We start from the raw sequence: 1,153,433 nt of genomic DNA, 5'->3' as shown, positions 1-1,153,433 counted from the left end.
ATGTTTATGTGCGTTGCATTATATATCACAATGATGCATGTCTTGTGTTTTCCACAGTCTTTAATTTCAAATCTTAAACCTTCTTCGACAACACGTGTTTCGTCGCTGTTACAAGGGATTACCCCAAGACTTCTTCAGGGCTAAGGGAATATATCAAGAAGTACTTGTACATTCGTATAGCAGTAATTTTTACAATTTCTTACAAGATATTGCCAAAATGACTTTGGTGACGTGTGGGTTCAACTTAATGAGTTGAGCTATGTGAAAATCCATGCTACACAAATATTAAACATGCACTTTGTACATTAATGTTAATGCCAACACATAGAGAACTTCTATACTAACATATGCAGACCCTTGCCTGGATAACACCAATGGTGTAGCATATGATTTCTTATGGCTGACCAATTGGATGTACCCGGGGGAGTTCCTGATTTATGATACATTGGGGGCCATCTAATGTAACACCAATCAATCAATCAATCATATAATTTGTAAAGCGCACTACTCACCCGTGAGGGTCTCAAGGCTCTGGGGTGGGGAATGTCCAGGCCTGCTCCACGGAATCCGTTTGATGCTTATAAGGGTCCACCTCCAAACATCACAACTCCTCTTGTATAAACACACAGAGGACTTGAGCCATTAGGTGAGGGAAAAAAGAACAGGGAAGGGAAAGGGAAGGGCCAGCAGGGAAGGGAATACCTGTAACGACATAAACATAACTATGTAAATACAGTTGTGTCAACAAGCTACTCTCATATGATCTCGCTAAAGAACAGTCATATACCTTGTGATATGAACGAAATACGATATTGGCAATACGTCTCTTCTATCGCCTCCTGCCACCTCATGCAGCCTATTTAAGACATAAATACAGGTCAGCACAAAAACACACTCTCCAGAACACATATATCACCATTGGCTAACACCTATGCTTGGCGTACCATGACACCAGGCTAGAGACGCTGTAATTGGATTCTGATATGTGGCACAATACCCTGCTAAGTTAGCAAATGAACCAATATCCACAAGGATGGTAGGAACTCAAGGCTTCCTTATTATCAGACACGGTAGTGCATGGGAAGCAAGAACCACTACACTCTGCTCTGTGAGGCATAAGGAAAAGATGAAGTAAGTAACTATTCCAATCAAGGCAAAAGTACGCAGTCTCTGCTCATAGATTCAAAAAGCGTAAGCCTTCAATCCGAAATGCTGCCAGAAAGAATATAGCAGTACACGGTAGCGTGTAGTTAGCCCACCACCACGCCCTGCGAACTGTGTCACAACGGAAGTCTTTTACCAAATGAAAACAAAAGCAATGTTCCCTAAGGTCCTCTTGGAACTTAACGTCACTCCCAAAAAGGAGAGAACGGGAACGCATTGCCGAATACCACCGCGCTCCGCTCTTCCAAAACTTGAAACACTGAGTGGGGCGGTTACAGGCAAACCGCCCGCTGAGACATCAAGCCTGACGATACAGATCCTACCTGGATCCTCGAATGCCGGAAACTCCGGCTGCGCCCTGCTCCAACTCGCCGAGAAGCCGCGGTGTGCATCGTCTCCCAACCTCCACCAGGGCGAATCCAAAAGACCAATGAATTACACGCAACCGGATGCGTGTCGACGGTGTTCAAATACATCCCCTCACCGAGGAGTCTGGGAGTTGTAGTCTTACTCCCTACCACCTGAAATGTACTTCTTCCTCACATAAGCCCCACAGTTTGATAGTGCAGGCGCAACCTGAGGAATCCTGTCAGGGAATGCTGCTACTGCTCGAAAAGCCAGGTCTTGAGGAGTTTTCTGAAGGTCAGTCGGTCTTGGGTCTACCGTAGGTGGATGGGGAGGGTGTTCCAGGTCTTGGCGGCGAGGTGGGAGAACGATCTGCCGCCGGAGGTCGCTCTTCAGAAGCTGGGGACTCTGGCGAGGTCGGCGGAGCTGGCGGGTGAGAGTGTAGAAGCTGAGTCATCTGTTGAGGTACCTTGGTCCAGTGTTGTGGAGTGCCTTTTGTGCGTGGGTGAGGAGCTTGAAGGTTATCCTCTTGTTGACCGGGAGCCAGTGCAGGTCTCTCAGGTGGGGTGTAATGTGGCTGCGGTAAGGGATGTGGAGGATCAGGCGTGCAGAGGTGTTCTGGATGCGTTGGAGCGGCCTCAGGAGTTTGGCCGAGGCTCCTGCGTAAAGGGCGTTTCCGTAGTCCAACCTGCTGCTGATGAGGGCCTGCGTGACCGTTCTGCTCATTTCAGTGGGGATCCACTTGTAGATCCTGCGGAGCATGCAGAGGGTGTTGAAGCAGGAGGAGAAGACTGGCGTTCACCTGTTTAGTCATGGAGAGGGTGGAGTCGAGGATGACCCCTAGGTTGCGTGCGTCGTCGGTGGGTGTTGGAGCAGTTCCCAGTGCGGTCGACCACCAGGAGTCGTCCCAGGCCGAAGGGGTGGATCCGAGGATGAGGACCTCCGTCTTGTCCAAGTTCAGCTTCAGTCAGCTGTTCCTCATCCATTCAGCGACGGCCTTGATTCCTTCATGAAGATTGTTTTTTTCGGTGTGTGGGGCTCCTGGGTGAGGGAGAAGATCAGCTGGGTGTCATCGGCGTAGGAGATGATGTTGAGGTCATGCCGACGGGTGACGTTGTCGAGCGGTGCCATGTAGATGCTAAACAGCGTTGGGCTGAGGGATGAGCCCTGGGGTATGCCGCAGATCTCGGTGGCTTCGGAGCGGAAGGGGGGAAGGCGGACACTCTGTGTTCTGCTGGAGAGGAAGGAGGTGGTCCAGTCCAGGACCTTCTCTTGGATCCCGGCGTTGTGGAGGCGTGTTCGTAGTGTGTGGTGGGAGACCGTGTCAAAGGCGGCTGACCGGTCCAGGAGGATGAGGGCCGCTGTTTCTCCGTTGTCTAGCAGGGACTTGATATCATTGGTGGCGGCGATGAGGGCAGTCTCGGTTCTGTGGTTGCTGTGGAACTCATACTGGGAAGGGTCCAGGATGTTGTTCTCCTCGAGGTAGCAGGTCTGTTGTTCGTTGACGGTCTTCTCGATGACCTTTTCCGGGAACGGGAGCAGGGAGATGGGTCGGAAGTTCTTAAGGTCCTTGGGGTTCACCTTGGGTTTCTTGAGTAAGGCGATGATCTCGGCGTGCTTCCAGCTCTCCGGGAAGGTTGGTGTCTCGAAGGAGGTGTTGATGACTTTCCGGAGATGGGGTGCAATGAATGTGCTGGCTTTGTTGAAGATGTGGTGTGGGCATGGGTCTGATGGAGATCCGGAGTGGATGGTGTTCATGATCTTGATGGTGTCGTCGTCGTTGATGTTGGTCCAAGAGAGCAGGCGGGTGGTGCGGATGGTGGTCGTGGGGGTGGAGGTCTCGGTGGTTGTCGGGGCAGTTGTGGTATTGAAGCTGTCATGTATGTCTGCGATCTTGCAGTGGAAGAAGGTGGCCAGCGAGTCGCACAGGTCTTGCGAGGGTGGGACGTTGTTGGTGTTGGAGCTGGTGTTGGAGAGTTCCTTCACTATGTTGAAGAGCTCTTTGCTGTTGTGCGCATTTTTGTCTAGGAGGTTTTTGAAGGAGGCCCTTTTGGTGGATCTGATGAGGCGATTGTGTCTGCGGGTGGCGTTCTTGTGGGCTGCGTGGCTGTCTAGTGTTCATTCACAGAGCCAGAACTTCTCCAGCTTTCGGCAGGTTTGCTTGGATGCCCGGAGGTCTTCAGTGAACCAGCTGGCTTTCTTGTTGGTGTGACTGTTGGAGGGTTTCTTGATCAGGCGAGGGTGTTGGCGCAGACATTGATCCACTGTCTGAGGTTGCGGGCGGCGGTGTTGGTGTTGGTGGGGTCGGCGGGTGGGCTCTGGGCGATGGTGGTGGTTAGCTGGTCTTCGGTGACTTTGCTTCAGCAGCGGCAAAGCATCTGTTGGGTCCAGTGGTGGGTTTCTTGAAGGTGAAGCGGATGCAGCGATGGTCAGTCCAGTGGAGTTCGGTGGTGTGGTTGAAGGAGACTTGGGGGCTTGCGGAGAAGATGGGTCAAGCGTGTGACCGGCAGAGTGGGTGGGTGTTGTGACGAGTTGTCTGAGTCCGAGGTTGGCTACGTTGTCGATCAGGGTGGTGTTGTTGGTGTCATTGTTGTTCTCGAGGTGGAAGATCAGGTCCCCGATGAGGTGTAATCCGTGGATGTGAGGGCGTGTGTGCTGATGAAGTCGGTGATGGAGTTGCTGAACTGTGGTCGGGGTCCGGGGGTCTGTAGATGAGGGTTCCTCTGAGGGTGGCGTTGGGGTCGGTGTGGATCTGGAAGTGCAGGTGTTCGGCGGTGCTGAGGGTGTCGTTAGTGTTGGTCGAGACTCTGAGAGTGTTCCTTTGGACGATGGCGATTCCTCCTGCTCAGTTGGTGCAGTCCCTATGGGTGATCTTGTAGCCTTCCGGGACGGCTATGGCCATGTCGGGTGCCGAGGCGGGGTTCAACCCGGTCTCCGTCAGGAAGGCGACGTCTGAGGAGGTTGAGTTGAATAGGTCCCAGAGTTCAATGCCGTGTTTGCTGGCGGAACGGGTGTTGAGAAGGGTGCATCTGAGGTGGTTGGGTTCATTCCTGGTCGGCAGCATGGTGGGGCAGATGCTTGTGAAGTTGCAGTTCCGGCAGGTGAAAGCTCCGTGGGTGTGCTTCGGGGCGGCCAGGGAGCAGGTGTGTGATCGTCCGTGTTGAGTGCATGGAGGGTTCTGGCATCGTAGTGGTGTCCGGTGTCGTGGTGTTCGCAGGGTCCAGGGGCCCTGGTGCTGGGCGCGGTCCAGGCGCGGACAGGAGCAGATGGACTTCCCTTAGGCACGCCTTCGGCGCTCACGCTGCGTGTGTCCGCTGCGTGGCCTTCATATGAGGGGATGTGGGAGGGAGGAGCAGCTGGGAGGCTGGAGCGGGGCGGCGAATGTAATTGCAGGGGAGTAGGGTCGCAGGGACGCAGTGGCGGGAAAACGGGCGGGTGCCGTGGGAGAACTGGGCACAGGAAGGAAAAACAAGTTTAGGCAAGAAAACAGGTATAGGCACAGAGGAATAAAAACAAGTCTGGGCAAGAAAGCAAGTACAGGCACAGGAATAAAGACAAGTCTGGGCAAGAACAAGTACAGGCACAGGGGAATAAAAACAAGTCTGGGCAAGAAAGCAAGTACAGGCAGAGGGAAATGAAAACAAGTCTGGGCAAGAAAGCAAGTACAGGACCAGGGGAATAAAAACAAGTCTGGGCAAGAAAGCAAGTACAGGCACGGGAATAAAAACAAGTCTGGGCAAGAAAGCAAGTTAGGCACAGGGGAAAAAAACAAGTCTGGGCAAGGAAGCAAGTACAAGCACAGGGTAAAAATCAAGTCTGGGCAAGAAAGCAAGTTAGGCACAGGGGAAAAAAATCAAGTCTGGGCAAGAAAGCAAGTACAAGCACAGGGGAAAAAAACAAGTCTGGGCAACAAAGCAAGTTAGGCACAGGGCAAAATACAAGATTAGGCAAAAACAATGCAGGCAGAGCCGTGCAGCAGCGTGGGGAGCAACCTGCCTGCCAACGACTGATCAAGTTCTAATACAGTTACAAAATAAGATATAACGATTAGGAATACGGAGGAAGTATGAGAATACAAGACTGGAATTTAGAAGAGAAAGAAGAACTCGTGCTTACTACCTAATATGCCTTAGACCATATACAAGTTTGAATGTAGACCAATTGTTATCGCTCTTATCTGTTTTATAATAATGTAGAGAAATGTGATGATTACTCCGTTATGGTATAAACATTATAATCACATTGTCACATGCCACAAGTCACAAAATATATTGCCATGTTGACAGAATTCAAGTATTGAACATTAAGAGACGTGACAGCAAGAGGAATGTATCATATAATATAGCAATAACATCATATGTACACTTCCACGAATGTCACTTTTTACACTGTAGTGCACCACCATGCTGATTGTTGCCCCTAAACGTATACTCCCTCACCATAGGGAATTTGAAATGATATGGGTACTTTCCCAGCTCCATTCCGTGAATACAAACACTAAGATGGCAGCCTTATGGGATCAGAAACCGGCTTAGTCCGCTTTCGGTCTTTATTACTTAATCAACGCCGGAGAAGGCTGGCTGCAGAGCACAGCGGACTCGCACAGCAAACATGCTGTCTCTGGAGATCGTATTGAATTTACACAACTGCCCCTAAGGACCTATCTGAATGGAGACTACAGCCATAGCATAGGATGGACGGAACAATACTAATTGTAATAGTAACTTTACCGTCTACTTCCAATTTAGGATGGGGCAGTGATCTTAAATTTTACTACTATTTGGCTACACTCAGAAGCGTTTCAACGTCCATACTAAATAAAGAGGTTTCCTCCACAATCAGAGCCTAAATCAGACAGAACCCTATTCTGGGTTGGAATTATCACTGGCTATAAGATATGGGAGTACCACATTGGGTAGATCAGTTTCACCAAATAACCTTGCATTTACTGTCATGCTTCAGCTAATTCGCTCTTCATTCTCTGACACTTAGAGACTGCTAGTAATTGACTACAGGTATTGTATTCTACCCAATTAATTGTATCTACTTCAGTGTGAACATATTATATAGGCTGCATGTGCATACCCAACCTTGACCACATAAGGGTTCACTGCCTCAGTAAATAAATGTATATACAAATATACAAGCACAACTCAATCCAATATGATGAATGCATGCCCGAACCGCACCTTGCCCACCAATGATGATTACTTTAGAAAGAGTCAGTAACATCTTTTATGCATATGAACATATTAATGAAAAGTATAAGCAACTGGGAATTTTTTCTGTTCTTTCTTCCCCCACTGCTATACGGGTGCATTAACATTAATGTAAACAGTGCATGTATAATATTTGTATCACATGGATTTCCACAGAGCTCAACTCAATACATTGAAACCTACACGTCACCAAAGTCACTTTGGCAATATCTTGTAAGTGAAATTGTACAAATTACTGCTATGCGCATGTTCAAGTACTTGTTTATATATTCCCTTAGCCCTGAAGAAGTCACGGGTTAATCCCATGTAACAGGGACGAAACACGTGTTGGCTAAGAAGGCTTAGGAGTGGAAATTAAAGACTGCGGAAAACACAAGACAAGCATCATTGTGATATATAATGCAACTTGTGTTTTAATTTTAAACGTGTGCAGAAGATTTGTATGTACAGTAAAGTGGTCTGCTGACAACGCGTTTGGGGATTTGGTGGTTTTCTCTACCTTATGCACCATGACAAATTTCTTGCAACAACTGATATAAATTTGTGATAGACCTGAGAGCGTCATTTGCCTATTGCTTACTACCATTACTGTATACAAAATGTTTATGTGCACCCTGTAAAAGTTAATTTAGGCTATTGGTGACAAGTTTTAAATCTCACATATATGTTTCTTCTGAAAAAAGAAAAGCCTATTTAAATGGTTTTCGTGGGGTTCAATTTCCAGAAGATTTATTTGACTTTTAGTCAACATGGAATTTAATGATGGTAGGGACTGTGCGGAAAGCATAACAGAGACTGATGAGGAAGTGTTTTGAAAGAACCTGAGTTAGTTCCCAGATAATTCAATCTCAAGCCCATCATTAAGATTATTTCCTCCACATTTAAAAACGTTGTCTCTGATGTTAGTAATTAAGTGGCCACTGCCATTAATGACTCACTGAATGATCGCACTTGGGGCAGAATCTCTTCAAAAACTAGGCTACTGGTGGTGCTGGATGATGATATTGGTGGCGGTTCAACTCTGCATGGAATGTCTGACTAAGTGTCTAACTGGTTTAACCCATACCTGGGTAATGATGGTGGCCATTTCAAGAGGGCTTATGATGTCATTGATGACCTGTGTCTAGATGATCTTTATAAAGATGATGTGGGGTATAATTAATATGATGGATGTGATGCACCTAAGAAAGCTAAATTGGATAAGTCCCACAATGTCATTTTAGATTCCGAAGGGAAGCCTCACTTTACTAGCATCCCTATTTGGTGGAATGGTTTTCTCCTTCGTTCATTGAGGTGTATATTCAATGGAACTGTGCCTATGGATGCAGGTGCCGGCGCCGCCGAGCGAATTACGACCTGCCTTTCCACCAAGCATTTCATGGCGGCGAGCCTACCATGAAAGACTTGGTGTAAAGGTAGGTAAATGGGCCCCCAACAAGGCCTCCAAGCAAATCTGCCCATGGTGGTGGAAGCAGAGGGCACAAGATGTGCCCCTGACAGGTCCATGCTCTTGGGTGCACTGTGTGACATGCATGACATGGTGCATGCCATACAGTGCACATGATGTGGCAGCGGTCCCAGAGTGGCGGCATGACTGCTGGCTGTAATCCTCAGCCAAAGCATGCTGCAGTTGTGGGACTGCCCCTACACCGCCCACCCTGGATTCTACTCAAAATCCAGCAGGCAGGTGCACCACAGCCTTGACGGTCCTCCTGGCCGTGCTGAGGTAGCTGTGCTACAGGAGAACTACCAAACTGATAATAAGGCACTTAGGGCCAGATGTACAACGCTTTTTAGCGTGCGCAAACAGGTCTTAGACCCCATTGTGCATGCTAAAAGGCATGGGCCCATGTGCAAACAGGATTTTGCGTCTCGCAAATAAATTGCAACTCGCAAAATACTGTTTTGCTACTCGCTATTAGCAAGGGGCGTTCCCTTTCTAACAGCGACCGTAAAGCTATGTACCAATGTTTTGCAACCACAACTGCGGTCGCAAAACACTTGCAATTTACCACCTACTTCAAGAAGGTGGTAATACATCCACAAATGGGAAGGGGTCCCCAGGGGACCCCGTCCCCTTTGCAAATGCATGCAATATATTTTTTTAAGGGCAGTGGTCCCAGGGACCGCTGCCTGCCCTTAAAAAACTGAAACAAAAACGTTTATTTTTTTTAAAAATGCATCCCGTTTTCCTTTAAGGAAAACAGGCTGAATTTAAAAAAAAAAGAAAGCTGCTTTATTTAAAAGTAGTACTAGACATTGAGGTCTGCTGAGCCCTGCAGGTCACCATCCCTGGGAGAGCCTGTCATTCCCAATGGGCTCGCAAATTGCGAGCAGCTCATTAATACTCATGAGCCTTGCAATTTGGACCCCCATTGGGAATCGCAAACAGTGTTACATGCCAAACAGCGCCTCGCAAATTGAGAGTCGCATATGAGACGCAATTTGATAGGCGCTATTTGGCAGGTTGTACATCTGGCCCTAAGTTTTTCAGTATGTGCAGGCTGAGCCTGCTGCTGCCGGCAAAGTGGTGCCTGCTGGAGATGGTGTGCTCTCTGCAAAGCCCACCAAGCAGTATCGTGCTGACTCTGCCCTTGCTATGCCACCCTCATGTTGCCTCCAACACACAAGTCTCTTAATTATAGGGGGAGGCAGTCTATTCTGGATATGACATCAGTCGGATAAACCCCACTGTGGGAATCTTCCTCAGGTCCAGACAAAAGCCCACCACCCAAATAATGACAAACCCTGGTTCCAGATTAACATAAGGGATTCAATGCAGATGGTGACTGATATTGTAAGAGAGAAGTCTCTCAAAGTGCTTTACTTCCAAGCAATCACAGAGAGGTGCCTAGCACCAAGCTGTCACAGGCACTAGTAGCTTAAGCATTAACTGGGGCCACACTGTTGTCTCAAGACCTCCCTGCACATCTTTGTCACACAAATCCTTCCTTGGACTGCAGTGAGAAGCTATCAGTTCTTTGTACCTCAGTTCTTTTCAGCCTTGTTCTTTTCTAGGCAGTGTCTTCCTCATGCAAGAGCATCTCAAGAACGTTTCCTGAGCAGTCGGTCACTTCTTTCTCTCGAACGAGGCACTAGGCAACTCTTCGAATGGCAGGTTGGAGAACTTCCATCGTCCTGCAATCAAACCACCTAAGGGGAGTTGGCAGTCAGCATCCCTAGCCCTAAAGTAAGGGTGGGCGTAGTTCGCGAAGTAGCGCTACGCGAAGCTACGCGAACTTCACTTCGCACTACGCGAGCTGTGTAGTAGCATGTTCGCACTGTGCAAGATGCATTTTCAATGATTGCACAGTGCGAACAAGCATCCGGCACTGTGCAATCATTGAAAACGGCATCTTGCACAGTATGAGCTGTAGTTTTCTTCCGCTCGAGTAGATTTTTACTCGAGCGGCAGCTTTCTCAACACGAACTGGTAGTTTCTCATCGCGAGCGGTCGCAAGCATGCACGACCACTCGCAATGAGAAACCTGATCTCCCCGCATTCAGAGTCTCGCCAGGATGCAATTTTGCTTGCTCGCGGTCGCGAACATGACGTTAAGGACCGCGAACAAGCAAAAAATGACCGCTACACAACGCTACGCTGCACTACGCGTGTTCGCACTGTGCTACGTGCAGCTCGCGTAGTTTGCAAAATTTGCGCAACTTTGCACTACGCGAGCGTACCGTAGTGCTTCGCCCAGGGTTACCCTAAAGCACAGAAAAACTGCCCAGATGCCATAGGTGTGGTACTCTGGATCCTGGTGTAGATGTATCTTGGCACACATGCTGGTGGTTTCTGCCGTATCTTTATACTAATGTGGAAGTCTAAGTTTGTGTATTAAAGAGCTCCAGCTCAGGGACTGGTTTTGGGCAGTTCTTGCTTTTTGCTTATTCTTCTCAGAATGGTCCAGTCATAGTCTTTGTATTCAGGTATCAGCAGGAAGGGAAACGAGGGCATAAAGAAGGGAGGAACTGTCCCACCTAAATACTTGTTAATTTGTTGTAGGGTTAACTCTTCAGGAAGCAAAGAGCATATACGTCAAGGCTTTCCTGACATTTCAGAAAGGACACACAGCCTTAGGAATGTTCTGGAAAACCCTGCAATCTGCATTTGCACTCTTGCAGGCTCCCTTGTTCACTCCTATCTTTTTACGTCAAAACTGTTTTTATTAGTTTCCAGATAGGCATTCAATACAGTTATATCAATGGAACAGTTTCCCATAAAAGTACACAGCTAGTTGGAAGTACAGTTTTATATTGTAAGAGCTGTCACATTACATCGTCACCTTTGAGTCCCACTGTATAAACAACTCAAAATACCCCTGTATCCTCCCCTTACCTCCCTTAAAATCCCCAAAACGTAACCTTTGGTACATGGGTGCTTCGAATTCTGGGTATTGGATTATCAGCTGCACACTTCCCTTTGGGAGGACAAGGAGGGGCAGAAAAAGAGAGAGGATCAGGGTACTCACCCCAGTCTCCATCAAAAGAATAAACTCAGTTCAAAATTGGAGGAGGTGTTGAACCCTCGTAAGGGTGTGGCATGCACACAGAGGCAGGCTTATGGAAAGATAGCTCACGAATGGGACCCAGATATGTTCAAAGCTTTTGTAGGAGTCTGCCCCAATCTCAGCCACTTGTTCCATCGTTCCTGCACGCCACAATCTACTGTGCCACGGCGTCAAGGAGGATGCTGTTTTTCATTTCCATGCTGCCGCCACTGCCATTTTCGAGGCCCCCAGGAGCAACCACATCACTGATCTGTCCCCACTCATCTGATACCTAAGAGTTTCTCTTTGTAACCCCAACAGCACAGACCCAATATGACAATGATTTGGTCAAGGATTTCAGCACAGAAAGGGCGGATATGGTCAGTCAATCCCACCAGATGTGCTTAAAGTTGCCCAACAATCCGCAGCCCCTCCGGCATAACTCTGACGTCCAGGGAAAGATTCTTTTTAATTTGGTGGGGCATGGATACCAATTGTACAAGAGTTTATAGTGCACTTCTATCAGACTCATGGAGTGGTTGAACCGTAGGATATCTCGCCACAGTCTAGACCAGGTGGACTCCAAGATAGGTTCACCCAGGAGTTGTTCCCAGCGCGTCATGTGCTGTGGCCTAGGTGTAATTAGCAACTCTAATAAGAGTGCCTACAAAAAGGAGATACAGCCTTTCATCCCACAGCCTCTCTTTGCAAATAGTTAGAATAGGGAAAGGTGGCTACCTCCCTAATGAGCGACTGGAGGACCCAGTGTTTGAGTTGAGTATAGCGGAAGAGCTCTGTGTCAGGGAGGTTGAAGTCTTGTTTACACCGTTCAAATGTTTTAATGACCCAATTGTGAAAGAGATCAGATACCGTCAAAAAGCCTTATAGTCACCACGCCTTGAAGGGTCCCAGTTGGAGCATGGGGGGAATGCAGGATTAAAGTGTATGGGAATGAAGGGGGAGGGAAAAGTAGTCCATCCTATCTGCCTACTCACGTCATCCCATACCCTCAGTGTGGTCCCTGTGTGGGGGCTGAAATAAACATTCACCGGGCGGTCACTCTTTGGCTTCCAAATCAGATACCAGATATATTTCCCCACCACCTCTCTATATGCAATCAATGTTTGTCTGATTCCCTTGCAGACCATTCAGGGATCACCCAAAGTTGAGCTGCTTATAGTATAGGTTACAGTCTGGCAGTGCTAGACCGGCATCTTATTTAGGCACTCTTAGCACTTTAAACGATAGGCGGGCTCTATGGCTTTGCCATATAAAGCAGATCACCAAAGACCACAAAGCTGAAAAGAACTCTCTATCCAACTCAATCGGAAGACCTTGAAATAGATATAGGAGCTTGGGTAATACAATCATCTTAATGACCTGAATGCGACCGACCCAAGACAAGAACAGCGGGGCACACCTTTTAAAGTCCAATCTCAATTGGTGTAATAGCAGGGAATAGTTGACCTTGTATAACCCGCCAAGGCATGGGGTAATCTTGATTCCCAGGAATGTAATGTCTTTTTTGTCCCATTTGAAGGGAATAGTCTTCTCCAAGGATTCACTCCTCACTGCTGAGTCAAATTGAGCAAGAAGTATTTTGTCAAGATGATTCGAAACCCTGCCACCCGCTTAAATTGGCTTAATTCCCCCACGAGGTCTATCAACCATGTCCGAGGAGAGGCCAAAGATAGCAGGGTGTTGTCCACAAATAGAGACATCTTATACTCCTTGGAGCCAAAATAGACACCTTGGACTGCGCTGTGGAGCGTATTTTGGCCATCATTGGTTCAATGCTCTAGTCCCACAGCCCAGTTGAAAGACATTTGAACTCACCCCATTACCTAGTACCATGACTCTGGGTGCCGCATAGTTAGCCTGAACTATAAGAATAAATTGGCCCCCCCAAAAATAATTCTGCAGAGTGTGAAACAGAAAAGCCAAGTCATCAAGGTCAAAAGTTTTCTCAGCGTCTTGGGCTACCAAGACTGCTGGTACAGGTTTCTTAGTTGTTTTCTCTACCAGTTGTATGACTCTCCGAATATTATCATGCATTTGGCAGCCTTTAATAAACCCCAATTGGTCTGAGTGGGTCAATTCTGGAAGCAGGGCATCTAGCCTAGTGGCTACGATTTTCAAGTATAATTTTACGTCAGGGTTTAAAAGACCCACGTGTTGATATGAGCCACAGGCTCTTGGGTCTTTGCCCTGTTTTGGTATCACCGAGATAAGTGATTCACTCATGGATGTCGTGACCCCCCAGAAATAGCCAGATGATTAAAAAGATACACTAAATGTAGAGTGACTTCAGAGCTAAACATTTTATAAAACTGGGCAGTCAGCCCATTTGGTCTGGGGGCTTTATGAAGTTTAAGAGTCCCTATTGCTGCTCATACCTCTTCCTCTGTAGTCAGGCTCCCCAGCAATTCATTCTGTGCCTCTGTTACTTGGGGAAGAGAGACCCCATCCAGGTAGTCAAGCTGGGCTTATTACGCTGTCCCCTCTGCCGTGTATAAGGTCTCATAAAAGTAACCAAATATGTGCACCTTTTTGGTATCTGCCACCGTAAGGTCTCCCGTATCACTCCTAGTGGGCAATAAACCCCCCGTCCCCCAAACTCTCCCTGGCCTCCAACTCAAAATAGAAATGTATCCCCTCCCTCTCACGTTTCCCCCAACCTCGAATTGAGGTGGTAAAATCCCATGTACAAGTGCTAAAAACGAATCAAAATCCAAAAAAATAATATGTAGAATGAAATTCGAATACAAACGTAACATTTCCATAGGAGTATATCTCAACTCGGATGCTGTGGTCAGAACCTGCTTAGTCAAATCAATAGTAGCTTATGTACAATGGGAAAGAGAACTTTTTCATAGGTATGTTGGAAGTAATATCTAGGCCCTGGTTATTTATCCCAGTGCATATTTCCATGGTCGCTTAGTTCTAGTCCGCCATATGACAGCCCTCTCATTGTGTTGCAGGCAGAGAGTACCGTAACACTCGTTCGTCTGGTGTGTCTGTGACCATCCTAATGAACCTAAAAGGTCTGTTGCTCTATAACTCTCAGTGTTTCTGCTGTGATTTTGTGCACAGTGGAGTTTGCCGTTGATGTTAGTGGTTTGTTGGCTTTGAGGAGTTGGAAGATTCCCCAGTTTCACCCCCAGCATCTCGCTCCGGAGATAACCCCAGCAGCTTTGTGACCTCTGGGATGTCTGTGACATGATGTGGCTTGTTATGGAGCTCGATGCCAGACCAAATGGGTCGGTACAGTGGTATTTAATAGGTTCTTGTTGCAACTTATCCATGATAGGTCTAAATTGTAGGCGGCGGGTCAGTGTAGTGTAAGCAATGTCATGGAAGAGCGTGCAGGATGCCCCCAAAGAAGATCTCCTCTCCCTTCTGTGAGGCTTGAAGAATAGTATCTTCCACCCCGAAAGAATGATGCTGGGACCACACATCTATGGGGGGTTTCTGTGTTCCCTCCTACAGCGGGTTCACTCGCTCTCAATTGTCACCTTATGATTAATTTTGCTTAGCAGCTCAGAAAATAGGCCCTCCACGAATGCCTCCAGGTCTGGACCTTCCACTCCCTCTGCCAGATTTCGAATTCGAATATTCTCCCTACGAAACCTATTTTCTAAGTCTTTGTACTTCAAAACAGTGGTTTGGAGTTGCCCCTCAAGGAGGTTTGTGTCTGAGCTGGAGTGTAGAGCGCATTTGTAATAAAGTCCAGCACTACACGAAGACATACAACATCGAGGAGAGATGGCTTTGAGAAGAGGCTGAGGCACAGAGAACAAGGCGTACAACAATAATCCTCATATGTAAATAGGCACAGAGATTAATATTGTACATCATGGCCAGTAAGACAGTAAAATCCACCAATGCAAAGTTAGATAAGGTGTACGGTACACGGCATCTCACTAAGTATGTTTTCTATTAATTTGAAGCTCAAAGCAGAAAAACTCACTGACAATAATCTATTGTGGGTCCTAACTGAGCAGTGATTTGTCCGGGTGTAGTAGATGTGTTGACAAGTAAGGTTACACACCAGACAAGGAACAACGTCTGTGGTTGTATGAGCCATTCATGGTTTGCTGTAGGCTGCCAAAACTCTAAAGTAGAAAGGTAAACTTCTGTCTCCATGTTTCTTGATCAGTAAGCAGTAAAGTTGCACATACACTAATTTACATGCCCTTCTGCTGGTATCTCGACAGTACACTAGTATAAAGTTCATATCAAAAACAATGAAACTTCCAAAAGTTTCATATGCTTATTTAACCACAAGAAGCCCCGCACCATGCTGCAGTCTCCACTCAGTCTGCCTAACAACTATCACTCCTAGAATATTATGACATTTCAATCACATGCAAAGACACAGATGCAGACTGTAGCGACAATGCATTGAAGTAAAGGCCAAACACATAATAATAATAATATCATCAAATTATAAGTACTATAACTTGACCTACAACAACCAGGCACGGTTCCCCCTGTGCTTTAACAACTGCTGGTTCCTAATGTCAGGCACATGGCACACAGATCTCTGCGTGGGCTGACAGTTGAGACCTGCCACTTACAAAGTTCAGCTTCCTGGAAGAGGAAGCAGGGAAAGCCTGGCTGCGCACACCCTGGGCCAGCAGAATTACGAGGTATCGGTCAGATCTAGAAACATGGAGAGCACTGCCAAAGTCCACAAACAGGAAGCAGAACACCAACTCTGCCAGGGGGTATCAGAGGGGAGGCAAAGGATTATAAAACACTGACAAGAGGCTGTGTGTGGTATCTGATGCAAAAAAAAAAACAGACTATAGAGGGGCTCTTGTGCTGAGACGAGAGGCCGGGACAGCACAAACTGATACTCTGAATAAAGTGGACAGGGCAGGAGGGAGGTGGGTGGGGGACAGGGCAAGCAGCAATGAATGCAAATGGTTTGGGAGGGACAGCCTGCAAAACAATGCATTCTGATGGAGTGCTGCACAACAAATTTAAAAAAAAGAACCTCAACCGGTGTGCAAGCACAGACAGGAAGCAGTACTTGGTCCAGGCTCCATGGCAGGGAAACACTTGTAGCCCTAGCAGGAAGCCATAGGCGAGGAGGTGCTGTCCAATAAGAAGCAGCAAACAAGAGTGATATGGGAGCTAACCAATGGTAAGTAAATGTAACTAATGGGTGGCCTCTAAGCCATATTTCAGTTTAAAAAGCTTTATTTGAAACCAAAAAACAATTGCAGAAAAAAAATAAGCCATAAACCTATTATCTTAAATCTAAAATAGCAAAAGGGAGGAGGGAAAATATTAAACAGAGTAGAAAGCTATTTACATTTTGACATTATAATGGGGAGGGGGAAGGAAAGGGGACAGAATATAATTCTAAAACTGAAGATCGAGTATCATTACACAGTAGTAGTGAATAGTAGTGAATAAAGAAATAATTAAAATACCTAAAAACAATGAAATACTGTAAAATATTGAAGAGAAAAAAGTAGAGAAAAATAACAATTTACAGAGGTTTAAAATTTTCAGAACGTTTGCAAGATACATGCATACTTGCAGTTTTGTTTAAAAAGTTAATGGTAGCCAGTATACATCTCTATTAACAAGTGGATTGTAGTAGGAAGCAAGCACAATATCTAATCTGTTATAATGACAAACATTATTCCACCACGAATTACCTGATAGTTTAGCTGAACATTTCCAATTTAGTGTAATTTTCTGAAAAGCTAAAGCCAACATAAGATCGAATAACCCCTTTTCATGTGAAGATAACCCCAAAGACTCGCATAAACTACCTTCAAAAAGAATAACATTAGATAAAGAAATATGTAAATTAAAAAATTGGATATAAGAGACCATATATTCACCCAAAAGGAGGTTACATTGAGGCAAGAAAACAAGTGATGCATCAAATCAGCTAAAGAAGAATTACACAACCAGCAGGACTTATTACTAGAGTTCGAAACTGTAGCTATTGATAAAGGAGTAAAATACAACCTATGATAGAAAAAAACATAGATTGAGTGGTCGATGCAGATCTAGACATTTTTAGTGATCTAGTCCAGATCTTGTTCCAGAAGTCGCACTCCAGACACAACCCAAGTCCGCTTCCCAGGCCAATTCCAAATTAGTTTTAGAACGGGCAGAATCTGGGAGGAAAAGATGTTTATAAATCAGGGAAGCTTTTGGAAGCAGTGATAACATTTTTAAAATGCAAATCTTCTGAGGGTGTAGAGGCAGCTGAGGGGAAGGAGTAAAAGACTTCTAAAAATATTTCCCTAAGGGTTGAGAATTTATGCCAAAAGAGCGCGGTAACTTGAAGGCAGCCTGAAAATGGGGAAATGAACAAGGGGTTATACCGTCAAACATATCTTGGACCCAAATTATTCCCCAGAATCTCCAGGACTTCCAATATAGAGGTCTATTATTAAAAGTAATAAGACGGTTGTACCAAAGAGGAGGTTGTAGGAAAGAATCTCTAGCAGTAATCTGTGGCTGACAATGAGGTCTTAATAAGGAACACGTGTGACTGAATAATGGAAGAGGCGTGATATTTGCCTTCCCAGTAAAGGGACGAATTTATTTTACAGAAAGAGGTGCAAGTAAAGATCGTTCAACCTGATCCCATAGAAGTGTGAAAGGGGAGATGTCTGTAAGAAGCTATTTAGATGCCTGTTTAAGACAAAAGGCTTTATGATAATGTTGCAAATCAGGAAATATTACTCCTCCATTAGATTTTGGTTTCCTTAGACGTGACAGGGAAATTCTAGCTTTCTTATCATGCCATAAAAATTTAGATAGAAGGGAGTCAATCTGTTTAAAATACATGGAAAGAATATGAATGGGTATCATTGAAAGAATGTACAACAACATAGGAGTAATCATAATCTTAATAGAGTCAAGGCGACCCCCCATGAAAGAAAAAGAGGGTTCAGGAGGAGAGGAGTTTAGAGATACGATCTAGCCCATCCTTCATATTAATTTTAACTGAGTCTAATATGGAATTATGAAACCAAATTCCTAAGTATTTAATTTTGGAACTATTCCATCAGAATCCAGTCAAATCAAAATGTTGCTTAAGTCAGAATTTGGTAATGGAAAGGATTTCTGAATTATCAGGATTGATTTTATAACCAGAGACCAAGTAAAAATCAGAGAACTCTTGCAATAAAGAGGATATAGAAGTTTCAGGATTAGAAATGAAAAGTAAAATTTCATCTCCATATGCGGACAACTTCAAATAACGATCACCATAGAGAAATCCAGAGATAGAGGTATTCTGGCGAATATAGGACAAAAAGGGTTCAACAGATGAAATAAATAAAAAAGAGGATAGGGAACATCCTTGACGCACACCTCGCTGCAATCAGAAGGATTGAAAAATAAGACCATTAATTAAGAAAGAAGCTCTAGGGGATGTATAGAGTAAAGAAATAGGAGAGATAAACTTGGGACCAAACCATGCCAATGAAGGGCTTTAAATAAAAAAGACCTGTCAACTCTATCAAATGCCTTTTCTGCATCAATAGAAACTGCAGCTAAAGAATAAGAAAGAGTGGGAGCCTTATTCAGGACGTTGAATTACAGCCAAGGATTATCAGAGGTTAATCTACCTTTAACAAAGCCACATTGCTCTGAGCAGACTAGAGCAGGTAAGAGAGGTTCGAGACGTAGAGCAAGTAATTTTGCAAATACTTTCTAATTAACATTTACAAGGGAGATAGGGTAATAATTCTTATATAGCTTAGGATCATGACCATCCTTATGGATTAAGCATATTGTGGCTTCTAAAAAAGTCCAATCCGCCCTCCCGGTTATACAGAAATGTTGGAAAAGATGCAAGTGTTTTGGGAGTAATAAGTTTGAAAAATGTATATAAAATTCTACCTTAAACCCATCTAGACTCAGGGTTTTATCTTTTTTAGGAAGACTCAAGGATTTAGATAATTTTGTAATTGATAGATCAGAATCTAGAGATGCAAAATCAAAATATCCATGCAAAGGGGGAGGGGGACAGATTGACAGATTGAAGGAAGAGCACTTTGAGCTGGCTTTTGAATTCTTTGAAGTAAGGGTTCGTCCTGGCATGTATAGAGATGGCATTCCAAATTGTTGGCGCATTTTTAGAGAAAGACCGAGAAAAGGTCTTTTGTTTACGGGTTTTCGGGAGGGGTAAGTAGCATAGTCTTGGTGCTCCTGAGATTTCTTGTCTGTCCCGCTTTGTTGATTTTGTCGGCTAGATAGGTGGGTTTGCCATTGTGCAGAGCTTTGTGGGTGAGACAGGCAGTTCTGAAGTTAGCACGCAATTCTATTGGGAGCCAGTTGAGCTCTTTGAGAGTGGGGGATATATGTCCACATTTCTTCACTCCCGTCACCATTATGGCTGCTGCATTTAGGGTAGATCTAAGAGGAGCCAGGTGTAGCTTAGCCGTGTGGCGTTCCCGTAGTCTAATCTGGATAGCACGAGGGATTGCGTGACTTGCTAAAGGCCTTTTGGAGGATGAAGGGTTTGATTTTGTTTAGTAGTTTTAAGTTGAAGAAGGCGCATCTTGCGGTGTTCTTGATATGTTTGACCATGTCAAGGTTGGGGTCTAAAGTTATTCCCAGTGGCTTCACGGAGTCTGCCAGGATGAGAGTGCAGTTGAGAGCATCAATAGACTTTAACCATGTTGTGATTTGGGGGGTCTGCTCTTTGCTGGCTATGAGCAGGATGTCCGTTTTATCTTGGTTGAGTTTCAGATGCTTTTGGGACAGCAATTTTTGGACTTCTATTAGCGTATCATTGAGTCTTTGCATGTCCGCTATGGTGGAGGTTTCAAAGTAGATCTGGGTGTCGTCAGCGTAGAGGTGGAAGGGTATGTTGGCTTTTTTGAGGATGATGGTGAGTGGCTCCATGTAAATGTTGGACAGTGCGGGTGAGAGAACTGAACCTTGGGGAATGCCTCTGGGTATAGGTCGTAGGTCGGACGTGAAGTTTCTGATTTTTATTCTTTGAGAGCTGTTTTGCAGGAAGGAGCTTAACCATTGTAAGACCACTCCTTCCGCTCCTATCCTTTCTCGGAGTACGTTGATGAGTATTTTGTGGTCAACCGTGTCAAAAGCAGCCGAAAGGTCCAGGAGTATGAGTAGACAACAGCGATCCATGTCCAGTAATTTGTGGATGTCATCAATAACATTCAATATGGCAGTCTCTGTGTTGCATCCTTTTCTAAAGCCTGATTGGTGAGGGTCAAGGAGATCGTTGTTATCCATGTGATGGGTGAGTTGACGGAGAACACATTTTCCTAGTAGTATTGCTAGGAATAGGAGATTGGAGACAGGCCTGAAGTTGTCACGGTCGTTAGGGTCAGCACCTGCTTTTTTCAGTAATGTGTTACCTGACCGATTTTGAGGCAGTCAGGCATGATTCCTGTTTTCAGAGAGCTATTTATAATCTCGGACCAGCGTGGGGCTAGAGAGAGTTTGAGATTTTTAGCAAGTTAAGCGGGGAGAGGGTCCTCAATGTGTGATGAAGGCTTGGATCCGGTAGTCAGTACAATAATTTCAGTTTTAGTAATGGGTTCTAATGTTATCCAGTCGTTTGTGGAATGCCTGAGTGGGTTCATTTCTTCTTTATAGAGTAGCGGGCCTTCACTGGGAGGACGGAGGTGATCCTTAAGTGAGAGCTCAATCTTTGATATTTTTTAATTGAAAAAATTGGCAAATTTGTTTTTGGGGGCCGAAATTGCAGAAGGTGATGGTTTGGATGTTTGTTGTTGGATTATATTGAAGAGTTCTTTGGGGCGATTTTTAGCATTATTGAGTACACCGCAGAAGAAGGTGGATTTTTCATTTATGATGTGCTTTTTATAGTTTCTACTTTCCTTTTTGAGTTGCTCATGGTGGGTTGTCGAAGGGTTATTGCACCAAAGTCTTTCTGCAGCTCTTAGTTGTCTTCTTTCCAGGTTTAGGTCAGTGTTGAACCACAATCTCGATGGAAGGGTCTTGTTTTTTCCCATTTCAGGGGTGCTATTTGGTCCACCATGGCGGTCAGAGGCGCATTGTACTGTGAGGTGAATTCAGTTGTGGACCTGTCGTCTGCGGTGGAGGGGGGGAGTGTACTTAGCCTTTCTTCAATTTCTTCGAGGGTGATCTGTCTTAAATTTCTCGTTCTGTGAAAGTGATCATTTGTGCTAGGCGGTTGATGTGTCTTATGATTGATATGAAAGAGAATGAGATGGTGATCTGACCAGTCATCAGGGAGGGTACAGTCTATGGTGATTGCATCTTTGTGAGCTATGATGGCATCCAGGATTGAGCCTTTGTTGTGTGTTTGTTCGGTGCACGGGTTGGGTGAAATTGTTACTATGGAGGAGCTCATTCAAAGTTTGTATCAGAGGGTTGTTTACCTCTTTCCAGTGAAGGTTTAGGTCTCCTAGAATGATGTAGTTTGTGTCTGATAGTGAGCAGTGTGTGATCAGGTCTGCAGATGTTCTCAAAAAGCGGGAGTGTTGCCTTGTGGTTTGTAGAGGAGGTGACAGTGAAGCATTTTGTTGTCTAAAGTCTTTATGGTGGCGGTTAGGTATTCCAATGTATTGTATTTGAAGGAGTCTGTTTCTGTTATAGAGATGTCCCTTTTAATTGCGGTCCCCCTACCTCGCTTGTTTTTACTGTCCTTGTTGATGATTGAGAACCCCGGCGGTACTAGCATATTGAAGATGGGGGGTGAGGATTAGTTCAACCAAGTTTCTGTGATGAACGTGATGTCTATGTCGTGTGTTAGGATGGTTTCTGCCAGTTCGGTTGCGTGTTTGTTCGCAGATCAGCAGCTTATGAGCATGCAGTTAGTCGCCCTCTTGTTGTTTGAGCTCCTCATTTGGGGGAACCATAGGAATATTGGCGAGGTGAGCTGGAAGTCTCACTGTTCTCAGTGCGGTATGTTCTCTACCAAATCTGAGTCGTTGTACCTTGTGGTGGTATGTATGTTTGTTGGGAGTGTCCGTGTGTGTGGGGGTTGGGCTTTGAGATGGTGGAAGTGAAACGGGTAGATAAGATTTTATTAATGCCCTGTATAACTATTTCTGGCTGGTATTCCAGTTGAGCCAATCTTTGGGCTGTACTCATTGAGGAAGGAGTGGGGGGATTTGGTGTCGGTGTGTCCAGAGTCTGGTCTTCTATGGATGGGAGGTGCTTGGTTGTGTTTGGGGATGGGGGGGTTTATCTGTGTGGGTGAGGCTCCAGAGCTTCTAGCAACTGTGTGATTTTTGGGGAAAATCGTGGGGTGGGTTGTGAAAGGTTGTTGCGGGAATTGTGTGTGTGATTTCATTGGTTTTAGTGCAGGAAAGGAGTTTAGGGCTGTTGTCTGCGGGGCGGTTTCGTTGGTTGCTGATTGGGGGTATAGGGAGAGGGGGAGACTGGAGAAGGGCTGTAATGTATCATCTTGAATGAGCCTTGTGTTTGGCGTGTCTAATAGGGATGAGTTGTGTTAATTGGGGGGAGTTGGAGGGGATGGTGAGGCTGGAGGGAGATAGGTTGGAGTGTTTGGTTTGAATTGAGGGATTGTTTTGAAAGTTTTCCAGGGACGGTTAGCTTGAGGATAGGGTTACTTTTGAGTGAGATTGGGATAGGTGAGTGAAGGCGATGCGTAGCGTGGGGAAGAGTGAGTCGAGTGCATCCAGGTTGTCGTCGTTGGCTTGGATCAGGACTGTTCCAATGCGGTAAATGGTCGCAAAGGTGTTGCCATTGCGTGTGTGGAGGTTAGGAATTAGGAATGTTAGTTTGCAGCTGCTAACAAGTAACTTAACTAATAACCATCTACCTTCTGAATCTATGTCTTGAAATACAACAGAGCAATTTAACTTTTTGTTACATAGGATAATTACACAATATTTCTTAGTGGAGGTAGGAGAAACGAAGACTAAACCAACCCAATTCCGTTTGAGCTTTAAAGCCTCTGTCTCATGAGTTTCTTCTCGGAGAACTAAGTATGGGTTATACAACGCTATATGAAATAGTATTCCCTGACTTTTTATAGGATTAATAAAACCTTTGACATTCCATGATATGACTCTGACTGTAGAAAAATCGTTCCAGATATGAACTAACACGATCAACAGTAATAAACAAAGGGAAATGCAGCAGACAAAGAAGGAAAGAGAAATGTGAGAAAAAAGGAGATATAGAAGAAAAATAGGAAAATGGGAAAGGGAATAGGAGGACAGTATATGCCAACAGCAGACAGAAAATATGACTGCAAATAAGAATAAAAGGACGACTGACAACTGTAATATGTACCTTCAGGGGAGAACAAGAAGAGAAAATACAAGGAGTGGCGACACACAAATGGAAACGACACAGCCAACAGGGGAGAACGCACCACAGCAGGAACCATATAGAACAAACAGGAAATGGATAAATAAGGGAACCCAAAAATCTATAAGAATATGAAGGGAAATAAGTAAGGTTAACATGTTAGGGTCCGATTCACAGAACTAATCTGAGACAAAATCCTAAACTTACTACTTTTCGTATTCACAGAAGACACTTACGATTTATGGTATTCACAGAAATCACTTATGACTCCTAACTTTACGTCCACACTAGGGACGGAATTTCTACACTCTGGCCAGAATTTCCACACCTCAAGCAGAAATACTGCACTTGTGCCGGAATTTCCACTCCCCAGCTGACATTTCTGTAATTGGGGCAAAATCTCTGTATCTGGGCTGGAATACTCTGGCCATTGATCATTTTCCTCAATGCTAAACACCTGTCCAAGTGCCTACATCCCCCACCATGCATCAGCTGACACACTGCAGCCCAACAGCCAATCCCAGCCCGGCATCATGTATGAAGGCAGAGCAGACACACACAAACTCTTTCAACATGTCGCTGAATGTGTTTGTTGCTCTGTCCCTTGCCATGCCGCAAGAAGACATGAGGAGGAGGAGAGTAGAGATGTTCTTCAGACAACAGATCAACCTATTTGGGATGTCCAGCCAAGATGTCATGGCCAGATACTAATTCCCTCAAGAAGTCATCTTGGAGATGGTATGTGAGTGGGAGCAGGAACTTGGCTCTGTGGCCTGCAGCTCCCATGCCATTCCAGCATATCTCAAGATCCTTTCTTCTCTCCATTTCTTTGTGACTGGGTCGCTCCAAAGGGTCTTCAGTGACCTTGTGGGCATCTCTCAGGCAAGCCAGTCGAGGTGCTTGCATCAGGTACTGAGCTGCATCACTGCAAGAGCCCACCACCACACACGAATGCCCCTTACACTGAACATGAGACAAAGGGCAGCTAGAGATTTCTATCTCACTGCTAGCTTCCCACGTGTGCTGGGTGCAATTGATTTTAACCATGTGGCCCTTCAGCTACCACGCCACATTACACATATCTTCTGCAACAGACACCGATGGCATTCCATCAATGTGCATGCTGTCTGTGATGGCAGTGGAAGATTCATTGATGTGTATGCAGTGTTTCCAGGCAGTACCCATGACAGCTTTGTATTCCGCATGTCACTTCTGGCCCGGCAGATGGCTGCAGGAGAATTTGTCAACATGTGGCTACTGGGTGAGTACCAAGCACTAAAAAAATTAGGTATGTGTGTAATTGAAATACATGAATGCCACCTTACATTAACAACCATTGTACAATAACAATCATCAAGCAACATACACTGTCTCAACAGACACTGAATGTACCAAAGTATAGATCATGTTCTGTGTAAATTAAAGGGGTAAATGTAACCAATTGCCCTTTCTTCCCTCCTCAGGAGATGCTGGGTATGCACTCTCCCCACAACTCCTCAACCCTTATAGACATTCAACCACTGTACCGCAGCGTAGGTACAATAGGGCACACATACAAAATCGAGCCATCATAGAGCACACTTTTGGTCTGTTGAAGTCGCGATTCAGGTGTCTTGACCGTACAGGGGGTGTGCTGATATACTCCCCTGAAGTTGTTTGAAGATCATATTAGCCTGTTGTGTTTTGCACAATATAGCTTTAACGCATGGTTTACACATACCTCTTGTTCCTCGGATAGCTCTGTATTTGAGAAACCGGACCATTGATAACAGAGGTCAGGGTATGCAAGTACGTGATCAGCTGGTTGCCACATTTTTCACATGAGAAACCTATTGTGCCATGGACAAAATGTGGTTTGCAGTCTGTTGTCAATGATGAAAGCTGGATAATTACAACTCTGTCCAAAAATTCCATCCTGAGACTACTTTCCACGCCACACTAACTGCATGTAAACCACAGCTGTTGACAGTAGTCAAAAGAGTGACTGTGCATCAGGTTTTGTGCCCATGTCAGCAATCAGTGCAGTGGATGTCCCTAAGGAATCTATTGACTCAGAGGAAAAGATGTACATGCTCTGAGAGACATTCCCAGACCTTATGAGGATGGGTTTCTGAATCACAAAAGGGCCTAACTATTGCATTGACAGAGTTTTTGCCCCCAACAGATTTGACTCCCCCACAAATGATGGGCCCACAATGTGACTGATGATGAATCTGGCACTATGTGTCTAGGATACTCAGTAATGCTTTGCCCCAGTTTTCTGGAACTCAACAGTAAACTCTTGTGTTGAGCACTAAATATGGACTACATGTACCATAATGCAAAGGAGGAGAAAACTAAACTGGGGCTCGATGTTGTGTCAGCCGCCCCCTCTTGTCCTAGCCCAAATGTAATTAAATGGCCGGTTCCCCCTTTTGTTTCATGTCTATGATTTTCTCTTGCACTGTCATTTCAGGTTTCTCCGCTAGAGGACAACAGGATAGCAGTAGATTTGCTCTGTGATTGTGGATAAATCAGAATGAATACAAAATGGCTAGCAACTACTTCCTATGATGTATTTCCTGTCTCCAACTTCCTGTATATCATTTCCTGTATGAAATAATGGGTTCTGGTTCAGTTTTGGAGATTGTGGCCCGGAAACGTACTTTCCGGTTGTGGAGCGTGCGCCTCAGATGCAGACCCGATGCTCCGGAACCGGAAATTAAGTTTTCTCAGCTATATGGTGGTCCAGTGGACCAGCTGAGTAGTGCAGCGTGGACCACACTAGGGGCCAACATTGCTGATCGCTGCAGTGCAGTGGGTGTTTACACCAGGAAGTCGAGAGCATGCCACAAGCGCTGGGGGGACCTAAAACTCTGGGAGGACTTAAAACGCTGGGTCCGGCACAAGACCCAGGAGCTACTGGGCCAGTCTTCCCAGTACCATGTGCATTATCCCCGCCTCTCGCCACTGTACAGGAGGGTCCTGTGTGCAGCTTGGCCGACCTCCATGCTCAGCTGGAGGATCATGAGCAGCATAGACCTGGTAAGTGCATTATATGCAATATGTGTTTGGAAGTATGATGTGAGTGAAGATAGAGCTGTACCATAGTGTGTCCCATGCCTCCATCCACCTACTCTGAGTTTTTGCAGCAGTCATCATGAAGCAAAATTGACTGTACAGGGCAGATTGCATTCTGGAAGTAGTAGTTTCTTCATGACAACTGCGGAATTGAGACACATACGTGCATTTGTACAGAAATGTGCACTGCCAGCACCACTAACAGTGAACAAAGGAAATCATAACTGATGTGTACATTGGATGAGGAATGGTACAGACACTGTCCAGTATGAGTATGAGAGGACAAGGCCTATTGTATGCTGTGACTAGCATTACATTTGGTGATTTTGGGTTCTGATTGAGACAGATCATCATGTGCCATGGAATCAAGACACTAGTTTAGGTGAGAAGGACTCTCAGCTAGTTGCGCACTGTTCACTATGTGTTATCCAACACACATCAATGTAAACACAAAACCAAACAAAAACTTCAGTTATTTTAATTCATAACCTAATGCTTATATGATCATCTGAACGTTTTTACAAAATGCAATGATAAAACAACTGAACATATGATTTTGTGATTCTCATTTCAATACATGAAACATTTTTGTTTTCAAATTATCACAACGCAAAACATGTGGTACTTGATTTTCACATTTTCATATCATGCCCAATGCATTTCGGCACAAAGGGTGTGCCTTCATCAGGGGCTGATCTGTAATAAAGGTAGAAACAATGAAACCGGTAAGTGTATTATGTGTGATGTATTACATGGGGGTGTACATATACAAATGAAATGTCATCATACCTCTGGTAGACGTTAATTCCTCAAGTAAAACTGTAGGAATAAGGCGACAAAACCAAAGAAGCAGCCAGTATTAAAGTTGCCTAAACCAGATAAAAACCAATAACACCAATAGTGCAAAAAATAGTAATGCTGGTCCAACAAACAAAAGATCCGCTTACCTAGATAGAACTGAAATGTATTGCCCTGTAAGTACAAGTAACAGCCAAAACATTTATGCCTGTTTATTCACATGATGTTCACAACATAAAGACTTAATAATAAAAAAACATGAGGTCCTACCTGATCTGCGTTGACTATTCCAATCTAGAAAATATATATAGTGTGATATGATTGAAAAGTATCCAAAACGGACTCCAAATGTCCATGAACAATCCGCTAAATATCAAATCACCCACCTCATACGCGCTAAATTCTGACCTAAAACACAAAAACGAGTGATTTTTAGCTCCAAGGAGTTTCACTATGACTGTCCTACAACAGTAAGGCTAGAGTATCAATCATTCCCACATACAACCGAAATGCCCATTTACCTTCCAATTGTGTCGCCAGTACTTTAAACAGTAGATCTCAGCCTCGCGTCCCGGTATAATCCAAATAGCCTTGAAACAAGACGTCTCGCGCCATTGCTTGAATCAACCTCGTTTGTAGTATGTGAAGGTCATCAACACTGAAGACGGACTATAACAACCAATGTACCGATAACCAGAGTAACCACTGTCGCCATTTTGAAAAGGAATTTAAACATTATGGTCTAAACGCTAACTACCAATGAAAGAAGCGCCATGCAATGTGGACTGTAGTCAGACACTGTCAAAGATATCACGTGAATAGCGCTATGCATACTGTAGTCCCGCTACGTTCCCGGACTCTGCCCTGGCAATTCCATTAACGACATTAAAAACAGACTGGCAACTCCGTGATCAACCGTTTCTAAGCTATTACCATCCTAAGCAATACTGTGGATCAACTGCCAACTAATCATCTAACTCGTGTAAAAATCTAAACTGCTTTTTTACACACATTCAATCCCAAATAAAAACGGTTAGGTATGAAAAACTATCAAGTATTACCAGACTCGAGACGGCAGTAAGCGTTATGAAGCGCAGCTCCAAAGTGTAAACACACAGGATGAGTGGTAAATGAAAAAGTGTTGCTAGTTCAATACATAATGTGACATCTTGGTAATGATTCTAAAGTGGGGGATAGATAGTAATACAGTTCAATGGAGATGTCTTTTCATGTTCACTGTTGTTGTGATGAATGGACATACATGCTTACTTTACCCACTTTGTTGATGCTCAGCTTAAGGACTATTTTATAAAGGCTAAGCCATATTTACTCGTTTTCAAAGTTATACATACAATAGAGCTTTAATGATTCACTAATCAATTTTGTTTCTCAGTGCATAGAAATTCATCCAAATATACAATTATCATCCTTACTATACAATTATAAACCTGTGGTCAAATCGCTAATCATAGATGATTGTTTTGGGAATGTACATACGAGTGCAAGTAATACATTAGATAAGCAAGATTTACATCATAATATAATTGGAACTTATGCAAATATCACTATTGTTGCTATGTATTTCAGGGGTAAGCCATTTAACATTTTGCAAGAGTGACCTTAACATAACTCAAAACAACATGTGATGTGATGAAATATAATAAACTTAAATAAACCTGATGTATATAAATGTCCAGTATGTAGAACCCTATAGATAACATGAAAGGTCATATCTGTCATTTAATCCCTTGGGCTGCATTGTCTGTAGAAATTTAATCCAGTACAACTCACGTTGCAAAAGACGGAGTCTGTTGTCAGTGCCTGATTTAATCTCTACCTTCTCAATGATAAAGCATCGTAGTTGAGAGATTGTATGACTGGACTCTTTCCAGTGGGTGGCTAATGGAGATGATAAATTCTGATTCCGTATCCGACTCTTGTGCTCATTTAATCGTGTTTTGAGCTTGCGCTCTGTCTTCCCTATATATAACTTGCCACATGGGCACTTAATGCCATAGACTACATTAAGGGTATTACAATCACTACTGTGTCTGAGTTTGATTGTCTGGCCAGTTGTCGGGTGCGAAAAAGTATTGCCAATGATTATATTATTGCAGTTCACACAGTTCAGACAACGAGTTGTTCCTTTGTGGTCTCCATGTTGGTCATCTTCTCTCCCTTTCAGGATTTGTCGTATGTTAGGTCCTCTTTTATATGCATGCATTGGTGGTTGGGCAAATATCCCGTTGAACTCTGTCTCTGTGGAAAGTAATTCCCAACGTTGGTTTACAATCCGTTTAATCTTTGATGAAACTGTGGTGAACTTGGTCACAAATACCATTCTGTCCTGGTTTGTTTTAGGTTTTGGTTGTAACAATGTATCTCTATTCATTTCTGCCACTCGCTCTCTGCTCTGTTGTATGATGGTATCAGGATATCCACGACTTTGGTATCTTTGTGCAAACTTCTCAATATTAGTTTCACTTGTAGTAGTCAGTGAACAGATCCTTTTAATTCGAATGAATTGAGATAAAGGTAAATTCTCAATCAATCTTCGTGGATGAAAGCTAGCGTAATGTAATGCGCTATTTCGGTCAGTGTCCTTAGTGAACAATTCTGTCTCAAATCCTGTAGGTTTTTTTTGGATCCTCACATCAAGGAAATCCATTGTGTTAGAATCAATTTTATAAGTAAATTGAATCCTGGGGTTTACGGAATTCAAATACTGTATTGTATCAAGTAATGCTTTCTCAGAGCCTCGCCAAATTAAAAAGATGTCGTCTATGAAACGACAGTACATCTTAATTTGTGTCCAAGCTGCTGTATCGAACACATGTTCAGCCTCAAATTGCGCCATAAAAATATTCGCATACGCAGGAGCCCCTGCAAAGCCCATGGATGTACCAGTCATTTGAGCATAAAACCTTTTATCCCATTCAAAGTAGCTGTTGTGCAAACAGAATTTCAGTAGCTGCAAAAGGAACACTTTTTCCGTGGGTAAGTCCTCCATTTGTAGAAGAGCCCATTCTACCGAATCTAATCCATCTGAGTGTGGAATCGAAGTATAGAGAGAGACTACATCTATTGTACATAGAATCCAGTTCTCATCAGTTTCACCTCCAATTTCTGAAATCTTTGATAGAAAATCACTCGTATCCCGAATGTACGATCTCCAGTTTTGAACGAATTGCTGCAAAAAGAAATCCAAAAATTTCCCGAGGGGGTCAAAAATCGACCCACATCCCGAGACGATGGGTCTGCAGGGTGGGTTCGTCAGGTGTTTATGCACCTTAGGGAGCATGTAAAGCTTTGGACAGCGTGGATTGGTCGTCGTCAAGAAACTTTGGATCTTCTCATCTATCCATTCTTGTTCTCGTGCTTCTGATAAAAGATTTTTAAGCATTGATTGCAGTGTTATCGTAGGATCTCTGTCCAGAATATGATAGGTGCCAGTGTCTGAAACATGCTCCTCAACTTTAGCCGTGTAAAAATGCTTATCCATCACCACCATTGCTCCTCCTTTATCTGCTGGTTGTATTTGGATGTTGCTATTCTTTGCCAAGTTATGCAAAGTCCGTTCTTCTGATCTTGTAAGGTTGCCACGTGTTCGTGACTTGTAATCCAGACCTTGTATATCTTTTTTCACCATTGTCTCGAAGGTGTCAAGCATTTTATGAGAAGTAGGTGGTTGGAAAGTACTTTTTGGTTTGAACCGTGAGCTATATTCAGACTGCATTGTATCTGTTGCTGGTACAATATTGTGAAAAAAGTGTTTCAGTCTCAATGTTCTCATGAAGCGATAAAACGCTGCTTCCAACTCAATTTCATTTGCTCTAGCCGTCGGAACAAAAGATAAACCCTTGTTCAGGACCCTTATTTGTTGTTGATTAAGAATAGTTGAGGATATATTAATTATCAGACTACTGTCCTCCCGCTCCTTAACGATTTTCCTGTTGCTTCCTCGTCTGGTTTTCCGCTTGATGTTAATACTTCGCGGCGGTCCGTCGGTTGTAACCCTTGATTCTGGGTTTGTGACAAAAAAGCCACATTGCCACTGGTAGTTGGTTGTTGTGTGCCTTCGGTCACAGTTGATGCCGTTTGATCCGTCAGTTGAACTGGTCCGCGAGTGATTGATGTCTCTTTATCTGTGACTAAACTCTCTTCTGAAGAATGTGCCGGTGTGTGTTGTTTCTTTGGATGGTATTGTCGTCTGGCATAGATTTCTGCCCAGGTATACACCTCATTCAATTTGTAATCAATGGTGTCCCGTTTGTACTTTCTCAATTTACCCTCCTGTAGTTCTCTGCTGTATTTCTCTAATTTCTGTTTCAGCCCATCAATACTTATCTGCCATGAGTCATTTTCCATCCTGGACTCAAGTTCAGTTTTCAAAATTGAAATTTCCTCTTCAAGATCTCGTATAGTCTTAGCAAGTTCCTCAACTATTAGCAGAATTAAATCAAGGGAGCATTTGTTAAGGATATTGTACCACTTCTCCATAAATTTCGCGTTCAGGTTAAACCTGAACAACATCGGCTTGATTGATAATCGCAATCCGCGGGGAATTCGTTGAGCCTTGTGATATTGCACTAGTGTAGATGCGTGCATTTTCTGGTTTAGTTGTCGTCTTGTGAGGTATTCTAATTGCCTTAATTGTTGACTGATGGAACCCCCATGTGCATCCATTGTCCTGACTTCCTGTATCATGGCATAGATTTTATCAGCCTGTTCAAGACAGACTTTGAGATCCTTGCCTCACTCTTAAGTGTTTCCAATTTTGCCAAGTGTGTCCACAGACACACGTCTCACCCTGAGTGGCTTGTATGCCAATTTTTCATGTACAGGTAGCTGTAACAATGAGCCACTACTGTTCACCAGTGCACAGCACTACCTGATCATTCTCCGAAGCCAATATGTGGCACTGGATTGTCAGCTTTTGTGAGGAATATCAAAAGGTTAGACTCACAACTTAGCAAACCTATTAGCCTAGACCTTATATAGATGTGTGACCCCCAATTGGCATTTGTGTTGTCTCATTCAATGCTGTACAGCAGATAACATTGGTCCAGATGTAAAAGTGTAGAGACTCCATATCACAGGCTCATTTCAATACCATCGGGACTCTCTCTGATCTCCTTTTGTAGATTGGGTTTGGAACCTGCCCATGTAGCAGTCACAGGACACACAGATCACAAGACTGCAAAAGTTGAGGGTTGGCCAGTACAGATGTGTAAGCCACCAAAAATCTCGTGAGATGTCCATGTAAGACTCAATCTGGAGAAGACAGTGAACATACACGTAATTTAAGCTCACAAACACTGACAACTGTATAGTGTGATCAGAGGAGAACAAAGTCTGACCTTGGCTCATCTAGGTATGTGTCTTGTCCTGACGTGTACAACCACTACATCATGATTTGTCTTACATTTCATTGGGCTCAGCTGGCCATAAGGACCAACAGCCGGACAGGGTTCGGAGCAGGACATCTGTGGTGTGCCGGTGGCTATGACCTCTTTCATCTAGTGAGAAAGAAGAGGCTGAAGCGGGACCTTCAACATCAGGAGGCAGGGGTATTGCCCCCACCCGGACTGAGCAGGAAGGCACCTCTGGTGCTAAGGACCGAAGGAGGCTGAGAACATTGAAGGGGGAGGGAGAACTGAACACCTCTGGTCAGGGGGGGAAATCTACTCTCCCCAGGACCATTCACCAGTTACTTTCGGCGAGGTCTCTCCGGGGCAGGCCACTACACAACATGAGCCTGCCATCAGCCCCTCCCTAACTCTAGAGGCTCAATTCCATCGGAGCTTCCAGCTGTATCCCCTGCAATCAGTCCCCGTCATTGTAGCTGCCATGTCGACACCAACATTGGCACCGAACCTAAGGTACCACACCTCTCATGTTCAACCCAAACCCCCTCCCTGTGTTTTTCCTCCTGTGGCTGTACAAGAGGGCTTGATGTGGGCATGTGAGGGTCAGCTAGACATGTCCTCTTGCATCATGCTGCAGATGTGTCTAGAGAGGCGCATGATGCAAGAGGAACCTGCCCGAGCTCTGGTCACCCTCACTGCCAGTGTCAATTCCCTGTCTACAGCCATGTTGTCTGTCGTATCCCAACATCCCTCCCACACCACCGTCAATGTCTCCCCCTGTCTGTTGTGCCACACTGTTCCCCCCGACACCTCGTGTGTCCCAACCCCGTGTAGTGCCTGGTCCTGTACCAGCCACCCAGAGCCCACATCGGACTCAGAGGAGCTGGACATTGTGGTACTAGAGGATGACCAGCAGGACACTTGACCTGTTGGACAGAATTTTCTTTGTGGACAATTATTTACTTTTCCCCTTGTAAATAGACTGGTTCCCCTGAAGCTCCCTGATGTTTTATATTTATGTTGTCCCACCCCAATCCAAGTTCCTTTCTCCTTCTATAGTAAGAACATCATTTGTTTTCCTTTCTCCCTTCCAAATGGACTGTTATTGTTTTTCAAATCCCACACTTTTTTTTTTACATCAAATCTTATTTCAAATCAAATTTCTCTATCTTGTTAAACTTCATTGTCAATATCATGTAGAAAATATGGACATATATTTTGGAAGTCATCTGCTCTGCACATTATGGCTTGTTGCAATGATGGGGTTGCACTAGTACATGTGTCACACACACACATACATCCTCACATCTCTAGGCCACCAAAATTGGTATACATTTAGCTATATGGACAATACGCAATAGAGTCTTGACTTGTGAAGATAATTACTTTTTATTTACATATATTCGCACTGGTCAAAAAGTTTTTGGAATGTGATCAATGGGGATCGTGCTTGCAACTTTGCAATTTCAGAGGTGAGGATCGCTATGAGGGATCATGTCTGGGTAGTCGCCGAGGTGCAGGTGGGTGTTGTGCATGTGCCTGTACAAGGTGAAGTTCATGTGCAGGAGCCGATGGTGTATGTACAGTTGGTGTTTGTGCGTGGACAGGGGCTGTTTGTGCAGGCGTTGGTAGTGCCTGTTCAGGGGGTGGTGGTGTGAGTGCCTGTTCAGGATGCGGTGGTGGGTGTGTACACTTGCTGTGGTCCTGTCCAGTTTGTGGTACAGGTGTGTGGGTATGATGTGCTGCAGATGTGATGGCTCCCCTCCCTGCGTTGACTGTGAAGGGAGACTTTGGATCACTTTCATCATGCCCTTCATCATCTTCATGGCCAAGGCATCTTAAACTCTCTTCACTTTAGATGGATATCATGTGTCTGATATTCTTGGACATGTCTTGCCAAGATCTATCCATTCTATCCAAAACATGGGTCCGTCTGTTCACTACCTGAGGGATTTGGTGTATGTCCTGCAGGGTCTCAGACATGTCTGACAGGGGAGCCCCTATGGCACAAATGTCCTGCCTCACATACGCCTGTTGTTTAAAGAAGTCCTGCTCCCACTGGCTACCTTGGCCAGGTGCAGGTCTTCTCTGCAGGGGTTGGCCATTGATGAGACCGCCAGGTCCAACAACAGGGGGAGGGTGGCAGGTGGAAGCCTGTGGACAGAAGAATGGTGCCCAAGGGATACCTGCACCACAACAGGGTTGGTACTTCCCTCAGATGGTGGAGAGAATGCCTGGGATACACTGTATAGGGAGGAATGTCTACGTATGTCCCGGATATGAAGGCTGTGAGGGAGTGAGGACTGTGTTGGGATGTTTGTGAGCGGTGGCTGATTAGCTCTATCCTGGGAACAGGCAATTCTTTCATTTTGGAGGAGGCTGAGGCACTTTGCTGGGCGAAGGGTGTGAGGCCTTGCAAAATGTGGGCTATGTGGGAACATGTCTGTCCATGGCATCAGAGTCTTCTTCTCTGAGAGGATGAACAGATAGTCACCATCATCGCCCAATCCTTCATCCTCCTCAAGTACTTCCTCCTCCTCTTGCACAATACCTGCAGTCGACATTACTGCCTTGAGGAGCAGTAGATTTTTCCCTTTGATTGCCCGTTGCCTAACGCTGGTGGAAGGTCCATCCTTCTCATCGTCATCATTACCTGGAACGCAGAGGTTGCAATAGGATAAATAATTGACCTAGTATAAGATGTGGTGCAACACAAGGGTTGGTTCTACTGTACTTTGCATCAACAGATGAAGCACATGTGACCTGTTTTGGGTACCCCTACAAGTGACAGCTCACACCATAGCACTGAGGTGTTAAATGGAGATGTACATTGCACAAGCAAACTCACCACAGCTTTGTGTCCCTTTAAGATCCCCCCTGATGTCAACTGCTGAACCATGCTCCTCATAGGTTTTGTTGACGAAGTGGTCCCCGATCCAGCAGCTGTAGAGGGAAGTGACACCATTCTCAATCATCTGCATTACTGATTTACAATCAGGCACATGTGACACCTATGATATGTATCTCGCTTTGTAAACACCGACTGCAGGTTCTATGCAGAAGGGGATTTTGATCTTTGTCATGGTTTTGATAGGGAAACACTTCACGCCACAATTACCTGATGGACAGGTGCGAGAGGATTTCACTGTGGCAGCCAGGATGTCTTGCATTCCCCAGAATTGTGTTGTACGCTGCACTGGTGTCATCCTGTCAGCAGCTGTGATGGGACATATGATTGAGTGGCGTACCAACAACAACAGATACTCCACTGCCATTTAGTCACCTTGGCCCATAAACACAAACATCAGTTGAGTAAACCGTTGGAGTCAACATTTATAATTTTTCCACAGTTTTCAAGATTAGTTATTTAATACTCCTAACTAACCTTTCACTGATCAGATCAAAAAGTTCTTTCCTCTGGTCAATGGAACATTAGTTGAACTAGTTAATAGTGAAAAATAACATACACTAACTTGTTCTTTTATTTAGTGTAAATACCCACAGACTCTGGAAAGTTTTTAGGGTCCCCCAGGATAAATCAGGCAACAAAGACTTCAGGACAGGAGTCAGGAGAGGATGGATGATCTCTCTAGTATACCGACGATTGCGTCGCACCCCTCTTTGACACTCTCATCCTCCTCGAGATTCTTCCACAAATCTTCTGATCTAGCCCAATTAAATTAGGATAGAATGTTCTGCTTTGGGATCTTCATTCGATTCTTCATCAGCATATCACAGCATCTCTCCCAGCAGCATCTCCCCCTCACATCTGGACCCTGCCTTCAGCAATTTGTCATCTCCCGAACGAACTAACTAACTAAACAAAGCTATCTAAATTATACCTTTCGTTCTTCATCTGGTACCCACTACATTTTCAATATTGTAAACATACCAGATCTAATTGGTTAGGCAAGGAGGGAAAATCATCACACCATGCTTACATGTCATCTAAATCAGTTTGACCATTGTTCTCAAACCCATCCCCTTAATTTTTATTCATCATTTTTTTCACACACGCATTCACATTTTATTTGCAACATTATTTTAACAGTCTGAATACAAGTCCACATCGTTGAACTTTTCACCATCTGTTCCCAGGGTATTACACTTTGCGACCTTGGCTCCCGTTCAACATCTATGTCATCATTCTGGGTTAACTTTCAGTGGACATGCAAAGTTTTCCTTTGTTCAGCTTACTTCAGTTATACATGAGAGGCCCAAATACGCACTAGTGATAAAGTCAAAAGACGGATGTTACTTTCACAGATAAAATGGTCGCACTGTATACCACCCACCTCTACTCTATCCCAGTTTATTTATCAGATTTATCCTCGCGTTAGCTTCAGTAAAAAACACTCGATTTAGTTCAAACAAGCAGATGCCATGCACACGAGTCTTCAATACTCCATTTTAGTGTCTTCTGTTCATGTGCAAGAATTTCCCTCTAAGCAATAGTTCATCCTACTGGGTAGAAGCAGTTGACGCATGCACAGTAAAGATTTCCTGTTAAAAGCGGTTTCAGTCCTTCGTTCATGGTGTTCTCGTTAGTAAACACATAAGTAAGCTTCACTAACCCGTGTAGTCATGTGGTGCCAATTTGTATTAGACAAAACAATTTTAATAACTTGTTAGTTAGTTAAAGGAGCGGATTGCTTCAGAGCAAGACTGTTTTCAATGAGTCCTTGCTTCATCACATACATGTTCATATTTCAGTACACAAGATGGTAGCTATTGGCTAACATGTATATATCATTCTTGTTAGACCTGGCACCTTGGCGTGAGTCTCCCTTCCACTTTTTGCTGTTGTGCCTCAGATGTTTTTGCTGGTGTCCGCTGCTCAGGGCACTGCGCCACGGCCAACCCGTGCCGCAGTGCAAGTGCTCCCTACTGTAAAGTATATGTGATTGATGTCCATGATTGGTTCATTGGGTTTACTGTCAGTCCCCAGTAAAGTGCACCAGGAGTGCCAGGGCTTGTAAATACCAATACTGCTAGTGGGCCTGCAGCGCTGGTTGCGCCACCCACAGAAGCAGCCTTTTAAAATGTGTCTAGGGTCTGCCATTGCAGAACCTGCGTGCAGTCTGGTACTGTCATGCTGGCTGGGCAAGTGCACACACTTGCCAGCCTCTAAACCTTCCCTTAACTTCATATTAGTCACCCCTATGGTAGGCCTGAGGGCAGGGTGCATTGTAAGTGTAAGGTAGGACATGCTCTGATGTGTGTGGCATGTCCTAATAGTGAATTACTGCCAAATTCGTTTTTCACTATTGTAAGGCTACCTGTTTCCTTTAGGCCAGATGGGCTGCTGGAATTATTACACACTATAATCCCAGCAGGCTCAGGGAACATGGTAGAAATTAATGTTTAGTATGCCTGAACTCAGAATAATAAAATACTTCTTTTAGTAAAGTTTATTTTAATATCCTGTGTTTGCAAATGCTACTTTTAGAAAGCTAGCATTTGCTTGCCTAACCATTTCAGCCCGCCTCTGCTTTTGTGTGTATCTGACTGTCTGAGTTGTGTGAGTGACAGGGCTGGGGGAATGACAGGTGGTGAATGGGAAGATTACACCTTAGTGGGAGGTGGGAGTTTCCCTGGGCTCTGCATCAGCCTGTGCTCTGCCACCACAATGCTGGCTCCGCCCCCCTGGGGAGCGACTGATGACTCAGCCTGCACCTGGCCCAGGAAGGACCGAAGCTTGTCAACAAAGTGCAGTGACCCGCCCCGCACCAGAGGGCATCCCCGAGGCTGTGCCACAGTGAGAGGAGCTGCCCGGTACAAAGGAGTACGGGCCCCTCTGAAGTGCACTTCCCCACGAAGGATTTCCCTGCCAGGACACAGACAGCGCCCCTGACAGCTTCCAGAGCCCCTCGGAGGCCCCGCTCCAGCACCGCACCTCCTAACGCCGTCACGAGCCGAGCCCCCCTCAAGGTGCCCTGCTGAGCCTGTCCCGGTCCACAGCTGTTCCCCGCATTTGTCCGTGGCAGACCCCCCCCCCCCTTCTGCAAGGTACTGTAAAGTGTGTGCTCGAGGGCGCAGCTGAGGACTTGAAGGTCTGCCCCTCGTGGCATCTGTTTCTGGATGTTAACCCCTTGCAGGGCCTGATAAGCTGCTGGTGCCCCAGTAACACAAAGCGCACAGAGCAGCGCCTTGAAGCCAAAGATCTTGAGTGAAAGAATCTGACCCACAGCAGCTTTTAATCCAGAATTCTGTTGCAATCGCTTTTGAGGGCATTTAAACCTGTCTTCCCCTTCTTTTTATCAAAGACGCTTTGCTGACAAGAGCCTGGTTTGAAGGAGATCTGAAACCCCTTTTCCTTTACTGATTTCAAGACGCTTTGCTGAGGGAACTGTATTTATTTATTTATTTATTTATATTTTTTTTTTTTTTTTTTTTTTTTTTTTTTGTTCCAAAACCTTTATTGCACATTTGCATAATACACAGCGGAATGCCTACAACCCTGCGGGCCGGCCGCCATCATATAATCGTCACTCACAGCAAAGAGAAGCAGAAGGAGCATGTAAACAAAAATCAGAATAGTGTTCCCCGAAATCTGCTGTGCAAAGAAAACAAAATGTGCAGTATTAGCAAATAAAACATTCGGAAGATGCGGTTTTGACAACCATTTTCACGTTTTCTTCTGTTAAACAACAAACTAGAAACATTAACCCGTTAGGAACGACAGTACGGTCTGCTATAACACAGTACAGATCAAGCTCCAAGTGTCGTAATGGAGGACCAGAAGTCGAACCACAATTCTTAGTGTCCAAAGTTGTTCATCATTCAATACATTCTCCCTCAATGCCAGCCCCTCAGGTCACCCCCCACCCGAAACCCTCACCTGCCCCAAGCCCACCACCCCTCCCATGTTCAACCCCCTTCACTTTCGTCACCGGAATCTATCTGTTCGTCCTCGAGCAAGGGCTCACAAATATCCCCCCTGAATACATTCCATTTCAACCAGATCTTGTTCCATTTCCCCGGGCAGGCACGGCTGGAATATATTGCCCTCTCGGTCAGCATTACTCTGTCCATGGTCTGGCACCTAGTCGGCAGGTCTGCCGCCCCCCATCGTTGTGCTATGTCGCGTTTCGCCACCATGACCCCTGCTGTGACCCAGAGTTGTTCATACCTGGACAGGTCAGTAGGTTCCCATATATTCAGTAAACACCTCTTCGGGTCAGGCAGTAGGGAGTGTTCTAGTGTTTGTGAGAGAGTGCGGTGTATTTGTTTCCAGTACTCCTGGATCTTGGGACAGTCCCATATGGTGTGAAAGAAAGTGCCTTCCTCTCCGCAGCCGCGCAAACAATAAGGATGGGGCGCGCGCTGTATGCGGTGCAATACTGTCCTCGTGTAATAAACCCTGTGGAGGATCTTAAATTGAACTAGTCTCATGCGTGCCGAGATGCCCACCTCCCTAGGTGAACCCAGCGCCGCATTCCACTCATGTTCGTCCATATCCTGAACGTCCCCCTCCCATTTCTCCTTCAGGAGGAGCGTCGGATCAGGGGAATTATTAAGCAGTTTACGATAGGTGAGGGACGTCGCTTTCTCCAACATGTAATCTGTGAGGAGGCGGTCTTCCAGGGGAGAAGACTCCGGCAGTGGTGAGCCGGGTGGTAGGACTGCGAGCAGTGCATGGCGAATTTGAACGTACCTGTAAAGTTCCCTGTCACCAAAATCGTACAGCTCTTTCAGCCGGGTAAAGGGAATTACTTCCTCCCTCTCCCACAAGTCCCCTACTGTGGAGATGCCAATCGTGTCCCATTGAGCGAACCCCTTGGTGTTTCTGAGATTGCCCAACGCTCGGGAGTCCCACAGTGGAGTCATTTCGGTTATCCTCCCCTTCCAACCCAGGGCCTCCGTCGCTGCGTGCCATATTTGAACTGTAAGTTTCGTGGGGCCCAGTAGTGCCCGCATCTTGCGGCGATCGTACAACGGCCCTAACAAGCTATTGACACCCAGTTGAGTCCTGTCTGAATGAAATGCCGGGTCAGTATGTGGTGCGTGGATCCACTGATTAATCGGCTTGAGGTGTGCAGCCCAGTAATACAATTTTAGATTCGGCAACGCGATACCTCCGCTGTACCAGTCTCTGTGCAGCTTGGACTGCGCCACTCGTGCTGGGAGGTTACCCCACAGAAGGTTGGAGACCAGAGCCGCCGCTTTCTGGAAGAACTTAGGTGGCACAGGATATGGTGAGTTTTCAAGGACATACAAAAACCGCGGTAATGCCATCATCTTGTAAAGTGCCGCCCTGCCCAAGAGTGTTAACGGCAGGCTCGACCAGAATTCTACATCCCGTTTAAGCCGGACCAGGTGCGGAGTCAGATTCTTATCCATGAATTCTGTTGGTTCCCTAGTGACATGTATTCCCAGGTATTTAAAGGACGTCCCCGCCAGCTTCAGCGGGCACGCACTGTCGAGAGTCAGGGCTGGACCCTGCAGAATGTAAACTTCAGACTTGGCCCAGTTTAGCGTATAGCCTGAGACACTGCCGTGGGTGTCGCAGATGCGCAGTAACGCTGGTATGCCCTCATCGGGGTCGGTTAGATATACTAACATATCATCGGCGTACAAGGAAAGCCGGTCTTCCCAACCCCCAGGCCACGTTATGCCTTTAATGAGGGGTGAAGCTCGTATGAGGGTTGCGAGGGGTTCAAGCGAGATAGCAAACAGCAAGGGCGACAGAGGGCACCCCTGCCGCGTGCCTCTTCCCAAGGGGAATGCATGCGAAATATGCCCATTAGCTACCACGTGCGCCAGTGGGTCCGTGTAGAGCAGCTTGACCCATGCCAGAAAGCGAGGGCCAAAGCCCATACGCGTCAGTGTCTCGAACAAGTATTCCCACTCCACCAGATCAAATGCCATCTTGGCGTCAAGCGCAAGAATCACTGCTGGTGATTTAATGGCGTCAGTTCTAGCCAGCACCCCGTGCAGTCGCCGCAGGTTCAACGCCGTGTTCCTGTGTGGCATAAATCCGGACTGATCCGGATGTATGATCGAAGGCAAATGTGGCAGAATCCTTAGTGCCAGGAGTTTAGCCAGGATTTTCACTTCCGCGTTTAATAGGGAAATGGGCCGATAGGAGGAACAATCCTCCGGCGGTTTCCCCGGCTTGGGGATTGTTACGATGGTCGCCACTCGTTGGTCAAGCGGAAGTGAGCCCTTCTCGAGACTATCCCTGAACATCCCCAACAGATGTATACTGAGGGTCTCCGGCATCGCCTGGTACCATTCTATGGGTATACCATTCGGTCCCATCGCCTTACCTGGGTTAAGTGCATGAATGGCCAGTTGGATTTCCTCCACAGTAATATCTGCCTCTAATTCGTTTGACGCCTCTGGTGACAGTGATTGTACCTCAATCGGAGCCAGGAGAGCTCTCGCGGTTTCGGATGTGACTATCCGTTCCGGGGTGTATACTTGTTGGAAATAGGCCGCCAGTATCTCTGTGATGCGCCTAGGGTCTGAATGTGGCACTCCATGCATGTCCTTGAGCCGCTGTATCCCCCTGGAATTGGTCTCACGTTTATCCAGCCACGCCAGCATTTTCCCTGCTTTGTCCCCCACCTCATAAATTCTATTCTGAGTATCTGTTATGTAGCCTTTAACAACCACGCGGAGGTGATCGTTGTACAACTGCTGTTGGAGAGTGAGTGCGTGTAGGGTGGAGGGAGAGGGGTGTAGCTCATGGGCCGTGGTCCGATCCTTCAGTGCCACCTCTAAAGCGGCCAGTGCCTGGGATTGCTGCCTCCTATACCCAGTTATAGTGTTAATTGCTTGCCCTCTCAGGACCGCCTTATAGGCTTCCCAGAGTGTCGCTGAGGAGCGTACTGAGTGTACATTTTCCAGAAAGTATTGTTCCGTGGCACGTGTAAGGGCCTTACGGACCTGTGGAATTTTAAAGTAGGATGCATGGATGGGGTAGATGCGCTTACGTGTCCTCGCTCGCATGGTGAGAGTCAGTGTGAGGGGTGAATGGTCTGAAACCCCCCGAGGGTGTATCACTAGGTTGTCAACGTGACGAAGGCCATCGCCCATTGACAAAAAGTAGTCGATACGGGATAGGCTACCATGTACTGCAGAGAGAAAGGTGTATTGTTGTGCGCCCGGGTGTAAGTGTCTCCAGATGTCAGTCATTCCCATGGCCATCGCAAACCGCCGCAGGTACGTATCCCCCCCCGCCAGGGCCGGTGTGGGACGTCTATCTAGCCGTGTGTCCATGACCGCGTTGAAGTCTCCCCCTAAGATATTCTCCCCCTCCGGTAGAGTCAGCAGGAAGTCTCCTAATCTAGGGAGGTGTACTGAATGCAGTGCCGGCGGAATGTATACTGATATAAGGTTGAAAAGTGACCCCTCCCATTGCCCATGCACAGCCGCGAAGCAGCCTTGATCATCCGTGTGAGACGACAGAGGCAGGAATCGTGAATTCTTTTTTATTAAAACACCGGACCCTCTAGAACCAGATGTGAAGTCTGAATGAGCCCACATTTTGTAACCCCGTCTATGGGAACTGTATTTTTAAGTAATGCTTCAATTGAAATATTGAACAGCCAAGAAAGTATCCATTCCAACACTAAGAAAAGTATTGTGTGCATCCTAATTTAATGTTATTTAAGGTCTTGTGATAAATCTGCTATCTTTTACATAAAGTCTACGTATTTTTATATAAATACAGCCTGGTGTCCATTTGTGGGGGGATCAGTGTTATTTACTGTGTGTGATTATGAATGCTTAACTAAATGCGCCCTAGAGATTAGCCTTGACTGCTCGCGCCACGCAACCTAGAGGGTGAGCAGGGGTTATTCTTAAAGGGTAGTTCCCTTGCCCTGACTAGAGGGGAGGGTCCCTGTTTGTCACAAGTGCATACTTGCGCCAACCAGAGACCCCCAATTCTAACATTGGACGCAGCGGTGAGGATTTCGAATTTGCATTCATAATTTATATACAGTAAATTATTGATCACCACATAGTGAGAGCAGACCTATAACATAGCCACATACTGTGAGTTCGTTTTTCAAATTTTTTTAATTGCTAAGGAATCTCCATTTTTGTGAATCATGCCTGGCTCAAAGTCTGGAGGAAAGGCAGTATCCATAGCCTCTGGTGGAAGTGGAATAGAGGAGGTAGATTGGGAAGAAGAGAGGCTAGAAAGCTACACAGTACAACAACTGAAGGGCTTCTGTGAAAAATTTGGAGTCTCCAGAACTGGATTTAGAAACAAACCTCAATACCTAACGGCGCTGAGGGCCTGGATTGAGTCAAGGGCACCTGGGAATGGGAGGGAAATGGTACCCCCAGAAAACAGCCATGGAGTTGGCGCAGTCCTGTCGCCAGAGGAGCTGGCAGACAGGGCAGCAACCAGGGCACATGAAGTGGAGATGGCAAAACTTAATGGACAGATGGAGCAACAAAGATTGGCAATAGAGGAGAAAAAAATCCTATTGGAACATGAAGTGAAATTGAGGGAGTTGGAGCTGAAAGCGAAAAGTTTGGATCATCCTCCCTCTGGTGGCAGCACAACGCCGGTGCAGGTAGAGTCCAGGGTGTACATCCCCAAAGATGTGGTTAAGGAGTTCTTTAGGGGGGATGACATAGGACAGTGGTTTAGGGCTTATGAGGTAGCCATGTCCTCCCACCGGGTCCCTGACAAGGATTGGGGAGCGGGGTTGTGGGGAAGGTTCCTTAGCGAAGGGCGGGATACCCTGCTAGATTTGCCTACTGAAGAACAGAGTTCCTACCCCCGCATGAAAGAGGCCTTAATGACCAGGTATGGGCTTACCCCTGAAATGTATAGACAGAGGTTCAGGGGGTGTGCAAAGCGTCCTGGGACTACATATGTGGAGTATGTGACTTTTTTTTGCAGAGCACTGGATGGTTGGGTGAAGGGTAACAAGGTGAATGATTTTCAAAGTCTCTTTGATTTAATTGCATGGGAGCACTTGTCTGATAACTGTTTTCCTGAGTTACGCCAGCACCTGATTGATAGCAAGCTGTCCAACCCGAGGAAGCTTGCTGAGGAGGCGGACCGCTGGCTCAGCACCAGGGTCCACAAGGGTTCAGTGGGAGACTCCGCCAAGGGTGGGCAGGGTCCCCAGCAGAAGAGTGGGGGGGACAGGGGTAAACAGAAAGGGTTCCCTAAAGGCCCCCAAAGTAATCCCCAAGGGAACCAGCAGCGAGGTTCTCAGCTACCCCCACCCCCAAAGCAGAATGGGGCCCCGACAGGTAGGCCTGTTCCAAAGGGGCCCTTCAATTGTTTCAGATGTGGTGACCCGGGGCACATTGCCAGTGACCCCAAGTGTCGCCTGTTTGGTAAACCAGCACCCACTGGTGCCCCCCCCGGCAAGTGACTAGTGTTCACTTAGGAGAAGAAGTAATGTTCCCAGGGGGTGGAGATCCTGTTCAGATGACCCTAGTCTCATTAGGAGACAGTGAGATGGTCCCTACAAACTACCTGCCCTCTAACACTAAGAAATATGGGCAGGTGGTGACCATCAATGGTAGGAAAGCTGAGGCTCTTAGAGACACAGGAGCCAGTGTGACTGCAGTCCGGCAGCACCTGGTGTCCCAAGAGCAGGTTGTACCCCATGCCTACTGTAGGGTTATCAATGCTGATAATTCAGAGAGTCAGTGTCCAATGGCTCAAGTTCCCTTCGAGTGGGGGGGGGGGGTCTCTGGTACTCTGCAGGTCTGTGTGAGGAAAACCATGCCTGTGGACTGTTTGCTAGGGAATGACTTGGAGGAATCCCCTTGGGAAAAGGTGGAGAAGACGACTCACCTGAGGATGGTGGGTCTACCTGACTGGGCGTGCGTGACCACCCGGTCAATGGCAGCCAGTAGGGGTGATCAAGAGGTCCTGGGGCCTGAAGGAGAGGCCCAGGAACCGGCCTTAGGGAGAAGGCGCAGGGGGCGCGGGAAACCGGCCCCTGAAGTTCCCACGGTCCAGGAGGAAGCAGACCTTGAGGGGGATGCCCTGGAGCCTACAGGGGAACAGATTGCTGAACTGGGGGACCTGCCTGAGCTGACCCATTGGCAGCAAGAAGGAGGCCCCTCCAGGGAGGAATTCTGCGGGGAGCAGAAAGAATGCCCTTCTCTCGTGGGTATGCGGCAGCAGGCTGCAGACCAGGCCAATGGTGTTCAGGCCAAAACACATTATGTGTACTGGGAGAATGACCTCCTGTATTCAGAGCCTAAGGCTGCTGAACCTGGGTCAGCCCGTGTGCTGGTGGTACTCCAGAAGTTCAGAGCCTTCCTACTGGGACTGGCTCATGATGTGCCGTTAGCAGGACATTTGGGGATGGACAAGACCTATGACAGGCTTGTCACCCACTTTTACTGGCCCCAAATGCACAAGAGCTCAGATGCTCATTGTAGGACCTGTCCAACTTGCCAGGCAAGTGGGAAGTGCGGAGGGAAGAACAAGGCTCCCCTCCAACCATTCCCTGTGGTCAGTACTCCATTCCAACGAGTGGGTATTGACATTGTTGGGCCTCTGGACCCCAAGACAGCCATGGGCAACAGGTTCATCCTGGTCTTGGTGGACCATGCCACCCGGTACCCTGAAGCCATCCCTCTGAGGACAGTGACGGCCCCCGTGGTGGGACGTGCACTGATGGGAATTTTCTCACGAGTGGGATTCCCTCTAGAGGTGGTGAGCGACAGGGGGACCAACTTCATATCCAAGTATATGAAGTCCCTTTGGCAAGAGTGTGGTGTAACCTACAAGTTCACCACCCCTTACCATCCCCAAGGAAATGGGTTGGTTGAGAGGTTCAACCGAACCCTGAAGGGCATGATCATGGGCCTGGAAGGTCCAATGAGGCGTAAGTGGGACGTCCTCTTACCATGCCTACTCTTTGCATACCGTGAGGTGCCACAGAAGTCCCTAGGGTTCAGCCCCTTTGAACTACTGTATGGTCACCCCGTGAGAGGACCACTGAGTTTGGTAAAGGAAGGCTGGGAGCAATCTCCCAGGAAACCGCCCCAGAATGTATACAGTTACATGCTGGCCTTCAGAAACCAGACCAGGCGCTTCAGAAAACTTGCTGAGGCAAATCTAGAAGCCAGCCAGGAAGAGATGAAGCGGTGGTACGACCAGAATGCCACTCTGGTAGAGCTTCAGCCTGGACAAGAGGTGTGGGTCTTGGCCCCAGTGGAGCCCTGTGCACTTCAGGATAAGTGGACAGGTCCATTTGAGGTTGTGGAGCGCAAGAGTCCAGTAACCTACTTGGTGGACATGCAGACTCCCAGGAACCCTTTAAGGGTCCTACATGTTAACCGCCTCAAGCCCCACTTGAAAAGGTCCGAAGTGGGCATGTTGTTGGCAACTGATGATGGAATGGAGGAGGAGTCTGAGCCTCTTCCTGACCTCTTAGTGGCCTCTGAGAAAGATGGGTCAGTGGATGGAGTTAACCTCTCACCCACCCTGACCCCTGAGCAACAGGAAGACTGCCGCCAATTGCTGGGGCAGTTTCCAGATCTGTTCTCCCTGGTTCCTGGTGTCACAGATTGGTGCGTCCATGATGTGGACACAGGAGACAGCTTACCTGTGAAGCATAAGGCTTACAGAGTGACTGACAGGGTCAGGGCCTGCATCAAGGAGGAGGTCTCCAAGATGCTTGCTCTTAGGGTGGTTGAGTCCTCCAGCAGTCCTTGGTCCAGCCCCGTGGTCTTGGTCCCAAAGGCTGCTGCGCCGGGAGCCACACCTGAACTCCGGTTCTGTGTGGACTACAGAGGGCTCAATTCAGTCACCAAGACTGACGCGCACCCTATCCCCAGAGCTGATGAGCTCATTGATCGGCTAGGGGCTGCCCGGTTCCTCAGCACGTTTGATTTAACGTCTGGGTACTGGCAGATCGCCTTGACCGATGGGGCAAAAGAGAGGTCAGCATTCTCTACACCAGATGGGCATTTCCAGTTCCGGGTTATGCCATTTGGAATGAAGAATGCCCCTGCCACCTTTCAGAGGTTGGTCAACCAGGTGTTGGTTGGGCTGGATGAGTTCAGTGCCGCCTACCTGGATGACATCGCAGTGTTCAGTGGTACCTGGCCAAAACACCTGCGACACCTCTGGGAAGTGTTGATGGCCCTGCGCAAGGCAGGCCTCACAATCAAGGCGAGCAAATGCCAGATTGGGCAGGGTTCAGTGGTGTACTTGGGACACCAAGTGGGGAGTGGCAAGGTGGCACCCCTGCAACCCAAAATTGAGACCATCCTGGCTTGGGAACCCCCCAAGACCCAGACTGCAGTGAGAGCCTTCCTGGGGCTCACTGGGTATTACAGGAGGTTTGTCAAGGGCTATGGCACTATTGTGACCCCCTTGACAGAGCTGACTTCTAAGAAGCAGCCCAGGAATGTGATTTGGACTGACACCTGTCAGAAGGCTTTTGACACCCTGAAGACTGCCATGTGCACGGCGCCCGTGCTCCTGGCTCCTGATTTCTCCAAGGAATTCATAGTGCAAACAGACGCTTCAGAGCATGCTGTAGGGGCTGTTCTCTCACAGATGACTGAGGAGGGCTGGGACCAACCTGTAGCCTTCATCAGTAGGAGGTTACTTCTCCGGGAAAGTAGGTGGAGTGCAATAGAGCGAGAAGCTTTTGCTGTGGTCTGGGCGCTGAAGAAGCTAAGACCCTACTTGTTTGGGTCTCACTTCCGGGTTCAGACAGACCACAGGCCCCTCAGATGGTTGATGCAAATGAGGGGTGAGAACCCAAAACTGTTGAGGTGGTCCATCTCCCTACAGGGTATGGACTTCACGGTGGAACACCGCCCTGGCACAGATCACGCCAACGCTGACGGTCTGTCCAGGTTTTTCCGCCTTAGTGATGTGGAACTCCCTGGGGAAGGATAGTTCCCCCCACATTTCAGCTGGAGGGGACACGTGTTAGACCTGGCACCTTGGCGTGAGTCTCCCTTCCACTTTTTGCTGTTGTGCCTCAGATGTTTTTGCTGGTGTCCGCTGCTCAGGGCACTGCGCCACGGCCAACCCGTGCCGCAGTGCAAGTGCTCCCTACTGTAAAGTATATGTGATTGATGTCCATGATTGGTTCATTGGGTTTACTGTCAGTCCCCAGTAAAGTGCACCAGGAGTGCCAGGGCTTGTAAATACCAATACTGCTAGTGGGCCTGCAGCGCTGGTTGCGCCACCCACAGAAGCAGCCTTTTATAATGTGTCTAGGGTCTGCCATTGCAGAACCTGCGTGCAGTCTGGTACTGTCATGCTGGCTGGGCAAGTGCACACACTTGCCAGCCTCTAAACCTGTCTTAACTTCATATTAGTCACCCCTATGGTAGGCCTGAGGGCAGGGTGCATTGTAAGTGTAAGGTAGGAGATGCTCTGATGTGTGTGGCATGTCCTAATAGTGAATTACTGCCAAATTCGTTTTTCACTATTGTAAGGCTACCTGTTTCCTTTAGGCCAGATGGGCTGCTGGAATTATTACACACTATAATCCCAGCAGGCTCAGGGAACATGGTAGAAATTAATGTTTAGTATGCCTGAACTCAGAATAATAAAATACTTCTTTTAGTAAAGTTTATTTTAATATCCTGTGTTTGCAAATGCTACTTTTAGAAAGCTAGCATTTGCTTGCCTAACCATTTCAGCCCGCCTCTGCTTTTGTGTGGATCTGACTGTCTGAGTTGTGTGAGTGACAGGGCTGGGGGAATGACAGGTGGTGAATGGGAAGATTACACCTTAGTGGGAGGTGGGAGTTTCCCTGGGCTCTGCATCAGCCTGTGCTCTGCCACCACAATGCTGGCTCCGCCCCCCTGGGGAGCGACTGATGACTCAGCCTGCACCTGGCCCAGGAAGGACCGAAGCTTGTCAACAAAGTGCAGTGACCCGCCCCGCACCAGAGGGCATCCCCGAGGCTGTGCCACAGTGAGAGGAGCTGCCCGGTACAAAGGAGTACGGGCCCCTCTGAAGTGCACTTCCCCACGAAGGATTTCCCTGCCAGGACACAGACAGCGCCCCTGACAGCTTCCAGAGCCCCTCGGAGGCCCCGCTCCAGCACCGCACCTCCTAACGCCGTCACGAGCCGAGCCCCCCTCAAGGTGCCCTGCTGAGCCTGTCCCGGTCCACAGCTGTTCCCCGCATTTGTCCGTGGCAGACCCCCCCCCCCCTTCTGCAAGGTACTGTAAAGTGTGTGCTCGAGGGCGCAGCTGAGGACTTGAAGGTCTGCCCCTCGTGGCATCTGTTTCTGGATGTTAACCCCTTGCAGGGCCTGATAAGCTGCTGGTGCCCCAGTAACACAAAGCGCACAGAGCAGCGCCTTGAAGCCAAAGATCTTGAGTGAAAGAATCTGACCCACAGCAGCTTTTAATCCAGAATTCTGTTGCAATCGCTTTTGAGGGCATTTAAACCTGTCTTCCCCTTCTTTTTATCAAAGACGCTTTGCTGACAAGAGCCTGGTTTGAAGGAGATCTGAAACCCCTTTTCCTTCACTGATTTCAAGACGCTTTGCTGAGGGAACTGTATTTTTAAGTAATGCTTCAATTGAAATATTGAACAGCCAAGAAAGTATCCATTCCAACACTAAGAAAAGTATTGTGTGCATCCTAATTTAATGTTATTTAAGGTCTTGTGATAAATCTGCTATCTTTTACATAAAGTCTACGTATTTTTATATAAATACAGCCTGGTGTCCATTTGTGGGGGGATCAGTGTTATTTACTGTGTGTGATTATGAATGCTTAACTAAATGCGCCCTAGAGATTAGCCTTGACTGCTCGCGCCACGCAACCTAGAGGGTGAGCAGGGGTTATTCTTAAAGGGTAGTTCCCTTGCCCTGACTAGAGGAGAGGGTCCCTGTTTGTCACAAGTGCATACTTGCGCCAACCAGAGACCCCCAATTCTAACAATTCTCAATGACCATTGCTAGGATATTCCTGGACAATGTGCAGTATGTTTACCTCGTGGACTTTACAAGTGGGCCCCTGCTCACATTCAGCAATTGCCAGCTGTTACCTCCACACAACACTGACATCAGTAAGATGACACATCAAGAGATAAACGTGTATGTGAAGGTTACTGATATTTGAAGGAAGGGGAGAAATAATTAGGACGTCACCGCATTACATTGATTATACCTTCACTGTTAAGACTAACATGTCTCATGAGTATAATGTTGTCTGTTGACAAGTCAAAAGGAGTGTACATCCACAGGCTGATCAGTTTCACATTTGCACATCAGTTCAAACATTGCATTGCAGAGTTCATATGAGAGATGTGCAATAGTTGTGCTTCTCTACCCATGAAGTTACACAAAACTCATTTTGGAATGAGAGACCACATATTTGTTATGTACATCCTTTGAGTGTCCTCTGTTCCCATAATCCATTTCCTACATCATGGTAGAACTAACTAAGCTGACAACGGATGATGTCTTGTACAGCAGACATCCTAACCTCATATATTATACACTCACTTACATAGGTGAACACAGTAGAAGAGGAGGCAAGCAGAATGCAACATTTGACTCAGATCCCACATTGTGGGTAAGTTGAGAAGCTTTGATGGTTGCCGCCTACTCTAGATTTGCATTGTGTCTTTCAGCCAAGAGATTTTAAAACTTCACTTCCTGAAGATTCACCTTAGCAGCCCATACATCCATCACAAATGTACACAACTGGCATCAGTGCGAGCCTCATCCACACCAATTTCAATAGGATTTGTCCATTGGAATTTTGCTCGGGAGTTTTCATATCATTGAATTTCAATCCAGTTGTGTCCAGTACACTTCATATGACATTATATACTATTTTACGTCCATTCTGCACTCACTAGTCATACATTTTGTGTCATCATTTCAATAGCCTTCATGGTGTCATCTGGTATGTGGTTTAATGCCATATGTAGGCATATTGTGATGCAGGATAACAGTGATGTTATGTTACGTTATGTTATGTTATAAATTCTTATATAGCACACGGCTGACCCAGCGAAGGGGCGTCCCGGCGCTAATCAAGAAGAAGGAAGAAGACAGACGCAGTAATTGAACAAGAAGGAACAACATAGCACCGCAATCAACAGAAGAAATGTGTTTTAATTGCTTTTCTGAAGGCCAGGAGATCATTCAGTCCATGTATCTGGGGTGGTAAGGCGTTCTAGAGTTTAGCGGCCATATTTCAGAAAGAAACTTCCTTCCATCCGGGCACGCTTAATTCGGGGAACCGTTGCCAGGTTCTGACCTTCCCATCGGAGGGTTGGCAGAGGAGTATACTTGGTCAGACGGGGGCAAAGCATAGGACCGGAACGCAGTTCTCAGGATTTTAAAAGCAAGGCATAGGGTCTTGAATTGAATCCTCCTCTCCACCGGGAGCCAGTGGAGTTTGGAGAGGGTGCTGGCCACTGACTGGGAGCGAGGAAGCCCAGTCAGGGCTCGAGCTGCAGCATTCTGCACACGTTGCAGTCGTCTCGTCTCCGCCTGGTTGGCCCCTAAAAGCAGGGAGCTCGCATAGTCCAGCCGCGAGAGGATGGCGGACTGAACCACAAGCTGACGCGTGGGGGGGTCAAAGAATTTCAATACTGGCTTAAGATTTCGGAGAATTCCAAAGCATGTGGCGGCAACTTTTTTAGTGTGGTAGATAAAGTTCAGTGAAGAGTCAATCCAGACTCAAAGATTCTTCACTTCACTTTTAGGCTCAGGGGCGTTGCCAAGAATATCCGGCCACCATTTATCACCCCAGGCTGAGGCCTCGTTCCCAACTAACAGCACTTCCGTTTTGTCAGCATTAAGCTGAAGGTAGTTAGCTGTCATCCAGGTAGTTACTGCAGTGAGACCCTGCCTAAAGTTATGCGCGTTCACCCCGGACTCATCACTCAGCATCACCACTAGCTGAGTGTCGTCAGCGTATGAGACTATAGACAGTTCCCATAGTGTAGCGACCTCAGCCAGTGGTTGAATGTAGAGATTAAAAAGCGTCGGGCTGAGTGCAGACCCCTGGGGCACACCCTGCTCAATTATTTGTTCTTTAGACAGAAAAGGAGGGGTGGAGACCCGAAAGGATCTGTCCGTCAGGAAAGCTTTAAACCAAGCCAGAGCCAGTCCTGAAATTCCTGCCTCCTCCAGTCGGTACAGCAGGACCTCATGCGAGACCGTATCGAAGGCAGCACTGAGATCTAATAAGATCAGTGCTGCCGTCTGCCCGGAATCTAAAATGGCCCGAAGATGTTCCGTTACACTAAGAAGTGCGGTTTCTGTACTGTGGCCCGCACGGAAACCGTGAAACTTAGTCAGGGTGGTGTTAACATGGGACTCTGCCACCTTTGCTGTCCAGGGTAGAAGCGAGATAGGCCTGAAGCTCTCTGGCCTGGTGGGATCCATGGTAGGTTTTTTGATAATGGGGGACACCCATGCCTGCTTCCATCTGGTGGGTATTGTAGCAGTTGCGAATGAGGAGTTAATAATATTTCATAGGGAGTTGAGCACCAAAGTATCTGCTTCTCTGAATTGTGCAGGTTTCAGCGGGTCTGCCGGGGATCCTGATTTAATTTTACTGCAGAGTTTAAGAAATTCCGCAAACCCCAGCTCAGGTATGATCATAAGTTTGTGGGTAGGCACATTATTGGAAGGGATAAGGGTAGGTGTGGCTGAGAATGAGTTGTAGATTTTACGGACTTTATCAATGAAAAAGGAATCCAAATTCTCGCATAGTGCCTGGGAGGCGGTTGTCTCCTCCACCGCTTTCTTGGCACTCAGCTCTTTAAGAATTTTGAAGATGACCTTAGAGGGATTCTGACTGTTGTTAATCTCATTGGCAAAGTATGCCGCACGGGACCTGCAGATATGTCTATGGTAGTGTTTTTGTGCACGGACATATAGGATTTTTAACTCCGGGGCGTAGGCCTTTCTCCATTTACGCTCAGCAACTTTACATTATTTTTTAAGAGCAGCGATCTCCTTACTAAACCACGGGCTGGACTCCTGAGAGCGCGCTCTAATCCAGTTCGCAGGGATCAGTATGTCCAAAGCCTAGTTTAGCCAGCTACAAATATTTTCATACCCCTGTTTGACGTTTCCACTATCCGTAGGGGGATTGGTTTTGAGTAGAGTATGGAAGTCCTCGAGTCGTAGCTTCTTCCAGGGGTGCTTACGCACCCTCTGGGCCATGCCTGCTTTAGCTGTATCGTGAATAGGTAGGAACATACAGCCTGATTCATGAAGCGAAATTGCGCTCGCAATAGCTGCGAAAAAGCTATTGCGAGCGCAATTCACAAAATCGGCATTCACCACAGAATAGCGAATTCGCTAAAAGATTCGCAGAATCCCGGCAGGAGAGCATTAGCGAATCAGAATAAAAGAGCGAATTCGCAATACATTCGCAATCGGTAATCATGAAAAATCGCAAATAGCGAAAAACCCAAAAATCGCTGTTTGCGAGGCGCAAATTAAGGACAACCCAAAGCAGGTGGTAACCATCAAAGCCATGGAGTTTTTTTCCGAAAAACCGTTGCCCAATCAGTAACAGGTGCAGGCCTGACCAAACACACATAAGGAGATGCAGCAGCAGCATTAGGAGTCTCACAATGCCAGGACTGTACATGGTGGTCAGGCGGAGAAGGCTACAGCGAGCAGCACGGAGGAGACGCAGAATCCAGGAGAGGATATTCCGCCAGCGAGTCACCCTGCTGGGCCAAACCAGAGAGCAAATATATGCAAAGTACCGCCTGAATGGGGCAATGATTATCAAGCTAATACAGGACCTTGACCCCCTGATGCAGCACCCAACAAGGCGGACCAATGCCGTGCCTACACATGTCCAGGTATTGTGTAGCCTGCACCTCCTGGCCTCCGGGAGCTTCCAGGGGATAGTTGCGGCTGCTGGGGGGATATCCCAGCCCACCATGTCCCGCTGCCTACGGAGTTTCCTTGACGCAATGCTGACCCAGCTACACCAGCACATCAAATTTCCCACCAGCCAACAGGATTTGGATGTGACCAAGCAGCAATTCTACAATGTTGCGCAGTTCCCACATGTGATAGGATACATTGACTGTACTCACATCCACATCTGCCCACCAGCTGCAACGGAGTACATGTACCGCAATCGCAAGTCCTACTACTCCCTCAACATCCAGATGGTCTGCAATGCTAAGACATACATCACGGACATTGTGGCACAGTACCCGGGGAGTACACATGACTCCTTCATATTCCGGCACAGCGGCCTCCACACACGACTGGCCAGGGGAGACTTTGGTGAAGGACACCTACTTGGTAAGTACACTTGCCCCACAATGTCACACTGTGATGTAGTATCTGCGCTGCACAGGCACTCACCCTCTGCTCCTCTCATGCAGGTGACAGTGGCTATGCCCTCCGTGAATACCTCCTCACCCCATACCTCAACCCTGCGACACCACAGCAACGGCGTTACAATGTAGCACACATACGCACAAGGAATTGCATTGAGCGGACATTTGTGCTACTGAAAAGCAGATTCCGCATACTGCACGAGACTGGTGGGGCCATGTACTACAGTCCTGATGTGTGCTGCCGCATTGTGACTGTGTGTGCAATACTACACAACATTGCTACCAAGCGCCGGATACCTGTAGAGATCTCTGGCAGTGAGTCGGAAGGGAACGACCGGCCACCTGCACATGTGCGTCATGCACGCGGGGAGAACCCAGCTGAAGGACACAGACGCCGCAACCACATCACAATGAACAGTTTCTAGTGCACCCACTCCCCTCACCCAACAAATCACAATTGCATGCCAATGGAAATAATGACAGGAGGCTGATGTATGATGCAGGAATAAATATTATTGTTAAATGCACAATAATAATGTTATGTCTCCATTCATCAAATGCTAGCAGTATTGCGCCATACTGCTCCTAACAAAACACTGGACATGCTTGTATCAGCAGCATGTCCCAGCCAATGTACATGAAACTCAATTGCGCCTCCGGCGCGCAGCACCCAAACGCCTCTCTGGCTCTTCCTCTGGGACGGCACGTGTCCCTGCAGTGGGCCTGGTGCTGCGGCGTAACACGCCAACCAGCGAGGCAGACAGGCTGCTGACACTGGAGGTGCCCTCACTGGTGTCGTCCCCCCCACATTGCCTAGCCCAGTAGGATGGAGTGCCAGCACGGCAGTGGTGACCTGCTCCAACACTCGTCCAACATCCTCAACGCATTGGATCAACTGCTGCTGCTGCGCCAGGGACCGTCGTGAGAGCTGGGAGGTGGCATTCCCGATTACATAGTTAGAGCGGGTGTAGGCTGACAGCCGCGTAAGAAGCTGCCGGTGGCGGCGGCGGGCGGAGTTGCGCTGCGATATGAGCGCAGCAGTGTTGGCCTCCATGGCTGTCGTCATGCGCTCAATCCTCTCGCCCACATTGGCCACATTGCGGCCAATGTTGTTTAGCTGCAGTTGAATAGCCCCTTGCCGTCGTGCCTGCAGTTGGTGTATGCGTAGCATCCGGCGCTCAATGCTCAGGCCTGGCACGCGCACAGCCATCCCCCTCCTGCTACTGCGTGCTGTGTTCTGCTGGCGAGCCCTGCCATGCCTGCTCTGCTGGCTGCCCACAGTGGGTGTGCGCACTGTCACCACAGTAGCTGCACCAGATCTAGATGGTCCAGCTGGTGGTGGAGTTGTGGTTGTCAAAGGTGCAGCGCCGGATGGTGCTGGCGCAGTTGGTCTTGCCCTGGCTGCGGGGATAGGGGCTGCGCCTGATGGTGCTGGCGCAGTTGGTCTTGCCCTGGCTGCGGGGATAGGTGCTGCACCTGATGGTGCTGGCGCAGTTGGTGTTGCCCTGGCTGCGGGGAGTGGTGCTGCGCCTGATGGTGCAGGAAGTGTCGGTGTTGGCACCTCCTCGGCATCCTCTCGTGCCTCGTCCATAAGCAGCCTGTCGCTGTCGCTGCTGTTGTCAGCGCCACCTGTGAGGGCAATTGGACGTACATTAATTGCATGTATCTGTCACACGTGCAGTTGCTACATGCATGCTGGATGACATTCCCTGCCTGGCTTTGGCATTGCGTACTTTGGGACATGTGAGGCTGCATTGGGGTTCTTGTACATTGTGGGCAGACTACATGTCCCACAATGCTTTTGGGCATGACCTAATGTGCCTGGTTTGCATGACTTGGGATGAATATGGGAGGCTATAGGGCCATGGCCATTGTTAGGGGACAGGGTCGCAGTCGCATGCCACTTACCTTGGCTGTCTTGGCTGGGTCGGGATGAGTCCAGATTGACGACCCCTATGCACGCCTCTGGCTCCAGAGTGTCCTCCACGCGGGTGTTGGGAGGGACTGTAGGATCTCCGCCCCCAGTAGCCTGGATCTCGCCCAGCCTCTCTGCCACCCTCTCCTTGGCACGACCTCGGAGGTCGTACCACCTCTTTTCAGCTCATCCAGTGACCTGTGTGTCACGCCCACAGCGTTCACTTTAGCAGCTATCCCAAGCCAGATTCGACGTCTCTCCACCTCCGGCACCCTCCTGGAGTCCTTCCCAAATAGTTTGGAGTGGTTATCGACCACTCCCTCAATCAGGTGCTCCACCTCCTGCTCAGAGAACTTGAGCTTCCTCTTGTGCTCGGTGTCACTGGGCCCTGGTGCTGGCTCCTCTGGCATTGCTGCAGTCACAAATGGGTTGGATTTGCAAGTTTGGAGGTGTCCTGGAAGGAGCTCTGTTCAGCTGCAGCCTCGAGATCAGCCTCACAGTTCTGAATGGGGGTGGGAACTGCCTGCTTCCTGGTTGTGATGTCATCACTGTGCTCGAAAAGTGACTTCCTGTTTTTGCGATCTCGCTACTTGCGACACGGATTTTGAGGGTAATTGCGAATTTCCTGCGATTTTAGTAAATCGCTAACGCTTTTTGCGGCCGTGTGCGAATCGCTTTATTTTCTCGCTAACTATGATGAATGCCGATCTGCGATTTTCAAATTGCGATTCGCTGTAAATCGCAATTTGAGAATCGCAGAATTCCTTTTTCATGAATCAGGCTGATAGTCACCAGCATATGGTCAGTCCAGGTCATAGGAATTGGCCGTTTTGCAGTAGCTTCCTCTAAGTTGGTAAAGATAGGGTCTAAGAGATGACCTCCTTGATGGGTTGGGCCCTGTACTAGCTGACAAAGTTGGAAGGCGGCTAGATCGGCAAGCAGGCCGCCCACCTTGTTATCAGTGCTGTGATCGAAATGAATGTTAAGGTCTCCAAATATGTTAAAATTGGAGGTCCCTATTACCAGGGAGCAAACTGTCTCCAAGAGGGCTTTAATGAATCTACTATCCTGCCCTGGGGGTCTATAAATCAGGATTCCAGATAAGGTGAAGTGGGGGTTTATTTTAATACTATAACGGGCGCATTCGCTACCCTCCATCTCCAGTTTAGTAAATAGGCAAGCATAATGGGATTTAGTCATCACCACAATGCCTCCCCCCCTTAGTTTGTCTATTTATTAGGTGGATAGAATATCCTATGGGGGTAGCAAGGTTGGCTATTGAGTTCATGTCCTCTAGCATCCACGTCTCTGTGAGGAACAAGATGTCAAGGGAATATTCTTTGACCAGGTCGTGTACTTCCAAGTAGTGTTTTGCTAAAGATCTTATGTTCATCTCTGCTACCAAGATGTGTTGTTGGGGTGCGGGGATGAGAGATGGAAGCCTGGTAGGTTTCGGAAGAGTGAACCCACAAGTACATTTAGAGCTACCCCGCAAATGTTGGGGTACCGCCCTGATGCATGAGGCTGTTGTGCTATTTAGATCCATTAAGAATTCCCTAGAGTAGGTACGATCACTCCCCTCCTCTCTGCCAGGGTCCCTGGCGAGAGGCGACATACTGGTGCGGACGGGCACAGACGGGCTTGTCTTGGGCGCGTCTTCGGCGTGCCATTGGTGCGCCCGCTGCACGCGTCCGCTGCGCGCGTCCGCTGCGCGCCAGGGTGGACCTCCTACTTAAGTAAAAACAGGGCCCGTCTAACTGGTGCAGGATGCACAGAGGAAGTCTAATCACTTCCGGTGTGCTCCTGTGTACAACTTCCCTCCACAACAAACTGACCGAGTCAGCGGTGGAACGGGGAAGCGACGGTGAGTGAGTGAGATTGTCTTTTTAAAAACCGACAAGTGCAACATAAGTTTTAAAATCACAAATGCGACACAACAAATTTACAGCAATATCATTAGCAATGCACAGGTATTCAATCAGGCCCTGCGCGTGCGTCTCCTTGCTCTCGATGTCAGCTAGGAGAGCGGGCTACTGCTGCTTAAACAGATTCTGGCCCCTAACTGGTGCAGGATGCACAGAGGAAGTCTAATCACTTTCGGTGTGCTCCTGTGTACAACTTCCCTCCACAACAAACTGACCGAGTCAGCGGTGGAACGGGGAAGCGACGGTGAGTGAGTGAGATTGTCTTTTTAAAAAACGACGAGTGCAACATAAGTTTTAAAATCACAAATGCGACACAACAAATTCACAGCAATATCATTAGCAATGCACAGGTATTCAATCAGGCGCTGCGCGTGCGTCTCCTTACTCTCGATGTCAGCTAGGAGAGCGGGCTACTGCTGCTTAAATAGATTCTGGCCCCTAACTGGTGCAGGATGCACAGAGGAAGTCTAATCACTTCCTGTGTGCTCCTGTGTACAACTTCCCTCCACAACAAACTGACCGAGTCAGCGGTGGAACGAGGAAGCGACGGTGAGTGAGTGAGATTGTCTTTTTTTTAAAACGACGAGTGCATCATAAGTTTTAAAATCACAAATGCGACACAACAAATTCACAGCAATATCATTAGCAATGCACAGGTATTCAATCAGGCGCTGAGCGTGCGTCTCCTTACTCTCGATGTAAAACACATACAACATACAGCAGAGATTAAAGGCACATTTCATGAGCATTCAGGTACAATATTCTTGGGTTTACTTACCACAGCTCCACACCTGCCCAGTGTGTGGTCCCTGACCAGATGTTACAGCAAACCTTGTAGCAGAAGTCATTGGGGGTACTGGAATCTGGGACGACAACATTGAACCTACAATGATAAGTGTGTTTGCAACTTTACATTTCTGCTGCCACGTGTGATGCACTTATTTCAGGCACAAATAATGAGTACAAGCAGTGTGGGGCCTACCGTTGCAGAAGTGTGTAGCACTTATTATCATGAGTGATCACACATTTAACATATTACGGCCCCACTGCCTAGAAGCAACGTCTATCAAATTGACACAACAACAGTTGCTGAAGTAAGGGCCACTATCGTGTTTTGTTAATGGCCAGAAAACATGCCGTCCGTTGATTAGATATATAACCAGCTGGGTGGAATGGATAATTTCATGTATGGAAAAAACATTCTAAGTTGGACAATAGACGCACTCCCAATCCTCCATACAATTGTATCTCACTTCTGGTTCATCATTGTTATATTTGTTAACATTGGATTTCTTGATTTAGTCTACAAAAACAATTACAATCTAGTGGAGGATCCTTTTTGGCTTATTGAGGCACTCAATTTCAGGATTGAGTTCACAGTTCTGGAACTGCTGATGGAATACAGGTAATGTTCAGAAATCACAAAGGTATGATGAGCGATATGTTATATTTTGTCTTTTGCTATTCACAAATGTCACTTGCTAAAGGTTGATGTCCTTTAAGAATTTTAAAAGTTGTAAAGCTAGTTTTTCCTCTCCAGTTACCTTTGAGATTCGGACACTATAAGTCCCTCTGTTGCCTGCTCACAATGTATACATTTTGACCATCTCCTGACCAGTTTGACTTACCAGTTAATGAGGGTGGTATGCGTTGCTCTGGATGACGTTGTTTCCTCACAGAAGATGCAGGGACCACTGCTACTATGTTTGTGTGTCAATAGGTAAGAAGAAAGAAATGTCACCAAATGGAAAATGTACATATGGAATTTGTCAGACATTTACTCATACCTTCTGCATGCTAACAGTATTGTGAACTACTGCCACGGCCGGTGCAGGTAGGAGCAGAGGGGCTTTGGAATGTAATGACATGGCAGGGTGGGAAATAGATAACGGAATATGGGAATTAAATGTTTTAAAATAAGGAATCTTTCTCCTTCTGCTTTGTGATTCTGGCAAGCACAAGGTGAGTTACTTTTAGAATAATTTGTATTTATTTTCTCTATTCTGTTGTCTGTTGATTTTCCACTGCACCGCACCCATCACCCCCTTGCATGTTTGACTGACCCAGTTGCATCTGGCTAAGGGGAAGGGGCACTTTGACAATTGCTACTTAAAAGTGTTAGGTATATACGGCAGAGGTACTGGGCCCATGTTTAAATATTGGCAAAGGGATTTGCCATTTCTAATGCAAGGATTCCGGGACTTGTGGTGCAACATACAGAGGGAAACACATGTACCTCTGAATGACTATATTTTTACATAAACTTTGGACAACTTCCTTACTCACAATGGCAGTGCAACACAGTCATGTTGTATACTTGTTCTTGTCATCCCATTTACCTGGTACCACGTTACTGACATTGTAGTAAAGGAAGATGCACAGTCCACTGTGTAAGTTAAGATCCTTTATTGTAAATTCCTTCCAAGCTAATAAGTACAGAAGTAACACCCCACCAGGAGCCAGCTGTTAGCAGCTCAGCCTGAGTTAACCAACTGCCACAGTCAGGTAGAGAGAAACACTGTGAGCCAGAGAGTCACCCAGGCATTCTATGATGTCACAGATGACATAGTACAGTCTATCTAGTGAAGAACATTAGAGAGGACATTTACTACAGACATCATTCACAGGCAGCCCATTGAGCATGTGGAGGTGGATTGTAGTGAAGAAATCCTCCTCAAGTGGAATGAGACGTATGTGGATTTCAGATTGTGAGGCAGGGAGAATCCTGTTCAACTCAATCCTGGAGTACTTCTCCTTCTCCCTCCTCTTTTTGTCATGCTACTTCTTATTGATATCCTGGACTGTGCACACATCCGCCCCCAATGCTGTGAGAGCAGTGGCTAAATGCTGCCCTAGAGCTGCCTTCTGTGTGCCTCTGGTACAGTAAGGTGGGAGACCATATAGGCGTTTGTGGGGTCCCATAATGAACTCCACTGTCATGGTGGTCTCCTCAGTTGTGAAGTTCTTCTTCCTCCTCATTTTGTAAATTTTCCAGTAGCGATGAACAGAAAATGAAAACAGGAACTCTCTGTGGCCCAGTGGCGGCTTCCCCATTGGGGCGTGGGTGCAGTGCGAGAAGGCAGAAACATAAACGGTAAAAACTACCATGTATGTTTCTGCCTTCTCGCATTGCGAGAAAGCAGAAGTGCCTCTGTGCGTGCCTGATGGGACCTTCTGCTTCTGGCGGCTGTCCATCCGCACTGGTCCATTTAGAGAGGCACTCTCCCCTCCTATCTTCACTTTTGCCGAGTATCCAAGCATTGGAAGTACTTTCTGGCGTTCTTCCAACATCATATTTCTTCTGCTGTTTTCTTCTCACTTCCAGGAAACTTTCCCTACTCACGGGTCTACATCACTTTCCCTGAGCATTAGGAAACCTTTCCCTAGTAGCATGTATGCTGAATGAAGCATTTATCACAGGTACACTTCACAGAGCCTTTCCCTGGCCGTTTACAAGTCTCCGTTCTGGCCCCTTTCCCCGCACCCACGACAGCGTTAGGCAGGCTTTTTCCCGGGCATTTATCCACTTTAAAGCGCCTTTCTCTGTACCAAGTGCGCTTTAGGAGACATTGCTGAGAGGTCTGCTTTAAGAAGCACTACTACTAGCCGGATCACAGTTAGCTAATCCTCATTGGATGAGACTGCATCATTGTTTCCTAAGGAAGAAGACCGTGAGTGCTCTTTACATTTTGTGAATATATTTTGTGTTAGCTGAACATTTTGGGATTATCAATTAAGGCTTCATTTCGACAGCTGCAATTACTTTAAAATCAGCATCTTAATAGTGTTTGTACTTGATTGTAAATCACGGATTTGGGCAAATTTTGGGCAATCCAGGTTTTTCCGCACATGCGTTTTCTTTCAGGTACCACCAAGAGGTAACTGTTTGACCAAAGCTGTGCGCTAGGAGGTATACTGTGCAATAAGATCGATTGCACTCACAGTCAGCCACTGCTCCATTCCCCATTACCTCATAATTCGGTGTCAAATGCAAACCAAGGCGTGCGCTAACAATATTGTCCGTGCTTTTCTTTTAAACAATATTTATTGATTTTCAAGCATGTTTTTAGTTTCAAAATAGGTTTACATGGTTTGATAAATACTGTAGCATATAGCACCTATTGTAATCTTTCTTGCGGATGTATTATTGAAAGATGAATAGAAAAAGGAAACAAAATATAAAACCCTACCCACCCCTTACACCCTGTTTGCTACAGCTTTGTGATTTCTTTTACCTTAGAACATGTAGCAAGGTCTTAGGGTTTGTTTGCTGCCCTAGTTGCGTCCATTCTCTTGATTGGGATGTCAGTCCCTGTTGCCGGGAGCCTAGGAATGTGATTTTCAATGTTTTCATCAGTCATATAGCTCAAGTTGGGCAACCAGGTTCTCAGGAAATCGTTCCTATTTTTAGTTAGGTAGTTTGTGTGGAATTCCTTCGCCATGGGTTGTCATATCTTTCCACTTTGCATACTCAATGTGTGTGTGGGGGAAGGGGGTGGTTTCTGTATCAACATTCTCACTATTACTAATTTCACCCACACCAACAGTTGGCAGAGCGGAGTCTATGCATTACATGGCATTTTGGAGGCGTCTCGCGCTCTTTCTCATAGTGCACTTCAGGGCCTTGCAGAGAAATGCATCCAATTCCGTTTGTAGTGGCCTCTGTCTGCAAGGAACATCCCAGGAATATCAAATCTGCGTCAAGACACAGAGAGCTCACTTTAAACTCGGCGTGAAGTCGGAGACCTTGTTCAGAGTCACAAAGCACGAGTGAGTTCAAGAGATGATAAACTCGTCATCAGGACTCGTGAGACATTTATCTCAACTGATGAATGAGCTCCAGAGACATTACCTTCTCGTCCTGTCTTCCTCGCCACAGTAATTACCCATGAAACTATACTGTGGCGAGGATGACATGGACTCGGAGCAATGAAGATTACCGGTAAGTAACCAGGGCATTACCTCCTCGTCCTGTCTTCCTCGCCACAGTATAGTTTCATGGGTAATTACTGTGGCGAGGAAGACATGGACTCGGAGTAATGAAGATTACCGGTAAGTAACCGGGGCAATACCTAGAAATAGCATGAAAGAGTGAGTGAACTCAAGAGATGGTGCACAGAGTGCAGTGTAGGCTGTCGCACGAGGTGCACCAGAGTGAGTTGTACTTGTGTGTGTCTCCGTCCTGGTGTTGTGCTGCGGTTGTTGCCGGCCTCACTTATACTGCATCAAAATAGCCTTGTGTCCAGTGAAAGATGAGCCGAGCGAGACCTCGCCTGTTACCCTTTGATGTTCTGCGATGATCAAAGCCATCCCCTAATAGTAGTTATGTAGGGGTCATCCGCAGTGGCTTAACCAGAACACAATGCAAATCATGACAGTGCTGCTTGTAGAAGGTCTGTAGACTCTTCAGTACTAGTACAGAAACAGGACAGGAGGACGAGAGTCCTATGGGGGTTCCTCTGTGGATTGTACAGAACAAACAAGGGTACTTTCACAATTGCTTTATTAACCTTATGCTTCTCTAATTTGCTTGAAAATGAACTATTTACCCACTTTTTTAAAATAAATTCTCTGGGAAAACCTCCATTAAGATATTCGGGCTCGCTCGCCGCGGTGTACTACGACAGAAAGTGTACGCCTCACCACTTTCGAATGTCACCAGCCACCACTGCTGTGGCCAAACCTGTTCCTTGAATGTGTGTTGCTTTCATGTGGTGGGTGGTGCTGGTCTTGCAGTTATTGTTAATTGACTTCATCTGGAACATGGTAGGGGGTGGTAGGCACTTGAAATGTTCATCAGAACCAAATGTGGGCATTCCGGCCAGATACAGAGATACAAGTGTGGGATTTCCACTCCGGGTGGGGAAATGCCGGCCCGAGTGTGGAAATTCCGGCCCGAGTGCAGACATAAAGTTAGGAGTCGTAAGTGATTTCTGTGAATTCCATAAATCGTAAGTGCCTTTTGTAAATACCAAAAGTAGTAAGTTTAGGATTTTGTCTCAGTTCTGTGAATCGTCCCTTAGAAGGTAATTATTAAAAACAACCTGCAAAAGCAAACAGTAGTTCAATCCAAGTGTTACATGAAAAAGAAGAAAAATCAAGTTATAGGAGTCACAGAAGAAGGACCAGCAATGTCCGTAGACGATGCAGAGTGTGAATGAATCCATTTCCTAAGATCTACCGGATGCTCAATGGTAGAGGTGCTGTTTTGAAAAGCAACCTTAAACAGGCATGGATGAAATAACTCATAATGCATACCCAATGTGCGTAAAGCAGTACAAAGTTCAAGGAATTCCTTCCATAGTTTGACTGTTGCTATAGACATCCGGGGAGATAAACAATTTAGAACTAGACCAAACTAGCTGCTTTTTAAGTTTAGCTGCAGAAGGCCAGTAAATTAAAAAAATAGAAGCATCACACCTCATCGCTTCGAAGGAGCAGACGAAGAAGACAAGCAGGGACGATGAATATTCAGACAGGAAGGTCGAGAAGCTTTGGAAGAAAAGCAGTGAAAAAATGGACAGGGTCATCGCCTTCCAAACCCTCCGGACTACCTTATAAGCGAAGATGTTTGCGTCTGTTTCTATTATCAAGGTCTTCAGCAGATATCTTTAACAGGAGGTCCTCCATCTAAGGTAACAATTTTGATGGATACATCCTGCAATTCACCAACGTGCTGTTCCACCAGGGATAAACAGGTTTTCATAGACAACCACTTAGTGTCCAAAACTTGCATGCAAGAATTGGTTTCCTCAATGAATGGACGTAAAGAGCGGATTTCCTCTAAAACAGTGTCCAAGGACACAGGGAAACAGTCTTCAGTGGAGAAGGAGGGTCCTGTTTAAGAAGTTTATGAGCTGACCGGGAAAGAAGAAGGGGGAAGACTGGGCAAAGGCTCCTTCCAAGAACTGACAGGTAAACCCCCCCCCCCCCCTTGCAAGGTGTTCCACTGACGGTGCTGGGGCAGACTCTCAGAGACAACATTGCCACCAGAAATGGGGGACTGAAGAGCCAACAGGTCGGGTGCTGGTGGTAGAGGAAAAATAGTGAGGGAGACGGATTGGATCAGCTGCATGCTATGTCATCAAAAGAGAGGTACTTAGCCAAGGCTGCTGCAACAGAGAGGAAAGCCAGGGGCAGTTCAACGCCGCCTTAACACCTGAAAAGAAAGTACCACAACTCATAGAGACCAACGTCTGAAAAGAGACAGAAGAGACCATAGCTGAAGTTGAGACTGACCTGCTGGGAACGGGCTCCCCAGCACCCACGTGGGTGAGCATGGTCAAACCCAAGACCCAGATAGTGGCCCAATCCACTAAAATAGAAAAATATGCAGAAACTAGACCATTGGTGGAGGCAGCGGGGAGCCAATCAGTCCAAGTGGGGGCTATAGAACGCACCCGTGGGGAAATAATGGTGGCCATAGCAGACCTAAAGAGCACCCTAGAAACAAAACTGGAAGCAGAAAAAACAAATGTGAATCTGCTGAGGGTCGACTTCCATAAAATTTCAGATAACGTCACCATAGCTGTAACTATCATAACACAACCATAGCATGCCTCCAAGAGTCTAGAGGAGCGAGTTGACCAATTAACCAAAGCACAATCAATAATAGCTGCCAAGCTAGAAGACGAGGAAGGCATAGCCTGGGTCCCTGAGGGGCCTATACTGGGTCCCTGAGGGGCAAAGGGACCCAGTATAGACCACTTCCTTGAAGATCTAATCCTGAACCATCTACACCCTAAGCGACTGTCCAGCTTCTTCACCATGGAGCGAGCACATTGAGTGGCAATACCGCAACTGAAGCCCAGTGAGACAAGAGGGCGAGGACCAATGGCTGGCAGTAGAGTTCAGGGACGAGAGATGAAGACTGTGCATGCAGGGCGCAGGACTGAGAAACCACCCACATGGAGTTGGAACTGAACTCTAAACATATCCTTGTATACACTTGAAAGTATGCAAGCGGAGGGGGGGAGGAAGGGGAGTGTTATGAACTGCTGCCCAGGCAGGGGCGCACAGACACTGATGCATAGTGGTATGATATCAAACAATATTGTGGGCCAAGAAGGTAACCTTGGCCCGAACTTTATAGGTTTATGTCACTTCTTGGGCGACAGGCACTCTGTGAGTTGGGGTGGTGGATGGTTCTGAACCCACAATGCAGGGTAGCAGGGTGCGGGGATGTTAGAATTGGGAACGGTTCACAAGTAGAATTTCCATGTTACAATGAGAGACTGCGAGAGACTGCGAGTGCTCAGAAACAATTGAAACACAGGGTTAGTTAGACACATGAAAGTAGTGGGGGGAGACCTCCTCTTTTAAAGGCTAACTTGTCCTGGAGATGCAGGGGACCCCATGGGGGCTTGACTGGGAATAGCATAAATCGGTGAAGACTCAAAGGAAATTCCCCATCGGAATCTAAGGGGGAGAGTGGGACTGCACTGGAATGTAAATGGACTGGGGAGCAAAACTAAGTGCACAAATACACTTCAATACATTAAAAGACATACCCCAGTATTGTCCTCCGACAGAAACCCCACCTGAAGGGGAATTTTTACAGAGCGTTAGACCATTGCACACGCCGGCTACACAAGCTGCTCCAGAGGAGTGGGAACAGTGCATAAATTCTCTAACCCATTATTTATAGGACAGAAATAGGAAGATTCGTCATAGTGACCGGCACGTGGGAGGGAATGACAGTGAATCTCTGCTCAACATACATTCCACCCAGGTTACACAGGGATGCAACTACCGGCACTGGCGGGAGACTTGCAGTCAAGGACCCAAAGAGTGACAGAGCAAGGAGTCTCAGGTGGAGTAACAGCAGATGAACCCTAAAGGGATTTGCAGATGCACTGGGCTTGATTCATCTTTTGCGAGAACATAACCCTTCACAGCAACAGTATACTTTTTATTCTGATCCGCACAGCAGTTATTCCAGGTTAGATTATATCCTTACACACCGTAAACATGTGAAATCTTTCCACTCAACGACTCACACAGCGAGGGGAATCGCCATCAGAGGTACTTATGCGGGGTCCTATGAGAGATAACACTGCTCCCCGAGACTAGACTCCTGGCTGCTTAGAGATGGTACCTTTAGGCAGAACATAAGGGAACTTACAGAACTATAAAGAAAACAAAGGGGCTGGTCCCTCCGCTACCACACTGTGAGAAGCATACAAGACGGGATTAGAGGTCAGGTACAGGGAATGATAGTGGGAGGCAAAAGGAACAATGGAAGAAGTATGAGGAGTTAGAAAGTGAAATCCAGAAAATGGAGGCTGCAGTGTTGACAGAAGCACGCCCACAATCGAGCATCACACATCAACTCTGATTAAAGCAAAGTGAATTGCGAGAACTGGCAGAAGATGGGGCTAGGGCGCAGGCACTGACAACATAGTGGAGGCTCTATGATGTAGGGAATAAAGTAAGCAAAATAATATCTTGGTTAGAAGGCAGGAATTAGGGTCGAACTTAGGTCCTGGAGATCCAAGGACATGACGGTACCATACATAAGAACGGGGAGGAATTAGGGGGAATTTTCGCTGACTACTACGAATAATTATATACACCAAGATCTAAGCGTACGACAGAGGAGAGCGTGGATCTCCTATGAGATATATCCCTCCCCAGACTGTTAAGTGAGGACCAAACTATGTTAGACCGAGAAATAGTGGTGGCTATCCAAGATCAACAATCAGGTAAAGCGGCGGGTCCTAATGGTATCCCAAATGAACTCCACAAAGGAGTTCCAAGTGTGGTGGCGCTGCATATGTTAACGGCCAGGGACAAGGGATGCCTTCCGGAGGATCAATCTATGGTTACCATAGTGGCCATGTAATAACACACTAGGGCCCAGATGTAGGTAAAAAATATTTACCGATTCTTAATTACCGAATTTTACCGAATCGGTAATTATGAATCGGTAAATATGAAGGGTGGACATGTAGGTCCATCCAGATGTGTATTTTACCGAATCGGTAAAAATCGGTATTTACCGAATCGGTAAATACCGACCGGTAATGCTCCATTCATTCCTATGGGCTTTGAAGCCCATAGAAATGAATGGGGCATTACCGGTCGGTATTTACCGAATCGGTAAATACCGATTTTGACAAGGGTGCAGGGGGTGTCACTTTGACACCCTCTAGCACCCCCAAAAAAGGGTCGGGGGCCATATGGCAGGCAGACCTGCCCTAAGGGCAGGTCTGCCTGTCATATGGCACAGGTGTGCATGCACACATGTGCATGCACACCTGAATCGGTATTTCACCATCAAATTGAATTTGATGGTAAAATACCGATTTCTTAGGCCTTGTGGGACTCATAAGAGTCCCACCTACATATCAATTTTACCGAATCTGTTAAAATACCGGTCGGTAAATTTACCGACCGGTATATTTACAGATTCGGTAAAATTACCGATCGGTAAATTTACCGAACGGTAAATTTACCGATTCTGCCCCCTACATCTCAAAATCCTTTTACCGGTCGGTAACGGCCGAATTCGTCCGTTACCGACCGGTAAAACCCTACCTACATCTGGCCCTAGATGTCTATGGGTCTGTGGGAGCATCTCTTAAAGACCTGATAAAAGTGTGACCAACTTGTAAAGAAGGAAGGAAAGGTCATACCTGTGTATACTGTAAGCACAACATGGTATCACCAGGGTGTAAAAAGTACCCATCAGTACCCGTCGTGTACCGCCCTTTTCATCATTTGGGTTCTCCCAACACCAGGGAGAGGATGTTGGCAACCACTAGGAGTTATAAGTGATCAAATGCAAATTGTGAAAAAATAATAAAGAAAAACTAATATCCGGCAATGAAAAATGAGAAAGCTCGAGATATCACCTAGCTACTGTTAGATGTACTTAATATTGTCAAAAAAATTGTTTTGCTCTTTTCTATGTCCTGTTCGGGTGTGACCCCTCTTCTGGCCTGTTTTATGCAGTTTCCAAGAGGAGGATTTTCCATGACCTAAATCAGGTGATATGGTTATTAGTTTTTCTTTATTATTTTTTCACAATTTGCAGTAGCGAACGGTCCTGACGAAAGCAATGGAAAATTCCGCACAAGCTGAAACATGTCGACCAACATTTAAAATAAGCAGCTATTTGGTAAACCTGCTTTAATCTTTTTTCACTGTTTTTAACTTTGGAAGTCTGGGAGACACTTAATAAAATATTTTCTCTCCACTCTCCAATTTTATACATGCACTCCACTTCACGTTCTCACAAATTCACGCACTGCATACCAGTTACCCTGCTACAACTTGGTTTCTTGTACCTCCCATACCATACCTACCATTTTCAAAAGATTGGCATTGATCACTTATAACTCGTAGTGGTTGCCAACATGCTCTCCCTGGTGTTGGGAGAACTCAAATGATGAAAAGGGCGGTACAGGACGGGTACTGATGGGTACTTTTTACACCCTGGTGATACCATGTTGTGCTTACAGTATACACAGGTATGACCTTTCCTTCCTTCTTTACAAGTTGGTCACATTTTATCAGGTCTTTAAAAGATGTTCCCACAGACCCATAGACATCTAGTGTGTTGTTACATGTTTGATTAATCGGGGGTTATGTCTATGCTGTGGTCTCTAAATATGCCCTGAGACCCTCTTCTTTAAACTGTTGGTTCAAATACCATAGTGGCCAACCTAAAAAGGGGAAGCTCGCAAAGAAATGTGTGTTCATACCAGCCAATATCCTTGTTCAATGCGTAAATAAAAGTCCTTGCCAAAGGTGCTTGCGTCCCGGCTAGCTACAATAATATTATCAATGATACACCTTGACCAGTCTGGCTTTATGCCTCACAGAAGCACAAGACTAAACCTTAAGCAACTCTAAGGGGCACTACACACAGTCTCACTCAACGGCCGATTGGCATTTGACTGCGTAGAGTGGCCATATATGTTTGCGGTCCTTGCCAGGATGGGCATTGGCCTGGAATTTACCAAATAGGTTAGGCTATTATACACGGACCCAAGGGCGCGGGTTCAGGTCAGTGGAGTAGTGTCCAGAGGTATTTGCATTGTGATGGGGATCGAGGCAGGGATGCCCACTCCCCTATGATCTTCACACTATCACTTGATCTACTAGTGGCATGGGTCCGAAGAGATCCCTTAGTATGGGGCATTCAGGAAACCGGGAACTGGGAGGAGCACATATCGCGTTATGCTGATGACATACTCCTATTTGTCACCCGAGCCTACAGCAGCTAGATTGCTACACATATTCTGGATCCTCGGTAGCTACTCTGGGATCCAGATAAACTTAGATAAATCCTTCCTTTATCAAGAGATACCCCACCAAGGCTGGCGAGGGATACACCCTTGCTAGTGCAAACCTGGTTTAAATATTTTGGCATACAGACCTCCAGGGATCCCAAGAAGTTCCTGATAGACAACCTCCTCCCACTGACAGAGCTCTTCAAGGGGGATCTGAAACACTAGAGAAGCCTTCCCATGTCCCTGATGGGTAGTGCAGTCTTGTTTAAAATGATGGCCCTGCCTCGGTTTCTATATATTCTTCAAAACACACCATGTAAGGTCCCACCCAAACTCTTCCAGAGATCTTCATGGGCTACTCTAGAAGGGAGGAAGCTCCAGAATATCACTACAGAAGTTACAAAGGGGAGTATATGAGGGTGGACTGGTGATCCCAGACATCAAAAGATACTACTGGGCAGCCCAGCTGGCCACGATTAACGCGTGGGTCTACGCAGACAGAGAAGAACCTGCCTACCGAGTCAACAGGTAAGCGATAGGAGAGAGGGGTTACCTGGCAGCGCTCTTTCGTAAGAAAGGAACATGCCAGATGCCATTACACACAGAGACAGTGAACCACATATGACACGAGGCACACAGATATCTTCAATGTACGAACAAGCTGATAGAAAATTGTTCCCTCTGGGATAGCGATTTATTAAAAGAGGTGGGAAACCTGAAAGGATTTAAAAAATGGGGGCTACTAGGAATAGACACTTTGGGTGATATCTGGTGAAACGGGCACTGATTTTGTTTGAGGACCTCCAGGCAGAGTATAGCATCGCACAAGCAGAAAGGTTTATGTACATACAGTTGAAACACTCCCTTAGAACTCACATCACAAAAGGAGAACAGTTAATAGAGTACACACCACTAGAGGAAACGGTCCTTCTTGACCAAATGATGACCAAGGCCATTTCCCTGACATATAAGAAGATAATAACTAATTCCCCAGAGCCCCTGGAGCCACTGATGGAGGCCTGGGAGTCAAATCTGGGTCTGTTAAAGGGAGACGACTGGATCGAAGCAATCCAGAGCTCGAGGGAAGTGGCCATTAGGTCCCATTTCAGACTGATGCAACTAAGAATCCCACATAGGTCCTATATGTCTAGATCGTCTTTGCACAAACTGGGACTTAGCGAATGAGACAAACGTGCGAGGGGCTGTGGAAGTGAGTGGGCATCCTTTCATATAGTGTGGAAATGCCTAAGCATTCGGGCCTACTGGGAAGAGATTGCGAGGGTCATGACTGAGGTCACGGGGAAAGAGATAACGCTAGAAGCAAGATGGTTACTTCTGGGCATAACGGGCGAAGAGGCCTGGCCTAAATACCGGAAAGAGTGGCTTAGGTTGTCAGCAATAGTGACAAAAAGGAACATAACCAGAGGCAGGGGTACAATGACAGCCTGGTAAAAAGACTTAGACTGATGCAGCCAAGTCTGAAAAAGTCTTATGCCACAGCTGGGGCAGCCCCAGGAAATGGGAGATGATATGGGGACCGTGGGAGGAATACAGACACAATTAGTGTGGCTCCACAGGAGAGGGTTGGGCCCCGGTGTACCTTGGTGCACTGGTATGTGTTGACCGGAATGGGAAATACCCTTGCTGAACCAAACCTGGGGATATTACGATACCTGTGATACAGCACTTGTTGATGTGAACGATCCAGCGAAATTTTAAATAAATAAACAGAACGTTTAAAAAAAAAGAAGTTACGTTTTCCTTAAAGTTGCCTTGGTCTGTCTAATGAAGTGGTCAAATTGTGCAGTGACTTGGTTGTCGATTTCCTAAATTTGCTTATTTGGTGGAACACGTAGCGCTAGATTATTTATTGAAAAAATGGTAGCACAAGTTTCTTTTTTGAAAGAGGGGGGATTAAATGTTACCCCTCTATGAAGACGGGCGGCATAGAATGTATGTTAATAGTACTGGTTATGACAATGAACAGCGAGGATTAACTATTCTCAGTTCCCTTATTTTGTATGTACATCTAGCCATCTACTGGGAGTTTTTTAAGGTGGAAAAAATAAAGTAAATTAAAAAAAGAAATATTGCGGTAGGTTATACTATGTGCTGGTCGCTAGAATACATTTCCCATGGAACCTATATTGTTAGAAGCTCTAAAAAAGCGAGTATGAATGATCGCTACTACTGTCTGAAAGTTGAACTGTAGTCGCTATCTGTGGGTACATTCAATGAGACCTCTCAAAGTTACGTATGAGCCTAAGCTCCCAGATGCTGTAGGCTATAGTGACAGTACCAGGAGAGATCTCTTTTATATGGAGTATTAGGTTAGAGCGTTGGTGGTTAGACCTCCCTGTGAGAGGCGAAAACAGCAGAATATGTCCTGGTTGCTCATCTGCCTCTTATTCGCAGATGCTATAGCTATCAGTAAGATCATGGGAAGCCATACATTCATTTGTTGCGTTATGATGCTGGTGAATGTTCTCGGTGGATATGGCTTCTTTGTTGGTATTGAAAATTCATATTGTTTTCTCAGTCTCTGGTGTTCATTATGCAAGACTACCGTGAATTTTCAGCTCATTATTTTGATATGATGCTCTTTAATAGTTGAGTGCCAACCAGGGGATATTGTCATTCAGGCCTTTGTTAAAAGGTTTGAGCCTATGCATTCATTGTTGGTCATTTTAGAAAAGGATTATCAGCGTTTGCATCAATGTGGTCTAGTATCTCCAATATTATCCATTCTAATTTGTTCTCTGTATGGTTCTCTGTAAGAAAACGGTTGCTAATCCATGTGGTTATTTTGCTGCGACTTAGACTGATGCAGTGTTCCCTATTTGGATATTTGTCTTCCTGCAAGTTATGCCTATGTTTCTCAGCTGCATGGGCAGGTAATCATATAGATTGCATGGGTAGTGTTGCAGTTGGGACACTTTCTCATGGTCCATTTCAAGTTGGTGTCTAGATTGATGGTTTTAGTTATTCTCTTCAAGTGGCATACTGAACATGTTCCACATGGGTATCACCCTACGATGGATTGTTGGCCCCAAGCCAAGGGCACTGTTCTTTTCGTCTGTAGAGTTGTGTTGGTCTGGTAGGGACCAGGGTGTCTCATATGCTCTATCCACGTTTATGGGCAAACCTTGGTTTGGCCAATCCCGAGTTCCAGAAGTAACTATAGTCCAATGTTTATTAATGGCCTTCACATGATTGGATCCTGCACAGTAAGTGAGTAAGTTGTATTGGGAGTTCTGTTAGTTTGTTTCAAAAGGTTTCCCCTGTTTTGATATCGCACCCATTTGTTGCACTTTTGTATAATCTGTCTCAGATACTGTGATCGGTCTGAGGGGGGACGGTGCTTAGCTGGTTTAGATCGTTTCTAGTGGGCCGTCGACAAACGGTCTGGGCCTCATCCTGCTCGGCTGAGATGCCGCCTTTGGGAGTCGGAGTCCCGCAGGGCTCGGTGCTGAGCCCGACTCTATTTAACATCTTTATGACCCCTTTGGCGGCATTGGCTGAATCTCTTGGGGCCCAGATCGTATCCTATGCCGACGATACCCAGCTCCTCTTCACCTGCGGGAAAGGAGAGGATTTTGATGGAGAGAGTATCCGTGAGTGCCTTGGGGCTGTTTTTAAATGGTTCCAGCTGAACAGCCTCATGTGCAACTCAGATAAATCGGAGGTACTCTTCTTCGGCTGTCAATCTGATCCAGACTGGCAGGAATGGTGGCCCGCCGATATGTCTCCTCCAGATCGCTCGTCTCAGTCGGCTAAGAATCTAGGGATCAAGATAGACAATGGTCTAACGTTAAGATCTCAGATCCTTGCCCTTACTGGCACCTGCTTTGCCCTCCTCAGGATGCTTCGGAAGTTTCTTCCTTTGCTTTCTGAGGATCACAGGAGAACGACGGTACAGGCCTTGATTGGTTCTAGATTGGACTATGCTAACGCCCTCTACCTTGGCCTGCCGGAGTACCTCTTGCAACGGCTGCAGGTGGTCCAGAATGCGGCTGCGCGAGCCATATTCGGCCTTCACAGGCGAGCCAGAGCCTCTGGCCTGTTGCAGTCTCTCCATTGGCTGCCTATCCGGAAGCGGATAGTTTTTAAGACCCTTACCCTGGCCTATAAGGCTCTTCACGCATCTGGGGCTAAGTATTTGCAAAAGAGGCTCGCCTTTTACCATCCGGCACGATCTCTGAGATCAGAATCGTTGTTTCTTGCCTTGGTCCCTCGTGTGAAGAAGGCCCGTACTGGAGGACGTTCCTTTAGGCTGCGGGCCCCACAGCTTTGGAACACTATGCCTCTGGCCCTACGTAGCACCTCGAACTTGCTGGCCTTCCGGAAGGGCCTGAAAACCTGGCTCTTTGCCCTTTAGACTCCCTTTTTATAACAGTTCCCGTCTGTGTCTCTGTGTTGTGTTTGTTCTTCTCAGGTTGTCAATAAAGCGCCGGGACACTCTTGCTGAGTAGCCGTGTGCTATAGAAGACAAAAATAACATAACATAACATACTTTATAGCTTCAAGTTTCTCAGTTAGGTCATGTGCCTGTTTTTGTAATCCTTGAGGTTGTTGCAATTACGGTGAATTCTTAAAAATTGATGGTTCTCTCTTAGTGGACCTGGGTGGAAACTTTCAAAGGAGAACAGACTGTCCCTATCAGTGGGTTTTTAATAGTTTTCAGTCTGCTTTAAAAGCCACAATCCATCGCAGTACGTCCTCTATTCAGGACGGGTGAGGACAGTTTAGGCAAAGATGCTGAGGGCTCGCAGTTGACCAGGTGAGTCTCACAGCAGTTTTTTCCTTGTCATTTCCGATTTCTTATGCAGCATTGGCACCCCTTCTGTCTCTGATGGTGTCACTTGAAGAACAGTGTCCAACTTGAATGTCCCTCTACTATTTTCTACAGAATAATCTGTTTAAGAAATATTTTAAAAGTTCTCTTTGAAGTAGAAAAAACAACCAGTCCTCAAACACGATGACAGGGAGTATCTTTACTGTCTTTCCCATCTTCCTCCTAATTTAAAAAAAGCAAAAGACTATGGGGTTCCTTAGATTATGGTACATCTCAGCCATCCACATGTTGTACATAACACCAGACTACCTTAGCACACCAAAAACCAAGGAATGGTCAACCAAGTATTACCATGGTACCGCCATTTTGCCCAGTTATTAGTGCTCATAAGACAGAGCAGAGCGGGATATCTATTTCCATTAATTCTATTTTTAGCTTGGCACAAATACCAAAAGGTATTTATTGTACAAAATATTTTGAAAAAGCATGTACTGTTTCCAGTACTTTACATAAATCAACCCCTACGATGTAGCTTGGGCACGCACCCTGCGTAGCTTCCAACCCCTTTTCCTCTCACACTCAATGCAGCTGTACCAATGGAAGACGTCCAATAGGTTTTACGAACAGTAGCAAATCTAAAACCTTACCCAACACATTCAAGTGACTGCGCTGTTCCTTTCCCCACCAGTCCTTGTTTTTTAGGTACACTGAAAAGTTATGTATGGCTAATACAGGGCACATTTCCAAAATGTGGATATCCTGCGTGCATTTATAAAAACCCAAACATTATGATGCAGTTTCATTATACTCTGCATGAATCAGATAGAGTACAGCTCTATCTAGAGCACAGAAATGACACAATTTGTACATAGTAAACCTTGACCTTTAATTGTTTATTTTTCATTTTCCCTGAATCTTTTCTCCCCAAAGTTACAGGTTCAACACGCATGTATGACATCTCATTATACAACCATAACAAAGACGCATGAGTAAATTAGACTTACCAGACATATAATGACGATTGCAGAAGGGATCTGACTACTACTACAAAGGTACGTATGAAGGCCTAGGACCCCTTAGGTCAATGAAGTCTGAAACCTGTTGCACACTCATGTGTGATGCTAGGGACAGTTAGCACATCCGAAGACCATCATCACTTCACCTTTTAACCTTACCCCTATACCCTTCATCCACATTACACTTCACATTTAAGGTATAGGAGGTAATTTTATATTTCACTGCACAGATCCCACCAGTACACTCCCTCTGATAGAGGCGGTACTCCTCTGGGAAAGCGAGTACCCAGGTCTGAAACCCTATGATGACGCCACCCAATAAGACACCCTATTGGTGATTACTTACACCACCAGCGGCAATTATTGGTTGAGGGTTTTGGGTCAATACACAAGGGACCCAGGTCTCTTGTACCAGTGCAGTTCACTCTCCCTTTGATTGATAATAATACACTTATCGAAGCTGAGTGAACTTCCCCCATGCCTCCATTTCCCCCCATTTGGTTTTTGTGATTAAAGAAATAGCCAGACACCCTTTTCAAAAAGGGTATTATTGGGGACATAGCGATCCTGACGAACCCCACTGGATTGGGGTACATGACAGAAACTACTTGCTCGCACTTAAGGGCAAAGGAATTATAGCAACTCCAGCTGGCTCGTATTCTCCAGTTTTTAACCTTGCCAGGCAGACCCGTGTATAATACTGATTTGGGCACCGTCTATGCAATTTTACAATGACCTCATATGTATTGCGACTTATATAGCCTTATTTGCGATTCGCAAATTTTGAAGCGATTTCAAGGGTGCCAGGGGTCCAAAGGACACCCTGTAGCACCCCTGAAATGGTAATTTACACTGGTGTTGCGCACACACATGTCCAAAGGACATGTGTGTGTGTAACATACAACTTTAGTGCATTTTTCTAAGTTTTCGCTATTTACCACGTAGTTAGACTTCGTGGTAAATAGCGGCCCCAGATTGCGAATTCGCAATTGTAAAATGGTTCATGAATTGCATTTAAGGAATCTCAAATTGAGATTCCTTAAATGCAATTATTCGCAATTTAGCGATTTCTAAAATTGCGATTTTTGCATTTGGGATGATGAAACCCGAATACAAAAATAGTGCTCGCAAAGGGCCAGATTCTCAGAATCTGGCCCTTTGTGAGCCGATTGTGGCTTGATGAATCTGGCTGATAGATCCCACACTCTTTTTCCTTGAAAAATGCTCTCTTATAATAAAAAGGGATTGCAACATGCCTCAATCCTCAGACGGTCGGGAAGAACATGATGATGAAGCATGGCACTAGATAACATTCAGTGAGTGAGAGTTCCTTTAAGAAAGAGGTCTTTCCCCTATTTCCAGTGGGCCCACCCTAGATGATCTAAGGTTGACTCTATTTATTTTGACAAAATCTAGATAAATTACCATCTCTTATTTGCCTAAGCCCAGCAATCTGCAAATGAATGGCAACAGTCAACTTTGTCAAAGTGTTCAGAGCTGTGTTGCACTCCAGTTGCAACATATTTTAGTAATTGAAACTGCATATTTTGTGGAAGATGGAAAATAAACTGGTAAGTGCAAAAAAAACATTTATGGTGAAAATGCTGCACCACAGGTAAGTCCACGGCCACGAACACAATGCCTTATCTGCCAAGTTAAATGCATTTTTATTGAAATGGTAAACTACAAGGACATATTAAATTCAGCATATATTGTCTTTTTGTTGTATGATATTTTTAATACGTTGTTTTAATATTTACTCTTCATTATATTAAAATGGTTTGTGCTCATCATGATGCTCTCACTGTGAAGATGGCTTTGGACTGCAATCAACAATGTAAGCAACATATCTAAACTATGTAGTCCATCTTTGTAAACTTCCTGGATGGAGAAGAAAAACAGATGTGTTAAATGCAAGTGTTTGTGACGTGTGAGCTAACATAAATCTACATTTCCCAAAATCATTAGGCGAGTCATGGTAATTTGTGAGTCTTGCCCTAATACTTTGAGTCACGCGATGACACATAATGTAGGTGTCTAAATACCGGTCGGAAACGGCCGAAAATACCGATTTTCGGCCGTTTCCGACCGGTATTTGGACATTGGTATGTAGGGCTGTGAAAAACATACAGATTCGGTAATTTTACCGAATCGGTAATTTTACAGATTCGGTAAAATTACCGATCGGTAAAATTACAGAATCTGTATTTTCTTATGTAGGTAGCACTTTAAACAGTGCTACAGGGCCTTTAGAATTCGTTATTTACCATGGAATACTATTCCATGGTAAATAACGAATTCCAGTGTACATGCACATCTGTGCATGTACACCTGTGCCATGTGGCACACAGACATGCCCTAAGGGCATGTCTGTGTGTCACATGGCACACAAGCCAGGAACAGGGGTGCAACAGGGTGTCAAAGTGACACCCTGTCCCCCTTGCAAATTCGGTAATTTTACCGATTCTGTAATTACAGAATCGGTATTTCCCATTGATTCCTATGGGCTTCAAAGCCCATAGGAATCAATGGGCAATACCGATTCGGTATTTACAGAATCGGTAAATACCGAATCTTAACGATTCGGTATTTACAGATTCTGAAATACCTACATCTCCCCCCTTCATATTTACCACTTCTTAAATACCGAATCGGTAAAATTCGGTATTTAAGAAGTGGTAAATAAGAATTACCTACATCGGGCCCTATAGTCCTTATTCCTCACATCTGTATCCAAAATAGGATAAGGAAGTCTTAAAATGATGATGGGGAAAATACCGTCTATTGCATTGCTATTGCCTGCAGGAGGAATACAGTGCCAAAGGGGAAAAGAAAGTTACAAAAAGTTTAGACAAGATACTGCTCCAATTCACACTCCCAAATATTACATGAAGAAAAAAATGCAACGTTCCTTAGTCATTTTGAGCTGGGAGTGTTTCATCGGGTATTGCATAACCAACTTGCTTCCCATGGTCGTCTCTTATTCTTGGGCCTTGTGCCTGTTCAGTATTTGCATACGGTGTACACTTATAAAGGGCAAGTTTTTTAATTAATTGCTAGAAGTGCGGAGTCATGACAGGCCTGCTTATGAATGGGTGTTTTGTGACTGATTAGTGGTTATGATGCAGCTAGCTGTAGTTTTACTGGCCACAAGATTTATGGGCATATTTACTAACATTTTAAGCACTGCAGCACAGCAAGTGAAGTTGCTTTGCTGTGTTGCATGAAAGGAAGAGCATTGAGATGGGCCACATTTTCAAACACATGGCACAGTTCTGCTCTCTCCTAGCACTGACACACTTGTAACTGTTTAGGGCCAATCCAGTCACCCCTGCGTCATATGTGCCTGCATTGTGGTCAAGATAATTTTATGAACAGTAAGGAATGCCTTCTTGCACAAAAACTATCTTTAGGGCTATTTAATTTTTGTGTGTGTGCTGTAGAGATGCACATATGAAGAATTGGCAGTAGTGTCACATGCAAAGAGGAAAAAACTAGGAAACAATAAGAATATTTCTGCTCCTTACCCCACCATTTTAGCACAAACCTATGGTTAGAAGTCTATGTAAATATGTGTTTGCATCAAAACATATGGATAGATGTACAGTAACACCTATGCACCACCTATGTAATGTTTACCTGACACAAGGTATATGGCCTGGTACTGCCTAAGTCCCCTTTTACCGTAGACCTCTGGTATGCCGGTATGCCCTTGGTTGGATGGGTGCTCCCTCCCTCCCTCCCCCATGGCAAGCATTTCAAACCACACTTTTGTATTAAGGGGAGTGACCGCCTGGCTGTATTTATTACATATAAAAACATTAAATATTATTTCACATTTTGTACACTTTACGCAGAAAGTCCAGATACATTGATAGATACATGATGTCACTTGTCTAACCTTAACATGCTCTAATACAAATCTGTTCCTAACAAAATCTAACAATGTATATACTTTACTTTCTGGGGGTCCCTTCTTAGAGCCTACAGCAAGGTCAATGACGGGCAGCTACAGATCTTGGTAAACAGTACTACTCCACCGGAGCAAGCTTTTGCAGGGGGAACAGCTTATCAGATGGATCCTTTTCCACAGGCCACCCCTACGCCCTGAGCCTTAAACTCCATACGGGGGCGGCAGTTCTACATACTTGCGCCCTGATGCGCATGCGTGTGCGAGGGTGGCCACAGGCCTACTGGAAAGAGTGACTCCCCTGGCCCCCGCACCACGACAGCTTACTGACCGGCTGTCACTGCCCCTGGAGTTACTTGGTGCTGGCTGCTAAGGGCCGAAGACTAGGCTTACCAATCATGACCTTACAGCTGACCAAGGACACACTACTAAAATACGACAAATTCTTGCAATGTAGACCTAATAGTCTGCTATGCCATGCTAACTTACCACAACCTTTTCCAGACACGTTTCTTACATATTACCACGTTATTTTACTGAATCTTTATTAAATTACACAACACATTTCCATAAAATCACCTGTAACTGAAAAGCATCATATAATTAAACTTTGATATCACTTTTTACACAACACATCACATTTTACTTTCTTTCAAAAACCATTAACACTGTAATACACATTCTAAACTGCCTGCCCTAGGGAATGGTGGCTGGGGAAACAAATTAAGGGGCCGCTGGTCGCCAAGGTGCCGTTCTCGGTGCAGTGGGAGGAACAAGAGAGTGTTCCTACTCCCACTACCCCCTTTTAAAGGGGGGCATGGGGCAAGCCGGTCTAAACCTGCCTACCCCAACGTTAGTTGATCGTGTGAACTGGAAGCACTAAAAGTGCTTCCGGTTCACGGCTCTGGCGATGCCCTATTGGATGTTTGTTGGGGGTGGGGAGTGCCGCATCAGGTGGCGCACAAACCCCCCCCGCCCCCTCCCCAAACCCTCACCCACGGGGACCGGCTCGACCGCCATAGCTGTGGCCCGCGCTAGGTAGCGCTCTGCCTTGCCCAAACACTGCTTTACGTTACTTTTGTTTTTACATAGCCACGCAAATCGGGATTGTAAATCTCCAAATGGATTTTGCATCACGGTTGTACCAAAAAAGTGACACAACCCAGACAAAAACCCTTAGTAAATCTGGGCCTTCATGAATAGCAAGGCTTTTTTTCTTTCAGAAAATGTATTGGCCACCATAGATCGAGGAGTGTACATACTCAATCCAGCCTCTGACAACACATTATAAGGGTTACAAATTAGCTTTTTAGTCTTCACATTAGTTGGGTGAATGTTGATTTGATGTCATAAACGCCAGATCTGGGATAAGAAATGATAAAGTGCATCACATATTTTATAAGCAGAAAGTGCTTGCAGTACATTGATGATGGTGAAGAAGTGTTTTTATCAGTCTGCGCATTCACTAACAGGACACATACGGCTCACCAGCAGAAGGATCTAATCACGACTTTGTAAATAGGCAAGTCTTGAGCAGTTTCACCAACATTAACAGACTGAGGCCCAGAATTATTATGTTTTGGCACAATTAAGCACAGCAACCGAAGCTGTGTTGCGTGGGGGGGCGGGGGTGTGGGGATGGAGGGGGGCTGCAAAGAGCCATATTTGAAAACAAGCATTGGCATAGCCAATCGGTCTTGTCCTTGGAATCTATTGGTTTTTGACAATGCCTTTTGGAGATGCTGTGCATCATAGCCAATATGAAAAACAAAAGATGTGGTGTTGAAGCCGCCAGTGGCCCCAACATTCAGTAGGTGCACGCATGTGTGATGACGCATGTGCCCACATGCATTACCACACAATTCATCCATTCTCTTTGAAGGATTGGTAAATAAAAAAAACTGAAAATGATGCAGCACAAAATTTTTTTTGTTTAAAGAAGAAGGTTTGCAGCATCAATTTGCTGCCTGGCCCTCCGAAAACAAAAATATGAAAAATATAAAACTAGACCTACATAAGTTGGGGGGGGTGACAGAAGAGTGGGTCAGGGGAGAGAGTGGAAGACTTAAGATAACAAGCATTTGCAAGCAATAGGTCTCGCATCTGTGAGAGTTTGAGCTATTGGCAATGCAATAGCATAAACTCTCGGACATGCGATACCTATTGCATTTAAAATAGCTCCCTTGTGGCGCTTTCACATTTTTGCACAGACGAACGGGACCTTCTTAATAAAGGAGACCCGCGGTCACATAGTCCCTGCACCCTTCCAGGGAGAAGCCCTGTTTGGAAAGATGACTTCACTGTGCAGCCCTAGGGGAGATTGCTGTGGAAACCTGTCCAGTCGAGGGAAAGAGCAAACGCTGCTGCTTCATTTCTCTTTAAATTCGATAACACATGGAGCTGAGGAGTGCAGACCATGGAGGTGGTGAGTGGTGATGACAGACAGTTTCCCAGCACCCTAGAAAAGTGCGGAATGGGGGTGAGAGTTGTGAAGTCTGTCTGGAACACAGAGCACCCCAAAGTACAGACAAAAGGAGAGACTAGACGTGTCTGCTGTCAAAACATCACAATTAATTGAAGGCACCCAAGCACTTCTGGCTCCCAACCTTCTCACCGACCCTTTTAAGTGTCAAGGCCTTTGGGAAACAGCACTCACGTAAAATTAGCCGGCAGAAGCACCCAGTCCAAACACAGTGGAAATACACATTTTGTAAACTATTCTTGTTTCCTGAACAAGAGAGGTTTGTTTGTTTCTAAAGAGGGAGGGGCATTCAAACTCATCAAGAGTAAATACCAAATATAACCATGTGCACACGAATCACAAACTTCTACAGGCACAGCAGCCATCAGATTATACAGGCACATCAGCCATCACATTTATCCAATAAGGCACACAGGGAAATCTTTAATTAGCAACACTGTACAGCATGATTTCAGGCAATACTGGACGTGAGAAAAATACTCTGGGATCACACAAACTGGGAGCAGAAGACGGGGGAGTCACAACGTGCAAAGCACAAAGAGGGGAGTCTGACACTCATTCGGTGATCGAAGTGCACTTAAAAATAAAGAATTTAATGAAAAGCAGTGGGCAGGACGGGTAAATTAACAAAAACTGCACCCGGCCAAATGATAACAAACTGAGGGGCGGAAGGTGAAAGCAACATGCACATTATTAAATGCACTCACCCAATGTGGAGAAACAGGGAACACATCAGCGCCAGGGCCAGGCTGTTTTTGCCTCCTGTAGGGTGCTGCCGCTTAATGAAAGTAGGAGGAAGCCCGTGATTAAAGCAGCTGGATTCTGCTATGAAGAGCAAGTGGTGATGTTTTAAATTAACAGAAGCTGGACGGCCAAATTAAATCAAACTGATGTCCAACAGCGTCGGGTACATTAAAAAAAAAGTACTGTAAACCATAAGATGAAGAAAGTGGAAGGCTGAGGAAGGCTGGGTGAATGTCCAGCTTTGTAAGGTTTACCAGACTGTGGGTGGGGACACACTAAAACACTCCTAGTTCCTATCTGACCAATGAAGTAAAGGTTGCCAGGCCCTGAACTATCTCCCTTTGCAGGAGTTCCTGTTTGCTATACAGCAAACAGGCTTAAAACACCATGTCTCGCGTCATTTTCAAGATGGTGAAACTCTTTGGCCCAACTAAACTTTGGCTCTGGATGCTGAGGGTATGTGTGGGGAGCTCACTCTAGCAATTCTAGTGTTCTCCTACATCTAATACTAAATTACAGTTTGAGGCAGCCATTGTACCCATAACAACCCCAGAAAAGAAGTCTGATATGACAGGAGAAGGGTGCTACAGCAATCTGACACCCAATACACAATAATTGTCCTAGCATCCTGTTTGTTCTCTTTGAAGGGCGTTAACATTTTACAAGTGCTTCAGACAGACCTTTCGGCAGAAAGCTGATTAGACACCAGGGAATCTTGTATTTAATTATTTTTTTAAATATAAGGGTGGCGGCTGCCGACCATGGGCATAGCCATGCCCCCAACCCCAACAAAATAGGTAGTCTTTCTGCCCCCCTTGGGGGTGATTAGGGGCAATTACCCTATATCTGCCCACGGGGGCAGAGAACCCACTAGACACCAGGACTATTTTTATAAGTAATTATAGAGGTTGGGTGCTGCCCAATATGGCCATGCCTCCACCCCCAAAAACAATAGTGACTGTGGGGGAGGCAGAAATCCCACTAGACACCAGGAAACATTTTTCTTTTTTTAATATAGGGATTGGGGCTGCTCCCAATCCCTATGCCCCAACCCCAACAAGAGAGATAGTCTCTCTTCCTACCTGGGGGCAGATGGGGGTAATTACCCTCGATATGCCCTCAGGGGGTAGAAAGCCCACTAGAAGCCAGGATTTTTTTTATAGGCGCTGTGGGTTCCCCCGCAATGGCAATGCCCCACCCAACATAAGTGCGCCAACAGTATTTCTGCCTCCCGAGGGGCAATGGGGTAATTACCCCATCTCTGACCCTGGGGCACGAGATTCCAGGGAAAGTTTTTCTTTTTTTTTTAAATATAGGGTGCAGGTAGACCACCATGGGCATACATACTTATGATATGACCCCAACTAAAGGGGGCAACAATCTTTCCGTCCCCCGGCAGGCAGATTGGGATAATAACCCCCAACCTTCCCCTCTGGACAGAAAGCCCACTAGATGTTGTGGGATTTTTTTTAAATATAGGGGTGGGGGCTGCTCAGCATGGGCATGGCCATGCCCCCACCTAAAGTAAATGGAAACAGTCTTTCTGCTCTCTGGGGGAGGCAAATGGGGGTATTTACCCCTGATCTGTGTGGGAAACTTCTGAAAACACAGAGAGCCACAACTTTCCTATTACACGTCCAAGTCTCCTGATAGAAATGGTACCTCACTTATGTGGGTGGGCCAAGAGACCTTGACACAAAAGACTATAAAGTGCTACATAAAGAGATCAGCAGTAGGGATAGCTGAGAGATTTGGGGCCGTGCTCAGCAGCCACCTATAGTTCCTACCAGCCACAGACATTTTTGAAAAGTAGACAAAAAGGGGATTCCAGAGTGGTGTGCCTTGTGTAAATCTCACAATGTTTTCTTATCCACAATGCCTTGCAAATCTAAACTGTGCCGGAAATCATCCATTTTCCTTACATTTTTGTATTGAAAACTTCTGACATCGGCAGGAATCCACAAAATTCCTAACACCCAGCATTGCCCCACTTGTGCTGATAAAACCGCTGCACCACTTGTGTGGTTTGGCATAGTGCCTGTTACAGGAACTGATCAAACTGAGGTCAATAGGAGTCCCCATGCTAGTGCTCCATCTGACCTTGGTTTTATCTGATCCTGTCGTGGGCACTAGGTCCAGCCACACAAGTGGGGCAGTGTTTTCACCGGCTTAAGTGGGATAATGTTGCTTGGTAGGAATATTCACAGAAACGTAGGGAGAATGTGCGATTTCAGGCACATTTTGAGGTTTGCATGGCATTCTGGGTAAAAAAGCCTCATGGCATCAGCACAAAGCACATCACCATGGACTCCCCCAGTTGTCTCGTTTTAAAAAATTTGCAGGTTTGCTAGGTTTCCCTATGTGCCCTCTTAGTTAGGGCCCAAATTCAACTTTGTACAAAATTGGTCAATTTTAAGTGAAAAAATGTTATGTATCCATGTTGCGTTTTAGGCCGTTTTCTGTTGCAGGCACAAGCAATACCCACACAAGTGAGGTACTATTTTTTAGAAAGTCTTAGGGGAATGCTGGGTGGAAGGAAGTTTGTAGCTCTACGCAGATTCAAGAACTTTCCATCTCAATAATGTCAGGAAAATGTGTTTTTTGGCTTAACGTTTGAGGTTTGCAAGGGATTCTATGTAAGACAACCTGCTGGTAGCCACGCAAGTCACCCCATCCTGGATTCCCCTATGTGTTTAGTTTTCAAAAATGTACAGGTTTGCTAGGTTTCCCTAGGTTCGAGCTGAGTAAGGGCCCAAAATCCACAGCTACCTGCTTTGCAAAAAACAGACCAGTTTTCAGTGGAAAAATGTGATGGATCCATGTTGCGTTTTGGTAAATTTCCTGTCTCTGGCACTAGGCCTACCCACTCAAGTGAGGTACCATTTTTATCAGAAGACTTAGGGAAATGCTGGGTGGAAGGAGGTTTGTGGTTCCCTGCAGACTACACAAATTTCCATCACAGAAATGTGAGGAAAATGTTATTTTTAGTCAAAGTTTGTGGTTTGCAAAGGATTCTGGGTAAAACAACCAGTTGAGAGCTACGTAAGTCCCCCCATCAAGGATTTTCCAAGGTGTCTGTTGTAAAAAATGTACAGGTTTACTAGGTTTCCCTAGGTTTGAGCTAGCGCACAAAACACACAGCTACCCACTTTACAAAAAACTGGTCCGTTTTGAGTGGAAAAATGTCATGTATTCAAGTCGCTCTTTGGGATGTTTTGTGTCACTGGCACTAAGCCTGCCCACACAAGTGAGGTGAAATTTATATCAGAAGACATGGGAGCATAGAATAGTAGGACATTTGTCATTATCAATTATGCTGCAGAAGTTCGTTCCAAATGTAAGCCAGTGTGTAAAAAGAAGAAATTTTAAAAAGTACTCTTTAAATCATATGCCAGTACGGGTACTCACAAATTCAGAGATGTACAAATAACTACTGTTTCTAAACTTCATATTTCAGAAATATATAGGTTTCCTTGGTACCCATTTTTCACTCTACATGTTTCACCATATGAATTGGTCAATACTCGGTACACAATGAAAACCCATTGTACTGTGCAGGTCAGTTGTTGGCTCTGGGTACCTTGGGTTCAAAGAGAACATATAAACCCTCTACATCCCGGAACCAGAATGGCCAAGCAAATGTAATGGCATAATGATTTTGTATATCAGCAATTGTGACGAAAAGGTACAGATTACATGTTGTCACAAATGGTCATTTTTTCCTACTGATTTTCAGTATTTCTTTGTTCCAACTGTTTGTTTGTTTTTGGGAAAACCTTGCGAGATCTACATATATGACCCCTTGCTGAATTCAAAAGAGTTCTAACGCTTTTCTGGATCAATCATGGGAAGTAGGTTGAAAGCGCAACAAAATAGGAAAAATGGGCTACTTCTTTGAAAAATGTAGACAAAAACGTTTTTATATTCAGCTCTCCATGTTTCTGAAAACTGAGAAGAGGGTGACTTTAGCACAGCAAACTGTTTATTGATGTCATTTTTGGAAAACAAAAAGTCACTTTTATTTAGAGCACTTTCTTCCTGTTTTTCCCCAAAGCTCAATTTTGCCTATTTTCTTCATCCCCTCCAAGGGAATCCACAAACCATGACTACTTTCAGTATTCCCAGGATGTTAGAAAAATAGAACACAAATTTGACATGGATACCTTATGTGGAAAAAAAGTTATGAGGCCCTAAGCACGAACTACCCCGAAAAGCCAAAAAGGGCTCACCACTGGGGATACACCTAGCAGCTAAGGGGTTAAGGAAAATGATAAGGTATTTTATTATGTATAGTCCACCAACTCCTGGAATGGGACCACGGTTGATCTACTGGAATCGCTGCATTGCCTCAATGTGGATGAATACGTTGTCTGTGCATAGTTTATATTGCAACCTACACTGATTCTATAAAATGTTTGTTAGGTAAATGATGTCAGGCAAAAGACCGATCATTTGCCAAAATTACAACATATGGCCATATGTAAAAGCTAGGATTTCAAACTTTGCCTACTGATTATGAGGAATTTAATGGTACAATTAGACGCTATGTCCTCCACTCCACCCTCTCAAGAAATAATTAATGGAATCTCACAGCCATCCAATCCCATTGCACAACTCGTGAACATTTTGAAAATTGACTGACAGAAAACTACAGGGATTTAAAAAATATATTTTTATATTTTCCTCTTCACGATAAAGTTCTAAAAAATACAGCAAGTAAAAAACAGCGACGGTTCAAAATGTCTCCAACATATTTTAGGGGCAGTATGAGACTTAGTATATTTTGGGAAACACGGAAACGGGCCCGTTCACTAGAGATACTTTATTTGGTGGACATACTCTCCAATCTTAAAATTGTTTTCCAGGTCTGTTCTGCTGCTGTTTGAAAGGAAACGCAAGTTAGTCTATTTACACTAGAGGAAATGTGGAAAGAAACGCAGAAAAATAACTCCTTTAAATAGTTTTTTATTCACCAAATGAATATTGGGTGTTTTGTTGTTTCTCGCATAGTGAAAAAACTAAATAATAGTGTTATCGTGAACTAACCACTGGATTTTCTCTCTGACAATGGTTGTACTGGTGCATACATTGACTCCAGAGCTCTGTTCGCACTGCCCTCCCCTGCGCAGTACGGGGCCCTGCAGTCACATCACAACGCCCTATCTGACTTTCAACTTCCCGCTAAAACATCTGTGGGAAGGCCTCTTTCTTCCTGTCCACCCCTACGGACCTACATCATTTGCTTCCCTCGTCCAACATCTGTCCCCGTCACAGTGTTTATCTTCCAGAGCACCCTGATGCTTGTCACTGTTCTCTCTTCACTCTAACCAAATTCTATTACTCAGGACACTTAGCAGGATTGCAATCTGGGGAGGGTGTAGATGCGAATGGAAAATTAAGTGAAGACTCATCCAGGTAAACCAGCCTTTCATAACATACAATCAATCCCAGTCACACCATATTTCCTGCCAACTGTTCTGGTGGCAGTAATGCAAATGATTACCTCGCTTTACCTGTTCGGTGAGTGAGAGAAGGTCTCATACAAGCTTGAAGCCTGTTCATAGGATTATTATACTGTTAACGAGGCTAAACACCACTTTCAAGAGCAGGGGTACTGCACTTCTGATTGAATAGTCCTGCATTCCCGAAGATGGCTACCCTCAAACTAAAGCACCAGCACTTCTAAAGTGCTCTGTTGTAAGGCTACTGTACATGAAATTTCCAACTGGATTCCTAACCATGGGAGTAGGAGTAGTGTGCTTCATGGCCACCATACTGTTTAGATAACTTCCGTCCATTGTACACCTCACCAGCAGAGTGTTGGCCTGGGGCTGGCCCAATATTCCTTGCCTGCCTGTGATGCTGCTGTCCTGTTTATTAGATAACTTGCATTGCTGCTGCCTGTGCTCTATCCATTCTGCGTGTGAATGATGCTCACACTCCTTCCAATGCTGTACATTTTTGGCAGGCGTGTGATGCTTGTTCTTCTCTGCGCTGTACGTGTTCTGTGTGTGAGGTGAGGTCAGGGTGCTTCATCCTTATGCGTGTGGTGATGAAACACCACCAACATTCTTAACATATCTAAATCGAGCATTGCAATAAGAAGAGCCTGTGATCTGTACAGCTGTAGGAGAAACAAAGGACAACAAGAGGCCTATTCACAAATTGCTTTTGTATTACATTTTTTGGTACTATAACATTGTTGTAGCATGAGTTATTGGCAGGGATAACTATGCACCTACCACTAACAATAAGGCCACTTATGCAATAGAAGGTCCAGACAAGGTTTCGATGCATTAGCCCCTGGATTAACCCTGGTAGATGGCTGCAAGCCGGCATGCTTTATTCAGGTATGTAAAGCATTTCAAAAAACACAAATACATTACATCAGTAAACACCATGAACAAAACAAATCTCACACCAATGTATATACATAGGAAATGTGTTTATCTTTACAATGACACCAAACAACCAAAATCCAATATAGTGAAGTGGAAATATGAATTTTTAAAGATTAACCACTTTATAGTGGGACATCTTGGGACATCTGATTGCGCTTGACTGGGACAAAGTCAAAGTGTGAGGCTGACCACAATTGAGCCCTGGGGCTGTATTACTAAAGTGCCTGGGGGCACAGCAGGTGTTTGCCCCGCTTTGTGTGCACCCTCGGGGCACTTTGGTATAACAGAAGGGGACACACAAGGGTCTGTGGCCCCTTCTGTAATATCTATAGTGCTGGCACACAAAGCACCAGCACTATCATCAGAGGGTGTTCCCTCATTTGTATGGGCATGGCCCCATGCAAATGAGGGAATCCCTTTGCCTCTGTACCTGTGCCATGTTACAGACGCTGGTGCAGAGGCAAAGAAGCTGTCAGAAGACCCCCCAGACATCCCCTTGCAGATGGGTGCAGTCACTCACTGCACCCGTCTGCAAATTGATCTCTAATCTCCCTTTTAAAGTGCCTGCACAGTGAAACACGGAATTGCTTCAAACCAGCAGCTCCGTTTTTCACTTGAATGCATTCGCAGCTGCGCTGGAGACAGCGCATTCACTATATTGCAGCACATTTTCCTGGTTAGCGCTGGGCACACCTTTTGAAAGGTCAGCCCAGCACTAACCAGGAAAACGCACCGCATACGTAACACAGCCCTCTGGTTGAATACACAAAGCGATAGGCACCGTCAAAATGTTACCTTCGGACTCAACGTCCTACCTTCCAGCTGGTCGATTTTGATGCAACATTGTCGGATGGCTTTTCCACAAGGAAGATGTCAAATCCGGGAAGTCTAGACCTACAGAGCTTCCAGCGGGATGAACCTAAAATCCAGGCCAGGTCGCGGTTGAAGGTAGGCAGCTTGACTCTCGACATCTATCTTTTGGAGTAAAAGCTGGCTAAACCAACCTACTAGTGTGGCTTATTTCCATTAACACTCCCCCGGGCCCCTCCTGCAAATTCCATTCCCGGGGCCTGCCATCTGGCTTGGGTTACAGGAAGAGGGGGTCGGCCTGACTGCAATTCCTTACTGCCCTGCACTCTTTGAAGCCCAGTTTAATTTACCAAGCCCCCGACCTGGCCTGTTTTCTGAAGCTGCTGAGCTCTCCCATTTGATAGCCTCTGCTCTATGGAGGCCACTTATCACTTCATCAAAGCAGCCTGGCGTAGACTGTTAAGGCTGACAAATCATGAAAGGATACTTAAGGACTGGATTTTGGCTCACAGAAATTAGATTTTATGCTCCTTCCTAGCAATAGGTACACTTAAACAACATATTCCATGTTAGCCTATGGATCTAATAATCTAACACCAGGGAAAACTAAATTGGCAGTCTTTCCCTCGACAGGGCATATAAAATAGCTTTTATAATGTTCCTGCTTATATTTGCATGGTACCCCATCCCTGGGGAAACAAGGTGGTGATTTATATGTAAAAATAAGGTAGATTACCACTTTGGAATTACCTTTAATTCCAAAGTCAAAGTTGCATATAATTTACTTTTAAACACAGTCTGCAAAGCAAGGCTGCCTTTAAAAGTGAAAGCAGGCAACACCATAGTGCACACTTCAGAGCAGGAATTCTACTGGGCCTCTAAATCTCCCTGCCCTCCCATTATATACTAGGGACTTATAGGTAGTTTGAATCCCCATTGCCTCATTATATGCTAGGGACTTACAAGGTCTGTCATTCCCAATTTTAATTATACCTAATTACCATATGCCTTTTGTACCAGAGTACTGGTCCTGAGCCTGGTTGGAAGAACCCGTGGCACAGTCAGTAAGTTATCACCAGTATCAGTAAATACATGGCAATGAACATTGCCAAAAAGGACGACTTTCTCATAAACATGTACTACAAAATGCTGTTCACAAGCCTACAAGCAGAGTTTATGCTTCCGCCTCTCCTATCTTTCTCTATGTGGAGACCTCTGCCTGAGTGCAGTGTTTCCTCAGATATAGGTATGGTTTAGTAGTAAATAAGGGAGGGACACAGGGAAGTGGCTGTAAAATGGGGAATACTTAATACTAAAGGAGAGGGTCGCAGGAAGAAGTAAAGAGAGGTTAAAGGATGGTCAGGTAGGGATTTACAGAGGGATGAGTCCCAACTCACAAAAGAGTAAGACCTTTGCTATTCACGTACTGAGCTTCAAAGATACTACAGCCAAGAAAGGACCCAAAACAGTAGTTCATTTCTCTACCTCTGAACCAAAGTAGGAATAGCACCACACATGGCCAACCACTGGTACTGCAACACTATCCAGTAGAATTCAATGGACTTATGGATGTAAAATAAAACCCCATAGGAAATTATGCTAAATTAATTTAAATAGTTAAAAATATAAATAGTATTGATTTAATGTTGCAAACAATAGTTTACATTTTCTTTTATTATTACATATTTATGCAATTTTAAAATGTATGTAACAATTTGCAGTTTACATATAAGTCCCATTTTCAAATATTTTCAATGGGAGGGTGTTGCAGTACCAGGAGTTGACCATGTGGAGCACTAGACTACTCTTTTTATTTATTTTTTAATGTTACAAACAATAGTTCATATTTTTTTTACTATAAAATATTTACAAAATTATAACATTTATGTAACAATTTACAGTTTACATTTTAGCCCCTCTTTTAATTATGTTCTATAAGAGGGTGTTGCAGTACCAGGAGTTGGCCATGTGGAATGTTAGACTTACTTCTGTTTTAGTTTTTTTTAGTAATAGTTAACACTCATGGTAGGGCTCCTTCCCATCTTTTAAGGGGTGGAGAATTGTGAGTGAACACTTTGGAGTAACTTTACACTCAGATTTTATGAATAGCCAAAAGTAGTAAAGTTAATCAAAAGTGTAAGAGTAAAGGTAGACATGTAAACTACTCACAACTGTGACCTACCTTTGTGAAAGCACCACATATATCTACCTGTCTTTCTCCATGTGAAGGGCCAGCCAGTCCATTCAGGTTAGAAAGCAGGGCTTGGCTGCCTTGTCAAACCCTACTCTGACACACATTGCGACTGGTAATGTGGACCATTCAACACATGGCCATTTACTATGTGGCCAATTGTAAGCTGCTGTCTGGTTGGCCATGTGTTGAAGGCTCTCTGGGATTAAACATAGGGCATCTATATGAAATTTAAAGTTAGCAGCTGCCACAGTGAGTATTTGGTAATTTTTTGTTACTCTCCTTTTTTATTCGTTCAGATATGTTCTGAATCTAGAAATCTCTATATGTGAAGATTTTAAACTTCAAAGACCTGTTAGTCTGTCTTTAGAGAAAAGGAGTTTGGTTAAGTAAATGTTGTTATTTGCTGTATTGCCTTGTACACAAAGAAACAGAAGTTAAGAATAATTATTTATTTTATAGGAAACTAATGGAGCTCTAATTAGATGGTGGAGATGGTTTTAAAATGTGTTGAGTAGGTTAATAATCAGGCTGCTGAGTGGAGCGTATTTTGAGCAGAGGCAATACTGATTGCGGCGGCACTTGACTGCATTTCCAAAGTAAAGTTTTGTGATAACAAGCTCACACACTGCTAGTTTCAGGTGATACATGGAAATTAGGGGCTTCACTTTCATGACAGAGTGAAGGAACTGGATCTGGAAATGTTATTGATACCTTGCAAAGAGTGTGGGCTAGAGTACATCCAAGAACGTTTAGTGTGGACAAGATTGAGGGAGACGAATTGTCAAATTTAAGGGGGTCCGATCATGTTGGGTCAGGACCTAGAGCATAACACAGGCCTGTGCAGCACCTGTGGCACAAGGTGGATGGCAAACATCCAAACATTCAAGGGGGATCCATTTAGCCCAAGGCCAATGAATACATGTGGGATTTGGAAGACTGGGGTCTCCTTGTCACATTCTGCAGGAAGTCTCATCATTTTGCGTTAAGCTACTGGTCAGGACAGCACTTGTTAGAGAGAGAGATTTATTTAAGGTATGAATTTCAGTATATTGTCAAGAATCTAGTTTTGTAGGGTGTTTAGGCAGGTGCATAGCACTGTCATGTCCTTAGGAGATATTGTTCTAAAGTACATCCAACAGTGTGACATCAGCATATCAGTGGAAGAGCATGAATGCATTTTTAATAATAAGACTCAGGGGCTCTAAATTTAAATTGAATAAAGCAGGAACAAGGATTGCGTCCACAGTACTCTATGTGGCATCTCTGCCTCCTGTTTGTGAGGACAAATAAGAATCACCCAAGAACACGGCCTTTGAACTCCATGTACGGCCTGTAGGTTTGAATCAATCAGCAGTGGTCAAATGTATGGAAAGCCGCAAGTAGGTCCAGAAGGCTGAGAAGGCAGGAGTCTCCTTTATCCAAGCTATGGTGCACATTGACCAAAATCTTCAGGGTAGCTGTTTTATTACTCAAATCTGGGTGGAAGGCTGACTGATCGTTTGGCAGTATTACTAGGCAATAAATTCAATTAGTTGATTAGCAATACCTTTCATGGCTTTCCATTGCCAAGGTTGACTGGAAACCGGGTTGAAATTAGAGAGAAGCTCTGGCTCGAGGCAGAGGTTTTTTAAAAATGGGTGAAATGTATCCAGTCTTTAGGAAATAAGGTAAGATGCCTTTGGAGTCAGAAACATTGATCAATCCTTGTCATATGTTCATTGATGTGCAAATTGCTTTAACAATTTTGGCTGTAGTAGTTTGTCAGTTGGACTTTCCTCAGGATCCAGGAATGTTCTTCTGAATGCATAGGAAGGAAGACATCCCATGTATTGATTGATATTTGTGAAAGAGCATGGTCTGTAGAGCGACAGATTAAAACATTTTCTAATAGAAGATATTTTGTCCATAACAAAGTGGAAAAACTCATTACATTTGTGATGAGACAAGGCATAAAGAATTAGCACAGCAGAGATGCTTGGTGTAATAAGACAGAAAAGAAAGTGTGTGCTATTGAGTTGTTTATTTGTTCCTGAATGTAGTTGGAGGACTGGTATAGCTAATTTGAGCACTCCCTGTGCTTCATGTGCAGGACACACACTGTTAAACAGGCCAGATACCTTATCCTAAACCTTGTGGAAGATGATGTCGACCTACTAGTAACATTTGTTCCCTGAATCAACAGCAGCAAGGTCTAGTAAAATGCCCAAGTGAGAAATGAATGGCAAACAATACAAAAGCAACCCTTCGGGATCAAGGGGACATGGTCTTAATAAACACAAATTAAAAGAGCTTCCCTTTGTTTGCAAGGAGATGAGATATAAGCAGTGTCCACACAGAGCGAAATACTATCACAAAAATGTTAACATGATATTGGACTCATTTAATTAAAAAAAATGGTAGTATATGAAATATATATTTATAATGATGTTAATAATGGTCAATACGACGTTGATGTACACCATGTTATATGTACATAGAAAAACAAACTAGCATCTCTGTTGTTGAATTTACCTGGTGTGACCACCCCATCAACCAAGTCAGAAATACATGGCTAGGCAGGCCCTGCAACCTAGGCCTAGCAACTGATTGACAGATCATAGCTGTGGGGGCACGTAACCTTTAGACAGAATGCATGAACAGGAAATCCCAGATCGATCCCACAGATAGGCAGCAACACCACCGTGGACTCAGGAGATTAGCCCCAATAAAACACTTTTGGCTGTAGGGGCACACATTCTCAAAAACACCATAAAGTCTGATGCCACATTAAGATAGGAACACACAACGAATCAGAACACAACATGCAAATTACATGCAGTGATCACGCACTCTTCATGCCAGACATATGGACACATACCCACTGACCCTGCAGTATGTTCACACAAGAACAAAGCCTACCTGCCCTTCTTATCAAACTTCCAATTTATGGCCTCATGACTGGGACCAAATGTTTGTCAACAAAGGAATGCAAAAAACGGTTTTCGATGCTTCGTATATAGTATAAAATGACAACCAAATCCAATGTGCTTTGAAACGGTCTTCAGACCCCAACTCTGTTGCCTGATCTCCCGACCACTGCGTTTAACTAAACAACTGTTCCTAATTTGCCAAACACCTCTTCTTTCATTTTTCCAAAGGTAAAGTCATATTCAAGCAATAATACACCACAATAAATACATTTAAGAACACAATCCAGAGAAGATATCACACTTATTGAAATCAGTCTCATCGCAGAGAAGAGATTGAAGAGCCACATGAATTACTAACTTTAAAGAACGAACAAGGAGAGCTGTCAGAAAAAGAACAAAGAATCTTTCCATCCAGAACCAAAATAATTATCTCTAAGTCACTAGATCGAAGAGTGGTGGCCCAAGCTCACAAGAGTCACAGAGTCACAGTAGCCAGCAAGAAGCTAGTTTGATAGAAAGACTGGTTCTTGGAATTAGATGCCCTGGAGGATGAGACTATATAGACATGCCACATTAGTCAGCGCATAGGGAAAACTGCACAGCCATAACAAAAGGAAACAGTGTGGTCAAATCTGACAGCGGACTAATATTGGCCCCTGGACTCTAGTTAGTAACTCTTAGTGGTCATTGATTGTGCAAAGTCTTACTAACATCTGCATCAGCCACACAACCCTTAATAAATGACATAGTCAGGAAAAAGGGGGAAATTAATAGGTCTTAGGAAATTGAAGTTTCTCTGGCCCCAAGCAAATGTCATGATTAATTTGTCTAGAAAGCAAAGCTGTGACCCAAGCTAAACCAAGCCAGCCCTCAGAGACTACCACTAAGTATCCTGCTGAGTTAGTATTTGAAAGGAAGAATACAGTGATGTTAATGTGTGTGCTTATTTTTGTATCATTCAAAATTAGGGAAAAGGGGTAAAGCTTTCTCAGGCTGCCCAGGGATTTGTGCTTCCTTGAAATTCCCACTCAGTCAGCAGGTAAATTGGAAGTTGGAAGGAGAGGAATATGTCAACAGAAACCCAGACGTGGGGTTGGGGGTGGCCACACCGTCGACCATAATGGCCGCTTGGCTGTGAAGCTCTGAAGTCTTCTTCCCTTATCCTCTGGGTTACTATGCCCAATCTTTATTGCTGCCGATTACAGGGAATGCTGATTCCCCCCTGACTCCTGGGAGGCACAGGATCCACTGAGTACCTACCCGCTGAAGTGTCCTGTTACTCTGTTGCTGGATGGGGTGAGTGTCACCTAGCCCTCCTTGGAGGCCCTGTGGTAACAGGGGTCATGGTTGAGCCTGAGGCCGGTTTTGCGGATCTTCGCTGGGCCCCCTCCTTATATTTCCCTCTGTCTCCTCTCCATGGCTCCCATCTCCACAAACTGCTGCCTACATCTCTGCATGGTGCAGTGTCCGGGGAGCCAGGCTCCCCTCTGCCGAAGCCTAATGGGAGGCTTGTCACTACTCTGATGGCAGTTAACGGGGGAGATCCGGACTGCAATTTTGCTGGTAGCATCGCCGCCGGCATTTTGTTGCCCACTGCATGCCCGACATCCGCCCTCCAGCAGGGGTGACGCCGCATCAGTGAAGACCTGGCAGCCGCCTACTATGGAGGCCCAATGATGAATCTGTGGCACCTCCTGCTACTTTCCCTTGGTGAAGCGGCCAGTCGCAATTGATGTGCTTCGTGATCTGGCTTGCTTCTCATTTCGCATAGAGAGGAATCCACACCATGGGCTCTGCTGCTTGAATTCCAGTGGGTGAGTGAATTTTCTCCCTCCCACTGCTTATTTGGAAGACACCACATTAGGAACTGCACCCCCCTGTTGATCTCTGTGTTTTGAGGTACCCCCCCCCCAAATTACTCCTTCTTGGTGGGGGGCACTTGTCTGTTTCCATAATCTCACCATAGTGGAAAGCAGACATAGTACTTCATTGCCTACGGTACCTTTTCTGGTCATTCCCTGTGTCACTCTTATACCACCTCAACTGCTCAACAGCTATTGGGCCCTTTGTCTTCTCTCGCTGCATACCCAGTGGTATATTGATTGGACTCACACACTGGCTGCCACCCTTGTTGCTACTACTGTAAACTCCAAGTCAAACTTATGCCTCCAAATGCCCACTCACCCTGGGTCGGGAGACAAAAAACACAACAAAGATTTACCTTTGAAAGCACCAAGGCTTCTGGGAGACCCGAATCTTATTTGGATTCCCCTCGGGGCACTGTGGCGATAGTGGTGGAACTCTGGCTGGCTTCAGTATCATTGATGCCCGCATCGACACCCTTGTCTCTCATCTGGACCACGGGTAGAACCTGGAAGGTCATGGTCACCGACGTGACGCGGGGAGGAGCCCGTCTCTGAACTGGAAGACAACGTGACTGCTGTGGCTTTTCGTTTGGAGAAGACGGAGAGCCTCCTAAAAGCATTAGCAATTAAAAATGAAGAGTTAGAGGCGCAGAAACAACATTCACATAGTGGACATTGCAGAATCCGCAAATGTAGGATGCCTCGAGCACTTTGTAGAAGCTCTACTTACAGAGATTTTTGACTCAGAACATTTTACTTCAACATTGATTGTTGAAAGAGCACACAGATCCCCAGGCCCCCGTCCACCACCAAGTGTCTCTCCTTGCCCCATTGTTGCACGGCTCTAGAATTACAGAGACCGGGACACTATACTTTGTCTGGCTTTGGAGCAAGCCCCACCACAGGATCAGACTACCACAATCTCCATTTATCCCAATATTACACTTGAGGTCTAGAGTTCCAGACGGAATTTCTGTGATGCTAAAGCATTGCTCTGTAAACATGGAGTCAACCATGGCATGTTATATCCTGTCAGGCTCTGGGTGGTAGACAGTAAGACCTGCTTCTTTGATTACACAGCCGAAGTTCTCACCTTTTGTAAACAACTGGGCCCCGGTACACCTCCAATTCCCATGCCACTCTGGAACGCTCCTCACCAGTCCCCACTATATCGCTCAGTGCTGACCTGTTCAATCCTGGCTGACTTAATTAAGGCCACCTTTGTACTCTATGCTGTTCTTCTATGGCTCCTGTGCCGACAAACTCTCACATTTTATTAACTTTGATTTCCTCTTGCAAATGTTTCCCATGCAACCCTACTGTCTTTTAGACTCAACATCAAGATTTATGCTTGAGCATGGGAGTTGACTGCAGTTAGGTTGCTCATTCCCCAATGAATATTCCACATTTTAGTTGGGATTTTTGCTTGTAGTTTGGGGTTTGTTGGGTTTCACTGGTTTCTTTGCATCCAGCGTAGGTGGAGGGAGGGCATCATTGGTTTATAAAGGTTTTGGTTTCTTTTTTTTCTATTAGGCTGTACTCACAACTTGAAATGCATATTGATGACTTTTACCATGGCTTTAGGGGGTAACAAACAACATATGGACCTCACACTCCTCACTTGGAATATTAGAGGCCTTAACAACCCCCATAAGATTAAATCAGTATTATCATATCTCAATCAGCATGGCATAACAGTAGCTTTCCTATAAGAAACACATATTCATCCTTAATCCTCCCCTACAATTGCGGCTTTTTGGGGACCCCATAGATACTTTGCCAACTACATCTCCTATTCCAGTGGAGTTTGTATACTAGTGCATAGGTGCCTTCCTTCCAGCACCATACTACCATTTCTGATAATCAAGCCTGCTACATTCTTATTAAAGGCACACTTTTAGGGAGAAAGTTCCTTCTACTAAATGTCTGCGCCCCTAACATGGATGATCCCTCTTTTTTTCAAGCACTATTGGCCCTTCTAGGCCGTTTCAACACTGATATTGTACTACTAGACGGTGATGTGATTTAAATCTAATAGTCAACCCCTTGTGGGATTCTACAAGCCTCTGTCTCGATGGCAAACCTTGATCATTACGCACTCTCCTCGACATTATCAACACCAATGGCACAAAAGACGTTTGCTGCCTTCGTCAACCTGATATGTCTGGATGCACTATTTATTCCAGCCCACACGCGTTATGGAGCCGGTTGGACTACTGGTATAAACACGAAAATAATAGTCCATGAATTTGGGATATACAGGTACTACCTTGTTGGATCATGCCCTGGTCTGACTGGCCCTTGTGTTACTGTATGGTCGAGGCTGGGAGTTTCATTTGTCCTTCCTCTGCACTGGCCTACTGGACACACTGTTTCACTCGGAGCTCTGAGACGCGATCATTGAATATTTTAAGTCCAATACTGACTCTGCTAACACTCATGCTATTTTGTGGGATGTCTTCAAACATACATCTGCAGAGTCTGCATCTCGAAGCACACCGGCGTGCTCTGTGATCTGCGTTACAGTTTGGCACGAATAGAGGCAGAACTCTTTGAATATCGATAAGGCAATTTTCTCTACTTCTAGCCTTACCTTCCTCCATAGATGAGCACTGCTGCTGACAGAATTGCAGGACCTAGCAGAAAGGGAAACTGCATATCCAGATAAGTACACAGCTGCTCGCCGTTACGGCGAGGATGAGCGCCCTGGTTGGACCCTGACCAGTCTCCTATGCCCCTCTCATGGTCATGGATGTATCACTGAACTTTGCCTTGACAATAGCACTCGAGTCATGGCTAAGGATGACATTGTTCGAGAATTAGTCACATATTATATGTCATGATTCTGCCATGTCAGTTTCCTGGTGCACCTTGTCTGGCACCTGTTTTCTGTTTTCTATTGTTTTTACTAATGCTTGTTGTGACTTTGCCATTTGTCTGTGCCAATGCTTGTTGCAGACTATGATGTTATCAAGGCCTACTATCCCTTCTCAGCCCCATTGGTTTACCAGTGAGCTGGAATCTGGAAGCTTCTTCCTGAGCCCTTTGAATAGGGGCCACACCCTGTTCTGGAAACTTCTTCCTGAGCCCTTTAAATAGGGACCACACCCTGTTCTCATTGCTGGTTATTGAGAACCCTGAGCTTGAGCAGAAGCTGTTCCTGTTCTCCGGTTGCTGAAAAAAGATTCTGGTTGCAGCATGGAGACTTCTGTTTTCTTTTCCCAGGTTGTAGATCCTCTTTCAGCTACTATCAGGTAGGATCATTCTTTTCTTAACCAACAGCATTGTGAAAGGAACTACGTGCTTTTTGTTATTTGCTGTTTTTGTTATTTTGCATTTTGAAAGAAAGTTGCATATTGAGCTGAATCGCTCTTTGGTCATTTACATGTTTGGTCATTTTGGCCCTTTGTATATCGTGCTGAAGCGCTCTTTGGTCATTTACATGTTTGGTGATTTTGGCACTTTGTACATCGCGCTGAAGCGCTCTTTGGTCATTTACATGTTGGTGATTTTGGAACTGTTGTACATCGCGCTGAAGCGCTCTTTGGTCATTTTCATGTTTAGTGATTTTGGCAATTTGGCACATCGCGCTGAAGCGCTCTTTGGGCATTTACATATTGATGACTGTCATTTTGGGCAGATCTTGGGGGGATTTGCATACCTGATGACTTTGGCATTGTGTCACATCGTGCTGAAGCGCTCTTTGAACATTTGCGCATTTGGACTCAGTGCATCGCGCTGAAGCGCTTTCTTGACATTTGCATATTTGAACTCTGATACATAGTGCTGAAGCGCTCCCTTGGGCATTTGAATATTAATCTGCCCCATTAGCATATGTAATGTGTTGTGTATTGCAAAAAGGTTGTTGGAAGTACCACTGTGACATTTAACAGTAGTTAAAGTACATCATTACGGAAACATGGTGTCTATAGCCAAATGGGTATTTATATGAATGTGTGCTTCGTTTTGAAACATGGTTGTTTAGCCATAACATTGTATCCTTGAGAATTATAGGAACAGAAATTGCCAGTGAAGCCTGAGAAGACATACACGACTGTTCTATGCATAACCTGCTTTTCTGTTACTGGTATGTTGTCATTGTTTAACCCATATTAAATATAGTCAAAGAGTTAACTAAGCACGAAAGAAAAGCTAATCAAGGACAATGTCTCGTTCCAGGTCTCCCTCCCCTCAGTACCCTCCCTCATTTTCTTCCCCCCCCATCTAGCCACTTTGATACTCAATGCAGTTCAGCTTGAGTCCAGGCTGCTGGAAGGTGGGCTTCTTGAGGGTACTGCTCCTGAGGAACCCAACGGAACTTTACCAGTTCTGACATTATACGTCTTTATAGATGGCTTTAAGGCTCCAGACCTTGACGACATTACTGGTGCCTTCTTTAAAATGTTTAAAGGTATACTCATACCCCGACCTAGTGATTGGTTATGCCAAAGCTCTATACAAAGGAGTCCTCCCTCCCACTATGAGAGAAGCAGCGATCTCTCATAGTGGGAGGGAGGGATACTGCTTAAACTCAACAAGGATCCTACCCTTTGGGCCATCTATAGGCCTTTATCCAGGCTTAATTTTGACAATAACATTCTGGCCAAAGCGATGGCTAATAGTTTATCGCTGCTTCTTTAACAGATCATCTCCCCCATTCAAACCGGATTCGTCCCCCACAGATCTACTACTTCATTGAATTTAATTACTGTAGTCCCCATTTTAAGACATACCCGCTGTGGTTGCTCTTCTCAATGCAGAGAAAGCTTTTGATTCTCTAGAGTGGCCCTTCCTTCATACAAGGGTACAGAGGCTAGGCATTCCCGCAGAGTTCATTGCCTTCATATCCCTGTTGTATTCAGAACCCACTGCCCCCATACATGTCAGTGGCTCCCGATCCGACCCCTTTGTAATAACTAGAGGCACCAAGCAGGGATGTACTCTTTCACCCTTGTTGTTCATCGTATCTGTGAACCCTTTGGTCTGCCATCCCCAAGAAAATCATACGCACAGAGGGCTCCATTTCAAGCCTGGTCACTTCTCAATCTATGTATGCCAATGACATTGTATTATTCATCAGAGACCCCTCCATAAATTTGGCCCCTTTTGTGGGGGAGATTATTCGATTTGGAACCCTTTCCGGACTATACATTAATTGGACAAAGTCTTACCTTTTCCCCCTTACCAATATTACGAACCCCACTTCCTCTGACTACCCCGGTAAATGGTGTGAGGACTTGACTAAATATTTGGGAGTGGTTATGCATAGAGACAAAGAACAAGTTTCCGCCTTAATTATGGTCCTGCCATTGACAAATTAACTGCTCAGATTGAGCGTTGGATATGGCTTCCTCTTTCCATGGCAGGCCGGATTGCTATAATAAAAATGATTGTTATCCCCTGTTTGCTGTATCTCTATTTAAGTATACCCATCCCTCTGACAACCTCCTTTTTTACCTTCCTTCACAGTGTTTAGATACACCTGATTTGGGCCAGCAGTAGACCTTGAGTCGCCTGGGACAACCTTGTCCTCCCATATGAACGTGGAGGCTTTGCCGTCCCTGAATATCCGCAAGGCATATAACTTGATTCATCGGATATACAGACCTTATCAACATGTTGATCCCCCGGAAACTCAGTTGGGAAGAGGCGCCTGGCGCAGGTAAGAGGGGGCGGAGTTGACAGACAACAGAATAGGTAAAATTAAGTAAATAAATAAAACCTATTTCATCGTCTGTCGGCTCTTCCCCCCTTACCTGCACCAGCTGGCTGTGACTGCAGTAGGGTCTTGAGTTATGACTCCTTATACTCCACGGCCCTCCTCCTTTCCCAGAATCCCTGGTTGCCGCTTAGACTTGAAAAAGTAGTACAGCGTACACTGATCAGACATGAGCTCCACACGTTTTGTGACTTATTCCCAGTCAGTCATGTGATATCCCTCGCCACTAACACCACCTCTACAGATGTCACATACATGGACCAATTTATTTTTCGCAGAATGCATGTGATGTAACGCTCCCGCCTCCCCTCTTGTCCTTAGTGACTAAGGACTTCACACCTCTTACACTCCTAATTAAGGACCCAGATGGTACTCACTAAGGGTGAGATGTACTACGATTTTACGTTGTCTTGCGTCACAAAAGTGACGCAAATCAGCATATAATTTATTTTGCACAATATACTTTCCAGCACTAAACATGAAAGTAATAAAAAGCAGTGCTTTGTGCTGCTTTGCATTACTTAGCGCCTACAGGGAGAACTATGGGTGCAGCATGGCGTTCCAATGCAACCACCCAAGGTTTCTGATGCTAAACCAAATTTATTAAGCAAAGTAGACTGGGTTCCGGAACAGGAAACAGAGACCTTTTGAAATAGGCGCAAAGAATGAGAAATTATTTCATTTCTCCTTACTTTTCCAACTTTGCATGTGTGCTGCACTGTACAAGATGCATGCAAAGAGGGAAAAGGTCTGAAGTGAATCTCAGCATAGCATTTTGTACTGGAAGGGTACCCATTCAGTACAAAACCTATGCTAGACTCACAAAGACAGCCTTGCGCCCCGCCGCAAAGGTGTCCCCGTGGCTCACGGCAGCTGATTTCAGCACCAGTGCTAGGGAGAGGGGGGGAGAGTGTATTATTTTAGTAAATGTTGCGCTCTCCTCCTCTCTCCTTTTCACACAGCGCAGCATTTATGGCTGCCGCACTGCGCTGTGTGAAAAAGTAGTAAATCTCCCCCTTTGTCTCTCGGCTTTACCATACAAATATGGCTCTTAAACACACTCACAACAGCAAGGTTTGGCAGCAATGAGAACAGGAACGTGGCCATCCCCTTTCTGATAGAGATTGATCCTAATGCTGTGCATAAACTAAACTGATATCCCCCAACCACCTTCATAAATTACTACATTTTCGATTTCTACATAATAGTTATGCAACGCCTGCTGACCTTGTCAAAATTGACAAGTCTAGATCTCCCCTCTGCCCTAAATGTAAATTCCCAGCGGCAGATTTTTCACATAGAACCTGGACCTGCCCCTTCATCGCCGCATGCTGGTCGGAGGCATTTGATATCCTCGCCATATTACTGGCACTTCTGGGTGAAGTATCATCCCTCACTAAGAACCTCAGTTGGTTCTCAGCCATTGCTATACTACTAGCCAAAAGGGGATTGCACTTCGATGTGGCAGTAAGTTACGCCCCACTACTAAGGTCTGGCTCAGGAGTAAAACCTATTGCGACTTAACAAGGGAAGTCTACGCCACAATACAACCCCCTTCTCTAGACCTAAAGATATCTGGCAACCACTTCAAACGTATTTATTAAATCTGTAGTCGGACCTTTAAAACCCTACTCCCCAATGACCCCCCTTCCTCCATGCCCTTTCATTGTCTCACCAGACAAGACTGTGTTGCTTAATGTCCACCCCTCCCCCGTTAGCCCCCTTTCAGCCCTGCTTTCTCATTGATGGTTGTTAATTTTTATAATCAATGTAAAGTAAAGTCTTATTTTCTTCATCTCACAATACAACTATCGGTATGTATTCATTCCACACTGGGACCTCATGTATTGGCAAAATGTTACATATATTATCCTGCCTATTTTTTTGCTCGTTGAAAAATGGTAATTGAAGTTTAAAAAAAAACAGAAACCCAGACGTGAAAAGAAAAATTACTATTAATGCCTGCTATCCACACAGACACAAAAGCAATATCTTGCTTTGCATAGTACTCTATGTCAGACTTCTGAGATTTCTAGGCATTGTTATGTTATTATTTATAGATCACAGGTACACTGAGCTTTCTTGGTGTGGAGGCACTGTAAACAATCAGTTCAGTCTTACCCAATGTAATGTTACTCAGTGGAATGGAAGGTTGAGTTGGGCTTGTTGAGATAGAGCTCGAAACTTGCAGTTTATAGAAGATGCGAGCAGCAAGAATGGGGATTTGGGGGGGCAGCCGACCAGCGGGAGGCTTGATCCCACGGGGTTTTGGGGCCAGTAGGAGGGGAGGGGGACCCAGGACCAGGACGGACAGGAAGGAGTTTTGGGCTGTTTTTGGGCTGAGGGAGGGTTGTTGGGCTAGGTTTGGGCTGTTTTTGGGCTGGGGGTGTTTATAGTAGGGTTGCGCGTGTCACTGTCCACCATTTTGTGGATTGTGACACAGCAACCGGGGGGGAATACGTTGGGTGCCTTGTTTTGCTGGTTTTTGACTGGTACCTGGTTCGGTTGTTGCGGTTGTCTGGGGTCGTGGTGTGGCGTTGCGGCAGGCAGGAGCGGTAGTGTTGGGTCTGAGCTTTTTGCGGTGACGAAATGGCGGCGCTAGGTGACCCCCGGGTCCAGGAGGCACTGAGGCTGCTTGGGGAGGCGGGCCGCATGGATCTGGTGCGGCCCAACCTTCAGGTAAGGCTGCCGCGGCGGGCTGCCAACGGCGCCGCGGCAACGGTGATTGCCTGTGGGCCCCGGGTGGTGGGAGCGGCAGGAGGGAGGCGGGAGGGGGAGGCAGCCGGGGAAAGGCCGCAAAGCGCGGTAAAGCGCTGAGGAGTGTGAGGGGGCGGGAGGCTCCAAAGGACGATCTACGCTGCAGTTTGTAGGCGGGGCAGGGGGGTGGGAGGTTGCGGGAGGCGACGGCGATGCGGCCTCTGTGGAGGGGGCGGGGGCCCCGGTGGTGGGCGGGGGGGGGGTGCGCCAGGGGGGTGGATGGGGCCCAGGCTGCAGGAGTCGGGGGGCCAAGGGAGGGGTGCTGGGGTGCCGATGGGGCAGGAGGGTGGAGGGGAGGGTAGGGGGGGGTGTGCCTGGAGGCAGAAGGAGCTAGGTCACCCCTATTGATTGAAGAATCGGATATGGAGGAGGTGGGGGGCGAGGAGGGGAGGGGGGGCGCGGAGGCACGGAGAGTGAGCTGGACTGGGGGTCATCGTCTGGGGAGGGGGCTGACGTGGTAGGCCCGAGCAGGTCACCGTCACCGGGGAAGGGGAGGGGGGAGGGGGGCGGTGGTGCAGAACTGGGTGGGGGGACTTGGCTGGTGGGTGGGGCAGGGGGGGAGGCGTGGGGGAGCAGGGGGGAATGGCTTGGGGGGGGTGGGACCGAGATGGGGGGACATTCAGCGCGGTGGGGCCGAGGGACTCAGCGGGGTTGGGACGGGAGTGGCGCATGGGGGGGGGGTAGGAAGGGCCTTTTTTTCCCCGGTATGCTAGACTCCACCTTTTTTCCTTGGCAGGACATGTTGGCGAGGAGCTCGGGTGAGCAGCATGCAGCTCCGTTCCACCGAGAGGATGGGCCGGCTCTGCCTCGTACGGGCGGTCGCGCTCCTACGTGGGACATGGCATGGGACGGGTTTGGGGGGCGACAGGAGGAGTCACCGCTAGCCCCCCCGAAGGGTCACATCGGCCGCCGGGGGTAGGGGGATACATGCAGCTCCTTTTACTTTGACTGTTGGTACGAGTGCAGTGGAGGGAGGGGGTGAGTGCGTGGATCTGGGGGATCTGATGCGGGCATGTAGAGAGAAGGCGGGGTTGAGCGGCTGGAGTCCAGTGGGGATGGCCAGAGGCTACTAGAGGCTGGGGATGGGGAGTCTGAAGAGGAGGGGGAGATACGGGAGGGGGGATCTAGTAATGTTGTTGGCAGTGTGTTACAGGTACGGCCACAGCGGGACGGGCCCAGGGTGACGGCCCCCTCAGCTCCACTGGTTAGGCGGTGGGATCCAGCTCGGACGCCGACCTTGACGCCAGGTAAGGTTGAAGACAGAGTGGGGAGTGGTGCGGGCAAGAGGCGCTGTGTGCAGGTGTCGGTGGGGACGGATACATGGGGGGTGGATGAGGGACGGCTGGTGAAAGGTCGGTATGTCAAGGACACGGGGTGGGTACGGATGGCATTGCACCGGCGGAAGCGGTCGGGTTATGCGCTGGCGTGGCGTCGGCAGGCACGGTGGCGGGGGCGGCCGTGGCAGGGAGCAAAGAGAGTTGCGTGGTGCCGGTGAGGAAGCTTCCCTACATGGGGGTGACCAAGCCGCTGGGGGCACACTTGTCGCTGGCGACAAAGGAGAAGATCAGGAAGGGGCAGTACATTGATATTCTGAAGCTGTTGCATAGGGAACTGACTTCAAAGGAGGGGTCCAAGGAGGAAGAGCAGGAGTTGGCACGGCGCCCCAAGGTCCCGTTGACATTAGACAACTGGTTAGCGGCTTTTCTAATATACGCCAGCGTGTATTGTGAAAAATTCCCGGATCAGTCCATCGCACTGTTCAAGTACATGGACGTAGTGCGGAGGGCGGAGGTGACGTACGGGGGTACGCCTGGTCTCATTATGACGAGAAGTTCTGGGCACGGATGGCGGTGGACCCGGAGGCGAAGTGGGGTGAGCTGGACTCTGATCTTTACCAGCAGACAATGGGGGGGCCAAGTTCGGCCGCACCGTCTATACGGCCAGCTGTTTGCCGCTCGCGCCGGCCCCTTTTTTGGCCCGCCCCACCTGAGAGGGGGTGGGTCAGGGTGAGCCCAAGGGTCAGAGCACAACCGGGGCCTGCTGGGACTTCAATAAGGGGGCGTGTGTCCGGCAGGCGTGCGGTTTCCGGCACGAGTGCTCAAAATGCAGGCGGAGACACCGAGTGGTGTAGTGTAAAATCTTTATTTGGATAAAAGAAAAATATCCTTAAAAGCATTACAAATTGAATCCACAAATCGATACATTGTAATTAAAAAACTTCAAAACATATTTTTTTCACAGTTGAACAGTAAAAATCTATCGACACCTGTTACTCGAGTTATATTACACCTTACAAATTAAAACAATTGAGTGTTAGACAGCGATAACGCTTAGCAAAGAGCAGGGGGAATTTATGTGCAGGCGTTTAACAACTAAGACTCATATTTTTATACTTAAAACTGAAGGCTAAAATGCAGCTTGGGTTGGGTCGCTGGGCGGAACAGCGCGTGGGATTGCTGCTCCTTACGCCTTTGCTGTAAAGATGCGGTAAGCATCCCGAATATATGTTGTAATGGCGATATTCAGGGCTATGTTTTCTGGGCACAGAGAGGTGATAATTGCCTGTCTACAGGTCCGAACACCCAACCTGTTCCACTCTACTCTGAGTTTACGTCTACGTTGGGACGTAAGTGCGGGGCATAAGCAAACCACGTGCTCCAGCGTTTCAGTTGTCATGCCGCACCCTCTGCAAGTTAAATCTTCCGTGGTCCGCTGCCATGTAGGCAGATCTTTTAAAAAACGCCAAACCCCCAATCTAATGGCCAGAAAACTCCGCTTTAAATGCAATGAATAAGTACAGGAGAGGTAAGTAGCCGGAGATATGCGCCCATAAGAGTTCATAACTGACCATGCATGACTGCGTCTGCGGAGTAGCTCTTTGTCCATAATAAGAGAGCACATTCTGACGCTCTTTTTGATACATATTTTAAATGCTGTCATGCTGGGGTTGAGAGCCCATAGATCACCCGCCGCCAATTCGCGAATAGAGTCTGTAAAAAGGCGGCCATACGAGCCCCCGGGGTTCTTCTGACTGATCTCCAACCAAACTAGAGATTCTAAAGTACCTATTGCTGCTTTTCTAAGTTTGTGGCAAAAGTTTAGATATGTGCCGGTGTTGAAAGCCTCATGATTTAATAAGCCCAGTTCTAGCCTGATCTGGGCAGCAGAGGCAGATTTGGGAAAATGTAGCACTTTTTTGTAAATCTTGGTCACAAGTAGGTTCAGAGTTGTGTTTAGCTTACCCCTAAATATTTCATTACCATACGTAAGGGTGGGTCCGATTTTTGCTCTCAAAGTGGTACGCTGCTGGGGTGTTACGGGGCCGCCAGGTCAGCAGCCTGCGCAAGGCGGAGTGCAGGGCGGGGGGTCACAGAGTGGGGGGAGGGGAGGTGGTCGGGGGGGTCCGGGGCTTTGGGAAAAGGCTCATACACTGGTTAGAGTGGCGCGGATGGAGCCATGGCTGGCGGCGTACCCGCGGGCGGAGGACGCGGCCGTGTTGCGGAGCGGTTTTCGGGGCGGTTTTCGGTTGGGCTATGAGGGCCCGCGGATTGCGTGCTGGGCGGACAATTTGAAATCGGTACGGGCTCACAGAGGTATTGTGAGGGAGAAGCTGTTCAAGAAGGTCAGGGAGGGCCGCATGGCGGGCCCATTTGCGGGGCCGCCGCTGCCGGGGTTGATCATATCCCCGATAGGGGTGGTGCCCAAGAAGGAGCCGGGGCAATTCCGGCTGATTCAACATTTGTCATGGCCAGTGGGGGGGTCAGTCAACGATTTCATCGCGTCGGACTTGGCGTCGGTGTCCTACTCCTCAGTGGATGTGGGGCGGCGGCTGGTGTCGGGGGCGGGACGGGAGGCTATGATGGCGAAGTGTGACATTAAGTCGGCGTTCCGCTTGCTCCCGGTACACCCGGAGGACCACCAGTTACTGGGGATCCAGTTTGACGGTGGCTTTTTTGTGGACAAAGCACTGCCGATGGGGTGTTCCATCTCCTGCGTGCTCTTTGAGCATTTCAGTTCCTTTTTGCAGTGGGCTTTTTCCAGGCGCACAGGCTCTGAGATGGTGACACACTACCTGGATGACTTCTTCCTGGTGGGGCGACCCGGTGCGACGGACTGCCAGCGGTTGCTGGACAGTTTGGCGGAGATGATGGAGGAGTTTGGGGTTCCCCTGGCGCCGGAGAAGATGCACGGTCCCAGTACGGTGTTGTCCTTTCCCGGTATAGAGCTCGACTCAGCGGCCATGGAAGCACGCCTGCCGGAGGACAAGAGGTCGGCGATGTTGGCGATGGTGGGCGACATGCTAGGAAAACGGAAAGTGTTTGTTCGGGAGGTGCAGGTTCTCCTGGGGCACCTTAACTTTGCATGTCGCGTGGTGCGAGCGGGTCGTACTTTCTGTCGGCGGCTGGGTCTGGCTCTGTCGGGCTTGACGCTGCCCCACCACCACGTGCGTCTCTCGGCGGGATTGAAGGAAGATTTGCGGATGTGGCGGGTTTTCATGGAACGGTTCAATGGTGTGCCGATGGCGCCGTCGGAGGATTGGGAGTGAGACGTGACGCTGTACTCCGACGCGGCAGGTGTCGGCGAGTTCGGCCTGTATTGGGACGGGAGATGGTGCGTGGAGCAATGGCTGACACCGTGGCAGGCGGGGGGCGGAGCATTGCCTTCCTGGAGTTTTTTCCGTTGTTGGTGGCAGTCACGGTGTGGGCGGCTGAGCTGGCGCACAAGCGGGTGTTGTTCCGGGTGGATAACATGTCGGTGGTACATGTGGTGAACAGGCAGTCGGAGCGGGACCCCCAGGTGTTGAAGCTTATGAGAGTTTTTGTGCTGGGCTGTCTGGAGAATGACATTATGTTTCATGCGCGCCACGTCCCTGGAGTGGACAATGACATTGCGAATGCCTCGTCTTGTTCACAGTGGCAGACGTTCCATGGGCTAGCCACGGCGGCGGAGACAGTCAAGACATCGATCCCGGGGGATCTCTGGTCGGTGGGAGACACCGGGTCGTTCAGCTGGTGAGGGCATCGGTGGCTGCGTCCACGTGGAAGGCGTATGCACTGGCGTGGAATGAGTTTCGACTCTCTGGTGCGGTAAGGAGGGGAGATCCCTGAAAGCGTGAGGAACAGGTGGTGCGATTCATGTTGGGCTTGATGGACCGAGGCTTGTCACTGGTCACGATTGCGGGCAAGTTGGCGGCGGTAGCGTTCATGGGGAAGTTGTGGTGGGGGTACCCTCCATCGACGGGTGAGTTGGGGACTCGTTTGATGGAAGGATGGGCGAGGGAGCGGGGAGCGGGTGCGCATCTGCGGCGGCCGATCACGGGGGATTTACTGGTGGATTTGATTGCTGCGCTGCCGTCAGTGTGTCGCAACGGGGAGGAGACGGTGTTGTTTTCCGCACTCATGTCCTGGCTGTTTTTTGGTGCTTTTCGGGTGTCAGAGCTGGTAGGTGTGAAAGAGGGGCGGGGTATCCAGTGGGAGGACGTGGAGATCTGAGCCCGGGAAGTGGCGGTGCACTTGCAACGCTCAAAGACGGATCAAAGGGGTGTGGGGACGTGGGTGGTTTTGGGACCGAGTGGTCGGGATGGGGCGTGTCCAGCGATGTGGGGTCGCCGGCTGGCGGCGGGGCGACGGGTGTCGGCTGATGAGGTCTTTGGTCGGAAAGGATGCGACAGGGTGACAGCGGCTCAGGCTTTGTGGGTTATGCGGCATGCCCTACGGAATATGTGTGAGGACCCGAAGGCATTTGGGACGCATTCTTTCAGAATCGGAGCGGCGACGGAGGCAGCGTGGTGTGGGTGGGGGACGGAGGAGATCAAGCGGCTGGGGCGATGGAAATCAGACTGTTACAGGCGATATGTCAGAATGAGGGGGTAGAGGGGACGGTTTGAACTTTGTGTTCCATCCTCTTACATGTGTGTCTTTTCAGGTGCTGTGGCGGGGCCGGAGGTGGCGATTCTGAACATTTACTTGGTGGGACACTCATTTGTCAAGCGGGCTGAGAGGGCTGAATGGGACAAGCACCGGAAGCTGAACTTGGAGTTGGATGACAGATTGTTTAAGTGTCATTGGAGGGGAAAGGGGGGAATGCGTTGGCATGAGTTGATGCCCTTGCTGAATACTGTGGTCGGGGCGGGGGGGGGGTGCCCAGATGTGGTAGTGTTACATCTGGGTGAAAACAACCTAGTGCAATGTAAAGGTTTAGCACTGGTCAAACAGATGAAACGAGATTTGTTGGAGATTAAGAGACAGTGGTCAGGTTGCCATGTGATTTGGTCGGATTTTATTCCTAGGAGGTGTTGGAGGGGAGCTGAGCGCCCGGGGGCTATTGACAGGACAAGGAGAAAGATCAACCGGGAGATGAAGGATTTCTGTGCTAGGGAGGGGATAGGCAGGATGGAGCATCCCGAACTTAGATACGGGGCAGGGTTCTTTCTGGAGGACGGGGTTCATCTCTCGAGGTATGGGATGGAGCTATACATAGTCCAGTTGAAGGAGGCACTGGATGCGGCGTTGGGAGTAGTTAGGTACCCAAGGAGGCTGGAGTCATAGTTAAAAAGGGGGTAGTGGGGGTATTGAAAGGGGCCTGAGTTGGCTTTTTGTAGGTGGTGGGGGACTTGAGGTATTTTGCAGTTGCAGGCAGGGGGGTAGGTTGCAGATGGGATGTTATATGATGTTATGAGTTGCAATGTGGGGATCCATTTAGGGGTGGTGGGGGGTTGTTAGGCATTCACTATTTAGCAAGACATAGTTTTGTGCGGCACAGGCCAAGGTGGGGAGTAGGCAGGGTGCACCTGATTCCAATAAAGCTGCCTTTATCACACCATTCCTGTCTGTGGTCAGTGCCCCCCCCCCTCCTACTGGTGGGCCCCAATGGGGATTTGGGGGGCAGCCGACCAGCGGGAGGCTTGCCCCCACGGGGTTTTTGGGGCCAGTAGGAGGGGAGGGGGACCCAGGACCAGGACGGACAGGAAGGAGGTTTAGCCTGTTTTTGGGCTGGGGGAGGGCTGTTGGGCTAGGTTTGGGCTGTTTTTGGGCTGGGGGGTGTTTATAGTAGGGATGCGCGTGTCACTGTCCACCATTTTGTGGATTGTGACCCAGCAGCCGGGGGGAATAAGTTGGGTGCCTTGTTTTGCCCGCCCGCCCGCCCTTTGTAAGGAGGGATCCAAGGGGGGGGAGGAGGTTTCCACCGGGGGTTTTGGTAGGGGTTTTGGAGGAAGTTTTCTTGGATGAGGGTGCACAAGTGTGGAGGTAATAGGGTCAGCTGTGTTGTCGCTGGATCAGGTGCTGGTGTTCTGCCTTTGTCGTTGGCGCTTCTCCTAGTTAAAAAGGGGGTAGTGGGGGTATTGGAAGGGGCCTGAGTTGGCTTGTTGTGGGCGGTGGGGGACTTGAGGTCTTTTGCAGTTGCAGGCAGGGGGGTAGGTTGCAGATGGAATGTTATATGATGTTATGAGTTGCAATGTGGGGATCCATTTAAGGGTGGTGGGGGGGTTGTTAGGCATTCACTATTTAGTGAGACATAGTTTTGTGCGGCGCAGGCCAAGGTGGGGAGTAGGCAGTGTGCACCTGATTCCAATAAAGCGGCCTTTATCACACCATTCCTGTCTGTGGTCAGTGCCCCCCCCCCTCCTACTGGTGGGCCCCAATGGGGATTTGGGGGGGCAGCCGACCAGCGGGAGGCTTGCCCCCATAGGGTTTTTGGGGCCAGTAGGAGGGGAGGGGGACCCAGGACCAGGACGGACAGGAAGGAGGTTTAGCCTGTTTTTGGGCTGGGGGAAGGCTGTTGGGCTAGGTTTGGGCTGTTTTTGGGCTGGGGGGTGTTTATAGTAGGAATGCGCGTGTCACTGTCCACCATTTTGTGGATTGTGACACAGCAGCCGGGGGAATAAGTTGGGTGCCTTGTTTTGCCCGCCCGCCCGCCCTTTGTAAGGAGGGATCCAAGGGGGGGGAGGAGGTTTCCACCGGGGGTTTTGGTAGGGGTTTTGAAGGAGGTTTTCTTGGATGAGGGTGCACAAGTGTGGAGGTAATAGGGTCAGCTGTGTTGTCACTGGATCAGGTGCTGGTGTTCTGCCTATGTCGTTGGCGCTTCTCCTAGTTAAAAAGGGGATAGTGGGGGTATTGAAAGGGGCCTGAGTTGGCTTGTTGTAGGCGGTGGGGGACTTGAGGTCTTTTGCAGTTGCAGGCAGGGGGGTAGGTTGCAGATGGGATGTTATATGATGTTATGAGTTGCAATGTGGGGATCCATTTAGGGGTGGTGGGGGGGGTTGTTAGGCATTCACTATTTTGTGAGACATAGTTTTGTGCGGCGCAGGCCAAGGTGGGGAGTAGGCAGGGTGCACCTGATTCCAATAAAGCGCCCTTTATCACACCATTCCTGTGTCTGTGGTCAGTGCCCCCCCCTCCTACTGGTGGGCCCCAATTTCACACACAACTATCCCCAAGGTAAATTATCGAGTCACTTCAGCCTGCTCTGGGAAATAGGCAAGCTGAATGGCCCTACTAATTGATGAAATCTATACTGCAGAATAAAGAACGGTAGAGTCCCCAACAACGAAATCGTCCAAGATTAATTGACTGACGAGAACCTAATAATCCATGGCGACAGCACAGCAAGAGCACATATGTACATCGAGAGAATAAACATATCAAACAATCTTAAAACCCGATCTCAAGAACCAAGCCCTAGAAGATAGTTTCCAACAGAAGAAGAACCATATTTTACAGTGGAATCTGGCTAGCAACCAAAGGCGTTTAGGGCCAACAACCTGCCTTCAAGCCATTTGGAAAATCTCTAATGCACACAGAGAAAGGAAAGTAAGAATGGACAAGCAAACTTAAACTGGGGGCAAACTAACACACCCCAGAAGCCTAGTGGGCTATTCAATCAAAAACCTGAGGGACCTTAGGTGTTCTTTGATACAGGAACTTACGATGTGTTTAATTTTGTTTTAGCTATAAGGAAACTTTCCAGTGCAAACAAGTTTTGCTCTGGACAGTAAATAAAAAAAATATTTGTGCCAATTTGCATCATTTCTGGTGGCGCAAACCCAGCTCAAAACGTTTGTTAATCTAATCTGGGACTCACTAACTTTGGGAAGCTTTTGTCAGCAATTCTCCAAAATAATTCAAAAGAACATATAGAAACTGGCGGGGGACTTTGGGTCCACCCCTTCAGTATGTGGCTTTCTTGCCTTTTTCTTCATTAAACGTCTCTGGATGGGCTGTCAGTGAAGCCCACACCAACTCGCAGATGTTTCCCTTTTGCCACTCTCTTTACATTAAGTAATAGATGATGAGGTTCTGTAGTTTCTCATCATGGTGCTACCCCACTCTTTCTTGATGCTGGGCTGCTGATTACATTTTCAGGGCACTCAGACGCCCCAGCAATGCTACAGCCCTCAACTTCCACCATGAACTTGTATACAAGGTGATCTTTCTTTCCAGATGATGTTTTAGCTGTTTGATGGCCAGACCTTTTGTTTACAATATTCATATGACGGGATTTGAGCTAGCCCCTTGTTCATTATTCAATGTATCTGTTGTCTATCTCAGTTGTCTCCTCCTGATTCAATGTCTCTTTTGCATATTCGTTTGGTTATATCGCCCTCGGCTACTCACACTGATGGCATGCAGAGAGCTTTTTATTTCCTTTTTACCTATTGTAGCAAAGTGCCTTTTTGACATAGTCAACTCCACTTTTTTGCACTAGTACAGATGCTTTTTGACAGAAAGTGCAGTGGATCCCTGCTAACCAGGTCCCCAGTGCCAGTGTTCTTTCTCTTTAAACAAGGTAAATGTCTAATTTTAACCCAATTGGCAAAGACTTTAGCACCCCTTTAAGTCTGTAGTAAATGGTACCCTGGTGCCTAGCACATGGGTATTAAAGAGGTCCCTGAGGGCTACAGCCTGTATAATTCCACCCTAAGGTTCACACCCACAAACTGCATGCAGACTGTCATTGAAGGGTGCATGAAATGGTGTAAAGCATTTTGAAAACACGACATGGCATACTTACGGTGTGCCATACCAATGTACACTACTATATGTAAGTCACCCCTAAGGCAGGGTGCATTATATTATATGTGAGGAAACGTCTGCATGAGCAGATATTCCCCTGTGTTGTCTTGATCTATTATTAGACTTTGTAAGTGATCAGAAAGTCATCCTAAGGACATGTAATGGGCACTGGCTACCCAGCTACATGATGGCTTCACTGAAATTAATGGTGTTTGGTATCAAACACCCTGTCTTAATAAATCCGTACCAATGGCAGTACTATATTTATTATGACATGCATCCAGAGGGCACCTTAGAGGTGCCCCCTGAAACCTACTAGTCACATAGTGTGCTGGATGACTGGTATCTTCCAGCCTGCTACCACAGAGGTGTTTCTGGCCTCCAACAGGTGAGAGTTTACACTTTCAGTGGTCATAAACAATGCATGCTCCAGCGGAAAGTAATCACAGCTCACCTAGCAGGATGGCTAGCATACTAGCAAGTCAAGTCCAGAGGCTTCAAAGCCTCTGAGGCCTTTGATATATGACAACACCCCCCACCCCTCAGATCTGGGGCCCATTTGGAACCACAATAGACTGGAAATTAGATAGTCAGTAGGCGTGTTGCACTTTCAACTAGGCACACACCTAAGGTGGGCCACCTGAAGTAGACAGCCAGCAAAGGATTTCACCATTTTGGATTTTGTGAAACTAGGAATTCAGGATCAGGATTATTATGCCCACTCTCCACAAAAAGTGGTCATACAGAGTGTAGCCACCCCAGGGGTAAGTAGCTTATTGGCTACTAACCTACACTCCTCTTAATGCCCTTATATTCAGTATTTAGGGGTCCCTTAAACACCAGAGGTCAGATTCATCTACTAGGGAACAGCAAAAGGAAAAAGAAGAACCAACACTTCAAGAACAGAGGACTTACTCTGAAATTCGCACTAAACCCTGCCTGGCTGCTGGTACCTCGAAAATTGCAAAGTCCCAACTCATCCAAAAGCTGTGTATCCACCTAAAGTCTTGTAGGATTGTTCAGTGCTTAAACAACCACTTAGCTTCTCTCTTTAGATGGAGGAGCCACTTCCTTAAAGCTGCAGCCACCTACCAAACTTGTCTGGTACTTTGTTTTGCTGGCCATCATGCCCACCAAGGGAGCATCTTGCCAAGAAGAGGTTAACATGGTTCCAAGAGGTGAGTCAATCTCTCCAGCAAGTAGACCCTCCATGAGCCTCACAGCATCAATACTCTGGTTACTGAAGCATTTGCTGCAGCCAAGGCTTGTTGAGAGTCCAGTGCGGACCTCACCACTGCTAAAGACAACCTACCAATGAGGGACTTCAGTACCTCTGCACCTGTGTCCCCCAGACTGGGTTCACGAAAACCAACTTTGAACCCTTGCTCCAGACAGCCTCACAAGCCAAGCCCCCCTTTGGGTTCTGCCGGACTTGTACTCAATTCCCCACTTGCAGCCTTTCTTTTTACAGGTACCATTCCGTTGGCTTAATGTGGAGCGCTCAAGGCTACCAATGCGATCAGCACCTCTGCACCCGGACACATCATGGCAGGTAAAATCAAACTGCTGGTGGTTTCTTGGAACTTGGCCCTAAGCAATTTAAGTCCAAAAAGGTATCCTCCAGAAATGTTCACCAGTATATGTATGCATTGTATGTTTCTTCAGTAGGATAACATCACCACATTCAAGGCTTATACCTCAAAACTGTTATTTGACGTTTTTACTGTTTTACTGTAAAATCTTTATCTCCAAAAGTACTTACCTGATTTTGATGATCTTGGTTCCCAAAATTATTTACAAATTTGTGTTATTTTTCTAAATTGGTCTCGGATTTCTTTTTGAGTGTGTGTCTCGTTTATTGACAATGTGTACAGAAAATGCTTAACATTCAACTCTTAGCCTAAGTTGCTCAACCACACTACCACAAATACAGCACTGGGGATTATTTAAGTAAACCCTGTAAACCAATAAAGGTGTCGACTTTTTGCATGGTGTGCCCTTACATTGGCCCACAAAGCAACTTTTCTACACCTATGCACTTATTTATTGCTGTCTGCCCCTCCCCATGTAAATACATCACTACTATTACCATTATTATCACTTCCAGCACCACTACCACCAACACACCCCATAGCTACCACAATATCAGTGCCATTACAACTATTACCATTACCACCACCATCACCATTACCCAATCACCACCCCATTATCACATAACTACCACCACTAACATTATCATAACAACTATTTCCACAGCCATTACCACTTCTACCACCACATTGCCATTAACACCACCACTACCACATCCACCACATCCACCACTACCATTACAATTACCACCATTAAAATGACTGCTATCACTTTTATCGCTAGCATCACGACCAATAACACGAACATTACGGCCACTATGTTCACTAATGCAACCATTACACCGCCACCATTATTGCCACTTCAAACATTATCAACATTACCACCACCACTACCACAACCACCATTACCACCACTATTACATTCACCACCCTTACAATCACCATGATATTTAGTACCATCACCTCTAGTGTCACCATTCCCACCACCTTCATATCCACCGTTACTTAAGCATCACTACCATTAATCTGACCATATCATCCACACTAGCACTGTTATCACCACAACCACTATCACCAATATCACTGCCACCACTATTATCACCAGCATCACCTCTAATACCATTATCACTGGAATCATTATTACCACTACCCCTACCACTGTCACACCATCACTACCAACATTTACACCACCCTCACTCTAATTGAAACCCCTATCACTTCCACCATCACCACTATCATCATGAGTATCACCACCTCTATTGCCACTATTGTCAATGATACCAGTCAATGCTACCACACCACCACCATCACAACCGTAACCATTACTACCATCATCACAAGTACACGCCCCTATCATCACACTATCACCTCCACAACCAATCTCACCATTGCTGCCCCTGCCACCACCACTGTATTCTTGAGTATTTAAGCGTGTAAGAGCATTGCATATTTTACATTGTTGCATGTGTATAAATGTAATAATGATGTGGTTGTGTTTCTGAGAAACACTATGTGAATGCTGTCAGTGAAAGGCCACAACGATTCCCTTTGGCATTGCTTGGTTATTTTATATGTTGTGGTTTTTCATCCCATCCTATTTAAAGTTATAATTTGACTAGATCTTTGCCTGCAATGCAGAGCTCAAAAAATCTATAAAACTGAACAGTAAATCTTAACTACATATTCGTTTTCACAAATGTCACAGGTGGGGTCAAAAGAAAGTCTTGTTAAATGCATTACGCATTTACGTCAGACTTGTGCTAGTAAAAGATTCCCCTTCCCAAAATTCTTATCTCAGTCATGGTAATTTGCTGTGTGTCTTGCCCAAGGCCCTTGAGTCACTTGCTGACACATCCTCCTGTTTACAGACACCTGCATGCAAAACACGAAAAGGAGGAAACCTTAAATAACGCTGGGAAAATACCCAGCTTTGCATCCCTGCTGCTCGCAAGTGGAACATATTGCCAAACGGGAGGAAGGGAGTCAGAGAAGGAAACACCTATTCTGGTAAAGCCCCACTGTTGACAGGTGTGATAAAGACACCTTTAGAGACATTAATTAACCTGTACTTTTGCTCGTGAGAGCATGCCATTTCATGCCACACCTAACGAATATGTTGCTACACTGCGTCGCTTATTCTTCGCCCGTGTCCTTGTTTGATATTCATTTACATTTCAAGCTACAATTGTGTATAGTGAGTAATGGGAAGGAAAAGTTTGTTCGCTCTATGTGACGCTCATAATTGAGAATATCGTTAGGCATTGGTGATTTGTAGTGTGACAGGCACGTTGATGCATTAGGAGTATCTCTTGCCACTCGTGCTTGCTGTAGTTTATATAGAATAGTCAGGAAACAGGAAACAGGCAACCGTGCTAAACCTTAACTTTTTTTAAACATATTTTAATAGCGTTTTACATAAACACAGATGAGCCGATACAGTCATTACTTTTTTTAATTCTTCAGTTTTTTCTACAATATATCACACCAGCAATGGACCGGGTTCCACTGCATTGCATTCGGTCTCATCATCTACCGTTCTCGGTTAGGGTTCACAACACACACATCATAACAGTCCTGGTTACTGCTGTGCTAATACAATTCTACCGGCTGCATTGTATTATCTAAACTTCGTCTATCTAGAAGTATCAGATGGTCCTACCCATCTCGAGTCGGAACTCCAAGGTGTGTAATGTCTATTAAAGTTGACTAGCAACGAACAAATGCATGGTGGCATACGATCTTCCAAGATCTGAGGAAAAACATTTGGGGTGAGCATAAGGCTTGTTGGACGGGGATCGGGGAGCAGTCCAGTCATCAGACAACAATCCCACTCATCCCGAGCACAGCAGAATGTGGAGAGGCCTCAAAGAGGTCCACCGTCTCTACCCCACACATCTGCACTAACTCGCCAGGTCCGCCCCCAATCTCCAACACTCTTGCTGCCTGTTATTGTCCCTTTTAAGGGCCGTTTCTCTGATCAGACTCCCCGACTACAGGCACGCATCCTTCACCTGTCTTGGCAAAGGACAAGAACAAAATCAATATCTGTTTCCGACCTTCCGTTTAGGTGGGTGAGGGAAGAGCCCCAACAGGCAGACTCCAACAGTAGGGTGAAACGTTCACCCCAGCGTTGTGCCCACCATTGCCGCCACCTCATCCCAATAGGGCCGCAGACCAGGGCACGCCCATGTTATGAATCCACAATCTGCATCTTCACAATTACAGCTCAGGCAACCACGGGCCTCGACACCATAAGCGAATAGGAGCCTATGGGGTGTCATGTAGGTCACATGTAAGTAATTAAACTGCATGTAACACAAGATTGTTATGACAGACCGTTCTGGGGTGTGCTAGTATCCTGTTCCATTCCGAGTCCGTTTTCCAGTATCGTCTCACGCTCCCGCAATCTTGACAGTATTCAAAGTATTGGCTGGGCAGGAGTCCAGCATCCTCCACCAACTCCTCGACTGGAGTATGAGTACTCTGTTGGTATATGTCTCCCACTGTGTCCAGTCGTACCCAGTCCAAGCTGTCAGCTGCATATATAGTAAGTAGGTCACCATGAGACAATCCAATCAAGCGCAGAATCGGAGAATACAGGGGGATGTCCACAGTCTTAGCCACCCCTCGTTTTCCGCACTGCAGAGCTGTGACCAGCAGCTTCGAGTGACGCACACATTTAGAGAGCATGTGGTATGAAACAGCGGTAGTCTAGTACCTATCCAATTCTTTACATGTGTCATTGTTTCCCTAAGAAGGCACTGTCACACTCATTGAGGCCTCTACAAATATGCTAACACTCAGAAGAGTGGCTTGACAGGAGTTGGCCGTTCATTTTGGGTTAGGCCTGATATTGCAAGCTCTGCCTCTCTAATGAAACAGGTAGAGAAATGTGAGCTCTAAAACATGTTGCTAGGTATCTTAACCTTTATCCTATTCCATATATGTCTCTACAATGGTATACTGCAAGTAGATCGTATATAGTGAGATGTGTGCTTTAAACTGAAAGTGTACTGTGTCAGATTTGAATGTCTGACTACCATGTGTTAGTTATGTCTGCACTTCAACGTTTAGTCTGACACATGTGGTGCATCTGATGACCCTATCTTAAATACTATACAGACAATCATACCTGTGTACAAAGTTTGTCACAGCTAGGTGAGAATTCAGTTCCAAAAGCACTGATCTGTTACTTAGAAAGGCGTCACTGAAGCACTTGAACACACAGCTTCATACTTGGCTGCCCTGTACAATGAGGAGAAAGTGATCCATGCAGCTTCTACTTAGCACATTTAGTGAGCATGCTGTGTGAAACAGAGGTAATCCAGTACTTGAAGGATATTTTATATTTGTCATGTCACCCCTAAAAGGCACAGACATACTAATTGAGGTCTATAGAAACATTCTGAGACTCACAAGAGAGGCATGACAGGAGTCTGCCTTTCCTTTTTCCGTTAGGCCTGACATTGCGAGCTCTGCCGCTCTAATGAAACTAGTAAAGAAAAGTGAGCTTTAAAATCTATTGTATCATGTATTAACCTGTATCCTAGTCCATATAGGTTTCTGCAAAGATACAAAGCAAATAGGTCATACATAGTGAGGTGTGTGCTTTGAAATGAAAGTGTACTGTATCAAGTTTGAATGTCTGATTCCGATCATTTCTTAGGTATGTTTCCACTTCTATGTGTAATCAGACACGTGTGGTGTAGCTGATCCCCCTAACTTAAAACCCATTCAGTCTATCATACCCTTGCACAAATCTTATTAGAACTACTGCAGCATTCGGTTCCAGAAGAAAAGGACTCTTTGCTAAGCAGGAGTCACAAAAGCACTTGAACACACAGGTGAAAATGTGCTGACCTGTATAATGAACAGCAATTGATACATGCAGCTTCTACTACACATATTTAGAGAGCAAGCGGTGTGAAACAGAGGTAATCTAGTATCTATAGGCTTCTTTAAATTGGTCATCTTGCCCCTAAAAAGGCATTCGTCAGCATTCGATTCAAAAGCACTTATCTGTTACTTAGACAAGCATCATGGAAGCACTTCAACAGATAGCTTCATACCTGGCTGCCATATATAATGAGGAGAAAGTGATCCTTGCAATTTCTACTACACGCATGGAGAGCATGCAGTGTGAAATAGATGTAGTTTACTACTTATAGGCTTCTTTACTTATATCATCCTATCCCCTAAAAGGCACTCACACACTCATTCAGGTCTCTAGAAGTATGCTGGCACTCACAAAAGTGGCATGACAGGAGTTAGTCTTTGATTTTTGGTTAGGCCTTGCATTTCGAGGTTTGCCTCTCTAATGAAACTGGTAGAGAAAAGCACGCTTTAAAAAATGTTCAAGATGTATTAACCTTTATTCTAATCCATATAACTCTCTGCAAATGTACACTGCAAGTAGTCCGTAAATAGTGATGTGTGTGGTTTAAACTGAAAGCATACTTTGAAGTTTAAAAGTCTGATTGCAAGCATGCCTCAGATATGCCTACACTTCAACGTGCAGTCTGACGTGTGGTGCAGCTGATGACCCTGACTTAAAAACTATTATACTCCTGCACAAATCTTGTCAGAGTTACTTCAGCATTCAGTCCCGGAAGCACACATGACTTAGCTAGGCAGGCATCATGGAAACACTTGAACACACAGCATGATACCCGGCTGCACTGTATAATGAGCAGAAAGTGATCCATGCAGCTTGTACTACACACATTTAAAGAGAATGTGGTGTGAAACTGAGGTAATCTAGTACCTATAGACTTCTTTATATGTGTCATCTTGCCCCTAAAAAGGCACTGACACACTCATTGAGGTCCCTAGAAAGATTCTGACACTCAGAAGAGTGGCATGACAGGAGCCAGCCTTTCATTTTGGCTTAGGACTGACATTGAGAGCTCTGCCTCTCTAGTAATGGTAGAGAAAAGTGAGGTTTAAAACATGTTGCCAGATGTATTAACCTCTTTCTGAATCCATATAAGTCTCTGCAAAGGTACGCTGCAAGAAGGCCGTAGAAACTGAAGTGTGTGATCTTTAAACTAAAAGCTTACTCTGTCAACTTTGAATGTCTGACTGCTACCATGTCTCGGGTATATCTCTACATGTACATGTAGTCTGAAGCGTGGGGCAGCTGACGAGCTTAACCTAAAAACTATACAATCTATCTTCCCCTACACAAACTTTGTCAGAACTACATCAGTATTCAGTCCCAAAAGCACTGATCTGTTAGTTAGACAGGTGTCACCGAAGCACTTGAACACACAGATTCATACCTGGCTGCCATGTATAATGAGGAGAACGTGATCCATGCAGCTTCTACTGCATACATTTGGAGAGCATTCGGTGTGACACAAAAGTGGTCTAGTATCTGTAGCCTTTTTACATGTTTCATCTTGTCCCTAAAAAGGCACTGACACCCTCATTAAGGTCTCTAGAAATGCACTTACACTCACAATAGTTGCATGACAGGAGTCAATCTTACATTTTGGGTTAGGCCAGGCATTGCAAGCTTTACCTCTCTAATGAAACTCGTAGAGAAAAGCGAGCTTTAAAACATGTTCAAGATGCATTAACCTTTTTCCTAGTACATATAAGTCTCTTCAAAGGTACACTGTAAGTAGGTTGTAGATAGTGAGGTGTGTGTTTTAAACTTAAAACATACTCTGTCAAATTTGAATATCTGACTGCTACCATGCCTCAGATATGTCTATACTTCTATGTGCGGTCTGAAATGTGTGCTGCAGCTGATGACCCTAATTTAAAAACTGTACAGTCTATATACTCCCTGTTCACATTTGTCACAGCTAGATCAATATTCAGTTCCAAAAGCACTGATCTGTTACGTAGACAAGTGTCACAGAAGCACTTGAACACACAGCTTCATACCTGGCTGTCCTATATAATGAGGAGAAAGTGATCCATGCAGCTTCTACTACACACATTTGGAGAGTATGGAGCATGAAACAAACGTCATGTAGTTACTGCCTATCGATATATTGTGTTAAGTTAGCATGAGCTTATTAAATGTTTAAACGCCATTTTTCCTTTTGCTGCTTCTGCACACGACACTTAATTGTTGATTTAGCTTTCAACCTACAAGAGCGTTGTGATTTACATGAGAATAATATGTTATTGCTCTGATATCAGCTTTGCTTAGTAAACTATGTCTGTACAGAGAGTGCTGAAGCTTCAAGGATAACTCGACACAGAATTGTTATGAAGTCTGATCTACGCACCTTCATAGACATAACATAAGTGCAGCTCCAGCCAAATTCTGGCTTTAGGCGCGTTTTATATTGCTTTGCTTAGAGCACAGATACACACTTGATGCGGTTCGCATGCAGAGAGAGCTAATGGAAGCTGATGTGATCTCTTCATACTAGGATCTTGAGGTATGGGCCCGCCCTGCTAAAACCCAAAGAGACATTCTTAGATATTAATATAATATGCTAGTTAGGGAGGGTGAGAAATAGGTGGTGTTAACCCTTACTCATTACAGCATCTTAGTATGCTGTCACCATTTGCTTTTTATGGACTAGTAACTATGGTAATAACTTTGCTTCTGATAATATGTTTCCTTGTATTATCTAAGATACTGCGTTTGAGAAAACGGCATTAGTAAATAAATATTTCAAATGTGCACGTGTCCTCATTTACTCCACGTTCTGGTCTGAAATAATTATATAACGAAAGAGTGTTCATGTGTTCCACGTAACCTGAGGTATCGTAAGTTCATGTTCTGGTTTGTCTAAACATTGGGAGTTTGTTATGACCAATGAGACACTGTAGCTAGCCTGGTAAGGGGATTTTGGGTACTGAGGTGAGTTTTGGGCCACCCTAATTCACTGAGGTTCCAAATCTCTATGCACAGTTCTGTAGGAGAACGGAATCCCTGCGACAACCTGGCTGTCCTATATAATGAGGAGAAAGTGATCCATGCAGCTTCTACTACACACATTTGGAGAGTATGGAGCATGAAACAAAAGTAATCTGTTACTTAAAGGCTATTTTATATGTCATGGCACCCCTAAAAGGCTCTGACATACTCATTGAGGTCTCTAGAAACATGCTGAGATTTACAAGAGTGGGATGACAGGGGTCTGCCTTCCATTTTACACAAGCTACACACGAAAAAGGCCAGCTTCTGGATCCGATCTTCACGAATCTCAATAACTTTAAAACTGAGACACCCATTTCTTACCCATGGACTGATCACTTTTTGATCCCCATGCACTGGCGTCTCAAATCCACTCCGACGCAAACACCTAAAGCCAGGACACTTGCGCGCCGCTGGCACAAGCTGGTACCCGAGATATGGGAAGCTAAGCTGAGAGAATCCACCCCCCTCCCCTCTCTGGACCCCAAAACGGCGGATAGAGAATTTAACGACTGGCTCACCCATTCCTTAGAAGATCTCATCCCCCAAACGAGCACGCTCAAACATGCCAAGAGGATCAACCCCGCCCCTTGGTATACCCCTGCACTAAATGCCCTACGAAAGGAATGCAAAAAGTCAGAACGGTTATGGAGGAAGGACAAGTCCGCAAATAAAAAAAGAATTATTCCAGACAGCCATGAGAACATACAAAATGGCACTCCGCAGAGCCAAAAGCGTTTTCTATGATGAAAAAATAAAAAATTCTTGCTGCTCCGCCAGGGAGACTTTCCTTATTCTTAAAGAGCTCCTTCAAGTCCCTGACCCCCCTGAGAAACATCTGAGCCCCAAAGAAGCTGAGGACAAATGCATCAACTTAGCCTCATTCTTTGATGAGAAAATCAAAAAGATTCTCGCCTCCCTCCCTGCTACCGCTGCCGTTTTTAATGAAGGGGAAAACGGCTTCTTCCCCCCGAACCCCCGGAAACCATCCCCCCCTCACCTGCCTTCATTCGGACCGGTTACCAGGGAGGAAGTAGCCACCACTCTTGCTTCCATCAAAAGTGGCGCCCCTAGCGACCCGGTGCCTATACGGTTCCTAAAAAAAATCATCCAGACCATAGTGCCCCCGCTGACCGCATTGATAAATACCTCCTTACTTCAAGGAGAAGTACCGCCGAGCTGGAAAGCGGCGGTAGTCAAGGGTCTCCTCAAGAAACCTTCCCTAGATCCAGCAGATCTATCTAATTATAGGCCCATCTCCCTCCTCCCATGGGCGGGCAAGGTCGCGGAGAAACTGGTCAACAAAAAACTGTCTGAGTTCTTGGAAACCAACCATCTGCTCAAGAGCTCTCAAACCGGTTTCAGACCAGGCCAAGGCACTGACACCGCACTCCTGGCAGCAGTGGAGAAGGCCAGAGACATTCTGGACACGGGAGGATCAGTGGCAGTGATCCTCCTAGACCTCAGTGCGGCTTTCGACACTGTCAGCCACCAGGTCCTTATCCAACGCCTGGGGAATGTTGGAGTGAAGGACAAAGCCCTGGAGTGGCTGGCGTCATTTCTCGACCAACGTTCCTTCCAAGTCTGGGAAAGTGACAGCCGCTCTCCTACCATCCCTCTCCGGTGTGGCGTGCCCCAGGGCTCGTCACTCAGCCCCACGTTATTTAACGTGTACATGGCCACACTGGAGGAAGTGGTTACTCCATTTGGAGTAACCATCATCAGTTATGCTGATGACACACAGCTGGTGGTAACGCTCTCCCACCCCAAGCAAGACCCCTCGGACCTCCATGGCTGCCTCTCCAAAATTCATCAGTGGATGAATGACTCTGCCCTGAAGCTCAATGGGTCAAAAACGGAGATCCTACTCTTGGGGCACAGAGAGATCTCCCTTCCCCCAAACACCTGGCCTGCCTGCCTTGGTGAACCACCTTCCCCCAAAACTGAGGTGAAGAGCCTAGGGGTATGGCTGGAGAAAGATCTCACCTTTAGGACACAGGCAAAGAAGACGGCCGGCGTCTGCTTTGGCCTTCTCAGGTCATGCAGGAAAGTCCTCCCCCTGCTACCTTTTAACTCCCGGAAACTGTTGATCCAGGGCCTGATTGTGGCCAGGCTGGACTACTGTAATGCCATTTACTTGGGAGCCCCGGAAGCAACCTTTTACACTCTGCAGAAAATTCAGAACGCTGCTGCCCGGATGCTCACGGGCACTCCAGCCAGAACATCCGCGAAACCCGCCTTGATGAAGCTGCACTGGCTGCCGGTCAGGGAGAGGGTGGTGTTCAAGGCTCTCTGCCTGGCCCACAAAACGCTCCACGAAGAAGGTCCTCCAATCCTCAAAAACTGCATCACCCCCTATAGACCGGCCAGAGCGCTCAGATCGGAACACGGAAACCTCTTAGTGGTACCGAGAGTGAAGAAAGCCCGGGCTGGAGGACGCCGATTCTCGGTGCACACAGCCAAGCAGTGGAATGTGCTGCCTCTGAAACTTAGAACGGAACCTAACCATCTTCGGTTCAGAAAGTCACTTAAAACCCTTCTCTTTCCCAAATCCTCCTAATCTCTTGCTCTGTGCCCCCGTCTGACTACTAGGTATAGCGCTGAGATACTCCCGGGTGATTACGCGCACTATAAAAACCTTAAATAAAATAAAATAAATAAATATATAAATTTTGGGTTAAGCCTGGCATTGAGAGATCTGCATCTCTAATGAAACTAGTAAAGAAAATTGAGCTTTAAAATATGTTGCCACGACTATTAATCTATATGCTAGTCTATACAAGTTTCTGGAAAAGTACACTGCAAGTAGGTTGTACATAGCTAGGAGTGTGCTTTAAACTGAAAGTGTACTGTATCAAGTTTGAATGTCTGACTCCTATCATGTCTTAGGTATGTCTGGACTTTTATGTGTAATCTGACACGTGTGGTGTAGCTGACCACCTTAACTTAAAAACTCTACAATCTATCTTTGCGTGAAAGCTTCCCCAAGAGACATTGAAGGACCATTCTCATGCCTCAATTGGCAATGGGGCAGCCAGGTGCGACTGGAGCAGCACTCCAAGACAGCGGTCAGCCAGACCGGACCTCAGATGAAAGTGTATCTACTTTAATTCTAGATCACTACCCAAACACTGTTTGGAGATCTGGGATATCCTAGCCGAGTCAAAACCCGATCAAGCATTTATTACAGAAACCTTGCTGGATGGCAATAACTCCCCTGACATTGTTGCAGCCCTACCAGCTGGTTATACATTATTAAAATGTGACAGAAAAAAAATGGAATTGAGGTGGAGTAGCCATCCTTTTTAAAGACTGCTTCACCTATCTCCCTGAATCAATAGCTTCACTAGGTGAGTATGAGATCCTAGCATTTTCAGTATCTAGTGACAACCATAATGTTCTTGGGGGTGTAGTAGTGTATGTTATGTTATATTGGCTCTTCTATAGCGCGCGGCTACTCCAAGGAGTGTCCCGGCGCTTTGGCGAAGAGAGAAACAAGGAAAAGTGTACAACATGGCAGTGCTCAAAAAGAGGGCAAAGATTTATAGGGAGAAGAGCCAGGTCTTTAGCTCCTTTCTGAAGGCTAGCAAATTAGTAGCCATTCTTAAAGACCGGGGAAGACCATTCCAGCAACGTGGTGCAAGGTACCGAAAGGAACGACCACCAATGCGAGTACGCTTGATAGAGGGAACCACAGCCTTGGCCTCGTAAGCAGACCTGAGAGTTCTTCTGGGGACATAGAAGGCAATCCGCTTTCCTAGGTAGCTTGGGCCAATCCGATGAAGCGCCTTGAAAGCCAGAGTCAGGATCTTAAAGGTGACTCTCTTGGCGATCGGAAGCCAGTGAAGTTGCTCTAGAAGCTCCGAAGCTCGCGCCCTTCGAGGGAGTCCAAAAATGGCTCTGGCCGCCGAATTCTGCACAACCTGCAGACGGGCCATCAGATATTTAGGAAGGCCCACATAGAGAGCGTTCACGTAGTCAAGACGTGACCCTATCAGGGCCTGCACAGTGATTTTTTTGTGCTGAAGGGACAGTAAAGGGAGGAACTTCCGTAACATTTTTAGGATGCCGAAACACTTCCCCGTAAGCCCGATGATCTGGGGTTTAAAGGAGAGGTCGACATCACACAGGAAGCCCAGATATTTCGCCTTTACTGATGCAGTGTCAGGTGGAGACATATCACAAGGCCACCATAACTTCCAGCCCGGCTCTGGTGGGCAGCCAAAGAAGAGCAACTCAGACTTGTCTGAGTTGCACTTCAGACTGTGTTCCTGAAACCACTTGAAAACGGCTTCTAGGCATTCCCGAATCCGACCGCTGTCGAAATTTTCACCCTTGCCACACGAAAAAAGAAGCTGGGTGTCATCCGCGTAGGATATGATCTGGGCACCAAAAGACTCCGCCACCGCCGCAAGAGGGGCCATATAGATGTTAAAAAGGGTGGGGCTCAGGATAGACCCCTGAGGAACCCCCACCTCTAGCGGCGGCATTTCGGCAGAAAACGGAGGTGCCCAGACCACTTGCCGGCGGTTGGTCAGAAAGGACTTAAACCAATTCCACACCGTCCCACGAAAACCTATCTCCCAGAGTCTTAAAAGGAGACCGGCATGGGGCACGGTGTCGAACGCCGCCGACAAGTCCAGCATGACCAAGATGGCTTTCCCCCCCCCCATCCAATATCTCTCGAATGGCATCAGTGATTTCGAGAAGGGCCATCTCCGTGCTAAAATTAGCACGGAAACCAGACTGAGAATCGTGCAGAATATTGTTGCTCTCTATGAAGGTGGAAATCGAGAGGTGCACGTGCTTCTCAATCACCTTAGCCAGTGCGGGGAGGAGTGAGATTGGTCTATAATTCGCGTGTACAAGGGGATCTAAAGATGGTTTCTTCAACAGCGGGAGGATAAGGGCGTGCTTCCAGGCGTTGGGCACCTCTCCTGAGATCAGGGAGGCGTTGAGCAAGGGATTGAGCAGAGTATTAACTGCCGGTGCAAGTCTCCCCAGACACTTAGCAGGGCAGGGATCAAGCGGCGAGCCCGATTTAAGCCGAGCCAGCAGATTAGAAGAGGAAGCAAGAGAAATAGAAGGAAAAGCCAAAAGCAGAGGGCCTTTGTCCCTGCCAGATGGAAACATAGATGCCGGAAGGTCAGCGGCAGGGCAAAGCCCCGAGCCCGGAAAAGAACCTTGAATAAGTTTAATTTTATTAGTGAAAAATTCACCAAGTTGCCTGATCCAGGCTTCGGAATGAGCATGAGTGGGTGTGCTGGATACAGGTGAAACAAATTCCCGTACAACTTTAAAAATCTCTTTGCTCACACATTTAGCAGCATCAATTCTGCGCTCTAAGTACACCTTTTTTGCCTCAAAAATGTGCTTATGATAGAGACAGATAAGCTCCTTATATTTGTTCTTGTCTTCCAAGTCATATCTACGTCTCCAGGCCCTTTCTGCTCTCTTGCAGTCTTGGCGCATCCTGCCCAGGAGTGGCGTAAACCAGGGGGCCGATACATGTCTACTCACATCGTTGTTGGGTTTACCAGGAGCTAACTCCTCAAGTCTAGTGGAAAGCCATTTCTGAAGCAGTTCAAGATCCTGTTCCAGATGACCTGTTAGCTGACAAGGATACCGACCAAGAGCATCCGCTAACATGTCCGCCGTAACTCGATGAAAAGGTCGAGACACTCTTCTCGCGTCTCTCAGCCCTCTTGGGCCAGACGTGACAATCCAATGTATAATCCAACAGGATACAAACCGTTTATTAGCTCTGAGCTGCTGACCCAACTATTACCCTCCTGTTTAAAACACAAGCACTTCTTAACCATAGGTGATTTTAACATTCATTTTGAAAACTACCACGAAACCACAGTTAAACACTTGGAGAGTAACATGCAGATACTGCAGCTAAAACAATGGATCAAAGGGCCAACACAAATTACCGGTCACACACTTGATTTGCTGTTCTGCAATATTGACCCCATCAACACCCCAGAGGTTGCACCACTGACTTGGACAGATCACTCCCTAATTTCCTTTTCCTTTAGGTTGCCCACCAATCCTACTTGCCTAGCCATACCTTCCTCAACAGTAAAAAGGGCGTGGAAGCTTATCAAACCTGACTTGTTCATCTCCCATTTTCCTTTAAATGGTCAAAAAACCCTAAGGACGCCGTCCATTCAGGCGGAGGCCCCCAGGCTATTAAACAAACCTAACAGGAAACCACCTTCACTAAAATGGGATTCACCAGAACATAATCTAACAAAAAGGAAATGTAAAGCACTAGAACACAAGTGGAGACTGTCCAAAAACGGTATTGATGAGCAGCTCTGCAAAAAAGAACTAAGGACCTACCACTATGCCCTCAAATGTGCTAAGAGAAACTATGATGCAAAACGCATAGAGTACAATAGCAACTCACCAAAGGAGCTTTATAAAATAGTGAAAGAACTTTGTAAATCAACCAGTATGTCCCAAACAATGATTCCCTCAATAGACAACTGTGAGATGATCAGCAATTTCTTCATCAACAGCATTTCCAAAAGGTGCTCCTCTTTTAAAAACCAACCATTCACCAACAAGCCAGATCGGGACACCATGGGCCCTCACCCTAAAGCACAGGCTCACTTAAGCAACCTGACCCCCTTCTCAGAGGAACAGGTAGCAAAAGCCATGATTGAGGTCAAGTTGGAATCCCCACTTGACCCTTGCCCTCACTTCATCTTTTCTCGCTTTCAATTGTCTTGTATGCTACCCACATTTTTAACAAATCCCTGGATTCAGCAGTCTTCTTGTACATCTGGAAAGAAGCCATCGTATTTCCATTGCTAAAACAAGCCGACATGGAGATCCACAACCCCGCAAACAACCGACCAATCTCCCAACTCTCTTACCGGTCCAAAGTCTAAAAGAGATTGGTCAACAAACAACTGGTTACTTTCTTGGAAACTAATGAGCTCCTGGACCCATCTCAAACTGGCTTCAGAGCTTCAAATAGCACAGAAGCCACACTTCTCGCAGTATTGGACAATATTAGAGCCTTGGTGGACCAAGGCAAGGGAGCAGCCTTGATCCTTTTGGACTTGTCGTCAGCATTCGATACTGTATCACATGACCTTCTATTAAATATTCCACATGAAAAGGGGCTTCATTCGAAAGCCCTCCAATTGTTCAGCTCCTTTTTATGTAATAGAACACAGAGTTTCCACATAGGCCCATTTTCTTCTAGCTCAAAAAACATTAACTATGGTGTCCCGCAGAGAGCTTCTCTGTGCCCCACTCTTTTTAATGCCTATGTCTCCTCTCTGGCCAAGATAGGCAGGAAATGGGGCTTTAGCATCTTCTCCTATGTTGATGATCCTCAGCGTTTAATCACTTACAAAGAAAGGCACAAGGGCACTAGGAACAATCTAATTAATTGTCTATCAGAAGCAGCAGCTTGGATGACAGAACACCGCCTTGAATGAATGCTGAGAAATCTGAGATCCTGCTTTTTGGGTGCACTCACCTAATCTGGGACGATATCTGGTGTCCTCAGACACTTGGAGATGCACTAGGACGGAAATGGGTCGCTATAAACCTGGGAATCCTCATAGACAATGGACTCACTAGGCGGGACCAAATCAAAACACTGTGCGGTAAAAGGTTTGCCATGTTAAAGCTTTTATGAAGACTTTTTCCATGGATCCCTTTGAACTGTCATATGACCATCATTTAGGCACTAGTCTCCAGTAGGCTAGATTATGGGACTACACTCTATGTGGGCATGTCAGACTACCGGTTCTCCCTACTACAGGTGATTCAGAATGGCGCCGCCAAACTTGTCTGTAATAAAAGCAAGTATAGTTCGACATCAGAATGCCTGAAGGAGCTTTATTGGTTGCCTGTGCACCAGAGAGCCAAATTTAAATTCATGTGCTATACACATAGACCATTAAACAAACTTGGCCCTTGAATTTTGCATGACAAAACTGAATTTTACACTCCCACACAACAACTGAGGTCTTGCACTTTCGCTCTGGCCAAAATTAAACATATTAAGAAAACCAGAGTAGGAGGTCGATTCTTCTCCAATTTGGCAGGAACGAACTACCCCTAGACCTTCGCAGCACTGACGATTATATGTCATTCAGAAAGAAGCTGAAAACAATACTGTTCCTTAGGTTGTAAATGATACCTGCAGCTTGCACATTGGGTCCCCATTCTAGTCTGCCAGACCATTTGTTCACTATTATATCAGGACAATGCTTTCCACGCTGGGATATCCCTCGGGATGATTGATGCTCTTAATAAATACAAATATAAATAGCCTTGCACAAATCTTATTAGAGCAACTTCTGTAGTCAGTTCCAGAATCACAGATCTCTTAGAAGGCAGGAGTCACGGGAGCACTTGAGCACATAGCTTTATATGTGGCTGCCCTGTATAAAGAACAGCTAAGGATGCATGCAGCTTATACTGCACACATTTAGAGAGCATGCAGTGTGAAACAGAGGCCATCTAATATCTATGGGTTTCTTTACTTGTTTCATCTTACCCATAAAAAGGCACTGACACACTCATTGATGTCTCTAGAAAGATTCTCACACTCACAAGAGTTCCATGACAGAAGTCGGCCTTTCATTTTTGGTTAGGTCTGGCATTATGAGGTCTGCCTGTCTAATGAAACTAGTAGAGAAAGGTGAGCTTTACAACATGTTGCTAGATGTATTAACCTCTACCTTTAGTCCATATAAGTCTCTGCAATGGTATACTGCAAGTAGCTCTAATACAGTGAAGTGTGTGCTTTAAACTGAAAGTGTATTGTGTCAAATCTGACTGCAACCATGTGTTGGGTATGTCTGCACTTCTACATTTAGTCTGACACATGTGGTGCAGCTGATGACCCTAACAGAAAAACTATGCAGTCTATCATATCCCTGTACACATTTTGTTACAGGTAAGTCAGGATTCAGTTCCAAAAGCACTGATCTGTTACCTAGATAGGCATCACAGAAGCACTTGAACACACAGCCTCATACCTTACCTTGCTGCCCTGTATAATGAGGAAAAAGTGATCCATATAGCTTCAACTACACACATGTGGAGAGCATGTGGTGTGAAACTGAGCCAAACTAGTACTTAAAGGCTATTTTCTATTTATCTTGTCACCCCTAAAAAACACTGACATGCTCATTGAGGTCTATAGAAACATGCTGAGACTCACAAGAGTGTTATAACAGGAGTTTGTCTTTAATTTTGGGTTAGGCCTGGCATTGTGAGCGCTGCCTCTCTGAAGAAACTTGTAAAGAAAAGTGTGCTTAAAAAGATATTGCCACATATATTAACCTGTATCATAGTCCATATACGTTTCTGCAAAGGTACACTGCAAGTAGGTCATACATAGTCATACATAGTGAGGTGTGTGCCTGTACTGTATCAAGTTTGAATGTCTAACTCCTATCATGTCTTTAGTATGTCTGCACATCTATGTGTAATCTGACACGTTTGGTGTAGCTGATCACCCTAACTTAAAAACTATAGTCTATTATACCCTTGCACAAATGTTGTGAGAGCTATTACAGCATTCAGTTCCAGAATCACAGATCTCTTAACTAGGCAAGACTCATGGAAGCACCTGAACACACAGCTTTATACATGGCTGCCCTGTATAATGAACAGCAAGTAATGCACGCAGCTTCTACTGCACACATTAAGGGAGCATATAGCGTGACACAGAGGTAATCTAGTATCTATAGGCTTCTGTAGATGGGTCATCTTGTCCCTTAAAAGGCAATGACACACTCATTGAGGTCTCTAGAAAGATGCTTACACTCACAATAGTGGCATGACCGGAGTAGGTCTTAGATTTTGGGTTAGGCCAGGCTTGCGAGCTCTGCCTCTCTAATGAAACTTGTAGAGAAAAGTGAGCTTTAGAACATGTTCAATCAAGATGCATTAACCTTTATCCTAGTCTATCTAAGTCTCTGCAAAGGTACACTGCAAGTAGGTTGTACATAGTGAGGTGTGTACTTTAAAATGAAAACTTACTCTGTCAAGTTTGAATATCTGACTGCTACCATGCCTCAGATATGTTGATACTTTGATGTGTAGTCTGGCACATGTGGTGCAGCTGATGACCCTAATCAAAAAACTTACGGTTTATTATCCCCCTTCAAAAATGTTGTCAGAGTTACTTTACTTAGCCTTCAGTCCCACAACCACAGCGCTCTCAGCTAGGAAGGAGTTACAGAGGAACTTGAAGACACAGCTTAATCGGTGGCTGCCTTGTATAATGAACAGTAAGGGATGCATTCTACTACGCACACTTGCACTGTGCGTAGTAAAAGCTGCACTGTGAAACCGATGTAGTCTACTACCTATAGTTTTTTTCACAGGTGTCATCTTTTCACCTAAAAGGCACTGAAACCCTCATTGCGGCATTGCAAGCTCTACCTCTGTAAGGAAACGGTAGAGAAAAGTGAGGTTTAAAACAAACATGATGTATTAACCTTAATCCTAGTCCACAAAAGTCTCTATAGCTGTGTGGGTCTTACTGGAGGTAACAGGTCAATCAATCAATCAATCAAGGCATTTATATAGCGCACTACTCACCCAGAGGGTCTCAAGGCGCTGGGGGAGGGGGGTCCGCTACTGCTCGAACAGCCAGGTCTTGAGTTGCTTCCTGAAGGCGAGGTGGTCCTGGGTCAGGCGGAGGTGGGTCGGGAGGGAGTTCCATTTCTTGGCGGCGAGGTAGGAGAAGGACCGTCCCCCTGTGGTGGCTCTTCGGATACGGGGGACGGTGGCGAGGGCGTGGCCGGTCGATCGAAGCTGGCGTTTGTGAGCGTAGAAGTTGAGGCGGCTGTTGAGGTATCCTGGGCCTTGGTTGTGTAGGGCTTTGTGTGCGTGGGTGAGGAGTCGGAAGGTGATTCTCTTGTTGACCGGGAGCCAGTGCAGGTCTCTCAGGTGTCCGGAGATGTGGCTGCGGCGGGGGATGTCCAGGATGAGACGTGCTGAGGCGTTCTGGATACGCTGGAGTTTCTTCTGGAGCTTGGCAGTGGTTCCGGCGTAGAGGGAGTTGCCGTAGTCCAGGCGGCTGGTGACGAGGGCCTGGGTGACCGTCTTCCTGGTCTCGGTGGGGATCCACCGGAAGATCTTACGTAGCATGCGCAGGATGTTAAAGCACGACGAGGAGACGGCGTTGACTTGTCTGGTCATGGAGAGGGAGGAGTCCAGGATGAAGCCTAGGTTGCGTGCGTGGTCTGTTGGTTTGGGTGCGCTGCCTAGGGCGGGGGGCCACCAGGAGTTGTCCCGGGCAGAGGGTAAGGATCCCAGGATAAGGACTTCTGTCTTGTCTGAGTTCAGTTTCATGCGGCTGTTCTTCATCCATTCGGATACCTCTTTCATCCCTTCGTTATGGTTGGCTCTGGCGGTGGCGGGGTCGTTGGTGAGGGAGAGAATCAGCTGGGTGTCGTCGGCGTAGGAGATGATGTTGAGGTTGTGCTGGCGTGCGATGTCTGCGAGGGGGCTCATGTAGACGTTGAAGAGGGTTGAACTGAGCGAGGAGCCTTGAGGAACTCCGCAGATGACTTCGGTGGCTTCAGATCTGAACGGGGGGAGGCGGACTCTCTGTGTCCTTCCGGCGAGGAAGGAGATGATCCACTCCAGTGCCTTCTCCTGGATTCCGACGTTGCCGAGTCGCTGCACTAGTGTACGGTGGCAGACCGTGTCGAAGGCCGCGGAGAGGTCTAGGAGGATGAGGGCTGCTGTTTCTCCGTTGTCAAGCAGTGCTCGGATGTCATCGGTGGCTGCGATCAGGGCGGTCTCGGTGCTGTGCGGTGAGATGGTTGGCCATCAATGGCCCTCAATAGTCATGGGAACTTCATCCCCCTACTAGTAGTGTGCCAGTAAGCCCCCTTACAGAGTGGTGGAGAAAAGAGCTTCGCCTCCTACCATGTCTGAGCTATCCTGCTGAGTGAGATTTACTGGAGGTAACAGGAGGGGTGGTTGGCCCCCAACTACTCCCCTTGTTATCTCCAGTAAGTCCCACACAGTAGGATGCAAAGAGATCTTTGGAGGCCACGTTCCCTTTCTCCACCACTCTGCAATCATAGCTCATGGTATACTACTAGTTCAAGCATGAATTCCATTTTACTCCTGAGGAACCTTGGGGGCCAGGAAGCCCTCCTGGTACCTCCTGTGTGTCCTACAATGTGGGATTCCTGTGAACTGCTCAGAGGCTTAACCCCTTTCTCCACCACAGTGCAAACGCAGCTGCTAGTTAAAAAAACCTTAGAATTTCACTGAAAATTATATATGACATTATATGACATTATAGTTAGGCTGACAATTCACTCATACAACACCAGAAAAATTCAGCAGTTATAGTTAGTTGAGCTAACTATAACTCCCGCACCCGCAATGCACTGCTTATGACCTCAAAATCACATTACTCATAACATGGTCAGTGACATCACCAGTAGGTAGTTATAGTTAGGACCTGGTTTCCATTGGAAAAGCGTTTTGTGTTTTGCCAATACCTTTGGCGCAGCTTGATGAATCTTCATGAAATTTCAAAAACTAAAAAGATGCTCACGTCAGCTTCTATCTTGAAAATTTCGGGGTGATCGTTAAGCGGAAGGTGAGAATCAGGGGGTGCTTAAACACGTGTTTTCCCATGTTAATTACCATAGGACCTTTAGACACGGCTACAGCCCAAACTGGTGAACAGAATTACACCAAGACTGGAAGGAAGGTACATGTTGGTTGAAGGAAGTGCCTTTTTGTGATTTGGTTTGAATCCATTCAGTAGTTTCTGAGAAATTTAAAGGAATTTCCAGTTGTATCTATAGGGATGTGGTGGATCCACGGCTCCTCCCGATCTCATGGTGATATCTGATTGGCTGCCAACACTTCAAACCAGTGTTGGCCGCCTTCTTTTGACTCGTTAGAACTGAGTCTCGAGAAAAAACATTTAAAAAAAGAAACGGGGCAGGGTAGAAACAATCTGACCCCCTGGGCCTTTTTTGTGGTCCCACAAGGACCCCCAGGGTCAAAAAAGCATTTTGAAAAAAAAAAACATTCAGTAGGATTCACGACTCCCGCTGAAATAAAAAATTTAAGAAATCCAAAGCGTGGGCTGCCATGCTTTGTTTAATATAGGCCCCTGTGTGAGCCAGATCCTGGAGAGATGTGAAAACAATGATGCAGGGGGGCCCGCACAGGCCCCCTTCATTCCTGGGACCCGCCACCTCCCTGGGACTATAGACAAGGGAAATGCAGGGGAGCATGCAGCCTCCCCGCAGATCTGGGACGTCAACTCCCCAAGTATAAGTTACATAATAATGCTTGGGGGGATTCAGCGGCCCCACACTGCCCCGGGGACCGCCACCTTCCCCATACACATAGATTATTAAAAAAAGGGGAGGGGTCCTATGGCCTCCCCCCGTAGCCCCAGAGACTGCCACCTATCGAGGCACAAATACAAATACAATAATTAAGGAGGTCCGTTGTGGACCCACTGGGACCACTACCTCCTTCGCTTTGATTCACAAAGGAGCCCTACATGCGCCAAGCCATAGAAAACAGGTGCTTTGCTTTTATTAAATGAGAGCACAAACTGCTCTTGCTTTCTGAAAGCAGAGTAAGTGTTTGTTCCCAGCCCGCTGTGAAGCAAATATAGCGGATGTGTGAGGAGCTGGATGGATGAGTATGTGGTGCGAACTTGAGGTATAGGTGAGTAACTGGTTGTATGAGTGGCTATATGGGTGAGTGAATGGTTGTGTGAGAGGCTGAACAAGTGAGTGAATGGGTGGCTCTATGGAGGAGTAAGTGGGTGTGTGAATACTGGTATAGGTCTGTGAATGGGTACATCAGTGGTTGTACAGTTGTCTCAGTGGGCGTACAAGAGGTTGTATGGGATGCCTCACTATTCACAACTTCACCTACGGGCTTCCCTACCCCCATCTCTAGATATCCTCCCAACCACATAACCTAACCCAGTAACTATCCTCAGTCCTACCATAACCAAAACTCTGTAATTGTGACCTTTAACCTCTACTAATTATAACTGCATCCATTAATCTATAACTAAACGTATTTCTTATATTGTAATCTTCCACTTCCTGCCCCGTCCCGATGTGAGTTTGTTCACAGCCTCACTTCAAGCTTGGTTCATCGATAGCAACAACAATAAACTTATCTAAACCCTGCAAACTTCTCAGCCAACTGTCAACTGCACCTGTCTGAAAGCGACAACCATTCATCATGTTAAAACTAATCGTGCGCGGAGAACTCCGCTCCGCCTGTAGAGTGTGCGGAGTTTTGCCTACTCCACGTTCTGGTGAGAACGCGGTGTAGGAAAAACTCTGCACACTCCACGGCGGAGCGGAGTTGGCATGCCGCCCACCTCCACTCTCCATATTAAAAATGTATTAAAGTACAATGAAGAGTAAAGTCAAAAGACGTACCTTCAGTGCGGTGTCCCCGGGCTGCCGTCCTCCTCTTCCTTGCGTCTCGGGTGATCTGCGCATGTGCACGCGCCTGCCTGTGCTTGCGCATTTCTTTCGAGAAATGCGCGGGAGCGCACGCATGCGTAGATCATCCTGAGTTATGTGAGGAAGAGGAGGACAGCAGCCCGGGAACGCCGCAGTGAAGGTAAGTCTGTTTTTACTTTACTCCTATTTGTATTTAATTTTTAATAGGGGGCATGGAGGCGGGTGGCGGATCGGAGTGCCACGGAGTTTGTTCCCAACTCCGTGAACCTCCGCGTAGTGCCGCTCTGCCAGCTCCACCCAACCTTAGTTAAAACCCTGCACACCTGTTCCAACGAAAAGCACCCATTCTGGACCAACATGATGTACATAAATCACCTCCTAGGCCCCTGAGATGGGGTGTGGGAGGGCAGAAATCTCCCCCACACCCCTTTTTCAAACTCTACCAGCCACCTTTTTATCTTGGAGAATTTAAAGATCTATAGTCCAAATAGGCTGAAGTTATAAACAAAGGGTGCTACCTAAGGAGCCCAACAAAAAAACCAAACCCGACAGTTTGGGGGGCACACCTTCCCCAGGTTGACTTCCCCCAAAACCCTATGGGATGAAAGAGGCACAGCACAGGCCGCTGACCAAGATTTGAGTGGAAAAGGCTGCTTTAATTGAAACAGGTACACATTACACATTATACTAGGCCTTCTGCCTTAGCAAAATGATAGCCTCCCTATACAAAACTTTACCTACAAAACCTAACCCAGTAACTATTCACATTCCTATTGTCAGGTTTCTAAGCAATCTTACCTGTTTGTTGCTTGAAAGAGGATTTCGCAGAGACGTTATAGACCAACTTCCCAATACCCCTACCAATAACCTAGTAGATTAGAAACACCAAGGCTATGCAGTTAGAATTCTGGGAGGAGGGCCGGATCTTGGACGCTATATGTTCCTAGTTGTCGACCTGCGAGGCAACAAGGAGAATTATAACTACTTAGACTAAACTAATCTACACATACTTTATTATAGTACTCTACTCTAACTAGTAACACAGGCTAAACTCTGTATTTCCTACCTGCGATCTAGATGATTTGAACGTCGCGTCCTTGAAGTTGTCGTGAAGAGTAGATTGGAAGGTCACTGTAGTGATGTGTTGAGAGAACTGAAGCTTTAACTCCTTGTCAGTTGGTACCTGAGTTTTTAAAGATAATAAAAGAATAAGTTAATGATCTTCTTATGCCCCTTCTTAAATTCCAAGTGTTATATTCTCCACGAGCTGTATAAAAACAAAAGGAATAACAAAGCCTAACAAATGATGGTTCTAATATTAAATGAGCACACTATTTGTAATACAATGTTCATCTTTTCTTCAAGCTAATGTCTGTTCTTTATCCTTGCAGACTAAAGAGTTTCCAAAAATTGTTCCAGGAAAATATCAATGTAAGTTCAAATTCTTTGCTTCCTGCTTTCTTGCGTTGGCGCCTTAATAAAGAAAACTTTCACTTAGCTCATATTTCTTTCTCTTGTAGCTCCAGGAATGCTGCAGCTTCAATCCGACTGGCAGTGAAGAAACGAGGCTTTTCAAAGAACTGAAGTCATCTTTAGAAGGAGCAGGTAAGCGGGACGTCTGCGCAGTTCAGGAAGCATAAGGCAAAGCGCTTCCTGGAAGATGGGTGTGGCAATAAATAGTCTTGCCACACGCAAGAAGTTTACCGACGTTGTGCACGTTTCTACAGAACGTGCGCATTAATGAGGGTCTTTTTGCTGAAAGCACGAAGCTTTTTTGTGCTTGTTATTTCACATGCTTTTCTTTCTGCATTTTGAAAAGCACGACGCTTTTTGGTGCGCAACAATGATTTATACAAAGTATTCTTAATACATCAAACATTTTAAAGCAACACAAGGTTTCTGCACAACCATAGTATTTGTACATGTCATGTCACAAAACGGTTTACATAAACAAACTATGGCGTGCTGGGAGCATGGGACAGGGGTGCGTTTCATGAGGGAATATAACGCTTCTTAGAAAGCTTCATAGACTACGTTTGTGGACTTTATTTAAACTGAGATAGGATTTATGGAGATTTGCACAGCCAATCTTGACAGTACCCCCCCCCCTGCAAAATCCCCCCTAAAACTTGAGGCACAGGTTTTGGTTTGTCAGGATAGCGAGAATGAAATGCTTTAACAAGTCGAGGGGCATTTCGAACATTAGCAAGGGGCTCCCAAGAGCGTTCCTCGGGTCCATAACCTTTCCATTGAATTAAATAGAATAATTTCCCTCGTATTCTTTTAGAATCTATTATGGATTGTACTTCGAATTCAGGGACACCATCAATGATTACTGCTGAAGGTTTTGTGATAGCACGAGTCATAGGATTAAACGGTTTCAGCAAGGAGACATGAAATACTGGATGGAATCGGTATTTAGATGGAAGTGTTAACTTAATACTAACTGGATTTATAATCTTTTCCACAACAAAAGGCCCTTTAAATCGAGGACTGAATTTTTTATTCATCTTGATTCTTAAATGCTTGGAGGATAACCAAACTTTATCTCCAATGACATAATTAGGTTGTACAGATCGATGAGCATCTGAGATACCTTTTTGACTTTCCTTAACTTGTGCTAAATGGTATTGAGCTAGTGATTGAATAGTAACTAGTTTTTCAACATGGTTCTTTATAGATGGTACATTAGAGGATGAAGTTATGAACCAGACATACTCTTTGGATGAAAGCCATAAGAACAAAAGAATGGAGACATATCAATAGAAGAGTGATGCATATTATTATAAGCAAACTCTAGAATTCATAATATATCTGACCATTCGGCCTCAAAATCAGTTAACATACAGTGTAATAGTTGTTCAATAGTCTGATTCGTACGTTCTGTAAGACCATCTGTTTGAGGGTGATAACTAGAAGATGTACGAATATCCATGTTTAAAGATTTGCCCAAATGTTGCCAAAAATTAGAGATAAATTGAGGGCCTCTATCAGAAATGACCACTGATGGGATTCCATGTAATCTGATTACTTCTTTCAAAAATATGGAAGTTAGTTCTTGTGCAGAAGGTAATTTTTTGAGAGGAATAAAATTAGCCATTCTAGAGAAATGGTCAACTATAGTTAAAATGGTTATGAAACCATTACGTGTACGAGGAAGTTCCACTATAAAATCTAGGGACACTGTGTGCCAGGGTTGTAGTAGTATTGGTAAAGGCTGTAAAAGACCACTCGGAGCTTGGTGCTGTGATTTATTCCGAGTACAAATGATACAAGTTTCAACATACTTGCGCACATCTTTAAACATGGTGGGCCACCAAAAACTTCGTTTGATTGATTGATACGTTTTTGTTATTCCAGAATGAGCTGACATAAGAGTATCATAATGTAATCGTACGAATTGTGTTTGTAAGTCTTTAGTTGTTACAAATACCTGATCATTCATGAATAGGAGACCTTCTCTTAACGGGTAACAAAGGATATGTTTTCTGCCAGAAGGACACCTTTTGAGTTGTTAATTCTCTCTTAATATCTTGAGTTACGTCTGTATATATTGCTCCTACCTGAAAACATTATGCAGGCAACATAGATTGTGTTAAGTCAGACGCTGGGTACATGTCATCAGAAATCCCAATACGAGATAAAGCATCAGCTTTTTGGTTTTCTTTTCTTGGACGATATGTGATGATAAAATTATAACCATTAAAAAAGAGATTCCAGCGGAGTTGTCGGGGTGGTAGAGCTTTGATAGAACGCAAATTTTGTAAATTTCTGTGGTCTGTGTAGATTGTCACAGGATGTCGAGCTCCCAACAAGTAATGGCGCCATTCTTCGAACACAGCCTTTATTGCTAACAATTCTCTATCTGCAATAGCATAATTTTGTTCTTTTGGTGTGAGTTTTCGTGAATAGTAAGCTATTGGATGCATCTGGCCTGTATCTTTACGTCTCTGGGATAATATCCCTCCAATAGCGAATTGAGAAGCATTTGCCTCTACAATGAAAGGATATGAAGGATCAGGATGCATTAAAATGGGAGCTGAAGTGAATTGAACTTTTAAATTCTGAAAAGCATCTTCAGCTTCTTGTCTCCAGTCAAATTCCTCATTTTTTCGTAAAAGTCGAGTAATTGGGTTTATAATGTGAGAGAAATTACAAATGAAGCGCCTGTAAAAATTGGCGAATCCTAAAAAACTCTGCACTTGTTTTACTGAAGAAGGACTCGGCCAATTAAGAACTGCCTGTATCTTGTTAGGATCCATCTCAATTCCCTTAGGACTGAGTACATACCCTAAAAACTCTACTTTGGTGGTGTGGAATATACTTTTTCCAATTTGACAAATAAAGAGTTCTGCAATAGCTGTTGAAGAATTGCCCTTACTTGTTTTACATGTTCTGTCGAGTCTTTAGAGTAGATCAAGATATCATCAATGTATACGACACAACAAACATCTAAAAAGTCTCTTAAAACTTAATTTATGAAGAATTGAAATGCTGCTGGAGCATTGCAGAGTCCGAAAGGCATGACTTGATATTAATACAAGCCAAATTTAGTGCGGAATGCTGTCTTCCACTCGTCTCCTTCACGAACTCTCACAAGATGATATGCTCCACGTAAGTCTAATTTGGTATATTGGGTAGCATCTTTTATTTGATCCAATAATGTTGGGATTAATGGAAGCGGCTATCTAATCTTGATGGTAACATTATTCAATGCGCGATAGTCTATTCACGTGCGCAAATCCCCCCCCTTCTTCGGAATAAAAAAAGAGAAGATGACATGGGGGATTTAGAATGTCGAATAAATCCATTTGCAAGATATTCATCAAGATATTCTCGTAGATGTTCATTTTCTTTTTCTGATGTGTGTGGCATGTCCTAATAGTGAATTACAGCCATTTTCGTTTTTCACTATTGTAAGGCTACCTGCTCTCCTTAGGCCAGACTGGGCTGCTGGGATTATTACACTATATAATCCTAAACAGACTCAGAGAGCATGGTGGAAAATCGAGTTTAGTATCCCTGAACTCAGAATTTGATAACACATCCTTTAGGATGGATGGTTTTTAGATTCTGAGTTTGAAACTAGCACTTTTAGAAAGTGACTAGTTTTTTGCCTAACTGTCTACCGGTCTCTGCTGGTTTTTGTGTGTGTGACAGGAGCTGGGAGGCTCCAGAGGTCTGAATGAGTCAGTGTGGGGTGAATGAGGCATTTGCGTTTAGAGTGGGGGAAGAGTAGTTCCTGATAGCCTGCCCTGCCTGACACAATACTGGCTCCACCCCCTTCCGGGTGACTGATGGCCCTGCCCCTGCCAGTGACAATACTGGCTCCACCTCCTGCTGGGCGGCTGAAGACCCTGCCCTGCACAGTGAATAGGCCAGGTGCCTCGGCCTGGCAACACCCACAACAAACCCAGGATGGGGGAAATCCCCCAGCATGGACAAAGGGATCAAAGCAGAAAAGGGGTAGAAGAGAAGGACCCCTGAACCAAAGAATTTAGATCACTTCTGACAAGGAAACCTATACCAAGGACAAGAAGCCTGCTGATCCAAGGACTTGCCTACCCCTTCTGCCAGAGTGCTGTTTGCTGGGGGGAATCCTGCAGTTGCTTCTTTATTTTTGCCAAGGAACAAGGAGAGAGGAACTGAGTGTGTACTCTCAAGCTTTGCCAAGAAAATCTCCAAGGGCTGGAAGAGTGCCAGTCCCCTGTTGAAGTCACAGGGCTAAAGGACTTCATCATCTGCTAAAAGTTGCCTGCTGCTGGAACGTGGGAGTCCAGCGCATCTGAAAGAAACCAGCAATCTCGACGTCGTCGGACGCCGCCGAATCCAGCTCGACATCGTGAGTAACGGTTCCAGTGTCCCGCACCTTCGACGCCGGCCGCCGGGCCCGATCGACGCCAGTAGCGACGCCGCTGCTGATCGCCTCGACGCCGCAGCCCCTCTCGACGCCGTGAGCGCTGCTCACTCTTGCAACAATGGCATCGACGACGACGCCGTATCCTGCTTCGCCACCATGAGCGCTGCTCCAGCTTGACACCTGTCGACGCCGCTGCAGATCGCCCCCACTCCGAGGCCCGATCGACGCAGACAACTCTACGCCGGTACATCACGACGCCGTGGATCATCGTTTGCTTCATTCTAAAAGGTACTGTGTTTGTGGGGTCTGTTTCGAATCCGGGCTCGATGCGGCGCTCCTCGCGGTCGACGCCGAACCTTTGGAATAGCTTTACCTCGACGTCGTGTGACTCCTGTGGGGGTTACATTGTTGCCAAGAACTGTGTTTAAAGAAGAAGATTGCTTTTGTTGCTAAAGGACACTTGCTAAGAAGAAACTTGACCAGAACTATTATTTTTCCTTCCAAAGAGTATTTATTAAGATTGTGGTATATTTTTGTCGTTATTTGGTCTTGTGCTAAGCCTTATATAAACATCCTTATTTTTATAATACCTTCTGTGTTGTGTCCATTTGTGGTGTATTCACTTTATTACTATATGTGGTCATAAATGCTTAACACACTGCCTCTGAGATAAGCCTGTCTGCTCTGCCAAGCTACCAAGTGGGTTAGCGGGGGTTATCTGAGTGTGTGAGCCCCTTGCCCTGACTAGAGGAGGTTGGTCCCTATTTGTCAGAAGTGTATACCTCTGCCAACTAGAGACCAGCCGATTCTAACATATTGGTAACCATTCTAGTACTAAAACACTTTTAGATTCTTTTGGGAAGTCATAACCTTGTACCAGATGTTCAAATACTGGATGTGCTAAACAGTTGGAGTGACAAAGTTCAGAATTAAATAAAACTGTCTTTTTCAGCCAATCAATTTGTGGATTATGTACTACTAGCCTCGAATGCCTAAAATGAGTCTGAATTGAGGAGCGTCTATGATATCAAAAGTGATGCATTCCCTATGTTTAGTAGAACATGTCATGATAAGGTTTTCAGTGTGCTTTTGTATCAGTCCTGATGTCAGTTATTTTCCGTCCACTGCTCTGACTATTTCTGGATGAATTTTAGGTACAGATTTGAGTCCTAACTCTAGGAGGAAATTAGTATCGATAAAATTGCTGGTTTCTCCTGAATCAATTAAAGCATCTACTGACCAAGTATTGTTTTTGTTAGATTGAGACTGTAAAGTTACGTTAATACTGAGATGTTGGTATGAGACTCCTGAAGCCATGGAGGCCAAATTAGTTACCTCACTCGACAAACCGACCTCTTGTTTAGTCGAGCCCTTTAGTTTTCCGGCAGTTGTGTGACTCCTGGATCACTAATCTTATTTTTTGGTTTATTTGGGCGGGTAGGACACTCTTTTACGAAATGTCCCGCCTTGCCACAGTAAAGACATTGGTTTAATTTTCTCCTTTTCTCTTTTTCTTCCCTAGAGAGAGGTCCTTTTATAGTTCCTATTTGCATAGGCTCTCCTAAATCTAACTTTGGAGCTGCATCGGGGGGGCGTGGTCGGACGAGCAGCTAGATGGCCGCCTAACCAGCGAGCTCCGCCGGCTGCAACCAAAATCCTGAGATAATCCTTCCATTTCCCGAACGGACACCAACGCAACCAGTTCACAGTGGGGCACAATCGTCTGAAATCCTGGCGCCCGTGAACGCTCAGAACATCCTAATACCGGACCCGATGAGATGACCGGCAGACGCCCATGACGAGCCCCGGAGGCGCTGGAGAACTGAGCGGGTGGCGTGCGCTGCGTGAGAGCGTGGCCCCGCGGGCCCGACCACGTGCTAACGGCATACAGCGAAACACTCCTAGGGACTCGCATCTGAAGGTGGGGTAAGATGACGCTGCGTTGTGCACTGCCAAAAAGATTATATGGGGCATGTGTGTGCTGGCGGACCCATCGGGCGACCACGAACTGTCGGCTTATATACGGCGGCGGGCGCGGCCGCCATTTTGGATTGGGTTGGTTTTGCTCTGCCTTATGGACACGCTGTATAACTCTCGCGGCCCTGTTAATCTGAGCGGAGGGCCTGGTACACTCGCCAATCGTTGCCACATAGGGGTGCCGGGGGCCTGGCGCTCAGTCCCTACACGTTGGTGAGCCCTAGATATATGGGCTGCGCACGAGCCTGCTGTGAAGACTGACTGCGGGAGAGCGCTGGCTGGCTGTGGAGTCTGGTGGACCTGCCGAATTGGTGAACTTCTCTGAGCCCATTGGCAGTTGCTGGTGGCCGGTTGGCCCCCACGAGGTGTGGTGCGCCCAGGTACTTGAGAGGCCTAGTTACTGGTCTCGGCGCGCTACTTTGCGGGTGCCGGGCCACTGGAGGTATAGTTCCTGCCCTACAGCTGTGTGGACGGCTGGGCGGGGCCCCTAGACCGCACATCCTTAGGACCCTGGTGCTTGCCATTGAGAGTGAGGCCGCAGCATCTAGTGGGTTCCCAGTCCCGCGTCCTGCGGGTGATTGCATGGGAGAGTAGCTTGCTTCCGGCGGGAAAGACTGCGGCTTAGGCGCCCCGGGAGAATCGGGCAGCGGACGCCTAAACATGGGGAAAGGTGACACCCGCCAACCGAGGCTCACGTTTGAGCAAAAGAAATCGTCCAAACAGGCTGAGCAGGACACCGAGGCGGCTGGAGGCACACCGCAAATAACACCACCGGACATTGATGTGACTGCACTAATGCTAGAGGTGCGCTCCAGCCTGAAAAGCATAGATGCAAAGCTTGATGGCATGGCAGCCCAACTGGAGGGGGTGAGATCACAGGTGGCCACTCACGAAACCCGCCTGGATAGTCTTGAAAACAGGCACACGGAATGCTGTGAGTTTCAGCAAAGCACGAAGGCCCACATCACCAACCTGGAAAAAACTATCGAGACTCTCTGTGCCAAAGCAGATGACCTTGAAGCGCGCTCTCGCAGATGTAATGTCCGCATCACGGGCATTCCGGAGACCACAGCGATGTGGAAAATGGAGGTATTTGTGACTGATCTCCTGCACGAACTATTCGATCCCAACCTCTCCCCGGTCTTTACTGTGGAGCGAGCGCACAGGTCCCTGGGGAAAAAGCCACCGCCAGGCACTCCGCCGAGACCGATCCTTGCCAAACTGCTCAACTACCAAGACAGGGATTTAAGTCTTCGACTGGCAAGGGAGAAAGGAAAGATAACGCACAAGGGGAACAATATATCTTTCTTTCCGGACTTCACACCACTAGTGCAAGCTGCACGCAAGGAATTCTTGCCTGCTAAGAAGCTGTTGCTCCAGGCGCAGATCCCCTACTCTCTCATGTACCCAGCCAAACTACGGATTGTGCACAACGGCATGACCCACCACTTTCTAGATGCAGGATCAGCTTTGAAATTCGCGAAGCACATTTGTCATCCCACAGCCAAGAGACAGACTCACTCTGGTGCAGAAGCAGAGAACCATATGAGTGATGTTGAGTGAGCCCCAGAGCCCCGGGCACCGCTGGGGAGTATTGCTTACTGATGTTGGATGCTGCTGTTACCATCCTGGGGTTTCCGAACTGCCCCTCTTTTGCTCATTGTATGATTTCATAAGTTGACAAAATGTCTGGTTGACAGGTTATTCTGCGCTATTATCATACTTTGCCCGTTTGTGAAATAACTTCCTGTTTGCAGCCACCCTGTGGTAGCAGGGGTGTATGCTCGAGATGCCACGCCTCCAAGGGGTGTCTCCCACAATTACACTGTTGTATTGTTTGTGCTCCCTTGGCGTATTAGGGGGGTACTGACATAACCTGATTGGGGGGTTGGTGTGGGTGGGGGGTGGCGATGGGTTAAGTGTTGTTTGGTGTATCGTCAGATGTATAACAATCAGCATACTTTTTGTGTCTTCCATATGCTCGGTATGGGTCGGCTGGTGTACGGGCACAAACCGTGTCAATACGAACAATGGGGGTGACCAAAGTCCTAACGTGGAATATAAGGGGCCTAAACGATCACAGGAAATCAAGGCTTATGCATAGTTACCTACTAAGACACAGCATAGATATTTGTTTCCTGCAAGAAACGCACATTAACTCCTCATGTTCACCTAGATTCAAGCACTCAAGGTGGGGGTCCGTGTACTCGGCTATTTATTCCAACTACGCCAGGGGAGTAACTATCCTCTTGCGCCGAGGTATAGACGGGAGGGAGCACTCCACACTTATTGATGATGCTGGCAGATATGTCATACTACATGGGGCCCTACTAGGCAAAGAGGTTATACTGGTGGCTGTGTATGGTCCAAACACTGATGATCCGGAATTCTTCAGAGAGGTATGGGCGGGGGTTAACATTTGGCTGTTCCACGATTGTATGGGGTGGAGACTTTAACGTGGTCTTAAAAGACACCCTTGATAGAAAGGGCACATCTAGACAATTGCACCCACAAGCGAGTCAAGCTCTGAAAGATGTCATCCATGAAGGCTCACTTATAGATATATGGAGGTCTCGCAATGTTGGTGCGAGAGTGGGCACATGTATATCCGCACATCACGCGGCATGGTCCAGACTGGACTACTGGTTGGTGTCAACAGACGTGGCCACTTGGACTGTAAAAGTCGATATACTGGCCCGTTCCTTGTCCGACCATGCTCCCTGCCTATTAGAGCTAGACATTCCAGGAGTCCCTAGTAGAGCCTTTACATGGCGTCTCCCGCCAGATGCGTTTCAAGACGCTGCTTTTACCGAGGAGATCCGGCAAGATATCGTTGACTATTTCGCTACCAACACAGGCTCGGTCAAAACTGAGGCAGTCCTCTGGGACGCCTTTAAAGTTGTGATACGTGGGCAATGTATTGCGCGTAGGGCAGGGGTTTTAAAGTCTATCAGAAACACGTTGGCGGCGGTGGAGAGAGAACTTAGGGTTCTCGAACAATCATTCTGTGAGGATCTGACACCTGAGTTGGCAGCCCAGATCAAAGCCAAACTGCTGGATTTTGCTGAGGAGGCGCAGCGCGAGCTGAAATTCCTTGGGAAACAAGCTGAGGCCCGTAGATATGGTGAGGGTGACAGACCCAGCCGCACACTAGCCAGAATGATCAACTCCACCCCTCCTCCCACACAGGTGCACACTATACTTAACAACACAGGGGAAATGACAACGGGCCAGCAGGAAATATTACAGTCCTTTACCACTTACTATGCTAAACTATACGAGTCCACGCACAGTGTATCCAATGATGCTCTAGAGTCCTTCTTGGAGTCCATAGCACTTGTGTGGTTTAATAATGCACACAGGCGTTATATGGACCGCCCCGTGACGGTGCAGGAGATTTCCACTACCATAAAGGCTCTACCGCTTAATAAGGCGCCGGGTCCGGATGGGCTCACGGCGGCATTCTACAAAACGTATGCAGAAGAGCTTTCTCCGCGCTTACATGCTGTGTTTGTGGAGGCGCAGGAGGTAGGAGTGCTGCCAGATTCGATGAGAGAGGCCCTTATTATCAGGCTGCTGAAGCCTGGCAAGGATGACAAATGTATGGACTCTTATAGACCCCTATCATTAATTAATGTTGATGTCAAAATATATGCAAAGATAATAGCGGATTGCCTCCAACCCCGGCTCCCAATCGTGGCCCTCCCGGACCAATCGGGATTCATACCAGGCCGCGCTACCACACATAACCTAAGAAAGTTTTTTTCAGCACTGCATTACCTACATCCTGACACACAAGGGGTTGTGGTGTTTCTTGATGCCACGAAAGCTTTTGATTCCCTTGAGTGGTCATTCCTGTTTACCATCCTGGTGCGTATGGGGTTCAGCCCATTATTTGTCAATCTGATTCGCCTACTCTATACCGCCCCCAGAGCCAGAATAAGAATAAACGGCATGGTCTCTGATTCATTTCCAATCTCCAGGGGCACTAGACAGGGGTGTCCGCTGTCCCCACTCTTGTTCGCCATTGCTATGGAACCACTAGCCACCAGGATTAGACAACATCATACTGCCAGGGGCATTGCACTAAGCACTCGCAGCCTACTCATCTCCCTATACGCAGACGATGTAACGCTATACGTTAATAACCCCAATGTGAACCTTAATCCGCTGTTGCAGGAGTTTGTTAGGTTTGGGGGGCTGTCTGGCGTTTCCATAAACTGGTCCAAGTCGGTCATATTCCCTCTCACTGACAGCACCACAGAGGTACACTCAGATTACCCTCTCAGATGGGAAGCAGATGAGGTCAAGTACCTGGGCATCTGGATTAGCCGTAGGGTCCAGGAGATCTGGAATCTTAATTTTGGTAGGGCGGTGTCCTGGCTAAGCATGGGCGGATTTTGCGGATCCACGATTCACAAATTTGCGGATTCACGGATCGTGGATCCGCAAAATCCGCGGATTATGCGGATCGGCGGATTTGGGGGCGGGGCTTCCTCGAGTGTGTGGGCGGGGCCAAACGGACGGGGCTTCCATGCGAGCGCACATGCCTCTTGTGTGTATAAAAGGTCAGAGACCGATCAGAGCAGCAGATTAAGAGACAGAAGCTCCTGGTCACAGGAACAGCACTGGGATTGCGCTCGTGAAAGTCAAAGATGCAAATGCCTCTGGCCAGCATCACATTTTCGATGGTATATTTGGGAAGAAGGCACACCTGCCCAGCCCCCACAACGCTCACGATTGTTTTTGGGCTGATGAATGAGTCACTGAATAACGGACGGGGCTTCCATGCGAGCGCACATGCCTCTTGTGTGTATAAAAGGTCAGAGACCGATCAGAGCAGCAGATTAAGAGACAGAAGCTCCTGGTCACAGGAACAGCACAGGGATTGCGCTCGTGAAAGTCAAAGATGCAAATGCCTCTGGCCAGCATCACATTTTCGATGGTATATTGGGAAGAAGGCACACCTGCCCAGCCCCCACAACGCTCACGATTGTTTTTGGGCTGATGAATGAGTCACTGAATTTAAGCTTCAACTAGGGCACATGCTTTATTGATATCTGCAAGTGTTTCCTGTTGAGGTTTATTTTTTGTGCCAGGACCGTCGTGCCCGAATGAACCCTGCCCTTCATATTTATTCAAGAAGACACCACCGTTTTTCACCACCATAAAGAATTTACGATGGCGCCGGCAAGCTGCCAGCGCCATCCTGCAAAAGTTACTTAATTAGCTTCAACAGGAAGCTCCAACTGATAAAATAAAGCAGGCGCTCGAGCCCCTGCTGTATCTTATCTATTAGAGCTTCCTGTTGAAGCTAATTAAGTAACTATTTGAGGATGGCGCTGGCAGCTTGCCGGCGCCATCGTAAATTAGGCTCGCTTGAACTTTTGACCGCAAAATCCGCTCCGATCGCGGATTGCGGATTTTCGGTAAATTCGCGAGAGTTCGCGGACTGCGAATTTACCGAAAGTCCTGGCTGGAAGGCAAAGTAGCGATTTGGTCCAAGCTTCCCCTCTCTTTAGCTGGTAGAATTGCATTGATAAAAATGATTGTGTTGCCTGAGTTCCTTTATCTATTCACGAATGTCCCACTTCCACTGACACAACATTTCTTTACCTGCCTGCGCTCCCACCTATTGGCACTGGTTTGGGCTGGGAGTCAGGCTAGATTGTCATGGGCATTGCGGACACTTCTACTTAGACAGGGAGGGCTGGGAGCTCCGGACATGCACTTATACGCACTCTGCGCACAGGCCCAATACCTACACTTTTGGGCTTACCCCACGCCTTACCAGCCACACGTGGCAGTTGAGATTGACATGGTTTCTCCGCTCCCGCTAAGTGTGGCCCTGTACCGTGGGGCTTCCAGGCCGTCACAGGACATTAACCCAGCCGATATGCTCCGCTGGACTTGGAGGGAAATGCTAAAATGAGCTTCTATGCCCCTGTTATATGCGCCTGCTATACCCCTCAGACACAATCCCATGCTCCCATGCCTGGAAGTCAGCGGCGGCGAGATCACCATTGCTGGCACCACCTTGCGCACATTTGCAGACATTTACCCTGCAGGTACATTTCTGGACTTGCCTACTGCAACTGAAGAAAACCCGTTGTCCTTTAGTGACAAAATCACACATCATAAGCTCAAATCTGCATGCATGGCATTGTGGGACTGGTTCCCTGAAGAGCCACGTCACTTGCAAGCGCTGCAAAATGTTTTAGCTAGAGCCTCCGCAAGAAGCTTGTGTCGCGTCTGTACAACTCCATGCAGGAACAATCCCCAATAGTGGTGCCCAAGTCACGGCAGATGTGGAGCGCTGAGCTGAAGATGCCCCTGACTGATGATCAGTGGTCTTTCTGTTGTCGGCAGCTATTGGTACTCTCCCCTAACTATAAACTCAGACTTGTACACTTCAAGTTCCTCCACAGATTCTACCGTACCCCGATGTCTCTCCACCGCATGTGCCTCAGGGATGATGACAGATGTTGGAAATGTGGTGAAGAGGGTGCTTCCTTTTTGCAAGTGGCTTGGCATTGCCCGGCGCTGTTTGATTACTGGTCTGCAATTTTTGATGCTATTAATCAAATCCTAGACAGGGTGGATGCCCCATCTCCGCTCCTGGGCATTCTGGGGTGGGTTGAGAACACTACACCTAAGAGTCGAAAGCTACATGCATTACTGCTGTTATTTGCCAAGAGGCGTGTGGCCATTAATTGGGGGAGGAAAACCAAGCCAAAATTTAATGAATGGCTGACAGATGAGCGCTTTTAATTGTTTGTACATATTTTAGACAGCTAGGTCTTAACATTGCAGCCCTCACCTCGGCGTGAGATTAGCGTCCGCCGGAGGTGATTTACAGGCTCTCTGGGGCACAGCGCTTGTTCCTCACGCTGACACAGCACTCCACCCACCTCAGCAGCCATCTTGAGCGAGGTAAGGGTGGCGGTGCAGTGGTTGGACCCCTCCCACCCTCCTCATCCTCCAATGTATAAAGGTACCAGACCATCCCGACCGCGCAGCGGGCGGGCGCAGCGGGCGCGCCGGCGGCGCGCCGAAGGCGCGCCAAAGGCAAGCCCGTCTGCGCCCGTCCGCGCCGGGACCGGGCCCAGGGCCACGACCCCTGGTCTGCCGTTAGGCGCTCATATCTTATCCTATTCTCGCACAACCTTATTGGACCTCAGACCACCGCCATTGTTGTCTTGCCCGATAGTAGACCCCTATATGAATTTTTATGACCCAAATGTGCTTTGTCCACAGTGCAAAAAATGTATCCCTTTACAGTCGGTGCCTGCCCAAGCCAATCAGCGGATTAACACTAAGGACGTCACTTTACTGATGGCACTTATCAATGCCCGTTCATTGTGTAAACACAGCCAGGAAGTTGCGGACCTCATTATAGATAATAAACTCGATATCCTTTTCATCACTGAAACCTGGACTAATGAGTCATCCGAACCAGATATGGTCACTGCAGTACCAGCTGGTTATAAGGTTCACCGGCAGGATAGAGTACGGGAAAGAGGAGGCGGTTTGGCTATTATAGCCAGGGAGTGTTTTCCTGTTAGAACCACCCTTATTCCTTCTAACTCATGCGAAGCAATGCAATTTGGAATACAACTCAGTCCCCTTTTTAACTTTAAGGGAATACTGATTTATCGTCCTCCGGGAACTAGGACAGGTTTTCTCGCCAGTATCAGCAACATGCTGGAAACAGTAGCAATGGAAAACTCGTTTACAGTGCTAGGTGATCTAAATTTTCACCTAGACCAGCTTGACCAGGCTGACACATCCACCCTGATATCGGACTTGGAGATCTTAGGGTTAAAACAATTAGTCACCTCGGCCACACACACAGCAGGTCATATTTTAGACGGTGTTTTCTCCAATGTTGACTGTCTCCATATAACGGACATTGTACCAATGCCATGGACTGATCATTACGCCATATGTGGGGAAATTTCCATGAAAACTATCCAAAATAACAACTCCACCTTAAAGCAAAGCTGCTTTAAAGATTGGAAGAATATAAACCAGACAGAGCTGAAAATGCAGCTGGACAATATGCGTCCTACGGTGCCCAACAATCCCAATGAAGCTACGTTAAAATTCCATACCTGGCTCACCCAGGCTACCGAACGAACAGTGTGTTCGAAATCTTTGTCCAGAAACCGAGCCAATCCGACTGCCCCATGGTACTCTGACGAGCTGAGGCGGCAAAAACAAAGTAATAGGAATCTGGAAAGGATTTGGAGAAAAAATTATGACCTGGCCAGTAAGAAAGAATATAAAGAAGCTTTGGCACTTTATAAAGCTATGATCACCAAGGCAAAAAAATCATATTACTCTAACCAAATTGACCAAGCCATAAATTCAAGTAAACGCCTATATGAAATAACTAAAATCTTGGCAGGTAATATCTCTGACCTTGCCCCGGTTCCCTCCCAAGAATTCTGCGATGAACTGGCGAATTTCTTTTTTACCAAAGTGGATGACATTTATCAAGCCTTCACCTCCAAAACATCCAGGACGAACACCATCTCTCCTTGTCCATCCCTAGCCACTACACTGTCAAGTTTCCACAAACTTACAGACGACCAAACGAAGACCATTGTCTCAACCATTAAATCAGGCTCCGCCTTTGATCCCTGTCCAGTTTCAGCACTAACCTCAGTCATGGATTCCATTATACCGGTGCTGACTGAAGTTTGTAATGCCATCCTGTCCTCAGGGACCTACCCAAATGCCTTAAAAAAAACATTGCTGAAACCTTTATTAAAAAAATCCGGCTTGGATAAAAGCGAGCTTAAAAACTATAGGCCAATTGCGAGCCTACCGTTTTTAGCTAAAGTAGTCGAGAAAGCCATGAATTTCCAACTTTCAGACTTTATCGAGAAACACCGACTGCTAGACGACTCTCAATTTGGCTTTCGTAGACATCATGGAACTGAAACCGCCCTTATAAAGGCCGCCGATGATGTCAGGGCCATTCGTGACCAAGGCGGGACTGCAATTTTAGTACTGCTAGATCTATCAGCAGCTTTCGACACGGTCGACCATAACATCCTGATCGACCGTGTCGAAAAACTGGGCATTTGTCATTCAGCCAGAAATCTCCTTGCCTCCTTCCTTGCAGATAGAACGCAAGCGGTCACCCTTGGACCTTTTCGATCTGCCCAACTCTCGCTGCCATGCGGTGTCCCCCAAGGCTCATCCCTTAGTCCGACACTATTCAATATCTATGTGTCGGACCTTGCCAATGTCATCAGGGCTTATGGGATGAGCCTAACATCGTACGCGGATGACACGCAGTTGGTGTTGGCTATCAAGGGTGATGGAGGAGAAGTAGCGCAAAACTTTAAAAACGGTCTGCTCGCAATCGGAGAATGGATGGCAATTAACTGCCTCAAACTTAATTCGGAGAAGACCGAGGTAGTTATTTTTGGTCCGCTTCTTCCAGCATGGTCCTCCTACTGGTGGCCAGCTGCCTTTGGTTCCCCTCCCACCCCCACATCAAAAGTCAGGAATTTAGGCGTCATTTTCGATGATGGACTCAGTTTCATGGACCACGCAAACAAAGTGGCTTCAACGGCACACTTTAGATTGAAAATGATCAGAAAGATTCGACCCTTTCTTCCGGAGACCTTAATCAAAACCTTGGTGAGTTCCTTAGTTCTAACAGCGTTGAATTATTGTAACGGTCTTTTCCTCAACGCTCAGGTTAGGGTCAAAAACAAATTACAATCAATTCAAAATGCGGCGGCACGTCTGCTCTCAGGAACTTCAAAATTTGAATCCATAACAGCAATAATCAGGCAGTATCATTGGCTCACAATCGAAAATAGAATTAAGTTCAAGTCTTTGTGTATAGTTTACAAGGCTTTAAACAATCAAGGACCACATTCGCTTAAAGACCAACTGAAACTTTATGTACCTTCAAGGCAGCTCCGCTCTTCCTCTTTGCACCACCTAGTTATTCCACGATCAAAGAAAGTTTCCTGCGGTGACCGTCGCTTCACAGTGGCTGCCCCCAAACTTTGGAACACCCTCCCGCACAACATCAGGACGAGCTCGTCCCTTTATCAATTCCGGAAACTCTTAAAAACATGGTTATTCAACCAATGAGCCTCATGCAACGAGTGTGGACTGGTGGAATTTACTAGCGCCAAGACGCCCTAGGGTATTCGCTGCGCTCTATAAATCTCAACAAATAAATAAATAAATAAATGTTACATATGGCCACGCGCAATTGGGAGCCTACTGGGATCTGATGCCGACTACTGCGCGTCCAAGAGACATTTGGGAACCTTTCCTGCAGTGGTCACGTGACAGATTGACCCCCCCCCCCGAGACTGCGCCTGTGAGCCCAACTGAGCAGCCCTGATCTGTTGTTGTGCATCTGTCCCTACTCTAATTGTACAAATGTGCCGAGTTACAGCCTGGGTTGATGCTGTGTTGTGTGGGGCTCCTGGAAGTTTCCCTTACCGCCCGGCGGTTACTACATCAGTAAAAGTGTGGTCCTCCTTTTGTCTGTGGACATTAAGCTAGAGACTTGCCCGGATACTGTTTGTTGACCCTGTAGAGCATAATTATGTATCTGACTTTTCTTACTTCAATGATGTACTGTTTGATCCGATATACAACTACACTGACGAATGCCTATGTTCTGGTTAGTTATGTTAAAACAGAAAATTGCATCCTTTTGTAATATTAAGAAGCAACGCTATACTGATCTTGTTGACTGATGTCACTAAGATATCTCGTGTTGTACTTGTTGCTTTCCTATTCTGCAATTCTCAATAAAAACATAATAAAAAAAAAACTTTGGAGCTGCATCAGATTTTAAACAAGTTCTTTCCTTGAAAGTAAAGACTTTGTGTTCTGAACGTCCTTTTTCGCCTTTTCGTTCAAACGATGATTACGTTTTACTACTAAATCTATGAATTCTTCAATATCGTCTGGGGGATCTAAAATCTGTGTAACCATATCTTTTAATTCCTCACGTAATCCCTTGTAAAAAAGAGAAACTCTTTTTTCTACTGGTCAATCAGCTTCAATCACTAGTCTATTGAATTGTGAGATATAATGTTATAAATCTGAAGTCCCTTGTTTTAAGTGCAATAGTTCATGATCAGCAGATTGCACAAAAACATGTTTAGCAAATAATGTTTTCATTGTTTGTTTAAATCGTCTGAGGTCATATAAAATTGGAACATTACGTTCCACAATGGGTACTGACCACAAGGCTGCATCACCTCCTAAATAGGATAAAATGAATGCTACCTTGACTGAATCATCTGGAAATGCTGCTGGTCTTTGCAATGAAATGTAGATCACACTGATTTAAAAAAATAGTATACTTATTACTATCGCCATAAAATCTCTCAGGAGGTGCCAAGGGAATTGTGACAGGAGTGACTACTTGAATCTGAGTGGGAGTAGTAGAAGTACTACTGTGCAAGGTTTGCAACCCTGGCTGAAACGTAGGCGGTTTTAATACGGGCTTTTGAACAGGTGGAAAAGTCCAAGAACTTGGATCTTGAGCTTTTGAAGTTTGCATGCTCGATTGCAAAGCAGAAATATCTCTTCTAAGAGCTGCATTCTCTCATTTTATATCAACTAACATAGCTGCAATGTCTTGCAATGTTATTGAGTTAGTTGCATCCATAATGTCTGGGCGAAATATTATTTGTGGGCTTTGCCTTCGCCAGGTTTCCAAGCAATCTTACCTGTTTGTTGCTTGAAAGAGGATTCGCAGAGACGTTATAGACCAACTTCCCAATACCCCTACCAATAACTTAGTAGATTAGAAACACCAAGGCTTTGCAGTTAGGATTCTGGGAGGAGGGCCGGATCTTGGAAGCTATATGTTCCTAGTTGTCGACCTGCGAGGCAACAAGGAGAATAATAACTACTTAGACTAAACTAATCTACACATACTTTATTATAGTACTCTACTCTAAGTAGTAACACAGGCTAAACTCTGTATTTCCTACCTGCGATCTAGATGTGTTGAACGTCGCATCCTTGAAGTCGTTGTGAAGAGTAGATTGGAAGGTCACTGTAGTGATGTGTTGAGAGAACTGAAGCTTTAACTGCTTGTCAGTTGGTACCTGAGTTTTTAAAGATAATAAAAGAATAATTTAATGATCTTCTTATGCCCCTTCTTTTAATTTTCTAAACTAGATTTCCATTGGTATTTCAATGTTTAACTTACTCTCTTAAATTCCAAGTGTTATATTCTCCACGAGCTGTATAAAAACAAAAGGAATAACAAAGCCTAACAAATGATGGTTCTAATATTCAATGAGCACACTATTTGTAATACAATGTTCGTCTTTTCTTCAAGCTAATGTCTGTTCTTTATCCTTGCAGACTAAAGAGTTTCCAAAAATTGTTCCAGGAAAATATCATGGTAAGTTCAAATTCTTTGTTTCCTGCTTTCTTGCGTTGGGCGCCTTAATAAAGAAAACTTTCACTTAGCTCATATTTCTTTCTCTTGTAGCTCCAGGAATGCTGCAGCTTCAATCCGACCGGCAGTGAAGAAACGAGGCTTTTCAAAGAACTGAAGTCATCTTTAGAAGGAGCAGGTAAGCGGGACGTCTCCGCAGTTCAGGAAGCAGGCAAAGCGCTTTCTATAAGATGGGTGTGGCAATAAATAGTCTTGCCACACGCAAGAAGTTTACCGACGTTGTGCATGTTTCTACAGAACGTGCGCATTAATGAGGGTCTTTTTGCTGAAAGCACGAAGCTTTTTTGTGCTCGTTATTTCACATGCTTTTCTTTCTGCATTTTGAAAAGCACGAAGCTTTTTGGTGCGCAACAATGATTTATACAAAGTATTCTTAATACATCAAACATTTTAAAGCAACACAAGGTTTCTGCACAACCATAGTATTTGTACATGTCATGTCACAATACGGTTTACATAAACATTCACATAAACAAACTATGGCGTGCTGGGAGCATGGGACAGGGGTGGGTTTCATGAGGGAATATAACGCTTCTTAGAAAGCTTCATAGACTACGTCTGTGGACTTCATTTAAACTGAGATAGGATTTATGGAGATTTGCACAGCCAATCATGACACCTATCATAACTAAAACACTGGAAACGTGACCTTTAACCTATCCTACTGCTTATCACTGCATCTATTCATCTATAACTAAACTAACTTCCTGTATTGTAATCCTATACTTTCTGTCTTCTCTAGATGTGAGCTTATTCGCAGCTTCCCTTTCAGCCTGGTTGACCGATGGCAACAACTATAATCTTATCTCAACCCATGCAAACTTCTTGGCCAACCGCCACTCAGAAAGAGGCCTAGCACCTAGATGTTTCCTACCCCACCACCCTGCCACCCTCAATAAGTGTTTTTGCTTTTTTATAACCTTGTGTTCAAGGCCTTAGCCAAGACCTCCTTCAGCTGCAGTAGGTACTGATCCATTTCGTACTGGGAAAGATGCACATCATCCTTAAAAAAAAAGACAACATTGTGGGGCGTGGCTAACCGCCGACGAGAATGGCTACTCATTCTGAATTTCCTGACTCAATTTTCGCCCAGGTGCCCTGAGAATATCGCGGTGGTGTCCAGCGATATACTGGCCGAGTTTGAGGCGGATTGATGACGCTGCCCTGCGAGTGCTCCGCGGACCGGGTCCTCGCTGGAAGCTCCGCCGTCAAGGGTGAGGTGACACTCCAGATGCGCACAACGCAAGACCGCGGCTGCAGCCTGTCCCAGCGGAGCTCCGGAAGTTTGTCAGATGAGGCCCATCTGTGACCGGTGCTCCATCCAGTGACTGGCGGCAGTGACAGAGACCCTCCCTGAGGCCCCAAGAGTAACAGGGGCCGAGTGATTGGTGCGGCGGCCCCGTGGTGAGCATAAGAGCAGGCCAGGGATGGATGGCGTGCATGGGCAGGAAGAGGCCCTGAGGCCCATACACAGTCTTCAGGGGACACGCTGTGGGTGACCTACCTATCGGATGGTGTACTTCGGGGGCCCCACAACCAAGCAACGCCTCATTCACACACCGCGCTGCCAAGGGGCGGACTATTGAGACCCGGAGTGAGCTCCATTAAGCTGCTAATCCTTGCTGGGACATGGAGGCCTGGAACAAGAAAAGAAAGGACAAAAAAAGCTACTGAGGCTTCGGTGGCCCCTGCAGGGTGGATAAGAGCGGGCCGGGAACTGCTCGCGGGCTGAAAGCGGCCCTGAGCCAGTGTACAGTCTACGGAGGTCATGCTGCTGGGGGCCTACAGCTGAGATGGGAAAATTTGGTGGCCTCCAGCCTAATCAATGCCTCATGAGTACAACGCTCGGTCCAAGAACGGACTGCTGGAATCCGGAGTTGGCACCAATGGATGGCCGTTCATAGTTGGAACATTTGAGAAGTTGAGAAAGCTTCTGAGGGGCCCCAGATGGCCTAATGCAGGATTACCCCCGCATGGTGGGACGTTTTATTGCCAGGGTGCTGCAGAGGTAGTGGATGCGCTGAATCATTGTTGCAGCCTATACACCTTGTGGAGGTACTATTGCCCTGAGGGCTCGAGAGACTCCCGTCTCCCTTCACGTTTTGCTTGATATATGGGAAGGGCGAGAAGAGATGCGGCGGAGCGGTGGTCTTGACTGCTGAGGGGGAATAGACCTGATCATGCACAAGTCGTCCACCGTTAGGAAACGGGTATGCATGGTCTCCACTGCTGCGATTACAGCGTAGCGGATCCAGTCATATACCCCTCTGGGTAGGGTGCTCTCTGCGAAAACCGACAGGCCGGGTGAAAGTCTTCACTGCAGGCGGCGGGGAGTAGCGGTGGCGCCCTGACTCTGAGTGGTGCTAGCGAGACAGGAAAAATGGCATCCGGAAGCAATAACCGGACGATGACCCAGACCAAACTGGAGAAATTTGCTTGGCAGAAGCAGCAGGCCGAAGACCGAACAGAGGCAGCGACCCCAAGTGACGTGACGGAACCCTTAAACAAAGATCTCCTCAAGGCAATTACGGTGATAAGAACCTCCCTCAAGGTGAGAATCGATACAGTGGTCACAGATGTGGCACTGATCCGGGAGGACATGAAGAAAATAGCGGAGAGAGTGGGCACAGTAGAGAGCACCACAAAGGAACTGGTCACTGACACTGCCCTGCTCAAGAGACAAGTTACCGAACTGTGCTCATCCCACGAGGCGATGGCCCTACATATGGACGAATATGAAGGTAGAATGCAGCGGAACAACAGCCGCATTATTGGGGTTCCAGAACGCGCGGAGGGGCAGGCAGCGGACCTTTTTGTTGAGGAACTGGTCCTCAAGCATCTACAACCCAGAGGACTCTCCAAATGTTTTATGATTGAACAAGCTCACCGGGTGCCGGGAGGACCTCCGAAGCTGGGAGCGCCCCCTAGACCGCTCCTTGCTTGGGTATTTGATGTCATTCTTCAAACGGCGAGAGCGGCCCCACCACTTACTCTTGAAAACAGCAAGATCATGTTCTTGCCGGACTTCACTTTGCGAGTGTAGAAACAGCGGCGTAGCTTCCTGGAGGTGATACGGGCCTTCCGAGATCAAGAAGTTAAATATGCAATGATGTTCCCCGCCAAGCTGAGAGTGGAAGCCAATGGGAAATCTTGGTTTTTCACTCGTCCGGAGGATGCCTGGGACTGGCTGGAAGGTTGGCGCACGGTTGAGAAGAAGGCGAAAAAGGGATTCTCAGCGACGGATGATAACGCAGACTGGTGCCAGCAGAGGCGCTCTCCGCCACATTCTGACTCTGACTCCCAGGCGGGCGCTGATCTGGAGTTTGGTAAGATAAGATGTGGTCGACCCTGGCCCTTTGAAACTCTCTGTAACGCTTCTACAATGGAGTTGGGGACATGGCCTCCGGAATATGAGATGACTGATGATTAGATCTGGGTGGGGGATGGGAGGGGAATCCTGATACATATGTGATGTTACTGGCCCTTGTTCGGGGATTGACCAAGCGTTCGAATGGCCTTGTGATTTTGGTTAGTATGATCACTCAGCATGTTTAGCTGTAGGATGGTTGTTGTTTTCCTTCAAGGGGTCGTTGCTGCACTGCTCTTATAACGCAAGATGACTGTTGAGGGCCGTTTTGGGCCTCTGTATTGTATATTGTTTCGGGGGTAGTGATCGGGCCGGGGGATGATGTGGTGTGGTGATGTGGTGTAGCTCACGTTCCCTGGAGTTGTTTATGGGTGGGCGACAGGCACTCTGCATGTTGGGGGTGGCGAGCGGTTCTACTCCCGTTAAGCAGGGAGGTAGGGAGGTAGGGAGGGGGTGACTTCTCAAAGCTAGGGGCAAGTATGGGTTTAATTTGTTGGGGGGTTGCAGTGTTGGGTATTTTGCAGCAGGACAAAGTGGCAGCTTGTACATGCGCATCTTAGCTGGCATCTATATCCAAGTTGCGGATGCGGTGTTTTATTGCATTGTATTTGGCATTAAAGGCCTCGAGGCCGCCCATACGGAAGCAGCGGAGGGATTGCTAAGCTATATATCCACCATGACTACCATTGTATTACCATCTGAAGCTAATGGTGAAAGTTCAGGGACTTAAACTTACTACATGGAATGTCAATGGGTTAGGAGACACAATTAAGAGAGGTATTGCGTTGCAGTATGTCCACCGCCAAGGGCTTGATTTAGCGTTGTTACAAGAAACCCACTTGATTGGTAATTCTTGCATGTCCCTCAATAGAAAGGGATATCGAATGGTGGCACACTCGGGTTTCACCACTGGGTCCAGGGGTGTGGGGGTTCTCCTTCGTAAAGGATGCCCTTATGTGATACAAAATACTTGAACTTATCCACAGGGTAGATATGCAGCATGCACAGGTATGTGGGAGGGCAGAGTTTAAACGTTGTCTCTGTGTATGCCCCCGGGTTTGCAACGCTTGTCATTAACGGATGTGGGGGCGCTATTGTTGAACTTACTTGTGGGGACCTTGGTTATGGGAGGCGAATTTAAACTGAAGATGGACGGCCTACTGGACCGGTCCCCGCTCAGAGGGGACTCTGCACACTGCCTACAGTTACGGGATTTTATTAACGCCTTGGGGATGGTGGATATCTGGAGATGGTCACACCCCCATGACACGCACTTTACGTTCCAGTCTGGTGTACACGGCAGTCAATCACGGATCGATTATTTGTTCACACATGCACAACACATACACAAATGTTCTGATTCTGCATGCTTGGCACGGGGGTTTTGGATCATTCCCCTGTTCTGGTGGTCCTCTGTACATAGCGTGCTCCACAACCTGGTCCGATTATGATTCAGCCGTGGGCACTAAAGATTCCACATATCAGGGAGACCTTTCGGAAAGATACAGAGTATTTTGCAGAGAATATAGGATCGGTTAAGTCGGCAATTACCCTATGGGGGGCATATGGAGCAGTGATCAAAGAGAGGGCACTGTCTGCGATGGTGGGTCACAGGGCTGAGCGCAATCGGAGGGTGTCAGAATTGGAAACTGAAACCCTACGCCTTGAAGATGCCATTTCCCAGGTCCCAGATCCTGATACACAACACCGGCTGAATTTAAAAAGGCAGGATTATAGACATTTGCTCCTAGAGGTCACCAATAGATGTGCTCTGGCCACCAGGCATCGGATATACGAACAAGGCGAACGATCCGGCAAATTGTTGGCATGGTTGGAACGCAAAGAACAATCAGCGACATGGGTGCGTGCAGTTAAGGGGACTGATAACGATCTGATTACAGACCCTCAGGGCATTGCAGAGGCCTTTGCGAACCATTACAAAAAAGTATATGGTATTCCGCAAAATTCACAAGCTTCGATTGCTGCAGAACTCCTTGCCACTATCGGGTAACTAGTATCTCCGAACAGGGTAGGGAGGTGTTGGACGTTGACATATCGGTTGAGGAAATTCAGAAAGCAATTCAGAACATTCGCGCGGGTAAAGCGATGGGCCCTAGTGGGCTTCCGATTGAGCTGCTCAAACCTATGGCTTTCAAGCTAGCACCCCATTTGCTCAATTTATACAATGAAAGCTATGAAAACACTCTCCTTCCGGCTGATATCCGAGCGACCACCATCGTGGCTATCCACAAACCTGGTAAACCGGTGGATGAGTGCGCCTCGTACAGCCCTATATCTATGATTACAGTGTTGCCCAAAATTTTAGCCAAACTGTTGGCTACTCGTCTGCTCCCCTATCTCACTGACTTGGTTCACCCGGACCAGTCGGGATTTATGCCAGGACGGAACACAGTGCGTAATCTGCGTTGAGTGCATGGTGCACTGGGCCGTGTAGACACGCTGGAGGAAGAAGGGATCTTGCTTGCGCTCAACGTAAAAATGGTATTTGACCCCATAGCATGCGAATATCTGTTTGCAGTTCTTGCCCGCTTTGGGTTCGGACCCAAGTTCATTGGGTGGATCAAGCTGCTGTACATACAACCCATGGCACATGTTTCAGTAAATAACCATCGCTCCACTCCTTTCCCCCTTTGTCGAGGCACAAGACAAGGATGCCCATTATCACTGCTCCTTTTAGCCTGGGTCCTTGATCCTCTGGCGGTTTGGATAAGGGGAGACCCGGGTATCAGAGGCATTAAATGGACAAGTGAACATGAAAACTGCATATCACTTTATGCGGATGATATTCCGCTTTATCTTGCCTCACCTGCGTGATCGCTCCACCGCATAGTGCATATTTTTCATATTTTTGGGGCACATTCTGGGTACCAGATAAACTGGTCTAAATCCCAGATGTACTCCCTTTGGGGAGATCCCCCACGAGGTCCTCGAGGGTGTGATATTCCGCCGGCGGCCCAGGGCTTTCGTTATTTAGGGATTTTTATAACTACTGGGACGTGCGTCTTTATTCAAAATTCTCACTCTGCCACGCTTTCTTTATGCCCTGCAAAACACTTCTGATCCTGTTCCTAATACTTATTTCTTGCAGATCGAAGCGGCAGTGAGAGATTTACTGTGGGACAATAAGCTGCCTCGGATAGCCATAAACAAGCTCACTATGGGAAGGTATGATTAGGGTATTGGGTTGCCAGATATGTGCCTCTACTATCAGGCTTCGCAACTCATGGCCATCAATCAATGGGTGTACGGGTGACATGATGATCCCAGCTTCCGCACCGACCATTGTTTAATGGGGAAGGGGGCTACAGCTGAGCGTTATATACGAACCATAGGAAATTACGCCTGACTGGCCCCATGGCGCGTACAGTGGAGGTGTGGCATGGGGTGCAGTGGTGGATGGGTTAGCAGGGGTGCTAAACAAAGGCTACTCCTCTATGGGAGCCAGACATCTTGGGACGACTCAGTGCCTGTGTGGGGTTTGATAAATGGGACACTATTGGGATCTCCACCATGGGTGACATGTGGGTTAAGGGCAAGAAGGCATCATTTACAGAGCTCCAAACTAAATATCAGCTTGCACTGTCAGTGTTCAAGTTTATTTATTTTTATTTGCTTTGGTACTCAACTGAGGACCACAAATATTTTAAGCATAAAATTCAATTTTTACACCATTTAAAATTTCTCATGTTAATACAAAGTTAAAAATGATTTTAAAAATTTGTAAAATTTATGACAGACAAATTCATTTGGGGGAAATTTACATAAAACGATCAGTACCTTTGCTAAGTTAATTTTACATTTGACGTATATAGCTTGCAAAAACTTTTTCCTTGCCATTACCACTTTTGGATTTGGGCATACAAACATTAAATGCTCTAGATCCTGCTCTCTGCCATTACACAAGTTACATATCGGGCTTTCCTTTAAGTGCCATTTAGATGTTACGGTTTTGACTGGTAATATGCCAAACCGGAGCAGAACGATCGCTCTTCTAACGCCATGATTAAGATTAAAAGCGATATATTGCTGAGGTTTCTGGGATGTTATTAATTCAATAAAATTCTTATATACATTTAGTTTAGAACAATGCGAGAAGTCTAGATCAAAGCTAAATCTTGAAGTGAAATGTTTTAAAAAGAGCTTTAACTGGGCTGGTGTCCAGGCTAGCAGCAAATCGGTGTTAATCTCTGCTAGCTTAAAAGCTATTGACGTGTTCTTAGAAAATACATGTTTAGACGAGTCTCGGTCAAAGGTCTCAGTTTTGAGCAGGGATCTAAGAGTTCCTTCCTCCGCATGTAAAAGATTGTACGCCCACCTGATAATATTAGCGACTCCTCAAAAATAAAAGAGCTGGCTAGTGAAAACTCGAGGCGAAGAGCTTGAACTGGGACAGCCTGAGACACCTTCATTAATCTCCGTAGTATTTTCCCTTCTTTTAGGTCTAGGAAGCTCCATTGATTTATAGGAATATATTCCAGGGCATATGATAGAACTGGTGGTATCTTGACACTGTACACCTTAAGCAGGGAAAAGAAGTGCCTGTGTCCCGAGGCTGCATATAATCTTAAAAGAGCTCCCGCATGTACGTCAGAATTCCTGATCAGGTTCACAATCTGTGGCCGATTTTGTAGAGTATTGGAGAAAATTCTGCCTAAATAAGTATATTCCTTCGCCTCTTCCACCTTTTCTCCCCCAAGGGTCCAGCAATATTTCGGGCTCTTTTTCCTCCCCGAAAACGAGACTATTTTTGTTTAAGTGATGTTAGGAATTAAGTAGTTTTCCTCCGTATATTTATGCAGTGCTTGAAGATTGTTTTGTAGACCGAATGGGGTTAGGTCTAGTATGAGAATATCATCTGCATATAGCAGTGTATGTATATTATGGGAGGCTATCTTTGGTGGAAAATTATGTACTTGCTGGAAGTGTTGAGGCATGTCCCTAAGATAGAGCGAAAATAATAGGGGGGCGACGAGACATCCTTGCTTGAGGCCATTAGGGGTTGGGATAGGACTAGTTAGGCCCTTTTCCCTCCCCATTTAGACCTGGCACCAGGTGTCTGTGTGCAGAGAGATTAATATTCGTAATATTTGATTTGGGATACCCATTTTACTAAGTTTTTTCCAAAGTTTTCCTTTGTCCACTCTGTCGAACGCGGTCGAAAAATCGATAAAAGCTGCATAGACGATCTGAGATTTAATTGTCACATATTTGTCTAGGATGGTTTGCAGCACCGCGATATTGTCCGTGACTGAATGCTTTGGCCTAAAGACTGCCTAGTATAGAGGAATCAGTCCAGATGAAAAGGCCCAGTTTTTAAGTTGGTCCAAGACCTCTGCCGTAAAGGTCTTTCCTGTGGCATCCAGAAGAGCTATTTGTCTATAGTTACCAGGTTGGAGTCTTGATCCCTTTTTGTGAATAGGAATGATGATGCTCCCCTTCCAGGACTTCGGGATTTCCCCAGTGCTAAAGATGTAGTTAAAAAGGGGGGAAAGCATCTTGCTCCATCCTTTGAGGTCGGACTGGAGGACCTTGATTGGAATTTGGTCAGGGCCTGTAGCTCCTGTTGATCTCGCTTTTCTAATGTGCTTCTCGATAGAACAGGGGGTAGATGTTCTACTATTTAGAGATTTAGTATCTGGGTTGCTTGAGAACGTATGAGCCATTTCTGAGATGGTATTTAATTTATATAGATTGGCGAGATAAGTTTTCCATTCTTTTGGGGGGACCGGGATAGCTTGTAGTGCTTTTTTTGTGCCTGTTTCTTTGGAGATTATAGACCAATAGACACGTTGATTGTATTGCTTTGCTGCTATCTGCAGATCCACCCAGTTTTTGTCTTGGGCTATTCTCTTATGTTTTTGTTTTTCCCTCCTGAGTTGGTTCTTTAGTTTATTAATTTGTACCTGTCTAGACGATAATCCTTCTAGGAACTGTGCTCTTATCAGTTTATTTAAAAGCTTTGTACTGGCGGTTAGCTTTGAATTTTTGTTTTGGATCTTTGAAGGTCTCGATTGCTTCAACTTTTCCTGTAATTTTTGCGTTAATTTATTAATGATCATTTCAAAATTGGTTATTGGATTGGTAGAGTGGGTTATTTGAAGAAGCTGGTTAGTATCTATTAAGGTAGTTATCTTATTAAGTGTCGTTGAGTTCCAATGAATCCGCCTTTGCTTATGGTTTACCATAACTGTGCTGTACTTGTACATGATGTGACTAGTTGGACATAGATATATTTTCTATTCTGTGCGTAACAACAGAATGGCATGATCGCTTCCATGGACGAAATTAATTTGAAGTTGTGAGGCAAGCCCAAACAAATCCAGGCTACATATCATATAATCCAGAAGTGAGGAGCTGTTATTTCCCTTTCTCGTGTTTGAGGCGGGAATGTCACCTTCCACATTCCCATTTAGCAAGATTCCATTTAACATTGGAAGTGTTGCTAGTAAATTTTTTCCTCTTTTATCCGCCTTGGTCCCTTTAGGAAATACCGGTACGGAAATTTCCAACGCCTCTTCTTTGTACCAATTGGCCCATTTTACTATTTCCTCATTGGATAGTTTTCCATTAAGGTCACCCATAATAAGAAATGATGGATAATCTTGACTTTCGATGATTTGTTCGATGTCTTCCAAAATTTCTATTAGCAAACCATCCATTTTTGTTCCAGGAGGAATATATAAATTAAATATTAATAGGTTTTTAAGGGATCTAAAGGGTTTATCCCGCACTTGATCTTGATACATTGATAATGACGTGATTTCGTTGGGACTATTTCTTGGGCCCAGTTATATTCTTCGCTTAGTAGGATCGCTATCCCGCCCTTCGCATGACCTCGCTCAACCCGCAGAGCAGGGATATCATATGTAATATATCTTTCTTGATAAAAGTTTTGTGTAGTCCATGTTTCTTGTAGAGCCACAATAGCGGGTGAATTTTTTACTATTTCTTCCATTTTTTCTTTAGTTTTTCCCGCTTGCACTGTCCGAAAGCTTCCGGTATCTACAGATCAGTCATGCCATTGACTCCGCCCTCCTGAAATATACCCCCCTTCCAGACTCCTCTCCTCTTGAGGACAGGCTATTGCTGGATCCTATGGAGCACAAGGCCATTTCCCTCACATATAAGAAATTGATCAATAACCGGACCGACCCAATGTTGAAACTGCGGATGAGTTGGGAGGTTGACCTGGGAGAAATGGCCGATGAGGACTGGCTAGCGCTGGGATGCGGGCTGGAAGCGCTGGGATGCCCTCGGGTAGCCATGCGCTATCAAGTGCGTATTCATTCATTCATTCATAGAGGCATTGGCCTCACCCCGAGAAGCAGCCATCTCGATGCGACTTCGACTGGTCCAACTTAAAATTCTCAATTTGGTATACTTTGACGCCACACTGCTATGCCGGTTGGGTAGGAGACCTGATGCACTTTACCTCCGTCGCTGTAACCAGACTGGTACATTCATGCATATCCTGTGGGATTGCCCCCACATACAACAATATTGCACAGACGTCACCAGACAACTAACTAGGACTTGTGACAAACCTATACATCCAAATCCCACACTATGTCTCCTCAATATCTGAGAGGCAGCGGACCTCACACAAGCCGAACAATCGTGGGCCACTATGGGGTGGAGTATAGCGAAACAGAACATTGCTCAAAAGTGGGGCCTAGACACAATACCACAATTGAGAGCCTGGGCGAAATACATGGACCATGCCATGATTGCTGAAAAAACAGTATATAAAAGGAGAGGATTTCCACGTAAATGGGATCACAAGTGGGGGCGATGGAATAAATATAGGGGGGAGATATGTGTTTTTCCTATGGTGGAACTGTGGAGGGAGAGACCCTTTGGTGTTCGAGGGGCAGGATGAAGAGGGTGGCGCATAACGAGGGCAATCAAGATTCGGGTAGACTAGTGATGTTTCCTGACCTGGGGACGTAGAAGCAACCCTCAAAAAAGAATGTTAAGATGTTACTAGAGTGTACTCCACTGGGCTCCTGCTGGGTTGATGGCTGGAAATGTAATGCTGTAATTTTATGAACATTTGCCAAAGATGTCAATGTAATGTCGTTATTGCTGCAGTATGTTTCTAATAAAAACTCTTTGTCCTACAAAAATACTTAATTTCCCTATTAATCTCGTCCCTGGATTTGTCAATGGCGACTGACCGGTGAAATTACAATACTACCTGCCAACTGCCAAATAATCTCTCTCAAATCCTTCTTCGTGGCTCTCAACAGTGCCAAACATTTTTCCACCACCAAATCATTCTTTCTCGATAAATCACCTGCACATCTGGACACCGCTTAGCCTCCAGCTTCGTATTCAAACATGGACCCTCTACGAATGCAAAGCATCTGATATGTCACTGTCCACTCCCGGAACATGCTGTGCTCTGAACAGCATAATATCTTGCTTCTGACATCCCAACACAAAAACCTACGACAACTTTAAGACTTGTGTGTCCCTATATGACTGATTTTTCACAATCTGCACCCTTAGCATACTATCCATGCTATCCATCTGGGAAAGCACATTAGGGTGAGAAAACTTGCCTCCCTACAGAGGGATAGTTACTACACGTAGAAAAAACTTCAGAAAGGCAATTTTTCGGCTACCATTCTACCTCTCCACTGGCCACTCCTTTGCACACCAACCTTCCTGTTAATACAAAACCAAAAAACCCTTGTCACCTGCAGCATCGAAGCGTTCCACACTGCCTCCCCAAAACTGATGAAGGTAATGCCATTGAAAGAATAGAGATAAAAGTGCCACATCCGAAGATTCTCCTTCACCCCAGCTAATAAACTTAAATGGTGATGAAGGAAGACAGACTCAATACCAACAGACCCAGCCACCTACAAAAGTCCTACCTGCCCTCACCACTCTACAGGCAAAATTCAAATGACTCAGCAGCACCTTCACCTCTTTTACTCGTACTTTGTTCTTTGACAGCATGTTATCCAGCAACAACTGCATTGTCAATTTTTGGTCAACTTGAAGATGCTCCTCCAAAGTCGTGGAATAATTTCAATCCCCCTAATGTCAAGATGGTACTGGGGCCCACTGTTTTATCTGGAGTCACCAGGACACAGAAGTCCACCATGAAATCTTGAAAACTTATCACCAGCTGCTGTCAGTCCACCCAGCCAGGTTGTCTGACAACGAAAAAAGAATCCAAGTAATGTGTCACATCCACACACCCCATGTACTACGTGAATAGCCACTGCAAGAAGGAGCTAAAATGCTCAACAAAATTGCATGAGATCAAGCATCCCATAGGCAATTATTTGTCCTCATACTACTGTCTGTTAAACTGAATTCCTAGCAACTGGAAGAACCTCCAGATGAACTGGCAGGAGGCAAAATGCCAACACAATGTCACACTTAGCCATTTCCACTCAATATCCCACACTTTCCACGACTGCCATTGCCACATTCACTGATATGATGAGTAGGACACTCATGCCAGTTCCCTGATAGAAAATCTTTCACCAAACATCCCAGTAGGAAGCTGGATTTGTATGCAGTGAACCAAAATGAGCAACACTATGTTGAAAGTCCAGATGACCCTTATTTGTTTACAGGCTTCCCAAATGCTCTCTTTGTGGTAGTGTGGGCGAGCAGTTTACGCTTATCAGAGGGTAGTGTTGAGCATTTGTTGTACACACACAGTCAAGGAATGATACACACACTCAAAAAGAAATTTGAGACCAATTCAGAAAAATAACACAGATTTTTATATAATTTTAGACACCAAGATCATTGGAATCGGTTAAATACTTTAGATGTTACAGATTTTTACAAGTAAAACAGTAGAAAATCACAGCTGTCAGATTTGAGGCATGAGCCTCGAAAACAGTAATGTTATCCTATGGGAGAAACATTCACTGTATAGGTACACTAACAGACAACTTACAGGACGGTCTTTCTGGACTTAAGGTAAGTAGAGGCCAATGTCTGAGAAAGCACCAGCAGTGCAAGGTTACCTCCCATGGCGTGCCCAGGTGCAGAGGTGGTGCACGTGGTGGTAGCCTCTAATACTACACACTAAAGTCAATGGGAAAAGTAACTGTAAGTAAAAGGCTGTAATTGGGGACCAGTCTGGTAGAACCCTAGGGGGGCTTCACCCTTGAGGGTCTCAGGACCACAGAGACATTGTCAGTTTACTTGAGCCCGGGGTGGGGAGCTCAGGTGCAGTGATGTTTTATCCCGTGGGTCGTGAGTTAGAGGCTCTCTTGGTTCTTGGGGTACCTGCAGAAGAGAGAAATGAAACACAGCAGGGCAACTCTATGGGATTGGTCTCTCTTGAAGTCCCTCGACGGGCAGATACGTTTAGGCAGCAGTGGTACTCTGAATGAACACAAACAAGCCTTGGTGCTTGCAACTGGCTCACGTGCCCCATGTATTGTTGCAAGTGGCTCCTGTAGGGTCTAGCAGCTCAAAGTATGCTGGGAGCTGGAGCTCACCTCTAGGAACCACAGATTCCCTTTTCTAGGGTGCTGCTCTCTCGGTGGGCCCGGGGGTTGACAGAGAGCAGTACCGGGCAGATGCGGTCAGTGCCTGATGATGCACGGAAGGGCTCCTCTACTCCAAGGGAGATTTTTCTGGGTTGACGAAGTGCTGTGCAGATATTCAAGGGTTTGGGGAGGCTGTTCAACTTCTGGAAAAGTCTTGTTTGTGATTGTTGGAACAGCATCAGCCAAGCAGGTGTTTGCACCAAGTTCGGTTCTGGTCCATGGTTCTCACGTCTTTGGCTCTTCTTTGTCATTCTTCTTCTTTTTCCAGGAAGACAAATCTGATTTTGTTGTTCCCAGGGGCCACCTAAGTACTACATTTAGATGAATTAAGAAGAGTAGTAGCCAATGGGCAACTTACACCTGGGATCACTACATCCCCTATATAACCACTTTCTCTGGGGATATGGTATAATCCTGTCTCAGAGTTCCTAATTCCACCGAAAACTAGATGGTGGAGAGGTCTGACCTGCTGCCGAGCAAGATGGGTGCTTCATGAAGCAGCCCTGTCAAGCTAATCGGAGCTCATCTGTTACATTTATCCGCACCCTTACTGACACAGTGCATACCAAGCTGACGGAGTGCTACGAGACTAGAAATACAGTGAAACACCTTATGGGGCTGCAACTGGAGCCTCAAGGTTGTTGCAGCTGGCGGTCTGATGCTCCCTTGGCCACGCTTGGGGCCAGGAGGACGTCTTCCTTTGAGCTGCAGGGCTTGGAAGCGGTGGAGCTGGGGGTGGAGCGTGGAGGAGTCGGGAGGAGGACGTCCCTCGGGCGGTGACCTGCCCTAACACTGGCACCCTGGGGGAGTGGAGACAGGAACCACACCTAGAATTGAATCAGCGGTCTGCTCCACCGCCCATTGGCCCACTCCGGATGGCTGTGGTGTCCCAAAGGTGAGGAGTTGGTGGTGGGGAGGAGACACAGCGAATGTACCCCACCCGCTCTTCGCTGCCTGTCACAGGTGGACCTTTCTGCCGTGACACAGACTGAGGCACAAAGATGCCAAGACACTCAGATGCTCATCCCTGCCCCCGAAACTTCGCGGTGCGGTCTCCCCCTTCAGCAGTGGTCTGGTGTCCTCTGCTGGGCCCTGAGTGGCCATACCCGGATATCCTAGCAGCGAAAAGCCCACCACCTGAGCAGACATTCACTAAAGGGACCGCACTAACTGAGGATCTGTGGTACGTTCTCCAGGCCAACAAATTTGGGACTGATTCTCACCCAGACACCAAAATTGGAAAGGGGGAACCCCCGCAGCACCAATAGGCCGCGTGGGTCAGGCAAGGTCCACAGCAGGTGGTGGTAGCTGCAACGCTCCCCAGAATACCGGTGATCTTTCCTCAGGCAGAGCCAGAAGGAGGGTGCCAGGCCCACCTCAGGCCATAGAAACTGTAAGGATGGCCGCCAGGGGACCCAAGAACAGCCACCAAACCAAGTTGTATAAATGCACAGTCTCGAAGGAAACCCCAGTCAAAGGTGAGATAACTGCCTCACTCCCACCTGCAGCAGCTGACCCTATTGCAGAGGATACACTCACAGTTTGAGATGTAATGGCTGCCATCCAGAGAGTACAATCATTTCAAGAACACAAGATAGACACAATGAACACAGAACTCACCCTTGTCAGAGCTGATCTGCGAAATATTGAGGATAAGGTTAAAGACATAGAAATAACCATGGCGACACTGAAGGTAGAAACAACCTCTCTCAAAGTTCAAGTGAACAACCTGAAGACCATAACGGCAGACCTGGAGGCCCTCCTGGAAGATGCAGAAGGACGCTCAAGGCGGACTAATATCCCTAAAAAAGTGGAGGGCCCAGCGACTGATCTATTTGTGGACGACTTAATACTGAAAAAACCTGCAGATCATGTAATCTCGCAGAAGGCGCGGAGTGCCCCTTACTGAAATACGACAACGCCACTGTTACATTTTTTCCCGACTTTAATCTCGAAGTCCAAAAGATGAGACGCTTCTTTCTGGAGGTTAATAAAGCCTTGAGAGAAAAAAAATATCAAATACTCCATGCTTTTCCCGTCCCGTCTGTAAGTGATTTCTGAGGACAATACGTGGTGTTTCACCTCACCAGGGGAGGCCTGGGAGTGGCTGGAGGGGTGGAGAATGGTCCCTGGAGCAAAATTATGTGACCGGCGCGATAGGTAACAACAAAGAGAAGAAAAGCGGAGCGGCCAGCATGGGTCGAACAAACAAGGTAGGTGGGGAAGCTCTCCCCGCCTTGAAATCACATGAACAAAGACTAAACACTCGTCATTTCATGTGCCCTATATTATGCTGGAATCAACTAAATGGATTAGAAATGGTTGGACAGGGGTGGAGAGGAGGGTTGTTTCCCCTCTACAAAGTTATTTGTTTTGTTACTGAGGGATGAAAGGCTATTTGCATAGTTGGGAAAGTGGGCCGTTCAGTGCTCGCTTTGCATGGAGGCAGTGAGGGGGGATAATGTTGGAAATTAGTTACTGTTTTTCTTATTACACTGAGCACTTCAGAATGAGAATCTTACTGCACAAGATGCACAGTCACATACGATTGACAATGGCAAATGACAACATTTGTTGAGACAGCAGCAAGAGACACCCATGCCGGACACAATAGATAAAACCAAATTGCGTATGTTGTCATGGAACATCAACGGTCTAGGAGACAGAATAAAGCAGGGTATCGGACTCCAATACATAAAACTCCATTCGCCTAGCATTGCCTTCCTCTAATAGACACATAAGACTGACAACAAGAGTAAAACACTGGACAGATTGGGATACGAATAGCTGGCTCACGCCAGCTACACAACCGGTTGCCAAGGGGTGGCAATATTGGTTAAAAAGACAATGACATTTCATATTCACACCACTCAAGTTGACAAACAGGGACGTTATGTGGTAATTGCGGGTACATGGGAGAGAACACCCATCAACCTTATCAGCGTATATTGCCCACCAAAACTCCAGGACGCCACACTGGCGGAGCTCAGTGAAACTTTATTTGCTGTCCCTGAGGGTGTGCTTTGCATAGAGGAAGACCTGAACCTAGCTCTTGATGACACCATGGACCACTGGCCTGCTCGACAGAGTTTGGGGGGACGATCCTAGTTAGGAGGCTATCTCAACCCCAGGGGCATAATCGACATATGGCGAGCCTTACACCCAGGAGAGCGACAATACACATTTCACTGAGGAGCGCACAGCTCCTTTTCCAGAATTGATTGTCTCCTGACGTTGACCCAGGACTTGCCGTACTTCCGAACTATCCGGCACTTACCAAGAGGCATTTCAGACCACGCACCCATATGGGCTATCTAAGGGGGGTACAAACGTACACCTTCGCCAATACATGAAGCTAAACCTGTACCTCCTCAAAGTCCCCACCATTTGGAGAGGCGATAGAAGTAGACATCGAATAATATTTTACCAAAAATGAGGCCTCAGTAGACTAAGCTGTGGTGCTATGGAAGGCGCACAAACTGGTCATCAGAGGTCAGGGAATATCCTTGGGTGTTGCTCACAAAAAATATAAAAGGGCACAAACAGAAGCTATTAAAAAAGAAAGCTTTCTCGAGGCTCAACTTACAAATACAGACAACACTGAACTGACACTGGTCATAGATTGACCCTTAAACAGATGGAATATCGTGGGCTTGCAAGGGAGGTAAAGAGTAACTCTCCATTGTGTCCATGAATATGGAGACAAGGCTGAAAGGCTCCTGGCCTGGTTAGACAGAAGGGAAAAGACGAATAACTGGGTTCACAGACTACAGTCCAAGGAGGCATTACCCAGACTCTCTCTTACGGCATATACTGATGGCCACCTATTTTTCTCTTCCAGAGTGTGATCCCTCTAAGTCTAAAATCGGGTATCCTAGAACTACAACCTTATCGGTGAATGTCCTCCGAGCTACCCGAAGGTAGGGGACATGATATATTTTTAGAAGCAAAGGGTCACTATCTGGAGCATATTGTGCCGCTTGTTATTCAATCAGATTCTGGATGCCCCTTATCAATGTGGCCATCTGATAAATTATCATCGTGTCTCTGTATATTCCTAAATCGCCATGAGGACGGTATAGAGCCCTCGATTTGATAATCTTAATTATGCCTTTGAGGAAGCTCTTTGTAATACCTTGATAGGAGATTCTCCTTATTCTTTTTCGAGCGTTAAAAATATTTTTAATTTTTTCTCTTACCAGGACGGAAAATAGGAACCATTTATTTACCAAGTGGAAACTTCTGTTCCTCTTCACTCTATAACTTGGAAAAATGGGCAATTTTTGAATCCCTTAATTCTACTGCGACTCTTTTAACTTCAGGTAATGTCCTATCTAGTGGATTTCCACCTTTTTCTCTAATAGTGAAACTGAGGAGGATTCTATCCTCTCCTCATTTATGTTCTGTTGCTAACCTAAAGCAAACTATTGGGTATCAGCATGTAATAGGTGTTCCCCTTACCTTCATTGTTATCACTACGATGAAAATATGTCCCAACTGAATTTATAAGGCTGTCACTATAATACTCTAGGTAGCCTCTACCTTATGCAGATGTCTCTGATGAGAATTTATAATGTGTCTATTGAATGAAATGGAAGGATGTTATTGAAATAAATATGTGAATGTTGGGAATATTGAATCTTGATTTCGTTGTCCACACCTGGGTCCTTATCTTTGTGTTGACCCCTACTCCCCTATTATGGGGAGCCATATCCTGGGAGCTATTATATGATATCAGAGCCATGACACCTAATCACTGAAAGGTTATCATGATTATAAACTAAAAAAAATGTTTTGTCTAAGTAATATTGTAGGTAATACCTTTGAAACTATATAGCCATTCATTTTCAGTCACTGTGTTTTATTTTCAGCTTACCTGTTCCACTCCCTGGTGGCATCTTCTTGCCCTGACGAAGGTGCTTTTACACCGAAACGCGCGTTGGCGTTACCTTATAGAACGGCAGCATCTGAGCCCTTGAGGACTATTTCTTTCCAACTAATCTGCCATCTTATTTTTTGCACCCCCGTCTATGCAACTATAATCCCATTCATTAGTTGCAGGCAATGTTGTACCTATGCAATTGAATTGTGGTGAATGTTTGCGAGTGTGACTGATCCCCTAAAGGTATGAATGTTTGTCCATTTTCTAGAATCCCCTCGGAGTGTGTGGAACATTGATCAACATTTATTAATTTATTGTTGAGTTTTTAATGTGATTTGAAAAATTCATTTATGTACATCAAATGCTTTTCTTTTTTATTATTAAAAAAATGTCAGACTGTATAAAAACTAATAAATATATATTTTTGTAAAAAACTATGGACTGAAATATAATTGTTGGATGTCTGTTGGCTCTGATGCATAGTTAATATTGCTCCATAAATAAATGTTTTGGATCCCTCAGAGGACCTTTATTTGATCATTCAGGCAGGGTTTTGCTTCTTCTATTTGTACAGTCCAAGGAGGGTAAATACATAACAGACAGAGTAGAAATAGCGGAAGAGTTTGCCGCATATTACAAGCAGCTCTACTCCCAATCCAGGGATGCAACCCCTTAAGAATGATGCGACATTCCACTCCCGGTCCTTACAACGGCAGATAAGACCTTCCTTGAGGAGGACATAACCCAAGAGAAAATAATACAGGCAATCCGTGAATTAAAAACAGGCAACGGTTTACCAGTAAAATTATTTTTAAAAAAATAATGCCACAAAACTAGCTCCATACTTGCTGGCGATGTGGGAAGAAAGTAGAGAATGGGGAATCCTCCCGAGTGACCAATGTGGAGCCACAATAATAGATATTCACAAACCGGGAAACCCCCAGGAGTTTGTGCCTCATATTGGGCCATATCATTCCTAAATGTTGAAACCAAAGTGTTGGCAACATTTCTAGCCTCCTGTTTGTTAAAAGTGATCTCCAGACTGGTACACCCAGACCAGTCTAGATTCATGGCGGGGAGAAGTACTGTGATCAATCTCTGGAGACTTCATTGAGTGCTTAGCAGGGCGCAATATATACAGGAAGACGCTGTGATTCTGTCCTTAGATGCCCGTATGGCGTTCAATACCATGGAATGGCCATATCTATTTGAAGTGTTGGCAGAACTGGGGTTTGGACCACAATTCCTGAGCTGGGTTTGACTCCTTTACTCAGATCCACTGCCCCAGGTAGCAGTAAATGGAGAAGCCTCCAAAACCTTTCCATTGCGGGCGGCACCCGCTAAGGATGCCCATGTCCCCCCTCCTGTTAGCCACGGTCCTGGAGCCACTCACTGCATGGATACAAGTGAATGCCATAGTGCAGGAACTCCGCTGGGCACTGCAGTGGGAGGACAGAATATCGCTCTATGCAGATGACATTCTCCTTTCCCTTGCGGAGCCCAAGCGTTCCCTTGCCAGAGTCATTAATATAATTGAGAACTTTGGCTGAGTATCTGGATATATAATCAACTGGGGGAAATCATTACTATTTATACTGCATGGAAACCTGCCCGCACTGCCCAGGAGATTGTGCCTCATATTGGGCCATATCATTCCTAAATGTTGAAACCAAAGTGTTGGCAACATTTCTAGCCTCCTGTTTGTTAAAAGTGATCTCCAGACTGGTACACCCAGACCAGTCTAGATTCATGGCGGGGAGAAGTACTGTGCTCAATCTCTGGAGACTTCATTGAGTGCTTAGCAGGGCGCAATATATACAGGAAGACGCTGTGATTCTGTCCTTAGATGCCCGTATGGCGTTCAATACCATGGAATGGCCATATCTATTTGAAGTGTTGGCAGAACTGGGGTTTGGACCACAATTCCTGAGCTGGGTTTGACTTCTTTACTCAGATCCACTGCCCCAGGTAGCAGTAAATGGAGAAGCCTCCAAAACCTTTCCATTGCGGGCGGCACCCGCTAAGGATGCCCATGTCCCCCCTCCTGTTAGCCACGGTCCTGGAGCCACTCACTGCATGGATACAAGTGAATGCCATAGTGCAGGAACTCCGCTGGGCACTGCAGTGGGAGGACAGAATATCGCTCTATGCAGATGACATTCTCCTTTCCCTTGCGGAGCCCAAGCGTTCCCTTGCCAGAGTCATTAATATAATTGAGAACTTTGGCTGAGTATCTGGATATACAATCAACTGGGGGAAATCATTACTATCTATACTGCATGGAAACCTGCCCGCACTGCTCAAGGGCTGTGCAATTCGAAAAACCACAGATGGCTTCACGTACCTGGGAATCTTTGTCACCACGGATCCCACCCTATCTTATACTAAAAACTTCATCCCACCGCCAGAACGGATAAAGACAGAGGTCCAATATTGGAGTTCCCTCCCACTTTCTATTCTTGGGAGGGAAGCCCTCTTTAGGATGATTGCACTTCTACGTTTACCCTACACCCTATATAACTCACCACATCCTGTCCCCGCTAAATACTTTAGGGCAATAAATTCAGAGCTATTGACTGTCCTATGGGATGGAGATCAGCACGGATAGCACACCAAAAGTTAACTCGGGTGGTATGATGGAGGGATCACCCTACCCGATAAACAGAGGTATTACTGGGCTGCACAACTTACCACTATCATCCAATGGGTATACCTACCGGATGATGACCCCTCGATCTGGATGGACCGTTGGATGATGCATCCTCGTGAATACCTAAGGGCCCTATATACATTGCCTCCAAATTCACTGCAACAGAACCCCACAAACATCACAGTAAAAATCTGGCACGCAGCCCATAAGACACTGGGTTAAGAAAGCAAACTGACACAATCTACCCCCTTGTGGGACACAAAGGCCCTAGGGACACTAGGAAGATACCCGGGATTTGATAAATGGTACCTCATAGGCCTATCAACAATGAGGGACCTATGGGTGCGGGGCACAATACACTCTTTAGCAGACCTTCAGCGGGAGTATCATTTGGCAGACTCAGAATTCTTCCGATACTTGTGAATTAGACATGCATTGCAATCTGTAATCCCAACGGGAGACGAACTTCCAGACTGCTCCCTACTTGAAAACCGACTGCTTGACGGACATATGATTCGCAAAGCGACCACACTCCCATAGAGAAAACTGGTGGAAAAACATATTAATAAACATCTCTCAACTATTGTTGAGACTTCCAACTGTTTGGATCATTCCCAGTCAGGCTTTTGCCCTCGTCACAGCACAAAATCTGCTTTGGTTAATGTCCTAGATGATATTAGAATGCAGGCGGATGCGGGTCGGGCAGTAATTCTCATACTGCTAGACCTATCCGCCGCCTTTGATACCATCTCACACCATATCCTCCTAGACAGATTAAACACCATAGGTATACAGGATACGGCCATGGAATGGCTGACAGACGTCCTCAAGGACAGAACCCAAACTGTTAATCTGGGCCCCTTTAAAGCCAAAACTACTTCTGTCATCAAAGGAGTCCCACAGGGCTCATGTCTTAGCCCTACCCTTTTCAATATTTACATCGCCCCCTTCGCCGCTCTGCTTAGGAAGATCGGGTTTATCCCGATTTCCTATGCAGACGACACACAACTGCTCTTGGCCTACGACACTGATTCGCCCAAAATCCAAGAAATCTTTTCTGAAGGTATGCTTAAGATTACTGCATGGATGAGTCAGAATTTCCTTCAGCTCAACACTAGTAAAACGGAAATTATGCTATTCACGGAGGCAGTCACCAGCTGGTCCCCGAGTTGGTGGCCGGAAGAACTAGGTACGGCACCCTCTCCCAAACTAGTGGTAAAGAACTTAGAGATACTGGTAGACAATAAGCTAAACATGTTCAAGCACATAGCATCTACCAAACGCTCTTGCTTCCATGCCCTCAATCTTCTGCGGAAAGTTTTTCATTTTCTCCCCCCCCCCCTCTACCCGCAAGACTCTCATTCATGCTCTGGTACTTAGTCGCCTGGACTTCAGTAACACTCTCCTCATTTCCGCTAAAGAATCTGCCCTGCAGACCCTACAAGTGGTACAGAATACAGCATCCAGCCTGGTCACTAACGCCCCCTATTGTACCCCATCCCTTCCTCTCCTGCACAAACTTCACTGGCTCCCCATCCGTAAAAGAATTCATTTCAAAATCTGCTGTATAGTCTTTAAGGGCCTACATCAGCTTGGCCCAACATATTTGGCTAACAAATTGATCAAATATACTCCCTTGCGCAGGCTGCGTTCGGAAGGCAAAGGCCTTCTGGTAATTCCCTGCTTTAGGAAAACCATGTGGGGAGGAAAAGCTTTTTCTCACCTTGCGCCCAAAATGTGGAATCAGCTACCTGCGGCACTTCGCCTCACGTACAACTACCTCAGCTTTAGAAAGAATCTGAAGACATTCCTGTTCTAAATACTATGGTCTCATTTCTCTCTAGTTCTCAGCGCGGAGATACCCCATTTGGGGTGATTCAGGCGCTTTATAAGACATCTAAATAAATAAATAAATAAATAAATAATTTACCTGACACACTCTTACAACTACGCGAAAAATGGTCACTAGACTTAGGAGGCCTAGATGATGGTGAATGGTTGGAGGCGTTAGCCTCACCTAGAGAGATTGCCATTAAGGCAGGATTTAGGTTGATCCAACTTAAGATATTACACAGGGTTTACTACACTTCCACTACACTCTTGAAAATGGATAGAACACAAACCGAGAACTGTCGCCGTATGTGTAATCAAAAGGCACCTTCTTTCATATTATTTGGGAATGCCCTATCATACAACCATATTGGAAGGCAGTGATGACTAAGCTGAATGAGGTATTGGAGGCGTCCACAACCCCAATGCCAAAATGGTGCCTTCTACAAATCTGGGAAGAACTATTACAGCAATTTGGAAAATGTAGATGACATTGGGGCGGATTGTTGCCAAACAACACATAGTTTGAAATTGAGGAGCAGCAGTGTCTCCGAGCCTCAAAGACTGGGAATAGCATATGGACACATATATGGTGGCAGAAAAGATAGTTTATACTAATAGAGGTTGCCCTGGGAAATGGGTTAAGGTTTGGGGTAAATGGATTGATGCACGCCGAGGACTGTGCACACTCCCCCTTCTCCCCGGAAGGGCGCCTAGAGATTAGTAGAGCCAAAAGAATGGAAAGGGTCCCATTACAGTAATATTGCTGTGTTGCTTAACCGAAATGTCACTTGACTTCACTGCTTAATGCACTTCTCAGTGCTGTATTGTGTTGTTTCATTGTGTCGCCTTGATTTATCTTTTATCCCGCCTCCTCCTTTCTCTTTCTTTCCCTTCCATAACTAAATAAAAAGATTTTTTTTTAAACTAGATAGTGGAACCCTTCTTTCATGGAGCACATCAGGTGGCCCATCTTAGTGGTGTGATTAGCCTGGAGATCCAACACACCTACTCTGCATAGCTCATTTCCTACCTGTCCCAGTGTAAAATGGGCCTAAGGGCAGGGAGTGGCATGCTCCAAGCCTGGAAGAAGTCGGGGTCAAATATCAAAGGTGGCAGAAGCTTAGAAGCTTCTGGCCTAGGTATGCAGATTCACTAGCCATCCTGCTGGCGGAGGTGATAACACTTCCGGAGCTGGCATTCTTTCCTAACGTAAAAGGTCCCACTCTGTCACATACAGGGGGCCAGAAACTGGCTTGTGGTGGCAGGCTGGACGATACAAGTCAGCTAGCCCACTAGCAGACTAGTAGGTTTCTGGGGGCACCTCTAAGGGGTCTTCTGGGTGGCTGTCATAATAAATAGAATAGTGGAATCAGTGTGGATTTATCAAGGTGTAGTATTTTATGCCAAACACCATATGTTTCAGTGAAGCTATTATGCAACTGGATAACTCGCTACCCAGTTCATATCTTAAGATGGCTTCTCCATTCACTTGCAATATCTAGTATTAAAATTAGACATCACAGGGGCATATTCTCTAATGCAGATATGCCTTCACATAAAATAAAATGTAATGCACCCTGCATTAGGGCTCTAAGGCTTGTTGTAGGGGTAACTTACATGTATTATATGCACTAACTTTGACATGGCACACAGTGAGTGTGCCATGTCGTGTTTTCACGCATGGTGTGCACCATGTAAAGCAGCCTGCAATGTCAGTCTGCATGAACTTTTATGGGGGTCCCTTAGAGTGGCATAATACATTCTACAGCTCTTAGGGACCCTCTTTAGTACCCATGCCCTAGGTACCAGTGGTACCATTTACTAGGGACTTACAGGGGTGCTAAAGTGTGTGCCTATTGTAAAACAATGACCATTTTTACTTTGTGTTTAGGGAAAGTGCACTGATACTGGGCCTAGTTAACAACAACCCAGTACACATCAGCCAAAAACATTAGAACCAGTGGAAAAAAGTGGGGGTGACCATGAAAAAAGGGGGCACTTTCTTACACCCCCTTTGAGCCAGGACAAATGATGTATTAATTAAAATTGTCTGTTCTCTTTCTTAGGAACCACCCCTGTGGGGAATACAATCAAATTGTCCATTTCCAAGTGTCAAACGGACCTGCCACCCTACTCTCCATACTTCCTTCAGTAGTTTCTTATGCACCACTTGCAGATGTTGTCGTAACTGATATCAGATTGTGTGCTCACTTTCTCACCTGTGGACTATCGTATCACAACATAAACCTCAAACCGCAAGCAGGAAAAAAAATATTCTAAACTTGGAAGGCTGCATAGTTTGCTTCCATAAATCAGAATCAATTTCCCCCCACTCAGCCTCCTTGTTAAGTCCCATCCAGGCCCTTGATTAATTATCATGCTGTGCCCATATGTACCCTCCATAAGTTATCTGGGCCTTCCATATCACATGCATATATTTTAGCAGAGCAACACACTGCTCAGGGAACTTCTTGCAGTACACACTAGCTAGATCAAATATGCTGCCGTCCAATTTTCAATGCTCATTAGCACCCCGGGCCACTCATATTCCTCCTCGGATCCCTCTTTTGCTCGGAGTTCCCTGTGTCACCAGGGCCGGCTTTAGTACTGGTTGTGCCCTGTGCGACAATGTTTGTTGACGCCCCCCCATGACCACCTCGCCACAGATTCGCTCACTACCACCATTTGAAAATGCCCCCTAAGTCTCCATAACCATTGTCTCTTAGACTCGTTTAGTTTTATAGCACCACTCATACCAGTTGAATGTGTTAGAACACTTTACATCACACATACTTTGCATGGAGACAATCATAAGTGTGTAAATAAGTGTATAGACAATGTTACATAAGACACAGGTCTACAAAGTGTACAAGCCACATGTCATCCATACTGGTAGGCAGTATCATTTAGGAGTCCTTCGTCTGGAACCACGAAAAATCTGATTTTAAAATGTAACACCATTGGTAGGGGTTTTCTTTAATGATAAGAATTGATTTTTACCCAAATGACCTCTTTTTGCAATATTAGGTTGAGGAAAGACTGGGCAAAAAAACATTTAGCTGTAAGATATTCCTTGTAGTTTGCATGCAGCTCTTTGACGACAGTTAGGAGCTCACTGCTCTATATTAGGATTTTAACTTTTAAACTGCAAGTAACAAAAGGATATCTCTGACAAAAGCAATAACCCAGTGGCCTATTTATAGTGTATGCACTTTGTGCTTTGAATGGGACACGCTCTTTGCAGCAGGTAAATTAACCTTCTGCGCTATGATGAGTCAAATCTTCCTCTACCAAACAAAGCTCGGTCTCTCTATAGAGGAAGAACATTAATCACCTGAGTCATCGTGACATTTTTATTGATGTTTTAAAATTGCTGGGACAAGGAATGTGGCACATTTAAAACATTAAACATGGTGCTTCCTGGCGTCAAGGTTGGTGCCAGCTCTGAAGCCTGCCACCTAGCTAGCTGACCACCTCTCCTCTGCAATTGCATATTGCAGGACATCATTTGCTTCCTGACAGCTGAAACACACTAGGCACAGAACGGTTAATACCTGCCCCCAGTGGATTGTGACTACCACCACCTCCTTGTCCACAATCTCTCCATCCACCAAACCTTCGTTGTCGTAATCCAAAACCGTATGGTCCTTGATCGCATCATCCACTGCCCAACCATGCCTAGATGGGTCCTGCCACTGGAGCTTTGCTATGAGTGTGTGAAGCAAAATAGGGTCCGTCCTGCTGAAGACCCTCTTGAGTGTTCTGCTGAAGCAGGCCGTCCCAACCTGTTCCTCTACTCTCAAGAAGCTGTCCTTAGCATTACCTCTACTGCACAGGTGAGGTATCACTGGTCCTTCTTCTACCAGTGAATGCTCTGTCCCAAGATGTCATCTGGCAGGTCGCACCGTGCCTAGCCGTCGCTTTCTTTCAGGGCATCTGGGCCACTCATTGCCCACCCACGTCCATTGCGGAAAAGGAAAATCTAGGTCTGGTGTAATGGTCCCTGGCCCCCGTTGCTAAAAACGTCACTGCCCCCAAGACCACCAAACATGCCCGCATCTCCAGGTGCCTGCAGGCCATCTACCTCTTTGCTCACCTCACTCTGCGTGCTGTCCCGGAAAAGCCTCACCTACCTGTGGCATACCCTGTATGCCCCCCTGAGTATCTGCCACTGACCCCATCCTCTTCTCCTTCCTGGAGTAAGTCCTCCTGGGTTGACTCCCTCCTCTGACTGGCAATCTACCGGCTGCACCCCAGTTGACCTCCCACCAATCTGCTGCTAGCCCACCCACTTCCTCTTCACTTCATTCCAACATTGCAGCCCCAGTGCAGAGGCAGTACTCCATCCCCTGACTGGGGTCCAAGTGGCCAGTAGCCACCTGTTAGAACTGGCTATTTCTGGTAGGCTAAGGCTGACGCCAAAGCCAGGCAGAAACCACCATCCTAGTCAGGGCGAGGGAGTCACACGCCAAGATAACCCCTGCTCACCCCCTTGGTAGCTTGGCACGAGCAGTAAGGCTAAACTCGGAGGCAATGTGTAAAGCATTTGCGCCAGCACACAACAGCAACAACATCCTAGGCACACCACAAAAGGAACTCCACACAAGGTTATATTAAAATAACTTTTGTATTGTCAAAACACATCAGATAGAAATCACACATGTACATTGTGCCAACTGGCACGGGCAAAATTCATTAGGGATTATTTACAGGACAGGGCCACATGGGCCACTGTCAGAATCAACACTTTTAGAAATAGCACTTTTAGAACTTAGAATAAAAGATATAAAACAAAATAACAATTATGAATCACATCCAGTAACTACTGGGAACAGGTAAGTACCACCTACGCAACCCTAACCACCTTAGGAGAATGTCACACAGGGGACCAGGACCTTACTAGGACCACCTGTACTAAAAAGAACAACCACCTAAGTATCACACAGCATTTAGGGGTATAAACAAGAACACATTACCCATGATGCATAAATATACATTCAGAGGAGTAGTAAAGGGAAACACATGATGCATAAACCTACACATTCAGCGGTGTTAAGAACAAGGCACATGATGCATCACAAACACATTCAGAGGTGCAGCGCTAGGAGACACATGACGCCTAAAACATTCAGAGGTGCAGCGCAGGGAAAGAAAGACACAACTCAAACAGCGCAAAGACACATGATGCCTAAAACATTCAGAGGTGCAAGGAAAAACCACACAATTGCGCAAAACCTACATAAGCCACCACCTGTGGCAGTCCCTAGGCCAACTGGCCTGGTTGGGGCTAGGACGCCCTGAGTCTCAATGTCAGGGGCCTAAACGGTGCAGGTGCCCACTACTTGCTGGGCACCTGTGAAATCCCAAGACCTAAACGGTGCAGCTGCCCACTAATTGCTGGGCAGCTGGGAATCATCAGCAAAACTGTGGCAGGGCCCTCACTGACCCTTTGGCGCAAACTGTGCCCACTGCTGGAGCCACACAGGCTCTGGAAACACTCTACACGCGTTGGAGCCACACAGGCTCTGGCATAACACTTGTGTCCCCCAAGAGCCTCACAGACTCTTAAAAACAATTATGGCCCATGGAGCCCTCAGGCTCTGCAAACCATTGCCCCTCGAGCCTCGCTGGGCTCGTAAATACCACTGCCCTCAAGAGCCTCACTGGGCTCTAAATAACGAATCATGGGCCCTGAGCCTCTCATGGCTCTACACACGTTGGGGCGACCCACTGCCAACCGGGGCCGCCCTTGAAGCCCTCGTGGCTTCACACTGACAAGGAGTGCAAGCTCGCGCTACTGGGGGGGGGCGGACACCGACAATGTGTCCCGGCGCCCCTCCCTTTCTCCTGCCCCACTCACCGGTCGGTCAGACGATCGTCGGCTCTCCTCACTCGGGGCTCTCCCTCCATTCGGGGAGCCTCGCGCCGGACTCCTCTCTCTCGCCGGGGCTCCCTCTGCACACGGGAGCCCCAGCATCAGGCCACGCTTCCTCCTCTCTTCCCGGGGCTCCCTCTCTGTCACGGGAGCCCCGCAGCGGCCGCCGCCATCTTCTTCCCCGATCTCCCTCTCTGGTCACGGGAGACCGGCAGAACAGCCAATCAGATTGCGGGTCTTCCAGACAAACCTCCCGCAGCCCGCCAATGACAGAGTGGTGCCGCGGAAGAGCTTCGTACCGCTAGCCAATCCCTGCGCGGCGTTCCTGAGGGGGCTCGTCCTCCTCAACCAATGAGAGGACAGTTTCGCCGATCTTTGTTCTCCGTGGTCCCGGCGAGGCTTCTCAGGCAATTTCAGGCCCCGGGCTGCGGCGGTGATTCTCCGGCGGCATAAACGGGGTAATAAGATGCCGGGTGGGCACCGGCCAAAGCCCACAAAGCGCCCCCGAGCGCTAGAACACAATAAATCGCTCCTAAGCGCTATGGCCAAAGATAAAGCGCTCCTAAGCGCTAGGGGGAAATAAAGCGCTCCAGAGCGCTAGCAAACAGGCAGAGCGCTCCCAGGCGCTCAGGGGGAAGCACAGCACTTCCTGCAGGAAAATGCAGCTTCTCCATGCTGCAAAAAGGTCCCAGAGATTCCCAGGGGGCAAAGCCAAGTCCCCCCCATCAGCCCAGGCAAGGCAGAGGGGTCCCCCAGGAGTCCTCCAGGCATCCAGGAAAGTCCATCAGGAGTCCAGGGGCTGGGCAGGGCTCAGGGATTCCCCTGAGCCCAAGCAGCAGCACGCCCCTGGCAGATTCAAGTCCAAAAACAAGAACATTTTGGAAGGGGACACAGCCCCTTCTTATACACAGAAAAGTCTTTGAAGTCTTTGTGCAGGTAGTGTAACAACCAGCTAGAACTGGTTATAGGGAAGTCCTGTCATTATCAGGGACTGAGGTGACAGTCGCCCAGCGGGGGGGTGAAGCCAGCATTGTGGCAGGCAGGCACAGCCTCACTCACTATCAGGTGCGATCTCCACCCACTTCCCTGGCAGCAGATGCTGCCTTTCATCCACGGGCTGACTCAGACAACCTCCTGGGGGCTCTGCAGCCCCTGTCATCCTCAAACCAGACAGTCAATCCACAAACAGGCCCAGGCACTCTGGGCCAGGCTCACCAGCCAATCACACGCCAGGAACAAATTACACAAATATGCCAACTTCTTAAAAGTGGCACTTCTAGACTAGACACAACCATGCCGCATACACCATTATGCAGCATTCAATCTCACGAGTTCGCACATATCAGACTCGACCCTGCACTCCCCACACTAAAGGAACAACCATGGGCATACATATTCCCCATTCATTCCTATGGGAGGGCAGGTCACTCACCACACATACACAGAGAGCTCAAGCACTTTACACTGTACCACAGTGAAAAAGTGCGCAGAGGCCTAAAATCACCACCACCAGGGTCCAGAAACAGGCTAGGAAAAAGCAAAAAGTTTCGGGGTGAACCTGCCAAAAGAGCCAGGTCCAACACCACCCCATCCCCACCCCCGTCATGCTCCCCCAAAGGAGCTGTGCCCCAGCATCCCTCTATAGGCCATGTAGGCCACCCAAACCCACCAACTTAACATTATGGTGGTCTCTCTGTCCTCGCTCCCTGAGAAAAGTATTAGGCTCCACCCACCTTGTGCTGACTCCTCGCAATGTTGCTCCCTTCATGCAGGTTGAGCGCAGCAGCCTTCGGCTGTGCTCCTCCACTGGTTGCCTCTGCAGAAACCACCATCACCTGGCAGGCTTGGGGCCCGAGGCAGATACAACTTCTGCCCCCACAACCTCTGACCCAACGCCCTTGCCTTTGGGCCATACGCCAAGCCTGGGAGAGGCCCAGTGTTACCGCCTCATTTTTGGCCCTGCTTCGTGAATAACATGCCCAAACCCCAGCCGTCCCCTCTCTCCGGGGGCCGGAACATCAGGTGGCAAGAGCCTGCATCTGTGCTAACAACAAGTGAATCAAGTTGTCCTGCCTTGTGAAACAGGTGCATGACCTGGGCCACCTTACCTTCCCCTTCTCTGCCATAACGCACACTCGTCGAAACACCTCACAACCTCTCCCCCTTTTTAAACCCTACCAGCCACCAGGTCACATTGTACAAAATGGAGATCTACAGCCCAAACGGGCTGAGGGTATAAACAAAGGGGGCTATCTAACAAGTCCAAATATAGCCTGAACCTGGCACAGTCTCAGACTGGATCACCTCCCCAATCCTCTCAGGGGGCACACCTCTCCCTGGTCAGCTGCCATCAGAAACCGCAATATACGAAACACACAATATGTAGTTAACAGGCTGCTATTTACAGCTACCTTTAGGGTACAGGAGATTTAGCCTTTGTAACTTGTTTTTTCATGTGTTTGCTTTGCAGATAGCTGTCTTGAGCTCGGTGATATTCTACTATGATGGTTACTATTATGTGAACGAATGTTGTCTTGTGATGGCAGACATATTCTTCTGCCATCTTGTGGTTGGCTCAACACTGCTTTGAAGGTAGCACTATTGTAAGACAGGCTAAATCTGGTGACATGTGTGGAAAAGTAACTTTTGCCATGTTCTGTGTCCCTACGCCTCATCCATCATATGTTATGTGTGCATGACCAATATGCATATGTTATTCCCCATGTCCGATTAATGACGCAATTCCAGTTGTGTCCACCTCTAGTATGTTAGTTTCCAGTCCTCGTGAATACTACGAATATCAGGCCTATGTAAAGTAATGTTGCCACGTTTCTCAGTGTGCACGTTATTCCATTATAAAGTCCCCGTTTCCAGGCCTCAAAAGGGCCCGGACATCAGATTCAGCTCCTGTCTCCTGAAAGCCTCGCAGAGGAGCGATACAGCCCCCACCTGTATCCTCGACCCTTCACTTACTTCCTGCCTCGCAGTGCCCGGTGCAGCTTGGCTCTGCCTCGGAGTCTGCCAAAAGTATGTTATAGTTCCAGCTATCAGTTCAGTCCTCCTTCTGCATTCCTAAGCTACTGAACTGCATCAATAGTTTCCGTCATTGTCTAGCCTACTCGGCTCCACGTTAGAGAAATACTGTATTTAATGGTCATTTAGTATTCTTCATCACGCACTACATGTAGAATAATGCATGGTCCAGTCTTAGAATCAAGTTAGCTTTTCCCCTCATGACTTCTAGTTTATATCAACATGTTCCCTAAACATTAGATACCAGATAGGGTTTAGGTACATGTCGCTCCGACCCTCCAGACTCTAGTCTCTGCTCCTAACACAGAGTTCATAGCCCCCAGCTTCTCCTAGTAACACGTCATTGCTAGTTTTCGCGCACCATTAGGTTAGAGGTCCCGGCTCCTTAGGTAGCCCCCTCCTATGTTTCCGCCCATTCATGACATATTCTGTTACGTTTGCACCACATGTCTATGTATACGCCCAGTTACACCTCTTTTTACTGTTATCTTTCGCGACTGCTACGCGTCATGCCTTTCTGCTCCACCCACTGCTACGCCTACTGCAATGTAATGCTATGTGTTCGCGCTATGTATATATGCCTGTGTTTTGTTATTGAATGTTAGCGCGCTCATCCCAGACCTAGCCCCAGCAGCTGCTGGGCCTCTTTTCCCCTGCTGGGCCCCAGTTGTCCTGCTGGGCCCTGTCATTCTGTTCCTATGCAGGTTGTCCTGATCCTGTCCTTATGCTGTAATAAACCTGCAGAAACTCCTACTACCTCGAATCTTGACTCTTATTTTATTGAGCTATCTGTTATGCTATAAGTCTAGTCAAAAATAGGGTATTATTTATTTATTTACCACACATGCACAATGAGATTTCATTGAAGTCTTGCACCACAACACACAAACTTATGTGCTGCAGATCATTTATTTTATTAGGACACAAGATTACCTACAAAAGGGGAGGTAGGCATCATTTTCTTTACATATCGATATAATGTGAAAGAACTAGTGCATATGTGTCAGAATGAGGGTTGACTCAGTTTGAAGATAAGAAGTAGTTTATTCCATAAAGGATCCCATACATTAAACAAGTCTAAATAGCAGCAAGTCCAGGCTTTAACTGACCCATATAAAATTCTAAAGATAACATTCTCTACAACAACATTTCTAAGCACCTGGCAACAAGAGGAGAGCTTCGGGATGCCACACATCTCCTTTCCTTAAAACAAGCAAAAGAAAACATAAAGAAATATAACAAATTAAAAATGTAACAATTTACAAGTCTATTTTACAAAATCTTTTAAATACCAAGGAGAATGAGAAACTCTTGAAGATTTCTGAATAGTAGGTGAACCATTCTTATGTGAAGATTTCCGAACAGTAAGTGAACCATTCGATGTGAAACTCTAGAAGAGTTATTAAAATGATGAACAAAGTCTTTCCTAACCACCACCACCCTGTTCAAGTTCCAAATGTTATGCTCGGCAGTCTTGACATCATTGTTGAAAATTTTTATAACTTGAATGGGTTTTAAAAATGCCGAAGATTACTTTTTATTACAAGGATTCTTTATGATAACCCAATCACCAACCTTAACCAAAGTCGCTTTGACACATTTTCTAACATCATGACGTCTTTTCCTAGACTCAATTTTCTTGGATTCAGCCCAATTCCATTTACTCCTTTCATTTTCTGCAAATAAATCAGGTTGCATGTCATTAACCCAAGTAGGTGTTACCAGAGTATTTGGACATCTACCTCTAAAGAGTTCAAAAGGGGTTCGTTTTGTAACTGCATGGGGTGATAGCCTGTAAACGTTAACTTTTTTCAAAATTTCAGCACGCCAATCTAAACCTGCAGACTTTGCCATACCAATGGTTTCCTTAATCTCTACTGATGACAGTTAAAGAACCAGAAACACGTGTCTAGAGATCAGCACCATCTGCGCCAACTTTGCAAAAAGTTTTTCTAAAAACAGTATAACATATTTGGTCTCAATTGCACGAGTAATGGCGATTTCAGGCCACCTTGAAAAAAATCAACTAGGACAAATACATACCACTCTGTACCAGAAGAGTGAATGGGACCTAGAATGTCTAATCCTACCTCTTTCCAGTGCGATCCCTTATGCCCATAGGCTGGACCTTAGGTTTTACCACCTTTTCACTTAAAGCACACTCAACACAATCTCTAATCTTACGTTCAATTTGTAAATCCATTCCTGGCCACCAATAAGACAATCTTAATCTTTCTTTTATTTTTGAAACTCCCAAATGTCCTATGTGCTCAAGAGAAATAAGCTCTTCCCAAATAGAAGTGGGAGGAACAAGTCTCATCCCCCTAACAAGAAAACCATTGTGTTCAGAAAGTTGATCTCTAACATGCCAAAACTTTTCCAAATTTCCATTATCTTTGGGTTTAACTGACCAACCAGTATTGATGTTTTCTAAAACACACTTTAAATCCACATCATCATGCAAAGCTTTTTCCCATCTATCTTTATCAATAATAGATTCCTCAATAATACAAACCATCTCTTCATCTTCTTCGTACTCATTTTCATGAACTACATCATCTTTGGGAACAAGGCGAGATAAGGCATCTGCCACTTTGTTTTCCACGCCGGGTAGATATTTAACATCAAAGTTGTAATCCTGTAGCCCTACAACCTATTTCGTGATCCTATTTGACACTGCATCAATACCTTTAGTTTTGAGAATTTCGCACAACGGCTTATGATCAGTCCTGATCTCAAAGAGTCCTCCCTTTTGAGTTTTTTTACTGACCAATAAACAGCAAGTGCTTCTCTCTCCACCACAGAGTACCGTGACTCCGCACCTCTCAAACATCTAGACAAAAATAGTGTAGCTTCCTCCTTGACCACCCTCTTTTTGTTAAAGAACAGCTCCCAGACCTTTAAGTCTCGCATCAGTTATTAAAATAGATTTCTTCTCAGGATCAAAACTACTTAATTTGGGTGCAGAGTTCAACTTTTCTTTAATGATACAAAATTCTTTCTCACATTCCTCATCCGAAACGAACTTACAACCTTTTCTTAGCAAGGCTCTCATATGGACACACAAAGAGGCAAATCCATGAATAAACTTAAGGTGGTACTCTGCCATGCCTAGAAAACTCATCAATTCTTCTTTGTGAGAGAGATCCTTTTCTGTATGGCAACAATTAAACTCCCTTTTGGCAAAATCCCTCCTTCAGAAATAGTGTGACCCAAATAATCAATAGAATCCTTTCTAAATTTGCATTTTTCAATTTTTACTGTCAGCTTAAATTCATTGAGCCTATATAACACATCCAAAACTCTATCATCATGTTCTTTGTTGTCCCTTCCAAAAATCAAAATATCATCTTGGTAGACTCTAACACCCATAAGCCCCTTCAACATATTTTCTAATGCGCTTTGAAAGACCTGTACGGCCGAAACCAAACCAAAGGGGAGTCTAACAAAACGGTAAGTTCCAAAGGGAGTTATGAAAACTGTTAAATCCATTGATTCCTCATCCAATCTAATCTGATGATATGCAGACCTTAGATCAATTGTACTAAAAACTTTAGCCCCTTTCAACAACATTAACATATCTGAAATCTTAGGTAGAGGGTAACGGTCCACAACCACATTTTTATTCAATTCTCTGAGGTCCACACATAGACGTAGCAAGTCATCCGCCTTCTTTGCCGCCACTACCGGACCAAGCCAATGTGTTGCCTCCACCTCCTCAATGATACCATCTCTATTAAGAAGTTCCAATTCATCTCTCACTTGTTCTCTGACAGCAACTGGTATGTTGCGAACTTAACAGCATGTGGGTTTTGCATTATCAGCTAAACGGATGTGGTGAAAACCCAATTTTTCAGAAAAAACATTTGAAAATGTTCTTTTTAACATGTCAGAAACTCATTGTTTGAAACATGATCAATGGTAGAGAGGGACATAGGATTAAAGTGTTCCTTCAATATTATAGATGGTGAGGAATTTGGATCAAGCATTACACCAAGATCTCTTTGGTTAAACCAACTTAAAATACTATCACCTTTCTGTTATATATAAATCTTTGCATTAGTTAATCTGTTTTTGTAGTCAATTAAACCTTGGAAATAACCAAAGAGTTTGATAGGTTCACCACCATATGCAAATGGCCTAATGTCTGGGCGAAAGACTTTAATTTTATCTTTCAAATTTTTCTGATAAAACTCCTTCGAGATGATAGTGATTTTAGCACCGGAGTCAAAAAGAACCTTAGTAGGTTTACCTTCAACATGAATTTCATTTATGGGACAACTCTTACTTTCCTTATTATCGATTGCTTGAATTAGGATTTGACCTCAATCAACCTCTTCTGAACTTTCAAAAGTTTCATCAGGATCATAAAAAATCTCACTAACCTTACCTTTGTACGATTTACCTTTGTAAACAGCAGAGAAATGCCACTTTCTCTTGCATTTACTGCAAATGGCTCTCCAACCTGGGCATTGCCTATCATTTGCAAAGGGATCCATCTTGCCACAACGAAAACATTTTACATTTGAAACACTGAATTTGCTAGAAGGTTCATTATTTGTCACCGTCTTTTCGACTTCTTTATGACTTACACTTTCCTTAGGAGCAGCCTTGAAAATATGAATAGTGTTTTTGTCTTTGCACTCACCATTTTTTTTATGACTTCCACACATTTCAGAGAATGCTCAATTCTTTTAGCAATTGTAATAACATCCTCTAAAGTCGGTTCATCCTTCTGCCATAATTCCCCTCTAATATGTTCAATACTGCAACCTAACATGAATTGATCTCTTATCCTCTCATCTACAGAGGCATCAAATTTACAAGAAGAAGCTAACTTCCTGAGAGAAGTTTCATAGTTATCAATACTTTCTTCTTCCAATTGTGTTCTATGACTAAAATGGTACCTCTCTAAGATGGTACTAACCTTGGGCAGATAATGTTTATCCAATTTGCCTATAAACATTTCATATTCATTCAAATCACGATCTTCAAGGTCAGGAAGATGGTCAAAGACTTGCTGACCTTCTGACCCTAAGCAGTGTAGTAATAAATCAGTTTTCCTCTCTGCACTCATACCCTTGCGTATCTTTCGAACACTTTCCTCCATTTTTGCCATTTAATAGGTGGATCCCTAGGCGAGGATAAAAAGAATGGAGGTGCAGTTACGTTTTGCATGTTTTGTTAAATGCCACCAGCAAACCTAAAATTGATTTTCGGAACAAAACAGTTGTGAGTCAGAAGTGAGTTAGAAAAATAATAACAGATTTTAAACTACTGATATTAAAATAGTAAACCTTTTGAGTACAGAAGAATGTGAAACTTACTGTAACATGCAGTACAAAAATATATAGTGTGCGTTCCACTGTAGTATTGCAAATGTTCTCCACAAATGTGTGTGGCACTGTAAAAGACCAATCATTCACCAATAGTGTGCATGCCATTGTTGTAAAACGCAGATTACAGGAAACAATAGTGTTTGTATCACTGATGCAATACACGGCAAACTGAACTTTAATGCTAAGAAAACACCAACGGTAAAATTAAGCATGAACGCTCAATTAATTCATAAGTCGAAGGCATTTTAAAGATGTGCCACGTTGCCGAGGATTTGTTGTTCCACGTTGCCAGGGGTTTCAAAATGGAACTCACGCAGACGTCGAGAGACGCGATGACATCACGCGTCAAGCGTCAACGTAGACGTAGGAAGACGGGATGACCTCGGCTGCCATGGATCTCGTCTTCAAGATTCCGAGCACTCAGAAAGAATGCAGGCTCCCAGGAATCCAGCTCGAGTACACACAAGGCAACTTTAAAAGTAAGCAGAGACTTCAAAGTATGCGTTGCGATCGGAAATCTAAAAATGCCTCAAAGAAACGGCTCGAAAGGAAACGTAGTAACTCTGCCTATGGAGAATTAGAAATTAAAGCATTTCCGGCAAAGTTAACGTAATTCCAAACTTTTCGAGATAACAAAGCGTATATTTTAATGTTAAGGCTAGGTTCATAGATCCACCTCATCCACAGGTCAAAATGAAATTTAAACATGAAGAATTCCAATTCCAAATGTTGAGATTAAGGAAAATTTCTCTCTTAGAAATTAGACTCAAAATAGTACAGTACCTCCTTTCCTGAAGAAAGTAGAAAGACATTTTTTTTCTCTTTTGAACACAAAGAAAATATTGTTGAGATCCTTTTATCCCATCTCCTGTCGCCAAATGTAAGAATGAGGGTTGACTCAGTTTGAAGATAAGAAATAGTTTATTCCATAAAGGATCCCATCCATTAAACAGGTATCAACAGCAACAAGTCTAGGCTTCAACTGACCCATATAAAATTCTAAAGATAACATTCTCCACAACAACATTCCTAAGCACCTGGCAACAAGAGGAGAGCTTCAGGATGCCACAATATACCAGTACAGAGATGCAAAACAGTAACATATTCACAACGCATCCATTTCCAATTCATAAAGCGTGGGATTTTCAAAGTGTTTCGTCACCAGGCCCTTTATTTCTTTTGGGTGAGGGACAGGCCAGAATGCAGGTATAGCTGTTGCAGATCTCTAACTCAGTGTCTGTAGAGGATTCTCCCGTATTTTTGAGAAGGCTGCAACATAAAAGAGAAAGAGTAAGGAAGCAATAATGTATTGCTTGGTTCAGAATAGCTTTTATAATCGCTTGAGCTTTGCTGGACTTTTTCCGCATTGTCCCCAGCAATGAGAGTGAACCTGTGCCCCCACAAGTAACAATGCACAGGCATACACACATTCCAAATACTTGGGAATCATTGGTGTTAGATTTGGGGGTCTCTGGTTGGCACAGGTATGCACTTGTGACAAACAGGAACCCTCTCCTCTAGTCAGGGCAAGGGACTTACTCCTAAAAATAACCACTGCTCACCCTCTAGGTAGTGTGGATCGAGCAGACCAGGCTAATCTTCAGGGCGTTTAGTTAGTTAAGCATTTATGACCACACACAGTAATATAGCAATACCACAAATGGACACCAGGCGTAGTTATATAAAAATAGGTGTACTTTATGTAAATATATACTTCTTAGGCAGGCTTAAAATACAAGACCACAATAACGATTTTAAAATAAGGCCCCATTACTTTTGTAAAAGGAGTTCTTTAAAACAAGCTTAGCTCTTGAGTTTGGTGTGCTTCGTGCACCCTGTGCGACTTGTGCGGCATTTGGAACGGAGTCTTTAAACACAGGCAATGCCACAACGTTGCGACCCCGCGGTCCGATGCTCACATGGACTCAATACGAGTCGTACAGTACCTTGCGGTTCATAACTGGTGCCCTGTGGGATGCGTGGGCAGGTGAAGGCAGGTCCGGACGTATCGGCGGCTTCCCTGTTGGAGTCCGGTTCGCACAGGCGTAGGGGCGGAACTCCGGGATGCGAGGCGGATGGTCGGTGCGCTGATCTTTAGATGTACGGTGTACGAACCGTTCCTTCGGGTCTGCTGGGGTGCTGTGATTCAAATGCGGGCAGGCGCGGCACAGGGCTCTCAGTACGCAGCATACAGAGAGGCTTACAGCGTGTGGCGCGGACCAGCGGGTCTCAAGGGTGCGGAGCGGGGCGGCTGGGTACGTCTCGAACGTACACACCATCCGGGGTTCGAGGCAGCACTTGGATTGAATTCCGGCGGGAGGGGTGAGATGCGCACAGCGCGCTCCAAGTGGGCGAGGTGAACGGAGTGCGGGCGGCCCAGCGAGGCATAGGGAGAGCAGCTCGAACTCGAGCGGGGCTCTCACAAGGCAGGGGCGGCCAGGCACCAAACGTCACAGCCCAAGGAGGGGGCGAGGCACATTAAAGGTCACGGCTCCGGCGAGGAGGGAACACAGTAGACCAGCAGCAGACAGCGAAGGCAGGATGAGCCCAATTTTCCTGGGACTCAGTTCAGGGGGCAAGCTCGCTTCCAAGCCCTTGGAGATCATTTCTCTGAAGCACAAGTCTTTTTGTAGAAAAGTAGCAAGTCTTTTGGAAAGAGTTTCTTCTCCTTTGGCAACAAGGCAACCACTGAAGGCCAGTCCCCAGGAGAGGGACAGTCTTCCTCCTTCAGCTTTCCCGGTTTCTTCTCCTCAGGCAGAGGGTTCTTCTTGGTTCAAAGCAGGATCTGATTTCTTAGGAGCAGGGCTCCTACATTTATACCACAAATCCTTTGTTCTTGCAGGCCAGGGGGGCCTTTGCCTAATCCAGTCCAGGCACTGAGCACTTTGTTTTGGGCAGCTCTGGCTTTTCTTTCAGTGAGCAGGGCAGGGACATCAGACGCTCCCCAGGGGGCGGAGCCGCCATTGAGGTGGCAGGACACAGCCCTATTCAGAGTCAAGGGGCACTCCCCCCACCCATCCTGGTGTAATCCCTCTATTCACCACCTGTCAGCCTCAGCCCTGTCACTCACAGAAACCAGACAGGAGATACACATCCTAGCAGAGGCGGGCTGAAATGGTTAGGCAAGCAAATACTAACTTTCTAAAAGTAGTATTTGCAAACACAGGATATTAAAATAAACTTTACTAAAAGATGCATTGTATTATTCTGAGTTCAGGCATACTAAACTTGACTTTCTACCATGCTCTCTGAGTCTGTTAGTATTATAGAGTGTAATAATTCCAGCAGCCCATTCTGTCCTATGGAGAGCAGGTAGCCTTACAATAGTGAAAAATGAAAATGGCTGTAATTTACTATTAGGACATGCCACACACATCAGGGCTTGTCCTACCTTACAATGCACCCTGCCCTTGGGCCTACCATAGGGGTGACTCACATGAAGTAAAGGGATGGTTTAGGGGCTGGCAAGTGGGTGCACTTGCCCAGCCAGCATGACAGTACCAGACTTTCTGCAATGGCAGACCTTAGACACCTTTTACTAGGCCGCTTCTGTGGGTGGCACAACCAGTGCTGCATGCCCACCAGCAGCATTTGTATTTGCAAGCCCTGGCACTCCTGGTGCACTTTACTGGGGACTGAGAGTAAACCAAATAAGCCAATCATGGAAAACAAATAATGTATACACTTTTCATAGGGAGCGCTTGCACTGTGGCACTGATTGGCAGTGGCACAGTGCCCTGAGCAGCTAACACCAGCAAAACACATGAGGCACATCAGCAAAAAGTGGAAGGGAGACTCACGCCAAGGTGCCAGGTCTAACACGTGTCCCCTCCAGCTGAAATGTGGGGAGTACTACCCTACCCAAGGGAGTTCGTCATCACTAAGGCGGAAAAATCTGGACAGACCGTCAGCATTGGTGTGATTTGTGCCAGGGCGATGTTCCACCGTGAAGTCTATACCCTGTAGGGAAATGGACCACCTCAACAGCTTTGGGTTCTCACCCCTCATTTGCATCAACCATCTGAGGGGCCTGTGGTCTGTCTGAACCCGGAAGTGAGACCCAAACAAGTAAGGTCTTAGCTTCTTCAGTGCCCAGACCACAGCAAATGCTTCTCTCTCAATTGCACTCCACCTCTGTTCCCGTGGAAATAACCTCCTAATGATGAAGGCTACAGGTTGGTCCCAGCCCTCCTCAGTCATCTGTGAGAGAACAGCCCCTACACCATGCTCTGAAGCGTCTGTTTGCACTAGGAATTCTTTGGAGAAGTCAGGAGCCAGGAGCACGGGCGCCGTGCACATGGCAGTCTTCAGGGTGTCAAAAGCTTTCTGAAAGGTGTCAGTCCAGATCGCTTTCCGGGGCTGCTTCTTAGAAGTCAGCTCTGTCAAGGGTACAACAATGTTGCCATACCCCTTAAAAAACCTCCTGTAGTACCCAGTGAGTCCTAGAAAGGCCATCACCTCTGTCTGGGTCTTTGGGGGCTCCCAAGCCAGGATGGTTTCAATATTGGGTTGGAGAGGCGCCACCTGGCCGCTCCCCACTAGGTGTCCCAAGTACACCACGGAACCCTGCCCGATCTGGCAATTACTCGCCTTGATCGTGAGGCCTGCCTTGCGCAGTGCCATCAACACTTCCCAGAGGTGGTGCAGATGTTCTTCCCATGTGACACTACACACTGCTATGTCATCCAGGTAGGCAGCACTGAATTCCTCCAGCCCAACCAACACCTGGTTGACCAACCTCTGGAAGGTGGCAGGGGCATTCTTCATCCCAAATGGCATAACCCGGAACTGGAAATGCCCATCTGGTGTGGAGAATGCTGACCTCTCCTTGGCCCCATCAGTCAAGGCGATCTGCCGGTACCCAGACGTTAAATCAAACTTGCTGAGGTACCGTGCAGCCCCTAACCGATCAATGAGCTCATCAGCTGTGGGGATGGAGTGCGCGTCAGTCTTGGTGACTGAATTGAGTCCTCTGTAGTCCACACAGAACCGGAGTTCGGGTGTGGCACCCGGCGCTGCAGCCTTCGGGACCAAGACCACTGGGCTGGCCCAAGGGCTGCTGGAGGACTCAATCACCTCAAGAGCAAGCATCTTTGAGACCTCCTCTTTGATGCAGGCTCTGACCCTGTAAGCCTTGTGCGTCACAGGTGAACTATCCGCTGTATCCACATCTTGGATGCACCAATCAGTGTTACTAGGGAACAGGGAAAACAGGTCAGAGAACTGTCCCAGCAACTGGCGGCAGTCATTCTGTTGTTCAGGGATCAGGGCAGGTGAGAAGTTAACTCCATCCACTGACCCATCTTTCTCTGTGGCTACCAGGAGGTCAGGAAGAGGCTCTGTCTCCTCCTCCATTCCATCATCTGTTGCCAAGAGCATGCCCACTTCGGACCTCTCCAAGTGGGGCTTAAGGCGGTTGACATGTAAGACCCTCAAGGGGTTCCTGGGAGACTGCAAGTCCACCAAGTAGGTGACAGGACTCTGGCACTCCACAACCTCAAAGCGGTCTGTCCACTTATCCTGAAGTAAACAAGGCTCCACTGGGGCCAAGACCCACACCTTCTGACCAGGCTGAAGCTCAACCAGAGTGGCATTCTGGTCATACCACCGCTTCATTTCCTCCTGGCTGGCTTCCAGGTTTGCCTCAGCAAGTTTCCTGAAACACCTAGTCTGGCTCCTAAAGGCCAGCATGTAGCTATATACATTCTGGGGAGGTTTCCTGGGAGATTGCTCCCAGCCTTCTTTCACCAGACTTAGAGGTCCTCTCACTGGGTGGCCATACAGGAGCTCAAAGGGACTCAACCCCAGGGACTTATGTGGCACCTCACGGTATGCCAAGAGAAGGCATGGTAAGAGGACGTCCCACTTAAGCCTCATGGGTTCCTCAAGACCCATAATCATGCCTTTTAGGGTTCGGTTGAATCTCTTAACCAACCCATTGCCTTGGGGGTGTTAAGGTGTGGTGAATTTGTAGGTTACACCACACTCTTGCCAAAGGGATTTCATATATTTCTATATGAAATTGGTGCCCCTGTCAGACACCACCTCTAGAGGGAATCCCACTCTGGAGAAAATTCCCATCAGTGCCCGTCCAACCACAGGGGCCGTCACTGTCCTCAGAGGGATGGCTTCAGGGTACCGGGTGGCATGATCCACCAGGACCAGGATAAACCTGGCTGTCCTAGGGTCCAGTGGCCCCACAATGTCAATTCGCACTCGCTGGAATGGGGTACTGACTACAGGGAAAGGCTGGAGAGGAGCCTTTTGCTTTCTCCCACTCTTACCACTTGCCTGGCAAGTCTGGCAGGTCCTACAGTGAGGATCTGAGTTCCTGTGCATTTGAAGCCAATAGAAGTGGGTGACAAGCCTTTCATAGGTCTTGTCCTGCCCCAAATGCCCTGCTAATGGCACATCGTGAGCCAGCCCCAGTAGGAAGGCTCTGAACTTCTGGGGTACCACCAGAGCACGGGCTGACCCAGGCTCAGCAAACTTAGGCTCTGAATACAGGAGGTCATTCTCCCAGTAAATGAAATATGTACCGGACTGATCACCCTTGGCCTGGTCTGCAGCCTGCTGCCGCACACCCACGAGAGAAGGGCATTCTTTCTGCTCCCTGCAGAATTCCTCCCTGGAGGGGCCTCCTTCCTGCTGCCAATGGGTCAGCTCAGGCAGGTCCCCCAGTTCAGCTATCTGTTCCCCGGTAGGCTCCAGGGCATCCCCTTCAAGGTCTGCTTCCTCCTGGGCCGTGGGAACTTCAGGGGCCGGTTTCCCGCGCATCCCACGCCTTCTTCCTGAGGCCTCTCCCTCAGGCTCCAGGACCTCTTGAGCACCCCTACTGGCTGCCATTGACCTGGTGGTCACGCACGCACAGTCAGGTAAACCCACCATCTTCAGGTGAGTTGTCTTCTCCACCTTTTCCCAAGGGGAGCTTTCCAAGTCATTCCCTAGCAAACAGTCTACAGGCATGGAAGTTCTCACAGCAACCTGCAGAGTACCAGAGAGCACCCCCACTCAAAGGGAACCTGAGCCATTGGACACTGACTCTCAGAGTTGTCAGCATTGACAACCCGGCAGTATGCATGAGGTACAATCTGCTCTTGAGACACCAGGTGCTGCCGGACTGCAGTCACACTGGCTCCTGTGTCTCTAAGAGCCTCCACCTTCTTTCCATTGATGGTCACCACCTGCCCATATTTCTTAGTGTTTGTGGGCAGGTAGTTCTCATCGACCATCGCACTGTCTCTTAAAGAGACCAAGGTCATCTGAACGGGGTCCCACCCACCTTGGACTTCTACCTCCTCCTCAAAGGCTACACTAGCCGTCTGCCAGGGCGGAGCACCAGTGGGTGCTGGTTTACAAAACAGGCGACACTTAAGATCATTGGCAAAATGATCCAGTTCACCACACTTGTAACATTTTATGGGCCCTCTTTGAACAGGGGTACCTGTCGGTTTCTGGGGTGGGGGAGGCTGAGAACCTTTCCCTTGGTTCCCTTGGGGACTACTTGGGGGCCTCTTCTGAAACTCCCTCTGTTTACCCTTGTCCCTCCCACACTTCTGCTGGGGACCCTGCCCACCCCTGGCGGAATCCCCCACTTGACCCTTGTGGACCCTGGTGCTGAGCCAGCGGTCTACCTCCTCAGCAAGCTTCCTAGGGTTAGTCAGCTTGCTATCAATCAGGTGCTGGCGTAGCTCAGGAAAACAATTACTAGACAAGTGGTCCCATGCCATTAAATCAAGAAGTCCTTGAAAATCATTCACTTTGCTACCCTTCACCCAACCATCCAGTGCTCTGCAGAAAAATGTTACACACTCAACATAGGTACCCCAGGAATCCTTGTACACCCCCTGAACCTCTATCTATATAATTCAGGATTTAACCCATACCTAGTCATCAAAGCTTTCTTCATGTGGGGATAGGAGTTATAAACTTCAGAGGGCAAATCTAGCAGTGTGTCCCGCCCCTCGCTAAGGAACCGTCCCCACAACCCCGCTCCCCAATTTCTCTCAGGGACCCGGTGGGAGGACATGGTCATTTTTAAAATACTCCTTCACCACATCTTTTGGCATGTACACCCTTGACTCTACCTGCACTGGCGATGCGCTGCCAACAGAGGGAGTATTTTCCATACTTTTGGCTTTCAGCTCCAACTCCCTCAATTTCATCTCATGTTCCAATTGGATCTTTTTCTCTTCGATTGCCAATCTTTGTTTTTCCATTGTCATCTGCCCATTAGTTCAAGTTCAAGTTCAAGTACTTTATTCGGTTAATTGACAATAACCATAAAAGCATACAACATGAAATTTCATTTACAAAGAAGTTTTACACATAATGCCCTATATAAAACAGTTTTCCACTCAAAAAGATAGTTAAAATTCCTCCGTACATTTCATTTACAAAGAAATATTACACATAATTCCATATATAAATCAGTTTTCCACACAAAAAGACATTTAAAATTCATCCATGCAGATTAATTTCCGCAATTTAAATACTTGTTTTAACAATTCTGAGACCGATGCAACGGTTAAAACTGTATCTAATCTCTATAATTCTAAAAACGCTGAGCGACATCGATTTAAATTAATTTCCTTAAGAATTGGGATAATAAATTTCCTGCGAGGCAATGTATAAAATTTACAGAAAAATAATACATTTATATCAGACTGGGCTAAGGAATCATCACATGGGCACATGGTTAAATCTTGGGACCAAGAATTAATTTCAGGGAAAGTCAAAAGTCTAAAAACAATATTTAATCTAAAACGCGTCAGGACAAACCTCTCATAATTAGTCATATATAAGGTTAGGTATGGCTGCAGTTTGTCCCTGAATAATATCAGTTGGTGTAAAGAGACCGTCTTTTTCTTTACTTCTTCCTTTGCTCTTTTCTCTCGAAGATGTTCCATACAGAGTTTTTTCAATACTTTTCTGGGTATATTAACCATTTTGAGTGGATCGTCATAATATTGTTGGCAATCAATTTCAACAAGGAAATATTTAACATAATCAAGCCACTTGATCCTACTCACTTTTTCTAGCTTTAAAACATCCCAAAGAATAGCACAATTCAAGAGACACTCATTTGTTGTCCATACCCTGTGCCACAAAAGGATGGGCTGGACTCTAATTGTGTCTGTAATATACGGCTGGCCGAGTTCTGCATGACAAATATAAGTCGCGAAACTCGCGACACTATCAGGAAGAGTTAAAATGTGTCTCAAAAACATATTTTCGGCCAATTGGATTGTTTTTATGCTGGCATATCCCCAGAGACTTGATCCATAAAGTACAACTGATATACAAGTAGCATTATAAATAGTTAAGATTTCCCTGATCGTTTTTTTCCCCATTTTTTAAATACATTTTTTTAAAGCCATTCTTGTTTTTAAGAACAAAAGTGTTCTCACTTTTACCGCACTTGCCCATGTGCCAGTCTCATGGAACAGGATACCTAAATAAGGGAAGTTGGGGGTAGAATCCAAGGGGATATTATTTATATAAATCTTTTTTCTTCGTTGCTTACCACCTGCACCGCAGTTCATGGAGAATGTTTTTGTACAAATAATTTTTAGATCCAGGTTTGACATAAAATTATCAAAGGATGTTGTCAGGTTCTGTAGGGCCAGGGGCGTCCGTGCCATTAATACAGCATCATCCGCATACAGGAGTGCAGGGATAGATCTCTTACCAACCATAGGCATATCCCTGCACTCCTGCAGCAGATGCTGCTCAAGGCCATTTATATAAATCAGGAATAGAAAAGGGGCCAGAACGTACCCTTGTCGCACCCCACGACCTATCCCAAAGGATCTAGAACATTCTCCACCCTTCCCATAGCGGACAGATGCTGTGGCCCCCGAGTATAAGTCCCTTAGAAAGCAGATAATAGTTTCTTCCACCCCTAACCTTTCTAGTAATGCCCAAAGTTTACTATGGGACACACAGTCAAATGCCGATGTGAGATCGACAAACGTAAAATATAAATGTTCCCCCGTGCTCTAGTATATTTTTGGTGCAAAATAAATACATTTAACCCTTGTTCTACTGTTCCTATACCCTTCTGAAAGCCGTATTGCAGGTCACTTATTATCCCATTTTCTTCTGCCCAGTTCTGAAGTCTCGCTAAAATAATTAATTCTACCAAGGATCTTTATGGACGAATCTAAAAGGGTAATGGGTCGATAACATGCACAATTTTGCCTATCTCCCTTTTTAAATATTGGCACAATTACAGAGGTAAACCAAGAGGGATTTAGACCCCTCGCAAGAGCAGCATTAAAAAATTGTACCAACATTGACCCCCAAATCTCACTATTATCTTTGAACAGGTCCGCTGGGATCCCATCTGGGCCTGCGGCTTTTCCGCCATTAGTTAATTTCAGACTCTCCATGACTTCTTCCAGGGTTATGATCAATTTCAAATCCAGTGCCCTTTTTTCCCTAGATATATCAGGCAATAATTGGGGTATTCCATATGGGCAGCTATAAAGTTTGGAGAAATGGTCAACCCATTCGTCCTCAGCAATCGCTATTTCTATGCGTGGTTTGGTATTGTCATAAAGGAAGGGGGCATTTACTGCCTTCCAAAACGCAGATGAATCATTAGATAGCGACGCTTCACAAAGGGCATCCCAGGCCTCCCTTTTTATAGCATTTTTCCTGTTTTTCAGTGCCTCATTAAATGTTTTCCTTAAACCTCTCACCAATAACAGGTCTCGAGGAATCCCATGTAGTGCATTTTTGAGGTCGGAGAGTGCCTTAGTGCATGAAGTATCAAACCATCTCCTATTACCTTTACCCCGATTCTTAAACTCAACCCACAAACTATCCCTGATAGTAGATGCTATGTGGTTAAAATGTTCAATAATACAGTCACTGTCTGTGTGCTCATCCAGACAGATCATAAAACTTTCTAGACATTCCTTCACCAATTTCTGTATACATTTTTCTGGGGCCAACTTACTCCATTTAATTGTGTAACCGTTTTGCCTCCCAAGTATCAAATCAGGGGCTGTCTGGCGAGAGGACCCTTCACCATCTAACTCCTGAAATGGATTTTCGATCTCTAATGTTAGCGGCCGATGGTCGCTCAACGGCAAATCAAGGGTCTTAGATCTTATAATCTGGCGACCATATCTATTCACAGATATAATGAAATAAATACCAGACAGTGCTCCCCTACCAATAAATGTCGGGAAAAAAGGGGATGATATTTGGGCAATTTCATTTGCATATCCCAAATCATAAGTAAACAATATTTCATTTAAAAGGTCCCCACACATGGAATGTTCAAAATGGGTAAGGCTAATGTCTTGTTCTAACATAAGGCCACAAATACCTTGTTGACCCCTTTTACAGAGAGTACAGTTAAAATCCCCCCCAAACGATTATTACTTCTTTCTTAGTGGCATCTATTTCATGTTTTAGATCATCCCTCAACGTTTTTATAGTGATAACAATATCGCTATTCGGGATGTTATTATAAAAATGTATTATAATAAAACTAACCACCTTTTTAACATCAATCTTTACCAGCTGGTAGAAGCTACTTTTTGATAGTAATTGTACTCTCTCATACTTAAGCTGGTTAGAAAGGTGCATGCTCAGACCACCCTTAGGTCTCCCATGCGTTCCCCCCAGTGCCGGTGTAAAGAGGGTTTTATAACCATTAATATGAAATGGCTCTATCAGCCAGGTTTCCTGTAGGGCCAGGATGTCATATCTATTTACTACATTTTCCCAGATAGGGTTTTTGATTTTCGATTTTAATCCTGCCAAGTTCCAGAACATAACGTTACAGAATTCCTTTTTATCAGTAGTACTATTAGTAATTGGGGGCAAGATAACACTGTCTATTGGGTCAGCCCTAAGCGCATCACCCCTTTTACTCCTTTCGACCTGACATCCGGATCTTCCACAGTCTTCCTGCAGCATTTCTTTAACATTACTAATATTCATTATACGTTCCCCTTCAATAATGCTAAGACTCTTTGGGGGCAGGGAATCTACACAATTTGGGACTACCTTCCCTTCACTCAGCACAACTTCTTCAATATTCTGTTTAATTATCTCATTAACCTGTTTAATGGATTGCATACTAATAACAGGATTTTCCCTAGGAAGTCAGTCCACCAATTCAAGGCCAGAGAGTAAGTCAAACCGATTGTGTATTGGTATATTATAACTGCCTGTACAAAACCTGCACTACCTCCGAAATGGTTATTTCCTAATTGAGGTCTTACAGATGGCAGGTATGGTGCTCTCGGGTAGAAGTCACCTAATTCTCAAGTAACTATAGGGCCATCTCCTATTTGGGGTTCCCAGCTTCGGAGGTAAGGGATAACATGTTTATCCCGGAAGTTTACTATAACCAAGTCTCCCGCTATGTCCTTTGGCATATGTCCCAACCACCCCACCCTTCTGACATTCAAAATTTTCCCATTAATGTTAGCTGGGAGAGGTCTATTTTTGCTTAACCAAAAGGCTACTTTATTTTTTAATTCCTAATGTCCTTCAGCTTTCCCAATTGTAAGCTCAGGCACCCCTGAGAGAACACTCACAAAGGGTGCAGCCTCCGGGGGTAAATCTATACGGTTAATACTTCTGTTTACCCTACCCTGACTGATACCTGTCCCATCTAGATTGATCCTTGTTTTAATCTGCCCTACTATAGGTGCAGCACTCTTTACTATTGTAGGTTTTTGGGTTCATTTTAAGTCCTGGATGTCTGAAGATGGTATTTCCAAAGCTACCGGTTGATTTAAAGCGGTATTCATTGCCTCAGAACTTTTGGCCACAGTGGTTTCGATTGAATTCTGAGTTTGGTTATTTCCTATTATTTTCTTAATAAGTATAGCATTTGCCTTTGTAGTTTCCTCTATACTCCCCACCTTTCCCCCTATCCTCTTCAATCTTTCTACTAGCGGTAAAATTAAGGATTTGACCAGAGATTCAATCGGGGCTAGTAGATCTGGTGGTGGGGTAAAGGCGGACACTTGTGGTATTGGGCTAACCTTCGGTGAACTTGGGGGGCTATTAATAACCATTGGGGGGCTTGAATACAATTTTTGTTGTTTTGCTAATCTCCCCCTATGCCGAGCACCTTTTCACTTCCTTTTAGCAGATGGGGCCTGAACGTTTGTAACAGGTAGCATATTATCTGTAACTGATAGGCTAGGGGCAATACCCAAAAGGCTTTCGTCCAGTATAAGTTGTACACTGGGCTCAGCACTCATACTTCCCACGGTTAGCTCACAACCAGAAACCCTGATTGGTCCATGATCCTGTTCTGCTAGTATACATGTAGTGTTACTAATCTCATTTCCATCCCCTAATGCAGGTGGAGTTTGCGAAGAATCAGTTATCACCAAGGAAGATCTTTTTTTAGATGTAATATCTGGGGATAGGCATTGTTCAGCTCTCGCTATTTCACGCTCAATAGCAGGTATTGCCCTTGGTAAATAGTGGTCTATTGTCCCCTTAAGCGATCCCCCCTGGGAGATAATAGTTTTGGGAACCCCTTTAGTGGCCATAATGGAAACAATATTTATATATTTAGTCAGAGAGTAAAGCAAATCGTATAAACAAGAATTATTAGGAAACAAAAGGCCCGCTTAACCAATATATATAGTCTATCAAGCAAGAGCCATAATGTAGGCTATCATAACCATGTGTATTTAGCTTACTCAGATTTATCGGTGTCCAGAGCCTAATGTTGTGGCCCAGCCCAGCCTCTGTTGGCCTCTGAAGGCCACAGAGGGCCTGCCCTTTGCCCGGGCTTAGCCCGCGTGCGGCCCGCGACGCTGGACCTTTCTCCCTGATTTAAAGCGTCTCCTGGCGCGAAATCCTTTGGTGGGCAGGGTCAGGTGAGGTCAGCCGCGGGGAGTGGTGGGGCTTGTGGTCTCCCCCCTCGGCGGCCGTGCACAGAGATGGAAAATGCAGCGGCAGCGGGGGAGACCTGAAGGAGACAGCCAGCTGGTGAAAAGCGTCCCTTGCCACCTTACAGCCCACACGGAGAGACCAGCGGGATCGTAGCAAAAAGTATTAACCCAGGTATGGCCAGCAACACAGAATGGTCCGTCGGCAATTTCAACAAGGAGTGCCTGCTCCTCAGCACCTCTCGCCCTGATTTAAAGCGCCTCCTGGCGCGAAATCCTTTGGTGGGCGGGGTCAGGTGAGGTCAGCCGCGGGGAGTGGTGGGGCTTGTGGTCTCCCCCCTCGGCGGCCGTGCACAGAGATGGAAAATGCAGCGGCAGCGGGGGAGACCAGAAGGAGACAGCCAGCTGGTGAAAAGCGTCCCTTGCCATCTTACAGCCCCCACGGAGAGACCAGCGGGATCGTAGCAAAAAGTATTAACCCAGGTATGGCCAGCAACACAGAACGGTCCGTCGGCAATTTCAACAAGGACCGCCCGCTCCTCAGCACCTCTCTCCCTGATTTAAAGCGCCTCCTGGCGCGAAATCCTTTGGTGGGCGGGGTCAGGTGAGGTCAGCGCGGGGAGTGGTGGGGCTTGTGGTCTCCCCCCTCGGTGGCCGTGCACAGAGATGGAAAATGCAGCGGCAGCGGGGGAGACCTGAAGGAGACAGCCAGCTGGTGAAAAGCGTCCCTTGCCATCTTACAGCCCCCACGGAGAGACCAGCGGGATGGTAGCAAAAAGTATTAACCCAGGTATGGCCAGCAACACAGAACGGTCCGTCGGCAATTTCAACAAGGAGCGCCCATTAAGTTTTGCCATCTCCACTTCATGTGCCCTGGTTGCCGCCCTGTCTGCCAGCTCCTCTGGCGACAGGACTCTGCCAATATCAACAATGCTTTCCAGTGGTTCTACTTCCACTGCATTCTCTGGTGCCCTTGATTCCTTCCAGGCCCTCAGCGCCTTTATGAACTGGGCCTTATCTTTACATCCTGATTGGGAGATTCTGAACTTGGCACAAAAGCCTCTCAACTGCTCCACCTTGTAGCTCTCAAGTCCTTCTTCTCCCCAATCTATGTCATCCATTCCAGAGACCACAGAGGCTGCCCTTTCCGCAGGGAGGGAACCAGGCATGATTTCTTTAAAAAAATAAAATGGAGCTCTCTCAGCAAAAAATAAAATCAATAAGTCTGTGGCTGCGTTATAGGTCTGCACTCACTACGTGGTGATCAATAATTACTGTATATGTATCATCAATGCAAATTCGCAATCCTCACCGCTGCCACCAATGTTAGATTTGGGGGTCTCTGGTTGGTACAGGTATGCACTTGTGGCAAACAGGGACCCTCTCCTCTAGTCAGGGCAAGGGACTTGCTCCTAAAAATAACCCCTGCTCACCCTCTAGGTAGTGTGGTGCCAGCAGACCAGGCTAATCTTCTGGGCGTTTAGTTAGTTAAGCATTTATGACCACACACAGTAATATAGCAATACCACAAATGGACACCAGGCGTAGTTATATAAAAATACGTGTACTTTATGTAAATATATACTTCTTAGGCAGGCTTAAAATACAAGACCACAATAACGATTTTAAAATAAGGCCACAGTACTTTTGTAAAAGGACTTCTTTAAAACAAGCTTAGCTCTTGAGTTTGCTGCGCTTCATGCACCCTGTGCGACTCGTGCAGTGATTGGAATGGAGTCTTTAAACAAAGGCAATGCCACAACGTTGCGGACCCCGCGGTCCGATGCTCACATGGACTCAATACGAGTCGTACAGTACCTTGTGGTTCGTAGCTGGTGCCCCGCGGGATGCGTGGGCAGGTGAAGGCAGGTCCGGACGTATCGGCGGCTTTCCTGTTGGAGTCCGGCTCGCTCAGGTGTAGGGGCCGGACTCCGGGATGCGAGGCGGATGGTCGGGGCGCTGATCTTTAGATGTACGGTGTACGAACCGTTCCTTCGGGTCTGGTGGGGTGCTGTGATTCAAATGCGGGCAGGCGCGGCACAGGGCTCTCAGTACTCAGTGTAAAGAGAGGCTTACAGCGTGCGACACGGCCCAGCGGGTCTCAAGGGTGCAGACCGGGGCGGCTGGGTACGTCTCGAACGTTCTCACCGTCCGGGGCTCGAGGCAGCACTTGGATTGAATTCCGGAGGGAGGGACGAGATGCGCACAGCACACTCCAAGCGGGTGAGGTGAACGGAGTGCGGGCGGCCCAGCGAGGCATAGGGAGAGCGGCTCGAACTCGAGCAGGGCTCTCACAAGGCAGGGGCAGCCAGGCACCAATCGTCACGCCCCAAGGAGGGGGCGAGGCGCATTGGAGGTCACAGCTCCGGCGAGGGGGAACACAGTAGACCAGCAGCAGACAGCGAAGGCAGGATGAGCCCAATGGTCCTGGGGCTCAGTTCAGGGGGCAAGCTCGCTTCCAAGCCCTTGGAGATCGTTTCTTTGAAGCACAACTCTTTTTGTAGAAAAGTAGCAAGTCTTTTGGAAAGGGTTTCTTCTCCTTTGGCAGCAAGGCAACCACTGCAGGCCAGTCCCCTGGAGAGGGACTGTCTTCCTCCTACAACTTTCCCGGTTCCTTCTCCTCAGGCAGAGGGTTCTTCTTGGTTCAAAGCAGGATCTGATTTCTTAGGAGCAGGGCTCCTACATTTATACCACAAATCCTTTGTTCTTGCAGGCCATGGGGGCCTTTGCCTAATCCAGTCCAGGCCCTGAGCACTTTGTTTTGGGCAGCTCTGGCTTTTCCTTCAGTGAGCAGGGCAGGGACATCAGACGCTCCCCTGGGGGCGGAGCCGGCATTGAGGTGGCAGAGCACAGCCCTATTCAGAGTCAAGGGGCACTCCACCCACCCATCCTGGTGTAATCCCTCTATTCACCACCTGTCAGCCCCAGCCCTGTCACTCACAGAAACCAGACAGCAGATACACATCCTAGCAGAGGCGGGCTGAAATGGTTAGGCAGGCAAATACTAACTTTCTAAAAGTATTATTTGCAAACAAAGGATATTAAAATAAACTTTACTAAAAGATGTATGTTATTATTCTGAGTTCAGGCATACTAAACTTGACTTTCTACCATGCTCTCTGAGTCTGTTAGGATTATAGAGTGTAATAATTCCAGCAGCCCATTCTGTTCTATGGAGAGCAGGTAGCCTTACAATAGTGAAAAACGAAAATGGCTGTAATTCACTATTAGGACATGCCACACACATTAGGGCTTGTCTTACCTTATACTTACAATGCACCCTGCCCTTGGGCCTACCATAGGGGTGACACACATGGAGTAAAGGGATGGTTTAGGGGCTGGCAAGTGGGTGCACTTGCCCAGACAGCATGACAGTACCAGACTGCACGCAGGCTCTGCAATGGCAGACCTTAGACACCTTTTACTAGGCCGCTTCTTTGGGTGGCACAACCAATGCTGCAGGCCCACCAGCAGCATTTGTATTTACAAGCTCTGGCACTCCTGGTGCACTTTACTGGGGACTGACAGTAAAACAAATAAGCCAATCATGGAAACCAATCAAGGTATACACTTTTCATAGGGAGCACTTGCACTGTGGCACGGATTGGCAGTGGCACAGTGCCCTGAGCAGCAAACACCAGCAAAAAACATGAGGCACATCAGCAAAAAGTGGAAGGGAGACTCACGCCAAGGTGCCAGGTCTAACAATTGGCACTATTTTATTACCTCACTTAGGGTCTCATTATGATGGCGGACAGACTTCAGTCTGTCCGCAATCATTTCGTACTTGGGACTACCCGTCTACAAGGCCGCAGTCCAACAGTACGAATTATGATGCCACAGAGGCAGTAGCATTGTCTATGTTTTGCACTGTGGCAGGCGCTGCTTGCTGCAGCACCCGCCGCAAAGCACACAAGCATTGGCATAGCCAATAGGTCTCGCCTTTGGGACCTTTAAAGTGTTTATCCATGCAGCACACTCATACACAGGAAGGAAGGACACTGCAAAATTAAACACACCAAAAAACAAGGCCAACTCAACCTGCAATCCTTCCAAGGTCGAGAACACTGGTATCACCTATTAGCAGAGACGGCAGCTCAGAAGAGAACTGTGTGGCGTGGAGGAAGAGCAGTAAAGGGGTCCATGGTCACGGAAATCCCTCCCGCTCCCACACACACGTAAACTAGGGGCAGTCTGCATTAAATGTTCGCTCAGTAACCAAGGCCTCTACAAATATTTATATCCCAAATATCTTTATATCTCGCTTTTATGCTGCCTTGCTCTTGCGGTCTCTTCGCGGCGCTTTATATTCACCAGACCACGCTGCATGTTGTGGTTACCCTGGATTGTGGCGTCACAGTGCTGGTTCACAGCTGTGACCACATATGTGGCCAATGGCTTCCTTTGGCTCCCCGGCAGCAGTCCGTGGTTAGCCTGCATCAACATTACAAAAAGGATGGTCCTTTATAGCGTGCTTGCACAAGAGCAAATCACTTCACTACTAGCCTTAAATAACCTATCAAAGGTGAATTGTGGGTAACTTCCTATTTTGTTTTGCCATCATTCAAAACATGTTAGTGAAAGTGTGTGTAGGAGTGCAGCGCCTCAAAGCTGTGACGCTGTCAGCAGCCACTGCTTCGTGCCAAAATGAAACACGGCTGCAATGAGACCCCATGGGCGGCTGAATTGTGAAAGTGACTGCTGTTGTGGAAGTGAAATTAAGCGCGGTTGCGAAATTGAAAGCGACCTCGCTGGTTTAATAAATGGAAATGCCAGCATTTGTAAAGCGCACAGCTACCCCCAACGGAGGTGTCCCAGCACTGGGGGCCGTCGGGAACATTAAGCAAGCTATTGCCCGGATTCACATGGTGCTGGGCTAACCTGCCGCCCCTGAGCCGGGGATAAAACCGTGAACCCTGTCGTCCGGAGTCAGGCACCCTGGCCGCTGCGCCACACCTCTTCCACCGCTTAATGAGTAACATAATCCAGGAAAACAGCTGGCACCAGGTGTGCTGCTGCTTGCTCCCGAGACCCAAAGGCAATGGGAGTGAACCTTTAGAGAAAAGGTGGGACATGTACCCGCCTTTGGCCATTTGTGTGCTTTCATTTTTGAAAGCCATACGTATAGGCCAATAGAATGTGACAACCACACGCACAAGCTTTAAGAAAGTCTAGGGTGTTTCCAAGAGGCCATCTCCTAGAGCAGCGCATGCATGCTGCGCTAGGCTCAACCTAAAAAGGGACAGTTTACATATCCCTAGATTTTGTGGCAGGCACCATGCCGTGACAGCCACACAGTGCAGGGATATGTGGGGGGCACCTATGGCCCTGTGTCGGGGGGGGCAGGGGATTAGGGGGGCCGCAACGCGCCCCCAGAATCCCTGTCCGCCTGCCTTTTCATAGTCAGTTATCTGCCATGAACAGTCAGGCGGAAAGGAATATCGCAATCCCACCCGACGGTGCCTGGTAGGCACCACCACCATAGTAGGGACTACAAGCCCCTCCGCAGCACCGGCAGGCTCATGGAGCCCATCCGATGCGTGGTGGTCAGTCTTTATGACCGCCACAGATCCGCCCTCCTCATAATATCGCGGGGGTAAGGTTGATCGCAATGGCGGGGAGATCGCCACCGGTCTCTCTGCCATCGTAATGACCTGTTTTATTTTGCCTCTTGCTCTTCATCTTTACCTCTCCTAGCCTTTAATTGTATAAACTAAACTACCTCAAATCTTCCATACATAGATGTCAAGCCACCAGTTATTTTATGACTCTTTTAAATATGGTCAACCACCCTTCATTCTAGAACTTATATGAATCTATCTATCTATCTATCTATCTATCTATCTATCTATCTATCTATCTATCTATCTATCTATCTATCTATCTATCTATCTATCTGTCTATCTACCTTTTATTAAATATATATATATAGATTAACACACACATGCGCACACACAAACAATGATAGCTATAGTTCATGTACAAAAACTAACATTTAGAAAGCTAATAACACTGACATTCACCAGCTATCCTTTACTGAGCTAACTATGGGGCCTACTAGGATGGCGGACGGACCTGCGTCCATCCGCCACCCCAGAGGTGGAGGGACCGTCCGCAGGGGCAGCGGCGGTCCCTCCGTCTGAATTAGGATGTGACCGCCACCCTGGCGGTCACATCCTGTATTTTTAACATTGCGGCGGGTGCTGCTTGAAGCAGCACCCGCCGCAATGTTAAAACTGCAAGCAGTGCATTTGCATGCACAAAGCGGCAGGCACCGCGCGGTGCCTGCCGCTTCGTGCATGCAAATGCAGGGGGGTACCATAGGTACCCCCCATGTGCACCCCCACCCCCCTTCACCCTGGGGGCCCGCAACGGGCTCCCAAAGCATAGACCGTATGCCTTTTCGTGGCGGCATTGCCGCCGCGGAAAGGCATGTCCCAGGGCATATCCTAATATGGCTGGTGGTGTCTAATAGACACCGCCACCATATTAGAGCTTTTCCGCCGCAGTCTCGCGGCAGAAAAGCGGCAGACGGTCTACCCGTCTGCCAATGACCCCCCAGCCATCCTAATCTGGCGGGGGGGTCTTCACACACACCGCAGCGGTCAATCCGCATCCTCCGGGCCGGCGGTGGCTTCCGCCGGCCCGGAGGATGCGGATTCACCGCAATCATAATCGGCCCCTTAATCTTTCGCTCCACCATAGACTGCTTGTGACCTCACATATTACATTACACATATTAAATCACACCATTGGTGATGTCACTGAAAACATCTCACATGTCATCATTGATGAATAGAGGTGGCTGAGCCACTGACAGCTCAAGCTAGCCTCGAGCTTGAAACCTGGCTCTGGCTCAGATCGAAGTCCTATTGGAACCTTAAGCCCATTACAACCCGAGTTTTCATGTGGATTCTGCTTGCCTCCCTCTATCTACCTACGATATGGCGTTACAGCTGTCGACTTTGGAAGCTCAACATTATGTGATTCAAGACAAAGTACCTAATCTCCCCATGTCTACAAACAATTAATGTAACTTAATCTAACTCTTGCTCATGTCAAGCGAGCCAAGTTTGCGTTAAAATAAAACTGCAGAAAAATGCACAGAGGTAAAATCAAATCTTTAACATAAAGAAAGACAAATAGATGCTCATTTACTGGCTGATTTGTACAAAGTCAAGCCAGAAAACTTGGATATATCCGCTTAAATTGTGAGATCTGTGGCAAATATTTTAGTTAACCAAATTTTTTTTCTTCATTATTGCATATGAAAGCACTTATAAATATGTGAGTTCAGAATACCAGCTGTTCAAAAACCTCCTGTGTTTGCAGTGATGGAACTATACTATTGCTCTATAATAATTTGGGCCAGGTAAAGGGTTTACATGATATTTGTCTTGCCTCTTTGTTCATGTTGTACATGTTTAAAAACTATCACATTTAAAAAGTACTTTTCAGTGCAGTGTTATAATGTGATGTGTCAATGTCAAATCTTCTACATGTTAAACAAATATACATTTTTTAATTTTGACGAGATGTTAATATATTTTGCACAATGTTTGTTGTATGGGTTACATAGCAAACATTTCAGGGCTAGGCCCAATAACAGGCTCTAAGATCCCTGTTCATCTGCTCACCCGTCTCTATTGATGACATCACTAATTACATGACATCACTAATTACATCAATGATGTCATCATCCAAGGTACTGTTCCTCAAATAGAAACAGCGTAGTGCTGGAGATAAGCCTCATTCAGCTTGCTTAAAGTTATATGGTGCAAGCTTTAGCTTCCAGTGAAGTTTTAACTGCACACAGGACTTCATTTAAAAAAAGTAGAGACTGAGCGCAACTTTTGTCAGTTGTAAACATACAATTTCAAATAGGTTATGCCTTAATTCAAAGGCCTGTTCCCAAAAATATGTGAGAAAAATTAAAGCTTCTCCTTACAATACATTATTAACTTGTGCATTTATGTATACACACTGAAGTTAAAGAGTTGTCAAGCATACAATTTCTATATAAAGTGAAGATTTGCTATGGGTTGATATTTATTTATAAAAGTTCAGTGATATAATTTGATATGTCATTAGTGATGTCACCAGTGATGTCACTGACCATATAATTAGTGAGGTCATAAGCAGTGCATTACGGGGGGCGTGAGTTATGATTAGCTCGGGTAACTATAACTGCTGAATTTCACTAGTTTTGTACGAGTGAAATCTCAACCTAACTATATTGTCCCTGTAACCTTTGTTTTTTCATTGAATTTCTATGCTTTTTTGAAAACATTCTATGACCTGTAACCTTTGGTGTTTTTAGTGACGTTCTGAGGTTTTTAATGTTATTTCCTAACTATAATATCCCTGTAAACTTTGTTTTTTTTAAGTGAATTGCTAAGGTTTTTTAAAATTTGATTTCCAACTGTAGTCACTGACAGTGAATGTGTGAGTGAGTACATAAGTGTCTCAGTGAGTCTGTGTGTGGGTGTTAGAGTGTCTGAGCGGGTCTGGGAGTCGCTGAATAAGTGCCTCACTGGGTTAGTGAGTTCATGTGTGAGTGGATCTGTGAATGGATACGCAAGTGTCTGAGTGGATGTCTGAGTGGGTGTGTGACTGTCTGAGTGGGTGCTAGAATGTCTGTGTTGGTTTGATAGGACCTCCATGAGTGTCTGAGTCAGTCCGTGAGTAAGTGCATGACTGTCCAAGTTGGTCTCTGAGTGGGTATGTGAATGGTTTGGGAGTCTCTAAGTTGGTCTGTGAGTGGGTGTGTTAGTGTCTGAGTTGTCCTGCGAGTAGGTGCCTGAGTCTATGAGTGGCTGTATAAGTGTCTCAGTGGTTCTATTAGTAGGTGCATGAGTCTCTGAGTGGGTTTGTGAGTTGGTGTGTGAGTGTCTGAGTGCCCTCTGTTTTGCCCTCTTCTGCACTGTTCTGCCTTTTCTGCTTGGTTTTCAGCCCTCTGTTTTGCCTTCACTGCTTGTTTTTCTGCCCACTGTTTTGCCCTCTCCTGCTCTGTTTTCCCTTTTCTGCCTTCTCTTTTGCCTTTTCAGCTCATTCTTCTGCCCTCTGTTTTGCCTTTTCTGCTCATTTTTCGGCACTGCGTTTTGCCCTCTTCTACTCTATTTTGCCTTTTCTGCTAGTTTTTCTGCCCTCTGTGTTGTCCTCTTCTGCTCTGTGTTGGTCTCTTGAGCTCGAAGGAGTCCATGGATGGGGGTCTGCGCGGCCCCACTCCAATAAATTATATAAAGCACTGGTGAGGTGGTGGTCGCCTGGACTCAAAAGAGCCTTAGGAGGGGTCCCCTTGTGCCCCCTTTCTTTTCTTTAAATATAATCCCACATGCCCCCGAGACCTAGCCCATGAGGAGCAGGGTCAAGACTGTTTCGCATATGATTGGGTCAAAACTGGGTGGCGTAGGGAAAAAAAGAACAATGGATTTATCCCAGATCTCCTGACTGGGGATGAGTGTTTGGTTCATTCAGCATTCCGTCCACCATTTGTTGCCACAGCACTTTTCGCCCTAAGTGGGAATGGTATTCCCAGACATGGATCCAATGCTCGCTGTGCCACTGGACTTAAATTAGACTGTCTGATCAGGGGTGTTACCCAAAAACAGGTCGGAGGATGCTTATTTCCAGTCCAGGGAGGATCCAGCTTGGCAGGTCGGACTGGACTGTTACGTGAGGAGAAGGGTTCAGACTGATTTGCATATGGCTGGGTCTAAACTAGGGTAGCAAAAGCAAGCAAAAGAGCGATGGATTTAACCCAGATCTCTTGACTGGGGATAAATGTGTGAGTCATTCAGCATTCCGTTTATCATTTGTTGCTGCAGCACTTTTTGATATAAGCCAGATGAGTATGCCCAGAAGTGAATGCCTTGGTTGCTCTGCCACTGAATTCAAGCTAGCCTGGCTAATGAGAAGTGCTACCCCAAAAACAGTCCCAGGATGCTTGTTTCCAGTCCAGAGAGGACCCGGATTGTCAGTTTGGGCTGGACTCTTCCGATGAGGAGCAGGACAAGACTGATTTGCATATGGATGGGTCCAAACTGTGGTGTTGTAGTGAGCAAAAGAACAATGGATTTAACCTATATCTCTTGGCTGGAGGTGAATGTTTGATTCATTCAGCATTACATCCATCATTTGTTGCCACAGCACATCTCCAGAGGGTGGGCACCTTGAGAGATAGCAAGAGCTGGCTCTGAGAGGTGGTGGCCCACAGGGCCATTAATGATTACGGGAGGGAGGCCATCCTTTCATTTTCAGGGCCGGCCCCTGAGAGGTGGTTTTCACAAGGGCTGTATATAGCCAGAGATGGGTACTGCACGGCCCCCTTCCCACATCTATTTTAATTGCTGGCCCCAGGGAAGTGGTGGTCCCGGGGTATCCACGTGGCCCCCTGCTAATTCTAATTTTTAAGCTCCAGGGAGGTGGTGTTCTCCAGGGCTCTAAAGAAGCACAGAACGGGGGCGCCCTGCGGCCCCTCTCCATATTACATTACAATCCCCCGGGGGTTGGTGGTCCCTGGGGCTCATAAGAGTGCATGGAGAGGGGTCCGCTCGTTCCCCTCCAATAAATTATATAAAGCCCTGGGGAGGACGTGGTTCCCTGGGCTCAAAAGAGCCTTAAGTGTGGGGCCCCATTCAATCAATCAATCAGGGGTTTTGTAGAGCGTGCTACTCACCCGTGAGTGTCTCAAGGCGCTGGAGGGGTGGTGGGTGCAGCTCCGGATCATTCGAAGAGCCAGGTCTTGAGGCTCTTCCTGAAGGTGTGCAGAGTGGGGGAGCGTCTGATGTTGACAGGGAGCACATTCCAGGTCTTTGCTGCGAAGTAGGAGAAGGCCCTTCCGCCTGCTTTGGTTCTATGGATGCCAGGACGAGTGGAGGTTCCTTTTGGGTACGTGTAAGTAGACTCTTTCTTTGAGGTATTTGGGTCTGATGTTGTGGAGGGATTTGTAGGCGGTATTCTCTTCTCAATGGGAATGTTACTCTCTTCTCGATGAGAAGTCAGTGTAGGTCTCGTAGGTGCTGGGTCATGTGCTCGTGTCGTGGGGTTCCAAGGGCGAGTCTGGCTGCGGTGTTCTGGATGATTTGGAGATTGTGTAGCCGGGTTTTGTTGATTCCTTCGTAGAGGGCATTACCGTATTTCAGTCTGCTGGTTATGAGTGCGTGGGTGATGGTCTTTCTGCATTTGATGGGATCGACTTCAAGGTCTTGCGAAGGATGTGGAGGGAGCTGAAGTAGGTGGAGGCAACGGCTACATTTTGAGTAATTACTTCCCGAAGTTCAGACTGTTGTTGTTGCATGGATTCTGTGCACACATAGAACTAAGTGTAGGATTATGGGACCTTAGTGCATAGGGGCTGAGTCAACCTACCACCTTAGTACCCATGAGCCCAGGACCGATTAGCTATATTGTCTCAGATGCTCTCCTACTCACTTACAGAGGAACCAGTGATTAGACACCCCAAAACACAACACTCCCGACTCTCTCAGGAATCACGGTTGCATGACGCACCCTTTCGATTACACTCTTGTAATTGTCCATGATAAGATCTGACAGAGACACGAAAGAGTTTAAAATATTTACGTGCTCAAATATGCAATATACAAGCCACAATAGGCAATTAGTCCATAAATCAAGAAAGGAGCTGTCATTATGAAAATACAGTATAGCCTAACCTCCCTTCCCTTGTATAGAGTCTGAATGATTATATATTGGAAGATCTCTGGGTGTTATCTGCGATCCCGTACCTTCGTCTTTAGCTGGTAGATCTACATCGTAGGTGCTGTTTTGATCTTCTCTATGGATAGGTCCCTCTCCAAGTGTGTGCTACCTATTTGTGTATCCCTATAAGACCAAAGTACGTATTCCCAAACAACAGCTGCATCAGTATATTTTGTCCAGGTGCTAGGGCCTGACCAGAACAGAATAACAAGGGACATTGTTGATCGACCTTGCTCACAATGTTCAGGCTAAATCCCAGGAACCAGCAGAATGTGAACACATCGGTGAAGGTATTTAAAAAATAAACTCATTTTAGTAATGTGTGCAATGCAGCATGTTCATACTAACTTAAAGAAGACAACAATGTCCCTATGGGCCATGTGACACCCTCCTCTTGGTAAGGTCAGTAGCCCTGGACTAAAATAGAAATCAGGGGTGCGCAGAGGCAAAGCGTCTTGGTGAAAGGTCAAATAGCAATTCAAATTCAAATTCAAAGTAGTCACAGTGGACTGAAAAATGAAGTCGAATTTAGTGAGAGAGCAAATTTTTCCCCACTCAATACGATATTCATTCACAGCGTATCTTTCGGGACAAAACCTTTGTTTGATAAGTGTATTTCCATAAGCTCCCACAAGTTGTCTGAACCTTCAGTATTAAAAAGGTATGCCATCCAATTAAGCAATTCGAATGAGCAGACATCCTCCTTATATACAGAGGCAGTAAGGAGCATTTCAGGTCCACCTGTGTTAACTTCGATGAAACTCCGATCCAAGAGGCACTGTGCCTGAGCACAGGTACTCAAGTCTGCCGATGGTCCAAGTGCAGGATCGTATGCAAAGCACCTACCCACGGAACAGTCATGGTCATGGGCCACCAACAACCCATCAACAGTTCACAATCCAGGACAACAGGTGACGTATTGGAGAGGCAGACATCCTGGTCCCATTGAAAACTGCACCAGAGGCAGTAGAACACAGGTTGTACGCAGGTGAAGTAGGCATAACAGAAGGTCAGCCAAATGTTGATCTCAAGAGCTTCTGAGTGAGTGGATAAACATGCTGAGAGACTAGACATGGTAGAGTGCAGCTATCTGAGGCAGAAGATGCACAGACTGAAGCTGGATCCACATAGAAACAAATAATAGCTGTTCAACAAGCCGGAGGACTTAGAAGCGCGCTCTAGGTGCAATAATGTGCACATACTAGGCCTACCTGAATCCACAGACGCTGGAAACATGGAATTATTTACAGAGCAGCTCCTGGTGTCTCTGCTGCAGGGTGAAACATTTGTGCCTGTATTCTTGGTGGGGCGTGCTCACTGCTTGATGGCTCCCAGGCCACCCCCGGGTGCTCCCCCACGGCACCTGGTGGCATTAAACCAAAAACCTGCCTCATCCGATCACGGTACAGCTGCAACTGGTCCCGGCGTCGCAGTACCACAGGTTGAGCAGCCCTTACGGAGAAGCAATAGAAGTAACAGAACACCACAAACCAAGAGGAGCAGCAGGGAAAACTCTCAGAATACCCTGCAAAAAATTCAAAGGCCTCACGAGCTAATGTGAGAGCCACTTCTTGTTAAAACAATAGCGCTTTGAGTTTGCTTAGCTTACTGAAATCTGTTTTCAAAGTTGGAATGGAAGGTCACAGTGAACTATCTACAATCCTGTTTTGGGGTGGAAACAGGACGTTGCTGCAATATTTAACACGTGAAACTGTTACTATATATGGCATGCCGGCCTGTAAGCAGCAGCAGTTTTAGTTATTTAGAATAAGATAACTACCGTTAGAAAGCAGAGTGAGTGTGGGAATAATAGATGGGAACGGAGTACCCTTTAAAAAACAAACTAAATTAGGGGCAGAAACATTGCAGGTGCTGTTTAGTATTACTTGTTCACAGACAAGTGTCCTACTGTAGAATCACAATCCTCTCCTTTTAAGGAAAACTTCCTTGTCCGCTCGCTGACAACGGAATGCGAATGGTAAGGACTACAGTTCGTGGATATAACGGCTCCCAAGTGGTTCATATCTGCCTACAAGATAATGTTTCATGCAAGCTGTAAACTGGAAAAGTGAGATGGGTAATGAAATAACCCATGTATCAACTGCACCGTCGAATCAGTCTCTGCAAAAGAAAATGGTAACTGTTCAAATTTCTCAATGTGTAACATAGTGTATGTTGCATCTTTCATTGAAATAAGTTTTTGTTTATCTGTCAAATTAAATGTTAAAAACAGTGAGGTAGCATTTAGGTAATCCCATGGTACTATCCCATTTTTGTGTGTTTGTGATGACCAACGAAATTGCATAAGTGAATGCAGCTGATTCTGACCATGATAAAAGGAAGAACTTCATTTTGAACAACATCAATAACAGGCAATATAATATTATCCAAAGTATATATACAAGAAGACGGGGCGGAGCTTGCCTAGCACCAAGATGGCCGCAGAGTGAGAGAGCTCTAGAGACCGCCTGCAGAGTACTGAAAGAATCCGCATCCAGGTACTACATCATCCGATATACAGTGGACGTTGTGCTGATAAATCAATGCATCCCCGAAATATATGGCAAGCAGCTTATCGAGCTCGATACAGCTCTCTACGATGAAGAAGGGTGCGGCACGGCTTAGCGATGTGCAAGGCCCGGAGCCCTTTGGGTCCCATGATTAAAACTTGGGCGGGGATACGTGGTTGCCCGGGCCGGTGAGCGGCGGCATACGCACCTAGTGTGTCTCTGGCTCCGGTGTGTAGATAAGAAGTGGAGGGCTGCAGAGCTATGCCGTCTGACCCCTGCTGGTCTGGAAAGAGGAATTGGCCTACCTGACTTGCTTCCGGGTGCCGAAAGGCCTGGGCATGCTGCATCAGAGAGCGGCATAGCAGCGATCCCCGGTAAGAGGGTGGGGGCGGAGTGCTGGTCCCCAACCACAACTAACGCTGCACGCTGAACTTGGATAGGATATCCTGCGGTGCCATGCGTTACTCAGAGCGTTCGACTGGAATTGAACTGATGGTGGTGGGCGACTGCTGATTTGCTGCCTTCTCCTGCCCCTCTACGGCATTTAACGGCAGGGTGCGACACAAGGCTGGGCCCGCGAGGTGTAGTCTGGGCTCTCGCGCCGCTGATGGAATAACACGCTCCTGAAACTGCCCGGCACTGCTGCCAGGTGAGGCAAAAGGGATTCAACAGAACACAACAGTTTTTGTTGGTGATGTGAAAGGGCAGGTGTGGGGGATCCGGTTGCTCCCCCGGGAGGAGGCCCACTATAACAGCGATCGCCCTGGCAGCAGAGCAACATAGCTTGGCACTATGGGGAAGACCGATAAGGCGCAGCCAAAGATCAATTTTGAAAGAAGCAGGGCCACTGGGACCCGTGAGGACAACACAGACTCGCCGCCAGAACAGGGGAGCACTGCCACTGAATCATGTGAGCATATACTGCACATATTAAGTGCAATGCAGCATACTCTGGCCTCTATTGACGTCAAAATAGACTCTTTGGCATATAGAATGGATCGTATGTCAGAGTGAGTGGATAACAGAAGCTCAGCCAAATGTTGATGTCAAGAGCTTCTGAGTGAGTAGATAAACATGCTGAGAGACTAGACATGGTAGTGTGCAGTTGTCTGAGGCAGAAGACGCAAAGGCTGAAGCTAGATCCACACAGAAACAAATGGGCAAAATAATAGCTGTGTTGTGCGACAAGGCGGAGGACTTAGAAGCGCGCTCTAGGCGCAATAAGGTATGCATACTAGGCCATCCAGGATCTACAGATACTGGAAACATGGAATTATTTACAGAGCAGCTCCTGGTGTCTCTGCTGGGGCGTGAAACATTTTTGCCTGTTTTGTGGTGGAGCGTGCTCACCGCTTGCTGGCTCCCAGGCCACCAGGGAGCTAAGGGTGTAAAATATGAAGGATCTTGGCTATCCCTTTTCCCCCGACTTCACCCTACAAGTACAGGAGGCAGGCAGGCAATTCGCAACCATGAAACACAAACTGAGAGAACTGCAGTGATACTATGCAATACTGTACCCAGCCAGATTGAGAGTAACCCTTGATGACCAAAATATATAATGACCCTCAAGTACTGCATCAAGAGCTTAAAAACACAGCAAAGACAACATGAAGAAACCCTCTTAGAAGCCCATGGCGGAGGAAGGATACTCAGAATAGTTAGACTGGCGATAATGCAGCATTTCTGTGACTTACTTTGAAAACTGCAAAAGCGATCACTGACATTGAGTGCATATCATGTACACACCACCCCCGTATCAGGCAGTGGGATAAGCCTAACTGTAAAGCCTGCCCGGGGGATGCATCAGAGGTAATAGGAGGATATGTTGATATACAACTGCAGTAAGCTGTATAGTATTGCATATGTTCCAGTTGAAAGTAAGAGTACCTACCTGGATGGAACCATACTAGAAGGGCGGATGTAGGCCTTTAGTATGCACCAAGTGGTGGGCAACTACCGACCCCCAAGTGTAATACACAATGGGAGAACAAGTTTATCATGTTTTTTGTTATTGGGAAAGGGGGTATCCAACTATTCGAGTTGAGCCAGGTTGCAATTTTTGGGCTATCGCGTGGGAGGGAGGGTGGGGTAATACAGTCAGTTTGTCAGTAAGCAGGCCTATTTTGGGTGTACATAGCATGTATGGTTCAGATCAATTGTTATGCATTGTGTATATCAGGTACCAATATAAACACACAGAGAATGGCTGCTGACCAAGCCAACAACACTAATGTTCTTTTTAAGTTCTTGACATGGAATGTAAGGGGTCTCAATGACCACAGGAAAATCCGTAAGGTTGTTGCCTATCTGCAATGGCTTCATGTTGATGTGGCTATACTTCAGGAGACCCAGCTTCCCCCGGGCACTGGCCTGCTGTCTTCCAGAAGAATGAAGGGTACATGTATCGCATCAGGGCTCACTTCACAAACTAGAGGGGTGATGAACTAGGTGAGCAGGAATTCTGGATTGTAGGTACAGTAGGTTGAAGTAGATAACGAGGGCAGATACGTTATAGCTATATGTCACAAAGATAATTTTGATGTGCTACTATTCTGTGTTTATGGACCTAATCACGATGACCCTCAATTTTACCACAGATTGCATGGCAACATTACGAGACATTCGCACTTGTGGGTGGCGATTTTAATTCTATACAAGACCCAAAATTAGCCAGATCGAAAGGTCCCCTGAGGCGCCCTTCTAGGGCAGCCAGAGTGATAGCTGACATGGCAGAGGGTCTTGCAGATGTTTGGTGACATTGCGCACCCCAGTGCAGGGAATACATGCATTATTCTTCTGTATATGACACCCACACCAGAATAGGTTATTGGTTTGCGTCTCGGGAACTATTGCCCAGTATGGCTGAATGTACACATATGGCACGCATACTCTCTGACCACTCCCCCGTTATGTTAAAGGTCTCTATAAGTGATATGCAACAGAGGGAACCCACCTGGTGATTCCCACAATACTCATTACTGGACCCGGTCTTTCGTAAAGAACTGGGTGAGGCAGTAGACACGTTCTTTACCACCAATTTGGGCAGCCTACCCAGGATGAGTACCATCTGGGAGATGTTTAAAGTTTATATCAGAGGCATGACCATCGCGAAACATGCAGGGGTCCTTAAGTCAATCAGAGCACAACTAAATAAGGTGGATATAATGTTGAAACATTAGAAAAGCAATTCCAGGAGAGGGGATACCCCAAACTTTCATCATAAATCAGGTTGCATATCAATGAATTTAATAAACTAGCATCTACAGAGATCAACCATCTAGGGAAATATGCCACAGCTTGAGTATATGTTGAGGAGGAAAGACCCAGCTTGGTACTTGCCTGACTAACTTGGCCTCTTAGAAGAGAAAATGATATATCACAAATATATAATGAGTCGGGAGACCTGGTTGGGAGCACACCCCAGATAGTGGAAGCCTTTAGTGATTTTTATAAAAAACTATACTCCACGTGCGGACCAAATATAACTGAAACAGATGAGGATTATCTCGCCCATATTGCAATGAAATGGCAGGATAACTCGGATAGGGAAAGGCTATTGGCCCCTCTGTGCTCAACAGAAATTGTGCACGCTTTAAAAGACATGCCCAACGACAAGGCACCAGGGTCAGATGGCTTGACCACGGCCTTCTATAAGGTGTACCAGGATCGCCTTGTGCCTCACCTGATGAACCTATTTGAGGAGATGGCAAAAGAAGGAACCATGCCACCCACTATGTCTGTGGCCATCCTGATCATGCTACTAAAACCCGAAAGCAACCTGAACACTGCTCCTCTTACAGACCCCTGCCTTTGCTTAATACAGACGCCAAACTGTATGCCAAGATTCTGGCAAATAGACTGGCACCTCTATTGACGAAACTAATCGGACAAGAACAAATTGGCTTTGTCCTCGGCCGCTGCCTCTCTTGCAATCTGAGAACCCTGTTTGGTACCATTGCATGTATAGATCCTAAGATTAGAGCGGCCGGCCTCTTTATAGATATAGAGGAGGCCTTTGACTCAGTGGAATGGCGTTTTTTATATGCTGTCCTCAGGAGAGATGGGGTGGGTGACGTATCCCTTAAACTAGTGCTGGTTCTGTACACTGCTCCTTCGACACGCGTGAGGGTCAGTGGAGTATTCTCCTCTCCCATTTCAATCTCAAAAGGCACCAGGCAGGGATGCCCTCTTTTCCCCCTACTGTATGCGCTTGTGGCAGAATCTCTAGCTTGTGAGATGCTGGAGTACCACGCTCACAGAAGAATTTGTTCCCTACATTACAATCTGGCCATAACATCACATGCGGATGACACGCTGCTTTACATACGCCACCCTGAACAGAACCTGAATCCAATGCTCCAAGAGGTTGCACTATTTGATCAACATTCAGGCCTAAACATCAATTGGCACAAATCTATGATGTAATCACTCCCCAATGCTACCATTCCTACACACTGACTATCCTATAGAATGGTCCACAGATACCATGCGCTATTTGGGGATGCAGGTGCATACAGACCCGAGGTAATATTGCATGAAAATTATGGTTGCACAACACAAAAATTGAAAGACTCAATTGACAAATGGATAAGGTTCCCACTGTTTCTCCTGAGCCGCATAGCCATAATGAAAATGATTGTGCTTCCTCGCTTCCTTTTTTTATGAGCTAACATCCCAATTACACTGCCTTAGTCCTTTTTTCAGAATCCTCGCACCCTCATGATATGGCTTGCTTGGGCAGGGAAGCAACCCCAAATCAAATGGGACCCACAAACAAAAACACACCCAGAGGGTGGGTTAAATGCCCCAGATCTAGAAAGATACCATGGAGCGGCACAGGTGTTACATGCATATTACTGGATCCATGGTCCTGAGGACTTACCGCAGCTACACATAGAAAAAAATGCGGTCAGTCTGACCCCACTGCCGAAAATATTAGTGAGTGGAACAAGGTGAAGTCCCCGCCTTTTAGACCCGATAGGATGCTCGAGAACACAAATGTAGAATACAGCGAGGTTACAGCAGCTTACACTCATATACTCTCCCAGGTGGCCATAGAGTGGTGCAATTCGTTTCCGATGTGTGAAGAAGGGCAGTTATACAAATGCTTTGTAAATTACGAATTGAGTGGATGGGGGATTTCTTCCATGAAGGTGTAATGAAAACTAGGGAGCAAACACTAATACACAAACCTCAAACATCAACGCTGGACGCATACAACTATCACAGGGCTCGACAGGAGATGCGAAGCACATTAGGGGAAGATATGGCAAAACCACAAGAGATGAAGACACTAACATATCCTTCAGGCTAACTCACCACAGTGTGGCATTACAACACTATATACACTCAGTAGGGAGGGTACCACTTCGTCCCCACGCAAAACTCAGCTGGAGTGGCAAGCATATCTGGGCATAGATATTGCGTAGGTGCAGTGAGCACAGTGCTTTGCAAACACAAAGTCTATTTCTCAAAATGGGTGACACAAACTGATACACTATAAATACCTCCACAGGGTATATTACACCCCATCTCGACTTCATAAATACGGCTTGCTCAATGACGATAAGTGTCAAAGGTGCAGGGTTGTAAACAAAGGTTTTACACACCTGGCCTAGAGTTCGAGCTTTTTGGAGGGAGGTATTCTCAATCCTAACACAGATGCTGGAGCTACCAATCCCGGAGACCCCTCTGGTAGCTCTACTAGGCTATGACAAAAATATACATAAGCGTGCGTTTATCGAGAGAGAGAGGACCAGAAAGCTAGTCCAGATCCCCAAGGGTTTATATATGGTATCAACAAGGACTAGCCCAGGGTGACCTATGTAGGACTCTAGGCTGTATTTATCAGCAGGCTCCTAGTAGGTGTTCATGAAGCCCTCACTCACCTACCTAGTTGGTAGCATGCTTCATCATTGGGCCCACCCAATGACACCTAGCGTGTCCCGGGTGTGCTACGACGCCTGATTACAGCGGAGCTGGTATGTTACTGAGAGTGCAGTGTGGTGAATAGGGTGGTGAAGATTAAAACGGCTTCAGGGTGATCCCAGTACCCGAGGGTAAATTAAATTTTAATGACTGGGAATCCGTGAGCGGTTAAAAACAAGGCAGTGGGATGCTGTGGTGGTGAAGTTAAGACCATCTGCATCCGGTGTAGGTCGACATATTTCAGCCAGTGCCTTTTGTTATGCTGACTTTCTTCAGGACCATAACAAAGTGAGTGCAATGTTAAAACTATATTTACAGTTAAGTGAGTGTTGATCGACTATGTGTCGCACTCGCTACGGTGCTCTTAGTGTATGAGGGGATTCCCTCATCAAGCATACGCTGGCGAGTTGCCTGGTATGCCTCCTGGAGTGCTGGAGTGAATCGGCAAAGGGATTGACCAAAAGTGTTGGTCAAAGCCTGCAGGGTACCTGTTGTGCGGCCTTCAGCCTCCGGCCACATAGTCGATCAACACTCACTTAACTGTAAATATAGTTTTAACATTGCACTCACTTCTTTATGGTCCTGAGGAAAGCCAGCATAACAAAAGGCACTGGCTGAAATATGTCGACCTACACCGGATGCAGATGGTCTTAACTTCACCACCACAGCATCCCACTGCCTTGTTTTTAACCGCTCACGGATTCCCAGTCATTAAAATTTAATTTACCCTCGGGTACTGGGATCACCCTGAAGCCGTTTTAATCTTCACCACCCTATTCACCACACTGCACTCTCAGTAACATACCAGCTCCGCTGTAATCAGGCGTCGTAGCACACCCGGGATACGCTAGGTGTCTCTGGGTGGGTCCAATGATGAAGCACGCCACCAACTAGGTTGGTGGGTGAGGGATTCATGAACACCTACTAGGTGCCTGTTGATGAATAAAGCCTAGAGGCCTACATAGGTCACCCTGGGCTAGTCCTTGTTGATACCAAAAATATACATAAATTAGGTCGCAAACTGGCAGCTATTAGTCAAACGGAGAATAGCGAAGCAATGGCTGCGGGCCGCTGCCAAAGAACTTAGACTGGCTTACTGATCTTGCCTACTGTTCTACACAATTAGACAATTACAACACCCATATCACAGTGAGATACAGACCAAAGGATATCTTGAGTCCTTATCAGGCTTCTATGTTACAGAGGGCCACAGAGGAGGTTGAACCAGAGGAACTCAGCAGAACTGGCGCGGGTTGAGGGGCTGGGCATACGATGGTGTCACTAACAGCCACTTAAGTTATATAGCGTGCAAATGCAGGGGTAGTAAATTACTGATTAACAAGAGCATGCATTAAATGAATAGTAACTTACTTGGAACAACTGTGTACTTTGATGGTGATGTACAGTGATATTAATAAACAGCTCTCAGTGTGTTAACCATGAGATGTCTGTAAATGTATTTGAATTACTGCTTAAGTATAATCGTACTGCTTATCTGACTGTAAGGCAAACACTTAAATAAAGTTGTTTTTAAAAGTATATATACGAGAAGACAGAGTGTTTATACTGTGATCCACCATGGCAAGAACTTTTTCTAAATTATCTTGATCAATTTGATGTAAGCAGGTCGCTGCTTCCATTTGTGACAGTTTCCAAAATTCATTATATGCTGCATAAACAAAACATTTAGTGCGAGGAGATTTTGGACCTAAAAGAAAATTAGCAGGATTAATGTCACCTGACAAAAAGAAAAGATGTTGTTTAACAGACGACTGGGTGAAATGTTCCAACCATTGTTGACATAACTTACCAACAGAATAGGTGGTAACTGTATGAGATTGGGAGAAACGTGGGTCAGGTCTACTTTGTGTAAACACTTTTGTGGCATTTGTAATACGTGAATGACAGGCCTTGGTGTTTGCGGGCCATACCAACAAACCCAAAGGGTCAATACTACATGAATTAAGAGTACCTTTCTGAAACATAACAGTCAAGTCCTAGATCGTGTAGTTGGTATGTGCATGCTATGTGTCATAGTCAGCGAAAGATGGAATGGAAGGAGTCTTTACATTTTTAACAGTGGCTAAACCAAAACAGGTGGTTTGCTGAACTGTCTGATTTAAAAATATTAGCTGAGACAGCATTGAACATGCATGATGCAAGGACTCAGCACCCTGCACCAGCCAACTTTTTGTAACACCAATTAAACTTTAAATCAACCGTGTCCTTCCAATAATTGTAACCTTTCAGGGACAGCGCAGTTATGAAGGACGAGGAATAAACCAATTCATTGTGGGTAAGCATGTATTTGTAGCGGGTGGTCATATTTAATTTGTAAAAATAGGACTCTGGGTGTGATAAATTGTAACCAGTAAAATATGTAAACTTTCTCTTCTGTATTATTGAACTCCCCTGAAATGGTATAGGGCAATAATCCCATTGCGTGTAATTAAAATGTGATCTTTGAGTACTGTTCTTGTGCAAAAAATGATGGCCATAATGTTGATAGCAAACTAAATCAGCACACTTTGTGGAATTTAAATACAGATCTTCAGTATCAAAGGCAGTATAATATTGCAAATCGGAAAACAGCGAATAAACCGCATTGACATCCCAATCATTGTGTATTCCAGGTAAAACAACATCACCAAAAGAAACTCTGAATACATATGGAATTTGTAAGGTCTCTGTAGGACCATAGATGTCAAATGGAACTTTATCCCAAACAATGCCATCAGCAATCAGGAATGCTGAAATATTAACTAGCACTTGTTCTCTTCTCGTTTTACGTGATGAAGTATGAGGGGCCAGAACTCCATCAACCAAGTCTACAGCAGAGCGTTCAGGTAAGTAGTGACCATGTGGAGTAGTGTGGCTCACTGGTTAGAGGCGGCAGACCCGGGAGCAGAAGTCAGCCCGGGACCAGGGTTCAATTCCCGACGCGGCAGGGTTGTGGACCTTGGTCAGCGGACTCGATAATTCTCGCTTCGGTGCTTACTCTAATCAGGGGTTCCACTCGGCAACTCTGGGCATTAGCTTGCCTAATCTCCACAATGGCCCCATCAATTCCAGGGATGCCTGGCTTCACCTTGGGGACTCCTAGCAGGGACCATCCCACAGGGAAAGCCAGGATGGGTTCCCCAGAGTTATACAGCGCCTGGAAACCTACGGACGGGTAGCAGTGCGCTTTACAAGCTCAAATACATTTACATTTACATTTACAATCAGAAGGAAAAATACAGTCACAAAGCTAATCCACATGAAGAGGAACACTGTCAACAATACAATTCAGAAGTAAGTCCATGGTGGAACAAGGTAAGTTCTTTTCAACCAGGAGATGAAAACAAATTTGTGTAGGAGGCACTGTAATAGAGAAAGACAATGAAGATGTATCCGAAGAAAAGTTATCTTGGTCCACATAGTAACCACTGGAACTGAGCTGAAACAATGGGGACTCTTCTTCATTGGAAGATACATGTATTGTACTTTCATGAACATCAAATATAACTTCAACTGGTGGGGTTACGTACTCATTTTCCACAGTTGTAGATGTAGAAGACAAAACAGGCAATAAATCCATTGAATACTTCATTCCTCCTTCCAGTAGCTGGGGAGAATACAAGGAAACAGAATTCATTGGATGTAGTGAAACATCCCGACGTGGAATGCTTATAAGCATACTATTGAGAATTGGCCATATGGTGTAACTTGACATGTTCAATGGAAATTAATTGATTCTCCTTGCGACCAAGTAGCGGAGGTAAGATCACAGTGCCGATGCCTTTTAGACCACGGACTGGGACCGGTACACTGTCCAATGGACCAAAGTCTTGCCTAATCTCCACAATGGCCCCATCAATTCCAGGGATGCCTGGCTTCACCTTGGGGACTCCTAGCAGGGACCATCCCACAGGGAAAGCCAGGATGGGTTCCCCAGAGTTATACAGCGCCTGGAAACCTACGGACGGGTAGCAGTGCGCTTTACAAGCTCAAATACATTTACATTTACATTTACAATCAGAAGGAAAAATACAGTCACAAAGCTAATCCACATGAAGAGGAACACTGTCAACAATACAATTCAGAAGTAAGTCCATGGTGGAACAAGGTAAGTTCTTTTCAACCAGGAGATGAAAACAAATTTGTGTAGGAGGCACTGTAATAGAGAAAGACAATGAAGATGTATCCGAAGAAAAGTTATCTTGGTCCACATAGTAACCACTGGAACTGAGCTGAAACAATGGGGACTCTTCTTCATTGGAAGATACATGTATTGTACTTTCATGAACATCAAATATAACTTCAACTGGTGGGGTTACGTACTCATTTTCCACAGTTGTAGATGTAGAAGACAAAACAGGCAATAAATCCATTGAATACTTCATTCCTCCTTCCAGTAGCTGGGGAGAATACAAGGAAACAGAATTCATTGGATGTAGTGAAACATCCCGACGTGGAATGCTTATAAGCATACTATTGAGAATTGGCCATATGGTGTAACTTGACATGTTCAATGGAAATTAATTGATTCTCCTTGCGACCAAGTAGCGGAGGTAAGATCACAGTGCCGATGCCTTTTAGACCACGGACTGGGACCGGTACACTGTCCAATGGACCAAAGTCTTTCTCATTCTCCACCTTCTCTCAGACCAGATCACCAACTTGATGGCAGTATTCCGATTAGGGCCACCCGGGTCACTAATGACCACCTCTCAGCCTTCCGTACTAAATGAAGAGCCGGTCAGACAGTAGAGAATGCAAACCAAAAACTGTTTATTCATATACACTCAGAGTAGAGCCCCATCTGCCCAGTCGCTAGGAGTGCTACAAAAGGAACTGAAATTGACAAGCATAAAGATACGTTATGTAGGTTTAGTAGTCAAGCAAAAACACGCCCACAGTGGAATTTTCCAAGCAGGTGCAGCTAGACAGTGAAGTACCAAAAAAAGGTTTCAACTTCTCGCTTCTGATACAAACTAACATAATCCAAGGTTGATCCATCCTGTGCCTGCCCCCAGACAAATGGAAGAGGGCCTCTATCTAGTGGGAAGGGTATGCGCTAATATGAACAGTGCACTCATTACGGAAACAAAACCTAAGTGAAGAAACAAAACTCAGAGGGGAGCATTTCTCTGAATTGGACGAGATCAGTTTCAACCAGCTTGAAATGGCACATGAAAAGAAAATGGCGCAGCAAATGGTAACTTACTTGGAGCACTGCATAAACATAAACAGTTTCTATTCTAACAAACTTTAGGAAGTCAGCCAGAAACTGGAATTAGCACTGCTGCATCTGTTGATGAGGGTAAATGAGTTTTCGCAAGATCATCATGATTCTTTTGTAGATCCTGTAACATAGCACAATGGTTATCTATGTCAAGTATTGCGGCAGCAGCCACAACATCTAGACCATCAAGGTGTGGCACAAACATTTTAATGCCAAAGAGCATTTCGTACAGGGTGTGCCCACCCAGAGATCTTTTAGGGAGATTATTTATTGGATGTAGTCCTCCATGTAGATGAGTTAACCATCCCCGACCTGTACCTAATAACCTTTCTGTTAAAGAGTACTTTAAGTCACGGTTCATCCGCTCGAACAACAGAGTTGCCCTAAGGCTGATACAGAGACGCGAAGTGCACCTGCAGCCCGGACCTTGGTCGGAATAGAAGGTGCCACATGCAAATGTTCCTACAAAGACACGCACATCTATTATAAAAGTTCGAGCGTCGGCATTGCGTTGCGGCCAAACCCAAAGAAACCTGGAGCACAAATCCACTGCAACCAAAATATATTTGAAAGCATTGTCTGATGTCAAAGCACTGCACTGATGAAGATAAATACAACCAAACGGTTGATTTGAAATTAAAAGTTGAGTATGTGGTGGACGTGACACAGTAAAAGGTTTAATCTGTTGACAAATGTCACAAGAAAGAACTTATTTGCGCATTTGCTGGTATAAGCCAGGCCACCAAAAATGATGCTGTTAAAGCGAAATTGTCACTGCCACTCCTGCATGTGCAGAAACCATGCCTTCATGGGCAGCCGTAATCAAAGAAATTCAGCAGTCCTCATTGGGAATCAAATGATCACCAACCAATGGAATAGTGACAAATGGAATTTGATCGGGTGTTAAGTGATAGGTGTAACAGGAAGGGAATCAGTGGGGATGTTTCGTTCCCTCCTTTATTGCAGCAATAGTCACCAAAATGTCATCATCAATTTTAGTCACAGAACTAGTAATGACTGCTACTGAACATGTACCCCCTGCACATTTGGCTGCCTCATCAGCCATAGAATTACCAACAGCATGTGCTTCCACACGCTGATGGCCCTATCTATGGATAATATCTGTGAGTGGCAAACGTTCCTTAAGAGCTGCCACTTGGACCCAAAGTGTTTTATGCTTTATTGCGCTACCTTTAGAATCACGAAAATCATTTTGTGTCAAAAGGACAAGTTGTCATTAAAGGATTGTACACAGTTAAATGAATGGCATCCTACAAGTGTAGGCACCTCAGGGTCAGCAAACTCAAGAGCTAAAACCAAAGCACGTAACTTGGCCAATTGTGCCATGCAACACCCAAGGGATTGTGTGTTTACCAAGGAGGATTTAAAATCACCGTCCACTATCGTGCATGCCACAATTGCGCAGGCTGCGGAATAAGCATGCTTAGAACAAATGGCTGGCTTTGCAGATCAATCAGTATAAATTATACATCTGTGCTGATCAGGAGGGAGTAGTGATAGTGGAGTAGGTTGAACACGTTCATATTGTAAAAACTCTTGTGTTTGCAAAGAAGGATCAAAGATAAAATTGACATCAGCCGACGTTAACGAACTAGCCCACTGTATCTAACTAGAATGCAGGGCTTTAGAATTTGGTACACTTGCCTTCGTGACAGCCTCTAAGGTGGGCACCGGTGAAACCATGAAAAAGCTTTTACTTTGAGCCAGAGAGCATTCCTTTAAAATTGTCATCTGTAATGCTCTCATAAAAATGTTTGTCGAAGAAAAGTGCATATCATATAACAGAATATCATAAGAAGAGGTTAGATTGTCCCAGAAGACTGCTTAGACAGTGCGTTTAAAACGATCTTCAATTTGGAGGCTCACTTCATAAAGCCTATCAAGAGGAGTAACACAAGTGTCAGTGGTCTCAACTGTAATAAAAGTGTCAGTTGCTTGCCCCTCCAGACGCACTATGGTAACCTCCCCAGCGCTGTTGAGGAGGGTTTTTCTTCTGAAATGGGGATAGATATTGAGGTGGTTCCTCTTGCTTGAATTTCACGTCATACTGGCAGTGGGGGTTTCCCCTTATCTGAGTAGACTTGCCTTGTCTGTGATCCTGTCACCCTCCTCAGCCGAACTGTTGATCCGACAATTCCTATAAGGAACGAGGAGAATGAGGATCAGGAACCTGGAACTTCTTGAGTGTTTTAATTTTAGAGCGGTTATGTAAATCATATCTACGTTCAGAGGTGTCAGGTGGAGGCAAACCATCAGGAGAACCAGGGGAAGAGCCGTCTCCTACATCACGGCCAAGATCTGGAAGAGCTCCCGATCGACCTCAGATGCGTCCCCTCCCTGAACACCTTCAGGAAGGCTCTCAAGACCTTGCTCTTCAGCTAAGCAGAACTGCTGAGCCCCCCCCACCAGCGCCTTGAGACCCTCAAGGGTGTGTAGCGCGCTTACAATTCCCCTGATTGACTGATTGAGAAGCAGGCTTCTTTTGTTGCTGCCGCACACTCTTATTCCATGCTTTTTGGAAAGACTGGATGACCCTCCTTTTCACGAGTGGATTTAACTTATGTCTGTGTAAATGGTTCGACCCCCAAATATTGCAACCTAAGGATGCATACACATCTGCAATAATAATTGGCAACTGTCGCTCCCAATCAGCGTCTGCCACTGCCGCCAGGCGTTGGCGCTATTGCAAGCAAACTACCTCACCTTTAATGTTGGCCAGAACCATATCGGAAATAATAGGGAACATGGCCACTAACTTCATTCCCAAATCAAGGGTCGGACCAGCCCTGTGTTCATCCTGTACATGTTTTAGAAAACTAGGCAAAATGCTCATGGAGGGGGTGCCAAAGACAGTATAAACACTGAAGCAAACACCATCTCCCAGGTGTCGCAGTTCAACAAAGGAGCCACTTAGTAAACTTGAGTTAATCATAACGGGACTAATCACAAGTCCTAATCCCAGGCCTTGTGTCGGAGGAGCAGCTCCAGCCGGAGCTGCCTGAAGTGCACGCGACATAAACTTTAATAACTTGTCTATGAAGATTAACTAATTGTTTATATAGCAGACGTAACATTATGATAGTAACATTACGATAATTGGGATGTGGTGTAAAACCAGCCAAAACAGGCCAAGTAGCCCCATCAATAGCAAGAGGCCCATTCGAACAAAAGGAACAGGGTGAGAAAGGGTGCCATTAACCCAAATAGTGTGCTCCCAGGACGTCAAAGGAATTTCAATTATCGCATAAGGACAATATGCGGTGGAGCAGCGGCCATGTAACTATGAAAAGATTTATCATTAGCATTAACCGCGATAAAAGTAACCCAAGAAAAAAATACCTTGAAGGGCAATGCTGGATCTGCTTCAACTGCGAAAATAAAGGTTGCCCCTGCATTGGGGACCCTGTGCTGAGTCAAATAATGTATAACCACTGCCCGGGTAAGTAGTGGAATACCAACCGGTTGTGCCATGTAAAAGTGAAAAGAGTCAATATACACGGAAGCGCAAAAGGGTCTAATAACATTTTAAACTTCAAGCTTGAATAACCTACATAAATAGGTGTATCCGACAAAAGCAGTAGGAGAAGTCCCCCCACCCTGGACGTCTCTGGGAACCAGTGAGAGGGCATATTGCACAAGTGCAACTCAGGGTTCCCGTGTATACGTACCAGACCAAACGTTGCCAGCACCATGTTGCTGGGATTCTGCGCACACACAGAACTATCTGTAGGATTATGGGTCCTTAGTGCATAGGTTCTGAGTAATCCTACCACCTTAGTACCCATAAGCCGAGAACCGACTAGCTATAGTGTCTCACTTGCTCTGCTACTCACTCAAAGGGAAACAAGTGATTAGATACCCCAGAACACAACTCTCTTGACTCAGGAATCACGGTTGCAAGACACACCCTTTCTCTTGCACTCTTGTACTTATCCAAAATAAGATCTCACAGAGATACAAACGATTTTAAAATATTGTTTTTCAAAGTGCTCTAATATGCAGTATACTTGCCACAAGAAACAAGAAAATGCATAACACAAATATTGTCAGCATAGCAATTAGTCCATAAATCATGAAAGGAGCTGTCATTATGAACAAACTCCAGATGCACTTTTTCTAGTAGAGACTTGGCTGGGTGACTGCTCTGAGGCGGATGTTTTAGATGCGTTACCTGTAGGCTATAGCATTGTAAGATATGATAGAATAGGGCAAAAAGGTGGCGGTATTGCCATTATTTTTAAATGTATTTGAATTTGTTCCCTCAAAAAAATAGACTCACTGGATAGTGAAGCATCACAATCCACTATTCATATGTCCAGTAATCCATCCCTGACTAGCCTATATCTGTACTGTCCCTCAGGTCGAATAACTACCTTCATCACTAAGTTAATGGAATCTGCCACTGCGCTTGCCTTAAGACACAAAAAAGTGGTCATACTAGGGGATGTTAATCTCCACTTTGAATCGCAGGACTTTCATACAGCCCTCTCTCTAATCAGGGACCTTCAAACTCTTCAACTATGTCAATTAGTTAAAGGTCCCACACACAACAAAGGTCATACATTAGACCCCATCTTTTCTAATGAACCCTCTTTCGCGGTGGAAGATGTGGTAAAACTACCATGGACGGACCACCTTCTAATCCCTTTTGGGTTTCCAATTGATACTAAGTGGGCCAAGTTAGTAGACCTACCAATCCTAAGTAGGAACTGAACCAAAAATCACTCCTGAAAAATGTATAATTGCCCTCGAAACAAATAAACCTAACATCGAAAGGGAAGATCAGATGGCAGTGACTACTTCAAGATATGAGACATGGTTAATTGAAACCATTGACACTCTGGCACCGCTAGCCGTGAGAAAGAACGCAAGAGAATCCCCTACTTCGCCATGGTATAATGAACATTTAGCAATATTTAAAAAAAATTAAATGCCTTGAGCGCAAATGGCAGAAGAACTACAGTTTGATGGCCCGCACTCGCCTCAAAGTTGCCCTAAAAACCTACCATAAACAGATCAGACTAGAACAGAAAGAATACTATGGCAAGTTGATTGATTCAGCGTGTAATCCAACCAAAGAATTATTCCCCATGGTCAAATCTTTAACGAAGACAGAACTCACCTCGGCAAATCTCGTTCCGTCATGTAAGCTGTACAATGACATTGCTGCCTCTTTTTGTAATAAGGTGGCTAAAATATATGAACATTTTTCTGACTCTTTTAGTGAGGAATGCATAGATAGGTATCGGAAACAATCTAATGACTTAACAGACCTCCTTATTCCTTCTGTAGCGGAAGTTAATAATATCTTTGCTTCCATCAATTCAGGGTCTCCGCTTGACTCTGCCTCACTGAGACTCTTGCAATTAGGGGCCTCAGTGATAGCCTCTTCTCCACAGGAGCTTTTAAGGCTATTAATTAGCTCGCACATGGTACCTAATTGCTGGAAACATGCCATGGTAGTGCCTATCAAGAAAAATCTCTCAATAGACCAGTCCATATTAGATAATATGAGACCCATTATGCTTCTTCCATTTGTTGCTAAAATACTTGAGAAGCATGTCAACAACTGCCTAACTAGGTTTATTGAATTCAATGAGCTTTTAGACCCCACTCAATTGGGCTGCAGAGCAACATTTTGTACCGAATGTGCCCTCCTTCTATCGGAAACATTGACATAATGGTGATGTGGGTCAGGCTCTGATTTTTGTTTGAATCTTTTTTATTGACATTTCTTATTTACTTGTACAATACCAACAACATAATGACATCATATCTCATAACGGTATTTGGGCGATGCAGCTCATGGTACAGTTTACCATTGTGTTGCATCCGCTTGCGGATATGGTAATTCGGATTATTACAAAAGTTGCATTACAATAAGACTAACAGCATTGATGAGACATTGTGGTATACAAAGTGTCTATGTTCTGAGCATGATGCATCACATATTTAAACTATGGATGTGGGATACAACAGAATGAGGACAAAGTAACCAAATCAGGGATTGGGTGATCACCTGTTGCCTGGTGTATTGGTAAGGGAGAGCACTGCAAGGAGTGAATGGTGATAAACCGCTTGATGCCAGGGCCTACATTTTTTTAATGGGGGTCTGCTCTTCCTGGTCTTCTATATGTATGCTCTCGGAGCCTAAGTGTTGATTTGGCTGGTACCGTGGTTTCTCCTGGACTTCCTCCACAGCTGCCTCCAGGCCTTGTAGGTCTGATACTCTGGTGTCCCAGTTACTAGCCGGGGGAAACTTGCAAAGACTTAGCAGCTCTGCTCTACGCAAGGCCGCTCCCTCTGCCCTAGCCCAATTGAGCAGCGATCGGCACCAGGCTATTGTGTGGAGGGCTATCGGGGATTTTTATCTCTTAGTGATCAAGCGTTTCACTGTGACTAGGCCCAAATCGAGAAATTGGGAGGTAGCTCTGTTCTTTTTATTCCTACGAAAGAGAAGCAATATATATACCTCCCAGAGAAGGGGAATGTCGCGTTTTGTGCAATTGGCCAGTGTAGCTGCTGCATTAGTCCAGTAATTCAACTAAAGCAGGGCAATGATGTAGTATGTCTGCGTCCGGTAAGCAGTATCTGGGGCAGGCTGCATCGGTCTGGTGAAAAAGCTTATTAATCTGGGCTGGGGCCAGGTATGACTGGTGAAGTATGAAAAATGGAATCTGTCTGAAACATTGATTGCGTGGGATATACATTGGACCTTCCAAAGCAGTTGTCCACTCCCTAGCTGTAAATTCAGGGGGCAGAGCCTTCAGTGTTGCAGCTGCCCGGCTACACAATGGTCTGCCCACTGAACTGAGACTGGTGCATGATCTGTTGCTGTTTCGTAAGAAAATAAAAACCTGGCTCTTCCCTAGAGTATAAGCATGTCATCTGTGCTTGTTTTTTTGCAGCTCATGTGGTGGTAGTATGCATATGTATCTCAGCGCCGGGATGCCCGTAGAGTTACAGTGCGCTTTATAAGTATAAGTAACAATAACAATAACAATCTGTGAATGCGCGCCCTAAGTCCTCCTCCCAATGTTACCTTAGGGGGTTAGGGTCAATTACTGTGTGTTGGTAAAGTGACGACGCGAACCAACGAGTCAGGTGCCCTTCTTCTCCCATCACATGTAGATATTGAATCGTATGGGATGTGGGTGGTTCCGAGATGAAATTGCCCCATTTAGATGACAGAGAGGCTATAAGCGCACAATGCAGTAGGAAATGGCCAGGGTGCATACTCTCCTCAAACATAAGCACTGGGTATGGGATATGGGAGCCTTCTAGATAAAGTTCCACGGTTTCTTGAATGCCCACCGTGTCCCAGTTCCGTAGTTTGGCTGCTGTGGTGTATGTGTTTCCATGTGATCTTCTAAAGCTGCTATTTGTAGTCGCCAGGCAGGGACCGGGGGAGCCCTCGCTTCCCAGCTAAAATGCATTATGTGGGGATTTTTATCTGAGTGTGTGCGACATATGGTCTCTGCATTCCGATATCAGAGCTGCTGATATCAGTTTGCGGTCTAGCCGCGCGTGTAGGTTATGAACCGGAGAATAGAAAGAGTATATCCTTGGGCTAGGGTTACGCTCGCGCCAGCTATCCGTCAGGGACCAGTGCCCCTTCCAAGTACGCAGGGATTGTGCATTTGATGAGGCTGTAGTGAAGTTTAGGGGAGGGAAGAAGCAATCAAGTGAGACGTCCAAGACCAAGTTGATGTCACCCCCCAGCAACCATGGGGCTTCTTTCCAGCGGGGCAGGAGTGTCGATAGATTATAAAGGAAGGCATTCTGATCCGTGTTAGGGGCATAAATAGAGCCTAGCAGGATAGGTTGGCTATTTAGTCTAAACATTGTGCCTAGAGGGGTCCGCCACTACTTCTACTTCTTCTTTTTCCCATGGAACCCCGGCCTTCACCCAGATCAGTACACCTGTCGCTAGGCATGAGTACTGTATGCCTGACCACGCCAACGACTGCCTCAGGGCTCGTCAAGGGTGTTTCCTGCAATAATGCAATGTTATCTGCTCTGTGCTGTAAATAGATACACAAAAAATTGCCTCCTACCTCAATGAGTTACTATATTGGGGACTAAATAAACAAAAACATTAAATCTAGTCCAGTATATTTATTTATACCTTTTTTTTAGAAACTATTTAAAAAGTTTTTGAATAGCAAAGAAGGAATACACAATACACAAATTCACAAAAAATTACAAAATTTTACAACAATTTCTAAATAATTGACGAGACACACTTCCAAAATATACAAAAGAAAAACATCAAGTGTTACATGCAACAAACAATACACATCGCAGTGTCACAGTTTCGCAATATGTTAAACCATTTCATAGTCAAAACAAAATTGTTTTCGTGAAAAAAGGCCAATTCAGTTATAAGAGCAAAAGGGCATGTGGCAATACTTTTTGGAACACACTAAATGTTGTCATTAGCTCTTGCTGGATTTGCCGACGCGTTTCGAGTTCAGACCACAGATGTCCAAACTCTCATCAGGGCTCTGTTAATTCTCTATTGGGATGTAAAAAACAGCGTTTTAATACAACCTAATGGCCTCTTCACAAAGTTCACACCGTTTGGATGAAGGGTAGTAAATGTACCTGAATGCTTCTAAGTGGTTGACCTGTGTAGGTTTCTATTCATGGACTCAGTCCTTATTCCAGGTATCAACAGGGGATATTTTACACAAAAAAATTCTGGGGGTGAACAAAAACATTGTTCATTTTTTACAATGCATAATCATGGGCATTGCAAAACCTATAAGAAACGAATCAAGGAATTCATACCTTATTCTAAATAATCTTGCAAAATGAGGAGGGGCGGAGGAACGGAGGAATATCTTTTCTTGCCTTTGGTCCTATTAGAAAAAACATGACCCCCAGATTATTTTTGTGTAAAATATCCCCTGTTGATACCTGGAATAAGGACTGAGTCCATGAATAGAAACCTACACAGGTCAACCACTTAGAAGCATTCAGGTACATTTATCACCCTTCATCCAAACGGTGTGAACTTTGCAAAGAGGCCATTAGGTTGTATTAAAACGCTGTTTTTTACATCCCAATAGAGAATTAACAGAGCCCTGATGAGAGTTAAGCTACCGTCTGTCGACCATTCCAGTGAAGAGTCAGTGCTTCCATGAGGCCTCGATGGAGATGCTGTGGAGCTAGGCGGCGGCAATGGTCTAGTCGGTTGGAGGGCGTCTGCCACCTGCAGTGCCTCATCACGCTCAGACCTAATCAGCTCAGGGTCTGGGGTGGCTACAGGAGATGCCCTCTGCAGCGCGTCTCTGCCTCTATCTCTCCAACGGTCATGGCGGGCCCTTTTTTCATTTGGAAATCATCTGTAGGCTTGGGCGTAGTCATCAGTCCACTTTCTACCGGCCAATCCCAGGATGGAGTGTCGAAGTATTGGGTGTTGCTGTTTTGGATGACCCGTAGGCGAGTTGTAAAGAGTAGAGAGTACAGAAGATCTCGATCTCTTACTGCCGCTTAACTGGCCAAAAGTGATGCGCCTCTTTTGCACCTGAGCTGTGGGAAGGGAAGAAGGAGACGGTAACAATTTGCACGTTAGGGCCAGGGTGCTTCCCCACTTCCCATAGTATCACATCACGGTCCCGAAAATTCAGCAGGCAGAACTAGAAAGGGCAAGGGCTAGCCCCCATAGGAGACTTATAGGCAGGGACTCTATGGGCACATTCTACTACAAATTTTGGATAGAGTAAGCCCAGGGGGAGTAACTCTCTCATCCAGGACTCTGTGTAGCCCTCCGGGTCACAACCCGCCGCCCCCTCTGGCAGGCCAATCACGAGCACATTGTTACACCACAACGGCCCTTTGGCATCATCCACCTTTTCCTCCAAGGTGCAGACCTAGTCCATTAGGTCCTGCAGGGTCACAGTAAGATTACAGGATCTAGGTTGGAGGTCCCCAAGCGTCAATTAGTTATCATGCACACGATCGCCCAGTTTGTGCCCGTAAGAGCGTGAAGTCAGTGGCGATGCTGTCTATTCTGCTCTCTAGGGAAGTACGTGTCCGCTCCAGCTCCATGCCTATTTTTTCCACTGCTGCCTGCACTGAGTCTAATTTAGCCTAGAGGTCAAGTCACCTCATCTCTGAAGATGTTCTAGGGCCCCTAGATGTTTCCCACCCATACCATGAGATGGAGTGCCTTGGTGGGTGGTCGTGCGAAGGCGGCCCATTGCTAATTGCTGCGCACTGGGCATAAGGGGCACATTTTGCATAAGTCTTACCTGTGGCAGCTGCAGTGTGAGAGATAATCAAGTAATTTGCTCTGCACTCCGCACCTCTCAAGAGCATTCAGTAATTGCAGACTTCTCTTGGTTGGTTGTGGCTTAGGTGTCTATGATATTGGTTCCACACCCCTGTCAGCTAAGGATCTACCCATTTACCCCTCCCCCGGTGATGTAGCCAGTGGCCCTAGTGATGGGGGCAAGGGGGTTAAGAATTTGTGCCTCTACTGCACCTCGTCCTGACTGGCGCTTCATTTGTTCAAGACTAGTTCCCGGTTGCCGGAATGGGCAGATGTGACCAGTTATGCCTAGGGGGCTTGCATCTATTTTTGGTGGGCCCCACGTAAAGACCAAGGCCTCCCTCCGTGGTTCACGGAGTGAAGTTGAAATACCTGCATCCCAGGGAGGGGCAGCCCACGGGTCTGGGCCCAGCTCACCATTCTCCGCAGTCTTTGAGGTGGTACAGGCCCTGGGGCCTGCTACTGCTGCAATACGGCACTGGGCCTCTTCGCTTGCCTTAAGTGAAGAGAGGAGGGATAGCACGCACTCGCCGGGCCCCAGGAGTAGGCCCAGATAATCCCACCTCTTGTGTCTATATGTTTGTATCGTACCCAACAGGACCCAGGCCCCGCCGGCCTCCAGGCCTTCTGCTGCTCCAATTGTCCTTGCTGCACTGTCGAGTGTATGGTTTGATGGGGGACTCAAGGCCCGGTCAGCCCCCGGAACTCCCCCTTCCTGGCCACACGCATCCCTGACGGCAGGAGCCACTCAAGGATCAGGCACCAAGAGGGGGTCAGCTTCGACCTGAAACAGCCCATCGCTGCCTGCAAACGCCAGGTGGCCATCCTCAGGCCGCCAAACACCCTATAGGATTGCTCTGCCACATCGTATCTGCATTCGAGGGGGTCTGGGGCCGACCGACCGCCGGACCGCCACGCCCACTCCAGTGGCCAAGCTCCAACTCCTCGGACTCACCTGCTTTTTTGCCCCGCAGTCAGGAAATAGCAGGCCTCCCGGTACAGCATCGCCTTCACTGGAAATGAACCCTTGTTCGGACGCTCGGGCGGGAATCAGTAGCTCTGACACTGCTGATGTCGCTTGCCCAGTAGCTCAGTCTCCCTTCGCACACCAGCCCTGCTCCGGGCCTCAGGGTCGGCGCCAGTCCGCCTCAGATCTAAGTGGCTCCGGAGGACACCCAGCTGTGAGCGCACAGAGTGCAGGGGGCTCAGCCTCTCCCGCTGCAGCTTCGGTCACCGCGCCAAGGAGGAACAGGATCGGCTGTGTGATAGGCCATGGTCATGAAGCACCACCATTAGAGTGCCTTTATTAAATATGAGCCCCTCCTTAGACACAGCAGGAGTTCCTTTCCACCCTCCGACCCACGGGGTCAATCTCTAGCTGGTATACTCAACCATGTGCAGGATAACCGGGGGATGTGGCCCGGAGCACCACTAAAGCACGTCTGCCATTTTAGGTGCTTGGCCACCCCCCTCAGACGTCAGCTTTGATATTACTCTGCCTGATTGTAGCTTTTGATAAAGTGTCCCACGATATATCAATTCACAGACTACAGGAGACCGGAATTAGAGGCAATGCCCTAACATGGTTTAGTTCCTTTCTTGAGGACAAATCTTTTCAGGTTACTCTTAAATCTTGTGTGTCAGACCAGTTCCATTCAACAAAAGGGGTTCCACAGGGCTCTATTATTGAGGGATAAAATCGATTCTCTACATTTATCGTAATCTTTTGTGTTAGCATGATGTATCTATATTCATATGTACCTATATTCATACTATCATAGTTTAGATTTATTAGTTATGTCAATACAGGAACTCCTTTTCTGCTCTTGCATTATGTTTCTTTGTACGCAGACTAAGAACCAAACAGACTCCATTTTGTTGTACATGTATTAGACTCGGACGGTGGTCACATGCCACCCCTCAGCAGCCAACCTATTCTTTCGTGTTCTGAGACCCAAGGTCGCATCTGGTTTCAGAGGTGATAAGCGCATTCCTGTAGGCGCCGTACCCGTGCTCCCAGGCACCGAGATGAAAGGGAGTCACCCCTCCTGACCCTCCCCAATAATAGCAGAAGCAGACTTCTAAACGAGCTTTGTGTACCATATATGGTCTTTCCTTTAAGTTACTGGGCCTACCAGTACTTTTCCATGTACAGTGATCTCATGTTACGCAATGAAAGTATATATGCCATGTATCAAGTGTGAATCGTCAGTCTTCTTCACGCACTGGCTGGGTGACGTCGGAGGGGCTCCTCTATAGAGTATTGGTTGTCTTATAAACTATTGACTTTTCTTCACTGCCAACTGATTGATTATTTGGTAAGACAGTAATTGGGGGCTATTGTTATGTTATTTTAAATTATTTGTACCGCGCACGGTCACCAAACGGTTTCATGGCGCTCAAACAAATGCGGAAGGCAGGGACGGGGTATACTCAATGCTAGCCGAAAGGGACGGGGTTTATTCAAACGCTAACCGAAAGAGGAAAGTTTTTAGCATCCTGCGAAAGCAATCATAGGTTGGACAGTGTGGCATAGCAGTCGGGAAGGAATTCCAAGTCTTGGGTGCCAAAAAAGAAAAACACAGACCACCATGCTTTTTACGTTTGATTTTAGGAATAACTAAAAGATTGTGTGAGGTGGAGCGGAGGTCTCTCAGGGGCACGTATCGCTTCAGACAAGAGGAAATGAAAACAGGAGCTTGGTCAGACAGAGCTTTGAAGATTGTGCAGCCAAGTTTAAAGGTGCAACGTTTGGCCACCGGGAGCCAATGTAGGCTCTGCAACAGCGGCGAAACGTGCTGATGTTTAGCCTGATGGTAAATTAAGCGTGCTGCCTGATTTTGCACCAGTTGCAACCTGTGAAGATGGTAAGCAGGGATTCCCACATACAAGATGTTGGCATAGTCAATTCTGGACGTGACGAGAGCCATGATGACAAGTATAAGTGCATCTCTAGTGAGGAACCTGCTGATCTTACGTATTCTACGCAGATGGAAAAAGCAGGATGACGTGACAGCATTGATATGAGGCCTCATGGATAGAACACCAGAAATGACTACGCCCAGGCTCTTTACTGAGTTGACAGGGCATGGTGCAGACCCTAATGAAAGAGGCCAAAAGCTGGCATTCCATGGATTGGTTGGCCCGCCTACCAGCACCAGCTCGGTCTTAGTAGGATTTAATTTGAGCTGACTGTGATACATCCATTCCGATATATCAAGCATGGTAGTTTGGAAGTTAGCACGGGAGGATAGGGAGGTGTCAATAGGAAAAATTAACTGCAAGTCATCCGCATAGTTGAAAATTGTAGCCGAGGATTTGCGAAGAAAGGCAATTAGGGGCTGCATATAAAGATTAAATAATAAGGGGGACAGAGCAGAGCCCTGTGGGACTCCGTAGGTTAGGGGGGAGTAAGAAGCAGAGAAGGTAGACAAATGTACTGCCTGGGATCGCTTATTCAAGAAAGATCTGACCCAATCGAGAGCTACGCCCTGAATGCCAGCATTATTGACATGGTCGATCAGTATAGCATGATCGACCGTGTCAAAGGCCGCCGACAGATCCAATAGGACCAATGCCTGAGAGATGTTATTGTCGGCGCCCCTTCTCAAGGCATCCATTACAGTCACAATGACCGCCTCGGTAGAGTGTAATGGCCGGAAACCAGCTTGCTGGGCATCCAAAAAAGACGAGCTCTCAATAAAGGCACTCAGGCAGCGAGTGACATACGTCTCCAGAATTTTACCAAGATAGGGGAAATAGGCCTGTAGTTGCTCGAAACCGTAGGGTCGGTATTGGACTTTTTTAGTAGCGGTATCACTACTGCCTGTTTAAAGGAGTCTGGGACCACCCCTGTAGCCAGTGAATTGTTGAGTAATGCCAGTGGGGGGTCAGGACAGGCCAGGAAGATTTCCTTGAGGATATGGGCAGGGCAGCAATCGTTAGGGGACCCAGAGCTCACTTTATGTAGGAGTGAATAAAACTCCGTGGGGAAATTAGGTGGGAAAGCATCCAGGCAGTCTTGATTTTTAGGAGGTGAAGGAAGGAGGGAAGAGGATGAAGGCGAGGGAATATTGTTCTTAATAGTAGCCATTTTGTCTAAAAAGTAAGAATTGAGAGAATCACACAAATCTTGTGTCGGTAGCGGTTGGGGGTTAACGCGGTCTGGCAGAGAGAGCTCATTCACTATGGAGAAGATATCCTTTGCCTTAGAGGCAGACTCCATAATTTTTAAGGAGAAGTAGGTTGTCTTAGCCAACACGATAGATTTTGTATAGGCTTTCAGGCAATCCACATATTTAGTTTTAAGTTGTTGATCGTAATTACGCCTCCAACGGCGCTCAGCCTGGCGAAGAGCTAGTTTGTCCAGCTTTAGTTGGTCCGTGAACCACCGCTGGGCGTCGTGAGGGCGCATAGTTTTTATAGTTTTCAGCGGGGCAACAATATTACAGATGGACAACAGCCATTGTTCAAGAAGAAGGGCCTGGCAAATCACTGAGGCGGTGGCCGAAGGAGCTGTGGAAGCCAGTATTGGTAGGTATAGCTCCATAGATTATTTTTGTAATACGACAATTGGCGACTCTGGTGGGACTTCGCGTTTGGGGTCGCCTCCCGTAACGCGGGGTGAGAAAGGACAAATGAAGGGGTACTCTGGTCGAGGGGGTGGATTGACTAAGGATCCTGGCTGAGCTCTACTCTCACGATCAGAGACCCCCAGCTGCTAGTGAGCCTTCGCTGGAGTCCTACGGGCGTAACCCAGGAGCTGACCGTGTTGGTCTTCAGGAGTGGGCAGTGGAGAACACGCAATCATACCTGTGTGCACTAGGTGAATGTAATGATTTGGTGTCTTTGGATTACGCTGTTGAGCGGCGTCTTGGAAACAGTTAACTGTATTTGGCTGGTGGTCGGCGTACCACAGAGAAATTTGGAGGTCTGACGGGGTGGCATTGAGGCTGCACGGGCAGATGCTCCACAGACTTCTTTGGTGAATATTAGAGGTTTTCGATCAGACACCTTGGTGTGGGACGTGTGGTGCGCACCCGGCCGGACTGTTCTCGAAAAGGCCCGTGGTTGCAACTGGGTAACCTTTTGGACACATTTGAAGCGGCGCTAAGGCAGCGGGCTCAGTCAGAATAGTCCTGAAGGTGAACCAGGGAGATCGGGGGATGGTCTGTAGGCCGGTCTTTGGTTAGTTCCTGTCTGATGGCCTATTGGTAGTCTTGGGACTGCCTGTTTCTGGTATCTGTTGGTGTGGTGGTTGAAATTTACGAGTTCTCCACGAACGAGCGTCGACAGGGTCCGTTCTTTGGTTGTTTGGTTTTGGAAAAAGACATGTCAACGTAAAATATTGTATGTTTTGTTCGTCCTTTTTATGTGTCAGACCCTGTTTGAGGAGAGATTGAGCATGAGTGTACATGGCCATGTCTGAGAGCTTGTGAGCGGGTGCAGTGTTTTAGTAAAATATGTTTTGGATGTTGTTGCCGCCGTAAGAGCGGACGATTGGATGAAAACCAGCTTGCTCCGCCAGAGGGCAGCCCCAATTTTGATATGTATGTAAAACATGGCCTTACGCCTATTTTGTTTAATAATTTATGGCACAAATATACAAAGGATAACGTGGAATCACAATGGCCCTTAACTGGATCATTTGATGCGAACAAGATACAGTATTTACAGGATTGATTGTTCGCCAAAAGAAGCCGGCAGGCAATGTTCGATTCTTTAAAACTGTGGCAGAAAGAGGCGAAACGCCGTCGTATGAGGGAAGAGAAGTTGCTCAAAGTGAAAAATGGTCAGACCATAACCCAGAAGGCTGTGGCATATGATAGGGAACAAACTGAGAAAAACGTTGAATGTATAGATAGACAGTTTAGGTTACAGGCGGATAAAAGTTACACAGCTCGAACTGAGCCGGAAGATGAAATTGAGGACCTATTGGATGTGCGTCCCCCGCCTCCTTATGCCCCGCAATGAGTTTACCCCGCGATACCACTTGTAAAGGCCCCCGCCTCGTCCGCGCCACGAGCCACGGCCCCGGCTGTTACTATAGCCTCTACGCTTATGGGGCCAACTTTCACTCCTGCTTCCCAGTACCAGCCACGGCTACATTATTGACCAGTGGCCCGTCCCCTCCCATTATGTCCTCTGTAACATTAGCTTCACCGGCCTCGGCCTGGCCCTCTCTGTCGGCCACGTCGACTCCCGCAATGATTGATTCAACCCCCTCCCGTACCTCCGGGACTCTGGGCGCCCGGCGGGTGTATACCCGCAATACGGGTGGCTCGAGGGAGAAACAGATGGTAATAGATCAAGCATCCCAATGGGTGCGGAACGCCATGTATACGATTACAGATATATGGGGGACCATGAAGGATTACGAACCAGTCATGCAGCAATATGCTTTAGAAACTATGGCCAATCGTTTAATTTTCCTATGGGAACAATGTTTCACAGATGGAAGAGCCCCACAGGTCCTATATGACACTGTGGACCAGGCACATAAATTTGAATTAGGATTAGAAGATGTATATGGGAATCTGGTGACCATAATGAAGTATCGGGAAAGGTTGTTCACTAAATGCCCAAGTTGGGATACTCAACATCCCATGCAGGAAGTTCATCCGATCTATCACCCCGAAATCCCTGAGGTCAGGGACAATGGTAATCAAATCATTCAAGCTCGCGTTGAAGCCAAATTCCAAGAACAATGGGTTTATACCCCTTGGAAAAGAAGCGAGGTTCTTTCCCTGAAGTCCCAGCTACCCCACCATCGGAAAAATCCCACTGCTTATTATAAGGAACTCACTGAGGCCACTTCATCGGCTGTGATGACCTTAGCTGATATAGAATTATTTTTCGGGTTACTGGTCCCTGTCGATGTATGGCGACAGGCACATGATCATCCTAACGTTAACGAGTTGAGAGGAACTTGGGATCAAATCAAAGACTGGGACAAGGATATGAAACCCGCAGATAAACCAAGACCGGAAATCTTAGCTTTGCCGGGTCAGTTTATCACCTATATGCATTCTTTAATTCCACCCGGAAGGTGGATTGGGATAAACTAACAGCTTGCAAACAGAAGAAGGATGAGAGTGTGTCTGATTTCTTTACTCGATTTGAGGGGGTGTTCATTGATTTTAATGGGCAAGATTTGTCAGTGGAAGGTGGGGTAAGATTATTGGTTAATCATTTTGTGACTAATCTGTTGCCCGAAATATCTGCCCGGCTTCAGGCAGCTGAAAGCACTTGGACCACCTCTACTCCTTCTGCAATTTTGAGTATGGCCCAATATTATGAACATAGGGAAAACGAGAGCAAAGATAAGTCCGACAAAAAGCAAGTAGTTAGAGGACGGGGTAGAGGCGGAGTGGGAAGAGGGTTTGTTCCAAGAGGGGTGGGAACAGGACGAAGAGGAGGTCCAGCCGTTACTTTGGGAGCAAACCAATGTGCTTATTGTAAACAGGAAGGGCATTAGCAAGCTCAGTGTCCTTTCCTCTTAGCACAAAACGGAGCCGTGAGAGGCAGAGGGAGAGGATGAAGAGGAGTTGATCGAAGTGACATGAGAAGAGAAGAGGTGACACGAGGTGAGGCAGGGGGAAATTGTTTTGATAATTCAAAGGGGAGGCAGTACTATAATGAAGATTATGGAACTGACGGGCCAGATAGGTATTGCTACGCGTAGGACAGCCACGGACAGAGTAGGGGCCAAGTGGCAGTACCCGTCGACCAGAGAGGGCCTTATGTTAAAGGGCAATTAATGGGGACTGTTGAGGATTTTCTAGTAGACACGGGTGCAATGATTAGTTCGATTGCTCGTTCATTTTCCCAAGGGCTGCTCTCTCTGGGCAAAATTATGTTTCAGTCGGGTTTTCTGGAATCCCGGTAGTAAGCCCCATTTCTAAGCCTCTCCTGCTTATCATAGGTCCAGTCATGATGGATTCCCCATTTTTGTTGACGTCACATTATGGGGAAAATTTATTGGGATTGGACCTGCTGAAGAAATTGCATGCAAAGATTTATTGTTCTCCTGATGGAGTGTATTTAACTATTCAATTGCCTGGTCAGCACACTCGGCAGAGTTTTGCGAAAAATGAACCCCTTCCTCCTGAGTTGACTGTCATTCCATCTACATTTTGGGCGACTGGTGATACGGATGTTGGCATTTTAAATATTCCGCCAGTCTCTATCACTTTAAAACCGAATGCTCGTCTGCCCCGTATTCCGCAGTACAAGATCCCAACGGCTGGTGAGAAGGCATTGTTGACAATAAAACAGGATTTAATCGACAAAGGCGTAGTGGAAGAAACGGTTTCTAATACTTGTACTAGCCCTATATTACCAATTTTGAAAAAGGCCCCTACCGGAAGTGGCCCTAATTATGCTGATACTTATCGTTTTGTAATTGACCTGCGCGAAATTAATAAAGTAGGAGTGCCTCAATACCCAGTGGTCTCGGATATCACAACAATTCTCACCATGATTCCCACACCAGTTAAGTTCTTCTCCGTTATAGACCTGAAGAATGCTTTCTTCAGCATTCCAATACACCCTGATAGCCGTCATATTTTCGGCTTCTCGTTATCTGGGCACAGCTTTAGATTTTGTTGCGCTCCTCAGGGCTATACGGAGAGTCCTAGTTTTTATAGTCAAGCTTTGAAAGTACTTTTAGACGAATTGACTTTGCCCCCAGGGAACGTTCTCCTCCAATATGTGGACGACTTATTAGTGGCATCAGACACTGAGGAAGGCTGTAACGTTCAATTATTGTCGCATTTAGCAGCCAACGGTAATAAAGTGTCTCTTTCTAAATTTCAATATTGTCGACAGGAGTCGACCTATCTTGGTCATCTACTGTCGAAAGAGGGGAGGAAACTAACTCCTGAACGTGTGTCTACTATTTTTACCATGGCTGTTCCTCGTACTCAACAAGATGTTCGTGCATTTCTGGGCATAACCTCTTACTGTCGCCAGTGGATTCCTAATTTTTCCCTTCTTACTAAAGCTCTTTTGTACCTAACCACTAAGGATGTGCATGAACCTTTGCCTTGGACTGATAAGACTGATAAGTGTCAGAAGGCTTTCGATTCTTTGAAAACTGCTCTTTGTTTGGCTCCTGTCCTAGGAACTCCTGACTACCGAAAGCGTTTTGTGCTTTATGTACACGAGGTGGACGGTTGTTCGCTTTCTGTGTTAACACAAGGATTTGGTGGTAAGCAAAGGCCTTGTGCTTATTTTTCAGCAGTATTGGATTATGTTGCCAGAGCACTTCCTAGCTGTTTGAGGGCTACTGCTGCGGTGGCGGTGGCCATCCGACAGTCGGAAGAACTCGTTTTAAATTCCGACCTCACAGTGATGGTACTGCACGCTGTGGATACACTCTTGAATAAAACTAAGACTCAGCACCTTACGAGTGCTCGTCTTACTGGATATGAATTGACTTTATTCGCTCCCCATATCACTACCAAAAGGTGTGCCACTCTGAATCCAGCCATGTTACTACCCCTCCCTTCGGATGAGCCAAACAATGACATACATGATTGTATATTTCGGACTGAGGAAGAAATGAAGGGACGGGTGGGCCTCACAGACACGCCCCTATCTGACCCACAAGGGGAGTTGTATGTGGATGTCTCCTGTTTTAAGTTACCAGATGGCACAACGACAGCTGCTTATGCAATCGCCACTCTTTGCACTGTAGTTGAGGCTTCTCGAGTTCCCTATCATTCTGCGCAAGCAGCTGAGTTAATAGCATTGTTGCGAGCCTGTGAGTTAAGTGAGGGATTGAGGGTAAACATTTACACTGATAGCCAATACGCCTTTGGCATGGCTCATAGTTTCGGAAAATTGTGGGCAGAAAGGGGGTTTCTCACCTCACATGGACAACGAATACAACATGGCCCTTTGATCTTAAGGTTGTTAGCTGCTTTGACTCTGCTCCGAAAGGTAGCGATTGTGAAATGTCGTGCACACAAGGCAATAGTGGATACTGTGGGAGAGGGGAATGCTCTTGCTAATCAAATAGCGAAGGAGACAGCTAGATCTAAAACGTCTCCCATGTATGTAAGTTCGCTAGATAGGTTGAGGAGTCTGGTTTGTTTGATAACACCATGGAAAGCGTCTGAGAAATACAGAAAGAAGCTACCCCTTACTGAATTGTCCCGTTGGTAAAATGAGGTAGGGAGGTTGGATGATAATGGTTGTTGGATTTACCTAAGTGAGAAACAAAGGTGGATGCTTTCCAATGCATTTGTCAATGCTGTAGTAATTATGGCTCATGGAGCAAAAGGCACTAAAACCTGTTAACCTTCCTCCAGAGGCAGACCCCTACACCTTAGTCCTGGCAGGGGTTCCGGAATTAAAACCTATGATATCAGAATCAACATCCTCACTCAGGAACAAGGTTATCAGCTGGTTATCCACATATAGACCGCTCCCGAGAGGAATAACCAGTGACATTTCTATGGTTAGGCGGGCTACGTGGGTGGGATATTCTAGAAAACCACTTAGGGGAGACTGCGTTTTGGTCACCTTCAGAGAGCCAGGCACTGCTGCCTACATTTGTGACTGGGCTTCTGACGACCAAGGCAGCAACATCCAACCCCTTCCCCTCTCATTCTTCTATCCATCAAGTCTATATAGCTTGGAGGATCAGAGATGGGGGCATCATCAAGAGTTGTTGGACGAATGGGAAAGTTGTCGCAGGGAGAGAAGCGCTCCACTTCATCACAGGGGAAGACCTATAGACCATCTTCTACCGTATGGGGAGGAGGCAGGCTGGGAAACTATTACAAGGAGGAGGGGAGGCGGGGGAGGATTTATGAGAGGAATTCCAGGGCCTCACAGAACGCATTATCCAGCCCATTTTTCCACCTACAACAGATATAGTAGCTTGGAAATGGTGGATTGACACTCGGACAATGAGGGGTGTGAATTGTCCGCATTAGAACTGACGGGGAATAGTTCGCTCCCAGTATCCATATCACACACAAGGGCACAAAATGTATTGGAATTAAATCCAGCCCCAGAACTTATCATAGAGGAACTAAATGTGATTCACACTAATCAAAGACCGGCTCTGGGCCACCCACCCCCAATTCAGATGGCCACTGCGGAGATTAGTGTTGTTAACACCATCACCAAAGGCTCATCTACTACCAAACCTTACCCCTCAACTCTGATTTCATCGAACGTCGCAGGACTAGCCAGTAAAATTGACTCCACAGAGTGGGGTTCCTTTATTGGCTCCAAAAATATTCTACTTTTTCAGGAGACCTGGGCGCGGGAGGAACTTTTATTCCAGGGATATGCAGTCTGTTCCAAACCCGCTAAGTGGGGGGGAAGGGGCAGGCCATCGGGGGGACTTGCGACATGGGTAGCAACGGATCTAGGCTGTCAGGCTACCTGCTTGGAGACAGACTCCGACGATATTCTGGCTGTCCTACTAGAGTGGCCAAATTCTTCGAAATTGGTGGTCATTAATACATACTCAAGGCCGGTACCCACGTCAAAAGAATCTAGCACCATAGAGCAACTCTCCGTGTTCCTTGATGGTATCCCTTGGGAACTTGCACACCTGGTGGGAGGTGATTTAAACTCACAGTATGAACCATTATCAGGCCTACGCGATGGCCCCTCTCTTGAGGAAGATTCACGTTGGCTTGTTCCTGCGACGGTGGCGCTTCCCCCAAGGGCCTGGACCCCTCTGGCCTTGCAGATAACTGCCCTTACTCTAAACCAAGGTTTAAGGGCCTGCAATGGTCGTTGTAAATCAGACACACCAAGTATCTGTACTTACAATAAATCCGGTAGAGAATCGAGACTAGATTATATCCTTGTCAAATTATCAATGTGGTCACAAGTAGTTGATTTTAAAGTTATTGAGAGAAGGGATAGAGACCACAATGCCCTGGAACTTTCTTACATCTCACCAGGGAATGAGGCTACAATGCTTGGTATGGATAAAGATAAGTCAGGACTCCTATTAGAAAACAACCGTAGATAAGTCAGATGGGAGAATTTGGCCACTAGAGGAGACAGAATACCAAAATTATACGCAAGGATCATCCCGCTTTTGGAGAAGGCTTTTCAGATAGGGAAGGAGGTGGAAGATGCAGTAAATAGAGAAAAGCTCGCTCAGACACATGTAGATCTAATTAGTACCCTAGAGCTAGATTTGTTTTCAAAGCCAGGGAAAAGAATAGGATCCTCAGTCAAGACGACCTGGTACAATGCTACCTGCAGGGAATCTAAGGCCAAACTGCTACTTGCTATTAAGGGGGGTAAAAGCAGGGAGGAAATACAAGACATGAGAAGATCCTATAAAAAGATCTTGGTGGATGCGAGGGCTGAATGGGAACAAGAATATTGGGAAAACCTCTCAAGATCACTAACCATCAAAGACTCGTGCAAATTCTGGCGTATAGTCTCCAATGGTACAGAGGACTTATCCTCAGCAATCGAGCCTAATATAGCTCCTAGCTTATGGCAGAGTCATTTTCAGGCACTGTACTCAGCAGAAGAAGGGTCTCCTAACATTCCAAATAGTATGATAGTCCCAGGTCCAACCGGCGATCTTTTTACAGAAAAAGGGGTGAGGGCGGCCATAGCTGGGCTGTCTGCAGGGAAAGCGCCCGGTCTTGATGGGGTACCTGGGGACTTATTTAAGCAGGAACCAGGGATATGGGCCCCATACCTTACATTGATATTTAACGCCATTCTGGGGGGTATGGAGGTCCCTGATACTTGGTTGGGTGCAGAGGTGGTTCCAATCTATAAAAAGGGGTCCCCTCTGCTCCCAGCCAACTATCGTCCAATCAGTCATCGATATATCCCAAAAGCTCTTTGGGAGACTGATTTTGGACCGGTTACAGGATTGGGTAGATGAGACGGGTATCCTGACTCCCTATCAGGCGGGATTAAGACAGGGGGTTTCCACAATAGACCAAATTTTCAGGCTGAACCTCCTATATTGGAGGACAGCTGCAATCGAGGGCGGTACTTTGTATACAGTCTTTGTAGACTTGCGTGCCGCCTTTGATTTGGTACCTAGAGCAAAACTATGGAAAGTTATGGAGGAGTTGAATGTCCCTGGAGATATCTTGGCAATCCTGATGAGATTGCATCACAACAACTATGCCCGCGTGAGGTGTGGCAGAGGTGGCAACTTAACCGAAAGGTTCCCCGTTCACAGAGGGGTAAGACAGGGTTGTGTGCTTGCACCGACCCTGTTCTGCCTCTTTGTGAACGGGGTAGTTGCCCACCTGACCAGGATTCCCAACACTGACGCTCCAAAACTGACTGGCAGCAGGGTGCCTGCAATTATGTTTGCAGACGACACCCTGCTGCTGTCCAAATCCCCCATGGGCATTCAACGTGTTCTGGACGGGTTCTTACAGTTCTGTTTAGACCGGGGACTTGAAATTAATCCACAGAAGACTAAATACATGATTCTCAATCCCAAGCCCCATAACCGCGCACCGCCTAGTTTGGGAACAGTCCCATTGGAACGGGTGCACACAATTGAATATTTGGGGATCACTCTCAACGAAAATTTAACGTGGTCGGCTCACCAGTCGAAAGTGAACATCAAACTGGCACAGTTGGCAGGTGGCACTATGAGACTGGTGAACAAATCCCCCTACCGGCCACTTAGCCCCATTATTCATATTTACAAAGCCCAAGCCAGGGGGGGTGTCACATATGGGGGCGAGTTGTGGGGTCATATTCCATCATCCAAACTATTAACAACTGAGAATAAATTCCTGAGACAGATTGTTGCTCTCCCACAGAGTTCTCCATTACTCCCGCTCAGACTGGACTTGGACATTCGACCAATAACGGAGGAGCTGGGTCTTAAGCCTTTGACATTCTGGCGGCGTATATGGAGTAGCCCAGACCTTTCAAACTACAGAGCTGAGTTACAGGAATTTTTAGAGTTACCCAATGCCAAAAGAATTCCATGGCTGACTTACATCAAGGGAACACTGGAGGCAATCAGACTCTCTGAACTATGGCTGGACCCACTAAACATCTGTCCAAGGATCCCGAAAAAGGTACTTGCGAGAGCTTATTACGAACACATGCTCTTTAGAACTATAGAAGGTACCCGGGACGGATCATTATCCAACCAGTTCATAAAAATAAAAGACTCCTATCAACTCGAAAGTGTCTTAGATGCCATTGCTCCACCATTAACTAGGAAATTATTTCTCCAATGGAGATATGGAACTCTACCCTTAGCATCATTTATGGCATCCTGGTCTTCTCGCTCCTCTCCAGAAACTTGCCCGGCATGTGCACACCTAAAGGAGAACGACGTTCATGTTGTCTTCTTTTGCAGGGGCTATGAGAGGAGCAGGAAATACTGGCTAGTCCCCATGCTCAGGAATCTGGGATTCATAACTTTTTTACCCGCTTACAGAGTTTTAAAGACAGATTTATCCCCTACTGTAGTTTTTGCTCTATCCAAATTTTTAACCTCTATGCGGTACGCCCGAAGTCGTTTAAGTTAAATTGCTAGTGTAAAAGACTTAAAGACTTGAGATAGTTCTAAATCTTTGGCACACTTCTATTTTTTAGCTCTTTATTCTGATCACTAATGTTGTTTAATACGTTTTTAAATATTGTATAGAATGTAATGCACATCTTTTATGATCTTGTGATCGAAAAAAAGATTTCTCGAATCGAATCGAATTATGGCTCATGGAGCAAAAGGCACTAGTGCTTTGCTAGATCCAGTTTGGAATAATCCTAATATTGCCAAAACTGCAACTCATTTAGTTCAGCATTGCATGGTTTGTTTACGAAATAATCCAGGAGGGCGGGAATCTGTTCTTGGTGGAAAGTTTGCGCACCCGTCCTTACCTTTTGAAGTCCTTCAGATTGATTATATTCAGTTCGAAAGAGTGAATAATTTGAAATACGTTCTGGTGGTGGTTTGCGCTTTCAGTAAATGGGTAGAAGCCTACCCCACCAAGGAAAACACTGCCCTAGCGACAGCCAAAGCTTGGATTAAGGCGTTTTTCCCTAGATACGGATTACCTAGAGTGATTTGGTCAGATAACGGGGGCACTTTAACGCAGATCTTATCAAGCATATCTGTAATGGATTACACATCAAACAGAAATTTCATGCTGCTCGGCATCCCCAGTTTGCAGGGTTGGTTGAAAAATATAATGGAAGTTTGAAATTGAAAATGGCCAAAATACAGGAAAGCACCGGGTTGAAGTGGCCCGACGCTTTGCCTTTAGCTTTAATGTCCTTGCGTGTTACCCCCTATTCCCGATCAGGACTGTCACCATACGAGGGTATTTTTGGGCGGCCAGCTAATGTTTGGGGCGTTCCACTACCAAGGAACTTCAGAGAAATTGATTATCCAATGATGACAGACTACTTGTATACTTTGCCTAAAGATCTTTGTTCTATCCATCAACAGGTGTCAGATACGCTGCAGCCCCTGCCGGAGGGTCCCGGACATCGTTTGGAACCAGGCTAGTGGGTGATGGTGAGGAATTCTCAACGGAAATGTAGTCTGGAGCCTAGGTGGACCGAGCCAGTTCAGATCCTTCTGGCTACTTGGACAGCGGTGAAGGTGAATGGTCGGAAATACTGGATACACGTTTCCTACTTGAAGAAAGTACCTTTCACGCTTCCTTTTGAACAGCAGAACCCGGAAGGAGTTTTGACCCAGGAGAGCGAAGGAGCTCCTCGTGTTGTTCTTTTTTCTGACGCCCAGGGAATCGAAAGGCAAGGAAGGAGCATCGGGCACGGAAGGGGTCTCATCATCAACAGTGGGACTGGCCCCGGAATCTGTTGCCCCTATTGTTGCATGAGGAGTTCTTGACCAATCAGGCATCACAAATGCCACTTCATCTGCTTTATTTGCTGACCAGGAGTCACCTGGTCATGTTCGCTACAACCTGCGGCCCAGAAAACAACACGATACCCCCGATGAACACGGCAGGAGATAGGGAGAGACTTGAGTACTAGGGTATTGCTAGATTAGTTCTGGGGTATTGAGCGAGACTCTGGACTGAACACGTTGAGAGCTGGACTATCATATTGTTTTGTTCAGAAAGAAAGACTAAGAAGCCCAAGAGGGGCCCAGGTTGTAACTGCATATAGAATCATTGCGAGGATCTGTTTTCTCTTTGATGAACGATAGGAGCCTGCCTGTGAGGCTCTAGACGGACACAGGAAATCACTACCCTCTGGCAGGTTGGACTGCGTCCCTTAGTGTAGTTTGGACTTTTAGTTAGAATGTATTACTTTGGTCGCTTTATTCCTGAGGAGGAACGCCCCCTCGCTCCCCGATATATGCCTACTTTTGTACACATGTTTTCTTCTTGGACAACACGTGTGAAAGTCGCTTTTGTGATCACTATTGCAGTATTTTTTATTCTAATAATGAGTGTATTTTTATATTTAGAATTTCATCATCCTATGCATACTGTGTTAGGAACTTCCACTCCACCGACTGAGCATTACTTTCTTACTTTGGCCCCTCACAAAGAAAGGCATCGCCACACTTATGTTAAGAATGTATTTGTAGAAATGTTGGATCAAACGCATAGTGCTACCAATACGACCAATTGCTGGCTTTGTGGTCTGCTACCCTCAGTTATGCACAGGCATGATCTTTTTATTTCATTGCCCTTATCTTATTTGAGAAGTTGTGAGGCCTGGTTTAAATTGCTGTCGATTATGTACCTGCATTATATGGTAGATTCATCTCGATATTCTGAACGCGATTCTGAAATGATCCTGGCCTATATAGAGGTGCACCAGGGTTTCGACCCACAGGGTAATAACGGGAAAGGATCGCTTGACCCGAATGCCTGCATGAATTTATATACCGAATATGAAAATGTTACATGGTTGAAAAGCGAAATACGTGACTTTGCAGAATTTAATTTTACCCAGTACTTTTAGCAATTTCAGAATCGAAACGTTACTGATGACAAAGCTATCCCGGTGCCTATATTAAATAGTACCACTGCATTCTGTGTACAGGGAACTGGGTACGTTTCAGTAGGAGACAGCCGTTGTAATTATATTTATCGACAACAAACCTTTAGTAGCCCTCCATTGTTAACCCCTCCAAATGTTTATTTTGTATGGGGCGGGAATGCCTACACATGGCTTCCCCGGGGATGGACAGGTCGCTGTTACTTGTCTTTTCTGTATCCACCTGTCTATATAGCACCCTCCAATTATCACAAGGATCATCGGTTAGATGGACAAAGTTTGCCTGTAATACGAGATAAACGGGAATTAGATAGGTCTGAGAGAGATCAAACTGATACTCCTGAACAGCACTTTATCGACATTGTAAAGGGAGTATTTCCTATTTGGAGGCCCATCATCACTAGTAAAGAAGTAAGGCGTCTATCTAGGGTAGTTGAGAGAGTTATAAATACCACAGCAGGTATACTAACAAATTTGACAGGAGAGCTTCAGGCTACAAGACTTGTCTCTCTTCAAAACCGTATGGTGCTAGACCTTATCTTAGCAGATCGAGGAGGAGCCTGCCGCGTGATCGGCAGCTCCTGTTGCGTGTATATCCCTGACTCCGCCCCCTCTGTCCATTTGGCTATTCAAAAGTTGCATCGCTTAGCGTCTGAAATACATGCAGACACTGGCACCTGGTCGCCCTCTGGATGGTTTTGGAGTTTATTTTCTACTTGGGGTTGGAAGATTCTGATGGTATTAGCTGGCATAGCAGGTGTCATCTTTAACTGTTGTCTCTGCGTACACTGTGAGCCTGCCTGTTGTTCTTACTGTGCATCTAAATTAACATCCTCTGTGATAGAACCATCTCCAACTAAAGTCAAAGCCCAAATGGTCCAACAAGAAGTATGAGAACTGATACAGATTGACAAGGGTATTTTTGAGGACTAATTCTCTATATTAGCTACATCATGCTGAAAGGGTGGTTCTGAAGGATAAAATCGATTCTCTACATGTATGGTAATCTTTTGTGTTAGTATGATGTATCTATATTCATTTGTACCTATATTCATACTATCATAGTTTAGCTTAATTAGTTATGTCAATACAGGAACTCCTTTCCTGCTCTTGCATTATGTTTCTTTGTACGCAGACTAAGAACCAAACAGACTCCATTTTGTTATACATGTATTAGACTCGGACGGTGGTCACATGCCACCCCTCAGCTGCCGAGTAAGCACGGTTAGTTGAGTTATACAGACAGTTGAATTCATACTATTCTTTCTTGTTCTGAGACCCAAGGTCGCATCTAGTTTCAGAGGTAATAAGCGCATTCCTGTAGGCGCCGTACCCATGCTCCCAGTTACCGAGACGAAAGGGAGTCTCCTTTCCAGACCCTCCCCAATAATAGCAGAAGCAGGCTTCGAAACGAGCTTTGTGTGCCATATATGGTCTTTCCTTTAAGCTACTGTGCCTACCAGTACTTTTCCATGTACGGTGATCTCATGTAACGCAATGAAAGTATATATGCCATGTATCGAGTGTGAATCGTCAGTCTTCTCCACGCACTGGCTGGGTGACGTCAGAGGGGCTCCTGTTTAGTGTATTGGTAGTCTAATAAACTATTGACTTTTCTTCACTGCCAACTGATTGATTATTTGGTAAGACAGTAATTGCGGGCTATTGGTAGGTATAGCTCCATAGATTATTTTGGTAATACGACATTATGAGCCCTACTCTTTTTAATATATATATGAAACCCCTGGCTGACATCATTAAAAAGCATAGGGTTCAAGTGGTGTCATATGCCGAATAATACCCAACTAATAGTAAATCTGTCAAACTCCCTCTATCGGGAGATCAGTTTGGTGGGCACCATCTTTGGGGGAACACCCAATTCCTAAATCTAAGGCTAGGAACTTGGGAATGATCTTTGATTCAAAATTAACCTTTGAAGACCAAATTGGGAAGACAGCTGGGAAACGATTTGGCACCCTGAATGTTCTATGAAAAATTCTCAATCTAATTCCCATCAGATCAAGAAGAACCATAGCTCATGAACTTATCACCTCACAGCTGGACTAAGGGAATGTACTTTATCTGGGTGCTCCCAAGGGGAGTCTCAAACTGCTGCAACAAGTTCAAAAAGAACAACTGATGGACAGAATGCAGAACAATGTCATACATTCACCCCAGTACAGTGATCTGGGCCTAAATCCATAGTTTTTTGGCTCACCATGCCATTCCAGTTGGAACCCAGCCATGTACAAATCAGTCTTGACCCTATGCCCAATAAGAACAGTCCAGCCCGAACTGCCAAGCCAGGTCCTCCCTGGACTGGAAACAAGTATCCTAGGACCGGTTTCGGGGTTTCACTTCATATCAGCCAGGATAGCTCGACTCCAGTGGCATGAAAAGCACGGGACCCACGCCTGGGCAGAATGCAGCAGCTAGACTTGTCTTAAACTTCCCAAAAAGATCACCAGCTTCTAATCCTCTTAATTCGCTTCACTTGCTTCAAGTGACAAAAAGAATCAATTTTAAAGCTTTATGTATTAGCCAACGAATCTTAAAGAAACAGGGCCCAAGTTACCTCGACTCCATAGTGCAAACTCATGTTCCTATGTGAAGTCTTAGATCCTCTGATGTAAATTTAGCTGGGGTGCCTAAGGTTAGTAGGGCCAGAATGGGAGCAAAATCCTTTGCCTATTTAGCACCCAAACTGTGGAACTCCCTCCCAAGGGCTCTCAGAGATTCCCTTTCAGAAATTGATTTCAGAAAAAACCTGATAACATGGATCTTAAGCAACTGCCTTTTAATTTAATCAGCTCCTTGTAGGACATTCCCTGCATTCCTTTTCTGGTTGAGCTCAGCAGCACATGCACTGCTCTGCAAGGCTTCTTGGTCTACTCTGTGTGTGGCTGACTCCCCCCAAGCATTGGATTGGCTTTTGCGTGTGTCTTTCTATAATAAAAGCACACAAATGGCTAAAGGTGGGTGCATGTCCCACCTCTTTTGAAATGTTCACTTCCAATGCGTTTTGCCTCAGGAGCGAGGCATGGCTGGGACATTTGGGTGCAGTTAATCTTCTGTCTCTCTCGAATACACGGTGCAAAATCCTATCCTGTTTTAAGTGATGTTCTGTCCTTAAGTTTGCAGAGCCAACCAGCGTAAAGCTCCATTGGTGGGATCATTCATTTTCCATTGAAATAATGTTCACGGTCTAATGCATCTTTTCTTTTGTAACCTCTTTTTGTTTGTTTGTTTGGTATAACGCGACCCACAACTATCAGAGCACTGAGTTGCTTTTCACACTGACTCGTTCATTTTGTTAAGCAGGGGAGAATAAGTGATTTGTCCAGAATAACAGGATTTTGAACATCCTTGCCGAGCTCCAACACGGTTCCACAGCTTCGCGCTCGATCGCTCTGGCCGTTAGGCCACATCCTCTCCCCATACTGATTGATAGTGAATGTTCTACTTCTGCATTGCTTTTTACTTTAAAATCATGGCGAGGTAGCCTACACATTTGGAAAGGTGTGTGTCTGAGACACCAGGGGCATATTGTGAAGGTCTGTACTAGCCCAGCACATAGTCAGTACTGTTTCGTACGTCTCTTTCTGACTCTCCCGTGTTTCTCCACTCTCTGTTTCATTTAATTACCTCTGTCCTCCCCACTCGTTTCTTTCGGACTCATTCTCTTATATATTTGTCGTCCCGCCTCTCCTAGTCCTTTCTCTTTTTATCTCTTTTCTTCTGTGCCTGCCCGTTTCCCATTCCTTTATCTCAACCAATGACTTTCCTCTTTCTTTCCCTCCCTTAAATGTCCTCCCACTCTCTCGCCTCCCTCTCTCATCCAATCTCTGACCCTGGCTTTCCTCCCCTCTCCATCCCTAACAGTCCTTTTATATTTATCCCCCTACTCGCTTGTTCTTGCCATCTGCTTTTTCTTTCTCTCACTCTCTCTCATCCCTTTGCTTCTCACTCCCTCCCCACAGCTCATCTGCTGCCCTCTTCTTCCCCCATCCCACTTTCTTGGTTCTTTCTTTTTCATATCCAGTCCCTCTCTCTCTTTCCATCTCGCCCTCTTTCCATCTCTCATCTCCATCTGGCATCCGCCAGTAGTTTATATACTAAAAAAAACATAAGTTTCAGGGACGTTATAGTTAGAAATTAGAATTTAAAAAACCTTAGAAATTCGCTGAAAAAAACACAGGTTTCAGGGAAGTTAGTTGAAAATTTCACTAGTACAAAACCAGAGAAATTTGCCCGTTATAGTTAGTTGAGCTAACTATTACTCGCACCCCCGCAATGCACTGTTGATGATGTCACATATTAAATCATTCATGACATGGTCAGTGACATCACTGATGACATCTGAAATGAAATCACTGATGACATCATCCAAGTGATAATCTGATGCACCTCTTCATACCCTAAAATAACTTTTGATACACCCACTCTAAAATACAGACTACAATTTTCGAAACCATAGACACACCAATACCAGTTACTACATACCCACTCACTGATTCCTAGGTCTATACATACATACACTCATTTACCCATACAGTCACTGTTAGATCTGGGGGTCTCTAATTGGCAATGGCATTCACCTTTGTCCAAATAGGGACCCTTACTTCTAAGTCAGGATAAGGGGATTACACTCCTTAATAACCCCTGCTCACCCAATTGGTAGCTTGGCTTGAGCAGACAGGCTTATCTCAGAGGCAGTGTGTTAAGCATTTGTGAATATACACAGTAATACAGTGAAAACACTACAGATGGACACCACACAGGTTTTTATAAAAATAAGTATTCTTTATATAGACTTAACACAAGACCACAAACGAATCCACAATACTATACTTAAGATTGCTTAAAGATGATAAAATGTTGCTTATTTCAAGTTGATGATCAATGCGACAAAGTTCTCAACAAAGTACCTGGATGCGTAACGCAAAGTAAAAAAAAGGCTCGCAAAAGGGGAGATGCGTGGGTTCCGCGATCCGGGGGAAATGATGCATTGTGCCTCAATGCTTGCGCAGAGTAGGGGATGCATCGTAATCCTTACCGGTGCGGAGGTGATGCGTAGATTCTCGGCCTGCAGGCCTGTTGCGATGCGCAAGATGGCACCTTGATGCGATGCGAAGATCCGGTTGCGATGCGTGAAGATGGCACCCTTGATGCAACGATGCGATGACGCTGCGAGGATGATGCGTAGACGCCCTGGCAGCCTTGTGACAACTCTGTACTTTGGAGCCTGGACAGGCCCTGCAACACGCTTCTCCGGTGATGCGATGGCGACTCTCTCGATGGTGTCATGCTTCTCCGGTGATGCGACAGCAGGCAGCTTCGATGACCACACGCTTCCAGGGAGATGCGGCCAAGGCTCGCTTCTCCGGCGGTGCAACGATTTCAGCTGCGGCGGCGACACGCTTTCTCTCAATGCGTCGCGCTTCCAGCTCCCAGCAACACGCAAATGTCTGTAGAGAAAATTCCCAGCAAGGAAATTCACAGGGGGAGCTGGAGATGAAGTCTTTTGTCCCTAAGACTTCAGCAGGAGGTAAGCACCGTTCAAGCCCTTGGAGACTATTCTGTAGATGATGAAAGTCCTTAAAAAGTTCCTTCTCCTTTCCTTGGCAATGAAGCAACCACTGCAGGCCAACCCAGCAAACAGCACACTGGCAGAGGGCCAGTCAAACTCCTGCAGCTTCCTTGGTTCTTTTCCTTGGCGAAAGGTTCCTTGTTCCAGAAGTGATCTAATTTCTTGGGATCAGGGTCCCAATATTTATACCCCAAAATCCTTTGTTCTCTGAAGGCAGAGAGGCCCCTGCCTAGTCCAAACCATTTCCTAAGCACTTTGTTTACATAACTCTCTTCTTCCTTTCACTGTGCAGGGCGGAGACATCAGCCGCCCCACAAGAGGTGGAGCCTGCACAGGGGAGGGAAGATACAGCTCTGGAGCACTTTGTTGACATGATTCCTTTTCTCCTTTCACAGTGCAGGGCAGAGACATGAGACAAGCCACAGGAGGTGGAGCCAGCATTGTAGAGGGAAGGCCCAGCCCTATACGGGTTCCAGGTGCGACTCCTCCCTCCCATCTAAATGCAGATCTCTCTATTCACCACTGGGCTGCCCCAGCCTGTCTCCTGGAATCCCCCAGCCCTGTCGCTCACAAACCCAGACCAGGAATACATAACCTAGCAGAGGCAGGCCTGGACAGTTAGGCAAGAAAATACCTACTTTCTAAAAGTATTTTCAAACACAGAATATTAAAACCAACTTTACTTAAAGATGTATTTTATCATTCTGAGTTCAGGCATACTAAATACGAATTTCTACCATGTTCCCTGAGTCAGTTACAATTTTCTAACTGCCGATTCTAGCCTATGGAGAACAGGTAGCCTTCAATAGTGAAAAACAAAAGTGGCTGTATTTCACTATTACGACATGCTACACACATCAGAGCATGTCCTACCTTATACTTACAATGCACTCTGCCCTTGGGCCTATCGTAGGGGTGTCTAATATGAAGCAAAGGGAAGGTTTAGGGACTGGCAAGTGGGTTTCATTTGCCAAGTCGACATGGCAGTACTAGACTGCACACAAGCCTTGCAATGGCAGGCCTGAGACACACTTTACAAGCTGCTTCTGTGGGTGGCACAACCAGTGCTGCAAGCCTACCTGCAGCGTTTGATTTACAAGCCCTGGGCACACATGGTGCACTGTACTAGGGACTGACAGGTAAATCAAATAACCCAATCATGGAATCACCAATTGGTACATCAATTTAACATAGTGAACACTTGCACTGTGGCACTGATTAGCAGTGGCACAGTGCCCAAAGCATGAAACCAGCAAAAACATATCAAAACAGAGGAGGCAATCTGTCAAAAATGGAAGGGAGACTCACGCCAATGATGTCAAGTCTAACACGTGTCCCCTACAGCATAAATGTGGGGAGAACAACCCTTCCCCTTGGGAGTTCTCTTTACTAAGGCGGAAAAGTCTGGACAGACCATCAGCATTGGTGTATTCTGTACCAGGGCGGTGTTCCACCGTAAAGTCCATACCCTGTGGGAAAATGGACCACCTCAACAACTTTGGGTTCTCACCCCTCATCTGCATCAGCCATCTGAGGGGCCTGTGGTCGGTCTGAACCAGGAAGTGAGTCCCAAACAAGTATGGTCTCAACTTCTTCAGTGCCCAAACTACAGCAAATGCCTCACGCTCAATTGCACGCCACCTCAGTTCCTGTGGAAGTAACATCCTACTAATGAAGGCTACAGGTTGGTCTAGGCCCTCTTCATTAATCTGTGATAGAGCAGCTCCCACACCATGCTCTGAAGCGTCTATCTGTACAATGAATTATTTTGAGAAGTTGGGCGCCTGAAGCACGGGTGCTGTGCACATGGCAGTCTTCAGGGCGTTAAAAGCCTTCTGACAGGTGTCAGTCCAGTACACTTTCTTGGGCTGCTTCCTGGAAGTCAGGTCAGTCAAGGGTGCAACAATGTTGCCATACCCCTTGACAAACCTCCTGTAGTACACTGTAAGTCCTAAAAAGGCTCTCACCTGTGTCTGAGTCTTTGGAGGTTCCCATGCCAGGATGGTATCAATCTTCGGCTGTAGGGGCGCCACCTGGCCGCTTCCTACCTGGTGAGCCAAGTACACCGCAGAACCCTGCCCGATCTGGCACTTACTCGCCTTGATTGTGAGGCCTGCCTTGCCCAGTGCCATCAACACTTCCCAGAGGTGGTGCAGATGTTCTTCCCAACTGGTGCTGAACACTGCAAAGTCATCCAGGTAGGTGGCACTGAAATCCTCCAGTCCAGCCAACACCTGGTTGACCAACCTCTGAAAGGTGGCAGGGGCATTCTTCATTCCAAAGGGCACAACCCGAAATTAGTAGTGCCCTACTGGTGTGGAGAATGCCGACCTCTCCATAGCCCCATCAGTCAAGGCGATCTGCCAGTACCCAGACGTCAAATCAAACGTGATGAGGTACCGTGCAGCCCCTAGCCGATCAATGAGCTCATCAGCTCTGGGGATGGGGTGTGCGTCAGTCCTGGTGACTGAATTGAGCCCTCTCTAGTCCACACAGAACCGGAGTTCAGGTGTGGCACCCGACGAGGCAGCCTTTGGGACCAAGACCACTGGGCAGGTCCAAGGACTGTTTGAGGACTCAATGACCCCTAAAGCAAACATCTTGGAGATTTCCTCCTTAAAGTAAGCCCTAACCTTGTCAGTTACTCTGTAAGCCTTGTGCTTCACAGGAGGACTGTTTCCAGTGTCCACGTCATGGACGCACCACTCTGTGACACCAGGAACCAAGGAAAATAGATCATAGGATTGCCCCAACAGTTGGCAACAATCTTGCTGCTGATCAGGGGTCAGTGTGGCAGAGAGGCTGACACCATCCACTGACCCATCTTGCTCTGTTGCAGACAGGAGGTCAGGAAGAGGCTCGTTCTCCTCCTCCATTCCATCATCTGTCACTAGGAGCATGCCCACTTCGGATCTTTCTAAGTGGGGCTTCAGGCGGTTAACATGCAGGACCCGCAAGGTGTTCCTGGGAGACTGCAAGTTCACCAGATAAGTGACATCACTCTTGTGCTCTACCATCTCATATAGACCGGTCCACCTGTCCTGGAGTGCACAAGACTACACAAGGGCCATGACCCAAACTTCCTGTCCAGGCTGAAGCTCAATCAGAGTGGCATTCTGATCGTACCACTGCTTCATTTCCTCCTGGCTGGCTTCCAGATTCACCTGAGCGAGATCTCTGAAACGCCAAGTCTGGTTCCTGAAGGCCAGTCTGTAATTATATACATCCAGGGGAGGTTTCCTGGGAGATTGCTCCCAGTCTTCCTTGATAAAACTCAAAGGTCCTCTTACCGGGTGACCATACAAAAGTTCAAAGGGGCTGAACCCTAGGGACTTTTGTGGCACCTCACAGGAGGCAAACAGAAGGCATGGCAAGAGGACGTCCCACTTACGACTCATTGGTTCCTCAAGATCCATGATCATGCCTTTGAGGGTCCGGTTGAATCTTTCAACCAGCCCATTACCTTGTGGGTGGTAAGGAGTGGTGAACTCGTAGATAACACCACACTCCTTTCACAGAGACTTCATATAAATAGAAATTAAGTTGTGTAACGGTCAGACACCACCTCTCTGGGGAATCCCACACGGGAGAAGATCCCCATCAGTGAACGTCCCACCACGAGGGCCGAGTAGATCCAATGTGATCCAGTCTGATCACCTGCTGCCTGGTTTGTGGCCTATTGCCTCAAACCCACAAGAGAAGGGCATTTCTGCTGCTCTTCACAAAATTCCTCCCTGGAGGGACCCCCTTCCTGCTGCCAATGGGTCATCTCAGGTAGGTTCCCCAGTTCAGAAACTTGCTCCCCTATAGGTTCCAGGGCATCCCCCTAAAGGTCTGCCTCCTCCTGAACCGTGGGAACAATGGGGGCTGCTTTCCCACAACCCCTACCTCTTCTCTTTAAGGCCGGTCCCTTGGCCATACTTTCAGGCTCCAGGGTGTCTGGAACACCCTTAGCTGCCATAGACCGAGTGGTCACACACGCCCACTCAGGCAGACCCAACATCTCTAAATGAGCCTCCTTCTCCACCTTAACCCAAGGGGAGCTTTCCAAATCATTGCCTAACAGACAATCAGCAGGGCTGGCTGGCCGCACAGCTACCTGAAGAGTACCAGAGACCCCTCCCCCCACTCAAAGGGAATTGAGCCACCTTGCAATGGCTCTCTGTGTTGTCAGCATCAACAACTGGGAATAATGCATTGGGGACTACCTGCTCTTGAGACACCAAGTGACACTTCACAGTTGTCACACTGGCTCCGGTGTCTCTCAGAGCCTCCACTCTATGGCCATTGATGGTCACCCACTGCCTGTATTTTCGAGTGTTATCAGGCAGCTGAGTTCTAGGGACCATCTCAAAGTCTCCTAATGAGACAAGGGACATTTCTGCTGGACCCCACCAACATTGGGCACCCATCTCCTCCCTACCCAGGGCTACACTGGCCATCTGATGGGGTGGTGCATGGGGTGGCACATACTGCCCTTTTGTGGACACTGGGGATCATACCAACGGTGTCCCAACTGCTTACACTGAAAGCAGGTAACAGGCCCCCTATGAACAGGTTTACCTGTCGGGGGTCCTGACTTCCTCTCAGGGGGAGGCTGGGATCCCTTACCTTAGTTCCCTTGGGAATTACTTTGGGGCCCTTTCTAGAACTCCCTCTGTTTAACCTTGTCCACCCCACTCTTCTGCTGGGAACCCTGCCCACCCTTGGCGGAGACTCCCACAAGACCCTTGTGGACCCTGGTACTGACCCAGCGGTCCGCCTCTACAGCAAGCTTTCTAGGGTTAGTCAACTTGCTATCAATAAGGTACTGGCGTAGCTCTGGAAAACAATTAGCAGACAAGTGCTCCCTAGCAATCAAATCATAGAGCGCTTGAAAATTATCAACATTGCTACCCCTCACCCTACCATCCATGGCTCTGCAAAAGAAAGACACATATTCTACCCAAGTGGTTCCCTCCAACTTCTTATAATTCCTGAACCTCTGTCTATAGAGTTCTGGAGTTAAACCATACCTTGTCATCAGTGCTTCTTTCATGTGAGCATAAGACATGTTATGATCACTGGGCAAGTCTAACAAAGTATCCCTACCTTCAGTTAAAAAGCGCCCCCACAACCCCGCTCCCCAATCCTTCTCAGGGACCCGTGGGCCAACATTGCTATCTCATAGGCTACAAACCACTGCCCAATATCTTCACTTTTGTGGAAATCTTTGAAGACATCCTTGGGAATATGTTCTCTGCCTTCTGAAGGCATAGATGGTGCACTGCCACCAGAGGGGTTGATTTCTAAGCCCTTGGCCTTGATTTCTAACTCCCTCAACATCCGCTCATGTTCCATTCTCATTTTTTCTCTTTCCAAACACAACCTGTTATTCTCTGTTTCCCTCTGACGCTCATCTTAAGATTAGCCAACTCCAACTTGAGTGCCCTATTTCTTACCCTGTCTTCCAACTCTCTGGGGGACAGGTCTTTGGAAGAGATACTGCTGCCAGGTGGAGAGAGTCCCCCTCTCCTAGCTGAAAACACGGGCCTCTCAGTGGGCTCATCTGCATCCACAACTGGCTCTACCACAAGATCAGGGGCATTTCTTGCTTCTACCCAGGCCCTCAGCGCCTTTGGTAGTCATCCTTTTTAAAAATGCCTGGTGTAGCAACTTTCAATTTCCTGCACAGATGTTTGAGCTGTTTCACAGTGTAGGTATCCAACCTCTCTTCCTCAAATTTAAGATCCATAGATGCAACAGATGCTGGTTTACTCATGGTAGTAAAAATTGGGAGTTTTCTGGAAAAACTAACAGTCCAAGGAAAAAGATTCTAAAAAAGTATGTGGTCGCGTTTGGACTGCACTCACTAGTACTGTACACCAATCACTGTATATGAAACACAAATGCAAAGTCCAAATCCTCACCGCTGACCACCAATGTTAGATCTGGGGGTCTCTAGTTGACAATGGTATTCACCTTTGTCCAAATAGGGACCCTTACTTCTAAGTCAGGATAAGGGAATTACACTCCTTAATAACCCCTGCTCACACCCTTGGTAGCTTGGCACGAGCAGACAGGCTTATCTCAGAGGCAGCGTGTTAAGCATTTGTGAATATACACAGTAATACAGTGGAAACATTACAGATGAACACAACACAGGTTTTATAAAAATAAGTATTCTTTATATAGACTTAAACACAAGATCACAAATTACAAAAAAATCACAATACTACACTTAAGATTGCTTTAAAGATGATAAAAGTTACTTAGTTCAAGTTGATGATAGATGCGAAAAAGTTCTCAACAAAGTACCTGGATGCGTAACGCAAAGTAAACAAAAGGCTCGCAAAAGGGGAAATGCGTCGGTTCCTCGATCCGTGGGAGATGATGCGTCATGCCTCAATGTTTGCGCAGAGTAGGGGATGCGTCGTAATCCTTACCGGTGCGGAGGTCATGCGTACATTCTCGGCCTGCGGGCCCATTGCGGTGCGCAAGATGGCGCCTTGATGCGATGCGATGATCCGGTTGCGATGCGAGAAGATGGCGCCCTTGATGCGGCGATGCAATGATGATGCGTAGGTGCCCTGGCAGCCTTGCGATGACTGTACTTTGGAGCAGCGACAGGCCCTGCGACACGCTTCTCCGGTGATGCGATGGCGACTCTCTCGATGGCGTCATCCTTCTCCGATGATGCAACAGCAGGCAGCTTCGATGAACACACCCTTCCAGGGAGATGCGGCCAAGGCTCGGTTCTCCGGCGATGCGACGATATCCACTGCGGCTGCGACATGCTTTCTCTCAATGCGTCGCGCTTCCAGCCCCCAGCAACACGCAAATGTCTGTAGAGAGAATTCCCAGCAAGGGAATTCACAGGGGGAGCTGGAGATGAAGTCTTTTGTCCCTGAGACTTCAGCAGGAGGCAAGCACAGTTCAAGCCCTTGGAGAATATTCTGTAGATGAGGAAAGGGGTTAAAAAGTTCCTTCTCCTTTCCTTGGCAATGAAGCAACCACTGCAGGCCAACCCAGCAAACAGCACACTGGCAGAGGGGCAGTCAAACTCCTGCAGCTTCCATAGTTCTTCTCCTTGGCAAAAGGTTTCTTGTTCCAGAAGTGATCTAATTTCTTGGGATCAGGGTCCCAATATTTATACCCCAAAATCCTTTGTTCTCTACAGGCAGAGAGGCCTCTGCCTAGTCCAAACAGTTACTGAGCACTTTGTTTACATGACTCTCTTCTTCCTTTCACTGTGCAGGGCAGAGACATCAGAGGCCCCACAGGAGGTGGAGCCAGCACAGGGGAGGGAAGATACAGCTCTGGAGCACTTTGTTGACTTGATTTCTCTCTCCTTTCACAGTGCAAGGCAGAGACACCAGACAAGCCACAGGAGGTGGAGCTAGCATTGTACAGAGAAGGCCCAGCCCTATTCAGGTCCCAGGTGCAACTCCTCCCTCCCATCTAGATGTAGATCTCTCTATTCACCACTGGGCTACCATCAAAAACATATCAAAACAGAGGAGGAAATCCATCAAAATGGAAGGGAGACTCACACCAATGATGCCAGGTCTAACAGCTGGGAAAGGAGTGGAACCTTTTGCTTGAACTATGCTGGGCGCACAGAGCACTGGACAGATTCTACGATGCTCCTGCACAAGGATGTCAATTTCATTAGTAAAAGCAGAGCAGAGTTGGGTCATAAAGGCTGTAATGACTATAATACCGTAAGAGTGGGGCCGAGGGTCGGCTCCGGAAGTACCCACAAACATTGTAGCACCCTCTGTCCAGGCATGCCAGAGGATATAAATAAATGGGAAAAGATTACTCAACGTCTCCCCCGTACCATAGTAGCGAAATGTGAGTCCCTTTAATACTGCGCTGCAAGTCCACGCGTCTACCCTAGATTCTGGCCACTTTACACTGGCAACAAGGGTGCTAACCACCCTGCAACACCATCCACCCCATCACTGCTGTCATGCACCCATCACTGGGGCCCGCTGGAGGCCGCGGTGCTGACTGCCTGCGGTTGCAGAACTGACTACCTGCGCCAGAGCTGCTGCGCCACCTCCCCACATGAAGCAGCATGTCAGCGGCGGTTCGTGAGGGTGCAGCCAATCACAAGGCCGTCAGGCACTACGGCTCCTTCCCGGACATCACGCAGCCTAGCACGAGCGAGCGCTCTACCGCATACCGGACCGGAGAAGCTCCAGAAAGCCAATGCCCAAGGACCACACCCACAGTACAGGTACCATGTGGGAGTCCGGCTAGAGGAGTGCGCATCACTGCCACGCGGGGCGGGAGCCAAGAAGCAACTGTACCAGCAGCTGCACACAGCCTCCAAAGGCTGTCCAGGCCAAAGAGAGAAAAAACCTTAACCGCATGCGTGCGGGCGGAATTCCGCTCGCACGCTGAGATTTGAGGAACCGCATGTTACGTGACGAGCTGGGCTCGTCATGAGCGTGCGAGGAGGCTACCTCATGACGAGCCCAGCTCGTCATGAGCGTGGAAGGGGTTAATACACAAACAATCACAGAGGCAAGACTGGACAAAGAAGAAACAAAAATGTCAACTAAAAATAAAAAGACCATAGGAACAGGAGCAGAACCCCCCCCTCCAACACCTGGTGACAGCCTCACATACACCCACAAAGAGGAGACTAAAAGGGACCATTTCGGAGAGGCCAGCTCACACTGTGCCAACGATGCCCAACAACCATGAAGGCAGTGCAGCGCAAGTGGGCCCACCACAGGCACAACCAATGGAGCAACCCCCGTCGCACCAGCCACACAACACACCAAGTTCAGCACGCTGCCACTATTTAGCGAGCTCGCCGCCACCGCATCCCCTCTGTGAAAGATATGGATTAGCCGCCTGAACAAGTATTTCATTGTAACAAGGGAAGCAGACAACACCATCAAGAGGTCATTATTACTCACAGGGTGAGAAATATACAAACTCTTCCCACACCTGCCAAACACAGGAGCCGCTAATGACTACGACATGCTGGCCAGAGCTCTTGACGCACACTTTGACCCACAACTCAATTCAGACTACGAATGGTTCAAGCTCCGCCAAGCCCGCCAAAGGGAAGGAGAGTCCAAGGATGGATTCCACGCATGCCTGAGGGAACTAGCCATTACGTGCACTGCTGACGACCAAGCCAAAGAATTTTCGAGCACAGGTAATACAAGGGTGCCACAATAAAACCCTTAAGAACCTCACCCTCTGCCAACCAGGGATCTCGCTGGAAGATATCCCTTGACCCTGTTTTAGGCAGCGCCATCTGTGTGTCCGTGTCCCCCGCTGCTGCAGCCAGCTGAAGTGCTGAAGTTCGAGGCCCTCCTCCACCTACAGGCTACCACCTGCGCATCATCCCTGGTGGCCAGTGGTAGGCTGTATGTCTTTTTTATCCTTGTCAGCCCTGCTGTGATTGTGCTTCTTCTCCCCTAGTGTAATTAACTGTGTTTCGCCTTATTCCTTTTTTGTACTGTTGTAGTGTTATTGTGCCCGTTTTTTTTCCTTCTGTATCCTCCACCCACTCTACCCTCTCGTTTTCCTGCCGCTGCATCACCTGCGTCCCGCCCCCCCGCTTGCCATTCGCCGCCCCGCCTCTCAGCTGCTCCTGCCTCCCACCTCGCCTCATATGGCAGCCGCTGCACGGCTGCGCGCGCCTAAGGCAAGCTCGTCTGCGCCCGTCCGTGCCTGGACCGCGCCCAGCGCCAGACCCCCTGGTCCCCGCAGACATCACACCGAACACCATGACCCCATCTTCTCCACAAGCTCCCACGTCTCCTTCAGCCACACCACCTCACGCCACTGGATCGACCATCAATGCATCCATTTAACCTTCCTGTTAGACCTGGCACCTTGGCGTGAGTCTCCCTTCCACTTTTTGCTGATGTGCCTCATATGATTTGGTGGTGTTAGCTGCTCAGGGCACTCTGCCACTGCCAATCAGTGCCACAGTGCAAGTGCTCCCTATGAAAAGTGTATATGCAAATGATTCCCATGATTGGCTTATTTGGTTTACTGTCAGTCCCCAGTAAAGTGCACCAGGAGTGCCAGGGCTTGTAAATACAAATGCTGCTGGTGGGCTTGCAGCACTGGTTGTGCCACCCACAGAAGCGGCCTAGTAAAATGTGTCTAAGGTCTGCCATTGCAGAACCTGCGTGCAGTCTGGTACTGTCATGCTGGCTGGGCAAGTGTACACATTGGCCTGCCCCTAACCCTTCCCTTTACTTCATGTGAGTCACCCCTAAGGTAAGGGTGGGCGGCCAGCTACGCTCCGTGCACGGAGTGCACGTAGTGCCGTCTCCTACGCATTTTGCATAGCGGGCGTAGCCAGGCGGCACTACGCGCGCTCCGCAGATGGTGCGTAGCCGGCCGCCACCCGCCTCCCTCCCGCCCTCCCTAAATATTTAAATAAAATGATGGAAAGCTTTTAAAAACACTTACCTTGTCCGCCGCGTCCCCGGGGCTCCCTCTCGCCGTCCCTGGATTCGCGCCGCCATTTCGGATACTAATGCGCATGCGCGGGCGGCCGCGCATGCGCATTTCTCATGAGAAATGCACATGCGCGGGCACCCGCGCATGCGCATTAGTATCTGAAATGGCGGCGGCGCGAATCCAGGGACGGCGAGAGGGAGCCCTGGGGACGTGGCGGACAAGGTAAGTGTTTTTAAAAGCTTTCTATCCTTGTATTTAAATATTTAGGGAGGGCGGGAGGGAGGCGGGCGGCGCGTAGTGGGGCTACGCGGAGTGCGCGGGTGGGCGTAGTTTTGCGCCCACTTCGCGTAGCTCCGCGGAGCCCCACTACGCACACTACGCCCAGGGTTACCCTAAGGTAGACCCAAGGGCAGGGTGCAATGTAAGCATAAGGTAGGACAGGCCCTGATATGTGTGACATGTCCTAATAGTGAATTACAGCCATTTTCGTTTTTCACTATTGTAAGGCTACCTGCTCTCCATATGCCAGAATGGGCTGCTGGAACTTTCACACTCTATAATCCTAACAGACTCAGAGAGCATGGTAGAAAGTCAAGTTTAGTATGCCTGAACTCAGAATAACAAAATACATCTTTTAGTAAAGTTTATTTTAATATCCTGTGTTTGCAAATACTACTTTTAGAAAGTTAGTATTTGCTTGCCTAACCATTTCAGCCCGCCTCTGCTCTGTGTGTGACAGGGCTGGGGAATTCCAGGAGACAGGCTGGGGCTGACAGATGGTGAATAGAGAGATTACACCAGGATGGGTGGGGGGAGTGCCCCTTGACTCTGAATAGGGCTGTGCTCTTCCACCTCAATGCTGGCTCCGCCCCCTGGGGAGCAGCTGATGTCTCTGCCCTGCACCTTGTGAAGAGAGAGGGAAGACTGTCAACAGAGTGCTCCTGGACTGTACTTGTCACCACAATGCTAGCTCCACCTCCTGCAGAGCGTCTGATGTCCCTGCCCTGCACACTGGAAGAAAAGCCAGAGCTGCCCAAAACAAAGTGCTCAGGAACTGGACTGGATTAGGCAAAGGCCCCCCTGGCCCGAAAGAAACTTGGATTTGGTGCATAAAAGTAGGAGCCCTGCTCCTTAGAAATCGTATCCTGCTTGAACCACGAAGAACCTCTGCCCGACTAGAAGGACCTGGAAAAGCTGAAGGAGGAATACTGTCCCTAAACTGGGGGATTGGCCTGCAGTGGGTGCCTTGCTGAGAAAGGAGAGGAAAGGACTGAAAGAGACTTTGCAGAACTTGTGCTTCAACCTAATCTCCAAGGGCTTGTGGGTGAGCTTGCCCCCTGAACGGAGTCCCAGGAATATTGGACTCCTCCTGCCTTCGCTGACCCGTCTGCTGAACTTTGCCCTTCCTCATCGCTGGAGCTGCGATCCCTGTGCGCCTTGTCCCCTTCCTTGCCGTGATGCTTGTGCCTGGCCGCCCCCGCACTGTGTGAGCCGCTCTGCTACGAGCTGACCCTCGCACCGTCCCGCCAGGGCCACCCGTACTCTGCCTCCCTCTTCCCCCCTGTTCAAGCCGCACAGCTTGTCTCGCCGCCCCCCGCTGCTGGAAGCCGACCGGAGTGCCTCACAAGCCAAGGATGGCCCGTACGCACAAAGCGTACCAGACGTCTCGCATCGCACTCTTGGTCACCGGGCTGCGCCACACTGAGAGAGCCCAGCCGTACACCTCGTACTGGCTGCCTCGTGCCGCGCTTCCCGCATTGATTTAGCAGCAACGTCCCGAAGGTACGGCTCGAACGCCGTGACCGCCGAAGACAACCGCATCGCCCGCCCCGCTCCTCGAGGCCCCCCCTGCTCTACGCCTCTCACCGAGAAGCCTACTACAGCCAGGGCCCGCCTCACAGAGGAGCCGCCAGCATCCTTTTGTTTGTCTACACGCCCCCGGACGCCTCATTCGAGCCGGACTCCTCATCGCAAACAGGTACTGTCACTCAACGCGTGCCACAGTGTGAACGCCCCGGGCCCAGGAGTCCGCAACGCTTGTTTAGTGCCTCTTTAACATTGTTTTTCAACGGTGAGAGTCGGACAAGAGTGCGCAATGCACACAGGAAGTAAGAACTATGCATTTTTAACAGAATTCTTATTTTTTTGCTAACTAGTATTGTGGCCTCACTTTACAAACGTTATTAGGCCTTGTGTTAAGCCTTATATAAAAATACTTATTTTTGATAAAACTAGACTGGTGTCCATTTGTGGTGGGTCATCTAATTACTGTATGTGTTCATAAATGCTTAACCCATAATGCTCTGAAGTTAAGCCTTGTCTGCTCGCGCCACACAACCTAGAGGGTGAGCAGGGGTTATTTTACAGAGTAAGTCCCTTGCCCTGACTAGAGGAGAGGGTCCCTGCTTGTCACAAGTCCTTACCTGTGCCAACCAGAGACCCCCAATTCTAACACTTCCGGAAACCTGCCACGCACCACCGCATTCAACAGATCCCCCGCCGCAGCTGGAGCAAAATCAAGGAAGACCAGCTAAACATCACCCTTGCCCGAAGCCCCCCCGCTGACCCCACCAACACTGACACCGCCGCTCTCAACCTCAGACGCTGGATCGATGACTGCACCAACACTCTCGCCCCGATCAAGAAACCCTACAACAGATGCACTAACAAGAAAGCCAGCTTGTTCACCGAGGACCTCCAGGCCTCCAAGCAAACTTGCCGAAAACTAGAGAAGAAATGGCACCGCGAACAGACACCGGACAGCTACGCAGCCCACAAGAACGCCATCCGGAGACACCATCGCCTCATCAGATCCGCCTTAAGGGCCTCCTTCAAGGACCGCCTCGACAACAACGCACACAAGCAAAGAGCTCTTCAACATCGTGAAGGAACTCTCCAACCCCATCTCCAACACCAATGTCATCCCACCATTGCAAGAACTGTGCGACTCCCTTTCCACCTTCTTCCATCGCAAGATCGCAGACATCTATGACAGCTTCAACAACCCGACCTCCCTGACAGCCACAGACACCACAGACCCCATGGCTACCACCCATATCAACCCCCTGCTCACCTGGACCAACATAAACGACGACAACACCATAAAAATCATGAATACCATCCTCTCTGGCTCTCCGTCAGACCCATGCCCGCAACACATCTTCAACAAAGCTAGCGCCACCATCACAACCCATCTCCGCAAGTCCATCAACATCTCCTTCAAGATCGCAACCTTCCTGGGGAGCTGGAAGCACGCCGAGATCAACGCCTTACTCAAGAAACCCAAAGCGAATCCGAGGTACCTCAAGAACTTCCGGCCCATCTCCCTGCTCCCGTTTCCATCAAAGGTCATCGAGATAACCGCCAACAGACAGCTGACCCTCTACCTCAAGGAGAACAACATCCTGGACCCATCACAGTCCGGGTTCCGCAGCAACCACAGTCCCGAAACTGCCCTCATCGCCGCCACAGATGACCTCAGGGCCCTGCTGGACAATGGCAAAACCACGGCCCTCATCCACCTGGACCTATCAGCCGCCTTCAACACTGTCTGCCACCGCACCCTACGCACACGCCTCCACAACGCAGGGATCCGAGATAAGGCTCTGGAATGGACCACCTCCTTCCTCTCCGGCAGAACCTAGAGCGTCCGCCTCCCCCTTTCCATTCCAAAGCCTCCAAGATCATCTGCGACGTACCCCAAGGATCATCCCTCAGCCCAACAATGTTCAACGTCTACATCACCCGACTGCAAGACCTCAACATCATTGCTTACGCCGAAGACACCCAGCTGATCCTCTCCTTCACCAAGGACCACCTCACCGCCAAAACCAACCTCCACGAAGGAATGAAAGCTGTTGCCAAGTGGATGAAGAACAGCCGTCTAAAGCTGAACTTGGACAAAATGGACGTCCTCATCCTCTGCCCCACCCCCTCAGCCTGGGACGACTCCTGGTGGCTGACTGCACTGGGAGCAGCATCAACACCCACCGACCACACACGCAACCTGGGGTTTATCCTCAACTCAAAACTCTCCATGACCAAGCAAGTCAACGCCGTCTCATCCTCCTGCTTCCACACCCTCCGCATGCTCCGCAAGATCTACAGGTGGATCCCCACCAAAACAAGAAGAACGGTCACCCAGGCCCTCGTCAGCAGCAGGCTGGACTACGGAAACGCCTCTACGCAGGAGCCTCGGCCAAACTTCTGAAACATCTACAATGCATACAGAACGTCTCAGCACGCCTGATCCTTGACATCCCCCGCCACAGCCACATCACACCCCAATTGAGAGACCTACACTGGTTTCCCGTCAACAAGGGATCACCTTCAAGCTCCTCACCCACGAACACAAGGCACTCCACAACACCGGACCAGCATACCTCAACAGATGACTCACCTTCTATACCCCAAAGCGCCAGCTCTGCTCCGCCGACCTCGCCACAGTCCCCCGCATCCGAAGAGCGACCACCGGTGGCAGATCGTTCTCCCACTAGTCGCCAAGACCTGGAAAACCCTCCCCATCCTCCTATGGCAGATGCAGGACCTACTAACCTTCATGAGGCTACTCAAGACCTGGCTTTTTGAGCAGTAGCATCACCCCTCCCCCCAGCGTCTTGAGACCCTCACGGGCGAGTAGTGCCCTTTACAAATTTCTTGATTGATTGATTGATCACGCAGCAACCAGAGAGGCCCACCACGGTGAAAATGGAGTGAGTAGATGCAATCCGGACACAAGGAGGAAGCAGAGGAAGGCAACTGGCAAAAGCAACACCTGGTCCTAGGTGTGGATATTGTGGATGGGAAGAACACCCTCTGGAAGAGTGCCCTGCACAAGGGCGAACCTGCTCCAAATGTGGAATCCTCAACCACTTCGCCACTGCGTTCCAAGGAGGGCCCAAAAACAGAGGTGCACGTGGAAGGAGGTTAACCCTCCAAATTGAAATTTGTGAGACAACTCTCCCTAGAAGACTACAAGACCCCAAAGGCAAGTACAAGATCACAACGGCAGCGCCACCGACTCGAGAACTCGTTCACAGAAGATGAAGTCGAATGCTTCCTCATATCATTGATTTAAAGTGCAGAAGCAGCCCACAGCCTATGTGCATAATAGAGATAGCAGAATCTCGCATCACAGCCTTGATAGATATCAGAGCAGCGGTCAATGTCATGGGTACCCCGCAGTATAAGCAACTGCACCCACACCCTCAGCTATCCCCAACCAATATCAAAATCTTCACGTATGGAAGCCAAGCACTGTTGCCCCTCAAAGGGAAAATGACTGTGAAAGTGAAAGTGGAGGACCAAAAAATCACAACCACATTCCACGTAGTCAACAGAGAGGCCGACATCCTGGGAGGGAGCCACACCTCAGAAGACCTCAGGCTAGTCACCTTTGCCTGTGCAGTAAAAGCCCACCAAACGGAAGAGATACTTGAACTATTCTCACACCTCTTCACCAGGCTAAGGTGCTAAAGAGACCACCCATCAAGCTCCGTATTGAGCGATCAGTCAAGCCAGTGGCACTCCGTCACTGCAGATAACATTCCACCTTCGACCCATCGTCAAACAAAAGCTGAGTAACCTAGAACAACAAGGAGTAATCGAAAAAATCACTGGCCCGACACAATGGGCCTCACCTATGGTGATCGCAGAGAAGCCAAAACAACCAAGCAAAATACGGTTCTGTATCGACAAGCGCCTGCCTAACCGGGCAGTCAAAAGTAAGAGACATATAATGCCCACAATGGTCAATATTATAGCCAACCTAAATGGCTCCAGATGGTTCTCCAAGCAAGACCTTAATGCGGGATACCATCAGCTAAGGGTAGCGGAAAAGAGCCGGTACATAACGACCTTCTCAACACACATTGGGCTGCACCGCTATAAACGGCTCAACTTTGGCATATCATCTGCTGCATAAAAAATTCAAGATGCAGTCCAAGAGACTCTTTCTGGCCTACAAGGGGTGCTAAACATCAGTGATGACATCTTGATTCAGTCCCCATCCATCAAAGAGCATCACAAAAGCCTCAAAGCAGCTTTACAATGACTGGCAGATCACTGCATTATGCTCAACTAGGACAAATTGTTCCTTTTTCCAAAACTCCATCGAATTATATGGGTACGTTTTTTAACCAGGAGTGAGTACAAGTGGATGTAGGCAAATCACACACGGTACAATAAGCACAAGCACCAGCAACTGTGTCCGAAGTACGCAGCTTTCTGTGGATGGCCACATATTGTGGGCGATTCATCCCCAACCTAGCCACGATATCCGAACCCCTCCGGGCCTTGACCAAGGAGGACGCCGCATGGAAGTTGGAGAGTGCGGAAGAAGCCGTGTTCCTAAGCGTAAAGGAAGCCTTGCTCAGCAATACCTCATTGGCGTAGTTCAACGCCACATGAAACACTGAACTGCTTGTGGCTGCTAGTCCTGTGGGTTTGGGAGTGGTGATAACACAGGAGGTGGACCCAGGCAATTGGGCTCCCCTCACCTTCGCGGGGAAAGCCCTCACACCCACAGATGCAGAAACAATAGTTGATGGACAGAATGCAGAACAATGTCATACATTCACCCTTGTACATTTTTTTTGATCACCATGCCATTTCAGTTTGAACCAAGCCATATGCAAATCAGTCTTGAGCCTGTGCCTCATGGGAACAGTCCAGCCCAAACTGCCAAGCCAGGTCCTCCCTGGATTGGAAACAATCATCCTAGGACCGGTTTCTGGGTTTCACCCCTCTTCAGCCAGGATAGCTTGATTCCAGTGGCATGGAGAGCACTGGACCCACGTCTGGGCATCCCCGTCCCACTCGGGGTGACGAATGCAGAAACAACAGTTAAGTATACACACCCACAGAGACACGGTACTCCCACATCAAGAGGGAAGCGGCAGGAATCAAATGGGCGTGCAGTCATTTCCATCTCTACATCAGTGGCCACCCGTTTCGTGTAGTCAGCGACCACCAACCACTTTACCCACTATTTCGAGTCACAGCCCCCCATCCTCCACCACAGATTGAAAGATCAGTGATCCATCTGCAACACTACCAGATGGAGCTAGTATACCGTCCAGGGGCAAAGAACCCCACAGATTTCCTTTCCTAGCAACCTCCGGATCCCAAAGAAGGCAGCATCGACAATGACGCAAGGGCAGACGAATATGTTGCCACGGTGATGCAAGGGTCATATCCCTGTGCCCTCAACATCGAAGAGATCAGTACAGCCGCCAAGCACGACTCGGTCCTAGCAAAGGTAGTCGAGTTCCTACTCTGAGGGTTATGGGAGAACTTCTTACACAACACCAACAACTGGTGCGACGTAGACAAAGAACGCCTTGGCAAACTTTGGAAAGAGCGGGATAACCTGAGCACGACAGCCAAAGGCCTGGTGCTAAGAGGATCTCGGATTGGGAGAGAGAGGGCTAACCTTTGCACACGGAGGCCACCAAGGAACCGTCGAATGTAGTCACGAATGAGAGAGAAAACCTGGTTTCCAGGGATGGGAGAGGCGGTTGACAACCTGGTGCGGAACTGCCACTCCTGCCAAATTACCAGCAGCCAGGAACCCCCAGCACCAATCATCACTGAAGAACCTGCGTCTGCTCCCTGGTCCCAAATCAGCATCGATTTTGGAAGCTTCACAGATTGGAGAGTGACAGCGGCGCTAGTTGACAACTATTCCAAATACCCAATAGTTGAAGTGGTAGACTCCACTGGATTCACCCATGTTGCACCAATCCTAGAGAATACCTTTTCTTTATTCGGACTGCTCGAAGAAGTGAAGACAGACAACAGTCCACCCTACCAAGGTGGAGAATTCTGAAACCTGCTCGCATCCTTAGGCATACGACACCAGCGCATCACCCCTCAATGACCACAAGCCAATGGCAAAGCAGAACAGTTCATGCACACGCTGAACAAAATCCATCATATTGCAGTGGCAGAAGAGACCAGGCCAAATTCGGAACTACATCGATTCCTACGAGAGTACCGTAGTACCCCCCTGCACAACACAAAGATCCACTTGGTCCCTGATGGTTGCAGGGCATAGACGGGTTAAAATCCCCATATCCAACCACTGGAACCCCAACACCTTATGAGCCAGCCAACGCCCAGTCCCAAATAGCCCAAATCAACTTACGGGCTAGCAAGAGATGAATGGCCAAGCCTTGGCTCCTTGTGCCAGGGAATCTGGTGCTAGTTCGCAACCACTGGGCAGGATGGAAGTTCAAGACACCCTAGGAACTAGGGACCTGGACTGTAGTACGAGTGAACTGCACTGTCATCACTGCGAAATGCAGAGAAGTAATCACCAGGAACATGTCATGGTTTTGGAAAGTGGAATGCTCGAGCCAGGGACCACCTGATCCTAGCAACAATACAATTAGGACTGACTGGGTCGAAGGAAGCTCACAGCTCATCTCAGGAGGGCCACAATTGGTCAGTTCCCCGAGCCCTCCTACAGCTCAACCCGCAGGGAGCAAAGAGTTGAATGTCAGCTCTGGGCCAGACCCTACCACCCAGAGTGAAGGCTGCAGGCTCAACTCCCAACAAATCAGCCTGAGACTGAACCCATTGCCCAGCCAGAGACTGAAATACTTTTTTTTTTAAGTTCTGTTTTAACAGTTTAATACCAAGTTGGGAAGGGATGTAATCACTATATTACAGCGAGAACGGGGCAGAGGCTCAGCTCCGGAAGAACCCAAAAACATTGTAGCACCCTCTGGCTAGGCGAGGCCAGAGGATATAAATAAATGGGAAAAGCCTGCTCGAGGGCTTCCCCCATACCACAGTGGCAAAGTGTGTGTCCCTTTATTTAGCTGAAAAAAATCAAATTTTCCTGATATTTTTGTGTGGGATCACCGTGCCGGCACAAATGTCCTACCACACAGCTTTCCCCTCAGTCTCCCTAGGCAAATGATAACACACTTGTGTGGGTGTCTAATGCAGAATTGGCTAGAAACGTATTTGTTTTTAAAATGTATCGCTTAGAATTCGCTGTGCTATACCCTTAATGCCTAAGCTTTTGCCCCTTCCCAGTCACAGGCCCTTGCCCACCCACACAAGTGAGGTATCATTTTACTGGAAAATTCGATTTTTTTCAGCTAAATTTGATGTTTGCAGGGGTTTCTGGGTAGGAACACTTTGGGGGATACATGCAATCCATACATCCCTGGACTCCCCTGGGTCTCTAGTTTTCAGAAATGTGTGGGTTTTCCTAGCTGGCCACCGAGCCCGGTTTAAAAACACAGGTGACCCCCTAGCAAAAACAGGTCATTTTGCGATAGGTAATTTTGATGTCTCCACAATACATTTTGGGCCCTTGCCTGTCGCGGGAACTTGGCCCACCCACACAAGTGAGGTACCATTTTTATTGTGAGACTTTGGAGAATTCAGGGTAGGTGGGAGTTTGTGGACCTGCGCAGATTCCAGACCTTTCCATCACAGACATTTGGGGATTTTTTTTTTGTTTACAAAGATTGAGGTTTGCAATGGATTCTGGGTAACAGAACCTGGTGAGAGCCAGACATGTTAACCTGTCCTGAATTCCCCTGGGCGTCTTCTTTTCAAAAATTTATATTAGTTGTTGAGAAAAGGAAGAGGCAGGGGACGCGGACGCGCTCAAACAAACTGACAAGAAGAGGCAAGCGGATCAACAGACCCCAAAAGAATGGGGACAACAACGAGAAGTATGAAGAAAAAATGGAACTAGAATCCCCTATAGACTTTCCCTCATAAGAGCTTGAGGTGATTAATCTCTCAAAGAAAACACTACCAGAGATGGAAATTAAACTCCGAAAGTGTGGCCTAAATATCTGCCCTACTAATAGACCTGGCTCAAATGAGAATAGACTTGTATAAATACATCCGGAAAGTAAAATTGGCAAAGCTATTTTTAGAAAATCAAAAAATGGCGCAATATAGAAAAAAGATTATTGAACCCAGTATGGAACTAGCAGTAAGAGACTGAGAATTTTTTGACCTTGATGGATTAGATCAAGATCCTGACTGTGAAAGAAAAGAATTGGAGGCATATTGTACACAACTGGGAGCAGGAACCAGTGGGAAAAAAGCAAAATCCAAATTTTATCCACAATTGCCACAGGGCAATAAAATTGAGATTTTTCATGAGTCTGTAATAAAAGATCTTTATCATCTGAAATATACAAAGAGCACGGACAATCTAACTTTCAAAGAACATGAAGCACTTCAGAATCCTGAAAAAGATGAAAACATTGAGATAAAAATGGCAGATAAAGGGGGCAATAGAATTATTTTGGACAAAGAATCCTACATGCGAGAAGCATATTCACAACTAAGGAATAGAGAATACTATGAGAAACTTAAAGAAAGCCCAAACAAAAAATTCAAACAAGAATTGGTTGATAAATTAACATTTTGGATGAAAAACAATCTACTGGATTCGATGAAATTAAATACCTCAGAAGATGGCAACTATTTACTTTATTTATTTATTTATTTATATTCTTATATAGCGCAGGAAGTCAATCCCCGAAGGGGTATCTCCGCGCTCACGCTTTACCAAGAAGCTAGAACCTAGTTCTGAACAGTAATATGAAGGGGAGGGAGTCCTAACAGGTGACGAATAAAAAAGTTTTCAGGGACTTCTTGAAGGATTGAAAATTGATAGTATTTTTGAGAGCTGGGGGCAGTGAGTTCCAAAGGATGGGGCCTTTGTAGGACAGGGCTCGCCCTCCCTGCCTAACTTTTTTTATCCTTGGAACCTGAAGTTGTTGCTGAGTGCTGGAGCGCAAAGTACGACTGGGTTTGTAGGGTTTGAATATTTCTTTTAAATATTTAGGTCCATTGCCAAACAAACATCTGTGAATGGTGCAGCAGATTTTAAATTTTACACGCTGTCTGATTGGCAACCAGTGGAGTTTTATCAGGAGGGGGAGAGAGGCAGATCTTGGCTGGGCGTTGAGGACTAGTCTCGCAGCTGTGTTCTGGACCACCTGTAGTCTCTGTAGTTGTTCCTCATTTGCCGAGATCAGCACGCCATTACAGTAGTCCAGTCTGCTTATAATCAAGGCCTGGACTAGAGTCTTCCTATAAGAATCTGATAGAAATGGGAAGACTCGTCGAAGCAGTCCAATGGCCTGAAAGCAGGAACCTGCTACTTGATTAGTGTGTTCTTTAAACAGAAGTGTTTTGTCTAAACGCACACCAAGATTTTTGACGATCTGTTTAGGGCTTGGTGCTGGTCCTAAATCCGGAGGCCACCAACCCGGGGACCGCAGGAGAGTGGCCTCCCCAAACAGCATTACCTCAGTCTTGCCTACATTGCACTGGAGGCGGTTAATGGCCATCCAGTGAGATATTGCCCTCATTCCGTCCGCAAAAGATTTTTGTATTGCGGGCGTTAGGGTTTTAAAAGGGAACAAAAGCTGAGTGTCGTCAGCGTACGACACAGGGGTAAACCCATGAGATCTTACAATATCCGCCAAGGGGGCCACGTACACATTGAATAGTGTGGGGCTTAGGCATGAGCCCTGTGGCACTCCCTTGGTGAGCTCCCTTGAGATAGAATAATGGGAGCCCAATCTTACCTCTTGTTGTCGATTCGAAAGAAAACTTTCTAGCCATGAAAGGGCCACACCTTTCTCCCTAAAATTCACAAGCACCCCACTAGACCACCAGGCAGGCCAATAATTTCTGCAAAGGGAGCTTTGTTAGAACCCATAGCAAATTATGTGGATGTGAATTTATTACCATATGTAAAAAGTTTGACATCATATTTGCAAGACACAGATGATCTTTTAAGACACATTCAGGAAACACCATGGTTAACAACATACAGACTGGTTACAATGGATGTAACATCGCTCTATACAAACATAAGAAATGATATCGGAATGAGAGCATGCAAATACATTTTACAGGAAAGGAACATCCAATTTGCAGAACACAGCAAAATGGTATTTGAGATGAAAAAGCTTTGTTTGACACAAAACACATTCATGTTTGGTGATGAAATCTTTTGCCAAGTGAAAGGAACGGCGATGGGCTTTTCATTTAGCCCCAGCAATGCCTGCCTAACCATGGGGTGGTGGGAAAAGAATCTGGCTTGGACCCATGACAATGATTGCCATGAGAGTCAAATCGTCATGTGGCTAAGATATAAAGACGACCGGGTCATAATTTGGGAATGCACCAATGAGGAATTTGCGTATTTCTTTGGGATTCTGAACCACACAGAAGCAAATTTAAAATTCACGTATGACATCAGTGAGGAAAGAGTGTTTTTTTTTGGATACCGAAATCTATATCCAAATGATCAAGTACACACAACCTTACATCGCAAGAGCACAGCAACCAATGCCATTCTCAATGCGGGCAGCTTTCAACAACCCAGCTTGATCAGCAACATCCTGTATGGAGAATTCCTGAGAATAAGAAGAATATGTTCTCAGGAAGAAGAATGACAAAAAAACAGCCTTCTAGCAGTTGCAAGATTAAAAAAACGCAACTATAATAAAAAAAGTTGTAACAGCTTGCCAACAAAAAACAGCTATGTTACCAAGATCTGAACTAATAAAGGAAAAGAACTCTCAGTCTAGCAATGAAGGAAGTGATCAAAAAATATGCCTAATTGCAACCTATTGCAAGCTATGTGACCACTACCATTAATACAGCTGTTAACAAAGTCCAGACACTTTTTAACACTGTGAAGGAATTGGCCGGAGAAAACTCTAGAGCGGAGGTGGCTCCACTTAACACCCAGCAGTGTCAGGATCTGGCGACCTTTTTCACTGAAAAAATTGAGAAGATCGTCTCTAATATCAATAAAAATAGCACTATCACTCACAACCAAGAAGAAACCTCCTTAATCTCTAAAGAAAACTGTCATCTTGAAGCCTGGCCTCCCATTACATTAGATCAACTGAGGAGACTTTTAAAATCGATTAAATCAGGTTCCCCTCGTGACATCATTCCCATCAGTATCATGAGCCAATTGGAGGACTCTACCCTGACGCCCATCACAGAAATACTTAATGCCTCCATGGAACAGGCTGCAGTTCCTGCTTTATGGAAACATGCCATAGTCAGCCCTCTGCTGAAAAAACCGACCGCCGATCCCACGATACTGGCCAACTATCGGCCAATATCGCTACTTCCCGCTTTTTCCAAAATGTTGGAAAGACATATTCACGAGGCACTTTGCACATATGTGGAAAACAATGAACTACTTCACCCGTCCCAGTCCGGCTTTAGGAGTGGATACTCTACCGAGACCGCCCTGCTTGGGATTACGGAAAAGATCAGAGAGCTCAGAGATGATGGACAAACGGTAGCACTTGTCCTGCTAGATCTAAGTGCGGCCTTCGACACCATTTCTCACTCCAGACTGCTTGCCAGGTTGGAGGAGTGTGGTGTCGAGGGCAGGGCGTTAGAATGGATTAAATCATACTTATCCCTACGCACCTTCCAGATCACCTCTGCTGAGGCCTGTTCGGATGTTTTCTATTCTCCCCATGGTGTACCACAGGGATCTATCCTGAGTCCCCTGATGTTTAATTTGTACCTTCGTCCTTTAGCCAATCTTGCAGAGAATTTCGGTCTTATTTTAATGACGTATGCAGACGATTCTCAGATTTTGTTTTCCCTTTCCAAATCTGATACGTCTGCTCCATCTGCACTCAGAATGGGCCTGCATGAGATATTTTGCTTGATGTCGGCTAACCAGCTTAAATTAAATGGGGACAAAACAGAGGTCCTCCTCTTGGGGAATAATAAGGACCTTTGGAGTGACCCCCACTGGCCGACTTCACTGGGCAAGCTTCCTCCCCCAGCCACTCAGGTCAGAAATCTTGGGGTCATCATTGATGACAACCTCTCCATGACACAGCAAGCCAACAAAGTGTCGGGCATATGCTTTACCATTCTCAGATGGCTACGTAAAATTGTCTGGATGCTGCCACCTATCACCCAGAAGACCGTAGTCAATGCCTTGGTAACTTCTCGGCTTGACTACGGTAACATCTTGTACCTGGGTGCAAACAAAGCAGTAGTAAGACGCTTGCAACTGGTACAAAATGCTGCGGCCAGACTGCTTTGTAGAATCCCCAGACACGCCAGGATCACAAAACATCTCAGGGACCTTCATTGCCTCAGGGTTGAAAACCGGATCCGCTTTAAAACCCTGAGCTATTTGTTTAAAATCAAAGCTGGGACTGCTCCCAAGTATCTTCAAGATCTTGCCAAGCCCTACCTTCCCAATCGTAACCTTCGTTCTGTCACATCAGCGACCTTTACGGTACCCAGGTATAAACGGGCTAGAATTGGTGGGAGATCCTTCTCATATCTGGATCCAACTCTTTGGAATACATTGCCCACCCAAATACGTAAAGAAGAAAACTACAGGAACTTTAGGAAAAGTGTAAAAACCTGGTTGTTCGACAAATAAACACCCTCGGACTTGGTCTCTCTCTAGCTGTGTCCTGTGTTTCATTACTTCGGCGCCGGGAAACCCTTTGTGGGTAGCTGTGCGCCTAATAAATACTATAAAATAAATAATAAATAAAAAATAAATTCCACTGAAAACAAGTAAATCATGATAATAATGCGTAAAAATTTGCATATATTACATTTGGACCAAACAGTTTAAAAAATAGTAGGAGATCATCCAAGTTTCACATTTCGCAGAGCAAGGAATTCGAAAGATCAGCTGGTCCACAGTCATTTTTTACATAAAAAGAAACAGGATACATGGTTAAAACGAAAAGGCTTTTACAAATGTACAAATTGTAAGGTGTGCACAATTGCCAAAAACACAAAGGAGATCGTGATGGCAAATAAAAGAATCTGGAAAATACAACAATTGATCAATTGTAAGAGCCAATTCGTAATATACATAATCGAATGCCCATGTTCCATAAAATATGTGGGCAGTACCATACATGTACTTAAAAAGTGAATTCTTGAACATGTAAGGGCCACAATAAACACAGACAGAAGCAATGCAGTTGCTAAACGTATGGAGAAAGAACATAAGGGCAACTGGAACGACATGTAAGAGGTGGGGATAGAGAAAAGATTCTGCGCTGGCAGTCAGCAAAAAAAAAAATAAAAAAAAAAATAAAAAAATATATATATATATAGACTGGTGCAGCAGATCAAGGGGACCGGAGGCAGTCTATTACCCACCCGACTCACCTGGAACTTGCACCGACTTGATGGTCTTCCCACTCCCCCATACCACCGACACGACAATGCCCAAATAGTGCTTGCTGGGACATGTAGTTTGTCAAAATCAATGCGAACTATGATTGGTGTGCCGACTGCATGAGGGGGAGGGGACCCAGGTGCATGTGTGTGTATATACATATATATATATATATATATATGTATATACATATATATATATATACATATATATATACATATATATATACATATATATATACATTACCTACTGGCGGTCGCCAGTAGGTATATATAGTTAGGATTTTTTCTCTATGGGATTTTTGAAAATTCTATGTCTAATAACTTTGCCGTTTGTGGACGGAATTGGCTGAAATTTTCAGGAAAATGGCACATTTTGTTTCTGAGCAGCCTTTGAAAATTTGGGGGGGGTTCGTCAAGGGGGGGCCGAGAAAAAAGGGGGGTCCCAAAACGCGTTTTTCCCATGTTAATTTCCATAGGGCGGTTGGCCTCACTTTTAGACCGAACGGCTGAATGGATTTGCACGAAACTTGGCAAAATTGTAGGGACTGGTAGCCCGATGTGCCTTTTGTAGGTCTCAATATATGTGCTCTAGTGGATTTTGAGAAATTAACGTTTAAAAAAAGATATATATCTGTAAGCGCGGACCGGGCAGCGGCCTAGGACGCGTACTTTTCGCGCAACGGAGCTTTGTGAAGCGAAGCTGATTGGTTCTCCGGCGTCTGTCAACATTCCAAACAGTCCGTAGTGGCCGCAAACAGTCCGTAGTGGCCGCCATCTTGTCTCTCGGTAGGATCGAGAGACAAGAGGAGGCCAAAGCGAAGGGGTAAATGACCATAAGGGGGAATAGTAGATCCTCGCTGACCCCCTAGGTTTGATGTGGAGGTTTTAAAAGGGCCCCGCGGGGCAAAAAAAAAAAATTATAATAATAATCTTACGGCTGAATGGATTTGCACGAAACTTGGCAAAATTGTAGGGACTGGTAGCCCGATGTGCCTTTGCTAGGTCTCAATATATGTGCTTCAGTGGATTTTGAGAAATTAACGTTCAAAAAAAGATATATATCTGTAACAGCGCACCGCTTCGCGTACTTTTCGCGTTACGGAGCTTTGCGAAGCGAAGCTGATTGGCTCTCCGGTGTCTGTAAACATTCCAAACAGTCCGTAGCGGCCGCCATCTTGTCTCTCGGTAGGATCGAGAGACAAGAGGAGGCCAAAGCGAAGGGGCAAATGACCATAAGGGGGCATAGTAGATCCTCGCTGATCCCCTAGGTTTGATGTGGAGGTTTTAAAAGGGCCCCGCGGGGCAAAAAAAATAAATAATAATAATAATCGAACGGCTGAATGGATTTGCACGAAACTTGGTAAAATATTAGGGACTGGTAGCCCGATGTGCCTTTGCTAGGTCTCAATATATGTGCTTCAGTGCATTTTGAGAAATTAACGTTCAAAAACAAGATATATATCTGTAACAGCGCTCCGCTTCGCGGAGATAAAATTATATCTGTATTACCTAGCTGTTGCTAACACCAGTTAGCGACGGCTAGTAGGAGATAGCGACCATCTTGGGCCCCACTTTGCATGTGAGTGATATTTATCACTAATGACATGCAAAGTGGGCATGCCAAGATGTTAGCGACTGGAAACAGTCGCTAACATCGCTATCTCCTATTATCAACTTTTGGAAATATTCGAGATAAGCGCGAATATCTCCAAAAAGTAACAGCTGCCCTGAGCAGTTCTTAGCCATGTTATCCTATGGGAGGTGGATAACATGGCTAAGAGGATTAGCTCGGTAATGCATGAATATCGCTGAGTTTTCAGCGATATTAATGCATTGCGGTCGGTTTTTATCGTATTTGCGATAAACTTTGATAATAGCAAGGTTTATCTGCGATAATTTCTGACGGTAAAAAAATCTTTGCAATGCATCGTTAGGGATAAATATCGCTTAACTTTGGTAATATGCCCCAACGTCTGTTAACGTTCGATTCGAAGGAAATCAGGAAGTGTTGAAAAACATTGTCTGCGCCATCTTGTCTTTTTTCAAATGCCACACTTTTGTCGTGCACGGCAGCCATTTTAGATGCCTTGACCAGACCCACTCTGTGCACGCTGTCGATCCTTAGCATGGCTCCCCACCCTCGCAAGCATCTCCCCCAGGCAGTGGTCACCCCCGCTCTCTGTCTTATGCATGGGTAATAAACCTCCCCCCATCTGCGCTGCTCTTTCCTGAGAATCACACCCTGTGCCCGCCCGACACCTCCCTTTCGCCCTATTCACTACTGCACCCTCTGACACTCCTTTTCCTCTGTGTCCGATTGTCCAGGCTGGTCCTAGGGTATCAGCTAGCCCTGCAGATGTAGTTTATGGCCACAGCTGTAAAGATTCACCCCTCTTCAAAGGAGTTATAGTAGATCAAGGCCCACACTCGATGAGATCCGTCACAGCAGAAGCGTTGCTATTATCTGAAAACCATCCTGTATTGTGATTGGGGAGGGGACCGAGCGTGAAGCGGAAGATTCCAGGGATGACTCTTTGTACATCAAAGTTTTTACAATTATGTGTCACATTAAAAATATATAGCACTCCGACAAAGTAGTAAGATTATAAAACTTTAATAATTTATAAATATATACAAGAAAACAAAAATAGTAATAACATATAAACATTTTTAGGGAAAAACAACGAAGTAGCGGTCGGCTGTGCGAATAGTCCCAACGCAGCACAACGTCCAGATTTCCGGCGTGGGGCGGGTCATCAGTAGCAAACTGTTGTGCGAATAGTTCCAAGGCAGCAGAACGCGCTGAAATCTAGATGACACGAAAGTGATGTCTAGTAAGTTGCCACCCAGCAAATAACGGCGTGGGGCGTCGCGGGGGGTGGGTCTTCAGTAGCAAACTGTTGTGCGAATAGTTCCAAGGCAGCAGAACGATGGCACCAAGGTGATGTCCAGTAAGTTGCCGCACTGGTTTTGGTATCCTACAATGCTGCTCCGAATAACGGCGTGGGGCGCCCCGGGGGAGGCGGCGTGAACGGGCCTCTCCAGGTGGAGTGTCATCTGTTGTAGTGGGGCGCCCCTTTACCGTTTCAGTTGCCATTCCGTCCGTTTTTGGTCCACTGTGTCAAAAGCCGCAATTCAGCTGAGTTGCGCCCACTCTTGCGGTGCAGCGATAGGCGGCTGTCACAGGACTCTCAAAATGGCGGCAGGCTCTTTCCTTTTTGGGCCTGGTCCACTGAAATGGCCCTGGGACACCTTGGAAATCGGACGCTTGTCTGCTAGGTCTTGGACCCCATTCTCGAAAGCGTCCCCTCCGCCTTGAGAATTCATCAAAAGTTTTGGGGGTCCCGACTCCTGCAGGCTTCTGGTGGGGAGCGGCTGCCATGATTGCTCGCGGAATGACTACGACGGAGCCACGAGATGGTGGTGCTCTCATGCTGACGCCAGCTTCAGTCTGAAACATCCAGAAACAAGGTGGGGCTTTCATCGTTTGGAAAAAAAAAAAGTTTTCATCCAATGAAAAGTGTTGTTTTTAGGTCATATGATCAAGCCTTCCATCATTAGGAAACCAAAAGTAAAATGAACCAATGAAAAGTTTTATAAACAAGTTACATGACCTGTTATGCGGCATAGGGTATAAAATGCGGAGAAAATACGTTGGCACGTGAGGCGGCGTCAGTAGCGGACCGATGTGCGAATAGGCCGAAGGCAGCACAACGCGCCAAGATCCGGATGGCACCGAGGTGGTGTCCAGCAAGTTGCAGCACTGGTGTGGCCATCCTACAATGTTGAAAGTCGGCGTGGGGCGCCCCGTTGGCCTGTGAGTTTGCGTCAGTAGCGGACCGATGTGCGAATAGGCCGAAGGCAGCACAACGCGCCAAGATCCGGATGGCACCGAGGTGGTGTCTAGTAAGTTGCCGCACTGGTGTGGCCATCCTACAATGCTGAAAGTCGGCGTGGGGTGCCCCGTTGGCCTGTGAGGTGGCGTCAGTAGCGGACCGATGTGTGAATAGGCCGGAACCAGCACAAGGCGCCAAGATCCGGATGGCACCGAGGTGGTGTCATAGTTGAGAGTTCTGAGCAGCGCTTGTAACACTGTCTGAAGCTTATTTGCACCTGCTGCAGCTTCACTATTGCCCTGGTGTGGCCTAAGATCGCCCATGACATAGGCGGCCACCTCCCGGGGTCCGGCGGAACTTTTTTCCTTTTCCTTTCTGCATCTTGTCCCAAATTCGTTTGACCTGAAGACACGACCAGGTCCCTGAATGTGTGCAGGGGGACGCTATTGATTGAATCAAAATGGCGGCTTCACACAAAGCTGACTCAAGCGTTTTCTGGTGGTTTCATAGTTGAGAGGCACTTCATCTGCAGTGGGGCGCCGAGATCCGGATGGCACCGAGGTGATGTCTAGCAAGTTGCTGTACTTGTGTGGTCATCCTACAATGCTGAAACTCGGCGTGGGTCGCCCCATTAGCCTGTGAGATAGCTGTTCTTTGGATTTGGGCCTGGTCCACTAAAATGGCCCTGGGACACCTAAGAACTCGAACGCTCGATTTTTTTTTCCTTTCCTGTACATGCAAAAAAAGGTAAATGCCCGGTATGTTACACGCTTCATCTGCCACGATGAACTCTCCAGAGGAAACGAAAAAATATATAGTTGTGGTAACTATACCATGCATCGTCATATGGAGAGGTGGCACCAATTAATTATAGTGCTGCATAAAAGAGAGATTTGGAGGAGAACCCCTGACCTGCTAGTACATTCATCAAAGAAGTGGCACTGAGAGCTTCAGAGGCAAGGGAAACGGTCCCAAATATTTAGAAGAACTTTGGAAAGATTAAAATGACATGTTTAGATTGTGGTAAATTAATTTCATGTGGGCAGATGAGTGTTACTCTAATAAATACAGCATATGAACATCATCATAGTCGATGGTTGGTAGAGACATTTTGACTATATCCTGGACCTGCCCGTCCTCGCCCAAAATGGCGCCGGAATAAATGGGACTCGTAACTCCTTGTTGTGTACTGGTTGCAGAACCTTGAAATCACGAGATACGTATGCAGTTTTGAAGCACATGGCGGGCGGGGACGAGAATTGATTGAATATTTCGACATCCCTATTGATATTAAGTTCTGATGTGTTATTGATTACTGTACTGTTGAAAGTTCGAATTAACGTCACCCATGGTACTTGCCCGCAAATGTATATCTAGATAATTTTATTGTAACTGGCCCTGTCGTATTTTAATTATAAAATGTACGTCCACCGATTCCATAACTGTTAGACACCTTAGTTCTTGCAACCTAATGGCCCGCCCGTTACGTTCCTCTACAGTGTAAATGTCTACTCATCACATACGATTACAGTTTGCTCCGTGGCCGGCCCACGTGGTTATAGGCTCGTATTTGTATAATGAAATTTTCACAATAAAGGTTTTTAAAAGAAAACATGGTAGTAGTATATACATTGGTAAAGTTTGTAATAATAGTCACTGTTTTAGAATCATTAAAAGGCAAGTGAAATAAAGCAGACCAATTACATGAAGGGTAAAAGGTATAATACGAAGGAACGCAGTAAAGATAAATGGTCAAGGGCTGTTGTGTTTTCTATTCCTGCAACATAAAGTGATCGATAAGAATCTCATATTCAGGCGTATCGGCGACTAAGACAGCAGGTCGACCCTCTTTTGCTCAACGGCTCCATCATGGGACGAAGAAACGCTCTTTTTCTCGAAAAAAGAATATATTTTACTTGCAGGACAGTTGTAAAATTTCCGGGAAAGTACATTAGCCTGGAACATTATAACATATATTTAAGAAAAAATAATGTTCGGAAGTAATGAAAAGCGTAATTTTTAGGTCATATGAGCAAGCCTTTCATCATTACAATAAGAAAAGTAAAATGAACCAATGAAAAGTTTTATTAACAAGTCACATGACTTGTTATGCTTACGTTACGCGCTGCGCGCCCCGGATGACTTCCGGATGCGCTAACGCGGCGCGTCATATGACGCATTACGCGACAACGCAGGTCCAGAATATAGTCAAAATGTCTCCACCAACCAGCGGTCGGAACACAACCCCTTTCAGCAGGCTAAATAGTTCTGTTAAATGAGAACAGAAGGGACAGGCAACAAGAACCATCAGTGAAAGAGGGGAGGGCTAGTTCTTCTCTACCGGGTTACATTGGGGCGCTACCGGAACTGATCGAATTGGTAGTCTACAGTGTTTCTGGATGTTTCAGACTGAAGCTGGGGTTAGCATGAGAGCAGCATCATTTCGTAGCTCCGTCGTGGCCATTCCGCAACCAATCATGGCAGCCGCTCTTTATCGTTATTTTGGGCGGGGTGGGTGGCGGAGCCGAGCTGTTTTGCAGCCATCATTGTGTGGAGTTCAGTTCATCTCACTAGTTTTGTATTTGTCATGAGGGGTTGTTCCTAATGTTTCTATTTTAGCGAGGTCAAAAAGAGATCCCATTAGTGGCCTACTGATTTTGCTCGATTCCTTTTCTTTTTTTTTACACGATTTTTCGTTATCTGCAAAGACTAAACAGAGTATTGCGACTCTGTGTTTGTTTGTAAATAGAGAATGAACCAAAGAGAACTAATTCTAAAACAGTAAATACTTGGATAACAATCAATCAAATGGAGAGAGAAGCAGGCACGACGGATTACAACGGGGGCAAAGGCCTGCGTTAACTACCTTTCACTATCTGCAAAGAGAGAGTACTCCTAATAGAAATGAGGGGGGGGGGGCACCATTCAAAGCAGATCAGTGTGCATAAACACGAAAATGTTTTCACTTACCACGTACTTGACATTCGACAGCTTATGATATTTGCTATTAAAAAACCATTGAAATTCACTGAAAAAACCATAGGTTATAGACCATATATAGTTAGGAATTAGCATTTACAAAACCTTGAAAATTCACTGAAAAAACCATAGGTTATAGACCATATATAGTTAGGAATTAGCATTTAAAAAACCTTATTTTACTCACACAAAACCATTGAAATTACATATATAGTTAGTTGCACTAACTATATATCGCGCACCTGCAATCCACTGCTGATGATGTCACATATTACATCATTCATGACATGGTCAGTGACATCACTGATGACATCACTGATGACATCTCAAATGACATCACTGATGACATCACTGATGACAACATCCAGTGACTGTATGTTTCTGTAAAGTTAAAATGTGTCTTACATATTGAAGAATGAGTGGAAGTATAAGTGTCTGGACAAAGGATTTAGTAGGTGCATGACTGAATGCATGAGTGAGTGATTAAATGTGTCTCACTGAGTGCATGGGTTAGTGACTAAAGTGTCTTAATTTGTGCATCATTATGTCTGTTGTTCTGTAAACTGCTGCATGTTTTGATCAGTAGCTATATAATTAACTATATGGGTTACTGATTGATTGTCCAAGTATTTGTATGGGAGACTGAGTGTGTGTGTGGCTGGCTGGGAGGTGTGTGACTCTGTGCAGATCAATGTGTACTTGTATCAATGATTGTATAACAAGGTAAGTATGTGTTAGTATATGTTTGAAAATGTAAGGTGCTCTATGTTTAACTGTATAGACAAGAAAATGGAAGTGTCATTGATTCTTTACAGGACTGACTAGGTGTGTGAGTAACTCCATGGATGAGTGGCAGACTGTGAGTGTCTGTATAGGTGTATGAGTGCATATGATAGTGTTGTAAAGATGAGTGATTGTATGTATGAATGATAGTATGGGTGAATGAGTGAAGGTGTGTGTAGACGTAGGAATCAGTGAGTGCGTATGTAGTAACTAGTATTGGTGTGTCAATGGTTTCAAAAATTATATTCTGTATTTAACACTGGGTGAAACAGAGGTTATATTAAAATGTGAGGAGATGCATTGTATGGTCATATGAATGATATCATCAGTGATGTGGTCATTGATGTCAAATGAGATGTCATCAGTGATGTCATCAGTGATGTCATTTGAGATGTCATCAGTGATGTCATCAGTGATGTCACTGACCATGTCATGAATGATGTAATATGTGACATCATCAGCAGTGGATTGCAGGTGCGCGATATATAGTTAGTGCAACTAACTATATATGTAATTTCAATGGTTTTGTGTGAGTAAAATAAGGTTTTTTAAATGCTAATTCCTAACTATATATGGTCTATAACCTATGGTTTTTTCAGTGAATATATATATACATATATATATATACATATATATATATATATATATATATATATATATATATATATATATATATATATATATATATATATATATATATATATATATATATATATATATATATATATATATATATATATATATATATATATATTACCTACTGGCGGGTCGCCAGTAGGTAGTTATAGTTAGGACCTAGTTTCCATAGGAAATCCGCAACATTCTATTGAGAATAACTTTGGCGCCGGTGGACGAATCTTTGCGAATTTCTCAAAGAAGATGGCCTGCTCCGCTCCGCTCCTTCCCTGAAAGTTTGGGGGGGATTCGTCAAGTGGGGGCTGAGATAAAAGGGGGGTCCCAAAACATGTTTTCCCCATGTTATTTTCCATAGGACGTTTAGACACGGCTACAGCTCGAACGGCTGAATGGATTTATAAGAAATTTGGTAGAAAGGTAGAGTCCGGCTCGCAGATTACGCTTTTCTTTGAATGGTGTAAATCTGTTCAGTAGTTGCTGAGAAAATTAACTTTGAAAAAATATATATTGGCTACATTGGGCTATATATATGTTAGAGCCCAAATGTAGCCCAATGTAGCCCAATGTAGCCCAAAGATGGCCACCAGAGACAAAAAAAACAAATGTAGCCCAAATATCAGCCAGATGTAGCCCAACTATAGCCCAATGACAGAATGTCCCAGAGTGTTCTAAAGAACAACTAGAGCGCTAACAGTCTTACTTATGACAAAAGTATGGCACACCTGAAGTCATCTTGATTGGAATAAAGTGTTAACACTTAAAACATTTAATTTGCAAAGGAACAAAATGAGGGGGTTCATTTTGCCATAGAAATTATGATTAGTGCTGAAGAAAGAAAAATTAGGGCACATTTTGAGTGACTTCTCAAATCCTCTTATATTTCATTAAAAAAATTCTGATATGCAGTCTCCCAAGATGGCCACCAGAGACAAAAGAGCCCAAATGTAGCCCAAATATCAGCCAGATGTAGCCCAACTATAGCCCAATGACAGTAGTTAGGACCTAGTTTCCATAGGAAATCCGCAACATTCTATTGAGAATAACTTTGGCGCCGGTGGACGAATCTTTGCGAATTTCTCAAAGAAGATGGCCTGCTCCGCTCCCCTCCTTCCCTGAAAGTTAGGGGGGGATTCGTCAAGTGGGGGCTGAGATAAAAGGGGGTCCCAAAACATATTTTCCCCATGTTATTTTCCATAGGACGTTTAGACATGGCTACAGCTCGAACGGCTGAATGGATTTATAAGAAATTTGGTAGAAAGGTAGAGTCCGGCTCGCAAATTACGCTTTTCTTTAAATGGTGTAAATCTGTTCAGTAGTTGCTGAGAAAATTAACTTTGAAAAAATATATATTGGGCTACATTGGGCTATATATATGTTAGAGCCCAAATGTAGCCCAATGTAGCCCAATGTAGCCCAAAGATGGCCACCAGAGACAAAAAAAACAAATGTAGCCCAAATAAAAGCCAGATGTAGCCCAACTATAGCCCAATGACAGAACGTCCCAGAGTGTTCTAAAGAACAACTAGAGCGCTAACAGTCTTACTTATGACAAAAGTATGGCACACCTGAAGTCATCTTGATTGGAATAAAGTGTTAACACTTAAAACATTTAATTTGCAAAGGAACAAAATGAGGGGGTTCATTTTGCCATAGAAATTATGATTAGTGCTGAAGAAAGAAAATTTAGGGCACATTTTGAGTGACTTCTCAAATACTCTTATATTTCATAAAAAAAATTCTGATATGCAGTCTCCCAAGATGGCCACCAGAGACAAAAGAGCCCAAATGTAGCCCAAATATCAGCCAGATGTAGCCCAACTATAGCCCAATGACAGTAGTTAGGACCTAGTTTCCATAGGAAATCCGCAACATTCTATTGAGAATAACTTTGGCGCCGGTGGACGAATCTTTGCGAATTTCTCAAAGATGGCCTGCTCCGCTCCGCTCCTACCCTGAAAGTTTGGGGGGATTCGTCAAGTGGGGGCTGAGATAAAAGGGGGGTCCCAAAACGTGTTTTCCCCATGTTATTTTCCATAGGACGTTTAGACACGGCTACAGCTCGAACGGCTGAATGGATTTATAAGAAATTTAGTAGAAAGGTAGAGTCCGGCTCGCAGATTACACTTTTCTTTGAATGGTGTAAATCTGTTCAGTAGTTGCAGAGAAAATTAACTTTGAAAAAATATATATTGGGCCACATTTGGCTATATATATGTTAGAGCTCAAATGTAGCCCAATGTAGCCCAATTTAGCCCAAAGATGGCCTCCAGAGAAAAAAAAAAACAAATATAGCCCAAATATCAGCCAGATGTAGCCCAACTATAGCCCAATGACAGAATGTCCCAGAGTGTTCTAAAGAACAACTAGAGCGCTAACAGTCTTACTTATGAAAAAAGTATGGCACACCTGAAGTCATCTTGATTGGATTAAAGTGTTAACACTTAAAACATTTAATTTGCAAAGGAACAAAATGAGGGGGTTCATTTTGCCATAGAAATTATGATTAGTGCTGAAGAAAGAAAAATTAGGGCACATTTTGAGTGACTTCTCAAATCCTCTTATATTTCATTAAAAAAATTCTGATATGCAGTCTCCCAAGATGGCCACCAGAGACAAAAGAGCCCAAATGTAGCCCAAATATCAGCCAGATGTAGCCCAACTATAGCCCAATGACAGAATGTCCCAGAGTGTTCTAAAGAACAACTAGAATGCTAACAGTCTTACTTATGACAAAAGTATGGCACCCCTGAAGTCATCTTGATTGGAATAAAGTGGTAACACTTAATACATTTAATTTGAAAAGGAACAAAATGAGGGGTTTCATTTTGCCATAGAAATTTTATATATATATATATATTCACTGAAAAAACCATAGGTTATACACCATATATAGTTAGGAATTAGCATTTAAAAAACCTTATTTTACTCACACAAAACCAATGAAATTCCATATATAGTTAGTTGTACTAACTATATATCGCGCACCCGCAATCCACTGCTGATCATGTCACATATTACATCATTCATGACATGGTCAGTGACATCACTGATGACATCACTGATGACATCTCAAATGACATCACTGATGACATCACTGATGACATCTCAAATGACATCACTGATGACATCACTGATGACAACATCCAGTGACTGTATTTTTCTGTAAAGTTAAAATATGTCTTACATATTTAAGAATCAGTGGATGTATAAGTGTCTGGATGAAGGATTTAGTAGGTGCATGACTGACTGTATGAGTGAGTGGTTAAATGTGTCTCACTGAGTGCATGGGTTAGTGACTAAACTGTCTTAATTTGTGCATCATTATGTCTGTTCTTCTGTAAACTGCTGCATGTGTTGATCAGTAGCTATATGAGTAACTATATGGGTTATTGATTGGTTGCCCAAGCATTTGTATGGGAGACTGAGTGTGTGTGTGGGTGGCTGGGAGGTGTATGACTCTGTGCATAGATGTATGGGTTCAAAAGTGCATGTGGAAACAGCTGGATGGGTGGTTGACTGTGTGCATGAGTGTATTGGTGAGTGAATGGATATCTCAGTGCTACATGTCAAAGTAAGTACATATGTAAAATACAGTACATGTGAGAGTTGACATATATAAATAACTGTGCATAAGAGCCAGTGAATGTGTGAGTGGCTGTATGGATCATTGTGAACTTGTATCCAGGATTGTATAAGTGAGTAAATATGTTTCAGTATATGTTTGATTAAGTAAGGTGTGTATAACTGTATAGTTGTGAAAATGGAGGTGTGATTGATTCTTTGCATGACTGACTAGGTGTGTAAGTAACTCCATGGATGAGTGACAGTCTGTGAGTGTCTGTTTACACTGAGTGTATCTAAGGTTATAATAGAGTCTGAAGAGGTTCATCGTATTATCACATGAATGATGTCATCAGTGATGTGATCAGTAATGTCAAATGAGATGTCATCAGTGATGTCATCAGTGATGTCATTTGAGATGTCATCAGTGATGTCATCAGTGATGTCATTTGAGATGTCATCAGTGATGTCATCAGTGATGTCACTGACCATGTCATGAATGATGTAATATGTGACATGATCAGCAGTGGATTGCGGGTGCGCGATATATAGTCAGTACAACTAACTATATATGGAATTTCATTGGTTTTGTGTGAGTAAAATAAGGTTTTTTAAATGCTAATTCCTAACTATATATGGTGTATAACCTATGGTTTTTTCAGTGAATTTTCAAGGTTTTGTAAATGCTAATTCCTAACTATATATGGTCTATAACCTATGGTTTTTTCAGTGAATTTCATTGGTTTTTTAAAAGCTAATATCTATAGCTGTAAAATGTATTCTTCTTTAAATCCAAAAATATATTTTATATGTTTATTAATAATTTTTTTAAATATTTTTTTTTGTTTCGCTCCCGGTCCGCGAACCGGAAAGCTTTCCGTTAGCTCAAATTGATGCCGCGACCCGGTCCGCGAACCGGTAAGAAATCAACATAGTGACGGTATCGCGTTGCCGCGTAATGCGTCTTGTGACGTACCGCGTTAGCGCACCCGGAAGTGCCCCGGGGCGCGGACCGAGGCGCGAAACGCAGCTCCCCGGAAGCGATCCGCGGCGCGTCGCGAAAGCGCGACGTATCGCGTTGCCGCGTAATGCGTCTTGTGACGTACCGCGTTAGCGCACCCGGAAGTGCCCCGGGGCGCGGACCGAGGCGCGAAGCGCAGCGACCCGGAAGCTAACCGGGGCGCGTTCCGCAGCGCGTAACATGAGCGTGAGAGGTCATGTGACTTGTTAATAAAACTTTTCATTGGTTCATTTCACTTTTGGTTTCATAATGATGTAAGGCTAGGTCAGGTGACCTAAAAATAACACTTTTCATTGGTTTAGAACTATTTTTTTTCCCAAATGATGAAAGCCCCCACCTTTTTTCTCACTCTGACTTTCAACTTTGAGAAAGGAAGACCTGATCATTTGCTCTGATTAAAAAATGGCTTCAATAGTAGCTTCAGCTTCTGCACCCCCACCACCACCACCACCATCTCCTCATAGGAAGAGAGGACCACCTGCACAGTTTATTGGAGACACAGAGGAGGAAGAGGAAGAACAAGACGGAGAGAAAGAAGAGGGACCACGATTTGTCAAAGAGTTACCCCGGGTATCTCATCGCAAAGTTAGCTTTATCTGGCAATTTTTTTCCATTCCACCAGGAGAGAAAAAAGTCAATGCACGCTATGCTACGTGCCTTATCTGCCAAGAAAAGTTATCCCGGGGCACTAATAAAAAATACAGCTATGGAAATCACACGATGCACCGACATATGCAGAGGTGGCATCCAAACAACTATAGTCGTGCAGAGATGCGTGAACTACAACAGAACCCCCCAACTTCGGTGACAAGAACATCTACTGATATCTCTCTCACATTTGGAGAGGCCAACGAAACAGTGCCAAATATTCAAAAAAATTTTGTCCATATGAAGCTGACATGCTTATTTATTTATTAATTTATTTATTTAATTTATATGGCGCGTTATAACCACAGGGGTCTCTAAGCGCTGTCTGTCCAGATTTACATGCAGGATGTTACATAGTGAGATGTTACAAACGAAAGGCTGTGCACCTAAAAGCTACTCCATGCTTGTTTGTACAACACAGTTTTTAGTTTTTTTCTAAAGGGAAGTAGACTACTTTCCTTCCTGAGATCTGAATCCAATTTATTCCACAGTGCTGGAAGCACGTTGGAAAACGCACGGCCCCCCACCGTCGTCAGCTTGAAGCGGGATTGGGACAGGAAAGTGGCATCTGACGAGCGCAGAGTCCTGCCCGGAGTGTAGGGGGATATGCGGGATTTCAAATATTTAGGTGCTTTGCCGTGCAGAGCCTTGTGAGCAATACACAATCCCTTGAATACAATTCGCTGACGTATTGGGAGCCAATGCAGCTCCCGCATCAGGGGAGAGGCATGGGCAGTCCTGGGTTTTTTGAATATGAGCCTAGCTGCATCATTCATAACTCCCTGAAGCTTGTCCAGCAGCCGCTGAGGCAGGCCTAGGTATAGGGAGTTCCCGTAGTCCAGCCTAGCCAGAATTGTGGCTGAAACCACGTGTCTCAAGGTAGAGAATGATAGCAATGCCGAGATCTTCCTTAGCTGTTTTAGGAGGCCTATACAGGTACCCACTACAGTGGAAACCTGTTTTTCCATGGATAATTTATTATCCACATATAGGCCTAAGCTCTTGACTGCAGCTGCCGGTTTGGGTGGTGTGCCCAACTCTTTAGGCCAGAAATTGTCACTCCAGGGGTTGCCCGAGATGGAAATGGGCAACACTTCTGTCTTGTCTGGATTGACCTTCAGAGAGTTCTCCGACATCCAGTTCACTGTGGTTATCAGTATGTCCTGTAACCTAGCGGATGCTCCCGGGCCATCATCCAGCCGGATGATGATCTGGGTGTCATCGGCATAGTTATACACTAGGCAGTCCATCCCATTCAGGAGAGCAATTAATGGCTGCAGGTAGATGTTAAAAAGTAGGGGTGACAAAGCAGAGCCCTGAGGGACCCCGCAGGTGATCGGCGCGGGGGTAGAGAGTAGATCACCCAACTGCACTCGTTGTGTCCTACCCTGCAGAAATGATGCAAGCCATGCATGCGCTGTGCCCGTGACACCAAAGGATCTCAACCGCGACAAGAGCTGTTTGTGACACACGGTGTCAAACGCCGCGGAGAGATCCAATAGTATCAGGGCACTTGATGTTTTTGCATCGGCCCGAATTCTTAACTCATCCAGAATAGATATCATAACTAGTTCCGTGCTATGATTAGCGCGGAACCCTGCCTGATTGGTCTCCAGCAGGTTATTACTTTCTAGATGGGCCGAGAGAAGGGCTAGCACATGCTGCTCAATCACTTTGGCCAAGAAAGGCAGCTGAGAGATGGGCCGAAAGTTTTTCAGGCATTTTGTGTCTGCGCCGGGTTTCTTCAATAAGGGGATCAGGTGAGCCTCTTTGAAGGCTAGAGGGATCTGTCCTGTACAAAGAGAGGTGTTCAATAAGTGCAGGACCTCTTCCTCTAATCCTGGCATTGCCACCTTAAATATGTCAGGAGGGCAGGGGTCAGCCCGGGAACCTGATTTAACTCGGCCTAGGATGTTGAGTAATTCTAGTTTGGACATAGGGGCGAACTCAACTAATGATGGAGTGTTTAATGGGTTGATAAGGTCAGGTAGGCCGGAGGGACAGTCGAGGGGTACAGTTTCCTCAATTTCGTGTAGAATGTCAGATATCTTCTTTACAAAGAAGTCCTGAAACCTCTGACAGTCCACCTGAGTAAACTCAGGGCTTTGCTCTTTGTTGACCCTGAGCTCTGCCAAAACCCGAAAGATTTCTTTTTGTGGGTTTTTTGCAGCCACTATTCTCTCCTCGAAAAAAATAGCCTTCCTAGAATGTATAGCTAGCTTATACTGGGCTAGGGATGAAACATATTCTTGTTTGGAGATGGCGTCGTATTTTTTACGCCATGCCCGTTCTTTCTTCCTCACCCCACGTTTCATCTCCCTTAGGGAATCATTGTACCAAGGTGCCCCCGCTCCTCTTGCCACCTTCTTTGTCCTGCGAAGAGGCGCTACCACATCAATGGCACTCCTCAGTTTGTGCTGGAGGTGACCACATAGAGCGTTCACGTTGGCATCCTGCTCTTTTAATGAAGGGCAGTGTTCTAAAAGGTGGACCAATTTCTCTCCATCTAGATTTCTCCATTTGCGGGCCGTTTTCCAGCCCTCCCCGGATTTAAGCGGAGGGCCCTTCAGCACAAGTCTGCCCTTTATTAAAGAATGGTCGGACCAAGCGCATGGTAGAATTTCCGTGCTGCCCTGGACTGGCATATTGGTCCAGACTAAATCAAGTACATGACCTTTGTCATGTGTTGGTTCCTTGACCTGTTGATTGAGACCTAGTGAAGAGGCCGCCTCCTCTATCTGAAGCGCTTGTCCTTCCTTGGGGGATTTTTCCCAATGATAGTTGAAGTCCCCAACAATCACCAGTTTATCGTATCTTGTGCATAGGTCCTGGACCAATTTTACAAAGAGCGTGGGGAAATCTGGCGACGCCCAAGGTGGCCGGTAAACCACCAAGAACACCACACAGACCGCTCCCCTCCTAAGCTTAACCCCCATGACCTCGGCTCCTCCAAGGGTTTCGGAGAGGAACCTTTCCGCATGGAGGCATGACTGGTACAAGAGGGCTACTCCTCCTCCTCTCTTGGCCCCCGCCCTATTAAGATGAATGGCTAGATAGTTATCTGGAAGGGCCGCCACTAAATCTGGCGCTGAACAATCCTCCAGCCATGTCTCTGTGAGCGCAAGGACATCTAACTCCCCGTCTTCCAGGAGTGTGAAGACCTCCAGCCTATGACTCTGCAGAGAACGCGTGTTCAATAAGCCGTAGCACAGGGTATGGATGTTAGACGAGCGCTGCCGCCCTCTAGTGCTCCTTGGCGAGGTTAATAAGCCCTCACAAGCCAGCCGATGTATAGTATCTGGCTCAAGATGAGACTTGCCCAAGTTGAGCTGCAGTAAGTCATCCCTAGAATATAACACGTTTTGGGCAGGGGTTCTGGCCCCAGGCCCCGGATGGTCACGGATGGGCAAAGATGGGCTCACCTCTGGCGAACCTCCGGCGCACCAATGGCGCGCTCGCTGCGCGTCACCGCTGCGCGTTTGCTCCATGTGAGCTTTAAATAGGAGGCTGCTGACGGTCCTAGTACAACCACTAGACCGTCAGCTCTCCAAGATGGCCCCCGGAAGTGAGGGTGGAGGGCTCTGTACCGCGTTGGACACTCCCTCCACAACAAACAGCACAAGCTGCGGTGGAACGGGGAGGAAAGCGGTAATATCTAGCAGGTAACTTCGTAATGCGCCCACATCAGCAAAACATGTACCATGCAAGTAATAAACAAATTAGCACAAAAGCGGAGATTAAAAAATAATGCTGTTAACAAGTATGCAGCAAAGCGGCGATTTTAAAATAGTGCAATTTCGAAGTGCAAACAGATGCGTGCTAGCGTGGTCAGCAGCGCTACTGAGAGCAGCGTTTCAGCGTTTCAATTTCAGTTTCGGTAGGACAGTAATTTCTGGCTTCTAACCGCGGCAGGAAATGCTCGCCCTAAATAGGAGGCTGCTGACGGTCCTAGTACAACCACTAGACCGTCAGCTCTCCAAGATGGCCCCCGGAAGTGAGGGTGGAGGGCTCTGTACCGCGTTGGACACTCCCTCCACAACAAACAGCACAAGCTGCGGTGGAACGGGGAGGAAAGCGGTAATATCTAGCAGGTAACTTCGTAATGCGCCCACATCAGCAAAACATGTACCATGCAAGTAATAAACAAATTAGCACAAAAGCGGAGATTAAAAAATAATGCTGTTAACAAGTATGCAGCAAAGCGGCGATTTTAAAATAGTGCAATTTCGAAGTGCAAACAGATGCGTGCTAGCGTGGTCAGCAGCGCTACTGAGAGCAGCGTTTCAGCGTTTCAATTTCAGTTTCGGTAGGACAGTAATTTCTGGCTTATATTGTGGCACTTTAATTTCATGCGCAAACATGAGTCTGAAATTAATAAATTTGGCTTTCGAGAAACACCGATGCTCCAAACGCAGCAAGTTTTAAATTTTTTTTTGCTCCTGTTGAGCCTTTTTCAATGCCTCTTTCTGTTCTTTCCCTTTGAAAAAAAACAAAAAAAAAACAAATAAGTGTTCAAAAAATACAAAAAAACAAATAATGTTCAAAAAAGAAAAAAAAAATATAAAACAACAAAAATATAAAAAAAAAAGTTCTTTTCAGAACTACCTCCCCGTTATTAAAAAATTGCTAGAATGTTTAGCACTCTGGCAAGCTCTATTTCTTTTGGTTCGCTTCCCGGTTAGCTTCCCGGTACGCGGACCGGGAGCTAACCAAAAAAAAAAAAAAAAAAAAATAGAGTAAGTATAAGGAAAGTAAACAGAGAGTGATGTTAAAAGAAAGACAGCTATAGGGACTAAAGAAGAGATACTGTTTAATAGATCTATTTACCGAAGAAAAGACGGAAGAGGGTATAATTGTGAAAAACAAAATAGATAACGAAGTGAAAGAAAAAAAAAAGAGTGTATAACATTAACAAAGAAGAGTTTCTTGGAGAATGTGAGTGAATGTTCAAAATAAGACTAAAACATGAAGAATAACAGAGAGAAAAAATAGAAAACAGAAAACAAAAAATAACAGAAAAAGATTAATTGAAACAGCAAAGAAATGTAAGTAACATAGAGCCATATCATCAACATATGCAATAAAAGTTTTGCAGCTTTTATTGGCAGAAATGTGTCGCTAAAGCTGCTTTTGCGGCAGAAAACTGCCACTAAAACCACTTTTGCACCAGTTTTCTGCCAATAAAAAGAGCAATAATTTTATTGGCTGTGTTCATAATATGCCCCTTAGTGTGCTTCAACTACACAGAGAAAGCATTATGAACAAATAGTGATACAGTGATCAGTCAAAGACACTAAGAGTAATAGAGACGGAGTGAGTGAACAAGAGTGAGGAGCTATGAGAAGAGAGGGACTGAGAAAAAGAGTGGAAGGAGTTGAGTAAGTAGGTAATAGAGAAAGGAATGAGGGAAGTAGCAAAGGCAGGAAACTGAGGGTTAAAGAAATGAAGCAGTGGAACTAATAGAAGTTAAATGTGATAGAAATGTAACGAAAAGAGTACAAAACATTTACCTTATAATTGTCGTTAAATTACTCACTTTTTGTTTTTATACTTTCAATCTGTGAAAGAGAGAACAAACATTTGAAAAATATTAAAACATGTATTTAAAAATTACAAAAGACAAGGGAAAAGATTGAAGGACAAACAGTTTTTCAACAACTTTGACACTTACAGAAGCTTCTGCTTCTCCAGGCCCCCTACACAGTCCTAAAGATATACATTTTAAACTAACAGTATCTTGATGCAGATGAAGTGAGGCCTATCTTAAAACATGGTGCATCTTTTGCATTGCTGTTGTCTCAGAAAAGTGTCGCAAGACACTAAAATTTTAAATGATTGCTTCAGGATGCCAATAAGATGTGTCCTATCCAGAGGTTTGTTTGAGGTGAGGCCTACTCAGGGTTGCAGATGAAATTTCGAGTTGTTGAAGAGAATAGAGGACATAATACATGTGAAGGTCTACCAATGAAGTGAGTCATGTCCACTGCACTCTTGAACAAAGTCCAAACCTCCTATGTTTCCCTGGACAGACCTAAACTTGATCTGCACAATGTGATTCGTAATGATAGGAAACACAGGTGATGTAAATGAAATACGTGCAATTTATTTTGCTCATTTCACAATCACATCACTTGTGTTTCCTTTGCTTAGGTATCTCATTGTGCAGATGTAGTCCAGCATATGAAAGAATACGCAGAAGTGCAGCACTGCATGCAACAACTTTGACACTTACAGAAGCCTCACCTTCTCCATGCCTCCTACACAGTTCTACATATACATCATAAATGCAAACAGTACAGAATTAATTATACATGTTAAATGGTTTATTTTTGCTGTTCTCAGAATGTATCAAAATTCACTAAAAACAGTGACTTGAAGGTATTCATCATATAACAGCGGGGAAAAAAAAACACAATCAAAATGATTGTGTTTAAAAAACCCATACAACATAACAAATCAGAATTCAGAACTCCTTAAAGTTAACTTACTTTCCATGACGTCAAAGGATGTCCTATGAACAGCTTACACTCTGTTGTGCTGTTATTACTTTCAACCTGCCACTTTCTGAAAGAAAATCTCCATCGTTTTTAAAAACATGTTACATGCAATAAATGACTTCTTGCTCTCTACCACAAGTTTCCACAAGGCCAAATCTTGTCAGAGCCATTTATAACTCTTGGATTTCTTGTAAGCCAATCCCGTCATTTGGCATTTCTGCAACTTTCAGAATTAAAATGTTGAAGATCATTTTCACAATCCTGGAATAGTAATATCTTCCCCTTCTTGCTCAGTCATGTTCTACATTTCCTATGACACTGATACTGCTTACTATGAAGCAGACTTACACTACCTCTATGAGTACTACAATTATTTAATTCTCTACATCACTTTTAATCACAAAGCAATGTAAAACAGTAGACAGCATTGCAGACTTACATTCCCTCTACTCTATGTTTTGATTGGCTGCTTCAATTAGCTTATAAAAAGAAATAGTTTTTCTGAACTCATTCAAAGTGCACTTATTTCTCCATGACGTCCAGTCTTATGGTTAGAAGTTATGTCTCTGAACTACACTTATCCTCAAGGCCAAATTGTGTAGGAGCCATTAGAACTTCTTGAAATTCCACAGAGCACATCCCGAGATTATTTCCCTAAAATTTTGGTTTTAAAAACACCAGGTAAGAGTTTTTAAGGTCATACGGCAATTTTTTTTTGAAAATTAAAACAGAATCATTGCAGAATGACCAGCCATTTCTAGACTTTAAATAAGCTGTGTAATGTCCTGATGTTATTGAAGGGCCGTCATGATATATAATTGCTGCAGTTACAAAAGTCCTTCCTGATATTGACAACTGCGAAGCTACAACATTTTTAATTAAAGTTGTCAATTTTGTTCCATCAGGCCTACATCGTTGGAACATTAAAATTACATACTGGCCATATGTTCGTATAAATAATGTGGACATCATTTCAGATTTACATTGGCTACACTCCATGTTGTGATCAGCTGCTTTTACTAGCTTATTAAAGAAGACTGATTTACTGTCTGGCAAAGTTAAATATATAAATCTTTCTGAGTCTACACTAGTAGTACTTGATACCATACAGTTCCCGCAGTCATGCTGCCATTGATAAGAAAGCCCAAACAGCTGATCTACATCTACACCTTCAGCATGCAATACATCAAGCATATACATTAAAAACTCCTGACAATCTTGCTGAATATTTTGAGAGAATTGTGTTTGGCCTGAACATCTGTCTAACAGATTTCGAATTTCAGACACACTTTCTATGTTTGTTCTATCAGTGCTACATTTCTCTAACACAGAATTTAACAAACTGCAAAATCTTTGATCAGAATTGACCACAATCTCTTCTTTTACATTTTCTAGAGAAAACAAAACATTAACCACTACATTAGCATAGCAGTTGACACCAGAACTGTTTTCAAATTGAAAACCAACAACATCTTCAACAGAATCCTTTTTGTTTCTGCTTGTAATTTTAGGTTCATCGACTTTTCGTCTTTTTGCTACAACCTCCCCAGTATTGGTCACATTTCTTCGTTTCCGGCCTACCACACGTTTCTCAAACAAAGGATACTGAGGCAAATGTGGCGCATACTCTCTTCTTAACCTATTGTATTCCTTAACACAATCTAGATCCGCACAAATGTTTGTGACATCACACTCAATCAAGTACAATCCCGATAAAGTTCTAACTCGTGACAATGCCACATATGCCATACCCTCCTTGAACACAGAACTGCCAATATTCACCAATGCACAGTCTACACTTAAACCTTGCGATTTATGGATTGTCACCGCATATGCCAAGCAAACAGGAAATTGCTTACGGCGAACATATAAGTCTTTTACAAGCAAAAATCTAGCAGAGCAACGACCAATTAGCTGTACTTCCTCAATGCCATCAAATTTAATTTTTAAAAATTCAATTCCATCTCTATTTCTGTATTTTACAAAATCAACAACATTACCCATTGATCCATTTACCAGACCTCTTTCAACATGTAAATTCCTTCTTAAAATTATACGGCAGTTCAAGCACACATTCAGAGTCTTTTCAAAACCTGCAGTTTTAGATATACTCTTCTCTAATGAATCCAATTTTGTTTTCAGATTCTCAGACAAAATAATTGTTGATCCCATATGCTCTACTCTGTCAATAGCTTCCAGTTTCACAATCTCTTGCTTTTCTAAATGCAACATTTTGTTGTTGAATTTGGCACATTCTGCAAGAGTTGGCATCAAACATATTCCAGATTTCTTATCAGTAATTTTCTGAAAAATATTCTCAGGCACAACATCTTGTTCTGGATATAAATTTGACAGTAATCGTGCATGTAAAGCTTCTTTCCCATGCTCGGTCACTTTTCCAATTCTAACATCTTGTAGAATAGTCTTGTAAACTTCATCCTTCGCCTGACGCATATTTTCATGCAGTTCAGCATAATTGAAGTTTAACCATATATTGACGTTGCCAATGCTGCCTAGGCACTTCCTGGTATCTTCATGCGTGAGCATTTTGAACACAGGTTGCCCTTTCACTGGTCTCAGCTGCAAGAGATCTCCGAAAACAATGATGTGTTTGCCACCAAATAACACATCATACTCTGTTTTGAGAACTTCTTGCATTCTCAAATGCACAAAGGCAAGCATGACATTGGAAACCATGCTTACTTCGTCAATGATAAGAAGTTTCATTTTCCTCAAGATTCTTGAAACTTCAAAACAAGCATCTCCAGATAGCTTGTGATATTGTAATTTGTTGTCATGCTCCACTGGCAGCATCAGTAAATGATGTAAAGTAATCCCTTTAATGTTATGTGCTGCCAGTCCAGTTGGAGCGGTGACAACACAAGACAGCGATGACTCTGTCCTTTCCTGCAAATAGCATGAAATTGCTTTAATGAGGAAACTTTTTCCAGTTCCCGCTTCTCCACTCACGTACAGTCGGACAGGCTTCAACGACGTACATGAGCACTCTGTCTTGTCATGACTTAATCCATGATCAATTTGCATGGTAACTTCGTCATATATTTTCCTCTGCTCAACGTTGAGTTGTCTTTCCAACTCTTCTAAGTTAACCGCATCCTCCTGAGCATGTGCCATGGCTCTTTCCACTTCATTCATAGCAGTGGCAGCTTCATTTTCGATAACAGGTCCTCCTAGTGGATCCTGACTCAATGAAGCAGAACTCTGACTGTCCTGAGAACTGTCTCTGGCAATCTCAGCTGCAATCGTTGCTTCCTGCTCAATTTCCGCATTCAACATTTCTACATATTTGGGAAAAGCAGGACATTCTATGGTCTCCTTGGCAGCATTGAAAGAGTCTTCGTAACAGAGGAAATCTCCAAGCAGTTCCTCTTCTGCACGCCAAGGCTTGAAAAGTTGCAAAAGTGCTAAATAGAAAAACTCCTTTTTTTCAGGAGATTCGCCACTCAATTTTCGATGGTTTACCAAGTGGCATTTTCTTTGCTTGACCAGACACCCCTCACTTCCTATTACAGCATACACTCCTTTCTCAGTATCTTCTTTGATGTTCCTCTTGAATATGTAATTTTGAAGAACCTCATACAGACAAACATTGTCGAGGTGACTGCTTCTATTTGGATAATATGTATCCAACATGTTGGTCTTCAAAATGTCAGTACTGTTTGGCTCCTTTTCCGCCAAATACTCAATTTCCCGCACAGGTTTCAGAACTCGATTACGCGTTGCAGCAAGACCAAGACTCGCCCAAACGATACTCCTGGACTTGGCATAGAGACTTGCTGAAGACAACCGGTCAGAGCATTCGTACGCTCCGATTTCTCGATGCGACAACATCTTCAGACTGAAACTGTACAACTTCTTGCTGAGGCTCTTTTCATGGGAAATGTCCTCCCACATATCCTTCAATTCTGTCTTCTCTTTTTTGGTGATGTAAGATGTCACATACCGAGCCACAGCCATACAGTTATCAGCCACAAACTGTATATCCATGTTAGCATTCCACATGGACAAAATCACCGGGTTGTAGTCGTTGATGTACTTGGACTCTTCGTTCCTCTTCAAATTGTATGTGTTTTTAGGTGATTTCTTCATGACATTATGTCGCAGCGAAGACATCACACTGTTTACTCTTCCTTTAGAAATCACCGGTCGTGGAAAGCCGAAACGACATTTGGTGTAGAACTTGTCCTTGTTTCGGAATTTACGACGGCAGTACTTTCCACATCGATGGCTTTGGAAACGCAGAACTTTTTCTCTTAGGCTTTTCTTCTCCTTTGCGTTTGGAACAGCACACGTAGAATACTGTTGGATGAAACTCATCACTGAGTCTTCTGGATCCGTTCCAAATTTAGGTGCATCCTTGATCCACAGCAACATATGTATATGAGGAGCACCTCTTGCTTGGTACTCCTTTCTCCAGAAGAAATCCAACACCTCTCCAAGAGGTGGATTCTTCTTATTCATGATGAAAGACATCATAGCTTCAAATCTATGATTGAAGTACCTACATACATTGACTGGATCCAAAGAGCACAGTTCTCCGGGTGTCTTGAATTCGATGTTATCTACGTTAGCATTTGCCTCTCGTAGAAATTCAAGTAAGTCTTCCCAGCCATACTCGGCACAGCTCAGAGTGAGGAACCATGTGGGAGTACCTAAGTTCCTCAGCATACATTTTAAATCACCATGACGACGGTACCAGTACTCATTAGTACCACGCTGACACGCCATGAGATTAATCAGGTGAGAATCCAAAATACTGTCTTGGACATTGACTTTATCCATAAAGTCACTTGCCGAGATGTTTTGCATGTGTATACCACTTTTCAAGATGTGGTTCACTGCATATGACAGTCCAGACAGATCGCTTTCAAACAGGAGATGAAACAAATAAGGAATGCATTGTCGAAACCTAGCATCTCCTGCATATAATCGCAAAGTCCGGTATTCAGAAGCAGGAATTTGATGAGGTCGCTCATCATATCTTCCTCCCTGACCTGTTGGAAAAAGCTGTGGGAAACACCGAGCTTCCAAACTTTCCTCCCAAACACTAATGGGACTCCCTTTGGCTTGTTTCATTTGAAACAACTCAATAGCATTCCCCATGACTTCCTTGGAATGCAAAGGATGAACACTATAATGTTCATATATTTCTTCACTAGTAGAGGGTTCTACTTTCTCAATTTGACCAGCACACAAATCGCTATCCTCTTCCTCACTTACTTCCTCTTCTGCAACATATACATTCTTATAGTATTTATTATTTTTTTTCAAATACAATGTTGCCTTTTTAACTTTCCTAACATCTACTAAATCTTGCCATATTTTCTTATTCTTTGTCGGAACCCCATTAACTAAGATAACCAGAGGTTCCTCTTCCACTTTTTCTACTCCAATTGTGTTAATGTTTTTCTTCAAATCTAGAGGCAAATAAACAACTCTTCCCTTTAATCCTCTCTGTAAATCTGATGGAGGCAATTTCCCTGTCTTTGGCTCCATTCTTACAATAGCCTGAAAGGGATGGATACTTTGAATCAAAATAGATTCATAAGTATTTAAATCCTTCAATTCAGAAGGAATCTCAACCAATTCCAGATTATTATGAACTGCTCTAGCAGGCATCTGGTTTTGATTTAATTTGCAACAACAATAAGTACACACACGTTGATCCAATCCCAAATCAAAACAATTTTCTACCATCAAGTATGTTGCGAAATCCTTCCATTCACTATTATTTTCCCTTTCACTTTTTTCATATAAATCCACTAACTTAGTCTGATTCTTATAATAAGTGCGTCGACAACACACACAAGTGAAATTTGGCCTCTCACTTGATTTGACCTGAAATGTGACAATTTCCCTCTGGAAATTATCTGTACTGGAAACCTGTACACTATCTTCCACATTACCCGCTTCTTCTTCGTCAATTTCAACATTCTCCTCTTTACTTCCAAAGTAAGAAAACTCAATTTCTTCACATATATTCTTCACATCTATTTCAGAACCATGCAAAAGAGCAGCACATAATTGTTTAAGCATAATTGCTGGACTCTTAGCATAATACAACATTCTAACTAATTTCCTCACTTTATTATGATGCACTGCTAGCATCCTGAAATGATGAAAAACACTCTGGCATACTCTCCTGGAAAGACAAGCCAGTGAATGACCATGCAAACCTGTCACTTCTCTCACTCTGCAAGGATCTAATTCTTGCAACAACCTTATTTTCTGCTTCAAACTTTTCTTATTAAATGACCGTACAAAATCACAAAACAAATTGATGGAATCCTGTCGCACACTACAAATACTACTACACTTCCAGGTGTACACAGGACCCTTAGCACGTCTTCCTAAAACCTCATTACCTAACACCTCTTCTGCCTCTGTTGTCACAAGTTTTTCTTTTTCAACTGGACAACCATCTTTCACTTCATAAGCACGACCACTGGTGTCAACTGCATGCACCAAATCATTATCCTGGAAATAACTCTCCTCATTAAAAAATGCCTCACAGCTTGAACTATGCATCCATTCTCCAGAAAAAACTTCACAAAAATTACTACGATTAACTATTCTCTTCCATCTACTATTTCTTTTGAAATCATAAATTGCCTTGTTTAGCTTCCTAATTCTATTGATTATCAAAATAAATAACTTACGTTTAATTTCAAATGCCTGATCAATAACTTTCTCAACTTTTTTTTTTCTCTTATAAAAAACCACTTTCTGTTGACCTTTCTTAATATTTTTTAACAAATTGCCAATTATCCTGTTGCGGAACATTCGTTTACGAATGTCCCTAAACTGTTGTTTCCTTCTACTATCATGCACAGAGTTATCTCTTGCTCTAGCAGTAACATTTTTGATTGGCCTTTCCTTTCCATTTGAATTGCTTCTCTTTTTATGGACTGAAACATTTTCTGTAGTAATATTTTTTTTACTACACATATTTCTTATGAATGTTTTTGTACTCTTACCCGGTGCTTTCTTCGTGACTTGACAAATCTTTTTGTTAGAGGACTGCTGCTTCTTTTGATTGGCCTGCTGTCTTTGACGTTTTGCAGCCTTTCTCTCTCTTTCTTTCGTTGGCATGGTGAAATGTTGAAATGATCTGCAGTTGAATCTGTGGTAAAATATATTAAAAAATGTTATTAACCACTATTACCAAACAGTAAATCAATAACAGTGATCAAAAACTTAACACACTACTTGACATTTTAAATAGAAAATTTTTTAGTCCTTGGCAAATTTACAATACAGAAATAGCAGAAAAGAAATGGAATTTATATTCATGTTACCTGTGCTATTTTATATGTGAATCTGATCTAATTTTATGAGCATATTTTAATATTTTATTGAAGACACTACACATAACCTGTTTTTGAAGGTGTCTTTATTTTTAAATTAAACGGTTTACACTTTTACTTTTTATTTATTATAAATTTTAAAAATAAATGTTTATAGTTCCATAGGCTCAAGCAGGTCAGCTTCCCACCCTATGTCATATAATTCGGACAAATCTGCATCCTCATCACGCTCTTCTTCATCCTCAGGATTTAAATTATCCAAGGGATCAACATCCACTGATGTTTCAATTACAAGTTCAATGATGAGGTCAAAATCAACTGATTGCAGATTGTCGCTCATGTTGATGTTGTCTTTATCTTTAAAGAAAGATAACAACAATGAGATGTTGCAGAGTAAGAGACAAATCTCAGAGATTATAATAGTAAAATTGTTTAACAAGAGTAACATTTTGCAGCTATTATTTAGCCATGTCCAGCGATGCTGAGCAGGTGAAGCCTATGTCTAATTTTTCAGTGAACAGGACTCATCTCTTCTTAACCTTGGATAAGCCTCACCGACTCTGTGTCCCCTGCACATACTTAAATGTAAAGGGGCAGATTTATGTTAAATGGCACATCCCCAGGCATGCACCAGTTAACGTGCACCGCTGCTCTGCCACCCATGGTGTGCCGTATTTACAATCAGATAGGAGAAAGCTGCGTCAAAACCCTGCGCCTGCTTTAAGCAGGCATAGGTCTTGACGCAACATTGTGGAGATGGGGCACCCCTGAGCCTTGCTTGAGCTGCATCGCACTTGCGATACAACTCCAGCAATGCGCCACCTTTACAGCACAGATACGTCACGCATCTGTGCCATTTTTGCCCCATGCTGCGCCGCATTGTAAATGCAGCACACCATGGGTGGCGGAACAGCGGCGCAGGATGACTGGCACATCCCTGGTGATGCGCCAGTCATCATAAATCTATCCCTAAGCTTCTTATCTTGTTACAGATGAACCGCCATATGTACCATCAAACTATTTTGCATTTCCTAAATAGCGAATTTTAAGGAATAAATAGCAATTCTTTACCATTCCTAATTTGCAATGAGCAAATTGCTAATTGCAAATTACCCATTCATTTCCATGGGCTAGGAGGCTCATAGGAATGAAGGTGCAATTTGTGATTAGCAATTAGCTCATCGCAAATTAGGAATTTTTTCAAGGGTGCAGGGGTATCTCAAGAACACACTGCTGCACCCCTGAAAAAGAAATTTGGGGGCATATGGCGCACATACATGCCCTAAGGACATGTATTGGCGTCATATGGCACCTTTTGTTTTTTGGAAAAAAATGCTTTTTGAAAAGAATTCGCAAATTACCACAAACTAGAAGTTGGTGGTAGTTTCCAAATCCTTAATGTCATTTTTTACATATTTTTTGTTTGATACATTGCATTTAAGGAATCGCAAAGTTTGCAAATCCTTCAGTGCAATCGCAAAATAAGGAATAGCAAATTTTGAATTAAGGACATTTTAAGTCATTTCCACATGTGCAGTGTTTTCAAATTATGATTTGAAAATCGTTTTTGGGGAAAAGGAATGGTTTGCAAATTTATGACAAGGACATATTGGTGTATGCTTCTCTATAAGGCATTTCACTGTCTCTGATGTCATTTTTCCCATATTACATTATAAGACCTTTCCCCATGGAGCACATTCCTTGTAAATATGCTCCCACCTGTGCATGGTGAATTTAGATTTTGACTGTTTGAGTCACATAGCCATGTTAAAAGTGACCCAAAAAAATTGCAAACGCTTTAAAAAAACACATTCATGTGTCTTAAGCACATTTTAAGTCATTTCCCCGTGGACAGTGTTTTGTAGGTGGCGCAAAAGAGGCATACACCTATCATAAATCTGTCCCTAGCATTTTAAATGATTAATTCATGATGACGATAAGGTGTGGCCTATCCAGAGGTTTGTTTAAGGTGAGACCTACTGAGGATTGCAGATTAAAGTTACGCTTGATGAAGAATACAGAGGACATAATACATGTAAAGCTCTACCAATGAAGTAAGTAATGTCCACTTCATTGCGCCAGTCATCATAAATGTATCCCTAAGCTTCTTATCTTGTTAGACATCAACCGGCATATGTATCATATAACTATTTTGCATTTCCAAAATAGCAAATTTTAAGGAATAAATAGCGATTCTTTACCATTCCAAATTTGCGATGAGCAAATTGCTAATTGCAAATTACCCATTCATTTCCATGGGCCAGGATGCCCATATGAATGAAGGTGCAATTTGCGATTAGCAATTAGCTCATCGCAAATTAGGAATTTTTCCAAAGGTGCAGGGGTGTCTCAAGAACACCCTGCTGCACCCCTGAAAAAGAAATTTGGGGGCATATGGCACACATAAATTTTAACAACATTCCATTACCTCAAAAACGATTTTCAATTCTTAATTTGAAAACATTGCCCACAGGGAAATTACTTAAAATGTCCTTAAGACACATGAAAGTGTTTTTTGAAAGCTTTTGCAATTTTTTTGGGTCACTTTTAACATGGTTATGTAACTCAAACAGTAAAAACCAAAATTAACATGCACAAGTGTGACCATATTTACAATGAATGTGCCCCACGGAGAAAGGTCTTTTAATATAATATGGGAAAAATGACATCAGAGACACAGAAATGCCTTATAAAGAAGCATACACCATTATATCCTTGTCATAAATTTACAAACCATTCCTTTTCCCCAAAAACGATTTTCAAATCATAATTTGAAAACACTGCACATGAGGAAATGACTTAAAATGTCCTTAAGACACATGAAAGTGTTTTTTGATTGCCTTTCCAGCATGGTTGGGTCACATTTAACATGGCTATTTAACACAAACATTCAAAATCTAAATTTGCCATGCACAGGTGGGAGCATATTTACAAGCAATTTGCGCCACAGAGAAAGGTCTTACATTAAAATGGGAAAAATAACATCAGAGACAGTCAATTGCCTTATAAAAAAGCATACACCATTATGTCTTTGTCATAAATTTAAAAACAATTCCTTTTCCCCAAAAACGATTTTTAAATCATAATTTCAAAACACTGCACATGGGAAAATTACTTAAAATGTCCTTAAGACACATAAAAGCGTTTTTTGATTGCCTTTGCAGCATGTTTGTATCACTTTTAACATGGCTATGTAACACAAACATTCAAAATCTAAATTTACCATGCACAGGTGGGAGCATATTTACAAGCAATTTGCGCCACAGAGAAAGGTCTTACATTAAAATGGGAAAAATAACATCAGAGACATTCAATTGCATTATAAAGAAGCATACACCATTATGTCCTTGTCAGAAATATTATAACCATTCATTTTCCTCAAAAACGATTCTCAAGTCATAATTTGAAAAGACTCCACAGCTCCTATGCAGAAAAACACCATGTCAGTACTAATACTTCACATTTTCTCCAATTACATTTTCTCAAAGAAACAAAATCTATTTGTAAAACACTTGAGACAAAGCAACATTTGAAAAACACAACTTTCTTCATAATTTTCTCCTTAAAGCACACTATTCTCTATCTAAATTAAAGAAATATTTTCTCACCTTAGCAAATACTTTGAGTTTGAAAACAGTCTCAGAAACACACCAATTTGTCTTCAGCAGAGCAAAAGGTATGCACTCCAGAGTCTGCAGCTATCAAAAGCACAGAAATGCTGTAATTCTTCACACATATCTCTCATGTCACCCAATCAAAACTCTTCCCTCACTTTTTTGCAAATGAAAACCCTTCCCCCCTCTGCCATTTCATGCCTTTTCTGCATAGCAACCACCTCTTGGAAGACCTCTGGTGTTTGCAAGTTCACACAACAATGTTGCAATTGAACTCTGAACTCTCAGTGCACCTGCGTATCCACTGCAATCTTTCATTTAATGATTATTTCTTGACCACTCAAAATACATCTTTCAAAGAACTCATCCATGCACCCTAACTTTCTGTTTTCAGCAATCAAAATCCACCAATCACTGTTACTGCTTCATTAACACAGAAACTCCACAGTTTTTTTCATTTTAAACTCATTTTTTCAACTGCCATTTCATTGCCACACTTCATCTGACTGCAGCAGCACCTTCTCTCACCATGTTTTCTGTCTGGATTGTTGGACATAGTTATATCCACTGGGCTCACAGGTATGCTGAGAACAGAAATTTACCTAACCTCAATTTACAAGATGTGGAAATTAAGTGGTTTGGCCACAGAGGATTAAAATGTCACCAATTGATACCATTGGTGAAAACCTTTATGCATTTGCCCAAACCTGACCTGTTAATTGTGCACTGTGGAGGTAATGATTTGGGCACTTTGACTGGGGTAGGTCTGGAAATGCTTTTAAAGGACACCTTTGAGCAATTGATGGCACTTTTTCCTCAGACTGCCTTGGTATATTCAAATATATGCCAAAGACAGAAATGGAGGTGGTCAAACCAATTTTGTCCACAAATTGAGAAGTCGAGGAAGCATGTAAACAAATCTGTTTCAGCTTACATGAGAGACCATGGAATGGGCTCCATGTACAACAATAACTTGCGTTACTACATGCAAGATATCTACAGAGGAGATGGAGTTCACTTCTCAGATGAGGGCAACAGAATTTTCACTCTGAATTTAAGACTGTGCATTGGTACCTACTTATAAGTACCTAAATGTACCATAAACCCAAAAGCTCTTCTCAGAGCTACCCTACATCTGATCACTCACAATTATTATTTTACTCTAACTTTTTTCACTAATTTTCAACAAAGTACGCTCCCCGGGGCGCTACCCGGTAAGCGAACCGGGAGCTAACCTCGCGAAATTTTAAAAAAAAATGTTTTTTTTTCGCACATATAAGCCTCCTCAGCCACCCTCACAAAACCTAGGGGGTCAAGATAAGTCTACCGTGCCCCCTTCTACCCATTCTGAACATTATTTGCCCTCCATTTTGTATCTTAATTCGACCGAAACACAAAATGGTGGACTCCCGTAACGCTTAAGGTTCGCGAACCGGGGCGCTCAACAGTTCGCGTACCGGGTCGCTCCCTGGGAAGCGCACCATCAAAAAAGGTGGGAAAGTAGTTTACAGAAAAACCACTGGAGACAATTTCACCAAATATAGATTAGCTCATACTACATACCAATCCCTACCATTTTCACAAATTTGATTGGAATTCCATTTAGCCATTTAGCCTGTAGACCTCTCTTAATACCCTGAGGTAAATTACTTCTCAAAACACATCTGAAGTGTTGGAATTGACAACCAATTAAAATGTTACTTTCATTTTCTACTTTTTTTACCTGACATTTGATTGGTTATGTACCTGAATATATATAAAAGAAGAGAATGAAACACAGCCATTTTGACTACTACTTCCTGGTGTACATTTCAATTGGATTTTCACTAATCACTTCAACTTCTTTCTAAAGGTAAGTTGTTATTTTAAAAACTGAACTATATTGTGCACTATCAGTTAATATGGTAAACTTTTTCTGATAGTTATATACTATCCCTCTGTAGTAGTTATAGATTTAGATAGACTTCTCTGTTATAGTTATGGATGGAGTTAGGCTTCTCTTTTATAATTATGAATTTACTTACGTTAAATCACATACACTTTTTTATATTCCTACTTCCACTCTGATACTATACACTGCCCAAAGATAAATTCACTGATAAAAAATGCCTATCTAAAATTAATCCCAACAGTGCCCTATCTCTACTAATATATATTTTTTTATCCAAATTTCAGGCAACCTGGAAGGCGAACAGAAAGTTTCATTTCAAATTGTCCTGCAAGAGAGCAGCCAAGAATTAATTGATCCAAATTATATAGAATTTATGGATGAAACTTGGGACCAAGAACTACTGCAATGTGTGCAAGCAGTGGATGACCTCTTTCAAAATGAGGACATTTTACACCCTCATAGATTAGAAGCTATGTTCAATGAAAATGACGACATTTCAGACAGTGAAATGTTAGAAATGTTATTAAATTTTGAAACACAATCACAATAATAAATAATTGCTTAAAAAATAAAAAAATTAAAAAATAATCAACAAAACCAACAATCAATTAACATACAGTATTTGAAAAAGTCTATCATTCATTTTTCATTGCAGTACGCTGCCCAGAACGCTTCCCGGTTCGCGGACCGGGCGCTACCCACACAAAAAAAACAAAAAAAATTATTTTTTTTTTGCCCCGCGGGGCCCTTTTAAAACCTCCACATTAAACCTAGGGGGTCAGGGAGGATCTACTATGCCCCCTTATGGTTATTTCCCCCTTTGTTTTGGCCTCCTTTTGTCTCTCAATCCTACCGAGAGACAAGATGGCGGCCGCTCCGGACTGTTTAGAATGTTGACAGACACCGGAGAACCAATCAGCTTCGCTACGCGAAGTTCCGTTACGCGTAAGGTCCGCGAACCGGGGCGCTGCCCGGTCCGCTGTTACAGATATATATCTTTTTTTAAACGTTAATTTCTCAAAATCCACTGGAGCACATATATTGAGACCTACAAAAGGCACATCGGGCTACCAGTCCCTACAATTTTGCCAAGTTTCGTGCAAATCCATTCAGCCGTTCGGGCTAAAAGTGAGGCCAACCGCCCTATGGAAAACTCAATGTTAAAAACACGTTTTGGGACCCCCCTTTTTTCTCGGCCCCCCCTTGACGAACCCCCCCCAAATTTCAGCCAATTCCGTCCACAAACGCCAAAGTTATTAGACATAGAATTTTCAAAAATCCCATAGGGAAAAATCCTAACTATATATACCTACTGGCGACCACCAGTAGGTAATATATATATATATATATATATATATATATATATATACATATATATATATTCACTGAAAAAACCATAGGTTTTAAACACGTTATAGTTAGGAAGTAGCATTTAAAAAAACCTATGAAATTCACAGAAAAAACCATAGGTTTTACACACGTTATAGTTAGGAAATAGCATTTACAAAACCTATGAAATTCACTGAAAAAACCATAGGTTTGACACCAGTTATAGGTAGCTGGAAATTTTACTCGCATAAAACCAATGAAATTCCCACGTTATAGTTAGTTGGACTCACTATAACTTGCGCGTGCAATGCACTGCTGATGACGTCACATATTACATCACTCATGACATGGTCAGTGACATCAGTCATGACATCACTGACGACACCATCCTTGTGACAGAGTGACAGACCTCTTTTCACTGTAATGTAACCCTTGAAACACATATTCAAAAATAGAAACTAAAATTATCAAAAAAATTGAGATACCCATACCAGTTACAACAACCAATTCAATAATTCCACCATCTATATACACATCCACTCATTGATCAACAGATCTATATAGTCACTCGTACATATACTCACTCATGATATGTAGTGATACACCTATACATCCTGTTACACACCGACAGTCATCCAAAAGATACTCTCACACATATTCACACATGCAAATAAACTATTGAACATCCATTTATTTGCATATACAGCTACACACACACAACCACCTTACTTCTATGGAAACTTACACATACTTACTCTCTTAAACAATCACTTATAGAAACACATACTTATCTAAACAGGAACTCTTACAATCTCTTTCTCTCATATATACTCACTTATATACATCAATATTCACATATATTAGATTAAAACATATGTCGTTACTGATAAAGACACTAGTGAGACAGTCATTCACTCACTAAGACACACATATACACACTCTTCCACCCATACAGTCCTGCACATATGCTGTCTTCAAAACACATACAAAGAGAGAGTCAGTCATTCATGCATCTGTGTGTTAAGTAATACCCCCACCAAACCATACAAACACTCATACTGATACTAACAAAAACATCTAATAACCCATATACATACACATGTAGCTACTCACCAACCCATGCAACCACTTATACACAGAGTGAAACACTAATACATATATTTAAATATTTAAACATTACTCTCTAATATATGTATTCACTAAGATACACTTAATAAACCAGTTAACCAATCAATTTAAAAAAAAAAAAACATCCAATTAATCACTTATTTAAACATTTATTCTTCCATCAACTTTTACATATACATATATAACACATATTTATTTTTTAAAAAGACACACTTTCACTGGATAGTGTCATCAGTGATGTCATGACTGATGTCACTGACCATGTCATGAGTGATGTAATATGTGACGTCATCAGCAGTGCATTGCACGCGCAAGTTATAGTGAGTCCAACTAACTATAACGTGGGAATTTCATTGGTTTTATGCGAGTAAAATTTCCAGCTAACTATAACTGGTGTCAAACCTATGGTTTTTTCAGTGAATATATATACATATATATATCCAAGCTACGAACATCCCAGGATCCTTAGTCCATAAGAAAGTAGCACACGCAGGGGGTAGTTCCACAAAAAGATTTATTACGGGAACTGACAGCAGTTCCCGTAATAAATCTTTTTGTGGAACTACCCCCTGCGTGTGCTACTTTCTTATGGACTAAGGATCCTGGGATGTTCGTAGCTTGGATTAATTAAACGGGTACACCCCCGTTGTGTGTGCACCCGCTCACGTGTGCAGCTGGCTGGTGTTTGGAAGCTGTCATATATATATAAATATATATATATATGTACATATATATATATATATATATATACATATGAAGAAACGTACAACGACACGCCAGGAGTTGCTGTGCTACAAGAATTTATTCGGCAGCAAAAAACAAACAACGCGTTTCACCTCACGGCTTACTCACGTTTGTTGTGAACCCAAAACAATAGTCCTTTTACATTCTCAATGAATAGTCATAAACAAAGGACTTCCTGTGCACACCCCTAAGTGAAATAAGTGCAGCGGACATGTTGGAAAAGAATTTTAAACATTTGCGTTTTAGTCCATTGCTAGATGTTCACGCTTTAAATCATACTGTGGCAACAATTTACAACCATCTGTGGTATTCCAATGCTATGTCTGCCAAGATAGCATTTAAAATAAACTTTATCTCGTGATCATTGTCATCAATTGGTCTAATACTTTTTAGACAGTTTCTCTGGGAGAACAAAACATGTTAATCTCCATACCAACCATCTTTAACCATTAACCATCTTCTTGCCATCCTGCCCAAGTGGGTGTAGGTTTGATACATAATATGAGACTAGATACTATTCTTGAAATTCCCAATTCATGTAAGTTCCACAAAAGGACAATTTCATTCCTCTAGAATTGAGCCCAAGTGGGCATAGGAGCATTGTCGAGATCCAATACGTAATAGCATAATAACACAAAGTTTAAATTAGGGTTACATCAACATGTAGTCCCGTCTCAATAGTCCCAAAATATTTTTCAAGTGGGCTCATATTATCCAAAAAGTTCTTGGTATCGTATGTTGTATGGTTGGTTACAATCTCAATCTATCTTGTTCATACCATGGTTGATAAATGTCTTCTGTGCCACTTGAACTCATTGGTTTAACGGACTTTCTTGTTTTTTACTTTTCCACTGTCCAAAAAATGCAAAATCAAATTCTGTGAATTAAAACATAAATATACAGTTTAAAAAGACGACTCTAAGTTAGACAGCCACTCATTTTGAGAGTCACAGTACAAATACTCAATATTCAAAGCTAAGAAGATCATTATTCATTTATCAAGATGGACAGAAAGTTCTTCATGATTATTCAAGCCCTGAGGGAACATGCATTCAAAGTCAATAATGAATCTGGATTCCAATTTACGGAGGCATGTTGTTCTATCCCCCCCACGTATCCCCGGATCCACCTTATCCAATACTACCATTCTTAGCAAGTTTTCATTTTGAAAATGGTGTTCGAAGAAATGTCTAGCCACAGGATATTGCGCATTGTGGTTCTTAATAGCTCTGAGGTGTTGTAACACTCTCTCCTTTGCTTTCAGAGTAGTGCTCCCTATATACCACTTATCGCAAGGGCAAATAAGTAAGTATATATAATACATGGTGTTGCATGTCACAGTTTTTTGTATAGTAAAAACTTTTCCCGTACTGGGTACAATTACCTCCTTACAGTTAATGCTATTGCGACATGCCTTGCATGACCTACAGCACCTGAAGCCAGTTATGTCTTTAAGTTTGGTAGTACTGGTCACAGAGTTTGGACTTAGCTCGTCCCTCAGGGATCTACTTTTTCTGAACGTGATTTGTGGATTGTGATTCAAATGAGGTTTCAGGTGTTTATCTGTTAACAGCACATGCCAGTGCTTGTTAAGGATCTTTTTCACTTCAGTTGCCTGGCCTGAAAAGGTTGTAATGAATCTGATGTTGGATTCTGCATCCCTATCTATGTTAGTATCCAGAAGATCCTTCCTGTCTTTGATGTTCGCTCTTGCAACAGCCCCTTGTATGGTCTTGTTCTTATATCCACGTTGTCTGAAACGTTTGATCATTGTCTCTTTTTCTAGTTCAAACGCCTCAGGTGTACTACAGTTGCGCTTGGGGATACTGTCTATCAGATTTCTTGGGTGTGCACTTCTTGCGTTGAGCAGGCTGTTGCCAGCTGTGGCCTTTCTGTAGAGACTAGTAGTCATCATAGTCCCTTGTATCTCAATAGTAATATCTAGGAACTCAATCTTAGATCTGTGTATATGTTCAGTAAATCCAAGATTCAGTGTATTGTTGGTTAACTGGCACACAAATCTACTTGCAGATTCCTCAGTACCATCCCAGATCAAGAAGATGTCGTCGATATACCTAAGCCACGGGACAACCTGGTTGTTAAATTCGGCGACCTCGTTGGACACCTGCTCCTCCCACCAACCCATGAAAAGGTTGGCATAGCTGGGGGCGAAGCAGGTGCCCATCGCCGTGCCCTGTGACTGTCGATATATCAACTCATCAAAAATGAAAAAATTGTGATTAAGACAGAAATCAATCAACTCTAGTAACATACCAGAATGTTCCAGAAATGCAATGGACCTAGATTTAAAAAAATGTCTCACTGCTTGTAGTCCCAGGCTGTGCTTAATGCACGTATATAGGCTACTAACGTCTAAGGTAACCAAGATATAAGTCGGCTCCCAGACGATACCCTCTATGCTTTTCAGAAAGTGTGTTGTATCTTTAAGATACGTGGGCAGGGCTACTACAAAAGGTCTAAGGTAGTAGTCAATGTATTGGGAAGTTTTCTCCAGTAATGAACCCATAGAGGACACTATAGGTCTCCCTGGTGGATCCGTGGCATTTTTATGCACTTTAGGGAGAAGGTATAAAATAGGGATTTTGGGGTGATCACATTTGAGGAACAAATATTCCTCCCATGTAAGCAGACCTTTGTCTCTATAGTTCTGTAGCTTTGTTTCAAACATACCTTTGGTCTGTCTAAAATCAGAAAACGAGCTCAACTCGTAGCAGTTTCCATCTCCCCACTGCCTGTGCCCCTCCGCTAGATATTTATCTTTGTCCAGAACAACGACATTTCCACCTTTGTCCGCATGGCGGATCACAATGCCAACATCCTCCTTTAGGCTTTTAATTGCCTTCTGATGTTCAAATGACAAGTTTTTCTTGCTGTTAGGCATACGGTCTGATCTCAATTTTCTAAGGTCATATAGAACACCCTTCTCAAAAACTTCCACTGCCTCACACACAATCTGAGGAATAAATTTAGATTTCACTTTGAAATTACTCCCTGGATTTAAGTTGGTATCAACATCATCATCAAATAAATATTCATTACCTTCAATCATACCAGAAGAAATAATTTCCATCAATTCCTCATCATTTATATCCAAATCGCTTTCAAGATTAATTCCCCTAGTGGGTGGAGGTTTGGGGGGGTGGGTTTCAAACCACTTTTTCAGTTTCAATTTTCTTGAAAAATAAAACAAGTCAATCCTTGTTTGCGCATAGTCTAGATTGTTAGAGGGGCAGAATGATAATCCCAAAGAAAGTACCTCATGTTCATGCACAGTTAGTGACCTGGTAGATAAATTTATTACCGTCATACTTGTGTCTTGCTGCCCCTTGTCTTCATTCCCACGGGCTGTTTTGCGGCGCTGCTGTCTGATTTTTGCTTTCTTATTCCTTTTGGTCTTCCCCGATTTCCTCTGCGCGTCCTCTTTGACCTCCCTGATCTTGTTGTTGATCTGTCCGTCCCTGATTTAGTACTTGGAACTGTAATAAAAAACGCTTCCTTATTTCTCCTTAGTCATCTACAGCGGTTTGGTTGAGACCAGCAGTAGTGAGATCCTGTAGGCTCCCGTCTGAAACATCACTTTCTTCCGGTTCCAATTGCATCACTGTTGTAACATTTTTTACCATTTTTGGGGCTGATTTGTCAAAAAGATAGTCATATTTACGCTGGAAGGTTAGAGTGCGACCCGCCTGATAATCTTTATAGTCCCGTAGGAATTTACGCTGTTTCTTTGCAGTTATTTCCTCTTCCAATTTTTGAATCTTTACCTCCAGATTTCTTGCATATTCGTCAAAAACATCCTTTCCCATTATTGGAATTATCTCAGCAATTAGTACTTCAATTTGATCCAAGAGTTTTTTCCGGTCTTTTAGCTCATATTTAACCAGGATGCGCATCATAGTTATTGAACATGCAGCGGAGTTATTTGACCACTCGTCCAACATGTCAGGATCTGGATCTTCGAAGGTGGGGACAGTGAAAATTCTAAGGCCTCGTGGCACTCTTCCAGCGTCGATATATCGCTGAAGGGATTCCGCCTCCCACCACTTCCCAAGTTCTTTTTTGTACAGTTTCTCTAACTTGGAAAGCAAAGTCTGTATATGTACTTCCTTACTGATATTTACTGCTTGCATCTTTGGATCTGTGGAAATTCCACCTTGCAAGAAAAATAGCTTGTCATCTGTCGCTTTGCGTCTTGAGTCCATTGCTGCCATTGTGAATATATCGCACTTAGACAGTGTGACAACTCCTGCCGACTTCAGAGGACGCCTCCTCCTTTTATTAGTAGGACTCTACCTCTGCTCTCAGTGCCCTGTGTCCGCCCGCTTTCAAGACACCTACGTACTTAGCGAACCGCAGTTACAGCCCCACCCTCCGCTGCGGATGTCATGGGAAATGTAAGTTCCAAGGACCGCAATCCTTTTCACTCACAGGTCCCCGACACACTCACGTATAGGCAGACCGCAACCGCAGCCCGCTCTTCCGTGTCGGGTCTCGTCGGCGGCGCAGAACTACACAGACCACAATCCTCCGTACCTTGTGTCGTTTTCGCCAATAATGAAAATTGCTGGTTCCTCTTGTCGAATGGCAATGTGTGGTTCCACTGTTATTTGTTACCGCCAATAAGAGACGTTTCACAAGGTTTGTTTCGAACAGGGGAGCGGACCGGCAATAGTTAAAAACAAACACAGAGTTCCGGTAATAAGCCAGTACCCGCTCACGAGTGGGTCGTTGTTAGGGTCCCGGTAGCCCAGTATCCATATCCAAGGATTCTCCCATATGAAGAAACGTACAATGACACGCCAGGAGTTGCTGTGCTACAAGAATTTATTCGGCAGCAAAAAACAAACAACGCGTTTCACCTCACGGCTTGCTCACGTTTGTTGTGAACCCAAAACAATAGTCCTTTTACATTCTCAATGAATAGTCATAAACAAAGGACTTCCTGTGCACACCCCTAAGTGAAATAAGTGCAGCGGACATGTTGGAAAAGAATTTTAAACATTTGCGTTTTAGTCCATTGCTAGATGTTCACGCTTTAAATCATACTGTGGCAACAATTTACAACCATCTGTGGTATTCCAATGCTATGTCTGCCAAGATAGCATTTAAAATAAACTTTATCTCGTGATCATTGTCATCAATTGGTCTAATACTTTTTAGACAGTTTCTCTGGGAGAACAAAACACGTTAATCTCCATACCAACCATCTTTAACCATGAACCATCTTCTTGCCATCCTGCCCAAGTGGGCGTAGGTTTGATACATAATATGAGACTAGATACTATTCTCGAAATTCCCAATTCATGTAAGTTCCACAAAAGGACAATTTCATTCCTCTAGAATTGGTGGGTTGGTGGGAGGAGCAGGTGTCCAACGAGGTCGCCGAATTTAACAACCAGGTTGTCCCGTGGCTTAGGTATATCGACGACATCTTCTTGATCTGGGATGGTACTGAGGAATCTGCAAGTAGATTTGTGTGCCAGTTAAACAACAATACACTGAATCTTGGATTTACTGAACATATACACAGATCTAAGATTGAGTTCCTAGATATTACTATTGAGATACAAGGGACTATGATGACTACTAGTCTCTACAGAAAGGCCACAGCTGGCAACAGCCTGCTCAACGCAAGAAGTGCACACCCAAGAAATCTGATAGACAGTATCCCCTACGGGGAACTGCTACGTGCCAAGCGCAACTGTAGTACACCTGAGGTGTTTGAACTAGAAAAAGAGACAATGATCAAACGTTTCAGACAACGTTGATATAAGAACAAGACCATACAAGGGGCTGTTGCAAGAGCGAACATCAAAGACAGGAAGGATCTTCTGGATACTAACATAGATAGGGATGCAGAATCCAACATCAGATTCATTACAACCTTTTCAGGCCAGGCAACTGAAGTGAAAAAGATCCTTAACAAGCACTGGCATGTGCTGTTAACAGATCAACACCTGAAACCTCATTTGAACCACAATCCACAAATCACGTTCAGAAAAAGTAGATCCCTGAGGGACGAGCTAAGTCCAAACTCTGTGACCAGTACTACCAAACTTAAAGACATACCTGGCTTCAGGTGCTGTAGGTCATGCAAGGCATGTCGCAATAGCATTAACTGTAAGGAGGTAATTGTACCCAGTACGGGAAAAGTTTTTACTATACAAAAAACTGTGACATGCAACACCATGTATTGTATATACTTACTTATTTGCCCTTGCGATAAGTGGTATATAGGGAGCACTACTCTGAAAGCAAAGGAGAGAGTGTTACAACACCTCACAGCTACTAAGAACCACAATGCGCAATATCCTGTGGCTAGACATTTCTTCGAACACCATTTTCAAAATGAAAACTTGCTAAGAATGGTAGTATTGGATAAGGTGGATCTGGGGATACGTGGGGGGGATAGAACAACATGCCTCCGTAAATTGGAATCCAGATTCATTATTGACCTTAAATGCATGTTCCCTCAGGGCTTGAATAATCATGAAGAACTTTCTGTCCATCTTGATAAATGAATAATGATCTTCTTAGCTTTGAATATTGAGTATTTGTACTGTGACTCTCAAAATGAGTGGCTGTCTAACTTAGAGTCGTCTTTTTAAACTGTATATTTATGTTTAATTCACAGAATTTGATTTTGCATTTTTTGGACAGTGGAAAAGTAAAAAACAAGAAAGTCCGTTAGACCAATGAGTTTAAGTGGCACAGAAGACATTTATCAACCATGGTATGAACAAGATAGATTGAGATTGTAACCAACCATACAACATACGATACCAAGAACTTTTTGGATAATATGAGCCCACTTGAAAAATATTTTGGGACTATTGAGAGGGGACTACATGTTGATGTAACCCTAATTTAAACTTTGTGTTATTATGCTATTACGTATTGGATCTCGACAATGCTCCTATGCCCACTTGGGCTCAATTCTAGAGGAATGAAATTGTCCTTTTGTGGAACTTACATGAATTGGAAATTTCGAGAATAGTATCTAGTCTCATATTATGTATCAAACCTACACCCACTTGGGCAGGATGGCAAGAAGATGGTTAATGGTTAAAGATGGTTGGTATGGAGATTAACGTGTTTTGTTCTCCCAGAGAAACTATCTAAAAAGTATTAGACCAATTGATGACAATGATCACGAGATAAAGTTTATTTTAAATGCTATCTTGGCAGACATAGCATTGGAATACCACAGATGGTTGTAAATTGTTGCCACAGTATGATTTAAAGCGTGAACATCTAGCAATGGACTAAAACGCAAATGTTTAAAATTCTTTTCCAACATGTCCGCTGCACTTATTTCACTTAGGGGTGTGCACAGGAAGTCCTTTGTTTATGACTATTCATTGAGAATGTAAAAGGACTATTGTTTTGGGTTCACAACAAACGTGAGCAAGCCGTGAGGTGAAACGCGTTGTTTGTTTTTTGCTGCCGAATAAATTCTTGTAGCACAGCAACTCCTGGCGTGTCGTTGTACGTTTCTTCATATGGGAGAATCCTTGGATATGGATACTGGGCCACCGGGACCCTAACAACGACCCACTCATGAGCGGGTACTGGCTTATTACCGGAACTCTGTGTTTGATATATATATATACATATATATATATATATATTCACTGAAAAAACCATAGGTTATAGACCATATATAGTTAGGAATTAGCATTTACAAAACCTTGAAAATTCACTGAAAAAACCATAGGTTATACACCATATATAGTTAGGAATTAGCATTTAAAAAACCTTATTTTACTCACACAAAACCATTGAAATTCCATATATAGTTAGTTGCACTAACTATATATCGCGCACCCGCAATCCACTGCTGATCATGTCACATATTACATCATTCATGACATGGTCAGTGACATCACTGATGACATCTCAAATGACATCACTGATGAGATCACTGATGACATCTCATTTGACATCAATGACCACATCACTGATGATATCATTCATGTGACAATACAATGCATCTCCTCACGTTTTAATATAACATCTGTTTCACCCAGTGTTAAATACAGAGTATAATTTTTGAAACCATTGACACACCAATACTAGTTACTACATACGTACTCACTGATTCCTACGTCTACACACACATTCACTCATTCACCCATACAATCATTCATACATACAATCACTCATCTTTACAACACTATCATATGCACTCATACACCTATACAGACACTTACACTCTGCCACTCATCCATGGAGTTACTCACACACCTAGTCAGTCCTGTAAAGAATCAATCACACTTCCATTTTCTTGTCTATACAGTTAAACATAGAGCACCTTACATTTTCAAACATATACTAACACATACTTACTTTCTTATACAATCATTGATACAAGTACACATTGATCTGCACAGAGTCACACACCTCCCAGCCAGCCACACACACACTCAGTCTCCTATACAAATACTTGGACAATCAATCAATAACCCATATAGTTAATCATATAGCTACTCATCAACACATGCAGCAGTTTACAGAACAACAGACATAATGATGCACAAATTAAGACAGTTTAGTCACTAACCCATGCACTCAGTGAGACACATTTAATCACTCACTCATACATTCAGTCATGCACCTACTAAATCCTTCGTCCAGACACTTATACATCTACTCATTCTTCAATATGTAAAACATATTTAAACTTTACAGAAACACACAGTCACTGGATGATGTCATCAGTGATCTCATCAGTGATGTCATTTGAGATGTCATCAGTGATGTCATCAGTGATGTCACTGACCATGTCATGAATGATGTAATATGTGACATGATCAGCAGTGGATTGCGGGTGCGCGATATATAGTTAGTGCAACTAACTATATATGGAATTTCAATGGTTTTGTGTGAGTAAAATAAGGTTTTTTAAATGCTAATTCCTAACTATATATGGTGTATAACCTATGGTTTTTTCAGTGAATTTTCAAGGTTTTGTAAATGCTAATTCCTAACTATATATGGTCTATAACCTATGGTTTTTTCAGTGAATTTCAATGGTTTTTTAATAGCAAATATCATAAGCTGTCGAATGTCAAGTACGTGGTAAGTAAAAACATTTTCGTGTTTATGCACACTGATCTGCTTTGAATGCTGCCCCCCACCCCTCATTTCTATTAGGAGTACTCTCTCTTTGCAGATAGTGAAGGGTAGTTAACGCAGCCCTTTGCCCCCTTTGTAATCCGTCGTGCCTGCTTCTCTCTCCATTTGATTGATTGTTCTCTTTGGTTCATTCTCTATTTACAAACAAGCACAGAGTCGCAATACTCTGTTTAGTCTTTGCAGATAGCGAAAAATCGTGTAAAAAAACAAAAGGAATCGAGCAAAATCAGTAGGCCACTAATGGGATCTCTTTTTGACCTCGCTAAAATAGAAATATTAGGAACAACCTGTTGAAAATAGCAATGCGTATGTATATAAGCGGCGTTCATTTGTGTTCACAGTACCCCTTGTTGATTGTTTCAATCGAGCATTGAATTGTTCGAAGTTAATTCTCTTAAGGATCTTCTCTACCTGCAAACGAGGAAGAATAGGAATATTCTCTCTTCCTTTGCAGATAGTGAAGGGTAGGTAACGCAAGCCTTTAACACGTCGTACCTATTTCATTCCTCATTGATTGATTGATTGTCCGAACATTGACTGTTTGGGAATTAGTTCTTTTTGGAGGTATTCCCTGTTTGCAAATAAACGTAGGAAAATCTTTGCAAGTAGTGAAAGGGTACGTAATGCGGACCTTTCTCCCCCGTTGTAATCTGTCATGCCTATCTACTCCCCACTGATTGATGCACCTTTTTCACCCGGACCATTTACTAGAGATACGTCATCTGGCCCGACCAGAGAGCACCCCTAGTGAAAAGGACATATGCAATAATAACGAAGTGATCACTGTATCCTGTTAACAGAAACTTTACCATGAAACAACCTGGAAAGAAAAAAATAGGAAAACGAAAATCAGTAGGCCACTGATGAACATGAACTTTTATTAAACAACGAACAAAGAAACGATAACATAACGTAATGATAAAACCTATTAATGTCCTAGGAACAAGAAAACGTTAAAATATGCCAGTGGTGAGAGACCAGAAAAACAGTAAGAGAAACCAAATCACCCCTCGCTGTCCCACCGCCTGCCACGCCAAAAAAATCGATAGACTAGGGAAAATGCAAGTCAGTAGAACATCCACCCCCACTCTGGAAACTTCCAAGGTGGGGCAGGGTTCCGGCTACGCCCAGCCGGGAGCAGCCCATATAAGGCAGGTCCTGCTGCCACGCCTCGGCCAGGAGATCCTAACGTAGGGTGTAGCCGGAGGAGAGGCCGAGGCCAGCGGGACCCGGCCAGGGGATTGCCTTTACAACGCTGAACAGTTGCAGGGGGGGGGAATGTCTCCTCGACCCTCCCCTCTCTCTCCCAGTCCGGCCGCGGTGGCCCTTGAGAGTTGCAGGTAGTCCCGCCACATGCTCTTCCGGTCCGACCACCAACGGTCGGGGGGCCGAGGCAGACGGGATCCGGCTGCAGCCGATAAACCAAGAAACCCGTTCATGGGGCCAGAGCCAGGGGCGTCCGGCCGACATCCACCGGAAGCCCGGCCCGAAGACGGACGGGACACTTCTTTCTTTCATAATGGCTGCGACAACACTGGGGGGGATGTCTTGCACATGCCTCCGACCCCCCCCCCCTCGTCCTCATCGCCTGGTCCGGCCATAACAAATCTCAAGCGAGACGCCGTGGGGTGCACTGGGAGGGAGAGACGGTGCGAACAGGCCTCTCCCGCCTCCCCAGGTGGAGGCTTCCCAGCTGCACCCTCAGCGCTCCAGGCGCCCGGAAAAGGGTTCTTCCACTGTGGCCATGCTGCAACGTCTCGCCCGGCAGGGTGGAGCCCGTCCGCTCATGTGACCCCGCGATCGCCGGTAGCTGCCGAACTCTCAAAATGGCGGTCGACCTGGCAAGAGCGGGCCCAGCATAAAGAAATGGCCCGGTCACTGGTTGACTCCACCACCGTAGTCCTCCACGACCTTGAAGATTCTAGAGGAGCCGCGGGAGTCTCCGACCCCCGATGGGGAATGACTGCCATGATCGCCCGTGGAGTGACGAAACTGTATCCGCGGGACGTCGGCGCTCCCATGCTGGCGCCAGCCTCACTTTGAATTACTAGAATCCTGCAGACCTCACTTCCGGTGAAAGCACAGTGTGACCCGGTAGGAAAAATTATTGCACCCCCTCCCCTTTTTGACTGATAGTTCAAACCACCGATCCTTTCCTTTGCCCTTTTAACGGAACTTTGGACTGCCTCCCCCTCTTTTACATTTTCTAGAGAAAACAAAACATTAACCACTACATTAGCATAGCAGTTCACACCAGAACTGTTTTCAAATTGAAAACCAACAACATCTTCAACAGAATCCTTTTTGTTTCTGCTGTGACCCTGCTACAGCACAGGCATTGTCCCCAGCAGTAATTCTGCAATGCCGGTAAGAATAGCTGTGGTGCCTACTGGACTCACTCACCCCCGCGGCGCCCCACGCCGTTTTTTGCTGGGCGGCAACTTACTAGACATCACTTTCGTGCCATCTAGATTTCAGCGCGTTCTGCTGCCTTGGAACTATTCGCACAACAGACCGCTACTGACAAGAATATTTCATTATTGGTGCTGTCAATTTCAATAAATCTATTGGATAATTCAAAAGAAATTGCCACGGTCTCTTCGTTGTTTAAATGTTTTTACTGTTTTTGTTTTCTTGTATATATTTATATGTTATTAAAGTTTTATATTCCTACTACTTTGTTGGAGTGCTATATATTTTTAATGTGACACATAATTGTAAAAACTTTGATGTACAAAGAGTCATTCCTGGAATCTTCCGCTTCAGGCTCGGTCCCCTCCCCAATCACAATACAGGATGGTTTTCAGATAGTAGGAACACGTGTGGTGTGACGGATCTCATCGGGTGTGGGCCTTGATCTACTATAACTCCTTTGAAGAGGGGTGATTCTTTACAGCTGGGGCCATAAACTACATCTGCAGGGCTAGCTGATAGCCTGGACAATCGGACACAGAGAAAGAGGAGTGTCAGAGGGTGCGGTAGTGAATAGGGCGAAAGGGAGGTGTCGGGCGGGCACAGAGTGTGATTCTCAGGGAAGAGCAGCGCAGATGGGGGGAGGTTTATTGCCCATGCATAAGACAGAGAGCGGTGGTGACCAGTGCCTAGGGAAGATGCTTGCGTGGGTGAGGAGCCATGCTACGAATCGACAGCGTGCAGAGAGTGGGTCTGGTCAAGACATCTAAAATGGCTGCCGTGCACGACAAAAGTGTGGCATTTCAAAAAAGGCAAGATGGCGCAGACAATGTTTTTCAACACTTCCTCATTTCCTTCGAATCGAACGTTAACAGACGTTGGGGCATATTACCAAAGTTAAGCGATATTTATCGCTAACGATGCTTACCAACCAATTTTTACCACTAAGCATCGTCAGAAATTATCGAAGATAAACCTTGCTATTATCAAGGTTTATCGCAAATGCGATAATAAACGGCCGCAATGCATGAATATCGTTAAAAACTCAGCGATATTCATGCATTACCGAGCTAATGCTCTTAGCCATGTTATCCACCTCCCATTGGATAACATGGCTAAGAACTGCTCAGGGCAGGTGTTACTTTTTGGAGATATTCGCGCTTAGCGCGAATATCTCCAAAAGTTGGTAATAGGAGATAGATATCTTGCATGTTGTAATGCAAGTTATTGTGGTATATGGAACTCATACCGTAATCTCTCAGGAAAGCAGAAACTGATCCTTTTGGGACCGCCTAAAAAGGCCTAGGGGGTGAGGAGTACTCTACTTTGCCCCCTTTCCACGTTCCGAACTATTTTATTTTACTCTCTTCTGTAATTACACAAAATAGCAGCGATAAGATGCATCGGAGACACACAGTGAGAGAAAGGAGGCCGGAGATGAAGAAGAGATGTCAAATACACATTGGAGATAATATAGTGGCAGAAGGGAAGTAAATATGAGTAAACTTACCATGTAACATAAAAATGTTGCACTCTATACTATAAGTCTCATTTTATACTACAATCACTTCGCTACAACCTCATAAATTAAAAATAAAAATGAATAATGTCTCAAACAATTTTTGATTTCTAAATATAAATTTATTCTTCAGAATTTTCTAAATTTGAAAGAACTAGTAACATGTCCTCATCAGCAATGTCCTCATTAAAAGTCTCCAATGATGATTCTTGTAACTCTATGGTCTCCAAACACTCGATAAATTCGCCATCAAGAGATTGATCAAAAAAATCATTCCAGTCATCTCCTCCTTGTGACAATATTTCATTATTGGTGCTGTCAATTTCAATCAATGTAGTGGAATCATTCAAGTCATCTCCTCGTGACAATATTTCATTATTGGTGCTCTCAATTTCAATCAATGTAGTGGAATCATTCAAGTCATCTCCTCCTTGTGACAATATTTCATTATTGGTGCTGTCCATTTCAATCAATCTAATGGAATCAGACAAGTCATCTCCTCCTTGTGACAATATTTCATTATTGGTGCTCTCAATTTCAATCAATGTAGTGGAATCATTCAAGTCATTTCCTTGTGACAATATTTCATTCTTGGTGCTGTCCATTTCAATCAATCTAATGGAATCATACAAGTCATGTCCTCCTTGTGACAATATTTCATTATTGGTGCTCTCAATTTCAATCAATGTAGTGGACAATTCAAAAGAAATTGCCACGGTCTCTTCATTGTGAGCCATTTTATTTTGAAATTGCTTGCTGTAAATTGCAGAAAAAAATAATCACTTTCATTTATCGTTTTTAGTAATACATAATATAAAACTAACTTTATCAAGTATTTAGTATAACAGAAGGACTGCAAATAAATAACAGAAAACATTTTTCAAATTATCTTCAAGTGTACAACATAGTTCCCCTTACAAATTAACAACTCACCTTTTTAAAAGTAGCAGAAGTGTTAGTACTGTGTAAATCAAACACCAGAAATTCACCACCAAAAATTCCTCACAAATGTACCTCAGACAGTAGTATCACAAAATGGCTGTGGTTTCCTCTCATTTGACATATATACATAACCAATTAACTTTCATCACACACAAATACAAAACCAAAGTAACATTTTAATTGGTTCTAAATTTCAACACTTTCAAATGTGTTTTCCCCATGCAATTTTCCATAGGACATTTACATACGTCTACAGCCTGAATGGCTGAACGGAATTACACCAAACTTGGCAAAATGGTACATCAGACCTAAGAGGTCAGGAAGGATCTACTATGCCCCCTTATGGTCATTTCCCCCTTCGCTTTGGCCTCCTCTTGTCTCTCAATCCTACCGAGAGACAAGATGGCGGCCGCTACGGACTGTTTGGAATGTTGACAGACGCCGGAGAACCAATCAGCTTCGCAAAGCTCCGTAACGCGAAAAGTACGCGAAGCGGAGCGCTGTTACAGATATATATCTTTTTTTTAACGTTAATTTCTCAAAATCCACTGGAGCACATATATTGAGACCTAGCAAAGGCACATCGGGCTACCAGTCCCTAATATTTTGCCAAGTTTCGTGCAAATCCATTCAGCCGTTCGATTATTATTATTTTGGTTTTTTTTTGCCCCGCGGGGCCCTTTTAAAACCTCCACATCTAACGTAGGGGGTCAGCGAGGATCTACTATTCCCCCTTATGGTCATTTGCCCCTTCGCTTTGGCCTCCTCTTGTCTCTCGATCCTACCGAGAGACAAGATGGCGGCCGCTACGGACTTTTTGGAATGTTGACAGACGCCGGAGAACCAATCAGCTTCGCTTCACAAAGCTCCGTTGCGCGAAAAGTACGCGTCCTGGGACGCTGCCAGGTCCGCTGTTACAGATATATATCTTTTTTTAAACGTTAATTTCTCAAAATCCACTGGAGCACATATATTGAGACCTAGCAAAGGCACATCGGGCTACCAGTCCCTACAATTTTGCCAAGTTTCGTGCAAATCCATTCAGCCGTTCGGGCTAAAAGTGAGGCCAACCGCCCTATGGAAATTAACATGGGAAAAACGCGTTTTGGGACCCCCCTTTTTTCTCGGCCCCCCCTTGACGAACCCCCCCAAAATTTTCAGGGGCTGCTCAGAAACAAAATGTGCCATTTTCCTGAAAATTTCAGCCAATTCCGTCCACAAACGCCAAAGTTATTAGACATAGAATTTTCAAAAATCCCATAGAGAAAAAATCCTAACTATATATACCTACTGGCGATAGTATATATCACTCCAACCGGTTATGGTGCACCGAGACATCCAAAGCACTTTCGCCAGTGCGCAGACACAGAATAACAGTCCAAAGCCAGTCTTCAGGTGATTTTTACTTTTATTTCCAAATCATAAAGTGCAGGGGTGAACAAAAGAGAACGTCGAACAGACGCGTTTCGGGCGTGACCGCCCTTGCTCACATATATATATATATATCACTCAACAATGTAGTCCTTAGTGGGGGGAACACGTTGTAGCTGGTGCTCGTGATGGAGCAAGAATTCGCACGTAAAGCGTCTTGCTTGTATCAAGAACCTCGAATAACAGTAATAAAATATAATCAACATGTTTGTCTTACTAATTTCCCCTTTATTCAGACAATTGGGATGTCCTAGAGAAGCTTGCCTATGTGTTTATTAACATTAATACGCTTGCCAATAAAATGGCCGCTGCTTGGCGGGGTTTTCTTCTGCGCATGCGTTGGTCACAATCACGTGACGTGACGTACTCGCAGTTCTGGTGGGAATCTTTGCGCTTGCGCACTTGACTTAAGATGGCCGCTTTGTATTCTCACATGCCGAAGCTTGCACTATCGCTTTCTGCATCTCCGTTTGTTTGCACTAATACTAATGCTATAAGTTAGTATAAAGTAAGGGGAGTCATATAGGGATTCCTGGTATACAGTGCATTCATTTATTTCCTGTGTTGTAATTTGTTTTCGCTTACTTTTCATGTATCGAAATCCGTGGGCATGAGGGATGGGACTGCTCCATATTGAACAGCCTTTCTGCGCATGACAGTCTTCTGCCAGTGGATGAACTCTATGGCATTGAACACTTGCCAACCCGAGGTCCCAGCCAAGATGTGCCTGGAAAGATGCACCTTTGCCTAGCAGAAGAAGATGACATGTACTAAATGTATCATAATTCATAGATGCGCTATTGTATTATTGAGACCCAAGTCATGGGAACCCCAAATTCAATAGGCGGTCCCAAAAGATGCAAATTGGGACTTGTAGAAGTTTATCCTGGTTGGTGTGTTGACCTGTCCTACTTGAGGACCAATCGAAATTGGGGATTCTTACACTTGCAACATTTGGGGGTTGGTACACTGACCCGAAAACAGTATAACTAGCCTAGGTTTAGCTAGAGAATTTGTCCGACTTGTCCGAATAGCTGATCTGTCACTGACCCAACGCACTCAATAGGTGACTGATACAGAGAGCTGCGGAGCACTCTGTCCGTAATTTCAACAGACCCAAGCGAGGGTTTTAAGAACCTTAAGTGCTGGCGGAGCACTTTGCTGGAAGATTCGATAACCCAATCGGGGTTCTGACTGATAGCTGCAGAGAGGGTGTAGCGCAGGCGTTGCTACCGAACTGCGGGTGCTGGTCTTTCCTTGGTGGTCCTGTCCTGATCCTAATCTGGTTTTCCTGTCCTGTCCTGGAGTGTCCATTCTGCACCTGCTGGCCTACTGGCGACTGTCCTTCCTTGGGGTTTCTCCTGTCCTTAACTGACCCGTGGCCAGGGTTGGTCTTCACACCGTTCTAGGTAAATCTAGTACTGGGAAATCTATTCTGCATCTTTTATTCTTTCTTTTTTGCTTTAATAAAAACGTACTCTTGCATATTTGATCTTCCATGCTTTTCGCACTATTAAATGAAAAGGTCATACATTATCGTTGTTATTCTAGCACGTTCCAATTTTTCCCCATCCCTTAAGTACACTTTTCCATACAGTTCATGATATATAGATGTTCCTTTTTCTTTACCCTCCGTTAGCAAATTGAAGTGATTGCTCTAAAATATTAGCGTGTTCCACTTTTCACCCTCCCTATAGTCACGTGTTACTTTTTGAGTCTTTATAGACTAACTAAATTCTCGTCTTTAGCCCTCTTTTGCCATAGTATACATTTAGCATGTTCCTTATCATTCCCCGTCCTTTAGTCACTCTATGACTGGTCAAAATTCTTGAAAGCCTTACTAGCATGTTCCTTGTTTTTTCCTTCCTTTAGAATTCTAAATGGTTGGCCTGATTTATTTCCTATATGGATACGTGCTCTTTATAATTTTAGTTATTGACAGTTTATTGGCTGTAAACCTAATGCTTAATGAAACTGACGAATTTTAGATAAAGGTTTTCAAAACTTCCCGAGTTTGTGGTTATTACATAAGTGCAAATTGAGAAAATAGAGTAAATAGTGGTTGTCTTTTTGTGGTTGCCTTTCTTTTACAGCTAGCTCCCTGATCGATTGTGGTCATTAGGTACCCGTAGCAGTGGAATGGTAAGTCGGGTACACTGAAAATAAAATAGGAAGGAACAAGGGTTACTGGTAGTAGAGTGCAAGGTTACCCGATTACTGAATATGGTGTAGTGAAAAATGTATGGGCCCGATACGTATGTGGTAAAATTATAGTCAGGTGACCTGCGCGCTCTATCAGAATTTTTCTGGTAGCAGAGCTATGGTTAGGGACTAGTTAGAGATAGGTAGGACTAGTTAGGTAGGTAGGTTATTTGCTGCTAATTGTGTAAGTTTTGATGTTTTATTGCTGTGAAAATTAAGAGATGTTTTAAATTGTTTTTGTTGCTGCTATATTGATATATGTACTAATCCACTCGTTAGTGACTGTTATATGTTTGTTTGGAATCCCCGGGGAAAGAATAGCGGGTGGTGAGTAGAATCCATCGCGCAGTGAGGTCACTTACTAGAGGAAAATTGGTGCAGGTTAGGCAGAACTGGAAGCACTAATTAGGTTTTTTTCTGTATAAATGTATGAATAAATGGTAGCAAAGAGTTCGCTGGCAAAACTTCTATTGTGATATAACCTTGTAAGGGTCACACGGAAGGAGTAGCAGGTTCATCTAAGCTTGATTGTTAGCAAAGGAGTTCACTAGTGAAACTTTTGGCTTAGTATATATCCCGAAGTGGATGAGTCGAAGGAGTAGAAGGATCACTAATGCTTGTGTGAAGAGTAGTCAGAAGGGATCTACTCGTAGTATTTGAAAAGTAAATAGAAGAAGTTACTTGCAGTGAAACAAATCTTTCCTTTCTAGACACTCGAGTACAGTGGCGAATGTGTTTATGTTGTAAATTAAATAGAGCACTTGCACTTTAAAGGGTAGAAATCGAAGCGTTTCTTACCTTGTGAAGGAGGGAGTCAGTTGCGGAGCTGCTCTGACGTCACGCCGTGCTGCGCTGGTATTGGTCAGAACGGCAGGCGTGTATTTGAAGAGGAATTGTAAAGGAGGGGTGAGTGCCGAAGCGTGAGAACCTGTCTCGCGAAAAAGGCCGCGCACCCATTGGTTGAATTATTTTGAAATCGTGTACGTGATTGGTTGCATGAAAATAAAAGACGCATTTGGATTGGGAGTAATATTGTAAACAAAGTCGCTTGCGGAAAAGTATATGTGATATCCAGATTTTTTACCTGATCCGAAATACTTAGGGTTCGCTAAAGATCAGATGCTAAGAGGCAGACCTTATAATATGTACGGAAGCAAGAGAAAAATGACTTTAGTAGACAAAGTTAAAAAATATTTCAAGAAGGATGAGCCCATCAAGACTAGAGAAGGAATAGTTATTCCACCACCTAATATTCCCGCGTCATTCATGTTATTTGACAAAGGGTATCACACATGTGTATGGTTGGAAAATTGGGCGGAATATACTAAAAGTGACGGAATTTTGGCATTTCTGTTAGATGGTACTTTTAATAGCCGGATTTTGTTCAATTTGAGCACCCGAATGAATGATTTACATCCCAGACCCAGACTAACACAGTATGAGGCCTTAGAAGAATGGGAGATAGAGGCCTTTGAACGAGATAGACCTAGAATTGACAAGGGAATAAGTAAATGGTACCCAAAAATGCATGGAGAAGCCAAAGAGAAAAAAATGAAGCAATGGAGACAGAACATGATAATAGAAGGACTGTACCCTATGATGGCACTAGAAGAACCCATGAAAGGGAAGAGGACAGAAAAGACAAAGCATCTGATGACCGGGGGGGACTCAGATGACGATTATTTGGAGGAATTGTTAATGAAAAATCCACCTCCTTATAATGAAGAAGCAAGACCAGTAAGTGCAAGAGACAGCTGTCTAATACCTCCTTATTCGGAGGAGCCGAGATCTTTAAGCACAGGGAATCCATTCCTGAAACCTAACTATGGTAACGGACCAGGTATGACACATCCGACTGCCCCGCATTATACTCCAACCCTGACTCCGCAAACAGTACCTGAAACAAGCCTGGAAAGAGTACTACAGGAGAGAGAGCGAGAGGCTAAACAGAGAACAGAACTAATTCAGAAAATTTCCCAACTAAACACAAGTCCTGAAGCCTTGACAATTCCAGTAACTATTGGACCAGTGGTTCCTTTATACGGGGATAAACAGGGATGTCCCAAGACACCAATTATTTCCCCGTCTGTAGCACAACCAAGAAAAGAGCCCTTAATTGTAGATGATCAGGCAATCTGTAGTTTCCTTGATGGATCTGCCAGTAAGAGAGCTGGAAAGGGGTTCACAGAGAAAGAACACTCCTTTCAATTCAGGAGAAGTGCAGATTGAGTCAGCTTCTGGTACTAGTGCCACCGTAGTGACTCCTGAAGAAATCGAGAGATGGAGTCGAGAATTAGAAAAACCGAATCCTCAGTCGAAACCATTAGACATTTACAAATTAAGAATAGAATTGGAAGAACTGATGGCTGGGAATGTGGGGTTGGACAGACTAAATACTTTTTCTGAAGAAGAATTGCTGTTTATCTGTAAGAGTATCACCCGTAATACCAGAGTGTTCCATGAGAAATTAATGGACACTGCGGCTAGTATGGGAATAGATATTGGGAAATCTAAAGTGTTGCAAAACCCTACAGAGCAGAGTTCTCAGACAAAGATTTAGAAAACATGAATGTGTCAGGGAAAAAGGTACAGGTCAGAGAATTGTTGAACCTGTTGCAGAAATGGGGAGAATTATGAAAAATGGAAAGCCAGGTGGGCAAAGAAAAAGGAGGAGATTAGATCAAAACAGATGGCTTCCGAGTATGTCTTAAAAGAAGCAGACAAGGCAGAAAAGTTATATCCTATGCGAGAAGTGCCAGGTGGAAAATATGTGCATGTTCCATGGTCCGGACAGGATATTGTGTCCTTTACCAATGACTTCCCGAAATTACGAGAAAAGTCTGTAGATTGGTACAGACAGGTAGAAAGGTTTGTGAAGGTACATGGAAAGATTTGGATGGTTTCTTTGATATTGTAGTCCCCGTAGATTTGTGGACAGAATGCAAAATTGCTATTAATTGGCCTAGTGAGGAATTCCCGAGGGACCATAACACAGGGGCTCCCTCACTCGAGGTAATGAAAAAGTACAACCAGGTGATGTTGCATCTGAAGGGAAAAGTACCTGCAAAGGAAACTGATTGGACCCGAATAGATAGAACTACCCAGAATAGAGATGAAACTGTGCATTCCTATTATGAACGGCTGTTACAGGTGTTCAAAACGTACAGTGGTCTAGACAACATCGAGATGAAGGACATGACCCATTTCATTTACAGGTTTGTATTAGGCTTAAGACCTGAAATTTCACAATGGATAAAAGACAATAAAATCTGTTGGCAGTCTAAACCAATTGATGAGGTTCTAAAGTATGCCAAGTACTGTGAGGATGAGATGGCAGACACACGAAAAGCATTGAAAGAAAAGGTCATGTGGGCACTAGTAAAATTGGCAGAACAGCAGGAACAACAGCTAAATAAATTGACCAGTAATCAGAATCAAGGCCCCCGGGGCCCAGAGTAAAAATGAGCAGAGAGGAGGCCAAAAAGAAGTTCCCCTGTCACGGGTGCAGACAGATAGGGCACTGGAGAGACGAGTGTCCACATGTACAGAATGGTAATGTCCAAATTACTGATTTAAATCCACAGACGCAGAATGAGAAACCACGAAAGACCCAGCAACAGGTAAAACAGAATCAGTTGCCTCGTGCAACTAGACAGAATTTTAGAAGCAAAGCACAGCAGGGTGAAGACACTGAAGTGTGGGAAGGAAGGGAACATAAGAATGCAGCAACCGCACAATTTCTGTTAAATTGTGGAGAGGTGTGGCTCACTGGTTAGAGGCGGCAGACCTGTAAGCAGAGAACGGCCTGGGACCAGGGTTCAATTCCCGACGCGGCAGGGTCTTGGACCAGGGTCAACGGACTCGATAATTCTCGCCTCGGTGCCTACTCTAACCAGGGAACACACTCGGTAACTCTGGGCATTAAGCTTGCCTCATCTCTACAATGGCCCCCCACAGACGCCGCGGATGCCTGGTTTCACCCTAGAGATACCCAGAAAGGGACCATCTCACAGGGAAAACCAGGACGGGTTCCCCAGCGGTCTACAGCGCCAGGACACTCGGGTAGAGTAACAGTGCGCTTTACAAGTATCCCACATTTACATTTACATTTACAAACGACACGTTTCTCTGTGATGACACCTACTGACGGTGCCTGAGGGGGGAGGATGAGGAGTGCGTGCTTGGCGCCTCCTTGCCGGTGGACCAGTCAGGGCCATACATTGAAGGAAAGGTTGAAGGAAATGACGTCACCTTTCTGTTGGACATTGGTGCTACCCGTTCTACTGTGAGAACAGCAGACGTTCCAAACCTACCCCTCTCGGGAGAAGCGAACCAAGCAGTAGGCTAATTAGTACCCCAGTTACAAAACCTATGGAAATTAAAATTGGAAACTTTAAAGAAATGCATAGATTCGTGGTCTGTGATTCAAGTCCCGTAAACTTGCTAGGACGAGATTTGTTGTGCAAAATGAATTGTACTATCTTTTGCACACCAAATGGCGTTGAACTGCAAACCCCAGACAAAGATGGAATATACAAATTAATGTTAGCAAGACCAGACTCTGAAATTAAAAGACTGACCATGCAGGACTTACCTGAAGAGCTCCAAGAAACAGTGAATCCGGAAGTATGGGATTTCACTGGAAGAGATGTAGGATTAATGGAAAACGTTGACCCAATTAAAATAGCCATAAAGGAAAATGCAACATACCCAAATATTAAACAGTACAAAATGAGTGCAGAAGTAAAAGCAGGAGTTGCCATTGAAATAAAAAGATTGTTAGAAGCAAACATCATACAAGAAGTAATGAGCAGCCCATGTAATTCGCCCATAATTGGAATCAAGAAACCTAGTGGTAAGTACAGGGTAGTACAGGACCTGCGCAAGGTTAACAAAATTGTGGTTCCTTGTTGTCCTGTCGTGCCAAACCCTGCAGTGATTCTATACCAAATTCCATGAAATGCTGGATGGTTTACCGTCATTGACCTATGTCATGCATTCTTTTCAATCCCATTGCATCCAGACAGCAAATTTCTATTCTCATTTGAATTCGACAGTCAGTGTACGTCTGGAATCGCGTCCCTCAGGGGTATACAGAAAGCCCCTCAATCTTTAATCAGATTCTGAAAAAGTGCCTTGAGACCCTAATTTTGCCCGGAAAATCAGTGTTGGTGCAATACATAGACGACCTCTTGGTGGCGTCTAAAAGTCGAAAAGACTGTGTAACTGACACCATTGCCTTGCTGAACTATTTAGGTGAAGGGAGCATAAAGTATCACCCGAAAAGTTGCCATTCTGTACCACATCAGTGAAATATCTGGGGCACCAGATAGAGAGAGGTATCCAGAAAGTCACCTCAGAAAGAATCAGGATAATTCGAAACATGGAATTACCAAATACCCAGAAGGAAATCAGAATGTTCCTTGGAGTTGTAGGGTACTGCAGGCAGTGGATTGTAGGATTTGCAGTCCTAGCAAAACCATTAATAAAAATGACAAAGAAAGGAGCAAGTGACCCTGTAGAATGGGATGATGAAAGCATTACCGCTTTCACAAAATTACTGTCTCTGTACTGCTCCTGCCTTAGGAATGCCCGATTACTCAAAAGACTTTGCACTGTTCTGTGACACACGAGTCCAAACCCAAATTCATGGTTTGACTCGACGTCCAGTGGCATACTTTTCTGCCACATTGGACCCAGTAGCAGCTGGATTACCTGGATGTCTGAAAGCTGTAGCTGCATCCTGCATGAGTCTTGAACAGAGTGAGTCCATTGTTATGGGACATCCAGTAACTGTGTATGTTCCACACTCTGTCGTAATTTTATTGACAAGAACCAAAACCCAGTACCTCACACCTAGTCGGCTGACTAAGTATGAGAGAATCCTTGTAGGTGCAGGAAATGTAACCATCGAACGATGTAACATTTTTAATCCAGCCACTTTACTGCCCAGCTCATTTGCAGAAGAAGTGAGGGAAGAATTTGCACATAATTGCATTGATTTGACTGAGTTCAGTACCAAACCACGCCCTGACATCAAAGAGAGCCCTCTGTATAGTGAAGATTGTGAGCTGTTTGTAGACGGCTCATGCATGAGACATGAGGATGGGGGCCTGAGCGCTGCCTACTCAGTATGCACTCTAGAGCGACCAGTGGAAGCATCCTACTTACCTGGAGTTAAGTCTGCACAAATAGCCGAATTAATTGCATTGACAAAAGCTCGTAAATTTGGGAGAAATTTGAGAATAACCGTATATACTGATAGCCAGTACGGTTATGGGGTTGCGCATGACTTTGGCCAATTGTGGCTACAAAGGGAGTTCCTGACTTCTTCAGGCACCCCTATCCGAAATGGAAAATTCGTGCAGGATTTACTGGAGGCAATCCAGTTACCAAAAGAATTGGCTGTGGTCAAGTGTGCTGCTCACAAATCTGGCAATGACGATGTGACAGCAGGTAATTGTTATGCTGACCAGTTAGCCAAACATTGTGCAAAGTACAAAATGGCAATCAACATAAAGGTTGGGGGAAATGGAAGCAGCTGCCAACTTTTGATGCTAGAGGGAGTGAATACATGGGAGGAAGTAAGAGACTTACAGGAAGCAGCAGACCCGCAGGAGAGGCAAAGATGGAGAAACTTGGGTTGTCGTAGGCGACATGAAGATGGTGTCATTGTGTACCTTGATGATGCGCCTGTGTTACCAGACTGTATGCTTGCTCCTATGGCTAGGCTGATTCATGGAGACACCCATGTGGGCAGAGATGCGATGATTCGCATCTTCCGCCAAACATGGTTCAATTCGAAATTCAGAAGCGTAGCAGAAGCACTCTGCCAGAGGTGTTTGACCTGCCAGCAATTTAACCCTGGAAAGAAAACCATAGTATTGCCAGGGAAAATTGGAAAGGCAGAAGGCCCTTTTATTAGATTACAACTTGACTTCATTCAGTTGCCTCCTTGTCGAGGAATGAAATACCTACTTGTCATTGTCTGCCTGTTTTCAAAATGGGTGGAAGCTTTCCCTGCACGAAGAAATGACAGCATCACAGTAGCCAAATTATTGCTTAGGGAACTAATACCTCGTTACGGTTTCCCGGTCTTAATTGAATCAGACAGAGGAAGTCATTTCCAGAATGAAATAATAAAACAAATCTGTGAAGCATTCAAAATCACGCAACATCTGCACTGTGCATATCGTCCAGAGGCTTCTGGAGTGGTAGAGCAGATAAATGGCACAATCAAATCGAGATTGGGAAAGATGTGTGAATACACTCAACTGGAATGGCCAGATGCTCTACCTCTTGTACTGATGGGACTCAGAAGCATTCCAGACCGGAACACGGGCTTGAGTCCCCATGAAATCCTGATGGGAAGAGCAATGCGGCAAGCATGGGTGCCAGGATACAAATTAATAAGCATATCTGATGATTTGGTACTGGAATACTGTAAGGAACTAGCTGATCAAGTGCGTTCTATCTCTCGCCAGGTTGGGGGAGAAGACGTCGCCAGGCCAACAACTCCAGCACATAACCTGAATCCAGGTGACTGGGTCGCAATAAAGAAGCACACTCTGAAAAGTTGCCTTGAACCCAGGGGGGGGAAAGCCACGACAGGTGATCCTGGTAACCACCACAGCTGTAAAGTGTGCAGGAGTACCTCGCTGGATCCATGCCAGCCATACCAAGAAAGTGACTGAACCAGACTTAACTGAAGCTGAAGTTTGCGCAGCTGAAGGATCCCAAGATGTCGGTCCTGAAGTAGCTGAAGAACAACCGAGCTCCAGTCAAGAAGATTGGATTCCAATTATCGATCTGACCATCGACCCTATACAAACTAGAAGTCAAGTTCAGTTAGATAGACATTGGGATAGTGAGGACGAGACAGGTGAAGAAGAAGCTACTCAGATCATCAAAATACATGTAAAATCGGATTCTGAGGAGGACCAGGTAGGGAAAGAGTAGGTAATTGACACTCCTCCAAGAACACCTGCACCAGAAAAGGGACAGATAGAAACTAGGGCGGAAGTTCATGCGGAAGAAAATCAAGAGGTCGAAGAGCTTGAACAGGAACAGGTAGGGTTAGACAATTGTGTTCAGGAAGAAGAGACCGAAACAGATCAAAGCCAAACTCAGCGAACACCTGAACATGGCCAGTTTAGGGACCAGGCAGAAGAAACAGATGAAAGACCTGGACCTAGTCAGTTAGGGAACAAAACAGGAGTTGAACTTGATCCAAATGTGCCACAGCTGAACGAAAACAAAAGAGTGTTTGAAAAAGGCCAAGACACAGTGCCAGTTAAAAGACTCAGAAAAGGTGACTCAGTTCCTCGATTTATAAAAAGGCTGAGATTGCGTTTGAAGACAATAAATGAAGAGCCTAACCAAATAAATGAGGTTTCGAGTCAAACTGACCCAGTGGTGACAAAGCAAAGGAGAAGAAGTGCTCGCATTAAAAAGCTGAATAACAAGTATTCGAGCCCTGAATGCACTTACTATGTACTGGAAGAATTTGAGAATCTGGAAATAAGTGACGCAAGTACTGAAAGTGACAGAGAATTGATTGCTGAACAGAGCGAAGACGAAGCAGAACCACCCTGAAAAGGTTACTCGAGTAAGCAAATCGTGCAGAGTTACAAAGAGGGGTTGAAGCTTCTTTTGAGCCGAAATGTCTGGTTCTTCTGAGAGTGGGAGGCCGAGACGAGGTTGTTGTAAAACATGCTGCCAAGTATGTTTATGTAGTGTAGCAATAGTACTGATCCTCCGGATAGGACTAACAATAACCCTTCCTTCTATGATGAGCAAAAACCCAAGTTTGTACCCAAATAATAATTTACCTGACGACACTGTAGAATCACATACTAGAAAGACACCACGAAGAGTAGACTCATTGGACAAACCACTTAGCCTTAAACGGAGGCAGTTAGACTTAGAAGCACCAGATGAGGAAGGATTACACTTTAACAAGATTAAGAACAAATCTCTTTTAAATGTTTTTGCAAACCTGTTATTGCATTATGTAAAAACTATGGAAATAGACGACTGTTATGTCTGCATGAAGCTACCTACTTCTGTAGCTGAAGGCGTGACTTATCATCACCTGCCCTTAACCTATAGAATTTCCTGTAGTATACTAACTAGCTTATTTTACAAAAGAGGACCTTTACAGTATTACTACTCAAACTCTGACGTAACGTTTTCTGAACTTCCTGTTCGAAGAAACCTGAACCCTGTACATACGACTAGAGATGTAGCTAAATACATGAGTGATTATTTTCTAACTGTAGGAAAAATTAATATAGATGATGCACATAAAAATAACTTGACCTGTTCTTTACATGAAAAGGAAAAAGAATTTCTGGACATGGTAGAGAAGAGAAGAGAGAGTTTCCAAAAGAAAGCAAAAGACAAGAAACATAAAGTTCCTAAATGGGCAGAGAGTATAGGGAGCACCTCAAATGGTGGAACTAATGCTGCAATGCTTTTGGATTTCGAAAAGAAGGGGAAACTCTGTCTTAAAAGAGAAATGACTAGTTATTATAACAATATTTTCATTGGTTCCAGTGAGTGCGAACACAATTACAAGGTAATTGGAGGTTGGGTGTTCAAAGATGGGACAGAGCCTGTGTTTCCTGGAATTTATTTTATTTGTGGGAACAAGGCTTACTTCAAATTGCCCGACCATTGGTACGGGAGTTGTTATTTTGGTATTGTCTTCCCAAAGATATACCATGTGGGGAAAATCACTGGAAGCAATGAAGAAACTAACCAATTAGTACGCACTAAGAGAGAAAGTGCTGGTGAAATTGTAGGGGATATTTTTAGTGCACTGATACCCGCAGTGGGAATGACTCTGAATACGCACAGGATTTGCAAATTGTCAACAGTAGTAGACCGATTATCTACCGATACTGCTGGAGGGTTCCTGATGGTCAATACCAAAATGGTTGTGGTCAGATCAATGGTTTTACAAAACAGACTCGCTCTTGACACCCTATTAGCAAAAGAGGGCGGAGTCTGCAGAATGTTGAAAGCGCAACATTGTTGCACTTACATACCTGATAAAAGTGTGGAAATCCAAAGGTATGTAAGGAACATTACTAATTTGGCAAAAGAACTCAAACCACTGGAGGTTGACAGTGCCTGAAAGAGACTTACTGATGGTCTTTCCGCCGTAGGTCATTGGTTTGCTAATTTAGGTAGAAGTTTTTTGATTAAGGTACTAATGCCAATAGCAGGAATAGGTTTAGTAGTGTTCATCATATTCATCTGTTGTAAATATCGAAAGCACCAAAAAAAGTATACTGTGAACCAGAGAGGGGTAAAGAGAAATGTGGATGAACTTGAATTAGAAGAAATTATTAATCAGCTTTATAAAAGGGTGAAAAATTCTCACCCTAATAAAGAAACAAAAGAGAAATTGAACAGAATGTTTGAAGAAATTGAATTGGGCAAACTGTGATAAGTTGGCATCTGGTTCCATTGATTTGTGATGATATAAAATATCAAGTCAAGTCAAGTCAAGTCAAAAAGGCTTTATTTCGATAAAAGAAAATTATCATAAAAGCAACACATAAAACACAATACACAATAGTTTATAAAATCAGTAAAACACATATGAGTTATTTTAGCAAATTAACTCAGAATTCATTAGAAAAATGGTTTTTTTCTTTTTCTTTAAAAAGGAATTAAACGATTAATTTTAGCCTTTTGGTGCGAATGGACCAAGCCCATGATAAAAATTTAGCTAAAACACAAGCATACGTGGGACGGCTATCAGACATTAATATCCTGATTGCAGTCACATGGCTGTTGGTGCCTACCTGCCGACATAGGTTTTTAAGCCAGATCCTCCTTGGGATTGCATACTCTGTGCATTCAAACAAAAAATGCGCCAATGTCTCTGATTTTATTGAGCACGCTGGACAGAGCTCTGTGGTTTGTGCGTGTGATTTCCAGCTTGAGGTAAAAGAATAAAGGGGAAGGGTTCCTGCTCTAAACTTAAAATATAGAGCCCTATCAAAGGGTTTTTCAATAGTATCAAGATACACTTCCCGTTTGGGCTGATCTTTAAACTTCAAAAAGTCCTCAGTAAGTCTGCCAATGGTAGTGCTAGTATTTCTTTTTATGGAGATCCAGTCCCAGTAAAGTTTCTTCAGCGTAAGCTTCGGTGGAGAAGTTCTTTTTATCCACACTTCACTTAAGCCCAGATTGGCTAGCAGCAACTTTATGTCTCTTAACCATTTAATTTTATGCCACCCAGGTAATGACATAATTTCTGCAAGGCCTTGGGCATATTTACTGAGCTCCTCCACACGCCACAGCCGTGCCCATAGCAAGAGTGGTCGGAATTTTGCAAGGTCATCTATTGGGCGACTTCCTAGGTCCAACATTAGCGGGACCGTGGGTGTTCCCTGCGGTAAAGACATAATCCCTCTGCAGAATTTCTTCTCGGATCTTGGTAGAGCATCAGAAATGGATGACCCCCAAAGTTCAGCCCCATAGAGGGCAGAGCTAACACCTTTAGCAGAGTAGATCTCTAGGACAGTAGCTATAGGTCTTATTTTACAGGAGCGTTGTTCTTTCAAAAGGGCTCCTGTAATTCTCTTATGAGTTAAAAGCATTTTGTCCAAGTGCGGTGTCCAGTCCATTTTATGAGAAAGGCGTATCCCAAGATAATCAAAGACTTCAACCCTTTCCAGCGGTTCAGCATTCAGGATAGGGGAGCGGACTGTTTTTTGGGGGGGATTCAGAACCAAAAATTTTGTCTTACTTGTGTTGATTGTCAGACCACGATTTGCGCAAAAAGATTGGAAGTTGTTAAGAAGCCTTTGGAGTCCTATTGGGGTCTTAGATATTAAAAGCGTATCATCCGCGAAGAGGAGGGTTGGTATGCGTTCGCCAGCCAGGGATGGTTCATCTGAAGGATGTTTACGAAGATGCTCAACCACCCCATTGATGTAAAGGGAAAAAAGGGTGGGAGCCAGGACACATCCCTGGCGCACACCTCTCTCTACCGGGATACATCAGTTTTTTCCCCCTCTGGTCCCCACCTAATCTGGGCAAAGCTGTTTTCGTGCAGCCTAACAAGCAACACAAGCAAGTAATGAGGTAACCCCATGTCGGCCAGTACGCTCCATAAGGTCTCCCTGGGTACAAGGTCAAAGGCAGTCTTTAAATCGATAAACGCGAGATAAAGACTGCCCTTGCCTATAACCACGACCTTCCAGTAGACCATCATGAGCCTAAAAGCTTGCTCAATTGTCCCCGTTCCTACTCTAAAGCCCGCCTGGTAGTCAGTGAGGATTTTGTTTTCATCTACCCAATTTAGAATTCTTAACAGTAGAACCTTGCCAACTACTTTTTGGCTAACATCCAACAGGCTAATGGGCCTATAATTTGACGGGTCTTCCCTGGGGCCTTTTTTGTAGATAGGGACCACCTCCGCCCCTTTCCACGAGGAGGGGACAGGGGCGCCCCTACAGATAGCGACAAGTAGGGAGTGGATGAGTTTTCCCCACTTTGAGGTGTCAAATCTTAAAAGGTCGCCAGGGATACCATCCGGACCGGCCGCTTTCTGGGGAATGATGGTGCCTATTGCATATTCAACCTCCTTAATAGTGAAATCAAAATCGCTAGGCTGAATATACCAGATTGGAGGGAGCAATGGTGTACCCACAACCCCGCCTTGGGAAACGTTTGTCAGCAATTGGTCAGCTTGGCGGGTATATAGCTTGGAGAAATGTTTAACCCACGCCTGGCTGGGGATATTGCAAGTTATCAAATCACTGTCCGGCCTGTTCCGAGCTCTAATAGCATCCCAAAAACATTTAGGGTCCTTCTTAAAACTAGCTTCTTTAAGGGTAAGCCAGTAGGACTCCTCCCACTCCTTTTTGGCTAGGCCCAGTGTTCTCTTATAATCTTTCCTGGCTAGCTGTATTTGGGGTTGGGATTTGCCTTTGACGGCTTCAATTAGTCGGGACTTGGCTTTCCTACAAGCTCCTGTATACCAAACATGCATTCCCTTGGGTTTAATCTGGGGCCTAATCCTCCCTACATTGCCCTTGGCCCAAAAGGCTTCCCCTATAGACTTAACTGTTGCTTCGAAAATGGGTGTTACTCTATCCACTGCCGTAGCTAAATCAATAGTATCTAATTCAGTTTGCGAGGCCACAAGAGCCTCCTCTATGTTATCAAGTTTGCCAGGGTTATTGGCAACTTTGTCCCACTTTAGGCGCCTTCCACAAGAGGAAACAGTAACCTTGCGTGAGTTTTTCAAAGGTGCTGGAAATGATACATTAGACAAGGGATTCGTGATAGTTAAAGAAAGCGAATTATGGTCGCTCTCGACAGTTGGTATGACTATCATGTCATCAACCCAACTCCAAAACCCCAAGTCCAGTAGGATGTAGTCAATCCTTGAGGTATGACCAACCCTATTGAACGTCGGGGCGCCCATCCGATCAGAGGATGTACGGCCATTGGTGGCTCTAAGCCCAAACTCTAAAGTCAGTGCATTTAGCTGGACTGCGTTGCGAGTCCAGCGTCTAATCGGAGGGATGGAGAGTGAAGGGATACCCCATCTGCTGTCTTCTTCGCCCAGGTCAGGAATACCATCTAAGGGGAGTGGCTCATAGGTGCAATTAAAGTCACCTGCTACTAGGGTATAGTCAGCTTCTTTGCAATCCCTAAGCTGGACTTCAAGATCTGATACTACGGTTGAAGTATTCCCATTTTTTGTACCTCTAGCATAGACATTGTACAGAGCTAGAGACGAAGCTCTGCATGGGTTACATAATACTATGCCCAAGATATCTGGATTGTTTATCAGTTTAGATGTTATTCTACAGTTTAGGGAAATGCTTACCCAAATAATGAGACCCCCCGATGGACGCCCCTTTCCATTAATGGGTTTTACCGCTGGAATAAAAAAGGTGACAAACCCAACCCGGTGGAGTGGTTCGATACTCCAGGTCTCTTGAAACATACAGATCTTATGTGCTTCAACCAGGTCACTCCACTCAGGTAAATCCAGTTTCCTATGGATACCTGCAAGATTCCAGCTAAGGATTTTTATTTTCTCCTTACAGGATTCTCCTCTATTGCCAACGATGTCGCCAAGGCTAAGGGATTCTATACATTCCCTCTGAAGGACAGGGGATGGTGGCTTAGTCAGGCTATTAGCTGGCATAGTTAAAAAGTTAGGACATGACGGGTAAGACTTAACGTCTAAGCCCTCCTCCTCACCCCTATTGATGGAAGAATACATGGGGAGAGCTTCATTAGGATCAAGTCAGTCCACCTCTTCCAGCGCACTGAATCTATTCCAGTGGGCAAACTGGGATACAAAGGGGTCAAGAGGAGGAGGTGGACCTTGCCATGGATGCTGCCACTGATGAGCAGTAAGATGTGGAGCATGTGTATACCCTCTATTTATTGGAAAATTGAATTGAGGGGGAAATTGCCTTGGGGGCATGGGAAGGAAGTAGGACATGGGAAGGGGTTGTATTTGGGAAACCGGCCCTCTATTAGGTGAGTTACAAATGTAATTCACTACCTCTATGTTCCTAAAATTAATAGTTATAACATCACCTGCTATAGACTTAGTGTTTCTACCAACCCAATCTCCTCTTCTAACTGCGTGTATTTCACCACACATATTATTGGGCAGAGGTTTATGCATGTCAAGCCATTGGGCACATTTGTTTTTTAGTTCGACTAAAGTTTCTCTTCTTCCCTCCTTCAGTGGTGGCACCCCCGTCAGTACGACCACAAAGGGTGAGACTTCCGGGGGCAAGTTAATTGACTTAAAGCGAGCCGGTCTAGGCTTAGGATCATCAGGCTTGTGGAGAGAAGTAGTTGCTGACTTAGTGGTGGCTGGATTTTTGGGCCCCTTGACAGATTGATTAGGCACTCCTTTGGGACCAGGGGGTGACTGGGACTTTGTAGTAGAGGCTACACCACTAGGAGTTGATAGGGGTGCAGGAGCCTTTTCCCCCCTTTGGGCCAAATGGTGCGTTACTACTTCTGGTTTATCCGATATGGTTCTGGCATTTGCAGTGGGAACTTTTGATGGGTTGCTATTGATGGCATTCGTCAAAGGTGGTTCTTTAGTATTCCCTTGTAGCGAGGTGGGCACATTTCCACTTGCCTTATTGGACCATTTAGTATTGATAAAGGATGTTAGTCTGTCAATTTTGGACATTAAGGGCTTAATTTGGGCCGATATTGAGGCTTCAAGATCAGATTTTAGATCTGCTACCATATTTTCGACCCAACAGGGTATGCCTGATGTTGAATTAGGAACTGATGACACAAGGTTGTGATTCCTGATGTTAGTTTTAGATTTTTTCTTGGTCTTGGACATATTCCTTAGTTCTGGTGCTACGGGGATGCATCCTTTCCCTGAATCCTGAGAACAGTTGCCTGTAATGGGCTCAGGCCTTACAGGTGTTTGGCAAGCTTCAAGGTCTGGAGTGGTCTCTAAGTCAACAAACGATGAATCAGACTCTAACTGGGAGACTGATAAATCTACTAAGTTTGGTACAGTAAGTGTACCAGCAGGAGGTTGAGGTAAAGGAAGAGAACGATTAAATACAGTTTGCTGGGGAGGCAAACTTACAGTTGATAAAGGGCCCAAGGACGAGCGTTTAGCGTTCATAAGATCCAGTGATACTCTTCGCTCCAGTAAAGAGATACTATGGTCAATTGTCTCGTTGACCCGGGATATGAATTGGTCGATAGGCCCAGTAATTTGGGCTACAGCCATCGTAGATTTGGTTTTGCTTCTGGTTCTTCCAGGCATAACGGACATGTGTGGTAATTTATTAGGTGGCTGTAAAGGCAGTGTAAGAGCCAAGGGAGGTGGCCCGGTCCGGTCTCTGCCGGTCACTAACGGGCAACAACGGGCCCGCCCTTGGCCCGGGCTACGACCCGCGCGCGTCCCGCGATGCGCGTTACGGGCCTTGTTTAAATCTCTGGGGGTTGAAAGGGGGCGTGGCACTGGGAGGGGGCGCGGCACACGCGGGAAGAGGAAACAGCTGATGGACTTGACGCTGTTCCTCGCAGTCCCGGGGCCGCGCCTCTCACCTCTTCTGCGGCCTCCCTTTGGCTGTCTCCTCCCTCTTCTGGCACGGTGAGAGTGTTAATCAAAATGCTACTCCTGTAGCGCAATGCTGGAACGCTGGGTCAGAGTCTAGGGCAGAACCTCAAAGCGAGCGGCTCCCGCGAAGCGGGGGCCGCGAGAGGTTATGTGCGCCTTGATGGGGCGGGCACTGGGAGGGGGCGCGGCTCACGCGGGACGAGGAAACAGCTGATGGACTTGACGCTGTTCCTCGCAGTCCCGGGGCCGCGCCTCTCACCTCCTCTGCGGCCTCCCTTTGGCTGTCTCCTCCCTCTTCTGGCACGGTGAGAGTGTTAATCAAAATGCTACTCCTGTAGCGCAATGCTGGAACGCTGGGTCAGAGTCTAGGGCAGAACCTCAAAGCGAGCGGCTCCCGCGAAGCGGGGGCCGCGAGAGGTTATGTGCGCCTTGATGGGGGCGGGCACTGGGAGGGGGCGCGGCTCACGCGGGAAGAGGAAACAGCTGATGGACTTGACGCTGTTCCTCGCAGTCCCGGGGCCGCGCCTCTCACCTCCTCTGCGGCCTCACGTTGGCTGTCTCCTCCCTCTTCTGGCACGGTGAGAGCGTTAATCAAAATGCTACTCCTGTAGCGCAATGCTGGAACGCTGGGTCAGAGTCTAGGGCAGAACCTCAATATCTCTAAGAGGGGATTGATGGAGCAAGAATTCGCACGTAAAGCGTCTTGCTTGTATCAAGAACCTCGAATAACAGTAATAAAATATAATCAACATGTTTGTCTTACTAATTCCCCCTTTATTCAGACATTTGGGATGTCCTAGAGAAGCTTGCCTATGTGTTTATTAACATTAATACGCTTGCCAATAAAATGGCCGCTGCTTGGCGGGGTTTTCTTCTGCGCATGTGTTGGTCACAATCACGTGACGTGACGTACTCGCAGTTCTGGTGGGAATCTTTTCGCTTGCGCACTTGACTTAAGATGGCCGCTTTGTGTTCTCACATGCCGAAGCTTGCACTATCGCTCTCTGCATCTCTGTTTGTTTGCACTAATACTAATGCTATAAGTTAGTATAAAGTAAGGGGAGTCATATAGGGATTCCTGGTATACAGTGCATTCATTTATTTCCTGTGTTGTAATTTGTTTTCGCTTACTTTTCATGTATCGAAATCCGTGGGCATGAGGGATGGGACTACTCCATATTGAACAGCCTTTCTGCGCATGACAGTCTTCTGCCAGTGGATGAACTCTATGGCACTGAACACTTGCCAACCCGAGGTCCCAGCCAAGATGTGCCTGGGAAGATGCACCTTCGCCTACCAGAAGAAGCTGACATGTACTAAATGTATCATAATTCATAGAAGCGCTATTGTAATATTGAGACCCAAGTCATGGGAACCCCAAATTCAATAGGCGGTCCCAAAAGATGCAAATTGGGACTTGTAGAAGTTTATCCTGGTTTGTGTGTTGACCTGTCCTACTTGAGGACCAATCGAAATTGGGGATTCTTACACTTGCAACATTTGGGGGTTGGTACACTGACCCGAAAACAGTATAACTAGCCTAGGTTTAGCTAGAGAATTTGTCCGACTTGTTCGAATAGCTGACCTGTCACTGACCCAACGCACTCAATAGGTGACTGATACTGAGAGCTGCGGAGCACTCTGTCCGTAATTTCCACAGACCCAAGCGGGGGTTTTAAGAACCTTAAGTGCTGGCGGAGCACTTTGCTGGAAGATTCGATAACCCAATCGGGGTTCTGACTGATAGCTGCAGAGAGGGTGTAGCGCAGGCGTTGCTACCGAACTGCGGGTGCTGGTCTTTCCTTGGTGGTCCTGTCCTGATCCTAATCTGGTTTTCCTGTCCTGTCCTGGGGTGTCCATTCTGCACCTGCTGGCCTACTGGCGACTGTCCTTCCTTGGGGTTTCTCCTGTCCTTAACTGACCCGTGGCCAGGGTTGGTGTTCACACCGTTCTAAGTAAATATAGTACTGGGAAATCTATTTTGCATCTTTTATTCTTTCTTTTTTGCTTTAATAAAAACGTACTCTTGCATATTTGATCTTCCATGCTTTTCGCACTATTAAATGAAAAGGTCATACATTATCGTTGTTATTCTAGCACGTTCCAATTTTTCCCCATCCCTTAAGTACACTTTTCCATACAGTTCATGATATATAGATGTTCCTTTTTCTTTACCCTCCTTTAGCAAATTGAAGTGATTGCTCTAAAATATTAGCGTGTTCCACTTTTCACCCTCCCTATAGTCACGTGTTACTTTTTGAGTCTTTATAGACTAACTAAATTCTCGTGTTTTGCCCTCTTTTGCCGTAGTATACATTTAGCATGTTCCTTATCATTCCCCGTCCTTTAGTCACTCTATGACTAGTCAAAATTCTTGAAAGCCTTAATAGCATGTTCCTTGTTTTTACCTTCCTTTAGAATTCTAAATGGTTGACCTGATTTATTTCCTATATGGATACGTGCTCTTTATAATTTTAGTTATTGACAGTTTATTGGCTGTAAACCTAATGCTTAATGAAACTGACGAATTTTAGATAAAGGTTTTCAAAACTTCCTGAGTTTGTGGTTATTACATAAGTGCAAATTGAGAAAATAGAGTAAATAGTCATTGTATTTTTGTGGTTGCCTTTCTTTTACAGCTAGCTCCCTGATCCATTGTGGTCATTAGGTACCCATAGCAGTGGAATGGTAAGTCTGGTACACTGAAAATAAAATAGGAAGGAACAAGGGTTACTGGTAGTAGAGTGCAAGGTTACCCGATTACTGAATATGGTGTAGTGAAAAATGTATGGGCCCGATACGTATGTGGTAAAATTATAGTCGGGTGACCAGCGCGGTCTATCACTCGTGGCGAGCAAAAGGCTAATTCTCGCTTCAATACCTCTCACTACTCCACCCCCTTTTGTACTGATCCTAGATCTATCAATGGCAATTATAATTGCAAAACGGATCATGCCGTTTATGTCCTGACATGCACCTGTGGCCTAAAATACATAGGCAGTACTAAACTTCAGGTGCATGTCAGGATATTACAACATTTACGGGCAATTCTGCATAATGATCCGGCTTATCCGGGTTGCCCGCCACTTCAGAAGAGTCCACAACAATGACCTGTCTTGTTTAAATTACTTTGTGGTGGGGCCGATTCCCCAATTAAAAAGAGGGGGTGACCGTGAATTGTTACTAAGACAGCTCGAAACTAAAATGATACTTGAATTTGATAGCCGTTGGCCGAATGGATTAAATAATTTAGAAGAAATGCACCATTTTTTGTAAAGAGTTCTAGTTACTGGTAGATTTTTCTTTCAGTTCTTTCCACCCCATTACATATACGCTCCCTTTCAGTTAGGTTCCCTATTGAGTTGAGTCGGTGGTGGTTTATGATGTTTCCATCTGGCACTTTACTTGCAATGAATCTATTCTGTCTCTTATAATTAACCTGTATCCATCTATTTATATTTGTCTATTCTATATTTTTACTGTGATGATTATTTTGTTATTCCTTGATGAAATTATTCGCAATAATATATTTCTACATAGTATATATTTTCTGATTACCTTTTTATACTACTATTTATGATATTGCACTAATATTCTACATGCATCAAGTTTTGTACATATATATATACATATATTTATTACATATTTATAGGTTGTGGGTTTTTACCTGTTTTGATACTTTTTGATACTGACTGTTTTTAAGAGGTAGATGAAAGTCATAGAAATTTCGTAGCGATTTTATCTCAGGGATCTGAGAAGCTCTTAACATGAATATGACATTGTCTCTTAATATTGTCAGTGTTACACTTTTTTCTGCTTACTTTGCACATATATTTGCACAACTTTTGCACTTTCGTCCATTTATTGCTGCTTGGCTGTATTTTGCACATGGAGACTGTAGTTATTGACAAGTTCTTGGCATTTAGCATATGCCTACCAGACTCTTTTATTTTAGAATCTTTTAGGTGAAGCTATAAACATGTATTTATACTGTTATCCTCAATTAATTTTGCCATTTGTATGAAATAATATCTAGGCTTAGTTTCTATATTTATTCACAAAACATACAACATCAATTCTTGTCGATTGCTACTACATATCTTGTCCTATTGGGATATATCCTATAAATTTAAATGTTTAAATGTGTAGCAATTCCTTGCTGCTTAAACTACAAGTAGTTGTATTTCTTCACTTTTTATTCTTGTATCACATGATTGGTGATGTCACTAAGAGTGGGTGTCAACATGGTTGAGTAAATATAAAATAAGCATTTCATGTGTTGTAATGTTGCAGAGTGAACAAGGGCGAGTTAGCCTGAAACGCGTAACTGTTCTCTGTGTGGTTGCAACAATAAATCACCCTTGCTGATTCCTGTGGTCCGTCTCCCTCGTTTGCCGGCGTGCGTTGCTGCCTGAAACGCTGTGAAATCCGAGGAGGAGCTTGTATCCGAGGAGGAGCTTGTATTCTATATATATATATATATATATATATATATATATATATATATATATATATATATATATATATATATATATATATATATATATATATATATATATATATATATATATATATATATTACCTACTGGCGGTCGCCAGTAGGTATATATAGTTAGGATTTTTTCTCTATGGGTTTTTTGAAAATTCTATGTCTAATAACTTTGGCGTTTGTGGACGGAATTGGCTGAAATTTTCAGGAAAATGGCACATTTTGTTTCTGAGCAGCCCTTGAAAATTGGGGGGGGGTTCGTCCGGTGGGGGCCGAGAAAAAAGGGGGGTCCCAAAACGTGTTTTTAACATTGAGTTTTCCATAGGGCGGTTGGCCTCACTTTTAGCCCGAACGGCTGAATGGATTTGCACGAAACTTGGCAAAATTGTAGGGACTGGTAGCCCGATGTGCCTTTTGTAGGTCTCAATATATGTGCTCCAGTGGATTTTGAGAAATTAACGTTTAAAAAAAGATATATATCTGTAACAGCGGACCGGGCAGCGCTCTGGTTCGCGGACTTTTCGCGCAACGGAGCTTTGTGAAGCGAAGCTGATTGGTTCTCCGGCGTCTGTCAACATTCCAAACAGTCCGTAGCGGCCGCCATCTTGTCTCTCGGTAGGATCGAGAGACAAGAGGAGGCCGAAGCGAAGGGGCAAATGACCATAAGGGGGCATAGTACATTGTCGCTCACCCCCTAGGTTTGATGTGGAGGTTTTAAAAGGGCCCAGCGGGGCAAAAAAAAATAAAAATAATAATAATCGAACAGCTGAATGGATTTGCACGAAACTTGGCAAAATTGTAGGGACTGGTAGCCCGATGTGCCTTTGCTAGATCTCAATATATGTGCTCCAGTGGATTTTGAGAAATTAACGTTCAAAAAAAGGTATATATCTGTAACAGCGCACCGCTTCGCGTACTTTTCGCGTTACGGAGCTTTGCGAAGCGAAGCTGATTGGCTCTCCGGTGTCTGTAAACATTCCAAACAGTCCGTAGCGGCCGCCATCTTGTCTCTCGGTAGGATCGAACAGCTGAATGGATTTGCACGAAACTTGGCAAAATTGTAGGGACTGGTAGCCCGATGTGCCTTTGCTAGGTCTCAATATATGTGCTTCAGTGCATTTTGAGAAATTAACGTTCAGAAACAAGATATATATCTGTAACAGCGCTCCGCTTCGCGGAGATAAAATTATATGTGTATTACCTAGCTGTTGCTAACACCAGTTAGCGACGGCTAGTAGAAGATAGCGACCATCTTGGGCCCCACTTTGCATGTGAGTGATATTTATCACTAATGACAATCAAAGTGGGCATGCCAAGATGTTAGCGACTGGAAACAGTCGCTAACATCGCTATCTCCTATTATCAACTTTTGGAAATATTCGAGATAGGGGCGAATATCTCTAAAAGCTACCACCTGCCCTGAGCAGTTCTTAGCCATGTTATCCAATGGGAGGTGGATAACATGGCTAAGAGCATTAGCTCGGTAATGCATGAATATCGCTGAGTTTTCAGCGATATTAATGCATTGCGGTCGTTTTTTATCGTATTTCCGATAAATCTTGATAATAGCAAGGTTTATCTGCGATAATTTCTGACGGTAAAAAAATTGTTGCTAAGCATCGTTAGGGATAAATATCGCTTAACTTTGGTAATATGCCCCAACGTCTGTTAACGTTCGATTCGAAGGAAATCAGGAAGTGTTGAAAAACATTGTCTGCGCCATCTTGTCTTTTTTCAAATGCCACACTTTTGTCGTGCACGGCAGCCATTTTAGATGCCTTGACCAGACCCACTCTGTGCACGCTGTCGATCCTTAGCATGGCTCCCCACCCTCGCAAACATCTCCCCCAGGCAGTGGTCACCCCCGCTCTCTGTCTTATGCATGGGTAATAAACCTCCCCCATCTGCGCTGCTGTTCCCTGTGAATCACACCCTGTGCCCGCCCGACACCTCCCTTTCGCCCTATTCACTACCGCACCCTCTGACACTCCTTTTCCTCTGTGTCCGATTGTCCAGGCTGGTCCTAGGGTATCAGCTAGCCCTGCAGATGTAGTTTATGGCCACAGCTGTAAAGAATCACCCCTCTTCAAAGGAGTTATAGTAGATCAATGCCCACACTCGATGAGATTCGTCACAGCAGAAGCGTTGCTATTATCTGAAAACCATCCTGTATTGTGATTGGGGAGGGGACCGAGCCTGAAGCGGAAGATTCCAGGGATGACTGTTTGTACATCAAAGTTTTTACAATTATGTGTCACATTAAAAATATATAGCACTCCGACAAAGTAGTAAGATTATAAAACTTTAATAATTTATAAATATATACAAGAAAACAAAAATAGTAATAACATATAAACATTTTTAGGGAAAAACAACGAAGTAGCGGTCGGCTGTGCGAATAGTCCCAACGCAGCACAACGTCCAGATTTCCGGCGTGGGGCGTCGCGGGGGGTGGGTCATCAGTAGCAAACTGTTGTGCGAATAGTTCCAAGGCAGCAGAACGCGTTGAAATCTAGATGACACGAAAGTGATGTCTAGTAAGTTGCCACCCAGCAAATAACGGCATGGGGCGTCGCGGGGGGTGGGTCATCAGTAGCAAACTGTTGCGCGAATAGTTCCAAGGCAGCAGAACGATGGCACCAAGGTGATGTCCAGTAAGTTGCCGCACTGGTTTTGGTATCCTACAATGCTGCTCCGAATAACGGCGTGGAGCGCCCCGGGGGAGGCGGCGTGAACGGGCCTCTCCAGGTGGAGTGTCATCTGTTGTAGTGGGGCGCCCCTTTACCGTTTCAGTTGCCATTCCGTCCGTTTTTGGTCCACTGTGTCAAAAGCTGCAATTCAGCTGAGTTGCGCCCACTCTTGCGGTGCAGCGATAGGCGGCTGTCACAGGACTCTCAAAATGGCGGCAGGCTGTTTCCTTTTTGGGCCTGGTCCACTGAAATGGCCCTGGGACACCTTGGAAATCGGACGCTTGTCTGCTAGGTCTTGGACCTCATTCTCGAAAGCGTCCCCTCCGCCTTGAGAATTCATCAAAAGTTTTGGGGGCTCCGACTCCTGCAGGCTTCTGGTGGGGAGCGGCTGCCATGATTGCTCGCGGAATGACCACGACTGAGCTACGAGATGGTGGTGCTTTCATGCTGACGCCAGCTTCAGTCTGAAACATCCAGAAACAAGGTGGGGCTTTCATCGTTTGGGGAAAAAAAAAAGTTTTCATCCTATGAAAAGTGTTGTTTTTAGGTCACATGATCAAGCCTTCCATCATTAGGAAACCAAAAGTAAAATGAACCAATGAAAAGTTTTATAAACAAGTCACATGACCTGTTATGCGGCATAGGGTGTAAAATTAGGCGAAAATACGTTGGCACGTGAGGCGGCGTCAGTAGCGGACCGATGTGCGAATAGGCCGAAGGCAACACAACGCGCCAAGATCTGGATGGCACCGAGGTGGTGTCCAGCAAGTTGCAGCACTGGTGTGGCCATCCTACAATGCTGAAAGTCGGCGTGGGGCGCCCCGTTGGCCTGTGAGTTTGCGTCAGTAGCGGACCGATGTGCGAATAGGCCGAAGGCAGCACAACGCGCCAAGATCCGGATGGCACCGAGGTGGTGTCTAGTAAGTTGTCGCACTGGTGTGGCCATCCAACAATGCTGAAAGTCGGCGTGGGGCGCCCCGTTGGCCTGTGAGTTTGCGTCAGTAGCGGACCGATGTGCGAATAGGCCGAAGGCAGCACAACGCGCCAAGATCCGGATGGCACCGAGGTGGTGTCTAGTAAGTTGCCGCACTGGTGTGGCCATCCAACAATGCTGAAAGTCGGCGTGGGGCGCCCCGTTGGCCTGTGAGTTTGCGTCAGTAGCGGACCGATGTGCGAATAGGCCGAAGGCAGCACAACGCGCCAAGATCCGGATGGCACCGAGGTGGTGTCTAGTAAGTTGCCGCACTGGTGTGGCCATCCTACAATGCTGAAAGTCGGCGTGGGGCGCCCCGTTGGCCTGTGAGTTTGCGTCAGTAGCGGACCGATGTGCGAATAGGTCGAAGGCAGCACAACGCGCCAAGATCCGGATGGCACCGAGGTGGTGTCTAGTAAGTTGTCGCACTTCTGTGGCCATCCTACAATGTTGAAAGTCGGCGTGGGGCGCCCCGTTGGCCTGTGAGATGGCGTCAGTAGCGGACCGATGTGCGAATGGGGCCAAAGGCAGCGCAACAATATTTTCTGATTTGAAGACACCACAAGGCGCTGAGATGCCAAGATCCGGATGGCACCGAGGTGGTGTCTAGCAAGTTGTGGCACTGGTGTGGCCATCGTACAATGGTAAAAGTCGGCGTGGGGCGCCCTGTTGGCCTGTGAGATGGTGTCAGTAGCGGACTGATGTGTGAATGGGGCCAAAGGCAGCGCAACAATATTTTCTACTATATTTTCGGAGTAGAAGACACCACAAGGCGCTGAGATGCCAAGATCCGGATGGCACCGAGGTGATGTGTAAGTTGCGGACGGATGTGCGAATGGGGCCAAAGGCAGCTCAACAATATTTTCTGAAGAGAATACACCACAAGGCGCTGAGATGCCAAGATCCGGATGGCACCGAGGTGATGTCTAAGTTGCGGACCGATGTGCGAATGGGGCCAAAGGTAGCGTAACAAGATTTTCTGTATGGAAGATACCACTAGGCGTTGAGATGCCAAGATTCGGATGGCACCGAGGTGATGTCTAGGAAGTTGTGCCACTGGTGTGGCCATCGTACAATGGTAAAAGTCGGCGTGGGGCGCCCTATTGGCCTGTGAGATGGTGTCAGTAGCGGACTGATGTGCGAATGGGGCCAAAGGCAGCGCAACAATATTTTCTGACTGACACCACAAGGCGCTGAGATGCCAAGATCCGGATGGCATCGAGGTGATGTCTAAGTTGCGGACTGATGTGCGAATGGGGCCAAAGGCAGCGTAATAATATTTTCTGTATGGAAGATACCACTAGGCGTTGAGATGCCAAGATTCGGATGGCACCGAGGTGATGTCTAGCAAGTTGGTGTGGTCATCCTACAATGCTGAAACTCGGCGTGGGTCACCCCATTAGCCTGTGAGATGGCGTCAGTAGCGGACCGATGTGCGAATAGGCCGAAGGCAGCACAACGCGCCAAGATCCGGATGTCACCGTGGTGGTTTCATAGTTGAGAGGCACTTCATCTGCAGTGGGGCGCCGAGATCCGGATGGCACCGAGGTGATGTCTAGCAAGTTGCTGTACTTGTGTGGTCATCCTACAATGCTGAAACTCGGCGTGGGTCGCCCCATTAGCCTGTGAGATAGCTGTTCTTTGGATTTGGGCCTGGTCCACTAAAATGGCCCTGGGACACCTAAGAACTCGAACGCTCGATTTTTTTTTCCTTTCCTGTACATGCAAAAAAAGGTAAATGCCCGGTATGTTACACGCTTCATCTGCCACGATGAACTCTCCAGAGGAACCGAAAAAATATATAGTTGTGGTAACTATACCATGCATCGTCATATGGAGAGGTGGCACCAATTAATTATAGTGCTGCATAAAAGAGAGATTTGGAGGAGAACCCCTGACCTGCTAGTACATTCATCAAAGAAGTGGCACTGAGAGCTTCAGAGGCAAGGGAAACGGTCCCAAATATTTAGAAGAACTTTGGAAAGATTAAAATGACATGTTTAGATTGTGGTAAATTAATTTCATGTGGGCAGATGAGTGTTACTCTAATAAATACAGCATATGAACATCATCATAGTCGATGGTTGGTAGAGACATTTTGACTATATCCTGGACCTGCCCGTCCTCGCCCAAAATGGCGCCGGAATAAATGGGACTCGTAACTCCTTGTTGTGTACTGGTTGCAGAACCTTGAAATCACGAGATACGTATGCAGTTTTGAAGCACATGGCGGGCGGGGACGAGAATTGATTGAATATTTCGACATCCCTATTGATATTAAGTTCTGATGTGTTATTGATTACTGTACTGTTGAAAATTCGAATTAACGTCACCCATGGTACTTGCCCGCAAATATATATCTAGATAATTTTATTGTAACTGGCCCTGTCGTATTTTAATTATAAAATGTACGTCCACCGATTCCGTAACTGTTAGACACCTTAGTTTTTGCAACCTAATGGCCCGCCCGTTACGTTCCTCTACAGTGTAAATGTCTATTCATCATATACGATTACAGTTTGCTCCGTGGCAGGCCCACGTGGTTATAGGCTCGTATTTGTATAATGAAATTTTCACAATAAAGGTTTTTAAAAGAAAACATGGTAGTAGTGTATACATTGGTAAAGTTTTTAATAATAGTCACTGTTTTAGAATCATTAAAAGGCAAGTGAAATAAAGCAGACCAATTACATGAAGGGTAAAAGGTATAATACGAAGGAACGCAGTAAAGATAAATGGTCAAGGGCTGTTGTGTTTTCTATTCCTGCAACATAAAGTGATCGATAAGAATCTCATATTCAGGCGTATCGGCGACTAAGACAGCAGGTCGACCCTCTTTTGCTCAACGGCTCCGTCATGGGACGAAGAAACGCTCTTTTTCTCGAAAAAAGAATATATTTTACTTGCAGGACAGTTGTAAAATTTCCGGGAAAGTACATTAGCCTGGAACATTATAACATATATTTAAGAGAAAATAATGTTCGGAAGTAATTAAAAGCGTAATTTTTAGGTGATATGACCAAGGCTTTCATCATTAGAATAAGAAAAGTAAAATGAACCAATGAAAAGTTTTATTAACAAGTCACATGACTTGTTATGCTTACGTTACGCGCTGCGCGCCCCGGATGACTTCCGGATGCGCTAACGCGGCGCGTCATATGACGCATTACGCGACAACGCAGGTCCAGAATATAGTCAAAATGTCTCCACCAACCAGCGGTCGAAACACAACCCCTTTCAGCAGGCTAAATAGTTCTGTTAAATGACAACAGAAAGGACAGGCAACAAGAACCATCAGTCAAAGAGGGGAGGGCTAGTTCTTCTCTACCGGGTTACATTGGGGCGCTACCGGAACTGATCGAATTGGTAGTCTACAGTGTTTCTGGATGTTTCAGACCGAAGCTGGGGTTAGCATGAGAGCAGCACCATTTCGTAGCTCCGTTGTGGCCATTCCGCAACCAATCATGGCAGCCGCTCTTTATCGTTATTTTGGGCGGGGTGGGTGGCGGAGCCGAGCTGTTTTGCAGCCATCATTGTGTGGAGTTCAGTTCATCTCACTAGTTTTGTATTTGTCATGAGGGGTTGTTCCTAATGTTTCTATTTTAGCGAGGTCAAAAAGAGATCCCATTAGTGGCCTACTGATTTTGCTCGATTCCTTTTCTTTTTTTTTACACGATTTTTCGTTATCTGCAAAGACTAAACAGAGTATTGCGACTCTGTGTTTGTTTGTAAATAGAGAATGAACCAAAGAGAACTAATTCTAAAACAGTAAATACTTGGATAACAATCAATCAAATGGAGAGAGAAGCAGGCACGACGGATTACAACGGGGGCAAAGGCCTGCGTTAACTACCTTTCACTATCTGCAAAGAGAGAGTACTCCTAATAGAAATGAGGGGGGGGGGGCACCATTCAAAGCAGATCAGTGTGCATAAACACGAAAATGTTTTCACTTACCACGTACTTGACATTCGACAGCTTATGATATTTGCTATTAAAAAACCATTGAAATTCACTGAAAAAACCATAGGTTATAGACCATATATAGTTAGGAATTAGCATTTACAAAACCTTGAAAATTCACTGAAAAAACCATAGGTTATAGACCATATATAGTTAGGAATTAGCATTTAAAAAACCTTATTTTACTCACACAAAACCATTGAAATTCCATATATAGTTAGTTGCACTAACTATATATCGCGCACCCGCAATCCACTGCTGATCATGTCACATATTACATCATTCATGACATGGTCAGTGACATCACTGATGACATCACTGATGACATCTCAAATGACATCACTGATGACATCACTGATGACATCTCATTTGACATCAATGACCACATCACTGATGATATCATTCATGTGACAATACAATGCATCTCCTCACATTTTAATATAACCTCTGTTTCACCCAGTGTTAAATACAGAGTATAATTTTTGAAACCATTGACACACCAATACTAGTTACTACATACGTACTCACTGATTCCTACGTCTACACACACATTCACTCATTCACCCATACAATCATTCATACATACAATCACTCATCTTTACAACACTATCATATGCACTCATACACCTATACAGACACTCACACTCTGCCACTCATCCATGGAGTTACTCACACACCTAGTCAGTCCTGTAAAGAATCAATCACACTTCCATTTTCTTGTCTATACAGTTAAACATAGAGCACCTTACATTTTCAAACATATAGTAATACATACTTACTTTCTTATACAATCATTGATACAAGTACACATTGATCTGCACAGAGTCACACACCTCCCAGCCAGCCACACACACACTCAGTCTCCCATACAAATACTTGGACAATCAATCAATAACCCATATAGTTAATCATATAGCTACTGATCAACACATGCAGTAGTTTACAGAACAACAGACATAATGATGCACAAATTAAGACAGTTTAGTCACTAACCCATGCACTCAGTGAGACACATTTAATCACTCACTCATACATTCAGTCATGCACCTACTAAATCCTTCGTCCAGACAGTTATACATCTACTCATTCTTCAATATCTAAAACATATTTAAACTTTACAGAAACACACAGTCACTGGATGATGTCATCAGTGATGTCATTTGAGATGTCATCAGTGATGTCATCAGTGATGTCATTTGAGATGTCATCAGTGATGTCATCAGTGATGTCACTGACCATGTCATGAATGATGTAATATGTGACATGATCAGCAGTGGATTGCGGGTGCGCGATATATAGTTAGTGCAACTAACTATATATGGAATTTCAATGGTTTTGGGTGAGTAAAATAAGGTTTTTTAAATGCTAATTCCTAACTATATATGGTCTATAACCTATGGTTTTTTCAGTGAATTTTCAAGGTTTTGTAAATGCTAATTCCTAACTATATATGGTCTATAACCTATGGTTTTTTCAGTGAATATATATATATATATATATATATATATATATATATATATATATATATATATTCACGCTCCAAGGTTGTCCACCTTATGAGTAGCACGCGAGCAGCAGCTTTATTTATGTGTAGGTGAGGACGGGGATCCGCTCGTAGACGCCGCTCCGTAATGGATCTGCCCGACGCGTTTCGAAGCTCCATCTGCTTCTCTTCAGGGGCTTTAACGGAAGCGGTGTGCGCACCCGTTACACTTCTCCAATTTCATATAACTCACCCGCCAATGGGAGGCTCCAATGAGACTTCTGGGAAGTGTAGTGCGGAAAGCACACAATCAAGTCCTGTATGGACTCCACGAGTGGGCCCGTCCTCGATCCCATGTACGGCTGCTACTTCACTGCCGTGACCCCCACGTTAACGGGGTGGTGCATACTCTGCGGCTGGACTGCCGCATATAGATTCACGCTCCAAGGTTGTCCACCTTATGAGTAGCACGCGAGCAGCAGCTTTATTTATGTGTAGGTGAGGACGGGGATCCGCTCGTAGACGCCGCTCCGTAATGGATCTGCCCGACGCGTTTCGAAGCTCCATCTGCTTCTCTTCAGGGGCTTTAACGGAAGCGGTGTGCGCACCCGTTACACTTCTCCAATTTCATATAACTCACCCGCCAATGGGAGGCTCCAATGAGACTTCTGGGAAGTGTAGTGCGGAAAGCACACAATCAAGTCCTGTATGGACTCCACGAGTGGGCCCGTCCTCGATCCCATGTACGGCTGCTACTTCACTGCCGTGACCCCCACGTTAACGGGGTGGTGCATACTCTGCGGCTGGACTGCCGCATATAGATTCACGCTCCAAGGTTGTCCACCTTATGAGTAGCACGCGAGCAGCAGCTTTATTTATGTGTAGGTGAGGACGGGGATCCGCTCGTAGACGCCGCTCCGTAATGGATCTGCCCGACGCGTTTCGAAGCTCCATCTGCTTCTCTTCAGGGGCTTTAACGGAAGCGGTGTGCGCACCCGTTACACTTCTCCAATTTCATATAACTCACCCGCCAATGGGAGGCTCCAATGAGACTTCTGGGAAGTGTAGTGCGGAAAGCACACAATCAAGTCCTGTATGGACTCCACGAGTGGGCCCGTCCTCGATCCCATGTACGGCTGCTACTTCACTGCCGTGACCCCCACGTTAACGGGGTGGTGCATACTCTGCGGCTGGACTGCCGCATATAGATTCACGCTCCAAGGTTGTCCACCTTATGAGTAGCACGCGAGCAGCAGCTATATTTATGTGTAGGTGAGGACGGGGATCCGCTCGTAGACGCCGCTCCGTAATGGATCTGCCCGACGCGTTTCGAAGCTCCATCTGCTTCTCTTCAGGGGCTTTAACGGAAGCGGTGTGCGCACCCGTTACACTTCTCCAATTTCATATAACTCACCCGCCAATGGGAGGCTCCAATGAGACTTCTGGGAAGTGTAGTGCGGAAAGCACACAATCAAGTCCTGTATGGACTCCACGAGTGGGCCCGTCCTCGATCCCATGTACGGCTGCTACTTCACTGCCGTGACCCCCACGTTAACGGGGTGGTGCATACTCTGCGGCTGGACTGCCGCATATAGATTCACGCTCCAAGGTTGTCCACCTTATGAGTAGCACGCGAGCAGCAGCTATATTTATGTGTAGGTGAGGACGGGGATCCGCTCGTAGACGCCGCTCCGTAATGGATCTGCCCGACGCGTTTCGAAGCTCCATCTGCTTCTCTTCAGGGGCTTTAACGGAAGCGGTGTGCGCACCCGTTACACTTCTCCAATTTCATATAACTCACCCGCCAATGGGAGGCTCCAATGAGACTTCTGGGAAGTGTAGTGCGGAAAGCACACAATCAAGTCCTGTATGGACTCCACGAGTGGGCCCGTCCTCGATCCCATGTACGGCTGCTACTTCACTGCCGTGACCCCCACGTTAACGGGGTGGTGCATACTCTGCGGCTGGACTGCCGCATATAGATTCACGCTCCAAGGTTGTCCACCTTATGAGTAGCACGCGAGCAGCAGCTTTATTTATGTGTAGGTGAGGACGGGGATCCGCTCGTAGACGCCGCTCCGTAATGGATCTGCCCGACGCGTTTCGAAGCTCCATCTGCTTCTCTTCAGGGGCTTTAACGGAAGCGGTGTGCGCACCCGTTACACTTCTCCAATTTCATATAACTCACCCGCCAATGGGAGGCTCCAATGAGACTTCTGGGAAGTGTAGTGCGGAAAGCACACAATCAAGTCCTGTATGGACTCCACGAGTGGGCCCGTCCTCGATCCCATGTACGGCTGCTACTTCACTGCCGTGACCCCCACGTTAACGGGGTGGTGCATACTCTGCGGCTGGACTGCCGCATATAGATTCACGCTCCAAGGTTGTCCACCTTATGAGTAGCACGCGAGCAGCAGCTTTATTTATGTGTAGGTGAGGACGGGGATCCGCTCGTAGACGCCGCTCCGTAATGGATCTGCCCGACGCGTTTCGAAGCTCCATCTGCTTCTCTTCAGGGGCTTTAACGGAAGCGGTGTGCGCACCCGTTACACTTCTCCAATTTCATATAACTCACCCGCCAATGGGAGGCTCCAATGAGACTTCTGGGAAGTGTAGTGCGGAAAGCACACAATCAAGTCCTGTATGGACTCCACGAGTGGGCCCGTCCTCGATCCCATGTACGGCTGCTACTTCACTGCCGTGACCCCCACGTTAACGGGGTGGTGCATACTCTGCGGCTGGACTGCCGCATATAGATTCACGCTCCAAGGTTGTCCACCTTATGAGTAGCACGCGAGCAGCAACAATGTAGTCCTTAGTGGGGGGAACACGTTGTGGCAGGTGCTCGTGGCGAGCAAAAGGCTAATTCTCGCTTCAATATTTAAACAAACGATGATGCGTGGCACTCACCTCGGTCAATTCAGCTCTTTATTTGGACTAAAGCTGTCCTCCTCCTACGCATGTTGAACTTCACGTTCTTGGTCATGGTAGTTTACACAGTCCCTTGTTTGTTTCCACTTTTACACACAGTATCCACTGTTGCCCATTATGAGGTATTGTGGCACTGATAGTTCACGTTTTCAATCTAACTTTATTGATCAAATTCTTTAAGCACACAAATGTTTATAACAACATTTCAAGGCAGCATTTAAAATCTCCAGTTGCTCATATAACAATTTGTTGCATTACTACAGCAAACAGGTCTAATTATGATGTAAGTTAAGACAGTCTCATCCCATTTTATGGGTGACATTGTGGGGTCAATTTACTCTCATGAGTCATAATGAACTCCTCAATAGTAAATACAAAAGTGATTTAGTATGGATGCCTGTAAACAGTAATCATTACCTCTGGGTTCATAATATGGGCTACTTGCCCTCATAATTCGCAATAATTTCTTTTACCCAGTTATCCCACATGTAGTGCGCAGTATATTTAACAAGATACCCTAAAGCATAGCAATGCAACTGTTTCTAGTTTGACCTTTTGTGGACTTAATGTCCTTTAAAAAAACTGCTACGTGCGTCTGCAATCAAATTGTGAGTCTTGCCTCGAAATCAATTAGTAATTAAATATGTTGTCATAAAAAATCGAAGAATCATGTGCTTAAAAGAAGAAAAAGAACTACTAGTACAATCATACACTAACATTTCATGAATGACATTCTCATGGACTCAGATTCTAGTTTCAGTTACAATTTCATCAATTGGTTTATACTCCAAATGATCTTATTTCTTTGGATTCAAACAGATTGTAAATGTCCACAGAAAATGTCCATTTCATTCTTCATAGGTGAACATACCCGTTGAGACCTGAGGGAGTCTTTGTTTGAAAGCTGATGATCAGTTTTGATTTGAGGCGTCTTAACTTGAGTGTTCTGTTTCCACCCCTCTCATGTGGCTGAATGGTGGACAGACCAGAGTATTTCATATCCAGCCAAGTTTTTCCTCTGTGTGTGGCCATATGTTTTGCCACAGCATATGACATATCCTGATTGACAGTGGCTCGTATGTGCTCCAGTATCCTCTTTTTGAGTAGGCAGATTGTGCTGCCAATGTATCTTTTTCCATAATGACACTCAATTAAATATACCACATTTGTAATGTCCCACGTTATGGTCTCGTTGATCTCAAATTGACGCCCTTTAGGATCTTTAATTAATTTCCAGTTTTGTCCTATCTCGCAGGCCTTGCATACCATGCTTTTCACAAATCCCTTTTGTCTTGGTTGTATCCATGATTCCTGTTTTTTCGTCTCAAAGTGAGAGTTAACTAGTGTATCAGACAACAATGGTGCCTTTCTGTATGATGTCAGGGGATGATCCCCCACTAGATGGCCAATGTCTGGATCTTTTTTGAGGACACTCCAATACTTGGTTACAATTTGTTTGATTTGAAAACTCTCTTGGCTGTAGGTCAAAATTAGTTGCAGTGTACTTCCTGATACATAAACTGTTCTCTTGTTTGCACGTTCTCTGTTGTCTATCAGAGTTTCTGCCTGAGTTTTTAATCTTGCTTTTTGTTCGCCCTGATAGATGTCTCTATGTTTATAGCCTCTTTGGAGAAAGCGGTTCTTGGTTTTCTTGAATTTGATTTCCATTTCCTTCGGTTCCGAACAATTTCTTTTCATCCTAATAAATTCCCCACATGGGATGCTCTTTTTGAGGGATTCAGGATGAAAGCTTGAACCGTGTAACACACTGTCTGTAGCAGTCTTCTTCCTATAGACGGTTGTGTGTATTTTGTTATTTTTTATATACACCTTAGTGTCCAAGAAATCAATCTCTTTGCGGATGATGTTATAGGTAAATTTCAATCCTACCTAATTGTTGTTTATGATCTTCCTATATTCCAAGAATTCTGATTCTGTTCCTCTCCAAAGTAAAAAAGGATCATCGATGAATCGTAGCCAAAGGGCTACTTTGGAAGTATACTGATTGTTTTCTTCTCTCCAAGCTATGTTCTTCTCCCACCAACCCATCATGAGGTTGGAATAGCTTGGAGAGAAAGAAACTGCCATGGCAGTGACACAGCTTTGAGAGTACACCTTTTTGTTGAATAAGAAGACATTGTTTTTCAGACATAGTTCAATCATTTCCATTAGCATGGTAGTATGTTTTAATTCCACTTTTGGTCTTTGTTTTAAGAAGTATAAGGTTGCCTGCATCCCTATGTCGTGATCTATGGACGTATGTAACGCAACAACATCAATTGTCACTAACAAATAGTCTGGTTGCCAGGTGGTCCCCATTAAGATCCTCAGGAAATCCCCTGTGTCCTTGATATAAGAGTTGAAAGTAGGAAACATTGGTGCAAGAAAATGATCAACATAAGAGGCAATGTTCTCATAGAGGGCGCCACATCTGGATAATATTAGGTGTCCTGTTTTTTTAAAAAGTCTTGTGCACTTTTGGCAGAAAATATATTCTGGGTATCACTGGATTCTCTACCATTAGAAATTTCTTCTCTTTATCATTAAGCAAACCATCTTAATGCCAGTGTCTGATTTTTTCACATAGATCGATGGTGAGATCATTGATTGGATTATGAGTCAGCACCTTGTAGTTCTCTGTATTGTTCAATTGGCGAAGTGCTTCATTAATGTAATGCTGTATGTCTAAGATGACAGTATTACCTCCCTTATCTGCTGGCTTTATTTCAATCAGGTTGTTGTTCTGTAATGACTTCAAGACTTGGCGTTCAATTTGAGATAGATTTTCTCTTCGTTGGGTGTGTTTTGTGTTTTCCATGGTTTCTAGTTCTGCCACCACTAGATCATGGAAAATATCCACTTTATTGCCTGGATGAAGTACAGGACAACATTTTGATTGACTCTTGAAGTTAGTTTTGCAATATCTATTCATGGAAATTCCCATTTCTTCTAAGACTTGAGTGTTTGATTTGGTTGTTTCCTCTATGTCATGAGCTAGTTCATATGCAGTTCTCAAGCTATGAATTTCCGCTATGGTATACGGCTGTTCTCCCTCCGATGTTGATATTTCTGACATTGTCACATTTGTAGCCGGGATTGTTGGTAATTTGGTGAAGAATTTCTTTAATTTAAGTTTGCGGATATATTTGTACAAGTCTATCAGAATGTTAAACCGTTTAACAAGCTGCATTCAGCATCCGTTAATGTATGGTTAAGGATTAGATTATGATCTTTGCCTTTGGGGTCTTTATCCATTACTTTCTCATCACAGTGCGATTGCGAAGATGATATCCTCTTGTTCTTTCCGAGGCTTCTTCTTGTCTTCTGTCATTTTCTGTCTGCGCTTGTGTGCCTCTCCCCCTTGCTCTTGTTCTTACAGTTGCACAACCTCTTCCTCTTCCTCTTGGTTTTACGTTGATTCTGATGTAGAATCTTCATTTCCTTTTAAAAAAGACAGTTGACGTGGGAAGGTTTGTCTGGTTTCACCCTCACTTAAATCTGACTCAGACTCGCTTTGGGTCGTGTTGGGAGATTCTAGTATTGGTTGTTTTTTATTGTCTATTTACTGTCTTAAAGTGTCAAATTGTTCTGCGAAGGTAAAGATGGTTCCCTGATCATAATCACATTCATCTCTTCGGAACTTACGTTGTTTCCGTTCTTGTACCTCGTTTCATGTATGTCTGCGTTTTTACTATCAAAGGGAGGAAGGTACCCCTATACAATAGACAGGGGGGGGGTGATCAACATAAGCAAAAGTGTAAACCCTGTTGTAAGATAGCCTTATTTCACAGAGATAGATGCTATTACCCAAGACCACTAAACATCTCCTACTATCCACACCTAAAATAACTTTCAATTAAACCTATTAACTAATGTCACAGTATTATCAGGCATCACAGTATTCTACAAATCACATCCAAGATTATAGTAAAAAAGAGGAAATTTTATTCAAATAAATGCCTCCCTCTGGGTTACACTCTAAATGACAATGTTCTTGTCTTAAATACTTAAAATCAAGTATGAATAAACTATCAAATATAATTAAAAAACACACAGTTTTTCCTCTTTTTTACTACAATCTTGGATGTGATTTGTAGCATACTGTGATACCTGATAATACCGTGACATTAATTAATATGTTTAATTGAAAGTTATTTTAGGTGTGGATAGTAGGAGATGTTTAGTGGTCTTGGGTAATAGCATCTATCTCTGTGAAATAAGGCTATCTTACAACAGGGTTTACACTTTTGCTTATGTCTACGTTTTTATCCATCTCTGATCTTAATTTCTTCAGACCTTCTTCATCATAGTTAAGGGTTAGGATCTGAGATTCTATTTCCGATATTTTCATGTGCAAGTCTTCCACATCTTTCCTGGCATACTTTATGACTATATGCATCATTGCCCGTGAACAGTCCATGTTATTCCTGCCCCACTCTTTCAGCATTTCCGGTCTGGTATCATGATGATTGGGTAAAGTAAAAATGTGTAGCCTTCTAGGGACTCTTTCGAGGTAGTGTTGGACTCGGCAGCTTAGGACTAAACTAACAACCAGCTCTCAATCTCCTGAAGGAAAATTCAAATTCAAGTTCAAGTTCAAACAACTTTATTTCGGTCAGTATGACCTAAAAAGTATAACACAATACATACAAGATAATTTAAAAGATTACATCAGAAAAACAGTTACATACATTTAAAAAAGGAATCAGTATAAAAATCTCTATGAGTAATTCCGAACGGGGGACAGAGGTCACTTCAAGGTGCATAGAGCGAATAAATAAATAAATAAATTAGATAAAAAAGATCATAAAAGGAATAACCAACATTATTCCCATATGTCAATAAATTGTGTCCTTACACAGGCTTCCACAGGTCTACAAATCACTCCTACACAAAGGTGTTTAGTGGGTTTTGATGACATAAACTAACAAATTACCATTTCCTTGCAGTCAGACAACCACTGCCAGTGACTATTTTCATTCTAGTCCAATCACAAAAAGAAATTTTGTGTAAAATATCGGAGCCAACCGCCAGGTGGTGTTATTCCCAGCTATTAGAATACGATTAATATTATTCCACCCCGGTGGCATACTGCAGCATCTTAAACTAATTTCATAAAAATCCTCCGAGTACACCACATAGAAAATAGGAAGCCTGTAACTGAGTAAACGATTGGTATACTGGTGTCATACTTCAGTATCCTGAACGCCTCAGAGCACCGCCTGCTTCCAAGATTCCTACAAATCTGCACCAATCAACGTCTCCTCGCTTTATCGTAGCCAGGACAGCTAAAGAAAACGTGGAGTACAGATTCCTCGGGGCAATCACATTCAGGGCAATTCACAGCTTGCAAACCCTTCCATTTAGATGTAAAAGAACGGAGAGGGAGGGCCCCATGCCTGAAATGTAGATAAAGCTTTTTAGCAGCTACAGATTTGATGACATCTAGAGCCTGCTCAAAGCATAATGTATCTTTGATTTCTAAAAAAACCAGATGTTAGTTTGCCTATATGAGGGCAGCTGTGGAACTGAGCTAATCTATACTCCAAAAATGGCCCTTCAATTCTTTTCTTGTGATTGATAAACATGTAGACTCAGGAGCAGCCCAACAATCCACCAACCCCATACTGGTTAACATAAGTTTGATATGAGCTAACCACAGCAATTTAGCAGCCCTTCGCAGGTTCATTACTTCTAGCAGTTCCTCCCTATATGATAGAAGATCAGGGGTAGTCCACAGGCGACGCCAATACATTAAAGGTTTAAGATTCAGTACGTCTGCAATCACCATTATCCCCAGATCTAGTCAGAGCGGAATTAGTGGAGTGCTCTGTGGGAGTCTTAACAACTGTCTAAAAAAGTGATTTTCTACCTGCGATAAATTCTCAAATTTGGAGTGGCCCCATAATTCAGCGCCATAGAGCGAACCTCCCCGGGCTTGGGCCCTGTACATTTCAATTGCTGGGCTGACCGGTCTCTGACTAGATTTGCAGAAGATTCTCATGATGCCACCTGATGATTGTGCCAGTTTTAAGGATGATTTGATAATGTGGGCCCCCCAATCCATGGTTTCTGTGATGGTGATGCCGAGATAATCAAGAGGTTTACATTTAATAAGGGGTTAGGACGTGTACTTATTGGACAATTAATCGCTATGAATTTGTTTTTCTGTAGATTCATTTCTAAACCTCTTTCGCTACAGAAAACTTCAAATTTATTAAGAACCCTTTGTATTCCCATGGGAGATTTGCATACTAATAAAGTATCATCAGCAAACATCATTGCCGGGATTAAGTGAGAGGCTAACTTAGGGGCATCGAGGTCTTTTTCTGCTAGCAGGGAGTCTATCAAACCATTGATGTATAGGCTAAATAGAGTAGGGGCAAGCACACAACCCTGGCACACGCCATGCTTGATCGGGATAGGTGCAGTTAGCTTCCCATCCCTACTAAACCTGACCTGCGCGAAGTTGTTCTCGTGGAGCCGTTTAATCAGATTGATGAAATATGCAGGAACTCCCATCTCACACAGTAGTGTCCATAATTTTTCCCTCTGGACCAAGTCAAATGCTGACCTCAGGTCTACAAATATCAGGTAGAGGCTACCCCCCTCCAAGCACACAGTCTTCCAGTACAACAATTGTAACCTAAGTACTTGGTCGAGGGTAGACAACTTATCCCTGAACCCTGCTTGCAAGGGGGATAGTATCCCCTTTTCTTCCATCCAAGTTTGTAGCCTGAGTAGTAAAATGCGTGCAAATTTTTTTGGTGAGATATCTATTAGGCTGATTGGTCTATAATTGGTTGGGAGGAGAGGTGAACCTTTTTTAAAAATCGGGATTATTTCTGTGCCAACCCAGCTAGAGGGGATCTTCATACCCTGCAGGATTGCGTTTAATAACACCCAAAAATAGGGAGCCCAGACAGATGGTTCACTTTGAAAGAGGTCCCTGGGAATCTCATCCAGGCCTGGAGCTTTGCCCGGGGCTATTTTTGCTAAAGATCCCTTTATTTCATTTAGGCTTACACCTGGATTGAGGCTATCTGTTTCGCGGTGGTTAGGTTCCCCTTGAAATGGGGGAACATCGGTCCCCGAAAAACATCCGTCAGATGAGACACCTTTCATCGTCTCAACCTCGGTATAGAGGGATTCAAAATGATCCAGCCAGACCTCTTCATCCAGGTTCAGGTCTACCGATATGTTGGGAGCAGAGCTATCAGTATTAACCACACTCCAAAAAGTCCTCATTTCCCTGTCTCCCAGGGCAGATCTCAGTGTATCCCATTTTTCCGTTATCCACCCTTTTCTAGCTTCTAAGATAGCCGCTTTATATGCCTTCCATGCAGTTCCTATTTGTGGGCGATCATTGGCTTTGATAGAAGCTACTAATGATCTTTTTGCCTTACGGCAAAGAGCGTCATACCAAGGGTGGGAGGGAGTCCTACTGGGCCGATTGTTTTTTTTTTGGATTAAAAAAAGTTCAATGCAACTTCTCCTAATTTAGCGTGATTCCTCTCAACCATATCTAAGTCTGTACCATCTCCATTATGAATTTTTGAGGTGGAAGCCGTCAGAAGCACTGGCAATAAAGCTTCGTATAGGGTACTCAATTTATCTTCTGATTGACTAAAATCAGTACATCGCACTCTCCGCCTACAATTGGAAATTCTTAACCTAGAATCTATATGGTTGTCCGAGATAGACATACTCCCTGGGTTTAATGATTTTAGTTCAAGTACAAGCGCGTGGTGATCGCTATCCAGTCGTGGCATAATTTTGAAATCGATCAATCTTCCCCATGATTTGGAGTCGATTATGATATAATCTAATAGGGAACCATGATCTTTTCTATAAAACGTAAAACCGCTAGATGTATCTGAAAGGGTTCTCCCATTACACGCTCTTAAAGAGTGTTTCGGGACAAGGGAATTCATCTGAATCACCAGTGGGGACCATTTTTTAACTAGTGGGCATCTTGTCTCCGGAATTGCCCAGAAGTTATCCTCGTCATATAGGTTATCCCGGAGCATGCCCTCCAAGGGCTCAAACTGACAATTAAAGTCTCCACCTAGGATCACCATATGGTTGACAGCTATGGTGCCTGAGAATATTGTTAATTCCTCCAACGTGGTAGACTCTTTGCCCTGGGGTGTTGGTCTAGAATAAACATTTAGGAGGACTACCAAGATCGATGATGGAAATTACAATATGACACATAATATGTCATTGGAGCCTGTGTCAATCTTTTCGGCCGTACAACCCAAATGGACACCCACCCATGTCATAAGACCACCAGAAGGTCTCTCTTTAGCCCCGGATGTTGCGGGGGTACTAAATGATGCAAAGCCTGACTTAAGAGCATCCCCTCGTGCCCAGGTTTCTTGAAACATGCAGATCTCAAATTGCTGATAAAAGATTCCCAATCCGGGTCATCTATCTTATTATTCAGACCTGCAATATTCCGTGATAGAACCCTTGTTCTTAAACAGAATGGCAAGTTCTGATTATGAGGAACTAAAGGGGATGAATAAGATAACACCCATCCCATCCAGAGGCCCTACAGGTAAAGATTTTTTAGAAATGTCAGTCAGAATTAGTACACCATCGAAGTGGGTGCAGCTAGGGGGGCCGCTCGTGCTCCCTCTGGCTGGACCCCTTTTAGAAATAGTCAAGGGCAACCAATTACACTGATCTAGACCTGATAGAGGGGTAAATCTGTTGGTCAGAGGGACCGCTAGAAGTCTAGGTACATACTTTTGCAAAGCCTGGGATTGCCTGCCCTCCCCACAAAAATTCCGGACACCTGGTGGATAAAGCCCAGGTCTAAAAAAAAAACCAAAGGTAAAATAAACTCCTTGTTCATATATTTCCCGTCCACCCCTCCCAAATTGTTCAATAAAAATCTAGGCATGTAAATGTTATTAAAATGAATGATGACACAATCACCCTTTTCTTCTTTCCTCAAGTGACCAATCCACGGAGTGCGTCTCACCATTATCATATGTCTGTCCAAATTCCCCTCTCAAATCCCAGCAACCTTTAAACTGTTAGTAAACCAATGGAGAACTTTTAACATTAATTGATCAGTGGTTTCAGTATGCCTAGCCCGTAATGGGGGAACATTTGCTAAAACAACCACTAGAGGGGTGGCTGCTGGTGGGAGATGGAGGGTCGGATTCCCGGTAAGCGCGGCATTGTGCCCCCCATCTCCTAGTCATTGGGTGTCTATAGGATGGGTTAGTTGCCTTAGTGGAGGACGAGTATCACAACTGATGACCCTTTATGACACTGTTCTCATATCCATTCTGCCATCCACAAGCGGGCTCCTGATTGTCTGGGCGTACTCACTCGACAGATTCCATGCTGGTACTTCACAATTATCCTTAGAGGGTAAACTTCTCTCGATTGCTACTATTGGTCCTATAGATGGATTAGAGGTGATTTCAAGCAGAGGTTGACAATTTAGATGCATAATTTGCTATTACCGTGGCTGCCAAAGAGTTCACTAAGTGGTTTGCTGAGAGCCCCGGTGGGGATTTTGGATGGACTGAAAGGCCCTCAATGGCCGAGAGGCTTGATATCACCTGAGTTTCAACATTAACAAGTCGTTCTTCAATCCAGGTCAGTCTGTAAGTAATAGGGGATAGTAGAGTTGACAAGAGATTCTCCAGCCTTCTCCACATGTCCTCTTTGGGGTTCGTACCGTGACCACCGAAATCTTATCATCTTGAAATACTTGGTATGGCTGATTGAGTGCGTCCTCCATTTTTAATAGTCCTGGGAGCTTTTGCTATAGTCGGCCTCTGGGCGCCACTTCCTCTCTTCCTTTTAATTGGTGGATCAGGTAAGCATTTGTTTTTATTCGTTTTATTCTTTTCCAGGGTTCTAGCTGACGATCTTAATGGAGCACTAGTCACAGTGGATGCAGTGACTGGAGAAAGTTTTGCCAAGTTATCCTGAGGGCTTGATGGAATGGACACGGAGGTGCTATCCTCATTAGACAGACCCTCCAGGATTTCGCAATTTCGTGATTTGCAAAAAAATCGCGAAATCAGCAGTTTTGTAAAAATGCCGCGATTTTTACAAAACTGCCTGCGAAATTTCGAAAAAGTTATCTTTTTTTTTTTTTTACAAGATTCACAAAGTGAAAACAGATATTTTCACCTCTCAATTCCCAAATTTTGGGAGACTAGGGTGGAGCTTACACTTCTACTCCTATGACTGCATGTTTCCTCTTTAATGAACTGCCTGTAACTGAGACGCATAGCCTCGCCCTTAGAAAACAAAAGTACACGCATGTGTGGACTCCCAGAACACCACCCATGTGTGACAGCAGGCCGCTTCCCTCCGAATCTGCCAATGGAAAAGAAAAGATCCCTGTATAATGAAGTGTCACTGCCACCTGCGCGGTAAGGTCAGAAGTCCCATGACACAGGAGAAATCACCTGGAAGCCCAGCAGGCAAGGGATAACTCTCCCAAAATAATAACACAGGAATATTCATGTCTCCAAAGTCCTGCGTTATCATCCCATCCAGAGGCAGGAAAAAGAAAACAGGACTATTCTTGGCACTGCTAACGTGTATACATAGCACTCAGGAGGGTGGGTGGTGCTTCATTTTATAATTCCGCTGCATTTTTTTTACTGTCTGGGAGGTGAATCCACCTCAAAATGTAATGACTAACCAGGATGAAGAACGTAGAGGTATTTAAAAACGAAAGCAAATGGCACCTGTATCATTTCACTGGCACATGCATTCATCAGAAAGCTTGCTTTACCTTCTGAGGATCTTCAGAAAGGGGTCTTTTTTTAATTAAGCTCATAATGCCATGGTGATCAGTGCATTCATCCTTGCACACTTGTATGTTCGAGGGAGTTCTGAAAGATCCATGCTCCAAAAAAATAAAACTGGTGTTGAAGGCCACTAGGTGTACATAAAGAACCTGGAGGGAATACTGAAGTGAAAGTTTCACACGCTGGTACCTCTGTGGGAGCCCTTTTTGTTTATTATGTGATACCACGCTTATTGTATCTTGCATTTATTACCTTTGTATAAAAGGATGAGATGTGTTGTGTTTTGGACATTGTCTCTACACATGAGGTTGTTACGAGCGTGTGGAGAGAATGCCAGATTAGTGGAATAGGAATGTTGATGATAAGAATATGAACATTAGTAATGGGACAGTTGAGACCTGAGTCGGGCTTAATATGGACGCTTGTACTGCTCTCCATTTCATTAAATAAACTTGGAGTTACCTTTAACTACGTTCTGCATCATAACTATCAACAGATAACACCCCCAACATGGCCCAGGTTCTTATCTCAATGACAACAGGATATCTCAACACATTCTGCCAAAGTTGTCGCTACAAGTGTCGCTACAAGTGTTAGCCCGCATCAGTCTTTATGCCCACATTCAAACATCGCATTACACTTACCCCCTCTCTCTGGGTCTGTGTAAACAAATGATCCTCATAGCACGCTCATTTTAACGCGTCCCCAGTGTGTTACTGGGCATGGCTAAGTTACCGAAAGATACAAAAATGCATGGGAGAGCCGGCGCCATTTTAGAGTGTTGTCTTCATTAGATTAATAAGATAGTTTGAATGGCCACAGTCCAACCTCAAACAAAGAATTACTCAAGCCATGGAATGGATTGTTATAGATAATTTAATATGTAAGTAAGGTCCCCCTGAAAACTACATATATTAGAGGATTGTCACAGAAAACTCCTATATTACTTAAAGAGCAATATACTATGTCCCAAATGAAGAGTAGCAATTGTTTCTGTTAAATCTAACTAAATTATGCCCTAGTGAGATAATGTTTTCCTTTTATTCAGAAGAACCATTGTAAATCACAGGAAGGAGGGGTTTTATGTCTGCTAAAATCTATATGGGTAAAGGCAGAGCAGAGTAGTAAACACCAGATGTTACTGATAATAATACTACTCGAAAGCGAGACAAGTGGAGATAGGTTGGAATTATATCCAAACTGGTCTCAGCAAATCATTTGCAGACTACACACATTTCTTTGAGTCTCTACCACTTGTCTGCCAACACAAGAACATAGCATATCTCTTGTAAGAAAATAAATCACCAGAAAATTGGTGGCACGGGGGCCGCCAAAAGCTATCCTTTGAGTCTGTGTCATGCAAACATGTCATTCAGGCTCCTTGATCTGTTTCATCATCTTCCACTTAAATGAACCCTTTTACTTTATTCCTATGAACATGTTTATTCACGGTCAGCCTTTCCTTACCGTCAGAGGCGAGGTAGTGATAGCGTCCTGGGCGCTGATGGACTCCCCAGCACCCTGGTGCACAGACTCCCTGCGCATTAGTACCCTTATCTGTACCCTCTCGGTGGGCATCCGACATGAGAGCTCCTGCACACTTGTGCATACATGATGGACAGCGGATCTCGCTGGCACACACTTAGCCAGGGTCACTAACACATTTCACATATATTCGAGTGCAACTGACCTCGTGCATGCGCTTCTAAAGACACCAACATGCTCGTGTGCACACATGGCTAATCGCACCCTTTATACATGTTTAAGTGCAGCACACACTTGTCTACACACTTCCATTAGAGAGATTGGACACACAAGGAAAGTAAGTGGTTTTATAACAAACCCTTTATGTGTTCTTGCCATTTTTAATCCACTTACAAATTCGACAGAGTGGGGTAACACAGCACCCCCCCACCCCCTCCCACAGTGGGTGGGGGGGGCAAGCTCCGGGAGCTAAAGCAAATGGAGAAATGCATTTCCATGGGATAACAGCCTTCACCTGTGGGCTGCTTCCTCTGTTCCATATTCCTAATTCAAAGTGGAATACTCTGCTAAAACAGTTTACATTGATTTAAGGCTGAAAATTAATGATTATGAGCAAAATAAAGTGCCGCAAAAATGCCGCTAAATGTCCATATTTGTGAAGCTAAATGCCCATATTTGTGCCGCTAAATTTGCGAATCCATGCTGCTATATCCTGGGGGGTCTGATTAGAGGTTAAAACGGAAGTTATATTTTTCTGAGGGTTAACCAGTGAGAGTGCTGTAGCAATTAGACCTAGCGACGATCTTTTCGTCAAGTGTGGGTCCAAAGACAAGCGGCGTTCAGTTAGCGCTATTTCCTTCTCAAGGACAGACATTGCTCTGATTATAAACTGATCTAAAGTCCCTGTAATGCTTCCACCAAAGGGTGCATCAGACCTCTTCAGGTCCCGCTTGATCATAGTTAACAAAATGAAAAGGGACCGAGCCTGGCGATCAACAGATGTTAAAATGCACAATTAAGGTAGTTAAACGTTTGATGTAAATGAACTAACCTTTCGGTGGGAGATGTTAGAACATGGGCCTAGCCCAGCCTCCTCCGGTCTCTAACGGGAGCTGTGGGAACCCTCAAGTGATTTTGAGGCACCTCCTGGCGATTTGGTGGTGACGCGCTGTTAGGCGCCACTGGGTAACCGGTGGAGGACTCTGAGAGACGTAGTCCTCATCCCCGTGTTCCCGGGCACAGGTGTAGCATCAGTAATTTCCGTGCAGTTCCTCCTGGGACTGTTCAGGCAGTAAGCGGCAACAGCGAACCAACAGGGCAAGACAGAGACAAAAGTTGAGCGAGGGTCCCGCGCTGCGGGAACCCTTGAGTGATTTTGAGGCACCTCCTGGTGGTTTGGTGGTGACGCGCTGTTAGGCGCCGCTGGGTAACCGGTGGAGAACTCTGGGAGATGTAGTCCTGGTCCCAGTGTTCCTGGGCGCAGGTGTAGCGTCAGCAATTTCTGTGCGGTCCCTCCTGGGACTGTTCAGGCAGTAAGCGGCAACAGCGAACCAACAGGGCAAGACAGAGACAAAAGCTGAGCGAAGTTCCTCAAAAAGGCTTTGATCGGCCTTAGAAACAACGGAATTTTACACTGTGAAATAACTTGTTCATTTCAATAAAAAAATTCTCATGGAGGCTAGAGCAGCAAAACGCAGACAGACGGCAGAAACATTGTATAAAAAGGGATAAACGGCTGTCGTAGAGACCTCCGATGTGGAGATACCTGGTAATACAGATGTGAAAAACATCAAACAATTGTTTATCCAATTGGAAATATTATAATGCAAAGAAATATCAAGAAGTTGAGAAATAATAACCAATACTAGAATCTCCCAGCACGACCCAAAGCAAGTCTGAGTCAGATTTAAGTGAGGGTGAAACCAGACAAACCTTCCCAAGTCAACTGTCTTTTTTAGAGGAAATTAAGATTCTATATCAGAATCAACAAATCCAAGGGGAAGAGGAAGAGGTCGTGCAACTGTAAGAACAAGAGCAAGGGGGAGAGGCACACAAGCTCGGACACAAAATGACAGAAGACAAGAAGAAGCCTCAGAAAGAACAAGAGGATATCATCTTTGCAATCGCACTTTGATGAGAAAGTAATGGATAAAGTCCCCAAAGGCAAAGATCATAATCTAATCCTTAACCTATCAAAACATACAATAACGGATGCTGAATGCAGCTTGTTTAAAAACAGTTTAACATTCTGTCCGGAAAGACATTAAGACTCAGTGGAAACGAAGATAGACATGTACAAATATATTCGCAAACTGAAATTAAAGAAATTCTTCACCAAATTACCAACAATCCCGGCTACAAATGTGACAATGGCAGAAATATCAACATCAGAGGGAGAACAGCCGTATACCATAGTGGAAATTCATAGCTTGAGAACTGCATATGAACTAGCTCATGACATAGAAGAAACGACCAAATCAGACACTCAAGTCTTAGAAGAAATGGGAATTACCATGAATAGACATTGTAAAACCAACTTCAAGAGTCAATCAAAATTTTGTCCTGTACTTCATCCAGGCAATAAAGTGGATATTTTCCAGGGAGGGGAGAAACATGGCGGCAGCGAGCTGAGCTGCCGTAGTGCTCTGAGCTTGAGCTCCCGCCGACGGGCCGTTATGCTTGGTTTTGATCGCTAGAGACGCGTTCTGGAGGCTGTTTCATTCCCCCTTCAACATACGGTGATTTTTTTTGAGAAGCTTACCGTTTTAGCTGCCGCGCGGCTACTTTTCCACAAGCTCCGCTGTCTCCTGAGACTTGCTGTGGGGATTGGGTCTGTCTTTCCTCTCCATGTGTTTGGAGGGGGCGTGTTCGTCATTGCTGGAGCACCCGCGGTCGGCATTGTTCGGTTCGTCGAGTACGCCGAGCTTGCTACCGGTCCCTTTTGTTCCTCTTGGCTTGCAGCTTTGGTCCCGGGCAGCCCTGGAGCTCAGGCGTGGTAGAAAGCTCCGCAGTCTCCTTCTAGGCACCCGCAGCATCGCTGCTGGGCCTCTAGGGAGTTTCAAGAGCAACGGAGGTGGCGAGGGAGTCATCTCTTCAGCGGTCAGAGGAATTTACTGTGGACACTGAAGGAGCTGGACAAATTGGTGAGGCTACTGTTTCTTCTGTTTTGGGGCCACCTTTACCGTCTTTGTCTGATACCGTTTCTCCTGCATGCACACCTACAGGAAGAAGAGGTAGGCGTGGGCCTAGAAGGAAGGACATTAGAGGGGTCAGAAACACGGATCTTGTTGTAACTTCAGAGCTAGGTACTAAGCTAATTATTAAGGAGGGATCCTCAAATCCAACTCAGAGCTTTAGCCCGGATTTAAGCACAGTAAAAAAGAAAAAGAAAAACTCTGCATTTCTCTGTGCAGAGGTTAAAGCGAAACGCTCAAAAAGTTGTAAAGCAGCTAAGGGTCTTAAAACTGTTGTTAGCCTTGGGTCCAAGATCAAACCATCTCTCCGGTCTTATTTTAAGGTAATACCGCAAGTACTAGATCTATCAGAGGCCCGTGATAAACCTGGATCGGTGTCTTCGATTTCTCCTTTTTCGCCTATGGACCCTGAGCTATCTTCTCCACTATATAAGACTTCTCTGGCCGGAGTCATGAATGCAGTAGCGCCGGTGGAGGGAGTTAAGGTCAGTGAAGGGAGTGTTGTGGCCTAGTTTCTGTTCCCGTAATAGCATCTCCACAACCACCCCCTCAGCAACCTGTGATACTAGAAGAGTTAAGTGAGGCGGTTGTCGAAGCACCAAATGGGGCTGCTACAGAGGCAGCGGAAGAGGTTGGTTTACCAGTGATACAAGGGCAACAAGGAGAGCTGTTACAGGACTGTATGGTTCTGCTGGGAAACATCCTTTACAACGCAACTTTTACAACGCAGTGCTATTACAACGCAGGTTTTACAATGAAAACCATTACAGCGCATTACGCTGGGGGGCGCTCTAGGATAGGGAATAGATTTAATTTACAATCCAACACCTTCCCTAGTGTCCACGGGGACTGGAGTTGGAATAGTAAATTAAACTATTCACTATCCAGCACCCCAAAGCGCTATGCGTTGTAATGGTATGCGTTGTAAAAACTGAGTTGTAACGGCATGCGTGGTAAAAGCATGCGTTGTAACGTCATACATCCGGTTCTGCTCCCTAGCAGCATTAGGGGGGGGGGGACGATACTGGTGGGATGGCCGCTTCCTTGCAACTTATGTTCTCCTTCCTGTCCACAGATATCAAAAAAGGCTTTGATGCGTCAACCACAAACCAGCTGGAGATTAGGAATTTTTGCGAATCTTTGGAGAACAATATAGACGGCCTTACCTCCAGAACAGCTGTCCTTGAAGAGACCGTGGCTGGTCTTTCTTTGCATTTAGATCAGGCTAAGCGTGATATTAGCAAGCTTAAAAAGGAAGACCTTATGTTATCTGAGAGAATGGAAACGTTGGAAAACAACGCTAGGCACAACAATATTCGCATACTTAATTATCCTGAGGGGAGTGAGGGTACAGACATCAAACAATACGTAATCTCACTCCTAAAAGATTCATTGAATTTTGAGCAATCAGTGGAGGAGCTGGCTATTGATATCCAACGTATCCATAGGGATCCCTTTAGAAAGAGCCCTCAAAGGTCTAAACCTAGAAAGAATTTAGTAAACCTTCACACTTATACTCTGAAGGAAGTCATTCTTAACCTAGCCCTGAGGCAGAAGTCTTTGTCTGGGAAGGGGTTCAATTTCCAGATTAGGTCTGATCTTTCCAGGGTCACCTTGGAAAAACAGTGGGAGTTTGGGAGGCGGCTCAAAGCTTTTAGGAAGTTAGGGGCAACCACACAACTCATGTTTCCAGCCGTGCTGAAGATAATGCATAATAATAAGATGTATAACATCAGATCTGTTCAGGCGGCAGATGAGCTATTGTTGGCCTTGGGGAGTGATAAGGGGTCCTCTCGTTAGATATAAGTCATAGCCAACTATCATACTAATGTAGTTCCACTCTACCTAATTTATCTAGTTCCTCTCACCTAAATCTCTGTTCCAGACGAAAAATAAGAGAAAACAAGGAATGTAAGGTAAGGAAAATTAAAAAAACTAAAATAATAAAATCATTTTTATTTGGAAAATACACATAGAAGGGGACGGGTGAAGTCTGGTTTAGATAAAATCTTAAACTCTACCTTTTTGTTTTATTAGTTGAATTATTTGGTTAGGGGGATTACTAACTTTTTTCGGTACACTTTTTTATTATACTTCTTTTCCGCAGTCTCTAGTCTGTACAATATAGAGGCCTAGCGGGTGTCTCGGGTTGGGGCACTATCATCTGGACTTGCTCCGGATAGATAGAGCAAGGGTTTCTCAAGGGGGGGGTATAGTTTAGGGAACTGGGGTAGTGGGTGCGTGTGGCAAGGGAGAAAAAGTAAAAATGTCCTAATTTTTTGCTTGGTACTGGTTAGTTTTAGCCAGGTGGCAGATGGGTTTTTGTAACGGTAGTCATTGCTGGGGCCCAAATTACTATATTAGGCAATTATGGGCCTAACCAGGATGATCCAACGGTCCTGACGTCTATCTTTTCTCATTTATTGTCTTTCCCGGAACCGACCGTTTTGGCGGGGGACTTTAATATAGTTTTGGACCCCTCTCTCAATAAAACCCCTGGTAGCCGGCTTTTAACTCTTTCTAAAATCAGGGTCTTCTTGCTTAATTGCATGAAGCAGTATGGCTATATGGACGTCTGGAGAATTAAGTCGGGCCAGCTTCAGGGCATTTCTTTTCGCAACAAAAAATACCATCACCAGTCAAGAATCGACTTTATTTTAATTAGCCAGAAACTGGCTGATCTAGTTAAGAACGTCTGTTACCTTCCCTCCCATTTATCGGACTACTCTGCTGTATTTATGGAACTTCTTGGGTTCCCTAAAGTTTCCCCTAGAATTTGGTCTGTGGACCGCTCATTATTCTCGGCGTCAGAAGACAATGCTTTCTTTATAACTGAAGCCCAGTGCTTTATGAATGATAAGATTGGTTCTGCCGCACCAGGGACTGTATGGGACTCTTTTAAGACCTTTTTAAGGGGTCTAATTACTAATAAGGTCTCTTATCGGAGGAAACTTTATAGGGAAGAGGTGTCATCCATTGAAGCTGACATGGTCAAAACTCAAGCTGAAATTGATTTAAATACAGGCTCGACCACCAATGCTTTGCAGCTATTACATAACAAGTTACTTTCCTTAAAGGGCCAGTTGGGCTCAGTCCTAAACAAACAGATTCTTGAAAAATGGGAAGCCAGTAAAATTGCACATTTCCAGTATGGAGAAGGGGCAGGGAAACTATTGGCCTGGCAGGCAAAAACCGACCAGGTTCGTAATAACATAGATTCCATCACCTGCAATAATGTGGTATTTATGTCGGATGATGATATCAGAAATAATTGTTGTCAATTTTTTCAAACCATCTACCATGAAGACAAAAAATTAAACCAGAGCAAATTGAGAGTTGGTTGAGTGGGATCTCTCTCCCCTCATTGACCTTGGGACAGCGTATCTCTCTTGACAGCATTAGTACGGAAGAGGAGGTTAGAGCAGCTATTTTATGTAGTAAGAAGTCGAAGGCTGCAGGACCTGACGGCCTTCCTGCCGAAAGTTACAGGGCTTTGGAACAGGCAATTGTTGCTTTTCTTACTACATTATTTAATCAAATCTTGCAGGAAGGTCTGCCACCTCCCGCCTCTTGGGATAGTGCATCAATAACTTTGATCCTAAAACCGGGGAAGCCAGCATCGTGCTGTGGGTCATATAGACCGATTTCCATTTTAAATGTGGATTACAAAATCTTTTGCCACAGTTCTGGGTAAGAGGTTGGGTGCTGTAGCACCCGGTATTCTACATCAAGATCAGAAGGGATCTGTCAAGGGCCGATAACTTTATGAATTGACATACGATCTGATAGGGGCCATTGACATGGCAACATCTGACTCCCTCCCTCTGGCTGTTCTGACCCTCGACGCAACCAAGGCCTTCGACAGGGTGAATTGGTCTTACCTGTCGGGGGTCTTGGCAAAATTTAACATCGGTGATGGTTTCTGTCGAGCAATCAGATTGCTCTACCAGAACCCCACAGCTTCTCTGCTGGTAAATGGAGAATTGTCAGACCCGTTTACTATCACAGGGGGAACACGTCAGGGCTGCCCTCTCTCCCCTTTCTTATTTGACCTATATATAGATCCCTTTGCGCAGGGACTGAGGGATGATATTAACATCAAATCTTTTAAGTATAGGGGATTGGAGAAGAGGGTGACCCTGTACGCTGACGACATCCTGATTTTTTCTTCAGAAATATGCACGGCCCTTCCAGCTTTTATTAAGTTGGCCTTGGAATTCGGGGAAATCTCCGGCTATGAGGTTAATGCCTCAAAAACTGAGATGTTAGTCTGGAATGATGATGGCTATGGGACAGGTATTCAGCCTAGTCCAACTTTGCGTTATCTAGGACTTAATATTGTTAAAGATATAGATAAAATCGCTTCAATTAACTTTGCTGCCGTAGCAAAAGACTGCCGTAGACTTATGCGATCTTGGTCACAACTCCCATTATCCATCTTGGGAAGAGTTAATCTGATAAAGATGACCATTTTACCAAAAGTTTCTTTTTAATTTAATACTATCCCGCTTTATTTTCAACCATCATCTTTGTCAAAACTTCAGAGTGAAATCAGTTCTTTTATCTGGGATAAACATATCCCAAGAATCGCTTGGAAAAAACTCAGGCGACGCAGGGAAAAAGGTGGCTTAGCAGCTCCAGATCTCCAAATATACGCATGGGCTTTTCAGTTTTCTCATGCACGCATGGTATTAAAAATTCCCACAGATTTCGGCATTGGATGTATGTTTTCAGCCCTGCTCAAGGGGGAAGATGTGACTCAGTCTGGCTTTTTGTTCAAATTTGGAGATCCCAATTTTTTTTAGAAGATTAAATTGAAGGTATTGCAGGGGATGGCAAAAACCTGAGTCAAAATCAGACATTCTATAAAGCTGGGGTATTTCTCTAGCAGGTCACTGTTGTGGGATTCTCCTGGGAGCCCTGGGTGACTGAAAGACAGTTTAGCTGTGCCTCTGAGACTGGCAGGTTTAGAGGTTTGGGGTGACTTGTTTGTGGAGGGTTGTTTGCTATCATGGGAATCCCTGATGGTTAAAGTTTGGCCAAATCTTTCTAGATTTAAATACATCCAGATTGTAAGTTGGGCCCATTCATATGCCTCATCTACCTCTTATAGCAGTAGATTTCCAATAGGAGGGGGTAGCCATCTCGAGTCCCTATTGGTCGATAAACCCCCAGCAAGAAAGGAGGTCTCCTTATGGTATAACCTAATGTTAGAGGAGGCGGATGGCGAATTCCTGCTGCCAGAAAAATTGTGGGGTTCCTCCTTAGCAGGTCACAATGTGGAAAATCTGTGGGTTACATCGTTCAAAATAATGGGGGACATTGTTAACCCTGCTTGGCTTTAGAGGAACCATATTTTCACTCTTCATAGAGCTTATTACTCTCCACAGAGGCTATCAAAATTCTCTGAAGACGCCTCTGTGGCATGTGCTGGATGTGGGTTGACAGCTGCCTCAGATGCTCATATGTTCTTTGAGTTTTCCCGTCCTGAAGTCGTTTTGGGACTCTATAAGTGTTTTACAAACAACCTCTTTGGGTTTCCAAATTTCGATTGACCTTCCTCTTGTAATCTTTGGGGTCATAGACGAGGCTCGAAGTCCAGCTAAAAATCTTCTCTTCTATTCCACTTTATTGGCCAGAAGGGAAATCTGTAAAAAATGGAAAGATCCTACACCACCCTCTATTCTGGACTGGCGTGCCTCTGTTGTGTAGGTGTCAAAACTGGACTTGGTCAGGGCTGGCAACCAAGAGAAAAGAGCCTTCTGGTTTCTGCTGAAATGGGATTAAATACGAATCTTGGCTGTGGTTTTTTTTCTCCCCCTTGGTCCAATGATTATGCTGCTGTGGTTTTTTAACTCCCTGCTCTATCTGTACTCCGGATTGAGTTTTGTGGCTTGTGTGCGAAGACGTACAAAAGGGGGTGTCACTGGTTTCAAGCAAGCCGGGCGGATGACGGCTGGAATGCCAGAAACCGGTCCTCGGAAGCTTGTTTCCGGTCCAGGGAAGGCATGGCTTGGCAGTTCGGGCTGGACTGTTCCCATGAGGCACAGGGTCAGACTGATTTGCATATAGCCATGTCTGAACTGGGGTGGCAGAGTGGGCTAAAGAACGGTGATGGATCAATCCCAGATCTTTTGACTGGGTGTGAGTGTTTGATTGGTTCAGATGCTCCGTCCATCACCACCCCCGTTTGTACCGCTTTTGGCCGCCATAAGTGTGGCAGGGTATGCTCAGACGTGAGTCCCTTGCTCACTTTGCCACTGGATTCAAGCAAGCCGGGCTAAAGACGGCTGAAATGCCAGAAACCGGTCCTCGGAAGATCGTTTCCGGTCCAGGGAAGGCATGGCTTGGCAGTTCGGGCTGGACTGTTCCCATGAGGCACAGGGTCAGACTGATTTGCATATAGCCATGTCTGAACTGGGGTGGCAGAGTGGGCTAAAGAACGGTGATGGATCAAACCCAGATCTTTTGACTGGGTGTGAGTGTTTGATTGGTTCAGATGCTCCGTCCATCACCACCCCCTTTTGTACCGCTTTTGGCCGCTATAAGTGTGGCAGGGTATGCTCAGACGTGAGTCCCTTGCTCACTTTGCCACTGGATTCAAGCAAGCCGGGCTGAAGACGGCTGGAATGCCAGAAACCGGTCCTCGGAAGCTTGTTTCTGGTCCAGGGAAGGCAGGGCTTGGCAGTTCGGGCTGGATTGTTCCCATGAGGCACAGGGTCAGACTGATTTGCATATAGCCATGTCTGAACTGGGGTGGCAGAGTAGGCTAAAGAACAGTGATGGATCAAAAACAGATCTTTTGACTGGGTGTGAGTGTTTGATTGGTTCAGATGCTCCGTCCATCACCACCCCCTTTTGTACCGCTCTTGGCCTCCATAAGTGTGGCAGGGTATGCTCAGACGTGAGTCCCTTGCTCACTTTGCCACTGGATTCAAGCAAGCTGGGCTGAAGACGGCTGGAATGCCAGAAACCGGTCCTCGGAAGCTTGTTTCCGGTCCAGGGAAGGCAGGGCTTGGCAGTTCGGGCTGGACTGTTCCCATGAGGCACAGGGTCAGACTGATTTGCATATAGCCATGTCTGAACTGGGGTGGCAGAGTGTCACGAAGGCCGGAGTTCTCTCGCAGGGGCAGTCCTGTTGCTGTACCCAATCTCCACTCCACCAGTGGCTTCGCCTAGCAAGCAAAGACACTAGCAAAAGGGAAAAGGGGAAGTGGACAGAGAAGAGACAACTTGAGATCTTCTGACACCACTCTCAGACCACCGAACATAGGACTTATGCTGTCTGTACTATGTGGATACCTAATGCACAGATCGGGGAGAAAGCATAAACAACTACCCACCTCAAATACGGTTTACAGTACTCTCTAGTTTATAACTGAACTTGTCCTACCAGGAATTCTCAAGTTATTGCCTCTCTTCTATAGTGAAGTGGTAGTCTGCTGGATACTCTTTATCTGGAAGGACAGAACTCAATGTTACTGAATGTTCTATTGGTGCTGCTCTCTCCTACCCTCTGATGAAACGTTTTTTATCTGAGAATATCCAAGGCAGAGTCTTAATGGGGGTTCTGTAGTAGACCTCAGGCGCTTGAACCTTGACTGGACTTCTGATAGTTCATAAATCCAAAGGCGCGCAAAAAGGAACCAGGAAGGAAGAGAGGGGGAAGGGAAAGGTAAGGGAAAGCGTAATGAGGGGATAAAGAGTTTCAGTTTGCCGTTTCAAGGGGGAGGGATAGCCAAAGGACGACTCAGTCAATGAGGTAAGCTTACTATTTGTTTAGTCCTGACGCTCACCCTCGAACTTCTTCTTCCTCTAAAGCGTTGGGAACTTCTCGAATGGAATTGAGAAGTCAGACTGGAACAGTAGCAATTTTCTTGACGGAATTCTGCCACCACAGGAGTTCGCTAAGAAACCCTCGAACTTCTTACAAGTCTGAACCTAATTCTCTATGACTACTCGGAACCCAGAATTACTCTTCTAGAAGACCGCTAAATCCCTCAGGACTCCTGTCACGAATACTTGACACGGAGCGAGGAAAATCAGCGGCCGCCTCAAGCTATGAAGCAGTTGAAGTGCGCAGATACAAATCTGCGCGCGAGGCACATTAACTAGACCGGACGCTGCCTGCAGTTGTCTTTCGCGGCCACCACGGCGGCCATCTTAGGGAGGGACTCAGATTATGGTAATGAAACTATTTACAAGATAACAGCCCCTCTCTCCTAAGGACAAGGATACCACACATTCACCAACTGGGGTCTGGGAACGGTCTTCACCTTCATTGCTGGTTTATAAACAGAAGTGGCGGCAACTCGCAAGACCCTGACAGTACCCCCTCTCAAAGACCGATTTATCGGTCTTGGTTTGTTGGGATATCGGGTATGAAATCTTCTAATCAGTTGGGGAGCATGAATATTAGATACTGGTTCCCACGACCTTTCCTCGGGACCATACCCCTTCCAGTCCACCAAGTAGAACAACTTTCCTTTTCTGAACTTAGAGTCTAGAATATCCTGAACTTCATATTCAGTATGACCTGCAATCTGAAGAGGACCTGGCGGTTTGACAACCCTCAACTGTGGCTTAGTCTTTTTCAGAAGGGAGACATGGAAAACTGGATGAATACCCACTTTAGCAGGCAATTTCAATCTCACAGTAACTGGACCCAAAACCTTCTCTACCACATAAGGACCCACAAACCTAGGCTGGAATTTTCTATTCCCCTTCAGATGTAAATTTTTTGTAGATAACCACACCTGATCACCCACTCGATATTGTGGAGCTGGTTTTCTATGTTTATCTGCACTGTTTTTGTAAGACTGTTTAGCTCTGATCAAATTTGCCTCAGCTGACTTATGTAAGATAGCCATATCAGACACTAAAGTCCTAGCAGCAGGGACCTCTAAATCTTCTTGGGTGATGAAAGGATTAGGATGACGACCAGAGTTCAAATAAAAGGGGGAGTAGCCAGTGGACACACTCCTCGCATTATTACAAGCGAACTCCGCCATCCACAATCGATCTACCCACTCACCTCCTTGATCAATCAAGAACAAACGAAGGTACTGTTCCAGTTCTTGATTGATGCGCTCAGTCTGACCATCAGATTCCGGATGGTAACTAGTGGACAGTCTACTTTCCACTCCCAAACCTTTCAAGAAAGCCTGCCAAAACCGGGAAATGAACTTGGCCCCCCGATCTGAAATCACAATCTTGGGAACACCATGTAATTTTACTATGTTTTCGCTAAAGGCTTGCGCTAACTCAGGAGCTGTAGGAACCCCAGATAGAGCGACAAAATGACTCATTTTAGTGAATGTATCTACCATGACCAGTATAGTGTCTACCCCTCTACTAACAGGCAAATCTACAATTAAATCCATAGAGATAGTGTGCCACGGATGAGTAGGAGTGGGTAATGGCTGTAAGAGTCCTTGAGGGGCTTGTCTACTGGGCTTCCCCCTCGCACACAAAGTACATGACTGAACGTATTGCTTGACATGAGAGGACAACCCAGGCCACCAAAAGTAACGTTGCACCAAATCCAAGGTCTTGGAAATTCCTTTGTGACCTGCTAAAGGATGGTCATGACAACTCTGCAAGGCTTTTTGCTGCAAGGCACTAGTAGGGAGATATAACGCCTCCTTATAGTAAGGCAACTGTTGTCGCATTTGTCTCTCCTGATCACATTGAACCCACTCTTGGATCTCACTTGGCGATAAACTTTTCCGAACTTCTTCTTGAAAGTTGTCCAAGGAAAGCGTGCAGATGAACTTGGATTCTGGAATGATGGGCTGAATGTCCACAGAGTGCTCATTTTCCTCTGTGTTCAGACGCGATAAGGCATCCGCCTTACCATTCTTATTCCCTGGACGATAAGTAAGCACAAAGTCAAAATCCGCAAAATATAAGGACCATCGTAACTGGCGCGGGGTCAAGGTCTTAGCCGATTTCAAAAACTGCAGATTTTTATGATCTGTAAACACAGTGACAGTATGCTTGGCCCCCATCAGGTAGTGTCTCCAGTCTTCAAATGAATCCTTTATAGCTAGCAATTCTTTCTCGGCGATGGTGTAATTTAATTCCGTTGAATTCAGTTTCCTGGAGCGATAGGCCACCGGATGGAGTTGCCCAGTTTTCGGATGTCGTTGAGAGAGTACTCCTCCAATCGCTTGGTCAGATGCATCAGCTTCCACGTAAAAAGGTTCTGCCGGGTCCGCATGCAACAAAACAGGAGCTGATGTAAAGGTGCTCTTAAGCTTGCGAAAAGCTAGTCCTGCCTCGTGGACCATTCGAACTTTTCTCCCTTTCTCAGCAAGCGAGTGATAGGAGAAACCAGTTGAGAAAAACCCTGAATAAATCTCCGATGAAAATTGGCGAATCCCAGGAATCTCTGAATCTCTTTAACATTCCGTGGTTCGGGCCAGTTCTCAACTGCTTGTACCTTTCCAGGATCCATGGTTACTCCTTGCGGGGAAAGGACAAACCCCAGAAACTCCACCGTCTGAGTATGGAATACACATTTCTCCAATTTCACAAACAAGTGATGTTTCTGTAATCGTTCCAGTACCATTCTGACGTGGCGTGGATGATCTTGTACTTCCTTGGAATAAATTAAAATGTCATCTAGATAAATGATTGCCACCTTGTCAATTAGATCGCCCATGATGTCATTAATAAAATGCTGAAATACCGCAGGAGCATTGCAGAGACCAAAGGGCATAACACAGTATTCAAAAAGCCCAAACTTGGTCCGGAAGGCTGTCTTCCATTCTTGGCCTTCTTTCATTCGAACAAGGTGATAGGCTCCTCGTAAATCCAATTTAGTAAAAATCTGAGCCTCCTTGATTTGGTCTAATAGTACTGAGATCAAAGGCAAAGGATAGCGGTTCTTGATGGTAATTTGGTTCAACGCTCGATAGTCTATACACGTACGTAAGCTTCCTTCTTGCTTCTTAGGGATGAAGAAAAGCGGAGAGGATACGGGCGACTGAGATGGCCTAATGAATCCATTGGCGAAGTAGCGGTCCAGATACTCCTTCAAATGGGTGTTTTCCGCTTCCGTTAAGGCATAAATTCGACTGCAAGGTAATACAGCCCCAGGTACAAGGTCTATGGTGCAGTCATATGGACGATGTGGAGGTAATAGATCCGCCTCTTGCTCACTAAAAACTGTGGCATACTCCTGATATTCAGGAGGAATTTTTTCAGACGTGATCGCACAAACTGACTGTCCTCCATAGGAAAGTAACGAGGCTTGCGATGGTGACTTTATTCCTTCTTTTTCTCCAAAGCAATGTTCAAGACAAAAGCTAGAATTCATACTCACAGTTCGGTTCTCCCAATCAATAGCTGGATTATGGGTGGTCAACCAGGGTAACCCAAGAATTAATTGGAACTGCGGTGCATCGATCAGATTAAATTGCAGAATCTCCCAATGCCCATCCGCCTGAATCAATTCTAATTCTTCTGTATGGCTAGTGATGGGTCCGGATGACAAATTGGTACCATCCACTGCACAAACTGGTTCTGATCTTTCTTTTAGAATGGCTCGAATTCCCATACGCTGAGCGTACTTAATGTCGCAGAAATTTCCTGTGGCGCCAGAGTCGAGCATGATGGCCACTCCAAGGATCTGGTGTTCTCGAAACTTCAGTGTCATGTGAAGAATGACATGAGGAATTTTCGACTGCAAGGTGTTATGGATAGAATGAGGATCTGGAGACGTCTTTACCTCTGAGACCATCAGTGCGGCTCCATTTACTGATGGTTCCCCCCGTTTCCCTGCAGGGGAGTCTTAGGGCGTTTTGAACATTCCTTGACAAAGTGTCCCGGACTTCCACAATACAAACACAGTTTCTTTTGACGCCTCTGCTCCTTTTCTTCTTTACTCAACGGCCCGCGAACAGCTACAATTTGCATGGGTTCAGGATCATTACCTCCGCTGACACCCTTCTCAATCTTGGCTCGATCAAAACGAGGGAAATTTACTCTCCAGTCCTTGCGCTTCTCTCCCTTTCGTTCTGATTGACGAAAATCTAATTCTAACACCAAATCTACCAGAGCAGATAGTTCGGTAGGTCGATTCGGAACTTGTGCTAGAACATCTTTAATTTCATCTCGTAGGCCCCGATAAAATAAGGCTGCTCGTTTCTCTTCGGGCCAGTGAGTTTCCAGAATTAACTTGTTAAACTGCGTCAAATAAGTAATGAGATCTTTAGATCCTTGCTTTAGTTCTAACAACTCGTTGTCTGTGGCCTGAGAAATCCTTCTCCTATCAAAAATACGTAAAAACTCAGTCTTAAATTTGTCAAAGTCACAAAGGATAGGATCATCCTCACTAACCAAAGGCATTGCCCAATTTGCTGCATCTCCACTTAAATAGGATAGAATGAAGGCCACCCTGGATTGCGCGTCTGGAAATAATGTGGGACGGCACATAAAATGGAGGGAACATTGGGTCAAAAAAAGTTGGGCCTTTTGGGGATCCCCTAAAAACCTCTCTGGAGCAGCTAATGGAATCAATGGCGATACTGAATGAATCAATTGTGCTACTGACTTAGGATCTGGGACGGTTGTACTAGTACTAGGCCTGGGAGCGCTAAGGACTGGATTTCCTAAAACCAAACCTTCTACCTTCTGGGCCAACAGCTTAGTCTCCTGACGAGAGGCTACCAATTCTACCTTTAAACTCTGATTCTCCTCCCGTACTGCACCTATCTCTCTTTGAATACCCCCTAGAATCTCTCATAACTCCTTTAAATCCAACCCTTCCGCCATACTGCCCAGGCGAGATAAATACTTGGGCACTTCAATCTGTCACGAAGGCCGGAGTTCTCTCGCAGGGGCAGTCCTGTTGCTGTACCCAATCTCCACTCCACCAGTGGCTTCGCCTAGCAAGCAAAGACACTAGCAAAAGGGAAAAGGGGAAGTGGACAGAGAAGAGACAACTTGAGATCTTCTGACACCACTCTCAGACCACCGAGCATAGGACTTATGCTGTCTGTACTATGTGGATACCTAATGCACAGATCGGGGAGAAAGCATAAACAACTACCCACCTCAAATACGGTTTACAGTACTCTCTAGTTTATAACTGAACTTGTCCTACCAGGAATTCTCAAGTTATTGCCTCTCTTCTATAGTGAAGTGGTAGTCTGCTGGATACTCTTTATCTGGAAGGACAGAACTCAACGTTACTGAATGTTCTATTGGTGCTGCTCTCTCCTACCCTCTGATGAAACGTTTTTTACCTGAGAATATCCAAGGCAGAGTCTTAATGGGGGTTCTGTAGTAGACCTCAGGCGCTTGAACCTTGACTGGACTTTTGATAGTTCATAAATCCAAAGGCGCGCAAAAAGGAACCAGGAAGGAAGAGAGGGGGAAGGGAAAGGTAAGGGAAAGCGCAATGAGGGGATAAAGAGTTTCAGTTTGCCGTTTCAATGGGGAGGGATAGCCAAAGGACGACTCAGTCAATGAGGTAAGCTTACTATTTGTTTAGTCCTGACGCTCACCCTCGAACTTCTTCTTCCTCTGAAGCGCTGGGAACTTCTCAAATGGAATTGAGAAGTCAGACTGGAACAGTAGCAATTTTCTTGACGGAATTCTGCCACCACAGGAGTTCGCTAAGAAACCCTCGAACTTCTTACAAGTCTGAACCTAATTCTCTATGACTACTCGGAACCCAGAATTACTCTTCTAGAAGACCGCTAAATCCCTCAGGACTCCTGTCACGAATACTTGACACGGAGCGAGGAAAATCAGCGGCCGCCTCAAGCTATGAAGCAGTTGAAGTGCGCAGATACAAATCTGCGCGCGAGGCACATTAACTAGACCGGACACTGCCTGCAGTTGTCTTTCGCGGCCACCACGGCGGCCATCTTAGGGAGCGACTCAGATTATGGTAATGAAACTATTTACAAGATAACAGCCCCTCTCTCCTAAGGACAAGGATACCACACATTCACCAACTGGGGTCTGGGAACGGTCTTCACCTTCATTGCTGGTTTATAAACAGAAGTGGCGGCAACTCGCAAGACCCTGACACAGAGTGGGCTTAAGAACGGTGATGGATCAATCCCATATCTTTTGACTGGGTGTGAGTGTTTGATTGGTTCAGATGCTCCGTCCATCACCACCCCCGTTTGGACCGCTTTTGGCCACCATAAGTGTGGCAGGGTATGCTCAGACGTGAGTCCCTTGCTCACTTTGCCACTGGATTCAAGCAAGCCGGGCTGTAGACGGCTGAAATGCCAGAAACCGGTCCTCGGAAGATCGTTTCCGGTCCAGGGAAGGCATGGCTTGGCAGTTCGGGCTGGACTGTTCCCATGAGGCTCAGGGTCAGACTGATTTGCATATAGCCATGTCTGAACTGGGGTGGCAGAGTGGGCTAAAGAACGGTGATGGATCAAACCCAGATCTTTTGACTGGGTGTGAGTGTTTGATTGGTTCAGATGCTCCGTCCATCACCACCCCCTTTTGTACCGCTTTTGGCCGCCATAAGTGTGGCAGGGTATGCTCAGACGTGAGTCCCTTGCTCACTTTGCCACTGGATTCAAGCAAGCCGGGCTGAAGACGGCTGGAATGCCAGAAACCGGTCCTCGGAAGCTTGTTTCTGGTCCAGGGAAGGCAGGGCTTGGCAGTTCGGGCTGGATTGTTCCCATGAGGCACAGGGTCAGACTGATTTGCATATAGCCATGTCTGAACTGGGGTGGCAGAGTGGGCTAAAGAACGATGATGGATCAAACCCAGATCTTTTGACTGGGTGTGAGTGTTTGATTGGTTCAGATGCTCCGTCCATCACCACCCCCTTTTGTACCGCTTTTGGCCGCCATAAGTGTGGCAGAGTATGCTCAGACGTGAGTCCCTTGCTCACTTTGCCACTGGATTCAAGCAAGCCGGGCTGAAGACGGCTGGAATGCCAGAAACCGGTCCTCGGAAGCTTGTTTCCGGTCCAGGGAAGGCAGGGCTTGGCAGTTCGGGCTGGACTGTTCCCATGAGGCACAGGGTCAGACTGATTTGCATATAGCCATGTCTGAACTGGGGTGGCAGAGTGGGCTTAAGAACGGTGATGGATCAAACCCAGATCTTTTGACTGGGTGTGAGTGTTTGATTGGTTCAAATGCTCCGTCCATCACCACCCCCTTTTGCACCGCTTTTGGCCGCCATAAGTGTGGCAGGGTATGCTCAGTCGTGAGTCCCTTGCTCACTTTGCCACTGGATTCAAGCAAGCCGGGCTGAAGATGGCTGGAATGCCAGAAACCGGTCCTCGGAATCTTGTTTCCGGTCCAAGGAAGGCATGGCTTGGCAGTTTGGGCTGCACTGTTCCCATGAGGCACAGGGTCAGACTGATTTGCATATAGCCATGTCTGAACTGGGGTGGCAGAGTGGGCTAAAGAACGGTGATGGATCAAACCCAGATCTTTTGACTGGGTGTGAGTGTTTGATTGGTTCAGATGCTCCGTCCATCACCACCCCCTTTTGTACCGCTTTTGGCCGCCATAAGTGTGGCAGGGTATGCTCAGACGTGAGTCCCTTGATCACTTTGCCACTGGATTCAAGCAAGCCGGGCTGAAGACGGCTGGAATGCCAGAAACCGGTCCTCGGAAGCTTGTTTCCGGTCCAGGGAAGGCATGGCTTGGCAGTTCGGGCTGGACTGTTCCCATGAGGCACAGGGTCAGACTGATTTGCATGTAGCCATGTCTGAACTGGGGTGGCAGAGTGGGCTAAAGAACGGTGATGGATCAAACCCAGATCTTTTGACTGGGTGTGAGTGTTTGATTGGTTCAGATGCTCCGTCCATCACCACCCCCTTTTGTACCGCTTTTGGCCGCCATAAGTGTGGCAGGGCATGCTCTGACGTGAGTCCCTTGCTCACTTTGCCACTGGATTCAAGCAAGCCGGGCTGAAGACGGCTGGAATGTCAGAAACCGGTCCTCGGAAGCTTGTTTCCGGTTCAGGGAAGGCATGGCTTGGCAGTTCGGGCTGGACTGTTCCCATGAGGCACAGGGTCAGACTGATTTGCATATAGCCATGTCTGAACTGGGGTGGCAGAGTGGGCTAAAGAACGGTGATGGATCAAACCCAGATCTTTTGACTGGGTGTGAATGTTTCATTAGTTCAGATGCTCCGTCCATCACCACCCCCTTTTGTACCGCTTTTGGCCGCCATAAGTGTGGCAGGGTATGCTCAGACGTGAGTCCCTTGCTCACTTTGCCACTGGATTCAAGCAAGCCGGGCTGAAGACGCCTGGAATGCCAGAAACCGGTCCTCGGAAGCTTGTTTCGGGTCCAGGGTAGGCATGGCTTGGCAGTTCGGGCTGGACTGTTCCCATGAGGCACAGGGTCAGACTGATTTGCATATAGCCATGTCTGAACTGGGGTGGTAGAGTGGGCTAAAGAACGGTGATGGATCAAACCCAGATCTTTTGACTGGGTGTGAGTGTTTGATTGGTTCAGATGCTCCGTCCTTCACCACCCCCTTTTGTACCGCTTTTGGCCGCCATAAGTGTGGCAGGGTATGCTCAGACGTGAGTCCCTAGCTCACTTTGCCACTGGATTCAAGCAAGCCGGGCTGAAGACGGCTGGAATGCCAGAAACCGGTCCTCGGAAGCTTGTTTCCGGTCCAGGGAAGGCATGGCTTGGCAGTTCGGGCTGGACTGTTCCCATGAGGCACAGTGTCAGACTGATTTGCATATAGCCATGTCTGAACTGGGGTGGCAGAGTGGGCTAAAGAACGGTGATGGATCAAACCCAGATCTTTTGACTGGGTGTGAGTGTTTGATTGGTTCAGATGCTCCGTCCATCACCACCACCTTTTGTACCGCTTGTGTACGAAGACAGCAACCTTTTTTCACTTTTATGGTTTCGCTACGGTGTGGCCTCTGATAATCCGACATTGCTGTAGGTGGACATTAGTCCATCTAGCGCTCTCCCCCAGTTTTACACTGTGACAGTGTGTCGCTCTCTATCGGCTTTATCACTGGAAGCCACGGTGGAAAATGAGGACCAAAAAAAAAAAGTGGATATTTTCCATGATCTAGTGGTGGCAGAACTAGAAACCATGGAAAACACAAAACACACCCAACGAAGAGAAAATCTATCGCAAAGCGAACGTCAAGCCTTGAAGTCATTACAAAACTACAACCTGATTGAAATAAAGCCAGCAGATAAGGGCGGTAACACTGTTGTCTCAGACAAACAGGATTACATTAATGAAGCACTTCGCTAATTGAACAATACAGAGAACTACCAGGTGCTGACTCATAATCCAATCTATGATCTCACCATCGATCTATGTGAAAAAACAGACACTGGCTTACAAAGCTTTGTAAGCGCGAAACGCGTCGCAAGGTTTATGATTGAATAAACCCCTTTTCTTTGGTACACTACCCCTGACACTTGTGGTGGATTGCTGAGTGCTCTTTGGAACGCCGTTCTGTTTCGTGATATTTATTCCGGCTGCTCCGCCGGACACGAGCCACCTCTTCAAAGTGTTTGGACTGCTGGTAGGAGCAACCTTGTGAAAATATATATATATATATATATATTATATTAAAACATATTAAATTATATACATGAAAATTATTAGTTTAATAATATTTTTTAATTATATATATATATAAATAAAAATATTTATTAATATGTCTGAATTTTTTTCCAAAGAATTCTTAAATTCTTAAATTACATGTAATTTTGATTATAGTTCTGTTACTTTTAAATATATTTACTGTTTATTATTTATGTATTTATATATATATAAAAAACGATATTCTGTCAGTGAACCCCAGCACTGGCCTGCTGGACCACTCCGACCACTATGTGACTACGGCCCTGATATAGAAAAAAGTTTCTCATATTTGTCAACAGACTTGGTCCAGGTGGAAGACTCCCAAATTTTAAAGCCAAAATTATCTTTCAATTAGTTTTCACCCACTTGAAACTGCCCGCATTTCAATCCATCTTTTTGGGTAAAATAACTCTCCTCCGTGCTTAAATTTACTACAAAAAAAGTGCCAGGACCTTCGCCAGGAGGCTACTTCAGCTTGCACCACCCATTTCCCCTACCAGCGCTGCCAATGACAGTACCAACACAACTACTAACCTCACACTCCTACATGTGTAACATTTTACAGTATTCCAGGGCCTAAAAGCTATAAAAAAGGCTTGAGTGGCAGGTATTATTCATTTTTAATGTATATTGAATTCATATTCAACTGTTGTGTTATGTCAAAATTACATAGACAACATCACCAAGTGGCAGACTGTTGGCAATTAAGTGCCAGTGCCGGGCACAGGAAACCACTGGCTCAATTTAAGCACTGCCCCCACCCCAATAATTCTTCTAAAAGCTCCCTCTTTCTGCTTTCCAACTCTTGGCTTGTATGATTGTTGTACATGCAAAATAGTACTTTATTATCAAAAGTTGACATGATTGCTGTCAAATGGATTCATCATCTCTTCCGCTTTAAGAGCACCATGTAATTATTATGCATTTGGGAAAACATATGACTGGCTGAATATTCATCATCTGATTTTGAAGGATGCAGTATTTTTACCTTCCTTGGAGCTTTTGAAGGAATTCCTGTGCTGCCTCTGGGTCCGCCAAGTAGTAGCTTTGGTACAAGCAAAGCGATTCCACGAACCCCTTCAATGCAGCAATGGATATCTGGCGCTTGTGATATATGTCAGTAACTCTGTAAGGAGAATACAGATTACATTTTGTTATGTTTGATTTTTGACCCAGGTTTCAACATTTGTTTTTGCTTTTGAAGGCTGTGGTTACTGAAACCTGGAGACACCATGATGCTGGAGACTAGGGTATAGCTTCATTAAACTAGTGCAAGTGTGTAATGTTTCAGAGAGTATTGTAACCAAAAAAGCAAAATCTGAAAAAACGTGCTCATAAGAAAAGGGGCCCGATTATGACGGCAGTGGTACCACCACCGTTTGGCCATCGGTTGTGGCCTCACCTCCACGGCCCATGCAGGACCGCCCACCACATTAGGATGTAAGGCAGGCGGAGAGACCGTCCGCCAGGCATCCAACAGGCTCAAGGAGCCCATCGGTTGTTCTGCAACCCCTACAATGGTGGCAGTGCCTGCTAAGGCACCGCTGTAAAAATTACAATGTTACTTTCTTCCGGACCTGTTTATGCTGGTGAACACTCCATGAGAAGGCTGCCGAAAGTGACTTTGGGGGCCACTAGCCGTCATCCCTCCCCCCCTGGACCTCCACCATGGGCCCTAGGGGGCACATATGGTGCTCTCCCTAAACATCCCAGCTCCATGTGGCAGGCAGCGTATGGTGCCTGCCACATAGAACAGGATAGTTCCCAAACATGCCTCGTAGCATTAAGGCTTGTGCTGCAGCCGTTTTTCCGGCCACAGTTACAAGCCTAAATGCTACGAGGCATATTTCCGACCTCCTCCACGGCCGTCGGATTGTAATCTGTCTGGCGAGACTGCCAACTCCCTGTTAGCTGGTCGTGTTCCCAACAGGATGGCGGTTGGACGTCCGTCTGTCCACCATCATAATCGGGCCCGTGGTTTCCAGGCAGCTATGTGATTCATGATGTTCGATATATTTACACCAGGTGGCCTATTCACAAAGATCACATTATAAAGATTAACAGAGTCAAACATGTTCTGTCACCTCATTTAGGGCCCGATGTAGGAGCCCTAATACCGGTCGGAAACGGCGGAATTCGGCCGTTTCCGACCGGTATTACGGTTTTCTTATGTAGGGGGCTACATAAGTACAGATTCGGTAATTTTACCGATTCTGTACATTTACCGATTCGGTAAAATACCGAATCGGTAAATGTACAGAATCGGTAAATAGAGATGTAGGTGGCACTCTGAAGAGTGCCACAGGCCTTCAAGAGTCGGTATTTTACCACCCAATCCAATTGGGTGGTAGAATACCGAATCCAGGTGTGCATGCACATCTGTGCATGCACACCTGTGCCATGTGACACACAGACATGCCCTTAGGGCATGTCTGTGTGCCACATGGCACACAAGCCTGTAATTGGGGTGCTAGAGGGTGTCAAAGTGACACCCCCTGCACCCTTGCAAGAATAGGTATTCCACATTGATTCCTATGGGCTTCAAGGGCCAGATGTAGGTCGGTCGGTAACGGCCGAAAATCGGTATTTTCGGCCGTTACCGACCGGTATTTCAGAAATGGTATGTAGGGGCATTATTTTACTGAATCGGTATTTTTACCGATTCGGTAAATCTGAGATGTAGGTGGGACTCCTCTGAGTCCCACAAGCCTTACCGAATCGGTATTTTACCATCAAATCCAATTTGATGGTAAAATACCGATTCCGGTGTGCATGCACATGTGTGCATGCACACCTATGCCATATGACAGGCAGACCTGCCCTTAGGGCATGTATGCCTGCCACATGGCACCCGAGCCTGTTTTAGGGGTGCCAGAGGGTGTCAAAGTGACACCCCCTGCACCCTTGTGAAAGTCGGTATTTACCGATTCGGTAAATACCAAATCGGTAATGCCCATTCATTCCTATGGGCTTCAAAGCCCATAGGAATGAATGGGCATTACCGATTCGGTATTTACCGAATCGGTAAATACCGAATTCTTCAGAATCGGTATTCCAGCACATCTGGAATACCTACATATCCACCCCTTAGATTTACCGATTTTTAATTACCGAATCGGTAAAAATCGGTAATTAAAAATCGGTAAATCTATTTTACCTACATCTGGGCCTTAGGCCCATAGGAATCAATGGGGGATACCGAATCGGTATTTACAGAATCGGTAAATACCGAATCTTACAGATTCGGAATTTTCCGAATCAGAATTACCTACATTTCCCCCCCTCTAATTTACCACTTCTTAAATACCGAATCGGTATGATTCGGTATTTTAGAAGTGGTAAATTAGATTTACCTACATCGGGCCCTAAGAGGGCTGGGACCTGCCAGGTTTAGCAAGGCGGGCCTTATACACAGTTCAATATGAAAAAAGAATTTCTGCACATTCACTGTGGTGTAAACAAATGTATAATCTTTCCATTAAATTAGGGCACATGAAAAATAAACGTCGCATTGCTATGGCACGTAAACCCCAAACCACTACTGAACAATGGCAACATGCTGCAAGCTACATCTGAACTGTAGAAAGTTCATCTTGAGCAACATAATAACAAAAGTGGAAATAAACTATTATGTCTTCAGCTTGACTATGTGCAGGGGAGTTTGTGTGGCGAGGATGCGTGAAAGGGGGGAAACATTAGGAACCCACACTTCGACATATCATCGGAAATTCGAATTAAAAAACAATTGCACTATGACAGTCTACATATGTAAATCCTAACGTTAAATTGCAATTTACTCATTGTTAACAATCCACATAAAATAAATCCATAAAAAAACTCTCACACTGGCAGCTATTAAAATCTATGGAGCACTGGCACCTTGCATATCTTCTGCATGTTAGGTACGGCCGGTTTGTAACGGCCACACTAACATGACTGAATATAAACATAATTTAAACATAAGCAAATTCTTGGAAAACTAAAGATGATTTAAACAAAGGCTAAATCATATCTGGACATACATTTTTTTTAAACGATAACCAAGTAGAAACATAAAAATTACCAGTAAAAGAACGAGAATGAAACCTAAGTGTAAGCAGGAATTAAACTAAACCTCAATATAAACAATCATGAAACGCACATAACAATAAACTAACCAGGAACTCTGAATAAACTAAAAGTGAAAATACACACACTAATAATAAATTAAGCAAACCCATAATAAAATCAACTGAATAGCTTTTTTTTCATTTCAAAAAGATTTATTATTTTAAGGAGCACATAAGGAAATAAGGTACAAACAATAGTGATACCAGTAAGATCAGAGAGCTACAATCAATATATGAGGACCAGAAAACAAGTAACTCTAATTATAATTAAATGTACTAGGTCTACTAAATTCAGATAAAAAAAAAACAATTAAAGGATAGAAATTAAAATGCAGCAGACATATTGAACAATGGTACTACTATCAGATCATATTTGTGGGGAAAAAAGGGGTAGGAGAAGAGAAGATATAGAAAATAGAGAAAAGAGAAAAAGAGAAAAAGATGAAAAAGAAAAGGAAGGAGAAAGGAGAGAGAAGTAATAGAAAAAGGAAGAAGAAAAGAAGAGCGAGAAGAAGAAAATGGACTTCCGTAGACCCTTCCTACAAAGGAAAAACACAAATTAATCAGACATATCAAAGGGGTATTGCGCAACCAGCCCCTGCGAGGCTGAATCCATATATGAGTCTAAAGCATACCAAACACCCGCAGATATGGAAGGAGTGAGATGAGCCTGATCAACAGAAGTATGTGCACTTCGTAGAAAGGAAACCCACGCCCACCAAGTATGATAAGAAATCGAAGAAAAAGACTTCCATTCCATGAGAATAACCTTCACAGCAATAGTCAGCAATAGGTCCATCAACTGTAACTCCATGGAATCCAAAGGAAGAGGGACCGGGGAAGCTAACGGACCTAAAATAACTAATGGGAAAGAGAGTTGGAATTGAATACCAAAAATAAGCATAAGGTGTTTGTGGATGAGGTCCCAAAAGGGTTGGAGGAGGGAACAACCCAAAAACATATGTTGGAAATCACCAGGTAGCAACCCACAACTCCAACACAAGTCATCTGTTTTAAGATTCAGCGAGTGCAAACGAACAGGAGTCCAATGAAGGAGATTGATAGAGAAGAATTTAGATTGCATTAGTGAAGGGGCAATTTTATTACGTAGAGAAAGCTTACCAAGAAGCTGTAAAGTGTCGGAAGAAATATGATCAGTGAGAGCATGATCAAAATTACGCAGCCATTTACGTTGAGCAACAGTTGAGTCAGGCAATATAGAAGATGACAAGAATTTATAAATTTTGGAGGCCACATGACCAGACCGCACCCACAGTTGTAAGAGGGTAACTGTGGGGGAGGAAGGATGTAGGCGCAGCTTAGCAAGAGCCACCTTAATTTTAAGGAAGGTATAAAAGTCCAAATTAGATAACGAAAATTGGCTCGCTAAGGAGGAAAAAGGTAATGGTTGATCGTGACCATCATAAAGCTGTTTAACAAGTGAAATACCTTTACCAGCCCAATAAGCCAACAAAGAAGGATCGACATTAACCTTGATTCTAGAATTTCGCCAAATAGACGACCATCGAGATTTATGAAGTGGAACCGCCACTTTCTTATCAATCTTCCGGACCGCCGCAATAGTATCTAGAATAATGGATCGGGAGAAAAGGATAGAAAGGGTATTCGTAGTTAGAAAAGAAGCAGTCGGCAAAGGAGAGGCCAGATATTGTTCAATTAACAGCCAAGAGGGAACATGAACAGAGGGAGAAGAGAACCATAAGACGCCCTGAGACGCCAAAAAGGCAATCTGGTATTTTTCCCAGTTAGGAAGATTACAACCCCCCATATCACAGGGTTGACGTAAAAATTTATAGGCAATCCGAGCACTTTTGCCATTCCATAAGAATTTGGATGTAAGATCATCGATTTCATGAAAGAAGGATGCAGAAAGATTAACCGGGAGCATAGAGGAGACAAAATTGATGATAGGGGTAATCATCATTTTAAGCGTTTGCAGACGACCCCACCAAGAAATGTGCTTCGGAGACCAGGTGTCCAAAAGATATCGCACTTTAAGAATGGTTTGAGATTCATTGTAAGAGGTGGTAGCAGAAAGGGAAAAACAGAAATAAATACCCAAATATTTTAACTGTTTAGATTGCCATTTGAAGCCCGCAGATCCCATATGATGAGAGAAACAGTACGCATTTAGAGGGAACATCTCAGTTTTATCCCTATTTAGGGTGTAACACCTTGGAAAAGCGAGAAATCGTATCAGAAATAGCAGGAATGGCTAAGGTAATGTCGTCAGAAAAAATAAGAACATCATCTGCGTAAGCAGCTGTTTTGATACAGTGAGGACCAAAAGAAAAACCCTTAATATCAGGGTGGAGGTCAATCATCCTGAGAAGAGGATCAATGGATAGCAAGAATAAAAGGGGGGATAGAGGACAGCCCTGCCTAGTACCTTGTCGAAGATGAAAAAAGGATGGAGTAGCACCATTAACTCGTATATTAGCTCTAGGTGAAGAGTAAAGAGACATAACCATTTGAATGAAGGAGTCTCCAAGATTATGAGCACATAACACAGCACGCAGGAAAGGCCAAGAAACCTTATCAAAGGCCTTTTCAGCATCAAGTGCCAAAGCCGCGGCCGGAAGCTGGGAGCGTTTAGCTGCTCCAAGAATATGACAGAACGTTCAAATATTGTCACGCGCCAGGCGACCCTTTACAAACCCTGTTTGCGAAGGATGGATCAGATGAGGAATAAAGGATTCTAGACGCTTAGCTAAGATCTTCGCAAAGATCTTAGCTTCCATATTGAGCAGGGAAATAGGTCGGAAATTTTTGGGGTCAGAATGATCTTTCCCTTCTTTTGGAATCACTACAATGGTAGCATCAGCAGAAGAACCAGATACAGAACCATCCTTAATGAAAGCATCAAAAACAGACTTCAATTTGGGGACAAGTACCGGAAGAAAGGTTTTGTAAAATAGAATAGGGTATCCATCCGGACCTGGTGCTTTTCCAGAACGAGTATCTTTAATAGCAGCGGTTATTTCATCAAGGGTAATTGGACCATTCAAAGAGGAACTGTCTTCCACAGATACTGATTTTATGGGGATTGTTTGTAGAAATTCTTGACATTGCTCAAAAGAGGCCTGATTAGAAGGAGTGTATAAGTTATTATAAAAGTCACGGAATACTTCCAGAATCTCCTCAGTCTGGAATTTCTTAGAACCCGAGTGGTCATTAATAGAAGAAATCCGGGAAGAGATACGCAAAGATTCTTGAAATTTTAGTGTGGCCGCAAGAGCCTTGCCCGCTCGATTTTTTAATAAGAGCGCTTTAGATTTTTGAGCTTGAAGTCCAATATGAGCTCTTTCAGTGACAATAGAATTGTATTTATATTTCAATTGTTTAATGGACTAAAAACAGGATTTATCTTTGGAATGACGAAAAAGAGATTCTTGTGTTTTAATGTCACTAGCCAAATCCGTTAGTTCTTTCTTAATCACAGCATTCCTCCTTGCCATACATTTAATGACGTGACCACGAAACATACATTTAAAGGAATCCCAGAGCACCACCGGGGAATCTACAGAGCCCTCATTTTCAAGAAAAAAAGTCTGAATGTCCTCAGAAAACTCAGAAACCTGGGAATCATCATACAGAATTTCCGTATTCAGTCTCCATGAACGAGATCTCGCCATGGGAGCAAAGGACAACAGCGTGAAAGAAATTGCGGCATGGTCGGAAATCAAAATGGGATGAATAAGAGGAGAAGAGGAGGATTGAAGAAGGGAGGAGTGTACCAAAAGATAATCAATACGCGAAAAAGTAGAATGAGGGGAGGAGAAAAAGGAAAAATCACTACCAGAGGGATTAAAAAGACGCCATACATCTTGAAGATGAAGAAGAGAACACATATTAGTCATTTGTTTATGCGCTTTCGGAGGGCGGAAATGAAAGGCTGAACTCCTATCAAGAAGTGGATCCATTGGCAAATTAAAATCTCCACCAACAATAAGATTACCAGAATGAGGAGTGTCATGCAATTTTTTGGTCACCATTTTCCAAAACAGCGGATCATCTTTATTAGGGGCATAAATATTCATGACATAGAGATCAACATTACCATCAGACATCTTAGACAATAGCCAACGACCCTCTGTGTCCTGTTCGGAAGAAATAATAGACAAGCCAGATTTTTTAGAAAGCAACGTAATAACCCCATTCCTTTTACCACATGCATCTGAACAGGCAACATCCGAAACCCACTCCTTCTTCAGGAATAGGGCCTCCCTACTCGAGACCTTTGTTTCCTGTAAAAGTACAAGATCTGACGCGAGAGATTTGCAGTAGTTCAAAATTTTTGACCTCTTTACTGGGTGATTTAAACCCTTAACATTAAGGGATAATACATTTAAACCAGGCATGATCCATGTAGGAGAACAAAAGGAAGAGACATAGATGGTAATATAGGACGAAACACAGTAGTGACAAACCCCCAAACATCACACAAAAACATTGAAAAGAGGAAGGTCAATGAAGAAGTCCAAGGAGCAAGAAAAGCGAAGAAATAGCAAGAAAAGGAGAGAAGAAAGGGGAGAAGAGCAAAGAAGGGAGGTCTGAAAAAGACCAAATTCATACTCGGGGGAACGTGAAAAGGGGGATCAAGGAACCGTTATGAGGAGAAGACAATGCAGTGTAATCAGCCCCAATAAAAAGACATTTCTTGAAACAGATATCAAATGTAAAAATATCTGGAAGAAGCATTAATAATAGCAACATCATCTAAAAGCATAAACTTGAAAAGTGTAAGCGAGAGTAAATATAAATACAGTAGATATCTGTTGAGAGAAAGCATGTAAAACGAACTCTAAGTAAAAAAAAACATTCAATCATCAGTAATAATAGATACTCTAAAACAGGAATACAGTGAATAGGAAAATAAAAATGCATAATAATCTATAGAACAGCATTTCCTAGAGTACAGAAGTCCGGTAGCATGCAATAGATAATCAGGAAACACCTAGAAACAAAGAATAAATGGAAACATAACCGTATGAAAGTAAGGCATCATTTAAGACTAGCATCTAATAACAAGGGGTAGGGTTATACATCAAGGAGAAAATAAAGTGCTATATAGGGAAAGAGCATGACCTAATCAACAGAAACAGTGAAGAACCATCAAACAGCGTAATCTATAAATCTATGGAACAATTAGAAAAGGGAGTGAATCAACTAGAAAAGAGATAAATCCTAAAGAGAAGCATTCTAAATATAGCCTAAATACAGCTTAGGAGTACAACTATGTAAATGCAGTCAGTGTAAAAGAGAAGAAACACTTCTACAAATAAGGCAAAATCTTGGAATTGAAACGTAGACATGCTAACATGGTAAAAAAGTAAACAAACAAAGAAATATTACCAGTGGATTAAAAACAACAGTCAAACTACCAGTAACCGAAAGAAAGAAGAAAAAGAAAACAGAAATGTATAAGGAATTTAAGAAAAACAGACAGAAAAAGGAAACCCACGGAGAAGAAGAGTACAAACATGAAAAGGAAGAGAAAAAATCGCAAACTGGAGACAAGGAGAAAAGACGAGACAGGTCGCGTGCAGAGAAAGATGCAGTCAAAGGGAAAAACCACAGAAAGAAGAAGGAAATAAAAGACGAAGAAAACAAGAACAGAAAAAACCTATAATAGAATCAGATAGGCAGATCCACAAACAACACAGGAAAAGAAAAGCAGGAATAGGGACGGCATGATAAAGCAATAAAAGTCATCTGGTAGGAAAGAAAACAATACATAGGAATACACACAACCTGAAACAACTATTCAATATAAGGAGAAGGAAAAAACATCAGACAGAAAAAGTAATAGGTAAGAGAGATCAAAAACTCCATTGGTAGAGCAAAAAACAAACACCACCAATATACCAACAACCAGGGAAGATAAAACCACCGCAAAAAATCATAAGAGAAAATTAAGTCAATCTATCTGAAAAAGAAGAGAGAACAGAGGAGACATAAGTCTACACTTCAAGTGCCCGAAGCACCAGGATCCATCGTAGTCGCCCATTGGATCTCCATCTGTATTTCCATCTGATTGTCCAAGAAGGAAGCGAGGTCTGCCGGTTCGTCGAAAATTCTGGAACGACCCTTGAAGGTAATGCGAAATTTCGATGGACCAGAGAAGGAAAAGGGAATGTTCATCTCAGAAAGACGTTTTCGAAGATTGAGGAAACCCTTCCTTCTTATGAGTGTGTCTCTGGCGAAGTCCTGAGAAATTGAAATTCGATGGCCCTCCCAGGATATAGATTTAACCTTCCGCATGTGAGCAAGAATTTGCTCCGTATGTTGATGACGCAGTGGCTTAAAAATAATCGCTCTTGGCTGTGTTGCAGATTGAGAGCGAAAAGTGGGGACACGATGGGCCCTTTCTATTTCAAAGTCTCTTTGGAATGAGATTTGTAGAGTAGAAGGAATCCATTGATATAACAAATTAATCATAGAAGAAGATGATTTCTCTGCATCTTCCGGCAAACCAAAAATGCGCAGATTGGATCTACGATTACGCTCCTCCTGCTCAGTGAGATCCTTTCGCAATCCGCCATTGAGCGCTCTAAGTGGATGAGAGACCTGGATTGTTTCTGCATGTTATCCTCTGCACCACTGATACGTGTCTCCGTGGCTGAAACACGAATAGAGAGGGCCTTAAAGTCATTTCTAATAGCAGACACCTCCACTTGCAATAAATCCGTGTTAGTCTTTGTTGACTGCGCAATATCATGAACCTCATTAAGGCGCGTTAATATAGTGTCAAGAGTAGAATTGGTATCTGACTGAGAAGACTCAGGCGTAGGAGACAATGACTTAAGCCTTTTAAGAGAGGCACCAGCATCTTTCGAGTCTTTAGTCGTTGAGAAACGACCCATAGTTGCAGCCATGAAGCAACTGCAACAAAGAAAAATAGACAACCACTTGAGGAAGAAGAGAGGCCAAAAAGAGCGTATTTCACACCAAAAATCAAGAAATAAGGTGTCTTGAACGCAGATAAAGCCAAATAATCTAAAAAGGCGGTCTTATATGTAATGTGGTCGCAGGAATGACAAAAAAGAGCCTTGTAAATATCAAAAGGTCAAAGCAGAGTCACATAACGTAAGCAAAATGCAGCACTAATTTCAGAGTGCTGCACTGAGGTAGCCAAAGCGTCAGCAACAAAACAGCCAGCCAAGCAGCGCCAAAAGAAGAAAAAAAGAAGGAGAAAAAAGCAAAAAGTTACCAGATGTAGTCACTGGAGGTTAATTGACCCAGATATCCTGCCGAACAGGCAAGAATGTATCCAGTGCGACAAGTCTGAGGAGAAAAGCCGCTCTCCGTCACAGGCGGGTAAGTTGGCGGCCGCCCGTCAAGGAAACGAGCGTCACTTCAGCCTGACAGGAATGAACTCAGCCGTAGTTGAAAATCGTCGAAAAAGAAGTCAAACTGCTCCCAGCATGTTCCGCTGTCCAGGAGCGCTGTCCCGCTGAAGAGGGGCACTCGGAATGCGGATAAAAGCCTCCAATGGACCTCAATCGCCCTGGAGCTCAAGCACGACACGCCATGCTGAAGCGGCGCGCAAGCCACGCCCCCAAATCAAGTGAATAGCTTTAAATAAATATCAAGGAACAAATGAACAATCAGTCAAAAATCTGGAATTCTACTGGTTAGGTGTTTCTTGGTGTGATTTGCATAGTTACAGGTGTTTTTGGGCATTGATCAAAGCCCCTCCGTTGTACTCTATGTACCTGTATAGAGTTACCCATGTAAATCTATACAAGTTGTAGATTTTCATGATTAGTCCTGCTGCTTAACACTTACTCATGTGCACTGTTTGCAATATAGACAATCAAGCGGAGTACGTGGACAGAAATGTGCATTATCATATCAAACATCTTTTTTGTTCACCATGAAAATCATTTACTTGTAGGGTGAATTCCTTACTTCTAGACCATCATGAAATATGGAGTGCTTTTGTATTTTCAAAAGCAATTTACACACTTATAGATATTGGAATCAGCACTAGGGGCCTTATTACGATGTCGGGTGGACTTACCATTCGGTCTCGACACTGACCGAACTCCGGTCGGTGGTCCCAACACCGCTATTACAATCCGATCGCACTTGGGAGCTGACTATAATGCATTAGGAAACGGCTCCGAACATTGGTCGGAGCCGATATACAACCTTTACCACGCATTTTTTACCACGCAATACCATTACAACGCAGGCATTACAACGCAAACCATTACAACGCATTGCGCTGGGGGGCCCTCTAGGATAGGGAATAAGTTTAATTTTCTATCCGACACCTTCCCTAGTGTCCACGGGGACTGGAGTTGGAATAGAAAATTATACTTACCACTATCCAGCACCTCTAAGCGCTATGCGTTGTAAAGGTTTGCGATGTAAAAACCGCGTTGTAAAGGTATGCGTGGTAAAAGTATGCGTTGTAACGTCATACATCCGTCGGAGCCGTTTCCTAATGCATCATAATCAGCTGGTCGGATTCCTTTCCAACCGACCCATTAGGATGGAGTCAGTCGGAAAGGAATCCGACCCGTCATTTTGACTGGCTTCCAACGGGCTCGGAGAGCCCGCCACTAGTTGGAATGAGTTAGGTAATCCCAAGGTGGCTCTTTCTGAGAGACTAAAATGCCAGATTCCGACAGCCTTTTTGTGCAAGCCTTTCCAACACAGAAAGGCTGTCGGAAGTCGACTTTGGGGGCCCAAGCAGGGCCCCCATGGGTGCAAGGCCTCGAGTTGGGGGCCGAGCCCCTGTTGATTCTTGCACCCAGTGGCAGGTACCTTGAGGTGCCTGCCATGGGGTGCATGGATGAACAGCCAAAGTACCTGCCACGGGCTGCAGGGATGAACTGCACCTCGCCGTTTTACAATGAAAGAATAGGAGTGCGACAAACAGTGTTCGGTGGCATCCTAATTGGGCGGTCGGGACCGCCAACAGGCGGTCAATTGATCCCTGTACTGAGACGGCATCTGGTGGACTTAAGTCCGCCTAACATCGTAATTAGGCCCATGGTGCATTTGCATACTCCAATTTCTCTATGGGAGCTTGAGCTGCAGCAGTAAACCCGCTATAGAACAAACTTCCATAGAGAAAGGGGAGTTTCTGTTAATCCCAGCACTGTGTGACTCACGGTGCAGGGATTAACAGGGGGCACCATAGGTGCTGCCTCGGCCCCCAACTTGAAGCTGCAGGAAGATGAGAGCCCTGCTAGGGGCCCCCAAAGTCGCTTTCTGACAGGCTTTCAATATCGGAAAGCCTGACATGGAAAGTCTGTCGGAAACAAACATCGTAATCCCGATGGTGGAAAAGTCACCCTGCAGTCGTAGGCTTTCCGAGTCACATCATATTGAGGCCCTAAGTGTCAGTGTGACAGGAAAGGGAGAAAAATATTTGGAGGTTTTGCAAACACCCACAGAGTTACAATTCTGTGGTTGTTCATTATTTCCCCCGCAGCCTCACCAGGTAAAATTTGATTTTGTTAGCCACTTGGCAGACACCAATGTTTATCAATTTAAGTTTATTGCTTTACAAGGTGTTAATATTGATAAAAATGATGCCAATGCTTATAAGGTAAGAACAAAATCACATCTCAATTATCAAATTCACCCGTCATAAACTCTCCTTGAACCCCGACTCAGAAATACATGTCCAGGCAGGCTCTGAGACCTAGGCCTTGGGTTACTGATTGACAGATTACAGGTAGGGTGGCACATATGCATGAATGCATGAAAAGGAAACTCAGGTCAATCCTCAGATAAGCAGAGCAACACCACAATGGTCCAGGGAGATTAGCCGCAATAAAGCACCCATGGCCGGAGGGGTGCATGCGTTCCCAAAAACACCATAAAGTCAGATGCCACATAAAGGTAGGAACACTTAGCCAATCAGGATGCAGTACACACAGTACATGCAGTGATCACGCACCCTTCATGCAGGAGATCTGGACATGTTACCCACTGGCTCCCACAAGGTCGGGCCCACCTGCACTTCAATCTTATGTTTTAGTTTGAAAGGGTTTTCTCAGTGATACCGGTTCCTTAACACTGTTGATATTGAAAGAAGTGAGAGGTGTTGTACACTTGGACCGCTGGGCGTGACAGAGATGGTACACTTTACCCCTAGGTGTGGCACAAGGTTCGACTAGAACGTTAGGGAAAGATTTAGATCTCCAGCTTGTGTTTGGCCAAGAGGGGCTGTGGTTCTTCGAGTTATACCTTTTCTCCTAAAAATATTTTCATTTTATTTGGCCCTGAGCTGATATTGACAGAATATTGGGCTCGCTTAATCTTATGTACCGTGCAGGGGTTTCCCTGGTCACAGTATAGCATGCACCAGGAGCAGGCGTAGGTATTTTCGACAAAGTCATAATTTTTTGTCTGTCAGTTTATTCTCATAAGTATTAAAATGTAAGTACAGTATATTTGATGCTGTGGTGCTGGTAATTAATGCCACTGTCTGTTAAAGACTCTGCTGTAGAAATAGCAAAAAGGCTTTGTCCCTTTCTGTCTAAGCATGGATGACACTGTGCTGATCCTATGCTTAAACACTTTGATAGAAAAGCAGAAATTTGAGGTGAGCAAAGTTAGTGTTGCTGATGTTGTAGGGTGCTCTATACAGGAGCTGCTCTCCACCTAAACTGGGGGCTCCCATGTGTCTGGACAAAGCTAAACCTCTCTGAACAGATATAATGATAGTAAAACACATGTCAGGGCTTGCTTTTATTAATTTTAGGTTGGTTTCTTTGGTATTTTACCCATTCCAAGCTGTAATACTATGCGTGGAGTGACAAAAGGCTTTGAACATTTTACAGCTCGGCCTGGATGGCACTGTGCTAATCCTCTGGTTAAAGACTTTGCTGTAGAAATGGCAAAATCCTTTGCCCATTTCTACCTAGGCATGGCTGACACATTGCTAATCCTATGCTTAAACACTTAGTTATAAAAGCTGACATTTGAGGTGAGCTAATTTAGAGTGTTGATGGTATTTTAGGGTACACTATACAGGAGCTGCTCTCCACCTAAACTTGGGAACTAGCCAGATATTTCTGCTTCTTTTTTGCATAATGTATGTGTCACTCTATGCCTGAAAGGGTATTGTTTTGATATATATTAAATGGAGAATTTCCAAATGCAGTTGTGCATAAGCAGGGACACAAACTCGATAAATAGCTGGTGCCAGATTTTTTATTTGCAGTGCATTAAAACAGTGTTTTCTCTGACGCGTTTCGGACACAAGACAGTGTCCTTGATCACATGACTAACAGGTATCAGGAACGAATTTAAAGGGAAAATTGTGCTTAAAAATGACATAACCAGCACTGGAAACATAGAAAATAGACTATGTACATATGTATCGTCTACACAGAGCATGATGATTTCTTAATTAACCATGATTACAAAACATTATTTCTATGTACAAATACAATATCCTGGCACACATATCATGATGCATTGTAATATGTAATCTACTCGCTCCTGTTCTATTACTACCTCGCTTTTGCCTATATTCTCGTGTATTATCATAATGTAAAGGTCTATCCTATCAGTAAAACTTATTTGGTACTTGGCCAAAGCAATGAAAAGTGCCAAAATACAAATACAAATTCATTGACTATATACACATTAATAAGTTATCAGTGGTTAAAACCAATACTTATACATATTTAAAAAAACATTTGAACATGTGCAAAAGACGCTGTTGTGCAAAAGAGGCTTTTTTCTAGATATACCCTGTGCAAATATGCTGATATGTGCAAAAGAAGCATGGAATATGTGCAAATACATTATGCAAAGCATTGTGTATCATAGTACAAATACCCTAGTAGCTCTGTAAATGAAAGTGCCAGTGCCTGTCAAAGCTCAAAAGTGCCTAAAGTGCCAAATAGTTCAATTGAAGTGCAAAAAATTCTGCAGAAAGGGAAATAGAAAAATCCTGGTATTGGGGTGGCAGTTATTATTGTCATAGAATTACTTCATCCCATTACTCATTGTTAGCCAGCTGAGGGTCAAATTTATATATTAATAGTATAAGTACTTATATTGTTCTACCTCATTTGTTGACCTTCGGTTCACTATAAAGAGCCACATGTCCGCAAGGGGGATGGTGAACAGGGGGCCCCCTGACACTGATAAAGATTATTTAAAAGGTAATTTTAGGAAATCAGAACATATCAGAAATTGGTTATATAAGGTCACTATGGCATATATTGGTGCATGTACCCATATATGTAAAACCTAGCGTAAGAGAACACCCATATGTGCTTCCCAGGGACTTATTGCTGCTAGGCTCTAAGGTGTATGTCCACTCTCTTTGATAAACCTCCAGATGATTGTTCTAGCTAGACCCTATAGTAATTTCCTCTCTCAGAGGAAATTATATAGATATTCTCTGATATTCAAACCCATAGGGGTCTTAGTGTCCAGCTCGACAATGTATCGGGATACAAGCTGGCGCAATGCTTTCTCCCTATTGCCCCACTGTTTGTATTGTGCCACGGCATCAATTACATAGTATTGCAAGCAATTCAAGTTGTTATTATGTATTGCCTTAAAATGCCTGGCCACCTGGTAGGCAGGGTTGGAGTTCACTATCGCACTATCGCACGCAGGTGTTGTAAAATTTGCACGTGAACTTGCAGTTTTGTGCTGCCTACGTAGCACAAATTGCAGCTACATTTTAACAAGTAGACTGCATATTCAGTTCTACAAGTATAGTGTGCTATATAATATATATATATATATATATATTCACTGAAAAAACCATAGGTTATAGACCATATATAGTTAGCAATTAGCATTTAAAAAACCTTATTTTACTCACACAAAACCATTGAAATTCCATATATAGTTAGTTGCACTAACTATATATCGCGCACCCGCAATCCACTGCTGATCATGTCACATATTACATCATTCATGACATGGTCAGTGACATCACTGATGACATCACTGATGACATCTCAAATGACATCACTGATGACATCACTGATGACATCTCATTTGACATTACTGATCACATCACTGATGACATCATTCATGTGATAATACGATGAACCTCTTCAGACTCTAATATAACCTTAGATACACTCAGTGTAAACAGACACTCACAGACTGTCACTCATCCATGAAGTTACACACACACCTAGTCAGTCATGCTAAGAATCAATCACACCTCCATTTTCTCAACTATACAGTTATACACACCTTACTTATTCAAACACATACTAACACATATTTACTCTCTTATACAATCCCGGATACAAGTTCACAATGATCCATACAGCCACTCACACATTCACTGGCTCTTATGCACAGTTATTTATATATGTCAACTCTCACATGTACTGTGTTTTACATATGTACTTACTTTGACATGTAGCACTGAGATATCCATTCACTCACCAATACACTCATGCACACAGTCAACTGCCCATGTAGCTGTTTCCACATGCACTCTTGAACTCATACACCTAGTGAATCAACTGCTCACACATCTATGCACAGAGTCACACACCTCCCAGCCACCCCTACACAAACTCAATCTCCCATACAAATACTTGGGCAACCAATCGATAACACATATAGCCTCTCGTATAGCTAATGATCAACACATGCAGCAGTTTATATCACAACAGACATAATAATGCACAAATTAAGACAGTTTAGTCACTAACCCATGCATTCAGTGAGACACATTTAATCACTCACTCATACAGTCAGTCACGCACCTACTAAATCCTTCATCCAGACACTTATACATCCACTCATTCTTCAATATGTAAGACATATTTTAACTTTACAGAAACATACAGTCACTGGATGTTGTCATCAGTGATGTCATCAGTGATGTCATTTGAGATGTCATCAGTGATGTCATCAGTGATGTCACTGACCATGTCATGAATGATGTAATATGTGACATGATCAGCAGTGGATTGCGGGTGCGCGATATATAGTTAGTGCAACTAACTATATATGGAATTTCAATGGTTTTGTGTGAGTAAAATAAGGTTTTTTAAATGCTAATTCCTAACTATATATGGTCTATAACCTATGCTTTTTTCAGTGAATTTTCAAGGTTTTGTAAATGCTAATTCCTAGCTATATATGGTCTATAGCCTATGGTTTTTTCAGTGAATTTCAATGGTTTTTTAATAGCAAATATCATAAACTGTCGAATGTCAAGTACGTGGTAAGTAAAAACATTTTCGTGTTTATGCACACTGATCTGCTTTGAATGCTGCTCCCCACCCCTCATTTCTATTAGGAGTACTCTCTCTTTGCAGATAGTGAAGGGTAGTTAACGCAGGCCTTTGCCCCCGTTGTAATCCGTCGTGCCTGCTTCTCTCTCCATTTGATTGATTGTTCTCTTTGGTTCATTCTCTATTTACAAACAAGCACAGAGTCACAATACTCTGTTTAGTCTTTGCAGATAGCGAAAAATTGTGTAAAAAAAACAAAAGGAATCGAGCAAAATCAGTAGGCCACTAATGGGATCTCTTTTTGAGCTCGCTAAAATAGAAACATTAGGAACAACCTGTTGAAAATAGCAATGTGTATGTACATAAGCGGCGTTCATTTGTGTTCACAGTACCCCTTGTTGATTGTTTGAATCGAGCATTGAATTGTTCGAAGTTGGTTCTCTTAAGGATCTTCTCTGCCTGCAAACGAGGAAGAATAGGAATATTCTCTCTCCCTTTGCAGATAGTGAAGGGTAGGTAACGCAAGCCTTTAACACGTCGTACCTATTTCATTCCTCATTGATTGATTGATTGTCCGAACATTGACTGTTTGGGAATTAGTTCTTTTTGGAAGTATTCCCGGTTTGCAAATAAACGTAGGAAAATCTTTGCAAGTAGTGAAAGGGTACGTAATGCGGACCTTTCTCCCCCGTTGTAATCTGTCATGCCTATCTACTCCCCACTGATTGATGCACCTGTTTCACTCGGACCATTTACTAGAGATAGGTCATCTGGCCCGACCAGAGAGCACCCCTAGTGAAAAGGACATATGCAAAAATAACGAAGTGATCACTGTATCCTGTTAACAGAAACTTTAGCATGAAACAACCTGGAAAGAAAAGAATAGGAAAACGAAAATCAGTAGGCCACTGATGAACATGAACTTTTATTAAACAACGAACAAAGAAACGATAACATAACGTAATGATAAAACCTATTAATGTCCTAGAAACAAGAAAACGTTAAAATATGCCAGTGGTGAGAGACCAGAAAAACAGTAAGAGAAACCAAATCACCCCTCGCTGTCCCACCGCCTGCCACGCCAAAAAAATCGATAGACTAGGGAAAATGCAAGTCAGTAGAACATCCGCCCCCACTCTGGAAACTACCAAGGTGGGGCAGGGTTGCGGCTACGCCCAGCCGGGAGCAGCCCATATAAGGCGGATCCTGTTGCCACGCCTCGGCCAGGAGATCCTAACGTAGGGTGTAGCCGGAGGAGAGGCCGAGGCCAGCGGGACCCGGCCAGGGGATTGCCTTTACAACGCTGAACAGTTGCAGGGGGGGGGAATGTCTCCTCGACCCTCCCCTCTCTCTCCCAGTCCGGCCGCGGTGGCCCTTGACAGTTTCAGGTAGTCCCGCCACATGCTCTTCCGGTCCGGCCACCAACGGTCGGGGGGCCGAGGCCGACGGGATCCGGCTGCAGCCGATAAACCAAGAAACCCATTCATGGGGCCAGAGCCAGGGGCGTCCGGCCGACATCTACCGGAAGCCCGGCCCGAAGACAGACGGGACACTTCTTCTTTCTTGAATAATGGCTGCGACAACACTGGGGGGGGGATGTCTTGCACATGCCTCCGACCCCCCCCCCCTCGTCCTCATCGCCTGGTCCGGCCATAACAAATGTCAAGCGAGACGCCGTGGGGTGCACTGGGAGGGAGAGACGGTGCGAACAGGCCTCTCCCGCCTCCCCAGGTGGAGGCTTCCCACCTGCACCCTCAGCGCTCCAGGCGCCCGGAAAAGGGTTCTTCCACTGTAGCCATGCTGCAACGTCTCGCCCGGCAGGGTGGAGCCCATCCGCTCATTTGACCCCGCGATCGCCAGTAGCTACCGAACTCTCAAAATGGCGGTCGACCTGGCAAGAGCGGGCCCAGCATAAAGAAATGGCCCGGTCACTGGTTGACTCCACCACCGTAGTCCTCCACGACCTTGAAGATTCCACAGCAGCCGCGGGAGTCTCCGACCCCCGATGGGGAATGACTGCCATGATCGCCCGTGGAGTGACGAAACTGTATCCGCGGGACGTCGGCGCTCCCATGCTGGCACCAGCCTCACTTTGAATTACTAGAATCCTGCAGACCTCAGTTCCGGTAAAAGCACAGTGTGACCCGGTAGGAAAAATTGTTGCACCCCCTCCCCTTTTTGACTGATAGTTCAAACCACCGATCCTTTCCTTTGCCCTTTTAACGGAACTTTGGACTGCCTCCCCCTCTTTTACATTTTCTAGAGAAAACAAAACATTAACCACTACATTAGCATAGCAGTTGACACCAGAACTGTTTTCAAATTGAAAACCAACAACATCTTCAACAGAATCCTTTTTGTTTCTGCTGTGACCCTGCTACAGCACAGGCATTGTCCCCAGCAGTAATTCTGCAATGCCGGTAAGAATAGCTGTGGTGCCTACTGGACTCACTCAACCCCGCGGCGCCCCACGCCGTTATTTGCTGGGCGGCAACTTACTAGACATCACTTTCGTGCCATCTAGATTTCAGCGCGTTCTGCTGCCTTGGTACTATTCGCACAACAGACTGCTACTGACGACCCACCCCCAGGCAACATCTTCTGAATTTTCATAATTTGAAAGAACTAATAACAGGTCCTCATCAGGAATTTCCTCTTCAATCATCTCATCAGGAATTTCCTCATGAAAAGTCTGCAATGATGATTCTTGTAACTCTATGGTCTCCAAACATTCGATAAATTCGCCATCAAGAGATTGATCAAAAAAATCATTCAAGTCATCTCCTCCTTGTGAGAATATTTCATTGTTGGTGCTGTCAATTTCAATAAATGTAGTGGATAATTCAAAAGAAATTGCCACGGTCTCTTCGTTGTTTAAATGTTTTTACTGTTTTTGTTTTGTTGTATATATTTATATGTTATTAAAGTTTTATATTCCTACTACTTTGTTGGAGTGCTATATATTTTTAATGTGACACATAATTGTAAAAACTTTGATGTACAAAGAGTCATTCCTAGAATCTTCCGCTTCAGGCTCGGTCCCCTCCCCAATCACAATACAGGATGGTTTTCAGATAGTAGGAACACGTGTGGTGTGACGGATCTCATCGGGTGTGGGCCTTGATCTACTATAACTCCTTTGAAGAGGGGTGATTCTTTACAGCTGGAGCCATAAACTACATCTGCAGGGCTAGCTGATAGTCTGGACAATCGGACACAGAGGAAGAGGAGTGTCAGAGGGTGCGGTAGTTAATAGGGCGAAAGGGAGGTGTCGGGCGGGCACAGAGTGTGATTTTCAGGGAAGAGCAGCGCAGATGGGGGGAGGTTTATTGCAGATGCATAAGACAGAGAGCGGGGGTGACCAGTGCCTGGGGAAGATGCTTGCGAGGGTGGGGAGCCATGCTCCGAATCGACAGCGTGCAGAGAGTGGGTCTGCTCAAGGCATCTAAAATGGCTGCCGTGCACGACAAAAGTGTGGCATTTCAAAAAAGGCAAGATGGCGCAGACATTGTTTTTCAACACTTCCTCATTTCCTTCCAATCGAACGTTAACAGACGTTGGTGCATATTACCAAAGTTAAGCGATATTTATCGCTAACGATGCTTACCAACGAATTTTTTTACCGCTAAGCATCGTCTGAAATTATCGAAGATAAACCTTGCTATTACCAAGGTTTATCGCAAATGCGATAATAAACGGCCGCAATGCATGAATATCGCTAAAAAGTGAGCGATATTCATGCATTACCGAGCTAATGCTCTTAGCCATGTTATCCACCTCCCATTGGATAACATGGCTAAGAACTGCTCAGGGCAGGTGTTACTTTTTGGAGATATTCGCGCTTAGCGCGAATATCTCCAAAAGTTGGTAATAGGAGATAGATATCTTGCATGTTGTAATGCAAATTATTGTGGTATATGGAACTCATACCATAATCTCTCAGGAAAGCAGAAACTGATCCTTTTGGGACCGCCTAAAAAGACCTAGGGGGTGAGGGGTACTCTACTTTGCTCCCTTTTCACGTTCCGAACTATTTTATTTTACTCTCTTCTGTAATTACACAAAATCGCAGCAATAAGATGCATCGGAGACACACAGTGAGAGAAAGGAGGCCGGAGATGAAGAAGAGATGTCAAATACACATTGGAGATAATATAGTGGCAGAAGGGAAGTAAATATGAGTAAACTTACCATGTAACATAAAAATGTTGCACTCTATACTATAAGTCTCATTTTATACTACAATCACTTCGCTACAACCTCATAAATTAAAAATAAAAATGAATAATGTCTCAAACAATTTTTGATTTCTAAATATAAATTTATTCTTCAGAATTTTCTAAATTTGAAAGAACTAGTACCATGTCCTCATCAGCAATTTCCTCATGAAAAGTCTGCAATGATAATTCTTCTAACTCTATGGCCTCCAAACATTCGATAAATTCGCCATCAACAGATTGATCAAAAAAATCATTCAAGTCATCTCCTCCTTGTGACAATATTTCATTATTGGTGCTGTCAATTTCAATCAATGTAGTGGAATCATTCAAGTCGTCTCCTCCTTGTGACAATATTTCATTATTGGTGCTCTCCATTTCAATCAATGTAGTGGAATCATTCAAGTCATCTCCTTGTGACAATATTTCATTATTGGTGCTGTCCATTTCAATCAATCTAATGGAATCATACAAGTCATCTCCTCCTTGTGACAATATTTCATTATTGGTGCTCTCAATTTCAATCAATGTAGTCGACAATTCAAAAGAAATTGCCACGGTCTCTTCATTGTGAGCCATTTTATTTTAAAATTGCTTGCTGTAAATTGCAGAAAAAAATAATCACTTTCATTTATCGTTTTTAGTAATACATAATATAAAACTAACTTTATCAAGTATTTAGTATAACAGAAGGACTGCAAATAAATAACAGAAAACATTTTTCAAATTATCTTCAAGTGTACAACATAGTTCCCCTTACAAAGAAATTGCCACGGTCTCTTCATTGTGAGCCATTTATTTTGAAATTGCTTGCTGTAAATTGCAGAAAAAAATAATCACTTTCATTTATCGTTTTTAGTAATACATAATATAAAACTAACTTTATCAAGTATTTAGTATAACAGAAGGACTGCAAATAAATAACAGAAAACATTTTTCAAATTATCTTCAAGTGTACAACATAGTTCCCCTTACAAATTAACAACTCACCTTTTTAAAAGTAGGAGAAGTGTTAGTACTGTGTAAATCAAACACCAGAAATTCACCACCAACAATTCCTCACAAATGTACCTCAGACAGTAGTATCACAAAATGGCTGTGGTTTCCTCTCATTTGACATATATACATAACCAATTAACTTTCATCACACACAAATACAAAACCAAAGTAACATTTTAATTGGTTCTAAATTTCAACACTTTCAAATGTGTTTTCCCCATGCAATTTTCCATAGGACATTTACATACGTCTACAGCCTGAATGGCTGAACGGAATTACACCAAACTTGGCAAAATGGTACATCAAACCTAAGAGGTCAGGAAGAATCTACTATACCCCCTTATGGTCATTTCCCCCTTCGCTTTGGCCTCCTCTTGTCTCTCAATCCTACCGAGAGACAAGATGGCGGCCGCTACGGACTGTTTGGAATGTTGACAGACGCCGGAGAACCAATCAGCTTTGCAAAGCTCCGTAACACGAAAAGTACTCGAAGCGGAGCGCTGTTACAGATATATATCTTTTTTTGAACGTTAATTTCTCAAAATCCACTGGAGCACATATATTGAGACCTAGCAAAGGCACATCGGGCTACCAGTCCCTAATATTTTGCCAAGTTTCGTGCAAATCCATTCAGCCGTTCGATTATTATTATAATTTTTTTTTTTTGCCCCGCGGGGCCCTTTTAAAACCTCCACATCAAACCTAGGGGGTCAGCGAGGATCTACTATGCCCCCTTATGGTCATTTGCCCCTTCGCTTTGGCCTCCTCTTGTCTCTCGATCCTACCGAGAGACAAGATGGCGGCCGCTACGGACTGTTTGGAATGTTTACAGACGCCGGAGAACCAATCAGCTTCGCTTCACAAAGCTCCGTTGCGCGAAAAGTCCGCGAACCGGAGCGCTCACCGGTCCGCTGTTACAGATATATATCTTTTTTTGAACGTTAATTTCTCAAAATCCACTGAAGCACATATATTGAGACCTACAAAAGGCACATCGGGCTACCAGTCCCTACAATTTTGCCAAGTTTCGTGCAAATCCATTCAGCCGTTCGGGCTAAAAGTGAGGCCAACCGCCCTATGGAAAACTCAATGTTAAAAACACGTTTTGGGACCCCCCTTTTTTCTCGGCCCCCCCTTGACGAACCCCCCCCAAATTTTCAAGGGCTGCTCAGAAACAAAATGTGCCATTTTCCTGAAAATTTCAGCCAATTCCGTCCACAAACGCCAAAGTTATTAGACATAGAATTTTCAAAAATCCCATAGAGAAAAAATCCTAACTATATATACCTACTGGCGACCGCCAGTAGGTAATATATATATATATATATATATATATATATATATATATATATATATATATATATATATATATATATATATATATATATACTGGTCGTATATATCTACATATACATATGACACTCCGTTCCACCGAAACGCTTCTGCTTTTAAATAAATGCATTGAGGACTCCGTCGGTGCCTAGAAGTGACTTCTTTGAGCTGACATATATATATATATATATATATATATATATATATATATATTCCAACCACACCCGATTTCTCTTCCAAAAAACCGGACACCGACACAGGAGCAGGTTAGATCATCAGCCTTTCAGGGTTATTTTATTATAAAAGCATGACGCGTTTCGGCATTCCTGCCTTGTTCACATGGGCGGCCTTTAAAAATGTAACATTTTTGTACCAGAGCAAAAGGTCACATGGTCATTATCTTCATGGACATGGACAGCAGACTCTTTTGTTTTTTCCGCAATTCACAACATCTGATCAAGATTTTAATACATTTTCTATTAAAATCATAGAAATTCTGGACATATTTACAAGTTGCAATGTGATACCATTTTTCTTTTTTTGACTATATGCTTACTACTAAAAGCATTTAAATATATATATCCAGCAAAACAGGTTGTCCCATATGAAGTCGCCACTAACCAGGGTGTATTAGCACCTTTAATTGCCCACTGGGGCTTTTATTTGGATCACTAGGAGAGATACGGCGGCACCCATTGGGGTTAAACTTATGGGGAACTCCAAGTACCAGCATGCATTGCATGCATACGCCCACTGGGGCGTGACTTGGTGGAGTTATCACGTGTTCCCTACTGGAGAGCTGCCATTACTCTTCTCCATTTTGCCCGTGCACAGGAGTGCTTGAAACTCGTTGGGCTGGTGATGAATTTGGATGGGAGACTGTGACTCTGTGATGCTGAAGCATCTCCTGTGCTGATGTCCAATGTCCAGCTAACTATAACATGTGTGAAACCTATGGTTTTGTAGCGAATTTCTGAGGTTTTTTAAATGCTAATTCCTAACTATAACGTGCCTGAAACCTATGTTTTTTTCAGTGAATTTGAAAGGTTTTGTAAATGATAATTTTAAAATGTATTAATTATTATATTTCTTTCTTTTTATAGTAATTTCCGACATTTTTATTATAAATACTTATATTTATTTTATTTTTGAAGTTACATTTCATATTTTTTATGTAAAATAATAAATAAACGTACATTCAAAAAGAATGCACTGCTAGTGAAACTGCCTGGGTGAATTTGTAAGTGTTTGTTAGGGGCAGAATCACAACCCCCTAGTGCCTCTTTTACACTGCCGTTGCATCACTTTTCTGATGCAGCGGAGGTGCAAAAGATGCACCATGGTGTGTGGTATTTAAAATGTGATGTATCTGGGAGGTGCGTCACATTGTAAATCCCTGTACCAGAAGGAGACATTCCTATATGGGGGGAAGGGGGGGGGACAGGAACACCTCCTAAAAGTGGCTGAGTGAAATCTACAAGATTTCACTTTGTCACTTTTGGGCTCATGCTGTGTCAAAACCCTGCACTAGCTTGAAGCAGGTGTAAGGATTGACACAGCCTTCTGAGCATAGGGCCCCCAGAGCATTGCTGAAGATGTGTTGCACTTGCAAACATAACTCAAACAATGTACCACTTTTACAGCACAGATACATCACATATCTGTGCCATTTTTGTCCCATGGTGCACTGCATTGTAAAAACGGTGCATCCATGGTGGTGGTGTCACGGTGCACAATAACTGGCATATTCCTGGGGAAGTGTGGTTCACTGGTTAGAGGCGGCAGACCCTGAAGCGAAGGTCAGGCCCGGGACCAGGGTTCAAGACCCGACACGGCAGGATCTTGGGCTCAGTGTCCGCGGACTTGATAATTCTCGCCTAGGTGCCTACTCTAATCATGGGTCTCACTCTGCAACTCTGGGCAATAGCTTGATTAATCTCCACAACGGCCCCAACAACGCTGGGATGCTTGGCCTCACCTTGGGGGTGCCCATGAATGGGCACTTCACAGGGAAGATCATGCACTGGGACAGGAACAGACTAATTTGCATATAGCCAGGTTCTGAGCTGGGATGGTGCAATGAGCTAAAAAACAGGTGATGGATTAAAACCATGATCTCTTGACTTGGTAAGAGTATTCTGCATCATTCAGAGACTCTGTCCATCACCATCCCCTTTTTCCAAAATCGTTTTTATCCACACTATGTGTGGGAGGGTATACTCAGACGTGAGTCCCTTGCTCATTCCACCATCAGGATTCAAGCAAGCCGGGCTGACGAAGGCTGTGTTGCCAGAAACCGGTCCCCGGTAGCTTGTCTCCTTCCCAGTATAAGAATTGGCTTGGTAGTTTGGTTTGCCCTGTTCCCATCATGCACTGGGACAGGAACAGACTAATTTGCATATAGCCAGGTTCTGAGCTGGGATGGTGCAATGAGCTAAAAAACAGGTGATGGATTAAAACCATGATCTCTTGACTTGGTAAGAGTATTCTGCATCATTCAGAGACTCTGTCCATCACCACCCCCTTTTTCCAAAATCACTTCACAGGGAAAGCCAGGATGGGTTCCACAGCGGTATGCGTACCAGCGCTTTGAGACCCCCCTGGGGGTGATATGTGCGCTATACAAATACAAAATTATTATTATTATTACAAAGCATTCTGAGCATAGGGCCCCCAGAGCATTGCTGAAGATGCGTTGCACTTGCAAACATAACTCAAACAATGTACCACCTTTAGAGCACAGATACATCACATATCTGTGCCGTATGTGCCCATTAGTGTTTTAATGTAGTAAATGGATTACTACATACCGATGAATTAGTCACTACAAAACTAAAACAGCAGTGACAGAGTGTTTGGTGGAAGTGTAAGGATACAAACTAGGGAATTGAAGGTATAAGTGCCTCTTTCAAGATCTCAGTCAGCCCTGAGTTTACACTCTCTGGGATGGTGGTGTATCGTCCGCCGGGGAGCGATGTGGTATTCAGAAATTCTTTCCCCGATGCTGTTGGCACACTGGTTACAGGATGTTCCAACTATTCCATCTTGGGTGATCTGAACCTGCATTTTGATACCCCTTCCAACTTGATGGTACGCAGCATTTCCGCTGACTTGGAGGCCTGCCAGCTTTTTCAGCTGGTCTCTCAGCCTACCCATATAGGAGGACGCATCCTCGATCCCTTTTTCACCAATCTACCGGAGACTAAAATTACATCTATTTCTCCGTTAGCTTGGACCGACCATTTCTTGGTGACTGTTCAGTGTCCTATTCCTATGACCCCCTCCATCCCTTCAGCGAGACGGGTGCCTAGGAGGCTCTGGAACAAACTCAGGCTAGAAGACTTCCATCGCCTTCTAGCGGAAGATCCGCTGGGCCCACTGAAAGACGCGGAAGAGGGTTACGACCTCTTTTGCACTTGGATTACCAGGGCTCTCGACTCTCTGATTCCCATCATATCGAGTAAGATCAGTACGAGAGAGTCGAGTCCCTGGTACGATAGTACCTTGCGTGCCTTGAAGGGAGTCTGTAGACGGGCGGAAAGAGCCTGGCGGAAGACATATGGGGCTGATTTAAAAGCCGCATATGCTATTTCCATCAAAACCTATCATCGGGCTATTTGTCGAGCTCGAGCGGCATATTATGCTGCAGAAATCCGCAATAGCTCAAACCCGTCGAAGACCATCTTTAAGGCCGTGAAAGATCTCGTGGTGAAGCGGACTTCCTCAGTGGTTGTGAGCTCCATCTCCCACTGTGAATCCCTTGCTTCATACTTTCTGGGAAAAGTCCAAGTAATCTATCGGGCATTCCCTAGCACAGGGATCGATCTGGGAAGTTCTAATGGGACATTACATCACTCCACCCTGCTCTCTTTTCCCCCTCTCTCTTCGGAGGGGTTTGACAAACTTGCTTTGCAAGTTAAATCTGGCTCTCCATCTGATCCAGTAAGACCTGCTCTCTTCAGAGATCAGGCCTTCATGGGACGCTCTGTGGTGTGTTCCCTTGTCAACCTCTCCTTGGAGTCGGGGGTGGTTCCAACTAAGTGGAAGCAGGCGGTGGTGTCCCCTATCATTAAGAAGCCTTCCTTGGATCCGTCTAGGCCTGAAAGCTATCGTCCCATCTCGCTGCTGCCCTGGCCGGCGAAGATAACAGAGGCCCATGTCAACCGGGCCCTGTCAGAATATCTCATCCGAACCAATGTCCTTGATCCCACACAAAACGGCTTCCGTGCTGGGCACAGTATGGAGACCGTTCTCCTTGTGATGGTGGAACATCTCCGTGCGGCGTTGGATGCTGGTCAGACAGCGGCGCTGATATTGTTAGACCTTAGCGCCGCCTTCGATACGGTTTCCCACAGTATCCTCCTGCATCGGCTCGAGGAGATTGGTGTCGGCGGCCAGGCCCTGCAGTGGTTCCGCTCCTACCTCGGCAATCGTTCCTTCTGTGTTGCCATCCCTCCCTTCAAGTCCAATTTCCAGCCACTGGCCATGGGGGTTCCGCAGGGATCCTCGCTGAGCCCCACGTTGTTTAATCTGTACGTGAGACCGCTGGCTGATGTCGCCAGGCATTGGGGCCTAACTTTGGTCTCTTATGCCGACGACACTCAGCTAGCGGTTACTCTCAGCGGGGATGCGGAACTAGATGCCCCCAGGTTTCAGGATGGACTGAAGGCGGTGGCTAGCTGGTTGACGGGGAACTGTCTCCAGCTGAATGCCACCAAGACAGAGGTTATGATTGTCGGAAGGGGAGTGGAACTCTGGGGCGACCACTGGTGGCCATCGGAGCTGGGACCAACCCCGACTCCGGTGTTGGAGTTGAAAAACTTGGGCGTCTGGTTGGATGCTGGTCTCACCTTTGTAGGACACACCAAGAGAACAGCTGCTTGCTGTTTTGGTCTGTTGAGAGGCTTGAGACCTGTCCTCAAATACTTTGATGCCCCAACCAGACAGCTAGTGATCCAGGCCACTGTTATCTCTCGCCTGGATTATGCCAGATCTCTTCTGGCTGGGGCCAACCAGGCTGAGCTCACTCGCCTCCAAAGGGTGCAAAACGCTGCGGCCACAGCGATTGTCGGTCTGCCCAGATTTTGTTCGGTGGCGAATGTCCTCCGCTCCTTACTTTGGCTCCCAGTGAGGAAGCGTATTATTTTCAAGGTCCTGTGTTTGACTTTTAAGATTCTGAGAGGTATAGGCCCTGAGATCATGTCTAGCTTCCTTTCCTTTTATGTCCCAACCCGCACCTTGCGCTCCCAAGGCCAGGCCTTTGCTGTAGTCCCTAGATATAGGCTCTGCCGTATGGGGGGACGCTCCTTCTGTGTAAAGGCGGCAGTAGCGTGGAACTCTCTTCCGATGGAAATCCGTCTGCTGGAAGATCTTCTGGCTTTCAGGAAAGCCTTGAAAACCTTTCTGTTTTAGTTGCCCCTTTCAGTCCCCAGCTTGTTCTGATGCGTTTCTCATTTAGAGCGTTCCCCTTTTAGTATTTCGCTCCTTCTGTTGTGTTATGTTCTTCCTTGTCAAATGCGCCAGGACGCTCCTTAGCTGGAGTAGCCGTGTGCACAACAAAAAAACAATAACATAACATAACATAACATAACATAACATAACATAACATAAAAGACAAATTTGCAAGTACATAGAAGACTGCATGCATAGTTTATAGGGGTTTGGAGCAGTCTATGGCCTAAGGCATATTGAAATGCATGAGTACTTAGGTAGTGAGTGGATGATTACAGTTCTGCAAGGAAAGAGCCTGATTGACTTTATAACAGCCTCAATTTTACCACAGTATATAGATAAACACATACTGCTGAATGGCTCACAACAATATTGAAACAGTAGTGTGAGAGTATTTGCTGAAAGTGTAAAGATACAGACTGGGGAATTGAAGGTATAAAAGACAAGTTTGCCGGTGCATAGAACACTGCATGCATAGTCTATAGGTGTTTGAAGCAGTCCATTCCCTAAGGCACACTTTCCACCATGAGTATTTGGGTACTCGCTGAATGATTACAATTCTGCAAGGAGAGTGTGTGGCTGAATGTATAGCAGCTTTACTTGTACAACAGTTTGTAGATAAGCATATACTGCTGTATGGTTCACAAAAATACTGAAACAGTAGTGTAAGAGTGTTTGGTGAAAGTGTAACGATACACACTGGGTAATTGAAGATATAAAAGGCACGTTTGCTACTGTATACAACAGTGAATGCATAGTCTATAATGATTTGAAGCAGGGGGATGGGGGGCGTTCCGGCACAGGAACACCTCCTAAAAGTGGCTGAGTGAAATATACAAGATTTCACTTTGTCACTTTTGAACTCATGCTGCGTCAAAACCCTGCACTTGCTCGAACCAGGTGAAAGGATTGACTCAGCATTGTGAGCATAGAGCCCCCGACCATTCCTAGAAATGCGTTGCACTTGCAACGCAACTTAAGCAATGCGCCGCCTTCACGGCACAGATACATCACATATTTGTACCGTTTTTGCCCCATAGTGCACCACATTCTAAATACGGCACATTCATAGTGATGATGTCACAGTGCACAATAACTGGCATATCCCTGGGGATATGGCAGTTATTGTACATCTACCCATTAGTGTTTTAATTTAGTGAATGGATTAGTACACACTGATCAATGAGTCACTACAAAACTATAACAGGAGTGACAGAGTGTTTGCTGGAAGTGTAAGGATAGAGACTGGGGAATTGAAAATATAAAAGGCAAGTTTGCAGGTGCATAGAAGACTGCAAGCATAGTCTATACGAGTTTAAAACAGTCCATGGACTAAGGCCTACTTTGCTCCATGACTACTTAGATACTGACTGGATGATTACAGTTGTCCAAGGAGAGTGTCGAGGTGAATGTATAACTGCTTCACTTTTAAAACAGTGTATAGATAAACACATACTGCTGTATGGCTCACTACAATAGTAAAATAGCAGTAGCAGAATGTTTGGAGGAAGTTTAAAGATACAGACTGGGCAATTGAAAGTTTAAAAGCCAAGTTTGCAGGTGCATAGAAAAAGTAACTTATTATTTATTAATCTTCCCAACGCCCGAAGCACCAGCACACCTTTCCGAGGGTAGATTTACGATTTACAAATGCTAACATTTTTTAAATTATAAAGCATAATAATAACAAATATTAATCCTTTTTTTTTCTTCTAATGATAACGATATTTTTTTTATATCTTCTATTTACATGTTTTTAATCATATAAATGCAAAGATCACATTTTACCGAGTACCACTTTTTAAACTCTCCAACGTATGTAGATAATAATACCTTATACGTGTTACGATCGAAATCGAAACCTTTACAGCTTCACAGTTCTTAACTTTTCCGAACAAGTGCAGAACAAAAACAGTTAAAACGTGAGCACATGTAAACTGCAAAATGTGCCATCTAAATAGGCGGACCCACAGCTTCCTTCCGTAGACTACTAAACAACAAAGAACTACATAAACCACACCTACTGTGCAATTAGTTTTGTTTTCGCGAGTTATTTCTGAGTCGCCAATCTATGTTGCAGGTTCCGTTTTCTAACATCGGATTCTCTTTTTCCGTCAGCATACATATTCCGGAGTTGTAAGTTGTTTCAATATGGCATAGGCATAGTACTTAGTTATAATTTGTGGCTATTTATCAATATTTAAACATTTATATGTAGAAAAAAATGTTATTGCATGTTTTTCGCTTTTTCTCTGTAACGTCAGCAGCTTGTTTTTAGAAATAGATAGATTATAATAAACATTGCTCCTTTTCTGGCTCCTTTCACCTTATATATAGTGAGTTTTTATATTATAATATTGACACTGTACTTAGCCTGAGAGGTGTTGGTGACCCATCGACGCAATCCCTAAACATTTACAATCAACGTCACCATCTTCCACTTGCTATTGTGTTTTCCCCTAGAGATCACATACTGTTAATATGTATATTATAACATTAACAGTCTTGGTGATCTTAGTGGACTTCACGATCCGTCGTCACAAAGAGTAACGATAAGTAAGCAACGATACCGGCTTGCGGTTTTCAGTCTACTTTCCCCTTGTGATCATGGGCTGTGAGAATATATACATATTATTATTCTCACAGACATGATTTCAGAGGAGTTTATGACCCGTCACCACGAAGGTCAAACTTTTTCACCTACCGGAGAAAAGAAGTTCAGTAATAATTACCGCTCGAAAGTATTTCATCATGGATGTTCTGTTAAATACATAACTTTATTTTCCTTTTCTTTTTACTATAACAATGGTATCAATCGTTATATTATAATCGATTGCCATATTGCTACAGAAGAGCAATGGGAGATTTCTCAGCGCCATCTATAATATAACTTTCAAATATTAAAAAGTACTTGATCAGATATTTTTTTCAAGAAGCATATTTTACGAAACAGCAGAACAAAAAAATATAGCTATCATGCATACTTTGTTACTTTAAATATTTAATAAACCCTACATTTCTGAATGTTATTTTCTAATTTCTATTCTTATTTGCGGTTCCTATTCACCTTCTCCCTAAAGAATATATAGGACCTGTACTTTATATTATAAGAGTACCATCCTATATATTCTTTAGTGAGTATGTGATTTATTAGCAGAACAGTCTGCAACCTCTAAGCACTACGACAGCACGTTCCTGAATTGTACAGAATACAAATTTGAAAAATAATAATGCATGCATTTCTATGTAATATGAAATCATTTGTATTTAACTGTTTTTTACTTGTTCTCTTGATCTGAGATAATGGAGTGCAGGAGTGTTTGTTGTAGCACTTCTATTCTACTTTATCTAAAAGTAACTGATGCCCTCTTACATCATCAAGAATGTCGGGCAACACTTTTACAAACTGTAGCACAAAAAAGAAGTATATAGCGACGCTTAACTGATATTTTATGAAATTCCATTTTTAATTGTCACCCTTTCATATATACAGCGACAGTTTCTGAAGGAAGTTTATTTGTATTTGCTTAATAAAAACAGTTTCAAACCTTGACTGATTTTTTTGCTGCGCAACCACACCTCCCCATCAGGAAAGTAAACACCACATTATAAGTAAATAGTACTCCTAAGAAGTATGTCACCTGCAAACTTGTTAAAAAAACAGCGCAAGACACTATCATTTTTCCGCCGTGATTTATACACCACACGGCAATTATATAAATGGCCCTTGAAACATATAAAAAAATAGTTTCCCTCATAATTCCTCTACACCACCTTATGGGCACTGTACAGAGTTAATAGTGTTCCTAACCGGCCCTCCACTACTTTCTTTCCCCATACTCCTTTGGAAAATGCATCACAATATCACTGATAACAGTGAACCGTTCCCACCCAATAAAAAGCAAACTTGTGCTCGGAACACTTTAGCCAATAAAATGTCCATGTTGTTCCACAGACGAGCAAGGAATGACTGCCAAACCTTCTACTTTTAATACTTCACAGCCAATGAACATTAAGCTTTGTAAAGTTCCGCTTGGATCACGTTACCCTAATACTCCCCGACTCCACTGACTTCTTCTACGACTAACGGTTCCTATGAAAAAAATAAATTTAAATCTCCAGCACAGTAACTATTCCGATTAGCAACATATTGTGGTGAGCTTCTAACCTCTGTACACACGCAAGTGATCCATGAACTGTTACTATGGTAACAGGCAGAATGTTACTGGCTGTACAAAAAAACGTTATATTTACCCTGGATCCTCTACTAGACAGAAAGGAATGCAAAATACCACATTTACAACCCCCTTGCACAGTTTGTTTTAATAAAAAGAGGCCCGGGGGGGGGGGAGGGGGGCGGTCCCCGGAACTCCGGTTGGCCATGAGTCCCCCCGCATACCTCACTACTGCTGCCAAAACCTTCGGACTGCCAAATCCTTCACTGGGGCTATAACCTTCAATGTTGCCATCCACTTCTGCCTTAACCTGGCTAACCTGCTATACAGCTGTTACTAAACCCTTCGTTGCTGCCAAATCCGTTCCTGCTTTTTGCGGCCAAAACCTCAATTGCTGCCAAGGGATTTGCTGCTGATGCCACGTTTTGCCTTAACCTGGGGGAGATGGTGGACACTTTCATGGACATGAGCCTGCCTGTCAATGGTGGAGAGCTGGGAGCGGACCCGGGTGCAGGTGAGCGCCTCAACGCCGCGCACAGCGCCCACCTGCGTGCCCTATTACTGAGCTGTATTTAGGGAGCTCACAGCCTGTCTACCAGATGTTACATTTTTGCGACCAGTGCCTCCTGCAGCAACTGGTCAGCCCTGCGGGCGTCTGCGAGTAATGAATGTTTCCATCTTAAACGCTATCCGCCTAACTCTTTAAATGTGTGGTATTTATTTTATACACTTTTACAGCTGCGCAGCAAGTAGTGCCAGCTGCACCGTTTAGGCCTTTTACAGCTGCGCTGCAAGTAGTGCCAGCTGCACCGTTTAGGCCGTTTACAGCTGCGCAGCAAGTAGTGCCAGCTGCACCGTTTAGGCCTTTTTACAGCTAACCAGCAAGTAATGCCAGCTGCACCGTTTTGGCCATCAATCAGATGTACAGCCAGTAGTGCCAGCTACATTGTTTAGACCTTTTACGGCTGCGCATCTAGTAGTGCCTGCTGTACCTGTTAAGCAACTTTCTCCGTGGGGACAGTTCAAATTGAGTTATGACTCCCTGGTCCTACTATGTGCAAACTTTCCCCTTGTAAATTTTATCAAGTGACAGGTGGCACCTTGCACTCCTAGATGAAGGGCCCAACAAATACCCACCTCACTTCCCGGACGGCCCTTTAGCTCGGTTATCCCACCTTAAACGTCTGGATTATGCGCCCCGTTTTTGCCCTTTCATTTCTCCTCACCTCCGCTTTCCCAGTAACACTCCTCTCATTTCCCCTCCATCCTCCTCCGCCTCATTTTCCCAACATGGCCACCTCGCGAGTTAAGTCTGGAGCCAATTGCTACAGAATCATTTATCCTCCCGACCAGACTAAAGCTACAATAAAACGACTGAAGCATAACACTATTGAACGTTTCCCGGACTCCCTTTTTGTTGACCAATTTTACAATGGCTCAAAAGGCTTAAAAACGATTTCATTTTCTTCACCCACGACACCCCCTCGTGGTCCAACAGTTTTTACAATTCCCTTAACGTCACCTCCTCCTCCTCTATCCCTTATGGGAAACAACTAAAAATGTCCCCCTCTGCGCGCTTCAAAGGTTACCTCACTATCTCACTCTATAACAACGGTACTGTCATGATCCAAGGCAAGGACACCTGCCTCTCGCTCTTTGACCTCCTCTTCCCCTCCTTACTCCCCTCCTCTGCAACCGGGTTTCCCCCTGACTCTCCTTCCAGCTCCACACATTACTCCCTTTCTCCTCCGCCGACCCCACCTCACTCCAATTGGCTGCACTCTCGAGAAGCACAGGTCGGCCCTCTTCCCTCCCCCTCCCTTGTGACCACCTCTCCTATTCCTCCCCCCTCACAGTATGTCCCCATCTACATTACTTCAGCCTTACCACTAGCTAATACGCTCCTCGTCCCATCTGCACCATCCCGATACTCCAATCTCTTCTCCTCCCCCATATTCCTCCCCATCACCCCCCTTTTTAGTCCACCTCTCCTCCAACCCTCTCCCCCAATGAACTTTCCATATGCTCCCCTTATCCCTCCTTCCACCCCCTCGTTATTCACCCCGTTCTCTCCACAATCCTACTGCATCTCTCTCCTCCCTCCTATTCCTCCAGTACTGCTGCACTACTCCCTTTCCCCGCCTAGTAACCCCTTCCATTTCCCTCCCTCGGGCCTAGCAGAACCACTTCCTTTCCTCAACTTCCCTTTCTCTCAACCCCCCTCACTCGGCCAAATGCCCGTTCCCTCACAGCCGCCTCTCCTAACTGACAGGACCTCCACAACCACTCTTTTCCTCCCAAACCTCCCACATTCCCATGAATCCACACAGGCCTCCCCTCTCCTTCTTCCCTACCGCCTTGTTCCGCACTCTTCTCCCCCTAAATTTGTCCTTAACTCCTCTCCCTCTTGCAACACCAACAAGGACAACGCCCCCTTAACCTCCAACTCACTAACTCCCGCTCTCAACCTCCACCTTTCCCCACCTGTGAACACCACACCCCAACTTACCTCCGATCCCCCCACCTCTCCCTGCCTTCCATCACCAGTTCCACCCCCCCTTGTTTCAATCGAGCCACCCAACCTTCCGTGCTCTGCCTCATTCTCACTGGAAAATACGCTAGGCTCTCTTATCACCTCCATCTCCCAGCTTACAGCTGCCATCTCACTATTATGCTCTAAGATCTCCACCCCACCATGCACCTCTAATCCTTCCCAACTTCCCACGAGATGCACCTCGCCCCCTCACCCCAATACAGCCAAGCTCAACCTATCGTCTGCAAACTTAGTTAACTCGCACAAGCCCTTGAACGCCACCCCTCTTCATCCGGCATACCCTAGCAACCCCGCTATCTACACTATTCCGACCATCACGTCTGTCAGAATAAAGCATCCACCTAAACCCTCCCGAGCACCTCCGCATAAGTACAATATCCCGATCACCCTTCAGAGCCCAAGTGCCCCCGTCATCAAAACAGTCTTGACAGAGCTGCGCTGTATGCTTAACAACTGCAGATCTGCAGTAAAACACAAACTTGAAATCTCCGATACCATCACCCTTCACAATATTGACATGCTCTTCCTCACAGAGACCTGGTTCAAAGATACCTCTCACTCTATGTTTGATCTCCTATTACCCACAGGCTATTCTATATTGAGGAATGACAGAACAGACAACAACACGGGGGGAGATGTTGCAGTCATCTTTAGAAACGCCCTCCAACTTAAGGCCTCTCCTAACAGCTCCTCCCACACCTTTGAATGCCTTTCTCTTGAGCTACAATTGCAACACCGCTCACCCCTCAGATTCCATGTCATTTACCGCCCGCCTCGCAGTGGCCCTTCGTTTATGGAAGAACTCACTGACTTCATCAGCGACCAATACTCACGAAGTGACAATCAGACCTTCGTGGGTGACTTCAATCTCCACTGGGGCGTACCGCAAGACTCCTCTGCGAACTCACTGGCCACCTTCCTCTCTACAAACGATCTTATCGAACACTGCACTGAATCAACACACTCTAAGGGCTCAATCCTGGACCTTGTTATTTCCAAAGCAGGCATGCTTTCTACCACCACCCCAATTCATGTAGATTGGTCTGAACACCTCCTCATCCCATTCTCTATTCAACTTTCACACTCCATAACTCTTGGCCAACCCGAGAGGGCCATCTCCTGGTTCCGTGACGCCAAAAATATTGATGTCGGTCCCCTCTGTGAATCAGCTTTGTTATCACTTCCAAGGCTAGACCCAAACCTAGCTGTTGACGATCTCACCTCCCAATGCCTCACAGTTCTTTTTTTTTTTTTTTTTCAAAAACCTTTATTTGAGCAAGCATAGAAAAATACAAGAATGGGCCTACAACCTCACGGGCTGGCCGCTAATAATAAGGCACAAGGAAAGAAGTAGAAATGTACTCCCGTGATCAGGCACAAATCAGGTACAAGCATTACTCCAAACATATCACAGGGCATATTAATTTTCTGTTTTATAGATAAAAACAACAAACACTAAAAAAGGCGAATGCATAGTAATCAAGGTCAGCCCAAAGAACGGAGGGGACGGTCAACAATCAGGAGAACATAACACGAGCCATGAGACTCTAACAAGGTCGGGGGGGGGGAGCAGCGGGGAGAACCAGAAATTCACAGAACAGTATGAAAATGTTCCGGGAACGCTCGCCTAGGGAGACAGGATAACATCAGTAGTGCCAACAATGGGAGGGGTACAGATATCCCCACGATATTCATTCCACTGGCCCCAAATCTTCGTCCACGCCCTGGGTCTGCCCCTGGCCACATATACAGTCTTCTCACGAAACATGGACCAGTCCATGTTGTCCTCCCATTTCGAGACCTCAGGGGGTCTGGACGCGCCCCAGAGTTGCGCAATATCCCGTTTCGCAATCATGTAACCCAAGGTAGCCCATCTGGTCTGGGCTACAGTGTAGTCGGTGGGCTCCCACACATTCAACAGACACCGTCGTGTCTCCGGCCGCAGGGCAACACCAGTCACAGCAGTCATCACCGCAAGCACAGCAGTCCAGTAGGCCGCCACCACTGGGCACTCCCAAAGAATATGTAAAAAAGTAGCACTTGACCCACAACCACGCTTACATAACCCATCCGGTGAAAAGCCCATTGTCACCAGACGCGGACCAGTGACATATACGCGATGAAGGATTTTAAGTTGAACCAAACGGAGACGGGCAGGGATGGCTACCTCTTTCGGAGAAGAGAGTGCCGATTGCCAATCCTCGTCGTCCAATTCTAACCCATCGCCCACCCAAACCTCCCGAAGTCGGACCAATAAGTCTGCCCGATTCAGCCTGCGCACTCACCGGACCTGCACGCCAGCACGCAGCTCCTGCCCCTGGGTTGGTAACGCTGTTGGTCTCGCCGCCATCGTCCACCTTGGAGCGGCTGGAGACTACAGCTCCCAGCGGGCTTTGCGTGGACTTCCTGCCTGACACCGGCTTCGCGCCCGGAGGCGCTAGAAAGCACAGCCCACCCCTCGGTGGAGCGGGGGGTCTCATTCAGCCTGCGCACTCACCGGACCTGCACGCCAGCACGCAGCTCCTGCCCCTGGGTTGGTAACGCTGTTGGTCTCGCCGCCATCGTCCACCTTGGAGCGGCTGGAGACTACAGCTCCCAGCGGGCTTTGCGTGGACTTCCTGCCTGACACCGGCTTCGCGCCCGGAGGCGCTAGAAAGCACAGCCCACCCCTCGGTGGAGCGGGGGGTCTCATTCAGCCTGCGCACTCACCGGACCTGCACGCCAGCACGCAGCTCCTGCCCCTGGGTTGGTAACGCTGTTGGTCTCGCCGCCATCGTCCACCTTGGAGCGGCTGGAGACTACAGCTCCCAGCGGGCTTTGCGTGGACTTCCTGCCTGACACCGGCTTCGCGCCCGGAGGCGCTAGAAAGCACAGCCCACCCCTCGGTGGAGCGGGGGGTCTCATTCAGCCTGCGCACTCACCGGACCTGCACGCCAGCACGCAGCTCCTGCCCCTGGGTTGGTAACGCTGTTGGTCTCGCCGCCATCGTCCACCTTGGAGCGGCTGGAGACTACAGCTCCCAGTGGGCTTTGCGTGGACTTCCTGCCTGACACCGGCTTCGCGCCCGGAGGCGCTAGAAAGCACAGCCCACCCCTCGGTGGAGCGGGGGGTCTCATTCAGCCTGCGCACTCACCGGACCTGCACGCCAGCACGCAGCTCCTGCCCCTGGGTTGGTAACGCTGTTGGTCTCGCCGCCATCGTCCACCTTGGAGCGGCTGGAGACTACAGCTCCCAGCGGGCTTTGCGTGGACTTCCTGCCTGACACCGGCTTCGCGCCCGGAGGCGCTAGAAAGCACAGCCCACCCCTCGGTGGAGCGGGGGGTCTCATTCAGCCTGCGCACTCACCGGACCTGCACGCCAGCACGCAGCTCCTGCCCCTGGGTTGGTAACGCTGTTGGTCTCGCCGCCATCGTCCACCTTGGAGCGGCTGGAGACTACAGCTCCCAGCGGGCTTTGCGTGGACTTCCTGCCTGACACCGGCTTCGCGCCCGGAGGCGCTAGAAAGCACAGCCCACTCCTCCGCGTCGCGGGACGCGCGCGGGCGTCGCCGGGCGGAGCCCGGGCAGAGGGCGGGCCGTCTAAGGCCGTCCAAGGACGACCAGGGACGGGACGGGCCAGGTCCTTAACATCTCTCATAATGGGTAAGCGCAAATTGGCAACTGCAGCGGCGGATGAAGCTAAAGCTAAGGTGCCTAAGTATACTACAAGTATACTCACATATCTCACTTCCAAGGTTGGGGAATTATCATCTCAGATTGCTGAGTCCGAGCGCGAACTGGGCCTTGTTTCTAGTCCCGGGACTGGTGAAACTTCTCATGCCTCACCCATAAACTGTATACCTTTGGAGCCTCGGGTGATCATTGAGGCTTGTAGATCTACTGTGTCACTCCCGGCTACAGTTCTTCCATGCCCGGCCATACCTGAAATTGTGGTACCTAACCCCCCTATGAACTTCGGGACTGCCGGAGGGTCGGTACCTTTGACGGCTGTTTCTTCCCAGCCAGCCCTGCTGACGGAGGAAGTCATTATGGCTTTATTGGAAAAACTGTTTACAGATAGGCTTGAGACTGCCTTAATTCAGATAGCCTCGGACATAAATGAAACCCTGAAGGACTGTGTTAAGAACCTTATATCAAAATGTGATCGTATAAATGAAGTTCTTAATGCTCGGGCCCCTGTTTTGCCTATGCCTTTGGCTCTCTGTTCCTCAATTGTTAAAGCCACCACCCCTAAAGTTGGTGACCCATCTGTAACTAGACAAGTTAATACCCCCCTTTTACCTGTGCCACTAAAAGGAAAAGTTGACAATGGTATATATATTCCCATGACAGAGGTTGTTCCTGGTGAAAGTTGTTCCACAAGGCCTAGAGGCCAGGGGGGGGCCCCGGAAAAAAAGGTACCGCCAATAAATTTACCTCCGGATGCAACACCCTTTGTTGCTATCCTGGTTAATGTACCTAAACTTGAAGATGGAGTGATAGAACAACATGAGTCTTTGCTCAGGCATGTTAAAAAATGGTGTAATGCCAACTGCACGGGAGAAAGTAACATTGCAGATCACATTGTAACAAGTAGACGGGTAAACTGGGTGGGTAAAAGTAAGAAAGAGGTACCTGGAGATTGCATTATTGTAAATTTTAAATCTAAGAACGTCGCAAGTCGACTTTTCTGGGATGACTCTCCTCTTGATCCCGTAAGTAAAGGGGTACGGGCGATGCCTCTGGGTTTTTTCTATCCTCGTCCACATAGGTTAGCTGTGAATGAGAATATTAAGTTACGGTCTAGTGCAAACACCTGGGCAGATGATAACCTCATCTCAACCATGCCTTTTAATGTTTGGACAACTAAGCCAACTAAAGCTAATGGTGCAGTAAATGTTGCAAGGAATATACCACCTAACAATCTACCTTTGTCAAACATGTTTTCAGCACTGGCTGATAGCATAGATATTGAATGACTAGCATCTGTACCCAAAAAGGATAACTCGATTTGCCAACTTCAAGTTAATACTGATGTGACCCTACCTGTTGTTAGATTCAATTCTGTAATTAATGACCCATTTCAGCTAGGGGAAGGGCATTTACGGCTACTATCTTGGAATATTGCGGGCCTACGGGCGAAACAGGATGACTTTATCTGGCTACAAGTAGTGAAGAATCATGATATTGTAGCACTACAAGAAACCTGGACGAAAGACAAAGGTTTCTGGGTAGAAGGATATACTTCCTATTTTGTTGAGGCCCTGGGTTCTACATCGGGTAGGGACAGAGGAGGTTTGCTATTTCTTGTTTCAGTCAAAATTGTTGGTACTGTCAGAGAAATCCCTAGCTTCTCCCACTATTTCCAGATGCTGGAAATTTGTTTGGCAGACAAGAACAAGATTGTATTGATCAACTGTTATAATTCCATGCAGGGTGGACCCCCTAATTTTGTTTTAGATAGCCTTTCAGACTTTTTAACTAAATACATGTCAAAACAAACCACTTTTGTCCAGTGTATAATGATGGGCGATTTTAATGTTCATCTGTGTGAGTCCCATTGCCAGATTACTGATGAAAACGCTCCTGATTACACCTCACCGCCACACTTTGAACATAGTCCAAAGGGTGTGGCAATGGAAAGCATGCTTTCATCAAATGATTTATATGAACCAGGGTTCTTAGATATATCAACCCGGGTGGTTACGTATAACGCAAGGGGTAGTGAAACGATTATAGATTATTTTTTTATGACCCCAGGGCTCCTTCGTTATGTATTATTTTATAATGCAATTGTCAGTGGGTTTAGTGACCACAACCCTGTGTTATTGGTTCTAGATTCTCTCTCTGGTTTGCATAAAGGAGTAGTTAGGACTACTTCTATAAGAGATGTGAGGAGTAAAGATCAAGGCAGACGCCTTAAATGGTGCAAAATCTGCCCAGAGGATTTTTATGGTCGTATTGTGCAGGATATGGGAGTTGAATTTGGGATTTGTTTGAATAGAGAGTTGAGGGGAGGGGAAGTTGTGAGCGCTTTTGAAGACATTTGTGCTAGAGTTGAGAAAGACCTTAGAGCCAAACCAGGGAGGGGCTCGCTCCCTGTGTGTAGGTGGTTCGACCACTCCTGCTCACAGGCACACGCAGCTTTATTGAAAGGTCTCAAACAATTGCCAAGAGATAGATCATTGGTAGCAGACTTAAGAAGACAATATACTTTGGCAGTTAAATTGCGAAAAAAGGCCATTAAAGATGAAGCCTGGGACTCTTTGATGGACCCCATAACCCTTAAACATAGCTCCAAATTTTGGGCTATAATTAATAATCCCTTGTTCTCTCATACATCTAATCAGGACCTTGAAATCAATATACCGGAAGCTGATTGGATTAATCACTTTTCCAACATATATGGTTCCAATGAAACTCCGGAGGTGTTTAAAATACCTTACTCCCCCGTTTCTCCCGTGACTCTTGATTTCACCAAATCAGAAGTAGAGCTGGCTATTTTGGGCTCAGCTGCAAATAAAGCCCCGGGTCCGGATGGGGTGCCGCCGGACCTATACAAATTAAATTCTGAATTGTGGGCTGAAATTTTAGCCAATGTTTTTAATTGTGTTTATGAGGGGGGGTTGCCAAAATCATGGTCATGTGCAATTATAGTACCTATTTTTAAAAAGGGTTCTAGAAATGACCCAAAGTGTTTTCGGCCAATTTCATTATTGGACTCATCAATGAAGATTTTGGGTAAAGTCCTGCTTGCTAGAATTAACACCTGGTCCACAGAAAATAACATTCTAGTTGATGCCCAATATGGGTTTCGTGCTGGGAGGGGGACTGAGGACCAATGCCTAAATCTTCATTTATTAATTTCGAAATACACAACTGTCAAAAAAGGGTCAATTTATGTTGCATTCATGGACCTATCCACAGCTTTCGATTTGGTCAATAGAGCTAGACTGTGGTCTATGCTACTAAAGCTGGGTTTGGACCCCCCCCTTGTATATTTTTTGGCAGAATTACACAAAGACCTGAAAGCATCGATCAGAATGGATCAGGAAGGTAATCGTACCGCCTGGTTCAAATCTAGTAGGGGAGTGCGGCAGGGCTGCATTCTTGCGCCCATGCTATTTACCCTGTATATTAATTCACTTGAGGAAACTCTTTTATCTGCGACCTTGGACACTCCGCGTGCAGGGGAAACTCGTATTCCGGTTCTTCTGTACGCGGATGATGCCGCTCTAATAGCACGGACCCCCATTGGTCTACAAAAACTTTTAAATGCTTTTAATGATTTTATGTCATCCTTAGACCTAGTGATAAACAACTCCAAATCACATGTCATGGCTATAGGGACTGGTAAAAACAACTCCAGACAGTTTTTCTGTAATGGCGATGTAATTACAAATGTTAAAGTCTTCACATATCTGGGCGTAATTTTTGATAACAAGGGGAGTTGGGCTCCGCAAATTGTAGCCAAAACTAAAGCGGTTAGAAGCTCAACCAATGCCATCCTAAGTTTCGCAAGGAGACTGGGAGGGAAGCCAACAAGTGCTTTACTTAATTTATACAGGGCAAAATCTTTGGCAATAGCCAGGTACGGCGCTGGTCTGTGGGGCTATGTAAATAGCGATACAATCCAAAGGGAAGAAAATAAATTCCTGCGTTCCACCCTAGGGCTTCCCCAATCCACAGCTACGTTTTCAGTCCACCAGGAAGTGGGGTTTGGTTATATATCGGATACCCTTCTTATGGCTCCTATTCTGCTATGGATAAGGCTCTGGACCAACAAAAATCTGGTTCTTAACCATAAAATTCTGGCGGATTGTTTAAATTTGGATAACCATAAAAGTATAAATTGGCTTTCACATGTAAAGAAGTGCTCTTTGGACTTGGGCCGCCCTGATATTTTCTTTTTCCCTCAGGGTCTTAAGAAATCAGATTCTGTCTGGGTGAAGGCCAATTTTGTATATAGGAAAAATGTGGTGAGGGAAGAATCCCAATTACTTAAGCCCACGGTCAGAGCCCATTATCTGACCATTACGCGTCTTACCATCCAACCGTACCTTACCATCGTCACTATCCCCTTTCATAGGTGGCTTCTGGTTAAACTTCGGTTTAACCAGATTTATACAGTTTTGTGTGACAGTCACGGTTGGTTTAAGGAGGAGGATGCCCCTGTTTGTAAATGTGATAGTTTTTCTGCACAAAACAATATGCACTTTATGCTATTTTGTGATTTTTTCAGTGAGCCCAGACAGAAATATCTTGTACCATTGTTGAAGGAAAAAGCTTTCCTTCAGGCAAAACCTGCTCTCCTGTTTCTCCAATTAATGGATTCTACGCGGGTTATGTGGAGCGTGGCTAATTATCTTGTCGCTGCGGTTAGGAGCAGGAGGAAAAGACTGAAAGATATAAATATTAGTGTTTTGTGAAGACAAATGAAATGGATGTTGTTATCATTTTTAAATGTCTATTTTACTGAGTATTTTACTCATTATGATGTATTTTTGTATATTAATGAACTATCACTGTCGCTTTTTTAAATCTTGTATTTTTATGAATGTTTACTGAACGATGCACTTGTATTTGCTCATGAATTTTTCTGCCTTTTGATGTTTGTATGATTGTAGAATGCTTTTATGATTTTTAACTAAATCGAATAAAGTGGTTTTGACTTGACTTGACTTGGACTTGCCCGATTATTGATCAGCTTCTTATAAATCAGGGATATAGTGCTATCAGGCAGGTGACCATCAAGGACACGATCTTCGAGGGGGGAAGACTCGGGCAGGGTCTCATCAGGAGTCAGGACTGAGGCGAGGGCGTGTCGGACCTGTAGATAGCGAAAAAATTCTCTACCATTCAAACCGTATTCTGCCTGGAGGGTCTGGAATGACTTCACACTACCTTTCGAACAGACATCACCCACCTTACATATCCCAATCATATCCCAGCGGTCGAAGCCCTTAGTAGACCAGAGGCACCCCAAACGTTCAGAGGCGTAAAGCGGCGTCGCCATTGTCATTCGATCCTCCCATCCCAAACTCACATTCGCGGCACGCCACACAGTAACTGCAATCCTGGACGGGCCCACAAGATGGCGCCCGGCTGTTCTAGAATAAAGCGCTCTATTAAAGTCCCCACCCGGCAGCAGGAGTCTATCCATCTCAAACGCAGGATTACGACCCGGTAAAAACATCACGTGATTAATGGCAGACAACTGGGAAGCCCAATAATATCTCTTGATGTCGGGGAGCGCCATGCCCCCGTCGTACCAAGGGATGGTGAGTTTCGCGAGGGCAATACGTGGACGCCCGTCCCAAATCAATTGCCTTTGAAGACTCTCAATCTCTCGGAAATAGGTCTTGGGGATGTCGTCATAGGAATTCTGGAGCGCATAAAGGAACTGCGGCAAGGACATCATTTTAAACAGAGCCACCCTGCCCAGCGGAGACAAAGGAAGCTTACGCCAACGGGCCACGTCCAGACGCAATCTAAGCAATGGGGGGAGGAGATTACGCTCAAATCGGAGTGAGGGGTCCAACGTAATGAAGATCCCTAAATATTTGAAGCCAGACTGGACCACCTGGATAGGAAGTCTGCTCGGCAATGGGGGCAAAACGCCCGAAAGAACATACACGCAGGACTTGGCCCAGTTAATAACGAGGCCTGAGTTGGCACCAAATGAAGCAAGTACATCAAATAAGACAGACAGAGATTTACGCGGGGAGGTGAGATATAAAAGAATGTCATCCGCGTAAAGTGAGACGCGGTCCTCAAAGTCCGGCGACCAACGAATCCCTTTAAGCGAAGGCTCCCACCGAAGCCATGCAGCTAACGGTTCCAAGGCAAGCGCAAAAAGCAAAGGAGACAAGGGGCAACCCTGACGGGTTCCCCAGCCAAGGTTGAAAGGGGTCGAAACTCTACCGTTTACCACAACTTGTGCTAAGGGTTCGGCATATAATAACTTGACCCAACCAATAAACTCAGGCCCGAAACGAAATTTCTCAAGAGCCGCCCAAAGATAAGGCCATTCCACTGTGTCAAAAGCCATCGAGGCATCCAACGATGCCAAAATGGCCGGCTCCGTCAGAAGCCCCGCCCTCGCAATCGCACCGTGGAGACGACGTAGGTTAAGAGCCGTGTTGCGATGCGGGATAAATCCGGATTGGTCCGGATGGACCAAGTCACTAATGACCGTCAGGAGGCGGGTCGCCAGGAGCTTCGCCAATACCTTGGGCTCAACATTCAGCAGGGATATGGGTCTATAGGATGAACAAAGGTCCCGCGGTTTACCATCCTTGGGGATGACAACTATTGTGGCCAGACGCTGATCATATGGGAGAATACCCCGTTCCCGGGACTCCAGAAACATGGCGCGAAGATAGGGCGCCACTCTGTCGGGACGTAGCTTGTACAGTTCAATCGGCAACCCGTTCGGGCCCAATGCTTTGCCCGAACGGAGTGAACGGATGGCAGTAGCTATCTCATCAACAGTAAAGGGGGAATCCAACGCTACACGATCCAAATCGGAAACACTGGGCAGAGCTATATCACGCAAAAGAAGGCGAGAGTCAGCCACATCCCTCACAGACACAGGGGTATAAACCACACGAAAATACTCAGCAAAACAATCAACTATTCCAATCGGGTCCGTCACACTCGCACCACTCAATGACTGAATCACGGGCACCACTCGATTCGCTCTCTCCTTCTTATCCAACCATGCCAGTAATTTACCCGCTTTATCCCCCACGTCATACAAACGACCCTGTTGCTCCCGAAACATCAGTTTAGCAGCATCCGTGACCATAGACTTATAGGCAAATTGTTTCAGACCCAGGGCGTGGAGTTTCGCAGACGTGACACCCGATTCCAAAGCAGCCTCCAGTGCAGAAATCTCTCCCTCAAGGTCCACCACCTCCCGATTCCTCGCCCTCTTAGCTTCAACAATAAGGGAGAGGGCCTGCCCACGAATCACCGTCTTAAAGGCCTCCCACAGGGACACCGCAGAGGAAACCGACCCCTCGTTATCCAGAAAATATGCGTCCAAAGACTTAAGCAAAAGGCTGCGGGTCTCGGGGGAGGTAAGGTACCACGGGTTAATAGGAGCCACCCGGCCCACCGCCTCCACTCCAATCTCGAAACGGAGCCAGAGCGGAGAGTGGTCAGAAATGCCCCTGGGTAGGTGTACAATCTCACGCACCGCAGGCGACTGAGCCGCAGGCATCAGGAAATAGTCCAATCTAGACAGACTCCCATGGGCCCCAGAGTGAAAGGTGTATTGAAGCTGAGTAGGATGCAAAAGCCTCCAGCAATCCACCAAGCCAAATGTATCCAAAAACCCACCCAACCACCGTTGGGCCGCAGGAGTATCTCTAGGGGGGTGGTGATCGTGTAGACCGGAGAACACAGAATTAAAATCACCAGCCATAAATAGAGTACTATCAGGGAGGTCCAACAACACACGGCCCAAATCGGAAAAGGTAGAAGTCTGCAGGCCGGGGGGCACATAAACCGTAAATAAGGAGAGGGCACGACCCTCATAGCGACCCATAAGGACAGCATAGCGCCCCCGATCATCCAGAATCACATCATCAATAGCCAGGGGGAGGGAAGCCCGAACAAGGATACCCACACCCCTAGAACCCGAGGAAAACCCCGAATGTGCTACGAGGCGGTAGCCCCACCTATTCATCGCATGGCAAATATTGCCCACCAAATGAGTCTCCTGCAGGAAAACAATATCCGGAGATAAACGTCGTATACATTTCAACACCACACTCCGTTTGATACGATCCCCCAGACCGTTAACGTTCCACGAAACAAATCTCAACCCGCTACCCCCCATCCCACCCAGCAGCGCCAAAACCCCCCACCAATGACCATGACACAAGAAACATCATCAAATACAGGGTAGAGTCGCCTTGAAAACAGAACACACAAGCAACAAACTTCCCTACCGCCCACCCCCCAACAAACATAAGAACACCCCCCACCCTGCACCCCTGCAAAAAGCTAAAAAGCCACCCCAACCTGCAGTGTGCCTGTCGCCCAAGAACCCCCATTCTACACAAAGACCCCGGAGGAGGAAAGGCTCCGTCCCACCCGCCACCCCGATCAAGACCAATAACGAGAAAAACATACAACAAATCACATAAACAGTAGAGGAACGTAGGCATACAATCCTGGAAAGAGTTATCCAAAACAAGGCCCCAGGCAAAGACGAAATGTTCAGCTCTCTACACCCCCTTCAGCACCGCCCGGGTGGGCCTCGGACTCAGTCTCAGGAGGTCGGTCAGGCAGAGAGTCCAGCCAGTCATTCACAGCATCCGGCCGATCAAAGAAAAAAGTTCGGTCATTGTACTCAACCCGCAGCCTGGTCGGAAAAAGCATAGCGTAGCGCATCCCCATGTCCCTAAGACGCTTCTTGGCACCACGAAATCCCATACGCTGCTTCTGGACCTGTTGGGAAAAGTCCGGATAAAAGTTCACCGTGGCATTCTCAAAGGCCACCGGGCCCTTCACACGTGATGCTTGCAGGATAGCGTCCCGATCCCTATAGTGGAAAAGTTTTGCAACAATAGGTCTCGGCGGGGCACCTGGCTTACCCTGGCCCCCCGGAACACGATGTGCACGCTCCACTGCGAAAAATTTACTCAGTCCAGATGGAGAGAGGTGGTTTTGGATCAGGTCTTCAACTAGGAGATCAACCGAGTGGGGTTCTGGATTCTCCGGAACACCAACCACGCGAACATTACAGCGACGTGCCCTGTTCTCAAAGTCTTCCAAGCGCCGGGTCATGAAATCGTTCACCCTACGGAGATTGCCAATCTCCGTCTGTATCTCAGAGACGTCTGCCGTGAGGCTTGATGATTTGAGGTCCAATGATTTCACCTTTTCATTGGTTTTTGAAAGATCGGCTCGAATTAAGGTCACATCAATGGCCACGGTGTCGATTTTGTGGGCCAAGGTTTCATATTGTTGGCCTATCGACTCCCTCATGCCAGAAATGGCGCCCATGATGTCCTGCAAGGAAGGCTCTGTTGACGCATCCACGATGTGGTCAGACGCGCTGGGACCGGGCAGGGCAGCTCCGTGGGACCCCTTCGAGTGGGTATAACGGTCCATGACGTTAGATTGGACCGGACCCCCGCGCAGAGGTGTCTTCGTCTTCCGTGTCTCCCGGTCCCCTCTGCCCGCCATCTTGGAGATGCGTCACAAGGAGATTCACCAAGGTCAACGGACCGGGCACCAGAAAGTGAGGCCTCGGGACCAAAGGGCCGCAACAAGGGTACCACTAGGATAGGGACAGCCAAATAGGAGAATAGTCCAGCCCAAGGCCCGACAGCCGACTCGTACCCAGGACCCAGCTCTGGCCCGACTCTCTCGCCGATGTCTCAGTCTGAGGCAGAATCGAAACCGAAACTTAAGAGGGGGACCCACAAGTCCAATCCCCCTGCCGTTTGGTGTTCAACTCCAAGACGGCCACTGAACCTCACCCAGTCCCGGGCGCACCTCAGGGTCGGAGCCCAAAAGTTCGAATCACCGTAACTCCGGCACCCGGTGTCGAAATAAAATTCTGAAAGGTCCAGGTAGATCAGCCCAACGTCCTCTATACAAATCCTCGTGAAAAATCAGGATTTGTTCAGGATATTATGCCGGGAGTGGCGGGGGTCCGGGGAGCGCTGTGCTCACGCGGCCATCTCGGATGCCCGCCAAGCTCCTCCTCCGCCTCACAGTTCTTGCAGCTGAAATTAATAACGTCGCTCCACTCAAAAGCAAAAGGACAAGGCCCACTCCCTCAGCACCTTGGTTCAACAAATCCCTTTATGAGGAAAGGAAGCAGCTAAGATTCCTGGAGAAACAATGGAGGCAAGTGCCCTCCACCGACAATGTGGCCATGCTTCGCTCAGCAAGATCCAAGTACCACAAACACATCTTCCTGGAGAAAGCGGCGCACTTCAAAACCCTCCTTGACTCCGCCAAGAATAGACCCAAAAAACTATTCGATCTCATCAAGATTCCTAGCTGCTCTCCCCCAACCTCCAAGGTGGAGGATGCTACAAAGAGAGCAGCGGATTTCGCTATTTTCTTAGATGAAAAAGTGAAATCTCTTGTGGATCAGGTCGCTCATCCTACCCCTCCAGAGGAGCCCAAATCCTTAGCCATTTGGCAGAGCTTTGACCCCATATCTGAGGATGCCCTCCTCAAGTGCATCCGCGAAACAAAGCCCTCCAACCATTCTCTTGACCCTATCCCCAGTGCCATTGCCATTGACTTCTATACCCATTCCCTTTCCTATTGGACCACTCTGATCAACATCTCCCTCTGGCAAGGCTCCCTTCCTGTCTCCTTCAAAACTGGGCAGGTCACCCCTCTGCTTAAAAAACCCGCTGCTGATGCGAATGACCTCAACAACTTCCGCCCCATCACTAACCTTCCCTTTCTTGCGAAGATCACAGAAATATGTGTAGCAAAACAACTCTATCGTCATATCAAGGACAATGATCTTCTTGACAACTGTCAATCCGGATTCATCCAAAACTGCAGCACTGAAACAGCCCTACTGCAAGTGGTTGATGACGCGCTGAGGATACTCGATTCAGGGGGGTCCTGTCTTCTAATTCTCCTTGACCTGTCTGCAGCCTTTGACACTGTCAATCACAATACCCTCCTCAATATTCTTCAACAGAGAATGGGCATGAAGGGCACTGTGCTTAAATGGTTTGCATCGTTCCACTCGGACAGATCTCAAATGGTCAAAATAGCAAACAGTCTTTCTTCGCCTGTGGCGGTAGGTCAAGGTGTTCCCCAAGGCTCTATACTTGCACCCACATTGTTCAATCTCTATTTAGAACCACTGGGAAATCTCCTAAGCAAATCCGGGATTCACTATCATCTCTATGCAGACGACACTCAACTCTACCTCAAGGTTACCTCCACTCACGATCTCTCCATCCTAAGTTCTACTCTCAACTCCATTCAAAACTGGATGTCAACTCATCAACTGATTCTGAATCCCTCCAAAACTGAATTCCTCCTCTTCTCCTCCTCACTCTCTCCTCCCCCGGTTCAATCATGGATGGATCAGATGAATCTACTAAACAATAAACCCATCATTGTCGACAGCGCAAAATCCCTTGGTGTCATACTAGACAAAAAACTCAATCTAACTCCCCACATCAATTCCATTGCAAAATCTGCTCGATACCAACTGCGCCTTCTTTGGGGAATCCGTTGCTTCTTCCCGGAGCAGGACCTTATAACCCTGGTGCAATCGCTGGTCCTCTCCAGACTAGACTACTGCAATTCTCTTCTTACTGGCCTCCCCAAATCTCACCTGTCCCCACTTAAGTCTGTTTTCCATTCAGCAGCTCGGTTCATTTATGGGGCCAAAAGAAGCGATCACATCATACCAATGTTATCCACCCTCCGCTCGCTTCCCTTCGAGGCTAGTGCTATCTACAAGACCGCTTGTATCACCCATAAAGCCCTGCACTCCTCCTCTCCTCACTACCTGGCGAATAAACTGAAACTCTCTGGAGGCTCTAGACCTTCACGCAATTCGGAGAATCTACTGCTTGAACCTCCCACTTTCAAGAAGGAAAGAACGATGGCCCAATCCTTTTCAGGCAACGGAGTGAGAATCTGGAACTCCCTTCCGCCTCAGCTCCGGACCACCACCTCCTCCCAGGCCTTCAAAAGGGACCTCAAAGTTCTCCTCCTCCAAAAACACCTCCAAAAGTAACTCACGTCCTCTATGTTATCTGAAGGAAGACCTCCCACTACTGAAAATTTCTTCCTTCCATGACCATGGAAGTGCCTTCCCAGTGTGTTCTTGTGGTTGTAGTGTTTGCCTTTTACTGCAGTATTATCCATGTCTTGTGTTTGGTACCCTCTTGCAACATGCACTCACCACTTTGCTCTTGTAAGACACGGTTTTCCACCTCTTTCATGTTTTTACCTTGATACTTGCACAAGTGCCTCCTTCGCCTACGTAATGTTTGTTCTTGTGCCTGAGTGTCTAGCATATATTGCAGTATTATACCTCAAATTATACTTTGTTTTCTCTTGTAACCTGCACACTTGTCACTTTTCCCTCTTGTGCACTTTTTACTACCTCATGTATTTTTGGTTGCTCACAATTTTTACTACCTCATGTGTTTTTTTGTCACACTTGTCACTTTTACCTTTGAAACGTAACGGCTGTTTTTGTAATCGGTTCCTGTGTAATGTTCTCATCATGTATCATGTGTGTTCCTATTGTGAAGCGCTCTGACGCCTTCGGGTAAAGTCCGCGCTATATAAAAATGCATAAATAAAATAAATAATATAGTTAAAGACCCAGGGGGTAGCGATCCCCATGCAGGGGGGACCCTCTGGGACCCCCATTATGAAATAAAATTGCCCCCGGGATTTGGCCCCCCCGGAGGCTAATTAACAATAAAGCGGGCTTCGCGTTTTTTTTCTTTTTTGCTCAAAACGCGTACCCTGTAGTTTTTTAACCCCCTGGCTGCGGGCAGAATTCTGCGCCTGTGTGGCTCATTCCAATCGCCCGCATGGCACACGCCCACCGTAACTGATGACGACCGGGAGCCGTCATCAGCACCGAAGGGGTTAAAAAAGAAAAAAAATCCCGCGTGACATCATGTACGGCGCCCCGTACGCGCACGGCGCAAAATATTCTAATTGTTCAAAAACATATATTTATGTATTTAATGTACATATTAAGGAAAGACATTGTCTGGGATAATCATGAAAATAGTTTTTAAAAACTTTAAATAAGCGTATATCACTTTTAAAAGCAATTATGGAAATAGCGGCCGTACGTCGTAAGAGCAAAAATGGTTATACATTTCATAAAACAATATAGTACTGCACGCTAAAGGAGCAAAGTCAGCACAATTATTGACCCCTCTCCCAACATTTAAAAGCCCCTGGGAAGGTGGTAAATCATTTCAGACTGAATACGTTAGTACACCCTACTGTGCTTACGCTACCAGGAAAACACAACAACAGTACAAGGCCCAGATTTCCATTGTAGTGATTTCTTAGTTGCAGATCTAGTTGTCAGATCCACACACACACTCCCTCATGGCTGGTATACACCGACACCACACCCATCCAGCACATTCGTCACTACTCACATGTCCCTATGTATAAAAAAGACGGACCGCTCGTGTTGTACGCCATTTTAGAGTTGTTCCCAAAGTACCGAGCAAGGGGCCCACTACTACATGCGTGGCCTCTTTGGTCACTGAGTTAGTGGTGCCCGAAGCACTGAGCGGGTGAAGAACCTGCGATGATGATGATGGGAGCAGGAGTATGTCGTTAGCCATAGAGATATCAAGACTCGGCACCATATATGACACTTCTTTGTTGGAGATCGGGACTACATCATGCAGTAGGTGTCTTTTCCACGAAAAGGTGAGCAGTGAGACTTGAGTATGCATCGGAAGGAGTCACGGTTGTAGCAGACTAGATACAAAAACACGACTTACTGTTTTAGACGAACGCACTCTCATATAGTGTAATAATTTACATGTATACATTTTTTTCCCAATAGCAGGAACGTTTTTATAATCGCTGAAATGTCCGGAATATTACCAATACACACAGTTCGTAGAAATGTGAGAAGGAACGTGTATAAAAGCGCGATGTTATCTAACTCCAAATTAATATAGTAACAATTACCAATCATAACATCTTTCTTTTAATATCGTTTAGATGTAGAGCTTCACGATGGATTATGTAACAAGGACGACGGCAATGACACAAGGTGAGCAAAGAAGCTTGTTTCCGAAAGAACAACAAGTTTTCTGTGAAACGAGAGAATGTATAGGATGCAGCAGGCGCGCAAAACACACATTGGGCTAACGGGGCTTCAGCTAGGATCAGATAGCTTCCTGGGCTCACACACAGTTGCACTAGGGGAAACATCCTTTACAACGCAACTTTTACCATGCAGTGCCTTTACGTCGCAACTTTTACAACGCAAACTATTACAACGCATTGCGCTGGGGGGCGCTCTAGGATAGGGAATGTGTTTAATGTACTATGCAACACCTTCCCTACTATCCACGGGGACTGGAGTTGGAATAGTAAATTAAACAATTCACTATCCAGCGCCTAAAAGCACTATGCGTTGTAATGGTATGCGTTGTAAAAACAGCGTTGTAAAAGCATGCGATGTAAAAGCATGCGTTGTAATGTCATACATCCTTGCACTAGAGTACTTCACAGGTCTTTTAAATACATTTTGCTTGTTAATGAGGATTTGATGTCCCCCCACCGCTTACAGCCCCTGCAGCTCCACTCTTCTTTCAGCAGGAAGTTAAGCCCCCCCCCCCCCGAATTTTTTTTCCAGCCCCTCCCCCCAATATTTTTGACTGTGGTTGCGCCTCTGGCTTCAGGCACCCCCCCGTCCTGTGTGTCTCTCCTATGTTTTATTATCCTTTTTTCTCTCTTTCTCTTTCTTACTCTCTCACATCGTTTCTCTTTCTTTTTCAAAGTTTTGGTCGCTGCTATCTCCAGTCTGCTAGATACAACCTTATCTGAGCTGAAGTGGTGAACTCTCTTGATTACTGTGAAGGCTTCTTCAAAACATAGAGCACCCTCTTCCAATCACGCCAATGGCAATAGGTGAGCAAAGAATTTTGTTTCTGAAACAACAACAAATTATTTGTGAAAGGAGAGAGTGGGTAGTGTGCAGCAGCTTGACTGTGTGGAAATGTATAATTACCTCCGAGCAGTGACAACAGATAGGTTACAACAGTCTGAGAAACAGATCTACAAGCTTATTGTGCCACTTTTGTGTCACTTTTAACATGGGAAAAGTGGCGCAAAGAGCTTGTAAATCTGTGTCTGAATTTTCAAGAAAAAATCTCAACTCCAGACTCTGCGAGACAGTTTTAATGTTGTTTTCTCTCTCTTTCTCTCTCTCACTCTCTGTGACATCATTTCTCTTTCTCCTTTAAAGTTATAGACACTGCTGTCTACTTTGTCGTGTAGAAGCAGAGTTGAATTGAAGTTATGAACTCCGGTGGCCGCAGTGTTTGGCCGCAGTGTTTATGCAAGGTAAGCACAGCGGCCTAGATATACATTGCCTCCACTGCAATGCATTACAAATAAGTCGGCGTATTTACAATCCCGTTGTGCCACTTTTGAGTCAGCAATGCAGTAGGCACTTCCATATAGACACCACTTGAACGTGGGACTATAACAGAAGTGAAATGTACTAGGCACACTGCACACGTAAAATCGTAGTGTTACCTTCACTTGTAATGCTTCACCTTATTTAGTCACATCTACATAACTTTAAACTCTTTTTTTGTTTTGCAGAGTACCTACCCAACGTCTTTTGGAGTCCACATCACAATTTGTTTATGATACTGTTTTATTAAAGTTATTTTTCTAGTTGTTTATTACATTATCTTTAAGTTACGTTTACAGTTATTGTTGTTTTAATAAAAGTTAATAAAACAACTATATACTTATTTTTTTTGGGGGGGTGGGGCGGTCCACAACAAAAATAATATTTATAATTTGAAATACTATAGTGAGATGTTTGACAGTAGGGTTGAAAAGTACTGGCTGTACAATAAGTTATATTTTCTCTGGATGGACTACAACATAGAAAGGAAATCAAAGTAAAACAAAACAATGTGTACCACATTTACAAACCTCTTGCGGCATTTTCACGTGCAAACCTACCCCACTACAAAATTAACTATGTTGGCCTCAATGACGCCCCTCAAACCACGAAAACGACCACCCCCGGAGATTTCTATATCATGTGAGGGAGGCTGCGTGGCTCACCGCCTGATGCCCTGAAGTCCGCCACACCCAGACCCGGTTCTTGCAGTGTCCTGGGGGAAAACAGACATTACAACGCGGTCATTACCACACGTGATCGTCACCACAAATTCATTAGCATGCATATGGCTTTACCACGCATGCCTTTACCATGCATGCTTTTACAACTAGTATACATTTACCACGCATGATAAAGGCATAAGCATGATAATGACTTTGTGGTAAACGACACACGTTGTAATGGTTGTAGCTTACGTGCTTCAAATAAATTTTTAGGTATGCGTGTGACCAAGTCTGATAACATCAGAGGCCAAGGACAAACACCGTGGTGTCTGTGGCAGGAAATCTCATTGATCACAGAGAAGATAGGCGGAGGGTAAAATGAAAGTAACAGGTATAATAAAAATAACGGAGGAAAACTACTAAAATGGCGGTGGGCGGAGTATGTAATCAATGTTTGGCGCCTCGGCAATACGTTTTAAATAAATATAGATAGAATATGATTATTAATATATTACAAAAGTATAGCAGCGGATGACACACATGGCCAAGGAAAAGAAAGCGGAAAATGTAATACCTGAAATGAGGACAGCTTTGCTTGACGAACTTGAAGAAAAAGAAAGAAACATGGGCTTGGAAACGAGGCTGCGCATGCCTAGAGAGTACAACTGGTGCACAAAAAAACCTGAAAGTTTTACATACTATCATAGAAATATAGCTCTTTTTTGAACAGTAAAGTTAGTTCTCAAAAATAACTGTTTTTTTAACCCCAATACCCCCAGGATCCCAGATGGCTCCCCGCGTCCTTCGAGAGCCCACCATGCTTTGTCAGAGAGAGCAGCTTACATGCTGCTCTCTCTGATGAAAAACAATCTGCTTTCCTACTTGAAAGAGAAAGCAGATTAACTTGCTCTCTCTTTCAAATAGGAAAGCGGTTTGCTGTTGTAAAGTGGGAGCAGCGACGGTCCCGCCCTACCATAGCAACAGCAGTGTCCCGGGGGTAGGCACCTTGAGACACTGCAAGAGCCAGCCCTGGGAGGTGGTGGTCCCCAGGGCCATCAACCAGGGCCATCAAGGGTTCCAGGAGGTGGCCGTGCGACCCCCTCCCAACATTAAAAAGCCCCGGGGAGTACAGGTCCGCGGGGCTGGAAGGTCATTTTACATATTACTGCCCCATGAAGGTGGCGGTCCCCGCGACATGTACGGGGGGAGAGCTGAAAACATACTTTAAAAAATTATATATTTTTTAAAAAGCCCAGAGCGGGTGGCTGTCCCTGGGGCTGCGGGGAGAGGGGGGCCGTAAGCCCCCCTCATACTTCAAAATAAAACCCCAGGGGGTGGCTTTCCCCGGGTCTCGGAGGGTCTTACAAGCCTCCCATTATGGAAAAAAAATGCCCCGGGGGCTAATCAAGAATAAAACGGACTTCTAGTTTTTATTTCCTTTTCCCAAAACATTTTTGAGCCTAAAGATCCATGTGGGACCCCCTAAGCAGGCCTAGATGGTCAGGATGTTCCTACCCTGCCCCCTTTTCTTATTTTTCAACTTTGTTTTACTGTTTTCTTGTGACTCGGTTCTACCGAGGCACAAGATGGCTGCCAACACTTCCTGGTTTGGAGTGTTGACAGACAGTTGACATCCAATCAACATGCAGCTCGTGCTCGTAATTGTACGAATTTCCGTATGTGTACAGTACTTTGTCTATAGATATCACTATGATTTTACTTTTAATTTTCTCAGGAACTACTGAACAGATTTACACCATTTAACAAAAAGCACAATCTGCGAACCGATCTCTACCTCTCTGCTAAATTTGGTGTAATTCCGTTCAGCCTTTCGGCTGTAGCCCTGGCTAAAGGTCCAATGGAAAATTGCATGGGGAAAACATGTTTTGTGACCCCCTTTTTTTCCCAGCCCCCACTTGACGAATCACCCCCAAACTTTCAGGGGAGGAGCGGAGCCAAGCAGGCCATTTTCTTGGAGAATTTCACGAAGATTCGTCCACCAGCGCCAAAGTTGTTCCAAATAGAATGTTGTGGATTTCCTACGGAAAGTAGGTCCTAACTATAACTATATAAATATATATATCGTTGCTGTGTGTTCTCCGAATAAATTGCTGTGAGGAACGACCCCCTGTGAGTGCTACTTTCTTTACGGATTAAGGATCCTGGGATGTTTTTGTAGCTGGATTTAAATAACGGGTACACCCCCGTTGCGTGTGCACCCGCTCACGAGTGCAGTTGGATGGTGTCTGGAAGCTGTTGTGTATATATATATATATATATATATATATATATATATATATATATATATCTCAACGCTCCAAATTCTCCCCAAATCCTTGGAAAAGAAAGGCAGCACGCCCGGGACACTCCAGTTTCACGAAAGCTTTATTGACAAGACAGACGCGTTTCGGGAAAGCTCCCTTCCTCAGTGTCTAAACACACACGCAATGCGCGGCGCCATTTTAAGGCAGGCAGTTCATCAAAATAAAAGAGGGGTATCGCGTAACGCGATAACACAGGCGCCATATTGAAAGTATAATACTTTCATCATGTAACACACATAGCAGTAATTTTTCATTTATACTGTCAACAAAAATGCTAATGCATGCATTTCTACATCAATTATGTCACCTTGACAAATATCCTGCCGTGGATATATATATATCAGGTGGGGTGTGATATTATGTCAGTGAAAATTGCCACCACCTGAAGCATTCACACCTGTGGCGCTGACGAAGGCTAATCCTAAGCTGAAATGCATTCGCCTCATAGCGGGTGTTGTGAGATTCTCTTACCTGCTGTAATGGAATCAAGGCTGTTTTCACCCGTTCCCCTGCTGTGGCCTCTTCACTCTCGTCGTTGGAGGAGGTGATGGATGTTATTTACAGCGCAGGTTCCAGTACTGCGCAAAGAGGCCCTTGTCCCTTTAAGATGGCTCTGACCTGCTGGTTGCTGCTTCGGTGGCGTTTGGAAGTGCCCGGGGTACCGGGATTTGCCAGAGCCCACCTCCTGGTCTGGGCGAAATTGTAGCGGTGTAGGAGTCAAGCGGCTCCACGTTGGGCAGGATATGTATTTCGTCCTTGCCCCCGTTTAATGGACACCAGATTCACGGAGGTTGGGACGGTTGGGGACTGGAGAGGACGGCGTGTTCCACGGCAGCAGGTGTGAAGTTTTTCTCACTGATACAGCGCTTTTCCATCCGCCCTCGCAACATTCACCAGTTACAAGCAATAGAACTGCATGCTGGGACTGGTAGTCGCGGCACACAATGCGACATACCAGAGACATTGGCGATAGGTATTTGCACCACAAGGGGCGGATTAGCGCTGGACCAATAAGGTGGGGCGTGATATTATGTCAGTGAAAATTGCCGTCACCTGAAGCATTCACACCCGTGGCGCTGACGAAGGCTAATCCTAAGCCGAAATCCATTCGCCTCACAGCGGGTGTTGCGAGATTCTCTTACCTGCTGTAATGGAATAAGGCTGTTTTCACCCGTTCCCCTGCTGTGGCCTCTTCACTCTCGTCGTTGGAGGAGGTGATGGATGTTATTTACAGCGCAGGTTCCAGTACTGCGCAAAGAGGCCCCCGTCCCTTTAAAATGGCTCTGACCTGCTGGTTGCTGCTTCGGTGGCGTTTGGAAGTGCCTGGGGTACCGGGATTTGCCGGAGCCCACCTCCTGGTCTGGGCGAAATTGTAGCGGTGTACGAGTCAATCGGCTCCACGTTGAGCAGGATATGTATTTTGTCCTTGCGCCCGTTTAATGGACACCAGATTCACGGAGGTTGAGACGGTTGGGGACTGGAGAGGACGGCGTGTTCCACGGCAGCAGGTGTGAAGTTTTTCTCACTGATACAGCGCTTTTCCATCCGCCCTCGCAACATTCACCAGTTACAAGCAATAGAACTGCATGCTGGGACTGGTAGTCGGGGCACATAATGGGACATACCAGAGACATTGGCGATAGGTATTTGCACCACAAGGGGCGGATTAGCGCTGGATAAATCAGGTGCGGCATGATATTATGTCAGTGAAAATTGGCGCCACCTGAAGCATTCACACCCGTGGCGCTGACGAAGGCTAATCCTAAGCTGAAATGCATTCACCTCACAGCGGGTGTTGCGATATTCTCTTACCTGCTGTAATGGAATAAAGGCTGTTTTCACCCGTTCCCCTGCTGTGGCCTCTTGACTCTCGTCGTTGGAGGAGGTGATGGATGTTATATATATATATATATATATATAGATATATATATATATCTATATATATATATATATATATATATTCACTGAAAAAACCAAAGGTTATAGACCATATATAGTTAGGAATTAGCATTTACAAAACCTTGAAAATTCACTGAAAAAACCATAGGTTAAAGACCATATATAGTTAGGAATTAGCATTTACAAAACCTTATTTTACTCACACAAAACCATTGAAATTCCATATATAGTTAGTTGCACTAACTATATATCGCGCACCCGCAATCCACTGCTGATGATGTCACATATTACATCATTCATGACATGGTCAGTGACATCACTGATGACATCACTGATGACATCTCAAATGACATCACTGATGACATCACTGATGACATCATCCAGTGATTATGTGTTTCTGGAAAGTTTAAATATGTTTTACATATTGAAGAATGAGTGGATGTATAAGTGTCTGAATAAAGGTTTTAGTAGGTGCGTGATTGACTGTATGAGTGAGTGATTAAATGCGTCTTACTGAATGCACGGGTTAGTGACTAAACTGTCTGAAAGTGTGCATCAGTATGTCTATTGTTGTGCAAGCTGCTGCATGTGTTGATCAGTAGCTATATGAGTGGTTATATGGGTTATTGATTGGTTGCACAAGTATTTGTATGGGAGACTGAGTGTGTGTATGGCTGGCTGGGAGGTGTGTGACTCTGTGCAGATCAATGTGTACTTGTATCAGTGATTGTATAAGAGAGTAAGTATGTGTTAGTATATGTTTCAAAAATGTAAGGTGTTCTGTGTTTAACTGTATAGATGAGAAAATGGAAGTGTGATTGATTCTTTTCAGGACTGACTAGGTGTGTGAGTAACTCCATGGATGAGTGGCAGAGTGTGAGTGTCTGTATAGGTGTATGAGTGCATATGATAGTGTTGTCAAGATGAGTGATTGTATGTATGAATGATTGTATGGGTGAATGAGTGAATGTGTGTGTAGACATAGGAATCAGTGAGTGCGTATGTAGTAACTAGTATTGGTGTGTCAATGGTTTTAAAAATTATACTCTGTATTTAACACTGGGTGTAACGGAGGTTATATTAGAGTGTGAGGAGATGCATTGTATTATCACATGAATGATATCATCAGTGATGTGATCATTGATGTCAAATGAGATGTCATTTGAGATGTCATCAGTGATGTCATTTGAGATGTCATCAGTGATGTCATCAGTGATGTCACTGACCATGTCATGAATGATGTAATATGTGACATCATCAGCAGTGGATTGCGGGTGCGCGATATATAGTTAGTGCAACTAACTATATATGGAATTTCAATGGTTTTGTGTGAGTAAAATAAGGTTTTGTAAATGCTAATTCCTAACTATATATGGTCTATAACCTATGGTTTTTTCAGTGAATTTTCAAGGTTTTGTAAATGCTAATTCCTAACTATATATGGTCTATAACCTATGGTTTTTTCAGTGAATTTCAATGGTTTTTTAATAGCAAATATCATAAGCTGTCGAATGTCAAGTACGTGGTAAGTAAAAACATTTTCGTGTTTATGCACACTGATCTGCTTTGAATGCTGCCCCCCCCCCCCTCATTTCTATTAGGAGTACTCTCTCTTTGCAGATAGTGAAAGGTAGTTAACGCAGGCCTTTGCCCCCGTTGTAATACGTCGTGCCTGCTTCTCTCTCCATTTGATTGATTGTTATCCAAGCATTTACTGTTTTAGAATTGGTTCTCTTTGGTTCATTCTCTATTTACAAACAAACACAGAGTCGCAATACTCTGTTTAGTCTTTGCAGATAACGAAAAATCGTGTAAAAAAACAAAAGGAATCGAGCAAAATCAGTAGGCCACTAATGGGATCTCTTTTTGACCTCGCTAAAATAGAAACATTAGGAACAACCCCTCATGACAAATACGAAACTAGTGAGATGAACTAAACTCCACACCATGATGGCTGCAATACAGCTCGGCTCCGCCACCCACCCCGCCCAAAATAACAATAAAGAGCGGCTGCCATGATTGCTCGCGGAATGGCCACGACGGAGCTACGAAATGGTGGTGCTCTCATGCTAACCCCCGCTTCAGTCTGAAACATCCAGAAACACTGTAGACTACCAATTCGATCAGTTCCGGTAGCGCCCCAACGTAACCCGGTAGAGAAGAACTAGCCCTCCCCTCTTTGACTGATGGTTCTTGTTGCCTGTCCCTTCTGTTGTCATTTAATAGAACTATTTAGCCTGCTGAAAGGGGTTGTGTTCCGACCGCTGGTTGGTGGAGACATTTAAACTATATTCTGGACCTGCGTTGTCGCGTAATGCGTCATATGACGCGCCGCGTTAGCGCATCCGGAAGTGATCCGGGGCGCGACGCGCAGCGCGTAACGTAAGCATAACAGGTCATGTGACTTGTTAATAAAACTTTTCATTGGATCATTTTACTTTTCTTATTCTAATGATGAAAGGCTTGGTCATATGACCTAAAAATTACGCTTTTTATTACTTCCGAACATTATTTTTTCTTAAACATATATGTTATAATGTTCCAGGCTAATGTACTTTCCCGGAAAATTTACAACTGTCCTGCAAGTAAAATATATTCTTTTTTCGAGAAAAAGGGCGTTTCTTCGTCCCATGACGGAGCCGTTGAGCAAAAGAGGGTCGACCTGCTGTCTTAGTTGCCGATACGCCTGAATATGAGATTCTTATCGATCACTTTATGTTGCAGGAGTAGAAAACACAACAGCCCTTGACCATTTATCTTTACTGCGTTCCTGCGTATTATACCTTTTACCCTTCATGTAATTGGTCTGCTTTATTTCACTTGCCTTTTACTGATTCTAAAACAGTGACTATTATTAAAAACTTTACCAATGTAAATACTACTACCATGTTTTCTTTTAAAAACCTTTATTGTGAAAATGTCAGTATACAAATACAGGCCTATAACCACGTGCGCCGGCCACGGAGCAAACTGTAATCGTATATGATGAGGAGACATTTACACTGTAGAGGAACGTAACGGGCGGGCCATTAGGTTGCAAGAACTAAGGTGTCTAACAGTTGCGGAATCGGTGGACGTACATTTTATAATTAAAATACGACAGGGCCAGTTACAATAAAATTATCTAGATATACATTTGCGGGCAAGTACCATGGGTGACGTTAATTCGAACTTTCAATAGTACAGTAATCAATAACACATCACAACTTAATATCAATAGAGATGTCGAAATATTCAATCTATTCTCGTCCCCGCCCGCCATGTGCTTCAAAACTGCATACGTATCTCGTGATATCAAGGTTGTACAACAAGGAGTTACGAGTCCCATTTATTCCGGCGCCATTTTGGGCGAGGTCGGGCAGGTCCAGGATATAGTCAAAATGTCTCTACCAACCATCGACTATCATGATGTTCATATGCTGTATTTATTAGAGTAACACTCATCTGTCCACATCAAATTAATTTGCCACAATCTAAACATGTCATTTTAATCTTTCCAAAGTTCTTCTAAATATTTGGGACCGTTTCCCTTGCCTCTGATGCTGTCAGTGCCACTTCTTTGATGAATGTACTGGCAGGTCGGGGGTTCTTCTCCAAATCTCTCTTTTATGCAGCACTATAATTAATCGGTGCCACCTCTCCATATGACGATGCATGGTAAAGTTACCATAACTATATTTTTTTTCGGTTCCTCTGGAGAGTACATCGTGGCAGATGAAGCGTGTAACGTACCGGGCATTTACCTTTTTTTGCATGTAGAGGAAAGGAAAAAAAATTCAAGCGTCCGAGTTCTAAGGTGTCCCAGGGCCATTTTAGTGGACCAGGCCCAAATCCAAAGAACAGGCCGCCATTTTGAGAGTCCTGTTGCAGCCGCCTGTCGCTGTAGCATCAAGAGCGGCCGAAACTCAGCTGAATGGCAACTGAAACGGTAAAGGGGCGCCCCACTACAGCAGACGAGCCTCCACCTGGGAAGGCCCGTTCACGCCGCCTCCCTCCCCCTTCGGGCACCCCACGCCGTTATTCGGAGCAGTATTGTAGGATGGCCACACCAGTGCAGCAACTTGCTAGACACCACCTCGGTGGTAACCGAATCTCAGCGCCTTGTGGTGTCTTCTAGTCAGAAAATATTGTTGCGCTGCCTTTGGCCCCATTCGCACATCGGTCCGCTACTGACGCCACCTCACAGGCCAACGGGGCGCCCCACGCCGACTTTCAGCATTGTAGGATGGCCACACCAGTGCGACAACTTGCTAGACACCACCTCGGTGCAATCCGGATCTTGGCATCTCAGCGCCTTGTGGTGTCTTCTATTCAGAAAATATTGTTGCGCTACCTTTGGCCCCATTCGCACATCGGTCCGCTACTGACGCCACCTCACAGGCCAACGGGGCGCCCCACGCCGACTTTCAGCATTGTAGGATGGCCACACCAGTGCGGCAACTTGCTAGACACCACCTCGGTGCCATCTGGATCTTGGCATCTCAGCGCCTTGTGGTGTCTTCTATTCAGAAAATATTGTTGCGCTGCCTTTGGCCCCATTCGCACATCGGTCCGCTACTGACGCCATCTCACAGGCCAACGGGGCGCCCCACGCTGACTTTTACCATTGTAGGATGGCCACACCAGTGCGGCAACTTACTAGACACCACCTCGGTGCCATCCGGATCTTGGCATCTCAGCGCCTAGTGGTGTCTTCTATTCAGGAAATATTGTTGCGCTGCCTTTGGCCCCATTCGCACATCGGTCCGCTACTGACGCCATCTCACAGGCCAACGGGGCGCCCCACGCCGACTTTCAGCATTGTAGGATGGCCACACCAGTGCGGCAACTTACTAGACACCACCTCGGTGCCATCCGGATCTTGGCATCTCAGCGCCTTGTGGTGTCTTGTATTCAGAAAATATTGTTGCGCTGCCTTTGGCCCCATTCGCACATCGGTCCGCTACTGACGCCATCTCACAGGCCAACGGGGCGCCCCACGCCGACTTTCGGCATTGTAGGATGGCCACACCAGTGCGGCAACTTACTAGACACCTCGGTGCCATCTGGATCTTGGCGCGTTGTGCTGCCTTCGGCCTATTCGCACATCGTTCCGCTACTGACGCCGCCTCACGTGCCAACGTATTTTCTCCGCATTTTATACCCTATGCCGCATAACAGGTCATGTGACTTGTTTATAAAACTTTTCATTGGTTCATTTTACTTTTGGTTTCCTAATGATGGAAGGCTTGATCATATGACCTAAAAACAACACTTTTCATTGGATGAAAACTTTTTTTTTCCCCCAAACGATGAAAGCCCCACCTTGTTTCTGGATGTTTCAGACTGAAGCTGGCGTCAACATGAAAGCACCACCATCTCGTGGCTCCGTCGTGGTCATTCCGCGAGCAATCATGGCAGCCGCTCCCCACCAGAAGCCTGCAGGAGTCGGGGGCCCCCAAAACTTTTGTTGAATCCTCAAGGCGGAGGGGACGCTTTCGAGAATGGGGTCCAAGACCTAGCAGACAAGCGTGCGATTTCCAAGGTGTCCCAGGGTCATTTCAGTGGACCAGGCCCAAAAAGGAAAGAGCCTGCCGCCATTTTGAGAGTCCTGTGACAGCCGCCTATCGCTGCACCGCAAGAGTGGGCGCAACTCAGCTGAATTGCGGCTTTTGACACAGTGGACCAAAAGCGGACGGAATGGCAACTGAAACGGTAAAAGGGCGCCCCACTACAGCAGCCGAGGCTCCACCTGGGGAGGCCCGTTCACGCCGCCTCCCCCCCCCCCCGGGGCGCCCCACGCCGTTATTCGGAGGGCGGCAACTTACTGGACATCACCTTGGTGCCATCGTTCTGCTGCCTTGGAACTATTCGCACAACAGACCGCTACTGATGACCCACCCCCCGCGACGCCCCACGCCGGATACCGAAATCAGTGCGGCACCCAGGCAACATCACCTGGGTGCCGTCCAGAAATATGGACGTTGTGCTACGTTGGGACTATTCGCACAGCCGACCGCTACTTCCTTCATTTTCCCTAAAAATGTTTAAATGTTTTTACTGTTTTTGTTTTGTTGTATATATTTATAAGCTATTAAAGTTTTATAATCTTACTACTTTGTTGGAGTGCTATATATTTTTAATGTGACACATAATTGTAAAAACTTTGATGTACAAAGAGTCATCCCTGGAATCTTCCGCTTCAGGCTCGGTCCCCTCCCCAATCACAATACAGGATGGTTTTCAGATATTAGGAACGCGTGTGCTGTGACGGATCTCATCGGGTGTGGGCCTTGATCTACTATAACTCCTTTGAAGAGGGGTGATTCTTTACAGCTGGGGCCATAAACTACATCTGCAGGGCTAGCTGATAGCCTAGGACCGGCCTGGACAATCGGACACAGAGGAAAAGGAGTGTCAGAGGGTGCGGTAGTGAATAGGGCGAAAGGGAGGTGTCGGGCGGGCACAGGGTGTGATTCTCAGGGAAGAGCAGCGCAGATGGGGGGAGGTTTATTACCCATGCATAAGACAGAGAGCGGGGGTGACCAGTGCCTGGGGGAGATGCTTACGAGGGTGGGGAGCCATGCTAAGGATCGACAGCGTACAGAGAGTGGGTCTGGTCAAGGCATCTAAAATGGCTGCCGTGCACGACAAAAGTGTGGCATTTGAAAAAAGGCAAGATGGCGCAGACAATGTTTTTCAACACTTCCTGATTTCCTTCGAATCGAACGTTAACAGACGTTCGGGCATATTACCAAAGTTAAGCGATATTTATCCCTAACGATGCTTAGCAACGAATTTTTTACCGCTAAGCATCGTCAGAAATTATCGCAGATAAACCTTGCTATTATCAAGGTTTATCGCAAATGCGATGAAAAACGACCGCAATGCATTAATATCACTGAAAAGTCAGCGATATTCATGCATTACCGAGCTAATGCTCTTAGCCATGTTATCCACCTCCCATTGGATAACATGGCTAAGAACTGCTCAGGGCAGGTGTTACTTTTTGGAGATATTCGCGCTTAGCGCGAATATCTCCAAAAGTTGGTAATAGGAGATAGCGATGTTAGCGACTGTTTCCAGTCGCTAACATCTTGGCATGCCCACTTTGCATGTCATTAGTGATAAATATCACTGACATGCAAAGTGGAGCCCAAGATGGTCGCTATCTCCTACTAGCGGTCGCTAACTGGTGTTAGCAACAGCTAGGTAATACAGAGATAATTTTATCTCCGCGAAGCGGAGCGCTGTTACAGATATTTATCTTTTTTTGAACGTTAATTTCTCAAAATCCACTGGAGCACATATATTGAGACCTAGCAAAGGCACATCGGGCTACCAGTCCCTACAATTTTGCCAAGTTTCGTGCAAATCCATTCAGCCGTTCGATTATTATTATTTTTTTTTTTTTTTGCCCCGCGGGGCCCTTTTAAAACCTCCACATCAAACCTAAGAGGTCAAGGAGGATCTACTATGCCCCCTTATGGTCATTTGCCCCTTCGCTTTGGCCTCCTCTTGTCTCTCGATCCTACCGAGAGACAAGATGGCGGCCGCTACGGACTGTTTGGAATGTTTACAGACGCCGGAGAACCAATCAGCTTCGCAAAGCTCCGTAACGCGAAAAGTACGCGAAGCGGAGCGCTGTTACAGATATATATCTTTTTTTGAACGTTAATTTCTCAAAATCCACTGGAGCACATATATTGAGACCTAGCAAAGGCACATCGGGCTACCAGTCCCTACAATTTTGCCAAGTTTCGTGCAAATCCATTCAGCCGTTCGATTATGATTATTTTATTTTTTTTTGCCCCGCGGGGCCCTTTTAAAACCTCCACAACAAACCTAGGGGGTCAGGGAGGATCTACTATGCCCCCTTATGGTCATTTGCCCCTTCGCTTTGGCCTCCTCTTGTCTCTCGATCCTACCAAGAGACAAGATGGCGGCCGCTACGGACTGTTTGGAATGTTTACAGACGCCGGAGAACCAATCAGCTTCGCTTCACAAAGCTCCGTAACGCGAAAAGTACGCGAACTGGAGCGCTGCCCGGTCCGCTGTTACAGATATATATCTTTTTTTGAACGTTAATTTCTCAAAATCCACTGGAGCACATATATTAAGACCTAGCAAAGGCACATCGGGCTACCAGTCCCTACAATTTTGCCAAGTTTCGTGCAAATCCATTCAGCCGTTCGGGCTAAAAGTGAGGCCAACCGCCCTATGGAAAACTCAATGTTAAAAACACGTTTTGGGACCCCCCTTTTTTCTCGGCCCCCCCTTGACGAACCCCCTCCAAATTTTCAGGGGCTGCTCAGAAACAAAATGTTCCATTTTCCTGAAAATTTCAGCCAATTCCGTCCACAAACGCCAAAGTTATTAGACATAGAATTTTCAAAAATCCCATAGAGAAAAAATCCTAACTATATATACCTACTGGCGACCGCCAGTAGGTAATATATATATATATATATATATATATATATATATATATATATATATATATATATATATATATATATTACCTACTGGCGGTATATATATATATATATATATATATTACCTACTGGCGGTCGCCAGAAGGTAGTTATAGTTAGGACCTACTTTCCATAGAACAAGACACATCTCTAGATTTATGAGAAATCGTAAATCTGGAGATGTATAAGGATGCTGCGCGATCCCAGATTTGGTTTAGCAAGGCGCAACGAGGAGAATTGTTTTGATTTCTACTCATTTTTTTCTCTTTCAATGCATGCTGCATTCCACAGCATACATTGAAAGAGGAAAATGCCTTTACTGATTGTTTTGTGCAGGAAGGTGTCCCTTCCTGCACAAAAACAATGTCCGCACAACACAGACATCCCTGTACCATGGTGTAAAGGTGCTGTGTCACCGCATGGCTGCAGTTTGTGTAGCAGTGCAGAGGGAAGCATGGAGTTGTAACATCTTCATGTACGTATGTCACATCCCTGTGCTTCGGAAGTGCCACAGTGCAGTGCAGCTAAAGAGCTTGCAGTCTCATGCTGCAGTACTTCCTCATAAATCTTCATCTATAAATTCATCTACTACTACATACACTACTAATGCATTCTTTCAGTCAATCATGCTGTATACATATATTCAACCAAACGTTCACACATTACCTTGCAATTATAGTTCTTTCTTTAACCAGATAAGGTAGTTCTGATAAGAACTTTTTTTTTCTTTTGTATTTTTTTTAATGTTTTTGAACAATTTTTCATTTTATTGGTGTTTTTTCAAAAAAGGAACAAAAAAATAACAAATAAAACAGCAAACTTTTGGAATTACTTATCATTCCAAAAACAACAACAACAAAAATTAACAACGATGGTTGCGTTCCGCAGCACAAACTGCATCCACGGACTGGTCACCGAAGCATATATGTTTCTTACACTTCACGCAGTGTTGCTCGAGAAAGGCATATTCTGGCCTAATGTCCATTGCAGGTGTTCCTGAGGAAGCTCCAGATGTACTTGCCACAGCAGGGGAGGGGTTCAAAGCAGCTCGCCTCATTTCCTCCCGAGCAAGATTGAGAGGATGTGTGGTCCGGAGATGCTTGTACATAGAAGCAGTGCCACAAGAATATTTTTTTTCACTGCCTCTTGACAGGAATTGGTCGCAAATTTTGCACGTCACCTTTCTCGCATTTACTTTCTTCTCTCCAGGTGGAAAAGTGAAGAATTTCCACACAACAGATTCCGGCCTCTGTGGATGTGGTGCCTCCTGCATGAATTATTTTTCAGAATATACTTCCTCTTACTGCTGCTGCTGTCCAGATGCCATTTTGTTTGATAGTTTTTGAAAAACACCAAAAAAAACAAGCAAAAAGGGTTCTTGTAGGAAAAGAGATGTCTCTCTAAAGATGCTCCAACAAGAATGATTAAAATGGGTGTGGTCCTTCAATAGTAAAAGTGGGAAGCGTTATGAACCAATGAAATCTTTTTTTTTGAGGTCACATGTGATCCGCGCACTCTGCTCTCACAAAGCACGCACCCGACGCGACTTCGCAAAAATATATTTTAAAATAATATAAGTTTATTATAAGTACAAATATATTATTTTTATGAATATTTTAGATAATCTCTTGCCCTAATATGTATATTAAAGACACATACATATCATTTTAGATCATAACATTTTTATGGGGGAGTCCCGCACCCTGGTGCCCCAGCACGCATATGACTTCACGCGGGACCCGCCACCACACAAGCGTCGTGTACCGTAATGTGCATGTGTCGCGAATGCGCGGGAGCAGGAGTCGCGGACTGGTCGCATACCAATCGCGCACATCACATAATATTAAATGTGTATGATGTAACTGAAAAACACGCAGCCGTCGCACACCGTACCCGTATCCTTCACGACTTTCTTAAAATGGCGGTTAGAATCCCCGCACCCACCGTGATGTGTACACTTTGGGTGCGTGACTCCGAAAAAAATTGGAAAAAAAGAAAATAATATAAATATATGAAAATATAGAAATAAAGCAAAAAGATTAAAAAATATTGCAGTTTGAATTTAAAAAAATGTTTTTTTTTGCAATTTTCAGAAAAATATATGTTGTTTAATGAATAAAAAATTTATAAATAAACAGTTAAAAAGCTGTAGAAAATCAGTACAAAACATAGGTTTAACTACTATTACACTTAAAAATTAGCATTGTTTTTTTAATTCACTGGAAAAAACCATAGGTTTCAGAGGCGTTATATTTAGAAATTAGTATTTAAACAAGCTTTGAAATTCAATGAAAAAAAGCATAGGTTTCAGATACGTTATAGTTAGAAATTAGCATTTAAAAAACCTTAGACATTCCCAGAAAAAAACATAGTTAGCTGGACATTTCACTCTTACAAAACCATAGAAATTCCTCCGTTATAGTTAGTTCTGCTAACTATAATTCGCGCACCCACAATGCACTGCTGATGATGTCACATATTACATCATTCATGACATGTTCAGTGACATCACTGATGACATCACTGATGACATCACTGATGACATCATCCAGTGAATGTGGTTTGGTTTGTTATTTAAATATGTATTATATATATAGCAATCTGCATTGAGGAATTAGTAGATATATAAATATAAATATCTGGATGAAGGATTTAGTAGCAGTGTGATTGACTGTTTACTTAACTAATTTATAGGGCCTCACTACATATATTGGATAGTAAATGTAAATGTAAATGTATTGCGACTTATATAGCGCACGTATCACCCGACGGTATCAAGGCGCTTGCTTAGGGAACCCGTCCTGGTATTCCCCTGTGTGATACCCCGGCAGGGTATCCACAAGGTGAAAGCCAGGCATCCCGCCGCGAGGGGCCGTAGTGGAGATTAAGCAAGCTATTGCCCAGAGTCGCAGAGTGTGACCCCGTGAGTCGAGTAGGCACCGGAGCGAGAATTGTTGAGTCCGTGGAATTTTGAGCCCGAGACCCGCCGAGGCGGGGAATCGAACCCTGGTCCACAGCTGATCTCAGCTTACGGGTCTGCCGCCTCTAACCACTGAGCCACGCTTCTCCTAACTATAGTGACTAAACTGTGTGAATATCTGTATCACTTTGTCAGTTGTTGTGTAAACTGCTGCACCAGTTGGTTACTAGCTATGTGAAAGTCCATGTTAGTTATTGATTAGTTAACTGAGTATTTGTATGGGAGAGTGAATGTGTGTGTGGTTCGGTGGAAGGTGTGTGACTGCTCAAAGATGTGTGAATAGTTGATTCAGTGGGTGTATGAGGTTAAGACTACATGTTATAACAGTTGTTTGGGTGAGTGCATATCTTTATGGGTGTGGTGATGAGCAAATATATCTCTCAATGGTAGATGTCCAAAAATCTAGAAAAATAAAAGGCAGAGTATGTGACAGTTGTTGTATATAAATAAGTATACATAAGACTCAGTGATTGTGTCAGTGACTGTATGGATAACTGTATACTTGTAATAGTGATTTTATAACACACTAAGTATGAGTTACCATCTACATGAATACATGAAGTGGTGTTTGTGTAAGTGTGTAGGTAAGTAAATGTAAGTATGATCCATTGTTTGCATAAGTGAGCAGGATGACTGCATAAGTGAATAGGATGTGTGCTGGTGTGTAATGTTGATATAGGTGTATAAGTATATTTGATAGTGTTCTATTGATCATTGACAGCATGTATGAGTGAATCTATAGGTAAGTGATTAGATGTGTGTGTAGATCTAGGAATCACTGAGTAGGTTTTTAGAAACTTGTATTGGTGTGTCAATGGATTCAAATATGGTACTCTGTATTTTACAGTGAGTGATGAAAGGTGATACTAGTATATGATGAGGTGTTTCTGATTTCTAAGGTTTTTTGAATTTGCTAATTCCTAACTATAACATGTCTGAAACCTATGGTTTTTTCAGTGAATTTTAAAGGTTTTTAAATGCTAATTCATAACTATAATATGTCTGAAGCCCCCCACCTAATTTCAAGAATCCCCAGTGGGTGGCGGTCCCCGGGGCTGATGGGGCCTGAGAGCCCCGCCCACACAATTGAAAGAAGCCCCGGTCCCCGGGGCTGGGTGGGCCTGAGAGCCCCCTGCACATAATTAAAAAAAGCCCGGGGGGGGTGGTCCCCGGCGCTGGTGGGCCCCTCTGGGCACCCCTTTACATAACTATTGCCCCAGGATTTGGCCACCCTTGGGGCCAATTACCGAAGAAGCGCGTTTTTTTATCGGCAAGATTCGCGCATCCTGCGCCGATTTAAAAAAAAAAGTACATTTGGGGTGCCTTGGGGGTCCTTGCGGGACCCCCTGAACAGGCCTAGGGGGTCAGGGTGTTTCTACCCTGCCCCCTTTTCGTGTTTTGTGCGTGTTTTACTTAGGTTTCTTGTGCCTTGGTTCTCCGGAGGTACAAGATGGCTGCCAACACTTCCTGGTTTGGAGTGTTGACAGCCAATTAGCATACCGCTCGTGCTCGGCAGGGTGCCCGGTGTCAGAAGCAGTACCTGAATTATCTTGATTCCGTGGGAGCGGACGACCAAGGTTTCAATGCTGAGATTTTCCTAAATTCCCAATCACCCCTACACCCGGATTTCTCCAAGCCCAGGAATGGAAGGGAAAGGGGAAGTGGATAACGAACAACAAAGAGAGACTTCCACACTGGTGTCTTCTTCACTACCTCTTGTATTCGAGATGCGGGTTAACACCTGAAACAATTAACAGATCATTACTAAAGTTCAAACAACACTTGGAATTCAACTCTCTCTCTCTGCTCTACCTCTTTATACCTGATACTATGTGGAAATTGCTTCTCTCCTGTAGAGTATGTTACAAATAAGTCTTGCTAGTAGGATTGTAGGACTCTTGTTGTCGTTACTGTCTATTTTGAAGGTTGCATCTAGTAGAGGTGGTAAACAACAGTATAACCATATGCATATAATTTATACTCCCATTTACTTGTAGTAACTCGTAGCTCTCTTGCCTTGTAGAAAGACTGGAAGGATTCAAACTGCTCACTGTACTCAAGGCACAGCAATTTTTGCTAGAAAGTCACTCCCTTACATTACCATTGAAAACTGCCTTTCAATTTCTGCATGCCGGAGTTTGCTGGCAGCGTCTACAAGAACTGCGCAGACCTTCCCTGAGAATGAATGTCTGCCACACTGTAGATATAGTTTTGCTCAGAAGCACAAACGCTGTAATGAAGTCTTTCTGAAGAATTGAAACTTCTTACCGCTCAAGTTCAGAATCGAAGCGGAAGAATTACTTGCTCAAAGGAATAGTCCGCTGCCGAGTTCTGCCTCAGAAATCCCCACCGACTCCACGGAACACTGGAAAATGCAGAGCAGCGGCAGGAAAGGGAACGGAGCAAATTCTGAACTAGGGAACACTAAATTTCCCACATGAGCCCAAGGTAAATTAGCGGGGGAGTTATATGACTGGGAAAACCGGCGTTACCAAGACTAACTCAGGAGACTTTGACAGGAGCCAAAAGCGGACGTCTAACTGCTGGGAAAGGACAGTTGAAGTGCGCCACATAGAACGCGCAGGAAAAGGAAATGGCGGACTGAACGAGAAAGACTAGAACGCTAACCTAACAATCTAGTGGCGCAATCAGGAAGCGTTAACCTTCCCTCCCTCAGACTGCGAACATGAACCTGTTTCTGGATGGAACCCCAGATTGGAATCGGCTGCAAAGAGTTTCCTTGGACCTTGAAAGTAGGGACAGAAGGGAGCCTAGTGATAGAACCTGGCATGGACCTGACAGTACCCCCCCACCAAAGCCCCCTCCTTAGGCTTCAGTGGATGAATCTTATGAAATTCTGTGACCAATCTTGGAGCATGAACATTACTACTGGGTTCCCAAGACCTTTCCTCCGGACCATATCCTTTCCAGTCCACTAAATAGAAGATTTTCCCTCTTCTCAATTTAGAGTCCAAAATCCTCTTGACCTCAAATTCTTCAGAGTTCTGCACTTGAATTGGGGCTGGAGGTAGGACACGTCTGAAATTTGAGGGGTTTCTTTTAATCAACGAGACATGAAAAGTTGGGTGGATCTTTAGTGACTTAGGGAGCACTACTCTTACACTCACTGGATTAACCATCCGAACCACTGCATAAGGACCCACAAATCTCGGTTGGAATTTCCTATTCCCCCTCAACCGCATGTGTCGAGTGGAAATCCAAACCTTTTCCCCAGGCTCAAAAATGGGACTTACTCTTCGCTTCTTATCTGCCTGCACCTTGTATGCCCCCTTAGCCTTACTGAGATTAGAAGAAGCTATCTGAGAGGATCTTTGTAAATTTCGAATCACCTCCTCAGCTGCAGGGACCTCTACATCCACCCGCCCAACTAACATATTGGGGTGTCGACCTGAATTCAAAATGAAAGGGGAGAAACCAGTAGCTGAATGAACTGAATTGTTATAAGCAAACTCAGCGGTGCATAACAAAGAAGGCCATTCCCCTTCCTGATCCATCAAATACATCCGGAGATATTGTTCTAAATCCTGATTTACTCTTTCCGTCTGTCCATCCATCTCCAGATGATAACTGGTGGACAGACGAGTCAACCCCCAAACCATTTAGGAAGGACTTCCAAAATCGGGAAACAAATTGTGGTCCACGATCTGAAATCACCACCTTGGGAATTCCATGCAATTTGACAATGTTTTCAATGAATAGTGTGGCCAACTTAGATGCTGTGGGTAGGGTCTTCAGAGGAATGAAATGACTCATTTTAGAGAACTGATCCACTACCACCCAAATCACTGAATACCCCTGACTAGTGGGCAGATCTACAATGAAATCCATCCGTGGATATAGTGTGCCAGGGAGATGGGGCAACAGGTAAAGGCATTAGGAGACCCTGTGGGGATTGTCTCAAACTCTTGCCCTTAACACACGGTTCACAAGTGGCGATGTACTGCCTCACCTGAGTGTCCATGCCCGGCCAAAGGAAGATTCTCCTGATCAATTCCAAAGTCTTCTTGGCACCTTTATGGCCAGCCAACTGATGATCATGGAACTGCTGAATGACTTCTTTTTGTAGATTCTCGCTGGGGACGAACATCTTCCCTTGTAAGAATGGTTTCCCATCCTTGACATTTCGATCGGGACCTTCCAATTCCCAATTGGAAAATACAGTCTTAGTGAATTCTTCTCTAATCCGATTCTCCAAGTCATCCTCGACTGCAATGGCCACAATCTTTTCTTCAGGAATGATAAATCCCTCCACCTTAGCATCTACTTCTTCTCCCATACTTAAACATGAAAGGGCATTGGCTTTTCCATTAGCTGAACCTGGCTTATAGGTCAAAACAAAATCATAGTCTGCAAAAAAGAGTGACCACCGCAGTTGCCTAGGAGTTAAAGTTCGAGCGGATTTTAAGAATTGTAAATTCCGATGATCTGTGAAGACAGTAATCACATGTCTCGCACCAAACAAGTAATGTCTCCAAACCTTGAAAGCCTCTTTTACTGCCAAAAGTTCCTTATCCGCAATTGAATAGTTGATCTCTGCAGGAGATAGTTTACGGGAATGATAAGCCACTGGATGGAGTTGACCTGTGTCTTTCTGACGTTGAGATAAAATTCCTCCAATAGCCAAATTGGAAGCATCAGCTTCAATGAAGAACGGTTCTTTCAAATTGGGATGTTGCAGAACAGGAGCAGTGACAAATGCTTCCTTTAACAACAGAAAATCCTCCTCAGCTTCACGTTCCCAAATGAATCGTACATTCTTCTTGAGTAGACGAGTAATTGGGCTCACCTTTTCTGTGAAATTCTGAATGAAACGCCGATAAAAATTGGCGAATCCCAAAAAGCTCTGTATCTCCTTCACTGACCTTGGCGCAGGCCAAGACTTGATTGCCTGAAGCTTAGAATTATCCATGGATACACCCTCTGGAGATAGAATGAAACCCAAAAACTCCACACTAGAAGAATGAAAAACACACTTTTCCAACTTGACAAACAGATGATTCTCCAACAACCGCTCCAGAATTGCACGTACATGGCAAACATGTTCCTCCAAACTGTTTGAGTAAATGAGGATATCATCGATGTAAACCACGGCAAATCGGTCCAGGTACTCACGAAGCACGTCGTTCACAAAATGCTGAAAGGCAACGGGGGCGTTGCAAAGCCCAAAGGGCATCACTTGGTATTCGAACAACCCTAGTCTTGTTCGGAATGCTGTCTTCCACTCCTCACCCTCAGCCATGCGTACCAAATGGTAGGCCCCTCGTAAATCCAATTTGGTATACACACAAGCATCCTTGACCTGATCGAGGAGTTCAGAAATGAGGGGTAGTGGGTAACGATTCTTTTTAGTGACTAAATTCAAAGCCCGATAATCGATGCAGGTTCTCAAAGTTCCATCCTTCTTAGGAATGAAGAACAGAGGCGATGACACGGGGGATTGAGAAGGTCGAATGAAACCATTGGCTAAATTTTGTTCAATGTAGTCCTTCAGATGGATGTTCTCTGGTTCCGATAAAGCATAAATTCGACTGCACGGCAAAGAGGCTCCTGGCTCTAATTCGATCCTGCAATCATATTCTCGATGAGGTGGCAATTTTCGAGCTTCTTTCTCATTGAAAACTTCCTTCAGATCTTGATATTCCTCTGGAATTACGGGAACTTCCAAGGCACAAATCATCTGAATTTGATTGGCCAAATTTAATGACATGGTAGAACTTGTGGTCTCTGGAATTGACTGAAAACAGTGTTCACAGCAAAAATCTGAGTTCATCTCCACAGTGCGATGAGACCAATCAATCAGTGGATTGTGCTCGGTGAGCCACGGCAAACCAAGTATGAGCTGAAACTGGGGTGCATCAATGAGATTAAATCGGATGTAACTCCGATGTTCTCCCGGACCCAATACCGTTATCAATTCAGTATCATAGGCTATTGGCCCAGAAGACAAATTTGTGCCGTCAACAGCTCGAACCGGTTCTGGTCTTAACTTCTTTTCAAATTGAATTCCTAGATTGGCAAATTGGATGTCACAAAAGTTCCCTGTAGCCCCCGAATCAACCATCACCGAAACTTCTTCCACATGAGTTTTTCCCAAAAATATCTTAGAGTATTCGCCAAAAACTGTGACTTTGGAGTTGTCTCTTCACTCGCTCCCACCAGTGCAACTCCGTCTACTGGTTGAGCCGGTCTTTTACCCACGAACTGGTCTTGGGTCTCTTTGAACATTCCTTGACAAAATGGCCCGACTGACCACAATACATGCACAGCTTGCCTTGACGCCTCTTTTTTCTTTCCTCCTTGGTAAGAGGACCTCGGATCGTACCCACCTGCATGGGTTCTTCATTGGAATGACTTTGGCCCTCTTGACTCTTGACCAACTCAGACCTGGCTCGATCATATCATGGTGGAAGTGTACGAACATCCCTCCGACGCTCATTTCGTCTTTCCGCCTGCCGCTGATCAATCTGCAAAACTAGATCTATAAGTTCAGATACATTGGTTGGTCTTTTGGGAATCTGAGCCAGTCCATCCTTCAATTCATCCTTCAAACCTCTGTAAAAAATTGCCGCCCTCTTAGATTCTGGCCAACTGGTTTCTACGATCAATTTGTTAAATTGTGCCAAATACGCCACCAGATCCCGATTTCCTTGCTTTAACTCCAATAACTCATTGTCGGTAGTTTGTGAAATGGTTCTTCGATCAAAGATACGCAAAAATTCAGCTTTGAACTCTTCAAATTTGTACAACACCGGATCATTACAAGCCACCAGGGGCAATGACCACGCCGCTGCATCGCCACTCAGGTAGGCCAGCACAACCGCCACTTTAGACTGATCCTCCTTAAATAAAATGGGCTTGCACAGAAAATGTAAAGAGCACTGTGTGAGAAAAATCTGTGCCTTATGGGGATCTCCCTGAAATCTCTCGGGGGGGCAATGGAATGGTAGGGGACATAGCATGTACTACCTGCGTAGTTAACTCTGAAGAAGAAGAGGAAGAGGGCGCAAAAGCAGATGACTTAATACTCCCAAAATTAGGACGTGGACTTTCAGAAAGCTCTTCTATTCTCTGACGTAAATAACTAGCCTCCTGATTAGATTTCTTCATCTCCTCCCTAGTTTCACTCAACTGTTTCTGTAACCCCTCTAACACCGAAGCCAAGGCCTTAACATCTAACCCTTCAGCCATCTCGCCCAGACGGAAGGTAACTAGGCACTTCAATTTGTCAGTAAGCAGTACCTGAATTATCTTGATTCCGTGGGAGCGGACGACCAAGGTTTCAATGCTGAGATTTTCCCAAATTCCCAATCACCCCTACACCCGGATTTCTCCAAGCCCAGGAATGGAAGGGAAAGGGGAAGTGGATAACGAACAACAAAGAGAGACTTCCACACTGGTGTCTTCTTCACTACCTCTTGTATTCGAGATGCGGGTTAACACCTGAAACAATTAACAGATCATTACTAAAGTTCAAACAACACTTGGAATTCAACTCTCTCTCTCTATGCTCTACCTCTTTATACCTGATACTATGTGGAAATTGCTTCTCTCCTGTAGAGTACGCTACAAATAAGTCTTGCTAGTAGGATTGTAGGACTCGTGTTGTCGTTAGTGTCTATTTTGAAGGTTGCATCTAGTAGAGGTGGTAAACAACAGTATAACCATATGCATATAATTTATACTCCCATTTACTTGTAGTAACTCGTAGCTCTCTTGCCTTGTAGAAAGACTGGAAGGATTCAAACTGCTCACTGTACTCAAGGCACAGCAATTTTCGCTATAAAGTCACTCCCTTACATTACCATTGAAAACTGCCTTTCAATTTCTGCATGCCTGAGTTTGCTGGCAGCTTCTACAAGAACTGCGCAGACCTTCCCTGAGAACGAATGTCTGCCACACTGTAGATATAGTTCAAGAATTGCGCAGAAGCACAAACGCTGTAATGAAGTCTTTCTGAAGAATTGAAACTTCTTACCGCTCAAGTTCAGAATCGAAGCGGAAGAATTACTTGCCCAAAGGAATAGTCCGCTGCCGAGTTCTGCCTCAGAAATCCCCACCGACTCCACGGAACACTGGAAAATGCAGAGCAGCGGCAGGAAAGGGAACGGAGCAAATTCTGAACTAGGGAACACTAAATTTCCCACATGAGCACAAGGTAAATTAGCGGGGGAGTTATATGACTGGGAAAACGGGCGTTACCAAGACTAACTCATGAGACTTTGACAGGAGCCAAAAGCGGACGTCTAACTGCTGGGGAAGGACAGTTGAAGTGCGCCACATAGAACGCGCAGGAAAAGGAAATGGCAGACTGAACGAGAAAGACTAGAACGCTAACCTAACAATCTAGTGGCGCAATCAGGAAGCGTTAACCTTCCCTCCCTCAGACTGCGAACATGAACCTGTTTCTGGATGGAACCCCAGATTGGAATCGGCTGCAAAGAGTTTCCTTGGACCTTGAAAGTAGGGACAGAAGGGAGCCTAGTGATAGAACCTGGCATGGACCTGACACCCGGATCCTGTGCGGCTATATATATATATGTACTTTTAATTGTGATTTTCTCAGGAACTACTGAACAGATTTACACCATTTAAGCAAAAGGCACAAGTCTAAACCAAGGACTTCCTCTTTGCCAAATTTGGTGTAATTCCGCTCCGCAGTTTGGGCTGTAGCCGTGATGAATGGCTCCTATTTACAATTGCATGGGGAAAGCATGTTTTGGAACCCCCTTTTTTCTTGGTCCCCGCTTCACTAATCACCCCCAGACTTTCAGGATAGGAGCGAACCGGAGCGCCCCACTAGTTCTGAAAATTTCGCGAAGATTCGTCAACCGGCGCCAAAGTTATTCCAAATTGAATGTTGCGGATTTCCTACGGATAATAGGTCCTAACTATAACTACCCACTGGTAACCACCAGTAGGTAATATATATACATACATATGTGTGTATGTATATATTTATATCTCTCTATATATATATATGAGCTCCCAAGATCCTTTCGAAAAGCCTATTGCACTAGAGAAAGGCTAAGTGCCTAAACGCGTCTTGCTGGTGCTTGTGTAGTGTAGTTCCTATCTTCCCAATAGGCTCTGCGCATTGGAATAATACCTACAGCAGTAAAGGCCTAGGCCAGACGTTAACTAGGTCTACTACTATCGATACTAGACTTAAGTTTTGGGTTTGCCAGCGTAGCTCAGAGTTCGCTAGAAACTTTCTCGAATGTTCAGGAAAGAATTAACTCCCCTGATTAGACAAGAAGGGATTTAGTTTCTGACAACCATAGAACATGACAACTTTGCTCTCCCCTAATCAAGAGTGTATCTCCAGAGTCGTGTGAGCACAAGGCAATTATTTTACTCAGTCAGTACGTGCATTCTTAGTCTCATCAGAATGTAGAGAAAAGGAAGAGACGGGCGTGTTCAATAAAAAGGTGTTATTTATTGATAAGTCTCTTTTCTCGTACAAGAGAAATGGATCGATATTATTGCAATACTTATAGCTAAGTAAAGTGCATACATTAAAAGCAATAGTATAAAATAATACTGTAAAAACATTGATATGGTTTCTGAGCCATATGATGTTTAAAATGATTAAAATATATTTACATACACATATACATTTGACTAAACGTACTCAACTGGTGTTTCTAAATACGCCTACCCCTTGTACCTGACCTAAGTCTAATGCGTGGGCGGGAATAGAAAGTTACAGTTTAAGTTAAGTTTGTTTTTGCCAAGTGAATAACTAAAGAATTCTCTGTGAGGGGTTATTCAGTTCTGTACCTGGAATTTAGGATGAATGAGGAATGGTATCTCTTTCTCTGTTCTCGATATTCCAGGCCGCCTGCGAGGGCTGCCCGAAAGCGCCGGTGCTGGGTCTCTCGGCAGGAGATAGCAGCGCGTCTCTCAGCGCGTCAGGAAGGCGGGGCTGCTGCCAGCGGGGTCTGCTCTGCTCTCGGCTTCGGCAAGTATGGCTGCTCCGTCTCGTCACCACGCGTGTGTTTGCATAGGGCAAGATCGGCAATATTTATACCTTAAAGGTGCCGAGATTGACGTAAGGATGGACATAGATACGTCAATAAAGATGTCATACGACTTGCTCGTTAGCACATTCTTTTACTGAAGTTCTCTGTGAAATCAAAACAATGGCCGCACGGATTTTCCAGGTTGTCATAGGTTTGATTTGTTATGAGAACGTTGTATGCCTTATCAGGGGCTGGAGGAATGTCGCTTGTCTAATTAGATCTCAAGCGTTATGACCTAATCAGATAACACGTTCCTGTGCCGTAGTGTGACTGCGTCAGATAACGGTATCTGCATCATGGGGGCTTGTCTTGCCTCATGGGCTGACTGTTAGTTAACTTGATAGTTAGTTTAACCAGAATAGGGTCAGGAATAGGGGGATCAATTCAGAACCTATAGGAATACATGACAGCCACTCCACGCTAACTATGGTCATATTTACTAATCTATGCATAGTATAACATAGTACAACATACTATAGAGTATAGTGTATACCTTACCACCCCAAAATACATAAATGCATTTTGAAATTTTCAAATATACTGAAAAATTGCAGTCATATATTTTGTATGCACTCAAGCTATGAATTAAACGCTAAAGTAAACACGCATTTGTATACATTATTGCTTATTTGGTATATGAGAAATACACATGAAATGGCTCTTAATATGGCTATACAGAAAGAAAGTTCGAGACCATTTCATCACATAATAAAATGTTTGTCAACATACCAGCGGGCAACTAAAGTTTATAAAGTATCTAAAAATAGAAATCTTAGTTCTCTTGGAATAGTTTCTTACTTTAAGCAGAAGATAAGTGTCCCGAAATTTTAGTAAAAAAATTATTTGGGGCTGCTAAAAAATTGCTGTCCGTGAACTGGTGGGAAAAATTGTTCATGTGACTTTATTTTTAAAGTTGAAGGCCGAATTCAGGGAACGCCGTGTGCGAGCTTGCTCAAAAGTCTCTATTTCTGTTCTAGAGAGAACATCATATCATTAAGGCTTTCGAAAAAAACTGTCAACAGCTTCATGGGAAAGTTCCACTAAGTCGGAAATAGGTGTAACCATGCATTCGTGCGCATGATTGTCTCCATTGACATTCTGATTCGCATTGCTGACAGAAGGTCGTACCTGTTCGATGCTGCTTTCATCTTGAACTTCACTACTCTTCAATCGTAGTGGTGAAGATTCCACGAATGCCGTCATCAGGATTGGCAGCCTTTGAGGGCAGCACAAAGCGTGAACCTTGGTAGGAACCAACAATGTATCTGCATCCACTGGCGCATCCGATTGTAGCGTCAGACAGGTGTCTAACACGCATTCTTCTCCGCATAGCAGACACCTCAATACAGGTAAAACACACCTTTGCCACATTGTTAGAAATGATAGAAACCAAGTCATGTTCAGGTCTCTAAGCCGGGAGAGTCCCAGGATTTTTGATATCCGGTCCCGGTATCCAATGGCTAGGATTGTATCTTCCATTGTCGCGAGAGTTTGATCTGTGACATGGGTTGCCATAACGAAAAATAAGGACTAAGAATAGGATTCCTGCAATTAGTCCCAGGATCAGGGGAAGTCCGCCAAAAATCGAATGGACGAAATCTGGAAAAATACCCAGTATGGCTTTGAATGGTGTTAATGCCATCGAAAATACTGTCTTAAATACCTTTGAGACCCCTGTGGTATCAGAAATATTTAAGATTTCGCTCAGGATTTCCGCGAAATGTACGGGGGAATTAGTTGATAATAATGTATGTATCTCTGCAGTCGTCCTTGCGACTTGTAGATCATACGTTTCTTTTGATGACGAGAGCCTTGTAGGCGTCTGAAGAAGCACTGTTTTCATTCTGCTTAAAGTATCTATTCGAATAGAAGTAATTTTCAAATCGGGCCATGCCCTTGCCTCCCTGTCTGGGAAGGAGCTGGGGAACAATGAGCGTCCACAACACTTGACCTTCGCAGTCGTAGTTACTAGATAAGGAGTCCCGGGCATAAGACTACAACATCTGCGGTCTACAATAAGAATGTAACTCCCATTATAGAGTCTTTGAAAGAATGGTTCTATTTCAGTTGCAGGTGCGCCTTGCTGGTGACATGAAAGGTTGTATGAATTCCCTTCACAGGCTCCATGCAAACTAATTCCGTTACACAGAAGCGTGCCGCTTAGTGACATAGCACAATTGTTGCCACTAAGAAACACTTTCTGTCCTTTATTACTGACACATGCATGTGAATAGGGCAGGTTCCATGTTGTTTTAAGGTACCCCTTTCCCAATTTCTCGTACATGCCAGCCTGTATATATTTTTGGCAGTATTGAAACCTGAAGGTTGAGATTGGAATATTTATGATTCCGTGTATTATCCATTCACTGACAGGCCGTTCTGACATTGTTATTGGTAATCTTTCTAGTTTTTCAATGCTCAAGATTGTATAATCAGCACCCTTTTGCGCCATACCGATTTGTCTATCAGTAAGGTTAAAGATTTGGAATAGTGACGTTGTGTTGATTAAACGCCAAGGCACATAGCCTGAACGCAAATTTTGTAACGTCCAGCCAAGCTGTACAATAGAACGCAATTGTGACTGACCATGTTGTAATAACAGTAAGTCTTGCGATAATATGTCGATTGCTGAAGACACAATGCTGTCCAATGAAAAAATTCTGGAGGACAGAGTCATTAACCCATTGTCCACTACAGAAAGTGATTTTTCCAAATTAATACGGTCAATTTCCCGTATTCTCTCTGCTGTTTCAATTTGAGTAACCTTCCAGGCCTCATTGTATGCTGCATATACAGAGGCTGCTATGAAACGCTTTTGACGCTGTTTGCGTGGTCCCAAAGTGAAATCACGCAAGTCAGCACCATCAGTAAGTAAAGTTAGGTGTTGCTTAATTTCTGGCAGTGTGGAAGTTTGAAGCCATTGAAGGCATAATTTGCCCACACTGTAGGTTGTTATTATCCCTGGGTGATGTCTTTGGGGATATCTAGGGTCTGGCCTGGTCATTTTGAACCCCTGTGTTTTATTCAGGAATCTGTCTTGACAGTTATTAGTATCTGTGGGCCAGATCAACCACTGTTTCCAATCAGGATGTGTTCTGTTTTGGTTTAATATATGGTTTACGTCTATCTCTTCATCTGTATCAGAGCTATTGCTAAACATTGTTGGCTTTGGAATAGACGGTTTATTTAAATCTTTGATTTTGGCTAAGCCAAGACAGGTGGTTTATTGAACAGTGTCATTTAAAAATATCATTTGTTCTGGGATCACGCAGGCTCTAAACAAAGCTTCTATACCCTGTACTTGCCATTCTTTTGTACCCCAAACACTTTTCAAATCAACATTTTTGTCCCAATAATCAAATCCAAAAGTATTCATTTTTTCAAAAAATGAGTCTGAATATAACAATTTTGTGTTGGTTATCATCGTTTTCATCCCTGTCTTGTTTGACAATTTAAAATAAAATGTTTCAGCATTACTTGTGTTAAAACCTGAAAAATATGAATATTTGTCGTAAACGGTTCTTGAGCTCCCTTTTGGAGGTGTTGCACAATGTTCCCATTGATTATAATTTAAAACATTTCTAGGTTGTGCAGATCTATGTAAAAAGTGATTACCATAGTGGTTATAGCAATACATACTGTCATCATTTGTAGAACCTTGCAAATAATCATGTTTGGTAAATTTAGCAGACATTACTAAGTCAGATATCATATTATTAATGCTTTCGAAGTCCCAATCATCAGCAAATGAGTTCGGTTTTGCAAAGTCACTCAAGGAGATCTTAATTTGGTGGGGATATTTCAGGATCTCGACCGGACCATAAATTTCATAGTCAGTGTTGTCCCAGGCTACCCCACCAGGTATCGGATTGGCTGTGAAGTTGGCTGAAGAAAGTTCTCTTTTCTCGACGTGTGAAGATGTGTGTGGTTTGAGGACCAAGTTGATGTTCTGACTTGCTGTGTCCATTTTAGCATATTTTCCCTCAATGAAGCGTCCCAAAGTAAGTACCATGATGAGCCAAAGTATGAGGATAAATGCACCAAAACCCACCCAAAATTCAATCCATGGAGAAATTAGATATGTTTCTTTCAGTTGTTTCAAAAGTTCTTTAGCTTTATCTTTAAAGGTTTTTGATGATGGCTGTGTCTTTGATTCACTGAAGCCTTCAGAGGAATCATCGAAGTTTATGAAGTAACCGGATGCAGTTCTGTCAATTGTTCCAATTGGTTCAGGATTTTTGTTTCTTGCATTGTCACTTGGTACTTCAGTATAGATTGGTGTGTCTCTGCTAAATGTTTTTATTTGGGTTTTCAGAGGTCTGAGTTCTATTGCATTGTTGCATAGTCCTTGTTGATCTTCTGTAGGCGTTTCGAATGTGATGAGCCTCTTCGTTAGGACCTCTGTACTGGTAGCAAACCTTGGTGTTCTGCTACTTATTGGGAGTCCACTTGGCCTACTGTTTGTTATCGGCCACATGTTGTGGTTTTACCAGGTCGATGGATACAACTCGGTTCTCCTTTTTTCCAGCAAGTGGCGGTAGTACAACTGATCTTGTCCCGTTGACAGACAAGACAGGAACTGCTTTTCTGTAAGAAGGCCCAAATTCCTTCTTTACCGCGATCTTCTCCCTGACTAGATCCCCGACTTTTGGAATCCAGACAGGTCTTGCTGGGACAGGTGGTGATTCTTCAGTGGTTGTTGGCTGTTGTTTCAACTGTATGTTGCTCAGGTCTTTTCTTGTTTTGTTTAAGTCCTGCAAAATAGCCAAACGGTCTTTGACATCAAAGCTTTTTTCTTTAACCACTGAAGTCTGACTGTCGAGGTCAGAGATAATCATTCTAGTTCCAAATAATAATTCGTACGGACTGAATCCCTTCAGAGAATTTCTTGGCAAGTTATTTAGACTACGTTGGACACTTATTAGATGTTTGACCCACCCAGCTCCCGAACCTAATATCCTTTCTGCTATAGATTGCTTTATGCCTTGGTTTTATCTTTACACCATCCCGTACCCTCAGGAAGGAAGTGAGAAGATTCCCGCTGGACTGTGCTCATTCGGTCATGTTTCCCCCCAGGCTGGTGGGCTTGAGTCAAAACAATGGTCGGACGTAGCATGCTCTTAGCGTATTCGCATTTAGACTCGCAAATCTTTGTATAACAGTCCGGACGTCAGCCGAGTGCTGAGGATCTACATTATAAGTGGAAACTAGCCTGTATATGTTAATCGCAAGCCATTCTTTTTACTGGTAATATTATCTGCCGTAATACGACGAGGTATAAAACTGTTTCTCTCCCCACTGCGATCTCTATTGCAGTTTGGGCAGTTTTTCACAAACATGGTGTGGTGCAGGCTCATGCCTGGCCACCAGTACCTTGATTGTAATTCTTCCAGAGAATCTTTTAATTTAAGGTGTTTGGGACCCTCGCCCATGCGTGCGTCTGCGATTAACAAGTTTCTCCTGTCCATGTTTGGAATCACTCTATCCCCCACTCCAGGGATTCGAGCAAAAGGGACGGAGTTTGCATCGATTATGTATGTGTAATTGAGTGGATAGTTGATCGGTAGCGCTGAGCAGTCGCCTTTTGATGACGTTTTCACCGCCAGCATTGTTTCACCGTCAATGTGTTTTAATGTACGCTTTTTTCGAACTACTGGAGCCGATTTAGTGGCTGCCGCTGCGGCTGTTTCAGCCAATGAATTCCCTACAACGTGAACGCCATCACGCTGATGACTCAGTGAGTGAGTCACGTGAGTCTTTGGTAGTTCTTTTTGTAAAAGAGCTATTTGTTCCCAGAGCAGTTTCTGCTTTATTGGTGCATCTGTGTTATCTTTGTAACCGTTTTGAATCCATGTCTGCAAATCCTTGTTGTATGATTTGACGCAGTAATATGAATCTGACACTATAAGTGTCGTGAATTCGCGATCCGCATTATCTAGCGCCATTTTCAATGCTATTATTTCAGTTTGTTTTTCTGAATTAGTTTCTACTGAGTGTGATTTTGTTAATAGAGGTTTTAGTTTACCTCCGCGCCACACTTCTTTTGTAATCTCACATGTGGGGTTGTATGCTTGTTCTCCCCAAACGGAGGGTTGAGCATGTCCGTCTGTATAGATTACACAGGCGTAATGTCGTAGAGGCAGAATGTCGATTGGCAGAGGATATGTTTCTTCATATTCTAGATTTTTCAATTCTTCTAGTTCTGGATCAAAGTAGTAGTATACTTTGTCCGTTGTGATAGAATTCACCCATTGTATCCATTCCGGATTCAATGTTGTTGTTGGTAAATTACACGGTGTTGTTAGTGCCTCAAAGGCTGATTCTGCTGTTCTGACTGTAATGTGTCTACCGTCCGCTTGATCTTTTTCTCTAGCTATTGCGGTTTGAACTGCATGAACAATTTTTTCTTTGTTGCTGAATCTCTGTTCAGCTTTTGTGTACAAGTGTGATTTGAATGCAATTGGTACCTTTTCTCCCTCATTAGAGGTTAGGTATGTGAATCCGCATCTCCCTGGGATGACTCGAATCACAAGATTGCGTGTGTTATCACGTGTTTCTAATTTTGTTTTAATTAGCATGTCTGTTTGTAAGGATCTCAAAATTTCTGTGTGTGTTTGAGTCCAACAGGATCTTTTAAAGTCTGGTTTAATTAGATCATAAAGGGGTTTGACCCTTTCTGCGTAATTTGCAATGTATGTTCTTCCGAAATTTAGGAAACCTAGAATCGACTGTAAGTTTTTTAGTGTTCTAGGTGCTTGGAGTACGGCACATTTCTCTAGAAAATTGTCAGCCAGGCTTTTGCCTTTACTTGATAACTCACATCCTAAGAATAGGACCGTCAGATGGGCAATTCTGGATTTTTTAAAGTTGAATTTGTAACCCTCTGCAGCGAACCCAAGTATTATGGTGTTCACTCTTTTCAAGTGAGTCTCCAAGTCATCATCTGTTAAGTAAATGTCATCGACATAAGATAATGCTTCATCATCATATAGTTGTAGTAATTCTGTTACTCTCGCTGAGAATACCCCCGGGTTGTTCTTGTACCCCTGGGCTAACCGACAGATTTGTTTTTGAGTGCCATTTACTGAGAATGCAGTTAAATATCTGCTCTCTGGTGCTATGTTTTGACAAAAGAATCCATTGGAGATGTCCAAGGTAGTTTTGTATTTTTTGCGCACTATGTTATTCATTAGTGCAGCACTGTGTGAGTTTTGCACTGCAAAAGTTTTGCAACATGTGTTAAGGTGTCGGTAATCCAAAACTAGACGATATGAATTGTCTGGTTTGGAGACCGGAAACAAAGGATTGTTCATTTGTGAGGTGCAAGTTTCAATCACCCCCTGGTATTCTAGCTGATCTAGTATTTCATTTACCAGTTTTTTAGCTTCTTGCTTAATTGGGTACTGCCTTTGTGCAGTTGGTTGTGATTTTAACTGGATTTTGTGAGGAGGAGAATCCTCATCCCATCCTACATGATTTTTATATAAAGCAGGTGCTAGAGCCACTGCCCACTTTCTGGCAAGTGTATATTTTTTATGAATCGGGATTTGATTCGAGAAGGCAGGCATAATTACTTCTTCGCCATGAGGGCACTCCCTGACAAACTCTGGTGGCCAGTCTTTTTCAGCTAGAAGGATGTCATAACCCTTGGAGAGGTTATCCCAAAATAGTCCCCTTATTTTTCTAGTCTTATCTCCCTCTATACGTAATGTTATCTCGTATATCTTGTGGGGTTTGCTAACTCTGGTGTCTGCAGTTTCCACTTGAAGATATTCATTCGTGTCCACTGTCTCCAGATGATTCATAAGGACTTTGCGAGCTATGCTCACTTCTGCTGCGCTGTCTAGCATTGTCTGAGCCCACTCTCCGTTTTTCAGTTGTGTCCTCAGTATTCTCGGCATTGTTAACTACCTTGATACTGGCTACCTTCTTTTTTGGAAATTGTAATTTCTTTTTTAGTTGAGCAGGTTCCTTGTCTTTGGACTTGGCGTGCTCTTCTCTTTGTTCTGATCGTCCTCTTCTTTCCGATTTCTGCGAGGAAGTCTGAAAAGATTGAGAGGGACGTGTATCAATGTCTTGATATCTATCAGGTTTTTTAATATTATCCCTATTTCTAAGGTTATATCTTTTCCCAGAGGGGTCACTCTGGGGTGACCTGTGTCTTTGGTTCGGAGATTTCTCTCTTCGCCTAGGAGACCTTCCTCGGGACTGGAATTTCTTTTCTTTAGGATTGGATTGTTTGTTTCCATCCCAGTTCTTTTTTGGTGAATTATTATTAAAAAATATTTTTTCAGGACTTTCAGTCAGTTGCGGTTTTACTGGTATTCCACCTAAACTATCTCTACCTAGTTCCTCATAGGATTTTGCTATGATTCTGGCAATTTCAGCTGGTTGGTCTGCTATATCTGTCTCTTTTAACCTCTGGCGGATCGCCACGTTTGCTGCTTCACCTTTTATGTTGGCTAATAATATAGCCGAGACCTGCTTGAAGTCTTTCAGTAATTTCATACCAAGAGTTAAAGCAGGCTCTGGACCGTATTCGTCTTGAATTTGTTTTAGCACATCTGGTATCACCGAAATGGATGGAACACCGTGCGTTTTTGTGTAGATGGAAGCAAAGACTGTACCCCAAGTGTCACAGTCCTCAATGTGTGGTGCGATTCCCATTGGGAGACAGATAGTCAGTATCCTGTGTTTTTCTAATGGGGTGGTGTCAGGAAACACCGCCTCTATTTGGGTGATTTTTTGTGCCAACCAGAATGGTATTTGTTCCCGTTTAGCCGGTACTTTACCTAGGCAGGATTGGATGTTCTGTGGTGTAATTTTATTTGTGTTCCCCTGGTGAGGGGTCAGCTGTGGAAGTTTAATAGCTGGCTGAATTGTTGTAGTCCGCATAACATACTGTACTAATTGTCTATGAATTTTTAGTAATTGTTTTAGCTGTATTAACAGCTCTCCTGTAGACATTCCTTCGATGTCTGGGTGTGGTGTGTATCCGGCTAAGACCGGCCACGTTGCTCCTGGTCTACCTAAAGGACCGAGCCTTGTAATGTGATTATTATGTTTTAGGGCGCCATCAAATAAGAGCAAATGCTCTTGAAATTTGAATGGTACTTCCACCTCCTCGAATGGAGTGTAAATGTCAGGTGGTACCTCTATTTTGTAATAGTGGAAGTACTTTGTTACAGTATTTGCTGCTGGAAAATGTATCCATGTATAGTATACCTCTGTCTGCCGATATTCGTGTGCCTCAATTACGAATATGACTGTGCCACCTCTAGGTGTCAGTCCATTTTCTATAAGTTTTAGAGTTATAGATCTCCTTTTGATGACCGGGATGAGTATTATATCCGCGTCTGCTGCTTGCATGGTAGCATCAGCTGCTGCGAGTTCAGTTGCTAATCTAATTGCCTCTCTTTCATCCTCATTGTCTGACATTTTACTGTCCAAAAGGTTATTTTGTTTGTTTGCAGATCAGGTTTCTTATGGAAACAGAGATTAGATGCACAATAGTTTGGAACTGTTTATCCTTCAACGTTGACTATACCAAGAACCATACATAGGAGTTCCCTCCTGCGAGGTTTTGGAGGATATAACCTTTCACCCACTCCAGACGTCTTTGGAGTATGTGGGAAAAGGGGTCTGAGTGAGAAAGCACGACTGAGTTACTCTAAATGTCTTACGTTAGTTTTATCGCCCTTTCCAAACGCGTTGGGCGCCATGTAGTGTAGTTCCTATCTTCCCAATAGGCTCTGCGCATTGGAATAATACCTACAGCAGTAAAGGCCTAGGCCAGACGTTAACTAGGTCTACTACTGTCGATACTAGACTTAAGTTTTGGGTTTGCCAGCGTAGCTCAGAGTTCGCTAGAAACTTTCTCGAATGTTCAGGAAAGAATTAACTCCCCTGATTAGACAAGAAGGGATTTAGTTTCTGACAACCATAGAACATGACAACTTTGCTCTCCCCTAATCAAGAGTGTATCTCCAGAGTCGTGTGAGCACAAGGCAATTATTTTACTCAGTCAGTACGTGCATTCTTAGTCTCATCAGAATGTAGAGAAAAGGAAGAGACGGGCGTGTTCAATAAAAAGGTGTTATTTATTGATCAGTCTCTTTTCTCGTACAAGAGAAATGGATCGATATTATTGCAATACTTATAGCTAAGTAAAGTGCATACATTAAAAGCAATAGTATAAAATAATACTGTAAAAACATTGATATGGTTTCTGAGCCATATGATGTTTAAAATGATTAAAATATATTTACATACACATATACATTTGACTAAACGTACTCAACTGGTGTTTCTAAATACGCCTACCCCGTGTACCTGACCTAAGTCTAATGCGTGGGCGGGAATAGAAAGTTACAGTTTAAGTTAAGTTTGTTTTTGCCAAGTGAATAACTAAAGAATTCTCTGTGAGGGGTTATTCAGTTCTGTACCTGGAATTTAGGATGAATGAGGAATGGTATCTCTTTCTCTGTTCTCGATATTCCAGGCCGCCTGCGAGGGCTGCCCGAAAGCGCCGGGGCTGGGTCTCTCGGCAGGAGATAGCAGCGCGTCTCTCAGCGCGTCAGGAAGGCGGGGCTGCTGCCAGCGGGGTCTGCTCTGCTCTCGGCTTCGGCAAGTATGGCTGCTCCGTCTCGTCACCACGCGTGTGTTTGCATAGGGCAAGATAGGCAATATTTATACCTTAAAGGTGCCGAGATTGACGTAAGGATGGACATAGATACGTCAATAAAGATGTCATACGACTTGCTCGTTAGCACATTCTTTTACTGAAGTTCTCTGTGAAATCAAAACAATGGCCGCACGGATTTTCCAGGTTGTCATAGGTTTGATTTGTTATGAGAACGTCGTATGCCTTATCAGGGGCTGGAGGAATGTCGCTTGTCTAATTAGATCTCAAGCGTTATGACCTAATCAGATAACACGTTCCTGTGCCGTAGTGTGACTGCGTCAGATAACGGTATCTGCATCATGGGGGCTTGTCTTGCCTCATGGGCTGACTGTTAGTTAACTTGATAGTTAGTTTAACCAGAATAGGGTCAGGAATAGGGGGATCAATTCAGAACCTATAGGAATACATGACACTTGAAGGGTTCATTAAAAATCACTGGAAACCTCCCCCTCGTGAGTGCTTTCTTCTTTCTTGGCGGCTGGATTTACTGCTTTTCGAAAGGATCTTGGGAGCTCATACTTCGAAGCGGGCACCCCCCCGCATTGACAGCACCCGCTCGTGAGTGCAACTGGCTGGTGGATTCTGGGAGCAGTTGATATATATATGGCTGACCTTTGGAATCTTTTGGTAACGCCGGAATTGGATGCTGATCGAGCTAGCACGCCAAGTATACATTATAACTTTATTGGACCTCGGATCAATACGAGGTGCATTCTGGGCGTATTTCATTTCTTCATCAACGCTGAATCCGCCGGTTCGAGTCGGACACACTGGGAAATGGAAGGTACGAGCGATTTACCTTGGTAGGTCTGTTCGGAATTCCGGATTACCGGGTTTGCTTGACGGAGTACCGGCGGTGCCGGCCAGAATTCCAAAGTTGGGAGCCTACTAAAAAATAACTGCTTAACTCAGCAGAAGTTGCACGTAGTTCAGTAAAGAAGTGCTTTCAATTATGGCAGGTGAGCTAGATGCTCGTCGCAAGAAGACTGCGGACAAACTGTTCTTCACGAATGATGTCAACACAATGGATGAAATACCTACTGTTTCGAGTATGGGAACAGAATTGAACTTGCAATCTAAACTAAATAAACTGGAGCGATTGTACAAACAAGAATTGTCTAAATGGTGGGAGGCCGAATCCCTACAAAGATACATTGAGGTAAAAAGAGTACCACGGGGGTTAAGAGTTTTTACAGTCCAGACCTATGAAAATCCAGATGCAGAAATGCTACAGGAATGGTCTGATAACTCAGCTGCCTGTTCGATGATTATGATGCGAATTTTGGTCAAGTATGCTATCAAAGATAGAGCGAAACTCTTATTAGAGATAGAGCAATTAACACTGGAAATCAGTACATTAATGACTAAAGATGAATTGGAGGATTTCATCAAGAAATTATTGGTGAGAATGGACAAATTGGAAAGCGAAATTACTGCTAAAAAACAACGTAAATTCATCAGGGATTATAACGATTACCAAGCGGGACGAACCCTTACGTTCCAAAAAAAGTATGATCACCTGTTTGATAAAAACACAGGACTTGCTATGATTAAACCATCATCGGCTGGAAGACATGATGTAACAGAAAGCGATGTCTCTGATGGCAATGTCTCGGATACCCCAACGGGAGAAGCAAATCAAGATGTAACGGTGGAAAGTACCAGGAATCCGAATTTTTTATTACAATTCCAAATGTTAAGCAAAAATCGGACAGAAATGTTTCAAGACACACGCCCTCCAAGGGGCAGAGGACGGGGAAACAGAGGAGGAACCACCGCAACAAACAAGCCAAAAAGAGGAGGTGCAAAAGGAAACAATGCTCCAATGGGAATGGCAACAAGGAGCCGTCAACAGAATCAAGTATGACAGTTGTGAATCTATCAAACAGGGTCCTTACTCAGGATGAAGAAGAAGTTTTGGCTTTTGGTTTATCTTTTTGTCCGTCTCTGAATATGAACTTTGCAGAAACACGCATTGATTTATTTCTATTTTCTAGAAAACTCAAACTCAAGAAGTGGTTTGCAACGAAACCCAAGAGCCACGAATCTGTGAGTATGACATCAGTTGCCAGTAATTTTGACATGAGTGATTTGGAACTATTACATGTAATGAGCTCCGATCCGGACAATATCCACAATAACTCTGAATGGGACACATGGGGGACTGATTTGGGGCTTAATCCTGGAACTAAATTTAAACCTAAGTCAGTATTTCTTCCACTAATTCAATGTGATGCCATCGATGTATTTGAAAGAGGTGTTCTGAAAGATCTGACGAAATTGCGTTATCAGAAAGTACCAGGCAGAAAGAAAAATCTTACTACTGGTCAGTTATTGGCCATTGATGAGTTGAAATGTGATGGTAATATTGTCATTAGACAAAGTGACAAGGGTGGGAACGTTGTAGTGCTCAACAAAACCCAGTACATTAATGAGGGGCTACGACAATTGAATGACGTGAGTTGCTATTGTAAAACAAATCAGGAAGAATTGTTGAAATCTAATCTTGCATTCAGGGATTTGTTGTTGGAGTGGAAGGATGTGGGACTAATTGAACCTGAAGAGTTTCAATATTTATACTGTGCCCACCCTAGAACCCCCATGTTATATCTATTACCTAAATTACATAAGGACCCCCTAGTTCCACCAGGACGTCCAATTGTGTCCTCGATTGGATCATTGTTAGAACACACATCAAAATATATCGTCCCATCTTATATCAAAGATACTACCCATTTTTTGACTGTCATCAATGGAATTCATTGGGAAGATCACTTTATTCTTGTCACACTAGATGTGACAAGTTTATATACGAGCATTTTTCATGAGCAAGGACTGAAAGCCATTGAACATTTCTTAAGGACACGCTCTGTCTCGTATCTACGTCATTCAAAAATGATCATATCTATGATTGATTTTTGTCTTAGAAACAATTTTTTTTTCTTTGATAACATCTTGTATCGGCAGTCACAGGGCACAGCCATGGGAACCTGCTTCGCCCCCAGCTATGCGAATCTATTCATGGGCTGGTGGGAGGAGCAGGTTGTCAGTGAGATGGCAGAATTTAACAACGTGGCCCTGTGGCTGCGATACATAGATGACATTTTTTTCATTTGGAATGGGGATGAAACATCTGTGAAACTTTTTATCCAGAAGTTAAATGCCAATACTTTGAATCTTGCATTCACTGAACATATCAGTGATGTAAGGCTCGAGTTTCTTGATGTTCTGGTGGAGGTTGAGAATAAACAGCTTGTCACCAAGTTGTTTCGCAAAAAAACTGCTGGCAACAGCATTTTAAATGCGAATAGTTGCCATCCTCGAAGCTTGGTTTACAGCATTCCTTACGGCGAGTTACTCCGCGCCAAACGGAACTGCAGTACCGAGAGTGCATTTCTTGATGAAGAGAAAAGAATGTGTCTAAGATTCCGGAACAGGGGATATAGTCCTAACATGATTAACACTGCCAAGGAGAGAGTAGCACTGAAAAACAGAGAGGAATTATTGAATCCTAGAGTTACATCGGATGATGTAAACCAAGTGAGATTTATCACCACTTTCTCAGGTCAGGCACGTGAGGTGCGCAAAATATTCAATAGACATTGGCATGTGTTACACACTGATATACATCTCAAAAAACATTTGAGTGACAACCCACAAATAACTTTCCGGAAAGGGAGATCTTTAAGAGACGAATTGAGCGTAAATTATGTCACATCAGCAGGCACGACAAATCAGGATGTTGGTTTTAAATGTTGCAGGCGATGTAAGGCATGTAAATTTAGCTATGATTGTCAGACTCTTCTTGTTCCTACTACGAAAAAGATTTTCACAATACGTAAACATCTGACATGCAATACACCATATAGTGTATATGTGCTCATCTGTCCATGTAACAAATGGTATGTGGGAAGTACCAAACATGAGGCCAAAAAGAGAGTATTGGAGCACCTTCGTGCAATACACAACAACAATAAACAGTACCCTATAGCGCGACATTTTTTCTCAGAACACATGCAAGATGAGAAATTGGTGCAGCTAGTGGTCATTGACAGTGTTGATTTGGGGGTCCGAGGAGGCAATCGGGAGTTGTCCCTTAGGAAACTCGAATCAAAATACATTGTGGATTTCGAATGTCTTACTCCGAAAGGATTTAATATGAGTGAAGAACTTTCTGTACATCTATATGAATGAAAATATGTCTACAAATAGATCGTAGCTATTGACTTTAAGAGTATATCTGCAGTCTTCTTGATTTTATTACAATCTTTGTATTGTTTTTAGATTTCACACAACTTGGGATAGCAGAAGATATTGGACTATATCAGAAGAATCTATTGTTGCATTATTTTTTGATTGAACTGGATTACCCACTGGGGTCTAGATCACTTCACATGACTTTGATACTTGGGAGTTTTTCAGCCCACTTGGGCAGACACATGCCAGAATACTGTGGTCGGCATGTTTCAAATGGTCGAACAAAGACGATAGTTGACAGCGTGTCGCCACAGCAACGCACAACCAATGGCGTGCGAGATGACTGGGGAGTGAATGAAATGCCTATGTTCACGTTTTTTCTCCCGAGGATTGTATCACTGAATTTCATGTGTAATGATGTCACAATTATGCATTTGTGTGATTTTCACACTGATTCTTTTGGGTCAATTATTTAATTTGGTCAAATGTGATTCTTTTGACAAAAATTTTTTTTTTTTTTTTTTGCGCATTTGTATACATAATTTGTGTTATACGCTTAGATGTTGATTGCATGAATCGCAAGAATATAGCCCGGAGGGGTGGCCAAATACTGGATATTCACTGTTGTTAATTGACCACTCTAAGATGGCTGCACATTCCCCAAGTTTGTAACTATGCACTAGGGTGTTGTATGTATAAAAAATGGCTGTGCTTACAGGGAGACGAGCGTGATCAAGCCGTAATGGCGAAACGCGTCGTGATTTTTTCATCTGCGGAATAAATCTGAAATAACTGAACTACGAGTGTCCTGTATTCTTCAAAAACTGTTGGAGTCTGTTGGAGAGAATTACGAAGCTGGCTGGTAGCTTGGTGCAGGACCGCCCATGACAGCCTGACCCCTTTCACCAGCAATAGTGGAGTGCATATATATATATATATATATATATATATATATATATATCCACTGGTTCGACACTCCTTCTGGATATATATACAGCTGCTACACAGCCCCCCCTTTGCTTGGCAATAAACAGCGCATTTTCGATTCCTGCTGCCGCACTTACCTTTTGATGCACGCTGGGAAATGTAGTCTCCCATTTGACTGCCTTGTCCTTTTGCAGCAGGGTCAGCTGATCTCCCACCAATGGGAGCGCCACAGGAATTTCAAAGGAGGGAGATGGTGACCACAGGGGTAACAGCAGCATCTGATGAAGGCGGATATGCCGAAATGCATTATGCCAAGGTGAAACCGGTGAATAAAGAGACTCCCACAATGTTCCCCGCTGTGGCCTTGTCAATTGCTCTCAGGAGGTGGTCGTTTGGTGATATTTATCGCGCTCGCCAGTAGCGCGATACAAGGCCCCCTCTATCAAGCGTCCTGGAGTAAACTGGCAAATGGACTGTTTTGTATCAAGTTATTGATTCTCCCAGGACCGCCTCGAAAAAGAAGCACGCCAGCTGTTGCTGCCAATGGTAGCCTGTGACTGCACGGGGAGGTTAGTGTGACTTCAGCTCACCTCACGGCCCGGCTTGTTTCAATTTTAGGGGCTGGACGTAGGGGACTTGAGGGAGCCCTAGCACCATTAAGTACGTGATCACCAGCTGCTACACGGCCCCCCCTTTGCTTGGCAAAAAACAGCGCATTTTCGATTCCTGCTGCCGCCCTTACCTTTTGATGCACGCTGGGAAATGTAGTCTCCCATTTGACTGCCTTATCCTTTTGCAGCAGGGTCAGCTGATCTCCCACCAATGGGAGTGCCACAGGAATTTCAAAGGAGGGAGAAGGTGACCACAGGGGTAACAGCAGCATCTGATGAAGGCGGATATGCCGAAATGCATTATGCAAAGCTGAAACCGGTGAATAAAGAGTCTCCCACAATGTTCCCCGCTGTGGCCTTGTCGATTGCTCTCAGGAGGTGGTTGTTTGGTGATATATATATATATATATATATCCACGGACCCGTGAAGATTGGCGAACACGCCGGCGGAGATAATCGGCTCAATTAATCACACACCAGAGTTCCAAAGTCAGCGCGCTCTCAGGAAAGTAAAAAAATCAGCACTTTGAGTGAAAGCAGTGTTGTTTAATCCACAACGCGTTTCGCCAGTCGGACTGGCTTGATCACGTGAATTTGCTAACATCCAATCACCATTATATGTGTGAACACAGGACAAACATAAACATAGGACTATGTAGTGTATCACAAGTTCATCAATACAAAAAAGTACTTTACATGCAAATGTTGTACCAATCAATATATACAACTATATGATGAATGCTGCGGATTTATAGTCAAAAGAATGCCCTGTCGGCGTTATGCTTGAAATTTCCAAATAAACTATTGTACATGGTTGTAAATTACACTTGCAATCCGTGGATCTTATCATATGGTGTGCTGATCACAAAAACATGGAAAACATCATGATAAATAAGAAATATTATGTCAAATGACAGTAATGCCAAAGGCAGCTGACGCCACCCCATCCCTTTAGATCACATGGTCGCCGGTGGTCTAATCCCCGCATCTCTACGTGTGACTACGCATTGGGAGTGAGAATTGGAAGGCACATAATAAGTACTATTGTGCAGGTCGTGATATGCCCTGAATTAAACGGCACACGGCTCCAAAAAACCTAAAAAATAGTAATGATAATGGAATGATCCCCGATAAGGACAAAATAAAAAAAAGAAATTGTGGCAAAGAGAACCTAGTATCTTACTAGGGGGATTGTGAGTCAGCACTCCTTGTGATTAACGTGTTGTAGGGCAGACATGGAGGAGGATGAAGAACGCACTATAGCAGCAAAAAACATGTTCATGAAAAGGACAAACCCTGTGAACAAAAGCAAAGAAACAAATGGCCAAACACAACCTTTTGATGAGAAATTAAAACTGTATGAGAGACTCAAAAAAATAGAAACCACCAAGTGGTGGGAGGCGACATCACTACAACACTAGGTAGACCAAAATATGGTGCCAAGAGGTCTCAGAATTTTCACTACACCTACATACGAGAAACCTAACGCTCTCATGCTTGAAGAATGGTCGGAGAATTCAGCATCCAGTTCAAGGAGGATGCTAGAAATTCTGATCAAATATGCTTGGCTAGATCGTGAAAGTATAATTAAACAGGTCAACGAGTTAATGGATGATCTTAAGAAGAACACAGACACTGATAAATTGCACACTGCTCTCAAAACCATTCGAGAAAGACTAATAAAACATGAAGATGACATCAAAGCACGAAAAGACAGGAAACTCAAGAGAGACTATGGGGATTACGACAGTGGTCGCATTCTGACGTTTAGACAAAACAGATGCGACAAAACAACTAAGCAGCCTATATAAGTGTCAGCAAAGTCACAAATTCAAAAATAAAGGAATCACGTCTTAGGGTGCTAAGACGTGATTCATTTATTTTTGAATTTGTGACTTTGCTGTGCTGCTTAGTTGTTTTGTTGCATCTGGTGGACATTCAAAGATGGCGCTTGTTTACACTAGGTTGAGTCAGGGACGCTGCGATTTTGCTTTTGTCCTTTGTTTATTTTGCCATACAGGAAATGTGTGTTTAAATACGTGTCTTGGCGACGCTTGGGTAAACATGGAAAAAGGTTTTTACCGAAACGCGTCTGTTGCTGCTGCTGTGCGAGTTTGTTGCCACGATTAAAGACTCAAACAGTCCCCGCGAGTGCTTTTTCTGTTCGGATGCAAGTCCTGGTGAAAGGAGAGTGAAGCGTTATTTGACATGCGGGAGCACCCCCACATTTGAAGCACCCGCCTGTGAGTGCACAACTCTGGTGTTCTCGTAGCTGTGATTGAATTTTGTGGAGCACCGGCCGAGTGGAGTGAGGAAGGATACGGGACGTGGAAGTGCTGGAGAGCGTACACGCCCGCATTGGGAACGGCGGGAAGTCCCGGTAAGGCGCCGGCTGGTGTACTTACTTTACCTACCGTTCTACTCGGGCAAGGCGAGGGGGAGAAAGTACAAGAACTGTTGGCATTCAGCTACAAGCAATCATGATTGAAATATGTTTTGTGAATCGGAGCGTCGGGATGCGGCCTCCAACATGTTCAAGAACAAGGAAGAGAGAGGGGACACACATCGGGAGCAAGGGGGTCCTGCCAAGACGACTTTTACCACCATGTGCATCGTGCTCGAATGGCTGTACGAGCGAGAGATCAGAAAATGGTGGGAGGGGGCCTCACTACAAAATGATATTGATGTAAACAGAGTGCCGAGGGGCATCAGGATTTACAAGATTCCGGCGTATGAATCCCCTGATCCCTTGTTATTAGACGAGTGGGCGGAACACATTGCAGTATCATGCCAAGGAATGTTGCACCTTCTAGTCAAATTCGCGTGGAGCGATCGTGACAAATCACTACACAACATTGAGCAGATGGAAGAACCCCCTAAGAAGGAGGAAGACCAAATGAAGAGTAGTGAGTTTAGAAAACAAATGAAACGTTTAAAGGCCTATGAGGAAAAAATAAAATCACGCAAGCAAAGTAAATTTGATCGTGATGAGGATGACTATTCCCAAGGAAGGGTATTGACCTTCGCGAAGAAATACGATAATCCTAGAAAAGAACTGCTGGGTTGAGGTAAATCGATGGTACGATCGTTAACAGAAACAAAGGAGTTACCAGCTACCTCGGAATCTGAAGTAACCAAAAATGATTCCTCAGAGGATGACAGTAGAGGGGCATTAAGATCTGGTCGCTTTCGTACTCCTTTTCGCGAGGAATTCAAACTGATGCGCCAGTCGTGGCAGAAAGGGGGCAGAGGCAAGCCCCCAGAGAGAGTAGGAAGATGAAGATGAAGACAAGGAGAGGGCAGGGGGGGGCGCAAAAAACAACACTTCCCCCCAGCCACCCGAAGCAAGAGGGTCAACAACAGGAAACGTCAGTAATGGAAGATAATCTCACCATTATAAATCTGACAGAAAATCAGTTGACCAGCATTGAGGAGTCAGTATTGAAGTTGGGGTTGACTTTTTGCCCCCAACGAGACATGGAATTCACACAAACAAAAATAGACTTATTCAAATTTACACGGAAGCTGAAACTTCATTAATACTTCAAGATGCGGCCTAAAATCTTAAAACATACTAAGAGAGGAAATGTAGATCTGGAGACTGATTCACTGGCTGAAAATGATCTGATAACTATATTGTTATTAGAGGAATTAAGAACGGAAGACCAAGATGAGGGATTGACATCTATAAGTAAATCACAACAGTTGGCGGTCACAGGGATTGAGCATGTTGGCGGTTTCACACCCTTCAAACCAGTCTCACAATTTCATCCACATTGGATGCCATTGATATTTTTGCGGATTCTGTTGTCAAGGATCTGACCCTGTTCAGATGCAAACAGAAATTTAGAAAACCGATGAGTGGGAATTTTTCCATCGAACAACAGCTGGCTCTCAAGAATTTGAGTGAGGATAAAGGGATTGTATGTAATCCCGCAGATAAGGGCAGATAAGATCGCCCTCCAAACTAAGAAAAACTATGATGGAGAGGCCTTCCGCCAACTAAAGAACATAGACACCTATTTGGCCATTCAAGCCATGGAATACCAACAGAGTACTGTAGAATATCATTCTCTAATAACAAAATGGCACAATAAAGGACTGCTGGATATTGATGAATTTCTTTTCTTGAGACAATTGAACCCGACTATCCGTACCTTCTATCATTTGCCGAAGGTGCATAAGAACAAGGAGGCACCGCCTGGGAGACCTATTGTGGCATCGCAGGGCAGCCTCACAGAACATTTATCTATCTATGCCGATTTTTTTCTTTTACCACACGTCAAGATCTTAAAATCGTACATTAGAGATACATCTGATCTGCTTGAGAAATTGGCATCAATGCAATGGGTAGAAGGATACACTATTTTTTTGTTTGAATATCTTTTATCGCATTTCCTTTATGATAGTACATGAAAGATGGATAACACAGTGGTATTCCAAAATATACATGGCATGCCATATCCGTTTTCCATACATGATAATGAAGAAAAAAAACAAAGTACAAAGAACAAAATGACAAGAATGCTGGACAGAGCTGCATAAGAATACACATCAACAACAACAGTTTGCAGGGATGATCGATCCTTCCACCCATGTCCTGCAAAACAAACGGTTAGGTCGGGGCACCTATAGCAAGAAACTGATAAAGCAATAGGAATTGAGCTCGCTGGAAGACTGGTGTGAGTACTTCCAGCGGGCCAGGTCTGGTACCTTCCAATCAGCAGGTGACATCTCGGTCAAGAGTAACGTTGTAAAAGGGGAGGACAGGACAGTCAGAGTGTTGAAACGTGTGAGGTCATATGTATCGTTCGTCAGTGTCCCCCAATTCTAGGGTGTGTCTCCTGCTCTGTTCCCAAAAGAAAAGCGCTCGTTCCTGGGGATAGCGGTGACTGCTCCCTCATGGTGATCTCTGCGGTTACCGAGCAAGGTTCAAAGCGATCTGTAATTCAATCAATATTCAACGCCATTTGTGCATAACGATAAACTTTGACTTAGAACTCATTAAAATAGGGATTGAAAACTGAGTAATGTCAAAACTAATGGGATGGGGTATGGGCAAGGGCGGGCATATGTGTTGTTGTGTCAGCAGTGGGAATCATCCGGTGTGGCGTGTAACGGCTGCAGCGGGGGAGGGGGAAGTTCAGCAAAGGTCACGACCCAGAGCTGGCAGGGGAGAGATGCGTGTAGAGGGGCGGGGGGGGAGTCAGAGTGTCTTCCAAGGGGGAGAGTATCTAAATAATGCCTCCCTGTAGGCACGCTTGATGAAAAGCTACCAAGGTGTCTTCCCAGGCCTGGGCTATAGGATACTGGCGGAGCCCCGCTGTTTCTTTCTGTGTAAGGCTACACTTTCCGCCTTTGCCCAATTGTCAAAAGAATTACGCTAGTGTATTACCTGGGGGGTTCGCCGTTCTTCCAGCGCTTGGTAATAAGTCTTTTCGCCGTTATTAGACCAAGATCCTAAAATCTAGCCGGGACTTTCGTCTGCTTCGTCCGCTTATATAAGCCTAGTAGACAAGCTTCCCACGTGTGCGGTAAGCTGCTCCCTGTGCCTGCCGCTAGAGAGGTTGACACTGCCCTTCAGTAGTCGTGTAGAAGAGGGCATGACCAGAGCATATGCAGAAATTGCGCATCCACTAGTCTGCACCTGGGGCATGATGTTGTGTCAAGGCCAAAATAGCGGTTTATTTTATCTGGGGATAGATACGCGCGATGCGCAATATAGTATTGGATGATTTTGAAGCGGGAGTTGCGCTGGACATTTAGCGCACCAGCCAGCACCATCGCCCATTCTTTATCGGTCCAATCTCGACCCCTGTCTCCAGTCCATTTGTCTCGCAAGCGCTGTGAGGAAAATTGAGTATGCGTGTGTAGGGCCTGCGCAAGCCAGTGTACTATGTGGGAGCCATTCCCCATCACGTGTAAATACTGTATCAACAAGTGGGTCAGCAGTTCTTCCGCAAGGTCACCCCAGGCTTGCGTTAATAAGTGTATGATCGCTGCGTGTGTTAGGAATTGACCGACAGGTAGTCCCGTGTTGGCCGCTAGCGTCTCGAATGGAAGTAGGGCGCCCTCTGCGAACAGGTCCCCCAGTCCCTCCAACTCAGATCGCGTCCAGCTGTTTAATGTCGCCTCCGTGAGTGCGCCGCCCTCCCAGGGTGTCCCCAGTATTGGTAGGTTCGGAGCATACGGTCTGGTGGAGCTCGTGAGTTTCAGACTCCTCACGTAGCACTTCCACGCCACCGCAAGATGCAGCTGCTCAGGGCAGCGGGTCTTAGCTAAAGGATGAAATAGTGCGTGGACCTGCTCGGTTGTCATACCAGTGTCATCTGGGGCAGTATCTACCAGGTTCTTCCCACTCAGCCAGTAGGTTACCCACTGCAGCTGTGCCGCCAAGTAATAGAGCTCCTGATTAGGAACAGCTAACCCTCCATTTTCCACCGAAGCATGCAACGTCTTCAGCGCAACCCTGGGCGGTCCCGTATTCCATATCAATCGTCTGGTCAAGGTTTCCAGCCCTCGGAATAATCGGGCCGGGACATAAACCGGAAGGTTGGCATGAAAATACAGCAATTTAGGCAACGCTATCATTTTCGTCAGTGTAATGCGACTTGGGACATTGAGTGGGAGGGAGTTCCAAAAGGTTACCTGAGCAGTGAGTGATGAGATCGCCCTTGTTGGATTACCTTCCAACAAGTCAGTGGGGTCTCGATATATATAAATACCCAGATAGCGGAAAGTGGTTGGATACAAAACAAGTCGTTCGCCCAGGACCACAATGTCACATTCTGGCGTGACGGCATCAAAAGAATATACTCCTGATTTCGCCCAATTAAGATGAAGTCCCGACACTTCACCGAATACACGGAATATGTCGGTAATCACCCGCGGGAAACAAGTCAGGTCTCTGATGTAAAGTAGTAGGTCGTCCGCGTACAGTGACACCGCGTGTACCCCGACAGCCAAAGGGATGCCCCAGTCTGCGCAAGAGGCACGGAGCCGCGTCGCCAAGGGTTCCATCATGAGAGCAAAGATTAAGGGGGAGAGGGGGCACCCTTGTCTAGTGCCTCTGCGTACCTGAATCGGGTCCGAAAGAAACCTGCCCGTGCGAACGCGTACCACGGGCTCCCGGTATAGAAGTTCCACCATCTGAAGAAAGGCGTCACCTAAGTTAAATTTCTCCAGCACCAACATCAGGACGTACTGCGAGTCTGCACAAAACCGTTATGGTCGGTGTGCACCAGGGCAGGCACCAAGGGTGCTAGTCGCTGGGCTAGCGTAGATGCCAGATTCTTATAATCGGTATTGAGAAGGGCAAGCGATCTGTACGAGCCCTTATTGAGCTCGTCTCTGCCCGGCTTCAGGAGAGATATTAAATTTGCCTCGTTCAGCGTGGGTGGGAGAGCAGAATCTGTCACTGCCACCCTAAACACACGCAGCAGCTCGGGAATGAGGATAGTGGAATAGGCTTTGTAGAACTCCACGGGCAGTCCGTCAGGTCCCAGGGTCTTGCCGTTGGAGAGGGAAAAGATGACTATTCAGAGCTCCTCCAGCGTGAGCGGTGCTCCTAAGTCTCCGTGTTGCGCATTGGTAAACACTGGTAGGGGCAAGGCCGATAAATACGCTGAGATGTCAGCAGTGGAGACCCGCAAACGAGAGCGATAAAGGCCCTCATAATGCTTCGTGAAGGCCTCGTGAATAGCCCTCTGCGTGTAGACCGGAGTAGTCTGGGGGTCACGTCGGATCAACCATGATATTAGTTTACCCGGCTTGTCCCCAAGGTGATGCGTGCGCGCCGAATGGGCAGCGTAGTTTAAGTTCTTTAGCCTGTCCAATAGTTGTGTATGTTGCTCCCTAGCTGTCATCAGAGCCCTATCATCTCCCCCAGCTGCCTCCTGCTCCCCAGCCAGTAAGGCAGATTCAACCTGTGTCAGTTCTACCTTAAACGCATCCCATTCCAATTGCGGGGTGGACGCAGTATCGTTATTTTCATCAAAATACTGCAAGAGGTGGGTCGAAAGCGCTTCCCTATATGCGGCGTCCAGTAAGACGTCTGGTTGGAGCCGTCAAGTGGGCACCGGCAGGTGGGGGCGCTCCCAAGTAAAGTCTAGGATGTGAGGATTATGGTCAGAGTGAGTGCGGGCCAGGTAACAGGTGTCGGTGACATGGGGAAGTAGATCGCTCCTCAACATGTATCCGTCCAACCAAACGTGTAGTGTGTGGGCTCCTGAGTAGTACGAGTAGACCTTCGTGCGGGGGTTGCGACTGCGCCAGGCATCATGCAAGTCCCACTGTGTCGCCCAGTCTGTGAGTGCCCTCATTGCCCCAGTTACTAGTACGCAGGCCAAGGGGGTAAATGACCGGTCCAAGGCGATATCTAAGACACAGTTATAGTCACCTCCAAGCAAAAGTGGAATGCCAGGCCATGGAGCTATCACCGATGACAACTGTGAGAGGAATTGGCCCTGTTCAGTGTTAGGGGCATAAATGGAAGCGAGGACAATGTGCTGCCCGTCCAATTTTCCGTGAAGTACCACAAATCTGCCCTCCGTGTCTACCCTACAATGGGAGAGTGCAAAGGGGACCCCAGGGCGTATCCAAATCAAAGCCCCTCGCGCATATGCCGAAAAGCCAGTAGCATATAGTTGTCCCCTCCATCTGCGGTGTAACGTGAGCACCTCTGGGCCGGTCAAATGGGTCTCTTGCAATAATGCTATGTGTACATGGTGTCGTCTAAGATATGAATAGATCTGGTAACGGCGCAAAGGTGTATGTATACCACGCACGTTCCAGGTGCAAAATTTAATCGTGGTCATTACACGTCTGGTCTCTCGTCACACCCCCCAGCCATCCATCACCAGCAATCAGCACGGTCGCACAACAGGACAAATACCCACACACGTCAACTAAATTCCTTCGCGCACACCCGTAGTCCCTTAAGAAAATATGAGTGTAGAAAAAAGAGTCAACCAACCCTGTAAACAAGGGAAACAAAAACACAATACCAAAAGGTCGACAGCAGAAAATGTTGTCGTCCAAACGCTCTAGCGAGCTCAAGAATCCGTGAGTTCAAGGGGGGGGTCGCTGAGCACTTGGCTCTGTCCTTATGGGGGTATCATGCAATCAGGGCGAGGCTGCTTCCCCCCCACAGGCAGTTTTTGTCATTCAGCCCAGGTTCAGCGGGAATTCCTGCTATGCAGGGCTCTGGGACTCTCAGGTCCGGGGCTTGACCATCTGGCAGCGTCCCGGGATGGACCTCAGGGTGTCACTCACCTTTAAGGGTCCGTCCACCCTTACAATGTTGCCTCATGACTCACCAGTGATGTTTGTGTTCGTGCCACACCTGGATCAGTGGAGGCAAACTCACAGTGGCACGTTAACCAGGACCGGGCGCCTCCCCGGAGTCAGGGCGGCCCCACAAGTGACACAGCAATGACTCATTGAAACAGAATCCAGTTGACCACAAAAGTTCTCAGAGTCAGGCGAGAGGGGCCAAGTGCCCTAGGGCGTGTTCACTGGACAAAGTCAGCAGTCTGTGGGGTAACATCCGGTAGGTCTGCCGATAGTTGGGAGTCTGGTAGTCCATAAATATGTTCGTCATCGCTTATGATCGTGCGGGGGCTGGCTTCCAGTTCGGGGTCCGCTTCCAACGAGCTGCTGATGTCCGCCACCATCCGAAGAGCTTCATGTTGTTCGCTGTGTATAAGTTCGGGCGTGGGTCCCACCTCTGTCTCCGTGCGTGTCGATTTTGTCCGTGCGGGTTTCCGTCGGCGGCGTTGCTGGGGTCCCCGGTCGAAGCGCATCGTCGGTGGCAACTAACTGGGCTCCGTATCAATGCCCAAGTCGAGCCAGGTCTCAACTGCCTCAGGGATGTTGAAAAAGTGATTCTTATGCTGGGCTTCCACACGCAGACGGGCCGGAAAGAGAAGGGAATATTTCAGAGCCAGGAGGCGGAGTTGTTGTTTCACCGCTAGGAAAGAGTGACGCTGGCGTTGGACTTGTACATTGTAATCAGGGAATAACATGATCTTAGTGTTTTCAACTCTGATGTCCAACAATTTCCTAGTCTCTCGCAGTATGGCATCGCGGTCTCGGTAGTTCAAGACGCGGATAAGCATGGGTCTCGGATTGGAGCCCGCAGGAGTAGGTCGCGCCAGTACTCGGTGAGCCCGTTCCACTACAAAGTGTTGTGAGAGAGTACCTTCAGGTAGAAAGTCCATGAGCCAGCGCTCCATGTGTACCGCCAGTTCCCTACCCTCCCAGCATTCCGGCAGTCCCACGATGCGGACGTTGTTTCTCCTCGCTCTACCTTCCTCATCCTCCGCACGGTCCTCCAGGAATTCCACTCTGTTGAGGAGATCCTGAACATGTCTATCCATATGCGCGATCTTGGGTGTGACATCGGTCATGGCAGCTTCTAGGGTAGTCGTCCGTTCCGACAGCTTCTTATGGTCAGCTCGGAGGTGCGTTAGGTCTATGACTACTGACCGCTACCATGTGTTTATACTATACCAGAAGCGAAGTACTCACGTCTACTGGGATGAAAACGAGCTGATTGTTGTAAAGTGATAGGCTCTGGGCGCTGTAGGATACTAGCCGCTGTAGTGTAACTGTGTAAGTAGTGTTAGTATGCATTTATAGTATATAGAGAGTGGGTAGCGAACTACTTTCTCCTACTGGTCTGATGACTCGGGGATTAAACTGTGAGCCTAAATCGGGAGCTCATTGCTATAAAGTGATGTGCTCTGGGAGCTATAGTATACCTGTGGAAGTAGTGTTAGTTTGCATTTATATGATACAGGGAGTGGGAAGCGAACTACTGACCCCTACCGGTCTGAAGGGTCCGGGATGAAACCATGAGCCCATTGCTGTAAAGTCATGTGCTCTGTGTAGTATTCCAATGTAAGACATAGTAGATTGTTAGTATGTAATTCTACTAGAATGTAAGTATGTAATGCTAAAATGTAGGGGTGTCATGAGGGGAACCTTGGTGAGTTTGTACATGGTGCTGGAAAAGACAGTTCCTCTTGGTGGGTGTTTAAGGTGTCTTGTTTTCCTACAATAAATCTACTTATCGAATCCACTGCTGTCTGCCTCTTCACTACATAAATTTGACAACGAGCGGGAGAAGGTAAAAAGATGGCAGCACTCACCAATATTTCAAAGTTGTTTGCGTTGTGCTGAAGACCCGTTTTCATCGTCTAGCTGTTTCTACTCATCCCAGGATCGTAGGCTCATTAAACTATGTCATCCGACCCCTGGTAGGATTTATATTTTTAGATTTTGCACTTCCTCGGCCTCTTCACTACACTCTGTTCGCTGTACTACACGTGTGTAAGTAGTGTTAGTATGCGTTTATACTAACCAATGCATCGTGGTCCTTGGGAGCGCGACCTCCCAGGCTCAGCTCATACAATGTCCCAGGGTGTGCATCCGCGGGACATTTATGTTTGCTATTAGAGGCGGGTGCATGGCTTCCACCCTGTGATAGCAAATCCTTGTTTGACTAGTTGAAGCGAGAGGAGGAAAACCTCATATCACTTTAATAGATTGGATCCGGATGGTAAAAATGGAGAAAAAAAAATGCGGGGTCTCACTCGTTGATTTAAAAGAGCCTCCTTTTGGGTAATGTTCCATGGCTAATCCTAATATTATATTGCAGGGTATCTGTAGGACAGGGATGTTAATGTCACAAGTAAATTAGGCACGGAAGGGCACAGAGACGTTTTGAAGCCTAGGAGATCGCCACCCTCCGGGGCTTTACTTAAAAATGAAGGGTGGGCCTCGCCAGTCTCTGAAGCCTCGGTGGTCCTAGGCAGTGCCTTATTGGTTCTGTAATCACATGGGCAGTACTTATGGTGTTATAAAGTGATACACGCATAGAACTCATGCAGTTGTAGAATTACACAGGCTTTATTTATGTAATAGTCTGTTGGTTAATATTTGGTAGGTGCCCCGCAAAATTACAAATGTTTTTCTTTATAATCTCATATACACAGACGATTTTCACAATAAACTACAGACAAGTGTTGTCAAAAAAAGAAGGCGCATACACTCACTTATTTGTTGGAAAAAAATAACCTTTATTAAAACAACAAAAATAAATGTAAATGCAAGTTTATTAGAACAAACAATAGTATAACATGAAATGCAAGGGTGTGACTCCTCCGGAAGCAGCCTACAAAACTTGAAAGGCAAAAATGAAACATAAGTATGTGTGCCATGTGGAAGAGGAAAAGAAAAGTAGTCCGAAAGAAAGGAAGATAATGAGAATGGGAGGGAGAGGGAGTGGGTGGAAGGGAGGAAGGGAGGGAGAGTCAAAAGAACAGAGAGAGGAGGAGACAGAGCGTCGGCCATCCACCATTGCCCATGCACCCAGTCCTCAGTGTTTACGTCCTGTCACCCGTTTGTCTAGGACGCTGGCGTCCGCGAGAAAGAGTGTGTTCCAGTAAGTCCTTAAAATAAAACATATGAATGAGGTCAGATATTATATTATTAGCTACGGGAACATCGCTTGTCAGCACCTGTGCACCCAGGGTGCTGCACCCCAGCACCTTCCCCCATACTGTGCTCAATTGGAGGTCCTCCGCACCAAGGCTTTACTGCTCACCTGACACCAGCGGTGTGTCCAACAATGTGCCGGTGCAAGCTACGACTCCGGGGTACCTATGTAGGGTGGGAGAGCAGGTCTCCGGTTGGGGACGGTTTCTTGATAGCACGATGGAAGGTGTCAGAATGCAGAGGGCATCATGACGGGGTGAGCACCCGCTCCGCCCATTTTAGCTCAATCAATTCAGTGTCTGAAAAGGGAGAAATAATTTAATGGTGGAAACATCTGGAGGTAAATGAAGGTTTATTTCAAGATTAATAGAAAACACCAGTTGAGTACATCCTTCGTTTTTGAAGTACGATCTACCAACTGTTAGTTGTAATCATAGTTCAAAGAGGAGTTGGAGTGCACGGGAATACACAAGTTAAATAATAATATGTTATGCTAACGTTTACATTCAAAGGAACAGTTCGCATGCTAGAAGCATATTGTGCGCGTATAATGCAGTGGCGAAAGCCTGTGTGCATATGCAGTTAGTAATGAGCTCACTACAGTGCCCTAAAAGCCAACGCCACGTGTCTGTAGTGCAGCGCTGCCCGCTGGCTCAGGCCTACAGTACAGTCCAGCAGGTCCTTAAGTTGAGACAGAGATGAGACGGAATCAGGTCAGAGATCACATCATTACACATGGCAACATTGGTTGTTCACCCAGGGTGATGCACTCTACCCCTCCCGCAGCAAGGCACTCCTACGTGTCTGTAGGGTAGCGCGGCCCGCTGGTTGAGGCCTACAGTATGGTCCAGCAGGTCATTAAAATGAGACAGAGATGTGACTGAATGAGGTCAGAGATCACATCATTACAGACGGCCACATCGCTCGTTCGCACCTGTGCACCCAGGCTGCTGCACCCCAGCCTCTTTCCCCGCACTGTGCTCAATTGTAGGTCCGGCGCACCGAGGCTTCACTGCCCACCTGCCAACATTGGTGTGTCCAACGATGTGCCGGTGCAAGCTCTGAGTCAGGGCAACATTTGTAGGGTGGGAGTGCAGGTCTCCGGTCGGGGACGGTGTCTCGCTACCACCTCGGAAGGACCACGGAAGGCATCATAAAATGCAGAGGGCATCATTATGGGGTGAGCACCCGCTCCGCCCATTTTCGGTCAATTAATTCAGTGTCTGAAAAGGGAGAAGTAATTTAATGGTGGAAACTTCTGGCAGTAAATGAAGGTTTATTTCAAGCTTAATAGAAAACACCAGTTGAGTGCATCCTTCGTTTTTGAAGTACGATCTACCAACTGTTAGTGGTAATCGTGGTTCAAAGAGGAGTTGGAGTGCACGACAATACACAAGGTTAAATAATATTATGTTACACCAAGGTTCACATTCAAAGGAACAGAGCGCATGCTAGAAGCATAATGTGCGCGTGTAATGCAGTGGTGGAAGCCTGTGTGCATGTACACTTAGTAATGAACTCACTACAGTTCGCTGGCTCAGGCCTACAGTACGGTCCAGCAGGGCCTTAAAATGAGACAGACATGTGACTGAATTAGGTCAGAGATCACATCATTACGCACGCCAACATCGCTTTTTCGCACCTTTGCACCCAGGCTGATGCAGCTCACCCCTCCCGCAGCACTGTGCTCAACACATGTCTGTAGGGCAGCGCTGCCTGCTGGCTCACTCCAGTACAGTCCAGCAGGTCTTTAAAATGAGACAGGCATGTGACTGAATTAGGTCATAGATCACATCATTACGCACGCCATTGCTTTTTCGCACCTTCGCACCCAGGCTGATGCAGCTCACCCCTCCCACAGCGCTGTGCTCAACATGTGTCTGTAGGGCAGCACTGCCTGCTGGCTCAGGACTCCAGTACGGTCCAGCAGGTCTTTAAAATGAGACAGAGACAGAGATGTGACTGAATGAGGTCAGAGATCACATCATTACGCAGGGCAACTTTGCTTGTTCGCACCTGCGCACTCAGGCTGATGCAGCCCACCCCTCCCGCAGCACCACACTCAATTGGAGCCACTGTGCACCCAGGCCCCACTGCTCACCTGCTGTCATTGTTGTGTGGCAAACACTACGGGCAGCAGTGTTCACAATTCAGTTGCAGTGTTGATTGCAGAATGGTTTACACCTCATGGATTCCTTTGGAAACACGACGGGCAGTAGTGTTCTGTGGTAAATAAATAAATAATACCCTATTTTTGACTAGACATATATCATAACAGATAGCTCAATAAATAAGAGTCAAGATTCGAGGTAGTAGGAGTTTTGCAGGTTTAATACAGCATAAGGACAGGAACAGGACAACCTGCATAGGAATAGGATGACAGGGTGACAGGGCCCAGCAGCTGCTGGGGCTGGATCTGGGATGAGCGCGCTGCTTTTAATAACAATACATGAGCATATATACATAACGCAAACACATAGCATTACATTGCAGTAGGCGTAGCAGTGGGTGGAGCAATAGGTGTGACGCGTAGCAGTCGCGAAAGATAAAGACAAAAGTAGGTGTAACTGGGCGTATACATAGACATGTGGTGCAGACGTAACAGGATATGTCATGAATGGGGCGGAAACCATGGAGGGGGCTACCTGAGGAGCCGGGACCTCTAACCTAATGGTGCGCGCAAACTGGCAATGACGTATCACTAGGAGAAGCTGGGGGCTATGAACTCTGTGCTAGGAGCAGAGACTGAAGTCTGGAGGGTCGGAGCGACATGTACCTAAACCCTATCTAGTATCTGATGTTTAGGGAACATGTTGATATGAACTGGAAGTTAGGAGGGGAAAGGCTAACTTGATTCTAAGACTGGACCATGCATTATTCTACATGTAGTGCGTGATGAAGAATATGAAGAATATGAAATGACCATTAAATGCAGTATTTCTCTAACGTGGAGACGTGAAGGCTAGACAATGACGGAAACTATTGATGCAGTTCAGTAGCTTCGGAATGCAGAGAAGGAGGACTGAACTGATAACTGGAATCATAACATATTCTTGGCAGACTCAGAGACTGAGCCAGGCTGGACCGGGCACTGCGAGGCAGGAAGTAAGTGAAGGGTCGAGGATACAGGTGGGGGCTGTATCCCTCCTCAGCGAGGCTTCAGGAGACAGGAGCTGAATCTGGTGTCCGGGCCCTTTTGAGGCCTAGAAACGGGGACTTTATAATGGAATAACGTGCACACTGAGAAACGTGGCAACGTAGCTTCACATAGGCCTGATATTCGTAGTATTCACGAGGACTGGAAACTGACATACTAGAGGGGGACACAACTGTAATTGCGTCATTAATCAGACATGGGGAATGCATATGCATATTTAATCATGCACACATAACATATGATGGATGACACGTAGGGACACAGAACATGGCAAAATTTACTTTTCCACATTCCCTCCTTGTCACCACGTGTCCATCAGGAAACATCAATATTCATGATACCATCTATCATTTCATACAGTATCATTTGCTCGTCTCGAATTATCCTGGAACGGGATTTAGAACTGGGCTTGGGACTAGGAATACAAGAGGTAGCACAAATGCCGCAAATCGCAGGGCCACATTGTATACAGAGGCAGCAGCTGAATATGATCGCTACTGCTATACCTAGAAAAGACAATATTTTCCATCCCCATGCGGAAAATATATTCCAGAACCAACCGGACCATGTCCAGGTGCCTGGATCTTGGTGTATCAGATGGGCAATTTTATGGAGTCTGGTTATAGCTGAATAAACAGACGGCGCGTTATTTGGAATGAAAATGCAGCAACTAGATCCGATGACTCTACAGGCCCCGCCCCTATCGGCCAGCATGACGTCAAGGACGAGACGATTTTGCAAAACGACAAATCTCATAGCAGATTGCTCTTCGGTTAGGTTACCTAGAGCAGAGGCAGTCTCATTTACTACAGCTTCAAGGGTTCTGGTTAATCTACGGATTAGTTTACTATTCTGGATAGGTCCTATAAAGAAGAAGAAACCTTTATTGAAATCGGTATATTGTTCTAGAGTGGTTTCAGTATAATCGACAATTGGGGACTCCCTTCTATGTCTAATGTGTACTAGATGTGTATTTCTATGATAATCAGGTGGGGCTAGAAAAACTGGTGGCAGTAGGAAGGCAATGTAACAGGTTCCCTCCCAATCGAGGGGCAGACGAACATATGCGGTTTGACCACAAATAAAATATGAATGACGTGAAGCTTTGAAAATAGATTTCCCACTGTCACTATACTTGACAATAGTAGTACAATCACTATGTCCTACATGTACGGAACCATTATTTCGGACACATAATTCGCCTTTGACTGGTAATACTGAAATAGCAGGTAAGTCTGGAGTAGTATCAGACTGAACATTCAGGACCATAAAATTCGACGAATAATTACCTAAATTATACACTTAATTTTCTAGATCTAAACCTGTTCGGTGAGGGAGACCTTGCTTGTCTGGGAAACATGTACTGTTAAGAAAAAACATATCTGTTGAGGATGACGTTAACGTGGACCATGCTCCACACGAACCATTATGTGAAAAAGGATAAGGAAAGAGTGGCAGAACTCCCTTCGGTGTCTGGAAAGGGGGGAGTCGACCACACACCCAACAATTAGTGGTATTGCTGGTCTGGTGTGAGTAATGTAACATGCGGATAAATGAGTTATTTCGCATAGCGAGGCGGTAAGAGAGTTCATGAGGGGGCAGATCACTAAACGTGTGCTCTACTGTAGCATTAACAGACTTATTTACATGTGAAACTGGGAAACATAGGTAAAATGCATAACCGGTGCAGGAAATCATAAGGCTGGAAAACAATATGAAACATAGAAAAACGATACATCGGATTGAGTTTTGACTAACTCTCTCACTATGGGGGTCTATTTTATACATGTCAGAAACAGTCTAACCGTTTCACCTAGGGGAGGACTTAGACAATCAAACTGGCTGACTTAATTTACTAGACCGTAATTTTTGTTTATACTCCTGCTGCGGAGTTTCCTCTAACAGGGGGGGTTTTGAATCAATGTCATTTGCGGGACAGTCCTTGAGAACAATATTTTGGCAATCCTTCAAATCCTGGGAAATGTTCTTTAAGGCGGGTTTTAGTCCATTAAAAAGTTTGATATGAGAAAGGTGCACCCAGCCCTTGCGTCCTTCCAACTTCACGGCTGTACGGGTGGTGAGGAGGACCTGTCGGGGCTCTTTCCAACGAGGCTCCAGCGGACTTGATCTGTCAAAGTTGCGGACCATCACCATGGATCCTGGAACGATTTCATGCGGTGCCACCTCGGTATTGTCTGGAAATGCGGCGGCAACCTGTGAACGACATGAGTTGAGGGCAGACATCAAGGAAGCTAGGTAATCTGTCAGCATATTACTTGAAACATCGGTAATACTTCGGGGTCTAGGAGTACCCCACATATTAGGGGGGCGGCCGAAAACGACCTCGTACGGGGACAGACCTGATCTGGAATGTGCGACCATGCGCATGTAAAATAAAGCGACTGGCAGGGCTACTAGCCAGTCCACACCTTTTTCTTTACATATTTTGGCAACTCGGACTTTCAGAGTCTGATTATGTCTCTCAACGAGACCGGCTGCTTCAGGATGGCGTACACAATGGAACTTCCACTGGTACCCTAACAAAAGGGAAACGTGCTTCATTAACTCTGAGGAGAATGGCTGGCCGTTATCAGAATATACGACTCTAGGGAGTCCATAACGAGGGAAGAATTCACGAACCAACTGCTTGGCAGTGGTCGCGGCTGTGTAATCTGGGACTGGATATGCTTCTGTCCACCTGGACAAAGCGCATACAACTACAAGGACATACTTGAAACCTCGACATCGCTCCATCTGAATATAATCCATCTGGAGGACTTCAAAAGGGTGGTCAGGGGGCTGGAAACCACCTTGTTCCACCGGGACACTTTTACCTGGATTAAACTGACAACATATCATACAGGTACGGACTTTCTGCTTAGCTGCAGCTCGTAAATGCTTGTTGAACCAAATGTTCTGGATACTGTCTAACATAGCTTTTTCTCCTAAATGTGCTGGACTATGTGCGGTATTAATAATGACTTGAACCATAGAGTCGGGGAGAAACCATGTGGCTCTACCCTTTGTTAACCATCCTTGATCTGTCTGGACCCCTCCTTGTTCGGACCATTTCTTGATTTCTTCAGGAGTAGCATGTAACTGGATATCTATGACATCTTGTGTAGGGTCCTTAACTGTCATACATGTAATCGGATCTGGAGTATGTGTCATGTTAACTGGACTGTCTGGAGTCTGTGCTGTAAGCTTGGCTGTGCGATCTGCTAGATCATTACCTTGGGAAATAATATCAGTGACTTTCGTGTGTGCCTTGCACTTCATGATAGCAATGGATGTCGGTAAATGTATGGCATCTAACAGAGCTTGAATAAGGAGACCATGCTGAATCTTGGTTCCATGAGAAGTCATGAAACCTCTCTCCTGCCAGAGCACTCCGAAGTCGTGTACGACTCCAAATGCGTAGCGTGAATCTGTGTAAACGTTAACTTTCAGGTTCTTGGCGTGTATGCAGGCTTGTGTCAGAGCAACTAGTTCTGCTGCTTGAGCGGACAGAGTATCAATACGGTGTGTTTCAATAACTTCGGTGTCAGTAGTCACTGCATACGCGGCGACTAGTTCTCCTGTACTTGTTCTCATACATGAACCATCCACATAAAGTGTCAGGTCAGGGTCTGGTAACGGAATATCTGTCAGATCTTGTCTTGGCTTTGTCGTAATGTTAACTACTTCCACACAGTCATGTGGGTCAGGATTCGAAGTAACTGATGGTAACAGTGTAGCAGGGTTCAGGACGTTGCAGCGTCTGATTTCTATGTGTGGCTGGAACAGTGTCAATTCATAACCTGTTAAACGTGCAATTGTCAAGTGCTGAGTTTGTGTTCGGTTCAAAAGAACTTCCACGGAATGTGGAACTTGTACTGTCAAGGAGTGTCCTAAAACTATGGAATCACTTTGTCTGATAGCTAGGGCTGTGGCTGCAACTGACTTAAGGCACGCAGGCAAAGCCTGGGCGACTGGATCTAATGTGCTAGAAAAATAAGCACAGGGCTTGTTTTGTCCTGCTTGATCTTGTGTGAGAACAGATAATGCTGTACCTTCACGTTCTGTGACGAAAAGTGTAAAAGGCTTACTGTAGTTCGGTGTCGCTAGAACTGGAGCTTGGCATAGAGCTTTCTTTAACTCATTGAAACTAAGTGTATGTTCAGATGTCCAAGGGAGGACAGTCGATGCGGCTGCCTCCTGTGTCGTTAACTGTATCAGTGGCTTGGCTAGAAATGCATACTGAGGAATCCATTGTCTGCAGTAAGAAGTGAGGCCAATAAAAGCACGTACCTCCTTCTGGGTCTTGGGCTGAGGAAGACTCGCTATTAACTGGATACGGTCTGGTGTCAACTGCCTACCCCTCTTGGACAGCAAGTGTCCTAAGTAGACCACTTGCTGGACACAGAATTGAAGCTTCGAAGGGGACACCTTGTGCCCCATCTCGGCTAGGAAATACAAGACTGTAAGGGATGCCCGCTCGCAAGCACGTTCGGAACGGGCTGTGACCAGTAGATCATCGACATACTGGAGCAGGGCAGTGTCAGTTGGCATGTGAATGTTGTCTAGTTGTCTCTTAAGTGCTTGACTGTAAATACTAGGACTTTCTGTGAAACCTTGAGGAGCTCGTGTGAACATATAGCTCCTTCCATTTAAACAAAATCCGAAAAGGAACTGGCTGTCTGGATGAATAGGGACACTGAAAAATGCGTTCTTGAGGTCGATTACTGTAAAGAACATGGCTTCGGAATCAATGGCTGTCAATAGGGAAGAGATGTCTGGGACAACTGGGTACTGCGGAATAATACATTTATTAAGCTCTCGTAGGTCAATCACTAATCGATATACTGGGGGTGCATTTGGATCAGTACGTTTCATGACTGGAATGATCGGAGAATTGCATACGTTGGAGTCAGTTTCTACAACTACTCCTTGAGCGATGAGCTCGTCAATAATTTTGGATAAGGCTGCTACAGCCTCAGGTGGCAATCTGTACTGTCTGATTCGTGGTAACACTACACTTGGCTTGAGAGTCACACGATAAGGTGTGATTTGCATATAACCTACATCAGTTGGACCTTGCGCCCATAAATGCTGCGGAACATTAGACAATCTTGGATCAAAATCTCGTAACACATAGTGACCCTTAAAGTCACGTAGGAACAAACGTATTCCCTCTGGGGAACAACATATAACTGCACCTAACTCTTTCAGTGTTTTAATGCCTAATAGGTTTTCTGGACATGACTTAGTAAGTAACAGATCAGTAGTACGGGACAATGGACCTACTTCTAGAGTAACTGGCTTTGAAATCTCATTTACGATAGGTTTTCCTGAAAATCCAAGGGAAACATTTCTTGAGCCTGAGAGCGGAGCCCCTGGAACTTCGGCATGACTAATTGTGGTCCTACTTGCCCCTGTATCAATCAAAAACTTTCTGTCTTTCCCTAATACTTGACTGTGAACATAGGGCCCTTCTTGATCTACAGGTATCTCGATGAGAGGCAAGCCTACCTCCCTCTCTAGGCTGTTTCATGAATACTGCTGGTACTCTGGATACTCAGACTGTGCATACTGGTACATCTGCTGTGTGACGTGCTGTGTTGCAGCGATAGGCTGCGGTGCTGTAACTGTCTGTTGTGCATTCTGTGGCTGAGGAGTCTGTGAAACTTGCTCTTGTCTAGGCGGACGTGGTCTTTCTTTAGTCTTACCAGTAGCTATGTTGTGTTTCAGATCTGCACACTCATTTATAAAATGACCTGGCTGTTTACAATAGTTGCAGTTCCCTTTAACGGGAGCTGCAGGATGACTGGCTTGATTCGGACCCCTCTTCTGACTGTCTTGAGGAACAGATTGTGCAACTAGTACTTTCATTTTCGTGTCTTTCATACGTTTTCTCTCGTGTTCTTGCTCTTCCCTGATTCTATTCTGGTGGTACTGGAGCATCTGGAGCATCTGGGACGGAGTATTAGCTTGCCAGGTGCTTTCGACTTTCAAAACTCGATTTTTAACTTGTGGGCTTGAATTCTCGACTAATTTAGTAACAAAAAGGTGAGGGTATGACTCACTACTTGTCTTGAGGCCACTATTGATGCTAAAACATTTTTCAAACCTAGAATAAAAATCACTAATATCTTCGTCTTGCTTCTGTTTACAGGCTGAGATTGCATCCCAGTCTTCTTTTCTAGTTGTCAATAACCTGGGTAAAACTTGTATTAATAATTCTGGTAATTCTTTACATTTATCTCCAAGACCGGTACCTGGTACTCGTGCCTTGTCTTCAGCTTCTAGAGCTGCCCAATCGATCTTTTTCTCTCCCACCTCCCATTCTTTTTCCTTTAGCTTTTCATACACCCCTGCGGGCAACAGGACCTTTAACATTTTAATGATATCTGGGTAAGTGTATTCTCCCATACGGAGCATGTCTTTTAATTCTCTATGGAACCCTGCTGGATCTTTGTCATGACAGGGAATTAATTTCTTCATTTCGAGGAGTTCCATCTTTGTAATCGGGGTGTAAACAAACACTCGTTGCATTTCACCGTCCTCTGTCTTAACTGGATGCACTTCTCGTAACGGGTTCTGTTTTTCCATGTAAAATGGTTTACTTTCTGGGGGTGAGACATGAACAAAATGCGGGTTCAGAAACGTTCTATATTTGTGGCGCTGTTCTAGAATGACACTAATTAAGTCGGTACCTAGACCTCTCCATCTATACTGGAGTAACTCGTTCAGGACATCGTGTAACGGACCTGGATCAGAGTGCTGACCCTCATACAGAGTAATGAGGTGCTGGATCATATACATACCCACCAGTCGCTGCTCGGCTGGGGGCAATTTCAGAAACATTTGTGCCACTATTTCGTCTGGAAAAGTGGTAGAATCAGTAATCCATCGGACTGCTGATCGGGCTAGTTCCTGTTCATGCATGGTACTTAACTCACTGTAACCGATTCGTGATTTCAGAATGTGATCGGTAGCTTGGAATACTTGTTCTAGGGAACCTTGTTCTGGTGCTGAATGATGGAAAATTGACTTGTGTTCTAGGCGTAAATGGCGATCTGGAAATCTAGATTTTCCTACATACGCTATTCTGGCGGGATTCTCGTCCTCTACCTCTTCAGTATCAGAGTTACTTTCTTTCTCGCTTACTTGTGCTGCTTTACGTTGTTCGTGTATCTTTATTATTTCTCTACGGATTTTCTTGTACATACTCTCCATGGCACTAATGGTATTGTGCTTACCCTCGGCTATATTATCACTCCACTTTGTCAGGGTTTTCATTTCGGCCGGGTCTTTAGACGGGTAATCTTGTTCTCTTATTAGACAGTTAATTAAAAACTTTAATATCATACGCTGGATCTCAGCTTTCCTTTGAGACATGGCATCACTAATACTTTCTGGATCATCCCCTGTACGGATGAAACAATATATTCTGTCTAGATCTTCTTTCATATTGGGTAGGGTGACTAGATACTCGGTCACCCTCCTTACGCGTACTGAATATAAAACCATATTATTCTCGCCTGGGACTGGGTCATAGGCACATTCGCCAAGGGCTTGCCTGATTTCTGCAACAGACTTATTACTCTTGGGAGTACGCTGTGATGCTTGAGCATGTAATTCGAGTGCTGATAAACGCTTGCGTGGCGGCGGGGTTTGAGGAGGACCTCCTCCTGCGGCCCCTAGACTAGAATCGTCGACTGATATTCTTCGTGGTGGAGCGGGAAATTGAAATGCTGGCTGGACCGGGGGTACCGTAGCAGGTACTGCATGGGGTGCCCCGGTGTCTGGAGGAGCAGGATGTGCCTGATTTACAGGGACTGGCGGAGCGCGAACAGGATCTGCATATTCAGGGACTGTGTCGTCCAGATAGGACGAAATAAAAATATCAGCTGCGGTCGGTTTGTGACGTAGCTTGGTCGGAACTAGTGGTGGCGGGAAATTACTGGATGCCTCCGGGGTCGCTTTTGGCAAGCCCTCGGCAAGAAGAGGATACATACCCTTAATAAGGGCATGCCTCTGTCTGTCTCTCTGTTCAGTTTTGACTTGTTCACCTATCTCGATTAATTCTTTTTCTTGGGCTCGCTCTAAGGATTCTCTACTTAATTCTGACTTTCTGATTTCTTTTTCAGTTCTTTTATGAGCTTCTTTACGCCATAACTCGATGGCATCTTTCTGTGACTGTCTGGCTTTCTTTTTCCATAATGCTTCTTCTACTCGCATGATGCATTCGGCATCCCATGTACCCGATACGGGCCATCTATACTTTTCTTCTAACTGTTTGGTATACTCCACCCATAAATCTAGATACAATATGGCACTTATGCCATGTTTCTGATACATAAAGTGACCTGGACTGTCCCTGGGCGGGACGGGAACTGCTGCTTCCAGCAGACCCTTTCTAGTTTTTAACTGACGTAACTTGGAAAATATGGGCATGACTGAACTGTAATCTAGACACAATACAATACACAATGAACACGATACTTATACCCCATTCATACCACGACATTGAAATACATGAAAAACATTTAAAATAACAGTTCGAACAGAATACTACCTGGAAATACTGAGAACAGAACACATAAATTTTCTCGAGAACAGAAACTGGCTAGAACAGAAACTAGATGCACTGCTGAAACAGTACGAAACTTACCGGTCTCGTAAAGAGACACGTCAGGACCCGCATCCACCGACGTGGACACTTCGTTTGTGGGACTGTGTACCACCAACCCACAGACCAGAGTCAATTAAATTGACCCTGTCTAGATACCACCCCAGTAACGGTACTCACCGGGCAGCAAGAACGGAAGGCCTCAGACTGGACTGGACTGCTACGACGACGGACGACGAACTTCGGACTTCGGACTTCAGTTACGGGTGGACCTCCGGATACCTCGGACCTTGGACTCTTGGCTTGGGCTCTGGTCGGGACTCGCCGCGTTCCTCCACCGTCTCGTCTGGATGCTGGACCGCCTCCTCCGTCTCCTCCGTGGGCCTGAGGGATACTTGAGCAGAAATATCTGCCACTGCGCAGAAGAGTTCCGTCACGACTGCAGAGGGTCAGGGGGTCGGCGTGGCTTCACCAACGCGTGGGGAAAGGGCATGTCCCTATTCGGGCGCCATTATGTGGTAAATAAATAAATAATACCCTATTTTTGACTAGACATATATCATAACAGATAGCTCAATAAATAAGAGTCAAGATTCGAGGTAGTAGGAGTTTTGCAGGTTTAATACAGCATAAGGACAGGAACAGGACAACCTGCATAGGAATAGGATGACAGGGTGACAGGGCCCAGCAGCTGCTGGGGCTGGATCTGGGATGAGCGCGCTGCTTTTAATAACAATACATGAGCATATATACATAACGCAAACACATAGCATTACATTGCAGTAGGCGTAGCAGTGGGTGGAGCAATAGGTGTGACGCGTAGCAGTCGCGAAAGATAAAGACAAAAGTAGGTGTAACTGGGCGTATACATAGACATGTGGTGCAGACGTAACAGGATATGTCATGAATGGGGCGGAAACCATGGAGGGGGCTACCTGAGGAGCCGGGACCTCTAACCTAATGGTGCGCGCAAACTGGCAATGACGTATCACTAGGAGAAGCTGGGGGCTATGAACTCTGTGCTAGGAGCAGAGACTGAAGTCTGGAGGGTCGGAGCGACATGTACCTAAACCCTATCTAGTATCTGATGTTTAGGGAACATGTTGATATGAACTGGAAGTTAGGAGGGGAAAGGCTAACTTGATTCTAAGACTGGACCATGCATTATTCTACATGTAGTGCGTGATGAAGAATATGAAGAATATGAAATGACCATTAAATGCAGTATTTCTCTAACGTGGAGACGTGAAGGCTAGACAATGACGGAAACTATTGATGCAGTTCAGTAGCTTCGGAATGCAGAGAAGGAGGACTGAACTGATAACTGGAATCATAACATATTCTTGGCAGACTCAGAGACTGAGCCAGGCTGGACCGGGCACTGCGAGGCAGGAAGTAAGTGAAGGGTCGAGGATACAGGTGGGGGCTGTATCCCTCCTCAGCGAGGCTTCAGGAGACAGGAGCTGAATCTGGTGTCCGGGCCCTTTTGAGGCCTAGAAACGGGGACTTTATAATGGAATAACGTGCACACTGAGAAACGTGGCAACGTAGCTTCACATAGGCCTGATATTCGTAGTATTCACGAGGACTGGAAACTGACATACTAGAGGGGGACACAACTGTAATTGCGTCATTAATCAGACATGGGGAATGCATATGCATATTTAATCATGCACACATAACATATGATGGATGACACGTAGGGACACAGAACATGGCAAAATTTACTTTTCCACAGTTCACAATTTAGAACCAGTATTGATTGGCAGGATGGTGTACACCTAATGGATCGCTTTTTTTATTGCGCATTGTGATATGCGAGGTAGATGCAGCCATATCACCTGATGCAGTGTGGAAAAACAGGGACATGTGGCGTCGTTATCCAATTTATACGTACGCAAAGTGGGCTGGGCTTGCGTACGTCAGACCAGCGTAGAGGTGTGAATAATTGTTCTGGGGATCTGGGCGTTGTTCAGTTCCTGCCTGGCCAGGAAGTGTACTTTTTATGTGTGTTTCTTTTGCAGTTTTGACATCGCAGAATGCGAAATTTACATTAATGTAGCATGTATCGGGAGGGCGGCAACTATCGCTAATGAGATGCTGTTAGAAAAGATTGAAGGGCGAACATCACTTGTCAATTTAATGTTGTGGATATGCGCAGACATGCATGTTATTTTTTTTTTATTTTTTATTTCTATTGCGCGCCAGCTACCCACAAAGGGTTTCCCGGCGCATGTCAATGTGCTCAGATGGAGGGAGGATCAGCAGTGAGGCTACGCCATACACAGGGATAACGCTCATTACAGTCAAGCAATGTATGTCAAACGTGAATCTGAAAGTCTCACATATTACACACTACTATATTGGTAGAGCCTTACAACAGAGCGTACAGCAATACAAATCTACACAATACTGTTAACTGTTTGTCACATGTGATCTAGGATGTACATTTAGCCCGAGACTGATGATACTACTTAGAGCTACCAATATCCATGCCAAAAGGCAGCTCAATAATGTGCACACACACACACACACCAGGGGCATCGCGTAACACACATTTGATTTTTGATGTAACGTTTAAGATGCATGGCCATCACACGTGGAAGGCTAATGTACAGGTCATGAATATTGATCAAGATGATTGTTGCATGATGTGTGTAGTATAAGATATGTGTATACAGCAAAAAACTTTAAAAAAAAGCTGTTTAAGGTGAAGAGGTGTCTCTCATCAAACGCTGTAGAGAGAATGACTAAAATGGGTGGGGTCGTCCAACTGTTACAATGGGAAGTGTTATGAAGCAATCAAATGCTTTTTTTTAAGGTCACATGGCAATCTCGCACCTAGCGTGCAAGGAGGCCGCACCCGGCATGATTTTGAGAAAATATATTTATCATAATATAAGTTTATTACAGTTAGAAATATATACATGTTTAAAATATTTGAGATTATCGCTTGCTGTCATATACTGACTAAAGCTATTTAGATATACTTTTGAGACAAAAAAAAGAGGGACTGGTGTACCCAGCATGACACCATACATCCGTGACGTAACACAGGGCCTGGCAGCGTGCACTCATCGCATACTCAACGTGCAGTGGGCGCAACCCCATACGTACATGACGTAACACGTGGCTTGGTACTGCGTACCCATTGGATACCAAAGTAGCAGCTGGGGCGACTTCATGCGTATATGATGTTACGCGGGACGCGGTGTCACGAACCCATCGGATACAAATGGGATTCATTAACGACTTTAGCAATATGGTGGATCGGATTCGCGTGGTGATGGAGCTTGGTACTCGACCGGTATGGGAGTGCAGTTTTCTCAAGAAAAAAAAAGAGATACATAATTTTGGGGGAAGATATAAAATATTACATAATTTTTAAAGTTAAAAAAAGGAAGTATAATTGAGTTCCAAAATATTTAAAAATATAATAGAAAAAATGTAGGTTTTATAAACATTAAAATATGAAATTAACATTTAAAAAACCTTTGAAATTCACTGAAAAAACCATAGGTTTTTCAGACGTTATAGTTAGGAATTAGCATTTAAACAACCTTAGAAATTCACAAAAAAAAACCATAGGTTTCAGAGACGTTATAGTTAGTTGAACATTTGACTCATATAAAACCAGAGAAATTCGCCTGTTATTGTTAGTTGAGCTAACTATAACTCGCGCGCCGGCAGTGCACTGGTGATGACGTCACATATTACATCACTCATGACATGGTCAGTGACATCACTGATGACATCACCAATGACATCTCAAATGACATCACTCATGACATCACTGATGACACCATCCAGTGAATGTGTGTTTCTGGAAAGTTTAAATATTTTTCATATATATCTCTGCCAAGGTGTATTGAATAATGAGTGGATTTACAGGTGCCTGAATGATTACTTAGTAGGTGCTTGACTGACTGTATAAGTCAAAGGTTCAACTAACTATAACATCCCTGAAACCTATGTTTTTTTGTGTGAATTTCTAAGTTTTTTTAAAAATATATTTATTATTCCACAGTTGCAGCATATAAAACAGAGCGACAAAATCTTTTTAGCGGGAGGAAGGAAAAGAAAACAACACAGCAGGAAAAAATAAAAGACAAGATACATCAAACATCAGACCTCCATCTCCATATGCCCCCCAAATAAGCATACCAATTTTACGCCTTCTTGCACCTTTAACAGAATAAAGACCCCATTCCAATTTAAACAAATTATACATTTTGGCCCGCCAGAATTCATATGCTGGAGGCTCCAATTGCAACCAGTCTGTTGCAATACATAGTCGTGCGGCAGTCATTGCAACAAATAAGATATACCTATGTTTATATAAGGGGGTCCCCTTTTCGACAGCTTGCCCAATCCCCAATAACATGAGAGCGGGAGAAACCCTGATCGTACTCCGTAATATTTCTGACAAGTAATGTTCAATTACAAAAACAAAAGAGGAGTATCCCCTCGTGGGCAGAGAGATTGTTCTCTGGACATAGGCTTAAGTGCTCTAGTCAGCACAATGTGCCCCAACCTATTAGCGGATAATGCATATCCTTATAGAAGACCCCTCACTCACCAACCTAGTTGGTGACATGCTTCATCATCGGGGTCCCACCCCATAGGCCGAGTGCCTACAGGGTGTGCTGCGACACCTGACTACAGTGGAGCTGGTTAGTATTTTCTTTTATGTGTGCATAACGATCAAAAAAGTGAGTTTAAAAAGGGCCAAAACTACTCACTGCAAGTATTTATTCATGAGTGCTTGAACCCTTGTTAAAAATGTGTGGCACCTGTGCCTAATTAGGTAGGCTTTGGTGTCAAAAGTAGTGTTTAAAAATAGCAAAGTGTGCTATGTGAGATGTGATATTTACAACGCTATTAGTTAAAAAGGTCTACATGTTTCAACCATTGTATTTATTCATTGGTTTTCGTCAGGACCGTGTTATATTGAACTGGGTGGTCCGCACACGCTAAGGTGCGTCCTGCCCTAGTCCAAATTAGAGTTCACAAATTGTGGACTCGTGTAAAATAGTGCATTTTTCTTATTAAGAAAAACCTGTAAGGAAACAGGAAAACAAAAGACAGGAAGGGGTCACATACCGGGGTAGACAATACACATGTACTACATTTAACACATATATTACTAGTCTTTACCCCATTCAAATCAATAGATGGGGTCATGCCAGCGTTTAGAATCAAACAGTAGGGTCCATCTATTGCGCCCACGCAACCGTGGTTCAGTGTTTTTACCGGACTGTGCCTTTCAATGGAGTACCAGAACCAAAATATGCGGTGTCGGACTGGTATTGGCGTCTGGGAATATAGTGTAAAAAGGGCGGGCGTACTATGGGAGAGTGATCATAATGGTGCTGCGATGTGTATGGCTGCAAAGGTTGTGAGCAGTCGTGACGTCGCTGTTGTAAATCGTGACTTGTTTTTAGCTTTTAGCTTACGCTTCGTTGCGGCACTACCGCTTCATGGGCACCAGCGTTTCCAAGACGGCAAGAGTCCGTCTCCTGAAAATGATAGAGAGCAGATGCCAATTATAAGCTTACTGGTTGATCGGATCGGGCGATTAGGTATAGCCTGCAGGATCGTGCAGTTCCCGCATTCAGGTCAGCCCAATAGTACTTACTTGCAGCTTCTGATCATCAGGCGGAAAACCTACTTGGTTCCGGCTGGAGGTGCCCCGAGGAATGCCCGTGTTCTCCGCGGTTGCCGGTAAAGTAAACCCGTGGCGTTTACTTGTGGGTGGAGAGTCCGGGGACGGAGTACACCGCCTTCTTTTCACTTCTAAATGATCTGATTGGCCTGCAACGACTCACGTGCTGAGACCACGTGACGAGGCCACGCCCAACCAGCAAACGCCACAGGTTTACTTTACCGACAACAGCGGAGAACGCGGGCATTCCTCGGGGCACCTCCAGCCGGAACCAAGTAGGTTTTCCGCCTGATGATCAGAAGCTGCAAGTAAGTACCATTGGGCTGACCTGAATGCGGGAACTGCACGATCCTGCAGGCTATACCTAATCGCCCGATCCGATCAACCAGTAAGCTTATAATTGGCATCTGCTCTCTATCATTTTCAGGAGACGGACTCTTGCCGTCTTGGAAACGCTGGTGCCCATGAAGCGGTAGTGCCGCAACGAAGCGTAAGCTAAAAGCTAAAAACAAGTCGCGATTTACAACAGCGACGTCACGACTGCTCACAACCTTTGCAGCCGTACACATCGCAGCACCATTATGATCACTCTCCCATAGTACGCCCGCCCTTTTTACACTATATTCCCAGACGCCAATACCAGTCCGACACCGCATATTTTGGCGCTGGTCCTCCATTGAAAGGCACAGTCCGGTAAAAACACTGAACCACGGTTGCGTGGGCGCAATAGATGGACCCTACTGTTTGATTCTAAACGCTGGCATGACCCCATCTATTGATTTGTATGGGGTAAAGACTAGTAATATATGTGTTAAATGTAGTACATGTGTATTGTCTACCCCGGTATGTGACCCCTTCCTGTCTTTTGTTTTCCTGTTTCCTTACAGTTTTTTTCTTAATAAGAAAAACGCACTATTTTACACGAGTCCACAATTTGTGAACTCTAATTTGGACTAGGGCAGGACGCACCTTAGCGTGTGCGGACCACCCAGTTCAATATAACACGGTCCTGACGAAAACCAATGAATAAATACAATGGTTGAAACATGTAGACCTTTTTAATTAATAGCGTTGTAAATATCACATCTCACATAGCACACTTTGCTATTTTTAAACACTACTTTTGACACCAAAGCCTACCTAATTAGGCACTGGTGCCACACATTTTTAACAAGGGTTCAAGCACTCAAGAATAAATACTTGCAGTGAGTAGTTTTGGCCATTTTAAACTCATTTTTTTGATCGTTATGCACACATAAAAGAAAATACTAACCAGCTCCACTGTAGTCAGGTGTCGCAGCACACCCTGTAGGCACTCGGCCTATGGGGTGGGACCCCGATGATGAAGCATGTCACCAACTAGGTTGGTGAGTGAGGGGTCTTCTATAAGGATATGCATTATCCGCTAATAGGTTGGGGCACATTGTGCTGACTAGAGCACTTAAGCCTATGTCCAGAGAACAATCTCTCTGCCCACGAGGGGATACTCCTCTTTTGTTTTTGTAATTAACCTCGGGGACCAGGAGTTCCCACCTCACATAAGTATTTGTAAAATTCCCTCACTCTCACTTTTGTTATTTAAGTAATGTTCAATGCCACACATAAAATGAGACAATTTGACACAGCTATAAAATATATGCAGACTGTCAGCGTTATCACTCCCACAACGAAAGCATTTACCGTCATATCGGGCTCCCCACTTAAGCATGCGATCCGGAGTATAGTATAGCCTGAATACTGTTTTAAAAAACTGAGCTTTTAAATTGGCCGATAGAAAGACTTCACTAGAGGTAATAATAGCATTCTCTATTGACAGATCTTGCTCCCGCAGCTTAAACTGCCAATATATATTATGTTTCTCCATATCGTCTAGTCTGGATGATAATAATTTATTATATAATCCACCAATTTTCTCCTGACGTCGGATCGGCGCCACCAAATCATTTGGAGCAAGGGTAATATGTTTCCGCTTAAGAAAGTCCCGAATCTGGAGATATTTTAAGAACTGGGTGTTGGGTAAATCATGTTTCCTCACTAGGGGCCCGATATAGGTGGCAAATACCGGTCGGAAACGGCCGAATTCGGCCATTTCCGACCGGTATTTGGCATCTTGAGATGTAGGGGGCCAGATTTTACAGATTTTGTAAATTTACCGAATCAGTAAATTTACAGAATCTGTAAAATACCGAATCGGTATTTTTACCGATTCGGTACCTTCCAGATGTAGGTAGGACTCTTCTGAGTCCCAAAGGCCCTACAAATTCGGTATTTTACCACCCAATCCAATTGGGTGTTAAAATACCGAATTCAGGTGTGCATGCACATGTGCGCATGCACACCTAGCCATGTGACAGACACACATGCCCTTAGGGCATGTCTGTGTGCCACATGGCGCACATGCCTATTTTTGGGGTGCCAGAGGGTGTCAAAGTGACACCCCCTGCACCCTTGCCAAATTCGGTATTTACCGATTCTGTAATTACAGAATCGGTATTGCCCATTGATTCCTATGGGCTTCAAGGCCCATAGGAATCAATTGGCAATACCGATTCGGTATTTACAGATTCGGTAAATACCGAATCTTAACAATTCGGTATTTACAGAATCTGTAATACCTACATCTCCCCCCTTCATATTTACCGACTCTTAAATACCGAATCGGTAAAATTCGGTATTTAAGAGTCGGTAAATATGAATTACCTACATCTGGCCCCAAATACTCATAAGAAGAAATCACACCCCTGCTTCAAAAAAATCCCCAATTTGCACAATACCCTTGCGCGACCAATCTCTGGCTAACCCGTCCCAAATTATAGAGGGTAGCAGTTTACTAGCGTTCATGGGTGTATAAGATGTTAATCTCTCCAAGGCCAATATTTTGCATATCCTCCTCCACACTTTAAATGCCGCTTCCAAAACTTTCAACCGAGTCCTTTTATAATAGTTACCTTTAAGCTCTCTAAATAGGCATCTGCTAGCAAGAGTCCCTAAAATTAACTGAAATATTGATGGTGCTTACGCAATATTATGGATCTGTTCCCCAGTCAGTATAATGCGCATTCTCTGCAAAAAGCAAACATAATAATAAAAAAAAAATCTGGTGTGGCTCAACCACCTCTTTCAATGGGAAGTGTCATCAGCCTCATAGCTCGATGCGGTTTTCTTAGAGCCCAGAAAAATTTTGAGCATAGAGATTGCAACTGTTGCAGATACGTTAAGGGTATCTCCAGAGGGATAGATCTAAATAAATATAATACTTTTGATAAAATACTCATCTTTATAATATTCGCTCTTCCTATAATTGTAAGATGCAAACGTCCCCATCTGTCAAAGGATTGTCTTATGTTATGTATTAGAGACGACCAGTTAACTTCTACTATGTCTTTCATTGGCGTTTTAATTTTGAAACCCAAGTACGTAACTTCAGAAACTGCTCTGGGATCTGATATTAAAATATTATCCGTACAAAGGGCTTGTGTTTTTGAGACATTCAATATATACCCAGAGACCTGGCCGAACTCAAGCGCCAGCCGCTCAATTTCTGAGAGGGCCGCCACTGGGTCAACCGACAATACCGCTATATCATCTGCATATGCGAAAACTGAGTGCGGAGTATTTTGAACTACAAACGGTTAGATAGTTTTTCTATAAAAGGATTTATATACAGCGCAAAGAGTAGCGGAGAGCAGGGACATCCTTGCCTTGTTCCTCTTGGTTTTTTAATTGTCTCAGATTTCATCCCCATGGCAGCAATTCTAGCATTTGGTGAGGCATACAACACCTGAATTGCCGTCATGAAACCTTTCCAAACCTACCCGGTTCATCACTTCCCAAAGATAATGCCATTCCACGCGATCGAACGCTTTCTCAGCGTCTAATAAAATTAACCCAAGTTTCCGTTTTTCTACTTGAGCAATATCAAACAGAGTAATAACTTTATTTATATGCGTAACAGTTCCTCTGTCAGGAATAAATCCATGTTGATTTATTGAGACTAATGAAGTTATAACTTTTGCAATACGATTGGCCAAGATTTTTGAATACATTTTACTGTCACAGTTAAGTAAAGAAATCGGGCAATATGAACCAGATAGCTCTGAAGGTTTACCCTTCTTGTTAAAAACCACAATAGTGGCTTCATCCCATGATTTGGGTGCGCCCCCAAGCTGTGCCGCCCTAAATGTTTCAAGCATTACATGTTTCAGCTGACCAAGGAAAGGTTTATAAACTTCTCCGGAAATAAGGTCGGGACCGGCTGCCTTCCCAGATGCTAAACTTTTTACTGCATTTTCTAATTCTTCCATTGTAAAAGAACTATCCAACCACTCCACCTCACTAGGGTCCAGTTGATTAAAGCTCCCCCCCATATACTATTGAATCAGCTTCCTCATACCTCCTTTGCTGTGTATATAGCTCTGTATAACACTGATGAAGAATAGCTAAAATCTTTTCAGAGCCCTGGCACAGTTCTCCATTAGAATCTATTAGACCCATAATACGCCTAGAGGTTTCCTGCAACCGTAATCTTAGCGCAAGGCATCTCCCTGTTGCTTCCCCATACTCGTGACATTGCTTCTTATATGCCAGATATTTCCTTGCAGTCTCTATATTCCAAACCCCAGTAATGTTAGCACGGCGGCGAGCAACTACATCTTCAAAGTCCGAAATATTCCCTCGGTTTGTTGTTTTTTGAATTTCTTTTTAACCTCTCCTCTGCTACTCTAAATGCAGTGTAAAGATCTCGCATCTCTGTCTTAAGTTTATTTTGGTGAAAAATCCCATAGCTCAGGACTTCCCCTCTAAAACAAACCTTAAATGATTCCCATACAATATCAATACGAGCAGAGTGTACATTAATATCAAAACATTTCGTTATCCACTTTGACATATAACTCTTAAATTGATCATCAGCACATAGTTTTCGATCAAAGGTGAAGCCTCTTCTTATGTAATCAATCCTTAAGGCAAGTATTTCTAATACGACAGGTGCATGATCAGACAATATCCTAGCGAATAATTGCATGCTCGCCCCGGTTAACAAAGATGGTGGCATAAAGAAATAGTCTAATCGTACCATTTTTTTGTGAGGGAAAGAATAGAAAGTGTAACCTGGGTTTGTGGGATACAAATTACTCCATACATCCACTAAGCCGTGAACTTCTAGGAGATTATAAAGCCTTATAAAGATTATAGAGCCTTAAAGACCTGTGGTTTACGTCCTGCATAATTTCTGGGTCCTCCTAAAATCTCTTGAGGGGTTAAATTGATATTAATATCACCACATATGATCAGGGGAGTTGCCCATGCTGCCAGTTCTAAGTTCAAACCCTCTAAAGTCTCTGCCTCATCCAGATTGGATCCATAGATAGAGCATAATGTAATTTGAGAACTACCCATCCTTAGTTCCACTATAGCCCACCGGCCCCATTTATCTGTTAGACTTCGTCCAGCTAAGCAGGCACTCGATTTGATTAATATCATGACTCCTCGGGTCATAGATGTCTGTTGTGAGGCGGAAATTAGAGAATATCCCAAATCAGCCACTAAATGTCGGTTACTCCAAGACAGATGTGTCTCCTGGAGACATAAGACATCTGGTTGAATGTGCCGAAGTTCCGTTGCTACCCTCTTCCTTTTATTGACATTGTTAAGTCCCGAGACATTTAGAGAACATATTTTAATCCCCCGGAGCTCCATGATAAATCATAAATAACATAGACAACTTCAAGTTAATTAACCTTTTACCATGTATTTTCTGATAGTTAGGAAGCGTTTTATACATTTTGTCCATGTCAATGCTTTTCTCTATTACTCCAACTGTGGTTTTTAACCCCTTTTCACCCCACCTTAATGCCCCTACCCTCTAACACCCCCCCACCCCTGAAGCCCCCTGATTGCCCCTCTTCCCTACCCTTTATCGAGGCTTTAGGACTTATGGTTCTGTAGATGTAAAACTTCCCGTAGTCCCCTACCTTCCCTCACAAGAGTGCTGATTCAAACAAAAAATATAACATTGCAGCTAGCAGGTTCAGGAGAAGCAAAAAATAAAATCTAGACAATACCCTCTAACTATTCCTATATAACATAGTAAACCTAAATAGAATGCAGAAACTCTTTGCGCGGGCACGTTACTTGTAAAGAACCGAGTGCGTTCCTGAAAGATGACTTTTAACTTGGCTGGGTTCATTAAATGAGCTTGAGCCCCCTTGGCCTGAAATTGAGTGATCATCTGACAGAGTTGCCAGCGGCTCTCCATAGTATACCGACAGAAGTCAGGCGTAGCAAAAAACTCAAATCCCTCCCCAACTCTTTTCTTATTAGGCTGTGCCATCAAAAAAACATCCTCTCTAGCTAAAAAGCTATTGAAAGAGATCAAAAAAGGTCTAGGCTTAGCCTCCGCTTGCCCTGCGCGAAGGCGGATATTAAAAGGAAATCTGTGCGCTCTTTCGATTTTCCTGTCCCAGTCCCATTTTGTAAGTTCCGGAAAGGCATTTTTAAATAGTTCTACAATAAATTTGTGAGGATCCTGTCCTTATTTCCCTTCTGGAATCTGCATCAGTCTCAAATTTTGCGATTTCCGAAGTCCGCCATTTTTCATTGTATATCTTCTTTATTATTACTTAATGCTTTCGTCACTACCTTCTGTTGCTCCAATTCGTCTTCCAGATTTGAAATCCTTGTCTCTGCCCCAGTGAACCTTGCCGCAAAATCTGCCTGGGATTTTACCAGACGTCGCACCGAGTTTTGCAATTTATGACATGACTTCTGCCCTCTTTGGCTCTCCTCTTGTGTTTTGTCACGATGAGACATAATTGACTGATAAATCATCGATAAAGTAATGTCATCATCAGTATACTCTTTTTGCCCTTTCTTAAAGGAATATGGTTGATCCATTTCTACACCCCCTTTATCCAAGACTGATACAGCTTTTTTCCGCACTGTATGAGGGCTGCCGTCAATAAAATCCCCTGAGTCCTCCAAATCGATACTGCTGTGGGCACTATCATCACCCATATTCATCTGCCTAGAGTACTGCAGCGCCAAATCTTCACAGGAAGAAGCTGAATGTTCTGAAAGAGAATAAAAGTCCCCAGATTCACCATCCAATTTTTGTGCCTGTATTTGTACCTGTGCTTGCCCTTCTCCTTGATGTGCCTGTAAAGTCTGAGGATTAGTACCCTGTGTCACCTCTTTTGCAATAATATCCACAACACCAAGGGCATGCACCATCTGAAGAGTGTCTTGGTTATTCAAGCACGCACCATTCTCTGAACCCGGGGTAATTGCTGGTTCAATTTCCTCATCAGAAACAATAGTGTCTTGCCGCAATAGCTCGCTGCCTTCAATAACGTCCACTCCCTCTACATCTAGACATTCAACCTCTGCTGTACCGTCGTTCAATCCTATTTGTTTAGCCTCCAAAGCTGCAAGAATCTTTTTCCCCTTCCGTTTTTCTTTGGAAGCTGAAAAGATTTCAGGGATGGTTCTATTATCCCCCACAATTATTTTACCTTTAACCGTTTCGGCGTCTGGTTTTTTTGTGGTGCTGACAGGGCCCTTTACAGTTTTCTCAGCCTCTGTTTCGCCGTTCTCAACCTCCTGACCGAAAGGTCTGCCGCGGGTTCCCTTCGGCGGCATGGTTGTTTCTGCGTTCTTCTCCACAGAGTAAGCCCAGGTGGAAACACCTGCGGGTCTCCACAATCGAGCGGCAGCAGTAGTGGTCCCCGCCTACCAAGTGCACCGGCACCTGGTGAATCCGATCACGAACGCCGAGAGTACCTCCAGCATTGGCCGTCGCCTCGCCTCCGCGAGCAAAAGAAGCCGCTTTCAGTACAAAGCGCTCTCGCCAGCAATCCCGAAGACGTGAGTATTTTCAGGAGTATTTTCAGGAGTGATGTCTTTCAGGACTTCTTCCCCTGTGACACTGTTTAGTAGTTTGGCAGTTTAGCTCCTCCGATAGCATTCCTGTGAGATCCGGCAGGAGTGGTGAGCTTAAGCGTCCACTCGTGTGGTCGCCATCTTGCCTCTATTATCTTCTAATGTTTTTTAAATGCTAATTCCTAACTATAACGTCCATAAAAAAAAAATTCAGTGAATATATATATATATATATTACATGTAATACTTACCTTTTGTACTTACCGCAATACTTACATTTTAAAGTTATTTTGTTTCACTGCAAGTATACCTTCACCCTTAATGCATTTACAACTAAATTTAAACACGTTTTCAAATAATAAACACTATTTTACTAAACTTATTTTGTTAAAAAAAATCATCTGCTCTACAAAACCATATAAAATACGGCCATCCAACATTTTAGCAATAATAACACATCTGTCATATACAATCCAAGAGTGCCATCTACTGGCCAGAGGTAGTTGTAAATGCATTAGTGGTTAAAAGACTTGTAAATCAGGTTCAGGTCATTGTTAATGAGTCGTGGTTCAGGTCCTTCATTGTCAATGAGTCGTTGTAAAGACTGTTTCCCTAATATAACCCACAATTAGAGCAAAGGAAAAAAGATTTCCCAAAATAAGAGAACAGACAGAACTCTATCACCAATCTTGCAAGAATTGCCTTTGATTACTTTCAGAAGGGCGCCCTCAATGAGGGATACACTGGTTAAAACCAGTCCATAGGTACTTGCCCCCAGAAACTGGCTATCTGATAGGACCGGTTTTTACAACTGTAGCTCATGCCGAGCGCGCACATTTGGGGTCAACAAACAGGAATACACCGATGCATTTGGACAAACTCCCTCTAAGATCAATGGGATGTTCACTTGCGGAACAGATTTTGCGGTGTACATACTTGAATTCTCCTGTCATTTACAATACGTAGGCAGCACTAAGCTGCAGGTGTTCAATCGCATTTTGCAACACTTACGTGCAATAGTCAATTCTGACCCCAGCTACCCTGTTGCACGACATTTTAAGCTTGTTCACAACAACAACCTGAAGGATTTGAGCTACTTTGTAATAGATGCAGTACCAAAGTCAATAAGGCGAGGCAACTGAGAAAAGAAATTGCGTCAGTTGGAGACACAATATATCTTACAACTTGACACAATGATGCCGAACGGCCTCAATGCGGGAGAGGATTTGCATAATTTCTTGTAATATATTGTATATATAGATATTCATCTGTTTCTCTCTATATATGAATGGTGGTGATCTGTATATTTTAGTTTTTTTATCCGGCTGATTTTGGCCCTGCTTTAGCCCAGTTTTTACCTGGTTTTACCTGATTTTTAATCGGTTTTACTTGGTTTATGCAGGATTCTTACTGGGCGTTTTTAGAAAACTGTATATGAGTCCCCAATTATTGATGTACTGTATCATTATCTGCACTAGGTAGCATTAAGGTCGGATATTTGCTTATTTGCACTGCTCATTTTGCACATCAAGCTGATATTAATTCTTGAATCTGCACCCCATTAATCTGCAAGCTGTGAACTATCTTTGTTGCAGTATACAATAGCTATTATTGATGTCCTTTTTTTGCACTATGTACTATTTATAGCTACACAAGCACTTTTATAAACTGAATATATGTTTACAGGCAAAGCACCGCTATCCATCTATTTATATCAAATGTTCAGCTTTGATTAATTAAATAGCTGTATTTACTTATGACACAAGCACTTTTTTATGCACTAGCACTTTAACTATTTTGCACTATTTTTTCCCCATACACGATGTTTGCCAAATCAAGGATAACTGTTTTTTAATTAATTACAGTTTTTTCTGTGGTGTTATTTTGCTTTGATAGTGCACTACCGGATTTAGCCACTTGGCTTTGTATAAAACATTATTGTTTTGCTTATACATTTTAGGCAGGTAGCCGCTGTATTTCATCCATGTTTATACAAACTAAGGTGATTATTCAATGTATGCACCCATTTAGTATTTTGGTTAGCTTTTTTGTGTGAGAGGGAGGGTCTGAGTAATCAATGTATCACTATAAAACACTGCTACAGGTTCAAGCACGTCATGTGATCAAGGCCGGGGAGACCCGGTTGAAATGCGTCATGCTGTGAATTTTCGCAATTAAGACACTTTCATTTCCAAGCACGCTGTGGTCGTCCGTACCTGATTTCCATTGGACTGGATTTAATCAGGATTGTGGTTTTTTATATATATATATATTACCCATATTACTTGCCTTTTATACTTCGCGCAATACTTACATTTTTAAGTTATTTTGTTTAACTGCAAGTAGGCCTTTACCTTTAATGCATTCACAACTAAATTCAAACACGTTTTCACATAAAAAACACTATTTTCCTTTCTACAAAACCATATAAAATACAGCCATCCACCATTTTAGCAATAATAATACATCCGTCATATACAATCCAAGAGTGCCATCTACTGGCCAGAGGTAGTTGTAAATGCATTAGTGGTTAAAAGACATGTCAGGTCATTGTTAAGGAGTCGTGGTTCGGGTCCTTCATTGTCAATGAATCATTGTAAAGGCTGTTTCCCTAATATAGCCCACGATTGGAGCAAAGGAAAAAAGATTTCCCAAAATAGGAGAAGCTAGGGAGCACCAGTTCTCTAAAAGTACCCAACTCTTGTCTGCTAAAGCACATGCACACCAGGATCCACACAAAGGCAAAAAAAGTAATACATTTTGCCATGATTGGCACGCACAAACTAAGGCACACGGGTTTCCCCAGGCCAAAGCAGGTAACCTTAGACACGAACATAATGAAATACACATACAGACCAAAAATGCAGGAGACAGACGTGGGCCATCTTAGAGGAGGCCTAGACCGATAATCCTATGCCACTGACAATCAGCAAGGATTCGGCATCTCCCCCACCATATAAAGGCAAGGAGGGGCTCTCTCCGATACCTGCTTTCCGCGCATCGGGAAACACCAACCCACCAGTTGAGGGAGCTGAAGGGTCCCCTACGTAACAACAAACTGTTAGGTCCAAACATGAGAGCCTAACAAGCCCAGGCAATCTCAGCAGTGCCACAGTCCAGTGCACTGGCTCCCCGAAGTTTGACCCCTTGTATGTCGTGTTCAGCCCATCATACCCCAGTGGTGCGAAGAACACACAGGCAAGTTCACTCAAGTAACAGGGAGATTCATAGTAGTTCTGGACAGTATTACAACCAGCAGGGGTTAAGACAAGAGTGAAGTAGAATTATCCCTTGGCAAAATTCATTCATTAAGCCCACATGTTAATTTTGAACATTTGACATTAAACAAGATAAAACAACAAGTAAGTATATAAAAAATTTGTAACAAATTTATTGTTCTGTTAAAAACAAGGAGAAATCACATATTAAAAAATAGTAGTACCATATCACAAGTTATATAAAAAAGGGGAAAAGGGGAAAACCTTTTTCCTTTACAGTATTAGATAAAACACGACAAGATTTATCGACAAAGGATAACAATTTGAAACCAAACTAACAGAACCACATGGCTGGTCAGATTATACTACAACACAAAAGAGAGACACATGAAGACAATAAAGTTTTGTCATTGAAACTAAAGCACATCAAGTATCTTGGTCTCAGACTACCAATCTTAGGCACATATACTTTTTGCACTGTACAGAATTGGCACGGTTACTCAATTGTGCAGGTTATATTGCGTCGACGTGTTTCGATGGCTTATTTCATTTTCTTGCCATCTTTTTCAAGACTGTTTTGTTAAGTCTCTCTTTATCAGCGGCACTGGATGGTTGCCTTAAAATTTGAAAAGTCCTGCGAGTAAACATATTACTGTCAGTATTTATTTTCTATGTTTCTAATTTAGACATTAATTGCAAAACAGCCTCATGACATAACTGATATCTATCCATCTCAAATACTACACATCTTATTTGTACACATTTGTTAGAGGTCTGTAGTGATAACTCCACAGTCATTATCGTTATTCTTAAATGACACATGCAACTTTATAGGGCTGACGTTAGTCTCATCATTTCCAGTCGTCTTTGCACCTACATTAGTCCAGTATTATCATGTGTGCTTGTGGTTTTCATCTTAGGTATACTCCCTCCCCACGGGCCAAATCCTTCCCCATGGGCTTAAACTTGTTGGGAGAAAACCGGGGGTTTAACATTTTAAGTATTCCGCTTTCCTGCTCATCTTCAATATCACCTTTTTTTTGCACTTTTTAACCAAAAAGGTGCGATTTATTTATAGCAGTTATTACCTTTTATTTCATATTTAACAAAGGGCTTTTCTGGATATCCCGCATCAGCATGGTGAAATCAGAGGCTATTCTGAAAAACAATAAATTATCTTTTCACTTTGCTCTTTGAGCAGAACAATGCCTGTTCATTACGACTACTAATATTAGCCCTATTTTTACCTTCGTTACTGCTGTGGGATTTCTTATTATTTCTTCTTGTCCCAAGGTGGTGAAGTCTTACATCCAGCATACAAAAGGGATATCTGTAATTGGGTTTAGTATTTATATTTTTATCATGCATCTACATCTTCGTAACTCATATCATGTGAGCTCTTCTGACATTTTATTTGTTTTTCACAGTATGTATTGCTAATTACATACCCGGATTTACCTGTTTTTGTTGATGTTTCCTTATTGGATATCTGTTTAAAATGACGGACGGGTCATGACTGCTTGATTTAAAACCCACGCTGTTTTCTATCTTTGCTTGTATCTGGGAACAAATCATTGTGCGATTACCGGGGGCTACATCATTCTACCACCTCTTACCTTGTGCGTGTAACACGCAAAAGGTAAGAGGTGGTAGAATGATGTAGCCCCCGGGTTGAGACTAGCAACATTACCTAACACAGAAGGTCTGCAAGCATGCAAACTAATTCTAGCCCCTATATATCCTTCAACCCCACAGATACGACAAAATAAGATTTGATGCAGCGAAGTATCCACCCCACTAAGACGCTGTAATCCAAGGAGAAAGGTGGGTTGTGTAATAGACGCAATAGGCAAAAAGATAAAATAAATCTAGAAAGACTAGTCTTTGTAATCGCACAATGATTTGTTCCCAGATACAAGCAAAGATAGAAAACAGCGTGGGTTTTAAATCAAGCAGTCATGACCCGTCCGTCATTTTAAACAGATATCCAATAAGGAAACATCAACAAAAACAGGTAAATCCGGGTATGTAATTAGCAATACATACTGTGAAAAACAAATAAAATGTCAGAAGAGCTCACATGATATGAGTTACGAAGATGTAGATGCATGATAAAAATATAAATACTAAACCCAATTACAGATATCCCTTTTGTACGCTGGATGTAAGACTTCACCACCTTGGGACAAGAAGAAATATTAAGAAATCCCACAGCAGTAACGAAGGTAAAAATAGGGCTAATATTAGTAGTCGTAATGAACAGGCATTGTTCTGCTCAAAGAGCAAAGTGAAAAGATAATTTATTGTTTTTCAGAATAGCCTCTGATTTCACCATGCTGATGCGGGATATCCAGAAAAGCCCTTTGTTAAATATGAAATAAAAGGTAATAACTGCTATAAATAAATCGCACCTTTTTGGATAAAAAGTGCAAAAAAAAGGTGATAATGAAGATGAGCAGGGAAGCGGAATACTTAAAATGTTAAACCCCCGGTTTTCTCCCAACAAGTTTAAGCCCATGGGGAAGGATTTGGCCCGTGGGGAGGGAGTATACCTAAGATGAAAACCACAAGCACACATGATAATACTGGACTAATGTAGGTGCAAAGACGACTGGAAATGATGAGACTAACGTCAGCCCTATAAAGTTGCATGTGTCATTTAAGAATAACGATAATGACTGTGGAGTTATCACTACAGACCTCTAACAAATGTGTACAAATAAGATGTGTAGTATTTGAGATGGATAGATATCAGTTATGTCATGAGGCTGTTTTGCAATTAATGTCTAAATTAGAAACATAGAAAATAAATACTGACAGTAATATGTTTACTCGCAGGACTTTTCAAATTTTAAGGCAACCATCCAGTGCCGCTGATAAAGAGAGACTTAACAAAACAGTCTTGAAAAAGATGGCAAGAAAATGAAATAAGCCATCGAAACACGTCGACGCAATATAACCTGCACAATTGAGTAACCGTGCCAATTCTGTACAGTGCAAAAAGTATATGTGCCTAAGATTGGTAGTCTGAGACCAAGATACTTGATGTGCTTTAGTTTCAATGACAAAACTTTATTGTCTTCATGTGTCTCTCTTTTGTGTTGTAGTATAATCTGACCAGCCATGTGGTTCTGTTAGTTTGGTTTCAAATTGTTATCCTTTGTCGATAAATCTTGTCGTGTTTTATCTAATACTGTAAAGGAAAAAGGTTTTCCCCTTTTCCCCTTTTTTATATAACTTGTGATATGGTACTACTATTTTTTAATATGTGATTTCTCCTTGTTTTTAACAGAACAATAAATTTGTTACAAATTTTTTATATACTTACTTGTTGTTTTATCTTGTTTAATGTCAAATGTTCAAAATTAACATGTGGGCTTAATGAATGAATTTTGCCAAGGGATAATTCTACTTCACTGTTGACAAGTACCCTATTCCCCTGGTTCCAAGGGGTCTCTCTCTTTTGAATTGAGTAGTTAAGACAATAGTCCCAGTCCTCACGATGTTGATGAGAGTGGAACTACAGGGTTTGCACAGGTTTCTGAAGAAACAAAAGAAAGAAAATTTGAAGGCAAGCTCCGACCAGAAGGAATAGCACATAGCTCAGAGCGAAAGAGGCAACCTAGATGGGATTTAGAGGAAATGAGTGAACTAAGGGGAGAGAGAGAGAGTTAGCTTTCACCATGGAAGAACAGCATGAACCCAAAGCAGCACACTGGCAAGGTGAGGAGGGCGGGTATAGCTTCTTATTCGATCAGGCATCCTCACTAGAATTTGCCATCCAGGGCACCTGTGGGAACCTAGGCCCCACTCTGTTGCCTATACCCCCGGGCAGGGCTTGCTGACCACACCAAATGGGGAGTGCAGTCTAATGAGGTGGGCAGGGCAGCTCTTCATTCAGTCTTTAAGGCAGGCATTAAGGTCCCCGTAGCCAAGTCCAATTGGGGTAGGTTCTGATGACCAAGTCAAAAGGTTCTCATTCTCGGGCATCCAGCCCGGGAACAAGGTTCCTTCATGGCTTGCAGACTCAACAGTGCCCCCAGAAACAAAAAGCATCCATCTTAATTGAGGCTCCCTTTACGTTCGAAAACGAAGCTGTCCTCCAGTGTCAGCAGGCAGGTTTTCCAATACACTTGGATAATGAAAACCCCATAATCTCCACAGCACAAGATCCATCAAGTTGTGAGGCACTGCATGGCACCGAGACAGTTGGGAAGGAAAGTCCACCAAATACCCAACTGTCCTAGTCCATCACCTTCATTAGATGAAATTCATTGAAGTTCTTGACCATGGACTCCAGATTGTCCATGTATCAATGTTATTCCTTCCTTTCAATCAATTTTACAAAAATCCCAAAACAGTTTGCCTGGTCACGCCCCTCCAAAATAATGACAGAAGTGTGCCACCAGTTAGAAGTCCTTAGCCACAGCTAAGAGCTGCAGGTCCAAATACCCATGAAAAGACATGGTCCGAGGGCGAGCGGGGTGCCTGAAATATGGTGGTCTGCAAAATCGATCAGAGCTCTGAGAAAAAGTAGAACGCAGAATGTGCTCACCCAAGTATCAGTGTTAGCAATCCACCAACACTAACATACCAGGCCTTATATACATCATCTTGATCAATCAGTAAGCCCAACCTTGTACTCCACGAAATCGCATAAGCAAGGGTACACAGGTTTCCGACCACTTCCATTTTTTCATGGTAAATGAGATAGCAGATAACGTGAGACCTAAGAAAGCGCCCAACATACCAACAAAAAGAAGCCATACTAGCCCAAAAATAAGTATCTAGAAAAAGGGTGTAGTAAAGACACCTGGCTCCCAAAGTCGGGTCACGGTTTATGGTGCACGCCACATGCCAGGGATTATTGGGGTACACGTGACCTCGAGGCACATTGCAACCACCAACAGCACTCAAACAGTGACACGCACTCTCATTGCACATCGTCACGTGTAGGTCAAAACAAAAGAAAAACACTGCCCGCACCAATAGCACCCCCATGCACACCTTGAGAGAAGGGCTGGCAATACCCATGGAATCCTAGCTAAAATTGATACCATCCTATGTTCATGAGATTACTCAGTAAAAACTCTTTCACCAGCCTAACTCCCCGCTATTTATGGAGAGAGAGGAGGCCTAACAACTTATAAAATACTGAGGCATTCCCACTCTTTAACTTAACCCATCAAAAATAAATACCCCAACTGGGGTCACCTTTGGTGACTCACTAAAAAATTGCGTGAATGGAGTGTGGAGAGCACACCCTTAAAAAAAAAAAGCACAGGAACCCTCAAGGAAAATGATTGACGATGGCATATGCAATAATGCAGTTTTTCTGAACTATCCAAAGAATGTTGCTCTTATCCAACAAGTCACCAACCGAATGTCCAATTGTACCACTTTTTCAACTGCCTAATCAACACCCCAATGAGATCTACAGTGTGTGGATTGAGAACTATTAACTGTATCTTGAACTTTTAGTTTCGAACATTTAAGTCAACAGACCTCCAGTCATCAGAGAACTACAGACACCTCCCCTGGATTCAGCCCATGACCTGCAATGTTCAATATGTTATGTATTTTTCCACTTCTATGTACCTTCTGCTTGCTATAGGTATTGCTGCATCCATTCATCACCAAATAACTGCCTAGTCAAATGGAGTCCACCCCTCTCTCCCATATCACTTATAATTACACTGAAATCTGAATTATTACATATTACAAACCAACAGGACAACAGGACAAAAGGGAAGAAGGGAGGGGGGTTGCAGCAATCATTAAGAAAGAGCTTCGATTCACTAAAAGTACCTCACTAATCCTTCCCTCTGTGAAGAACTTAGTAATTCATCTGCAGTCCTCGACCTCATCCCTAATGTATGTCCTGTTATACAGACCTCCGAACTACATGCAGGAAATTCTCTCATGCCCTAGCGGGATCTCTTGCTTCTCTTATAGATCATGCCAATGTTCTACTTATAGGAGATTTAAATTATGGGCTAATGAGGAAAAAGGTGGGCAGAAAGCCGCTGATCTCACTGATGCCTTCAGTAATTCAAATCTGGAACAACAGGTAAACCTCCCAACCCATATTAAAGGCCATATTCTGGATCAGATATGGACCACCAAATTCCCTTTTAGGAATCTGAGTATAGCTACTTGGGGATGGTCAGATCATCATCTGACCTCCTTCTCCTTATTCTTGCCAAACTCTCACAGTCCCTCAACTGGACCCGCCACTGTCTCTAGAAATTGGGCTCGTGTTAACCTGACTTCCTTCTTAGATGAATTAGGAAAGGCTCTACCTGCTCCAAAGGAGGACATAGGAGATTTTGAGAATGGAATCACTAGTTGGCTTACTGAGGTCAGCAATGCTTATGCTCCCCTCCTTAGAACCAGATCGATAAGACACCATGAGGCTAATAAGTGGCTCTCGGGCGATCTAAAAATAGCCAAATTAAACCTTCGCTGATCAGACAGGAAATGGCGGATCAAGTACTCGCCCAACCTCAAAATAATGTATCTTCAACAATTTAAAATATATATATCCCTAATAAAGCAAACTGTAGTGAACTTCTTCACTGTTAAAATCCTGAACACCCCCAATAAATCTTAAAAGATATTTAAGATTGTTGCAGACCTCTCCAACTTAAACAGAGCCACACTCCCAGTCATACGAACTCAAAACTTATGTGATTCTCTTAATGCCTTTTTTTGGGAGTAAGATTGAAGCTATCAGAAATAGCATCCCTCCCTGCCCAACACACAAAAATCAATCACTAGACAATACAAATAATCACATGCTCACCTGCTTTCCCAATTTAAATCAAGAGGACCTAGTTAATCTACTGAAAAAAGTCAAGCCAGGATCACCAAATGACATCTGTCCCCGAAGTGACTAAGACTAGTATTTACCCTCTTTTCAAACCTAATATAACCAGCTTCTCAATCAATCCATCAATACTGAGTCTGTCCCTAGATTTTTCAAAAGGGCAATTATTGTACCAATTCCAAAGAAAACAGGGGCAGATCCACTGGACATGAACAATGATTGTCATGTTTCTGTCCTGCCATATTTGTCAAAATTACTTGAGGCACATAAAGCCCGCCATCTTAGCTAATTTATAGAGGACTCAGACTTCCTTGACCCCTGTAAAGCGGGATTTCGCCCTGCACATTTTGCAGAAGCAGTGATCATGTCAGTAGTAGATGATATGCGAAAGGAAGTAGACAATGTCAATACCCAAGCTTTGGTGCTACTTGATCTGTCTGCAGCATTTGACATGGTGGACAATATCATTTTGGCTTACCGGGTCAGGGCCGCAGGCCTATGGAATTCAGCCTTTAACTGGATCCCAATCAGTTAGATTACCCCCTTTTAATTTGACAGAGGTACAATTAAATTGTGGGGTGCCACAGGACTCCTCTCTTTTTCCCCACCTCTTCAATATCTATATATACGCCCCATGGTCAACTCTCTTAAAAACAAGAAAGTCAACATCTTCGACTATGCCGACTATATGCAACTGTTATTCACTATCAATGATAGCCCCATGTCCAGACAGCAGTTTCAAGACACTATGCTGTTCAATCAATCAAATAAAACTTTATTCGGCCACATTCTGGCCATAAAAGTACATTTACATAAGAGAAGACCCATACAGATAAAAGTTAAGAGCGACTGCACATTTGCAATTATCAAAACACAGTTAAAAGTTCATCAAAAAAGATTTACAACATTTCTTGAATCAGCCCAATAAAACCTAGGTCATTACTATAGGCAATCCATATTCTTCCTTTTTTGTATTTCCCCCGATAGAAAGCTTGCAACCCCATAGCAGACCAATGGGGAAGAAAGCATTTGCAAATAAATCAAGGCGTGTCTTACTTGTGTGAATCGGCAATTTTTAAAAAGAGGTAAAATGTGTTTGGATCGTAATTCATTATAAAAAACATAGAAAAACAAAAAGTGCAACAAATCTTGGTCTGAGAAATGATCACATGAACAACGTTGTAGGGTTCCTGGCTTAGAAAAAGCCTTGGGTATTGTAAGGGACCAGTGAATACAATTACATGTAAATCTAGATAAAAGAAAACAATGGTGCAGATTATTTATTTATTTATTTATTTTTTTTGAAAACTTTTATTTAACAGTAGCCATCAAATACAGAGAAGGGCCTACAACCCCCCAGGGCTGGCCGCCAAGCAATTCGACATGTTATTACACCCCAACTGCAACTCCGCCACCCCGGGGAGCATAGGAACTCCATCCATAGAGCACATCAGTTACAAAGGCGATTCATCTCGGAAACAGGATAAAAGGTTCTCATTTTAAAATAAGAAAAATAAAAAGGATCAGGTATCGTACAGTGTCTCGGATCACAAAGGGGGGGCGAGCAAAAAACAACACACCCAAAATAAGCTCACTATCATGTAAGTCGACGGCGTTAAGACATACGACATCAGGATAACTGGCACATAATTATTCGACGACGCCATCATTACTGTCCACCTCATAGCGCCAAAACCTCAAAAAGAACAAGGAACAAATGTAGAAACAAGGATAAAAGGAAAGCCGAACCCACTACACTAACCCGGAAAAAGAAAGTAAGAAAAGACAAAGGAAGAGAAGGGAGAAAAGAGGCCATAGAACCAAAATATAAACACCCATCCCCACACCCCCCCACCCTGCACCCCTGCTGATGACTACGGCCACCCCCCTAGCAGCGTGCCTGTCGCCCAGTAGCCAAAACCCGAAATATAGAAGAAAGGGAAGAAAGGAAAGGACAAAGAACCCCATTCGATGAGGGAAGGCGGAGGAGGGCATATTTCTACGGACTCCCGGTCTCCTTCCCCCGTTATAGCCAGCCCCGCCCGGACTCCGTTAGGTCAATAAAACAATCCCGGGAAACATAGTGCCACAAGGAGAGACCCAGATACAATTTCAACCCTGGCCCCTACGATCAAAGTCACTGAAGTCGACAATTAAGGAAAGCCTTTTCCGCAAAATACCACAAAAGTCAGCAGAACAGGAGTACACAGCGGAGAAAAGAACGGCAGATCCCAATGTAGATGGCCGGTACCAATGTTGCTCCTCCCCGCCACCGAGGCCAAGCTGTACCCCCTCCGCCATCTTGAAAGAGCGACAGGGGAGGGGAGTCGTCACAGTTCGAAACAGCAACCGATAGAAAGTAGAAAGTTCCAAAATGGGGACGACTTGTAGATGTTCCGAGGGATACACAATCGGGGGTTCCGACAGTTCCATTGGGAGGTCAGGCACATCACAATCAGGTAGATCCACTACAGTAGGGGCAAACTCTGCTACAAGCGCCGGGTCAAAATACGCCTCCAACACCTCTATTGAAAGGTGGGCTGGCTGCCGGGTCGCGGGCGTCAAGCCATGATCCGGTCTCAAGCCCGCGAGTCCATCCGAAGCAGACAACACACTGCAAGTCTGGGCTTCGATAGTCCTCTTAAGTGCCATGAGTGCCTTCAGCACCGTCCTCAGTGACGGGCCAGTTCGAGCCTGCTCCGCTAGATGCCTTTCTCCCTCCAACATGGTAGTCCCACCGGAGAGGCGCCTTCCCCGGGGCAAGATTAGGCGGAGCAGGAAGAAGCCATGAGGGACTGACGGTTAGCGAGCGGCAGCCGGGAACCGACCCGGGGGACCGGCGATGTGAAAGTCGAACCCCCGGTCAGGGACCCCGGCGATACAGCACCGTGTGTCACACGTCACCTCACCTATGCAGGGCACCAGGCAGCTGATGATAGGAGAGCAGTCAGAAAAAACCCAGGCGTTCCAGAGACCGGACCCAAACACATTCAGCAGTCCGTTGTTATTCCACTCGGACCCGGCAGAGCCGGCACTCGAGACCCCGGCTTCCCTGTTGGGTCAGGCCTCAATGCGCCCGTCGATGTAGCTCCGCTCCACAAAGGCGGAGAAACTCCGGGATTGCACCACCGGAATGCGGGTCAAATCGCACGCACGGATCCGGTACAGGTAATCAGAATGAGCAACAGGATAATAGATCAACGGGAGGAGGTCAGCGGAGCCGGGAGACTACGCGGCCATCTCAGTTGGTGTCGTAGCTCCTCCCCTGAATGGTGCAGATTATTAATAAAAGACTAAAAAGGTTGCTCTAAAATCCCAGGGCTTATAATCACCTAATGTCTGCATGTGGGTTTTCTAAGTTCATTTGTTTCCCTTTCCAGGCTTCTCCTAGTTAAAAACGAGATTTTAATATCTTTCACCTCCACGGGGTTCAACTGTCTGGTTTGATTAAAAAGCTCAGGGCGCCCTAGAGCTGAAAGCTGTTGAAAGACATATTTTAACCAGGGAACGTCTTCAGCTCTGTCTAACTTCATACAATCCTCTAGGATAGTTTTATTTAGGCTGGGCTTGGGTCTTGACCATATTTTTAACCATCATATCGAGGGGGACCACTGCAGTAGTGTCTGTAATGTTACTCTGCCTTAGTTCTTTGTGCACCATAAAGGCAGGGTACTTGGGGAGTGGTTAAAGTTTTCGTAGATATTTGTTTTCAGCCCCTTGTAGTTCGCTACACTCTTTGTAGCCCCAGACCACATTGCCATAAGTTGTCATAGGGACACATTTCAAATTATAATTCTTCAAAATTGGTAATAAGGGTTTGCTCCCTAATCTCCTGGCATATTCCAATATTGCTCCTGCTGCCCTTGCTAGAATATTTTTCTTGGATGCACGCTGTGCCACCCAAGTACCATTTTCATCAAATAGCACACCCAGATATGGGTAGGTTGCTACAGAGGACAACACCGCAGCTTTGCATAGGAGCGATTTCTTCTCACGCTTTGAGTTGCCAGATGACATTATATGGGAATTTGTAAAATTAACAGAGAGGTTTAAAGCGACCATAAAATCAATAAAAGACGTTTCAATGCTATTGGTGTAGTGGCAAGTAAAACTGCATCATCTGCATATAAAAGGGCAGGAATGGGCTTAAAACCTATTCTCATGTGTCTATGCTTGCATATGATTGCATCAGATAACATAGCCCCTAAATTATTTATATAGATTATGAATAGGACCGGCCAAGGATACATCCCTGCCTCACTTCTCTTTTTACCTTCCATGCTGTAGTTAAGGAACCATTTTTGTTATATTGGGCTGAGGCAGTTAAATTAGAATGAGACAAGTGCAAAAAGGATAAAAATTTTACATCCATACCCATTTCTAACAATCAATGCCATAATTTAGATCTATTTACTCTGTCAACGGCGGACGTGATATCCAAAAAAACAATGAACATACGGCCTTTTTTAGCTAAAGTGTATTTACTGGTCAATATAAGTAAAATGGTGCTTTGGTCCACCGTTCCCATACCTTTTATAAAGCCAAATTGCAAATCTGAAAGCCCATTGCTTTATACTAGCCAATTGCTTAGACTGTCTAAAATTACCTTGCCCATTATCTTTGCTGCAGAATCTAAAAATGACATAGGGCGGTAGCATGCTGGGTCCTCCCTTGCACCCTTTTTACAGATGGGCAAAATCACTGCTGTGGACAAGAAATGAGATAGACCTACCATTGTGGCCATTTTAAAAACATTGGTTAAGATTACTGCCCATGTGCCAGAGTCTGATTTGTGAAGATCCACTGGTATCCCTTCATGATCTGGGGCTTTCAATGTAGATGCATCCTCAATCACCATCTGGACTTTATTCACCCCAAAGCCTAGAGAGAGTGGTGCAATACTGGGTACCTAGGAAGAGTCTATGTGTTCTGTGGCCACCTCTGCATAAATCTGCTCAAAATGACTGACCCATCTATCAGCAGGGATGACACACTCTGTTCTTGTCATATGATTATTCTTAAAAAAGGGACATTTTACGACCTTCCAAAATTTGGAGCTATCAGCCAAGGTACTGGCCTGATTTAGGTCCTCCCATGCCTGTTCCCGTGTATCATCATTCCGTAGCTTTAGAGCCCTATTATATGCTCTACTGCGTGATTTAATCAGTTCATGATCTCTGGACTTGGTCTTTACTGTATCCATAAGCACTTTGTGGGTTTTGGAACAATCTATATTAAACCATTTGGCCTCTTTGATACCAGCTAAACTTCCTTTGCCAGTTAGCTGTATTGCGATCCACTTTGCCAATATAGCAAATGCTTCTAGGAACTCCTCAGGCTCATTAGGTGTATCAAGGCACTGCTTAATGTATTCTTTGTCGTCTGTGTACAACTGGGCTAAAAGATGCTCCGGAATGATCACCCCCACCTTATTTTACGGGCCTGATCAGTGGGATGAAATTCCCCATTTACAAAGGACTTTGGCTGGGTACCTCGAAAAACCATTAAACCTTTAGATTCTGCAATGATTAGGTTATGGTCACTATAGCCAGTCCAGGATGATCTCTCCTCCCTTATATTTTTAAATAATGGGGCGGAAACAACAATATAGTCTATGGTTGTGCAACTCCCCCTCCCAATAAGGGAGGGTGTTATCTCTGTTTCTTTCGTGTGCTCTAAACAATATAAATTATTGCTAGCAAAAAAGATTTCTAACCGGGTGCCTTGGGGTGATTGTTCAAAGTGAGCTATGGGAGCCAGATTGTCCAATGACCCCCTGTCCAGTATACAACTTAAGGGGGAACGGTGTACATTAAAATCCCCAAATATAATCATTTTGTAGGGGATATGTTTGTCCTGTGCAATGCCCTCTATAAAACTTTCAAGGGCAACTATATGCTCACTGTCATTTTCCCTGAAGAAAGAATAGTAAACATGTACAATCAGCAGGGTGGGACACCTGGGGAAGGTTAATTCAACTGCTAGCAGATGTGGGGATGAACTGGGCAGGCCGTTAATAGTACATGACAGTTTAAGCGATATTAAAATGAGCAGACTGTCCTTTGCTAGTCCTAAAGCGACGGGAGATCCGGCCTTGAAAAAGGAGGCAAAACCATCCATAGCAAAGGAATCGATGTGTCTCAGGTTTCTTGCAATGCGATAATGTGGCCAGATTTTATTATTGCAGTCTACTGCTCATCATCTTTTTCTGCCCTCAATCCTGCAATGTTCCAAGACATAAAAGTACAAATGGAAGTGTCTATCACTTTGTGATCACAAACTGGCCGAATCGCAGTAGTCCTTTGAGCTAGTGAAGCGGGATTTGTACTGGTCATGGCATCAATAGAGGTTGGTAGTCAGTCAACACTATTGAGATCCCTTAATGGGGCAAATCTATTTGCAAGGGGTATAATAGTATACGTGTTAGTGTATATTTTTTGACCTTGCATCCTTTGAGACCGATTAGGTATATAACCCTTGGTACTAAGTTGTTGAACCCCATCTGGGTAAAAAAAGGAGAGCGGAAGAAACTCAATTCCAGCGTGAGTCTGATCTCGACTGACTACGTATCATGTCTCTTGCGTGTAGAGGGTGAGTCACATTAACTATGATACAATCCCCATACCTATCTTTATTTGTAACTTTCCCCACGCATCCCACTCTTCTAGCCATGATAACATGGGGAGCAATGGAACGTCCTTTTATTAGTGACTAGCAGCCCGTCCCGACGTTGTCCGGGTATGAATTACTGTCGGCCAGTAGTATATTGTTTTGTAGGATTTCGTTTTGATAACATTTCTTATCTGTGACAGGCCTGTGAAACACTCCGATTCACAGTGCCCTGCTGATGCACTTAACAGTGCGCGTTCAGTTGTGTGTAAACTCGAGTTTCCCTACTTTATTTTCCCTTGCAATATTATATAGCGCGAACTCGACAAAATGGCATGAGCACAATTTACATTACAGAAGAAAAACATTCTTTTGTGGTAGTCACGGGGAGACAATGCGATTTGCCTGAAATCACAGGATGTTGAGCTGATGCCGAGATTCAAACGTAGCTCCCCAGCTCTAAAGTTCACAATTCTAGAACTTGTGGCGGGAGGTGTGTCGAAAAGTATATGTCAGTGCTGGCCATCAATGAGAGAGAGCTGTGCATTTTTCAAATCGGTGGTGAAAAAATATGAGTATGTTGCTCGAGATGTGGGCCGCCGTGCCACCAAAGTACTTACCGGGGGAGGGTAAACGCCCATTATTACGCAACTTTCTTTCCGCATACCATCACTTCGCATACTTTCATTACGAAAGTACCATGACTCCGCAATGCCATTATAATGCATGGCATTACATTTTATATGCTTTTACCACGCATACATATACAACGAAATTCGTTGTAAATGCATGAATAGTAAAAGCATGTTTTTTTAATGTTTGGATAAGGTAAGTATGGGTATAGGCGTATATGTTTTGGGGTGTTTGGGTATTTTAAGGGTTCAGATATAGTTTTGGGTTATGGGGTACAGGGGTAATTTTAGGGTTTAGGGATAGGTATGGGTTTTGTGGTACAGGGATATTTTTAGGGTTCAGGGCTAGGTTTGGGTTTTGGGGTATAGGGGTATTTTTAGGGTTCAGGGGTAGGTTTGGGCTTTGGGGTACAGGGGTATTTTTAGGGTTCAGGGGTAGGTTTGGGTTTTGGGGTACAGGGGTATTTTTAGGGTTCAGGGCTAGGTTTGGGTTTTGGGGTACAGGGGTATTTTAGGGTTCAGGGGTAGGTTTGGGTTTTGGGGTACAGGGTTATTTTTATGGTTCAGGGCTAGGTTTGGGTTTTGGGGTACAGGGGTATTTTTAGGGTTCAGGTTCACGCAATATGGTGTTTGATGGTATTGCTTGCCACACAGGGATTTTTTTAGAACATCTGTTGATATTCTGTCAATGAGGATTGATGTTACTGTTTGTTTTGCATAGTGGTACTTGGGGAGCTGTGTAAATTGTTTAGAAACATTCATCTCCCTAATGAATAAATATGGAGGAAACTGTTACATAAAGAAGGATTAGATCTGGTTACATTTGGACTGTATATGGTGCTGTGATCGATATACATGTTGGACTTCAAGATAAACAGCAGCTTTAGAATACTGTACATGGCATATACAATACCAATATTAGAATGATATTTGTTACCGTAAATATTTAATTTGCGTGGAATCGATGTCTATAAAATACAATGGTTACTAAGCCCTTTCTAAAAATGGCGTCTCCTAAAACGGGAACTCATGTGATCATAACACCTGGTGGTCAGCTCGAATTAAGAAAAATACGATCAAGGAAAGTTTTAGTAGCATAGAACTGTCTGTGAATGCTTATGACACATATAATACCAATACTAGTATAAATATTGGCTACTGAGAATAGATAATCCACACAAAATCGATGTTTAAGTGATAATATATCGGTCACCAAGCCCTCTCCAAGATGGCGTCGCTAAAAAATGGGAACCCACGTGAACGCAATACACGGCGGTCGGATTGAATTTAGAAAAGCACGATCGCCAGTGAGGGTAGTTAACACTATAGTTGCATAGAACTCTGTGAATACTTTAAGGTGCATATAAAAATTAAAACAAAACCTTTATTATGTAAAATAGAAAACCGTACTAATTGCGAAATATGACAAGATAATTAGTGGAGATGAAATACTTTCGATTTTAAGGTAATTTTTCGTAAAAGATAAACAATGCAAAATCGCACAGTGTAATCTTGTTTGATCACATTCTGAACGACAATTCTAAAGAACAACATTTTAAAATGGCGCTGCCAGTACATGGACGGAAGCCCTCTCATGCTGCGCAACTCAGGTGCACGCCGTTATCCAATTTAGTGTGGGTTATTTAATGGCGGTTCATTTTGCCCATTACGTAGGCTAACGCTGGAGACGCCACGCAATGGATCCGGCTACACTTCGATCAGAAGTAAGTACTACCGGGGTTCTGCTCAACTAGGAGACAATTAAGGGATACTCGTAATACTATAGGATATACTAAAGTCTGGTCTTGGAGCCCGTAAAGGCTAAAAAATTCCATCTAGTTTTGGCTGTGGGAGAATTACGAGTTGTAATGAAGGGACGCAGGCAGGAATTGAAGATAGCTTTATTAGGGTAAAGCTAAACTATACAGGTGAGTGCCAGGAGGTAGCTCAGTCCAAGGACTCCTCCAGCATAACTGCTCTCCTTAACAAATGTCTAATACCACATTCTAACCCTGACCTCATACATTCTACAGTGCACATCACGAGCCCTTAAAGGTACAAGAGAAATAGAACAACATAACACCCCCCCCCCTTAATCCCAAGAAGCAAGAAAATTAAACTAAAAAGAAAATCTATAAATAAATAAAACAAAATGAAATGAACTAATTCACCCACAAATACATTAAGTAACATAGTCCTTAAGCCATGAAGGTAAAACACAAGTTCTTTTCCCATGCTCTCTTCCCACAGTGGTGAAACCACCCATGCCACTGCTAGCGTCAGAATCCGGAATAACATCACTACCAGCAGCCCTTCCCCCCTTCTCACCAACAGACGAACTGTCAACAGAAGAGTCCATCAAGACACCATTACTGTTGTTTTCCACATCCGCAAGTTGGGATTGCAAAAAACTATTTACAAAATGATCTTCAATCCAATCATAACCATTCCGTTCACAACCTTCCTCAGCACATTCTATATTGCTTTGTTCAGGATTAATAGCAATACTTTTCATATTCCACACTTTTCCATCACTCAGTCTTACAGCATTTTTCGAAACTTCCTTAACCTGTTTAGGTGGATCAAAACAACTCTCACCCTTGGGTACCTTCCCAGGTTTCCTCACACGCACCCAGTCACCCTCAGCAATATGTATATCTTTCGTACCATGATGAACATCATAACATTTTTTGCTCTTAGCATGGATCAAATCCGGGTCCTTCTTAACTTTAGTGGAAGACCACTGAGTCACTTTCCCTTCCACCAACCACCCAGGGTTAACCTTGCTTCTTGGCAACCTTCCTCTCATCATAACAAATGGGGAGAGACCAACGCCAGTCTGTGACGTAGTTCTGTAAGACCACACTGCTTTCTGCACCTGAACTTTCCAATCCATTCCTTTGTTAACAGCAGCCTGTATCACCCCCTTGATCACTCTATTAAATCTCTCGACTGTGCCATTACCACTAGGATTGTACAAGGCAGAAGTTTTATGCTTAACACCACACTTCCGAAAATAATTCTCAGCCATATGCGACAGAAACTGAACGCCATTGTCTGTGAGAATACAACTTGGCAGACCTTCCATTATAAAAATCTTATCTAAAAATTTCAAAACTGAAGCGGTGTCCGCTTTATCAACAAACCTCACAATAGGCCACTTAGTAAATAAGTCTATAGCAACCAAACCAAATTCACTCATGGCACCCAAAGGTCCAATAATATCAACATCGATGGTATCCCATGGAAGACCAGGAATCAATCCTTCACTCATGCTTGGTTTCAGAGTTCTGAGAGTCTTGTCAGCGGAACAACAAACTTTACAATTCCTTACGAACTTCTCCGTATCCTTATCAACCCCTGGCCACCAAAACATGTTTTTAACAATCACTTTGTTCCTACCAATTCCAAAATGCCCCTCATGACATAACTCCAAAATCTTTTGTCTCAAAGAGGCAGGGGGAATGACTCTATCGCCTCTAAAAAAGTATGTTCTTTTCAAGAGATAACTCCATTCTGACTTCCCAAAAGGCTTTTAAACCATCTTCCCTAAAACACTTTCTAGGCCACCCCCTACAGATATATTCTAGAACTTTCTTAAGTTCCACATCCTTCTCTTGCTCCACTAACCACTCCTCATCACTAATGGCAGGAGCTCCAGAATCATGCACCAGAGCTACACTAAAAGCGCCCCATGGGTCATCAGCACATTCTTCAAGTGGAGAAGGCAACCTAGACAAACAATCTGCAACTAGATTGTCCCTGCCAGGTAAGTAAACCATCTTATATATGTACTCTCTCATGCGCATGGATAACCTGGCCATTCTTGCTGAAGCTCCAGAAATCCCCTCAGATGACAAAATCTTCACCAATGGTCGGTGATCCGTGCGAATGACCACAGGTTTGCCCCAAACAAAAGCTCTGAAGTGCTCCAACGCCCATGCGCACGCTAACGCCTCCCTCTCGATAATAGGGTACCTTAGTTCTGCAGGTGAAAGTGCTCTAGAAGCAAATAAAATTATCCTTTCTTTCCCCTGTCCATCCACTTGCGATAACACAGCCCCCAGACCCTTATCACTGGCATCAGTTCTCAACAAACATTTAGCATTAGGGTCAAAACTAGCCAAGGCATTGACATGTTGTAAATCATCTTTGATCCTATCAAATTCATCTTGACAATTCTTTGTCCAGTCAAACTTTACATTCTTTTTCAGTAAATTCCTTATGTTAAATGTCTTAGATGCAAAATTGCTCACAAATTTCGCACAATACTCCGCCATCCCAAGGAATGCCCTCACCTCTTCTTTGGTACAAGGTGCTCCTGAATTCATGATATTCTCAATCAATTCTGGCTTGGGCCTAACCCCCTCCTCGCTGATGATGTGACCTAAATAAGATACGTTTCTTTGACTAAATTTACATTTTGACAACTCAACCGTAAGCCCAGCTTTTTCCAACACTTTTAAAACCTGTCTTAGCTTAACATCATGTTCTTCCTGGTTCTTAGCAGCAACCAAAATATCATCCTGGAAAAATGAGATCATCTCCATGTCCCCTAACAACCTGTACATCAGTCGCTGGAAGACAGCGGCAGCTGACGCCTACCCGAATGGCATCCGTTTGAACTGATAGCAACCAAACGGCGTGATGAAAGCCGTAAGACCCCTCGACTCCGGTTCTAACTCCACCTGGTGGTAAGCAGCTGAAAGGTCTATGGTTGAGAACCATGAAGCACCATCAAGCAAGGAAACCATTTCATTAATTTTCGGTAATGGAAATTTCTCCACAACAATGTTATTATTAAGATGGCGTAAATCAATGCATAGCCGGATCTTGCCATTAGGTTTACGTGCGACAACAATAGGACTAATCCACTCAGACGCCTCCACTTCTTCTATGATTCCCTCCGCTAACAGACCCTGTAACTCTTTTTTTACTTCATCTCTGACCAACATTGTAATGGGTCTCACCTTGTGAACCTTAGGCACCGCACTAGTCTTAAGTTGTATTTTATGCTCAAAACCTTGCAGTTTTCCCAACACTTCACCAAACACTCTCGGAAATTCTTTGCGTAAGACATCACTCAATTTACTCTGATCATCCACAACCAACACTTTTTCCTCACTATTGGGGTCTAGGATGATATTCAAATTTTTCTGGTCAAACCACCCCAATACTGACGGTCCAACCTTAGACACATACAATTTCCTTCTTGTGTTCCTCCCCTTAAACAAGAATGTAAGCCATCTGTAACCTAGCATTTCAATCCTCTTGCCTGTATATCCAATAGGATTAATATCAGGCTCATACAACTGACCTCCAATTTTTCCCACAAAACTCTTCTTCCATACATCTTCATTGACAATAGTGTAGGGAGATCCAGAGTCCGCATACACCTCCACAATCACACCTCCCAAAGAGATATTACATAAAGGTTTGCCTTGTAACGACTCTTCCGAAATATTAATCACATAATTGCCCCTCACATTTTTCACATACTCAGTTTCATCTTCAACCTGTTAAATTTCTTCCTCATCCCATATGTATTTAACATTGCTTTTCCTTCGACACATTTTGCTAAAATGGCCTAATAATCCACATATTGAGCATTTCTTTCTCAAAGCAGGACAATTTCTGCTGAATGCTAAGTGTTCCTTACTATCACAGCGATAGCATCTTCGTTCATCCTTTTTCATTTCAAATTTCTGAAACCTAGAGGGTTGACTCAAACTCTTCCCTTGTGAGCTTGGTTGAAATCTACTCTGTGGTTTGTAGGTGGTCTGTATTTTACAAACCGCACTTGCGCTCTTATCCTCTTCTGCTTCCTTTACCAAAGATGAACATCTGCCCGACATTTCTGCTTTCCTCATAATGGCCAAAACATCATCCAAAGGCGCATCGCCGTTCACCCATAACCTATCCTGTAATGTAGTATTATTGTTATGCATAACCTGTTGGTCCCTTATTAGTTCATCATGCAAGTCTCTGAAATTGCAGTCAATGGCCAGTTTTTTCAAGTCGTCCACCCAGTCATCAACAGTCTCCTGCTTCGTTTGTTTCCTTTGGAAGAACTTATGTCTCGTTACCCCAATGCATACTTTGGGTGCGAATACTTATCCATATCCTTAATGCAATTCTCAAAAACATCCAAATTCGAGTCTTCAACCTTGCTCATACGTGAATGAGTTTTTAAACCAATTGGGCCCAATGAATGCAACAAAATCCTTTTCTTTTGTTCTGGTTTCATTTTTTTCCCTTCATCAATCGCTTCTACATAGTTTATAAAATACTCCTTCCACTCGATCCACTTAATAACCGGTTTTGTACCAGTTGCCCAAAAAGGTTCTGGAGCATTAATCGTAAAATTCTGTTGAGCCATTACTACACTTGTATTTTCACTGGCTTCACTTGTGTCACCCTGGTCCATCACACAAACTTTCACTTTTTTTTAATTTTTTTTTAAAGTTAAACATAACACTTCTTAGAAGAATTGTAGTAAGTCTATTTGCTCCTGCCCGACTCCCTCACCTGTATAGAAAAATTGTTCTGCCTCAGAATTAATTTCCCTCTACGTCCAATATTACCATAAATCTCACAAGAGTAATGTAGCCAATAAAGAGGGGATAAAATAAAAAAAATTACTAAGTCACCGTAAAACTTCTCCTCCGTGCGTCGATCCGTTCAGATTTACCATCAGAAGGCTTCTCCTCAATCGCGTTGCTCCGGTGGACTAGAAAACTAGAGAAAGGCAATTCAAAATGTCCTCCACGTAAGGTCACGCAACGTGGCCTCGCGTAGTTAGGACCTTTTCTCTAATTGTGGCATCATCCGGTGTTCTGTGGTAGCTTCCGCTTCTCGCGCTACAGCTGAGCGCAGCCCGTGTTGGATCTCGCTCTCCCTTCGAAAAATGCCGCTAGGAGGAATCTCCAACGGACATCAAGCGACCGGGCAAACTTAGAGAAGAGAAGTAAGTCAATTTCACAAAGTTACCTTTACCACAATATACGGGCGTGTCGACAGTAATTCCCTCCACCGGAGATGAAGTCCTCAAAAGTATCCAATACTTTATAGTCGATATTTTTTCTTTTTTTAGGAATACGATAAAATTACAAAGAACGATTTTCTTCTTCTGTATAAGGGTTCATATCCATTTTTTCCATCGTCGCCAATTGTAATGAAGGGACGCAGGCAGAAATTAAAGAAAGCTTTATTAAGGTAAAGCTAAACTATACAGGTGAGTGCCAGGAGGTAGCTCAGTCCAAGGACTCCTCCAGCATAACTGCTCTCCTTAACAAATGTCTAATACCACATTCTAACCCTGACCTCATACATTCTACAGTGCACATCACGAGCCCTTAAAGGTACAAGAGAAATAGAACAACATAACACGAGTTTAAGAAACTTGATGAGAAAAGTATTTGGATTATGCCCACTGTTTATATGAGAGTATTAAACATTATAGAATGGCGCTGCCTGAAAATGGGGGGTGGTGTCAGTCTTAAAAACATCTCAAAAGATCGTGACTTTCGTTTTGTTTATAAAATTGATACTGGGTGGCATATCTTTCCAGGTTATGTTCGCGTCTCACAGGGAAAACGTGGCAATCTCAAGAACATTTCTAAAAGATCATTTCGATTAAAAAATCTTTTTATAAAATCGATACTGGGTGGAATATTTTGCAAAACTTTTGTTCGCGTCTAACTGGGGATATTTGAATGGCTTGAAGATAAGGAATCTTATGCATTTATCAGTCGTCAGGACACCTCAATATAGTTGGAGACTCACTGTGAGAGATTGATCATGTAAATTTACCAAAATACCGGTACTAATAGAACTATGTAACTATGGTTAAATATATCCTTAGAAATGTGTATTGCTATACAATAATGGCTATTTTTTAACACTTTCAATTGTTAGCCTACAAATCTTCATTTTCGACCGGTAAAAGATCCTTGTGTTTTCCATTTGTACAGTGCATTACTTATGAGTGAAAACTCAATCAGGACTGCTATTACAACGCGAGAGTTTGACATTTGTGTTAAAGAAAACAAAAAGACAAAGAAAAAGAATAATTTAAGGTATGCGCCAACCATATAGGATTAAATTAACACTTAATATGTGCCATGTATTTTCATAAATAATTCGGCAACAACTTATGATGAACTTCTTTTCCATTTAGATTTATATAACCAAGCTGAGCTCAATCGGATATATAATGAAATTGTTACTGGATAACATCCGAACATTAATTCTTGGTAAGATAATCGTACTCATATAGGGTGTGTTGATAGAAAGGAACACAACTGTTTTGAACCTTGTGTAGGAACCCACCAAATGACCATCATGGAACAAATATATATAGCTGTAGGCCCTAAAAGCTTAATCATGACTGTTTGAGAACAACGTCAGGTGAAACTATTTAGTAAAAAATGCAGTATCAGTAGAGGGATTTAAAATGTTATATAATTTGACATTATGGATTATAAAGCTTTGTGTAAATATTGTATATATTCTATAGTAATGTGTAAATTGTGAAGCGGTTTTTTATTGTAAATAGTGTGTAATTAATTATGTATAATAATCTGTATATGTATATGTATTATTTGTAGCCCTGAAGAAGTCTGTGAAGGACGAAACTGTAGTAATCAGCTCACAGGCAGATTGATGTTCAAGTTGGTTTATTGGAACAAGTGCTGCGCAGCAGCTCACACAGCCAGCAGATCATCAGTAACAGTTGGTAGTTCAAACAACATTCTAAAAGGAATACAGGGATGGAAGGGAAAGAACACAGAGTGTGGATGATTCTAAAGAGACTAGAAAGCAAACCTAACAGAACACTACATTATCCTCTCTCCTACAAAACAAAAGCAGAAGAAGGAAAGAACAGCAATAGATCCAGAACAAGAAAAGTCATGGAAATTAACGAAACCTGGCAGGAGTGACTCGAGTGCGAGAACTCCTACGAGGTAGGACAGTAGCAGAAGAAGTAGAGGGCAAAGCAGGAACATCATGAGAAGGTAGAACAGGAGAGCTCCTGCGAGGCAAAACAGGAGCAGAAGAAGTAGAAGACAGAGTAGGAACATCAAGAGGCAACATAGGCGTATCATGAGAAGACTGGGGATGAACAACAGATTTGCCCACTTTAACAACCCTGGCAGCATTCCACCAGTTCTTCATGTTAACTCTCACAGAATTGCCACAGACTTTGTCAATGACAAAAGGTTCAGAGAACTTAGGGCTACCCTTGGTAGAGTGAGTGGGTAACTTGATCCGAATTCTATCACCCACAACAAATGGCTGAGAGATCACTTTCTTCCTGGAGTCAAAAACACTCTTCTGTTTGGACTGGGCATGCAAGACATTAGACCTGGCAACTTCATCAACATTATCAATTGAATTCATTTTCACCCAACGTGACATCCACCCAGGGCAAACCTTTGAACATGGTTTTCTCCCACGCAGCAGTTCAAATGGGGAAACCTTGGTGGAAGAGTGGGGGGTGGTACGATAGAACCACAACATGGATCTAACTGCGTTCGGGACATGGCAGTGTTGAGCAATAGCCCACTGAATGCAATTGTTGAGCACCCTGTTCATGCGCTCAACGAGACCATTCGTCTGAGGGTGATAAAGCGCACTCCTCAAATGATCGATGCCACTCAAATCAACAAATGAACAAAATTCCTGACTAATAAATTGTGGGCCATTGTCACTTACAATGGAGGAAGGAAAACCTTCACGCAAAAACAGGTCTTTCAAGAAATCAATAACATTCTTGGAGTTGGCCTCACTTACAAAACGGACCTCTGGCCATTTAGAATAGTAGTCGACTGCAACTATCGCAAATCTGGAGGCAGGGGGAAGTAAATAGAACGGACCAACTAGATCGATACCTATCTTTTCCCACGGCCTATCAGGAAAAGGAATAGGTTGAAGGGGGGAGAACGTGTTTTCAAACACTTCTCGGCACTAGAACAAACCACACATTCAGCAACGACAGTGTCTATGTCCTGATCCATCTTGGGCCACCAGTAATGTTCTCTAACCCTTCTTTTGGTTAGCGTTTTGCCGAGATGACCCTCATGCGCACCTTTGACAATCCTAATTCTAAGATCACTGGGAGGAACTAATCTATCGCCACGCATGAGGATACCACCCTCAATAGAGAGTTCATCAGAAACTTTGACAAAGGTCTGAAGGGAAACATGAACATTCTTCTCCCTGGGCCACCCTCCTCTGACAAATTTGATCACTTCACTAAGCAGGGTATCACTGGACAAATGCTCCCTCCACTCTCTTTCACTAATAGAGCGCATATCATCAACCCCAACAAAAGCTACGAAACAGTCCTCCTCATCATAATCTTCCTCGCAATCCTTGTCAGAGTCAAAGTCAACAGGATTCCTAGAGAGGGAATCAGCCCTTATGTTCTTATTGCCAGGTATGTAGCTGACCTCAAAATCGTACTGGAGTAGTTTCGTTGAAAGTCTGGCAATCCTAGGAGAATGGTCTTTAATCCGAACACCGGTAAGGATAGAAACTAAGGGACTGTGATCGGTCCTCAGACGGAAGTGTTTACCCCAAATATACGGATTAAATTTCATAATCGCCCAACAACAAGCTAGGAGTTCCTTTTCAATCACTGCAAAGTTGGACTCAGCTCCACGAAGAACTCTCGAAGCATATCCTAGAGTATGTTCCACACCACTAACCTCCTGAGTAAGGACAGCCCCTAAACCAAACCCACTGGCATCCACAGTGATAGTGCACAACAAATTGGGATTAAAGGGCTTCAAAACTTTAGACCCGGTAAGCTCTTGTTTGATCCAAGAAAAAACTTTTTCACAATTTGCATCCCATAGGAAAGGAACCTCTTTCTTAAGCATGTTGGACAAAGGTTGTACCTTTGCGGCATAATCAGGTATGAACCTAGCGTAAAACTCACAAAGTCCAATGAACGACTTCAAACCACTCTTGTCTTTGGGTGCGGGACTGTCGACGATGGCCTTGACCAGGCCAGGTCTGGGTTCTACACCATTCTCAGATAACACGTGTCCAAGGTATTCTACCTTGGGTGCTCTAAAAATGCACTTTTCTTTCTTTAAAACAACACCCGCACCACTCAGAGCTTTCAAAACTCCCTTCAGAGTTTCATCATGGACATCACAACTTTTACCATGAATAAGCACATCGTCTTGGAAAACGACCACACCACTGATGTTTTTTAAATTATTGGTCATGATCCTTTGAAAGACGGCTGCCGCAGAGGCCAAACCAAAGGGCATACGGCAGTATTGAAAGGAACCTATAGGGGATACAAAAGCAGTAAAGTGTCTGGAAGCAGGATCCAGGACCACCTGGTGATATGCGGATGCTAGATCCAGCTTGCTGAACCACTTGGAACCATCAATAAGTGACAACATGTCGGGGATCTTAGGCAGAGGAAAGGAATCGACCCAGATATTCTTATTTAGGCTGCGTAAGTCGACACAGACACGAAGCTCCCCAGTCTTTTTCTTAGCAACCACGAGGGGAGAAAGCCATAGGGAGGATTCAATGGGTTCAATTATTCCCCTGCTGCAAAGGTCATAAAGCTCTGACTCGAGCTGCTCTCGCACACTGAATGGGACGTTTCTCAGTTTGTGTTTAATTGGGATAGCATTGTCCTTGATACGGATGGTGTGCATGAATCCTTTCACTTCCCCTAACTTATTGCTAAAAACACCAGGAAAATCTTTGGCTAATGTGCAGACAAAATCATCGTTCTGGGTGGAAAGGACATCGTTTGTAGGGGAGCTGTCGTCAGATTGAACAACAGCAATGGAGATGGGATCTTTGGTTCCAGGGCGGAGAACCATCTTAAATAAACCTTGGTGGAACCAACCAAGGATGTTCAAACCCTTGACTGAGACATACACTTTGCCAAAAATGTTCCTCCCTCTGAATTCAATTGAATCTTCAAAATATCCCAATAGTTCAATCTTCCTGCCCTCGTAATTGAGAGGTAGCCTATCTGGAGGAAAGAGTTTGCGATCACCCCAAACCTCCTCGAAGAGCTCCTGAGTTAGCATAGTTATCCTGGCCCCGGAATCCACCAACAGGCAAACTATCTTATCTCCGATTCCGAAATCGGAGTAAGGATCCACACACTCTGACTCAGGATCTTCAATGCTAACCACAGCAACCATGTCTCTCAGATCATCCTGTATACTAGTATCGTCCTGAGGGAAATCAGATACATAAGCAACCGAAGTGAGGGCATAATTACTGTTCCCCTGTTTACCAGATTGAGAGAAGGAAGAGTTTCTTTTTACACTTTGGCACACTTTTGCAAAATGTCCCACTCTGCCACAAAGTCTACATGTGACACTCCTGGCTGGGCAAGGACAACCAGACTTTGAATGAGGAAAATTGCCACATTTAAAACACACATTGGTTTGTTTGAAGAATTTGTTGTCGGCACGACCCAAAGTGCCCATCTTATTATCAACAACCTTTACAGAACTGACTACTGTTTCATCTTTAGTAATGGACGAGGAAGATCTAATATCTAATTCCTTGACAGAAAGTTTTGAAAATTCAATACTTTTTGCTACTCGCACAGTCTCTTCGAGAGAGGGATTATCAAGTGAGAGCAACTTCTGTTGGATATTTTTATCTAAACATTTGCAAATGTACTGGTCTCTTATCATTTGGTCCCTAAAATTTTCGAACTCGCACTCCGCACTCAATACTCTAAGAGTAGAAATAAAATCTTCCACCTTTTCCCCATGTTTTTGCTCAGATTTGAAAAATTTGTGCCTGACAACAACTAGACTAGGTTTAACATCAAAACGTAGTTCAAGAAGTTTTACAGTCTGATTGTAGTCATCCAAATCTTCTTCTTCAGGAGCAGGTACCAAGGGGGGTAAATGTTTAAAAATTGAACGTCCTTCAAACCCCAGACTGTTCAGCAAAAGGTATTTCTTCCTTTCTGCCCTGTACCTGGACGCACCAATAGCCCCTAAGTAAGTGGTGAAAGCGTCAAACCACTTTTTCCAGACGATGGGAGGTTCACCTGGAAGATCAAGGAATGGTGGAGGAGGAGAAACAGCTTGTAGACTCATGTTTGTATGGATGCTAAGGTTTTGCCCAAAACGCTGGAGGGACACACAGTCAAGAAAAATAACAGAGTTATTGATGGCAAATGTAAGTAGAAGAAATAAAACAGTCTCCTGTTTCGCGATGATAAGAACCTCCAGACAAGTGACTCAGATGGCTAAAGTAAGTAGGATAAACCAAGACTGTTTCCTCGCTTTGTGACAATAATAGCTTTCCGACAAAGTGACTCCTTTGGAGTGTTTAAACTGTCCCCTCGCTTCGTGATAACAAAAACCAGATTGCCGCCACTCACCTCGTGGTAGTTTACCTCGTGAACAGTTCCGCACTAGGTAACTGTAATGTCGCGCCTTTATTTGCGCGTTGAGAACTCGCTTATCTTCTATTGTACGTTAGCAGTGTGACAATAAAACATTGAAAAAAAAACGAAGATGATCCACAAAATGGCCCCCAACGTTGCGTTCCAACGTCAGGACGTTGCGTTCCAGTGACGTTTCAGGATGCCATTTACGTTAGTTGCGTTAGGAAGAGATGCATTTGCACCGATGGCTGGGCGTTATTCAATACGCCAAGAGCGTAGTTCAGATACGCTTGGAGCGTAACTGACGTAGGCAAGCAGGCCGATGCCTGCGTCGAAGGGAGACTGCTGCCGCTTCCCGTGAGAAGACTAAAAATGTACAGTACCTTTTTTCCTTTTTTTCTAAGTTCGGCGAGGTTGAGGAGGGATTTGGCGGGTATACCAGTTCTTCCAACTGCTCGACGTCTTCTCGAGGGGTGAACAGGTTCCTCTTGGTACTCAGCGTCTTCTGGTCTCTATGTACGGCCGATTCTCACTCCATGGATGCAAGCGTGGAGAGCAGACAAAAATCGTCGCCACGTTTTTTGTAGTAATCAGCTCACAGGCAGATTGATGTTCAAGTTGGTTTATTGGAACAAGTGCTGCGCAGCAGCTCACACAGCCAGCAGATCATCAGTAACAGTTGGTAGTTCAAACAACATTCTAAAAGGAATACAGGGATGGAAGGGAAAGAACACAGAGTGTGGATGATTCTAAAGAGACTAGAAAGCAAACCTAACAGAACACTACAGAAACGCGTTGGGTACGGCTACTCTCTTTTACTGAAGAAATCAATAAAGAATGAACTACAAACTACACTGCTGATTCTGCTATTACTAATTTGGTGTCTGATACTTACTGTCACTGCCCTCATTTCATGACTATATTTGTGTGCTGGACCAATTGTATGTTATATTTGATAATAGGACAGATTCTGTCTTAGGAGATCTAGGGGATTTTGAGTCTCCGGTCCGTGGCACCTAAAAGAATTACATAAGACACCACTCAGGATAGGTGCAATTGCGTTTAAACCCCCTTCCCCATTTGCGCTTTTTTATCAATATAGTGTGCTGTCTGTAGGTGGCAGTGTAGTGTGTAGATGTCAAGGTGCTGTCTTATGGCAACGGCTCAAATGGAGCCGGGTCAAGAACAACCCTGAGGAGAACGGTCCCCCCAAACCCACCAAACCTCCCCCCACCCTATACTTCCAGAACTGAAGCATCTGTTGCTTTGAAACGACAGCTAAGTTAACAATAACAAATGGCTAAGCTAAAACACCCAGCAGGGCAGTTTGTGGCAATGGTGGATCCCTCCACAGTGACGGATATGGTGGTGTCATCAGCGTGTTGTTAAGTGAGCAGTGTTTATGGGAGTTCTACCCCTATACTGGTCCATTGGGGCTCCTAAGAGTCAGACTTCAGCCTCCCCACCGAGGCCTTGAAGCGCAGGGCTTCTAGAAGGGTCTGAGTCTGATGAGGCAGGGCGTAGGGCCCCAGATGGGTCCAGACCACGGTGCAAATTGTCCATAGAGCTGGTACAGCTCTGGTCACGGAGAGTTAGCGGGCCCACTGGTGTCGGGCATCTGGGCCCCAGGGCCAAGTGACCTCCATGCCTCTTCCCGCTGGCCCCCTCTCCTGCGGGACATTGTGCACCTCCATTGCTGCTTAGGAGGAGGCCGATCTGTGTGCTGAGAGTCTGACAGGACGGCGGGGGAGCAGGTTGGAACCGTAGGGGTCGTTCCTCAGTGAGCCAAGTCCAGACAGTTTGTGGGGTGTCGAAGAAAATTTTCTTTCCCTGGAAGACAACTCGGAGGCAGGCCGGGAAAAGAAGATCATACCTCAGTCCCAGATTGCAAAGCTTTTGCTTGACATCAGCATAGGAGCGGCGCTGGGCCAGCACCTCCCTCGTGTAGTCCAGGAAGAGCATGATGGTGTTGTTTTGGTACCTCAGGGGACCATGGGCCCGGGCCGTACTGAGGATGGCATCCCTGTCCCAGAAGATGAGGATCCTCACGATGAAGGGGCAGTGTCGAGCACCGGGAGGCCGCTTAGGCACCAGGGATCGGTGAGCACACTCAATTGCAAACCAAACTGAGAGTGCATCTTTGGGCATCAAGGATTTCAGCCATGCCTCCACGAAGGTGTCTGTGTGGCCCTGCTCTGTCCCCTATGGAAAACCCACCAGGCGCAGGTTGTTTTGTCGCAAGAGGTTTTCGGCATCTTCTGCTCTACGGTGCAGCTCCGAGGTGCGGGTCTGAAGGTGTGCCACCTGGGTCTTCAACTGCCCAAGCTAGTCATTGACTGTGGATAGGCGGGACTCCGCCTCCGAGATTCGCGCCGTGGCGTTACGAAGGTCCTCATGTATAAGGGCCATGTCCATCCAGACCTCGCCTATCTTGCTCTCCACCCAGGTCCGGGACGCGCCGATAGCCTGTAGGATGGTCAAAGGTCATTCGGGAGGCAGGGACCCCTTGGCATCTCGTTCAACGTGTTCTGCTGGGAGGTGGTGTACTGGTTCATTTTAGTTTTAGTTTGTGGAGCGGGTGTCTTGGGGCCGCAGTCCATACCCATCACGGCCCTGGGAGGAGGGCCTTGGATGCCCGGGAAGCAGGGAGGCAAAGGCTCACGGGGCCTTGTGTGGAAAGATCAACGTGGGAGTAGTCGGCACTCGGACCCGGTCGCTGCAGTCGCTCCTGCTCAGGCTCGTCGGTGGTGGAGCGCCGACTCAAGCCGCGCAGGACGTTCAGCCCCCGTTGCCCGAGATGACGGCTGGTCCGCCTCCTCCCCAGATGTTCTGCCGGAGCTGTGGGGCAGGTCTCGCCTGGTCCAAAACCATTACTGCCAGAGCCTGGTCCAGGGCGCAAGGAGGGCGTAACCTCGGGACAGAGTGAGGAGGGCCACCGGCAGTCCCCCAAGAGAAGGCATGAGGAGGACGAGATTGTGGACTCTGGAGTGGACTAAGTAGGGTGTCAAGGGCAGGCCAGTTCCATGAGGAGCCACAGGCAGTAATGGTGTGAGTGGTGGGAGCAGACGGCAGAGTCAAGGCGGCCAATCCACCACAGGAAGCAGGAGGGAAAACAGGCCCAGGAATGATCAGGCTTGTGGGGTGGATTCAAAGGCGGGTAGCCGAGGACGTCCCGAGTGCAGAGCCGCCCAGGGGCAGGTAACTGCTCTTAATTCCAAGCAGGAGAAGGCGGCCCTGCCGATTCGAGGAGCTAAGCAGTCAGCATTAGAGCTGGAGTGGTGCTGAGGTGGGCCCCAGATGGGAAGGGAAGTCGTTGTTCCCTCCCCGAGGGAACCAGGCGATGGACCCCAACCTCCACCACGGCCAGGGCAGCAGATTGGACCACTGATTCCTGCTAGCACCACAGTGCATACCAGGTGACCCCCCAGGGGGCACGCTGGGGTTTTCCCAGCACAGCGCGCCCAGGTCAGGGGGGCCGTCCAACAACGAAGGCCAAGCAGACCCGGTCCCCATGCACAGATCCACGTGGCCGAGGTGGACACCCAAGGCACGGTCTAGCCAGTTCTTCAGTCTCCCTGCACGCTCCACCTGCCATAGGCCATCACCAGTGGAGAAGTGTGGCTCAATGGTTAGAGCGGCAGACCCTGATGCAGAGATCTAGCCCGGGACCAAGGTTCAATTCCCCGCCTTGGCGGGTCTTGGGCTCAAAAATTCCACGGACCTGATAATTCTCGCCTCGGTGCCTAATCCAATCATGGAGTCCCACTCTGCAACTCTGGGCAATAGCTTGCTTAATCTCCACAACGGCCCCCCACAACGCTAGGGATGCCTGGCCTCCACTTTGGGGGAGCCCAGGAGTGGACACCTCACAGGGAAAGCCAGGATGGGTTCCACAGCGGTATTCGTACAAGCGCCTTGAGACCCTTGCGGGTGAGTAGTGCGCTATACAAGTATCAATTTACATTTCAATTTATATTTACCAGGATCAGCAGGTCTCATGTAGACTCTCACACCTCAGTCAAAAGCAGCTCCACAGCTCCCGCAGGTATTCCCACAGGGGGTACGGTGCTCAATCGGGGGTAGGCACGTTGTGCGGAGGAGGGAGGGATCTCCCGCCCCAATAGCGAGACTGTCCGGTCCCCAGCTTGTCTTCACCAGGGGTAGCGCTTGGTGGGAATGGGCCTCCCACCTCTGGCGCTGCACAAACAGCTGGACTCACTGCCGTGAGGGCTCCGGTGCCCCGGGACGCTTCTGCATGCTCCGGCCGCACCAGAATGACACTGGGATCGATGGATCTCCCCTGCCACAGTGTAGCAGCACCGGAGGATGGGGGGCCACCCCGGGCCCACTGCAAGAACATCAGCCAGTTCCCCGACCTCCAACACGGCCAGGTGCAGCTCCGCATGCACCAGCCCCCCCCCGGGACTCAGAGAGCCAGTTGGGGCAGGTTAGAGGTCCCCAAGTCCGGCGAAGAAGCCAGCAGCCGTGGGGGAGTGTTCACTGGCCTGCTCCAGGCCCAGGTCACGGCCCAGGCAGCGCAACGATGCGGCCCGCAGGCATCCCAGGAAACAGGGTCGGCTCCGTTGCAGCCGCAGGCCTCGTTACCGCCTGCAGATCCGGTGTCTCGTGGGCTCCCAGCCGGGTTGGCATCCTCTGGGCTCAGTCATAGACAACCGGCCATTCCCAGGCCCAGCTCACGGCCCACCAGGCACCGCCATCTTGTCTGCGGGTGGCTTCGGAGGTGGGAGTAGCGCGTGGCTGCCGCGATGGTCTCTGATGCAGTTGAATGATACTGGCAGGTAGGCAAGATGGTTCCCAGGCACTGGCAGCTAGCAAAAGGGGGAAAGGTAGTCGCAGATGGGGCTGGATACTGGAACGGATGATGGAGGCGTCCAGAGCACTCTTAGAGTGCAACCGCCATCATGACGCTCCAAACCACGCCCCGTCATTTGGATATTAGGGAAAATTTGGACTTGGGTGAATAAGGTGTAGGTTGTGTCAGGCTACAGAGGGCCCATAGTTATGAGGTTATTCCTTTTTCTCTGCTTAAATTGGTGCTAATTTTTGTCCGCCGAGCCGATATTACCAGACTCTCAGGCTCACCTTGTTTTGTGTACTACACAGAACATCTCCTTTCCACTGGCTATAGGCATTAGGAGAGAGCTCAGTGTTTTGGATAAAATAACTATTTTTTGTCAAAATATTTAGTCTCTATTAGATGTTTTCAATGTTTATGCATTTATTGATGTTGAGGTGTTGTTAAAAAATTTCAAATTATGCCGCATATTGAAATATTATGTCATACTAGTAAGTCTATGCTTTAGGTAATGATAACCCCTTTTTTCTAAATTGTAGGTTCATGATTGCTAGTTTACTGCTACAAACCAACTCATACTGCTCTGAACTAACAAATGCACATTTGTTATAGGTTGTTATTATTTCATTGCATATTTGTCTGTACTTTATTTTGATTGATCCCTTTGATGCAGCAGTATTTTTTTAGCTCATGACCAAGTAGACTGATTTTTGGTACCACCCTTTGTACACAGATCCCCAAAATTAGATTATGATTATTCAAAAACACTTGAGACAATCAAATTGTGCATCGAACCAAAAACAAACAAACTTCCCAATCTATCATGAGGATTTCACTAGACCACATGTGAGTGAAGTTCCCCAACAAGACTTTGAGATTAGAGAGATACTACCGTAAGTGGCATGTCCATACCAGGACACACGCATTCCTCTGACCTTAGGGGGGAACTTTCGACACCAACATCCTGGAACTTACCAAAACTTTTATTCAGACCAGACATAAGGGCCTAGAGAGGGACATGCAAAAGACCCTGTTAAGAATGTGGGCCGACCGAGGGGTGGCACCAACATGCACCATACACATCCACAGAGCTAGCAACAGTGAAGATGAATGCTCCAGTTCCTCTGAGTCCGTCAGCGTAGGCGAAAGACTAGAATGGAGCCTGCCACCACAGGGGGAAGATAGGGAGCTCTCGCCAAAGACCACTCAGGTGAGCATAAACATGATCAACTCCCTGGCAGCCCCAGACAGCCTTGAGGAGGGCTCTGTAGTCAAAATGCTCAGAAGCAAAATACCAGATCACTTCCTGGTGGATACATGAGCGGCTAGGATATGCCCATGGGAAGGAGCACCCCCAATATCAAAGACCACTGCCAGGGAATTTCGGCATCCATGGCCAAAGTCCCTCTCACTGAACCCCTCGAGCTGGAAATAGGTGGAAGCAAGATCAGGGAACAGGTGTTGTACTAACCGTCTCCCCGATCAACATATTGAAATGGGACATATTGACAAAATTGAGAATGTCCATCCAGTTCGCTGAGAAAGGAACAAGAGCCTGCTCCTCTCCTGGACTCTCCTCCATCGAGTGCAGACCAACATTATCCGCCCACTCCTCAGGGAGGCTAGCCAGAGCAAACCTGGACCATTGAACGCTCCTCAGAGGAGCTGTGTACGGTTATATGGAAATTCTCTAAGAATTGTATGGCCTAACAAGACAGTGGACCGACCATGCACACTATCGCTTGGTAGAAAATGACCAAAGCAGATAGGAACGCATGGAACCGGGGACCCCCTGATCATGACGCTCACAGGACCATCACATCCCCTGAGGTTAGGTGGGAGGCCAACTCGGGGCTAACCGGCTAAGTCTCCGCCACCACCCTGGGTCCTCCTCGAAGAAGGAAGCGGGCCAGATGAAGCGGCACCTGGGCCAAGGGGTGGGTGTCCTGCCTTAGGAGCCCCCTCTTGGCTACCCAATACTGGGCTGAGACAAATGACTGTGGCAGGGAAGGTGCCTCTGTCCGACCATCAGGACATGCCTCAAGGAATTGTCCCTGCCTGTTGCCTGGGAGAATCCCTGGGCCTAGAGGGGACAGCCTACCTCTTACATCCCCCACCCCAGGGATCAGCTGGAATGACCAAGAAACTGGCAAAGCACCCCTAAAGGGGTCAGGGTGACCACAAATGTACAGGTGGAGTCTGATTGGGTGAGAACCACTGGATCCCAAGCGAATCTAACTGACTGCTTGCACCAGAGAGTCAAAAGGTGGGAGGTCTCAAATTATCATAGAGTGCCATTACTCTTGTCAAAAAAACTACAAGGCCGCCTATTGTCGCCTAAAAGTATACCGCAAATGGAATAGACTGTAATCAGGGATACCCCCCACAAAATCCCCTACACATAGAACCCCCCCCTAACATACAGTTAACACAGAATCTCAGTACAAGTATACCTCTCACACTCGCGCAGGAAGCTCCCCCACAAACGTAAAAAGGGAACATCACAGCAGTAGGGATAAGTCAAAACCTTCAATTTAACAACAGTAGCGATAACTTAAAATATTTAATTTAACAGCAAACAGCCAGGATCATTCAAAACCTTTAAGTTCAAACAGTAAAACCTCAGGGTGGCCATACTATGCAGACTGGGAATCCACGCTAGAGTTCTCCATCCAGATGCCCACAGGAAGAACAGGGCCCCCCTCGGATGTTGATCACCCGCGGCGGGTCAGATGACCGCACCCCAGGGGTAAGGCAGTCTGACAAGGAAGCAGGATGCCTCCCACTGGTGCAAGAAAGCAGGCACCCAAATCCTTGTGCCAATACCACGAGGGTATGCTGCAGATGAAAAGGACCTCATTCTCCAATGTTTTTCATGCCTTCTTCAAATGTAGGCCCCCTATAGTCCCAAAGCTAAACAAATTGTCTGGAGGTGGAAGCCGGACCTTCCAGGCGTTTTAGAAAGGGGGTTGAAAGAACCCTGGAGCTACACAGGCCCCACACTAATCCAGCACAGAGTCAGTGGATAAATCCATTAGCGAGCAGCTGTCTCAGTTAGCTTACTCACCACTCAACAAGACCCCAACTGCACACCTGATTCCCCTCTGAGGGAAGAGCCTTTGGCTCCATCCTCCTCTCCCCCAAAATGCTTCTAAAACCTAAGTTCTACCCATTGGATCACACCTCACCAAAAGTGATAAATCATTCACGTCCAGGGTCCGGGGAGAGGGGGCAGCTCATGGGCCAAAATCCATTCAAAAAAGTCCCACCAAGTTCATGTACGCCACCTCCATCAGGCTGGACACCTAAAGTCCCAATAGGATCCTTGACTCTTGCCAAGAAAATGTTGCAAGCAAACATAGTCTCAGCCATTTTTCCCACTGCAGGTCTCCAACAAGGGGTCCACAGATAACCTTTCAACCACCTCCTGTATCCTTTAGAAGTGGAAACACCCAAGAACAGGGAACAGCCCATCGGGATTCACACAAAAGAGCCCAAAGGTTCTCGACCCTTCAAGAGGAAGGGCTTGACTCGGAAATGTACCCTAAATTAGAGAAACCATATTCCCAGATACATGTAAATACCCAAGGGACATACACGTGTCAACAGAAACTTAATCTCACCTCTTTTTACAATTGCACGCAGCCCAAATAGGTCAAAAGGACACGCGCTATGAACAGAATAGCCTGCAGAGAAAATACTGTCCCTACTGTAGCTATCAAGGAGTGGGGGCAAAACCCATATTATGAATTGCATTAAAATTAGTTTAAAAATCCCTGGTCGTCCCCAAAATTGTAACACTTACTGAAATTAAATTAAAAACCTCACCAATGCCATAAAAAAGTCTATCACCTCTGTCTTCTCCCGATAGGAAAATTCACTCCCAGACAATATAGCCTTCAGTGGAACCATGTAGCAGGATCGTTTTACAGATGAAACAGGAATGTTCCAATAAATTGCCTAATAAATGCATTTTTTCCAAGTTAACCTACCACAGCTCTTACCCTACAGGTTCAGTGATCGAACTGTAAGTGCACCAACATTGCTGTAGCCCGCCATTCTTTTAATCAGGACTCTCAAAAGACTTTCAAAAGGCCAGTCACTCAAGTACTTCATAGATCAACTGACTTTGTAACTTTGTTTTTAAGACACATTCTTTTTGCACCACACCAAGACGAAAACACCACTGGGTGCCCAGACAACAGCCACCAGACACCGGACCACAGACAACAAACAACAAAAGAAAGGCCCAGATGGCAGACATCTCTCCCAAAGATGGTCCTACATTCTACCAATAGAAGTTATGTACCCCTATATTTTTGCAAAACACACAAGATGATGGACAGAATGTTGCACAATGGCAAAACATTCACCCCCAGTCACAGACCTGGGTTTAATCCATCGTTATTTTGCTCACCAAGCCACCCCAGTTCAGACATGGCCATATGCAAATCAGTCTTGACCCTGTGCCTCATGGGAACAGTCCAGCCCGAACTGCCAAGCCATGTCTTTCCTGGACCGGAATCAAGCATCCTAGGACCGGTTTCTGGCTATCAGCCGTCTTCAGCCAGGATAGCTTGACTCCAGTGGCTTAGTGAGTAAGGGACCCACGTCTGGGCATACCCTTCCCACAAAGGGTGAACAGCAAAACACACAAGATGATGGACGGAATGTTCCACAATGGCAAAATATTCACCCACAGTCACAGATCTGTGTTTAATCCATCGTTATTTTGCTCACCAAGCCACCCCAGTTCAGACATGGCCATATGCAAATCAGTCTTGACCCTGTGCCTCATGGGAACAGTCCAGCCCGAACTGCCAAGCCATGTCTTTCCTGGACCGGAATCAAGCATCCTAGGACCGGTTTCTGGCTATCAGCCTTCTTCAGCCAGGACAGCTTCACTCCAGTGGCTTAGTGAGCAAGGGACCCCCGTCTGGGCATACCCTTCCCACAAAGGGTGAACAGCAAAACACACAAGATGATGGACGGAATGTGCACAATGGCAAAACATTTACCCACAGTCACAGATCTAAGTTTTAATCCATCGTTATTTTGCTCACCAAGCCACCACAGTTCAGACATGGCGATATGCAAATCAGTCTTGACCCTGTGCCTCATGGGAACAGTCCAGCCCGAACTGCCAAGCCATGTCTTTCCTGGACCGGAATCAAGCACCCTAGGACCGGTTTCTGGCTATCAGCCCTCTTCAGACAGGATAGCTTGACTTCAGTGGCTTAGTGAGCAAGGGACCCACGTCTGGGCATACCCTTTCCACATAGGGTGAACAGCAAAACACACAAGATGATGGACGGAATGTTGCACAATGGCAAAACATTCACCCCCAGTCACAGATCTGGGTTTAATCCATCGTTCTTTTGCTGACTGATTTGCATGTGGCCATGTCTGAACTGGGGTGGCTTGGTGAGCAAAATAACGATGGATTAAACCCAGATCTGTGACTGTAGGTGAATGTTTTGCCATTGTGCAACATTCCGTCCATCATCTTGTGTGTTTTGCCCCTATATTTTTGTACATGCTCTCCTTAGTCAGGGTGCTTTCAAGCTCCTCTGGAACCAAAAATGTACATGATTTTGTAAGCTCTACTTCCACATTCTTGGGATGCATGCGCAGAGAATTCTCTCACCTCACATATACCTAAACTGAATCAAGCATTAGTATTCCTCACACACTACACAGCACACTCCTAGACAACTCCTGGTACCAACATATGTCTGATGTAGGCACACAAACAACAAACAAACCATGTTACATCTTTTCATGGATGGAAGACTTTATTTAGCGCAGGAGATAGCCCCTGAAAAAGCAAAATGCCTCATCCAGCTGTACCTATGTGGGACCCGGGCAAATATCCAACCCAATAAAGTGGAACCCCGTAGGATACTAGTAAATATCACCCAGTACGAGATCAACCCCACTGAACTATATCTCTTCACTGAACTGAGTGTCATCCAATCTGAGGTAGACAGGATGCACAGAAAGGGTACTATAGGACAGGACACTGTTTAGCCTTGGGCTTTGTAGAAACAAGGTTCTTGGAGGTGACACAACCACCACACTAGTGCACAAATATAAAAACAAGCACAGACCAATGGGGGATCCAAGTAGCCGCACCTCAACACTTACATCCTTTGTTAGTGTTATAATGGAGATTTAGAAAGGTGTGCACATACGACTCCTACACTAGCCGTTGTTGGTTGCAGACTGCAGCGCAGATAAGATACTGGATAATCATGGAGCGGTGCACTACCAGGTAGCCTTTCCTGAGAACAAAAGACTGACCAATTTCTTTATGTGAAGAATTCCTTTATTTCAATGACATCAAAAATGTAGACTCCAGCCAACGTGTTTCGTTCAATGTCGATTGAACTTCATCAGGGCAGATTCTCAAATAAGTGGCACAACACCGGATGAGGACGTATTTCATGAAATCGTGGGTAAGCGTAGATATAAAAGGCGATGCGTCCTGTCTCGGCCTCCCTGATAAGGGCCTGGTGCATGAACCTCGAGCAAAGTAAGTCAGCGTCTAGGACCTGGATCCAATGTCAGAACCAGTTCTGAAATTGCCTACTATATTGCCTATTATATCTACGCTTACCCACGATTCCAAGAAATATGTCCTCTTCCGGTGTTGCCAGAGAAGAACTGTTGCATTTGTATCAACCCCTGCTAAGGGAGAAGACATCTCTGTTGTATCAGGCTAGTGGAAAAAAAAACTACTGATTATTTTGGCTGGGCTCAGTACAAGGACATTTCGGAAGAATTCAGACTATTCTATGAATCACAAGTATCAGTGGGAGGGTCCATACTCTTTTTCACTTTACAAACAAAAGGGAACGCCCCCTCGTTACATATAACGAGGTGGGAAATGCTCAAGATGTTGAACAGCACTGAGCATGACCTTAATTCGATCAAGAAAGAACTGAAAACCAATCACCTCAGAGTGATGCAACATCGATATGGGTTGGATTTAATGACTTAAATGGATGGAGGAGTCTGTGCCTAGATAGGTGTGTCCTGCTGCACGTTTATACCAGGCAACTACATGGACAATGGGACTCTGACGTTTGCCACCCAAGCACTGCACCTCTTACACAGAGATATGCGTGAGGAGCGAGGTGCCCCTGAGCAGGAATGGGTTTATAATTGATTTTACTTCCTCCCTAGGTGGCTGTCCAGACTCTGCATGCTTTGCTGCCCATTTTCTTATTGGTGTTTTTGTGTGGTTTCCTGCTGTAAAAACACAGACCGCAAATTGGGTAGAATGCAAGTAGCTAGGAAAATAGTAATAGTTAAAACTGAAGAACAACAAATCACCAGTAATGTCACTGTCATGAAGTATGAGTTACTGTAGTTAAATTCAAATAAAGGGGGGACTGTTAATATTGATAAAATCAATGCCAATGTTTATAATGAAGCATTCACATGTAAGAATGAAACCGTAGATTTTTATCGAATTCACCCGTCATGAACTCTCCAACACTGACTCAGAAATACACGGTTAGGCAGGCTTGAGACCTAGGCCTGAGTTACTGATTGGCAGTCCACAGGCGGGGTGTGAACAGGAAACTCAGGTCAATGCCCCACATTTTGTACTTTGTGACAGTCCTCAGTCCCACTTCTGTATGTGTTTGTAGCCGAAATGTTTAATTTAACCATATTGTATTGTTTTGAGAAATGCCTCCTCTTTTGTTTTTGATAGGTAAATTCATATTTGAGCAACAAAAAAGCATCGCTGTTGTTCCTCTTTTCCGACGTGTGCTGAACTAAGACCAAGTCCAAACTCCTCTGGTACTAAAGGCATGCTGTACGAAATTGGGTTATTGGTTGACATGGGTGGAAGCTCTACTCAAGGAGCAACCACAGTCCTGGTCAGGTTGAACCACGAAAGTCACTAAAGGTTAGTGCCACAGAAGAGTTACCCTTGAAGGAGGCTTTCGGCGTGAAAAGCAGGTCAAACGTTGCAAATAGCCATTACTGTAGCAGGAGGTGCCTGATGTCGCTGGAGCTTCACGTTGGTCGATCATATTGGATGGTCACTGTCAGTGTGAAGTGCAAGTCTTGTGTTGCAATTCGTCGTGGATAGTTGCTATCAGTAACATGCATTTGCAATACAATAGAACTCGCATTTGCGAGAGTTTAGCCGTTTGGCATTGTAAATGACAATGCATTTTATTTATCTGTTTGATAATTAACACATAAATAAAAGGCATTGTCATTTACAATGTCAATAGCTCACACTCTCGTAAATGGGAGACCTCGGCAGCTGTTGTCCTGGTCTGCTTGGAAAGTTGAAGCGCGCATTGTGCGCTGAAAGTTGCAGGAAAGTATGTCATGCCTGCAGTAGGAAAAATGTATTATAGAAAATAGGGCTTGCAGACTAAATAAGACATACTGTGTAACAACTGAAGTGAAAGTGTCAGTCCTCATGAGAGGTTACAAATGAAGACATGGCGGTACTAAGGAGGAACTAACAAGGCTATTAACAATTCAGAAGTCAGCATTTACAAAGGACAATGACACAAAACAATGAAAAATATGGGCAGAGAATGGGCGGGGCTTCTAGTCAATACTCGAATACAGCATACCACGCATAGCAGCGCTTGCGCAGCTGCCTCACTGGAGGTGCGTGTTGGTGGTCATTGCAGGTGGCCGTCTTTTGGCACGTACGGGCCTGTTCCCAGTAGCAAAAAGGATACCCTGAGATCAAGAGAAGCAGGTTAAATCGTTGATCTTCAGACAAGTCAGTCCTTCAAGCAGGAGGGCAGTCCTTCTGAGAACAGGCCAGTCCTTCTTATGAATTTTCCACAGGTCCAGGAGTGATCTGATAAGTGGTTCTGAAGGTCCTATCTTTATATCTGGTGCCAGCCTAGGTGTGGGGAATTCCCCGGTATACCCCAAAACTAGTTTTAGCCAGTTAATTACTTTCCCCTTGTTTCAAATTGTCTAGAGTGACAAAGACAAAGGCTGGTCTGGTGTCAGTTTTTTTGTGTGTGCTGTAGGTAAGGTCCTTTGAAATATAATCAGGGCAGGCTACAGCTCCTCCCTATCCATCCTGCCAGCAAGTCCGTCTACCAGCTACACCTAGGTCCCATTTTACACTGTCTGGGCCCAATAAACATTCCCGATGGGGGAACCATTAACAGGCCCAGGCAGGTGGAAACTCATAGAAAGACCTCAGAAACATTAAGTAGGATAATGCCATCTTTCTAAATGTGGCATTTTCAAAATTATAATCTAAAATCAGACTATATCATGAAGGAGGATTTAAAAATACAGTTCATTTGAGTGTAAACATCATTTCTCTATCTTCTCCCAATCTGACGTTAGCTCTTATTAATTGAAATAACGTAATCCTGTGTTAGCCCATGGGAGAATAGGCCTTACAACAGTGAGAAACAACTGTAGGACTTTTTCACTATTAGGACATGTAAAACTTAAACATACATGTCCTACCTTTTAATAACAAGCATCCTGCCCAAGAGCCTTTAGGACCTACCTTAGGGGTGACTTATAAGTTTAAAAAAGGCAGGATTAAGCCTGGCAAAATCTTTATTTAGTAGGGTTGAAATGGCAGTTTAGAACTGCTCTATCAGCTGCAGTAGCAGACCTGAGACATGTTTTAAAAGGCTAATTTAGTGGGTGACACAATGAGTGCTGCACTCCACTGGTAGAATTTAATTTATTTAAATGGTACATAAAGTACCATATACTAGGGACTTGTAAGTCTCATTTTACCATGTGTTAAGGAGAGAGAACAAGCACTGGTTAGCAGGAGTAAAAATCAGAGTCCTGATACCAACAAAAAAGATCTCGTCTAAGGAAGACAGAGGAAGGCAAAAACATTTGTGGTGACCCTGAAGAAAGGGCCAGGTCCCACACATGCACTCGTAATTGCAAATGAGTGCCTAAATCTTTTCATAGGTCCCAAACAATTTACTTGATAAATTAAGCAATTCAGAGGAGGGTAATGAAAATATGATCATTCTTCTAATGAAGGGCATAGCATGAAATCTGAAATGCATTTAGAAACATTTTAACATGAAAATTAATAAACGTTTACGTGCAAGAAATTCTCCCAGCAGTTTTCTGAATCATCAAATACATTGTTCATGAAGAAGTATATACAAGATTGAGCAATCATTTCCATTCAGGAGAGCTTGCGGTTAATAACAGACGAGTCTGGCGTTGATATTAGTTCTTCTGAGAACACTTACCTAACGTTTGAGTGGAAATTGAGAGGATGACTAAAGGTTAACCTCCACCTGCCAATCCCTTAAATATGACCAACAGTTTCTTGAATTATTCTGTTGTAACACCCAAGAGGATTCTGTTTCTGAGTATATACACAATGCCATAGGAGGTTTCTGTGGAATGCCTAAAATATGCGTATTGCTCTATTTTCCTACCTTGTCTTGTCTTCAAAAGGCAAAGCATCAAATATATTTTTATACCGAGTGTACGAGATTGCAGATAATTCATCCTTGTATTCATTTGAGAGGAAATAAATTGCCTGTAAAGATAAAAAAACTTGCTTGATTTACAAACTATAACAGCTATGCAGTGTAACACCTTTACATGGAAGCAACAGCATCCTTGGGGCACCTGATTAGGCTAATAATAATTTTCTTTGCTGCTCCCAACAACAGGCTGTATGTTAGAAAATCGTGCACTTAAATATCATCAGACAAATATTGTGTAATAAATATTTGTTATATTTTACTGTTCCATTGAGTGTAGATTTTATATTATTAACTCCAATGTGGTGATATTCTTGTATATTAATTCCAGCTTGTCTGTACCTATCCAAAGCTGTAATACTGTGCCTGGAATGGTATAGGGGTTTGTCATTTTATAGCTCAGCGTGGATGGCACTTGCTAATCCTATGCTTAGAGACTTTGCTTTATAAATGGCAAAAGGCTTTGTCACTTTCTATCTCGGTGAGGAAGGCACTGTGCTTATTCTATGCTTAAAAATCTTGCTAGAAAAGAGACATTTGAGGTGGGCAGATTTTGAGTGTTGTTGTGTTGTCGGGTGTTCAACTTTAAGGTGCTGCACTCCATCTAAAATTTGGTGACTAGCCAGGGTTCTCTTGTTCTTTTTTTCATGTATATATATTTATTTTCCCTAAAAAAGACTCAGTTAAAAGCTGAGTTATGGTTTAGACTTAACATGCACAAAACCACTGAAATTCCCCATATATTGCATGGTACACAGTCAAAATATCGAGTATATAATGTCGAGGTCCAGAAATATCGAGTTCTAAATATCGCAGTTAAGTAATGTCAATGTTTTTTATATCGAAGTCAAGAATATCGTCTTGTGTCATTGTATGTAATATCGATGTAAATAATGTCGAAGTAAGAAATATCGATGTTGTAAATATCGAAATGTTAAAATATCGTTAAATTATGTATTAAATTTATGTTATTTTTAATAGATATAAATGTTTATATAATAGGAATAAATATAATTTTTTTTTAAATGTTAGAATTTTTTTAGGAGCTGGATGTTGGGTTTATAGGGGATAAGGGTGGGGAGTGTTTTAAAAAATATAAAATTTATTTTAATGTATTTTAGTGAAATGTATATTTGAAATTGATATTTAATTAAAAAATTATATTTTAATGTAAATTTTAAATGTAAATATGAAATGTAAAATTATAATTTTGAAATTTTGTAAATAATGTTAGGAGCGGGATGTTGGGTTAATAGGGGATAAGGGTGGGGAGTGTTTTAAAAAATATAAATATATTTGTAATGTATTTTAGTGAAAATTAAATTTAAAAATTGAAATTTTGAAACAAAATCAAAATTTATTATAAATTTCAAATGTAAATATGAAATTTAAATGTATCTTCTCAAAAATGTGTAAATAATTTTAGGAGCGGGATGTTGGGTTAATAGGGGATAAGGGCGGGAGTGTTTTAAAACATATAAATATAATTGTAATGTATTTTAGTGAAATTTAAATTTGAAAATTGAAATTTTGAAACAAATTCGAAATTTTTTATAAAGTTTAAATGTAAATATGAAATTTAAATTTATCTTCTTGAAAATTTGTAAATAATTTTAGGAGCGGGATTTTGGTGTAATAGGGGATAAGGGTGGGGAGTGTTTAAAAAAATTATAAATATAATTGCAATGTATTTTAGTGAAATTTAAATTCGAAAATTGAAATTTTGAAATAAATTTGAAAATGTGTAAGTAATTTTAGGAGTGGGATGTTGGGTTAATAGGGGACAAGGGTGGGGATTTTTTTTATAAATATAAAATTAATTGTAATGAATTTTAGTGGAAAAAAATTGAAATTTATAATAACAATTACATGTCAATGTGAAATTTAATAATTGATTTTTTAAAATTAGTAAAACAAATTAGGAGTGGGATGTTGGGTAGTAGGGGATAAGGGTTGTGATTGATTTAAAATATTTTATTAAAATAAAATTTTTTGCAAAATTATAAAATTTAGTTTTTAGAATTTTTAAGTGTATGGTGAGGAATTGTAATAGTGTTATGTATATTTTATAGAGGATACGTGTTGTAATTATTAATTTTTTAATGGAAATTTAGAATTTACATGTAAAAATGAAAATGATTTTTCTAAATTTTCAAATGTGTAAATATATTTTATATTGTTATGTTGTGTTTATAGGGGATATGGCTGGTGAATGTTTTGAAACATTTTTATTTAAAAGTAAAAAAAAAAATGTAAATCTCCTTTTTAATATTTAATTCAAATGTATTTTATACATATAAAATGTTAATGGAAATTTTTAATGTCAATAGGAAATGAAAAAACATCTTTTTTATTAATTATACTAATTTTTAGGAGTGAGTTTTTGTTTTTATAGGGGCTAAGGGTGGGTAGTGGTTTACGCATTAAATAGGTTAAGAGTCTAGCACCTACCCTAATTACATGTGGATTGGAGTTGGAGTAGTAAATAAATAGGTTTAGTGTACAGGACCTATCTTAATTAAATGTAGATTGGAGTTGGAATAGTAAATAAATTAGGTTCAGTGTCCAGCACCTACCCTAATTAAATGTAGATTGAAGTTGCAATAGTAAATTAAATAGGTTCAGTGTCCAGCACCTACCCTAATTAAATATAGATTGGAGTTGGAATAGTAAATTAATTAGGTTCAGTGTGCAGCACCTACCCAAATTAAATGTAGATTGGAGTTGGAATAGTAAATTAAATATTTTAAGTGTCCAGCACCTACCCTAATTACATGTAAATTGGAGTTGGAATAGTAAATTAATTAGGTTCAGTGTCCCGCACCTACCCTAATTAAATGTAGATTGGAGTTGGAATAGTAAATTAAATAGGTTCAATTTCCAGCACCTACCCTAATTCAATGTAGATTGGAGTTGGAATAGTAAATTAATTAGGTTCAGTGTCCAGCATCTACCCTAATTAAATGTAGATTGGAGTTGGAATAGTAAATTAAATATTTTCAGTGTCCAGCACCTACTCTAATTACATGTAGATTGGAGTTGGAATAGTAAATTAATTAGGTTCAGTGTCCAGCACCTACCCTAATTAAATGTAGATTCGAGTTGGAATAGTAAATTAAATAGGTTCAATTACCAGCACCTACCATAATTAAATGTAGATTGGAGTTGGAATAGTAAATTAATTAGGTTAAGTGTCCAGCACCTATCCTAATTAAATGTAGATTTGAGTTTGAATAGTAAATTAAATAGGTTCAGTGTCCAGCATCTTCCCTAATTAAATGTAGATTGGAGTTGGAATAGTAAATTAAATAGGTTCAGTGTCCAGCATCTACCCTAATAAATGTAGATTGGAGTTGGAATAGTAAATTAATTAGGTTCAGTGTCCAGCACCTACCCTAATTAAATGTAGATTCGAGTTGGAATAGTACATTAAATAGGTTCAATTACCAGCACCTACCATAATTAAATGTAGATTGGAGTTGGAATAGTAAATTAATTAGGTTCAGTGTCCAGCACCTATCCTAATTCAATGTAGATTGGAGTTGGAATAGTAAATTAAATAGGTTCAGTGACCAGCATCTACCCTAATTAAATGTAGATTGGATTTGGAATAGTAAATTAATTAGGTTCAGTGTCTAGCACCTACCCAAATTAAATGTAGATTGGAGTTGGAATAGTAAATTAAATAGGTTAAATTTCCAGCACCTACCCTAATTAAATGTAGATTGGAGTTGGAATAGTAAATTAAATAGGTTCAGTGTCCAGCATCTAACCTAATTAAATGTAGATTGGAGTTGGAATAGTAAATTAAATAGGTTCAATTTCCAGCACCTACCCTAATTAAATGTAGATTGCAGTTGGAATAGTAAATTAAATATTTGAGTGTCCAGCACCTAACCTAATTACATGTATATTGGAGTTGGAATAGTAAATTAAATAGGTTCAATTACCAGCACCTACCATAATTAAATGTAGATTGGAGTTGGAATAGTAAATTAATTAGGTTAAGTGTCCAGCACCTATCCTAATTAAATGTAGATTTGAGTTTGAATAGAAAATTAAATAGGTTCAGTGTCCAGCATCTTCCCTAATTAAATGTAGATTGGAGTTGGAATAGTAAATTAAATAGGTTCAGTGTCCAGCATCTACCCTAATAAATGTAGATTGGAGTTGGAATAGTAAATTAATTAGGTTCAGTGTCCAGCACCTACCCTAATTAAATGTAGATTCGAGTTGGAATAGTACATTAAATAGGTTCAATTACCAGCACCTACCATAATTAAATGTAGATTGGAGTTGGAATAGTAAATTAATTAGGTTCAGTGTCCAGCACCTATCCTAATTCAATGTAGATTGGAGTTGGAATAGTAAATTAAATAGGTTCAGTGACCAGCATCTACCCTAATTAAATGTAGATTGGATTTGGAATAGTAAATTAATTAGGTTCAGTGTCTAGCACCTACCCAAATTAAATGTAGATTGGAGTTGGAATAGTAAATTAAATAGGTTAAATTTCCAGCACCTACCCTAATTAAATGTAGATTGGAGTTGGAATAGTAAATTAAATAGGTTCAGTGTCCAGCATCTAACCTAATTAAATGTAGATTGGAGTTGGAATAGTAAATTAAATAGGTTCAATTTCCAGCACCTACCCTAATTAAATGTAGATTGCAGTTGGAATAGTAAATTAAATATTTGAGTGTCCAGCACCTACCCTAATTACATGTATATTGGAGTTGGAATAGTAAATTAATTAGGTTCAGTGTCCCGCACCTACCCTAATTAAATGTAGATTGGAGTTGGAATAGTAAATTAAATAGGTTCAGTGTCCAGCATCTAACCTAATTAAATGTAGATTGGAGTTGGAGTAGTAAATTAAATAGGTTCAATTTCCAGCACCTACCCTAATTAAATGAATATTGCAGTTGGAATAGTAAATTAAATATTTGAGTGTCCAGCACCTACCCTAATTACATGTATATTGGAGTTGGAATAGTAAATTAAATAGGTTCAATTACCAGCACCTACCATAATTAAATGTAGATTGGAGTTGGAATAGTAAATTAATTAGGTTAAGTGTCCAGCACCTATCCTAATTAAATGTAGATTTGAGTTTGAATAGTAAATTAAATAGGTTCAGTGTCCAGCATCTTCCCTAATTAAATGTAGATTGGAGTTGGAATAGTAAATTAAATAGGTTCAGTGTCCAGCATCTACCCTAATAAATGTAGATTGGAGTTGGAATAGTAAATTAATTAGGTTCAGTGTCCAGCACCTACCCTAATTAAATGTAGATTCGAGTTGGAATAGTACATTAAATAGGTTCAATTACCAGCACCTACCATAATTAAATGTAGATTGGAGTTGGAATAGTAAATTAATTAGGTTCAGTGTCCAGCACCTATCCTAATTCAATGTAGATTGGAGTTGGAATAGTAAATTAAATAGGTTCAGTGACCAGCATCTACCCTAATTAAATGTAGATTGGATTTGGAATAGTAAATTAATTAGGTTCAGTGTCTAGCACCTACCCAAATTAAATGTAGATTGGAGTTGGAATAGTAATATAAATAGGTTACATTTCCAGCACCTACCCTAATTAAATGTAGGTTGGAGTTGGAATAGTAAATTAAATAGGTTCAGTGTCCAGCATCTAACCTAATTAAATGTAGATTGGAGTTGGAATAGTAAATTAAATAGGTTCAATTTCCAGCACCTACCCTAATTAAATGTAGATTGCAGTTGGAATAGTAAATTAAATATTTGAGTGTCCAGCACCTACCCTAATTACATGTATATTGGAGTTGGAATAGTAAATTAATTAGGTTCAGTGTCCCGCACCTACCCTAATTAAATGTAGATTGGAGTTGGAATAGTAAATTAAATAGGTTCAATTTCCAGCACCTACCCTAATTCAATGTAGATTGGAGTTGCAATAGTACATTAATTAGGTTCAGTGTCCAGCATCTACCCTAATTAAATGTAGATTGGAGTTGGAATAGTAAATTAAATATTTTCAGTGTCCAGCACCTACTCTAATTACATATAGATTCGAGTTGGAATAGTAAATTAATTAGGTTCAGTGTCCAGCACCTACCCTAATTAAATCTAGATTTGAGTTGGAATAGTAAATTAAATAGGTTCAATTTCCAGCACCTACCCCAATTAAATATAGATTGGAGTTGGAATAGTAAATTAATTAGGTTCGGTGTCCAGCACCTATCCTAATTAAATGTAGATTGGAGTTGGAATAGTAAATTAATTAGGTTCAGTGTCCAGCACCTATCCTAATTCAATGTAGATTGGAGTTGGAATAGTAAATTAAATAGGTTCAGTGACCAGCATCTACCCTAATTAAATGTAGATTGGATTTGGAATAGTAAATTAATTAGGTTCAGTGTCTAGCACCTACCCAAATTAAATGTAGATTGGAGTTGGAATAGTAAATTAAATAGGTTAAATTTCCAGCACCTACCCTAATTAAATGTAGATTGCAGTTGGAATAGTAAATTAAATAGGTTCAGTGTCCAGCATCTAACCTAATTAAATGTAGATTGGAGTTGGAATAGTAAATTAAATAGGTTCAATTTCCAGCACCTACCCTAATTAAATGTAGATTGCAGTTGGAATAGTAAATTAAATATTTGAGTGTCCAGCACCTACCCTAATTACATGTATATTGGAGTTGGAATAGTAAATTAAATAGGTTCAATTACCAGCACCTACCATAATTAAATGTAGATTGGAGTTGGAATAGTAAATTAATTAGGTTAAGTGTCCAGCACCTATCCTAATTAAATGTAGATTTGAGTTTGAATAGTAAATTAAATAGGTTCAGTGTCCAGCATCTTCCCTAATTAAATGTAGATTGGAGTTGGAATAGTAAACTAAATAGGTTCAGTGTCCAGCATCTACCCTAATAAATGTAGATTGGAGTTGGAATAGTAAATTAATTAGGTTCAGTGTCCAGCACCTACCCTAATTAAATGTAGATTCGAGTTGGAATAGTACATTAAATAGGTTCAATTACCAGCACCTACCATAATTAAATGTAGATTGGAGTTGGAATAGTAAATTAATTAGGTTCAGTGTCCAGCACCTATCCTAATTCAATGTAGATTGGAGTTGGAATAGTAAATTAAATAGGTTCAGTGACCAGCATCTACCCTAATTAAATGTAGATTGGATTTGGAATAGTAAATTAATTAGGTTCAGTGTCTAGCACCTACCCAAATTAAATGTAGATTGGAGTTGGAATAGTAAATTAAATAGGTTAAATTTCCAGCACCTACCCTAATTAAATGTAGATTGGAGTTGGAATAGTAAATTAAATAGGTTCAGTGTCCAGCATCTAACCTAATTAAATGTAGATTGGAGTTGGAATAGTAAATTAAATAGGTTCAATTTCCAGCACCTACCCTAATTAAATGTAGATTGCAGTTGGAATAGTAAATTAAATATTTGAGTGTCCAGCACCTACCCTAATTACATGTATATTGGAGTTGGAATAGTAAATTAATTAGGTTCAGTGTCCCGCACCTACCCTAATTAAATGTAGATTGGAGTTGGAATAGTAAATTAAATAGGTTCAGTGTCCAGCATCTAACCTAATTAAATGTAGATTGGAGTTTGAATAGTAAATTAAATAGGTTCAATTTCCAGCACCTACCCTAATTAAATGTAGATTGCAGTTGGAATAGTAAATTAAATATTTGAGTGTCCAGCACCTACCCTAATTACATGTATATTGGAGTTGGAATAGTAAATTAAATAGGTTCAATTACCAGCACCTACCATAATTAAATGTAGATTGGAGTTGGAATAGTAAATTAATTAGGTTAAGTGTCCAGCACCTATCCTAATTAAATGTAGATTTGAGTTTGAATAGTAAATTAAATAGGTTCAGTGTCCAGCATCTTCCCTAATTAAATGTAGATTGGAGTTGGAATAGTAAATTAAATAGGTTCAGTGTCCAGCATCTACCCTAATAAATGTAGATTGGAGTTGGAATAGTAAATTAATTAGGTTCAGTGTCCAGCACCTACCCTAATTAAATGTAGATTCGAGTTGGAATAGTACATTAAATAGGTTCAATTACCAGCACCTACCATAATTAAATGTAGATTAGAGTTGGAATAGTAAATTAATTAGGTTCAATTTCCAGCACCTACCCTAATTCAATGTAGATTGGAGTTGCAATAGTAAATTAATTAGGTTCAGTGTCCAGCATCTACCCTAATTAAATGTAGATTGGAGTTGGAATAGTAAATTAAATATTTTCAGTGTCCAGCACCTACTCTAATTACATATAGATTCGAGTTGGAATAGTAAATTAATTAGGTTCAGTGTCCAGCACCTACCCTAATTAAATCTAGATTTGAGTTGGAATAGTAAATTAAATAGGTTCAATTTCCAGCACCTACCCCAATTAAATATAGATTGGAGTTGGAATAGTAAATTAATTAGGTTCGGTGTCCAGCACCTATCCTAATTAAATGTAGATTTGAGTTTGAATAGTAAATTAAATAGGTTCAGTGTCCAGCATCTACCCTAAGTAAATGTAGTTTGGAGTTGGAATAGTAAATTAAATAGGTTCAGTGTCCAGCATCTAACCTAATTAAATGTAGATTGGAGTTGGAATAGTAAATTAAATAGGTTAAATTTCCAGCACCTACCCTAATTAAATGTAGTTTGGAGTTGGAATAGTAAATTAAATAGGTTCAGTGTCCAGCATCTAACCTAATTAAATGTAGATTGGAGTTGGAATAGTAAATTAAATAAGTTCAATTTCCAGCACCTACCCTAATTAAATGTAGATTGGAGTTGGAATAGTAAATTAAATAGGGTCAATTTCCAGCACCTATCCCAATTAAATGTAGATTGGAGTTGGCATAGTAAATTAAATAGGTTCAGTGTCCAGCACCTACCCTAATTCAATGTACATTGGAGTTGGAATAGTAAATTAAATAGGTTCAGTGTCCAGCATCTACCCTAATTAAATGTAGGTTGGAATAGTAAATTAGTTAGGTTCAGTGTCCAGCATCTACCCTAATTAAATGTAGATTAGAGTTGGAATAGTAAATTAATTAGGTTCAGTGTCCAGCATCTACCCTAATTAAATGTAGCTTGGAGTTGGAACAGTACATTAATTAGGTTCAGTGTCCAGCACCTATCTTAATTAAATGTAGATTTGAGTTTGAATAGTAAATTAAATAGGTTCAGTGTCCAGCATCTACCCTAATTAAATGTAGATTGGAATTTGAATAGTAATTTAAATAGGTTCAGTGTCTATCATCTACTAGAATTAATAGTACATTGGAGTGGGATTATTTTCAGAAAAAATACATTCGAGAAATTGGTAAATTTTTAAAATTTACAGTAAGTAAAAACACCATGCATAGTTTTTAGGTTTCGCCTGGCGTTTACTGCGTAAGCAGTATCGCGCAGGCGAAAACTCATGTCTTACAGTGTGGCTGGGAATCCGCCCCTCTGTTTCATTGGCTAGCTCCATAAATGGAGGCTAGCCATTGGAACAGAGATGCGTCACTCATTCCCCGAGCAGATTCGTGGGCGTTCCCACGATTTTTACTCATCCCGCCCATTTTCGTGCGTCATTGCGGCGGTGGGCGGATGTTATTTTTTTTTTTCGAGGCCATGTTTTCATCATTTGCCGAATCAATGTCCAAGTGAGTGCGCCCCCCTCCCGCTGTCCGTTTGTCCGTTCCCGCCCCCCTCCCGCTGTCCATTTGTACCCCCTCTTCCCCCACTGTCCGTTTGCGTGTTCCCGCCCCCCCCTCGCTGTTCGTGTGCCTCCCGCGCCACTGCCCCCCCCCCGCCACCGTCCCGGCTGCAATACATTTGACTCCCAGTCGCGCCATGCAAATTCAGTTACACCCAAATGCCAGGATACGAGGAAACAAGGGTCCGCCGCCGGCCCCCCTCTTCCCCCAAGTCTCATTCTGTCTCCTGATTTGGCGGAGTTAGTGCCCGTTCCCGCCCCCCTCCCGCTGTCTATTTGCCCCCCCTGACCCCCCTGTCCGTTTGCTCGTTCCCGCCCGCTGTTCGTGTGCCGCCCGTGCCACTGCCCCCCCCGCCACCATCCCGGCTGCAATACATTTGACGCCCAGTCGCGCCATGCAAATTCAGTCCCATCCGAAGTACGAAATCACTCCCTATATAAAAAAAATACTATGACAATGAGCTTTCAGATTTCACTACTGGTGGCTCACTACACTGTTTTGCAGTTTTAAAAAGCGTGAACTCAGCCCAGGGGCACTGACTCGAGCGCTTTACATGAGCATCAGTTGCTTTCTTCATCATCCAGTCAGTTCTGCTTTACTCCCAGCAATGATATATTATTTACTGTTTGTTTACAACAGTACTCCATAAATGTAGTTGATTTCCTTGTGGGTATAATCAGATTTTTTTAAGCTACAACACTCCTCGCCAATTCTCAACATTAATACCCTCTTCCTGCTGCATTAACGTTCGGAATAGTGGGGACGGGTATCTGTGAAAAACTCTTCCACAAAAAATATTCACCGTCGGAACAAATGAGGCAGGTCGCGTCACAGCTTTTTATTTTGTTAGCTGTGTAGCGGCAACACAGGGCATGGATGTGATGTTTTCTTCGGACGCTCGTTGGCCTTTTTTATGCCCACCTCAAAGAGCGCTAATAAAACAATGCGTCGTCCGCCCAGTCGCGCCATGCAAATTCAGTTACACCCAAGACTGACTGGAGTCACAACGCCCCATGCCATATCAAATGCCAGGATACGAGGAAACAAGGGTCCGCTGCCGGCCCCCCTCCCCCCCAAGTCGCATTCGGTCTCCTGATTTGGCGCAGTTAGTATTCCCTGTTGAGCGTTGCAAAGGAGACGTGGGGCGACGCGCGGGACGGAAGAAGATGCCTGCTAAGTTTAATTCATTGCATAAACCCACCACTCCCCGCGCGGTTATCCTCCCTTTCCCCCCAGCCCCCTGATTCATGCCGGCCGTGACTGGAGTCGTTCCACCGGCCGCGACTAAAGAAGCAACTTTTTCATGATCCCTCGACGAAGCAAAGAGAATTCCGCCTGACTTGATGGATCCCTTCTAACTTATTCTCTCCGAGACGGCGTACTCGCTTGATATTAAAGTAAACACATGTATGCAAAGTGACCGTTAATAAGTAAGTATTGTTGTGAATGTGTGGGGCTCACTACTGGAGAACGACCCCTGTACACATGCAATTTTGCGGCGTTTCCGGCATAATCTTTGATTTGCCACACTTGCCACATAATCCATCACCGTTTTGCATAACTTGCTGATTTTGACAAAAAAAAATAACTTTTTCTAGCTCAAACAGATCAAAATGTATTAATAAAAACGGTGCCGCATGTGTTGCTGCGCAGGGGCAGGCCTTCCTTCTATCGCGCGGCTGCAGGTCACCTCAGACCTGTCAGTTGCTGATTGCTATATTTAGATATTCAACTGATAAAAAGGTGAAATGTTTGCCCATACGGCGTTAATATATGCAGCAGTGGCAAAACAATGAGATAGTGCTGCTTGAAAGTGTGCCGCATTAAGCTGCATAATTTGCTTTGGTTTGCCTACTCTTGAGGACTACACACATTTTAATGGTGAATGCCACTATCTGAGGGAAAACTCAGTAAGAGTTTAATACCCGTCTCTAAAGGTCAGGGATACTGCGCGTTACACGAGGCACAGATTGCAGGTGTGATTAGTCTCCATGAGTACAGGGGAGCTGCTTGCGGGATGAGCCACAGATAGATGTCAGGAACATTCGGTTGGCAGTATGAAGCTCACAGCCTCAGCTGCTTGACCTGACCTCCTAGCCATGGGCCGCAAAGTCGAAGAATCCCATACGAAGCACCCATCTGCTGGTGTCATTTGCAGCATTATTGCCACAGTGCCTATGACATTGTGTTTGTTCCTTTCACAAGTGGAAGTAATATTATTGTTAAGTTAAAGCCCCCGGGGAGCCAGCCCACACAAATATCTTGCTGCTGATTTGTTTCCTGCTCCAGCATCAGCAGGAGTTTATTTTTCACAAGTGCAATACCCCTGATATTGTGAGAGGCATAAATGGTGCAACATTGCAGTCGACCTCATTGATATTAAAGTATTGTGTAAACAGTACTATAGATAACTACGTAGGCCGATCTCTGAAATTAAGGCTGACTTTACCATATTTTGTGCGGAGTATTTGTAATCATGTGTCCCACTCTACTATTGTTTCTGCAATCATGCACCACACGCAGGTATGATTTCAGTAATCATGATTCACACATTGCTGTGATTGCAAACATCTTGACCAACACACAGGTATGCCCCCTTAATTGCTGAATAACAATGCTCCTCACTGGTGAAGGCAGTCATCTTTTTCTGAGATGTTCTCTTTCAGGATTCTCCTTTAGTGGAGGGCTGGGCATCCCTTTTGCCTTCCTCAGTCCATTTGTCCAGTGGCTCACACCCTTTAATGAATGGTCTTTGGTAGCTCACACAGTACAATTCAGACAATCTTGACATGCAAATGGGTGTAATGTCTGATATTTATATGTTTCCCTCGTCGTCAATGCTTGATGTTGCTCTCCAGAAAGTGTCACTCATAGTCGTTAAAATATCACTCATAATTGCACTGAAATTATGAAAATGTCCCACTATGAATCTGATACCTTAGCAGCGATGCTTTGCTTGTTGTTTTTCTCGCTAAACTTTTCCTATTGCACAGTGTGAGACTTGCAGTAAGCTCAGCTGTGGAAATGTAAAGTCAAGGTTTCTAAGTCGATGCAGAGACCATGTGGTAAAAAGGAGGGAACCTCATGACTGAGGCATCCCTTCATACTCCCTTAGTCCCCTGTCCTTTACACAATTATGGACACACATTATGGACAAAAGTCTCGCCTCTCACTTCCATTGGCTAGCTCCATAAATGGAGGCTAGCCATTGGAAGTGAGATCTATCGTTCAAACAGCAAGAAGTGAGATGTGGGCTGGGCTGCCCTGCCTCTGGGTGTGTGTGTGTGGTTCTGGGTGGGTGTGTGTGTGTGTGGGGCTCTGGGTGGGTGTGTGTGTGTGTGGCTCTGGGTGGGTGGGTGTATGTAAGGGGGCTATGGGTGTGTGTGTGTGTGGGGGGGCTCTGGGTGTGTGTGTGTGTGGGGGGGGGGGCTCTGGGTGTGTGTGTGGCGGGGCTCTGGGTGTGTGTGTGTCTCTGGGTGTGTGTGTGTGTGTCTCTGGGTCTGTGTGTGTCTCTGGGTGTGTGTGTGGCTCTGGGTGTGTGTGTGTGTGTGGCTCTCGGTGTGTGTGTGTGGTAGTAATTGCTGTCTGCTGAGCTCGTCCATAGGGTACAATAGGTCTCACATTGCGAGAGATTAAGCTAATGGCAATGTAAATGACAAAACCAACACTTAAATACAAAGTTTGTCATTTACAATGCCAATAGCTCTAACTTTTCCAAAGGCAAAACCATTGCATTGTAAATGCTTGTTCATATTGTTTTTTATTTTTATTATTTAGACAATAAATAACTGTAAGTAGATAATTTAAAAAAATGAAAGTGTAAATGTATAAGTTTTTGAAATTTTTTATTTTCACACACAAAAAAACTTTATTTTTTCAATTGTTGAGTAAAGTAAGTGATATGTATATTGAAAAAATACAGCACAAAAAAATACATTTAACATAATATATTGTGTACATACTGTTGTAAACATTGTTATATTTCACTTTTGAAAATATTTAGTACTGTACATTTTATAATATTATTAACAGAATATTTTATTGTGGAAGATATGTTATAAAAGTAGTTCCATTTTTAAATGTTAACATTTACATCATCTATTCATATGAATATTGTACATAATATTTTCCTAAACAGTTTTGGTATTATAATGTCATTTTTATTTTTAGTAATATTAATATTAATAATGTATTATTAATATTAATAGTTTTTTAATAAAAAAATCATACAAATTATACATTTTTGACAAAGTTGTATATTTATAATTATAATATTAAATATTATATTTTAATAATATTTAATTTTATAATTTGACAATTTTTTTAAATTATAATATGGTTTATAATACATAAGCATAAAAATGCACACATAAAAAAATACAAGTTTTGTAATTTTTAAGTAATTTTTGTTATGTTAAATAAATTATTTAGTCATTTATTTAACTATTTTTATGTTTTCATTATTATTTGGGTCTTTTATTTTGTAACCGCTCTTAGTCTTTTTGGGTCATTTGGGAAGATTCAAGATCGCGGTTGCCAGCTACTTCGCGTCTGAGAAGGTAAGAGTTCTAATCTTTAAATTTAAGTTTTGTAAGTCTGTTTTGAAGGTAGTAGTTTGCTATTTATGGTGTTTGGACTAGGGTTTTAGGAGTTTTGATGTTTGTAGTTAGTTATTTACGTTTGAAGTGTTATCATCGTTTGCAAGTAACTAGGCCTAGTTTGTGGTGTTTGTTTTGGGTATATTTCGTTAGTTTTAGTGTTATATATCTATGATTTGTTTGTGACTAATGTATATTTTTATATTTTGTAAGGGTGGGAGTGTTTATTTTTCTTTTACAGGTATTTGGATACAGCGTTTTCGTTTATGGAAGTATTCGCTTTTTTTAACTAAAGGAAGTGTATTTTACTTGATTAAAGTAATACTTTTTTTACACTTCCTTTATTATTTGGGTTTCCTGGAGCGTTTTTTACATTTTTACAAGTTTTCGGGTTTTTTATGGATTTAGGTTTGGCCATTTTTTATGGAGTTTCGATGGATTTGGCACAGTTGTATTTTTACATTTTCTTGGGCTTTTTATTTTTATTGATCATTTCTTTGGATGTGGATTATTTTAAATCACTTGGATTTGGTATTTCAATTGCAGTGCAAGGTAAGTGGTTTTATCTTATTTTTATTGTGGGTGGGGAATGTATTATTTATATGTTGATGTTGTTTATAATATATTATTTTTCTCTATTTATTTAATTTTCCAAAATAAGTAGACAAAATAAATATTTGCATTTTGTAATGGAAATGCGTTTGTGGATATGGTAGGATTATTTTATTTTATTTTAATTGGATAGAGTTTTTATTGTTAGATTAGTGTTTTGGCAATTATTTGCAAGTATTCTAATTTGTAGTAGGATAAAGTTGTACTTGTTGCTGTAAATGTTGGTACATTTGAGCCGTTTGTCTTGATACTTTTGGTTATAATTGCAAGACTGATTGCTCCATTCTTAATTCTTGAAAACTTTGTTCTGCCAGTTGAAGTTAGGAAGGCATTATGCCAACCCTCAACTGAATTGTTTGTTTTTGCTTCTTGATTTAATGTTGGGAGATATACATTCCACCAAGGTATTTGGAATCTAGGTTGTCGTCTATGGCCTGACCTGTGTAATCTCCCCACCCAGTTGTCCTCGAAATAATCTAGAAGGGGGGCTAGTTTTTTTTTTTTTTTTAGTATAGTATGCACTTTCTATTAAAATGTTATAGTGCTCAGCCACGTCTGTTATTGGTACGTATGCTAGTGCTGTTATGTGTTTGATTTGGTATGCAAATGTTATATTGGTTGCATATTCAACACCTATGGGTCCATTAGGATGACGGGCGGACTTTGCCCGCCCGTCATCCTATCGTAAATCGGGACTGCCCGCCATAAGGGCGGGGGTCCCGGGGGTGCCATTAGGATGTGCACGCCACAGTGGCGGGCGCATCCTGTATTTTCAGCATTGTGGCGGGCGGTGCTCATTGTAATATGGCCGGGGGGAATTCAGGGAAGGATGTCGGGCGGATTGCCCCCGCCAGGCTGGCGGTAGCCACCGCCAGCCTGGCGGGGGCAATCCGCCCGACATCCTAATGGACCCCCCTAATGTTGATTTTTGTAAGTGTTTCCAGAGACATTGGTTGAAGTGAAAGTAACATCCTTGTATGGATGTGTGGGGGTATATTTTGAGGATGGACTGTATCATGGCCTGTTCAAAGTCAATTATTATTTTTAGGGGAAAGTAGTCTGTGTTTTTTTCATTTATTTGGTTTAAAATTTCTGCATATGTTGAAGCTTGTTTGTTTGGTAATAAACAGTAAATAAAAGGTATGCAAGTGTTATGGTATTGTCCATGTATAGTATATCGTTGATAGAATGGTTTAGGGCATATGCTAAATGTGCCATGCATCATCCATGTTTGGCTTTATTTTAATTTTCTAATATTGTTTACTGTTGCAAACATTATTATCCTTTTATCTTTGTTATTATTATCACAGAAGATAAAAGGTTCATCATTGTGGGTTATGGTAAGCTCTGGTGGAATTATTACCTCTTTAAAGGTTTTAGGTGTTGGTATTGTAGGCCTTGTGGATTTTTTTGTTCTAGCTATTGTTCTTTTTATGGAAGCAATCGTTGGAAGTTGACCTCTTGCTTCTCTAGGTACTTTAGGAAGTAATTATTTATTATTACACTTGTTGGTAAATCAGAGGTGCTACTTAATTCTTTAATGTTTTCTAGAGTAGATCTAACCTTTAATTCAGCAATGTTGGGTGGATGGTTGTGTTCAGTTGTATTTATGACACTAGTTTCTCTGTATTGTATTGTATTGTGATTTGTAAAGCGCGATTGCTGCCCAATGGGCGTCCAAGCGCTAAAGCATGGAGAACAGAGCTGAGGGTGGCGGAGACTGAGATTTAAGTGGGCCTGGCAAACAGATCGGTTTTCAGTTGTTTGCGGAATGAGAGTAGGTTAGGGTTGGACCGGATTTGTAGTGGGAGTGAGTTCCACATTTTAGCGGCATTTAAGGAAAACATCCTTCCTCCGGTCCTAGCTCTCCGTACTCTTGGGACTACGGCCAGAAAGGCCTCCGTGGACCAAAGGGTTCTATTAGGATGGTATTGAGTGACCAGTTTGTTAATGATCGCTGGACCCGACTTCCAGAAAGCTCGGTGGGCAATACATAGTGCCTTAAAAGCCACTCTCTGTCTCACTGGGAGCCAGTGTAGGCTGTTCAATGCGGGTTTAGCAGACTGCGTCCTTGGAATCTGTAGCAGGGCGCGGGCTGCGCAGTTCTGGACCACCTGTAGCTTTCGCATGGACGTCTCAGGGGCTCCCACATACAGGGCGTTGTTTGAATCCAGCCGGGACTGAATCAGGCCCTGAACTGCCACTTGTTTGGCTTCCATTGGGAGGAGGGGAAGGACTTTCCTTAGAGTTCTAAGTAAGCCAAAACAGATGGCGGATATTTTAGTAGCCTGGGTGGAGAAGGAGAGGTTTTTGTCCAGCCATACTCCTAAGCTTTTTACGCTTTCTTTGGGAGTGAGAGGGGTGCCCAGACATCCAGGCCACATGGAGGGAAGTGACGTGGGTAATGCGGGGCCTAAGAGCATGAGCTCGGTTTTGTCTCCATTAAGTTTCAAAGAGGAGCAGGTCATCCACTTTTTAATGTCCTCTAGGCAGTTCATCAGACTTCCTGAGGTGTGACCGGCGCCTTCCTGAGTCATTGAAACCACTAGCTGGGTATCGTCAGCATATGATACAATTTTTATACCCGAAGGTTCGACGAGCCCAGCCAGTGGTTGCATATAGACATTGAAGAGCGCAGGGCTTAGTGAAGAGCCCTGCGGTACTCCACAGTTCAGGGGTTTCCTGGCTGATATTGTGTCCCCGTCGAAGATCTGGAAGGATCTATTGTGCAAGAATGAATCAAGCCATCTTAGAGCATCGCCTCCGACACCGATGTTGCGCAGACGGTTCAGCAAGGTGGCATGGCTGACCGTGTCGAAGGCTGCGCTTAGATCAAGGAGGATCACTGCCACGGATCCTCCCTGGTCTAGTATCCTTCGGGACTCTTCGGTGACTGTCAGCAAGGCGGTTTCAGTACCATGTTTGGGCCTGAATCCTGTCTGGGATGGGTCAAGGAGTGCATGGCTTTCCAGAAATTGTGTCAGCTGGGTATTTATGTACTTCTCCAGCACCTTACTTACCCAGGGAAGTAGTGAGATTGGGCGGTAACTGGAGTGATCTTCTGGGTTGAGGGTGGGCTTTTTCAGCAGAGCCCGTACCATAGCTCTCTTCCATTCAGTGGGTACTGTGCAGGAGGATATGGATGAGTTGAGGAGCTCTAGCACCACGGGAAGAATGGCTTGGCTTGCCTGGAGCAATATTTCTGGTGGGGCAGGGTCAAGGGGAGAGCCAGATTTAACTTGGCGTGCCAGTTGTTGCAATGTCTCCAGGTTTAGTGGGGGGAAGTGGTCCAGCGTTGGCTGTCCTGGGGAGGGGGAATTAGTCAGAAAAGTCTGATTGGGTGTTATTGAGTTGTTGGCAGCTGCAGGGAAGGCGGAATAGATCTGAGTGACTTTGTTATGGAAGAAGTCTGCAAGTTCATTGCATTGTTCTAGCGTTTTCGGGACTGGGGGGGCAGTGTTGACGGTAATGCATTTTTTGACCAGGTGGAAAATTTCCTTGGGTTTTGATTTTGCTGCCATTATTTGGTCTGCGAAGTAGGAGGCCTGGGCCGCCCTAACCCCATTTCTGTAGGCCTTAATAGCCTCTTTGTATTGGGTTTTTTTTCCCGGGAGAAAGTCTAGTCGCCAGGCTCTCTCTTTTTTCCTGCAGAGGCGTTTTAGGTCTCTCAGGGAATCTGAGAACCAAGGAGCAGATTTGTGTGACCTCTTAGGAATGGATTTCCGTAGAGGAAGGATCGTGTCCAGTGATTCCCTGATCCAACCCTCATAGTTGTTATTTGCTTGGTTGGGGTTTGTGCAGGGAGGTGGGCGAGAGCATTCAAGGTTAGTTGTCCATGGCTCTATGAGAAGTTTTTTCCAGTTTCTCTTGGTAATGGGATGGGGAGTCAGTGAAGGAGGCTTGGTGGTAGACCAGGTGAGTGGGACAAGAAAGTGGTCTGACCATGGGAGGCAAATAGGTTGCCCGACCATTAACTTGGAGCAGTTACTAAAAATTGGGTCAAGTAAGTTCCCCTTTTCATGGGTGGGGGATCTAACCAACTGGATCAGTTGTAAGGCTGCTAGGTCCTCTGTTAGTTCCCTGGCAGCAAGGTCTGTAGGGGAGTTAAAATGTAAGTTGAGATCTCCAAGAACCGTATAGTTGGCCGAGGTTAGAAGTCGATTAGCGATGATATCTGGGAGAGATCTGTGGAACAGCTTTCCTGGGTCTGGGGGGCGATATAACAGGGTGCCAGAGAAGGAGCTGTTCGCTGTGAAGTCTATGCTGAATGCTAGGCTCTCGCACTCAGGAATAGCTTCAGTAGTAGTGCGGCAACCGTACTTATCTTTTAGAATGATAGCCAGGCCTCCACCTCTTCCCTTGGTCCGGTCTAGTCTGTAGATTTGGAACCCGGGGGGTAGGGCTGAGACTATGTCTGGCTCTGAATGAGACATGAGCCATGTCTCGGTCAGAAAGATAACGTCTGGGTTGTAGTTTTCTAGTAAAAGACATATTTGTGTGCTGTGCCGAGGAAGGGATCGACAGTTTAACAGGTACATCTGGTATTCCTGGGACGTGGCTGGCGACTCAATGGTGTCAAAGGAGTGTTTGCAGCCAGGGCATTGAATGGGAAGTTCGACTGGGAAGAAGGAGAGCGGGCATTGCGCCATGGTAGAGGGCCTTATCTTTTTTATGGCAGCCGAGCTGTAGGTCCTGACCTGGGTGGGGTGAGGGGCAGGGGTCGTGGCCCCTGGTCCCGTCAGGTCGCGGACGGGCGCAGACGGGCTTGCCTTTGGAGCGCCTTCGGCACACCGCCGGCGCGCCCGCTGCGCCCGTCCGCTGCGCCTCCGGAAGCAGCACATTCTTAAATGTCGTAGGCGGGGGGGGTGTGGCCTAACTCAGTGGGCGTTGCCCGGGGGGGTCACGGCGGCTGTCCTCAACCCGCCTCAGCGCCTGACTCGGCTGCGCGGGGGGTCAATCACCAAGGGAGCAATAGGTAGGATTTTTGGGTGTTACAGGTTATCACAATCACAAAATTTTAAAAGTAGTCTTTAAAATTGCAGCAATCACAGCAACCTTAGTAATTTACATAAACAACGTAGAGAAAAGAAGGTAAACTGATAAAAAGGATTAAGGATTAAACATTGAGAGCGTTCATTAGAGTATCGTGAGACATATTACAATGATCGGCAGTGGGGTGGACTAAGCAGAGGAGAATAAAATACAATATAACAGAGTGTATAACAAAAAGAGGATATAGCATAACGAACATTCCTGAATAAAATGAAATAAGATAGAAAGCGTCACAGTAAAAAGCATAATCATAACGATATAAAAGAAGTGCAAATATAAAACATTGTAAACTGAGTGAGAACAAAAAGCTGTTAGCCCGGAGGGGGCTGGAGAATAGAGGGAAATAGAGAATAAAGAAGATAAGTATTATAGAAGGGGTATAGGTAGTAGGGTGGTTCAAAAGGAGAGTCAGTGGGATGGGCGATAAAAATAGAGGGAGGTGGTAAAGGTAGAGAAATGGAAATACGTGGTGTAATTGAGTAGGAAGAAGAAATAGTTAAAAGGTGGAATAAAAGAGGGAAAGAAGAGAAAGGGAAGTAAGTGGAAAGAGGGAGTTATAATTATAGATAGCGGGGGTAATGCATGCTAAAATAGAGTATGTGGGAGAGAGGGACATATCAAGATGCAGTTGCTTAAATATAGAGAATTTAGATTGAAAGGAGTGACATATAAATTAAGAGAACATGATCAAAATACAATATTTAAATGGAGTAAGGACTAGTGATAATAAGCAGTAATAAAAATTATAGAATTAAAGGCGAAGAGAGATATGCAGTGTAGATTTGAGAGGGAACGACAATGAAAATAATAGATTTAAACATAGTAACATCAAGTATAAATTAATAAAGTACCCAAAGTGAACAGCAGTGCAATAATAATCTGAACATAAATTTGTAAAGTGCACAAGGTAATAAGGTAGGGAATGTTAAGGGTTGTGGGACGAGGGGTTTAGTGATAAAAAAGTGATGTCAGGGCTACTTTCAAGATGGCTGCTGAATTAGTGTAGGTGATGTTAGTCCTTTCACAGTGTCTATAACTCCGATGGGCAGGGGGGAGTAACAAAATGGAGTCTTAGTTAACAAATGTTGATTGCCCGAGAGTAAACAAAGACAAAATGAGTTCCAATTAGATTAGATTGTCATGAGGGAAAAAAAGTAAAAGTAAAAATAGTGCAAAATCAAACTATGACCAAATATTTCTGGGAAATGGGGTGTGGGATCATAAGCTTCTAGTTCGGGGATTCAATTTCAAAGGTAAATATGGGAGCGAACTGCAAGTATCCTGGTGCTCCTGTCGCTTTTTTGCCGTGTGAGATCCCGCAGACTTACCGATGCTTACTCAACTCGCGGTACAGGGTTGGAGAGAGGAGTATGCGGTGCTCGGCACAGATTGCACAAAGTGCAAAGCCTCAAAAAACAGCGTTTTGGATTAAAACAACAGGCGCACAGGCTCGATTGGGACGGAAGCGCAACAGTAGGGTTCGGCGCTCAGTGAATAACAGTCACCTCTTCAAGGTGACTCTTCAAGCCGCCGTGTGTAATCTCCCCAAATCGGCAGTGGCAGACCAAAGCAAGCTCCAGGCGTCGTCGAAGGAGCCAAATCAGGATCAGAGCTCCGAAGAACCAAGCTCCTCGACACGGGAGCAGAGAGCTAGTGACTCCCGAGTGGGAAATGCAGGGAGCTCCGATGTCCGGGAGGCACCGATAGAGACCATCTCAGGCTCTCTGTAACTTGTGCAGCGCGAAAAGGGGGTCCGAAGCAGAAACGATCAGGACGGACCGCGGGATCCTCCAGCCTCGGGAAATGAGAGCAGTCCGGAGTGGGGGGGTCAGCCCCGCAGCGTCATGGGCGCAGATCGCAGTGAGAGACAGCCCGGAGCCGATCAGGACTGGACTGTGGGCTCCCCCGGCATCGAGCGATGGGAGCTGCAGTTTGGTGAGAGGAGCCAGCTCTGCGGCGTCATGTGCGAAATCGCTCCCGGTGCTAGCGACTGCAGTAGGGGTCCTCGGGCACCACGCAGATCGTCGTCTTCGGGGATCGGACCCCACACGCAGATCGTCCCAGGAGTCCGGTGGAGGCAAAAACACGGTGAGTTTACCCCGTGAGTCCAACCTATTTGGGAAGTTCGGATGTATGTTGATATCCAGTCCCGGGGGGTGGCAAGGGGGGGGGGCGGTGAGGCAGTCTATCTGGGGATTTCCACCAAAAGGTGATCCCTAGACCTGGAGCTCTGTAAAGCGGCTCCTCCTCAGGCGGCCATCTTCCAGGAAGTGCTCTAGTTGTTGCTCGCCCATAACATTTGCTAGAGTAATATTTTTTACATTTCCAGTTTACTTTAAGGCCTTTTTGTTTCTCTTGGGTATAAGTATACCCCATATAGCATAACAAAATGTTCCCTTTTTGAGAAGTGATAAATTTTGCATCTTCAGTCATAGTGAATTTCTTTGATCTAGGAAAGATGTATTAAACACAATTAGAAAATGTTTTGATACAATAGGATTAGTTTTACCTATTTCTACTTTATTTATGTACTTACCAATTATTGATGCGTTGAGTTTGAAAGTAGATATTTGTTTGTTTAGTTGATGCTGTTTTGTCTTTTAGTGCTCTGTGAAAATAAAGTTAAATATGTTTTAGTCAATGTTTATATATGTATGTTGGTTTAACACTTTGCAGGATAAGAAAATGTGTAATGGATACGTTATAATAGTTAGAAAATATTATAAACACGTTTTACAAATATAAGTTACTTATTTAGTCTAAGTGAAGTTTGAGAATATGCTATTTTCCTCTAGAAATTAACTTTTAAGGTGGTCTGTGAAAAGAAATAAAAGAATGTTTTATTTAATGTACTATATTTAATGCAAAGTTGGCGATTTTGAGAGGCTGTTTGTCTAATATCTTTATTTCAAAAACTTTCAACATTTGTATACATTCTGAAAATTAAACATGGAGTTAGTTTGTTCTTTTTAAAATATGAGCATGTGTTTTTGCTCTTTTTAAGTCTAGAGAAAAATGAAATAGTATACTTACTTTTGTAGTTTGTAGTTTTCTTTACTTTTAATTGTTTAGGTTATTTGTAAAGTTGGATCTGTTGTGGAGATATAAAAAGAAATACATGTTAAGTATTTTAGATTTGTTTAAGCATAGCAGTTTGGTATTAGTTATCTAGTTATTTTACCAAGTTGTGTCTACTTACTTTTTGTAATCTGTAGTTGATTTCTTTTCAGTGTAGTATGTGGTATTGTCGCAAATTGAGTAGAGTTTCTTCTTCCTGAATTTTCTTTGTCGGTGTTAGTGGTTAGAGGTTTTTGGTTTATATAGTGTGTATTTAATTGTTTCTTGTATTTGATTGGTTAGATCACTTTCAAATGTTTTTTATTGGTTAGTTTGAATTTTCTTGCATTTAATTAAATGTGTTAGTTGTATGTATACTAGTAATGCTTAGGTATTTGTTTTATTCGTGTACTTTAAAGCGTTTTTAAAAGTGGTTTTGCATTTAAAAATGTATTATTATTTTAGAAATGTGTGTAATTCATTTGTGTTTGTTTATAATGTTTAATTGTATGTAATATTTTTAAATTATTAATGTGGGCATATTTTATTTTAAAGGTGTGTTAGGTAATTTTTATAAGTATTATATGCGTGTATTTATTATATTTTACATTTCTAGTGTGTCAAAAAAATAATTTTGTGTTTTTGTGGTGTCGATATTTTTTTATTGCGATAATATTGATGTAGATATTTGTGTTATCGATGTTTTTGTTAGGTGCTGTCTCTATTTATGATTGTCGATATATTTGAAATCGATATGTGTGTGTACGATATTTTTAGAGTCGATATTTTTGTTTTGCGATAATGTGTGATCGATGTTTTTGTAGTTTATTAGTTAAATATAGTGTCGATGTATTTGTTACCGATATTTAGTACACGATTATTTTGTATGTCGATTTTTGTAGTTTTGATATTTTGTCAGTGATTCATATTGCATGCAATGCATACAACACATGCTCTAACTCACACAACCTTTTTTGTTTTGCTCTTGGTAGTCAGTCTTCTTTTCCTGCACTATTTTGAAATGAGGGGTTTTGTGTTTTGCTCTGTGTTTTCTGCAAGGTGGGCAGCATGAGTTATGCATGCAGAGCATAACAGGCAAATATCAATGAGTTTGGCCAAAAACCATAATTCATTTTTTAACTGCATTTTTTTCAGTGAATTTCATGTTCTTTTAATGACACACTTAATTTTCAACCACTGCTGCATAGGCCTTTAGACTTTGCCCTGGCATGGGCAGCCATCCCACTCTGCACAGCCTTTACTAGACGTAGGAGATGACACACAGAGTTGGGCTTTGGCCAGCCCCCACTTCTTTTTGGGGGATTTGTGTATCTCCATTTGGTAAGACAAATCCAGGGCAAGCTTTGCGGCTGTGTACTTTGAATCCAGGGCAAGCTTCTCTGACCATGCTTAATTTTCTGGGGGTTCTCAGTTCCAAATTCATGATCGTAAACCTACAAATGGGGCTTCATAGGTTGGTGAAGCTTGCCCTGGGTTTGTGGTACTCAGGATCGAAGATAGATTGCCCTACATGTAGATCCTTTTGAGGATTTGTGGTACTCTGACACCCACAATGATGGTTGTGGTCCTCAGAACTAAGACAGGTACTGCGGATCCCAGGCACCGCTTTAGGTGTTGGTACCATGACTCCTAAAAAGGATTGACATGGCAGACTGGTCCTCACCTGCATAGAGAAACGTGGAGCAGCTTTTAAACAGCTGCTTTGTATATCTCTTGAATTCGCTGCCCCAAGGGTGAGTTTAAGGCTGCCCTGCAGGCATTGCATGGTTCATAAAAGGGCGCACTTTCCCTGTTTGCACCCAGCACACCTGCTTAAAAGTGGAGCGTGGCTGCGGTCCCGGATGTCCGCCTGTATTACTGGGCGTCCCAGCTAGTCAATGTTAATGGTTGGGTGTTCGCACCTGTGGAGGAACCGGCGTATAGGGTGGGCCGCATGGTCTTTCGGAGACGCGACCTACCTGGCTGCGCTCAACCATAGGGGCAGATGACATAGGACTCTCCCGCCTCAGACGAATACAGTGGTGGAGGTGTGGAAGAAATTGACGAAATTGCTGGGATGGGGTGCGAAATTCACTGACCAGACCCCCTTATGGGCCGGGACTTTCTCCCGGCAGTGGCCAAACTGCAAGGCCTTCGCGCATGGAGCCTTATCGGCATAGATAGACTAGGGGACATCTGGAAAAGAGGTAACATGATGGAATTTGCATCTCTATAGACGGAATTCCAGATGGGAACTGGAGAGTTCCTGCATTACCAGCAGCTTAGACATGCCATCCTGGGGCAATTGCAGTCGGGGGACCAGCTACCGGAATATGCCCCGCTTGAGGACCGGCTGTTGATGGACCCACTGATAGATAAAGCAATCTTCCTCACTTACAAAAAACTGATCAACAACCTGGCTGACCCCCTGGGCCCTCTGAGCGAGAAGTGGGAGACAGACCTAGGGCTACTGGAAGACGACGACTGGAGAGAAGCATTGCAAGGCCCAAGGAAGGTGGCGATTCGGGCTTGGTTCAGGCTGGTCCAGCTTCGTATATTACACCACTCTTACACCCCACGCACGACACAGCACCGGATAGGCTATGCAGATTCTAAGTTTTGCCTCAGGGGGGGGGGGGAAGGGGGCACGTTCTTCCACACATTGTAGGATTACACCAAGATTAGGGGTTGCTGGTCAAGGCTGTCTGATATTATGGCAGAGGTAGTGGGGGCAGAAGTACCGCTAGAGGCTCGATGGCATATCCTGGGGGTAACGAGTGACATTACATGGCTTAAAGGTGACAAGATTTGGTTGGCACTAGCCAGCATGGTTGCGAAACGGAATATAGCACAGCTCTGGGGGAGTGATGCGATGCCTACGGTGGAAGAGTGGGAAAGGGACCTCGATTGGTGCCAAAGGGCGGAAAGAGTTATTTAGAAGAGCAGAGGATGCCAAAAGAAATGGGACAAAGTGTGAGGGCCATGGAGGCAATACAGAGGAGAATCAGTAGTCACCCAGGCAGATTCTGAGTCAGATTAAAAGTTAGAATAGGCCCAGAGTCCTGCTCCCTTCCCGTGGGGGGAGGGGTTGGATGGGAGGCACGGGGGACTAGACCGGGTATGGGAGGGGGTGGCACTTAAGTACGCAGTGATATCCATTCACAGAAATCCCGCCGGTGTGGGCCCCACACATTCATGGTCAGGGGTGGGAGGGATACAGGAGGTTTGATTTTTCTTGCGGGCCGAGATGATGACATGTAATGTAAATGATGATGTCTTTTATGTATCAATGTATTACTACTGCCGACCACTGTGTGATCTAACTGGAGCATGTTTTATAATAAAAAGATTTTTTTTTTTAAAGTGTAGCGTGGCGCTAACAGGAAAAGTGCGCTCTTTCGGTAATATGGGCCTGGCCCAAAAGGGGCACAAGGAAAAAGACTCACGTCCATTAGTATTCCTTTATTTTCCTTGAATTTTCCATTCATGGATCTGCGGTGAGATCGGAAATCTCTGTAGTTAACAACTCTAAGAAGTAAAGGTGTGTTAACCCTTTAAAACACAATTGGCAACCTTTTAAAAAAGATTTTTTACTCAAAAACTACTGAATGAATTTAACTAAACCAACGAACGCATTCTTTCTAAATTAAAGCTCTGTTTAATGCCACATTTGGAGTCAAAGCTCTGATGTCAACCTCACAGTAAACAGCTGAAGGCAATGAGCTGCAAGTGTAGGTCAACACAGAAAGATAGGTGCTTTGGATAGACGGAGGCAATGCTTTCCAGCCAATGAGCCACCCACAGTCAACATCTGTGGGCACTAGACCTTCCCAGTCTACAGTGGGTTGTGCACAGAATCTGAATGGAGGCCAGGAAATGCAGCAAACCTCTGCTGTGCACAAGCAAAGGCCATGTGCTGCAGGTGTTGGCTGACAAGGGAGGGTACAGTGCAGGTCCTGACTGGAGGTCAAGCCCTGTGGACAATGCATCACTGTGCACAACTGTAAGCCATGCACAGCTGGGTTAACAATGCAAAGAGCATTGGGTGCAAGAGCTGACCGGAAGATGACCATCTGCGTCTGGTTGGACCCGGTGCACAGAGCCTGACTGCAGGCCAGGCACAGCCTTTAGCCACGCGCAGCATGGGTTGTCCTCTTGTGTCAGGTTGGACCAGTGGCTAAGCCCTGCAGCTCTATTAAGGACAGGTTAGCTAGCCATGGTGGATCGGGCCCTGAAATCAATCTATACTACACACAGACGATGGTTGTGCAAAGCAGGGGTTGGCTGCAAACTGAGGATAAGCCCTTCACCCAAATCCTTGGCCAGACCATACCTCAACTCCTGCTGTACGTGGTAGAAGGACACTCATAGTGGGGGTTGGCTGTCTAAGGCAATTATGAGAAAGGGAACTTTACATGTGGTATTTGAACAAAATGCTTCAAAAATGTAATAAACAAATCAAAAGTTAAAGTGATTTATAGTTAGCTTTGGTTTTAAAACCTTAATGTATATTTAAAAACACACTAGAAAGTCAGTTAAAAAGCAGAGTTAGAGTAGAAGCCTGCATACAACACCCTGTGGGTTGCCAACCCCCACCCCTTGAGTACAGTCTTCATTCAGCCATGCCTTTTTTCATACATTTTTAAAGAGTTTGTTGACCTTGCACAGGGATTTAGCGGTATGCTTGGACCCATACAGGACCTGTTTCTGGAGTCTTAGCGGAAGGTCCATCATGAGTACAAATCTCTTGCCACTTGGCCATGGTTTGTGGCCCCCATGAATACAGCTCTGGAGGTCCATAAGCCACACAACTAAAACAATTATTTTTGAGTTATCGGGGGGGGGGCCAGGGGGGTCTTTGAGTCCCCCCTAAGGAGCAGGAGGATGAATGGAGGCTACCATCTTCTGGACATTTTTTTTTCAGTACTTGGGGATCGAATCTCAACATTCCTTAATTCGACTGCAACATTTATCCTAAAGTTGCTGTCAGTCAATCAAGGGCTTTGGTTCCACGAAACCGGCTTTGATGTTGCGGTCCAATATTGGCCAAAAATAGAAAAAGCTCACTTGACCAATGCAATTAAAATATTTATTTTCAAATTGTAGGTTTGCAGAGGTCTGCGAACTGGGGTTTGAGTACTTCCAAGGATTAATAGTATAGATAGATCTATAGCTTAACCCTTTTGAATGTACTAAATACAACATTTTAATGCTAAAATTTGCCAAAAAAGTACTGAACGGATTTTCACCATATCAAAGTAAGGTCGTGTTTTTTAGTAGAGTTCTCATAACAAATTTGGGGTAATTCAGCTGAGCATATTTCTGTACCTGAAACCAAAAGAATTCCATGGGATTTAAATGAGAAGTGTTCATTTTTTGCCCACCCTTTTATGGCTCTTGCTTGATGCATCTGCACACACCTTGCCATGCCAAACCTAACTCGACTTCCCTTTTTCATTGCAAATGTTTGTGTAGATTTATTGAAAGGGGCAAAATATATTCAGAAAACAAAAAACGCATTTTCAATGGAATGTCTGGCCTAATCATAACTACTTGGCTATCATCAGTGTGGAATATATATTTTTGGTAAGTAACATACAACATACAAGAATGAAATTCACAAAATGGTCAGGTGTACGGACTAGGAAAGACTGATAAATGTTTGTGTAGTATTTCACTAGAAGTAAGCATAACTTTTAGAGCAGATCTCTGCAAGGGTAGAAAGTGCATGATACAGTTAGGCAGACACTTATCATAACAAATGCTGCTTATTAGTTGACACTTTTAAGTATTTTGCTTACTTCTAATAGTTTATAATTTTTGTAAATCTTTATTGAATGTTGTTTTTTCATTAGTGTACAATTAATATATCTAAATGTTAGCTATCTAATGTCTTACATCACTTTATGCTATTTGGATTTTAAGGAAAGTAATAGGATGCAACTCCCAGGAGGGACTAAAACAAGTTATTCTCTAAAAAATCACGTTTTTCATCCAAAAGAAAAACCCTTATATTAAACAAAATTTGACAACAAGCAAACCACACTGGGTCCTTTTCTCAAATAAAGTAGTACATCTTCAGATTTACATCTGCATGAAAGTGCAGATAGATGCAAGTGCAGATTTAACATTTTTGGGTATTCAGAAAAATTCCCAATAGCACATCTGGAAAGTTGTACCCAGCCTGGCTTTCCAGACTTACTAGGACAGGTCAGGCGACTTTCTTTTTGAGAACCTGTACTTATTGTACAGAGTTATCCATAGAGAGAACTCAGCACAGGTGAAATAGTCTCCAAGGGGCAAATAAACAATTTTTCAAACTTTTTTTCAATTGGGAAAATATCCACTTTATCTGCCGTAAATATGGGAGTCATCCATTTTTCCCATTAAGTAGTCCCTACACCTGCAGCAAATCAGGGGGTGATCCATTGTTCTTCCCATCCTGGAAGGGGAGCTAAAATCAGTAGTGGGTGCTACCTGTCCAGGGTGTTGAGGCGTGGAGTACAGAGGAGAGGCCGAAGGACAGAAGGAAAAAAAACACTTAACTGGAACTGCCTGCCTGCCGCCCGTCCGGCTGCCGCCTCTCCTGTGTCCTCTGTCAACTTCCTGCAGACTCCCGGCAACAGGAAGCTCCCGGCAGACTATCTCACCTAAGCCAATCACAAAGCATCACTGCAGCGTTGTGATTGGTCTGAGCGAAGTGGATCGCACTCAGACTGCAACAGGTAACCTGTGCATATTCCTGACCAGGCTGTGTAATGCAGCCTGGTAGGAACATGCAAAGTAAGCATGAACTGTTTGGTCGGCCCAAGAGGGCCAGCCAAACAGTTCATGCGCACTTTGGGAGTGCACAGCACTCCATCCCTGCTCTGGCCAGCCCAGCCCCTCCCGCCTGAGAGCCACTGACAGCTATAGAAAAAATAACATGATAATAACGATAGTTATAATCATATTATTTTTCCTTTTGTTCAAGAGGAGTTGCCACTTGTTAAAATAGTCCAGTGCAGGAGTAATCACCGACCCTTTCCAAAGAGGAAGGGAAATATAGAGGGGTTTGTGAATGTCCACAAACATCTATGCTTGTGGGTGTTGAAAAACATCCATGTCAAACCACACTTTAGAATGCCCCCTCTCCTTCAGAGGGAATTATTGACTGTGGAGATGCACTTGTGGCAAAGACCTCTGCTAGCATAAATGGCCTTACGTTTGCTAAAATTTCCATTGTGAATTCTAGGGAGGTGTAACAGGGGTAATTACAGCTGTAAAATTATGTTTAGAAATTTACATTTGCACCTAGGGTTCATTAATACTTTTCTAATTATCTCCACAATAGGGGCCTTATTACAAGTGGTTTGTAATTTCAGATAGAGATTGTAACAGAAATTACTGGCATCATGCGGAATAACAAGATGTGTGGTAATGAGGGGCCCAAACACTGTTTATGAATATTTGGGTGAAAATCCAGCCAAAAATGGAAAAAAACATGAAGGAATTGCTGCTGAAACAGTGATTCCTGTATGTTAATCCCTATTGTAACTGGAGCTAATATTGCCTCCTGAAATAACTTATGTCCCTGGTGAACAAGTTACTTACCTTCGGTAACGCTTTTTCTGGTAGATACAATATCTGCCTGTGGATTCTTCACTTTGTGAATATCCCCTTGCGTCAGCAACATTCAGAAATTCTTTTCGTAGCTTCGCGCCGACGTGGAATCGGACGTCATAGAGACACGACATCGCTCGCGACTCCGCTGACGTCACCGACGCCTATAATAGGCCCACGCCGGCGTGATGACATCAGTTCCGCCCTTTTTTCCGTGCCTTCGAGGCACACGGACGGACCAATGACAGTAGACATATACACAGTATACGCAGTACAAATATCAAGGAAACACACACAGTGTGAAGCAAATGCAATAAAACATTTGAAATAAACAACTCCTTGACAATAAAATAAACACATTACATAAACTCTGGTATAGGAGAGTGGACAACGGGGAGGCGGGTGGGTCAGTGAGGAATCCACCCTGCAGATATTGTATCTACCAGAAAAAGCGTTACCGAAGGTAAGTAAATTGTTCTTCTGATAGATACTTCTGCCGTGTGGATTCCTCACCTTGTGAATAGAGTCCCACAGCAGTCCCCACTCCCGGAGGAGGGTGTCCACTCTTCTAAACCAGGAAATCCTGGAGGACAGAGCGTGCAAAATGACCGTCCCTCCTCACCTCGGAATCCAAGCAGTAATGCTTCGCGAAAGTGTGGAGGGAAGACCAAGTTGCCGCTCTACAAATGTCCTCTACAGGAACACCTCTAGCCAATGCAGAGGTTGACGACTTAGCTCTTGTAGAATCAGCTCTTATACCCTCTGGTGGTTCCTTACGGGCCAAAGAGTAGCAGATCTTTATACAAAGGATGATCCATCTCGACAAGGTTCTTTTATGGACCGCTCTTCCTTTCTTGCAGCCAGCAAACCCAATGAAGAGCTGGTCATCCAAACGGAAGATCTGTCCAAGTAAAAGGACACCGCCCTTTTGGGGTCCAGACGGTGCAACCTCTCCTCATCCTTAGAAGGGTGTGGGGGAGGATAAAAGGTAGGGAGGGTAATGGATTGACCAAGGTGGAAAGGATTAACCACCTTTGGAAGAAAAGCAGCCCTGGTCCTAAGAACCATTCGATCAGCATGAATGGTCAAGAAAGGGGGCTTGGAACTAAGAGCTTGAAGCTCACTTACCCTTCTTGCCGAGGTTATTGCAACGAGGAAGACTGTCTTAAGAGTCAAAAGCCTCAAAGGACATTTGTGAAGAGGCTCAAAAGGAGCACCCATCAAAAAAGTCAAGACAAGATTTAAGTTCCACTGAGGCACAATAAAAGGAGTAGGAGGGAACTTATTTGTGAGGCCCTTCAAAAACCTTAAAACTACAGGAGACTTAAAAAGAGATGGCTGGTCAGGCAAGCAGAGAAATGCCGACAGCGCTGAAAGATAGTCCTTAACTGTGGCAACAGTAAGCCCTTGCTGCACCAGAGAGAGGGCAAACTGGAGAACTTCAGACAAATGTATGTATGTATGTATGTATTTGTGCTTGTAAAGCGCACTGCTACCCGTACTAGGTTTCCTGGCGCTGTATAACTCTGGGGAACCCGTCCTGGCTTTCCCTGTGGGATGGTCCCTGCTGGGAGTCCCCAAGGTGGAGCCAGGCATCCCCGGAGTTGATGGGGCCGTTGTGGAGATTAGGCAAGCTAATGCCCAGAGTTGCCGAGTGGAACCCCTGATTAGAGTAAGCACCGAAGCGAGAATTATCGAGTCCGCTGACCCAAGTCCACAACCCTGCCACGTCGGGAATTGAACCCTGGTCCCGGGCTGACTTCTGCTCCCGGGTCTGCCGCCTCTAACCAGTGAGCCACACTACTCCACTCATGGGCTCTCAAAGGGTCAACAGATTTATCCCCACACCACGTGACAAATTTTGACCATCTATAAGAATAGATGGGCTTAGTGGAGTCACGCCTTGCTGACAAGATGACATCCACAACGTCAGGCGGGAGGGAAAAGGAATTCAGGTTGCCCCGTTCAATCTCCAGGCATGAAGGTGTAATGTCTGGAGGTGGGGGTGTAGAACCTGCCCCTCCATCTGAGAGAGGAGGTCTGCCCTGAGAGGGAGACGGAGCGGCGGGTGAGAGGAGAGGTGGAGAAGATCTGTATACCACACCCTTCTTGGCCAGTCCGGGGCAACCAATATGACTTGGACCCGGTCTTGGCGAATCTTCCTCAGAACCCGAGGAATCAAAGGTATGGGAGGAAACGCGTAAAGGAGTTGATTTCCCCAACTCAACTGAAACACGTCCCCCAAGGCTCCTTGCATTGGATACTGGAGACTGCAGAATGGAAGGCAGTGAGCATTCTCGCGAGTGGAGAACAGGTCCACCCGAGGAGTCCCCCACATCTGAAAGATGTCATGAACCACCTCCGGGTGAAGCCTCCACTAGTGGTCGGCAGAGAACTGCCGACTGAGACTGTCTGCACGAACGTTCAGAACTCCGGCCAGATGATTTGCCATCAGACAAATCTGATGGCCCTGAACCCAGGACCAGAGACGCAGAGCCTCTCTGCAGAGACACTGGGACCCCACTCCTCCCTGTTTGTTGATGTACCACATGGCGGTCGTGTTGTCCGTCAGGACCTGGACTGAACGACCACGAAGGGAAGGGAGGAAGGCCTTGAGCCCCAAACGTATCGCCCGCAATTCTAGAAGGTTGATATGAAGCAACCTTTCCTCTGGAGACCAAAGACCCTTGCTCTCCAGATCCCCCAGATGAGCACCCCACCCTAGAGTGGATGCATCCGTTATCACTGTGGCCACCGCATGAGGCAACTGAAAAGGCTTCCCCTGAGACAGGTTGCCTTCCACGCCCCACCAAGACAGATCTGCCGCAGCTTCTCTGGAGATCCTCACTGACTCCCTGGGATCTCCGTTGTGCTGATACCACTGCCTGCGGAGGCACCACTGGAGCGCCCTCATGTGCCAGCGTGCATGGTTGACCAACAGAATACATGAAGCCATCAGACCGAGCAGGCGAAGGACCTTCAGGACTGGAACGACCGCTCCATTGTAAAATAAAGGAATCATTTCCTGTATGTCGCGAATCCTTTGAGGAGGAGGGAATGCACGACATACAGTTGTGTCCAGTACAGCACCTATGAACAGGTTGCGCTGGGAGGGCACCAGGTGAGATTTGGGCACATTTATCGAAAAACCCAACCTGTACCACAACTGGGTTGTCTCTCGCAGATGATGGAGCACTCTCTCCTACGACTCTGCTTTGATCAGCCAGTCGTCCAAATAAGGGAACACAGGAATCCCCGACCTTCTGAGATGTGCCGCCACCACTGCCATCACCTTGGTGAAGACTCGAGGCGCAGTAGTAAGCCCAAACGGAAGGACCGCAAACTGATAGTGCTGCGATCCCACCGTAAAACGGAGATGCTTCCTGTGCAACTTCAGGATGGGGAGGTGAAAGTACGCATCCTGCAAGTCGAGCGACACCATCCAGTCTTCTTCCAGCAGCGCCCCAAGAACCTGAGCAAGGGTGAGCATCTTGAATTTCTCTTGCTTCACATAAAAATTCAGGATCCTGAGATCCAGGATTGGACGAAGTCTGCCATCCTTTTTGGGAATCAGGAAATACCGGGAGTAGCATCCCTGACCCCTTTCCTGCTCTGGGACCACCTCTATCGCACCCTTTCTTAAAAGAGTCTGAACTTCTTCCTGCAGAAGTAACAAATGCTCCTCGGTGCAAAAACCTTGGCAAGGCGGGTAATTGGGAGGGAATTCCCGAAAGGGAAGGGCATACCCATTCTCTACAAGATTGAGAACCCAAAGATCTGATGTAACCGATTCCCAATCTTGTAGAAAACGGGTAAGCCGACCCCCCACCGGACCCACATTATCCTGAATGGCGGATCTAGGACTACTTTTCTGAGGCAGGGGGATTAGAGGAAGTGGAAGAGGAAGAGGCCTGACGTCCACGAGGACGCGATCTTTGCTTTCATCTGTACGACCTGTACATGGAATTTTGCTGCTGCTGCTGTTGTTGTTGTTGCTGTTGACCTTGTCGGTAATTCGGAAAGGAAGAGCGACCAAAACCCCTGAATCTCTTGTTGGTTGAAGAGCTCCTTATTTGAAGACCCAAAGATTTAGCAGTTGCCCTACTATCTTTAAATCTCTCAAGAGCTGTATCAGCCTTCTTCCCAAAGAGGCCAGACCCATCAAAAGGAAGATCCAACAAGGTCGCCTGAACATCCGCTGAAAAGTCCGAGGATTTCAACCAAGCAGCTCTTCTAGTGGGACAGCAGTACCCATGATACGTGCCACAGAGTCTGCAGTGTCCAGACCACTTTGTATAACTTGGCGAGCTGCTGCTTGTGCATCTGAGATCACTTCCTCAAATTCTTTTCTGCTAGCATGAGGAACTTTAGGAGTTAGAACACGCAAAGAATCCATAAGGGCATGTACATATCTCCCCATCAGACAAGTGGCATTAGTTGACTTCAAAGCCATGCTTGCAGAGGAGAAAGTCTTTTTAGCCACCAGATCTTGTTTCTTTGCCTCCTTTTCATAAGGAACTTGGGGAAAGGCACTTACATTCTTTTTAGAGCAAGCAGCTTGAATGACTAAGCTCTCTGGTGAAGGATGAGAAGTAAAAAAAGCAGGGTCTTCGGGTGCAACCCTGTATCTCCTTGCCACACTTTTGGAAACCGCAGGATTTGACAGTGGCTTCTTCCAGACTTCCAAAATGGGCTCTGTCAAGGCGTCATTAAATGGAAGTAACGGTTCTATTACAGAACTTGGAGAATGCAAAACCTCAGTCAGAAGATTGGACTTAAACTCCACTGTAGGTAAAGTTAATTTAAGAAGATCTGCCGCCTTCCTCATAACGATATGGTAAGGTTGGACATTCTTAGAAGGTGCATCAGAGCTTGAAGGTAATTCCCACTCTGGGGAGAAATCAAGACTACTAGCATCAGCTAGCTCATCAAAACTATCTTCATCCCATTCGCCTTCTTTTATATCAGGATGAGATTCTATATATCTTCTTTCCTCCAAAAGGTGTTGTGCTTCCCTTCTGGACCTCTCCTTCACACGTCTTGCAGTCGGATCCACCAACGGCTCCGACGGAGTCGGGATCGACGTCGGTATCGAATCCTAAGGCTTAGTCGGATGTTCTCGAGGTCGCTCTGGAGCGGGTGACGTCGGAATCGGCGTCGACGGCCTCGGTGGAGCCGGAAATTGCCAAGGTGGCGTCGGGGCTGGCATATAAGGCATAAAAGGTGCAGGAGGATAGGAGTGAGGGACTCCTAGATTGAAAGCCAGCGGACCCATGGGACCAGAAGGTGCACCAGAGGGGTACCATGCCCTTGAAAAGACACCATACATAGCATTAAGAAATGCAGATGGATCTTGTCCTGGGGTTGGAAATGGAGGTTGGAAACCCTCAGGTTGGTCTTGTGGAGGAATCGGATTCGGCTCTTCGGTAGGCGCGGAATCCACATCCACTTGAACCTCTTCTTCGTCACGGGCCGAGGACGGCGCCGGAGACGGATTCGGAGCCGGAGTCGGTGGCTGAACACGCGACTCTGAAGGTGAGGCCTCACCTTCTGGTTCAGAGACATCCAGAGTAACCACCTTAGAACGTACCTTCTTCGGTGACTTCGATCTCGAATCCGACTCCTTACTAGAACGACGTCGGGATTCATGTCTCCTCTTCTTATGTTTCTTCTTCGACTTCGAAGTATGATCCGAAGCCGACCTCGAAGACGACTCCTCTCGAGATCTTCTAGACCTCGACCTCGATCTTTCTCTACGTGAACGAGACCTCTCTTTCCCTCAGAGCTTTCGGGTTCATCTTTCGACAAGAGGAACAACTATCGACGTTGTGGGCGGAGCTCAAGCACCAGATGCAGTCATCGTGCAGGTCGGTAATCGACATCATTTTGCCGCATTCTCTGCAGGGCTTGAAGCCGGTCTTCTTTGTTGACATTTTCGAAGAGACAGGATACAAAGAAGCAGAAAATAGAAACAAAAAAGGCAACAAAGTACCAGTTGGCTACAGAGATTCCCGATAACCGTTAGCGTCGATGACGCGGAAAAAAGGGAACTGATGTCATCACGCCGGCGTGGGCCTATTATAGGCGTCGGTGACGTCAGCGGAGTCGCGAGCGATGTCGTGTCTCTATGACGTCCGATTCCACGTCGGCGCGAGGGTACGAAAAGAATTTCCGAATGTTGCTGACGCAAGGGGATATTCACAAGGTGAGGAATCCACATGGCAGATGTATCTATCAGAAATGTTTTGTTATGTTATGTGAATTTGTAGAGAGCCTCTAACCGTACATCAGGACATCCATAATTCTGATGGGGGAATACCGCTGTTGTCTCTAAAAGGTAAAAATAGAAATAAGCTTTGGAGAAAGAAGTTGACTGAAAATTAGAAATGGCACAGGATATGCAGTGGCCTCAATTATGAATGGGGAATAACATGATTTCAGATTTTACTAATCTGACTCCTTGGATTATTCCTAATTGCTGCCTGAATTTTCCCCAGATATTTCAACTGATTCGGACAGCCATCTGCATTACTTATAATCAACTTCGGTTAGCCATCCCATCAGTGATAACAAAATGCAGGTAAGGAGTGGTGTACGCCTTACTTAGAATTTGGCAGACAGAGTACACCTTCAAAAAGTGGTGCCCAGATTTACAGTGGCATTGACTAATATGGGCTTGTAATATGGTGCATGGGACATCCACACATTTTTGATAAAGTTCCATGCCCGCCAACTCTCTAAAACTTCCTTAGGCCCTCGATACCAATGGCATTACGAGTGGCCCAGTATAATAGCTGATAATTTGCGGTTTGGGTGAAAGGGGACAGCACAAACCATGGAGTCAATTCCTACAGCATATCCTTTTATTTTCTTGTTTTAGCCAGGTTTAACTTTTGGTTGACACCCGCCAATTTTCCTACTCACTTATGGTTACAGACAATAACCTTGCTCTAGAATCATGCCAACTTGACGACCCACCGCCACTCAGTAAAGCCTGTATGATTTTCAGATCCCTCTAAATAGGATCCCTCCTTTCTTCTGCATTAGTTCAACGCCTTATCTAAGACTTTCTTTTTCTGTATGAGCTGCATTTCCATCCCATTCCAGACAAATGCACCCCATCCCTGCAAATAAACTCAACCATGTCATATCTCAGGCCTGGTACAGCGCCTTGAGCCCCTCATGGGTGAGTAGCGCACTTATAATTCCTTTATTGACTGATTGATTGGGTGCTCCAATCTGAGGAAACCTTACTCCCTGAAAAATGATTGGATCTCTTTATTTATCTTCCTCCTAGCCATGTCAATTGCTGAGGGATGCCTAACACCCCTTCAGTCCATCCACGGAACGAAATCCCTCCAGATGACATGACACCCTAGCCACTGGCGCTTTATGTCCTTCAGGTCCCTTTTCATCTCTTTGAGTAATGCTAACCCCTTGCACAACACCAGTTCAATCTACCTGAGGCAAAGCAACAAACCACTGTGAACATCTCTGCTGTTTCAACAAGCCATTTAAAAATATAAAATAGAAAAATTTGATCTCATACCCCCTCCACAGTAAAAAGTCTGTGGTCAAGGCCCAAATTTGCTCCATGAGCTCTCTGAGCTTCATGCTTCTCCACCCATTTTATAAATGACTGTCTTATAATCCAGATCAACAACTCCAGGCCTGCCATAGTACTCTGAAAAAACAAGACATGTGAATGGCATGAAAAATACCTCATGACAATCAACAACCCTGTCCCCACCTCAAATGCACATAGCAGTGACAGCAATCCAAAGACCACTTTCACAAACTCATGATCTTGTCCCCGCTCCACCCCGTCTTGCCGCCTTAGTGGCTACCCCAACCCTGAAGGAGTGAGTTACCAATGCCCTTGGATCCTCCCCAACATGCATCAGGGTCTTGAGCAATACTGCCAATAGCTGAAGATATGTCACCTGTGCCCCACTAGCTTGGCAGAAATGTGTCCCCAAAATACCCTGCAATCGGTCACCTCACAGAACGGACACAGCCCTTGAACAGGGCACCTTTGTAGCACCACAATCTTCCCTTGGGATCTCTGATCAATTGTGGACGTGTTCCACTCACTCTGAAATGCTGGAGACCCATCCCACTGAATCCTAAATGCTCCCTTTCCACCCAGCTACTGCAAAACCCGAAAAACATCCATGACATCAATGTGGAGAACAAGGTGGTCTCATTTGCCCCATTGCGAACAGCTGGCGAAGATTCCAAATCTTTCCCAAACAATCCCCTCATTAGTGGCCTTCTCTTCCTATCCTACCATCATGCCTCTTTCCCTTTCCCAACCCTCCAGCTTCCCTGTGTCCCAGTTCCCCCACGGAGGGAGCTTAACCCCAGCACAGCTTACCCATCAATGCGATCTCTTTTAGCTTTCCTCTGATTGTCAGCCGAGATAGACCCTTTCCAATCATCGTCAGTATGAATTGTATCATGTCTTCCTCCCTACTCCAGCCTGCCGGCCTCCCCAGAGCCCCATTGTGGATGAATTATTCCCATGCCTGCACATATAACTCCGGGTAGACTCTGTCAAAGACCATACTACCAACTGGAGCATCACTTTTCTCCTATCTTCCACAATCCCAATGGTATAGGCATCCTGAACCTGTCAGCTTCTGTGACAAGCCCATGAACCCCTCCTACTGCAAATGAGACACAGCAGGAACTTAAGGACCTATGCGTTCCCGACAGATTATCTGTTGACAGTGAACACCACGGCCATGTTATCGATCCAAAAGAGATCCTTGTGGTGGGCCAGGTCTTGGCCCCACAGCATCACTGCCACAATCAGGGAAAAGAATTCAAGAAAAGCAATGCTCTGCCGTCCGTGATTCCAATGGCTGGCCATTCCTCCGCGCACCACCTGCCCTGCCACTACAAACCAAAACCCAGTCCACCTGCTCTGTCAGAATAAATCTGCACATTCCATTGCTTTGGAACCCCCATTAGGATACCATTGAAGTCATCTAGGAACCTGTGTCACATGTGCAAATCCTCTTTCGCACCCGCTGAAAGCCATACATTGTGATGAGTTTGAGACTGACCTATTAGAGACAGCCTGAGTTGTCTGCAAACTGTCCTGCCTGCACTGACTACTCTGCAAGCAAAGTGCAGGTGTCCGAGCAAGACCTGCACCTCTTTAACAGTTATTTTGTCTCTGCCCAGCTTAGTGTTCAGCAAAAGCAGTAAATGGACCTTCATTGCTGTTGAATGCAATTCAATACTCAGAAACGATAGAGTCATGCTGGGCCCAACTACCTTTTTCGTGCAAGGGGCACACCCAGGTCACCCATGAGGTCCTGGAACTGTATCAACTGGTGTTGGCAGTCCGTCAAACCGGGAGGGCCCACAAAAACGAAGTCATCGAGGTAGTGAGTCAGTGTATACTGACCAGTGTTTTGAATGAAAACTTATTGAAGAAAAGAGCTGAAGTGTTCAAACAGGGCACATGAAATGGAGCACCCCATGGGCAGGGCCTTGTTCACGTACCACTGTCCTTCAAACTGTATTGCCAGTAATTCAAAATCCTCCGGGTGCACGGGCAGACTTTATGTCGCATTTGGCCATGTGCACCATCCTTCCTACCTGTTCCACCTTTGCCATGGCTACGTCCACTGAAGAACATCACAGTGAGGCTACCTCTTCTGGTATGAAGTCATTCAGTAAATGTACCTTCGGCCAGGACAGGTGCTGGATGAGCCTAAACTGACCCTTTTCTTTCTTGTGGAACACCCCAATTGGTGACACAATCAAGTCATGCATTGGCCATTCGTCGAAAGGCGCCGTCATCCTCCCTTCGTAAATTTCTTATTGCAGGTTAACGGCTACCACCTGTTTATAGGACTTCGCCAACTTCAAATTATGTGCCCACCTGCGCACCCTCGGTACTCATAACCCAGCTTGAACCCCCAGTAAACCCCTTAGCTTAAACCCTTGGTGTTTTCCTGGTATGGGTTTTGGGCCAGACAGAAATCAAAGTGTTCTAAGTCAATTAGACACTGCCTGCCATCCCACCAACCTCTTGTGGTTTCCCTACTTCTGCCTCTGTCCTTTCCTACGTTGTGCTCCTCTTCTTTTGTCCTGCTGAGGTGGCCTCAATCGGCCCATGTACGTCACCACAGGATCGCTGGCACTGGGAATGGTGCTGCTGGCTCTCCCTTAGCCCCGCCCCTCCCTACCCTCAACAAAAGTCATTGCGGCCTGCGGCACCGCACTGCAAGTGGAGTGTGAGCCACACACAAAGTTGGGGCCACTCTCCGAGCATCGGAGTAGCCCCTACCTGCACACTGTTGGATCTCAGTTTGTCATGAGGTGGCCAGCATGCCAGAACCGCTGCAGCAACCCCATTTGCCGAACGCCGGGCTGGGCGCACCTCGTTGTGAGTGCCCAATGCAACCAAGTCCAATCTCCTGGCCTTCTCTAACAACAACCAAATGGCTGTGTGCACACGGTCGCCTATCATCACGAGGCCGATTAACTAACCCACCTACGTGTCACAAAAAGAATAGGGAACATTTTACTGTCTCTAACTAAGTAACAAAAGGGAAAGAGGGGAGAAGACAGCAAATTGCTCAACATGTACTCGGGCCATAACAACCCCACGCTGAAGCCCAAAAGGAGCCCACAAATAGCTCACCTGAGCCTGGGCTGAAGGTGCTGCATGTGCAGGTAAGAGCAGTGGGGTAAAAAGGGTGGGCTGAAGGGAGTCGACAGGCTACAATGAGGTCAACTTAAATAAAAACACGAAAACCACTCGCCAATTTGCTGATGCAGTGAGGGCAAGGTTAGTGGTCTTTGTTTTTAATTTAAGTTTACCTCAGCATCCTCTGTTGACTCCCCCTCACCCCGACTCACCGCTCTTACCTGCACGGGTTGCGCCTGCTGAGCTGTACCATTCGCCCTATCACCCCAGGGGCTAGACCTCCCTCCCATCTGCTGCCCCAAAACCCAATCTGGTAAAAACATATGTTGGTGCTTATTGCATCAATTTCATATAGACTGGGTTTTCCAAGGCATTTTTCTCACTTTAAATTTCTTCTCGATTTCCCTGACAAAATGTAATAAGGAATGCAGTTGTTATTACAGTATGCACCAAATGTGATAAAAACACAGAAAACTCATAATTCTGTTAAAACGGCTACAGCTACACATATTGGGACTCATTGGGCCACTCAGAATGAGAGACTTAGGTTGGTATATGGCATGCTTAAAATACATTATTCTCACCTCATTGAATACATCCGTTAGCTTTTCAGAGCAATCTTTATAGACAAGACTGAATTGTAAGTCTAGACAATACATTGCCAGACAGCCACTTGGTTTGAGGACACGATTTACTTCCTCAGAGAACTTGTCTAGGTCAAACCAATGTGCAGCTACTGAAGCAGTGACGAGGTCCAGAGATCTCTCTTCAAACGGGAGTTCCTCCGCTTTGGCAATCCTATAAAGAAAGAAAATAGTTGCAATTACAGTTGTGACTTGAGTCTGGATATTCATATTGCCATTTGGTTAGTGACTTGAATCTCGGTATCTTGTTGGTAGAGGGTAGGTAAATATCAATGTGGTATTCAAGAAGACAGTTCTTTTGATGGTTGCCATGAATCTGTATTGTTCCATCCAAAATTACCCTATATAGTCAGTTCTAAACATGACTCCGCTAGTCACTGGAATGCTGTCCCTTTGACTACCAGGTGGATGTGCTACAAAGATTCAAAATGCACCAGCCAGGTTCTCTGTATGCCTCTGATGGAAATACCATGGCATATCCAACTCTACATTGTCCACAGGTCTTTAAGGTCAAGAGTAAGATTTAAAATCTTCACATGATGTAAGAATGGTTAACAAACATAGACTCATAGCTACAGTAAACATTCATCTACCCCCACCCTTGGCTCTGAAAGCCTGATTTAGATCTCGGCGGACGAGTTACTCTGTCACAACGGTGAAGGATATCCTGTCCGATGAAATATAAATTCCATTATATTTTATGAGATTTGGATTTCGGCAGACGGGATATGTGACAGAGTAAATCATCCTTAGATATCTAAATTAGACCCTTAACCTTACTCTTCACAATTCAAAGACACAAGAGGCATATATCTTATCACTGAGATCCTTAAGCTATGGTAGAACCTTCTGCTCCACATCCTGTTTCTCTCCATACCGCTTACAGCAGAAGAACCCTCAAAACCTTTACTCCTCCCACACTGAGCACCTTCCTCACCTCTGTAGTTGTACATTATGATGCTAGACTGAGAGCCGCGGCTCATTTCTTGAAATTCATGCCCAACAACTGAACTATCAGAAGCTCCTCGGATGTCTCCAATTTTGTAGAAGCTGTTCGTCTCTCCAAGCACTGTCTGTAAGTCAGACCACTATTGTTCTCTGTAAGGTGCCAAACAAGACAAAATTCAATTGCCTCATTTGTCACTCATTGGTTTACAGCAGCCACAGCGGCTCACCATGCAATCACATTGGTTTATATATGAAACATATTAAATGTGTTTTGTGCATAAGGCATTGGATCGCACAAGTCTTCTTAGTTTGTATATAATATGCTGGTTTGTAGAGAATAACACTGGTTTGTGGAATCAATATGTTGGTGAATACACAGATATACTATATTTGTACACTTATTAAGCACACTTGTTTACGTAAGAAAGCATATGGTTTAAGGTGTGTGGTTTATAAGCAAAACATATCGGTTTATGCTCATACTATGCTGGTGTTTTGCAGCATAAGTCAGTGTCTATTTAATGCATTTGTGGATTTAAAGTAAATCCTGTTTTGAGTGATCTAATGATATGTTTGCACAGAGTTTTGTTTTGCACGCAATGCTACAGTGGTTTGCCCACATAATGTATGTGCTTAAATGCATAACATTGAGGTTTGCATACATGTGTAACTTATTGGTCATTATACATAATCTATTGCTTGGCTTTCGTAATGTGCTCCAAGCACATCGATCTACATGTATACTGCTTGTCATGAGTGACACATTAGAGCAAATATTTATTGTACTGGCTCATATATGTACTAGGTTGGCTCGCTCACGAAATGTACTGCTTGTGAATCCTAATATATTGGTTTCAGCGTACAGCCTGTTGGATCCAAGTGCAAGGCTAGTTCATCATGACACCCAAACACTTGACAAAGGCTGCACCCGTTGATGAGGTCATCTTTGTCCATTGAGGTGAGGGAACCAGCCCTTTTACCCGAGCCTGGCCTCTGTCTTCATTGTGCTATGGTGACCTGGTGCGCCAGCTGAAATGTACAAGAAGTTAGTGAGGTTGGCATCTGTATGGCAGCGTTGATCAATTAAGCTTGGTTGCCTAGGCATTTGTGTCTTTCCATGTATTGCCTTGTGCTGCCAGGGTTGTTGTCTGTCAGGGATGAACACTACAATTTATATCAGGGCCAGAGCTTTTGTCATGCACTCTGTAAAGGCATGCGATGTATTCTGTGCTCCGATTCACCTGCCAGCCCTCAGCCATGTTCAGGGGCTGCGGACTGAAAAAAAAAAACATCATTCATATCTTATGCATCTGCCCCTTCTTGGTGCAGCAAATAAAAATCATCCTTGTATCGATTTTGTTCGTCTAGGAGTTTGAACCTTCCGTCAGGCAGTAACAGCTAGTCTGAATTCTGTCAATACAACAATACTGAACATTAAAACCGTTAAGTTCCTTCTGATGGCGTCGGCTAAACTGGGCTCGCAAATTCTATTGTGCGGCAAAAACCAGATACCTAAAATCTGATCCCTACAGCCACAGTACCATTATAACATCTAAGGCACTCTTTGGGTACTCTGCGGCACCCTTTTATATTTGCGGCCCCCAAGTGGATATCTGCGTGGCACACTTCTGGGTAGCTGCCACTTAACCTTGGGGCGACCTGTCGCTGGCACTGGCACGTTTTATACTTTGCTTCGATTAGCGAACTGCGGCTTTTTATACTTGCCATTTATCACAACATTGCTTTAGCACCTTGAACTTTATTGTACTGTTCGTTATTATACTGGTCTTTTCGGTTTTATTTGCTGCTCTAATCATTTACCATTGTGATGCTTGTTTGTTTAAGTTTTAATTAACTGTACAATAAAATTAATTGAAATTGGGTCAGGTATGTCATCATAAGTTGTCTAGGGGGTTATTGACTAAGGATGTGCTTATATATATTAAAATCATACACCTAAAGATGGAAGACTGATTTATTGATTCTGTGCGGTGGATGCAGAGACATGCCCTGAAACATGAGAACTTAGAAGTCTGCACAGACTCAGACCAATTGGAGTCACATTCCACTCCATCTTTACTTGCTCATTCTAACACTCTTGACAGGGAGCAACCATATGTAAATGAGCCTGTGCCCGACTCATATAGGAAAAGTCAAGGCCCAACTGCTAGGCCATGTTTCCGCTGTTACACCAGTCACTCACCTGTACTCCAGTTTGTTCCTCCTCTGATGCCCACAGTTCCCAAATCCCTCTGGAAATTACAAGAATGGCAAGGAAAGTACACGATTGCCAATCCCCTAACTCCCAGGGGGAAGGGGAGTTAAAGTGAGAGACAAAAGAAACAAGAAACAGAATTTCGTCCTACTCTCTGCTGATGTCCAGGGTCATGCCTCCCAGGAGGATAGGGGTTTAAATGAAGTAAGCATTTTCAAGGAGGTTTTCTGGATTTGTGATTGACCGATAAGAGATATTTTAAACAAGCATTGGCATAGCCAATAGGTCTCGCCTTTGGGACCTTATAAGTGTTTAGCCATGCAACAGTTGTTGTTGCACCAAGGATATTGTGCTGCATAACTAAATACTTATACGGTCCCAAAAGCGAGACCTATTGGCTATGCCAATGCTTGTTTACCAAGTAGACTGCAGAGAGGTGCTTAATTTCCATGCTTGCACTAGGGCCACAGCACCACTGCTGGGTCACGAGGAGACACCCTCTGCCAAATGAAAGAATTGCTCTACGGCGATGAAGGAGGGAGGGGATTATGTTTAGCAGGAGATGCTCTCTCCTGTGTGGAAGCCCGCTGCGTGCTTAGGAAGCAGGGGCCAAATTTCACAGCGCAAGTGAAAAGTCATCAAAGGTAACACAAAGTAGCATTCAGCTCTGAACTATGGTATGGTGCAATAATGTGTGCGTGGTGGTATGCAGCCTCAAAGTGCAGCAGAAAACAGAAAAAGAACGCAGTGCCCCATCTATGTGCACTGGGTGCTGTCCCCTCTCGCCCTTTCACGCAATGGAACAGAACAACTTTGGCTGCTGCTTTGAGTAAAATAACAGTACATTTTCCCTGAGGTGTCTTGAAATGAGGTGCGCCCTGCCTTGCCGAAGGTACTACATGGGAGCTCCTATATTGAGGCGGGCTCTTATCCCCCTTGTGATAAACCAGCAGGGTCACCCGAAAGGGTGAGGGCTCTCTGGGGTTAGTGGTACTTCGGGGGCACACACAGACTTCTGGAGTAAGTTGCGGGTTCAGGGGACCCCATTCCCCAAACAACTGAGTGCGGCAGGAGAAGGGTCTCTTCTGCAACCACAGAAGAATTGTAGGCAGAATGCGCAAGAAATGGCACGGGAGGATAAGAAGAGAACGGGGCAGAACAGAAAGGGGAGGAGGGTTAAAAGAAAGGCGCAATTACACAGGGAAAGAAAAATAGTATAAAGGAGGGGAGAGTAACTGTATGAAAGGAGGGCTGGTGGCCCGCTGCCTTTAAGGGGTTATGTAAGGAGAACAGAGCGTCTTGCGGGTAACTGTAAGATTTGGGATCCCAGGCAGAAAACTGAGAATGGGGGCAGAGAGTAAGAAAGACAGAAGAAAGTAAGCACGAGAGGTTGGCTGTAAGAAAGAAGGGGAAGAAAAACAGGAGACGAGAGCAAAACCGTGAGTCGATACAAGAGATAGGTTCACCAGGGACTTACCTTTCCACTGAATAGGAGCGGGATCTTCTGTTCGCAGCACAGGAAGAGAGGAAAGTGGGACGAGGAGGCGGGGGTGGGGGGCTGAGGGGTGGGAGGAGTAGAAGGGGTTGTTGAAGGAGGGAGGAGAGCTGGGATGAAGGCAGGCCCAGTTTCAAAAACAGGCCCAGCCCTACAGCAGCCTCTAGTTACATGTTGGCACTGGGAAGCTCCTGCTCTCGCAGCGTGGGGCGCGACCCCCCTCACCCCGCCCCATGCCGAGCACTCACTAGTGCCCAGGAAGCAGCAGCGCAGAACACGCAGTGAGAGGGCGCAAGGGGGAGGGGCAGAAACCCTTTCGAAAAAACATCAGTGCGCTTCACTCTCAAAGCTACTCACTGTGAAAGGTGTTGAAACAGAATCAGTGAAATTCCCTGAGGAAAAGCAAGTACAACCTTAAAGTTAAGAACGATGCAAAGATTTAATATATTACCTTTCATAAAAGAGTGTGTTATAAACTTTAGTTACCAGTCATTAACTAAACACTTCAGTTGCCTCCAAAATGGAATGAGAACAATTGGATAGAGTGATTAAAACACATTTTTTTAAAAGCCTCACTATACGTTTGCTAGTGGCATCCCTATAAATCACCAAATATAAACATTTAAATGGGAAAATTAAATTTAATGCATGTAGGAAAAATTGAAAATAGTGGGAAATAAATCTGCAATGTGGTACTGCCCTCTTGTGGACATACAGAACAACTGGGCACAGAAAGCTGAAGAAAACAAGCGCTGAAAGACAAGCGCGGCACGCCGCTGTGAAAGTTAAAATCGTGCATGTACAGCGTTTACCTTATGAGAGCGAGCAGCGGCATGCGCGATAATTGCTAATAGATGGCGCCGCTGCTCACTCCCACAAGGGAAACGCCTTACATGCACAAATACTAATAGGAAACAGTGCAAAACATGCACTAGGTTCAACAAAAGCCTGGAGCGATTTCAAGAGGTCACTCTAAACAGCGCTTTCGCGCTACATAGACGAGACCTAAAAAAGGACTACATTAGTAAATACGTTCTTTACTTAAACTTTCTAGCACTTGCTAATATTATAGGAACTCTATTAGGGACTACCAGCTTTCAGGACTATTTTGATTCTTCTGATTGGCTATCTTCACTATGGAACGCCTCAATCCAAGCGTCTTCAGTAAAAGTATCTAGAACACAATACAATATTTAAAATACAATGCAATTCCCACTTGGTTTTGTCACAAGAAATATTTTCAAACATGAATTCTCAACATACCTGCTAGCTGGTTTTTCAAAGATGTAAAATGTTGCTCAATCTAAAATATAATAGTATCATAAAAGATAGCACTATAGGCAATTGCAATGTGAATTGTCTCAAATTCAATATTCCTGGTTTGCAATGGGTTAAATTATGTTGCACTGTATCTTGGTTTATAATGGGTTAATTTACTTTACACACAAACTTTTTTCTTTAACAGACTAGGGGCCAGATGTAGGTAATCCGATTTTACCGATTCTAAAATACCGAATTTTACCGAATCGGTATTTTAGAATCGGTAAATGGTATGTAGATACAAAAATCGGTAAAAAATACCGATTCGGTAAAATTCGGAATCGGACAATCGGAATTTACCGAATCGGTATTTACCGATTCGGAATTTACCGAATCGGTATTCCCCATTCATTCATATGGGCCTTTTGGCAAACAACCTGGATAAAGGTCAACAAACAATCAATGCAAAACAACATAGACGAAAAAGTGATAATTCCTTCGACAATTATCGAGCCAACAATGTCCGACAATTAATCAGGAAGGGCAGCACGCCTAGCGTTGTACCAGGACTCCTCTTTAAACATCAACAAATTGGACTTTATCACCCACTACGTATCAAGGGGAACCCTCGACATCTCAAACAGAAGCGTCCTGCTCAAACTTTTTAAAGCACTGCCCCTCTGAGCCACATAACCACCAGTGATATTGTTAGTATAGCGTTTAAACAGAACACTCACTTCATGGGCCAAGTAACTACTACAGCTTCATTCTCAGCCATCTCTTTTATTGAACAAATCTGGGAGCAAAGGGACCAATTTGCAAAGTGGGGCATTAAGCTAAAAAACAGATGGACCCCCCTGCTACCCCAACCTGCTCCAACCATTCAACCAATCAGTGGACCTGTTAAAGGGAGCCAAAGGCCTAGATCATTAAACGCCCCAAAAGAGGAAAGAGTGCATGACTAATAAAATCACCATCACCTTTGCTAATCCAGCAGCCATCAAGCCCCCCGGATTTCGGGATCTAATCACAGTTGGATCACCCCCAGACATGGCATGAACCAACATCCATGTAGTTACCAACTTACTCCCAGGCTGTAACATCTGCTCCTGGAATGTGTTCGGCCTTAGCTCCAAAATAGAAGATCCAGACTTCACGAAATTCATTTCAAAGTACAAAATTCTTCTTTTCCAGGAAACCTGGATGACAAATCCCACACCTATAACTGGATACAAGGAATTTCAGAGGCCAGCCAAAAAAGTCACCAACCTAAGGGGAGCCAAAGGAGGCCTTTCAATCTTTATTTCAACTGAAATTCCATGTCAAGCTTCAACAATTGAGCGCTGAGTGTGGTTGCCGTATCCTTGTGTCGGATGTGTGTGTGTTTACCTCTGTTTTCAACTGCACTTTGCACTTTTGACTCCTTTTAAATTCAATTACCTCCTGGAACCAAGGAACCAAGTCTCTACGCCGCACGCCTCCCGCTCCGACCACCGCAGCTGAGGGCTGTTTGAGTGGAGGGCGGACCGGGAAGAGAGCGAGACACGGCCCCCCGACCCCTCCACCCAGGGGCATTTATTGTACCGATGCCCAGACCGCGCAGCGGATGCGCCGGCGGCGCGCCAATGGCAAGCCCGTCTGCGCCCGTCCGCGTCCGTTCGGGGCCAGGAGCCATAAACCCTACATCCTGTGCACCAGTTAGAATGGTCTATAGCCCATATACGTCCCACAAACTAAGGGGCAAAGCCCCCAAATCCTGTGACCATTCTTGGCATCCGGCTATCCCTCAATCTTCCTGCCCATTGTGTGGCTTTCAGTTTAAGCAAGCATCTACTAACAACACCTCCACGAACAAATATAAGATGTTCCTTTTAAACTGTAGATCCCTCGTAAAACACTCCCTAGAAATTCAGCTACTTATTCAGGATCTCGATCCAGATATCGTTTTCCTGACTGAAATATGGCTCACAGACGAATCCGAACCAGACCTTGTCCAGGCCATTCCCCAGGGGTACCAAATAGCCCGTCAGGATCACAAAACGGGGAAGGGAGGGGGATTAGCTATTATCTTCAGGGACACGTTCCAGTGCCGTAGTTCCCACTACCCTATTCCGGATTGTGAAAGCCTTTCATTTGCTATAGATTTCTCCCCCACCAACACGTTCTCAGGAATCCTTTTATATCGTCCGCCTGGAACCTTAGTAGACTTTGTCACTAACCTTCCCCCATAGTTGCCAGTCTAGCGACCACGCCGGCCAATTTCACTCTTCTTGGAGACCTCAATATCCACTTTTACGACACCTCCAATCCCACTGCTCTCCACTTTCTCGCCAGTTTAGCGGCCCTACAACTTACTCAGCTAGTAGTCAACACAATCCATAAAAAAGGCCATCTTCTCGACCCCATTTTTAGTGACTGTCAAGATTTGGAAGTACGTATTTCTTCACCCATTTCATGGTCTGATCACCATCTAATTCCCTTCGCCTGGACTGCTCCTAACTCACACTTGTTGCAACAAACTAATATTTCACTACAGAGGAACTGGTCCAAGCTCCCTTTGGACGACTGGCGGACTACCCTGGATAACACCAGAACCCATAACAACCCAGACCCTACCTCAGCTAATGAGGAATTCAATAGTTGATTCTCCAATTCTTTAGATTCTGTACTCCCCTTGAAACGTATGGAATCCAAGCATAATTCCAAGATCGCCCCCTGGTACTCTCCCGAGCTGCGCAAACTAAAAATCAGATGCAAACATCTGGAAAGGAAATGGAGACTGGACTTCTCCCCCGCCAGTAAAACCAACTACAGAGATATGCTCAAGACCTACAAAAGGGAGATTAAATCTGCTCAATCAGTCTTCTTTGCAAAAAAAATAAAAACACAGCAGCCTCCAAACCGAAAGTAATCTATCGGATTGCAAAGACCCTCTTAAAAGGTCGAGAACAGCCCCCTGATCCCTCCAATGCACAAGCTTGTTGCAATAACTTAGCTGATTTTCCGAAAAAATCCAAATCATCTACTCTTCCTTTCCGTTGATCCCTACCTCTGCCCAAACAGCAGATATCTCCACCACTGACACCCGTCCTACCACTTCCCTGCAAACCTTCCCTCCTCTCACTCCTACTATTCTAAATGCCATTCTATCACAGGTAAAATCAGGCTCCCCCAACGACCCGGCTCCTCCACGCACTCTGAACATGCTAACTGATAAAATTCTCCCAACAGTACTTAATCTACTTAATTCCTCCCTAGCTACTGGCTCAGTCCCACCCCCCTGGAAGTGCGCCATGGTTAAGGCCCTTCTAAAAAAAAAAAACATGGATCAGACAGACCCAAAAAACTATAGGCCAATCTCATTCCCTGGATGAGTAAAATACTTGAAAAACATACCAACTCCGCACTAGTAGACTTCATCGAGTCTAACCAACTGCTCGATGATTCACAAACTGGCTTTCGCCCCAAGCATGGGACTAAAACCGCTATTGGTAGTGACGGAGGAGGCAAGGAAGATGTTGGACCAGGGAGGATCAGCCGCCATAATACTCCTGGACCTAAGTGCCGCTTCCGACACTGTCAACCATAGCACACTACTCTTTCCGCTTGCGAACATCGGGATGTCAGATAAGGCCTTGTCTTGGCTCGAATCCTTCCTCACCGATCGTTCTTCCCAAGTGTTTGAAGGTAACATCACCTCCCCAAGTAAGCCCCTAGTTTGCGGTGTTCCCCAGGGCTCGTCCTTGAGCCCGACATTGTTTAATGTTTATATGGGACCACTAGCTGAGGTAGTCCGTCCGTTTGGAATAAAAATCATCACCTACGTGGATGACACCCAGCTAGTGGTGTCCCTGAACCAACTAGACTCAAACCCCAACAACCTTAAAACCTGCTTGGAAGAGGTTTCCAAATGGATGACCCTGTCATTCCTTAAACTGAATGGGGGAAAACTGAGCTAATGCTCCTAGGCAACCCCTCCCCACTAACTCTTAAATCACTCTGGCCCCCCTCACTAGGTGTACCCCCCACTCCTAAGGACAAAATCAAGAGCCTAGGCATATGGCTTGATAAATCTCTCAATCTCAACGCCCAAGCCACCAAACTATCGGCGACCTGTTTCGGCCTACTTAGGCTAATACAGAAGATTCCTTCTATACTGCCCTTCCAAGCCAGGAAAATAATGATCCAGGGACTTGTTCTCTCCAGATTGGATTTTGGAAATGCCCTTTCCTTGGAAGCCCCCCAGTCTACCCTGAACACGCTCCAGATCGCACAGAATTGTGTAGCCCGCACATTACTTCAAATCCCCCATCGTACCTTGGTTAAGACCGGTCTGAGGAGCCTCCACTGGCTGCTAGTGAGACGAAGAATTGAGTTTAAGACTCTATGTATCACCCATCGAGCTTACTGGAAAACGGGACCGCCCATTAATCATTCCCTGATCACTGAATACATCCCCGCAAGACATCTCAGATCATCAACATCTTTACTGGTCACAGTCCCCAGGATCAAGAAAGTCAGATGCGGAGGCCGAGCCTTTTCATACAACGCATCAAGGCTTTGGAACTCCCTTCCCCTGCACCTGCGTGCACCACCCAACTTACTATCTTTCCGTAAGCATTTAAAGACTCTGCTCTTTTCACACCCTGATTAGCCTTCTCCCCTACACCATGCTCTCACAATTCTGTAGCGCTAGGACGCCTCAGGGTAGCTATCGCGCTCTATAAATCCTCTTTCCATTCCATTCCATTCCAACAATAGACCAACAGTTCTCCTGGCGTCAATGTGTCAAACTTGAAGCCCCGCCCTTCACTTGCCTGCTTATTCTTAACACCTATATCCATCCAGTGTTCAAGCAAAAAAAGATAAGAATATGCCATTTACTAGCAACATTGGCAACTTTAAAACTCGCCCATCAGAACGCAAACATCATCCTGTCAGGGGGTTCAATATGAACCTATTGCAAGCCACTAAAGAGCGAATACAGGCACCGAAACAACGAGACACACTTGGCAAGAGATGCGCGGCCAGTTTGGCTGAGCTCTCAATGGGAATGCTAAATGGGAGCAGCCCGACAGATAGCCCAGCAGCATATACCAGGATCACCCAAAAATCTGCTTCAACAACAGACAACACTTTTACAGATCACAACCTTTTCCCATCGATCACGAACTTCCAAATAATAGGCAGAATTGAAAGCGACCACCAACCACAATCGTTAACGTTGCTAAGTAACATAGATAACCCAGTGCCAGGCAGAGTATTATCCCAACAAAAGCAATGCTACAATTTAAAAGGTCTTGCATGGAAAATGGATCTGATCAATAACATCATGGGAACATGCACTCTCCTCCTGGAAAGATTTCATATCGAACCCGGAAGTCGCGGAAGGGACTATCGCGGAGAGGCACGGACGGCCAACTTCCATCCCGCCCGAGAATGTGCGTAAATTTGCCCAGTTTTTCCGCCTTCTTTGCGGAAGGTGCAAATTATCGCACATTCCGTGGGGGGGAACAGAAATGTCCGCCCACCCTTAATCACAACGCAGACATAATGGAGGACTCCTGGAGAGCCCACATCGATCGTTTTATACAATGAAACGGCAACTGTCTGTCCGGCAACTCATGGTTCAGAACCAGGCGTGAGGGCAATTGAAGCAGGTCGCGTCAAAATCACTTCCAACCCAGAAACAGTAGAACACTTCTTGCAAATCCGGAAAGAGTAAGTTCTAAAAATGAATAAGAAACTCAAACCCGAGGGAGCTCCAGGACCCAACGGGCTACCAAATGCCTTGTTCTGGTATGATCCTTCACTCTGGTTTGACCTCCTCATGCCACTTTTCGCATCGTGCATCATCCCTGACTCTTGGAGGGGCAGCATTTTGAACCCAATACACAAGTCGGGCTCTCGTTCTGACCCCTCTAACTACCATCCGATAGCCTTAATCGACGTGGAGGCAAAAATGTATGCATTAAACTTGTTGGCTGATTTGGAGGATTGGGTCAGAAGATGTAACCTTATTCCCTACACCCAAACAGGATTTAAGGCAGGGATGGGCACACTTGTGAACATCTCCGCGGTCACGCTGTTAGCCAACCAAGCCCGTGCAAAATCCAGGTCTCTTTACACATGCTTTATAGACCTCAAAGCAGCCTTTGGCAAAGTCCAGAGAGCCAAACTATGGGCAAATATGCATAACTGGGGTGCTCCAACTAAACTCTTGGACACCATCATCAACTTGTACTCCGAAACGTGGGTTCAGGTCAGGAAAGGAGACGGGCACAGCATAACCAAAAAGTTCCAAACTCTTAATGGGTTAAAACAAGGGTGTGTGCTGGCACCCTGCCTCTTCAACATCTTCACCACCGACCTCGACAAACAACTACGGTCAATCCAATCTGACCCCCCAAAACTGGGCAACGTCTCAACACCCAGTGTACAATACGCGGATGATATTGTGCTCCTCACACAAACACCTGTAGGCTTGCAGCGACTCATCACCAAACTAGGGGCCCTATTAGGATGGCGGACGGACCTGCGTCCATCCACCACCCCAGAGGTGGAGGGACCGTCCACAGGGGCAGCGGCGGTCCCTCCATGCAAATTAGGATGTGACGGCCACCCTGGCGGTCACATCCTGTATGTTTAACATTGCGGCGGGTGCTGCTTGAAGCAGCACCCGCCGCAATGTTAAAAATGCAAGCAGTGCATTTGCATGCACAAAGCGGCAGGCACTGCGCGGTGCCTGCCGCTTCGTGCGTGCAAATGCAGGGGGGTACCATAGGTACCCCCCCATGTGCACCGGAAAGGCATGTCCCAGCGCATATCCTAATATGGCTGACGGTGTCTAATGGATAACGCCACCATATTAGAGCTTTTGCGCCGCGGTCTCGCGGCGGAAAAATGGCAGACTGTCTACCCGTCCGCCGATGACCCCCCGGCCATCCTAATCTGGCAGGGGGTCTTCCAATACACCGCAGCGGTGAATCCGCATCCTCCGGGCCGGCGGTGGCATCTGCCGGCCCGGAGGATGCGGATTCACCGCAATCGTAATCGGGCCCCTAGTGCTTATACCATCACGGCCCAACTAACCATCAATCACCAAAAAACAAAAGTGATGTGTTTTGCAAGACAAGTCAAAACAAAGGCAAACCGCAAATTCATCTGGCACTTGCATGGGCAACCCTTGCCCCAGGTAGGTTCATATAAATATCTTGGTTTTCAAATAGATCGCAACCTCAATTTTAAATCACAATTGGGAGAAGGCCGTACCAGAGGCAAACAACTTCAGTTTGCATTTAGAGTCTTAAAGAAAAAACTTACAGGTTGTTCTAGAGGTCACTTGCTAAAAGCCATTTCGGAAAAATTCCTACCCTCGATCTGAAATCAAATAAAAGTATTTATTCATTCATTCATAGGAAATCCACAACATTCTATTCCCAATAACTTTGGCGCTGATTGATGAATCTTTGCGAAATTGTCCAAACTTTTGGCCAACTCTGGTCTGCTCCTATCCTGAAAGTTTCACGGTGATTCATCAAGTGGGGGCCAAGAAAAAAGGGGGGTCCCAAAACATGTTTTCCCCATCCAATTTCCCATAGGACCTTTAGCCACAGCTACAGCTTGAACTGCTGAACGGAATTACGCCAAATTTGGCAAAGACGTAGTCCTCAGTTCTGACTTGTGCCTTTTGCTTACATGGTAAATGTAAATGTAAATGTAGTATACTTGTAAAGCTCACAGCTGCCCCAGCAACGGGGCGTCCCGGCGCTGTATAACTCTGGGGAACCCGTCCTGGCTTTCCCTGTGGGATGGTCCCTGCTGGGAGTCCCCAAGGTGGAGCCAGGCATCCCCGGAATTGGTGGGGCCGTTGTGGAGATTAGGCAAGCTAATGCCCAGAGTTGCAGAGTGTGATCCCTGATTAGCGTAAGCACCGAAGCGAGAATTATCGAGTCCGCTGACCAAGGTCCACGACCCTGCCGCGTCGGGAATCGAACCCTGGTCCCGGGCCGACTTCTGCTCTCGGGTCTGCCGCCTCTAACCAGTGAGCCACACTACTCCATGGTGTCAATCTCAATCTGTTCAGTAGTTACTGAGAAAATGACAGTTAAAATTATTTATATGGGGGGCGTGGTTTGGACGCCGAGAGGAATGGCGGCTCCGTGATTTCCTCCTCCCGTGGTATAGGTCTGTCCACGACTTTGGGACACCTTCTACCACTCCAACACCAGCGAGACCACAAGAAGTGGATATCAGAATGTGAGGGGAGCGCAACAAGTGGTCGTTTGAGTATGGAGGTGGTCGAAAAGTGAAGTTACGGCTGATTTCTCCTGAGCGCGCCCGAGCCTGGGACGGCAAAGGAGCGACCAAACGGCTGCCTCGGCAGTATAATGACGACGCTGTAGGCAGACTATCCACGTGCGAGACCAGCGTGAACCGGCCCTCATTGGCGACGGTAGGCCACATACGGACTTCAGTGGCTTAATGTGAGTACCATCTGCCCTGTGTAACGTCAGAGTCTTTCATGAACAGTGCCCGCGAACGACTCTGCTATACCAAAATGGCGGACGGAACTGTCTCTTGATCGGGACTCGGCTCCCGTACACTGTCCACAGTCCCGCCACAAGACTATAATATGCCCACAGCAGATGCGTCATGTACGCATGTACCTGAGCAATTGGGATAGAGTAAACGCGTACACTCACGCACGTGGTGCCCGCAACCATCAATGCTATATCCAACATGGTGGACTCACCTATTTTCTGACCGGGAATCGGCTCCCGTACAATCTCCGCTGTCCTGATACAGCGCTACATATTGCCCACAGTAGATTCAACTAAGCAGTTAAATATAGTAATCAAGACAGTGCGACCCTGCCTCCTTCCATTACCATTGGCGCCTGCACATTACCATACGGAGATTCCTAGCCATGAACGAACCTTCCCAAAGTGGCGGCGCTGCTTACTCGAGTTGGGAGTTTGCAAGATGCCGTAGGTAGCGGTCCAAAGTTTGTAAGGCATGCTAAGCGTCTCCAAGTGCCAAAAGGGGGTCCTCTGTCTGTTTATTTTATTTATTTTATGTAGTTTGTAGAGCGCACAGCTACCCCCGAAGGGGTGTCCCGGCGCTAGAACCTGAGCCTCCAGAGGAGAGGAGAGGAGCAAGAAGGGGAAGTAGCGTAGTAGATCAGAGTCCAGAGAAGAGCCAAGTTTTGAGTCTGGCCCGGAAAATGGGTTCGGAGGGACAGAATCTAAGATCGACTGGCAGCGCGTTCCATAGTTTTGCCGCAATGACGCTGAACCCTCTGCCACCCATTCTGGATAGTCTGAAACGGGGGGAGATCAGAAGGCATAGGTCATTGGATCTCAGAGATCTGATGGAACGGGATATTGAAACACGTTTTTTCAAGTAGTTTGGACCGCGATCGTTGATGGCTCGGTGAGTCAGAGTGAGAATCTTAAACTGGATACGGCTGGCCACAGGTAGCCAGTGCAGTTCCTTACGATATGCGGCAACTGATTGACGATAGGGAATATTGCCAATCAGTCTGGCCGCCGCATTCTGCACAATCTGCAGCCGGTCAATCAGGTATTGGGGAGCACCAGCATAGAGGCTATTAGCATAATCCAGGTGGGACGTGATGAGGGCATGGGTAACTGTACGGCGGGAGTCCAGAGGAAGATAGGGGAGTATTTTTCTAATCATGCGCAACTTCAGGAAGCAGGCAGAGGTCACTTTATTAATCTGAGTCTTGCATGAAAGGGAGTCGTCAAACTGGAAGCCCAGGTTGCGGGCCGAGTGGACGGGAGAGGGGGCGGGATCAAGTGCCGCGGGCCACCACCAGGAGGAGGGGATGGAGTTTTTCTGGTTAAAAAACAGCACCTCTGTTTTGTCTGCATTGAGTCTTAGATGGTTTTCAGACATCCAACCACTGATGTTATTGAGGCACAGGCGGAAGTTGGAGAACGCGGAGTAAGAGTGGTCTCTGAAGGAAAACACTAGCTGGGTATCATCAGCATAGGAGACCACCCTGACTCCGCAGGACTCCACCACGCCGGCCAGTGGGGCAAGATAGATGTTAAAAAACAGAGGGCTGAGGGCAGAGCCCTGTGGCACACCGCAAGACAGGGGTTTTTCCTCCGATTTAAAAGGCCGCAGCAATACCCTCTGACTTCTTCCTGAGAGGAAGGACTCGATCCAGCTAAAGGCAGTGCCGCCAATGCCAGTCTGTTTTAGTCGGTCAAGGAGGATGGGGTGAGAGACCGTATCGAATGCAGCGGACAGGTCGAGGAGGACTAGCATGGCCTCCTCGCCCCTGTCCACGCATTCCCGGATTGTCTCCGATACTTCCAACAGGGCCGTCTCTGTGCTGTATCCCGCCCGAAATCCAGATTGTGAGTCGTGCAGTAGTGAGTTGCTTTCCAAGTACTCCGTGAGTTGCAACTGCACGGCTTTTTCCAAGACCTTTGCAGGTTTGGGGAGAAGGGAAATGGGGCGGTAGTTGGAGAAAACAGTAGGATCAGAAATCTGCCTTTTTTAGAATGGGAATCACCAAGGCTTCCTTCCAAGTGGTAGGGAAAGAGCCATGGTGCAGGGAGGCATTCCAGATGGAGAGGAAAGAGTCGGCTAACGAGGGGGCCAGTTCACCCATAAGTTTGGCAGGGACAGGGTCAGAGGGTGCACCAGACTTGCAATGGATGAGTAGTCTGATGGCATCCTCCTGGGTGAGTTTATTAAAGGCAAGAAAGGACGGTAAGGCCGGGGGACTTGTGGACTGAGGCCGGGATATTGGCCCTATAGGGAAGGAGATGCATAGCTTGTTGATTTTTTCGAGGAAGAAGTCCGAAAGTCCTTCGCACAGGGTCTGACTAGCTAAGTTCTGAGTGGTCCTGGCCGGAGGATTGATGAAATCTTTAACGATGGAGAAGAGGGTTTTTGAAGAGTTTTTGGCCTTGGTAATTTGAAGCGAGAAATGATCTTTCATAGTGATTTTTTTATGTTTGCGAAATTTTTTCAGGGCAGCTTTGTAGGCAAGTTTAGCTTCAGGGTCGTAATTTAGTCTCCACTTCCGTTCGAGTACTTTGCATCTGCTTTTTTCCTCACGGAGAGGGGTGGAGAACCAAGGAGCGGAGGGGCGAGATCTAGTGGAGGCAATGATTTTCTGGGGGGCAATGAGGTCAATAGCATTGATGAGGGCGGTATTAAGCTTAGCGATATTAGCGTCAATATCAGAGGATAGATGAACCGTCTGGAAGTGGAATACCGGGTCCAAGGTGGCGCATGTTACTTTGTGCCACTTCCTTCCCAGCTCTTTCCTGGACGCAGGAGGGACAGATTTCCGGTCTAAGGCCAAAGAAAAGGGGATGAGATAGTGGTCGGACCACGTAAGGGGAAGGGAAGGGGAGACAGTGATAGTGGAGAAATTGGCGAAAATAAGATCTAAGGTGTGACCAGCCACATGAGTAGGACCGGTGACAAGTTGAGTGAAATTAAGACTATCCATGATTTCTAGTAAATTATTCGCTTTCGCGCAGAGAGGGTTGTCAACGTGAAGGTTAAAATCACCTAAAACTAGAAAGCATTGATGTTTAAGGGATAGATCAGCCAACTGGTGGGTGAGAGCGGTAAGAGAAAGGGAAGCAGCCGTGGGGGGGTTATATATTAGTGAACCAGCCAGTATAACTGCCACAGAATCGGATACAGAGAAGTATAGGGCTTCAATTATAACAATGTTGGTAAGTTTGGTGGTGGTCAGCTGAAGATGAGATTTGAAGATGACTGCTAGTCCGCCTCCCGATTTACCCCCAGCCCGGTTAATACATTTTATGTCATAGCCTGGTGGGATGGCCAGATAGATGTCCGGAGAGGAGGAATCAGTTATCCAGGACTCAGTGAGAAATAAAATATCCCACTCGTTGGAGGAAATCGACATCCAGATGTCGTTGGCATGACGGGGGAGAGACCGGCAGTTAACCAAGCCTGCTTTCAGCATCCGGTGGTTAGATGCTGGGAGCTGCGGCGAGGGATGAGAAAGCAAATGAAAAGGGTAGGCCGGGAGAGTAAAGTTGCATTGAGGGCAATGAAAAGGAACGGATTCTAAATGGTTAGGGTTGCAGGGGATTGTGGCCGCACAGAGGGAGGGATTGAGTGAATGCAGTTGGGAATTGGTCCAGCACGTGCGAGCGGAATCAGCGGAACAGACAGGGGGACTGGCCCTGGGCCCGGTCCAGGCCCGGACGGGCCCAGACGGGCTTGCCTTTGGCGCGCCTTCGGCGCGCAAACGGCGCGCCCGCTGCGCCCGTCCGCTGCGCGTACGGAAATGACACATGATTTATGAAGGAGTGGGGTGGGCGTGGCCACCAAGGGGGCGTGGTTAAGACGCACGCCAGCAATGGCGCCGAGTTTACCTTCCCTGGAATCGGCTGTCAGCGCTGAGGCGGCGCTGAGCCCACAGAGCAGTCGGAATGGCAGTCACAGCGTAATAACACGGGTAAAAGTGCTCATAAAATCGGCATTTTAGCAATTATGTGACACAAATAGATTAAAATGGAATAGCAAGCGGCTCCCGGCTTTTCGCCTCAGGAGTATCAAGGGTTCTGACAGGTAGCTAGTAGATCAGCTATAAATACACTGTGGGGTGGGCGTGGCCACCAAGGGGGCGTGGTTAAGACGCACGCCGGCAATGGCGCCGAGTTTACCTTCCCTGGAATCGGCTGTCAGCGCTGAGGCGGCGCTGAGCCCACAGAGCAGTCGGAATGGCAGTCACAGCGTAATAACACAGGTAAAAGTGCTCATAAAATCGGCATTTTAGCAATTATGTGACACAAATAGATTAAAATGGAATAGCAAGCGGCTCCCGGCTTTTCGCCTCAGGAGTATCAAGGGTTCTGACAGGTAGCTAGTAGATCAGCTATAAATACACTGTGGGGTGGGCGTGGCCACCAAGGGGGCGTGGTTAAGACGCACGCCGGCAATGGCGCCGAGTTTACCTTCCCTGGAATCGGCTGTCAGCGCTGAGGCGGCGCTGAGCCCACAGAGCAGTCGGAATGGCAGTCACAGCGTAATAACACAGGTAAAAGTGCTCATAAAATCGGCATTTTAGCAATTATGTGACACAAATAGATTAAAATGGAATAGCAAGCGGCTCCCGGCTTTTCGCCTCAGGAGTATCAAGGGTTCTGACAGGTAGCTAGTAGATCAGCTATAAATACACTGTGGGGTGGGCGTGGCCACCAAGGGGGCGTGGTTAAGACGCACGCCGGCAATGGCGCCGAGTTTACCTTCCCTGGAATCGGCTGTCAGCGCTGAGGCGGCGCTGAGCCCACAGAGCAGTCGGAATGGCAGTCACAGCGTAATAACACAGGTAAAAGTGCTCATAAAATCGGCATTTTAGCAATTATGTGACACAAATAGATTAAAATGGAATAGCAAGCGGCTCCCGGCTTTTCGCCTCAGGAGTATCAAGGGTTCTGTGTGTAACGCAGCGGTGTAATATGCTTGTTCAGTAATTGTAGGGTTTGGAAGCACCCAACACAACACAATACTCTGCAACCCACTGTTATATACTGCCATGCGCATGATCTGGTTGTGGCTGTATGCAACGGAGCTAAACAACGCCACCTGAGCCGGGATGTAGACCACTGCACACGTGGGAACGTAACACAATCAATCTACAGGTGTGGCGCACGATAGTCAGTTTCCTACAGCGAAGGACAACGGCACGCAGGACATGCTGACCGGTCGACGTTTCTCTGTTCTAGTTGCGACAACAGGGTAACACTAAGACGTAACATGACTCGCCCTATCTCTACGGAAAAATTTGAAGAAGTGGCTACTTACAAATGGGTGCTGAGATAGGATACATAAGTCCGTACTGCTGAATGCACCACGCTGTTCTAACCACTCTGCAGGCTATTTGTGGCCCAGCAGCAGTTTCTCTTTAGTTGCATTGCATTTAAATAGCTCCAGTGCACGCAGGGAAGTAACACAGCCACACTTGTGAGGGTCTTAATCATAATCATAATCTGCGAGCTTGCCGTTGAATTGGTGCACTTACTTTGGCTCAGCTGGGCCCCTGGTGGCGACATGATCAGAGGACAATGACTATGGACAACAAGGAGCTAGCTAAGAACCTGAAAAGGCTCAAATCCGACCACTCGAATCTCAACTCGCCTGTCAAAGGGAAAAAAGACAACGCTGACGCAATGGAAATGATACTAAGCAGGCTGGACAAAGTTAGGGACCTGGCTAAATCAACTAAAGAAGAAGTGGTGGCAATTAGACAGGACATACGTGATACCAATGCAAGGTTGGACGAAACGGAGTCAAGGATCAGCAAATTAGAAGATACGGAAATCAAGACCTGTGGTGCTCTCAAATGCCTGACCATAACATCTGACCAGGTAACAAAAAAGCTGGCCGAGTTGGAGGACCAAAATCCAAGGGGGAACCTTCGTATTTTTGGTATTCCGGAGGGGTCCGAGGATTTGCAGGGTTCCTGTTTGCCATTTCTAGAATCATGGTTCACCCAAGCCACCAGCATGACCTTCCATCAGCCCTTAGAATTTGACAGGGCGCACAGAGTGCCTGGTAGGATTACCAAAAGCCAGAAAGGCCCTAGGCCTATTGTCTGCAAACCGCTACGCTATCAGCACGTGGAACAGATCCTTAACTTTGTCCGGAAGCACAATCACATCCTATGGAAGAATGCCAAAATATACATATCACAGGACTACAGCAAGGAAACAGTAGATGTACGGAAGGCTGTGGGTTACCAGTATGGCTTCATAGGACCAGCAAAATATAGAGTGATCATACAAGGATCTCCACACATCTTCTCGGACCCCATGAAGTTTAAAAGGTTTCTAGATGGTCCCGAGGACCTGGGCATGGACACTACTAATTCAGGCGACTTGGCAGCCTCTGCTTCCGGCTACAAATAAGTATCCTTTCCTTACACCAACTGTGTTAATTCATCCTATTGTCACTCGGGCATATTGTGCCGCTGGTAAGGCTTTACATGCACATGCTGTATACGCTATTATTGTCAGATAAGTGAAAAGTGGGTGCTATGAACACTGTGAGGCTAATGAGACTTGGTTGAACAACTGTTGACACCCGTTCACCTCCTTCTTGCAAAATTAATATTGTGTACTTGCCACAGGGCATTATCCATGCTGTTCCTACTCTCATCGAGTGGTTCAATGGTTCCAATACACCGTGCCGACCTGCTCTATTACTACGCTATGTCCTGCATGTAGTTGCCTCTGACATTGTCTGTACGTATGCCACAATCAATATAAGACAAGTGCTCTTTCAAACTTGTGACATACTCTAAGGTTGAACATTCAAAGGTTACTCGTAATAAAGACTATTATCCAATTATACTGTTATCTGGTTGTGGTGGGGTGTGTAACGTGGGCAACTGTGATGAAACAGGGGTGTAAAACTTGAACCTTACCTGTTATATGGGGCAATCTTACCTGGATACGCAGGTGTCTAGGTCACTGACTTCGGTATGCATCTATTGTTATACTCAGCAATAGTTTATTAGTTTGCTGAAACAGTACCAAATTTTCTATTAAGTTGTGAATCATGGGGAGGAAACGTTGCAATTCATCTCCAGTCACCATGCCTACTACTTACTGTTGGGGAGGGGAGGGTGGGGGGCTGAGGGGTCTGGGGTTGGGGTAAGTGTGTTATATGTAATATGTTTCTTCTTTTTCATTTTGTATTTTTTATGGTTGTACGGATACTGTCGAACAGTTGCACGTTGAATCGACAAATTGCTAGTTCTGCCTGTCATCTGACTTGGTCTGTCATTGTACTTGGCAAGATACTTAGATATGTCACGGTCTATATAACTATAGGTTGTGTGATTTTAGTAATGAATGTAACTCTCACTAATGCTCCAGACTACAATTGATACACCACTTGGGGTGGCCGCTATAGACAAACTGAAAATATTGTTCCTGAACGTAAAAGGCCTAAACCAACCTGTCAAGAGACAAAAGATACTAGACTATATACGTAGACAACGAGGGGACATTGTCTTGTTGCAGGAGACTAAAATTAATGCCAAGCAGTTTTATCATTTGAGGAATAAGTTTTACACCGAGGTAGTGGGGGCCGAAGCTACGGGGAAAAAGAATGGTGTCTTGTTGTTAGTAGCGAAAAAATCAAAGGTTGAAATTCTCTCATCAACAGTAGATGAGAACGGTAGGTGGATAACAACCAAGTTAAGCAGAGAGAATACGGAATTCTATATCACAAATATCTATGCCCCAAACACTAATGACCTCAAATTTTGGGAGGATCTAGGTAAACAGATTGAGACCATACCTGACTCAGCCGTACACATATTGGCCGGGGATTTTAATCTCCCCATGGACATTACCCTAGACAGAGACTCACGATGTCCCTTTAGGCCGAATAAATCGCACAAAGCTTTTCTCAACCTATGCAAGCGCTTTCACTTTGTAGACGCGTGGAGATTACATAACCCCATGGATAGGGACTATACATTCTATTCCTCTCCACATGACTCTTATTCCCGAATCAATTACATTTTTATAACACAAAATGGGAAAACAAGGATAGAGGACACGTCTATAGAGCCGAGAGTTATGTCCGATCACTCATGCATTTCCTTATCCATCACCAATGTCAGGCCCTCACCCCGTCAAACGTCATGGCGTCTGAACGATGAAATACTAGACAAGGAACAACACCAGATTACTATACAGTCTGCTATTAACTCATATCTGCAACACAACAAGAAGGGAGACATTACCGACCTAGTAAGGTGGGAGGCCCTGCAAAGTACCATTAGGGGTGTGTGTATCAAGATTAGATCAGCGATGAATAAAAATCATAACCGCAAATTAGAAGACTTAGAAGGCGAAATATTAGCCCTAGAGAGTAAACATCAGAAAGACAGGGATGGAACGACTCTGACTATACTAGCCAATAAAAAGTATGAATACAACAAAATAGTGAGTGAGAGGGCAGGGGTATGGTTAGATAAAAGAAGAAGGTTCAAACTCTGTGACTCTAATAAAGCGGGTAAGAGCTTGGCCTCTTATTTGAAATTTAAAGTTCAGAGGAACTCTATCAATGTCATCAAGGACGTTTCAGGGGTCTCTCAGTCGGACCCGGACAAGATAGCAGAGGTATTCAAGGACTTTTACGAAACTCTATATGCCAAAAATAAATCTGTAGAAGAGGATAAGATTCAGGAGTATTTAAATGAATGCAACCTCCCAAAGCTCTCCACTGATGACCAGCTAAACCTCAATGCACCGATCTCGGCCACAGAAATAGAACAAGCAATTAAATCACTAAAGAGCGGGAAGGCTCCAGACCCTGATGGGTTCACAGCCAGATTTTATAAAACCTTTCCATCTCTATTGGTGGATCCTCTCCTGTGCCTCTTTCGGGAAATAAATGAGTCAGGCAAAGTCAAGGGTACCCTGTCTGAGGCCATAATTGCAGTACTCCCAAAGGATGGGAGAGACCACTCTTTCCCCAAAAATTATAGGCCCATCTCCCTCATTAACCTTGATTGCAAGATACTGGCAGTGATCCTTTCTGCTCGCCTCCAGAAGGTTGTTTCCCAGCTAATTCACCGCTCTCAAGCAGGATTCCTCAGAAATAGAATGTCCAGCGACAATACCAGGATACTAGCGCACGTTTTGGAAAAGGCAAAACTCCTAGACACACCTACTGTGGCAATAATATTAGATGCCGAGAAGGCTTTTGACAAAGTCGACTGGTCCTTCCTGAAGGCAGTCTTGCACAAGTTCAACTTAGGTGACACATTCACGAAGCTGGTTATGTCCCTCTATTTCTGTCCCTCTGCAAAGGTAAGGGCGGGCGGCTCCTTCTCCTCCTCTTTAGGCCTACAACAGGGAACAAGACAAGGGTGCCCCCTATCACCTTCCTTATTTCTGTTGGCCATAGAGCCATTCCTGTACCACATAAGACACAATGACGCGATTGCTGGTATTCCATTTGGAGGTTGCACTGTAAAACTCACTGCGTATGCGGATGACCTACTAATTATTTTGGAGAGAGCCGGAGAGGCTATACCCGCACTTATGGCAAATATTGACGAGTTTTCTCGTGTCTCAGGTTACAAACTGAACAAGGACAAAACAGAGGTCAAACTCCTAAATAATATAGGCAGTAAAGATATACTTGGGGACTCTGGTCTGACTTGGCAACCACACTGTTTCAAATATCTGGGTCTCGACTTTGATAAAGATCTAATCACCACTCTGAAAATAAATGAGGATATAACCTTGAAAAAGATCTCCACATTACTAGACGGGTGGTCACCCAAGTTCATCTCTTGGTGGGGCAGGGCAGAGACCCTTAAAATGATGTCCACTCCACTAGTGAATTATTTGGCTAGCATGCTCCCCATGACGTTTTCGGACGACTTCATCAATAAAGTAGATAGGCTGTTTGGTGGGTTCCTGTGGCGCGGCAAGAAACCCAGGATATCAATGAAAAAGTTGCAATTAGCAAAGAATAAAGGCGGCCTGGGTCTTCCCTCGTTCAGGAACTACCAAACAGCATTCCTATGCAAACAGGGAGCACAATTGTTGACAGACTCTCCATCTTATGTCCCACTTTGGGTGAATATTGAAAAATCTATAATTGGACATGCGCCTCTATCATCCCTGCTTGCTATGGAACTGTCTCATCTGCCTCATTCTAAATACATTATGTTAAATACCAGGCGGGCTTTGTTAAGACTCGATCAGACACACAAAACTAACCTAATAGTAAAAAAATCCACCCTTATGGCCCTATGGAGAAACTCCTACTTTAAATGTGACGGTAAAACCCTTTATTGGGACTCTTGGTCCAAGAAAGGCATTTACTTGGTGATGGACCTTTACGATGGTGCACAACCGCTCCCGTTCTCGAGCTTACAAGCAGCACATGACCTCACACCTATGGACTTCTACGAATTTCTGAAGTTGAAGGCCATTATATCAGCTCGTGGCTTTACTCCTCACGTACCCTGGCTAGTAACCCATCTCCCACGCCTCTTGTCTGCCGGCCACTTCGTTTCTAGAGTGTATAAGTTACTACTCCCTCTGCCCAGGAAATCCCATAGAAAGAATGAGTCCAAATTGGAGGCTGAACCGAATTCCACTGGGATAGAGTTTGACTGAGATATGATACACAGAACTGCCCTATCTAATAAGGTATCGCCCATCCTTTTTCAAACAAATTACATGCTCTTGAATAGGGCGTTCTGGACTCCGGATAGACTTTTTAAATGTCACTTGAGGGACACGCCCGTATGTTGGAATTGTCAGTCAGGGTCTGGCGATCTCGCCCATTTGTCTCTTTCACTGCCCCTCCCTACAGACCTATTGGGGGAAGATTTTTGACTGCATCCACCATGTTTTCAAACTGAAACCTGTAAAGGAATTTGTATATGTTATATTGGGAGTTCTTGATCCAAATTTGTCGGACGCACAAGACCGCCAGCTCTTAGACCTGATGTTAACACTTGCCTGTAAGGTGATCTTGTGCAAATGGAAGAATGCGTCAGAGGTTAACTTTAATATCTGGCAGGAGTGGCTCTCATTTCTGAGAGGTGCTGACAATCCGGCACTACAATCGGCTACATGGCATTCTTCCAACAAGAAACTCTGGAAGTCGCTTGATATGTCCTCCTTCCACTTTGATCCGCCGTGATGTAATGATTATAATGTACACTCCGGCTAATGCGGAGTTCGGTGCCAGACCTAATGGGTGGTAGATTGGAATGTCCTGTAACTGTACATTTATCTGATTTCCTTGATTTATTTCCGAACTGTGTAATTTTTCACTATGTAGTCCTGTCAGCAGGCGTCATTTGCAAGCAATATGAGTTTTTATTTTAGGTTTGTGTTTGGTGTTTTGTTCTCAAACATCACAGCTGATTTTATCTATGTGTTGGAAGATTTTGTTTGTATTGTTATTTTCCTTTTCTTCAAAAAAAATAAAAATGATTTGAAATAAAAAATAAAATAAGTTATATGTCTATGGGCGAGGTGGATCCGCGGAGTCTGCGCACATCGTCACCGTACCATAAGCGCACCCTTCCGATCACGTACTGAATGCTAATTGGCTGTCAAGTGGTTGTCAACATTCAAAACCAGGAACTGTTGGCAGCCATTTTGTGCCTCGGTAGAAGGGAGGCTGAGGAAGTCATATATGTGCAAAACGTAGAAAGGGGGCAGGGTAGAAATAATTTTACCCTCTAGGCCTGCTTAGGGGGTCCCAGAAGGACCCCCAGGGTCCACATTTTTTTTTTAAAAGCCCGACAGAAACCTGTAGGGTGCGCGGACTCTGCCGTAAAATAAATAAAATAAAACAAAGTTTTTTTAAATAAAATTATTACATTTTATGGGAGGCCCAGAGGGGTCCCCCAGCCTCGGGGATCGTCACCCGCAGGGCTAAAAAGAAATCAGTAGAATATGTGTGCAAAACGTAGAAAGGGGACAGGGTAGAAATACTTTTTCCATCTAGACCTGCTTGGGGGTCCCAGAAGGACCCTCAGGGCCCATACATTTTTTTTTTTAAAAGAACCGGCAGGTGCGTGTAGGGTGCGCGGACTCTGCCGTAAAATAACTAAAATAAAACAGAGCTTTTTTTATAATTAGCCCCCCGGGGGGGCTAAATACTGGAGGCAAAATTATTAAATTTTATGGGAGGCCCAGGGGTGTCCCCCAGCCCCAGGGATCATCTCCCCCAGGGCTAAAAAAAAAATAGTGGGGTGAGGGGTCCAAGATCCCCAAAGCCGCGGGGACCACCACCCCCTGGGGCTTTATGTATTGTGGGAGGGGGACTGCGTGGCCCCCCTCCTGGAGCACTCGAGGGCCCCATTACTCCCGGCGCTACAAAAAAAATGGTTGGGGGGCTGCAAGGTCTCCAAAGCCCCGGAGACCACCACTTCCTGGGGCTTTATGTATTGTGGTAGGGCCGGCTCCTGCAGTGTCCCGGGGTGTCCATCCCACCCTCCCATAGCAAGGAAATCTGTTCTCTATTTCAAAACCTAAATCAGATTGATTTTCCACATGGGGAGCTGCATGTTAGTAGCTCCCCATGTGGAAAAGCAATGCCGGCTCCCAAAAGTGTAGAAGTTGTGCACCAAAGGCCCTGGAGTCGGGCACCCTACAGATTATGAGTCGTGCATCCAGCGCATGCACACCAGGGGGCCGCACTGAACGTGACTTTTACAGGAAAAAAATAGCACCTATCCCGGGGACCCTATCCCCCGGGTCTTATAAGAAATGTTTGGGGGCACACAGCGTACGAGTGAGTGCCAGACGTCTGGAGTAAGTTGTGGGTTCAGGGGACCCCATTCCCCAAACAACTCAGTGCGGCAGGAGAAGGGTCTCTTCTGCAACCACAGAAGAATTGAAGGCAGAATGCACAAGAAATGGCACGGGAGGATAACAAGAGAACAGGGCAGAACAGAAAGGGGAGGAGGGTTAAAAGAAAGGCGCAACTACAGAGGGAAAGAAAAATAGTATAAAGGAGGGGAAAGTAACTGTAAGAAATGAGGGCTGGTGGCCCGCTGCCTTTAAGGGGCTATGTAAGGAAAACAGAGCGTTTTAAGGGTAACTGTAAGATTTTTGACCCCAGGCAGAAAACTGAGAATAGGGGCGGAGAGTAAGAAAGACAGAAGAAAGTAAGCATGAGAGGTGGGTTGTAGGAAAGAAGGGGAAGAAAACCAGGAGACGAGAGCAATACCACGAGTCGATACAAGAGATAGGTTCACCAGGGACTTACCTTTCAGCAGAATATGAGCGGGATCTTCCATCCACAGCACAGGAAGAGGGGAAAGTGGGACAGAGGAGATGGGGGTGGTGTTGGCTGAGGGGTGGGAGGAGGAGAAGGGGTTGTTGAAGGATGGAGGAGAGCTGGGATGAAGGCAGACCCAGCCCTACAGCTGCCTCTGGTTACATGCTGGCACTGGGAAGCTCATGCTCTCGCAGCGTGGGCCCGCCCCCTGCAGAGCACTCATTAGTGCCCAGGAAGCGGCAGCGCAGTACATGCAGTGAGAGGACGCAAGGGGAGGGGCAGACCCCCTTGCCAAAAAACGTCAGTGCGCTTCACTCTCAAAGCTACTCACTGTGAGAGGTGTTAAAAAAGAATTAGTGAAATTCCCTGAGGAAAAGCAATTACAACCTTAAAGTTAAGAGCTATGCAAAGATTTAAAATATTATTTTTCATAAAAGTGTTTGTTATAAACTTAAGTTAACAGTCATTAGCTAAACACTTCAGTTGTCTCCTAAATGGAACGAGAAATATTGGAAGGAGTGATCGAAACACATTTTGTTTAAACGCCCCACTAGACCTGTGCTAGAGGCATCCCTAAAAATCACCAAATATAAACATTTAAATGTGAAAATTAAATTTAATGCATGTGGGAAAAATGTCACATAGTGGGAAATAAATCTGCAATGTGGTACTGCCCTCTTGTGGACATACAGAACAACTGGGCACTGAAAGCTGAAGGAAACAAGCGCTCAAAGACAAGCACGGCCCGCCACCGTGAAAGTTGAAGTCGTGCATGTACAGCGTTTACCTTGTGAGAGCGAGCAGCGGCATGCGCGATAATTGCTAATAGATGGCGCTGCTGCTCTCTCCCACAAGGGAAACACCTTACATGCACGAATACTAATAGGAAACAGTGCAAAACATGCACTAGTTTCAACAAAAGCCTGGAGCCGCTTTCAAGAGGTCACTCCAAACAGCGCGTTCGCGCTACGTAGGTAAGACCTAAAAAAGGACTAAATTAGTAAATACGTTCTTTACTTAAACTTTCTAGCACTTGCTAATATTATAGGAACTCTATTAGGGACTACCAGCTTTCAGGACTATTTTGATTCTTCTGATTGGCTATCTTCACTGTGGAACGCCTCAATTCAAGCGTATCCAGTAAAAGTATCTAGAACACAATACAATATTTAAAATACAATGCAATTCCCACTTGGTTTTGTCACAAGAAATATTTTCAAACATGAATTCTCAACATACCTGCTAGCTGGTTTTTCACAGATGTAAAATGTTGCTCAAACTAAAATCTAAAAGTATCATAAAAGAGAGCACTGTAGGCAATTGCAATGTGAATTGTCTCAAATACAATATTCCTGGTTTGCAATGGGTTAAATTAAACTTTTATCTTTAACAGACTTAGCCTTTTTCTTTGCGTGATTGTCTTTTTCTCAAACAAATAAAATCAACAGAGAAGTTCTTGCTCGTTTTAAGTACTCCTGACCTAGAGCACCCTTAAACAGTCTTATAAAAAAATCAGGAAGGTAATTAAAGTCTTACCCCAATGTTCAGGAATATAGTTTACGTGTTACCGGTCTGTTCAGGGCATTTCTAAGCAACTAATTCTCAAGCTTCCTCTCTTTCTTTCAGGAAGGGGGAAGACGCGCCGGAGGAAGGAATTCGAGGAATACCAGGGACTGGAACTCCTCTCAGGAGAACTGGAAGGATGACTGGACGCGCGACGGAGCAACACCGGAGCTGAGAATGGAGTCAGGTGAGTAAAAGGATCAGCAATGAGACGGAGCATTTTTGGATGAGCGGGCATGGTTTAAATACCTTTGCACTTCGTTTGGATTTAGAAACACGTGTGCACGTTTTGTCTGTTAGCACGCGTTCTGGTTAAGGCAATTGGATTCTTTTAGCAGATGTGCACGTGCAGAATCGAAGGCACGTTTTGACAGTTTAAAACGTGTTTCTTTTTTCTGGTTATTTGCTTTCTAGTTTGCATGCAACGAGTACTGAGTTTTATTGCAAACTTTCTGACAGAGTTTGTGTGGCAATACAATGATCGTACTCATGTAAAACTACTACAATAAGCTTGGTATATTTGATAGTGCATCAAAATCATTTATTACATGTTGTAGTGCTGTTAGCACTCTAGATGATGCACGCACGCATCCACGCATCCGCAGGCCAGGCGTGGCCTGCGGGGAGCCAATAAAAGGAAGGCGTGCTGATGAAGCAAAGCTTCGCATATTTTGCGACCTTGCCGAAGTCATGAACCTCGTCTATGTGTAACAAGGTAATAAGTGTACGTCTTACTAACGTTTATATTTAGTTTGAATAAGGATTAAGAAGCTTGCCTATGTGTATTCCTAATGATTTTAATCCGTGTCTGTAAAATATGGCCGCCGCTTGTATTTAGTTAGTGCGCATGCGTCAGCCACACTCACGTGTCCTGACGGGTATGCAGAAGTGGAGGGAAATTTATGCGCATGCGTAATTCATAGCTTTGCCTACAACGTGGTACTGCTCGTGCCACTGCTCTTGTGTATGTTATGTGTAGCTAACATTTAGACTGCATAAGTATATTTTGTAGTGATAAGTTGAAAGTTCAAACCCAAATGATGTGTTTTCATAACGTTATTTCTATGTATTAATTTGTTTTCGCTTACTTTTCATGTACCGCGGGGAATGGGGGTCTGTTTGTACCGATGAGCCATCTTGGAGGTCCCTTCTGCGCATGATCACTTTTCCAGGGACCTGACAACTTTGGCTGATGGAACTTAGCCAGCTGGCAGTGATGGGCAAGATGCTCCTGAGAACTGACCTGAAAAACCCAGGAAAACAGAGACAATTGTCCTAGCTCGGCAACAATGTATATTGTCACTCATATTTCTGCACAATTTCTCATGGGAACCCCAATCTCACTAGGCGGTACCCAAATATGTAAATGTAGCATCTAAATAGACTGATATGATTGGTGTGTTACCCAAAGCCTACCTTAGGACCAATCGAAATTGGGGATTCTGACACTTTGCAACATTTGGGGGGTGGTACCCTGTCCCAAAACAGTATATCTACCCTGGGTTCACCTAGGGAATTGTCCGACTTGTCTGGTTTAGCTGACCTGTCACTGACCCATCGTACTCAATAGGTGACTGAAGATACAGAGCGCTGCGGAGCACTCTGTCCGAAATTGACTATAGACTAAGGTTTTACTGAACCTTAAAGTGCTGGCGAAGCACTTTGCTGGGAGTTCGCTGACCCAATCGGGGTCTTGATCGATAGCTGCAGAGAGGGTGGAACGCAGGCGTTGCTTCCAAACTGCGGGTGTGGTCCTGTCCTGAGCGGTCCTGTCCTGAGGGTTTGCTGTCCTGTCCTGAGGTCCTGTCCTGATTCTTAATCTGAGGGTATCCTGTCCTGTCCGGGGTGTCCATTCTGCACCTGCTGTCCTTTGAGGGGTATCCTTCCTTGAGGGTTTCCTGTCCTTAACTGACCCGTGGCCAGGGTTTGGTTTCCACACCAGTCTAGGTAAATACTGCTCTAAGTTCCTTAAAACTTGCACCTTTCTATATTTCAGTCTTTTGCTTTAATAAAAGACATCTTGCACATGTTGATTTTTTCCCATGCTTTTTGCCGCAAACTATTGGAACGTAAAGTCATTTTGCATAATTTTTCTTGATATGTTCTCATGTTACCCTACCTTTTAGAGATCATATTTTGCATTGCAGTTTGTCATTTTCTGATATGGTCTAGAACGACATTACTTAGATTTTCTAAAGAATTCCTGCCTTGAATGCATAGCATATTTCCTTTGCATCTCATTATTGCATTTTAATGATTACCCTGACTTTATTTCTCTATAGTTATGTACTTTTCATTATCTTGATTATCGATTGCCTTATTCTTGTAAACCTCATGCTTTCAGAAAACGAACTTTAGATAAACATTTTAAAACTTCCAGTTGTCCGTGGTCATTCACAACAGTATTGAATATTGAAAATATTTGAAATTGCATTTGCTGCCTTTCCTTTTACAGCTAGGCCCCTGATCCATTGAAGTCATAGGTACCCGTGTCGGTGGATGGTAAGTCGGGTACACTAAGTAATAACAGTAGGGAACACACACAATTGATAGCAGCCCGTGAAGTCGCCTGGTCAATGAATAGTGTGAATTGAAAGTATATGGGCCCTGAAGCCGGAAACGGCGAAATCATTGGCTGGGTGACCTCGCTCGCTCTATCAGTTTTCTGGTAGATCAGAGGATGGTTAGGGACTAGCTAAAGGTTAGGTAGAACTAGTTAGACTAGTTGAGTCGGAAGCTGCTAGTACATTAATGCTGCTATAAGAGCGGCTGTTCCGAGGGGACTGATCACTCTCTTGTGAATACGCTGCTAAAATCAATGAATTGTTTTTTCATTATTATTCTTGTTCTTATATTGTTATATGTATTAATCCATGTATTTGTAAACCGTATTGTTTCTTGTTGTCCGAACTCCCCGGGGAATTGAAAGGGCAAGTGGTGAATAGAATCCATTGTCCTGAGGTCACAGGCTTAAGGAAAGTTAGGTGCAGGTTAGGATAACCGGGAAGCACTAACTAGGGTTTTTTTCTGAATATATGTGTGAATAAATGTCAGTAACGAGGTTCATTGGCAAAATTCCCATAGTGGCGTAACCTAGTAAGGGTCACATCGGAAGAGTAGCAGGTTCATCGGAGCTTGGGTGAAAGCAAAGGGGTCCGCTGGGAAACCTTAGACTCGGATATATCCCGGAAAGAAGTGGATGAGTTTAGGGGAATAACAGGTTCACCGATGCTAGAGTGAAGGGTAGGCGGAAGAGATCTGCCCGCAGCGCGTGAAAAGTAAATGGAAGTAGTTTACTTGCAGTAAAAGAAATCTTTTCTGTCTAGACACTTGAGCACTGTGGCGAATGTGTATTTGTTGTAAATTAACCAAGCACTGAGCACTTTAGAAGGAAAGAAAGTTTCCGTTACCTTGTGAAGGGAGGGAGTCAGTCGCGAAGCGCCTCTGACGTCACTCCGTGCCGCGCTGGGATTGGTAGAAGCAGCGGGCGGGTAGCGGGGCTGGAATTGTAAAGGAGGGGTGAAGCGCCGGAGCGTGAGAACAGTCTCACGAAGGGGCCGCGCACCCATTGGCCGAAATTATTTGAACGCGCGCACCTCATTGGTTGCACGGAATTACAAGACGCGTTCTGATTGGAGGTGATTTTGTAAACAGAATTAAGCGTAGAAATCGTATGTGGCACTCGTATTGTCCAGAGACTAGACCCGATCCAAGAAACCAAGGGTTTGAAAGGGATCAGTGGAAAGCTAATAGATACGATATTATGTACGGAGCTAAGAGAAAGATGTCCCTTGTAAGCAGGGTAAAGAATTTCTTCAAAACGGACAACCTGATTAAGTCTAGAGAGGGCGTTACTATTCCGCCACCGAATACTCCTGCCTCATTCATGATGTTTGACCGAGGGTACAACAACTGTGTGTGGTTGGAGAATTGGGTAAAGTACACAAAAGATGACGGAGTATTGGCTTTTCCGTTAGACGGTACTTTTAATGGCAGAATTTTATTTAATTTGAGAACCCGCATGAATGAATTACATCCCAGACCGAGACTAACACAGTATGAGGCATTAGAGGAATGGGAGATCGAGGCTTTCGAAAGAGAGAAACCCCGAATGGACAAAGGTCTGACTAAGTGGTACCCCAGGCTGAAACAAGAGACAAGGGATAAGAGGATGAAACAGTGGAGGCAGAGCATGATTGTTGAGGGTCTGTTCCCCATGATGCCAGCAGGTAACCCTTCTGGGGGAGAAAAAAGGACAGAAAAGTGTAAGCATTGGGGAGCCCTTGGAGAGTCAGATGATGAATTGTTAGATGACATCTTTACGAGAAGTCCGCCCCCTTATAATGAGGGAGCCCGACCTTCCAGTGCAGGAGAGAATCCCCAGCGTCCATCTATTAAGGAGGAAGACAGATCCCTATGTAGGGGGGGAGGTGGCCAGGTGTTGCCCTATTTTGAGAACAACGGACCCGCAGAGGTACGCAATATATATCCTAGAATGCCCGAGAGCTCAGAGGAAAAATATTCCCGTGAAAGAACATTTTTTCCCAGACCTCTGTATGAAAACGAAGAAAAGCCAGTAAGTTCAGGAGTACCCTTTTTGCAGCCTCCATATGGGGAAGAGCGTAGGTCATTTGGCACAGGAACTTTGTTCCCGAAACCAAATTATGGTGGGGGTCCAAGTGAGATGCATCCTACTGCCCCGAGTCTTACCCCTCACCTGACCCCACAGATAATACCTGAGCGGACATTAGGAAGAGTACTAGATGAAAGGGAGCAAGAGGCCCTAGCTAGACAGAGGACAGAAATAATTCAGAAGATCTCCCAGTTAAATACCAGTCCTGAAGCTTTGACTATTCCGGTAACAATCGGACCAGTGGTTCCGTTGTACGGGAATAATCAAGGAGGTCTGAACCCTCCGGTTATGAACCCGATAATGGCCACGCCGAGGCAAGAGCCCCTACTGATAGACGATCAGTCCAGTGAGTGTGAGTCTGAAGTGGTGTTCTTGGATCTACCAAACAAACAGACCGGAAAGGGAGTGCAGAAGAGGCATAATCCTTTTGATGCGAAAGAAATAAAATTAGAATCAGCAACAGGGACTAGGAGTGTTTCCTTGGTAACGCCAGAAGAGATTGAAAATTGGAGTCGTGATTTAGAAAAACAGGCTCCGCAAACGAAACCTTTAGACCTCTACAAACTGAGGGTAGAAATAGAGGAATTGATGGCAGGAAATGTGGGGTTAGACAGATTAAATACCTATTCTGAAGAAGAATTGCTGTTCATGTGTAAAAGCCTTACCAGAAGTACCAGGGTGCTCCACGAAAAACTGACCGACACTGCAGCTAGTATGGGGATAGATATATCGAGATCAAAGCCCTTGCAGAAACCATACCGAGCTGAGTTCTCAGATAAGGATTTAGAGAACTTAAATGTGTCAGGGAGGAAGTTGCAGATTAAAGAGTTGCTTGCAGTTTTGCAAAAATGGGGAGACGTGGAAAGGTGGAAAACGAGGTGGGCACGTAAGAAAGATGAGGCCCGATCGAGACAAGCTACCCCTGAGTTCCCTCTGAGAGAAGTAGACAAACCCGAAACATTATGCCCCATGCGGGAAGTACCAGGTGGGAGGTATGTGCACGTTCCATGGTCCAGACAGGATATTGTGTCCTTTACTAACGATTTCCCGAAACTGCGCGAGAAGCCGGTTGAATGGTACCGGCAAGTGGAAAGGTTCATAAAGGTGCAGAAATGCCTGTGGAAAGACCTGGATGGGTTTTTCGACATTGTGGTCCCAGTCGATCTATGGACCGAGTGTAAAATAGCCATAGCCTGGCCTAGTGAGGAGTATACAAGAGATAAAGAAACAGGGGAACCTTCCAAGGAAGTCATGAGAAAGTATGAACAAGTAATTCAGCACTTGAAACTAAAGGTGCCAGCTAAGGAAACTGATTGGACCAGGATAGATAGAACAACGCAGAAAAGAGAGGAGACAGTGCACTCCTATTATGAAAGGCTGTTGCAGGTGTTTAAAACATACAGTGGTATAGATAACATCGAGATGAAGGACATGACGCACTTCATTTACAGGTTTGTAAACGGTTTAAGACCAGAAATTTGTCAGTGGATAAAAGATAACAAAATCTGTTGGCACTCCAAAAAGGTAGACGAGGTCCTGCGGTACGCAAAGTACTGCGAGGACGAGATGGCAGAAAAGAAAAAGGCTCTCAAGGAAAAAGTGATGTGGGCTCAGGTGAAGCTCGCAGAGCAACAGGAAAAGCAGTTGAGTAACATGGTCAAAAATACAAAGAACGAAGGCCCTGGGGGAGGAGGAGGAGGCAAGCCCCGGCCCAAAATGAGCAGGGAGGAGGCTATGAAGAAATTTCCCTGCCATCAGTGCGGCGAAATTGGACATTGGCGCAACGAGTGTCCTTACTTGCCCGAAGATAACCCCAAAACTCCTGATTTAACTCCACAGACGCAGAAAGAGAGACCAAGAAAGACTCAACCACAGGTAAAAACAGTTCAGGTGCCCCGAGCACCAAAGCAAGTATACAGGGGAAAACAGGCAGAGGGAGATGAGATAGAAGTCTGGGAAAGCAATGAGAACAGAAATGCAGCAACTTCGCAGTATCTTCTAAATGATACCTTCCTTTGTGATGACCAGTACTGACGGGGCCTGAGAGGGGAGGACGAGGAGTGCGTACTTGGCGCCTCCTTGCCGGTAGACCAGTCCGGACCATACATTGAAGGAAAGGTTGACGGAAACGATGTCACCTTTCTGTTGGACACTGGCGCTACCCGTTCTACTGTGAGAACAGTGGACGTTCCAAACCTACCCCTCTCGGGAGAAGCCATCCAAGTAGTGGGTGTATCTAATCAATTGATTAGTACTCCTGTTACCAAGCCCATGGAGATCTCAATTGGAAACTTTAGGGAAATGCATAGATTTGTCGTTTGTGACACCAGTCCAGTGAACTTACTGGGACGTGATTTGCTGTGCAAAATGAACTGTACCATCTTTTGCACACCAAAGGGTGTGGAAATTCAGACCCCAGATGAAGACGGCATTTATAAATTAATGTTAGTCAGACCTGACTCGGAAATTAAACGAATGACTATGCAGGATTTGCCCAAAGAACTCCAAGAAGCAGTGAAGCCAGAGGTATGGGACTTTACTGGGAAAGATGTAGGGTTAATGAAAAATGTGGACCCCATACAGATAGCAATAAAGGACAATGCAGTATACCCCAATACTAAACCCTACAGAATGAATGCAGAAGTGAAAGCTGGTGTTGCTGTGGAAATAAAGAAATTGTTAGAAGGAAACATCATACAGGAGGTAATAAGTAGTCCATGTAACTCTCCGATTATGGGTATCAAGAAGCCTAGTGGCAAGTACAGAGTAGTACAGGATCTACGAAAAGTCAACAAAATAGTAGTTACCTGTTGCCCTATTGTCCCGAATCCAGCAGTGATTCTGTATCAGATTCCCTGGGATGCTGAGTGGTTCACCGTGATAGACTTGTGTCATGCATTCTTTTCCATTCCCTTGCATCCAGATAGCAAATTTCTTTTCTCATTTGCCTTCGAGGGTCACGTGTATTGCTGGAACCGGGTCCCTCAAGGGTATACAGAGAGCCCCTCTATCTTTAATCAGATCTTGAAAAAATGTTTGGAAACTTTAGTCCTACCTGGGAACTCTGTCTTAGTGCAATATATAGACGACCTCTTGGTGGCGTCTAAAAGTCATAAGGATTGTGTGATTGACACCATTGCCCTACTAAATCACCTGTGTGAAAAAGGACATAAAGTGTCCCCTGACAAGTTACAGTTTTGTGCAAAATCGGTGAAATATCTGGGGCACCAGATAGAAAAAGGTGTCAGAAAAGTGACATCGGAGAGAGTGAGGATAATTCAAAAGATGCAGTTACCCCGTACTCAGAAAGAAATAAGAATGTTCCTGGGTGTGATAGGATACTGCAGGCAGTGGATTCTGGGATTTGCAGTCCTAGCCAGGCCCTTGATAAAAATGACTAAGAGAGGAACACCCGAGATTGTAGAATGGGATGATGAAAGCTTAACAGCCTTCACCAAACTACGAGATTGTCTGTGTACTGCTCCTGCATTGGGGATGCCAGACTATTCCAAAGAGTTTGCCCTATTCTGTGACACTCGCGATAATTGCGCATTGTCAGTCCTAACTCAAGAACATGGCACAACGAGAAGGCCTGTGGCATACTTCTCTGCCACCTTAGATCCAGTGGCTGCTGGATTACCAGGTTGTCTGAAAGCAGTAGCTGCTACCTGTGCCAGTTTAGAGCAGAGTGAGTCAATTGTCATGGGACATCCGGTAACTGTGTATGTTCCGCATGGAGTGGTAATTTTGTTGACCAGAACCAAAACTCAGTATCTCACCCCTAGTCGGCTGACTAAATATGAGAGGATTCTTGTGGGTGCTGCAAATGTAAACATTGTTAGGTGCAGTATTCTGAACCCAGCCACCTTACTCCCCGACCCAAAGGATATGGAAGGGGGGGTGGATGATGAACATGATTGTATTGATCTAACAGAATTCAATACCAAGCCACGCCCAGACATAAAGGAAACGCCATTGCCTGTGCATGATAAAGAACTATTTGTAGATGGTTCATGTCTAAGGCATGAACAAGGAGGCCTGAGTGCTGCCTATGCAGTAGTGTCCCTAGAGAAAATTGAGGAAGCAGGTTATCTATATCACATCAAGTCTGCACAAGTAGCCGAATTGATTGCTATGATAAAAGCTTGCCAAATTGGGAAGAACATACGCATAACAGTGTATACTGACAGTCAGTACTGTTATGGGGTTGTGCATGACTTTGGCCAGTTGTGGCTACAGAGGGAGTTCCTGACTTCATCAGGTACCCCTATTCGAAATGGAAAAGTTGTCCAAGACCTTTTAGAGGCAATCCAGTTACCAAAGGAACTGGCAGTGGTAAAATGTGCTGCTCATAAGAAGAGCATGGACAAGGTATCACTGGGAAACGATTATGCTGATCGAGTGGCCCAATGGTGCGCAAGAGATCGGTATATCGTAAATCCAAAACGAGGGGGGCCAGGAACCAGCTGCCAACTTCAGGTGTTTGAAGAAGTGCCTACATGGGATGAAGTGAAAGAGTGGCAGCAGGCGGCACCTTGGCAAGAAAGAGAGAAGTGGAAGGACGATGGGTGTCGACCAAGGCGTGTGGATGGTTTCATCTTAGGTCCAACTGGTATGCCTGTGTTACCTAGACACCTACTTAGCACAATGGCGAGGTTGATACATGAAGGATCACACATGGGTAGGGACGCCATGATTCTAGTGTTCCAACAGACTTGGTACAGTAAAAAGTTCAGGAAAGTAGCAGAATCCCTCTGCCAGAGGTGCCTGTCATGTCAAAAGATGAACCCAGGAAAGAAAACTTTGGTGGAACTGGGAAAAATTGGGAGGTCCGGGGGTCCCTTTGTAAGGATACAGGTTGATTTCATCACCATGCCCCGGTGTGAAGGAAAGCGATATGTCCTTGTCATGGTCTGTTTATTTTCAAAATGGGTGGAAGCTTTCCCTACTCCCCAAAATGACGCAAAAACAGTAGCTAAGTGTTTATTAAAAGAACTGATACCTAGGTTCGGGGTTCCAGTCACTATTGAATCAGACCAAGGCTCACATTTTCATAATGAAGTGATCGACGAACTCTGTAAGGCCTTTGGAATTTCCCAAAAGCTTCACTGTGCCTACCGTCCAGAGGCTTCTGGAGTAGTGGAACAAATAAATGGAACTATCAAGAACAGACTAGCAAAACTGTGTGATGCAACTAAATTGACCTGGGTGAAGGCCCTGCCCTTGGTCCTGATGGGACTCAGAAGTATCCCTGATCGCAAAACAGGCCTAAGTCCCCATGAAATCATTATGGGAAGAGTGATGAGACAGGCATGGGTGCCTGGAAGCAAACTGTTGAGTATTATTGATGATTTGGTGCTTGAATACTGCAAGAGATTGGGTGACCAAGTGCGTTCTATCTCTCGCCAGATCGGAGAAGACGCCATCCTCAATCCAACGACTCCTCTCCACAAACTGGTCCCGGGGGACTGGGTGAAGATAAAGAAGCATACTCGGAAGAGCTGCCTGGAGCCAAGGTGGGGAGAAAAACGTCAGGTGATTCTGGTGACTACCACAGCAGTCAAGTGTGCAGGGGTTCCGCGTTGGATACACGCCAGCCACACCCAGAAGGTACCACCAGACGAAGTGCCTGAAGCAGAAGGGCGTCCAACAGAGGACTCTGCAGGAGCCAGACCAGAAGTAGCTGACGACGTACAGCCCAGTACCAGTCAAACTGTAGAATCAGCAGACGTTGGCCCAAGAATAGTTGATGACGAACTACCAAGAGTCCAGCCTGCTGAAGGGGTCCAAGAAGCTGAGCCAGAAGTAGCTGAAGACGAGCTGCCTAGCATATGGCCAGAAGAGTGGATTCCCTTGATTGATCTCACCGAAGACCCCATCCGAACAAGTGAACGACTTTGGGAAGGTAGAGAGTGGACTAGTCAGGAAAAGCAAGGCATAGGCGAAGAGCCTCAGAATCTTGAGATTCACATCAAAACTGAGGAAGGAGAAGGTCAGACAGGGACAGAGCACGTGATTGATACAGAACAAGTGAATAAGACTGAACAAGTGCCCGATACTGAACAAGTGAAGGATCCTGAACAAGAGAGGAATACAGAACAAGTGATTGATACTCCTCCACTGACACCTGATATCGGGAAGGGACAGACTAGACATAGTGTAATAGTTTGAGCAGAAGAAAGTCCAGAGATCGAAGTGCTTGAACAGGATCAGATAGAATTAGAAGAACGTGTTCAGGAAACAGAATCAGAGACACTTGAAGAGCAAACACACAGTATACCTGAACAAGGCCAGATTAGTACCCAGGCAGAAGAAACAGATGCTAGCCCTGGAATTAGTCAGATAGAAGAAGAAGAAACTGAAGCAGAATTGCCACAAGATAATGAAAATAAGAGGGCAAGAGAAGAAAACGAAGTCCAAGTACCAACCAAAAGACTTAAGAAAAGAAAGCATCTTGAGCCTAAATACATAAAGAAATTGAGATTGAGAATAAAAACAGTAGAAGAAAAACGTGCAGAAGAAAGGAGAAGTGCTCGTATAGCAGAACAACCAGAAGACTCTTCCAAAAGAAGGAGTGATCGGATAAAGAGACAAAACAAAAAGTACAAGTCACCTGAATGGACACTTGTGTTAGAAGAACTTGAAGATCTCGATATCACTGACGTAAGCGACGGAGAGCCCGTCCCTGAGTACTCTGACGAAGAGGAAGAAGAGCCACCGTGAATTTGCACAAAGTAAGATACTTGTGTAGAGACACAAAGAGGGGTTGAGAAACTTCTTCTGAGGCCAAAATGTCTGATTCAAACGTGAATGGTAGACCTAGTCACAGCGGTTGCAAAACTTGTTGCAAGGTATGTGTCTGTAGTATAGTTGTCCTGATATTACTCTGGATAGGACTAACAATTTTCATTCCCTTTGCTGTAAGCAAAGATACTAATATTGTCCCTACTGAAATTGTAAATACTGACAGTGAAGAGCTGACAACACAGAGTGTAGCTAGACATGAGAGAGCACTGAGACAAACAAAACAAGACTTAGAAGCATCAGATGAGGAAGAACTACACTATCATAGAATCAAAAACAGGACACGCTTAAATGTTTTCGCAAACTTGTTAATACACTATGTAGAGACTATGGAAATTGAAGATTGCTATGTCTGCATGAAGCTACCTACTTCTGTGGCTGAAGGCGTGACATACCATCACTTGCCACTGACATACGGAATTTCCTGTAGCATTTTAGCTAGTTTATTTTACAAAAGAGGACCGTTACAGTACTATTACTCTAATAATGACGTGATCTTTTCTGAGCTTCCTATACGTGGGAACTTGAATCCTGTACATACCAAAAGTGACGCAATACGATACATGGGAGATTATTTCCTGACTATAGGTAACATTGACATAGCGGATGCACACAGAGATAACTTGACTTGTTCTTTGCATGAGCAGGAAAAGATGTTCCTAAACATGGCAGAGAAAAGGAGAATTAAAATACAAAAGAAGGCTAATGACGAAAGTCAGAAAAAGCCAAAGTGGGCAGAGAACATGGAAGGCACCTCAACTGGTGGGGCGGGTCCTGCTCTGTTGCTGGATTTTGAAAAGAAAGGCAAGCTATGTCTTCACCGCGAGAAGACTAGCTATTATAATAACATTTTCATTGGTTCCAGTGAATGCGAACATAATTACAAGGTAATTGGAGGTTGGGGTTTCAAAAATGGGTCAGAGCCTGTGTTTCCTGGAATTTATTATATTTGTGGGGACAAGGCTTATTTCAAATTGCCGGATCACTGGTATGGAAGTTGCTATTTTGGCATTGTCTTCCCGAAAATATACCATGTGAATGGAGTTGCTGGAAGCAGTGAAAATACTAATGGCTTAGTGCGTAGTAAAAGAGAAAGCATAGGTGAAATAATGGGTAGTATTTTCAGTGCACTGATACCTGGAGTGGGAGTGGTTCTGAACACTCACAGAATTTGTAAATTGTCCACTATAGTGGATGTGTTGTCGACTGAGACAGCTCATGGATTTCTGCTGGTCAATACCGAAATGGTTGCGATCAGATCAATGGTTTTGCAGAACAGACTTGCTCTTGACACCTTATTAGCAAAAGAGGGCGGAGTCTGCCGGATGTTGAAGGCGCAACATTGTTGCACTTATATTCCGGACAAAAGTGTGCAGCTCAAAAGATATGTAAGAAACATTACTAATTTGGCAAAGGAACTCAGGCCACTCGAGGTTGATAGTGCCTGGAAGAGACTGGTAGATGGTCTCTCAAATGTAATAATAATAATAATACAGAAACTTATTGAGCGCGAACAGCTACCTCTGGGGAGGTGTCCCGGCGCTAACGAGTCCCACAGCAAGAGTAAGTAGTCAGGAGGGGGGGCAGAGTTATTGCATAAAAAGCCAGGTTTTTAGGAGTTTCCTAAAGCTTGCTTCTGACGTGGCGGATTGGATGGCAGGAGGCAGGGTATTCCAAAGTTTCGCCGTGCCGGCCGAAAAGGACCTGCCTCCAAGTCTAGCTTTCCTTACGCGCGGTACAGTTAGCTTGAGTAGGGAGTTGGAGCGCAGCTCACGTTTTTGGTGGTAGCGGGGGAGTCGGAGTTTCAGATAATTTGGACACGTGCCTTTTAGCGCTCTAAAAGCCAGGGTTAACACTTTGAACTTAATTCTGCTTGCCACTGGTAGCCAATGCAGCTCGTGCAGATGCGGAGAGATGTGCTGCCTGAAAGGGATCCGTTTTATTAATCTCGCAGCCGCATTCTGCACGATTTGTAGGCGTTGCACCGCATATTTAGGTAGACCAAGATAGAGGCCGTTAGAGTAATCGAGTCGGGAAGTGATTGTTGCGTGAACAACCGTTTTCCGGCACTCGACTGGTAGCAGAGGCAGAAATTTCCGCAGATTTTTAAGTTTATGCAGACAGCCCGCGGTGAGCTGTTGTATATGCGGCAAGAAAGACAAATTCTCATCCCATTTTACTCCTAGATTTTTTGCATGGGAGCTGGGAGATGGGGCAGGGCCCATTTCCGTTGGCCACCACAAATCCGGAGGGGGATGTTTGGGGTTTCCAAAGAATAGCACCTCCGTTTTGCTCGCATTCATTTTGAGTTTGTTGGTATTCATCCATTTGGCCACGTCTTGCAGACAGCCCCTGATTTTGCTGAATGCTGCCTCGGACGTGTCTGTGTATGGGAAGACTAATTGCGTGTCGTCCGCGTAGGATATTGCCTTGACCCCCCATTTGGCAATCAAGGTGAAAAGCGGGGCCAAATAGACATTGAACAGCAGGGGGCTGAGTGCCGACCCCTGTGGGACGCCACACCAGCGATTTTTTGGTCCAGAAGAGAAGGGGCCCAAGGCCACTTTCTGGGAGCGATTAGAGAGGTAGGAGAGTAGCCAGTTGAGAGCTTTGTCTCCAATACCAATGTCCTTAAGTCGGATCAGCAATCTGCTGTGATCTACAGTATCAAAAGCAGCTGATAGATCCAAGAGCACCAGCATTGCTGATGCCCCTGAATCTAAGGACCACCTGATAGACTCGGCAACCTCAATGAGGGCCGTCTCGGTGCTGAAGCCGGTCCTAAAGCCCGACTGAGTTTCATGTAGGGCGCCGCTGTCTTCAATAAATTTATTAAGCTGCCGCTGGATTATTTTTTCAAGCATTTTGCCGGGGGCTGCAAGGAGAGAGATGGGTCAGAGATTGTTCAGATCATCCGGTGCACCTTGGGTTTTTTTTTTCAGCGGGAGTAGTGTGGCCTGTTTCCAACAGTCCGGAAACGTGCCCGTAGCAATGGACGTGTTCCATATGTGTAGGAGGGGAGCTGCAATTGCTTCCGACATTAGTTTCCACAGTTTAGGTGGGCAGGGATCATCCGGGCCTCCCGATTTACATTTTTGTATTTCTTTTACTGCCTCAGAGAGGGTAATAGGCTGAAATTGATTTAAAGGGGTAATGGGGCACTCAGAGACTCTCAGCTCATCCATTAGTGTCGGCTCAGGATCCGTGAAAGTATCATAGACTTTTAAAATTTTGGTATCAAAAAAGTCTGAAATGGATTCGCAGAGATTTACCGACGGGATGATATCCGTCTCAATAGCTTTGGGCTTGAAAAAGGATTGAACAATCTTGAATACTTCTTTTACTTGATTGTTCCGCCTGTAGGATGGAGGCCTCAAAGAAGTTTTTCTTGGCTTTTTTAATGGATAAGTGTAGAGCATGAAGGGCTTTTTTATAGCTGGATTTGGCTGAATCGCAATAGTTAACTCTCCAAAAGCGTTCCAGTTTTTTACATTTACTTTTTTCGGCCTTGAGTTCAGGGGTGAACCACGGTGCAGAGGGAGATTCTCTGCGTGATGTGGCAGTACTGGCCGGCGCTATAGAGTCCACTGTTTTGCTTATCCATAAGTTCAGAGATGCAGCATCGGAGTCTGCATCCGAGGTAAGAGGTATGGGGGTTGCGCGAAGTGCTGGACACAGTTTGACCGCTGTTAGATTGTCCCATTTTCTCCGCACATAGGATCGTTTCCCAGTGCTCTGAGATTGGGGAGGGATTGAGATGGCCATGGTAGTTAGGTAGTGGTCCGTCCAGAGTAGTGGTAGCGGAGAGGAGGCTGTTGTGTTAGGTATGTTAGAAAAGAAAAGATCGAGCATATGCCCTGCCCGATGCGTGGGGCCTGCAATAGCTTGAATCAGATTGGCCGAATGCAGAGTAGAGATAAGATAGGAAGCCTGAGGGCAGTCAGGATTGTCGGCGTGGAGATTAAAATCGCCAGCTGCGATAAAATAAGAGTGGTCTAGAGAGTTTAGGACTATAAAGTCCATAAGCTCACTCAGGGCTGATGTCGGACAGTCCGGGGGTCTATAAATAACTAGGCCAGTAAGAGACAGTTGGGGGGTAATTTGGAGGCAAAAACGTAGCCCCTCAATGCTTGGGAGTGTGGTGGGAGCGGAGGACAGCAGAGTGTATTTCTCGTTGTAAATGAAAGCCACTCCACCTCCTCTTCGGCCCTCCTTTCTATTAGAAAAGCTCATTTTAAAGCCTGGCGGGATTGCTAGCGAAATGGATGCCATGTTGTCTTCATTAAGCCATGTCTCTGTGAGGCATAAAGCGTCCCAGTGTGAGTCCATTATGAGCAAGCATAGATCATTAACATGCTTGGGAAGAGATCTGCAGTTAAGTAATCCAATCCTAAGTTGGGTGGAGGAGGTGTTACGAGAAGGCTTGCTAGCTTTTTTAAGAAGTGAGGCTGTTAGAGAAGAGACGGTGCCTAGAGACTTATGGCAGCGTGGGCAATGGGGAGGGAGAACCAGAGTCGCCAGATTGAGTTCAGGCGCCTGACAGATATTATCAGCATTAAGAGCCCGGAGTTCCGCACTGGACCAGACTATTCTTTGTTTGTGTGTGTGGGCGCGGGCAGCATGGCTGGCGCTGGTCGAAGGCCGGTCGCGGACGGGCGCAGACGGGCTTGCCTTAGACGCGCCTTCGGCGCGCAAACGGCGCTCCCGCTGCGCTCGTCCGCTGCGCTTCCTTAATTGGCACATTTTGTAGTGTGGGGAGGCGGGGGGGGCGTGGCCAGAGAGGGGGCGTGGCCTCATTGCACGCCGTCAATGGCGGCGGCCAGAGGGCGTTTTGGCGAGGCGAGGGAGGCGCTGCTCGTTATCAGCAGGCTCCAAGGACAGTGTCAACAGAACTGAAGGTTGGTCTATGTCAAGTAAAATACACAATTGTAATCACACTCAAAAGTTTAAAAATTTTAAAAGATGTTCAGGAATTCAGCTCCCGGCTATCCGCCTCAGGAGTGGGAGACTTACAAATGCGCTCGCATTCAGCGCTTTTAAGCTCGGCGGGGGGGCGTGGCCAGAGAGGGGGCGTGGCCTCGTTGCACGCCGTCAATGGCGGCGGCCAGAGGGCATTTTGGCGAGGCGAGGGAGGCGCTGCTCGTTATCAGCAGGCTCCAAGGACAGTGTCAACAGAACTGAAGGTTGGTCTATGTCAAGTAAAATACACAATTGTAATCACACTCAAAAGTTTAAAAATTTTAAAAGATGTTCAGGAATTCAGCTCCCGGCTATCCGCCTCAGGAGTGGGAGACTTACAAATGCGCTCGCATTCAGCGCTTTTAAGCTCGGCGGGGGGGCGTGGCCAGAGAGGGGGCGTGGCCTCGTTGCACGCCGTCAATGGCGGCGGCCAGAGGGCGTTTTGGCGAGGCGAGGGAGGCGCTGCTCGTTATCAGCAGGCTCCAAGGACAGTGTCAACAGAACTGAAGGTTGGTCTATGTCAAGTAAAATACACAATTGTAATCACACTCAAAAGTTTAAAAATTTTAAAAGATGTTCAGGAATTCAGCTCCCGGCTATCCGCCTGTAGGTCATTGGTTCGCTAGTATAGGTAAAGGCTTATTGCTCAAAGTACTGATGCCAATTGGAATTATAGGTCTCATCCTATTTTTCATATTTGTCTGTTGCAAATGCCGCAAGCACACAAAGAAGTATGAAGTGAATGCAAGAGAAGTAAATACAAGAGGAGTGAAACGGAGTGTGGATGAGCTCGAATTAGAAGAGATGAATAATCAGATCTATAAAAAGGTGAAGAATTCTCACCCTACCAAAACTGAACGAGAAAAGCTGGAGCGATTGCTAGAAGAGATAGAACTGTATAAAGTGTGAAAGAAAAGTTGGCATCTGGTTCCATTTATTTTGTGATGATAGTAAATATCATCAAAGAGGGGATTGATGAAGCAAAGCTTCGCATATTTTGCGACCTTGCCGAAGTCATGAACCTCGTCTATGTGTAACAAGGTAATAAGTGTACGTCTTACTAACGTTTATATTTAGTTTGAATAAGGATTAAGAAGCTTGCCTATGTGTATTCCTAATGATTTTAATCCGTGTCTGTAAAATATGGCCGCCGCTTGTATTTAGTTAGTGCGCATGCGTCAGCCACACTCACGTGTCCTGACGGGTATGCAGAAGTGGAGGGAAATTTATGCGCATGCGTAATTCATAGCTTTGCCTACAACGTGGTACTGCTCGTGCCACTGCTCTTGTGTATGTTATGTGTAGCTAACATTTAGACTGCATAAGTATATTTTGTAGTGATAAGTTGAAAGTTCAAACCCAAATGATGTGTTTTCATAACGTTATTTCTATGTATTCATTTGTTTTCGCTTACTTTTCATGTACCGCGGGGAATGGGGGTCTGTTTGTACCGATGAGCCATCTTGGAGGTCCCTTCTGCGCATGATCACTTTTCCAGGGACCTGACAACTTTGGCTGATGGAACTTAGCCAGCTGGCAGTGATGGGCAAGATGCTCCTGAGAACTGACCTGAAAAACCCAGGAAAACAGAGACAATTGTCCTAGCTCGGCAACAATGTATATTGTCACTCATATTTCTGCACAATTTCTCATGGGAACCCCAATCTCACTAGGCGGTACCCAAATATGTAAATGTAGCATCTAAATAGACTGATATGATTGGTGTGTTACCCAAAGCCTACCTTAGGACCAATCGAAATTGGGGATTCTGACACTTTGCAACATTTGGGGGGTGGTACCCTGTCCCAAAACAGTATATCTACCCTGGGTTCACCTAGGGAATTGTCCGACTTGTCTGGTTTAGCTGACCTGTCACTGACCCATCGTACTCAATAGGTGACTGAAGATACAGAGCGCTGCGGAGCACTCTGTCCGAAATTGACCATAGACTAAGGTTTTACTGAACCTTAAAGTGCTGGCGAAGCACTTTGCTGGGAGTTCGCTGACCCAATCGGGGTCTTGATCGATAGCTGCAGAGAGGGTGGAACGCAGGCGTTGCTTCCAAACTGCGGGTGTGGTCCTGTCCTGAGCGGTCTTGTCCTGAGGGTTTGCTGTCCTGTCCTGAGGTCCTGTCCTGATTCTTAATCTGAGGGTATCCTGTCCTGTCCGGGGTGTCCATTCTGCACCTGCTGTCCTTTGAGGGGTATCCTTCCTTGAGGGTTTCCTGTCCTTAACTGACCCATGGCCAGGGTTTGGTTTCCACACCAGTCTAGGTAAATACTGCTCTAAGTTCCTTAAAACTTGCACCTTTCTATATTTCAGTCTTTTGCTTTAATAAAAGACATCTTGCACATGTTGATTTTTTCCCATGCTTTTTGCCGCAAACTATTGGAACGTAAAGTCATTTTGCATAATTTTTCTTGATATGTTCTCATGTTACCCTACCTTTTAGAGATCATATTTTGCATTGCAGTTTGTCATTTTCTGATATGGTCTAGAACGACCTTACTTAGATTTTCTAAAGAATTCCTGCCTTGAATGCATAGCATATTTCCTTTGCATCTCATTATTGCATTTTAATGATTACCCTGACTTTATTTCTCTATAGTTATGTACTTTTCATTATCTTGATTATCGATTGCCTTATTCTTGTAAACCTCATGCTTTCAGAAAACGAACTTTAGATAAACATTTTAAAACTTCCAGTTGTCCGTGGTCATTCACAACAGTATTGAATATTGAAAATATTTGAAATTGCATTTGCTGCCTTTCCTTTTACAGCTAGGCCCCTGATCCATTGAAGTCATAGGTACCCGTGTCGGTGGATGGTAAGTCGGGTACACTAAGTAATAACAGTAGGGAACACACACAATTGGTAGCAGCCCGTGAAGTCGCCTGGTCAATGAATAGTGTGAATTGAAAGTATATGGGCCCTGAAGCCGGAAACGGCGAAATCATTGGCTGGGTGACCTCGCGCGCTCTATCAGTGCGCTCGGGCACGTCACTTCCGAGTGAGACCAAGTGTATGGCTGACTGGTGCTTGCTGCGTGTCTATGCCCCTGCTCTAGCTGTGTGACCCCAGGCCTGGTCACCCACATCACAGCATTACACTGGCGACGAGCGGAGGGGGCCCAACCCTCGCCCGTGCACCTGCACTCGTCGGAGCGGTCCGCTCCTCTTCCACGGCGCTGACCGCGTGTATCCTGGCTCCCATCCGGTGAGCCTGCTGCTGTTACTGGAGCTCTCCTCCCTGTCCCTGCCTGCCTGCTGGGACGCGGCCTCCCTCCTCTGGCTGCTCTCCGGTGTGGGTGGGTGCCGCCGGCGGATTCCTGCGGTGCCCTGGTTTGGTGCTGCGACGAGTTGCCAACTCTCACGCATTTCGCGTGGTCCGCTGCACCGGCACCCTGCCGAACCTCACACATTTTGCGTGAGAAGTGGAATTCTGCCCTGCAAACCCTCACGCATCCCGCGTGCACCGCGTTTCTGGTTGACTGTGACCCGGGAGAGTGTGCTGACGCCTGGAGGAACGACAGACGACGCCCTGGGAACCTGGCAGTGCACCTAGTGCAGCCCTGAACATCCCGCGCCTGGCCAGGCACGGCGCACGTGGCGCAAAAGGAAGTTGGAGCAAGTGGAGAGCGGACGGTGCGGATCCCTGCCAAGGTACGCATGCCGCTGCGAACTCCTGAGGGGACTGACTAGACCCAGAGTTATCACCGCCCTAGTTGGAAATCGCCGCCATGGGGGATGGAGATGGTGCAGCGCCTATCATTAATATCCCTTTCCAGCACGCCGCGGCCGGGGTTTTGCCGCCATTCAGTGAAGCAGTTGACCCGTCCACGGCCTCACCTCGCTGGAAGATTTGGCTAGAAAGGCTGGAGAACTATTTTGTGGTCACACGGGAGACGGATGACGCAGTAAAAAGGTCCTTACTGCTCCACTATGCAGGGGACGAGATATTTAGACTCTTTAAACACCTCCCTAACACGGGTGCGGCGGCCAGCTATGACGCCGCGGTTGCCGCTCTCAACTGACATTTTGATCCCCAATTAAACGTAGACTTCGAGGTCTTTAAGTTGGGACAAGCACGTCAATGAGACGGAGAGACTATGGATCAATTCCACATGCGTGTTAGGGAACTGGCCAGTTCCACCGACGAGGATCAGCCCAGAGCCATAAGGAGGCAATTGATCCAGGGATGCCGGGACAAAACCTTGAGGGGCCAAATTCTCCGTGAACCCAAAATCTCCCTGGAAGATATCCTTATTCTGGCCAGATCCCACGAACTCTCAGATGTCAGGGCGACGGCCATGGAACAGGCCTTACACAAAACCCCGATCAAGACGGAGAACATCAAGATAGAACGCGCGGATGCGGTGAGGCCTAAGACACGTGGTCAGACGCAGAAAGGATATCGAAGGAAGTCACCCCAGGCCCGCTGCGGATACTGCGGTCATGAACCACATGCGGCCAAGGACTGCCCGGCCCAGGGACAGACCTGCGGGAACTGTGGGATCCCAAACCACTTCGCATCAGTCTGTCGCAGGAAGAACCAAACTAGGAACCCCAAGAAATCATGGACACCCACTAAAGCAGTCCGCCAACTGTCACTAGACGACCAGGCCCCGGAGAAGTCAGAGAAGCACCTGCCCACGGTATATGATGATTCAGATTCCTAAGACGAAGAGGCATACGTCGTCTCTTTTGCCCGGGAACTCAAGCAGCGGCGACGACCACAGCCAACCTGTGTGGTACAAATGGGACAAAGCGAAGTGAAGGCGATCATCGACACGGGGGCCACCGTGAACGTGATGGGACTACAACAATTCAACAAGCTGCGTCCCCGCCCCGAGGTATTACCGTCCAAAACGAGAATCTTTGCCTATGGCGCGGATACACCCCTACCGCTCAAGGGAAAAATCGTGATACCCATCCGCGCAGATGAAGAGGAAATAACGGCAACAGTCCACATCATCAACCGGGAATCTGACACCCTACTGAGCAGCCATACGGCGGAGGATCTGAAGTTGATAGCTTTCGCTAACCGGATCCGAGCTCACCAAGTGGACGAGTTACTGGAGCGCTTCCCTGAACTGTTCAAGGGACTAGGGTGCATCAAATGTGACCCCATCAAACTCCATATAGACAAGTCAATATCCCCCACAGCTTTGCGCCACCGCCGGACACCATTCCATCTCCGACCACTGGTGGAAAAAGAATTGGAGAAGCTAGAGAACCTTGGGGTCATTGAGAAAGTGACGGGCCTACCCCATGGGTCACGCCCATGGTCATTGTCGAAAAACCTAAACAGCCGGGCGAGATCCGTTTGTGCATTGACATGCGATTGCCGAACACAGCTATCCGGAGGGAGAGACACCTGACGCCCACAATGGACGACATAGTGGCTGATGTGAATGGATCAAAATGGTTCTCCAAAATTGATCTTAACGCTGGATACCATCAACTGCCCCTTGCGGAGGAGAGCCGATTCATCACCACATTCAGCACTCATCTCGGCCTCAGGCGCTACAAACGCCTCAACTTTGGCATCTCGTCAGCAGCTGAGGTGTTCCAAAACACCATTAGAGAACTCCTATCTGGGCTGCCAGGAGTCATCAACGTCAGCGATGACATCCTCATACATTCATCCACCGCATCTGACCATTACAAACATCTGCGGAATGTCCTGGAGAGACTAAGCACATATGGAGCGACACTCCACAAAGACAAGTGTCAATTTTTTCAGTCATCTATTGAATTCTTTGGCTACATATTCAACCAGGAAGGAATTCAAGTCGACCCGAGAAAATCCAAGTCTATCAAGGACGCTCCCGCGCCCAAGTCACCAACGGAGGTGAGAAGCTTCCTCGGGATGGCCACCTACTGTGGCCGATTCATTCCGGGTTTAGCCACAAAAAGTGAACCCCTACGAGCCCTCACCAAAACGGACGCTGTCTGGCAGTGGGGCACAAAAGAAGATGAAGCATTCCAGAGCATCAAGGACGCCCTTCTGGAAAATGCCACACTATCCTACTTCGATCCTGGAAAACTTACCGAGGTCATCGTCGACGCCAGTCCGGTAGGCCTGGGAGCAGTCCTGACACAAGAGCACGAGCCCGGACAATGGACAGCACTAGCATTTGCTAGCAAGGCTTTGACCCCCACCGAGACCAGGTATGCCCAAATCGAGCAGGAAGCCCTGGCAATCAAGTGGGCCTGCAGCCACTTCCACCTCTACCTACAGGGCCACCCATTCGTCATGGTCACCGATCACCAACCCCTAGTACATCTCTTCAAGGGCACAGCCCCGCATCCACCACCACGCATTGAAAGATGGGTGATCCAGCTGCAGTCGTATGGAATGGAGGTGGTGTATCGGCCTGGAGCCAAGAATCCGGCGGACTACCTGTCACGCCACCCTTTGCCCCAGGAGCTGACCCCCACTGATGACGACTGCGAAGAGTACGCCCGGTGGGTGGCACTCACTTCCTGCCCCCTATGCATGACCATCACCGAGATCAAAGAAGCGGCCGCTGATGACAATCCGTACATGAGATCGCTACAAGCCATACAAGAAGGGACCTGGGCTAATTACCTACACCCCCCCAGCACCTGGACGGCAGCGGACAAGGAGGCCCTCACAAAGTTTTGAAACGTCCGTCATGAACTCAGTGCCACCGACGATGGCGTATTGCTAAGGTGAACACGACTGGTGGTGCCGCAACGCCTTAGACATCGAGCTACGCAGCTTGCTCACGGCGGCCACCAAGGCGCCACGAAGATGAAAGCCCGCATGCGGGAAAAGGTATGGTTCCCCGAGCTGGAAACCATGGTCGAAGATTATGTGAAGAACTGCCTATCCTGTCAACTGACGGGTGATCCAGAGAGGCTGGCCCCGATCATCACGGAGGAGGCCTGCACAACACCATGGACCAAAATAAGTGTAGACTTCGGGAGTTTTCCGGGCGAAGGACACACACTGGTGGCCATTGATTCATACTCCAAATACCCGTTTGTTGAAAGAATCGACTCCACAGCTTTCTCACACGTGGGGCCAGCACTAGAAAAACTGTTCTCCATGTTTGGTTACCCGGAAGAATTAAAGAGCGACAATGGACTGCCCTTCCAGGGAGCAGAATTCGCAACCTTCCTGAAGGCCAGGGGCATCACACACCGGCGCATAACACCCCAGTGGCCGCAAGCAAATGGGGAGGCCGAAAGATTTATGCGAACCTTAAACAAAACATTTCGGATAGCAATGGTAGAGCAGGCAGACCCTGAACAGAGACTACATGACTTCCTACGGGAATATAGAGGGACCCCTCACTGCACCACCCAGAGAAGCCCGTGGGCCCTCATGTTCCAGGGACAACGCAGAGATCTCCTCCCCACGGCCCCGGGGATGGTGCCGACCCCGAATGATATAGGGGAGACTCAGGAACGGAGGCGACAGAATAATCAGCGGGCCAGTCGGCGTCGAAGAGCAACACCACGACGGCTGTGCCGGGGAGACAGAGTGGTCATACGAAACAGACGCCCTGGAGGAAAATTCCAGACGCCCTACGAACCGGGACCGTGGACTGTGACAGCCACGAAAGGGACCATGGTAACGGCGCGCAAGGAAGGGGAAGAAGTGTCAAGGAACACCTCGTGGTTCAAAGTGGTAAACCCTGAGCCGACCAACAGCTCGGAAACGGTGGACAACACGGCGGCGTCGCCCAGAGCCCTAACGCAAGAGGCTGTAAACAAATCACCAGCAGGGACCCAAGAAGCAATGCCGGAATCAGAGAGTAGATCATCAACGACGCAAGCCACCACCAGGAACACCCCACACCACCCAGAGCATGGTCGAGACCAACCCCGCGGTACAACCTACGGCCCAATCCACTCCGAGTCAGAAGCTAAAGGATTACGTCTGTCGGCTGAGTCCCTGAAGTCTTCAATAAAGGATATGCAAGTACAGAGTTTTATACTGAAACTATGATAGACTGATCATCCAAGTTTGGAACATTTTTGAATAAAATAAAAGTTTATAAAGTTTGATAGAGATGTAGTGCTGTTAGCACTCTAGATGATGCACGCACGCATCCACGCATCCGCAGGCCAGGCGTGGCCTGCGGGGAGCCAATAAAAGGAAGGCGTGCGCTCGGGCACGTCACTTTCGAGTGAGACCAAGTGTATGGCTGACTGGTGCTTGCTGCGCGTCTACGCCCCTGCGCTAGCCGTGTGACCCCAGGCCTGGTCACTCACATCACAGCATTACACATGTCAATCATGAAATGTGTAATAACCCTACAGAATCTCTGTTTTCCCGATTTATAAAGGAAGCTTAGTTTGCACAGCCACTCGGGGAATCAAGAAGTTATTGATAGATTCCTAACACCTCTCTGCGGATCAGCTAAGGGCTCTGCGCCCTAGTAGCAACGGGAAATGTACCGTCCTAAAACCTTCCCTAACAGGTACACAAGCATGTCCTCACTGTGCTTTTGCCCTATCTAATGTTCAGCCCCATCCAGAGGTTACACTTATTCGTAAGTTACCCACTCAATCCTCTGACCATAACCCCTGTGTTTTCACGTTTTATACCGTTAATTGTAGATCTTTACCCCAACATAAATCAGATATTTTCCATCTCTTAGCTGAAGAAAAACCATGTGCGGTGTTTTTAACGGAGACCTGGCTGCATGAAAGTGCAGGTCCCGATGTTGCCGCCACCTTGCCCTCTACCTACGCTATTGCTAGAGTAGATAGAGTGAGGCAGGTTGGAGGTGGCATTGCCCTGATTTTCAACAGGGAGTTTAAATGTGACCTTGAATTGGTTAACATTCCTGGATGTGAAGCAGCATTTTTTAAAATTTCACTAAATCCTAATTTTATGTTTTCTGGTTTTCTAATTTATCGCCCACCTGGAAATAGTAATGTTTGGGCTGCGAATCTGGCTAATTTCATTTCACCTTATTTTCTTAACGCCCAAAACCTAACTATATTGGGTGATTTAAATCTCCATTTGGAGGACAAGTCAAATAGTATAGCTGTGAACCTCCTGGAGGACTACTGCTCTGAATATGACATTGCGGAATGAGGGCCCTACCCACAAAGCAGGACATTTGTTGGACCCCATTATATCAAATCTACAGGAGTTAAAATGGCTTACAACTGACCCTATTTGTTGGTCTGACCATTTTCTAACTCTCTTTAGTATTACCCTTAGAGAACCCAGGCAATTATGCTCCACCCGGCCTCCGATCCTTATGAGAAATTGGAAAAGGCTGGACCTGATTGAACTGTAGAATGCACTAAAGAAATCCCCCCCTGTCCTGGGCTGTGATATGGATAAAAATGCGTTGGAAACCCATACATGGCTGGAGAGGGCAGTTGACACTTGTCTTCCTATTGCCAGGTGTAGAGGGAATGTTCATCGACCACCGGCTCCCTGGTATACTGAGGATCTCAAATTAGAAAAATCTAAGTGTAAGGCACTCGAACGAAAATGGCGCAAACACTACGACCCTCTAAAAAAAGAGATCTACCGTAAGGCCAGAAACCTTTATCACTCGGCCTGCACGAGAGCCAAAGCCTGTTATGTAACAGAGACTATTAACACTGCTGCTAACAAAGCACGGACTCTTTTTAATACAGTCAAGGAATTAGCTGGAGCAAATTCTACGGCTGCCGCACGCCCCCTTACCACCCAAAAATGTCAAGACCTTGCCACCTATTTTGTGGAAAAGATTGAGACCATTATTGCCAATATCAACCCTCCGTTGAGGGACGGCAGAGAAGTTCCACCTCCAGTTGGATCAGTAGGATGCCGGCTTGAGTTCTGGCCACCTATTACTTTGGAAATCCTGAAATCCTTAGTTATCTCTATCAAGTCAGGCTCCCCTTGTGACCCTCTCCCTATTAGCATTCTGAGCCAACTTGATGACTCTGCTCTGAAGATCATTTCTGAGACATTAAATGCCTCTATTCACCTGGCAAAAGTCCCAGCGTCCTGGAAGCACGCCATGGTCAGACCTTTGTTGAAGAAGCCTTCTGCTGATCCTGAGGTGCTGGCCAACTATCGCCCGATCTCCCTGCTGCCTGCTTTCTCAAAAATTTTGGAGAAACACATTCACTGTGTACTTACCACATTTACGGAGAAGAACAACCTACTCCACTTCTCCCAGTCGGGTTTCAGGGCTGGTCATTCCACCGAGTCCGCCCTCCTGGGGGTCACCGAGAAGATCAGGGGGCTCTTGGACGAGGGGCAAACGGTTGCACTTGTCCTGCTTGATCTAAGTGCAGCCTTCGACACCATCTCACACGACGGACTACTTACCAGGCTGAGTGAGGATGGTGTCGGAGGAGCAGCGCTGGACTGGATTAAATCCTATTTGTGCAACCGGACGTTTCAGATCTCGTCTTCACAGGCCCAGTCAGACACCTTTGTTTCACCCCATGGCGTGCCTCAGGGCTCAATTTTGAGTCCGCTATTTTTAATCTGTATCTCCGCCCTCTCGCCGATCTAGCAGAGCGAGCTGGTCTAGAACTCATGACCTACGCGGATGATTCGCAGATTATTTTTTCGCTGACAAATTCGGATCCTTCATCCCCCTCTGTGCTGAAACTAGGTCTTCATGAAGTCTTCAGCTGGATGGCAACGAACCAGCTGAAGCTAAATGGGGAGAAAACGGAGATCCTTCTCTTAGGTAAAAACAGAGACCTTTGGCAGGACACTCACTGGCCGCCATCCCTGGGCGCTCTTCCCATTCCAGCTACCCATGTTAGAAATTTAGTGGTGCACATTGATGATACACTATCGATGAAACAGCAGGTCAACAAAGTAGCCGGTACTTGCTTTACTATTCTCAAATGGCTGCGAAAAATCATCTGGATGCTGCCTGTTGATACCCAGAAGACCGTAGTCAATGCCCTTATTACATCACGGCTTGACTACGGTAACATCCTTTACCTGGGTTCCAACTTAGCCGTGATCAGACGGCTCCAGCTAGTCCAGAACTCCGCAGCCAGGTTGCTGTGTAAAATCCCCAGGAGAGCAAGGATCTCTAAGCACCTTAAGGACCTGCATTGGCTCAGGGTGGAGAACCGGGTTCGGTTCAAAGCCCTGAGCTATATGTTCAAAATAAAGGCAGGAACCGCACCAAAGTACTTGCAAAAGTTAGTTAGGCTCTACTCTCCTGCACGTAATCTCCGCTCCTCAAATGGAGCAAATTTTGTGGTACCCAGATTTAAACTGGCCAGAATGGGAGGGAGATCCTTTTCCTATCTGGGACCCGTCCTCTGGAACTCCCTTCCCCCAGCTCTACGAAAGGAAGAAAATTTTGCCAGCTTTAAGAAAAGCGTTAAAACCTGGCTTTTCAATAAATAAAATAATTGTGGTCTCTGGCCGTTTTTGCTTTCTGTGTTGTTGGCTTCTTAGTCCTGGCGCCGGGAAACCCTTTGTGGGTATCTGCGCGCATTACAAATGCAAAAAATAAATAAATAAATAAACACCCATAACATACGCTGAATGGCAACACAAGTAATTTCAGATCGTTTAACGATTTGTTGGACCTCACCAATGAGGTGAAGCTTAAAACCTAAGACAAAGTCAGCGTGGGACCCACATCTGGGCTTCCCCCTCCTTACTAAGGAGGCACTACATTAAAGCAAAATGGTGATGGATGGGATGCTTGCAAAAGTCTCAGCTACCGGCAATTTGCCTAGGCTGCATTCTATGTTTTGCCTAGAGCAACCACATGCAGATCAATCTCGGTCTTGCTCTGAAAAGGAACTGTCCAGCCCCAAATGCCATGCCACATTGCACACACCGCTCAGTGGCTTTGCTTATTTTTGTTACTGCAAGAGTTTTGACTGACTGGCTACTATCCATCTTGTACTGACCTTGTACTCCCACAAATGTATTTTCTGGATTTATCTGCATTATGATCTGAACATTGTATATACCCTGTTATTCCCCAAATGTGTCAACTCTTTCTACTCCTACTTATGGTATTTATTTTCTTTGACTATTTCATACTTGTATACAATGTGTTATCCCTGTAAAGCGCTTGGATATCCTAAAGGGTCATGTTCGCGCTCTATAAAACACTAAATAAAATAAATACAAATTCAATTCCGGATGATTTTAACAGCCCTCTATTGAGCCTCAGCATGGGATTCTGTCCCCTTTAACCCCTTCGGGGCGGATGACGAGCTCAGCTCGTCATGAGCGTAACCTGCCGTGCGCTCATGACGAGCTGAGCTCGTCATGTAACGCGGTAATTTTAAAATTGCCGCGTACAGCGGGAAAAGCCGCCGCATTGATGCGGTTAATAATTTGACCCGCTGCTCACAATATTAAAGCAGACAGAATCCCATGCTGAGGCTCAATAGAGGGCTGCTAAAATCATCCGGAATTAAATGCAAGCCACCGGACCCACCAGAGGGAGAAAAATATGCAAAATTGAACTGCAGGGACCAGCGTGCATTGCGAAGGAAACTCTCAGAATCACGGCACACCAGAGGCCAATTAACATAATATAAAAAGCACGCAGGGGACTGGAGCAGTAGGCAGTAATTATCGGCGGCTTGCATGGCCTCTGAGGAAGGAGAAGGAAAGGCTCTGAAACGCGTCAGGCCAAAAGGAATTAAAACAGGATGAGATGCTGACCGCTTTATGAAAATAAAGGTTGTTGTCCTTACCTGTCTGCAGTGTGCGGCCTCATCTGCTGGGTCAATTTTGGGAATATGAAACACGGCGGCTCCAGGCCGTGGAGGTATTGCACCACCCCAGAGAAAAGACGGGTCCATACGAGGGGAAATGGCTTCTTGTAATTGGTGCAGCGCGTCACAATATTAAAGTGGACAGAATCTCACGCTGAGGCTCAATAGAGGGCTGCTAAAATCATCCGGAATTAAATGCAAGCCACTGGACCCACCAGAGGAAGAAAAATATTCAAAATTGAACTGCAGGGACCAGAGTGCATTGCGAAGGAAACTCTCAGAATCACGGCACACCAGAGGCCAATTAACATAATATAAAAAGCACGCAGGGGACTGGAGCAGTATGCAGTAATTATCGGTGGCTTGCATGGCCTCTGAGGAAGGAGAAGGAAAGTCTCTGAAATGCGTCAGGCCAAACGGAAATTAAACAGGATGAGATGCTGACCGCTTGATGAAAATAAAGTCTGCAGTGTGCGGCTTCATCTGCTGGGCACATTTTGGGTTTTGGGAATATATATATATATATATATATATATATATATATATATATATTACCTACTGGCGGTCGCCAGTAGGTATATATAGTTAGGATTTTTTCTCTATGGGATTTTTGAAAATTCTATGTCTAATAACTTTGGCGTTTGTGGACGGAATTGGCTGGAATTTTCGGGAAAATGGCACATTTTGTTTCTGAGCAGCCCCTGAAAATTTTGGGGGGGTTCGTCAAGGGGGGGCCGAGAAAAAAGGGGGGTCCCAAAACGCGTTTTTCCCATGTTAATTTCCATAGGGCGGTTGGCCTCACTTTTAGCCCGAACGGCTGAATGGATTTGCACGAAACTTGGCAAAATTGTAGGGACTGGTAGCCCGATGTGCCTTTTGTAGGTCTCAATATATGTGCTCCAGTGGATTTTGAGAAATTAACGTTCAAAAAAAGATATATATCTGTAACACCGGACCTGGCAGCGTCCCAGGACGCGTACTTTTCGCGCAACGGAGCTTTGTGAAGCGAAGCTGATTGGTTCTCCGGCGTCTGTCAACATTCCAAACAGTCCGTAGCGGCCGCCATCTTGTCTCTCGGTAGGATCGAGAGACAAGAGGAGGCGAAAGCGAAGGGGCAAATGACCATAAGGGGGAATAGTAGATCCTCGCTGACCCCCTAGGTTTGATGTGGAGGTTTTAAAAGGGCCCCGCGGGGCAAAAAAAAATAAAATAATAATAATCGAACGGCTGAATGGATTTGCACGAAACTTGGCAAAATTGTAGGGACTGGTAGCCCGATGTGCCTTTGCTAGGTCTCAATATATGTGCTCCAGTGGATTTTGAGAAATTAACGTTCAAAAAAAGATATATATCTGTAACAGCGCTCCGCTTCGCGTACTTTTCGCGTTACGGAGGTTTGCGAAGCTGATTGGTTTTTCGGCGTCTGTAAACATTCCAAACAGTCCGTAGCGGCCGCCATCTTGTCTCTCGGTAGGATCGAGAGACAAGAGGAGGCCAAAGCGAAGGGGCAAATGACCATAAGGGGGCATAGTAGATCGTCCCTGACCCCCTAGGTTTGATGTGGAGGCTTTGAAGGGGTCTCGCAGGGCAAAAAAAAATATACCGTTTTTTTAGTTTTTTTGCGTGGAGTGCGCCCGGTTCGCGAACCGGGAAGCGTTCTGGGGAGCGTACTTTCTTGAAAATTAGTGAAAAAAGTTAGAGTAAAATAATAATTGTGAGTGATCAGATGTAGGGTAGCTCTGAGAAGAGCTTTTGGGTTTATGGTACATTTAGGTACTTATAAGTAGGTACCAATGCACATTCTTAAATTCAGAGTGAAAACTCTGTTGCCCTCATCTGAGAAGTGAACTCCATCTCCTCTGTAGATATCTTGCATGTAGTAACGCAAGTTATTGTTGTACAGGGAGCCCATTCCATGGTCTCTCATGTAAGCTGAAACAGATTTGTTTACATGCTTCCTCGACTTCTCAATTTGTGGACAAAATTGGTTCGACCACCTCCATTTCTGTCTTTGGCATATATTTGAATATACCAAGGCAGTCTGAGGAAAAAGTGCCATCAATTGCTCAAAGGTGTCCTTTAAAAGCATTTCCAGACCTACCCCAGTCAAAGTGCCCAAATCATTACCTCCACAGTGCACAATTAACAGGTCAGGTTTTGGCAAATGCATAAAGGTTTTCACCAATGGTATCAATTGGTGACATTTTAATCCTCTGTGGCCAAACCACTTAATTTCCACATCTTGTAAATTGAGGTTAGGTAAATTCCTGTTTTCAGCGTACCTTTGAGCCCAATATATGTAACTATGTCCAACAATCCAGACAGAAAACATGGTGAGAGAAGGTTCTGCTGCAGTCAGATGAAGTGTGGCAATGAAATGGCAGTTGAAAAAATGAGAGTGTAAAATGAAAAAAACTGAGGAGTTTCTGTGTTAATGAAGCAGTAAGAGTGATTGGTGGATTTTGATTGCTGAAAACAGAAAGTTAGTGTGCATGGATGAGTTCGTTGAAAGATGTATTTTGAGTGGCGAAGAAAAAATCATTAAATGAAAGAATGCTCTGGATATGCAGGTGCACTGAGAGTTCAGAGTTCAATTGCAACATTGTTGTGTGAGAGGTCTTGCAAGAGGTGGTTGCTATGCAGAAAAAGCAGAGAGGGGGCAGAGGGGGGAAGGGTTTTGCTTTGAAAAAAAGTGAGGGAAGAGTTTTGATTGGGTGACATGAGAGATATGTGTGAGGAATTACAGCATTTCTGTGCTTTTGATAGCTGCAGACTCTGGAGTGCATACCTTTTGCTCTGCTGAAGACAAATTGGTGTGTTTCTGAGACTGTTTTGAAACTCAAAGTATTTGCTAAGGTGAGAAAAGATTTCTTTAATTTAGATAGAAAATAGTGTGCTTTAAGGAGAAAATTATGAAGAAAGTTGTGTTTTTCAAATGTTGCTTTGTCTCAAGTGTTTCACAAATAGATTTTGTTTCTTTGAGAAATTGTAATTGGAGAAAATGTGAAGTATTAGTACTGACAGGGCTTTTATGTGCATAGGAGCTGTGTAGTGTTTTCAAATTATGACTTGTAAATCGTTTTTGAGAAAAAGCAATGGTTTTAATATTGATGAGAAGGACATAATGGTGTCTGCTTCTTTATAAGGTAATTGAGAGTCTCTGATGTTATTTTTCCCATTTCAATGTAAGAAGTTTGTCTGTGGAGCAAATTGCTTGTAAATATGCTCCCACCTGTGCATGGCAAGTTTAGATTTTGAATGTTTCCGTTACATAGGCATGTTAAAGGTGATTGAAACATGCTGCAAAGGCAATCAAAAAATGCTTTTATGTGTCTTAAGGACATTTTAAGTCATTTCCCCATGTGCAGTGTTTTCAAATTATGAGTTGAAAATCGTTTTTGAGGTAAAGGAATGTTTTCAAAATGTATGTGCGCCATATGACCCCAAATTTCTTTTTCAGGGGTGCAGCAGGGTGTTCTTGAGACACCCCTGCACCGTCGGAAAAATTCGTAATTTGCGATGAGGTAATTGCTAATCGCAAATTGCACCTTCATTCCTATGGGCCTCCTGCTGCATGGAAATGAATGGGTAATTTGTAATTAGCAAATAGCTCATCGCAAACTAGGAATGGTAAAGAATCGCTATTTATTCCTTAAAGTTCGCTATTTAGGAAATGCAAAAAACTTTGATGATACATATGGCGGTTTATCTCTAACAAGATAAGAAGCATAGGGATAGATTTATGATGACTGGCGCATCACCAGGGATGTGTTAGTCATTCTGTGCCGCTGTTCCGTCACCTATGGTGTGCTGCATTTACAATGCGGCGCATCATGGGGCAAAAACAGCACAGATGCGTGACGTATTTGTGCCGTAAAGTTGGCGCATTGCTGGAGTTGTATCGCAAGTGTGATGAAGCTCCAGTAAGGTTGAGGGGTGCCCCTGTCGCAGGGTTTCTGTTCTGACACAGAACTGTGGACAGAGGATTGGAACCTCGGCGAATTAGGGTGTCCCAAAACTCACCTTAGTAATCAAAACCCCTTAGCAAGCTAGGTATAGTGTCACATTGGATATAACAAACTCTCAATGTTTAGACAATCCAGAATATGAACTTATAGTACCTCAGGATACGTGGAACTCATGAACAGTCGGTCGTTATATATTTCTTAGAAACCAGAACATGGAGTTAAGAAGAACACATGTGTATTTGAAATGTTTATTTACTACTGCCGTCTTCTCAGGCGTAGTATCTTAGATAATACAAGTACACATATTATCAGTAGCAAAATTACCAGCATAGTTACTAGTACATAAAAAGCGAATGGTGACAGTATGTTAACATGCTGTAAATGAATAAGAGTTAGCAACACTTATAAGCAGCCGCGGGCCGTGGAGGGAGTTACGGTGGGGCAGGGAGGCGGGGAGGGGGAGGGGCAAGGTAGAGAGGGCTCCACCCTGCTTCTCCCCCTCCCCGCCTCCCTGCCTCACCGTAACTCCCTCCACGGCCCGCGGCTGCTTATATCTCACCCTCCCTAATACACATATTATATTATTTGCTAAGAAGGTCTCTTTGTGTTGGTTTAGGGCGTGCCGATACTTTAGTGTCTTAGATTTGAAGGAATCACATCAGCATAGAAAAGATAATCCATATGCCGTGCTTAATATCGCCAACGGCATTGTGCCATAATATTCTAGCATGCGATTGCGGAACAGTGTCAGCAGCTGCAGGGCGGGAGCTTGCACAGGAGGGACATCCATATTTAAAAATGTAAAAAAGCACAAGAGCGTCCGCTGGTAATGCAAGTAAAAATGGGAATCCACGAAGCACAGTGGAAAAATATAGAATGAAAGAAAGCAGGGATGACTCCAAAGATTTTCTCAAATGAAGTCACGAGACCACTGGTAACAATTTTAAAAAAGTGCGCCAGGCCCTTTGTGGAGGACGCGTTAGAGATAGTCCGAACCATCTTGCTGAAATGGAAAGGCGAATCTGTATTTAAAAGGGTCTGCACCTCTGTACGGGTGTTCGCTGTGTGAAGCACGAAAGTTTCACGGGCCGAACTCAAGGCCACCTCTCTCTGAGACAAAATAGCTCTTATTCTTGCCATGCCGTTGAAATGTGCTGCCAAGGTTGGTATTTGTGGCCAGATTGAAAACTCCCTATGTTCATGTGTGGGAGGAAATAGAACATTTCTGCAGCAAATAACCCGTTCATTTACTGTTACGATAAAATGAATACTTTTAATTAACCCAGAACAATCTTCATTATTGAGCATCAAATAACTACCATTTTCCAAGAACTTGAACGTGGGGATGATAGCAGGAACTGGTGTACCTTGCAACACGCAAGCCATATTTGGTCGGTGTTTGTTGCATGAACCGTGTAACTGTATGTGCCTACACATTAGTGAATGATCTGGCGTCTCAGTGCATTCCTCTCCATTCAGATAAAGTTCTTGATCATCTTTGAAAATCTGTATGTGTATGGAAGCGACCAGACTTCATGAAGAAAACCACTACCTAAAGGTTAATAACGACCTATTGGTATATATTTCATACAATTTGAAAACTTATATAAAGCAAAAGGCAGCGTTATTAAACCATGGATAAGGCACGTTGCCAAAGCAGTCAACCTTTTGGATTTATACTGGAAATGTTAAAGGAAGAGTTACGGAGTAGGGCCTGTAAATCTTTAATAGACAACGAGTAAAATTACTCCAACCATCATATTCCTCTAACTCCGGGATAGTAGGGGTGTTTAATTTTTTAGAAGTAGCCAATCCAAAGCATTTGGTTTGGGAAATTGTTTCATTCACAAACCACATATGTTTTGGGATGAGACATGCACGGTGGAAAGCCTCAGTGCCTTGTACCTGCCAGGTTCGTGAACCCCAAACTGATGTAGATCCTGGATATTTTTACTCTGTATTACGTTAGCATGGTCTCATTACTGGTTTAAACGCCATTTTTCCTTTTTTGTAACTTCTGCACACGACACTTAGTTGTTGCTTTAGCTTTCAGCCTACCTGCGTCAAGATCTATGCCTGCTTCAAGCAGGCGCAGGGTTTTGATGTAGCTTTGTCCTATCTGATTGTAAATGCGGCACACCGTGGGTGGCAGAGCAGCGGTGCACGTTAACTGGTGCATCCCTGGGGATGTGCTAGTTAATATAAATCTGCCCCTTTACATTTAATTATGTGCAGGGGACACAGAGTAGGTGAGGTTTATCCAAGGTTAAGAAGAGATGAGTCCTGTTCAGTGAAAATTGGAGATAGGCTTCAGTATATTATATACTTAAGTAGTGTGTTAAGTTTTTGATGACTGTTATTAATTTACTGTTGGGTAATAGTGGTTAATAACATTTTTTATTATATTTTACCACAGATTCAACTGCAGATTATTTCAAGATTTTAGGATGCCTAGCAAAGAAAGAGTAAGAAAGGCTGCAAAACGTCAAAGACAGCAGGACCATGGAATAATGCAGCAGTCCTCTAACAAAAAGATTTGTCAAGTCACCAAGAAAGCACCGGGTAAGAGTCGAAAAACAGTCATAAGAAATATGTGTAGTAAAAAAAATATTACTACAGAAAATGTTTCAGTTCAGAAAAGGAGAAAGAATTCAAATGGTAAGGAAAGGCCAATGAGAAATGTTACTGCTAGAGTAAGAGATAACTCTATGCATGAAAGTAGAAGGAAACAACAGTTTAGGGATATTCGTAAACGAATGTTCCGCAACAGGATAATTGGGAATTTGTTAAAAAATATTAAGAAAGGTCAGCAGAAAGTGGTTTTTTATAAGAGAAAAAAAATAGTTGAGAAAGTTATTGATCAGGCATTTGAAATTAAACGTAAGTTATTTATTTTGACAATCAATAGAATTAGGAAGCTAAACAAGGTAATTTATGATTTCAAAAGAAATAGTAGATGGAAGAGAATAGTTAATCGTAGTAATTTTTGTGAAGTTTTTTCTGGAGAATGGATGCATAGTTCAAGCTCTGAGGCATTTTTTAATGAGGAGAGTTATTTCCAGGATAATGATTTGGTGCATGCAGTTGACACCAGTGGTCGAGCTTATGAAGTGAAAGATGGTTGTCCAGTTGAAAAAGAAAAACTTGTGAGAACAGAGATAGAAGAGGTGTTAGGTAATGAGGTTTTAGGGAGACGTCCTAAGGGTCCTGTGTACACCTGGAAGTGTTGTAGTATTTGCAGTGTACGACAGGATTCCATCAATTTGCTTTGTGATTTTATACGGTCATTTAGTAAGAAAAGTTTGAAGCAGAAAATGAAGTTGTTGCAAGAATTAGATCCTTGCAGAGTGAGAGAAGTGATAGGTTTGCATGGTCATTCACTGGCTTGTCTTTCCAGGAGAGTATGCCAGAGTGTTTTTCATCATTTCAGGATGCTAGCAGTGCATCATAATAAAGTGAGGAAATTAGTTAGAATGTTGTATTATGCTAAGAGTCCAGCAATTATGCTTAAACAATTATGCGCTGCTCTTTTGCATGGTTCTGAAATAGATGTGAAGAATATATGTGAAGAAATTGAGTTTTGTTACTTTGGAAGTAAAGAGGAGAATGTTGAAATTGACCAAGAAGAAGAGAGTAATGTGGAAGATAGTGTACAGGTTTCCAGTATAGATAATTTCCAGAGGGAAATTGCGACGTTTGAGGTGAAATCAAGTGAGAGGCCAAATTTCACTTGTGTGTGTTGTCGACGCACTTATTATAAGAATCAGACTAAGTTAGTGGATTTATATGGAAAAAGTGAAAGGGAAAATAATAGTGAATGGAAGGATTTTACAACATACTTGATGGTAGAAAATTGTTTTGATTTGGGATTGGATCAACGTGTGTGTACTTATTGTTGTAACAAATTAAATCAAAATCAGATGCCTGCTAGAGCAGTTCATAATAATCTGGAATTGGTTGAGATTCCTTCTGAATTGAAGGATTTAAATACTTATGAATCTATTTTGATTCAAAGTATCCATCCCTTTCAGGCTATTGTAAGAATGGAGCCAAAGACAGGGAAATTGCCTCCATCAGATTTACAGAGAGGATTAAAGGGAAGAGTTGTTTATTTGCCTCTAGATTTGAAGAAAAACATTAACACAATTGGAGTAGAAAAAGTGGAAGAGGAACCTCTTGTTATCTTAGTTAATGGGGTTCCGACAAAGAATAAGAAAATATGGCAAGATTTAGTAGATGTTAGGAAAGTCAAAAGGGCAACATTGTATTTGAAAAAATATAATAAATACTATAAAAATGTATATGTTGCAGAAGAGGAAGTAAGTGAGGAAGAGGATAGCGATTTGTGTGCTGGTCAAATTGAGAAAGTAGAACCCTGTACTAGTGAAGAAATATATGAACATTATAGTGTTCATCCTTTGCATTCCAAGGAAGTCATGGGGAATGCTATTGAGTTGTTTCAAATGAAACAAGCGAAAGGGAGTCCCATTAGTGTTTGGGAGGAAAGTTTGGAAGCTCGGTGTTTCCCACAGCTTTTTCCAACAGGTCAGGGAGGAAGATATGATGAGCGACCTCATCAAATTCCTGCTTCTGAATACCGGACTTTGCGATTGTATGCAGGAGATCCTAGGTTTCGACAATGCATTCCTTATTTGTTTCATCTCCTGTTTGAAAGCGATCTGTCTGGACTGTCATATGCAGTGAACCACATCTTGAAAAGTGGTATACACATGCAAAACATCTCGGCAAGTGACTTTATGGATAAAGTCAATGTCCAAGACAGTATTTTGGATTCTCACCTGATTAATCTCATGGCGTGTCAGCGTGGTACTAATGAGTACTGGTACCGTCGTCATGGTGATTTAAAATGTATGCTGAGGAACTTAGGAACTCCCACATGGTTCCTCACTTTGAGCTGTGCTGAGTATGGCTGGGAAGACTTACTTGAATTTCTACGAGAGGCAAATGCTAACGTAGAAAACATCGAATTCAAGACACCCGGAGAACTGTGCTCTTTGGATCCAGTCAATGTATGTAGGTACTTCAATCATAGATTTGAAGGTATGATGTCTTTCATCATGAATAAGAAGAATCCACCTCTTGGAGAGGTGTTGGATTTCTTCTGGAGGAAGGAGTACCAAGCAAGAGGTGCTCCTCATATACATATGTTGCTGTGGATCAAGGATGCACCTAAATTTGGAACGGATGCAGACGACTCAGTGATGAGTTTCATAGAACAGTATTCTACGTGTGCTGTTCCAAATGCAAAGGAGAAAAAAAGCCTAAGAGAAAAAGTTCGACGTTTCCAAAGCCATCGATGTGGAAAGTACTGTCGTCGTAAATTCCGGAACAAAGACAAGTTCTACACCAAATGTCGTTTCGGCTTTCCACGATCGGTGATTTCTAAAGGAAGAGTGAACAGTTTGATGTCTTCGCTGCGACATAATGTGATGAAGAAATCACCTAAAAACACATACAATTTGAAGAGGAACGAAGAGTCTAAGTACATCAACGACTATAACCCGGTGATTTTGTCCATGTGGAATGCTAACATGGATATACAGTTTGTGGCTGATAACTGTATGGCTGTGGCTCGGTATGTGACATCTTACATCACCAAAAAAGAGAAGACAGAATTGAAGGATATGTGGGAGGACATTTCCCATGAAAAGAGCCTCAGTAAGAAGTTGTACAGTTTCAGTCTGAAGATGTTGTCGCATCGAGAAATCGGAGCTTACGAATGTTCTGACCGGTTGTCTTCAGCAAGTCTCTATGCCAAGTCCAGGAGTATCGTTTGGGCGAGTGTTGGTCTTGCTGCAACGCGTAATCGAGTTCTGAAACCTGTGCGGGAAATTGAGTATTTGGCGGAAAAGGAGCCAAACAGTACCGACATTTTGAAGAGCAACATGTTGGATACATATTATCCAAATCGAAGCAGTCACCTCGAGAATGTTTGTCTGTATGAGGTTCTGCAAAATTACATATTCAAGAGGAACATCAAAGAAGATACTGAGAAAGGAGTGTATGCTGTAATAGGAAGTGAGGGATGTCTGGTCAAGCAAAGAAAATGCCACTTGATAAACCATCGAAAATTGAGTGGCGAATCTCCTGAAAAAAAGGAGTTTTTCTATTTAGCACTTTTGCAACTTTTTAAGCCTTGGCGTGCAGAAGAGGAACTGCTTGGAGATTTCCTTTGTTACGAAGACTCATTCAATGCTGCCAAGGAGACCATAGAATGTCCTGCTTTTCCCAAATATGTAGAAATGTTGAATGTGGAAATTGAGCAGGAAGCAACGATTGCAGCCGAGATTGCCAGAGACAGTTCTCAGGACAGTCAGAGTTCTGCTTCATTGAGTCAGGATCCACTAGGAGGACCTCTTATCGAAAATGAAGCTGCCACTGCTATGAATGAAGTGGAAAGAGCCATGGCACATGCTCAGGAGGATGTGGTTAACTTAGAAGAGTTGGAAAGACAACTCAACGTTGAGCAGAGGAAAATATATGACGAACTTACCATGCAAATTGATCATGGATTAAGTCATGACAAGAAAGAGTGCTCATGTACGTCGTTGAAGCCTGTCTGACTGTACGTGAGTGGAGAAGCGGGAACTGGAAAAAGTTTCCTTATTAAAGCAATTTCATGTTATTTGCAGGAAAGGACAGAGTCATCGCTGTCTTGTGTTGTCACCGCTCCAACTGGACTGGCAGCACATAACATTAAAGGGATTACTTTACATCGTTTACTGATGCTGCCAGTGGAGCATGACAACAAATTAGAATATCACAAGCTATCTGGAGATGCTTGTTTTGAAGTTTCAAGAGTCTTGAGGAAAATGAAACTTCTTATCATTGACGAAGTAAGCATGGTTTCCAATGTCATGCTTGCCTTTGTGCATTTGAGAATGCAAGAAGTTCTCAAAACAGAGTATGATGTGTTATTTGGTGGCAAACACATCATTGTTTTCGGAGATCTTCTGCAGCTGACACCAGTGAAAGGGCAACCTGTGTTCAAAATGCTCACGCATGAAGATACCAGGAAGTGCTTAGGGAATATTGGCAACGTCAATATATGGTTAAACTTCAATTATGCTGAACTGCATGAAAATATGCGTCAGGCAAAGGATGAAGTTTACAAGACTATTCTACAAGATGTTAGAATTGGAAAAGTGACCGAGCATGGGAAAGAAGCTTTACATGCACGATTACTGACAAATTTATATCCAGACGAAGATGTTGTGCCTGAGAATATTTTTCAGAAAGTTACTGAGAAAAAATCTGGAATATGTTTGATGCCAACTCTTGCAGAATGTTCCAAATTCAACAACAAAATGTTGCATTTAGAAAAGCAAGAGATTGTGAAATTGGAAGCTATTGACAGAGTAGAGCATATGGGATCAACAATTATTTTGTCTGAGAATCTGAAAACAAAATTGGATTCATTAGAGAAGAGTATATCTAAAACTGCGGGTTTTGAAAAGACTCTGAATGTGTGCTTGAACTGCTGTATAATTTTAAGAAGGAATTTACATGTTGAAAGAGGTCTGGTAAATGGATCAATGGGTAATGTTGTTGATTTTGTGAAATACAGAAATAGAGATGGAATTGAATTTTTAAAAATTAAATTTGATGGAATTGAGGAAGTACAGCTAATTGCTCGTTGTTCTGCTAGATTTTTGCTTGTAAAAGACTTATATGTTCGTCGTAAGCAGTTTCCTGTTTGCTTGGCATATGCGGTGACAATCCATAAATCGCAAGGTTTAAGTGTAGACTGTGCATTGGTGAATATTGGCAGTTCTGTGTTCAAGGAGGGTATGGCATATGTGGCATTGTCACGAGTTAGGACTTTATCGGGATTGTACTTGATTGAGTGTGATGTCACAAACATTTGTGCGGATCTAGATTGTGTTAAGGAATACAATAGGTTGAGAAGAGAGTATGCGCAACATTTGCCTCAGTATCCTTTGTTTGAGAAACGTGTGGTAGGCCGGAAACGAAGAAATGTGACCAATACTGGGGAGGTTGTAGCAAAAAGACGAAAAGTCGATGAACCTGAAATTATAAGCAGAAACAAAAAGGATTCTGTTGAAGATGTTGTTGGTTTTCAATTTGAAAACAGTTCTGGTGTCAACTGCTATGCTAATGTAGTGGTTAATGTTTTGTTTTCTCTACAAAATGTAAAAGAAGAGATTGTGGTCAATTCTGATCAAAGATTTTGCAGTTTGTTAAATTCTGTGTTAGAGAAATGTAGCACTGATAGAACAAACATAGAAAGTGTGTCTGAAATTCGAAATCTGTTAGACAGATGTTCAGGCCAAACACAATTCTCTCAAAATAGTCAGCAAGATTGTCAGGAGTTTTTAATGTATATGCTTGATGTATTACATGCTGAAGGTGTAGATGTAGATCATCTGTTTGGGCTTTCTTATCAATGGCAGCATGACTGCGAGAACTGTAGGGTATCAAGTAGTACTAGTGTAGACTCAGAAAGATTTATATATTTAACTTTGCCAGACAGTAAATCAGTCTCTTTTAATAAGCTAGTAAAAGCAGCTGATCACAATATGGAGTGTAGGCAATGTAAATCTGAAATGATGTCCACATTATTTATACGAACATATGGCCAGTATGTCATTTTAATGTTCCAACGATGTAGGCCTGATGGAACAAAATTGACAACTTTAATTAAAAATTTTGTGGCTTCACAGTTGTCAATATCAGGAAGGACTTTTGTAACTGTAGCAATTATATATCATGATGGTTCTTCAATAACATCAGGACATTATACAGCTTATTTAAAGTGTAGAAATGGCTGGTCATTCTGCAATGATTCTGTTTTAATTTTCAAAAAAAAATTGCCATATGACCTTAAAAACTCTTACCTGGTGTTTTTAAAACCAAAATTTTAGGGAAAGAATCTCGGGATGTGCTCTGAGGAATTTCAAGAAGTTCTCATGGCTCCTACACTATTTGGCCTTGAAGATAAGTGTAGTACAGAGACATAACTTTTTACCATAACACTGGACGTTATTGGGAAATACGTGCACTTTGAATGAGTTCAGAAAAACTATTTCTTTTTATAAGCTAATTGAAGCAGCGAATCAAAACATGGAGTAGAGGGAATGTAAGTCTGCAATGCTGTCTACTGTTTTACATTGCTTTGTGATTAAAAGTGATGTAGAGAATTAAATAATTGTACTAGTCATAAAGGTAGTGTAAGTCTGCTTCATAGTAAGCAGTATCAGTGTGATAGGAAATGTAGAACATGATTGAGCAAGAAGGGGAAGATATTACTAGTCCAGGATTGTGTAAATGATCTTCAACATTTTAATTCTGAAAGTTGCGGAAATGCGAAAAGACGGGATTGGCTAACAAGAAATCCAAGAGTTACACATGGCTCTGACAAGATTTGGCCTTGTGGAATCTTGTGGTAGAGAGCAAGAAGTCATTTATTGTATGTAACATGTTTTTGAAAACGATGGAGGTTTTCTTTCAGAAAGTGGCGGGTTGAAAGTAATAACAGCACAACAGAGTGTAAGCTGTTCATAGGACATCCTTGGCCGTCATGGAAAGTAAGTTAACTTTAAGGAGTTCTGAATTCTGATTTCTAATGTTGTATGGGTTTTTTAAACACAATCATTTTGATTGTGTTTTTTTTTCCCCGCTGTTATATGATGAATACCTTCAAGTCACTGTTTTAGTGAAATTTGATACATTCTGAGAACAGCAAAAATAAACCATTTAACATGTATAATTAATTCTGTTCTGTTTGCATTTATGATGTACATGTAGAACTGTGTAGGAGGCATGGAGAAGGTGAGGCTTCTGTAAGTGTCAAAGTTGTTGCATACATTGCTCATATTCTACGTAGTCTTTTATATTTCATTACTTTCACTGTTTCTGACTGATCTAAAAATTTTTTTTAAAAAAGAACAGTAAGTATAAGGGAAGGAAACAGACAGTTATGTTAAAAGAAACACAGCTATAGGGAATAAACTAGGGATACTGTTACCCGCAATCCTCTGCTGATGATGTCACTGAGCATGTCATGAATGATGTAATATGTGACATCATCAGCAGTGGATTACGGGTAATAGTATCTCTAGTTTACTCCCTTATAGCTGTCTTTCCTTTAACATAAGTGTCTGTTTCCTTCCCTTATACTTACTGTTCTTTTTAAAAAAAAAAAAAAATTTGGTTCGCTTCCGGTTCGCGTACCGGGGAGCGAACTGGGAAGCGAACTAAGAGAAATAGAGGTTGGCACAGTTGCAAATATTGTACCAATTTTTTAATAACGGGGAGGTAGTTCTGAAAAGAACTTTTTTAAAAATTGTTTTTGTTGTTTTATACTTTTTTTATTATTTTTCTGAACATTTTTTTACTTTTTTTGAATTTTTCTGAACAGTTTTATATTTTTTTGTTTTTTTTTCGGAGGGGGCAACGAAAACGATTCATTGTAAAGGGCTCAACAGGAGCAAGAAAACAAAAAAAAAGAATTTATTGTTTGGGGAGTTTCGGACAAACATGAGCATGATTGTCAATAGCTCTGTTGATCAGAGTGATGCTACTTTCTACGTAGCAAATGAATCCACTGCAATGTACGCAGACTTGTTTTACTTCACGAAATCTCGTTTGTATATTTGGCACCATCTCCCTGCCCTCTGGTCCCGTTACTTCCGGTACAACAGATCTTCTGGCCATAATAGGGAGATTATCTAGGTCGTCCTGTTCCTCTTCTTCCTCTTCTTGCTGAATTATAACTTTAGCAGGTGGTCCACTCTTCCTTGGATGTGGTGGAGGTGGTGGGGAAGCACCAGCTGAAGCTAGTAAAGAAGCCATTGCTCACTGGTAACAAAGGGTCTTTCTCTCACAATGATGAAAGTCAGAGTGAGGAAAGAAGGAGGGATTTTCACCATTTGGGAAAAAAAATAGTTCTCAACCAATGAAAAGTGTTCATTTTAGATCATATGACCTAGTCTTACATCATTAGGAAACCGAAAGTGAAATGAACCAATGAAAAGTGTTATTACCAAGTCACATGACCTGCTGTGTGTATGTTACGCGCTTTGCAGGGCCTCCCGGTTTGCTTCCAGAAACCTGTGCTTTGCGACTCGGTAAGCGTACGAGTTCGCTAACGTAGCACGTCATATGACGTATCACGCGACAACGCGAAACGTCATGCGGACGGGAGGCGTCACGATGTTGTTTTCTAACGCGGCAGTTGCGGTAAAGAAACGTTTACCGGCTCGCGGTCTATTTCGCGGCATCAAGGTCAGCTAACGGGAAGCTTCCCGATTCGCGAAGCGGGAACGAAGAAAAAAAAATGTTAAAAAAAAAAGTTATTAATAAACATATAAAATATATTTTTGGATTTAAAGAAGAATACATTTTACAGCTACAGATATTAGCTGTTAAAAAACCAATGAAATTCACTGAAAAAACCATAGGTTATAGACCATATATAGTTAGGAATTAGCATTTACAAAACCTTGAAAATTCACTGAAAAAACCATAGGTTATAGACCATATATAGTTAGGAATTAGCATTTAAAAAACCTTATTTTACTCACACAAAACCATTGAAATTCCATATATAGTTAGTTGCACTAACTATATATCGCGCACCCGCAATCCACTGCTGATCATGTCACATATTACATCATTCATGACATGGTCAGTGACATCACTGATGACATCACTGATGACATCTCAAATGACATCACTGATGACATCTCACTTGACATCAATGATCACATCACTGATGATATCATTCATGTGATAATACAATGCATCTCCTCACACTCTAATATAACCTCCGTTACACCCAGTGTTAAACAGAGAGTATCATTTTTGAAACCATTGACACACCAATACTAGTTACTACATACGCACTCACTGATTCCTATGTCTACACACACATTCACTCATACAATCATTCATACATACAATCACTCATCTTTACAACACTATCATATGCACTCATACACCTATACAGACACTCACACTCTGCCACTCATCCATGGAGTTACTCACACACCTAGTCAGTCCTGAAAAGAATCAATCACACTTCCATTTTCTCATCTATACAGTTAAACACAGAACACCTTACATTTTTGAAACATATACTAACACATAGTTACTCTCTTATAGAATCACTGATACAAGTACACATTGATCTGCACAGAGTCACACACCTCCCAGCCAGCCATACACACACTCAGTCTCCCATACAAATACTTGTGCAACCAATCAATAACCCATATAGCTACTTATATAGCTACTGATCAACACGTGCAGCAGCTTGCACAACAACAGACATACTGATGCACACTTTTAGACAGTTTAGTCACTAACCCGTGCATTCAGTAAGACGCATTTAATCACTCACTCATACAGTCAATCACGCACCTACTAAAACCTTCATTCAGACACTTATACATCCACTCATTCTTCAATATGTAAAACATATTTAAACTTTACAGAAACACATAATCACTGGATGTTGTCATCAGTGATGTCATCAGTGATGTCACTGACCATGTCATGAATGATGTAATATGTGACATGATCAGCAGTGGATTGCGGGTGCGCGATATATAGTTAGTGCAACTAACTATATATGGAATTTCAATGGTTTTGTGTGAGTAAAATAAGGTTTTTTAAATGCTAATTCCTAACTATATATGGTCTATAACCTATGGTTTTTTCAGTGAATTTTCAAGGTTTTGTAAATGCTAATTCCTAACTATATATGGTCTATAACCTATGTTTTTTTCAGTGAATATATATATATATATAAAATATATATATATATTTATATCTATCTATCTATCTATCTATCTATCTATCTATCTATCTATCTATCTATCTATCTATCTATCTATCTATCTATCTATATATATATATATATATATATATATATATATTCACTGAAAAAACCATAGGTTATAGACCATATATAGTTAGGAATTAGCATTCACAAAACCTTATTTTACTCACACAAAACCATTGAAATTCCATATATAGTTAGTTGCACTAACTATATATCGCGCACCCGCAATCCACTGCTGATCATGTCACATATTACATCATTCATGACATGGTCAGTGACATCACTGATGACATCACTGATGACATCTCAAATGACTATGAAGCAGACTTACACTACCTCTATGACTACTACAATTATTTAATTCTCTACATCACTTGTAATCACAAAGCAATTTAAAATAGTAGATACAATTATATCAACCCCTAGAATCATTATAGGCCAGTTACCTACCCTAAATTCTCTTTTCTGAAAACAGAAAGTAAGAATATTTTTAGGTAAAAAGGCAACATTGTATCATAGTCAAATGGGAATCATTTCCGAAACAGCAGCTTTTTTTACATTTTCAATAAGCTGTGTAATAAGCGGATCTTGTCAAAGGACCATCATGTCATATAATAGCTGCAGTTACAAATGTTCTTCCTAAAATCAACGACTGTGTAGCCACAACATTTGTAATTAAAGTTGAAGACTTACTTTCATCAGGTTTATATTCTTGGAATTTTAAAATGACATTATAACCAAAAGTTTGGACAAATAATTTAGACAGCATTGCAGACTTACATTACCTCTACTCCATGTTTTGATTGGCTGCTTGAATTAGCTTATAAAAAGAAACAGTTTTTCTGAACTCATTCAAAGTGCAGTTATTTTTCCATGACGTCAAGTGTTATGGTAAGAACACCGTTTGCTTTGGGAAATACTCTGTTGTCCTTTAACTAATCCGTGCCCACCACTTTCTGTAAGAAAACCTTCTTTTTTTCCAGGAACTATTAAAAACTCAAAAATAACTTTTGACTCTGTACTACACTTATCCTCAAGGCCAAATAGTGTAGGAGCCATTAGAACTCTTGAAATTCCTCAGAGCAAATCCCGAGATTCCTTCCCTAAAATTTTGGTTTTAAAAACACCAGGTAAGAATTTTTAAGGTCAAAAGGCAATTTTTTTTTAAAGTTAAAACAGAATCATTGCAGAATGACCAGCCGTTTCTAGACTTTAAATAAGCTGTGTAATGTCCTGATGTTGTTGAAGGACCGTCATGATATATAATTGCTGCAGTTACAAAAGTCCTTCCTGATATTGACAACTGCGAAGCCACAAAAATTTAAATTAAAGTTGTCAATTTTGTTCCATCAGGCCTACATCATTGGAACATTAAAATGACATACTGGCCATATGTTTGTATAAATAATGTTGACAACATTTCAGACTTACATTGGCTACACTCCATGTTATGATCAGCTGCTTTTACTAGCTTATTAAAGGACACTGATTTACTGTCTGGCAAAGTTAAATATATAAATTTTTCTGAGTCTACACTAGTAGTACTTGATACCCTACAGTTCTCGCAGTCATGCTGCCATTGATAAGAAAGCCCAAACAGGTGATCTACATCTACACCTTCATCATGCAATACATCAAGCATATACATTAAAAACTCCTGACAATCTTGCTGAATATTTTGAGAGAATTGTGTTTGACCTGAACATCTGTTTAACAGATTTCGAATTTCAGACACACTTTCTATTTTTGTTCTATCAGTGCTACATTTCTCTAACACAGAATTCAACAAACTGCAAAATCTTTGATCTGAATTGACCACAATCTCTTCTTTTACATTTTCTAGAGAAAACAAAACATTAACCACTACATTAGCATAGCAGTTGACACCAGAACTGTTTTCAAATTGAAAGCCAACAACATCTTCAACAAAATCCTTTTTTTCTGCTTATAATTTCTAGTTCATCGACTTTTCGTCTTTTTGCTACAACCTCCCTACTATTGGTCACATTTCTTCGTTTCCGGCCTACCACACGTTTCTCAAACAAAGGATATTGAGGCAAATGTGGCGCATACTCTCTTCTTAACCTATTGTATTCCTTAACACAATCTAGATCCGCACAAATGTTTGTGACATCACACTCAATCAAGTACAATCCCGATAAAGTTCTAACTCGTGACAATGCCACATATGCCATACCCTCCTTGAACACAGAACTGCCAATATTCACCAATGCATTGTCTACACTTAAACCTTGCGATTTATGGATTGTCACCGCATATGCCAAGCAAACAGGAAACTGCTTACGGCGAACATATAAGTCTTTTACAAGCAAAAACCTAGCAGAGCAACGACCAATTAGCTGTACTTCCTCAATGCCATCAAATTTAATTTGTAAAAATTCAATTCCATCTCTATTTCTGTATTTCACAAAATCAACAACATTACTCATTGATCCATTTACCAGACCTCTTTCAACATGTAAATTCCTTCTTAAAATTATACGGCAATTTAAGCATACATTCAGAGTCTTTTCAAAACCTGCAGTTTTAGATATAGTCTTCTCTAATGAATCCAATTTTGATTTCAAATTCTCAGACAAAATAATTGTTGATCCCATATGCACTACTCTGTCAATAGCTTCCAGTTTCACAATCTCTTGGTTTTCTAAATACAACATTTTGTTGTTGAAGATGGCACATTCTGCAAGAGTTGGCATCAAACATATTCCAGATTTCTTCTCAGTAATTTTCTGAAAAATATTCTCAGGCACAACGTCTTGTTCTGGATACAAATTTGACAGTAATCGTGCATGTAAAGCTTCTTTCCCATGCTCGGTCACTTTTCCGATTCTAACATCTTGTAGAATATTCTTGTAATCTTCATCCTTCGCCTGACGCATATTTTCACGCAGTTCAGCATAATTGAAGTTTAACCATATATTAACGTTGCCAATGCTCCCTAGGCACTTCCTGGTATCTTCATGCGTGAGCATTTTGAACACAGGTTGTCCTTTCACTGGTGTCCGCTGCAGAAGATCACCGAAAACAATGATGTGTTTGCCACCAAATAACACATCATACTCTGTTTTGAGAACTTCTTGCATTCTCAAATGCACAAAGGCAAGCATGACATTAGAAACCATGCTTACTTCGTCAATGATAAGAAGTTTCATTTTCTTCAAGACTCTTGAAACTTCACAACAAGCATCTCCAGATAACTTGTGGTATTGTAATTTGTTATCATGCTCCACTGGCAGCATCAGTAGACGATGCAAAGTAATACCTTTAATATTATGTGCTGCCAGTCCAGTTGGAGCGGTGACGACACAAGACAGCGATGACTCAGTCATTTTCTGCAAATAACATGAAATTGCTTTAATGAGGAAACTTTTTCCAGTTCCCGCTTCTCCACTCACGTACAGTCGGACAGGCTTCAACGACGTACATGAGCACTCTTTCTTCTCATGACTTAATCCATGATCAATTTGGTTGGTAACTTCGTCATATATTTTCCTCTGCTCAACGTTGAGTTGTCTTTCCAAGTCTTCTAAGTTAACCGCATCCTCCTGAGCATGTGCCATGGCTCTTTCCACTTCAATCATGGCAGTGGCAGCTTCATTTTCGATAACTGGTCCTCCTAGTGGATCCTGACTCAATGAAACAGAACTCTGACTGTCCTGAGAACTGTCTCTAGCAATCTCGGCTGCAATCGTTACTTCCTGCTCGATTTCCGCATTCAACATTTCTAGATATTTGGGAAAAACAGGACATTCTATGGTCTCCTTGGCAACATTGAAAGAGTCTTCATAACAGAGGAAATCTCCAAGCAGTTCCTCTTCTGCACGCCAAGGCTTGAAAAGTTGCAAATGTGCTAAATTGGAAAACTTTTTTTCAGGAGATTCACCACTCAATTTTCGATGGTTTACCAAGTGGCATTTTCTTTGCTTGATCAGACATCCCTCACTTCCAATTACAGCATACACTCCTTTATCAATATCTTCTTTGATGTTCCTCTTGAATATGTAATTTTGTAGAACCTCATACAGACAAACATTCTCGAGGTGACTGCTTCTATTTGGATAATATGTATCCAACATGTTGGTCTTCAAAATATCGGTACTGTTTGGCTCCTTTTCCGCCAAATACTCCATTTCCCGCACAGGTTTCCGAACTCGATTACGCGTTGCAGCAAGACCAAGACTCGCCCAAACGATACTCCTGGATTTGGCATAGAGACTTGCTGAAGACAACCGGTCAGAACATTCGTAAGCTCCGATTTCTCGATGTGACAACATCTTCAGACTGAAACTGTACAACTTCTTACTGAGGCTCTTTTCATGGGAAATGTCCTCCCACATATCCTTCAATTCTGTCTTTTCTTTTTTGGTGATGTAAGATGTCACATACCGAGCCACAGCCATACAGTTATCAGCCACAAACTGTATATCCATGTTAGCATTCCACATGGATAAAATCACTGGGTTGTAGTCGTTGATGTACTTGGACTCTTCGTTCCTTTTCGAATTGTATGTGTTTTTAGGTGATTTCTTCATCACATTATGTCGCAGCGAAGACATCAAACTGTTTACTCTTTCTTTAGAAATCACCGGTCGTGGAAAGGCGAAACGACATTTGGTGTAGAACTTGTCCTTGTTTCTGAATTTACGACGACAGTACTTTCCACAACGATGGCTTTAGAAGCGTAGAACTTGTTCTCTTAGGCTTTTGTCCTCCTTTGCGTTTGGAACAGCACATGTAGAATACTGTTCTATGAAACTCATCACTAAGTCTTCTGGATCTGTTCCAAATTTAGGTGCATCCTTGATCCACAGCAGCATATGTATATGAGGAGCGCCTCTTGCTTGGTACTCCTTTCTCCAGAAGAAATCCAACACCTCTCCAAGAGGTGGATTTTTCTTGTTCATGATGAAAGACATCATAGCTTAAAATCTATGATTGAAGTACCTGCATACATTCACTGGATCCAAAGAGCACAGTTCTCCGGGTGTCTTGAATTCGATATTTTCAATGTTTCCATTTGCTTCTCGTAGAAATTCAAGTAAGTCTTCCCAGCCATACTCGGCACAGCTGAGAGTGAGGAACCATGTGGGAGTTCCTAAGTTCCTCAACATACATTTTAAATCACCATGACGACGGTACCAGTACTCATTAGTACCACGCTGACACGCCATGAGATTAATCAGGTGAGAATCCAAAATACTGTCTTGCACATTGACTTTATCCATAAAGTCACTTGCCGAGATGTTTTGCATCTGTATACCACTTTTCAAGATGTGGTTCACTGCATATGACAGTCCAGACAGATCGCTTTCAAACAGGAGATGAAACCAATAGGGAATGCATTGTCGAAAGCTAGGATCTTCTGCATACAATCGTAAAGTCCGGTATTCAGAAGCAGGAATTTGATGAGGTCGCTCATCATATCTTCCTCCTTGACCTGTTGGAAATAGCTGTGGGAAACATCGAGCTTCCAAACTTTCCTCCCAAACACTAATAGGACTCCCTTTGGCTTGTTTCATTTGAAACAACTCAATAGCATTCCCCATGACTTCCTTGGAATGCAAAGGATGAACACTATAATGTTCATATATTTCTTCACTTTTAGAGACTTCTACTTTCTCAATTTGACCAGCACACAAATCGCTATCCTCTTCTTCACTTACTTCCTCTTCTGCAACATATACATTCTTATAGTACTTATTATTTTTTTTCAAATACAATGTTCCCTTTTTGACTTTCCTAACATCCACTAAATCTTGCCATATTTTCTTACTCTTTGTCGGAACCCCATTAACTAAGATAACCAGAGGTTCCTCTTCCACTTTTTCTACTCCAATTGTATTAATGTTTTTCTTCAAATCTAGAGGCAAATAAACAACTCTTCCCTTTAACCCCTTCCACGCTCATGACGAGCTGGGCTCGTCATGAAGTAGCCTCCTCGCACGCTCATGACGAGCCCAGCTCGTCATGTTGTATGGGATTGACGATTTCTCAGCACAGCAGGGGAATATGCTGAGCATCCATGGGGTTAATATTCTCTGTAAATCTGATGGAGGCAATTTCCCTGTCTTTGGCTCCATTCTTACAATAGCCTGAAAGGGATGGATACTTTGAATCAAAATAGATTCATAAGTATTTAAATCCTTCAATTCAGAAGGAATCTCAACCAATTCCAGATTATTATGAACCGCTCTAGCAGGCATCTGGTTTTCATTTAATTTGTTACAACAATAAGTACACACACGTTGATCCAATCCCAAATCAAAACAATTTTCTACCATCAAGTATGTTGCAAAATCCTTCCATTCACAATTATTTTCCCTTTCACTTTTCGCATATAAATCCACTAACTTAGTCTGATTCTTATAATAAGTGCGTCGACAACACACACAAGTGAAATTAGGCCTCTCACTTGAAACGTGGCAATTTCCTTCTGAAAATTATCTGTACTGGAAACCTGTACACTATCTTCCACATTACCCTCTTCTTCTGGGTCAATTTCAACATTCTCCTCTTTATTTCCAAAGTAACAAAACTCAATTTCTTCACAAATATTCTTCACATCTATTTCAGAACCATGCAAAAGAGCAGTGCATAATTGTTTAAGCATAATTGCTGGACTCTTAGCATAATACAACATTCTAACTAATTTCCTCACTTTATTATGATGCACTGCTAGCATCCTGAAATGATGAAAAACACTCTGGCATACTCTCCTGGAAAGACAAGCCAGTGAATGACCATGCAAACCTGTCACTTCTCTCACTCTGCAAGGATCTAATTCTTGCAACAACATCATTTTCTGCTTCAAACTTTTCTTATTAATTGTCCGTACAAAATCACAAAGCAAATTGATGGAATCCTGTCGCACACTGCAAATACTACTACACTTCCAGGTGTACACAGGTCCCTTAGGACGTCTTCCTAAAACCTCATTACCTAACACCTCTTCTGCCTCTGTTGTCACAAGTTTTTCTTTTTCAACTGGACAACCATCTTTCACCTCATAAGCTCGACCACTGGTGTCAACTGCATGCAGAAAATCATTATCCTGGAAATAACTCTCCTCATTAACAAATGCCTCACAACTTGAACTATGCATCCATTCTCCTGAAAAAACTTCACAAAAATTACTACGATTAACTGTTCTCTTCCATCTACTATTTCTTTTGAAATCATAAATTGCCTTGTTTAGCTTCCTAATTCTATTGATTATCAAAATAAATAACTTTCGCTTTATTTCAAATGCCTGATCAATAACTTTCTCAACTTTTTTTTTTCTCTTATAAAAAACCACTTTCTGTTGACCTTTCTTAATATTTTTTAACAAATTGCCAATTATCCTGTTACGGAACATTCGTCTACGAATGTCCCTAAACTGTTGTTTCCTTCTACTATCATGCACTGAGTTATCTCCTGCTCTAGCAGTAACATTTTTGATTGGCCTTTCCTTTCCGTTTAAATTGCTTCTCTTTTTCTGGACTAAAACATTTTCTGTAGTAGTACTTTTTTTTCTACAAATGTTTCTTATAAATGATTTCGTTGTCTTACCCGGAGCTTTCTTGGTGACTTGACAAGTTTTTTTTGTAGAGGACTGCTGCAACAATTTCTTAAGCTGCTGTCTTTGACGTTTTGTAGCCTTTCGGATTCTATGCTTAGACGGCATTCTATGATTTCAAAATGACCTGCAGTTGAATCTGGGGTAAAATATAATAAAAAATGTTATTAACCACTATTACCAAACAGTAAATCAATAACAGTCGTCAAAAATTTAACACACTACTTGTCATTTTTACATAGAATAATTTTTAGTGCATTGGCAAATTTAGTACTCACAAATAGTAATAGTAATGGAATGCTTCTAAATTTTACCTGTGCTGTTTTATATGTGAATCTGATCTAATTTTATGAGCATATTTGACTATTTTATGAAAGACACTATACATAACCTGTTTTTGAAGTTGTGTTTAATTTTAAATGAAATGGTTTACATTTTTACTTTTTATTTCCAGTAAATTTTAAAAATAAATGTTTATAGTTCCATAGGCTCAAGCAGGTCAACTTCCCACCCTATGTCATACAATTCTGACAAATCGGCATCCTCATCATGTTCTTCATCATCCTCAGGATTTAAATCATCTAAGGGATCTACTTCCACTGACGTTTCAATGACAAGTTCAACGATAAGATCGAGATCAACGGATTGCTCATTATCACTCATGGTTGATGTTGTCGTTATCTTTAAAGAAAGAGAACAACAATGAGATGTTGCAGAGTAAGAGACAAATCTCAGAGACTATAATAGTAAAATTGTTTAACAAGAGTAACATTTTGCAGCTATTATTTAGCCCTGTCCAGCGATGCTGAGGAGGTGAGGCCTATGTCCAATTTTTCAGTGAACAGGACTCATCTCTTCTTAACCTTGGATAAGCCTCACCGACTCTGTGTCCCCTGCTCATACTTAAATGTAAAGGGGCAGATTTATGTTAACTGGCGCATCCCCAGGGATGCACCAGTTAACGTGCACCACTGCTCTGCCACCCATGGTGTGCCGCATTTACAATGTGGAGCACCATTGAGTAAAAACAGCACAGATGCGTCACGCATCTGTGCCGCAAAAGCAGCACATTGCAGGAATCACGTCGTAAGCGCGACATGTCTACTGCAATGCACAGGAGCAAGCCACACATTGCATGGTGCATCACTCCTTATGCCTGTTTCAAACAGGCGTAAGGATTTGATTCAGCAATGCTATAAAGCTGACTCAGTGAAATCTTCTAAATTTCACTGTGTTAGTTTTACAGGGCTTTCATGCAAATGAATGCCCACCCTGCAACAAAACGCCTATATGAAACCTGACGCAGGTTTCATGTGGCACACGACTTTACAGCATGACACATCTGCCTAGATGCATCAAGTTGTAAATATGTCGCAACATAGCGCATCTTTTGCGCTGCCGCTACGTCACAAAAGTGACGCACAGCGGCGCAAAAGAGGCACACGGCTATCATAAATCTGTCCCTAACATTTTAAATGATTGATTCAGGATGACGATAAGGTGTGGCCTATCCAGAGGTTTGTTTGAGGTGAGGCCTACTCAGGGTTGCAGATGAAATTTAGGCTTGTTGAAGAATACAGAGGAGATAATACATGTGCAGGCCTACCATTGAAGTGAGTCATGTCCACTGCACTCTTGAACAAAGGTCAGACCTCTTCTGTGTCCGTGAACAGGCCTAAACCTCATCTGCACAATGTGATTCGTAAAGTTAGGAAACACAGGTGATGTAATTGAAAAATGTGGAATTTCTTTTCCTCATTTCACAATCACATCACCTGTGTTTCCTTTGCTTAGGTATCTCATTGTGCACATGGAGTCTACCATATCAAAGAGTACACATAAGTTGAGCACTGTATACAACAATTTTGACATTTACAGAAGATTCAGCTTCTCCATGCCCCCTACACATTCCTAAATGTTTACAGTTTAAACGGACAGTATGTTGTTCGAGATGAAGTGAGGCCTGTCTTGCAACATGGTACATTTTTGCATCACTGCTGCATTGGTTTCATGTGGCACAGGACTTTACAGCATGACACATCTGCCTAGATGCATCAAGTTGTAAATATGTCGCAACATAGCAAATCTTTTGCACCGCCGCTGCGTCACAAAAGTGACGCACAGCGGCGCAAAAGAAGCACACACCTATCATAAATCTGTCCCTAACATTTTAAATGATTGATTCAGGATGACAATAAGGTGTGGCCTATCCAGAGGTTTTTTTGAGGTGAGGCCTACTCAGGGTTGCAGATGAAATTTAGACTTGTTGAAGAATACAGAGGAGATAATACATGTGCACGCCTACCAATGAAGTGAGTCATGTCCACTTCACTCTTGAACAAAGGCCAGACCTCTTCTGTGTCCGTGGACAGGCCTAAACCTCATCTGCACAATGTCATTCGTAAAGTTAGCAAACACAGGTGATGTAATTGAAAAATGTGGAATTTCTTTTCCTCATTTCACAATCACATCACCTGTGTTTCCTTTGCTTAGGTATCTCATAGTGCAGATGGAGTCTAGCATAGCAAAGAGTACACAGAAGTTGAGCACTGTATACAACAATTTTGACATTTACAGAAGATTCACCTTCTCCATGCCCCCTACACATTCCTAAATGTTTACAGTTCAAACGGACGGTATCTTGGTAGAGATGAAGTGAGGCCTGTCTTGCAACATGGTGCATCTTTTGCATCACTGCTGCATCGGTTTCATGTGGCACAGGACTTTACAGCATGACACATCTGCCTAGATATATCAAGTTGTAAATATGTCGCCACATAGCAAATCTTTTGCACCGCCGCTGCGTCACAAAAGTGACGCACAGTGGCGCAAAAGAGGCACACACCTATCATTAATTTGTCCCTAACATTTTAAATGATTGATTCAGTATGACAATAAGGTGTGGCCTATTCAGAGATTTGTATGAGGTGAGGCCTACTCAGGGTTGCAGATGAAATTTAAGCTTGTTGAAGAGTACAGAGGAGATAATACATGTGCAGGCCTACCAATGAAGTAAGTCATGTCCACTTCACTCTTGGAGAAAGGCCAGACCTCTTCTGTGTCTGTTGACAGGCCTAAACCTCATCTGGCCAATGTGATTCGTAAAGTTAGGAAACACAGGTGATGTAATTGAAAAATGTGGAATTTCTTTTGCTCATTTCACAATCACATCACCTGTGTTTCCTTTGCTTAGATATCTCATTGTACAGATGGAGTCTAGCATATCAAAGACTACGCAGAAGGTGAGCACTGTATGGAACATGGCTATGTAACTCAAAGAATCAAAATCTAAATTTGCCAAGCACACATGGGGGTGTATTTACAAGGACCTTACACCACAGGGAAATAACTTAAATTAAAATGGGGAAAATAACATCAAAGGGACTCAAAGGCCTTTTAAATATGCCCCAAGCAACCTATGAAACTGTAGCACTACATATCAAGAACCCTAATTGATTTCAAAAAACGTTTTTAAACACATCATCTAATTCAATTATATACCTACATTCAAGGGGAAATGACTTAAAATGCCCTAAGACACATGAAAGAGTTATGTTAAGGCCCTTGCACCATTTTTGGGTCACTTTTAACATGGCTATGTAACTCAAAGAATCAAAATCTAAATTTGCCAAGCACAGATGGGGGCGTATTTACAAGGACCTTGCACCACGGGGAAAGGTCTTAAATTTAAATGGGAAAAATAACATCAGAGAGACTCAAAGGCCTTATAAATATGCCCCAAGCAACCTATGAAACTCTAGCACTACATATCCAGAAATCTTATTGATTTCAAAAAACATTTTTAAACACATCATCTAAATCAATTATATACCTCCATTCATCGGGAAATGACTTAAAATGCCCTAAGACACATGAAAGCGTTTTTTTAAGGCCCTTGCACCATTTTTGGGTCACTTTTAACATGGCTATGTAACTCAAAGAATCAAAATCTAAATTTGCCAAGCACAGATGGGGGCATATTTACAAGGACCTTGCACCACGGGGAAAGGTCTTAAATTAAAATGGGAAAAATAACATCAGAGGGACTCAAAGGCCTTATAAATATTCCCCAAATAACCTAGGAAACTCTAGCAGTACATATACACAAATCTATTCGATTTCAAAAAACGTTTTGAAACACATAATGCAAAGCAATTATATACCTACATTCATCGGAAAGTGACTTAAAATGCCCTAAGACACATGAAATCGGTTTTTTAAGGCCCTTGCATCATTTTTGCGTTCCTTTTAACATGGCTATGTAACTCAAAGAATCAAAATCTAAATTTGCCAAGCACAGATGGGGGCGTATTTACAAGGACCTTGCACCACGGGGAAAGGTCTTAAATTTAAATGGGAAAAATAACATCAGAGAGACTCAAAGGCCTTATAAATATGCCCCAAGCAACCTATGAAACTCTAGCACTACATATCCAGAAATCTTATTGATTTCAAAAAACGTTTTTAAACACATCATCTAAATCAATTATATACCTACATTCATCGGGAAATGACTTAAAATGCCCTAAGACACATGAAATCGTTTTTTTAAGGCCCTTGCATCATTTTTGCGTTACTTTTAACATGGCTATGTAACTCAAAGAATCAAAATCTAAATTTGCCAAGCACACATGGGGACGTATTTACAAGAACCTTGCACCACAAGGAAATGTCTTAAAATAAAATGAGAATAATTTACATCAAAAGAACTCAAAAGCCTTGTAAATATGCCCCAAGCAACCTATGAAACTCTAGCAATACATATCAAGAAACCTAATTGATTTCAAAAAACGTTTTTAAACACATCTTGTAAAGCAATTATATTCCTACATTCATAGGGAACTGAGTTAAAATGCCCTAAGACACATGAAAGTATTTTTGTAAGACCCTTGCACTATTTTTGCATCATTTTTAACATGGCTATGTAACTCAAAGAAACAAAATCTATTTGTAAAACACTTGACTAAAAGCAACATTTTAAATACACAACTTTCTTCATAATTTTCTCCCTAAAGCATACTATTCTCTATCTAAATTAAATGAATCTTTTCTCACCTTAGCAAATACTTTATGATTTTCAAAACAGTCTCAAACACACACCAATTTGTCTTTAGCAGAGTAAAAGGTATGCACTCCAGAGGCTGCAGCCATAAAAAGCACAGAAATGCTGTAATTCATCACACATATCTCTCATGTCACCCAATCAAAACTCTTCCCTTACTTTTTTCAAATCAACACCCTTCCCCCCTCTGCCCTTTCTGCCTTTTTTGCATAGCAACCACCTCCTGAAAGACCTCTGATGTTTGCAAGTTCACACAACAATGTTTCAATTGAACTCTGAACTCTCAGTACACCTGCATATCCTTTGCAATGTTTCATTAAATGATTTTTTCTTGACCATTCAAATTACATCTTTCAAAGAACTCATCCATGCACCCTAACTTTCTGTTTTCAGCAATCAAAATCCACCAATCACTGCTACTGCTTCATTAACACAGAAACTCCACAGTTCTTTTTCATTTTAAACTCTTATTTTTTCAACTGCCATTTCATTGCCAGACTTCATCTGACTGCAGCAGAACCTTCTCTCACCATGTTTTCTGTCTGGATTGTTGGACATAGTTACATCTACTGGGCTCAAAGGTATGCTGATAACAAAATTTTACCTAACCTCAATTTACAAAATGTGGAAATTAAGTGGATTGGCCACAGAGGATTAAAATGTCACCAATTGATACCATTGGTGAAAACCTTTTTGCATTTGCCAAAACCTGACCTGTTAATTGTGCACTGTGGAGGTAATTACTTGGGCACTTTGACTGGGGTAGGTCTGGAAATGCTTTTAAAGGACACCTTTGAGCAATTGATGGCACTTTTTCCTCAAACTGCCTTGGTATATTCAAATATATGCCAAAGACAGAAATGGAGGTGGTCAAACCAATTTTGTCCACAAATTGAGAAATCGAGGAAGCATGTAAATAAGTCTGTTTCAGCTTACATGAGAGACCATGGAATGGGCTGCATCTACAACAATAACTTGCGTTACTACATGCAAGATATCTACAGAGGAGATGGAGTTCACTTCTCAGATGAGGGGAACAGAGTTTTCATTCTGAATTTAAGACTGTGCATTGGTACCTACTTATAAGTACCTAAATCTACCATAAACCCAAAAGCTCTTCTCAGAGCTACCCTAACTATGATCACCATAAACAAATTTTAAATGTAAATTTTTTTTACTAATTTTCACAATTTACGCTTCCTGGAGCGCTACCCGGTACGCGCACCGGACGCTAACCGCGCGAAAATTAAAAAAAAAATGTGGTTTTTTTGCACATATGGACTTCCTCAGCCACCCTCAGAAAACCTAGGGGGTCAGGATACGTCTACCGTACCCCCTTCTACCCATTCTGAACATTATTTGCCCTCCATCTTGTATCTCAATTCTACCGAAACACAAAATGGAGGACTCCCGTAACGCTGCCGGTTCGCGTACCGGAGCGCTCACCGGGAAGCGCTCATTTAAAAAAAGGTGGGAAAGTAATTTGCAGAAAAACGACTGGAGACACTTTCACCAAATATAGATTAGCTCATACTACATACCAATCCCTACCATTTCCACAAATTTGATTGAAATTCCATTTAGCCATTTAGCCTGTAGACCTCTCTAAATACCCTGAGGTAAATTACTTCACAAAACACATCTGAAGTATTGGAATTGGCAACCAATTAAAATGTTACTTTCATTTTCTACTTTTTTTACCTGACATTTGATTGGTTATGTACCTGAATATATATAAATAAAGAGAGAGAAACACAGCCATTTTGACTACTACCTCCTGAACTACATTGCAAGATCATTTTCACTCACAACTTAACCCCTTCCACGCTCATGACGAGCTGGGCTCGTCATGAGGTAGCCTCCTCACACGCTCATGACGAGCCCAGCTCGTCATGTAAAGTGCGGTATTAAAAATGTCAGCGTGCAAGCGGAATTCCGCCCGCACGCATGTGGTTAAACTTGTTTTTAAAAGGTAAGATGTTATTTTATAAATTTGAAAACATTTTCAGATAGTTATATACTATCCCTCTGTAAGAGTTAGACATTGCGAAAGGCTTGTTTATTATAATTATGGATTGATTTAGGTTTCTGTGGTATAATTATGAATTTACTTAGGCTTTTTCACAGGCACTTTTTAATAGTACTACTTCACGCCTCAAAAGTACCCGTCTAAACTTAAACCCAACAGTGCCCTATCTCTACTGATATATTTAGTTTTTATGCAAATTTCAGCACAAAAATGGAAGGAGTACAGAACGTTTCCTTTGAAATTGTCCTAGACATGAACAATGAGGAAATCATTGAACCCATTGACTTGGAATTCATGGATGAATCACGAGACCATGAACTTCTACAATGTGTAGAATCTGTGGATTTCTTACTTCAATATGAGGACGGTCAAATGTGGGAAGTTATGTTCAGTCAAAAAGATGCCATATCGGACAGTCAAATGTTAGACGTTCTATTCAATTTTGAAAAAGAATCAGATCTCCTTCTCAATCATCAGATATCACCCTTACCTTCCCCAGGTATTGACGGGCCCCAAAGTCACAACTCAGGGGCCCCCGCCAACGAGACGACCACAAACATCTCGCACTCAACTGGGAACCAAACTGGGAACCAGACGAAACCTAAAGGTGTTCAACACATTGAAGTTCAAGAGCTTGTCTTCTCCAATTCCACTAAAAACAACCGCGTCAAGCCTGGATTCTCCCCATTTTTGTTTGAAGCACAAGCAGAACAGGATCAGTGCCAGTCCCCCCACCAGGCAAACCTACAGGAGGGGCAGTTCCCTTTCCCGGACTCGCAGGGCTCGAACTTCTTGTTGCAATCATCCCAAACAAGGGAACAATCTAGCAGGACCCCGTGTCTACTACAAACCCCTCCCTCAGTATGCCCAAAACAGGCCTCTTCAACTGAACCAGGTAGCATTCCAGATCCATCAGCCTGGCAGCTCCTGCTACAAACAATGCACTCAATCGCCAAAGCACTGTCTTACCACGCTGACAAGCTGGACACCCAAGTGGATCTTCTAAATATCTTAGCATTCCACGTTCAGGCGGTAGAACAGAAACTGCAAGGTTTCAACGAAATGGTCTCGAGGGTCCAGCGAGATCAGGAAACAACATATCAGTTGTGTAACTGCCACTGCACCCAAATCATAGACAAACTAGCGGTGGTTCCCACCCTTCTGTCAGATCTTCTTGTCACAACCAGGGAAGCACTAACAAAGATTCCCCCACAAATAGAGCAAGACCAAGAGACACCACGGGCGACGGACTCTGAACGACCCCACCCCGCGGGCGAGCAGACACCTAGTGGTGCTTTTTCTAATTTAGAACAATCACAGATTGACCTTACAGTACCCAGTCCAGCATTAACCATTGCCAATCTAAACATTTCAGCCCTCCAATCAACTGACAAGGTGAACAACCATTAGGTCAGCCATTTACAGCAACCAAGACATTAACCAAGCGGGAAAGAAAACGTCTAAGAAAATCAAGAAATAGAAGGCACTCCAGGTAATTAACTTTCCCGACAACCCCGTCTAGGGATTGAAACAGAGTGACCACGATACAGCCCTCACTCCTCTGGACACAATTACAAACAAGGACCAACCGTGCCCCTTATCCATCCAATCCACTTTCCCCAGCTGCCCAAATAACACCAAAAGGGAATAATTGCAGACTGGGAATGTATACAACAAATTAAGCCTCCAAGGATAGAGAAACACCCTCCATCGACGCAGGCAACACAATCTGAGAATCCCCCAATGACATCAAAGAAATTTACGAAAGAAACAAGTATAACTGGCCTATGTGTAGAACATTCAGTTACTGACAACGAGTGGAAAGAAAACTGCCATCCAGACATAGCCCATAACCCTAACCCAGGGGAGCAACCAAACAACCTGGATAAAGGTCAACAAACAATAAATACAAAACAACATAGACGAAAAAGTGATCATTCCTTCGACAATTATTGAGCCACCAATGTCCGACAATTCATCGGGAAGGGCAGCATGCCTGGCGTTGTACCAAGACTCCTCTTTAAACATCAACAAATTGGACTTTATCCCCCACTACATATCAAGGGGAACCCACAACATCTTAAACAGAAGCATCCTGCTCAAACTTTTTAAAGCACGGCCCCCTCTGAGCCACATAACCACCAGCGATATTGTTAGTATAGCGTTAAAACAGAACACGCACTTTATTGGCCAAGAAACTACTACAGCTTCATTCTCAGCCATCTCTTTTACTGAACAAATCTGGGAGCAAAGGGACCAATTTGCAAAGTGGGCCATTAAGCTAAAAAAAATTGACCCCCCCGCTACCCCAACCTGCTCCAACCATCCAAGCAATCAGTGGACCTGTTAAAGGGAGCCAAAGGCCCAGATCATCAAACCCCCCAAAAGAGGAAAGAGTGCATAACTAAAAACATCACCATCACCTTTGCTAATCCAGCAGCCATTAAGCCCCCCGGATTTCGGGATCTAATCACAGTCGGATCACCCCCAGACATGGCATGAACCAACACCCACGTAGTTACCAACTCACCCCCAGGCTGTAACACCTGCTCCTGGAATGTGTTCAGGCCTTATCTCCAAACTAGAAGATCCAGGCTTCACGAAATTCATTTCAAAGTACAAAATTCTTCTTTTCCAGGAAACCTGGATGACAAATCCCACACCTATAACTGGATACAAGGAATTTCAGAGGCCGGCCAAAAAAGTCACCAACCTAGGGAGAGCCAAAGGAGGTCTATCAATCTTTATTTCAACTGAAATTCCATGGCAAGCTTCAACAATAGACCAAGAGTTCTCCTGGCTGCAATGTGTCAAACTTGAAGCCCCGCCCTTCACTTGCCTGCTTATTCTTAACACCTATATCCATTCAGTGTTCAAGCAAAAAAAGATAAGAATAGGCCATTTACTAGCAACATTGGCAACTTTAAAACTCGCCTATCTCGCCCATCTGGACGCAAACATCATCCTGTATGGGGATTTCAATATGAACCTATTACAGGCCACTAAAGAGTGAATACAGGTACCAAAACCACAAGACCCTATGGCAAGAGATGCGTGGCCAATTTGGCTGAGCTCTCAATGAGAATGCTAAATGGGAGCAGCCCGACAGATATCCCAGCAGCATATACCAGGATCACCCGAAAATTTGCTTCAACAACAGACTACACTTTTACAGATCACGACCTTTTCCCATCGATCACGAACTTCCAAATAATGGACAGGATTGAAAGCGACCACCAACCACAATCGTTCACTTTTCTAAATAACATAGATAACCCAGTGCCAGCCAGAGTATTATCCCAACAAATGCAATTCTACAATTTAATAGATCTTGCATGGAAAACGGATTCGATCAACGACATCATGGGAACATGCACCCACCTCCTGGAAAGATTTCATATCGAACCCATAAACAGAAAGGTAAGGGAGCACTTCATCCTAGAATTAAACCAAAAATTCTGCAACCAGGCCGCAGGGAAAAAACTGGGAAAACATAAAGGGGCAGATTGTTTCACAAAAAAACTTAGGACTCAAAAACAACAACTGAATAAACACCTTAGAGTACTACGCACCCAGTGCTCCACCCCCTCCCAGGATATCTTGCAATTAATCACCAAAGCCAAAAAAGACCTAAAAAGAGACACTAAGGCAGCAAAAAAAGAGTTCCAAGAAGAACTCTGGGCCAAACTCCACTATTCCACCAAACAAAGGGATTCTAGGCTCTTTTGGGAAATACTCGATCAGTTAACAAGCGGAAAGAACCAGCATCACAACATAATGGAGGACTCCTGGAGAGTCCACATCAATCATTTATTCAATGAAACGGCAACTGTCTGTCCGGCAACTCGTGGTTCAGAACCAGGCATGAGGGCAATTGTAGCAGGTCGCATCAAAATCACTTCCAACCCAGAAACACCAAAACACTTCTTGCAAATCCGGAAAGAGCAAGTTCTAAAAATTATTAAAAAACTCAAACCCGAGGGAGCTCCAGGACCCAACGGGCTGCCAAAAGCCTTGTTCCGGTAAAATCCTTCACTCTGGTCTGACCTCCTCACGGCACTTTTCTCTTCCATCTTAGCATCGTGCATCATCCCAGACTCTTGGAAGGGGCAGCATTTTTAACCCAATACACAAGTTGGGCTCTCGTTCTGACCCCTCCAACTACCGTCTGATAGCCTTAATCGACGTGGAGGTAAATATGTATGCATCAAACTTGTTGCCTGATTTTGAGTATTGGGTCAGAAGATGTAACCTTATTCCCTACACCCAAACAGGATTTAGGGCAGGGATGGGCACACTTACGAACATCTCCGCGGTCACGCTGCTAGCCAACCAAGCCCTTGCAAAATCCAGGCCTCTTTACACATGCTTTATAGACCTCAAAACAGCCTTTGACAAAGTCCAGAGAGCCAAACTATGGGCAAAAATGCATAACTGGGGTGCTCCAACTAAACTCTTGGATGCCATCATCAATTTGTACTCCCAGACGTGGGTTCAGGTCAGGAAAGGAGACGGGCACAGCATAAATAAAAAGTTCCAAACTCTTAATGGGTTAAAACAAGGGTGTGTGCTGGCACCCTGCCTCTTCAACATCTTCACCGCGGATCTCGACAAACAACTACGGTCAATCCAATCTGATCCCCCAAGACTGGGCAACGTCTCTACACCCAGTTTACATTACATGGATGATATTGTGCTCCTCACACAAACACCTGTGGGCTTGCAGCGACTCATCACCAAACTAGGTGCTTCTACCATCACGGCCCAACTAACCATCAATTACCAAAAAACAAAAGTGATGTGTTTTGCAAGACGAGTCAAAACAAAGGCAAACCGCAAATTCATCTGGCACTCGGATGGGCAACCCTTGTCCCAGGTAGATTCATATAAATATCTTGGTTTTCAAATAGATCGCAACCTCAATTTTAAATCACAATTGGGACAAGGCCGTACCAGAGCCAAACAGCTTCAGTTTGCATTTAGAGTTTTAAAGAAAAAACGTACAGGATATTCTACAGGTGACTTGCTAAAAGCCATTTCAGCAAAATCCTACCCTCGATCTCATATGGCTCAGAAATTTTAAGCCTTAGACACCACCTCCTTAAACTTAGCACAATCAACCTTTTTTAAGGACCTGATCTTGATCCCCCGACACATCTCACAATCTCAAATAAGACTTGAGTATGGACTAAGAAACCAGACTCCTGATAGACAAGGGGCATTAGCCAGATACTACTGGAAAATGCGGGATGCAGAAGATAATACCCTTGCGCACCACTGCTGGGAGGAAATCGAAACCCAAGCCAGGCTAAGTAACTCAACGTTCTGTGTTCTGAAGGACACCCTTGCAGCATTGCAGCTCGAGGAGGCGTGGCTCACCCTCCCCACCTATTTCAGCTTCAAAACAGTAGTTAACAAGGCAATCAAACGGACTTCCTTATCAATAGAAAAAATAGCCTTCTCAAAAAAAAAACACGTCTGGGCCGTGATCCAAGGCTACCAGTGGCTGAAACCTCAACCTTACTTGCTAGACCACTTTTCCCAGGAGAATAAGCACTACCTAACGTTACTGCGGCTGGGGTCATTTCCATCAAAAGACCTGAAACCAAAATGGAAATACCCATGGCAATCCAAGAAATGCCGCTTATGTGGAGGAGGTGACGAGTCTTTTCTACACTTATTTTGCATCTGCCCCTCCCTGGCAGAGACCCGAAGAATGGTCCTCCGGGAAGCCTTTAGGAAGGAACAAATAAGGTAATGTAGAGCAGCTGTCATCCAAGGCCTTGGAGGACTATCAATCCAACTGTCCTGTAGAGCCACAAAATTCCTGAAAACCGCAGCAACTGAACTGGAAAAAAAAAGAAAAACTAACCAAACAAGTTTTAGCATTACCCGTCTAGAAACTCTCTTATGGTATTGTCTGTATGTTTTATACTTATTTGTTTTTACTTTAAAATGTACATTTCATGTATGGTGGTTTTCCACCCTTTTATGATTTTTTTTAATGAAATCAAATAAAAGTATTTATCTATTCATTCATAGGAAATCCACAACATTCTAGTTCCAATAACTTTGGCACCGATTGATGAATCTTTGCGAAATTTTCTAAACTTTTGGCCAGCTCTGGTCCGCTCCTATCCTGAAAGTTTCACGGTGATTCATCAAGTGGGGACCAAGAAAAAAGGGGGGTCCCAAAACGTGTTTTCCTCATGCAATTTCCCATAGGACCTTTAGCCACAGCTACAGCTTGAACTGCTGAACGGAATTACGCCAAATTTGGCAAAGAGGTAGTCCTCAGTTCAGACTTGTGCATTTTGCTTAAATGGTGTCAATCTGTTCAGTAGTTACTGAGAAAATTACAGTTAAAATCATTTCTCTATCTATGGGCGCGGTGGATCCGAGGAGTCTGCACACATCGTCTTCATACCATAAGCACACCCTTCCGATCACATGCTGAATGCTAATTGGCTGTCAAGAGGTTGTCAAAACACACAAGATGATGGATGGAATGTTGCACAATGGCAAAACACTCACCCCCAGTCACAGATCTGGGTTTAATCCATCGTTATTTTGCTCACCAAGCCACCCTAGTTCTGTCAAGTGGTTGTCAACATTCGAAACCAGGAACTGTTGACAGCCATTTTGATCCTCGGTAGAAGCGAGGCTGATGAAGTCAGTGGAATATGTGTGCAAAACGTAGAAAGGGAGCAGGGTACAAATAATTTTACCCTCTAGACCTGCTTAGGGGGTCCCAGAAGGACACTTTAAAAAAAAAAAGAACCGTCAGGTGCGTGTAGGGTGCGCGGACTCTGCGGTAAAATAAATGAAATAAAACTGAGCTTTTTTTATAATTAGTCCCCAGGGGGGCTAAATTCCGGGGGCCAAATTATTACATTTTATGGGGGCCCAGAGGGATTGTCACCCCCCCCCCCCACACCCCCTGGGCTAAAAAAAAAATGGTGGGGGGAGGGGTCCAAGGTCCCCAAAGCTGCGGGTACCACCACCCCCCGGGGCTTTATGTATTGTGGGAGGGGGACTGCGTGGCCCCCCTCCTGGAGCACTTGAGGCCCCTGTTACCCCCCCAGCGCTACAAAAAAAAATGGTTGGGTGGCTGCAAGGTCTCCAAGGCCCGGAGACCACCACTCCCCGGGGCTTTATGTATTGTGGGAGAGCCAGCTCCTGTAGTGTCCCGGGAAAGGAAATCTGTTCTCTCTTTCAAAATTTAAATCAAATTGCTTTTCCACATGGGGAGCTGCATGTTAGTAGCTCCCCATGTGGAAAAGCAATGCCGGCTCCCAAACGCGTAGAAGTTGCGCACCAAAGGCGCTGGAGTCGGGCACCCTACAGATTATGAGTCGTACATCCAGCACATGCACACCAGGGGGCCGCACTGAGCGCGGCGCTGGGTGTGCGACTTTTACTTTTACCGTAAAAAAATAGCCCCTATCCCGGGGACCCTATCCCCCGGGTCTTATAAAAAATGTTGGGGACCGTGGGAGGAGCCACTATGCCCCCACGGTCCCGCTGGCTCCCCACGTCCTTCGGGAGCAGGCATTGCTTTTCTACATGGGCAGATGCTAACTTGCATGTGGAAAAGCAATCTGGTTTGGATTTTGAAAGTGAGAATGGATTTCACTGCTGTGTCTTTCAAAATCCAAACTAAGGGGCCTAATAGGATGACGGGCAGGTTGCCCCCGCCAGGCCAGTGGTTCAGGCCCGCCAGGCCAGAAGTTGTTAAAGCAAGCATAATAAAGGGATATTGTAAAGGGTTTGAAAAATGTTACACTTAGTTTGGTATTGTACTCTGCAAATAATAAATCAACAGTGTAATTAAATGTGAGCTCTGATGACCGCAGTGTAGGCAGGAGGCAGCGGTTAGCAAGAGCCCACGACCACGTGGCATTGATTAGAGCAGCACAGTATTGGTAATTTAGAGTGTGCTCAGTCAGCGATGATAAGTGGTGTGAAGAGTTAGTGGCACCTGAAGCAACAAAGTTCTGTGGAGCCTGCGATGATGCGTGATCCGAGCAGGACGCACTGGTAGCAAAGTCTTTAAAATCAAGTTTTCTTATAAATATTGGTTTTCCTTTCACGGGAGTAAGATGCAGTAGATCTCCAAAAACTATGATATATTTTCTTCCAAATAAGACATCTGACTCAATACGGTCACGTGGCGATGATTTTTGGTGCACTGAGTTAGTAGTACCTTTGGCGCTTATCATGTTCGTACCCTGCGATGATGCATGGTCAAGGGGTGGAGGCACAGTAATGTAAGTAATTGAAGTAAGTAGTGGGGCTCTGCTTTATTCTTTTTGGGACATCTACCTGTTACACAACCCATATCTGTTGCCTTCTCTGGGTCCTGGTCGTGCTGCCCTGTGTTGCGAGTCCTCCCGCTGCCGCTTTTCCAACATCTGAGGCTGCCGAGCGGAGGACTCGCTTCCCCATCATCCTTTGCGGCGGCGCACCCTGACATCGTCAACGCAGCGACCGGAGGCGCAATAGAGTCCCTGTAGTCCCCACGTCGCGGGACACGCCGGGCTAAGCCCGGGCAAAGGGCGGGCCCTCTGTGGCCCTCAGAGGCCAACAGAGCCTGGGCTGGGCCACTTTATTTGACTCTGGATTGTGAGAAAATTGCCCCAGCTAATGATTCATGGACTCGATAGTGTATATTGTGGGCTTTTGTCTGACGCACTATATACTGGTTAGGTGAGTTGCCGAGTTTCCGATCTGACTGTCTTGTTATTTAGTTGAATATATAAACACTACTTGCAATATGACTACTAAAGGGGTCCCTAAAACTATCATCTCTCAGGGGGGGTTCGCTTAAGGGGACTATAGATCACTATTTAACAAAGGTAACAACTGCCCTTGAGCGCGAAATAGTGAGAGCTGAACAACGCCTGACAGAGGAAATTACATCCAACAAACGATCTTCCCTGGTGTTAATCGAATCTTCGCAAAATCCACCTGTATCAGGGGATGGGAATGAGAACACTAACACCCCATGCACACCAGTGGATTGTGATCATGGGCCAATTAGGGCCCTAAGCTGTGAGTTATCCACGGGAAACACAACCGATGAGTCCAATGCACAGCTTATTTCGGACGATAGTCCTTCAAGCTCTGTTCTCAGCTCACCAACTAAAAATAATACGCAATCTCCTACTCAATCTCAGCCCACACCTGGTAAAAGGAAGCGAAAAGGCCCCAAACATAGGGGGAGATTAGCGAAACAACAAAAACTGTGTTCTAGACCCCCAATGGTATCAAATGGTCCCCTTATAACACAAAAGGTTTGTCCATCACAACGAGTGTCAGTACCTACCCCAACACCAGATCTACTTGCCCAGATTGAGCATCTGGTTAAATCTTTAATATTACCGCTAGTAGAAAGGGTGAAGAGAATAGGGGAAAAGGTGGGTATCATAGAGGAAACCACAAAGGCAAATGCCATACTCATTAAGAAAATGACAGGAGATAAGCAAAGCAAGAAGCTAACTGAAACTACTGTGGCCAGAAGTATTGGGTTAGGGAATACTGCCTTAAATCAACCAGCACCCCTGGAAACATCTTCCTTACATATTCAGGACTTAAAATCAACCCAAAATCAAACAACAGTTAGCAATACTGCATTTGCGGCAGGGCAGATTAAAAAAAGTATCAATCCGGTAGGAACAGGTGGGAATCAGGGTAGGGCAAATAGAACTATCGGCCGCATAGATTTACCTCCGGAGGCGGCACCCTATGTGATTGTCCTCTCGGGGGTTCCCGAGCTTATACATGGGAAAACTGAAGGTCACCAGGAACTAAAAAATAAAGTAGCCTTTTGGCTAAGTAAAAATAGACCTCTCCCGCCTAATATCGATGGGACACTTTTGAATGTCAGAAGGGTGGGATGGTTAGGACACATGCCAAAAGATATAGCAGGTGACTTGATTATAGTAAACTTCAGAGACAAACATGTTATCCCTTATCTTCGCAGCTGGCAACCCCAAATAAGAGATGGCCCAATAGTAACTTGGGAATTAGGTGACTTTTACCCAAGAGCACCATACTTGCATTATGTAAAGCCTCGATTAGAAAATAATCACCTTGGTGGCAGTTCAGGCCCTGTTCCAGGTAGTTATAACATACCAATACACAATCGGTTTGACTTACTTTCAGGCCTTGAATTGATGGACTGACTTCCCAGGGATAATGACCCTATTACCATGCACCTTGCACAACAGGACACTGAGTCAAATAAGCAGAATACTGAAGATCTTATGTTGTGTGAAGGAGAGAGAGTTATAAATTGTATACTCCCAATGTCTCAAGAGAGTTTTAGCATTGTTGAAGGGGAATGTAAAATGAACACCACTAACGTTAAAACTACCCTGCAGGGAGAACCGGAAACTTTTGGATGTCAACCTGAAAGGATCAAAATGGTTAATGGGATAAGGGCTGAGCCATCTGATGGGGTTATTTTCTCCACGAGACCCAATAACATTAGTGAAAAAAAGGAATACTGTAACCTCATTTTTTGGAACGTGGCAGGATTAAAATCGAAAATTAAAAACCCTATCTGGGATAATGTAGTGAATAGGGATGACATTCTGGCCTTTCAAGAAACCTGGCTAATAGAGCCAGTTCACATAAATGGCTATAAAACTATGTTTACAACGGCACTGGGGGGAAGATATGGGAGACCAAAGGGTGGTTTGAGCATGCACATTTCTAACCAGCTTAACTTTGAGAGAGTAAAGTTATTATCAAAAAGTAGCTTTTACCAGCTGGTAAAGATAGATGTTACGAAAGCGACTAGTTTTATTATTAATAACTTTTACAATAACATCCCGAATAGCGATATTGTTATTACCTTAAAAACGCTGAGGGATGACCTAAAACATGAAATTGATTCCAATACAAATGAAGTAATTATTATTTGGGGGGGGGGATTTTAACTGTGCCCTTTGTAAAAGGGGCCAACATGGTATTTGTGGTCTCATGCTTGAGCAAGATATTAGCATTACCCACTTTGAACACTCTGTGTTTTGGGGACCTTTTAAATGAAATACTGTTCACTTATGATTTGGGATATGCTAATGAGATTGCTCAAATATTATCCCCCTTTGTCCCGACATTTATTGGCAGAGGAGCATTGACTGTTATTGATTTCATCATATCCATGAATAGGTTTGGTCGTCAAATTAAAAGTTGTAAGACTCTTGATTTGCCATTGAGCGACCATCGTCCACTGACATTAGAGATTGTAAATCCATTTCAGAAGTTAGATGGAGAATGGTCCCCTAGTCAGATAATGCCTGATGTGATACTCGGTAGGCAACACGGCTACACACTCAAATGGAATAAGGTGATCCCAGAAAAATGTATAAAGAGTTTGGTGATGAAATGCTTAGGAAGTTTTATGACCTGTCTGGATGAGTGCACAGACAGTGAGTGTATTATTGAACATTTTAACCATATAGCGTCTGCCATTAGGGATAGTTTATGGGTCGAGTCTAAAAAGCAGGTAAAGGGCAACAAGAGATGGTTCGATACTTCATGCACAAAGGCCCTCTCTAACATTAAAAAGACATTACACGGGACTCCCAGAGACCTGCTATTGGTTAGGGAATTAAGGAAAGCATATAATGAGGCATTAAAAAATAGGAAAAATGCTATAAAACGGGATGCTTGGGATGCCCTATGTGAAGCATCGTTAACTAAAGACCCATCTGCGTTTTGGAAGGCGGTAAATGCCCTCTTCCTGTATGATAAGACTAAAGCTCGCATTGAAACAGCGATTTCTGAGGACGACTGGGTTGACCATTTCTCCAGACTTTATAGTTGCCCACATGGTAAACATCAACCACCGCTTCCTACAAATAGGGGAAATGTGGCCCAGGATTTGAAACTGTCCGTAACTCTGGAAGAAGTCACGGCGAGCCTGAAAACAATAAAGGGTGGAAAAGCCGCAGGACCAGACGGGATCCCCGCAGACCTGTTCAAAGAAAACAGTGAGATTTTGGGGGCCTTTGTTGGTACAACTTTTTAATGCCGCTCTTGTGAGAGGACTAAACCCCTCCTGGTTCACCTCGGTAATTGTCCCCATATTTAAGATGGGAGATAGGCAAAATTGTACATGTTACCGACCCATTTCTCTCTTGGATTCGACCATAAAAATCCTTGGCAGAATTATTTTAGTGAGACTTCAAAATTGGGAAGAAGAAAACGGGATAATAAGTGACATGCAATATGGCTTTCAGAAGGGAATAGGTACAGTCGAGCAAGGACTAAATGTATTTATTTTACATCAAAAATATACTAGGGTTAAGGGGGAGCGCTTACACTTTATGTTTGTCGATCTTACATCGGCATTTGACTGTGTGTCCCACAGTAAACTTTGGGCACTATTAGAAAGCTTAGGGGTGGAAAAAAACATTATTTGTTTTTTAAGGGAATTATACTCAGGGGCCACAGCATCTGTACGCTACGGGAAGGCAGGAGAATGTACAAGATCCTTTGGGATAGGCCGTGGGGTACGCCAGGGGTGCGTCTTGGCCCCCTTTTTATTCTTGATCTATATAAATGGTCTCGAGCATTATCTGCTGCAGGAGTGCTGGGATATGCCAATGGTTTGTAAGAGATCTATCCCTGCACTCTTGTATGCGGATGATGCGGTATTAATGTCTCGGACTCCCCTGGCACTACAGAACCTCACAACATCATTCAACAACTTTATGTTAAACTTGGATCTAAAAACTGTAGTAAAACATTCTCCATGAACTGTGGCACAGGAGGCAAACGAAGAAGAAAAAACATCTATATAAATAATAATCCCCTGGACTCCACCCCTACCTTTCCCTACCTAGGTATCCTGTTCCACGAGACTGGCACATGGGCAAGTGCGGTAAAAGCAAGAACACTTTTGTTCTCAAAAATAATAATGGCTTAAAAAAATGTTATTAAAAAAATGGGGGAAAAAAACTATCAGGGAAATTTTAACTATTTATAATGCTACCTGTATATCAGTTGCACTTTATGGATCAGGTCTCTGGGGATATGCCAGCATAAAAACTATTCAAAAGGCAGAAAATATGTTCTTGAGACACATTTTAACTCTACCCGAGAGTGTCTCGACTTATATCTGTCATACAGAACTTGGGCAGCCGCACATCACAGACACAATCAGAATTCAGCCCATCCTTCTCTGGCATAGGGTATGGACAACAAATGAGTGTGTCCTAAATCGTGCTATTCTTTGTGATGTTTTAAAATTAGAAAAAGTGAGTAGGATCAAGTGGCTTGATTATGTTAAATCTTTCCTAGTTGAAATTGATTGTCACCAATTTTATGATGATCCACTCGCAATGGTAAATACACCCAGAAAATTTCTGAAAAAACTTTGTATGGAACATCTCCAGGAGAAAAGATTAAAAGAGGAATCAAAGAAAAAGACGGTTTCTCTACATCAACTGATATCGCTTAGAGACAAACCTCAACCATATTTAACTTTATACATGTCCAATTTTGAGAGGTTTGTCTTGACGCGTTTTAGATTGAACATTGTTTTTAGACTTTTGACTTTCCCTGTAATGAATTCTTGGTCCCATGATTTAATTATGTGCCCATGCGATGATTCTTCAGTCCAATCTGATATCCATGTACTGTTTTTCTGTAAATTTTATATACTGCCTCGTAGGAAACTTGTTATCCCCATACTTAAGGAAATGAATTTAAACCGATGTCGCCCAGCGTTTTTAGAACTACAGAGACTAGATACAGTTTTAACCACTGCAACAGTCTCAGAATTTTTAAAACAAGTATTAATTTTTCGGAACTCAATTTGTATGGATGATTTTTAACTGCTTCTTTTTGTTGAATTTTCTTTAATACGGTATACTATGTGTAATAATTTTTCGGTAAATGAAATTTCATGTTGATTGCTTTTATGGTTATTGTCAATTAACCGAATAAAGTACTTTTTGAACTTTGAACTTTTTGAAGTAATGTCTTTTGAATTCTGAATGAATTCCATTCAAAAGTGATAGTATGCCTCATTACTGACATAAAACTGTTCACTCTTCTGTGCGATGATTTATGGTGCACTGAGTTAGTAGTATCTTTGGCACTGAGCTTGTATGTACCCTGCGATAATGAGTGGTAAAGAGGGGCCGTATTCAGACCAATGACTTTTCTCTATTGAATTCTGCCTGAATACGGCCATGTGGCGATGAATTATGGTGCTGTGAGTTACCGGTACCTTTGGCACTGAGCGTGTACGTAACCTGCGATGATGCATGGTTCGGGCAGGCCGTAGTGGGAGCAATATTTTTTGCCTAGTGAATTCTGCTTTAACAAGGCCACGTGGAGACAACTTGTGGTGCAGTAAGTTAGTGGTACATGAAGAACTCAGCGTGTGCATACCCTGCGATGATTCGTGGTTTGGGCGGGTCGCACTGGTACAATGTCTCTTGGCTATTGGAATGCGTCATGTGCAATTGCCATTCCACCTGAATCGTGAGCCCTCACAATGTAGATCGAAGGCAGTTGTCAGCACAGATATCAACAAATGATTTTTGTGACTTATGTAAAAAAAATCTGAACACATACAGTAGAATTGTCTCTGCATTACATAAATCTCAGCTGAATTCCCTACTGTCCGTAGTGTAGATAGAAAGATGAATTCAAGTTGTGAACCCTGCTGTCCGCAGAGTACATTTATGGCAGTGGTCCACAGAAACATCGACAAATGCTTTTTTGTCACATATGTTAACAAAATCTGACGACACAGTAGAATTGTCTCTGCCTTAAATAAATCGAGAATGAATTCAATGTTGTCTGTAGTGCTGATGTGCTTCTGGTATCAAGTAGTGAACTCAGTTGATCGCAGTGTACATTTGAAGGTACTACTTAGTACAGACATTGAGGAATGTTTTTTGTGGCATCCATTAACAAAATTGTCTCTGCCTTACATAAATAAAGGCTAACTTGAATGCTGTCCGTAATTGTCTTTGCATTAAATAAATGAAGGCTGAATTTCCTACTGTTCAAACTTTAACAAAATTTGAGAACATAGTACAATTGTCTCTTCTTTAAATAAATCGAGACTATATTCAATGTTTTCTGTAGTGCTGATGCGCAACTGGAATCAAGTTGACAAATCTACTGACCACTGAGTAGATTGAAGGCAGTACTCATCACAGATACCGACAACAAATTTAGATCCAAAGTTGAATTCAAGTTGTAAATCCTGCTGTCCGCAGTATAGATCGAAGACAGTAGTCGATACAGACATAAGTCTGTGGTGCGGTGGCTCTGAGTTTGCAATGGGCCTGTATCGAGGAGGCACGCAGTCATGGCGGCAGCCACGTGGCAGGGTGCGGACCTTCCCTGCGGTGCAGTCTCCTCTCTTTGCAGAAGTGACCAACTCACAAGGCGTAGCCTAATTATTTATAGTCTTACGTTGACGTTGTTTACGTTGGACTAGCCCACTCCGCTTCTGTTTCAAAGGGAGGGGGGGAACACTGCCACATGACCGAAATATTCCCCAGTGTCTGAGATAATATGGTTGCTTTTACTATTCAGTACACTACATGTATCAATGGTATATCTACATACTGAAAAGTTTTTGGTTTGTATAGTGAATTGTGTATAGTATTTCATTGGTAGTCTTAGCGTTGTGTACATTATTGTTGATGTTCGAGTTCTTTCCCTTATACATACTTGGTTGCCACATCTCTATAGATTGAGCTAGTCTACTGTAGGGAGGATATATATTTTTTTTTGGAAAGGTCTGTTGTCCTGTTTTGTGCTGCCTCTGAGGTAGTAGGGGTTCAGGGGGTGGTTGTGATGGTGGTGGCGTTGGGTTTTGTGATTTTCTTTGGTGTCGGAAATGTATAATTAGAACCTCTATCACATATTGATCTTTAAATATAGGTGTGAGTTGGATGTAATTCATGCAGTACATAGTCGACGTTCTTACATTAGTTAAATGTTGATGTTAATTTGTTAGTGGTAAGTGGAACTATTGCCTAATTTCTTAGGTAGCATTGCAGATTTGGTTTCTTGTTGAAGATATGGGGAAGTGGTCAACATTATAAATAGGAATTGTCGTTTCAAAAACCTTTGAAATTCACAGAAAAAACCATAGGTTTCAGACATGTTATAATTAGGAATTATCATTTGAAAAACCTTAGAAATTCTTGTCCAAACCATAGGTTTTTTTCAATGAATATATATCCACTCATTCTTCAATGCAGATTGCTATATATATATATTACATGTTTAAATATGGAACCAAACCACATTCACTGGATGATGTCATCAGTGATGTCATTTGAGATGTCATCAGTGATGTCATCAGTGATGTCACTGACCATGTCATGAATGATGTAATATGTGACATCATCACCAGTGGATTGCGGGCGCGAGAGTTACAGTTAGAACAACTAACTATATATGGAATTTCAATGGTTTTATGTGAGTAAAATAAGGTTTTGTAAATGCTAATTCCTAACTATATATGGTCTATAACCCATGGTTTTTTCAGTGAATTTTCAAGGTTTTGTAAATGCTAATTCCTAACTATATATGGTCTATAACCTATGGTTTTTTCAGTGAATTTTCAAGGTTTTGTAAATGCTAATTCCTAACTATATATGGTCTATAACCTATGGTTTTTTCAGTGAATTTCAATGGTTTTTTATTAGCAAATATCAAAAGCTTTAAAATGTCAAGTACGTGGTAGGTAAAAACATTTTCGTGTTTATGCACGCTGATGTGCTTTGAACGCTCCCCCCCCCTCTTTTCTTTTAGGAGTATTCTCTCTTTGCAGACAGTGAAGGGTAGGTAACGCAGGCCTTTGCCCCCGTTGTAATCCGTCGTGCCTGCTTCCCTCTCCATTTGATTGATTGTTATCCAAGCATTTACTGTTTTGGAATTGCTTCTCTTTGGTTCATTCTCTATTTACAAACAAGCACAGAGTCGCAATACTCTGTTTAGTCTTTGCAGATAGTGAAAAATCGTTAAAAAAAACAAAAGGAATCAAGCAAAATCAGTAGGCCACTAATGGGATCTCTTTTTGACCTCGCTAAAATAGAAACATTAGGAACAACCCCTCATGAGAAATATGAAACTAGTGAGAGGAACCGAGCTCGACGCCATGATGGCTGCAAGACAGCTCGGCTCCGCCGCCCACCCCGCCCAAAATAACGACAAACCCTATGCAAATATTATAAATATATACAACACACCAGCAAAGTAACAGGGTAAAACGTTTTATTAAATAACTATTGACATGGCAGCCTGCTGCAACATCGATCCAAATACATGCCGCCGTTCCCGGGATTTCTCCCCGACTACTCTGCGGCCTACTAGATGGAGAGGCCGGGGCGTTGACTAGGCGGGGGCTCCGGCCGCAACCACAGCGCCAACGATCGCTGCTGACGGAGGGGAGCCTTGCCGGGGAGACCACTGATCTGAAGAACCGCTGCCTGCGGTGCCTCCCTGAGCCGCTTGACGGAGGCCCCCGAGGGGCGGTGTGGTGGCGCGGACTCGGAGGGGCGCTTGGCTCCTGCCCCCTCCCCAAGTCTTGTTGCCCTGGTGTGGCCTGAGATCGCCCCCGACATAGGCGGCCGGCTCCCGGGGTCCGGCGGAACTTTTTGCCTTTTGGTGACTCTTCCATTCTGGACCTTGTCCCACAATCCGTTTGACCGAAGACACGTCCTGCTGTGCCCTGGTCCGACCATCACATATACCTGCGCCAGGAGACAGCGTGGGGTGCACTGGAAGGGAGAGGCGGCGCGAACGAGCCTCCCCCACCTCCCCAGGTGGAGGTTTCTCAGCTGCACCCCAGCGCTTCACTCGGCCACCTGAATTGCGCCCGCTCTTGCGGCACAGTGCGTCGCTCGGCCACCTGAGTTTCGCCTGCTCTTGCTATTACAGCGTCTCACCCGCCATCCGGCTGAATTGCACCCACTCTTGTGGTACAGCGACAGGCGGCTGCCACGGAGCTCACGAAATGGCGGTCGGCTCCACAGACTTGGGCCTGGCCTGCAAGGATGGCTCTGGGCAACCCTGGAACTCGGACGCTTGACTGCTAGGGCATGAGCCCCATTCCCAAAAGTGTCCCCTCAGCCTTGAAGATTCTACAAGAGTCACCGGGGCCCCCGACTCCCGCAGACTTCCGGTGGGGAGCGACTGCCATGATTGCTCGCGGAATGGCCACGACGTAGCCACGAAGTGCTCTCATGCTGACGCCAGCTTCAGTCTGAAACATCCAGAAACACTGTAGACTACCAATTCGATCAGTTCCAGTGGAGCCCCAACGTGACCCGGTAGAGAAGAACTTGCCCTCCCCACTTTGACTGATGGTTCTTGTTGCCTGTCCCTTCTGTTGTCATTTAACGGAACTTTTTGGACTGCTGAAAGGGGTTCTGTTCCGACCGCTGGTTGGTGGAGACATTTTGACTATATTCTGGACCTGCCCGGATTTGCCCAAAATGGCGTCGGTATAAATGAGACTCGCAACTCCTTGATGTGTACTGGTTGCTCAGCCTTGATATCACGAGATATGTATGCAGTTTTGGAGCACATGGCGGGCGGGGACGGGTACTGATTGAACATTTGCACATCCCTATTGATATTAAGTTCTGATGTATTATTCATTACTGTACTATTGAAAGTTCGAATTAACTGTACTCATGGTACTTGCCCGCAAATGTATATCTAGATAATTTCATTGTAACTGGTCCTGTCGTACTTTCATTATAAAATTAACGTCCACCGATTCCGCAACTGTTAGACACCTTAATTCCTGCAACCTAATGGCCCGCCCGTTACGTTTTTCTACAGTGTAAAGGTCCCCTCATCATATACGATTCCAGTTTGCTCCGTGGCCGGCCCACGTGGTTGTAGGCCCGTATTTGTATACTGACATTTTTGCAACAAAAAAAAGTTTTCGAAGGAAGTATGAAATCAGCGTCATAACAATCGTCTAGGTTGGTAGGATTTTAGAATAATGGCTGTTATTCCCAAACAATAGAAGACAGATAATGCAGACCCTTTGCCTGAATTTTGGATTGATTGAAATTTGTATCCGTCACACCTGCCCTTTTTCCAGAATTGTTAGAAAATGGTCGACCGTAGCTTAAGGTATCTGCCAAATGTAAGGTGTGGTATTTTCTCCCATAAAATAAGACTAATTGAGAAACAAATACACGAAGAGGGAACTCGAATTTAGAGACAAACAAAATGAAACATTTTTTGGCATCATAAGAAGGGGAGGATATGTTACACAGAAAAATAATGCGAAAGGGATAGCCAAGATCTGTTGTATCACACGTTCCTGCAGCTAGTCTGATACATGGTAAGTAGAAGCTTTTTCGTGTTTGCGCGCGCTGACATCCTCTGAATGCTGTATCCCCCCCTTTCTTTTCTCCTCTGTAGGTTACATCGGAGTTCCGACTGAAGAATGGAGTGGACATGGACCGCACCGTGCTCCATGTAGGGAAAGACATAGACAAGCGCTGTGAGATATTGCATGGAGTGCAGACCATCACTTTGAACGTGAAAAATTGTATGGTGTGACTGAGCGTACATGCCCTGATTGTATGGTATGAATGTGTATGTATTCCATATGCCCGGCCGATAAACGTTCTGTTTGCGCAACTGCCGCGTTAGAAAACAACATCGTGACGCGTCGCGTAACCGCGACATATCGCGTTGTCGCGTAATACGTCATATGACGAGCCGCGTTAGCGCACCCGGAAGTGCTCCGATACACGAGGCGCGAAGCGCAGCTTCCCGGAAGCGATCCGGGGCGCGGCGCGGAGCGCGTAACGTAAGCATAACAGGTCATGTGACTTGTTAATAAAACTTTTCATTGGTTCATTTCACTTTTGGGTTCCTAATGATGTACGGCTAGGTCATGTGACCTAAAAATAACACTTTTCATTGGTTTAGAACTATTTTTTGTCCCAAATGATGAAAACCCCTCCTTGTTTCCTCACTCTGACTTTCATCTTTGTGAGAGGAAGACCTTTTTTCATCACTTAGCAATGGCAAGTGTTGTAGCTTCAGCTGGTGCATCCCCACCACCACCACCACCACCTCCTAGGAAGAGAGTACCACCTCCTCAAGTGGTAGTTGAGCAAGAGGTGCCCCCCCACCTTCTTGTTGCCTGATTCGGCCAGCTCAATCGATTGAGCATGAGACTCTGTTGTGATCTGAAGAACCGCTGCCTGCGGTGCCTCCCAGAACCGCTTGACGGAGGCCCCCGAGGGGCCGTGTGGTGGCGCGGACTGGGAGGGGGCGCTTGGCTCCTGCCCCCTCCCCAAGTCTCGCTCGGCCAGCTGAGTTGCGCCCACTCTTGCGGCCTACGACATGGAGAGGCCGGGTCGTTGACTAGGCGGGGCCTCCGGCCGCAACCACAGCGCCAACGATCGCTGCTGACGGAGGGGAGCCTTGCCGGTGAGAGCCACTGATCTGAAGAACCGCTGCCTGCGGTGCCTCCCAGATCGCTTGACGGAGGCCCCGAGGGGCTGTGTGGTGGCACGGACTGGGAGGGGGCGCTTGGCTCCTGCCCCCTCCCCAAGTCTCGCTCGGCCAGCTGAGTTCCGCCCACTCTTGCGGCACAGTGCCTCACTCGGCCGGTTGAGTTTCGCCTACTCTTGCGGCTACAGCGTCTCACCCGCCATCCAGCTGAGTTGCGCCCACTCTTGCGGCCTACGACATGGAGAGGCCGGGGCGTTGACTAGGCGGGGCCTCCGGCCGCAACCACAGCGCCAACGATCGCTGCTGACGGAGGGGAGCCTTGCCGGTGAGAGCCACTGATCTGAAGAACCGCTGCCTGCGGTGCCTCCCTGAACCCCTTGACGGAGGCCCCCGAGGGGCGGTGTGGTGGAGCGGACTGGGAGGGGGCGCTTGGCTCCTGCCCCCTCCCCAAGTCACGCTCGGCCAGCTGAGTTCCGCCCGCTCTTGCGGCACAGTGCCTCACTCGGCCGGTTGAGTTTCGCCTACTCTTGCGGCTACAGCGTCTCACCCGCCATCCAGCTGAGTTGCACCCACTCTTGCGGCCTACGACATGGAGAGGCCGGGGCGTTGACTAGGCGGGGCCTCCGGCCGCAACCACAGCGCCAACGATCGCTGCTGACGGAGGGGAGCCTTGCCGGTGAGAGTCACTGATCTGAAGAACGGCTGCCTGCGGTGCCTCCCTGAACCGCTTGACGGAGGCCCCCGAGGGGCGGTGTGGTGGCGCGGACTGGGAGGGAGCGCTTGGCTCCTGCCCCCTCCCCAAGTCTTGTTGCCCTGGTGTGGCCTGAGATCGCCCCCGACATAGGCGGCCGGCTCCCGGGGTCCGGCGGAACTTTTTGCCTTTTGGTGACTCTTCATTCTGGACCTTGTCCCACAATCCGTTTGACCTGAAGACACGTCTTGCGGTGCACTCGCAATGCGGCCTGGTCCCTGAATGTGTGCAGGGGGACGGTATTGATTGGATCAAGATGGCGGCTTCACACAAAGCTGACTCAAGTGTTGCTGCTGATGCTATGCAGACAAAAACTGGTTTTCAGTTTGTACATTCTTCAGGATTTTTCCATCCAAGGCTGGTTGAGAGTTTGTAGAACGATGGCTTCAGATTTTCAACATACTACTCTTCAACATTCTTCATAAATGTAACAATGTGAGACTCACTAGGAGAACGGCCGTTTATCTTTCCTTTCAAAATGCTGCCAACAATATTTTCTGAATGGAAGACACCATCTTGTAGCATAAAGGGCTGCGTCAAGGGTGGTATTGCCCAGAATGTCTTGTTTTCTAGTGCTCGTAATGACGAAGCCAGAACTGCCGAAAGGGATTCTGGTCCTGCCGCTACTTATTGGAGACATTGAACTATACTCTGGACCTGCCTGGCCTCGACCAAAATGGCGCCAGTATGGGAGCGACTTGCAACTCCTTATGACGTTCTAGTTACTTAGCCTTGACGTTATGGGGGATGTATGCGGTCTTTGTGCACATGGCGGGTGGGGAAGGGTACTGACTAGGAATACGGACAACCCTATTGATGTCGATTTTTCATTATTGATTATTGTATTCATAAAGCTTCGAAATAATGTTACCCATGATACTCGCCCATGGTGTGCGTATGGACGATTTTATTGTAACTGATCCTGTTATACTTTCAATTATAAAATCAACCTTCACTGATCCTTCAACCGTTTGTCACGTTTAGTTTTTTCAATTAAATGGCTCGCTTGTTACATACTCCTATACCCCTGGCTTTTGAAAGACACCATCTTGTAGAATAAAGGGCTGCGTCAAGGGTGGTATTGCCCAGAATGTCTTGTTTTCTAGTGCTCGTAATGACAAAGCCAGAACTGCCGAAAGGGATTCTGGTCCTGCTGCTACTTATTGGAGACATTGAACTATACTCTGGACCTGCCTGGCCTTGACCAAAATGGCGCCAGTATGGGAGCGAATTGCAACTCCTTATGACGTTCTAGTTACTTAGCCTTGACGTTATGGGGGATGTATGCGGTCTTTGTGCACATGGCGGGTGGGGAAGGGTACTGACTGGGAATACGGACAACCCTATTGATGTCGATTTTTCATTATTGATTATTATATTAATAAAGCTTCGAAGTAATGTTACCCATGCTACTCGCCCATGGTGTGCGTATGGACGATTTTATTGTAACTGATCCTGTTATACTTTCAATTAAAAAATCAACCTTCACTGATTCTGCAACCGTTTGTCACGTTTAGTTTTTTCAATTAAATGGCTCGCTTGTTACATACTCCTATACCCCTGGCTTTTGAAAGACACCATCTTTTAGAATAAAGGGCTGCGTCAAGGGTGGTATTGCCCAGAATGTCTTGTTTTCTAGTGCTCGTAATGACGAAGCCAGAACTGCAGAAAGGGATTCTGCTCCTGCCGCTACTTATTGGAGACATTGAACTATACTCTGGACCTGCCTGGCCTCGACCAAAATGGCGCCAGTATGGGAGCGACTTGCAACTCCTCATGATGTTCTAGTTACTTAGCCTTGACGTTATGGGGGATGTATGCGGTCTTTGTGCACATGGCGGGCGGGGAAGGGTACTGACTAGGAATACGGACAACCCTATTGATGTCGATTTTTCATTATTGATTATTGTATTAATAAAGTTTCGAAATAATGTTACCCATGATACTCGCCCATGGTGTGCATATGGACGATTTTATTGTAACTGATCCTGTTATACTTTCAATTATAAAATCAACCTTCACTGATCCTGCAACCGTTTGTCACGTTTAGTTTTTTCAATTAAATGGCTCGCTTGTTACATACTCCTATACCCCTGGCTTTTGAAAGACACCATCTTGTAGAATAAAGGGCTGCGTCAAGGGTGGCATTGCCCAAAATGTCTTGTTTTCTAGTGCTCGTAATGACGAAGCCAGAACTGCCGAAAGGGATTCTGGTCCTGCTGCAACTTATTGGAGACATTGAACTATACTCTGGACCTGCCTGGCCTCGACCAAAATGGCGCCAGTATGGGAGCGAATTGCAACTCCTTACGACGTTCTAGTTACTTAGCCTTGACGTTATGGGGGATGTATGCGGTCTTTGTGCACATGGCGGGCGGGGAAGGGTACTGACTGGGAATACGGACAACCCTATTGATGTCGATTTTTCATTATTGATTATTGTATTAATAAAGCTTCGAAGTAATGTTACCCATGATACTCGCCCATGGTGTGCGTATGGACGATTTTATTGTAACTGATCCTGTTATACTTTCAATTAAAAAAAATCAACCTTCACTGATTCTGCAATTGTTTGTCACGTTTAGTTTTTTCAATTAAATGGCTCGCTTGTTACATACTCCTATACCCCTGGCTTTTGAAAGACACCATCTTGTAGAATAAAGGGCTGCGTCAAGGGTGGTATTGCCCAGAATGTCTTGTTTTCTAGTGCTCGTAATGACAAAGCCAGAACTGCCGAAAGGGATTCTGCTCCTGCCGCTACTTATTGGAGACATTGAACTATACTGTGGACCTGCCTGGCCTCGACCAAAATGGCGCCAGTATGGGAGCGACTTGCAACTCCTTATGACGTTCTAGTTACTTAGCCTTGACGTTATGGGGGATGTATGCGGTCTTTGTGCACATGGCGGGCGGGGAAGGGTACTGACTAGGAATACGGACAACCCTATTGATGTTGATTTTTCATTATTGATTATTGTATTAAAAAAGCTTCGAAATAATGTTACCCATGATACTCGCCCATGGTGTGCGTATGGACGATTTTATTGTAACTGATCCTGTTATACTTTCAATTATAAAATCAACCTTCACTGATCCTGCAACCGTTTGTCACGTTTAGTTTTTTCAATTAAATGGCTCGCTTGTTACATACTACTATACCCCTGGCTTTTGACCCTTTCCTACGCGCGGTCTGTATTACCGCCCTCGGGCGATTGAACAGACTACCATTGCCGAAACACAAGGGAATGCATCTCAGAGAGATAAGTCAAGTACGTGGTAGATAAAAACATTTTCGTGTTTATGCACGCTGATGTGCTTTGAACGCTGCCCCCCCCCCCATATCATTTAGATTACCAACGCCCATTGCACAAAAGCGTACCGGGTGCTCCCCACGCAAAAAAAAACATTTTTTTTTTTTTTTGCCCCGCGGGGCCCTTTTAAAGCCTCCACATCAAACCTAGGGGGTCAGGGAGGATCTACTATGCCCCCTTATGGTCATTTCCCTGTTTGTTTTGGCCTCCTCTTGTCTCTCGATCCTACCGAGAAACAAGATGGCGGCCGCTCCGGACTGTTTAGAATGTTGACAGACACCGGAGAGCCAATCAGCTTCCCTTCGCGAAGTTCCGTTACGCGCCAAGTACGCGAACCGGAGCGCTACCCGGAGCGATGTTACAGATATATATATTTTTTTGAACGTTAATTTATCAAAATCCACTGGAGCACATATATTGAGACCTAGCAAAAGCACATCGGGCTACCAGTCCCTACAATTTTGCCAAGTTTCGTGCAAATCCATTCAGCCGTTCGAGCTAAAAGTGAGGCCAACCGCCCTATGAAAATTAACATGGGAAAAACGTGTTTTGGGACCCCCCTTTTTTCTCGCCCCCCCCTTGACGAAACCCCCCCAAATTTTCAGGGGCTGCTCAGAAACAAAATGTTCCATTTTCCTGAACATTTCAGCCAATTCCGTCCACAAACGCCAAAGTTATTAGACATAGAATTTTCAAAAATCCCATAGAGAAAAAATCCTAACTATATATACCTACTGGCGACCGCCAGTAGGTAATATATATATATATATATTTCAACTTCACGTTTGCGATCACTGAAAACAAACAAAGCTGACTCGAATGCGCGGGTTTCGAATTCTTCTTTAGTTCATTCAGCCATTAAGCGTTTCAACCGCTGCAACGGCCTTGATAACATGACACATACGTGTTGCTACACGCTTTTTACTTCTGGGAGACAGCGATGAAAGACTTACTCCCTTGCAATGTCAGTGTATGCAACAATTAAAATTAATCAAAATTCGGGGCAACATGATTTTTTTTAACAACCTTCCTCATGACTGAAATACAATTAAATAGACATGGATCATCACATCGTCCCAGGCAAGTGCCCAATGTATAATTGTACCAATATCCACAAACTCATCTAAATAAAGGATATGTTCAAAAGAGTGAACACTGTTAGGCAAGTGTCTTATTTAAATCTAAACACTTCAACCCATTTCAATAGTGAGTTAGCCAATTCATATTCTATTTACATAGTTGTTCAGGTGTTGACAAAAGTGCTTAATTCAGTGGAAAAAAGGGGACCCCTACAATATGCTGAGTTTGCTATTCGTAGGGAATGTAATCTATGTAGAGAAAGGACGTAGCAAACTCTATGGATATATGCTGACCCTAAACAAACATGTATTTGTATATACTGTACAGCATCAAAAAAATATATGTACTGAAACAGTAATATATCAAAATTGTTTAATCTTTTTATTTCAGTTATGGTATATTTTCTTTTTTTTCTCTTATTGATTTTGTATCTTCAATTAAAAACATGTGTGATTCTTGTAAATAACATTCAAATTCCATAAATAAGACATGTTACAAATGGAACAGTGCAGAAAGAATATATATAAACATAGAACTAAACAAAAAAGGTGATATACGATATAACCAGTCGTTGGAGAATTGGATGAAGGCAATGCGGTTGAATGGAACTACGCGCGTTTCGGCCAAAAGGCCTTCGTCAGGTGACCGTCATTCGTACGTTACATACATACAAAAATGTAATAAAGACCTAAACAAACAGACAAAAAATAATATATATATAAGTGAAATGCACATAAATTATAATCAACTTCAATGATTTATGATATTAGCTGTACAGTAATTCAAGGGTCTGTAACTTTTCATTTAAAAATACATATATATACAGTATTCATGTCTTAGTGTAACCACTCACTATCCTCTGTGCTATACCATCTATTAATCTTAACAAACAACGATACGTTTCTACTCCAGTTTATATTTACATAGCTTTCATTATCAAAAATCTGATATAAATTGTATTTATCATTAAGACATATTATGTCAAAAGATTTATTTCATTGCATGTTTTCTTCATTTCCAAGTATTGTGTATCTTCACATTAGAAAGCTCATTTACTAACAGTTCCAATTCAAGAAGAGAATTTAAGGGAAAGGCAAAAATTAGATAGCTCTAAAGATAGATAAAGCATAGGTTATATCTACAGATAGCAAATGATGCTAAGGAAGCAAAGGACAACCATTATTACTTACATGAAAAGCGAGATTTTGTACAAACACACGGAATATCTGGTCCCTATGGGAGCTGCTTTGCTTTAATGGCGTCAACTTTATAACACACTGAAAGACAGGCACATGATCTTATTAAATCACTAGTTATTCATTATACGGTACTATGAAAAGTAGTAACCTGATATTATAAATATACCTGGTAAATTTATGTTGATGCCCTTAGGAGCAGGTAATTTCGTATGTGGCTCAGGGGTTTAAATAGAGTTATATCCATATATTTTCATGAAGAATTCTTCCTAGTTGCATGACTCTATATTGGCCTATAGTCGGGGACAAGAGGGATAGCGTTTATGCATCGCAATGCCATTGTCTATATTGGTTAAGGCATGTTAGACGTTAATACATGGCATTTATATGCTATTAAATTCTATACGGTCATGTACAGATGGTTGTATGTGAAAAAAGCGTACGATGAAGATATATTTTAATCGATCATTAGCAAGGCTATAACAGTACAGTAATCCCGCCAAAGTGTTCCCAAAACTTCCTAGAACTCCTACCTCGAATATCTGCTTGATTAAAGTTTATTTGTTTCTTTCAATCCATGTGATCTTTTTCTTGCTGATTTAGAATGGGACCGCGAGGTAAGGACATCTATTTCCTTTTTTTGTATGTAGTCTAAAAGGACAACAAACACTATTATAGTAGACCGATTATGGTCAGTAGTTTGCTTTTGCAGTTGCCTCATATCATAATTACCTTAAAGTAGTTCTGTGGGTCAATACGCCATTTGGGCGATCATATAGGACAGGCAACCTACAACATAAATTTGAAGCAAAGAAAACATTAATAATGTTTATCCTTGCTTCCAATCCATAATATTATCTAAACGTGGTTGTTATACTGGACCTAAAGACATACCTTCATTCAAGAGTTGAAGCGTTCCAAATGGGGTCTGCTCGTTGTTACCTCCGATGGTAGCGATTGAAACGAGTTCTTTCAATTCTCACTATTTGTAGGTTAGCGCGCCTTCGTAACCTACTTTTGATGCCTTACAGCTGATTTTAATTAACTTGACAGCTGTCTCATAACTGAGGAAGGCCGAGTGCCGAAAGCGCTTTGTGAGATTAAATTTTGTGAAACCCTATCTTTGGAGTGCTGCTTCCTGTTTCCCGAGCATTGCGGGGAGGGACTGTTGGAGCGGATATATATATATATATATATATACCAAAACAGTCACACTTACGTCCTCTTAATTTAAAAGGACAGTATGAAGTACGGACTCCAACCAGCGTAAGTTGCAAAGTTTCATTTATTCAGCATAAATGGCAGCAAAACATAGTCACTCCGACGCGTTTCGGGGCTCCTCCCCTTGGTCACGAGTCAGTGAAAGGTAATTGGTGCAAACATAATATAGTAAAGGTCACATGGTTTCGAATTTGCATAAACATAAACAAAATACTATCGCGTTCACTAACGCGAACCAAATTTCAAAAGGAACGTCATAAATGTTTATCAAAAAATTACATCCTGGGAATAACATGTATTCTTTACATCAACCACATCCTAACAGTGTGAACCGTAAATTATTTAATATGTAAAACTCATCGGTCCCACATTACAGCCAAATCCGGCCACAAAAAAAAATGACGGACTCGAGGTTTCTTGCAAGTTGGTAAAATAAGAAGTTCTCGTTGCCTATTTTGGCTTTCACATGTGATCAAATGTCCAAGTGGGCAATCAATTGCAAGTCATGGATTTCTTAGAGCGGGAATTTATAATATCATATCCCTGTGGACAAATTACATATTCAGCACAACTTATTCATATGCGAATGCGACTTTGTTCTTGTTCATTATGGCAATTCCAATTGCAATGCCCTACAGTGCATATAAGTAAAGCAACATTAATTCATGCCCCTGTGGGCAGACGCTCTGATTAATAACATCATTTCAGCTGAAACCAAACCAACTCAATGAATCACATGAATGTCAAATATCACCCCAGTGGGCTAATCAGCACAGTCACACGTGCACTTTTGATTATGTAACCACAATCTTCCAAGAATGTATGGTCCATCTTCTAATTTAGTATGTATTCTGGTATTCCCATTCAATCAGAAAAGAAATTCATTCAAGCTGTCCCTGAGAAAAAGAAAGAAAAAAGAAAAAAGAGATTTGCAAACCTGTGACTCACATTATAAAATTTCTAAAAACCATTCACATCTCAAACAGAAAGACATGAGAAGCTAAAAACAAATAGGGCAATAATTGTGTTTCATTCTCCAAATTTGATTCTCACTAGACTACAACTGTGGATAGCTCAATAAAAATGGAAATTATACAATTACGCTAGCATCATCCTAGGTGTACCTCCATCTCTTCATCGCAGTTATGCCCACCTGGGGCCATGGTTTTGTGCTGTATAATCATTCTAGATTCTAATCTGCGCAGGTTTTGCACACGGTTTCCACCTCTCTCATTGAATTTCACAGTACATAAGACACAGAAGATCAGTAGGTTCACATTCTGGTTATGGTGACTGTGAAAATGGCGAGCTATAGGATATGACTTGTCCATATTGCTGATAGCACGTAAATGCTCAAGCACTCTCAATTTCGCTGGCTTAATTGTGCTGCCTATGTAGGCTTTATTGCACGGACAAAATAGTGCATAAACTGCATAGTCGCTGGTGCATGAAGTATGTTCATTGATAACAAAAATTTCCGATGTGGGTGACAGTTGTACTTTTTTTAGGTTTCGACTATTCTTGCAGGCTTTGCAGTTCCTGCAAGTAAAAAAACCCTCCACACCTGCGATTTTGGGTTTTTTGGGGATCACCGCATTGCATAATTGATCTTTTAGGGACCTAGCTCTCCTAAAAGAAATTTGGGGTGAGTCATTGACATATTCAGCAAGTAAAAACCAATGTTTTAATGGAATTTTCAATGGTGATGCAAGACAAACAAGGCAGCAACCAACAAGGGTATCAAAGGCGTGGAAGAGGCAACAGAGGAGGAAAAGGCAAAAATACATCTTCGCTAGGAGATCTAGGAAGCCCAGTGGGAAGTCGTACAAGGGACCAGCAGAAAACGAAATGATGAAAAAGAAGACTGTTATCAACTTGTCGGAGCGGATATTGACCAACACAGAGGTAGAGTTGTTGTCTTTAGGATTGACGTTTTGTCCATCCAAGATTTTTAATCATACCCAAAGTAAAATTGATTTATTTTTCTTTACAAGAAAATTAAAAATAAGAAAATGGTATGCTACTAAAGTAGGGAAAGACAATATTGCCGCTATGGAACAACCACATCATTTGAGCATTGCTGAGGTTAATTTAGCACACTCCCTCAATGTATTAAGCGAAGAATGGGAAGAGAGTCATGACCCATATCAGTATTTAATAACAGCCAATATATCATTGGGATTGAGTGCAAATACGAAGTTTAATCCAAAATCCATATTTTTACCTCAAATTCGTAATGACACTATTGAGGTATTTGAGAAGTGTATGACTAATGAATTGATCAAAATTGAGAGCCGAAAATACCATCAAGGCTGAAGGAATGTTACTCAGGCACACTTAAAATCACTTGATGACTTAAGAAAAGATCACACTATAGTGATCAAAAATAGTGATAAAGGCGGCAACATAGTGATACAATCCAGGGAGAACTACATATCCGAAGGTATGAGACAGTTATCAGATACGAACAGCTACTGTAGAAGTAACCGTATGGAATACGAGAACTCCATTAAACTGTTCCAGACACAACTCACTGAGTGGAGAACTGAAGGCGTATTGGAGGAGGATGAATATAAGTTTTTATTTTGTAAATTTCCCAAATTGCCAGCTTTATACCTCCTGCCAAAAATACATAAGAGCATGGTAAACCCACCAGGGAGGTCTATCATTTCTTCCAATGGTAGCTGTTTTGAGTGTACCTCCCAATATGTAGATTATTTTTTACAGAATTATGTTCACCAGTTGCCATCTTATGTCAAAGACTCAGGCGATTTTTTGAAAAAGATTGAGAACTTGGAATGGGAAGAGGACTTTTCTCTTCTTTCCCTTGATGTAACAAGCTTATACACATCAATTCCTCATCAACAGGGTCTTGATGCATGTTGGTATTATCTATCAAAAAGATCTGTATCATATTTACACCAATCACAGATGATAATTAAGATGATGGAACTGTGTCTCAAACAGAATTATTTTTTGTTTGATAATAAGATTTACAAGCAGACTCTCGGTACCTCTATGGGGACTTGCTTTGCTTCGAGCTTTGCGGGTCTCTATATGGGGTACTGGGAGGAAACTGTAACATACAGATCACCTATGTACCGTAAACACGTGATAAAGTGGATGCGTTACATAGATGACGTGATGGTTGTATGGAAAGGGACTGAAGAAGAGGCAATTGTTTTTGTAGCTGAGCTCAATAACAACGATTTCAATTTAAGATTTACCAGTAATTGGTCCAGAGACAGCTTAGAATTCCTCGACTTATGTGTTAAGGTGGAGAATATGAAAATAGAAACACAACTGTTTAGGAAAAAGACCGCGGGGAACAGTATTCTCCACGCACGCAGTTGTCACCCTAATTCTTTGATCAGGAGTATTCCGATGGGTGAACTTTTAAGAGCGAAGCGTAATTGCAGCACTAAAGAAGCCTTTGCCCTTGAGGAACAAAACATGATACAAAGATTTTCTGAAAGAGGTTACTCAAACAAGATAATTGTTGATGCCCAGAAAGCTGTAGAGAAACGCTCAAGGGAGTCACTCTTGCAGCCTATAACACATAACACACTGAGTGAGAATGAGAACACAACACGTTTTATCAATACTTACAGTAGCCAGGCAGGCATGCTCAGAAAAAGTCTTATCAAATTCTGGCCCTTACTTCGAAATGATCCTGACCTTGCTGAATATGTCAATGACTCACCCCAAATTTCTTTTAGGAGAGCTAGGTCCCTAAAAGATCAATTATGCAATGCGGTGATCCCCCAAAAACCCAAAATCGCAGGTGTGGAGGGTTTTTTTACTTGCAGGAACTGCAAAGCCTGCAAGAATAGTCGAAACCTAAAAAAAGTACAACTGTCACCCACATCGGAAATTTTTGTTATCAATGAACATACTTCATGCACCAGCGACTATGCAGTTTATGCACTATTTTGTCCGTGCAATAAAGCCTACATAGGCAGCACAATTAAGCCAGCGAAATTGAGAGTGCTTGAGCATTTACGTGCTATCAGCAATATGGACAAGTCATATCCTATAGCTCGCCATTTTCACAGTCACCATAACCAGAATGTGAACCTACTGAGCTTCTGTGACTTATGTACTGTGAAATTCAATGAGAGAGGTGGAAACTGTGTGCAAAACTTGCGCAGATTAGAATGATTATCCAGCACAAAACCATGGCCCCAGGTGGGCATAACTGCGATGAAGAGATGGAGGTACACCTAGGATGATGCTAGCGTAATTGTATAATTTCCATTTTTATTGAGCTATCCACAGTTGTAGTCTAGTGAGAATCAAATTTGGAGAATGAAACACAATTATTGCCCTATTTGTTTTTAGCTTCTCATGTCTTTCTGTTTGAGATGTGAATGGTTTTTAGAAATTTTATAATGTGAGTCACAGGTTTGCAAATCTCTTTTTTCTTTTTTCTTTCTTTTTCTCAGGAACAGCTTGAATGAATTTCTTTTCTGATTGAATGGGAATACCAGAATACATACTAAATTAGAAGATGGACCATACATTCTTGGAAGATTGTGGTTACATAATCAAAAGTGCACATGTGACTGTGCTGATTAGCCCACTGGGGTGATATTTGACATTCATGTGATTCATTGAGTTGGTTTGGTTTCAGCTGAAATGATGTTATTAATCAGAGCGTCTGCCCACCGGGGCATGAATTAATGTTGCTTTACTTATATGCACTGTAGGGCATTGCAATTGGAATTGCCATAATGAACAAGAACAAAGTCGCATTCGCATATGAATAAGTTGTGCTGAATATGTAATTTGTCCACAGGGATATGATATTATAAATTCCCGCTCTAAGAAATCCATGACTTGCAATTGATTGCCCACTTGGACATTTGATCACATGTGAAAGCCAAAATAGGCACGAGAACTTCTTATTTTACCAACTTGCAAGAAACCTCGAGTCCGTCATTTATTTTTGTGGCCGGATTTGGCTTTAATGTGGGACCGATGAGTTTTACGTATTAAATAATTTACTGTTCACACTGTTAGGATGTGGTTGATGTAAAGAATACATGTTATTCCCAGGATGTAATTTTTTGATAAACATTTATGACGTTCCTTTTGAAATTTGGTTCGCGTTAGTGAACGCAATAGTATTTTGTTTATGTTTATGCAAATTCGAAACCATGTGACCTTTACTATATTATGTTTGCACCAATTACCTTTCACTGACTCTTGACCAAGGGGAGGAGCCCCGAAACGCGTCGGAGTGACTATGTTTTGCTGCCATTTATGCTGAATAAATGAAACTTTGCAACTTATGCTGGTTGGAGTCCGTACTTCATACTCTCCTTTTAAATTAAGAGGACGTAAGTGTGACTGTTTTGGAATAATTGGGCTCGCTGCCCTGTACGGACCGCTGTTACTAAGAGGAGGGGTCATAGCGAGGTGCGGCGGCTGCTTGCACGAACTTGGATATATATATATATATATATATATATATACTACCTACTGGCGGACGCAAGTAGGTAGTTATAGTTAGGACCTAGTTACTATAGGAAAATGGCAACATTCTATTCTTTGGCGGCGATTATTGAATCTTCGTGAAATTTTCAAAACAAATTCTTTGTTGAGATCAGCTTCTATGTTGAAAGTTTGGGGGTGATTCGTCAAGAGGGGCCGAGAAAAAAGAGGGGTCCCAAATACGTGTTTTTTCAATGTTAATTTCCATAGGAAACTTTAGACAAGGCTACAGGTCGAACGGGTGAACGGAATTACCCCGAATTTGGCAGGGAGAAGGGTCTTGGTATAGAAAGCACACTTTTGTTCAGTTGGTGAAAAATCCGTTCAGTAGTTTTGGAGAAATATCGAAATTTACAGATATCGATATTTAGGAATTCTGCCATCTAATTGGCTGAGGTGTTACGAGCATGAGCTTGCTGCTTATTCGCTGCGAGCTCTGCAAGCGTTTGCAACGAGGAAGTTTTGGCTGCCTTTTTGTGATTCCGTTGAAGAGAGTAAGGGGAAAAAGGGCAAAAAATGTGGGAAAGAGGAGGGTAGGAGCACTGTAACCTTTGTGGGGTGTTTAGGGTGTGCTACGGAGGGGGTGCAAAGTGAACTAATGATACCTACCAGTGTGAAAGTGCTAGGCTACGAAAACTAAGTGAAGTATTGCCTAGTGTTTGATGTCACTAAGGTGAGTTTGTGTGCGACTCGAGGATTAAAGCGTGAGCCCACACTGTGTGTCTTATGCTGTGAAGTCATGTGCCCTGGTCGCTGCAGTACAGTTGTGGACGTAGTGTCAGCATGTGTTTATACCTATTAGGATGAACTACTGACCCATACAGGTGTGAAAGTCCCGGGTAAGGAAAATATAGGAAGTATTGTCTAGAGTCTCATGGAAGGAGAAAGTGTTGGCTGCCATTTTGTGATTGCGTTGAAGTCAGTAAGGGGACAAAAGGGTGGAAAAAGTGGAAAATAGGAGGGTAGGAGCACTGTTACCTCTGTGGGGTGTTTAGGGTGTGCTATAGAGGGGGTGCGAAGTGAACTAATCAGTTTGTCCCCGAGTTTGTGCGTGACTCGGGGATTAGAGCGTGAGCCCAAATTGTGTGTCTTATGCTGTGAAGTCATGTGCCGTGGCCGCTGCAGTACAGCTGTGGAAGTAGTGTCAGCATGTGTTTATAACTACTAGGACGAACTACTGACCCGTACTGGTCTGAAAGTTCTGGGGTATGGAAAATATGTGAGGTAGTGTGAAGAGTCTCATGCTGCTAAGCTGAGCTGCTGCCCGACTCGGGATGAAAGCGTGAGCCCAAACTGTGTGTCATATGCTTTGAAGTCATGTGCTCTGGCTGGTGTGCCACATCTGTCCAAGTAGTGTCAGCATGTGTTTATAGCAACTCGGAGGACTTTTGTTTCGAACATTGTAACTTGTGTATGGTGCTTAGGGGGTGTTATATAGGGAGTGCGAAGGTAAATTTGTGTGTATGAAATGAATTTGGTATTTGGAAAGTGGAAAGCACTGACTTCTATGGGTCAGATGGCGCTGGGGGCGTAAGGTGAGGTGCTGCTGGAGTTGGGAATAAAGCTGATGAACTACTGGCTCCTATTGTGAACTTTTAACCTGCACGTGCCGTTAATATTCGATAAAATGTTGCAAAAGTATATCGTTAGGTTAAAAAAAAATTGATGAACTTTTAACCTGCAGGTGTCATAGAAGGTTCCAGAAAGTGTGGTGATAAAATATGTTGAACTTGTGACCTGTATGTATCACAGAATATTAAGTAACTTTTCGGAAGGAAAATTCAAAATGAACCAATGGAGGTAAGTTTTGGAATGTCGTTGAAGGAATGAAGTATTCTGATTTGTTCTTTACATGTATTTATGTGTGGAGCAACAGAGAAATTGTGCCAATCCCGGTTTCATTCTTGATGAAGCTAGAGCTTTAAATGTACTATGTGAGAAAGACAGAATTGTATGTGTGTCGCATGAAATCTGGATAACAACTACAAAGGTGAGTTAGAAATGAACAAGGTGTGTTATGTGTTTTATAGTGTTGATTAAGTATTTGAGGTGATGTTTTTGATTTTGAAAGTATTTTTTATTTCAAAGTAATATAGTGTTAGTAAAGTGTGGTGTTTGATATTGGTTATGAAATATGCATAACATTTGAGCTGTTGTTATATAAGTACATTATATGATTAGGAATTGTTCACAGAGAAGAAGTGTAGTTTGTCATCTTTATAGGACTGTATGGTCTTGAAAATGAGGTACAGCGGTAATTTGAGTTTGTAATGTATTCATGGAGATAAAGAAAATGTCGCACTTTTGCAACTGATACTTTTTGTAGAAATAGTGGGGTGGGGGTGGTGGTAGGAGACTTATGTGTTATTAAGTTAAAAGTGATAAAACAAAATGCAAAAATGTTATGTGGGCAGGATGTGGTCTTATTTTTGACAATGAGAGGTAGGTTTGAATGTAAGTCAGGGTAGGTTGTTGTACACTGGGGCCGTGTACATTGTTTGGAGATTACATGGAGAGGAGATGGAGATAGGAAAAGTGATACGTTCCTTTTATATGTACGCATAGTTTGAATCGTGTGATCCTAAGTTGAGATATATTATGAATATGGTTTCTGGTTTGCATTTGGGTATAGCTAATAGTTTTTGTAGTTTCTGACTAGTGAATAATAAAAAGGTAGATATACTAAAATATATGGTAGTAAATGTATTAATTATTGTCTGTTCTTATGGAATAGAAGTAGTTGGGGAGTTCTTGATTAGAAGAGATGCTTTTTAAATGTGTGAGAGATAAAAAAACTTAAATGTGCAGTATATTTTCTGTATGACTTTGTTGACATTAGAGAACTACATGTGATTATAAGTGATACTATTTGTCAGGCTGTGTCGCTGTGGTGGATATATGTAGATGTTGAAGTGGTTCGTGTTTTAATGATGGTGAGCTTCACTATCTCTTTTGAGACACTCGCCAATTTATTCATTCCATTTAATATCTTTAATATAGATACGGTAAATGGACTGTAACTCAAAAGGTTGGGAATTAAAACTTTGTTTACACTCCCTATGCCCTGCTATACACTCTATAGAGTGTTTAAATGGCTTTCGTAACATATAGATGTCTAGCTAGTAAAGGTGGGGTAGTTCGACTGGGCCCATTTATGAACCGTGCTATGGATGGTTTATGTTTTACCCGCAGTTTGCATGTTTGAATACTTTTTGCTGATAAATGTTCCGGCAGACACTTGTTGAAATTAACATCATTTATGGGTATAGTGGCGCTACTGGGAATGGCGGGGGTTTTCTGTTTAATTTTGTACGGTTAACCAAGGGCAGGGGTGGGAGTGGGGAAGGTGGTTATGTTGCTGATTAAAACACAGAATATAGTAACGTGCAGATGTCGAGCTACTAAAGGTGATTTAGTACCACTGGGAGCACTTATAAAGCGCCCTATGGCATGGGATATGTTTTAGTCGCAAATTTGCATGTTTTAATACGTTTTGCTGATGAGGGTTTCGGGAGACATCTGTTGAAATTAAGACTCTGGGGTCGATCAGGATGGCGGACGGAAGAGCCACCGCGGCCCTGGAGTAGGCGGAAAAAGCCTTTTCCGTGTCCGCCTGCCGCGGATACTCCGTCCGCCATATCAGGATAGGAAAACGTGTCAAATTTCCGTCCGCGACGGAAAAACACGCTCCGCCGGCCAACTACACACGACCACGCGGCGGACGGAACACATCCAAACGCTCCGCCGTACGCACTGACGTCGAAGACCGTCCCCCAAATCAAGATGGCGGAAAACACACATAAAACCGCTGCGGAAAAACAACCTGTCTTAACACGGCGGAATCCCCACAGCGAACATAGGTGACACAGCCGAGATACCCACCGCAAGCTGACCACCACCATGGACCCGGCGCTACACGCTTTCCCGATGCTCTTCGCGATCCACCACGTCCTAGTCATGGCCTACTATGGACGACGACGCAGGTAAGGTACAAACCATTGGCTGTCTGGAGGGGAATACCAGCAAGGGACGTGACGTAGGGAGGGGGAGTGTCATGTTACCGAAACCACTGATGAGAAGCATATACGAATACACATTAGCAGGACGCAAGCAGGAATGACAACGACAGACCACGAGACTTGATAGACTACCTTTATTGTCAAATAATAGGGGTCAAATCACAGTGTATGCGTGAACATGGGCAAAGTGGGCACCAGAGCAGGTACAACATAGCAGGTAACGAGAGGGCAGCATGCAGTATCAGAGCATCAACAGGGCATTGTGCATTACAGAGCAGGTACATCAGAGGCAGGTAACGAGAGGGCAGCATGCAGTATCAGAGCATCAACAGGGCATTGTGCATTACAGAGCAGGTACATCATAGGCAGGTAACGAGAGGCCAGTATGCAGTATCAGAGCATCAACAGGGCATTGTAGAGTACAGAGCAGGTACATCAGAGGCAGGTAACGAGAGGCCAGTATCAGAGCATCAACAGGGCATTATGCATTACAGAGCAGGTACATCAGAGGCAGGTAACGAGAGGCCAGTATGCAGTATCAGAGCATCAACAGGGCATTGTGCATTACAGAGCAGGTACATCAGAGGCAGCACAACTACGTGTCCCTACCAACCCGTCACAGGGACCACAAGAGTGCCACGCAGTTCTCAATGGACACACCATGTGAATTAACATTTGAGTGAAGTGTACAGCACGTCACATCACAGAATCAGGGGGGACTGCGTGAACTACCTGCCTCGGACACACTGGCAGCACCAGCAACAGGAGTGTGAGACACAGCCACAGCCCGAGTGACACACACATGGGCCACGGACCCAGACACACTGGCAGCACCAGCAACAGGAGTGTGAGACACAGCCACAGCCCGAGTGACACACACATGGGCCACGGACCCAGACACACTGGCAGCACCAGCAACAGGAGTGTGAGACACAGCCACAGCCCGAGTGACACACACATGGGCCACGGACCCAGACACACTGGCAGCACCAGCAACAGGAGTGTGAGACACAGCCACAGCCCGAGTGACACACACATGGGCCACGGACCCAGACACACTGGCAGCACCAGCAACAGGAGTGTGAGACACAGCCACAGCCCGAGTGACACACACATGGGCCACGGACCCAGACACACTGGCAGCACCAGCAACAGGAGTGTGAGACACAGCCACAGCCCGAGTGACACACACATGGGCCACGGACCCAGACACACTGGCAGCACCAGCAACAGGAGTGTGAGACACAGCCACAGATGTAGTCACTGACACGTGAGCCACTGACCCAGACAGACTGCCAGCACCAGAAACAGGAGTGTGCAACACAGCCACAGATCTTCTAACTGACACGTGAGCCATAGACCCAGATACACTGCCAGGACCTGCAACAGGAGAGGGCACAACTGACACTGTGCCACCATCTGATACATGAGAGTCAACTGCACCGGCGCCACTGGGACAACTGAAATGATGAGCCACAGGGCTGTATGGGCCAGGAGGCAGGGTGGGCCTGGGAGCTGGGGATAGCTCACCTAGAGCCAAATCGGGGTTTGCAGGTGTCAATGGTGTGTGTCTGCGTTTCTTAGGGAGGTGTGAGTGCACCCTGGACAGGACAGGACTGCCAAGTGGTGGGGACTCCAAAGAATCACCACCCAGTATAGGTGGAGCAACTGCTGCCGGGGATCTGGTTTCGGGGGACGTGCTGGAGCCTGCTTGTCGTTTGCTCTGTGCCTGCCGCCTGGACTCGGAATGATGTGTAATGGGGGATGCAACAACAGGGGACACCCTCCTCTGCTTCTGACTGGCCTGGATGGGAGTGGAGGTATGGGGGGACTCCGCCGCGGAGACATCAGTTTGGCGTTTAGTAGAAAACATCAGCCTCAGTGCAGCCAGGGGTGAAGTATGCCTGTCCTTGATTGCGCCATTGTCCATGCTAGATGCCTTGTCCGTAGGATGTGCCTTATCCTTAGGTGGAGTGTTGTCTCTGGATGTAGCCTGTGCCCTGCTCGCCGCCCTGTTCCTGCCAGCAGACTTGTCGTCTGTGGTGCACCTGCCTCCAGCAGACACCTGCTCCCTGTGTGTGTCGCTGCCCTTGGGAGTGTTCCTATCCACTGCTGTGGGCCTGCTCTTGGGAGTCTCCCTGCTCTTAGTAGGTGCCTTAGTCTTCTCACTGTCCTTGGGAGTGTTCCTATCCACTGCTGTGGGCCTGCTCTTGGGAGTCTCCCTGCTCTTAGTAGGTGCCTTAGTCTTCTCACTGTCCTTGGGAGTGTTCCTATCCACTGCTGTGGGCCTGCTCTTGGGGGTCTCCCTGCTCTCAGTAGGTGCCTTAGTCTTCTCACTGTCCTTGGGAGTGTTCCTATCCACTGCTGTGGGCCTGCTCTTGGGGGTCTCCCTGCTCTCAGTAGGTGCCTTAGTCTTCTCACTGTCCTTGGGAGTGTTCCTATCCACTGATGTGGGCCTGCTCTTGGGAGTCTCCCTGCTCTTAGTAGGTGCCTTAGTCTTCTCACTGTCCTTGGGAGTGTCCCTTACCTCTGCTGTGGGCCTGCTCTTGGGAGTCTCCCTGCTCTTAGTAGGTGCCTTAGTCTTCTGACTGGCCTTGTCCAAGGAACAGTCCATGGACATGTGAGTATCCCTTGCCTTCGGAGTACCTTTCGTGTTGAATGCCTGTGTAGCTCCGGAAGGCATGTCCCCCAACAACACTTGTGGATCCTGTGTGTGTACTCCAGTGCATCTGACGTCGTCTACGTGAACAGATTTAGCTGATCAAGGGGATGGGGTCTGTGCCCTGCGTGCCCTGACGTGCTGTCTGACGCTGCTTCTAGTGCAATAACCTGTATTTGAGTCCTGCTCTGAATAATCACTACCCCCTGAGACATCCAGCGGTGTAGATGGGGAAACAGAAGTAGCACCCTGTTCATTCGACTGTACTATTGCAGACGACACACTGCTTGCCAATGACTGCACTGTCCTGTGTAGACCTGCAAGATCGCCATGCATCCCTTCCATGAATGCCACCACCTGCCCCAACTTCCTATCATGATCCTGGAAAGCATTTGTCATATTGGTCTGACCCACACACAGCTGTCGCAGCAGATCAACGGCCTCAGCACACAGTGCATTTTGGCTCACCGTGGCAGGGGCAGCGGTGCCTGCACCGAACGCCACTCTGCTCCCCCTACTCCTTCGGCCACGAACAATACATGGTGCAGTTGGCGGAAGTGTGGGCCCTGTGTGCTGTCTTCCGACAGAAGGTGATGAGTGCCCACTCCCAGTCTGTGACAACAGTGCAGGCTCACCAAGAGTGTCCGACGAGGAGGACGATGGTGTCTCCACATGCGAGTCCTCAGGGACGGTCCTGTCCCCCTCTCCGGCGCTGGCCTCCTCCGTGTCAGTCTGCGTGTGTGCGAAGTCTGAGCCGGACTCATTTCCTCGGCTACTCTCCACCGTCTGTGGCTGAGTGTCCTCTGTCAAAGCTGAAATGCACAGAAAAGATGTGTGAGTCATGGGCACACTCACGTACAGAAGGAACAGGATAGCCAAATCACATAGCAGACAAAGGTTCATGAGCCCTCAGCCTGCACATGGCCCACCCCTACCAGTCATCCTCACATTTTCTGCCATGGGGACATGGACCACTAGGGGATGTGCTTTAACACTCAACTACTAAGCAAGTGGCGTGTCAACATGGCGGACCTGGATGTCAAATGAGTACCACCCAATGGGACCAAAATGCCATCACAGGCATACATACGCAACACGGAACTCAATGGTGTGTCTGTGCACCAATACATGCATAGCACTCACAAGTTTCCTACACAGACAGTATGCTCACCGCTAGTTTGCTGTTGATCGGCACTCAGACGTTCGGCCAGTTCAGGATGCGTCACTGCAATGATACGGTGCATGAGAGGGGTCATGGAGCGTCGGGCCAGACGGGGCGTCCTTGGAATCAGGCCCAGTGTTGCTTCCGCTACATTCTTGCTCAGCCTGGAAATGTCGTCCCAGCGTTTGTGGCAGTGTGTATGTCGTCTGTTGCACACCCCCAATGCCCGTACTTCCCGTGCTATGGTCCTCCACAGGTCCTTGCGAAGGTGCAGCTTGACCTACCATGATGGGAGACAAAAGGGTTTAAGTCAGTGGACAGGTGGCCTGTCACACACATAGGGGCAAGACGTTACTGTCAGCAGCCATGCACAATCAGGAACATATGTCTAGCCCACACTACACAGCTAAGATATAAATAGGCCTGATCATTTGGCCCCCTCATGCACACCAACATGTCCCACACTGCACTTACCACCCGTCCCGGTGCGCCGTAGAGGCGTCCATAGTTGCGGAGTACACCGTCCACGAGGACATCAAGCTCCGCGGTGGTGAAGGGTCGAGACCGGATCTCTTTGCCTCTCGACATGGCAAGATCACGGAGTATGGCACTAGAGCAGCAGTCGGTGGTCAGCTCAGCAGCAGCAGCAGGTCGAGGTGATGGTCACAGGCAGCAGTCGGTGGTCAGCTCAGCAGCAGCAGCAGGTCGAGGTGATGGTCACAGGCAGCACTGGTCCCCAGGGTAGGAAGTTTCATGTTGGCCAAGACACATATATAGGGCCCTCAGCACGTGTCAGTGGCATACGTCGCCAGCAATTGGTCAGCCCTGGGAGCGTGATCGTGAAATGGGCCAATGACTGGCCCTGTTGTTGCGGTGCACAGCTTCCGCTACTTGCGATTGGCCGTATGCGGCCAGCGTCCCTCTTCCCATTGGCTGCATGTGCAGGGACCGTGACGGGCACACATCGGCAACCGCACGTGCAAGCTTCAGGCACGGATGCTTCAGTTGCAACAATGTACTATCACTGGCGCCTCCATGGCGGGGCACGTACACAGCGGGGGAGGTGCAGGCCTATACACCCTGCAGATGTACTCAATGGACATGCCAGTTCATGACCCCCCTTACAGTCACCTTGCATCATCCACCGTACACCGGCCGGAGCGGCCGGCCCATGAACATCCGCCGTGCCCGGCCATGAACACAACCGCCATGGCCGGGACCGGCGGTTGTTCATGGCCGGGCACGGCCATGGCGGTTGTGTTCATGGCCGGGCACGGCGGTTGTTCATGGCCGGGCACGGCCATGGCGGTTGTGTTCATGGCCGGGCACGGCGGTTGTTCATGGCCGGGCACGGCCATGGCGGTTGTGTTCATGGCCGTGCACGGCGGTTGTTCATGGGCCGGCCGCTCCGGCCGGTGTACGGTGGATGATGCAAGGTGACTGTAAGGGGGGTCATGAACTGGCATGTCCATTGAGTACATCTGCAGGGTGTATAGGCCTGCACCTCCCCCGCTGTGTACGTGCCCCGCCATGGAGGCGCCAGTGATAGTACATTGTTGCAACTGAAGCATCCGTGCCTGAAGCTTGCACGTGCGGTTGCCGATGTGTGCCCGTCACGGTCCCTGCACATGCAGCCAATGGGAAGAGGGACGCAGGCCGCATTCTGCCTTTGGGAAGTAGCGGAAGTTGAGCACCGCCATGGCGGCGCCAAATATGTGATCTTGTCAGACGCTGCACCGTGATGTGTTGTGTGCAGTTGCGTCATGAGGGATGTGAGCGTGATTGTGAAAGGTCATATGTCATACAATATAGCATGTGTGTCCATACAATGGACATCGGTCGGCACACAATGGCCAACAGATGTGCATTCGTACGTGTTGACGTCGGGTTTGACCCTACAGACGTTGTTACATCTTCACAACTACACAGTACATCACGGCTGTGTGGCCAATTCATGCATCTGTTGTCGGTTTATTGTTGTGTCGAGGTGACTACAGTGGTGGTGGTACACATGCATTCCGTGTATGTGATTTATACGTTCTGTCACCATGCATGTCATTACCGTATGCACATCATCATTGGTGGTGGCATTTGTGCTTGATGACATGGCGTGTGTAAACTTATCGTTTGTGTGCATGCAGTTGCATGAGTGTCTGTGATGTGTCTACGATACATTAGGGTGACGACTGGAGTTATGTCAGTAAGGTACACATGTGATGGAGTTGTACACGTATGCGTCGTTTGTACGTTGACCTAAGTTACATCTCTCTCCCACACAGGAGGGCTCCAAATGTGCATCGCCCATACACTCAGCTGGAGGATATGGTAGACGAGGAGGTGATTCGGAAATTCAGGCTGGATCGACGTCGGTTGCTGGAGCTTGTGGCTCAATTGGCTCCTCATCTGCAGCCACGTAGAACGTATCCTGGCTCGTTTACACCCACTGCAAAGGTCATGGCGGTACTACATTTCTTCGCTACTGGCACATTTCAGTATACAGTTGGAGGTGCCGGGGGTATGTCACAGGCAATGTTCAGCACGGTTCTTCGGGATGTGTTAACAGCTATGATGCTGTACAAGGATGAGTACATACATTTCCCACGTCCGGAAGAGTTGCCAGCTGTCAAAGCTGGTTTCTATGCACTGGGCCACATACCTCACGTTGTGGGCTCAATTGATGGCACGCACATCGCGCTCATTCCACCACGGGCACGCGAACAAGTGTTCAGGAATCGGAAACACTTTCATTCGCTGAACGTGCAGGTGGTGTGCCTGGCGAGCAACATCATCTCCCATGTGTGTGCAAGATTTCCTGGATCCGCACATGACGCCCACATCATGCGAACCAGCAATGTCCCACGACTCATGGCAAATCTGCCACCCGGTCAAGCGTGGCTTGTTGGTGAGTGTGCAGTGGGGACTCTTGTGATCTCTGTGTTGCATGGGGTACCCACCATATCTTGTTCTGATGTTTGTCTCTGTCATCCCCCTACATAGGCGACTCGGCTTACCCAAACCGGCCCTGGCTCCTCAGTCCCCTACGTAATCCGAGGACGGCGGGTGAAATGCGGTACAATGAGGCACATGGAAGGACACGGAGAGTCATCGAACGTACCTTTGGACTGCTGAAGTCTAGGTTTCGGTGCCTCGATAAGACCGGAGGGGCACTGCCTTACTCACCAGGAAAAGTATGCAAGATCGTGATTGCCTGCTGCATGCTCCACAACCTGGCAGTACGCAATGACATTGAACTGCTGTTGGACCCTGAAGACGAAGGAGTTCCTCGGCCTCCCATCCCACCCATGTCGACTGATGAGGATAGTGGTGAGGAGGAAGGTGTGGACCAGAGGCGCCAGCTCATTGATCGCTACTTCCCTTGAATGTGAGTATCTACCTCTAGTGGCGGTTGACAATGCCTCATGTATGTTTTCTGGTGTTGTGTGGATATGGGGTTATTCAGCTGGGTGTGGTTTGTGATGGTTGCACATGTGTGTCTTCATGTCTTTGGACATAGGAGTGTCCATGATGTGTGTGCTCCCATCCCATGCTTGTGTGATGGTTGTCGTTTGTGTAATGTTGCTGTGCATTGTGTTGTGATGTGTGTGAATCTCTTTACTGACGTGTGTTTGCTGTCTCTGGTTTTCTCTAGGTCACTCCCGCAGCGCCATGATCATGTGCGACTATGATCCCTGTACCTGTTTACGTCTGTATCTGATGGCAATCATGTGAATAAACATGGAGGCAAAACATCATTGTGTGAGTAAATGCAATTTATTGACAGGTTGTGCTTTTGTGCTGGTGAATATATACAAGTAAGTGGGAGGGAGGGAGTTGGAGTTGTAGGTAATGGCAGATGAAATGTCCGTGCTGACACCACATTGGGGGGTGTCAGGCTAGTCCAGCAGACCAGTGGCAATGATTGTCTATGTGGGACAGGATGGTTTGCAGGGTGAATGTCTGGCACAGGCAGTGGCATTGTCAAGGTCGTCCCCTCTTGGAGCGTGTGCCTGGCGCTCCAACACTGCTCTCAGCAACTTCCTGCCTCGGCCGCCCCCTCCGTCTCGGAGGTGGTACAGAGGCAGCTGGGAGGGCAGGTTGGTGATGGGCCACATCCGTCGCCAGGGGCTCAGGTGGTGGTGGCGGCGGTGGAGGCGGAGGCGGAGGCGACGGGGGAGGCGGAGGTGACGGTGGCGGTGGCGCTGACACACATGGTGGAGGAGGGGGGGGGTTGTTCCGGGCAACCCATTCCCTCCACATCGTTGCCTGCTGGCCCATGATCACCAACATCTGGCCAAGGATGCCAGAGATCTCGTGCAGGCTGTTGGTGTTGTCCACTGAGTCCTCGTGAACACGATCAGCGTTTGCCTGGGACCGGTCGTATGAGGCCTGGCACCTGGCAAGAGCTTGTAGGGACTGTGCCACTGGCTCGGGTAGCTGTCCCTCCTCTGACCGGCGGTGTGTGGGTCGCCTGATTGGCAGTTGTCCCGTTGCCTGTGTTTGTGGCCCACTCACCCTGCTTGTGTGTGGGGCCGTTGGACCAGCGTTGCGCGCTGGGTCATGCTGGGTGGCACCGGCAGGAGTCGTGGTGCTCGTGGTAGTGGTGGTAGTGGTGGTACTGGTGGTACTGGTGGTACTGGTGGTGGTGGGGACTGTGCAGATCACAGAGACGGGTGCCGCGGGAGTCACACATGCGACGTTGGTCGGTCCCGGGAGTCCCTGTGAGCCAGATGGCCCTGGCTGCGTGCTTGGTCCCGCTCCATCCTCCGCCCCGGAGCTGCCTGTGTCGTCGTCGGCAGAGAGTCCTGTAGGTGTGGGAGGCGAGGCTGGCGGCCGGGTACTGCTTTCCCCAGTCAGTTGACGATCACCTGAGGGACAAGATCGAGCAGGTCAGTAATGTGGACAGTACATGGTTACATTGATTTGTAGACATTTCTGTTTCCTGTCGCACACACCCCACCCTCCACCACCACCGCCACCCTCCCCGTGCACATGGGGGCCTGTTGGGAGTTGTAGTTTGGGCCTCTCACACACCCCACCCTCCACCACCACCGCCACCCTCCCCGTGCACATGGGGGCCTGTTGGGAGTTGTAGTTTGGGCCTCTCACACACCCCACCCTCCACCACCGCCACCCTCCCCGTGCACATGGGGGCCTGTTGGGAGTTGTAGTTTGGGCCTCTCACACACCCCACCCTCCACCACCGCCACCCTCCCCGTGCACATGGGGGCCTGTTGGGAGTTGTAGTTTGGGCCTCTCACACACCCCACCCTCCACCACCGCCACCCTCCCCGTGCACATGGGGGCCTGTTGGGAGTTGTAGTTTGGGCCTCTCACACACCCCACCCTCCACCACCGCCACCACCACCACCACCCTCCCCGTGAACATGGGGGCCTGTTGGGAGCCATGGACATGTTAGTGTGTTGGTGTCCGACGTGCATGGGTTGGGGCGTGGGGGATGTTTCTTCTCAGTTGTGTGAGCCTGACCATGTCGTGCTGATCGTGGTGCTTGGTTTGTACTCACCAGTCTCTTCTCCTTCGTCAAGGCCGTCTAGGCTCTCTGGGTGTAGTATCACCAGCACCTTCTCCTCCCAATCGGTGTAGGGTATGGGCTCCGGGGGTGTGCCACCGCCAGTAAGATTGGCTCTGGCGTGGTTTTTCGCTCGGATGCCCTTGACCCTGGTCTTAAGGTCATGCCACCGCCTCTGAATGTCGTGCTTGGTCCTCGGCACAGTCCCCGACGCATTCACACGAGTGACGATCCTGTCCCACATGTGGTTCTTTTGCGCCACGGTCGTCTGCTGGACTTGGGCCCCGAAGATGTTGGGCTCCACACGGATAATTTCATCTACCATTACCCGCAACTCTGTCTCCGTGAATTTGGGGTTTTTTTTGGGTGCCATGGTGTGTGGTGCTCAGTGTGTGAGTTGAGTGAGTTGGGAGGTGCAGGTGTGTGGTGTGTGATGTGTAGGATTTGTGTGGTGGGTGTTTGTGTGGTAGGGTGGTGGGTGGGTGTCTTCTATGTGATTTTATGTGAGTTAGCAGTGTCTCGAATGGCCCTCTTGCTGGCAGCAATGCTGTGGTGCAAGGGATTGTGGTTGTGTGGGGGTGTCTTTTTATAGTCGTGTCTCGATGGTTGTTGGCAGTCAGGTGGTAGGTGGGCGTGTTGACTTGTGTGCATTATTGGATAATTGGGACGTGTCATGGTGGCTTGTGCTGGGGGGGGGGGCCTTGTCAATGTTCGTATGTTTGCTTAGGACTTGCGGTGCACTTTCATACATTTGTTAGGCGCTAGGGATGTTGTGCGTGTTGGCCTTCCGCCCTGATGCTGTGGTTCTCGTTGCATTGTTTCCGCCGCGGACGTGGATGGCTGTGAGTTCCGTTGTACGGGCGGATTTATCCTAATTGCGGCCACGGAGTATTCTCAGGGATGGCGGTACATGTTTTATTTTCCGCGGTCATTTCCGTCCGCGGCAGTGGTTGTTCATTGGACTCCGTCCGCCGCGGACGGACTTGGTTGTGTTCCGTCCACCGCGGACGGTGTTGGTTGTGTTCCGTCCGCCGCGGTCGGAGTTTCGTGACATGAATATCCTAATCCCAACCGCGGTTTCTCCGCGGCGCTGCCGGGAGTAAAATTTCCCCCACCATGGCGGACAGTACCCATTTCCGTCCGCCATCCTAATCGGCCCCTCTGTTTGGCTATAGTGGCGCTTCTACGTTTGCTGGGGCTCTTTGTTTTATTGTGTAAGGTTAAGCAAGGGGCGGGTGTTGAGGTGGTGTAGTGGTACTGTGACTATTTATAAACCGTCTTATGGTATGGTGTATGTTTAAGTTGCAAAATTACAGGTTTTAATAGGTTTTCCTGATGAGCGTTCTGGCAGACACCTGTTGACATTAGGTCTCTGTATGGCTATAGTGGCGGTAACAGGAGTTCTGGGGCTCATTGTTTGATTTCGTAAGGTTAAGCAAGGGCATGGGTGGGGGTGGGGGAGGTGGGTATATTGCTGATTATAACAGGGACATTTGTAACGTGGACATGTGTAGCTAGTAAAGGTAATGTAGTTTCACTGGGCTCATTTATAAACCGTGCTATTGGATGGTTTATGTTTTACCCGCCAATTTGTATGTTTGAATAGTTTTTGCTGATAAGTGTTCCGTCAGAGACCTGTCAAAATGAGGCCTATGTATGGGTATAGTGGCGCTACTAGGAATGTGGGGATTTCTGTTTGATTTTGTATGGTTAAGGAAGGACGGGGTGGGTGTGGGGTAGATGGGTATGTTTCTGAATAAAACACAGAATATAGTAACGTCCAGATGTCAAGCTAATAAAGGTGATGTAGTTCCACTGGGAGCACTTATAAAGTGCCCTATGGCATGGTATATGTTTTACTCGCATATTTGCATGTTTTAATAGGCTTTGCTTATGAACGCTTCAGAAAGTGGGGGTGCTCTAAAAAGGGTAGGTCAAAGCTCTTAAAGGGGTGTGGGCTATGCAAGTTGGGCCGTGGTCTAAATCAAGATAAGTATCATTGTGTGCTTTAGAAAATCCTCTCCAATTATCCTACCTTCAGAAAGAAACATTCTTTTAACCCCTTCGATGCTCATGACGGAACGGTTCCGTCATGAGCGTCGGTTGAGCTGTGCTCATGACGGAACCGTTCCGCCATGAGCCCGTTGGTTCATTAGAACCTTCAACACAGCGCAGGAATCTGTGCCGCGCTGAAGGTGTTAAAGATGTCCCTTCATTCTAAAACGTGGGTAACGTAGCGTGATGTCTCTAGTTCTCAGTAGTGAGCAAAATAAGCATGCGTACAGTGCTGTCCATGCTCTCACTGCAGTGCAATAACATTTTTAAAAAATTGACTATATTTGCGAGGGCCGAAAATAAAATGTACTATGTTTGCGAGGGCTGAAAATAGAGCCTGATAGAAACCCGTTTTGAGGCTCATTGAAAATAAGTGCTGGTCCTCAAACCTAGCCCAATTAAAGCCCAGCATTCATCTATCCTAAGCACTGCGCCATCCAACCATCTTTTAATTGATGCATACATTCCTAGTTATATACATATATGCATCTGTTCCTGCACTTATCTTAAGCATCTATGAGCCCACTCGCCTATTGTAAGCACTGTGTCATTCATGCAGCCATATGCCTATATATCCATAGATACATCTGTCCCACAACCGATACTAAGCATCTATCAGTCCACCCGTCTATCGTAAGTACTGGTCCCTGTATTAATTTATCCTTCCATTCATACATTGATATATCCATCTATGCATTGATGCATCTGGCCATGCATCCAGTCGCCTTTTATTCAACTATACATTCTTATTTTCGTGCATCGTCCGCCCCAGATCCTAAATACGACGTATTATACTCATCCATCCAGCCTCTTAAGGGGTCAAAAAGGGTTGTGAAAAGCATTGACAGGCAGATTATTTTATAAAGAATAACAAAGCTTTGAGTTGCTCTTTGTGCACCATACTTCACCATCCTTCTCTGGTGGTGTTTTAAAGAAAGGTACATATAGCAAAAGAAATGTAAAGGATCTTTTAAGTGTAAGACATTAATTTAGAAACATAATGTTTTGTCGAATTGTATATAGGTACACTGTTTAAAAGTAGCCGTGACTGACATATACTGAATACCTGTATTTCTTACATTTGAGGAAGTATACCAGAGAGGTACTTTGGGGTGGTGAGAACCTTGATTTCTATATTTCCATGTGAAGCACAGTAGGGGAATATAAAAGTAATTGGATAGCTTTTATGTTGATATTAAAGAGGGGATGTGAGAACTAAGTGAGGCAGGCAAAGCGTGTGTTTTCGTAGCCCTAAAACAAGAGAATGTGTAAGGTCAGAGCAGGTTCATGCTGGGGTTGCTTGCTTGTGGTCATTTCCGGAAGCGCAACCAGAGCGAAATTTCGGGGGAGCCTAATTCTTTCAGCAATAGGAAGAGGGGGGATGTAGGGGCTGTAAAAAGGGGTGAAAAAGAACAGATTCTTCTTTACCAACAAATGATATTTTGAAGACCTGTGAAGTACTCGGGTGCGGCTGTGTGTGTACGCTCGGGAAGTTTGAGAGAGTCCCGGGCTATGGGTGATGCGCGCCTGGTGGTGTGTTTGCTAATTACCCCACGATGATGTTGCTCCTGCGTTGCAAAAAGAGAATGGAATTCTGAGAGAAAAGTGTATTTTTAAAGGATTTCCCTTCTCCTACAATGCGAGTCACTGGGCATGATGTCTGCACTTCTAAGTAGTGAGTAATGTGCATGCTCTCACAGTCTCACTGCAGTGCAATAAAGAAAATAAAAACGAATGAGGTTTGCGAGGCCCGAAAGTAGACCCCCATAAAGACCTGTTTCGAGGCCACCTAAAATAAAGTGCTGTTGCTCAGACACCCACAGACACCCCCCACACTTAAAACCGAGGGGGGGGGCAGTGTTATATTTGGAAAGTTGTAGATAAAATTGTAGGCTTATAATGGTAATTTTTGTGTGTGCTTTTTGGTTGATAATATCATCTTAAGTACATAGATTAAATAAAAAAACGATAAAGTTGTCTGTGGTGGGTTGCAGAGAGAGTGGTGTGGGGTGCGGTGGAGAGGTGAAAAGTATGAGGTAGTGCAGTTACATATAAATTGTAAAGGTGTTTGTAAATAATTAAATAAATACTTGCTCTGTCGTGTTCAAACACGCTGCAGCACTGGGTGTGGAAGTCGTTAGTGGAAGTTTTGTAATTGTATGTTATAATTTTAACATAGTAAACAAATGTGAAAAATAATTAAATCTTTTTTTTCAGAAAATTATTTCGTTTGGATTAAAATTTGGAAATGCCAAGAAGAAGTAAAAAAAAAAGTGAAGAGAAGAAAAATATATATTTGTGCAAAAGGCAAAAGTTTGAATTTGGAAAAAATGGAAGTAGTACAGAAACACTTTGTTCTACAAGATGAAAAAAGGATCACACAAGAGGAAAAAAAGGAATTTTTCAAGTAATTTGCAGCAGAGTTCAATTTCAAACACCAGGAAAAGGGAAGATGATAAAGAAATAATATCTGTTACTCAGAGACAAAAGCAGTTTCATGAAAATCGTCAGAGACTTTTTCGGTCTAGAGTGATGCAGAATTCAATGAAAGAATGCTTCAAATAAAAAACAAATGTTTTTGAATTGAAAGAGAAACAGCGTATTGAAAGTATAGTGGATAGTGCTTTCAATTTAAAACAGAAGTTATTCATTGTGATTTTGAAGAGAAAGTATTAAACAGAACGTTAAGTTACAAGGACTAGATCTATGTCACGTAAGAAAATATACTGAGAAATATAGGCATTCTCTGGCTTGTCTTTGAATAAAAGTTTGCAGAAGTGTTTTTTATCAGTTGAGGATGTTAGCAGTATGTTATTCAGAAATGCAGAAGTTTGTGAGGAAAAGTGTACTATGTAAAAAGTTGTGCATTATTTTTAATTGAACTAAGTACAAGTCTTTTATATGCTTCTTTATTAGTTGTTCAAAAAAAGTGTGATGATATTGAAATGCGATATTTTGGTTCAGAGGAGCAGTTCATAGAACGTGAAAGTTTGACAATTACAGATGTTGGAGGAGATGGGAAAGTGATTAGCACCGATCAGTTTGAAGAAAAAATTGGAAAGTGTGAAATACGAGATTAAGTTTGTGTTTGTTGTCAACGTACTGATTATAAAAGTCAAAGTAGGAATGTTGATTAAGCATGGGCTGAAAATTCGATCCGCTCGTGAAATTAGCGGATTTTTGGCAATTTCGCGTTCCGCGAATCACGCAAAATTGCCAAACAATCCGCAATTCGCAAGTTCGCGAATTTTTTCGGCTTGTTTGCGCTTCCAAAATACAATCTCGCGCGCGCTGCGTTGACTTACCTTGATTCTGAGTTTGCCGAGTTGTTTTCCTCCCGCGAACAAGATGGTCGCGCCCAAAAACGACTGCATGGGTAAGTTTGCGGTAGACGCGCTGAAAAAAAAACCCGCGAACACGCCAAAATTAAAAAAATTCGCAAGTTCGCACAAATTCGCTTTTGCGCGAATTCGCAGAACGCGAGTTCGCAAATTTCGCCCATACTTAATAAGCATGGGCTGAAAATTCGTTCTGCTTGCGGAATTTGCTAATTTTTGGCAATTTCACAATCCGCGAATCGCCTGAAATTGCCAAACGATTTGCAATTCGCGAGTTGGCAAATTTTTTTTGCTTGTTCGCACTTCATAAATACAATCTCGCGCGCGACACGTTGACTTGCCGTGATTCTGAGTTTTCCTCCCGGTTTGCGTGGGCTGCGCCATTTTGGATCTGGCTGCGTGATCTCGCAAGACTTTTCAACCGCGAGTATGTCATGGAGTCCCGCCATCTTGCACTGCGAGACTTTGAGAACGCGAATACGTCATAAGGGCCCGCGATCACATATCGCGAGAGTAAACAATAGCGAATACGTAGATGCAACGCGCAGCTGACATCCGGCGGGAGATTTGAACAGTCGCAAAAATTGCAATTCTGCACAAGAAATCTATCACTGGCAGCATAAAAATGAATCTGAAAATGATGATTTGGATCAGAATAACTCCTCAGATTGACATTTGGCTGCACTTTTTTGTGCAAGATGTCCATTTTTGGGGCGGTGGGAGGAAGAAATTGCCCCAGAGTCTCCAACTTTCTGTTCCAGTCCAGCAGGCTCCTCCCAGTGTTTTGTCCATGTCCAGGTCACTGTTTTCATTTGGATCTGGAGCTGGAAGGATTACTCTTTGTGGCTGCTGCTGGATATTTGTATTTGAGGACTTTTTGTTTGGATCACTTTTGGATTTGAGATTTTACAAGTAAGTTGGTGTTGGTTTGTTTGGGGCATTGCAGTTGCTGCAACTACAATTTATACATTTTTTCACAACTTTAAAAAAAATGTATATTGTGGGTAGCCACAGTTTACAGTAGGCCCAGGGTTAGTCCTGGGTGCATGATACAACGGTTTCTGTGAGTTTTGTTGAACTTAAATATCATTTACGGCATGGATGGCATGGAATTGAATAGCTCACTGTTATATGTGGAAGTTTTTTTTAATTTTGGGGTGGTTGTTAAAGCCACACTAGCCAGTAGGCCCAGGGATAGTCAGTGGTGCATGGACCAAGTCTTTCTGTGGGGTCTCTTGAATTTAAACATACTTTAGGGCATGGATGGCATTGGATTGAGGTGATTTTTGTGTGTATTTCGATTTTTTGAGTGTTGTTGGGGCCTGGTCTAGGGCCTGGCCATGTGGGTGGGGGCCATTTTGAGGCCTGGTCCAGGGCATGGCCATGTGGGTGGGGGTCTAGGAGCCATTTTGAAGCCAGGCAGTGTGCTTTGTGCCATAGGCCTGCACCCAGTCTGCCTTGCTTTCATCCATTATGCCCAGGGGTAGTCAGAGGTGCATGGACCAAGTCTTTCTGTGGGGTCTCTTGAATTGAAACATCATTTAGGGCATGGATGGCATTGGATTGAGGTGATTTATGTGTGTATTTCAATTTTTTGGGTGTTGTTGGGGCCTGGTCCAGGGCCTGGCCATGTGGGTGCGGGGGGCATATTGAGGCCAGGCAGTTTTTGCCATATGCCTGCAAGCTTGCGGGCCAGTAGGCCTAGGGTTATGAATGGGTGCATGAAACAACTCTCTCTGTGTGGGCTCTCTTCTAATAATTTAAACATCCATTTTTGATTAGAATTGCAATTTTTATTTAGGGTCTTTCCGTTTCTGGGTGTGTTGTGTTAATAATAAGAAATGCCTAGTTGCAATAGTATTAATTGAAGCACGACATATGCAACATTTATTTAACTGATGTTCCTCTGGCTTCTTTGCTTTTAGGTGCACAAAGACTGAGAACCAGGAATCATTCTCATCATCATCACTTGTTGTAGTGCCAGGAAGAAGTCCTGCTGCGGTGTGTGCACAACGTCATGTGACGTCACGTGTGGCCACAGACAACTCTGCAACTCGTGCAACTTCATCCTGCTGTTCTGACATCTGAAGAAGATGGGCCCAAAGAAAGGTACGTACAAAAACAATCCGAAAAATCAGATCAAAAGAACCTAGCTTACAGAAAAGAGTCACTTTCAGCATTGGATGTGTCTCGAAAAGGAAAAAGGGGGGGGACTTTTTTCTTTAGTCCCCTCACTCACCAGAGTTTCCTCACGATGACATGCTTCACCATAGGGACTTCCCAACCCGCTGCGGGTTGAGGCGTGCTAGAACTAACGGCACTACGTAGGAGCACTTTTTATTTGTAGACTATGTGTGGTGCATGCAAAAAAAGGGGAAGTGAGTGGAGTGGTGTGAGTTAAAAGTATCCTACTAGTGGGCTGGAAAAAAACTTTATTAGTGCTCCTAGCGGATATATTAAAAGTGGGGTGGTTCACTAGGGGAGCTAATTCTAGTATGAGAACAGGACCCTAGTAGAAAGCCAACTAGTTTCGAGCTGTACCCCTCAGCTCTTCTTCAGGACGTCACAGGGTCCAGCCCTGTGAGTACCTCTCGAAAAAGTGAAATATATGCCTTTTGTTGAGCATGAATCAATATATACATACGAATATTCTGCAATTCAGTGGCGTATCTGTAGAGAAGGAAATAGTATTAATATATAGACTCTCAGAGCATCTCGTTTGCTTTACTGTGAACTAGAAAAAGAAAAAGAAAGAGCCGGTTCGAAATGATTGCTCAATCTTGTGGCGCTCATGAGAATGAGCGTGATGTCCTTAGAGGGGAATAATTGTTAAAATACACCATTTTTACATGCACCGTTAAAACCCTCGTGTGTTCCTGTAATTCGGAACTCGAGTGTGAAATTCACAAAAATACATACACAAGCCACAAACTGGTGTAGTGCCTATATACAACACAAAACCCAGACATTAGAAAAGGGGAAGGAACATACGTTGCTCTGAGGCTCTACTGGGCCTCTGGGTCAATCAAGGGAAAGAAAGGAAGTCCACGTAAACATCTGTAAAGTGGAATAATCGGGGGTTAGTTATGGGCGGATCTTACCAGGTTGGTTTGGGCGTGCCGTGTGTGTCAAACGCGGTCGCCACATCAACTCCGTACGGCAATCTAAAACGGAAGGGTCTTACTTGTTAGAGAGCTCTTCCTTGTTGTAAACCTATTCGGCATCCCTCGAGACCGGCGGATACCGTCTCAGTCTTGAGGATTCAATATGAAGCTTCCTGAGTTGCTGCCCAGCTTCCTGTGAGAAACTAGACCGCGGATGATCTTCCAAGATGGCCGTCTGATCGGGACAAACCGGCATCCATCTTAGGATACTCGCGATGGTATATATATCAATAAAGAACCAAGAAACAGACAACATAAACACAGTGGGACTCAAATAAATGTATTTACAAATATTTACAGTGTGGGGGAGGAATGGAACTAGCATGCAGTTATTAACTACTAGGTGGTTATGTTGGAAGGGCTTTATACTAATGAATACCCAATCTGGGTAGGATGGAATTATGATTCAGACTGGTATTGGCTTATGATTGTCTAGCCAAAAGGCCCCATGGAATGGTATCATTCAATCCGTTGGTATGAGTCTTGAGTTTGTACACCCAGTGTTGTTCCTTCTCCAGAAGGCGTTGCTCCAGGTTTTCCTGTCCATATAGATTGTCCAGGATTACCCACTTCATGTCATTGGGTGTGTGTTTTTTTTCGATGAAATGAGACGTCATTTTTGTGGTATTCTTTTTACCTCTGATGTTGCTTCTGTGCTCCACTATTCTTGTACTGGCCTTTTTAGTTGTCATGCCAATATAGTGTAGGTTACAAATGCAGGTAATCATATATACTACACCCGTAGTGTTACAGTTGGTGACGTTTTTAATTTCCCATGTCATGTTGTTGTTGAATGTAATTTTCTTCGTCACGCTCGTCAAATGACAAACACTACAGTCACTACATGGGTGGTGTCCTGTGGGTACCGTGCTGATCGTTCTTTGTTTTGAGTTCCTGTTCTCTACTTTAGGGCGAGTGTGGACGAGGTAGTCTTTCAGGTTTTTCCCTCTCTTGTGACTAAACATTGGTTTTGGTATGTCTAGATTCCCACAGTTTAGAGTGCGCCAGTGTTTGTTAATGATTTTGGTTACTTTGTCAGAGGCAATGTTGTAGGTAGTGATACAGATGCGTCTCTTCTCTGATATGTCCTTGATTACTTTTGGTTCCAATAGTGCCTCCCTGTTGTTGTTAGCAGCTCTCTTTTTTGCTTTTTTGACCAGATTCACTGGGTATTGTCTGTCAATTAGTTTTTTTTTTTAGGTCATTAGCTTGTTGGTGGAATGCTTCTTTTGAGCTACAATTGCGCCTTAGTCTTAAAAACTGTCCAAAAGGTAGGTTCTCTTTTAGTTGTCTCGGGTGGAAGCTATCAAAAACTAGAAGGCAATTTCTTGCAGTTGGTTTAAAGTGGGTAGTGGTGCTTAGAGAATCACCATTTGCCATGATGTTTAAATCTAAGAACACTTGGTGTGACCTGCTCAAATTCATCCCTACAGCTATTTGATAAGTTTCTTTGCTATTTTTAAAACTAATGTAATGTACTACTAAGTGTTTATTCTCTCTGAGGGCAGATAGGCAAGTGAAATTGTGTAATTACTGCAGCCCTGTACTGTCTAATTGTTTAGTACTAGTTAGTAAGTTGTAGTAAGTACTACTTTTCAGTAACCTAACCATCCATTTAACAAATAACTTCATGCATGCACTTCCTTTATGTCCCTTAAAAGATTTATGGATATCTTTGTATCCAAAGATTTGTTTTTCTTCATTTGTTGTTTGTCCATGTTGTGTTTTTTTTTCTCTCTCCCCAAAAATTTCCCAAAAAACCCCATTCCCCTCCATTTTTCAAACCCTGACCCTCTTCCCCCGGGATGTGTGGTTTTCATTGAGGTGTAACTAAATGACACCAATAATTCCACACGCTTGCTGGGGAGGATGAGGTCAAAAGCAACAGAAAGTCAATTTCAAGGCAGGTCAAGGAATCTGAGGATATGTTCTTATTCTGCTTGACACACACCCATGAGTATTTGCAAATCAATTCAGAATTTCATGTCCGCCATCGAGTGGATTCATCATCAACAACATCCTCCTACACGTAACTAAAGCTTACGCTGCTGTGTCCTTCAGTACTAGTTCTTGTAGTAGCCATAATCCATGCAACTAGCAGTTAACTAATTTGATTGTATACTTTAGCATTGATTAGGCTATAATGTATCACACTGTTCATGTATACTGTACTATCGTACTGTTCTAATGCTCCTCTCAGGCCATTCAATTTCTTATTTCCTTTTTTTTTCATATGCTGCTACTGCCAGTGTGTACCACTACTACTACCACCACAACTATGCCATTTCATCCGTCCAGGATTCCATAGCCAACCTTAATCACCATTTGCCATGCAGCCAGCCGTGCGCCTAGCCCAATTCTCAAACCCGAATCACAGGTAAGATAAGCATTTTGGGGGAGGAAGAATAATGGAGTAGGAGGAGAGGGGAGACTGACGGTAGTACTAGTAAAGTAGTAGGACAATTGAATTCACAAACTCTGTCAGTGGCACTTTTGTACAAATTTGGGCGATTACTTAGACAATTTGAATCAACCAGCCAGTTAAGTTTCAGGAAAACAAACGTACAGTTAACCCCCTCTGCCTCCCCCACAAAACAGTAAAAACGCGTATGCTATGTTTAAGTGGAAAATAAATAATTTTCTCGACCCTAACAAAAATAAACTATCCCACAAGACCCGACCCACCCCCCTCCCTAACCCCAATCAATGTCCATGAAATAAATGTCCCCAAAAGTTCAAAAACCCCAACGCCCAATTCCCACCCCCCCAAAACTCTTAAAAAAAGAGGCAAGGGACAGTCTCTACTTTTGCCGGCGGTGTCCTGTGGCCAGGTGGTCCCGCAGCTCTCTTCGGAGGGCCTTGAGCAGGACTTTCTGCCTCTCCACCTCCTGCTCAAGGTAGGCCACTCACAGGGTTAGGCGGTGCACAAACGCCTTGAAGGTACTGTGGGGGGCAGCTGTGTTGGTTGAGTTGCTCAGCGGTGGCGGGTGGCTGCCGGACCACGGTGCCATACCGCTGGAGGATTGCGCTGGCTGTATGACCCAGGGGCAGTGGAGGAGGATACAGCTGTTGTTGTTGACTGAAACGACTCCTCCTCCTCCTTAGCCACCAGCCGCCGATATTCGGCGACAATTGCCTCCAGCTTCCGGCGCCTGGCCCGGATAGCCAACTCCTTCCTCGATGGATTAGAAGGAGTATCTATATGAAGAAAGAAAAAAATACTGTAACCAATACTCTTTAAGATTAACACAAAATAATTCAACAGAAAGTTGTGTCACAGTAGCACTAGCAACTTGCAAGCACAGTACATAACATTTGTGGCATGTATCTATCTAACCTTACACTTCATCGGCCTCTGCTCTAACATTAGTGGGAGTTTCAGGAATTCTACTAGCACTATGGACTCACTACATTAGACTCAGACAGTATACCAGTCTTCTTCTTCTCTCTTGTTTAGCGAAATTAGTACGTAAACTTGTGGAAGCCAGCATAATGCCAGCTCAGTCAGCTTGCACCCAAGAAAAACAGACGCAAGCCATGATGACGCAGACTCGTGTTACTGTTACTAGTACATGCAGGTGGGGAAGCTCTTACTTTTCTATTACGGGTGGCACTGGCTATACTCTGTAACAACAAGGGCTACTGCTCAATTAATTTAACTCTTACCCTGCCCTGCCCCTGACTACTACGAAAGGAAAATGAAGAAGATAATATGATCATCGATCCCTTCTCATGATATTTGCTTAAATAAGGGATGACTTTAGGTGCTTTGTTTTTATTGATTGAGTGAACACCGATAGGCCACACATGAATGACAGAGTTGAAACAAAATTATTAACATAGGTAGTGAGTGGGCCCCGTAATCGCCGGAGGAAGGCACTTGTGACTTGACTTGATAATGTGAACTATACAATAGATACACAATATACGCTGTGCTTGCAAACTACTGTTAGTCAAGGAAGTAGTCTGAAAAATTACAACTTCTACTTTCCTCGGCTACTCTGTCTACTCTACATACACCTATGCTATCTATGAGGAAGATACCATACAGGCATCCATCCATTCAAAGTAAATGTCAATCATTCTTCTTAATGTCTCAACTGGACAAACCTTACTTTGTCTCACGACAAACACCGTTTTTATTTTATTTTGTAAACCACCACCATTGCATCCGTGCTTGACTTGCATTTGAATTTGACCCAAAGGATATATTGCGCACACATACAGTTTCTGTTTCACCCACCCAGGCAGTCCTCTTTTCTTTCTCCTTCCACCCATCCTTGCTTTAACCGGCCATGCAACAGATTCCTACCAGCCACCTCTGCCTGCATTCAAAAACACGTATCATTCTTTGCGAGTCATTAATTTAACTCGCTCGTCCTTCCTCCTTCCTTACACCCTTCTTTCCCTTTTCGTTCATCCCATCCATCAAGTTCATCTCTGATCTGACTTGGCTTCTCGATAAAACTTTCACAGCTGAGTTGAAGTCAAATTTAGAGGAGGCCATTGGTTACTTGTCAACTCCAGCCGCTAATGCTATTACTAATGCGAAGTCAAGGGTGACTGTCTTCTACCTGGTTGACAAAAACTTGGTTGTAAATTTGTAAGTCTTCTCAACAGTAAAGTGTACTTGTACTGTACAACATACACCCCTGCACCGAGCCTACTCTGCAATCTCAATAAGTAAGGAATATAATAGCTTACCACTGCCCGCCACGACCGAGGCATCCCCCATAGCAGCTCCTGTAGCCACTGGTGGCACCGCATTCGCCCCTGGAGTGACCACCTCCGCGCTGGCCCCGGCACTGGTGTTTGCCTGTGCCGATGGTGTTCCGCCTAGAAAAAACATTTCATATTTTTAGATGCCATATACACCACTCCCTATTTTGTCTAGGAATAAAAAAATGTTACTACATAAAGAAATGTAATTATTTGTGACTCTCTAGTCTAAACTAAAAATCCCCCTTTCGGAAGGAGAGGGTGTTTTTATTTATGCTTAGCCATAACATGCTACACTTTTTGGCACAACTGATGAATGCTTGCTTTTTAACTCGCACCTTCTTTTCTCATAACAGACAGAAGATTCCCTTCTACGAACAAGAGCAATATGTTACTCATCATCATCACCACCAGTAAGTTCCAACCAGGTGAGGGGTCTCCCACAATTAATGTATAAATCAGCCACTGTTCAGTTTTCATGAGTTCACCGTTTCTCTTCTATGAAGTTGATTTTAATAAATGTTTTCATATAATGCACAATTGAAAATTAATATACAGAGTACACACAAAGCTAGTTGTTTTACTTTTAATAAAGCTTTAAAACGTACATAGACTCTGTGGTTTTTGGTCATGAGTGAGTGAGCGAAAGGGTTTGCAATTTGCAAGCATGATTCTGTGACTCTGAGAGGTCGGGACTCTGACTCCGTAGTCTAATGTTCTGGGTTATATAATCATTGGGGATCATTGCTGCATTCGGAAGCTAAATAATGACACTAACACACTAGCTAGTCAGTAAGGAGATTAGGGGTTCAACTTCTGTTATGACTGAGGTATGTGGAAAGTCTAACTGTGCCTATTATCACCAATGCCGTATTTCTTGTCCATAGTTCTGTATGTGCAGAATAGTCCCTTCAACAGTAGTAGTATGTCCTCCTATCCAATCAAATCTAGTATCTTATTCTTGGTGGCCATTGACATTTTATTGTTGGGAATTGTCAAAGCATAAACATTAAGAAGACTTCAATAGACATTATGGACAACCCAGAGGACTGCACTCAGTGCCTAGAGCTATTGCTGAATAGCAGTTTTGTTTAACACCTTTTGCCAACTGTGCAAGCTTAGCTAGCTACACAGGCAGACTAATAATAATAAATAGTAGTAGCACAGAGAGTCATAGTAGAGGCAGGATAAGAATTTAAGAAAGTCTACAAGAAGATCAAAGACGGTTTAGGTAAAAATAGAATTATGATGAACGTTTGGAATAAATAGGTGCTGTAAAAGTTAGGGAAGTATAATTATTAATATTAACAGGAAAACTTACTGGGGCCAGCAGAAGAGCCCTCGGTGGACTGATCCCGGCCTTCCTGCTCCGCCGGCCGCCACCTCTGTCCTCTTGCCCCTGGGAGGTGCTGATGTACATGAAAGAAAGACACAAACATGGATGATTGTTGTCAACTAAATCAAGCATTTCAAAAAAACAATAACAAATTATTTCTGGGAAATAAACAACAATTGCACTAAATTTATTGACCTATCTGATGTGGTCTACTAGGATATTAGAATTGCAAGATTCGCGGACCGTCTACTTGGAAAGTTATGTAACTCACTAAACCAACTACAAAAAGGTTCTACTAGGACTGGCAGCACTCAGCAGCACGTGAATTGACAGACACAGTCCATCATGATTGCAGACCACTAAAACATTTCCTACTAAATAACAAGTCATAATATACTCAACCTATCAATCCACCACCACTGTCATAATATACTCAACCTATCAATCCACCACCACTATCTCTTCTTAGTGGCAGGAGTAGAAAGGAAGGAATGGACTTGAGTCTCTAGTCTCTAGCATTACGCAGTTCTGTAAAGTACGCTCATATATAATCACTCAGGCCAAATGAGCACAAAATTGAAAACAAGTACTCATAGTAGCTCCGCCACTGAACAGGCGAGCACCTGCATTCACAGAAGCTTTTGAAACATAATTTACCTGCAATGTAATCGGCAGCATTCTTGCTCTTTGGAAAAAACATATATTTGCAATATAACACAGAGCAGAAGAAAACAAAGTAGTTATTAAATAGCTACTAGTACTCACCAAGCCCAGGGATCTCGACGCCAAGCAGGTCGAGCAGGTCTTTTTCCCGGTCCAGTATGTCGGACCACCGGTGCGTCACCCGGTTGTAGGTGCGCCAGACCCCTGACTCCCGATACATGGACCGGCACACCTTACCCCATAGCTGGCGACGCTCCCAAAGGCCGTACCCGGTACCGGGCCTGCCGCGATGGTCTTGGGGAGGTGGCGCTGCACAAAGAAGACAAGTGCGGCCACCTCCACCGCACTGAAGATCTCCCTGGGACTTACAGACGCCCCCCTTAAACACCTGCAAGGGAGCCGGCTGCGGGGTGCGGGACTCTTCCCCTTAGACTTGCCGGCTCCCTTTGCCATTGTCCTGGGTTAAAGAAAAGAATAGGGAAAAAGTAAATAAAAGAAAAGAGAGTTAAAAAAAAGTAGTTATTAAAATAACGAAATGTAGAAAAAAACACAAAATATAGATGTACAAAAATAGAGATAGATAATGAGTATAAAAGATTTTAAAAAAGTTCAAAGGGACAGTGCTAAATTTTGGGCTATAGTTATTAAGCCCTTTTTTACAGGACTGAATAATACACCCTTACAATGTAATATTACGGAGGATAAGTGGTACCCCCATTTTAATACTATTTATGAAGTATCCCAGTTTGGGAGGGGCTCTCCAGTTCTTCATGACCGAGATTGGGGTAACTCATCATTGAATTTTACAGAAATTGAAGTGGAGACGGCTATCACTCAAATGACTAGTAACAAAGCCCCCGGCCCTGATTGTGTTCCGGCTGACCCATACAAACAAACTTCGCAGCTCTGGGCAAAAATTATAACCAAACTTTTAAATATAGCTAGTATGTATGGATTTCTGCCATCCTGGTCTCTCTCCACCAACATTCCAGTTTTTAAAAAGGGGCAGAGAGGTGATAGAGGTTGTTATAGACGTATCACCCTCATTGATTCCGTGGTTAAGGTTTTAGGTAGAGTTAGTTTACATAAACTTTCTGAATGGTTGTATGACACTGGAATTTTAACAGACTGTCAATACGGTTTTAGAAAAAGTAGAAGCACTATAGATCAGTGTCTAAATTTGCACCTTTTGGCCGAGAAATATACAGTGGCGAAATAAGGTATATTGCAGCTGGCTTTCATGGACTTATTCTCGGTCTTTGATTTAGTAAATAGATCAAAGTTACGGACAATATTGATAGGTATGGGGCTGGACCGCTGCTTAGTCTATTTTCGAGCAGATCTTCATAAGGATCTTAATACCAGGGTTATTGTCAGCCAAGATGGCAAATGCACTAAGCACGCTAAAATTGACAAAGGGGTACGACAGGTCTGTATTTTAGCCCCTTTGCTTTTTACAATTTATATAAATAATGTATACAACTGCCTTAGCACTGCCACTTTAGATATCCCACGTATATGAGACAGGGTTATTCCTGCTCTCCTATACGCTGATGATTCGGTTCTTTTGGCCCGCACAGCCGTTGGCCTGCAGAGACTTTTGGATTCCTTTGGGTCCTTTATGCAATGTTTGGACCTTATTGTGAATAAAACCAAATCGCACATAATGGCAATGGGGCATAAGCCAAAAAAATCCAAATCCTTTTATTGTGAAGGGGTTGAGTTGTCAAGGGTTTCCTCTTTCTCCTATTTGGGAGTTTTATTCAATGAGAGAGGCTCCTGGACTACCCAGTTAAGGGTGAAAAAACGTGCAATGTCTAGGTCCATAGCTGCTATACAAGGTGTTGTATCCCGACTAGGAGCGAAGCCCCTTGAAGCTTTGCTCAAAATGTATAGATCTAAAAGTATTGCTATAGCAAGGTATGGGTCTGCGATTTGGGGATACAAAGCTGTAGTAGAACTTTAGCAAGTTAAAAATACATTTATGAGATATTTCCTGGCGGTTCCCCAATCTACCCCTACCTATGCTATTCACCAAGAGTTGGGTAGTGGTTTTGTTGAAGACCAAAATGGGCTGGGTCCTGTGGTATGTTGGCTAAGGACATGGATTAATACAGAACTGGCACTGAATAGAGAAATTGTCAGGGACTGTATGGCGCTGGACAATATAAGTAAAATCCAATGGATACAATATGTCAAGTCAACGCTAGGTAAAATGGGACGACCAGAACTTTTTGCCACCTCAGAAAAGATAATGAAAGAGGACCTGGCATGGGTTAAAGTACAATTTTTAAAAGTGCTGTCCGCAGAGAGAGAGGCATTGGAGATTGTTAAACCTGCAGTGAAAGCCCATTTTCTGTTAAAGACAGTACCACGATAGAACCGCACCTGACAATTGTCACAAAATCTTTTCACCAATTTCTTCTAACCAGGTTCCATTTGAATCTCCTTCATTGTCTTTTAGCAGATGTACAAGGGTGGAGTAGGGTAAATGATTTAGGCCCCTGTACATGTGATAATTTTTCAACACAGGATACCATATATTTTATAATGTTTTGTGAGCATTTTAGCCCCTTGAGGAGAACGTTTGTAAGTCCTATTTTAAAGAGGAGGGGTTTGTGCAAGTTAGACCTGCCTTACTATATTTTCAGCTGTTAAATAACCCTTAGGAGATTTATAATGTTGCGATTTTTTTGGGTGGCGGCATTTAGACATAGGAAGAAAGGGTGCTAGAAATTATAAATTGTTGATTGATTTTATATATTGATATAACTGCTTTTATTCCCCGATTAATGAATTACAAGTCACCTCTTTTTACCAGTATTTTTTATTGTATGTATGTGGTATATTTTATTGAATTCAAAATGTATTAATATGTTTTCATGTACTCTTTTTATGAAAATTGATGTTTGTGTTGTACTTTTATGGCTTTTGTTAGCCGAATAAAGTGGTTTGACTTTGACATTGAACGTGCAACATGACGTACTGATCTTGGCACACACCCCTCCCTCCATAGAGGTCATCAAGTACAGCACATACTGATGTTGCCTCACCATGAGGCGGTTAGCTCTTAGTTCTTCCTTGATGCCACTTAGGGTGAGCTCAGTACTGTTCACCATTTTCAGCAACTCCCATCTGGTTATTCGCAACCAGTGAGCGTTTGCTTTCATCTGCATTGTGCAGAAGGGTTTGGACGCTTCCACATTGGCTTGTGTATCAGAAATCAGTCTGAATTCTTCCGGAATGTCCTTGAACTGAGCCTAGCAAAAATAATCAGCAGTACTTTTTTCTTAAGTTTGATGCAATAGAGTTGTTTTCTTATGTAGTGGATATTGGTACAACTCTGACAGATCTGCTCCAGGAATGACCAGGGTAGGGGTGGGTATGGTGACCAAGGAGCACAGGCCTCACCATCGGGGACAAGCTGGGTGTAGGCAAATTTTCTGCATTGTCAGTAGATATCCATCAGCGTGGTGGTGCCCCATTGCATGCCTGGTATTGTGCCACAGTCCTCATTAGTGTCAAGTGGAATTGTTACTTTACCTCTGACACACAAGGAATACAGTGTACGTTTCCGTACAGTTAAGGGTTGCCCCTTCCCTTCCAACCAAGTGTACCTATCTAATTGAGTGTCCATATTTCCTGACAGGGGTTATCTATGCTGGTATTTAATCCTCCCCCTTGAGACACATTTCCCTTTATATTGTTGAGGGGGATGGCCCTACACTGGAACTCTATGTCTGGCATCCATTTGTTACTAAAGAAGACTTCACCAGACACGATAAGGGCCACCCTTGGATGTGTTTGTGCACAGATGTGGTGGCTTTCCTACCTTCAAGAAAAAAAAATTATCGAACGTCTCGGGCCAAACAGTATCGTCCCTTATGGTGCCCCACCTACGCATCTTATTTAGCTGCTTTTGAATCTTGTTAGGATCGGTGACAAGGTATAGTGCTGTGGGATTGGCTCATAATGGGTTACGTTCACTACTACTCTATGGGGTTCTACTCTGCTGGGTTGTATCTTGGCCCTAATCCTACATAGGTATAAGTGGAGAAGGCATTTCGCTTTTTCGGGGGCTATCTCTTGGGACAAGTAAATTCTGTCTGCGCCTAATGCATATGGTATCAATGAATAGATAAAGCATGACCTGGCTGACATCTGGGTACCCACGGCAGTCATGTGCTGATAGCATGTGTTATGTAAGAACGCGCTGTGTAGTGCATGTGGAATACTAGTGTTGTGTTACGTGTAAATATAGGTGACAGGGGAGAGGTCCCTAAGCAAGCGCTGTGAAAATGTCAGGGAGGACTTCATTTGACTAGGCAGATCTTTGGAAACGTATGGATGAGGCCACACCCACAGTAAACAGAGGGTATACTATTTTACAACAATACATAACTTGTGGAACATTGCAGATCTTGGGAATGGATCAAAGAAAGGTGTCTGTGGTCCTCCAGTGATTGGGGGATTTGTTTACTTAAGAGAAGTTTGAAAGAGTTTGGTGTAAAAGTGTACTAAAAGTTCAAAGTCTTGGACTTGCGCACGTGAGTCTTTGTTTGGGTTATGGAGAGATGGTGGGCCACTGTAAGGGTAGTGTACTTTTGTGGCTCAATTGCAGAGCTGTTGGATAAGGCTGTTTGTTGGTTAAGTTTCAGAAAACATTTGCATCCTTATATATCATCATCAATCATCTTTGAGGTATTTCTGTGCATTTGTTTTTATTGGTGTGCTCTTACATTCATACCTCTTATTTTTGGTGCGGCACCAAAAAAACAAAGACAAGAGGCATTTGGCAAAACAGGAAGAGTTGGTTTAATCAAACACTACAGCTGGGAGCATAGGTACAGAGTTGAGGTATGGTGACTGTCTCAAAGTACAATTGTTTTGAACATCTTTGCATACATTTCTGAAGCATTATAAAACAATTCATGGATTCTGTTTTGGTAGTGGAATGTGGGCCTTGTCATGAAGCCATACTTTTCTCCCACCTGATAACAAATGCAGGTGGTTCTCAACCTTGTGTAGACACAATGAGGGCTGGTGGTTATGTGGAAAAGTAAATTTTGCCATGTTCTGTGTCCCTACGTGTTCCCCATCCTATGTTATATGTGCATGATTAATATGCATATGTATTCCCCATGATCGATTAAAGACGCAATTACAGTTGTGTCCATCTCTAGTATGCCAGTTTCCAGTTCTCGTGAAAGCTACGAGTATTAGGCCTATGTAAAGCTACGTTGCCACGTTTCTCAGTGTGCACGTTATTTCATTGTAAAATCCCCGTTTCTAGGCCTCAAAAGGGCCCGGACTCAGATTCAGCTCCTGTCTCCTGAACCCTCGCTGAGGAGCGATACAGCCCCCACCTGTATCCCTGACCCTTCACTTACTTCCTGCCTCACAGTGCCCGGCTCGGCCTGGCTCTGCCTGCCAGTCTGCCAAGAGTATGTTATGATTCCAGTTATCAGTCCAGCTCTCCTTCTCTGCATTCCTAAGCTACTGAATCGCATCAATAGTTTCAGTCATCGTCTAGCCTTTACGTCTCCATGTAAGAGAAATACTGTATTAATGGTCATTTAATATTCCTCAACACACACTACATGTAGAATAATGCATGCACCAGTCTTAGTGTCTGTTAGCCTTTACCCTGATAACTTTTGGATTCTATCAACATGTTCTCTAAACATCAGATACTAGATAGTGTTTAGGTACATGTCGCTCTGACTCTCTAGACTTCAGTCTCTTCTTCTAGCGCAGAAGTCATAGCCCCCAGCTTCTCCCTAGTCACACGTCATTGCCAGCTTGCGCGCACCACTAGGTTAGAGGTCCCGGCTCCTTCGGTAGCCCCCTCCATGTTTCCGCCCCATTTATGACATATTCTGTTACGTCTACATCACATGTCTATGTATACGCCTCCTGTTACACCCACTTTCATCCTTATCTTTCGCGACTGTTGCTAACTCCACCCACTGTCACACCTACTGTATGTACTGTAATGCAATTGTTTTAGTATATATACTTGTGTATTGTTATTAAAAGCCAGCGCGCTCATTCCAGCTCCTGCCCGACAGCTGTCGGGGCCCCCCTGTTGGCTAGCCATCCCAGATCTTGCCCGTGCAGGTTGTCCTGTTTCTGTCCTTTATGCTGTATTAAACCTGCAAACTCCTACTACCTCGAATCTTGACTCTTATTTATTGAGCTATCTGTTATTGTTATATCTAGTCAAAAATAGAGGTATTATTTATTTATTTACCACATAATGGCGCCCGAATAGGGACTTGCCCTTTCCCCACGCGCCGGAGAAGCCACGCAAGCCCCCTGATCCTCTGCAGCCGTGACGGAACCATACCGTGCACGTGCAGATATTTCTGCTTCAAGTATCCCTCAGGCCCACGGAGGAGACGGAGGTTGCGGTCCAGCATCCAGACGAGGCGGTGGAGGAACGCGGCGAGTCCCGACCAGAGCCCAAGCCGAGAGTCCAAGGTCCGAGGTATCCGGAGGCCCACCCGTAACCGAAGTCCGAAGTTCGTCCGTCCGTCGTCGTAGCAGTCCAGTCCAGTCCGAGGCCTTCCGTTCTTGCTGCCCGGTGAGTACCGTTGCTGGGGTAGTATCTAGACAGGGTCAATTGCATTGTCTCTGGTCCGTGGGTTTGGGGTACACAGATCCAACACGAAGTGTCCACTTAGGTGGATGCGGGTCCTGACGTGTCTCTTTATGAGACCGGTAAGTTTCGTACTGTTTTAGCAGTGCATCTAGTTTCTGTTCTAGTCCGTTCTGTTCTCGAGAAATTCATGTATTCTGTTTTCAGTATTCCAGGTAGTATTTTGTCAAAACTATTATTTTAAATGTCATTCATGTATTTCAATGTCGTGGTATGAAAGTGGTGTAATTATCGTGTTCATTGTGTATTGTGTCTAGACTACAGTTCAGTCATGCCGCTGCTCTCAAAACTACGTCAGTTAAAAACTAGAAAAGGTCTGTTAGAAGAAGCAGTTCCTGTCCCGCCTAGGGACAGTCCAGGTCATTTTATGTATCAAAAGCATGGCATAAGTGCCATATTGTATCTAGATTTGTGGGTGGAGTACACCAAACAGTTAGAAGAAAAGTATAGATGGCCCGTATCGGGTACATGGGATGCCGAGTGCATCATGCGAGTAGAAGAAGTATTATGGAAAAAGAAAGCCAGACAGTCACAGAAAGATGCCATCGAGTTATGGCGCAAAGAATCTCATAAAAGAACCGAAAAAGAAATTAGAAAGTCAGAATTAAGTAGAGAATCCTTAGAAAAAGCCCAAGAAAAGGAACTAATCGAAATAGGTGAACGAGTTAAAACCGAACAGTCAGACAGGCAGAGAAATGCCCTTATTAAGGGTATGTACCCTCTTCTTGCCGAGGGCTTGCCAAAAGCAACCCCGGAAGCATCCAGTAATTTTCCGCCACCCTTAGTTCCGACCAAGCTACGTCACAAACAGACCGCAGCTGATATTTTTCTCTCGTCCTATTTGGACGACACAGTCCCAGAATATGCAAATCCTGTTCCACCAGCTCCTGTAAATAATGTAAATCCTGCTCCTCCAGTCACCGGGGCACCTGTTGCAGTACCTGCTACGGTACCCCCGGTCCAGCCCGTAGTACAAATTCCCGCCACATCAGTCACTCTGCCAGCACGAAGAGTATCAGTCGACGATTCCAGTATAGGGGCCGCGGGAGGAGGTCCTCCTGGTACCCCGCCGCCAAATAGACGTTTAGGGGCAGTCGAGTTACATGAACGTGCGTTACAGCGTACGCCCAAATATAAGACTATTGCAGAAATCAGGCGACTTCTTACTGAATGCTGTTATGATCCAGTCCCAGGCGAGGATAGTATGGTTATATATTCCGTACGTATAAGACAGGTGTCCGAGTATTTGGTCACCCTACCGAATATGAAAGAAGATCTAGACAGAATGTATCGTTTCATTCGTACAGGACAAGATCCAGAAAGTATTGCTGAAGTCATGTCTCTCAGGAAATCTGAGATCCAGTTTATGCTATTAAAGTTTCTGATTAATTGTTTAATTAGGGAACAAGATTCCCCAACTAAAGATCCGGTCGAAATGAAAATTCTGACAAAGTGGAGTGATAATATAGCCGAGGGTAAGCACAAGACACTCAATAGTATCGAGAGTATGTACAAGAAAATACGTAAAGAAATAATAAGGTTACACGAACAACGCAAAGAAGCACAAGTAAGCGAGAAAGAAAATGACTCTTCTACTGAAGAGGTAGACGACGAGAATCCCGCCAGAATAGCGTATGTGGGTAAATCTAGAATTCCAGACCGACATTTACGCCTAGAACACAAGAAAGTCTTTCATCTTCCAGCACCAGAACAAGGTTCTCTAGAACAAGTATTTCAAGCTACCGATCAAATTCTGAAATCACGAATCGGATATAGTGAATTAAGTACTATGCATGAACAAGAACTAGCCCGATCAGCAGTCCGATGGATTACTGATTCTACCACTTTTCCAGACGAAATAGTGGCACAAATGTTTCTGAAACTGCCCCCAGCCGAGCAGCGACTGGTGGGTATGTATATGATCCAGCACCTCATTACACTGTATGAGGGTCAACATTCTGATCCAGGTCCGTTACATGATGTCCTGAACGAGTTACTCCAGTATAGATGGAAAGGTTTAGGTACCGATTTAATTAGTGTCATTCTAGAACAGCGCCACAAATATAGAACGTTTTTAAATCCGCATTTTGTTCATGTCTCACCTCCAGAAAGTAAACCGTTTTACATAGACAGACAGCATCCGTTACGAGAAGTACACCCAGTTAGGACACCAGATGGTGAAATGCAACGAGTATTTGTTTACACCCCAGTTACCAAGATGGAACTCTTAGAGATGAAGAAATTAATTCCCTGTCACGACAAAGATCCAGCAGGGTTCCACCGAGAATTAAAAGACATGCTCCGTATGGGAGAATACACGTATCCAGATATTATTAAAATGTTAAAAGTCCTGTTGCCCGCAGGCATATATGAAAAACTCAAGGAAAAGGATTGGGAGGTGGGAGAGAAAAAGATCGATTGGACAGCTCTAGAAGCTGAAGATAAGATACGAGTACCAGGTACCGGTCTTGGAGACAAATGTAAAGAATTACCAGAATTATTGATACAAGTTTTACCTAGATTATTAGCCACTAAAAAGGAAGACTGGGATGCAATCTCAGCCTGTAAACAGAAACAAGACGAAGACACTAGTGATTTTTATTCCAGATTTGAGAAATGTTTTATAATAAACAGTGGTTTGAAGACGAGTAGCGAGTCATACCCTCATCTTTTTGTTACTAAATTAGTCGAGAATTCAAGTCCACAAGTTAAAAATCGAGTTTTGAAAGTCGAAAGTACTTGGCAAGCTAGTACCCCGTCCCAAATGCTCCAGATGCTCCAGTATCACCAGAACAGAATCAGAGAAGAGCAAGAACACGAGAGAAGACGTATGAAAGACACGAAAATGAAAGTACTAGTTGCACAATCTGTTCCTCAAGACAGTCAGAAGAGGGGTCCGAATCAAGCCAGTCATCCTGCAGCTCCCGTTAAAGGGACATGCAATTATTGTAAACAGCCAGGTCATTTTATAAACGAGTGTGCAGTTCTGAAACACAACATAGCCACTGGTAAAACTAAAGAAAGACCACGTCCGCCTAGACAAGAACAAGTTTCACAGACTTCTCAGCCACAGAATGCACAACAGACAGTTCCAGCACCGCAGCCTATCGCTGCAACACAACATGTTACACAGCAGATGTACCAGTATGCACAGACAGAGTATCCAGAGTATCAAGCGTATTCATGAAACAGCCTAGAGAGGGAGGTAGGCTTGCCTCTCATCGAGATTCCTGTAGATCAAGAAGGTCCCTATGTTCACAGTCAAGTATTAGGGAAAGACAGAAAGTTTTTGATTGATACAGGGGCAAGTAGGACGACTATTAGTCATGACGAGGTTCCAGGGGCTCCGCTCTCAGGCTCTAGAAATGTTTCCCTTGGATTTTCAGGAAAGCCTATTGTAAACGAGATATCAAAGCCAGTTACTCTTGAAGTAGGTCCATTGTCCCGAACTACTGATCTACTGCTTACGAAGTCATGTCCAGAAACTCTGTCCATCACCACCCCTTGTTGTAAATAATTTTGTCCACCCTAAGCGTGGAAGGGTATACTCAGATGTGAGTCCCTTGCTCATTGCACCATCAGGATTCAAGCAAGCCGGGCCGAAGACGGCTGTAATGCCAGAAACCGGTCCCCGGAAGCTTGTTTCCTTCCCAGTGTAAGAATTGGCTTTTGTAGTCTGGTCTGCCCTGTTCCCATGATGCACTGGGCCAGGGACAGACTAATTTGCATACAGCCAGGTTCTGAAACTGGGATGGTGCAATGAGCTAAAAAACGGTGTTGGATCTAGCCCTGATCTCTTGACTGGGTGAGAGTACTCTGCTTAATTCAGAGACTCTGTCCATCACCACCCCTTGTTGTAAATAATTTTGTCCACCCTAAGCGTGGAAGGGTATACTCAGATGTGAGTCCCTTGCTCATTGCACCATCAGGATTCAAGCAAGCCGGGCCGAAGACGGCTGTAATGCCAGAAACCGGTCCCCGGAAGCTTGTTTCCTTCCCAGTGTAAGAATTGGCTTTTGTAGTCTGGTCTGCCCTGTTCCCATGATGCACTGGGCCAGGGACAGACTAATTTGCATACAGCCAGGTTCTGAAACTGGGATGGTGCAATGAGCTAAAAAACGGTGTTGGATCTAGCCCTGATCTCTTGACTGGGTGAGAGTACTCTGCTTAATTCAGAGACTCTGTCCATCACCACCCCTTGTTGTAAATAATTTTGTCCACCCTAAGCGTGGAAGGGTATACTCAGATGTGAGTCCCTTGCTCATTGCACCATCAGGATTCAAGCAAGCCGGGCCGAAGACGGCTGTAATGCCAGAAACCGGTCCCCGGAAGCTTGTTTCCTTCCCAGTGTAAGAATTGGCTTTTGTAGTCTGGTCTGCCCTGTTCCCATGATGCACTGGGCCAGGGACAGACTAATTTGCATACAGCCAGGTTCTGAAACTGGGATGGTGCAATGAGCTAAAAAACGGTGTTGGATCTAGCCCTGATCTCTTGACTGGGTGAGAGTACTCTGCTTAATTCAGAGACTCTGTCCATCACCACCCCTTGTTGTAAATAATTTTGTCCACCCTAAGCGTGGAAGGGTATACTCAGATGTGAGTCCCTTGCTCATTGCACCATCAGGATTCAAGCAAGCCGGGCCGAAGACGGCTGTAATGCCAGAAACCGGTCCCCGGAAGCTTGTTTCCTTCCCAGTGTAAGAATTGGCTTTTGTAGTCTGGTCTGCCCTGTTCCCATGATGCACTGGGCCAGGGACAGACTAATTTGCATACAGCCAGGTTCTGAAACTGGGATGGTGCAATGAGCTAAAAAACGGTGTTGGATCTAGCCCTGATCTCTTGACTGGGTGAGAGTACTCTGCTTAATTCAGAGACTCTGTCCATCACCACCCCTTGTTGTAAATAATTTTGTCCACCCTAAGCGTGGAAGGGTATACTCAGATGTGAGTCCCTTGCTCATTGCACCATCAGGATTCAAGCAAGCCGGGCCGAAGACGGCTGTAATGCCAGAAACCGGTCCCCGGAAGCTTGTTTCCTTCCCAGTGTAAGAATTGGCTTTTGTAGTCTGGTCTGCCCTGTTCCCATGATGCACTGGGCCAGGGACAGACTAATTTGCATACAGCCAGGTTCTGAAACTGGGATGGTGCAATGAGCTAAAAAACGGTGTTGGATCTAGCCCTGATCTCTTGACTGGGTGAGAGTACTCTGCTTAATTCAGAGACTCTGTCCATCACCACCCCTTGTTGTAAATAATTTTGTCCACCCTAAGCGTGGAAGGGTATACTCTGATGTGAGTCCCTTGCTCATTGCACCATCAGGATTCAAGCAAGCCGGGCCGAAGACGGCTGTAATGCCAGAAACCGGTCCCCGGAAGCTTGTTTCCTTCCCAGTGTAAGAATTGGCTTTTGTAGTCTGGTCTGCCCTGTTCCCATGATGCACTGGGCCAGGGACAGACTAATTTGCATACAGCCAGGTTCTGAAACTGGGATGGTGCAATGAGCTAAAAAACGGTGTTGGATCTAGCCCTGATCTCTTGACTGGGTGAGAGTACTCTGCTTAATTCAGAGACTCTGTCCATCACCACCCCTTGTTGTAAATAATTTTGTCCACCCTAAGCGTGGAAGGGTATACTCAGATGTGAGTCCCTTGCTCATTGCACCATCAGGATTCAAGCAAGCCGGGCCGAAGACGGCTGTAATGCCAGAAACCGGTCCCCGGAAGCTTGTTTCCTTCCCAGTGTAAGAATTGGCTTTTGTAGTCTGGTCTGCCCTGTTCCCATGATGCACTGGGCCAGGGACAGACTAATTTGCATACAGCCAGGTTCTGAAACTGGGATGGTGCAATGAGCTAAAAAACGGTGTTGGATCTAGCCCTGATCTCTTGACTGGGTGAGAGTACTCTGCTTAATTCAGAGACTCTGTCCATCACCACCCCTTGTTGTAAATAATTTTGTCCACCCTAAGCGTGGAAGGGTATACTCAGATGTGAGTCCCTTGCTCATTGCACCATCAGGATTCAAGCAAGCCGGGCCGAAGACGGCTGTAATGCCAGAAACCGGTCCCCGGAAGCTTGTTTCCTTCCCAGTGTAAGAATTGGCTTTTGTAGTCTGGTCTGCCCTGTTCCCATGATGCACTGGGCCAGGGACAGACTAATTTGCATACAGCCAGGTTCTGAAACTGGGATGGTGCAATGAGCTAAAAAACGGTGTTGGATCTAGCCCTGATCTCTTGACTGGGTGAGAGTACTCTGCTTAATTCAGAGACTCTGTCCATCACCACCCCTTGTTGTAAATAATACAGAAAATTTGTTAGGCATTAAGACACTGAAAGAATTAGGTGCAGTTATTTGCTGTTCCCCAGAGGGAATACGTTTGTTTTTACGTGACTTCAAGGGTCACTATGTTTTACGAGATTTTGATCCGAGATTGTCTAATGTTCCGCAGCATCTATGGGCGCAAGGTCCAACTGATGTTGGCTTCATGCAAATCACACCCCATCGTGTGACTCTCAAGCAAGGTATAGTCTTGCCACGAATCAGACAGTACAGATTGCCACCTGAGGCTGTAGCAGCCTTATCCAAAATTATTGACGAGCTCATGGCTCAAGGAGTAGTTGTAGAAACTGACTCCAATGTATGTAATTCTCCTATCATTCCAGTCATGAAACGTACTGATCCAAATGCACCCCCAGTATATCGATTAGTGATTGATCTTCGAGAACTTAATAAATGTATCATCCCCCAGTATCCAGTTGTTCCAGATATCTCATCTCTATTGACAGCCATTGATTCTGAGGCTACATTTTTCACAGTCATAGACCTCAAAAACGCATTTTTCAGTGTTCCAATTCATCCAGACAGCCAGTACCTTTTCGGTTTTTGTTTAAATGGAAGGAGCTATAAATTCACACGAGCTCCTCAAGGTTTCACAGAAAGTCCTAGCATTTACAGTCAAGCACTTAAGAGACAACTAGACAACATTCACATGCCAACTGACACTGCCCTGCTCCAGTATGTCGATGATCTACTGATCACAGCCCGTTCTGAACGTGCTTGCGAGCGAGCATCGCTTACAGTCCTGTATTTCCTAGCCGAGATGGGGCACAAGGTGTCTCCTTCAAAGCTTCAATTCTGTGTCCAGCAAGTGATCTACTTAGGCCACTTACTGTCCAAGTGGGGTAGGCAGTTGACACCCGATCGTATCCAGTTAATAGCGAGTCTTCCTCAGCCCAAAACCCAGAAGGAGGTACGTGCTTTTATCGGCCTTACTTCTTATTGCAGACAATGGATTCCTCAGTATGCATTTCTAGCCAAGCCACTGATACAGTTAACGACACAGGAGGCAGCCGTATCGACTGTCCTCCCTTGGACATCTGAACATACACTTAGTTTCAATGAGTTAAAGAAAGCCTTATGCCAAGCTCCTGTTCTAGCTACACCGAACTACAGTAAGCCTTTTACACTTTTTGTCACAGAACGTGAAGGTACAGCATTATCTGTTCTCACACAAGATCAAGCAGGACAATACAAGCCTTGTGCTTATTTTTCGAGCACACTAGATCCTGTAGCCCAGGCTCTGCCTGCGTGCCTCAAGTCAGTTGCAGCCACAGCACTAGCTATCAGACAAAGTGATTCCATAGTATTAGGACACTCCCTGACAGTACAAGTTCCACACTCCGTGGAAGTTCTTTTAAACCGAACACAGACTGAGCACTTGACAATTGCACGTTTAACAGGTTATGAATTGACACTGTTCCAGCCACACATAGAAATCAGACGCTGCAACGTTTTAAATCCTGCTACACTGTTACCGTCAGTTACTTCAAATCCTGCCACACATGACTGTGTGGAAGTTGTTAACACTATGACTAAGCCAAGACAAGATCTGACAGATATTCCATTACCAGATCCCGACCTGACACTTTATGTGGATGGTTCATGTATGAGAACGAGTACAGGAGAACTAGTAGCCGCGTATGCAGTGACTACTGACACTGAAGTTATTGAAACACACCGTATTGACACCCTATCTGCTCAGGCAGCAGAGCTAGTTGCTCTGACACAAGCCTGCATACGTGCTAAGAACCTGAAAGTTAATATTTACACAGATTCACGCTACGCATTCGGAGTCGTACACGACTTTGGAGTGCTCTGGCAAGAGAGAGGTTTCATGACTTCTCATGGAACCAAGATTCAGCATGGTTTCCTTATTCAAGCTCTGTTAGATGCAATACATTTACCGACATCTATCGCTATCATGAAGTGCAAAGCACATACTAAAGTTACTGACATTATTTCCCAAGGAAATGATCTAGCAGATCGAACAGCCAAGCTTACAGCACAGACACCAGACATACCAGTTAACAAGACACCGACATCCACTCTAGAACAGACTACTTGTATGACAGTTAAGGACCCTACTCAAGATGTCATAGATATCCAGTTACATGCTACTCCCGAAGAAATCAAGAAATGGTCCGAACAAGGAGGGGTCCAGACAGATCAGGGATGGTTGACGAAGGGTAAAGCCACATGGTTTCTCCCCGACTCTATGGTTCAAGTCATTATCAATACCGCACATAGTCCAGCACACTTAGGAGAGAAAGCTATGTTAGACAGTATTCAGAACCTATGGTTCAACAAGCACTTACGAGCTGCAGCCAAGCAGAAAGTCCGTACCTGTATGATATGTTGTCAATTCAATCCAGGTAAAAGTGTCCCGGTGGAACAAGGTGGATTCCAACCCCCTGACCACCCTTTTGAAGTCCTCCAGATGGATTATATTCAGATGGAGCGATGTCGAGGTTTCAAGTATGTCCTTGTAGTTGTATGTGCCTTGTCCAGGTGGACAGAAGCATATCCAGTCCCAGATTACACAGCCGCGACCACTGCCAAGCAGTTGGTTCGTGAATATTTCCCCCGTTATGGACTCCCAAGGGTCGTATATTCTGATAACGGCCAGCCATTCTCATCTGAACTCATGAAGCATGTTTCCCTTTTACTAGGGTACCAGTGGAAGTTCCATTGTGTACGCCATCCAGAAGCAGCCGGTCTCGTAGAGAGACATAATCAAACCTTGAAAATCCGCATTGCCAAAGTCTGTCAAGAAAAAGGTGTAGACTGGTTAGTAGCTTTGCCAGTCGCTCTGTTCTATATGCGCATGGTCGCACATTCCAGATCAGGTCTGTCCCCTTATGAGATCGTATTCGGCCGTCCCCCGAATATGTGGGGTACACCTAGACCCCGAAGTATTACAGATGTTTCCAGTAATATGCTGACAGATTACCTAGCTTCCTTGATGTCTGCCCTACACTCTTGTCGTTCACAGGTTGCCGCCGCATTTCCAGACAATACCGAGGTGAAACCGCATGAAATCGTTCCAGGAAGCTTGGTTCTCGTCCGGAATTTTGATCGTTCAAGTCCGCTGGAGCCTCGCTGGAAGGAGCCGAAGCAAGTCCTTCTGACCACCCGTACGGCCGTGAAGTTGGAGGGCCGTAAGGGGTGGGTCCATCTGTCTCACGTCGAGAAATTTCATGGACTAAAACCTAAAACTTTTGCCAAGGATTGCATTTTACCTAAAGACTGCCAAAATACTATTCTCAAGGACTGTCCCGCAAATGACATTGATACCAAGCCTCCCCTGTTAGAGAAAACTCCACAGCAGGAGTATAAAAGTAAGCTCCGGTCTAGTAAAATAAAGTCAGCCAGTTTAATTGTCTAAGTCCTCCCCTAGGTGAAACGGTTAGACAGGTATCTGACATGTATGAAATAGACCCCCATAGTGAGAGAGTTAGTCAAAACTCAATCCGATGTATCGTTTTTCTAAGTTTCATATTATTTTTAAGCCTGATGGTTACCTGCACGAGTTATGCATTTCATTTATGTTTTCCAATTTCTCATGTAAATAAGTCTTCTAATGCTACAGTAGAGCACACGTTTAGTGATCTGCCTCCTCACGAACTATCCTATCGTCTTGCTATGCGCAACAATTCATTCATCCGTATGTTACATTATTCACACCAGACCAGCAATGCCACTAATTGTTGGGTGTGTGGTCGACTCCCCCCTTTCCAGACACCGAAGGGAGTTCTGCCACTGTTTCCTTATCCGTTCTCACATAATGGCTCATGTGGAGCATGGTCCACGTTAACGTCATCCTCAACTGATATGTCCCTTCTGAACAGTACATGTTTTCCAGACAAGCAAGGTCTTCCCCACAGAACAGGGTTAGATCTAGAAAATGAAGTTTATAATTTGGGTAATTACTCTTCGAATTTTATGGTCCTGAATGTTCAGTCTGATCCTACTCCAGACCTACCTGCTATTTCAGTACTACCAGTCAAAGGCGAATTATGTGTCAGAAATAATGGTTCCGCACATGTAGGACATAGTGATTGTACTACTATTGTCAAGTATAGTGACAGTGGGAAATTTATTTTCAAAGCTTCACGTCATTCTTATTTTGTTTGTGGTCAGACCGCATATGTTCGTCTGCCCCTCGATTGGGATGGAACCTGTTACATTGCCTTCCTACTGCCACCAGTTTTTCTAGCCCCATCTGATTATCATAGAAACACACATCTAGTACACATTAGACATAGAAGGGAGATCGAGTCCCCAATTGTCGATCAAACTGAAACTGCTCTAGAACAGTATACAGATTTCAATAAAGGTTTCTTCTTCTTTATAGGACCTATCCAGAATAGTAAGTTAATACGTAGATTGACCAGAACCCTTGAAGCAGTAGTGAATGAGACTGCCTCTGCTCTAGGTAACTTAACCGAAGAGCAATCTGCTATGAGATTTGTCGTGCTCCAAAATCGTCTCGTTCTTGACGTCATACTGGCCGATAGAGGAGGAGCATGTAGAGTCATCGGATCTAGTTGCTGCATTTTCATTCCTAATAACGCGCCGTCTGTTTATTCAGCTATAACCAGACTTCATAAAATTGCCCATCAGTTACACCGGAATCCAGGCACCTGGACATGGTCCGGTTGGTTTTGGAGTATAATTTCTGCCTGGGGATGGAAAGTATTGTCATTTCTAGGTATTGCAGTAGCGATCATATTCAGTTGCTGCCTCTGTATACAATGTGGCCCTGCGATTTGCGGCATTTGTGCTACCTCTTGTATTCCTAGTCCCAAGTCCCGTCCTAGATCCCGTTCCAAGAAAATTCGAGACGAGCAAATGATACTGTATGAAATGATAGATGGTATCATGAATATTGATGTTTCCTGATGGAAACGTAGTGACAAGGAGGGAATGTGGAAAAGTAAATTTTGCCATGTTTTGTGTCCCTACGTGTTCCCCATCCTATGTTATATGTGCATGATTAATATGCATATGTATTCCCCATGATCGATTAAAGACGCAATTACAGTTGTGTCCATCTCTAGTATGCCAGTTTCCAGTTCTCGTGAAAGCTACGAGTATTAGGCCTATGTAAAGCTACGTTGCCACGTTTCTCAGTGTGCACGTTATTTCATTGTAAAATCCCCGTTTCTAGGCCTCAAAAGGGCCCGGACTCAGATTCAGCTCCTGTCTCCTGAACCCTCGCTGAGGAGCGATACAGCCCCCACCTGTATCCCTGACCCTTCACTTACTTCCTGCCTCACAGTGCCCGGCTCGGCCTGGCTCTGCCTGCCAGTCTGCCAAGAGTATGTTATGATTCCAGTTATCAGTCCAGCTCTCCTTCTCTGCATTCCTAAGCTACTGAATCGCATCAATAGTTTCAGTCATCGTCTAGCCTTTACGTCTCCATGTAAGAGAAATACTGTATTAATGGTCATTTAATATTCCTCAACACACACTACATGTAGAATAATGCATGCACCAGTCTTAGTGTCTGTTAGCCTTTACCCTGATAACTTTTGGATTCTATCAACATGTTCTCTAAACATCAGATACTAGATAGTGTTTAGGTACATGTCGCTCTGACTCTCCAGACTTCAGTCTCTTCTTCTAGCGCAGAAGTCATAGCCCCCAGCTTCTCCCTAGTCACACGTCATTGCCAGCTTGCGCGCACCACTAGGTTAGAGGTCCCGGCTCCTTCGGTAGCCCCCTCCATGTTTCCGCCCCATTTATGACATATTCTGTTACGTCTACATCACATGTCTATGTATACGCCTCCTGTTACACCCACTTTCATCCTTATCTTTCGCGACTGTTGCTAACTCCACCCACTGTCACACCTACTGTATGTACTGTAATGCAATTGTTTTAGTATATATACTTGTGTATTGTTATTAAAAGCCAGCGCGCTCATTCCAGCTCCTGCCCGACAGCTGTCGGGGCCCCCCTGTTGGCTAGCCATCCCAGATCTTGCCCGTGCAGGTTGTCCTGTTTCTGTCCTTTATGCTGTATTAAACCTGCAAACTCCTACTACCTCGAATCTTGACTCTTATTTATTGAGCTATCTGTTATTGTTATATCTAGTCAAAAATAGAGGTATTATTTATTTATTTACCACAGTTAGCCTGTCCAGATGTCCAGCATGGGGAGTGTGTGTTCACTGTGTGTGTTGTGTGTGCTGTGTGTGAAGTGTCCTGATTGGCTGGGGTTCTTAACTGTAGTACATTGAGACATTGATAAAGACACAATACTGGAGACAAAATACAGTTACATTAATTTACCAGTACAAAGCATTAAATGACCACAATATCAAATATACCTAGCATCAATTTCAACACTATAAAATAAAAAACTGACAGAAAACAAATTATGACTTTGTCAAAAATACTTTAGCCCGCTCCTAGAGCAGGTTTCCTGTGACCAGGGGAGTCCTGCACTGTACACAGGACTACGTGAGCCCAACAGTCTGTCAATATTGGCTCTGGGACAAAGGAAATGAAAATTTTTTTGTGTAGAAAAGGAATAACTCGAAGAACCACAGACCTCTATTGGCCAAACACAATCTACACCTGCTATCCCAGATTGAAATATTCCCTAACGTCCAAATTGCACCCTTTTTCACACCCAGATGTGAATCCGTCTGGGTGCAGTCCATTTACTTCGGCTGCAATTGGGGCCAAGCTACCAATCTCTCCTATCTGGCTCACCAAAATGTTGTTCGAATATGGATTTACCTAAAAACAAACTAAAGACAAAAGGCGTTTGGCAAAACAGGAATAGTTAGTTTAATTAAACACTTTGTCTGGGAGTCTCAAAGAGCAATCAAATCGGACAAGTCATAATACAGTTTCTGGATGCCATAAAAGAGCTCCAAACAAACCATTTTTGGTGAAAGAATGCAGGTCTTATCTGTAGAGTTGTAATAAGGCCCCTGATAAGAAATGCAGGTGGGCCTCGACCTTGCATAGACACAATGTGGGCTAGGGGGTAACATGCCCCGATGTCCAGCATGATCACTGTGTCTACTGTGTGTGCTGTGTCCTGATTGGCTATGTGCTCCTAACTTTGTTTGGCATCTGACTTTATGATGTTTTGGGAATGCCCGCACCTCTCCGGCCATTTGAGCTTCATTGGGCCCAATCTCCCTGGACCATTGTGGTGTTGCTGAGTTTATCTGGGGGATGGCCTGAGTTTCCTGTTTGCACGTTTGCCTGCTGGCTATGTGTCACCCGACCTGTTGCTATGGTTGTGTATCATTATGAACAGTGGCATTGATTTTAGCAATGTTAACATTGTCATACATTTTTTTGAGGTTAATATGCCTCGATACCTGGTATAGATTTTATGTAATACGTTGCACTATAAATGTAGTTTTGTATTATAAGGGTATCTACGATTTCACCCGACGAAGGGAAAAAGGGTGGGGCTGGTGTGCAAGCTGCGGATCCCCTATTTGCATGGATTTCAGTAAATTGATAACATTTTGAGAGTGAATTTGTTTTTGTCAGCGTTATGGTGAATCTGTTGGCCTTGACAGTGAGTGAGATTCCTAATCCATTTCGATTACTGCTTATAACAACAATGTTCTCAGTATGGAGCATTCCCTCTGAGACATTCCTGCTCACTTGTAGTACACTCTGCCAGCTTCTCTCCCCAAAGCACATGATGAGCTCAGTAGAGTAATGTACCTGGTGCAGAGATCTACAGGGCAGATCAAAATTCTTACAAGCTGGACCCAGTCTTCCTTACTTTTTTTCTTTTGTTTTAAATCCCACATTCCTTCTATGCACAGACTCTAACAGAATATTAAAGGTCTTTCTGGAATTTGGAAATATATTTATGCATTCACTCATGTCCAGGGTGTCCTGAATGCCCCAAATCCATCTTTCATGTGCCAGAACATCATAAACAGGGTGTGGCTAAGCTTGGCAGAAATAAATGCTGTTCTTAAGATGCTCGGACAACACAATAGTGTTTAAGAGTTACTTGCAGACATTACAGTGCCACAGGGACCCCAGCTTTCTTTTCTCCACTTCCCACTGTCCCAGATGTATTGTCAGCCAGCAGATATTGCCTTCACTCTGTCACATCTTTCTTGCACACTGGCAGGCTACGACAGTGAGTCTTAACTAGCAATCGCTGTGGCCTGCAGGACAGGAGCCACGAAATGTCACTTCAACCTACATCCGTCCAGAGCCCATCAATTGAGAGACATTGAATTGGGTAATAGTAACTCCTGTATCTTACTTTGCTTATACACTGCAAATGCTGCAGCATAGAGCGCTACATAAAACACGTTGTTATTCTTCTCGTTCTTCTTCAATAATAGTAGGCAGTGGCTAATGATGGAGACTGCGCGTGCATGGCATATTGGGTGATGTGCTCATCCTGGTGCCCCGTCCATAACAAATTGGCGACATTTCAAATAATTTTTATTCAATCATTTTCCAGGTGATCATGAAAGACATTGGAGACATTCTTCTTGGTGATGAGAAGGTTATTTCTGCAGGTGGCCATTTTGTGACGTATTGTTGATATGGTGACATGCTGGGTACTCCTGGATCATTGTACCCCTTCTTGACATATTGGCTCACTCTTGGAGACTGCTGGGTGTCCCTGCGTAACTGATTATTCCCCATTTATTGATGCCTGGTGGCATGCTGGCTGCCCATATATAATGGTGGCCCATCAATGACATACTGCTGCTCGCTTATTGACATCATGGCTATCCCATAATAGCAAGTCCATTCTTAACACATTGCGTCCATGCGTGACTGGCTATCCTTGGCACAACTAAGGTGAAAATCACTCTTTTGATGGACATCCCTAGTATTTGATGATGATGACACATGAGACTGAAATAAAATATCTGTCAATGTGCGACAGTAGTGGCCAGTAGTGGCTGTGACTGCTCAGCGAAAATTACAACTCATAGTGTTAACAAATGAACATTTGAAATTTAGTTGCAAAAATATCTTTGTTTTTGTAAAAAAAAACGACAAGCTTCTGTATATGAAAATTACATTTATTAATGCAAATGGAAATTCTTTATTTCATAGTGAAAATTTATTTATTGGATAAAACTAGCAAGTTGATGTTTTGGATAAAATTAATGTGCTTATGAAATATTTTCAAAGCTAGCGTTTGAAGAATAAGTCATTCTTAGATAGCGAGTGTTTGTGCTAAGATCAGTTACATAGGCCACTTCCTGCTGTGAATGTTTCATCACTTGTGTTGGGAGATTTCATAATTTTGTATTGATAAGGTTTGTAGGGTATTACAGAGAATCCACAGTTAAAAAGACTAATTGTGGAAAACTAAACTGAACCATTGCTATATAGAATTTGAAATTGGTTTTATGAAATTACTTTACCAGATGTATTGACTGCCTGCAGCACATATATAACTCTTTAGCTAATTTCTTTGAAATGTGCTGAAATTAACACCATTTTGCCACTATTTTTCAAAGATTTCTTGGGCAGGGGGGAGTCTCAACACCCCTGATGTGTGAGAGTCTTGTCTGGCACACCATAAAAGTCCTGGAATAGTTAATTCATCACCTCTGGATTATTTTAGGGGGTGTGAAATCCCTAAACCCTCCTAAACAGAGGCATCCTCACTCACTTCACTCCCTTGGTCTATCCTGGTAAAAGTATGTATTTATGCCCCACCGCTTTCAAAGTTTACCAGTTGCCACTGGTTTGAACTTGGGTACTGGTTGGTTCTTACAGTCAGCTTTGCCACTGGTGGTGGACAAGAGGTGTATTGAAAACACCTAAAAAGAACCATTGCGGCTTGCATGACTCATGGGGGCGGCGAGTTGGGTCTGGTGGGGGGGTCTACGGGTCACGCGGGGGGCGTTAATTTAACAATAGATTGAAGTTCCATTCCCGTGTCGTCTCTGCTACTGACCTGCTCTCCTGATCTCCTGCCTCCGGCAGGAATAGGAGGCAAGCAGCCAGGCTCCCATCCCAAAGCTAATCACAACGCTGCAAGGGCCGACAAAGCCAGTCATGCACACTAAGGAGTGGGCACACCGCTACTCTCATGCCCAGCCCTGCTCACAGAGCAGAAACCGCCCGCCTGCCCGCAACCAAACCCTTCCGCTTTCTCGCAGTGCAAGAAACAGAAACATAAAATGGTAATTACTATCTTGAAACCAAATCCTAGCACACCACAGTACATATTTTAATAGGTTAAGTAATTCCCAATATTAGACATGAGCATTAATAACATGTATCATTTTAATGTATTTTGGTTGTTCAGGTTTCAGCCGACACGTGTTTCGTCGCTCGGGAAGAATTACCCGTGACTTCCTCAGGGCTTAAGGGTTTGCTCAAAGTAAATTCCGCCTTCTGGCTGGTTATAATTCCATCCCAGCCTTAGTGTGGCTGGGCAAATATTTGATAGATGCTCAGGTTCGGGTTTTCTGAGAAAAATCAGTATTTGAAAAATTTAAGTCCGTGATAAAAAGGTACTCCGGACGAATATGCAAGTATCAGTCAGTAGCGCTGTATCTAGCTACATCCATACCACCATGGTTATCTGGCGTCTCCGTGTGGTCGTCGTGGTATTTACTATAATTTTATGTTTCTGCTTCTTGCACTGCGAGAAAGCAGTGGGGTGACGCTCCTCCGCACTAGTGGAGGAGCTGCCCCTGAAAAAGAAACCCTTTACAGAACGTTTGCTTTGATTAGAAAGTAACAGTGCGTCTGTCTTCTTTTCATTACCACCCTGAACTATTAGCCATCGCAACCGCCTCCATTTCTTTGCACTTTAAGGAGGAAAACTGTGTGCTTCAATTCCAAAAACTGTTGGTGTGAAGTACTGAATTGTGGGGAAGGGACAAAAGCACCCACCAAAGCATCCATAGATTAGCAGAAAGGGATAAGAGCACTTTGAATTCTTCAGGTATCCTGCTTGTCAGGTTACCCAATGATGTCATGGAATGTCAAGATTGTGAGGGTTCCCTTGGGACAGTTGTGCCAGACAGGTCAATGCCCTGTTGAAATGCCCGCGTGATGCAATGTGTACACCTAAGCAACAATTTGTAGACAAGCTAGCGGTTTTCTTTCAAAACAAGGTGCAATCCATGTATGATAGTCTGGAAGAATCACTAAACAATACAGGAGCAGAAGCCCTAGTTCAGTCTGAATCTAAGGAGGGCCACGAAGGTCTGCTATCCTTCCCTCCAATAACTGAGGAAAGGGTGGTGGAATTGGTGCTAAGTATTAAATATGGCTCCCCACTGGACCCTTGCCCATCGTACATACTGCATCTGGCCCCAGAGGAGATCTGTATATCCCTATCTCCAGTAATAAATAAAATTCTGTCTGAAGGAGTCTTTCCTAAAGCATGGAAAAAAGCTTGTATCCGTCCACTCTTAAAAAAGCCTAAGCTGGATCCACAGGTTGAAAAGAATTACCGGCCTATCTCCTGTCTACCTTTTGCTGCCAAAGTGTTGGAGAAAGTAATAAACTTAGAACTAACATCGTTCCTTGAGACGAATAACCTCTTAGATACCTCGCAACACGGTTTCCGTTCAAAACATTCTACGGAGATAGCTCTGATCTTGGCAACAGAAGAAATCCGTAAGGTGATAGATGAAGGAGGTAGGGCGGTACTGGTCCTGCTTGACCTAACAGCAGCCTTAGATACTGTAAACCACATGGTATTAAATCAAAGGCTGCAGAATGCAGGTATCAGTAGTACAGCTTTTTTGCTCCTATCATCTTTTTTATCAGACAGAAAACAAATGATTTACTGGAATGGTCTTAGATCCCAGGCATTCTCTCTCCCGGGTGGAGTCCCGCAGGGATCGACCCTATCACCTACACTGTTTAATATTTATATGGCCCCTTTGGCTAGGCTGGTAAAGAACTATGGCTTTACTTTGGTATCTTACACTAATGATACGCAGCACATAGTTTCTGTAGCTGAGTCTGCAGTTGCTCGGGCTGCTGACTTTTGTAAATGCATCTCAGCCTTAATGACGTGGATGAGCGCAAATTTCTTGAAGCTGAACGCTGAGAACACAGAAGTCTTGGATGACCCAATTTGGAATCAGATGTGGTGGCCTAGTTCAGCTGGCACATGTCCTGTGCCAGTTGCAAAGGCCAGGAACTTGGGAGCAATTGTTGATAAAAATCTTACTTGGGCGCTACAGATCAATCAGGTCAGGTCCGCATGCTTCTTTACTCTAAGGGGCTTGAGAAAGATTCTCCCTTCCATTCCATTTCCTTTAAGGAAAACGGTGGTTGCATCCACCATCTTGTCTAGAGTTGACTACTGCAACGCCCTCTATCTGGGAATGGGTGTTGCCCAACTAGATAAACTTCAATCTATCCAGAATGCGGCAGCCAGAGTTTTGCTTGGGCTGCCTAAGCATCAGCCAGCATCTAAAGTGATAAGGAATATTCACTGGCTACCGGTACTAATATGCATTGAATTCAAATCACTCTGCCTGGTGCACAAAGCTCTGTTTGGAGCGGGGGCCGAGGATGTGCGAGCTCTCTTTTCACACTATTTCCCTCCCCGGACTCTAAGGTCATCCACTCGTGGCCTTGTACAAATTTCAAGGATAAAAAGAGCACGTTGTGGGGGAAAACGGTTTTCCTTTCTAGCGTCCAAACTTTGGAATACGCTACCAGTAAATCGTAGAAAATTACCCAATAGATTGGCATTCAGGAAAGAAATTAAAACATGGCTCTTTCTCCAACACTAAAGTATGCGATATGTCTTAGCTCATTTCTAACACAGCGCCAAGACGCCTCGGCAGTAGTGCGCTCTACAAATACCATCAGTCAGTCAGTCAGTCAGACAGACCAGGGCTGAGCATCTAAATACACATGCTTCTGGCGAGGTCATCTATGTACTCATTCAACATACAATAAACCATCTCCTAATCTACTGGTGGTGTCTGGTTATTTCTACATGCGAACATGCATCACAACAGTTCTCTCACTGCAGCACACTGCGTGACTTCAACCCCTATTAAAGCTGAGTAAAGTGATACATTTGGGGGGTCTGGACAAGTGCTCTGTGAGCATTTGTCTACACCCAGTACGCTTGCAGCATACCAACAGAATTGAACCTCTAAAAAGTTAGAGTTTTAAGTATGTTCCACTAACTAATGCAGGGTAACACATTACCCATGTTATTTAAAGTCAGATAGGCAAGGGCAATCATAGCAAAAATTTGTATAGAAGGTTTGTAGACTCAATTGGTTCAGTCGGAAGATGGTTTGAATCCCTCAAAATAATGATCTCAGGATGGACTGAAGTCTTCACAAAATGTATGCTCATGAGAAGGAATGAAGTCCCCAAATTTGTGGTCACAGGGTCAGGTGTGGACTTCTCACACCGGTGGCACCCAGGCTATTAGAATATAGAAGGGTGTAGATTGAGAGAAGTGGACTAACTCCATAAGAGGCAAGAAATCCACTAGAAAAGGCACACCACAGCCTGTGACTTTTCAGTGATGTAATTTTATGAACAGCATAGGCTTTCCGATCTCAACACTTTGAGGCTGACCATCATGGCAATGTGGGTGCCAAGCTCAACACTACTGAGGAAGTAATCAGTTAAAAAAATAGATGTCAACTTACATGTAGCTCACATTGCTAGGGGAGATAACACTCTCTGCCTCTTGAATCTGCGATTCACTGATATCAACCCCAACAACTTTCTCAAAGTAGGGGGCCAGGATCCGTGTGCTATGTCCAGTGCCACAGCCAACATCCACTGCCATGCCAAAGGGCTTACCTTTCTGAAGAAGGATGACAGAAGAGTCTTAGCAAGACTATCACAAGAAGGCTTGGTTTATAAACAAAATAAATAATATAGTGATACAGTGTGCCAGTTGTCTCCTAATATACAATGAGAATCATATCTAATTTAATCATTTCTGAAGAAAGGACTCTCACTTTAATCAGAACTTCCCTGCTGGAGCAGATTAGAACCTATAATATGGCCAATACTCATCTGAGGTGCTGGCATAGGTTTCCTCTGGAGGTTGATTCCACAAGACATATATTAAAATATCCTTATAGTCATGTCATTTAAACTAAAACAGTGTACAAAATAGAAACAACAAAATACACATTTCACTCATCCACACTTCAATGGCATTTTCAAATCACTGTGGAATAAGAAAATAAGGGGTTATATTTCCATTCTCTTTGTTTAGGGAAAGACTACAGAGCTCACCAATCAAACTAAATTGACAATTATCCCTATAATAACAAGCTTCTCCAAATAGTAGCTCGTGAGCCACTAGGAGCTCTCCAGCTACCTGTGTCTAGCCAAGCCTACTGAATTAGAAGTATGTGCTTTATTGAATTAATATATATATATATATATTCACTGAAAAAACCATAGGTTTTACACACGTTATAGTTAGGAAGTGGCATTTACAAAACCTATGAAATTCACTGAAAAAACCATAGGTTTGACACCAGTTATAGTTAGCTGGAAATTTTACTGATATAAAACCAATGAAATTCCACGTTATAGTTAGTTGGACTCACTATAACTTGCGCGTGTAATGCACTGCTGATGACGTCACATATTACATCACTCATGACATCACAGATGACACCATCCAGTGAATGTGTGTCTTTCTGAAAAATAAATATGTGTTATATATGTATATATTATTGAATATCTTAGTGAATACATATATTACTGAGTAATGCTTAAATATTTAAATATATGTATTAGTGTTTCACTTTGTGTATAAGTGGCTGCATGGGTTGATGAGTAGGTACATGTGTATGTATATAGGTTATTAGATGTTTTTTTTAGTATCAGTATGAGTGTCTGTATGGTTTGGTGGGGGTATTACTTAACACATAGATGCATGAATGACTGAGTCTCTGTTTGTATGTGTTTTGAAGACAGCATATGTGCAGGACTGTATGGGTGGATTAGTGTGCATATGTCTGTGTTAGTGAGTGAATGACTGTCTTATTAGTGTCTTTATCAGTAACTACATATGTTTTAATGTAGTATATGTGAATATTGATGTATATAAGTGACTATATGTGAGAGTGAGGGATTGTAAGAGTTCCTGTTTAAATTAGTATGTGTTTCTATAAGTGATTTTTTAAGAGAGTAAGTATGTGTAAGTTTCCTTAGAAGTAAAGTGGTAGTGTGTGTATAGCTGTTTATGCAAATAAATGGATGTTTAATAGTTTATTTGCATGTGTGAGTATGTGTGTGAATAACTTTAGGATGACTGTCGGTGTGTAACAGGATGTATAGGTGTATCACTACATATGATGAGTGAGTATATGTATGAGTGACTATATAGAACTGTTGGTGAATTAGTGCATGTGTATATAGATGGTGGAATTATTGAATTGGTTGTTGTAACTGGTATGGGTATCTCCATTTTTTTTAACATTTTAGTTTCTATTTTTGAATATGCGTTTCAAGGGTTAGATTACAGTGAAAGGAGGTCTGTCACTGTGTCACAAGGATGCTGTCATCAGTGATGTCATGAGTGATGTAATATGTGACGTCATCAGCAGTGCATTACACGCGCAAGTTATAGTGAGTCCAACTAACTATAACGTGGAATTTCATTGGTTTTATATCAGTAAAATTTCCAGCTAACTATAACTGGAGTCAAACCTATGGTTTTTTCCGTGAATTTCATAGGTTTTGTAAATGCTACTTCCTAACTATAACGTGTGTAAAACCTATGGTTTTTTCAGTGAATTTCATTGGTTTTTAAAATGCTAATTCAGAAATATCTCGTGTATACAACCTGTACTTTTGTCAATAAAGTTCTGGCAATATTTTTTTCGGAAACAAGCCGTTTTCTTCACTGTTCAAGTTGCATAGAGACTCCTTGTAAAGCGATACAGAATTAGAAAGTCTGTACCTTGCCTTTTTTTCAACGCATTAAAATTTGTCTGTAAATAAAAATAGCCTTTCTAAACTTTCGTGCACGACCCGGTGTGCGCACTCTCGGCAACAGTTCTCAATAAAATGGATAGCGCATTTCCAGGCTTTCGTGCGCGACCGACTGCGCGCACCCGCCTATATATTTCGTGAAAACTTTGCAATCTGAACTTATTGAATTTCTTCATAGACCCATCAAAGAACTTATAATACGTCAAAGAGACTAAACCTAGACTTCTTTTTTAATATTATGAACATTTTCATTAAATGGAGCCGAATGTCTTTATAAACTTTCGTGCGTGACCGAATGTACACACCTTGTTATTTTTAAAAAAAATTATAAAAGGTTTTATACTTTAACAATTGTATGCTTGAATCGAGCTCAGAAGATATATTAAATCCGGATGTGTTTGGATTTACTCCTTTTCACGTTTTGAAACTTTGCTGAATTAGACCGCTACTTCCAAATGGCGTACGTGACCAGATACTATCACCGCGTACACGTCCTGAGACGCGCATGTGAAGTCATGTGACTTGAAAACAACACTTCCAATTGGTTCTTAGTAGTTTCTATTCTGCAATTTACACGGAGCACTCCACCCACTTCTCTCACTATGTTTTCTACTCTCAAAAGAGAACGACGTTGAACACCCTTCGGAAGACTTTGCTGAAATGGCTGCCGCCCCGCATTCATCTTCCGAATCTGAAGGAAATGAGCGACTACCTTTAAAAAGAAAAAAGGAATCTTTTATTTGGCAATTTTTCACTTATCCTGAAGAACAAAAGAAAGTGAATGCGTCAAAAGTTGCCTGCACGATATGCAATTCGGTTCTCTCAAGAGGAAATCTAAGAAAAAAATATTCCTTTTCCATACATACCATGGTGCGGCATGTCAAACAAGTGCACCCTGTTGAATTTGCAAAGGCATCGACAAGAGCCCTGGCCACGCTATTACCATCAGAGGTGGCCAGCACATCTTCTGGTGGACGACCTGTATCTCCATCGAGTGCTGTGATGGACTTGAGACCATATCTTGCAAAGGTGCACATGAAATGCAACGAGTGTGGAGAAATTCTTCTGTACGGAGAGCAGAGCCTCATTCTTACTAAACTAAAAATTGAGAGTCATAAATGCACCGAGAAAAGATACATTTCTTCATTTCATTTCGATCCTGTGTCACACATGAAAATGTTGTTGCAAGTTTAAAAAATCAAAAACAACATAAAACTTGTTTAAAAAAAAAAAAGTTCTTTTCAGAACAAACTCATTCTACCAAAAAGATCTCCAGGAGCATATTATAAAGGGGGTTTATCTCCGCTTTTTTGGCTTTCGTTCGTGCGCGACCGTGTGCGTGCACCCGCCTATATATTTCGGGAAAACTTTACAATTGCAACTTATTACATTTCTTCATAGACCCATCAAAGAACCTATACTACGTCAAAGACACTAAACCTAGGCTTCTTTTTTATTATTATGAAAATTTTCATTAAATGGAGCTGAATGTCTTTTTAAACTTTCGTGCGTGACCGAATGTACACACCTTGGTATTTTAAAAAAAATATATAAAAGGTTTTATACTTTAACAATTGTATGCTTGAATCGATCTCAGAAGATATATTAAATCCGGATGTGTTTGGATTTACTCCTTTTCACGTTTTGAAACTTCGCTGAATTAGACCGCTACTTCCAAATGGCGTACGTGACCAGATACTATCACCGCGTACACGTCCTGAGACGCGCATGTGAAGTCATGTGACTTGAAAACAACACTTCCAATTGGTTCTTAGTAGTTTCTACGCTGCGTCAATACCTACGCCTGCTTCAAACACATGCACAGTTTTGAAACAGCATGGGCCTGAAAGTCACTGAGTGAAATATCATACATTACAGTCAGCCACTTTCAAGACGCATTCCTTCAGAGGAACACTTACCGTTTATTAGAGGTAGATCGTCCGACTCCACCGGAGGACACCGCTAATAAAAAAGACATATATATAAAATGCGGACTAGCCGCTGTATCGTACTAGCAAACTTTAACTTAAAAATCGTTAGAGAAAACAAAAGGAATCGAGCAAAATCAGTAGGCCACTGATAGGATCTCTTTTTCACCTCGCTAAAATAGAAACATTAGGAACAACCCCTCATGAGAAATATGAAACTAGTGAGAGAAACCGAGCTCGACGCCATGATGGCTGCAACATAGCTCGGCGCCGCCGCCCACCCCGCCCAAAATAACGACAAACCCTATTATAAATAAATACAACACACCAGCAAAGTAACAGGGTAAAACGTTTTATTAAATAACTATTTACATGGCAGCCTGCTGCAACATGAAAGCAACACTTCCAATTGGTTCTTACTAGTTTCTATTCTGGAATTTACACGCAGCACTCCACCCACTTCTCTCATTATCTTTTCTACTCTCAAGAGAGAACAACGTCCTACATTTTTCGGAAGACTTTGGTGAAATGGCTACCGTATCTCATTCATCTTCCGAATCTGAACAAAATGATCGACTACCTTTAAGAAGAAAAAAAGAATCTTTCATCTGGCAATTTTTCACTTATCCTGAAGATCAAAAGAAAGTAAATGCACCAAAAGTAACCTGCACGATATGTGACTCGTTTCTCTCAAGAGGAAATCCAACAAAAAAATATTCCTTTTCCATACATACCATGGTGCGGCATGTCAAACAAATGCACCCTGTGCAATTTGCAGAGGCATCGACAAAAGCCCTGGCCACGCTATTACCATTAGAGGTGGCCAGCACATTTTCTGATCGACGACCTGTATCTCCATCGAGTGCACAGATGGACTTGAGATATTTAACTATATATGGTCTATAACCTATGGTTTTTTCAGTGAATTTTCAAGGTTTTCTAAATGCTAATTCCTAACTATATATGGTCTATAACCTATGGTTTTTTCAGTGAATTTGCTCCGCCGCCCACCCCGCCCAAAATAACGACAAACCCTATGCAAATATTATAAATATATACAGCACACCAACAAAGTAACAGGGTAAAACGTTTCATTAAATAACTATTTAAATGGCAGCCTGCTGCAACATCGATCCAAATGCATGACACTGTTCCTGTCAAGGTAGCATAGCTGGCGGCCTAGGGATGGAGGACCGTTGTGCAAATACCCCGGGGAGGACTCTGGATATGCTTGGTCCCTGAGATTCTTCGATGTCACTGCCTTCCACAAATGGCATAAGTCCTGGATGTTCGGTGCCATACTTGAGGGTTTGACCTAAAGACACGTCCTGCGGTGCCCTAGTCCAACCATCACATATACCTCCGCCAGGAGACGGCGTGGGGTGCACTGGAAGGGAGAGGCGGCGCGAACGAGCCTCCCCCACCTCCCCAGGTGGAGGTTTCTCAGCTGCACCCCAGCGCCTCACTCGACAAGATGAGTTGCGCCCGCTCCTGCGGCACATTGCCTCGCTCGGCCAGCTCAATTACGCCTGCTCTTGCTATTACAGCGTCTCACCCGCCATCCGGCTGAATTGCACCCACTCTTGCGGTACAACGACAGGCGGCTGCCACGGAGCTCAGGATATGGCGGTCGGCTCCACAGACTTGGGCCTGGCCTGCAAGGATGGCTCTGGACAACCCTGGAACTCGGACGCTTCACTGCTACGGCATGGGCCCCATTCCCAAAAGCGTCCCATCAGCCTTGAAGGTTCTACAAGAGTCACCGGGGCCCCCGACTCCCGCAGAGTTCCGGTGGGGAGCTTCTGCCATGATTGCTCGCAGAATGGCCACGACGTAGCCACGGGGTGCTCTCATGCTGACGCCAGCTTCAGTCTGAAACTTCCAGAAACACTGTAGACTACCAATTCAATCAGTTCCGGTGGAGCCCCAACGACGTATCGCGTTGTTGCATAATGCGTCATATGACACGCCGCGTTAGCGCACCCGGAAGTGCTCCGAGGCGCGAAGCGCAGCTTCCAGGAAGCAATCCGGGGCGCGGCGCGGAGCGCGTAACGTAAGCATAACAGGTCATGTGACTTGTTAATAAAACTTTTCATTGGTTTAGAAATATTTTTATGAGCATATTTGACTATTTTATTAAAGATACTACACATAACCTGTTTTTCAAGTTATGTTTAATTTTAAATGAAACGGTTTACATTTTTACTTTTAATTTCCAGTAAATTTTAAAAATAAATGCTTATAGTTCCATAGGCTGAAGCACGTCAGCTTCCCACCTTATGTCATACAATTCTGACAAATCGGCATCCTCATCATGTTCTTCATCATCCTCAGGATTTAAATCATCTAAGGGATCTACTTCCACTGACGTTTCAATGACAAGTTCAACGATAAGATCGAGATCAACGTATTGCTCATTATCACTCATGGTTGATGTTGTCGTTATCTTTAAAGAAAGAGAACAACAATAAGATGTTGCAGAGTAAGAGACAAATCTCAGAGACTATAATAGTAAAATTGTTTAACAAGAGTAACATTTTGCAGCTACTATTTAGCCATGTCCAGCGATGCTGAGGAGGTGAGGCCTATGTCCAAGTTTTCAGTGAACAGGACTCATCTCTTTTTAACCTTGGATAAGCCTCACCAACTCTGTGTCCCCTGCTCATACTTAAATGTAAAGGGGCAGATTTATGTTAACTGGCGCATCCCCAGAGATGCACCAGTTAATGTGCACCGCTGCTCTGCCACCCATGGTGTGCCGCATTTACAATGTGCAGCACCATTGAGCAAAAACAACACAGATGCGTCACGCATCTGTGCCGCAAAAGCAGCACATTGCAGAAATCACGTCGTAAGCGCGACATGTCTACTGCAATGCACAGGAGCAAGCCACACATTGCATGGTGCATCACTCCTTATGCCTGTTTCAAACAGGCGTAAGGATTTGATTCAGCAATGCTATAAAGCTGACTCAGTGAAATCTTCTAAATTTCACTGTGTTAGTTTTACAGGGCTTTCATGCAAATGAATGCCCACCCTGCAACAAAACGCCTTAATGAAACCTGACGCAGGTTTCATGTGGTGTGGAAAATGAAAATGTATATGTACATAAGCCGCGTTCATTTGTGTTCACCCTCACCACTGTTGGAGTTAAAGCGAAATTCACGGCACAGTGGCCCCGCCATCTTGCCCCCTTTTAGGCCCCATCACGAACATAGATAGCAGCCATTTTGTGTGCCATTTCCTCTCTGATCCCTGCCAATAGCCTACATCTCTCTTTCTCTCTCCCCCCCCCGCGCCCCGACAGCCCCCGGCCTCTCCTACTTGGGCCCTAAAACGCACCTCCAGCGGGCCCTGCTTCCGAGCCACATCCCGTGCGGAACCCCCCACACCCTTTTCATCTCATTCATAGAGCAGGCCCTTTTGGTAACCTCTTCCTCCCTGCCCGATTGCCCGGCCTGATCCCAGGTCATCACCTAGTCCAACAGATGCAGTTTATTGCTCCCTACAGTTGGACCTTGCCTCACACTAGAGGAGCGGTGATTAATTAAGACCTTCACACCCCTAGATCCGACCGACACCCCTGCTTTCCTCCCAGGAACATCCTTCCTCTCTTCTGATGAAACCCCCCCCCGGCTACACCTAGCCTCTCGACCCAGCCCCATGTCATAAACCTAGGTCTCGTGGATGTACCCCCCCGGCCCCACATAGCAAAATGTGATATTATCGCCTGCCCAACTTCAGATCTGACCCCCCCCCTTTTGCTCTCATGTCCTGTCGGAATGTCCGGCTGTAGATTACAATCACATGTTACATTTGGGAGGGGAAACGACATCAGAGCGACAAATATTAGAAATATACCACACGACAGCAAAATAACAGGTTAAAACGTTTTTATTCTTGAACAAAAATATATTAAAACAACTATTTACATGACAAACGGCCGCAGCAACAAACCCACAATGCATTTCGCCGTCTACTTGACGCCGTCCCTGTCCCTCCTTCCCCAAAGTAGCAATGTTGGGCTACTTTTGGGCTGCTTTCTAGTAGGGTTTTTGAGCGCCAGAAAGTCTACAAAAGCCGTCGGCAACGACCTGGGGTGGAGAACCATTACGCGAATAGTCTGGAGGCGACACCACGCGCCAAGGCCTGTCCCCAGGATGAACCAAGGGATCCGTTCCTGGGGCCGTGGCAAAGAGCGGCCGGCCGCCATCGGCCGGAGAAGGCATGGGCCCGACCCGAGATGTACTTCTCTTGCCATTCCCTTCCTCTTTCGGCGCCTTGCAGGCCATAACAAATGTCAGCAAGACGCCGTGGGGTGCACTGGGAGGGAGAGGCGGCGCGGACGAGCCTCTCCCGCCTCCCGAGGTGGCGGCCCCTCAGCTGCACCCTCAACGCTCCACGCACCCGACAAAGGGTTCGTCCACTGTGGCGGTATAGGGACGCTCCACGCACCCGGCAAAGGACTCGTCCACTGTGGCGGTATAGGGACACTCCACGCACCCGGCAAAGGACTCGTCCACTCTTGCGGTGCAGCGACGCTCCACTCACCCAGCAGGGTCTCGTCCACTGTGGCGGTGCAACGATGCTTCGCCCGACAGGCTGTAGTCCATCTGCTCTTGCAAACCAGTGACTGCCGGTGGTTGCAGATCTCCTAAAAATGGCGGTCGACTTTGCAGGAATGGGCCTGGCGTGAAAAGTTGGCCTGGTCGCCTGTTAACCAGAAAATGGGCCCCTGTCCAGAGGCGTTCTCCTCAACTTTGAAGATTCTACGAGAGCTGCGGAGGGCCCTCGGACTCCGCGGGCCTCCGACCGCCCCCGATGGGAAAGGACTGCCATGATTGCCCACAGAACGACCAAAGCGTAGCCACGAGACGTTGGCGCTCTCATGCTGACGCCAGCCTCAGTTTGAATGACCAAAAATCCTGCAGACTACTGATTCGATCGGTTCCGGTGGAACATCAGTATGACCCGGTAGGAAAGATTGTTGCCCCTCCCTTTTCTTTGATTGATGGTTCATGTCACCGGTCCCTTCTGTTGCCCCTTAACGGAACTTCTGGACTGCCGAAAGAGATTCTGGTCCAACCCCGAGTTGGTGGAGACATTTTGACTATACTTGGGCCCGCCTGACCCCACCCAAAATGGCGCCGGTATAAACGAAACTCGCAATTCCCCGTTGTGTTCCGGATGCTCAGACTTGAGATCATGAAATATGGATGCAGTTCTTGAAGCACATGGCGGGAGGGGATGAGTATTGCTTGAACATTCGGACAATGAATTGATATTAAGTTCTGACGCATCATTAATTACAGTATTATTGAAAGGTCGATTTTTCAACACTGATGGTACTTGCCCACAATGAATTTTCGATATGATTCTATTGCACTTATCGTACCTTGATGAAATAAAATGACCACCGACTCAGTTATGTTTTCCTCAGATAAATATGCCCTCATGTACAGCCCCAGTCTGCTCCGTGGCTGGCCCACGTGGTTTTAGGCCTGCATTTGTGCGTCATCACTTACGTGGTTGTATGCCTGCATTTGTACGTCATCATTTTTTAATAAAGATTTTGTGAAAACCAAATATAATAGTAGCTCTTGGATTGGTAAGTTCGAATACATAGCCATTGTTTCCGATCTACGTAAAATACAGGCGAAATAAAGCAAGTCGGTTACTGAAAGGTCAAAAAGCAAAGTACCCAGAAATAGTGAAAATGTAAATGATCCAAGTCTGTTACGTGTATTTTTTTATTTTGTGCAACATAAGGCAATCGATAAAGGTCCCGGGGTTCTGTTTTACCTTGTATGCCACATATCTCAGGGAAATTGTTTCAGATGTCCCTAAACCAGACCCGGTACCACTGTAGACCGCCCGCCTCCTCGAAGGAGAACACGAGTTCAACCCCACCCTACACTGACTGCCCTTTTGTGTCGAAGACCCCCCCACACAAGATCCGCAATACCACACGTGGACGATCTATGCAATGTACAGTCCATCAATGATTATGCCCCCCGCACTACCAGTCCCTCTAGGCTTAAAATGCCGAGATGGAAGGGACTGCACCCCGGGGAGATAGGTCGAGTACGCGGTAAGTAAAAACCTTTTTGGGTTTATGCGCGCGGATGTGTCTTAAAACGCTGCCCCCAACCCCTCTTGTTCCCCTTCTCACTGCAGGTCACATCGGAACATCGACTAAGGTATGGAGAAGACCTAAGCAACGAGCCATGGTTCCGCGGGGAAAAATGATACATTATCCATGGGGACTGCCCCTGAGGACATGACGACTTTGGGTGATATGAATGCACGCGTGTATGACCAAATGTGTACAACTCGACAGGCTATACGTTGCACGCGTTGACTCGATAAGAGAGATGTTTTTGTACGACTTGAGTGATGATCGAACGACCGATGGAATGGGGAAAGAGGGGGTCTGAACATGGTGCCTCTTTGTTTACGACGAACAAGCATAGATATAACACTCCCTTACTTAGAAACGACTCACTCTCTGAACCCAACACTGATTTGCGAACGATCCAACACATTACATACATGCACCTCTCGCCATTTTGTGGGTTTTGGCGCGTTTTTTTTCCCTTACACAATACCATAACAGAAACGTGATAGTGCTTCGCATGCAGAGAGCTCATTGATAAAGACATATTGTCTAACCACTAGCATTTTCATGTATCGTTCCTAAACTGAAAGGCCAGAGACCTTCATCCATTTATTAACATATAATGAGCCTTATTTATGTTAAAAGTGACGCACCGGCGGCGCAAGGCCTTCATAAATCTGCCCCAATATACTTCCTCATAAGAGTGTATAATTAATTTTGCTAAACCATATTCATTTTACATCAACTATACCGTTTGTATTTTATGTACTAGTGGCTATACCGATTACTTTGTTTTTTGCAATGTCTGCACTCGTATTAGATAAGAAACTTGCCTTGAAAACAGTGCATTTCTGAATAAACATTTCAAATATACACGTTCTCTCTTTTAATCCATAATCTCAACTAAAATGATTGTATATTGAAACAGTATTCATGTGTTCCACGTAACTTCAGCTGTACTAACTTAATATTTTCTTTTGTCGACCTGATTTACTCATACTAGAACCCACAGGCCTATAACAGCCCGTGAACCCTTTCTTTTACAGTACATGACAAAACAAACAGTTACAGACTTACCTTTACCAATGCTTTGTACGATGTACTACAGTGACAGTCACAAAATAGATATTCGTTTGACGGAAGTCTCAATTATGCTGCTATCACTGCAACCAAATTTCAATGGCACAGATATCCAGTCAATACAGACTCATATATGTCTCTTCAGCCAATCATATTTCCTCCCGCAAAATTTTGTATTCAAATTTACATTTCAGTTGGTTGTCCCTCACAATATTTTCAATGTCACATAAAAGTCACCCATCACCCACTGCCATCTCTGGCTGTTTCCATGGTAACACCTCATTCTGCACCTGGCTGAAGGCACAGGTCAAAAGATCATATCTCAACGTTCTACAGCAAACTAACAACACTGTTTTCCCTCCAGAAACACCTGCCTATCCACAGCTCTGTTACATGTCATTTTTTTCACACCCAATACTACTTTTTCTTTTACATAACATTAACATGCAACGTAGTCTTCAATCTTCACGTATTAGAATCAACCAATCATTTTTTGTTTTTCAACCACACCAAGCCTCATCCATTTTTTTATCCTGACTTTCAGCTTCTAACTGCCATTCCTCTTCCAGAACCCATCGGAGTACGAGTGCATCTGCCTTGAAAATGAAGGTTTGGCTTTTAGGACACAGCTATATTCACTGAAGTGGAAAATATGCAGCAAGCAGACGAATTTCCAACCTTGATTTACCAAATGTGCAGATAACGTGGATTGGGCAAAGAGGATTAAGATGTCACCAATTAATACCATTGGTGAAAACTTTTATGCATCTCCCAGAACCAGACCTTATAATTGTGCACTGTGGTGGGAACGATCTAGGCACATTGACTGGGGTAGGTCTGGAAATGCTTCTAAAAGACACCTTTAGACAATTCATGACACTTTTTCCTCGAACTGCCTTGGTATATTCCAATATATGCCAAAGACAGAAATGGAATTGGTCCAATCAACATTGTGCACAAATTGAGAAAGCAAGGAGACATGTTAATAAATCTGTTTCTGCTTTCCTCAGAGATTATAGCATGAGTTCTTTTTACCACAACAACTTGCGTTACCACATGCAAGACATCTATAGGACAGATGGTGTTCATTTCACAGATGAGGGAAACAAAATCTTCCTCTGCAACATCAGACTCTGCATCGGTACTTACTTATAAATGCAGAAACAACTCAATTAACACAAGGGCTCTTTTCAGAGCCACCTTATATCAAAGCACTCAAACTTCTGATTTATCTCCATTTTCACACTCTTGTAAATAGGTGTGCGCGCACACCGCAACTTTAAAAAAATATATATATATTTTCGCATTTAAGGGCCTTACTGCACACCCTGAGAAAACCTACGCAGCAAAACAATCTCTACCTTCTCCCCTTTCCATGTTCCAACGCTTTGAAATGACAATATATTTACTCGCAGTGACAAAATGGCGGTCAACACTTCCTGATTTCCTTCGACCGCCAGTAGGTAATACATATATATATACTGTGCGCCGGGCAGAAATTCTGTTACCCACACTGTTATATATATATATATATATATATATATATATATATATATATATATATATATATATATATATATATTTATTTATTTATTTTTTTCACAAAAGTAAGGACGCCGCACTCTGGAATTGTAATTTTAACTCTTATTTATTCGTCAAACTCCATCTACAGTCTATCACACCGACGCGTTTCGGGCATGCGCCCTTTTTCACGGTCTATATATATATGTGTGTGTGTATATAAGGGAGAGCACTTGCTCTGGCATTAACAGAAAATAGAATTCTGCACTGCTTACACTTTATTGGTGTGATGGCGTTTTGATATCTGACAGAGTTCATCAGAGAAGAGGAGAGGAGGTCTGCGCCCGTTCAAGACCGCAGCGAAAGGCGGTCGGGATCCTTTTGATACATATACATATATATTTATATATATATAAAATTCCATTTTGCTCGGATTTACCCTGCCGCAGCTCCTAAGCGAAGGGCGCCTCGTTAGAGAGACCTCCCGAGCCTGGTCCCGAATATACAAACGATTCCTCACAAAAAGGACAACGACTCCATGTCTCCTTGTGCGTGTGCAATTTAATCACCGGTCACTGCTGGGCGCGTTTTGCATAATAAACGCCACAAAATGCCTGAATAAATAGCTATTAAAATAATAGATTCTAATTTGCCAACATAGTGTTTACGGCAATTACTAACCACAGTTATGATTTCATTACTCATAAACTTGTCTGCATGCTGTTAACAGCAAATATTGAACACACGTTTCTTTTTTGCTTTCATTATTCATTCAGCAACATGATTATAATTTTGATCAGCAGGATAAAGTGAGGAACATTGTTTACAAACATTGGCATTTGATCAAGAATGATCCGGTACTGGGGTGTGAAGTACAGAGAAGACCTCAAATAAACTTTAGACAAGCCAAATCTTTGAAACAATCTGTAGTAAGAAATACCTTACCAGCTAATAAACCAAGAACAAAGTCACAAATGTGGCTTTAGAGAAGTGATGGCTTTATCAAGTGCACTAAGGTGAATAAGTCTATTTCCACAGGCGAAACGCGTCCAGCAGTGACCGGTGATTAAATTGCACATGCACAAGGAGACATGGCTTCATTGTCCTATATATATTTATTAAACAGTATATATATATAAATTATCTACTGGCGGTCGCCAGTAGGTAGTTATAGTTAGAACCTATTTTCCATAGGAAATACGCAACATTCTATTCCCAATATCTTTGGCGCTGATTGACGAATCTTCGTGAAATTTTCAAAACTTTTGGCCAGCACCGGTCCGCTCCTATCCTAAAAGTCATGGGGTGATTCGTCAAGGGGGGCCCAAAACGTGTTTTCCTCATGCAACTTTCCTTAGGAACCTTTAGTCACAGCTACAGCCCGAACTGCTGAACGGAATTACACCAAATTTGGCAAAGAGGTAGCCCTTGGATCACACTCATGCCTTTTGGTTAAATGGTGTAAAACCGTTAAGTAGTTGCAGAGAAAATCCAAAGTAAAATCACATATATATCTATGGCCGCGGTGGATCCGCGCACCCTGAGCGCACCCTGCACGCACCCTTCCGATCACAAGCTGCATGCTAATTGGCTGTCAACACTCCAAACCAGGAATTGTTGGCAGCCATTTTGTGCCTCAGTAGAAGCGAGGCTCAAGAAATCAGTGGAATAAGTGTGAAAAACGTATAAAGGGGGCAGAGTAGAAAAACCCTGACCCTCTAGACCTGCTTAGGGGGGTCGCACAAGGAACCCCAGGGCCCCCAAATGCTTTAGTTTCCTTTTTTTTTAAAATGGCAAAATGCACGTAGGGTGCATTTATCCTGCCGTAAAAAAATTAAAGAGAAGCTTCTTTAATAATTAGCCCCCGGGGGGGCCAAATCCCGGGGCCAAAAATATTAAATTTTATGGGGGGCCCCCCAGCCCTGGGGACCACCACCCGCGTGGCTACAAAATAGATAGGTGGGGGGGCTCAAAGGCCACCCCCCCAGCAAAATACATGGGGGTTGCCCACCCAGGGACACTGCTGTTTGCTATGGCAGGGCAGGAGCCGAGGCTCCCGGTGTGTCATAGCAAACTTGGTTTGAATTTTGAAAGATAGAGCAGGGAAACATGCTCTCTCTTTCAAAATGCAAACCATATTGATTTTCCACACAGGGAGTGGCATGTTAGCAGCTCCCCATGCGGAAAAGCAATGCCGGCTCCCAAAGGATGCGCGGAGCCGGCTGGGACTGTAAGGGCATTGGGGCTCCCTCCACGGTCCCCAACATTTTATATAGGCCCCGGGGGATGGGGTCCCCGGGGAGAATAGAAATTAGTGATAGGTGCTAAAAATTTTTACGGTCAAATTAGGAGTTGCGCACCCAGAGCGGGGTTCACCGCGGCCCCCTGGTGTGCATGCGGTGGGTGCACGAGTCCTATCGTGGTGGGTGCACAACTCCTAACGCGTTGGGTACACGACTCCTAACGCTTTGGGTGCATGACTCCTAACGCGTTGGGTACGCGACTCCTACCGCGTTGGGTGCACGACTCCAAGCAAAAAAAAGTTATATTTTTCAGATATTCATCAAGCTTATGTGTTTAGATTTTGGGTGGCTCTAAAAAGAGCCATCGTGTTTATTGAGAGATTTTGGTACTAATAAGTAAGTACCTATGCAGAGTCTAAAGTTGATGAGGAAGACTCTGTTACCCTCATCTGTAAAATGTACATCATCTCTCCCATAGATGCCATCCATATTTAAACGCAGATTGTTGTGGTAAATAGACCCCATCCTATAATTTCAGAGATAAACAAAAACAACTTTATTGACATGTTTCCGAGCTTTCTCAATCTGTGGACAAAATTGATTGGACCACTCCCATTTCTGTCTTTGGCATATGTTAGAATAGACAAAGGCAGTTTGGGGGCAAAGTGACATCAATTCTCCAAAGGTGTCCTTCATAAGCATTTCCAGACCTACCCCAGTCAAAGTGCCTAGGCCATTGCCACCACAGTGCACAATTATAAGGTCAGGGTGTTCGAGATGCAAAACGGATTTAACCAATGGCATCAATCGGTGCCACTTTAATCCTCTCTGTCCAATCCATTTAATGTCTACATTTGGCAAAGATAGGTCTTTGTCAATACCTCTATTTTCTGCATACCTTTGGCTCCAGAAAATATAGCTGTGTCCCACCATCCACACTCTAAGCATCTTGAAGGGAGGCCTGGATGCACTCAGAAGGTGTCTGTATGTGAAATGGCAGTTTGACAACTAAGATTTTTCTAAAATGGTGGATAAAATTCAGTTTTGAAAAAGGAAATAAATGATTGGCTGTTTGAGAACATTCTAGACTGAAAAGTAGGGTGCATGTTTCTGTTTTTTAAAAGCATGTTTCTTATTGGTTAACAAATACTGTTATAAAGGAACATTACATAGGATAAGCTGATATTTTGCAAAGTCAAGCACAATTGCTGTTTGGATTAGCAACATTGTGTGCTGAACTTGTGGCCTGTGTTCTTAGTTGAGTGTTCCCTGAACTGTTACTATGGTAACAGGCAGTAAGCAGATTGGGGGTAGGGATCAAACTTATGTCAATTGGAAAGGGTTGAAAAGTGTAACCAATAGAAATGTGTATTAGCTTTTGAATTAATGTGGGAAGCAATGTGATTTGATATTTACATGTATATGTGTGCAGAATGAGAGGGAAAGTTTGCCATTTTTTGGTTTTGCTAAGAGCAGTCCAGAACAGACATTCTGTATAGGAAAATCTGGTGTGTGACTGACATATTTCTTAATCTACAAATCAATTTGAAAGGTGAGTTATTAATTTGTGAGGTGTTGTATGTGGAGCCTTGGTTTTTAATTAGACTACTGTGTTTCTCCTGCTAACGTCCGGGGAATAGTCTTGCTTGTCTAGAATCACATTGTGAGTCTGTCTGCATTTGGGCAATCATTGTGAGACAAGCATTTGGTAACTTCATGTCTTTGCTGACAGATAACTGCTTAAAAAGCTATCCCTTTGTCAAGTTTTGGTAGAATTAGAAGCCAGTCATTGCTTATGTATTTGCAAAACGAGTCAGGCTTTCACACTGAAGTGCAGTACTGAAATATGAAGAATGTGTGCAGTCACCGTACCCCTTCCAGACTAGTGAATGTGTTTTTGTAAAGTCCAAGGGATAGTGTTGCTTGTCTAGAATCACACTGTGAGTCTGTGTGCATTTGGGAACCATTGTGAGAGAAGCATTTGGGTACTTCATATCTTTTCAGACACATTACTGCTTAAAAAGCTATCCTTTTGTCACGTTTTGGTAGAATTAGAAGCCAGTCATTGCTTATGTATTTGCAAAATGAGTCAGGCTTTCACACTAAAGTGCAGTACTGGGGGGCGTGGCCAAGATGGCGAGGTGAGCGGACGCACTCTCCGCGAGCTCCTCCGACCTCAGGCCCCTCAGCCATGAAATCGCACTAATCTCCCCCCGGTTAGTGGCGGTGAGGTGGCAGAGTCATACATCCACCGGCGGTCCATCGCTGGACGGCTGTCCTACAGGCGTTTTGCGACCGGAGGTCTCAGCGGAGCGGTGACTCCTGGAGCGTGGCCTTGACGCGGATCCGAACACGAGGCCGCCTGGGTGATGGAAGACGCCGAGTCCAGCTCCGAGAGGTGACGGGCGTCCCACGCAGCTCGACCCCTGGACACAGACGCCGGCGGAATCCGAGGTGGGAGTGACGCCCAGAGGCGGTTAACAGAGGCGACGTCGAGGGGTCCCGCCTAACCGGAAACACTCACGCGAGGCCTACTACTGGAGCATTCCGGCCCCTGCCACAGACCAGGCCATCGCGAAGATGCCACACAGCGCCACATCTGCGGGGGTGAGGGGCACCGCAGTAAGCGTCCCCCGAGGAGGACACAGTGAGTTGCCCAACGACAGCGTCTGGCGAAAGGAGAGGCCCCGGGACCCATCCCGCGTGGATCTCAGGGGGCACGCAGGGAAGTGACAGGACGCTTGATCCACCTGAGCGTCAGTGGACAGTGGGGCGCGGCGGCCCCAGCTCGACCCCGGTGACAGTGCCGAACCGGCAGGTTGAGGGTCCCTGGGCCCGAGGGCCGGAGGGAGCACAACGCGGCGCAGCCGGCCCGAGGCTTTCATGCGAGGCCGGGGACGCGGCCTACAACTGGAACGGGGCGACCCCCACCTCGATCTGAGCAGCCGCCATCCCCGAGAAGGACAAGTGGAGGTCCCGCAATGGTGAGGAGAGCTACAGGGACCGCGCTCCCCGGGGTCTAGGCCTGCGACGACCGGCGAGGGAGTGGGCGCGGGTCTGGGTCGCGCTGGACCGCGGCTAGAACCGAGACCGACCTGCGTATCAGTGGGGGAAGAGACACATCGAGCGCCCGGAGAGACGTTAACGGCACCCCGGGGGACCTGCCAAGCCCCAAGGCTGACCCCGGCACGGGCCTTTGAGGGGGCTCAACGGGCGGAGACTGACGGCCTCGAACCTGAGAGGGGGCTAACTGCGCATTATTGATAGGCCGCCAGGCATCGATCGGAGGCCTCGATCTGCAGAGAAGGAAGGCTCGAGGGTCCCAACTTAGCCGACATAGCCTCCCCAAACGGCGGACTGCAACCGAAGGGGATTGGTGACCCCGCAGAGAGAGGAGTCGGCCTACAACCTCGAACGGGGGAGGCAGGCTGCGACACGGGGATTGAGGACGCCGCCCTCCTCGGCTGGACTCTAACCGACACGCGGCCGCCCCTCGTCCAGGTCGTGCTGCCCGGCTTGCCCTGCCCGGGCACCAACACCTCCCGTGATGGCGGGCAACAGGGGGCTGAAGAAGGGGGACCGGACTCTGCCCGAGATGTTGAACAGGGGAACTGCGAAAACTGACAAAGAACAACACTCGCCAAGCCCCTCGAGAAGCCCGCCAGAAATTGAAGAAAGAGAGCCGCCGGTCACCAGATCCTTCCTGGAATCTCTATTCAGCTCACTGCGGGACGACTTTCAGACGCTGAAACAGGAGGTGGCCGGAGAAGTCAGAGAAGTGCGGAGAGAGGTAGATGGCCTGGGCGAGAGGGTGGCTACCTTGGAGGGAGCTGGTCACTCCAGAGACGAGGAGATCGAGCACTTGCAGCAGGAAGTGCTCCGCCTTCGGGACCAACAACTGGACCTCCAAGCACACAATGAAGATCTTGAGAACCGGTCCCGTCGAAACAACATCCGTGTCCGGGGAGTGCCATCCAAGGAAGAAGGAGAGGGCGTTGCCACCTATCTACAGTGCATGTTCAGGGAGGTACTGGGAGAAGCGGAGGACTTTCCTATCAGAATAGACAGAGCGCACAGAGTGGGCCTAGCGAGGCGGACTTCTGCGCCACCACCAGACATCCTGGCCTTCCTGCCGGTCTACCCGCTTAAGGAACGCATCCTCCGTGAAGCTAGGAAGCAACAGTCGCTCAGCTTCCGGGGGCACTCTATCGCGCTTTTCCAGGACTTGTCTGCAATTATGCTTCAAAAACGCAGGACATTTAAGATTGCGACTGACTTTCTGAGAAGCCATGAGACGCAGTACTCTTGGGGGCACCCTTTCAGGCTTATCTTCCGATGGAACGGCACCTTGCACCAACTACGCTCCCTCCAGGACACATGCGAGGTACTGGGCATCACCGCATCGGACGAAGACCCACCCACACCGCGCCGCAGACGCACCACTAGGGACGGCTGGCAACGGATCCCGAACCGCCGGTCCTCTGCTTCATCCACCCGCCCGGATTCACCCACTATCCGGTCCGGTATGGACAGAGCGGTGCAGGAGGCTGCCAGGGGCACAGCCACCAATGCCGTAGCGCTGACAGCTTAAGAAGCCTCCGGGGGGAGAGCGATGCAGCCTTTCTATGATGCAGGTTTGGGGTTACGGGGGGGGCGGACGGGGGTGCAGTTGCCGGACGTCCTCTACAGTAACCAACCACGGTCTTGTCCTTGAAGGGCCGGACTGGGACTATGAGAACTTGGGACTTGTTGCGGGAAAGGGGAGGAGGGTGGTGGGGAATGTTGGGGTGGTTTTTGTTGCTCTGGAAATTAGGGGTTGTTACCGAAAGAATGGAGGAGAGAGAGGGGAGGTCGGGTGGGGACAATGCCAGAGGAGTTCAGGGGGAGTTGGGGGGAGAGGGGTGGGGATCGTCCAGTGCTTTTAAAACACCTACTTTGGCCGGGAAGAGCTTCCATACACTAATTAGCACAGAGCCGCCCTTCCTGGGTCCCGATTCGCTGCATGCACTACAGTTGTCCCTACAATAATGGCGACTCTTAAGGTGATGACCCTTAATGTGAAAGGGTTGAATAATCCCGTAAAGAGGAAAGCAGTCTTGTCCTTGCTTGAGAACACCCAGGCAGATATTTGTCTCTTAGAGGAGACCCATTTGCTGGCCCGTGATTGCCATAGGATGCGATCCCACAAATTTCCTACACAATTTTTTTCGTCCAACACCACCAAGACAGCGGGGGTGGCAATCTTAATTTCCCGAACGTTCAGGGGGGAGGTTTTACATAAGTTTGCAGAGCAGAAGGGGAGGCTTCTGGTGTACAGGGTTCAGTCAGGAGGGCTAGTGTTCACCATAGGGTCGATATATAGCCCCAACGAACATCAAGAGCGTTTTTTTTACTCAGCCTTAGTGGATGTCACAGCCACCGCAGATAGACACATCATCATAGGAGGGGACCTAAACATGGTATTCGACTCATCTCTAGATAGGTCGGCCCAGAGGTAACCACAAACGGGAGAGATTTCACAAAGCGGCAAGTCCCAACTAGAGGACCTAGATCTTCATGATCTCTGGCGCCGCCTTCACCCCACCGACAGGGACTACTCCTATTACTCACATGCGCACAAGACGTATGCGAGACTGGACCACCTCTTGGTCACAGGGCCAGTACGTGACCTAGCTACAGCATCTGAAATAGGGGTTCTCTCCTTATCAGATCATGCACCCGTCACGGGCACCTTTCGCTTACCACCGGTGTTGTCATCACGCGGGGTTTGGCGCCTCAGAGACACACTGCTGCATAAAACGACAGTAGTGAAGCATATCACGGATTCGATCCGTGATTATCAGACCCACAATGATAATACCGACACCTCATTAGCAACGCAATGGGCGGCCCTGAAGGCGGTGCTCAGAGGCGAATTTATAGCAATATCATCTGCGGAGAATAGAGAACGACAGCTGAAACGAGATGAACTCACAAACAAGGTCCGCGAGCTGGAACATGTACATCAGCGCACGGGAGCCCCTAGGGTTTGGAAGCAACTTAAGGCAGCGAGGAAACTCTTGTCGGCTTTAGACATGGACAGAGCGGAGTATGCGGCGCTGCGTTTGAAGCATGCGTACTACACCGGGGGGGACAGATGTGGCCGGCTGCTGGCGAACAAGCTCCGAGTGGTGCAGCAGCGGCACTTGGTGAAGGAGCTCCGGGTCTCGAACGACGAGACGGTCACGGAAGACGACCAGATAGCGGAAACTTTCCGTCGTTACTATGCAGACCTGTACACCGGTGAGCCCCCAACGCCGTGTGCGGAGGCGAACTATCTGGACTCGGTCGACTTCCCTTCCTTAGCTCCGGAGCAAGCGGAGTACCTTGAACGGGACATCCGGATTGAAGAGGTGATCACGGCCATCTCTAATCTCAAGCATGGGAAGGCCCCGGGTCTGGACGGATATACCTCGCTTTTTTACAAAACGTTTTGCTCTGTGCTGGCCCCTGTCCTTACCAGGCTTTTCAACTCATTCTCCGCGCCTGGAGCTATTCCACCTGATTTACTCCAGGCGACTGTGTCAGTTATCCTCAAACCAGGGAAGGACCGATCTCACTGCGGCTCATACAGACCGATTTCCCTCCTGAACGTCGATCTCAAGCTATACACCGGGATCCTTGCAGCTCGGCTGGCACTTCACCTGCCTGGACTGATTGAACCGGACCAGGCGGGATTCGTCCCGGGATGTCAGACGGTGGACAACACAAAGAGGGTGGTTCACCTCCTGGAGAAAGCCTCCCGGATCCCTGGGGAAAGAATGTTGTTAGCCGTGGATGCGGAGAAGACATTCGACCGGGTCCAATAGCCTTACTTGGAGCGGGTCCTGGCAAAGGTGGGGATTGGGGAGAAGTTCCGCGCCCTAGTGTTCAACTGCTACAGACTCCCATCGGCAGTAGTGCGGGTGAATGGCTGTAACTCCCGAAGGTTTACCACAGAGAGGGGCACCAGGCAGGGGTGCCCATTGTCACCGCTGCTTTTTGCTTTATATATGGAGCCTCTGGCTCAAAGGCTACGTCAGAACCCGGCTGCGACGGGGGTGAGAATGGGGGGATATACCCACACGATTAGCCTCTATGCTGATGACGTCATACTGATGCTAGCTAACCCGAGGGGAGCGCTTCCAGCGTGTATTGCTGAGCTGGAGGCTTTCTCGGCAGTTGCAGGCTTCAAAATGAACATGGGAAAATCCGCAGCCCTTGACGTCTCCTTGACCGCGGCCACGAGAACTGAACTTCAGAACCTCTTCCCCATGCATTGGTCTTCGGATCTTGTACCCTATTTGGGCATCATCCTGGCACCCACCTTGCCCGCTATGGTGACCGCCAATTATGTGGCCTTGGGTAAGAAAATCAAGGAGGAACTGGGGCGTTGGGACAAAGGCACTCTGTCCTGGCTGGGTAGGGTAGCGGCAGTTAAGATTACGATCTTGCCACAGGTTCTCTATTTGTTCCGGGCCCTGCCGCTCATGCCCCCCAAGAGGTGGATCCAACAGACGCAGTCGGACCTTGCGCGCTTCATCTGGCAGGACCGCAAGCCCAGGCTGAAGAGGGCCCTCACCACGCTGGCCCCGGAGGCAGGGGGTCTGGGTATACCGGACTTGTGCAAGTACTTTCAAGCGGCACAACTGCGCTATCTAGTTGAGTGGAGCAGATGGGAGTCGGATAAACACTGGCTCTTCCAAGACCAAGCTGTAGCGGGCAGGCCTCTGCAAGAGGTGCCCTTCTTGCGCAGAACACACCGCCCCCCCCATCTATACGCGTCTTTCATCACGCGTGTCCCTCTGCAGGTATGGGACGCCACCAATCTTGTTCATGACCTCACCACGTTCCCCTCCCCATTTACACCATTGGTCGAGAACCCGGATTTCACCCCCGGAATTTAGCAGGGTGCCTTTCAGAGTTGGCGGCCGGCGGGGTGCAGAGCGTTCCATATGTATGCCCCAGAGGGCATTATTGTCATTTCAGGACTTCAAACGCGAATATCATCTACCGGAAACGGAGAGACTGCGATATATGCAGGTGAGACACTGGGCGTTGCAACCGCAGGTACGTGACTCAGCGGACAGAAGGCTTTCACCCTACGAGAAGTGGCTTGTGACACGCACTTCAGATGCGAAGTTGATCTCAGATCTTTACCAACTTTTGCAGCCCCCTTCCTCTCATCTTTATAATCCGGGTAGGGAGCGTTGGGAACGGGAACTGGGGAGGACATTGAGTCATGCAGAGTGGGACCAGATTTCATACCGGGCACGACACTCCGCTTACCACACAGGACTTACCGAAACATTCACAAAGGTGACCACCTACTGGTTCTACACCCCAGAGAGATTGCACGAAATGTATCACAGTGTTGAGGACAAATGCTGGCGGGCTTGTGGGCAGGTGGGCACACTTACGCATGTGTTATGGGATTGCCCTTTGCTACACCCCTACTGGAAGGAGGTCTTGGACGAGGTAGACAAGCACTTTGATATTGAATTGCCACGCTTCCCTGCGTATGTACTGCTAGGTCTCCCTAACCGGTTGATGTACCCCCTTAAGTCCTGACGAGGCAGACAGATTGCAATTGCGCTGGGGTCGGCCATTCAAAACATTACCATACACTGGCGCACCACCACACTCCCCTCTATCACGGGCTGGCTACATAGGTTATGGCATGTCTTGGGCATGGAGAAGTTGTCGCTCACAGTGGCAGGTGAAGTGGAGCAGTTCAGAAAACTGTGGCAACCGTTTCACTCACTGTTGGTCACGGAATTTAAGGAACTCACATGTCCACGATATCTTAGACTTTTGAGACTAACGTCACCTGCAGATGCCACTGACTGATGGAGTGTACGTCGGGATGGTTGAAAGGAGAGGGCGGCGGAGGGAGGAGTGCACAGGGAGGCACACTAGGCACTGGGCGGGGGAGGGAAGGGGGAGAATAGGAGGGGGAGGAGGGATGGGGGGAGTTTATAATGGAGATTGTTTATAGTGTATTGTTGTCGCTGTATAAGTATCACTGACAGAGCCGGCTGGTTACTTCGTTTGCAGAGACTTTATGCACCATTTGCACTCCAGCATGGCGATAACGTAACCCAAACCTTTTTGCGACTATGGTTTCTTGTTTTTGTAAATGACTCAATAAAATGCTTTAAACCTAAAGTGCAGTACTGGAATATTAAGAATGTGTGCAGTCACCTTACCCCTTCCAGACTAGTGAAAATGTTTTGGTAAAGTCCAAGGGAGAGTGTTGCTTGTCTAGAATCACACTGAGTCTGTGTGCATTTTGGGAACCATTGTGAGAGAAGCATTTGGGTACTTCATGTCTTTGCAGACACATACCTGCATAAAAACCTGTCCTGTTGTCAAGTGTTGGTAGAATTAGTATTGTGTGGCCTTTTAGGCTCTGAGTGAATTTTCCCGATTCATGCCCTTATATAGGTACAATTCACATTGCCCATATATAGGCATAGAGATCAATCTCTTATTTAGACATAGCCCATGAAGACCAAATACAGGCATGGCTACTTCCACCCGTACCAAACGCCACAACGATTTCTTGGAAAATCGGCTTAAGCAGTTAGGGAACTTCCCCTTGCTTGAATATTGATTTGTCCAAGAACTCACGTACTTTGCAAAGAACAACTATTCCCTAGGGGTTCTTTCCTGACGTTATTATGCCTGACTTTATGTCAATCTATGGCATTCCTAAACACCTTCAAGGTATAAATATAACTTCACTTGCTATGGCAAACTACGGTGGTTCGGAGCAGTTTGACTATCTACTTGCCCGACGCAGCTCGCTACAGCAAGTGCAGAAGGAAGCCGACCCTCCAGCTGACGCACTGATCAAGAGGCTGCCTTTCTCTCGCCGAGAATCCAGCTTCGGTGTTTCCAAGCTCCCCTTATGGTGTGTTGGGAAATCGAGTCCTGAGACAGAGATACCAGACCTCCATCATTCTAACCAAGGTATGGAGCTGATTAGAACCTAGAGAAACCTTTGGTAGATTCTTGGGAAAACAACTAAACCTATGCTACACAATCCTTACTTCTTCCCGCGTACTAGACTTAGGTTAGGTACATTGGGGTAGGTGTATTTAGAAGCACCAGTTGAGTATTTTAGTCAATGTTATTTATGTATGTATTTTTATATGGCTTAGACACCATACAATACTTTTACAGTATTATTTTATAATACTATTCTCGCTGTACCCATTATACTTGGCAGTCTGCTTAACAATTGGAGCAGTTCACTTCTCCTTTATGAGAAAGAAAACAGTACAATAAACCTTTTTTTATTGAAAACAACCATCTCTCTATTTCTCTACAAACTCTGTTGAAACAAAGCATGCACAATTGACTGAGTGAAATACTTATCTATTATTTCCGTGACTGTAGAGATATATTTCTTATTCTTGTGAAACAAAGTTGTCATGTTTATGCGGTTGTCAGAAACTAATCCCTTCTTGTGAATTCGAGAAAGTTTCAAGTGACCTCTGAGCTAGCTGGCACTCACTATAAAGTTTAGTATATTCAATAGAGACCTAGTCGACCTCAGTCCTACGTCTAATCTATAGGATATATATAGGAACTACACTACATTAGAAGCCAGTCATGGCTTATGTATTTGCAAAATGAGTCAGGCATTCACACTATAGTGCAGTACTGAAATATGTAGAATGTGTGCAGTTACCTTACACCTTCCAGACTAGTGAATGTGTTTTGGTAAAGTCCAAGGGATAGTGTTGCTTGTCTAGAATCACACCGTGAGTCTGTGTGCATTTGGGAACCATTGTGAGAGAAACATTTGGTAACTTCATATCTCCTTGTACTACTCTAATCATTCAGTCAGTATTCATGCAGCGATCCAGGGCCTTAGCACATGGACTGGTTCAAACTCCTATGCAATATGCATGTAGTCCTCTAACCACCTACACAGTTGTGTTTGAGGCCTTAAAATCCCCAGTGAGTCTCCTTTCACTCCACGAGCCACCCTGTCACTCCCCTTGCAATCTTGTATTGAGCCATTCTGCACCATGTACTAATGTATTTACTCTGCCAAAACCCAACTGCCTATAAATTCACGCACTCATTCTCCTTGCTGTACACTAATCATTTAATCAGTACGCAAGTACTCATGCAGTGATCCAAGCTTCAGCACATGGACTGCTACAAATCTTTATCGAATATGGATGCAGTTCTTTAATCACCGTATAAACAAGAGAGATTATTGATATATCCAGTTCTGCAGCCTCGTAATGTGGTTGGCTCAAGTTATTCCTTAAATTACACCTTTCCTCGGGTTCTTTCTCCCGATGCGTTCGGTTGCTAGGCAACTTGGCCCGATTACCAGCACCATACAGCAACGCCCACTCCCGGAAGCATCTCTCCTGCCTTTGGTGCCAGATGACCCCATTATGTTCACCATCTAGCCACGCCCAGACGCGGAAGCTATAGTTAGCGACCTGCCCCACACCACTCTAGCGGGGCCTCCGGTGTGAGTTGTAGGTTACTGACCTAGCTAGTATTAGCGAAAGTGTAAGTACCTATCCCGCTGCCATTGCAGCGTGGAAACCCTCCCTTGATTTAAATTATTTTTCAGTTTCACCGTCATTCGGCACCCGGACAAATCTTCCTATCTCCTTATTGCAGAATATGTTTCCCAGCTGATTATTTCCATCCATCCGCCCCCGAAGCCTAAAAAGACCCACAGTAGGAGTAAGCTTACTCCTTTTGTTAACCATCATGTTTGTAATGTCTGTTTATGTTTGTCGGTGTACTTCAACTTCATATGCATGTATCATAGCGCTTAGCTCACGAGTATTGTTGTGAGTTTTTACAGTCACCCCATCAAGACTATCGGAATTCGAGTGACCTCATGAATAATTGAACCTATCGCCACCATTCACACACTTATTGATCTGTGTGCCAGTGTGAGCGAATGATAGCTATATTCATAGCTACTTGTACCGGGCTACATACTAAGCATTGGTACAATACTGGTGAATACTATTATGTATTACCCCTCACACATCACTAACTAGGTGGTATGTTCAGTATGGGATGGACTTCAAGCATGCAGACACGTGAGAGTCAACACTGCATAACAGGCATGTACAAATATTTGATTGTGACTGCCTTTAAATTTTTTTCTCCCACAGGTCTTTTTTCTTCTCGCCTATTTTAGGTTTGAGGTGTGCCTTTTGCCGATTTTTGCAATTAGGCTTTAGGAATCTAGGATTGGGTGTATGTTAGTGTGTGTACACCGTCCATTTTCCTTTTTTCTGGTCCTGATGAAAACCTGGGATTGACCTTCATAGGTTGAAACATGTAGACCAATCACATAGATACTTACAGTCATAACCACCCACAGTATCTTTTTCACTACCTTTTTATTATTGTCCAGTAGCTTGCGAATAAAGTTTTTTTCTACAAAGTAATGCCAGGACAATTTTTAACATCGCCTATCTTTTCTTTTTTTGCACCAATCACTCAAAAAAAACAGCTCCACTGTAGTTCAGGTGTCGCAGCACACCCTGGTGGCATTCGGTCATCATGGTAGACCCCGATGATGAAACATGTCACCAACCAGGTTGGTGAGTGAGGGGTTTTTTCAAAAAAGGATAATACCCTTTTGACTGTATAATTCATCCCATCCAAAATCTCTTTGAGATTCCTTTGGTGATACTCCACTCTTTGTTATAAATGTCCTTTAATCACCTACACACTTATCCTACATACCTTGATTTCCCCGAGGCAGTATCCATACACTCCAGCAAATATCCTGTAACTGTCCTTGCACTGTTGTAGAGACCCATTCAGTACTATGTACTAATACATTCACTTTTTCAAAACTGAACCACTTATAAATTGACCCAGGCACTGTCTTTGGTGTCAGGTGTTTTGCTAATCAACTACTCATACAGTGAGCTAGGCCTTAGCACATGCAATGTGTTTGTATATTAATTGAAAAGTATAATTTATTAATGTATTAAAATACATTTATTTATAATTATTTTTTACAGATATTTTGTATCATCATTAGAATAAAGTTATCATGCCTGATAAATCAAGAAAAAGAAAATTACAGCAAAAGGACAATTATTTGAAGAAAATTACAGAACAAGTATTGGATGACCAACATCATGTGGGTAAAAAGAAAAAGTCTTCCGGTAAGACATTAAAAAACTTTCAAAGCCTAGAAATAGTGTGCAGATTGTACAAACTACAAGTAATGGTTCGACCAGAAAAAAACATATGAGTAAAAACATAGGAGGAAATGGAAAGTTATATTCACAAGACACAATGAATGGTTAAAAAAAGGCAAAATCAGTCTAAAGAAATCAGGAAAAAGGTTTTCTATAATAGAGTGGTTTTTAACTTGCTCAAGGATGTGAAAAAATATAAAAAAGAGCACTATTTTATAAAAAGAAGAAGCATATTGAATCCATTGTTCAAAAAGCTTTTGAATTAAAAAGGAAATTATTTATTTTAGTTTTAAACAGAATCCGATCACTAGATAAACCAATCCATTTTATGAAGCCCAAAAGTAAGTGGAAAAGAGTATTTAACAGAACTAATTTTTGTGATTTTTTTGGGGAGAATGGAAACACAGTTCAAGTTCAGAGCCTTTCTTTCATGAAGAGAGTTAGTTTCAGACCAATAATTTATTGCATGCAGTTGATACCAGTGGTCGATCTTATGAGGTTAGAAATGGTTGTCCAATTGAGAAAGAGAATGTGGTTCCCAGATATGCAGAAGAAGTGTTAGTTGATGAAGTTCTAGGAAGACGTCCTACAGCCCCAGTGTACACTTGGGATTGCAGTAGTATTTGTAGTGTACGACAAGAATCTATTGATATTTTATGCAATTTCTTACGACAATACAGTAAAAAAAAGTACAAAAGATTAAGATGTTGCAAGGACTAGACCTTTGCAGAGTGAGAAAAAATACTGGTTTGCAAGGTCATCATTCTCTGGCTTGTCTTTCTAGAAAAGTATGTCAAAGTGTTTTTCATCATTTCAGGATGTTAGCAGTACATCATTCTCAAATGCAGAAGTTAGTCAGAAGATTGTATTATGCAACAAGTCCAGCACTAGTTGAACAGTGCTCTTTTGCGTGGGTCAGTATCAGATATGAAGAAGGTTTGTGATGAAATTGACTTTTGTTACTTTGGTCCTGAACAAGAGAGAGCAGAAACTGAGATATTAATAGAAGAAAATGTTGAAGAGAATGTGCAACATACTACTACAAAAACGTTTGAGGAACAAATTACAAAGTTTAAGGTGATTTCAGGTGAAAGGCCAACTTATTAGTGTATTTGTTGTCGGCGAACTCACTATAAAAATCAGACTAGGAGTGTTGATCTGTATTTAAGAAGTGAAAGAGAAAATATTAATAAGTGGAAGGAATTTGCAACTTATTTGTTGGTAGAGAATTGTTTTGATTTGGGTTCTGATCAGCTTATTTGTAAATGTTGTTATAATAAATTAGATGAGAATAAAATGCCCGCTAGAGCTGTTTTAAATAATCAAGAGTTGGTAACTATTCCTCCAGAGCTTATAGATTTACATACCTATGAGTGTATTCTCATTCAATGTGTGCTCCCATTTCAAGCTATTGTTCGTATGGAGCCTAAAACAGGTAAATGGCCTCCTTCAGATTTACAGAGAGGATTAAAAGTAAGAGTTGTATATTTACCACTAGATTTAAAGAAAAATATTGAAACTATTGGTGTAGAGAATGTAGAAAATGAACCACTAGTTATTCTAGTTAATGGCATTCATACTAAGAGTAAGAAAATCTGGCAAGAATAAGTGGATGTTAGGAAAGTGCAAAAGGCAACATTATATCTGATAAAAAAACAATGAGTACTATAAAAATGTGTATGTGGGAGAAGAATAAATCCTTTTAGAAGAAGATACAGAAATATCAAGTGGACAAATTGAAAAAGTGGACATGTCTAAAAGTGAAGAAATCTATGAACATTATAGTGTGCATCCACTTTATTCAAAAGAAGTGATGGGGAATACTATTGAGTAATTCCAAATGAAAAAAAGCAAAAGGAAGTCCCATGAGTGTATGGGAAAAAAGCTTGGAAGCTCGTTGTTTTCTGCAGTTGTTCCCAACAAGAAAAGGTGGACGATATGACGATAACTGTGTAGATTCCTGCATCTGAATATCGGACAACAAGATTGTATGCAGAAGATCCAAGATTTCGACAATTTATCCCATATATATTTCATCTTTTGTTTGAGAGTGACTTGTCTGGACTTTCATATGCAGTCAATCACATATTGAAAAGAGGAGTACATCTTCAAAATGTTTCTGCAAAGGAATTTATGGATACAGTACATCAGAGAGATGATCATTTAGAATCTCAACTGATTAATCTGATGGCATGTCAGCGTGGCACTAACGAGTATTGGTACCATCGTCATGGAGAACTTAAATATATGCTAAGGAACTTAGGAACTCCTATGTGGTGCCTTACCCTAAGCTGTGCTGAATACGCTTGCGATGATTTACTTGAATTTCTTCGAGAGGCAAATTCAAATATAAAAAATATTGAATACAAGACACCTGGAGAATTGTGCTCTGTGGATCCTGTTAATGTATGCAGGTATTTCAATCATAGATTTGAAGCTATGATGTCTTTTATCTGCAATAAAAAGAATCCTCCTCTTGGAGAAGTTGTGGTTTTCTTTTGGAGAAAGGAGTATCAAGCTAGAGGTGCTCCTCATAAACATATGCTGATATGGATCGAGGATGCCCCCAAATTCGGAACTGATTACGATGATACTGTTTCGTCTTTTATTGAAGAAAATGCCACATGTGCTATACCCAAAAGAACAAAAGAAAACAACTTAAGACAACAAGTCTTACGATTCCAAAGCCATCGATGTGGAAAATACTGTTGACGAAAGTACAAGTCTAAGGAAAAGTTTTATACTAAATGTCGTTTTGGATTTCCACGTCCTGTAATATCCAAAGGAAGAGTAAACAGTTTTATGTCAGCTATGAGACATACCATCACTAGAAAGACTCCAAAAAATACCTACAATTTGAGAAGAAATGAAGAATCAAAATACATAAATGATTACAATCCGGTTATTCTTTCTATGTGAAATGCCAACATGGATAGTCAGTACGAAGCAGATAATTCCATTGCTGTCGCTTCGTATGTAACATCCTACATTACAAAATCAGAAAAGATGGAATTGAAAGAAATGTGGGAAGAGATTTCTACACTTTTAAACGGAATTCTACAGAAAACATCAATGATGGAAAATATGGAGTTATTGGTTCCGAAGGATGTTTGGTGAAACAAAGGAAAGGAATTTTGATTAATCACAGAAAACTGACTTGCAACACTCCTCATGATAGGAAATTCTACTACTTTGCACTTTTACAACTGTTCAAACCGTGGCGTTCAGAATTGGAATTACTTGGAGATTTTCAGAGCTATGAAGATTCTTTCAATGTTTGTAAAGATACCATAGAATGTACTAATTTTGTAAATTATGTGAAAATGTTGAACAATGAAATTGAACAAGAAGCTACTATTGCAGCTGAGATTGCTTGAGACAGTTCTCAAGACAGTCAAAGTTCTGCTCCACTGAGTCAAGATCCACTGGGACAACCAATTCTTGACAATAAGGCAGCAATCGCCATGAATGAGGTGGAAACAGCAATGCATCAAGCTCAAGAAGATATTATGGACTTATGAAACTTGGAAGAACAACTAAATGTTGAGCAGAAAGAAAGAAATCAGCAAGTGAGACAACAGATTGACCATGGATTTCTTCATGAAAACAAAGAATGCACATGCACATCATTTCAATCTATCCAAATGTATGTGAGTGGTCAAGCTGGAACAAGAAAAAGTTTCTTAATTAAAGTATTGACCAGTTATCTACAGAAAACAACTGACTCACATTTGTCTTGTGTTGTAACTGCTCCAACTGGGTTGGCAGCACACATCATTAAAGGAATTACATTGCATCGTTTACTTATGCTACCTGTGGAGCGTGAAACCAAATTGGAATATCCCAAGCTATATGGAGAAGCTTGTTATGAAGTTTCAAGAGTGCTAAAGAAAATGAAACTTCTGATTATTGATGAGGTAAACATGGTCTCAAACTTAATGCTTGCTTTTGTGCAGTTAAGATTGCAGCAACTTTCTTAAAACAGAGTATGATGTCTTATTTGGAGGAAAACATGTCATAGTTTTTGGAGATCTACTGCAATTTCCTCCTGTAAAAGTACAACCAGTATTTAAAACACTTGCGCATGAAGACACCAGAAAGTCTTTGGGTAGTGTTGGAAAAATTAATATTTGGTCATATTTTGAATACAAAGAACTCATTACAAATATGCGACAAGAAAATGATGCTGATTATGGAACCATTATTCAAGATATGAGAATTGGAGTACTGACAGAACATGGCACACAAACTTTGCAAAGTCGATTACTTTCCAATTTGTTTCCAAATGAAACTATAGTTCCTGAGAAAATATATATGAAAATTGCAGAAAATAAATCTATAATCTGCTTAATGCCAACATTTCGCAAGTGTTCTATATTCAATGAACAACTTTTGAAGCTAGAAAATAAAGAAATAATAAAAACGGAAGCCATTGATAAAATAGAGCATGAAGGAATCACTATTATTTTGACGGAAAAATTAAAAACAAAATTGGATTCTTTAGAAAAATCGATATCTAAAACTGCTGGTTTAGAAAAGAATCTATGTGCATATATAAACTCTTGGGTAATTTTAAGGCGTAATTTGGATGTAGAAAAAGGTTTAGTTAATGGAGCAATGGGTAAAGATGGAATTGAATTTTTAAAAATTAAATTTGATCAGATTGAAGAAGTAAAACAAATTGGTAGTTCAGTTAGATTTTTGCTTGTTAAAGATTTATATGTCTGTAGAAAACAGTTTCCACTTTCTCTGGAATATGCAGTGAGTTTTCATAAATCTCAAGGTTTAAGTGTAGACAGTGCTTTGGTGAACATTGGAAGTACCGTGTTTAAAGAGGTTATAGCATATTTTGCTTTGTCCCAGTCAGAACTCTATCTGGTTTGTTTTTGATTGATTTTGATGACACAAAGGTTACTGCAGATACTGCACAGTTTAGGTAGTAGTGTTCCCGAAGGGAAACGTCCGCACAATTCACCAACTGAGATGGTACTCTATAGACAATATAAGGCATGACAAATTTGCTACAATACAGAATATATCGAGAAAACGGGTGCTAAATCTGCCCCAAACACCTACTACCTCAAGGTGCTATAGGCACACATAAATGTGAGACCACATTGAACATACAGAATTTGAGACGATCCAAAGAACACCTTATAAGTTTCTTTTTAGGATCGGTATACCCTCTATTGGACAATGAAACAAAGTAAAACAAACATCAGTTCCAAGAACGAAGATCCAGGCAGTTTAGAGTCAAATTCAATGTTAATCGTCTTATGATTTCGTCAATTCTTTATTAGTATTCAAAAAATCTTATAAGATCTCCCAGCACGCTGTTTACGAACACGTGTTTCGTCTTGCACTAAGACTTTCTCAAGGCTGGAAATATCAAACAATGCGAGTATAAATATGACATACAAAGTTGCATACATTGACAAAAACAAACATATAAATACCATGTAATTAACTAACAAATAAAAAGATTGACATATTTAAAAGCACATAAAAAACAACAATTGTATATACATTTGAGAAACACAGATACATCACATATTATGTAGCACAAAACATACTGTATACACTATTTAACGTGTCTATACATCCAAAATAGAACAGAGTGTGTTGTAGACCTAAACAAATCTAAATGGAGTGACCCAAGAATCCAAGAGTAAAAAAAATTGAATTAACTGGAGTTAGAGTAAAACAAGCATCAGCCATCACCAAGTGAAATTGGGATAGGGTGAACAGGAAATCTTTTTATATGTACTAAATATAAACATAAAGTAACAAGAAAGTGAAGGAAGTGAGAAAACAGGAAGAGAGATATTCAAGATAAGAGAATCGAACCCACCATAAGTACTGGTGGTCAATATCCAAATATCAGCTTGAAGAAAAAAGGATCACAAATCTATGCAAGCCCGATGAACCAAAATTCAAAAGTCGCTGTGGAATCCCAACATTACTCCCAGTGCAGCCTGCCCAGACTACGCATCATCGCAGGTTACATACACGCTCAGTGCAAAAGGTACCAGAAACTCACTGCACCCTAATTCATCGTCACATGGCCGTATTCAAGATGAATTCAATAGAGAAAAGACATTGGTCAGAATGTGCCCCCCTTTACCACTCATTATCGCAGGGTTCGTACAAGCTCAGCGCCAGAGGTACTACTAGCTCAGTGCACCAAAAACCATCGCCAAGTGACCGTATTGAGTCAGATATCTTATTTAGAAGAAAATATATCATAGTTTTTGGAGATTTCAACTTACTCCTGTGAATGGACAACGAATATTTATTAGAAAACTTGATTTTAAAGACTTTGCTACCAGTGCTTCCTGCTCGGAGCACGCATCATCTCAGGCTCCACATAACTTTGTTTCTTCAGATGCCACTAACTCTTTGCACCACTTATCATCGCTGCCTGCACACACACTAAATTACCAATACTGGGCAGCTCTAATCAAAGCCACATATTCGTGGGCAGTTGCTAACAGCTGCCTGCTTCCTACACTGCGGTCATCAGAGCTCACGATTAATTACAGTTGATTTAATATTTGCAGACTACAATACCAAACTAAGTATAACATTTATCAAAACCTATACAATATCCCTTTAATATGCTTCCTTTGATAACTTTATTCATATCACATATAGATTTACTTGAATAATACATTTCACGCTGCAAGTGCAAAGGTACACTTAATACACTGTAGATAGCATAGGTCACAATTTGAACCTTACTTTTTCTTCATTGGAAACCTGAATTTCTTTTTCCCCCCCAAAGTGCATAAAGTCCAGTATGCAACATTCAATTCTTTGAGTGCAGCCCGTTCAGACCACGCATCATCGTAGGGTGAGCACACGCTAAACACCAGACATACCACTAACCCAGTACACCATAAATAATCACCACTAGCCTTTATTAGGGGAAAATTCTGTAGTCAAATCAAATCAAATCAAAAACCAACTTTATTCGGTTTTTCATAATTGTAGAAATACCATAAAAGTTCATAAAATACATTTTATACAGTTTTCTCAGTTTATAAAAACGGTTACAAATTTAAAATTTAGTTATTGCTATGCGGTGAAAAACAATTTATATAAAAATCACAATTCATAAAGTTATGACCATAACATGCAACTTTTCGATAGCTTCATCAGTCCTCTATTATACAAATATCAAGACTCGTCTTTGTTAAAGATTTAGACGATGGCGAATACAGAATTTAAGGAAGCGCGCCATCGCTTTTGCTATTATTTCGTCTTCGAGGTACTGGAGCGCCAAATATGCTGGACGGCATTGGCGCAGGCCCCAGTTTTTCAGTATGGGCAATAGCCAGCGCCTCCGTGGTATTGTATAAAATTTACAAAAAAGTATTGTATGTATGGTCGATTGTATCGAAACAGAATCACAAGGGCATGGGGTTGATTTTGATGACCATTCGTTATAAGAGGGAAAAGAGACCATTAAGTGAAACATATTAAGTCTAAAACGTGTCAGCAGCAATTTTTCAAATTGAGTTAATCTGTACATCAAGTAGGATTCAATGGAAAACACAGTCTGAGCTAATAAGCCCTGTTGAACAGAGGGTTTCTCTATCTCTTTTAGCAGGCGTACCTGGCCCAAATGTGCCAGGCATGCTTTTCTTGGATCCGCCTTTGAGATCTCAGTTATTGATAATGGCTCTATAAAAATGTTTTCATACCCTAAGTCTGTTAATAAACCTTTGACATATGCTAACCATTTTATCTTTCCACAATGATCAAGTGTCTGGATGTCTTGTACAATTGTTCTTGTTAGATGGCATTGTTCAGTTACCCAAATTCGGCGCCACAGCATTACTGGTTGGGTTTTTATGGTGTCTTATAGGTAATCTATGCCCAACTCTAAGTGACAGGCATATGTGGAGGAACTCCTCGGTACTCCAAGTAGGTATCTTACAAAAGAATTTTCTATTTTTTGCAGTTCGTCCACATTCGCAAGACCCCATATCCCAGCCCCGTACGTGGCGGTACTAACACATTTTGTGTTATATATTTTTAACAGTTCTAGTGAAGGTCTCTGACCCAGTCTTTGTACAAACGATTTTAATGCTGTAGTTGCTCTTAGGAAGGCCAGTTTCCTTGCATTAATCTCTGCCTTCCACTTAAATTTTTCATCGATAATAATTCCCAAGTATGGGTATGTTACGGTTCTGTCCAGTACCTCGCCTTTTAAAAACAGACTTCTAGACTTTGCAGTTTTTTTCCCCGCATGCATAGTGTAAGTTTTTTTTACATTCAGGGTCAGGTTTAGACTCGACATGAAGGCACAGTATCTGTCTAGTGCTTGCTGCAATTCAACAGGAGTTCTAGCTAGGATAACTGCGTCGTCGGCATATAACAAGGCAGGTATCTGCCGACGACCAATTGAAGGAAGATCTTTGCTTCCCTCTAGCATAGCGGCCTCAAGCCCATTTGTATACAGGGTGAATGAAAAGGGGGCCAGCACACATCCCTGCCTGACCCCCTTTTCCACCCTAAAGCTTTCTGTGAGTTGTACTTTGGTCCCAAATCTTACTCTTCCTGTTGTTCCATTGTATAATTCCCGGAGGAAATCTACAACCGGGGGGTCAACACCCATTGTTAAAATGATTTTCCACAGCCTCGAGTGTATTACACAGTTGAAGGTTGCGGATAAATCAACATACACCATATGCAGCGCAGTCCCCTTGGCCTCCATGTATTTTCCTGCCAATAAAGATAGGTTTAATGCTTGATCTACTGTACCTAGCCCCTCTCGGAACCCATATTGTATTGCCGAAATGATGTTCTGACTAGTTGTCCACTCCAGGAGTCGGTCGAGAAGGATCCGACCTGCCATCTTCCCAAGCAAATCCAGGAGCGAAATAGGTCTATAACAAGTTGGGCAATTTCGTTCCCCTTTTTTAAATATAGGGACCAGTATCGAAGTTTTCCAAGATTTTATTAGGCCCTCTTCTATGGTGGCGTTTAGGACATTTGTCAGTAACGGGGACCAGAGATCTACTGCATGTTTAAAAATGTCCACCGGAACACCGTCTGGGCCTCGGGCTTTACCTGTTTTCGAGGATTTTAGTGCTTTTTGCACCTCGTCATGTGAAAAATGCAATGTTATTGGGTAGGTAACCTGGTTCAGGGGTTCTGCATTGTCCATACCCTATATATTCCCTTCACTGAAAACTTTAGAAAAATAATTCACCCATTCACGGTCGCTAATCGCAACATCGATGGATGGTAAGTCCTCTCTGTCTGTTAAAAAAGGAGATCTAACTATTTGCCAGAAAGTTGCACTGTCTTTTAATTCTGAACTTCTACTAAGACGCTCCCATAGGTCAGTTTTTAGCTCCTGTTTTCTAGTTTTTAAAGCTAAGGCATATTCTTTTCTTAACTAATAACCTCCCCTCTGTCTCTCTTCCCCCTACTTAGTGCTTGCTTTAATTTCGAGTATGCTTTTGTACAAGCTGGGCTAAACCAGCCTTTTTTCGCCTGACTTTTTTGTTTATGTGATCTAGTGAGTGCTTTCTTTATATTTTGAGAAATGATGTTAAAGCTAGCCAAAACTTCTCTGGATTTTGTCCTAGGGTCAAGGCAGTTTATGATATCTGTCTGACTTTGGCTGACTATTTTTGCGGTTGCAGCTCCTTTATCAATGTTTCCCCATTTTAATGTATAGCCGTTCAAGGATCCTATTTCGAGCTCTTGCTGGTCTAAGATATTCATTATGTCGTTTTTTTTTTAGATTTTGAATCGTATAAGGCGATGGTATTTGGGAAGTGATCGCTCAATGGGTTTTTAATTACTTCACATAATTCGATGTTTGAGCCTTTGCATGATGAAATCAGGACGTAATCTATTAGGCTAATTAATCCCCTGCCATTGAATGTTGGCGTAAAGGCTACTGGGGAGGTCTTTAACTCATTGGCGAAGCCCAGTTCCAATTCTGTCATGATCTCATTCATTTTTTCACCCTCAGTCGAGTGTAGAAAGTGTGTTATACTGTTACCATCATCCTCTTTAATTCCACACTTATCAATGTTGTTATTTCTACATAAATGAAGGTTGAAATCACCGCCCCACACTATTGTACATGATTTCTTAATGTACTGTGCTTGGAGATCTTGGAGGGCTAGGGAAATCTCTGAAAGAAGGTTGATCAAGTCGTCTACATTCAAGTTGTTGTAAAAGTTTACTATGACATATATCTTTTGTTTAGTTCTCTTTAGGACTATTAACTGGTAGTTCTCTTTCAGTTTTAGGGGAACGATGTCCTCACTATGTAAAGTATTTGCAATGTAGGTGACTAGACCACCACTACTCCTTCCAGAAGATGACTTTTTAGCTGCAGAGAAAAAGGTCTTGTACCCCATTATGTGTATTGGATCATTAGCCCAAGTCTCCTGGAGACAGATGATGTTACTCAAATTGACCTGATTCAGGAAGTTAGGGTTTGACTGTTTAGCACACAAGCCGGCTATGTTCCAAAACGTTAAATGTATTTGAAAAATAGGTAGGTTAAGATTAGGAGGGATTGATATATTCATTGAGTTATCCGGTGACCTAAAGCTGGAAGGGGCTAGTGATGAATCACCCGTCCGACATTGCAAGAAGACAGTAGAAATATGTTTATCAGGAATAAGTGTTATGTTTTTCTCCTCTATGTCTGGGGTTTTACATGTTAGGGGTCCCCCAGTAGTCGATGTGTACATATTTACCCCTTCGGGCTGGTCATGATGAAGTCAATCATTAAAGTCCAAGCCGGACAGTGCACTTAGGGCCAGATGTAGGTAGGACTTATTTACCGATTTTTAATTACCGAATTTTACCGATTCGGTAATTAAAAATCGGTAAATAAGAATGGGGGACATGTAGGAACATCCAGATGTTCCTTTTACCGAATCGGTAAAAATCTGTATTTACCGATTCGGTAAATACCGACCGGTAATGGCCATTCATTCCTATGGGCTTTGCAGCCCATAGAAATGAATGGGCATTACCGATTCGGTATTTACCGAATCGGTAAATACAGATTTCCACAAGGGTGCACGGGGTGTCACTTTGACACCCTCTGGCACCCCCAAAAGAGGCTCGGGTGCCATGTGGCAGGCATACCTGCCCTAAGGGCAGGTCTGCCTGTCATATGGCACAGGTGTGCATGCACACATGTGCATGCACACCGGATTCGGTATTTTACCATCAAATATATTTGATGGTAAAATACAGATTCGGTAAGGGTTGTGGGACTCAGAAGAGTCCCACCTACATATCAAAATTATCAAATAGGTAAAAATACCGATTCGGTATTTTACAGATTCGGTAAATTTACCGATCGGTAAATTTACCGAATCTGTAAAATATGTGGCCCTACATACCATTTCGTTAATACCGGTCGGTAACGGCCGAAAATATCGATTTCGGCAGTTACCGACCGACCTACATCCGGCCCTAAATCTGTTATGGGTTGGGATACTATAAGAATTGCCTGATGCCGCAGTGACTTGACGCCATCGGGCGTCTCTGTGCTCTTTATGTGGATTGTAGACAAGTAAGAGTGAGTTGTCGAGTGTGAGTGAATTTGGCCTTGATGCCATTGTGCAGGGCCATTCAAGTAGATGAATTTGGGGTTCTGATGGAAAAAAGGGGAATTGGTTTCAGGTATCAGATGTTGATCAAAAAAAGGAGTAATTGGATTGGTTACCATGATGGGATGGGTAGTGATCAGGTGTCTGTAAAAATAGCCCAAAGGGAGAAGTGTGGTATTAAATTCCCAGGTAGAGGGGGAGGGGGCCCTAGCCAGAGTTTTTTCGGCCCATTGCGGGTTCTTAAAATTGACAGTTATGCAGTCCGCATCTTACTTTTTCTTCAAAGGACCTATGCAGCCTACTCTCTGGGTGTGAATAATTTCTCCTGAACATTCCATTGGGAAATTACAATTGGCTATCAACCAATGTAAGGTCTTATTTTTTAGTGAGGAGGAGGTTTCCTCTTGATCATACCTAAGTATCGGGACATTAACCAAAACCAGCACATAGGCCCCACACTCAGGTGGCAGATTAATTCATGGAGGAATCTGCCTTGAGTTATAAGGTGGATCGTATGGCACATGGGGCCTTTGGAAAGTTGGCACCGTGTCACTGGTATGGTTAGGTGTCTTTCTCCCACTTTGGGATGTTATATGCGTCTTCCCTGTCTGCGTGTTTGTGATGTTAGTTTTCATGTTAGTGCTAGGAGTAGAGCTGCTTACTGAAACAGGTTTATTAGTGGCAATTTCTTTACTTATAGATATGGTAGGTTTTAATTTTGTCGTAGTGTCTCGAACTGGAATAACCTTTAATTTGGAGGATATAGATTTACTAGTACTTATCTTTGAGGCTGCGTTAGTTATTGGAGCGGCACTGGGAGTTTTTTTGTTATAGGCTATTAATTCTTCTAGCTGTTTTTCGATACGGGCAAGCCTAGATTCGATTGGCGACATAAAGATGCTTAGAAGATCGCCAAGTCTTTCAACTAGTTGGTCATTTACTGTGGTTGCATCGGGCTTGTCCACGTGCACATGGGGGATCCCCTGTGTATCTTCACTTAGTGTGTCTGTAGATGGATTTATTCCGTTAGTGTTCAAATGTTTGGTTATGCCTTTCCTGTGTTGTCCTTTTGTTGCATTACATTTTCTAGCAGCGGGGGGAATGGATTTAACTGTTTGTTTTGTTTGCTTTCGAATAGCACCCTCTTGCCTAACTCTTGAATGCATCTCATTATTTTCCTCTACTATTTCTGGTGTAAAGTCTATAATTAGTTATGGTGTCCTTTCTAGTTCATTGCTTAAATCGGTATCAGAGTCGATTAGGGGATCGGTTGCCGATAGGTTAATCTCATTAGGTATGGTGTGAAGGTCAACTCGAGTATCACGGGTACAGCCTGTGTTTAAATTATTGGAGCTGACTGGGGTTCTTGCTAATACAATGCTCCCAAGAGAAGAACGTTTAGCAAATGCTAAATCTTGCAAGACCCTACGCTCAAGGAGCGAGATGCTGAGGTCGATTGCTTCGTTAGTCCTTGTTATGAAATTATCGATAGGTCCAATCACAGATGCCCCTCCCGCAGCTGTCTTGCTTCTACTACCTCTGGTAGACATGCTAATATAAAAGAAAGTATCTTAGTTGGGACGAATGTTACAGGGACCCAGTAACCACAGGACAGTATAGTACGAGGCTGGTAGCCTTCTGATATAGTACCAAAGCAATAGAATAATAACCAAAGACAAAGTCAGAGATCCTACGTGATGAGGAAATTATGTCGTTATGGGGGTGCACCCGACCCGACCTCCTCGTCCTCTGAGGGCCTCAGAGGGCCCGCCCTCTGCCCGGGCCTTCGCCCGGCGCTGCCGCGCGCTTCCGCGCAGCGGCGATCAGTAGTCAATATATAGAGCGTTCAGGTGGTAGTGGGCGGGTCCCGCTGCTAGCGCAGGAGCAGGTGATGTGAATCGAGCAGGGACTCTTGGGAGATTGAGTCCCGGCTCCGCTGCTCCTCGCGCCTTGCAAGACACCCAAGCTCCTCTAATTGGCGAATGCTGCCGTCCAGTGTCAGCGAGCCGATGTGGAGATTCCTTTATGGCGCGGTGCGGCAAGAAGTAGCGCCGAAAGCGCTAAGGAAATCCTTTCACCAGAAAAAAAAACCTTCCTCCGTGAAGCAATCTCACGCGGTATCCCAAAGGTCAGCAGAATGGCGTGGTGGTTTTAATCCGTACAGTTGGTAGTGGGCGGGTCTCGCTGCTAGCGCAGGAGCAGGTGATGTGAATCGAGCAGGGACTCTTGGGAGACTGAGTCCCGGCTCCGCTGCTCCTCGCGCCTTGCAAGACACCCAAGCTCCTCTAATTGGCGAATGCTGCCGCCCAGTGTCAGCGAGCCGATGTGGAGAGTCCTTTAAGGCGCAGCGGCAACCGCGAAGCGGGTGCGGCAAGAAGTAGCGCCGAAAGCGCTAAGGAAATCCTTTCAACAGAAACCAAAACCTTCCTCCGTGAAGCAATCTCACGCGTTTTTTTATTTTTTTATTCTGTAGTCAAAAAACATATAACATTAAAAAATGTTTTTCCCTTGGTGAGACCGTTTTTCCTTAAAACAACCCAAAAATGGTTGTCACTACCAACCCAATTTAGACCCAGTGGGTCCCTTCACTAACTAATACAATTATACAACAGTAATATAATTCGTTATTTATTGTTATAAAAAGTATTCGTACAAATACAGTTTTCTGTTATAAACAATTAATGACGAGTCAATGTTAAAATCACCTGAACAAATTCATAAAAAACAATTTCTACTACACATGAATACAAGAAAAAAAAAAATTGTTACAAGAACAGTACATTCAATTTACATTTAGCATTTGTTAAACTAAGGAGATACCGAGAAAGGAGAGACATACAAAGACATAAAGCTTGTCAATAGAGTTTGCAGGTTTTTGAGATTTAACATAAAACACAATCCTGGACATATATAGCTTTTTTAGTCTACAGGGTAGGTTTTTTTGATCCCTTGATCGTGCAGAGGAGCGTCAACGCGTTTCAATGGTGTTATTGATAAGATACCATCTTTATCAAGACTATATTAATGAGTCTCTCCTACTTGTGGCACTGGTTGGTTGCCGGTGGTATAGACCTCCTTTTACATGCTACAGGTTTTCATAGTTTTTCTCACGTAAATGATCAAATTTTCATTCTGGTCTGTGTTTGCATCTTATCTTTGTTCTTTGTCCTTTTTATTTGTGTCGGAAAACCGTCCCTCTCATGCCTTATTTCCTCACTATATTTCCTTCGATAGTCAGTTGTATGCAAGAGAGAATCCACTACTCTAACTTCAGTTACGGGGTCAGCTCGGATATTCTGGATTTGCAGGTATTTTGTACGGGAAGTCCCTTCGATGTAATTTAGTGACCTCTGTTTTCCTCGGGGGTGGGTCACTCTTATTGTTCCTTATTGCTTGTTCCTAACGGTATGTAGCCAAACTTAGATGTTCCGTGCCCCTCGTAATCCTCAGCTTGCCAGAGTCCGACACCGATCGTGTCACGTACACACCCAACATCCCCAGTGCGGCCTATCCGGAACACGCATCATTGCAGGTTACGTATACGCTCAGTTCCAAAGGTACTAATAACTCAGTGCACCATAATTCATCACCACAGGGCCGTATTCAGGCAGAATTTAACTGATTCTTCATTCATTATGTATAAAGTGCAGTACCAAATGAAGTAACGTCCCTCAAACCTACACAAAATCGCTGCTTAGCCTTACTAAGGCAGAATTTACAAGACAAAAAACATTACTATCAGTACGTCCTGCCCAGTCCACCCATCATTAACTATGGGCGGAAAATCCGTTCCGCTCGCGGAATTTGCGGATTTTCGGCAATTTCGCGACCTGCGAATCTCGCGAAATTGCCGAAAAATCCTCAAATCCGCTCGTGGGCGGATTTCAGTTAAGGCAGGTGCTCGAGTTGAAGAAAGCTAACTTTGTAACCATTTTAGAATGGCGCCGGCAAGCTGCCAGAGTTGCAACTTGCAAGTAAGCAACTCTGGCAGCTTGCCGGCGCCATTCTAAAATGGTTACAAAGTTAGCTTTCTTCAACTCGGGCACCTGCCTTAACTCTGTAAGTGCTTCCTGTGGGCCAAAAATTAAACCTCAACAGGAAGCACTTACAGATATAAATAAATAGGTGCCCGAGTTGAAGCTTAAATTCAGTAACGTTTTAATCAGCCCAAAACATTAGTGAGCACGGTCGAGGCTGGGCAAGTGTGCTTTAACCTCATATCTGCCATTGAAAATTAGCAGTAATAGTCGAGGGAGTTCTTTGAATCCCTGAGTTTCTCAAGCGCAACTCCCGTGTAGTTCCTGTGACCAGGAGGCTGCATTCTCATCACCTGCTGCCCTGCTCGCTCTCTGACCCTTTATACACAAGAGGCATGTGAACAGGCATAGAAGCCCCGCACCACACACTAGCGGTATCAAACGTCTTCCAGCCCTTTCCCAATCCCCACTTTGTGCTCAAGACTATCAGGAAGGTCTTGCCATTCCTCCCGCTGGAGCATAAAAAGACAGTAGTCACGGGACTGGTTATGTCTCTGTTAGATTACTGCAACGCACTCCTTCTTAATGCCCAGCAGGGCCTCCTTGACAAACTTCAGATCCTGCAGAATGCGGCGGCACATCTGATCACAGGCACTTCCAAGTTCGCGTCAGTATCCCAAGACCTGGTTAAGCTACATTGGTTGCCAGTGCGGAAAAGAATCCTGTTTAAATCACTTTGTGTGATTTTTAAAGCCTTGCACGGCATTGGCCCCCACTGCTTGACTCCCCTCTTTCAGTGGTACAAACCAGCCCGAGCACTTAGATCAGCCGAGCAGTGGCTGGTGGTCGTCCCTAGAATTAGGAAATCTCGCTGGGGAGGCAGAAGCCTATCACTTGGCGCTGCCAAGGCATGGAATGTACTACCGGCCAGTTTAAGACAGACCCCCGACCTACTCAAGTTCAGGCGGGCTCTCAAAACTTGGCTTTTCTCTCTTTAGGTCTCTTGCTCACCTCCACTAGTCTTCAGTTAGCGCCAGGACACCTCCGGGTAACAGTGCGCTCTAAAAATGTCCAAAATAAATAAATAAATAAACTATGATGGGCAGCTCACTCAAGGGAACTCGGCGCATTTCGGCGTGGTGGCAAATTACAGGCACACATGGTCAGTGGAGACAAATCTTCTGGCCCTTTACGCAGCTGCAGTGTAGGAAAAGCACTAGATATAAGTTACAGGGGGAGAAGGAGGAATGAGAGACTAGGTCATCCTCCAAAGTCTTGATGCACAAGTAGGAATCCAGATTACTGGGTCCCGAGACCTAGCTCATGTTATGGTAACTGACCTCAATGATCAGTGAAACCTAACAGGAAAGAAAATTTTCTTTCTAGTGTCCCCTCACTCACCGGGGTTGCCCCACGGTGACATGCTTCATCATTGGGGCCATCCCAGTTCTCTACGAAAAGGGGCGTGCTACGACTCACGAACTAGGCAGAAGCACTTTTATGTGAAAGACTATGTGTAGTGCAAACAAGTGGTGGAGTGGGTGTAGGTGAGTTAAAAATAGCGTGCTTAGTGGGCCTCAACAGATGTATTATGCTCCTAGGCAGGTATATTAAAAGTGGGGTGAGTATCACTCTAAACAACCTATAATGAGGATTGGTTCAGTGAATGGTCAACATGTTTCATGCTACCCCTAGCATTTCTTCAGGACCATACAGGGACCAGCCCTGTATTTGCCACTCCTATGTCCCCTGATAGGGAGTGATAAAATGAAAAACACTCTTATTACCAAAAGCATGCGTTCGTACTAGAAATACATACGTTTGTACTGATTTCAGATTCTGTAACGAGAAAACACAAAATTAGTGGCCTTCATACCCTTCCAGAAGGAAGGGTCACATAATATTCCTTCATGCCGCAATCATCCAATAATACGGTGGATGGTTGCACCATATTGGTGCGTGCAGTCTTACATGCCAAGTGTTGGACGTTTCATATGTTAAGTGATTGTGAATTCACACATAAAAACAAGACAGGACTTAATGTGACCAAAAACGGTAGACACGAAAAATATATAATAGATACAAAGGTAAGGTCGGACTCTCAAATATTTACTTGGTATTGTGCTTAATAGCACTTCATGGTCTCTCAGGGGGTTCGATTTCACCTTGTGGACAGACTGCTGTTGGTCCGTGAGGAAGTAAATGGGGAGATCGGTAAAAAAGCTGTACATTTTGCGAAAGATCGTTCGTCCGATGCCACATGGTTCTGTGAGACAAAGTACTTACTTCCTGGTCGGTGAAAACGCTCCGCTATACCTATTTTCAGCCTCCCCGGGACCGCATCTTGCTCGTCTGCACCTCGGTGTGTATTGTAACATGGCCGCCGTGACCCTACTGTCTAGCGGTCAGGGAGGAAACCCGGAAGTCTTCTTCCACAAATACACACCGGAGCTGCAGACGAGCAAGATGCTCCACTTCCACTATAATTTCAGATGATGCACTCCACCCTAAGATGTACACTGCGGACAGCAGGGTTTACAACTTGAATTCACCTTAGCATCTACACTATAGACAGTAGGAAATTCAACCTTGATGTATTTAATGCAGATACAATTATACTGTATGTATTCAGATTTTGTTAATAAAAGTGAAAAAAGCATTGTTCTATAACTGTACTGACTACTAGCTTCCAAGTACACTGTGCACAGTAGGGTTCACAACTTGAATTTACCTTTTCATCTACACTACAAACAGCATTAAATTCAGCCTCGATTTATTTAAAGCAGAGAAAAAAGTAGTGCTGTTGTACTGCTAGTATGCGCAAGCACCTTCAATCGTTGCATTATGTGAACTATAATAACAAAGAATGTAGAAAATTGTGCCATAATGTACCTCCACCACCGGCAATACCAAGTACCTCTGGGATATCACCTTCAACATTGCCACCAGACATACGTCCCAATTTTGAGAAAGTTAGAATGCACTACGTGAAATCCAATCGTTTAATTTGTTATGGTGGTCAATCAGTGGACTTAGTTTACAGAACAATTGATAACCATCAATGCTAGTTGTTTTTTCCCCCCTCAAAGTTCATATAGTCCAGTATGCAACAGTGAATGATTTCAGTACAGCCCACTCAGACCACACATCATCGCAGGGTGAGCACACGATAAACACCAGACGTACCACTAACTCAGTACACCATAAATAAAGGCCACATGCCCTTGTTAAGGCACAATTCAATAGTCAAAACACATATTTACCAGTACAGTCTGCCTGAACCACGCATCATCGTAGGCCCCACACAAACCGCCCCTAACTCAGTGCACCACAACTCATGAACCATTTACGATAGAATGTTCTGTGTATTATTACCTTTGTACAACAGAAATCATAAACGTTTATGATTAGATATCTGTATATGATATCATGATTACTATTCTACTTGTTACCAACAACAACGTAATAAAATGGAGTCGAGCACACGTGCCTGTACCCACTTCAACTATCTATCTGTGTCTGTGTATTTATTGTGTTTGTAAAATGATGGTCCTCCGCCCTGCCACATTATATTGTGCTATAAATGGCGTATGCAACCATCTTACCTGTGACAGTCAGTGTGGCTATTCCTCCTTTTTTTAAAAAAGCATATTTATGTAGCGCAAAATCAACCCAAAACTATATCATCTATTTTCATGAGCACCCTATTTACAATATATATTCAAGCATGCGTATGTTTTAAGGCACTATATGTCAGTGTTGGAGTATATAAATGAGTATACATGAGAGTATGCTATTTGAAGAGTGGGTATATAAATGAGTGTCTGCTTGTATCAGTGATTGTTTAAAACAGTAAGTATGTGTTAGTATCTACATAAATAAGTGATGTGGTTTGTGTATAAATAACTCAGTTGGTGTGTATAACTGTATGCATGAGTAAATGAGTATGTAATTAATTCTTTGCATGACTGACTAGGTGTGTGAGTATCTTTATGGATGAGTGATAGAGTGTGACTGTATGTATAGGTGTATGAGTACATATTATAGTACTGTGTTGATGAGTAACTGTATATATAAGACACTGGATGTGTGTATAGACCTAAGAAATAGTCGGTGGTATGTAGTAACTGGCATTCTTGTGTATATGGTTTCAAAAATAGTAGTCTGTATTTTAGAGTACGTGTATCATAGTTTATATTAGGGCATCAGTATGTGGAGGATGTTATTAGTGATGTCATCAGTGATGTCATCAGTGATGTCTCTGACCATGTCATGAGTGATGTAATATGTAAGCAGTGCATTGCGGGCACGAGTTATAGTTAGCTCAACTAACTACAACTGGTGAATTTCTCTGGTTTTATATGAGTCAAATGTCCAACTAACTATAACGTCCATGAAACCTATGGTTTTTTCAGTGAATTTCTAAGGTTTTTTAAATGCTGATTCCTAACTATAACGTCTGTAAAAGCTTTGGTTTTTTCAGTGAATTTCAAAGGTTTTTTAAATGTTAATTTCATATTTTAATATTTATAAAACATATTTTTTACAATAGTTTTTTAATATTTCCCAACTCTATTATCCTTTTTTTAACGTAAAAAATTATAGAATGTTTTGTATCTTCCCAAAAGAATATGCATATCAAACTTTTTTGGGGGGGAGAAAACTACAGTCCCTTACCGGTAGTCTACCAACCTCGATCAGCACGTGAATCCTATCCACCACATTTAATTGATGCACTTTTTGTATCTGATGGGTTTGTGGCACGGTGTCTCGCGTAACAACATGTATGTATGAGGTCTGCTACCTGCTACTGTGATATGGGACCGGTATGCCTTACCAAGCGGTGCTTTACATCATGTACGTATGGGGTGGCACCAGCTGCGCGTTCCAAATGTGAAGAATGCACCCTGCCACACCCTGTGTTACGTCATAGATGTACGATATCACACCGCATACATCATTCCCTCATTTTTTTTTGTTCAAAACTATATCTAAATAACTTTAAAGTGTATATGAGAGCAAGCGATAATTAAAAATATTTTAAACAGTTATATATTTCTAACTGTAATAAACTTATATGTTAGTAAAAAGCTATTTTCTCAAAATCACATCGGGTGCGATCTCATTGCGCACTGGCTGCGCGATTGCCATGTGACCATAAAAAAAACATTTCTTTAGTTCATAACATTTCCCATTGTAACAGTTGGAAAACGTCACCCATTTTAGTCAATCTCTGTACTGCATTTGATGAGACACACCTCTTCTGCTTAGAGAGCTTTTTTCTAAACTTTTTGCTATGTACACATATCTATGTACCCCTCACACAACATGCAACCATCATCTTCATCAATATTCATACTTTGTACAGTAGCCATCCACCTGTGATAGCCATACACATAAAAGTTACATTACCAAAATGTTCTCCAATTCCAGAGGTAACATGGTTGCATACGCTGTCCACAGCACAACGTAATGTAGTACGGCCCAGAGACAGTATCATGCATAGATAATGAACACACGGACACAAATAGATAGTGGAAGTGGGTATGGGCATGTGCGCTCACTGACTGTACTACCATGGCTCCGTCCACTGTCCACTTCAATCAATAGCCCATCATTGTATTTTGATATGGACATGTTTGTTCTCTGCATACTCAAATCTGTCCAGCACATCCCCTCATCAATTTGCATTATATACTTTTATAATCGATAATTACTTACCACCTTCGCACATACTTTGCTCCCATCTCTCCCCGCATTCTGCATTGTGAGGCAGAGGTACCATGCCATGTTTCATTTGTGTATATGGCTAGCCAGGTTTCCCACATTATGTAGTGTCATTGTGTCTGCTAGGTGCACATGTTGTATGTGATTATATAAGGTAGCGCATTTATTCACGAGCAGTGGTTTCTCCCATTTACATATCTCTGACTTAAAGAGCATACAGAAGTTTGTATCACAGGTGAAAAGTGCAACCACAATGACAGTCACTCATTACTATCCAAGAATGTCCAACTACACTGCGCTTCTAAGCTTACAGCCCCCAACCTTGTGTCCTTTCTTAAAAGAACGCCAACTCCCACAATCAGACTCACATTCACACAGCTTTCTAACAGCAGTTATCTGCTTCTCAATAACATGCACTTCTACGGAAAATGTGAGCTGGCTCACCGCATGTCCTTACTGTTTCAAACACAGTAACTTCCTGTGGCAATGTCTATTCCCACCCACAAAAACTAACTCCCAAACTTCAACATGGCCTTCAATTCTTCGTTTGAAAACAGATTACATGAAACAAACCAAACTAAAAGCGCTTTTGTTTAGAACAGAACTCTCCCTCACTTCTGCAAAAGAAATGTATCGACTGCAGATACCACAAACTTCAAGTAAAATAAACTCCCTTTTAAATACGAACCACAAATTACACTTGTCACACTCAAGGTCTGGCACACTTTTTTAACACTGTCTCCTATGGCCTTATAACATGCTTTCAAACGGTTCTTCTTTTCATACCAGACTACATACATTCGATCATCTCTGGAATAACAGGAACAGTGCCCATAATTCTCGCTCTCTTTACGGCCATCCTACTACTAATTCTACTTCTAAAAATGGCTACGCTATCTTTGTAAACAACTATGTCCGACAGAATACGCCTTTACGCCAAGCTACATCAATACTGTATTGCCTCTATCTATTATCAGAGCTAGCTACAACATACCATTTATCTACACTTATGCAATATGTGTACAACCATCGTTTGATTGCAAAACTTACCCATTTGACTGACGAATGGATGTATGCCTTGCCAACATCCCAACAATTGCTCCCGATATCCAGCAGGTAATGCATTATCTTGAAAACCATGAACGTTATTGTTCTGGCAGTGGAGAAATGGTAAATGCAATGTAAAAGGGAATTGCAGCAGAATGGGATTGCTGCGCAGCTGCGAAAGATCTCTTGCAACTTGCCACCTTTCACAACATCGCAGATTGCCTTCCAAATCAAATTGCCGCTCCAACATTCGAAGAACATTACTGTCCCTTTGAGGATAGGAATTGAATCGCTTCACTTTTTTCAGACGATGGCAACAATAGACTCTTGGAACATTATGCATCTCAAGTCGCTGAAGAACTTCTGGACTGGAATCTCCAAGACTTGTAAGAAACTCACGTTATTCTTGAATGGATTTTTTTCCATCTTTTTGACTTTTTCCTTTACATTTTTTATAATACACTTCAATCCTACTACTTTCATAAAACAACTTTATAAGTATACTCAGACAATTGAACTCTGTCTTCATTATTGCCCCTTACGTCTCCACTTTAACCAGGGATTTGTGATTTATGACCTATTTACTTTCGGACTTAGGCTAAACCCAACACCCATTTAGAAACCACGTCTATTCTTTGTGCACATGCCTCTCTGCCACCCTGTTGTTCACAAAGCCCTTTCACACAAATGTACTCACTCAACCTCTACTCATAACCTCACAATAATATTGAATAAAGACAACTTTGTTTAGGAACTGGTTGGCACAGTGTGGTAATCGTAAACTACCTTTATTTTCATTATAGAATGTATTCATTCATGTCTAATAGCTATTGTGCAGGTCATATAGACATGTAACATATATTGTGCAATTCACTGATGTAGGAGCTTCGGTTTGACTACAGTAGAAGCGGTTGGAGTTTGTCTTAGGTTGATGCCTTAGCTCTCTACACAAAAATGTTTTTTTGAAACAGCTGAAGACAATATTGTATGTTTTGACTACAAAGGTACCGAATGTGCTTCTCAGAAGCGCAATGTTTGTATTCATCCTCCAATGTGATTAGAACTAGTACCAATTCTGACACGCATCGCATTGAATCTACTGTACAACAGATTGATAACCATTCTACTGTTAATAATTTTTTCTTACAAGAAAGCACTGCCAGGGTACCTAAAAAGTTTGATGATTACCTTTTGCAATTTCTTTTTTTGTTCTTTCTTTTTCTTAAAGGATACATGTGGTAATCGTATCCTACCTTTATTTTTCTTATAGAATTTAGAGTGATTCAAGTGTAATAGCTATTGTTTTTGTTGCATGCACTGTAGCATACCAGTTACACAGGTATGCTACAGTGGCCAGTATCCTACAGCACATCACTTTACAGCAATAAACTCACGGCTTACTCTCACACTTTTCATCCCAGAGTTTTCAGACCGGTACCAGTGAGTACTTTGCTTTCCACTACCGCTATACTCTAAACGCATACTAGCACCACCTGCACACATATGCTACAACATCCAGTATGCTACACCGCCCAGAGCACATCAGTTTACAGCACTCAGCTCACAGTTTAAGCGCACGGTTTTATCCCCGAATCTAGCAGTACCTCACCTCTGCACCATCTCACTCTAGACAAAACAGCACTTTCACACCGGTAAGGGTAAATACTTTGGTTCTGTCAGTATGCTACAGAGCACTCAGCTCACAGTTTAGGCACACGCTTTCATCCCCGAGTGTACCGGCACCTTACCTCACCACCATCTCACAGTGGGCAACACAGCACTTTCACACCGGCAGGAGTAAACACTTCGCTTCGGCTTGTATGCCGAAGCGCCCACAGCACATCAGTTTACAGCACTCAGCTCACGGGTTTACACGCACGCTTTCATCATGGAGTGTACCAGCACCTCACCTCCCACAATCTCACAGTAGGCAAAACAGCACTTTCACACTGGTAGGAGTAAACACTTTGCTTCAGCCTGTATGCTACCGAGCCCACAGTACATCAGTTTACAGCACTCAGCTCACAGTTTAAGCACACACTCAGCTCACGGTTTACACGCACGCTTTCATCCTTGAGTGTACCGGCACCTCACCTCAACACCAACTCATTCTAGGGAAAACAACACTTTCACACTGATAAGGGTAAATTTTCGCTTCTGCCAGGATGCTACAGAGCACTCAGCTCACAGTTTAGGCACACGCTTTCATCGCCGAGTTCACCAAGCCCTCACCTCTGCACCATCTCACAGTGGGCAAAACAGCACTTTCACAACGGTAGGGTTAAATACTTCACTTTGGCCAGTATGCTATATCCCCAGAGCACATCAGTTTACAGCACCCAGCTCACGGTTTACACGCACGCTTTCATCCCGGAGTGTACCGGCACCTCACCTCAGCACTATCTCACAGTGGGCAAAACAGCACTTTCACACCGGTAGGGGTAAATACTTCACTGCACACTCCCTCTACAATACACCCTAACCACCCTACAGACCTCACAGCGATCCTACCCTCCTCTTTCCCACTTTTTTCTGCCCTTTTTCCCCTTACTCGCTTCAATGGAATCACAAAATGGCAGTCAACACTTCCTAGTTGTGACTGCTTGCAGTGCTCGCAGCCAATCAGCAGCAAGCTCGTGCTCGTAATGTCTCAGCCAATCAGATCGCAGAATTCCCAAATATCGATATCTGTAAATGTAAGTATTTCTCAAAAACTACTGAACGGATTTATACAAAATAAACAAAAGCGTTCTTTCTAGACCAAGACCCTTCTCCCTGCCAAATTTGGTGTAATTCCGTTCACCCGTTTGACCTGTAGCCTTGTCTAAAGTAGGGGTGGGCGGAATTTGCGTAATCGCGTTACACAAATCTCTGCGCAACGGTAAAAAATCTCCGCGAACACGCAGAAACTTCGTGAACATGCGGAATTGCTTGTTCGTGATGCTTTTTTACTGTTCGCAATCACTGTTTGCGTGCTCGGGGGAAATATCTCGCAAATACGCATTTGAGAACGCGAACAAGCAAAAAATTTCGTGAAGTCGCGGAACGCAGAATTTAGGGCAATTTTGCATTCTCCGCGGAACGCGAAATTACCCAAATTACGCAAATTACGCGAGTGGAGCGGAACTTACCGGCGAGGCCTAGTCTAAAGTTTCCTATAGAAAAAACACGTTTTAGGACCCCCTTTTTTCCCTGCCCCCCTTGACGAATCACCCCCAAACTTTCAACATCGGAGCTGATAACAACAAAGAATTAGTTTTGAAAATTTCACAAAGATTCGTCAACTGGCGCCAAAGTTATTAGGTATATAATGTTGACATTTCCTATGGTAACTAGGTCCTAACTATACCTTCTGGCGACCTCCAGTAGGTAATATATATACATATTTATATTTAAAAGTGTGGATGCAACAAACAATTTGAGTAGTTTGAGCACTCCTAAATGTACGTTTGGAGTTTTAAATGTTGAATTTTCAAAATATATTTAAAGCTGATATTTGAGTGAAAAATCATTTGGCTTTGGAGAGGCAATTGCTTATATTATTTCCTTGGTGGCAGATGCATTGCAGCTATGACTGTAATGTATTACCTGTAAAAATAAAAATGCATTCCAAATTGACAAAAATGTTTTGACATTACTGCGGGCAGGCCTGTCTGATGCACTAAGGTCACTACTTGTAGTACGCTTGCATACAGTGGCCAATAATGTAATCTTTTCTGATGTGGTCCCATTATGAATTATATTATTGGTAGCTCGGGATGATTTTCTTTGAGTATAAGTAGTTCTTATTACAGAAAAGGTTGGATATAACAATATTGTTTTTTCACCTGAAACCTGAGTTACTTTTAGATGTGACCACCTGCAAAACACAGAAGGTAACTATAATACACTCTCTGTACACCTCTCTTTTGCATGGAGTGATTTATTTGACAAGAGCGTAACCGCCTCCCAAGTCGAGCCAGGCGCAGCCCCGACCAACCGTCAATCTATAGAATGTCCAAGGATCTCGAGGGCTCAGAAACTCACCAAGCTCGTGAGCGTCATGTATGACTCAAGCCCACCATCAATCTATAGAATGTCCAAGGATCTCAAGTCCTCATGTGCTTGAGCGCGTGAACGTCATGTATGACTCGAGCCCAAAAATAAGAAATTAGGACAGTAACATAAAGTACCATAACGTAATTTCTGAGGGCACTTTCAACTCTTTGGGCATTTGGGTGCTGAATAAGAAATGATTATGGCTATTCAGCTCAATGGTACTCATTTTACTGACCTTGATAGAATGAAAGGCTGAGTGAACTTGCCAGAATTCAAACATGTATTCATGAGGTCAAACAAAAGAGAGGATAGATTACTCCGATAAGTCATCAGACCAGGTCTGAATACTAAAGCAGTCAATACTATATGCAGCTGTAAACAAAACTAATGTTTCAAAACACTATATTACACTTTATTGCTTGGTTCATGCAGTGTTCTCTCAGGTTGCAGAGACTACAAGACACAGGGTGAGGATGAGTTCCCTCAAATGGAGTGATTGCTGAATGCGACCCTCCATCATTGGTGCAGTCCCCACACATAGATTCAAGTTCTACAGCAATACCAAGTGGGATAATGGGTTTTAGATATCCATCTATATGCAAATAGTTCCGCAGTATGAGTGAAGAAGAGTATAAGAAAACTTTTAACTAACCAAAATATCATGCACCTGACAAACAGTAACCTAGCAAGCACAAATACGCAGCCTATGTCTTAGGCTTTGCCCTCTTTCTCTAGTGCTGTGTTACTTTGCTGACTACCAGAGACCTGCTAAAGCCTTAGTGATGCAGTTAGCACCACTCAAGATGGAGAGGAGAATTCAAAGAAGAGGGAAACCTTTAAGTTAGTTTTTGTTGATTGCTTTTAGGAACTACATGGTCCACTTCCATAGTCCCTCAGTGGAGCAGAGAAGGCAGCCATGTGGCAGGAGCTGACAGAATTTGTCAATTCATTGTAGATTTAGGTACACACTGTGGGAACTTAAAAAATAAGTGGCAAGTCGAGAGTAAGTTGGTGAAGGAGAACATTTCCAGGACACAGATGGAAAAGGCTTACATAAGCACAACATCAAAATTAGTAGGCCTGGCTAAGGTTTTAATTATGCAGGAGCAATCCGAATAATTTTGGGTTTTTTTCACGTTACTCCTGTGATGTCAAATTAACAAAAATTACATAATTACACCTGGATGTGAAATTTAGAGTAATCTGAGGGCAAAAGTGCACTGCAAGAGCACAGGAACCAAGGGCCAGATGTAGGTAGCCTAATACCGGTCGGTAACGGCCGAAATTACCGAATTTTGGCCGTTACCGACCGGTATTAGGCTTTCCAGATGTAGGAGGCCAAATTAAAGGATTCAGTAATTTACCGAATCGGTAATTTAAGGAATCTGTAAATTACCGCATTCTTAAAATAGCGATTCTGTAAATTACCGAATCTTTGATGTAGGGAGCACTCAAATGAGTGCTTTTCTCATTTCAGAATTCGTTATTTACCACCAACTACAAGTTGGTGGTAAATATCGGCAACCCTAAAAGCAGTTTTTTGCAATTTATAACAGTGCCATGTGGCAGATATACATGCCCCTAGGGCATGTATGTGTGCCACATGTGCACCCATGCACTATTCAGGGGTGCAACAGGGTGTCAAAGTGACACCCTGCCACCCTTGAATGTGTTCCCCCTTTTACCGAATCGGTATTTACCGATTCGGCAATTCCGATTCATTCCTATGGGCCTCCAGGCCCATAGGAATGAACGGGATTTGCCGAATCGGTAATACTTACCGAATTTTTTCCTACATAGCATTTACAGATTCTAAAATACCGAATCGGTAAAATTCGGTATTTTAAAATCGGTAAATTTGGATTACCTACATCTGGCCCCAAGTGTGAGTGGCTGCTGTTGTTCATGTTCTGTTGCAATTAGCCTGGGGTGGATTTTTCATTATGGATCTGGGGCTGCACCCCTTGAAATTATTTCCTTTACATTCCTATACAAATATTAGCTAGATTTATTTATTTAGAGATACGATCGTATCTCTAAACAAATCGATGTATTTAAGTCTGAGCTGTATGTCCCAGGCTGCCTGCCCCGCCTTGCTTTGAACCAGGAGAAAGAAGCCAGGCAGTAAATCAACTTTCTGAACTGGGATGCACGACGCAGGACTTACTCTTCTAAAGCCCTTCATAATGAATCATTGCCATTGTAGTACATGGCAGTATTTTCTGTAGGCCAGTGATCCCCGCAGCATCATGGTTTGGGGCATTGGAGTCTCCCTCCCCGTGTGAGAGCAGTCGTCCACCATTCACAGGCATAGATCGCACCCTTTCCCATTTGTCACACGTAGGAGTGGATGGAAGCACTGCTACACTTTGGTTTTGGTGCCTTGTCCTTAATGGTAAGTGTTTGACTGCTAATCTTACAATATGTACTTCGGTAGACTACTCGCCATGCTAACCTCTGCCTCTTTGACACCCCAGGTCCTGGCTGCACTTCGCTTGCTCTGTTAGAAGTGGAGTGGCGGCATTTGGTATCTCATGAAATGGATGTAAAAGACGGGCATGCCCAGGGCCGGACTGGGAACCAAAACTGGCCCTGGCAAAGTGCTCGGCCGCCCCCTTCCCCCCTGGGGGGGTTAGGGGTACCGCCGAGCTCTTTGCCAGGGCCGGTTTTCTGCCAATTTTGTTTCAGGGATGATTTTGTAGCTATGCTGCAAACACGGCCATGTAACAAAAACGGCCCCCAGGGACCCAAAACCGGCCCCCACCAGTGCGGCGCACCGGGGGATTGCACGGTGCTCGCTACGGCCAGTCCGGCCCTGGGCATGCCAGGGTTTCTTGTTATCTTGTTAAGTTGATACAAATAACCAAGTCAAGGGCAAAGACAAGATGATTTCTAATGTTGTTATGTGTGCAGATATAGTCTTTGGGTCCCAATGCATTACAAACCGGGTCTTTATAAACACGGAATGACAGCACAGATAAACACGGCCCCCCTTGGGGACCTTACGGTTTTGTCTTGGAGTGTCAAACGGGGGCAATTCAACGCCAAGCCAAGAGATATTCGGCTGACATATTACTCCTACACGAGACACATCTTCTGGGCACAAAGGCTCCATGCTTAGCCAGATTTGGCTATTAATTCTTTGGCTTGATAAATTTGGGTTGATGCCAGCCAGGCTGGCTGAGAGCAAATACAGCCTCGCTGGATTATCCCCGTAACCTGATCTGGCCCCCAAAACGACCAGACCTGACTGCGCTGCCGAAGCCTGTGAATTTTTGTTCGCTCTGGCCATGGCTGCATTAGAGACGCCCTGAGCACCACCAAAACTAACCAGACACTTCGAGGCGGGCTTGGGGAGTACGTGCAGGGCCCTGAAGGGAGAGAACCATCAGTCAAAGAAGAGCTGAGGACCAGCTCTGCATCTTCTCCTTTGACACATCAATTGAAGGCATCTCCCTGGGGCTCGGGATCACAGGACTACCCTACACCACGACACCGGCCGAGAGCTGCCGCCTACATCCGATCCAGTGTGCGTATTGCGTGTCCCTCCTGGCTTTGGATAGTGAACCGCTGCTTAGCTCGTGTTTGTCTGTGGCTTCAGTGGCGCTCCGAGGCACGCACCTGGCCTGTGGCTCACCTCCTGGGACCCTCGTGCTGCTGAGGCTGGGGAGCTGGTTGACGCCCGGTGCCGTTGAATCCTGGGCCTGGCTGCTGTACTGGCGCTGCAGTGAGGTGCGCCCGACGCTTAGCTAAACCTTCACCTTCCGCAGTGAGTACCCGCGGTGACCCCCACTCCCCTCTATAGCGCTTCGGGGTACTCGTGGAACTCAACAAAAGGTATTTTGTCCTCACGCCCCACAGCCATTACTCACTACACCTTTGGATTCCTGGCCCTACTTCCTGTTTGACCTTGGTCTACGTCTCCTGCTGGAAAGGCCACTGTGACTTCTTTACTCTTCCCCTCTGCCTTCCACATTGCTTGCATCTCGGACATAGGTGGAGTAGCTGCAGTGCCTGACCCCAAGATGGCGGCAAGGGCCAGTCTTGACTACCGTCTCGGGGGACTCCTGAGGCCCGAGGCACTCTCAAACTGAGCTGTTGAGGCATTCCAGCTGATCCCCCCTTATGAAGGTGCTCTATTCTGGGGGCATTTTGAGACCGGGGTGTCCACTGTAAGGATGGGCCAGGACAACACCTGACTTTAAGATGGTGCCTGCACCCTGACTCCGTACTGCCCGCAGTCTTCTCCTGTTCTCTGGCTCAAAATTTATCAGAGTACTTGTGATCATTTTACTGACCGCAGAGACCAAGCAATTATAGCCAATGGCTGGTGGTGCTGTCCTATACAGCTACAGCGAAGTCTGGTTGTGGGTGACCCCATCGACTGTCACCTACCCAGACGGCCATCGGACATTGTTTTTCACGGTTCTTCCTGGTTTTATGTGTCTTGCTCTTCGACTGCCTTGACTGCTTTATTCCCCCTGGAGTACTCTCCCCCTTTAGATCTATTTGACTCTGTCTGTTTTTCTCTCCCCTGTTTACCTTTCCTCCACTACCTTCCATTCCACATATGACATGTGTTTTGGAAATGCTATGCGCTAATACCTTATATTATTGTGTAAGCTCACGTTTTTCTCCCAAGCATATACTGATAACTGCAACTGGAACTGGAACTGACGTAGCTATGTAACAATGTTCTAATGCTATGTATTATCTCATGTAAAGCGCTCTGAAAACTCCGGGTCGTGCCAGCGCTATATAAAACTTTTCAAATAAATAAATAAAATGGGGTGCTTACAATAGACATAGATTGATTTATGAACAATGAGTGTTAAAACGTTAAGGCAATGCATGTCAGTGATTTAGTTCCTCTCTTAATTCAAGTTTTACTTAATTTTGCCTCCCGTGAGAGTTAGCTATTTAATCATGTTGTTTTTCTTTCTGTATTTAATTCCATGCATACTTATAGCTATGCAGGTGTTTATGAGGGGCTTTCCTTTGATTGAAAGCTCTGGCACTGACCCTGAAGCCAAAGCAAAGCCCTATTAATGGGTTGGAATCTCTGCAGAGTACACAGAACAATGTTCATGTATTTCATTTGTAATTAAAATTTTATGAAAATGTGTCTGAAAGGGGTGAGCACATGGCAAAATAAATTAGTGAGTGTACTGGGTGCTGAAAAAGAAAGATAAATGGTTGAAGATGTGCAGATCTTTTTTAAATATTCTCTTCTGGAGGAGGATGCAGGCTGGACCCCACGTTTGTCCATTAGGCTTGCCCGCATCGCTCTCTACAGAAAAGTCATACCAAACTTTTATGTCTCACCACTTTCAAATATTCCCAGCCACCACTGTAATTAGCAATATTTCCTTAGCACAAAGTGCATCCTCAGGTCCCTTTTGGACACACAGATTGGGAGAAATTGGGTTTCTGGTTGTCAGAGGTATGCATCCTGTCCAAGCAGGAACCGCAATCCTAGTCAAGGTAAGTCACAAACACAGCCTAAATGCTCACCCCATGGAAGCTTGGCACAGAGCGGTTAGGCTTAACTTAAGAGGCAATGTGAAAAGTATTTGTGAAAAACTTCAAACAGAAAACTGTGAAAACACCTCAGAAAAAATACCACACCAGGTTAAGAAAAGTGAGCTTAATTTAATGAACAAAACAATACCAAAATGACAAAAAAACTATATGTTTAAACAGAGTTATGAATTTTTAAAAAATAAAATGAAATGTAGTACTTAAAAGCATAAAGCGCCAGCCGAGGCTATATGTTCAGGTCACAATCAAAAGTTCAGGCTGGCAGCAATGGAGCGCGGTTTGGATATAAGACTCAGCCTTGGGCCGCTGCAATGTACCTTAGTTGGGTTGTCGATGGAGACGAGATGCGAAAAGCAAATGGCTGATGCGTCGTGGTTGAACCACAGGATGAAGGTGATGTGTCCAAGCTGAGCCATATAAAGTCGGAGATGGGCCAGAACTGGAGGTGATGCACCGCGCAGTCGACGATGTGATGTCCCGATCCTCGCAGCAGCAGCGATGCATCGTTGTTGATGGAGATGCACAGGTTCCAAGTGGCAGAATGAAGTCAATGCGTGGATTATTATTGGAGCAGCCCTTTATGCCCACTTCCAAAGGTCCAGGACTAGATTTGGACCAATCTGCAAAACAAGACTCTCCGATGACAGAGCCTAGGTGCTGTAGCAGGTGAGTTGAAAGTCCTTGATGTCCCTGAGATTTCGAAACAGAAGGCAAGCCAGAAAGCCCTTGGAGCCCCTTTGCTTCCCCTTCTGTACCGCTTTTAGCCGCCATAAGTGTGGCAGGGTATGCTCAGACGTGAGTCCCTTGCTCACTTTGCCACTGGATTCAAGCAAGCCGGGCTGAAAACGGCTGCAATGCCAGAAACCGGACCTCGGAGGCTTGCTTCCGGTCCAGGGAAGGCATGGCTGGCAGTTCGGGCTGGACTGTTCCCATGAGGACAGGGTCAGACTGATTTCCATATAGCCATGTCTGAACTGGGGTCGCAGAGTGGGCTAAAGAACGGTGATGGATTAAACCCAGATCTTTTGACTGGGTGTGAGTGTTTGATTGGTTCAGATGCTCCGTCCATTACCACCCCCTTTTGTACCGCTTTTAGCCGCCATAAGGGTGGCAGGGTATGCTCAGACGTGAGTCCATTGCTCACTTTGCCACTGGATTCAAGCAAGCCGGGCTGAAGACGGCTGCAATGCCAGAAACCGGTCCTCGGAGGCTTGTTTCCGGTCCAGGGAAGGCATGGCTTGGCAGTTCGGGCTGGACTGTTCCCATGAGGCACAGGGTCAGACTGATTTGCATATAGCCATGTCTGAACTAGGGTGGCAGAGTGGGCTAAAGAACGGGGATGGATTAAACCCAGATATTTTGACTGGGTGTCAGTGTTTTATTGGTTCAGATGCTCCATTCATTACCACCCCCTTTTGTACCGCTTTTGGCCGCCATAAGTGTGGCAGGGTATGCTCAGACGTCAGTCCCTTGCTCACTTTGCCACTGGATTCAAGCAAGCCGGGCTGAAGACGGCTGCAATGCCAGAAACCGGTCCTCGGAGGCTCGTTTCCGGTCCAGGGAAGGCATGGCTTGGCAGTTCGAGCTGGACTGTTCCCACGAGGCACAGGGTCAGACTGATTTCCATATAGCCATGTCTGAACTGGGGTCGCAGAGTGGACTAAAGAACGGTGATGGATTAAACCCAGATCTTTTGACTGGGTGTGAGTGTTTGATTGGTTCAGATGCTCCATCCATTACCACCCCCTTTTGTACCGCTTTTGGTCGCCATAAGTGTGGCAGGGTATGCTCAGACGTGAGTCCCTTGCTCACTTTGCAACTGGATTCAAGCAATCCGGGCTGAAGACGGCTGCAATGCCAGAAACCGGTCCTCGGAGGCTTGTTTCCGGTCCAGGGAAGGCATGGCTTGCCAGTTCGGGCTGGACTGTTCCCATGAGGCACAGGGTCAGACTGATTTCCATATAGCCATGTCTGAACTGGGGTCGCAGAGTGGGCTAAAGAACGGTGATGGATTAAACCCAGATCTTTTGACTGGGTGTGAGTGTTTGATTGGTTCAGATGCTCCGTCCATTACCACCCCCTTTTGTACCGCTTTTAGCCGCCATAAGGGTGGCAGGGTATGCTCAGACGTGAGTCCATTGCTCACTTTGCCACTGGATTCAAGCAAGCCGGGCTGAAGACGGCTGCAATACCAAAAACCGGTCCTCGGAGGCTTGTTTCCGGTCCAGGGAAGGCATGGCTTGGCAGTTCGGGCTGGACTGTTCCCATGAGGCACAGGGTCAGACTGATTTGCATATAGCCATGTCTGAACTAGGGTGGCAGAGTGGGCTAAAGAACGGGGATGGATTAAACCCAGATCTTTTGACTGGGTGTGAGTGTTTGATTGGTTCAGATGCTCCATTCATTACCACCCCCTTTTTTACCGCTTTTGGCCGCCATAAGTGTGGCAGGGTATGCTCAGACGTCAGTCCCTTGCTCACTTTGCCACTGGAATCAAGCAAGCCGGGCTGAAGACGGCTGCAATGCCAGAAACCGGTCCTCGGAGGCTCGTTTCCGGTCCAGGGAAGGCATGGCTTGGCAGTTCGAGCTGGACTGTTCCCACGAGGCACAGGGTCAGACTGATTTCCATATACCCATGTCTGAACTGGGGTCGCAGAGTGGACTAAAGAACGGTGATGGATTAAACCCAGATCTTTTGACTGGGTGTGAGTGTTTGATTGGTTCAGATGCTCCATCCATTACCACCCCCTTTTGTTCCGCTTTTGGTCACCATAAGTGTGGCAGGGTATGCTCAGACGTGAGTCCCTTGATCACTTTGCAACTGGATTCAAGCAATCCGGGCTGAAGACGGCTGCAATGCCAGAAACCGGTCCTCGGAGGCTTGTTTCCGGTCCAGGGAAGGCATGGCTTGCCAGTTCGGGCTGGACTGTTCCCATGAGGCACAGGGTCAGACTGATTTGCATATAGCCATGTCTGAACTGGGGTGGCAGAGTGGGCTTAAGAACGGTGATGGATTAAACCCAGATCTTTTGACTGGGTGTGAGTGTTTGATTGGTTCAGATGCTCCATCCATTACCACCCCCTTTTGTACCGCTTTTGGTCGCCATAAGTGTGGCAGAGTAGGCTCAGACGTGAGTCCCTTGCTCACTTTGCCACTGGATTCAAACAAGCCGGGCAGAAGATGGCTGCAATGCCAGAAACCGGCCCTCGGAGGCTTGTTTCCGGTCCAGGGATGGCATGGCTTGGCAGTTCGGGCTGGACTGTTCCCATGAGGCACAGGGTCAGACTGATTTGCATATAGCCATGTCTGAACTTGGGTGGCAGAGTGGGCTAAAGAATGGTGATGGATTAAACCCAGATCTTTTGACTGGGTGTGAGTGTTTGATTGGTTCAGATGCTCCGTCCATTACCACCCCCTTTTGTACCTCTTCTTTGGAGACGTGCAGGTCTAGCCCTTCTCACACCCAGGCAAGGCAGTATGTCAGAACAGTAGAACAGGAGCCCAGCGAGTAGCAGTCCATCAGAGTGGCAGTCCTTTGAGCAGCACACCTTCTTACTGGCAGAGTATTTACAAGTCCAGTGGTTGTGTCTGATGTCCAGTACTTACACCCAGTTGTGCCTTTGAAGTGAGGTAGACTTCAAAGAGATGCCTTTGAAGTGCACATAGTCCCGGCCCTTCCTGCCCCGGCTCCAGACTGAATACTGGGGGGTATGCAGCCCTTTTTGTGGGGACAAGACACAGCCTAATCAGGTGTGTCAGCCCCTCCCTCCCATCGTGCCCAGGATGGGCCATCAGGATGTGGATGGACCGTCAGTCACACTTAAACTCCCTTTGTGTGTGGCTGCCTAGAGGGATTGTACAAAGCCCAGCAGTTACTCACCCAAGACGTGTATTCAGAGACAGACAGAAGGCACCAAATGGCTGAAGTAAGAAAATGCTACTTTCTAAAATTTATATCACACAATGGGGAGTGATCATGTTAAGGGAATAAGGTGCAGGATCCATACAAAGTAACAATACAGTGAGAAACCTATACACCATAAATTCTTCATTAGTTCCAGAGGCCATGTAATTACTCTGATCCTACACTCTTAACAACACATTTCATTAACTTTAGAAAATAGTTTTCAAATTATCCCACACCTGTACATAGAACAACAATATATACTGAAGACATTTATTTATGAGCACAACAAAATTGACAAATTAGAGACGAAAACATTATAAACAATTATGGATAAAAGACATTATTTAAACTTTTCTTTAGACATATAGCACATGCACAAAGGGCTTATTATTGGTCATAAAATGATTATGATACATTCGCACAAATACTTAACATAGTCGGGAAAATAGAACGAATATTTAACATCAATCCACTGACATTTGTGTTATCAACATATATCCATGTAACAAAAATGAGTGTCCAACATCAATTGCATCAACATAGGAGATACAAACTTGTTCTCCTTATGTTTGTCACAAGTCCAACAAGCACTGGAAATGCCAATAGGACTTGCTGTATAGTGGAGTGATAGGAGTAAAGATTGTTCTTATGAAGTAGTTTAAAGTGTTGCCAAGGGAGTATGGTGTTGTAGAGTGGATTATAGTATTAGAACTGAGCATAGTGTCATAGAGAGGAGTGTTTTATAGTGTTGTGTAGTGGTGTAGAGTACAGTGTGGTAGTGTAAAAGGTGTTGTGTAGGGTAGTGTAGGGTATTGTAGAGTACTGTGGAGCAGAGTATATTGTTTATATGGTGTAGAAGTATAGTGTCATAGGATATAGTGGAGTAAAGTGATATGTAGTATATAGATGGACTTGCGTAGAGTGTTGTATAGTGGATTTGAGTGGATAAGTGTTGTAGAATGGCAGATAGTGGAGTATAGTAGTGTCAAGTGGAGTGGTATATAGTGGGTTTGAGTGTTATTGGAGTCTAGTTTAATGGAGTATAGCATTACATAGTTTAGTATTGTAGAGTGTAAAGTTGTATAGTGTAGTGATGTAGAGTTTAGTAGTGCAAGTATATGACTCGAAAAGTGCAGTGTTGGACCTGGTTGCATTAAGTTTATTATAAAAATAGCGCAATATTAATAGTCCATGTGGCAGGATGCATTAGTCGCATAATGCAGATAGTGCACGCTCTTGCAACGTGCCTCTTACCGAAACTTTATTTTTATTTTACCTCTACACCTGTTCTATACCAACCCACCCTACTTGACTAATGATAAGAAGCCAGGCACACTTTCTAAAACGTTATGTGTTCCTGTAAAACGCTCTGGAGTCAAGACTATACAAAACTGTCTAAAAATGTATAAGAAAAAGTTATCTCATGCAAACTTTGGTGAAATCGAGCCATTTTTGTTATAGTTCGTAAAGGCCCTGCTATGAGTTCTTGGTATTATCCTGAAGATAATCTCATGGCTGAGTGCGCATGCAGCAATGTGAGAAACAGTGTTGTGAGATAAGCGCTGCAATAAATGTAAGCACCCGATTTACAAAACACATCACCTGATTCAAACAACAAAATGATTACCTAATACAGTCATCAAAGCAATACTGGGTTCTTATATGTAGTTCATCATCACCACTGCATTCCACGTTAAAAAATGGAGCTTTGGAGACATAACTTCCAGGTACCAGAAGGTCAGTGAGAGACCCAGCCAGAGATGATAAAAGACTGCCTTCCTTGTGAACTAAACAGGCGTGCTTAGGAAAAGCATAACGTTTTTTTACAATTTAGTATGGCTCTCTTGATTGAAAACAGGACTCCATGATATGTTTCTTTACTGCAGCAAGTTAAAGAAAGGTCTGCATAACAATCAGCACACACGTGTGGTTCTGTGAGTAGCCAAACAAATAACTATAATGAGACGTATAAACTGTACCAAGTGACCTAAGTGGATGGTGCTATTATACATATGTAACCGAACAACAGGACACAAAACTAAAAAGACCTGCGCTGTTATTGCAATCAAGAAGATTTAAAGGTATGGCAGGCTGATAAGACTTCTCATTGAGGCCAGAGTCAGTATCTGTGCACTCCAGATCAGCAGGTCACCCGCCCTGGGGCGGCAGAACACAAACTTTGTGTGGAATGTTTGCTACATGCATTGGAGGTGCGCAGTTTTACTGTTTCATATTTATTTCTGAATAAGTCATTCCCTCTTGGAAATTTAGGACCGAAATATCCCTTCCAATTTCAGTACGCGGAGGAAGGACTTTTCTGTGGAAACAAAATAGTTATTTTTGGTCAGTTGTATCCTGAGGTGTAACTGTTAAACTTGTAGCTTGCCTTTTTTAAGTGCCAGTTGAACTGCTATTGGGTCAAGGGAAGGCGCAAGGGTGTCCTACATAATATGATGCTGTCTGTTGGGCTGCTTCAAGGCTGCAAATATTCATGCTCCGACGATGCTCGTTTATTCCTTCAAAAATTCTAAAAGTTTGTAGGATGGGCAAACATTAAGGCTTTGCTCGATGTCTTAGAAGATGTGTTTGTACCCAGAAATAGGGGCATCCAACTGTGTTCCATTTGTGTCTTTGGAGATAATGCACACTCCCTCAATTGAGCTATTGATGGGAAAGCCAGCAGTGACGCAGTAACGGGAAAAGAGGTTTCAGTGTGTGCAGTGAAACAAGGTGCGGGTAGTAAGGGATGTGCTTGTCATAAATTATTAAAAGTTGGACACAGATAGTAAAATTCGGGAAAGATGGATGATGATAAGTGTTACCCTGCAGGCGCTCTAGGTAGCGCTCGGGCCGGGGCTCGGTGCGCGCGCCGCGGCGGCAGTAATTGCACAATCACACCATGTTATGCTTGCCGTGGACATGGTATGCTTGGCGTGGATTGCCTTATGCGACTTTGCCCACATTGCTTGATACAACTGTGCTCCGCCTTCTGGCGTAAGCGCGATGGTAATCATTTCCAGAGCATGCGCCAGTAGGATAAGCTAGCACGCTGACTGTTACATCCCATCCCAACTTAGTCCTTGACTGCTTCCCAAATGTCTCATGGTTCACTCACGTGGCAAGCGAAGTCCTCCAGGTGAGTGCTTGGCTGGGGATTGTCTCTAAGTGAATACCTGGACTGGCCCCAGCTGGAGCTGGGTTCCGAGGCTGACGTGCTGAGTGAGGGACTCCCCGTGGGGGACACTGGGATAGATTCTGAGGTCCATGGTGATGCAGCGGGCTCGGGTGGTGGATTTCTACCTCACCTGGCTCTACTTGGCTGGTCCCCGGATTCTCTGTGTCATCAGCCACAACAGTGTGAGGGGTTGGACTCTCTAAATGACGATATGTTGCGGGTCACTGTCTCTCCTTCCTTATCAATGGTCACCATTGTCCCTTTCATGTCAATTACTGTCCAGTATCCGTGTTCGTAGCGAGTTCGGGACTTGTATGTATGTATGTATGTATGTATTGGTATACTTTTATAGCGCATGTCTGTCACCCAACGGGTATCCTGGCGCTTTGACTAAAAAGGAACCTGCTTCGCACCGTGCTGATTTAAAGAAGCTAATGTATCCCAGCCTTAGGAAAAAGATGGGTTTTTAAGTTTTTCTTGAAAGAATTGAGATCATTCGTACTTCTCAATCCCAGTGGGAGAGCATTCCATAGCCTGGCTGCCGTAAAGCTAAAAGATCGGCCACCCAGTCGCGATCTCAAAACTTTAGGCACCACAGCAAGGTAGGCAGAAGCCGAGCGAAGGGATCTGGACGGAGTATACCAGTGAAACATATTCTGTAATGGCATTGGGCCTTGTCCATGGAGAGCCCTGAATACAATACATAAGGATTTAAAATCAATCCGCTGAGGGACCGGTAACCAATGAAGGTCCCTTAGTGCCTGGGATGAGGAGTCAAAACGACTACGATCCAGCGCTAATTTAGCTGCAAGATTTTGCACCCGTTGCAGTTTTCCTATCAAGGTAGATGGTGCTCCAAGGAAAAAGGCATTACAGTAGTCCAAACGACTTACAATAATGCTTCTCACCACCTCTGGCCTACTGTCCAAGGGAAGCATCGGAAGAACCTTCCTCAGCATGCGAAGTAGTCCCATGCAGTTGCTCACTGTTTTACTAACAGCTGCATCCAATTGGAGGTTAGACCCAAACATCACTCCCAGATTACGGACCGAGGTGGCTGACACAGACGTGCTCTGAAAAGAGGGTGGCCAAAAGTCAGGCGGAAGAGGTCTAGGGACGCGATCGGGAGTGCAATGTAAGACTTCTGTCTTAGAGCTGTTAAACTGCAGCGAGTTCTGATTCAGCCAATCAGCAGTTGCGAGCATACATCGGTGGAAGGTGTCCAGCGTCACTGCTTCCTTGCCCTCAAACGAGAAGACAAGTTGAGTATCATCCGCGTAATTCGTCACCGCTATGCCAAAGGATCTAATTAACGCAACCAGAGGCCGCAGGTATAAATTAAAGAGGATAGGGCTGATGGCCGACCCTTGTGGAACCCCTTGCTCCACTTTCCTGATGTCAGATTTGAAAGGTGGCAGTGACACTACCTGATGACGGTTTCCAAGGTATGATGTCAGCCACTTCAGAGCAAGGCCTGTCACCCCCACTTCCTCTAACCTTTTGATCAGAATTTCGTGGTTGACTGTGTCGAACGCGGCCGACATATCGAGCAGCACTAAAAAGGCTGCTCTTCCATGGTCGGCTCGCGTCCTAAGATCGTCTAACACATCGACATCGACTTCCCTCCCGGTCTCCGATCCTTCATGATGACGGTGTCCCCGATGAGTAGTTGACGAGACACGGCCCTCCTGGCTTGGCTGGCTGTGTTGTTGTGCTTTTCTCTTCTCCTGAAGGCGCCATCTTCATCAAAGGGAGGGTGTGACCACCCTGGTGCAGTGTGGAGGCCGTCCCGGCAAGCACCATTGATCATTAGCGCCCAGGGAGCTTGGCGCATGGAGCTTTGAAGGATGCTCCGGTATTCCCTCAGAAATCTTTGGAGGTGCTGTTCTTGATCGGCGTGTTCAGCCACCGCGATGCGAAGGGCTTCATTGATGGTCCTCATAAAGCATTCAATCTCGCAGTTTGCTTGAGGCCACTGCGGGGTGATGCATCTGTGCCGGATACCTTGCTGTTGTAAAAACTCCTTGAACTCATGTCCTTGAAACAGGAGCCCGTTGTTATTCCTGAGTTCTTCTGGACAGCCAAACATTGCAAATATCTTTTCTGCTGCAGGGTCGACATGCAAGATGGCTGTTGAGCTGACAGCCTCTTCCAAATGGGTACTTGGAGTAGCTGTCGATCAGGGCTAGGGTGAATCAACTATCCGGGAAGCTTCGAAATCTACATTCAGCTTCTCCCAGGGAATCCCCCCTGCTCTTCCATGTGGATGGGTGCGGGCCCCTCGGGCCACTCGTCACTTGGCAGGATGGACATCTTTGAACTACTTCTTTGATCCGAGCACCCATCCCTGGGAACCAAACCTTTTCTTGCATGCGGGCTTTCATCTTTTCCACACCTTGCTGTCCACCGTGGGTGAGTTGGGTTGCTTGTGACTGGAGGGATAAAGGGATCACGATCCGGGACCTCCTTAGCAGTATTCCCCCTTGGGTAGTGCTCAGCTCATCCCTGACTCTCCACATGTGCATTAAACTCTTCTTCTCCAGGCCAGACCACGAGTTGGCCACCTGTAAGAATTGGCGCCAGTGTCCCCCTTGAACGGCTGCTTGGACCTTGGCAAAAACTGGGTATGCCTCTGCCACAACTGCCACCACCTCAAGGGTCATCGCTCGAGGGAACGTAAGTGCCAAGATCATGTTCAGATGGGCCTCAGTGGTATCGCTACATGGTTCCTCACTCGTTGTTTCACTTGTGGGAGGGTGTCTTGAGTGAAAATCAGCGTTCTCTGGGCCCGGCCGATAGGCTACATCCATTTCATACTGCTAGAGTCCAATGGCTCACCGTTCGATGCATGGTGGTGGGTGGGGTGCCATGCCTTTAAACAGCGGTACCAGGGGCTGATGGTCTGTAATGACCTTGAACGGGTGTCCGCACACATACGGTTGGAAATGCCTGCATGCCCAGAGGATTGCTAGGGCTTCCCTCTCAATCTGGCATATCTTCTTTCGGTCAGGGAGAGTGCTTTGCTGACATAGGTTAGGGCAGCCCATCGTGCCAGCTCTTGCTCTTGGTGAGGTCTGCTCCGAGGCCCACAGGGGCTGGCATCCACGGGTATCTCTGTCCGCTTGGCGGGATTAAAGTACACCAGTGTGGTGTGGTCAAGGAGCGCATGCTTCACGGCTTGGAAGGTGGCTTCTTCACTCTGGCCCCATTGCCACATAGCATCAGTTCGGGTGAGGTTCGGGAGCGGCCCTGCGATGGTGGTCAATTCCGGAATGAACCGGCCACAGTATGTGGCCATCCCTAGTAAGCTGCATACTTCAGATACTGTTTGGGGCGCTGATGCGTTCTTGATGGCCTAGGATTTCCTGGGATCGACTTGGATCCCATCTTGTGTGAAGCTGTAACCAAAAACTATAGGCGTTGCTGGAACAGTAGGCATTTCTCCCTGTGTAGGGTGACCCCATGATCCTGAAGTCTTTTCAGGATAGTGTTCTTCTGCTGTTTGCGAGTGAATGAGTATATCATCACTTACGTTTAGTACGCCTGGGATCCTGACCAGGATCTCCTTGACCACATTCTGGAAGATTTTGGCTGCTGATGATATACCGCAGTTGAGGTGCTTGTACCTCCTTAGTCATAGATGTGTGCTGAACGTGGTTATGTATCGGCTCTCTTTTGCAGGCACTAATTGGTGGTATCCAGCATTCAGATCCAACTTTGAAAACCTTCTGGACCCATTTAGGTCAGCAACAATGTCATCCATGGTCCGCGTTCTGTGGCGTTCCCGATGAATGGCCTTGTTGGGGAGGCGCATGTCAATACAGAGTCTTATCTTCCCTGGTTGGTGAGGTTTTTCTGTGATCACCATGGTAGACACCCAGGGTGTGGGTCCAGAGACCTTTACTATGAACCCCTGATCCTCTAGCTTCTGCAGCTCTTCTTCCACTAATGGTCGGAGGTGGAAGGGTATCCTCCTGTGCCTCAATGCCATTGGTGCGACTGTTGGGTCTATATGTAGTTTGATTGGGGCTTTCTTGACCTGGCCTAGTCCTTTGAACAGGTCCTCAAACTGTCTGAGCAGTTCTTTGATCTGGTCTGCTTGTACGCTCCTGACAAATGTAACCAGTCCTAGGTCTTCTGCCGCATGGCTGCTCAGTAGAGTGTCAGCTTCCTGGTTGATGACCTGGATGTCAATTGCTATCTCAGCGCCTTCTAACCACACTGGTACAGTCATTTTGCCTCTGAGGGGGAAAGGTGAATTGGTCCCGAAGGCAAAGACCTAACAGCCTGATTCATGAAGCAAAATTGCACTCGCAAAGGGCAAGATTCTCAGAATCTTGCCTTTTGCGAGTGCAATTTTGGCATTTGGGATTCACAATCCCAAATGCAAAAATCGCTAATGAGGAATTAGCAAATATGCGAGGATTAGCATTTAAGGAATCTCTATTAGAGATTCCTTAAATGCTATTCATGACACTTGCAAAAATTGCGATTTAGCAAAATTGGGCCGCTATTTACCGAGAGGTCAGACCTCTCGGTAAATAGCAAAAACATAGAAAAATGCTTTTAAAAGCATTTTTCTAAGTTGCATGTTGCACACACACATGTCCTTTGGACATGTGTGTGCGCAACACCTGTTCAAATGTGCATTTTAGGGGTGCTACAGGGTGTCCTTTGGACACCCCTGGCACCCTTAAAATCTCTATCTGATTTGCGAGTAGCAAATTGCTACTCGCAAATAAGGGATACTCCCCATTCATTCCTATGGGCCTTTTGGCCCATAGGAATGAATGGGGAGTTATTCCTTTTTTTGCGAGTAGCAAATTGCTACTCGCAAATAGAGAACATGTAGGAATCACTATTGATTTAGCAATTCCTACATGAATGCCGTTTTGCGTGTCCTCAATAGCGAGTCGCTATGATTCGCTATTAGGGCCACGCAAAACGGCCCGTACATGAATCAGGCTGTAGGTCTTTGGCGGCTGGAGCTCCGGTTTTGTTACAGTGTTGTATCCTCGTGACGGTGACTGATGCCCCTTGCCGATCACAGTGTTTACTTCTGATCCGGCTATGTGCACTGTGCATCGGGACTGAGGACATTGTCCCCTTTTCAGCGCCTGAGTGAAAGAGACTAGGTATGTCTCCCCTTCTTCATCCAATGAGGAGTCATCTGAGTGGTATACAGTATGTTCTTTCCTTTTCCCCTCTGACGGGGATGACAGAGAGATGTTCGACAGCTGACGGACCATCCTCTGTACTTGTCTGGGTCTTTTCCCCTCTTTCTGCTGTGCCTTCTTCCTGCACACTGAGGCGAAGTGGTCCACGATGCCACATTTGGTGCACGTCTTCCCTTGCGCCGGGCATGATTGCGGTGAGTGTTCCTCATACCCGCAATACTCACACTGGCCTTTTGGGCATGGTGGTGGGCGGTCTCTCAAGCGGTAGATTCTGTCTCACGTCCTGACCGCAGCAGCGCGTTCAGTCTTGACGGTGACTCTCTTCTCCGTGTTGCGCTTCAGGGCGAGGTCCATTTCCTCCGCTCACGTGGCCGACAGGTCATGGGCTCGTGCTAGCACCAGTATGTCGTTCATCTGTATATTCGGCTGTCTAAGGATGAGGCTTCGTAGGACTTTGCTGTGGATTCCACGTATTAATTGACCCCTGATTTCCTCTGCAGCCTTGTCTCCCACGAGGTGAGTACTGTCCAACACCCTCAGTCTTGCGTGGAATGAGTCAACTGATTCTCCTTCCCTCTATCTGGCTGGCCTTAATTTGAAAAGTTCAAAGTCCGGATTCAGTTGAGGGTCGAAATGAGCGTTCAGAGCAGTTACTGCTGCAGCATAGTCATCTGGGGGGCTGGTGTTGGGGAGGTGTTTAAAGAATAAATATATCTCCTCACCTGCATAGTGGAGGATCAATGAGCGATTGACGGTGCCGTCCGTTTCTCGGGTGGCGATGAAATAGTTTTCTAGGTGGCCAAGCCAGACCTGCCGTCTTGGAGATGTTGTGGCGGGGTCTGCCAAATCACTGAAAGGGGGCAGAACTCCTGTGGGTGGGTGTTGTTTGTGGACCTCGCTAGCGCTTGTGCTCCCTCTCCTTCATCCCCCATGGCGCTGGCAAATTATACGACTAGGCGTCACAGCGAGGGTACTGCGCTGTACTGGATGTCTTCGAGGCACTGGCTGGCGTGACAGGTATTGTGGGGCCTTGTGTGACTAATGCTTGTTAGTGCGATGCATTGGCATGTGGTCAGGACTTGCTGAGAGGATGCACAATTGGACTATGCCACTGCACTCCGTGCGCGACTCATCCATGGTGATGAGGGTGATGTTTGCTGCGGCACGTTGCTGCCAGGTGCTGGGAAGCCAAAGACTGCTCTGTTTTGCTGGTCTTATGCCCCAAACAAGGTCTACTGCCTCGTTGACATTCCTGTGCTGCTCCTTGAGGAGGGCGTGGCCCCCTGCTACTCCGCCGGGTCTGCCGTATGTACAGCTTGTGTGGGTGTGGGGACGCGCTGCAGCACGTGTGCTTCAGATGTACGCGAGCGTGGGTTGCTCCATCCTCGTTGCCAGTGTTACCCTGCAGGCACTTTAGGTAGCGCTCAGCCAAGCCGCGGTGCGCTTGGCGTGGACTGCCTTACAAAACTCGGCCCACATTTATTTATACAACTGCGCTCCGTCTTTCGGCGTGAGTGTGAGGGTAAACATTTCCAGATTGTGCGCCGACAGGATAAGCTAACACGCTAACTGTTACAATAGGGTGTGTAATAACGTCAAAGGTAGATACGTGGTATGGTTATGCAGAAAAGTTCAACTGTAGAAATAGTTGAACTGAGGATGTCATTGGAGGTTGAGAACTAAATTACGAAGTTCTGATGATTCTGTGCAAATTGAGCTTTGTGATAAGTAAAGAGGGTGAGGTATTATGGTAGAATGAACCAGTACGTTGAATGGGCAGGTACTGTCAGGTACTTACTACCTGCACTTCTTGTATGGGAAAGTACCTGCACTTTTACCTTCTGTTGCAATGCATTCAATGGGAGAGTACCTGCACTTCTCCTAACCAAACATGTACTACAACAAATGAGTAACAGCTCTTCTCTATTTGAATTTAGAGCACAGGACTAAACATAAATGTATGATCTTGGAGAGAATTTGGTGGCTAAAACCAGAGGGCCATCAAGTGGAAAGAGTTCATGGAATCTTCAAAACGAATAAGACACTGGTATGTAGTTAGAAGATAGTTAATTGGGATAAAACCTTGGTTTGGTATTCTGTTTTGGATGGAGAGTTTCTCTGTCCTTGTATGTGGATGATGGCATTTTTCAGAGATATGCTCTGCCAGTGGTCACTCTGATTTGGGGTACCAAGGGTTTAAGAAAAACGTCTATATACTGGCACAATGGCTCTAGAATAGTGCAACATACTGATACTGTGGGTCGGCCTGGGAATTTTAGGATGTATTAGGATGCTTACTTTCGAATTATGGTTGTGTGTTCGGGGCCACCAGGGCAAACTGGGAATTAAAAGCAGCACTGTCAAATTTAGTCAGACCAGCCATCTAACTTTGTGTCACAAGCGAGAGTTAGAAGCTAGCCCAACCAGTTTACAGGGGGTGGACTTCTTATCCTCATCAGTGGAGCGTGGAAATAAAAGTATTAACCAGTGTGTTTCTAAAATTTAAAAAAAGAGTGTGGTTGAAAACATCAGCTGCGCCTGTTTGCCTCAGAAAGCCAACAAACACAATATTCCAAACACACTAGCTGAGGCAATCTAAAACTAGGGAATGCCAAAGTGATTCAGGTATTTTACTGACCTCTGCTGGTTGTTTTCTATCAAGACAGTTGCCAAATAACAAGCATTTGCAATGCAATAGGTCTCTCACAAATACGAAAGTTTGAGCTATTGGCATTGTAAACGACAATGCCTTCTATTTATGTTTTTCTTTTTAAAACATAAATAAAAGGAATTGTCGTTTACAATGCTAATAGCTTAAACTCATATAAATGCAAAACATACTGCATTGCAAATGCTTGTTTTGTTAGGCAGCGGGAGATTAAGTGAATTGCCCAGAATCACAAGCTGGTGACTGTCCCTGCTGACACTCGAACCCGGTTCCCCAGTGTAGTATTGTGGCAGACGTAGAGCCACATGCGCTAGGGCCTGTGACAGGAACCTGGGAGGTGGAAATAGGAAAGGGTGGAAACGGAAAGTGAGGAGTCAGATAGGGGCAGAGGTTTCATAGTGGAAGTATCGATTATGAAGGCGCTGAAATAAAGACACGTAAATATACTGCTACGTGCCCCTGTCGTATGTACCAGGCAAGGGACATAACACCCAGCTGTGAAGTCGACTGCTCTAGTGGTTGCATCACATCCTCTCTTATAAAGATCAGATGCATGGTTGAATGAAGGTAGCTGTTATCCACAACAGATCTCTCTGTGAGTTTTGAGTGTTATCGGGAGAGACCGAAGGAGCATCTCAGTTATCAAGCTCATGTCATTAAAGCAGTCTAAATATTACAATGACAGATGGCTTGACACTGGTGGGTATTTTAAGAAGCACAGTTCTGAGTGTTCCCCTAGTGCTCAAAACTGCATTCTGAGTTTGTGAGCCTTCTTAGAAAGAGCAGAGCATGCGGTGAACCTCTTTTCTGCTACCATGGTTTCAGTTGGGCAAACAAATTTGTGTAGAGCCACTTTCAAATAATCGATTAACACTCAATTTTCAGATAAGAAAGATTTTGGGATGGCTTTTCACTAGTTGTGCTTTTTTCACAACTTCAATGGCTGTAGAAAAATCAATGTGCTCTTTAAAGGTGCATACCATAGCTCATGTTATGGAGAACTGTCTTTTTAAAGCCTGATGTATACTCTGTTTCTCTTCAAGTGTACCAAAGGGGAGTTTGCGATTGCACTCTCGCTTGTAAAGGATCTGGTATTTTCTAAATGTGGTTGCTCCATAACACCATGGATGTTCAACACCTTGTGTGCTGCGTGAACTTTCGCACTGTGCGGGCTAAATTAAGAGTGGGTGGGGTTCGGACGGCCCCCGGCTGTCCTCCGCACATGCCCAACGTGATGTCAGATGGCCGGGGGCCATCCGCACCATGCAAGGGGTTTAAATCTAAGTAATTTTAGTGAAGCTGCACCACTGACCAGCGCTCCTGCTGTGAAACTCATTCCAGAACGTTTGGAAACCATAGAGCTCTGACGTAGCCCGTCTATTAAGTCATGCGCTGTCAAGACTCGACCTAAAAAAAAAGTCCCTAAAAAGAGGCAGCAGATACGGTCTTGGGCAATGCTCCAAAGCCCACATAGTACATACAACAGATATTTCAGCCAGTGCAAGTGCTGTCCAAGCTCGACCTGAAAAATGACCCTAAGGGGTTGGTGAAGGGATAAATGTAAACTTCAATTTCTACGGTGAATCAGTGAATAAACATTATAGAATTGGTTTTACTAGAACATATACAATTGTATTCCAATACAAATTGTTTATAATTGTAGGAAGTCAAACTCATTGAGCTCCTATATCATGTATAATTGATACTGAAGCGATGTTTCACAAACGACGCAATGGCATAGTGAGTGTGAGGTAAACGAGGGAGAAGTGTGCTAGTGCTATACAACATAAACATCAATAGTGACTGTGGAGGATGCACAGTTGTTAAATATGGACTCTAATATAGAGTTTCAGTCTCCTGAATTACATATACACAGTGCACTATTATTGCTTCAATGTTTTAACCCTCTAATTTGTTTGTACAGGGTCATCATCAGGACGGGCAATGGGAAACACCTATGGAAGGGAAGCCACATATCAGTTAATAATAGTGATAGATACTCATGTATAAATGTAATATTGAATTCGGAGGAAACCTACCCACTGGATGGTGCTCATACAATAATTGTCAAACGTTAAATTCTGGAATGAATCCACAAATCATAGGTCATGGAGCCTAGATTAAAACATACAAACAGTACCGGCTAGTATGTGGTTATATTGCAAACTGGTACACGACTTAGCTGTGTCTGGATGTGATTATTATCCAATTAGGTTTGGACTCACCTAAAAACAGATCAAAGTCTCCTATATATATTGGAGAAATTGGTAGGAGAAGGGCCCATTAATGGTCCAACGACTGTGGAACAAGTACCAGAGATGTAAGTTGACTTTTTAATTGTACAAAAAATAGAGGAGGATTAATGATTTGTGTCCTTAGTCCATGGGTAGATAAGGACTAGATGGTATTGAAATACAGACTCACCCCACAGTAAAATGCAAACATTCGGTGGGTAGTATGCTTGCAAAAATCCGTATAAGGTTACCCTTTGACAAGGAAAAGAGAAATAAAATAATCCTAAAAACCTTAAACTATGTGACGTGTTAGACCTGGCACCTTGGCGTGAGTCTCCCTTCCACTTTTTGCTGATGTGCCTCAGATGTTTTGCTGGCATTCGATGCTCAGGGTACTGCGCCACGGCCGATCCGTGCCGCAGTGCAAGTGCTCCCGAGGTAAAGTGTTTTGGCGGGTGATAAAGTGCCCACCTTGCTTTTTGCAGACGACACATTGTCGGTTTCAAAAACCCCCGTGGGTCTGCAAAAGTTGTTGAACCGCTTCTGTTTGTTTTGTAAGCTTAGGGGCCTTGTCATAAATACCTTGAAAACTAAGCTCCTTTACTTTAACCCAAGTAAGTCCTCCAGATCTACCATCTCTCTCGATGGAGAACCACTGGAGCGTGTAAAAGAATTTGACTACCTGGGAATTAGGATTTCACAAAACTTAAAGTGGCAGCCACACATTGATAAAATGGTCTTAAATCATAGAAGGGTGGTTGGTGCACTAGGGCGAGAACATCGTATGTCCATCTCCAAGCCCATTGCTCCTGCCTTGGATATCTACGCTGTAAAAGCTGTGGGCAGCGCCCTCTATGGTGCAGAGTTGTGGGGTTTCGATTGCGTCAACAGCCTGATCACCTCTGAGAATAAGTTCCTTAGGGAGCTGGTATCCCTTCCAAGTGGCACCCCCATAAAAGCATTATTGAGTGATCTGGGTCGTCATTCCATTAAGGACCTAGCCAGGCTACGGCCTCTCTTATACTGGGCTAGGTTATGGCGGACCCCAGAGCTCTCAAAGTACTTAGATGGTTTGAAAGAGGTCATGAATCTTAATGGCGCCCATAAAATTAATTGGATCCACAATATAAAGAAGCTTCTGTACGAAACTGGCTTGCCAATTGATTGGGAGCTCGGAGTTCCTTTATCCAAGGCCGAAACTAAGCGAGTTTAATGGAATTGGGTTGATGAACAAGATTTAAGGGACCCAGCCCAAGGAAGGTTGACTGAAGCATTTAAACAGCACAAACCTAAGCCTCGCTTGGAGCCTTACCTGGATTTTATCAAGAAACCGAGAGACAGATCCTTATTTATCCAGTTCAGGTTGGGAAACCTCCCCCTCCACGAGTATACCTGTAAGTGGAAGCCCCCGTTCCAAACTCACCTGACTGCCCAATTTGTGAAGGTGTCATTGAAAGTATCGCTCACGTCTTCTTTGTATGCCCAGCCTATGTAAAACCCAGAAAGAAATGGCTTAAACCAGTGTGTTTATTGCTCGGAACCAGGGATCATTCCTCCGCACTTAGAATACTCAAGGCTGACACTAGTACAAGCTTAGTGTGTGGGGTCGACAAATTTCTGAGCTGGGCTTGGCTGATTAGATTAAAGGCTACGAGATGACCCTAGTTTTAGCATAATTTTTAATATTCACAAAGCTGCTACTGTTTAATATGCCTTTTAAACTATTTATTGTAATACAAATGTTTTTATTGTACCCTAATTTGTAAAATGTAACATTTATGAATTGTGGTTTTTATGTTTTGTATGTGCTTTTATGATATCTTGTATATCGAAATAAAGCTTTGATGTATATGTAATTGATATTCCACGATTGGCTATTTGGTTTACTGTCAGTCCCCAGTAACGTGCACGAGGAGTGCCGGGGCTTGTAGATACAAATGCCGCTACTGGGCTTGCAGCGCTGGTTGCGCCACCCACAGAAGCGGCCCTGTAACATGTGTCTCGGGTCCGCCATTGCAGACTCTGCGTACAGTCTCATACTTTCACGCTGACTGCGCAAGTGCCCACACTTGCCAGTCCCTAAACCTTCCCTAACCTTCATATCAGTCACCCCTATGGCAGGCCTACGGGCAGGGTGGATTGTAAGCGTAAGGTAGGACAAGCCTAGTGTGTGGCATGTCCTAGTAGTGAATTACCGCCCTTTCCGTTCTACACTATTGAAGGGCTACCTGTTCCTGTAGGCCAAGATGGGCTGCCGGAACTATTACATGCTATAGTCCCGGCAGGCTCAGGGAACACAGTGGCACGTCGAGTTTAGTATGCCTGAACTCAGAATAATAAAATACTTCCTTTAGCAAGGTTTATTTTAATATCCTGTGTTTGCAAACGCTACTTTTAGAAAGTTAGCCTTTGCTCGCCTAACTATTCGGCCCACCTCTGCCAGGATGTGTATCTGTTGTCTGGTTTGTATGAGTAACAGGGCTGGGGAATTCCCGGGGACAGTCTGGGCCTCCAGGTGGTGAATATGGTGCTTACACCAGGATGGGTGGGCGGAGTAGTCCTTGAATCTAGATAGGGTTGTGCTCCACCACCACAATGCTGGCTCCACCTCCTGCGGAGCGTCTGATGTCCCTGCCCTACACCCTGAAAGAAGACAGCAGCTTCCTGTAAACAGAGTACTCCAAAACAGGGTTGAACTAGGCTCAGGCCCCCTGGCCTGCAAAGACAAAAGAAACACAGTATAAATATAGGAGCTCCGCTCCTTACAAATCAGATCCAGTTTTGACCACGACAAACCTCTGCCTGACTAGAAGGACCAAGAGAAGCTGAAGGAAGGAAACAAGTCTGTATCCTGTAAGACTGGCCTGCAGTGGTGCCTTGATGAGAACGGAGAGGAAAGGACCAGAGGGGACTTTGGAGACTTGTGCCTGAAAAGATCTCCAAGGGCTTGATTGCGAGCTTGCCCCCTGAACGGAACCCCAGGACCATTGGGTTCTATTCTGCTTGTGCCCGTCTGCTGTTGGGCCTTAGTTCTTATTCCCTCGCCGGAGTTGTGACTCGGGTGCCTTCGCCCCTCCCAAGGGCGTGACAGCGCGGAGTCTGGTCGCCGCGCCGCAGAGAGCCCCGCTCATCCCTGAGTCGCTCTTCACTTCAGTGCTGGGCCGCCCGCTCTCCTGTCACCTCGCCTGCTAACAGAGTGCGTTGTGCGCCTCTCATATTCTCCAGCCGGAATCTGCACGGAGCACATGCCATAGCCTCGGACGGTCCGTACGTCGTAACGTACCCGACTGTCTCGCTTTGCCCTCCTGCATACCAAGGCTCGTGCCGCACCTCAAGAAAGGCCTCTCCGTACCGTGGTACCGGAAGCTTGGTGCTGCACCCATCTGCCCAAGAACGCGACACCCCTCACAGATCCACGAGTACGACCTGGCGGGCTAAGAAGTAGTACGCCCCGCAGGCCTGAACGGCGCCTCACCCCGTGAGCAACATCGACCCCGGATCGCCCCAACCCTCCACAGTCCTGCTTCCCTGCTTTGCACCTCGAGGGGGCTCCGAGCCGGAGAGATCCTCTGGAGAACCGTCGTCCTCGTCCCGGGTCCGCCCTCACCAGTAGCCGCGCCTGAAACGCCTCGGACTTCCACAAGCAAAGTACACTGGAACTCCGTCTCGAGTTCATATCGGATCCAGGGTCCGCAACGTTCTGTTTTCCCTGTCATCGTACCTTGCTGAACAACGAACACGTAAAGACTAATTGCCTATTTAAATCTGGTGGCCCTCAAATCTCTAACCGTTTTATGGTCTTGTGATAACTCTGCATATAAAGTATTTTTATATAAAGTCTACATATTTTTAATACAACTTAAACGACTGGTGTCCGTTTGTGGTGGGTCAGTGGCTTCACTGTGTATGCTCATAAATGCTTAATTTACTATCGCCCTGAAGATTAGCCTTGGAGTAGTTCCCTTGCCCTGACTAGAGGAGGAGGCCCCTGCTTGGTGCAAGTGCATACCTGTGCCAACCAGAGACCTCCGATTCTAACATGACTGAAATAGAATTATACCATGGAAAAATTCCCCTTGACTTAAGGTAAGATTACCTAGAAATACCCAGTTCGCTGTGACTCAAGCCAAAAGATCCTGTGTTTTGGGAAGACTAAAAAATAAATTGTGTTTACCATCAATCCGCGGTAAAACTGGCCAAAAGTATGAAAAGGTGGTGGCCCTCTATTGTTTAAGTCACAGTTTGTGACTCCGCACGCTGCGCTCTGAGGAACGATCTTAATAACACTTGCAAAGACTAAATTCCTTACTACAGTTCGTCAGATATGCTTATCTTCCGAATTAGTGCTATATACTGCTGTGTGCCCTGATCATTATTACACAAATGGTCGCTTCACTATCTTGTAGTGACACTGTAAATGAACAGCTTGCTCTGTCAGAAATGATGCAGTCAGTATCCCACCCAGACACCTGCACACTGAAGATAAGGATGGAGTTGATGGTGTCCTGTTCCCTCTCCTCTCCACCCTTGTTTGTGTGCCATCCTGCCACCAATCTGCTTGTGTGTACTCTTCGGCAGCCACCACTTCCTGCCTGCCATCTCACTACACCACCCAGTCAGGGTCTCACTTGACCCACACTCGCATCCCTTTCTGCTACCTTTCCTTCACCTCATGTGTTCCTTGCACCTGAGCCTTGCCAGCATTCTCGCTGACCCCTGCCACACCCCTGCCCTAGTCAGGAGTTGGGAGAGGTGTATCAGACCCTCCCTCCCGAAATTTACTTTGACAGACTTGCAGGGGGCTGATAAAAATTTCGCGGGGTGGGGGCTAATTCTTCCAGCCAAAGCCATATGCAGAGTGGAGATGGGTCTCTAAGTATAGGTGAAAACGCAACAAAGCCTCATCACCAAGTAAATGGTAAATGGTCTTTTAAAGACCTGTGTGAAGTACTCAGTTGCGGCTGTGTGTGTGCCCGGGAAGCTGTCTCAGCCGGGCACACACATTCTTATAATAACATTCACACCCTTCAGAATGACCAAAAAACACTTCTAGCTGCCTCATTATGGGTTGGGAGCGGGAAGTTTTGCAGAGCAGGGGGAAAGGGATGGCCAGTGCAGGAGACCCTTTTCTTTGGTATAGGAGTTTCTGCCGGCATCAAAGCCCAGGGTTTGCTGTCTGTGCAGTCGTTTAGAAGTGTATTCCATACAAGTGCATAAACAGCAAACCCTGGGCTATGACGTCAGCAGGAATGACTTTACAAAGGAAAAGCGTCACCTGCACTGTCACCCCTTCCCCCCTGCTCTCTGTGCAATTGTATGGAATACTCATCCATGGCACTGCTCACCAGATAAATGGTGAACAGGGCCATGGATCTGTCTCTTTTTGCATCCAAGGGCACCGACAAAGAAGCAGAGGAGGCCCAGGCAAGGATATACCAGGAGACTTTTGACCCACATCTATGTACACAATGAGACCTTCAGAAGGGGCTGGATGCCAGGACGACAGTGCTGCTAATCGGCCTCACTCCACCGAATAGCATCAGAAGGACAGACAGCAGTTTTTTAAGTAAATTCCAGTAGATTGGGGTGCCAGGGGATAATTTTAGGGTTCCGGGTGGGTATGGATTTTGGGTGCCAGGGGTAATTTTAGGGTTCAGGGTGGGTATGGGTTTGGGAGTACCAGAGGTAATTTTAGGGTTCAGGGTGGATATGGGTCTTGGGGTGCCAGGGATAACTTTAGGGTTCAGGGAGGGTATGGGTTTTGGGGTGCCAGGGGTAATGTTAGGGTTCAGGGTGGATATAGGTTTTCGGGTGCCAGGGGTAATTTTAGGGTTCAGGGTGGGTATGGGTTTTGGAGTACCAGAGGTAATTTTAGGGTTCAGGGTGGATATGGGTTTTGGGGTGCCAGGGGTAACTTTAGGGTTCAGAGAGGGTATGGGTTTTGGGGTGCCAGGGGTAATGTTAGGGTTCAGGGTCGATATGGGTTTTGGGGTGCCAGGGGGCTAATTTGAGGGTTCATGGTGGTAATGAGTTTTGGGGTGCCAGGGGGTAATTTTAGGGTTCATGGTGGTAATGAGTTTTGGGGTGACAGGGGGTAATTTTAGGGTTCAAGGAATATATGAGTTTTAAGGGGCCAGGGGCCATCTACAACTCACATTATTCAATACAGCCAGCATGGTGATGAGCAGAGTATTCAATAATCCCCATTTCTTTTTAAGAATGGACATCCAAAACTTTTTTTCAATACGAAAATTGCATGATGTAGAATCTGATATTACGGAAGCAAGAAAAAAATCTAGACATGGTGAACAGGAGGGGACAGAAGAACTAAGCACAGCAGTTCTGCAGGTCCTCTTTAAGCTCCAACAGAATCTAGCCATGATGTTGATGCTTCCGTAAATGATATTGGATTGTATTTTAATTTATCAAAAAAACTAACAGACGATGTAAAATGCAATCTTCTAATAAATAGGTACACTCCACCAGAAACGTACGACTTCAAGAAAGATTCAGGTGGAACACGCTGTTTCCGTCATGTGTGGATTAATCACTATTCACCATGGCTTAACTACTCTCCAAAACTGAAAGGTGCAATTTACAAGTTATGCACAGTTTTTCCACAGCCAGTTCTTCGTGGGATAGAAGGAGCATTCATAACTAGGCCTTTAAATAAATATAAAAAATTTCATGAAAGTGCAGGCAAGCATGTCTTATCGTCTTGGCATAAAAATGCACAAGTGGATGCAACTCACTTGTTGGCGATCAGAAAGAAACCGGAAACAAGTATTATTTGCCAAATAGACACCGCTGTGAAAAGACATGTTGCAGAAAATCGGAAAAAGTTATTTCCAATTTTGTCATCTATCCTATTTTGTGGCACACATGACATTGCATTACGTGGGAAAAAAAGTACATCCGGAAATGTGCAAAGTCTGTACCAACATCGCATTGAAGCATGAGATGTCACCTTAAAGAACCATCTGTAAAATGCACCAGTTAATGCGCGTTGTACATCTGTTCGAGTTGAACATGAATTGATTACATTATGTGAAGAAACATTAAGAGAAGATCTAGTATCCTTAGTCAATAGGTGAAATGGATTTTCAATCATTGCTGATGAAAGTGCTGACATATCTGGAAAAGAACAGATGTCACTTGGAGTACGTTTTGTAGACACGATAAGTAGTACCGTAGCTGTCATCAGAGAAGAATTCCTTGGATTTGTAACCTTAAAAGAAATGGATGCTATCTCAATTGCAAATATGATCATGGATACATGTTCTAAATTTGGATTAAATGTAGAAAAACTCCATGGCCAAGAATATGATGGATGCTGTACAATGGCAGGAAAGGAAGGTGGCGTGCAAGCCACAATAAAGAGAAAATATCCTCAAGCTGCTTTTGCTCACTGTGCTGCACATAAACTTAGGGGCCGATTATGATGGCGGACGGACCTGAGTCCGTCCGCCACCATAGAGTAGGGGGGAACGTCCGCATGGGCAGCGGCGTTCCCCCCGTGAAGATTAGGATGTCACCGCAATCATAATAGGCCCCTTAATTTGGTTGTTATTGACCTGAATGCGGTTCCTGATATATGGAATTCTATTGGCACAGTGAAAGCTATCATCAAGTTTTTCCGTGACAGTCCAAAAAGAAGATCTCTTATTCATAATCTGCCATTGTTGAGTTAAACACGATGGACAGCAAAATAGAAGAGCTTTCAAATTTTTAGCTCACACTTTGAAGAGATTTTTAAGAAGTTATGCTTACTGGTCACAACAGCATCAGGGAAAACACGTCAGGATGGATATCAATTGCAATGTTCCTCCAGCACACTGAGCTTTCTCTTTTGCTTGCCCATAATTTCAGATTACTCATCAAGATTGGAATCTGTAACCCAGGCTCTCCAAGCTGTTCAGCTTTATATCCTCAAGGTGTGCAAGACCTTCTGACTGTGTTCCGTGATCACAGACAAAAAGCAGAAGAGCAATTTAAGGAACTTTTTACGAACGTTCAAACACTGGCAGAAAAACTGAACATCGAACTTTGTGTCCCCAGACAGTGTGGTCGGCAAGTATTTTGTTCTAATTTTGGTTCCTCTTCTGTGCAAGAATACTATCACCATTATCTGTCTGTGCCATACATGGACTCTATCATCGCATCATTAGAAAGCTGGTTTGGCAATGAAAAAAGAAAAATTTTAGTTTGTTCTCACTTTACCCAAAACATATGGCAAAAATTACACTTGAGCAATACAAATGCCATGTTGCAAACATCAGAGAAATTTACGACATTGGAAATCTGGAAGCCAAAGCAGTCACATGGTTTCAGATCTGCTCAACGAAGGATGATCAGTTAGACAATGGATTTGCTAAACCACACAGATTTATTCCCATCAGTCCAGCAAGCAATTCTCATTGCACCCACATTACCAGTGATCACTTGCACAGTGGAAAGGTCTTTCAGCACAATGAAAAGTGTGAAAACCTGGTTGAGGTCGACAATGGCAGAAGATCGCTTGTCAGGTTTGTGCATGATGAGCATACATCGAGCAATAATGGATGGAAACAAGCAACAGCTGATTGATAAAGTAATTGATAAATTTGCACAAGACTACAGACGTTTACAGTTCCTTTTTCAAGATCAGTTCACTAACCAGTGAACAAAAACTGTATAAAACTACTACTCATTGAAAAATGTGACTGTTACATTTCAGCAAGACTCTACATGTTTGTAGTTCCTGCAGCAGTTATCCAGGTTAAGTTTATATGTTTTATTTTCCAATTTGGAAGAGAACAGCTGTTATTTTATTTATGGAAATATATTTGATTTGATTTATTTTAATATATTTAGGTTAATACATTTCTAAAATAAATACATGTGTCATATATTTTAATTCTCATGTGTTTGTGCATGTTAACACCAAATGCAGACTGACTACATGTTTTTTTAGAATGCAGTTATAGTGCCTTCACTGCCTTGATCATATGTGTGTGAATAATGTGGTGTATTCAATAGTGGTAACATAAAAACAGATTAGAAATTGCTAATCAGACAATGGCAGCTTGATCCTTCCTTTAAGCCTTTGCATCAGGTTTCTAAACCCTTTGCATGCCTGCGCTTTTTCACTTTTGGCCAAGAGCCGCTCCTGTCGGCAGTTGAGCCCTGCTTTTTTCTTTGCCAACTGCTAGAAGGTGTGAATGATATCTACCAAATTCCACAAAAGAAAGAGATGGCTGTGGCACAACAACCCTATGGTGTATGAGATCTTATGCAGCCTGTTTCCTGTCCCCCATGGCTCCTCCTGTGCCCCAGTGTTTCTTGTGCCCCACCTGGCACAAATCATGTCAGAGGATGGTGAAGACGTTAACATTTTGCCCCCCCCCCACCCCCCGGAAAAATGTCTAAAGACACTCATGGTTTGTACAGCCTGAATAATTTACGAGTACCCTAAACTCAACTCTCGTATGCCTCATCATATTTAAATGAGTTAACAAGCCTTAAATGTCCGCAATAAATAAGCATATGATCCACACTTTGACAACTTTCTCTGCTAATCTGTCCAAGGTTTTTATGAGGATGAATTTCATGTTCGTGGGCCAAAATGACAATTTCTATGGTCAAACAAATCTACTGATATAACAATTTGGTGCACACAAAAAATCTATTGAGAAAGCTATGTATGAACTGTTTATTGCTTTGACCAGATTCACAGTTTTTTGTGTGAATTCAATAGTGGATACTTACCAGACCACCTGGACAGGACTGGCAGTTTTTGCCAGCTACAAACAGTCCTTTTAGGGTCCAGCGTGAGAAGGATTTTGCATTTAAAGAATCTTCATTCTTTAGACATTGGTGCACCTGCCTTATTTGCACTGCCTGCTGTACCAGGAAAGTCGATTGTTTGACTCCTGCTGCTGCTTTATTCAGCATTAATGGTCACAGAACAAACCTTTTAACACTTCTGAAAATCGCTCCAATTCATTTTTTGAAAATTCACTCCCCCAGCACAGCGCCTCCCCCCAGCTCTAATGCTGCCCCTTAATTGGTAAATAAATCCTTTCAAAGACAACTTTAAAGCAATGAATTACCACAAGGGCTTTGGAATTACCGGATATTGAGTGGCTGAGATTTTACTGCAGGCAGATTGTGAGGTGACTGATCTCAAGAAAATGTAAGGAGATAAAACAAAGTTCAGATCAATCAGTGCTCCTTTGATAAACCCAGAGCCTGGTAATATAAGCAATATCTTTGCGTTCAATAAGGAGAATGTTTTTCTAGAGCGGTGTTTCGAGCTCCGTGATGTAACATGAGTAAGTACTATTAGTGGTTAAGCAGTAGCCCAGTTCTGTTAAATAAAAACATATGCAAACTTTCACTTCTGTCTTTACCACCTACTATGTCAGACATAATGCAGCCTGTGTCTAGCTCAATTAGGACAAAGCGTGGCCCAAGGCTGAGGTGTCTTATGTTTTGAAGGTTAAGTCATTTACAGCACACACAAAATGAGTCCCATTCTGCTGCATGCAGACGAATCCTTGTGCACGTTTGAATAGGGAAACACGGTGAAGAAGTACAATCCAGGTACTCCGAGAAATCCCTGCTTTATGCCTGCCCTGTACCGCACTGAATTTGATTATTGCCTTATGATGAGAACAGATGGCCTCCTTCCTTCTGTACTTCCTCTTCTAGGTCCTTTGTTGCACTGATTGCTCCTTGTGATGTATTCCACCTTTCATTTATTTCACTCGAGTTCACTCTTTTCCTCCTGCTTTCTTTATCATTCCCAGGTGGTGGACCCTTCTTTTTCACATTAGCCCTATACTGCCTTCTTAACAGAACACAGTCTGTGAAACAAAAGAAATATGTCAACGAATCTTCAGACTCCCATAAAGGAGACTGTTGCGGGGTTCATAGAATGACCCAAACCAGTGTTGTATTCAAGGCTTGTTTATTCCAGCATAAACATATCTGGAGGAGTGAAAAATAAATGTTATTGAGCTGAACAGGGCAGGAGTAAGATTCTCAGGGCCTCCTTCTTTGGATCAGGCCCATTTGTTTTCGACCTTGGTGTTCCTTTCATCCTCTGGACTAACCCTCCAGGAAACACAAATGTGGAGAAACCATAGTATACAGGCTTATATCAATTATAGGCTAACCTCCACCAAGATCGCTAGTGTCCATGAATACCGGTGTGGACGCTACTTTAAAGTCATGTATGTCTGCTCCGTACTGGATACATGCAAAATAGGGAAGTGAACTCTCTCATTGGAGCACTCACATTGGCAAAGTCATGGATGTACCTGGGACAATAGCTGGCCATACCATGAAAATAATCCAGCATGGTTACATCTTGTTGAGGGGAGGTAGATAACAAACCCTAGACCGCACACTTGTGTTAGGGCTCTATCATGTTCCTATTTTGTGGCCCCAAATAATATTATATCGTCACTGTAATTGAAAGCATGCATGACAGGTTGTATAATGCGATTGATGACATCTTGAAAAAGTTCAACAGCTGAAGACACTCTGAAAAGCCCATCTTCAATATCAGGAACAAACCATCATGAGTTGAAACGGTAGTAACGTACCAGCAATTTTCTTACAATTCGAGCTGATGACCTTTGTTCCGCTCAAGGCGCATAAAGACTTTGGCACAGTTCAACTAGGTTATCATATGCGGACCTGGATATCTATCTCTTTTGGTTGCCTTGTTTGCTTGACGCATGTCCACACAAATTCACACGTACCTTCCATTGTCTTTTCTAGGTACTACCAATATCGGCAATACCATTGGTGTTGAATCAGTATAGCTCTCAAAGATATCATGTTTTAGCAAAGTCTCAATTTCTTTTTTTAACCCCTTGTAGATGAAATGCAATTCAACTATGTCGTTCAGCAACAGAACACATATCCTCATTGATGTAGTGCTGCACTTTCATTTTCTTAAGTTTTCCCAATCCATGAAACAATGATGGATACTGATTCACTATGTCATGCTGAGCTTTGATATTGTTATTCACTGAAATTAGTCCCATGTCAGCAGAAGTGCTGAAAATGAGTAGACAATTGCAAAAACAACAAGTGATGGACTGAATGTGGATCAATGTCACACACTCCCCCAGTCAAAAGATCTGGGCCCAAATCCATCGTTTTTTTGCACTCCACACCACCCTGGGTTAGACAATGGCGATATGCAAATCAGCTCTGACCCTGTTGCCCCATGGGAACAGTCCAGTCCGAACTACAAAAGCCATGTCCTTCCCAGAACGGAATCAAGCATCCGAGGACCGGACCGGTTTCGAGGTAACACCTCTCTTCAGCCCGGCTAGCTTGACTCCAAGTGGTGTGCAGTGCCTAGGACCCACGTCTGGGCATCCCCAGCGCACTTAGGGCGGCAATTGCAAAAACAACAAGTGATGGACTGAATGTGGATCAATGTCACACACTCCCCCAGTCAAAAGATCTGGGCCCAAATCCATTGTTTTTTTGCACTCCACACCACCCTGGGTTAGACAATGGCGATATGCAAATCAGCTCTGACCCTGTTGCCCCATGGGAACAGTCCAGTCCGAACTACAAAAGCCATGTCCTTCCCAGAACGGAATCAAGCATCCGAGGACCGGACCGGTTTCGAGGTAACACCTCTCTTCAGCCCGGCTAGCTTGACTCCAAGTGGTGTGGAGTGCCTGGGACCCACGTCTGGGCATCCCCAGCGCACTTAGGGCGGCAATTGCAAAAACAACAAGTGATGGACTGAATGTGGATCAATGTCACACACTCCCCCAGTCAAAAGATCTGGGCCCAAATCCATCGTTTTTTTGCACTCCACACCACCCTGGGTTAGACAATGGCGATATGCAAATCAGCTCTGACCCTGTTGCCCCATGGGAACAGTCCAGTCCGAACTACAAAAGCCATGTCCTTCCCAGAACGGAATCAAGCATCCGAGGACCGGACCGGTTTCGAGGTAACACCTCTCTTCAGCCCGGCTAGCTTGACTCCAAGTGGTGTGGAGTGCCTGGGACCCACGTCTGGGCATCCCCAGCGCACTTAGGGCGGCAATTGCAAAAACAACAAGTGATGGACTGAATGTGGATCAATGTCACACACTCCCCCAGTCAAAAGATCTGGGCCCAAATCCATCGTTTTTTTGCACTCCACACCACCCTGGGTTAGACAATGGCGATATGCAAATCAGCTCTGACCCTGTTGCCCCATGGGAACAGTCCAGTCCGAACTACAAAAGCCATGTCCTTCCCAGAACGGAATCAAGCATCCGAGGACCGGACCGGTTTCGAGGTAACACCTCTCTTCAGCCCGGCTAGCTTGACTCCAAGTGGTGTGGAGTGCCTGGGACCCACGTCTGGGCATCCCCAGCGCACTTAGGGCGGCAATTGCAAAAACAGCAAGTGATGGACTGAATGTGGATCAATGTCACACACTCCCCCAGTCAAAAGATCTGGGCCCAAATCCATCGTTTTTTTGCACTCCACACCACCCTGGGTTAGACAATGGCGATATGCAAATCAGCTCTGACCCTGTTGCCCCATGGGAACAGTCCAGTCCGAACTACAAAAGCCATGTCCTTCCCAGAACGGAATCAAGCATCCGAGGACCGGACCGGTTTCGAGGTAACACCTCTCTTCAGCCCGGCTAGCTTGACTCCAAGTGGTGTGGAGTGCCTGGGACCCACGTCTGGGCATCCCCAGCGCACTTAGGGCGGCAATTGCAAAAACAACAAGTGATGGACTGAATGTGGATCAATGTCACACACTCCCCCAGTCAAAAGATCTGGGCCCAAATCCATCGTTTTTTTGCACTCCACACCACCCTGGGTTAGACAATGGCGATATGCAAATCAGCTCTGACCCTGTTGCCCCATGGGAACAGTCCAGTCCGAACTACAAAAGCCATGTCCTTCCCAGAACGGAAATGAGTAGACAGGCACTCAATGAATTGCCAAGAAGGACACAAATTGGGGCTTGTACCATCATTTTTTTATGTTTCATAGTCGCCATAAATGAGATTCGACTTTGCAATGGTGTTGAGGATGCCCGCATGTATACTTTGGTTTTTGAGGGTGTGAGACAGGCCACCTGAAACATTTAATTGTACTTTTCGGCTAGAATGATGTTTATTGATGCACCACTGTGTATGATGAATAGAACATAGCAACCATTGATGTTCAGTTTGATTTTGGGCCAGTATCCACAGGAATTTTGTCGATCGTTTTTCGACTTGTATTCTTTCTTGCTGGAAGCCAAACCTAAATGCGCACGTCTTTCAGTAGTCAGCCTTGATATTGCACACACATCCACTTCAGAATCTCTCGCAAGGAATTGAATGACTATTGGCCTTTTTCAGTTTCCACTTGCCCTAAATGATGTTGCTTTTTACTTCTGTGGGTGTGACACACTGGCATCCAATTTGTCTTTAGGACGTGACACACTGATTTTTTCCCTCACTTTGCAAACTGTTCCAAAATGCTTCTTTTTCCCGGATCCTTTACATATCTGTCCAATGGAGGGACATTTAACTTTATGTGGAAGGGAAAATCCACATCGATAAAAAAGATATCACTGTGTGACTTTCTACCTGGTGCCTTTTATTGCTCTTCACATTCAAAGCCGATTCACTATGGGCCCCTCGGGCCTCGATCTCTGCATCTTTTTATTGGCATGTTCTTCTGCTATGGCCTCCATAAGCACACGCTCCATCTGTACATTTCACTCAGCATTCGACGTCTGAAAGAATCGGAAAGGCAACCATCTACGATACTGAGCCATATGGCTTCTTCCTTATTGCATTCATTAAATCTGCATTATTTTATGAGCAATTCAAGTCTTTCAACAAACTCATTAATTGTTTTGCCAGCTCTCTGTCTTTCTTGGTGGAAAATATACCTTTCATAGTCAACGTTTTACCTCAGATTGAATTTGGTGTTCAGCACTTCTTTAATTTGATGGTGTGAAGTTTCTTCACCTCTTGGTATTTTCTTTACCACTCTCTTCACTCCATCACCAGCTACATTATTGAGATATTTCATGATCTTTTTGTCATTTTCTTCTTCCAACCATCAATAAAATCATTGAAAACTTCAATCCAGACAGGTCACCTAATGCCAATATTCTGCTTCTTGCAACATCGAAAATGGATGGTGGTTTTAGGAAGGTGGCAGCGCCGTATCAGGTGCTCTCTTCAGTAGTCATAGAAGAGCTAAAAAACTGCACTATTCCAAGAGCCGTTCATGTCCTCCTTTGCCGGTTCAGCAGGATTGGACAGCCTCATAAGTAGAGCACCCGTGATTGTGCCTGGGTTGTTGCGCCTGGAGCTAAGGTCGAATGACTCTCTTTACTATAGATGCTTAGTTAATGATAAGTAGATGATTCTTTCTTGTTTCCGAGGTGCACCGCACTTGGCGTTCCTCACACTTTCTTGCACCTGGTTAACTTCTGCCTCTTAGTATTTCTTTGTGCCTTCTTAATTCTGATCTCAGCGTTCTCTTGCACCTGGTTGTCACCATTTGTTGTGCTTTCTGTACCTGGTTGATACTGTCTATGATGTTTCCGCATTGTATGTATGATGGCTCTGTGCTAAGTTGTTGCGTCACACTTCTGATCTCATTCATATTAGCAATTTGCTGACCGACGACAAATGAAACTTTCTGTGGGACCTTCACTTTCTTCGAAGGCCTTGTTCTGGTTGGAATTGCGCTCTGACTCCAAATATTGCAACTGTCAATTTTTCACTTCGACTGAGGTGCACGTGACACACAAGAGCAGCTTGCTGGACCTTGGCAAACTCTCTGGGAAAGCACTCTCGACTCTAGGTTGCTGGATTTACTGATGGAGCAAGGACTCGTATAAAAGAGACTTGCTCGGACGCAATCCTCTCATATAATGCTGTAACAAAATATGAATAATGTCTGTAATACTAATTATGCACAACATTCCGTATATTTCTAGAATAGAGGAAGCTTGCATATGTGTTTTACTAACAAGTAACCCGAGTGTGTTTAAAGATGGCTGCTAACAGGGGAAAATGTACTGCACATGCGTCAGCTGCCTGATGTCTTAATCATTGGAGGAAAAATTCTGCTTCTGCGCAATAGTATCTAATATGACCGCTTAGAAACTCACATGCTAAGCATCTGCCTTGCTGAAACTAAACTGAGTTATATACTAAGTGCTAATACATAAATAGTTTTTATAAGAAAATGGGATTAGGGTAGAGATAGGTGGTGTCAGTGAATAATTTTATCTTGATTTTAGCACGTTGTCTTTGGACCTCTCTATTAGTTCTGTTTGGGCTACTGGAAGATACTAAAGTCTGACACCCACATGGGTTTGCCCGCATGCACAAGAGGGACAACTCCGAAACAGTGAGCTCAAGTCTTGGGACTCGTCCAAGGATATTCTCCATACACGTCCTGGGAACCAGCTGAACATCCTAAAGTTTCAATGGATAAATGCAAAATTGAATACATTGCTGTCGATAAAGTTTACAAGTACGGGTGGGAAATAAAGTTTGGGAGAACAAATTAATGGGTGATAAAGTTTGGGAGAACAAATTAATGGGTGGGAACTTAAATAATTGAACCTAAGAAAAGTATTCAAACTTAGCATTGGTGTGATGATCATCTCCTCAGCTCGTCCAATCAAAAATAGGAGTTTCATAAAGTTGGAACATTTGGGGGTGGCACATGTCATTAAGAAAGTATAATTGAGGTAGTTAGTTAGATTAAAGAGAGCAGTCGCAGCTAGAACGATGAAAGACTGAGATGCAGTCTGAATGCTGATCGAATACCTGAAGAAGCAGACTTAGAATTTCAAAGCAAATTAGAATTAGTAGAAGATTGCAGAAGAATCGAGGAGGTAATAGAATTAGAAGAAGATCGCGGAAGAATCGAGGAGAAAGTTAGTATCAGAGAGGGGTGAGACGCAGGCGTCAAATCAGAAGAGGTCATCTATCCTGTCCTATCCTGTCTCGAAGTACCTGTCACCTGAACTTTCTAAGGGGCCCAATACCTCTTGGCCAGAGGGGTCTGATTTTCGCACCATCCTAGGTAAATATAATTCTGTGTATTGTGTCCATGTGCTTTCTCTCTGTTCTCTCTTTCCTGAGGTACTCATTGTTGTAAATCTTATTCTAAATTAGGCAAATTGGTCTTACTTCCTCAGAATGATGGAGTTAACACTTTGATTTGATTTGCTCCTATGATTAATCAGATAAACTATTTAAAATTTACCAGAGTCTGTGGTTATTCAATAAGAAAGGGCTTTGGATCAGTAATAGATTAAAATTGATAAACAAATGAACATACAATTTTAGCCCTATAAACTTGATCCCCAGCGGTGTTCACTGGCCTATATGAGAGAGTGTGTATATGGGCCCAGATGAGTATATAGTGATAGATGTCCGCAGGTTGGTAGCCCGCTGGATCAGTTTGCTGGTAGCAGAGGTATGGTTTTATTGATTAGTTTGGTGATTATTGGTTATAGATTTATGTTCTAACAAACCCGTTCGTATATTGTTTCATGTTGTCTGGCAATTCCCGGGAAGTGTGTAGCGGGTTGTGAATGGAAGCCACACTGCAGTGAGGTTATTCGTCTGTTTAAAATAATACAATTTTGTGAATATTTGAGAGTGAGTGTTGGCAAAGAGTTCATTGGTGAAACTTTTGTGTTATATCACCTAGAAAGGGTAACACTAAAGAAGTAGCAGGTTCTTCTGAGCTTGGGTGAAGAGTAAGCGAAAAAGTATTACTCGTAGTGTATGAAGCGAGTAGTGGATGTTTTTATGTTGTTATTAATGACATTTTTGGTAAATGTTAACCCCTTCACTGCGGGGCTGATTCCCCTGCTGTGCTGGGGGGAGGGGTGGCGCGCACAGCGCCCTCATGCTCATGACGAGCTCAGCTCATCATGAGCCACGGTGCTCGTGTGCTCATGACGAGCTGAGCTCGTCACGGCCACACCCGTTTGTGTAGAACGCTCGCACAGCAGGGTAATTAGCCCAGCGTGGGAGCGTTCTAATGGTCATGACGAGGAGCACATGGGAACCATGGCTCATGACGAGCTGAGCTCGTCATGAGTAAGTATGGGTGAATTGTGGGAATCAGCGGTCCGCGAATTCACAAAAGAATCCGCGAATTCTCGGATTTTCCAGCGAAATCGCGGATTTTTTTGTGATTTGCACCATACTTAACTGGAGTACTTTCTACTGGCTAATCAGTAAGTGCTACCTCATTGGGTAAATGTATCATGCTTTCCTACACTACAGCTGCGTAAAGGCCCGGAAGAGTGGCAAGTCACCACGTGTATCTGTGACTTTGCCACCGCGCCCATAGGCACCGAGGTCCCTCGCGTGAGCTGTCCATCACAGTGGGGGAAAGGGCGGGAAGAGGTTGCATAGCCTAGTGTGTGTGGGGCCGGGATTTTGTGCGAGTTCACATGCCTCTTGTTTAAAAGGGTCAGAGTCCGATCAGAGCAGCAGATTAGGAGAAAGCAGTAAGTGCTACCTCGTTGGGTAAATCTATTGTGCTTTTCCTACACTACAGCTGCGTAAAGGCCCAGAAGAGTGGCAAGTCACCACGTGTGTCTGTGACTTTGCCACCGTGCTCATAGGAGCCGAGGTCCCTCGAGTGAGCTGTCCATCACTGTGGGGGAAAGGGTGGGAAGAGGTTGCATAGCCTAGTGTGTGTGGGGCCGGGCTTCTGTGCGAGTTCACATGCCTCTTGTTTATAAAGGGTCAGAGTCCGATCAGAGCAGCAGATTAGAAGAAAGCAGTAAGTGCTACCTCGTTGGGTAAATCTATCCTGCTTTTCCTACACTACAGCTGCGTAAAGGCCCAGAAGAGTGGCAAGTCATCACGTGTGTCTGTAACTTTGCCACCGCGCCCATAGGCGCCGAGGTCCCTTGAGTGAGCTGTCCATCACAGTGGGGGAAAGGGCGCGAAGAGGTTGCATAGCCTAGTGTGTGTGGGGCTGGGCTTCTGTGCGACTTCACATGCCTCTTGTTTATAAAGGGTCAGAGTCAAATCAGAGCAGCAGATTAGGAGAAAGCAGTAAGTGCTACCTCGTTGGGTAAATCATCCTGCTTTTCCTACACTACAGCTGCGTTAAGGCCCAGAAGAGTGGCAAGTCACCACGTGTGTCTGTGACTTTGCCACCTCGCCCATAGGCGCCGAGGTCCCTCGAGTGAGCTGTCCATCACAGTGGGGGAAAGGGCGGGAAGAGGTTGCATAGCCTAGTGTGTGTGGGGCCGGGCTTCTGTGCGAGTTCACATGCCTCTTGTTTATAAAGGTTGCAAAAAACACAGTTGATGGACAGAATGTAGAACAATGTCATACATTCACCCCAGTACAAAGATCTGGGCCTAAATCCATTGTTTTTTTGCACTCCACACCACCCTGGGTTAGACACTGGCTATATGCAAATCAGCTCTGACCCTGTGCCTCATGGGAACAGTCCAGTCCGAACTACCAAGCCATGTCTTTCCCAGACCGGAATCAAGCATCCAAGGACCGGTTTCTGGCTATCAGCCTTCATCAGCCTGGATAGCTTGACTCCAGTGGTGTGGAGAGCCTGGGACTCACGTCTGAGCATACCCAGCACACTCGGGGTGAAAATTGCAAAAAACACAGTTGATGGACAGAATGTAGAACAATGTCATACATTCACCCCAGTACAAAGATCTGGGCCTAAATCCATCGTTTTTTTGCACTCCACACCACCCTGGGTTAGACACTGGCTATATGCAAATCAGCTCTGACCCTGTGCCTCATGGGAACAGTCCAGTCCGAACTACCAAGCCATGTCTTTCCCAGACCGGAATCAAGCATCCAAGGACCAGTTTCTGGCTATCAGCCTTCATCAGCCTGGATAGCTTGACTCCAGTGGTGTGGAGAGCCTGGGACTCACGTCTGAGCATACCCAGCACACTCGGGGTGAAAATTGCAAAAAACACAGTTGATGGACAGAATGTAGAACAATGTCATACATTCACCCCAGTACAAAGATCTGGGCCTAAATCCATCGTTTTTTTGCACTCCACACCACCCTGGGTTAGACACTGGCTATATGCAAATCAGCTCTGACCCTGTGCCTCATGGGAACAGTCCAGTCCGAACTACCAAGCCATGTCTTTCCCAGACCGGAATCAAGCATCCAAGGACCGGTTTCTGGCTATCAGCCTTCATCAGCCTGGATAGCTTGACTCCAGTGGTGTGGAGAGCCTGGGACTCACGTCTGAGCATACCCAGCACACTCGGGGTGAAAATTGCAAAAAACACAGTTGATGGACAGAATGTAGAACAATGTCATACATTCACCCCAGTACAAAGATCTGGGCCTAAATCCATCGTTTTTTTGCACTCCACACCACCCTGGGTTAGACACTGGCTATATGCAAATCAGCTCTGACCCTGTGCCTCATGGGAACAGTCCAGTCCGAACTACCAAGCCATGTCTTTCCCAGACCGGAATCAAGCATCCAAGGACTGGTTTCTGGCTATCAGCCTTCATCAGCCTGGATAGCTTGACTCCAGTGGTGTGGAGAGCCTGGGAAATTATACGACTAGGCGTCACAGCGAGGGTACTGCGCTGTACTGGATGTCTTCGAGGCACTGGCTGGCGTGACAGGTATTGTGGGGCCTTGTGTGACTAATGCTTGTTCGTGCGATGCATTGGCATGTGGTCAGGACTTGCTGAGAGGACGCACAATTGGACTATGCCACTGCACTCCGTGCGCGACTCATCCATGGTGATGAGGGTGATGTTTGCTGCGGCACATTGCTGCCAGGTGCTGGGAAGCCAAAGACTGCTCTGTTTTGCTGGTCTTATGCCCCAAACAAGGTCTACTGCCTCGTTGACATTCCTGTGCTGCTCCTTGAGGAGGGCGTGGCCCCCTGCTACTCCGCCGGGTCTGCCGTATGTACAGCTTGTGTGGGTGTGGGGACGCGCTGCAGCACGTGTGCTTCAGATGTACGCGAGCGTGGGTTGCTCCATCCTCGTTGCCAGTGTTACCCTGCAGGCACTTTAGGTAGCGCTCAGCCAAGCCGCGGTGCGCTTGGCGTGGACTGCCTTACAAAACTCGGCCCACATTTATTTATACAACTGCGCTCCGTCTTTCGGCGTGAGTGTGAGGGTAAACATTTCCAGATTGTGCGCCGACAGGATAAGCTAACACGCTAACTGTTACAATAGGGTGTGTAATAACGTCAAAGGTAGATACGTGGTATGGTTATGCAGAAAAGTTCAACTGTAGAAATAGTTGAACTGAGGATGTCATTGGAGGTTGAGAACTAAATTACGAAGTTCTGATGATTCTGTGCAAATTGAGCTTTGTGATAAGTAAAGAGGGTGAGGTATTATGGTAGAATGAACCAGTACGTTGAATGGGCAGGTACTGTCAGGTACTTACTACCTGCACTTCTTGTATGGGAAAGTACCTGCACTTTTACCTTCTGTTGCAATACATTCAATGGGAGAGTACCTGCACTTCTCCTAACCAAACATGTACTACAACAAATGAGTAAGAGCTCTTCTGTATTTGAATTTAGAGCACAGGACTAAACATAAATGTATGATCTTGGAGAGAATTTGGTGGCTAAAACCAGAGGGCCATCAAGTGGAAAGAGTTCATGGAATCTTCAAAACGAATAAGACACTGGTATGTAGTTAGAAGATAGTTAATTGGGATAAAACCTTGGTTTGGTATTCTGTTATAGATGGAGAGTTTCTCTGTCCTTGTATGTGGATGATGGCATTTTTCAGAGATATGCTCTGCCAGTGGTCACTCTGATTTGGGGTACCAAGGGTTTAAGAAAAACGTCTATATACTGGCACAATGGCTCTAGAATAGTGCAACATACTGATACTGTGGGTCGGCCTGGGAATTTTAGGATGTATTAGGATGCTTACTTTCGAATTATGGTTGTGTGTTCGGGGCCACCAGGGCAAACTGGGAATTAAAAGCAGCACTGTCAAATTTAGTCAGACCAGCCATCTAACTTTGTGTCGCAAGCGAGAGTTAGAAGCTAGCCCAACCAGTTTACAGGGGGTGGACTTCTTATCCCCATCAGTGGAGCGTGGTAATAAAAGTATTAACCAGTGTGTTTCTAAAATTTTAAAAAAAGAGTGTGGTTGAAAACATCAGCTGCGCCTGTTTGCCTCAGAAAGCCAACAAACACAATATTCCAAACACACTAGCTGAGGCAATCTAAAACTAGGGAATGCCAAAGTGATTCAGGTATTTTACTGACCTCTGCTGGTTGTTTTCTATCAAGACAGTTGCCAAATAACAAGCATTTGCAATGCAATAGGTCTCTCACAAATACGAAAGTTTGAGCTATTGGCATTGTAAACGACAATGCCTTTTATTTATGTTTTTCTTTTTAAAACATAAATAAAAGGAATTGTCGTTTACAATGCTAATAGCTTAAACTCATATAAATGCAAAACATACTGCATTGCAAATGCTTGTTTTGTTAGGCTGCGGGATATTAAGTGAATTGCCCAGAATCACAAGCTGGTGACTGTCCCTGCTGACACTCGAACCCGGTTCCCCAGTGTAGTATTGTGGCAGATGTAGAGCCACATGCGCTAGGGCCTGTGACAGGAACCTGGGAGGTGGAAATAGGAAAGGGTGGAAACGGAAAGTGAGGAGTCAGATAGGGGCAGAGGTTTCATAGTGGAAGTATCGATTATGAAGGCGCTGAAATAAAGACACGTAAATATACTGCTACGTGCCCCTGTCGTATGTACCAGGCAAGGGACATAACACCCAGCTGTGAAGTCGACTGCTCTAGTGGTTGCATCACATCCTCTCTTATAAAGATCAGATGCATGGTTGAATGAAGGTAGCTGTTATCCACAACCGATCTCTCTGTGAGTTTTGAATGTTATCGGGAGAGACCGAAGGAGCATCTCAGTTATCAAGCTCATGTCATTAAAGCAGTCTAAATATTACAATGACAGATGGCTTGACACTGGTGGGTATTTTAAGAAGCACAGTTCTGAGTGTTCCCCTAGTGCTCAAAACTGCATTCTGAGTTTGTGAGCCTTCTTAGAAAGAGCAGAGCATGCGGTGAACCTCTTTTCTGCTACCATGGTTTCAGTTGGGCAAACAAATTTGTGTAGAGCCACTTTCAAATAATCGATTAACACTCAATTTTCAGATAAGAAAGATTTTGGGATGGCTTTTCACTAGTTGTGCTTTTTTCACAACTTCAATGGCTGTAGAAAAATCAATGTGCTCTTTAAAGGTGCATACCATAGCTCATGTTATGGAGAACTGTCTTTTTAAAGCCTGATGTATACTCTGTTTCTCTTCAAGTTTACCAAAGGGGAGTTTGCGATTGCACTCTCGCTTGTAAAGGGTCTGGTATTTTCTAAATGTGGTTGCTCCATAACACCATGGATGTTCAACACCTTGTGTGCTGCGTGAACTTTCGCACTGTGCGGGCTAAATTAAGAGTGGGTGGGGTTCGGACGGCCCCCGGCTGTCCTCCGCACATGCCCAACGTGATGTCAGATGGCCGGGGGCCATCCGCACCATGCAAGGGGTTAAAATCTAAGTAATTTTAGTGAAGCTGCACCACTGACCAGCGCTCCTGCTGTGAAACTCATTCCAGAACGTTTGGAAACCATAGAGCTCTGACGTAGCCCGTCTATTAAGTCATGCGCTGTCAAGACTCGACCTAAAAAAAAAGTCCCTAAAAAGAGGCAGCAGATACGGTCTTGGGCAATGCTCCAAAGCCCACATAGTACATACAACAGATCTTTCAGCCAGTGCAAGTGCTGTCCAAGCTCGACCTGAAAAATGACCCTAAGGGGTTGGTGAAGGGATAAATGTAAACTTCAATTTCTACGGTGAATCAGTGAATAAACATTAGAGAATTGGTTTTACTAGAACATATACAATTGTATTCCAATACAAATTGTTTATAATTGTAGGAAGTCAAACTCATTGAGCTCCTATATCATGTATAATTGATACTGAAGCGATGTTTCACAAACGACGCAATGGCATAGTGAGTGTGAGGTAAACGAGGGAGAAGTGTGCTAGTGCTATACAACATAAACATCAATAGTGACTGTGGAGGATGCACAGTTGTTAAATATAGACTCTAATATAGAGTTTCAGTCTCCTGAATTACATATACACAGTGCACTATTATTGCTTCAATGTTTTAACCCTCTAATTTGTTTGTACAGGGTCATCATCAGGACGGGCAATGGGAAACACCTATGGAAGGGAAGCCACATATCAGTTAATAATAGTGATAGATACTCATGTATAAATGTAATATTGAATTCGGAGGAAACCTACCCACTGGATGGTGCTCATACAATAATTGTCAAACGGTAAATTCTGGAATGAATCCACAAATCATAGGTCATGGAGCCTAGATTAAAACATACAAACAGTACCGGCTAGTATGTGGTTATATTGCAAACTGGTACACGACTTAGCTGTGTCTGGATGTGATTATTATCCAATTAGGTTTGGACTCACCTAAAAACAGATCAAAGTCTCCTATATATATTGGAGAAATTGGTAGGAGAAGGGTCCATTAATGGTCCAACGACTGTGGAACAAGTACCAGAGATGTAAGTTGACTTTTTAATTGTACAAAAAATAGAGGAGGATTAATGATTTGTGTCCTTAGTCCATGGGTAGATAAGGACTAGATGGTATTGAAATACAGACTCACCCCACAGTAAAATGCAAACATTCGGTGGGTAGTATGCTTGCAAAAATCAGTATAAGGTTACCCTTTGACAAGGAAAAGAGAAATAAAATAATCCCAAAAACCATAAACTATGTGACGTGTTAGACCTGGCACCTTGGCGTGAGTCTCCCTTCCACTTTTTGCTGATGTGCCTCAGATGTTTTGCTGGCATTCGATGCTCAGGGTACTGCGCCACGGCCGATCCGTGCCACAGTGCAAGTGCTCCCGAGGTAAAGTGTTTTGGCGGGTGATAAAGTGCCCACCTTGCTTTTTGCAGACGACACATTGTCGGTTTCAAAAACCCCCGTGGGTCTGCAAAAGTTGTTGAACCGCTTCTGTTTGTTTTGTAAGCTTAGGGGCCTTGTCATAAATACCTTGAAAACTAAGCTCCTTTACTTTAACCCAAGTAAGTCCTCCAGATCTACCATCTCTCTCGATGGAGAACCACTGGAGCGTGTAAAAGAATTTGACTACCTGGGAATTAGGATTTCACAAAACTTAAAGTGGCAGCCACACATTGATAAAATGGTCTTAAATCATAGAAGGGTGGTTGGTGCACTAGGGCGAGAACATCGTATGTCCATCTCCAAGCCCATTGCTCCTGCCTTGGATATCTACGCTGCAAAAGCTGTGGGCAGCGCCCTCTATGGTGCAGAGTTGTGGGGTTTCGATTGCGTCAACAGCCTGATCACCTCTGAGAATAAGTTCCTTAGGGAGCTGGTATCCCTTCCAAGGGGCACCCCCATAAAAGCATTATTGAGTGATCTGGGTCGTCATTCCATTAAGGACCTAGCCAGGCTACGGCCTCTCTTATACTGGGCTAGGTTATGGCGGACCCCAGAGCTCTCAAAGTACTTAGATGGTTTGAAAGAGGTCATGAATCTTAATGGCGCCCATAAAGTTAATTGGATCCGCAATATAAAGAAGCTTCTGCACGAAACTGGCTTGCCAATTGATTGGGAGCTCGGAGTTCCTTTATCCAAGGCCGAAACTAAGCGAGTTTAATGGAATTGGGTTGATGAACAAGATTTAAGGGACCCAGCCCAAGGAAGGTTGACTGAAGCATTTAAACAGCACAAACCTAAGCCTCGCTTGGAGCCTTACCTGGATTTTATCAAGAAACCGAGAGACAGATCCTTATTTATCCAGTTCAGGTTGGGAAACCTCCCCCTCCACGAGTATACCTGTAAGTGGAAGCCCCCGTTCCAAACTCACCTGACTGCCCAATTTGTGAAGGTGTCATTGAAAGTATCGCTCACGTCTTCTTTGTATGCCCAGCCTATGTAAAACCCAGAAAGAAATGGCTTAAACCAGTGTGTTTATTGCTCGGAACCAGGGATCATTCCTCCTCACTTAGAATACTCAAGGCTGACACTAGTACAAGCTTAGTGTGTAGGGTCGCCACATTTCTGAGCTGGGCTTGGCTGATTAGATTAAAGGCTACGAGATGACCCTAGTTTTAGCATAATTTTTAATATTCACAAAGCTGCTACTGTTTAATATGCCTTTTAAACTATTTATTGTAATACAAATGTTTTTATTGTACCCTAATTTGTAAAATGTAACATTTATGAATTGTGGTTTTTATGTTTTGTATGTGCTTTTATGATATCTTGTATATCGAAATAAAGCTTTGATGTATATGTAATTGATATTCCACGATTGGCTATTTGGTTTACTGTCAGTCCCCAGTAACGTGCACGAGGAGTGCCGGGGCTTGTAGATACAAATGCCGCTACTGGGCTTGCAGCGCTGGTTGCGCCACCCACAGAAGCGGCCCTGTAACATGTGTCTCGGGTCCGCCATTGCAGACTCTGCGTACAGACTCATACTTTCACGCTGACTGCGCAATTGCCCACACTTGCCAGTCCCTAAACCTTCCCTAACCTTCATATCAGTCACCCCTATGGCAGGCCTACGGGCAGGGTGGATTGTAAGCGTAAGGTAGGACAAGCCTAGTGTGTGGCATGTCCTAGTAGTGAATTACCGCCCTTTCCGTTCTTCACTATTGAAGGGCTACCTGTTCCTGTAGGCCAAGATGGGCTGCCGAAACTATTACATGCTATAGTCCCGGCAGGCTCAGGGAACACAGTGGCACGTCGAGTTTAGTATGCCTGAACTCAGAATAATAAAATACTTCCTTTAGCAAGGTTTATTTTAATATCCTGTGTTTGCAAACGCTACTTTTAGAAAGTTAGCCTTTGCTCGCCTAACTATTCGGCCCACCTCTGCCAGGATGTGTATCTGTTGTCTGGTTTGTATGAGTAACAGGGCTGGGGAATTCCCGGGGACAGTCTGGGCCTCCAGGTGGTGAATATGGTGCTTACACCAGGATGGGTGGGCGGAGTAGTCCTTGAATCTAGATAGGGTTGTGCTCCACCACCACAATGCTGGCTCCACCTCCTGCGGAGCGTCTGATGTCCCTGCCCTACACCCTGAAAGAAGACAGCAGCTTCCTGTAAACAGAGTACTCCAAAACAGGGATGAACTAGGCTCAGGCCCCCTGGCCTGCAAAGACAAAAGAAACGCAGTATAAATATAGGAGCTCCGCTCCTTACAAATCAGATCCAGTTTTGACCACGACAAACCTCTGCCTGACTAGAAGGACCAAGAGAAGCTGAAGGAAGGAAACAAGTCTGTATCCTGTAAGACTGGCCTGCAGTGGTGCCTTGATGAGAACGGGAGGAAAGGACCAGAGGGGACTTTGGAGACTTGTGCCTGAAAAGATCTCCAAGGGCTTGATTGCGAGCTTGCCCCTGAACGGAACCCCAGGACCATTGGGTTCTATTCTGCTTGTGCCCGTCTGCTGTTGGGCCTTAGTTCTTATTCCCTCGCCGGAGTTGTGACTCGGGTGCCTTCGCCCCTCCCAAGGGCGTGACAGCGCGGAGTCTGGTCGCCGCGCCGCAGAGAGCCCCGCTCATCCCTGATTCGCTCTTCTCTTCAGTGCTGGGCCGCCCGCTCTCCTGTCACCTCGCCTGCTAACAGAGTGCGTTGTGCGCCTCTCATATTCTCCAGCCGGAATCTGCACGGAGCACATGCCATAGCCTCGGATGGTCCGTACGTCGTAACGTACCCGACTGTCTCGCTTTGCCCTCCTGCATACCAAGGCTCGTGCCGCACCTCAAGAAAGGCCTCTCCGTACCGTGGTACCGGAAGCTTGGTGCTGCACCCATCTGCCCGAGAACGCGACACCCCTCACAGATCCACGAGTACGACCTGGCGGGCTAAGAAGTAGTACGCCCCGCAGGCCTGAACGGCGCCTCACCCCGTGAGCTGCATCGACCCCGGATCGCCCCACCCTCCACAGTCCTGCTTCCCTGCCTCGCACCTCGAGGGGGCTCCGAGCCGGAGAGATCCTCTGGAGAACCGTCGTCCTCGTCCCGGGTCCGCCCTCACCAGTAGCCGCGCCTGAAACGCCTCGGACTTCCACAAGCAAAGTACACTGGAACTCCGTCTCGAGTTCATATCGGATCCAGGGTCCGCAACGTTCTGTTTTCCCTGTCATCGTACCTTGCTGAACAACGAACACGTAAAGACTAATTGCCTATTTAAATCTGGTGGCCCTCAAATCTCTAACCGTTTTATGGTCTTGTGATAACTCTGCATATAAAGTATTTTTATATAAAGTCTACATATTTTTAATACAACTTAAACGACTGGTGTCCGTTTGTGGTGGGTCAGTGGCTTCACTGTGTATGCTCATAAATGCTTAATTTACTATCGCCCTGAAGATTAGCCTTGGAGTAGTTCCCTTGCCCTGACTAGAGGAGGAGGCCCCTGCTTGGTGCAAGTGCATACCTGTGCCAACCAGAGACCTCCGATTCTAACATGACTGAAATAGAATTATAAGAAAAATGTGAGGTCAGTGAGCCACTAATCTCATCCTTATGTGCACACAATGTATTTTCCCAAGCAATTAGGAGTTCCAAACTGTTTCATCAGTGATTCATAGTATTTTATTCACTTTTTCATTTCATTGATCAGTAATCGTCTACTACTGTTTTTTGCAAGCTTTCGCTCTTATTTTCAGAGCATAACAATATTCCTTATTTTAAATACATCCAATGCATTTCGGGGCCATTTTGCGCCCCTTCATCAGGGATACTGCGATAGAAAAGGAAAAGTACCGTGTAAGTATGGTGAGTATCAACTGTGTAATGGGGGCGTGGGACAAAAATCAAAGTGTCCGGTTATAGGGTCACCCTTAATAAAGCCAAGGTACCGGTGAAATGTAAGAAAGAGAAGCCGTCTTACGTGTATTCAAAGGTAGCGGTGAAATTAATCTGGGGGGAAAATTACCCATAGCGAGTTACTTTCAGGTTATAGCAAAAAGCACGTGCAAGGTTACATACGGTATTCCGTTCTCATATATTGAGAAACGGGACTGACCTGTGGGAAAGGTTCTGGGGTTCTGCCAAAGGCGTTCCATTCATCAGCGCTGGTAGCAGCCTGACTGCCGGCTGCGGTGTTCGCTAAGGGTCATGTGTTCGCGCTCACGTGGTTATGAAGAGTGAGGAAAGACTAAGTTGCAGGATAGCGGTAGTGATTCGAGTAATGCGTATATATCTGATGTAGTCATGGGTGGAAAGTTACATTAAAAGGTGTAAAGTGTTAAACAGTGATACAAATAGCAATTTTGAAAAAATGGATAATAAACAATAATATGCATATGTTTCAACGTGGTGGTGTCAGAGTGATGCAACACAGTATATTCACACAGGAGACATATTTTTGCTCAGCCGAGCAATTTTTTTATAGGTAACAGGAGAGTTCTATTCTGTCGTTAAGCCCAAATGGCTTCTGGGTAGAAAGTCTATAGATCCAGGTGTTCTCACATTGAAGAAGGAATTTGGTGTTGTCTCGTCCTTCAATTTTTGATATTGTTTCAAGGATGATAAATTTGAACTGTGAAATATTGTGGTTCGCTTCCAAAAAATGCATGGCTATTGATGATTTTACAGATTTCAATCGGATGTTTGATTTGTGTTCTGTAAGTCTCGTTTTTATTTTGCGCTCAGTTTTACCGATGTACAGTTTCCCGCAAGGGCATTTTAGAGCATAGATCACGTTGCTCGAGTCGCATGTCGCATTCACCTTTAGTTTTATAGTGTGACCTCTCATTGGGTGGTTGATGACATTGCCTTTGATGATGGAATTACAGTTCCCGCAGTTCATGCATGGTTTGGTGCCTGTGAATTTCTGTTTTTTGATGGGTTTATGTCGGATGAGTTCACCCAGGTTCTGGGCCCTGGAGAAAGCAAATAGGGGAGGTTCTTTGAAGATTTGTCCAAAGTCTGGTTCTAGATTCAACAACGGCCAGTGTTGGTTAATGATTTGTTTGAATCTCCTGGTGGCTGTGGAAAATTTTGAGACTACCACTGTCCTGGTCTGTTGCTTTTTCTCAGTTGTTTTAGGAGTTTTGTTCTTTCCATTTTGACAATTTTATCTTTGGACTCTTCGATAACGTTTTGGGGGTATCCTCGTTGTAGGAACTTGGTGGCCACCTCCTCAATGCGTTTTTTAGATTTAATGGGGTCTGATGTAATTCTTTTGGCACGTGCCATTTGTGAGTATGGTAAATGTTGCTTGAGGTTTGGTTCATGGAAACTCGTGAAGTGCAACATATTGTTCCGGTCCGTTGGTTTAGTGAAGAGATCAGTCTCAAAATTGTGTTGGTTTATGGTGATTTTGACATCGAGAAAATTCACAGTGGTTTCAGAAATTTGCCATGTCAATTGGATCCGTTCGTCAATCTGATTGAATTTCTCCAGTAGGTGTTGTAGTTCAGTCTCAGAGGCTTTCCAGACGATGAAGATATCGTCAATATATCTTAGTTAGGAGTAATAGGTTTCTTGTCCATTCTTCATTGGCGAAAATGTGGGTTTCCTCATATTGCTGCATAAAGATATTGGCGTATACAGGCGCCGCTGAATTGCCCATTGCCATGCCTACGAGTTGTTGTTACCAACAGTCGTTATATTTGAAGTAGCTCTGGTATAGGATAAAGAGCATAAGTTCCATCAGGAATGTTTGGAAGTCAGTGCCTAAGTCTGTTTTGAGGAGCGCTTGCTCAATAGCTTCTATCCCCAGAGAATGAGGTATAGAGGTGTATAAAGCTCGGACATCAGCAGTGCAAAGGATTAGGTGGTCTTGTGGATCAATCTGAAGGTCATTGAGCTTTGAAATGAAATGTGTGGTATCCTTGGTGTATGTCAGCATGGACTGCACCATTGGCTGTAAATATTTATCCAGGAGTTGGCCAATCGGTTCATGTAGACTTCCACACGTAGAGACTATGGGTCTCATAGGAGGGTCCTTAAGATTTTTATGGATTTTTGGTACCATTCTGAGTGTGGGGCTCTTGGGGTTGGTTTTGATCAGGAAATTTTTGGTCCTGTCATTAATTGTGCCTGCTTCGTGCGCTCTTTCAAGAATGTTCGTCAGGGTTTTCATGTATTCTGTTGTAGGGTTGTTATCCAATTTCATGTATGTTGTAGCATCCATGATGTGTTCCATGGTCTTCCGTTCATACATATCTCTATCCATGATAACTAGCGCGCCCCCTTTGTCGGCCTTGGTACATATGATCCGGTCATTGTGAGACAATTTTTTGAGAGTATCCCTGTCTTTTTGTGTGATGTTCCTGGAACTCTTCTGACCATGTTTGATGTTTGCTAAATCCTTCTTGACTCTGTTCTCAAATAAATCCAAGGTTTTATGGCTAACTGGTGATTGGAATATGCTGTGTGGTCTTAACCCTAACAGTTGGTCTTGATCTTTGGTAGGTTGTTCCGGTAGGACGTTTTCAAAAAAATGGCGTAAACGTAATTTCCGCATCAATTTAAATAGACTGACTTCCAGTTCCAGGTTAGTCGTGTTGGTTGTAGGCACAAAAGGTGTGCCTTTTTGTAGTAGTGTCTTTTCATGTTTGGTCATTCGATATTCACTGATGTTGATGACAAGTTCTTCACTGTTTATGTCTTCTTCGTGGATTTCTTGTCCTTGATGGTACCTGTTGTGCTTCTCGTAATTGGTGGTTCTTTCTCTTTTTCTTTTTCCTTTATTCTGTCCTCTCCGGGGTCTCCTTTTTGTGCCTGGCCCTGTTCTAAAAAAGGGTTCGGTTCTGTTTGGAAACTTGTAGTTGGTTGCTGCGCTACATTGGTGTCGGCGGTCATATGAGTTGTGGTGGTCTTCTTCGGTCTTTGTGTGCTATCACTATCAGAAGATGAAGTTTCCGTTTGAGAGTTTGGTGGTCTGTTTCTCCTTTTTTGAGCGTAGATCTCCGCCCAAGTGTAAACTTCTCCCAATCTGTAGTCTGTAGTATCTCTTTTATACTTGCGTATCTTACGTTCATTGATCTCATTGGAGTGTTTCTTGATCTGTGTCTGAACGTCTTCTAGGATTTCCTTTAGTTCATCCTCGGATAGCAGTTTGGATAGTTCATTAGATGTTTCTTCAATTTCCGTGGTGAGTTCCTCGAGTATTCCGGAGAGTTCTTCAATAATTAGTAGGATCAAGTCCAGAGAGCATTTATTCAAGATTTCATACCATCTTTCCTGGAATTTTTTGGAGTTCGTACAGAGTGATGGTTTCAAGGCGATTCTGAGGCCCCTAGGTATTCGCTGGTTGCGGTGGTATTTGGCCAGTGTGCTGGCATGTAGTTGTTGGTTAATACGTCTCTTACTTAGATATATCAGTTGTCTTATGTATTGCTCTTTTGAGCGCGTGGTAGTCTCCTGTGTGGTCTCTTCCCTAATCAGTGCATAGATTCGGTCAGCTTCGTCAGGTTTAAATGCAAAAGTAGAGGCACGAGCCTCAGTGCTCTTCGCAATTTCTTCATAATTATGTTGCATGTTTAGCGTGCTAACCCAGTTGGTTTGGACACGAAGGAGTAACAATCTGAAAACAATGTACTGGGGTGCACAGCAGTGTTTGTACGAAAGTTTCGTCGAATTTGTTGGTGCCACACAAGTAACGTCAGGTGTCCCTCGGCGTTAAATAATCACAAGAAAAATGTGAGGTCAGTGAGCCACTAATCTCATCCTTATGTGCACACAATGTATTTTCCCAAGCAATTAGGAGTTCCAAACTGTTTCATCAGTGATTCATAGTATTTTATTCACTTTTTCATTTCATTGATCAGTAATCATTTACTACTGTTTTTTGCAAGCTTTCGCTCTTATTTTCAGAGCATAATATTCCTTATTTTAAATACATCCAATGCATTTCGGGGCCATTTTGCGCCCCTTCATCAGGGATACTGCGATAGAAAAGGAAAAGTACCGTGTAAGTATGGTGAGTATCAACTGTGTAATGGGGGCGTGGGACAAAAATCAAAGTGTCCGGTTATAGGGTCACCCTTAATAAAGCCAAGGTACCGGTGAAATGTAAGAAAGAGAAGCCGTCTTACGTGTATTCAAAGGTAGCGGTGAAATGAATCTGGGGGGAAAATTACGCATAGCGAGTTACTTTCAGGTTATAGCAAAAAGCACGTGCAAGGTTACATACGGTATTCCGTTCTCATATATTAAAAAACGGGACTGACCTGTGGGAAAGGTTCTGGGGTTCTGCCAAAGGCGTTCCATTCATCAGCGCTGGTAGCAGCCTGACTGCCGGCTGCGGTGTTCGCTAAGGGTCATGTGTTCGCGCTCACGTGGTTATGAAGAGTGAGGAAAGACTAAGTTGCAGGATAGCGGTAGTGATTCGAGTAATGCGTATATATTTGATGTAGTCATGGGTGGAAAGTTACATTAAAAGGTGTAAAGTGTTAAACAGTGATACAAATAGCAATTTTGAAAAAATGGATAATAAACAATAATATGCATATGTTTCAACGTGGTGGTGTCAGAGTGATGCAACACAGTATATTCACACAGGAGACATATTTTTGCTCAGCCGAGCAATTTTTTTATAGGTAACAGGAGAGTTCTATTCTGTAGTTAAGCCCAAATGGCTTCTGGGTAGAAAGTCTATAGATCCAGGTGTTCTCACATTGAAGAAGGAATTTGGTGTTGTCTCGTCCTTCAATTTTTGATATTGTTTCAAGGATGATAAATTTGAGCTGTGAAATATTGTGGTTCGCTTCCAAAAAATGCATGGCTATTGATGATTTTACAGATTTCAATCGGATGTTTGATTTGTGTTCTGTAAGTCTCGTTTTTATTTTGCGCTCAGTTTTACCGATGTACAGTTTCCCGCAAGGGCATTTTAGAGCATAGATCACGTTGCTCGAGTCGCATGTCGCATTCACCTTTAGTTTTATAGTGTGACCTCTCATTGGGTGGTTGATGACATTGCCTTTGATGATGGAATTACAGTTCCCGTAGTTCATGCATGGTTTGGTGCCTGTGAATTTCTGTTTTTTGATGGGTTTATGTCGGATGAGTTCACCCAGGTTCTGGGCCCTGGAGAAAGCAAATAGGGGAGGTTCTTTGAAGATTTGTCCAAAGTCTGGTTCTAGATTCAACAACGGCCAGTGTTGGTTAATGATTTGTTTGAATCTCCTGGTGGCTGTGGAAAATTTTGAGACTACCACTGTCCTGGTCTGTTGCTTTTTCTCAGTTGTTTGTAGGAGTTTTGTTCTTTCCATTTTGACAATTTTATCTTTGGACTCTTCGATAACGTTTTGGGGGTATCCTCGTTGTAGGAACTTGGTGGCCACCTCCTCAATGCGTTTTTTAGATTTAATGGGGTCTGATGTAATTCTTTTGGCACGTGCCATTTGTGAGTATGGTAAATGTTGCTTGAGGTTTGGTTCATGGAAACTCGTGAAGTGCAACATATTGTTCCGGTCCGTTGGTTTAGTGAAGAGATCTTTTTCTTTTTCTTGTGATTATTTAACGCCGAGGGACACCTGACGTTACTTGTGTGGCACCAACAAATTCGACGAAACTTTCGTACAAACACTGCTGTGCACCCCAGTACATTGTTTTCAGATTGTTACTCCTTCGTGTCCAAACCAACTGGGTTAGCACGCTAAACATGCAACATAATTATGAAGAAATTGCGAAGAGCACTGAGGCTCGTGCCTCTACTTTTGCATTTAAACCTGACGAAGCTGACCGAATCTATGCACTGATTAGGGAAGAGACCACACAGGAGACTACCACGCGCTCAAAAGAGCAATACATAAGACAACTGATATATCTAAGTAAGAGACGTATTAACCAACAACTACATGCCAGCACACTGGTCAAATACCACCGCAACCAGCGAATACCTAGGGGCCTCAGAATCGCCTTGAAACCATCACTCTGTAAGAACTCCAAAAAATTCCAGGAAAGATGGTATGAAATCTTGAATAAATGCTCTCTGGACTTGATCCTACTAATTATTGAAGAACTCTCCGGAATACTCGAGGAACTCACCACGGAAATTGAAGAAACATCTAATGAACTATCCAAACTGCTATCCGAGGATGAACTAAAGGAAATCCTAGAAGACGTTCAGACACAGATCAAGAAACACTCCAATGAGATCAATGAACGTAAGATACGCAAGTATAAAAGAGATACTACAGACTACAGATTGGGAGAAGTTTACACTTGGGCGGAGATCTACGCTCAAAAAAGGAGAAACAGACCACCAAACTCTCAAACGGAAACTTCATCTTCTGATAGTGATAGCACACAAAGACCGAAGAAGACCACCACAACTCATATGACCGCCGACACCAATGTAGCGCAGCAACCAACTACAAGTTTCCAAACAGAACCGAACCCTTTTTTTAGAACAGGGCCAGGCACAAAAAGGAGACCCCGGAGAGGACAGAATAAAGGAAAAAGAAAAAGAGAAAGAACCACCAATTACGAGAAGCACAACAGGTACCATCAAGGACAAGAAATCCACGAAGAAGACATAAACAGTGAAGAACTTGTCATCAACATCAGTGAATATCGAATGACCAAACATGAAAAGACACTACTACAAAAAGGCACATCTTTTGTGCCTACAACCAACACGACTAACCTGGAACTGGAAGTCAGTCTATTTAAATTGATGCGGAAATTACGTTTACGCCATTTTTTTGAAAACGTCCTACCGGAACAACCTACCAAAGATCAAGACCAACTGTTAGGGTTAAGACCACACAGCATATTCCAATCACCAGTTAGCCATAAAACCTTGGATTTATTTGAGAACAGAGTCAAGAAGGATTTAGCAAACATCAAACATGGTCAGAAGAGTTCCAGGAACATCACACAAAAAGACAGGGATACTCTCAAAAAATTGTCTCACAATGACCGGATCATATGTACCAAGGCCGACAAAGGGGGCGCGCTAGTTATCATGGATAGAGATATGTATGAACGGAAGACCATGGAACACATCATGGACGCTACAACATACATGAAATTGGATAACAACCCTACAACAGAATACATGAAAACCCTGACGAACATTCTTGAAAGAGCGCACGAAGCAGGCACAATTAATGACAGGACCAAAAATTTCCTGATCAAAACCAACCCCAAGAGCCCCACACTCAGAATGGTACCAAAAATCCATAAAAATCTTAAGGACCCTCCTATGAGACCCATAGTCTCTACGTGTGGAAGTCTACATGAACCGATTGGCCAACTCCTGGATAAATATTTACAGCCAACGGTGCAGTCCATGCGGACATACACCAAGGATACCACACATTTCATTTCAAAGCTCAATGACCTTCAGATTGATCCACAAGACCACCTAATCCTTTGCACTGCTGATGTCTGAGCTTTATACACCTCTATACCTCATTCTCTGGGGATAGAAGCTATTGAGCAAGCGCTCCTCAAAACAGACTTAGGCACTGACTTCCAAACATTCCTGATGGAACTTATGCTCTTTATCCTATACCAGAGCTACTTCAAATATAACGACTGTTGGTACCAACAACTCGTAGGCATGGCAATGGGCAATTCAGCGGCGCCTGTATACGCCAATATCTTTATGCAGCAATATGAGGAAACCCACATTTTCGCCAATGAAGAATGGACAAGAAACCTATTACTCCTAACTAGATATATTGACGATATCTTCATCGTCTGGAAAGCCTCTGAGACTGAACTACAACACCTACTGGAGAAATTCAATCAGATTGACGAACGGATCCAATTGACATGGCAAATTTCTGAAACCACTGTGAATTTTCTCGATGTCAAAATCACCATAAACCAACACAATTTTGAGACTGATCTCTTCACTAAACCAACGGACCGGAACAATATGTTGCACTTCACGAGTTTCCATGAACCAAACCTCAAGCAACATTTACCATACTCACAAATGGCACGTGCCAAAAGAATTACATCAGACCCCATTAAATCTAAAAAACGCATTGAGGAGGTGGCCACCAAGTTCCTACAACGAGAATACCCCCAAAACGTTATCGAAGAGTCCAAAGATAAAATTGTCAAAATGGAAAGAACAAAACTCCTACAAACAACTGAGAAAAAGCAACAGACCAGGACAGTGGTAGTCTCAAAATTTTCCACAGCCACCAGGAGATTCAAACAAATCATTAACCAACACTGGCCGTTGTTGAATCTAGAACCAGACTTTGGACAAATCTTCAAAGAACCTCCCCTATTTGCTTTCTCCAGGGCCCAGAACCTGGGTGAACTCATCCGACATAAACCCATCAAAAAACAGAAATTCACAGGCACCAAACCATGCATGAACTGCGGGAACTGTAATTCCATCTTCAAAGGCAATGTCATCAACCACCCAATGAGAGGTCACACTATAAAACTAAAGGTGAATGCGACATGCGACTCGAGCAACGTGATCTATGCTCTAAAATGCCCTTGCGGGAAACTGTACATCGGTAAAACTGAGCGCAAAATAAAAACGAGACTTACAGAACACAAATCAAACATCCGATTGAAATCTGTAAAATCATCAATAGCCATGCATTTTTTGGAAGCGAACCACAATATTTCACAGCTCAAATTTATCATCCTTGAAACAATATCAAAAATTGAAGGACGAGACAACACCAAATTCCTTCTTCAATGTGAGAACACCTGGATCTATAGACTTTCTACCCAGAAGCCATTTGGGCTTAACGACAGAATAGAACTCTCCTGTTACCTATAAAAAAATTGCTCGGCTGAGCAAAAATATGTCTCCTGTGTGAATATACTGTGTTGCATCACTCTGACACCACCACGTTGAAACATATGCATATTATTGTTTATTATCCATTTTTTCAAAATTGCTATTTGTATCACTGTTTAACACTTTACACCTTTTAATGTAACTTTCCACCCATGACTACATCAGATATATACGCATTACTCGAATCACTACTGCTATCCTGCAACTTAGTCTTTCCTCACTCTTCATAACCACGTGAGCGCGAACACATGACCCTTAGCGAACACCGCAGCCGGCAGTCAGGCTGCTACCAGCGCTGATGAATGGAACGCCTTTGGCAGAACCCCAGAACCTTTCCCACAGGTCAGTCCCGTTTCTCAATATATGAGAACGGAATACCGTATGTAACCTTGCACGTGCTTTTTGCTATAACCTGAAAGTAACTCGCTATGCGTAATTTTCCCCCCAGATTCATTTCACCGCTACCTTTGAATACACGTAAGACGGCTTCTCTTTCTTACATTTCACCGGTACCTTGGCTTTATTAAGGGTGACCCTATAACCGGACACTTTGATTTTTGTCCCACGCCCCCATTACACAGTTGATACTCACCATACTTACACGGTACTTTTCCTTTTCTATCGCAGTATCCCTGATGAAGGGGCGCAAAATGGCCCCGAAATGCATTGGATGTATTTAAAATAAGGAATATTGTTATGCTCTGAAAATAAGAGCGAAAGCTTGCAAAAAACAGTAGTAAATGATTACTGATCAATGAAATGAAAAAGTGGATAAAATACTATGAATCACTGATGAAACAGTTTGGAACTCCTAATTGCTTGGGAAAATACATTGTGTGCACATAAGGATGAGATTAGTGGCTCACTGACCTCACATTTTTCTTGTGATTATTTAACGCCGAGGGACACCTGACGTTACTTGTGTGGCACCAACAAATTCGACGAAACTTTCGTACAAACACTGCTGTGCACCCCAGTACATTGTTTTGAAATAGAATTATACCATGGAAAAATTCCCCTTGACTTAAGGTAAGATTACCTAGAAATACCCAGTTCGCTGTGACTCAAGCCAAAAGATCCTGTGTTTTGGGAAGACTAAAAAATAAATTGTGTTTACCATCAATCCGCGGTAAAACTGGCCAAAAGTATGAAAAGGTGGTGGCCCTCTATTGTTTAAGTCACAGTTTGTGACTCCGCACGCTGCGCTCTGAGGAACGATCTTAATAACACTTGCAAAGACTAAATTCCTTACTACAGTTCGTCAGATATGCTTATCTTCCGAATTAGTGCTATATACTGCTGTGTGCCCTGATCATTATTACACAAATGGTCGCTTCACTATCTTGTAGTGACACTGTAAATGAACAGCTTGCTCTGTCAGAAATGATGCAGTCAGTATCCCACCCAGACACCTGCACACTGAAGATAAGGATGGAGTTGATGGTGTCCTGTTCCCTCTCCTCTCCACCCTTGTTTGTGTGCCATCCTGCCACCAATCTGCTTGTGTGTACTCTTCGGCAGCCACCACTTCCTGCCTGCCATCTCACTACACCACCCAGTCAGGGTCTCACTTGACCCACACTCGCATCCCTTTCTGCTACCTTTCCTTCACCTCATGTGTTCCTTGCACCTGAGCCTTGCCAGCATTCTCGCTGACCCCTGCCACACCCCTGCCCTAGTCAGGAGTTGGGAGAGGTGTATCAGACCCTCCCTCCCAAAATTTACTTTGACAGACTTGCAGGGGGCTGATAAAAATTTCGCGGGGTGGGGGCTAATTCTTCCAGCCAAAGCCATATGCAGAGTGGAGATGGGTCTCTAAGTATAGGTGAAAACGCAACAAAGCCTCATCACCAAGTAAATGGTAAATGGTCTTTTAAAGACCTGTGTGAAGTACTCAGTTGCGGCTGTGTGTGTGCCCGGGAAGCTGTCTCAGCCGGGCACACACATTCTTATAATAACATTCACACCCTTCAGAATGACCAAAAAACACTTCTAGCTGCCTCATTATGGGTTGGGAGCGGGAAGATGTGCAGAGCAGGGGGAAAGGGATGGCCAGTGCAGGAGACCCTTTTCTTTGGTATAGGAGTTTCTGCCGGCATCAAAGCCCAGGGTTTGCTGTCTGTGCAGTCGTTTAGAAGTGTATTCCATACAAGTGCATAAACAGCAAACCCTGGGCTATGACGTCAGCAGGAATGACTTTACAAAGGAAAAGCGTCACCTGCACTGTCACCCCTTCCCCCCTGCTGTCTGTGCAATTGTATGGAATACTCATCCATGGCACTGCTCACCAGATAAATGGTGAACAGGGCCATGGATCTGTCTCTTTTTGCATCCAAGGGCACCGACAAAGAAGCAGAGGAGGCCCAGGCAAGGATATACCAGGAGACTTTTGACCCACATCTATGTACACAATGAGACCTTCAGAAGGGGCTGGATGCCAGGTCGACAGTGCTGCTAATCGGCCTCACTCCACCGAATAGCATCAGAAGGACAGACAGCAGTTTTTTAAGTAAGTTCCAGTAGATTGGGGTGCCAGGGGATAATTTTAGGGTTCCGGGTGGGTATGGATTTTGGGTGCCAGGGGTAATTTTAGGGTTCAGGGTGGGTATGGGTTTGGGAGTACCAGAGGTAATTTTAGGGTTCAGGGTGGATATGGGTCTTGGGGTGCCAGGGGTAACTTTAGGGTTCAGGGAGGGTATGGGTTTTGGGGTGCCAGGGGTAATGTTAGGGTTCAGGGTGGATATAGGTTTTCGGGTGCCAGGGGTAATTTTAGGGTTCAGGGTGGGTATGGGTTTTGGAGTACCAGAGGTAATTTTAGGGTTCAGGGTGGATATGGGTTTTGGGGTGCCAGGGGTAACTTTAGGGTTCAGAGAGGGTATGGGTTTTGGGGTGCCAGGGGTAATGTTAGGGTTCAGGGTCGATATGGGTTTTGGGGTGCCAGGGGGCTAATTTGAGGGTTCATGGTGGTAATGAGTTTTGGGGTGCCAGGGGGTAATTTTAGGGTTCATGGTGGTAATGAGTTTTGGGGTGACAGGGGGTAATTTTAGGGTTCAAGGTATATATGAGTTTTAAGGGGCCAGGGGCCATCTACAACTCACATTATTCAATACAGCCAGCATGGTGATGAGCAGAGTATTCAATATCCCCATTTCTTTTTAAGAATGGACATCCAAAACTTTTTTTCAATACGAAAATTGCATGATGTAGAATCTGATATTACGGAAGCAAGAAAAAAATCTAGACATGGTGAACAGGAGGGGACAGAAGAACTAAGCACAGCAGTTCTGCAGGTCCTCTTTAAGCTCCAACAGAATCTAGCCATGATGTTGATGCTTCCGTAAATGATATTGGATTGTATTTTAATTTATCAAAAAAACTAACAGACGATGTAAAATGCAATCTTCTAATAAATAGATACACTCCACCAGAAACGTACAACTTCAAGAAAGATTCAGGTGGAACACGCTGTTTCCGTCATGTGTGGATTAATCACTATTCACCATGGCTTAACTACTCTCCAAAACTGAAAGGTGCAATTTACAAGTTATGCACAGTTTTTCCACAGCCAGTTCTTCGTGGGATAGAAGGAGCATTCATAACTAGGCCTTTAAATAAATATAAAAAATTCCATGAAAGTGCAGGCAAGCATGTCTTATCGTCTTGGCATAAAAATGCACAAGTGGATGCAACTCACTTGTTGGCGATCAGAAAGAAACCGGAAACAAGTATTATTTGCCAAATAGACACCGCTGTGAAAAGACATGTTGCAGAAAATCGGAAAAAGTTATTTCCAATTTAGTCATCTATCCTATTTTGTGGCACACATGACATTGCATTACGTGGGAAAAAAAGTACATCCGGAAATGTGCAAAGTCTGTACCAACATCGCATTGAAGCATGAGATGTCACCTTAAAGAACCATCTGTAAAATGCACCAGTTAATGCGCGTTGTACATCTGTTCGAGTTGAACATGAATTGATTACATTATGTGAAGAAACATTAAGAGAAGATCTAGTATCCTCAGTCAATAGGTGAAATGGATTTTCAATCATTACTGATGAAAGTGCTGACATATCTGGAAAAGAACAGATGTCACTTGGAGTACGTTTTGTAGACACGATAAGTAGTACCGTAGCTGTCATCAGAGAAGAATTCCTTGGATTTGTAACCTTAAAAGAAATGGATGCTATCTCAATTGCAAATATGATCATGGATACATGTTCTAAATTTGGATTAAATGTAGAAAAATTCCATGGCCAAGAATATGATGGATGCTGTACAATGGCAGGAAAGGAAGGTGGCGTGCAAGCCACAATAAAGAGAAAATATCCTCAAGCTGCTTTTGCTCACTGTGCTGCACATAAACTTAGGGGCCGATTATGATGGCGGACGGACCTGAGTCCGTCCGCCACCATAGAGTAGGGGGGAACGTCCGTATGGGCAGCGGCGTTCCCCCCGTGAAGATTAGGATGTGACCGCCAGGGTGGCGGTCACATCCTCTATCCTTAACATTGCGGCGGGTGCAGCTTCAAGCTGCACCCGCCGCAATGTTAAAAATGCATACTTTGCATTTGTATGCAGAAAGTGGCAGGCACAGGGTGGTGCCTGCCGATCTCTGCATACAAATGCAGGGGGGTACCATAGGTACCCCCCATGTGCACCCCCCACCCCCCCTTCACCTAGGGGGCCCGCAACGGGCCCCCGCAGTGAAGTACCACATGCTTTTCCACGGCGGAAAATCCACCGCGGAAAAGCATCTTTTCAGGCATTTCCTAATATGGTGGACGGTGTCTGAGAGACACCGCCACCATATTAGAGCTTTTCCGCCGCGGGACCGCGGCGGAAAAGCTGTGTACGGACTTCCCGACCCCCCTGCCATCCTAATCTGGCGGGGGGTCTTGTGAATCTCCGCAGCGGTGAATCCGCATCCTCGGGGCCGGCGGTGGCTTCCGCCGGCCCCGAGGATGCGGATTCACCGCAATCATAATAGGCCCCTTAATTTGGTTGTTATTGACCTGAATGCGGTTCCTGATATATGGAATTCTATTGGCACAGTGAAAGCTATCATCAAGTTTTTCCGTGACAGTCCAAAAAGAAGATCTCTTATTCATAATCTGCCATTGCTGAGTGAAACACGATGGACAGCAAAATAGAAGAGCTTTCAAATTTTTAGCTCACACTTTGAAGAGATTTTTAAGAAATTATGCTTACTGGTCACAACAGCATCAGGGAAAACACGTCAGGATGGATATCAATTGCAATGTTCCTCCAGCACACTGAGCTTTCTCTTTTTCTTGCCCATAATTTCAGATTACTCATCAAGATTGGAATCTGTAACCCAGGCTCTCCAAGCTGTTCAGCTTTATATCCTCAAGGTGTGCAAGACCTTCTGACTGTGTTCCGTGATCACAGACAAAAAGCAGAAGAGCAATTTAAGGAACTTTTTACGAACGTTCAAACACTGGCAGAAAAACTGAACATCGAACTTTGTGTCCCCAGACAGTGTGGTCGTCAAGTATTTTGTTCTAATTTTGGTTCCTCTTCTGTGCAAGAATACTATCACCATTATCTGTCTGTGCCATACATGGACTCTATCATCGCATCATTAGAAAGCTGGTTTGGCAATGAAAAAAGAAAAAATTTAGTTTGTTCTCACTTTACCCAAAACATATGGCAAAAATTACACTTGAGCAATACAAATGCCATGTTGCAAACATCAGAGAAATTTACGACATTGGAAATCTGGAAGGCAAAGCAGTCACATGGTTTCAGATCTGGTCAACGAAGGATGATCAGTTAGACAATGGATTTGCTAAACCACACAGATTTATTCCCATCAGTCCAGCAAGCAATTCTCATTGCACCCACATTACCAGTGATCACTTGCACAGTGGAAAGGTCTTTCAGCACAATGAAAAGTGTGAATACCTGGTTGAGGTCGACAATGGCAGAAGATCGCTTGTCAGGTTTGTGCATGTTGAGCATACATCGAGCAATAATGGATGGAAACAAGCAACAGCTGATTGATAAAGTAATTGATAAATTTGCACAAGACTACAGACGTTTACAGTTACTTTTTCAAGATCAGTTCACTAACCAGTGAACAAAAACTGTATAAAAATACTAATCATTGAAAAATGCGACTGTTACATTTCAGCAAGACTCTACATGTTTGCAGTTCCTGCAGCAGTTATCCAGGTTAAGTTTATATGTTTTATTTTCCAATTTGGAAGAGAACAGCTGTTATTTTATTTATGGTAATATATTTGATTTGATTTATTTTAATATATTTAAGTTAATACATTTCTAAAATAAATACATGTGTCATATATTTTAATTCTCATGTGTTTGTGCATGTTAACACCAAATGCAGACTGACTCTACATGTTTTTTTAGAATGCAGTTATAGTGCCTTCACTGCCTTGATCATATGTGTGTGAATAATGTGGTGTATTCAATAGTGGTAACATAAAAACAGATTAGAAATTGCTAATCAGACAATGGCAGCTTGATCCTTCCTTTAAGCCTTTGCATCAGGTTTCTAAACCCTTTGCATGCCTGCGATTTTTCACTTTTGGCCAAGAGCCGCTCCTGTCGGCAGTTGAGCCCTGCTTTTTTCTTTGCCAACTGCTAGAAGGTGTGAATGATATCTACCAAATTCCACAAAAGAAAGAGATGGCTGTGGCACAACAACCCTATGGTGTATGAGATCTTATGCAGCCTGTTTCCTGTCCCCCATGGCTCCTCCTGTGCCCCAGTGTTTCTTGTGCCCCACCTGGCACAAATCATGTCAGAGGATGGTGATGACGTTAACATTTTGCCCCCCCCCACCCCCTGGAAAAATGTCTACAGACACTCATGGTTTGTACAGCCTGAATAATTTACGAGTACCCTAAACTCAACTCTCGTATGCCTCATCATATTTAAATGAGGTAACAAGCCTTAAATGTCCGCAATAAATAAGCATATGATCCACACTTTGACAACTTTCTCTGCTAATCTGTCCAAGGTTTTTATGAGGATGAATTTCATGTTCGTGGGCCAAAATGACAATTTCTATGGTCAAACAAATCTACTGATATAACAATTTGGTGCACACAAAAAAGCTATTGAGAAAGCTATGTATGAACTGTTTATTGCTTTGACCAGATTCACAGTTTTTTGTGTGAATTCAATAGTGGATACTTACCAGACCACCTGGACAGGACTGGCAGTTTTTGCCAGCTACAAACAGTCCTTTTAGGGTCCAGCGTGAGAAGGATTTTGCATTTAAAGAATCTTCATTCTTTAGACATTGGTGCACCTGCCTTACTTGCACTGCCTGCTGTACAAGGAAAGTCGATTGTTTGACTCCTGCTGCTGCTTTATTCAGCATTAACGGTCACAGAACAAACCTTTTAACACTTCTGAAAATCGCTCCAATTCATTTTTTGAAAATTCACTCCCCCAGCACAGCGCCTCCCCCCAGCTCTAATGCTGCCCCTTAATTGGTAAATAAATCCTTTCAAAGACAACTTTAAAGCAATGAATTACCACAAGGGCTTTGGAATTACCGGATATTGAGTGGCTGAGATTTTACTGCAGGCAGATTGTGAGGTGACTGATCTCAAGAAAATGTAAGGAGATAAAACAAAGTTCAGATCAATCAGTGCTCCTTTGATAAACCCAGAGCCTGGTAATATAAGCAATATCTTTGCGTTCAATAAGGAGAATGTTTTTCTAGAGCGGTGTTTCGAGCTCCGTGATGTAACATGAGTAAGTACTATTAGTGGTTAAGCAGTAGCCCAGTTCTGTTAAATAAAAACATATGCAAACTTTCACTTCTGTCTTTACCACCTACTATGTCAGACATAATGCAGCCTGTGTCTAGCTCAATTAGGACAAAGCGTGGCCCAAGGCTGAGGTGTCTTATGTTTTGAAGGTTAAGTCATTTACAGCACACACAAAATGAGTCCCATTCTGCTGCATGCAGACGAATCCTTGTGCACGTTTGAATAGGGAAACACGGTGAAGAAGTACAATCCAGGTACTCCGAGAAATCCCTGCTTTATGCCTGCCCTGTACCACACTGAATTTGATTATTGCCTTATGATGAGAACAGATGGCCTCCTTCCTTCTGTACTTCCTCTTCTAGGTCCTTTGTTGCACTGATTGATCCTTGTGATGTATTCCACCTTTCATTTATTTCACTCGAGTTCACTCTTTTCCTCCTGCTTTCTTTATCATTCCCAGGTGGTGGACCCTTCTTTTTCACATTAGCCCTATACTGCCTTCTTAACAGAACACAGTCTGTGAAACAAAAGAAATATGTCAACGAATCTTCAGACTCCCATAAAGGAGACTGTTGCGGGGTTCATAGAATGACCCAAACCAGTGTTGTATTCAAGGCTTGTTTATTCCAGCATAAACATATCTGGAGGAGTGAGAAATAAATGGTATTGAGCTGAACAGGGCAGGAGTAAGATTCTCAGGGCCTCCTTCTTTGGATCAGGCCCATTTGTTTTCGACCTTGGTGTTCCTTTCATCCTCTGGACTGACCCTCCAGGAAACACAAATGTGGAGAAACCATAGTATACAGGCTTATATCAATTATAGGCTAACCTCCACCAAGATCGCTAGTGTCCATTAATACTGGTGTGGACGCTACTTTAAAGGCATGTATGTCTGCTCCGTACTGGATACATGCAAAATAGGGAAGTGAACTCTCTCATTGGAGCACTCACATTGGCAAAGTCATGGATGTACCTGGGACAATAGCTGGCCATACCATGAAAATAATCCAGCATGGTTACATCTTGTTGAGGGGAGGTAGATAACAAACCCTAAACCTTGGCTGTATCTGGAGTCATTGCCCCATCCCAGAAAATGTGCTCAAAAAGTTTTGTTTTGTTTTGTAAACTCACACTTTACAGCATTCAACGTAAGACCTGCATTCCCAAGTAGACCGCACACTTGTGTTAGGGCTCTATCATGTTCCTATTTTGTGGCCCCAAATAATATTATATCGTCACTGTAATTGAAAGCATGCATGACAGGTTGTATAATGCGATTGATGACATCTTGAAAAAGTTCAACAGCTGAAGACACTCTGAAAAGCCCATCTTCAATATCAGGAACAAACCATCATGAGTTGAAACGGTAGTAACGTACCAGCAATTTTCTTACAATTCGAGCTGATGACCTTTGTTCCGCTCAAGGCGCATAAAGACTTTGGCACAGTTCAACTAGGTTATCATATGCGGACCTGGATATCTATCTCTTTTGGTTGCCTTGTTTGCTTGACGCATGTCCACACAAATTCACACGTACCTTCCACTGTCTTTTTTAGGTACTACCAATATCGGCAATACCATTGGTGTTGAATCAGTATAGCTCTCAAAGATATCATGTTTTAGCAAAGTCTCAATTTCTTTTTTTTAACCCCTTGTAGATGAAATGCAATTCAACTATGTCGTTCAGCAACAGAACACATATCCTCATTGATGTAGTGCTGCACTTTCATTTTCTTAAGTTTTCCCAATCCATGAAACAATGATGGATACTGATTCACTATGTCATGCTGAGCTTTGATATTGTTATTCACTGAAATTAGTCCCATGTCAGCAGAAGTGCTGAAACTGAGTAGACAGGCACTCAATGAATTGCCAAGAAGGACACAAATTGGGGCTTGTACCATCATTTTTTTATGTTTCATAGTCGCCATAAATGAGATTCGACTTTGCAATGGTGTTGAGGATGCCCGCATGTATACTTTGGTTTTTGAGGGTGTGAGACAGGCCACCTGAAACATTTAATTGTACTTTTCGGCTAGAATGATGTTTATTGATGCACCACTGTGTATGATGAATAGAACATAGCAACCATTGATGTTCAGTTTGATTTTGGGCCAGTATCCAAAGGAATTTTGTCGATCGTTTTTCGACTTGTATTCTTTCTTGCTGGAAGCCAAACCTAAATGCGCACGTCTTTCAGTAGTCAGCCTTGATATTGCACACACATCCACTTCAGAATCTCTCGCAAGGAATTGAATGACTATTGGCCTTTTTCAGTTTCCACTTGCCCTAAATGATGTTGCTTTTTACTTCTGTGGGTGTGACACACTGGCATCCAATTTGTCTTTAGGACGTGACACACGGATTTTTTCCCTCACTTTGCAAACTGTTCCAAAATGCTTCTTTTTCCCGGATCCTTTACATATCTGTCCAATGGAGGGACATTTAACTTTATGTGGAAGGGAAAATCCACATCGATAAAAAAGATATCACTGTGTGACTTTCTACCTGGTGCCTTTTATTGCTCTTCACATTCAAAGCCGATTCACTATGGGCCCCTCGGGCCTCGATCTCTGCATCTTTTTATTGGCATGTTCTTCTGCTATGGCCTCCATAAGCACACGCTCCATCTGTACATTTCACTCAGCATTCGACGTCTGAAAGAATCGGAAAGGCAACCTTCTACGATACTGAGCCATATGGCTTCTTCCTTATTGCATTCATTAAATCTGCATTATTTTATGAGCAATTCAAGTCTTTCAACAAACTCATTAATTGTTTTGCCAGCTCTCTGTCTTTCTTGGTGGAAAATATACCTTTCATAGTCAACGTTTTACCTCAGATTGAATTTGGTGTTCAGCACTTCTTTAATTTGATGGTGTGAAGTTTCTTCACCTCTTGGTATTTTCTTTACCACTCTCTTCACTCCATCACCAGCTACATTATTGAGATATTTCATGATCTTTTTGTCATTTTCTTCTTCCAACCATCAATAAAATCATTGAAAACTTCAATCCAGACAGTTCACCTAATGCCAATATTCTGCTTCTTGCAACATCGAAAATGGATGGTGGTTTTAGGAAGGTGGCAGCGCCGTATCAGGTGCTCTCTTCAGTAGTCATAGAAGAGCTAAAAAACTGCACTATTCCAAGAGCCGTTCATGTCCTCCTTTGCCGGTTCAGCAGGATTGGACAGCCTCATAAGTAGAGCACCCGTGATTGTGCCTGGGTTGTTGCGCCTGGAGCTAAGGTCGAATGACTCTCTTTACTATAGATGCTTAGTTAATGATAAGTAGATGATTCTTTCTTGTTTCCGAGGTGCACCGCACTTGGCGTTCCTCACACTTTCTTGCACCTGGTTAACTTCTGCCTCTTAGTATTTCTTTGTGCCTTCTTAATTCTGATCTCAGCGTTCTCTTGCACCTGGTTGTCACCATTTGTTGTGCTTTCTGTACCTGGTTGATACTGTCTATGATGTTTCCGCATTGTATGTATGATGGCTCTGTGCTAAGTTGTTGCGTCACACTTCTGATCTCATTCATATTAGCAATTTGCTGACCGACGACAAATGAAACTTTCTGTGGGACCTTCACTTTCTTCGAAGGCCTTGTTCTGGTTGGAATTGCGCTCTGACTCCAAATATTGCAACTGTCAATTTTTCACTTCGACTGAGGTGCACGTGACACACAAGAGCAGCTTGCTGGACCTTGGCAAACTCTCTGGGAAAGCACTCTCGACTCTAGGTTGCTGGATTTACTGATGGAGCAAGGACTCGTATAAAAGAGACTTGCTCGGACGCAATCCTCTCATATAATGCTGTAACAAAATATGAATAATGTCTGTAATACTAATTATGCACAACATTCCGTATATTTCTAGAATAGAGGAAGCTTGCATATGTGTTTTACTAACAAGTAACCCGAGTGTGTTTAAAGATGGCTGCTAACAGGGGAAAATGTACTGCACATGCGTCAGCTGCCTGATGTCTTAATCATTGGAGGAAAAATTCTGCTTCTGCGCAATAGTATCTAATATGACCGCTTAGAAACTCACATGCTAAGCATCTGCCTTGCTGAAACTAAACTGAGTTATATACTAAGTGCTAATACATAAATAGTTTTTATAAGAAAATGGGATTAGGGTAGAGATAGGTGGTGTCAGTGAATCATTTTATCTTGATTTTAGCACGTTGTCTTTGGACCTCTCTATTAGTTCTGTTTGGGCTATTGGAAGATACTAAAGTCTGACACCCACATGGGTTTGCCCGCATGCACAAGAGGGACAACTCCGAAACAGTGAGCTCAAGTCTTGGGACTCGTCCAAGGATATTCTCCATACACGTCCTGGGAACCAGCTGAACATCCTAAAGTTTCAATGGATAAATGCAAAATTGAATACATTGCTGTCGATAAAGTTTACAAGTACGGGTGGGAAATAAAGTTTGGGAGAACAAATTAATGGGTGATAAAGTTTGGGAGAACAAATTAATGGGTGGGAACTTAAATAATTGAACCTAAGAAAAGTATTCAAACTTAGCATTGGTGTGATGATCATCTCCTCAGCTCGTCCAATCAAAAATAGGAGTTTCATAAAGTTGGAACATTTGGGGGTGGCACATGTCATTAAGAAAGTATAATTGAGGTAGTTAGTTAGATTAAAGAGAGCAGTCGCAGCTAGAATGATGAAAGACTGAGATGCTGTCTGAATGCTGATCGAATACCTGAAGAAGCAGACTTAGAATTTCAAAGCAAATTAGAATTAGTAGAAGATTGCAGAAGAATCGAGGAGGTAATAGAATTAGAAGAAGATCGCGGAAGAATCGAGGAGAAAGTTAGTATCAGAGAGGGGTGAGACGCAGGCGTCAAATCAGAAGAGGTCATCTATCCTGTCCTATCCTGTCTCAAAGTACCTGTCACCTGAACTTTCTAAGGAGCCCAATACCTCTTGGCCAGAGGGGTCTGATTTTCGCACCATCCTAGGTAAATATAATTCTGTGTATTGTGTCCATGTGCTTTCTCTCTGTTCTCTCTTTCCTGAGGTACTCATTGTTGTAAATCTTATTCTAAATTAGGCAAATTGGTCTTACTTCCTCAGAATGATGGAGTTAACACTTTGATTTGATTTGCTCCTATGATTAATCAGATAAACTATTTAAAATTTACCAGAGTCTGTGGTTATTCAATAAGAAAGGGCTTTGGATCAGTAATAGATTAAAATTGATAAACAAATGAACGTACAATTTTAGCCCTATAAACTTGATCCCCAGCGGTGTTCACTGAGAGAGTGCGTATATGGGCCCAGATGAGTATATAGTGATAGATGTCCGCAGGTTGGTAGTCCGCTTGATCAGTTTGCTGGTAGCAAAGGTATGGTTTTATTGATTAGTTTGGTGATTATTGGTTATAGATTTATGTTCTAACAAACCCGTTCGTATATTGTTTCATGTTGTCTGGCAATTCCCGGGAAGTGTGTAGCGGGTTGTGAATGGAAGCCACACTGCAGTGAGGTTATTCGTCTGTTTAAAATAATAAAATTTTGTGAATATTTGAGAGTGAGTGTTGGCAAAGAGTTCATTGGTGAAACTTTTGTGTTATATCACCTAGAAAGGGTAACACTAAAGAAGTAGCAGGTTCTTCTGAGCTTGGGTGAAGAGTAAGCGAAAAAGTATTACTCGTAGTGTATGAAGCGAGTAGTGGATGTTTTTATGTTGTTATTAATGACATTTTTGGTAAATGTTAACCCCTTCACTGCGGGGCTGATTCCCCTGCTGTGCTGGGGGGAGGGGTGGCGCGCATAGCGCCCTCATGCTCATGACGAGCTCAGCTCATCATGAGCCACGGTGCTCGTGTGCTCATGACGAGCTGAGCTCGTCACGGCCACACCCGTTTGTGTAGAACGCTCGCACAGCAGGGTAATTAGCCCAGCGTGGGAGCGTTCTAATGGTCATGACGAGGAGCACATGGGAACCATGGCTCATGACGAGCTGAGCTCGTCATGAGTAAGTATGGGTGAATTGTGGGAATCAGCGGTCCGCGAATTCACAAAAGAATCAGCGAATTCTCGGATTTTCCAGCGAAATCGCGGATTTTTGTGTGATTTGCACCATACTTAACTGGAGTACTTTCTACTGGCTAATCAGTAAGTGCTACCTCATTGGGTAAATGTATCATGCTTTCCTACACTACAGCTGCGTAAAGGCCCGGAAGAGTGGCAAGTCACCACGTGTATCTGTGACTTTGCCACCGCGCCCATAGGCACCGAGGTCCCTCGCGTGAGCTGTCCATCACAGTGGGGGAAAGGGCGGGAAGAGGTTGCATAGCCTAGTGTGTGTGGGGCCGGGATTTTGTGCGAGTTCACATGCCTCTTGTTTAAAAGGGTCAGAGTCCGATCAGAGCAGCAGATTAGGAGAAAGCAGTAAGTGCTACCTCGTTGGGTAAATCATCCTGCTTTTCCTACACTACAGCTGCGTAAAGGCCCAGAAGAGTGGCAAGTCACCACGTGTGTCTGTGACTTTGCCACCTCGCCCATAGGCGCCGAGGTCCCTCGAGTGAGCTGTCCATCACAGTGGGGGAAAGGGCGGGAAGAGGTTGCATAGCCTAGTGTGTGTGGGGCCAGGCTCTTGTTTATAAAGGTTGCAAAAAACACAGTTGATGGACAGAATGTAGAACAATGTCATACATTCACCCCAGTACAAAGATCTGGGCCTAAACCCATTGTTTTTTTGCACTCCACACCACCCTGGGTTAGACACTGGCTATATGCAAATCAGCTCTGACCCTGTGCCTCATGGGAACAGTCCAGTCCGAACTACCAAGCCATGTCTTTCCCAGACCAGAATCAAGCATCCAAGGACCGGTTTCTGGCTATCAGCCTTCATCAGCCTGGATAGCTTGACTCCAGTGGTGTGGAGAGCCTGGGACTCACGTCTGAGCATACCCAGCACACTCGGGGTGAAAATTGCAAAAAACACAGTTGATGGACAGAATGTAGAACAATGTCATACATTCACCCCAGTACAAAGATCTGGGCCTAAATCCATCGTTTTTTTGCACTCCACACCACCCTGGGTTAGACACTGGCTATATGCAAATCAGCTCTGACCCTGTGCCTCATGGGAACAGTCCAGTCCGAACTACCAAGCCATGTCTTTCCCAGACCGGAATCAAGCATCCAAGGACCGGTTTCTGGCTATCAGCCTTCATCAGCCTGGATAGCTTGACTCCAGTGGTGTGGAGAGCCTGGGACTCACGTCTGAGCATACCCAGCACACTCGGGGTGAAAATTGCAAAAAACACAGTTGATGGACAGAATGTAGAACAATGTCATACATTCACCCCAGTACAAAGATCTGGGCCTAAATCCATCGTTTTTTTGCACTCCACACCACCCTGGGTTAGACACTGGCTATATGCAAATCAGCTCTGACCCTGTGCCTCATGGGAACAGTCCAGTCCGAACTACCAAGCCATGTCTTTCCCAGACCGGAATCAAGCATCCAAGGACCGGTTTCTGGCTATCAGCCTTCATCAGCCTGGATAGCTTGACTCCAGTGGTGTGGAGAGCCTGGGACTCACGTCTGAGCATACCCAGCACACTCGGGGTGAAAATTGCAAAAAACACAGTTGATGGACAGAATGTAGAACAATGTCATACATTCACCCCAGTACAAAGATCTGGGCCTAAATCCATCGTTTTTTTGCACTCCACACCACCCTGGGTTAGACACTGGCTATATGCAAATCAGCTCTGACCCTGTGCCTCATGGGAACAGTCCAGTCCGAACTACCAAGCCATGTCTTTCCCAGACCGGAATCAAGCATCCAAGGACCGGTTTCTGGCTATCAGCCTTCATCAGCCTGGATAGCTTGACTCCAGTGGTGTGGAGAGCCTGGGACTCACGTCTGAGCATACCCAGCACACTCGGGGTGAAAATTGCAAAAAACACAGTTGATGGACAGAATGTAGACAATGTCATACATTCACCCCAGTACAAAGATCTGGGCCTAAATCCATCGTTTTTTTGCACTCCACACCACCCTGGGTTAGACACTGGCTATATGCAAATCAGCTCTGACCCTGTGCCTCATGGGAACAGTCCAGTCCGAACTACCAAGCCATGTCTTTCCCAGACCGGAATCAAGCATCCAAGGACTGGTTTCTGGCTATCAGCCTTCATCAGCCTGGATAGCTTGACTCCAGTGGTGTGGAGAGCCTGGGAAATTATACGACTAGGCGTCACAGCGAGGGTACTGCGCTGTACTGGATGTCTTCGAGGCACTGGCTGGCGTGACAGGTATTGTGGGGCCTTGTGTGACTAATGCTTGTTAGTGCGATGCATTGGCATGTGGTCAGGACTTGCTGAGAGGACGCACAATTGGACTATGCCACTGCACTCCGTGTGCGAACCATCCATGGTGATGAGGGTGATGTTTGCTGCGGCACGTTGCTGCCAGGTGCTGGGAAGCCAAAGACTGCTCTGTTTTGCTGGTCTTATGCCCCAAACAAGGTCTACTGCCTCGTTGACATTCCTGTGCTGCTCCTTGAGGAGGGCGTGGCCCCCTGCTACTCCGCCGGGTCTGCCGTATGTACAGCTTGTGTGGGTGTGGGCACGCGCTGCAGCACGTGTGCTTCAGATGTACGCGAGTGTGGGTTGCTCCATCCTCGTTGCCAGTGTTACCCTGCAGGCACTTTAGGTAGCGCTCAGCCAAGCCGCGGTGCGCTTGGCGTGGACTGCCTTACAAAACTCGGCCCACATTTATTTATACAACTGCGCTCCGTCTTTCGGCGTGAGTGTGAGGGTAAACATTTCCAGATTGTGCGCCGACAGGATAAGCTAACACGCTAACTGTTACAATAGGGTGTGTAATAACGTCAAAGGTAGATACGTGGTATGGTTATGCAGAAAAGTTCAACTGTAGAAATAGTTGAACTGAGGATGTCATTGGAGGTTGAGAACTAAATTATGAAGTTCTGATGATTCTGTGCAAATTGAGCTTTGTGATAAGTAAAGAGGGTGAGGTATTATGGTAGAATGAACCAGTACGTTGAATGGGCAGGTACTGTCAGGTACTTACTACCTGCACTTCTTGTATGGGAAAGTACCTGCACTTTTACCTTCTGTTGCAATACATTCAATGGGAGAGTACCTGCACTTCTCCTAACCAAACATGTACTACAACAAATGAGTAACAGCTCTTCTGTATTTGAATTTAGAGCACAGGACTAAACATAAATGTATGATCTTGGAGAGAATTTGGTGGCTAAAACCAGAGGGCCATCAAGTGGAAAGAGTTCATGGAATCTTCAAAACGAATAAGACACTGGTATGTAGTTAGAAGATAGTTAATTGGGATAAAACCTTGGTTTGGTATTCTGTTATAGATGGAGAGTTTCTCTGTCCTTGTATGTGGATGATGGCATTTTTCAGAGATATGCTCTGCCAGTGGTCACTCTGATTTGGGGTACCAAGGGTTTAAGAAAAACGTCTATATACTGGCACAATGGCTCTAGAATAGTGCAACATACTGATACTGTGGGTCGGCCTGGGAATTTTAGGATGTATTAGGATGCTTACTTTCGAATTATGGTTGTGTGTTCGGGGCCACCAGGGCAAACTGGGAATTAAAAGCAGCACTGTCAAATTTAGTCAGACCAGCCATCTAACTTTGTGTCGCAAGCGAGAGTTAGAAGCTAGCCCAACCAGTTTACAGGGGGTGGACTTCTTATCCCCATCAGTGGAGCGTGGTAATAAAAGTATTAACCAGTGTGTTTCTAAAATTTTAAAAAAAGAGTGTGGTTGAAAACAACAGCTGCGCCTGTTTGCCTCAGAAAGCCAACAAACACAATATTCCAAACACACTAGCTGAGGCAATCTAAAACTAGGGAATGCCAAAGTGATTCAGGTATTTTACTGACCTCTGCTGGTTGTTTTCTATCAAGACAGTTGCCAAATAACAAGCATTTGCAATGCAATAGGTCTCTCACAAATACGAAAGTTTGAGCTATTGGCATTGTAAACGACAATGCCTTTTATTTATGTTTTTCTTTTTAAAACATAAATAAAAGGAATTGTCGTTTACAATGCTAATAGCTTAAACTCATATAAATGCAAAACATACTGCATTGCAAATGCTTGTTTTGTTAGGCAGCGGGAGATTAAGTGAATTGCCCAGAATCACAAGCTGGTGACTGTCCCTGCTGACACTCGAACCCGGTTCCCCAGTGTAGTATTGTGGCAGACGTAGAGCCACATGCGCTAGGGCCTGTGACAGGAACCTGGGAGGTGGAAATAGGAAAGGGTGGAAACGGAAAGTGAGGAGTCAGATAGGGGCAGAGGTTTCATAGTGGAAGTATTGATTATGAAGGCGCTGAAATAAAGACACGTAAATATACTGCTACGTGCCCCTGTCGTATGTACCAGGCAAGGGACATAACACCCAGCTGTGAAGTCGACTGCTCTAGTGGTTGCATCACATCCTCTCTTATAAAGATCAGATGCATGGTTGAATGAAGGTAGCTGTTATCCACAACAGATCTCTCTGTGAGTTTTGAGTGTTATCGGGAGAGACCGAAGGAGCATCTCAGTTATCAAGCTCATGTCATTAAAGCAGTCTAAATATTACAATGACAGATGGCTTGACACTGGTGGGTATTTTAAGAAGCACAGTTCTGAGTGTTCCCCTAGTGCTCAAAACTGCATTCTGAGTTTGTGAGCCTTCTTAGAAAGAGCAGAGCATGCGGTGAACCTCTTTTCTGCTACCATGGTTTCAGTTGGGCAAACAAATTTGTGTAGAGCCACTTTCAAATAATCGATTAACACTCAATTTTCAGATAAGAAAGATTTTGGGATGGCTTTTCACTAGTTGTGCTTTTTTCACAACTTCAATGGCTGTAGAAAAATCAATGTGCTCTTTAAAGGTGCATACCATAGCTCATGTTATGGAGAACTGTCTTTTTAAAGCCTGATGTATACTCTGTTTCTCTTCAAGTGTACCAAAGGGGAGTTTGCGATTGCACTCTCGCTTGTAAAGGGTCTGGTAGTTTCTAAATGTGGTTGCTCCATAACACCATGGATGTTCAACACCTTGTGTGCTGCGTGAACTTTCGCACTGTGCGGGCTAAATTAAGAGTGGGTGGGGTTCGGACGGCCCCCGGCTGTCCTCCGCACATGCCCAACGTGATGTCAGATGGCCGGGGGCCGTCCGCACCATGCAAGGGGTTAAAATCTAAGTAATTTTAGTGAAGCTGCACCACTGACCAGTGCTCCTGCTGTGAAACTCATTCCAGAACGTTTGGAAACCATAGAGCTCTGACGTAGCCCGTCTATTAAGTCATGCGCTGTCAAGACTCGACCTAAAAAAAAAGTCCCTAAAAAGAGGCAGCAGATACGGTCTTGGGCAATGCTCCAAAGCCCACATAGTACATACAACAGATCTTTCAGCCAGTGCAAGTGCTGTCCAAGCTCGACCTGAAAAATTACCCTAAGGGGTTGGTGAAGGGATAAATGTAAACTTCAATTTCTACGGTGAATCAGTGAATAAACATTAGAGAATTGGTTTTACTAGAACATATACAATTGTATTCCAATACAAATTGTTTATAATTGTAGGAAGTCAAACTCATTGAGCTCCTATATCATGTATAATTGATACTGAAGCGATGTTTCACAAACGACGCAATGGCATAGTGAGTGTGAGGTAAACGAGGGAGAAGTGTGCTAGTGCTATACAACATAAACATCAATAGTGACTGTGGAGGATGCACAGTTGTTAAATATAGACTCTAATATAGAGTTTCAGTCTCCTGAATTACATATACACAGTGCACTATTATTGCTTCAATGTTTTAACCCTCTAATTTGTTTGTACAGGGTCATCATCAGGACGGGCAATGGGAAACACCTATGGAAGGGAAGCCACATATCAGTTAATAATAGTGATAGATACTCATGTATAAATGTAATATTGAATTCGGAGGAAACCTACCCACTGGATGGTGCTCATACAATAATTGTCAAACGTTAAATTCTGGAATGAATCCACAAATCATAGGTCATGGAGCCTAGATTAAAACATACAAACAGTACCGGCTAGTATGTGGTTATATTGCAAACTGGTACACGACTTAGCTGTGTCTGGATGTGATTATTACCCAATTAGGTTTGGACTCACCTAAAAACAGATCAAAGTCTCCTATATATATTGGAGAAATTGGTAGGAGAAGGGCCCATTAATGGTCCAACGACTGTGGAACAAGTACCAGAGATGTAAGTTGACTTTTTAATTGTACAAAAAATAGAGGAGGATTAATGATTTGTGTCCTTAGTCCATGGGTAGATAAGGACTAGATGGTATTGAAATACAGACTCACCCCACAGTAAAATGCAAACATTCGGTGGGTAGTATGCTTGCAAAAATCAGTATAAGGTTACCCTTTGACAAGGAAAAGAGAAATAAAAGAATCCTAAAAACCATAAACTATGTGACGTGTTAGACCTGGCACCTTGGCGTGAGTCTCCCTTCCACTTTTTGCTGATGTGCCTCAGATGTTTTGCTGGCATTCGATGCTCAGGGTACTGCGCCACGGCCGATCCGTGCCGCAGTGCAAGTGCTCCCGAGGTAAAGTGTTTTGGCGGGTGATAAAGTGCCCACCTTGCTTTTTGCAGACGACACATTGTCGGTTTCAAAAACCCCCGTGGGTCTGCAAAAGTTGTTGAACCGCTTCTGTTTGTTCTGTAAGCTTAGGGGCCTTGTCATAAATACCTTGAAAACTAAGCTCCTTTACTTTAACCCAAGTAAGTCCTCCAGATCTACCATCTCTCTCGATGGAGAACCACTGGAGCGTGTAAAAGAATTTGACTACCTGGGAATTATGATTTCACAAAACTTAAAGTGGCAGCCACACATAAATAAAATGGTCTTAAATCATAGTAGGGTGGTTGGTGCACTAGGGTGAGAACATCGTATGTCCATCTCCAAGCCCATTGCTCCTGCCTTGGATATCTACGCTGCAAAAGCTGTGGGCAGCGTCCTCTATGGTGCAGAGTTGTGGGGTTTCGATTGCGTCAACAGCCTGATCACCTCTGAGAATAAGTTCCTTAGGGAGCTGGTATCCCTTCCAAGGGGCACCCCCATAAAAGCATTATTGAGTGATCTGGGTCGTCATTCCATTAAGGATCTAGCCAGGCTACGGCCTCTCTTATACTGGGCTAGGTTATGGCGGACCCCAGAGCTCTCAAAGTACTTAGATGGTTTGAAAGAGGTCATGAATCTTAATGGCGCCCATAAAATTAATTGGATCCGCAATATAAAGAAGCTTCTGCACGAAACTGGCTTGCCAATTGATTGGGAGCTCGGAGTTCCTTTATCCAAGGCCGAAACTAAGCGAGTTTAATGGAATTGGGTTGATGAACAAGATTTAAGGGACCCAGCCCAAGGAAGGTTGACTGAAGCATTTAAACAGCACAAACCTAAGCCTCGCTTGGAGCCTTACCTGGATTTTATCAAGAAACCGAGAGACAGATCCTTATTTATCCAGTTCAGGTTGGGAAACCTCCCCCTCCACGAGTATACCTGTAAGTGGAAGCCCCCGTTCCAAACTCACCTGACTGCCCAATTTGTGAAGGTGTCATTGAAAGTATCGCTCACGTCTTCTTTGTATGCCCAGCCTATGTAAAACCCAGAAAGAAATGGCTTAAACCAGTGTGTTTATTGCTCGGAACCAGGGATCATTCCTCCGCACTTAGAATACTCAAGGCTGACACTAGTACAAGCTTAGTGTGTGGGGTCGCCAAATTTCTGAGCTGGGCTTGGCTGATTAGATTAAAGGCTACGAGATGACCCTAGTTTTAGCATAATTTTTAATATTCACAAAGCTGCTACTGTTTAATATGCCTTTTAAACTATTTATTGTAATACAAATGTTTTTATTGTACCCTAATTTGTAAAATGTAACATTTATGAATTGTGGTTTTTATGTTTTGTATGTGCTTTTATGATATCTTGTATATCGAAATAAAGCTTTGATGTATATGTAATTGATATTCCACGATTGGCTATTTGGTTTACTGTCAGTCCCCAGTAACGTGCACGAGGAGTGCCGGGGCTTGTAGATACAAATGCCGCTACTGGGCTTGCAGCGCTGGTTGCGCCACCCACAGAAGCGGCCCTGTAACATGTGTCTCGGGTCCGCCATTGCAGACTCTGTGTACAGTCTCATACTTTCACGCTGACTGCGCAAGTGCCCACACTTGCCAGTCCCTAAACCTTCCCTAACCTTCATATCAGTCACCCCTATGGCAGGCCTACGGGCAGGGTGGATTGTAAGCGTAAGGTAGGACAAGCCTAGTGTGTGGCATGTCCTAGTAGTGAATTACCGCCCTTTCCGTTCTTCACTATTGAAGGGCTACCTGTTCCTGTAGGCCAAGATGGGCTGCCGGAACTATTACATGCTATAGTCCCGGCAGGCTCAGGGAACACAGTGGCACGTCGAGTTTAGTATGCCTGAACTCAGAATAATAAAATACTTCCTTTAGCAAGGTTTATTTTAATATCCTGTGTTTGCAAACGCTACTTTTAGAAAGTTAGCCTTTGCTCGCCTAACTATTCGGCCCACCTCTGCCAGGATGTGTATCTGTTGTCTGGTTTGTATGAGTAACAGGGCTGGGGAATTCCCGGGGACAGTCTGGGCCTCCAGGTGGTGAATATGGTGCTTACACCAGGATGGGTGGGCGGAGTAGTCCTTGAATCTAGATAGGGTTGTGCTCCACCACCACAATGCTGGCTCCACCTCCTGCGGAGCGTCTGATGTCCCTGCCCTACACCCTGAAAGAAGACAGCAGCTTCCTGTAAACAGAGTACTCCAAAACAGGGTTGAACTAGGCTCAGGCCCCCTGGCCTGCAAAGACAAAAGAAACGCAGTATAAATATAGGAGCTCCGCTCCTTACAAATCAGATCCAGTTTTGACCACGACAAACCTCTGCCTGACTAGAAGGACCAAGAGAAGCTGAAGGAAGGAAACCAGTCTGTATCCTGTAAGACTGGCCTGCAGTGGTGCCTTGTTGAGAACGGAGAGGAAAGGACCAGAGGGGACTTTGGAGACTTGTGCCTGAAAAGATCTCCAAGGGCTTGATTGCGAGCTTGCCCCCTGAACGGAACCCCAGGACCATTGGGTTCTATTCTGCTTGTGCCCGTCTGCTGTTGGGCCTTAGTTCTTATTCCCTCGCCGGAGTTGTGACTCGGGTGCCTTCGCCCCTCCCAAGGGCGTGACAGCGCGGAGTCTGGTCGCCGCGCCGCAGAGAGCCCCGCTCATCCCTGAGTCGCTCTTCACTTCAGTGCTGGGCCGCCTGCTCTCCTGTCACCTCGCCTGCTAACAGAGTGCGTTGTGCGCCTCTCATATTCTCCAGCCGGAATCTGCACGGAGCACATGCCATAGCCTCGGACGGTCCGTACGTCGTAACGTACCCGACTGTCTCGCTTTGCCCTCCTGCATACCAAGGTTCGTGCCGCACCTCAAGAAAGGCCTCTCCGTACCGTGGTACCGGAAGCTTGGTGCTGCACCCATCTGCCCGAGAACGCGACACCCCTCACAGATCCACGAGTACGACCTGGCGGGCTAAGAAGTAGTACGCCCCGCAGGCCTGAACGGCGCCTCACCCCGTGAGCTGCATCGACCCCGGATCGCCCCAACCCTCCACAGTCCTGCTTCCCTGCCTCGCACCTCGAGGGGGCTCCGAGCCGGAGAGATCCTCTGGAGAACTGTCGTCCTCGTCCCGGGTCCGCCCTCACCAGTAGCCGCGCCTGAAACGCCTCGGACTTCCACAAGCACAGTACACTGGAACTCCGTCTCGAGTTCATATCGGATCCAGGGTCCGCAACGTTCTGTTTTCCCTGTCATCGTACCTTGCTGAACAACGAACACGTAAAGACTAATTGCCTATTTAAATCTGGTGGCCCTCAAATCTCTAACCGTTTTATGGTCTTGTGATAACTCTGCATATAAAGTATTTTTATATAAAGTCTACATATTTTTAATACAACTTAAACGACTGGTGTCCGTTTGTGGTGGGTCAGTGGCTTCACTGTGTATGCTCATAAATGCTTAATTTACTATCGCCCTGAAGATTAGCCTTGGAGTAGTTCCCTTGCCCTGACTAGAGGAGGAGGCCCCTGCTTGGTGCAAGTGCATACCTGTGCCAACCAGAGACCTCCGATTCTAACATGACTGAAATAGAATTATACCATGGAAAAATTCCCCTTGACTTAAGGTAAGATTACCTAGAAATACCCAGTTTGCTGTGACTCAAGCCAAAAGATCCTGTGTTTTGGGAAGACTAAAAAATAAATTGTGTTTACCATCAATCCGCGGTAAAACTGGCCAAAAGTATGAAAAGGTGGTGGCCCTCTATTGTTTAAGTCACAGTTTGTGACTCCGCACGCTGCGCTCTGAGGAACGATCTTAATAACACTTGCAAAGACTAAATTCCTTACTACAGTTCGTCAGATATGCTTATCTTCCGAATTAGTGCTATATACTGCTGTGTGCCCTGATCATTATTACACAAATGGTCGCTTCACTATCTTGTAGTGACACTGTAAATGAACAGCTTGCTCTGTCAGAAATGATGCAGTCAGTATCCCACCCAGACACCTGCACACTGAAGATAAGGATGGAGTTGATGGTGTCCTGTTCCCTCTCCTCTCCACCCTTGTTGTGTGCCATCCTGCCACCAATCTGCTTGTGTGTACTCTTCGGCAGCCACCACTTCCTGCCTGCCATCTCACTACACCACCCAGTCAGGGTCTCACTTGACCCACACTCGCATCCCTTTCTGCTACCTTTCCTTCACCTCATGTGTTCCTTGCACCTGAGCCTTGCCAGCATTCTCGCTGACCCCTGCCACACCCCTGCCTTAGTCAGGAGTTGGGAGAGGTGTATCAGACCCTCCCTCCCGAAATTTACTTTGACAGACTTGCAGGGGGCTGATAAAAATTTCGCGGGGTGGGGGCTAATTCTTCCAGCCAAAGCCATATGCAGAGTGGAGATGGGGCTCTAAGTATAGGTGAAAACGCAACAAAGCCTCATCACCAAGTAAATGGTAAATGGTCTTTTAAAGACCTGTGTGAAGTACTCAGGTGCGGCTGTGTGTGTGCCCGGGAAGCTGTCTCAGCCGGGCACACACATTCTTATAATAACATTCACACCCTTCAGAATGACCAAAAAACACTTCTAGCTGCCTCATTATGGGTTGGGAGCGGGAAGATGTGCAGAGCAGGGGGAAAGGGATGGCCAGTGCAGGAGACCCTTTTCTTTGGTATAGGAGTTTCTGCCGGCATCAAAGCCCAGGGTTTGCTGTCTGTGCAGTCGTTTAGAAGTGTATTCCATACAAGTGCATAAACAGCAAACCCTGGGCTATGACGTCAGCAGGAATGACTTTACAAAGGAAAAGCGTCACCTGCACTGTCACCCCTTCCCCCCTGCTGTCTGTGCAATTGTATGGAATACTCATCCATGGCACTGCTCACCAGATAAATGGTGAACAGGGCCATGGATCTGTCTCTTTTTGCATCCAAGGGCACCGACAAAGAAGCAGAGGAGGCCCAGGCAAGGATATACCAGGAGACTTTTGACCCACATCTATGTACACAATGAGACCTTCAGAAGGGGCTGGATGCCAGGACGACAGTGCTGCTAATCGGCGTCACTCCACCGAATAGCATCAGAAGGACAGACAGCAGTTTTTTAAGTAAGTTCCAGTAGATTGGGGTGCCAGGGGATAATTTTAGGGTTCCGGGTGGGTATGGATTTTGGGTGCCAGGGGTAATTTTAGGGTTCAGGGTGGGTATGGGTTTGGGAGTACCAGAGGTAATTTTAGGGTTCAGGGTGGATATGGGTCTTGGGGTGCCAGGGGTAACTTTAGGGTTCAGGGAGGGTATGGGTTTTTGGGTGCCAGGGGTAATGTTAGGGTTCAGGGTGGATATAGGTTTTCAGGTGCCAGGGGTAATTTTAGGGTTCAGGGTGGGTATGGGTTTTGGAGTACCAGAGGTAATTTTAGGGTTCAGGGTGGATATGGGTTTTGGGGTGCCAGGGGTAACTTTAGGGTTCAGAGAGGGTATGGGTTTTGGGGTGCCAGGGGTAATGTTAGGGTTCAGGGTCGATATGGGTTTTGGGGTGCCAGGGGGCTAATTTGAGGGTTCATGGTGGTAATGAGTTTTGGGGTGCCAGGGGGTAATTTTAGGGTTCATGGTGGTAATGAGTTTTGGGGTGACAGGGGGTTATTTTAGGGTTCAAGGAATATATGAGTTTTAAGGGGCCAGGGGCCATCTACAACTCACATTATTCAATACAGCCAGCATGATGATGAGCAGAGTATTCAATAATCCCCATTTCTTTTTAAGAATGGACATCCAAAACTTTTTTTCAATACGAAAATTGCATGATGTAGAATCTGATATTACGGAAGCAAGAAAAAAATCTAGACATGGTGAACAGGAGGAGACAGAAGAACTAAGCACAGCAGTTCTGCAGGTCCTCTTTAAGCTCCAACAGAATCTAGCCATGATGTTGATGCTTCCGTAAATGATATTGGATTGTATTTTAATTTATCAAAAAAACTAACAGACGATGTAAAATGAAATCTTCTAATAAATAGGTACACTCCACCAGAAACGTACGACTTCAAGAAAGATTCAGGTGGAACACGCTGTTTCCGTCATATGTGGATTAATCACTATTCACCATGGCTTAACTACTCTCCAAAACTGAAAGGTGCAATTTACAAGTTATGCACAGTTTTTCCACAGCCAGTTCTTCGTGGGATAGAAGGAGCATTCATAACTAGGCCTTTAAATAAATATAAAAAATTCCATGAAAGTGCAGGCAAGCATGTCTTATCGTCTTGGCATAAAAATGCACAAGTGGATGCAACTCACTTGTTGGCGATCAGAAAGAAACCGGAAACAAGTATTATTTGCCAAATAGACACCGCTGTGAAAAGACATGTTGCAGAAAATCGGAAAAAGTTATTTCCAATTTTGTCATCTATCCTATTTTGTGGTACACATGACATTGCATTACGTGGGAAAAAAAGTACATCCGGAAATGTGCAAAGTCTGTACCAACATCGCATTGAAGCATGAGATGTCACCTTAAAGAACCATCTGTAAAATGCACCAGTTAATGCGCGTTGTACATCTGTTCGAGTTGAACATGAATTGATTACATTATGTGAAGAAACATTAAGAGAAGATCTAGTATCCTTAGTCAATAGGTGAAATGGATTTTCAATCATTGCTGATGAAAGTGCTGACATATCTGGAAAAGAACAGATGTCACTTGGAGTACGTTTTGTAGACACGATAAGTAGTACCGTAGCTGTCATCAGAGAAGAATTCCTTGGATTTGTAACCTTAAAAGAAATGGATGCTATCTCAATTGCAAATATGATCATGGATACATGTTCTAAATTTGGATTAAATGTAGAAAAACTCCATGGCCAAGAATATGATGGATGCTGTACAATGGCAGGAAAGGAAGGTGGCGTGCAAGCCACAATAAAGAGAAAATATCCTCAAGCTGCTTTTGCTCACTGTGCTGCACATATGTGGAGAAGTGTAGCTCACCGGTTAGAGGCGGCAGACCCAGGAGCAGAGGTCGGCCCGGGACCAGGGTTCAAATTCCCGACGCGGCAGGGTACGGAACCAATGTCAGCGGGCTCGATAAATCTTGCCTCGGTGCCTCTCTACCCATGGGTCCCACGCTGCAACTCTGGGCAATAGCTTGCTTAATCTCCACAACGGCCCCCTCACTGCTGGGGATGCCCAACAGGGACCATCTCACAGGGAAAGCCAGGACGGGTTCCCCAGCGGCACAAAGCGCCGAGAAACCATGCGGTGAACGTGCGCTCTACAAATTCAGACTAACATAACATAAACTTAGGGGCCGATTATGATGACGGACCTGAGTCCGTCCGCCACCATAGAGTAGGGGGGAACGTCCGCATGGGCAGCGGCGTTCCCCCCCTGAAGATTAGGATGTGACCGCCAGGGTGGCGGTCACATCCTCTATCCTTAACATTGCGGCGGGTGCAGCTTCAAGCTGCACCCGCCGCAATGTTAAAAATGCATACTTTGCATTTGTATGCAGAAAGCGGCAGGCACCGCGTGGTGCCTGCCGATCTCTGCATACAAATGCAGGGGGGTACCATAGGTACCCCCCATGTGCACCCCCCACCCCCCCTTCACCTAGGGGGCCCGCAACGGGCCCCCGCAGTGAAGTACCACATGCTTTTCCACGGCGGAAAATCCACCGCGGAAAAGCATCTTTTCAGGCATTTCCTAATATGGTGGACGGTGTCTGAGAGACACCGCCACCATATTAGAGCTTTTCCGCCGCGGGACCGCGGCGGAAAAGCTGCGTACGGACTTCCCGACCCCCCTGCCATCCTAATCTGGCGGGGGGTCTTGTGAATCTCCGCAGCGGTGAATCCGCATCCTCGGGGCCGGCGGTGGCTTCCGCCGGCCCCGAGGATGCGGATTCACCGCAATCATAATAGGCCCCTTAATTTGGTTGTTATTGACCTGAATGCGGTTCCTGATATATGGAATTCTATTGGCACAGTGAAAGCTATCATCAAGTTTTTCCGTGACAGTCCAAAAAGAAGATCTCTTATTCATAATCTGCCATTGCTGAGTGAAACACGATGGACAGCAAAATAGAAGAGCTTTCAAATTTTTTGCTCACACTTTGAAGAGATTTTTAAGAAATTATGCTTACTGGTCACAACAGCATCAGGGAAAACACGTCAGGATGGATATCAATTGCAATGTTCCTCCAGCACACTGAGCTTTCTCTTTTGCTTGCCCATAATTTCAGATTACTCATCAAGATTGGAATCTGTAACCCAGGCTCTCCAAGCTGTTCAGCTTTATATCCTCAAGGTGTGCAAGACCTTCTGACTGTGTTCCGTGATCACAGACAAAAAGCAGAAGAGCAATTTAAGGAACTTTTTACGAACGTTCAAACACTGGCAGAAAAACTGAACATCGAACTTTGTGTCCCCAGACAGTGTGGTCAGCAAGTATTTTGTTCTAATTTTGGTTCCTCTTCTGTGCAAGAATACTATCACCATTATCTGTCTGTGCCATACATGGACCCTATCATCGCATCATTAGAAAGCTGGTTTGGCAATGAAAAAAGAAAAATTTTAGTTTGTTCTCACTTTACCCAAAACATATGGCAAAAATTACACTTGAGCAATACAAATGCCATGTTGCAAACATCAGAGAAATTTACGACATTGGAAATCTGGAAGCCAAAGCAGTCACATGGTTTCAGATCTGGTCAACGAAGGATGATCAGTTAGACAATGGATTTGCTAAACCACACAGATTTATTCCCATCAGTCCAGCAAGCAATTCTCATTGCACCCACATTACCAGTGATCACTTGCACAGTGGAAAGGTCTTTCAGCACAATGAAAAGTGTGAAAAGCTGGTTGAGGTCGACAATGGCAGAAGATCGCTTGTCAGGTTTGTGCATGATGAGCATACATCGAGCAATAATGGATGGAAACAAGCAACAGCTGATTGATAAAGTAATTGATAAATTTGCACAAGACTACAGACGTTTACAGTTCCTTTTTCAAGATCAGTTCACTAACCAGTGAACAAAAACTGTATAAAACTACTACTCATTGAAAAATGTGACTGTTACATTTCAGCAAGACTCTACATGTTTGCAGTTCCTGCAGCAGTTATCCAGGTTAAGTTTATATGTTTTATTTTCCAATTTGGAAGAGAACAGCTGTTATTTTATTTATGGTAATATATTTGATTTGATTTATTTTAATATATTTAAGTTAATACATTTCTAAAATAAATACACGTGTCATATATTTTAATTCTCGTGTGTTTGTGCATGTTAACACCAAATACAGACTGACTACATGTTTTTTTAGAATGCAGTTATAGTGCCTTCACTGCCTTGATCATATGTGTGTGAATAATGTGGTGTATTCAATAGTGGTAACATAAAAACAGATTAGAAATTGCTAATCAGACAATGGCAGCTTGATCCTTCCTTTAAGCCTTTGCATCAGGTTTCTAAACCCTTTGCATGCCTGCGCTTTTTCACTTTTGGCCAAGAGCCGCTCCTGTCAGCAGTTGAGCCCTGCTTTTTTCTTTGCCAACTGCTAGAAGGTGTGAATGATATCTACCAAATTCCACAAAAGAAAGAGATGGCTGTGGCACAACAACCCTATGGTGTATGAGATCTTATGCAGCCTGTTTCCTGTCCCCCATGGCTCCTCCTGTGCCCCAGTGTTTCTTGTGCCCCACCTGGCACAAATCATGTCAGAGGATGGTGATGACGTTAACATTTTGCCCCCCCACCCCCCGGAAAAATGTCTACAGACACTCATGGTTTGTACAGCCTGAATAATTTACGAGTACCCTAAACTCAACTCTCGTATGCCTCATCATATTTAAATGAGGTAACAAGCCCTAAATGTCCGCAATAAATAAGCATATGATCCACACTTTGACAACTTTCTCTGCTAATCTGTCCAAGGTTTTTATGAGGATGAATTTCATGTTCGTGGGCCAAAATGACAATTTCTATGGTCAAACAAATCTACTGATATAACAATTTGGTGCACACAAAAAAGCTATTGAGAAAGCTATGTATGAACTGTTTATTGCTTTGACCAGATTCACAGTTTTTTGTGTGAATTCAATAGTGGATACTTACCAGACCACCTGGACAGGACTGGCAGTTTTTGCCAGCTACAAACAGTCCTTTTAGGGTCCAGCGTGAGAAGGATTTTGCATTTAAAGAATCTTCATTCTTTAGACATTGGTGCACCTGCCTTACTTGCACTGCCTGCTGTACCAGGAAAGTCGATTGTTTGACTCCTGCTGCTGCTTTATTCAGCATTAACGGTCACAGAACAAACCTTTTAACACTTCTGAAAATCGCTCCAATTCATTTTTTGAAAATTCACTCCCCCAGCACAGCGTCTCCCCCCAGCTCTAATGCTGCCCCTTAATTGGTAAATAAATCCTTTCAAAGACAACTTTAAAGCAATGAATTACCACAAGGGCTTTGGAATTACCGGATATTGAGTGGCTGAGATTTTACTGCAGGCAGATTGTGAGGTGACTGATCTCAAGAAAATGTAAGGAGATAAAACAAAGTTCAGATCAATCAGTGCTCCTTTGATAAACCCAGAGCCTGGTAATATAAGCAATATCTTTGCGTTCAATAAGGAGAATGTTTTTCTAGAGCGGTGTTTCGAGCTCCGTGATGTAACATGAGTAATTACTATTAGTGGTTAAGCAGTAGCCCAGTTCTGTTAAATAAAAACATATGCAAACTTTCACTTCTGTCTTTACCACCTACTATGCAGACATAATGCAGCCTGTGTCTAGCTCAATTAGGACAAAGCGTGGCCCAAGGCTGAGGTGTCTTATGTTTTGAAGGTTAAGTCATTTACAGCACACACAAAATGAGTCCCATTCTGCTGCATGCAGACGAATCCTTGTGCACGTTTGAATAGGGAAACACGGTGAAGAAGTACAATCCAGGTACTCCGAGAAATCCCTGCTTTATGCCTGCCCTGTACCGCACTGAATTTGATTATTGCCTTATGATGAGAACAGATGGCCTCCTTCCTTCTGTACTTCCTCTTCTAGGTCCTTTGTTGCACTGATTGCTCCTTGTGATGTATTCCACCTTTCATTTATTTCACTCGAGTTCACTCTTTTCCTCCTGCTTTCTTTATCATTCCCAGGTGGTGGACCCTTCTTTTTCACATTAGCCCTATACTGCCTTCTTAACAGAACACAGTCTGTGAAACAAAAGAAATATGTCAACGAATCTTCAGACTCCCATAAAGGAGACTTTTGCGGGGTTCATAGAATGACCCAAACCAGTGTTGTATTCAAGGCTTGTTTATTCCAGCATAAACATATCTGGAGGAGTGAAAAATAAATGGTATTGAGCTGAACAGGGCAGGAGTAAGATTCTCAGGGCCTCCTTCTTTGGATCAGGCCCATTTGTTTTCGACCTTGGTGTTCCTTTCATCCTCTGGACTGACCCTCCAGGAAACACAAATGTGGAGAAACCATAGTATACAGGCTTATATCAATTATAGGCTAACCTCCACCAAGATCACTAGTGTCCATGAATACCGGTGTGGACGCTACTTTAAAGTCATGTATCTGCTCCGTACTGGATACATGCAAAATAGGGAAGTGAACTCTCTCATTGGAGCACTCACATTGGCAAAGTCATGGATGTACCTGGGACAATAGCTGGCCATACCATGAAAATAATCCAGCATGGTTATATCTTGTTGAGGGGAGGTAGATAACAAACCCTAAACCTTGGCTGTATCTGGAGTCATTGCCCCATCCCAGAAAATGTGCTCAAAAAGTTTTGTTTTGTTTTGTAAACTCACACTTTACAGCATTCAACGTAAGACCTGCATTCCCAAGTAGACCGCACACTTGTGTTAAGGCTCTATCATGTTCCTATTTTGTGGCCCCAAATAATATTATATCGTCACTGTAATTGAAAGCATGCATGACAGGTTGTATAATGCGATTGATGACATCTTGAAAAAGTTCAACAGCTGAAGACACTCTGAAAAGCCCATCTTCAATATCAGGAACAAACCATCATGAGTTGAAACGGTAGTAACGTACCAGCAATTTTCTTACAATTCGAGCTGATGACCTTTGTTCCGCTCAAGGCGCATAAAGACTTTGGCACAGTTCAACTAGGTTATCATATGCGGACCTGGATATCTGTCTCTTTTGGTTGCCTTGTTTGCTTGACGCATGTCCACACAAATTCACACGTACCTTCCACTGTCTTTTTTAGGTACTACCAATATCGGCAATACCATTGGTGTTGAATCAGTATAGCTCTCAAAGATATCATGTTTTAGCAAAGTCTCAATTTCTTTTTTTTAACCCCTTGTAGATGAAATGCAATTCAACTATGTCGTTCAGCAACAGAACACATATCCTCATTGATGTAGTGCTGCACTTTCATTTTCTTAAGTTTTCCCAATCCATGAAACAATGATGGATACTGATTCACTATGTCATGCTGAGCTTTGATATTGTCATTCACTGAAATTAGTCCCATGTCAGCAGAAGTGCTGAAACTGAGTAGACAGGCACTCAATGAATTGCCAAGAAGGACACAAATTGGGGCTTGTACCATCATTTTTTTATGTTTCATAGTCGCCATAAATGAGATTCGACTTTGCAATGGTGTTGAGGATGCCCGCATGTATACTTTGGTTTTTGAGGGTGTGAGACAGGCCACCTGAAACATTTAATTGTACTTTTCGGCTAGAATGATGTTTATTGATGCACCACTGTGTATGATGAATGGAACATAGCAACCATTGATGTTCAGTTTGATTTTGGGCCAGTATCCAAAGGAATTTTGTCGATCGTTTTTTGACTTGTATTCTTTCTTGCTGGAAGCCAAACCTAAATGCGCACGTCTTTCAGTAGTCAGCCTTGATATTGCACACACATCCACTTCAGAATCTCTCGCAAGGAATTGAATGACTATTGGCCTTTTTCAGTTTCCACTTGCCCTAAATGATGTTGCTTTTTACTTCTGTGGGTGTGACACACTGGCATCCAATTTGTCTTTAGGACGTGACACACTGATTTTTTCCCTCACTTTGCAAACTGTTCCAAAATGCTTCTTTTTCCCGGATCCTTTACATATCTGTCCAATGGAGGCACATTTAACTTTATATGGAAGGGAAAATCCACATCGATAAAAAAGATATCACTGTGTGACTTTCTACCTGGTGCCTTTTATTGCTCTTCACATTCAAAGCCGATTAACTATGGGCTCCTCGGGCCTCGATCTCTGCATCTTTTTATTGGCATGTTCTTCTGCTATGGCCTCCATAAGCACACGCTCCATCTGTACATTTCACTCAGCATTCGACGTCTGAAAGAATCGGAAAGGCAACCATCTACGATACTGAGCCATATGGCTTCTTCCTTATTGCATTCATTAAATCTGCATTATTTTATGAGCAATTCAAGTCTTTCAACAAACTCATTAATTGTTTTGCCAGCTCTCTGTCTTTCTTGGTGGAAAATATACCTTTCATAGTCAACGTTTTACCTCAGATTGAATTTGGTGTTCAGCACTTCTTTAATTTGATGGTGTGAAGTTTCTTCACCTCTTGGTATTTTCTTTACCACTCTCTTCACTCCATCACCAGCTACATTATTGAGATATTTCATGATCTTTTTGTCATTTTCTTCTTCCAACCATCAATAAAATCATTGAAAACTTCAATCCAGACAGTTCACCTAATGCCAATATTCTGCTTCTTGCAACATCGAAAATGGATGGTGGTTTTAGGAAGGTGGCAGCGCCGTATCAGGTGCTCTCTTCAGTAGTCATAGAAGAGCTAAAAAACTGCACTATTCCAAGAGCCGTTCATGTCCTCCTTTGCCAGTTCAGCAGGATTGGACAGCCTCATAAGTAGAGCACCCGTGATTGTGCCTGGGTTGTTGCGCCTGGAGCTAAGGTCGAATGACTCTCTTTACTATAGATGCTTAGTTAATGATAAGTAGATGATTCTTTCTTGTTTCCGAGGTGCACCGCACTTGGCGTTCCTCACACTTTCTTGCACCTGGTTAACTTCTGCCTCTTAGTATTTCTTTGTGCCTTCTTAATTCTGATCTCAGCGTTCTCTTGCACCTGGTTGTCACCATTTGTTGTGCTTTCTGTACCTGGTTGATACTGTCTATGATGTTTCCGCATTGTATGTATGATGGCTCTGTGCTAAGTTGTTGCGTCACACTTCTGATCTCATTCATATTAGCAATTTGCTGACCGACGACAAATGAAACTTTCTGTGGGACCTTCACTTTCTTCGAAGGCCTTGTTCTGGTTGGAATTGCGCTCTGACTCCAAATATTGCAACTGTCAATTTTTCACTTCGACTGAGGTGCACGTGACACACAAGAGCAGCTTGCTGGACCTTGGCAAACTCTCTGGGAAAGCACTCTCGACTCTAGGTTGCTGGATTTACTGATGGAGCAAGGACTCGTATAAAAGAGACTTGCTCGGACGCAATCCTCTCATATAATGCTGTAACAAAATATGAATAATGTCTGTAATACTAATTATGCACAACATTCCGTATATTTCTAGAATAGAGGAAGCTTGCATATGTGTTTTACTAACAAGTAACCCGAGTGTGTTTAAAGATGGCTGCTAACAGGGGAAAATGTACTGCACATGCGTCAGCTGCCTGATGTCTTAATCATTGGAGGAAAAATTCTGCTTCTGCGCAATAGTATCTAATATGACCGCTTAGAAACTCACATGCTAAGCATCTGCCTTGCTGAAACTAAACTGAGTTATATACTAAGTGCTAATACATAAATAGTTTTTATAAGAAAATGGGATTAGGGTAGAGATAGGTGGTGTCAGTGAATCATTTTATCTTGATTTTAGCACGTTGTCTTTGGACCTCTCTATTAGTTCTGTTTGGGCTACTGGAAGATACTAAAGTCTGACACCCACATGGGTTTGCCCGCATGCACAAGAGGGACAACTCCGAAACAGTGAGCTCAAGTCTTGGGACTCGTCCAAGGATATTCTCCATACACGTCCTGGGAACCAGCTGAACATCCTAAAGTTTCAATGGATAAATGCAAAATTGAATACATTGCTGTCGATAAAGTTTACAAGTACGGGTGGGAAATAAAGTTTGGGAGAACAAATTAATGGGTGATAAAGTTTGGGAGAACAAATTAATGGGTGGGAACTTAAATAATTGAACCTAAGAAAAGTATTCAAACTTAGCATTGGTGTGATGATCATCTCCTCAACTCGTCCAATCAAAAATAGGAGTTTCATAAAGTTGGAACATTTGGGGGTGGCACATGTCATTAAGAAAGTATAATTGAGGTAGTTAGTTAGATTAAAGAGAGCAGTCTCAGCTAGAACGATGAAAGACTGAGATGCTGTCTGAATGCTGATCGAATACCTGAAGAAGCAGACTTTGAATTTCAAAGCAAATTAGAATTAGTAGAAGATTGCAGAAGAATCGAGGAGGTAATAGAATTAGAAGAAGATCGCGGAAGAATCGAGGAGAAAGTTAGTATCAGAGAGGGGTGAGATGCAGGCGTCAAATCAGAAGAGGTCATCTATCCTGTCCTATCCTGTCTCGAAGTACCTGTAACCTGAACTTTCTAAGGGGCCCAATACCTCTTGGCCAGAGGGGTCTGATTTTCGCACCATCCTAGGTAAATATAATTCTGTGTATTGTGTCCATGTGCTTTCTCTCTGTTCTCTCTTTCCTGAGGTACTCATTGTTGTAAATCTTATTCTAAATTAGGCAAATTGGTCTTACTTCCTCAGAATGATGGAGTTAACACTTTGATTTGATTTGCTCCTATGATTAATCAGATAAACTATTTAAAATTTACCAGAGTCTGTGGTTATTCAATAAGAAAGGGCTTTGGATCAGTAATAGATTAAAATTGATAAACAAATGAACGTACAATTTTAGCCCTATAAACTTGATCCCCAGCGGTGTTCACTGGCCTATATGAGAGAGTGTGTATATGGGCCCAGATGAGTATATAGTGATAGATGTCCGCAGGTTGGTAGCCCGCTGGACCAGTTTGCTGGTAGCAGAGGTATGGTTTTATTGATTAGTTTGGTGATTATTGGTTATAGATTTATGTTCTAACAAACCCGTTCGTATATTGTTTCATGTTGTCTGGCAATTCCCGGGAAGTGTGTAGCGGGTTGTGAATGGAAGCCACACTGCAGTGAGGTTATTCGTCTGTTTAAAATAATACAATTTTGTGAATATTTGAGAGTGAGTGTTGGCAAAGAGTTCATTGGTGAAACTTTTGTGTTATATCACCTAGAAAGGGTAACACTAAAGAAGTAGCAGGTTCTTCTGAGCTTGGGTGAAGAGTAAGCGAAAAAGTATTACTCGTAGTGTATGAAGCGAGTAGTGGATGTTTTTATGTTGTTATTAATGACATTTTTGGTAAATGTTAACCCCTTCACTGCGGGGCTGATTCCCCTGCTGTGCTGGGGGGAGGGGTGGCGCGCACAGCGCCCTCATGCTCATGACGAGCTCAGCTCATCATGAGCCACGGTGCTCGTGTGCTCATGACGAGCTGAGCTCGTCACGGCCACACCCGTTTGTGTAGAACGCTCGCACAGCAGGGTAATTAGCCCAGCGTGGGAGCGTTCTAATGGTCATGACGAGGAGCACATGGGAACCATGGCTCATGACGAGCTGAGCTCGTCATGAGTAAGTATGGGTGAATTGTGGGAATCAGCGGTCCGCGAATTCACAAAAGAATCCGCGAATTCTCGGATTTTCCAGCGGAATCGCGGATTTTTTTGTGATTTGCACCATACTTAACTGGAGTACTTTCTACTGGCTAATCAGTAAGTGCTACCTCATTGGGTAAATGTATCATGCTTTCCTACACTACAGCTGCGTAAAGGCCCGGAAGAGTGGCAAGTCACCACGTGTATCTGTGACTTTGCCACCGCGCCCATAGGCACCGAGGTCCCTCGCGTGAGCTGTCCATCACAGTGGGGGAAAGGGCGGGAAGAGGTTGCATAGCCTAGTGTGTGTGGGGCCGGGATTTTGTGCGAGTTCACATGCCTCTTGTTTAAAAGGGTCAGAGTCCGATCAGAGCAGCAGATTAGGAAAAAGCAGTAAGTGCTACCTCGTTGGGTAAATCTATTGTGCTTTTCCTACACTACAGCTGCGTAAAGGCCCAGAAGAGTGGCAAGTCACCACGTGTGTCTGTTACTTTGCCACCGTGCTCATAGGAGCCGAGGTCCCTCGAGTGAGCTGTCCATCACTGTGGGGGAAAGGGTGGGAAGAGGTTGCATAGCCTAGTGTGTGTGGGGCCGGGCTTCTGTGCAAGTTCACATGCCTCTTGTTTAAAAAGGGTCAGAGTCCGATCAGAGCAGCAGATTAGAAGAAAGCAGTAAGTGCTACCTCGTTGGGTAAATCTATCCTGCTTTTCCTACACTGCAGCTGCGTAAAGGCCCAGAAGAGTGGCAAGTCATCATGTGTGTCTGTGACTTTGCCACCGCGCCCATAGGCGCCGAGGTCCCTTGAGTGAGCTGTCCATCACAGTGGGGGAAAGGGCGGGAAGAGGTTGCATAGCCTAGTGTGTGTGGGGCTGGGCTTCTGTGCGACTTCACATGCCTCTTGTTTATAAAGGGTCAGAGTCAAATCAGAGCAGCAGATTAGGAGAAAGCAGTAAGTGCTACCTCGTTGGGTAAATCATCCTGCTTTTCCTACACTACAGCTGCGTAAAGGCCCAGAAGAGTGGCAAGTCACCACGTGTGTCTGTGACTTTGCCACCTCGCCCATAGGCGCCGAGGTCCCTCGAGTGAGCTGTCCATCACAGTGGGGGAAAGGGCGGGAAGAGGTTGCATAGCCTAGTGTGTGTGGGGCCGGGCTTCTGTGCGAGTTCACATGCCTCTTGTTTATAAAGGTTGCAAAAAACACAGTTGATGGACAGAATGTAGAACAATGTCATACATTCACCCCAGTACAAAGATCTGGGCCTAAATCCATTGTTTTTTTGCACTCCACACCACCCTGGGTTAGACACTGGCTATATGCAAATCAGCTCTGACCCTGTGCCTCATGGGAACAGTCCAGTCCGAACTACCAAGCCATGTCTTTCCCAGACCGGAATCAAGCATCCAAGGACCGGTTTCTGGCTATCAGCCTTCATCAGCCTGGATAGCTTGACTCCAGTGGTGTGGAGAGCCTGGGACTCACGTCTGAGCATACCCAGCACACTCAGGGTGAAAATTGCAAAAAACACAGTTGATGGACAGAATGTAGAACAATGTCATACATTCACCCCAGTACAAAGATCTGGGCCTAAATCCATCGTTTTTTTGCACTCCACACCACCCTGGGTTAGACACTGGCTATATGCAAATCAGCTCTGACCCTGTGCCTCATGGGAACAGTCCAGTCCGAACTACCAAGCCATGTCTTTCCCAAGCATCCAAGGACCGGTTTCTGGCTATCAGCCTTCATCAGCCTGGATAGCTTGACTCCAGTGGTATGGAGAGCCTGGGACTCACGTCTGAGCATACCCAGCACACTTGGGGTGAAAATTGCAATAAACACAGTTGATGGACAGAATGTAGAACAATGTCATACATTCACCCCAGTACAAAGATCTGGGCCTCAATCCATCGTTTTTTTGCACTCCACACCACCCTGGGTTAGACACTGGCTATATGCAAATCAGCTCTGACCCTGTGCCTCATGGGAACAGTCCAGTCCGAACTACCAAGCCATGTCTTTCCCAGACCGGAATCAAGCATCCAAGGACTGGTTTCTGGCTATCAGCCTTCATCAGCCTGGATAGCTTGACCCCAGTGGTATTGGAGAGCCTGGGACTCACGTCTGAGAATACCCAGCACACTCGGGGTGAAAATTGCAAAAAACACAGTTGATGGACAGAATGTAGAACAATGTCATACATTCACCCCAGTACAAAGATCTGGGCCTAAATCCATCGTTTTTTTGCACTCCACACCACCCTGGGTTAGACACTGGCTATATGCAAATCAGCTCTGACCCTGTGCCTCATGGGAACAGTCCAGTCCGAACTACCAAGCCATGTCTTTCCCAGACCGGAATCAAGCATCCAAGGACCGGTTTCTGGCTATCAGCCTTCATCAGCCTGGATAGCTTGACTCCAGTGGTGTGGAGAGCCTGGGACTCACGTCTGAGCATACCCAGCACACTCGGGGTGAAAATTGCAAAAAACACAGTTGATGGACAGAATGTAGAACAATGTCATACATTCACCCCAGTACAAAGATCTGTGCCTAAATCCATTGGTTTATTGCACTACACACCACCCTGGGTTAGACACTGGCTATATGCAAATCAGCTCTGACCCTGTGCCTCTTGTGAACAGTCCAGTCCGAACTACCAAGCCATGTCTTTCCCAGACCGGAATCAAGCATCCAAGGACCGGTTTCTGGCTATCAGCCTTCATCAGCCTGGATAGCTTGACTCCAGTGGTGTGGAGAGCCTGGGACTCACGTCTGAGCATACCCAGCACACTCGGGGTGAAAATTGCAAAAAACACAGTTGATGGTCAGAATGTAGAACAATGTCATACATTCACCCCAGTACAAAGATCTGGGCCTAAATCCATTGTTTTTTTGCACTCCACACCACCCTGGGTTAGACACTGGCTATATGCAAATCAGCTCTGACCCTGTGCCTCATGGGAACAGTCCAGTCCGAACTACCAAGCCATGTCTTTCCCAGACCGGAATCAAGCATCCAAGGACCAGTTTCTGGCTATCAGCCTTCATCAGCCTGGATAGCTTGACTCCAGTGGTGTGGAGAGCCTGGGACTCACGTCTGAGCATACCCAGCACACTCGGGGTGAAAATTGCAAAAAACACAGTTGATGGACAGAATGTAGAACAATGTCATACATTCGCCCAAGTACAAAGATCTGGGCCTAAATCCATCGTTTTTTGCACTCCACACCACCCTGGGTTAGACACTGGCTATATGCAAATCAGCTCTGACCCTGTGCCTCATGGGAACAGTCCAGTCCGAACTACCAAGCCATGTCTTTCCCAGACCAGAATCAAGCATCCAAGGACCGGTTTCTGGCTATCAGCCTTCATCAGCCTGGATAGCTTGACTATCGGTATATTTAATGGGAGAATTCTTCAGAACTTAAAGACGAGAATGAATGACTTAGAGCCCAGATCCAGGTTAATAAAGTATGAAGCTTTGGAAGAATGGGAAATGGAGGCATTTAATTGAGAAAGATCTAGAAGTACTAGGGGTTATAGAGGATTCCATCCTAAAAAGATGCGTGAATCGTGTGAAGATCAGATGAAACAATGGAGACAAGCAATAGTTACTGAGAGACTGTATCCTGTATTAATGTTAGAGGAACAGTCAGGAGGCGAATGTACAAGAAAAACTAAGCATTTAACAATGACAGGTTGTGGAGAATCAGAAGATGAGTTTATGGAAGATATCCTAACAAAGAACCCTCCACCATATCAGGAGGGACCTAGTAGAACTACTCCAAGTGTCCATTCTTTCGAAACACCATTAGTTCCTCAAATTATGCATGACTCCTTAAATGAAAGGATACTCCAGGAAAAAGAAAGAGAAGCAATAAACAAAAATAGAGAAGAATTAATACAGAAAATAACACAATTGAGTGCACACCCTGAAGCTTTGACTATACCAGTGACTATAGGTCCTTTTGTCCTATTGTATGGGGATAAAGGAAATTGTCCAAACCACCAGTCATGGCCACTCCTATAATAGAACCTAGAAAAGAGAACATAATAATTGAAGATCAAGCTAGTCAATGTGAATCAGTAATATCACTAATGGATTTGCTAATAAGAGAACAAATAAATAAAAACCCAAGAAGAGTAACACCTAGTTGTTCAAATGAAATATGATTAGAAACCTCCACAGGAACTAAGAGTGCTGCAATAGTGTCGCCAGAAGAATTTGAAAGGTGGGCACATGGAATAGAAAAAACGAATCCACAGCCAAAGATTTTGGATATTTGTAAATTAAAAGTAGAATTGGAAGAGATGATAGCTGGAAATGTGGGAGTAGACAGGCTGAATATGTACAGTGAAGATGAATTGTTATTCATATGTAGGAGCATGTCTAGAAATGTGAAATTATTTCATGAAAAATTGACAGAGCTTGCATCAGAGATGGAAATTGAAATAGGGAGTACGAAAGTATTGCAGAAACCTTACAGAGCAGATTTTACAGATAAAGATTTGGAACATATGAATGTGTCAGGAAGAAAATTACAGATTAAAGAGTTAATGACAATAATACAGAAATGGGGAGAAATAGACAGATGGAAAACAAGGTAGACAAAGAAAAAGGGGGAGCAGAGGTGATCAGGACAGCATCAGAATATAGAGAACATAAAAAGACAGAAAGATTATGCCCCATGAGAGAGGTACCAGGAGGAGGATATGTACATGTTCCTTGGACCTGACAAGATATTTTATCATTTACCAATGATTTTCCAAAATTACGAGAGAAGGTAGTTGAATGGTATAGACAGGTTAAAAGGTTTGTGAACGTTTCTAAAGTTTTGTTGAAGGATTTGGATGGTCTGTTTGACATAGTAGTACCCGCAGATCTATGGACATAATGTAAAATCACAGTCAATTGGCCTAGTGATGAGTATCCAAGAGATAAGAAAACAGAAGCACCCTCAGATGAAGTAATGAAGAAATATCACCAGGTGATCACTTTCTTGAAAGGGAAAATTCCCCCAAAGGAAACAGATTGGATAAAAATAGATAGACCAACACAAGAAATAAATGAGACTGTACATGCTTATTACGAATGTCTACCACAGGTGTTCAAGCAATATAGTGGATTCGAGAATATTGGTAATAAAGGTATGGGACATGTTGTGTATAGGTTTGTATCTAAGGCCTGAGATTTTGAAGTTTTAAAGTATGCGAAATACTGTGGAGATAAGATCAAAAATAGACGTAAAAAGTTAGAATAAAAAGTAATGTGGACTAGAGTAAAGTTGGCAGAAGAGCAAGAGCTTAAATTACATAATCAGAATAATGATCAAAATAGAGGATCTGAACAGAATGAAAATAGTGGAAGAAAATCAAAAGGAAAAATGAGTAGAGAGAAAGCAAAGAAGAAATGTCCTTGTCATGGCTGCGGAAAATTGGGGCATTGGAAAAACAAGTGTAAAAATATTCAAAATAATAATGGCCCAAATCAAAATTTAAATCCACAGATGCAGACTGAGGTGATACGAAGTCAACCGCAACAGGTTGTTAATCCACAGAGTCAGTTGCCACCATACCCCTATGCCACATTTTGTGAACAGAGCAAAGTACAGTGTAGACTCTGGATTTCCAGGAGAAAGTGGTAAGATAAATTCTGCAACTTCACAATTTCTTTTGCAGAACAGTTGTCCTTCTGAAGATGAACAATGACGGTGCCTGAGGGGGGGAACAGGAGCCCGGACTTGGCGCATCCTTACCAGTAGATCAGTTTGGTCCATATATTGATGGTAAGGTAGAAAGAAAAGACATTACCTTTTTGTTGGATACTGGTGTCACCCGTTCTACTGTGAGAACATCACACATCCCAAACCTACCCCTCTCGGGAGAAGCAATCCAAGTAGTAGGTGTTTCAAATAAACAGATCAGAACTCCAGTCACAGAACCCATGGAGGTATGCATTGGCAATTTTAGGGATATGCACAAATTTGTAGTGTGCGATTCCAGCCCTGTAAAGTTGTTAGGAAGGGACTTACAATGCAAAATGAACTGTACAATTTATTGTACACCGAATGGTGTTGCAATTCAGCCCCCTGATGAAGATAGTATTTACAAAATAATGGTAGCAAAACAAGGTACAGAAGTTGAAGAATTATATTCAATGAGGACAAAAGATGACTTACCTGATTAATTAAAATTGACAGTGTGGGATTTCCCTGGAAAAGAAGTAGGGTTAATGGCAAATGTAGACCCAGTAAAAGTGACTGTGAAAGAAGATGCCGTCTACCCAAATACATGACAATACAAAATGAGCCCAGAAATCAAAGCAGGTGTCATAGCAGAAATAGAATGAATGATTCAACAAGGAATTTTGAAAGAAATAATGAGCAGTCCTTGTAACTCACCTATAATTGGCATTAAGAAACCTAACGGGAAATATCGGCATCTGCGAAAAATAAATAACATTGTGGTGCCTTGTTTTCCTGTAGTGCCGAACCCAGCAGTAATTCTGTACCAAATACCATGGAATGCAGATGGTTTACAGTAATTGATTTATGTCATGCATTTTTCTCCACCCCGTTACATCCAGATAGCCAGTATCTTTTTTTGTTTAAATTTGAAAATCGTATTTATGTGTAGAATCAGGTTCCTCAAGGGTACACAGAAAGCCCTTAAAATTTCAATCAAATTCTGTAGAAGTATTTAGAAACATTAGTAATGCCCAGAAATTCAGTTTTAGTCCAATATGTAGATGACTTGCTTGTTGCAACAAAGTAATGAGATGATTGTTTCCTTGATTCTATTGTTTTGTTAAACCATTTGGCAGATGGAGGACACAAGGTGTAACCAGAGAAATTGCAATTGTGTCAAACCAGAGTTAAATATTTGGGACATCAATTAGAAAGAGGAGTAAGAAGAGTGTCACCTAAAAGGATAAAAACAATAAAACAGATGCAGTTACCGCAAACCCAGAGAGAGATCAGAATGTTTCTTGGTGTAGTAGGGTATTATAGGCAATGGATTGTAGGATTTTCTTTACTGGCCAAACCATTACTACAAATGACAAGAAAACGAGCAAAGGATCCTATAGAATGGGATGATGAAAGCATGGAGTCTTTTGTAAAATTATGAAATTGTTTGTGCAAAGCTCCTGCTCTTGGTATGCCAGACTATACAAAAGAATTTGCATTATTTTTTTGTGAACAAGATAATTGTGCTTTATCAGTATTAACTCAGTGACATGGCTCGAGGCAATGTCCAGTGGCATATTTTTCTGCTATATTGGACCCTGTAGCTTCAGCTTTACCTGGTTGTTTGAAAGCAGTGGCTGCTGCTTGCACAAGTCTTGGACAGAGTGAATCTATTGTGATGGGACATCCAGTAAAGGTCTATGCCCCCCATTCAGTGGAAATTCTTTTAACTAGAACACAAACTCAGTACCTTACTCCAAGTAAAATTACCAAATATGAAAGGATCATTTTAGGAGCAGAAAATATGACATTAATCAGGTGTACTGTCCTAAAACCAGCTACACTATTAACTGATGTGTATGGAGAAGACGTGAGGGATGACGTTGAAAATGATTGCCTAGATGTTACTGAATACCGTACCAAACCTCACCCAGACAAAAAAGAAGAGCCTCTGTCAGAATGTGAAAAAAAAAAAAAAAAAAGAATGTCAAATGAGACATGAGGCGGGAGGATTAAGTGCTGCTTATGCTGTCTGTACATTGGATGGAATAGTCGAAGCATCCTATTTACCAGGAGTCAAGTCTGCACAAATAGCTGAATTGGTTGCTTTGATTAAAGCTTGTAAGATTGGGAAACATTTGAGAGTATCCATTTATGCCAGGCTGTTTGCTCTCATAATTGGCCAGAATATACCATGGAGATACACACATAGAAAGAGATGCCATGATTAGACTCTTTAGACAAGATTGGTACAATCCGTAGTTTAGGACTGTCGCAGAGAGTCTTTGCGAGAGATGTTTAATTTGTCAACAGAATAACCCAGGCAGGAAGACAGTGGTCAGTTGGGGAAGAATTGGAAAGGCAGAAGGACCAGTTGTGAGGTTACAAGTAGATTTCATTCAGTTACCACCATGTAAAGGATTGAAGTGCATCCTTGTCATAGTATGTTTGTTTTCAAGATGGGTGGAGGCATATCCTACCAGAAGAAATGACTGTATAACAGTCGCAAAATTATTGTTGAGGGAATTGATACCTCGTTTTGGTTTTCCAGAAGTTTTGGAATCAGATAGAGGATCTCACATTAATAATGAAATAATTTGATTGATTTGTAAAGCATTCAAAATAGAACAAAATTGCACTGTGCATACCATCCAGAGGCTTCTGTGGTGGTAGAAAAAATTGAATGGCACAATAAAATCAAGATTGGCAAAGGTGTGTGCATCCACATCGCTGTGTTGGCCAGATGCATTACCTCTTGTTCTGTTGGGACTCAGAAACAATCCTGACAGAAACACAGGGTTGATTCCACATGAAATTCTCATGGGAATACCAATGAGATTAACCTTTATACCAGGACACCGACTGTTAAGTATAACTGATGATCTGGTGTTAGACTATTGTAAAAGATTGCTGACCTAGTGCATTCTGTCTCTCATCAGGTTGGAGAAGACGCAGTTGCCAGGCAGACGGATCAAGCACATGAACTAAATCCTGGAGACTGGGTAGTGGTGAAGAATCACACCCGAGAGACGTGTCTAGCACCCAGGTGGAGTACACCGAAACAGGTCATAATGGTTACAACTACAGCAGTAAAATGTGCAGGTTTGCCTAACTGGAAACATGCTAGTCATAACAAGAGAGTACCAGCTCCTGAAGAGGAAAATCCTCAACTGATATCAGCATGAGGGTGCAGAAGGTTGTGCAGCTGAAGAGTCTAGAATAACAGACTCTGAAGTAGCTGAACAGGAACAACCAAGCACTAGTCAGGAGGATTCGATACCAGTTGTGGACATACCTGATGTAAACATAAGAAGAAGAGGTAGAACAAAATTAGAAAAGCAAGAAACTAGAGCGAACCTGACCAGTATAGAAGAACAAGTTCAGGAAATTGAAATTGAGATTGTCGAGACCCTGAGCAGGAACAGATAAGGAAAGAAAAATACACTCAGACAGAGGTGAACCAAAATATTCACAGATTTGAGGAGGGACAGATAGGCTTAGAAGAGCACGTTCAGGCTGCAAATCAGTCAAGTGCAATAAGACCTAAGCAGGACCAGTCACTAAAAGAAGAACAAGTTCAGGAAGAAGAAGAGCAAACTAGAGTAAACCCTGAAAAGGGCCATATGGGAGAAACGGAACATGTTCAGGCAGATGACGTTAGAATAAAAAAGCACTGAACTAGGTCAGTTAGAAAGGGATTCGGAAGGCGAAGAAAGTAAAATTGTGCCACAACATAATGTAAATACAAGAACCCTTGAGAGTGACAAGGAAAGTGGAAGTGCAGTGCAAACCATAAAGGTTAGAAAAGGTGATTATTGGCCTAGATATGTCAAAAGATTAAGATATCCTTTAAAAACAATAAACGAAGAACCTGAACAAGTGAACAAAGATACTAGTCAGTAAGGACAGACAAGCGAGAACTCCAGGAGAAAGAGTAAAATATTAAAAATACTGAATAACAAATTCAAAGGCCCTGAATGGACCTATGTGATTCTTGAGGAACTTGAAAACTTAGATCTAAACGAAGAAAGTGACAAGGAAATAATTGCTGATCAGATTGACGAATGAAAAGTGAGACCCCCTTGAAATTATAAAAGAAATTTAAATTTTACGGAGATAAAGTAAAGGAAGAAGAGACATCTTCTTAAAATGGCCAAGGATAGAGTTGCTGAAAGACCAAAATGAAATTGCTTAAAGAAATGCTGTAGAATATGCATATGTAGCATTTTAAATGTAAATGTATAGTATTTATGCAGCGCACTTCTACCCGGAGGCCTCGTAGCGCTGTATTCATACCGGTGTGGAACCCATCCTAGCTTTCCTGTGAAATGTCCACTCCTGGGCACCCCCAAGGTGAAGCCAGGCATCCAAGCACTGCTGGGGCCGTTTTGGAGATTAAGCAAGCTATTGCCCAGAGTCACAGAGTGGGACCCATGATTAGACTAGGCCCCGATGCGAGAATTATCAGGTCCAGGGAAAATGAGTCCAAGAGCTGCCGAGGCAGGAATTGAACCCTGGTCCCGGGCCAGACCTCTGCATCACAGTCTGCCGCTCTAACCATTGAGCCATGCTTCTCCACTGTTTTAGTAGTGAATTTAGTATGTTTAATTTTAACTACAGCACTACCATATTTGATGAGCATAGAAAAGAAAAATAGTACAGACACAAAAGGAAATTTAGCTAACCTAAAGGGAGATAGAGTAGAATTAGAAACATCAGATGAGTCAGAAATACATCACACAGTACCAGGCAATAGCACAGATTTAGAAGTTTTTACAAAGTTATTGTTTCATTACGTAGACACTGTGGAAATTAGTGATTGTTATGTATGTATGTATCAAATTACCAGCTTCAGTGGCAGAAGGTGTTACATATCACCATTTACCGCTGACATATGGCATTTCATGTAGTGTACTAACAAGTCTGTTCTATAAAACAGGCAAATTGCAGTATTATTATTCAAACTGAGGGGCCGATTCAGATCTGGGTCGGAACGCACTCCGACCGAGCCGGATCCAGGGTGTTTTCTGACAGATCCGGACTCTTGCAGTCCGACCAAGCGAGTACGATGCGGCGGTATGCTGTCGGACTCGGTTCGGTCGGACGTCCATAAAGTCAATGTGAGCGGTTGTACGACGAGTACATGGGCTCCCTTTGACTGAATGGGTATGTTGCGGACAAGTGCGCCCCCTACAGTGGTTACGCGTCTGTGCCATCCACACATTACATGCCTGTGTTGGGGAGACCCATGGGTCTCCCCCTGTGTCCGAGTCGTAACGCTGCGGGTGAAGGGGTGTCCGACGCGGATCCCCGAAGTTCAACTCCGGGAGCTATTGCGAGCCTGATGCTCCGGCTCGATCCGGCTGTCCGAATCAAGCATCTTACCAGCTCGGTCATGAAACCTCTCCATTGCGCACCACGGTTTGCTTGTGACCGAGTCATACGGAGCGGTTCGGACCCGGAAACGATTTGGACAGAAATTTTGCGCTTGTTCGCATCGTACTTCGATGTCCGGAACCGTGTACAACTCGGACGGAAAACCAGCCTCTGAATCGGACCTGCTAATTAAGCCTGGGCGTAGTTTACGAAGTAGCGCTTCGCGTAGTGCACTTCGCACTATGCGAGCGATGCGTAACTGCACGAACTGCGTAGTGCACTGTGCAAAATGCTGTTAGCGCTGATTGCACAGTGCTGGATTCTTGTCCGTACTGTGGAATCAGTGCAAACTGCATCTTGCACAGTGCAAACGGTCGTTTTCTGCCGCTCAAGTAGATTTCTACTCGAGCGGCAGCTTTCTCAACGCGGACTGGTAGTTTCTCACCGCTCGCGAGCATACATGACCGCTCGCAATGAGAAACCTGACCTCCTCGCGTTGAGAATCTCGCCTGGAGGTTTATTTTCTACGCTCGCGATCGGCAACTTGATGTTGCTGATCGTGAACGAGGAAAAAGTCTCGCCGGGATCTCATTTTGCTTGCTCGTGGTCGACAACTTGACGTTGAGGACCTCGAGCAAGCAAAAAATGCCCACTACACTATGCTACGTGTGTTTGCACTGTGCTACTTGCAATTCGCGTAGTGCGAAGTAGCACAAACTTCACAAACTACGCAAGCATAGCGTAGTGCTTTGCCCAGGGTTACCGCTAATGCCAAACCCGATTCGGTGCCCCTCCGACCGAGATCGGAATCACCCCTTAGATGTAATATTTTCAGAGGTTCCTGTTTGGGTGAATTTTTCTTAACACAAAATGCAATAGATATAGCAGAAGCTCCCAAGCATAATTTAACATGTATACTAAAAGAAGAAGAAAAGATTTTTTTCAATTTAGTAGAAGAAAGTACTGCACATGAGTCAGCTGCATGACGTCTTAACGCTTGGAGGGAAAATTCTGCTCCTGCGCAATAGCATCTAATATGGCCGCTTAGAAACTCACAAGCTAAGCATCTGCCTTGCTAAAACGAAACCGAGATATATACTAAGTGCTAATACATAAATAGTGTTTATAAGTAAATGGGATTAGAGTAGAGATAGGAGGTATCAGTGAAATCATTTTATTTTTATTTTAACACGTTGTCTTTTGACCTCTCTATTAATTCGTATTTGGGCCTCTGAACGATGCTAAAGTCTGACACCCACGTGGGTGGGCCCGCATATGCAAGAGGGACAACTCCGAAACAGTGAGTTCAAGTCTTGGTACATTCTCCAAACATAAACTGAGAACCAGCTGAACATCCTGAAGTTTCAATGGACAAATGCGAAATTGTATACATTGTTGTTGATAAAGTTTACAAATATGGGTGGGAAATCAAAGGGAAATAAAGCTTGAGGGGACAAATTAATGGGCAGGAACTTAAACAATTGAATTTAAGAAAAGTATTAAAACTTAGCATGGTGTGATGATCATCACCTCAGCTCGTCCCATCAAAAATAGGAATTTCATGAAGTTAAAACATTTAGGGGTGGTACATGCCATTAAGAAAGTATAATTGAGTTAGTTAGTTAGATTAAAGAGAGCAGTTACAGCCAGAACGCTGAAAGACCGAGATGCTGTCCGTATGCTGATCAAATACCTGAAGCAGACTTAGAATTTCAAAGCAAATTAAAATTAGTAGAAGATCGCAGAAGAATCGAGGAGGTAATAGAATTAGAAGAAGATTGCAGGAGAATTGAGGAAGAAGTTAGTATCAGAGAGGGGTGAGACACGGGCGTCTTATCCAGAAGAGGTCATCTATCCTGTCCTATCCTGTCTCGAAGTACCTGTCACCTGAACTTTCTAATGGGCCCATTAACTCTTGGCCAGAGGGGTCTGATTTTCGCACCATCCTAGTTAAATATAATTCTGTGTATTGTGGTCATGTGCTTTCTCTCTCTGTCCTCTCTTTCTTGAGGTACTCGTTATTGTAAATCTTATTCTAAATTAGGCAAATTGGTCTTACTTCCTTAGAATGATGGAGTCAACACTGTGATTTATTTTGCTCATATGATTAATTAGATTAGCAATTTAAAATTTACCCGAGTCTGTGGTTATTCAATAAGTAAATCATGTAAATGAGACTTATGTTATAATCATCAAATCCTAATCAACTAGAATAGATCCATTATTTTTAGAAAGGGCTTTTGATCAGTAATATATTAAAATTGATAAACAAATGAACTTACAATTTTAGCCCTATAAACTTGATCCCCAGCAGTGTTCACTGGCCTATATGAGAGTGTGTTTATGGGCCCAGATGAGGATGTAGTGATAGATGTCCGCAGGTTGGTAGCCCGCTGGATCAGTTTGCGTATCCCCTATTTCGTCACCAGTTGTTGCATCCTCCCCAGCCTGGTGGGATATAAATGAATTACTCTACACATGGAGCTCTTTATTACACATTTTTATTTCTCAGAGTGTAACTGGTAGCTAAAATGTAATGCATCATGAATTTTATTAAAAACACTCACTCACGTATGTCACTCGACTAAGGAGTCCATTAGGGACCACAGAGGTCCCATGCTCTATAATACACAAGCCTTTTTAAGTGACAGTTGGCAAGCAGCAACAAAGAGGCAATGCAGACAGAAAGGTGGGATCTGGGTCTCAGAGAGAGGGACAAGTGCCATAGACAATGGGTTATTGGGGGCACTCTGCTTGTGAAAGACGGAGACTGATAATTAATGCCTCTGGGTAATTCAAGGGAGGAGTTCACTCTGTTGCCTGTGAAGAAAACACTTTTTCATATTATTCACCCAGCAGAGTGGGTATCAAACATAGATGCTTATTAGTTTCATGAGTGGCCCCTTCAGCCATACTGACATTTTACTGCACAATAAATATTGGGAATGGTAGTTTCGATTTTTAACATGCTAAGCAGTGTTTTATGTGGGTAAGGTCCTGTCTCTACTGGGCCCTTGTTTCTGTCCTTGACAGTGCTATCTCTACAAAATAAATCTGGAAATCAATGGAGATGTGCATGTTTTCTGTTCCATCATTTTTATTAATCATATGTTAACTTGGGTGTGGATATATACATATAAAGCGGCCACTTTTGATATAACTGAAGTATAATCATTACTAGGCCTCAACAGCACAAGCTTTCATTGCTAACCTAATGTTGTTTTTGGAAATGTGCTTCCCGCTATTTATTTTATTTTGGGAGCAAGCTAACTTCAAATACTTAGAAGGTAGTTTGATGTTTTGCTTATAGAAATGCTAGAGCAGATAACTTAACATGGAGTCTGTTGTGGTTTACACCCTGCGTGGGGATGAGAGAATATCTTCCTTTACCATGCAGTCCAGAACACAATTACATTCAAGGCTGTGCAGCTGTGTGCACCTTTGTCTTATGATAAGAATGAGGGGAGTTTACCTGCTCCAGTGAGATGACTTAACCTGATTGGTCCAATTTTGGAGAGAGTCAGTGGAAAACCGTCCTGAAGAAATGTGCAACATGTTATAATTACATTTCTTAGAATAGTTTTTAGGAAATTCTACCCTGACTTTGCTGAGGGAAGACCGTTCCCTAACTCTACTACTTGAGATCCCATTGTCCTAATTTCGTGATTTACGCTCGAACAGTTTCTGCCCTTTAATTTGAACCTTAACTTGGTTCATTTTTGAGTGACACCTTCTACTTAGGTTTTTCCCCCTGCCATCTGTCAATGCTTTATTTAGGCTAGGCAAGTTCCTTTATGGAACTGATAGTACCTTTATTTTGTACTTTTTAATTATTTGAATTGTCCTTCATCTGATATATCTAGGAGAACTAATTAACATTGAATAAGTGTATGCTTATTTGATTGACTGCTTTACAGAATACAAAACGTTTTGTAATGTTTACTAATCTGCTAATAAATGTTCATGGATTTGAAAAACATCCTGTATGTCTTTCTTGTGGAGCCAATTATGAGGCCTATTAGGATGGCGGATGGACTTGCGCCGCCCGCCACCTCTGAGGTGGAGGGACCGTCCGCAGGGGCAGCGGCGGTCCCTCTGTTGCAATTAGGATGTGACTGCCACCCTGGCGGTCACATCCCGTATCTTTAACCTTGCGGCGGGTGCAGCTTGAAGCAGCACCCGCCGCAAGGTTAAAAATGCATGATTTGCATTTACATGCACAACGCGGCAGACACCGCGCGCTGCCTGCCGCTTTGTGCATGTAAATGCAGGGGGGTACCATAGGTACCCCCCATGTGCACCCCCACACCCCCTTCACCCTGGGGGCCCGCAAGGGCCCCCCAGAAGCAAAGTTCCACATGCTTTTCCACGACCGAAAAGCCGCCGCGGAAAAGCATGTTCAAACACACATCCTAATTTGGCTGACGGTGTCTTGCAGACACCCCCACCAAATAGCGCTCCACACCCCGCGGATCAGCGGCGGATGGACCTGCCGTCTGCCGCTGTTCCCACCTCCACCCCACCGCCATCCTAATCTGGCGGTGGGTGTTTCCTGTGACCACGACGGTAAATCCGCATCCTCCGGGCCGGCGGTGGCTTCCACCGGCCTGGAGGATGCGGATTCACCGCCATCATAATCGACCCCTTAATTGGCTAATACCCAACAGTCCATAGAACTAAGGACCCAGTGTGTTTGATGACTACACCAGAGCCAGAAAGCATTGAGAATTGTTCTGCATCACCCAAAACATCTGAGTGACAAGTTTGGAGGCTGTACCTGGCTAAAGTCAGTTTCGAGGTGTGCTGGGGAAGAAAGGATTAGGACGAGTAGGCGGTGAATGCTGACAAGTAGGAGAGTAAGGGCCACATGGAACACTAGGATGGCTGGGATGACCAAAGCCACGAGGACTAGAACCAGGCCCAGGTAAATCTATTCCAAGAGATCAGGGTTACCAATACCAGAGGGGACCATGAATACATAGACAATGAGGAACAAGAGAAGGAATAGCAGGTATAGGAGTACCAGAATGCCGGTGAGAAGAATAAGGGGTGCCAGGTGGATGGGGAACAGGGTGATCTGGACCCGGTGGGCAAGAGCCCAAAAGAACAGAAGCACCAGGGGTAGAAGGAACAGTAGGCCGTGAGCCATACAACGAGGAGGGCTAGGACGGCCTCAACACATCTACAAGGTCCAGAGTGTTGAGGACAACCAGTGCAAGGAGTAGCAGACCCAAGTAGATAGACCAAAGAGGGACAATATCAGGAGACCAATAGTAAAAAGGACCAGAGAAATGAGGGCCAAGATCACAGAGATCAGATCAAGGAGGGCAAAAAGGCCAAAAGTGAATGGACTAGGAGGTTAACCACAAGAAAAGTTCAGTAGGACCTTGATACTCTAGATTAGAATGCCTAGGGAGTTATAAAGGACCAGTAAGTCTAGGCCTAGTGTGATCAAAATCTATGGATCCAAGAGGGTCAGACTCAGGGGATCCTGGACCAGAGTGACAAGGACTGCAAGACCCAGGGTTACCTGTGATGCAGCGGAAAATACCTTTATTTGTTGGGGTTCATTATAATCACTGTTGTGTTTCACACAGGAGACGGTCTGGGAATCAAGGTCATCAATGTTGCAGTTCAGGATAACTGCTGTCCAGTGGAAACCTACCTATGGAATCGTATTTGGCATGGATGCGTTTTCTCCCTGTTAGGTTTTCATGGGTTTCTTTTAATGTATATTTTTGTGTAAAATGTTTTTTATTAAAAATGTGTTTTTATGGTCCATATGTTTGTCACAACTAATACAACAAGTTGGTTTTAAATGCACATTGGATTTATTGTGTTCTGTATGAATTGTTTTTAATGTGCATTAGATTAATTGTGTTTTCTAAGAATTGTAAGACAACTAAGGTTTTTAAATGTGAATTCAAATGCTTAAAATATGCACTTAGATTATTATATATATGAATGAAACCTCTGATGCTTCATTCTTGGGCCTGGTGGTATTTTAGTTGAATGATTCTCGTATATGTCCACTCCCCGATTGTAGGGACTTATGAGTCTGGTGAAGCTGTATCTGTGTGAATTTGAATTTTTCTTCCTGTCCAAGGCACATATTTTTTCTTCATTATTCAGTAGTACCAGTAAACCAGGATAAGCAGGAAAAGGACTAAGAAGAACAAAGGGACCAGTACCAAGGGCACCCAGAAGACCAGAGCAAGGAGGACTAGGTGAACTAAAAGTATAACAACCAGGAGAACCAGAAACAGGACTAAGAGGGCCATAAAGATGAGGACCTAGGGGACCAGTGCTCGGATTACCGAGTGGGGCAAACCAAGAGAACTGTGCAGTGGCAATCAGAACTACAAGGACCAATATTACCAGGCTCAGTAGGACCCAGGCAGGATCAATGCCTGCATTACCACTAAGAGGACAAGGAAAAGATCCAGGACGACAAGGACAATCCGATTCGATTCGATTCAAAATCTTTATTCGGATTCCAGCAAATCCATAAAAGCACAATTAAAATACAGTTCAACATTTTTTTTTAAAAGCTACAATGGGTGTAATAAAGTGCATATCAATACAATTGCAAAATATCATATGTATCATTATATAAGGTACAAGAGAGGTCAATGGTCATAAAAAGTGCAGATAAATCAAGGGCATTCCATAGTTTTGCGTACATTAAAAATAACTCTTAAGAAAGTACTTGTGCGGAATATAAGTTCATCATCCTCTAATTTTAGGAGCATTAAATAGGACTGATTCAAGGAGAGCGGTCTATGTTTTTTAAAATATGGGGCTAAAAACCATTTAATATATTTCATGTAAAACTTACAATTGAAAAAGAAGTGTAGGTCATTTTGATTACTAACTCCATCGCAAGGGCACGGAATATTTCCAAATGTGCTATGTCCCAAGGGAAAACAGAGTGAAAACTTAATAGTTCCGGCTCTCATTCGAAAAAGTAAAGATCTTTCCCAATTACACATTGGCAGTATCAAATACAATGGAAGTTGTTGTATAAATAAGCCATTGTTAGTATAGGACGCAACAGTTTGTTTCCGCATCTCATCTGACAATCTCTTTTCATTATAGGAGGCATATAGTCCAAGTTGCACTTCCTTTTTATCAGTACTCTTGATATGAGATGGGTTGTCAAAGAGATTGCCTCTGCCTATGCTAGACAAACTTTCCTGTATAGCACGGAGCCATGGGATCCTATTCCATTTATCACAGGCTAAGCACTCCCTCAGGATATCCTGTGTTAAACTAGCACAGTCATTAACCCAAATGGCCAGCCAGAATAGTGCAGGCCTTGCAGCAATAAAATCACTGATATACGGTATATTCAACTCTGAATGACAAATGTACCCCGATGATGAAATGGGAGCCCCCAGCAATTTCCTACAGAGCCGATTCTCTTCTCTTTGTAGTGTGGGGGTTTTTACTAACCCCCAGATTTCGGCGCCGTAGGTTGCCACTGGAGTGCACTGTAGTCTGTATATCTTTAGGATTGCTTTGGTTGCTCCAATTCTCTTCAGTCTGGGAAGGGAAAGGATTGAGTTTATGGCCTTTGAGAACTTGCCTGTGGCGTGGGCAATATGCCCACTCCACAGGCCGTTCGCAGCAAAGACCATACCTAAATATGGGAAAGTCTTGGTTGGAAGCAACTTATCAGCTCCTACCGTGATGGAATTTAGTTGTCTGGCGCCCGGCCCACAGGACATAATAAATGATTTTTTTTAAATGTACTTTAAGATCCAAGTTCCCCATAAAATAAGAGAAATCCCTGACTAGTGCGCGTAGGGCATTGGGTGTTAATCCCATAAGCACAGCATCATCAGCATACAAAAGACAGGGTAACAAACCTCCTTTAATTTTGGGAACATCTGTGGTGGCCCTCTTCAGGGAATTACTCAGGCCGTTTATGTAAATAATAAATAACAGGGGTGCTAAAACGCACCCCTGTCTCACACCTCTTTTAACATTAATTGGCCCGGAAACTGTGCCCTCCATATCAATCCGTACCTGCGCCTTTGTATCTTTGTGCAGGTTGGCAGGAAGTGTACCAAGGGGGCATCTAGGCCGTAAGACAACAGAGTCGACCACAATTTTGACCTATTTACCAGGTCAAATGCGGACGATAAATCCATAAATGCAAGGTAAATGGGCGATGCCTTGGCTATATTATATTTGCTTATTAAAAGATTTAAGTTTAAGCATTGTTCAATAGTTCCAACCTTACATCTAAAACCCATTTGACAACGGTCTAGTACCCCATTTCCTCTGCCCACTCGTTGACTCTATTGTACAATACCCTACCCAAGATTTTCAGCGTGTTGTCCAGGAGCGAAATGGGCCTATAGTTTGCAGGGTCAGATCTTTCGCCCTTTTTATAAATAGGCACAATTATGCTCGTAGACCAGGTCACAGGTATTGGGACAGACGGAAGACTATTAAAGATGTTTACAAAAATCGGTCCCCAGAGTTCCGGCTTATGCTTAATTATATCTATTGGGAAGCCATCAGGCCCAGGTGCCTTATTACCAAGGCTCTGATTAATGGCCACGGTGACTTCCCCCAGGGTGATTTCTAATGATTCCAGTGTTCCAGGGCAATAATCTCCTATGACAGCTCCCGGGCTAGCATATATTTTGGAAAAGTGTAATTCCCATTGCTCACTCGCTATGGTACAGCTTGTTGGGGTTAGCTGCTTGCCCATGTCCCGCATCTTTTTAACAGCAGGCCAGAAAGTCGTACTGATCCCTATTGCAGCAGCAGTTGTTAGAGCCTCCCATTGCTCAACTAATAAAGCCGCCTTCCTTGATCCTATAGCTGTTTTGTAGTTTTGTCTAGCAGCCCGTACATCCCTTATACTTCTAGGTTTACAATTTAGAGCCCTGCGAAGGGCTTTGTTAGCTGCTGAACAATTACAATTGAACCACCTTGGCTCAGAGGCAGTTAATTTAGTGGGGACACTTAAAAGAGTTTTTATAATATAACAGAGTGTGGCAAAATCTTTTACTATCCTCTGATGATTCCCATCAACAAGAGAACAGGAGTCGACTAGCGAGCCATAATTACTCATAATTGTGTTTATTATTTGACTGCTATCTACCCCCCGCCATTTTAATCTTAAGTTATTAGTCGAGGCCATGATGTCCCTGGCTCCCAGAGTGCGAGCAAAGGCGTTGGAGACACCTAAACCAATATTTACCTCCAAAGCGTTATGATCCCCAAATGCGGTCTCAAGAACCCCAGCCTTTGTGACTCTATGGGATGTAAGTAGGTGGCTCGTTTTTATTGACGTCCATTATATCTATTAGGATATGTTCGTCAATAAAACATTCTAATTCTTCACCACGTTTAAATGCCCTGTCTATTTGTGTGTTGTCCCTTTTAGATTTTAGAAACTTCGCATTAAAGTCTCCTGCAAGAATTGTCCTAATGCTCACCTGATTGTGAGAATTTTCCGCTATTTTGGATATTTCTCCGAAGAGTTCTATATAGTTCTTGTTCGGAGTTGAATTAAAATCATTATTATAAAAGTTAATTAAGTAATATGGGAGCCTACGGGTATACTTAATTATCTGAATGTTTGCACTTTTAGACGGAATCAATTTTATAGACCCCCCTATACTTATCTTAAACCCGATTAGTAGACCTCCAATAGGGCGGCCAAAAACAGGCTTTTGGGCCTTAATACAGTAACAATGAAAACCCTCTATATGCACCGCAGTTGTCGCCCATGTTTCCTGCAACAGTATTATGTCCTTATCCGAGATAACCTTTAACCATTCCAAGTCAGAGACCCTTTGCTGGAGTCCTGCAACATTCCAGCTTATAATTCTGAGTTCCTTATTTGGCGCCTTTGAGTGTTGTCTGCCCATATTTAGGTTAGTGTCCTGAGTGCTGATGTAACAACCCGGGTCTTGAATCATCTGTGCCACCGGCTCGTAGGGGGTGACATGTTCTTCCCTTTCCAGGGGCAACCTCTGGCCCGGTGAGCTGGCTAAGCCCCGAACTAGTCTAAAGTGTGCCTCATCAATTTGTGTACTTTCAAGCACAACCTCACTGCTCTCTTTTCCCCCAGCATTGGCATCCAGTGTAGTGTTTTGTGGTTCAGTTAGTGATGGGAGTCAATCAACCATATCCAGGCTGCTGAATCTATTAGATGTAGGGAACCCCCAAGTAGCATCCCTCGCTGGAACACATCTCTGATAGTTTCTATAATTATTATACCTGTGGTCGTTTCTCCCCCATTCTCCCGAGTTGTTTCCTAGGTCCCTCTGCCCCACCCGGCACCATCCTTCATCCAATCCATGATCATAACATTCTTGTCTAACGTTTCCCCTGGGTGGGTAGAAATATGAAAGATGCCTTGTCTCGATGCCCTCGTTATATCCCTCACTAACCCAGGAGCAGATATAATCTACTGTGTGTGGGTCATCGAAGTTAATGATTACACAGTCACCTTGTACTTTCTTTTTCTCATGGCCTACCCAGGGTACTCTCCGTACTGTCCGGATTTTACTTGCGCAGTGTGGGGGTAAGGGCCTATTGTTACTCAACCAGTGAGTAACTTTGTTTAATAGGGACCATGATGGCTCATCTATGTTATCTGGGGTCTCTGGGACTCCCGTAATTACTACTACAAAAGGACTTGAACCTGGGGGGAGGTTGGCGGCGAATTGTCCTTTCTTCCCTTTATGCCACTCCTTTTCCTTATTCCCCTCATTAACTTTATCTTTCCCTTTTATAGAACTTTCCCCCTGGGTTTTTGAGTCATTACCTTGCAATTTTGCGGTTGGGGTGGGTACTATTGGTTTTGTTACCAAATCCTTAGTCGTTAAAACTGCCTTAGGTTTGGTAGTGGTGGTGGTAGCTGGCATGGTTTTTATTGCTGGCTGAACAGTTTTTTTTGGGGGGGGGACAAGGTTTTGCTACATTCGATGAGGATGGTGCTTTTACAGGGGGACTTCTAACTATAATACTTAATTCAGTTAGTTGTTTTTCTATCAACCCCAATCGTGCATCTATAGTGGCTAGATGGGCGCTCACAAGTTCCCCAACCTTCATTATTAGTTGGCTATTAGAGGTACAGTCTTTGCATGTCAAACCCAGACTAGACATTTCCCCTATGCGTGCAGAATCTGTGGACCCTTTCTTATTGCCTTTCTTAAAACTATTTGCTGGACCTTTCCCCTGCCTTTTCTGTACCTGGGGATTCTCCCTAGGGATAGTTGTATTTGTATTTAAATTTGTATTTAAACTTTGGGGCAGTCGCTTCTGTATAGCCCCCTCCCTTAAACCTCTCAGGGTTCTTGAAATGGAGGTTGAATCATCCAGTGTGTTACTGATGACAGTAGGTATATCAGGGATGGGGTTTGCAGCTACCCGGTCCAGGTTTATAGTCGGGGTATGATTGGCAATGGAGCTGCTTACAATATCAATATTAGAAATAACTTGAGGTGTCTCTACCATAATAGGATTCAGGACTATTGCAGGACTTGCTGTTGGAATTGACTCAGTCACCATACCTAGTTCTGTGTCAAAATCATTTGACAAGTCTAAGTTTGGTGATTTTTCCAGGCTCAACTGTGAATCCGAAAATGACTGGGTTGCAGATAAATCTACAATGTTTGGCATACTATGTATTTCCAATATTACACCAGGCGTGACAAGTGTTTCGGAATCTCGGTGAGGTGTTTTAGCTGAGGCAAACAGACCCAATGACGACCTTTTCGCCTCTGCAAGTTCTAGAGAAACTCGTCGTTCCAATAAGGATATTCCATGGTCTATAGCCTCATTTGCTTTCGTGATGAAATTGTCAATAGGACCAGTAACCTTAGCTCCTCCTGCTGCAGTTTTGCTCCGGCTACCCCTTGTAGACATAATAGCAGGTATTTATCAAACAGGGGGTGATATATTGCAATGTATTGTAAGGAGAGTACTTATCTTTAGGTGGAATTCACGTAAATGAGAGTCACAAAATCCAGATGAAAGGGGGGTGGCCCGTCCCGTCCTCGATCGTCCCCGGACGGCCACAGACGGTCCCGCCCTTGTCCCGGGCTTCTCCCTGTGCGCTCCCGCGCGCTCCCGCGCTGCGGTTCCACTGGTCTCCTTTAGACAACGTGCAAATGGCTGATAGGCAGATAGGCGGGTGGGCGTGGCCAGCGGGGAGAGCAGCCCAGGTGTGATAGATCGGGCGCGCAGGGACTCCTGGACACTGGAGTCCCTGCCTGTATGCTCGCAGCCCCGCCGGCGCTTTCACCTGCCCCGCGTTCCTCCTAGGGATGCTCCCACACGGCCAGCAGCTTCAGCAGTTAAGAGCGCTGCGGGACCCGCGAAGCGGGTCCGGCGAGGTGCTGCGGGGTTCCTTGAGTGCAGGGAGTCACTGGGTAGCAGCAGAAATCCAAAGGACCAGGTAGGGGGTATCAACACAACACCAAATGGACAAGGACAATCAAAACTAGGAGGACAAAGACTAAGAGCGCCAGGACACAAGAAGCTAGCTGGACCAGGATCTGCGGTACTAGGGCTAGGAGGTTCAAGGTGAGAAGAACCAGGACAAGGTGACCAGGACCAAAAGGACCAGAAAGAAACCAAACAAGATGGCCCAAGAGTGGGGGAACCAAGAAGAACAGGGATGAGCAAAACACAAGGTTTATGACAAAATGCACAAAAGTACAAGAAGAACCAGGACTCCCAGGATTAAAGAGACTAAGTCTAGGGTGGTTAGTGAATTAAGTCCAATTGTACCTAGGCCCAGGAGAAACAAAACTATAAAGACCAGGACCAAGAGGATGAGAGCAAATGCACACATAATCTTGTGAAGTACAAGGACTATGTAAAATAAGAATACAGCCATGGCCAGGAAAGCCAGGGAGGTGAAACCATGGAAACAGGCAAAGAGAGTCAGAAGGGAAAGTTCTAACGGTAGCAGGAAGTAAATGACTAGGGGACCAGAACGATCAGGGCATAGAGGATCAGGACCTTGTGTATCAGGACCAGGGTGAAGCAGAAAAGGAGGATCAGGACCAATGAGATTAGGACCTGGGTGACCACACCCTAGAGTTCTAGCCTAGTGGGCTAGGAACATGATTGCCAGGAAGATGAGGAACAGCATGGCCGAGACCATCAGATGATGTATAAGCACAAGGGCAACAATCAGGAGGATCAGGACCAGATCATGGAGGACTAGGAAGATTGGGAACAAGGAGATTATGGCCATTAGATCCAGGGGACCAGAATAAGCAAGGAAGATGAGATGGCCTGTACCAAGGATACCAGGATCAGAGCAGGAAGGATTATAAAGATCAGCACCAAGAGGACTAGAAACACATAGGTGCTTCAGGGAGATCATGACTACAGCACCAGGGACCGGACTAAAACATGGAACAGAAAGACCAGGACTTGGGGATAGCAGAACCAGGGTGAAAAAGATCAGGAGGACCAGAGCAGTCAGAGCAAGGAAGGCTAAGGGGACTGGACCTGGATGTCCAGGAGGACCAGCAGCACAATTAAGAAGCTCAGAAGGACCAAAACAATGTGAACAAAAAGGGCCCAGACCATTGGGTGTGATGCTGGAAGGACAATAATGACAATGACACTGCACAGGGTCAGATGGACCCGGCTGTTCCAAACTAGTAAGACATGTGCTGAGAGGACTAGACCTAAGAGGACCAAGACTCAACAGAACTGGTGGACTGAGGGGACAAGCAGGACCAGTAGCTGAGCTACTAGAAATCAGATGAGCAGGGTGAGAAGGATCAGAACAAATAGGCCAAGGGGACTAGGGGCAAGAGGATCAGAAAGGAAGAGCTAGGAGAAGGGGCTGGAAGGACCAGGATGGCCAAGAGGACCAGCACCAACTGGATTGGGCATATAAAGATGCAAGCAAAGGGAACCAGAAACAAAGGGACAAAGACTATTGGGGACAAAACTAGGAAGAGATCATACAATGTGAGGACTAGGGATAGGAAAACTAGTGCTAAGCAAACTAGACTGAGAGAAAAGATGACTAGGAGAATAGGACCGGAAGAATCAGAAGGAGATGGACAGGCAGGACCAGATCAAGAAGGAACAGAATGACACAAACCAAGATGACCAAGCCAGATGGCTAAGAACCAGATGATCAGAGCTAGGAGGAGCAAGACTAAGTGAACAAGAAGGAGGACCAGGCCCAATAATCACGACTAGTTGGAGGGGGGATAAGGAGAACTAGTCAGGGCACGAGCAGGTGGGCTAGGCCCATGATAACCAGGAACCAGATTGTGGAGGATATCGTGGAGTAGAAGGATCGGAATAAGCAGGATTACGAACAGGGGTAGGAGGACCAGAGGTGTCACAACCAATGGGACCAGGACCTGAAGTACCAAGTGAAGCAGGTGGACACCTGGGTATCAGGATCAGGCTGATGAGGATCAGGGGAACCAGGACAACCAGAGCCACAAGGATCAGTGGGACCAGACCGGGAGCAAAAGAAACAGGCCAACTCAAGGTGATCGAATAAGGAGTACCAGGACATGTGGATGTACTACCAGGTGGACTATGAAGACAGGGACCAGGGAAGTAGAATCAGGATGACCCAAACCAGGAAGACTAGGAGTGCAAGATCTAGGAGGTCCATGACAACAGGATTAGGTGGAGTAGGACTCAGAAAACTAGCAGGGTCATGGAGAGGATAAGTACTATCATAATCAGGAGGTCCAGTAAGAGCTAATACAAGGAAGGGCCAGGATCAAGGTCAGTAAGGCAAGGGTCAGGAACGACTAGAACCAGGAGTATCAGATTGAGAAAAACAATATCAGAGTGACCAGAACTAGTTGAATATGGGCCAGAATGAGGATCAGAAGAACCAAAACAACCCCAAGGAGAACTTGGAACAGAACCAGGAGGAAGACGAACACCAGAAGGCACCGAAAAACATAGAGAAGGATGAAGACTGGAAGCAGGAGGACACCTATGTGGTCTACACCACATGTATTAGGATATCCCTTTTGTGAACATTTTTTATTCATGCTTATGCTGGCAACCCCAGATACCTCCACCTTTTTTGTAGCCCATGTATAGAACTGGTAAGCATTTGCTGAAAAATCAGAGAATGCAAAAGGAACAAAAAGCCAGAACTGCTTCCCTCTGAGTGTCTGAGGGACTGAAACTTTTCATAGGGGTCTAACAGTGGATGGGTATAAAGTAGTGTGGTCTGTGAAGAATGGCAGAAAAGGTTTGAGAAACTCAAATGGCTGAAGTCAGTAAAGATAGGTAATGACTTAAAAAGGGCGTCAAAGGGCTACGGCTATCAACAAAGCTGAGCTTAGGATCATAAGAAAGGGCAGATGAGCAGAGAAGGGGTTGTGGAAGGCTCCAGAGAGATCATCTCAGATTTCATAAAGAGGGAGTCTGAATAAGAAAAGGCTCTGGTTTCCAGCTGTGATAGCTGTGGGAACAAAGGCCAGTAGTATTAGCTTCAGCACCAGACTAGTGGTTTATGAAACTCTAACAGCTAGATGACAGGTGGTGGGGGGACATATGTGACAGAAGCATTTAGAAGACCATTAACGATGCAATTAGTGTTAAGACTGGTAGAATAGTCTGTGCTACTCCCGGCCGGCCTTTGAGTTGTCATTCCATGTGCATGTGTGTGCGAGGTGGATATGTAGTAAGTGTGTAGTAGTAGTTAGACTCTAGAAGTGGTGAAAGTCTTAACTGCATGGACCAGTGGGATGCATTTTGCACGATGTGATTGAGAGTAGGTACAGCTTCCCTAAACAGCTGACCTGTATTGGCTGCATCCCTGTGGCTGGAGACTGAATACCTAGACATGTAAGTGAGGGAGGACGAATAAATGGTTGCCCACATAAAATCGATGAAGTCATTCTTAGAAAAAGGCTTCTTATAGCTCTTCCTGAGTAACGACATAGGCTAGATGTTCGGAGTGAAGGGTAGGTCAGAGGTTTCTTCTGGTAAAGGTGACAGAGTTTCTAAGCAAGGCTGCCTAGAGCCAGAACTACTTATACTTCTGTGAGAGTCATCACCTAGACCAAAGGCTGTGTCTGAGCTGCTGCCAGAAATCACATTTAAAAGAGAATCACACCAAATCATTTCTGAAACCTCAACAGTGGATCCACTTCACCTGTCTGAAAAATTGATATAAAGGTAAATGTAAATGTATTGTAAATGTATTGCGACTTATATAGCGCACGTATCACCCGAAGGTATCAAGGCGCTTGCTTAGGGAACCCGTCCTGGTATTCCCCTGTGAGATACCCTGGCAGGGTATCCACAAGGTGAAAGCCAGGCATCCCGCCGCGAGGGGCCGTAGTGGAGATTAAGCAAGCTATTGCCCAGAGTCGCAGAGTGTGACCCCGTGAGTTGAGTAGGCACCGGAGCGAGAATTGTTGAGTCCGTGGAATTTTTGAGCCCGAGACCCGCCATGGCGGGGAATCGAACCCTGGTCCACGGCCGATCTCAGCATCCGGGTCTGCCGCCTCTAACCACTGAGCCACGCTTCTCCACTAGGTGGAACTGTGAATTGACCAATCTGTAGGTCACCGGAATCTAGGTACCAAAATGTTTCTGTTTATTCAGTGTCTTAATTCCTAAAGTATTTGTAATAGTTAATGAAAAGAAATTCTCTATGAGTTTCTTTCCTTTTGTGGCTTTGATGCTTACATGCTTTTCTCTAATTAACTGAGAATAATTATTTAAAATGCACTGGCAATCAGTACAATTAATTATAGTCTCAGCCCCTTGCTTGTGGCTTGTCAATGGAGTTCTTGCTCTGGTGGCAGCGATGGGGATGTTGGATAACAGACTTTACAACGTTCACCCTATTTAGGAAAAATCCGGTTGGAAGGGGCAGATAAAAAAATAAGTCAGATACGCTCAGAAAAAAAACCTCAGTGTTGGGGGCCATTAATGTTTTGTTTTCCTCATACAAACCCTGCTTTGGAAGTTTGTTTTTCAAAAACAAAAAATGTTTGAAAAGTTTGCTAGCTGGCTGGCCGTCATGTTTGACAGTATTTGCACATTTTCACAGCCACCTGCCAAATTATGCATTCATTTGATAACTTTATTTCGGTCAATGACCATAACAGTGCAATAAAATATGTACAGGCACAGAAATAAAACCATAAATACAGACAATTTAAAAAGCTATTAAACGTTAAGTTATCAAAGATGAGATAAAGTGAAAAGCAGTGAGCCATTATTTCTTGTTAATAAAAACAGTTCTTCTCCGCCACATGCTGTGTAGAAATCGGGAGACAGCAAAGACAATGGGAGGGGCGGTATCGTAGGTTAAAACTCTGCAAGCTTGTGCACATTGTCTGAAACCCAGGTTTTTTCCAGCATTTCCGAATTTCACTATATGCCGGGCAGAAAAAGAAGATATGTACAATGTCTTCCCTACAGTAGTTACAAGCAGGGCAGTTGGCATTCATCGATTTTGCCCATCTAGATGTCAATGCCCCAATCGGTATAGAGCCAAGCCTCAGTTGGATGTATAATTTTCTTGCAAGTGGAGGCTGCACTAAGTCCAAGAACAACTCCGTCCTGGATTAAACTTTCATCAGTAGGAACTCAGTAGACAGCCTGCCCAGGGAAGTCGAGCAATATAGTGTTTTGAGGTTATATGACCTTACAGCTGAGATCGTCATGAGCATGCGAGCGGCGCAACTCATGACGAGCTCAGCTCGTCATGAGCACGGAAGTAGATAAGTAGGGAGGAAGACCAAGTTCCTCCAACACCGTCCAGAGCCTCTCCCTGGGAACCAGATCGAATGCGGCCCGCAGGTCCACAAAGACAAGGTACAGGCTGCCACCCTCTACTCTTGCAGTTTTCCAGTATAGGACCCGGAGCCGGAAGATCTGGTCCATGGTCGAGACCCCTGATCTAAATCCGGCTTGGAGGGTGGTCAAAGTTTTATTCTCCTCCAACCAGCTCAATAACCTATTGAGTAGGATTCGGCCCATCAGCTTCTGGGTGGTGTCAAGTAAGCTGATTGGTCTGTAGTTAGATAGTTCAAGTTCATGGATTTATATAGCGCACTACTCACCCAGAGGGTCTCAAGGCGCTTGGGGGGGGGGGTTAATTATCTATCGAACAGCCAGGTTTTAAGTTCTTTTCTGAAGGAGATGTGGTTCTGTGTAAGGCGGAGGTGAGTGGGGAGTGAGTTCCAGGTCTTGGCCGCCAAGTAGGAGAAGGATCTACCTCCCATGGTGGATCTTTGGATACGCGGAACTGCGGCGAGGGCTTGATTGGAGGATCTTAGTTGGCGGGTGGGTGTGTAGAAGGACAGTCGAGTGTTGAGGCATTCGGGTCCTAGTTTGTAGAGGGCCTTGTGTGCGTGGGTGAGGAGACGAAACGTTATTCTCTTGTTGACGGGAAGCCAGTGGAGGTCGTTCAGGTGGCCGGTAATGTGCTCTTGGCGAGGGATGTCCAAAATGATTCTCGCTGATGCGTTTTGGATGCGTTGGAGTTTTTTCTGTAGTTTGGCTGTGATTCTGGCGTATAGGGTGTTTCCATAGTCCAGTCGACTCGTGACCAGCGCGTGGGTGACAGTCTTTCTTGTCTCGGGGGGGATCCAACTGAAGATTTTTTTGAGCATACGAAGTACGTAGAAGCAGGAGGAAGAGACTGCGTTGACTTGTCTGGTCATCGAGAGTGAGGAGTCAAGGATGAAGCCAAGGTTACGTGTGTGGTCTGTGGGTGTGGGTGCTGTGCCCAGAGCCGAAGGCCACCATGAGTCGTCCCAGGCAGAGGGGGATGATCCTAGGATGAGCACCTCCGTTTTGTCTGAGTTAAGTTTTAGGCGGCTGTTTTTCATGGATTCGGCTACTTCTTTCATGCCTTCGTGAAGATTGGTTTTGGCGGTATTAGGGTCTTTGGTGAGGGAAAGGATCAGTTGGGTGTCGTCAGCGTAGGAGATGATGTTAAGGTTGTGTTGACGGGCGATGGGTGCGAGTGGACTCATGTAAACGTTGAAGAGGGTGGGACTGAGTGATGATCGTTGTGGTACACCGCAGATGACTTCGGTGGCCTCTGATTTGAATGGGGGAAGTCGGACTCTCTGAGTTCTCCCAGCGAGGAACGAGATGATCCAGTCCAAGGCTTTTCCTTGTATGCCGATGTTGCTGAGGCGTTGTATAAGGGTGCTGTGACAGACTGTGTCGAAGGCGGCTGAGAGGTCGAGTAGAATGAGGGCCACTGTTTCTCCGTTGTCCAGTAGTGTTCGGATGTCGTCTGTCGCTGCAATGAGGGCGGTTTCGGTGCTGTGTTTGGCTCGAAAGCCGGACTGAGAGGGATCGAGGGAGTTGTTGGATTCAAGGAAGGCGGCGAGCTGGCTATTGACGGCTTTCTCAATGACTTTGGCAGGGAATGGGAGGAGGGAAATGGGGCGGTAGTTTTTAAGTTCAGAAGGGTCTGCTGTGGGTTTTTTCAGGAGGGCGCTGAGTTTGGCGTGTTTCCAGCTTTCTGGGAAGGTAGCAGCGTTGAAGGAGCAGTTGATGATATCACGGAGATGGGGTGCGATGATGGAGTCTGCTTTGTTGAAGATGTGGTGGGGACAGGGGTCTGTTGGCTAGCCAGAATGGATGGAGTTCATTAGGCGGATGGTGTCTTCAGTGGGGATTGGGTTCCAGGCGTAGAGGTTGTTAGAGGGCAGTTTATGTTCGGAGGGGGGTGGAGAGGGTTGTTCGTTGGAAATGTTCTCGAAGCTGTTATGTATGTCAGCAATTTTGTTGTAGAAGAAGGAGGATAACGAATCGCAGAGGTCCTGGGAGGGAGTAATGTCGTTTGAGGCTGCGGTGGGGTTGGTGAATTCTTTGACAATGTTGAAAAGTTCCTTGCTGTTATGGGCGTTGTTGTCGAGTCGATCCTTGAATGCTGATTTCTTGGCGGAGCGAATCAGTTGGTGGTGTTTGCGGGTGGCTGCCTTGAAGGTGGTCATGTTGTCGGTGGTTGGGTTTTTTCTCCATGTTTTCTCTAGAGTACGGCAAAGCTTCTTGGATTTCTTAAGGTCATCGTTGAACCAGGGGGCCTTTTTGTTACCTAATTTGATCTGGTGGTTTTTCAAGGGTGCTAATTCATCAGCGCTGTGAGTGATCCATTGTTTGAGTTTGGTGGCAGCTTGGTTTGGGTCCAATGAGAGGGCGGGAGGGTTTTGGTTGAGCGATGTGAGGAGTTGGTCGGTGGTGATTTTGTTCCAGTTTCTTCGAGGAATGGGTTGTGGGGGGTTGTGGGTCAAGGTGGTTTTGAAGCTGAAATGAACACAGCTGTGGTCCGTCCAATGGAGAGCTGTGGTGCGATCGAAGGAATGTGTTTGCTGGAGGTGAAGATTGGGTCTAGCGTATGTCCGGCTACATGGGTGGGGTGTCGACAAGTTGTTTGAGTCCGAGATTGGCCAGGTTGTCCAGAAGGGTGGTGGTGTTGCTGTCGTTTTTCTTTTCCAGGTGGAAGTTGAGGTCTCCTACTAGAATGTAGTTCTCGGAGGTGAGGGCATGTTGGCTGATGAAGTCAGTGATGTCTTCGCTGAATTGTTTACGGGTTCCTGGAGGCCTGTAGATGAGGGTGCCTCTAAGTGTGGTCCTAGGGTCGGTGTGGATCTGGAAGTGGAGGTGTTCGGCGGTTGCAAGGTTATCGTTGAAGCTGGTCGTGATTTTGATGGTGTTCTTGTGGACGATGGCGATGCCTCCTCCTGTTTGATTGGTGCGGTCTTTTCGGATGATCTTGTAATTGTCCGGGATGGCTATGGCGATGTCGGGTGCTGATGAGGCGTTCATCCAGGTTTCAGTAAGGAAGACGACGTCCGGTGAAGCAGTGTCGAGAAGGTCCCAGAGTTCAGTGGCGTGTCTGTGGACCGAGCAGGTGTTCAACAGGATGCACTTTAGGTAGTTAGAGTCTGAGCTGTGTTTGGGGTTAGTGGATTTGGTGTGGGCGTTGATGCAGGTGAACTTGCAGGAGTGGCAAGTGAAGGGACCGTGGGTACGTCCTGGGGTAGCCTGGTAGCATTGTAGTGTGCGTCTGGGATTAAGGGCTAGGAGGGTGGCGGTGTCATACGTTAGGCGGGTGGAGTGCGGTTTGCGGGGACCAGGGGGTCTGGCGCTGGGTGCGCTCCAGGCGTGGACGGGCGTAGACGGGCTTACCTTCGGCGCGCATGGGGCGCGACCGCTGCGCGTGAACGCTGCACGCAAAAGCATCTGTCATAATTGGATGGTGGAGGGGGGGAGGGGCGAGGGAGGGTCAGCTGGGAGGCGGATGGCGGGGTGGAGGTCCGGGCAGGGAGGCACAATAACAAACTACAAGATGGCAGCAGGCTAGAAACAAAACTGGATTGGGGCAATACCTAGAGAAACAACGCTATGCAATAATACAGTGAAATAAATTAATTAAAGGTACAATGCGATTCCACTGACTGCGCGCTTGTTAATTGTAGTGTTGCGGTAATTCAATTCACCCGACAGCAGACAGTCACTAATGCGCGTGTACGAGGCTAAATTAATTAAGTATTAAATTGGCAGCAATGAGAAATATAAAAAGCAATGCGAGGAAGGCAGATAGAAAATGTGAGGCGCTACGATACCACTGCAGTCGGGGCGGGGAGCTGCGTGGGGAGCGACCGCTTCTGGAGGAATCAGGATGGAACGAGCGGGCAGCCCTTTTTAAAAATCGGGACAATCTCGGCTCCCAGCCTGGTCTCAGGTAATGCGGAACCCTGTAAGACCGCATTAAACAAGACCACCAGGTATGGAGCCCAGATTTTTGGTTGGGAACAAAAAAGGTCTCCCGGGAGCTTGTCAAGGCCGGGGGCTTTATTCGGAAGCAGTCTCTCAATTGCCGATTCAACTTCCTTGAGGGAGATGGAGTCAAGATTATTAGTGGCGATCCTCTCGTAGGCATCCAGTTACTCTATCCGGTATCCAGGGCCCAAGGCCTCCGGCAGTCTATACTCGTGCGGGGGGTCTGGGGCCGAGGAAATCCCGGGAACTGGCATGATGTCCTGATTTTGACATTAGGAAGCCCCGGGCCACGGGACCCCCGGCAGTCGATGCTCGTGCGGGAGGTCCTGGCCCATACAGGTCCGGGGGACCAAAACCCCGGGCCCCAGGACCCCCGGCAGTCGATGCTCATGCCGGGGATCCTGGGCCATACAGGTCCGAAGGACCAAAGCCACTTTAGACGACTTGTCCCGACCTTGGCACACAGGTGCCCCCAACTCAGGACTTGTGTAAAATGACTTAAAATGCGCCTCCCACACTATGGGAGCGATATTCGAGACCCCAGCGTCTCTCTCACCTCCCGCCGAGGAGGTAGCAATGGCCCAGAAGGTCTTAGAATCTTTTAAGAGGAGTGCCTGTCTCAGCTCATCCCATCTGGATTCCTCCCACTCACTCTTACCCCTGATGAGTTCCTTCTTGTACAGCAGTCTTGATGCTCGAATTTTTAGGGTGTCCTTAGATTTAATTGCTGTAAGAAGATCTTTCTTTGATTTTTTACAAGCGTGGTCATGCCAGGGGTGTGTTTTAGTCCTACGCAACTTAGTCCCACTAACTGGGTAAAATACATCCCCTAGACTCACAACTAACTTTCTGTGAATCTCTATAATCTGCCCATGAGAGGTAGAGCTCCCCATGTCACTTATTAGTGGGGTAGCGATCTGGTAAATTTCTGCAAGACGGGTGGGAGAGTCCAGACAAGAAGGCCATTTAACCCTTCTCCTGTTATTGGATATAATATAGGGTGGCACTACCAAATTAGGGCTGGAGTCAGGGTTAGTTGGTCCAAATGCACCATGCTTAAGCATCAGGACCAAGGCGTTGTGGTCGCTGTCGTGCCTTGGAACAACCCTAAAGTCTTTAAACCTGTCCCAATGTTTGGCTTCCAACATGAGGTAGTCAATGGTGGAAGTACGATTAGTCCTATTATATGTGGGTAGGCCGGAACTGTCGTTGTTGGCCCTTCCATTGCATGCCCGCAGAGACATTGCAAGGGTCAAGGATTTAATTTGTAGTACTAACGAGGTCCAGGCCCTTACCGAGGCAATCCTTGGGGCAGGGATATGCCAAAGCAAGTCGACCTCATCCTCGTCGCACAACTCGGATCCACCCAGGGGCTCGAACTGGCAATTAAAATCGCCGCCAAGAATTATCGAAGTTGTGGGGTCAAGTGTCTGGAAAAAAAGGTCGAGTGCTTTAATAGTGCTCGATTCCTTTCCGTTCGCAGTGGGCCTGGAGTAGATATTTATAATGGCCACTCGGGATTTATCAATGGGCTTTAGTAAGACACATTGTATATCTGGGGATTTTGTATCCACATGGCGGCCCTTCCCCCCAGAGACTGCAGGAATATCGTGGGTCGCGAAACCGGGGCTGGCACTCTCCTCTAGGGACCAAGTTTCTTGCGTCAAACAGATATCGTGTGTGGCCATAAAAGAAGACCACTCCGGTACAAGTAGCTTACTCTTCAGCCCGGCTACGTTCCATGAAAGGATTTATACTTCCTTCCATGACCTTTTCTATACCTTGCGCATTCCCTTGTTCTTTAGGGAGTCCCTGGTCCAAACTCTGCTCTACACTAGTCCCCACCCTCGTAATTTCATTAGGATAGGAATCCTCACCGATGACCACGGGTAAAATCTTTTCCTTTGTTGCAAAACCCTCCGCTAGGTTACCGTTGTTAAGTTCTAGTGAAGAGGTGCCTATCGGGGTAAGTCAATCAACCTTCTCGAGGACACTAAACCTGTTCCAGTGGGCTTGCAATGGGTAAGTAGGAATAGGTGGAAAGATACCCTCCCCAAATGGCTGCCAGCGGTGAATCCTATTAGGAGGGGAGTTGCGATTTCTGATTTGTTGAGGCCTCCTATGGAAGGTCAATTTGTGAATAGGGGTGGGATAGGAATAGGATAAGTGCAGAGGAAATATTTGGGAATCTCTAATGGAAGGGGCTTTACAGATGTAGTCCACAGCGGAAGAGTCCCTAAAATTAATTGTAACAACATCCCCTGCCACTGTTTTGGGGCCCCTTCCAATCCAATCTATTCTTCTTACTGCCAGTATTTCACCCAAGATATTGGGAGGTAAAGGTCTATTTAGGCTCAGCCACTGGACACACTTATTATATAAGTCTACCTCATGTTCTCTTTTCCCCTCACTAAGGGCCGGGACACCCACTAAGGCAACCACGTATGGTTGTACTTCCGGGGGCAGATTTATTGACGGCAATTGGCTAGAAACTGCCTTGGGCACAGGAGGTCTCGGTAATGGTGCTGTACTATTTGTTCCCAGATTTTTACCCTCCTTAGGATGTCGTCTAGATTTACCAGTAGGATCCCCTACGGGGAGAATGGTATGACCTGGTGTATTGGTGGTTGATATGGGGGGAGGTGCAGGGATTATGGGCTTGGCGGTAGTTGTTGCTAACCCTAGGTTTTTATTCAATACTACTGGGACAGTAGACTTAGTTACTTCAGGACAGGGTGCCTTTGTAGAAGCACCAACAGATGTAGGCGGTGCCAGATTACCTTGGGGATTTGATAACTTCGTTGTCCCTATGATCCTATTATTTAAGATGGAAGTTAGTTTGTCCAGTTTTGACACCAGAGGTTTAATATGGGAGGCAATAGTTTGCTCCAAACTTGCCTGAAGGTCAGCCACCATATTTGTGACCCAACATGGTATCCCTGTAGATGGATGCAGGGTGTTATCAGACGGGGTCACCAAATCATGGTTGGCCTGCTTCTTTTTACCCGGATTTTTAGGGAAGCTATCCTTTTTCGTCTTGGGGCCTACCCTACCAGGTTTTGGAATTGCCACGGGGGGGGAGAAGTCAGAGTACAGAGTTGGTCATCATTGTTTGTAGGGGACTCTACTGAAACCTGTGCTAATTCAACATCTACTGAGGTCTCAGCTGGCATCTGTGCACAAGGCAACTCAGCGTAAGTAGATGTTAAATAGGAGTCCAAGATCGTGGGGTCGATCGCAATAACTGAACAATCCTCGCCACGGTCTTTGAAACATGCTGTGGGTGGGAAGGATAATCTTGTTTCTGTGTTTTCAATTGCGTTGGCCACCACCCCTATAGTTTGTTGTAGCATTTTGTCAATAGCCGTCAATGTTGGCAAGGGCTGTGGCAATGTTGCCTGAAGTCTAGTGTTTGGGCGAGATGCAAGTAATTTAGATTTCCTGCCCTGAGTGCTCATTTTTGCTAGGGAATAATGGCTCAATTAACAGCTAGGTATTTAAAAAGGAATTAAGGAAAGTAACAAGTCCCGCACAAATCAAATATAGCACTCTCAATCCTATGGAAACCCGGTCAGTCAGTGAGCAATGGCTAGGAGGCAAAGATGTCCAAATAACAGTACCTTTGTAGTAGACGCCGAATCCTTATGAATTAGGATATCACTGGTAAGGGGGATGGCCCGTCCCATCCCCTGTAGTCCCCGGACGGCCACAGACGGCCCGCCCTCTGTCCGGGCTCAGCCCGGCGTCGCCCGCGCGCGTCCCGCGATGCGGGAGGAACAGCTCCCTCTTATGCGCCTCCGGGCGCGGGATTCAGTCGCGGCTGTCAGCATCCCCGGATGTCAGGAGGGGACGCTGGGAAATGGAGTCCCCAACAATGAAGTCGCTCCCCCCTCTCGGCGGCCGCGATGTGTGGAGCAGCGGCGGGGGAGAGCGAGACTGGATACCAAGGTGTTTGCGGTATGAGCTGGATTGGCTCTGCTGTGAATGCCCCCACCGAGCGTTTGTCCCCACTCGGCCGCTGGTACAGCTCCCTCTTATGCGCCTCCGGGCGCGGGATTCAGTCGCGGCTGTCAGCGTCCCCGGATGTCAGGCGGGGACGCTGGGAAATGGAGTCCCGAACAATGAAGACGCTCCCCCCTCTCGGCGGCAGGGGAGAGCGAGACTGAATACCAAGGTGTTTGCGGTATGAGCTGGATTGGCTCTGCTGTGAATGCCCCCACCCAAATTATGCATAATCTCTGCTATTTGGCCAGCAGCCATGCAAATAGTAGTGGAGGTTTACTATTTACCCAACAGCCAGGTAAATGGTTGTGACCATTTAAACATTATTTTTTAAAAAAGGCCTTGGCAAATGCCAGACCGAATAAAACATGGCCATTCAAGTAGGTGATGTTATCAAGTGATATTAGACATGTTAAGTGACTTGTCATTGAGTAATAAAACAGACTTTTCATTAGGAAATAGAACAAGTTTGTTTTAAAAAATCTATAAATAAATGTTGCAGCAAGAGCACAGGGAGCTCACTAAGTGCAGGGCCTGGAAAATAATTACCGCTCTGGAACTCCCCTTGCCCTTGTGACTTGCCAGCTAATAGTGCCACACTAACAGTTCTGAAACAATATCTTCACCACTTGAGTACAGAAACTCACTATGACAATATTTGCCTATGTCACACATTTTTATCATTACCACCAGCTTGCCATTCTGTTTTCTTACCTTATCTTCCAGGTAAGAAAGGATCATCCTTAGTACCGCTTCTGGTTCTCGGATCATGTATTTTTCATAGAGTTTTGAATGTTCTTTTCTTTCAAATAGGAAACGCATCTGCTATGGCACAAAGTCAAAACACACACAAATAGACAATTAAAAAATCGGCCTCAGACTTAAAGAAGCAAGTACTGGCAGAGTCAATCGGTCTCTGAGGCCAATTGACAGATGACACGCCAGTTTTGCCAAAGAGGTATATATTTTTTTGGATATATTGCACGCAACCTCGGTTCAACGGCATTGGAGCGCTTTACATGAGCCCCTACCAGTTCTGTTACACAAGGCCAAATAATTTTTTTACATTTTTTAGGCACGGGAAGTTTAAGTGATATGCTCAGAATCACAGAATTTTGACCTGACACCAGGACTCGAAACTCGTTCCCCAGTTCCAAGGTCGACAGCTCTTGCAATAATGCCACATTAAGTATCTTGGTACAACACTTAAAATGCATGGCAGCTGCACCCACTCCTTCTTTTATTGCTTTGCAGGTTTGTGAATACACTTGGTTGTTCATGAGCTGAACACCACCCCCTCTTTCCAAGAGGCATTGTTGAATTTGATCCTGTGGTTTCTGGCGGGCCCTCAGCACCTAGGGCCAGATGTACGAACAATTTTAGCATGCGCAAATGGATTAACAACCAGTTTGCGCATGCTAAGATTATCATGGCCATGTACCACCACAATTTTGGGAGTCGCAAATTAATTGTGACTCGCAAAAAAGTGTTTAGAGGCTCGCTTTTTGGAAGGGGAGTTCCCTTCCAAATAGCGAGTCTCAAACCCATGTACTAATGTTTTGGGACCGCAATTGTGTTTGCAAAACACTTGCAATTACCACCTACTTCAAGTAGGTGGTAATGCACTTGCCTTTTCAAAAGAATTTTTTAAGGGTAGGCAGTCGTCCCAGGGACCACTACCTGCTTTAAAAAATTATACAAATAAGTTTCATTTTTTTTAATGCATCCTATTTTCCTTTAAGGAAAACAGGCTGCATTTAAAAAAAAAGACTGCTTTATATAAAAGCAGTCCCGGACTTTGTGGTTTGCTGAGCCCACAGGCCACCATACCTAGCAGGCCCTGTCATTCCCAATGGGCTGGCAAATTGCGAGAGGCTCATTAATATTAATTAACCTTGTAATATGCGACCCCATTGGGAATCACAAACAGTGTTAACCACACTGTTGTACATAGCAACTTGCACCTTGCAAATTGCGACTCGTAAATGAGTCACAATTTGCGAGGCACAATATTACTGGTCGTACATCTGGCACTTAGTTTTGTAGACCGACACTTATTTTTGGGGGGAGAAGAACATGGACCACTGACCCTAGATTGCGTGAAAAAGGCCACTTTTATTGAACCAGGCACACTTCACACATTTCCCTAAGCATTCTGCCTTACAAAACTAATGCTTCACAATGCAACAACTCAAATGATCTGTTTCCCTACCCCAAGCCCCGTCCTCCTCACACATCACCTATCCCAGTAACTATTTACATCCAGCTGTAACTGAAACTCTGCAATTGTGACTTTTAACCTATACTACCTCTTATCACTGCATCTATTAACATATAACTAAACTAACTTGATAAAGTATAATCTTTCACCGCCTGCCACGTCCAAATGTGAGCTTGTTCACAGCCTCCCTTTCAGCCTGGTTCGAAGATGGCAATAACAATAAACATAGCAAACTCATGCCAACTTCACAGCCAACTGCCACTCAAGAAAATACCTGACCCCTCCCAGGAGCAACATAGTATGTGTTTTGTTTTATATATATGTTTAAGGCCTTAGGCAAGAGTTCTCAAATTTTCAACAGGTACAAAGCCATACCATACTGGGAAAGGCACACGCCGTCCCCCCCAAAGAGTCTACATTCTCATATCTGAGATCAGAGTGCTTAATCCTATTGAAAACGTCTCTGCAAAAGTTCCTCATTTCCCTATTGATCTTATGCCTAGCTTTCTCAATAGTAGTTGGACTATGTGTGCCACACTAAATCTGCAGAGGAATTAACTCCGCCCAAATGACACAGCTACCTTCCCATTACTGTTTAAAATCCCTCAAACCCATCTTTACAGCTTGCAATAGTTCTAAACCCTTCTCAGCCACTAGAAGCTAGCTCACAGTGCCACTATAAGCCCCACAACCTTACCAAGGAGCGAATAGTTTCTGGAAACTATCGAACATAATAACCCTGACCCCTCAGTGGTTGTGGAAACAGTACAGTAATTTTCGGTCAGTCACTTGTGCTCTCTTGTTCTCAGAGAGATATACAGAATAAAAAAAGGGGACATTTTCAATAAGCAATTATTGAACCAGCATCATTTTAGTATAAAATGTGTGTGTTGCAGCAACCATTAGACGAAACAGATATATACAATTATAAGCCCCAACAGAGTAAAAAAGGTTGAACTCTACCATGGTGCTAAAACAATGAATATACGCAGGCATATAGATACATCGTAGTCATCATGAGTACTCCTAAGATGTAAACCCCACCGCAGTGTACCTAGGTGTAGGGATCGAAGCCAAGAATCCCCTTAGGATAGAGCCAACCCCATTACCTGTTGGGAGGACCCCATCCTGGTTTTGAGTTGGATACCTCGCGAAGAATGTCAGACCACTGAGTGCTGGAGTGTCTGTGGGAAGGGACTTAAGTGCCTCGTGTCAGCATGGACTATTTTCTCCTGTGGTTTGCCGATTTAAGAAGTGGGACTTATATACCCAAAAGGTACCCTCAGGAGTTCTACCTAGATGATTCATGGTACTGTGGGTCTGTCAGCCAAGAGTGACGATAGTGTTTACTCTTATAAAGAGTTATTTTGCAGGAAATGGTAATCCTGCTGTGATACTAAGAATTCTCATGCATAATAAATAAGGATAGTTTTTGAAGAAAACCACACAACATTTATTCAGGCACCTAACTAGGTAAAAGGTCAGCACCAGAGCTGTTATGTAGAGCAAGATAGGAAAAATTTAGGGAAAAGTTTGCGCTACTACCTAGGCCTATATTGGGGTACATTAGGGATCATACCAGCCTGTCGACGTTTCTACCCGACTGCTGCATGAGGTTAATTTTGCCCTTGTATGTGGGTCTTCATCAGGATAATTTTTTGAATAATCATGATAAAAGAAAAATGGTAGGTGCAGGTGAAGGAGAGTTTGACTATGACCTCACAGACTCTTGGGACATTAAGTCCCACCAATAGCAGTCCCACACTGCAGGTCACATAGGTGTTCTATATAGCGCCCGTGAAATAAACAAGTGGCGGCAGGTGTTGGTGAAGGAGAGTCTGCCTCTGACCTCGCAGACTCCTGAGAAACGAAGCCCTATGAGTAGCAGAACCACATTGCATGCCCCATAGGTGTTTTATATAGCGCCTGTGAAATAGACAAGTGGCGGCAGATGTTTGTGAATGAGAGGCCCTGAAACACTAAGGGAACTCAATGTTGGTTCCCCTTCGAGCAGCACAGACAAAAATGTTTGAATATATCCAATCAATCAAATCCTTTTTTAATCTTCAACTTCTTCATTTTTTATCCAATTTAATCTTCATCCCTTTAGTTTATTTACTCCAATTCATTTTATCCATTCGAATCCAATGTGAAGGTGTTTTATGCAAACACAGGAGACAAGGGGGTTTCCACATGTCACGTCTTTTATTTAAAAATCACCAAATGCATTTCCGGATTAACCCTTCTTCGGGGGTATCTACAATGCAAATAATAAAACAATTCATGTGTGAAACCATCATCACAATTGTTACTCATTCAATGAACAAGTCAATTAAAAATAGCACCATTTATGACAACACAGAGTATTTTCCATTAAATAATGTGGCCATGTTGCAATCATTACCATTTGTATCATAACGTTGATTTTGCCTACCAAAAAAGAAATGGTCCCCTCTGAGAAGCACGCACATCAAGAAACACTGCCACATCATTCGCCTAATTCATTTGAAACACCTCTTGAATACCTTTAACTGCTTTTACTTCTACTACTCTTACCGTGACATGTAATCTGTATCAATTATTTCACAACCCCGACTCTCAACGTGCCGACTCGTTTTTCACAAGCACCAAATCTTTGTGTCACATCAATATTTCTACAAAGCCGCAGCTCGCATATCTTCCTCGCAAATCCTTCACTCAACTATCACGCGCTATTTAACGTTTGAGTTACTCCTTCCCTACTGCAGCCAGATGGTGTGTCACGTGCATTAATTACAAAGATTCCACTAAACGACGGACTTTCAGTGTTAAAAACCCACTCTGCATAGTGTAATTTAAATACATACTACGTATCCCAGAATACCCCATGCTGCGCTTCTCGTGATATTACAAACAACTCAATACTTCTTTGTGCAAATAGAGTCGACCCGCAATGTCAACGTAAATTTTACTAAAGCAACATAAACATTAACCCTCAAAAGTATGCATAAACTGTTGTTTAATTTACTCAGTTCGTGTCCATGAGTATAATATCCTCTGTGCTCGCCTCTGAGTAAACATGGCTCTTCTGTGACTGGAGAAACCGCCTCCTGTGTCTATAGTCATTAAATCCATATTTTGCTTAAATCCCTTTAGGAGGAGAGGCCGCCTCTGACCTCACAGACTCCTGGGACACAAAGTCCCAACAGTAGCAGTCCCACACCGTGGGTCCCAAAGGTGCGCTATATAGCGCCAGCAAATTCAACAAGTGGAGGCTGGTGAAGGAAAGCTGCCTCCAGCCTCCCAGAGTCCTGTGACATGAAGACCTACCATTAGCAGTTCCGCCCTGTGGGTCCAAAAGGTGCACTATATGGTGCTGGTGGAATCAACAAGTGGCAGCGGGGACAGGTGAAGGCGAGGCCACTCCGGCCTCACAGATTCCTGGGAAATGAAGTTTCATCAGTAGCATTCCCGCACTGCAGGTCCCAAAGGTGACATATACAGCACTGGTGAAATCAACAAGTGGTCGCAGGTGATGGTGAAGGAGTAGTTGTCTCTGACCTCACAGACTCCTTGGACACAAAGTTCTACCAGCAGCAGTTCCGGACTGCAAGCCCCATAGGTGCGCTATAAAGCGCAGGAGAAATCAACGAGTAGCGGCAGGTGCGGGTGTAGGAGAGGCCGCCTCCGACTTTGCGAATTCCTGGGACACAAAGTCCCATGAGTAGCAGTCCTGCACTGGAGGTCCCAAAGGTGCACTATATAGCGCTAGGTAATTCAACAACTGGTGGCAGGTGCAGGTGAAGGAGAGGCTGCCTCCGGCCTCACAGACTCCTTAGACACAAAGACTTGCCGGTAGCAGTCCCGCAATGTGGGTGCTAAAGGTGCAATATATAGCACTGGTGAAATCAACAAGTGGTGGCAGGCGGGTAAAGGAGCGACTACCTCTGACCTCATGGGCTCCTGGGACACGGAGTCCCTCCAGTAGCAGTCCCACACTGCTGGTTCCAAAGGTGCAGTATATAGTGCTGGTGAAATTAACAAGTGGCAGCAGGTGCAGAGGAAGGAGAGGTTGCCTCTGACCTCACAGACTCCTGGGACATGAAGTTCCACCAGTAGCAGTCCCACACAATGGGTCCCACTGGTGCACTATATAGCACCAGAGAATTCAATTAGTGGTGGCAGGTACAGGTATAGGAGAGGCCGCGTCGACCTTGCAAACTCCTGGAACACGAAGTCCTCTGGCTAGCAGTCCTACGCTGCAGGTCCCAAAGGTGCACTAAATAGCGCTGTCAAAATCAACAAGTGGCAGCGGGTGTAGGTGAAGGAGAGGCCACCTCCGGCCTCACAGACTCCTTAGACACGAAGACCTACCAGTAGCAGTTCCGCGCTGTGGGTGTTAAAGGTGCACTATATAGCGCTGGTGAAATCAGCAAGTGGCAGCGAGGCAGCTGGAGAAAAAGCGGCTACCTCTGACCTCATAGACTCCAAGGAGCAGTATATAGTGCTGGTGAAATCAACAAGTGTCTGCAGGCGCAGATGAAGGATAGGCTACCTACGACCTCGCAGACTCCTGGGGCACGAAGTCCCAGCAGTAGCAGTCCCACACTGTGGGTCCCAAAAGTGCACTATATAGGGCAGGGCAAATCAACAAATGCGGGCAGATATGGGTGAAGGAGAGGCTCCCTCTGACCTAACAGGCTCCTTGGACACAGTTCTACCTGTAGTAGTTATTACTTAATTAACTTCCACCCTCTACCCCTATAAACCCAACAACCCACACCTGAGATATGACTTAAAAAGATAGAATATTTGCACAATTTACATGATTAATTTTCAACGAAATCATTAATACTAAATTAAAAATAAAATGTATTATTAATTAGTTATACTTAATTAACTTCCCACACTGTACCCCTACAAATCTCACATCCTGCTACTACACTATAAATACTACTAAAAATGTAATAGAAAATTGTAAATAACTCAAATTTACAAACTATGGGCCACATGCAGGGTTCCCAGATCTGGCTAGTTCTTGCACAATTGGGCTATATTTTGACTGATTGTGCAGGGGAAAAACAAGTTGGTCGGGTAACAAAAATTTGGATGAGAATCCTCCCAATGTGCAGCGGATTCAGAGAATTGAGGGTCACAGCTGTATTCCACCCCAAGGTTGCTCTTTGTCACACCTCTCCTCCTGACTTAGGTAAGTGCCTGCCCACTGTAACATCTGCAGGGCCATATATCTTTGATGCGTGTGAAATGGATCACTGACATAAATTCGACACTCAAGTATCGACCAACAACATTATTGACACACAAATATTGATAAAATAAATATCGATACTCTATACTTATTTTTAAAAAGACACAAAATTATTGACAAACATTAACAGTGATATCACTAATATCGCAAAAAAATATGGTCATAACTTATATCGAAAACATTAAATAAACATACAAAATGACACAAATATTGATAACAAAAATATACATCACACTATTATAATCCCCCCAAAAATATTGACACTTTAATAATATTCTTAATAACACAATACATCACAAAAATAATATAAACAATATCACAAACGACACAACATATTACTTAAATATATTTAACATTAAACACATGAAAAGTCAATAAAAGAACTTTAACATATTGAAACTCACCAAATGTATTATACTTACAAACACTATATAGAAAAAAAATTATTTTTTAATATACATGCAACGCAAAATAAAATACAAATAATATACTATTACACTTGTAATGAAAGTAAGAATAAAAAAAAGTTCAACTAAACATTAATTAGCGTTTCTTATATAAGGAAAAAACTGCCAAATTAATTGAAAATTTCAGTAACAACCGATGAAAAATAACTAGAACTAAAATAACACAATAAGATTGAAAACACAATTAAACACACACTTTATAAATGAAAGAAAGTATAACATTATTTTATGCTCCACCAACAAAACTAAGAATAAGGGGAATCTCTGCCGGATTGCTTCTGCAACACTTCATCATTGACGGCTCTGAATATCAAAAGTAAGTAACATAATTATTTCATATTACAACTGCATAAAACACTCAAATCACTTTTTATAATAACTAAATAATTAATGTCTATTTATTTTTAATTATGTCTCCTCTACAGAAACTTCAAAACATACTCAAGTACCTTCAAGCATCATCCAATAACCACCTTGCCAAAAAGTAAGTATAAATCTCAATTAAACTATTAAAACAAATAAAATTCCCAACCCAAATCGCCCACTAACCACAAAACCCCCAAAATGAAATAAATGCTGTTAAACACATTTATTAAAATTAAATTTTTTATTCTGCAGGAAATCAAAAGAAACACTACACTGAAGCTGAGGTCTTTCAACAGAAAGACCTCAGCTTAAAAAAAAAGTTCAACATATTCAAACATGTAAGTATAATGTTGTATATAAAACATGTATGAAAATTAAAACATTTACAATACATAACATTTTTTTATATACCTTTCTCATATCATTTGAAACATCAGAATGACTGAAGGTGCCAAATTCATAACTTCCCATAAAGGAACATTTTTATTATGTTATATGGAATACGTCTACACCCAGGAAAAACAGACAGGCGACAAAATGTATTGGAAATCCAGAAAATATTATTCAAATGCATGGTATTGGAGGGCTACAACAAAATAAACTACTGTGTTCCATGTTAAGGAACATAACCACTCCACCAACATAGCTGAAATAGAAGTGAGAGACGCATTAGACACTATAAAAGAAGCTAGCAATAGCTCTCAAAAACCTTCTGCTGAAATATTGAGAGATGTACTCCCCAGTGTTCCAGAACATGTAACTGCCTTGAAAAGGCTATTAGCTGGAACAAAAAAAAACAACTGCTACAACACACCTTCCCCCAAAAACTTTCAGTGAAATACAAATACCACCTGAACTCACTGTAAGTCATAATGAAGAGCAATTTCTACTTTATGACAATAAATCTAATGACAAAATAATTATTACATATGCAACTCCCACAAACTTACTCAAACTTCAGAACTGTGATACATGGATGATGGACAGAACATTTAAAATATGTCCCAAACCATTTTACCAATTATATACAATCCATGGACTATATCACAAAACCAACATCATCTTTATAGATGCCCTATTACCAAACAAACAAACCACTACCAATTTAGAACTCTTAACAAAAGTAAAGCAAGAAACTAATAATTAGTATCCTCAAAAAAGACTTTGAACAGTCAATGATACAAGCCATCCTGAAAAACTACCCTCACACAGCAATACAACGTTGCTGTTACAACTTTAATCAATGCATTCGGAGAAACCTTCATAAATCTACGCTCAGCGTAGAATATTCGACGAACAACAATTTTGCATATGAAATTAAAAAACAAATTGTACTAGCATACGTCCCAATAACAGATGTAGCGGAATACTACAATCTCTTAATAGAAAGCCCCTACTGTTAAACAAATGAACATAAACTAAGTCCGCTACTTGACTAGTTCCAGAACACCTGGCTGAGAAGGCTACACAGATCTGGACACAGGAGACAGCCTAAATACCATATTTCATGATGGAATGTATATAAAAGTACCCTAAACAAAGAAGCAACAACTAATAACGCTGTGGAAGGATGGCATAATGTTTTCCAAGCAACAACAGGCAGAACTCCACCAATCCTATATACATTACTACAATCATTCCAAAAAGAACAAAGCTACCAACAACTAAGACTTGAACAGTCTGTAACACAGCTAGGTCCAAAACAAACTAAACATACTAAAACAATGTTCAAACACCTGCAATACAAAGTAAGACTCTACCCAAAAACTAAAGGGTTAGAATATCTAGAAACAATAGCTAAATCCCTACTTTAGTACAGTACTACAAAAATATAGGAACATCGTAATTGTGCACAAAATTCTTAAATAAACTTTTCTTTGCAAACAAGTAAAATATAAATATTAAGTCAATTAATTTGTTCTTATTTTTAAAAATTATTTGACATAAATATATTTTATATCTTTACAAATGTCAACAAAAATTACAAACATTACATTTCCTTCTCATTGTAAATAATTTAAAATGACTTACTTTTTTGTTGCTGATGAATTGAATCCAAACTGCCATAAATAAATCCAAATGTTTAAAAATCCCTAAACTTACTTTAAAATCCCCCCCACAAATGGAAAAATACAACTGTAAAAAATAATCCGGGGACAACATGTCCGTAGACTCCAATCCATTAAAAACCTGAAAAATGTATTTAAAAAAAACACTCCATGATAACCCAAAAAATAAAGGAACTGTAAAATAATTATTAGTTTACTAGAAACGAATACACAGTTCCTTTAAAAAAAAGCATGCTTCTCCCAACAGCAACTTCCAAACGACAAAAACCTGTAAAAAACAACACAATCCCTCCTGTACAAATATACCATAAAATCACAAACAAACACACATAAATACACTAATAACACCATACTGTAAACATATTTGACATATAATACATATTCTAACACCTACCTATCAACAAATTAACCGCATTTCGCAAACGCAAAACTACTAACTGAACTGCACCAAAAACACACTACACAAAGTATACAAACAATATACACACCTAACTTCCTTGACAATAAGTCAGGGAAGGTGCTGGACACTAAACATATATAATTTACTATTCCCACTCAAAAATGTATTAACTCAGAAAAGGTGCTGGACACTAAACACATATAATTTAATATTCCCACTCCAAACTGTATTAACTCAGGGAAGGCGCTGGACACTAAATATATATTATTTACTAGTCCCACTCCAAACTTGAAAAAAGTCAGGGAAGGATTTGGATAGTAAACATATATAATTTATGTACCTCCATCCTCAATTTCCGTACGAGCCGGGTCCGTAAACGCCCAATCGAGTGACCTGGAACCATTTTCACTGCATTTTCCGGCCGGACAAGTACGATGCATACTTCCTACGTGCCGAACGGGTCGCCACGTCCAGCACGTCACAGCATCCGGGAAAGCTGCACATCAGGTACGATTTGCGCCAGAACACAATCCACGGCTACGAGACGGACCAGCTAGCAACGGGTACGAGACGGAACAACAAGCAGCGTGTACGAGACAAACACATCATGAATTCCAACGCGGCAGGTCATACCAGAACTGTACATCTATGACCGGATCAGGAACAGAAGCGGACGGCACAGACGGTAAGTCAGTCACCCACCACACAAACAAATGACACATACCCGCCCGATGTCACACACACCCAGGGGGTCCTTATCCTGTCCACTAGCAACATGCCACTATATTGGTTGCATGGCTATCACTACTACCACCCCCACTAATAGGGGACTTGTTGCTTATCACTACTACCACCCCCATGCATAGGGGGTATATTGCCTGTCATTACTACCACCCCCACTCATAGGGGACTTGTTGCTTATCACTACTGCCATCCCCACTCATAGGGGGTATGTTGTCTATCACTAGTACCACCCCCACTCGCAGTGTGCTGTGTGACTATCCCTATCAACACCCCCACTCATAGGGGACTTGTTGCCTATCACTACTACCACCCCCACTCATAGGGAGTATGTTGCTTATCACTACAACTACCCCCACTCATAGGGGACTTGTTGTTTGTCACTACTACCACCCCTACTCATAGTAGACTTGTTGCCTATCACTACTACCACCCCCACTCATGGGGCCCAATTCACAGCACTTACTCATTTTGGTATTCACAGAAGTCACTCATTTCGGTATTCACAGAAGTTAGCAGTCCAGACTTTAGGACTCCTAAATGCCTTCTGTGAATACCGAATGTCTTAAACTTAGGATTTTTCTCAGTTTAGGAGTAGTACATTTAGGAGTCCTAACTTTACTACTCCTAAACTGAGAAAAATCCTAACTTTAACACTTTCGGTATTCACAGAAGGCATTTTAGGAGTCCTAACTTTACTACACTGCACATCTGACACAATATGTGTTTGTGTGTGTCTCAGTATCCCCAGTCAACTACACAACACATGAGGGGGGCTGAACTACAATGACACAGATGTGGACACAGTGCCATACAAAAGTAACCCTTTGAATTGGGTACCCCTTAGTGGGCAATCAAGCATTGTAAGATGAGAGGGGTCCCAACAGACACATGTGACACAAGCTGGAATGAACAGCACCTAAAACAGCAAGAGACAGACCCACAACAACACTACCCCCAGGGACCATACATTGGGGTGACACAAGCCTGCATGATAAGTCCACTGTGATGACAAAGGTAGATGTCGTTCAAACTGGGAAACTCAGACATGTGTCCTGTGCCACAAACGTACATCACACCTACACAAACACAAATCACTCAGCATGGCCCGTCATCCAGGGACAAAAGGGAGGTAGGATCCCACATGGACTGGTGACATCACACATGCACCCATGACAAACACAGTGTTGTTGGGAGGATGTAAGGTACACAGACTTATCACACAAGGACAGTCTACAACCCCGGTGAATGACAGACATACTGCACAGTATGCGGTACATGGCCATGACGTCAAAGCTCCCGTAATCTTCGGAATACCTGCCACAGTTTCAGGACAATGCAGAAGCCAAGGAGAACTACGAGGCACACATGCTGACACCTGCCAATATTGCACCTCTGAACCTGAGGAGTGGGAGTGGGAGCAGTCACACACACATACACATGTCTCAATCACTGAAAGGTACCACCTAGGGACAACTACATGATATTGGGAACAAACAAGTGCCATGGGAACCCCTGACTGTGTCCCATCTGCATCTGACCACATCATCACCACTCAGAACTGACAAATCCTAATGATGACACACCAATGAACAGTAGTGTGTCATGCACCCACATTTCTGGAAGGCCAGGACAAAGATGTGGGTTGAACACAGGACAACTCAGCAAGCATCACTAACAGGAACATATTAAGGGAACACAGCCTGTGTAGAAAAAGAGATGGGAACACACACAGACATGCTCACACAACACACACCATGGGCCCAGGCAATTTCACGGAACAACACACTTACTTGAGGGGAATCAAATCCTGAGGAAGCTCAGCTGTGCCAAACATAGTTTCAGCAGGTTTCAGTCATGTCAGCTGAACACTTGGTCAGTCAGCCATCAGTTACCACTCAACGAAGGCTCTGGTCACACCAGCCTAGGGACAGGAGTGTCCCTTAAGTCATCTGCACATAATCAATACATATGTCTAGCAAGTTGCACAGAGGACACCGTTGACTCCTACACCAATGATGCCCACACCTGCATGTCCAGTGGAGATGGGCCCACAGTCTGGGAAATAGACAAAATGGACAATGGGAAGCACATCATATGTGCATGAGTGCAGGCCACAGATGTGACCATGCAAATGAAATGTTATCATCCCTGTGCAAAATGTGTTAATCATGACACACCCAGTTTGCTGCACAGGATGACATGGATACCGACCAGAATAGGATACATATCTCATGGACCACATGGGGTACATTACGTCAGCACCTCAGTTTTCAACATTTAAAATCCAGAATTATAACAGCAAGGTCATGGTAAACATCATCAACATAATGTACAGCTAAATCAAATTCACAAGGTATCAACAAATGCTTTATTCAGCAAATGGGAAAGACAAATGTAAAGTCCAGGAAAAACAAAGGCCAATGGCCAGTCTATAGCAATAGTCCAAATAGGGTGTGAGTGACAACTGTCACCCGTTGCTTGCCTGCACTACTAAGGACATCCACTCGAAGGGCAGACATGGGGGCAGGCCAGGCACTGCAGGGACAGGATCAGGGCTCAGCAGAAGGAGGCAGTGAAGGGGTGGTGGGTGCAGGAGAGTCACCGGCAACTGCAGTGGACTTGTCTGACATAGTGGGTGCTGTCACAATTGTGGGGCACAAGTCAGATGGGATAGGTGCCGGCACAACTGCACTGGGCAGGTCAGATGGAGTGGACTGGGTCCCCTCTGCAGTGCCCAAGTCAGACGGGGTAGTTGTGGACTACACTGCAGTGCCTAACTCCATGGGAGAGGAATCGGGTTCAGGTGAGGTTGGCAGGATGGGGGGGCACGGTCCCCACACCAGTGGCATAAACCGGCTGACCAAGCTGTGAGGGTGGAAGAGGTGGAAGAGCAAGTCGTCGGGTGAGGGGCTGAGTATTATGGGGATGGTGTATCTGTGGGTGGGGGAACCTGGGGCAGCGTGTGGTGGGGGAACCTGTGGAGTGGTGGCCTGGGGGATGGAGGACGTAAACTGTGTTGTGGAGCCGCGGGCGGTGGTGGGGTCTTGCTCTTCCGGGTTCGGGGGACTTGTGGGTGGGGGCCTCAGTTTGCCTGCGCCTGGGAGAGGGTGTCCGGGTGTGAGGGGCACTTCCCTCTGTGTATGGGGACTTCCTCTTCCCCTTGTACGCTGGATCAGCTGGATCGGTGGGGAAGAGGCCAAGCTCACAGAGGAAGAGCTGCTTGGAAGGTGGGGTTGCAGGTGAGGCAAGGGAAAGGGTCTTGGAGGGAGAGACATCGGAGGACTGCGGAGTGGTTGTGGATGCCTGTGTGTGTGTTTGCAAACAATCCCCTGTGAGTGTGGTATCAGTTAAGCATGGGCGTAAAATCCGTTCCGTTTGCAGAATTTGCGGTGAACCAGAGGGTGCTGTGATGAACCAGAGAGTGGCAGTGGTGAACCAGAGGGTGTCAGTGGTGAACCAGATGGTGTCAGTGGTGAACCAGAGAGTGGCAGTGATGAACCAGAGGGTGACTGTGATGAACCAGAGGGTGGCAGTGATGAACCAGAGAGTGACCGTGATGAACCAGAGGGTGGCAGTGATGAACCAGAGGGTGGCAGTGATGAACCAGAGGGTGGCAGTGGTGAACCAGAGGGTGCTGTGATGAACCAGAGAGTGGCAGTGGTGAACCAGAGGGTGCCAGTGGTGAACCAGATGGTGTCAGTGGTGAACCAGAGAGTGGCAGTGATGAACCAGAGGGTGACAGTGATGAACCAGAGGGTGGCAGTGGTGAACCAGAGGGTGACAGTGATGAACCAGAGGGTGGCAGTGGTGAACCAGAGGGTGACAGTGATGAACCAGAGGGTGGCAGTTGTGAACCAGAGGGTGGCAGTGATGAACCAGAGGGTGGCAGTGATGAACCATAGGGTTGCAGTGGTGAACCAGAGGGTGACAGTGATGAACCAGATGGTGGCAGGGGTGAACCAGAGAGTGCCAGTGGTGAACCAGAGGGTGGCAGTGGTGAACCAGAGGGTGGCAGTGATTAACCAGAGGGTGGCAGTGATGAACCAGAGGGTGACAGTGATGAACAGAGGGTGGCAGTGATGAACCAGAGGGTGGCAGTGGTGAACCAGAGGGTGACAGTGGTGAACCAAAGGATGCTTTGATGAACCAGATGGTGGCAGGGGTGAACGAGAGGGTGTCAGTGGTGAACCAGAGGGTGGCAGTGGTGAACCAGAGGGTGCTGTGATGAACCAGAGGGTGGCACTGGTGAACCAAAGGGTGGCAGTGGTGAACCAGAGAGTGGCAGTGATGAACCAGAGGGTGATGTGATGAACCAGAGAGTGGCAGTGGTGAACCAGAGGGTGTCAGTGGTGAACCAGATGGTGTCAGTGGTGAACCAGAGAGTGGCAGTGATGAACCAGAGGGTGACTGTGATGAACCAGAGGGTGGCAGTGATGAACCAGAGAGTGACCGTGATGAACCAGAGGGTGGCAGTGATGAACCAGAGGGTGGCAGTGATGAACCAGAGGGTGGCAGTGGTGAACCAGAGGGTGCTGTGATGAACCAGAGAGTGGCAGTGGTGAACCAGAGGGTGCCAGTGGTGAACCAGATGGTGTCAGTGGTGAACCAGAGAGTGGCAGTGATGAACCAGAGGGGGACAGTGATGAACCAGAGGGTGGCAGTGGTGAACCAGAGGGTGACAGTGATGAACCAGAGGGTGGCAGTGGTGAACCAGAGGGTGACAGTGATGAACCAGAGGGTGGCAGTTGTGAACCAGAGGGTGGCAGTGATGAACCAGAGGGTGGCAGTGATGAACCAGAGGGTTGCAGTGGTGAACCAGAGGGTGACAGTGATGAACCAGATGGTGGCAGGGGTGAACCAGAGAGTGCCAGTGGTGAACCAGAGGGTGGCAGTGGTGAACCAGAGGGTGGCAGTGATGAACCAGAGGGTGGCAGTGATGAACCAGAGGGTGACAGTGATGAACAGAGGGTGGCAGTGATGAACCAGAGGGTGGCAGTGGTGAACCAGAGGGTGACAGTGGTGAACCAAAGGGTGCTTTGATGAACCAGATGGTGGCAGGGGTGAACGAGAGGGTGTCAGTGGTGAACCAGAGGGTGGCAGTGGTGAACCAGAGGGTGCTGTGATGAACCAGAGGGTGGCAGTGGTGAACCAGAGGGTGGCAGTGATGAACCAGAGAGTGACAGTGGTGAACCAGAGAGTGGCAGTGGTGAACCAGAGGGTGCCAGTGGTGAACCAGATGGTGTCAGTGGTGAACCAGAGAGTGGCAGTGATGAACCAGAGGGTGACAGTGATGAACCAGAGGGTGGCAGTGGTGAAGCAGAGGGTGACAGTGATGAACCAGAGGGTGGCAGTGGTGAACCAGAGGGTGACAGTGATGAACCAGAGGGTGGCAGTTGTGAACCAGAGGGTGGCAGTGATGAACCAGAGGGTGGCAGTGATGAACCAGAGGGTGGCAGTGGTGAACCAGAGGGTGGCAGTGATGAACCAGAGAGTGACAGTGGTGAACCAGAGAGTGGCAGTGGTGAACCAGAGGGTGCCAGTGGTGAACCAGATGGTGTCAGTGGTGAACCAGAGAGTGGCAGTGATGAACCAGAGGGTGACAGTGATGAACCAGAGGGTGGCAGTGGTGAACCAGAGGGTGACAGTGATGAACCAGATGGTGGCAGGGGTGAACCAGAGAGTGCCAGTGGGGAACCAGAGGGTGGCAGTGGTGAACCAGAGGGTGGCAGTGATGAACCAGAGGGTGGCAGTGATGAACCAGAGGGTGACAGTGATGAACAGAGGGTGGCAGTGATGAACCAGAGGGTGGCAGTGGTGAACCAGAGGGTGACAGTGGTGAACCAAAGGGTGCTTTGATGAACCAGATGGTGGCAGGGGTGAACCAGAGGGTGGCAGTGGTGAACCAGAGGATGGCAGTGATGAACCAGAGGGTGGCAGTGGTGAACCAGAGGGTGGCAGTGGTGAACCAGAGGGTGGCAGTGATGAACCAGAGGGTGCTGTGATGAACCAGAGGATGGCAGTGATCAACCAGAGGGTGGCAGTCGTGAACCAGAGGGTGGCAGTGATGAACCAGAGGGTGGCAGTGATGAACCAGAGGGTGGCACTGGTAAATCAGAGGGTGCTGTGATGAACCAGAGGGTGGTAGTGATGAACCAGAGGGTGGCAGTGGTGAACCAGAGGGTGGCAGTGGTGAACCGGAAGGTGGCAGTGGTGAACCAGAGGGTGGCAGTGATGAACCAGAGGGTGGCAGTGGTGAACCAGAGGGTGTCAGTGATGAACCAGATGGTGGCAGGAGTGAACCAGAGAGTGCCAGTGGTGAACCTGAGAGTGCCAGTGGTGAACCAGAGGGTGGCATTGGTGAACCAGAGAGTGCCAGTGGTGAACCAGAGAGTGCCAGAGGTGAACCAGAGGGTGGCATTGGTGAACCAGAGGGTGACAGTGATGTACCAGAGTGTGGCAGTGATGAACCAGATGGTGGCAGTGATGAACTCGAGGTTGGCAGTGATGAACCAGAGGGTGGCAGTGATGAACCAGAGGGTGACAGTGGTGAACCAGAGGGTAACAGTGGTGAACCAGAGGGTGCTTTGATGAACCAGAAGGTGGCAGGGTGAACCAGAGGGTGGCAGGGGTGAACCAGAGGGTGGCAGTGGTGAACTAGAGGGTGCTGTGATGAATCAGAGGGTGGCAGTGGTGAACCAGGGGGTGGCAGTGGTGAACCAGAGGGTGGCAGTGGTGAACCAGAGGGTGGCAGTGATGAACCAGAGGGTGCTGTGATGAACCAGAGGATGGCAGTGATCAACCAGAGGGTGGCAGTCGTGAACCAGAGGGTGGCAGTGATGAACCAGAGGGTGGCAGTGATGAACCAGAGGGTGGCACTGGTGAACCAGAGGGTGCTAAGATGAACCAGAGGGTGGCAGTGATGAACCAGAGGGTGACAGTGATGATCCAGAGGGTGGCAGTGGCAAACCAGAGGGTGGCAGTGATGAACCAGAGGGTGGCAGTAATGAACCAGAGGGTGGCAGTGATGAACCAGAGGGTGGCAGTGATGAACCAGAGGGTGGCAGTGATGAACCAGAGGGTGGAAGTGATGAACCAGAGGGTGACAGTGATGAACCAGAGGGTGGCAGTGGTGAACCAGAGGGTGCTGTGATGAACCAGAGGGTGGCAGTGGTGAACCAGAGGGTGGCAGTGGTGAACCAGAGGGTGGCAGTGATGAACCAGAGGGTGGCAATGGTGAACCAGAGGGTGACAGTGGTGAACCAGAGGGTGGCAGTGGTGATCCAGAGGGTGGCAGAGATGAACCAGAGGGTAGCAGTGCTGAACCAGAGGTTGTCAGTGGGAAACCAGAGGGTGTCTGTGGGGAACTAGAGGGTGTCAGTGGTGAACCAGAGGGTGGCAGTCCAAATCCAAATCCAGGGTGGAAGTCGTTGATTCCCATCAAGTGATGTACCACACACCCCTGGAATTTAATTCTCCGACACTTGGTGACCATGTGCCCACTGTCACGTGGAATTACCTTGCAACTGTTGTGGAATAAACATGTTGCTGATGTGTAATAAACCTGTGCTTCAATTTGTTATGTGCGTTGTCTGTCTTCACACATCTGACTCATTTGCTTACTTCACCTGTGGACTTGTTAACACTGACTGTGGATAGGTGTGGTGTCTGTGCATTCCACTGTATTTCTGTTCAACATCATTGTAGGCGATGCGTTACATGGCCATGTTGAGTATGTGTGGTGGAGCCCTAGTGGTTTGTCTTCCTCATATGTGTCACATCACCGTGACTCACATAACAGTGATCACATTGCTGTAGTAGTTAGCATGCACTGTGTTCTTTAGCAGATCATCATCTCCATGACACATACCAAGTTGGAATCACAACAGAGGCAAGTATAGTGTAATAGTGAGTTATTTACAAACAAGTGTGAGGATAGTGCACAGGATGGTGGGTGCTGTACGTTGGGTTTGGAATCCAAAGTTTGCAGATGAGTTGGAAGTATTGGTAGCTGAAATGTCCTTTTCGGACGACCCTTCTTCTTCTTCCGGGGGGGATCCCCAGGTGCAGGCATCTGCGGTGCAGAGGACTCTCCACCATAGTCATCCTCCCTCCCTGTGGCATTTGCAGATCTTGTGGCAATAGATGTGGGGACACATGGACATGTTGGAGCTTATCTGGCGGAGGCATGTCAGTGTGTCCTTATGCACCGTGTAGGTTCATCCCACTTGGACTCCATGTGAGCATAATGGGCAGCCTGCTCCTGTTGAATGTCCTTGAGGATCCCCACTACCTGGCTGAATCCTCCTGTGTGATCTTGGTACGCATCTATGATGCATACCAATTGGGGGTCATCATGCCGTCCAAACCCCTCTGCAAGCCGTGACCTCTGCCTACCACCCCTCCCACCACCCCTAGCCACACAGGCAGGACCTGCGGTGGCACGCACAGGTGAGCCTGGGACCCCTTGGGTGTTGTTACTGGTGGTGTTGTCCGTAGCTTCCCAGATGGGCTGTGTCCCTCTGCTGTCGGCCCTGTGTTGTCGGAATTCTGTGTCCTTGGTCTGTCCGTGTTGGCGGGGGGGCTCTGTCTGTTGCCAGGTGTTGGAGGAGTGGGTGCAGATGTTTGGACAGATGTTTGGACTGCTGGTGCTGCATGATGCCTCACCACGGAGTTGCCAGGTTGTTCTTCGGCATCCGAAGAGGACAGAGACTGATCCACATCAGATAGCTCAGGGTGCGCTGGAGTCTGGGACACGGACTCCTCTTCGTTTGCTGCGGTGTCCCCAGCACCACCTGTGTTTGGAAGAGACACATAATGTAAGTTATGTTTCTAGAGGCATCAATGGTTAACATACATGACAGTTGCAACTGTACATCAGGATGCCTGCCCGTACACCGCATTGTCCTAAGTTGTCACGGACATAGATTGATATTGTTGTAGCACATTGTACTGCCAACCTGAAGCATTTCAATGTGCATGGCAAAGTGTGTGCATGACTAGCTCATGTATAGATTTGCTACTCAAGGGCCATCACATGGCTGACACAGGTATGTCATCCCTGTCCACATTTGACCTTTAACGAGGACATACATGCAATTCCACTTAGGATATATTGCAAGATGGGGCATGTGTGATAGCAGTTTTTGCTAGTCTTTGTGCCTCACATTGGTGTGTCGGTACAACATGGTCACAGTCCGGTATGCCTGAGATCTCTTGGGAGATAATGATGCTGGTGCTGAGTTTTGAACGTGCAAAAGTGACTTACTTTTATCTTGTCAATGTCCTCCATGGTGATATGGATTGAGCATGGCAGCTCTCTGGCTTTTCCATGCTCATGACAGTGATAGCCAGTGTTGTGTGTGTTGCGGTTTTGCAGCTGTGAGTAGCATGTCTCCTCCAATGCAGTCCTTTTGTCTACAGTGTCTATGACAGTGAGTGTGACAGCAATGGCAAGATGGCAGACAGTGTTGTCCTGTTGTTTGTTGGTGCACAGTTCCAAGCAGGGCCTTGCGCTCCCCACAACAGAGCCCAGTGGCAGACATCTTGTCAGTCCGTTTCCACTCCCTGTGAGGTGAGCATGGTTCAGTGTGAGTTTGATGGGCCATGTAGGTGGGTGAGTATTGTCTGTGACTACAACTCCAATCATGCTCTTGGCTACACCCCCCTTCCCAGCATGCCCATACTTCCTTCCTTTTGACTCTGCTTCCTGTGAGTGAGTGTGACAGCAATGGCAAGATGGCTGACAGTGTTGTCCTGTTGTTTGTCGGTACACAGTTCCCAGGAGGGCCTTGTGCTCCCCACAACAGAGCCCAGTGTCAGACATCTCGTAAGTCCATTTCCACTCCCTGCGAGGTGAGCATGGTTTAGTGTGAGCTTGGTGGGCCATGTAGGTGGGTGAGTATTGTCTGTGACTACAACTCCCATCTTGCTCTTGGCTATACCCGCTTTCCCAGCATTCCCATACTTCCTTCCTTTTGACTCTGCTTCTCTGCTTTCCTGTGAGGTAGTGTGCCTGTGCTGACAAGATGGCTGACAGTGCAGTCATGGTGTTTGTTTGGCTACAAGTCCAAAACTACATTAACTCAGGGAAGGTGCTGAACACTAAACATATATAATTTACTAATCCCACTCCAAACTACATTAACCACTTGGATGCTAAGCCTATTTGTTTATTCCCATGTAATTTCCATTGAAATCAATGGAAACTCCATGACGAGTTACCCTTGTCATTAGCACTGAAGGGGTTAACTCATGGAAGGTGCTGGACACTGCACATATATAAAGGTCTTTTCCCACTCCAAACTTGAAAAAGTCAGGGAAGGTGATGGACACTAAACATATATAATTTACTATTCTCACTCCAAACTACATTAACTCAGGGAAGGTGCTGGCCAGTAAACATATATCATTTACTATTTGCACTCCAAACTATATTGACTCAGACAAGGCGCTGGGCACTAAACATATCTAATGTACTATTCACTCTCAAAACTGTATTAACTCAGCTGGACACTAAACATATATAATTTACTATTCCCACTCCAAACCTGAAAAAGTCAGGGAAGGCGTTGCATAGTAAACTTTTATAATTTACTGTTCTCACTCCAAACTAGGAAAAGTCAGGGAATGTGCTGGACAATAATAATATATAATTAACTATTCCCAATCCAAACTGTATCAACTCAGGGTAGGTGCTGTACACTAAACACATATAATATACTATTCCAACTACAAACTACATTAAGTCAGAGAAGGTGCTGGACAATAAAAACATAGAATTTAGTATTCCCACTCAAAACTGTATTAACTCAGTGAAGGTGCTGGACACTAAACTCGTATAAGTTACTATTCCCACTCCAAACTGTATTAACTCAGGGAAGGCACTGGACACTAAACATATGTAATATACTATTCCTACTCCATACTTGAACAAGAAAGAGAAGGCGTTGCATAGTAAACATATAACATTTATTATTCCCACAACAAACTGTATCAACTCAGGTTGGGTGCTGGACACTAAACATATATAATTTACTTTTCCCACTCCAAACTGTATCAACTCAGGGCGGGTGCTGGACACTAAACATATATAATTTACTACTCCCACTCCAAACAACATTAACTCAGGGAAGGTGCTGGACAATAAACATATATAATGTGTTATTCACACTCTAAAATGTATGAACTCGGGGGAGGAGCTTGGCGGGCATCCGTGATGGCCGCGTGAGCACAGCGCTCTCCGGACCCCCGCCACTCCCGGCATGATATCCTGAACCTATCCTGATTTCTTACAAGGATTAACGAAGAGGAACCTGGGCTGATCCTAAGGTTGTTTTTGGATTTCGAATTGGACCAGGGTTGCCGAAGCTACGTCGACTCAAACTTTCGGGGCCCACCTTGGTGGCGCGCCCGGGTCTTGGTGAGGCGCTGTAGCCGTGTCTGAGTTGAACAACAGCGGCGGGGGACTCGACCCATGGGCCCCCCTCTTAACTTTCGGTTTCGATTCTGCCTCAGACGGCGTCTTCCAGCGGAGGTGTCTGGCCGGTGCTGAGTACAGCGGCGCGAGGCGACAGTTGCACCCTTTGCCTGCTTTGTATCCTGCTGGGCCGGTTCGCACCTCGACTTGCCCTCGCTACTGACTTTTTTGGCTCCGGCGCCCTGTCTTTCTGCGGCCATTTTCACCAGGTCGCGTGGATCACTTGGGGACGCGGTCTCCACTATGACTGGCAGAGGGGACCAAGAGAGGCGAAAGACCAAGACGCCCCTTCGCGGGGGCCCGGTCCAGTCTAATATCATGGACCGGTACACACAATCGAAGGTGTCCCCCGGTCCCGCCCCGCCTGGTTCGAGTGCGCTGGGGCACCCTTTGGAGACTTCGATGGAACCGTCCCTGCAAGACATCACGGGCGCCATCTCTGGCATGAGAGAAACCATCGGCCAACAGTATGAAGCTCTGGCCCATAAAATCGATACTGTGGCTATCGATGTGAACCTGATTCGGGCCGACTTGTCTAAAACCAATGAGAAGGTGAAGTCATTGGACCTCAAGTCTTCTAGCCTCACGGCCGATGTCTCGGAGATGCAGACGGAGATTGGCAACCTCAGAAAGGTGAACGATTTCATGACTCAGCGCCTGGAGGATTTTGAAAACAGGTCACGACGTTGTAACGTGCGTGTGATCGGTGTTCCGGAAAATCCTGATCCGCATTCTGTTGATCTCCTGGTTGAGGACTTGATACAAAACTACCTTTCTCCATCCGGATTGAGCAAATTCTTTGCGGTGGAACGTGCCCATCGTGTTCCGGGTGGCCAGGGTAAGCCGGGCGCCCCGCCGAGGCCCATTGTCGCTAAACTTTTTCATTATAGGGACCGAGACGCTATCCTTCAGGCCTCGAGAGTTAAGGGCCCGGTTGCCTTCGAGAATGCCACGGTGAACTTTTACCCGGACTTCTCACAGCTTGTGCAGAGACAGCGAATGGGCTTCCGTGGAGTTAAGAAGCGTCTTCGGGACCTGGGTCTGAAATACGCCATGCTTTTTCCTACTAGGCTACGAGTGGAGTACAATGAACGGACCCTTTTCTTTGATCGGCCTGATGCGGTAAATGACTGGCTGGACTCTCTGCCGGACCGGCCAGATTTGACTGATCCCACCGAGCACCCGGGTGGTGCCGAGGGTGGCGTGGAGAGCTGAATTTGTTACCTGGGCCCCTGCTTCCGTATCATATTATCTTTTCCTGGGTTCTGCATTTGAGCACATCCTTTTTCTATGTATTCTCTTCTCCCTTTCTTTCTGTCGGGGTGGCGGGTGGGACAGAGCCCTTTCCTCCTCCGGGGTCTTTTTGTAGAACGGGGTTTTTTGGGCGACAGGCACACTGCATGTTGGGGTGGCTTCTTGGTCTACTGCAGGGGTGCAGGGTGGGGGGTGTTTTCCTGGATGTTGGGGGGTGGGTTGTTTGGGGGGGTGTAATTTGTGTTTTGTTTTTTCAAGGCGATTCTATTTTGAAGACTGTATTTTCAGTGTCATGCTCTTTGGGGGAGGGTTCCTGCATTGCTTCGTGGGATGGGGGGTAGCGGGTTGAGGTTTATTTCATGGAATGTCAATGGTCTAGGGGATCGTATAAAGCGGGGGTGGTGTTGCGATGCCTACGACGTTTGTCTCCCGACATTGTCTTTCTGCAGGAGACGCATCTAGTGGGCAATACTTGTCACGCGATGAATAGGTGGGGCTACCGTCTTGTTGCGCACTCAGGGTTTACGACGGGTTCCAGGGGGGTGGGCATCCTGGTCCGGGCTTCCCTTCCCCTTGCGATTGATGATGTGATCCTTGATGATCGGGGGCGATATGCTGTCCTCGTGGGACGCTACGAGGGCAAAACCCTTTCCCTGTTTGCCGTCTATGTGCCCCCCGGCCTGCAGACCTCTACCTTCTCTGATTTGGGCCGAGTTCTGTTGGGCCTCCCTGATGGTGCTCTCTTCCTGGTGGGTGACTTTAATTCTGTTCTCACGGGTCTAAGTGATCGTTACCCCCCTAGAGATACTCCTTCGACCCAATTATGGCTGGGTGGCCTTTTGGATACTTTTGGTTTGGTGGATTGCTGGAGGCTTATGCACCCCACTCAACTTCAATACACTTTCCACTCTGGGGCCCATGGGAGTTTGTCTAGACTAGATTATTTCCTCATGCCAGCGGAGCAGTCATCGGCTATCCGCGAGATTAGGCACCTCCCTCCGGGCATCTCAGACCACTCTCCGCTCTGGCTCTGGTTTGATGTGGGGGTGGAGGCGGTGGGCCGGGTGGCTCCTATCAACCCTTGGTACCTGACCTCCCCTGAGACCCGTGGTCAATTGATTGCGTCCTTGGACAACTACTTCCTGGAGAACGAGGGGTCTGTCTCTTCTGCGGTGTCCCTATGGGAGGCTTTCAAGACTGTGATTCGTGGGCAGGCCCTGTCTCTCATTGCTGAAACCAAAAGGGCAAGGAATCGGGAGGTGGTGGAGCTTGAGACGGAAATACTTGAGATGGAGGCTGACCTGGAATCGAGTGTCACTCGTGATAAACTGCATGCCCTGGGTCTGAAGCAATTGGCTTATAAGTCTCTGGTCACGGACGCTGCCAAGATGATGTTTAGAGAGCAACAGGGTCGTCTGTATGATGTTGGAGATAAAGCGGGGAAATTGCTTGCCTGGTTGGACAAGAAGGAGAGGGCGAATCGAGTGGTGCCTGTGATTCGGACTTTGAATGGTGTGGAAGTGACGGACCCGGTTGAAATAGTGGAATGTTTTGCGGACTATTTTCGTGCGGTTTACTCCCCAGTGTCGGAAAGGGATGAAGACGACTCTCGCCTCTTGCTGCGCGACATAGCTTTGCCCTGCCTTTCCGATTCAGAGCGGTCCTCTATGGAGGCCCCGTTCTCCTCGGACGAAATCGCGACTGCAATTCGCTCTCTCCGTTCGGGCAAGGCTTTGGGCCCGAACGGTTTGCCAATCGAGTTATACAAACTGCGTCCTGACAAGATTGCGCCCTATCTTCGGACGATGTTTTCGGAGTCCCGGGAGCGGGGTGTTCTCCCTTATGACCAGCGCCTGGCTACGATTGTGGTAATTCCTAAAGATGGTAAACCCCGGGATCTTTGTTCGTCTTATAGACCCATCTCCCTGTTAAATGTCGAGCCCAAGGTTCTCGCCAAACTCTTGGCGACTCGCCTCCTCACGGTAGTTGGTGACTTGATTCATCCCGACCAATCCGGATTCATCCCGCACCGTAACACGGCCCTTAATCTGCGCCGCCTTCATGGCACCATTGCGAGGGTGGGGCTTCTGACGGAGCCGGCCATTTTGGCCTCGTTGGACGCCTCGATGGCCTTCGACATGATAGAATGGCCCTACCTTTGGGCGGCTCTTGAGAAGTTTGGTTTTGGCCCGGGGTTCATCGGATGGGTGAAGCTACTGTACACCGGCCCCCTGGCACAGGTCGTGGTTAATGGTCGAGTGTCTGCTCCCTTTCCCCTTGGTAGGGGGACCAGACAGGGGTGCCCTTTGTCTCCACTACTTTTTGCTCTCGCATTGGAGCCTCTGGCTGCGTGGATTCGCTGGGAGCCTTCCCTCAGGGGTATCCGTTGGTCCCCGGATTTTGAGGATCGTGTTTCGCTTTACGCGGACGACATTCTTCTATATCTCACGTCCCCGCGTAAATCTTTGAATGTCTTATTTGACGTTCTCGCCTCGTTTGGTAAGAATTCTGGTTTGATTATAAACTGGGCTAAATCCTGTGTCTATGCTATTTCGGGAGACTTGCCCCCGTTGCCCGAGAGATTTCCCATCCAGGTTGTTCAGTCCGGCTTTAAATATCTGGGGGGTTTTATTACATTGGATTCATCGCTCCGGTTTGAGCGTAATCTCCTCCCCCCGCTTCATAGATTGCGGCTGGATGTGGCTCGCTGGCGTAAATTACCCTTGTCGCCGCTGGGCAGGGCTGCCCTTTTCAAGATGATGTCCTTACCGCGATTCCTTTACGCACTCCAGAATTCTTATGATGATATCCCTGCTACTTATTTCCGGGAGGTCGAGAGTCTGCAGAGGCAACTGATTTGGGACGGGCGCCCACGTATCGCGCTCGCGAAGCTCACCATTCCTTGGTATGACGGGGGCATAGCGCTTCCCGATATCAGGAGATATTATTGGGCTACGCAGCTGTCTGCCATTGGATATAGCGGATCTCGGGTACGCGAAATTGCGGATTTACGGATTCGCAATCCGCGAAGATACGCGAACTCTCGCGGATTTTCCCGTTTTTTGTGTTGGCGAGCGTTCGCGCCGATTTTGGGACAATTTCGCAATTGCGAACTTACTTTTCGGCACACAACGGCCGCGACTATGTTGTTTCTACGTCTGGTTTATCATCACAGGTTCACAGCACCCTCTGTTTCACCACTGCCACCCTCTGGGACACCCATGCCACCCTCTGGTACATCCTCACTGCCACCCATTAGGTTTGTTTATCACTGTAGTTTATGGGGGGTGAAAAAAGCAAGCACACCTGATTAATGTGTCAGTTATTTAGAAAGTTCCAGTCTGGCTGGCACCTGCTTCCTTCCTTATCTGTAATTTGCTTTCTGTTGCAGTGAAATTTTTTTTCACAGGACCTTTATGGTCTACTTGTAGCTATTCTATGAGCCTGCTGTTTGGGTCATAGCAGGGTCATAGAATAGTTGCAAACTCTGGAGGGGCCCCTCAAGAAGCACTACAGTGAATGTTACAAATGTTAAGTTTGAACTTTTGCACCTGCTCATTGCTTTCAGTTTAGCAAAAATCGTTTTTTCTGCAATTTCGCGCGTTTTTTGGGGCGCGAATCCGTGCGAGATCGATTTCGGGAGCCGCGAATGCTTGCGAATACACAAATTTTTTTTTTGCGACGTGTATGTTTGCGTGCTTTTGCGCATGTTCGCGAGGCGCTTGTAGCTATACGTTTGCCAAGTTACCCTAGCGGTCATACACGGGCGCGGCCATCTTGTTTGCGTGACGTAATTCCGTTTCCGGCCGCTATGTGTAATCTCGCAAACTGTGCTGCTCGCTAGTACAATTTCGCGCGTGCTCGCGAGGAAAATCTCACGCAAACTTACCCACGCGGTCGTGAACGGGCGCGGCCATCTTGTTTCTCATTCATTGCTATGGTTCTGGGCATGCTTTCTGTATCCTCTCTGAATCTCTGCCATTCTTTGCTTGTTTGAAGTTTATTTAATCTATTTTACTTATTATCTATCCCTCTATTTTTCTAGCTGTATATTTTTGTGTTTTCTGCTACTTTTAGTTACTTTTAAACTACTTTTTTTAACTCTTTTCTTTTCTTCTTCACTATTCTATTTCTTCTTTATCATTTAAGTTTATTTCTGCCCAGACCATGGTAAAGGGAGCCGGGAAGCACCCTGAGAAGGGGAAGGGTCCCGCACCCCGTGCCCGGCTCCCGTGCGGGCGTTTGAGGGGGGAGCAAGTGGTGCCGCGGGAGATCTTCAGCGCGGAGGAGGTGGCCGCACTCATCTTCCACGTCCAGCGCCGCCTCCCCAAGACGATCCTGGGAGGCGGCAAGATCGCAACTGGCTATGGCATCCGGGAGCACCGGAAGCGGTGGGAGAAGGTGTGCCGGGCCATGTATAAGCTCTCTGGTGTCCGGCGCACATATAACCAGGCCACCCACCGCTGGACCGATGTCATGGACCGGGAACGGGACTTGCTGGACGCGCTCGGCGTAGAGGTCCCTGGGCTTGGTGAGTAGTAGTAGCTATTCATCACTACTCTGTTTTATCCGGCTCTGTTATTTGCAAATCTTTGTTCTTTACCAAGAGCAATAATGCTGCCGATTACATTGTGGGTAAATTATATTTCAAAATCTTCTATGCATTTCAGGTGCACTGCTCTCCTTCTCAGTAGCCTTGCTTGCTACTATGCTTATTTGTTTTGTAAATTGTGTTCATTTCATTGGCCTGAGAAATTATGTATGAGTGTAGTGTAAAGATAAGAACTGCGTAATGCTAGACACTAAGGGTCATATTTTCAATTACCGGCGCATCCCTGCAAAGTAGCAGGGATGCGGCAGTAATTGTGTGCCATGCCACCACCACCCATTGGCCCAAAACGTCACAGAAGCCTTACGCATCTGTGCCGTAAAGGCGGCGCATTGCTGGAGTTGCGTGCCAATGATGGCGCAGCTCCAGCAATGCTCTGGGGTACCCTATCTCCCCAATGCTGCATCAAGCCGTACGTCGGCTTCAAGCGCGCAGGGTTTGACTCATGCATCATTGTCTTAAAAGTGACTGATTGACATCTTGTAGATTTCCCTCAGCCACTTTTAGGATTCGTCCCTGCGCAGGTACGCCCTCCCTTGCGCCGGAACGCCCCCTGATGGCGCAGGGCTTTACAACGTGATGCATCGCCCATAATTTTTTTTTTTTAATATATACGCCGCACCAACACAATGGCGAGTCTTTTGTTCTGCCCGTCTGCCGCTGCATCACAAAAGTCACGCAACAATGGAGGAAAATGAGCCGCAAGGGACTTCTAAATCAGCCCCAACAGACTGAAGTCCAGTCCTTCCTTTAGACACATGGCTATAAGAAGACATAGTGGTGGTGGTGGGTGGATTGATAGTTTGAGTATTCACTGATCTGCAAGCAGGATGGACTTTGTCTGTCACTTTGCGTGCTGCGGACTGCTGCCTGCAGTGCCAGGCCTAGGCAAACCTCTTTAGTAGTCTGTTTATTGAGTTACATAGGAACTTTCTAAGTCAACGGTCCGCAAATCAGGCAATACGAATAACGTAGTATACCACATGAGATAGATCCCGTGGAATAGTTGTCTATCTATTTGCTATTCTTCCAAAAAATGTTGTTATTGTTCTTTTGAAATGGTTGATTTGGTTGACAAATCTCATCCATGTTTTCTGGTCTTTCTTTCTTTCATGTTGTACATCAGCTCCCCCCAAGGGCAAGAGGACACAGGAGGAGGAGGGTGCTGTTCAGGATGCAGGCCAGGATCGGGCAGGCGAGGGCTCCTTTGCTGGCCCCAGTAAGTTTTAATTGTAATAAAGAGTACCTATTTTTTCCTAGCGTTCCTCATTCGATTTTTTCTAAATCGTCTTTGATCTTCTTGTAGACTGGATATAAATTCTTATCCTGGCTCGAATATGACTCCCTGTGGTATTACTAGATTATTCTTATTAGTCTGTCTGTGTAGCTAACTAAGATTGGACATTTGGCAATTCCATTGGACTCCCATTCTATTCAGCAATAGCTCTATGCACTGTCTCCTTACTGACTAGATAGTGTGGCAGAGTCATTCAGCTCCCGAAGTCACCGATGATTGATCCCCAATGATCTCTAGATTATCGTACGCAGGACAAGAGAGTACGGAGTCACAGCACAGTCAAGAAGTGTCAGAGGCACTCATGCTTGCAAAAATTCCAAAACCTTTAGCTCATCCACTCTAGTCTGGAGGACCAAAAACCACAGAGTCTATTTAAGTTTAAAAGCTTTATTAAAAGTAAACACATTTATTAAAATCTACTTTGTCATAAAACTATTTAACTGAAAACGGAAAAGTGGTTAGTGCTGACGATTAATTGGACACATTTCTTGTGGTCGAGCCGAGCTCTCACCTGGTTTGAACTTGATCCTGGTCGTATTCTTAGGAGTCAAGCTTCTGTCTGTTAGGAGAAAAAGTGGTGCGTGTTAAAAATAAAAAGCAAGCATTCATCAGTTGTGCATAAAAGTGCAGCAAGACAACAGCCTTCCCTGGAAAAAAGGACATTTTTACTTTAGAGTAGACAGTCACAAATTATTACATTGTATTCTGTTTTTTTAACATTTCTCCTAGACCAAATATTATATAGTAGTGAGTGGTGTATTCTAACATTCTTAAATGTACTTTGTAGGTGTAACATCTGGTGACGGGGCCAGCGCGGAGGTGGCGGTGTTGGGCGAGGACTCGGAGGACTCTGGGGAGGAGGTGGTGCAAGAGCCGGCGGACGGTCCTGTGGGGGTTCGCACGGTGGTGGCGGGAACAGGTAAGCTATATATTCCTTACTTATTGAGATTGAAGACTGCATAGTGTGCTTTCTGCACGGGTGTATTACAAATCAACCAGGTAGTAGCCTCCTCGAAATGTACTTCGACTTAGCTGTGAAGTTTTTGGTGAGAAGAATCCCAATAAGTTCTTAGACGAACGTGATGGATGGGATGAACGAAAAGCGAAAGAAGGGTGTAAGTAAGTGGGACGTGAAATTGTATGATGGCTGGCAAAGAAGAACGATATGTGTTTGCTTGGCCCCCGAGGTGGCTGGGAAGGAAAGATTATGGTATGGTGCATGGCTGGGTCAATGATGAAGCAAGGATGGGTGGAAGGACATCAGCCTGGGTGGGTGAAACAGAAACTGTATGTGTGCGTATACTTTGAATGAATGGATGCCTGGAGCATGGTATTCTCTGACTCTTAGATAGCACATGTGTATCTATAGAGAGTAGATGGTCGCTGGATGAACTAAGTGTTACCTTGAAGAGCATGTACCACCGCACCCGCACGTCCGTTCCAGTGTAGGGAAGGCAAGGAAAAGAAATTGTAAATGTGTCCAATACTACCATGAATAGTAGCAGTACTTTGTATTGCAACTGCAAGCACAGCATATATCTGGTTATTACGGTGGACACTCCGTACCTCTCTTAATAACTTTAGTTTAGTTGTAGTGCGTCATTCATGTGTGGGTGTATCACTGTTCACTCAATATTAAGCAAAGCACCTAAAGTCATCCCATATGTCATCAAATACGTCCCATGTGAAGTGATAGATAATCAAATTATTTAGCTTCTTCATTTTCCTTTTCTAGTACTCATTTGCACTGTAGGGTGAAAGGTAAATTAATTAAGCAGTAGCCCTTGTAACAGAGTATTCTCAGTGCCACCCGTAATAGAAAAGTAATAGCTTCACCACCCGCATGTACTGGACGGGTACAGTAACGCAAGTCTGTCTCACTCATCATGGTGTGCAACTGTTTTTCTCGGGTGCAAGTTCACTGTGCTGCCATTCTGCCGGCTTGCATAAGATAACGTACCAATTTTCCTAAACAAGAGAGAAGAAGAAGAATAAGACTGGTGTACTGTCATAGTCGACTGTAATGGAAGTCCATAGTGGTCGTAGAATTTGTTCATTAAACTACCACTAATGTTAGAGCAAGGATGCAGAAGTGGGAGGTTACATAGATACTGTCCTCTTATGTACTGTGCTTTCAATTTGCTACTTGTACTGTGACCCAACTTTCGGCTCAATCACTTTGTGTTATTAATGCTAAGGAGCATTGGTTACAGACTATGTCTTTCTTTCTTCATATAGTTGCTCCTTCCAAATCAACATCACGGAGGGAGCAGGCTCGAATGGCCCGGCAACGGAGGCTGGATGCCACTGTCGCCGAATATCGGCGGCTGGTGGCCCTGGAGGAGGAGGAGGACACGCAGTCGACCGGTGCAACAACAACATCCTCGACTGGGACCGCTGCATCCTCCTCCGTGACCCCACGGGACGCCAGCATGCGCAGTGCTCCAGCGGGACCGAGCCGGGCTAACAAAGCCAACCGCCACCGCCAAGCAACAGAAAGACCAGCTGCCCCCCACAGGAGCTGCAAGGCACGCCAACACCGCCTAGGAGTCCGAATGTCCTACCTGGAGCAGGAGGTCCAGAACTATAAGAACTTGGTAGAGGGCCTCCGCTTCGAGCTTGCCACCCTCCGCAAGGAGTATGATGCCCATGCCGCAAAATGCACCAGGTCCAGCACCCTCCAGTAGTGGAGTGTCCCATGCCCTTTTTTTATAGACTTTTGGGGGGTGGGATTTGGGAGTTGGGATCGTTTTGGGACTTTTCAAAGACAATCGTTGGGGTTAGGGTGGGTCTTGAGGGAGATTATTTTGTTAGGGCTACATAAATATACATTTTTAAACTTTATCTGACCATACCTGTTTTTTACTGCTTTTCAGTCTGGTGGGTGGGGGACGGGGGTGTAACAGTAAGTTTGTTTTCCTGAACAGTCGTAGGACTTTAGTAGTACTACCGTCAATCTCTCGTCTAGTCCTAAATAATACTCCATTATACTACCTCCCACCAAACGCTTATCTTACCTGTAATTTGTGTTAGAAATTAGGGCTAGGCCCAGGGCTGGCTCCACGTGAAATGGGGATTAACGTTGGCAATCCTGGGCGGATGAAATTTCCTCATTGCGGTGGTACTAGTGGTGTGACACAGTGGCAGTTGCATGCCTATGGAAAAAAAGAAAACAAAACCTGGTTTGTCCTTACTGTAGCATTACAACGGTTACGGTACGATCGAGAATATAGCAGGTGACAGTACACTAGAACAGTGCCATAATGTAGCCTAACAAATGGTAAAGTATTTGCTTGCAAGTATAACTAGTACTTGCTTTGAATTTATTTGACATTGGCTCCTACTACTAGAAGATATAGTACTGAAGCTGAGTAAGTCTAGAAGATATCCTCGTATTCCTTCACCAGCCTGTTGCTATGACCTTATCCTCCCCAGCAAGTGTGTGGAATTATTGATGTCATTTTAGTCAGACATCAAGCAAAACAACACAGCCCGGGGGAAGAGGGTTAGGGTTTGGAAAATGGATGGGAATGGGGGTTTCTTTTTGGGCAGGTTTTGTTGAGAAAAAAAAAAAAAGAAAAGCACAGCATGGACAAACAATAATTGAAGATAAAGAGAATTTTTGGGTACAAACTAAAGCTAAGCACATGCAGTCACACTCATAGAATAAAACAATGGATACTGTATCTGTATTGCGTATGTTGTTGGAGTTGTCCTGTTGAATTTGGTAAGTAAGTTGCATGCAGCAAACAATTCCTCTTATTGGCGGCACTCCTCCATTCCAGCTGACGCTTCGTCCATCAATGTTGGTGACCACTGACAGAAGACACCCTGTCCACTGCCTGCCTGGCGGATGTTGACTGAAACCCGGCCTGTAATTATTGAACGGAAAACAGGAAGTGCTATTACAATACCACTGATAAATAAATGAAAGGTATGTACGCTGTGTGGTGCAAAAAGTGACACTTTGATTTCCCTAATAGACAGTACAATATTTTTGAAATTGCGTGCTCTGTCTGAGTCACCTTTTTAAGGATAAATAAGTATGGCCAAAATATTATAGCGGATCTTTCCCCTCAAGGTAGGTGTACTGTAAACTGTGTTTTAGAACAAAATTTGACCTTCCCAGCAATGCTCCCACCAAGACCCTTACTAAAGCCAGTCGCAAAAATGTAGAAGACCCCCAATCAGATCTCCAAAAACGATGCCTAGCAGAAAAATGGTGACAAAACGTACTTTGAAAGTAACAGTAGGCCCAAATACAGACCGTGGATTGTATTCAAACGACTTGCAAGCAAGCAAAAGTATCCATAGCCAGCATCGCTCCAACAGTGCTCTAAAACCCCAGAACTGCCTTGCAATAGAACCCCCCGAAACACATGCAATCCTGCTGCTAGGGCGAACCCTAACGAACCCTAACTTACAAAAAGTGCCAAAACTGGTGTTTCCTTATGGATTTTGTCCAAAACACTTCTATCCGGTATTAGACCTTCCCAGGAATGCCCCAGGCAAGACCCGCCAACCCACCTGCAAAAAACCACCCGACAACACCCCCAAACAGCGAAAAAGCTAAATCTCATACTTACAATATCTCTCGGCCTTCGGTCCAAACGCGGCACTGTGCAGCTAGGTCATCATCAATCATCATAACTCCTGTTTTCCACCACGGATTTCCTGAAAAGCAAATGCAATCAAGATTAGACTGTCGCAGCAGTGCTTCGACAGAGACCCCGGCCGCAACCCACCCACGAACAGCAGGAAGCCCCCCAAAACGCTACATTGAGCAAGATGTCAGAAGAAATAGCAAAAAAAAGGCTGTTCCTTAACGATTTTGTCCAAAACACTTCTATCCGGTATTAGACCTTCCCAGGAATGCCCCAGGCAAGACCCGCCAACCCACCTGCAAAAAACCACCCGACAACACCCCCAAACAGCGAAAATGCTAAATCTCATACTTACAATATCTCTCGGCCTTCGGTCCAAACGCGGCGCTGTGCAGCTAGGTCATCATCATCAATCATCATAACTCCTGTTTTCCACCACGGATTTCCTGAAAAGCAAATGCAATCAAGATTAGACTGTCGCAGCAGTGCTTCGACAGAGACCCCGGCCGCAACCCACCCACGAACAGCAGGAAGCCCCCCAAAACGCTACATTGAGCAAGATGTCAGAAGAAATAGCAAAAAAAAGGCTGTTCCTTAACGATTTTGTCCAAAAAACTTCTATCCGGTATTAGGCCTTCCCAGGAATGCCCCAGGCAAGACCCGCCAACCCACCTGCAAAAAACCACCCGACAACACCCCCAAACAGCGAAAAAGCTAAATCTCATACTTACAATATCTCTCGGCCTTCGGTCCAAACGCGGCGCTGTGCAGCTAGGTCATCATCAATCATCATAACTCCTGTTTTCCACCACGGATTTCCTGAAAAGCAAATGCAATCAAGATTAGACTGTCGCAGCAGTGCTTCGACAGAGACCCCGGCCGCAACCCACCCACGAACAGCAGGAAGCCCCCCAAAACGCTACATTGAGCAAGATGTCAGAAGAAATAGCAAAAAAAAGGCTGTTCCTTAACGATTTTGTCCAAAACACTTCTATCCGGTATTAGGCCTTCCCAGGAATGCCCCAGGCAAGACCCGCCAACCCACCTGCAAAAAACCACCCGACAACACCCCCAAACAGCGAAAAAGCTAAATCTCATACTTACAATATCTCTCGGCCTTCGGTCCAAACGCGGCGCTGTGCAGCTAGGTCGTCATCAATCATCATAACTCCTGTTTTCCACCACGGATTTCCTGAAAAGCAAATGCAATCAAGATTAGACTGTCGCAGCAGTGCTTCGACAGAGACCCCGGCCGCAACCCACCCACGAACAGCAGGAAGCCCCCCAAAACGCTACATTGAGCAAGATGTCAGAAGAAATAGCAAAAAAAAGGCTGTTCCTTAACGATTTTGTCCAAAACACTTCTATCCGGTATTAGACCTTCCCAGGAATGCCCCAGGCAAGACCCGCCAACCCACCTGCAAAAAACCACCCGACAACACCCCCAAACAGCGAAAATGCTAAATCTCATACTTACAATATCTCTCGGCCTTCGGTCCAAACGCGGCGCTGTGCAGCTAGGTCATCATCATTAAGCATGGGCGGATTTTGCGGATCCACGATTCACGAATTTGCGGATTCACGGATCGTGGATCCGCAAAATCCGCGGATTTTGCGGATCGGCGGATTTGGGGGCGGGGCTTCCTCGAGTGTGTGGGCGGGGCCAAACGGACGGGGCTTCCATGCGAGCGCACATGCCTCTTGTGTATACAAAAGGTCAGAGACCGATCAGAGCAGCAGATTAAGAGACAGAAGCCCCTGGTCACAGGAAAGGCACGGGGATTGCGCTCGTGAAAGTCAAAGATGCAAATGCCTCTGGCCAGCATCACGATTTTTTTTGGCCTGATGAATGAGTCACTGCATTTGCGCTTCAACTAGTTCCAGCGACCAAGTGTGTGTTGCTATGCAATCGCGCCGAAGTGCGCAGGGGTCCCTTGATTGAAATGTCCATCATAGTGGGTAAATGGCGGGAAGACGGTGCACACCTCGAGTGTGTGGGCGGGGCCAAACGGACGGGGCTTCCATGCGAGCGCACAAGGCACACCTGCCCAGCCTCCACAACGCTCACGATTATTTTTTGGCTGATGAATGAGTCACTGAAATTAAGCTGCAACTAGGGCACATGCGTCGTGCCAGAATGAACCCTGCCCTTCAGACACCATGTAAATAATTTACGATGGCGCCGGCAAGCTGCCAGCGCCATCCTGCAAAAGTTACTTAATTAGCTTCAACAGGAAGCTCCAACTGATAAAATAAAGCAGGCGCTCGAGCCCCTGCTTTATCTTATCTGTTAGAGCTTCCTGTCGAAGCTAATTAAGTAACCATTTGAGGATGGCGCTGGCAGCTTGCCGGCGCCATCGTAAATTATGCAGGCTTGAACTTTTGACCGCAAAATCCGCTCCGATCGCGGATTGCGGATTCTCGGTAAATCCGCGAGAGTTCGCGGATCGCGGATTTACCGAAAATCCGCAAAATCCGCGATCGGAGCGGATTTTGCGCTCATGCTTAATCATCATCAATCATCATAACTCCTGTTTTCCACCACGGATTTCCTGAAAAGCAAATGCAATCAAGATTAGACTGTCGCAGCAGTGCTCCCAGACACCAAAAATCACCCACAAACACCCGGAACCCCGCCAAAGAGCACCTCAAAGGCAAGCAAGTCAGCAAAAACGGCAAGAAATTTCCACCTCATATTTGGTCCAAAACACTTTTGTCCATTATTAGAGCTTCACAGCAATGGGCCCAAATCCCTCAACTCACCCGTAAAGAAGTACAACACCCCCACAAGTGCTGACTCTTTATTCATTGGGCGTAATCCAGCACTCTGCTTTGAGGGAAATCGCAGTCTGGAGGAGGAGGATAGAGGAGCATGTTCTTCAGAACTTGTGAACCTGAGGAATGTAGACTGCGGCACCTTCAAATCAATAAGCAAACAAGTGAAGACAGTTCTGCTGATGGTCTTGTTTTTGGGATTAGGTGATTAAAGTTTGAATTAAATTAACTGTGCAAAACAAAGAAAGAGAGACACACAGGAATAAAAGTGAATAAGGATGAAAAAGAAAGTTCTTGATTCATTGTCTCATTTTCAGGGCTCGGTGTCAGGGAATAAGAAGAAGATTTCGTCATCATACTCTGCGAATTCAGGCAGGATGAGGTCAGTGCCACCGAACAGAGAACAAATCCCCTCATCTACGTTGCCGTCCTCCTCGTCTTCATGCGGCGTGCTTTCTCGTATTTTGTAATCTGGTGGTATGAGGTGCTGATTCATCTTGATCATTGTCAGCCGCTCCACATTTTTGGGCGAGAGGCGGCTCCGTTTGGGAGTTACAATGCCACCAGCAGCACTGAAAACTCGTTCAGAAGACACACTTGCGAGTGGGCAAGACAAATAGTTTATAGCCAGGTTGGAGAGCTGTGGCCACAATTGTTTTTTGCCATGCCAATACTGCAATGGCTCATCATTAAGAAAGACCTCTGTTGAGTCATTCATATAGTCCTGCACCATCGACTCAAGGTCATCAACGGTTCCTCCACTTTGCTTACTTTTTGCTGTGCCTTTGACATTTTTTCAACAACCATACCCAAGCAAACTTAGCCAATCCTCCTCAGCAGCCACTGTTAGTGTTGTGTGTGGTGCAGATGATCCAGTTGCCGGTCTCTTTAACGGCTGAGAGGTCACTTGTGCCCCAGCCACAGGTGCAGAAGTGGATTCTTGTGACTGGGGATGGCCTGCTGATGCTGAAAAACCTATTTAGGTGAGGAAATTAGAACGGGAAATGGTAAATATGAGCAATTACTACCGCTCTCGGAGCATCTGGGAAAATACGGCCAAGATGGAGTTCAGCCTATAATTAGAGTATGGGTTGAGGCAGCCTACATCACGAGTTATAATCAAACTAATAATGCATGTACGGCGCAGGAGCTTATATAAATAATGATGAGATGCTACAAATAACGATGGCCAGATACCAACTAATAAAATATGAAATAAATTAGAACCTAATCTGTGATTTCCCTATATTGACAATATATGAAGACTAAAGAGGGGATAGTTAGAATGGAGAGAGAACATCATGAATGATGCCCAATAATAAGAAGGGAAACAACTAACGCATACCCATGCTCTCTCCACAGAGGTGGAACTCAGGGAAAATAACCCCAGAATACATAACGGTGAAATTGAAAAATACCAGTTCCAGAAAGAACTTAAGAACAGGAGGTGAGTGATATTCTCCTTGTACTGGTGGGTTGTAATAGAATGGGGCATAACCCGGCCCACTAATAGGAATTACTTGATTCCCACAGAATAAACAATACTCCAAGCTACTAAGAAAACCAAATAGAAGACTACACCGGTGCAAACACCTGATGATTCCAACTAAGGTGTGTAAAGTACCAGGATAAATTCTTGCTCTAACAGCTAAATACTACATCAAATAAAGTGTGAGACTCATACAGTAAATTCCTTTCCAACAGGGCATAATTGAATAGAACTGCCAAGAAAAATATTGCAAGTGAATTTCAAGTGCCTGACCTAAAATAATAGGTAGGATCTGGGACGGAGTCCAGTAACACTTAATAGCGGATGGCTGTGGAATAATGGTCCAGCTAATAATAAAATGTCCCCTTTTTTTGGTTGACAGTGCGTGACTTTAACAAGCCGCCAAAGAAGTTTTACCCCATATAGATGTCCTAACCACAAGGGGATATTGTTATGAGGTACACAACCCTGCTGATTATGTGAAGTTTCTTGGTGAGGGAAATGTATGCATGTATAGTAATTTGAGCCTAAGTGCCCTTAGGCACAGGGATCCTAAAGGGCGGGTCTCTTGGGACCTTTCAAGTACAGTCAGTGCATAGTGGGACCACAAAATGAAGAGTGTACAAATACAGAAAAAATAGAGTAATAGAAAAAAATTAAGTTGTTAATTACAATGTGAATGTACTCTTATACTGATATTTTCTGCTTACAGATAAATGTGTACGTCAGAATTGTCCTGAGGAAGGTGGGGCTTATCGCCAAACCACCGAAACGCGTCGACTACCCCGTAGGGGATGTATTAATTGTGTATTTTTTTAGATTGTAATCACTGTGTATGGAAAGTATACTGATATGTGTTTCTAAGTATCTTACCAGAAATTCTGAATTCTAGGCCAATATTGAATAGATGAACATTGTTTTTAAATACATGTGATGAATTCATTGTTGTATAATGTACTGATGATTTTTAAATCAACTAAAACTTTTTAAAAATAAATATTTTGCGATTTTTGTACACACAATTTACTGTTTTTGTGGTTCTACTAAAGGCACGGGTTTGAAAAAGTGGTTGAATGTCAAGCTGCCGAGATGAATGAATGATTTGGTTCCCCATTTGAATCAAAACCCAGGGAACATTTATTTCCTTTTGTCTGCTGATGCTGATGTACTGTCTTCTCCTTCAATAACCTGCCGTTCTTTTTCAAACTTCTTGGCTGACCAGGCTAACCAATGTTTGTACTTTTGAACATCTGCATCAGCAAAAGGAAAGAATGCTTCGCCTGCCAGCGCCTTTTTGTAGCGTGGATCCAGAATAGTAGCACAAATGTAATGCTGATCTGACTTGATCTTTTGAAGACGTTCATCACCACGTAGGCGCTCTAATAATTTCTCAGACAAAATAAAATGGTCTTTTTTTTGTACATCTTTTTCAAACTCAGAAGACACCGCCATCAGTTGGTGCTCCAGCATGCACAACAATGGGATAGATTTTCCCAAATTACAGTCCTCCTGGCTGACTGCACGCGTGAAGAACTCAAAAGGACGAAGCATGTCTGTCAGGCTTTTAACTATGTCACATTGCGCCGCAGCCATCCGCAGGTCCTCCTTCTGAGTTGTACCCTCTGTTAAGAAATAGTGATCGAGTACCGTATACTGCTCATACAGACGCTCAGGCATGTAGAAGGTTGAGTTCCAACGTGTTGCCACCTCCTGGATGAGTGCTTTCACTGGTATTCGACTTTGAAGTAGCAGCCTCCTCAGATGCTTCCGGGCCTTAAAAGAATGGCTGAAATGGTTGCACATTTTGCGGCAGGTGGCCATTACCGCGAACGCTGCACTGTCTCTATCACTCAAGAATTTTTGAACTACCAGGTTGATACAGTGCGCCAAACACGGCACTCTAACATAGTCACTCAGCGGCATGGCCTTAACTATATTGGCGCCATTATCCGTGGAAACATAACCAATCTTGCGTTTTATTGGAGATAGCATTTTCAAGACCTTTTTGTCAAACTCGTCCAAAATGTTTTGGGATGTGTGACTTTTCTCCAAGCCAAACATGGCTAGTGTTGCATGTTTCCGAGCAGCTTTGAAAACTTTGTCCGGGTCAACACCTGCGTTTAGCTTTGCTTTAACACCTGAAAAAGAGACCCAGTGTGCAGTGATGCACATGTAATCAGCGCCTGCGCCACTGGTCCACATGTCTGTTGTCAGATGTATTGTGTGAACAGCACTCTTCTGCAAAGCTGCCCCAATCGCCTCCAGCACATCTTCATGTAGTGCTGGAACCGCAACTCTGGCAAAATAGAACCAGCTAGGAACCTTCCATTTAGGGCAGAGCGTTGCCACTAATTCTAGAAAACCTACCGCTTCTACAAAAGAAAAAGGGAGAAGGTCCACAGCTAGCATTTTAGCCAGCTTAGTGTTATACAGACGCGTCAGTGGGTGGTTGCGTTCATATGGCACGTCTGAAGTAAGCATTGTTCTAATGTTGCCCTGGACCAAGCATTTACGGGCTGATAATGACTTCGTTGACCCAATTTTGCTCGCTGGTGAACTTTTGTGCGTTGGTGTCTCACTCGCTCCAACACTCTTAGTGTGCCTCACATTGGGTGTGCTGCTGACAGGGGTACTGGGTGTAAGGGAAGTGTTTAACACGTCTTCTTCCTCCTCGTCATCATCAGATGCAACATCAACGTTTCCTTGAATTCGGCCTTTCTTGATCGCATCTAGGTGCGCAAACCATTGGACAGTGTGCTGTCTCCTAAGATGACCTCTCTGGCCTCCGGTACCATAGTTGGTACCTGGCTTACCACGACTAACTGCAAGCTTACAAAGGGTACAAATGGCAAACTTTGGATTTTTTTGACAAACAGTAAAGAAGTCCCAAACTGGGGACTTGAAGTGTCTGTGGGACATGGAAGAGGCGGCGATACTGGTGGTGGTGGTCATGAAGCTAATGCCAGATGAAGTGGAGGATCTGGATTGCCCAACTTTTGTACGTTGTGCACTTTCACCGCCACTAATTAAGGTCGAGGTGGATGGAGGTCTCTTCTTGCCAGAAAGAAATATGGAAGCGGGACGAGTTGGTGTACTACTTAACTCCAATGATTGTGGTGTTTCCACTGCCTCCTCATCGACAACATCATCATCATCACGCTCAGCAGCTCTTCGGGCTAGGGTCAAAATGTCTGTTTGCTGCATGCCCGCTGGGGCTGCAGTGACCTTTATGATGACTGGGTCGTCGTTGGCAGAGTCTTCATCAGCAGCAGTATCCGCCACTTCTTGTTGAGCCTCATCACACTCCATAACTCTGAGACTTTGGACGAGCTTCCTTTTACGCTTAACTACCTTTGTCGGATCATGGTGTGCCTCACTCTCAGACGGCAGTGGTGCTGGTTCCCAAGTTTGATCCGTATCATCAGAAGGAGGTGTGCTTGAAGAAGATGTAGACACCACCCTTGATCTCTTCCTTGCTAGGGGTGTGGAAGACAATGAAGGATCATCAGGAGGAGTGGCTTCCTCAAATGATACCTCGCCTTGATTGTCGATTTCCTGATGTGCCCCTACTTCGGGAGGGACAACTATTGTGGGCACTTGTGACCCTCCATGCACCTCTGCTTGCGCATCTCCTTGCGCTGCCTCTCCTTCCTCATGTACTTGGGCTTGTACTTGCACATGTGATTGTTGTTGCGGCTGTGGTTGTTCAACACTCGTCAGATGAGCTACAACAACCTGTGTTGATTGAGGGACATTGCTGCTGCTTTCTTGCGATGAGCCAACATCACTGGTCGATGGTGATTGAAGAACTATACTGGCTTCCTCTGCAGCACTCAAGGGCTTGGACTTAAGTTGGCGTGGTGGTGGTGGTGGCACTGAGCCCAATGGAGCGGGGGTGCTGCTGCCAGCTTGGTCCCCAGCAGATCCCGCTGCTGCTGCAGGCATACTTTTTTTTTTACCACCAAAAAAAGGGGCGGGCGGCACACCAGTCTCCTTGGTAACTTGCTTCTTCTGCTCCTTACTGGCACCTTTCTTGCTAGAGGAGCTACGGGTTACTTTTTTTGGGGCCATCTTCTTCAGAGCAGGTCAGAACAGCAGGCAGCAGTTGCACGAGTTGCAGAGTTGTCTGTGTCCAGACGTGACGTCGCGTGACGTTATGCTGCACACACACACCACTGCAGGACTTCTTCCTTGCACTGGTGGTTCTCTTGAGTCTTGTGCACCTAAAAGCAATGGAAGACAGAGGAACATCAGTTCAGTTATACACCCCAAAAAATCGACAAAACACAGAAAAATGAGCACAATCCCATGCCATCCATGATGTTTACATTGAAGACACCCCACAGAAAGACTAGGGACATGCAAGTATGCAACACTCACTACCCCTGGGCATAATGGATGAAAAGTAGGCAAAATAAGTGCAAGCCTCAGACACTGCCTCTCCTCAAAATGGCCCCTTACACTCCAAGCACATGTTGCCTGTACCAGCCAGCAGCACTCAAGATGGCCACCACCACCACCACCCACATGGCCAGTCCACATCAACAGTACACCCCAAAAAACACAGAAAAACAGCCAGAAATCACCACAATCCAATGCCATCCATGATGTTTACATTAAAGAGAGTGAGACCACACTACAGGCACACTCAGTCCATGCACCACTACCCCTGGGCAAAGGGCCCCACCAGCAGCCCCAAAAAATCGACAAAAAACAATAAAATCAGCACAATCCCAACCCATCCATGGCCTCAATGGTGTTTAAATTCAAGAAGACACCCCTCAGAAACACTAGGCCCATGCAACACTCACTACCCCTGGGCATAATGGATGAAAAGTAGGCAAAATAAGTGCAGGCCTCAGACACTGCCTCTCCTCAAAATGGCCCCTTACACCCCAAGCACATGTTGCCTGTACCAGCCAGCAGCACTCAAGATGGCCACCACCACCACCACCCACATGGCCAGTCCACATCAGCAGTACACCCCAAAAAACACAGAAAAACAGCCAGAAATCACCACAATCCAATGCCATCCATGATGTTTACATTAAAGAGAGTGAGACCACACTACAGGCACACTCAGTCCATGCACCACTACCCCTGGGCAAAGGGCCCCACCAGCAGCCCCAAAAAAACGACAAAAAACAATAAAATCAGCACAATCCCAGCCCATCCATGGCCTCAATGGTGTTTAAATTCAAGAAGACACCCCTCAGAAACACTAGGCCCATGCAACACTCACTACCCCTGGGCATAATGGATGAAAAGTAGGCAAAATAAGTGCAAGCCTCAGACACTGCCTCTCCTCAAAATGGCCCCTTACACCCCAAGCACATGTTGCCTGTACCAGCCAGCAGCACTCAAGATGGCCACCACCACCACCACCCACATGGCCAGTCCACATCAACAGTACACCCCAAAAAACACAGAAAAACAGCCAGAAATCACCACAATCCAATGCCATCCATGATGTTTACATTAAAGAGAGTGAGACCACACTACAGGCACACTCAGTCCATGCACCACTACCCCTGGGCAAAGGGCCACACCAGCAGCCCCAAAAAAACGACAAAAAACAATAAAATCAGCACAATCCCAGCCCATCCATGGCCTCAATGGTCTTTAAATTCAAGAAGACACCCCTCAGAAACACTAGGCCCATGCAACACTCACTACCCCTGGGCATAATGGATGAAAAGTAGGCAAAATAAGTGCAGGCCTCAGACACTGCCTCTCCTCAAAATGGCCCCTTACACCCCAAGCACATGTTGCCTGTACCAGCCAGCAGCACTCAAGATGGCCACCACCACCACCACCCACATGGCTAGTCCACATCAACAGTACACCCCAAAAAACACAGAAAAACAGCCAGAAATCACCACAATCCAATGCCATCCATGATGTTTACATTAAAGAGAGTGAGACCACACTACAGGCACACTCAGTCCATGCACCACTACCCCTGGGCAAAGGGCCCCACCAGCAGCCCCAAAAAATCGACAAAAAACAATAAAATCAGCACAATTCCAACCCATCCATGGCCTCAATGGTGTTTAAATTCAAGAAGACACCCCTCAGAAACACTAGGCCCATGCAACACTCACTACCCCTGGGCATAATGGATGAAAAGTAGGCAAAATAAGTGCAGGCCTCAGACACTGCCTCTCCTCAAAATGGCCCCTTACACCCCAAGCACATGTTGCCTGTACCAGCCAGCAGCACTCAAGATGGCCACCACCACCACCACCCACATGGCCAGTCCACATCAACAGTACACCCCAAAAAACACAGAAAAACAGCCAGAAATCACCACAATCCAATGCCATCCATGATGTTTACATTAAAGAGAGTGAGACCACACTACAGGCACACTCAGTCCATGCACCACTACCCCTGGGCAAAGGGCCCCACCAGCAGCCCCAAAAAAACGACAAAAAACAATAAAATCAGCACAATCCCAGCCCATCCATGGCCTCAATGGTGTTTAAATTCAAGAAGACACCCCTCAGAAACACTAGGCCCATGCAACACTCACTACCCCTGGGCATAATGGATGAAAAGTAGGCAAAATAAGTGCAGGCCTCAGACACTGCCTCTCCTCAAAATGGCCCCTTACACCCCAAGCACATGTTGCCTGTACCAGCCAGCAGCACTCAAGATGGCCACCACCACCACCACCCACAAGGCCAGTCCACATCAACAGTACACCCCAAAAAACACAGAAAAACAGCCAGAAATCACCACAATCCAATGCCATCCATGATGTTTACATTAAAGAGAGTGAGACCACACTACAGGCACACTCAGTCCATGCACCACTACCCCTGGGCAAAGGGCCCCACCAGCAGCCCCAAAAAAACGACAAAAAACAATAAAATCAGCACAATCCCAGCCCATCCATGGCCTCAATGGTGTTTAAATTCAAGAAGACACCCCTCAGAAACACTAGGCCCATGCAACACTCACTACCCCTGGGCATAATGGATGAAAAGTAGGCAAAATAAGTGCAGGCCTCAGACACTGCCTCTCCTCAAAATGGCCCATTACACCCCAAGCACATGTTGCCTGTACCAGCCAGCAGCACTCAAGATGGCCACCACCACCACCACCCACATGGCCAGTCCACATCAACAGTACACCCCAAAAAACACAGAAAAACAGCCAGAAATCACCACAATCCAATGCCATCCATGATGTTTACATTAAATAGAGTGAGACCACACTACAGGCACACTCAGTCCATGCACCACTACCCCTGGGCAAAGGACCCCACCAGCAGCCCCAAAAAACGACAAAAAACAATAAAATCAGCACAATCCCAGCCCATCCATGGCCTCAATGGTGTTTAAATTCAAGAAGACACCCCTCAGAAACACTAGGCCCATGCAACACTCACTACCCCTGGGCATAATGGATGAAAAGTAGGCAAAATAAGTGCAGGCCTCAGACACTGCCTCTCCTCAAAATGGCCCCTTACACTCCAAGCACATGTTGCCTGTACCAGCCAGCAGCACTCAAGATGGCCACCACCACCACCACCCACATGGCCAGTCCACATCAACAGTACACCCCAAAAAACACAGAAAAACAGCCAGAAATCACCACAATCCAATGCCATCCATGATGTTTACATTAAAGAGAGTGAGACCACACTACAGGCACACTCGGTCCATGCACCACTACCCCTGGGCAAAGGGCCACACCAGCAGCCCCCAAAAAACAACAAAAAACAATAAAATCAGCACAATCACAGCCCATCCATGGCCTCAATGGTGTTTAAATTCAACAAAACAGTTGTATCATGCACCCCTAACCAACCCTGGTCCTACTGGATACTGTGGCTACCCACAATATAATGTATTTAATGTTCTGAAAAAGTTCCAAAATTGTACTTGCAGCAACTGTAATGCCCCAAACAAACTTACTTGTGAAAGTTGATTTCTAATCCAAAAGTGATCCAAAGACAGTCAAAAAGGCCTCAAATCCAAATATCCAGCAGCACCCACAAAAAGTAATCCTTCCAGCTCCAGATCCAAATGAAAGTGACCAGGAGATGGACAAAGCACTGGGAGGAGCCTGCTGGACAGGAACAGGAAGTTGGAGACTGTGGGGCACTTCCTTCCTCCCCCCCCCCAAAAATGGACTCCTTGCAAAAAAAAAGGCCATGCAAATGTCAACCTGAGCAGTGATTCTGATAAAAATCATAATTTTCTGAAGGTTTATCCTGTTTGCTGGTGATTTTCTTGTGCAGAATTGCAAAATCTCTATTTCGCGAGTGCGAGATTGTTCCTTTCCGCCGCAACTACGTGTTCGCAATTGCGAACTCTCGCGAGGTGTGCTGTGCAAGGTGGCAAGCCGCGATTACGTATTCGCGGGCGCCAAACTCCCGCGGGATCACGCAGCAAGATCCAAAATGGCGCGGCACTCGCAAAGAAAAACAACTCGGCAAACGCTAAATGACGGAAAGTGAACGCCGTGCACCACGCCGCGCGCCGCAACCAAGCAAAAAATCCGCCGCGAGCGGATTCACGTATTTTTGACAAATTCGCGAGAGTTCGTGGATTGCGAATTTGCCGAAAATCCGAAAAATCCGCGATCGGAGCGGATTTTACGCCCATGCTTACACTCGATGTACTCCCCGGGTCCGGCTCCGGCCTTTGAAATGGACAGATTCCAACTGCCGGGTGGTAACTTTAATAGAGCGCTTTACTCTAGGTCGGCTGGGCTCCGCCTTACGGGTCCAACTAGGATTGCGGTTGGTGTGTGGCGCGCTGCGAATGTGAGCTTGGGGTGGGATGAACGAGTGACTCTGGCGACTCCGCTTTTTGCATCTGAACGTCTGGGGTGTCTTTGGACAACGAAAGGTTTTGACCGTTGGGACATGATTGGAATCAGTAGAGTGGGTGACGTGTGTGCGAATGGGGCGGTGAAGTCCTTCGAGGCCCTTCGAAATGATTTTGACCTGAGTGATAGGGAATTGTTTCGATATTTACAAGTTCGTCATGCCCTCACGTCGGTTCTAGCTCCTGGTGCCGCTGTCCCTGAGTCCTCCCCTCTCGAAGACCGTATTCTTGATGGCTATCTCCCTGATAGCACCATCTCCTTGATTTATAAGAAGCTGATTCACAATCGCGCTGACTTGCTCGTTCGACTTAGAGAAGCGTGGGTTGGCGACGGGCTGGAATTGGATGATGAGGATTGGCAATCGGCGTTATCTTCTCCGAAAGAGGTTGCCATTCCTGCCCGTCTCCGTCTGGTTCAGCTCAAGATCCTCCACCGGGTGTATGTTACCGGTCCTCGTCTGGTTGCGATGGGTTTTTCCCCGGATGGCCTATGCAAGCGTGGTTGTGGGATGAGTGCTACGTTCCTTCACATTATTTGGGAGTGTCCGCGGGTGGAGGCCTATTGGACTGCGGTGCTTGCGGTGATGGCTGGCGTGACTGGAATTGCACTGGTACCGGAGGCCCGGAGATGTTTGTTGAACGTGTGGGAACCTACCGACTGTTCTGTGGCCCAAACCAGATGGGCGACCCTGGGGTATATGGTTGCGAAGCGAGACATAGCGCAACTTTGGGGCTCCCACAGGCCCCCCACTGTTTCTGTGTGGGAAGAAAACATGGACTGGTCTATGTTCCGCAAAAAAACCGTCTACACAGCCAGGGGCAGACCTAGGGCATGGGCGAAGATCTGGAGTCAGTGGAACGCCTATCGCGGAGATATTTGTCCCCCTCCCCTGGTGGAGGCCCCTGAGGTTCCCTTATCACCCTAGGTTGATGTTCCTGAAATTTCACGTACTGTCCTTTGGCTTGATTGACCTCCCCGCTGTCCCCCCGCCTTAACTTGTCCTACTGATTGTGACTTCGTGTTCCTGATTAGCGGGTTTCCCACCCCTCCAGGGCTGACTCTTTGTGTATCGCTCCTCCGCCTTGTTTTTTATGTTTGTTGTGTTGGTGTGTTTTGAAAGCAAGAAACTGTCCTATCCTGTTCCATATTGTGAGCGGCATTTTGTGTCCGGTGTGTGCCTGACCTCCGGAGTGGCGATCACTGTTTTATACCATATTATGCTCTGATTTTAGCGGCCAGCCCGTGTGGTTGTGGGCCCATCTCTGTACACATGATTTTGTTGCTCAATAAAAGTTTTTACCCAAAAAACAAAATAATAATAAATAAATAAAATGTATGAACTCAGTGAGAGCGCTGGACACTAAACATACATAATTTACTATTCCCACTGCAAACCTGAAAAAGTCAGGAAAGGCATTGGAAAGTAAATATACATAATTGACTGTTCCCACTCCAAACTACTTTAACACAGGGAAGGTGCTGAACAATAAACTTATAAAATATACTATTCCCACTCCAAAATGCATTAAGTCATGGAAGGCACTGGACGCTAAACATATATAATTTACTATTCCCACTCCAAACTGTATCAACTCAGGGTGGGTGCTGGATACTAAAGATATATAATGTACTATTTCCACTCCAACCTACATTAACTCAGGGAAGGTGCTGGACAATAAACGCATAAAATTAAATATTCTCTTTCCAAAATACATTAAGTCAGAGACGGCACTGGACACTAAAAATATATAATTTACTATTGCCACTCCAAACTGTTTCAACTCAAGGAAGGTGCTGGACACCAAACATATATAATTTACTATTCCCACTCAAAACTGTATTAACTCAGGGAAGGTGCCGGACACTAGACACGTATAAGTTACTATTCCCACTCCAAACTGTATTCACTGAGGGAAGGCGCTGGACACTGAACATATGTAATGTACTATTCCCACTCCATACTTGAAAAAGACAGGGAAGGCATTGGATAGTAAACATATAACATTTATTATTCCCACTCCAAACTGTATCAACTCAGGGAAGGCGTTGGGCACTAAACATCTGTAATTTACTATTCCCACAACAAACTGTATTGACTCAGGATTGATGTTGGACACTAAACATATATAATTTACTATTCCCACTCAAAACTGTATCAACTCAGGGTGGGTGCTAGGCACTAAACATATATAATTTACTATTCCCACTCTAAACAACATTAACTCAGGGAAGGTCTGAACAATAAATATATATAATGTACTATTCCCACTCCAAACTACATTAACTCAGAGAAGGTGCTGGACACTAAATATATCTAATGTATTACTCACACTCCAAAATGTATTAACTCAGGGAAGGCGCTGGACCCTAAACATACATAATTTACTATTCCCACTGCAAATCTGAAAAATTCAGGGTAGGCATTGGATAGTAAACATACATAATTTACTGTTCCCACTCCAAAGTACTTGAAAACAGGGAAGGTGCTGGACAATAAACGTATAAAATGTACTATTCCCACTACAAAATGTATTAAGTCAGGGAAAGCACTGGACGCGAAACATATATAATTTACTTTTCCCACTCCAAACTGTATCCACTCAGGTTGGGTGCTGGACACTAAACATATATAATTTAGAATTTCCACTCCAAACTGTATCAACTCAGGGTGGATGCTGGACACTAAAGATATATGATGTACTATTTCCACTCCAGCTACATTAACTCAGGGAAGGTCCTGGACAATAAACGTATAAAATGTACTATTCCCTTTTCAAAATACATTAAGTCAGCGACGGCACTGGACACTAATAATATATAATTTACTTTTCCCACTCCAACTGTTTCAACTCAGGTTGGGTGCTGAACACTAAGCATATATAATTTACTATTCAACCTCCAAACTACATTAACTCAGCGAAGGTGTTGGACACTGAACATATATAAAGTTATATTCCAACTCCATACTATATTATCTCAGGGAAGGTGCTGGACACTAAACATATCTAATGTACTATTCACACTCCAAATAGTATCAACACAGGGAAGGTGGTGGACACTAAACACATATAATTTACTGTTCCCACTCCAAACCTTGAAAAGTGAGGGAAGGCGTTGGAAAGTAAACATATATAATTTACTATTACCACTCCAAGCTAGAAAAAGTCAGAAATATGCTGGACAATAAACATATATAATGAACTATTCCCAATCCAAACAGTATCAACTCAGGGTGGATGCTGGGCACTAAACACATATAATTTACGATTCCCACTCCAAACTGTATTAAGTCAGGGAAGGCGATGGACACTAAATTTATATAATTTAGTATTCCCACTCCAAACTGTATCATCTAAGGGAAGGAGCTGGACACTAAACATATATAATTTACTATTCCCACTCCAAACTGTATCATCTCCGGTTGGGTACTGGACACTAAACATCTATAGTTTACTATTCCCACTCCAAACCTGAAAAAGTCAGGGAAGGCGTTGGATAGTAAACATATATAATTTACTATTCCCGCTCTAAACTAGGAAAAGTCAGGGAATGTGCTGGAAAATAAACATATATAATTAACTATTTCCAATCCGAACTGTATCAACTCAGGGTGGGTGCTGTACACTAAACACATATAATGTAGTATTCCCACTCCAAACTGTACTAACTCAGGGAAGGCGCTGGACGCTAAACTTATCTCATTTACTATTCCCACTCCAAACTGTATCAACTCAGGGAAGGCGCTGGATACTAACCATACATAATTTACTATTCCCACTCCAAAATACATTAAGTCAGGGAAGGCGCTGGACACTAAACATATATAATTTACTATTCCCACTCCAAACTGTATGAACTCAGGGTGGGTGCTAAACACTAAACATATATAATGTACTATTCACAAATCAAACTACATAAACTCAGAGAAGGTGCTGGACAATAAACGTATAAAATGTATTATTCCGTTTCCAACATACATTAAGTCAGGGAAGGCACTGGACACTAAACATATATAATTTACTAATCCCACTCAAAACTGTATCAACTCAGGTTGGTTGCTTGACACTAAAAATATATAATTTATATTCCCACTCCAAACTGTATCAACTCAGGGTGGGTGCTAAACACTAAACATATATAATGTACTATTCACAATTCAAACTACATAAACTCAGGGAAGGTGCTGGACAATAAACGTATAAAATGTATTATTCCGTTTCCAACAGACATTAAGTCAGGGAAGGCACTGGACACTAAACATATATAATTTACTAATCCCACTCAAAACTGTATCAACTCAGGTTGGTTGCTTGACACTAAAAATATATAATTTATATTCCCACTCCAAACTGTATCAACTCAGGGTGGGTGCTAGACACTAAACATATATCATTTACTATTCCCACTCCAAACTACATTACCTCAGGGAAGGTGGTGGACACTGAACATATATAAAGCTCTATTCCCACTCCAAACTTGAAAATGTCAGGGAAGGTTCTAGACACTAAACATATATAGTTTACTATTCCCACTCCAAACTACATTAACTCAGGGAAGGTGCTGGACATTAAACATATATAATTTACTATTCCCACTACAAACTATATTATCTCAGGGAAGGTGCTGGACACTAAACATATCTAATGTACTATTCACACTCCAAACTGTATCAACTTAGAGAAGACCTTGGACACTAAACATATATAATTTACTATTCCCACTCCAAACCTTGAAAAGTCATGGAAGGCATTGGATAGTAAACATATATAATTTACCATTCCTACTGCAAACTAGAAAAAGACAGGGAAGGCCCTGGACACTAAACATATATAATCTACTATTCCCACTTCAAAATACATTAAGGGGTCCATTAGGATGTCGGGCGGTGGCACCACCGCGGTGCTGGCGGTGCGGAAAAAGGCATTTTTACGCCTGTGAGCAGCGGCAAACACGCCCGCTATATTAGTATTGCCAAACATAGGTCAATTCCCGTCCGCCGCGGAGCGACGCGTACCGCCATCAAAGTGCGCCCGCCACCGTGGCGGTGGGAGCCAATGGAGACTCACCGCCATGCGGAATGACGTCCACCCTGCTCCACAAATTAGGATGCCACAAACAAGCAGACGCACCGCAGCAGAGACGCCGCACAATCTGAGAAGGCGGAAACTCGACAGCAGAGCGCGAAACCAGAGTCCCGGTCCCCTCCACCTGGTCCCGACCACCATGGAACCAGCTCTACAAGTGTTTCCTGTGCTGTACCTGTTTCACCACTATAAACTCATGGACTGCCGCGGACGCTGCCGCATGTACGCATCTACACAAATACAACACACAACACACAGGCTGACACAGGGTCCAAATCCACAACAGACACCCTTGCTGGGGCAGTAACACATCCACAAGGTCACCCACACATGACTCATCTGCCAAAATATCACCCCTCTGCATCCTGGACACACATCATCAGCGATCATGCACCAACGTCCCCGTCACGTTACTGTAGCGGTGAATACAAGAGAATACATACGCACAAAACAGAAGGCAGGGTCAATACAAGGCATGGGCAGGGCACCAAGACCTGAAGGACACACCTCCTCCCAACACACATCAGCACACCCCATGAAGGCATAGGCCAAGTGCCCATCCTGTACATAACAACAAGCCACCTGAATCCACACCCTGCACCACACAACAAACAACCAGGGAGACAGACACTGCAGGAGTGGCTGCACAGGAACACACAACACAGTGCCAGGGGGACCCACACACCACAACACCACCAAACACATGGAAAAATACATGAGTACAAGCACCAAATGAACACCCACAAGGAACAAACATACACATGGACACACAGCCTGCACAGTCAGACATACATACCACACAGTGACACACAGAGACCAAAAATGGCAACAGCAAATGAGCACAGTAAATCGGCTAGCCAAAGTGGGATGTACATAGATGGAAGGCCATGGAGACACACAACAAGCATGTCTACATCACATGCAAGACAAGGAACACACAACACCCCCCTCAGACCATCAAACCACACATGGCTGGTACAGTCAGTGAAGCCAAACCACAGGGACCGCAGGAACAAAGGAAGGCCTGGAAGTCAAACCGGGAACAGCCGCACTTGCATGCAACCACCTCACAGGAGTACACCAGCAGCACAACACAAAGGGCCCATATACATACTCAATAACTGACAAACACCATGAGCAATGTACTCACATGCCCCCTCTCAACAGCAGCACACAACACCAGTGCCTCACACACTGAAGGCTGCCAATACTTGCCAGTCCATACACACAAATACAAACACACACCCTGGGCGTAGCCACAAACATCACACACAGGGGTGCCACTGCAAATGTCTGCATAAAAACATCACACAAACACATAACCCAAATGAAACACACACAGAACCACAACACAAACAGACATACCCTGTCATCAAAACTGTGGCAAGGCAATGGGAGCACAGAGACAACAGGAGTGCACAACCTCACCATTCAGGTACAAAGCACACACAACATACCAAGAATCACACACGAAGTGCACCATCACAGAATAACACAGCCAAATCAACACAACTACAGATGCACAGGCCAAACAAACTGAACAAACACTGCAGGACATCAGGGGATGCACATCAGGCAATGTCAAGGCCACACATACACAGCACTGAACGCACAACAAGCAGTGCTGTGCACACCAAGCATACCACTCACACACAGACATGAGTGACACAACAGCACATCCTGGAAGTGAAGCAACAACAGAGCCAACACACATACATCCAACACAACCACAACAGATGCACAGATCTGGGACACAATGGTGGAATCTATTCTAACCTAGCCCTGGCCAGCACACAATGGTGGAACAATGTAGCCAACCATTGAAAACATGGAAAATTAGAACTGCAACACAGGTTAAACTGACACCACAGATGCCACAAGTATCAGTGTCAGGAATAACTCAAATCCCTGTCATCCCTGTGAAAAAAGAGTAGGCAAGCAAAGGCCTTGGCAATGTTGAAGTGCCACATAGACCATGGGGCACAGCCAAACACATGCACACACAAAAAGAACGTTATTCAGTAAGGACACTGACAAAACAGACAACAGGAGTAACTGTCTTTATTCACATGTTACATAGATAGGCATCAACAGCAGAGAAGAGCAAGGCACTAAATGCACAGCATTTACATAATAATCTGCCCAGGCAAGGGAAAACTTGAAGGGCAGTGGCCAGTACAGGGTGCACAGCAAGTAAATGAGAGGCTGCACAGGGAATAGGCCAACACAGCAGAGCAACAGGGCCAGTGGCCAGTGCAGGGTGCACAGCAAGTACATGAGAGGCTGCACAGGGAATAGGCCAACACAGCAGAGCAACAGGGCCAGTGTCCAGGGCAATGTCCACAGCAAGTACATGAGAGGCTGCACAGGAAATAGGCCAACACAGCAGAGCAACAGGGCCAGTGTCTAGGACAATGTTCACAGCAAGAACATGCGAGGCTGTACAGGTAATAGGCCAACACAGCAGAGCAACAGGGCCAGTGTCCAGGGCAATGTCCACAGCAAGTACATGAGTGGCTGCACAGGGAGGAGTCCAACACAGCAGAGCAACAGGGCCAGTGTCCAGGACAATGTTCACAGCAAGTACATGAGAGGCTTCACAGGGAGGAGTCCAACACAGCAGAGCAACAGGGCCAGTGTCCAGGGCAATGTTCACAGCATTTATATGAGAGGCTGCACAGGGAATAGGCCAACACAGCAGAACAACAGGGCCAGTGTCCAGGGCAATGTTCACCGTAAGTACATGAGAGGCTGTACAGGGAGGAGGCCAACACAGCAGAGCAACAGGGCCAGTGGGCATGGCAAAGTACAGAGCGAGGACATGAGAATCTGCACAGGCAAGGGCAGAACACAAAGGCCAGTGGGCATGGCAAGGTGAGGACCGAGGACATGAGAATCTGCACAGGCAAGGGCAGAACACTAACGGCAGTGGGCATGGCAAAGTGCAGAGTGAGGACATGAGCATCTGCACAGGCAAGGGAAGAACACGAGGGCCAGTGGACATGGCACAGTGCAGAGCGAGGACATGAGAATCTGCACAGGCAAGGGCAGAACACAAAGGCCAGCGGGCATGGCAAAGTGCAGAGCGAGGACATGAGAGTATGCACAAGCAAGGGCAGAACACAAAGGGCAGTGGGCATGGCAAAGTGCAGAGTGATGACATGAGAATCTGCACAGGGAGTTTGTGCAGCTGTAACTTTCCATGGGCAGCAACACAGTCAGGGGGGTAACAATGGCCAGAACAGGCCTTCCTGTGAGAGAGAAGGGTGTGTGAGGCAGACTAGCACTCACACTTGGCGGACTGGGTGCTGGCTGTGTGTCGGGTACATCAGGAGCACCTGCCTGGGGAGAGAGTGGACCAGGTGAGGTAGGGCTATCAGTGGCTTGGCAAGTAGGAGGGCTGCTTGGACCAGGTGGTGTAGTGGCACATGGCAGTGGAGTCATGCAGACCTGAGACACAGTGTGGGTGGGAGAGGTTTTAGGGGTGCCTTTCCACTTCTTGGGAATGCTAAATGCCTTCCCTGTAATGGGGTCAAGGGGAACTGGTGTAGACACAACATGCACACACACCAACAGAGCCACATCCGGTGCAGACACTGCCACTCCCTCTGGTGATGTGCTGGATCCTGCGGAACATTTCATCTGGCTATGCCTCTGGCCCTCCTTCTCCTGTTTGCCGGGTCTACCCCCTACAGTGCCCTCCTTCTCCTGTTTGCTAGGTGTACCCCCTACAGTGCCCTCCTTCCCCTGTTTGCCAGGTGTACCCCCTCCGGGGCCCTCCTTCCCCTGTTTGCTAGGTGTACCCTCTACAGTGCCCTCATTCACCTGCTGCACTGGGCTTGGAATGGAAGTTGATGTGGTGGGGGAATGTGGCCCTGAGCCCTTCCTAGGTGTACCCTTGCCATACAACACCTCCTCAGTGGGCACTGAAACTGCATGCCTTGCTTTGCATGAAGTTTTAGGGATAGGAGAGTCCTTAGCTGGGGATGCCTCTGAGGCATGTGAGCCTGAGGTCTGCTTCTTTGCTTTGTGGGCCTTGCTTTTCCCTGAGGGGCTCTTGTCTTTGCATACTGGGCTGGCTTTGCTCTTCGGTGGGGATGGTGTCTGCGGGTGGGAGCGCTTGGGTTTTTTCTGCTGGGTGCTCCTTGTGCTGTATTGTGACTGTGAGGCATGTGAACCATGGTCACTATCATCAGATGTGGCCACTAACTGGGGGGTGGACAAAGGCCCTGGAGCAGGAATGGGAGTATGTGCATGTTGAAGGGCAGACGTCACTGTGGACGACAAAGCCTGGACAGTACGGTGCAGCCCACCCACATCGGATTGTATGCCCTCCATGTAGGCAACCACCTGGGCTATTTTTTTGTCATGGTCACTGAAGGCATTGAGGAGGGCTGTCTGTCCCGCACAAAGCTGGCACAGTAGCTCAACAGACTCAGCACTGAGGGCAGCAGGGGGACAGGTGCCGGGGCAGCGGTGCCAGGTGTGAATGTAACTTGTCCCCTCTTACGGACACGGGCAGCACCAGAGGAAGTGGATGGGAGGGTGGGCACTGGCCACTATGTGGTAGAAGAAAATGCAGAGTCTCTATTCCCTGTGCCCGCCAACATGGATGCATCCCCGCTGGCAACAGATGATGTGGTACTTTGGGTCTCAGGCATGGATTCCTCCAGCATACTCCAGTCCCCCTCTGATGCGCTGGTGAGCTCTGTGTCACTGGGCTCCTCTGCAGCTGTAGTGCTAGTCTCACCCCACTGGTGTCCAGCTCCATCCCTCCGTGGCCACTGGTGAATCTGCATGAGTGACAGATGCAGGGTCAGGTTAGTGGCATCAACAAGACAAAGCAATGAAATCAATGCAGTACAAAAGATGCCCAAATATGCCTGTTGCACACCACACTCTGCAATCACATTGCAGCAACTCTCCACATAGACTACAACAGGACATGTAACCCTGATCACCTGTCATGACTGAGCCATGTTAAGGCCATACAGCACAACACCCTGCCCGTGGCTGAAGTCTACCAGACACACAACTTGCTCTGCCCACACCTACAGACATGATGTGTGCACACCACTTGTTGCCACTGACTGACCTTGAGGGAACAGGAGGGGACAACACAGACACCTATTATGACATGACAGTCCACAATGGCAAATAGCCCGTGCTAAACACCATGTTGTACTCGGGGGCCCCAAGACTAGTGCACATTGTTGTCAGATGTCTTGGACTCAACATTCATGGAGCATGCAATGTACACATAGATGTAGTCACACTCAGATTGGGAACACTGCTGTACACTCCCAAATCGATTACCCAGACTGCCCCAATGCTGAATGACCATGAAGAGCCCCACACATATGGCAATGGGACTTCACAGCAGGGAGGATCACCTTTGTGAGTACAGTTTGTGCAAATGCATGACACTGGCACCCAACACAGTAGCCACTTACACAACACTGCACTGCACCACTCCACAAACATCACATAGGCCACCGCTGGCACAGGCCCTGTACACATGCATCCGCTCCCAGCCAGAGTCACCCTCCCCAAATACTCAATAATAATAATAATAAAACCACTTGTAGAGCGCTTGGTTACACTAAAAACAGTGTGTCCCCGCTCTAGGAAAAGCTACAGCTCCCTGAAGAGGCCGAGGACCGGGAATAGTCTAACCTCGTGCTACAGAATCAGTTATTCCCTTGGAAAGAGATAAGTTTTTAGTTTTGATCTAAATAATGTTTCTGAGGGCTCCATGCGCAGGTCAAGGGGGAGATTATTCCAGTGCTTGCTCGCAAGAAAGCGGAAGGAGCTGCCTCCCATCCTGCTCCTGCGTACACGAGGGATTTGAAACAGCATTGCTCCAGCAGATCTAAGGTCCCGGGTAGGGCGATGTATGGTCAAAAGGTTAGGCAGGTACCTTGGCCCTTTACCCTGGGCAATGCGGTGAGCGAAGCAGAGAGCTTTAAACTTAATGCGCTCCTCAATGGCGAGCCAATGAAGTTTTTGCAGTGCTGTTTTGCCGGATGCCCTGCGCGGGAGATTAAGTACCATGCGGGTGGCAGCGTTTTGGACGCATTGTAATTGGTGTAAGCCTTTCCTGCTCAGTCCTAAAAGGAGGGCGTTGCCGTAGTCCAGATGTGGAGTCACCAGGGCATGAACAAGAGTCTTCCTAGCGCTGATGGGAAGCAGATCGAGAACTTTATGGAGTGTTTTTAGTATTCCAAAACATTTGCCCGTAATTTTGCCGACCTGTTGTTTGAAGGAAAGTCCCGCATCCAGCCATATTCCTAGGTTCTTGATAGAAAGTGCTGGGCGGGGAACTACTCCAAGTTCTGCAGGCCACCAGGCCTGCGGCCAGGCAGAGGAAGGCTTGCCTGCCATCAATAGCTCAGTTTTGTCGCTATTGAGGCGGAGGCAATTGTTATTCATCCAATCTGCTACCGATCGCATACAATTGGAAAAATTGATGGCATCCTCAGCCTGATTGTTGGAGAGGTTGATTATTAGTTGGGTATCGTCAGCGTATGTTACGATATCCACACCAAAAGTTTCCACCCATCGGGCTAGGGGTTCCATATATAGATTAAATAGCGTAGGGCTCAGACTTGAGCCCTGTGGAACCCCATTTCTCAGTTTGCGAAGAGACGATTTGTGAGGAGGGCAGTGCACCTGAAAACTCCTGTTTTCAAGAAAGGATCCTATCCACTCCAGGGCTGGTCCTACCACTCCCAGATCAGAGAGGCGAGACAGCAGCGTTGAGTGCAGCATGGTGTCAAATGCTGCACTAAAATCTAACAGAACCAACGCTGCTGTCTGTCCCCCATCTGCAAGTTGTCTCAAACGTTCTGTGGAGAAGAGAACCGCCGACTCGGTAGAGTGGCTTGCTCTGAACCCTGACTGAGTGGAGTGGAGAAGAGAGTTTTCCTCAACAAATTTCATAAGTTGGCTATTTACTATCTTCTCCACAACTTTCCCACAGAAGGGGAGAAGGGAGATAGGGCGGAGATTTTGTAGCTGGGAAATGTGTATATTCGCTTTTTTTTCAGGGGTATTACTTGTGCCATCTTCCATGCGTCAGGCAATTGACGTTCCTGAAAGGACAAGGCGATCAGGTGTTCAATCTGCTCAATCAAACAGTCCATGACTTCCTTACAGCGATTAGGGGCAATCACATCCAGAGGGGAGCCGGACTGAATGCTGTTAATGATAGTGAGCAGGTCAGCTCTCTCTGGGACAAAAAATTGAGTCAAATGGGTCTTGGTGGCAGAGGCACTTCTCACTACCACCTCATTAGTAGGTGTATTATCTGTAAAGGTGGCATGTATTAAATCTACTTTTTTTATGAAAAAGTCAGCGATATCATCGCATAATTTATTGGTGTAGGTGTCTTGGGCCTCAAGTCTGGATGGGGTCATAAGCTCTTTGTAGATCACAAAGAGTTCTTTAGTAGGATTTTTAGCAGATTCAATACGTCCTTTAAAGTGAGCGCCTTTAGCTGTTCTAACAATTTATGATACATTTTTAATTCTTTCTTGTAGTTCAGCGTCTCCACTGGATTATAATTTTTCCGCCAACTCCGCTCTGCCTTTTTACATTTGGCTTTGGCTTCTTTAAGTTCATTAGAGAACCAAGGGGCAGTTTTCACTTTCCTGACGGGGGGTTTTAGAGTCCATGGTGCTACTCACCCTTGCCTTGCTGCTAATGCTCCTTCAAACGTGCATCCAGCTCAGGATGAGTCACTGCCAAGATGCGGCCCATCAGTGGTGTCATGCTGCGCCGTGCCAACCGCCCAGAGCGAGGAAACAGCCCCAAGGTCATCTCTGCCACGTTCTTTGCAAGCCGGCTGATGTCGTCCCAGCTCTTGTGGCAGTGGGTGCGCCGTCAGTTAGATACCCCCTGAGCTCGCACCTTTGCTGCAATGGCCCTCCACACGGCCTTACGTTGGTGTACCTTGAGCTGCAGGCATGGGAGACAAGAGGGGGAAATGATCAGTGACACAGTGTCATGTACCAACATCTATCAGTACAGTAGCAAGACACAGACTCATTACCATATCTAAACTCTGTCCATCCTACCTTGGGGTACATCTCACATGGACACTCTGCATGGGCTAAGCTGATGTGATTGAATGAATTTATGATGGAGTACTGAGTCCCTGCACATCTCACACACATGCAGGATGACAGCACCGAACCCCCTATTTGCCTTGCACACATCTCCAGTCCAATGGATGTCTGGCCACAACATACATCACATATCGACCTGTGTCTGTGGGTTGACTCACTGTGTGCAAGACTGTGCACCACTCAATGTGCATGCCCGTTAAATATTACAGTATGTCATGTGCATGGCATTGGGGGACACAGACTCTCCCACAAAATATAGATCTACACAAGTGTGGGCGTGTACAATTATAGAGGGTAGATGTGGCGCATAGTTTGATTTCACTGTGAGAAAAGAGGAGTAAGTGCACAGTAAGTGCCGTGATGTGATCTCGTCTTTGTGGGTGGGCACTGTGCAGAGCATCTGGGCTTACACAGATTTGGACAACAGGGGCACACATAGCCATTCAGCCAAGCAATTACTGCCCTGGAACCTGCATGGCCAACAAACTGGGTCACTGTATGGCTGACAATGCAACACACTTCCCTCAGACCTATCACTGCAGGCAGGGAAACCTGTGACATTGGGATACACACTCCTTCCTACTGGAGACAGCATGTTTGTCAGTGCATGACACAACCCCACACCCTCAGGCAGATACTGCAGCAGTCCAACGACATGTGTGCCCCTCCTACCCTACAACTCCGTTTGTGATTACTTACCACGACATTCGGGGCACCATACAGCCTTGGATACTGTGCGAGCACCTCGTCCACCAGGACCTCCAGCTCCTCACTTGTGAATGGACTGGCACGGATCTTCTCTGTCCTTGCCATCCCTGTGGACATGGAACACCTGTGGTGGAATTGGGTGGTGAGGGTTGTCAGGCAGCAGTCCCTGGAGGCAGCAGCAGATGAGGGCTGTCAGGCAGGAGTCCCTGGAGGCAGCAGCACATGAGGGGTCTCAGGCAGCAGCAGATGAGGGGTGTCAGGCAGCAGTCCATGGAAGCAGCCGCAGATGAGGGGTCTCAGGCAGCAGTCCCTGGAGGCAGCAGCTGGTGAGGGGTCTCAGGCAGCAGGCTCTGTGAGCAGTGGAAGTGTGAGGCTCACTCCCACACATATATAGCCCCCAGGGGCCGTTCCAAAGGTGCCAAGCTGCAACAATTGGTTGTCCAGGTCTGCCTCCGCGGTGGCAGAGTACACCTACCGCGATTTTCAAAATTGCATCATGCCACCGCAAACGTCGATCCCATTGGCTCTAGGGCATGCTCCATGGCGGTGATACAACGCAGGGGCACGGGGTGCGCTACCGTGATGGTGCATCTTTCAAAAGCATCCAATGACCGCCTCCACGGTGGTGGAGCACACCTACAGCGATTTTCAAAATTGCATCATGCCACAGTAAACATCGATCCCATTGGCTCTAGGGCATGCTCTATTGCGGTGAGTTCCTCAGAAGCGGTTGCTCCCCACGCTGCTCCCTGCTGAATAATTTGGTATCGTAGCGCTATACTGCCAGACTGCTCATTGCCATTTAGAGCTATTGCGCATTGCTCGCACTGCTTACAATAATTATTTGTGCCTGATTATACTGATATCGTAGCGCTATACTGCTAGACTGTTCTTTACTTATTATTCCATTGTGTATTGCTCGTTTTGCCTGCTTATACTATTGGTGCCTGATTGTGCCGGTGCCACTGCCTATTTCATAGCGTTTATTAAGGTTGTGCCCCAATCCTGTTTCGCTTTTGGCTTTCTGCCATTTTGTTGTTTGTTTGTTGTGCCTCCCAGCCCGGCTCTCCACCCCGCTCCCGCCTCCCAGCTGCTCCTCCCTCGCTCCACCCCCCCCCCCACTATCCACTTATGTCAGAACAGCCTACGCGCAGCGGACGCGCCCCATGCGCGCCGAAGGTGCGCCAAAGGTAAGCCCGTCTACGCCCGTCCGCGCCTGGACCGTGCCCAGTGCCAAACCCCCTGGCCCCCGCAAAATACACTCCTCCCGCATTACGTACGACGCCGCAACCCTCTCAGCACTCAACCCCGGCCGTCTCCCAGACTGCTACCAAGCCGCCCCAGGACACTCCCATGGACCCTTCACCTGCCACTCCTGCAAGTACGACTGCATCAGAACCCACACCAAATCCACAAACTCCAAACAGAGCTCCGTAACTAACCACCTGAAGTGTATCCTGCTCAATACCCGCTCAGTTCACAAACACGCAACTGAACTATGGAACCTACTAGACACCACATCACCCGACGTCGCATTTCTTACAGAAACCTGGATGAACGCCTCATCAGCGCCCGACATCGCCATAGCCATCCCGGACGGCTACAAGATCATCCGAAAGGACCGCATCAACCAAACAGGTGGAGGCATCGCCATCGTCCATAAGAACACCATCCGAATCACGACCAGTTCCGACGACACCCTCGCAGCTGCCGAACACCTTCACTTCCAGATTCACATGGACCCCAAGACCACACTCAGAGGCACCCTCATCTACAGGCCACCAGGACCCCGCACACAATTCAGCGAAGACATCACTGACTTCATCAGCCCACACGCCCTTCCCTCCGAGGAATACATTCTACTGGGAGACCTCAACTTCCACCTGGAAAAGAACAACGACAGCAACACCACCACCCTTCTGGACAACCTCGCCAATCTCGGACTCAAACAACTTGTTGTCACACCCACCCACTATGCCGGGCACACGCTCGACCCAATCTTCACCTCCAGCAAACACATCTCCTTCAACCACGCCACAGGACTCCATTGGATGGACCACAGCTGCGTTCACTTCAACTACAAAAAGACCACGACCCACAACCACCCACAACCAATTCCCCGCAGAAACTGGAACAAAATTACCATCGACCAGCTCTTCACATCGCTTCACCTAAACCCTCCTGCCAAATCACTGGACCCAAATCAAGCAGCCATCAACCTCACACAATGGATGACCCACAGCGCTGTTGAATTAGCTCCCTTAAAAAACCATCAAATCAAACAAGGTAGTAAAAAAGACCCCTGGTTCAATGATGACCTTAAGAAATCCAAGAAGATCTGTCGCACCCTCGAGAAAACATGGCGAAAAAACGCAACCACAGACAACGTGACCACCCTCAAGAACGCCACCCGCAAACACCACCAACTGATCAGATCCACCAAGAAAACAGCATTCAAGGATCGACTCGACAACAACGCCCACAAAAGCAAAGAACTATTCAACATCGTCAGAGAGTTTACCAACCCCACCGCCGGCACCAACGACATCACTCCCTCTCAAGACCTCTGCGACTCTCTAGCCTCGTTCTTCCACAACAAAATCGCTGACATACATAACAGCTTCGGCGACCAGCCCACCCCACCCACCTCCGAACAAAAACCCCCAACCAACAACCTTTGCGCCTGGATCCCAATCACCACTGAAGACACCATCCGCTTGATGAACTCCATCCACTCAGGATCGCCAACCGACCCATGTCCCCACCACATTTTCAACAAAGCAGACTCCATTATCGCACCCCATCTCCGCGATGTCATCAACTGCTCCCTCAACTCCGCCACCTTCCCGGAAAGCTGGAAACATGCCAAACTCAGTGCCCTCCTGAAGAAACCTACAGCAGACCCCACGAACTTAAGAACTACCGCCTCATCTCGCTCCTCCCATTCCCGGCCAAAGTCATTGAGAAAACCATCAACAGCCAGCTCGCCGCCTTCCTCGAATCCAACGGCTCCCTCGACCCTTCACAGTCCGGCTTCCGAGCCAAACACAGCACCGAGACCGCCCTCATCGCAGCAACAGACGACATTCGAACTCTACTCGACAACGGAGAAACAGCTGCCCTCATCCTACTTGACCTCTCCGCAGCCTTCGACACAGTCTGTCATAGCACCCTTATACAACGCCTCAGCAACGTCGGAATACAAGGAAAAGCATTGGACTGGATCATCTCGTTCCTCGCCGGAAGAACCCAGAGAGTCCGCCTCCCCCCTTTCAATTCGGAAGCCACTGAAGTCATCTGCGGCGTTCCACAAGGATCATCACTCAGTCCCACCCTCTTCAACGTATAGATGAGCCCCCTCGCATCCATCGCGCGCCAACACAACCTCAACATAATCTCCTACGCAGACGACACCCAGCTGATCCTCTCCCTCACCAAAGACCCAAACTCCGCCAAAACCAACCTACACGATGGGATGAAAGAAGTGGCCGAGTGGATGAAGAACAGCCGTTTAAAACTGAACTCGGACAAAACGGAAGTCCTCATCTTAGGATCATCCCCCTCCGCTTGGGATGACTCATGGTGGCCACCGGCCCTGGGAAACGCACCCAAACCAACGGACCACGCACGTAACCTGTCCTTCATTCTAGACTCCTCCCTCTCGATGACCAGACAAGTCAACGCCGTTTCATCATCATGCTTCAACACCCTACGTATGCTCAAAAAAATCTTCCGCTGGATCCCCACCGAAAGAAGAAAGACAGTCACCCATGCACTAGTCACAAGCCGACTGGACTACGGAAACACCCTCTACGCCGGAACCACAGCCAAACTACAGAAAAAACTCCAACGCATTCAGAGCACCTCCGCTCGACTCATCCTAGACATCCCCCGCCAAGCTCACATCTCCGGACACCTGAGGGACCTCCACTGGCTCCCGGTCAACAAGAGAATAACGTTCCGTCTCCTCACTCACGCACACAGAGCCCTTTACGACCTAGGACCCGAATACCTCAACACGCGCCTGACCTTTTACACCCCCACCCGCCAACTACGATCGTCCAATCAAGCGCTCGCCGCGATTCCACGCATCTAAAGATCCACCATGGGTGGAAAATCCTACTTAGCGGCCAAAACCTGGAATTCTCTCCCCACCCACCTCCGCCTTACACAGAACCACCTCTCCTTCAGAAAACAACTAAAAACCTGGATATTCGATAAGTAACATATCCCCCTCCCTCAAGCGCCTTGAGACCCTCTGGGTGAGTAGTGCGCTATACAAATTTTTTAACTTGAACTTGATGCACCGCAGGGGCAAGGGGTGTGCTACCGCGATGGTGCATCTTTCAAAACCATCCAATGACTGCCTCCAGGGTGGCGGAGCACGCCTACCGCGATTTTCAAAATTGCATCATGCCACCGCAAACATCAATCCCATTGCCTCTAGTGCATGCTTCATGGCGGTGAGACACCGCCGGGCCCAGGCGGTGGCTACCAGGATTTGGGTGGCGGAGCATGCCAACCACCATTTGGGCATGTCTCCATGCCAATGACTACCGCACTTGTATGTATGGGGGGTGCTGGTGACACACTGCAGCGCCCAGGCAGTAGCTACCGCAATATGGGTGGCGGAGCATGCCACCCGCCATCTTTCCATGTCCCAATGGCTATCACTACCGCACTTGTGTGTATGGGGGAGTGCAGGTGACACACCACCGGGGCCAGGCAGTAGCTACCGTGATTTGGGTGGCGGAGCATGCCAACCGCCATTTGGGCATGTCTCCATGCCAATGACTACTGCACTTGTGTGCATGGGGGTGCTGGTGACACACCACCAGGGCTAGGTAGTAGCTACCGCGATTTGGGTGGCGGAGCATGCCAAACGCCATTTGGGCATGTCTCCATGCCAATGACTACTGCACTTGTGTGTATGGGGGTGCAGGTGACACACCGCCGGGGCCAGGCGGTAGCCACCACGATTTGGGTGGCAGAGCATGCCAACCGCCATCTTCCCAAGTCCCAATCGCTATCACTACCGCACTTGTGTGTATGGGGGGGTGCTGGTAACACACCGCTGGTGCCAGGCAGTAGCTACTGCGATTTGGGTGGCGGAGCATGCCAACTGCTATCTTCCCATGTCCCAATGGCTATCACTGCTGCACGTGTGAGTATGGGGGGGTGCTGGTGACACACTGCCGGGGCCAGGTGGTACCTACCGCGATTTGGGTCACATACAATGGCAATGTCAATTGGGAACACTTCAACAGTGCACTGTAGCCACATGGTGTAGGGCACATCATTGTGCACACAAGGTGCATGTTCCATTGACTCCCCAGGTGCCTACATGTGCCATGGTTGTGTTTGTGTGATGTACATTAGTCTGTGGTTCCTAACAAGTCACAAATGCATTAGATGATTGATGAGTCAGGACAGTGTTGTAGTGGACTCTACAATGTGTACACATATAAATGTTTTGTGAGGCAGTGATGACCTCGGCAAGGCTTGTCTCATTGTATGATGTAGTTACTCACTTGTACTAATCTTTCTGCTCATACACACAATTGTCAGTTCACCACCAACTGTGGTCATTGTGTTGTATAGGTGTGCCAAGTTGGAATGATGCATTGAGCTGTGACTGGTACAGCAGATGAGTATGAGACAGTGGTGTTGATTTGTACCACATTGACTGGATGCCATGCTCCCAGGCGTGCTAATGTGAAATGTGGCAATGAACCTTTGTGCATTCACATTGACCTATGTGGTGTTTGAGGGACTTGTGTACTGGAGATAGGGTGTTGTGCCCTCTGTGTGGCAAAACATACACCCATGTGACCTGTTGTGTCACTTATTTGTCAAGTCAGTCTGTGTTCATCCTGTGTCATCCTGTATGGGATATGCTGTGGCCAGCTCATGATGGATGTCATTGACATGTGTCAACTTTGATCTCAACTAGGGGGAGGCTAAATCTGATTCGTCACTTGATACTGCTGGAGGACATGGAGGATGTGGAGAGCATTCGCAAATTCCGTCTAGATAGAGCCACCCTGAAGACCCTTTGTGATATGTTGGAGCCCCACCTGCAGCCTCGCCGGACATATCCAACAGATTTCACACCAACTTATAAAGTGATGGCAGCCCTCCATTTTATTGCCACTGGATCATGGAGAACGCGGCCACCGCTGGTGGGATGTCTCAACCGATGTTCAGCATGGTGCTGCGTGATGTTCTGTCTGCCATGATGAGATACAAGGACAGATATATCCATTTCCCCAGGGGTGCTGAATTGGCAGCTGTGAAGGAAGACTCCTATCCCCTTGGACACATCCCCCATGTTGTTGGTGCCATAGATTGCACACATGTTGGTCTTGTGCCACCACAGGCAAGTGAGCACATTTTTCGTAATCAAAAACATTACCACTCCATCAGTGTGCAAGTGTTGTGCCTGGCAGATATGATCATCTCACATGTGTGTGCCAGATTTACCAGATCAGTCCATGACTCCTACGTCATGAGGAGTAGCATTGTGCCCCGAGTGATGGCTAATCTGCTTCCAGAGCGTGCATGGATTGTGGGTGAGTATGGCTAGTCTTATGTGGTGCTGGGTGTGTGACCTGCTGACTTCTGCCTGTTCAACACTGCAATGTCTATTTGTCATACCTAGGTGACTCTGTATATCCCAGCCGTCCATGGTTGCTGAGCCCACTGCGGAATCCCAGGACCCCGGCTGATATCCGCTAAAATGAGGACACACCTTGTGTGGTGGAGGGTACTTTTGGTCTGCTCAAGTCCCGTTAACGCTGCCTGGACAAAACCGGAGGTGCACTGGCATACTCGCCCAGGAAGGTGTGTCAGATCGTAGTGGCATGCTGAATACTCCACAACCTGGCCATTCGCAAGCAGATTCCCCTGCTCCTGGATGATGATGAGGACCCAAGGCCCCCGCCTGCACAATAACCTGAGTCAAGTGATGACGACAGAGGAGAGGAGGAAGGTGGTGACATGCGTCAACAGCTCATCACCCACTACTTCACTTGAAGGTAGGTGACGAAGTCCAACATATACATTGTCTGGTGAGATTGCTGTTGTTGTGAAGGGCTATGTGCGAATGGTTTAAACAGCAAGATGTGAAGTCACCTGTGTGCGGATCTGTGACTGTGACATGCCATCTGTGAACGTATGTGTTGACACATTTTGCACATTGTCTTGTCTGCTTGGCGTATGTAGATGGTTGGTGTAGTGTACTGTCTGTGAAGCCACACTCACATCAGTGTATGTTGTTCTCTTGTGTTTCCCTAGGTGCCTCAAACTTCTCCTTGCCTGAATACAGTACATTTTTTTTGTTTAAATTTGTTTATTGGGTTTTTGTTTGCATTTTACAATCAACATGACAGTAATTATGAAATTATAGCAATGCATGACCATAGGTACATAGTTTCAGATAAAATCGCTTAGCGGTCCCCCTTGTCCAGGGATCCCATGCCTTTCGATCGCATCTAACCGTGTCTTCCAGTAGCGGTTACCTCCTGGCCCCCATGGGGTCGCCTGTATGCCCCCGAGGGGGGTCAGTACTGTCCGTGGTGAGCGGCCTACTGTTGTGGACGAGGTGATGGACTCGTGGTGTGTCAGTTGCTATGTGGGTGTCGCATAGAGCATTGACTATGTCGGCATGATCCGCAGCTGCGTGTGTTGTCGTGTCGCCGTTATCTATTGGTCTTCCCAATTAACCATAGGTGGGGGAGATACCCCCTCCAATCTAAACTTTCTAACTCTTCCAAGAACTTAGGGATGAACTGGGTGGCATTGGGGGTGAGGTCTAGGGGGGAGCGAAGGGGGGCGGGCCGCTGCCCTAGGGTACCGTGACAGGCGCCCCTGGGTCGCAGGGAGCATGTGTGTGGGGAGTTATTAACACGCGTCAGATCGCGAAAGTTGCGGGGCACTACTACTTGCGATGGTCAGGTGGGGTTTTTGGCTGTGTCATGGAGGTGCGGGGGCTGGTGTGGCTAGTCGTGTCTGGGACTGTGAGGCCGAGGGTGACTCCTGGGGGCGTGTCGACTGTGCAAATTTGTACTTTAACTGAGCCCACTCTAAGGATATGGGGTGTTTGCGGTGTCTCCGTACTTCCTCCTCCCGGAGTATCTCTTCCTCTGCTTTGCCCCGCTTATGCACCGCGTCTATCCATGCCGCTTCCGGCGGTCCTGTGGGGGACCTCCAATGCATGGCTATTCCCCATTTTGCCAGAAGGATGGCCAGTGAGAGGAAGCGATACTGTACTTTCTCGGTTTTCCGTCTACGGAAGATCCAGAGCGCGCATGCCTCCCATGTGGTCATAGTTGTGATGGCCGTAACCTCTGCAAGGGTTCAAAGGACCGTGTCCCAGAATCCCCGGAGTGTGGGACAATTCCAGAACATATGTCTGAAATCCGCTCCTGGGGTGTGACAGCGGGGACACTCGAAGTGAGTGTCGGGGAAGAAACGCTGCAGGCGACTCGGTGTGAGGTATGTGGAGTAAGAATTGCCCGGGGAGAGATCGTATTGCTCCATCATCTGTGCAAATGTTTTCAACTGTCCGTCCTCAAATAAAGATTCTACCTCCGTGACTGACAATTCTGTCCAGACTCGAAGTGTTCCTTGAGTATAATATATGTCTCCGCGTGGGAAGCCCACCAGTGGCAGCAGGGGCGAATATGGCAGTTGTGTTTTGGACATGCGGTGGATACGCATCATACAGATGCGGGCTATGGATAGTTGTAGGGGTCGAGTTCGTATAGGCTTAGTGCCCGGCATCAGCATTCGATGGATTGCTGGTTGTGGCATTGGGCCATTGGTCGTGATGGTCTCCCCTATGTGACGCCCTGCCGTCCAGTAGGACAGCCATTGGAGTTGGGCCACCAGAAAGTACGTCTCGAAGGCCGGCGCTCCCAGTCCTCCTTCCATGGTAGGCAGGTAAAGTGTGGACAACGCTACACGTCGCCGTCCTCTGCCTCACACCAGCTCTGTCAGGAGGCTGTTCAGTACTGTAAAGAACGATCGTGGCGGAATCACCGGGAGGTTCACGAAGTGATATAGTAGCCTGGGGACCATGACCATTTTTGCCAGGGCCACGCGGCCGATAGGTGCCAGCGGGAGCGTTTTCCAGAAGCTCACCGCTGACCGTAGTCCGGCTAGGGCTTTACGATGGTTTCCCTCAAATATGTCCTCTGGGGTGTGGCACAACCGCACTCCGAAGTAGCGGGGGGCCTCAGCATTCCATGCTAGTGATCGAGCACCTATTTGGGCTTCGAAGTGGGCCATGTGGGGGCTCAGCGGGTATAGAGAGGATTTCCCCCAGTTAACCTTAAGGCCCGAGATGACCGCAAACTCCTCCAATGTCCTCCAGATTCAGGTCAGGTCGCCCGTAGCGTCCCTAACATAGATTAAAAGGTCGTCTGCATATAGGGACACACAGTGCCATGTGTGAGCCAGGGGAATTCCCCAGTCCTTGCCCTCCTGTCACAGGCGTATCGCTAAGGGTTCAACCGCTAGGGCGAACAGTAGGGGTGACAGCGGGCACCCTTGTCTGGTCCCTCTCTCCACCCCGAACTCTGGTGATATGTAACTGCCCATCCAGACTCTGGACGTGAGCTGTGTATAGAGGAGCCAAGTGTATCCGGACAGGCGTGGGCCAAAGTTGTTTTTTCTGAGTACCTCAAACATGTACGGCCATAGGAGAGTATCAAATGCCTTTTTGAGGTCTAATATGAGGCAGGCTTCGTTAGGGAACCGTTCACGCGTCGTGTCCTGGATATGAAATAGTCTGCAGAGGTTGTGGGACGTGTTGCGGTTTGGCACAAACCCATTCTGGTCGGGGTGGACCAGCTGGGGTATGACCTGGGCATATCTTTCCACTAGCATTTTACCCAAGATTTTGCAGTCCGAGTTGAGCAACGTGATCAGTCTGTAGGACGACGGGAGTTGGGGTTTCCTGTGTGGTTTCAGAAATGAGACTATTATCGACTCCCTGAGGGATCGTGGCAAGACCCCCACCGTGAGCGCCTCTTCGAACATAGTGGCCAAACGTGGGGCAAGGTGGGCCGAGAATGTACTGTAGTATTCAAGGGGGAAGCCATCCATACCTGGGGCCTTATTCCTGGCTAGTGCTCCTATCGCTACTTTGATCTCGGTAGGTCGTGCGGGATGGAATGAAATTAATACAGTTTTGTGGTGGGGTGCAATGGCCTCCATGTGTCAGTCAATGCCCAGTGTTGTACCCATGTATTGAAGAGTTTGTAAAGCGGTGAGCGCGGCGGTGGGGGTCGGGAACGGTCGAGGGTCGTATCTAAGACACAATTATAATCCCCTCCTAATATCCACGGGGCGTGGGTGTGGTGTGACAGCATTTTCGTAAGGCGATTCCAAAATACGTGTTGCTCTACGTTTGGGGCGTATATGCTGCCTACTAGAATTGGCTGCCCATCTAATTGTCCCTCTAACAGTACATAGCGCCCCTCCTTATCTACCACCCTGGTCTGCTCTCTAAAAGGTACGCCCGGTCTGACCCAAATCAATGTCCCCATGGCGAATGCAGAGTACCCTGTGGCGCATACTATACCCCTCCATTTTTTCTGAAGCCTTCCAACTTCCGTCGTCGTCAAGTGGGTCTTTTGCAAGTGAGCTATGTGGGCCTGCTGTCTTTTCAGATATGCATACACCGCGTAGCGCTTACTCGCCGTGTGTAGACCTCTAACATTTAATGTGATGAATGTGATGTCTGTATTAGGGATTTTCGTCATGTGATACTGTTAGTTGTGTTGGTCGGTCTTTCCGCCACCCACGGCCCAGAACCAGAACCACTCCCGCCTGCATATTTTCCCCACACATGTTCATTCAGAGACCATCTGTCCGCTCCCGCAAGGGTATCAGGGATAACTGGGAGAGGGGGTAAATTAAGAACAATGTCTGGGAAACAGTCCCAACTAAAGGGGCCTATTGCTTGGCACAATAAGTCCAAACCGTACATCTCATACTGTCTCTAGTTCGTTTGATGCGGGGGGTGGGACGGCTGCGCTGTCGTGGGCCCAGGGTCTGGCTGCCTGCAGCATCGTGTCTCTGTGAGTGTATTCGCTTCCGCCTTTACAATAATTGGTGATTCGCGATGTCCCCCGTTGGTTAACCTGTGTGGGTGTCCTGGTCTTACCGCATTCTGTGCTAGCCACCTTCAGATGAACGTGTCCGCCGTCTGCGGGGTTACCAATGGCGGAGAGGCTGAGCCGTCCCTGGAAGTGTGGGTGTCGCTCTGATCTTCTTCGTCAGATGTGAAGATGTCGGGGCCCCGATCCTCGTCCAGTCCGACTTCTGTCTGCCGGACCTCTGTCGCCGCTTGTAGAGCTCTCCGTCGATCCGCTATAATCTGTTCCAGGTCTGGGGCGCTTCTGGTGGTGGGAGTCGAAGGGCGATTCATCTGCTTGAAGGTGACCTTCTTGGTACGTGGCCTACGCCTGTTGGATGAGGAGCTCGGCGGCATAGTCCCTCGCTCCGACAGATCCTGGTTGTGGTAGTCTAACCAATGCCTCGCCTCCGCTGGATCCGTGAAGAAGTGTGTCGAGTCTTCATATATGATTGGGAGGTGGGTCGGAAAGAGGAGGGCATACTGCATCTTGTGTTGGCGCAGGGTTTGCTTCACCACCTGGAATGTGGCACGCTGGCGTTGTACCGCTTGGGAGTAGTCAGGGAACACCATCACGTTCTTATCCTCCACCCTGAGTACTTTCACTTGCCTGGCCGCCCGCAGGATCGTGTCTCTGTCTTGGTAGTGTAACAGTTTTAGTAAGAACGGTCTGGGCGGGGAGCCAGCTGGTGGTCGTCGGGCCGGAACCCTATGCGCTCTCTCCACTGAGAAGAATGGTGTGAGGTCTTGGGTCTGGGTGAACCTTTTTATCCAAGTTTCGATGTATTGAATGGGGTCTGTCCCCTCCACTCCTTCCGGCAGGTTGAGCAGGCACATGTTACTCCGGCGGGAGCGCCCTTCCAAATCGTCCGCCTTGTGTCCCAGGAAGTTAACTTTGTCCTGCAAATCCTTGATGGCTTTCTGGTTGAATTGGACCTGTGGTTTCAGTTCTTGCAGCGTTTGTCCCTCCTGGTTCACCCTATCTGCCAGTTTCCTGTGGTCATCTCGTAGTAGGGTGATGTCTGAGGCTAGTTCTCCAAATTTGGTCTCCATGGACATCCAGGAGTGTTCGATGGCATCTAACACTCTGTCGAGCTTTGTGGACATATCCGTCTCCTGTGGCGGCCCTCCGGTCATTGGCTTGCGCGATGGGCCCGGGGAGGGTGAGCGCCTCTGGGCCTGCGCCGGCGTCGTGGTTAGTGTTCTCTGAGGTCTCCCCATTGGTGTCGCGGGTGGCCTGCTGGCTCGGTGGGGTCCACCTGAGACGTTGCGACCTGTTTACTCCCGTGGGTCGCGCTCCTTATGGCGTCGTCATCAGGGGAATCGCTGGACTCCGGTCGCGCAGCCCCTTGCAGTGATAACCTCCACGACCGATCTCCCCGTTGGGCGAACCGGACGTTGCCGATTCAGGTGAGCTGGAGCACCCTTTGCCGCGCACCCGCGTGGGCCCGTTTCAGTGGTGCGCCTGTGCTGTGGGCCTATGCCGGGTCCGCACTCACCCCACGTGTGTTGTCTGGCGTGCTCCGGGTCGTCCGGGTGGGTCGGAGGCTGGGAAGGCCCGCTGCCGTCTAATGTGTTCCCGCCGGCTCTGCTGCCCTGCAGGGGGGGTGACTGCGGTAGTCCTCAGGCACTCACCGACTTCCGTTCGGGCCGCCAGTGCCCTCGGTACTGATGGTGATGCACGGGGCCGCTCAGGTGGATCGCAGGAAAATAAGGACCGTCGCTATCGGGAGTGTGTGTGCCCACACGTCTGTTTGTCCGGTATGACTGTGGTGCTCACAGGGGACCTAATGACCAGGGCGCCCTCGGGGAGCACTGGGATCGTCGCCTCAGGTCCGTGGGCCCACGGGGCCTCGCCGTCAGGCTCCTCCGTGAGGCAAGCTGGATGGCGCCATTTTCGGGCGGGCTTGCGCGGCCATTACCTCGCCACCTCTCAAGTACCCCACTATGGCTTTACGATCTCGGGGGCTGCAGGAGCGCATTCAGGGGCGCTCCCAGGGGCGCACTCAGGGGCCACTCTCTCGGGGATCAGCTCACCCGTCGCTGCCGGTCCCGTAAGCCCTTCAGGTCCGTTGGTTTGGCGCACTTGCAGGGCGCCCAGGGTGTCGTCTGTTGCTCGACAGGGAGTACCGATCCCGTCCCCTCAAGGCAGGCTCCCGTGTCCTGGGACCGCCAGTGTCTTTAGCTGGGCGCCGCCATTTTGGGTGGGTCCCGGCGTCGGCGGTCTCGGGTCACTCTGGGCTCACCGTGGCTGCGCGGTCACCTGCAAAGGCTCCGGAGGTGTTTAGGGGAGACCCTCACTGGGTTGAGGGGTATGCCGCGGTCTTTCTGGCGGTGTACATCATTGGTGTCACGGGCAGCCGACCGGAGTATCATATAGCTACTGTGTATCTTTATAATGTGTTAAGTTAGCGTAGGCTTATTAAATGTTTAAACGCCACTTTTCCTTTTGATGCTTCTGCACACGACACTTAATTGTTGATTTAGCTTTCAACCTAGAAGTCCGTTGTGGTTTACATGAGAATAATATGTTATTGCTCTGATATCAGCTTTGTTTAATAAACTATGTCTGTACAGAGAGTGCTGAAGCTTCAAGAATAACACGATACAGAATTGTTATGAGGTCTGATCCCCGCACCTTCATAGACATAACATAAGTGCAGCTTCTGCCAACTTTAGGCTTTAGGCGGGTTTTATATTGCTTTGCTAAGAGCACACATACACACTGGATGCGGTTCGCATGCAGAGAGAGCTGGTGGAAGCAGATGTGATCTCTTCATACTAGGATCTTGAGGGATGGGCCCGCCCTGCTAAAACCCAAAGAGACCTTCTTAGATATTAATATAATATGCTAGTTAGGGAGGGTGGGAAATAGGTGTTGTTAACCCTTATTCATTACAGCATGTTAGCATGCTGTCACCTTTTGCTTTCTATGGACTAGTAACTATGCTGATAACTTTGCTTCTGATAATATGTTTCCTTGTATTATCTAAGATACTGCGTTTGAGAAAACGGCATTAGTACATAAATATTTCAAATGTGCACGTGTCCTCATTTACTCCACTTTCTAGTTTGAAATGATTGTATAACAAAGAGTGCTCATGTGTTCCACATAACCTGAGGTATTGAAAGTTCATGTTCTGGTTTGTCTAAGCATTGGGAGTTTGTTATGACCAATGAGACACTGTAGCTAGCCTGGTAAGGGGTTTTGGGTACTGAGGTGAGTTTTGGGTCACCCTAATTCACTGAGGTTCCAAATCTCTATGCACAGTTCTGTGGGAGAACGGAAACCCTGCGACATGGCGCCCAACCGTTGGTGGTCTTATATCATGACACTCGAGTAGTATATCATTCAAACCTTAACCCCTTCACTTTCGTTTCCGGAAACGGTGGTGTCGGAGAAACCTACCTATTTTTGAAATAGGTCTTTTCAAGCTTGAATCTTTCTAAAACGGTTTCCTTGAATTACTACCCAGTTGTGCTACAAAGTTTACTTTGTTTTTCTACATTCCTGTGTTATCATGGCCCAGCCTGTGGCCATCCCGCAGCATAGTCGCATTGCGGTGCGCAACCATTTACAGACTTTCCAAGTCCCATTGGAAGGCTTGGCTGTGATTTTGGTAGTGAGTGCGGATGCAGCTTACCCATACAAACTGTTTTATTCGTGGGTGACGTTTCCGGCTGTGGACGCTAATTCTGGTGTGTTCCACAACTACACTGCCTCACCTGTACCGAATGAATATACTCCGTACAGGGCACTGGAAATACCTATTGATCATTGGCAGCATCGCGTTTGGTTTGATGGCGCCCTACCCCATTCATTGACCGCTCCGAGGTTAGGTCCTTTGTCCATTCCAGGCGCAAATTGGCCTGTTTTGGCTGGATTTACACCTCATCCTCAACGCGGCAATTGTACCCTAGCGGAGGTACGTTGGCTACATGACGTTTCCGTTGCCGTGATTCGTGCATTAGTGCAATACATAGGTCGTCATCTCCCGGGTGGACCCCCGGGGGGTCCGGCTCTTCCAGCGGAACATGGCGGATTGAAGCTCAATCCGGTTATGGTCAATGCAGTGTTTGGTAAGCGACCAGATGATAAGGATGACTTTCCTTTTTGGCTTGCCGAGAAGTTTGACCAACTGGAAGCAGTATTTCCTAACACGACTCCTGGTGAAAAACATAGAATCTTGACGATTAGTTTACCTAAAGATTTATCTCCCGAACTCGTTGACTGTGAGAGCTGGGGGAGGACTTTTGCGGCTGTTTATACGAGGTGTTTCGGCACCCCGTCTATGGCTGTACTGCCTACGATCATTAAACGTGTTCAGGACGATCAGGGACCGGAAGCAGCGGTTGAATTGGGTATGCGCCTGTGTGGCTCCTTGGAAATAGTTTGCGATCTCGTACTTGCTAATGTCAAGGGGGACGCTGTGAACTTTCAGGTGTTTAACGCGTTGGCAGCTATTCCCGATGCCGAAAACCCCCGCCAGTTAGCGAGGATTGTAGTGGCTGCTTATAAAACAGTGGGTCGCACAAGTAAGGGTCTAAAGTATTTTTCTGACAAAGAGAAGAAACAGCAGCAAGGACGCGGCCAACCCCGCCAGACAGACAGCACAGGGAAGTAGGAGGACTCTACGCCAAAAAGACCGCAGTTTGCGAAAAAGAAAGTCGCAGCATTAACAGCGCATCGATATGCCACAGATAGTGAGAACGCGGCTTCGGAATCTGACGTGGGCTCTGACCTTGCTGGACAGCGCGGCGGAGATTACCATGGTGAGAGAGGCCCTGCGTCCACTACTGAGGGTGACAGCGACTGATGTCTACGTTGTGATAGAAACAGCCGATACAAGAGTTGCTCCCCCTGATAGACTTTATGAAATTGTCCTGTTAATAGAAGGTGACATACAACGTACCATCAAAGGGGTGTTTTGGGAAAATCTTTCATCTACGTGTGACATTTTGCTTTCGGAGGCTGACTGGCCCCCACCTTTTGTGCTCGCGGCGCCGCGAGGGGAGGAGGTGATCCTCCCAGTTTCGTGAACACTGTCTCGAAAGAGCATGCGCAGCATTTTGCAGAAGAGTGGGCTCGGGCTCTTGCACCGGCTCTGTACCGTAACCAATGTGGTTGGGATAAATTGTCCCCGAGCCACGAAATTCCCTTGCGGTCTCAGCCGCAGCCTCAACCTCAATATCCCATCCGGCGTGGAGCCGAAGCTTCCATCGCGGCAATCCTTGAATAATTGGAATATCAGGGAGTTATTGAAACATGTGTGTCACCGATGAATAACCCTCTTTTTACTGTGACCAATCCTGACGGATCGTATCATTTGGTATTGGATTACCGGCATTTAAACTCGCATTGCCGTAACTGTGCAGTACAGAATACTCACGGCTCTGCCCTAGTGGATAGTCTAGTGCGTAAGCATTTTAAAACAACGCTTGACATTTCCAACGGTTTCTATGCCCACAGATTGGATAGCTTTAGCTCCCAATGGACCAGTTTTACATGCGCTGGGGTCCAAAAACAATTCCGGCGTCTCCCAATGGGCTATAAGAATAGTCCTGGTATATTTACCGCCCGCATAGTCTCTCTTTTGGAGAGGATCGACCCAGATGCCTGCTCGTATGTGGATGACATATATCTCACAGACGACGAAATATGGGAGCATCTGTGTCGTGTAAATTCGATTATTTGTAACTTTGCAAAATCGCACATTGCTGAGTACACAGTGTTGTTCCTGGGCTATGAGCTCAACAATGAAGGTAGAGGTTTGGCTCCTCACTTCTTGGAGAAATGCGCACAGTTGCGCGCTCCTAGAACACTGAAAAAATTACAGTCTTTACTGGGCTTTTTAAATTTCGGGAGGACATACATTCCGGAATATGCCCAGCGTATCAAGCCTTTGTATGCTTTGATACAACCAACTTTTTCAAAATCATGCTGGCTGCCTGAGCACTCAGCCATCTTGCAATCCTTGCAGGCTGATCTGCTCGTGTCTAAATTCTTACTGACTCGTGATAACCACACCAACCTGGTGATAAGAATAATTCCAGGGACAGTGGGTTTCACGTACCTCACTTTTAATGAAGGAGACACAGTACCTATTGCTTACAAGTCACACTTGTACACTTCGGCTGAAATGCGGTTTCCCACTGTGGAAAAGGTTTTAACAGCTGTGCAGATGGCGATTCTTAAGGAACGAGCTCTGTCGCAGGGGAAACGCATGTTGGTTGTAACACCCTGTCCTCATTTGGAGGCAGTCACGAAAGCCAGTGTACCAAATTCACAAGCTTTGCACCCTCGGTGGATTCAATGGGCTGCGTCCTTGACGTCCACGGATGTCACGTTTATTTTTGACGCCTCATTACGGTCGCAAGAGTACTTGCAGTATGAATTCGTTCATCCTGCTCCTCTAGCTATGCGACCTTTGGAGGACTTCCATTGCATAATTTACACTGATGGTTCGGCGCAGGTTGCGCATGGCTCTAAACACGCCTACGTTTCCGCATGCGCCATTGTGATCGGTGCCATGTTGAACGACGAGTTCAAGTCAAAGGCAGTACACACGCAGCCTCTAGGGGACTGCACCGCACAATTAGCAGAGCTTCATGCTCTCTTACTAGCGTTGGAGTACGCTGATCCGTGTGTAACTACTCTTATTGTGAGGGATTCTTACTACTGTGTCCAGTCTTACAATGAAAACTTGTTCTTTTGGATTCAGAATGATTTTCGTGATTCCAAGGGTAGCACAATAAAACACAAGATGATCTGGGTTCGAGTGGCTGAGCTTAAGGCGAATTTGCCACTCGTTTTTGTGATTCATACTCTCGGCCATCAGCGTGTGGGAGTTCACGCTGTCGGTAACTCGCTTGCTGATGAAGCGGCGAAATCAGCGGTGTCTACATACTTAGTTGCAGCAGTTACTCGGTCCAAAAGTAAGATTGATGATGACATCTTGGAGGCTGTTGCTGCCACTGAGAAGGGAGGTAAACATCCTACGGGGTTCCCTTCGAAGTACACATACCACTTAAGTCCCGAAAAGGTTCCATTTGTGAAAATTCCTGAGGTTGGAGAACGTTTGATTCCCACTTCGGATCGCAGGGCTGACTTGATTACAGCGGCACATGAAGGTGTGGCGTCTGCGCATGCGGGCGTCTCGGCCACTGTAACTCAATTACAACAACGTTTCTGGTGGCGGGGACTGTACAAACAGACGCGTGAATATGTTCTTCAATGTGACATTTGCCAGCAGATTAAACCTTCGACTGCTATGCGTCCCCCACAGACACAGTTGTACATATCTAATAAGCCACTAGGTTGTGTTTATTTAGATCACTGCGGTCCTTTTTCCTCTGATACTGCGTATAAGTACATCTTAGTAGCAGTTGATTCATGCACACGCTTTGTGTGGGTATGGCCTCATCGCAGCGCTGATTCACGGACTGTCATTAGAGATTTGCGTGTCTTTGTAGGGATTTTTGCCTGTGGTACCTTCCATTCGGATCAGGGTCCGGCTTTCGCCTCTAAGGCGTATAAGGATGCCATGACTTCGATGGGGGTCCAAGTCAAGTTTTCGTCTCCCTACAGACCTGAGGGTAATAGTGTGGTGGAGCGAATGAACCGTGATTTAAAGCAATCTTTGACAGCTCGAGTTATAGGCACTGGCAGAAACTGGCTGGCCCACCTCAATGGCGTCCGCCCACCCAGAGACCTAGACCTAGAAGGTCTCTGGGTGGGCGGACCCCATACGAAATGCTCTTTGGCATCAAGATGTACGTCCCTGACCTTGACGGTCTAGACTGCGTGGCTCGCGCCACAACCTTTGACGTAGATGAACATTGCAATGTTTTACAGGATCTACAAGAGACCAGAGACAGTCTTGCAAAGGAACATTTGCCCTCCACATCGGATGTTGCGTTGCAGATCCCGGTAGTCGGCTGGCTACCCCAAGTTGGAGAACTGGTTCGAGAGAAGATCGATAACAAGAAAGAATTTGGTCCTTCCTATCGAGCTCCGGTTCCAGTCCTTGGAGTGAAGGGCACAAGAACAGTCCATTTACCACCACTTCCTGGTCGTAAGGAAAACAGGTTTATCTCAATTGACAATGTCAAGATACACATAGTGGCCGATTCTTCTTAGCATGACACCGGCAGTTTCCTGTCCTTCCATTGTGAGAAATTCAGTTTTGGCCACTGCTTCTAATCCTGAAACTGAGGTGGCCATTGAATTGCCTGCAATTTCCAGTCCTTTATTAGGTACTTTGCCTGGTACTGACCATGATGAAATAGACTACACTTACCCCACTGACTTATCCATGCCTGACCTGCAAGCACGTTTGGCCACAGAATCCAGATTTTCATTTGACACTGTTTCCATTGCCTCGAATAAACCCTCACGTTTTGCAGTTTATGCCAGCTTATTTAAGAAACATTTTTTGATACCCCCTTGGACATATATTTGGCTGGTGCTTTTTTCAATTTACCTTTTTATGTCAATTGGGTTTGTGTTTTATTTTTTCCGCATTGTAAATGGACACTATGTCGAGGAAAGAACATGCATTCGACATCTCAATGGAACTTTGGCCCCCCTTTCCTCATCGCATTCTGCACACAGACTGAAAAGAGACTTGACATTTGTTAACATCACTGCTTGGCCTGTCCTTGATGGGATAGTGTGGGATGCCGTTAGATTTCAAATTCATGGCCCTACTGAGGTTGTTAATGTCCCTAATGTGCTTAGAGTTAATATGGGAATGTAGTGAAACAAAACATACGTTCTGATGATTGGGATGTTCAGGCCGTAGAGTCTTTGTTTTCTGATTTGAAATACTATGCTGCCTTTGATGCTGAAGATTTGTACTTAGAATCTGATAATTATGGTGATTTGTTTTGCTTTCAACATTTTGGCAATCACTTCTTACATAAAACGACTTCCAGAAGGAATACTAAAAATTATACGCAATGGGAGCATTGTCCCGCTCCTAAACAAGGCAGTTCAAGTACTTTTTTTGAAAAAGTACACTTATTTTACTGACTTCAATCAGTCTAATCCCGAGTCCTTTTATTTCAAAATGACACAGAAGCCTATGTCCAAGGTTAGACTTACCGATACCAAATTATTGTACTCGAAGTCCTTTCTTGATCAGCTGGCTGTTGGCGGCTATGAATTATGGAAGGAAACTATTGACCTAAAATCTGTTTGGGGATCTAAAAGCTGGCAGGTACAAGGCACTGAGGCTTTGCACCGTGCTTGTCTCATCCCTAATCAAATGTTGTTTTTGAATACCTCTATTTCACAGACGACATGCTTTGGATTGGCTACTTCTAAAAAATTGAATACTCCAACCATCCCTGAGTTAGAAGCATATTCTGGCTGGAGTAATTATACTGAGATTTCAATTAGGGACTTGCAAACCCTATTACTGAATTGTCTGCAGTTAAATTGCATCTTGCGAAGCTTCATGATGATGTAGATTTAAATGATTTCATAAAAGGCCCAGCTAGTGGTAGATCAAAAAGGTGGATATATGCTATTTACAATGAAATCTGGAAGACATCACAGATTGAGGCGGCGACACCCCTTAGAGCTATAGATCAAGCTAATCTAGAGAAAGTGCTTGCAGTAGTGGACAATAGTATTACCATGCTTTCTTCCCGCATTTACACGTTAGATAATAGTGTGTCTTCTGTTGTGGATATTGTGCAGGATGAAGTATCTGTATTGTACCATGGTCAAAATCAATTGCGTTCTATCATGCAATTTGCGTGGACCCTACAAACACTTAGGTCTGGCAAGGTGCCATGGACCTACATGAATGTCTCCTCTCTCTTTGCCCCCTTTAATTTAACTGACAAGCAGCGCTTGCCTTCCATGCGGGATGCTTCCTTTTCAATGTTATATATTGAGCGATTAGAGTCCTTGCCTTTTTCTTTGGCAGAGGCCACCGCTGCAACGTGGCTTATTCACGGCTTGATAACATTACCTTTTGCTTTGTATAAATTTACAAATTGTATGCGATATGTTGCAATAGGTCGCTATGAACCGTTAGGTAGTGCGTTTCTCCATGAAGTCTGGTCCCTTCCTTTCACTTATAGATGTTTGAAAGACGGGCAGGAGGTTTATCTGAATGGGGAGGAGTGTACAGAAACACCAGATCACTCATTAATGTGTAGGCACATACAATTGCACGGTTCTTGTAACCAGAACCGGCCAAACTTAGCCTGTGTTTTAAAGGGGACTCCTGTTCCTGCAATCATCCCGACTTTTACCTTACTGGGGAACGGAAGGTATTTACTTTTAAATAATGAAGATTGTTGCGGGTTAATTAAAGGTGTAGCTTATGTGGTGACAGTAACTGAACGTGTAGTTTGCTGCAAAAATGTGCTGTACCCACCCACGCATGGGAACGGGGATGTTTCCATCTGGCCGCGCATCCCAACCTTGAAAGCGGAGTTCAATGGCATGAGCAGAATAAGAGCTCTATTGTCCCAAAAAGAAGTGGCCTTGAGTTCGGCTCGAGAAACATTCGTGCTTCACATAGCTAACACCCGTACAGAGGTTCAGGCCCTTTTAAATACCGATTTACCGTTGCATTTCAGCGAACTGGTTCATTCTATCTTTAACGCTTCCTCGACGACGGGGCTGGCACACTTTTTTAAATTAGTTAGCAGCGGTCTCGTGACTTCATTTGAGAAAATATTTGGAGTCATTCCTGCTTTCTTTCATTCCATTTTTTCAAGTCTGTTTGGTGGATTCCCGGTTTTACTGGCACTAGCGGCAGGCGTTTTGGTGATTTTTTGTTTCTTTAAATATGGATGCCCTTCATGTGCAAGAAGCCGCGCAGCCCCTCCTGGCACTGTTTCGCAACAGGATGCTTGAATATTATGGTACACTCCCGCTTGCGACTTTAAGCACGGCGTTTGGATTATCATTTCGATTTTCCTATTTCACCTGTGTCCAGCCTGTATTTCATTGCCTGAGCTATGATTTTGACTGGGCCATTGATTTGTGTCTCTGCAAGACGGTTTCTCCTGACGTCGATTTTAATCAGCTGATGTGTCCCGTCGTGACTCACGAGTTGATTTGTTCTGGCGATAGGATTATGGCCTTGGCATTGATGCATGGACTATTGGGTCCTTGGAACATACTCGCAGCAGCGCAAGATTTCTTGGCACAGAGCTTTCTTGAAAACCCACCGAGTTGTCCTCTGATGGTGATAGAGGCTCCGGTACTAGAAGAGCACGTATGTTCTTTCCCACTTTTGAATTGGATGGCTGAACTGTTTTCGGATGAAGACGGTGATTTCATGTTGGAGGCTGTTGCTGCATATTTTGCATATTCGGTCTTGCCTTAAAAACTTTCTTGGTTTATGATGATGCCACCTTTTTCTTTGCAATTTTTCACCTCCCAGACCTATTGAGTTGAGTGCTGTTGAACACAGTATTGACATTTTGAAATTTTGGTTTGGTTCATGTACTTTTTCCATCACTTATTAAGATTATAACATTGTTCATCGTTCTTGAACTCTGCTTTCATGAAGTTGTCCTTATCTTATCTTATCTTATCCGTGCTCGGATCATGGGGGGGTGTCATATAGCTACTGTTTATCTTTATAATGTGTTAAGTTAGCGTAGGCTTATTAAATGTTTAAACGCCACTTTTCCTTTTGCTGCTTCTGCACACGACACTTAATTGTTGATTTAGCTTTCAACCTAGAAGTCCGTTGTGGTTTACATGAGAATAATATGTTATTGCTCTGATATCAGCTTTGCTTAATAAACTGTGTCTGTACAGAGAGTGCTGAAGCTTCAAGAATAACACGATACAGAATTGTTATGAGGTCTGATCTCCGCACCTTCATAGACATAACATAAGTACAGCTTCTGCCAACTTCAGGCTTTAGGCGGGTTTTATATTGCTTTGCTAAGAGCACACATACACACTTGATGCGGTTCGCATGCAGAGAGAGCTGGTGGAAGCAGATGTGATCTCTTCATACTAGGATCTTGAGGGATGGGCCCGCCCTGCTAAAACCCAAAGAGACCTTCTTAGATATTAATATAATATGCTAGTTAGGGAGGGTGAGAAATAGGTGTTGTTAACCCTTATTCATTACAGCATGTTAGCATGCTGTCACCTTTTGCTTTCTATGGACTAGTAACTATGCTGATAACTTTGCTTCTGATAATATGTTTCCTTGTATTATCTAAGATACTGCGTTTGAGAAAACGGCATTAGTAAATAAATATTTCAAATGTGCACGTGTCCTCATTTACTCCACGTTCTGGTTTGAAATGATTGTATAACGAAAGAGTGCTCATGTGTTCCACATAACCTGAGGTATTGTAAGTTCATGTTCTGGTTTGTCTAAACATTGGGAGTTTATTATGACCAATGAGACACTGTAGCTAGCCTGGTAAGGGGTTTTGGGTACTGAGGTGAGTTTTGGGTCACCCTAATTCACTGAGGTTCCAATACTCTATACACAGTTCTGTGGGAGAACGGAAACCCTGCGACAGGAGCACTAGAAGAGTGCATCCGCCATCTTGGCTGGCTCGGCCACGCCCCCGCCTGAATACAGTACATACTTCTGATACATTATGGACATTTTGAAGACTGAACATCCTGCACTAAAGCCAATTCTGACACAAAAACAGTGTGTGAGGTATTTTATTTACAAAGTTGACATGTGAAGGGGTGTGGGCAGATTTACATGGAGGTGATGATGGGGCAGTGAGTTGACAGTCATGGTAAATAAGATGTCAGAGTACATACCACTTTGATGTGGTGACCCAGTCCAACAAACTGGTGGCATTCACAAGGCAATGTGGGGAATGACAGTCCAAACAGTCATATGCATTGGGGAAGAGGGTTGCCATCAGGGCTGGCTCCGTTACTGACATTTGGCTGGTGCTTTGCCTCCAGTGACTCCCAGGCTCTTCTTTGGACGGCCCCTTGATCGCTTGGCTTGGGGGGCCTGCTGTGGTGCCAGCGGTGTCTGAGGACTCACCCCACTCTGTGGCCGCAGGGGAGTATGGTGTACTGTCATCCTGCGGCAAAACAGAGGGGGGTGGAGGTGTTGGTTGAGACTCAGTAACGTCACTTGCTGGCCCATGAGGTCCACCATTTGTCCAATGCGGTTGTCGATGGACCTCATCAGCAGGATGAGCTCACATAGTGGATCGTCCAACCGGCCACTCTGTCCCTGGGCCTGTTCGTATGCCCCAAGGACTCTGGTGATGTGTTCCAGGGATGGGGTCCCAGCCTCCTGGTGTCTGGGGGTGACCCTTGACCTCCCACCTGCCCTGCTGCCACGGACCTGTTGCCGCGCCACTGTGGGTCCCCGCACACTCTCCCTGCCATCCTCAATTGTTGATGTGGGTTAGACATCCCCTGGGACCGGGAGGGTGTTGCAGGTGGCACTGGTGGTGGAGGTGGTGGTGGCAGTGGACGCACAGGCTGTAACAGCAGGGGTCTGCTGTGCAGTTGGTGTTGCAGCAGACGTGGTGGTGGGAAGGATGGGGTCCTGGGACCTGTTGCTCCCTGGCACACCAGTTGGGCCGGCCTCAAGCTCATCGTCCAGGAAATCTTAGGAGTCCACATTCGAGTGTCCATGTACCAGGGGGAGACTGGCTCTGCTGGTCGTTGGTGTTGTCCTCGCAGTAAGTTCTTGGTCACCTGTGGATTAGATGGGGAATGGTCATTGTTGTGCACTCTGAAAACATTCTGTTAGCAGTGTGTCATTGACTGTCTGTACACTACACAATTTACCGATCTTATCTTATCTTATCTTAAGGGGTTCTTGTATAGCGCACTGACACCGAAAGGTTTCCTGGCGCTGGTTGAGTGCTGTGAGGTGGGGAGACAGGGGTCTAGCCAGCCTGTGTGAAGAGGTGAGTTTTTAGAAGTTTTCTAAATGCCAGGAGGGAGTTGGCAGATTTGAGGGGGAGGGGCAACTGATTCCAGAAGGCGGGGGCAAGGTAAGCAAATCTGCGACCGCCAGTTTTTTTAAGTTTGGTAGAAGGGACAGTTAGCAGTAGGCAATGGGAGGAGCGGAGATTACGTGCCGGGCGATAAGGAGCGCACAGAGATTTGAGAAAGGCAGGGGAGGTACCGGACACAGCCTTGAAAGTCAAGCAGCCGATCTTAAATGCAGTCCTCTGCTCCACCGGCAACCAGTGGAGTCTGTGAAGCAGTGGTCTCGCAGATTGCCACTTCGGGGTTTTATAGGCCAGTCTTGCTGCTTGGTTCTGTACAATATGTAGCCTATTAAGGAGGAATTTGGGTAGGCTGTAGTACAGGGAGTTTCTCCAGGCGGGAGAGCACCAAGGCAATCAGGATTTGTATCAGGGCCTCCGGTGTTAGGAGGTGGGACACTTTCCTGATTTTTCTGAGCTGGAACATGCATGATGACACCACCGCACCCACCTGAGGCTTAAGAGAGAGCTCCGAGTCGATTATGACCCCGAGACGCTTTGCTGACTTAGCCGAGACGGGCGGGGGGCCAAGCTCAGTCGGCCAAAACTGTGGGCCCCAGTGAGTAAGACTGTTTCCTGGGAGGATTAACTCGGTCTTCCCCGGGTTCAATTTAAGCTGGTGGGAGTTCATCCAATGTTGGATATGTAGCATCACTGCTTGGCAGTCAAGGGCTGCATTGGGGGTGTTGAGCGGAAAGATGATTTGCAGATTGTCTGCATAGTTGAATACGGTGACATTCCACCTCTTCAGGGAAAAAATAAGCGGCTGGAGGTAGAGATTAAAAAGCAGAGGGGACAAGGAGGATCCCTGAGGCACTCCGCAGGTGGATGGGACCTGCGCGGCTGTGAAGGGACCGAGCCGGACCGCCTACATTCTGCCCGACAAGAAGGATTTGAGCCAGGCAGAGGCCAGGCCTCGGATGCCAGCTTGCTCGGCACGGTGGATAAGGATGTTGTGGTCCACCGTGTCGAACGCAGCCGACAGATCCAGTAAGACGAGCGCCTGTGATGTCCCTTTATCGGCATTAGCTCTAAGCATATCCATGACTGCCAGGATTACAGCCTCTGTGGTATATAAATAAATAATACCGGATCTATTTTTGGATGAATGAATGAATAACAGATAGCTCAATAAAATAAGAGTCAAGATTCGAGGTAGTAGGAGTTTCTGCAGGTTTATTACAGCATAAGGACAGGATCAGGACAACCTGCATAGAACAGAGGTGACAGGGCCCAGCAGGACAACTGGGGCCCAGCAGGGGAAAAGAGGCCCAGCAGCTGCTGGGGCTAGGTCTGGGATGAGCGCGCTAACATTCAATAACAAAACACAGGCATATATACATAGCGCGAACACATAGCATTACATTGCAGTAGGCGTAGCAGTGGGTGGAGCAGAAGGTGTGACGCGTAGCAGTCGCGAAAGATAACAGTAAAAAGAGGTGTAACTGGGAGTATACATAGACATGTGATGCAAACGTAACAGAATATGTCATGAATGGGCGGAAACATTGGAGGGGGCTACCTAAGGAGCCGGGACCTCTAACCTAATGGTGCGCGTAAACTGGCAATGACGTGTTACTAGGAGAAGCTGGGGGCTACGAACTCTGTGCTAGGAGCAGAGACTAAAGTCTGGAGGGTCGGAGCGACATGTACCTAAACCTTATCTGGTATCTGGTGTTTAGGGAACATGTTGATATAAACTAGAAGTCATGAGGGGAAAAGCTAACTTGATTCTAAGACTGGACCATGCATTATTCTACATGTGGTGCGTGATGAAGAATACTAAATGACCATTAAATACAGTATTTCTCTAACGTGGAGACGAGAAGGCTAGACAATGACGGAAACTATTGATGCAGTTCAGTAGCTTAGGAATGCAGAGAGGAGGACTGAACTGATAACTGGAACTATAACATACTTTTGGCAGACTCAGAGGCAGAGCCAAGCTGCACCGGGCACTGCGAGGCAGGAAGTAAGTGAAGGGTCGAGGATACAGGTGGGGGCTGTATCGCTCCTCAGCGAGGCTTTCAGGAGACAGGAGCTGAATCTGTGGTCCGGGCCCTTTTGAGGCCTGGAAACGGGGACTTTATAATGGAATAACGTGCACACTGGGAAACGTGGCAACATTACTTTACATAGGCCTGATATTCGTAGTATTCACGAGGACTGGAAAATAGCATACTAGAGGTGGACACAACTGGAATTGCGTCATTAATCGGACATGGGGAATAACATATGCATATTGGTCATGCACACATAACATATGATGGATGAGGCGTAGGGACACAGAACATGGCAAAATTTACTTTTCCACATTCCCTCCTTGTCACTACGTTTCCATCAGGAAACATCAATTTTCATGATACCATCTATCATTTCATACAGTACCATTTGCTCGTCTCGAATTGTCTGGGAACGGGATTTAGAACGGGGCTTGGGACTAGGAATACAAGAGGTAGCACACATGCTGCAAATCGCAGGGCCACATTGTATACAGAGGCAGCAGCTAAATATGATCGCTACTGCAATACCTAGAAAGGACAGGACTTTCCATCCCCATGCGGAAATTATATTCCAGAACCAACCGGACCATGTCCAGGTGCCTGGATCTTGATGTAACAGATGGGCAATTTTATGGAGTCTGGTTATAGCTGAATAAACAGACGGCGCGTTATTTGGAATGAAAATGCAGCAACTAGATCCGATGACTCTACAGGCCCCGCCCCTATCGGCCAGTATGACGTCAAGGACGAGACGATTTTGCAAAACGACAAATCTCATAGCAGATTGTTCTTCGGTTAAGTTACCTAGAGCAGAGGCAGTCTCATTTACTACAGCTTCAAGGGTTCTTGTTAACCTACGGATCAGTTTACTATTCTGGACAGGTCCTACAAAGAAGAAGAAACCTTTATTGAAATCTGTATACTGTTCTAGAGTAGTTTCAGTATAATCGACAATTGGGGACTCCCTTCTATGTCTAATGTGTACTAGATGTGTGTTTCTGTGATAATCAGATGGGGCTAGGAAAACAGGTGGCAGTAGTGGCAATGTAACAGGTTCCCTCCCAATCGAGGGGCAGACGGACATATGCAGTTTGACCACAAATAAAATAAGAATGACGTGAAGCTTTGAAAATAGATTTCCCACTGTCACTATACTTGATAACAGTGGTACATTCACTATGACCTATGTGTACAGAACCATAACTACGGACACATAATTCGCCTTTGACAGGTAGTACTGAAATAGCAGGTAAGTCTGGAGTAGTATCAGACTGAACATTCAGGACCATGAAATTCGACGAATAATTACCTAAATTATATACTTCGTTTTCTAGATCTAAACCTGTTCTGTGGGGGAAACCTTGCTTGTCTGAAAAACATGTACTGTTAAGAAAAGACATATCTGTTGAGGATGACGTTAACGTGGACCATGCTCCACACGAACCATTGTGTGAGAATGGATAAGGAAACAGTGGCAGAACTCCCTTCGGTGTCTGGAAAGGGGGGAGTCGACCACACACCCAACAATTAGTGGCATTGCTGGTCTGGTGTGAATAATGTAACATACGGATAAATGTGTTGTTACGCATAGCGAGGCGGTATGAATATTCGTGAGGAGGCAGATCACTAAACGTGTGCTCTACTGTAGCATTAGTAGACATATTAGCATGAGGAACTGGAAAACACAGGAAAAGTGCGTAACTAGTGCAGGAAATCATTATGCTGAGAAATAATATGAAACTCAGGAAAACGATACATTGAAGTGAACTTCGACTGACTCTCTCACTATGGGGGTCTATTTTATACATGTCAGAAACAGTCTAACCGTTTCACCTAGGGGAGGACTTATACAATCAAACTGACTGACTTATTTTACTAGACCTTAGCTTTAACTTATACTCCTGTTGCGGAGTTTTCTCTAACAAGGGAGGGGTTGTAATAATGTCTTGTGCGGGACAGTCCTTTAAAACAATGTTCTGGCAATCTTTCGAATCCTGGAAATCCTTGGAAATGTTCTTGGAGACTGGTTTCAATCCTTTGAAAAGTTTTACATGAGAAAGGTGGACCCACCCCTTCCTGCCTTCCAACTTGACGGCAGTACGGGTGGTCAAGAGGACCTGACGTGGCTCCTTCCAACGTGGTTCCAGCGGACTTGATCTGTCAAAATTTCTGATCATCACAAGGGAGCCTGGAACGACCTCATGCGGTGCCACCTCGGTATTGTCTGGAAATGCGGCGGCAACCTGTGAAGGACATGAGTTGAGGGCAGACATCAAGGAAGCTAGGTAATCTGTCAGCATATTACATGAAACATCAGTAATACTTCGGGGTCTAGGAGTACCCCACATGTTAGGGGGGCGGCCGAATACGACCTCATACGGGGACAGACCTGATCTGGAATGTGCGACCATGCGCATATAAAACAAAGCGACTGGCAGTGCTACTAGCCAGTCCACACCTTTTTCTTTACAGACTTTGGCAATACGGATTTTCAGGGTCTGATTATGTCTCTCTACGAGACCGGCTGCTTCAGGATGGCGTACACAATGGAACTTCCACTGGTACCCTAACAAAAGGGAAACGTGTTTCATGAGTTCGGATGAGAATGGCTGACCGTTATCAGAATACACGACTCTAGGGAGTCCATATCTAGGGAAAAATTCACGAACCAACTGCTTGGCAGTGGTCGCGGCTGTGTAATCTGGGACTGGATATGCTTCTGTCCACCTGGACAAAGCGCATACAACTACAAGGACATACTTGAAACCTCGACATCGCTCCATCTGAATATAATCCATCTGGAGGACCTCAAATGGGTGGTCAGGGGGCTGGAAACCACCTTGTTCCACCGGAACACTTTTACCTGGATTAAACTGACAACATATCATACAGGTGCGGACTTTCTGCTTGGCTGCAGCTCGTAAATGCTTGTTGAACCAAATGTTCTGGATACTGTCTAACATAGCTTTTTCTCCTAAATGTGCTGGACTATGTGCGGTATTGATAATGACTTGAACCATAGAATCGGGGAGAAACCATGTGGCTCTACCCTTCGTTAACCATCCTTGATCTGTCTGGACCCCTCCTTGTTCAGACCATTTCTTAATTTCATCGGGAGTAGCATGTAACTGTATATCTATGACATCTTGTGTAGGGTCCTTAACTGTCATGCATGTAATCAGATCTGGAGTACGTGTCTGATTAACTGGAATATCTGGAGTCTGTGCTGTAAGCTTGGCTGTGCGGTCTGCTAGATCATTACCTTGGGAAATAATGTCTGTAACTTTCGTATGTGCTTTGCATTTCATGATAGCAATGGATGTCGGTAAATGTATGGCATCTAACAGGGCTTGAATAAGGAGACCATGCTGAATCTTGGTTCCATGAGAAGTCATGAAACCTCTCTCCTGCCAGAGCACTCCGAAGTCGTGTACAACTCCGAATGCGTAACGTGAATCTGTGTAAACATTAACTTTCAGGTTCTTGGCATGTATACAGGCTTGTGTCAGAGCGACTAGCTCTGCTGCTTGAGCGGACAGGGTGTCAATACGGTGTGTTTCAATAACTTCAGTGTCAGTAGTCACTGCATACGCGGCGACTAGTTCTCCTGTACTAGTTCTCATACATGAACCATCCACATAAAGTGTCAGGTCGGGATCTGATAATGGAATGTCTGTCAGGTCTTGTCTTGGTTTTGTCGTAATGTTAACTACTTCCACACAGTCGTGTGGGTCTGGATTTGAATTAACTGATGGTAACAGTGTAGCGGGATTCAGAACGTTGCAGCGTCTGATTTCTATGTGTGGCTGGAACAGTGTCAATTCATAACCTGTTAAACGTGCAATTGTCAAGTGCTGTGTTTGTGTTCGGTTTAAAAGAACTTCTACTGAATGTGGAACTTGTACTGTCAGGGAGTGTCCTAAAACTATAGAATCACTTTGTCTGATAGCTAGTGCTGTGGCTGCAACTGACTTGAGGCATGCAGGCAACGCCTGGGCGACTGGATCTAATGTGCTCGAAAAATAAGCACAGGGCTTGTATTGTCCTGCTTGATCTTGTGTGAGAACAGATAATGCTGTACCTTCGCGTTCAGTAACGAAAAGTGTAAAAGGCTTACTGTAGTTCGGTGTAGCTAGAACTGGAGCTTGACATAGGGCTTTCTTTAACTCGTTGAAACTAAGTGTATGTTCAGATGTCCAATGGAGGACAGTCGATACGGCTGCCTCCTGTGTCGTTAACTGTATCAGTGGCTTGGCTAGAAATGCATACTGGGGAATCCATTGTCTACAATAAGAAGTAAGGCCGATAAAGGCACGTACCTCCTTCTGGGTTCTGGGCTGGGGAAGACTCGCTATTAACTGGATACGATCGGGTGTCAACTGCCTACCCCTCTTGGACAGCAAGTGTCCTAAGTATACCACTTGCTGGACACAGAATTGAAGCTTCGAAGGTGACACCTTGTGCCCCATCTCGGCTAGAAAATACAGAACTGTAAGGGATGCTCGTTCGCAGTCACGTTCAGAACGGGCAGTGATCAGGAGATCATCGACATACTGGAGCAGGGCAGTGTCAGTTGGCATGTGAATGTTGTCTAGTTGTCTCTTGAGTGCTTGACTATAAATACTAGGACTTTCTGTGAAACCTTGAGGAGCGCGTGTAAACATATAGCTCCTTCCATTTAAACAAAATCCGAAAAGAAACTGACTGTCTGGATGAATTGGAACACTAAAAAATGCATTCTTGAGGTCTATGACAGTGAAAAACATGGCTTCGGAATCAATGGCTGTTAACAGGGAAGAAATATCTGGGACAACTGGGTACTGAGGAATAATACATTTATTAAGCTCTCGTAAATCAATCACTAATCGATATACTGGGGGTGCATTCGGATCAGTACGTTTCATGACTGGAATGATCGGAGAATTACATACATTGGAGTCAGTTTCTACAACTACTCCTTGAGCCATGAGCTCGTCAATAATTTTAGATAAGGCTGCTACAGCCTCAGGTGGCAATCTGTACTGCCTGATTCGTGGTAACACTACACCTGGCTTGAGAGTCACACGATGGGGTGTGATTTGCATATAACCTACATCAGTTGGACCTTGCGCCCATAAGTGCTGCGGAACATTAGACAATCTTGAATCAAAATCTCGTAATACATAGTGACCCTTAAAGTCACGTAGGAACAGACGTATTCCCTCTGGGGAACAGCAAATAACTGCACCTAATTCTTTCAGTGTCTTAATGCCTAATAGATTTTCTGGACATGACTTAGTAAGTAACAGATCAGTAGTACGGGACAATGGACCTACCTCTAGAGTGACTGGCTTAGATATCTCATTAACTATTGGTTTTCCTGAAAATCCAAGGGAAACATTTCTTGAGCCTGAGAGCGGAGCCCCTGGAACTTCGGCATGACTAATTGTGGTCCTACTTGCCCCTGTATCGATCAAAAACTTTCTGTCTTTCCCTAATACTTGACTGTGAACATAAGGGCCTTCTTGATCTACAGGTATCTCGATGAGAGGCAAGCCTACCTCCCTCTCTAGGCTGTTTCATGAATATGACTGATACTCTGGATACTCAGACTGTGCATACTGGTACATCTGTGATGTAACATGCTGTGTTGCAGCAATAGGCTGCGGTGCGGGAACTGTCTGTTGTGCATTCTGTGACTGAGGAATCTGTGAAACTTGTTCCTGTCTCGGCGGACGTGGTCTTTCTTTAGTCTTACCAGTAGCTACATTATGTTTCAGAACTGCACACTCGTTTATAAAATGACCTGGCTGTTTACAATAATTGCAGTTCCCTTTAACGGGAGCTGCAGGATGACTGGCTTGATTCGGACCCCTCTTCTGACTGTCTTGAGGAACAGTTTGTGCAACTAGCACTTTCATTTTCGTGTCTTTCATACGTTTTCTTTCGTGTTCCTGCTCTTCCCTGATTCTATTCTGGTGATACTGGAGCATCTGGAGCATCTGGGACGGGGTATTTGCTTGCCAGGTGCTTTCGACTTTCAAAACTCGATTTTTAATTTGTGGGCTTGAATTCTCGACTAATTTAGTAACAAAAAGGTGAGGGTATGACTCACTACTTGTCTTGAGACCACTGTTGATACTGAAACATTTCTCAAATCTAGAATAAAAATCACTAATATCTTCATCTTGTTTCTGTTTACAGGCTGAGATTGCATCCCAGTCTTCTTTTCTCGTTGTCAATAATCTGGGTAAAACTTGAATCAGTAATTCTGGTAATTCTTTACATTTATCTCCAAGACCGGTACCTGGTACTCGTGCCTTGTCTTCAGCTTCTAGAGCTGCCCAATCGATCTTTTTCTCTCCCACCTCCCATTCCTTTTCCTTTAGCTTTTCATACACCCCTGCGGGTAACAGGACCTTTAACATTTTAATGATATCTGGGTAAGTGTATTCTCCCATACGGAGCATGTCTTTTAATTCTCTATGGAACCCTGCTGGATCTTTGTCATGACAGGGAATTAATTTCTTCATTTCAAGAAGTTCCATCTTTGATATTGGAGTGTATACAAACACTCGTTGCATTACGCCACCCGCCCCTTGGACTGGGTGGACTTCTCGTAACGGATTCTGTCTGTCTATGTAGAATGGTTTACTTTCTGGGGGTGAGACATGAACAAAATGCGGGTTCAGAAACGTTCTGTATTTGTGACGCTGTTCTAGAATGACACTAATTAAATCGGTACCTAGACCTCTCCATCTATACTGGAGTAACTCGTTCAGGATATCATGCAACGGGCCTGGATCAGAATGTTGACCCTCATACAGAGTAATGAGGTGCTGGATCATATACATACCCACCAGTCGTTGCTCGGCTGGGGGCAGTTTCAGAAACATTTGTGCCACTATTTCGTCTGGAAAAGTGGTAGAATCAGTAATCCATCGGACTGCTGATCGGGCTAGTTCTTGTTCATGCATGGTACTTAACTTACTGTAACCGATTCGTGATTTCAGAATGTGATCGGTAGCTTGAAATACTTGTTCTAGAGAACCTTGTTCTGGTGCTGGATGATGAAAAATAGACTTGGGTTCTAGACGTAAATGGCGATCTGGAAATCTGGATTTTCCTACATACGCTATTCTGGCGGGATTCTCGTCTTCCTCTTCAGGATCAGAGATACTTTCTTTCTCGCTTACTTGTGCTGCTTTACGCTGGTCGTGTAACCTTATTATTTCTTTACGAATTTTCTTGTACATACTCTCCATGGCACTGACGGTCTTGTGCTTACCCTCGGCTATATTATCACTCCACCTTGTCAGGATTCTCATTTCGGCAGAATCTTTAGACGGGTAATCTTGTTCTCTTATTAGACAATTGATCAGGAACTTTAATATCATGAGCTGAATCTCGGCTTTCCTTTGAGACATAATCTCGCCAATACTTTCTGGATCATCCCCTGTACGGATGAAACGATATATTCTGTCTAGATCTTCTTTCATATTCGGTAAGGTGGCTAGATACTCGGTCACTTTTCTTACGCGGAATGAATATAAAACCATATTATCCTCGCCTGGGACTGGATCATAGCAACATTCGGCAAGGGATTTTCTTATTTCTGCAACAGACTGATATCTGGGCGTACGCTGTGATGCTTGTGCATGTAATTCGGCTAACGTTAAACGCTTGTGTGGCGGCGGGGTTTGAGGAGTAGCTCCTCCTGCGGCCCCTAGACTGGAGTCGTCTACTGAGGCTCTACGTCCTGGCAGAGTGGGAAATGGAACTGTAGGCTGGACCGGGGGTACCGTAACAGGTACTCCGGTGTCTGGAGGAGCGGGAAGTGCCTGATTTACAGGGACTGGCGGAGCGCGAGCAGGATTTGCATATTCTGGGACTGTGTCGTCCAGATAGGACGAAATAAAAATATCAGCTGCGGTCGGTTTGTGACGTAGCTTGGTCGGAACTAATGGCGGCGGGAAATTACTGGATGCCTCTGGGGTCGCTTTTGGCAAGCCTTCGGCAAGAAGAGGATACATACCCTTAATAAGGGCATGCCTCTGTCTGTCTGACTGTTCGGCTTTGACTTGTTCACCTATCTCGATTAATTCTCTTTCTTGGGCTCGTTCCTGGGATTCTCTACTTAACTCTGACTTTCTGACTTCCTTTTCCGTTCTTCTATGAGCTTCCTTGCGCCATAACTCGATGGCATCTTTCTGTGACTGTCTGGCTTTCTTTTTCCATAATGCTTCTTCTACTCGCATGATACATTCAGCATCCCATGTACCCGATACGGGCCATCTATACTTTTCTTCTAACTGTTTGGTATACTCTACCCATAAATCTAGATACAATATGGCGCTTATGCCATGTTTCTGATACATAAAGTGACCTGGACTGTCCCTAGGCGGAACAGGAACCGCTTCCTCTAACAGACCCTTTCTAGTTTTTAACTGACGTAACTTGGAAAATATAGGCATGACTGAACTGTAATCTGGACAAAATACAATACACAATAAAAACACGAAATCACATCGCACTCATACCACAACAGTAAATTACATGAAGAACATTATAAATAACAGTTCGAACAGAATATTACCTGGAATACTGAGAACAGAAAGAGAACAGATTTCTCGAGAACGGAACAGACTAGAGTTACTGGATGCACTGCTGTAACAGTACGGAACATACCGGTCCCATAAAGGGACACATCAAGACCCGTATCCACCTAGGTGAACACTTCGTTTGTGAGTCTGGGCACCACCAACCCACGGACCAGGAGTCAATTTAGATTGGTCCTGTCTAGATACTACCCCAGCAATGGTACTCACCGGGCAGCACGGAACGGAAGGCCTCGGACGGGACTGGACGACGGACGACGAACTTCGGACTTCAGACTTCAGTTACAGGTGGGCCTCCGGATACCTCGGACCTTGGACTCTCGGCTTGGGCTCTGGTCGGGACTCGCCGCGTTCCTCCACCGTCTCGTTCGGATGCTGGACCGCCTCCTCCGTCTCCTCCGTGGGCCTGAGGGATACTTGAGCAGAAATATCTGCCACTGCGCAGAAGAGTTCCGTCACGACTGCAGAGGGTCAGGGGGTCGGCGTGGCTTCACCGACGCGTGGGGAAAGGGCAAGTCCCTGTTCGGGCGCCATTATGTGGTATATAAATAAATAATACCGGATCTATTTTTGGATGAATGAATGAATAACAGATAGCTCAATAAAATAAGAGTCAAGATTCGAGGTAGTAGGAGTTTCTGCAGGTTTATTACAGCATAAGGACAGGATCAGGACAACCTGCATAGAACAGAGGTGACAGGGCCCAGCAGGACAACTGGGGCCCAGCAGGGGAAAAGAGGCCCAGCAGCTGCTGGGGCTAGGTCTGGGATGAGCGCGCTAACATTCAATAACAAAACACAGGCATATATACATAGCGCGAACACATAGCATTACATTGCAGTAGGCGTAGCAGTGGGTGGAGCAGAAGGTGTGACGCGTAGCAGTCGCGAAAGATAACAGTAAAAAGAGGTGTAACTGGGAGTATACATAGACATGTGATGCAAACGTAACAGAATATGTCATGAATGGGCGGAAACATTGGAGGGGGCTACCTAAGGAGCCGGGACCTCTAACCTAATGGTGCGCGTAAACTGGCAATGACGTGTTACTAGGAGAAGCTGGGGGCTACGAACTCTGTGCTAGGAGCAGAGACTAAAGTCTGGAGGGTCGGAGCGACATGTACCTAAACCTTATCTGGTATCTGGTGTTTAGGGAACATGTTGATATAAACTAGAAGTCATGAGGGGAAAAGCTAACTTGATTCTAAGACTGGACCATGCATTATTCTACATGTGGTGCGTGATGAAGAATACTAAATGACCATTAAATACAGTATTTCTCTAACGTGGAGACGAGAAGGCTAGACAATGACGGAAACTATTGATGCAGTTCAGTAGCTTAGGAATGCAGAGAGGAGGACTGAACTGATAACTGGAACTATAACATACTTTTGGCAGACTCAGAGGCAGAGCCAAGCTGCACCGGGCACTGCGAGGCAGGAAGTAAGTGAAGGGTCGAGGATACAGGTGGGGGCTGTATCGCTCCTCAGCGAGGCTTTCAGGAGACAGGAGCTGAATCTGTGGTCCGGGCCCTTTTGAGGCCTGGAAACGGGGACTTTATAATGGAATAACGTGCACACTGGGAAACGTGGCAACATTACTTTACATAGGCCTGATATTCGTAGTATTCACGAGGACTGGAAAATAGCATACTAGAGGTGGACACAACTGGAATTGCGTCATTAATCGGACATGGGGAATAACATATGCATATTGGTCATGCACACATAACATATGATGGATGAGGCGTAGGGACACAGAACATGGCAAAATTTACTTTTCCACACCTCGGTGGAGTGGGCTGGTCTGAACCCAGCCTGATTTGGTTCGAGAAAGTTGGAACGCTCGATGAATTCAGATAGGCAACTGGTGACATGTGCCTCGAGGAGTTTGGATAGATAGGGCAAGAGAGAGATAGGCCGATAATTGGCGAGACCGTCTGGGTCAGCTCCAGGCTTCTTCAGTAAGGGCACAAGAACGGCCTCCTTGAAGGAATTGGGCACTGCTCCTATCTCCAATGAGGTGTTTAATAAAGGCAAGATGAAGTCCGGTAAGGACAGGCAGATGTCACGAAAGACAGAGGGAGGGCAGCAATCGTTGGGTGAGCTAGATTTGACCCGAGTGGCAAGTTTGGCCAGAGTGCTAGGGTCGAGGGCAGGGAAGGAAAGCAGAGAGAGCGGATTTTCAGGGGGGGAGGCTGGCATGTCATCGGGATGGACTGAAGGGATAGTGTTCTTAATCTTGATGATTTTTTCGATAAAGAAGCTATTTAAGGCATTGCAAGATTCTTGCGTCGGGGTCTGAGAGGGAAGAGTCCTTGCATCAGACGTAAGCTCCCTCATGATTGAAAAGATCTCCTGAGGTTTGTTATGAGCAGTGAGGATCCTATCCGAGATGTGGAGAGCTTTTGCTGCCATGATTGCACATGCTGCCAGATCTTCACATTGTTTGCTATGTGCACCACTTTGTCTCATTACGTGGTGCAGAGGTACATACATTACTTGTACATGTTGTGATGTATCAATGCATACCATGCAAATTGTCCTGGATTCATGTTCACAGGGACCTGTTACCATGTAGGGACCGGCACATCATCTTTTCATTGTTGTCACCTTGTTGATTTGTCTGACTGGGCAGACGTCACATCGGGCCATGGACAGGGCAGTGTATTATACTGCATGACTTTTTCCTTTCATGTACCAATTTAGATTTAAGAGACCACACATGCTTCCTAAATATATTGATGGTCCTTTCTGATGGGGCCGCATGGCAATGCACTCATCAGTGTGTGCTGTGCATGGTTGTGCCCAGTCGTCCTTGTGCATGTACATTGGTGTGTCACTCTTTGTTATCTGTGACAGTTCCCTTTGCTTACCTGTGTGCACACTGTGCGTGTCATGCAGGGTCGGTGTGCCTATATGTGCAATGAGAGTGCTGGTGTTGCTATATATCATGCTTTGATTAGTGACGAATGTGTGGGTGCACGTACGGCCTACAGACCGGTTAGTTGAAGGTGAACAAGTCAATGGATTCCAACTGCTTCTGGGTGGGAGAAAGGGCTCCATCTTAGTAGGCCGTGGGACAGGGAGCATGGTGGGAGTTGTGGTACGGCCTCCCTCCCCCAAACAGGCCTCCCAAGCAAGATGGCTACCTACCTGTTAGGTGAGGGTAAACAATGCAATGGCTGACACATGCTTCTTGGTGGTGTGGGGGGAGGGCTCCATCTTGGTAGGCTGTGGGACAGGAGGCATGGTGGGAGTAGTGGTACAGGCCTCCCACCCCCAAACAGGCTTCCCAAGCAAGATGGCTACCTAACTGTTAGGTGAAGGTAAACAGCGCTATTGCTGCCACATGCTTGTGGGTGGGAGAGTGCTCCATCCTGCTGGTGTGTGGGACAGGGGGCATGGTGGGAGTAGTATTGCAGGCTGCCTGTGCTAATGCTCCCATGGTAATATTGCTCGCTATGTTTGTAGTAAAAGCAAGTGAAGGTTGGGTCTGTGGGACAGGTTTTTGTGGGTGTGTGGTACAGATGTATGGGATTTCTTTTGGTTGGTGTGGGTTTTTGGTTGTGCAAGACAGTACATATCAGTGTGTTGGTTGATATTTGTTGGTACTTACCAGCCTCCACTCCCCCGGATACTCCTGTGAGACTCTCTGGATGCAGTATGGCGAGCACCTTCTCCTCCCATGGTGTGAATGTTTTCGGTGGGATGGGAGGGCCACTACCAGTCCGGTTAGCCAGCTCCCAGTTCTTGCTCCTCCTCTCTTTGACAACCCTCTGGAGATCATGCCACCACCTCATGATCTTCTTCGATCCCGAGGTGTTGCTTACTGCATTGACCCATTGTACTATTCTTTCCCACATCTGTGTCCTTGTGGCTAATGGTGTCTGTTGGACCAGGCTACCAAAGAGTTGTGGTTCAACTCTCACTATCTCATTGACTATGACTGTCAACTCACTCTCTGTGAATCTGGGCATTTTATGTGTGGACATGGTGTGTGGTGTGCAAAATGTTTGTGGGTGCAGGGGTGTGGGTGGTCGGTGTGGTATTGGTGTGTGAGATGTGTTATGTGCTGGGGGCTTGTTGGTGCCGGTGTGAAGGTGGTGGTGATGAGTGTGCTGTGTTCTGTTGCCTCTCCTATCTGATCTGGTAGAGTGTTGCAAAGGATTGTGGTCAGTGAAGGGGCTGGTTGTATGCTCAGCTATGTGGGTGTGTCCAAATGGGCTTTTGCTGTCAGGTGTGTTGTGGGTGTTGTCCTGGGATTTATATGTTTCTGTTTGGCATGAACTTAGTTGATTGTGATGTGTTTTGTGTATTTGGGGGACATGGCAACTTTTATTTGTGCATTTTTTTGCATTATTGTGGGGTTTTGGCATCGTCCGCCATTTTTTGTATGGATCGTCCGCTGCGGTGACTATGCAGCACCTTTTCCGCTGGCTCTACCTTTCCCTGCAGTGTGCGACCGAGGCGGTCGGAAACAGAGGATTTTACCGCGGGACCAGCGGGGATTTACTAATTTCCCGTGCAATGTCTCAACTATGCTTGTGGTCGGATTTGGGACATCACCGTCCGGGAAGGGTGTTTTTTCTTGTCCCGCTTCCGCCGCTGTCTGACTTTTTTGGCTATTGTTGTTCCCAATTGGACCTTCGTTTTTTCCACGGTCCCGGCGGGCGGTTGTTTTTACCCTTCCATGGCGGTAGGGGTGATTTTCCGACCGCCATCCTAATGGGCCCCTAAGTCAGGGAAGGCAATGTACACTAAACATATGTAATTTACAATTCACACTCCGAACTGTATCAACTCAGGGTGGGTGCGGGACACTGAACATATATATTGTACTATTCCCATTACAAACTGTATTAACTCAGGGAAGGTGCTGGACAATGAACATATATAAAGTTCTCTTCCCACTCCAAACTTGAAAAAGTCAGGGAAGGTGCTAGACATTAAACATATAAAGTTTACTATTCCCAATCCAAACTACATTAATTCAAGGAAGGTGCTGGACATTAAAATATATAATTTACTATTCCCACTCCAAACTATATTAACTCAGGGAAGGTGCTGGCCACTAAACAGATATAATTTACTATTCCCACTCAAAACTGTATTAACTTACAGAAAGTGCAGGACACTAAACACATATGTTACTATTCCCAAGCCAAACTGTATTAACTCCGGGTAGGCGCTGGATACTAATTTACTATTCCCACTCCAAACATGAAAAAGTGAGGGAAGGCGTTGGACACTAAACATATATAAATTACTATTCCCAGTCTAAAGTAGAAAAAGTCAAGGAAGGTGCTGGACACTAAATATATATATATTATTATTCCAACTCTGAACTGTAGTAACTCAGGGAAGGCACGGGACACTAAAAAAAATTATCTTACTATTCCCACCCCAAACTAAATTAACTCAGAGAAGGTGCTGGACACTGAACATATATAAAGTTCTATTCCCACTCCAAGCTCAAAAAAGTCAGGGAAGGTGCTGGACACTAAACATATACAATTTACTAGTCCCACTCCAAACTAAATTAACTCAGGGAAAGTGCTGGACATTAAACATATATAATTTACTATTCCCACTCCAAACCTTGAAAAGTCAGGTTAGGTGTTGGATAGAAAAGATATATAATTTACTATTCCCACTCCAAACTAGAAGAAGTCAGGGAATGTGCTGAACAATAAACAAATATAATTAACTATTCCCAATCCAAACCTTGAAAAGTCAGGAAAAGTGTTGGATAGAAAAGATATATAATTTACTATTCCCGCTCCAAACTAGAAGAAGTCAGGGAATGTGCTGAACAATAAACATATATAATTAACTATTCCCAATCCAAACTGTATCATATCAGGGTGGGTGCTGGACACTAAAACACATTTAATACCATTCCCACTCAAAACTACATTAAGTCAGGGAAGGCACTGGACACTAAACTTATATAATGTACTATTCCCACTCCAACCTGTACCGACTCAGGGAAGGTGCTGAACACTAAGCATATATAATTTACTATTCCCACTCCAAACTACATTAATTCAGGGAAGGCGCTTGACACTGAATGTATATAAAGTTCTATTCCCACTCCAAACTTCAAAAAGACATGGAAGGCATTGGATAATAAACATATATAATTTACTATTACCACTCCAAAGTAGAAAAGGTCAAGGAAAGTGCTGCACAATAAACATATATAAAAGACGCGCAAACAACTGGGGGCAATTATCGGACGACCGTGAGGGGAACAGTCCAATGCTTACCTCTCCTGCCGGCGCTACAGGTCCCGAGGGCATATTGCTCCGATCCGCCGTGAGGGAAATGGCCAGCGGGGGGACTCCAACTCCCAGCACCACTCCCGGTGCCTAGAGCCAGCGTCTGAGCTCGGCGCCGCAGTCAGCCGCAAGCCTTCAAAAGTGCACCGTGCATCCTGCAGCGCGGGACGCGCAAACAACTGAGGCAATTATCGGACGACCGTGAAGGGAACGGTCCAACGCTTACCTCTTCTGCCGACGCTACAGGTCCCGAGGGCATGTTGCTCCAATCGGCCGTGAGGGAAACGGCCGGTGGGGGGACTCCAACTCCCAGCACCACTCCTGGCACCTAGAGCCAGCGTCAGAGCTCGGCGCCGCAGTCAGCCGCAACCCTTCAAAAGTGCACCGCGCCTCCCACAGTGCGGGACGCGCGCTGGCAGCGCTCGGGAGAAGCCCGGGACAAGGGTGGGACCGTCTGTGGCCGTCCGAGGCCAGTTGAGGCTGGGCTGGGCCACCTCTCTGACGTTCCAACTAATGGACAGTAAGAATTCTAAATTTGGACTGCTGCATTTGGCTGCAGAGGGATTGCTTGTTTGTTGGTTGCCATTGTCTTGGTTTTCTTTTTTTAATTTTCATTTTTAAACTCCCACTGTAGCCTTTGTGCTCAAATTTAAAATTTTTCCTTAAGCAGTCAAAGCTTTGTTTTTTTTTAGTAGGCCTTGTGTATGAGTGGGACTTACTAAGAAAAAATCTTTTAATTATATTACTATTCATATAGATCCAATTTGTTTTAAAATTTTAGGTTAGTAGGGTTAGAGGCACTTTGGCTTATGTTATGAACAGTATGGGGAAAAACACTAAGCCCTCCACCACACGTCCTATGACCAGGCAATTAGCAGCCACGACCCAACCACTCCCGAGCCTCACAGCTATTGAAATAATGCTCCAAAAAACTATAGGAGCAGTAGCAACGGCCATTGAAAACACGGAAAAGCGTTTATCCATCACCCCCGTAATGGCCCTCCCTCAGCCAGAAGGGGCTGCCTCCGCAGTCACAGCTAATCCTTTTGAATCTACTTCACTTCTAATGCCCTCATTTTTCGAGCTACCGTGTGCCCAGATTGCACCAGAAGTGACTGTCTCTGCCCCGCTCTCTCCGCTTTCTCCTCACCCAGTAGAAAGAAGTGACCCTAAGCCCTGCCCCAAATGTAAAAAATCAAAACCTACCAGAAAATATGCTAAAAGGATAGTACCTTCGTCTACTGGCTTGCAGCCCGAGTCTGCTCTTTCTCCCCCCCTTACTGGTCCACCTATTTGGGTTTCACACTTAGTGATTGACTTGCAGGCCCATATTGAACAGGTCATTAGCTCCCAAGTTAAATCCTTGTCATCTAGGATAGATGGAATACTCTCCCTTATCACCAACAAATGCACAGGGAAATCCCAGCCATATAGCTCACAGGGGAATCTGGCTAGGGGAGAGGGCTCTGGCACTGCCTTGAACACCACTACGGGTACGGGTTTGGGGGAAAGTAGTCTTACAACTAACTCGTCAAATGTTATGGCTCATGTAGTTGTGCAAAAATCTACCCCAGTATTAAGCAACTCTGGTGGTCCCATTTGTTCTCCTGCACCTCCACTTGTAGCTGCTCCAACAACATGTGTCCCGCTCCCTCCCCTGGTAGTCCCTGGGAAGCAGCAGCCTGCTGGTAGTAGACCCGCCCCTGCTGCTCTTCTGAAACCCCAGGTAGTTAGCCCAATAAAACCCTCTCCCCGTCCCCAGTTACCGCCTGAGGCAATGCCATACGTGGTGGTACTTACGGGAGTGCCACCCCTGGATAAATCTAGTACTGAATCCTATCCAGAGCTAAAAAATAAAATTATTTTTTGGCTAAATAGGCATAGACCATTAGTGGGAACTGGGCACGGAGAGATCTTATTTGCACGTAGAGTCAGCTGGCTGGGAACTAGACTCAAAGATATAGGAGGCGACTGTGTGATTATTAACTTTAGGGACACAGAGGTGGTCAAACACATCTTAGGTAGTGGTGGGCCGGAAATCATGGGCACAATAGGCACCCCGCCACCTGGGGTACTTTTACCCACAAATCGCGGTACAGCCCTATTCTTTCTTTGGTGGGCTTGATTTGGAGTATAACCTCCCAGTGGGCAACAGATATAGGGCCCTGAGTAATGTGGATTGACTCCCTTCACCTAGGGGTGATGATTTAATTGCCATGTATCTACCTGAGAGGCAGACTGAGGGAGGCTTAAGTGGTGAGGCAGGGCCTGCGGAACCAAATCTGAGTCCTTTGGTGGCTTGTATTTCGACCCCTCTGTCATCCCCCATTATGAGTTCTCCAGGAGGTGGATGGGAGCTGGGTACCTACCAATGTAGCCCACCAATACTCCTTGACATACAGCAACCTCTGGAGGCCTCTCTCATGCGAGTATCGCACTGCCGCTCATTGATCGGGTCCTGGAATATGGCAGAGTTGGGGGCAAAGTTGAACATCCCGGAGTGGGGAGATCTGATGGATGATTATGACATATGCCTATTTCAAGAAACCTGGCTCCTGTCTCCCCCTTTAAGGATAGGATTTGCGTCCTATCATACAGCGGCAGTACAGGGTCCAGTGGCGGTGCGTCCATTGGGGCGTTCGGGCGTTGCCTCACCAACCAATGCGCACCGCCATCAGAAACTTCACCGCCGCAATAGGGGAAAATGGGGGTGGGGCTGTATCTGATCGGGTAACTGGCGCGCATGTTTGCTTCGGGCTGGTCATTTTTCTGACCGGCCCGAACATGCGCAGTAGCCTCCCCCTTGGGAGACCGAGGGTTGCCTCATGCCGCAGCCCCCGGTCTCCGAATGGGGCAGGGAGTTACGCTGCTCCACAGCCAATCCTGGCGCTGCTGGAGCAGTGTCACGTCACTGCATCAGTATGGCTGAGAGAGTGACGTCGGACTCGTGGCTGAACGGACCTGAAGGGCGCAAACAGGAGCTCGGGTGCCTGCTCGTTGCGTGGTCAGGAGAGCCAGCCTTGTTGCTGATTGGAGGAGGGGGCTACTACCTGCAGTCACTGGCCTCACTGACATGGGACGGGGTACACAGCAGATGGCGGCTGCAAGTGTCTAGCTCTATGTTTAACTTTACTGCTGACACATAGTATTTGCTATGATGTTACGGACTGTTAATATTTTGCCATTTAGCACTCCGTTTATAGCAGGTTGGGTTCGGCTGGGGCGACCTGGTGAAGGCAGTACAGCGCTTTATGGTTCGCATCGGGCACACTGCAAAGGCACTTGAAAACAGCCCGAGGAGCGTCCTGGAAAGACAAGTGTAGATGTGCAGTGTTTTTAAAAAAAAGCGTTTGCGATCTGAAGAGTATCTCTGGCCCATCATGTGGCTGCTGTCTGCTTGCAGCATGTTTCTAAAAAAGAATGGGCAGTCCTAAAAGGTGTTCATGGACAATGTCAAAAGTGGAAGCAAGCCGGTATTTCAAGAGCTGTATTTTTGGCACCACTAAGACAGAGCAGACGTTATTTATGTTCGTGGATAGGCCCTGTCGGAGCAGCTTTAAAATATGGCACGCTCTGTTTCATGGGAGAGCGCCACGCAGAGCAGGTTTGTTTCTTTTGTTTCTTTTATTGAATGGCACCTTCTTCAACTGAGGTGGGTCCTGAGGCGGGGAAGGCACGACCCTGGGGTCAGGTAAGTTTACATTTTCGGTGTTAGCCTAGTGGGAGTTGATTGGTTAGGATTTTTTATATTAATAGTGAAGTGATAAAAGGGTTGAACGGCACATTTTATGTGAATGTATGTTATGAGTGAATTAACACACTTTTAAAGCATGGAATACAACATCATGAATGACTATAGGGTGGAAATAAATGCTATTGTTTTTTATATGTACTTTCTTCCCGGTTACAGTGCTGTGGTAGGAATTGAAAGTATTAGGGAGGGAGGGGTTGGCATGCAGTGTTGTGTACATTATGTATTTATGTGCATTTGTTTTATTATGACCTGGATAAAAAATATGTAAATTACTTTATGCAAGGGTTAGTTTAAGACGTAATGCATAAAATTGGACGGCAAGTCAAACTCATGTCATTTTTAATCTCTGTGTGTGGATGCATGAATGAATGATGTATGGATGCAGGGTGGGTGGGTGGATGGATGGATGGGTGGATGCATGAATGATGTATGGATGGATGCATGGATGCATGCATGATGGGTGGATGCATGAATGATGTATGGATGGATGCATGCATGATGGGTGGATGCATGATGGATGGATGGGTGGATGCATGAATGAATGATGTATGGATGCAGGGTGGGTGGGTGGATGGATGGGTGGATGCATGAATGATGTATGGATGTATGGATGGATGCATGCATGATGGGTGGATGCATGATGGATGGATGGGTGGATGGATGGATGGGTGGGTGCATGAATGAATTATGTATGGATGCAGGATGGGTGGGTGGATGTATAGGTGGATGTATGAATGATGTATGCATGCATGCATGCATGATGGGTGGATGCATGATGGATGTATGGATGGATGCATGCATGATGGGTGGATGCATGATGGATGGATGGGTGGATGGATGGATGGGTGGGTGCATGAATGAATGATGTATGGATGCAGGATGGGTGGGTGGATGTATGGGTGGATGTATGAATGATGTATGCATGCATGCATGCATGCATGATGGGTGGATGCATGATGGATGGATGGGTGGATGCATGAATGAATGATGTATGGATGCAGGGTGGGTGGATAGATGGGTGGATGCATGAATGATGTATGGATGGATGCAAGGTGGATCGGGCTCGCTCGCTGCGCTCGATCGCTGCGGTGCAATATGCAAATTAGTTTACGCCGCACCACTTTCAAATGTCACCAGCCGCCCCTGACTGGGTCCCAGGGGAAGACCATTGGGAGGACTTTGTATCTGGGTGGCTGTGCACTTGGGGTGCACAGCCAAGGTAGTTGATTCACACAGTCCAGACATCCTTTGTATTCTACTTACCTTTAAGGATGCCTCAGTACTGGCAGTGATCAACATTTATTTACGCCCAAACCCACTTCAGCTAGGATTATCAATACTAGAGGCTCTGGAGGCACTTCTCTTTTCCTTCCCCTCGTCCTATAATATAATAATAGGTGCAGATTTTAACTGTCACTTCAAACCATTTTTGGGGATCGCCACGGTAACCCCTGAAGAGGATGAGACTTGGTTAATCCCTGAATGCTCCATGTATCCAGAAAACCTCCTATCGCCTTTGGCTCTTGCGATTAATAACTTGGTTGTAACTAATTTCCTCGGGGCATGTAACGGAAGACTTCTTCCCGATATTCCAGGTGCCCACACTTTTAATAGACCAGGGAAAAGTGCAACAATCGACTACATCTTGGTCAACGTGGAATTTTTTAGCAAAAGCGAAAACGTTTTCTGTAATTCCTAGGGTAGATAGTGACCACAACTTGCTAACACTGGAATTGGTCACTTATTTAGGGCGCCAAAAAACTCAGGGAGTAGTGGCGACGTCATGTAACGAGAATCTGCTCCAAATGGCGGGAGGTAGACGAGTTAGGTGGGCAAAGGTGGCACTAGCACCGGATACGTTAGCGGCGATTTACAATCATGTAGTAGGTGCCTTAATAGTGGCCAGTGATCTGTCAAGTTACAATTCAGAGCCCTCTTATTTTCTGGCCCTACAGCACACCCATAACGAGCTCCTCAGCGTATTGGCTGATTACTTTTATTCCACCAAGATCGGCAGTACTGGGGCCCGTAAGAACGATCAACACTGGTTCAATAAAAATTGTAGGGCAGCCAAAACTGCTCTGGTAAAGGAGGTAAAACGGGGGTCACCTTTACGGATTAGGAATGCTAGACAAACCTATAAAAAATTAACCACAGAGGCCAGGTCTGAGTGGGAGGCTGACAGATGGGAAAAGGTGAGCAAGGCGCTTGCCGCCCGGTGATTATAGGTCCTTTTGGAACTTGATCCGTGGGGGACTGGTGGCAGGGACGACTGCCATATTGCCCAACCTTAGCGAAGATGTTTGGCTTGCCCATTTTAAGCCACTATACTCACTTAGTCCCCTATATTCCCCTGCTGTCGCGCTCGAATTACCAAGAATATCGGCAATAGTACCTCTGAAGGGTATGGCACAAGCCAAATATCCCTGCACGCTGTTAGAAGTCAATGCAGCACTTAAAAGTCTGGCTGCAGGGAAAGCACCTGGACTGGATAGAATAAAATAAAATAATAAAATGCCCGGCGACATCTACCTGAGCGAGCAAAGGGTGTGGGCGCCCTATATTTGTGTCCTTTTCAATGCTATTCTGCAGGGTTTGGATATCCCCGCGACATGGCTGGGAGCAGAAATCATCCCCATCTACAAGAAGGCCTCTCCCCTCGACCCGGCGAACTACCGCCCCATCAGTTTGATCGACGTACTTTAGATACTCTTTGCACGCGTCCTCCTAACTAGGTTGCAGTGTTGGATGGACGACCACCACATCCTAACCTCCCTACAGGCAGGATTTTGCGCTGGGGTATCTACGATCGATCACCTGTTCAGGCTCCAGCTTATATACTGGAGGACTGTCACCTTAGGGGCGGGTAGTTTGTACCTGATCTTTGTGGACCTCAGGTCCGCATTCGACCTGGTCCAGAGGGACAAACTTTGGGCTATACTCTTAGAGATGGGTGCCCCGGCCTATTTGTGTGAGCTTTTTAGACGTATGCATCAGGGCAACTATGCTAGGGTAAGGTTTGGGAAGGGTGGGGAGCTGTCTGCCCCGTTTCCTGTGGACAAGGGCGTGAGGCAGGGGTGTGTTTTAGCCCCTACGCTTTTTTCACTTTTCCTCAATGGGTTGATCGCACACTTACTTGGTGCTAGGGACCTGGACTCCCCTAGTCTAGCCGGGCAGAAAATACCTGCCCTAATGTTCGCTGACGATACCCTCTTATTGCCTAAATCATTTGGGGGTATCCAGCGTACATTGGAAGCTTTCTGCTGTTTCTGCAGAATGAGGGACTTGGAGATCAATGTCTCCAAAAGCAAGTACATGGTTTATAACTTGAAAATATCAAATTGTCCCCACCCGCACTTGGACGGAATGGCCCTGGACCGAGTTTCCACATTCGATTATCTGGGGGTTACCCTAAATGATAGAATGGACTGGACCTCTCACATGGCCAAGGCCAATCTGAAACTGGCTCAATCTTCAGGCGGTATTTTAAAGGTTTTTAATGAAACCTCCCAGAAATTGGTGAGACCGCCTGTTGAAATTTATAAAGTTCAGGCAAGAGGGGGTGCGATCTACGGTGCGGATCTATGGGGGCATGCTAGCGCTCTTTCGCTATCCCTCACTGAGAACAGCTTTATTAGATGCATTTTGAGACTCCCTCGGAGCACCCCCCTAACCCCTCTAAGGTTCGATCTAGGTTTAGTACCCATACAGGAAATCGTCTTCAATCGTCCGTAATTATATTGGAGACGACTTTGGTCCACTCCGGAGCTAGAGAGCTACAGAGAGGACCTGGGGGATCTCTTGTCCAGAGGGAGTGTGGGGAAGATTCCTTGGTTGAGTTATATCAAGCACCTCACCCTAGCACTTGGCATGGGGGACATGTGGTCGTCCCCTGAGGTGGCTTGTCCCCGGATTACCAAAAAATCCTTGAGTTTGGCCCTAAACCAACATCACCTTGCTAGTGTTTTAACAAACTCTTCTATGGGTAGGTTGACTAATAACTTTCTTGATTTTAAGGCACTTCCCAAATATGAGAAACTCCAGGATGATATCCAGCCTCCCCTGGCAAAGAAACTTTACATCTAGGTTAGGCATGGTTCACTGCCCCTTTGGGGTCTCACGCACAAGTGGTGAAAGACTCCACCACCAGCGAGCGCTTGCCCTGGGTGCACGGGTGCCAAAGAGACGGATCAGCACGTTCTGCTCTTTTGCCCCTCGTACCATAGGGCGAGAGCTAAGTGGATAATCCAATTCTGTAAGTCCAGGGGTCTTAGGGATTATAGGGAGGTGTATAGAATTTTAAAAGTCGATACCACAGCCTTGGCAGTGTTTGCAACATCAAGATTCCTTTTGTCCATGTGGTATTCTAGGTGCTCAATTCTAAAAAATATGAAACCACTGCCCATTACCCATGGGTCTGTTTCCTGATTGCGGTGGGGATATTTTCTACTAAGATGTTGTGTTGGGTCATCAGACCTATTCTACTGTATATTGTGACATCGATGTGTGCCCTACTTGTGCCCTTTTTCTCTTAATATTTTATGACTTAGTATTTATTGAGGATTTTTTAACACTGTAAATATTTTTATCTTGTCTGTAAATTTGCAACATGTCTTTTTATGGTTCTTAATCGATAATAAAAGCTTTTTGACTGACTATTCCCAGTCCAAAGTAGAAAAAGTCAAGGAAGGTTCTGGACACTAAATATATATAGTTTACTATTCCCATTCTAAACTGTATTAACTCAGGGAAGGCACTAGACACTAAACATTTATATTTTACTATTCCCACTCCAAACTTGAAAAAGTCAGGAAGGTGTTGGATAGTAAACATATATAATTTATTATTCCTTCTTCAAACTAGAAAAGGTAAGGGAAGGTACGGGACACTGAACATTTATAATTTACTATTCCCACTCCAAACTACATTAACTCAGGGAAGGTGCTGGACACTGACCATATATAAAGTTCTATTCCCACTACAAACTTGAAAAAGTCAGGTAAGGTGCTAGACACTAAACATATATAATTTTCTATCCCCACTCCAAACTATATTAACTCAGGGAAGCTGCTGGACATTAAACATATATATTAATATTCCCACTCCGAGCTATATTAACTGAGGGAAGGTGCTGGACACTAAACATATCTGATGTACTAATCACACCCCAAACTTTATTAACTCAGGGAAGATGCTGGACACTAAACATATATAATTTACTATTCCCACTCCAAACATGAAAAAGTCAGGGAAAGCTTTGGAAAGTAAACATACATAATTTACTACTTCCACTCCAAACTAGAAAAGGCAGTGAATGTGCTGGACATTAAACATTTATAATTGACTATCCAAACTGTATCAACTCAGGGTGGGTGCTGTACACTAAAAAGATATCATGTACTATTCCCACTCCAAACTACATTAAGTCAGGGAAGGCGCTCAACACTAAACCTATATAATGTACTATTCCCACTCCAAACTGGATCGACTCAGGGAAGGTGCTGGACACTAAACATATATCATTTACTGTTCCCACTCCAAACTATATTAACTCAGGGAAGGTGCTGGAAACTAAACACATACAATTTAATATTCCCACTCCAAACTGTATTAACTCAGGGAAGGCGCTGGACACTAAACATATATAATTTACTATTCCGACTCCAAACTTGAAAAAATCAGGGAAGGCATGGATACTAAACATATATAATTTACTATTACCACTCAAAGTAGAAAAAGTCATGGAAAGTGCGGACACTAAACATATATAAATTACTATTCCCAGTTCAAAGTAGAAAAAATCAAGGAAGGTGCTGGTCACTAAAAATATATAATTTACGATTTCCACTCTAAACTGTATTGACTCAGGGAAGGCACTGGGCACTAAATATATATATTTTACTATTCTCTCTCCAAACTTGAAAACGTGAGGGAAGGTATTGAATAGTAAACATATATAATTTAATATTCTCACTTCAAACCAGAAAATGTCAGGAAAGGTGCTGGACACTAAACATATATAATTTACTAATCCCACTCTAAACTGTATCAACTCAGAGAAGGCACTGGACGCTAAACCTATATAATTTGCTATTCCCACTCCAAAATACATTAAGTCAGGGAAGGCGCTGGACACTAAACATATATAATTTAGTGTTCCCACTCCAAACTGTATCGACTCTGGGAAGGTGTTGGACACTAAACATATATAATTTACTATTCCCATTCAAAACTACATTAACTCAGGGAAGATGCTAGACACTAAAAATATATAATCTATTATTCCCACTCCAAACTTTCTTAACTCACGGAAGGTGCTGGACATTAAACATATATATTACTATTCCCATTCCAAAGTATATTAACTCAGGGAAGGTGCTGGACACTGAACATATATAAAGTTCTATTCCCACTCCAAACTTCAAAACGTCAGGGAAGGTGATAGACACTAAACATATATAATTTAATATTCCCACTCCAAACTACATTATCTCCGGGTAGTTGTGCTGCAAATAAACATATATAATTTACTATTCCCATTCCAAACTATATTAACTCAGGGAAGGTGATGGACACTAAACATGGAAAATACAATAATCTCACTCCAAAGTAGAAAAAGTCAGGGAAGGTGCTGGACCCTAAACATATATAATCTACTATTCCCACTCCAAACTGTATTAACTCAGGGAAGGTGCTGGACACTAAACACATATAATTTACTATTCCTACTCCAAATTGTATTAACTCAGGGAATGCGCTGGACACTATACATATATAATTTACTATTCCCACTCTAAACTTGAAAAAGTCAGGGAAGGCGTTGGATAGTAAACATATATAATTTACTATTACCACTCCAAAGGAGAAAAAGTCAAGGAAAGTGCTGGACCCTAAACATATATAAATTACTATTCCCAGTCCAAGGTAGAGGGATCCAATGGAGACTCACCGCCATGCGGAATGACGTCCGCCCTGCTCCACAAATTAGGATGGCCCAAACAAGCAGACGCATCGCAGCGGAGACACCGCCCAACCAGAGACGGCGGAAACTCGACAGCAGAGCATGGTAGCAGAGACTCCGCCCACACCATCTGGTCATGACCGCCATGGACCCAGCTCTACATGTGTATCCAGGGCTGTACCTGCTACAGCACTTTCACCAAATGGGCCGCCGCGACCGCTGCCACTGGTTCGCAACTACACAAATACAACACACAACACAGGGGCTGACACAGGGTACAATTCCACAACAGATACCCTGCTGGGGGCAACAACACATCCACATGGGCACCCACACATGACCCACTAGCCACCATGTCACCCCACTGCATCCTGGGCACACATCGACCGCAACCCTGCAGAAATGTCCCAGTCCCGGTCACGTCACCGCAGCGGTCAACACATGTGCACAATGCAGAAGACAGGGCCAGGCCAAGGTATGGGCAGGGCACAAAGACCACATGGACACACTTCCCCCAACCACACAACAACACACCCCATAAAGTCACAGGCCAGGTGCCCATCCTGTGCACCCCCATGCACAGCAACAAGCGACACGCACAGCACCAAGCAAGCACAATCCACACCCTGCACCACACAACAAACAACCAGGGTGACAGCCAGTGCAGGAGTGGCTGCACAGGAACACGCAACACCAGTGCCACGCACACTGAAGGCTTCAAATACTTGCCAGTACATACACACACAAACAAACATACACCCTGGGTGTAGCCACAAACATAACACACACACACAGGGATTCCAGAACAGATGCCTTCCCAAAAGCAACACACAAACACTACAGAAACACACACAGAACCCCATCAGACACAGACATACCCTGTCAGCCAAACTGTGGAAAGGCAATGGGAGCACAGACACAACAGGAGTGCACAACCCCATCACTCAGAAACAAAACACACACAACATACCACAAATCACACAAGAAGTGCACCATCTCAGAACTACACTGCCACATGAAACCAACCACAGATGCACATGAAATCAAAAATGAACAAACACTACAGGACATCAGGGGATGCACATCAGGCAATGCCAAGGCCATATACACACAGAACTGTATGCACAACAAGCAGTGTGTGCACACCAAGCAGAACAGTCACACACAGACATGACTGACACAACATCAACACACACAACACAAATCAGCACAGCACAAACACAACAGCACACCAAGGAAGTGAAGCAATACCACAGCCAACACACATACATCCAACACAACAACAACAGATGCACCACTCTGGGACACAAGAGCAGAACCATCTTGACCAGTGCATTCGGCAGCACACACATCTGAAGTGCACATGAGCAATCCTCACTGATTAATAACACAAGAACACCACACATAAACCATTGGGGCAATGTCCAGAGTTGAACATTTGTCCTGGCCCAAGAACTGCACCACAAAGCACAGTATCACAAATGAAGTGATGGGAAGGCACACACACATGTAAACCAAGGGGACGGCTGACATCAAAGTTAACTGAGTTGCATGTCAGTAGTAGACATGGAAGGGGTGTACCATACACAAATAGAAGGAGTGCAGACCCACAATGGGTAGGCATAAGTGGCACACATAGGGGATGGCATTACACTACACACACCATACAATACAGGAGGATACAGGCACCATGTGCCTGCAATGCATGAGAAACACAACCACAATGGCAGTGTGGAGCAGCAAGGCTACACAGTCTACACAAACACACTCAAGACACATGGATGATCAAACAAACACAACACTGATGTCACACACTTTGCACACCCATAAGTGACTAAAACAACGAGGAGTCAGACAGAACAGCATGGACACACCGACACACTGCACAGTGCACAACAGACAACTCACACATGTCCCTACAACCATATCCACAGGGCAGAACAATCCAAATAACAGGCACACAACTCCTGGGTCACCCATGTGTGTCTTTCACAATCCAGGGGCACACACATCCACACCCCCTACAAAGTCACACCCTTCACACATCTCATGTAGGTCATGGGACCAGGACTAAGGGCAACACAAGATGAGCATACACATACGTAGCTGGGCACACATAAAGGAATAACACACATGCATCATGACATTGCCCAGCCTGCATGCAAACCTGTGCACAGCATCACACCCTGTGCTGGCAGTGACCCCCAACCTGATGCGTGAACAATGTAGCCAACAATAGCAAGCCACTAAAAAGAGAACTGCATGGCAGGTAAAATAGCCATCAAAGATAGCACTAGCATCAGTGTCTGAATGGACTGAAGACCCTGTCACCCCTGTTTAAAAATGTGATACTGCCAAAGAGCTTGACAATGTCTAAGTGACACATAGAGCATAGGGCACAGGCAACCAAATGCACACACCAAAAGAACTTTAATCAGCAAGGACACTGACAAAACAGACAACAGGAGTAACTGTCTTTATTCACATATTGAGTAGATGTGACAGTAGAACAGTAGACAAGAGCAAGGCTCAACATGCTGATCATATGCAAGATAATCCTCACAGGCAAACTCCAAACAGGAAGGCCAGTGTCCATGGCACAGGTGAGAGTACAACACAGCAGAGCAACAGGGCCAGTGGCCAGGGCACAGGTGAGAGTACAACACAGAGAAGCAACAGGGCCAGTGTCCATGTGAGGTGGCCCAGCAAGTACATGAGAGGCTGCACATGGGAGACTCCAACACAGCAGAGCAACAGAGCCAGTGTCCAGGGCACAGGTGAGAGTACAGCACAGCAGAGCAACAGGGCCAGTGTCCAGGGCACATGTGAGAGTACAACACAACAGAGTAACAGGGCCAGTGTCCAAGGCACAGGTGAGAGTGCAACACAGCAGAGCAACAGAGCCAGTGTCCATGGCAAAGGTGAGAGTACAACACAGCAGAGCAACAGGGCCAGTGTCCAGGGCACAGGTGAGAGTACAACACAGCAGAGCAACAGGGCCAGTGGCCATGGCACAGGTGAGAGTACAACTCAGTAGACCAACAGGGCCAGTGTCCAGGGCACAGGTAAGAGTACAACACAGAAGAGCAACAGGGCCAGTGTCCATGCGAGGTGGCCCAGCAAGTACATGAGAGGCTGCACAGGGGAGACCCCAACACAGTAGAGCAACAGGGCCAGTGTCCATGGCACAGGTGAGAGTACAACACAGCAGAGAAACAGGGCCAGTGGGCATGGCAAAGTGCAGAGTCAGGACATGAGAATCTGCACAGACAAGGGCAGAACAGCAGTGAATGACAAGGCCAGTGTGTATGGCAAAGTGCAGAGTCAGGAAATGAGAAGCTGCACAGGCAAGGCCAGAACAGCAGTGAATGACAAGGCCAGTGGGCATGGCAAAGTGCAGAGTCAGGACATGAGAAGCTTCACAGGCAAGTGCAGAACAGGAGTGAATGACAAGGCCAGTGGGCATGGCAAAGTGCAGAGTCAGGACTTGAGAAGCTGCAGAGGCAAGGGAAGAACAGCCGTGAATGACAAGGCCAGTGGGCATGGCAAAGTGCCGAGTCAGGACATGAGAAGCTACACATGCAAGGCCAGAACAGAGGTGAATGACAAGGCCAGTGGGCATGGCAAAGTACAGAGTCAGGACATGAGAAGCTGCATAGGCAAGGGCAGAACAGCCGTGAATGACAAGGTCAGTGGGCATGGCAAAGTACAGAGTCAGGACATGAGAAGCTGCACAGGCAAGGGCAGTACAGCAGTGAATGACAAGGCCAGTGGTCATGGCAAAGTGCAGAGTCAGGACATGAGAAGCTGCACAGGCAAGGACAGAACAGTAGTGAATGACAAGGCCAGTGAGCATGGCAAAGTACAGAGTCAGGACATGAGAAGCTGCACAGTGAGTGTGTTTGACTGTATCCTACAATGGCCAGCAACACACCCAGGTGGTAAACAATGGGCAGGACTAGCACACCTGTATGAGAGACAGTTGTATGAGGGGGACTATAACTCACTCTTGGCTGTCAGGCAGGCTTGGAGCTGGCTGTGTGTTGGGGACAGGAGGACCACTTGACTGGGGAGACAGAGGCCCAGGTGATGTAGGGCTATCAGTGGCTTGGCAAGCTGGAGGGCTGTTTGGACCAGGTGGTGTAGTGGCACATGGAGGCGGAGTCATGCAGACCTCTGCCACAGTATGGGTGGGAAAGGTTTGAGGGGTGCCTTTCCACTTCTTGGGAATTCAAAATGGATTTCCTGTACTGGAGTTAATGGGAACTGGTGTGGGCACAACAGGCACACACACTAACAGAGCGGCTTCAGGTGCAGACACTGGCACTCCCTCTATTGACGTGCTGGATCCTGCAGAACGCTTTGCCTGGCTACGCCTCTGCACCACCTTCCCCTGTTTGCCAGGTGTACCCCCTACAGTGCCCTCCTTCCCCTTTTTGCCAGGTGTCCCCCCTACAGTGCCCTCCTTTGCCTGTTTGCCAGGGTTAGCCCCTACAGTGCCCTCCTTCACCTGCTTCACTGGGCTTGGAATTGGAGTTGGTGTGGCAGGGGAATGTGGCCCTGAGCCCTTCCTAGGTATACCCTTGCCATACAACACCTCCTCAGTGGGCATAGACACTGCACGCCTAGCTCTGCGTGAAGTCTCAGGGACAGAAGAGTCCTTCGCTGGTGATGCCTCTGAGGCATGTGAGCCTGATGTCTGCTTCATTGCTTTTTCGGCCTTGCTCTTCACTGACGGTCTCTTGTCTTTGCATTCTGGGGTGGCTCTGGTCTTCTGTGGGGATGGTGTCTGTGGGCGGGCCCGCTTGGGTTGTTTCTTCAGGGTGCTACTTGTGCTGTATCGTGACTGTGACGCATGGGAACCGTGGTCACTATCATCCAATGTAGCCACTGACTGGGGGGTGGACAAAGGCACTGGAGTAGGAGTGGAAGTATGTGCCTGTTGAAGGGCAGACATCACTGTGGACGACAAAGCCTGGACTGTACTGTGTAACCCACCAACGTCAGAGTGTGTGCCCTCCATGTAGGCAACTACCTGGCCTAATTTTTTGTCATGGTCACTGAAGGCATTTAGCAGGGCTGTCCAACCCACACAAAGCTGGCGCAGGAGCTCTACAGACTCAGCACTGAGGGCAGCAGGGGGGACAGGTGCAGGCTCAGCTGTGCCAGTTGTGAATCTAACTCGTCCCCTCTTACTGACACGGACACGGGCAGCACCAGAGGAAGTGGATGGGAGGGAGGGCACTGGCCGCTGTGTGGTAGGAGATGATGCAAAGTCCCCATTCCCTGTGCCTTCCAACATGGATGCATCCCCGCTGGCATCAGATGATGTTGTACTCTGTGTCTCAGGCAGGGATTCCTCCTGCATACTACGGTCCCCCTCAGATGCACTGGTGAGCTCTGTGTCACTGGGCTCTGGAGCAGCTGTAGTGCTACTCTCGGCACCACTGGTTTCCGGCTCCTGTTCCTCCGTGTCCACTGCCGATTCTGCATGAGAGAGAGATGCAGGGTTGTGTTAGTGTCATCAGCAGGACAACGCAATTCAATCAATGCAGTACAGGAGATGCCCAAATCAACATGGTAACCACCACACCCTGCAATCACATTGCAGCAACACACTACATAGACCACAACAGTGCCTCTAACCCTGAATATCTACCATGACTGAGCCATGTTAAGGCCATACAGCACAACACCCTGCCCGTGGATGAAGTCTACCAGACACACAACTTGCTCTGCCCACACCCAGGGACATGATGTGGGGACACCACTTATTACCACTGACAGACCTTGAAGGAAAAGGAGGGAACAACACACACTCCTATTAGGACCTGACAGTCCACAATGGCAAGTAGCCCATAACAAACACCATGTGGTACTCTGGGGCACATTGTTGTCAGATGTGTGGGCCTCAACGATCATGGTGCATGCAAAGTAGGCATACATGAAGTCACACTCAGAGAGTGGACACTGCTGTTCACCCCTAATACATTGCCCATACTATCCCAATGCTGAATGACCATGTAGATACTAACACATCTGGCTATGGGAATAGACAGCAGGAAGGATCAGCTTTGTAAGGCCAGTTTGGGCCAATGCATGACACTGGCACCCATCCCAGCAGCCACTCACATGACACAGCACTGCTCCACCCCACGAGCATCACATGGGCCACCGCAGCCACAGGCCCTGTACACATGCATCTGCTCCCAGCCAAAGTCACCCTCCCCAAATACTCACCCCTGCCTTGCTGCCGATGCTCCTTCAGACGTGCATCCAGCTCAGGATGCGCCACAGCCAAGATGCGGCCCATCAGTGGTGTCATGCTGCGCCGTGCCAAACGCCCAGTGCGTGGTAGCAGCCCCAAGGTCATCGCTGCCACGTTCTTTGTCAGCCGGATGATGTTGTCCCACCTCTTGTGGCAGTGGGTGCGTCGTCGGTTAGATAACCCCGTGGCTCGCACCTTAGCTGCAATGGCCCTCCACACAGCCTTAATCTGGTATACCTTGAGCTGCAGGCTTGGGAGAAAAGAAGGGGATATGGTCAGTGACACAGTGTCATGTACCAACATCTATCAGTGCAGTTGCAAGACACAGGTTCATTACCAAATGTAATCTCCAGCCATCCCAAACTGGGGTACACTTCACAAGGGCACTCTGCTTGGGCCAAGCAGATGTGATTGTATGCATTTATGAGGGCATACAGGGTCGCTGATAATCTCACACACATGCAGGATGATTGTACTGAACCCCCTCTGTGGCTTGCACACATCTCCAGTCCCATGCATGTCTTGCAACTACATACATCACATATCGAGCTGTGTCTGTGCGTAGAATGACTGTGTGCATGACTGGGCAGCATTCAATGAGCATGTCCTGTGTACATATGTGTATGTTATGTGTGTGGTATCAGGGTACATGGACTCACCGACAAAATATCCATCTACACAAGTGTGGTTGTGTGCAATCATACAGTGCTGAGATGGTGCATAAGTCTATTTCAGTGTGAATGAACAAGAGTAAGGGCATAGTAAGTGCAGTGATGTGATCTCACCTTGGTGTGTGGGCACTGGGCTTAGCCTCTGGGTTCACACTGAGTCAGACAACAGGGGCACACAGACACAATCAGCCGAGCAATTATTGTCCTGGCACCTGCATGTCCAATATCCTGTGGCTCTGTATGGCTGACAATGTAACACACTCCACTCACACATAAAACTGCAGGCATGAAAAAACGTGACATTGGGACACACACACTCCTTCGCCCTGGAGACAGGATGTTTGTCAGTGTATGACACAACCCCCACACCCTCAGGCATATACTGCAGCAGTACAACTACATGTCTGCCCTACACCTCCCTTTACGATGACTTACCACAACATTGGGGGCACCATACAGCCTTGGGGTACTGTGCGAGCTCCTCGTCCACCAGGACCTCCAGCTCCTCACTTGTGAATGGACTGGCACGGATCTTCTCTGTCCTTGTCATCCCTGTGGACATGGAACACATGTGGTGGAAGTGGGCGGTGAGGGGTCCCAAGCAGCAGGCTCTGTAGGCAGCAGCAGGAGAGGGTCCCAGGCCTCAGGCTCTGAATGCAGCAGCAGGAGAAGATCCCAGGCAGCAGGCTCTGTAGGCAGCGGCAGGCGAGGGTCCCAGGCAGCAGGCTCTGTGAGCAGTGGAAATGTGAGGCTCACTCCCACAGATTTATAGCCCCTTGGGGTCATTTCTTAGGTGCCAAGCTGCAACAATTCTTTGTCCAGGTCTGCCTCTTTCAACAGCATCCAATGACCTCCTTTGCGGTGGCAGAGCACGCCTTCCCCGATTTTCAAAACTGCATCATGCCACTGCAATCATCGCTCCTATTGGCTGTAGGCATTGCTCCATGGCGGTGGTGTACCGCAGGGGCCCGGGGTGCGCTACCGTGATGGTGCATCGTTCAAAAGTATCCAATGACCGAATGCTCCATGGCGGTGATGCACCGCAGCGGTCAGGCGATAGCTACAGCGAGTAGGGGGGCAGAGCATGCCCACCGCCATCTTTCCATGTGTCCATGCCAATGAACACCGCAGTTGTGTATGGGGGCAGAGAATGCCCACCGCCATCTTCCCATGTCTCCGTGCCAATGACCACAGCAGTTGTGTATGGGGTGGTGCTGGTGACACACCGCCGGGGCCAGGCGATAGCTACCGCAAGTAGGGTGGCGGAGCATGCTCACCTCCATCTTCCCATGTCTCCATGCCAATGACCACCGCAGTTGTGTATGGGGTGGTGCTGGTGACACACCACCGGGGCCAGGAGGTAGCTACCGTGAGTAGGGGGGCAGAGCATGCCCACCGCCATCTTCCCGTGTCTCCATGCCAATGACCACCGCAGTTGTGTATGGGGTGGTGCTGGTGACACACCGTCTGCGCCAGGTGGTAGCTACTGCGAATAGGGTGTCATGCAATGGAAATGTCCATCAGGAACTGTTGAAAACGTGCACAGTGGCAACGTGGTGAAGGGCACATCATCGTCCACAGAATGCCATTATTCCATTGATTCCACAGGTGCCTGCACGTGCCATGGTTGGGTATGTGTGACATACATTGGTCTGTAGTCCCTGACATGTCAATTGTGCATTTGATGGTTAATGATGTGTGACAGTGTTGAAGTGGACTAAAAAATGTGTGCACCAATCAATGTGTTGGGGGTCAGTGATGACCGTGAAAAGGCTTGCCTCACTGTATGATGTGGTTACTTACTTGTGCTTTTACATCTGCTCATACACACAATTGATAGTTTGCGGACTACTGCGTTCATTGTGTTTACATGATGCATTGAGGTGTGACAGGTACAGCAGATGAGTATGAGACAGTCATGTTCATTTTACACATATTGGCTGGATGGTACACTGCAAGGCGTGCATATGTGAAATGTGGGGTTTAGTATGTGTGCATTCATATTGACCTATGTGTTGTTTGAGGAACTTGTGTATGGTAAATGGAGAGGTGTGCCCTCTGTGTGGCTCAAACGTCCACCCATGTAACCTGGTGTGTCACGCATTTCTCAGGGCAGTGTTTTTCCGTGACATCCTTAACGGGATATGCTGTGGCCATCTCATGATTGTTGTCATTGACATGTGTCCATTTTCATCTCAACTAGGAGGAGGCCTATTCTCCTACGTCACTTGATACTGCTGGAGAACATGGAGGATGTTGCAATCATTTGCAAATTCCGCCTCGACAGTCCCACCCTGAAGAACCTTTGTGATCTGTTGGAGCCCCACCTGCAGCCTCGTCGTCACTACCCAACAGCTTTCACTCCAACGTACAAAGTTATGGCAGCCCTCCATTTTTTTGCAACTGGTTCCTTCCAGAAGATCGTGGCCAGCGCTGCAGGGATGTCTCAACCCATGTTCAGCCTGGTGCTGAGGGATGTACTTGCAGCCATGATGATCTATAAGGACAAATACATACATTTCCCCAGGGGAGCAGAATTGGCTGTTGTGAAGGGAGACTTCTATCCACTTGGGAATATCCCCCATGCTGTTGGTGCCATTGATTGCACACATGTCTGTCTGGTGCCAGCACGGGAGAGTGAGCACATTTTTTGCAATCGAAAACATTATCACTCGATCAATGTGCAGGTGGTGTGCCTGGCAGAAATGACCATTTCACATGTGTGTGCCAGATTCCCCGGCTCGGCCCATGACTCGTACATCCTGAGGAACAGTATTGTGCCCCGGATGAGGGCAAATCTGCTTCCAGAGCGTGCTTGGATTGTGGGTGAGTATGCATAATAATATGGCGTGCTGTGTGTGTGACCTGCTGGCCTCTGCCTGTGTAATATTGCAATGTGTGTATGTCATTCCTAGGTGACTCTGCATATCCCAGCCGTCCATGGCTCTGAGCCCACTACGTAATCCCAGGACCCCGGCTGATATGAGGAACAATGAGGCCCATGGCAGGACCAGTCGTGTCATTGAGCGGACTTTTGGCTTGCTCAAGTCAAGATTTCGCTGCCTTGACAGGACTGGAGGTGCAATGTCATACTCGCCTGGGAAGGTCTTTAAGAACGTTTTGGCATGCTGTATGCTCCACAACATGGCCATTCCCAAGGGGATTACCCTGCTCCTTGATGACGATGATGAGGACCCAAAGCCCCCGCCTACCCAAGGACCTGAGTCCAGTGAGGAAGACAGTGGAGAGGAGGAAGGAGTTGACATGTGTCAACAGCTCATCACCTGCTACTTCACTTGAAGGTGGGTGACGAGGTACAACTTGTACAATGTATGGTGTGTTTGCTGTGGTCGTGAAGGGCTATGTGCGGATGGTACAGACAGGCACATGTAAAGTCACCTGTGTGTGGAAATATGGCAGTGACATGTAATCTGTGAACATATATGGGACTCACTTTGTTGACGCTTGTTGCACATTGTGTTGTCTGCCTGTTGACTCATGTAGATGGTTGGTGTAGTGTACTGTCTGTGATGCCATGCTCACACCAGTGACTGTTGTTCTGTTGTGTCTCCCTAGCTATCTTGAAATTATCCATGCCTACATACTGTACATCTTTTGGATACATTATGGATATTTTGAACACTCGGAGTATTGAACTAAAGACGAAGCTGAACCAATTGAAGTGTGTAAGGTATTTTATTTACATGTGAGGGGTGCGGGCAGATTTACATGAAGGTGGTGATGTAGTAGTGAGTTGACAGTCATGGTAAATGCGATGTAAGAGTAGACACCACATCGATGTGGTACTGGTGACCCAGTCCAACAGACAGGTACCATTCACAAGGCAGTGTACAGTCCAAACAGTCAATGCAGTGGGGAAGAGGGTTGCCATCAGGTCTTGCTCAGTGACTGGGGTTTGGCTGGTACTTTGCCTCCAGAGACTCCCAGGCTCTTCTTTGGACGCCCCCTTGATCGCTTGGGCGGGGGGGCCCTGCTACATGGCCAGCGGCATCTGAGGACTCACCTCTCTCTGTGGCTGCAGGGGAGGATGGTGCACTGTCATCCTGCGGCACAACAGAGGGGGAAGAGGTGTTGTTTGGGACACAGGCCTGTCCCTCAGTAACGCCACTTGCTGGCCCATGAGGCCCACCATTTGTCCCATGCGTGTGCCAATGGACCTCATCAGCAGGATGAGCTCTCGTAATAGTTCTTCAGACCAGCCACTAAGACCTGTTTGTAGGCACCGATGATTCTGGTGAAGTGGTCCAGGGATGGTGTACCAACTTCCTGAGGTCTGGGGGTGACCCTGGCCCTCCCAACTGCCCTTCTGCCACAGACCTGTTGCCTCGCCACTGTGGGTCCACGCACACTCTCCCTGTCATCCACAGTTGTTGGTGTGGGCTGGTCAGCCACTGGGACAGGGAGGGTGCTGCAGGTGGTACTGGTGGTGGTGGTGGTGGTGGTGGTGGTGGCGGCGGCGGCAGAGAAGGCACAAGCCATAACTGCAGGGGTCTGCTGTGCAGTTGTTGTTGCAGCAGACGTGGTGGTGGGGAGGATGGGGGCCTGGGACCTGGTGCTCCCTGGTACACCAGATGGGCCGGCCTGGAGCTCATCGTCCAGAGAATCCTGGGAGTATACATCCGAGAGTCCATGTACCGGAGGTGGAGACTGGCTCTGCTGGTCATTGTTGTCATCCTCAGCAGTGAGTTCTTGGTCACCTGTGGATTAGATGGGGAATGGCCAGTGTTGTGCACTGTGCAAGAAATCTGTTAGCTGTGTGCCATCCACACTCTGTACACTACACAATTGACAGTTCATCACAATTTTTAGTAAGTGCAATACTGTGCCTCATTACATGATGCAGAGGTACATAAATTACATGTACATCTCAGGTTTCAATGCATTGAATGCAATTGGTGGTATGTATAGTGATGCAGGCCTCCCTCCCACATACATGCCTCCCAGAGAAGATGGCTATCTACCTGTTAGTTTATTTGGTGAACAATGCAATGGCTTCACAGTGCTTGTGGGAGGGAGGGAGGGAGGGCTCCATCATGCTGGGGTGTGGGACAAGGGGCATGGTGCGAGTAGTAGTGCAGGCCTCCCTCCCACATACAGGCCTCCCAGTGAAGATGGCTACCTACTTGTAAGTTTGGTGTAGAATGAAATGGCTTCCATGTGCTCCTGGGTGGTGTGGGGGGAAGGCGCCATCCTGCTGGGGTGTGGGACAGGGGCATGGTGGGAGTAGTAATAATAATAATAAAGAAATGTATAAAGCGCCTGGTGATGCCATCACGGCGTGTCCCCGCGCTATGGAGATAAGGTAAGTTCAGTGTTATGGTTGGCTCCTCCTCCCATCAGCGTGCTAGAGATTGTATAGATACGTTTTCAAGTGTTTTCTAAAATTGGTCTCAGATTCTTCCAGCCTAAGGTGGGCCGGGAGCCGATTCCAGTTGTTAGCTGCTAACACTCTAAAAGAGCGGCCTCCCAGTTTTGCTTTTTTTACACGGGGGATCCTCAGTAGGCCCGTTCCTGCTGAGTGTAGTGCTCTGTTAGGCTCATAGGTGTGAATAAGGTCCTGGAGATAGGAGGGAGCTTTATGCCATATAATCCTATGGCATATTAAGAGTGCTTTATACATGACTCTCTTCCTGACCGGCAGCCAATGCAGAGCCGTGAGAGCGGGTTTAGAAGCTGCTCTTCTAGGGAGTTTTAGGATCAAGCGTGCTGCTGTATTTTGGAGAACTTGTAGGCGCCCCATGTTTTTAGGGCTCGCCTGGCGTTGGAGCGCGAAGCGCTCCCGCCAGCGAGTTCTATAGTCGCTATCCTCCCTGCCAAGGGAGTGAGAGCTGCTCCAAACCTGGGCACGAGCCGACTCAGGTCCGTGAACGCGCGGGAACGTCAACGTGCACGTTCACGCGCGTCACGCTCCTGTCCTCCCGCGTCTCTTCTGAGGCGCGCTCGAGGCGGTGTGCTGTTCCAGCGTTAGGTAAGTGAGGGCCGGGGGGGATTTGTTTGCTTGTTAGATTAGTGGCCTATTGTACTTGAAATGTACTCTGTTTCTGCTAAAAGTTTGACTTTTGTTCGAAATCGCCCTTAGACTTTGAGATACAGCTCTGATAGGAATAACCTGGACTTTGACTTCGTCATGGACACTTTTAACAGGTCGGTTCATCAGAGGAGATTTAACCCTCGTTACACAAATATGACTGCACCTTGTTGTAAAAGCAAACACAAAATGTGACTTTTTTACAACTCCTATGAAAGAGAAACTAAATCCAGTGTTGAAATATAGTACTTGCATGGGACTAGCTGAGCATGATTTACAGCACTAATGTTAAACGTTCTTCGTAAAAATGACTTTTTACTTGCCTTGATGACAATCATCCTTAAGAAATGTAACGTCTGCCTTGATATAGTAAAACAGTCCTATAAATACGTTAAACATACAAGTACACGGTATTCGTGTTGACTCTCCCATTTGAAACGTTTTTTCTGGCTTATTAGAATTGACTTTCAATCTTATTGTAACCTAAGAGACGGGGTATTTTATTCAATATAATATATGAACTTACTTTTGCTCTTACACCCAAACAGCTTAAATCTATGGTCTTTTGTTTATACTTCTCTTTTTAAAAACGAAATGAAACCTTTATTGTTGAATTGTACATTAATTCACATTGCAGCGGTAAAGAGATCAAACACAGAATGCAGGAAGCAGGCAAGGGGGCAACACCCCAGTTCATAATAAGCAAACGCAAGCCATGTCAGGGAAAGATCCACGGGGGCACGACATTCAGTGACAAACACCCTCACCCCCCAACCCTGTGATCTCATCCAAGGTTGAGCCATCATTGGGCGCCATCACTGTCCTCGCTGCTCAGTGCATACCCAGGGGACAACAGCCTGTCCCCCAACTCCACACAATGAAATCTTCCTCCACGTTTTCATCCCGCCTGTCAAGCTTCTTCTTCTGCTGACGACCGTTCAGCTCACCTATATCCTGCTCATACTTCTAAAGGAGGTACTATATTGTAGATCTGTAGAAGACCAGTATACTACAATTAGTTGCAACTTATACATAATGCAAACCTATTAATAAGTCACCTGTACAATCAGCTGTAGTTCAGGATGTCTGGTAAAAGGCAGATATGTCTGTTTTCTGGTAATGAACTCCATCACTGCAATAAGCATTCTGCCTTAAGCATAGAAAAAAGCGCAGAAAAGTTATTTATACTGTTCCTTGTTTAGAACGCAATAGTTCGGATCAATGACTTGCCTTACACGCTGTCTGTTGACCTTGGGAGAGGTACTAACAGGTCACAACTAAACTGTAATACATACGTTTATTCTCAGAGGCAAATGGATATGTCACGATTACCTAGAAGTAAGAATTTTTTTATGCAGTTCTTGTAGCATTACTTACGTTGCATATATATATTTATTTTGAGCAGTTTGTAACAATGTAGGGCATGATCCAAATCTCACCAATCTGAAAGAAGATAGACATTTAAGTATTCTGTTTCTAACCATGGTTGCCAGGTCGTTAAAACAAAGAACATATACATCTTCTGCTTTTAAATCTCACTGCTGGCGAATATTCCTGCACTGTAAACTGTTTGAAGGTTACATATTTTGAGATGCTTTTCTCATTCAATCTAAGACCAAAACATATTAAAAATAAAGGCCATTTTTTTCTTGTTTGCCAGTGGGTTGCTTCCATTGACATGGTAGAAAATAAAGACGCCAGCGCCAATATCATTGTGAAAATGTCAGACTCTTTTACCGAGCAGACAGACCAGGTATCGTATTTTTGTTTACAATTTGGACTGCAACGATTGTTTATTATATATTTTTTTTATTTGTAATAAGCGTATTGTTGTGAACGGTATGGTTGCATCAGGCTTGCTGCACTCTTCAGAGAGGTACCCTAAAGTGTAATTCTTCTTTTACATCCATTCATTTAAATAGTCGTCCATAACTGGGCAGTGATGCATGTGGTAAACTGGCTTCGATATGAAGAGAAACCTTCCGATTTAGGTGCATGGGTGGCTTTTGACTCGCAGTATTGTGTTCCTAAAACAAAGATTAATGTATTGTTTATTATATTGAACGTATTATCATCATTCACGGTGTTTGAGAAGATATGTCTTTCCTTTACATCAAAATCTTCTGCCCAGATACTGTGTTGACAGTTTCCTCTTGGAAAAAACTTATGATCAAATAACATGTAAATGTGCATCAAAATATATCAAGGTGGGCTAAATTGTAGGTGAGGGGGTTGACTTGTGTCTTAATTAACTACATTGTATTATCCCTGGCATAGCATGTGCTCAGGTTTTGAGTCAGTCCCTGGATTTACAAATACGGAGAGTATTTACAAAGGGCCTAGGCTACATGTTGGTATTATTTGCAAACTAAATGTAAACCAGGCATGCACCTGCTTTATTTGGAAGTGTTCCTTAGTTCTACAATGTACGGTTTTAGTAAAGCTCTAGTGTTCAAATCTGCAGTACCCAACATGTTTGTATAACTGCTTGTTACATCTTCAAGGTGACCACAGATGTCGGGAACCTTCTAGGTGAGCAGAAGGTGGATGCCATCTTGTGCGTTGCAGGAGGATGGGCAGGTGGCTCCGCAAAAGCAAAATGTAAGTTTTCTCTTAACACTATCAATATTGTGGCAGATTTGCAAAACTGCAAATAGAAATGGAGATCTGAGGTATGAGTTCACTGCTCCTTGTTGGTGCTTCAACAAAAGTGGCATCATGTTTGGGAAAGTAATGCCACGCTTTATTAGTCCCCACCCTTCTGTATGCCATAAATGGAATTTGAGGAACTATCTTTTTTTAGCTTGAGCATTCAAGACCTCTTGTATCTACTGTAGTATATACTTATTATATACTTATATGTGTATGTATTGTACGTTGTGGGCTCTGGAGATCAGCCATAAGACTTGTCTGCTTCCGCTTAGGGACTTTTTTTTTCTGTTCAACTGCCTCTATTTAACTGTCTTTATAGAAAACGACCAGCAGAGGTCAGTAAAATACCAGAATTGCTTTCTCCTGAGGGACTTTTTTTTCTTTTTCTGGCAACTGCCTCTATTTAACTTTCTTGTTAGAATACGACCAGCAGAGGTCAGTAAAATACCAGAATCACTTTAGCATGCTCTAGATTCTAGTCCTTTAGAAATTGTCTTCCACGAGCACCCGTAGACAATATAATTTTTTTCAGATCTTGTATTTTCAGTGATTTGAATACCAAAGCCCCTGATTTTATATTAAAAACAGAGCTTTGGACTATACCATTTCCAGCTGAAAGGCAATATTTCTCTCCATGTGTTCCCATACGTGTTTCGCAGTTTGGTGCTTTCTTTCCCTCCATGTTAAAGAACAGTAGATGTTTCAGCACCAAGGCTAATTGCTGCATAGCTAAATACATATAAGGTCCCAGAGGCGAGACCGATTGCATTGCAAATGCTTGTTTTCTGTGGTGCCTAGGAGTAGTACATTACCGTAATCCATACGGGAGGTTACCAACGGTTGGGTCATGGTGCGTCTGGCCTCCTGCGGAAGTAGATCTAGGGTGTGGTTGAGGGTTTTTAACACCCCAAAGCACTTTCCCACTAGTCGGTGAATGTGGCTCTCATAGGATAGTTTGTGATCAACCCACACTCCCAGGTTGTTAGCCTCTTTACAGGGAATGTGCATAGGGCCCAGACAGGGCGGCCACCAGTCAGCCGTCCAGCTAGAATTGTTCCCTCCAATCACCATTACCTCCGTCTTGGAGCCGTTAAGCTTCAAGCAGTGAGAGTTCATCCATCCAGCTAGGGCCTGCATACAGGACTTAAAATTAGCTGTTGCTATTGGCAGAGCTTGGGACAAGGAGATCAGCAGTTGGGTGTCGTCGGCGTATGAGACTAGCTCTACACCGAACTCTTGCACTACATCTGCTGGGGGGGCCACATATAAGTTGAACAAAGTAGGGCTCAGGGCCGAGCCCTGAGGCACCCCTTGTTCTAAGGCTATAGCAGATGATGTAAAGGAGCCCCGCTGGACCTGAAAGCTGCGATCTGTAAGAAACGCTTTCAACCATCCCAACGCAGACTCAGTGACACCTACTTTGTTTAGACACTGCAGCAAGATGGAATGCGCTTCAGTGTCAAACGCCGCACTGAGGTCCAGCATAATCAGTGCCATGGTGTGTCCGGCATCTGCCCCTTGTCGCAAGGTCTCAGTCGCTCTCAGAAGGGCCGTCTCCGTAGAGAAGCCCGGCCTGAACCCAGATTGAGAGGGGTGCAGGAGGTTGTTCTTCTCCAGATGTGCCATTAGCTGAGTATTGGCCACTTTCTCCGCCACCTTGGCTAAGTACGGTAGCAGGGAGATCGGTCTTAGGTTTTCAAGTATTTCATGGCTTACATTAGGTTTCTTTTTAATGGGAAGCACAATCGCTTTTTTCCAATCTTCCGGGAGTATTGCGGATGCAAATGAGATCTGAAGCACATGCCTAATATGCGGTTCCAGCACCGTGAGGCTCTCTCCCAACACCCGAGGTGGCACTGGATCCCGAGGGGAACCAGATTTAATACTCTGACATATACTGCTTAGTGTCTCTGGAGGGGGTACCAAAAAGACCTTTAGACATTCCTCTACTTTACTTGCACCTGCCTTCTCTTCAAAATCGCGTCCACATATCGTGTTGCCAGGAAAAGTCGCATAAATATCTCTAACCTTTCCTGCAAAGTAGTTAGCTACTCTGTTACATTCTTCAACTGAGTCATTTTGTGAAGAATTAGCGTTAACTACCACTGAAATCTCATTGAAAATTTTAAAAAGCTCTCTCGAGGAGTTTTCTGCCTCCCCAATGCAATCTTTATAATATGTAGCTTTAGCTCCACGCAGTTTAGTTTGATATTTTCTTCGTGCTTCCTTATAACTCGACTTAATTTGAGGACAGAAGTCTAACCGCCATCTCCGCTATAATTTTTTGCAGTCTGATTTGGCAGTTTGTAACTCAGATGTAAACCAAGGGGCAGATTTTTTCCTTCTGCTCCCTACCTTAGATAAGCAAATCGGGGCCGTTGCATCTAGGGCACTTAGAATGCGCATCTCTAGCTCGCTATTTGCGCTTTCGCAGTCCGCCTCCCCTGACTGACCACCTAACTCTAATAGTTTGTTGAAGGTGTCTTGTGAGAAGTTCTTCCATTTGCGACGCGGGTAACCTTTGTTGTTCTCCCTGCTTGTGTTCGACTCAGGAATATGAATATCAAAAGGAATTAAGAAGTGATCCGACCACGGTATAGGTAAGGGCGAATTCACCCTCACTCCGTTCCACATACAAAAAACGGGGTCCAGTAAGTGGCCGTGTTTATGGGTAGGGGCACTATTTTTTAATTCTAGTTGTAAGGCCTGGAGTTCTTGCCTGATGTCACTAGCCTCTTTAGCTTGTTCATCCTCAAGGTGAATATTGAGATCTCCTAATATCAGGATTCTGCACTTCCTTATGGCTAAATGAGCCACAGCTTCCACTAGGCTAGATTTAAAATCGTTGAGCCTTCCTGGGGGTCTGTAAACAAGGATTCCCGATACAGAGTGTTGAGGTCCAAGTTTAAGAGTAAAAAGGCCAGCCTCACAGTTTTCAATTTGCAAGGGCAATAAAGAGCATTCGAACGAAGCCTTAATGGCAACGGCAATCCCTCCACCCCTCCCTCCACTCCTATCTATTCTGGAGAGTGAGTAACCTGGAGGAATAGCCTCTATAATATCCGGGTCAGAGTGTTCCCCTAGCCACGTCTCCGTTAAGAGGAGTACATCCAATTCCTCATCCAGGAGGAGGTCCCATATCTGATTGCTGTGCTTGCTAAGTGATCTACAATTTAACAGGCCTCCATGTACCCTCCCCTTGTCTGTTTCACTAACCGGTTCTCTATAGTTCTTAAATGGGCACAATGAGCAGTTTCGGAGTGTTAGAGCCTCCATTGAATGCAAGCAAGGTCCCGCGTTTGATGGACATAGATCTAGCAAATCTTGCCTTCCATACTGTATGTGGGTTGGCCCGGACTGCACAGGGATCGTGGCCCCGAGCCCCGGTCGTCCGCGGACGGGCGCAGACGGGCTTAACTTTGGCACGACTTCGGCACGCCTCCGTCGCGCCCGCTGCACGCGGTCGCTGGCCCACACACATTTATAGGAAGGGAGGGGCAGCTAGAGCGCTGACCTGGCAGCAATGAGCCCGGAAGTGCTGGGCTCCTCCTCACCCTCCGCATCAAACGCCCAGAATGGACGCGGCTGACCGGGGCGGGAGTAGAGTAAGTGAGTGACCCCCGAGCTATCAATCAGCCCAGAAGTAAGGTGCAAGCAGTTTTAAAAGCACATAACAAGGTACACTGTGATTTTAAAAATTAGCAGAACAATCGCTACAATATTAAAAACGCTCTAACTCAGCGCTCGCAGTGTAATGCTTGTATCCCACAGCGCATAAGCGGATAGAGTCAGCCACTGCCACCGGCTTAACTCGTCTCCACCCCGCGACTGCGTTCCTCCTCACCTTTTATCCTAAAACATCAACAGCGCAGCTAGAGCGCTGACCTGGCAGCAATGAGCCTGGAAGTGCTGGGCTCCTCCTCACCCTCCGCATCAAACGCCCAGAATGGACGCGGCGGACCGGGGCGGGAGTAGAGTAAGTGAGTGACCCCCGAGCTATCAATCAGCCCAGAAGTAAGGTGCAAGCAGTTTTAAAAGCACATAACAAGGTACACTGTGATTTTTAAAATTAGCAGAACAATCGCTACAATATTAAAAACGCTCTAACTCAGCGCTCGCAGTGTAATGCTTGTATCACACAGCGCATAAGCGGATAGAGTCAGCCACTGCTACCGGCTTAACTCGTCTCCACCCCGCGACTGCGTTCCTCCTCACCTTTTATCCTAAAACATCAACAGCGCAGCTAGAGCGCTGACCTGGCAGCAATGAGCCCGGAAGTGCTGGGCTCCTCCTCACCCTCCGCATCAAACGCCCAGAATGGACGCGGCGGACCGGGGCGGGAATAGAGTAAGTGAGTGACCCCTGAGCTATCAATCAGCCCAGAAGTAAGGTGCAAGCAGTTTTAAAAGCACATAACAAGGTACACTGTGATTTTTAAAATTAGCAGAACAATCGCTACAATATTAAAAACGCTCTAACTCAGCGCTCGCAGTGTAATGCTTGTATCACACAGCGCATAAGCGGATAGAGTCAGCCACTGCCACTGGCTTAAATCGTCTCCACCTCCCTCCCACATACAGGCCTCACAAGCAAGATGACTACCTACCTGTTAGTTTGTTTGGTGTAGAATGCAATGGCTTCCATGTGCTCCTGGGTGGTGTGGGGGGAGGGCTCCATCTTTCTGGGGTACGTGACAGGGGGCATGGTGGGAGTAGTAGTGCAGGCCTCCCTCCCACATACAGGCCTCACAAGCAAGATGGCTACCTACCTGTAAGGTGAGGTTGAAGAATGCAATGGCTTCCATGTGCTCCTGGGTGGCGTGGGGGAGGGCTCCATCTTTCTGGGGTGTGGGACAGGGGGCATGGTGGGAGTAGTAATGCAGGCCTCCCTTCCACATACAGGCCTCCCAGTGAAGATGGCTACCTACCTGTAAGTTTGTTTGGTGTACAAGTGAATGGCTTCCATGTGCTCCTGGGTGGTGTGGGGGTGGGCTCCATCTTGCTGGGGTGTGGGACAGGGGGCATGGTGGGAGTAGTAGTGCAGGCCTCCCTCCCACATACCGGCCTCACAAGCAAGATGGCTACCTACCTGTAAGGTGAGGGTGAAGAATGCAATGGCTTCCATGTGCTCCTGGGTGGTGTGGGGGGAGGGCTTCATCTTGCTGGGGTGTGGAACAGGGTGCATGGTGGGAGTAGGGGTGCAGGCCTCCTTCCCACATACAGTCCTCCCAGTGAAGATGGCTACCTACCTGTAAGTTTGTTTGGTGTACAATGCAATGGTTTCCATGTGCTCCTGGGTGGTGTGGAGGGAGGGCTTCATTTTGCTGGGGTGTGGGACTGGGGACATGGTGGGAGTAGTAATGCAGGCTGACTGTGCTCATGCTCCCATGGTTATATTGCTAGCTATGTTTAGGGTACATGGGAGGGGGTGTCTGTTGGATCTGTGAGACAGGTTTTTGTGGGTGTGTGGTGTAGATGGATGTGATTTGTCTGGTGTGGTGTGTGTTTTTAGATGTACAAAACAGTACATATCAGTGTGTTGGTTGACATTTGTTTGTACTTACCAGCCTCCACTCCCCTGGATACTCATGTGAGACTCTCAGAATTCAGTAAGGAAAGCACCTTCCCCTCCCATGGTGTGAATGTTTTCTGTGGGATGGTCTGGCCACTGCCAGTCCGGTTAGCCAGCTCCCAGTTCTTGCTCCTCCTCTCTTTGACAACCCTCTTGAGATCATGCCACTGCTTCATGATCTCCTTCTTGGATCGCGGGGTGGAACCTACTGCATTGACCCTTTGTACTATCCTTTCCCACATTTGAGTCCTTGTGGCTACTGGTGTCTGTTGGACCAGGCTACCAAACAGTTGTGGTTCCACTCTGACTATCTCATTTACCATGACTGTCAACTCACTCTCTGTGAATTTGGGCATTTTCTGTGATGCCATAGTGTGTGATGTTTGAAGTGTTTGTGGGTGCAGGGTGTGGGTGGTGGGTGTGGTGTTTTTGTGTGAGTTGTGTTATGTTCTGGGGGATTGTTGGTGCTGGTGTGATGGTGGTGGTGGTGGTGGGTGTGCTGCGTTCTCTTGCCTCTCCTGTCAGATCTGGTGTATGCCCTTCTCTTCTGGAGTGTTGCAAAGGATTGTGGTCAGTGAATGGGCTGGTTTTATACACAGCTGTGTGGGTGTGTCCACAGGGGATTGTGCTGTCAGGTGTGTTGTAGGGGTTGTCCTGGGAATTGTAAGTTTCAGTTTTGCATTTTTCCTTTTCATTTATTTGTGTTTTGTGTTTTTGGGGGGCATGGCTACTTTGGTTTGTGCAATTTTTGGCATTGCGGTGGTGTTTTTGCTATGGACCGCCATGTTTTTCATGTATCGTCCCCTGCGGTAGCTATGCTGCAGCGCAGCTCTTCTGCTGTCTCTCACAATCACTCCTGTATGCGACCGCGGCGATCGGAAACAGCGGATCGTATCGCGGAACCATTGGGGATATACTAATTTCTCGTGAGGTGTCTCCGCTATGCTTGCGGTGGGTGTAGCTTATCCGCAGCGTTTCCAACCGTCACGGTCGGGGTTTGGACGTCACCGCCGGCATCGTGTAGTTTTGGTTGACCCGCTACCGCCGCGGTCAGTCTTTTTTGGCGGTTGTTCCAAATTTGACCGCCGGTCTATCCACGGTCCCGGTGGGCGGTTGTTTCCCGCCTCCATGGCGGTCGAGGTGGTTTTCCACCTGTCATCCTAATGGGGCCCTAAATATATATAATTTACTATTTCCCCTCTTAACTGTATTGACTCAGGGAAGGCACTGGACATTAAACATATATATTTTACTATTCCCACTCCAAACTTGAAAAAGTCAGGGAAGGCGTTGGATAGTAACCATATATAATTTATGATTCCCACTTCAAACTAGAAAAGGTCAGGAAAGGTGCTGGACACTAAACATATATAATTTACTATTCCCACTCCAAACTACATTAACTCAGGGAAAGTACTGGACACTGAACATATATAAAATTATATTCCCACTCCAAACTTTAAAAAGTCAGGGAAGGTGCTAGACACTAAACATATATAATTTACTATTCCCACTCAAAACTACATTAACTCGGGGAAGGAGCTGGACACTAAACATGTATGGTTTTGTATTCCCACACCAATCTACATTATCTCAGGGAAGGTGCTGGACACTAAACAAATATAATTTAGTATTCCCACTCAACATCAGAAAAAGTCAGGGAAGGTACTGGACACTAAACATATACAATGTACTATTCTCTCCCCAAACTATATTAACTATGGGAAGGTGCTGGATACTAAACTTATTTAATTTACTATTCCCACTCCAAATTAGAAAAAGTCAGGGAAGGTGCTGGAAACTAAACAAACATAATTTACTATTCCCACCCCAAACTACCTTAAGTCAGAGAAGGTGCTAGACAATAAACATATATAATTTCCTATTCCCGCTCCAAACTACATTAAGTCATGGAAGGTGCTGGACACTAAACAAATATAATTTACTATTCCCACTATAAACTAATTTAACTCCGGGAACATGCTGGACACTAAACATGTATGATTGTCTATTTCCACCACAAACTATGGGGCCCATTACGATGTCGGGCGGATCGCTACCGCCATGGTGGCAGTAGCGATCCGCCCGACAGTTATGCCTGCCCGCCACCCATTTCCCCCCCCGCTATATTACTATGGCGGGGGGGGGGACCGTGGCGGACGTAAACACCGTCTGCCGCTTTTCCACCCCGGTCGCCTTGCGGCCGGGACGGAATATGTTTAATATGGTGGCGGTGTCTATTAGACACTGCCAGCCATATTATGATGGGCTTGCAGACATGCCTTTCCGTGGCAGCAATGCCGCCACGGAAAGGAATGCGGAGACTCCCTGCGGGGGCCCGTTGCTGGCCCCCTGGGACTGTGGGGGGTGCACATGAGGGGGTACCTATCAAAGTGCAACATGGCGGGCACCGCGCGATGCCTGTCATGTTGTGCTTGGAAATGCACAACGTGCATTTTTACCATTGCGGCGGGCGGTGCTTTCAGCAACGCCCGCCGCAATGGTAAAAATACAGGATGTGCCCGCCAGTGTGGCGGGCACATCCTAATGGCCAAGGTGGGACCGCCGCTCCTATGGCGGCCGGTCCCGTTTTCCATGGGGATGGCGGGCGGGCAAAGTCCGCCCGCCATCCTATATTACCCCTATATTACCTCAGGAAAAGTATACAAAAATATAATTTTTAAATGTAATATTGGCAATACAATTGCATATAAACATATAAAATAATACACATTATACATATATTTACATATTCCCATTTATAAAAACCTATCCAAAAATATGTGATTTTTGTAATCATTTTATATCATAGTGAGAAATATTATGATTTTTTAAAATGTATTTTAATTTTTTCATTCAAATTTATACATGAATTAACACAAATATTTAAAAAATTCGCAAAGTATCACAATTTTCAATTTTATTTCTTTAATTTTTTGTAAAATATATTATAAATTAATTTTAAAAGTTTTTTAATTTCATTTTTTTAATATTAAAACACTCTAAGTTTTTATTTTTTTAAATATATTTTTATGAAATTTTTTTAAACTGTGAAAAAAAATTGTAAACACTCCCCACGTTTAACCCATATAAACATCGCGAAATTTGGAATTTCATTTATATTAATAAATAATTTTGGGGGGGAGATGGGTTAATTGTCGGGGAACTATCAATTTGTAACATAACTGTATTCTAATGGTATCTGTCTGAGGGGTTGTGCAGAGTCTTATATGTAATCCACAACTTTCATGGGTCTATAAAGCAATGCTGGTGTATTCCTTTGTAAAAGCAATTAAAATGTGCCTATCAAAAAAAAAATGTAAAAAACCTTTTTTAAAACACTCCCCACCCATATCCCCTATAAACCCAACATCCTGCTCCTAAAACAGAATTTTATTTTTCATTTATATTAAAAATATATATATGTAAATTGCCAGTTCAAAGGTGGGTGTAAGGGAGAGTGTACTTCTTGTGTTTCTCTTTCTGGATTGGTAGAGTACAGTTCTATAGTGTGATGAGATTAGGCTGGATTCACGCCTTGAGCATAATGTTCATACTTTCTGTTCTATAGTGACCGGTGGATTATGATGGACCAGTTTAGGTAGTTTGGCTTTAAATGAGTGACAGCAAAGAATTTTTGCAATGCTGGTCACCTACTGACAGAAGCCCTTATGATGCAACGTGCCTTGCAATTTCAGTTTTCATATTCTGGTTCAGCTTCGCCGCAGAAGGTTAGATAAAGGCTTTCATGTGTAGTGTTGCAGGTTGCATGATTAGTGCTGTTCACCAGAGGTTTTGATTCTTTTTTTTCTAGCTAGGCTGTTTCCAAAGAGAGGGGAGGTTGGGGCGTAAAAAATCTGGTAAAATCTCCAGTTGTTGCTAAATGAAGAAGGCAACATTCTTTTCAGTTCCCCCGAGATCCATTGTACTAACTCGCACCGAGTGCAAATAGAATCTGCCTCATCTGTAAACAGCTCACTAATGTTTGCTTTCATGAAATTGATTTATTTAGAAAATTCAAATCTTTATAGACATTCTTTATGGCGAAGAAGTGTGTCAATAACACTGATTGCATCACAGACATGCATACAAATTTGAGCAATGTTAATATGTTTAACCACTTTTCAATAAACTGTGATGAACAGAGCATCTGCTGCAGGCAGAAGAGAGGTGGAAAGGGCTATGCTGAAGTGGCGGCTCCTCCTCAATGGTGAAGGAGCATTGCTTACACGATAATAAAAGTGTTTATTATCATTTTATTTTTCTTTCAATAGCTTTGGGGGGGGGGGGTTAATTGGGGACCGTCAAGGAGGGGGAGTGGGTGGCAGTGCACTGTGGTCAGTGTGCATGTGTGCTTGGCCGTCCATCTCAGGACCAGGACGGCCAAACCAGCATGCACACTGAAACTGTCTCCTACCCAATCTGCATTTCCGGGTTGGAAACAGCAAGCACAGGCTCCTAGTCCTACTGGGAGCACACATCTTGTCTTTGGCGCTCAGGCCAGTCCTTACACAGCATTATGCACCAGCAGCATGCTAGCAGCATGAGAGTAGTGTCAGGATTAGCCACAAAGGATTCTGGGAGCCTGTGCTGGCGAGGACAGAGCAGATGAGCGGAGATACCGAGATCCATCCCTAGCCACTCTGATGGGACATGAGCCACTACTGCTCTGTGGTGCTGAGTTCGGTCAATTTCCCAGACGTTAGCCACGTTCCTTCTACTGTGTTTTTTGTTTTCACTTATCGACTATTAACATGTTTTAGAAACAAATTATGTGTTAACAACCAAATGTAAAAAATCAGCCAAAGTAGAAAACAGGAGATGATGAATGTTAAATATGTACAGTCAGCCATATGTATGTAAACCGCTCCGGCTTCTTACACCACATAAAACACCATGGGATATAAATGGACTGTGTAACTTTTAAGAGTATTGGGGATTAAGGGGTTCACGTAAACCAATCCCTACTTGCAGCATTACCTAGAGCTGCAGAATAATATAAAAAAAAATAATAATCACCTATATGCTGATGACACACAACTATATATGAAAGTATTTTCTGCTCCAGAAATTCAATATCTCAAGCACAGCATGCACCCCATCCATTCTTGAATGCCTGGCACCTACCTAAACCACAACTCCACTGAATCAGAATTACAGATACTCTCCAAAAACAAGGAACCCACAGTAAGTGAAAGTGTCCTTCTTGTGTTTCACTTTCTGCACCAGCACGTCACGTTTAAGAGGCGCTGCTCTTATGTGACTTGATTCAGTATTGCACAGTGAGTGGGTGGGGATGCAGTAAGTAGCACCAGTACTAGTTATTTAAAGCAGCACTGTCTCCTTGTATAATTATGTAACTGCTGCTCATTTACAGCACTCTGATGCCCTCAGGTCGACCCCCCACTATATATATCAAACATGTTTTTGGGAACCAGAACCCTCCATTTATCCCTTCAGGTTGTTGCCATTTGATACAGGGCTTTGTTTGACTGATGTGAATAACAGTGGGTCTACCATCATCCCAAACCTTGGAACGTAGACATCACACAGGAATATTACATTTGTTAGCTCTTGTGAGCTAGCCTAGTTTGCTTAATGCCACTTTGCATAAGGGTGATATCTGAAGGGCTCTTTGTACAATTATTCAGTGTCCTGCAGCACTTTCCATTGTCTGTACATGCCTACTAGAAACATGGTACAAAACGGCAGTGTTTTACAGCGGTTCTGTTTGCAACCAGGGGGTTTTACACAATATCTGCCCTTGGAAGTCTGAGCATCTCACTACATTAAGCACTTGCTAAAAGTAGTACAACTTTTCCCACTCCAACTGGCTACAGTAAGAAAACAAATTGCTATATCTGTATCAAAGAGAACCCCATTACATGTATGCAGGTTACATCGCCTTTGTATTACACCCCCTCTTTTGTGCAGTGCTCCATTTCTTTACAACTAGGATGCTGCTATATTTGGCAGTGCCAGGCCCAGAAGAACAATTTCGCACACATCAACCTGCCACTGCCAGACTCTCAATGATGTTCCTGCTCTTGGTAGTGCCAGGCCCAAAAACACACTTTTGTGCACTTCAACAAGCCACTGACAGACTCTGAAGGATGCTGCTACTCTTGGTGCTGCCAGTACAATTGAGCAAGCCTCAACTTGTCACTGTAGAACTCTGAAGGATGCTGCTACTACTGGCTCTGCCAGAACAAATTTGCACACCTTATCCTGACACTGCCAGGCTCTGAAGGGTGCTGCTACTCTTTACAGTGCCACTGCTAGACTCTGAATAATGCTGCTACACTCTGCAGTACCATACCCAGGAGAACTCTTTGGCATAATTGAACTTCCCACTACACTTATTAGGTATAAGCTCACAGGAACATCGAATAGCAATTTGTGCACTCCATGCAATGGACTGATATCTTCTGATGAGTACCAACAATTCGAAACATACGTAACTTGTGTATGTAAACAGATGGTCAGTATTTACCCTTGAATTGCTCTTGGAGTAATGAAATCAATGTGAGCAAACATAAAGCATTGGCTTATATTCCGATTACCCTGGGGGGGGGGCTGTTGGGAGTATGCAGAATAACCTTGATGCTGAAGTACTTGTCCACATTTGAAGTCTCCAACATCAGACCCAGAACATTTTTCGGCAGCTGGTTCCACATCATGAGATATCAAGTAAGTGACAATTCTCCTGCCAGACCAAATTTGATTTTAGTGTACAAAATCTAGGTAGTCTGATTGCTGTGAGCATTGGACATATAATCCTTGAAAATGGAAGTATATTTTTTAATGTTGTGGTCAGGCTACACATACGTTAATGTAGTGGTAATATTAAGCTACTATTTGGTTACTTTTGGGCTTGAAAGTTGTGAAAAAGTTTGGTAATAATGGCCACATGTGCAAAGATTCCCAGTTGCGATTTCCTATTAACGAATCTTACAGCCAGAATAATGAAGGAGCCAATCTGCGATTAGCAAATTGCGAAAAATTGCGAATCGTAATATGAAAATCGCAGATCGGCATTCATGTAGAAAAGCGATAAAAAAATGCGAATCGCTATCGATCGCAATTTCCGATTGCGATCTTGCCACAATCTCTAATTAATCGCAGAATCGGCATTTTTCCATGTAGAAATTGCGACCTCGCAATTAGCGATACCGCATTTTGCGATCTCGCTAACTGCGAGATCGCAAAAACGGGAGCCCACTGATGACATCACAACCAGGAAGTAGGCTTATCCCACCCACAAACAGAACACAGAGCCAGAGATTGGGAGCTGGATACTGAAGAGCTGCAAACCTCACACTGTGCTGCACCCCAGCAGGCACACATTTCACCAAGATGTCCCAGGATGCAGCAGGGAGCAGTGGGCAGGGGAGGAAGCGAAAACTAAAATTTTCAGAAGCTGAACTGGAGCATCTGATTGAGGGGGTCACCAAGGACTATGCCCGGCTCTTTGGCAAAGACTCCAGGAGGGTGCCAGAGCAAGATAAGCGCAGGATCTGGCAGCGCATCCGCGCTAAAGTCAATTCGGTTGGGGTGACCCAGCGGTCAATTGATGAGCTCAAAAAGCCCTGGTACGACCTGAGAGGTCGGTCTAAGGAGCGAATTGCCGAGAGGCTTGGGGAGCGACTGGCCATCGGTGGAGGGGAACCTGTAGCCACACCGAACACCCCATTGGAGGACCTGATAGAGGACACCATTGCACCAGCAGCCTGCGTGGGGGTCATGCAGCTGGACTCGTCTCGACCCAGCCAACAATCTGAAGGTAAGTGCCATGCGACTGCGACCCTGTCCCCCAACAATGCCCATGACTCCTGAGCTCGCAATATGACATCCCCAACAATGCAGCCCATGCACACCTGAAATGCCCCAATGCATTGTGGTAGACGTAGTGAAATCTTATACCCCCAGTCAGCTGGACACAGCCAGAGCTGTAAATGCAAAGTAAATCAAAAACCCAGTCAGGGAAAGCAAGCCTGCATGCATGTATCAACATAGCTTGTGCAAGATACAAAACATTAATCATGCACCCTTTCACATTACAGGTGCAGTTGATCAGCCCAGCACGGATAGCGAGGCCCTGCACATTGCCGAGACACAGGACGACACTGAGGGTGAGGGCCAGTCCAACCACTGACCCGGCCCATCACAGCCACCAGCAGTCATTCCACCACCACCACCCCGTGCGGACAGGGCCACCCCTGCAGCCACAGGTGTGCAGGCCACACCCTAACAAACAGCCACAGCAGTGGTACAGGCCCCACCGGTACAGGCCCCACCACCAGCGCCTAGGAGGCAGACGAGGCGCACAGCTGGAGCCAGATCACACACCAGCGCACTGAGGCGCCAGCAGCGTCAGGGCTCAGCAGGCACGGCCAGGGCGCTCCTACTGCCTGATCCTGGACAGCACATTGAATGCAGCATGCTGGCGGTGCACCGTACACAGGCGCGTCACCTGGCAGCAATTCACACCCAGCTGCAGAAGACAAACGAAAATATTGCCCAGATGACCGCTGCTGTCAGAAAGAACAGCCAGCTGCTGGTAGCCCAGCAGGACATGACCCGCCGCCGCCACCGCCAACTACTTGCCCGCCTATCGGCCTACACCCGGTCAAACCATGTAGTTGGGAATGCTACATCACAGCTGGCACGCAGGCCACTTGCCATGCAGGGCCAGATGGTGCAGTGTTGCCAGGATGTGGCCAGGTCACTGGATCTGCTTACAGCAGCAGTGCTCGGCAGCCAGTCCATTGCCCATGGAGAAGCAGAGGGGCCTGACGACGTGAGCGAGGTAGCGTCAACTAACAGCAGCGTACCCTTGCCACCGATGCCTGTACGATGCCGCAGCAGCAGGGCAACAGCACCAACTAGGACCAACACCGTCCCTCAGGACACAGATAGACGACTTGGGGCGTCTTGTCGTAACCGACACTGAAAACTCTGACTCACTCAGGGAGGCCATGCAGTACACCCCTGCAAGCCCACTACCCCAGCATGGGGCAGGGCCGGACTGGGAACCAAAACCGGCCCTGGCAAAGTGCTTGGCCGCCCCCCCGCCCCCCGGGCGGGAGGGGGGTGAGCGATTTGCCAGGGCCGCTTTTCAACCGATTTTGTTACAGGGCCGATTTTACAGCTATGCTGCAAAACCGGCTCTGCAACAAAAACGGCCCCCAGGGCCCAAAACCGGCCCCCACCCTTGCGGCCGACCAGGGGATTGCCCGGTGCCCACAACGGCCAGTCCGGGCCTGGCATGGAGAGGTATGGAGTAATACTCTCTTCATGAGACACCAGTATAAGTAAAGGCCAATTTATTGTGCATGAACAATAAAGATTAATGGTCTGACTTGATTCACACTCATGTCATTATTACATTAGTCATGCATGTGTGCAGTGTTTTGTGAGGGGAATGGGTGCACTAGAAACAGTTAATAGTGATGTGGTTGCGGCGCCTGTGTCCT

At 45.1% G+C, this 1,153,433-nt stretch overlaps 1 protein-coding gene across 1 annotated transcript; it reads right to left on the bottom strand.

Annotated features, from left to right (window-relative positions):
• Positions 1 to 199,117: 199,117 nt before the first annotated feature.
• LOC144824186 (putative methyltransferase DDB_G0268948) lies at positions 199,118 to 1,075,312 on the bottom strand. Its single transcript, XM_078683342.1, has 8 exons — positions 1,075,246 to 1,075,312; positions 1,028,425 to 1,028,552; positions 1,008,960 to 1,009,070; positions 818,936 to 819,096; positions 640,221 to 640,434; positions 598,256 to 598,359; positions 416,526 to 416,663; positions 199,118 to 199,737 (listed from the first exon to the last, which is right to left on the bottom strand). The coding sequence occupies exons 1-8, from the start codon at positions 1,075,310 to 1,075,312 to the stop codon at positions 199,614 to 199,616; spliced, it is 1,047 nt and encodes a 348-aa protein (XP_078539468.1). The 3' UTR covers positions 199,118 to 199,613.
• Between the last annotated feature and the right edge of the window lie 78,121 nt (positions 1,075,313 to 1,153,433).

This window comes from Lissotriton helveticus, chromosome 3_1 (genome assembly GCF_964261635.1).
Source record: "Lissotriton helveticus chromosome 3_1, aLisHel1.1, whole genome shotgun sequence".
Lineage (NCBI taxonomy): Eukaryota > Metazoa > Chordata > Amphibia > Caudata > Salamandridae > Lissotriton > Lissotriton helveticus.
The sequence above is the reverse complement of the archived record's forward strand: the minus strand, read 5'-3'. Positions and strand labels throughout refer to the sequence as shown.

What these genes read in the sequence shown, in the direction of transcription:
- LOC144824186 (XM_078683342.1), bottom strand. Translation starts at nt 1,075,312, where the DNA reads ATGTGGCTACAGTGCACTGTTGAAGTGTTCCCAATTGACATTGCCATT. An exon ending in TAACGGATGTATTCAATGAG is followed by an intron (nt 598,360 to 640,220) that starts GTGAGAATAATG and finishes TTATCTTTACAG; the next exon opens with GCAATTTATTTCCTCTCAAA. An exon ending in CTTCAAAAGCTCCAAGGAAG is followed by an intron (nt 199,738 to 416,525) that starts GTAAAAATACTG and finishes TTTATGTTGCAG; the next exon opens with CCTTCTCAAAAATACGGGAG.